Source organism: Tamandua tetradactyla, chromosome 10 (assembly GCF_023851605.1).
Source record: "Tamandua tetradactyla isolate mTamTet1 chromosome 10, mTamTet1.pri, whole genome shotgun sequence".
Classification (NCBI taxonomy): domain Eukaryota; kingdom Metazoa; phylum Chordata; class Mammalia; order Pilosa; family Myrmecophagidae; genus Tamandua; species Tamandua tetradactyla.
This window is the reverse complement of record NC_135336.1, coordinates 67,253,039-68,139,213: the sequence shown is the minus strand read 5'-3', so window position 1 is coordinate 68,139,213 and position 886,175 is coordinate 67,253,039. Positions and strand designations below refer to the sequence as shown.

General features: G+C 34.8%; 1 long non-coding RNA gene and 4 pseudogenes across 1 annotated transcript; 2 read left to right on the top strand and 3 right to left on the bottom strand.

Moving 5' to 3' along the window:
• Nucleotides 1–10,301: 10,301 nt before the first annotated feature.
• Nucleotides 10,302–10,611, bottom strand: LOC143647967 (cytochrome c pseudogene; annotated as a pseudogene).
• Nucleotides 10,612–17,065: 6,454 nt separating this feature from the next.
• On the bottom strand, nt 17,066–17,922 carry LOC143647966 (small ribosomal subunit protein uS2 pseudogene; annotated as a pseudogene).
• Nucleotides 17,923–41,268: 23,346 nt separating this feature from the next.
• On the top strand, nt 41,269–42,031 carry LOC143647691 (high mobility group protein B1 pseudogene; annotated as a pseudogene).
• A 64,426-nt stretch (nt 42,032–106,457) lies between these two features.
• Nucleotides 106,458–754,947, bottom strand: LOC143648523 (uncharacterized). Its single transcript, XR_013158602.1, has 3 exons — nt 754,731–754,947; nt 572,487–572,625; nt 106,458–106,542 (listed from the first exon to the last, which is right to left on the bottom strand). It is a non-coding gene; the product is annotated as an uncharacterized LOC143648523 (long non-coding RNA).
• LOC143648861 (eukaryotic translation initiation factor 3 subunit F pseudogene) lies at nt 513,992–514,745 on the top strand (annotated as a pseudogene).
• Nucleotides 754,948–886,175: the final 131,228 nt, after the last annotated feature.

The window sequence follows — 886,175 nt, the reverse complement described above, 5'->3', positions numbered from 1 at the left end:
AGTTAGGTACAACAACTTCAAAATCATAATTTGTTATCTAACAGGATATACCAGAAGATGCTTACTGTTGTCATCTCTGGAGAGAATAATTGCGGGACAAGTGGAACTGGGTGGATTTGCTCTTTTTTATATGTTGTGATTTTATTATTTTTTCTTTCTTTCTTTTTTTTTTAAGTGAATACATGCATTATATAATGAAATAGAAAAATTTAAAAGCGGATCATACATTCATTTTGTTTGCTCCTTTTACAAACAAAGCCCTCAGAGTCACATTCTGTGGAAAGGAATTCCTTCAAAACACATATCTTTGAATGTGATAGTTTAATCCTGAGAAAGCTGACTGGAAATTCAGTAAACAAGCTAGAGATAAGAACTCAAAGACTCCAATAAAAATCTTTCTAGCAATAAATGCAAGACTATACAGTGAATGCTGGAAAATATATATTGATTTGGTCTCTGTGAAAACATATTAAGTAAAAAACATACAATTGGGAATTGAACCCAGGTGTTCAGCATGGCAGGCGAGAATTCTGCCACTGAGCCAACCATCGCACTGCCCAAGATGTGCTTTTAAGATATGTCTGCTTACTTAGTAAATAAAAAATGAATAAGTTAAAGCATGGTACTTCATTGAGAGAAAGGATTCTTCAAATTGTCATATGATCTGAGTGCATTTTTAAATATAGATCTCGAACTTTCACTTAGTAAAACTTTAAAATATAAGGTAGAATATGTGTAAGGGATCCCAATTGTATTGTGTCCCCAAAGTAGATCTTCTGTCTCCAGAAGTTTGCTAAGATATCTCAAGATCTCTTTTACCATGCATCTCATTGTCAATGGATAGAAACTATCTTAATTTCCCCTTTATTTCTCAATTTCAGTAAGCAACATCTCTTGCCTCCAACTAGTCTGCTCCACCCCCTAGAGATTAAGTTATGTAGGATAGTTAGGCAAAGAACCCTCAAGGAACTAACTCTTGGCCAACCCAAGAGTTGGCCCTTTCTTCTTCCCTAGTCCCATCCAAAGTGTACTCTTCTGACAATGATCACAACTGGTCACATCTGAAGACAAGAATTTGTATTCAGAAGGTTTTAAGGATATATTATGACAAAGAAGGCCTAGTGTACCTGATAAGTTTCCCTACTACTGCCTTTCACTCATCACCCTCGGCAATGCAAACAAATGCTTAGTGAACATCAACTATATGCAAGAAAGAGTAAAGAGTAAAGCAAACTAAGGTGAATGTATTTTAATTTGACCTCAAGAACCCATGTCTGATCACTATGATCTGAATGAGTGATGGATTCAGAAGTCCTATCTAGAACTCTGATTTCTGTTGGAATCTATGACATTCAAATCTCCTAAAATGTCTCATTGAGAATTTCGAGGAAACCTGAAATAACACTCTTCAGCAGTCCTGTGAATAAGGGCTTCTAGAGTAATAAAGATCTCTTGAGGTCGCTCTGCTCTGATTTTGTCTCTCATAGGAGTAGTAGCTGCAGGAACTCAGGAAATACCACAACCCCCAGGGGCTCTCCAGGAATTCCCGATCCCAATTACCTAGATCAGGAAGACCAGAGTGGAATTCCTAAGGAAAATGCAAACAGGGGTATTTCTTTCTCTTTACCTGTTAGCAAGAACTCTTAGAACCAAATTGTGCCTGGGATTCAAGCCAGAAGTTCCAGCAGGTCTGCTGAGGTGAGCATGACACATTATAGTACAACCAAAGCTGTGTCGTCTACTCCCCCTCCGGAGGGCAGGATAGATGGCTTAGCATTTTTACATGAAATTGCTGAATAATTTGCCCAGCCCTTGGCCTCTAAATCAATTAGTTAAGTTGAATAATTGAATATTTGAGTAATTTTCTAACTTTCGGAAGGTTCCATTTTAAAAACTACCCTGAAGTAACCCTAATAAAGAGAAAATAAATTCACACTTATTGGAACATCTACTGTGTGCCCGGCTTGATTTTAGATGTCATACGAGATAGCAACAAATCCCTTGCAATAAATTGACACAATGGAATAGAGATTTTATGTGCAATAGGAGTGCAAGGAAGGGGGGAATAAGTTAGGGTTAGAGTACTGAGAAAAGAAAAAGATGCTAGGTAAGATTTTAAAGTGCGTGTAATCTTATTCCTATTCAGGAAATAGGATAAAGTCTATCTAGACCCTTTCTTTCAAATGTGAACAAGGTACATTTTAAGAGCACTGCTTTTGTTTGTTTGCCTGCATTTTAGGACACAGAATTAGGTGACCCGGGATCAGGAACCACAGGAGGAAGAGATTTATTGGTTACCACTCTTCACTTACTTCTAAGACTTAAGGTACAGTTACCAGGAAATGATGAAACAGTCCCATTCCCCTCACCCAACAGTGAACTCCACTTTCAGGTTTTCCAAGACTCATTCAAGTGTCAACTATGATATACCCAATACTTACTGTACTTGCCTTGCTGTTTAGCATTTTAGCATCTTGGGGACGTCATAGATGTTTTAATCTATACTGCTAAGGTCCTTTGACTGTGGAAACTTAAGTTTCAGTAACGATGGATCTCACAAGAATTCATCTCTTTAATGTTAACAGATGGTTAGTTTTGAAGATAAAGGAGAGGACAAAGGGAAGTAGCATTTATTGAAAAATGCTATTTTGGGCCCTTAACAAAATTTATCTGATCTAATTTTCACCATGATCATGCATTTTCACCATGAGTATTATTATCTCATTTATAGATGAGGTTCAGAAAGTAAATGATCAACTCAAAGTTCAGAAGCCCAGAAACCATAGAGCTTAAACTTGAACCCATCTTATTTTGAACCAAAGCACAATGGGGGAAATAATAAAAAAATTAAGAAGTTCCTTGGTGGAGTAGAATTGGGAGACTCTGCATTCAACAAATGTAAGGTTTTTCCCAAAGCAGTTAGAGTTTCCAAGAGAGAATAGTTTGGAGACACTGTCTCTTTAGTACACAGTGCTCAGTCTATAGACTACGATACTTCTGTAATAATACCCCTTATTTCCCATACCTCTTCACACCTTCAATCTCCTGACTAAACTGCATAAGCTAGTTTACTAAAGGGAAAACGTAGTGTTAAAATGAGCAATATAGTATTCCTTATCAAGAAAGTCCATTAACTGAAGTAACAATACTTCTAGGCTTTCTTTTTTTTTTAATTAATTAAAAAAAAAATTAACTAACACAACATTTAGAAATCATTCCATTCTACATAGGCAATCAGTAATTCTTAATATCATCACATAGATGTATGATCATCATTTCTTAGTACATTTGCATCGATTTAGAAAAAGAAATAGCAAGACAACAGAAAAAGAAATAAAATGATAATATAGAGAAAAAAATAAAAATACAAAAAATATATATTAAAAAAACAGAACAAACAAACAAACAAAAAAAGATCACTGTAGATCAGCTACAGTGAACCCGTTAAATCATGCATCTGAGTCAGAGCCTTTCTCTTTGTTCAAAACCCTCCCATAGTTTCCACTTCTCACTCAGAGGGAAAGCCCATGTCCTTCCAGAAGTCTATAAGGCCTTACATGAGCTGGTCCCTTTTACTTCCCTGACATCATCTTCTCCTACATTTGCTTGCCTTTTCTTGCTATATTCAACCACAATAGTCTCCATGCTATTCCCAGACCATAGCAGGCAAGCATCTACCTCAGGGCTTTTGCACGTGCTCTTCCCCATAAATCTGCAAACCTATGCTCTCTCTTCCCTAGGGTTTTAACAAAATAAAACTTTCTTAGAGAGGCCATTTCTGACCACACACTTTAAAATTACATCCTTACACAATACTTTCTATACCCCTTCCATGTTTTATATTTTTCCCCCTCCAGGGCAGTTATTCCCATCTAAGATAGGACATATTTAATTATGTGTTTTCATTGATTTCCCCCCTCTTCTTAGAATGTCACATGAGGCAGGAGATTCATGACTTCTGTTCACTCATATTCCTAGTATCCAAAATAGTGCCTGGCACTTAATAGGTACACAAGTGTTTATTGGATGAGTGATTATTATCTCATTGTCTATTAATGTCTTTTGGAGAAACACTTCTTTAAGGAAACTTTTTCGGTAGTTCTAGATTATATTTTCTCCAATGCATAGTCTAACCATTTATCCATTTCAACTAGTAGAGAAGTAAAGTGAATTTCATTCATGGAGTAGATGTTTCAGTGGATTTCAAAGACTTAAAAAACAAGGTTCTGACTACATAAGCATATACATATTTGGATAAGTTTTTTTGGGAGCAAAGAGATTAGAACTATTGACTGAGATTGAAATATATAATAAAAGAAACTTTCAAGATCAACTTTTCTTAAATAAGAAAATTGAAGTCTAAAGAAATAACTTTATTCAGAATATTCCTTTAGTTAGTGGGTTAACTCAAAACTAGCATCCAGGCCTTTATATTACTAGAGAATATTTCTTTCAACCCAAGCAGGGTAATCAGAGATTCTCCACCTTTAGAATACATTCATCATTAGATATGGTATAGTATTACACATATTATATTATTATTTAAATAATAAATTATACGTATCTTCACTTTCTCATCAGGAGTCTAGGAACCATGACTTATTATTTTTTCTTTTTGTATCTCTAGTGCCTAATATAATAAAAATAATAGTAGCAGCCAAAATTTATATAGCACTATGTGCCAGAGATATTAATCTAAGTATTTTATATAACTCATTTAGTCCTCAGAACAACATTATTAGGTTGGTCAGTATTAATGTTCCATTTTGTACCCAAAGAAATGGAACAATCTGGAAATTTAGCAATCTGGATCCAGAGCTTAGGCTCTTCTACCTACATTACATTGTGCAAATAAAAGTTGGTGATTAAAGGAGTGGTACCATACACATCAGGTTAAAGCTGGAGAAAGCTATCATTGTGTCAGGTTTGTTTTGCTTGTTTAAATATCTGGTTTCTTTCGGGGATTAAGTACAAAAAGTGATTCTGAAGTATATGCATTTGTAGTTCTGTTTCTTATATGGAATTTGGGTATTTAAATCTTTTTTATTTTTTGTGCAAAATATTCAAAGTAGTTTGATGCCTGTTTTAACTTGAATTAGAAGACATGAAAAAATATATTGTACAAGTTTATTAAGTATATTGGAATATATATAAAGAAGTATATATAGGATTTTGTTGTCTTTTGGTTTTTACTTCCAGTTATAGCTGGAACCAAGCATAGACTATTCTAATTATGAATTAAAATTCTCTTAAATTGGGATCATAGTTAACAGCTGCACAGCTGAATAACACACTCTATAGGCTTACAATTTGAACGCAAACTATTTTGTAAGTAATTTACATTATGTTTAGTTCTGCAGATGTGTTTTACAAAACTGCTTGAGGTTTTTGGGTTTTCCTTTACTTTTAAAAAACTCTTTCACGAAATGTTTATAGGTTTGAGGTACATATATTGGGATTTATGTCTTATTGTATATATTCATTATGTTTAGTCCCACGTGCCGCTCTGTTTATTCATTGAATGATATTTTATCGAGGCTATAACTGCTATTTAAATCAATTCATTAAAAAAGCATTATGTGTTAATTTTGAAAAACATCTTGACCACCTATATGAATTTCCAATTTAGAAGGTTTTTTTCTGGGTCAGTAAATAAAAAATAGAACTAAATATTTAATGTTACAATAACTTTGGAAAAAAGGATATCCATTGTTGTTATAAAATATAACAACAATGAAGAATTCATTAAAATATATCATCCATTATATTGAAAGTTTTATTATTTATTTTATAGCCTATGAATGTATTCTCTCGTATAGCTTATGAAAAATGACTTCACATTTGAAAAGCTGAATTGGAACTTCAGGATTCAATAGCTGCCTAGTGTGATTGAGGACTAGGATTCTAAATATGGAGGTGCTCATTTTTGTGGATAAATGCTGAATCCAGATCCTACAATTGTCGCTAAGAAACAAATGGCTGTTGAAAATTGACATGAAATGTAAACCTAGTGTCTTAACAACAAGGATAATTATATATTTTCCCAAGAGTTTAATCACCCCTTCTCAAGTGTCCTGGCCACATTCCAAAAGAAACCATCCAATTCCATTATTCTAACTAACAGTCTTTGTTGATCATCTAATCTTATCTTCTCAATTTCCTATCTTTAAATTTAAAGCTGCTTTATTACACCTAGAAGGTAGAATTTCACTGGTGCGGAATCATATCTTATCGCATTTATGTATCATATGTGTATCTTTGAAACAAGACAAATGTTTGCCTAAGTCAGTAAAGCAATCTCATCAACAAAATGGCATACTAAAAATTATTCTATTTATATCAGGAATTTCTAAACATTACTTTTTAGTTATAATGTTTCAACTACAAAGTTAAAAAATAAGTTTAATTCAGTATATCAATATTTTGCCACATTGTTAGAGTACATACTAAAATATCGTTTACATTCCTATATTCAGATGCTAATTTGTTCTAATGAGATTTCAATAATTTTTCTTCATAATATAAGAATAAATATATTTTATTGAGTAATACAAACAAAATAATTTATAATTATTTCCTCACATAATTATATATGCTTTCAGCATTTTATTGCATGTCCTTTTTCAACTTTTTTCCCTCTGCTTGTATAGACATTTCTTCTTACAAAATGCAGTAATACTCCAAAAACTGCTAGATAGCCTACATTTTGACTCCACAATGTCATAAAAATTTTTGCATAGTCATAAAATATTCTTCAACATTACCAATAAAAGAGATAAATATACTTCTATCACATGAGTGGACTAAAACATGTAACAAAACTCTTGATTATTAGATATTAAGTTATTTTCAATTTTCACTAAAGTACACAGAATCTGAATTTTAAAATCATATTTGGAAGCTGTCTGCTAGCTAAATTGTTAGCAAATTTCCTTTTAATTACAGATATATTATAGTAGTAATAGATATTTCCCACAATTTTTTAAATTAATTGTTGGAAGCTACAATGAAGCTTGCTTTATTCAAATGGTCTTAGAACCAACATAAATAAAAGCTAAAGATCACAGACAGCAATCAACCACCATTAGACAATTGTTAACAAGTAAAGTTTTCACTTTTTTCCACTGGGATTATTATTTGTTTGTTCAAGGGATGCCTTTTGCTTTCATTACAGCTGATTAATAAATGAAATGTGTTTAGATTTCACAAGTATGTTTGAATTTCTCAGGTCTTATATTTCACACCAGAAAGTAAACCCTTTTATTTAGTAAGGGCAATAAATCAAGACAAGCCTTTCCCTAAACAGTTACCTTTGGGAAACAGTATAAATTTAAGCACAATTCATTATTTTGCTAATCGCTCTTTCTAATTGGGGGTATATATCGTTTACCATTTAGCTATCATAATTGTTGACAGTGACCAAAATGTGATCATACATAAATATACTACTTTAAATAGGAATCAACCTAAGATGTATTATATTCACCCTAGTTTATCCAAATCACATTACTTTGGCTAACATCACTAATCTCTTTATTTTTTTCCTCAAATACATGTGGCTTAGTGCCCAATAGGAGTTTGAAGGATTTAATTATCTTCCCCATCTCTGGTGAAATATGAACCATAATATTAGAATAATTAAAGAAAACATTAATTCTCTTATATTGGCTATTTTGCTATAGAAGAAGTAGTACCATTATTTCTCGAAGGTAGTCATTTTGTCACCTTTTGAAAATCAGATCTTTATCAGATCACATGCATCTGTTTTCAACAGTTAATTGTCATCAATCATTTTGCTCATACTGAAATGTAGAGTACACTTGGCAGAGTCTAATTCATACATTAGGTTTTTCACTACATTAAGTTCTTCTTCTGATCTCTTTCCCTCTAATGTTTCCCAACAATAAGATTACTTGAAAAGTGATAATGAATATGGATATGTTTTTATGGACATATTTATATATCCTAGAACATCATTAAATGTGTTTTCCAGGTGAAAGCTAAGTGAATGCAGATTAAAGAACTTGCCTTTTAGCCCAGACTTCCCCTGATTAGCTTCTACTCATCCTTTAAGTCTCAGATGAAGGCCTCTTTCTCAGAATAAAAACAAAACAAAACTTTCCTGACATGCCATTTCCCACCTTCCCTAATAGGTCAGGCTACTCTGTGAAATGGTCTTAGAACAACTGTGATTTCCCCATAGAACTGATCACATTTAATTGCTTCAAAGATGTATCTTTTAAACTTGCCTGTTCTGCAAGTCTTATAATTGCCACAGTTGTAATAATGACTTCTGAGTTGTCCACCAATAGTATGTTCGCTCTTATCAAAGTACATTGAGCATTCTCTGGTGCTTACAACTCCATATCGCATATTAAGATTTCAGAACTGCTTAGCTAAACTAATAGAAAGAATATGAAGAGACTTCCATATGTAGATATTGGGGTATTCATGACTTTGGCATTTAACCTATTTTCTAGAGCAAAATGGTAGAAGCTTCTCAAAGGTTTACTCTATTTTAGTGTTCTCAACTGGGGCAATTTGCCACCCCCCCCGCCCAAGACTCTTGGCAGTGTATGGAGATATTTGTGGCTGTCACAACTGGGAGAGTAAAGGAGTGTTTTCTCTTGTGCTTAGTGTTTAGAGACGAAGAATCAAAGAATTCTGCTAAACATCTTACGATGCACAGGGTAAACCCTCACCCACATCAAAGTATAATCTGGCCCAAAATATCAATAGTGTCAAGATTGAGAAATTCTGCTTTATTCTATTTGTAATACATTTCAAGAGATGTTATTCTTCTTTTGAAGATTAAATAAGATCATGAAAATAAATCTTAGGGGTGAGATCTTTTTAGGTTTTGAAGTATTGGGAAAGCTATGCCATGTATCTACTTTATGGTAGTATATTATAAATACAGTAAAATTCTATACAAATATGCACTGAACTATTATTAAATGCTTATATTTATTTTAAAAGAAGTATGATCACATTCTTCTGATAAATTTCCTTCTAGAGCTGACATAGAGGCATCCTTTTTTTTCCCCATAATTGATTACTAACTTCAAATATACTTGGATTTAATGGCGTAAGAAAGATGATATGTGATGATAAAGCAGAATATAAAGTTGCATTGGCATGCACTTGACCAGATATAAGCTATTGAGAGTTAATCAAAACAATTTTATGGTGGCAAATCCTAAATGATACCAAGCTCAACATAATAGAATGGACACCAATAAAATATTGCTCCTGTGTGGACATGGCTTTGAATAAGACTATTGTAAATGCTATTTATTGATGCGCCTCAGAGTCTTATTAGTAATTATTGAATATATATATTTATACTTAAATTTCTCTAGTAAAAAACAAGTGTACAATATATTTATACTATTCAACTTCAGTGAACTATGGGATAAAGGTAAATTCAAACTTCAGAGTGTTTATTGTTTACTTAAACTTCCTTCTTTGGAGCGGGAAAAGTGACCTGGTTTGGTGCCTACTTAAAATAATGATGAGACAAATATTTATTTCTAAAATGCATGAGTGGCTAAGAACATAGCCATCTCTGACATGGAGTAGCTGGGTGAGCAGGGACAAGTCTCTAAACATCTCTAAGACCTGTTTCCTTTAATATTAAATGAAAAGAATAATCATTCTCACCTTACACTGATATTATAAGTATTAAAGGGGACAATCTATACAATATACTTCATAGTGCTTGGAATAGAACAAGCAACGATTAACTATTTTTGTTTTGTTTTAAATTCAGGGAATTTTAATTCTTCTGACACAGTTAAGAGCAAAAAGATAAAGCAGACGTAGCTACCTTATTTTCAGCACCTGCCTTTAAACTGGCTGAGGAACACCAACCGAAACCCAGGCCAGTTTTGTTCTGTTCCATGAGACAGTGAAGGGATTTCCCTATTGAATACTAGGGAAATAAAACCAGCTATATAAATCTAAATATAAAACCAATCTCCTATAGGTTATGAGTTGACATTCACCATCTCTGTGAAAAGCTGAACATTACTGATTCAGCCTAGCCTCAGTCCAATTATATCTTTAGAAAGGGGAAATAGTGACAGTACTTGCCGAACCAAAATTGTCATCAAAATTTTAAAAGGATCATTATATGCATTTAACTGTAAGCTAATCTTATTTAACTCTGGACTGCCCTACAAAAATATACTACAGCCATTCATGGTCCGAATTCTGGTATATGAGATCAATTTAAATATGATATATGTAAAAAAGTCACAAGACATCTGTTGTGTAATAAATAACGCAATGGCCAACTATTACTCATTAAGAGCTTTTTTGAGATAAGCTATTGAGTCTGCCCTTTCTGCCTTCTTCTTAATGCCAGCAAAGATCAATTTTGTTCTAGGGATGTACTTCTTGGGTTTCTCCAAATACTCCAACAGTGTCTCCTCTTCCCAAGTGGTGCCTTTGTTCTCGTTGTCATCTGTGTAAGAGAATCCAGGGGCCTGTCTTCTGTACAAAGAGGTCATGCAAATTTAGCCTAGTCTCATGCATGCCTCCCTTTTACCCGGTGTGGCACTGGGCTCACTCCTGAACAAACATCTTGCCCTTCTCAGCATCACCCATTTTGAATTTGCTCTCTCCTAGTGCACGACACCAACGTCCCCGCTCAGAAAATGAATGTCCTGCTCTCCAATGGTGAACTACTAATAGACATTTATTAGTATTGTTATGTCACTTTGACAGTGTTCTATCAGGAAACCTCCAAAAGTAAGTTTAGAGTAAAAAGTAAAGAATTGCAAGTTTTGTTTCCATTAATAAAGGAAAGCATGGAAGTGTTGTTGCTTAAAAGAAAGCCATAATTCATCATTACAGTTGAAAAGTCATCTATATACAGTGAATTTCTAAAATAGTTCAAATTTAACAGAGTTTGAAATTAACATAGTGTTTATATGTATCTAGGGCATAGTATATATTTAGCATGTAGTATTTAGGACCCACTGTAGGACCCCATACTCTCAAACAATAGCATTAGTGCTGATCCATTTTTGAGTACGACAAATGGGTATTTGCTAAAATTAAAGTTGCTGTGGTATATCTGAAATGTGATGGTTCAGTAGTGCTTGGATATTACGAATATAATATTTTCAAGGAATATTCCCTCTTAAATGTTGTGAGAATAAGTAAATATGATTTTAAGAGAAAGGAATAAAGGAATAAGGAATAAATAAATTTATTACATTTTTAAAGTTTTTCAACCAGGGGAACATTTCATGATTATCATCTGGATATCAGAACAATGATTGTATAAATAACAGATGCATAATGGGAAAATGTTCTAATTGCTTAAAAACCAACTGAGAATTATAGTCCCCAAATTAGTAATTTATGATTCAAAAGATGTATAATCTTCCACTGTCTTCTTTTGACAAAAAGAAGGCACATGTTTTGGCTCATACTTCATTGCAGTTGCAGAGATTGTATAATTTGGATTATATAGGTGCAAAGCCAGAGAAAATGAAAAGAAAATACTCAATGTGTATACTTAATTGTCACGGAATGAAATTTATTAATATTCATCCATTTGTGAGTAGATGAGACTTACTGAAGGGAAACAATAGCTTTGGAATCAAGGCATCATAGTTATTTAAGTCTGGAAAGTTCAGTGAGTCCACATTTCTCTGGCCCTTATAATAGTGATATGTAATGAACAAGTCAACTTTCTAATATACAGTAAGGAGTCGAAAAAAATCTTCAGAATAACTTAAACTTGAGAGTAAATATTACATTCTACTTGAATTAGGTTTTTATCAAGATTTTTTTCACATTGCACATTACAGTATTAATCCTCACAGATTCTGAGAAGTAGATTTCATCAGTCCATCATAAAATTCATTAAAAACAATAATGAATATAATAAACTAAATTGAGTTTAAAACATGAAGCTTGGAGTGGATATACTAATGGATACTTAATTTAAGTACTGGGAAACCATTTATTTTGAATGAGATGCATTGTTTTAGCTCAAAGAATTCTCTCCTTTATACTATAAATGGGCAAAGCATCTATGAAACTTCTTTATAAATTTTTGGATTTCAGTTCTTAAAATTTTCTTCAAAAATTAGATGACATTTACCACCATGCTACTTTTTAGTTTTTCATGCAAGTTTCTTTGGATTAATTTTAGGTTATATACATCGACTATAGTTATGGTAAATTATCAAAAGCAGGATTTAAAACACAAGGTACACACACACACACACACACACACACACACACACACACACACACACACAGGTTAATGAAAAAGAAGTTGATGGAATTCTATTTTTGTATCTTTGTCCATGAATAAAAATACCTTCTCTATGAAATATTTCAATTGGCTGAGGGTGTTAATTTAAGTATACAATGCTCTATTGCCCTCTGCTGGCCAAAACATGATAAATAAAAACTTCCCATCTGCTCCACTATATGGGTGCCTTAGAAAACTAAATAAGAAAGATAAAGACACAGTTCAAAATAATAAACAATGATATTAGAGTGGTAGGAAATAAAAAAACATGAATTTCTAAAACTATCAAATTATTGAGTACAGGAGATTTTCTTTGCTTTTCTTTTTAAATTAATATCTGTATTAGCTGATAATTTGATTATATAATCCTAATTACTCTTTTTAATTCAAGAGAACATCTTCTTTTTCGGTATTTTAAAGTGATAATTCTAAGATTCATAGTTGCCTAGGAATTGTTGGGATTTTCCACCAATATTTGCATGACGCTGTATGTGTTGGTAAATTTGTAGAATTGTTTATAACGATATTATGATATATCTATTATGAGTTAATATTTTAAATAAGTACTACATTTATATAGATGAAATAATATATCAACATTTTCTTGGTAAAAGAGTAAATAATCATTGAACATTAGTTAAAAAGTTCTTCTTTACCAAGTAAAGGAGTGATTTGTTTTGCACATTCCATTCCCTTTTTAAAGCATTCTTTATATGCCATTCACATCTCAGTGAGGAAAAACCAACATTGGTGTATAATGGTGCGTAAATTCTTTAATAAAAAATAACAACGGCAATGCCTCAAGGAACATAAATTGCATAGAATGATGAATTTACCTGTTTTCATTTTAGCACTGCATGCTACTTTAATGCTTGATTACATTTATTTCAAAAACATTTCTTAAGAGTAACCTTAGCATCCATAAGATGCAGACTTTCTTATTCATGTGGTTCTTCTTGAGTTTTCTAAAATTTATTTGGGTTAAAAGTTGAAAACAAAGCTGTCACTGTTTTTTCAAAATCTTGACTCGTATTTTAAATCTGGGATTTATTTTATATTTTCAGTAGTTTCTCTCAGCTACAATATAAGGGAAATAATCTGGTTTTCATTTCTCTGAGTACATTTCTTTGGAACACATTTGTAAAAATTGGGTCATGGTTCTTTGAAACAGGATTTTATTCCATGAGCTCTGCCTTCTATTTTATCTTTAGAACCAGTGTCCATTACAATTCAGGAGGATAGTTTTTCCCCATGGATTTCCTGCCAAAATAACTGTCAATCCTTTTGAAAATTTCTGGATTAAATGATGTTTTATAATTTAGTCTAACTGCCTATATTCTAGAATGTATTCACATCTCAAACTTCCCAAGAATATATTCTCAGTCCAATCTGTAAGTCACTTGAAGTCTTTGATTCTCTATAAACTGAGGGAAAAAAATGTCTCATCTTAGAAATTGTCATTATAATGATAAGATGAAAAATATGGTAATTCACAATTTGCAAGTGAAATAAAGAGATAGTGCATGTGCATGCACAGATATTTGAACATGCACACACAACAATCTGCCATCTCTGTAAGTCAAACACGCAACAAAAATGTAGGTGCTAAGAAGGTTATTTCCCAAAGTCTCTTGGTTTAGTGGCAAAATGAAGGTCTTTAACATTTTTTACATTTAATCCTACTCAGGAACATAGGAAAGTAAGATTCAGAGAAACAGGGAACCTGTCCAAATTCACTTAAATCAGAAGCCAGGTTTGTCTGACTCCTACTAGACAGTCTTTTTATGACAACTCACTCTCTCTGGGATTGACAAAGCTTAGAATTCATTTGTATGAGGTTCGTAAAATGGTCATGCCCTTTGACCCAAATCCCTGAGAAACTAAGGAAATAATTCCATATATAATAAAATATTTATGACAGCATTAATCATAATAATGTGTAATAAAGCAAGAAAAATAACTAGAAGAGGTCTAAATTTCTAATATGAAATAAATAAGGACATAATCAATAGTACATCTTTAAATGGAATATTATAGTCATTTAAATGTAATGAATTGATGAATTTTGAATTAATGAATCATTAACTTTCAAATAGCTATGAAGTAATTAAAAAAGGCCTAGGATAAAATTGGCAAACAATATTTTATATATTACGTAATTGAAAAGAAAAAATAAGTTTATAGGTACTGACAGAGAAAGACATATTGTTAGATGAAGAAAGTTATGAAACTATAATATGCATTCTATGATCCTGCATTCTGAAAAATAATTACAAATGGGCTAGCATATGTAAGAATATTTTTTGTAATATGACCAACCTGTTAATATACCACCTATTTTTAAAGTATATCCTTTTTCTATAATATTTGAATTTTATAATATCTGTTACATTTAGAATTATAAAAACAATAGAGATAACATGCATACGGTATTATTATAGCTGTGATGAAATACAACAAAATAGCAGTAATTGAAATTTTAAGGTAAGAGATATATATACTTTTAATTAAAAATTTTTCAATATGCTTGTATATGTTTTTTATTGAAAATATAAAATAAGCATTATAAAGTAATTTAAACTGTTTGCATGCTCAAGCAAAGTTCCTTTCTTCTATATCTCTAACTTGTAAACTTTTAAGAGAAATATTGTTTTGCTTTCCATTCTTGAAATAGAAGTTTCTCTTAATAAATAATCCTCTCAAATAGGTACATTACTCCTTTAGAACTGATTTACTTAGTTATTCCTGTGGAAAGGTTAAAATTGAAAGCCAGCTTGACTGAGCTATTCTGAACTTCAGTAAAAAATAAGATGGAAAAGATTACCACAGCATTCTATTAAAAACTTTGAAATTCATCAATTCCCAAAAGTAGAAACATGAAATTTCGCTTTTGTTTACAAAAAGCTTGACAGTATAAACAAAACTGCCAGGACAATTGATGCATTTACTTAAGAGACCTCATAGTTTTCAAGCATCTCTATAGAGTTATGCATTTACTTCTAAATAATAGATAATTTCTTTCAAAAATATCTTTTAGGCATTTATTTAAATATGCTCTTTAAAGTTGATAAAGCAATATGCTCCTTCCCTTGTAATAGCACAATATTTAGAAATTGAAACTAATTTTGACTTTTTTTTTTTACCAAATTAGTCTAAATTAATGGGAGTTTCCTATAAGAACAGGGACGAGGTATTGTCAAAGCATCTCTCTTCATGTTACTAAGATATCTCAACTTCTAAGTATTTATGAAAAGTGAAAGCATGTTAATCTTTTTTCTCTCTCTTCTCCCCTCTTTTCTCCATTGTTTCATTAGAAGCATATAAATAATCGTTTATACAATCAATACATCTTGACTTTTATTTGGGTGAATATGGTCTTGAATAGAAATTTATCAATGCAAATTGATTCATCATTTCCTTTCCACTTCATAGACAGCCCCTCTGTTTCTCTATGGAGAAAGAGCTAAACATTAACTTGCTTTGATTCCAACATGATGTCAGATAAGTTTGAATATATGCTGCTTTTCATGTAAGTGCAATGCACAAAGAAAGGTTGCTATTGGAAGGAATCTTTATGCCTATGTGAATAAAACAAGTCTGTTTTCTTTATTTCTCACACGTCTACATGAGAAGGTCTATAATTAAAAAAAAACTTCTTAAAAACTTAACATTTATAACTAAATATTATCATTATAACTAAATATTAATCATCTTCAATCAGATAAAGATGTCAAGTATGTTATTAAAGAATACACACATAACAAAATTATATTTCTTTTATTCTTCCTTTAACAAAAAAAGTGACATTGACAGATAGAGTTTTATAATGGCCCAAAGGAGAAAAGGTCTCTGTGTGCCTAGAACTTGATATTTGAAGTTGAAGTCAGCTGTTAAGAATTACTGAATTATCCAGGGCAGAATTTCGGGGATGGCTCAGATTACACTATGTTGGATATGAAAAGTTGGACACAAAAGGGGTGAAAACTTTACAGTGATTTAAAAGGCCTGTGGGATTGAATTTTTAGATTCCCAAGCAGCACATCAAGAGAAATGTTGCAGATTCTCAAGTTCTCACAGCAAATTGTGTCTGTATATCAGTGAAGTGTTTCCGACGAGACGTACCAGGATGACTCTAAAGAGTATTTCTAAAATTTCCTTCAGCTCTCATGGGAATAAGAATTAAAACCTGATGGTTGAAAAAAAATGCATAACAAAGTTAAGAAATTTAAAATATTGAATTTTTAATTAGGCCAGAAGGTAGAGTGGATATAGTTGCCTATTTCATTTATTTCCCCCTTTAATATATTTTGAAACAAACTTTAACAATGCTTTCAGATTTATTGTTAATTAACATTTATTGTGTTTCTTAAATATTCTAAGCATTCTGTTGGATACACAAACAATATCAAATGCTTCTCTGTAAGAATAATACATTATTTCTTCAGCTCCAACTTAAATGTTAACAAATTTCTCTCCCATTTGACATTTATTCTTTTCCGAATGTTTCTGCCTTATAAATGCAACTGATGTCTCATGAAACATGATCAGTTAAGATATAAGATATTGTGAATTTAGACATGCAACCCCAGGATCGGTACTATAAAGGGATTCCAGTGTTCATTTTAGCAAAGCATTCTTCTTTATTGCTAGATGGAATTGATTCTGGTAAAACTCATTACAGAATGTGTATATATCACCCAGGTTTTATTTTTCTTTTAAACAGAAACTTTTTATATTTTTCCAGCAACCTTATTTCTACTTTTGTTTAAGAGCCTATGGAAAAACAGTTTATGACCACTCAGTGGTTGCTCCTACCCACTCAGTGGCCTGAGGAGTGGGAGCTGAGACCAGCCTTCAGCTGCAGGCTGAGCACTCCAGTCTTCAGTAGGGAACTGCTGAATTAGGCACAGAAGGGACCTGTATGACTTCAGACCTGTTTGTCAACCTCGAGTCCAGCAGCAGTAAATTCAGGAGTGGGAGCAGTCCATTTACCCTGAAATTCCTTATGGGTCGCATCTTTTTCAGCAGCAGCCTGCTCTTCCTTTTCAATCTCCTCAGGATCTCCGCAGAATTAGAGATCAGGCATGCCTTCCCATGGATGCACAGAACTTCCCAGGCCAGCATCGACCACATGAGGCCCACTGAGTGAGCTCCCTTGTTGCAGGGAATGGCAATGTCCATATGGTACAGAGGAGAAGCTGTGTTACACAGAGCAGTGGTGGGCAGGTTCACATGGGCTGCCTGTGGGAGAGGCTGGCGGTCAGCCGTGGGATTGGTCACCACCAGAAGACGCGGCTCCTGAAAGGCTGCCTGAATCTGGTTGGTGAAAGTTCCCAGAGTGAAGCGCCTAGCCAAAGGAGTTGTTCCAGTGGCAACAGCAAACTTGAGCACAGCCCGCTGGCTGCTAACCTTGGAGGATATGACACTGACATTAGTGGGGTTTTCAATGGCGACAACTACTACACGAACCACCAGCAGAAGGTTCTCCCAGGTCCTCTTCAGATTTATGATGTGGATGCCATCACTTTTCCCAGATGAACTGTTCCATTTGTAAGTCAAATGGTGCCACCTAAGTGGGTTCCTGCTGCAAAGAATTTGAGGACATCCTCTTCCTTCATCTGCAGGACATCGAGGGCTCTGGACATTGTTTAAGTTTCCCTTTAAGATATGATGGGAACCGACAACAATGCCACATGGATCCTTTTATGATAGCGCGGAAAGGCCAGGATTTCATATTTACAATTTAAAATTGTTTGGAAGCTACGCTGTTAGATGAAAGTGTGAGGGAGAATACATGTATGTAGTCATATAACTCCAAGAAAAGTTAATGTCTGAGACAAAACATTGACTTTGATTTAAAAAGTATCATAAAAATTTATGAAATAGTCAAAATTATTCAAAACACATATTTTCATCTTATGTTAGGATTTAGCTTTTGAATTAGAGAGCTGCTTGTGAATGGGCACTAAAATTTTCTACCAATGTGTCCTTTGTGATACTTAACTCTCCTTTTAATGGTCTATTTCTTATCTTTTACATATATCTCTTTAGAGAAATAAAAGCAGTTTTAAGTTCAATTATCCATCCATTGCCTCTTAATCAAGACCAAGTAACATTAAAAAAAAAAAAGTAAACTAAAATGCAAATTGCTCTTGTTCTAGTTTGCTAGCTGCCTGAATGCAATATGCCAGTAATGGAATGGCTTTTAAAAGGAGGAATTTAATAAGCTGCTAGTTTACAGTTATAAGGCTGAGAAAATGTCCCAATAAAAACAAGTCTATAGAAATATCCAATTTAAGGCATCCAGGAAACGATACCTTGGTTCAAGAAGGCTGATGAAGTTCAGGGTTTCTCTCTCAGCTGGAAGGACACATGGCAAACATGGCGGTATCTGCTGGCTTTCTCATGGCTCTACTAAAGGAACTCTCTCCAAAATGTTACCTCTTTTAAAGGATTCCAGTAAGCAACTCCACCTTCAATGGGTGGAGACACACCTCCATGGAAATCATCTAATCAAAAGTTACCACCCACAATTGGGTGAGTCTCATCTCCATGGGAACAATCAAAATGCTCCCACCCAGCAATACTGAATGAGGATTAAAGGGCATGGCTTTTCTGGGGTCCACCACAGATTCAAACTGGCACAGCTCTCCACCAAGAAAATCCTGTTTTCTTAAACTTCATAGCTCCCAACAATATTATAGCACATTTCTAACAGAGTAATTGAAGGCAAGTTTTTAGTTTCCTTGGTTGCTCAAGCAAATACCATGCAATGGTTCAGTTTAAACAATAGGAATCTAGTTGTCCACAGTTTTGAGGCTAGAAAATCAGTCCAAATCAAGTTATCATCAAGGAGATGCTTTCTCCCTGAAGACTGAGACACTCTGTGGTTGGCTGCTGGCAATCCTTGGTTCTAAGGTTGTCATGTGGCAAAGGCACATGGCAGTCTTCGGGTCTTTCCTTTCTCTTCCGGGTTCTCTTTATGTTCAGCTTCTGTCTGCTCCCTCTAGCTTTCTTGCCCTGTGTCTGAATTTCATTCAGCATATAAAGGACTCCAGTACTAGGATTAAGACCCATCCTGATCGATGTGGGCCACACCTTAACTGAAGTAACCTCATCAACAGGTCCTACTTACAATAAATTCATGCCCACAGACATAGATTAGGCTTAAGAACAGTTCCCCCCCGCCCCCAGGGTATGTATAGTTTCAAACCACCATAATCAGAAAATTATACATTATAATCTAAATCAAGCACAGAGGAATCTAAAACTAAGCTCAGGAGACACTGATCTCTGTTATAAGATGATTCCGGCAACAGAATTGAAACAAGAATGCATTTGGCATATGCTCCAGGAAGATTCACATTTATAGAATTATTGAGGGAACCTTTAAATAAATACATGGCATCTTATATAGGTTATCATTGTCATGGTGGTGACCTGTCCACAGTTAATGCAGAATCATGATTTTTTTCCTTCAGTGATTAGTTCTAAATCTTGAATCCTGCAGGCAGTTAGCCCTCTGATAACACTGCTACCTTTAACAGCACAGATTAGAAAGATTAACTGTTGAAATCCAAATGCGCCCTGGCTTTAAAGAAGTGAGATTCTTACATAACTCCTCAAAATCCTGACATAAATAGAGACAGCGACCTCCATACTGAGATTGCTCCTTTCCATCCACACAGAAGAAAAGCTTCCCTCAGTTAGCGGATGTGTCTATTGAATGTACAAAGGCAACTTGACAGAAGCAAGTTTGCTTCCTGTGAAGGTCCTACAGCAGGGAAGGAAGGTGTTTGAAGAATTGCTGTTACAGAGCAGCCAGATTGGATGTACAGAAATAGCTTCAGTATGATGTTCTGTGTATTTTGACAAGGTAAAGGTAGAAATATTTTTAATTTAGAACTGGTCTTGATATCTATTTAAAAAAATAATGATAATTGCTTGGAGTAACAATGGGGGTACTTTCTTTCTTACTTTTTTCATTTCCCTTTTTAGAGTCCAATTCTTTACTGTTTCCTGGGGGAATGTATTTTCCATTAAAAAAAATCCCTTTACTTTTCCTGTGAAATTCAGCCTTGGAGCTGAAGTGTTATATAATTTTATAATTGAATAGTCTACTGGTGTCATCTAGGGGTCAGGAGATAAGGGAGTATTGCACTTCCTACCAAGACGGATAGTCTGGACAGTAGCAATCGCAGTGGCTTTTAATATAGAAAGCCATGAAGTTAAAATTCTGCCTTTCTTTTTAAGGACTGTGTGCTCTTAAACAGTTTTCTTAACTCCACTCTCAGTTTCCACATCTGTAGAATGGGGAGAATGATAGCTTCCTTTCAGGATTGCACTAAGGATGAAATGAGATACATAAAATATATGAAGTGTTTCCTCAATAAATAGCCATCATTGTTATATGACTGTTTTCATGACTTACGGAGAGTTGAATTAGATTGATATTAATAGAAAATTACAATCAACCACAGAAATTAAAAAAGAAAACCTTTCTACTCTGCACTCACAAAGGACTGCCATTCAGAAACACACTTTCCAAGTACCCCAGGAAACACCAATGATGGCAACTAAAACATGACAAAGGATCAGAATTCTCTTTAATCTTTGTAATTTTCAGGCAAGCCATGTGTCTTATGGTATGTTCATTAATGGGGATATACCTCACACCAATGGTGTGTAGATAAAATGAGATAATAGTTCAAAATATGCTTTGAAATCTTTGAAGTCACACATAAGAGAACTAAATCATTATTGACTTATCAGTTATTTATCCCATTCCATAAATGCAAAATTTAACCATCAAGAGCTAAAATGTTTAAGGATAACAAGATTAATTTATCTGAAAGCATGAAACTGCATACCTGTGAGATGGGTAGTAACAAAGGTTTAACCTTTTTTTTTTTCTTTAACCACTAGACCAACAGTTCAACCATCATTCTCTATTTGCTTTTCCACCATAAGTGTCCCAGTTCCTTTGTCTCTTGCTCCTATCACATAACTTTTCCAATTCTTTCTATCCTGACATAATATATATTTAGTACTCTTGACTGTTACCCGTTAGAGGATTACTATACAGCCCTTAATGTGGACATAAATCACCCTAAAATGACACTGACTTTTAGTTTTTATTTTTCTATTTCATTAGTTAGTTACAGTCCCTAGCTGTTGATCACCTAGTCAGAGTTCTCTCTTATCAACACAGAACATTTAATTATGTATTTCCATTTAGATTTTGATATCTCCTAGCTGCTTACCAAAAAAAAATTCCAGCCACTTAAGGATAGGTCAAAAGGCTCTCCATAGTCGAGCTCACCCTCTAATCTCCTTCCATTCTTTGACTTCTTCGTGCACCCTGGCTCCTGAACTATGAGGTCCCTGAGTCTTTGCATATACCACACCCTCCTCCCATGCTTGGGACATGGCTTTCTCTGAATTTCCCTTTGAGCATTGAATACCAGCTTAGATGCTGCTTCCGTATCACCACTCTTACTCTGTAAGAAAAATTGATCTGCTTGGGAAGACAGGTCTTTATAGTCCCATAACCCTTTGTATATTCCTCTATCTAGCACTAATTGCATATCTCTATTCATCTCTGGTTTTGACTGTTACTGGTATGTCTGTTTCTTTCCTTTATGAAGCCAAGTCCTAAATCATCTAGTCAGTATCTTGTTCATCTTTGTGTCCCCAGGACTTACTTGGGGATTTCTTTTTTTAACTACCTCCTCACTCAATCTTATAGATGCAAATATTTGTGGGCCAAAAGCTGAATCTTCAAGTTGAAATAAGAGTATCTGAGCAGTAATCTTTAGTCCTATTTTGTAGACACATTCTTCTTTTTACATTTCCTATAGATGACCTTTACTTGTCTATACATATCAAGTTAATAAATGTATTTTAAATAATTTTCTCTTCTCATATCTCTGTCATGATAGTCAGAGAGTGGAAAATACAAGAAAAACTACAATTTATCTAGAATAAAAAGAGGCGAAATCAACCATTTACATGAAAATGCCAATCAGAATTGTTTGTTTTCCAGCAGCTTTTGTGAGCTGCTTGTACCAGATGCCCTTCTTAAAGTAGGCCTTGGCTAAAGTTTGCAAGGATGGATTTGCTCTTTCCAAAAGGAGATGCTCTGGGTGGGTTCATATGGTTATCCCACACAGACAGCCTTTAACATTTTACTTCCTGAGAAACAGGAGGTTAGAGTGCTGTCACCCTCCCTGTGGTCTCTGAGCAAATGTTACCGTGGCACCACCCTCTGGACTGGAATTGGGAATGTGAAATCCTATCGCGACCCAAATATTTGGGCACAAATTCATGGACATTAGGTCATGGTGGTGTTGGAAATAAGGAAGGACATAGTGCTACTGTCAGTTCTTTATTCATATTCTGGACAGAAGGAATGAATAACCCTGACAAGAGGGGACTGCCTCAGAGACATTTCCGCTTCCATTTGCTCGCTAACCACAGGAGCCGGCAACATTTATAGCACAGAGACTCTGAAACTCTTTACTACCTTTGTATCACTTCCGAGAATAACAAAAAAGAATAATAACTATAATGTATTAAGTACTTCTAATATCCAGGTACCAGACACGACAGATCACAATTATAGATACACATACACACTCACACAGATACACAAACATTCATTCTTTCATCCGTCTGTTCACTTATTAAAGAATGTTTATTGAGCACCTGAAATATTCACTATTCTATACATACATATATCAATTTAATATTTATAGAATTCTAACTTATCTTTACTTTTTTAGAGATGAAAAACTGAGATTTGGAGAGCAAACTGAAGCTCAGAAAGGCAAACAATTTTGATTAGGGTCACTGTGGTAGTTAGGTTCAGGTGTCAACTTGGCCAGGCGAAGGTGCCTAGTTCTATTGCTGTGGACATGAGCCAATGGCGTGTGAACCTCATCTGCTGCTGATTACATCTGCAGTCAGCTAGGAGGCGTGCCTGCTGCAATGAATGATGTTTGATTTAATTGGCTGGTGCTTAAATGAGAGAGCTCAGCATAGCTCAGCCCCAGCAGCTCAGCATACCTCATCTCAGCACTTGCAGCTCAGCCCAGGCCTTTGGAGATGCATAAAGGAAACACCCCGGGGAAAGTTGTTGGAACCCAGAGGCCTGGAGAGAAGGCCAGCAGAGACCATCCTGTGCCTTCCCACATAAGAAAGAACCTCAGTTGAAAGTTAGCTGCCTTTCCTCTGAAGAACTGTACATTAACTAAATAAATCCCCTTTTACTGAAAGCCAATCCATCTCTGGTGTGTTGCATTCCAGCAGCTAGCAAAGTAGAACAGTCACACAACTAATAAAGAGCAGAGCCTGCTTTTAAATATATGTATGGTATGAATATTGCTTTTATACTTCTTGAGACCACTAAATGAAAAGAATAGTTTTGTTTTGTAATTTCTAAAAATTAGAAATAATAATTAATGTAATAATTAGTAAGGAAGGGTACATATATTCTGAATCCAACAATAGATAACTTCGGATTTCCAAAATTAATTCTGCAGAGAGTTCCAAGCATACATTTTCTTTTACCAGTTGAGTTATTGGATCAAAACGTTCAATATGCAAAAAAATGAGGTTTGTCATTGAATCTTTAGGCAGATATGCATGAAGATAATCACTTGTCCTTATTATGTGATGTATATGATAGCTACTTCCCAAAATGAGTAAACCAACTCATATTTTAGATGCATCTGGTGAGTGCTACTGAAGGAAATTCTATAATGAAATCAGAATTCAGAATAATTGCATCCTAAAGTTCCATTTCATTGTTTAATTTAAATCCCTACTCCCCACACATACTGCATTTATCTATACTTTCAAAGTACAAATTCAGATAACAAAGTTGTATTTTATCTTACCTTTAATATTTGCTCTGTGATATAAAAGCTGTCAAATGCAATTCTTATAAATCCTTTTATCTTTTAATTTCTGCCTTTTCATCATATTAATTTACTGAGGAATCCAAAAATTATGGTAATGTAATACTTTTTACAAGTATATTAAACAAAATTGCCTATTGCTCAAGAAGACTGTTAATAAGAAATGCTGGATGCAATTCATCAAATGTTTCCAGGAAACCTACAAATAGAAGTTTGTGGATATTCAACTTAATGGATTATAACCACATAAAATAAATCGTGTAAAATAAAAGGACACTAATAAGCCAAGTTAACACTGAATTCCATTTTCCCAATGGCTTGTTTTGAAGGTTTACATTTCTTGAATTTGCTGATCTTTCAGAGGTCATATGTGGATATTGATAACTTTTTAATTTTAAAACATTTGTCTTTGGAAAATGATCCATCTGTTTATTGAAACAATCCTTTGCAAAGCCAACAAGGTCACTTCAGGTCAAAACCCACATCTAAATTGGGTTAAGTTTAGGGTAACCTAAATAGTGTGTCAAATTAGACTTCTAGGTATATAAAAATAGCGTCATACAAGTTTTAAAAAAACTCTTCTCAGATTTTACATTCCTTGTAAAAGAATGGCTTTAAGAGTAAGATTTTTGGGGAAAGGCCTATTGGAATGCAGAAGTGCATTTAACATTTGTTTATATTTCCACATCAGTATGCTAGATTTAAGCTGTCCAACTAAATTGATAACAAACCTTAAGTATAGAAATGTATACAGCAACCGGCCTAGTGCCAAACTCGGGAAACTAAGAACTCTTTTCAGAGGACTGCAAATTCCAAAGTTAAATGCAAGCTAATATTTTTAAGGCAAAGTTTGCTTTTCATCTCTAATGGAATGATTTTTTTAAAAATGGCTCATACTTGCACAGAAGGGCTGAATGGATACATTTTGTAATAGGATTCTACACAATGATTCATCCACAATCTACCTCTAAGAATGCAATTATTATATGACTGTACTGAAGATTAAGAAATAATTTAAGAACTTATACTAGGCACAAAGCATAGATTTTCTTTTTAAAACCTAACTTTCTGTTGTTTAACGGGGAGTAAGTCATTTGAACAATAAATTAATTAAAATGAAAGACATAGACAAAATTGCCCTATTTCCAGCCCATTAGTAATGTATTTTGATTATTTGCTTTAACTGTCAATGATAAAACAATTGCATTATATTAAGGCATATATCACATAAGCAACTATTCTAGAGGATACTAAATATAAGGTCTGTTTCCTCCATAAAAAATATTTATAATCTCGTTTAAAAGAAATCAATCAACTAGTAATGCCAAAATATATGATAATAAATATGTGTCAAGAAAGTAAAATGAACTACTTGAAGGAAGGGACCCTACATTACTCTCTTTTGGTATCCAAAACCTATCTGTGGCAGTTATCAGGGAGGTTTGAGGAGAGAGAAAGAAAGTCTGTGATGAAACAGACCCAGCTTTTAATCCTAGAACTCTTATTTGCTTACTTATTGGGGGAAAAACAAATCTCAATTTTCTTTTCTGAAAAATGAGTATAGCAACACTTAAAGAGTTGTAGTAAGTCACAAATAGAAAAAAAAATTATATATTTACATTGCTGTCTGAAGGATAAATAACTGTTAACTTCTATTACCTTTACCTAGTTCATGCATCACACAAATTAAGCTCTCAGTAAATGAAAGTCTTTTGAATGAGAATGATATGGGAGAAATGATGTGAATCCTTGAAAGGAAAAGGTGATACCAGGAAGATAACAAACAAACAAAAAGAGCTTTAAATGAAAGTTAATACAATAAAGCAATGCAGTAAAAGATTGCAATGTTTTATTTTTATTCCTAACTAATTTTTGTCAACATAATGATGAAAAAGAGCAAAAGATGTTAACATCTAGCATAGATGGTGAAAGTTGAGAACTGCAAATTTAAGTTTTTCTAAAACAAGCATGAAAGTGAAAACAGGGTATACAAAATTGCCAAAACTTTTAACTCCTTACACAAAATTTTCCAGGTTGAAATCCTTGGCTTGTAGTAGATTTTAATAACTATAGATAATGATATAAATAGAGATGGTATAGATATAGAAATGAAAATAGCAATACTACATAAATGACTAAACATGGAGAATATATAATTAAGATTCTGCACCTTGAAAATTGTTCTCTTCATAAAAGCTGTTTTATAGAAAGCAATTTATTTGTGAGGAGCTAAAATTTTCTCTAAAAATATATAAACATAGGGTATTCTATCCTTATAAACTAGTCTTTATGGTGATGCCAATATTTTTGTCATTCTGCCATAATTTATCCAAATAATTCTTTGTCGACATACTGACAAAAGCTTTCTTTCCTGGGTGTTCTTAATACATGAGATCCATGAATTCTGATGAGAAAAAATATATGTCTAATTGTTACTTACTTTTGACTAAAATTCAGCATTTTCTTCAACCATGAACATATGTTAATTGTGGTAAGCCACATCTAAAATTGTCCTCAATGATTCCCGCCTCCTGGATTTATGCCTTCTGTAAACCCTTCCCTTTAGTGTAGGCTGAAATCTAGTGACTTATTTATAGCAAAAAGAATACAACAAATGCAATGTCTGTTCTGAGATTAAGTTTCTCAAATACTGTGGCTTCTCTCTCTGTCTCAATGGAGAGGCCTCTTAAGAAGGTACTAACGTTTGTACAAGCTCCTCATATGGGTGATTGGCCAGAAAGTCTTCAGATACTTTTCCCCAGTTGAGTCTTTAGATACCTCAGCCCCAGGCAACCTTGAGTACAGACTTATAGTTTAGAAACTCTGAGCCAGAGAGACACATCCAAGCCATCCCCAAATTTCTGACTTACAGAAACTGTGAGATAATAAATATTTGTTGTTATAAGCTGTTATGTTTGGGGACTATTTGCTATGTAGTGATGGATAAATAACACAGAATTAGGCACATGGAAGTGGGCTGCTGTCATAAAAATGTGCTCTGGAACTAGGCAGTGGGTAGATGCTGGAACAATGTTGAGGAGCACAATAGGTAAACCTCACTGTTATCAGAAATCCAGATTTTGAGGATGCTATTGGCAAGTGTTTATTAGGAAGTGAAGACCACGTAAATGAAACTGAAAAAAGGGAAAATCTTTTGTTATATAGTGGCAGAAATTTAGCAATACTGTTGCCTGCATAAGCATGGAAAATAGAGAATGTGCCTAATCCACTGGGTGATTTAGCCAAAGAAATTTCCAAGCAAAATATTGAAGGTACTACTTGTTTGTTTTGTATTCTTGTTGCTTATAATGAAATGTGAGATGAGAGAGATCAATCAAAGGAAGAACTATTAAAAGATGTCAAGACTCTTGAATATTCTCAGCCTCTTCAGATGGCAAATGATACTAAAATTAAGAAATTGCTTCTGAATAAAGATCAAATCCAAGATACGGCCAGGAAAATGGGATCTAGAGATGAAACAGAGAATATAACAGTAAACCTTTTTTTGTTATCTCAGAAAGATCAAAGCTCTACCAGATTTCTGAGGCATAAACTCTGAGATAATAAATGTTTAATGTTTTAAATCACTAATTTTTGGGGTAATTTGTTGCATATATCTGAATATCTAACATAAACACAGCACAATAATAGTACTGGGACCATACCATTCTAGACATCACAGGTAAGTCTCATATCACATTGCATTTGGTGCAAATATCATTATCCCTTCTACCATTATCCCTCCAAAATCTCCCCAAATCTTGAGCATATAATAGATAATGAACCCTACAACTAGGTCTTCCTGAAAAAAGGAAGATGATGAGATTGCAGTATGAAGCAACATGGTGGGGTTAACTCTGGTATAGGAGCTAAAAAGTATGTTCAGGTTGATGGATCAGAAATGAGAGTATCTTTATATCTATTCTGAAAGAAAAGACATATGTATTCCTTACTAACACTAGGTACTTTGACATGGAACCTTCTGGAATCTTTCATCAACACCTGACATCTTCAACCTTATTTCTAGACATCCACTTCACTTCTTGCTCTGGCTGAAACTTCCTTCCTTCCTTCCTCCCTTCATTCCTTCTTTGCTTTCTAGTTTGTCAGTATACCAGAATGGCATCACACTTCTTGAATTTCCTTGTACTTAACTGAGTACTTCATCTGATTCTTATATCCTTTCTTATTCATCTGGTTGGTTGTCAATCATCATAGATACCCAAGTCTTGCATTTGCATCTGCATCTCCCTAATTTTGTTTTTGTCTCTCACCCTGACAAAGTCTAGTCCCACACAACAAGAGTGACCCATTTAAAAATAAATGAAATTGTGTAATTTTTCTCCATAAAACTCTCAGAGGCCTACCATCTCATTCCAAGTAAAATCCAAATTTCTTACAAAGCATCTGGCCCCAGATATACCGCAGGTGCTCATCTCCTCATATTCTAATACTCCACTTCAGAAACACTAGCCTCGATGCTCTTCCTCAAATGCACAAGGCATTTTTCAACCCAGCAATAAAGGTCTGAAGAAAGTGAAGGGAGATAAAAAATATTCCAGATAGAAGGAGCCAAGAGCACAGAAATCTTAAGTATTAGGATAGTTACCCTATTAAAGCTTTCTTTGGTGAGGTGGGTCTCTTGTGATAAATAAGAAACTTGAAGAACTTTAAATGAATAGCTGATTTTCTTCATGATCCATTGACTGAGTTATGGGACTATATGGGAATCTAGACTGAAATCTTCTGAAAAGCAGAGTTAAATATTTTGTTGTGTTTAAGAGATAACAGTGCTTAGGAGATAAATTCCCACTTGAGGTATAGTTCTAGCTTCAAATTTGTGGTCAATAACTTGTCATAGTGTTTGCCAAATTTGAAGCAGAGTGGATTGGGAAGCTGAAGCTCAAAATCTCTGAGGGGAATAAAAGAATCTCTTACTGTCTTTCAGGACTGAGGAGGTATAAATCCTCTGGGCTCTCAATTAAACAAAATAAAACAAAACTCTCAAAGGGTTATGTGTCTGATAAGCAGGGATGAAGCAGAGGTATATTGGCATTCAATAAACCTGTAATCAATGCCTATCCCACTCAATATTTGGTTGGTTAAAGGTAATTGGTCTATATATTTATATAGATATATAGAGACTTTATCTGCTTAGCAAAAAGACAGGGAGGGTTCTGGTGAATCATGATGATATTATCTGAAACCTCTGTATTTCTTTTACACAAAATGTCCAGCATAAAAATAATTACTACACATGAGAAGAGTGAAAAATATGATCAATAAAAAGAAAAAAAAAGACAATAGAAGCAGACCCAAAGAAGATCTTAATGATTATATTAGCAGGCAAGTTTTTAAAAGTAACCATGAGTAACCTGTAAAAAAAATAGAGCAGGAAATGATACACAAAACTTCTGAGATAAAAAAGAGAACTTCAGTGAATAATTGAAAAAATTACACATAATCAAATGGCATGATAGAACTGAATAATTCAATATGAGAAATCAAGAACTATTTGGATGGGTCTAATAACAGTCTGTTCACAGAGAAGACAGTACTAGTAAACTCAAAGACACACCAATAGAGAATATACTTATAGAAAATAAAGAAATAAGAACGGAAAAATTAGGGTGTAATATGTTGCAAAACACTTAAGTTCTAAGATAGACCTAATATGGTTGTAGCTGGACTCCCAAGAATAGAGAAGAGAGAAAATAGAGGAGAAGCAACATTTTCAAGATAATTTTTCACAGCTGATGAAAGAAATACTCAGTTTCAAGAAGCTCACTGAACTCCAGGAAAATAAACGGAAAGAAAACCACACTGAGACACATCATATGTCAAGAACCAAACACACAGAGAAAATCAGTCTGTGGGAGAAAAGATGCAATATCTTTAAAAGAGCAGCAAGAAAACTTACTGCAGAATTTTTAAAATACTGATGAAATAATACTTTAATATATTTCTGAAAGGAAAATCTGCCAACTTAGAATTCTTTGTCAGCAAATATATTCTTCAACAATGAAAGTAAAAGAAAGATATTTTGAGAAAAGGTGAGAGAATTTTTAAGTTGCAGATTTGTCTACAAGTCCTTATTTATAAAGCAAGTTCTTAAGGTGAAAGACAATTATCTTAGTGGATTAATGAAACTTCAGGAAGGAATGAAGAAGTGAAGTATACTGGAAAGCATAAATACTGAGGAAATAGAAAACATTCAAGCAATAGCAAAAAAATAATGTCCTTTGAGAATTATAGTATACCAAGAAATAAGCATAAGACAATAAGAGCATGAAGGTCACAATGATTAGTAAATAAAATTAAATTATTGTTAGTTTCTTCCATTGTTTTGGAAGAGGTATAAATACTAATATAAAGTAGGCTGTAATAAATTAGTGGTACAGATTAAACTGTTCAGGGTAAGCACTAAAAGAAAAGTAAATAATGGTTATGTAACTATAATGTACAAACCCTGAGAACTAAATTCTAGGGTATATATTATCAGATGAAGACCACTTGTAAAGGTTCCTGCTTTTTAAGCTCTTATAGAAGTCACAGCTGTCCCAGAATTGTAATTGTTATTTCTAAATTCTGAGATGCTGAGCTCTTTGGGTATAACCTGTCATTTCCTGGAACTTTGGGTATTTGTGTGACATCTGAGACTCAGAGCTAGAGTTCTGCAGCTACTAAAGTCATCATTACCCCATATAGCAACTGTCAAGAATGTAGATAAAGTGATCAGATTTCAATTAGAGAAATAAATGAAGCTGATCTGTGTAAGGCTAAGGTAAGTCAGACTAAAGGATGATAGTGACTGTATTTTAAAACTTCAACTTCACGTAAGACCAAAGGAGGAGATGTTTCTTTGGGGCAAAATTTATGTTTTTGATACCACACTATCTAATTAAACTTGTAAGTTCAGCTTATTTGCACACCATAATTACGCGGAACCTTGAATAGGGAATGAAATCTTGGTATATATAGGTTGGTGGGATGCCCTGAAACATCCAGAGTAATCTGGGCAGAAGGTAAAAAAGTATTTGCAAAGTCCCCCTGAGGGACTGGGGAAAAAAGTGGAAATATTAAACTTCCCCACCTGGGGAAGACCTGATGTTCTGGCAAGCATTGGGGACCACCAATTTGATGGGCCAGGACCTTGATCTTGGGACTTGCCCTTGTGAAACTTTCTCCTGCAAGGGAGAAGCTAAGCCTACTTATGATTATGCCTTAGAGTAATCCCCAGAGAGTCTCTTTTGTTGCTCAGATGTGGCCTCTCTCTCTCTAAGCCAACTCTGCAGGTGAACCCACTGCCACTCCTCCATGTAGGACAAGACTCCGAGGGGTGTAAATCTCTCTGGCAATGTGAAATGTCACTCCCCGGGATGAGCCTGGCTTTGGCAACATGGGATTTAGAAAGCCTTCTTGACCAAAAAGGGGAAGAGAAATGAAACAAAATTAATTTTCGGTGGCTGAGAGATTTCAAAGAGTCGAAAGGTCATTCTGAAGGCCATTCTTATGCAATATATAGATATCTGTTTTTAGTTTTTGGTGTATTGGAGTAGCTAGAGGGAAATATCTGAAACTGTTGAGCTATAATCTAATAGCTTTGATTCTTGAATATGACTGAATAACTGTAGAGCATTTAAGGTGTGCTCATGGGATTGTGAAAACCTTTAGAATCACATTCCCTTTATCCAGTGTATAGACAGATGAGGAAGAAAAAGAAGTAAAAAAATAAATATAGTGGGGGTAAGGGATGGCTTGGGTATTCTTTTTTACTTTCATTTAAAATTTTTATTCTTATTTTCTTTGGAATAATGAAAATGCTTAAAAATTGATTGTGATGATGATTGCACAGCTATATAATGATACTGTGAAACACTAATTTTACATTTTGGATGATTATATGGTATGTGAATATATAATATATCTCAATAAAAAAGGCAAATGACAAACCAGAAAAAAAAGACTAGTGGAGGAGAAAAATTGGACCAATAATAACTAAACGTACTTTGTTAATCCAAAAGAAAGACAGAAAGGAGGAATATAAAAACAAAACAAAGGATAGAAGAAACAAAAAGCACATAGAAATATGGTAGATCCAAGCACAATTATATCAGTAATTATGCCAAATGTACAGGGACTAAATATTCAAATAGAAAGGCAAATATTATACTGTATGAAATACAAAAACCTAACTTTATACTACTTACAGGAGAAGACAAAATATAAGGATAAAGAAAAGGTGCAAGTATTTCAGAGGCAAGGAATGATGTAATTGGATTAACAGGAAAGCATTTATGAAACAAAACATTTAAGTTGGTCTTGAAGGAAGGGTAGAATTCCAACACCCACAGAAGCAGAGGGAAAGCTATTTTCTGTGGAGGAAATCATTCTGTTGCTATGGTCAGTTGGCTTCACTGCTGTCATCCCTAACTCTTCCTCCCTCCCCACCCCACATCCCCACTGCAAATAGTCCTGTTGCTATAATTTTTCTCTCTAACGTGACTGAGGCTGGGTAGTTCTGTGCTCACTGCATGGCTGCTTTTTCCTGTTTATCCTGTCTGTGCTGATGGGCTTCTGCTTTGGCTTTCCTGCCTAACCATCTATTTCCCTGCTGGGGCTGCAGCTCTGTCTCCTTGATCTAACTAATTGGTGCCCTGACATCCTTCCTAGTGAATGCCAGGCTAATCTCTCTAGGGCTTGTATGTTGTCTCCCAAACATCTTGACTGTGTATGGTGAATGAATAAACAGACGTCAAATAGACATGTTGCTACTTTCTAGCAGACTTCAGTTTCTGCAATGGTTTGAAGCTGTATGTACCTCAGAAAAGCATAGTCTTAAAAATAATCATACCTGTGGTTGTAGAACCCTTGCAAGTAGGATCTTTTGGTGATAGGATCTTAACTTAAATTCCCCTATCTCATTCGGGGAAGGAATTAATCCTCTTTTTGGAGTCCTTTATAAGAGGATGAAATACAGAGAGAAAGACAGAACACAGAGAGAAAGACACATAAGCTGGGGGGGAAAGCCACAGAAACAGAGAAGTCAATGAAGCCAGAGGTGGAAGCAAAGAAACTTAGAAGAGAATGGAGAGACTAGCAGACACATGTGCCTTGCCATGTGATAGAGGAGTCCAGTATTTCCAACACCCTTTCTCCAGGAAGAAGGTATCATCTTGATGATGCCTAAATTTGTACACTTTCATGGCCTCAGAACTGTAAGCTTGCAAACTAACAAATTTCCATTTTTTAAAAGCCAATCCATTTCTGTTATATTGCATTTTGGCAGCTTTAGGGAATTAAATCAGTATTGATTTCTACTGGATTTTTCTGTAAATACCTTCCATTTCTCCATAGATATAAATCTCTTGTCTATTATCACTTACTCAAACAAATCTGAACATTCAATTACCTACATCATTCTTTAGGGTCAGACTAACATTCCAGTTTTTTTCTCGATAGACAGGGAGCAAGGTAAAATTATCCTTACCTAATATGTGACAGCTATACATCTTGATTTCTTATTGACAAATTGTGAGTAGTATTAGTAACTGCTTCATAGAGCTATTGTGAAGATTAAAGAGTAAATAAAATAATATTAAATAGTTACTTGGCACAGTGCAGAAATCATATAGTAAGTACTCAGTAAATGTTAGCTGCTCCTGCTGGCTTCTCATCTTTCACTCTTCTGTCCTGGGTTCTTCCACCTCCCTAATGACTTTGGTGCCTAGATGACACTATATCTGAGGACTTTGGTATTAGAGAGAGAGGTAACATGAGCAAAGTTTTAAAATGTCAAAACTGTGGGTTAAGGAAGTCATGTGTGATCAAGTTTTGCTAGAGAACAGTGAACTACTAAAACAGGAAGTGGATAATATATTTGGGGCTTGGTTGAGGAGGGCTTTAAATGCTATGAGACAATTTATACACAGTTGCATGAACACTGGGAAGAAATGAAAGTTTTGAAAAGCAGGTGAAAAATTATAGTTGTGCAGAGTTGAGGCAGATATATCTGTTAGGAGAGTATTCTAAGGCAGAGTTAATAAAAGTCTAAGTTAAGTTAACATTTTGATAAAATCAATGGAAATGAGAGGAATGATCATCGAAATCTGACTCCTGAAGCTTTATATTTTCTCATTCCTCTTCACTGGGTACTTTTAAAGCATTCTGAATAACTTTCTAATGGAAATTAAGGAGAATTGTGAAGAATAAGTGGTGTGCAAGTATAGAGGAGATATATGTACATATACAACTGCTTTATATAAACTAGATTAAATATATAAACTATTAGATATATATATACACTATAAAGTATAGGACACTTTACAAGCTATTATTAGTGAGTGCTCAGTGGAACAAAACAGGTAATTTAAATGAATTAAGGCGTCTATCTATCTATCTATCTATATATGCATTTTAAAGAAGTAGGGATTTGGATTTCTTTCAAAATGAAATATGCTCCATCTTTTGATTTATTTTAAGATTTTCAAGCATTGATAGTGAAGTTGATATAGATATTTTTCTATTGTAAGGGAAACAACAAGACAAGTCTGATGACAAATGGTAATTAGTTTTTGTGCTTCAGAAACAATTGGGAGTGGAGGACTATGGCAAACAAAAACAACTAAAGAAGGCAGCTTTTCCTCAATTCCAGCCACTTTTAGACCTGTTAGAACAATACTGCCACATTTTCCAATTTTTCAAGAGAAATTAGAGCTTCACTTTTTAATATAAAATACCTTGTGTTAGTTTGTAAGCTAATGGAATGCGACATACCAGAACTGGAACAGCTTTGTAAAAGGGGAATTTAATAAGTTACAAGTTTAAAGTTCTAGGTCTATAAATGTCCAACTAGGGCATCCAGGGAAGATACCCTAATTCAAGAAAGGCTGGTGGGTCTGAACAGCTCTGTCAGTTGGGAAATCACATGGCTGGCATCTGCTATTCTCTTTCTCCTGGGCTCCACTGTTTTCAGCCTCTCTCCCAGTGGGGGTGCCTCACTTTGCTTCACTGGGGCCAGATGTCATCTCTTGGATTCACTTGGCTCTCTCCAGTTCTGGCTTGCTTAACATCTCATGGGAACTTCTGCTGGGCTCCAAGCATCTCCATCACATCGTGTCTCTCTTTTGCATGCGTTTCTCTGATGCGTCTGTCATTTTGAGGTTTCTCCAAAATGTTTCCTCTTTTAAAGGATTCCAGTAAACCAATCAAGACCAACATCTCCGTTAATCAAAAGGTCACATAATAATTGGGCGTGCCACATCTCCATGGAGATAATTTAATCAAAAATTTCCATCCTACAGTATTGAATCAGGAATAAAAGAAATGGCTGCTCCCATAAAATGGGCCAGGATTAAAACATAACTTTCCTGGGGTACATAATACTTCTAAACCAGCACATCCTCCTACTATAAATATTAGTTTAAATGATTTAAAATGCTGTGTTGGGGGCAGTGCAATGGTGGCTCAATGGCAGAATTCTCACTTGCCATGCCAGAGAGCCGGGTTTAATTCCTGGTGCCTGCCCGTGCAAAAAAAAAAAAAAAAAGTTTATAAAATGCTGCGCAGGCTTATAAAACATCCTTGAAGATTGAATCTAATGTGTGCATCATTGGCTTGTGACATGGTTTGGGGATAAGAAATTAAGACCAAGCATCTTTATGCTGATGTATTCTGTGCTGGTTCGAGAAGGTTTATGTACCCTAGAAAAGCCATGTTTAGTTCTAATTAACCTTGTGAGAGCAATGGTTTCTTCTAATCCCTGTTGAACACTGTATGTTGGAAACCTTGATTAGATTATATCCACGGAGATGTGAGTCAATCAACTGTGGGTATCAAACTTGATTAGATGGAGATGTATCTCCACCCATTTCAGGTGGGTCTTGATTGTTTACTGGGATCCTTTTATTTCCCTTAAATAAGCTGAACATTAGGGAAGTAGCATCCCAAATATTTTCAATTACTAAAAAGTATTTTTTTTCGGATAGTTAAAAATATTTTATAGCTTCCCACTAAGACCAAAGAAATTATCCAAGAAAACATTGTCATTTTAACAGAGTGAAAACCAAATTCTTGTTTTGTAGGAAGATACATCTTATAAAACTATAAAATTTTAGCCAACTGTGCCAGTTTAAAAGGATTTATGTACCCTAGAAAAGCCATGATTTAATTTTGATCCATCCTGTGGGACCAGCCATTTCTTTTACTCCCTATTCAGTACAGTAGGTTGGAAACTTGATAGATTATCTCAAGAGAGATGTGACACACCCAATTGTGGGTATTAACTTTTGATTTAATGGAGATGTGACTCTACCCATTCCAAATAGGTCTTGATTAGTTTACTGGAATCCTTTAAAAGAGGAAACATTTTGGAGAGAGTCCTTTTTTTTTTTAGAGCCATGAGAACCACGAGAGCCCACACAGTCAGAAACCTTTGGAGATGAAGAAGGAAAATTCTCCCAGGAGAGCTTCATGAAACAAGAAGCTTGGAGAGAAAGCTAGCAGACGTCACCACATTTGCCATGTGCCTTTCCAGTTGAGAGGGAAACCTTGAATTTCATCGGCCTTTCTTGAGTGAAGGTAACCCCTTGTTGGTACCTTAATTTGGACATTTTTATAGACTTGCTTTAACTGGGATATTTTCATGGCCTTAGAACTGTAAACTAGCAACTCAATAAATTCCCCTTTTTAGAAACTGTTCTGTTTCATTCCAGCAGCTAGCAAACTAGAAAACCAACCTTAACCAGAACCAATAAAATTCAGTTCCAACAAGACTTCTACAACTTAAAAAGTATTTTTTTTTTAACTCTGGGAAGATGGTGGTAGTGATGGCAGCATAGTTTTTGAATCTTTTAGAATCCCCATATAAAAATATTCAGACCAGATAGATTGCAAAACCAAATCCACCCCCCCCCCGCACATAACATTTATGACGACAAAACAAGGGGACAAAGTTATCACATGAATCAAAAGTGGGTAGGAATAGACCGTCAAGAGATGCAGTGCTTGCCTTTTATTGTTGTTTATATAGGAGAAAGCAGAAGGGTGTCTGATGAACAGAGGGACAGAACCCCCAATTAATAAACAGCTATTTAGTACTCAATAAAGTGGGCCAATTTTAGAACAGTGGCTGCAACCTGGTGGATTTTTTCCCTGCTCTTACAGTAAATGAATTCACAGTCCTCAATGCGACAGGAGGAGTATAACCACTGTGAACTCTCCAAACTTGAGCTGTCATGCTCTTTGAGGACAGGACCCCCTATTTAAAAGGAGGGTTAGCTTCCTGGATGTGAACTGGCACAGAGCCTCGTACTTGGTTTAATGTTCCGCTGTCATGTTCCTGAAATTTTCAATCATTTTGAATAAGGGATCCCACATTTTTATTTTGAACTGGACTCCACAAATTAGGTAGCTGATCCTGCTAAGGAGAAACTTCTAGGAGTAGAATCAAAACTGAACAGGAGAAAACTGCTACTGAGGGGAATGAAAGGGAAGGCCCAGGTAAAAGAGGGGGGCAACAAAGACTTCAGGAAATCTTCAAAAACATGTCACTATATTTTAAAAACATTACATGAGCACAAAAGAAGCAGGAGCACTGTGAAGTTAGAAAGTTTTCTTTTTAAAATTTCTAAGAAAACTAAATTAATATAAAAAGGAACACCACTAGAGTCTAGAGTTTTGAATAGGGAAGTAGAATAATATCACAACAAGCAATAAAAGCATTTAAGATGTAAAAACTCAATAAAACTGTATTATACTATTCAAAAATGAACTAAAAGAGATTTAGAAAATTATAGAAAGCATAAAAATCTAGAGTTAAATCACAGAGACAGGGACAAACCTCAAGAAAGAATTGGAAGCAAAAATAAAAGCCTTTATGAGTGTTTGTGAAAAGAAAACTAAATTAGAAAGAACGCAAGTGTGAATAAAAATAATAAATAGTGCTTTCAGGGATACAGTGGAAGAAAAGAATGGATATATTTAAAATAAAAAACAAATGAAGGGAAGAAAAAGATTCAAGGGGAATGTGGTAGATTCAGTTGTCAACTTGGCCAGGTGAAGGCACATAGTTCTGTTGCTGTGGACATGAGCCAATGGCATATGAACCTCATCTGTTGCTGATTACATCTGCAGTCGGCTAGGAGGCGTGCCTGCTGCAATGAATGATGTTTGACTTAATTGGCTGGTGCTTAAGTGAGAGAGCTCAATGTAGCACAACCCAAGCAGCCCAGCACACCTCATTTCAGCATTCGCAGCTCAGTCCAGGCCTTTGGAGATGCAGAAAGGAATCACCCCAGGGAAAGCTGTTGGAACCCAGAGGCCTGAAGAGAAGGCCAGCAGAGACCATCCTGTGCCTTCCCACGTAAGAAAGAACCTTAGTTGAAAGTTGGTTGCCTTTGCTCTGAATAACTAACAAAATAAATCCCCTTTTATTGAAAGCCAATCCATCTCTGGTGTGTTGCATTCTGGCAGCTAGCAAACTAAAATAGGGAAGTAAAAAAATTAAATACACTCAAAGAAATGCCAACATGGGGACAACAGGACAAATATGAAAAAACATTATTCAATAAAACATCCTTGAAATAAAAAATGATTTAAATCATATCTTAAAAATATATACTGCATGCCTAAGAATATCATCCAGAACAACCCATGACATGACATTTTACCACCTGTTTTCAAAGACAAAGAAAAAATAAATTTTTGGTCATGTAGACAAAAAGAGCATGTGATTCATAAGAAAAAGAAAACTATATCATTATCAAACTTTTTGACACCAATATTTTCTGACAGAATAAAATGGAGTAACATTTAAGATACTCAAAGAAATGTGAGACAATGATTTTATGTCCAGTAAAATTTGCCCTTCAAATATTAAAGGCATACACTGTTATTAACATACAAAAAGTCAGAGAATAGTGTTTGCATTAACTTTTTTAAAGGAATATGCCAGAGAATGAGTTTCAGACAATCAAAAAGGCTAGAGATACGTTGGTATCAGAACTGGTGGTAAGTGTCATCTATGTGTTACTTACGGAACTAAAACTAAATCCTGTGAAACTTGAGAGAGTCGCGCTGTAATGGCTGTATGGTCTGACCACGTTGATCTACAGAGGATTGGTCACCCTCTGAGGTTGACTGAGAACCTTTTTCCTGGGTAGATATAAGGAAGGATTCTAGCATTTACCTTGTTTTTCCTTTATGAACTGTATCATTAGAGAGTTAAATAATAGATGATGGGAAGTCTTTCCTTTAAAAATAATTCCAGAAAATAAATACAAAAAAAAAATTGTAGAATTAAAATATTAGCATTTTTCAACCCTTATGGAATTAATAGTTTTGCATTAGTAAAGAATGAAGACCAGGAATTTATGCGCCTTCTGTCTGCAAGACTTTAGATCTGCCAAATGGAAAGAATCTGAATTCATCAATCCTCTGGATCCAGTTGCCAATATTTATAGCAAAGACAGAGTTCAAAGTAATTTATTGAATGACACCATGGGAAATTCTACAGATCAAGTGTCCTGGGTTCTGAAACAGATAAATCATAAGGAATAGAAATTCATGGAATGGAAACTTGTGTATTTAAAAAGATCTTAAAAATGCAGAAAGTTTAAAAAAATGGATAAGATTAAGCTAATGTGTCTAAAGATCCACATTTAGGTGATAACATCATAATGAGAAACAGAGAAGTGATTATGATAAAAGCCAAAATAATTTTGACTGGATGGAGAGATTGTGACTTGGATGAAGGAATAGGAGGGGCTTTTAAGGTGACTGACAAAGTTCTATTTCTTGGCCTGGGCGATGGTTCCAAGGATATTCTCCTTATAATTATTCACTAGCTATGCATTTATCACCTTTAGTTTTCTATATCTGTATTTATTTTACAGGAAAAGGTAAAGAAAGAAATGCCATTGTGGCACTGTTGTCAAGTTACTGAAAAACAAATAGAGAATCATTTTATAATAAGAACATTCACTTTGTCAAGATATTAAAAATCCGATTGTGGCTATTCACAAAATTGCCAAAATATTCTCTGTCCACAAAAAATAAGTATTTCTCAGAGTTAACAGTTATGCCAAATCTGACTTTGTGAAAAATGCAAGCAAGAAGTTCCCTCTTACCAAGAAAGAAATGCCATTGTGGCACTGTTGTCAAGTTACTGAAAAACAAATAGAGAATCATTTTATAATAAGAACATTCACTTTGTCAAGATATTAAAAATCCGATTGTGGCTATTCACAAAATTGCCAAAATATTCTCTGTCCACAAAAAATAAGTATTTCTCAGAGTTAACAGTTATGCCAAATCTGACTTTGTGAAAAATGCAAGCAAGAAGTTCCCTCTTACCAACCATTATCTCTTGACTCTCCTTTTTACCATAATAATAAGCCTTTGGAAACACTTGAAATTTACAGCACATCACATTTGAAAGAATATCATTTGAAAAGATACAAGGCAGAAACAATATTTTAGAGGAAGCCCTTGCATGCCTAGAAATCCTCTAATCATGCTCAGCAGATGACTGATTATGTGGCTGGAATATGTTTAAAGAAGGAGCTTTACTCCAAAGTTGGATAAGTGAAGGTAGAATTCGAGTGTGATAAAGAACAGTAAGAGGTAGAGGAGCGGTGGCAACTTTAAAGCCTTTATGATTTCTTTAACATTGCCAGGAAGCACATAAAAGGAATCCAGACCTGACTAGATACCATTATAAAAATAATTGTGTCTTCCCTGGGGTGAATTATGTCTTTTATACATGGAAAACATTTTGGTGGACACAAAGGGCAAGGAAATAAAATTAATTTTAATTTCAAATGCTCTGTGAAACTATGCATTTTTTTTTCAATGACAAAGTTAAGTCTCCTGAGTTTAAGGAGCCAGTGAAGCATATAGTTGCATAAGAAAATGTTGATTATTCTCTTTCAAGTAGGTCCCTTAATGCGTGTTATACTCTTTATAGTGACAGCCATTGCTGTACACTGAGCTCCATAAAGATAGCGTGGGACAAGTGCAAGCTAGGTAGGTGCTGGGAAACTCTGACTCGTGGATGGAAAACAACCAGATATGGGCAAAGGAGACCCTAAGAAGCTGAGCAGCAAAATGTCATCACATGCATTCTTTGTGCAAACTTGTCTGAAGGAGACGAGAAGGAGCACCCAGACACTTTAGTTGACTTTTCAGAGTTTTCAAAGAAGTGTTCAGAGAGGGGGAGGACCATGTCTGCTAAGGAGAAGGGAAAATTTGAAGTTGTGGCCAATGCAGACAGGCCTGTTATGAAGGAGAAATGAAAACCTATAACCATCTTAAAGGGGAAACAGAAAAGGAGTTCAAGGGTCCCAGTGCACCCAAGCAGGCTCCTTCAACCTTTTCTTAGTTTTGTTCCGAGTATCGCTCAAGAATCAAAGGCAAACTTCCCATACTAGCCTATCCATTGGCAATGTTGCAAAGAAACTGGGAGAGATGTGGAATAATGCTGCTGCAGATGACATGCAGCCTTATGAAAAGAAGGCTGCTAAATTGAAGGAGAAATATAAAAAGGACACTATTGCATACTGGACAAAAGGAAAGCCTGATTTGACACAAAGGAGTCATCAAGGTTGATAAAAGCAAGAAAAAGGAGGAGGACGAAGATGAAGAAGAGGAAGAAGATGAGATGGAGGAAGATGAAGAAGATGAAGGAGGAGGAGGAGAAGGGGGAGAAGGTAAAGGGGGAGGAGGAAGAGAAGGAGGAGAGGGAGAAGGAGAAGGAGAAGGAGAAGTTGATTCTACCATAGTTTATTTTTTCCTTGTCTATAAAGCACTTAACCCCACAGCTCACTCCTGCTAAGGACAAAAATTGAAATGTAAGGCTCCATAAGATTTGTTTTTAAATTGTACAATGTCTTTTTTTCTTTGAATAGTTAGCACACTTTAGATAGCACTGTGCTGGTGGTGTTTTCAACAGCCACTAACTTTGCCTGGTACAGTGTGGGGGTTGTAAACCAGCATGGAAAATTACAGCAGGTTCTTGCTGAGGCACGGCACAAATTAGTTATATATGGGGCTGGTAGTTTTTTTCATCTTCAGTTGTCTCTGATACAGTTTATCTGAAATAATGGTCATTCTGTCAATGAATATCACTCTGTAATTGCAAAAAGTAAGCCACAGCTGTTTTATTGACATTTTGAATGTTTCTAAGTAAATACAACTTTTTATTATAAAAATCTGAATAGAAACTGTACTAAGACAAATAAAAAACAGTCACCGAATTAACATAAGGTTGCTATTTTATTTGGTAAATTTCCCAGAGGGAAATTTAAAATATTATGACTTGATGCTTTTAAAGAGACATTCTTTAGGAAAAGACTTGGGAAGACAGAGAACCTGATTTTGTCAATTAATAATCTGTGTGACCTTGAGCAACTAATTCAACCTTTTGAAACAAAGGCTACATTCTAAAAAAAATGAGAAGATTGTACTATACAGATCTTTCTAGCAACAGTATTCTCAAGTTAACCAACACTAATTTCTTTTCAGTTTGTTTTGGGAGCCAGATAAATTCTGCAAAGACTGAACGGCAGAGTTATAATGACTGGGTTAGTTAACTATTGCTGTGCAACAAATTACCTCAACACTTGAGAGTTTCAAACAATGAAGATTTATTATCTTTTACAGTTTCTGAGGTTCAAGAATCTGGAAATGGCTTAGCTGGCTGTTTCTGACTTAAGATCTCTCATGAGGTTGCAGTTAAGCAACCCCCAGCCTGAGCTGGAGGCATCTGAAAGCTCCACTGGGGCTGGAGGATCCACTTCCAAGTTCATTTACATGGTTGTTGTCTTCAGTCTCTTGTTGAGTGTTGGCCAGAGGCTTCAGTTCCTCCCGGCATAGATCTCTCCCCAGGGCTGCTCACAACATGGTAGCTAGCATTCCCCAGAGTGAGTGATCCAAGAGAGAGAGCCCATGTGAATGAGAAAGCACCCAAGATGGAAGAGGCAGTCTTTTATAAGTTACTACATAAAGGGGCATACCAGCACATGGACCAACTCTAGTACAATGTGGGTGGGGACAACTCATAGGTGCAAATGCCAGGAGAGATCACTGGGGGTAATCTTGGATGCTGGCTACCAGACGTGGATTTAATTTAACAGAGACTTTAAGTAGCAATATCTCTACCCTAATTTTGAAAAAAAGAAGGCTCTCTTAATGTTTAACTCCTCTTACTACCTATTTCCATATTACTGAGCACCAATCTATATATTTTTTGGGGGGGTGCATGGTTCAGGAATCGAACCCAGGTCTCCCACATGCAGGATAAGCATTCTACCACTGAACCACCTGTGCACCCAGCACCAATCTGTTTACCACCACCACCAGTTGTTATTGTTATTATTATTACTTGAAGTGTTTATTTGGATATATTAATATTTCTCTATTTAATTTTTAACAACAAATTCCTTCTTGCCTTCTAAGTCCTTCCATGTCCTTCTAAGTGTCCTTCACATGTAAAGAACATCTGTAGTTCTGTCTGCAAATGACTAATTTGGTAAACTTTCTCTTTGCTAAAAAAAAAGTCTTTATTTTATCTGTACTCTTGAATAATTGTTTTCCTGGGTATGGAATTCTAGTTTTGTGGAGTTTTTTGCTTTTTTTTTTTAACTGCTAGTTTGTTGAAGATATTATTCCATTGTTTTCTGATATGTATTGTTAATGAAATACATAAATAAAAGATATATTTGTTCATCCTTTGCTTTTTTTGTGTGTGGGGAAAAGAGTAATTTGCAAGTTTTTCCTCTTTTTCACTTGCTCATGCAAATCAAGGATCTGCCAGATTGATTTTGTTATTCTTTATCTTCTTTGAGATTCAGTATCTTTTTTTCTCTCTTTTTTTTTGTTATGAACAATAAACAAACATACAAACATTCTTGACATGGTTACAATCAATGGCTCACAATATCATCACGTAGTTGTGTATTCATTACCGTGATAAATTTTTTAAACATTTGCATCTCTCCAGTAAAAGAAAGAAAAAAGAAAAAGTCATACATGCCATACCCTTTACTCCCTCTTATTGACCACTAATATTTCAATCTACTCAATCTATTTTAACCTTTGTTCCCCCTATTATTTGTTTATTTCTTATCCATATTTTGTACTCATCAGTCCATACCATAGATAAAAGGAGTATCAGATACAAGTTTTTCACAATCACGCGGTCATATTGCAAAAGCTATATTATTATACAATCATCTTCAAGAACCATGGCTACTGGAACACAGCTCTACAGTTTTAGGTACTTCCATCTAGACACTCTAATACACCTTAAACTAAAAAGGGGATAGCTATTTAATGCGTTAAGAATAACCTCCAGGATAACCTCTTGACTCTGTTTGAAATCTCTCAGCCACTGACACTTTATTTTGTTTCATTTCTCTCTTCCCCCTTTTGGTCGAGAGGGTTTTCTCAATCCCTTGATGCTGAGTCCCAGCTCATTCTAGGATTTCTGTGGGACTCAGTATCTTTAATTTGAGGACTCATGTCATTCTTTACTTTTGTAAATTCTCAGTCAGTATCTTTCAGCCATTTCTCTCAGCTATCTTGCACCTATGTTTTATACTATTTTTCTATACTCAATGCTTCTAATGGTTCTTTTTTGGATTTATGACTTAATAGTTTTCTGTGCTGCAAACTAAAATTAATGTCATTTTAGCTCTTCAGTTATCTCCAATATGCTGTTTAATTTATTCATACAGTTTTGATTTATAACTATATTTGTCATGTCTAAAAGTTCAGTTTGATTATTTTTCAAATCTACTTATTTTGTATTTCATTCTCTGTTATTTACCATTGTGTTGTCATTCTTTCTTTAAATTCCATATTTCCTATATAATTTCTGCTCATATCTCTTTCTTCAAGCTCTACAACTATTTTAAATAAAATTATAGTTTCCCCTGATTGTTCCATTAAATTCAGTACTAAGGGTGTTCTGGTTTTTGATGAGCTCCCTTGTAGTATTTCATTTTGTCAAGTAGAAAATTTGGACTATGTATAGTGAAGTTTTTCCCCTTAATTACGGGAGCTACTAAGTCTTTTTTTACAAAAATATTTCAATGATTTTATGGTAATTTCTCACCTTGAAATTCCTGTCCTATGCAGTATAAATTTTTAATCCCTGAAACATACACACAAAAATACCATGTAAAATACCATGTGACTTTTGCTCACGTTTGTGTTCTCAAAAGTACAGATTTTACTGTATAGTTCAATTTTTAGTAAATATTTGTTTTGTGAGAGATGCATGGATATTCCATGTATTCTTCAAATACGTAATCAACTATAGCAAATTCTTAACTGCCTTTTAAGAAATGTTCTATTTTTTGCTATCTTCATGCTTTATTCAAGTTATTCACTCCTTCTATCTCAGCAAAATCTCATCTTATAGGGATTTTTTCCCAAGACATCTCTTTCTTGAAAAGTCTCTTAAATTAAAAAATGAAATCTTCAGATAAATTAAATATTTTTATCAATGCACATTTCTTTCAGGAAAATACTGATTTTTTTCACTGTGAAATACTCAGATATCAATTATTCACTGTTTTCTGTATTTTAACAATTTTAACACTGTTTTTGGAATTAAACTTCTTCATAAGGCTTTTAGTCTGACACTATGACATACTTGTATTCGATAGGCCATAGAAACCCTTGGGCAGAGCTTCAACTAGTCAGCCATGTGGAGAATTCCTAGTTCAGCACACTCAGTTTGAAAAATAAGATGAAATTTGTTGTCAACATTTAAAATGCAATACATTATAAATATTAATATGGATTATTTTTATGGAGGAGGGTGTGAAAATAATTAGACTAAATATGGTAGTGATAGGCTTTCATTTCTTCTTTTTGACAATTGGGCAAAACTGAGTTATAGCTGCTCAATTTAAACAGTTTATGTTCAATTAATTTTGCCACAGTATCCACCACTTCTTTTTGTTTTAGACATTATTGGTTTTAGTCAGTTGTATTTCAGCTTAGCTCCTGTAAATAAAGTATTTGGGTGTGAATTTGGAATATTCTTCACAATTCAATGTTGTCAATTATTACTGGCTTTGGCCATAGAGTGAAAAAGTAAAGTACTGCTTTCTATTTGAAATCAGTTCATTAGGAGGGCAAGAATTAGTAAACATTAAATTATAAACATAAAACTTGTATTTTAACTGAATTAAATCACTAATCTTTGCTTGTTTCTATTATTCTTTCACATGAAAACATGTAATTCTTATTATAGAAACAATGATTGTGTACATACAATCAATTTAACTGGAATACACCATTTGCCCAAATCTTCCTTGGGTATTACCAGTTGTAATTATTAATTCAATAAAATCCATGTAATACAACCAAATATGATGAATGGAGAAACAGGAATTGGGAAGTTGATAAAACAATGTTTATCAACTGATTATTGCACTGTCTATTCAAAACCAAAAAAACAAAAAAAAATGAACTTGAAATGTTGTATGCTAGTCATGACCAAAGGGGAGCAGGCTGATATTTAGACTCTAAATAAGTAGTGTGAATAATATATTTTATTTAAGGAAAAAAGCAAAATTAGTTTTAAGGTAAAATTTAGATTTATCAATGCTTATATTCAGAGTGTCTACCATTTGATTGCAAGCAATATCATAGAAATTAATATATTACCCATTAGAAAATTGCATGTGTTATTTTCTTTAGTTTTTATTTCTTACAAAATTCTTTCACTTTTCAGTTGCCTGAGGTCATACTGTTTATAGAGGATGGATCACAGATGCATTGCTGAGGCTCGGATCTGTGGGAGAGCTCTAAATGGATATCTAAGCCATCAAGAATAATAATAAATGAAATCTTAAAACCCCAGTCTCAGGACCTCTGCAGTTATATTTCCCAATTATGTGGAGATAGCTTACTTAGGGCAGTGCCATAGGGAGCTCTTCATCTACCATGCAAACTTTGATACAGGGTGAGATTATGGACACCACGGAAAGAATGTAATCAATATTCAGCAGAACACAGACTTTTAAAAATATATGATCTCAGTTCATGCTACCCCTCTCTGGAGAGCTCTATAAAAGAGAGAACAAAGAGTATGGTCGTTAGCATTCAACAACATAGATTTCTTTTTGTCATCTAACCCTGTCTGAGCACATTTGTGCTTTTAATGCTTTCCAAAGATAGATCATTCAAAAGTGACAGAAAGACAGTGACTGTGACAATATGTTTGCTCCCTGGTCAGATCACGATACCCAACAGGAGTCTGCTCCAAGTACCACTTTGCCATCCAGCTCTTTCTTTCTTAGAGCAGAATTACTTTATAGATAGATGAGAGCAGTAAACATAAGAATAGCACCAATATTTCTTTACCTTGATAGAGATACAAAAGAGTTGTGTGAAATGCTTCCATAATGGTAAACTATAGCTATCTGCATTTGCCAACTACTTTTCAACTATAATCTCACTGCTCTTTAATTGATTGCTTCCATTTTGATATTTCAGAAATCTCACAGAATTCTATTTCCTTATTGGATTGGAAATATAAAACACCCTAACCTTTTCTTTTTCTTTTCCTCAAGCCTTGAATAAATTCCAAACAAGCACCTTAGAATTAAGAGAGTTCTGTGTTGCTTCACCAGAACAATCCGTCATCCTCAATTCTATTTTCAAGTATCCTGGTTCCTAGTGCTGATTCTGATTTTTAAAAATTTGAGATAGAGAAGGTGGTTCTACACAAATGATATTTTTTTTGAATGAAGAGTATTTACCAAGATCAGTTAAGCAAGCTTTACCAAGTCCAAAACATGATGTTTTATTTTAACATCCAATTTGACAAATATGTGTGTTTTTGCTTTTACTCATGACCTACTAAATACTGCAAAAATCTGGCCCAAGTAAAAATAGTTTTCAAATACAAAACAAAAACAAAAACAAACCGTTTGTTTAAAATAGTATCAAGATATCTGTTAAAAATTTAAAAATCACCCCATAAAGACAGAACAAATTTAGTTGTAAATTTTCTTTCAAATATAAGGTAAATAGGATGATAACATGGACAAACTATTCACAGAAATATTCACAATATTTGAAAAGTTTGCTGATAACCAAGGAAGAATGTGTTTTGGATTGGCATGGTTCCTCATCATGAGGTTTCTTGGGTTATTTTTAAGAAGGTGTTTTGTCACCTTTACATATAGTAACATCTCTAAACTCAAAATCAACATCAAGTCATATGAAGTGTTTTACAGCACAAATTTACCGTGGTGGAGAGCGGAACCCAAAAAGTGTCAAGGATTTACTGATGTGAGCTAACCCTCCGAGAGTGCTAACATCATCAAATAGCTTCACATATAAGTAAGGATTTGAAGGAAAAAAAGAACTTCCTAATCCTATAAAAATGTGCCTTTAATCAATTTTAGGGTATTCAAGAGAAAAAATGTTTACAAGCAAAGTTTCAATGATATATTATTTTACTATATATGTTAAGGAACATAAAATTATCAAGGAGGAGAGGCTTAGACAGATTTTAGTGTCAAAGCTAATAATGGTGCTTAGAGGAGGTTGATAATCATGGCACCCCATCATAGTTAGCATGGGTTGTGTAGTGGCAATGAGAAGAAATGAGTGATATGTTGGGTGGGAATGGCAGGGGTGCAATAGGAGAAATAGGCCCCTTGTCTAAAGGACATTTCAGATCAACCTGAAAGATAATTTCAGGGTCTAAAATAAGAGTTCTGAAATAATTCTAATGCTATTTAGAAGCACTACAGGAATTAGTGTCTTTAACTCCATTGCGCTTTGCCACATTACAGTATTTGGAACAAGGCAATAATAGATGTTATGTTGCACTGATTGTCCTATTTTATGATGACATAAATTAATAATAGAAATGGAAAGGTGGGTGTGGGTAATTGATATTATTGACAACATTTGTTTTAGAATGTATATAAACGAGAGGCAGGATAACATAAAAGCTAAGAACTTGGACTTTGGAATAATATGATCAGGGCAGAGTTGCCACTTACTAGGTATGTGAACTTGGGCAAGTAATTTATCTTCTCCATGTCTGAGTTTCCTATCTGTAAGAATTGGATAATTATAGCATTTACTTCACAGGGTTGTACTGAGGAATACATTAATTTATATTTATAAAACACTTAGAATTGTGCATGAACTGTGTTTATTAAATAAGCAAAAGAAATAAATGAATGAAGAATTATATGTGAATATGTAATTTATATGTGAATTTATTGTATTACCTATTTTACTTATTTTTATATGTAATTTAATAAGCTACTATTAAATACAAACTATTTTTGTTATGACAGGAAAAAAAGCAGACTTTTAGATAATAAGAAACTAAATATTTCCACATGAAGTCAAACTTAGTAGTGGATTAAATGTCCTCATTAATTAAATCAGAATAAGAAAAGTCAAATTTATTATGACAATAATATGTTAGGAGCTTCCATATATAAAGAGTAATTATATCCATGAACCATCAGGGATAGTTTCTTCCATAAATTTAGTCAGGACTTTTATTAAGAGTAAAAGAACAATTTTATAGCATCTAGTGAAATGCCTTGCTGATTGTATAAGGTGCACTAGGTAGAAAAATGAGGGTCAAAATGTTGAATTTATAGAGAGGACGATTTCCTGTTATATATGAAAGAACTTTGAGTTAGGGCTCACCAAACTAGAACAGGATGCAATTAAGAACTAGTGACTTCCTTGAATTGGTAGACATTCAAGCAGATGTTGAAGGACTTCTATTAGATAGTATTTCTAGAGGGGAATTCAAGTTTTGTACAGAATGCTAGAATAGGTGATTTGCAATGTTCTTGCTAAGCCTGGATTCCAAGAAGTTTCAGAGTATGGAAAAAGAATTATTAAAATGTGGAAGGTCAGTTAGCATTTGAGACATATAGTCAAATGATTTCACATGTGCACAAACAATACATACATACAAATACATGCACACACACATATATTTTATGCACATAAAATACTAAGTTTACATATAGTATTATTAGTAATAAGTGCAATCATGAAAAAAGGATCATTTTAGTAATTAAAATACACATGTCTTATCATACTTTCATTTCATAAAGGTAAAGGAAAGTTGGAATTCTTATATTCATTACACACATTATCAAGCAAAAAATAATTCAGCTATTTCATTAACCCACCATCCTTTACATTTTCAGGAGAAAAAGACAGAAGTACATTTTATGGGTGATGTTTCCAGTAGTGTTGCAATTTAAAAACAGAAGTTAGACAATCTAAAGAGTCATAAAAAGAGAGTTGAAAAGATATGCTAAATGTTGAAATCCAATCCTTCTTCCAGAGTCCTAAAGTCTATATTGCCTTATGCTATTTACTTCTTTAATGAGTACTGCCCTCTTAAGTTGTTGTGAGAAATAGGTGAAATAAGAGTATAAAATGCTTATAGTTAAGTGTCTGAAATGTAATAAATGGTCAATAACTGTTAGTATAGATGAAACTTACTCTGAAAATGAGGGTCATATAGGTCACATGTCATATAGTCAGATTATGATTCCTATGATTAAATATATGGGGTCAAAGAAGACTACTTCTTTCAGTGGTTCCAATGTATATGTCACTGTTTTCTGTCGTCACAAGGAAGGGACTAAAATGAAAGAAAATTGAATTTTCTAACTTTGTCATAGCTTATAGATTGGTTATACACCAACACATGCAATCTAAGTATATCAGCTAAATGCATATGAGTAGTTAGCATATTAATTCATTCTTCAATTTTAAAAGGTTAATTCTATTTGCACATGAATGAGATTAAAGAACTGAAGGACTACCAAATTGCTAAAATAACTATTCTTTCCCCCAAAAGACTCTTTAAAGGACTTTGCAAATATATGTCAGGGATACCCTCCAGTGGTTACAAAATACACATCTTTTAAATTGAAATATAAAATGTGTGTGTGTGTTTGTCATTCTGTATTTTAAAAAAACCTTTATTTTAAGTGATTAAGAGCAAAAGCTCTAACACTGCATACAAATTTTACACATTCCAACCAACAGAGGGCCATGGGACATCCCAACATGCATTGCGGTCCCTGGAGTTCCCAGGAACCATTGTCATCAATGCATTAAGAAACATGGAAAACTCAAAAGCAGGAGTGAAATGCCATAGTAAATGTCACGTTAAATAAACATAACAGCATATGCTTATGAAACTTGTATTAGTTTATAAGCATTTCCCATTCATCATCACATTTGATCTGACGAGAACCATGTGACACAGACAAAGCTGAAGTCCTTATCTTACAGAAGGAAAACTAAGAATCAGTTATGTTGGATTCAAGGTCAACCAATTAATAGTTAGATTTAGAAGCCAGCTGTTTTGTAGTTCATATTTTTCCCTCTTTGCCATGAATTTATAGAATCATCAGGTTTCAGACCCCTTGAGTTAGAAATAATCTTAGAAATCATGGGTATAAACATATATACATAATCTGAGTAAAACAATTACTCATAGTAATCCCTAGACCTAATTTTTAGAAGAACTTAAAAATATTAGAAATAAAAAGAATTATCTGAACAGACTACAAGACACTTTTATAAAAATCATTGAATTTTAAATAAAATCACTCTTGTCAGTAAGAACATTTTTTAAGTGAAAGATGATTACATACTCAAATTTATTTCATAAAGCTGTTCCAAAGTGTTTAGTGACTACTTCACAACTCATAGAGGTGGGCTGATAGAAAACTCAATCATCAATTTAGAAAATGATTCAGCAGAATTGTTTTTGCTGTGTCCATAGTAGGGCAAATGGAGGCTAAAGCTCATCAATAATAGCTTAAAGGAATTGCACATATATATATATATATATATATATATATATATATATATATATATATATATTGCATGGGCAGGCACTGGGGAAGGAATTGCATATTTTTAATAAAATGTGTTAAATATTCAATTGAATATTTAGTGATCTGGTATGAAATTAAACATCAACAATAAAATTAAACCTAATGTTAGATCAAGCAACTAATGTGATACAAATAACACAAATAATACCTACTGTTCCTACATTAATCTCAACATCATTTTGTAAATAAATTCATATTTATAAAAGGACTGGAGTGCTTAGCCTGTTTAAAAGATGGCCAAAACCTTAAGTTATAGTTGTCATCTTCAATTCAAAATGAATATTGAAAAGTTCCATACTATTAAGAGACATACACCATTTAGTATGAAAACCTCAGCTTATCATGATTTTCGTATATATTTTTTTCTGTTTCAAAAGTTAACTAGATATATTATTGAAAAGTGAGAACAGAAATTGAAGGAAGAAGAAAATGTCTGACATATTCATAAAAGTGTTAGAGTTTACACCAAGAGCAAGTTTAAGAATGGAATATTAATTACTAATTTTGAAATGTTTTATGCACATTATTAAAATCATCATGTTAACAATATTCTTTAAGGGAAATGCAATTTTAAAAGCTTTTCTTTTCTTAATACTCCCTGCCAATTACATTATTTACCATTATCTTCTCACGTTTTCAGGAAAGTATTTGTTTCTGGTTATCTACATGACAAAGTATTTTGCTTCGTGTCCGTAAATTGTACGAATCATGTACGTTAAGTTTAACTATACTAATATATAATTTACAAACAACATATATTCTATAGCATTCAAAAAGAATTGCATTAGATTATTTAGATTAAAAATACTAAAATATTTCTTATTTTCTAAATTTTTAAAAATGCTTTCTCAAAATTTAAAGCCTATCTCAATTTGCATGCATTTAAAGTTTAAATATTATGCATAAAAACATACAAAAACGGACAGGACATAAGAAAAAAAATTACATAAAGAATTATTACTATTAATGCCTATTAAAACATGTTTGATTTCTTCAGTGAAATGAGTAAGTAATATGCAAACTTTAGGAAAGGTCATTGCTATGCTAACTCATATAGCCTCCATGTTTTCAAGGTGATGTATTAAAAAGCTTTAGATAAAACATACTGCCACCCAAATAAGCACAGTTTCTCCTGGAGTTTGGTAGAGCAACTAAGAATCTATGTTTATTAAAATATTCAACTTTTTCTTCACCTTGACTGATCTTGAAATATAATTATACCACGTCGAAAGAAAAAGCCTTCCAGAATGGCAAGTCAAATTAGGAGTCACAGTTTAGTGCATGTATTTAAATCTGAGAGTTGAAGAAACATACTTCATTTCAAGTGAAAACATTTTAAACGGGTCAAATGAAATTTTCCTTAAAAGGAAATCAACTTGCAGAGTCCCAGAAATCTTTCACCAAAAGCCACGCATCTTTTATAATTGCTTGTGCGTCTACTACTCTATAATATGGTTGTTAAAGTACAATCTTTTCCAGATAGGGAAGTATTTTTGTGCGTTTTTGCTTTCCTTAATTTGTATTCTTGTGAAACAAGAGGTGGACCCAGATACTGGTGCAAAAATCTCCAGTCCTCCCCCTGTGAGCTAAGATGCTGCCACTGCATTTATATAATCGGTCAGTCATTTGGTGGACATCATGTTTTTTATAAAAATTCCCACACTTAGATGGCTGTCAGTGGTGGTGCTGGTGAACTGTTCTGCAAAGCCCCCCAAACTTGAATCTTTGAGCACAATAAGAAAGTTCAGAGCAGGAAAGAGATAGTGTACTGAATACACAATACTGAGCTTTGTCTGTTCAGGGCTTCTGTTAAGGGAGAAGGCTACTTAATCTCTGCATTTGCCCTGGGGATTCTAACTGTTTTAATGTGTCTTTTTGAGAGTCTGTGAACTGTAGAATATATGCTGGTAACAACTTTCTTTGGGGGTTTTCCTTGGAAAAGCCAAAGCTGCCAACACAAGAAAGCTGACACAGTGGCGCTAATAAACACAAAAGGGACCTTTAGTTGTTTGTGAAAACTGCCTGGCTAAAGTTGCATGTCATGCCTTGGTGAAGGATCTAATTCTTTTTGGCTTATTTCATAGGAATTTAACTTCTTCACCAAGCTGGGAAAGAATGGAAAAACTTGATGTTACGTCAATAAAATTTGTGATACTTAAAATATAATAGAGGATTAAATTATATAAAACTATTTGCAACAATGACATTTAATATTGTATTACCAATTACCTATGCTGATTATTTACTTAAGACTATTTTTAAGGTCTAAGTGATCTTTTTTTAAAATATAAATTTTGGTGAAATGTCAACTGCTTTTCTATTCAATGTTAAAAGAACACATAAAATATTACATAGAAAGTTAACTTGAATTATGTACTTTTAAATATCAAAGGGATTTAAGAATTGTATTTAAAAGATTATCCTATCTTTTGGATATAGATATATCTGGTTCAAGAAAGTATATCTAAGATGCTAAAAATCAATTCTATAGCCAGGAGAGCTAATTGTTTTAATCTTTTAAACAACGCTCCTATTTTTAGCTTGACTAAATTTACATAAATCTATCTATCAATATACTGGAATTTTGCCACTTAAAGTCATTTATTGTCTATAGGAGATCCTTTTTCTACTTATGCATTGATGATACTCATTAAAGGCTAAGCAAATAACGTGTATGCATGAATACGTATTACAAGCTTTAAGAGTGAAGTAGTAAGGATGTATTTTTATAATCCTAATACCAGCAAATTATTTTAGCATTGGATATATTGTAAGTTTAATATAGGTTAAACACCTAATAAATGAAAATGAATTTTCTTAAAATGAAGAAAATAAATATCAACCAGAATTTTGGATAACGAAGTGAGATAGACTAACTATGAATATAAATGTTCACAGTGAACAAAGAAAATGAGACCTGAACCTCACAGTGTGAATCTAAATCCCACCTCTAACATTCTTGTTAAAAGTCTTATTGTAGGTATGTGAGGGTAGCTCAGTGGTAGAATTCTTGCCTGACATGCAGTAGACCGGGTTTGATTCCCGCCCCACGCACTTCTTAAAACAAAACAAAACAAAGAAACCAACAAAAACAAACAAAATCCAACAAAATGGTGTTTCAATAATGGGATACTCACATGGAAAAAGAATGAAATGTGACCCCGCCATACAGCATACCAAAAAAAAAAAAAAAAAAAAGTCATATTGGTTGGCACAACTGTTGCATTATTATGTAATCCTTAGACCTCTCCTAAAAATCTTCTTACCGCCTTACCTGCTTGCCCACTGCATACCAACTTTAGAGTCTGACGAGAGTCAGGTTGAACTTATTTCAGCTGTCTGGGAATGGCACCCCCTCTTTATCTTGTATATCTATCATCCTGTTATAATTCTAATGAGATGTTCAGGAATGCTGCACATACAAAAATAGGGGAAGACTTCCTGCATACTTTGAGGAAGTATGGAATTTAAAAAAAAATGTTTATCTGTGAATAGTAACCTGGAAAGAGCTGGTAATAGACACGAAGAGAAAAATAAAAAGGATTTAAGATATTGTCTCTTAGGTAGAAAATGGAAACATTACAAGGGAAATTACATTTTACAGTGATATTTTCAAATGTGGTGGCTTACGAATAATTGTATATAATGTATTATTCTATAATATATATACCTAGTGATTGAAGAGTCTGTATTTATCTATCTACAGCCTACCATTTTTTCATACTTAAGAAACGCAAAAAAACTGGGCAGAAAGCAATTCATACCTGATCTAGGCTAAACAAAGATAAACATTCCACCACAATCTTTTTAGCACCATACTCAAATCAGTCAATTTCTTTTTTTTCTTCTTTTTGCATGGGCAGCCACTGGAAATCAAACATGGGTCTCCGGCATGGCAGGCAAGAGCTCTGCCTGCTGAGCCACTATGGCCCGCCCTCAATTTCACTTTTAACTATAACATTTCTCATTGGGAAAAGGTAGAAACTATAGCCCAATCCAGTTTAACCTCAGTGCTCTAATTTATTCCACATGGGCCAATCTGCGGAAAAGCAAGCTATTTGTAAAAAAAGAGAGGGAGTTCAATTACACAATTGAAAAGACCCTTTAATTCATAGTATATCCCCAGTTTTATGATGAAAGAAAATTCTCTCAGGGTGCTTACATAAAGAGATAGCTATCTTTGGAGAGAACTCACTCAACCAAGATTTTCATGAAGGGAAGCTCAGTTCTGGAAAGAGAATCTGATTGAACACTCGCAGTTTGTTTTAGCCTTTCAGAAGAGCTACCATAAAGCTTTCTTCAGCCTATTCTAATCTCAAAAATAGGCTGGATAATTCCAGTATATATATATATATATATACATTTTTACTCTGAAAGCCTGAGCTTCAAACTGCTATGCATTTGACTGCATTGGCTTACCCAGAAGCGAATCTAATAAATTTAATATCACATGCCTAATTATCATCAGGCAGTTTGTTTATTGTCTGAAAGCATAGTTAGGTGGTTGCTGGATTTGAATTCTGACTTTACCATTTATTAGTTGCATAATAATGCACACATAATTTAATCTTTCTTTGTTTTAATTTCCACATCTGTAAAATGAGAAGAATAAACCTATAAGGCTGTGAACATTAACACTAGCTAACATTTAGTGAGTGCCACAGAGTTTTCTAAATGTTTTTTATGTATTCCTACAACAAATTTATAAAGTAGGTTTTATTATTCTAGCTTAGCTATATTAGATAATTTGTCCAAAGTCACACAATTATTAAATTGTGGAACTGACGTTTGAAATCTAAGAAATTTGTACTATGGAATCCACACTTTTCAAACTACACCAGACTCTCTGCATGAGATAACATATGTCCTCACGCATCAAAACTCAGTAAAAGTCATTTGTTGATATTCTGATTACTCTGAGAAACTTGTAATCCTGTTGAATTGAGAGAGGAAATGAACATTCTTGTTAACCAATTTTCTCATAAGAGAAAAAATCAGTGCTGAACACTGTATACAATTTTAAATTAATTTAAATTCAATTGAAAATTACACGCTTAATATAACAAAGAATATCAGTTGCCAAAGTTTTAAATCTCTACTGAGAAATATCATTTCAAACTATACATTTTTGCATGAATACCAGAGGAACTGTTTTACAAAGTGCCCTTTGAAAATTTTTCAATAATGAAGTATTGACAAAAGCATAAACACTAGAATTTAATAAAACATTCCAAATTCAGCATCTTATTAGTTCTATATTTGACAAAAGCAAGCACTTGAATCATTGATATAATCCAATTCAAGCTATTAGAATTAAACTATTTATTTGTCCAATTGCAGTTAGTATGGCCACTTTCACTTAAGGTATTTACTCTGAGATGATCTTTTCAAGGTATCTTAATCTACAATTTAGGAGTACTAATATACTTGATTGGAAAATGATGACTGATGCTGATTTGATTTATACTGTTTGGGGTTTAGTTAAGTTTTAGCCTCACAAGACTTCATGAAGGAGACCTGATCTAAGATTCAGTTCAAAGGAAAGAAGGGCCAGGTTTAGCAGTGTAGAAACAAAGTTTTTATTGTCAGGCAAGATTTCACAGATAGGATCAAAGTGAATACGAAGGAGTTCTCCCTGATATGACACAAGGCAATACACCAGGGCTCTGAGAGAGACCGGAGACTTTGAGTAAACAGAACGGAAACAGAGGGAAATACCTTGTTCTTGATCCAGAGGATGTTTGTAATTCTGTTTTCATGACTAGAGAGTAGCAAAGTATGATGATCTTTACCATCACAAGGAAAAGGAAAAGATAAACTGGGCTTAGCCAAAGGCTAAGGAGGTTGTATAAAGACAAAAATTCAGATCTTGTATAGCAACAAACTCAGGAAATAACTTCATTATTGTAAGTGGCAGCACATTGGTTAATTGACAGCAAGCTAAAAGCTTATCGTCTCTATAACTAAGGCTGTGTCTATAATTTTAACGAAAAAGATGAAGAAGAAAATGTTCATCTTTCATATGTCTGTATTCATTAGTTAATGTATCAAATGAAAAAACAGCTGATAGGAACATATTATGGGCAAACAAAGTACTAGGCATTAGGAGAACAAAGACCAATAGAATATCTTTCCAGACCTTTTGGAGCTCATGCATGGTTAGGTAATGAATAAAAGGATTTCATCTTGTGTAAGTTATGTGGAAATCTATCCAGCCACAAAGGACATGGTTTTACACCCAAACAAAGACTTTAGATTGAAATCCTAGTGATCAATGAAAGGGAGGGGTTAGGGGTATGGAATGCATGAATTTTTTGTTATTGTCTTTTTATTTCTTTTTCTGAATCGATGCAAATGTTCTAAGAAATGATCATGATGATGAATATGCAACTGTGTGATGATATTGTGAATTACTGATTATATATGTAGAATGGAATGATCAAAAGTTAAGAATGTAAAAAAAAAAAAAAAAGTGAATGAGTGGGGGTGCAAGAGTAGCTCAGTGGTAGAATTCTCGCCTGCCATGCGGGAGACCAGGGTTCAATTCCCAGCTCATGCACTTCCCAAACAAACAAACAAAAAACAAACAAAAATTCAACAAATGGTGCTGCAATAATGGGATACTCACATGGAGAAAGAATGAAATGTGACTCAGCCACAGAGCATACAAAAAAAAAAAAGAAAAGTGTATGAGTAACTAAGAATTAAAGGTAGGAATGCCAAGGGGAACAACTAGATTGGCCAGTAACCACATGACAGTTTATTCAAGTCAGTCTTCTAAGTATGCTCTTTCAGTGCATGCTGCCATGAAAATTAAGATCCTTCGATTGCCCTTCCCCTAGAAAGCTTCAAAATGTCTAAAAGAAAGTTAATCTTCCCTCTGGATTCCAGTAGAGAAACTTAATGGCACTATTTGCTGAAATTTTTTTTCAAATACTCTGTGAAGCGATGTGGTTGTTGAGATGGCTAATGAGGGCTGTTGCTGACTTTTCTCAATGTAAAAGGAGCTCCTATTGCAAGCTACAAATACCACTCAAAGCACACACACCGGTCATAGGGTAAATACTATTAAACCCATTTTATGGATTAAAGACAAAAGCTCATATAGATTGATAAAGAATGCACAATAAAGTCAAAAAGTCTGTGGTTATGTTTTACTCTGTTAGCCTAATGGACACATTTGAGATATGTCAGTCAATCTTCCGAGCAACGGGCTGATAATAGTTCTGAATTTTAACAGTTTTAATAGTCTTTCTTTACCTTATACGGAAAATCAGAAATACATATTAAATTATATATATAAACTCACCTTTAATTGTAAGAAAAATTACCAATATATTTGCCTCATGAATGTGCAATTATGTGAACACCAGCTGATTGACTGTTTTTAGAATTCATATTTTACATTTCTCCTACGATGCAAGAAAATGATTACGCTTATCTTCCATGAAAAGCCTGGCAGGTTTGTATAGGACATATTACATTATCTATAAGAATGCTTCAGAAAAGATAAACTGATGGAAACCATTGCTCCTAAAGCTTTATATGCAGAGATCAGGGTTTCCACTAGGGGGAGATCATTAGAAAATGCAGTGACATTTTCCTGTATGCCAGTGTAAAACAAGAGGTCTAAATCTTACTTTTGCAGAATCAGACTTTCTGCCTCTTCTTAAATAATGTTTTTTCAAGTGGAAAGAAGCAACCTTTTTTTTTTAACTCATAAATATCAAAACAAATTTAAGAAGAAATTTTTCCTTAGGCAACAATTAATATTTTGCCATGAGGTCTTTTTACTTTGCTTTGTCTAGGAACATTTTGGGAACTAGTGTTCTTTTCTAACATATGTCTTATGGATTTGTAAGAATTTTATGAGAACTCTGCTGAATAATTTACTAAAATTATTTAATGTCTTGATGTCTACCTTTAGTCATCTTTATAGCTCTGTAGCTAGTACCATTATTAGAAACTAGAAAAATATTTAATTTCTAAAAATTAAATTTCGTTCAGAAGTCTAGTTAATAATCCTGAGGAACAGAAGAGTGTGTATTCTAAAGCATAGAGAGAATTCCTGGCATTTATTTGTGTCAGAGACACAATCTTTATAAAAATTGAAAAATGAATAGCTACTTTTAAAAAGGCAGTTTTAAGGATTTTCTTCTAATATAAGATTACATGTTAGAAATAATACTTTAATATAAGCCTAAATGTCTTTATTTATTATAAGCAGCACTGATTGTAGATTATTTCCCATTAATTATTTCAAAATTGTTAAAATTTCTTAATTGTATGAAGAGGTAAGTTTCCTTGAGGATATGCTTATTGAAATTATCCTTAACAATTCTTCTATCAAATTAAGTGATATGAATCATTTCAATAGCATCTTCTTCCTTCTTTCTTTCCTCTCTTCCTCCTGCCCTCTCTCTCTCTCTCTCTCCCCTTCATTCCTCTCCTTGTTTCCTTTCACTAAGTTTGGAGAGAAAATAGATAATAAAGTAAGCTGATTTTTCAAATGTCAATGATTAATGACAGAAATATATAAGGGAAAAATTACGGGGAAAATTTTAGAGAAAACCTTATCTTTTGTTGGAGAAAAAAAAATGTAATAGGATCGGAGTCCCCTAACTCATTTTAATCCACTCCAGACGGTATTGATAACTGTTTAGCAAGTGTTGAAATACTGCTGAAATGTGTCTTCTAAAGACTGTTAATTAAGTCGATATTTTTGTGATTTCCTGGTACCAAGGGTATCTTCATTTACATATGTTTAAAACTTATTTACTGTGGATGTTGGTGGGAGTTCTACGATTTTGGAAGGGAAAAAGGTTCTTTCTGTTGCCTTCTGTCATGGTGAACAATAGCATCACAATACTAAATTCAACTAGTGTTCATGACTCTTGTGTTCAATTTCACACTAAATTTGGTCTGTTACTCAGGGGGCAAGACTTTAAATCTGCTGGTTATTCTATATGGGAAGACACTCTGCTGCTATGATATCTGCTATATGATCCTTGTAAAACAAAATGTCTTTTATATTGATTTAGAATTATTCATTAAAAATATCCACTATCTTGTTAAATTGCAGGGGATTAATTTTAACTTGTGAAAATAATGCAGACATATGGAAAAACAATGAAATGTGACCCCTGCCATAATAGCATACAAAATAATAATAATAATAATAATAATAATATTGCAGAGTTTAAGCTACTATCTTAAGGCCACGCTGGAGTGTAACTGAAGGTGAAACAAATATCAGAATACAGAATGGCTTAAAGCTTTTGTTATCTAATAAACCATGCAGGAATTAAATGATAGTTCTTTCATTTCACAAAGCTCAAAATATATAAATTATTGCTAACATAAAAGTAACACAAGTGGAATATGGACTATAGTTTGACTCCTTTATTTTCTGAAATAAATTCCAGGAAAAATTTTATTCCTAGGTTTTGGTGAAGCTGATTTTATATTTAACATACTTAAGTTTCTTTTATAAAAACAAAAATTTATTAATGACTAGAAAAGATCACAAATCCTAATGAAGAAATCAATCAATCAATGCTTCCTCTAAATTCCCTTTAAATATTTTTCAGAAATTGTTATTTAAATCAAGTACTCAGTCCATAGTCACATAGAAAGTTTAATCAATAGAGAAAAGTATAAAAAATATGTAAATTTATCATTCAAAATTCTACAACTCAGGGGCCACTCCTGTTAATATTTAGATGAACAGTCACTTATCTCTTACTTTCATTTTTCCTCTAAAAAAATGACATTTTCTGTGTTAATCAATATAAATATATTCCATCCATTTTACTAACTGTCTGATTTATTTTATTATTATGTCATTTTATTTATGAAGTCATTCTCTTGTACACTTGATCTGCTTCTAGTTTGTCACTATTATAAACAATATTCCAATAAACACAATTGTACAAAATCTTTTCATTGAGATTATTATTCAGTTCAAATTTTAGAAAAGAAATTCGCTTATGCCAATCTGCTCTCCTAAAAAAGTTTCTCCAGTTCTTATTCTCACCAATGTTAGGGACATCCTCAGAAGGACTGCATGTTTTAAATCATCTTAGTTTTTGCTAATGTAGGAGATAAGTGTATTCATTACTGTTTTCATTTACATTTATTTGGTTGTAAATAAAGATGAGGGTGTTTGCATGCTTTTATATGACCATGTTATCTCTTATTTTGTGAATTTTCTGTTCCAATCTTCTGCTTATTTTTCTTATGATGTTGTTCATTTTTCTTATCAATTTTTGAGTTCTTTGTGTATTAGGGAAAGAACTATTTGCCATAGATCTTTCAGTTGCACATTTGTTTTCTAAACACATTATTTATTTGGTAAATCAAGCCAGTTAATTGTTCTTTTTATAGTTTTTGGCTAACTATCACAATGATTAATGTCTTTATATCATAAATATTATTGAAAAGATGTTATCTTAAATATTTTTCAGCTGCCTTAATTATTTTAAGCATATATATGTTGGGTGTAAGAAGTGAGGTAGAGATTCCAGTATAATATTGTCCTTCAAATTACAATAGGAGTTAGAAGTTAAAACATAGGCTCTGGATTCAGACACAACTTCATTCAAATCTTGGTTCTGCCACTCATTATCTCTGTGACTTTGAGTCTAAGCATTCTGTACCTCTATTTTCTTACCTGTAAAATAAGCCTGATGACAATAAAACCTATTTTGCATGGCTGTTTAGATGCTGAATGAAGCACAGTTGCAGGCCGCTGTAAATAATCAATGTTGGTTCTAATTAATAGTTGCAATATAACTAGGCAGTAGTCCCAATGCTATCTATCCAACAGTAAATCTTTTTCCTATTGATGCATAGTGTTAGTTTTATCATATATGGAATTGTGGCATAGTTCAGTATTTCTGAACTCAAGGATGTTTTAACTTTCTATTTGTCTATTATCAGAATATCACATTGTTTTCATGACTGAAATTTGATGATTGGATTTCTGAATAAGCAAAAGACCCTTTTACTCTTCTTTTAAATAAGTGATCTGTAAGTTATATTCTAGATAAACTATGAAATAATCCTGTCACATCCATACTACATTCATTCACATTGTCATTAAATATATGATTTTGAATGTTTGTTATATATCAATCATATTCTAGGTGTGGTAAAACAGGCAAGTAAAAGAAGAAGCAGACACAAATCTTACAGAGCTTAAATTGTAGTAAAGGAGACAGAAGTAAGCAAATAAAAATATTATGTTATGAAGTGATTAGGGCTTAGAAAAAGTTAAATCGGAAAAGGAGTAGTTTGCAATTTAATTAGACTTCATTTAGAAGATGATATTCTAGCAAAGACCTGACAAACTTGAGGGAACAAACCACACGAGCTTGTGGAAAGACAATTCAGGAACAGCTGAAAGGGAACAGCTGGTATTGAGGATTTCAGGTAGAAGCATTTCTGGAGTGTTTGAGGGATATTAAGGAATTCAATGTGACTGAATCTGAGTGGATGAGAGAAAGACTAATAGGAGAAAGGATCAGAAGCATGGAGCATATGAAAAACACCATGCCAGCTTGCATTGGGTGAGTGAGCAGAGAAGCCACTGGAGGGTTTTGAGCAAAGTAACCTGATATAACTTAATATGAAAGGGGTCGGCCAGTGTCCTGAGTTGAGAATAGACTCTAGCAGGCAAATGTGGATTGAGGGAAACCAGTTACAAAGCTACTGCAATGACCTATATGAGAGATGATGATAGCTTGAGTCAGTATGGCAGAGATGGGAATAGTGGTTAAGAATCTTAATACACATATAGAAAGTAGAGCAAACAGCATCTGCTGTCACAGTCATCAGGGGGTATAAGGGAGTAATTGGAATAAAAAATGATTTTAGAGTTTTTGTCCTGAGGACCAGGAAGCATAAGATGCTCTTTACTCAGATGGGGAACACTCAGAATACCAGTTTGTCAGGGGAGGGAAGTTTAAAGGGTTTTGTTGTTGTTGTTTTTTAACCAGACATTTCATGTTGTGAAGCCCTTTAGAGATTCAAGTAGTCATGCTGACCAGGCAGTGGGATACACTGATCTGAATTTAAGGGGAGAGGTCTGGGATAGAGATATAAAATTTAGAACTGCAAAATATAGAAATTATTTAAGGAATTTTGGCTGTCATTATCCCTCTTATTATTTGATTAAATGAAATCTTATTTCTGAGGTTCTAGAGCACATTGCAAAGATCTTAATTTTTTAAAAAATCGAAACCTCTTAAAAAATTCTTCCTATCCTCAATTCCTTTCATTTAAAGACCTTACTAATAATGGGAGTCCACAATTACATAGCACTGATTATATCCTAGGGATGGTGAAGTTGAGAAAATTATGAAAAATATTTGGTATGTGAACATTGTTCGGATGTGGGGGATGGATAATAGAGGGGCAGGAATAAATGACTAGAGTTGACATTGAAAATTTGAAATCCAAAGTGAATTAGTTTTTCATACCCCACTCCTCTGCCTGATAAAATTATTTTCGTCATAGTCGTAATAATCACTTATTATCACTATAGTCTCAATTCACTCTTCAGCTGTTAAACATAAATCCACAATGAAAAAGAATCATTTTAAATTTAAGATGTTAATAAAATACAGTAAAATATTTTGTCTGAGCTAAAAGTTGCTATTACAATGCAAAAATATCGCACTTCGCAGTTCACTCTATTTGGCTTTTTAAAATTTTAAACACACACACATACACAGACATACTCGAATTCAAATGGATTGCCTAGAATGAGAATTGAAGTGACTTGAGTTCTATCTTTGCCTTTAAAAACAATGGGGGGGCGGGTTCTTCTAAATCCAAATTGAAATGAAGGAATATCTGATACTACAGGGTTAGAAGACACAAACTACCCAAAGAGAGCTCAGATTAGTCTGAATCTTAAGAATTTACCCATGCAATGAATGTGTGTGGCTGTGTCCATGTGTCCCTGACTGACTCTATAGCTTCGTAGTTCTTTGAATTAATTTCCATACAAATATGTTGTTCACTAACATATAGTAATAAATATTGGAATTGGAAATTAATGAAATAGAGAATTGCAAAACAATAGAGAAAATCAATGAAATTAAATGGTAGTTCTTTGTAAAGATTTAAAAAAAAATGATATAGCTTTAGCTAGGGTCACCAGGATAAAGATAAGGGAAGACTAAAATTACTAGAATAAGAATGGAAGAGGGGGGATTTCCACCAACCTTACAAAAATTAAAAGGATTTTAAAAGAATACTGTGAACAATTGTATGTCAATAAAGTAATACTTCGATAAAATGTACACATTTCTGGAAAGCATTGCTTTAGTCTCTGAGCTGTTAAAACAAATACTATAAAATGGATCAACTTAACAACAAGAATTTACTGACTCACAGTTTCAGAGGCTAGAACACTTGCTTCCACCCAGGGCTGGTATGTTCTGGCTGGCTGGCAATCATTGGGTTTTCTTGGCTTTTCCATCAAATGGGAATGCACATGGCAGTATCTTCTCCTTCCAAGTTCCAGTGAAACCAGCATTGGCCCCTCCCTGTGGTTCTGCGGCCTTCCCTGTATGGCCTCCAGTAATACAGTTAAGACCCTTTCTGATTCAGTTGGGCTACACCTTCACTGAAGTAGGTTCATCTAAAAGTCCTATTTACAATGGTTTCAAAACCACAGGAATGGATTAAAATTAAGAACATGTTTTCCTGAGGCACATAATTCCAAGAAAATACAGAAACAAACTCTTGAGACTGATTAAATAAAAAATAGATAATCTTGTAAAATATGAAGAGATTGAATCAGTAATCAAAAAACTACCCACAAAGAAAATCCTAGGCTCAGATTGTTTTGCTACTGAAATCTACCAAGCATTCAAAGAATTAACACCAATTCTTCAGAAACTCTTTAAAAAAAAATTGAAGAGGATGAGACCTTGCCAACTTAGGCCTGTATTATTCTGATACCAAAACCATACAAAGACATCACAGCAAAAGAAAACTAAAGACCAATATATCTTATGTGCATGGACACAAAAATTCTTAACAAAATGCTTGCAAACTGAATTCAGCAACATATAAAAAGAATTATAAAGAATTATATAGCCATGATGGTTATGAACTGAATAAATCATGTTCCCTATAAGGACATATTCAAGGTTTAATCCCTAGTCCTGAGAATGTGAGCGTATTTCTAAATAGAATCTTTGAGGATCCTATTAAGATGGGATCAAGTTGAGTCAGATTGGACTTTATTCCAATCTGATAGAAGCTCTTACAAGCATAGGAAACTCTGATACAGTCAGTCAGTAGAAGCCAGAGGAGGAGACAGATCACCAGGTGTTGGAAGCAAAAATTGATTGCCAGCAAAGCTCCCACCAGAATGATACAGGCTTTTTAGAAAGTTTGATCCTATTGACACCTCAGGTATGGTCTTCTAGCCTTTCCAAAACTGTGAGGCAATAAATCACTGTGTTGTTTAAGCCAACCAGTTCTGTGGGATATGTCATGGCAGCCCTGGGAAATTAGGACAGGAGGCTGCAGGGGCTGATAGCTAAAGAGGAGGGAATTTCTTTTTGAAGTGATGTAAATGTTCTAAAATTGATTATGGTGATGTTTGCACATATCTGTGAACATACAAAAAAACTGAATCGTACACTTTGGATAAATGATATGCCTTGTGAATTATACCTAAAAAAAACCTGCTTAAAAATAAATACAGGTAGCTCGAGATCAGCCCTGCTCCATAGAAAAATTAGAGAAGGGACAAGAGGGCGACCAAGGCGACAATTCGGGAGTGCGGCTGACCTGGGAGAGCCTTCTGCACCACATGTGGCAGCCCCAGTTGCAGAGGCTAAGGAACTGAGAGGCGGAAAGCTGGAGCCTGGCGTGGAAGTGTGGAGCTGCAGAGCCTGCAGGACTGCACGGACAGGAACACCAGACTAGGAAGGAAGCGTTTCTTGGGCGCGCTACCCTCACCAGCACAGCCCGGTGACGGTCAACCCACCCCACACCTCAGGCATCTGAACCCCATCACCTGCTCCCATTCCCCAAGCTCCAGGTGCCCTAACCCCTCCAGCCCTCAGTGCATGTACTTACCCTACATCCCTCCACCACAAGTGCAGCCCAACCCACCTCTCCTGCACCCCTCCAGAGCATTACCACCCCCTTCCTGTTCCCTGCAGGTGGTTGCCAGCGCAGAACAGTTGCCGGCACTAACCTCCAAAACTAGGCACATCTGCAACCCCCCCACCTCCCTGCCCATAGTGTCACACAGCCTCACCCCACCCTCCCTGGGCTCAGCACAACCATTAGGGCATTCACAGGCCCACGCATGCACATGGGCCCCCAATCACGTCATTCAGCTCTGCACATTACAGCAGTTCTAGAACCGTGCATGCATACATCTCTCAGCCTCACTCCCTAGCTCTGGGAAAGTGGGGACCTGCGCAGTTGAGTCACATCTGCTCCCAATCCATGAAGGCGTAATGCCGACATGCTGCCACAGCTCCAGGCATATGCACAAAGGGTGTGGTGCCTTAGACCAGTGCACACCAGGGTTACACCCCCCAGACTGGTGCCCCTGCACAGCTACATCCTCCTGGGCTGCTGGGCACCCACATTCACAAGCATTAGCGTAACATCCTCAACCTGTGCCCATACCTGCTCTGAAACAAATTACCATACTGAGTGCTCTACCTCATGCCCTGCTCCCTGCTGTACAACCATCCTGCAAACAGAAGGCCTTAGACTACTGAAAGAAATCAACTCCCAAAGTAAATCAATCAAGATATTTACATGCAATGAAGACAGCAGAAGATCACTGAGCATATCACAATGCAGACAGATATAGGCCTGCTTAATAACCAAATTAAAACACCAGAGGAGACACAGACATTGGAACAACTAATCAAAGATGTTCATACAACTCTACTTAATAAAATATGTGGGATAGCAAATGACAAAATGAAATCAAGAAGGCAGTAGAAGAACACAAAGAGGAATTCGAAAGAATAAATAAAAATAGAGGAAATCACAGAGAGATTAAAGACTCTGTTGACCAAATAAAAAACATACTAGAGGCACATAACACCAAATTTGAAGAGACAGAAGAAGGAATAAGTGATACAGAGGACAGGATAATCGACTTCCAAGACTCAAAACAGCAAATGTCAGAAAAGATGTAAAAATTGGATGGAAACTCAGGGAAGTGATAGACAAAACAAAGTGCACAAATATAAGAATCATTGGTGTCCCAGAAGGAGAAGAGAGGAGTAAAAGGCTAGGAAGAGTAACTGAGGATATAATGGGGGAAAACTTCCCAACCCTCATAAAGGACATAAATATACAAGTCAAAGAAGCCCAAAGAACTCCAAACAGAATAAATCCAAATAGACCTTCCCCAAGGCACATACTAATCAGTCTGTCAAATGTTGAAGAGAAGCAGAAAATCCTGAAAGTGGCAAGAGAAAAACAATCTACTACATACAAGGGAAAACAAATAAGACTGAGTTCAGACTACTCAACTAGCACCCTGGAGGCAAGAAAGCAGTGGTATGATATATTCAAGATCATGAAAGAGAAAGACTTCCAACCAAGAATTCTGAACCCAGCCAAATTGTCCTTCAAAATTGAGGGAAAGATTAAAGTTTTCACAGACAAAGAAGTCCAAAAGAATTTGTCAACAAGAGACTGACCCTGCAAGAAATACAAAAAGTAGTTCTCCCAGCTGAGAAAAAAGACAGGAGAGGGAGGTCTGGAGAAGGGCACAGAATTGAAAAGTAGCACTAAGGGTAATTTAAATAATACAAAGAGAAAGAGGGAAAAGAATAAATAGATCTGACAAATAAAATAAAAAAAGATAAGATGGTGGAATCAAGAAATGCCTTTTCAATAATAACTTTGAATGTAAATGGACTAAACTTACCAATTAAAAGATACAGATTGGCAGAATGGATTAAGGAACATAATCCAGCTATATGCTGCTTACAAGAGACTCAGACATAAGGATACAAACAGATTGAAAGTGAAAGGATAGGAACAGGTTTTCCATGCAAGTTGCAACCAAAAGAAAGCTGGAGTAGTTATACTAATATTGGACAAAACAGATTTATATGTAAAGACATCATAAGAGACAAAGAAAGTTGCTATAAAAAGGACCAATGTCATAAGGCATGCAATGATATGAATGAACATGTGGGACATTTGGTGAGACAAAATAAGCTAGAAACAAAAAAAAACATCACTGGTATGGTCACCTTTAGAAAATGCTTATAAGAGAACAGGGGCCTAGATTGTAAGCTTTTAGAGCAGACACATGAAGTCTGGAGTGGTGATTATTATTTCTGGATTTTGAGAGGCTGTCTCTAAATATACCTGATATTTAGAGATAAGAATGAAGCTGAACAGGTTGGGGTTAAAGTAATTCAGAACATAGGGGTAAGGAAGACAATGTCTATATTTTAGAACCACACATACTCTTTGAGACCGATGGAAGAAAGGTTTATTTTATCTGGAGCTGAAATTTTCTGTAGTGCATAATCAATTCAACCTATCTGTATAGCTCATTTGAACAACCGAAACACAGGAAGCACAGAATAAGAAAGAGGTCTTTAACCCTGTATAGATTATTGTAAGGCCTGGAAACAACCTAGAGTATATTAAGCAGATAATCAAAAAGTATTGGTAAAGTCCCCAGAGGGAGGGGAGAAAGCCTGTGGAACTATCAAACCTTACCATCAGGGAATCCCCTGATACTGTGTCAAACTTTAGGATCACCCAAATCAATAGGCCATGCCCTTGATCATGAGGCTTACTCTTGTAAAGCTTATGTAGGTAGTGGAGAAGCTTAGACTACCTATAGGCATGCCTAAGAGTTACTTCTGGAGGACCTCTGTTGTTGCTCAGATGTGGCCTCAGTCTCTCTAAGCCCAACTCTGCAAGTGAAATCATTGCCCTCCCCACTACATGGACATGACATCCAGGGGTGAAAGTCTCCATGGCAATGTGGGAGATGACTCCCAGGGATGAATCCAGACCTGGGACCATGGGACCAAATAGGGGAAAAGAAGTGTAATTAATAAAGTGTCAGTGCCAGAGAGAGAATTCAGAGTAGTCGAGAGGCTACTCTGAGGGTTGCTGTTATGCAAACTTCAGATAGACTGTGCTACCTCTCATAACCTGCCAACCCACAATGAGGACCATTCCAGCCAGTCCTAAAGAATACCTAGGGCAATATAAGGGTTCCAGGCACTAGAGTAACTACAACTTCCAGATGGGTCCCTGGTCCAGATAAGCCCTGAAACCTAGACCAGCCTCTCCAGAACATCAGAGAGTTCCATCTCCCCACCACATATTAGTGACAGGCCCTTCCAATATCAAAAATTTAGAATTGCCATAGCCCAAACAACCCCGAAAAGAGGTTTGGAAAGACTAAAGGTGATGGTGGAATAATACATAGAAGATAGGACTTAACAAATGAATATGAATCATTAAATTGGTATCTCTTTTAGTCTTCAGTATTTTAGAGCAGCTAGAAATAAAAACCTAAAATTGTGAAATTTTAACCCATGTCAAAGTCTGAAATATGTTCTACGACTAATTGTGGTGCTGTGCTTTGAAATTTATAGCTTTTTTGTATATATGTTATTGTTCGCAAAGAAAGAAGAAAACGAGTCTATTTTGATGATAAAAAAGAGCATTTAAGCCCTCTAGCCTCCTATATTCTGGAGCAGCTAGAAGGAGAGATGGGGAGGATCATGCCGTGACCCATGGCAGGCTCTGGGACCTATCCTGTAACCACTTTTTGAGGTGTGCTTTAAAACTATTGCTTTTTTATATCTTTGCCTTATATATGTGTCATACTGTACAATAAAAGTTGAAAACAGGAAGGTTGGAGTGAGCATGGCCCAGGTGCCCCTGTGGGGTGTGGGGGGATCAGGGGTGATGGTGGAGTTCTGCAGAGATGATTGGGTTTAGCGGTTGGGTGCTGAATCATTTTACTGATGTTTCTTTTGGCCTCTGGTACCTTTGAGTGGCTAGAAATGAAAACCTGATAATGTACAGTTGTGGCTCGTGCTGGCTGTGGGGTCTGTTCTACGGTTGTTTGTTGCAGTGTGCTTTGAAGTGTGTTGCTTTTGGGTATATATGTTGCTTGTGTGTTGGGGGAGGGGAGTGTGGCAGAGAGGATGGGGTGTGGCAGGTGGAGGTGACTGCTGAATCAAATGTGCTGACATTTCGGTCGGTCTCCAGTGTCTTGGAGATGCTGGAGGGAGGGAACTGGGGTTGTGGAACTGTGGCCCATGCCAAACTGTGGAATCTGTTCCATGGCTGCTTGTTGAAGTGTATGCTGAAGTTTTTTGTGTGTGTTTCGCAATGGAAAAATGTTGAAAGGAAAAAAATAGAATAAATAAATACAGACTTCTGGGAAGATGGTGGAATAGGATAGGATGAGTTCACCACCGTTCCATGGAATAATTAGAGAATTGACAGGAAAGCAACAGGGTGCAAGTGACCAGAAAGGGTTTCTACACTCTCTGCAAGTTCTAGGGTGCAGGGGACCAGAGAAGTTCTTTTATACTAATTAGGGTGGTACTGGATGAAAACGTGGAAGGATTTGGAGAGAGGGAACAGGGTGAATGTGCTCAGTCATGACTCTACCAGGGACAAGAGGTGGTGGCAGCAAAAAGCCTGCCTCCACAGCTAGCTTGGGAGATCAGCCCCCTTAGCTCTACAGCCTGGAACACCCTTGGGGCACCTGAAAGCCAGCAGACTTGTTTTCCCTGCACACAGAGACCATACAGCTAGTGCCTAGAACCTATTACTCCCGTTTCAATACTGTGGCCTGGAGCCCTCAGGAGTGCACGGATAGGCAGGTGAGAATGAGGAAGCAAGCCAAGCCATGCACCATGCCCTGCGCCCTCATTCCAGTGCCCCATGTTCCTGGGCCCCAGTGCCATGACCTACTCCATGCACCTGCGCCCTGTGCCCCTTGCCCCTGCACCATGCACCATGACCCCATGCCCTATACACCTACACCCCAAGCCCCACTACATACCCCTGCCATATACCCTCCATGTTGTGTCCCAAGCCCCTGTGCCCCAGTACAGGCAGTTGAAATACCCAGTCCCACAGCTCAAGGTCATTCCAAGAAGGAGTCTGCAGACCAGGAGACCAATCAGGCTCACAGGTGGAATCACCACTGAGGTGCACACTGCCCACCCCGCAGCCTTGGAGTTAGTGGCTTTCAGCATGCATCAGGACCAGTGGACCTGCTTGGAATTGCACCAGGTCTCCATCCAGCTCAGCTGAGTGCTGCAGTAAGGGAGAGTCAGGCCTGAGAGGAAGAGGAGCCCCAAGAGTGTCATCTGCTGGGAAGAAATGGAAAGTACAGTCTGGCAAACTGCCTATCTGTGTAGCTTTAAACAGATCTTCAAGTAGAGTTGCATTCCCTGCATGAGGTTCAGGCCTTGGTTTGGTGGGGAATTACTGACAAACCAAGTGCAAAAGGAGACCTTCAATGCAAACCCAAGCACATACAAAGCCTTAGATGAGAGAGAGAAATCAACTTTTAAAATAACCCTATCAAGATAATCAAATTCCCTGAAGCCAACAGAAAATTACAAAGCATATGAAGATGCAGGCCAGTATGGCCCAGCCAAAGGACCATATTAAAACACTAGAGGACACAGAATTTGGAACAACTAATCAAAGATGTTCATACAAATCTCGTAAATAAATTCAGTGGTTGTCTAGTGATATAAATGATATCAGGAAGATACTAGAAGAACATAAAAAATTTGATAGAATAATAGAAAAATAGCAGCTCTCACTGAGCTGAACGGTATTGTAGACAAAATTAAAAGTATACTAGAGAAAAACAACAGCAGATTTGAAGTGGCAGAAGAAAGAATAAACAAAATAGAGGACAGGGCTATTTATTTCAAACGTACAAAATAAGAAACAGCAAAAAAGATGGAAAAATTGGAATTGGATCTCAGGGAAATGATGGACAACATGAAGCACGCAAATTTAAGAATTATTGGTATCTCAGAAGGAGAACAGTAAAGAACTAGGATGATTAGTTAAGGAGAAAATGGAGGCAAACTTCCCAACCCTTATAAAAGGCATAAATATGCAAATCATGAAGCCCAAATGAACTCCAAATAGGGAAAATACAAATAGGCTTACTCCAAGATGCATACTAATCAGTCTGTCAGATGTTGAAGAGAAGCAGAAAATTCTGAAAGCAGCAAGAGAAAAATGACTCACCACAATAGACTGAGTTTGGACTACTCAACAGGCACCATGGAGGTAAGAAGGCAATGGCATGTTATATATAAGATCCTGAAAGAGAAAGACTTCCAACCAAGAATTCTTTATCCATTTAAATTGTCTTTCAAAAGTGAGGGAGAGATTAAAATTTTCACAGACAAACAAAGGCTGAGAGAATTTGTTAACAAGAGACCTGCCCTAGGGAAATACTAAAGGGAGTTCTGACGGCTGAAAAAAAAGTCAGGAGAGGAAGGTCTGGAGGAAGGAATAGTATTGAAGAGTACTAGTAAAGATAACTTGAAGGATAAAAAGAGATAAAAAGAGAAAGAACATAAAATATATATGTAAATATATGTAAATATAGATATAAATATAAATCTGACGAATAAAGATGAAGATGGTAGATTCAGTAAATACCTTTACAGTAATAACTTTTAATATTAATGGGCTAAAATCACCAATTAAAAGATACATACTGACAGAATAGATTGAGAATATGATCCATCTATATGCTACTTACAAGAAAGAGACTCATCTTAGACCCAAGGATACAAATAGATTGAAAGTGAAAGGATATAAAAAGTTGTTCCATGCAAGCTGTAACCAAAAGAAAGCAAGAGTAGCTATACTAGTATCAGATAAAATAGATTTTAATGTTAAAGACATCACAAGAGACAAAGGAACACACTAAATATTGATAAAAGGGACAATTATCAAGAAGAAATAACAATCATAAGTATTTATGCTCTAATCAAGGAGCTCCAAAGTACATGAGGCAAACATTGGCAAAACTGAAGGGAGCTATAGATGTTTCAACGACAATAGTAGGAGATGTCAATACACCATTTTGCTCTACAGAGAGAACAAGGAGACAGACGATCAACAAAGAAACAGGGAATTTAAATAATTTGATAAATTAAATAGACCTAATAGACATATATATAGATTCTTACATGCCAACACACCAGGATATACATTCTCCTCTAGTGCTCATGGGATGTTCTTCAGTATAGGCAGTATTCTGGGACACAAAATAGGTCTTCATTAATTAAAAAGGATTGAAGTTATTCAAAACACTTTCTCTGATCACAATGGAATCAAGTTGGAAATAAATAACCACCAAAGAATCAGAACTTTCACAAATATATGGAGATTAAATAACACACTCTTAAACAATCAGTGGATCAAAGGAAAAAAGTGCTAAAGAAGTTGGTAAATATCTGGAGATGAATGAAAATGAGAATACAACATCAGAACTTATAGGATGTGGGAAAGGCAGTGCTGAGAGGTAATTTTATTACCCTAAATAAATTATATTTAAAAAAAAGAAAGAGAAAAATTGAGGACTTAACTATTCACCTGGAGGCACTAGAGAAAGAACAGCAAACTAACCCCAAAACAAATAGAAGAGAAACAACAAAAAATAAAGCAGAAATAAATGAAGTGGAGGAAAAAAAACACAATAGAAATATTCAGCCAAACCAAAAATTCATTCTCTGAGAAAATCAATAAAATTTATAGACCCCCAGATAGATTGATAAAGATTTGAGAGGCTGCAAATAAGCAGAAATCAGAAGTGAGAAGGGGTCATTACCATGGACTATCCTCAAAAGAGAATATTATGAACAACTATTTGCCAAGAAAATAGACCACTTGTATGAAATGGACAATTTCCTAGAAACACACAAACAACCTACACTGACTCAAGAAGAAATAGAAGATCTCAACAAACCAATCACAAAAAAAGAGATTCAATCAGTCATCGAAAATCTTCCTACAAAGAAAGTCCAAGGTCAGACGGCTTCACAGGGGAATTTTATCAAACATTATGAAAAGAATTAACACCAATCCCACTCAAACCCTTCCAAAAAATTGAGGAAAAAGCAACACTATCTAACTCATTTTATGGTATTTCTGGGCCATTTGGCAACTCAATATTTAGTTTTCTAAGGAATCACTACAATGTCTTCCACAGTGGCTGTACCACTATACATCCCAACCAGCAGTGAACAAGTGTTCCAATTTCTCCTCATCCTCTTCAACATTTGTAGTTTCCTATTTGTTTAATAGCAACCATTCTTATAGGTGTGAGATGATATCTCATTGTAGTCTTGATTTGCATTTCCCTTATAGCTAATGAAAATGAGCATCTCTTCATGTGCTTTATAGCCATCTGTATTTGCTCTTTGGAAAAATGTCCATTCACATCTTTAGCCCATTTTATAACTGGGTTGTTTGTTCTTTTGTTGTTGAGTTGTATGATTACTTCATGTATAGACAATATCAAACCTTTATCTGATACGTGGCTTTCATATATTTTCTCTCAATGAGTTGGTTGCCTCTTCACCTTTTTGACAAAGTCCTTGAGTCACAGAAGCAATTGATTTAAAGAAGTTCCCATTTATCTAATTTTTATTTCACTGCTTGTGCTTTGGGTGTAAATTTTAAGAAGCTACCTTCTAATACTAGAGTTTGAAGATGCTTCTCTATTTTTTTTTTCCTGGAGTTTTATGGTACTGGCTTTTATATTTAAGTATTTGATCCACTTTGAGTTAATTTTTGTATAGGGTGTAAAGAAAGGGTCCTTGTTCATTCTTTTAGCTGTTGATAACCAGTTCTCACATACCCATTTACTGGAGACTATTCTGTCCCAGCTCAGTAGACTGGAGGCTTTGCTGAAGATCAATTGACCACAAATTTTGTGGTCCCTCTCTGTACTGTTGATTTGATTTCATTGCCAATACTTTATCTTTGTGCCAGTACTATGCTGTTTTGACCACTGTGGCTTTATAATAAGCTTTAAAATTAGAGTTCTCCCACTCTGTTCTTCTTTTTTAGGGTATTTTTATCTATTTGAGGTCTCTTTTCCTTCCAAATGAATTTGGTAACGAGCTTTTCCAGTCTTCAAAGTAGGTTGTTGGAATTTTGATTGGTATTGCATTGAACTGTAGATCAGTTTGGGTGGAATTGGCATCTTAACTACATTTAATTTTGTCAAAAAGGTGAAGAGACAACCTATGTTAGGTGACTTCAAAGCCTAGTTGATAAAAGATACTGTGGCTTCCTTGTGTCTTTTGTGTCACTTGTTCCAGGGAAACCTGGCTGCCATGTCATTAAAACTTAAAATAATTCCATGGATGGGCCCGTGTGGCAAGAAACTGAGATCTCTGGCCAATAGCCATGCAATTGAGCCATCTTGAAAGATTATCCTCTAACCCATGTCAAGCTCTTATATGACTTGAGACCTTTCTGATACCTTGATTGCAACCTTATGGGAGACACAGAGCCAGAACTACCCTGTTAAGCCACTCCTGGAATTTCTTGCCATCAGATTTTTTTTTTCTTTTTTTTTTTTTTAGCAGCAGAAAGGACAGAGTAATTGCATTAAACTAACTGTGGGGGACTAACCTAATGCAGGCTTAGTTTCCAGGATTGCCTCTCTACTTTCCATTAGACCTATCTTTAATCTGCTTCTTTAATTTAGCAGGGATAGTTTGTCTAGATATTTTCAGTCTGCCTTTACTAATTTTATCCCCTTAGAATAATTTAATGTATTTCTCTTTCAGACATATATATATATAATTTTATTTATTTATTTATTTTGCATGGATAGGCTTGGGAAATCTAACCCAGCTCTTCAGCATGGCAGGTGAGAATTCTGCCACTGAGCTACCGCTGCACCACCCTTCTCCTATATATATATATATATATATATATATGAGATATATATATATATAGGAGATATATATATATATATATATATATATATAAAACCATCAGATACTTTTAAAGATAACTAATATTTTTTTGTTTTAAGCTGCTAAGTTTTGTTATGCAGAAATAGACAACTAATGCTATTATTTTATACAAATTATCTCACTCTCTCCATGCACATACCAATACAGCCAATGAATTTTCTATTCTGTCAAAGACTTGTATATGATATATAAGCCTTCTTTTCAGTTTCAAATACTATGATGGTTAATTTCATGTATCAGCTTGGCTAGGTTATAGTGTTCAGTTGTTTACTCAAGCAAGCACTGGCCTGATTTTTACTGTAAGGAGATTTAGATGGAATAAATCTATGATCTAATGATTGTATTTCCAGTGATCAAGAGGGTACTGATAGTTAAGAATGCATTTTATGGCATGAAATGACACTAGAGATATGCAATATATCACCACTGGATACTACTATTCAAAGGCTTATGTGGCAAGCTCTGGGTAAAAGTGTATTTGATACTTTAGCAAAGTTTTGTAATGTGAAAATTATGATGCTATTTGTTGATTTTTCCTAAATATGCTGGGTAAAGTTGTTTTAAAAAAAAGATTAGATTCGGGCTTCAAATTCCCAGCTCAAGTGCTGCTTGGAGGACATGAAGGCTTCTGTGTGCCCTGAAAGAAAATCTTCTTTCATGTAGTCACAGATTTGAGATTTCTGAAAATCAGATGCAGAGACTTATCATGTAGTGGCTGAATTACAATGCAAATTGAATTCCCAACCTTGCCGTGTTTCTGCTGTTAAGGGAGGATATTGATTGGGAAGGAATGGGATCCTGATAATTGGAATGGAGACATATGGGCTGATAATGATGACCATAGGAACACTGAATCCCTAGATTCTGCTTAGTCTTCTTTTCCAGGCAAACCTGGAGTGGGGCCCTGAGGAACGTGCCATTTCTATCCCCAGTTTGCCCTGAGGAATCAGTCATCCCGTCTCCATCTGAAGAGATTAATTCTACTTTGCCTGATAAACCTGTAATTGCCTCCCTGAGGAAACAACCCTCACTCCTCCGTTTGAAGAGATTACCCCATTTCACCAGATGACCCTATAATGGAATGCCCTGAGGTAGTTGACTTGCAAAATAAATTAGACTCATTTTTATTAATTTACATCTTAATTAAATTCTAAAATAAAGAGCTTTCAAATATTTAAACCAGCAAGGAAAGGTTGCTTTGGAACTTATTCAAATTGCTTTAATAGTATTTCATAAAGGAAAGGGATCCCAATCTAATTGAGGAAATGCCAATTTTTACCATAGTAAAAATTGCTTCCAGAGTCTTTTTGATTTGAAAGATATGATTCAAACTTTGTTAGCATATTAAGAAATGTGAATTTCTGAATTGATTGGATAAAAATCTGGTGAAATATGTCTAATTCTAGTCATATGCATTTACAGCTGCTACATTTATCTAGCATACATGAAGTAGGAATAAAATGAATCTTGGAATTAGAAAAAGTTTATTTGAATCTAAACAACTTTCTATGCTTTGCATATCAAGTGAGGTTTTAAACCCCTTCCCTTTTTGCACTAATCTCTTAAGCTTTAGAAAATCCTGGAAAGTTACATGGGCCACATGCAAAACTCTGCCCCACTAATACCCTCACAACAACTTTACTAAGAATTCTTAGCCAAGTTCTATTGATGGCTCTAGAAAAGTTGTGGGGCGCTGAAACTTTATGGAAAATATTATTGAGATGCATATTTTCCTAGAGAGTGAAGAGGTTCATAGACATCATAAGGTTTCCAAAGAAGGTTAAATACCACTATCATAGAAAGAACTTCTCTAACTTATGTCATTGTTGTTCATGACATCCTAAGATTTTATGAAGCTGTCTCATGCTCATACCCTCTCTTTTGATGGGCAAAGGGGGAGACTGAGTAGGCAGAATTTTTTACTTTAACTAGAAAAATTCTGTCTAAGTATGATTTTTTCATTTAATATATAGCTTTGCATTTCATTTAATAAGGGTTTTTAATTGATGCACTCTTCTACTCTTCCATGCTTCAAAGCAAATGATACAAAGAATCCTATTAGCCATATGACTTAAGTAGAAGGGTGTTTCAATTAAAAAATATTGCATACATAGTATTTTATGAATAGATGATTACTTCCAAAATAAGATCTGTACTATTGCCATAGCCTGAAAAGGCCTTTAACACACTTTGGAAAGTCAGATTTTATATGTGGACACATAGATAAAAAACAAACAGAAACCAAACTAATGAATTGGCAAAGGATTCCTTGAGATTGGCAAAATCATAGAAGTAATCTCATGCCCAATTCTTTCTTCTTGTTTATTCACTGTCTGACCACTCAATTTAAGACCCACCACAGGGGTCTTCAGATTCAGTCTTAGTTTTTCCTTTATGAATACATTTAGCTGATCACGAGGCCCATAATGTCTCTTAGAGAGTGGCTCAAGACTGATAAAGAATCAAACATTCTTATTTTGAACCTGATACCATTCCAGATTTCAGTCCTGCCCACCTCCATTAAGTTAGCCCTCAACAAGGATCTTTAGCAGAAAGGGCTTTTTGTCAAGATCAGGGTGAATAGTTGAGAGATCATTCCAATAAACAAAGAGAAAGATGATGCTATCTGAGATCAGGAAGCAGAAGAAGTAGTGAGAAGTAGTGATACTACATTTATTTGAAAGGTAAAGCCAAATTTGCCAAAGCACTGGATATGGAGAAAGATTACAGAGAGAGGGAGGAAGGAAGAGAAGGAAAGAGGGACAGAGGGAGAATGGGAGAGAGAGACATAAGGGCAAATCCATGGTCATGTGTGTGGAGGTGTTTGATTTTTGATGTGAGCACTGGGAAGACTTGCAGAAAAAAAAGATAACATTTGAATTTGACATCGTAGAAGTAAAGGATGCAGACTGGCAGATCAATAACAAGCATGGCAGAAGGCATGGAGCTCAAAGGAATTTGATCCCTTCTTTTCAAAGTGCAATACTTCAAATAAAAATATTCTATTTCAAGTCCAAAATGAAGGTCAGTTTTCTATTATTAGCCCTTGAAAATTGATATTAATAAACAAATCTTACCCTGGAGAGTTGAAATATGGATGCAATAGACATTAATAAGATAGATGTTATCACTAATGAAAATATGACATAAGGTAGAGTTCTGCCTTCAGAGTCTACGTGAAGGCGTATTTATGCTCTCATAAGAATTTCAAAAAGTGCAGTTAAACTGCAAGTAGGTTATTTCTAAAATATTCATTTTATTTTCAGTGTTCCCATTTATAAAGTATGGACATTATCTGAATAGAAAATTTGGATTCTTCATGGATTTCCAGTTTCAAAAATTCTTTTCCTGATTCAGAGAATTACCTAGACCATTAGATTATTCATTGAGCGGTAGAAGTGTGCTTTGTTTCAAGTAATGTAGTTCTCACACTTTAAAAATAAAACAAAACAAGAAAGTGCTAAACAAATACCAATTAGATCCACTTGTGTGATGCGTGGTCCTTTGTGTACGGAAAACCTCACCTACTTGCATTTGCAATTTTTAGTACTGTATAATTAAATTGACTTTTCTGTCAAGTTAGTTTAAAACTACAACATAGAGGTAAAAGATCAGTGCATTAATCCACTAAGCTATTTATTATTTAAATACTAATCAAGAGATCAATGAATGTTTTCAATGTTTCAAGATAAACATTGCCTGAAATCTATGAAAGAAAGCACTGTTAAATAAGAATATACATTCTATCTGCTACCAATCCATTTAGACATTTTATTTCTTATACTCTTCTAAGTCCTCAAAATTCTATTTTTTATGTTATTTCATAACCACCATTTTAGGAAAGATGGATGGCCTAAATTCAGATTTTTCGTGATCCTGTTGAGTCTGTTGGAGAAAGGATCCTTCTAATATACTTGAGATAACTGCACTAAAATATATTTGCTGATTTTATATATGAATTCTTGATAAAGCATAAGTTAATTTTCATATTGGCCAGAGAGCAGAGGCCAGTTGCCTATCCCTTGGTAGAGTTAGAAGAGTGAGTCACCAGAGAGGTCAAGAGAATTAAGTTAGAAAAAAAAATGCTTGGTGACTGGGAACGAAAAAGAAGGTCTGTTCATTCTCATATTCTTTTGTGACTGCAAAGATGAGATTTATAGGCTGAGGAATGACCCATATGTCTGCTTACTCCCCAATTTTAGAGTCTCTTATAATTGTGGTCAGTTCAAAATGTAAATTCCCTACTTTTTGTTGTCCTTCTGCTGAACTAGAGTTCTCAATGTGGCTTTATTAGACACAGTATTCCTTGCACAGGATTTTAATAGCTAGGCAGTAGTATTATGTTCAAAGCGGAATTTTAGGAGGAAGACTTCCAACACTGGCTTCTCACTGCCATTGTCTTGCTGTGACCATGCCGATGACATGATATATTAGGCACGCTGAAAAAGAACCATGATATTGACATATGGGAGGAATATTCTCAGGGGCTCTCTGTCTCAGCGTAGGCTATTTACCTTAAAGCAAAACACACATGGTCCTGGCCTACGCCTGCTAAGCATTTACTGAATCTGGACGACAAAGGTTATATCTTGTGGGAATACATTTCTAAACTATGTAGCATGACTATATACAAGAAACAGATGAAATATTTTATATGGCCTTAATGAAGATTTCACAGTACTCCATTTAGTTGTTAATATTCAGTAAACTAGAAAAATAGTATATCTGAAAGGGTAACTCTCTTTTTAGAAGGCCATAGAAGCGTCCTTTTAGCTTTATTTCAAATTAACTACATTTTTTTCATATGCATTTCCCTCTCTCTTTTTAAAAATAGTCACTATTGAAAATGACTACCATTGATGGATGAAGAAACAATAAATGTCTGCTGTTACAATTTTCTGTCTACATAAAAGTTCCCTAACAGTATGAAATTTCCTTATGATAATGGACAGTCAATCTATTACATTTTCTCTAACAGATGCATGGACATCATGAGAAATGATGAATAAATTTTCTTATAATATTTGGCTATGTTTCCTATTTATATGACAAAAAGAAAAGGCAAACTCGTACAGCAACTCTTGCTTTCTCTTCGAAGCACTCATCTTTCCTATAACTAAACTTAAAAAAAAAATCTATTGACATTTTCGCTAAAAATCCTCTTGTGCTATCAATATTAAGGAAACATACCTTTTTCTATCTCTAAATTGGTTAGCTCTTTTCAAGGTATACATGCACTTTTTTGCTTTAATTCATTTCAAAAAATTGTGAACACTTATTCATCACCAAACACTGTACTTATGTGTTTGGTACACAAAGATGAATAAGACTTGACATTATCTCAGAGGTGCAAAACAATGCAGAGGACAAGAAGGGCACAGATAGGTAAATTATTAATAATGCAATATGTGCTATAAATACAGGAAGTACCTAAATTCCCAGTAAGAGACGGAAACTAGATCTTCTTTGGAGCATGCCAGATGGAATCTCAGGGGTGGCGACTTGAGATCAACTTGAAAGGTACGGTCATTTTAGACAGGAAACAAGAGGGAGGAAAGGAACCTAAATGTGACAATATATAGTCAAGTTTCTACCTTGGTTTCTATAAGAGCAGAATTTTGAATCTGTATCGATCAGGATATCATAATTATTTTTGAAGATGATGGGTATATTTTCCTCATTTTAAAATGGAAATTGACAGTATTTATCATCAGAGATTTATCATAGAGCAAAGCCTTGTGATTTAATGGCGTGAATACTAGCGTAGGAGTTGGCAGACTGGAATTTGACTTATTTATTTACTCATTCATTTGTTCTTCACTCATTCAACAAGCATTTATGGTGTACTGACAAAGTGCTAATCGTGGTGGTAGGCTTATGGTGAGTAAGGCAGACTGGGTCACTGCTTTAATGGAACTAACTCTATAGCTCGGGGAAAGTTATAGTTCTTATAAGCTGTATAAATTTAAGACATTCTATAGCACCTGCATTCTTCAGTTACGTGTAAAATATGAGAACAGTCTATGGATATCACAGGGTTGTTAGAAGTTATCATGTGATGAGAAATTATTTTGTAAAGTTAAAAAATCCAGTTTGATATATTACTATAATTTTTACCCATGTTTGTCTGAAAAAGCCAAAAGCCTCAGTACTGTAGGGACAAAATGTTTTTAAACTAGGATCCAGACTGGTACTGGATCCAGACGATGCAAACTCCTCTTCAAAAAGAAGCAATGAAGGTGGTGCAACGGAACTCAGTGGCAGAGTTCTCGCCTGCCATGCCGGAGACCCAGGTTTGATTCCCCAAGCCTGCCCATGCCAAAAAAAAAGCAAATAATTGTTCAATGGTAGAATGCTCGCTTTTCATGCAGGAGACCCAGGTTCAATTCCCAGACCATGCACCCCTCCCCCTAAAAACAAACAAAAAAAAAAGAGCAATGAAATGGGAACATTTTTTTTTTTCAGTTGGAATATTGTAGTTGTTTAATCTACTGAATAATGAGAAATAATTAAATGCAATTTTCATAGTTTCAGAAATTCTTAAAGTTTTTAAGGTATTTTGTCCTATCTTTGTGGTAAGAGGGGCCTCTCAACTTAACTTGGTTCCTACTAGAACTCCTTCAAATATCCTGGCTCTGATATACTGCCATTTATTTTATATTATGGAATTATTTTTCAGCCTTTCATTTCCAAATGCAGATCTTAAGAATATAGTTTATAACTTCCACCATGCTGGTTATTCAGATATCACTCTAAACCAACAGAAATGTACTTTAGTCAAAGTAAATCTGTAACTATTGTGCTCTTTAAAGTCTTGCCTCAGAATATGGAACGTCACAGAATCCAGAGCAGTTTCGGAGCTCTTTGGAGAAAGGCATCGCACGCCTGTGTTTGTGTGTGCACACACACACCTAGATAACACAGCTGCAAATAAGCAATTTAATACATGAGCCCATTTGAGGGTTATTTCAGAGGGGATGATGCTATAAATTAAGACATCTCTAGTTATTAAACTATTCATAGGAAGATTGTATTTGATCATTTGTACCGAAGAGAATGAGTCCCAATGAAGAACACTGGTCAATTTCCAGGCTGAGAAGGAAACTATATTTAGATAATGGAATAGTGAAAGGGAACAGTTCAGGGAAATAAGAAAGGAATGTGATATATATATATATATATATTCTCTGGTTTTCTATTTCACCCATTTTATTTCTATTAATATCTCAAACTATAAAACAATAGAGGAAATAAAGTGGCGTCAATCCAGTTCTTTGCATCTGAAAATGACACACATCATGAATTTAGATGGAGATAGTCAATTCATTTTGAAGCTTTTCCTTTAAATAATCACATTTTAAGTCAGCAAAATATGTCACTAAGTCTTAAAAATCATCAAATAAAGGATGTGGTATATTATTATGACGACGTTCTCATGTTGCTATTCAGATCATATAGTCCTCTTACATAATATATTTCCTTCAATCATTATCACTGAGGACAGTATTAATTTGTGTATTTTTATCTCCTCACTTGATTTTCCCTGCTCTTGAGTATAAAATCATTGAAAGCAGGAATTCTCTTAATTATCTTTGTGCCTAGAAAATTACTTTACATATTGTAGGCACCAAATAAGGGTTTTGTGAATAAATACATAATGTGAAATATTTTAAAAGTTATATGTATTTAAAAACCTTTATAAATGCACATGTGCTTGTGTGTGTGTCAATTGGCATGCATGGTCCCTGAAACTCAATTACTATCCTCACTCCCAAAAGATCTTTTGAAGAGTTATGACTTTTAAGTGGGTATCATGTGTTCTGGGAGAATGAAAAGAATACAGTCGTATGGATTATTTAATCTCTCCCTGTAGAGGATAAGGAATAAATAAGGAGGCAAGTAAATTTGACAGTGGGTAGACTAAACCTTATATCAAATTTTTGCAGCAAGTTGAGGTGAGGAAGACATACCATGAAATAAAAAAAAATCCTCAAGAGATAGACCAATGCAAGTTCAATATAATTTACTCTGTGTTACACAGCTTGTTCCACCGTTGAGGAATAGGCACTAACAGTTAGTGAAACATAAAAATTGAATCACACCACGATACACATTTGTGCACCACCACTGTTTTCAGTCTGAAGATGATGAACGATAACTGCCACTTATTGATTGTTTATTAATGGCAAGGTATACTACTGAATGTTTAAAAATAGGGTTTCAGTTAATGTTCACACATTTTTGGGAGATGGTTATTATTTTTCCCTTTTATGGAGAAGTAAATTAATTTTCACCACGTTACACAGCAGTTTGTAGCATTATCGATTTGATTGGAGATCTGTCTAGGCCAATTCTTGCTCTCTTTCCCCTAGCCCATATTCTTACCTTTTTTTCAACACTGCTTTCAACAAGATGGACAGAAGAGGGAACAGCTTAGGAAGCTGAATTTAAGGATACAATAGCTGGCCCAAGAGCATGGGAATCAATAAAAAAACTGTAAACAATGAATAAATCTCCTTCAAACCAACCATACTATGAATTCACATGATCCTACAAAATTAAGTGTGACTTGGTCAGTAAGCAGAAACAATTTGGATTAAGCAACAAATAATGTTCTAATAAGTTTCAAACATCCATTTGCAACCATGTTTGGGGGATAGTGGGCGTTTGTGTTCATCTGATTCTTATGTATTTAGGACTATAATAAAGATATTTCCTAGATTTAAGCAGAATGGCAGTTTGAAGGGAAGATTTTGAGGTAAGACTATTGTTTGAACTCTTAATTAGCAGATGGGTCCCTTTGAAAAGAAGCTTGAGGCACCACTGTTTTGTTCTTGAAGAGACGAGAGATTTCTTCCAGCATAATCTATAATTTACAGGATTTTCGAAAGCTGGTTGGATAGACTCAAGGTTGTTAGCACCTATGGCTAGAAGAGAGGGGGCAGTCCTTTTTGTGCAATCAGGCACCCTGCCAATCTAACAGATGGTCAGAGGTGTATATTGAAGGTGCTTGTGCATTATGTTGTGTAGAGTGGCTTCCAGGGGCAACAGAATAACAGCTTCACCATGATTGGAGACCCAAACTCATTTTTAAAACACAGACAGAACTCCTCTGGCACCTGAGAACACTTTGGAGAATTGAGATCAATACTGCACATAAAACAGAGGCATAATGACATTCATGAGTTAAAAGACAGATTTGGAGGGCAAGCCATGTTTGGGGATAAATGTAGCAACAAATCGGCCCTGCCAAATCCCAGGGGTGGACAATGCAAACTCTATTAGCAATTCATACAGTGATGAGCATAACCCACATCATTAGCTGAGTCACTGTAAGCAAAATTTTAAAGTTGTCAAAATGATACTATCTGTGACAATGTGAGAAGTTACTGAACAAGAGCGTGATTAGCTTTCACTGAATTAATAATGAATCTGCCACCTGCCTAGTGGTTGCCTTTCTAACCAAAGTCTGAGTACCTCACTGGTTTTTGTCCTGGAGCTTCATGTAATCCCAGTTGCTTTTGCTTAAGGCTCTGATTCTCACAGTTATTCTTTAGGGCTTTACTCTTGGCAGAGTTTTGTTAATCTGAGAATCACAGGAATCTGAAAGGGGAGAAATAGCTTCAGTGTGTGTGCATTTTGAAGTTTGATAGCTGTAACTAGTTAACATCAAGAATGCTGAATATTCCCACAACGTTGTTGTCAAGGAAGTACCACACAAAGGATGGAAAAGAAGTTCCATTTAGCAGGATTTGCCGGTAAAATGTACTTGCTTGAATCTAAACGTTCTAGGGGACTGCAGGGAGTCATGTTAGGATTTAAGTTTTAAAACATAATTGGTCAAAATGTCAATAAATGCAAATGAGTTTTGTAAAACAAGTTTCATGAGAACCAATATATTGCTCAGCTCACAGAGTCTGCATTTAATTGAAGCTGATCTCATTATACTCCAGGGGATTTAGTCAAAGCTTTGACTTACCTAACTTCAACACCATTATTAAATCTCTTCTTAGTACTCATGGTGATCGGTATTTGTGTGTGTTCATATATATTTATACTTTTATTATAATTGTCTATAAAAGTGTATGTAAAATATATTTCAACATTTACTCATCAGGAAATAGTACTTTCCATATGAAAGCATTTGATGCAAAAATATACCACTTTCAGATGCAAAGAGAAGACAGTTTGCAACAGAGATTATTTTCTTCTATTTGAATTATTCTTAAACATACCTCATGTCAGCTAAGAGGATACCTTTTACCTGAAAGTCTGCAGATCTTAAATATAATGCTGCTGCCTGTATCACAAGGCCAGGCTTTTGTGAGGTAACCAGAGCAGAAACCATCAGCAGAAGCTCCAAGAATCCAAGGTTTTCAATTATGAGTAGAAGCAAGTGTTTAAACATCATAAATTGTAGCAATAAAACCCAAGGAAGGGGTAAAGATGTTATTTTGTACTTCTAGGGCATAATCACTAGAATCCCAAATACGCCCTGCTTGCCAATTTAGATAAATAATATTTATTTGTATCACCTTCAAGAGAGAAAAAAATTATTGAAAGCATGGCAGTTACAAATTTGTGGCAGGGCTTGCTAGGCAAAAACAATGATATATAAACAGTTAATAAGGTCTTTAGAAAATGTCTTTTGCTTCACTTTGATATTTATATTATGCTCTGGACTTAGCACTGGAAAAAAGTCACTAAAACAGATGCATATGTCTAAAGAGACCAACACATACAAGTTATTTGTGCTGTTTTGCTTTTGATAAATTATTAAAATCCTTTCATTATTTATGATGACTATTATTTTCAGGGATCCTTTCAAGGAGCTTTTTATGATTCTTCTAATTAAGAACAGTTAATTATAGGTCTAAAATTAGCAGCTATAAATTTCTAGTAGCTGGGATAAAATCTTAAATGTACCTGAAGACAAAATAACAGGGAAATTTGAAAGTAAATTATCAAAGAGGTTGTCCTAACAAGATGCCTAAACCACAAGATGGAAAGTGAAAGGTTTGGTCAAACACAATATTTGCTATTGTGCAATGCATGTGTTTGACTAAATTCAACTTAAACAAATCTAAAAAAAATATCAAATTAGACTAGTACATGTTTGTATTAACTAAGTGCAGTTTATTAGACATGACAATTTAAGGCTTTCATATTTATATATGTATACTTTAACTGAACACCAAAATAGAAAGAAAATAAAGCATATCTCAAAAATGAATATGGACTCATGCCCACTAACAAGGGTGAACTAGTAAGGAAAACCATGAAATAGAACTAAGACCCTGGTTTTAGGGCAATTTTCCCTAGTGACTGGGACTGGGTGACTCCTAAGCAATATAATTTATACATGCTTGGGAAATCAAGCCCATTATTTCTAGTTGAAAGGCCATAATTACAGTAATGAACTAATGCCGACCTTCGTTTAAACAAATGGTTGCTTTTTGTTGAGTAAGCAATTTACAAGTACAAACAGTTCTATGAATTTGCTAATATTTTTCTACCTTTATACATTTCCATTGGCATACACCTAAAGACAAACAGAAATGGTGAACTCAGGTTAGACATTCTTTCTCCTAATAGTGTGAAATATCTAGATTTATGAACTATAAATTTTTCATCCTTATATCTGAAGTCTCTTTAAAAAACTGTCCAAGAAGAAATAACATATACATTCAAATTAAATATTTCAAAATTACATTTAGTGAATGTAAGAATCAGCCTTCCTTTGACTTCTGTGATGAGCACAAATTATTTATTGGTTTTTATCTAAGGCATTTTTCCTTAAAGACAATGAAGCCAATACATCTTAATTTAGTAAACATCATGTTGAAATTCAAATATTATTTGTTTTTTTTTTTTTAGGAAGGACCTCAAAGTATGCCTTTATGTTATTTAAAAAAAATGATTTTGCTAAATGCCCTTTCCTTCTGTAGTAAATAGGATTTTCTCTCTTTCAAAACATTTGTCTAACTAAATGTTAACATTTAGCTCATCGATTTAGCTAACCGATACAGTAGCACCTATTATATTACGTTTGCATGGATATATTTATCTGGTTGTCTTATTATCACTCAGGTATGTACTGAATGGATAGACACAGAGATGGTTGGTTAGAGATTCACAAAGGTTGGAATCCTCAGGCTCTGATGTAAGGAGGGGCAGGCATTCCAAATACTCTACAGAAGTGGTGGATCTTTCCTCCGCTGGCATATGAGACTCATCTAGTGGAAGTTGTAAGACAGAAGTACAGGGTTTGTAATCCATCCCTGCAGATTCTGATTTATTTCTTCTGGTGCAGGTCCTGGATATTGAAGCCTAGCACTAAGAATCGTTTGTTTGAAAAGTAGAGTGAAACTAAGTGTGAATTCTGGATTCTTTCACAGTCATGTTACTTGACAGATAATATAATTGGTATTTTAACAATGTATTTCAAATCAGTGCTGCCTAAATTGTGAAAATGAATTAGTAGGAACTAAATTACATGAAATTAAGCTATTTCCCGAAATAATAATGATGCAATAGCACATGAACATTTGTTCTTTCAAATTGTGACTCATTGATAAGTAAATTCAATGTTTGTGCTAGATATTATAGCAAAGTGGACATATAATTGTAAAGTTGTGTGGATCATCTTCATTCCTTAAGAAGAACAGACACTGGCTTAGTACCTTCTGATTATTTTCCTTTTTACTAACTTTTACTGACTTAATATTTATTGAATACTTAAGATGTGTAGCAGAACAGAGAACTTAGAGGGAGGCCCATGCATATGTGGAGATATGATCTATAAAAATTTTCTACCATTGGGGAAAGGACAGATATGTTAGTAGATGGTATGGGCATGGAGAATACTGATTCCTTATATGAAGAAGAAGAAAATGCCACATGATCTCAAGATGTGTTAAAAAATTAAACATAAAAGGCCAACTTACGAAGGCAATAGAAAAAATGCAGGAGGCTATCTTTGTGACTAACTTCAGATGAAAATACTTAAAACACAATATAGTGGTGTGATTGCCCCCCACATTAAGGATTCCTGTTTAAAACACCATGGAGAAAGAGGCTGGGCAAATGACTAACAGGGGAAATACATTGCAATGTATGAAATTCGCAAAGCAATGAAAAGTAACCAGAAAAGGGCAAACGTACAGGAGGGAAAAGGGCAAATTATGTAATCAGGCAATTTACAGATGAGGTATTCCAAAAGACCATTGCATGCAAGGAGATATTCTACTGTGTTAACAAGCAGAGAAAAGAAAATTTAAGTGATGTAATGTGATTCTATACCTGTTAGGCTGGTAAACATCAGAAATAGCATTTTGGGAAGTGAGCATATAAGAAACCTCATGAACTACTGGTGGGAGTTTAGAATGGTATGGTCATTATGCAGAGGAATCCGGCAATAATTTAAGCAGATAAATTGACTGCATATACCCCTATCCAGCAATTCTATTAAGCTTTTGCATTGAATGTTCACCTATAATTCAATTACTTTTCTATGGGCATATCTGTGTTCAAATTAACTTGAAAAAAGATTTAAAATCTCATTAGTTTATCAGGAAAGTGGAAAGCATGGGTAACCACGGGGAGAAAAGTGACTGATGACTTATTTCTCTAAGAAGCAGCAGCATTGACTGAGATTTATTAGAAATGATAATTTTGGATATTTTGAAATGGATTTAAAAATATAGGATTTAACTGTATAATAAATGCTTGCTAATCATTAACTACTGATTCATTCATTTATTCATTTACTCATTATTCACTACTAAGAGCCAAGGCGTACCAGATAAGGACCTGGAGTTGGGACTGATATAAGACACAGACCTTGCTCTGCTTAATAGTCACTACTTTACAGCAATCCAGAGGTGCAAAAACAACTAGTATTCCCAGACCCAGTTTGGATTTTACATATCAGTTTTAACTCATGTATTCTATGCTTACTGTGAGCAGTAATAGAGAAAGGAAGCATGTCTTCCAAATTTTCGTTAATGTTGACATTGCTGCAATTTTTATATTTCTACATTGTTTTTATCCAACTTGGAAATAAGGGTTGTTGAAGAAAAATGGTGATGCATTAAAAAAGGGGCTCACTGTCAGATGTATGTAGTGGAAAGTGTACACCCCAAAGTTACGTACCATTAACTTGAAAGATGTCAGCCAATCTCAGCACAGTGCTGGTTATGGCCATCAACTGGCATTGATGGAGTTCCTGCTGAGTATACGACTCTGGAAAATATTTATTTTTGTAGGATGGATTGTCTCTGCCAGTTGCTGGAGATCCCTAGAGATCTTAGCTTGGATTCTGATTCCTACCTGTTTTGTTTCTGTTAAATCTGAAAGAAGATAATGTGCATATGGAAAGTTTTTGATTATCCTGGAAAATCTCATAAATTTTGTTATGATAACAGTGTTGTTATTCATGTAGCTAGATATTTTACTTAAAAGGGAAGCTACTTGACTAGCTGAAAAATGTAGTGTGCTAACAGTTATTTCTTTAAAAAAGCAAATTTTGTGCTTTAGAAATTTAAAAAAGGATGTGCATTGTGAAGGAACAGATATTATCTTTGTTTTGCTAGTTAAGAGGCTCTAAAAGACTGTAAATCAGAGATTTACCACATTTATCATTTATAAGCTCTCTCTGGGAAATTTAAAGCTCCATAAGTTTTTAGAATTTACCACTGCAGTTCATTTTTATTACTGTGATATTATAATCCCAGGGTTTCATTAAATTAGCAACATTTTAATGATTCTTAATTGCTTCAAATAGTTTTTCTTTCTGTGCATAATGTTGTCTGAAAAAACAAGTTGAATAATTCTGCTTTGATAATATGAAAAAGTCTCTGAATTGCAGAAAGGACTGGACTTATTTTTAGCATTTTAATCATGTATTAGATGAATTTAAATCAACAATTGATTTGTTGAGTGCACTTACTATATTAGGAATGAATTATTTTGGCAAAGACCTAAAGTCTTAGGCAAGAGCTATCACCTGACCCAAATTCACTTTTAAGTAGTCTATTTCTGAGTAAGTACTAGTGTGAATGACATAGTAAACTATTAAAATTTTCACGATTTTTTAAGTAGAAAATTTAGATTACACACAGTACACACAGATATTTTTTAAATATACATTAAAATATACTATGTATACATCAATACATCAACGCAGGAATGAAAACATAAAGTCCTTATTAGTCTCATATTTATTATCTGAGCTCAAAGTAGTAAGGTTGCTTGGGTAAGTGAATGTTATAACAGGAATATATTCACTAATGAAGCCACCAGACAAATGTATCCCCCTCAAGCACCCTCCCCACTTATATCTAGCATCTATCCTCATTTGTTGAGTTAGTCTTTGTAGGTCAGTCTCAGCTAATCCAATAATCCAAAGCAAATACAGCACATGTCATCTGTAAGGTCAAACTGCATATCCTACCACAGGTACAGGATTTCACAAAAGAATGAGATTCTTGAAAATGTATTAGTGAACTGTTTATATTTCACAAAAACATTAACTGATGAGAATTTTCAGCATTAGAATGATTGCGGATGAGGAAATTCACAGGTATGACATGATGGGTTCTATATAAATTCTGCTAAGATCAAATGTGAAGTCTTGACTTCATTCCCCATTATCACACAAGGTTTTTCAGAAAAATTGTGCTAAAGGATGAATGCATGATTCCTTTATAAGAATCAGAGCAGAGTTGCAAACATAAACATATATTATTGACCATAACATAATTTTTCCAAGTCTTATCTTCTTAAAAAGTAAAATCCAATTACTTTTTCAATTTCAATGAAATTTTGCTCTCACTTTGTGTGTGACTCTGCGTCTGTGTGTGTGAATTCTCTTTCAGTGGGCTTTGCTTTTAACCTTTACACCAAGAAAACAAGAATTTCCTGCATGTTAAAATGTTGGATATTGATGATTTATTTTTATTTTATGCTTTTCTTTATTTTCTATATTACCCAGTGGAAGAGTATTGTTTATGTAGTCACTTAATCCTTTAATATAGGTAATTTTTAGAAATTGGCTGATACTTTTAGGTTGCTTAGTTAAATGAGGCTTATTGAATCATATCTAGCATTCTGGGTAGTTTTAGGCATTATTTCTTATTTAAATTACCATTTGACTGATATGACAAATTAGAGCAATTTTAAAATCAAGGAATCAAAATTTCCCTTGAACTTGAGCAAAAACCAAATTTCATGAGTTGAAGTAGAATGCAAGCGCTCTATGTAAAAAAGCAGTGTAACATGTTACTTATAAAACAATGCAGTAATTCCTTACTTCACATCAGAATGCTAGCTCGTTAACAAAACAACAACACAAACTTTATGCCATGTTTCTTTAAGCAATCTCCCGAACTTTGTTTTTACTTGAACCGGTTGATTTTTATAGATGCCTCAAAGCAAAAAATTAAGTGAATATGGTCTAGGGTGATAAATATCGATCATTGTCAACCATTCTATATCACATAAAATAGACCTAGATACATCTATATAGATGTCATTTGTTGAAACAGCAAAACCAACGGAAAAGTTGCAGTTGTTGGATAAAAACAGCACTTTTATAGTTAAAAATGGCCTTATTTTAACTTTTTTCTCGGTATGTCACTTTTTTCACCTATACCAATTATTTTAAAAATAATAAGATCTTAATGACCATTCAAACACATTTACAATGGTATCATCAAAACACAGGCTTCTAATTCCATCTGAATTAAATTCTAAAGAAATTTGTTATATGACAATAAATGGTAATAGTGGAATTTGCTTCTGGAAGCTTTTCTTTATCTACTTTTAAATTCACGGTCAAGTCTAATTGTTCAATACAATTCTGAATTTCTCCTTGTACAACATTTCTCCCTGTTGAACTATGCCAGTGGAAATTTAAGAGAGAAATAGATATAGGAGAAATAGGTTAAGACTAAAAGGAACAATGTCTAGATTAAAGCTGGTGGTGAATAAGGGTCCCTTTTTGGAGGTGGCTCAGAGTAATGTCTTGGTTATATGTAGGACAAGGAGTGTGGTAGATTTTCTACAAAACGTATTCACTAATGAGGATTTCTATGGCAAATCCCTATTCTCAAAATGATAATGCAGCTCTGTACAGTTCTTTGTGAAAGGACTCTGCGTCTCTTCTGGTTCTTTTTAAATTGACAATATTTAAATTACATTTGAAAGAAATAAAGCACAAACATATTTACTCATAAAATTGTGTTCTATATATTTTAAAGCATTAATGGAATGATACAGTATTTTATGCAGTTCATCTTCTTGATATTAAATTATATCATATTCATGTTCTTTTAAACAGAAAAAAGCAATTGCAGGCATTTGTTTCTGGATTAGATCTTAAAAATCTGAGGTTATATTTGATTTGAATGGACATAAAAAATCTCAACACACCAAAAGCATATTTTACAAGATTTAGGTGTTGGGCAAAAGTTCTCTTCTTCTTTCTTTTTTGGTTTATTTTAAGATAGCTTTGTCATCTTAGGGTACTTTAAAATTACGTAGAGTTCTACAAATGCAGATGCAAGAAGAATACATAACACAGGTAAAATATACTGGATTGCATAATGGAATCTGATAGAACTGCAACAATTTTTAAAATTAACTTCATTTTCTTGAAACTTTAATATTGAATTATGAAACATTCACATATTCATAAAACAATATAGTAGACATTCATTTACCTGCTGAATAAATAATTATAAAATTTCTGCCATATTTACGTTACATTTTCTTTTTAAATAGAAAAATATATTTGCAGATATTGTTATAGCTGCATCATCCATCCCTTTCTCCTTCTCTGTAGCACCCTGAAATTGGTATAAATAATTTCCATGCCCATTTAAACTTTTACTCCATAAGCATGGTTCTGTGTAAAATTAAAGTGTTATATTAAGAAATGGATATATTACTATCATGGGTTAAAAATATTTGAACTAACTGAACATCACTAAAATTAAAATTGACTAGGCTATTGCCTAGACTTCAATCTTTAAAATTGATTTGGAAAATAAAAAAGCCCTTTATGTAACAGTTCTTATGAAGTGTTCCATTTTTTTCCATGACCTTTTGTTTCCCACTTGTATAATCATTTATACTGAAATTCATTAGTCTGCTCCTGAATGGAAGCACTAAGGACTATATAAGTAACCATGGGTTAATTGGATAACTGTGGTAATTTGAAAGCGTATGCATGCTGACTTTGCAATTATTAATAATACATGAAGCTTACTACAGATGCCCCTACCTTGGTATGGGAAGCAGCTGAGAATAGAGGCTGGAGTCTCTGGATTTGATAGTTGTGTCAAATCAGGAAAACTGTTTTAATATGTCCATTACTCAGTTTTCCCATCCACAAATTGGAGATACTAAAGCCTACTTTGCCAAGTTGTTATGAGGATTATATGAGATGATATATCTGTTGAATAAACAGTGGTAAGTACTGGCTAGATATATTGTTATAGTGAAAGCGAATTGGGAACATTTTAAAATTTCATAAATAATAAATAAGTTGCCAGGTCATCCACATATTTGGAAGTCTCAAACTTGAAGAATTTTCATTTCCATGTTGCCTCCTATTTTTTCATTTCTTGATTAAAAAGAGACATAACAGCTTCCCTGGTAGACTACTGGAGCAAACTTATTCTATGACTTATTTTTGGAGTTCTAACTTCTCTGTTCCTTCCAATAATTTTGTAAACATCCAATTCCCTTTCTTATTAAAATATATGAAGTAGTTTCTAGTTCCTTCAACTTCATCTGCCTGGATAAAGTTTTGGAAACAGAGGCTCACCATATGGTAAACACTGGACTTAAGCAGACAAGCATCCAAAGGTGAGGATGTGGGATTGGTTAACAGATCTGGTTGACTGAAAATGAGGGAAATCTGAATGTAATTTGAAAATGAAGCGCTGGCAGTTTGTAGTACAAAGTGACAAAACAGTCTAGTAATGTATCATCTGTATTCACCTGTAAGTGACCTAGAGAAGCAAGGCTTGTGGGGCTGAATGACTACTGCAATATATTTGCCGTAATAAGGAATACAGAACAATGGAGGTAGTCTAGCTGCTTCTGATTGTACTGAATTTTTTGTTAAAATGACGCACCCAAAGTTTAAATTCTTAACTTGAGATACAATCAAGCGCACATAGATTCCCTTTTGCTTTTCAGCAACAGGGTCATAGAAACAGTTGACGAATACAGGAGTGCTCTTCAGCATTGCTACTAGGGAAATACAATGTAAAATGCTTTCACAACCTAGCCAGGCCTATTGTGAATAATTGATTGGGAAAGTTCAGGATCCTCAAAGATGGAATGGAAATATATAGATGGGCTGAGATAAACTTGAGCACCTCCAAACCTCCAAATTCCAGTGTTCTTTCCTTGCCAGGAGGAAGAGTCTCCTCTTTCCCCATGATGAAGTTAAGCCTGTCTTCTTTGGAGACCTTAAGGATATTGTGTTAAAGGGTGTCCATTCTCCTCACACTGCACTCTATGGCTCTTAGTCACTGCTCCAGCAAAGATCAGATTCACGTCATCGTTACAACAACTAAGCTAAGATGCTTGCAAGATTTTGCTAATTTGAATCAACCAACACCTGGAAAATATCTAAGGCTATGATTCTAAAAGTGCTAGACTAGGAAATAAGAAATGCAATTTTAAAAGAAGCTGAATTTATTAATATGAATGCATTTAACAGGGATTCTGAATTTAAAGGGCTGATTTGAGCAGTTGGAAGTGGTTCTAGCTGTTTATTAGTGTAGACTCAAATGAGTTTTTAGTAAATAAAGTTTAGATGCCAGGAATTCTTTGGAATCATGGAGAGGGAGGAATTCAAAAGTGTCTATTGCACCTTTAATATGTGGCTAGTCCAAATTAAGATGCTCTTTAAGTGGAAAATAGTAGAAAACAAAGTGTCTTGATAATCATTTTATATTGATTACATATTGAAATCATATTTTTGTTATATTGGGTTAAAGAAAAAGAATTTCAAAAACAATTTCACCTATTTCTTTTTACTTTTTTTCCACTAGGCTACCAGAAAATTTAAAATGACATCAGTGACTTGCATCTCTGTCTCACATTACATTTCTAATGGTCAGTGTTGACCTAGAGGGATACAGCTGTTTTTGTAGATATCACAAATGATCATTTATGACATATTTCTCCATATCTAGCTCTGTCTCCTGAGAGGACCTAGAGGATAATCCCTTCACAAGATATTCAGAATTATATTCAAGAGAAGTGCTCCTGCATTAAAAAAAATATATTATACTTGTTCTTTGTGGACTAGGAATGCAGTTATGAAATGCTTCTGTTAAAACTAGCCCCTTGATATCAGTGGATGTTATAGGTCTTGGAATTGCCAAGGTTAAATGATAGCACTTAACTACCAGAGAGAAAGTGGACATGGTTTTCACAGCAGGCAAAGACTCCCAAGGATATTTTGCTATAGTTTAAAAACCACGGAATGTCCGGGTTTGAAATACTGTGAAGCAATCAAGGTGCAATTATGTTTTCAATTAAAAAAAAAGCATTCTTAGTGTGCATACAAGACTTGTGGCAAACAAGTCATAGGTTGGAAAGTCCTGGTCCATCACCCAACTGTCTAATCCATACTATAGTACCCACCTGTAGCTGATTCAGTAGCTTCTTTGTAGCAATGTAAATCAAAAAATGTTTTACTTATATAGCAAATGTCTATACACTTATTGCATATCCCTCTAACTACTAACTTGCTGAGCCAAAATGTAATTGGACTGATGCCCAGGGATTGTGAAAAAAATCTACAGAAATGAATGTCAGAATAAAAAAGTATCATTGCCTAAATTCTCTCTAAAAATTAGAGATTAGGAAAGCTATCCAATTCTCTTTTTTTTTTTTATTAATTAACGGAAAAAAGAAATTAACCCAACATTTAGAAATCATACCATTCTACATATGCAATCAGTAATTCTTAACATCATCACATAGATGCATGATCATCGTTTCTTAGTACATTTGCATCGGTTTAGAAGAACTAGCAACACAACAGAAAAAGATATAGAATGTTAATATAGAGAAAAAAATAAAAGTAATAATAATAGTAAAAAAAAATAAAAATAAAAATCAGTGAACTGTTAAATATTATTCCCCTTTAATGAAATGGAAATGCTAAGACAATAAGAGAAGGGTGATTTGCATAGGGACACAGCAGGGATCAAAAGAAGTGCAGAAATCAGACTTCCTAACTGTATGACGACAACTCCTGGAAGCTGTTGGCATGCACTGCATGGAAGGCTTTTCAGCCTGTTGTGTGCATTGATGGGTTAGTAAGGATTCATCACTATAATCAGACCTCTGCAGTCAAAGTGAAAAGCTTACTATTGCATTTTCTTGAATAAATTGCTGGCTAAATGAAAAACTCTTACGAATTATTCAGATAATTAGCCAATCACTTTACTGTAGCAGCTACAAGGCGGATTTATTTTTCAAAATTTCCTTAAATAATCTTTTCAATCTGAATTCCTCATATGAAGAAATATGCTGTCTTAAAGATGTCAGCATACCTAAACAATGCTTGTATAATTTATGTTTCTGATTCTGTTTGCTTACCTACATATTTGTAAAGGTTTATAGCTTTGGGGCATATTTTAAAAATCAAAATACCCTTTCAAAAATTCAAACCAAGACTATTCATGTAAAGAACTTTTTTCCTATTTGAACTTTCTATTTGGAGGAATTAAGATTAAATGCAATTTTCCTATCAAAATCATTATCTTAACATTTTATTCAGGTTCAAACACTGAGTTCTTCCTTCCCCACCACATAAGCTCAAACTGTCTAGCTGTGACATTTTCCACACTGCAAAATATTATAAATATTATCAAATTCTAAACAAATATATATCTTCTTGACTTTCTCAATTCTTTTTTTGGAATTATTTAAATCTCCAAAGTGTTCATGGAAAACTCTAGCATTAGAATTACCGGTAATAAATACAAGCACAATACACAGTTTCATTTTAATGTGTTTTTTTAAAAAATAATTGAGATAATAAGCTTAATTAAACTGCTTCCATAGAATCCCATTGTTGCCTGAACTCAATTTACTTTTTAAGGCTCAGATCCACTTGAAGTTTCCATGTCACATGTCCCCTAAGCTTCCCGGAGGTCAGAGTTAGACATATCTATTACCTATTGTTGATTATTACAAAATGAAACCATTTTTCTTTTTCTCTCAATTCAAGCAGTGTTATATGTAAATTCAAGTAAAATGTTCATTATCATTTGTTCCCTTTTATATTTTCAGAGAATTGGCAGAATTGCCTAACAATTGAGGCCCCTCCAAACAAATTACAAATTTTATAACATAATTTTGGAAAAAAAATTTATCTCTTTCCCTTAAATATTGAGAGTGTAAATCAATTTTTTAAATTGATATGAGATTATGATTTTATTCGACATGAGCCTATAGCAAGCCGAGATGGTTTAGTTGATCATTTTAAGAAATGTTTGTTAATTCTCTCTATTATGCAGAATTAATGATGAACAAGCTGACAACGAGCAAGTTAACGATAGGGTCTAGTTATACTGATCCAAAGAGGAACAAATTCTTGATAGAATTTAAATCTTATGTACCCCTATATGTCTAGAACAATGTGCTGTCCAGAAAAAGCTCTTAATATGTGTATTTTATTCAAGCAGATGAGAACTGATTACTCATCTATTTCAAAGACAGTGGGGTAGACATTTTACATGAACTTGTAAATTAGTATGCTTTTTTTTTCTAGAGCCAATCCAATATATCTTTAAAATATGTAACTATTAAAGTGTATTTCAGTTTTATTTTACTTCTCAGTTTATTTCCTGGTATTCTCATTTCTTCAAATTCTGTAAAGTAACATTTTAGCTAAATACACACACTCACATAGTGGGAGACCTGGCTCTAGTTAAGCCTTATCTTGGCTAAATCTTATACTATCTTGGTTAAACTGTGATAGTATAATGTTTCCATTTCTGCACCTGCAAATGCATAAATTTTGAGTAGCTTTCCAATCTTTTATTCACATATTGAAAGCTGCAGAGATATGGCAGAAACAGATTCAGAAAAACTAGCTTGAAATTTTGACTCCTAGGAAAAACATCTCTTTGCACATCAAAAAAATAAGAAAGAACTCTTGGAAATTAAACATATTACGATGGCTTGAAGCTGTATTTACCTTCAGTAAAACATGTTCTTAAATTTAATCCAAGCAGTTAAATTCCTAAATTTAACCCATTGTAGGTAAGAACTTAACTTCAGTTATGATATTTCTCACATCAATCAGGATGGGCTTTAATATTACCAGCTGGAGTCCCCATAAGAGAATGAAATTCAGACAGAGAAGAAAAGCCACGGAAGGAAGAAACTGAAATCAACAAAACCCAGAAGAGAAGTGAGAGACCAGCAGATGCTGCCATGTGCCTTGTCTGGAACCAAAGATCTCTGACAGTTAATCTAAGGGGGAAGAAAGCATTGCCTTGATGATGCCTTGATTTAGACATTTTCCTGGTCATGAAACCATGAGCGAATAAATCCCTGCTGTTTAACCTGACCCATTTCATGGTATTTGCTTTAAGCAGCCTAGGAAACTAAAACCCAAATGATAAACAAAATACCAACATTTACTCAAAGTATATGAGTAAATATCTCTTGGCATATACTCTCAAGGATGTTTCCCAGAGAGTAGGGAAGGAAATAGTCAATGAGTTAGAAAAAGAAAAGAAAAGACAAGATATTTAATGGATCAAAGTTTGAGGTCCACTAGCTGACTAATAGCAATTTCAAAGGAGAGCACAAAAAAAATGGAGATGGCCATTATGAAGAAGTAATTTAAGGAAACATTCCATAACTGAAATAAATGATTCTCCAGTTTGAAGAGGCCCATTTAAACACCCAGAGTAAGAAATGAAAGCAAATAAAGAATGAGAAAACAAAAGCACAACCTACCATAAAGCACATTATACCAAAATCCTACCTGCAATGATAAAAAGAACTTATTAATACAAGAAGTTAGTAAAACAAGAAATCTAAGGAGTAAAAAACAGAAAGGGTAAACATAGAAGCAAAACCAGCGCCTATGAAACAAGGGAAAATGCCTTCAAATTTTCTTAAGGCTTTTAGGTCCAGTCAAAGCCTCAATAAGATAGGATGACAAAACAGATATTTTAGACATGTGAGGAATCAGAAAAAGTACTTTCATGCAAAATGTCTTAGGAAATTTCTTGATGATACGCTTCTCTTAACAAGGGGATAAACCAAGAAAGAGGAAGAAATGAGATCTAGAATATAGGAGATCCAACATTGAAGAGTGATGAATGAAGTCGCAGATGTAGAGCCCAGTTAGTTTGATATAAAAACATGGTGAGTTTTCAGAGGGAACTGTCCAGATCTATGCTCAATGGAACATGGACATGTTGAGCATTTAGGAACTTAAAAAGGGCAATTATCAATGCCATGAAATAAATAATCTTGTACAAAGAAGAAAATGTGATCATAATAGTCTACTTGGCTCTGTAATAGGCTCACTACGGACTGTTTGCTTAGTCATAGCAATATAAACGCTGCCTTACCATGACAAAGAATGGGACAGTGAGAAAATGGAGAAAAGATTTACTAGATAATGTCTAAAGCAGACTACTTAAGAGGTATGGGTGATGCATATTGTTTTAAAAATATGAAGGAAATGGTCAGAAAAAAGATCCAAAAGTGTAAGGAACAAAGTTTATTTAGGGAATGGGTCTAAGAACTGGAAGGTGGAGTATGTACCTGCTTGATATTCTTAAGAGTTTTTGTACTACTTGATTTAAAAAAAAAAACTATGTGCATTGACATTTGTGATAATAATGCACCCAAAATGGAAATTAGTAGAGAAATAAAATGTTTGTCACTTTTCCTGTGGTGCCACGTAGGAGCAGGGCTGACTGTTTGATTGCCAATTATATGCTCAGATTTAGCTTGTAGACACAAACTCTTTTAAATCCAAGATTGTGAAGTTGGAAAACATGTAAATGATTTTGGGCTATTTCTTTTCTGGGATATTGAATCAGACATCAGTTAATGTAGCCATTAATAATAGCACCTCCCTAAGAGGGTTGTTTGGCTGAAATGAGTTATTGCATATAAAGTGCTTAAAGTTGTCTTGCATTCGAAGTGTAATGTGTCCATTATTAGTATCAATACATAAATAAAAATTTCACATTCAGAAATGTAGTTTCTGTTTGAGTCTAATCATGAAGGTATACAATTAAGAATGTAGAGTAACAATAATCAGTGACCATGAAATAAGAGTTACCTGTTGAAATTTCAAAAAATGAAGGGAAAACAGTTTTGTTATATATGGGCAGACAGGCAAACTTATCCAAGATACATATTTATGATAGCATATCTCTTATTTCTTTTTAGACAATATTATAACCAAACTTTTCTTGGAAGTAGTTTAAATGGTTACCCTGGCATTTCTGACATGCCATGGCTAATTTTTCATTGACATTGGCCTTATTCTGATAATTGTTCAGTTTTAAGATTTTAAAATTTGCATTTATGCTTTTCCCCAACAAACTAACATAAGCATAGGATGTACATATTTGAAATAGGCCAACATGGATGAAGGATATTATCTTATTTTTAGAATGTAGAAATGAGGACAAAGATTCTATTTTAGACATTACAAATCCAACTTGCAGATATTTTGGAAGTCAGAAAAGCAGATTAATTTAGATTTCTTTTCCTAAAAAGATTAAGAATGTTATTAGAATGTCACTCTTTCCCACTTCCTAAATTTTTTATAATAATAAACTTTTCTTTACATTTTGGATATTGACTAAAGCATTCATCGGAAATCTGTGGATTATGTGTACACTGCAGACATTTAAATATTCTTTGACATATTGCTTCAGTTTTCCACATTTGTAAAACATTTCAGACACCTGTAAATAATGGACTCTTTTCAGAAGCTCCTTTAAAAATCATCAATTATTACATATTCAGCCTCTTTAGTGTGTCTGACCCCATAAAGTGCTGATTTGAAACTCCGTCTTACTTGTTCTTGCAACAAAGGCTATATACTGTGAATTGTTAAATAACCCCAATATTTATGACATGCTTGGTTAAACAGGAAATGGGCTACTTCTCTGTAAATAATTCACAAGTCCACTTTAATAACATACCACAATGTGACCTTAGCAATTTCTCCACATTCATTGATTGGGAAGAAAATGACTGAAATATTTTAAAACCTTATCCTGCTTTATTGTAGTGTATCCATAGATATTGAGGAGAAATAGAACTTCATATTACCATTGTTTGGGGGACCTCTCATTTGAATCACTTATATAATTTAAGTAAGAATGGCAAATAGTAAATGCATGTTTATGGTATGAGATCCATGGATTCTAGGTTGATGGGTCAATTCTATAGTGATGATCCCAAATAGTTTGAGTACCAGAGCAGATGTTGCAATGACAAAATACCTTGCTATGGAAATTACTCTGTTTTTAGGTTCAAAAGAAAGGAAAATTAGGGGTGTGTGACTGAATTTTAGGTGGTGATCTTTCCTTTCAGGGACTGTTTTATGTTCCTAACAGGAAAAACTATTTACTTACATACAATTTTACAGATTACTCTGTGAAGATTTACTTCTTAATACTAAACATTAAGGTAGGGAGAAGTCTCACATGTCAGTTCAATGAAGTAAAGCAACATGTAAAAAATAAATGTCCAATATATATAATTTAAATAGTCAATTTGTGATGCACAAAATATATAGAGTCTACTTGTAATATCTGATGTACTTCTTTGTTAACTTAAATGGAAGTTTGTCTTGCAACTAACTAATATCAATGAATTATATGACAATTGTTTTATATAGTCTCCAAGTTGCATATTATTTACAGTTCATTTCTTATGATGTTCTTGCTTCTCTGTCTAGGGTTACTAAATCATAGATGTACTACACTATAGACAGTTTACATTAAATAAATAAAAAAGAGGCCATCTCATTCCTTCTGAACCGAATTACCTCTAATATATTCTATCAACTGTTATCTATGATCACAGTAAAGAGAATTCACACACACACACACACACACACACACACACGCATAACAAGGAAATCTGTAGATAATTTCAAGTACTACTTTGTATTATTGTCATCCTCAGAGCCAATTGCAGCTCTTTACGATGGTTATCAAGCAACAAGATACATATTTTTATACTTTATTTTTCTTATTACTTTCAGTAAAGATTTGAAAGAGTAAAAAAATAGTCAATATGCAAGTGAAAGACTCAAATATCATGATTCATACAGTTGAAAATTGGTTCCTGAATAATCAAGAGTTTACTGAAACGAAATATACAGAATAATCTTCCTTTAGTACTAGATAGTTATAAACAATTACAGTCTTGGGAAAAAGGTTTTTCAGAAGATTGTCCTCCAGTTGCTTTTCATTAAATTGGCTTGTTTTAATTAGTTCCCTTGAAGAATATAAACATAATTTTATTAGCTTATTACACCATATTAATTCATCAAATGGTATGTTTGATAGCAGAAATCTGACCACTGATTAATCCAAGGGAAAAAAATAAATAGGAATGAAAAATAAAACACTACATTAAGTCTTAAATACATTATTCTTTAAGTTCTCCTAATTCAACACTCCAAAATGATTTATGCATTGGCTCTATATAATTTTCAGAAAATCCATAAGAGACAAAGAGCGAACTCTATTAGTGTATCTAAACAATGCAGTTGGTTAGACTGGATGAGCACAAGGGAATAGAACTAAGAAGCATGGACAAATGAGGATGCCCTTGAGAAAGAATGCTACCTTAGATTCCTCCCTTCAAAAATATGCACTTCTTCACTATTTATACTGCTAAGGTACACCATTCAAGTGTTTGGCAAAGTATTATACCTCCTCCCCCACCACCTCACCACCAATGGATTTCCATTTTTTAGTCTTTCAATTTCTATACTTAAGTTGAAAATTAGGAAGGAAATAAAAATGAGTTCTCTATGATTAAAATGAATATAATGGCTAATAAAAGTCATTTATGTAGGTGTTGTTAATTTTAATACTTATTCCAAGTGTTTAAGACCTGAAATTAGTGTACAGAGGGAGAAAACCGGATACTAATACTTTCATGAAGACAGTGAGAATTTTTCTAAAGTATCTCATGGATTTATATCAAAGTAAAATGTACCTTTTAGATTATTTTATTTTTAACACAGTTATCAGTGAGATTGTAATCATACAGAATTCTCTGTTATCCCTACTCCCAACAACTCACCACACACACACACACACACACACACACACACACACACACACAGCTTGCCATAGCACCTTACCTAGCAAAGTCTATGTCAAACTGTGTTAACAAGGACTAATGAAAAGGCATAAAAATAGCTGCTATTACAAGACTACTATTACATCATTGTCTGATTCAATGGGTAAGTGCTGTATTTTAATCCTTGTCCATATGTAAATTTGACTAAAATTTTAGTCAGTTTGCCTCAGAGTTAGATGTGTAATTTATGCAATTCTTTTTAGGACTCTACTTGGAAATTCTGCATGAACCTTTGCACATTTCCAGCATGCTCATTCTGAGACATTTATATATGAATTATTTCCAACATATTCAGTTGGTTAATTGTTACTTTTATGCTGGTGTGCACATGCATCTATTTAATAAGTGGTTCATTGATAACACAACAATAAGTCATACAACACAATCCTGACTTATCAGTTGGCAGCTATGATTTGCCTCACTCATTCTACGAGTTTACTTTCTGTTGCTTATACGACTACAAGGGTAACAAAAACAAGTACAAATGATTTTGAAACTAAATTACTTGCAAGTAAACTTTTATCTCTTCTTGATAAAATTTAATCAAATATTAAGCCTCTAAGAAAATACCATCCTTTCTAAACAAATTAGCAACATCAATGTTTCAAATAAATAGCCATTCTTTTATATTAAAAATAGACAAACAACATGAATGAATGCAGCTTTCATGTGATATTTCTGTTCGTCAAAGTGTTTGCGCTATACTTAAGCACCATGAACTCCCAGCTGAGGAATGAACTCTGGAGAATGACAAGAAGTTGTTGTGGCTGTTAGTTGGAAGCAGGTATGATTAGTTAATTTTATACAGGTGGTTGATGATTGATGGCAGTGGAGGCATTTTAGGAGGAATGGGACAGTTAGTATTTGGGAAAGAGGCACTCTACCTGTGTAGCCCAGCGAATTGTCATCGTTATCAGAGGTGGGGATTGGCGTCCCGTTGTCGCTCCCCCTTTCTAGGTCCTCAGGTTCTGTCGGAAACAACACCAGAGCTGCTGATGGGGTCACAGAAGTAACAGTAGTTGCCATTTCGATCACAGCATGTCCAGACACAAATAAATCCACATGTGACAGAAAAACACACAAGGACAACACACAGCACACTTCATTCTCGCCCCTCCTGCGGCACACTAAGCCCTGGGAGGGTCTCAGCATCATGGTTTACAGTTTCTACCGCTTCTTTTTAATTTCCCTAATTCTCTGCTCTGGCTGCACCTTTGCTGCACTTCAAAGCTGGCGCAGGGCTCTGACTGCCCTTGGTGAGGCCAGCAGCACGGACTGAGGGGAGCATATGGAGGAGGGAGAGGGCAGGGTTGCTGAATGCTAGCATTGCTAATTTCCTACCTTATTGTTAATCAAAGCTATTGACTGTGATCACTCCCCATCATCGCTTCATCTCCTGGCAATTACAGACTCAAGGGACTGTACCTCCTTTGGGGGAGGGAGGAAGGAAGGGCGTGGGGAAAAATAGGGGTTTGTCAAATAAGAGGGAGGGATGATAAAAATGTCATACTTTTTCTGAGAGACAGGGAAGAAAGGGGTTCAATATCCCCCACCCCCCTTTTTTTCAGAAGGCAACACTTTGTCATCTTAAAGGGCCGAGGTAAATTTACTGAAACGAGTGCATGAACAAGAAGCTATTTAACGTGGATATTTTGGTTTGACTCTTTAAAAACATTTAAAATTGCTTCAGAGTTTATATTACTGTCATCCATGTGCGTTTGCTCAACTATTGTTATTTTTCTGGAGTGAGGGAAATGTTTTATGTTCTTCAAATCACACATTCATTCCCTTCTGTAAATATTAGAGTTCAGATGAAGTATGACAAAATCAAGTTCTGGTACAAGCTGAGCTGCACGATCACAAATTTTCCTTGTGCTCAACCACTGTATGTGTCAAATCTATATATGTGAGATAAATACAAGCAGTGTCTATAGCTCCACTGCCGATAAGCAGGCACAAACACAATAAAAACCAAGTGTGTACCTCCTAAATTGAATAAGAGAGTCACACAGGCCATTCAATTTGCGGTGTTCTATAGGCTTTTTATCGCCTTAAACAGCATCTACAGAGGATTTCTCAGTCTGAGCAGTGAGGAAGCACAGCTGTTTTACATGGGGAAAAAGTGTCACTTATGAATGAGGCATCGAACATATGCATGCAATGCCTCTCTGAAAACATCACAGGGGTCATTAATTTTGTGTCTAAGGAAAGAATGACCACTCCTCCACTAGGTTGGCACATTTTATCTTAGATATGGCTATCCAGTGATGATTTAGAAATTTCAAAGAAAATAAAAAGTCTTGCAAAAATCCTTTTAGTGGTTCCTTACAGGCAACATATTTATCCCTTCTATCCTCCTGCCCTCCCTCCTCCCCACCCCAGTGTCATATACTTAACCCAATGGAAAAGAAAAAAGAAAAGAAAAGAAATCCAGATCTTTGCAGACAAAAGGGGAAAAATGCTCTTTTTTCTTTTCTTTTTCCTCTATTCATCCTTACCTCTCCAACCATGACTGGTACCACGTTCATCCTTTAAAACACGCTAGAAGTGGTGAGGCAGGGAAAGGGTCTATAATCTACCCTGTTAACTTATTTATATGCACAAGTTGATTAGGTGGGAGTTTAATTCACATCAAAGAAAGAATGAAAAGGGGGCATGTTTTTGTATTTTGGGGGCATAGTTAGTACAATGTTCTGCCACAAATAAGGAATTCTTGCTCATGTAGACTAACCCAATAAAAGAAATTGATATAAAATAAACAGAAGGTGTTTGTTCAAATGTATTATAGGACTTTAAAGGAAGCCACCTATGCTTAGACACAGTCCTGTTTTAAAAGATACAATGAGTTTAGGGTCACTTTGAATAGAGGTATTAATTACTTTTAATAATAAATGCAGATTTTTAAAGAAACTACTACCCTTAATTTATAGTAGAATCGTTTTTTTTTGTTTTTTTTTTAATGTGATGCACACATTTCTAATCACCTGGTTTAGAATACAATAAAAATGTGTCCAAATCCCTGGCATGGGATGCATTGTCAGTTTGTCTAATCAATATTATGATACTTTTGGGATAAGACTTGTACATCCTTTGTTATTGAACCTTTCTCAGAAATAATGGTATTATAAAAGTAATGAAGGGCGGGCCATGGTGGCTCAGTAGGCAGAGTTCTCTCCTGTCATGCTGGAGACTGGGGTTCGATTTCCCGTGCCTGCCCATGCAAAAAAATAATAAATAAATAAATAAATAAATAAATAAACAAAAGCAATGAAGAAGGGTGCACAGGTGGTTCAGTGGTAGAATGCTCACCTTCCATGCAGGAGACCTGGGTTCGATTCCTAGACAATGTACTGCCCCGGCCACCACCCCCCCAAGAAAAAAAAGTAAAAGCAAGGAAGATAAGAAAACAAGTTTTCCATGGTTTGAAATAAGATATCTAAATCTATCAAACTAGACTTTTTACCCATGTCTAACTTCTCCTCAGTTGTTTAGAAATTTGGCTCCCTGCTCCCACCCATCATTCCTCTGGCCTCCCCTTAGGCCCAGGAAGGACTAGACCTTGCATTCACCAATTAATATTACCATGTCTATAAAACACTTTCTCATATTGCCTTTAATTATGATAGGCTAAGGAAACAAAAGGGCTATTTATACTAACGTCATTCACTCATTTGTTTCTTTCCTTTCCTTCTTGTCAAAATATAACTTCAACATGAAATAACCATCTGACTCATTGCACAAATGTAAGAAGACAATTCAAAAAGTCTAAAAGATACTTCTTTATGTTTTATTAAAGAATATTGATTGTGTGAGCCATGAAACAGAAATATAATGAAGCAAAATAATATTTAGTGTTTAACATATGTGAAGGAAGTTGCAAGTCAGGGGTGAGCTGTCCAGTCCAGGCCCAGAATGAGGGAGATGCGGGTAGAATTGATAAAAGCCACCATCACACTTAGAAATGCTCTGGAACTAGAGGTGCTGAGTTTTATGTACCTGTCACACCCATTAGACTGTGAATTCCTGAGGGCTAAGTGCTGTGTCTCCTTCATATTTATACTTGTACCTTATGCTTAACCTGTGACATCTTAGTGGCTTAAACATTTTTTTCTCTAAGGTAATCATTGAATTAATGAAAGATTATAGTTAGGGGGTAAAATAACTTGCTATAAATTAACTTGAGTGCTATTTTAACCTTTATCTCTCCAGTATCCATAAAAGCATAAAAAACATATTTCCATATTCCTTGCTATAAAGAGGATGTCAGGAATCAGAGAATCATAAACATTCAGGGCTGGAAATACGTCAGGTGAAGTCTCTTAAAAACCGTCCATCAAATATGTAGTCTCTTCTGAAATCAGTGGCCATTTAGCCTTCACTGCTTTTCAAGGTAACAAATTCGAATTTTACAACTAAATTCTTCCTTGTATGTTAGGCTAAAAAAAAGGAAAAAGGATATTTTCTAGTTTTTCTGCTTATTGGTCCAAATTCTGATCAGTGGGGACTTGTAGAACAAATGTCTTTTCTAGAAGAGTCTGCTTCTCTGCCAGCACTCCTCAAATTCTGGCGTTAAGAGGGCTCAAAACTTTGTTCTTTTCTTATTCAATATAATATTTGAAGATAACTTCATCCCGTCTCATATGGAACAGTGTAAGTTCCATATTTCTTAGTAAGATCCTCTTGCAACTGCCAAATATTATCTCCACTGTTTATTCAATATCATCTGGATTCCAAGAAAAAGCACATCTTCTCTTGTTAAACACTAAACTCATCATCTTCTACTCCCTTTCAATATTAACTATGTTAAGAATGTTACTACTGTATTATGTTTTTAATATTTTACAATTCAGTGAAATGCTAGTATCTGGGATTTAAACTGAATTCCGACCTATAGGTTCATTGTTGATAGTTCATGGTAGATATTACTATGTGGTTTTATTTTTAGTTTTTGGAAAGGGAGTTGGATGCCATACTTAACCCCATTTTACATGTTTAAATGCCATACTATAGCAGTCTTTCATAGATTTATAAGTTTTTTTATGTATGTAAATGAATGGGAAATTTTATATACATATATAATCTGTAGAACAAATGGCTACATATACCACTCAGTTACAGCTATATCAAAATAAAATGCAAATTTAGAAAGAGAAATCATTATTTTTCAATCTTATATAAAATAGTCCATTCAGGCAAGCATTATTAATGAATGCTAATAGGTTTGGGGACAACATATGTCAAAGCGCAGAAATATCACCTCACAGATTATTTGCTAATTGCAAAGGGAAAAAATGTAGTATTATAATGGGTAAATCTGGTTGTCACTACTGTAACTTAGCTAACTTGGTATAACCAACGTAGGACGCAATGATGTAATGTAGTAGAGAACATCATTTTTGCAAACAATGTTTAACCTTAACTTAATCAAGATGTTGGCCCTAACTTAAAGTTTACAGAAAAAGGAATATCCTTATCTTTTCAGGAGACATATGTGGAATAATTTAGGAGGCAATGTCACGGAGACTATAACTCATTTTCACATGTTTCAGAAAAAATATAGAACAGAAGTGCTAAAGCAAATATATGATAATATTAACAATTACTGAGTCCATTTTGAAAAACATTGAAAGGAATTTAAGGGATGGTGGGTGAAGACTGAGTGAAGTAAAGCCTTCTTTATAATGTGTAACAGAATTTCATGCAGTGACTTTTCTGATTTGCTGATGATATAGATAAAATAGTTAACATAAATTTTGTAGCAGAAAATTCACATTTATGCTATGTTGAACTTAAACATCTCTAAATTTTTCAACATACTATGTTAGCTAATATCATACTGTAGAAATATAGAGGCCTAAGAGAAAAGTCTGCTGTTCAAAATCAGAGCTCTATTCTTTTTTTATTTTTAATTTTTACATTGGGGTTGTAATTCACATCCAAAAACATGGTTTCCATCTTTACCATTCCTTTCTGCAATATTCAGTTATGTAAATATATGTTAAAAATAAGTTTATTTCTTTGTAAAGAATAACTGTAAAGTATCAAGCTGGTCTCTTTATAGATTTGCATTATCACTGTGCAGAGCTTTGGCATTAATTGACATTTTGAAGATGACCATTAATAAAAGATTAGGGAAAAGCAAATGAATATAAACTACTATCAATATGAGAATTGTGTTCTACAAATTGGATCAATTTTCATTGATTCTTTCCTACTAATCAAGAGGAATGCAGGGAATCATCTTTTAAATGGAGTACTGAGAACATTTAATTAGAAACCTAGGCAATGAATTGCAAAATTAGGTACAGAAACTAAGTATGTGAGACTTTAAATTTGTGTCACAATACTACAGGATTGAATTAAAGTTAAATTCAAACTTCTGCTCTAATCATGTATAATTAAAATAATTGTGGCACATACATTATTTGTCCTATTTCTTTGAACTGGGAATCAGTTCAAACTTTCTCAGGTGAGAAATATGACTGATATTATAAAGATGGAGAGAAAAATATATTGGTAGGTGTTTTGGTAGTACTTACTTAAAAATAGAGAAAAAATCAACTAAAAACAATTCATTTACAATGAAAATTGAGTGACTTGGGGAAATCTATATGTTATAAACCATTAAATATAATATATATCAATTCCAAACACTGCTACAAATGTTGAGTAAAATCATTTTTTTAAAACAGCAATAGGGGCAGGCCACGGTGGCTCAGCAGGTAAGAATGCTTGCCTGCCATGCCCGAGGACCCCAGTTCGATTCCTAGTGCCTGCCCATGTGAAAAAAAAGCTTAAAGCGGTAATAGGATAACAGGAGATAAAGAATTACAAACTTTCCCAATTTTGCTACTATAAGGAAAAGCAAGGCTCCTTTTTATGTTTACCTCACCGAGATTATAATGATCTGTGTGGATGATAACGCTTAGAAAATATATTTAGATTAGAAAACAGAATTCAAATACATATTTAAGCAAAAATTTTAGTGAATGATGTTTTTTTCTGAATTTGAAGACTTTATCATCCAACATGGTTGAGAAGAGGGAAAAAAAAATCAGTGTTTTGCTATTTGGCTAAACTACTTGTTAGAGCAGTTTACTATAACCCACAATCTGAGAGTCCAGGATTGTATTCAATGAGAAAACAAAAATAACAACAGAGACAGATTTCATGCCAGAATCTCCAAATATATGTTGCTGCTTTTGCTCATTTTCTGACTTAGGTGAGGAGATAACTGGATGACATACATATGAAGTAAGAGATGTAAAAATTTGACTCATAATAACCATAACTAATAAATAATATTTTGTTTAATATAAATTATAGCATTTAATATATTTTTCTCATGTAATTCTTACAGTTCTATCATTATCACAGTTGTCACCATCATCATCATCATCATGGACATCCTCATCAATATCCCCAGTTCAGTGATGTTAAAACTGAAGCTCAAAGAAAAATCAGTCATGCAACTAGTAAATAGTGGATGTGACATCTGATTGAAGATGATTTCTGACTCCAAGATGATTTCTGCTTTGTCTGTTTCCTATACCCCATGATCTCAGTTTATTCATCAATCTATTTCTTGGCACTAGATGGAATTTCAATAGCATATAAACAGTGAGACAACAGATTAGTGATTCTTTCCAGTCACTGAAAAATAAGATAGGGTGATTTAAAAAAATCTGTTTTAAGCTCAATTAAATATATCACCAGGACTTCTTCACTATCTCCTTTTAAAGTCTAGAGAAAGTAAGGTAGTTAATGAGGTCATTCGTTGCATTTAAGCAAGAAATAGACAGAAAATATTAAGGGAGAGGTAAAAAAAAAGCATAGGCCTTTATAATATGTGGATTTGAGGACCAAATTACTGACTAAATAAAATCAAGATAAATTCAAATACCTTTTCTTTCAATAATTACCCTTTAAAAGTATTCAAGAAAAGACCAGTCTTTAGCCATCAGCTGAAGGACACTGAAGGTGGGGCCATGTCTTATTTCTCTGTACATGGCTAGCCCCAGCATAATGATAAGCACTGTTGGTAACCAATAAATGTTAGACGACTGGGTAAAAACTGAGTCATAATTTTGTGGGATTCATTTCAAAGTTTAAGATGGAAGTAATTTTCTAAAGAAATGAAAACTAATTGTTCCCTGATTTTTTACTTTGAGTTACATACTTCGCTATCTAAAAATTGTAATCAAGGTAAACGTGATTCAAAACTGCATAATGGTAAACCATTATTTCTGAAAAAGTAACATTTTTTTGATGCCCCATATGAATATGTATTCTAGGAACTAGAAATCTTGTTTAGACATAAATCAGGTGAGGGTCCTATTGATGAGAGTTTTCCTTCTAGCACGTTAAAAGGGAATGATTTAAAAATATTACCTGTTACAAACTGATTGTAAAGGAAAGTGTAATAAACAGCGACAATACACAAAACTGAAAGATGTTGTAATATGTATCAATAAGGGAGATATTCAACTATTTTTAGGTGGGTGAACTGTTTTTTTGATTCTGTGAACTCCGCTAGTTTGAGTGATTGCAGATATGGATACAGATATATTGTGATTTGAACTAATGGAGAGCATTTTTCTGAGCAGGTGCTCTTGAAACTGAAGCAATACTATTTGGGATTAATATTTAGTTTGGCAATGCCACATTTTATTTTTGAATTTGCAATACTATTACAATTCAGAAAAAAATGTCAGAAAAACTACAAGAAAATCCCACATACAATTTTGTCTGAGCTGATTTGGGGTATATCAAGCTAAACCAGGCTAATCAAATCTGTTTATAGATAACACAAATATAAGCAAAATCATCAATAACAAAGAGATGCACTTACAACAATTCTACCAATATAAAATATACATCTGAAATATTAGGAACATAAATACATTAATGGATAAGCCTGTGACTCAGAAAAATACAAAGCCACATAAGAAGCTTTTAACCCACTTAAATTCAGCTTAATCTGACAAAGCAAGATATGGTGCATTCTGTTTGGAAATCATTCTGTTGATGAAGAAATGCTCATAATTTTAAAACCATTTATTCCTGATTTCTTCTAATGGAGTTCTTCTGGTAGAGTGCTTAAAATAAATGGGAAAATTATGCTTCATCACGACAACAGGATTTTTTGTTTGATGTCTGAATGTGTGGTTAAAAAGTCATGGAGGCGTTCATGGAAATAAAAAGTGATTTCAATAATATAATTAGAAACTAAGCCAATTATTCAGCTGAGTTCTGCCTTTATTCAAAATGTTCAAATCTTCAATAACATCTGATGTGACAGATACCTTGGTGGGACAGAATTTAATCTGAGATTTGCTCCCTTGAACTTTGTCCGGGAGAGTTAATTTCCAGTCCATTTTACTAGTATTTCTGACTTTCTCCGTCTGTTGACTTTTTTGTTATTCTCTCCACCCACTTTGCCCTGGTATTCAACAGGCTTTTCTTTTATTGTTCTTAGCATCTGCTACTGTTCCTTTCCCTTTCCAGTCAGTGCATAAGGTAACTTCAACACAGGCTAATTCAATAGAGCTCAAAGTTAGTTAACAGGTGGTGTCGCCAGCTGTTCTAGTTGCATGAACAACCACATCTCATGTTTTTAACACTGAGAAGTGGCACAACAGTAATGCCTGAATTAATAAGGGTTCTCCTTCCGTAACATTAAAATGATTTGGGGGATGTCAGGAATAAATGGGATCATTCTTCAATTGTTGAGAGAAAAATCTAGGTTTGGGGCATGGAGATAAATGGAGATTCTGAGTAAAAACCGAGATCTCTTGATTCTTTAACCAGTGCTATTTTCTACCGGGGAATATATACATTTATTGCCACTCCATCCAATTGTGTCAATAAAGCTTGCTTTCAATCACTGCCGCTAGTTACCAGTTCAGTGGTACTCAAGTAAGATCCACATGATTTGTTGAATAGGTCAAAATATTAAATTATTTATTTGGAATTTTGCAGTCATTTCAACTAAGTATATATATTTTTACTTATTTAGATCATCTGTATAGTGCAATGTTTAGGAGCCACTAATTCTGTGTTCTGGACAGGTAACTTTTTCTTCCCCTCCCCCTAAATGTCTCCATCTATAAAATGTGAAATACTAGTGTCTGTTTAATGTTGTGAGCATTAAATAAGCATTTATAAATGTCTTTCTGTAGTCCTGGACACCCATTCAGCTGCCAGTAAATGTTAACTATTATTATAATCAATCCAGATTTGGATTCAATTATAGAGGCTCATTTAAAAATTTTTGAAGAAAATAATTCTGTGCGTTTGCCCTCTGAAATGAAAAAAAGGCGTTCTGTTTCTGTTTTAACAAGCTGATGTGGAATTTATCTAGAGGGAAAAATTAATATGGTATCAGTTAAAAATAAAGAGAAAAATAGATTTGAAAAATTCATTTTGCCTAGCAGTGTTTTCTCATGTCTTCATCATTGCATTTCTTCAGCATACCCTATTGAATCAATTAGACAGTTTTTACACACAGGGGGCATTTCATCCCGATGGCAAACTGAATTGCAGAATTTATTTGTTAATTTCCCAGTTGTTTTGTGCTGACAAAGATAAAGTCACTAAATTTTATTTCTTGAGGGGAAAAAAAAACACTTGATATTAAAATTACTCTGCAGATTCCTCCTCTCTTAGCGGAAAGGATTTTTTATATGTTATTTTCCAGTGATGTTTCAACTTCTGCCCTGTTTCTTGCACTGTCTTATGTAGAGGGATAGAAATTGTCTGGTGCCTTGGAGGGAGTTAGGGGAAGTCTGTACCATCTGCCTGGTCAGCCTCAGGTCACGTGATAACCACCAGTCTCCACCCCCTTCGCCAAAGAACTCCTGTGCTGTGTTGTGTATGTATGTGTGTGGGGGGGAGGGTGCGTTGTGTCTGTCTGTAGCCATTGCTGGGATCTCTAAGGCTGCATTCACTCAACTGCCAAAGGGACAAATTTCCTTTCCCATCTCTTCATTGTCTGTTCATCTAACCACAGTCACGATTTTGCACTTTTCATTTTAATTGTGCTTTTGATTATGGGGGTCATTTTATGCCTTCAGATTTCCCAAAGGTCACAAGGATTAGCTGTGTCCAATTGAGGCACAGGGAGAGCTGTAGAGGCGAACCCCATATTCATCCACGGCTATTGATTTCCTTCAGTGTGAGAGTGGCAATGGTGGCTGTTATTTCTCTCTCTCTCTCTCTCTCCTTTGCTCTCATGTGATATATTTGTTACACCCTTCCGCCAGCACCCTTAGAGACAGTCTGTCTATGGCAAAGGTGATGGCACAAGGGGATTCACCAAAGCATATCCAAGCAGGGAGCAGGGAAGGTGCTGAAGTAGGGGACTGAGCTTCCACTTGACCCCTCCCCCGTGAAATGTTTCAATTGACTAGGCTCACAACCATTAATAAATTCACAGTCAAATAAATTCTCTAAGAGATTACATGTACATGTATATGTGCGTATGTATATATCTGTATTCATGCATATATACATATATACACATATGTGTGCATGTTTGTGTGTGCATCCTGTGTGTGCATCCATCAGAAGATGGGCTGGCAATTTTGGTTCAAGCAATTAACCCACTTCAAAGTTTAAAATTCAAACTTTTTGTTTGTTTGTTTTCTTTTGTTTTATTTGTTCACTTTGCTGATTCTTAGGCTTACATTTGTTGTTTTATTAAACTTTGCCAGCCTGTATTCTCCAAGTAATTTTATAGTGAGAAGGTATGTTTCACTGATTAATGCTATTCTAAAAGAGGCATTATTATTATGACTTAATGGAAATTCTTGAATCCTAAGACAATTAAAGTAGCTATTTTTAAGGAATGTGTATGTGTGTGTATATATGTGTATGGGGAATCGGAGCTCCCATACATCAAACATCCCAAATAACCCCAAATACCTTAAAAGACATCAGGTTGGCTTATATCATCATTCATATTCAAGTGATAGTGGAGATAGTTTTTATGTAAAAATATTTACATATTTTTACATAAAATATGTAAAAAAAACTGGGCACCAGTTTTGTGACTCATAAAGAAGTTCATTCATTGTCCATGGTCAACAGTTTAAAACACAGTAGGAGGCAGCCCTCAGTAGACTTCCCTTCATGCTAGGAGTCAAATGACTAGTAACTTCTAGTTCTGAGGTTATCTGCTATGCTCAGAAGAAAGAGATGATGAGCTGTGTAGTCCATTAGATAATTTGGCCCCTCAAGTAAAACAGCATTTCAAAACTGCACTGCCCATTCAATTTTAAAGACATTGCATCAATGAATTTCTCTCTTCTTTGGTCTCTGCTTTATAATTCATAAGATATTTATATGCATATGTGGAAATATGCTCATTTGTAGATTCAGTGACTGCTACAATGTTGTCTCATTTCACTTTTGCAAGCATCGTTTTTAAGATTTTCCATAAGTGTTTTCAGTGGAGTCAGCCTAGGTGACTAAGAATTACAAGATTTTTGTTTCCAATGATGTGGCTCTTATGTGGATACTTCTAGTCAGCACATGAACGAGAAATGGATAAAAAGTTCAATAGGGTAGCTGTTTGTGACCTTAAACTCCTTTGAGCTTTTGTGACCACTTTTTACTAGATGCCAAGATTTTTAAAGAAACACATTTTCCATCAAAATGGGGAAGGGAATTGAAGTTATGGATCTAGAACAAAAATCTGCTGATTTCTACATATTGCCATAATCATGGAAATTAAGCATGGATGCTTTGGGAAAATATTAGAGAAATCATAAATAAATACTTTGAGGTCTTGTTCTAGGAGAAAAGGGGGAAAAACTAGAGGAAAATACCTGTAACCTGTAATCTACAATACTTGACGATTGGAAATATTTTAAGGCTTCCACACAAACCTCAAACCATAAGGGAATAGGAAATGGTCCTAAAATTGACAACTTATATTTAACAAATGGGTGATCAGAACTGCATTTGTAGTGAATTCATGTAAATAAATGAAACGTCTCATAAGTGTCTTTATTCATAATTCTCTGCGCTAAACTAATTGTTAATGTTAAGGCTGAAATTTTAACTTTAGCATGTGTATTTGAATACTTAAATATGATCCTAAAAATTACCTGACAGCTTAAGGCCTGACAATTGACCTTACCCCCAAATATTAATTTTTTATATTTTATAAATTTTACATTTTATAAAATTCTACATCTTATATTTTAAATTTTATAGAAATTTCCCATTGTTTGCAAGATTTCTTGTTTATTTACGATTCTATACTTCCAACAAAATATTCTCTCTGATGCCACATTATTCTGGACAACTACAAATAGATATAAAACAGCACAGTGGGGAGAAAGATCAAAGTTGGTGGTGGAATTATACAAAGAAAGTAGGGTTTAACAAATGAGTATGATTGCTGAATCACGATATTGCTATTTCTTTTAGTCTCCAGTTTCTTAGAGCAGCTAGAAGTAAAAACCTAAAATTGTGGAATTGTAACCTACTCCAAACTCTGAAGTCTGTTCAAATACTAACCACTGCAATGTACTTTGAAATTTATTGCTTTTTGTGTATATGTTATTTTTCACAAAAAGAAAAAAAATTGACTGTGATGATAAATGCACACCTATATGATGAAAAAATTAATGTAATCATGCACTGCATTAAGAACAAAGAATTTAAAATCTTAAAAAAAATAGCACAGTGAATGAGAAAATGCCCAAAGTGAAAAATGTGGCAAGTAATTACACAATGCAGGTAACTGACTGATCATTATTAAAATGATAACAGCACAATTTATTTCACAATTAGAGAATAACGATATTATTGTCAAAATTTCCATCAATCACATGTACATAATTTACTTTGCCATTAAGAGTTCTGTTATATATTCCATTTGCAAAGATAATATATTCAGAAGGCTATAAATCATAATAAGAGTCATCCTGAATCCCACTGTAAAAACTTTGCTGGTTGAATCTGAGAATCTTGGAGGCTCTAATGTAATGTTAGAGTTTTTTTAATTAAAGTTTTCATTTTGAGATAATTACAGATTCCCATGATGTTTTAAGAAATAGTGTAGAGGGGAAATAGTGGCGTATACATACAATGGACTACTGAGCTGCTGCAAGAAGGAATGAAGTTGTGGAGCATGCAACTAGGTGAATGAACCTTGAGGACAGCATGTTGAATGCAATGTCAGAAACAAAAAGGCAAATACTATCATGTCTCACTCACATGGACTACCTATAATATACAAAATCAAAGAATTTAAATCGAGAGCATGGGTTATCAGGTTGGGGTCTACTGTAAAGCGTCCTAGATTGTAAGCTTTTATAGCTGTCACATCTAATCTGGAGTTGTAACTGTTATTTCTAAATTCTGAGATACTGAGATATTTGTGCAAAACCAGGTTATTCCCTGAATCTGCAGGTATTTATGTAACATCTGAGAGCTCTGAAGCTATGAAAGTCAGCATTATCTCATACTGCAACTGTCAAAAAAAGTTGAAAAAGTGATCAGACTTCAACTAGAGATATGAATGAAACTGATCCAGACAGGATTAAGGTAAATCAGAATACAGGGTAAAGGATGATATGGTCCATAGTTTAAAATTTCAACTTCTGTCTTAAGCCAAAGGAAGAGATGTTTATTTGGTACAAAATGTATATTTTGGGTAGTGCCATTATCTAATTTAACTTCTATGGTCAGTTTGCTCAAACATCATAATTACATGGAATCTTGAATAGGGCATGAGATCTTGTTGTTTTGTACAGGATGGTGTGATGCCCGGATGAATCCCGGGGTGATCTGGGCAGAGAATCAAAGGGTGTTTGCAGAGTCCCCTTGGGGAACTGGGAAGAAAGGAGGACATGTTAAACTTCCCCATCTGGGGAATTTCTAATATTCTCCCAAGCGGTGGGGACAACCCATTCAAGAGGCTGAACCCTCAATCTTGAGATTCGTGCCTATGGAATTTTCCTGCAAAGAGAAGCTAGGTCTGCTTATGATTGCGCCTAAGAGTTACCCCCAGAGAACTTCTTTTGTTGCTCAGATGTGGCCTTTCTTTCTAAGTCAACTGGGCAGGTGAACTCACTACTATCCCCCTATGTAGGACATGACCCCCAGGGGGTGTGAATCTCCCTGGCAACATGGGATAGAAATCCCAGGATGAACCAGGACCCAGCATCATGGGATTGAGAGAGGCTTCTTGATCAAAAGTGGGAAGAGCAAAGTGAGAGAAAATAAAACTTCAATGGTTGAGAAACTTCAAACAGAGGGAGTGATAAAGGGTATGAGATGTATGAGTTTTTTCCTTTTTATTTCTTTTTCTGGAGTAATACAAGTGTTCTAAAAAATGATCATGGTGATGAAGCCACAACTATGTGATGATATTGTGAGCCATTGAGTACACACTTTGGATGGACTGTATGTGTGTGAAGATATCTCAGTAACAATTTTTTTAAAAAAGAAATAATGCAGAAAGATCTCCTGCATTCTTTACTTAGTTCCCTCTCCCCAATGGCAACATCTGGCAAAACTGTGATACATTATAGTATCATAACCAGCATATTAACACTGATACAGGCAAGATAAACATTTCCATCAGAGAAAAGACCTTCACTTTTACCTTTTGAAGCCACATCCACTCTCCTCCTGCCCACCCCCACTATCCTCTGGCAACCACTAATCTGTTCATCATTTTGAGAATGCTCTGTAATGGAATCATATAGAATTACTTTTGTGATTGGCTTTTTTTCAATTAGGGTAATTCTTTGGAGATCATCCAAGTTTGGTGAAAATCAATAGTTCATTCTTTTTTATTGCTGAGTAGTATTCCATGGTAGCAATGTTCCACAGTTTGAATCGTTCACTTTTTAAAGGTTATCTGGGCTGTTTCTCATTTTTAACTATTGTGAATAAAGCTGCCATAAAGATTTGTGTACAGGTCTTGGTATAAATATAAGTTTTCATTTCTCTGGGGTAAATGCCTAGAAGTACAACTGTGGATCATATGATAGTTTCATCTGTTTAGCTTTTTAAGAAACTGTCAAAGAGTTTTCCAGAGTGGCTACCACATTCTATATTCCTGCCATCCACATACGAATGATTTGATGTGAGACTTAGGTTGAGGTTCATTTAAGTGCCTATAGATAGCCTTGGCAGATATTTAGTCACAACAATAAATAAAAAAATGGCAAAAAGAGAGAAGAGATTTATTTTATCATTATGGCACATTAAAAGATATGCAGAAGAGCAAATGATTACCTCTTGTGGATAATTAGATAAATATAAGAGAATATTTGGGATAATGTAATAAAAAATCAAAATTTCTCCTACTATTATTTTAACTGCTGTTTACAAATTGAAATCCAAATTTGAAGAAAAGAATTTTCTTTACTTTGTTTTTATTATCAAACATAAGTGCCTTGAAAAACTATATTGATTTTAACATTCTTTAGATCTTTACACTTACATTTACTTTCAAATGTATTTCCTCATTCAGTTGTATTCAGAAAGAATCATAATAAATATAAATGTAAAAATACTGCAATTAAATGCTTTCAAATTAATATCACATGGACTTGCAATATTTATTTATGAAATGTAATAGATCTTAAAGATTATCTAGAAAGGGTGCTTGTAAAAATTAACGTTCTAATAAATACAAGGATAAGGAATTTAAAATGTCTCATGTGGTTCTAGAAAGATGAGAAATATTTCATATTTATTAACTATTTCTTAACTTTGCTGGAATAGAGTCTACATCTTCTGACACTTAGCCTCGTGTTCTCTCCATACCGCCATATTTAGTCAAATACTTTTACAGAAAGTTTATTTGGTAAGTAGTTATCAACACACTGTCAGAGAGACAGTACTTCGCCCTTAAGGGACTGACATTTTTAAAGGTAAAAGAACATTCAGCCTTCCGAAGGCATGTATATATTCACATGGAAGAAATATCTGTGATATTAGGATTGAAGTTTAACCTCATAGGGCTCTTTCCTTTCTTCCTCTCCCCTCCCAGCTCCTCTTCTCACTTCTCTTTTACTCTCCTACCTTCTCCTCTGGCTCCTCTTTTCCTCCATCCTCCCTTCCTCCCTCCCTTTTAAAAATCTTTCCTTCCATTCTTCCTTTTTCTCTCCCTCCCTCCTTATCTCTCTTCCTCCATTCCTTCCTTTAACCCTTCCCTCCTTTCTTCATGTGTGAATATGAAATTTTGATAGAGGGGATGCTCTTTGCAAATTTAATTTGAGTATCAAGGAAGAGAAGTAATACTATGGCTTTTTAGGATCTTTAAACGCATGGAAACCTCGTTTTAGTCATTATATAGGTATTAAAAGGAAAAAAATATGTAATTGATATTAAAAACAAAGAAAATGCAGAATAACCTCTTTGATCTCCTTTTCCTGTTGATAGTGACAGGCTAAAAGACAAAAACAAATATCATATAAGTATAAAATAATCAAAAGACAGAATCCTCTCATACTGTCATGATGAATAGCTATTCTATCTTCTCTGAGAAGAAGTAAGTATCTTATAGGTTTTTATGCCGTTCAGAAAAAAAGTACGTTTGAGACCACATAACTCAACCAAAAGGTGTGCATTCTAGACAGTCTATGCAGACAAAGGCCTGAACAAACTGCCTAGATAAACTTATTTTCCACAAGCAAGTTTGTTGTTTTTGTATATCCTACATATTTTCACATATTGTAAATAGAGGTCTTATTAGGACAATATAATAGAAATCATCAAGTGGGGTTGTTTTGTTATTTTGATGCTATAACAACCAGTTGTCGATACTTAAAAATCAATTGTTAAAAGATGCAGGTGAAGTTAAATTGACAAGGAGATTACAAAACCTCAAATAATCCACTATAAAGACAAATATAATAGCATTTAAGTAGTCTTCAAAAATAGGTAAAAATAATTTATGATCTCAAACTTTTAGACTTACGGAATTAATGAAAGTTGAAGGAAATTCCTGATTCCAGAAGTATATGCATACTCATCCCACAAAAAAACTATATTGAATTAGTTCTTTAATATGAAAACTATAAGGAATGTAGATTTACTTATATGAAAGCTGATAATTTCTAATGAATACATCTGCTATATTGAAAAATTATTACAAGATTTTGCTGCACACCTTATATCAATTAATAAATGAATTGTCAAGCAACCACCATAATAGATGATGTAAGAAAAATAAATGTTACCCAACTGACCTGACTGATTTCCATGAAAGAAATTGAAACAATATGGATGGGGGTCAGGGAGTGGATTGTCCTGAATTTAAATCATAACCTTTTACTCGATAAACTTTAACAACTTGGGGGATAAAGTTCCAGTCACATTGCCATTGCTTCCCTTACAGCTGGATAAAATAAAGTTCAGTAAAATAAAATGAAATAAAATAAATAATCACTCTCATAGTCTTTCTCAAACAAATGGATGGTGACTGAGATAGATACATGGATTATTCTGTTAAAGCTGGTATAACTAGAGACCATTTAATTGGTGGAATAAATATTTGGTGTACTGTGCTCAACCTCTAAAACCTTTGAGAATGTTTCAAAAGGACAAGTTCATATTAAAAATAAAAAGGAAATAAAAAGTCTAGTTAAATTTCCTAAGTGGATATTATAGGCTATTTCTTTTCATAAAATGATAAAAATTTATTTCAAATGCCAATAATAGCTTCTGCTTTCTAAGTGGTCTTAAATATACAAAGACAATGGTGTTGCAGAGAATGCAATTGCTCCCATCTCCACTTCTAAGGCCCACCTGTCATCAGTCACCTTTCAAGAGGGGCCTATGAATGGATGTTTAGGGCATTGGGGTAGGCCTCAGGGGAATAAAGATGGAGAAAAATGAACCATTGAAAACTTTTTAGAAAAGGAAATGGCCCATAAAAATAGAGCCCATCAATACTATGAACTATATTGATTTCTTGTCATGTTCGTAAACATAATTGCAGAAAAATATGTTTATTATACATTTTTAGAGCTAAAAATAAGGTGCAAAATATAGAAGTACAGTACATACATATGTGTGTGTGTGTGTGTGTGTACATATCCTGTACGGAGTATGCAGATATCATGACTTTAAGATTAGTTTTTTATTGTTATCTTTTGCACTGCTAGCTGCTATTTAGGGCTATGCAGAATTAAACGCATGCTGCTTCATAGAACTCAGTCAAAATGGAAACAAAGAAAATAATGTGGAAAGTACTGGAAGAAACAGAGCGCCAAAAATGCCTAGTTTCAAATATCTAAAAAAGTTAACACTATGCCTCAGTGGATTCTGAATTTCTAAGGGAAGAAATGGGAATAAAGAGGTCACTTTCCTTGAATTTAGGGAGAAGGCACATTGCTCCTAGCAGAGGGAAATGGTGAAAATATGTTTTCAAGAATTGCTTTAGTTACATATTGACATAGTGTAATGGATATTTCTAAAATATAGGAAGAAATGTAGGAATTCATTTTGGAAAGAAATACAGAAAATGTTTACACATCCTTGAAAAGCAACATAAAAGTATCACTGATTCAAACTACACAGTAGTATAGTGGAAATTTTCTGAATTTCCTCTCCAATTGGCAAGTAAAGATAGCACCGAAAATTTGGGTTTATATTCTTATTGCTTTGTTTTAGAGGGGGTAAATCTATACAAAATGTCTGGTAGCAACTTAAAATGAATGCAGTCAACAGATAATAATTGGTTCAGCTATGGTAAAAAGGCTGCTTTTACTCTATTATGCATTCTCGGTTATGTCTGACTGAGAAATATACTTTCTGTTTAGCAAAAACCAAAATGTGTTTGCCAGTGAGACTGGCCATTTCCCAGTCAAATTAAAATAAACTGAGCAGGTGAGTTTCCTTTTTTTGGTTAATCAATCATTTTGTGGAGATCAAAGACTCGGAAGATAAGACACTGCATATTTAGGTGATGTTTATGAGGCAACTATATGCTTTCCACAGCTATAGTCCTAGGCTGCAATTAGTTGCTTAGAGCTTGAGTTAAATAATATCATAGTCTGAATGATTTTAGGAAATGTGAGTTGTTAAGGAGACAAGCCAGCACCATTCAATTAAGCGGTCCTTGAACAGAAGAATGCTTTCCTTTGAATGCAAAAGAAAAAAATTTGATCACATTTAAGCTAATCTATCATTTATCATACCCAGTGGGTGAGATAGTTAATGACTCTATTGATTCTTTTTGATGCTGAGTTTTATATATAGCATTTAGCCAACATGAAACTAAATATGGAATTGGTTTTCCATTTGTTATTGATGTACCTAAGTTATCTTTATTTATCCCTGAAGGCACTGATTTCAAATGGAAATCTCAAAAGGGCTTTAGGTAGCATCAGTTATGAAAACTGCATTTTAATTATCAATTTTTCTTTTCCTTTTTTTTTTTTTTAAACCTTAGGTATTTCCTTGCCTACATTTAGCTCCAGAGCTCACTTTATATCTTTACTAGAAGGCTTTGCCAATAATGCTGGTAACAGGCATTTCAGAAATAGCCTTTTTTTTTCCTTTTTTCTTTCTCTCTCCTTATCTGCCCCTGTCATACCCACATTGTTCATTTATGTAGGTTGCTGCAATTATTTTTTGAGATCTACCTCTTCGTTGAAGGTCACAGGGGCCATTTCTAGGAAGCTATGCTTCTTTACAAAAAGACAAAGAAAGCAATGGAAGCACAATAGACATGCAGAACCTGCAAATATCATTAAAATGTATCAAGAAAGTAAAAAAGATTAATGGTAAGAATGGGAGGGAAGGCTGTAAGACCACTTATAGAATGAAAAATATTGTAATGAACATCTATTTAAAAATTAAAAGACAATACTACTAGCAATCAGATAAAAGCCTGGGAACAGGAACAAGGCCCCAAAATAGAATGGCACGGGAAAGACAGAGCAAAACGAAACGGCTTCGGCATCATATGAGAAACAGACAAAGCTAGTGTTTTGAGTTGAGCGCAAATGGTCCACTTTAGCTAATATATCTATAGTCTATTTGGAAGAATTAATGTATATGTCTAACAAATTAGTAAACATAAATACATTAGTTAGGCCGTGAAAGCGTTTGAAACTACCATTAACGAAAGTAAGTTAAGAACCCAAATGAGTCCAGAAAGCTCAGTTCTTTTTTTTTTTTTTTTTTTTTTTTAAAGAGAGAAGGAAGGAAGGAAGGAAGAAAGGGAAACATCTTTAAACATTTTCTTGTTTTATTGTATTCTGTTTCTCCGTAATTGTTACATGGGCTGGGGCCGGGAATCGAACCGAGGTCCTCCGGCATAGCAGGCAAGCACTTTGCCCGCTGAGCCACCGCGGCCCGCCCGAAAGCTCAGTTCTTAATGATAGCCAGTCCTAAGAAGCGGTAACAGAAAAGCTGAATTCCTAATTGTCTAACAAGAAGTGTGCAAGTAATGGATAATGTTGATATCATCCATAATTACAATTTAAACGTGGCATGAACATTTATACAAAAGGTGCTGAGAAAAGCAAAATCAAAGATGTGCAGTGGTGTGCTGGATCTCTTACACAACTCAAGGAAGTCAATTGTGTATATCTCTTCCTAATTTCGTATTTCTATTAGTACCTTGAAATCTCCCAAGGTGGGAGTATTCCCACTTACACCACGAAAATCGATAAACACTACAATGCAGGGCCAGGTGCTCAGGATGCTGGTTGTTAACCCTTTATCAGCACGCCATCGTCTTCAGATAATTCTATCTTCTGTTTATTAGAAAACTCTAGATTCAGCTCAGTGACGATCTAAGCACACTCGTTATAAATGTCCCTAATTCTCCAACATGCTAGTAGAAAACAGCAGCCCAGGATGCATTTTATTATTTAAAACATGTATGATAGCCTTTTTCTCAGTGTGATATACAAAGTTATTCTGAAGCAACACTTGGTCTCAATGTGTGTTTTGAATTTTGCAGCCAACCTTATTTTGTTAGGGTGTTTTTCTGCTACATGTAACAAATGCCATGAGCAGTATTTCAGAGACAATATTCAAAAGTTATTGGCACTTAATATGCAACAAATAATGATGCTGTTATTAAAAATTTTATATTTAGTTACCAAGGATATTCTTGGAGCAGTTAGACAATTCAGAGGTATGAATAGTCTAATTATACTTAAACATTAGAAATCTGATGTAAAAAGAACTGTTACATAACATAAAAGTAAAACTATAAACACTTGCATTATATTTCCAAAAGAACTACAGATTCACATAAAAATATTTTCTGTGTGCACTTTGATACCTACCCAGTCTCTCAATTTTACCATGTCTGTGGTAGTTAGATTCAGTTGTCAACTTGGCCAGGTGAAGGCACCTAGTTCTATTGCAGTGGACATGAGCCAATGGTGTGTGGACTTCATCTGTTGCTAATTACATCTGCAGTCGGCTAGGAGTCATGCTTGCTGCAATGAATGATACTTGCTTAATTAGCTGGTGCTTAAATGAGAAAGCACAACGTAGCACAGCCCAAGCACTCAGCATGCCTCATCTCAGCACTTGCAGCTCAGCCCAGGCCTTTGGCGGTACAGAAAGGAAGCACCTGAGGGAAAGCTGCTGGAACCCAGAGGCCTGGAGAGAAGACCAGCAAAGACCATCCTGTGCCTTTCCACTTGAAGAAAGAACCTCAGTTGAAAGTTAGCTGTCTTTCCTCTGAAGAACTTATGAAATAAATCCCCTTTTATTAAAAGCCAATCCACTTCTGTTGTGCTGCATTCAGGCAGCTAGCAAACTAGAACAATGTCCAAGAAAGAAATCTTGATTTCCCCTTCCTCATCACCAACAAACATGTGTGCAATCCTCATTAAAGAGTACCAGTCTCTACTTCGTCTTGCAAACACCAACACTTAGTAGTCATTCTTGACCACCCTACCTTCTGTGAGATTTCTGTATCCCATACATCTAATCAATCACCAAGTCTTATCAGTTCAATCTACAAAATATACCTCTAATCTCTCTATTTCTCTTCACTGCCACCATCTTCCTCCAAGCAGCCCCCACCTGTGACCCTGACCAGTGCAGTATCCTTCTAACTGGTCTCCTTATTTTTATACTGGTCTTTTCAGTAATCTACTCTTCAGAGGGCAATGAGTGTGACTGGTTAAAAATAAAGTTCTCTGCTTATAATTTAAAATGGCATTCCATAATATTTAGAATAAAGTGAAAATCCCTTATCATGGCTTGCAACATCCTTTACATCTTTTTCTTCAACCCATTTGTTCACTACACTCAAGAAAACTGGCCTTTCTCTATGTATATTCAAAGACATATTAATGGCTGACTAGCAAGTTGATTTTTCACCAACTAATAATCCAAAAGTTGTAAAAAGAGAGGGAGAAAAGGAGAGAGAAAGAAGGGTTTTACATCTTAGATTGGCAAGTAAATAAATAAATGTAACAGTGCCAAATATGCAATAAGTATTATATAAATGAGGCTTTCTTTTATTATTTTCTATAGTTACTGGTATGGAATGATGGTCCTTTAATTTTGTTAGGGGAAAAAACTATATGTGTTGCATGCTCTCACTTCTATGAGTTTATTTTGACTGAAAAGATTTCTGGAGGTATATGCACTAATGGTGGCATGTTTTCAGGTGATTTTTAAAAAATGATCTAATTTGTCTAAGTTTTCTACAATGACCATTTAGTACCTGTGAAATGAGTAAGCAAAAAATAGCACAAACAAATAAATATTGAAATGGAAATAGTATAGGTGTTTATGTTTAGGGTGGCATTTTCATAGAATAAAGCTTTCATGTTCCAGAGGATATAGGAGTGAGTTAATGAAAGAACTCTAAAGGGAAGATTTGAAGGAAAAAACCTAGTGGTTTTAGGGGTATATACATGTTTAATTCCTGGGACTGTTGGCTTATAAAAAAATAAATCACATTCTAAGGACAAGTTTGAGTTATTTGAGAGTGATAGGAAAATAAAAGAAGAAATTGATTTCTATTTTTTTCAATATGATTATCGTCAGTGTTCAAACCAACAATTGAACACGTACAAAAATAAGACTCTTTATTAAATTTAAAAATAAGTTTTCCTTTTCATCAATACTTTCTGTTCTCTAGTTCAGTATAGTAGAGTCAGTAAAAGAAACCTGGAATCGTTTCTGCCACATTACAATTGTTTCTGCCACAGACGGAATCAGTCTGCCACATTACAATTTTAATTCTGCCACTTAATAGTGTGTGACTTTGGACAAATTACTTTACCTCTCTGTGCCCCAGATTCCTCAGCTGTATTATGGGGATAACAATACTTCACAGAAACCAGGTGCAGATTAAATGCATGTGCATACTTCTTAGCAAATAATAAGGGTCATATTGGTTCTAGTTTTTGCTTAGTTCATTGTTCACATCTCTTCCTGTATGATCCTCGACATTTCATTGACATCTCTTGACATATATTCATAAAGAATCTCTCTAAGATTTAGTGAGCAGGGAGTAAAAAAGAAGAAAGATCAACAACTCTGGTGGATGCAATAGAGGCGGCTGTGTTTCAACTAACTTTCCATGGTATCCACAGGTCACATCACTTAGGCAAACGGTTAGATAAATTATGATTTATGTATCTTTCTCTAAGTGATGACTGTGAGCCTACTAGCCAAGGGTCACTTTTAATAGGTAAAAGTGAATGAAAAGATTACCAGTTTTCCTATGTAACAATTTTGGATTATTAACGTATGAAATTGCCAGAATCCTAACATGGCGAAGAAGCCTCTAGGATGGTGGTCCTACTAATCAGGTAGTGGCTTAAATGGAGCCAGCATCATCACACCAAACACTGCAGCTTCATGGCCAAACTTGGCCTCAGAAGCAGACACCAGGAGTTGCTGGAGGTTGCACGGCTGTCCTCCTGTCTCTGAGAAGGTACTTTGCTCCAGAGTACCATAAAGATGAGGCTGATAAAGAATATATTTTGAAAAGGAAGAGTGCAGCTCAAACTGAGAAAAACTGCAAATCCCTTCCTTTAAAAACAGGGCAAGGAGTCCTTCAATCTTCCCATAATTATTTTAAAAAGGAGGAGAAAGAAACATCTTTATGAATGTAGACAGTTTGAAGAATAGATTTGTGGGGTAAATCATAATGCATTTTTAGATTTCTACTCTTCTTTCTAATATCTCCCACCTTCACTTTTTTTTTTTTACATGTCCCTTTTTGTTTACCATTCAAATATGGAACTGATGTAACTTAGTCCGTCATGGAGGATCACTATTGATTAACGTTCTTAATCTGGAATATAGATTCTTAAAAAAATTTTATTTCAACACACTCTTTGGTCTAGTGTGTTTCTCTTTTGATGCAAATGTCTAGAGTGGTTTATTTTCGTTAATAGTCTTGGTGACTTCTAATTCAAATTGAATTTTAGTATATTTTAGATATTGTGCTAAGCAATGTATTAAATGCAAAGTTGAACAAAATGGAGTCCCAAATATTCAGGAACTCACCATCTCAAGATATCTTTGCAAGTCTTGAAGAATCCATCATAAGGCCTAAACACAATAGAAATACTATCAGAGCTCTGAATTGCAGTAAATAAATAATACACATAAGCTTTGTTTCCATCATATAGGAAATGGGGTAGAGGAGAAAGAAAAGCAATGTGAAAAGGAAGGACAAGTATATCTAGGGAGAGGGTGGAGGGAGAGAAAAGGACTGACAGGATGGTGTGTTGATTCTCCACTGTTTCTACTTTAAGACAAAAGAAGAGCATCCTCAGGGTGCAGGGGTAGCTCAGTGATTAGAATGCTTGCCCCCCATGCTCCATGTGGGAGACCCAGGTTCGATTCCCGAACCATGCACCCCCCCCAAAAGAAGAGCATCATCAATTTTAACTGAATTTTCAAGAGAAAAAATTACACTATTTTGAGTATCTATTTTCCAAACACAAGGACAAGCATATTTATTATAGCTTCATTGTGCATTAGCTACTCATTGATCCATTCACGCAACAAATATTTACTGGGCTCCTACTTTAGGCTAATTCCTCAGAGTACAATCACACACACACAAATAATGTGGTCCTTGGCCCAATGAAACTTGCAGTCAGATGGGTGGTGGTCGTGATGTTTTGTAGTGTGCATCTTACAGATTTGGAAGCAAGGTTCAGGAAAAAATATAATTCAGAATCAAATTTCTCTCATAGTAGAACCTCATTGCATGAAGTAGCTAATGCACAGAGTCACTATCCTTTCTTTATCCGGGAGCAGATGCAAGAGCCTCTACCAATAAAAACTTCAACAGTAGCCACAATATCAATAGCAATTAACCTTACTTAGTGCTAATTCTGAATTAGAGCAATGTAAATGCAAGTTCTCTTCCTAAGCTCCTTACAAATTGGAATTAGAGGAATTCTCCAACAACTGCTGCACAGAGAGGTCAACTTACCCAAAGAAGTACAGACAATAATTGGCAAAGCTTTGATTTCAACCACTGTTTTCTGAAACCAGAGCTCACATTCTTAGCCAAAGTTAGAGAAGAGAGACCAGTACGTGAGATGTAATGTGTTGGTCCAAAGACTTTATAGAAAATGGCAAAAGCAATAATATCCTTTAGAAATATGCTTATCTTGAGAGTTGTGTTTATTTCTATAACTATATAGTCATTATACTGAACTAAGTTTTGATCTATACAAGAAATTTATCCTTAGAAATATTCTGCGGTACACAGGGAAATTGCTTCTATGTCCATTTTGTCCCTTAGGAAACAGTCTCATTGAGGTAAATGATGGATCCAAGCACATAATCAAATATCTGCTCCATACAGTGGCTGACCCTAAACACTTACTCTAAAGTAGCACTCACCAGTCATTCCTTATTTTACTGTCTGCACATTTATCACCATCTGAAGTCATCTTATCTTTAAAAGATGAGTATTTGGCACATAGTGGGTGCAGAGTAAACATTTATTGAATGGATACAGCTTTAAAAAATATAGTACTGCTAAAAATGGCAAACCCAGGAGTAGAATTGCAATCTTTGGAATGTGTTTAATGTGCATTCTATTACACAACACCGTGTCTTCATTTCAGATCATGAAGGGTCACCTATAAATGAAATGGAATTTTGCATTTCAAAAGCAATTTCAGGTAGATAAATTTTCATTTCAAATTGACCACAGTTACACATCTTTGCAACAGAAGTCTCCCCGCTGTTTTTGGTTGCATTTTACACGAGGGAGATGAGATCAGTCAACACAGCCACTTGAGACTGTTCAAAGCATAAAATATTTCATAAAACAACTCACATTTAACATTTACAAATGAATAAATACAGGGAAATTCATGAATTCTTAAAATATCGTCTCTTGGTGCAGATATCAACCTCTTTCTGGTTTTAGGAATAATTCACATGGGCATCCCTTCCATAGGCAGTTCTGTTTTTCTTAAGCAACTGGTACTTCTATTGAATTTCGCAAAAGAAAAATAGGCACTTTTAAATAATACATTCCTTGTTAATCCTGTAACTAGTCTGAGTACCATTTAGGAAATACATTTCATTTTAGTTTTTCAAAAATAGGCTGGTGAAAAGAAATCCTCTAAACATTTATGCCAGGTTGACATTTCCTTCAACTATAAATAGATATTTGCAATCACTGTATTTAGCACTAAAGCATGTAAGAAGAATAAAATAATAAGCTCCTCATTTTTCATTTGTTCCCCATTTTCTGATGTTGAATTCTGTGACAGTTTTTCCAAAGGCAATGAAGCAAACGGTGTGAAGTACAGCCCAGCATAGGTGTATACATGCGTGCTTCTCAAAGGACACAGTGACTCCCAATGCTAATGATGCCTGTGAATCACAAAGGCAAGATGTCACAGATGTCAGTGGTACTGGGTCACTGTGCACAATGAGTAAGGCAGATTTTTTAAAAGCTCATTTCTTGGCCTGCTTTATTGCTTGGTATGCCATATTCTCTAAAGGAAAGAAAAGAGGACACCTTTTGTAGAAGGAGGAATCAGTAATGTGTATAAAAGTTGATGCAGGTGTTCTGGCTTGCAAGCTGCTGGAATGCAACATAACAGAGAATAAATGGCTTTTAAGAGGGGGGATTTATTAAGTTGCAAGTTTACAGTTCTAAGGCCATGGAAATGTCCCAATTAAAGCAAGTCTATAAAAATGTACAAATTAAGGCACCAACAAGTGGTTACCTTCACTCAAGAAAGACCGATGAAATTCAGGGTTTCTCTCTGAACATGGTGATGGCTGCTACCTCTCTCTGCAGGCTTCTTGTTTCATAGAAGTTCCCCAGGGTGGTGTGGGAGGGGGTGTTTTCCTTCTTTATCTCCAAAGGTCTATGGCTGCATGGGCTCTCTTGTGGTTCTCTCTAATCTTCTAGAGGATTCCAGTAAAGTAAACAAGACCCACATGGAATGGGTGCAGGCACATCTCCCTCTAACCAAACGTTAATACCCACAATTGGGTGTGTTACATATTATCAAGATTCCAACCCACAGTACTGATTAGGGATTAAAAGAAAAGGCTGCTTCCACAAGATGGATCAGGATTTAAACATGGCTTTTCTAGGGTACATAATCCTCCAAGGTACATAATTCCTTGGAAATGAAGGAATTGTTCTCAAATTGAATGGCATTTACTTCTTTGAATTAAAACAAACAAAACCCACTAGAAGTCAAGTACATTAATATCTATCTACAAAAGGAAATTTTTCCAAGGATATGAGCATCTTTGTTTGCCTAAAAGTATTAATGAATCAATTATTTTCTTCACATACCTACCTGGGAAAGGCATTCTTTCCCAATAAATAGCACTGCCAGGGGAGGCCAACCTCTCCTCTCTCTACAGCGAAGTACATGGCACCATGTGCCAGGACTGTGGCTGGCATTTTTCAGGCATTATCTCATTTAATCCTAACAATAACACAAAAAGACAGGTCCAGAGGTTATTCTCATTTCACAAGTGAAGAAAAAGAAACCCAGGGAGATCAGAAAGCCATCCAGGCTACACAGCCAGCAAGTTGCAAAACCAGAATTTGAACCAGAGTTTCAACTCGTAATCACATTGCCTGACAGAAATGTTCATGCGTTGAGTCTTCATCATTTCCAACCTTAACTCCGGCTCTTCTACCACAATCTCTCAATCACTCTGCCTTTAGAATGAACAGGTGTACAGCCCAAATTCGCTTTCCAGTTTACAATCCTCTATATGTACAAAATTAACTCGCAGTTTCTCAGCAAGGTATGAAAGGCTCTCGATCGTCTGGCCACAGAAAACCTTTCTAGACTGTCTCTGGCCGTTAAGCACCCTGAGTACTTGCCATCACTACTTACCATTCTTCCGCGCAAACCTTTGTTCTTTTGCCTACATGATTCATTTTCCACTTAAAATGCCTTTCAACTTCTCTGCCTGACAAAATCCCGCCCATGCTGCCTATCTCTCTTAACTGGGACTTTTCCTTTCTAACTCTCCACATGGAATTGATTATTCATCTTACAGTCAATCCAAAACTTGTTGTGCCACAGTTACTGTAAAAATGACACATTGGATCTTAAGTTTGTTTTTTTTTGGTAATGTAAATATCTACTGGCTATAAGTTAATTTTGGTATCCTTCTTTATCTTATACCCCTTTCAGTTTGCACATTGTCTGGCACTTGCTAGAGGACAAATGAATATTTATTGAATGTTGAAAACAAAAATGGCATTCTATTTAAAATATGTAATTATAAATATAATTATTTTATGGGCATTTTCTTTCAGTTAGTAGAATTTAACATTCTTTGTAATAATACAATTTGGTTATGGGATAGACAATTCACCTATCAGAGGAGAAAAAAAGTTCTAGTTCACTTTTGAGCAATGCTTTAAGTGGGAATTGCCTGGTAAAAAGACAGTTGCAAAGTTTGAAAAACATTAGGAAAATGTCTGAGTAGAGATGAAGCGTTATAATTTGTTTCTATTTTCAAGTAGTAAAATATAACCAAGTTCATAGTTATATGTGACTTTCTCTGTTAAGCAAGGTTTCTTTACTATTGTAGTTGGTAAAAGCATATTGATTAGGCCATCTGTAGAATTCTTTACCTTCTAAGCTTTCTGCAATTTATGAAGCTTTAGTAACACAACATTTATATATTTAGAGACAAACAGCATCATCTGGCTATAGATTCCTTCAAAGGGAAGGCTTTAAACTTTTGTTCATGCTGTTCATTCTCATATGGTAGGGAGATGTGGTAAAAAAACCAAAATATGCATTTTCATTATCACCATTTAAAACTGTGTATATTTTTATGTTCACATGTGGGCCTTCGAATTTGTTTTTTCTTATTTGTCTTGGCTTTTAAGTTAGGAATAGTCCTCTGGGGAATTTTTTTCTTTCTTTTTTTTGGGGGGGGTTTGTTTTTGAGTTTTATCCTTGGACTTTCCCTGTGATGATTTGGTGAACAAATATAATTTTTTATCGTCCACCATCATTGACAGGTTGGCCCCAAGGCACAGTTTTGTGTGCATCACATCATGGTTTATGGATGGGCAGTGCGGACTGAAATAGAGTGGTGGAAGCTGGCACACCAGTTACAGATTCTTGTTTAGAAACCAACTGGGCATTCAGTAATGAGACCATGTGGTCTTGTTTGCAGGACTCAGCTCAGGCCAGAGATCTGTCTAAGGATATGTCAGAAGGAAAATGAAACAACCATGTAGTTAAAGTAGTTTGTGCCATCTGTAGTTTAAAACTAGTATCATTTCCTTACCACGTTGTTAGAATAATTGAAAGGAAAGTTTAAGATAGAACCAAGAGTGCACTCATTTTATGGACAGAAGTTTTACATGTCTGATTAAAGGAACATCAGTCCAGTTTTTCTAAAATAATTTGTTTCAAAAACGTAGTACTACTTGGTTGAAAAGGTAATACATGTATTAGAGAAAAAGAGAAATCAAACGTTTTGAATGAATAATCTGTATAAGACATTTCTAACAATTGTTGCCAATTGCTTGCAACATCTTTCAGAAATACTCTATGTTCACTTTATTTTTAATGCCAGAAAGTGCATATAAGCAAATTTTCTAAATTTCATTTTTTTTCCTCCTTATAAAAATACATTGTGGATGATGCTCCATATCAGCCTAAATAAATTTACTTCACTTATTTTTACACTGGTCCATAATTGGGATGATACCACAATTTGTTGAACTGATCCTTGTTTCCACTTAATAGACAATGCCAGAATCATGCATTTATAAAATATAGGTCTGTAAATATTTGAGAAATATTTACAATATTTTTTGAGAAAATTTATCTTAACCTGATACTTTGTACCACATCCATTCTTCCTGCTGTAGTGATTCTCATACTCCTGAGTCCAGGGCTGGATGAGTGATTCAGGTCTGGTCACCAGCTTTCTATTTCCTGACCACAGTGTGTGGTTCCCAGATGGGTATGTGACCAAGCAAAACCAACAAGGCAATCTGAGGATTTTACTGAGTTTTTTGGAAAAGAGACTGTTTCCTGCTTGACTTGAATTGAATGGATGTATGGGTTAGATCTACCAGGAACTCTACAGGATCTGAGACAAAAAATAACACAGGAAGAATGTCCAGAGATAGGGAGTGCTCTGTTTCTGATGGCATTGTTGAGCCCAGAATCCAACCATATCTGATGCCAAAATATTCCCTTTGTAGCCGAAGCCAATTAAGGTCATTTTTATTTACATACTCCTATGAAAAATTTAAGGTTACCTAGCAGTTGTGCACTATGCCAAGGTAATTAGTTACTCAAGTACTCATGGTCACAATATTATTATTCTCTACATTGACTTTTCTTTTTTTTTTTTTAACATGGGCAGGCACTGGGAATTGAACTCGGGTCTCCTGCATGGCAGGTGAGAACTCTGCCACTGAGCCACTATCGCGCCACCCTACATTGATTTTTGAAATTTGGGGAAAATGTGTACATAGATTGCTGCATGAATATCAAGCAGGAAATATACTTTTGTTTGTCCAAAACTCTTTTAAATGAGATACAATTGATCAATGCCAATTTTAATGAATTAAGTGAGGCTTTAAACTTCTTTCATTTAAATAAAGGATTTCCATTCCTTTCAAAGTTTTTCTTGGGGAGCCAATGATTATTAGTGCACAAATTTCTTCTTAGTATATGCCAGTGTGTTCATGTAGAACTTTTTAGAAGCTGGGTGTTAACTGACGGTATTTTACAGATTTTTGTGAAGGTTTCAGAAACTGTCAGGAATAATGTATATAACAGAACTGCTGACTAACTCTAATAGTCAATGTAGTGCATTATAAACTTGTAAAGACATAAAGTTGATAGCCTAGAATCTTGGTAATTATAGCCTAGAATCTTGGTAATTTTCATATGATTGACTAGTCTAACAGGTTGCAAAAACAGTTGTCCAGGCTATTACTGTTACTTTCCAAAATCTCAAGTGATCACACTGTGAAACAGCGCTAATTGACAAAATGATCACTGAGAAACAGTAAAAGAATGATCCATATAACACATACTTAAAAAAATGAAAATTAAGAGCCTATGATTGGACTGAACTTTCTAAGCAGCATCACACTTTTAATTCAAATCTGTTCACTGAGCTTATTAAGTATAACAGGCACATGTGCACACACACACACACACACACACATCATCAGTAGGTAAGATCTAAATGTTTCTCTAGGCCATTTTTACTGTGTGTATCAAAAGAATTAATGAAAATATTCTTTAAATAATTTTTTTCCATGCGATCATTCTCCAAGTTCAATAATTATGTATCATTCTGATAGATACGCTTTCCTCTTAACCTCCTCATTAGAATGACAAAAGTCAAAGGACATTTTGTTAATCAAACAGGGGAAGTGGGCATGAAACCATAATAAGGAAAAGCCAGCTGAGGAGCCTGCTACAAAACAATGCCATGTATAATTGGTCCTTTATCATTCAGAACTGACAAAGAACAGAAAGACAGGTCGCGTTCCTTGAGCACGGCTGCGTGCCAAGTCAACAAGCTGGCATATATGTAGGATGAAAGCCTCTATGATTCTGGACTGCTGGGTTTTCCCTTTACCTAGCCAAAATACTTTTATGTAAGGAATAAATTTGTTATTTGACAAAACAAGTAATATATATATATATTTAGTATGGTTGAATATCCCCAATAACAGCATTAGAAAAGTTTTCTTAAGTACATCATTGAATTTTTTAACTAAAGATTTAAGGATACCTGGAAAATCCTTAATAATACTTTGCCTATTTTTTTATATGCGGGTAAGTTTACTGTGTAGTCCTTTGTGAAAATAATCTCCACACAGAGGGAAAGCTTTTGAAAGAGAAAGAAAACTATTGAAAATATAAAATGAGTTGTCATAATATAATCATTAAAGACAAGTTATACAGAAAGAGCTTTGGAGTAGCCTCGTCATTTGGAGTTAGATCATTATTGCTTGTGTTCCATTTTATACTATAATTTTTCACACATCTTAAAATACAATTTGTGGACAAATAAACACTTTAAAATTCATTTATTAATGTGCTCACACTAGGGCCAGCTTTAACCAGAACTAGTCTCTGGTAATGTTGCTTTCCTTCTTGGCCTCTGAGAACACAGGCCTGGAAATCCCCATTGGTCCTGAGCCATCTACTCTTATATAGGCACCCAACAGCATCTGCTGCTCTCCTGAGATATCGGAAAATCTGCACAGATTCTGTGAGTCCCACAACATCATAAGGTCCTTAGTGGACCACATTTAGGTATATGTTTCAATACATCCGAATTGGAGATGACTTTAACGGTGGAAAAGGAAGTTTCTTAGTATAACATGTTTATTTTCTTCTCTCAAATTCATTATCTTACTACCTGTTTGAATGACATGACATGCCTTAGCATATTGCCAATGAAATGTACTTCTCAGTGTATCCTAATTGGTAAGAGACACTGCAGTGATTTCTTCTTTCCTGGAAAGTAAAATTGGAAAGGAGTTTCTTGACCATTTGCCAGAACTTGGGCACCACACAGGGTCCTGATAAAAATGCATTTCACTAGGTCATGAAAACTTCTTGAGCAACTTAGAAGAAATGACATACTTAAAGTTGCCAAGTTTTAAAGGATAAGAGAAAGGAAGAACATGGGAAAGGAATATGGAGCAGCAAGATGATTTGGAAATGACTGAAAGTCAAATTAAGGTGTAATCTGTAGTAGGAAATGTATGTTGGAGGATGTACTTTACTGATATTTTTATATTAATCTTTAGAAGTTCATGTAATATTTCCTACTTGAAATAATCTCACAAGTGACATGGATGAAAAAACATATATGCCTTTCTTTTTGGAGTGGTGCTATTATGTATCAAACATCAATCATCTATCTGATCTATCAATCTTAAATCCCAGGGTTCACAGTAATTACATGTTAGTGCTTTATATATTTATTTTGACTTTATTCATTAACAATGGGATTACCCCAGAATAGTTTCAGGATCAGTGATATATTGCCCTACTGAAAAGCCAATTCATATTTGGCTTAGTTTAGCATAGTCAGGTGTATATTCTTAGCAGAAAGCATGACATTCTGAAAAATATTTTAAAAAATAGAAAGCCTGGTACTACAAATCATGTACATTATGAATCACTGGTAAGAAATTGAATATGATTGAATTGAATAGGATTGAAGTCAATTCCTGGAATAAATACAAAAATCATACATTTCAATGAATGACTCCAAGCCATTTTAAAGCATTTTTGTATTAGCTTGCGTTCTTGGGCTCATATTTTGAGAGGACTTCACTTAGTCTCAAAACAAAGTGATCCTATTCAGAAAAGTACTGTGCTCGCTTGCCTTGCTGAGTTCAGACACATGAAAGAATGTCATTATAAATCTAAATCATCTTCCTTCCTCTGGCTCTAAAATTTACAGGAATATTGAAGGTATAATTTTCACTGATTCACATTTTACAAATGACATTAATCTGGTAATGATATTGCTGAATTCATTGTAGAAATGTACCAGGAAGACCAAGTCTTGCAAAAAAAAAAAAATTATTGGAAGACTTTGAGGGATTAGTTTTTAAGGGCAGTCATGATGAAACCTTGGCATGCTGCCACTTGATTTTACCAAATTTGATATTTAACGTGGTTCAACAGAGGGAAAAATAAAACAAACAGCTGGCAAGTCTTCAACACTACGTAGTATAGATGATTAAAGAGAGGCTTCTTGTATAAATGTGGTCCAAATCCTCCAACAAATTAAATGAAAGAAACTCTGCATGGTTTCTAATACTGAAGACCATATTAGGCAGGAAGAACACTCACAGTACTACCCTTAGTGTCACATATATGCACCATAGTCTCTTTAGACAGTAATCATAATGAAGAAGTATATTTAAAAGTTATTTACAAGAGAAGTTAATGTTATCTGACATCAAATGACCAACTTCACAATCACGTGATGATAACAGAAAATCATACTTCTTTCCTCTCCACAAAATAATCAGAGTCCAACCTCATTCTCCATTGCCACCACCATCACTATCACACTGCTCCAACCCACCGTCATCTCTTGCCTGAATTCCTGCAAGAGCTTTGAACTGCCTTTCGCATTTATGCTTTTGCCCTTGGACAGTCTTTCAAAATATGTACTCACTGATTCCATTAAAATATGCCAGATGATGCTGTTCTTCTCAGAATTTACCCAGTGCTTCTCTCCTTATCTTAAAATGAAAGGCATAGTTCTTACAATGTCTTACAAGGACCTTCCCAGTCTTGCCCCCATTACCTCTGATCTCGTTCCTTACCTCTCTCCACTTGCCTTTTCTACCTTAACTTAGCGTTTCTTCTTGTTGTTTCTCAAACGCATTGCAGGTTCCTGCTGAGGGAACACTCTTTCCCAGGTAGACTCTTCCCTTACTTTCTTGAATTACTCAAGTCTTTGCTCTTGTATTACCTTTGAAAACCCGAGCATCTCATTTGAAACTGAGAACATGCCCTGTCATACCCTGCACTGACACTCCCAACCCCCTCATCATGATCAATTTTTGTTTCCTTGACATTTATCACAGTCTAGATTACTTTAAAATGTAATTGGTATGCATATAGTTTATTTTCTTTCACTCCTCCATCCACCATTAGAATGTAAGTTCCATAAGAACAGACATTTTTGACTTTTTGTTTACTAATGCCCAGGGCCTAAAATAGTGCCTGTAACATAAGATGCTGAATAAATATTTTTTTTTTTGATGGGACGAACCATCATTCACAAGCCAGAGAAGCCCATCAATTTTATTACATTTAGCATATTTTGATCAGAAGACCATATTCTGCTGTAAGGTTTGTTGCAGAAATGCTTTCTGTACATGTAGCCGTCAGCTCTAGTTATAGCATTATCAGAATTAGTAAGGCCTCTAAGTACTATTTTCCTTTCAGACACTTTACCAAAGTTATTGCCTTCTCTACACACTCTTCAATATTAAATATGGTTGGAAATATTATGAGTAAACTCTGTGTATCATCGCAGAACATTTTCCTTTCCTCATCATTAGGACATGGTCCACAGAGCCTTTTGGAAAGGAATTGATTCAGATGAATAGCAATCAGTGTCAAAACTTCCATTCTATTTTCCAATGATAGGAAGTTATATACCCAAGGAGCCTTCCATATACCCCAAACTGAAAAAGTTTCATTCCTCCCTGGATCCACGAATTGCAAAAAATTCAACATTTGCCTCAAGAAATTGTCTACAGAATTTGGGTATTTATAATCAACAGTGTGCACCAAGCCAGTCACATATCTCATATAAGCTACTGTGAAGGTTAGTTTTGAATATCAACTTGGCTAAGGTATGGTCCCAGTTATTCAATCAAACAGTAATGTACGAGTTGCTGTGAAGGTATTTCGTTGATGTAATTCAAATCAATAATCAGTTGACTTTAAGTAAGGGTAGATTATCCTAGATCATTCAATTAATTGAAAGGCCATGAAAGTAGATCTGAGGCTTCCCTGAGGGAAGAAGAAATACTGCCAGTGGACAGCAGCTTGAGCTCATGCTCATGAGTTACAGTCTACTCTTCCTGATGGCCTGCCCTGCAGATTTCAGACTTGCCTAGGCAGCCTGCACAATTATGTAAGCCAATTCCTTGGAATAGATCTCTTAAAGCATATCTCTTACTGGTTCTGCTTCTTTGCTTGAACCCTAAATGATACAGCCACTCATGCCTCAAAGTAATGCAAGACTCAGTGGAGATCATAAAGGCACAATAAATTAGGCACTTAATCTAGTGCCTGCAGCCAAGTTACTTCTATACAAGTGAGATGAAGTTGGGAGAATTTTTACAAACTTGCCCTTGAGTAAATTTTGGACAGCTGATTATATATGATGGTATTGTAGAACCTGAATATTCATTACTCCTCCAGCTGCCTTCATTTGGAATTTTTATTTCTATAGAAGTATTTCCTGCATTTAAGGAAATCTTTGCTGTGATTTTAGTCACAGTAAATTATATAAATATATATGAAAACCCTTCCTTACCTTGAGGAATTCACATTTTGGTGGATGAAAGTTTTTGATCTCATGATATATAATATCCAAATCATGAAATCAAAAACCTTCATGGAGTTTTCCATTAGAATGGAAATTTCTCAGGAGAAGGTACGTTCCTCCGCCCACCAATTTGTAACTAATATATCTTAAGTGCCTACAACAGTAGATGCTCAATAATATGTGTTGAATAAATGAGCCACTTGTGCATCTAAGGAAAAAAGAATCTTCCAGCAATGTTTCTTAGGCTTCTGAGTTAATGTGATGGATTTTCACTCTGTCTGAGATGATCTGCACATAACCATGAGTTTCCAGCTTAAAGAACAAAGATAGGCAAAATTCTGGGCTACTCAATTTCTAATTATGTTCTAATCATGTCTCTAAGAGAGGCAACCAATGCAGAATGACTTCATTTCCTGCTGGGCAAGCATTTGCTGATTATATTGATTATTACATTGAATAAGATGTTTTTGGTACTAAAATCAATAGTACAAAAGCACTTACTAATCCATCCAGAGCATCTAAACTCATACTGGTCATTTTCTTGAAGTTAAATTTTGTTGTGCTTGTATATTCTTAACCATTTTGGTTTGTTGTGCAATAAGATTCCAGTAACTACAGAAGCAGCAATTTCTTCCTTAGCAAGACCAACATATAGAATTTAGCCTAATACTTACTCTATTAAAACTTTTGTATCTGTTTACACTTCTCGTCTTTGTCAACACTTTGCTCCCCTCCCCTTAACTCCTGCAAGTTTAATCTTCATGACATCTCTCATGAATGCCATGATTTTGGGGGAAAACTCTTTTCATCAGTTATGAAACTATATAGTAGTCTCCTGCAAGGTGCCTTGCTTCTCTCCTGTCCAGACTATGAAATTCTTACCCTATCACTGTTATATCATTTCTTTCCTTTTTTTAAAAAGAGAGGTTTTTATAATCTCACAGCTCTGTTCAAAATATTACAGTGGTTACTAATTTCCTACCAATGTGATCTTAAAATTCTAATCTGGCATCCAAGACTTTTAAGAATGTGGGCTCAAAAGTCAGAATGCTCATGTTTGAATTTTGATTTTGCCATTTACTAACTGTATGACCCAGGCAAGTTACATAAATATATTGTTCTTCATTTTTCTCACCTGTAAATGAAAATGGTATCCATCTCAGGGGATTGTTATGAGGATTTAATGTGCTAATGTATGGAAAGCATTTAGAATGGTGCCCATCAGATAGTAACAGCTAATGTATTTTAGCTATCACCATCATCCTCATCCCAATCAGTAGTGTAATTATTTATAAATTGTACTGCATGTTCATCAAATAGAACTTGTTATTTTGGGAAATATGTATTTTGCACAGCTGGGAACTTAGAGATGCTGGAGTCAGCAGTCTACCTCCTTAGCTCTGCTGGCCCAACCATACTGTGGGAATTGGTTAACAGAGTTTAAAGAAAAAAGCCAAAGAAGGCATTTTACCCTATCACAGGAAGCATTCAGCTTTTATTATCACACTATTGAAAGTAATACTCTGAGGTTGAATTATGCCCTTCTATTTTGTTTAATAAATACTGTTTCTTCTGGGGTGATTGCTTAAGGAGACTAAAAAAAAAAAAAAAACAGATGGGAATATCATAAATTCAAAACTAAATTTTGCATGAACTCTTTTGTTTTCTGTAAATAGCCTGCATCCTCAATCAGTAAAGTACATATCCATTTTATTTCTACTTCATTGTGCCTCAATATCCCTGCTCTGCCACTTAATCTTACTGTCTCGAAAAACTCCTAGGCTAAAATCTGCCTCTGCTAGTTTATGTTGCTCTCCTTTTGTAGAAGTCTGTACTCTCTAATTCTTGGCAATCAGGTTCCAGTTCTGTGTGTCCAATAACTCTAGACAGTGTCAACCTCTCCATTCATAACCATTCATTCACTCACCCACTCATTTACTTAACCAACATTGATTCAGTGCACCATATGCTTCAGGCCCATGTGAGGCGCTGAGGATTCAGGACTGGACTAAATACAAAGAGCACTGGTCCACAAGGGAGCTTACATTCTAGTTAGGAAAACATTAAACTGCTACTTATACAAATAATTAAAGGTATTATGAAAATACTCAATGACAGCATTTAATAAAAGACTGCTGTTAGGAAAAGCATTGATGGGTACATGGCATTTAATTTGAGGCTGAAGAATAAAGACAAATTAGTGAGGCAAAGCCTTAGGAGTACAGGTTGGCAGCACGAGGAAGAGTAACAAAGATTAGAAAACCACAGATGAGAAGGAGAAAGGAGCTATTGCACAGTTGAAAGAAGCCAGTGTATGTGGAGTCTAGATAACCGGGAGGGTAACCGTGTTATAGATATTAGTCTATTAACAATTTGGACCCTCTTAAGAGGACTTATTAGTGCCAACCATTTGCATTGAAGACTGTGATATAGAATAGTGATGCATATTCATTTCTTATTAAAGAATAAAGATACATGTTCATTTCTTATTAAGTCTTATTAAATGCTATCATTGAATATTTTCATAATACCTTTAATTATTTGTATAAGTAGCAGTTTAATATTTTCCTAATATATTCATAATATTACTTTATTATGATATATTAGTTTATAGTTCTCCAATTATCCTGTTCCAGTCCATATAAAGATTCCAGACATGATTCCAAGATAGATGCATAGGGATCTGTCATTCATCCCTTTTGCTTGCCCCAAGGCACCTTGCAGACAATCAATAAGTACTTGTTGAGACTACTCTATAGGATTCCATTTTAATCTTATTCAGCTTTACTTGTTCGTAGACATGGACACACATATAGGTAGACACCAGGAGATTTTTAGTATTATGTGGCTAGAAGGGGCTTCAGATAAAATATAGATACCAGAATAGTTACTTGGACTACTTGATTTCAATCAACACTAAAGATAACCCTTTTCCATGACTAAATATTTTCAATGATTGAAAGTTGGGATAAAATCCTCATTTAATCTGATTTTATAATCAGATCACTTAGGGTTGGTAAAAATGTTTAAGTACTTAACAACGCAGTAAAAACACATAAAAAATAAAACAGAGCAGCACTAGATTTGCCATTTTAGGATCAGGCAGAATGCTAGAAAGGCTGGTGAGAAATAGACAACTTGAGTGTATATTGTTATTTCAAATAAAAATTCCACAAATATTAGAAGCCTTAATGTGTAAAGAGTTATAAGCAAAGAGAATGTTTTGTATATTGCATAAATGTATATGTATTATGCAATATACAAAATATGTATTATGCAATATACAAAAATAAGTATAGGAACTACTAAACCATGAATTTATAATTTAGGAGAAAAATCATATAAAGATTTGAACATCTGATATCATTCATGGCTTAACTTTAAAAATGTAAAAAAAAAATAACTCTAAAATAAAACGTTTAGTCAGAGAGAGAGAGAGAAGTCTTTAATAAGAAAGGAAACAGTAAGTGCAAGGACTCAGTCTTTGTTATCTGCATATCCTAGAGTGTAACTCTTTCATAAAATATTCTCAGTAGATTAGAGTTCCGGGCTACTGTGCCAATCAAATGTTGGGGTGGCAAATAGAACCTTGAAGATTTCATTCCACTCCAGTGCCTAATTTACCTACTAATTGCTGATGAAATCATTATAGGCCTCCATCAGTTAACACACCACTCATTTCTGTTAACACATGACTGCTGTCAGAGGTCATGGTGTGCTATTTAGGTAGCTATTTATCAGAAAATTTAAATGCGCTTCCAGTTCGGTTAACAATTAAAGGTCACTTTTCTCCTTTTAAAATAATCCAAGTAAACACACCAGTATTAATCCATATAATGCATCCGTTTCCCCCATGACCTAGGTATCTAAGAATTGTATTTGCAAATATTTTGCATTTTAACTAAGAAAAAGATATGAAATGTTCAGTTAGCTTAGGCCTTAAATTGAGAATTTGTATCCTTTTGATATGATAACCTAAAGTCAATGCCTTTTCTATGTTTATTCTATTTAATATGATGCATTTTTTTGGTAGATTTGCTGCAAATCTATTTTAGAGAAAAAAATGCTGCTTCACACTTAATTTTGGATACAGATATTTTTACATCTTAGTGAATTTTACAATTTTTTTCTCTCTCTCAGGAATTTAAATAGATATTAAACAAAACTGCCAGTAAATGGTCAAAGAAGGCTAAGGGGTAAATAGGTTAAAAGGTAAATAATGTTGACTCTTCATTAGTTAGATTTTCATGCTGGGTACTTGCATAAGCCTGAAATAATTTATTTCTCATACTGGCATTCATTTCCTTTTTTTTTTTTTTGTTCATTTCCTTTTAAAAGAATAATTTACTTTGTACGTACCCTTCCTTTCTTTAGAAGAGATTTCATGTCATTTACATCATATGGTGGTGTGTTGAATCTAGTTGTACTATTTCACCATGCCAACTGATAAATTTTCAGGCTTTTTTGTAAATCATCTGCTAAGCAAATCTATTATTTAAAATTAAATTATATAAACTTATAATTAAATAAGTAATATAACAATAGAGCCAGTAAATACTAAAAACTCATAATTTCCCAATTGTTTTTTGAAATTTTACCGTTGTCTGTGCTTTTCATGTTATTTATATATATTTTATCTATACGGTAAAAACGCTATGTTATAATAAGCTATCGACCATTTCTTCCCAACTCTACATTCAGTGATGCTACATTAGTACTTGAAACTTTTTTTCTTTTTTTTTTTTAGTTGGAGGGGATATAGTTGGGGAATAAATCCTTTCACATCTAATAACACTACTGGAAGTATTTAACATACTATCAAGACACATGATTGTGGTAGGCTGAATTATTTACCCCAGGAAACAAAAGTATGTTCTTAATCTGAATCTATTCCTGTGTGTATGAACCCATCATGATGGGGCCTTTAGAAGATGTCATTTTTAGTTAAGACGTGGCCAAATTGAAGAAGGTTGAGCTTTAAACCTATTAATGGAGGCTTTATGAAAATGAGGTCATGTGGGGAGTGGAAGCCAGAAGTCAACTGAAACTCAGAAGAGAAAGAAGAGGGCATAGCCGTGTGTTGGGAAAGCCAAAGAACACCAAAGATTACCAGTCCGCCAGAACACTGCTGACCCCAGGAAGAAACAAAACTTCCAACCTCTGAAACTGTAGGACAGTGAGTTACAATTGGTTAAGCCAATCCATTTTGTGGTATTTGTCACAGCAGTTGGGAAACTAAGACAATGATGGTTGTGGAATATGTTTATAGCCTTTAAAATGATAATTAGGAAGATTACACAGGAGCAAAATATTAAATAGATGGTTGAGAAAGTATGAGAACTCTAAGTAGTAGGTAAATTATAATCAGTTACAATTGTAAAAGCAGTGTAAATAAAGATGATAACATGAGAAAATGAAAATAGTTTTGTATAAGTATTTTCAAGTCAAGGGTCCATCAACAGATAAATGGATAAACAAAATGTGGTGTATATAGACAATGGAAATTATTAAGCCATGAAAAGGCCACAACGTGGAGGAATCATGAAAACATCATGCTGAGTGAAATTCATGTGAGTATTTAAACATGGAAATTAGCAAACACTACAAATCAAGGCTTGACTTACTGCTTTGTTGATTGTCTGAACTTATCTTTCCATTATTAAAAGAAAGTCATGGAGAAAATGTCAATGATGTAGAGTAAACTTAAAAATGTGTCATGCCAGCAGCCATTACATTGTGAATAGCAAAAAAAAAAACAACAGAGAGATGTTCTTCTAATATTCAAAAACTATTAAATGCTTCAGTAAAAACCCTCACATTATTGAAGAACAAATGAACTACTGACATGCATCTTCGTTCTTACACTGTTATCTTACTCATTAATGTAAATTAAAATATAAAGCAACATTCATGTCAGCAGTAAAATACTACTATAGGTTGACTTTGGATACAAGAGTTTGGGCAAAAATCAGCACAAACATCTTATGAGAACTTATTATCTACCTGCCATTTACAATATAAAGTAAGGTAAGTTTTATTGTCCCGTAAATTATATGCAACACATCTGTGTACCTGTACTGTACTAAACACACACACACGTGTAAATACATACAAACACATGTTCACCCTGGAGAGCCGATTGTTGAAACACCACCATGTCTCTGCTTATATGGACATATAAAACATAATAAGACAATATATAAATTAAAAGAGCTTGATAAAGGAAAACAACAAAAGAGGCATAACGTGAAATGAGACGTAACAAAAATAACAACAGCAATAACAAAAAATCATTAAAGCGTACTAAATTTGTATGTGTAGCCTAAATTTGCTTTAAGCTTTCTAGTAACCCCTGTTTGTGCAAAAAAGGACCCAGTGGATTATTAAATCACAATGTTCATTAGATTAAAGCACATCAGTTACTTAGGAGCAATTATTTGTGATCCTGCATTTGTAGAGATTTGGATAAAATTCTGATTATTGCAGATTATTATAAATAATTATAAAATACCCAAACACATAAATAAACAAAAAGAAATAATCACTTTCTATCTCTAGAAAGAAACCATATTTGGTCTATTGATTAAATGTCTGAAAAATTCTGCTACAATTTTCTGTACTTAATGTTCCCTTCATGAAACAGCACCCCTTAAAACATGGTATTAAAGCACTGTTCCCAATTATGAATGTACAGCACATTATTTTCATTTTTTAAATACTGAACTTTGACCTTTCCAGCTACACCTCCCACTATATCTACCCTATGAATTTGGTTACTGATTTTATTGAAATGCTCACCGTTTCTTGGATATGCCATATGTTTAATGCATTTTCTTTTGCATATGATATTTATTCTTTCCAACTGAAATGCTTTCCTATCCTTATCTCTGACCAAGAAATGTCTATTTACCCTAAATGCTAACTCTTGATACCCCAGACAGATCTAACAGCTCTTTCTTCTTTACTCCTAAGGAATATTATGAATAGTATGCATCTACTTTTTTTTGTTTTGTTTTTTGCACGCACAGGCACCAGGAAATGAATCCAGGTCTGCAGCATGGCAGGCGAGAACTCTGCCCCTGAGCCACTGTTGCCCACCCTACTTTTAAGTATTTTATTTAGGCCAATATTTCGGTTGTTTTCATATCGGCTTCTGTCAAACTAGATACTCCCTGAAGTGACACCTGTGTCCTTGTATCCAACACTAAGAGTAAGAGTAGAAGTACTTTGCATGGACTCGGTACTCACATATGAGTGAAAACTCATCTTTATTTTATTTCATAGCAGAGTCAACCCTAATGGCCTAGACAAATAGCAACAATGGGGTTCATTTTCCTCAGAATGATAACAGGTATAAACACAAATGCCAATAATTCCCAGTTGCATACAAACCTGATTTTTACATAAAATTTATTAACTTCTCATTTTTTAAAAGTATATAGCCTGAGGTATAGGCTGGATTATAAGGATCAGATGATTAAAAACCAAGTAGGAAAGGGGAGAAAATCAGGACAAAACTGAGTGCTATTTACATTTTTTTTTTTACTTGACCATAATAGTGTTTATCATTAATTAGTAATGCTATTTTTTTTAATTTTAAAGGGGAAATGTAGTATTAATTCATTATTATCTGGATGTTTTATTTCAGAGTTTTCTTTCATTTCCAATAGAAACACCAAGAGGTTCAAGCATCCTTATTTTTAAAATACATAATAAAGACAGTGTAGCATTTGTTAATGATTTTTAAACCCACTTTCATGTCATTTTTTACACCCTAATTGATCATATACCTAGTTCTAGTAATTCTGAATCAATTATTAAATAACATAACTCATTTTATTTGGCTGCTTTGGATCAAATTATCACACTTTCTTCTATTACTGTTCTTTCCTTCCAAATAACAGAAAATTTCCCTCAAGTTTATCTGGACCACATTGCCCATAAATAAAAGCCAATGTTGACTGACTGTTATAGTTTTTGTTAGGATACTCAGAAAAAGTATTCTAACAGGAAATACGGTAGGAATTGTGTTCATGATTTTCCTCTAGGTGGCTGCAGATATTCTTCTAAGACAATATTTTTATATTTTATATAAGACAATAAGACCATGTGACAACATCCATTTTCAGTCACAATGAGTGATGAAGTCAATCACTAATGTTATGGACATTATTGGCCTATGATTCTTATCCCTTCACTTGCATTTGCCCTTCAAAACCAGAGATGAAATGTTACAATGTTAAATACATGGTAGATGAATCGCATCATTCCATTTTCGAAAAATGGAAATTATAATTTTACGAAATAACAAATAAAGGGAAGTCTGACAATGTTCTGGTTATCTTCTTCTTTCCCTTCTTTTACTTTCAAACTCAACCTCTTCAAGGCTGGGTTAATCCACTGGCTACCCTGGGGTTGGTGCCATTCTGGTTTACATCTAAAGAATAATGAAAAAAAAAAAAAATGAACTAAGCCAGATTGCTAGGCCCAAGGGGCTCCCAGCTGCCTGAAGTCTTCCAGACGATGGATTGCCAAGGAAGTTCCTAAAGCTTGAGTGTGTGTTCAGTTGACACACTTTTGCCTTAATGTGCTCTAACACATATTTATATTGCCTCTTATATTCAAAGATGAAGCTATAGACATGACCAAAGAGAAGTTATTTTGCTAAAATTCCTCAATAATATTAAGAAAAAGCTCTAATGTGGGAGGCTTTGACGTTAAAACAATCTAAACTAGTGATTCCCTCTAGTTATGCACTGAAAATTATTTACAGACTTAGACATCTTTGCAGAATATTATTTTAACCACTACTCTCTTCCTCCTTATTCAAATTGCTGCAATATCTGTTTTAGGGATACACTTTAAAAATATTTTATTTTACAAGAATAATTTACAATTTTGCCATTAGTAAATGGGAAACTAATATTATGTGAAACATATCAGTTTATAGTGCCACATATTACTTTTCCAGTTAGTTAATACATATTTAAGTGTCCCTGAACTTTGCAAAATTAGGATAAGATGTTTGAGAAAATATAGGAGAGAATAAATTAGCTTAATAAAACATTTTATAGGGTTCTAAATATGTTTTTAAAAAATATCCAGTTCTACAAAAATTTTGGCTTATCTAAAAAACAAATGCCATTTTCCAGTTGTCATCTTACCACTCCCAAGATCCCTTGGCAGAGCACTGCACTGGATGAGAAGCTTAGATTTTCCCTTCAAACTACTGGAATGGTAAACTCAGGTCTCAATGACAATCAAAATACAGGGTTGTGTTCACTGAATTTTATGGTTACCATAAAACATTTGAACTCTCCTTGAAAAGTTTTAGACCTGGTCAAGTATTGATCCTTATTAGCTGTACACACTGTGGAACCAGAATTCTCAGTACTTTGCTGACAAGTGTATTGCTTTAGAAGGAACAATCTTCCAGCACAGACCAATCCCCTCACTAATAACTTTCTCCTCCCCACAAGGTCAAGAGGTTAGGGGCATATGGGATGGGCGGACACTCCTACTTCAACCTTTCCCCTGCCACCCTCCACCCTGTCAGTCAATGGTCCCCATTCTACCCCTCCTCCACCATAGAAGGCTGTAGAGAATGATTTTATTGCATGGAATAAAAGACAATATTACAGAACTATCTTATCTTACATAAGAAATCAGAGAGATTTCAGGAAGAAAGGTGTTGATTCCTGAAGCTATTTCTTTTGCATAAATTGAACATAACTTCATGACAGCACTCCTGGACTTGCCCAGGGAGTATGTCCTCACCTTTGTCCTTCCTGATTTTCTATAAAAGAAAGGACATAAAGCTTCTGCTCCCTGGGTTTCTCTGTGGATTATTATTATTTTTTCGATCTTTACAATGTGAAGATGTAATGCTACTTTTTAAGGTTACATATAAACATGGCAGCCATGCATCATTTTGGATCTGCTCACTTGTAATTGAAGAAACAAATATATCTGTTTTTCTGTTCAGAATTAAGTATTTTTTTTTTTAATTGTGGAGTAAAATACATTTGTCTATTGTCTACTATCATGTTACCATGAGAAGTCCTCATTTACCTGCAAGGGTAAGAGACATTTTAGAGTAGATGAATGCATCAGTATTATAAAAGGGAATGGAAAGATCAGTTCTTATCTCAATATTTAGCAGTTTGACTTTATCTATGTATCTGTACATCTATATATCTAAAGACAAACACTGGCTGGTAAAAGATGCTTACTCAATAAAACCACACATTCAAGTCATTCCTCTTTCCAGAGTTACAATTTTTCTATTTAGAATGTGACAATCTAATGGATGACATGAGTTATAAAAGAGTTAAAGATGCTCTAAGGGTAATTTATTTTAGATGCATGCTTGAAAAATAGCAATAATGAAGAAATTATTGGTAATTTAAGAATTTATTCTGCAGAAGCACTGTCAAGAAATTAATTGTATATGTTTGTGCACATTCCCGCAATGTACACAAACACCCACATAATGAAATAAAAATTAGTACCCTAGGCTCTTTTTCCCCATTTGACTAACGTGCCCATTTTATAAAATCCACTAGTGAAAGATATGGCTTTTGAATGGAAAAAAGGGAGGAAAAAAACCCCATGTGTCACAGATGGCTGTCAGAATAAAATGAAGCATGGGTCTGTTCAGGGAATCAGACATTAGTGTGAAATCCGAACAGAAAGGCACAAAGCAGAAGGCAACATTTCAAAAGGCATTTGGCACCAAGTGGCATTGTGAGGGTTAATTTACTGCCAGGAGCTGCTGGGCCTTTCATTCTCAGCAGACACACAATAGACAGATCCCCGAAGTGCCCATCATAATCACAGATGCTATGGGATTAATGCTAAGATGAAAGCTTCATGAATATTAAAATTACCAAAACTGCTAATGATGTAGCAGAGTTTGAAATAACATTCAATCTCAAAATCTAAGAGTACAGCACGCCAGCAAACTGAGACACTGTCTTTTAAAAACTGATTAAAACCTACTCAATTTGTAACAGAAAGAGGCTTATGTATATTAGGACCTGAATTGGCTGCCAAACTTTACAAATTGCACAGACTAATTACCATAATTAAGCCCTGGATTGAAGAAAAAAATTCCATTTATCTCAGGCTGACTCAGTGGAACTTCAACAAAGAAAGCACTGACATCAGATGGGCTTTTCCCTCAAATGATGTTTCAAAGCCCACTAAAAATAAACAAACAAATAAAAGAGGCCTCAACCTCAGAGGCCATTCAGTTTAAAATGGGGTTGAAGGGAAGAATTGTTCAATTTTATAAAAGCTAGGTTGTGTACATTTACAGTCTACTATGCATGAGAAGTTCCCATTTTTTTAGATGAGGAATTCTTCAGTTTTAAAATCTGAATTGCAAAATACTCATATAATAGAATTGATAAAAAATTTGAGTGGATTCTAACTTATTTCATTAGCTTATCTGATGGTTGGTGATATAAGCATAATTTAGAATTCAGCTTCTTATAAGGATATAGATAAAATAAATTGCTAAGTATTTTATCTGTCCACTATTAAGCCATGTTAGCAGGCCTAATGGTTATTTCCGTGCATTACCATGCTTAAATTCAATCAATTAATTGATCAGTGAATTAGATGACTTCTTTGGGGAAAAAAAAATATGGTCAAGAAAGTTGACATTACATTTGTGGATAATAATTAAAGTTGCCACATTTGGTAATATTTTCCAAAGCCCATTTCTTATACTGTCTACCACAGAACGAAGGATTCAAAACAGTATCATCTGACTGTGGGAAGCACTATGAACAAACTGATTTTTAATCAGTCTTGGCCATTTGGCTTATATCTGGGGATGGATTGATCATTAATTGAAGTAAAGTATTTGCACTTTCAGTTTACAGTAGTAACTTTTAGAGCCTACAAAACTGGCCATATGTTGATTTTATTGGTTGACAGGTGGAAAATATTTTTTGGTCTTCTTTAATCTATGCTTCAATGACTTAAATTTTTATTCTGGTAAGCCACATTTATGCCCTCTTTCTTTTATCAAAGTGGTGTCCTCTTGGTTCCTTTGATCTACTGCCTCCAGTCTTGTCTCCCACTAACTTGTTCTTCAGAGTGATTTAGAACACAAATAAGATCATGCTATATTCCTTCCCTGCCTCAATATTTGGTCTTCAGGACAAAGCTAAGTGCTCTGCAGTCAGAAGGAACTTCCCTGACAAAACCCTGAGGAGTCCAACAGCCCAGGGTGTCTTGTGGCCTGAAAGAAGGCTGGGGAGGCCATAGCATAGGGAGCTGCTTGATAACTGAGGCTGCCATTCTAATTTATGGTTGTGGAAGTACTGTATTTTCTAATATTGCTAAAATCCCCTAGATTCTTCCATCCTCAGGCCTTCTGCTTGTCACAACCTTCTCCAAAGTTTATTCATTTTACAGAACATAAAATAGATAATGTCTCCTTCAGGAAGGCTTTTCCGGGACCCCTCCCCCCCTTCAGCCCAGTGCCCCAGGCGGGTTCTTTTAATGTGCAAACCCTTAGAGCATTTGTTTCTCTGTATTCTATTCTACTCCTACACAACTGGACTAGGAGTTACGTGCTCACAGGGCTGAACCTTGCCCATTTTTTGATTGATACTGACCTGGCACAGAGAGAAGTGTCTGGTGTATAACATGTGCTTTGTAAAGGTTTGCCAAATGAGTAAATCAGTTAAAATGTGTCCCCTCAGAGAATATCCTAAACTTAAGACATCTAAGGAAATAGAGATTAAATGCTCACGAGTTCAGATGGATGCATCAAAATTACCTATCCTGTGAAATCAAGGATTTCTCTGGTATATAGTGTTGATGCTCATTATAAACTCTTTAACTAATGCTTTTATTTTAGATACAAGATAGATTTGAAGTTCCCATTATGGATTTTTAAATGAGGGGTGAACCTTAGCTTGTCCTCTGCAGGAGTAAGTTTCATAAGGGCAAGACCGAGGATCGAGGGCCTGGCCCATCACATGGCAGTCCCCAGTGCTTGCAAGGATATCAGGTCTTCTCCAGGTAGGGAAGTTCAATATTTCCACCTTTTTCCCCAGTCCCTCAAAAATACTTTGCAAATACTTTTAAATCTTCTGCTCAGATTACTTAGGGATGTACCAGGGCAATTCCACCAACCTGTACAAACCTACAAGAAATCACTCCCTATTCAAGTTTCCGTGTAATTATAGTGTGCAAATAAACTGACTATACAAGTTAGGTTAGACAGTGTGCTACCAAAAATATAAATTTTGCACCAAATAAACACGTCTTCCTTTGGTCTCATGCAGAAGTTCACGTTTTAAAATACAGTCAATATCATCCTTTAGCCTTTAGTCTGATTTATCTTAGTCCTACCCGGATCAGCTTCATTCATATCTTTAATTGAAGTTTGATCACTTCAAAAGCATGATTTTAAGTTCAATCTATGAAGGAAGATGCATTTCTATTTTATGATTTTTATTTCCTCCTATTAAAGAAGAACCCCAAATTGTATAAGGTATTTTTTTCAACAAAACTTGGATCCACCACTCGGTACATATAAGTAGGGTGAAATAGAATACATCGAACTTAGCAAGGTCCAGTTCTTCCTCTGAAAAACACATGAAGTATGGAACTTTGGCAGTAAATAGAGGTCCATGGGGAACCTTCCAAACAAGGGCAGTATCATTTGCAGAGAGCAAGACTATCAGCAATGGCCCAGTGGGGACTCGAGAAACTGTCCAGGTTTGAAATAGCCTCTGGAGGAATGGCAAATATAGCTGATTAGAAACTTGTAGCAGGATTTAAAAATTCCATTAAGAGACCTTTTGGGTTGAGAAATCAGAAATGGGGGTGCTTCGTTCAGAAGTGATTTTCTCCAGTTCCAGTGGGCAGCAGTGGAAGAGGGAAACATATGATCATTGGAGATTGTTGGGGTGAGATGTGGTGGAAATAGAAGTGATTTGCTTAAGATAATGAAGCTGGTTAGTGGTGGAGCCAGAGCTGGGGTCCAAGGCCACTCCCAGGGCAGTCCCTTATCGAAGGGAAACACCTGGCTAAATTGATAGTAGGGATTACCTGTAGACATGAGATGATTCCAGTTAATAGAATTAAAGCATTAGTCTGGTTCCTAAATTTAAGTTACCTGTGAAGGACACAAAAACCTGAGTGATTTACCTTAAGTAATGACTTAATTACAATAAGGAAGGGGGAGTTTAGTTTAATTTCCTTCTCCAATTTCTGGTTTTAAGTTTGGTTTAAACTTTCTAACCATGGCGATGATTCTATTCTTTCCTTATGATCCCAGATCAGTAAGAATGTTTTCTTTCCTAAAAAAAAAAGTATGTTGGAAAAATCTCTAAATACTGATGTTAAATAATAAATAGGTATGTAACTTGGCCAATAATTAAGAAGATGGAATTTAGTAAACTCATAAACCTTTCTTAATATTGAGGGTTGTTGGATACTAAATACAATTACATTAATTCAACCATGCAAAATTCATATTTATTTTCCATTGATAAAGGGCTTGAGAGCATACATGACATTTGGATGTTTGCTAAAGACTTTCGAAAAATTTTATTAGTCTTAGGTGCTGACAATTTCAATGTTTCACCATACTTCTTAAAAATTTCAAGAGATGTTATTGTCTAAAAAAAAATCACTGATTTTTTTGTTAATTGGCAAAATCCCAATTACGGATAATTCCATTCTGCCATGATATTAACACATACAAACACATATACTCATGTACACAGAGAGGGAATGAGAGTGAGAGAGCTAATCATTTGTGTGTGTGTGTGTGTGTAGAAGGGAAAAATATTGAGAATTTATTTTTTAAAAATTGGCAGAAAGAAGCAGAGAACGTAGTGACTTTTAGTTTCCCTTTTATATGCACAAATAAGTAAATAAACAAATCCTGAGCCTCAAAAGAGAACAAAGACCATGTCTTCAATTACTTGATAGCAACATTAGAAAGAAAAGACAGGAACTGATTTAAGGGATTTTTGTATCACAAAATCTATTGCATGAATATTTGAGAATATCTGTAGCTGAGAAAAATGGAACAGAGATAACCACAGATAGTGTCATCAGAGGAGAAACTCCAACACATTCGTACTTCCTGTATCACTGAAAGTGGAGGTGGTCTGGATTTTGTGGGTAGTTTTTACAAATCTTTTAAAATGAGATTTAATGAAACACTAGTACAATGACTGAAAGCCTCTTTGGAGCAGAGATGAATATTATCTGTGATCTAAAATGTACACTGTGGTTATAAAAGAAAATCATTACATACTAAAAACATGTGCATACTATAGAAAGGAATTTGGCCTCGATTTGCAGCAAAATAGCTAAGGTTTACTCTGGTTGGTGGGCCTACAGGCAGCTTAGGATTTCTGTCTATGGTACATGTGTATTGTTTGCAAAATACTTTAAGATGCTTTTAAAAAATGTAAATATTTTAATCACATAAACATGATATTAATGGCAACAAACTCACTAATAATTCAGTCTTGGAAGAAAGATGGTATGTCCATTTAATAATCAATTTTTCCATAATAAACAGCATTTTTTTTTTTTTTTTTGCTTTGCTTTTGGCTTTTAATGCATCATATGGTGACCCATTTTTAAAAACATCAGAACCCAAGGTAGTTCCTAGAGCAGCTGAATTGATGGGATATGAAAACATCTGTTGTCAATACATATATGTCTTTTGGTATTACAACCAATGCAAATTTGCTGCTCACTTATCACTGACATGACAATTAAGGCTTTACTAAACTTCAAGTTAAATAAAATGTATTATTTCCATTGTGTTGACTTTTTTTCCTGTCTCCAGAGTTTGCCTGTTTTAGCATTTGCTGGTCTTACCCATTTCCTAGCGATATCAAGGGAGAAAAAATATTGGCAGGATGCATGGAAAAGAGTAAACATATGAGTTTTAAATGCCCAATTGAGAAAGGATTAAGTTGAACATCATTGAATGGATATTCTATAGATCATTAATTTTCTGCTGTTTGCTCACATTAGCTCCCTCAATCAGGCCTCTTTTCTAAAGGCAATAATCCTATCAACAGAATCTTGAAATGTAGGTCTTCCTGGACTTTGGGGAGAGAGCTCTGCTTTCACTTGAAAGGATGTGTAGATTTTGGGGGTGGTAGACACCATCTTGAACTGTTACATTTTTGTGAATTTAATGGGTACAGTAAAACAACCTAACAATGCCTGTACTTTAGAGATGCAAAAAGGTAGTGCTCCAAAAGAAATTACGTCTCGGTGAGAGGGCACCTATTTCACCTAGATCCTAGAGTGAGAGCAGGGCCAGGATTTCGGGTAGGTGAGTCAGCTTGGGTTTTTCCTCCAAAATTACCAAGACTGGGGTTGGGGTTGAATTAATGGAAAAAGGATTATTTGCTAAAGCTGTTGCTTTAAGGAAAAGCCTCTTCCTGGTCTTATAAAAGTTTCTAGCCAAATTCAGAACTCTAGAAAACCCTCTGAAAGGTGAAGTGAATTGTTAGAGTCCTTCCTAGCCTTTACATTTTCCTTCTAAGTTTTCCTTTTATAATCTCCAGAGCTAAGGGTTTGGAGGACCATGAACCAGGTTGATTATCAATACAATCCACAGCATCCCCCTATTTACCTAGAGACAAAGCAAAGTTCTCTTCTCCCTCTTTCTTAGAAGAGTGGCCAGAGCATAGCTTTGAGTGTCTGGCAGACTCCCCTTTCACCAAATTCTAGTTGTATAAATTTGGAGCAGCTGCTCAACCTCAATGAAACCCAATTTCTTTAATGATGACTTCTATTTTATAGTGTTATTGTGAGAATCACAGTATCTATCAAAGGAAGCAATCAAAAAACAGTGTTAATTAGACAATTCAAGTTGTAAAAGTAACTCCTAAAAATATAATTTGACCTAAGCTCCACCCTGAGAAGGGAAATAGCATTGAGGGCTCGGCTTTTTCTCTTTGCTGTAACTTTTCAGATGCCTTGGAGCTAAAAGCTGATGATGATAATTTATTTTTTCTAGGAAAAGTTACCTTTATAAGGAAATGATTGTAGAGGCTATAAACTAAGCCTAAGGAATCATTTTAATGGTGGGATTTCAGGCAGTAGTTTGTGGTGAGGCTTAGGACAAAAAGTTTTATTTCTACACTTTACTCACAAGTGCCTCTCTATTGCAGTAGTACATAGAAGTGACATTTAAGATGTTAGATGCTTTAGTGACACTTTTCAATTGTCAACCTCCTAATCAGAAACTTTCCTCATCATATTCTGAATTTTTCTTATCAATATGTCCTGCATAATGACTGAGAAAAATAGTTAAGGAGGTTAAAAATAGGCACATGGAAATTTTTATCTCCAGGGCACTTGTTTAAATCCAGTTAGATAAGTGATGGCAGGAAGTCAATATAAACTCATGTAGCTTGATTGGGAAATTTGAAATTAATATGTTGCTGTGGTTCAGTATCGAGTTCCATTTAAAATTACCTGACATATGGATCTTTTCACAACTTTAAGGTTATAACATTTATAATAAGACTATTGATTACGTGTGTGTATAGGTGTATGTATACTATTTGAATTCTGTCACCAGATTTGCTAAATACATCTCACCAGAGCCCGAAATTTCACTAAACATTACTTAGAATAAGGAATATGTTTAAGATACAGAACTGAAAAGTTAGCGCTAGAAAGGAATATCAAAATTAAACTGCTCCAAGCAGTTTAAAGACGAGAAACACAAAGAGATTGAGTGACCTATGCTAAAGACAACACAGATATTTAATGAGCATTTTTGTATTATTATTGCCTATCCAAGCCCTATATTCTGACCTAAGGCAAATCTTGGCTGGAGGATGAACCCAAGATAATTTCACCTGCGCTCTATTTTTTATTACACGTGTCTTACATTTAACAGTTCTTTTTTCTTGAATGAATATGGTTCTTCCCTTCTGATTTATCCTGTTCCTTCAGTTTTTGTTTTTGATTTTTTTTTTCCCTTTCAGCAAAGCCTCCTCACCACATCCTTCCTCAACATCCATCTTTTCTATTGTAGAAACCTGATGTTTTGGTCACAAATCTCTTACCCTAGCCTCTGCCACCTCATCCTTATGCCCACCGTGGTAATCATTGGTGTTGCTTACCACATATTCTGCTGGTTGCTTTTTGGACACATGATGGGATTATACTGTCCCACCCTTCTTGCTTTCAATTAGGCACGATTTATATATAATATATATATATATACATATATATATGTATTTTTGGTGCATGGTCGGGACTCGAAACCAGGTCTCTTGCATGGAAGATGAGCATTCTACCACTGAACACCTGTGCACTCAGAGAAGTGGTTTAATAGCTAGTGCACAATTTACCACCTCCTTTTTCCATTGTTGAGATGAGGTCTCCCTCATCTTAGGTTTCTGGGTGGCAACAAAGAGTTCAGTTCCCTTCTAATTTATACTAGAGTATAGTGAATAAGGTGAGAGTAAAATATACAAATGAGGGGCTCTCTTATTAGGACATATCATTACATGCCAGTAAAAATGGCAGACAATAATATGTAGAGAGATTCCCCACGACTGCCCATTTGTATGCACTAGAGAGTAAGAGAGAACTATAGTTTTTCTGGGAAAGTGCCACTGCGGAAGTGAATTATGAACCAGACTCTGATGTAAGTGTAAAATGGGAAAAGTGCAAAGCAAAGGGCATTCTGATATGATTAGGAAGATGGAAATGCTTGTCAGCATTCCACAACCTTGAGAACAATGACTGCCCTTAGAGGAATTCCAAACGTTTACAGTCGATCTTTACATCTCTGTTTTAACCCTTATCAAATTCCAACACTCACTGGACAGGCTTTAATGTTGTGCTCTAGAAAAGTTAGTAGAAGTTGTAATATAAGGAGAACTTTCTGACCATTGGAACTGTCCCCAGGTGGAATTGGCTTTCTTTGTGTGTGTGTGTGAAAAGCCTTTAGATCACCTAGAAGGGAGGCTAAGGAGGAGTTTCTAGATGGTCTCTAAATTTTCTTCAAATGCCAAAATTCTGCTATCTTCTCTATTTACCTTGCATTACTCTAAGCTCTCTCTAGAGCTGTGCAGATCACAGTCAAAAGGCCATTTCGTTGTGAGAACAATCCTCGAAAGCATGATCATCTCTAACCGAATATTTTCCTCAATCAATTACTGCAAAATATTAAACAAAGTGATGAAAATAATCTCTGTCCAACACTGAAAAATTCAGTCTCTCAAAGAAGAGCCATTGAAATGCAAAGTGTTGGCAGATCTCACATGAACAAAACGATACAGAAAACAGATGGCTCCGGGATCAGCTTGCTTTGCCAGGATTTCTGGAGCACATTCTAATCTGGGTAGTTTATAATCTGATCTGTAAAGGAAAGGTCATGTTTCAGACCAAGCTATAGGCAAACTCCGTAAAAATAACTGAACCTCATTCTGGTATGCTCACAGAAACAAACCTGCAATTATATTTACCTATTCTTATGCACGATATTCAACTCAGTTTAGTTTATGTTTCTTAAGTGGGATAGTAAAATGAAAACTGGCTGAGAGGGCAGGAAACTCAGTTTAAACCATGGCTCTGTTACTAATTCCTTACGTGATCTCAGGCAAGTCACCTTTTTTGGGCAATGAGATCCATTCAGCAATGTTCTATGAGTGCACCTTTGTTTTGATCAAAGCAAAAATCTCTCTTTTTCCTACTCTAATATTGAGTGCAGAATGATTACAGATTGCAATGGAAACCAGCCAGTCTTAAATTGCTGTCGCTCTGTAACAGGTGTGATGAATAAAGGGTAATAGAATGCCTACACAAACAAGTGTTAAGAAGTTGTTTAGCCACTTACAGACATTTTTTGCTGTTTACATAACTTTCTTTTTTACAGTACTGTCACATGTAAATATATTTAAGTATATGTGTGAATTCTTAAAGTAGAGAAAGAAGGTTGTTGTTTCCTTGATTTATTGCATAAACACAAAAATTAGCATCAAGTTAAATTAAATTTTTTTGGCACATGATGCTTTTTTTTCCCAATGTATTCACCAAAACCAACACAGTGACTGGCCCATAGTAGTTTATGTATTAAATGTTTGCTGAATGTTTTGTTAGTCAATTTTTTTAATTAATAAAAAAAAGTTAGCTGAATGAACAGATGAAAGTCAGAAATTGAACACTGCAGTTATGAATTTACATGTTTGTTAAAATTAGGAATAAAGCTATATGGAGATGATTTAATTCCACTTACATATATCAATTTTTTTTTATTAAGGGTCATGTACATGTATTAACTAGATAAAATAGTCATAAATTGAGACATCCCTACGTGACCTTACAAGATGGGAACTGTTCGTACATTTTAAAAAATGCAAATACGAAAAAGTGTGAATATAACTAAGATACATAATATAACTAGTAATATAAATAATATAACTAAGAATGAGAAAATTGCACTGATACCATATCACTTAAACTTATATTATTACTCTTAAGAAAAAGTAATAATTTGTGTGTGTGTGTATTTATGTGCATATTTCTGCATAGCCATATATTAAAACAGTAGACCTGAGTCTTCAGTTTAAAGAATAGCTATCCATATTTTCAAAGGAAATGCCACTATGTTAGGCTAATGAATCTGTATTTTCATGATAAAAATATTACGACATGAAATGTTGTAAAATAAATGACAGTTTGATGCATTAAGCAGCTCACCATATTGCTTCAGAGGAATGATAAGAAAAGTAATACTGTGCATCTATCACCTGCTTGACCATGAAATCTGAGTTTTAAGTTCACTTTGAGATTAGTTGAAGATGAATCAGTTTAGAAAAAAATTGAAATACAGCTACTTTTTATTTCAAACTAAAAAAATATGATATAGAGATTGCTGAACTGAACAGAAATATTATAATGTTAACAGGAAATAATGTCGGGGAATACACCAAAAGAATTTAGAGTATCCCTTCACAAGTTAATGGCAATAAAGCAAAAATTAAAACCATATATTTCTTGATCAGGCCTCCTCTATTTAAAAAATGAGTTATGTTATGGAATTGTGTGGAATCTTTCATTGTTTTACTTGGAATGCATTTCCCATAAAGGAATGTTTTAAATACTAGTTTCATTCCTAAAGGAGCCAGAACAATTTCTAATGTACCCTAAGTAAACACTACTAATACGCTACATTGTTACTAAAATTAATCCCCCCTTTATACATTGCTCAAGGGAATGCATTTTGCATTCCACCTGGAATTCTAGAAATGCATAACTTCAGGCAATAGAAGTAAGGATGCTCTAATTCAGAGCTGCCCAGTAGAATTATCTGTGATGACAGAAATATTCTATCAGATCTATATTATTGGTCATCCAGAAAAACAAGGAACTGAATTAGTGTTATATAACTTAAAATTGTGTAGCTAGCAGCTAACTTATTGGATATTATATTTCTAATTCATGGTTCAAAGGCTTTGTTACATAAAGTATATCGGAGAGTAAGGCAGAAAGTTGAATACGCTCACTTATTCATTGGAATGGCGGGGTACAGCAGTATGGCTTTAAGCATCATACAATCTCATTATCTTCAATCAATTCAGCATCACCACACTGTTTTCTCTTTCTGCCCTGTATTCTCTCCTCCCTGCTCCTGGAAAAGACCTGCTCTGATTCAATTTGAATGTTTCCTCTGTAACATCACACTTGACTCAATTACTCTGCAGTTTGTAGACATAGAACTAACATATACCTCACAGAATGGCTCACATCTGTAAATTAAAAAAAAATAATGTTTGTCTCACCAACTTATGCAGCTTTTATACTTACAGACTTTCCCCTATTCTCCCTATGATGTCTCGATGTCTCTTCATAGATACTTTTTAGAACATACTCCTAAAGTCTTAAGGTGAATTATAATATTCAACCCTGGAAAGAACAAATGCACAACCTCCTATTTGTTGAGAATAAGTTATGTAGAAAATATGAATTATTGGCTAAATCTTTTTTATTTTTATTTTAGCAGGATACTTTCTCTAAGCAACTTAGTTAATTTTGTCCAGTTGGACTACTGAAGAATTACCTTTGTTTTTCTCAAAAAATTGTTTGCCTTGCCATGACTTTCATTCTTTTCCATGTGCTCATGTTAATTGTACTAAAATTTAATATGCCATTGCATCGATCCTCAATCTGAGACCATGACATTGATCCTCATATAGAATATGGTCTCAGATTTAGTAGACTGTAAACTACATGGGAAGTGAGAAAGCTATTATGAGTAGCTTACCATTTAAATATCAAATATGCTATGACATCAAGGTTAGAAAATACACAAGAATAGGTTCTTAAGGGGGAAATATGATCACCTGTTACACGATAGTTTACAAGCCTCTAACATTCTTGCATTATTTAGATTATATTTCGCTTGTGAGATCAGTTTTGTATTAGGTAATTAAATATGTGAAACCCACATTAAGGACTTAGGCAATGAAATATTAATATAAAATATAAATTATTAATATACTACACATATTGTGTGAGTGAATTTTGATCATAAGGGTATGTATTTACTAATTTCCCTTGGAAGCTAATGTGCAAAAGAACAACCTTCTCTAACCTTGTTTCACATCAGCCCATCTCCTGGGATGAATTTGATTAATGGGAGCTGTGATGAAAAGCATTATGCTCTGATTAATGTACTTAAATTTTTCTTAAAAAAAAATCAAAGAGGTTCTTTTTTTGCACATTCCACAGTAAAATGATTATGTTCTCTAAAATACCTTGTTCTTTTAGTTTTTCAATCTCTTGATAAAATAGTTTCTGGAAATATAATTTGGGGGAAGAATTTAGAGTAAAGCTTCACGAATTGATAACTGCTTTATTTTAAAGAAGGTTTCAGTGATATATTTCATTTTCAGAAAGACTCCTCCTTGAAAAAAATCAAAGAACATTTTCACTAGCTATACCAGAAGATCATGTGATTATTTAGCATTTTCCCTCTTTCTCTATTTTTCTATCAACAGATAGGCAATACACTTTAGAGTTGATTTCAGTCTTGACTTACTATTTGTCCAAAAGTTAAATTTAGGAATATGTCCCATTGTTGAAGTGTCTTAGATTGCCAAGGCTGCTCTAAGTACGACAGACTAGTTGGCTTAAACAACAGAAATTTGATTGTCTCATGGTTCTATAGGCTAGAAGCCAAAAACCAAGTTTAAAAAAACAAACAAACTACTAGGCCATGTTTCCTTTGAAAAGGGACAATTTGTTCCATGCCCCTCCCCCCAGCTTCTAATCATATTGGATTATGGTCCATTCTAATACTTTTTTGGCCTCATCTTAACTAATGACATCTTCAAAGATCTTATCTACAAATTAGCTCACATTCACAGGTTATTAGCACTGAATGTGTTGTTGGGGAGACACAATTCTATCCACAACAATTGGCTAAAGTTAGTTTTATCTAACAATTCCATCAGTAACCCTGTCATACAGCTTTGGATCACACTTTTCATTCTAATCAATGAATTTTTTTAAAGTTGCATGTCTGTGTTGTGTATATGGTGGTTCCTGCTCTCATTGGTATTCTATCCTAGAGGAAGCAACCAATATTAAACAAATCAATAAGGAGATGATATGTAACTATAAATTCTAATAAATGATAGATGGAAAAGAAAAATGTGATGTAATTAAAAATTGAGGGATTTATTAGGGAAGGTTGCTCCAAGGAAATGATGTATGAGCTGAGATAGAAAATTAGTAGGAGTCAATCACTGAAGTATCTGTGAAGGGTAACAATGGTGTGTATTAGTTAGTGTGTATGAAAGAATAGCACAGGGAACAGTAAGTTTAAAGTCCTATAGGTATGACAAATCTTCTGTTAGAGGAACTCTCAGAGGTCAGCACTTAGAATCTAATGAATGAATCAAGATTAGGTGGGAAAAGTAGAGATGTTAGAACATTCAAAATCATGGAGGCCAGGGAAAGAATATGCTCTTTGACTCAAGATCAATAGACTGCCGCCTAAGAATTTTTTTTAAACTTAATTGACCATATTTTTAAAAAAGTGAGTATTTTGACAATTGAGTGAAAGTTGGACTGTAGATGGTCAACAATTCATAATATTTCCTTAGTATAGATGAGAGTTGATGGTGCCTTTAGCTAGGCAGGGGCAGTAGAAATGGGAAAAACAGGGGGGATTCAAAACACACACAGCTGCAGAGGGGCTGAGGAGAAGGAAGTTTCAAGAATGATCGTCAGTATTTTGGCTTGCACACATTGGTGGCTGGAGGAGACATTTATAGAAAGGAAGAGTCTAAGGGGTTGCAGGTTTGGGTTAGATGGTCAGAGCTGACTCATTAAAGCAAAAGTTTGAGGCATGTTAAGTTTGAAGTGTCTGTGAGACATAAAAGTAAGTCCCTCAAGTAGACAGAAGTTTGGAGCTCAGTATAGAGCTCTGGATTGGATGTGTAAATTTAAGTCTTTGCTTATGGACGGTGGCGGTGATGAAGAAGATGATGATGATGGTGATAGCTAACACAGAGCATACCTTTTGCCAATCACCACTGGAATCTACTTACATACGTTATTTCACTTCATGATAAAAAATGACCCTATGCAATTGTCACTATTATCTTCATTTTAAAGCGGAAAAAAACTGAGGCTCAGAAAGATTAAAACATTGCTGGGATCAGCTCCCTGGCATTCTGGATCCAGAGTCCATGCTCTGATCTATCACACTGTACTGTCTTTCAAATAAAACTAGAGATAGGTTTTATACCAAGTATGTTTCTTTGATTTTCTGTTAGAGAAACATGAGAAAATGTGCAATACATGAGAAAAAGCAGAAAGAGTTCTCCTCCTTATTCTGATTTTAAAACATGATTTTAAACTCAACAACCAGCCTCGCGTGCCTTGGTGGTCAATGCGGAATTGTTACCAACTTCTGTGTGAGGAGAGGAGACACCAGAAGTGAGCTCTGGTGAACCCCAAGCTACCGTCTGCAAGAGAAGAAGCCAACCATGAAATTAAAACGTTAGCTGAAGATGTAACAAGAAACCAAGAGAATGTGGAATCATGGAAGCCAAAGGAAAAGAGAACTTCTAAAGAGAAGGAGTTAAATAGATCTCCTGCTGCCAAGACACCTAGTTAGGTCTTTTATAAAATACAAGTTCCTCATAAAATGATACTACATTTGAAGGAAAGACTATTGGAAAAGCCTAGGACAGTAGAGATTGAGTTCTAATCCCGGCTCTGACATTTCCTACATTCGTAACAGGAGAAATATGTCCCAATCTCTCTAGATTTCAGATACCTCATCTGTAAAATGAATATACACAAAAATAAAAAGACATATAGCCAAGAGTATCTTCATGTGTCCTCTCTTGTCCAGAATGTGTTTTATTAATTATGGATTATCATTGTTTTATAATAGTAGGTACATTTTGTTTGTTTATTTTTTTTCAATTAAAAGCCTACCTCTCTCAATGCAAACATGGCATCGTTGCTCATATTCACAGTATGTCCAATGTGACTGTAGTGGACAGACCCTCCCAGTGTGGGAAGCCAGCTTACACACAGATGTCATGCACAAAGTCTCTTTTTATTGGTGGTGGAAGTTACATGGAGATTAGATCACAATAGGATAGATTCAAATTTCTGGAACAAGACCTTCTTTTTTATCCTAAAGTATAGTTTCCACTATCAACACAAAAAATATTTATGCACAAGGGACTAAGAAGGTTCTTGAGTGTCTGGTTCTCACTCTTCAAAAGTCATTCTATTTGGCAAGACCTTCCTGCATTTGTGTGTTTAACTTGGCATGTGTGTAGACATGTAAATGTATGCATTTACTGAACAATGTGCTTTTATCTGCAATTCTAAACGGCATTCTCATTTAATTATGTCCTTCTGTCTTCATGATACTGTACTTAGACTTTTATTCCTTTATTGGAGTGCAGAAAACAGAAGAAGACCATCTTATTTTTTATAGGTTATGTGCGAAGTTGGTTGACATCAGAATAAATGAGTACAAATTACATGATTTGATAAAAATGGAAAGATACCAACTTTTTTTCTGAAGGGATAATACTTTTGTCTCAGTTGTAAGTGGGTATAATATCCTGAGTTATGAACAGAGAATGGGTTTGATATTCTTGTTATTAATATTCTGGCTTAGAGGGAAAGGCAGTGATAGATGATTCACTGGAGACAAAGAAAAAGGTAGCTGTGGGAGCCCCTGTTGGTTCACCAAGATAGCTTTGTTAATTTTATCTGCAAATGAAGAATACATAGAGAGTAGTGATTATGAGTCAGATGGGTTTAGGTTTAACTTCCTGGATCTGTCACATGTATTCATGTGCTCTCTGGCAGGCCATTTGACTTCTCAAAGAATCAATTCTGTCATCATTAGAGTGAGAATAATAATAATAATACCTACCTCATAGGTCTGTTGAAAGAATTAAACAAGATAATGAGCATAAAACTCTACATATAGTACTGTAAAACAATTAAGGTACTCGCAACTTTTCCCATTATCATGGGTTTTTCTTTTTTGCTTTTGCTTTTGCATGGGCAGGCAATGGGACTGGCATGGCAGGTGGGAATTTTGCTGCTGAGCCACCACGCTGCCTTACAATGTTTACTAATACTATTGTTAAGAGTTAGCCACAAAATTGGAGAATAATGTTATGAGGAATGAGCAACTAGAATCTGTGAGTGACAAAAATCAAATATATACTAAATATGATAATATATACTCTATAATGATATAGATTGATGTCAACAGCAAAAAAAATATTTAGTAAATCCACTGATTGACAGCTTGCCACACTTTTTATATTCTGTATGAGTTTTTACCTTTTAAAGGTTATCATATGAAGAAGATATTTGATGCATTTTTTTCTCTATTAATGAAAAAAGGGCTTATAAATAAAAACTGTTCTCAACAGATAATTTCTTGAATCAAAGACAATTTTGAAGTATCTGTTAGACATTGGTGACAAAATGTGAATAGAAATTCAGCTCATAAAATTGTTCTTCCTGTATTCAATCAACTGTCGTTGAGTGATTAATTCTATGGCATTTAGAATGTATCTTTTTGTCATTCCAAAATTCCAAAACCCGACTCAGAAAAGTTATATAACAAATTAATACTAATATTTCCTTTATAATAAATTGAGACCATCTCCCATTATAGTTTATTAATTTATGTTTTTCTTATTTATTGTGCACTTCAAATGTCAGGGAGAGGAATATTCTTAAATTTTTAAAAATCTCTAGATTTTAAGCATGTCAAATAATTAATTAACTAATTAATTCATCCATTAATTTACTAAATAATTAATAAATTAAATTGATTCTTTAATTTTTCATTAAAGACTTACTGAGTACCCACCTTATGTCAAGCTTTGAATAAAGCACAGAGTAGAGAAAGATAAAAGTCATGGTTTATACCTAGAATTGCAGTCTAGTGTTTGTATTTGCAAATTCCAGATTCCAGGTGAGGCAAGAATACTTCATGGAAAAGGTGACTAAACTATTCAAAGGGAACTGATGCAGTTTTTTTCTGAAAAGATGGCATCTAGCTATCTCTAGTAGGATCAGGAGCATTTTGTTCAGTGGAGAAAAAGGAAAGAAAAATGGAAAAGATGGACTAAGGGGAAAGGATATTCCTGGAAAATCAATCTTCCACGCGTGCACGCACACACACACACACACACACACACACACACACATACACACACTAAAGTGACAGGTTGGAAATAAAATTTTTTCACAAGTCTATTTGCTACAGATAACTGCATGTAGGTAACAAAGAGTTATTTCCTAGACTCATAGTGAGTTAATCTGCAGTGATCATAACAGTTATGTAAATTTTAGTCATACAGATTGTCAAGAACAAATGGTGTGGGGAAGTCTCCTATGAAGCACAATACAAATATATGAAGTTGAATCAAAGAGTATGGGATATTCAGCTACTAGTAATCAACTTGTTTTGTAACTTGTCTCCCTATAGCTGTAACAATAGGACCCATGGAATCTTCCACTGGAAGCAACCATGTTAATTTATTAGTTTCTCCACATAACAATTTATGTTTTTGAAATATTGATTGTGTAAATTTGTGGTATCAAGAACAAGGAAATATTTTAATCTATTTCTGACATTTCAATGCTTCAGAAAGGGCTTTTCTCCCTGTGTTTGAATTAATTATGTTATACCATGCCTTTAAACATCCTTATTTTGATGTCTCGTTTTTACAGTTATGTGACTGCCTATATGGTTTACTTAAATAATTCTATTTTCCCGCATTTCCCATGTGTTAAACTAGTAAATATAAGCTTAACTTTCTCATAAAGATATTGTGACAATCAAGGCGAATGTGAGAAATCTATATACAAATTCAATTTCTTATATATTACTTTCACTGATAAGAATTTAATAGTTTTTTAAAATTAATCTGTTTACTGAACAGAAGAGTCAAGAGAGTTCTACGGACATAAAAGATTGAATTATGCATTTACAATCAAGTGTAATTTTTAATCAACGTGTCTGCTGTGCTGTGGGAAAATTGATTCACTTATAAATAATGCTGAATAAAGTGTAGTTTTGCAAGTTGTTTCTCATACAGATAAACGTATTACTCCATCATCTTGAACATGTTAGCTATGATTTATCCCAGTTTGAGTGGTTCCGTCTTTGAAGTGCTGTTTGCATCAAGGACTGCCTACTTTTAAATCCCAACTACCATCTATTGTTTATATCTCTTCTTACCAGATGTAAAAGTAATTAATAACATCTCCATGAGATACATAATTTTTTTTTGAGATACATAATTTTAGGATATGAAACATTTTCTACTTGGCTTGTAAACCTATTTGTAGTGTTTTATTGTCACACTGCATAAAAGTTTAGTTAATATTCAGCAACTCCTTTTGCTTAAATAAACTTTTTGCACAAAGGGAAAGGAGAATTTATGTTCAATCCAACAAGTAAGGGTGAACTTTCTATATTTCTTTCAAATCTAAGAACTTTGAATTAAATTTGAATGTTTTTCTGATTACAAGTATTGGTCAAAATAGAAGAATGGAGTGAAACACATTTCTAAGAAGAAATAGAAAAAAGGAGAACAGTCAATGTTAAATCTGTAGAAAGACAAAAAGCAGAGGCATTTATATGAAACAAAGCAGAGAAATAATTGTGTATAGGTTCAAAGTGGGTGAAATAAGAGTGCAAGATACTGTAATGATAGGAAGCAGGAAAGGATTAGTCATTTAAGTTCAATGTGGTCTCATTGTCAGTGATTCTTTGTGTGTGAAGGAATATGAGGAAAGATCAGTTAAACTAATATGACATCATTCTGCATTTTAGGACAGCCTAAAACAATTTGACATGTTTTAGAATGTAAAACTACATTTATGGAAAAGAAGCATTTTTAATTTTTTTAACTATTGATAAAACAAACTAACAAACAAACAAAAGAACTGCAGTCCCAAACAACGACATTAGGGAACTCCATTTAAGAATTCAAACGAAATAGGTAAATACTACTTGATAGTCAAATTTTGTTGACTCTTATAACATTGGCCTATCTGCTCTAGATGCAGTTGGGAATAATAACAACTCTCTTTAAGAAATGGAAATGTTAATACAAGTATGAGATAGAATTAGAGATTTTACTTATTTATTTTTGTTATATCATTCACTTGAAGTTCAGCTAGACTAAATATTATATTTATGATCTAAAGTAACATGCAAAACTTTGCAGAATATTTTCAATAAGCTTTACTTGTATTTCAAATGTGTCATGTTTATGATATCTCATACCCGTGTGTTCCAGTTTGCTGGCTCTTGAAATACAATGTACTAGAAATGAAACAGCCTTTAAAAAGGGGAATTTATTAAGTTGCAAGTTCTTCTAGAGAAAAAACAATATGAGCAAGAGTACAGAGCTGTGGGTGTGCAATGCTTGGCCACAGAATGGCAAATAATCTAATGTGGCATGAAAAGTCCACTTGGTGACATAATTAAAAAAAAAACATGTTCATCACATTCTTGAAAGCATAAAATAAAGAAGAAAATACATTTGAGAAAGAGTTATTTAAAAAATGGTTAAATAAAAGTCCTTTGTTATCTAAAGAGTAAACCCTTGGCTCTCAGGCAAATGATGATATTCCTATGTTTTATTTTATAAAACACTTACATACTTTCTTTGTGTTTAATTATCCCTTTGATATATATAAAATAGTTTTATGTAGGATGGGCCATGGTGGCTCAGCAGGCAGAGTTCTCACCTGCCATGGCGGAGTCCCAGGTTTGATTCCCGGTGCCTGCCCATGAAGAAAAAAAAAAAAAAAAAGTTTATATGCTCAAGTTTCTTGCTAGATTTCTTGTAAATTGAAGCAGCATACTCTGGATTCTATAGAGAAGAATTTGCGTTGAGCATTAGTCTGAGCCCTATGTCATTGGTATGATCGCAGAGGATGTACATAAAATAGACCCATTTAACATCAGGAAACGACTTTGGCAGAACTGCATTGTCTCACCAATATCCGTATTATGTGCAGTCTATGATAGCTAAACAGAATTTAAGTGGGAGAAACTGAACGTCATAGTTTTGTCTGGAGGAATAATTTGCAAGTTCACAGAAAGAACACGATAAAAAATTTAAAGGAATGTTTATTAAAAGAAAAAACATCCTGTTTTAATAAAATGTTCAACATTTTTAAGTGTATTAATAATATGCTAATATAATCATTTATTTTTGTAACATTATGTTAATGTTAATATTATAATGGTGTTATGTTAATATTAATATATTAATAAAACAATCTAATATTAAAGAATGATTATTACTTTATGTAAAAGGTTTGGCATTCAACTTAAATATGAAGATCCCTGGGGAAAGCCTACTTATAATATTGCCCTTCAATGAAAGAATATAGATATTAGAGCAATATATTGATTAATAAAAGGTATCTTTTTCCCCTAAATTTTAAAATATTAATGAGGAGAAGATTGCACTATGCTAAAGGCATATTATCTATTACTTAATTACAATGGCCAGCATACAGTATAAAAAAAGCAATGTCTTTGTTGTAACTCTTACAGGGCAGGGACTAGGTCATAGCTGAGGAATTCGTTTGCATTTCTTCTTTTGCCATCGTGTTCACAATTAAACAAACATGCATCCCATGTAACCCATCATTATTAATTCTCTTAAGCACTAAAACAACTTAAGTGTTTTGCCTGCCTTATGTATCACCAGGAAGATGGGGCATCAAATGTTGAGATATTCTGAAACAGGAATGAGCTTGGAGTTTGGTGGCCTGAGAGATGGAAGAAATCTGAGACTGAATGCAGGAATTAATGGATGAATGATAGAATGATCATATTCTCCTGCATTGGCATATAGTTTTGAAACTCAAGGAAAACAGAAAAACCAAGATATTCATTTCCAACTGAACTTAATAAAAATCAAATAATATTGGAGGAATCTGCAATCAAACTCCACCTTTACGACTATACTTTGATTAAACTCCAAGTGTTACCATTTACCCAGCAGGATGCACAATCTAGTAGATGCTTTAAAGACCCTTAGAGGAGCTGATTTCATGGAAGCTGCTGATCCTTCATTCCTTTTTGAACAGGTCTCATTTTATGAGACCTAAAACTACTATGACTGGCTTTCTCCTTTCCTCCCTGGTCACAGTTTAGAAATTCCTCTTCTCTGCTCTTTTAAGTTTTGCTGCCCCTCAATATTTTGCCCAGCAAAATACCTCAGCTTTCCTCTCTCCATGGAGCTTAAAACTCATCCAATCCCAGGGTTTTCATTAGTGTTAATGAGTTGCCTTGCAGATTAAAGTTGGATCATGCTCCTCAAATCCAAGTGTATTTATTCAATTGCTTAAAGGGCAGCATTACTTCAATAAATAGAAGGCACCTCAAATTTAACATCTCCCAAACTGAGCACACTTCTAGCCTCTCAATCAAAAACTGGTCATACCTGTCAGATGTTATCAGTGATTCCTTTATTTCCAGCATTGCCCAAATCTAACCAATTATACATTCTTATCTTTACCTACCAAATCTATCCTCAAATTTTTTTGTCCTCTCTATCCCCATTGTTACTATCTCAGCTTAGGACATTATTATTATTATAGTCCTGGATTCCTGCAAAAAGCACCTAACTGCTCTCTGTATACAGTCTGAATGATTTTTAAAAACACACAACTGATTTCCACCTTCACTGTTTACACCTCAGTGGGTTCCCATTTTCCCCTTGACTAATTGCAAATTCTTAAAATGGCTTATAGGATCCTGGCAATATAGGATCAACCTTACTGCTTGCCACTGTTACTTTTGTATTTTATAGTTCTGCCAGTAGAAGCAATACAGTTGTAAGGTATAATACAAGTAATAAAATAATAGCAAACATTTTTACAGTTCTTGTGAAAATTTTCATAAGCATTTTACACATATTAGCTCATTTCAATCTCAAAACAATCCTGTGTGAGGGTTGCTATTACAAATGCTCTTTACTAATGGAAAAACTAAGGCAGATAAAGTCTAAGAAATATGTCTACGGTCACACAGTAAGTAATGGGTAGATTAATTCAGGCAGTTGTCTCCACAATTGGTGCTCAGAACCACCTCTGGGTTTTGAAGTCAGCCAGAACAGCTTTCAAGTGCCAAAATTACCCCTTGATTGGGAACTGTTGAGCAATTTATTAATAACTCTAGTTCTCATTTTCCTCATCTGCAAAATTAATGTAATAACCTTTTTCAGAGGGTGTTATGAAGAGACTTTGAGATAATGTTTTTTAAACACAAATCCTGGAACTTAGCACCTAATAAATATTCATAAATGTTAGGTATTGTTATTGTTTTTATGATAATAATTACCATTATTTCTTGTAGTTCCCTGGTTGGGTGTGTTATGTATTATTTATAGATCTTTGCCAGCACTGTTCCCCTTTCCAGCAATATTCCATCCCTCAATTTCCCTCATTTTGCCAGATAACTCTTAGATGCCCTTCAGGTCTCAGTTTTGATATCACTTCTTCCATGGAGCCATCCATGACCCATCAAGTCTTGTACAGTAGCCTTCTGAAGTCACTAAAATCCTGTATTATTCATATTTACTCTTTTTTATTGTAACTACCTATTTTCATGCCTGACTTCCCCAGTATGCTATACAGATTTCAACAAGACTGCCTCTTGTTAAAATGTGTAAATATGTGTGGAATAAATGAATGAACTATAAGGTACCTTAGAGATTACCTTTTTACATCACTGCATCTTACACATAAGGTCTAAAAATATTCTAATGTAATAGACTTGGATGATTGGAAAACAGATCTGAATAAATGTAAATTCACAGGGTAGATGTAAATGAATACAAAAAATCACCTTTGACTTCTATATTATCACTTCCATAAGCCATCAGAGAGCTTGGACAACCTATTCTTGAACGATTGGGAAAATTCTATTAATCTATATGAGAAAGTGAAAAATGGAATTGAGAACAAGAAATCAAAAAGTATTCTTGAAGAAGAAAAATAAAAGAGAAGTAAAAAGTGACTCTCTTCCATAAAATGAGAAAGACTTTCAAAGAAACTGTTTTATAACCAAACCACAGGTGATACAATGGCCTACATATCTTCAAGCTTTTAATTCAGTATCTTTGCTGTTTTATTCTAGTCTCATTGATTAGGTTCAATAAATTTGAAAGTGCAGTAGACGACTTAACAAGCACATTTTAAATGTCAGAATTTAATTTTCAGCATTAATAAATTTTGGTTTTCAAAATCTTGTTCTTCATTCACAAGCTATAAAATTTCCTTTAAGACTCATTTAATGGTAGTGTCATTTAATAGGACGGTGGCTCTCCTGAATGCAAAGGACTTCCTTCCATTCTCTGATCCAGCTGCCCGGCTTTACGTACTTCTCATTCCACTCTCTATTGCCTCAATTCCTCAGGGGAAAAATATCTGCCTACCTCCTGGAGGTGTTGCAAGGATTAATAAATTGCGAAGCACACTGAAAATTTTGGATAAGATATCCTCTGATAGACAAAAGTATTACCATGACCACAAGTATCATTTCCAGATGCTGCAGTTTCAAGGACAGGAGAGCAGGTCTGGGAATCGCATTTAAGCCTCCCACATGGAGGATTATTGCTAGGCCAAAGAGTTACATTTTGATATTTAAATACTGATGGTTTTATATCAAAGCCATCTTGCTGAGAGAGTGTTTTGTCTGGACACATAAAGTGCCTGAGTTGGCACAACAAAAGGCAACAGTCCTGAATCATTAAGTCTTTGTAACCACAAGCGAAACTACTCCTGAGAAAGAGTTTATCTCTATTAGAAATCAAAGAAAACCTCCCTTTCCGATTAAACTCAAAATTATAAGTGGCCAGCTTCATTAGACTGTTTCTTTAGGTAGCCAAGTGGGTCACAAATCCCTTGAAATTGGAGACGTCTCACTGAGAGGAATATTGAAGCTTGGTTAGTGCTTCCAACTGAATCTTCAGATTTTTGTCTAGAAATTCCAATTTTAGATGTGAGCATTCTTATTATTTCAAGGCATTCAATTTAACTCAAATATAAAAATGAATATGGTAAGCAATTGGACTTTCGGTGAAACTGGTAGATCCCCAAGCTATGTGCTTCTCTCATATGTACATGCATATGTAAATAGCTCATAATTTTTGTTGTTTTGGTTTGCCTTTGGACCAGAGGGCAGAGGGTTGAGTCAATCATACTTCGTTTTTATTTCATGGGTATAAAGTGGAGCACTATTGTTCTAACTAAAATGCCTCTAATTCCTAATGTGATAAATAAATTTGCATGTTTGTTAGCCTTTTGGGTTTCCTATACTGCAAATTTGTTTTTAAAATAATGTTGCCCATATTTTTTTCCTATAGCTCCTGTCTTTTTACCCCTGGTTTAAGAGATGTTGCTTTTATATTTGGATATAAATCTCTTGTGGGTTTCAGACATGTGTTATTTCCCAATCTTTCATCTGTCTCTTAGCTTTTCCCATGGTCTCCGTCTTTGAACAGAATCTTTAATCTATAATAGTTACTTTCAAATACTAAATATAAGCATTGCCTAAGAGAATACAGGGATTGGTATATGAAGATGAGTCTTCTCCAGGACATACATGAAAGACTGAATATCATTTAAAGAGTTAAAAGGAAGCATTACAGATTAATTAACCTGAAGATGACTGTGCATATATTGGGAAAACATAAAATATAAAAATATTTTATTATTTTGGGTAATAAAAATAACAATGATAAGAAATTATGTTGTTACTAATAGGCTAGTATATTTTATGAAAATGCAAAATAGCTTAGTTACATATATTTACAGCACACATTCAAAATTAGAGAATTTACATACATTCAGGATAAATTAAATACTTTCAGTAATGAACTACTGAAAGCTGAATTAATTTTGGAAATATTTTCAGCATAAATTCCACTCTTTACATATCCAAAATTAAGTAAAGTAGTTAAACACATGCCATACACAATCAGGATGACAGTAGATAAGAGATGTCATTTTGAAATTTTGCATTTAGAGTAATTTTGAAAGTTAATGATGAGAGTAATTTTTCTGTAGAAAAAATATTATTCTGTTTTTCACACTTAGTAAGTTTTGCTGTAACCTAAAGATCATGATTTCTTCAACAACAACCCACAGATTCAGCCCGTGAACATGCTATTAAACTATGGGCCAGGGAGGAGGCGGGGGGTGGTGGTTGATGCTACTTGTTGAAAGAACTTCCAATTAAATGCATTTATTTAAGGAGTGGTTCAATTGGTCTCTTCATGGTATATGATTACAGAAGAGTCTGGATCACGTAAAAGTGGCCACTTCCTTCGCCCAAAACTTCTGGGCTGTTACAGACTACACATCATCTTATCGGGAGCCAACATTTTGTAAATATTTCCATAAACAAGACCCCAGTAAAACTACCTTCAATCCACTTCCTATTTATACTGTCCCTCAAAGCCCTGCCTACTTCCTAGTCTATACATCACTGTCTGTGACAATATCTGAGACTATTGGGTCTGAAGAAGATAGCTGGTAAATAAATATTGGCTATCACTGTTAAAGAAGTACATCCTTAGATGCTTGTACTAGATCATTTCTTGTGTGTGTGTGCCTGTTAGGGCCCTAAATTTGTTTGAACAACCACCTCTCTTGCATATGCATTTAGCAGGGCATTATCTGTTCAGGACCGGAGTTTATGAATTAGACCTAGGAGAAATCAGCATCCATCTGTGCTTATTGATGGATTCAGAGTTGAAATGAACATATGACCCTAGTTAGACCCAACATAGACTACAAGACAAAGTTCCAGGTCAGTGGTTAGTACTCTCAAAGAAGTGGATATGAGAATGGAACATAGCTGCTATCTCATGAGGTGAGATCTTGTGAATAGAGCCTGCACAAATAAACGGTGTCCTTCAGTGGAGAGAAAGAAATTGTGTCCTTGCATAAAGAGTGGGTCTTTGTGACAAAACTTCAACCTGAAGCTAGCTCAACTGCTGTTTTCCTAGTAACTGAGGTATATTCAGTTTTGGGTTTTCATAAATTGGATTGTGTTTGCTGTTACTTGTGACTGAAATACGCCAAAATAAATCAATATCAAACTCAGAAAAAAATGATAAACATTTAACTTCCATTAGGAAATATTCAAAATAACTTTGATTCTCTCAGGAATAATTGACAGTGAAGACAAATTACTAGCATTCTTATGAGAAAAACAGTTGTTTTTCTGAATAAATAAATTACTTTTGAGGAAATCATTCAATTTAGCTATGCTATAAAATTTCTTTAGAGATAATTCCATTAGCTGCTTATTAAAGTAACTTGATTCATAAAATATGTTACAATCTTGAGCCATAGGAACTTAAATGGTTATATTGCTCACATGACACCCCTACATGTAATAATATGTAAATGGTTAAAATACATCCATGTAAATTGCATTCGCATGGCTATATACAATATATACATATATACAATATATACAATAAGATTGTTTATGCCATACTCAAAAGAGAAGGGGCTATCACTAAAAGATTTCAACCAGAGAAGTTGTACAGGTCAGTTTTTTCTGCGGGTATGTTGAGGAGAAATGGGGTCCAAATTGCTACAATGTTTTACCGGTTGTTATTATTAAGATGTCCAAGTCTTTCTTGGCAATGTAGTTGAAGAATTACACTGTTCTCACAAATAATCTTACTGAAGCAATCATTTTTACAGATGAGAAACGGAAGATACAGTGTTAAATTTCATGTAGTAGATAATCTACCGAGAGAGCATCAGGGCTAAGAGTGAAAGCACAAACTTCTGATCCTAGTAAAGATCTAATAAGCTTTTTTTTTTTCTTTTCAAAGCCTGGTACATGAAAAAAAGAGTTTAAATAATTTTTAAAATATCCTAAAATTCTACATTATATGTTTTAAGCAATATTGTTGAAAAGGAAACATGTAGTGTATTTAACCCATTGGTCTGTTAGGGTGGTTTGAAGCTATATACCCCAGAAAAACATATTCTTAATTTTTCTGTGGGTATGAACCCATTGTAAATAGTATCTTCTGAGGAGGGTCCTTCAGTTAAGGTGTAGTCCAAGTGAATTAGGATGGGCCTTAATCTTATTACTGGAAGCCTTATATAGAAGTTCACAGAAAAAGTGATGGGGTGCAGCAGAAGCTGGAAGTCAAGGGAAACTAGAAGAGAAAGGAGGAGATACCACCATGTGCATTGTCATGTGACTGAAAAGCCAAGGAACCTCAAAGACTGCTGGCTAGCTAGAAAAGTACATACCCTCAAGGAAGCAAGCATTCTAGCCTCTGAAACCATGAGCCAATAAATTCCTGTTGGTATGTCAATCCACTGGGTGGTATATGCTTTAGCAGCTGGGAAACTAAGACATGTGTAAATGTATATTTTATAAGAACATATAGACAGCAATTTTTAATTAAACATCTTAATTCTTTTTCTATTCCTGGTCACAGTGACTTCATTAAACATACTTCTAGCACACTATCTCTAGCATTAAATTTTGCTTTCTTATCTATAAAATAAGTATACCATATTAATACATAAGAACAATATATGAAACTATTTACTTGGAGAATCTTTATAAGAAAAAAATGGTTGAATATAGTGATTAATAATAGGAAATATAGGAGAAAGTCATTCTGTTAGGGAAGGGGCAATGAATCATGAAAGTTAATAGAACATTTTTTATTGCTTTGTTTTACAAACTTGTGAATTTTCTGAATTTGAGAAAGTCAATTGACTTATAAATCAAGTGTTATGAGCTATTCATGTCAATATCTTTTGTGGCTTTTATTTTTCAAAATTCTAGAATCAATTTTCAGACCTGAGTATACTGGTGACTGATGTGCTCTATCAGGTAGAATATAACTATATTCTTCATAGGTTAATGAAATTAATTTTTTTTAAAACTACTTTAAAAGAGTATGTTCTATATTGGCAAGCACTAATCAAAACTTTTAATTTTTTTTTCTTCTCAGAATAGTGAGAGATAGGCTCTGTATATTACCAGGTCTCACTTCCAGTGTACACCAAGGTATGGCTGTAGCAGGAGGGGTGGAGTGGGTAACTTGAGCCATTTTTTTCATAGATTCTACTAAGAAGGAGAACATTGTATCCTTTGTAGACACAATCTGGGCATCAGCAGATTTCCAAAGAAAGAATGCCTGTGGGGTGGAGGAGGAAGGTGAGGAAATGAGATGGGAAGACACTTTTCAAAAATCACTTTACCCAAGGCACTTTAAATTGCTTCAGAAAGCTGCAGACCTATTCTGTTAGGTCCTAGATCCATATCATTTGCTCCCATTTCTTGCTTGATCGATCAAGAGCATAAACTATATAGCTCCCAACTACACCCCCTTCATATTTTTCGCTTACGCAGAAGGACAATTCTATGTATACATATAAACAAAATTAGGACAATATAGGCTGTAATTATTTTGGATATTTGGAAAATGTTTCTCTTAAAATCTAGAATCAAACTGAATTCATTTGTGAATAAATTTTGACGAACAATTTTAACTTTTGACTCTACAAGGTATTCTAAAATTTGGCAAAGATAAAGGGTGGTTGCAAGTGTAGGAGGTTTTTAGTAATCATTTGTGTATATTAGAATATGCAGAAAAGTAAAATTATTGCAAAATTGTCTATGACTAGAAGTAGCAAATTGAAAAAGCAGCACGCGTGCTACCAAATATTACAAAAGAGATTAAAATGGTTTCTAGCTAAATTTGAATTATGTAGAAATAGTACTTTGGCATATTCTGCATCTTTTAAAAATTCATTATTGAAGAATTTGAATTGTCCAGTAGGTGTCCAAAGATTTCTACATAGGAATCATAGTGATAGATATCTCTTTTTATGTACAGTGATATATATATATATATGCATGCTTCCTCATGAAGCATAGGGAAAAGTTTATTTTTGCTTAAGAATAATATGCTACATTTTACTGGGTATGATTTAACCTGCATTTCTGGTCCTCATATTTGGGTTTCTTCACATCCTCCAGTCTTTAAGCACCCTAACTCTATTGAAGGGCTCTTGTTCATTTTGTTTTTAATGTTTCTGTCATATCTGAGCTTTTTAATTATAATTCACTTCAAATTCTCTTGGAAAGTAGGTAGGAGATAAAAATTAATATTTCTATACAAACAGAAATTTTGCAATATGTTTCATAGCATATCAAAGCCTATGCCTCATATATGAGTCAGCACTCCCATGCCTTTAAAATACTGTGTGTGTGTGAGAGAGAAAGAAAACTCTGCATACAAAAAAAGCAGGCTGGGAAAGTGCAATTATCAACCTGTCTCACTGAAGGAAAACTAAAACTGTGTAGGCACAGTGTGGTGGTTTGAAGTGATATGTGTCTCAAAGAAAACATGTTCTTAAATTTAATCCATTCCTCTGGATGTAAACCCATTGTAAGCAGGACCTTTTGATGTGATTACTTCAGTTAAGGTGTGACCTACCTCAGTCAGGATGGATCTTAGTCTTATTTCTAGAGTCCGTTAAGAGAGAATGAGATGCAGGCAAAGAGAAGAGAAGGCCACAGAGGCAAGAAGCTGAAATAAATAAAACCCAGAAGAGAAGAACGATCCAGCACAAGCTGCCGTGTACCTGACCATATGGCACAGAAGCCAAGGATTGCCAGCAGCCAAACTTTGGGAAGGACGCATTGCTGAGATTTAGAATATTTCTTGGCTTCCAACTGTCAGTTAATACATTCCAATTGTTTAAGCCAGCCCATTACAGGGTATTTGCTTTAAGGAGCCTAAGAAACTGAAACACATAGTTCTGAGTCCAAACCTATCTCAGATTTGAAACACATAGTTCTGAGTCCAAACCTATCTCAGATTTGAAAAACAGCCTATTATAATGTGCCAAGTGAAGATCTACAAATTTGAACTCATTTTTGTTTTACAAAATAAAGTTTTGAATTTGCAACAAAAGAAACACAAATGTAGTCTATATCTCCTCTATCACTGAACCATAGCTAATTAGTTTACCATAAACCTGCTTTCAAGGGTATTATTGATGTATTTTATTGCATATATGTGTGTCTATCTACTTTTCTATCTTGTTAATCTAATGTAATTACATAGTATATTTAATTGATTCAACAAGTTTCTTTTGGGTTCTCAGGGATTTCCCCCCCTCAACTTCCCTTCCTTACTACTACTAAGGGCTACCACTTATTAAGCACTTGTTCTGTGCTAGACACTGCGCCGAACATGCTACGTACTTTTTCACATCAAACTTCCAACCACACTCAAACATTGTGAGGTTGATCATCTTATTATATTCACTTTATGAAAGAGCAACCCGGAGTTTGGAAAGGTTTCATAGTTTTGCCACCTCAGACAAGTATTCTGTGTGAGAACATGAAACCAAACCCAGGTTTTGCTAACCAGTCCATTAGGGATCAAGGTGTGTGTACAGGACTTTAGGCAACCTCTTTTCTTGCTGGGGGTCTAGCTACCAATGTAATGTCCCAGGCTTGTTCTTCCTAAGGGAAGATTCTTTAAAAATGTGTATTAAAGCTAAAATCCAGAATCAATTCAAGTTATATCATGGAAGATCAGTGAAAAAATTTTAAATTGTTTTATTTGAACTTACAATTGTATCTCAGTTATACATCATTCTACTTTTAGGCTAACATTCCAATACATAGAACATCAAATTCAAGATCTAATTGTCATATTAGGTAGTTTCCTCTTTTGTTGTTTTATCCTTATGACACTTTGAGGTTTTTTGCTTATGTTGATTTTGTAGTCTGTCTCCAACAAATTTAAAGGTAGAAAGTATATAAATAAACCCTAAAAAAATCCAATAATATTAAATCAGGTTCATCAGTTTGCTTGGGAGATCTAACATGACATCAAAAAAAGCTTTACAATTTCCTGATGTCTCTACAAACATTGGCTTTAATTTAACTTTGAGAACTTGGGCTTCTCTCTTACTCTGTTTTTTTGATCTTTCTAGATGGTAGTTTCTGTTACAACCACTGTCTCAACGTCATGAGGTTTCCCTCACCCTGACAGTTCCTCTTCCTGGGTGTGAAGTATTTGCCCAATTTTTTTTTTTTTTTTTTCCCAGTAAGAGTCTATTTGAGAAAGAAAAAAATAGCAACCTTCCACTTCTCACAGGGTGGCATGGGTCAATTTTCTGGGTTTGCTACAGGTGAATCCATGGCCAAAGGTCATTGCTGTTGAATAATATTCTTTGTTCAAATTTCATTTTTCTTTTCAATTCACTTGCATGTGTACCATAACTAAGAAAAACATAAATAAAAAGCAAATTTAAAAATAAAGAATTCCTAATTTGGGAAGATCTTTTTTTTTCACTTCTCTATAGTCAATATTAAACATTATAATATAATGTGAACTCATTTGGCTATGGTTCATCCTCCTCACTGTGTGACTTTGATCAAATTATTTACCTCTATGTTCATCTGTACAATAGGCAAAATCTTATTGCTGGCCCTTTAAAACCGTGGGGAAATTTCAATGTGTTAATACATATAAACTATTTAGCATAATGGCTGGCATACATGAAGTGCCCAACAAATGCTAACTTCAGGGGAATAAAGGAAACAGCTTAAGAAGTTGCTTTGGGTACAATTGGGTCCCTCAAAACGATATGTTGAATTACAAATCCCAGGTACCTCAGATATGATTTTATTTGGAAATAGGGTCATTACAGATGCAATGAGGTAAGTTAAAATGAGACCATATCGGAGTAAGGCGGGCCTTATAAGAACTGGTGTCCTTATAAAAAGGGGAGAATTGGACACAGAGAGGTACAGAGAGAACTTGGTCATGTGACAGAGACAGAAATTGATTTATGCCGCTATAAACCAAGGAAAGCTGAGGACTGCCGGCTGCCACTAGAGTGAGGAGAGAGGCATGGCACAGATTCTTCCCTGCAGACTTCAGAGGGAGCATGACGCTGCCGACACCTTGAAATCAGACTTCCACCCTTCAGATTGTGAGACAATACATTTCTGTTCTTTAAAGCCATTAGGTAGTGGTACTGTGTTTCAGCATTACTGGGAAACTTAAGGGAAATAGTTCACATATGCGTGTATGCCTACATAGGAAACACCAATCCTAGTGCTTTTATTGCTCGAGTTCTGTTAGAAATTGTTACATAATTATTTTGCAGTTTTGTAACACAGTAGTTACTTTGAGGATAATTGCCTTTTCCGTGGTAAACCGCACCCCCTCCACCCCCTCACCCCCCGTCACCCTCTCTCCAACAAAAGGCTTTTAGCTTGCTAAGGCTGGGCAAGTTTGCTTTTCTCCCACCATAATGATCTTTGAACTGCTATGCATAAATTCCCACACGTTAGAAAATGAAGCTTTGTTAAATATACACTCCTTCTCCTAAAATGCATGCACATCTTCCTGCATGTTGGCATGGGCAGGTGATAATCTGCAGGAGGGTCACTGAATACAAATGAATCAGAGCGAAACATAGTGTCAAGCAACCCAGGAGTCCTGCTTTGCAGAGGGATGTCTTAGCTCTCCCGTGCATGTGCATTTACGCCAAAATAGCAATGTCTTCATAGTAAATAACTTCTCCCATTATTGTGAGTAAAAATAGATCACAGCAAATTGTTTCTCTTTTGCTGATACTCATTTCCAGCATATGGAAGGGCACAGCTCATGCTCTATCTCTTACAACCGCTTTCCCCCTACACTACTCATTGGCTGAGGACACAGAGGACACACCCCGAATGAAAGCAGACATCATAAGACAATTGGGTGGAGCGCTTTGTAATCTTTCTCCCCACTCAGCCTCTCCCCCCCACCAAATAATTTATATGTAAATAAACATAGCTAAGGCAGACACTAACTTGCCTAAATTAAATGACAGTGAGTATCCAGAAACCAACAAACGTTCTCCAGGACACCAAGGCTTATGGTCTTTCTCCTCAACTGCCTGACAGGACAAAGGACTGTTTGGATAATAGACCTATGGTCTCAGTCAGTCCATTTACATATATAAAACTTACAGCCTGATGGGTGAGCATGTGTGTGTGATTTACTATAGGTACAGAAGACTTTCATTCTTCTTCCTGTTTTGTCCATACTTATTAAAATAGTTCTTTCAATTTGCATTAGTTTCATTATCTAAATGTTATAAATTAATGATTCTTAATTTATGATATAATGATTCTTATATCTTTATATGCCATATATATGCATACATGTACATGCACACATAAACACAATACTACATAAAATAAATAAAACCTTCCTGTATGTGCCTTTTGGATGCTCAGGGGAAAATAAAACATGTACTTACTTAGGTATGTATCACTAGAAATTTAGAGGAAAAACATTTTGTGCCAGTACACATTTCTGGAAGATAAACGGTAATTTTAATTTTTGCCAACTTTTGCTTTCCTATACCTCATCAGGCAAAAGGCATCAAAATCCTCTTTTGGGTGTTTGCTAATTTTATGGTTCTTTACTAATGAAATAAACATCGATTTGACATGATATAGGAACTGTTTTTTAGATTTTCATCAAATAGACTTTTTAAAGGAAACATATTTTAAAGCCTTTGGGCAACTTATTCTAGAAAGCTAATTAGAAAGCTAATTACCAGAATGGAAATGATTCATATCTGTCTGGGGGGCAATTTAGGTCAAAGATATGTGGCATGGCTGGAAGAGGGGCATGCTCTCTCGTGTTTCTTTGTATTTGAGTGTACGCTTAATACTCATATTCAGTAATATGAATTATGCTTAGATGATTTTTTTTTTGGAATGCCATAAAAATTTAAATGTCTTTTTACATGTTTTTTTTTTAAGATTTGATGTTGACACTCTAAAGTAAAATTAACCGTGTTGCCTCACTGAAGGACCGTTGACCTCTAAGTTGATTCTAATGGTGGAAAGTGTTTTACAGAATTTTTCAAACTTATTCGACCAAGAAATCCTCCCCTGTTCTCCAAAGACCCAAATTTTATAGAATTTGTTAATATATACATGCTATAGCCTGGAATGTGCATTCATTCTGAGTGTTAATATTCTGCTACTTTTATAAGGTCTTGCTAAGTCTCTCTTCTCAAGAAAGTACCTGTCTTCAGAAGAATATTCCCCACCTTGTGTTAAGAATTAGAAAGAAGAAAATAAGGATTTAAAAGCAATTCCCCATTCTATTCAGCTGAAGTAAAGTGAACAATATGGGGGCATTTTAGCAACCCCATCTCTCTTTCTGAATGAAGCCCGATGATAGAAATACACTCTGGAGATAAAAAAAAAAATTACTCTAAAAATAATTCCGAAGGGAGCAGTGTGGAATGCATTCACTTTGTATCTTTTTTTAAAAAAAATCATTAAAATAAGTCAATGCTAACCACATTAACAAGTAATAATCACAAATTTTAGCTAATAAATTATTTATGTAACATAGACCATTTGTCAGCAGAAAACTATCCAATCTTCTCATTCTCTTCATTACCACTCTGAGAATAGTCTGATTAACTGTCAGTTACATACATAATTCTTGTTACAGTTTGTTTATTGCTTTTCAGCAACCCAGTAATCCTAGTGGATGAAAATATTTTTCATTTGTCACAGTGACACGTGCTATGAAGTAAAAATATGAACAGCTGCATGATCCCCTAAGCTGATATAAAATAACATATATTTTTTTAACATACCACCCCATTTTTAAAACTTACTATTTAACTAAAATTAACCACAGGATTAGACTTTGGTTTCAGATAAGTCCTTATTGTAAGAGGATGACAATTTCAGAAAAAAAAATTAGCAAAGACTTTGTCCATCACAGCTCCAACTTGACATTCTCAAAGACTGCATCTAAGGAATGTATCATCCAACACATTCTTAGATCATCCTTGCCTAATTCATGGTTCTTAAAGGGTTCTTAATTATTCTCTGTTTAGCTTAGCACAGACATCATTTTTATTAATTTTCTCTGGTCTGGCATACTGATGGTAGATTATATCGCTTTACCCTTAGAATATTTCTGCTGTTACAACATTCTTGCTTGATCCATGGATTATCACTATCAAAGTAGCCATCTATATAAGACATAAGCATAAAAAATTTATTTAAGAAGAAGAGTTATTTTTTGGAATCTTATTTTCATGTATCCTGAGAAATTCAGAGTTTAAAATAGACATTGTCTCTGCTATTTCATGTTTTGTTGCTATCTAAGTAAAAATTATTTCACATGCATACTTTATCAAACCATCATATTTGATCAAATTTCAAATAAAATCAAGTCTAAATAATGGTAAATGACTTAGGTTTCTATTAGTAGCAAGGTATGCCCTGGAAGGAAGAAAAAAATGCACTTAAAATCCAATCTAGGGCGGGCCACGGTGACTCAGCAGGCAGAGTTCTTACCTGCCATGCCTGAGACCTGGGTTTGATTTCTGGTGCCTGCCCATACAAAAAAAAAAAAAAAAAAATCCAATCCAGAAACAGTTTTATTTCATGTGAGATGGAGTTTAAAAACTAGATAGTGTGAACATAAAAAAATCTCATTAGATACTAGAATTTGCTTATATAGGAAATTTAAGTTTATTCTGTGAAATTCTCTCAAGTGGATACAAACTGACATCTCGGTTTTGGAAATGGTCATCAAACATTTTCAGTTGTCATACATGCTGAGTAGTTAATATGATCTACCACTTACAAATTTGGAAATTTTAAATGGAAATCCTATTTATTATTGTTGAAAAAATCTGAAATTCTGTCAACAGTGGGCTGGATTCCCATATGGGAAGAATTGGTTTTAAGGAACACATGCACTTAAAAGCATCCCCACAACTTCCCATCTTGTAATTTCCAGCCTGTTTCATGCATGAACGGTACCTGCCTGGATCCTGTAAGCACTGGTGTTCAAACTTCTACTAACCACAGCATACAAAGTCTTTGGATGGAGACCAAGATGTATCTTCCTTATACAGAATCCTATTTAACTGCCAAGAGGGATATGATGAATTTATAGTACATGTTTAAATAGCCATGTTTCCACATGATTGGAAATAAATTATTGCACAGAAAGTTCCAAAATACAAGAATAAAACTGGCTGTACCATATTATATTTTAAGCGTTTTAGGTGATATTTTTTCTGAATAATAAAGAATCTTATGTATTTAAAATACAAGAGACAAGAGGACTCCTTTCACTGCCCAGGTGGTATTGTCTTAAGTTTGCTAAATAAAACAATTATAGGCCAAGGCAAAAGTACACAGATACTTCTGTTTATCTTTGTCTATGCAAACGCCCAAATCCATTTCATCTGATCCTGTAGAAATAAGGAAAATATACATAAAGGAAAACTATTCATTTATAGATCAAGAATTGTATAAATTACTGTTAGATATTTTGATGGAATAATTTCCAAGATTTACAAATAAAGATTATCCCAGTTATAATCCATAAACTATAATTATGCAGCAGGTTTTCTGAGAATAGCTTTTGAAGAAAGGCAAAGTTGTTTGCTTCTCCTCAGGCCATTTTGTTTCCTTAGTTCAGTCATCCGTTATTCCACCCGCATTTTTTTCAGCTGGCTTATTGGTAATTTTAATGATTTGTGCAGATAAGCAGGTAGTCTTGGACATTGATTAGAAATGATTAGCAAATACCTCCTACCAGGGCATATCTGTGGTTCAATGCAAAATGCTCCGGGGAGACCTTCCCACCTCTACCACCGAACAGCTGTGTAATCTTGTACAAGTTGCTTAACCTCTCTGGACCTCTGTTCCCTAACTTGAAAAAAACAACACATTGCTCTATTAGGTGCTCTTATAAGGCATCTTTTTATCTTCACCTTTTGGAGCATTAGCTCAGTTTTGAAATACAATTTGCTTAAGGATATGAGTGTTCTATATTATACAATAATAACTGACAGAAAATCTTCAGTTTTTGCTTATCACAGTTTTATTAACATTTAAGAAGTAAATATCCTGCTTCCAAATAATAAAAAAGATGCAAAATATATTATTGAGAAACAGTATTCAATTAAATTATTGAATAGCAGCCACTAATCTAAATTTCTTTAAACTTCTATGTTTTTCTCAAAGCAGTTTTAAAAAATTTTCAATATTGGCCTAAATATACTCTATTTTAAATATACTGTGTTTAAATTTGGATGTGAACATTAAGGGACAAATCAGTGTCAACTCTTATTTTATTTTATTTTTTTGAATGGGCAGGCACCAGAAATCGAACCCCGGTCTCTGACATGGCAAGCGAGAACTCTGCCTGCTGAGTCACCGTGGCCCACCCAATTCTTATTTTTTTAATCGCTAGTTTTGGAGAGAGAAAAGGCACTAAGTGTTATCTGTGTGAAGGGTATACAAAATTACATAAAGATCAAATGAAGTTGATCCTATCATAAACACTCTGAGAAATATATGCCAAGCAAAGTTTAAAATAATTACTGTATTCCATACCAGAAAAATAATAAAGGCACGCAAGGGCTCTTTAATGGCCATGTTAACTTGTACCATGTAAATGTGACTCTTTAGCTATCTCTCACTCCGTTGTGCATGTTAACAGGATTAGTTCGTATTATTCCCCCATCCACAAGAAGTGTGATATGCAGTGTGACCTATAAATCTCTCCTGGGATTCAAAAGGGCTAAATTGAACCATGCATGATTTCAAAGCAATTCTCAGCACAATTATCTGCTTGACCTGCGAGATGAACAAGCATATCATTTAATTAATTGCCAAGCTCTTGTGAACAGTGTTGTTCATTTTTCTAATAATCACACGATGATATGTCCCTGCTGATTCTTATGGGAATTATCAAAATCGTACATTAACTGGTTTGATGGCCACTTTCTGCTCTGTAATCAAACACTACTTTCAATCTTAACATGAATGATTCTTTCATAAGAGTCCATAAAGCATCAGAAAACTGTCAGTAGCTATTTCTTATAATAACGATAAATATTTTTGATCACCTTAAGTCATAAAACAAAAGCATTTCCTTCCTCACTTATTTGTGAGATACAAATGTAAGCCATATCTTCAAACCATATAAATATTTAGCACTTTAAAACTAACCATGGTGTGGTGATGGTTTATCCAGAAAGAACTGAATTGATGAAACAAATATATTCATTTATTCATCTTGAATAAGGGTGAAAGATTTCAATTTCATATAGGTGTGTGGTGAGGGTGGGAAGGAAATACATACTTTTCTCTTAGAGAATAGAATATACATCTTGCATTGAAATTATTCTGATGCAAAAATGCTATTCTATAATTATAAGAATTCATTCTGCATGCTCAACTGGGAATTTGTTTTATGAACAAAGGAGTAATAACCCAGGCAGAGCAAGAGAAAAACTATGCCCCCAAATTTGTCTCCCCAAATAGTCTTTTGGGTGTTCAGGCTCTCTCTCTCATTTTCTTTACACTTACGTGTTTGTTTGCCAGCTGGAATTTCTGTTGTGCTTTCAACAATAACAACAGAATCTAAAGTGTAATGAATTATCCCCCAAAATCAATGTAACAGTTGAAATATCCATTTCAATTCCAGTTCAATGTGGTAGTTGATTATTTATCACCTTAGTTCCTTAACCCACAACATAAAGAGATAAGGTCAATGAAGCAGTGTGCGGAAGCAGTCTTTAAGGCTATGGACACATGATATATTCCTAATTTTAATGGAGTATGTGTTTGTGTTTTTGTGCACACATGCGACACTCATATTAGTGTGTGTGTGTGTGTGTCTATTCTCCCTGAGAAATTGACTGGTGAGGGCTTAGTTTTGTGTCATAGGGCACGATTAGGCAAGAATATAGCTTTACAGGAAAAAGAGAACGAATGCTTTATGAAATAATTTGTAATTAAAAGCAGATTTTTCTTTGCCTCCTTCTGTGAAATTTTTTTTCACAGAGTTTTCTTTGCTTCCTTCTGTGAAAGTAGGTAATTGACACAATCTCCTCAGAGCACTATTAGCACTACCGGCATCCTTTGCTGATAATTCTTTGTTTGGGGAGGCATGGTCTGTGCATCGTAGGATATTTTTTTTGCAACATCCCTCTACCCACTAGATGCTAGTAGCACCACCTCCCACCCCCAAGAATTGAGACACCCAGAAATGCTTCCAGAAATTGCCATATGTCCCCTGGGGGGCAAAATTAAACTTAGTTGAGAACCGTAACTTCAGATTAATGCTTTGAGATGAGCTCTTTGCCTCCCTCCCATCACCGACAGGCAGAAAGAATCTTTTCTCTTCCAGGAGAGCAAATAGTAATCTTTGTTCCAGACAAGGAGGACATAATCAGTTAAAGAGAAAAAAGCAATACACGTCCCCAAGTACATTATACACATTATCATTTTAAATCCTTCCCAGAATTCAGAGACTCCAGGGATAAGGGAAAAAAGGGGAACCTGGGTCAGTAATTGAGGAAAATACACTTTTGTAGAAATTTATATGATATTTTTGACACTGATGAGAAGCAGACCTCAGTTCTACTTTCAAGGTTTAACTCAAACTGAGCCCATTCATAGGGGACATACTGTCACAATCAATGCATCTGTTTAACATACTCACATAGCTTCCCTAACTATTCTAAATTAGTGGATTATTTTTCTTAAATTATCATAGATTTTTGGATTCTAGTTCAAAGCTTAGTGTCAGGGTGGATTCGTCTAATTTTAAAAAGGTATAAGCAAACTCAAGAATGACTTTTTCAATGTTAAATAATAAACTATTTGCCACCATACCTTCTTACATCTAAAGCAATAGACAAAATCTAATTGAAGGGAAGTGAAGATAAATGCTTGCGCTTTAATAATAATTTTTAAGAAACGTTTTCCAAGATGGAGTGAAAAAACTGTAAGAAACCATATTAAAACTCAATAAACATTGCCAAACTACTTTTCTAATTTTGTTAATTTATGGATTTTTGTGAAAGTAATATATCTGTCTGGATTAAGACATTGAGTAGAAAATGTCCTTATGTAAGCATAGTAATATTCCTCAAATATACAGAATATCATTTGATAATTTCAGTTCTGTTATGTTAAAAACGTCTCAACTATAAGAGAAACTGATAGAAAATTCCGGGGCACTCATCAGTGTAGGACAGGGCTCTTAAATTGAGTGAATGTCCACTAAGCATCCCATAATTTTCTTCCTCCCTCAAAGATTCTTCTTTTCTTCACTATACTCATTCTCTTTCTGTGCTATCACTTTTTCTTCCTCTCTCATTTTCTCTCATCATAAAGTTTATCTTATTTTCCAGTTGTTAATTGGGTTTTTTTGGTCTCTATTTTCCTAAGCAAAACCAAAAAGAAATACCTTATGTGAGACAAAAATGGAAAGAACATAGATTCCATTATGACACATCTGAATATGACCAATGAATTAACCTTGTGAAGTCTCAGCTTTTCTTTCTGCATAAAGCTGTTATAAATGAAATTATTGTAAAAATATGAAACAGATTAAATGCAAAAACTTTTAGTATATATTTTTAATCTTACAGTATATTCTCCATTAAGAGTATTCTTTTCTTCATTAGACTAAAAATTCTGGAATATTTTTCCCTTTTGGGAACGGATATTATGATGGTACATATAAAATAAAATATTAAGGAAATCTAATATAACAGAGATTACCTTTCATTATAAATTTGGGATCAGGTATAATTTATTATAGAACTTTGCTTTATCCTATCTTTTTTTGCCCCTTAAAATTATTACATCTGTGGATTATAAAAGAGCTTTAAAAAAGAAAACCAGAAGGATACTTTCCCATTTGCTTATTATAAGCATAATCCCTAGAATTTTTTTAATTTGTTGAGCATTGAGATTTATGTTTCTAAACACTATACAACTGCAATTCATATCTGAATGGAATTGCCACTATAATATGCATCATAAAATTACTTGGATAAGTCTGGTGAATATTTTTTTAAACATTCAAACTAAACTACTTATTTCGTCAAAAGAAAATGAGAAGAGCTTTTTGTTATCAGCTATGTCTTGGAAGCTGATGCTGTTAGCAACATTTTCCTTCTGGTACTCAATATGTCACCACTGTTACCTATCAACAAACTACTATAGCGGTTTGTGACTAAACCACTCAGAGACATTTTATACAAACGGCTAACTTAGCAGAAGTTCTCCTGTGGGTACTGAATGGAAGAACGACAAAGAGCTTGGAAGCAAAATAATCTATTTATAACTGCCTCCTGCTCAACTGTGCTCAAAAACCAAGTTTCTTTATACTGTAAACTCAATTCCCTTAGATGGCACATGCTTAGAAACCAGGCAGCAAGGGGCACAAAAGAACAATGAACAACAGAGACCAGAGAGCATTTTCCAAACCATATATATATATATTTCTAAAGCATCTGAATTGTATCTCAGAAATCTAAGATTCCCTCCTCTTCATCACCATCATCTTGTTTTTTAACCCATAACCCTGCATTCCTTGTTGATAAAGAGCAATATCTATCTTTAAAAGCAAGAAGGAGATTGTTTAGCTGCTTTACCATACTTTCCATATGCCTATATAAAGAATCTGATCCATCACTGATACTTGAGGTCCAAAGGCTGCAACGAAATTATTCTGGAACCAATTCCCTATCCTGAATGATTTGCAATGGGTACGAATATGCATTAACATCAGCAGGCCAAATGACTGATGGCATGGGGCTCATCCATATTTATCTTCCTGGGATTGGACAGGCATCCTATTGATTTGTACAGGTCATTACACAACATGTTAACAATCCAGTACCATCAGTTCAAAAGGAAATTTGAAATTAGTGATGAATCTCCTTGCAGGTCTGTGCCTAGGGCACAAGATGGGTAGTCAAGCATTACTCTATTTTGACATCACTACTCTCTTCCTTTAATGTCATTCAGTCTGAATGGGAAATACAGGGATTGTGTAGTTAAAGGGACATTTCAGAGACTGTAAGCCTTTCATATAACCAATATATTCTTTTTATATAACCTTCACACACAAATACATGCACACACACATAACGTAATATCAATGTATTTACTATTTAGATGAGAGGTGTCTAATAAAAAAAATTTCCAAAAATAACCTTGTTTTCTATTCTAGGACAAATACATATATATATATATATATATATGTATCTTACATATACATTATAAAAGAGACTTTTACTAAGGTCATTTAAAAAGAAAATGAAAGAAACATTAAAAATAAGATGCAAAATCAATACGAAGATAAAGTATAGTCAGTGTGACCATCAGGTTTGAAATTCTCATTGAGTGGTTTAAGAAAAAAAATATTTGACACCTAATTGTGGTTTTTCCTTCCAAAAAATCTCCCAGAAGTTTTAAAAACACACACACAAAATCTATATTCAGTCAAGTGGAATTTTCTGTATGTTCTAAGGAGAAGTTGAGCAATGTATAACACTGAAATGAAGCCCCTCTTTCTTCACCCATTCACAGGCTTTCGAAGCTCCTGTAGCTTAAATTTTTGCAGTTGCAGAAACTGGGAGTTAATCTAAGTTGGGGCCTTGACTTGCCTGGAGGCTCTCAGCTGCAAAGTCAGACTCACGCAGGGTACTAGTATTGTGCTTTATTTGGTTTTGAAAATTCAACCAAAGGAGACCATTCATTGCGCTATTTGATAGGGAATTAAGTTTAAATGACATTAAAATCATAATGTAATCCTGAGATGACTTTGACATAAAGGGCCCACTTTAAAACTCTCATAGCATAATTTATTCATCCACATGTACACTGTCCCCTATAACCCCAGAGGGCGCCCGTTTATTCTAACAATATATTCATTGATCCAAATATTTGTGTAACTTCTCTTGGAATTGTCCTCAGACCACACTGCATTTCTTTAACTATTAGTTCCCATAACCACTCATTCATTCTTTCAGCAATTATTTATGGAACCCTACTAGGTTTCACTATGTTTCAGGTATGGCTCTAGCAGCTGGGGGTATAGCTGCTAATTGAAGAGATAGAGAAATAACCAGCCCTCCAGGGGCTTACATACTAGTGTGAGAAGAGAGAGGCAAAACAATTAAGTAAATGGCAAGCATGCCAGAGGATGGAAAGTGCTTAAGAGGAAATGAAGCTGGGAGGAGGATAAGAGAGCTTGGATGCGAGACAAAAGGCCCACAGAAAGGGGTGACATTGGGGAAAGATCTAAAGGTAATGAGAGTGTGAGTCATGTAGATATCTGAGGAAAGATCATTCGGGAAACAAAGCACAATCCTTACAAAACTGTCTTTTAGTGTACTTATCAGCATAAAACTGAATGTGGAAATAAGGACTAAATTGGGTGATTTTTTTTTGTGTGTGTGTAAGAAAAAGTAGTTGCCCCAGACACTGCAAGTTAGTTTGGTTATAATGAAGTTGTCTGAGCTTTGTTTTTCTTCAGTGCAACAGAAGCTATCCTTTGTGACTCTCGCTACTTCCAAACCCTTTTACGGAGTGTTTTAGAGCCCATATTCTTGAAATACCAAATTCCATTGGAATTACTTGGAGTTTTCCTTTCTTAAATGAAAACTTGGTCCTCTTCTGATGACAACACAGTCCTAGCAACATTATTAACCACTTTCTATTTATTTTCTACAACTTCCTAAATTTCAGGGGCTGGCTATGGGTTGGTTGCCATAGTACTTCTGAACCACTGCTTCCCTACTCTCTTGTTAAAAACAGAACAAAACAAAACAAAACCGTGGTCCTACTTCAAAAATATCACGGTCTTCTCCCCCAACTCACTTCCATCTGCAACCTCTCAGTTACAACGTTTTAATGATTAAAATCTCTGCCAACGGCTCCCAGATCTCCTTGAACCACGGATTATCCCACCACCACCCCATCCAGGCTGTTTGCAACATCCATGTACACTGACTTCTCAGGCCTTCAGCATCCTCAGCAGGAGAGAATTTCTCCCATCGTACTTCTCATGCACATCCCACACTCTCGTATAAGTACATAAAGGTGTTTGGCATCATCTGAGATTTCTCCACATGTAAAAGCATGAATTTAAACACAACCGCCTCTTCATAAAGTTTGCTTGTAAGATAATTGGCATGTTTTTTTTTTGGCATGGGCAGGTTCCGGGAATCTAACCTGGTTCTCCAAGCTCATCAGGTGAGAATTCTTGCCATTAAGCCACCATTGCATCATCCGACAACTGGTGTTTCTTAGCCTTATCAAACCCTCCAGAACATTTTGCTCCCTTCAAACCCACCATCCTGAATCTTCATTCACTTCCCCAAATAGTTAGCATAGATTTCCTGACCCATCATTTGAATAATACTATTCAAACACCCGAACCCCATTGTCTTTTTTTATCACATCTACTGTGCAAGCCCGTCTCCACATAAACTACCTACTTCTTTCAGCCTGCTCAGGAACAGCCACAAATGCTGAGAGAGGCCACACAACAGGGCAGACACTCTCAAAATAAAATAATGATCTCCAATCTCAAAAAGCACTGAACACTGCGCATTTGTAAAAGCAATCATCTGCTACTCTCCTCAATAACCCAGCAAGTTTTCTTTGAGCTTCTAAATACATTTTTCATTTGTGTCCTCATTCTGCTTGGATTACCTCAGTTCCTACCTCTAAAGAAAATTTAATTTTTTTTAGCAGGGTCTCTTTCAATTTTCCAAATCTACAACTCTTCCTACGTCTAGGACCCTCTTTGTCTTCTTTCCTTTTATAAGAAAGGAGCTGCCTCTACTTCCAAGGCCAATCCTGCCTCCTGTGCTTTAAATCATATTTTCCCACTTTCTTGGAGAACTTACACTCAATTATCTTCTCACACCTCTATATATTCAAATGCACTTTCTCAACTTGATTTTTTCCAGTGACATTAAAAATTGCTCCAAAGCAATATTAAAAAAAGAAAGCAAAATGCAAACCCTCTCAACTTCACAACCCCTCCAGCTATTACCCATTCTGTTTCTTCACAGTTACTATTTAAAATACTTGTCTGCTGTTTCACTTTCTTCACTATTACTTTTTCTTATGGAGACTCAGTCCAGTTTGGCTTATAAACCCATCACTCTACAGTAACAGTCTGGCTAGAGATCACAGCCACCATGTTTTCAAACTCAAGGGCTTTTTTACAGTACTTCTCTTACTTGATCTATTGGCAAATTTTATATTGGTGAATATTTCCCAATTCTTTAAGCATTCTCTTTTCTACTCTTTTTGAGGCATGCTCTGCTAGTTTTACTTCTATCTCTTTGACTGCTGATGCCCCCATGCTCTCTGGCAATCTAACCTCCCTCCACCATGCCCTTTCACGTAGGAATCACTCAAGGCTCAATTTTAGGCCATCTTCTCCCTGCTCTCTAGACTCTTCTTAGGTGAATCTCTTCCACAGGCTATGTTTTTATTACCACCTATATGCAGGTGATTCCTGGATGTTTCTATCTACAACCTCCTCACTAAGTTTTGTGTTTATTTAGCAAATGCAGTCTTGGTTGGATCCTTGAATGACACCATCATTCGTTCAGATGTGCAAACCTAGAGCTTAGGGTCACTCTTGATTCTGACCCCCTGCTCACCTCCCCTGGTCAATTCATCACTGAATCTTGTCAATTTAGCTTCCCAAATTACACTCAAATTCATCCAGTTCTCTCTATCTCCACTGCCAGCAGCTTAGTTAAGCTACCATTATCTTGATTAACTATTTGACCTCTCAGGGTGAATTATATATGCTCAATCCGGGTATTGTCAAAGAATCAAAAAGTCAATATATACTTTAGGTATGGACTCAATTAATTAACTAATTAATCTATTTATTTTACATGATTCATCATTTTTATTAGAGTATTAGTCATACTAGCTAAGGTCTAAGAGATACTAGAACTTTCTTCTGCTGACATGGACACTTCGATTTAGTGGAAAACAAAAAATGTCATGCTGAATAATTGTTTTACTTTCTAGACTTTGTCCAGCCTTACTTGAAAGATCAGGAAAAATATAGCCTCAACTTCTTCATTAGTTTCTCAGAAGATCTAGTAAAAATTTCAGAGAAATTTCTCTATATTTAAGATCTTCCTTTCAGATGTTTCTTTCGGTATTAGTCTTTCAATTAATCATTTATTTGTACCCAAAGACTTCTGTCACAGTGTATTCTTAAAAAATGTCAATGTTATAAAAGATAAAGAAAGGCTATGGAAATGTTCAAGTCAAAAGAGACTATAGAGACATAAAAACTAAATGAATAAACCTGATCCTATACTGGTAGGAGAAAAATGCTACAGATGATATTACTGAGTCAGTTGAAAAAACTTGGATATGGATTAGGTAAGTGTTGTAGCCACATTAAATTCACTGAAGTTGATAATTTTCCTATGGTTTTGTAAGAGATTATGTCTATTCCTAGGAAATAACAACTAAAGTGTTTAGAGGTAAAGGGAAAACTAGGGTTAAGTGTTACTAGGTGAATAAGATAATGGATGATCTTTGAAATATTCTTGTACTTTGTACTATTCTTCTACTATTCTGTAATTTTCTTAAATGTTAAAAAATCCTACAGTTTGATAAGTGAGTGTATTTTGCTTTTTTTTTTTGCATGGGCAGGCACTGGGATTCGAACCCGGCTCTCCAGCACAGCAGGCAAGGACTCTACCTACTGAGCCACTGTGACCCACCCAGATAGGTGAGTGTATTAGCTGTGTGTCAAGGGAAAAGCAAACAACAAACAAAACAAGAACACCTGGTTCACCATTTCCTATCTATGTGGCCATATTGTGCTCTGGTTTATCCAAATGTAAAATGGGGATGATGTTAGAATCCTCCCACACGCAGCTGTTTTACAGATTAAATCATTAAAAGACCTATTGTACTTATAATAGGTCTTGGAACAAAGTAAAAACATACAACAAATATTAGTTCTTAGCAGTTTTATCATTATTGATACTTACTTTCCTAGTAAAATGAAATAAGACTAATAATGCATGGCAAAATTATTTCATCACGTATTACTGTATTCCTATGAGGTTACTTATACTAACATTGCAGATTAATTTCAAAAAACTTACCATTGGTGATACTTTAAATAAGGACCTTTAATTGTTATTTACACTAATCCCATCATGGCTGATTGTGCGAGGCTGGTTTACTGAATGCTTGAGTATTAAAGTGGGTTGCTGTAGAATTTTGTATTAAACCTCATTTATACTGAAATGACGGGGGGGATCTGTTTTTTCATTAACTGAAAAATCAATTAATAAAGCTATTAATTCAGAGAAACTCTGTGAACATGCTTATGTGTTATATGCATTTATGTATTCATTTATGTTATATGAATTAGAGAGAGCAAGGGGGAGGAGGAGGGAGAGGAGGAGGAGGAGAAAAAGAAGAAGAAAAAGACGAAGACAGGAGATGGGGGGGTAGGAGCAGAAAAAAGAGAGAAACACTTCAATTCAGCTGCAAAAATGGGCAGCATTTGCATTTATTTATTTCTATCTTGTGAAGTTAATCGAGGCTTTCCAAATGCAGAAAAAGATTAAGAACTATTCAAAACCATGTGAAACATCAATACCCTCTGCTAGTTTTGTGATTAATGTAAATACAAAGTGTCCTGCACCTTGTGATAATGACAGTAAACATAATGAGAAGCTATTTGAAGGTATATTTGAAATATCCAGACTATGAGATCTGACTCTGATAAACTTAAGTGCAAGATATCAGTGTTATTTCCAGTTGTCAGGGTAATTTTTTTTCAACTTGTTTCTGTGTATTAAGCCAATGCTTCTATTGATATGAATGGCTGCAAATATTTCTCAAATTTAGGAGGGGGCTGAGGTTTCTTTCTACAAAAGGACTGTAATTTATTTGTTTCACTAATATATACATCTTATAGTTTTTATAAGGAAAGTCCTTTAACCTTTAATATCTTGGACCACACATCCTTTCAAAGATGAGTTTTGCCAAATAGCAAATGATAAAACCTGCAAGGCACTACTGAGCATGTGCAGCAGAGATTAAACTAACAACTAATTAGCTAAGAACTAGTTTCAGGAAAAAAAATCAACGAATATAAATATTATTCAGAGATAATCACAGTGAACTCCAAGCTAATGCACTCTTTTTCTTAAAATATTTTAAGAATGATAAGGTATTATAGTGAACAGTAAATAAAAACATATTTTCAAGAATTTAATTTAAAATGAAAATACAAAAAAAATAGCCATAGGAAAAGTATTTATAATGCAGAATAATAAAATAAAAATTCTCCATGCAAATATTAATTTTGTATTTAACTTCTTTCTTAAGGACAGGTCTTGATTTATTACATTACAGGGAGTTAAGTATGCTATTTAAATAACTACAAATGCATTGTTTTATTTTCAAAATTGTTGGTAGACAATTCTGAGAACTTTTTATTTATTTATTTATTTATTTATTTATTTATTTATTTATTTATTTATTGCTACTGTGAACAATAATTCTCAGGTGAATTTTTTAAACAAACTGAACTGATAACCCAGAAGGAAGCCATATATCATTTGACTAGAATCAAGAAAGACTACAATTTTGCCAATTGCAGAAAAAGTCACTTTAGTTTCACAAGTGTTCTAACAAGTTAGGATGCTGGTCTATGTTTGATTAGAAGCTGAATAGCTTAGTGCTCACCTTTGAAGAATATTTTCCAACAGGCTAAAAATTAGATGAGAGAAAATTAAATTCTAGCCTCTTTTATTTCTGTTTACATCTTATATTTATCCAAGATATTTGATATTCTTAACTCTCAAATCCTCATTTGATTATCAATGAGGGAAGAAAATAAATATTTTTCATACTTTTCAATGAAAGAAGAACAACCAGAGAATAAAAAAGTACCCCCATGACATTAGTAATGTGATTGCGCAGCCTTCCACCAAATATAAATTTATTATAAAAGGAAATTAAGAGAAATTCCTAGATTAAAAAATGAAAGATATAAAGGAGGTATGAAAAGAAGATAAAGTTTAATCAACCTCTTGGTGCATTAGACAAAAATATGAAGTGGAAATATGAGAGAAAACATAAAAGACATAGTGAATCAATCCAGGAGATCTAAAATTTGACTAAGATTTTTTAACACAGAATAGATGGAATTTAGGGAAAGAAACCAACAACAACAACAAAAAAAAACTGAAGAAATTTTTTCTAGAGTTGGCTGAGAACATGAGTCTTTGAATAGAGCAAAAGGGTCAAACAAATGCATGACCAGATTAAAGAAAAAGGAAACCTCTCCAAAGATATTCTGCAGGATGATAGAAGATCCTAACATTTTCTCAGAGGAAACAAATAAAAGATAGTTTAACTTTTCATCAGCATATTTAATGCCAGAGGACAATGAAGCAATATCTTCAAAGTTATGAAGGGAAGTAATTATTTTTAAATTGTTATTTTAAAATTATTTAAACTATATTTTATTGTGAAATATAACATATGCAAAAGGAAAAAAATAATTTAAAAGGGGCAATAATTTTCAGGATTCATTTTAATACGTAGTTACAGAACAGATTTCAAAGTTTGGTATGGATTACTGTGCCAGTTTGAAATTGTTGTGTACCCCAGCAAAGCCATATTCTTTAATCCTCATTCAAAATTGTTGGGTAGGATCTTTTTGATTAAGTTGTTTCCATGGAGATGTGACCAACCCAGTTATGCGGTGGGACCTTTTAATTTGGTGATTTCCATGAAAATGTGTCTCCACCCATTCAAGGTGGGTCTGTTACTGAACTCTTTTAAGAGGGAAACTTCTTGGAAAACGCTTTGAGGCTGACACAGAGAGAGATGTTTGGAGATGCAGAAGGAAAATGCCCCTGGGGAAGTCATTTGAAACAAGTGAGGAGAGAAAGCTAGCAGGCATCGCCATGTACCTTCCAGCTGACAGAGAAACTCCAAATGTCATTGGCCCTTTCTTGAGTTGAGTTATCTTTATTTGGATACCTTAGTTTGGACATTTTTATGGCCTTAGAACTGTAAACTTGTAATGTAATAAATTCCCTTTATAAAAGCTAACCCATTTCTGGTATATTGCTTTCCAGTAGCATTAGCAAACCAAACAGTTACCATTCCACAACTTCAGATTTAACTGTCTAGCTGCTCCCAAACACCAGAGGTCAAAAGAAACATTAATATAGGGACTCAGTAGTCATACTTGTCTGTTAAATTCTACCTTCTCTATTACAACTCCTTCTTCTTTGATCCTACTCCCAATCTATAGGGCTCTTTGGGGTATGCCTATTCTAAATTTTTCATGTTGTAAAAGGGTATCGATATATAGGATATGAGAATGGAATTAGTTGATATTCTTGGAGAGGCTGGCCATCTGGGTTTTAGAACTTATCCGTCCAAGGAATTCTCTGAAGGTTAAAGTTTTGGGAAAGTAAACTTAGTGCATGAAACTTGTGTAGAGTCTCAGTGAGAGGTCTAGCTGTTCTTTAGGGTTAACAGGAATGATGTTTGGGGGTTGGCAAACCATGGTAAAAAGCAATATCTAGCTGAAGCTTGCATAAGAGTAGCCTCCAGAACAGCTTCTTGATTCCATTTGAATTATCTTAGCCACTGATATCTTGTTTTGTTACATTTCTTTTCCCCCTGTTGATCCGGAAGGCATTGTCAATCTCACGGTACCAGGGCCAGGTCAATCCCTGGGAAGCACGTCCCACACTATCAGGGAGAATTTCACCCCTGCTTGTTCTGTCCCATGTAGGGGGGAGGATAATAATTTTCCTTGCAGAGTTGGGCTTAAACAGAGGGAGGCCACATCTGAGTCACAAAAGAAGTCTTCTGGAAGCAACTCTTAGGCATAGTTACAAGTAGCCTTATTTTTTCCACTACAGAAAAGAGTTTCTTATGGATATTCCTCAAAATCAAGGGCTTGGCCTGTTTACTTAGGTACCCCTAATGTTTGAGAGAGTACCAAGAGTTTCCCAGATGGGGAAATTTAATAGTTTCATATTTTTTTTTCCAGTTCCAGAAGGGAATCTACCAATACTTTATAATTATTAGCCCACCATAGTCTGGGATGAATCTGGGTATTATAGTAATCCATGGAGAATTACACAGCCTCGTTCCTGTTCTGGGTTCCATACATTGAAATTGTTAAACTGAGCTATCGAGGCAGGTTGATGTAGATTGTGTATTACATTAAATTAGGTTCTAGACACAATAAACCTCTCTGCCTTTAGTCGCATACAATAGGTGAAGCTCTGGAATATATACCCTGCCATTCTTTGCCCTGTATTCTGTGACTGCTATAAGAGCTTACACTCAAGACTCCAGTTTTCTTAAAAGTATTTTCTTGGGCGGGCCATGATAGCTCAGCAGGTAGTTCTCCCCTGCCATGCCAGAGACCCGGGTTCGATTCCCGGTGCCTGCCCATGCAAAACAAACAAACAAAAAAAAAAAAAGTATTTTCTGAAAAAGACAATACTATATGTATTCTTTTGTTTTTGGCTTATTTTGCACAGCACAATGTTCCCAAGGTTCATGCACTTTGTTGCATACCTCACAACTTCCTTACTTTTTGAAGTCACACAATATTCCATCTGTATTAGTTAGGGTTCTCTAGAGAAACAGAATCAAGAGGGAACACTCGCAAAACACCATCATACGTATACATTACAGTTAACTATTTTGCTTCTCAGTCATTGTACCCTTCAGCTCCCACATCATAGATGATGTCCAAAATAAACAATCCATGTCTCACAGAGTCTTCACTCAGTTGTACAATCATCAGCACTCTCAATTTTCATTGGTCATAAGAGACAAAGAACTAATGAACATGGCCTTACCAAATATCAAATTTAAACCTCCCCCTATGTCTTGTCCCTCCCCCCAATTGTTAGCTCCTGATATTACTAAGGTATTGTTGATGTCTTCCTGGTAACTGTAGGCCATAGCATGCAATAATAGTTTCCCTCCATAGCCCTCTATTTGACTCCTCACATAATGAAACCATTGAAGTAGTTCATGCAAGAACTTATTCATAGTTGTAGAGTTAATCAGTGGGATACATGACTACACAATCCATTTTAGTCATACTCAACTTTAGTATGGTAATGTTGTTTATTAGCATTAATAAGCTAATAAGAAATTAATAAGAAATAATTTTGAGCTTAGAAGCTAATATATAGCTAAAGTATCAATCAAATGTGATGTTAGAATAAGGGCGTTTTAAGACACAAGAGGGAAAAAAAAGATACTCAAGAGAGTAAAAAATGAGACACAAGAGGACTCAGATGGTTTACCTTTTAACATTTTAACACACCCTTTTGCAAAAAGTTACCTGAGTGGGTCGGCTTAGCAGGCAGAATACTTGCCTGCTATGCCAGAGACCCAGGTTCGATTCCCGGTACCTGCCCATGTAAAAAAAAAAAAAAAAAAAAAAAAAAAAAAAAAAAAAAATTAAAGTTACCTGAGAATATAAGAAAACAACAAGGGACTAAATCAAGAAACAGGAAGACATGAGTGGCAGAAAGGGATAGAGCAGAGAAGATATATTTTATAATGGTAACTCTGCACATGGCTTAGTTGGCTTCAGGAAAACTCTGTTACATTTAGCAAGAGGGGAGGTTTCACATGAGAAGTCTCTCTGATATGGGTTGATTTAGTAGAATTGTTCATAAGAATAAAAGGGAAGAAAAATTGAATGAAAAGGCATAAAGATATTAAGAACATGTTTTTTATTTGAATAAATACTTTTTTCTTAAATAAAAAAGAATTAAAGCAAAACAGAAGGGAAGAAAGAAAAAAAGAGAAAGATTTGAGAAAAAGTGAAGAATCTGACATTAAAATTGTACAAGGGAAGCAGGGTTGAATTATGAAGTGCATGAAGTCCCTGAAATGGGTCTTGATTTCTGTTAGTGAAGTGCAAAAATGGTTAGTGATGCCATCACAGGAAATGTAGACAAGGACATGTAACTATAGCACAACATCAGACTCTGCTGTAAACAGTATTTGCCAATAATAATGATATAAACCCTGCTTAAATGTTTTCAACATTTAGACGTAATTTAGAGATAAAACACAGATAATAACTATGGTAAAAATAAAACTACAGCTGCCCAGAAGTTGAAAGATGGACGTGTGTGAGGGTAGACAGTTAGCTGATCGAAGGTGGAGAACCAACAGATCTTGGCTCTACCTCTCTATTGAAAATCTTCCTTTGTTCAGGAAGGTTTCATTCACTTATCTTTACGTTAGCACTTTTAGAAACAAGAAAGGCAGTAGGAAGTTGCATCCTTATCTCATTTTTAGCCTTTGCTCTATTTACTACTTTAAAGATAAACCCAAGTAAAAGCAAATTTGAACAAAGTCCAAATCTTCATTCTTGCTTAGCTTGAACCTTGATTTGACTTTAGGGTCAGGTCGACCTCAAGGAAATATAAATAGTGATGTAACTATATGAAAAATAAAGGGAAAGATAAATGAGCAATTAGAATAAGCTAAAAAAAAGTCTTATTTGTCTATTTGAATAATGGCTCAAATTGATAGAAACAATGGCTAAGCACACTATTTAGAATTGAGATATTAATCTCCAGGAAATCTTAAAAAAAAAAAAAAGAGTATACTTTGGGAAGTGACAATTGGGGTGGGAAGAAAGAAGCAAGGTCTTTTCATTATAAATTTTTCTGTGATTGCAAATAAAACCAGAAAGAAAGATAGACGATAAAGACTGAGATGATATAATCTAGGAATGCTTAGAGTATACAACGATAGTGACTAAATGTACAAATTTAGAAATTTGTACCTGAGAGAAAGTTAAATTCTAGCCTTTTTTAGTTTTTGCATGAGGAAGAACAAAGGAATATCAGTACTGCAGGGTGTTGAAAATAGATGGTAATTCATATTTTAAAACTTTAATTTATGTGTGCGACTAAAGCAAAAAATGTTTATTTGGTACAAAATTTATCCTTTGACTAGTGCATTTCCTAATATAACTTATGTGGACAGTTTAACTGAACACCATAAGTACATGGAACCTTGAACAAGGCATGAGATTTTGTAGGTTTGTCCAGAGTGATGCCCTGATAAATCCCAGAGTGATTCGAACAGTGAATAAAAAAATATTTGCAAAATCACCTTAGGGGAATGGCGAGAAAGGGGGAAAATTCAACTTCCCCATGTGGAGAATTCCAAATATTCTCACAAGCAGTGGGGACAACCAAAGCAATAGGCCGAGCCCTCAGTCTTGGGGTTTGTTCATATGAAACTTATCCCCATGAAGGACAGGCTAAGCCTACTTAAAATTAGGCCTAAGAGTCACCCCCAGAGAACCTCTTTTGTTTGCTCAGATGTGGCTTCTCTCAGCCAACACGACAAGCAAACTCACTGCCCTCCCCCTCTCTATGTGGGACATGACTCCCAGGGGTGTGGACCTTCCTGGGAGCATGGGACAGAAATCCTAGAATGAGCTGGGACTCAGCATCAAGGGGTTAAGAAAATCTTCTCGACCAAAAGGGGGAAGAGAGAAATGAGACAAATAAGGTGTCAATGGCCGAGATATTCCAAACAGAGTCGAGAGGTTATCCTGGAGGTTATTCTTACGCATTATATAGATATGACCTTTTCAGTTAAAGTATATTGGAGAGGCTGGAGGGAATTGCCTGAAAATGTAAAGCTGTGTTCCAGTAATTGTGTTTCTTGAAAATGATTGTATAATGATACACCTTTCACAATTTGACTGTATGATTGTGAAAATGTTGTGTCTGATGCTCCTTTTATCTATGGTGTGGACAGATGAGTAAAACATATGGATTAAAAATAAATAAATAATAGGAGGAACAAATGTTAAAATAAATTTAGTAGATTGGAATGCTAGTGATCACTGAAAGGGAGGGGTAAGGGGGATGGGATGCATGACTTTTATTTTTTTTTTTCTGAATTGATGCTAATGTTCTAAGAAATGATCATGATGATGAATCTACAACTATGTGATGATATTGTGAGTTATTGATTGTATACCAAGAATGGAAATGATCATATGGTAAGAATGTTCGTGTTTGTAGTTGTTATGTTTTAAAAAAATTAAAAAATTAAAAAAAAATTCTTCCATGATTATAGGGCTCGCTATGGCACGCTGTGTACATCCTCTTTCAAGAACACATACCATAGCCATCAGGAGTGTCGGGACTACTTTCAGCTGAATTCTTCTGTAACACTTTATTTTGACTGAAAAGAGGTCTATCCAAGGTCGCAGGCCTTCTCTGGGGACAGCCTCCTTCAAATGACTGGTCAACGCAGGTTCCTTTACCCAATTTGGGAAAAATCTCAAGGGCCATCCCTATGCAAAGGATTCCTGCAAGATCGTCTTTGCCTCTGATTCAACACATCACGGTTGGTGTCTCCTTCTGCCCAGTCCTCTTTCCTTTTCTCACCAGTGCTACTGCTTCCCCGCTGCTGTTCTTGAGGGCACTGCCCAATTTATTCTTTATACCCAAATCTCTGTCTCAGAGTTTGCTTTCCAGGAACCAGCGTTTAACTTTTTAAACCAATTTTATATTATTGCTATGTTCAAAAATTAAACTATAAAAATATTTTCAAGGTTACCTCTTAAAATTACCATGTAAGACAAATTAAATTACAAATGTAGAATACCACATAAAAATGTTTAGTATTAATAAAAAGAATGATAACTGTGTGGAATATTCTGTGATATACTCTTTTGGATAGTCATTCATTTCATTCAGATATAACAACTGGGTCTGCTTAACTAAAAAGAAAATGTAAGAAGTCCATATGGATAAAAGAGAACTAAGAATAAAATAATGAAAACTGAAAGCTAACAGTTTAATAATTTAATTGTTGCCTAATTAATTCCACTATTACTTAAGGGGAAATGCAGTATAGTTCAGAACAATATTGCAACATACAATGAAATACTTCTATATGAGTGATCTAAGTTCATTTTTCCTTCATTCCTTAACTAGAGCATTAAATTTTCCTAATTTACAAAATTTTGATGTCAGCCCTTTCCCTCTGCTTTGCTGCGTTTACCATAGCATAGACCCTTATGGCTCCAAGCCTTTTAACAGTCTCAGCTTTTCCCTTCACTATATACTTTTCTATATATATATACAAAAGAGACACTATCTCTCCTTTTAATTTAAGGTGTTTAATTTTTAATGAGATAGTATTTCTTTAGAATAGTGGCTATAATGAGTCATTTTGCCACGATTTTCCACAATTCCATTTCTAATATTTCCCATTCCCCTCTAACCTCGCCACCACTGCTTTTGCTTCTCTCGTAGCATGGACAGAACCTCCAATTAACAGAGAAAATAGATGGTGCTTCATCAGTTCCTTTCATCAAGTCTACTGCTCTGACTTTCTCACACTTATCCTTTTTTTTCTTTGGCCACTTACAATGGAAAAGTTATATTTTTTTTCTCCAAAAGGGTTTGGCTCTGGATCTCTTCTTCTTAGGGTCTTTGATCATTTGGTTATTCACTCTGTCTGATGCGTTCTACCTTTCCCTCAATACTGGATCCTTTCTATCAGCATATGAATACATTCAAGACATTTCCATCCTTATAAAAACAAATAAATGATTATGAAATAAAGCAGCACATGATGCTCAACTGATTTTTCTCCAATTTATGCTGTAGCCAAACCATATCAACTTCCTATAAATGCCCTCTCCACTTCCTTGTCTCCATTGCAAGCACAGGACAATCCAGCTTCAGTAACAACATTTTAATGAACAGTATTTGCCAATAACCAAAGGTCCTGCTGTTGTTAAATCCCAAACGGACATGGATCCTTTTCATTTTCTATCTAGGTATATCCCTAAATCTCATTGTTTCATGTGTAGGCAAATTGACACTTGGAAATTAAGATCTTCTAAGAGAAACATATTCCTTTGGACTGTCAATAAGTTAAAAATTCACAGGAGATTCCATAGGGAATATGTGAACGAGTATGCCATTCGATGGTACTATTAGTCTATTAGCTATTATTTACAAAAATTATTTTGTAGAAATAGGATATGAATGTGTACTCTGCCCTCTGACTAATGAATCATTAGTTTTGTGGTACTTGCAGGCAAGGAGATGTATCTAAAAGAAAAAGAAAATATCGGCTCTGTAATATACATAAGCTCATTTTTTTTATGTAACAAGGAGTAAATAGTAACAAGAAAGAATGAATGTATATCTTTTAAAAATATTCAAAGTTAGATAAAGATGGTGAATTATACAGATTAAATTTACTGGCTGACATTGCAAGTTAAATGAAACAGATGGTGAAAGAATATTGGATAGCTGTTAAGCTTTTACTACAGTAGGAGTGACATTCCAAGGCTTAAAGTTGATTATTGAAAACTATCTGAATTTGAGCACCCTCAAAAAGTCATAGAGGTGTAAAACAAGTTATTAAGCATCCAGAATTACTAACACTATAACTGTGATCATCAAGAAGAAGCAAGAAGAGAAGAAGGAAATAGTACACGTGAAATATGGGGATTTTATAGAATTCAGGACTGTTTATGGTAATTATGTTCTTTGAGAATATACTAAAAATTCAAAGATACCCTTGAGGAAACAGAAACCATTGAGAATCAAAATAGGCACGGGTGAAAAGAATAGTGTGCTTGATGAGAATGACCATTGATTTCAACTGCAGAAATTGCTGAAAACCCTAGTCACAGCAATTTCTGCAGTAGTCAATTTCTGCAATAATCATTCTATTTGAATCACACAGTTTTCACATTAGTCAAATACCATTTACCAAATGGTGCAGAAAAAGTCAACTGTTCTTGAGCAGTCTGTTGGTGCTTTTCAGCACAGAGAAATAAAAGTGAAAAATCTTATTGGGAAAAATTTCATCAACCCAAGTGTTTGGATGCAAAAAATGCCAGCAATAGTAGCGCCACCATGAAATTTACATGATTACAACACAAGCTGTCCACTCAGGAGTTGACACTGTAAAGACACTTGCATATGTTGCAAAACAGAGAACATTTTCAAGTGTTAGAGCAAGAATGCAACATGGCCTTCAGCCAAGCATGGCCTTCAGGACTCAGGGCCATTTCGGCTCGGCACAAACACTCCAACTTCTCTCCTTTGGCCTTGCTGAGATATCCCTGTTTCCTGTTTCAGGAAACAGAATTTGGTCATGTCTGAAAATAATCACATGAAATGAAAGTATGAAGCCATGTAAAAATAAACTTAATTAGCAATTTTTCAATTACTCTTTGAGTATTACTTCCTTTAAAAATGTGATAAGCAAACAATTTTTGAACTAAATGAGCTATTATATATAATGCATTTTAATCACTAGTTAATAATGTGATTTTAGACAGATAAAGGATACTTGAAAGCATTACTTATATTTCACACTGCCTCCGAAGTCCTGGATTTTTTAACTGAAAAATCCATGTATTCAATATTTCTGGAAATTTGATACCCTGCCTCTGACTGCCAAAGTAAGTTTTCTAAAGTCCTGATCTTATGAGGTCTTCTCAAGCCTGGCTCTCTAATCTCTTCTACAGCGAAGTGGTTAACTCTTTGATCTGTGTTCAATATTTTGCTGTATGGTCTGGGAAGCTAGTTATTGCCCGTAAGTTCCACTTTCTTAATTTCAAGGTGGAGATAGTAAAAGGTTCTGTTTGCATGTTAAGTAAGATATGAAGCATAAAGCTCTCAGCCGACTCTCCGACATAGTTTACTTGTTCACATCAGGTGAGATATTAGGATGAAATGATGTCCAAGGCAGAAATCTCGAAATTGTCCTTTATTTTGCTTTTCCTCAGGTCCTGATTAGATGTAATTGATCTCCAAGTCTCACTGATTTTAACTACTTAATATCTTCCACAGCTGTTTCCTCTTTCCCTACCCAGTAGTGTTTTGCTTTAGATTCTGGTTGTCTGTCACACACACTATCTCAATTGTATCCTCCAGTTTCAAGGTCTCTGATGCAAATCTACTTTCCATAGTGTAGTTTAGTCATACAGAATGATTTACTTATCCAGAAGTCAGCTTATATCACTTCTCATCTGGATAAAATTCAAATACCTAATGAGATTCAGCTACTGCCAGCTTACCAGTCCCTTGCCACTCCCTCCTCAGCACAATACATACTAATGAAATTGAATTATGGTCAAATCTCAATTAATAAGAAATTGGAATTACTGGTAATATTTGGGAGGAGATAAATGATAACGAGTCAAAGGTAATATGAGTCTTCAAAAATTGCTAAAAATGGTTTTGATATAAACTAATTTATAGTGCTTAGGAAAACATTTATAATAGGACAGATATCGTGCACAAGTTTACTTAAAACAAAGATAATAGTTCAGGGGCATTATACATCATATGAACGGTTATGTGAAAAATGACCAAAACATCATTATTTGCTTTACTCTGCTGTTATGTTATTTCTGAACTAATTACTTCTTTGTTGCTCCCCAGCAGAATACCTAATTGAGCAGTTTCAGTACTAAATATATGTTTCTTCTAATTTCTCCACCTTCATAGCTTTCCTATAAGTGTTGCTTACACAGCAATGTGTGGCTTCAATCTGTTCTCCACCAATACTTCACTTTGCTGCCCATTTTCTTGAAGGGGCTGTAGGTGGTATTCAGCCAGTGGGCTACCCATTTGATGAGGAAAGAGGAATTGCCTTACAGGCTATGATGTCTAAATCGGTTTGATCTTTCAGTTTATTAATGCAATTTTTTTTTCCCAGTGTCAAAATACTTTTGGAAAACTGAGGGGTAGGAAAATATGTAGATAAGTGCTTCAGACCATACATGTATGCCACAGAATTTCTTTGCACCAGAAGCTTTTTTTTTTTGCATTTTTATGGGTATACTATTTTTAATTAAAAAATATGAATTTCATTTTATCTCTAACCCCATAAATTCGAATTATAAAAACAATCACTTTATTTTTCCAAATAAGAAAAAGTTATCATTAATTCATAAGTATACTTCATTTGGACCAAAATTGGTTTTCTCCCAGCTTAATATTCCGGCAGACTTTTCTTAAAATAATCCCTTTGTTTCTAAACATGAAACAAAATCACTTATCCTCTAAAGAACAGATTTCTCATCATTAAACTTCTCTGAAAGACTATATGCCACACACTGTTCAGACAGTTGATTAGAGGAGTGTCAAGAGTATTTTGATCAGTAGCAAATGTTGCTGGAGAAGATGGTTGCTTCTCCCTATATGTGAGTTTTCAGTTTCCATTCATCCATTTATATTTCATACATTCAGTATATCATATGCTAAGAAAACGCAAGTGTGACATATTCTTAACCTTTACACTTTGTCAGAAGTAGAGGGAAATACGTTCTTTTTACCTTAATTTTTAATCTGGAAACTGGGGTCATAATAGCAACCTACCTTATAGAGGTCTTGCAAAAATGAAGTAAGTTAATACTTTAATAACTTTAAAACAGTGTTTGGCACATAAGGAAAACTTAGTAATTGTAAGCTGTTAAAGGTTATTATTTCATAATGAACGAAAGAACTTTGGTATATATTTGGACTGTAATATTGTATTGTTAAACTCACCGTAGATAATAGCAATAACATGTATTTGTGGATGATGATAATTCACATGTTTCTCCCACAGAAGCCTCCTGAAATTTTAGTATGATGGTGTTTTGGGGCTATTGAAAGGAAAGAATTTGAGTAATGGTCAAAATTTCATTTTAGATTATTTCAGACTTTAACTCTTGTAGCAGGGACTGCTAGCTGTCCCACAATATCCAATTTCTCCTTCATTCCTTTGGAAGTAAGTCCTCTGAACTTTAGCTTTCTGCCATCTCCACCCCATGAAACACAACATTTACCAGCCTCCCTTGCAGCTAGGTGTGAAATATAAATATATTTGGGCAATAGGATGTGAAATAAAACTGCGTGTGCAAATTCTGTGACACCCTCAATAGGAGGATTGCCTACCCCTTCCCTTTTATCTTTTATATGACTAGAATGTGAATATGATGGCAACAGTTAGTGCAGCCGTTTTGTTCCAAAATGTGAAAGTTCTGTGTTAAGAATTAGAGAAACACAATAAAATGATGCTGTGTCTGTCACCCCATGAAACAATATCAGTCCCGGACTCTCTATGCTCAGATTATTACATGAATGAAACATAATTTCTCTCTTATTTAAGCCATTATTATATTAGGCCTTTATTACAGTAGGTATCCTCATATCTTTCATTTAAAAATCTGATATTTAATGGTTTGATCTGCCTACGTAATTTATTTTCCCTAGCTACAAAACCGTGTTAGGATAGTGTTTTATATTATAGTTAAAATTGTATTCATTAATATCTACATTTAATTACTTTTCATATTCTTTTAAAAACTTGGTTCAAGTGTATATATCCTTCTGGAGTATGATATTAACAGATTCCATGAAAGATAATATTCTTGTTTAACTATTGGGTCAGACTGAATTATGTACCAAGGAAATACATGTCTTTAATCTTAATCCATTCATGTGGGTGTGAGCCCATTGTAGAAAGATTTATTTTTAAACTTTTTCTCTTATTAGCGAGGTTGGAGATTTACAGAAAAAAATCACGCAACAAATTAAGAGTTTCCATATAACCTCCTCACACAAGCAGTTTTTCCTATTATTAGCATTTTGCCATTAGAAGAATGCTTTTGTTACTCATGATGTAACAATGTTTTTTTTTTCTTTTTTTTTTTGTATGCTGTATGGTGGGGTCACATTTCATTCTTTTTCCATGTGAGTTTCTCATTATTGCAGTGCCATTTGTTGAATTATTGTTTGTTTTGCTAGTTAATCTTTTTTTGGGGGGAAGTGCATGGGCAGGGAGTTGAACCCAGGCCTTCCACATGGCAGGTGAGAACTCTACCACTGAACTACCCTCACACCCTCTGCAACAATATTTTTATAATTATATTTTTAACTGTAGTCCATAGTTTAATCAGCCTCACTGTTCGTGCTTTTTTTCTTTATAACTTTTATTCTATGTTTTTTTTTCTTTTTAACTTTTATTCTAGTAACATACATACACCCTCAAATTCCCCCCCCCCTTTTTTTTTGGCATGGGAATCGAACTCGGGTCTTCAGCACTGCAGGTGAGGACTCTGCCACTGACCCACCGCTGCCCAAATTTCCCCTTTTAACCATATTCAAATACATAATTAAGTGGTGGTAATTACATTCACATTTGTGTCCTACCATCACCACCTCCATTACCAGCATTTTCCCATCACCCCAGACAGAAACTCTGTGCCAATTAAACATTAACTTCTCATTCCCCTTAGGAGCTCATGATGAGGTTATTACTAGTTAAGGTGTAGTCAGTTGAATCATATGAATCTTCATGCTATTGCTGAAGGCTTTATACAGAAGGACAGAGAGAGAGAAGTGACAGGCAACAGCCAGAAGTTGGAATTGAAATGAACCCAGAACAGAAAGAAGATGATGCCACATGCATTCCCACGTGGCAGAAAACCCAAGGACCCCCAAAATTGCCAGTCATAGCCCTGGAGGACGCACACCTTCTAGCCTCTGAAACTGTGTGCCAATAAATTCCTGTTGCTAAGCCAACCAATGAGATGGCTTTTGTTTCAACATCTAGGAAACTAATATGACTACTAACCTCAAATTATATTTTAAATACAATTTTAAAATCAGCAGCTAAAACCAGCCTTTCAGGAACGCAGATATTTTATAGAATTAGGAATGGTTTTATTGATACTTTCCCTATGTGAGAAGCCCTGATCATGTCTAAATGACAGCTCCAAAAATGCCTGAACTATTCTATGTTGTAGAATATAGTTTCATGATCAAGAAATCACAACATTTCCTTTTAGAATTCAACAAATGCAGGTGTTACTGGTACCAGCAATAAGGCAAACAGTGAAACCATGCGGATGAATGCATAGCAGGCGTCCCCTCCTCTGAAGAAACATTAACTTAAGGAAAGTTACTGCCACCTGCAGAAATTTTTCCATATAGGAGGGCAGGGAACAAGGGACCATTGGAGAGCCACAAAAGAAGTAATGGATTCTTTAAACCAAACCAAATTCCGTGAACTGCATCCCTTATCACATTCACCTTATGCATTTTTTCCCCTTTGATCTGTGCTTCAATCTTGACTGTTTATCTAATGGCTAAGAGCTAGCTGATGGTTCTCTATCAAGTGGCAAATAAAATGCTTTCTTCATCCATCCAGTGTCCTCATTATAGTGCTAATAATAGCTAATCGGCATGGAATACCTATGATGTCCCAAGCATTTAAAATACATTATTTCTTCTTGTCCTACCAATAACTTAAGAGGTAAGGATTATTATTGTTGTCATTTTATGTGTTATAAGTATCTGAGCAAGGATTTGAACCCATGCTTATGACATTCCATTACCTGTGCTCTTTCCATTGTATATTCTTACTTATTGGTCCATTGCCCTAGTACAATGCTAATTATATTGCATAATTAGAACTCATTTAGGTAAGCATCCCTCCCTGCCCTTACTCCCAGAGAGTTTACTTCCACATGGTTGGGCCATGTATTTCTCACATAGACACTCCATGAATTTTATGGTATGAAAGAATAAAGGAAAAAATTTGCCAAAGGAAAATTTTACTCAAACAGCTCCTAAAAGGGGAAAGATGCCTCTGCAAATATAATCCATCTTTAAGCCATGTTCTTAAACATAACTTCCACAGGATGATCTCTTAAATACTGTTGTTAGAAAAGATTGTCAGCACTCAGGAGATCTATGGGAAAATCATCCATTATCCTTAAAGTTATTCTGCTTTGCTTTTGTGAAAAAGAGTTACCAAATATGTTTTTGATACAAATGCTTTCCGGATGGCCTTATGTAGTTACACCTGCAGCCTGTGGCCAAAACAGATAGGAGATGGACATGTTTAGGTCCAACAAAGCAGAAAACATTGCATCTATGCTCTGATTCTATATATGCCACAAAGCAATATCAAACCTTGGAATTAAAAAGGATTCTCCTACTGTATTTGAATAAATCACTATATACATATGCGCATGCATGTGTATATTACATATATAATAGTAAGTGTTTAAAATAATGGTTTGTTTTCTATTTTGCTTTGTTTTACCTTTATTCTTCTTTAAAAACATAAGTGCAGCCTAAAAAAAGATTGCTAACACTGTACAATTTGGTTACAAGAAGTTGTAAGTAATATGAAACAATACCAAGAGGTTTAGCCATCAAGTAAATTAACTGTCATAACTGATTAAAATGTCTGGACTTAGGCTTCACTGCTTAAGTGCTTAAAATGCAGGAGAATTCATCTAGTCATCACATATATATTTTTTAAAACCACTGGATCTACTCAACATTGCTTCCAAAAGACCATATAGTCTGTTATTCCTCAGCAAGAAAATTTGGTTTTAAATTCATTCATCTGGAGTGAGTAAGATTTTTCTTTTTATTAACTCCAGATATTCTTTAGTACTGAATTTCAAACAAAATATTTTCACATGGAAAAACTACTCAGAGACATCTACATATTCTTTTGAATGATATTTCATATAGGATTTGTAATGAATCCTTTAAAATTACACTGGGGTTATGTGAATATGGCTAGAAAATGCAAAGTCAGACATTCGTGTCTTCCTTAGCGATCATTTATACACTTATCCACCTATATATTGGATACTTTCAGCTACTCCGAAATCTGATTTGGTTAGGTACCCAGCTGGCTAACTCTGAGGTCTTTCCAGATAGGGGGTGGGTGGGGGTGGGATGGGTATGGGAGATCAGAAAAGGATATTGCACAGAAAAATAAAGTTAAAAAAAAATCAGGTCATGACATCAACAAAGGAAAAAAAAAAAAGCTTCGAAGGTAAAAGGCAATGGTACAATGTGAAGTGTAACAAAGGAAAAATTATTAGGAGATCTGCCAAGTCCTTTCACTGGGGACCTTGGGGGAAATGCTTTATCATACCTAATGACAAGTAACCTACACAGAGTGCAAAGTAAAAGTGAAAGGTTTTTCCTAAATTGATTGAAACAATAATGAAACAATCTTACATTTTATTACCAAATAATATGTTCCCTGCAGAACCCAGACGGACTCCAGGAGCTTTAATTCCACCAGGATCACATCCCAAATAATGTTTTCCCTTCAGTGTATCCCTGTTCTGTCTCTGTTTAGTGCAGCACAATGATTGGGTGAAAACAAAATGTCTATGTTTTTTCTCTGGTGCCAGATATTTCAAGTATGTAAACTGTGCTCTTTAATAACTGTTGATTAAAGTTTCTGGGACTAACGTGACGTAAAGATTTAGTATTTTATTTTGGATATCTTACGCTTATCAACTTGTAAAGATGATAAAATACAAATCCTTAAAATGATAAAATCCTTAGGAATAAAATAATAACAGAACTAAAATATAACTTATGATGGGCATGCAATCTTCAATGCTTTCAAATATACTAAGTCATTTAATTTTCACAATGACCCTATGAGGTAGACACGAATATTTTCCCCAATTTACAGATGAGAAAACTGAGGCAAAGCAAGATTATACAGCAAGTTAGTTGTGGAGCTAGTAACTGAACTCAAACAGTTTTGTTCCCTTGAACACATGATATTATGTATAGGCTTTGCCACTGCAAACTTTTTTTTATACTAGTGATACTGAAGAGAATCTCACTAATCCTGATGCGTCATTCTGGTTGGAAAATCTGCTTAAAAGTATTTCCACTAATGACTTCTCCATTGTCTTAATCACACAATCACTTAATATCCAAGTCCTTTAGCCACTATGGTCTGCAGTATGCAGCTGGGGAGACAGCCTGACTACGTTCAAAACCTTGCTTGGCCTCTTACTGCTGTGTGACAATGTACATCTTTGTGCCTCATCTCTCCATGTGTATGTAGGGATAGAAACAGTGCCTGGCACACAGAATTCTAGGGACGCTTAAACCAGTTTATGCATTTAAAGCACTTAGGATGGGGCCTGACATATGGTAAACACTAATCAAAGGCCAGTTATTATAATTGTTATTGGACAATTCTCTCACTTCATTCTTCTTTCTTCTAATTAGGACAATTATATATTTCTTATTATTGCATTAAGTTTAGAAAAAACTTAAGGTTTCTGTTTAGTTTTTTTTTTTTTTTTTTTCTTTTTAGAACCAGGATAAATGCAATGGGGGAAAAACTATAAACACAGAATTTAAAAAAAGTACAACTTATTTACTATGACATCTTTTTATCTCTCTGAACAAAGTTAAATTGTTCCAAGGTGCACATACTGAAGAGCATTCAATTATTAATTAAAACAAACAAACAAAAAACCTTTGAATATCCTGACTGACAAGCCCCATTCCAGAATCATCAATGGTAGCTTATTAACATTATCCTTATCAGATGCTTGGGAGATTTTAGCAACAGAGGAAAGGAAAAGTTTGCTTATTGGAACAATGATATTTGGGGTTTGGCATCCATTGTGCTTTAAAGGGTTTCATCTGAAGTACACTTACTAAGAAAACCCTATTTAAGCAGAAAACATAAACTTTTCTCAAAAGGCAGCAAGAGAAAGAAAAGCAGTAATAGAAATTCTGTAACTTGCTTTGCTACTTTGAGCTTTGCTGACAACAGAAGCTTTTCAGCAGCTGATCATAAATATATGAAAATCTTATTTTAAGCTTGAGTTCACAATGGGAAAAATTATTTAATACTCTATACTACAAGGCTCACAGCCACCTTGGAACTTCTGTGAGCTGCAAGACATACACCTCAAGTAATACACGATGGCGTGGAATCAAGTAGAAAACAATTTGTACAATAAATACAAGTGGACATAGTAATGAGGCAGAAGGACTTATTTAACTGGAAAGCCCCAGACACAGAATAAATAAGCGTCTTGGCAGTGGAGCCTGGGACAGACAAGAGTGCATGTGGATTTGGGAATGTGCTTCCATGCCGGAAATCATTCAATTATCAAAATTCTTTCCCCCTGAGACTTACAAACAGAAATCTTGGCTTGTGTTCAAATATTAAACATTAATGATGCTCTCCTGATGTTTGAAGAAGAGAGACAAAGCTGTGGTTTACTCTTGCTAAAGCAGCGGTTATGACGGAACTTTGGATAGATTTAGGGAAAAAAAATAAATGATATTGCCATCGGCTTCCAGCTTTATTTTTCTAGTAAGAAGGGAGGCATTTCTAGCCATTTTAAATTCTATTTTGAGACACATGATCACTTGTTTGCTTTTATGGTGGCTAGTAGAGTTATTCTTCCAATGAATGTCAAATATTCATTAAATTAAAAAATATCAGTAAGATACCCATTGTGTTCTGGGCACAGTGGAAAACCCCGAGAAACAAGGGTAGAAGAAACAGAGTTTATTCCCAATAGAACTTGGATCCTAGTGGGGAAAAAAGGCAGAAAAAAAAGAGAGTAAAACAGAAAAATACTTGCAATTTGTAGGAAAGACCACGAAGAAATCAAACACAAGAACGACAGAGAGGATAATAGAATTAATGTTTTATGGAGAGTAGACATGTGGTGAGGAGCTTGAATTTTATTCTGTCCTATAGAGAGTCAATGAAAGGTTTTTTAAAAAGAAATATTGTCAGTATGTTAAAATTACTTTCGCTACTGAGTTAATATGTATAATAGGAGGGAAGCAAGGAGACCAGCTTTACTTCTATTGTAATGATTTAGCAAACAAAAGTGATGGTGCCTCCTAAGAGTTGGGAGGTGGCAGAGTGATGTAAAGTTTCAAATTCAAGCAATATTTTGGAGAGTCAATAGGACTTGCTAAGGAACTGGGTGGAGGAGTCTATGGAAAGACATGAATCTCAGGTGACTCCTAGCTTTGTGGCTTGTACAACCTGATATATAGTATTCTATTCCATTTACTCAAAGGTGCAAAAAAATTAAGGGGAGTCAAATTTGGGGCAAAGCAAAAGCAAAAGTAAGGTTTTCCATCTTAAACATATTACTCTGTAAACTCTTAAGAGACACTGAGGCAGAGAGAGTACATAGTTTATATAAACCAGATACAACTAGCGATCTATTCATTATCCATTCTCCTTTCTATCAGAATTCTTATTTTATCAGGGTTGCAGTGTGCCAACTGAAAACAAAATGGACCTCAAAATGCTTTTTCCAATTGCCTTTAAAGTTAGAGTTGGTCTTATGATGCAATTTTGGCCAATGAGTTGAAAATTCAAATTGCTCAGTGGGGTATGGGTAAAGCCCTTTAAAAGGCAGATGGTAGCTGGCACCCGACATTTTCCCTAGCGCTAATAGAACTATGTTTCCTACCTTGTCTGGGACAGACAGTCTAAATGCCTGATCACAGACTTAAATTATGAATATCTCCCTTTTCACCTTCAAACTGCATTAATTTGACCATAAATTATGTTGTCACTTTACTTATCACCTTTCCTTTTTTTTTTTCCCCTGGGTCTTGTAGGCAATGTTGGATCTTCAAAAATTATTTCATGGTCAATTATAAGGAAAAATCTCAGAGAATTATATGAACTTTAGCTGTTATGCTTGATTCATTATACCTGGAGTTAAACAGACTTCTTGCTGCAGTATAGAAACTCACATTGTTTAAGCCACTGTATCTGGGTGTTCTGTTTTAGTGGCTCAATGCAATTTCCAACTGATATAGAATGCCAGTTGGTAGCTCAGAAGAGCGATCTCAAAAAGAGATATAATTTTAGCTGCAATCAACATAAATGAAGATCCAATTTAATTCTGTGGGCACAGATGAGCTCTAGGCTCAAAATTTCGAAGAGAGCCGAGGTTGAGGTCTGAGATCTGAGAAACAAACAATTTGGGTAGAAAAAGGAAACTGGTAAAGAAAATGTGACTGGCAAATAAGAGAAATATAAGAAAGAGAGGTGCGTAAAAAAAGCCGTGAAAACAGAATGCATCAAGGAGGAGGGACTGGTCCATTTTTTTGAATGCTGAGAAGCAGTCAAGTTAAGAGAAGACCAGACAAGTAACCATTAATTTTGGCTATGAGAACATTCAGAACCTTTGTAAAGAACTGTTTTTGTGGTGTAGTAGGTATAAAACAGACTGAAGTAAAAATGGAATGACAGAATATTGGAAAACATCACCATAAATATCAACCTCATCTTCAAATATTCATTGAGCACCTTATGAAAAACAATCATTATACCAAGTAGTGGAGATATCAAGAAATATAGAAATAAACACTGCTTCAAGGAATTTATAACATATTTGAAGATTTTGTTCAGGATATAGTAATTGTGCTGCTGAGGAAAATAAATTGATTGTTCTAATGAAGTCATCAGATGTAAAAATAACTTCACACTGTTCAAATCAATCATGTCGTAAGATTAGTATATCAACAATATTGATCATTCTTTAGAATGTCACTATGCACATTCTGTATCTTCTGAAGATAATTCTTCAGAATTCTCAGAAGCTGACAAAAACATGCACAAATTTCTACCATTTCAAGAAAAGGTATCTGGCAGTATCTATTAAAATTCAGAATGTGCACTTGTATGTGTGTATGCATCTTTTGATCCCATTAAAAAAAAAACACCTTACAAACAATCTAGATCACGATAGTTTTTCCAATATATTTGTATTGTTAAAAAAAAACAACTAGCCTGAATATTTATTAACTACTTAATTTATTATATTAAAATGTGAATAAAGTGTATACACACACATATACCCTATGGAATATTTTGTAGCTATTAAATGTTTTATAGTAGATTTACATGTTTCAATCTGGATGACTATCTTTAATATATATGTAAAGGTGACTGGCAGGCTCATAAGTGCATGGTGACCCTATTAAAACAAAATATAATTTATTTAAATGATTTTGATATCATAGAAAAAGATGCAAAGGGAAAGCATCAATTGTCCCATGGTTAGTATCACAGAAGGTAGGAATAGAATGGTAGGTAGGTGGGAGGCAAATAATCTTGGCTTCTATTTTTATGCATTGTCTTATTTGTTTCAATGGCACATAGAACTTTGAAAATATTGTCTAAATTCAGTAAAATGGTTTATTTTCAGGGTTTTTAAAAAGAACTTTTAAAAATAAAACTGAGTACCATGCTTGTTAAATTATGTAGGTAAACAAGATTCTTAGTAACACTGTGGGTTAAAAATTGATGTGAGTAAATGAGCTCAGATTTTTCAGAGAGACATAAATAAATGGTTCTAAATGTCAATTAAAAGATTGAGATAAGGAGAGAGGGAGGGAGGGAGGGATGGAGAGACAGAAACAGATATAGAGATAGAGATAGATAAAGAGAGAGAGAGAGAGAGAGAAGCATAATTTGATAATTTGTGAGATGGTTGTTATATTGCATATGGTATCTCACATTGTACACTTGAATGATCAATGAATATTTGGATTATGCAGCTATTGTTTAACAGGTAATTAATGTTTAACATTTATTACTGTATGATATTATCTTTGAAATAATTAAATATTAAATAATAATACAAGTCATCATGTAACAATGATTATAATAATGGCCAGAATTTAGTCAGTAATTCTTACCTATCAGATATGGTGCTAAGTGAAAATGTGGAAGGAAAATTTTTCAACAAGATTACTTATGATTCTAATAATATCATTGTAGTAAAATGATACTATAAGTATAATTATAATAAAAATGTTTGTCTTGTTTAGAATTTGTATCATCACAAATTTAATTTATAAAATTTATTTATTTAATTTATAAAATTAAAATATGCCCTGAGCAGAAGTACAGTCACACACATGCACACTTCCCATTAATCCACTATTTTTCACATTTGCTCCCCAGGGAGATGTCTTACATTAAAATATATCAGTGTTTTCTCAAGCCTAATGGACCATGAAACTGGCCTACAAGGCCTAAGTGACCTTACAACTATGACCTAACTTATGTTAGGGCACTTGGAAATAAGTATATTCTAATATACTGTATTCTTTTAAAATGCAAAATGCATTTATACTTGTTCATATACCATGCAGAAATATGTAAACCATTTATTTCTATCGAGACATCAAAATAACCATTAAAACTGAATGCAAATCAATTATTAGCAATGTGTAGACCAAGAAGAAGTTGCTTCATTAAATTTCTAAATATGTGAATAATCTTCATTAGTGTCAAGCACACAGCCTGTTAGAATGAGAGAAAGGTTTGTAAGGCAACATAATTACTAAAAGACTCCACATGTGTCACTGGAAGATGCTGAGGAATATTTCCAATTGCTAAGGCAATGAAAAGGACTCTATGCAAGAAAACATCCTTTGTAAAGTAGGAGAGGCTGTCGTTTGCACTCATGAAGACATGCTTCGGTTCTTAAGGTCCTAATGATGTGTTCCAATCCCTCACGCAGCATTTTTAGAAGAAAACATTGAAAACATCTGAAGAAGCTTTTGAGCCTTGTTTATTTGATAGACTTCTGGCTGCTTTTGGCTGGTGACAAAGTAATGTATGTTTACTAGTGTTCCTTCAGTTCGAGATAACCCGTAAGGCTTGCAGGAACTTTTCCATGTCAATCAGAAGGATAAACAAACGCAGCATTGAAAATTACAGGGGAAAAAAAAAACCCAACAACCAACACCACAAATGCTGCCAGGTATTGGGACTTAGATCTTCATAAGATATCAGATTCCTGTACTCACTAAGCCTTAATGAGGAATAGAAAAAGTGAAGAGAGCAGACTCTAATACTTAGAGCTTCCACATTTTTACATAATGATGAGCGTTCTAACTGAGTAACTTGCATGTGAAAGCCATATGAATTTTTTCCAAGTGATTAAAGCAGAGTGTGATTATTCAGTAATTCTACTTCTGTCACTTGTCTTGTCATGTGGTTTGGTTGCTATGGGATTTAGACTCCCTGCTATTCAATTTTTTAGTGTAGCTTGTGAGGAATACTCATCTGCCTTGCAAGAAAGCTCTGGAGTGACTCCTTTCATTTATTTATTTTCCCTGAAATACTTTCCTTGACTCTAAAATGGCATCTAGCCCTGGGAACTCATACCAATATATGTTCAGAAGAACTACAACTACTATTAATGTGGAATGGTGTATGGTGAAACATCTAACCATTTAACCACACCTATACTCACAACATCTGCAATCAATAGCACTACCTCTGATATGAAGAATATTGATTTGTTTCATGTATACCCTTAATATCAGCTCATTCCAGCCTGACCTATTGCTTTGCATAATAGGACCTTAAGACTATTATGCAAAGCATAATAATCTGCCTTCCATTAGACGTGTTTCTTTCTTTTATTTGTATTAGTTATTTAGGCTTTTTTGTGTATCTTGGTACTTCTCAATCTATTTTTACTTCCTCCAATCCTTAACTCACATCTTCATTCACCACCGAAAGGACAAAAAGCACACACAAATGGAATATGACATTGCTACTGTAGCACAATGGATGACTGAAACAAGAGAGGCATTTGTTCCAGCAAACCTGGAAATCAGGAGAGACATACATTTTTCCAAACATAAACTACTGATCAGGCTTGGTTATTAAAATAGTACTGAAATGGGAGAGAGAAGTCTGAGGATGAAATAGTAGCTTTCCTGTTAATCATTTAACCTTGGGGAAATCTCTTTATCTCTCTGCACTCTTACTATATAGGAAAGGCCTCCCACTAGAAAATAAATTTTATAAAAGCAGAGATTGCACAATGTCTGTCATGTTTTCCAGTGCTTAGCACAATGCCAGTACAGTCTATTAATGAATAAATGTTTGTTGAATCAGTGGATGAATGAATGAATGAATGAATTTCATCTTCTTCATATCCAAATGGATACTATAATATTTATGCACAGGTACTGTTATGAGAACCAAATAAGATAACATATGTAAAACACCCAAAACTATAACTAGTCCATGAGAAGTAAAGTAAAATTACAATAGTTGCTTAAAAAAGAAAACTGAGAAAGAAAGAAAATAGAACCTCCCCACTTGTTGGGTGATATTATCATCTTTCTCATAGCAAAATATCTGAACTAATTGAATTTGTGTGACTATCACCCACATAAATACAGGATGAAAAAAACCTCAGTACTCTCCTTTCCACACCCCCAAAACAGTTTAGGTTTAAGTCAAAATGGAACCGTCCTTACAGTTTATTTTACTGCTGAGCCACATAATTTTCTGAATCAATATGTAATGGCTACATTAGGCAGTCTATTTGGATTGTCAATAAGATAGTATTGATATAAGCAAAAAAATATCTTCTGCATTTATTGTGTCCCCCCTTTATTCAATGAAAATAAATTATTGCTCTAGAAGTATTGACAAACATACACAAATACACACACATATTTCTGTAGTGGTAGCATATGAAGGGAGGCTTCAGTAGTCAGAATTTAGGCTCAAAACACTGCATAATGTCAAATATTAATCATTTGTCAGAGTTTCTCCCCTCTCCCAGTGACAGCAGGAAGAAGGGCGTTAAGAGAATTACTTCCTCATAAGTGAGGTAACATCTGCCTCAAAGCCAGGGTAGACTACAGTCTGGAGCTTCTCCTGGGCAGAATCTGTTCATACGGACTAGAACAGAGGCATGTCTTTTAGCTTGAGGCCCTTTCAGGATTCGGAATGCATAATTTTGTACCAATCGTCCTTTGATATACCAGTAATCTGCATCGAGTAATGACTTCCCAGTAGAAAATTTCTACATACAATTTCCATTTCAATGTATTTTTCCCCCTTTTAGCTCCATGAATCAGGATGATAACAAACATTTAAGAACAGGGTTTTTTCCAACCACACATTCAAAAAATGACTTTCTGGATTTCCTTTTGGAACTCTGTGGAAAAGCAAGGTAGAGCTAAGATCCCTTTTCTTTGGTTCTAATTAGGAAGAGTCACTCTTTCCTTGCAGCCTGCAGACACATGACACATGTGCTCATTTACCAACCGCATGTTTTTAAGCAGTTTCAGAGGACAGCGCTTGAGGGCAGAATAAATGGAATCAGCCTAAGCATGTTAATCCCGTTGATCAAAAACAATGAAACCTAGTTACACATTAATGTTATCTTGAATTTGGTACAATCCCCCTCCCCTCCAATATAAAAATGGAGATTATTTCACACGCACAAACTTTAAACACTGACTTCAGAAATCAAGTGAAAAATGTGTGAGAATGTGAACATAGAGAACTGGCAAAAACTCAAGAATTTTCCATGTGACCCATTGCTACTTCCGGGAAAAAAATCTAATTTAATTTTTACCTTATATCAACCTTAGTGTGAAAAGGAGTAGATTCTCAATAAAAGAGGAATGATGGAAAATAAGAAGAATGCCAATAATATTTTACTGATATTTGGAATGGAACTTTTGTTTATAACAGTAAAAACTAAGAAAATCATGTTACCTCATTGGACTCACGAAATTTGTGAACGAATCTAAATTGATGCACTCATAATACTTTAAATTTTAAATTGTGAAATGATTTATATGTTACGAAATACTTTTACATCTAATCATTTTTGGTTGTATTTAATTCCTATGACAATCATAACACAGGTGTCAATATCCTAATTTTTAAAAAAGAAATTGACACGCTCCACTTGTATTACGCATTCTAGGTGATTCTGATGCTAGGTTCAAAGTGTATCTAAGTCATCTTTGGATTTTTAAATTTTTAACTTGAAGCTTCGTACTTGGTATTGAGTAATTTTAGTTAAATGTGTTAATGTACCTAGACACAGCTTTATTTTGTAGGCACAATTAGTCTTTTTCATAGATAGGTTATTCTTACAATGTATAATTTCTTAGCCTTATTGAAAATACTAATTTTGTCTTACTCCAGAAAATTGGTTTGAAGTTGTAAATTTTTGGTAAGTTTCCTTAACCTTTGGAGGAAAAATCCATGAATAAACAAATGCTAAAAGAAGAGTGAATTCAATTGGGTTTATTTAAGCATATTTTTAGACTATCAGTCCAAGAATTTGGCAACTGGTTAATTAGGTTGTAAACTTGTTTTTGGACTCCTGATTGAGTTTCATTAAATCTAGTACATGATAGAGAAAGGAGAAATCTAACAGAATTCCAGGGGGAAAAATCCTTAAAGACTTTCTTATTTGCTAAAAATATCAAGTATAATGCAAAAGTACAAATTGAAGTTGAGTTTCTGGGGCAGGAATGGAGTAAACCAGCAAATACTGAAATAATCATACTAGAACAGCCGATGTTTCAGTCAGCCTGATACGTGGACTGAAATGAATTTCTTTTTTGTACCACTGCAGCATGTAAGTCCTTCAACCTTTTTGCCCAAATTTGATTACTCTGGTATAGTATATTACCTTTCATTTATAAACAACTTACAGTTTACATAGGTCGTTCGCAGTCCATTAGCTGATTTGATTCCCTAATGTTTATTTGAAGTAAGCTAGGGAAGGAACATTGCTTGATTTTATTAAAAAAAAATAAAAAAGAGAGGGGGGGCAGCAGTGGCTCAGTAGCAGAGTTCTCACTTGCTGTGCCAGAGACCTGGGTTCGATTCCTGGTGCTTGCTCATACCAAACAAAAAAAAAAAAAAAAAAAAAAAAAGAGAGAGAGAGAGAGAGAAAGAGAAAGACTTAGATCAAGCTGACTTTCCCAAGGTCAGCTGGCAAAACAGTAGTTGAATCAATAGCAAAATGGAGGTTTTCTGTGCTCTTCTTATTACAACATGATATGCTCAAATGTTCCTTTTTTTTAACTTAGGAATGATAATTAGAGAGATTCCCCTAAATCTGTATGGTGGCAGGGACAAGAATTTAGGGCAGACAAGCAGTCACTTTACATACAGGCTTATGCCTTATTTGAGTTAGAACTTCTGACAAGAATTAAGTATGGGGTAGTAATAAAGATATAAGTATAACTGTAACTAGATATTAGGTGATGTCCAGGCTTTGCTCTATGTCTCACTCTAATTAAGCCATTTCTCTGTCTCTCCTGAAATGTGCTAGCCATCTTTAAACACTTACTTACAACTTCAACTAGATTAATTTGAAAAATTATGGAATTTGGAATTCTCTTCTTCCCTGTAGAGAATTTTGCAGGTTTGCTACACTATAATTCCCTTAATGTTGTTCTTTGTCTTGGTTGTTGCTATTGTTTTCATTACTTTTTTTTATTACTTTTTGATTTACTTGCATGCTATCAATTAAATATTTTTTCCTTGGAAAGACTATGGTGTATGGATGCAGAATGAGTTTCAATTCACAAACATGCAAGCAAACATATATTTCACATTTAAAATAGGACAAAGTACGGAATATAACAGTAATACTTATAGCTTTCTTTGTAGCATCTCCATTTAACTACTTGAAAATATGACTTATTTCTTGTTATTTTTTTAATTCCCTCCTCTTAGCATGCTTAAGGCATATTGTACATATCTCATTTTCCTTTGAATACCAAAGATCAAACTAACATTTCTGCTTAATGCTGTTCATGCTAATATTAATATTTCATGTATCATGTCACAACTGCATTGGGGGAGAAACCGAACTTCAATGTGAATTCCTATAGAAATTAATCAACACCTTGGCCTGAAGTACCATTTGGGAGTCACGTAATCAAATTCTCAGACTATCTCTGCTTAATCCTTTAAAAATTCTACTTCCTCAGTAAGATATCAAACAGAAACAACCACAAAGTTTGTCACTTCAAAATGTTAAAAATTCCAAACTCAAACCCTTCGCAAACACTGTATTTTTTAAGAATTTATTTTGACTTGAGCAACTAGTGGCAAATAAAAATGTGCCGAGAACATTTTGCCTACCACCTAAGAAGTTCCATTTAAAAAACAATGTTCACCATGGACAATTTTTCTATAAATAATGTTCATGTCAGTATTGCCATTTTGAACACACAATGCCATTTAGAGATGCTTTTCTTAAACAATAAAGAAAAATCTGTATACCTAAAAATTTGTTGACTTTGCCTATTGGTCATAAATTAATATTCAGAGTGCAAATTTTCTTAAAATTTTGCATTCACTGATCTTTAATTTTATTATTAAAACATGAGAAGCTGCTATAGCCATCTCTGATGAAGACAATAAAATAAGAGATGAAGATGTTCAAGAAATTCCTCTTGAACAGAGGAATTTTTCCATTTTAAATGTATTTGTAATTCTCCCTTCAACAGTTATTTTGTCCTCTGGCATCAGAGACAAATCTAAATTCATTTGCCTTTACCAGTTTATAAACTTCGAAAGGATCTTAAAAATACATAATTGGAAAGAATAAACATTAAATTTAATATACAGGAATGTACTGTATATATTTTTAGATATATATTTCCAGGTACTTGCAATTTTATTGATCAAAGCAAGTGATTTGGTTGAAATCTAACTTAATGCTATGCTAATTATATCACCAAGGAATCCTTGGAAATTTATGTGTAAAATAACTTAATGTTTTAAGCTTCTTTAATGTAAACCTCTTACATTACAGCTTTTTGAATGTAAACATCTTATTTCAAATGAATTTTGGAAATGCTTTACTTAGCATTTTGTGGCAGAGCTCTGAATTGTACTACATATACATAAGAATTTAGTGTTTGATATTTTTAATATATATATACTAAATATAAATTTTAAATAAACATATTTAAGACACTGTCATGCAAGAACTTAGGGAAAACATTTTCTAATAATTTTGAGAGATACAACCTTAAAATGCAAATGTTTTTATTATGGAAATACATAAACTTATCCAAAAGAGTTTCCTCTTATTACACGTTTTAACTGTTCGGCTTAGACCTCACTCAAGAGAATTTAGTGATTGCAGTATCACTTTTGTCTTGTCATTACAGAGTATTTTACAGTGTTTCACAAAGTTGAATAAGAGCAGAGATCTTTACAACTGGATGAGTTTGTACTGCGCAAGATGGAGGCTAGTGTTGTTTTCTGCTCTACTTTCAATAGCTCTAGTGGGAAGTGACAGACAACTTCAATTTCTGATAGTAACAATTACCATTTCATTTAAAATGACATATTAAATTGTCTTGGACCCCAAATCATGATTTCTGATCTCAAAACCAATCCAAATTCTCTGAGGAGTATGATAATTTTCAATATAACAATTTAACTAAAATATAATTATATCTAATGTGCTAAATTCAAAATGAAATCTGATCTATTATGTAGTTAATGAAATAAAAATTGTTTCTGACAGGAAACAATGCAAGTTATTATTCATAATGCTTATAAAACCCTTCCCCAGAAATCACCTTTTTAAAATTGCCCTTAGCTATCCCACACAAGTGGCAACTATTAACCCGGTTTGACTGATTTGCCTTTGCTTTTAAGATTATCTGACTTTCAAGGAGTATAATATTTTTTGTACATGTTACTCTGCTAATTTGGCTACATTTCAAACTAAGAACATCAAAACCTGACTATCTCTTTTCAGATTTTATTTTCCTATTACATGGAAGAGCAGCTGCAAAAACATTCCTTCTAACTTGCTTTTATTTTTAGGGATAATTAGGTTGTGTATGTAATAACTAAATAGTAAAAAGCTATTGCAAATATGGGTTGTAAATATTCAGTATAGCAATTTTCAAACATATTGTGGAAAAATAAAGTAAAAATATATTTTTCTTCTATTGTGAAATTTGATGGCCATCTTCTTGTGAGTTGGTATTAAATCTGTTTACTTATCATTTTTACCCACAATGCACTATTTGGCTGTCTGACCTATGATTAGCCAGGCTGTCCTAGCATTATTATTATTACTTTTTTTAAGTTTACTTGCGATAGATATTTATAAACTCCTTTTGTATAAGACACAAGGGGTATTGTATCAGCTCTACAAAGGATGCTCAATAAACATCAATTGAAACTATATAATTTCTTCACTATGCAACTGAATGAATAAGAAATGCTTGTTTATCTACTTTGAGAATAATCAGGAACCAGATTTTTTTTTTCCTAGAGTTGCTTCACATTGTAATTGATCTGCTAAGATTAGTGCTCTGGTTTACTCAACATTAGAAAAAGTCTTTCTGGACAAATGTGACATTTGTACTTTATCCAAAGTACTTATGTGAGGCAGAATTGATTATGCATCTTTACTAATTATATAGATTTATACAGATCTTAGAAGAATGTTTTCTTGGTTGGAAGACTAAACCAGCTCTGATCTAGAGGGAATAAAACAATTGAAGCAATGTAAAACCATTTAGAGGCTATGTGTTACTACATCATAACTGTTATACTTAGTGGAAAAAAGTACATTTTACAGATAAGGGAGGAAGGGAATGAACTTGGAATTAAGCAGTAAGAAATGAAAAGATGTCAGGGTAAGAAAATATTTGCAAAGAGAATTGACAATGCTTAAACTTTATAATTCGTCAATTTCAAAGACAGAGAAATAAAAAGTTTAAATAGTATCCTGCATAAAAATGTCTTCCTTCTTTACTAAAAAAGAAATGATATAGTGTCAATTATGAAACAATATTATGAAACAATACTATAGGATAGAATGAAAAAGTATTGACTGAATGTAATATAAGGTGTAAGATACTGCTCAATTGGGAATTTCATGGTGTGTTTGAACAAATTTCATTTATTTTTTTTTCTTGAGATGTTTGAGATGGGGGAACCTGTAATTTTAGGTGAAGCAAGGATCCTCCAAGTCCAACCCTGAACCAGAAATGTTCACGATAATAGATCATGCAGCTTTAGAGGAGGCTGCTTTAACTTAAAATCCAAGATTTCAAATAGGCATTGTCAAGCAATCTTACTTGATTCCCCACAGGACTGCTTTCACAACTTTTAATACCAGCTATTTCATATCTTCTCTTTCTTCAATTCTCCGTTAACTGCTTTCAATATAACTCACAGCTTAGAACATAGTTTTCAACTTCTTGAGAAAACAGAAGCCATCAGTTAGAGCACTTTTATTTCCATGCAGCCAGTTCCACTAACTTATGTACTCTAATTTCTTCATCTTGCTTCATATCAAAAGAAAACAAGAGTGCTTGCTTTTAACAAAGACGAATTCCTCTACACATGCAGTGAATTCCATTCTTACTTTCTCAAGAATTTTGCTTTCCTGGCATTTCACTCTGTCTTTTCCCTCATCAGTCTTCCTGTTTTCATTTCCATTTCTTGGTTGGCTCTTTTCTTCTCTTCCTCCTTTCAGTTGCTTCTCTTCTCTTTCCCTCCCTCCCACCTAAAACCTTACAAAACATGCACAAACATGCTCTAATCTCTGGTGGCAAATAACAGTTGTTGGCATGATCTTCCAGTCAGGTATTAAATCCAAAAGCCCTGTTGGTCTTCTCTGATTATTCTACTTCTCTGACTCCTTATATCCCATCCATTATCAAGTCATTGCATTTCTACCTCCAAAATCTTTCTCAAGCCCAACATTTCTCCCTATTTTCACACCACCTTGTACTAAGATAGCAAATACAATCAGTTAACTACTTTGCAAACATTCACATAGGGCCATTCAGAAGAACGGCTTTAAATTCAACAACAGTGACCAACTCCAAGATCAGGTCAGTCTAAGCTTTGTATCCTGGCCTTATTTGAACACGCAGGACATGTTCACCCTGAATTCTCAAATCCACTAGGTTCAGACTGTTTTATAGTAATTTGAGATAATTTAGCCTGCCAACTATTTTCCATCATAGTTCCTGTGCACATATGGTTTCTTCTGCATGAAGCAGTATCCTACCCCTACCACTTCAGTCTCTCCCATTGCTATTCTGTCTTTATAGTGTCTCCTCTTAACTATGTTTCATGGAGAACTGCTATCTCACTATTGAAATAGATCTCCTCATTGTCATATATTGTTTAAGTTTTTCATCACAATTCATTTCCCTGTCTCATCTCTCTATGAATCTTACCATTCCTTCTCTCTACCTATTCATCCTTTCAACCATCTATACATTTGCTCCCTTACTACATGTAAAGCTCCCTAAAAGACCTAACCGTATCTTTTAAATGTAGTATTCCATACCCAACACTATACCAGCAAAACTTACTATGATGCCTGGCATATAGGTACTACACAGATGCGTTTTTACTCCTAAAAAGTAAGTCACTCAACCTGGGAAAGGAATATTGAATTTAAATAAAAAAGCCTCATTATGCACCTCCCTGTTGGAATGATAGGGCCTATAAAACAAAAAACAATATATAATGTATTATATATATAAATACCTAAATAGGTCTGATCAAACTTTTCTAAGAACATTCTGAGGCTTTATACTAAAGGTATTAAACGACGTTACTGCTTGCGGACATGTAGGATTCGAACAAATAGGGACTGACATTTGTACCTCACCAAATTCAAGTGTTCGAGATATTTGCTACTTAGTAATGATCTCAATTGTATTCTAAGATCACACAGCCAAGACTTTTTTATGTTGTTCCCAGGAATTTTTCTGTTTATGTGGTTGATTAACTTTACTTGAAATAGTAGGTTTCTGGATTATAATAGCAGCATAACGTAGAAGAAAGCATCAAAATACCTTGGTTTGAATGTTGGTGCATCTATTTTCTAGCCATGAGGTTTGGGCAAATGATTTCTTAATGGACATATCATCCAAAATCATATCAGGCCAAAATTACTTCATGTTTCTTTGAGATTATCAGATCAGATGATGTATATTAAATTATGTTCTAAACCATGCAATGCAAATGAAACATATAATTGTTTCTATTTTTCTCATCAGGGTAGAGGTATTTCTATTCTTTTGTAGAGAGGATTAGTGTTTAATCCTTGAATTAGGAAAAAAACGAAGATTTTTACTGAGGATTCTAGTACAGAGTTTAGCAAATTGTAGCTCCTTATTCATTTGCAAATTCCATCTTTACTCATGAGTTTAACAAATTCCTTTTGGGAACTTAACATAGGCACTGAGTGAGGCCCAATCATACAATGCGAATAAAGCAGACATACGCCTGCCCTAATGGAGTCTAATATTTAGAAGGGAGAGAGATATTCAAGACATAAAAATCATACGTAAAATTATTTGTAAATGTTTTATAACTTGATGAAGAAATGAATAAGGTATTATATATGACAAAAAAAAAAGCGAAAATTTTGTAATGGATCAAGGAAAGGCATTCAGAGTCAGTGCTATTTTATGACCTTCACGATAAAAAAATAAAATAATGTTATTTATCAATTGAATGCGCCACTGAACTGGGCAATACAATATATAACGGAATGTTTTTAAAATTAGGATATGAATATATAGTGTAACTCTTAGCATTTAGAATAAGCATATATATATATTAATTTTGCCATATTAATGAAAATATATTGTGGTCATTTCTTCTGGATAATTTGACTGCATTTTAAAAAGTTCTGTGACAGAATGATACTGATCACTAATCCTTTGAAATTCTGTATTTTATAGATATATCAAAATTTGCAGCAATGACACAAATCCATGAGAAAAGAAAATATCAAACAAAAAAGATGAAAAATTGTGAATAGGAAACTTTGCTAATGAGTTGAGGATCGAGTTGTAGGAGTTAATGCCATATGAAATCAATGTGTTCCTTGATGAGCTATTTTATGCACGTGTACAGATATAAATCTTCTTTTGTCTCTTCCCTTGGAAGCTTCCCACGCACATCTGTTTTCACAGATATTCTTTAAGAGGATGAATGATTTAAATTGCAAGAGAACAGAATAAAATAAAGTGTGAGTTCAAAAGTAGGTAATTTCTATCAGTAATAATTTTGTTTAGGATGTATTAGCTTAAAGATATTTAATTGTACAAAGGCTACAATGCCACTCAAATGAAAGGTAGGGCCTGCTCACAATCCATTTGTAATGTGGAAATTGTGAACACTTAAAGTTTCAAGCCTCCAAAGAATGAGAATAAGGCTGCAGGAGAGAAAATAACCACTGTCAGCTACTGAACACCAACACGTGGATCCATTTCCCCCTCTGTGGGTGGTGGTTTCTGTAGCTGTTTCAAGAATCCCAAACATTTCATGGTGCATGAGATAAATGCTGCATTTACTCATGGACTATGCATTTTAGTCTGAGGATAAGTTGTTTATTAGTGCTGTTGTGTACTAATAGAAATCTTAAAGCATATGGTTACTTGATATAAAACAAATTGATACCCCAATATGTCTGGTTGGTGTTCAATGACAATGGTCTCATAGCTATATGAAGCTATAGCTGTATGAAACTGATGAGTTTCATAGACTTCTGTTTGACAAGTTGCCCACTTCATTTTATATTAATCAAATTGGATATAAACTTTGCACTCTTTTGGGTCAACAGTTTAACATTTGAAAACACTATCAAAATAGACACAACGAATAATTATTTAAAAGTTTGTTTTCCCATAATGTACAGAATTAAATTATTTTTAACGTTTAGAAGTTTCACCCATTTGTCTTCCTTTACTTATGATTTTTGTTCTTTTATTTTTTTTTAGTTTTTCTTAGAGTTGGTAGAGAAATATATGAACTCTATATTCTAAAACTGCACTTTCCATTTGACATTCAGTCACCATGAGATTTTATTTTGTATAAATAAAATTTTGCATAACTTTATTCTACATTTAAAATCAATTTCTTAGTTACACCGTCATGTTTCAAGTGTTTGAAAGCTATGACAGAGCATTTCCATCATCGTAGGAAATTCTACAGGGCAGTGATGTCCTAAAAGGTTAAATATAAAACAAAAATATAATACATATTCTCTACCACTCGAATAGGTAAGTCCAGATTGAGTGATTCTCAGTGGATCCACACACTCTGAAGTGATTCTGCCATTCTGTTTTCAAAGTTGAGACCACTGTAGAACAGAACTCTAGAAGTGACTCCTAAAAATAAAGTGATCTAGATCCATCTCTGAGGGTTTTAAATTTCCCAAGTCTTGTGATGTTTTAATCTTACACAATAATCACCATGCCAAAAAAAGTTGTGGAAACAGTAACAGGTGGCTAAAGTGCCCTATGTTGGTGGGGGATTGAGAGAAGGATGGTGGGAATTTTATGCTTTACATCAATTTTTATCTTTTTACCTTACTACTGTTAAATTCATTAAAAATATCGCTCAACAAATCCATCTCATTTATAGAAATTGCAGGAAAAATTAATATAGTTAACTCTTACATTTCTTGCTTTCCACAGTCATACAAAATAGCAAGCTGAGTGTGACTCTGGAAGTTTTGTCACTGGCCTGATTTGCAGTTACCTCAATTCTTGCTCTTAATGTACAGCAACTCTTCTTAAAACTTCGTCACCTTTCCACAACTGCTCATTATTTAGAATGCAATTTTTAATTTGATTTGGCATTGAATTTTTTTTCGCATGATCTAAGAACATTAAAATCAGTGAAATAATAACTTTGTCAAAGTCAAATAATCATTTAGGGTTATAAGCAAATTATAAGATTCACCATAACTGGGAAAATCAGATTTCAGGTAAGTGAGGTGAATGATATTATTATTATTGATCATTCTCTGCCCATTGACTGAAAGAAAAACAATTGGAAAAATTCATTGACAAATTGTTTACTAAGAACTATGGCAGGGATCTTTTCAATTGATTTTAAGTTCTGAAAGAAATCGCATCGTTCTTTTAATACTTCAGGATTCAACATACAAAAAAAAGTAGATTGACACAAAACCCTAAAAGATCAAATTTGTATTTCGTAAATTTGAATTTGTATGGAAAATTTGAAGTTGCATGGTATTCAACCATTTTTTTTTAATCTCAAAACTAAATTCAACCTTATTGCATTAAATTAAACTATGGGAATTTTCTTCCCCATTATTTCTTTGATTTTCCTGTACCACCTGGCTGAATATATTAATGGTATTGTTTGGCCACAGCAGCCTATTTACAGTGATAGGTTTTAGATGTCTTCCTTGTTTTTTCCTCTTGTACATCAACTTCATTTCAAGTTTATTATTTGGTCTCAAATTCATGCATAAGCCCAGGTCAAGATGCTTTTTGTTTTGATTCACTGCAATGTATCCTCATAATAGTTAGCATTACCCACTAGTCATCACCTGCTTTTGGTGTATTTAAATCATCACTTAGCCTAATTATTCTCCCCCAGTCCCTTGGTCCCTATTGTTGAATCCCTCTGCTCAGCTGACACCATTTGTACCAGTCTTATCCCAATCACCCCTGCAGGGAGAATTATATTTAAATGGAATCCCGACATAGGCCAAACTGATGCTGTTATAATTCCAAAATATGAGAATTGACTATGTTTGGGCATCAAATGCCTGCTATGTTATCTTTTGGATAACTTTATATATTTCACATATTTCAGAATAATAAATATGGTACAACATTAATCTCTATTCTTATAGATATGAACCACAGTAACTCTGATCCTTTTTCTTGAACACTGACCACCTTCAAGAAGGTTGTATTTATTTAGTAATACTCTAGGCAATCAGTGCAGGATAAATTTTTCTTCCAGTTAGAGGAAGCAGGTATATATAAAGTGATTTTGACATCTACAATTAACCTCTAAATTCATGCATTTGTAGTATTTAAATTTTCTGAGCTTCATATATTTTATTATTATTATTATTATTTTGCATGGCTGACACGGGGAAAAAAACCCAGGTCCAGGGTATGGCAGGTGAGAACTTTGACTGCTGAGCCACCATGGCCCGAACCTGAGCATCATATTTACTCAGAGGGGAATAGGATGTTAAAATTAAAAGGGAAGGTGATTTGAAGATGCCATGCCTTCTTGGGGTTGCACAGAACAGTTGGCTAAAAGGAGGCTCTTTCAAGAATACTGGGGTGTGTGTATAGGTGAGGGACATGGCCAAGCACAGATCATCACTTTTGATTAGTGAATCTGGAGAGTTGGGTCCAGGCTCTGAGGGCAAATACAGTTTCAAACTGCCCAGGACAAAAGCAGCTGGCAGGCTCTGTTTCAACTCCACCCCTGACAGGGGTGGAAGCAGGGGTGATTTAAAGACATAGTGCCTTTTTAGAGTAGCAGGGAAGTGTTGGCCAAAAGGCCACTTGAATGGGGTGGGGGGTAGAGTTGGAGGGCACAGTTGAGGACCCACTGCAGTTTTGGATTAGTGAATCTGGATTGCCAGCTCCCAGCTCTGAGGGCAGCTACAGTATCAACCAGCCCAGGTCAAAAAGTAGCCGCAAGCCTGTCTCACCCAGTCCTGACAAGGGTGGAAGCAGGGTGATTTAAAGACAGTGCACCCTCTTGGGGATGTGGGGAACAGTAAATGAAGGTGGTTTTTCACCAAGAAAAGGGGAGAGGATATTGCCCAGCACTGGTCATGGCTTTTGGTGATAGAATTCAGATCTCTTGGTCCTGGCTCTGAGCAATGGTTTTACCCTGCCCAGGAGAAACCACCTGGCGGACTCTGTTTCAACCCCACTCCTGATAAGGCCAGAGTCAATGGAGACTTAAAGGTACAGTATCACCTTAGGGTGAGGAACAGTTTGCTGAAGAGGACCATACTCTGGGCAGGCCAGGAAAGCACAGATTCAGGGAGCATCAAAGAGAAGTTTGCCTCCTTCCTGGAATCCTCCTCAAAGCACTTTGAAATTGGCCCAGTCCCCTGCTTGGGTCCCTGGTCCTGTTTTGATTGTGAAATACTGGCTTGGATAAGTACCCTCCTGGGTGACTCTTGTCTCAGAATTTGCGCTACAGACAAAAGCAGCAAAAGACAACAAAAAGTGTTAAAAAAAAAAAAAAACTGTGGAGATAATAAAAAACAAACAAAACAGATCAACATTCCCGGGGAAGGAACAAGGGAAAGGAAGATTTCTCCTGGGGTGAAATAATTGCATAAATAGTGCAATGTCAAAATTTGTACCTTATATCCAGGATAAGAATCAGATGAATAAGAGCTGGAAAAATCTGACCAGTTAAACATGGGCTATTCTAAAGGTCTAGAATAAGTTGAACTAGAAACTAGAAACAGAACAGCAAAATAATTGCAAAATAGAAAGAAGAAAAAAAAATGAAAAAAGATTGGAGCAGAAATAGAGAATAGAAAAATAATAGAGAGAATTAACAAAACCAAAATTGGTTCTTTGAGATGATTCACAAAATTGATAAATCCTTGGCTACACTGATAACTAAAAAAAGAGAGAGAATGCAAATAAATAAAATCATAAATGAGAGGGGGACACTACTACTGATCCCACAGAAATAAAAAGGATAATAAGAGGATATTATGAATAACTGTATGCTAACAAATTATACAATTTAGATGAAACTATACAAAAATACACATACGGCCTAAACTGACACTAGATGAAACAGAAGACCTCAACAAACCAATCACATATCAAGAGATGGGTCAGTCATCAAAATTCCCAAAAGAAGAAAACCCTAGGACCAGATGGCTTCACAAGTGATTTCTGCAAATCATTCCAAGAAGACTTAATAAAAATCTTGCTCAAAGTCTCTCAAATTATTGAAGGGGAGGGAATACTACCTTATTCATTTTATAAACCCGTCACCCTAATGCCAAGGCCAGATAAATCTACTACCAGAAAAGAAAACTACAGATTTCTCTAATGAGTATTGATGCAAAAATCCTCAACAAAATTTTTGAAAATTGAATCCAGCAGCACATTAACAGTACTATACACCAAGACCAAATGACTTTTACCCTGGGTATGCAAGCATAAGAAAATGAATTAATGTGATATACCATGTAAAAAAATTTGAGGGGAAAAAACACATAATCATCTCAATTGATGCATAAAAGGCCTTTAATAAAATTAAGCATCCTTTCTTTATAAAAACATGTTAAAAATAGGAATAGAAGGAAACTTCTTTAGTGTGATAAAGGGCATATATAAAAGATCCACAGGTTACATGATGCACAATGGTAGAAGACTGAAAGCTTTCCCTCTAGGATTTGGAACAAGGTAAGGATGCCCACTGTCACCTCTGTTATTCAATATTGTGCCAGAAGTTCTATCCAGCACATTTCAGCAAAATAAGGAAATAAAAGGCATCCAAATTGTAAAGGAAAAGTAAAACTATCACTATTTGCAGATGACATGATCCTGCATATAGGAAGTCCCAAAGAATCTGCAACAATGCTACCAGAGCTTATAAACGAGTTCAGCAATGTGTTAGGACAAAAGATCAACATGCAAAAATCAATAATGTTTCTATACACTAGAGCGATCTAAGAAGAATCTCAACCAAAAAATTACATTTATAATAGCAACTAAAATAATCAAATATCTAGGAGTAAATTTAATCAAGTATATAAAGACTTGAACAAATGAAACTAAAAAACATTGCAAAAAAAATCAAAGAAAACCTAAATAAATGGAAAGACATTCCATGGTCGTAGATAAGAAAACAAATATCGTTACAATGTCAATTCTCCCAAACTGACTTATAGATTCAACACAATCCCAATAAAAATTCCAACAGTTTATTTTACCATAATTGGAAAAGCCACTTATGAATGTTATTGGACAGATAAGGGATCCTGAATAGCTAAAAGCATCTTGAAAAAGAAAAGTGAAGCTGGTTACACTTACTGCCTTAAAAGCATATTACAAAGCTATGGCAGTCAAAACAGCATGGCACTGGCATAAAGATAGTTATTTTGATCAATGTTATCAAATTGACAGTTTGCAAATTGACCCATCTATGACCAATTGGTATTTGTCATGGCTGCTGAGTTCACCCAGTTGGGAGAGTAGTGTCTCTACAACAAATTATGCTGGGAAACCTGGATATTCATATATAAAATAATGAAGGCAGACCCTTAAATACAAAAATTAATGCAAAATGGATCAAAGACCTAAATATAAGTACCAAGACTGTAGACTACTAGAAGAAAATGTAGGAAAGCATCTTCAAGATCTTGTGGCAGACCATGTTTTCTTAGACTTTACACCCAAAGCACAAACAGTTAAAGAAAGGATAAATAAATGGGATTGCCTCAAAATTAAAAATGTGCATCAAAGGACTTTGCCAAGAAAGTGAAAAGACAAGCTACTCAATGGGAGAAAATATTTGGGAACCACATATCTGATAAGGGGTTAATATACAGAATGTATAGTTGAAATAGCCAAGTGCCCATCAAATGATGAATGGATAGACAAAATGTGTTATATGCATGACAGAGTATTTTATTATTCTGCTGTAAGAAGGAATGAAGCCTTGATGCATGTGACAATATGGATGAACTTTGAGTACATTATGCTGAGTGAAATAAGCCAAGCACAAAGGACAGATATTGTATGATTTCACTGTTATGAACTAATTATAATTGTCAAATGCATGGAGTTGCAGAGTCTATAGGTTACCAGGATGGTAGGGAATGGGGAGTTGATGCTTGCATAGATTTTCTATATAGGCTGCTGATAAATGGGAAGGGATGGAGGTGATGGTAGTACTTTCCTGTGAGGGTAATCAATGGCACTGAACTGTATAGATGCATGTGGTTAAAAGTGAAAACTTTAGGATGTATATGTCACTAGAATAAAAACTGAAGGATAAAGCATAGGGCTGTATAACAACAATGAACTCTATTATAGACAGAATATCTTTTAACAGTACAAGCACAAGAATGTTACTTCCTGAATTATAACAAATGTATGATACTAATACTAGGTGTTTATAATAGGGAGCAATACGGGAAAAATAAACTTAATGTAAACTATGGAGGATAATACTATTTCAAGAATCTTTCCTCAATTTAACAAATGTAACTACCATTTTTAAAAAAGTACAATTGTTAAAAAGTGCTGTCAACAATTGTATGAGATGTACCACCCCAATGCAGGGTGCTGGTGGTGGGGTGGGCTATGGGAATCCTGTATTTTATGTATGATTGAGCTGTAAACTCACAACTTCTATAATAAAAAAATGGAAATGGAAATAATGTCAGGATTTGTACTAGATCATTTTTACCCAGAGGATAGAATCAGCATCATACTCAGCTTAATATCTCCAGTGTTTAGCCCAGTGCCTGTTTAAAAGGAAGCCTAATATCTTAAAGAATTAATAAAATTTGCTTTACATATGCTATGTAATCACTTTGCTATTTTCCTTTTAACTTCCTTTGTGTGATATGGTCACATAAAAGAATTAGGGTTGTTTTTTACCACTTAGAGACAAAAAGAAATAATTATGTATAGACCTAGCAACTCAGTTTAGTTAGAATGATTTCAATTAGAAATCAATGCTGATAATATAATGGCTCTGAGAACAATGATACCTCATAAATTTATTAGGCTCATTCTTTACACCTCTTTAGTTTACTGAAGGTGAGCTTCAAAATTTTGCTGAAAATTAAAAATGTGTCTATGAAATCTCAAAGGAATATATGTGAGCTAAAAATGCAATTAGCACTGTATTTTAACAAAATTTGAGACTGTTTTTCCCTGAAACTGTGGAATATAAGCTGCAGATGTGTTTACTCTGGCAAAAGACTCAAGATCAAAACAAATCCCACAAACTGAGACTGAAAGAGCCATATCCTGGATACACTCTAAAATCCTGTATTCTTTATCTTGCAATGTTTCTTTATCAATGTGTATGTCCGTTCACCACTGCATGTAGGTGTTTACAGAGTTGTTTTCAGTGATACAGACATAAATGTATCCAAATAGTTTCCTAAAATAGTAATCTCAAATTCATTTGCAGTATAGATAGCCTGAGAAGAAACAAATTAATAAGGATAAAGTATCTGATGCTGTTCAGATAGCATACAGTAGTTCAGTATGTATTTTGTCTGGTAACAAGTACCAGAACATGAAAAGTACCGGTAAGAGTCATTGATGTTCATTAAGGGAATGTGGATAGTTTAAAAACACAAGGTTTTCACACAAAAACACACATACACATACGCAAGTATTTCTTAGTATTTAAAAGTTACCAAGCAATACTTTCTTGTTTTGTTGTTGTTGCTTGTTTGATTGCATGGGTAAGCATCAGGAGTCGAATCTGGGTCTCCAGCATGGCAGACGAGAATTTTGCCACTGAGCCACCATCACATTGCCCTGCTTTGTTGTATAAGAAGATTTTAGCATATTAAACTGTGGCATGATTGCACACCTTAATATTAATAACAATGGAATCTTTAATCTGTATGCCTGGGTCAAAGATATATTTGAGGACATTTATATTTTAACCTTATTTCATCTGTCAAAAACTCAAAATATAAATGTATGCAGTGTAGAGGTAAGGTCTATGTAAAACTTAGACGGACATGTATGCACTAAGTAAAGGCAGGTGGACAGTTTCTACATCTCAATTAGTTCCCTGAAGGAAGGCAGGGCAGACCTGTCAGATCTTTCAATTATGCAACTGAATCCAGATATCATGATTTTAATTTGAAATATACCAATTGTCAAATTCTAGCCATGTTTTTTAAAAAAATGTTTCTGCCAAAACAAAATACATCTGCCAGCCATATTCACCTACATGCCTGCTAATTTATGACTTCTGTAATGAATCAGTCAGTCTGATTCATTTGCTACATAGCCTATGCAGCTATACATATAGATCTCCCTGAGATACAGTGTAGCAAGAGAATGCTTTTTGGCTTGACAGATAGTTAATGTGTGCTCTCTGAACTCTGATGTAGTATAATCATATTTATTTTAGTTATTTTTGTACATTGAATAATTTTTGTAAAATAAATATTTCATAATAAGAAATAATTAATATTTTTGTTATACAAGTATTTATGATTGTTATTATGATTCTTTATATTAAGATTTAAAATAGCTGTGGGAATAATAGAACTTTAGATCCAGAAGAAATACTATTATGAATGCCATTGCTAATTAACTGACTAATTTTATTATTTAGAAGAAGGTAAGAAAGAAAGGTCTAAAAATATTTTCAAAACAAATTACTAAGCCCTTGGGTGCAAGCATTCTTTACCTCACTTCTGTTTGAAGAAAACTCACATATGTAAACAACCTATGACCAGAATTAATTATTAGGATGCAAGTATGTGACCTAATCAGTTAGTGTGATTCTTGTTTTTCAGGTTCCTGCAGAGACCTTTAGTTTATAACTAATGGTCCTCTATCACGTGATTCAACATTGGGAACAGTCTTTTTCACTGGTTGCTTATAACTGTAGCTGATTTTGATGCAGAATTTGACAAAACTAGCCCAACCGTGGTGAAAGCTCTCTATTATGATGAAGTGGCTTACATAGTATTTTAGAATAGAAAACATTAGGATATTAAAAACAAAACAAAACAAAACCACCTGTTGGCAGCAGCTATTACTTTTTAAAGGTGTATTACTTGATCTCCTTCTGCGTAGAATAGCTTCTCTCTCATTCATATCTGCCTAGTTAACTCCTATTTATCCTTCAAGTTTCAGATTGCCTCCTATGAGAAAGTTTTTTTTTTTTCCTTATTGAGAAACCTTCACACACATACATTCCATACATGGTGTACAGGCAATGGCTCATAAGATATAGTTGTGTATTCATCACCGCGATCATTTTTTAGAACATTTGCATCATTCCAGAAAAAGAAGTAAAAAGAATAAAGAAAAAACTCATACCTATCATGCCCCCTACCCCTCCCGTCCCACTGACCACTACTATTTCCGTCCACCCAGTTTATTTTGCCCTTTGTTCCCCATATTATTTGTTTATTTTTTAATCCATATTTTATTACTCATCTATCCACACCCTGGATAAAAGGAGCACCAGACACAGGTTTTCACAATCACACGGTCACATTGTAAAAGTTTTATCTTTATACAATCATCTTCAAGATTCAAGGCAACTGGAACACAGTCTAGCAGTTTTAGGTATTTCCCTTCAGCTGCTCCAATACACCCTAAACTACATAAGGGATAAGAATAACCTCCAAGATAACCTCTGGCTATTTGAAATCTCTTGGCCACAGAAACTTTATTTTGTCTCATTTCTCTCTTCATCCTTTTGGTCGAGAAGGCTTTCTCAATCCCCTGGCTCCCAGCTCATCCCCAGATTTCTCTCTCATGTTGAAGGGAGATTTACACCCCTGGGAATCATGTCCCACATAGGAGGGAAGGCAGTGAGTTCACCTGCCAAGTTGGCTTGGAGAGAGAGGTTACATCTGAGCAGCAGAAGAGGTTCTCTGGGGGTGACCCTTAGGCCTTATTTTAAGTAGGCTTAGCCTATCCTTTGTAGGTATAAGTTTCATAGGGGCGAACCCCAAAATAGAGGGCTTGGCCCATTGATTTGGTTGTTTCCACTGCTTGAGAGAGTATCAGAAATTCTCCAAATGGGGAAGTTGAATATTTCCTCCTTTCAACCCAGTTCCTCAAGGGGACTTTGCAAATACTTCATTCACTGCCCAGATTACTCTGGGATGTATTCCATCATCACACTAACTTGAACCAACCAACAAAATCTCACACCCTATTCAAGATTCCATATACTTATGGTGTTCAACTAACTTTACTGTATAAGTTAAATTAGGAAATGAACATACAGATTTTGCACCAAATAAACATCTCTCCCTTTAGTCTAACACAGAAATTGAAGTTTTAAAAATGGATGATATCATCCTTTACCCTGTATTCTGACACACCTTAGTCTTATCGAGATCAGCCCCACTCATATATCCACTTGAAGTCTGATCCCTTTTTTAACTTTTTCGACTATTCCTGTAAGGGGTACTGTTGACTTTCATAGCTTCAGAGCTCTAACTCTGAGTCTCAGGTGTCACATAAACACCCGAAGTTTCTGGGAATGACCAGGTTATAAACAAACAATTAAGTAATGAGAAGGCTTTCTTAATTTCCGGAGAGAAGTAGTCTCTTCTACCTCCCTCCCTTGCATGCCCCTTACCCCTGCCTCACATTGACCACTAGTATTCCCATCCACCCAGTTCATTTTACATACATATTCATTTTGCATGTATGCATATTTTGCATACATATTCACAGCACCATGAGACCATGAATATATATGTATGCCTGTACATACATACGTCTGTGTGTATGTGTGTGTATGTATATGTATCTCTTACTGTTTTCTTACTAGTTTCACCTGAGCCTGATAAAGTTTGTCTATTAAGATTCCCACCTATATCAACATCTGGCATATTGGAGTTGCTAAATTAATGTTTGTAGAATGAATGAATGATTAAATAAGTAACAATAGTTTAAACCCTAAATTGTCAAACTTTAAAAGTTAACTGATTTATTTTCTGAAGTATTTATTTTGAAATATGGATTTGTAAATATTTTATCAAGTAAAAATAATGATACAGAATTTTACCTAATATATAATTACAGAAACATGTATTAAGTGGGTGAAGGGTCTGTATATATCTATAATTGTTAGCAAAGATGTTAAACTATATATGGACAGATACAGAACCATAATTATTTTTTAAAAGAGCAAATGTCTCAGCATTCAAAAAATATTTGTTGAACACTGTGAATGTGCCATGGACTTAAATACATATGTTGGAAAGTAAGAGAACAGTATTTCAAGCCTAACAAAGGAAGATTTGTAATATATATAAGTAAAGAATCTTTGGGATATATAGAATTTTTACACCCAAAAGTCACCAACTAATGGGAAAGACATTGAAAGTCATGAATATAATCTGATTACTTTATTTAGAGATTATATAGAACCTTTACCTACAAATTAAAATCTAACTCAAGATGGTACATATTTAAATTGGTGGAAAAGCCCTATCTACTTTCCAGACTCACAGGACAAACATAGAAAGCAGATGAAATACAACTAGCTACAGCTGTTTGGGGATCATGGGTTAAACTAGGATTAATGTGGAATTGGAGAGTCAAGATTTCCTTATACCTTAGCATTATATCTATGGTATTCTCATTTTTTAATAAGTAGCTATCTCTTGGAAAATATTTCAACTATCAAAATACATACCAAACGATAGACAGTAAATACAAAATTTCAAATGTCATTCTTTCCTAAAATAGATGTTAAGGCAATAGTTGGATACTAAGTCTTCTGTGCTTAAACAACTTAAATCATTGCCTCTGGATTCACTGTGCTCTGTTGTTTGATTGAAGTACAGTATGACATCTGTTTTGGGTCTCATATGAAAGTTATAAGAAATTCATCAAAAGCAATATGAGCATTAAGAAATAAGAATTTATCCTTTTATTTTGTTGACATATTGTTTTCCAATTCACATATACCATATCAGGAAATGGGAATGCTCTTTAACCTTTGCAAATTAGGGGAAATAAAAAAAAACAATAAATGAAAAATAATATGAATCTGTAAAAACAATAAACCTTATGCAGAACATTTGGAGTTTTCATTATAACAGTCTTTGTCCTATTTATTAAGCTAAATTTAGCCTAAAATTAGTTGGACTGAATTTTCATTTATTCAATCAAGTAATACTGGGAATACTGTTAATGTATATCATAACTGCTTTGCACTTTATCTTAAGTTGATAGCTGATCTTGTTCAATGTTCCACAGTTGAGAGGAAAGTTATTATCATCATTCAGTATGTGACACTGTCCAGTCCTCAGAGGACGCAAATATCCCATTTCATAGAGGAGGAAACAGCCTTGGCAGTATCAAGGTAATTGCCCAGGGCCTTTTGGTTAAATATTTTTTGCTATATTGCTATGTATATGACATGGTCCTGGGCATCAGAATGAGTAACAGTGCTCTTTGAATTCACTTATTCACTCATTCTTCATTCAACAGATATTGACCACTCACTATGTGTTTGACCTTCTACTGGTGCTGGAAGTACAAAGATGAATAAGAAAGCATGTTTTCAAGGACTTAGTGGTCTAGAAGTAGAGATAGACACATAAAGTGAGAAATTAAATAAAATGTGGTACATGCAAAGATACAATAATCACAGTGTGCTATGGGAATACACTCAGCCCAACATAATTATCCAGGAAGGGATTTCTGTTGGATTAGAGGTAATATAAATGTGAAGAAAAGAGAAAAAGACATTCTAGATAAAGGCTGCAGAATGAGTAAGTTACATGAGGTGCATCAAAAATAGAACCTTCCTCTTCATCCATCTAATTATTCAAGCAAGAACTTTTGAACAGTTAATATGTGCCTATAACTGATCTTAGCAACCTCCTGCTCTGACAGCAATTTCATGGTGGAAACAATCACTTAGGCAAAAGTTGATGAAACTCTCAACAGGAGAAGTGACAGTAAAAGAGAATAAGAAATGGATATGAAAAATAAAAGATAAAATTTGTAGACCTTCTTGACTGATTGGGCTTGTGGAACAAGGAAGATATGGCATAAGAAAGTTGAGATCAAGTTCAGCCACAGTAAGTTGTTGCTGTGCCTTTAGAGCACTCGAGGGGACGTGGCCAGCCAGCAAAGGGATATATGACTCAGTTAGTAAGGGAAAGAACCATGATTAAATATGCATGCGTTTGGACACTACGGTCCATGATCTTTCCAAAATTTAAAGCCATAGAGAGTATCCCTGAGCAAGTAGCATATAAGTGAAGAATAAAGAATAGTTGTATAATTAAAACGCAAACATACAGTTATATACATATGACAAAATACAGATTGTTTATTCTATTTTGGGCATTATTGCTGGAAAGAAACTGATACACAGTTGTGGCAGAAAGGGACAGAAATGATCTTATATAATTTGGACACCTTTAATATATGCCTACTTGTACCCATATAAATGTGGTGCCTTATTGAGTAAGTTATAGGGTAATTCCAAACACCTTTGCATACTCAATTTACAGATAAATTCCTCCTTCACCTCATCTACAATTCCTTTCAGACTTTTAAAATTCTATTTACTTTAATGGGCCTCAAGAATCTGTACTGTAGTGTTTCCCTATTTCCGTTCCAGAGAGTTGCCAAAATTGATTTAATAAAATACTACATCTAGGTATATTAATTGTTTTCAGGTCTGACCCAATTACCTTTGTAATACAAAGAAAAGTTTAAGAAAACTTTGGAGTTTTGTTTTTTTTTAATCTTCCCATTTAACTTACTAACTTTGGGTGGACAATCTTCTTGTTTGCAAAGAATGAAAGTCTAGGAGGGCCTGTGTCTATCCATGAGTTATTAAAGAGGCATTCCACTATGGAGTTCCAGAATGCTAATAAGTTTTTTCAGGTTATATGTCCCTAAAGACACATAAATTCTTGGAGTCAACTTAAATTCTTGGAGTCAAAATAAATACTTCTCTTGCTTAGGATGGTAGAAGAGAGAGACAACTCAAAATTAATATTAAATATATGTGTGTATGTCTTCTTGTATAAACACTTATTTCTAAAAGGTTATGTGATAAAGTGTTTCTTAAATTTGTCCTTTAAAACCACATAGGTTAATTATAGAGAAATCATTTTTATTATTAAAATAATTATATGCTTGTATTCAAAATGTTTTATAGGATACAATATTGACCCATGCTTCAATTTCTGCAATTGTTATAAAATTGCCAATTTGAAAAGCTGCATTAAAGAAAGAATATTAATCAAGTTTTGAAAGTCTTCAATTAGAAATAACACACACACACAAACAAAACAAACAAAACAAGCTAAGTATAAAATATAAGACTAGCAAACAGCTTAGCTACATCTAGAAAAATTTCAAGATTTCATTCCAGGAAGACTGCGACTAATGAAAATGTAATGACAGATGTCATTTAATCATCTAAAGTCAGGGATCATTACTTGTAATGGAAATAAGGTGATCAAAAGCAAAACTATGGAAAAAAGAGATAAAATACAAATCTAGATTAATTAATTATTCAAAATATAAAGAATAATTAATAAAATAAAGCTGAAGATAGCACTCTTTAGTGACACATTTTGCCACATCAGCTTGTTTCATGTTTTTATCAATTGTTTATATTATCCACACGTATCCATACCTATAAAGCTAGTTTAACAAGTATATTTGATTTTTAGATAATAATAGCAGACATTATAATAACTGAATCTACTGAACATTATATTTTAGCATTCACAGTGATTTACAAATCAATATATTATTCAAAATCATCTATTCAAAAGACTATACATGGCTAACCGATTAAAGCTATTCAAAGCTAATATTTTAGTCATAAAAAAAGCCAGCATGAGGTGGGAAGAGTTATTAAATCTCACACTCACTTGGCTTAAAATCATAGCCCCCACGGAATAATATGAAATGGTGAAAAGCAAAGCAACCTCCGCAGTATTTTTCTTAACATATTGCCTGCACCTGTATATAATTGCGATTTCCCAAAGCATTACTAAATAGGTCAAAGATTATAGAGTCACTTGACATTGAATAGCCCATTAAACCCAGGATACTGGTGTCTCATTTTAGCTATACACTGAATCTGTGTCTAAAATTAGCAATGCAAGGAATGTTATCTGGCTGGTCATGGTCAAGTCTTGCCTGGCTACCCAGAGGCATGAAAGAAAGCTTGATCATGGAGCCATTCAAGGAAGCTGTGCAATACAACAGGAAGCAGGGCCAAAGAGACATATCAAAGTGCTGTTTTTTTCCCTTAGCTCTGCAGAAGTTTTGTAAAATTCATCCTAAGGGAGAGGATACAGGAAATTGGGTAATATTTTGCAAAGACCATTATACCCTCGTGTCTCTCAATAACCTAACACACGTAAGGCTGAAAATTCCAAGAAGTCAGATAATGTGAACTTAATATATTGGATCTTTAAAAGAAATAGGTTATGGGCGGACCGCGGTGGCTCAGCGGGCAAGAGTGCTTGCCTGCTATGCCGGAGGACCTCGGTTCGATTCCCGGCCCCAGCCCATGTAAAAAACAAACAAACAAACAAAATATAATAAAACAAGAAAATGTTTAAAGATGTTTCCCTTTCTTCCTCCCTTCCTTCCTTCTATCCTTCCTTCTCTGTCTTTCCTTCCCTTCCTCCCTTTCTTTAAAAAAAAAAAAAAAAAAAAAAAAAAAAAGAAATAGGTTATGATGTTTAAACTTCATTATTCATAATGGTTTACTCTTAAAATTTTAACATGTGAAAACAGAACATAAAAAATAATGAAAGAGTGAAGATTAAGAAAAAGAGACACAATGACGAAATATTGCAAAGGGTGGAAAAACATGCTATTTTGTTTGTGTTGCTTGGGAGAAGATGACAGTTATGTATACAATTGTAAGTCATTAATACTCTAGCATAAAGCCAGAATATAAACAAGGGAGTAAAGTAAGAAAGAATCAGATCCATAGGCATGGCCTAAAGTAAATACTATACTGTCATAGTTACTGAATGTATTGTATGTCTACCAACATTGCTTCTGAAAAATCTAAGTGGCAACTATCTGAAAAACATTGCATATTTAATTCTTCATGGACAACTAAACAGTCAAAGGCAACCTTTACAAGAAACCTATGGCAAAACTGATGTCATGTTTTATATATTCTCCACTGAGGTTCAGTAAATGTTTGTCCTGTACACCTCAGTGACATCTTTTTCTGAATGTCTATTTTCTCTACTTTATTCACATTTTGAAGAAATGGTCTGTAGAAGTACAATCACACAAATTAAGTCAAATTAAGACTAAAAGATGCTGAATTGTCCTGTGCTAAATGTCACAGTGGAGAAGAAGAAAACCAGGGTCCTCTACAAAGGACTGGAAACATTTCCACTTGTGATAAAACACTTGTATTTTTCTGCACACATACTTACTTAAGTGCATTTAAACTTCTATGTGTTTGCTTTGGAGCTACAGAGAAATAGGATGGAAGTATGGGGAGTGAGAAGATTTTTAACTCTTGAAGGCCATCTCCAAAAGCCTGGCTGAGGAAGAAGTGTAAACACTTATGAGAATACATAATGTATATATACACACACATGGATACACACACATTTATGCATATTCTGAATAATAATAATATCATAGCCCCATACTTGGACATAAAATAATTACAGTTGATTTTCATTTTATAAATTCCAGATAGACATAAGGATTTCATTATATGGTATATTCCTTTTCAATTCCACATGACTTTTAAAGATGGGTTTAAACAATTTTATGCTCTATGCTGTATAAAGTTAAATCATAATGAACACGTTACTTTTCCAAAAATTCTCCATCATCTTATGCATGCAAGCAGTGACATAATTGCCCATATATATATATATATATATATATATATATATATATATATGTCCTTTTGCATAACAATTTTAGAAAGATTTACAGAGCACAATGAGTCACTTGATCCTATCAAAAATTTCGGATTATGACATCATGTAATAGTAACACTAAATTCTCCAGTTTACTTTACAGGGTACATAATAGACTAGTTCAACATCTGAATTAAATTAGATACATCAAAATGACTAGGTTTGGAAAATATTTTTGGTTCATATAGTTTAGCTCTTTGTCGCAGATGCATTCTTTGTCCTGAGTTTAGTGTATTGACATTCAATCTGATAGCATAACCAATCAATCTTTCTGTTTTGGCTATTGCCTGGGTACAAGCCTAGGTTGGGTCACAAATGGCACAGGAGGTGAAGTTCCTAGTCATTCCCTGACATAGTCAAACTCTGCAGTTCTATTTTATTGCATATATACTAATACAATACATATGTATCAATATATATTCCCACGTTGACAAAGAGTTTGAAAAGTGCTATCATAATTACATTGCAAGAACACACAGTTTAGTTTGCATTCCCGTTCACAAGGGCATTTTGTAAGAGCTAGAGAAATGAGAAACACAATTACGTAAAAGTTAACTTCGCCTTCCAGATGGCTCAGTTTTTTTAAATACTGCGAGTGTGATACCACCAAAATTCCATGGTAACATGTCTTACTTTGGTGTGTGTGAACCATATCTTGTTCATTTCCTTTGCCTGTTTAAATCTCCTCCAAATCCCCTCCTCCCCAATTTTTATTCCTGACCTCTTCACTTCCTTGTACCTGCTGAAATCATAAGAAAGGGAAAGCAAATTAAACACACTCATATTTGTGTTTTATATAATTGTTTCTAGTCTGTTAATTTGGGTGGTAATTCCCAGGATAGCAACTTTTATATCTCCGGGCAGTTACACTTTCGGCTCTTTTGTATGTAGTCATGTATACATATTTGTTTATTTAAATTGAAGGATATAAATGAGAGCATCCTGGTCATTCAAAATGAAATAAAAGAACACCCAGCTCTCTACATTTTTGATATGTGTAAGATGATATGACTGAATCTTAAATAATAATTTTCTTAGTGACTTTGCTAAATCTATATGATAAATTAATTGAATTTAGTCATAAGATTTCGATGTATTTTCCATGAAAAGCAAAATCTTGTCCTTCTCAATTTTCAAACTTTGCACCTGATAATCATAGGTGGGGGAAAAAACCCGCCATCACCATTTCCTTTTGCCTAGTGAAAGGTTTAAAAGTCCTGAAGGTACATTCCCCTGATAGTTGTAATTTACTATTATTACTCCACTTCTGAAACTAAGGAAATCCTTTAGAATGACCTCAGTTTTTATTCTGTTTTGAATAACCTGCTTTGACGGGGTGCCATAACTCCTAATGTCAAGTTTAAAAGACAACACTTCCAACTTCCAAACCCTAAGTCAGTTATATGACTAAATAAAAAGCATCATGACCAGACATTTAGCATTCGTACTTCAGAATATTTCAAACTTATGATTTCTTTTGATGTGGTGCGTATGTGTGTTGCTGTGTGCTTGTGGTTTCCTCATTGCAAATTTGAGTACAGAATTTGCCCAGTTGCAATCTTGGCTAACAATCTGGAAATGTTTGAAATCAAGGAGGCCAGATGCAGAAACACGGTGGAACAATCAATCTTTCCTTACATTAAAAATCTCTGTTATTGGACCAGCTTCCTTTAGTATTCTACAGCTGCCCAGTAAAATGACCTTCACCCTTCTGTTCCAATATATATTACTATTATTAACATTGAGTATTTTATTTCTCCTCACCTGTTATTGTCCTTTTATATCCCACATTTTCCCCAATTTCTAATCATTTCAGATGGTGCTTGAAGTGTTCAGAATACACATAAAAAGAATGTGTATTTTTCTTCGCATTTGTATAAGTAAAGCCATTTTATTACACCAAAAGGAAATGTTTTATTAATTTTCTCATCGTTTTGGAAATACTAAATTTTAACAAGGACATTTGATGCTATTGTAATGAAAGATAAAACGACATGCTCCTGTCTATGAAATGTAAATTGGGATTCTCATACTCTCAGCGTGCTTCATTCCATAGATAAGAGACAAGGAAGGGTTCAGGAGAAAGGAGCAGTTAACAAATACCTATAATGTCTAATCTAAGACCATATAAAATCACTTTTTTCTAGATAATCAAAGGCTCCCCTGAAATGTTTAAATGCTTCATATGGTAAAAAGCAAAGGTATATGCAAGTATTCTTTCTTATATTAAAATAATAAATATAATAATATCACACTGGCGACAGCATTGGTTGGCTGGTGATAAAACTATATCTTCAAGCAGAAAAACTATTTTTTTCTGTTATGCAGTGGTATTTAATGATGAGCATAATGATTAGTCTTAAACTAGTAAAATGAAACACCAAGCCAAAATATGTGTGTGTGTGTGTGTGTGTGTGTGTGTGTGAGAGAGAGAGAGAGAGAGAGAGAGAGAGAGAGAGAGAGAGGAGACAGAGAGACAGAGACAGAGAATAGGGTTCAAAATCAGATTTCTTTCAAAGGTTTTATCAGTGGAGGTTAACTAAACCTTGTACCCAGTGGCTGACTCTGAACTCTTCTTTGGATGCATAGCTACCACTTTCACTGGCTCTCTCTTGACATCCTGGCACAGTTGTAGCTCCTCCCACCCAGGGAGATATAAGCTTGAATTTGATCTGGGTGTTATGCTGATAATATAGATAATGCTCAACAGCTGAGCTGCCTCATTTATCTTTTATCTTTCTCTTAATTCTCCTGGCTAACATAAAACAAATTTTATAGAGGACAGAAATAAAATGCAAGGAGTAACGATTGTGACTGCAGGGAGAAAGTTTCCAGAATCATAACCTATAGTAAATTTACAGTTACATACCTCAGCTTGGACTTCTGTTTTACAACCTGTTAACCAAATAAGATAGTTTGGTAGAGTGAAAATGCTTCCTGTTACCAAAGTATTTTGTAATAAGCAGACTGTCATTTCCACAGAGGTTGAGATTTAATTTTTTACCATTGTCCATCAATGGGAAGACAGACAGTTTGAAAAGTTAAATGACTCCTCTGGGGCCTCAAAATAATTCCTATTAACAACAGGACCCAAATTCTAATGAAGCACTCAGCCATGCAATTTTCTCCTGTGTTCCTCTTTTCTACTTCTACTTGTCTCATTCATACTTGTGGCCTGGTAAGGACACAGATGCTGCAAACCTGATCCCTAATATACTTCACCCCTCTCCATTTCCTCAACATCCTCTCTATTCATCTCAATGGGATTCCTTTGCCTTTCAACTCAGTCTTTTCTCATTACGCTGTTATTTCTGGGCTTGACCTTCTTATTCAATCTTGAAGCCTTTCCATGTTTTCCACTAGACACTTGTCTCTGCTGTGAGCCCATTTGCTTATGCATATCTTGAGGCTTGTTTGGAATGTACCTGTGTCTTATCATTAACATAAAACCACCCTACACAAAGAAAACCCAGTCCTATTACCTTCTTAATGAAAGAGTTTGATATTGGTATTGGGACCTTGGAGAGAGGGTTCACATTCTTTTTGTTGCATGCTTATACTTTTAGTCCCTTACCTTTTTACCTTTATTCAGGATAATTTTCCTTTCTGAGGCACATCCCATCCAGTTATAATTCTTTCTTCTGCTGTTACTTGATTCTCTCCTGGTTACTCCCCATGTTTACAAAAGACGTTGAACTTTTTTTTTCTCCTTATGACATCTATCTCTTGCCTTTGTACCAAGGAATTTTCAATGCATTTGTGTAAAAGTTGTCTATAAATCTGACCTCAAAGTTCCCCCAAAATACAAGCCTATTATCACATTTGAACCTTGTCATCAGCCTTAACTTCTTATCTAAATCTCATCCACAGAAATTGTATTCTCTGTCATCAATGTATGGTTTGTTATTCCACCTTAATGACTAAGTTGTGTTACTTTGAAAGTCAAATTCCTGACTGCTCAAAATTTGTCAAATCATGAAATTTCATACTTTATCTGAGCCACAACACCACTTAGTAATCTGAGTATTTTCTGCTTTGCCTCCAATTAAATTCCCCATGGTAGAAACATATCAGTTTGGCACCTTTTTGGCACCTACACATAGTATATAGATACATTAGATACATTCATAATATAACCCGTGACAAATCCAGTATCATTTTCTACCTCCTTCTTTACAGCCCTTCAATGATATTTCCAGCTCCCACATTATTTCTTGACTATGCCAGACACTCTTCCCTAATTTTCCTGGTAACCTCCAAACTTGTCTTTCAAAATCCACCTTAAGCTTTTCCCTTTTACTATGATTTCTATAATTTTACCTAAGACTTTGGTACAATTATTCAATGGGGCATTATAAAACTTATCAGATATGGTAATTTTTCTACAAATATACTTGCCCATGACCATCACACTTCCAAGTAGAATGTAACCCTTCAAGGACAAAGCTACTTGCATCACATTTATATCTTCAGCAACTAACAGAGCACCAAATTTATTGTAAATTGTCAGTATATAATTGCCCCATATGGTTGTCAATTCTGGTCACTTTTGGACACACTTCTATAAACCTTCATATACTTTGTTTTGGGTTAAAATTGACTAGATTCTCCATAATTATACACATTCCTGTGATAGGTCACCACAAATAATGGCAAGTATTCTCCATGGAACAAAGAAATCTGATCACATAAAGCAAACATTTGGATAGGGGGCAAGATAAATTTCTACCCTATAAACTTGTTTTTGGAAAATTAAAACTTGTTGATTCTGGTTTCTTATTTTCTTGACTCCGAGTTGAAAATCAACAAACCATGATTCCTTAAACTGAAATTCAAAATAACAATATAAGGAAATTGTTTACATAATTTGAGGTTAAACATCCCCTTAAATCCTTGTGACTAGGAAAGGGCTTGTGACACAAATCTTTCTAGAAGAATAAGAAGAATTGAATGAATAAGCAGCCAGCAGTATGCTCTAAAAAACACCATTCCTTTGAATTTTACATAGCTAAATCATTTTCACTGTTATCAAGTTATTATCTAGAACCAATAAGATAACAAGCGTGCCAGTCTAACTGAGGAAAAAAAAAGAAAAGAAAACAGCCATTTTGGTAGAATCGTTTCTGTACCACTCTCCTAAAATAATAACAAATAGAATGAAATACCCCAAATATGAAGACTATGGATTAGGTGCTTTTAGATCAAGATGAACTAAAGTTGCATATGTCTGAATCATATTTTCCCCTTTTAAAATTAAAATGTTTTAGCAAAATATAAATATTGAGATAAAACATGGAGAATAAAATTGAAGGAACAAGAACACATAAAAGTATGATAACCACACATGAAAATACAGTAGCTATGGCTGTACATCAAAACTAGTATTTGGGAATCAAGTTGAAGCATGGAATACAATGTCACATTTTCAAATCTATTCTACAGGGGGCAAGTTCCCTTCTATATAGCTGTGACAAAAATTTCTTATGAGAGGTATTGCATAAGGCACATTGAAGTCTGACACAGAAAGATTTATTTATCTCATTTAAAAGTTAAAATGAAGCTCAGTGATGGAATATTTTCCATCAATTTTTCTTAAACAGTAGAATATTTGGAAACTAGTCATCTTTTAGATAACTTAATATTTGTAGCAGCATAACTGGGTCAATTACCAGATATACAAAATATCAGACAAATGATGAAAAGTGATATTTTCTATGCAAACTCTGCAACAGAATTGCAGCTTTAAGAAGCCATGTAATTTCCACAGGAAAAGCAACAGTGATGCAATGGGATAACCTGATATCTATCAAGTTCTGAACTAAACTTTATATTTGGATCTAACTTGGCCAATCTTGGATAGATTTTGTGGATGCTAACGAAGCAGAAAACATGTATTCTCCCAATTGAAATGGATTTAACTTATTTTAAAGAAATTTAAGGAGGTAGTTTACTTCTATGCCAAATTTCTACTTGAAATTTAAGTTATACTAAAATGGGGTGATAGGTGTCAGATAGTCCTTTGAGAGAAGCCCAAAATACTAATGGGAGCTCAGAAACCAATGCTAATTGCATAAGGGATCACTGATTTGAATCAGAATGAGATCCGCCTTAATCCTTTTGTTTTACATCATTCCCTATCTTTGGAGACAATGTCTTCTAACTATAAAATATTGCATATTATTTTTTATACATTTACTCACAAAATCTACCTTTTAAAAGTCATGTATTCAGAACAAGGTATTTTTAAATATTATGTACGTAATCATTGAGGACAATTTTAATTTTTAAGACTCACCAAATTCTAAAATATTTTCAATTCTGCTTTTGCTTTCACAAGTTGGCTTTTGTTTTATTTTCAAATAAAAGATGTGGTTGATACTCTGATGAAAATCTTGGCTTACTTTTCTTTCCTTGATAAACTAAGCAGATAGCCTAATTACTCATTTTTTTTAGGAACAGCATAACGTATAAACATTCAAAATAAACTGTTGGAAATATTCATTTGAAACCAATTTCCTTTTAAGCAGTCTAGTTTAGCCCAGTGCTCTTCAATGGGTCATTTGTTATGTCAACCCACTGTACAGTACATCAAAAGAGCGTGTCACTAATTGATTACATTTCTCTACTTTCATGATTCACAGGACTATGGGGACAATTACATAACTGCTTGACTTGAGCAAAGCTGTGAGTTTAAGTAAACAAGTTTTTTGTTTTTTTTTTGTGATCTCTAATGGGCATAAGCACAGTAAGTATCATGGTATGTAACCAGATCTTGCTACATTGTCTATCTGACTTGTGACACACAAAAATCCCTCTTTTGTGGCAACTGGAGTTCTGGGGAACAGCTGCTGATCTCACCCTGAAATTAAAAACATTTGAGTTGTTTTGATTTATGTTAGCTCCCATGGGAAGAGTGAAATGAAAAATGGACGCTTCATATAAACAAATACCATTTCCCCGAGCTATATGAAGAAATTGTTCTAAATATTCTGGCATATTTCTTTTATTGAAATAGAGTGTTACTATATTGTTAGATTGGAAGACGACTAACGGTACTCAAACACACCAACTGCTGAAATTTTCCTTTAATCAGCAGTGTTCTGGAGGTGCAACTTTAACATCCCACTGCTGAAATCCAAATCTGTGCAAGACAGTATCATGCTGTAATGGAATACAACCAGCAGTGGAGATTATTAAAGTGGTACACACTTTGAAAGCGTAAGAAAAGCAGTTTCTTTTTTCTGGAGGAATCATTGAAAGAAAAAGTCCATTAGGGTTTTCCCTATATGTGAAATCACTTGACCAGGAATCAGTGAAATAGAGAAATACTGCTCTCATACTGATAACTTAAAATAAATTCACTCTTATAAACATCTGTGGTGTGGACTTTTTTTTTTTGACATCTGTTTACCTTCTCTGGGGGGAGGGGTAGGTCCTTCTATGGCGCGAATTCTCTTCAGGAGCTTGTGGAAACAAATCATCACGAGAAACCTATAACCACACCAGCTGGTTTGATCGATTGGCAACACAGGAACAAAAAGCCTTTGGTTTGAAAGGTATATCCCCTACCTAGCTCATTCCATGCTCCTTATTTGATGATTTTTTTCTTTTATTGTTTCCTGACCCTGGTGAAGTTGTGCAGGATCAAGCATATTATAGATGATAATATGCCTCCCCTCAGGAAGTAGGGTTTGAGAGTCAGATTTTTTCAGTAGTCCATGCTGTCAATTTCTCTACTTTATGGTCCCTTTGAAAAGCCTGGACCATTCTTTTTAGCAGGTAGTAATGAAATATTACGTTAGCTTTGGGGTAGAATTGCTTTCTCTTATTTGGGGACATTTCTGAAACATTTTGCCAGAATTTTCCTTAAGCTTCTAAATAGTTTATAAATAACCAGTCAGATTACTCACATTGAGTTTAAGTAAACACAGTTCTTTTTTTTTTGTTTGGCAAGTGTGTCTGGGTTTTCTTTTAATGGGCTAAAAATATGTAAATCAAGTTATTTAAATAATTTTAAATTAATGCCAATTCGAGGGGTAAGTTCTTCATTTAAGTATATACTCAATTATTTTAAGAATATAATCAGCAGGACAATTTGAATTTTAATCATGTTATTGAAGGAATGCCTAAATTGAGTAATCTATGAAGGACTTCATTAGAAAATTTCCATTTTTTTGACTCTTTTGAGGATAGAATTACAGCTTGAAGACTGCTATTGACTAAATATCTTAATACTACAAAGATTTTAAATGTATTTTATCTAATGACAATCTGGTGGCTGCATAGAATATGAAAAATTTCTTTGAGTTCATTGTATTGAGAAGGTTTCTATAGTTAAATAAAATAGATTTAATAAATAGTTACATAGAAACTGGGTACTTTCTTTCAGCACAATTGTACGTCCCATACCTACACATCTGAGGTAAAATAGATGTATTTTTTAATCATCAAATGTATATCATCAAGCATTTTAAAGTTTAAATCACATTAGCAGGAAAGTCTTCATGCTTTTAATAATTTCTCTAGATAAAGAGAAATTTTGAGAAGATATCACATGCTTGAGAATTAGAGACTTGGTGTAAACCTCAACTCCAACAGTGACCCACGCCTGGTATTAGGTAAATAACTCAATTCTCTGGACCCTAAATTGCTCATCAGTAAAGGGGAGTAATATACGACATTGGGAAATGTGAAGTAATATAAACGATTTGCTGTGTTCTTGACAGTGATGCTGGCGAATGTCTGTCAATATCATCTCTTACAGAATTAAATCAAGCATGCTGCAAAATATGTTTGAAAGGTGTAAATAAATGATCGAAATTAAACTGTTTTCATGGTATAAGTTGAAACACAAGGAATTACGATCATTAAAGAAAACATGAAGTGCTTGCCAATGAATATATTCATTTTGGAGGAAATTTTATATTTGAGTTAAATAATTGTTTTTATTTAGACATTTTATCAAAAATAAGAATTTCTTGCATATATATATTAATTCTTATCATTTAATGAAATGCATTAAAAATTAAGGAGAATTTAGAATTCATAATAAAAGTAGTGAGGTTCATTTAACCAAGGATTAAAAATGGAAAGTGTTTTAAATAACAACTCAGAAAAACATGCAAAAACCTTTAGAACCAAAGGCTCTATTAAAATTTCATGATATTTAAATCTTCAGAATATGAATTATATAAGAAAGGAAATATAGTCAAAATAATACCTCCAAGAATTAAAGGATGATTTACTTTTAAAATGAGATGTCTTACAAAGAACATATGGTATTTTGAAATGTTATTGAGTATGTAAAACTTCAATTTATAAACTGTTTATAGTATGGATACTTATTTCCAACCAGAACACTTATGTTCATACTTTCCTTCAAGTAACTCCTGCATGCCAATTATTTATAATAATTTAAGCTTCTAGACCTTAAGGCAAATACCTATTTTCAGATTTTCACCCTCTACAGGCCTCTTATACTGTGAATTGATATTTACCCTGGGAATGCTTCATTAGCTCACTTAAAACAATCATATGCATTCCAGTGGATGGAAACACCTAACAAATATACCAATACAACAATAAAAAATGACCTCAGAAAGGGTTCTCTCCTTTTAACCTCAGAAGTGGACAACTGTTCTTTTACTAACATTAAATAAAAGCATACCTAAAGAAAACAAGAAATGTGTCACATTAGTCTATGGAGCTGGCCCTGGAAACAAACTTCCAGGAACAACAACAACAAAAAGATTTTGAATACCAAGAAACTGATATAACTGAGTCCTAATACACAGGCACGGTATTTTAGAACAGGTACATAAAATCCTATCTTTTCTGACTGTCTGAGTACTACTCACTCACCCACCAGCTACAATGTTGTCTTTGTGTAAACTACATTCCACAAGACTCCAATCAGGAGATAAGTAAAATGGTTAATGGGAACAGATACACCACATGAGGTTTATTTTTGGCCAAAGTAAAATGAAGGGGCCAGACAAAATTCCAGGAACTGAATGTTAGTACAGGAACTATACACGCCATACACATGTCTGAGTAATCTAATCAAGCTCTTCTCTCCTTTGCTTATACAACTCTGCTTCCTTCTGAGCGTTTCCACATTCACTGCGCTTGCCACCTGATATGTATGGTTCATTAATATAAATAACATGATGAGAGTTCAGAATAGTATTTTCTCCAATACATACCCTACTTTGGAGCACAACTTTGAAAAAGTCAAGATACTTTAAAATACCAGACTGTAGCATTTATTTCCTTACTTGGCTGATCTCTGGGCAAAGTATATGATAAATGTATTCTAAACAGTCTATTTTACTAAAATGAAATATCTCCATAATTGTCTTATTTTGGGATAAGTTGCCCAGAAGTGTCACATTGTTCTCCTTTGACTTTATTTGACTGAACTGATGGAACACACCAAGTATTATGTATTTAGACATTTAAAAATTATTATAGAATTAGAAATACTGGGAGAAACTGAAGAGATTTTCTGTGTTCTTTTAAGTTTAACGTTTATCTACACCACTGTGCAATCTTGTATAATAGAAGTTAAATTAATTTATCAGAAAAAGATAATTTATCATTAATATTTCCTAAATTAGCATCAAATGAAAGAATGAGAAAGAAACTTGGGAAATTAGTATGGGTAACTATATGTGGTACTCAATTTGGTCTGCAATTTTCTTTCTATATTAACTATAAAGAAAAGTTGAACACAAGCATGGATACCATATATATATATTTTGCTTCATATCTTGCTAAAGAGAATATAGTCTACTTTTCCAAGTGTGAAAAAACTACCCAAGAAATACATCAATCAATACAATTCTGGAAGCCAGGTACAGAAAAATAAAAATAAAACTTCTCCCATATGTTCTGATGAGAACCACATGATACTTCTAAATTGATGGTATATAAACATTTCATGATAGCACTGATATCAGTTTTTTAAATGAAATCTTAGGTTTAAAAGCCCTTTGCAGTATAAGGTATTAAATAATACAAGTGGTTAAAATTAATAAAAACAAAAATAAGATCCTGGAATCATTAATCCAAGTGACTTTTTTTCTGTGTTATTTTATTCTACACTGACAGTGCGGTAATATCAAAAAACTGACTTGGTGACAATTTACTATGAAATATGTTTAATTTAGTATGGGTGATAAATGTGTGTGTGCAACACAGAAAAACAGTTAACAGTCCATGCAATAATCCTACCTTTAACTTTTTTCAAAATCGCCTTATTGAGATATCATTAATATATAAAAACTGCATATATTGAAAGTGTAAAAGTTGGTGAGTTTTGACATATGTGTACAATCATGAAAACCTCACCCTCAAAAATAATGAACATAAATATCACCACCAAATTTATCTTCATTCCCTTTGTATTCCTTCTCTCTCAACCCTCCCTCTACTGGCATCCTTCCCTCACCTAAGTGAATAGGGATGTATTTTCTGTCATTACACATACATTCCTAGAAGTTTATGTAAAGGTAATTTTACAGTATATATACTCATTATTTGGCTGGCTTCTTTTACTCAGATCAATAATCTCAGAAGATTTATTCATAACATAGTGTGTCTGAAGAGGTGATTTCTTTTCAATTCTATGTAGTGTTCCATTGTATGGATATGCCATTTTAAATTCTTTCTCATGCTGATGTGCATTTGGGGTGTTTCCAGAGTTTGACTATTATAATTAAGCTAGCTAAGAACAACCAAGAATATATAAAGCACGAGTCTGTATAAGTCTTCACAGACATATGTTTTAATTTCTCTTGTTGAAATACCTAGTGGTGGAAGGAATTGGATCACATGGTAGCAAATGGCCAACTTTTTATGGGACTGTCAAACTATTTTCCAAAAGTTATATTCCCACCACAAGTTTATGAAAGGTCAATTCCTTTCCACATCCTGGCCAATACTTAATGTGGTCAGTAGTCTTAGCCATTTTATTGTGTGCATCCATCTTAATTTTTCTGCAACATTTTAAAGTCTCAATGGTAATGTTCACTCACCAACATATTCTAACTCATAATTTAAGACAGGTTGTGATTTAATCCTTTTATGTTTTAGAATTGCAAAAGAGAGAGTTAACTTTTGATGAAAACAAAAACCAGACATTATAGGAAATGCTTTCAAAGGAGTGACTCAGCAAAATAAAAGTAATTTGAAATATTCTTGCAGCATTCAGAGACTTGCAACACACTTCAGTTCTTTTGATATATACAACAATCCCAAGAGATGAGGGGTATTACTATTGGAAGAAAATAGGGAAGATGTAGCCAAGAAGGCTAAAAATGTACTCAAACTTGCAATAATAGCTATGGAAGAGCTACCTACCATCATATTAATGCTACTATCATATTAATGTTGATATGAGAATAACAGCACTCAAAAGTGAGGAAAGAAAATTATGCACTGAGTTACAAGAGATAGCAGTAATTTGTTTTATTTAATATGTTAAAAATTTGAGTATAAAAAACCCAAGGGGAGCAGCTGTAAAATAGAGTTAAGATCAGAATCTACTTTATGGAGTATTTAATCTCTAAAAGTCCATTGAAATAGATCTGCAGATGCTTAAAATTAGTAACAGAATATAAGTCAGAAATAGTTTTTCTCAGAGGAATAAGCAAACCTATACTTATTACATATGCTTATTTAACAGTAAACTATACAAAAATAATATAAGATGTACTTATAATGGACTCTGAATTTGGTACATTAATTCTGCTTTTTAATCTTACATAGTTCAAGTATGATTTCATGACAGTTGTAAAAATTGAATTACTTATTCTTGATGGAGTGTGGTACCCAGGAGGGAAGGAGATAGGTGGTAAATAAACAAAACAAATAAAACTGATCTTAAAATTTAGAAGCTCAGATTTCAATCTGGGAAGCACCATGTTTTGAGCTCTTTCCTTCTCAGGATATCAACACGCAGTATTTTTGCATTCCCAGGACAACCATAGCATTAGAATGTATTTCATTTATGTGATAAGATAGCTTGAAATTCTTGAAACTTCCAGAAGGGATCAGAAAATTAGTTATATAGTAACACAATTTTCATTTATTAGAACTAGGAGCCTTTATTGCAAACATTATTTTCAGTTACTTATAATACCCCATATAAATGTAAAAGGAATATTTCCACACTCTCCTGTAGTATTGGGACAGATAGCTTTTACAATGGAAAATTATTCAAGGTAAATGTGTCAATTGGTTCAGCCAATTGTTTTCTTTTTCTGATGTAGAAATGTATAGACAAAAAAAAAAAAAAACAGAAAAAAGAAAGTCTCAAAGCTAAAGAAACAGGACCTTTTACCCCCTCAGTTCCTACTTCTTCAGGAAAACGAGGAACTGGGGTCAGGCAAGCTGAGGATTCTAGGAAGTGGTTGCAAAAATCATTCCCCTGCCTCCCCAAGATATTTCCTGCTAGAGAGAAGGGGAACATCGATCAGCCAGTGTTATCTGAGCCAATCTGTTTACTTCAGATTGTAAATCATCTCAGTGTATCTGAGTCCTGAACCCCTCTGAGATGTTCAGTTCAACTTATAGACATAATCCATTTACTAGGCTTCTATTTTTCAAGTGAAATAAAAACCCTATGCATTTCAGAAAAGAAAAAAAAAATGTTTACACAACCAAATGATTTCACATCTGGTGAAATTCAAGCTGCCATTCTGTAAAAACAACTTCAAAGTGAATGCTTTGGAAAATAGTGCAATTCTTTTTAAAATATAACTGGATATATGAATTGAAATAAATTGTACATTCCAGGACTTTAACAAATGGCTTAATTTATTTCTCTGATAAACCGAACTCTTTAAAGTTATTTTAATTAAGTAGAGCTACTGTAAAATATTTCTCATCATAAAATAACCTATTAAAGGTTATTATAAAATGGTTCTTATGAGCATTATTAATAATCATTATAATGATATATTTACAAAGGATGGAAATCTCTTGGTAATATGTCAAGTAGATGGCTGGTAAGACAGCTAACAGTAGAAATAAAATAGATTTGTTTGTTGGTTTGTACTAATTGCACTAGGAAAAATCCATTTGGTGAACTGATCCATTTTTGAAGTAATGTCCACGTTGATACGAATAAAATCACTTCATAAAAAAAACAGAATAAAGTAGAAATTATGTTACTATGTGCTCATATACCAGGGAAAGTTTATATTTGAGAATGATATGCCCAATTTCAATTAAAGAAACTTTAATCTCTTAATAACAATGAGTGACTTGTTTATAGGTAAAATATTTCTACAATCTGTGGCTAATTTCACACCTATAAATTTCCGCTAGCTGACCGCTATATGGAGGAAACCATCGCTGTGTCAGGTTACAGGAGCAACAAATGTTCTCTTCTTAAATGTTGTTTTATTTTAAGTACTTGTAACAAGTTTCTTCCACTGAAAAATGTGTGGATTAATTCTTTGGTGGAGTAGAAATTGCATAATTTTTTGTTTGCAGTGTACAGAGTTTAGTGGTAGAGATAATAAAATCGAAAGCTTAAATAAAAGCTAAGAGAGGAAATAGCTCTATACTCTGAAAAGCTTGAGTTAGGGGATCAAAACTGGGGCAAATGCAATAATTCATGCATGAAAATAGGCACATTTATTTTTGTTCAAAATAAATAACATTCAATCTTTAAAGCCCAATTTAATTTTCAGGATGAGCCAAAAAAAGGAAGGGCATTGACTTTACATTATTTTAATTCACTCATTCAACATCATCATCTAGGGTTTTCTGCTACATACCCAGTTCTGTGGCAGTCAGAGAGGAAATGACAGTGAATGAAACAAAGTTCCTTTCCTCATGGAGAGAGAGAGGCAGTAGGGCAAAAGACTATGAACAAATATGTCGTATGGTGAAAAGTTCTAGTAAAAAAGTAAGAAAGCAGGTTCAGCCAAAGGGATTGAAGTGATGCTTTATTTACATGGTTTTGGGAGGTCCGCTCGGATGAAAAGAGACTACAAAGAAGACTTGAAAGCAGAAAGGAAGTGAGTATGCATTTGTCCCTGGGTTTGTTATTTGGGGTTTTGGATTTATCTTTTCTAAGTTTAAATTTCAAATTGGTAAGATGGCAAATGAATAAAACAACAAAAAAAAATTGACACTTAATACTATCCTGAATTTTTCACTAAGACAAACATACAAAAATCAGATCTGTTCCCAACCCTAACATACTCCTAACAAGAGTGAAAAAATATTCAAGGTCAGCTTTAATTACTACAGTTAAGAGAACACTTTAAATACAAAGAGATAACTAGGAGATATTCCCTGTTGTATGTACAGCCAAATTTTGTCCATGGGTTCACAAACCAAATTTTAAGTTGGAGAGTCAATGAACAACATTTTAAAACATATTGTTTTTAGTAGTCACCACAGCAGTTTTGAGAATCACTTAGATGTTGGTGGGAATATAAAATATAATACAGCCATTGTGGAAAGCAAACAGTGATTTTTCAAAAAGTTAATAAAGTATTATCATATGATCCAGCAATTCCACTTTTAGGCACATGCACAAAAAAGTGAAAACAGGGTCTCAAACAGATGTGTGTACAGCAGCATTCATAGCAGCGTTATTTGCAATAGCCAAAAGGTGGAAACAACCCAAGGGCCCAACAACAAATGTACAGATAAACAAAATGTGGTATGTACACACAATGGCATATTATTTTGCTATAAGAAAGAATGAAGTTATGAGATATGCTGCAACATAGAAGAACTTTAAAAACATTATGTTTGGGCAGGCCACCGTGGCTCAGTGACAGAGTTCTCGCCTGCCAAGCCAGAGACTCGGGTTTGATTACCGATACCTGCCCATGCAAACAAACAAACAAACAAACACAAAAACATTATGCTCAATGAAATTAGCAAGGACATAAAGACAAAGGTGTGTATGATATTATTTATAAGAAATGACTAGAAACAGCAAATTTGTAAAGGTAGAAAGGTTACAAGTTACCAGAAGTTTAAGGGAGTGGAAGGGGGATTGTTCTTTTGAAAACAGAAAAAATTTACAAATACAAAAACCTTAAAAATAAAATAAAAAGAATTGTCTGAAGATTTTTGGAGGAGGAAATCTAGATAAACTTAGGCTATTCAATGTTTATCATATGTGCGGTAAGGAGGGTGAATGAAGTACTTCAGAGTTAAATGAGTATAACAAATTTACAATCTGATCCAGAGTGTAAAAATATTAAATTGCATAAAAATAACCAACCTGAATATGGAAGGTTGTTGGACAGAAGACTTTAAAATCATGTATGCGATTTGTGAAATATGAATACCCTTTAACATATTTGTTAGCAGATAATGTGGATGGGTATATCTCTTTCAAATTCTAGAAATCAGGAGCATCTAATGAAACACATTGTGCCAAGTAAATTGCCCAAACATTTTTTTTTTGCTGTGTATGATAGCCACAACATAATAATAAATAGAAAATAAATACCAATTCTAAGTTTAAAGTCTAGATGGAACCCTGAATCATATCCAAATAGGTGTGAATTTAAATAGTGCTCCTTTGAACCATATTTAACTGTTATCATCCTTGCTTAATTTTGTACATAACTGTCCAAATCGAGCATTCATAATCTAATAAGGTGCACACCAGGGCCCATATAGACCTTCTCTTCTACCGAAGAGGTCTAAGAGAAAAGGTTTTGTGTCACTTCCAGATTTTCAATTAGATCCTAATTATAACATGCTTCATTCAAAGCTACAGGAATCCTGACCCTGTCAACCCTGCTGGACCACAACATGTCTGCCTTAATTAGACCTGATTAGTTCTGGGCCCAACTTGCATTGTGTACCCGGACTCTGTTAAAAGCTGCTCATCTGTTTGGCAGCGGCTGGTGTGGCAGAACCTTATTTATCATGTTGCAAGAGAGTATGCTCCCTCACCTTCCTCTCCTGGGATGCTGGGACTTTTGATACCCCATAGCTCCATATGATCAGCTAAATAATGCACCTCACTAATCACTGGCTGCATGGCAAAGCTGGGAGTGGAACCCTCAGCTGCTCAGGGGCTCCTCACTGGAGGTACTGTGTGCTTGACCTACTCTTCCAATCAATGCAATTCTAAATGGCTATTTTAAGATTTTAAGTTTCCCAGAAATGCATTTATTCATCCCATGCATTCTGTGAGTCTGTATTATGAAAAGACTTTATGAAATAATTGTCATTCATTTTCTGAAAATCCATTTTCTAATCTAAATCTAAGTGTTAACAACTTCACTGATATGAAGAGAGACTCTAAAACACTTTACCAAAGTGGATGGTGGCATCTGTTGGGTTTTTCTCTCTTTGGCATTTGAAATTCGTTTCTAGAAGCTAACAGATGAAAATGTCTGTATTGATTTTTTTCCCCCTTTATTTGATACACCAAGCTTGCATCATGACTAATGCCACCCAAACTATCAGGACAGCCTCATTTACTTGGCTTTGTATCTGGGCAGCAATCTGATAGCGGTTTAATTAATACTGAGCATTGACATCTTTATCTACAGCTAATGAAATTTCTCATTTTGTTTTAAGCAGTAGCTGTGGGGTATCAGATTTACTAGTATTATCAAGAAGAATTGTTTTCACATTTTGTCCTGCTCTAAGCTAATAAACTGGAAGGTTTCAAGTAAGTTCTATAAAGGGCTTAGACTATTCCATAAAATATGCAGCACTATTCAATATCAACATATAAAAAGAGATATACAATTCACCTTATATATAGAATAATGGAAATAAAATACGAGTTTGTAAATTAAATTGATCCTGAATAATTTTTAGTTGAAATTCTTTTAAATCTAGAAATTAAACCTGCTTGCACAATTCCAACAAAGGAAGTCAAACTGTTTTGTTTTCCTTTTTTTTGCATGGGTAGGTATTGGGAATTGAACCTGAGTCTCCAGCATGGCAGTCAAGAATTCTGCCTGCTGAGTCACAGCGGCCTGCCCAAACTGTTTCTTTTTATAAAAACTATTTTCTCCACCAACAATGCTATTAACATAACACCAGCATGTTAATCATGATATGCAAATTTAGAGAGCTGGGTCCTATAACATATCATCTAATTAGCTGATTGAGGAAGGCAACTAAAATAGAGCATTAAGATTCTATCCTTTTTATGCTTTTCCAGAAACATGCCCTTCAGTAATGATAACAGTAAAACACATTGTGGATTTGCTCTATGCTACATTCACTTAAGATGCAAAGCGACTCTTAAAAATAGGTAGCACTATTTTACCCAATGGAGTACACATTATAATCATAATTTAAAACATGCAGATAGATACCAAGTAATTAAATTGCCCAAACACTGACTGACAGAGTTGCAGAGGTAAGATTTAAAAAATCCTTTTACCTTAGTGACCCTTTTAGAGCATTGTTTTGGCCTGAAACTTAAAAGAGTTCTGGGAATAGAAATGAGTCTTCCTCAGTTATAGAAGGATTAACTTAAAGTGAAAGTGTGGCTGCAACTTTAACCTCGTCTCACATTCATCACTTTCTTGCTTATTAAACTCTAGTCTCCTTTTGATATCTCACACATATCAAGCTCACATCTACCCCAGATGTGGATGCTGGCTGTCCCCTCTGTGTGAAGAGCTGAAACACTAAGTCTTTACACCTTGGCCTTCTCTGTCAAATCCTATCACCTATCCCTGCTTAAAGCTCACCTCTTCAAAAGGCTTTCTCTAACCTCCTGCCTAAAATAACATCTCTCCAACCATCATTTTTTTCACAACATTTTATACATTTTTATCTTTACAAAAGTTAATTCTATCACCAATTATTTTGTATATTTATTCCTTCTACAGAGTCCAAGAAAGTCCAAAGGAGACGCGGAGAGTTATTGATCTTGTTCATACTATAGCATCAGAATTTGGAAAGGCATCTGGCTTATGATAGGGCGCAAATAAATATTTGGTGAAAAACAGTCAGATGAATCATTAAAGCTAACAATTTGATACCGGAGGAAACCTAAAGAGCTGTAGCTGAGTAGTCATTAACCCAACCTGAAGAAAACAAACATCTTCACAATCAGAAGTATGGACCAGATATCTTCTCCAGCCTTGTTCCTAAGATCTAACTCCCAGCCTGCTCCCCACATTGGGTGTATGGTTTCCAATCTTGTTTCCCTGAGCATTCTAAACCTATGCAGTATATCAAGTAATCTAGGTCAGGTGCTCTGTATCCCATTGCCAGTCATTATCCTCATGCTCACCCCTTAGTGGGGTATGGAAGTACTGCTGCTGAGCATCAATAATAGTTTAAGGCCCTGAAATCTTCTGTCATTTATGCTGATGATGACTCCTCGTCAGACTACCTTCATTTCACATATCGCTTGCTCCTCCTCCCCAATCAGATATTTAAATATTGATACATCCATGGCTTTCTCTCTGACCCATCCTTCGCAATATATATTATCTGAGTAAATACGTTGACCTAGTCCTGTAGATTAAAAAATCTAATGTTAATGTCTCTGAATCTCTATATCCATCTTATACCAATCTACTAACTTTGGACCCATTTGTGAATAAACTATCAACATTTTCACATAGGGACACTTCAAATTTAAACATAATTTTTTTTTCTCCCTGACCCTTTACAATATCATTCTCCCAAAACTCATGTACCTTCGAGCTGGATCTAGAAAATGTCGTCAGCATGTCCTATAAGTTGTATTTCCAAAATATTTCTCAAATCCATCCACTTCTTACTATTTCCACTGATACAACCATGGTTTAAACAATCATCATGCCCAAACAGACTAATGCTCTAGTTTACCCAACATTCAGCTCTCAACTCGAATACTTTCTTTAGTATGAGGTCTTCCTGACCACCCTATCTACATGTAGATTATCTACATCATGAATCTTTTTCAATTTCACTTTCCTATTTTATTTTCTTCAAAGTATCAACTCTCACCGGGGAATAATATGTATTTTATTTATTTGCACATTTTTATTGTCTGTCTTCCCCATGGAATATGAGCTCCTTGAGATCAATCCCAATACCTAGAACTCCTACTGGCAGACAAAAAAGTGCACAAAAACTATTTGCTGAATAAATATGAGTAAACATAATATACTCAAAATTGCATCTCTTCCAAGCTAAGACACTGTATTCAGATAATGCTCTTTCACGTAAATAGAACTATTTCCTTGAAAATGACCAAACCAGCAATCATCAGTCAAGCTGACCAAATTTAGGCATTTTCAGACTTTTCTGAACTTGTAGTAAGAGTAATTTAAATTCACGTCAAAACACCAAAAATTCATCTGTTCTCAGCTTTACCACACATATATTTGTAAAAACATCCATTCACTCACCTACTCATTCATTTAATGTATTTTTGTAATTGTGCTAATGGGGATATATAAAAAAAGAACAGCATAAAAGGAATCTCTACACTTAAGTTTTACCATACTTTGAGTGTGCACATCTCTATTAAATTTTAGCACATTTGATATTAAAATAAATGAAAGCATACAAACATACAGGAAAGGGATGACAAAAAGCCATTCAATGAGAATAATGTTTCCATTTATATTCCACAAAACCCTCGTTTTTCAAAATAATCATAGATCATGAAAACCTTTGTGTGTTTCAAATGTAGTTATTGAAAAACATCATATAAACCAAGAGCAGATAACATGCCAGGGGAGTAAAAAGAACTATTGCAAGAACATTTCTATGCTGTTTTGTGTCTTTTCACTGGATAATATGACAATGACTCAAATTTAACAGCACCATACTATTTCATAAACTTTCATCCTTACTTTTAAAGTGCATACTCTCATACACTGAAGGATTGTGTCTACAGAAAAGGGATTTAGTGTGTGATGCTGAGAAAGAAAATTACATTCTTTCTTTCAGTGCTTTTGTGAGCTCTCTTCCAAAACTTGATAAATACTTTCTTATGTACTTTAAATAGAAAAGACTGCCAGATTCTTCTATTTCTTAATGTCTTATCCCCCCATAAACGAAATGATTACATGTGGCTAATCTCTGGCAGATTAAGTGTTCTATGCAAAGAGATAGAATTTAGGATTAGGATTCAATATATTGATGTAACAGTGTCCTTCCTTTAGTCCCTTTTAGCTAAATGCTGGCAATACATAGGTGAGAAATAGGCAGCTGAGAAAACTCATTTCATCATGTTGCTAAATTATAAACCAGTTAAAGAAAACCATACCATTATCTTTAGAACAGTAAAGATGGATTACCTGCTATAGACTACTTGGTATACTAAGCAGGTTTTGAAGACTAGATGGCAGGGTTAGAGAAATAAGTTTGGAAATCATATATCCAATGTAGGGTGTAGACTGGGAATTAGATCTTAGATGAATAAGGAAGACTAAGATACTTTAATGGATTATCATCTGAAATATGTATTTTATGAATCATGTAACAAAGTAACTTTAGATAATTAGATAATCTAGGATAGGAAATGAAGATAAAATAAAAAATCATGAGTTAAACTTAGCATAAATTCACAAACCCTGTTTGTTAAGGTCATATTCCCTTTGTTTGTCTTTCTCTGACATAGAATTTGAAAAAGGGAATATCTGACTTTAGGCTGATAAAATAGAAATGGGAAAGTCTTGGGATTTCAAATGAGTATTAAGGTTGTGGATGGTCCTATGACTTCTTACCTCCACACAAGTCTCCTACTCGTCCGTAAAAGGTCAAAATTTTGGCCATGTAATCTTTACTCGGATTTTATGATTTCTCATCCTCAGACTTATGTTCTGTTTTATTTTTAGTTTTGAATGCTGAGTTTCTAGTTAAAAAGAAAAAGAAAATCTGAAACAATCTTCCAAAAATTCTCAAAAGTCTTTCAACCACTACTCATTAGGTGTCTTAAATTGCCCTACATTCTTCTATGTTGTAGAATCTTATCCCTGCGTAGTTTGGAAAATCATTAGGTGGTTTTGAACAGAAAAATGCATGAAGAGACGTACATTTACAAGGTATTCCAGACTGCTTTGTTAAGAATGTATTGAAAAGCCAAAGGCGATAGCAGGGACACCATTTAGAGAAGCTGAGTCGTAAACTAGGCAAATGATTATGATACAAGTTAGGGTGGTGGAAGTGGAGATAGCGAAAGTACCAAAATCTGGATATAGTTTGAGATTAAGCAAATAAGATGTCTTGACAGAAAGGATATGCAGTATGAAAGAGAGGGAAAGGAGAGTACTATAAAAGAAATATGACTCCTTTAGTTTTTACTATTGATAGGGAGAAAGGAGTTGACATTTCTTAGATGTGAAAGTGGAGCATGGGGGTTAGGAGAACTCAACATGGGACATATCATAGATGTCTGATGTAGCTCTCAGATTCCAAGTGAAGATGTCAAGTATGTAATTAGATTAAAAAGTCTGGGGTTCTAAGAAGAGGTGTACTGGAGATAAAATCTTGGGAATCATCAGAACATTTATATCGTTTACACTTATGTGAGTCAGGATTAGTTGCTGAAAGGAGTGAGGATGAAGAGAGGTCCATAGAGTGAGCCAAAAGTACTCCAAACTTTAAAGTTTGGGGAGAAGAGGAGGAACCAGCAAATAAGCCTGAGATGGAGCTGTGAAGCAAACTGGAGGAATACCAGGTGAAATTAAGTGAAGATTTTTAAAGGAATCGTCATCAACTGTGTCAATCCTTACTAAGGAAGAGTCTTTAGGTTAAACCTAAGATGAGACTTTGGTCTTAGATAAAAATGAGATCATAGGTTTTATTGATAGGCACAATTGTGTTAGGTAAGGCAAAGCCTCAGTGAGGTAGATTTAAGAAAGAACGGGGGGGAACAATTTGTAAATTATTCTGTATTTCTCTTTCAAGAAGTTTTGCCAAAATTAAAATGTAGTTGGGAAGAGATGTGGATAAAATTTTTTTTTGTTAGTTTAAGTAATGAGAAAAATAACATAATGAAGCATATTATATGCCAATAGGAATTATTTTATAGAGAGGAAATTTTTTTTGTATGCTGCATGGTGGGGTCACATTTCATTATTTTTTCCAGGCAAGTATCCTGTTACTGCAGCACCATTTGTTGAATTTTTGCTTGTTAGTTTTGCTTGTTTGTTGTTTGGGAAGTGTGTGGACTGGGCATCGAACCCAGGTCTCCCGCATGGCAGATGAGAATCTTCCCACTGAACTACCCTTGCACCCCTCTATAGAGAGGAAACTTTTGATGAAGACGAGGAGATAGAATTGCCATGGCATTCCCAGTGAAAGAATGTGATCTGGTGTGCCAGGCGGGCTTAGTAAGGATTGGACATTTTCATTCCTAGTAATAGAAGAGATGTAGGGAGGTGGGTAGATGTGTGAATGTGGTGATGGGAGCTTAGTGGATGTTATTTACTGGTTGCTTCTCTTTTTTTAGACTTAGAGGCTGAGCATGGTATAATGTACTGAAATTTGAAGAAGAAAAAAATTATTAAGTAGTTGCAGGAAGGCTGGGAGAGTTAGTGGATTAAGGAAATATAATTTGTTTGGTGAACAGTATTGAGGCCATATAAAGTTATTAAAGCATCTTTAATTTAATCCCACTTTCCTTATTCTGATTATTTATTGCAACATTATGCCATTCTGAAAGTAAATCTCATTGATTTGCTTTTCTGAGGGAGCTCATAAGCTAGTTAAACAGCTAATATATACATATCTGAAAGCTAGCCAATAAGACTAGAATGTAGGAAGATTTAACATATGACCTAGACCATATATGCTATTAGGTTCAAGATGGAAGTTACAATGCCTGCTGTAGTGAGCTGAAAAGATGACATGTGATCAGAAGGTAAGATAGTAGTCAAGTTTAGAAAATTGCCAGGCTCTGGATGGAATCAGAGAGAAGAATAGTATATATCAAATAAGGACAGTATATGAACATATATATATATATATATATATATATATATATATTTCCCTGGTTATTAGGGAAATCAAAACCACAATGAGATATCATCTCATACCCACCAGAATGGCCATTATCAATAAAACAGAAAACAACAAGTGCTGGAGAGGATGTGGAGAAAGGCACAGTTATCCCATGTTGGTGGGAATGTCAAATGGTACAATCTCTGTGGAAGGCAGGTAGGCAGTTTCTCAAAAAGCTAAATATAGAATTGCCATATGACCTAGCAATACCATTGCTAGGTATCTACTCAGAGGACATGAGGGCAAGAACACAAACGGGCATTTGCACACCAATGTTTATAGCAGCATTATTTACAATTGCCAAGAGATGGAAATAGCCCAAATGTCCATCAACAGATGAGTGGCTAAACAAGCTGTGGTATATATATATATATATATATATATATATATATATATATATATACACACGATGGAATATTATGCAGCTGCAAGACAAAATAAAGTTATGAAGTATGTAACAACATGGATGGACCTTGAGGACATTTTGTTGAGTGAGATTAGCCAGAAACTGGACCAATACTGTATGCTCTCACTGATATGAACTAACATTAGTGAATGAACTTGGAGAATTTCAGCTAAGAAAAGAGACCATCTGGAGACAGAGATAAGGTAGATATTGGGTAATTGGAGCTGAAGGGATACAGATTGTGCAACAGGTCTGATTGTAAAAATTCAGAAATGGATAGCACAATACTGCCTACCTGTAATACAATAAGGTTAGAACACTGAATGAAGCTGAATGTGAGACTGATAGAGGAAGGAGGTCTGGGGGTACAAATGAAATCAGAAGGAAAGATAGATGATAAAAACTGAGAAGGTATAATCTAGGAATGGCTAGAGTGTATAATGATAGTGACTAAATGTACAAATTAAAAAATGCTTTTGCATGAGGAAGAACAAAGGAATGTCAATATTGCAGGGTGTTGAAAATAGATGGTAATTCATATTTTAAAACTTTAACTTATGTGTGAGACCAAAGCAAAAAATGTTTATTTGGTACAAAATTTATATTTTGACTAGTGCATTTCCTAATAGAACTTATATGGACAGTTTAATTGAACACCGTAAATACATGGAATCTTGAGAAAGGCATGAGATTTTGTAGTTTTGTCCAGAGTGATGTCCTGATAAGCCCCAGAGTGATTTGAACAGTGAATAAAGAGGTATTTGAAAAGTCCTCTTGGTGGAATGGTGAGAAAGGGGGAAAATTCAACCTCTCCAAGTGGAGAATTCCTGATATTCTCACAAGCAGTGGGGACAACCAAAGCAATAGCCTGAACCCTCAATCTTGGGGTTTTTTCATACGAAACTTAACCCTGCAAAGGATAGGCTAAGCCTACCTAAAATTAAGCCTAAGAGTCACCCCTAGAGAACCTCTTCTGTTGCTCAGATGTGGCCTCTCTCTCAGCCAACATAACAAGCAAACTCTGCCCTCCCCCTCTCTACGTGGGAGAAGAGTCCCAGGGGTGTGGACCTTCCTGGCAAGGTGGGACAGAAATCCTAGAATGAACTGGGACTCAGCATCAAGGGATTGAGAAAACCTTCTCAGCCAAAGGAGAGAAGAGCGAAATGAGACAAAATAAAGTGTCAATGGCAGAGAGATTCCAAACAGAGTTGAGAGGTTATCCTGGAGGTTATTCTTACACATTATATAGAATTCACCTTTCTAGTTAAGGTGTAGTGGAGAGGCTGGAGAGAATTGCCTGAAAATGTAGAGCTGTGTTCCAGTAGCCATATTTCTTGAAGATGATTGTATAATGATACAGCTTTCACAATGTGACTGTGGGATTGTAAAACCTTGTGTCTGATGCTCCTTTTATTTACCCTAACACATGCAAAAATGAACTGATGAACACACAGACGAGTAAAACATACTGATTAAGAATAAACAAATAATGGGGGAACAAATGTTAAAATAAACTTAGTAGATTGAAATATTAATGATTGTTGAGGGCTAGGGGTAGGAGTATGGCATGTACGAGTTTTTTTCTTTTTCTGGATTGATGCAAATGTTCTAAGAAATTATCACGGTGATGAATATACAACTATGTGATGACATTATGAGTTATTGTTTATATATCAAGAATGGAATGATCATATGGTAAGAATGTTTGTGTTTGTATGTTGCTATATTTAATAAAAATTAAAAAAAACTAAAAAAAAATTAAAAAATAAACTGATAGAACTATCTTTCTCAGTGCTCCAGGAAATAGTTGTACTGTTGCAGTAACTGAGCAAATGCAAAATCAGGCAAAAGGCAACTTAAAAACAGTAGGAAAATCTTGTGGTGTTTTTACTTCTCCTTCTACCCTTTCCCCATTTTGGGACAGAGTCAGCCTGTATTCCCAGTAGAGGTTTCCAGTCCCGCACGGGAGGGAGTAGAGTAAACCTGTGTGCATACTGAGGTACATATAGGTCTTCACCAGTCTGTCTGGTGGCAGCCTGAAAGACTGAACCAGTACACTTGTCTCTTATTCCCAGTCCCAGAACTTGCTCTGCAGGTGGAAGCAGTTCAAGGGCAGCTGAAGCCTTGTAGGAAAGCGAAAAAATTGAAGCTATCTTCAAAGCATTACTGGCTCTAAACCATGCAATATAATTCTTGGGACCAGAAGGAAATACTATTTCCTGAAGAAAGAGGGACATTCGGATCTATATAAATAGCACAATTTCTAAGGCCATATACTTATGGCCAAGACAAGAGGAAAGGCATGCTCAGAGAAAAGATGGAGAATGTCCTTTTTCTCTCTTTTGTTAGCTCTGGCTCTCTCAAGGAAATCACTGTTATGACACTAGTTGGATACAAGATTAAGGAGCAGATGCCACAGTGACTAATTCCAATGTTAATGCATAAAATATTAAAATGTTCAGTGTGAAACAAAATTTTATAAGGTATTCAAAGACACAGGGGATGGTGGCTCATTCAAAGGACAAATCATCAGAAACTATCAACAAGGAAGCAGATATATTGGAATACCAAAGACCTTTTAAAATATTGTCCAAGATATACTTAAAGAATAAAGGAAAACATAGACAAATAACTAAAAGAAATCAGGAAAACATTATGAGGACAATCAGAATTTCAAGAAAGAAAACTTACAAAAGGAACCTAAACTCCTTGAACAAAAGGAGTTCAAGAACAGAATAACTGAAATCAAAAGTTCCATAAGGAGTTAAAAGCAGATTGTAGCTGGCAGAAAAATAGGTGAGTGATTTTAATTTATTTTCAAGTTCTAGGTTCCTTTTTCATATAAGCCCTACCTTACAACATGTGCAAAAATGAACTGATGAACAACTGAAATAGAAGAGATAAATCTCTAACACTCTTTGAAGAAAACATATAGAAATATCTTAAAGACCTTGTATTAAGCAATGGATTCTTACACTAAATACCAAAAGCATAATATTAACATCTGCTCCTCCACATAAATTAATTAATTAAACTTCATCAAAATGAAACTGTTTTTTGCATCAAAGGACATTGTCAAGAAAGTGAAAAGTCAATCTATATAATGGGAGAAGATATTTGGAAAACATATAGATGATTAGAGTTTAATATCCATAATATATAATAAACTACCATAACTCAACATCAAAACCACAAATAAAACAATTAAAATGTGCAAAGGACTTGAATAGACATTTCTCCAAAGAAGATGTACAAATAGTTAAAATGCACATGAAAAGAAGCGCAATATCATTTGGGAGAAGAAATGCAAATATAAATCACAAGGAGACACTATTTCACACCCACTTAAATGACTACTATGAAAAAAAAGAAAAAGAAAAGTTTTGATTAGGATTGGAGGAATAGGAACCCTTTTACATCATTGGTGGAAATGTAAAATGGTGCAATCACTGTGGAAAATAGTTTGGCAGTCCCTTGAAAAGATCAGCATAGACTTAGCATATCATCTGGTAATCCTACTTCTAATTGTCTTCCCAAAAGAATTGAAAGCAGGAACTTAAAGGAGTATTTGTAAACCTTCCTCATAGAAGCATTATTCACAAGAGGCAAAAGGCAGAAGTTACTCATGTGCCCATCAATAGATGAGTGAATAAACAAAATGTGGTATATACATGCAATGGAATATGATACAGTTATACAATGGGATAAAATTCTGATAAATGTCACAACATGGATGAACCTGGAAGATATATTAAATAAAATGAACCAGACACAAAAGGGCAGATATTGTATGATTTAATTTATATGAAATAACTAAAATAAACAAATTTACACACACAGAAAGTAGATTATAGTTATCAGGGGAGGGTGAGAATGGGAAGTTAATACTTAATAGCTCAGAGTTTCTGTTCTGGATGACTGAATAATTTTGGTTATGGATGGTATAATACTATGAATGTAATTAACACCACTGGATTGTATACTAAAAAGTGGTTAAAATGGGAAATTTTATGTTGCATATATGTTATCATCATAAATGTGTCTGGCATATAGCTAGGCCATAAAAATGTATTGATTTTAAGATTTTTTTCATATTCACTTTTATAATACATGACATATTATAAGCAATTGTTGGTAATTGCCTTATGTGAAACTCAGAAGAACTCACAAAACTTTAAAATACGTGTTGTTTTGTTTTGTTTCCATTATCAACATTCTCAAAGCCTCCACATTATAATGGACTTATTCCTTTCTCCCTCCCTCCCTCCCTCCCTTCCTTTCCTTCCTTGCTTCCTTCTTTCCTTCTTCCTTTCTTCTTTCATATATTTTTTTATTTCCTCTCTTTCAGCTAGGGTAAATCAAATATTACCTAGATTTTTTAAATGAAATTATAAATGGAAATGTATTTGTGCTTCGAAAGTACAAATTTTCAAAGACAACTTTCCGCCTGTAATAGATGTATGCTAGATATGCCTGTACATATCTACATATGGGTATATCTTTCCATATATGTATATCTATATGTAAATCTGACATCTCTATATAAATCTCAAGGATGAATAAATGATCTTGATCAATCATAGTTCCCTTTTCTAAACACCATGAGGTCAAAGCTACCAGCTTAGAATACATTCAGGCTAATTCTAGACTTTCAAAGATTTTCCAATCAATGAAGCAGAATAATAGTTCTCCGTTACTTTGAACTATAAATAATAAAGTTACAGACCTGAGACTAATGTTAGATATAAAGATAATAGGCATAAAAAAGGATAATGAGGAATTTTCTTTAAATGTAGGCTCAAAAATGATGAAGAGATGAGTAGATGGAATGTGGTAGCAATGAAGAGAAAGGGAGATGATAGGGAAAGTGATGGTAGGGAAAGTGATGGAGAAAGGGAGATGATAGGGAAAGTGATGGAGGAAGGGAGATGATAGGGAAAGTGATGGAGGAAGGGGTTCAGGGACTAAGGGCCACATATGAGCTGCTTCATCAAATTGTATATGAAGACCTGTTCTGTCATCTTTCCAGTAACCTGCACCTATATATTTCCTTTGCTCACTCAACAACTTTGATTGAGGCCTTTACTATTATCAACTAGAACTGTTCTAGTATCCCATCTTGGAGACAGTGTAGGTTAATTCTTTAATGAGCTGCCATATTCAATCACAGTACATATTCCAAAATAAATGGCCAACTTCTGATACAGCAATGAATTTTGAAAAAGAAATATATTTTTTCAATCATATTAGTAATATATTAAATTGCTTCATCTAGATTAATATTTACATATATACACAACCACATGTGACTGGCATGCATATATGTAACTAGCATATGTATGTGTATATATACAGAACAATTCTATCTCTATCTATTTATCCATCCACCCATTATCCATCCATCCACATGTATTACACAGTTGTAAAGCTCCTTCTGTCCTTAAGGAATTTTTTTTTACTAAATTTCTTTCTTTGTGAGCATCTAAGCCTGTGAACCACAAATATCACTCATATATGTGATACTGAATTTTCTAGTATCCTCATTTTAAAGTATAAAAAGAACAGGTACATTTAATTTTAATAATATACAAGTATACAAAAAATATATACAAGATCATTTCAACATATAATCAATATAAAATTATTAATGAAATATTTTATATGTCTTTGAAAATCAGTGTGTATTTGCATTTACTGTACTTCTGAACTTGCACTAGCCACCTTTCAAGGGTTCAGTGGCCTCATGTAGCTGCTGGCTACCACACTGGACAGCACAAGTCTGAAATAATATGTGGTTTAATTATGCTTCTACTTATCAATATTGACCAATATGTTTTCTTAATAGAAGTAAGGTAGTAAACAACTTTGTAATACTTCAATCTTAATTTTTCAACTGAAAATCTGGCTTAGCAGACTATCTGGGTTTAGTGACAGGTTCCATATTTATTAAATAATTCACCTAGCTGCCGTCTTGGGACATACTTGAATACAATTAATACAATAAAAGTTAAAGGACTGAAGGTCAAAAATAAATATTTTCCTGAGGTTTATTTTCCTTTAAAAACAAAATGAGAACAATCAGCATGGTAATAGCTGGAGAGGTGGAGCTGCCTCTTCATGTGAACTATTACACACAACTTAAAAGGAATTAATATGCAAAAGCTCTAATATTAAATACTGGGATTTTCTGTTTCTGACATTCTCATTGTGGTAGACATGAAAACCGTGAGTAAAATTAAAAGAAGAACAAATGCCTACCATAAAATTTGGTCTGTAAGCATTTGAATGAAGGGTTACTAACAGTTAATAATTTATTGAATAATTGATGTTTGCTGGGTTCTGTTCTAAGTGTTCACCATACAGTATTCTAATCCTCATAAGGAGGATATTATCCCTCTTTTTACATATAATAAACTGAGTCTTAGAGTTATTTAAAAACTTGTTAAAAATCAATACCTTTGAAGAGGTATAACCAGGGTAGGCACAATCTATTTCCCTAATTTCAAAATAGTTAATTAATTCTGAGAAAATATTGAATATGTTAAGGAATATATTGATTGTATATTAAAACAGAAGATTCTATTTTGGGCAAACGGAGTATTAATTCTTTGTTTGCTTTACATAAGGATGAATGTACAATAATTAAGTGAATGTAAGGTAAGAAAACTACATTTATATCAGATGTTCTACAGACATATCTTAATTATATCTTTATAATAACAGAATAAGATTGATAATACCACTTCTGTTTTATAGATGAGGAAACCAATACTGAAAATGATTTCTGCTCATAATGGAAAACTATGGTTTTACCATGTCTGCCTGGCTATGCATCCATATTATTAACTCCATGACAACATCACTTTAGGTGACTAAATTTTAAACATCAGACATATAGGTAAGTATATGTAATGTAGTAAAAGGTTCGATGTTTTTTTTCTGATATTTTTTCCTAAGAATTACCTTTAATCATTTTTGATATCACAATAGTATGTTGCCAAATACAGAAAACAAAATTAGAATACAAAATACATGTATTAAAAAATAAATAGAATGGAATAATTTTCTATAGTAGATGTCTTTAATATTACACCAAACTATAAGATATGATCTTTCCTCTCCTTAAATTAAAACACATTAAATATTTAGTTTATGTCATCAGACAGTCGTTCATGAAAGTTCACTCATTCATTCACTCACTTATTCAACAAGCATTTTTGAAGCTTATTATGTGTCACATACTCTTCCACGTGTTGGAATACAATAGTTATCACCTAATAAAGTGGTATTCTTTAATAGACATGCATCACATTAATAAAATGCATATTAAACCTATGGTTTGGGTCAAATATGCTGTATTGACTATATATGCCTTTACTCATTCTTATTAGCTTAGGGCAATGGTTTCAAACTTTAATAGGCATAAGAATCACCTATGCATGAGACTCTCCACGCTTGCATTTACTTATTATAACATCAATTCAAAAGCCATAACACAAATGGAGACAATTAATGTCCATTTGTCAGAGTGGCATAGCATCATACACAAGGTTAAAATTAGGCTACGGTCAACCAATTCAGAAATGTTATCCTTTGTTTGAGTTTATAAACTGACCGTATATTTTGAGATGGAATTGAAATAGAAGCTCCTTCCATTTAACAGGGTATGAGATAAACTCTTAGGAAATTAAAGCTTTCTTTTCACTGGGAAAGTCTGTTTGCTGCTGCAAGAGCCAATCAGTGTTGTATAGCAGAGGAGTTCAAGATCCCAGTTGCACATTTTCCTTACCAAGTAGTGCAGATGTATGCCCTACAGCAGTGTTAATCTGTTTATTGCTTTAGTAAATCCTTAAGCATCTGCCCCACTACCACAATTATTCTGAGTAAAGACATGTTCCTAAAAAGACTGTACATGTGTAACAAGTGAAGTCCTCAAAAATAATTATTTTTTAACTGTGAAATTCTAGCAGATGCTGTCCAAATAATCAAACAAGTAAAGAGTGCAATGGGTAGCTGAATATAAATAACTTGAAAAAAAAGGCAGGGTACACTTGCCCTCCTTTCAGCTTGACCTTACACTGGCCATAAAGCTTTGGGTGATGAGCAAATTTGACCTTTCCCCACACTGAAAATGCAGTGATGATGCTTGTTCTGCAGCCTCACAGAGATTAATGTGGAGATTCTTAAAACTGTAATGTTTAAATATTTAAATTTAACAAATATTTATTTAATACCTAGTGTCTGCTGGGCACTGGGAAGTCAGTAAACAAGAGATGGACCTTGTTCTGGTAGAGTAGAGAGTCCAAAGAACACCCCGCACAAAATATGCTTTCTGCAAGTGATTATCACTATGCGATCTATAAATCAGGAGATACAGGGATATGGTAGGGAGGGGATGGGTAAGGAGCTACTTTAGGCACTGGGAGGGCAGAGCGCACTCCCTGAGGAATGCCACTAATTTTGAATCCTGAATGATGAGAAGGTTTTCGGAGAAAAGATTTTCCATCAGGGGGATAAATGCAAACACCCCAAGGTAGGCCCTAAGTCTTTCAAAAAGAGAGAGATGACCACATAGACAGAACACAGAGGAAAGAGAACAGTACTAGGTAAGGCCTAGCCCTAGGAAGCCGAAGTCAGGTGCACGCAGCACCTTGTAGGCCAAGTTAAAATGTGTGAATTTTAATCTAGGTACAATGGGAATGGCCTGGATGGTTTAAAACAGGGAGCGCTATATGCTGTTATATGCTTTTGAAAATATCATGCTACCTTCCAAGCATTACTATCAAGGAAATGAACAAAAGGAGAGACAGGAGAGGAAATGATCACAGTCATCCAACTGAAAGTTGATGGTTTGGTAGCCATGAAGTGGGACAGGTGAAGAACCCAATAGGTAGACAGAACAAACGAGGCTGCTGTTAGGATTAGTCCTCAGGAAACTGAATTGAATCAAATGAGAATGTCTTGGTATAGTCTAGAAATTCTAAACACCCAATTGGAGTTACAAAATTGTTGTTAATGCTATCAATATTATCTTGACTGTTAAATTGATAATGGCAACAAAGGCGGCATTACCTTATTTTAAACTTTCTCTAGGTGCACAGGACTCTATATGCAACTTGGATACCCACGTTTGGTAATCTCTCAAATAATCTCATTCAATATCCCTATACATTATTTAATTTCATCCTTCCTCAAAAAAAAAACAAAAAAAAAACATAAAAAACACCACCAATGTCATGCAGTATTCCTTAGGGAGGATATGACATCACATATAAATCAAATCAGATAAAGTATCAAACATTTTCTAAAAGTTCAAAAATAGCCTCTGAATGACAGAGTATATTCTGATAAAAAACATACAAATATTGATGTGATGAATGAGGAAGAGAAAGTGAAAGAGTTTCAAATTTTTGAAATGTAAACATAAGAGAAAATTAAGGGACAACAAAATGTGAAGGCACCTAAAGACCAACTTGAATAGTCAAACACATAAAGGATTTTTCTAAAAGTACACCGGCCAATTCTTGTCCTACACAAAGAACAATGCAGAGTATTTATTGGAAGTATTTAAAACAAAAAGTAAGTTTTAGTCGTCCTTTGTGGAATACTGCATGATTTTTAAAGGCTGGCATAGTAGTTTTGATAAGATCTCTTAAGAACAAATTCCACAAAATGATTCTTATGTGAGCAGTTTGATTTAGAGGTGAAAAGTGCTGAGTCTGGGTCTACAGGTTTGTATGTCAAATCCCAGCTCCACTACTTACTATTTCCATGACAATCAGCTCATCACTTCACCCCTCTTTCTCTCTCAGTAAAGAGGGTTGCTATGATTAGCAAATGATTTAATCTATGTACTATACTTAACACATAGATAACACTTTAAAAAAGCTACAAGCTGCTTTTATTTATATTATAAAGAAGTTTTAGACGAGGAAAAGTGACAAAAGAATTTTTGAAGAAGTTAACTTAGGCATCCTGAGAAGTATTTTGGAGCTACTTTGTAGCTCTACCTTTAGAAATATTGAACTTCCAGGGTTTTGCTTTGTCTGAAAAAAAAAAAAGGTCACATTTCATTCTAAGAAAAATACAATAAATAGGCACAAATTTGACAAAGTGAATTTAATCAATTTATAGAATTCATTATTAAATATTTGAAAAGAATAAAATATATTTGGAAATTGAATTCTAAGTAAAATATGCATTTGAATATACATTTCTTTCTACAAGAAAGAAATACTATGTATAGCATACATATTGGGGAAAACATAGCAAGCATTTAAAACATGCCTTTTAAAATTTGGTAGACTAATTGGAATGAGGCTGATATACACGGACTTTCTGTTTTGATTTTATTTTAAACTCAAACAGCCCCCTGAGGTCCTCAGCTTTATCATCTCCTTCAAGTCATACAAACCTGTAACATGGCCATTAATCAGCATTCTATACCTGGAGATAGATTCCTGAAAATAAATTTTAAAAATATGGCTGAAGACCAGGACACTATGTAATGTGCTCCACTCTGAAGGAATAAATCATTATTTGCAACTTTTTTGTGTGTATCAAACGATAAATTTCAGTCAAAAGGCAAAGAAGAAAATAGAAGCCCCATGATCCATTCTCTAGCTAAGGTCTCATTCTTTGGGAATGATTCATATGACAACCAAGAACCAACAGACAAAATCTGCTTCTTTTCAATTCCCACTGACAATGCAACAATGGAAATAGCAAAACTCTTTATGAAACAGAGAATCGTGGATCTGATTGCATATTCATTTGTTTGGTGGACTAGAATAATTTAAGTTTTCTACAAAAACAAAAGTACATATAATGAGAAAGGCCAAGATTTTTGTTTTGTTAGATCATTTGTATGAATAAGAGCTTTTAAGCAATGTATTTTATACAAATTTAGTAAGACATATAAAATATGGTTTATTAAAATGTGTTGCCTTTTAAAATTTGGTAGTCTAATGACCACAATCTCTCTTGTATAAAATGAAAACCGCATTGCAAACATCATCATAGATTATTTTAGTTAAAAGCACCTGGCCCAGGTTAGACATAGCACAGTTTTTACTTTTCGATGAAATATCTCATAAAAATAGTATTACTGAGGAATTGTAGGAAGACAGCAGAGTAAGAAGCCCTTGGATTCAATCCTTCCACCAGAGCAACTATTAAACAAAGCAAGAACTATCTGAAACAACTATTTTGAAACTCCAGAGTGCAGTAGAACACTGCACAGCATCTCTTTCAATGGGGTACAACTGGCACCCGCCACCCATTCTTGCATCAGACTGCCAAGGGGTCCAGATCCTGTCTAGCTAGCTCATTAGTGACAGAAAGGGACAGAAAACTCCTCTTCTCTAAGACTGGGGTGGGCATGGACGATACTTGAACACGACTCTTGAGCAGTGATGCATGATCACCTGGGGCTGGCTCTGAGGGTGTCCATTGTTGCAACCCACACCTGACAAAGGCTGCTGAGAAAACTTAAAGAAGCTAAGCTTCCACAGGGCTGTGGGGGACAGTTAAGGGTGGCATTTGTTGAGCAGGTCAAGAAAGGGAAGATTGGGGAGCCATGGAAGAAGCTCCTCATGCCCTTCCTCACCCCTCCCCAGGGTAGTTTGGAGTTACTCTGTGTCCGCTTCCTGAGTCCCTGACATGGTTATGGCTGGAAAGACTAACTTGAGAAACTCTTTTCAAGTGTGCCCCTTCCCAGAATTTGCCCTCCAGTACAAGCAGCTTGAGAGCACCAACAAAGCAGCATAAGAAACTACTGAGGCAGACAGCCTGGGACAAAGGATTACCTGGTTGAAACACCCAGGACTGGGAAAATATCTATCTCTTGGGAAATAGAGGGGACAGTCAAACTCCTATAAACAGGGGAACTCCAAAACAAATAACAAGCACAAGTCCAGGTCAAAACAGGCCCAAAAGACAGAGAAGATGCTGTGGTGCATTCTCCTTAGGCAGACTTTTACAGATAGAATTACCGACATTTCCAAAAACCTCTATCATATATCCAACTGGTTACAAAATCAAGACACAGACATCACAGGGGATAAATCGCAGCGTCAACATCTTAAATTTTGAAAATGTTCAGTGTAAAACAAAAAAATACCAGACAAAGAAACAGGAAATGATGGCCCATCCAAAGGAAGAGGTAAAAGTTCAGTAAATGGTAACAAAGAAGACCAGGAAGTGGACATACTGAGCAAACACATTTTGGAAAATGATCTTAAAAAGGCTCAAGGAGATGAAGGAAAATACTGAGAAAGAATTAAAAGATATCAGGAAAACAATGCATGAGCAATACAAGAATCTGAGTAAAGAGAGAGAAATTATAATAAGGGACTAAAGAGAACTATTGGAGTTGAAGATCACAAAAACTGAAATGAAAAGTTCTCCATAAGGGTTCATTAACAGATTGGTGCAGGCAGAATAAAGAATCAGCAAATTCAAAGACAAAAAAATTGAAATAAATCACACTGAAAAACAGAAAGAAAAAACAATTATAAAAAGTCAAAATAGCCTAGGAGACTTCAAGGACACCACTGAATGTACCAATATACGGATTACATGAGTACTAGAAGGAGAAGAAAGAGATAAAGAAGGAAAAGGGATATTCAAAGAAATAAAGGCAGAAAACTCCCCAAACTTAGCAAAAGATGTGAATATGCATATTCAAGTAGCATTGAGCTCACCAAGCAGGAGGAACATGAAGAAAAACACACCCCATCATATACTGAGTACACCATCAAATGAAAAGAACAAGGAGAGAGCTCTGAAAACTGAAAGATAAAAATCGACAGGTTATATACGAGGGAATCCCAATTAGAGTGAGTGTTGATTTCTCCTCAGGAACCATGGTAGCAAGAAGGCAGTGAGCTGAAATTCTTTAAGTGCTGAAAGGAAACAACTGCAAACCGAGAATTTTATATTCAGTGGAACTCTCATTTAAAATGGAGACAACTTGGCAAGTAAAATCGTTATCCTCACCCTATACCTGGGACATAGCATCCGGGGGAATCTACCTGACACTGGGACATGACTCCCAGGTGTAAAACTGGGCCTGGCACTGTGGGATCAACAATGACTACTTGACCAAAAGGGGGGAAAGAAATGTAACAAAATAAGGTTTCAGTGGCTAAGAGATTTCATATAGAGTTGAGAAGCTATCCTGGAGCTTACTCTTATACAAGCTTCAGCTAGATATTGCTAACTGTCATGGTATGCCAAGCCCCAACCAACAGTATTCCTGTAATAAAGAATACCCAGGGCTCTATCTGAGACACTATGAAAGTTTAACTCATCTAAGTTTATTTTTCAGAAACCTAAAATCTCCAGATGGTTCTTAGGCTAGATAATTCCTGAACCCAGATTTACTGCCAATCTCTCCAAGAGTATCAGCCAGTTGCTTTCCCCTGCCCCATAGGGTGTCAATATCTCTTTTCAACATGAAGTTAGAATGGTCATTGCCCAAATATCCTTAAAGATTGGGAGTAGGATCAAAGGAGAAGGAGGAGTTGTAACCGACATGATAGGATTTAACAAATGAGTATGACTACTGAATCATATTGATGTTTTATTTTTTCAGTCTTCGGTGTCTTTGAGCAGCTAGAAGGAAATACCTGAAATTGTGCAACTGTAACCCACACCATAATTTGAAATTTGTTCTATAACTATTTGTTAAAATGTACTTTGAAATTTATTTATTGCTTTTTTGTATATATGTTATATTTCACAATAAAAAATGTAAAAAAAAAAAAAAAAAGAATGAGGGAGAGATTAAGACATTCCCAGAAAACCAAAGCTCAGTTCATCACCAGTTGGCCTGAACTACAAGCAATGTTTCCTTCAGAGCTTTTCAGACTGAAAGTAATGGGCACAAGACAGTGGTTCAAAGTGCCATAACGAAATAAAGACCTCTTGAAAAGGTAACCACTTGGGTAATTGTAAATGCCACTACTATTCTATTGTAATATACACATTTTTTGGTATGTAACTCTGTTTCTTACTTCCTATAAGTGCTAAAATGCAAATGCATAATAAGTCATAATAAATCTATGGGTTGGGACACACTGTACAAAGAACAAACACTTTTTAGTTTAGTTTAGTATTATCAGTTGTGTATTTAAATGTAAATGGATTAAACTCTCCAACCCAAAGGCAAGGATGGCAGAATGGATTAAAAAAAAAACAAACCCAATTTTATGCTTCTGCAAGAGACTAACATTAAATTCAAAAAAACAAGTAGGTTTTTGAATGTGAAAGGATGGAAAAAAATGTATACCATGCAAGTATATAGCTATACTAATATCATATATAATAGATTTTAAGTAAAAAACAGTTATGAGGAACAAAGTGGCAACTATCTACAGTTAAATGAGTCAATTCAACAAGAAGACATAAATATATATGCAACTACTAGAAGAGCCCCAAAATATATGAAGCATATACTGACTGATTTGAAGGGAGAAACTGATAGTTCTACGTTTATAGTAGACTTTAACACATCGTTTTCAATAATGGATAGAATATTGAGACAAACAATCATTAAGGAAATATAGTACTTGAATGACACCCTTAACCGAGTAGACCTGACTGGCATGTATAGAACACTCCACACAGTGACAGGCGACACGTTCCTCTCAAGTGCACGTGTATCATTCTCTAAGGTAGACCATAATTTAGGTTACAAAAAACGTCTCAAGAAATTAAAAAATATTGAAATCATACAATGTATCTTCTCTTATCCCAACAGAATGAAGCTATAAATCAGTAACAGAGAAAGAAGTGGGAAACTCACAAATATGTGGACCTTAAACTATTTGCTCTTAAACAACCAATGGGTTAAAGAAGGGCAATTGGGTGAGAAAAATAAATAAAAGGCATCCAAAATGAAAAGGAAGAAGTAATATTTTCCTCGTTTGTGAATGAAATGATACCACATACAGAAAATCCAGAAAGATCTACAGCGAAGCTCCTAGAGGTAATAAATGAACTCAGCATATTGGCACGGTACCAAAAATCAATAGTGTTTCTACACACAGGCAATGGGCAATTGGAAGAAATCAAGGTAAAAATTTCATTTACAGTAGCAACTAAAAAAATCAAATACCTAGGAATAAATTTAACCAAGGATGTAAAGGGCAGAAGCCCTTTACAGAAAATGAGAAAACTATAATTATCAGTTATATCTTAATATTCTTTCATCAAAAGTAAATGTACTGCACCAATGCTAGGGGTCAATAATAAGGCAGGGTGAGAGGCATGGGAAACTTGGGGGTTTCTTTCTTTATCTTTTTTTGAAGTAATGAAAATGTTCTAAAATTGATTGTGGTGATGAATGGACAACAATGTGATGACCTTGTGAGCCACTGATTGTACACTTTGGATAGATTGCATTGTGTGTGAATATATCTCAATAAAATGGCATTTAAAAACGTCATTATAATTTTATTTTAATGTGTTTAAAAGGGGAAATGTCAGTTTGTATATATGGAAATCATAAATTCATAAGAAATCCTGAATTCATAAGAAATCAATGCCGTTTTTCCTAGTTGTCAGTCTTAAATACAGGGGTGATTTATATGTTGAACATTTAAAAACATTTTAAGTCTTTTGACCAGGATTTTTCAAACATATTAACAAGGTTTTTATTTGAGTCAAAATGATACTAAGGAATTGTTGTTTGGGTATGCTTTTAAAATGAAACCTTTGAAAATCATCATAAAATTATATACGTAAAGTAAGTCTATAAATAATAGCATTTAATAATCCATAGTCTGAGAAAATGATGCATATAATATTCCATTGTATCACTGTTACTTTCTTTATTTCATGAGAATCTGCTCTTTAACCAGTGGCTTTGCAGGTTCCAGATGTGCTTGGTGTCTCAAGGACAGGCACTTTCATAATTATGCTATTCCATTATTAAGAATGCTTCTTTGCATTTTGCCTAAATCTGCTTCCTTATTGGTTTCAATTCTCTTTTCTGGGCAGTAAAACATAACAGTGTATGCTCTATTCCACATAAAAAATGTTGAAAAAAGTTTAGAGAGTTGTTCTCTCTGCTAAGGCTTCTCTTACATCAGTCAAATATCCCCAGTTCCCTCAAGCATTTCTGACATTACCAGGCAGCATAATTTTCGCTTTCCTGATTGTACTCATCTAGGCAGTCAAAATTCTTCTTTTTATGTATAACCCAGAATATTTCTCTTATTAGATGTGACCCAGAACAAGCCAGATAACTAATTGCTGTCTATCACTTCTCTCAAGAAATAGGAATTAGAAGATCAGGGTGCAGATATATGATGCTGTCATCATTTAGAATTAGTTTTTCCTCTTGCAAAATAAAAAAGTTTCAAAAATAAATAAATAAAAACTAAAAAAGTTTATTTTCTGAACCATATTAGGCCTGCCTAGCATATAGAATTGAGGTACATATCAAATTTAAAAATACATACAACTCATAATGATTTGAACACTATAAAGTATTATAAAGATATGGCATACATATTTTATTTTTCAACATTCCCTTAAATATTAATTCTGTCCTGGATGAATACCTACTCTTTCATAAACTATTGTTAAATTGTATACTCTAATACCAATCACGTAGTGCCTATTAAGTCATATGCTTCATAAGGATGCTTTGTCTGTAGTGTTATTTAATTGACAAAACTTTGCAGTTAGGGAATTCCCATCCTATACTTATGCAAGATTATATGCATAGTCTTATTAAATTTCTCCTGTTGGTTTCAAATCACCATTCTCTGGACTAGTGAACTGCAAATATTTTGGTTTACAACTCACTATTTGTTAAAAAAAATACACATATTCAATGAATATACCTTTTGTTTATAAATTATATTTATAGGAGCTAATGTAGTAATACATACAGTAATCAAATTAGTAATTTTAAAAAATGCTCTAAATTTAAGTGGAAGTTCTAAAATTTTAATTTGTTTTTGTCACAGTGGGATATTCTATGTGTGTGTCTATTGGGTTATAGGCAATATGGTTTATAAGACCTCTGCTCTAGATAATGGGTTGGCAAACTAAAATTTGCCAGTTGAATCTGGCCCATTGCCTATTTCTGTATGATCTGCAACCTCATAATGATTTTTACATTTTCAAATGGTTGCTAGAAATCAAAAGAAGACTACTATTTTTTTGACATGAAAATTATATGAAATTCAAGTTTAAGCATTCATAAAGTCTTATCGGAGAACAGCCTCACTCATTCATGGGTTATCTATGGTTACTTGCATGCTATGTTGTCTACAAAACACTTTCACTGAGTAGTTATGACAAAGTTGCATGGCCTGCAAAGTCAAAAACATTTATTATTTGGCACACAACAGAAAAAGTTTACTCAGCCTTCCTGTAGACCACTGAAATCTTTCTTTAATTAAATGATGGTCACAGTCATTGAACTATCAATTGTGTAGTGAAAGGAGGATTGGCCTGATAGTTTGAGACTCAGGTTATACTTGTAGTTGTCTCTTACCCTCTACACATCCTTCAGCATGATTTTTAGTTAGTAGTTGTTCACTTCTGTACTTGTAAAATGATGACATTGAATTACATGAGACTTCTATGCTCCAAAGTTCCCCAGTTCTATGTTGCTGAGATGTGCCACACTTATACAAACGTGTACAGCACAATAAGACAGAAATGTACAATAAGAATCAGAAATGTATGGTTCAAAGAGTCTTTCTAAACCTGATGGGATCAAGTAATAACAACACATCTTTGATAACATAGCTGGTCTCATTTAGTGTATGACTGAGAAATACATTTTCAAATCGTTATGCTTGAAAGAACAGAATTACTATTTCGGGAAATGAATGCTTCAGTTACGTAAATTATGACCTCTAAGACCATCAAAATGTAAATCCAAATTTAATGAGAAGTTAAATGCCATACAATTTACTATAAAATCAACAATTTGATCTTGAATACCATAAAATTTACTTCACATTTTAGAAAGCCTTGTAAAAAATTTTCCCTAGCTCTTTCAGTTCCAATGTAGAAGCAATTTATCCACTCAAGTTTTGCTTGTACTCTGAAAAACAATTCAGGCTAAAACATAGGCAAGTAATACAAGGGATATAATATTAAAAGTAAACCATTTACATGAGACTTGTGATGTATTTAATAAATAGGATAAGTTCCTTGTGTTTTTAAGAAGTGGGTGTGTCAATTTTAACATTCTGAACTATTTCTCTGGATTAATTTATTAATGGTGGTAGCAAAGATTATAGATTTCCTGGTAGAAAGCATGTAATAGTGATTACGAAATGTTTTCACCTGGAGCAGTTACAGCTTGTGAAAGTATTACAGGTAAAGTGTGCCAAATCACAGAGGTGGATTTTCCAGATACTTAGGAAAATCCCCTTCTGTGTGCAAACCCTTTGGAATCTAAATAAATCATCTGAGGACAAAAGGTCACTTTGTCTCCCGCCTTATACTTGTCTTACTAAGGCACATTGGTGATAATGAAGAAGAACATTCTCGGACATTGAAATTGTGACTCTATTGGTGTGCTGACCTAATTGCAGAAGAAAAAATTTAGTACACAGGTCCTAACAAGCACTAACATATTTAAAAGGACAAAGAGGCAGATACCAGGGTTTGTTCCAGAAAATCTAATATGTGCAATTACTGTATCTACTTGAAGTATCAAAATGAACCTTGACAATAAGTATATCAATGTATGAACAAGTTTATATCATAAACATAAATATTCTAGGACTTACTGTTGAACAATTCATTGCTTACAATTAAACATCAGAAATGGGAACGAAGAGATGAAGGAGTGACACAACTCTGACTTCCAGAGTCAAAGTTCATCTTAGAAAACTTGAGGGTGCATTTTCACTTCTTGTTCATTTAAATCCCTACACGTAGAATCGTGCCTGGCATGCAGTTGGCTCTCAGAAGATAGTTGCTGAATAAACAAAGGGTGCAATGGGGCTGGCTACAAGACTCAAATAACCTGGAAAATCTACACTGCCAGTGCTTTGAACAAGGCCGCACTGATCATATTACACAAAGCAATCTTCCCTCATAATGAAGGTCCTGATTGAAAAACAATCAATTAATGAACTCCAAAATAGTTTTGAGTTTGCATCATTTGCCATTATTGTTCTAGGCACTGGAGATAAAGCAGTCTCTGACCTCATGGATTTATAGTGGAGAGAGTGAGACAGTAAATAAAAAATATAACATTGTTATGTCAGAAGGTGATTTACTGCACTGGGAAGAATAAAGCAGGGTAAGGAGGATAGGAAATACTGGGTACCTTGAAACATACATTTTGTCGATAAAAATTAGCCTGAAAAAAGTTTTTATTGCTATTTGTTTTTGATTATTATTGTTTATTAAATAATTTCCTGCCCCATAAATAATCCCATAAAATGCCTTCTATTATTTGAAACACATAGAATAGCCAAGATGATAGTTCATATCCTTATTTAATACCAAACCTATGGCGACTCCCATCAGGTAGACCCTGCTTTGGTTCTCAAGGCCCTAGGTGGTCTGTATCCCACTGCAGTCCTCTCTGGCCTTAGTGCACAAACTCTCCCACTCCTCACTCCATCAGGCCACGCTGTCCTCCATGCTGCTGCTTTAACACACCCAGCCCTCTCACACCTCAGGGAGAGCTCACGGGCTGTTTCTTACACCTGGGATATTTGGGTTAAGTTTAACCACCTTGACTCTGGAAATAACTGCCTGGGTGGTATCCTGGCTCCATCACTACTAGCCTACAACCTTGGCTAACTTGTTTTCCCTCTCTGTGCCTCAGTTTCCCCATCCATAAAAAGGAGTGATTACCTAGCACACAAGTGGTTGTGAAATTAAATGAACAAATGGATGTAAAGCATTTAAAATAGTGCCTGGAGCATAATAGTAATATACAAGTGTGCCCAGGTCAACATAAGACCCTCTTCTCACCTGCTATAGGTCTTTACTCAGAAAAATCTACTGTGATCCCTTTATTTAAAATTACAATCCCTCCTACCACTTCCTGTCCCTCATTTCCAAGTTTTATTGTGCTTCACAGCACTTACCTCCTTTAACAGATCATGGTTTTATTTTCTTATTTAGTTTAACTGTCTTCTAAAATTAAAATATTTGATCTATATAGGGCATTTGTCGGAGTGGTTGTTATGTCCCCATCCCAGTGCCTGGCCAATATTAGGTGTATAATAAATTTATGCTGAATGAAGGGATGAATGACTGTATCAATGAGTCACTCAGCAGAGAAGACATAAAAATGTTTATAGACATCTTTGATAGATTATCCAACAATATGCTGGAAAACACTAGCAGGTTAGTGGCTTTATTGCACTCAACTCATTGTTTCAAATTTGAAACAAATTTAGATTTGCTTTTATTCTGCTGCATTAAGAAAGAAGCAAAACTGACTATTTTCCTCCACTATTTACTGAAATTTCTGTCTGCTTTTATAAATTGAAGTTAAAGAAACCAATTTAAGAATCAGAATTCAAAATGTATTTAAGATCTTTATATGCACTAAATTAACATCTTCTATATTATATAGTACACTATAGATAAAAATACTTAAATTGAAACCCATAACCAGTTAATGACAACTTCATTTTAACATAGAGATTCTGTACAAGTGGTTTACTCATAACCATGGTTGAAAATTTCATTGTGTACTTATATATTAAGATCAAATTATATTTATTAATTATAAATATTAATTATAATTATTAATTTTGCATGCTTTCAATAATTTAAAATACATTAAACTTCTAATTTTATAGAATTAAAATATTCTAGTAAGTTTTGGTGCATTATGTGTCTATTTTGACCTTGATTCAATAAACTCAAACCAACATTCCAGCAAATTTACTCATGAAATTCAGGCATGAATTATACAGATGACTATCTTTTTTATTAATTATATTTATTTTGCCTTGGTCAACTACAAGTTATCATCTTTTCTAATAGATGTATTAATTGCAAGAACAATCCTCAGACAATTGCCAGCTTCATTAAACTGTTTGTCTAGTATTATATCACTAACCCACAAATGGCATGATCACCTTGCACTAAATGTGTTGCTCATTTCCAACCCTTCTGGGGAGAATATTATGTCACCAGATTACCAGAGTCAGAATCAATATTACAGTTTCACATTGTGCTTTAGCTTTTAATTTAATATAATCCAATAAACATGTTGAGACTTTTTGGTGGGTGGAGCATTAAGGAAGGTGTTGTGTGAATATGAAATTAATGAACCAATATCTATCTTTGCACAATAGGAACTCATTTGCATATTTTGTTGAGTTGTATGATATTGGCTTCATACAGAATGCTGTTAGCCAGAATACTGTGGAACAGTTTTGTTCCTTGAAGATGATGATGGCAATATCTATTTTGAGCTACAAAACAAAAAGTTGATGTAAAGTTCTTGGTTGTATTCAATGAATGAATTATTTTTAGTGATTCTTTCAGGAGAAGCTGAAAATATGCCGGCCAAAATTAAACATTGAAATCTAAAAATATAAGGCATATTTCATCTAATATTGATTATAATAGCAGGTATTAAATTTATTTCAATAATGTTATTCATAGCATTTGGACAGTTACTCTTCTGGAATTATCATCTTAGGCTAAGCATCACCAAAAAAAAAAAATCAGTCACATTTTTTTAGGCAGATCTTATTTTTACCTGTAAATGATATTCACTGTTTATTATATCACTGAATAACCCTTGGCTCCTGGAAAAAAATATTATTACCATTAAAAACACAAGGTCACCTTGATCTCCATATTCCTAAACCCACAGTCATATTTTGGTCCTTGTCTGACTTAACCTACCTATTATCAATCCCTCTATTCCCTGTGATAAGTTTTTTTTCACTTGGCTTCTCAAACATTTACCTCTTTTGGTTTTCCCCCTACCTGGCTATTCTTTCTCAGCCTCATTTGCTGGTACCATCATACCTTCCCAACTTCTAAACAGCTCTAGGACTTTTTAAATTTTTCTATCTATAGTTATTCATTTGGTAATCTTTTCCAGTATCACGTATTTAAATACCATCTCTATGTTGGTATTTCCAAAATTTATTTGTCTAGACTTTTTACCTGAACTCCACATTCTTATATGCAACTGTCAACTTGCCATAATCATTTGCATAGCTGATATCTCAGTCTCAATATACTACAATATTGGACTGTAGCCTTTCTCATCTTAATAAATGGCAACTCCATTCTCATGTTATTCAGGCCAAAGACCTTGAAGCCAATTTGACTTGTCTCTTCCTCTCTCATGCCATTCACAATTCTCCAATTCAACAGTAGATCCTATTGGTTATAACTTCAAAATATGCCCTGACTTTGAACACTTCTCACTCGTCTGCTTCTCAGCCAGACCTGAGTCACCATCTCACACTTGGATGATTTGTAAGTCAGGCCACAATACGCTGCTGCTGAAAATCTGTTGAATGGTGGGTAAAAACCTAAGTCCATGCAGTAGTCAACAATATCTTACTTGATCTTCCTCACTTACCTCACATCTTAGAATTTGTGTGCCTTTTTCTTCCTCTCATTCATTCTCTCCAGACACACTGGCCTTAAAGCTTTTCCTCAAACATGTCAGAAATACACACTCTGTGCCACAGGGTCTTTACATTTTCTGTTCTCTCTGATAAGAATGCATGGATTACCCCTTCTCTGTGTACAGATATTTATCTAACACTCATCTTTCTTAGTCATTCTATCTAGAATTGCAATGCAATCCCAACATTTTTCCCTGCAGACACTCTCTCTTTCTCTTTTCAAGTTTGTTTTTCTCCTTAGCACTTATTAACATCTGACATACTCTATATATTACCTATCTACTTTTGCATTGACTGTTGCCCTCCATTAGAATGTAAGCTCCATGAGAGGCAAGGTCTTTGCTCACTGCCATAATCTTGATCAGCATCTGACCCATAGACGACTGGAGTTTCCAGATCTGCGTTTATAAATTTCATGTTTAATACACCAATTTAGAGGTATGAGAATTCAGTAAAAATTATTAAATAAATGAATAAATAAATAAATAAATGTTTAAGACCCAGGCAGTTTTTAAAAGAAATATTTATTCATTCTTATTTTTATTTTTACCATAGGTCTGGTTTTTGTCTTGCTCTTGACTGACTCTACGCTCCACTCCAGTAACTTTGATCTTACAAGTTAATCTAATTTGAACAGCAGATATTCTCCTGTCTAGATACTCTGAAACTTGACCCTATGAACTTGCTAGATGGGAGAATATATTTGCTCTGCTGGCCATACCTGATGTTACTTGTTGTACCAGCACCAAGTGTCTATAACTTCAGTTTCTCAAAATCAAGCTCTGCCAGTCTGTTTGGACTTTTTCCCATCACCTATAATGGATTTCTCTCTCTTGCACCTGGATGTATCCATAGGATAATATCTGTCTTACCCCCAAAGGCATGTCAAATTCCTTTTCTTTTGCTCCTTCCAGACAGCTTCATACCATTGCAATTTTCCCCCACTGTGTCACAAGATACAACAAGTACCCAGAGTGCCTGAATACTGCTTTTGTGATCTTTCACTTTCTCAGATTTAAGCCATCTCAAGTGAACTTGGATACTGCCCTGAATGAGGGAATAGTGAACTTAAGAAAGTTGGTCTGGAATCCCTTTATCTAATGAGAGTGAAAATAATTTCCTCTCTTAGGATAGTAAGAAGAAAATTTCACTCAGGAATGTACCTTTGCACCATCATTTTTTAATCCCTCCTATTTCTTACCAGCAAGCAATGCAAAGTGAAAAAGAAAATACCTGTTCTTCCAAGAGAAAGATAGACATATACAAATTTCATAAAATCTGTAAAGCCCTATAATTAAATGTGCACAGGGAATATATTGGAGGGATCCAATCAAAGAAAAAAAAGTATATGCAAGGCCAAGGAGAGGCTAGTAAAACCCTGCTATTATGGGATGCATTCTAGAATTCAACATTGCTAATAAAGAGTGAATATGGGTAAGTAAATGGAGGTAATATGAGTTAGGTAGATGTGATTAGTCAATTCATAATTAGGGGAACCAGAAATGACTCCCAAATACCTCATGGGCTGTACAGGTTCGTTAATAATTATATAAATATCAGTAAAATCACAATGAAATATCATATTGCATCTATTCAATTAAGAAAATTTGGAAAGTGGATAAGTCGAAGTGTTGGTGAGGACATGAAAAACCAGGAACCTTCAAGAATCCCTGATGTATAGAACCATCTGGAAGTATTAGGTATGCATGTAGCATGTCACTGGAATGCAACCTCCAGTAAAAGTGTTTTGCTGTATGGGTTTAGAAAATTACTACTTTGAAGAGGACACCATTTGGTTAGATGTATGATCTATGGCTATAAATAATAACACCAATGTCCATGAACTACTAAAATGCTTCTTGGAAGGAAACAGACGATTTACTTGGATAGGGGACTGAGATTTTACTTTTTTCTCTCATTTCCATCTGACTATGTGTGTTACCTCTACATTTATTGCACATCCTAGCACTTCCTAGCTTCTTTTTTTATATTTACTTATTTCCCACTAGATCTATATGTTATATTGTCTCACTTTAGATTTTACTCCAACTATCATGCTTATGTTAAATCTCAGCTCACTTTTTAAAAATATTTTGTTCCATGTAATTTTTCTTTTAAAATCCTGATTAATATTATTTTTTCAGTACTTCTTTCTTTTCATAAGCGAATTGGAAAAATAAAGTTCTATCCCTATTTATTATATCAGAAGCTTCTCTGATTTCTATCCATTTGAATAATGTAATTTACCTGTCTAGTAGTACATTTTGATTCAATCAGTACAAAGAGTTGATGGAACATTTTAATCAGGAAATTTTTCCTGAGGTAGGCAAGTTGGGAACAAGATGTTTATATTGGAGGAAATAAGAGGCAGGCATTCCAATCGATGGGAAACTCAAAGGCATGCAAATAAGTAGCATAGAAGCGTGGAAAGTTGGCTGAATTTAGCAGGAGGAGTCAATCTGTAGTGGGAAATGATAAAATTAGAGAGACACAAAAGTGCTAGTTGACAGAGGACCTTGAATTATAGGCCAAGAGTTTAGACTTGATACGGTATGAGTAGTTTGTTCTTGAGCAGGAAGGTGATGTGATAAAAATGGTATTTGCAGAAGATTATTTTAGCAGTTTACAAAGGAATAATTGTTGCAAAAAGAGACTGGAATTAGATCACAGCAAAGAAGTTACTGTAATCCTCATGTGAAGAGAATAGGCCTGAAGGTATATAAAAAGGGAGAAAATGTTGACTTTGTCAGATACTATAAAAAAGAAGTTTCAATGCCTGTTTTATGGACCACCTGCTTCAGAGTCACCTGAGATGTTTGTTAAAAATTCATATTCTTGAACTATACCCCAAATCTAATGTTATTTTTTATGATGGGAACTGGGAATGAATTTTTTTAGAAAATTATCTATGCGATTTTTTATCACTAAAAGTTCAAAAAATTCTGATATAGAGGTAGAATTAAGAAAGCATGGGGATTATATTTGAAAGGGCAAGAGGGACACAAAGAGTACATTCTATGGCTCAGAGAGAATGATACAGCAAAGATAAAGCAATCAATGGAAATCTGTTGTAAATCATAGCAGAAAGGTGTAAAACTGCGTGATCAACATTTTAGGGTTAAAATGAATAAAGGACAATGAGCACTAGTGTGAGCTTTGCATTAAACACAGACAGTTGGTAAATATTGAATTATGGAAGACATCTGAAACCATTAAACAATGGATGTTGCTTTTTACAAACAACAATTACCAAAACAAGATAGAGTCCTTGATATAGGGGTTGCTACAAGTAAGGGGTGGAAAGAAGAAAATTTAACAGTAAAGGAAAAATAGTAAATAAAGCAAAGCTTGGAAGGGAGATCTATTTCAAATCATTCAAAAGAAGATGGAGATTTGTCAGGCATACATACACTTTCAAGATCCTTGACTTAAGACAAAGATCATTTGGTGTCTTTATAATAAAAATTCAGATGCTCAGGCCCTAGCCCACTTAAATCAGAATATCTAGGAGAAAAGTCCAGAAATCAGTATTTGGCAAATTTCTCAGGTTATTCTTAGTGCTGCTCAGGGCTGATTGTTTTCTACTGAGATTTGACTGCTTATAATACTTAAACAGCTCACAGAGGGTGGTGATATATGTTGAGATAAAACAGTTACAAAATTTAGATCTATTTACAAGCACAACCAATGGAAATTACTTAAGTCTCAATTGGAGGTACTCTTCCAGATGGAAACTAAACAGTGGTTCTAGCAATGGTTTCCAGGGGACAGGTGGTAACACTGGAGACAATGTTAGTTGTCCTAACTAGAGCATCTAATGGGTAAAGGCCTGGGATGTTGCTGAACATCCTAAACATAACACAGGACAGCTGTCACCAGCACCATACTCCCCCAGTAAAGAATGACCTTACCCAACTTTTTAATAATTTTGTGGTGGCTTGGAATTAGGTGTCTCAGAAAAACAATGTTCTTAATCATAAGCCATTCCTGTGGGTGTGAATCCATCGTAAACAGGACATTTTGATGAAGTTACTTCACTTAAGGTTGGGCCCGCTTAAGGTTCAGTCTTAATCCTATTACTTTGAAGGTCATAGACAGGAAAGCCTTAGGGAATAGCCAGAAGCTGTATGTCAACAGAACTTGGAAGAGAAAGGTGAAAACACTGCCATGTGGCAGAAACACTAAGGACTCAGGGTCACTGACAGCTGACCCCAGAACATCAGAGTCTTGAGGAAGAAAGCATCACTTTTGGATGCCTAGATCTGAAAGTTCTCCTAGCCTCAAAACCATTGTTTAAAGTTCCATGGTTTAAACCAACCCTTTGTAAGATATTTATTTTAGCAGTAAGGAAACTAAAACAAGTATAGAGGTTGAAAAACTCTGAAATAGAGATAAATCATAGGTAAATGCAATCAGTGGACCTAGTTCAGATTAAAAATAACAACAACAGGAACAGAAGCTATAAAAGAAGATTTGGGGACACTTATGGGAACATTGTACATGATCTATGTACAATATAGAACTATTTTTACCTTTTTCAGGTGAGTTATTACTACAGTTATAAAAGTGAATGTCATTGATCAAAATGGTGACATAAGACAAACCCCAGAAAATTATTCCCTCAGCAATAAGTCATAAAAGGACATATCCCACTTGTTTGGAACTCTGGAGGATGATTGAGACTGGAGGGGTACTCCACAAATACTGAAATGAAGGGGGAAAGCACACAAAAAAGAAAGGAGGAGGTCTGTGACTTGGACCTGCCAATTTGAACCCCACTCTCTTACTTGGTCCCATGCAGGTTAAGAGTCACACAGTGGCAGTATGGTCCAAGTACCTCCCACCATAGACCAAGACCACAGATCTGCTTACAGCTGCAAGTTAGAAACTAACACATATCCAGGCACAGGGTCCCAAGGCCACAGTGACACAAAGAAGAACCCAAGTGGTTGGTGAGTTCTGCATATAAAAGGGCTCTAAGGAAGCAACAGAACTTCAGCAGAGCTTTTGACAAGAGGTGCATACACCCAAAGCAGACCAGAAATGCTGGAGCACCTAAAGGAAAAGAAAGGTGTTTCTGATCATTGACAATATCTGACTCCCTCAGGTAGGACACCCTAATGTGGGAACAAGAGACCTGCAGTAGAACTGTTGGTAAGAGATGCACACATCCAACTCAGTCTCTAACTCCTAGAAAATTTGAATGAAAAAAAATATGGCATTTTGAATGCTGACCCCATATTACTCTTTGGTCAAGATACCCATATATGGAAGATACAGGAGGCAGAAAAATCTAATGAAAAATAGGGAAAACTGAACTGTTGTAATGCAGAAAGGGCTGCTGTATTGAATAGTGTAACGAAAAGATAGCATTGGGTAAGGGAAAGTAGTTTAGCATATCACAGGAACTGAAAGAAAATTCTGCACAAAAGCAGAAGGGCAGATTAGGAGTCCTGGAGAAAGAAAAGAGGAAAAGACACTTTCTCCTAGAATTGAAACAATTGCACACAAAAGGGCAATCTTAAAAAGTTCTACTACTGTCCAGGGCAAGAAACAGGTGTAGAAAACCTGAGAAAATCTGAACTGCTAGACACAGGTTTCTCTAAAGCTTCAGTAAAAGCCAGACCAATAATTTACAAAATGCCTCAAGTCATAACCCAATCTACAATAAATCTCTTGGCAAGAGGGAGAAACTGACTTTCAGAGTTAGCATATCAAAATAAAAAGATGACAAACATCAGCAAAAATTACAGTCCATAATAAGAAACAAGAAAATATGGTTCAGTCCAAGAAACATGTTAAAACTTCACAACAGACACAGACTTTGGAAAACTAAGCAGAGAATTTCAGACAAATTTCCTAAATCAATTCAAAGAGAAGAAGGAAAATATGAAAAAAAATAACCTAAATATGGATATAGAGCTAAAGCCTGTTAAGAAGACAGTGTTAGAGCAAAAAGAGGAATTAATAAATTTAAGAAGAAATATAACAGAAATTATGGGGATAAAAACACAGTAAGAGAGATTATAAATATACTAGAGGCATACAACAGCAAATTTGAATGGCAGAAGAAAGAATCAGTGATCATGAAGAGAAGACAATAGAAATCATGCAATCAGAAAAGACCATATAGAGGAAAGAATAGAAAAACATAAAGTAGTGTCTAAGGAGCTTGTATAACAGTATGGGGTATAACAACATATGTAACATGGGAGTCCCAGAAGGAAAAGAGTAGGGAAAAAGGGTAGAAGGAATATTTGAGGAAATAATGGCTGAAAATTTCCCTGATATTATGAAGTGCAATGAACTGCAAACAAGATAAAGTTACTAGATTTACTCCAAGACACATACTAATCAGAATGTCAAATGCTAAAGACAAAAAGAGAATACTGAAAACAGCAAGAGAAAAGCAATTCTTTACATACAAGGTAATTGCAATATCACTATCATGGTCAGGTTATGTGTCAACTTGACCATGTGGCGGTGCCTGGTTGTCTGGTCGGACAAGTGCTGGCCTGTCTGTTGCTATGAGGACATTTCATGGACTTAAATCATGACCACATTGGCTGCATTCACAGCTGATTGCAGCTAAGAGGAGTGCCTTTTGCAATGAGTGATGCTTAATCTAATAACTGGAAGTGAAGAAGTGAAAATTTTCAGTAATTCAATGAGTAAATGCAAAACCAAACAGTACTGTATCCTTGATTGATAACCCCATTGTCTAATTCTTAAAAGAGTTAGAATACACTTGAATAAGAAAAAAATCACATTTCCTGATAACGTAAACACAAAATATAAAGAGATAATTTGGATAAAAACAACATAAAGAGGGTAAATGGAGGGATAGTGAGCATACAGTGTGTATGCTATTGAGGTTAATTTGGCATCTTTTCAAAATAGTATGTTACAGATTTAGGCCATGTAATACAACCCCCAGGGTAGCCACAAACAAAGTATTTAAAAATATATAGAAATAGAAATGAGAAAAGGACAAATCAGATAAATCACAAAAGATAAATCAGATATGTTTTTAAAACAACAGACAAAATAATTGAAGTAATTCCATATTGATATAATGGATATAAAAGCACAGTCCAACTACATGCTGTTTACAAAGGTTTCACATTAGACTGAAAGACACAGATAGGTCTAAAGTGAAAGAATGGAAAAAGATAATCCGTGCAGATAGTAGCTATAATATGGTGCAGCTATACTAACATGGGACAAAATGGACTTTAAGACAAATCTCCTAAAAGAAACAAAAAAGCACATTCTATATTAGTAAAAGGGTCAAGTCACAGAGAAAAATAATAATTATGATTATTTATGCACCTAGACACAGTGCTCCAAATTGCGAGATGAACACCGGGAAAACAAAGGGAGCAGTAGGCACCTCTACAATAGTAGATGGAGACTTCAGTATACCATAGATCATCTAGACAGAAGACCAATAAAGAACAGAGAACTTGAATAGTATGATAAATGAGCTAGACATAACAGACATGTACAGAAGACTTCATCCCCAAACAGCAGGATACAAATTACCATCAAGTGTACATGAATCATTTTCCAAGACGGACCACATGTTGAGTCACAGAACAAGTTTCAATAAATTTTAAAAGATTTAAATTATATAAAGCATCCTCTCTGACCACAGTGGAATGAAGGTAGAAATCAACAGAAGTGGAGAACTGGAAAAAATACAAATATGTGGAAGTTAAATTACATACTCTTAATCAATGCGTCAAAGATGAAATCACAAGGGAATCAGTAAATAGCTTGAGATGAATGAAAATGTGAACACAATATGTGAAAACTTATGGAATACAATGAAGGTAGTACTGAGAGTGGAATTTATAGCCCTAAATGCTTAAATTGAAAAAAAAAGAACAAAAGGAAAGAGTTCATTCAAAGACCTAACCTCACACCTGGAAGAACGAGAAAAAAGAACAGCAAACCTAATCCAAAGTGAATAGAAGGAAAAAATAACAAAAATTAGAGCAGAAATAAATTAAATCATTAGAGCAGAAAATAAATAAATAAATAAAAATATATAGACAACATTAACAAAAAGAAGCAAAGTTCTTTGAAAAGATCAATCAAATTGACAAACCTTTAGCTAGACTGATAAAAAAAAAAGAGGGGACATAAATAATTAAAGTCAGAAATGAAAGAGGTGACATTGCCACTGACCTTACTGAAATAAAAAGAACCATAAGAGGATACCATAAACGATAGATGCTAACAAATTAGACAACCTAGATGAAAAGCACAAGTTCCTAGAAACACCCAAGCAACCTATATCAATTCAAGAAGAAAGAGATCTCAACAAATCAATAAGTAGAAAAGAGAGTGAACTAATAAATAGGAATTCCCCAACAAAGGAAAAGCTCAGGACCAGATAGCTTCACAGAGGAATTTTATCAAACATTCCAAGAAGATTCAGCACCAATACTGCTTAAACTTTTCCAAAATTGAGGAGGAGGTAGCACTCCCTCATTCTTTTTAGGAGGCCAACCAACCTCTCCCTCATATCAAAGCCACATAAAGATACCACCAGAGAAAATTGCAAACCAATATCTGTTATGAAAATAGATGCAAAAGTCCTCAAAAAAAATACTAGTAAAATGAATCCAACATCACATTAAAGGAATTTAATGTGTATACACCATGATCAGGTGGGATTTATCTCAGGTATGCAAGCGTGGTTCAACATAAAAAAATCAGTTAATATAGTACACCATTTTGATAGAATGAAAGGGGGAAAAAGAAAATGATCATATTAACTGCCACAGAAAAGACATTTGCCAAAATCAAGCACTGTTTCTTAAAAAAAAAAAAATAAACACTCAGAAAACTAGAAATAGAGGAAAAGCCCACCAGTAACATCATATTTAAAGGTGAAAGAATGAAAGTTTTTCCTATTAGATCTGGAACAAGACATGGGTGCCCACTGTCACCACTGTTATTCAACACTGTAATGGAAGTCCTAGCCACAGCAATTAGGCAAGAAAAAGAAATAAACATCAAAATTGGAAAGGAAGAAGTAAAATTTTCAGGATTTGCAGACAACATGATCCTGAATACGCAAAGGCCTAAAAATTCCACAACAAAGCTACTGTAGCTAACAAATACATTCAGCAAAGTTGTGGAGTACAATATCAATACCTAAAATTCAGTAGTGTTTCTATACACTAGTAATGAAAAGTTTGAGAAGAAATAAAGAAAAAAATCCATTTAAAATTGCAACTAAAAGAATCATAGGAATAAATTTAACCAAGGATGTTAAGAATTTATATTCAGAAAACTGCAATGCATTGTTAAAAGAAATAAAAGAAGGTGTAAATTAATGGAGGGAATTTCATGCTCATGGATCAGAACAGTAAATTTCGTCAAGATGTCAATTCTATGCAAAACGATTTACAGACTTAACACAAGAAATGGAAAAACAAATTATCAAATTTATTTAGTAGGCATGGGACTCTGAATTGCTTAAACAATCTTAAAAAAGAAAAACAAAGTCGGAGGAGTCGCATGTCCTGAAATTTAAATTTACTGCAAAGTTATAGTCGTCAAAACAGCAGAGGGCAGGCCATGTGACTCAGCAGGCAGAGTTCTCACCTGCCAAGCTGGAGACCCAGGGACCCAGGGTTTAATTTGGTGTCTTCCCATACAAAACAAACAAACAAGTAAACAAACAGAAACTCAAACAAACAGCATGGAATTGTATGTAGACCAAAAGAATTGAATTGAGAAGGCAGAAATAGACCCTCACATCAATGGCCAATTGATTGTGGACAAAGGTGCTAAGTCCATTCAATTGTGAAAGAAGAGATTCTTCAATATATGGTGCTAAGAGATTTGCATATCCATGGATGGTGTTTTGGTTTGTTAAAGCTGCCGAAATGCAATACACCAGAAATGAGTTGACTTTTATAAAGGGACTATATCAAGTAACAAGTTTACAGATCTAAGGCCATAGAAATGTCCAAACTAAGGCATCCAGTGAAAGATACCTTGACTCAAGAAAGGCAGATGAAGTTCAGGGTTTCTCTGTCAGCTGGAAAGGCACATGGCCACATCAGCTAGCTTTCTTTCTTGGCTTCTGATTTCAAATGGCTTCCTTGAGGGCATTTTTTTTCTATTCTCCAAGTATCTGGGTCTCATATTGACTTTGAAGCTTTTTCCAAAATGGTTTCCTCTTAAAGGACTCCAGTAAGTGGATGAAGTCCCACCTTGAATGGACAGATATACATCTGCATGGAAACTACCTAATCACAGGGTCCCTACCCACAACTGGGTGGGTCACATCTCCACAGAAACAACTTAATAAAAAAGATCCCCTTCAACAATATTGAATAAGGATTAAAGAACAAGGCTTTCTGAGGTACACAACAGTTTCAAACCAGCACAAATGGGGACCCCCCATCTCACACCATCTGTTGGTTTGAAAGGATTTATATGTACAAGAAAAACCATGTTTTAATCCTAATTCCATTTTGTAAAGACAGCCATTTATTCTAATCCCTGTTAGTACTGTATGTTGGAAACTTTAATTAGATTATCTCCATGTAGATGCAACTCAATCAAGTGTAGGTATCAAATTTGATAGGTGGAGATGTGTCTCCACCCATTCCAGATGGGTCTTGATTAGTTTACTGGAATCCTATAAAAGAAGTATTTTGGAGAAAGCTTCAGAACACTGCAGAACCACGAAGCACAGAGTCCTCCAGCCAGTGACCTTTGGAAATTTGGAGAGAGCAGAGAAGGATGACAGAACACTGCAGAACCATGAAGCTGAGAGTCTACCAGCCAGAGAACTTTGGAAATGATGAATGAAAACACCTCCTAGGGAATTTCATGAAATAAGAAGCTGGACAAAAAAGCTGGCAGACTTCACCATGTGCCCTTCCAACTGAGAGAGAAAACCTGAATGTCATTGGCCTTCTTGAACCAAGGTATCTTTCCCTGGATGCCTTGATTTGGACGTTTTTATAGACTTGCTTTAATTAGGATTTCTCAGCTGTAGAACTGTAAACTAGAGCTTATTAAATTCCTCTTTTAAAAAGCTATTCCACTTTTGGTATATTGCATTCTGGCAGCTAGAAAACTAGAATACACCATATAGAAAAATTAACTTAAAATGGATCAGAGAACTAAAAGCAAAAACCAGGACTATAAAACTCCTAAGAAAAAACAGAGAAGTATCTTCAGGAACTTGTTTTATGAAGTGATTTCTTAGGCCTTACAACAAAAACACAAGCAGTGAAAGAGAAAGAAAAAAAAAAGATAAATGGAGCCCCACCAAAATTAAATACTTTGGTGCATCAAAGGATTTCATTGAAAAAGTAAAAATACAACCTGCTGTTCTAGTTTGCCAGCTGCTGGAATGTGATATACCACAACAGAACAGCTTTTAAAAGGGGGAATTTATTAAGTTGCAGGAATTTATTATTTATAGTTCTAAGATTGTGAAAAGGTCCAAGCTAAAGCAAGACTATGGAAATGCCCAATCTAAGGCATGTAGGGAAAGATACCTTGGTTCAAGAAAGCTGATGACGTTGTCTCAATTGGAAAGGCAGATAGTGAATATGGCAATGTCTGCTTGCTTTCTCTCCAGGCTTCTTGTTTCATGAAGCTCCCCTGGGAGAATATTCCTTCTTCATCTCCAAAGGTCTCTGGCTGTGTGGGCTCTCATGGCTTTTTCCAAAATGCTTTCTCTCTTAAAGGATTCCAGTAAACTAATCAAGACCCACCTGGAATGGGTAGAATCACATTTCCCTCTAATTAAATGTTAATACCCACAACTGGGTGAGTCACTTCTCTGTGTAGCTAATCTAATCAAGTTTACAACCTACAGTTCTGGATAGTGATTAAAAGAAACGGCTGCCTCCACAAGATGGATTAGGATTAAAACATGGCTTTTCCAGGGAACATAATCATTTCAAATCAGCACACCTGCCAATGAAGAGAAAATCATATATCTGATAAGAGTTTAATTCCAGAATTTATAAAGCTGTTCTACAAATCAATAAGAAAAAGACACAAAAATACTTACTAAGCACTTATTCAAAGAAGAAATACAATGGCCTAAAAGCACATGAAAAGATGCTCAACATCTTTAGTCATCAGGAAACTGCAAATCAAAATGATGAGTTACCAGTATTAAAATATTGAATGGCCACTCTTAAAAAAAATGAAAAATAACAAGTGTTTGAAAGGATGGGGTAAAGCAGGAATACTCAATCATTGTTGGTAGGGGTTTAAAAAAGGCACAACCACTGTGGAAAACAGTTGGGCAGTTCCTCAGAAAGTTAAGTATAGAATTACCATATGACTCAGCAGTCCCATTTCTGGGTATATGCTCAAAGGAACTGAAAGCAAGGACTTGAACACCTATTTAGACATCTATGTTCACTCTGACATTTTTTGCAATTTCCAAAAGATGGAAGCAGTCCTAGTATCCATCAACAGATGAATGGATAAGCAAAATGTGGTGTATACATACAATGAAATATTATGCAGCTGTGAAAAGGAACAATGTCCCGATACATGCGGCAACATGACTGAACCTTGAAGACCTCATGTTGAGTGAAATAAGCCAGACAAAAAAGGACAAATATTATGTGATCTCACTGATATGAAACTTAAAATAAGTAAATTGTTAGAGTCAGGAATTAGAATACTTGCTACCAGGGGTTGGGGAAGGATATGAGAGGGAGATTTAAAGTTTATTGGTATAGAATTTCTGTTGGAATAATGGAAAATTTTGGTAATAGATGATTGTGATAGTTGGACAATATTCTGAATGTAATTAATTCCACTGAGTTTATATCTGAATGTGGTTACGTGGAAATTTTAGATTATGTTTATGTAAAATAAAAATTTCAAAAAGAAAAAATAAAGGTCAAATGAAGACATTCTGAAAGACAGGGAGAGAGAATGTCCTTATTTAGGATATGCTTGCTGAAGTCTGCAGCATAGTTTCAAAACATAAAGGAAAGAAAATCTTGTGCACACATATGCATCCTTGTATAAATATAGAGAAAAAGTAAATGTGATAAAACTAACAAATTTTAATATAGCAAGAGGTATATAGAAATAATTTACTATTCTTTCATGTTTTCAGTATGTTTTAAATTTTCATTAAAAACGTTATGCAAAGTGTTACTGTAAGCATTTTAGTAATATATACTTTGGAGTTGGGCAGACTGGTTTGTTATGCTTGGTTTCATTCTGAAATTGTTCTTGATTTCCATCTTCATACTGCTGTAGGCCAATTCCACTAGTTCTTGTTCTTTGACATTTAACATCTCTAGGAAGTGTTAGCTGAAAGGCACAGAAGTTGAGGCAGCTGAAATGTGATTCAGTGAAGAATCTGACAGCTTTGGCCCTTCTCCTTCATTTATTTCACTTCTTTTCCTTCTTAATTTTATCTGCATGGCTTTTGCTCTCTGGGGGCAAAAGATTCTAGACTCCCTCACTAGAAGGAAGTCTTTCACTTCCTATTGCTGGCTCTTCTTACCTGTGTGATACTAGTGAATGGGAAAGTTACCCAGTGCTTTTCAAAAACTGTCCCTTCAGACACACAATATAAGAAAAGAGACAAAGAACTACACTGTTTCTCTTTCATGGGAATTATCTAAACTCTACCACAGCCACTTTCTAATCATGATATTATAACTTGAGCGACTAAATTCCGACAGTGATGAAGTTGTAATCTCCTGCCATGTCTCTTTACTCTATCATACATTCCAGGATAATCAAAAGTTTTGCTGAAGCATGCCTCTCAACTTTGGACAGTTGACAAGCTGTTGCCTCTTTTATTAAAAAGTAATGTTGTTTCATCTCTCTTGCTTAACATTTAGAAATACATTTTGAGTATTGCATAGTGCCTTGCACACTAGGTGCTCTGTACAGACATCATGAATTAATAGGTCTTATATGGATAATTTTCTATAACTGCCAAAATATTCGAATATTATGGGGAGGTTAAAATGGGATAAGTATGTAGAATCAATCGAAGAATAATTCCTGAAAAGACTCTAAAGTTAGTTTCATAAATCTTAAATCATAGGTAGCTAGAGACAGTGATAAGTTCATCGAATTTACTTTCTTGCTTTTGATGTAGATGGCTATATATTGGTTATTGATTATATTCACAGAGAAATGCTGTTATCTGATTTTTATGTTAAAATGAAAATAAATTGCATTTCTAGAAAATAAGGCTGGTGCTGGTTTAACAAAAATGGTATCTGCTGTTTTCTAATTTGTTTTATTTTGTAGAGGTCGAAACCTCAGGTGAGATGAATGGAAGTATGTTGAGTTTGATTTTTAAATTCTGTAATTATGATGATGTAGAAAACTCTCTGGCTTATGCAGACAGCCTGACACTTGACTTCATTTTATATGACTTTTTTTCAGAAACTGAAGCACTTTACTAACTCTTCAAAAATACTATAACATTTTGCTTATCTCTGTATGCATATGCTTTTGGAATAGTCATCAAAGTGAATATTTAATATCTAAGTGAATACTTCCGAGAATTTTTAGTTTTTTGAGAACCAACTATTTTGCAGAAATTTTATAGTATTATTTTAGCATTAACTTCCCAACTGAGACTTAACTTTTCCAATAAAATGTCTTAAATTAAAAATGTTCCAATGTGAATCTTATTTTCTTTGCAGAGCTCCAGAAATAGGTTCAACATATTAGACAAGTGAGTCATATCATTTTATAAATTGATCATTTTGAACAGGCTCCACCATAAATACCATGGATTTCATTAGTGATTATTTTGGATAATATTCATATATATATTGTGCTGTGTTATGTTTCATACTTAGGGTGGAGACAATTTCCTATGCTATGATAATTATGACAATTTATACCACAGAAGGTCAAAACATCTAATTTAAAGATAGCCTTTTCTTTGAGGTCATAACATGTTTGTGCAAACATATTGTAACATATTGAAAATAATTTGCACACCCAGTAGGTACAGGCCAATTCCATGTTTTCTAACAAAATTCTGTGTGCATGTGTGTGTGTCAATATATATACATATATATAGACATACACAACTATTTATATATATGTACACATTCACACACAACATTGTTTTATAGATAGATGATATAGAAATAGATGTTTAGAAGGAAATATACCAAAATTTTAAGCAATGTTTGTACAAAGTGAGGGTGGGTTTCTAATAATACAGAGAGGACAAAGGGCTTCGTAAATTTTTCTTTATATTTAGTTACATTTTCTAAATATTTTAAAAACATACATTAAGTTGTAATCAGGTACAAAGGTTACAGACGCTTTTTTCCTCTTTAATATGTGTATGCTTGCTTTTAAAAGACAATGAACAGAGCAAGCCATGGTGGTTCAGCAGGCAGAGTTCTCGCCTGCCATGCTGGAGACCTGGGTTCATTTCCTGGTACCTGCTCATGCCAAAAGAAAAAAAAAAGGTAAAAAAAGTCAATGAACAATTAAATTGATAGATATTTGAAGTCTGTAGAGAACCTAGACTTCTCTTAAATGTCAGCAGATTTGTGGGACTAAAAATATTTTTGCAGACAGTCAAGGTCATTTACTAGCCTACATGCAGAACAGCCTGAAGCATTCTCTCAAGGATTTGCACCAAATAATGATGATGTGATAGGCAAATAAATGCCAATTTGTCACTTAGTTAAATAAAAGGTTCAACTTGTAGCCTGCTGTGAGCCTCAGAATTGTGACAAAGCATGACATCCAACATGTGACGGGACTTCATCATTTTCAACTACAGATCAGAAATGACAAGACAGCCTTATTGGCAATAACATCTTGGAACCCTTGTAGAGGACAAAAGATTAGAGAACAACAGACAAGCAGATGATTTCATGGTGAATCACCACAAACAGTAATAGATAAATCACTTTAAAGACTTGCTAAGGTATAACAACAAATGTAATATATAACTTTCAAATGTCAAGAAAGAAGAGTAACTGTCCCATTCACCTGAAGCATATCAACCAACAAACAAGCTCAGTTTGAACAAAAGCATTCAACAGCCCATGAGGCTTAAGAAGTTAATATGTTAAGAAGCTACACGTAGGAGAACATACACATGAACTCATGTGTAATAGATTAATGACTTTTATTATTGTTCTATTCAGACACATATCTAAGAACAAAAAATACAGAAACATCTTTGTTCATGGCCCAAGTGGCAATAAATCATGTTAATCTTTGTGTTACTATTAAAATATGCACATTTATGTATGTATGCATTGTACATGTGAGGTATCATCTATGACTACAAGAAGAAATGAAAGAAATTATGCTTTCAAAATGGTTAGTCTTTTTTTTGCAATGAGCATAAAGAAAACAAACTCTTTTTTTTTAATACCATGGAAAAGTGTTATAATGTAGATGTGTGTGAAGTGACTTGGAAGCAGAGGATTAGGACTAGATCTAACTGGGATATTAGGAAAGTATCCCATTGGAGATAATGTCTGTACCAGACTCTGAATTATAAATAGTTTTCTCTCTCTACTGCCAGTTGTATGGTACAATTCTAAGCAGAAGTTGCCAATGAGACATGCATTCTATATTTATGGGTGGAAAAAGAGCAAACACATTAGAAATATCATATGCGCACAGCAAAACTAATGCTTGCATACTTTCTCCCATTTCCAAAGAGACAAAACACAAGAGGTTTAAAAGTAAATGTCCAAGTTTCCTCTCCAAAACAGGGCTGCATCTGACTGAATAATAATGCAATGAAAACCCAAAAGTGTTATAAGTTGAATATAAATATTAATATTCCACTACTTAATAATATTCAAACAATCTACTGTTGCAAATATTTTGGCAACAGTCTAGTCAAACCTCTGTTTCTATTTTGATTTTCAATGGTTTCAGATTTTCAATGGTTACTTAAAAAAGTAACCTTGAAAAATCTATTCAAAATAAAGTAAAATGTCCTTGTCATTTTATAATAAGCACGCATGAATGATGGATTTATTATTTAGGACCTTTCTAATAAAGGTGATAGAATCACAGGGCTGTAAGAAGCCAATAACAATAAACTGGAAGTAAATGTTTGTTTGTATTCATAAAGACATTGAGACACAAAAAGAATTTCAGTCACTTGCTGGCTAGTCATAGAATTACTAAGTGCTTATGGGGCTAAGCCCCAGGATTCTCTTAACCGGAGGGGTAGTGTGTGATCAGAAAAACCATGTGTCTGATTATTACGCTGGTACTTTAAATATTCCACTTTGGGATAAGACGCATTATTTAATCTTCCCTTAATTCTCCATTTCTCATCTGTAAAATAGAAATAATAATTCCTCCTTTGCAAGTTTCTATTGTCTAAAACAGAGTAATATGTTACAATACTTGCCCTCATTAAATGTCGTGATTGTTCCCTTTTCACAAGCCTTGTTGCCTCTTGGTTAATTGATCATGCATATATGAATGCCATCTTTTTAAATTTGAAAGTTTTTATTAAATCTCTGAAAAAAGGCTATTGAAGTCTAAGTATTATTTATATATATACATTTATTATTTATATTTTTGGCATCATCAATTATCAGGCAGAGTACTTTGGTGAAAAAAATTGTGGGTTTTAAAGGCAGAATTGCGCTTCCAGTCTACATGTGATTACTTATTAAGTGTAGTAAGATAAAGAGACTAGCTTGAGTCTTATTTTCTCATGTGAAGAAATGTAAGAGGGTTAATTAACATAAATTTTTATCAAGTGGTAGGAAAATAAAAGGAGCCCAATAAATTGGAACTGCCCTCCTTTTCTTTCCTATTGTATAAGGTCACTCCAAATATGAAATGAGTCTCACGCAAGTGGCTTAAATGATAAAAAGACTGAATAAATTTTTTTTTTTTTTTGCATGGGCAGGCACCAGGAAACGAACCCTGGTCTCCGGCATGGCAGGCGAGAACTCTGCCTGCTGAGCCCTGAATACGTTTTAAAAATTAATCCCAGAACCCTCTCCAAAATAGCTCTCCAAAGAAACGATAATAGTTCTTCCTTATTTTTGTTTCAAATTAGATTTCTTTCTACTACCAACATGGCGAGGAGCTCTGTAGACCCACTAGTCAATGAAATTGGTAAAATTTATTGGAAACAAACAACTATTTAAATCTCTACAAATGGTTGTTAGAGAATATAACAATGAAGACACATTTATTCAAGAAAATCTATTAAAACTTGCTAAGAACAGTGAGAGTCTGTAGTATCTGAATCAAGACTCACTCCCTCCCTTTCCTCTTTGTATTAATATCCTCATGTGCAAAATGCAATTTTGATGTTTTACCATCAGATATACCCAACTATTATGGCCCACCCCCAGCTGCTCCCACGAAATAAGGTTCCCTAACTTTCTTTCACACCAGTGCCCAAAGGCCCATGTTCTCTTTTGTGGTGGTGTCAAGTTCAAATACCCACCAATCACTGCTTGACTGCCCTACCAGTAAATATTCCCCTCCTAAAACTCCAGTAAAGACTGCAGCTCAGAGTCCCTTTGTTTTCTTGCCTCCTCACTGTGATTTTCCTGTGCCCAGTTTTGCTCCTGGTGGCACTGCAGCATGCTGTATACTTCTCTGGGAACTGTAAGTAACTAAAAAAATCTAACTCGTTTCAAAACCTCTAATTTCCATGTCTTTGTACCTAACTTTACCATACCTGAATACTTTAACTCTTTACTAATCTAAGACATGCTCTCAATGCAGCAAGATGGAAATTCCACTCAAGACTTGTTTGGCAAAAACAAAGAGCCCATTCTTCTTCAGCTCTCAGTAGGAAGGCCATCTCCCTGGGAAAGGCAAGAAGTTAGCATCTATCATCCTGTCCTGGCTACTTGTTGCTGAGCTCTGGGTGACAGTGGGTGAAAGGGATTGGGGCTCCCATTCAGCATCCATGCATGGGATGGATGGTATACCTTGGGGCTATCTTTCTGTGGCCCTGACTGCCCTGCCTCTGGTTTGTAAAGCAGCAGCTCCATGTTGGAAGAGGCAAGCTTAGAAGACATGACAAATAACCTGCCTTCGCTCACCATCAGCTCCTAAAGTGAAGGACTCCCTCAGAGAGAAGCACATTATTGTCATCAATGCAAGCTTCTGAGACCCGGTTTAGATGTTTTGTCCAGGGGGAGAAGCTGGTTATAAAATACAGAGTTCTGAAAATTTCCCCAAAGGTGCTGATTAATTTGCAACACAGAAAGTTCAAGTCAAGATCATTCTCATAAGCAATGAAGGTTCTGATGCAAAGCAACTGGGAAGAAACTTTGAAGATTCATTAGCAGTAAAAGGCTAAACCATAAGTCAGATACTTTGCAGGGGAGAACCCTGGAAAGGTATAGTTGGAAGGAGCCCTCATAGTGTCAGAACAAATCTCAAATACTGACATCAGGAACTGTGTCTACAAAGAAGGCTGAATTTGACTAGATCAGACTGTGAGGCAATTTATCCCCAAAGTGTTGCTGAAAACATTTGAGCAATAAACTTAAGTGGAGCTTAACAGATAGGTGTGGTCAGGGGAAGAGATGGTACAAGAGAGGCCTGACAAAATCAGTCATCCCAGGGCATTTCCAAGGCTGCCTTCTCTGAGGTTACAGTATTTGAGTCTTTACATGGTAGGAGTGGAGGAGCAAATATATTCCACTAAAATAATCCAGCCATTCTCTAAACAAATGAACAAGCAAATAGCTATAAAAAACAAACAAGCAAACAAATAAAAAACAGAGAGCGGGACAATATATAGTATATATTTTAGGTTATATTTAAAATCTATATTTTTAACAGTTGCCATAATATATTTTCTAAAATGCCCAGTTTCCAAAAACATATTATGAGACATGGAAAGAAACAAGAAAATGTAACCCACACATTGGAAAAAAAGCAGGCAATAAAAACTGCCTATGAGAGCAACTAGATGTCAGATTTAATAGAGAAAGACATCACAGTAGACATTATAAATACATTCAAAGAACTAAATGAAACCCTCATTAAAGAAGGAAAGGAAGGTATTAAGACAATATTCCATTAAATAAATAATGTGAATAGATAGATAGAAATGAAAACAAAGGATGAAATGGAAATTATGGAGTTGAAAAGGACAATAAGTGAAATGAAAATTTCACTAAAGTAGTTCAAAAGTAGATTTGAACTGGCAGGAGAAAGAATTAGCAAACTTGAAGATAGAGATTCTGCAATCTAAAGAGTGGAAAGAAAAATGAATAGTATACTATTAACACACACAAAAAAACACATGATCAGAATACTATTAGCACATAGAAAAACACATGAACAGAATACTATTAGCACATGAAAAAACACAAAATGGAATAGTAGGAGGAGAAGAAAGGGGTAGAAAAAACTAAAAATGAAGTTGACTGAAAATTCCCCAACTATATTGAAAAATATTAATATGCACAACCAGGAAGTTCAGTGAACTCCAATTAGGATAAATACAAGGGAATTTACATCAATTAAAATTGCTTAAAATGAAATACAAGTAAGAAATCTTAAAAGTAGCAAGAGAAAAAGAACTCATCACTTATAAAGTAACCGTGATAAAGTTAGCAGCTGACTTCTCATTAGGAACAATGGGCACCATAAGCAGTGGGATAACATGTTCAAAGTGTTCAAAGAAAAATAATCAAAAATCTTATACGCAGCAAAGCTATTTTTCAGAAATAAAGGTGAAAGAAAGACTTTTCCAGATTAGAAAAAGAAACTCAGAAATTATTTTGCTAGCATAACATCTTTATAAAAATAATAAAAGCAGTTCTTGGCATTGAAAGCAAGTGACCTTATGACTTCAGATATAATTTGAATCCACACCCATAAACAAACACACACACACACACACACATACACACACACACAGAATACTGGAAAAGGTAGTTATACAGTTATAAAAGATGTTAAAATGTATCTTTCTTCCCTTTTCTCCTTGACTACTTTGGAAAGCCAGTGTATAAAACTAAATGTTTTGTTGGGACTATAACATATAGAAATGCAATATATTTGCCAATAATAGCACAAAAAAGTTCAATGAAAGTAAAACTGTGTTGGGTTAAGGAAATGACTACAGATGATAACTCAAATTTACAGAAACAAATGAAGAAGTGCAGAAATGATAATTTAGAAGTTAAATACAACAAAAACTATAAACATATACTCGCTCTCCTCTCTTATCTCAGCTTCTTTAAATGATACAAAATTATATTAAATAATAATTATAAAAATTAAATTTTTAGTTTGTGGCATTTATAAATATAGTATGTGAAACCAGAATATTATGAAAATGGAAAAAAGGGATTAGAGCTATAAAGGAATGTAGTTTCTATATATCATAAGAATTTATGTAGTGTAAACATGAGGTACATTTTGATAAGTTAAAAGGTATATGGTAAGCCTTAGAGCAGTCATTAAGGAATAACTACAAATTTATTTTTAAAAATAATGTTTAAAAATTATAATGCTATGTTAGAAAAGTTTACTCAATGCAAAAGAAGGCTTTAATGGAGGATTAGAGGGGACAAAGGGATGAGACATGGATAATAAAAAATAAAATTGTAGCTAAATCAAACCAAATCAATAATGATATCGAATTTGAATAGACTGAACAATCCATTAAAAGGCAGACATTTTTAGACTGGCTAATAAAATAAGATCCAACAAATGATTTCTAAATAGACACAGTTAAGATTACAAGATAAAGTAGATTGTAAATAAAAAGGTGGGAAAGTATAGATCATTCAAAATAAGGACATTTTATACTAATAAAATGATCCATCCATCAGGATGATATAATGATTATAAATATATATTGTGATAGTTAGATTCAGGTGTCAACTTGGCCAGGTGAAGGTGCCTAGTTCTAGCACTGTGGAAATGAGCCAATGACATATGAACCTCATCTGTTGCTCATTACCTCTGCAGTCAGCTAGGAGGCATGCCTGCTGTAATGAATGATGTTTGATTTAATTGGCTGGTGCATAAGTGAGAGAGCTCAATGTAGCACAGCCCAAGCAGCTCAGCATACCTCACCTCAGCACTCGCAGCTCAGCCCAGGCCTTTGGAGATGCAGAAAGGAATCACCCCAGGGAGAGTTGTTGGAACCCAGAGGCCTGGAGAGAAGGCCAGCAGAGATTGCCCTGTGCCTTTCCACATAAGAAAGCTGAGGGTTAGCTGCCTTTCCTCTGAAGAAGTAATGAAATAAATCCCCTTTTATTAAAAGCCAATCTGTCTCTGGTGTGTTGCATTATGGCAGCTAGCAAAGTAGAACATATACGTACATAACAACAGAGCACCAAAATACATGAAGCAAAATTGACAGGAATAGAATGGAACTTCCTCAAACTGATAAAGGGCTTTTATGAAAAACCTACTGCTAATAGCATATTTAATGAGGAAAGTGGATACTTTCCCCTTAAGTTCAAGAACAAGATAATTATGTCTGTTTTTGTCACTTTTATTCTTCATTATATTGGAAGTTCGTGCCTGGGAACTTAGTCAAGAAAGGAAATAAAAGGCATGTAGATGGGAAAAGAAGTAAACTACCTCTGTTCACAGATGACATAATCTTGTCTATAGAAAATCCTAACGAATCCACTATTAAAAACTGATAAATGAGTTGAGCAAGTTTGCAGAATATTTTTATAGAATTGGAAACAGTCAGAAAATTATATTAAAGAAATAATTTCATTTACAGTAGCACCACAAATAAAATATTTAGGGCTTTAACAAAAAGAAGTGCAAAACTAGTACTCTGAAACCTGTCAAATGTTGAAAGAAACTAAAGAAGATCTAAATAAGTGGGAAAATATTTCATATTCATGGATCTGAAGACGGGATATTGTTGATATGTCAATACTCTCCAAATTGATCTACAGATTCAACACAATCCCTATCAGAATCCCAGATGGCTTCTTTGTAGAAATTGGCAAGCTGATTCTAAAAATCACATGGAATTGCAAGAAAGAGAGAATAGTCAAAGAAATTTTTCAAATGGAACAAAAAAAAATGGAGAAGTCATACTTTCCGATTTCAAAACTCACTTCAACACATGATTCAAGGCAGTGTGGTATTGGAATAGCATAGATCAATGGAATAACATTGAGTGCAGAAATATACCCATTTATCTATACTCAACTCATTTTTTGGTAAGGGTGCCAAGACCATTCAATATGGAAAAAGAGACTTTCCAATAAATGGTGCTGGGATAACTGGATTGTCACCAAAAAAGAATGAAGTTTGACACACTCTGCACCTTACAAAAATGAACTCACAATGAATCAAATACCTATAGGTAAGAAGCAAAACCAAAAAGTTTTAGATGAAAGCATAGGGGTAAATCTTCATGATCTAGAATTTTGCATTGGATTCTTAGATATGATGCTAAATGCATGAACAACAAAGAAAAAATGAATAGGAATTCATCAAAATGAAAATACTATATGCTTCAAGAGTACCATCAAGAAAATGAAAAGACAATAGAGTTGGGAGAAAAATTTGCAAATCTTGTATATGACAAGGGACTTATATCTAGAATACATAAATAAATCCTATACCTCAATAATAAGTGACAAATGAATTAATAAATGGGCAAAGGATGTGAATAGACATTTCTCCAAATAAGATATGCTAATAGCCAATTAGCACTTGAATACTCACTCAACATGTTTAGTCAAGAAGATGCAAATCAAAAGTTATACCACTTCACACCCACTATGATGAATAGTATGAAAAATTCAGACAACAACAAGTGTTGGCAAAGATGTGGAGAAATCAAAACCCTTTACATTGTTGGTGGGAATGCATAATGCGGTAGCCACTTTGGAAAGTAGTCTGGCAGTTCCTCAAACAGTTATACATAAATTTAACATGTGACTCAGGAATCCCAACTTCTAGTTATATATCTGTGCTGGTTTGAAAGTGTTATGAATCCCCCAAAAGCCTTGTTTGTCTAATCCTGATTCAATATTGTAGGGTGGGACTCTGATTAGATTGTTTCCATGGAGATATAATACACTCAGTTTTGGGTGTAACCTTTTGATTAGAAGGAACTGTGATTCCACTCATTAAAGGTGTGCCTTTGATTAGTTTACTGCGGTCCTTTAAAATGGCAAACATTTGCAGAGAGTTTAGAGCCTGCAGAGAAAAAAGTCTAGATGTGGAGATGTAGAAAGAAAGTGCTCCTGGGGAAGCTGTCGAAACCAGAAGGCCACAGCCTTCCCAGCTGACAGAAGTGTTCTGGAACAATTGGCCTTTTTTGAGTCAAGGTATCTTTCTCTGGCTGTCTTAAATAACTTGTTACTTAGTAAATTCCCTTTTTGAATGCTGTTCCCTTTCTGGTATATTGCATTCCAGCAGTATTAGCAAACCAAGATAATATACAAGAGAAATGGAAACATACGGCCACAAGAAATCTTGAACACTATTGTTTAATGCAGCATTCATTGTTCAGAATAGCCAAACGATGGAAACAACCGATGAATGAATAAGAAAAAATGTGGCATAGCCATACAATAAAATATTACTCATTCATAAAAATAAGTAAAGTAATGATACATGCTACAACATAGATTAAACTTGAAAACATAAAGCTAAGTGAAAGAACCCAGTCACAGGAGACCATAACGTATGTTATTCTATTTTTATGGAATAGTACAGAACAGGCAAATTTATAGAGACAAAATAGATTGTTGAGGGATGGAGGTGATAGGCAGGTTGGAAGGCAATAGCTAAAGGACACAGAGTTCTAAAATTGCCTTAGTGAAAGTTGCCTATTTCTGAATACGTACTTTAAATACCATGAATTATGTACTCTAAATGGCTGGTTTGTTAGATATGCACATTACATCTCAATAAATCTGATAAAAAAGTAACTAGATTTGAGGTTTCCATCAGACATGGAGATTGGGTTTTTAATAAAATAATTTTACCTGATATTTTTATTTGTTTCATATATTCTAAATCTATTATCTAATTTGATTTCAGGAACAATTGTGTGGAAATTTTTAAACCACATAGAGTTGTTAAGGCAACCAACAATTAGAGCCCAACTTCGTGCTGAGGTTCACTTTGAAAGATCAATAACATAGATGGGTATTCTTTTAAATATCAAAGATTAATTTAAATTTAACTTCTCTATACACTTCACAGTATTAAAGCAGCCCACACCTTTCTAGGAATGTTCCCCAAATTAGTAAAGCTTTTATTTGTTTCTTTGTTTACTTGGTTTTGAATAATGGAGACAAGGAAGTCAAAAAGAGATTTCACTTTTAGAAAATCTAATTTTGGGTCCTAGGTTCCTATTCATTTAGGATAACACTTCCCATAGCTCTTTCCCTACAAGATTTTGCTTTTTTATTAGAAAAGTTGAAATAAAATTACAGAAAAATCATGCTGAAAACACAGAATTCTTCTATACCTCCACCCTCACACCTCTCCAATTTCTGTTATTATTAATACTTGCATTAGTGTTGCTTTGGGTATTAATATCATCCCTGTTTATTTGTACTGGATGCCTATTTTATTATAAATTTTGCTTTTTTAAATGAATGATGAACCTATAAAAGCTAAATATCCAGTGACAATTTCTAATGAAAAGGATATTATTTAAAAAACACAAAACTTCTGAGAAACAAAAAGGAGGGCACTGTGTGTCCTAAGCACACGTGTCTATACTAGTTTCTATGACTTGGAGGATGATTTAAAGTGCCGTATGTACAACCTGTTTTCTGGTAATTACAAATCAAGACATATGTCTTTGTAACAGGAAGAAGCTAACTGCCATTTTAAGCATTCCTCTGGCCCTGCTGAGTTAATTTGATTACGCAAAAATCCCAACAAAGATAATTTTGAACAGAACATCCTGCTGCTGCATTTTCCTTTTGTTGAGTTTCTTTCTGTTGAACTGCAGAACTACTAACTAGAAATGGGAGTGTCCTAGCAGAAGTCCAGGCAGCCATAGCACTTGGATCTAAGCAGAAAGGCATGGAGGAAAAATAAAATTATATATAATGTGTGCATAAATTATATTTTGCTTTTCTCTTCCCCTTCCATTCTTACTATATGAGTCATCAACTAAAAGGGTCTTTTTAGCTGCTTAGTGTTTTCAAGGCTGATAAAATCATTATATATATATATAAAACATATATATATGTTTTAAATTCACATACACAGAATATAGCTATTACACATACTGAAGGTAAATGAAGCTACTTTTAAATTAGTGAATCTACTGAAGCATTACTGTGCAGAAAGATCTATGAATAAATATTTACTTTTGAAAACTGTACAATTGTATAATATTGCCTTTTTAGTAATAGATAGTCATTTACTGGCAAACTACTTCCCTAGATTGGTCTATCAATAATCTAAAAACTATTATACCATAGCAATGGCACACTGAGACAATGTTGAAAATTAATGTATTTGTTTTAGGTTTAGACTGAAGGATTCACTCATTTCCTCATTCCCCAAATGTTTATTTAGTAAATATTAGATACGAAGTACTTTTCTGAGTCTTTGAAATAAATTGTTAAGGATTTAGTGGAGAGATGTACACATTGCTAAATTACATGGGAAATTCTATAATATATAAGAAAAAAGTAGAAGTAAAAAGGAAGAATAATTTTCTGTCCTATTGAACCAGAAATAATTTCATGAAAACAAATATACATACACACAAACATACAAGCACACATGCACATACATATACAAACAGATTTCCAAGTATGAAAAACAAAACTTAAAGTAATCATGAAAGCGTTTGCTATTTTATGGAATGATAGGAAATTCAGCATGGCTGAATCCAGTTGTCTTTTCTGTTTTCTGTTTATGTTTGTGCACATGCTGGTGTTGGAGCACCTATACCCGGATTAACAATTTTGATTTTTTGTGTAATTGATAGGAAATGTAACAGGAATATTAAGAGGGTCATGGTGGTAGTGTAGACAAAGTATTAAAAGATAGGATCCAAAGGAATTGACAAGAATTTATTAAAGTAGTCTATGTAAGGCACCAAACTACTATTACTGTTATTATAGTGACTTCTTCAACTACTACTATAATGACAAGTTCTATTTCTGCCTAGAACTTATACAGAGTACTTATCCTGCATTAAGGACTCTTCTAAATTCCTAACATATATAACCAGACTTAATCTTCCACCACAGCCCTGTGTGGCAAGGAGACTTATGAGGAACAGCTAGAACTTCCTGTGTTCTTTTCTGCATTCTGTACTTGTCACTTCATATCATCTAGATGTGCAGTCCCTTGTCTCTTTCATTTTACTGCAGTCAATTTCCTCTTGATCTTCTCTGCTTCTCTGCCTTTCCATGGCCTGATTTGCCATCTGAATTGCTCTCTCATTCCAGTATCATTCATTACTTTTCATCCCCATCATTCCACTAGAACCGCCCAGCAGAATTTCACACTTGGAGCAAGGCTATAGCTCTCATCTATGCTTAAACAGCTGAGTGCCTCTGGATCACATCACTCTAATACAATGACTAGCATGATAACAATTCAAGGTTTACATCATAGCAGAACTCTCAGCACCGCTGACCAACATTTTAGTGAGTTGTCATCAGCTCTGTCTCTTACTTCTTTGCATGTCTATTTTGACACATTTGCCATACTGACAAGTCATCTACTCCATCTGCTCCAAAGGTAATGGCTACCTATACAAGAATGAAATTGTTGAACCTAACCAGGTTGTTCCTTCATAATAGAGCAAGCCTAGTGAGGTAGATTTCAGGGTCATTAATAGGCAATCTCAGTGGAAAACATGTGAGTGAGTGAAGTCACCATTTTAAAATTCATAAATACTACCCATTGCCAGGTAATATTTGTTGTTCATTTCTTCATGAACAATGTTGTTGTTCATGAAGAACAACAACAATGTTGCTCATTGTTCATTTCTATGCTTTAAATCTAAGAACTCAGAAATTCCCATCCACTCTATTTAAATCTTTATTTTAATGGACAGTGCATGCTACTTATTATTCAAGAAAAAATGCTCACAAAATTGAACTTTTGGCCTCGGATTTGCAGCATTACAGACACAATGTATTAATGGATTAAATCTCAGCGTGAAGATTTAACACCTTTTCTCAATGCATAAAATACATTGATTAAAGTATGATTAACAAAATGCTCATGTGACTAAATTTCTCTAAAGAAGAATATGTCTGACATTCTAGATCTGCAAGGAAGGTCATGATTCAGAATCACTCAACTTCTGACATAACATTTCACTGCTTTTGCTTCTTCATTTATATGCCTACAGATACCAATCAATAAATTTGATTTCATACCTCTAATTCTGCTATTTGCTAGCAGATGTGCTAGTGTTTGGATTTTCCTTCCTTTTGGAAAGGAAGCCAATCACCAGAAGAGATTCTCAGGGCATTTAGGTCAGGTTCATTAGACCAACCAGGAAATTGGAATCTCCCTGAGTTCACAGAATCTTTCCCAATTCCTGTAGCTGTACCTTAAATCCGGTGCTTTTATTTTCTGAAATAATGTCAATGGTTTCTGTCCATGGGCACTTTGCATTTTGGCTGAAGAAAAAAATTATTTTGTTCTATATTCATATAAGTTGGGCAATTCAGGGAGCAATGATATGTAAGTCAATCAAACTTTTAGAATAATTTATTTTTCCTTATATTTCTGTTCCAGGAGGAATTTATTTTCATGATCACCATATAGGCTAGGATGGTACATAGAGTGAATGAAAAACTTTATGCTAGATATTTTCACTTTCAAAAAAAATTATAAATATGCTCTATTATTTTGTCTTCTTTACCTTTTTCCAACAGGTAGTGATAGATCACATTTGAACGATTTTACTTTGGATTCACAAAGGTGGTGACAACAACCATTCAGAACCAACTCTGTTTATACGTCCAGGGGCCTCTCTATATTCTTAAGGGGCAAAAACTCTGTTAGACACTTATCCCATGAGGAATCGCAGTGTGTTTCATGTAAGAGAGTTAATGGAAATGCCTGAGGTATTAAGTGAAAAGGTGAATCATTATCTCAATTAAAACATTAATTGAGGTAATTATAAGGAGATTGCAATTTATAGAGAATTTAGTTATAATTTATAAAATTATTCTCAGTTACATGGGGAAAAATAATGAAGTTGTTTATCCTAGTATTTACTTAACTAAAAAGTGGAGCTCCGGAAAGGCTTAAATGTAGACATGCTCAGAATACCAATTTGAACTGGATCTGCCACAAATCTAGTTGTAACCTAATGAATTCCCAGAGGATGAGGGGTTTGGCTAGAATGCAAGACTTTAAAAAATACAACATATTGCCCAATCAGATTCTTAATTCTGACTTTGTTTTAAGTGAGTCTCATTGAAGTTTTTGTTTGCTTGTTTTTTTTTTAACAAGGGGAATTTAATAAGTTGCTAGTTCACAGTTCTAAGGCTGAGAAAATGTCCCAATTAAACCAAGTCTATAGAAATGTCCAATCAAAGGCATCTGGGGAAAGATGCCTCAGTTCAAGAAGGCTGATGAAGTTCAGGGTTTCTCTCTCAAGTGGAATGGCACATGGCAAGCACAGTCAGGGCTTCTCTCTCATCTGGAAGGGCACATGGCAAACACGGCATCATCTGCTAGCTTCTTCTCCTGGCTTCCTGTTTCATGAAGCTCCCCGGGAGGTGCTTTCCTTCTTCATCTCCAAAGGTCGCTGGCTGGTGGACTCTGCTTCGTGGTGCTGCTCTCTCTGAATCCTCATTGAAGTTTAATTGCTAATTTCTAACACTAGTCTTCTCCAGTTGAGGAACTAGGAGATAATTTCTGTACAGAATATTAAATCTGCTTCCTGACTTTCTTAAGCAGCTTGAATGGAATCAAACTTCATCTATAGATCAATGTAAACAAGGAAAGAAAAATGAAGTCAAAGGGGAGACTTTCATTCTATGCCTAAGATTTTCAGTTTCTTCTTTACCTACCTAGAAGAAATAGAAGCAAGATTATTAGAGTTGTTTGATGATGTGTTCTTCTAATGGTGGTTTAGAATATTGGTTAAAGCTATTTGGGGAGCAGACTGCTTTAGGTTTGAATTCTGGTTTCGCTACTTACACAGCTGTCCTATTAATTATTCTCTTTGTCACCTTTTCTTCATCTGTAAAATGTAAAATTCATTTCACAGAGGAAGTTATTAAATATCCTAATACCTGTAAAACACTAAAAACAATGTTTGGCCTAAAGTAAGCACTATATAGTGCCAAATATTATTATTGTTATGAGGAAATACAGTATGATTTGGTTGTGATGGGTTATCAGGGGTCCAAAGAAACAAGCAAAGAGGAAAAGAAAGCTTCTTCCTTAAGCCATTCTCTGTCCTTTCTTCAGCTTGGCCAAAGAAGACTGATTAACATTCTAATGGGCTCATACTTGGTTATCGGAAAGGTAATTTGGAGCCAACAGTGGTTTGTGATTGAGGAAGCTCTTCTTCATCTGCAGATTCCCCAGATAATACTTTTAGTTCTTGCAAATCTGTTTTGGGATTTCAACATCTGTATTGGAATGCAAGGTGTGTCTGGGTGTGCTTTAATCATATTTTCCCATGCTGGTAGTCCTGCTGTGCATTTAATAGTACTTTCATTTTTCAGACCTATTTGCCCTTTCTAATTAATGTGGGATGGAAACAAATACCCCCTTTCTAAAATTTCATCTCTAATTTTAGAATTGGAATGGAAGCCTCATTCCTCTGTGTGGAAAGATATAAATGATTATACAAAATCACAACCACTTGCGCACATTGCCATTGTAAGTCAATAATATACTGCACAATTTAGCAGGGATTTTATTGTCCTAACATATTTTTGACCATGTAAATTAAAAAATACTGTGAGTTTGAACAACATATCATGATTTAAAATCAAGTCAGAGGCTTTTTTCCCTACAAACATCCCCCTATAAATCAACGAATTGCTATTTAAAATGTGTTTCTTCAGAGACTAGTCATTTCATGTCCTCTATGCTACTATACAATTACCTCTTTATTTATCTCTACTGCTAAGTTAATTATAAAACTGCTTACAGTGAGTGAACATTCTGCTTGCCCAGTCAGCATCTTAAACTAGATTAATCTTCTCACAACACTTAATGGAAACTAAATCACACATCAACATGCTATAACAATATAATGATGAAACAGGAAATGAATCACTCAATTAATTCCTTGATAAATAAGTAAAATATACGTTGATCCTAAAATTTATAAAGCTAAAATAAGCTTTTCTGCTTTCTTTCTGTCGGCTTTATAAAAATTGCTAAATTTGGGGAAGCAAAAATCATGAAATGCATGCATACATGGTCAAGAGCTTCGAAACAAAGGAGCATCATTCATGATATAAGCAATGTATCAATTCAGATTTTATATAGTCAACCATTGAAATTATATGGCTACGTAATATACATATATACATAAATTTATACATATGTAAGAGAAAGTTATATAAACAGATTCAGTTTTTGTTTGTCTGGATATGATTGTTCCCAAAATATCTCTTGCTGGGTGCTGTGGATTGGTGGTTGATGTTGCTCATGTTTCAAATTGTTTTATCCCTGATGGGTCCAGTTTTCTGTTTCATTCTAAATTCCAGATTTGACTCACTCTTTGCCCAAACCACCCAGTAAAATATTTGAAAAAAATTTGAAAAAAACTGCTCAAGCCTCAGCACATAATACAGAATTTGTCAGTTTTATTAATATGAACATATCTGGGACTATAAGAAAGTCCTAAAGAAAATAACCAACATGATCAATGTAATACATTTCTCATTAAAAGTAACTGTGATGGTAGATCTAGAAATACCAATCTACACCAGACATGAAGTTATTATCAAAAAGCTTGCCATACAATTGGGAATGAAACAGCTATATAAAAAGAATTTAAATAGCACTACAAAGTAGAATACTTCAAGATTTCAAGTGACCAAAAAAAGCAGTGGGAATGATGGACTTCAGAGTAAGCAAGTGGGGCCTGTTGGGAGGATTCCATGGAACTTGAGCTAAGTTTGAAGGAAGAAAAGAACTTCAATCACCAGACAAGAAGAGAAAGGTCCTTTCAGGCAGAGGAAGTTATGGAATACTCTGTGGTCTCTTTCTAGGGCAGAGACACCCAGGACAAAAGTATAAGAGATTATATGTTCTCTGAAAACATTTTCATGAAATTCAAATATGCTCAGCTTCTAGTTTCAATAGGTTTCATTACTAAATGCTTCTTTTAAGAAGAGCACAGTTTAGTCTCAGTTCCAAGATATTGTCTCAATGACTTGATGATGATATAAGAGCGTATTATAAATAAATAAATTTGCTTTTAACTTTTATAAAGTTAAGTTCTGAATAGTAGTTCTCATCTCTGGATGTACTACAAAGCCACTTGTAAAACACGTAAATACTACAGAGGGCCATACCCATCCTAACACGTTCTGATTCAATAAATAGATCTAAGATGGACTCTGGGACTTTCGTCATTTAAAAAAGCTACACAGGTGATTATGGTACACCCTTCCAGGGCTGAGATGCTTGGTGTGGATTCCTGTTTAGTCTGAAGCATTGTGACATCTAACAGAAACATCACATCCCAAATTAAATTACTAGCATTTGCCAAACTTCATTAATCTACAAAAAGGACAAAATTAAAGTCGAGTGAACCAACACAAATATTTCCTGTATCTTTTGATATATTTTGTAAAGAATCTAAATTTGGAGGAGATAAAACATCTGTCTTCTTTTTCAAATAATAAGTGTTCTAATGATGCTTCTGCATGTTAACAAAGTTTACTTCCTGTTTTAGAATTAATATTGATGGAACAAAAGAGTCAGGGAAACATGAATCAGGGAAACAATCATATTTTACTACAGGATTTGCTATAGCTAGCTAATGGAGAAAAAGCAAATGCACATTTTTCCTAAAAAGAACTTGATAGACAAATTTGCATAACCAGCTCCTATTAAGTAGCTTAAAAATTTAACCTTAAAATCCAAGATCAATAGCCACTTGCTAACTAGCAAAAAGGAGTGACAAAGTTTTGTAGAAGACATTAATAAGGATTGGCAGGGCTAAAATGTTTAAAATTCAACATTGAACTCTACTTTTTCTGTGTAAACCAAAACTTTGAAGGCATAGAAATCTGTAAAGGGCAGTCCTCACTTGTCATTTGTTCTGTTTACTTTTTATAGTTGCTCTAAAGAATATCAAATATTTTCACATATTAAAAACTCATTGGAAACTAGAAGTTTATTGGTGAAAAGAATGAAATGTTTCTTGATTTAAAAAGGAAGCTATTTTTCTCAAAAAAGCAAATGTCATTCAAGCTAGAAGCTTCCAAAGGCAGATCAGTGCCATCTAGTGGCAAACCAGTTAATTCTGAGATTTATCTTTTCTGATTAAGTTCAGCAGGCGCCCATATATAGGATGTCTATGAAACAAACCTTAATCATGTATATGTATAGTGAGATATATATATATATACACACACACAAAAATCCATATATAGGTATGAATTTTAAAATGTAAATTTATTTCCTAAAGAAAGCTAGTTTTATGTGCAAGAATGAGACAAACATATATTAAGATTATTAAAATAAAAATGTAATAGCTAATTTGATGAGGACTGAGAAATTATGTGCATCTACAAAGAGATAAACATATATGAAAGATACAAGACAATAGCCTTAGGTAATATAAAACCTCAGAAGAAGAAAGGTGTAATAAATAAGGTTTTGTTAACACTTGTTTTGAACAAAAAGGTTAACAGTTTAACCAAATTAGATAAAAGTATGTCATTAGTGCCAAGATTATTCTTAAATAAAATGAAAAGAAATTTACAATGAAAGATGAGTATTTGTTTGTTTCCTTAGATGGGAGTCAAGGCAAAATTTGGATAAAGTATCAGAACATAGCATTTGGCTTAGGGAAAAGCAGAGTTACTGAGAAAACTAACTTGATAACCATAAGCCTTTATGAAAGGCCATATAATTTCTTTCACTGTAGGTCTTGAAGAATAAGATAAATATCCCTCTTGACATGTTCTCAAACTGTCTTACCCTGAGGGAAAAGAAATTGACTCAATGAAATTGAATTTCCTTTTAGGCTTTAATTGTATTAAAAGCCAAGTATACTCCCTTATAATTCATCTTTTTTTTTTGGTTTCAAGATAATATGCTCATCTGACCCAGCTGAAGTCCTGCCCTTTGTTAGTACTTTCCCTGAGACTCCAATTAACTTTACAAAATTTCTCTTCAGGTTAAAAATCTAAGCAAAAGGATTAATTAAGCTAACACTACTGTAATGTAAAAATCTCTGTAGGAGCTTATTCTGACCTATTCCAGGGACTCTGCCAACTCAAATGCTGGGATGATAAAAGAGCTCTTCGTAGCTCAGGAGATAAGGAGAAAACTCTTTCATCAGACCCAATTGGTATTAGAGGAATTCAGAAGAATCCAAAATAGTCTTAATGTCTAAAAATGCCATACTTTCTACTTAGGCAGTAGGATCCAAAAGGGTACATAAAGTTGATTTATCAGTGATGTAACTTTCTCAACCTGATGAGAAAGGCTTTTATATGCTCTAGAGGAGCTATCAAAAAGAGGGAGAGCAATTATTTTTTTCTCATTCCTCAGAAGAAACAATGTGGCTACATGAAGCATGCAGTTATGAATAAGGACAGTCACGGTTTTTCTTGCCCCCAATTTTAGTTATGATGAGTTTTCTTGGTCTGTATCTGAGGACGCAGAAGAGGCTCTGAGTTCTTTCACTTTCTGTACATTACTTAATACACTCTCTTCAGTGAAGTACTTTGTTCTTGTTTTCCCCCTAATTCAACATGACCATGGAACGTGAAGAAAGAAATAAATGTGTTGAACTGTGGTAATATTATCCTTCTAAATTGTTTTTTATTTTCTCATTTATGATGACCGTAAGATTTTAAAACTTTTAAGAAGCTGTTTTTCAACAGAGTATGCGGGTATCACACATTATGATTCAGGTACAAATGAGAAACATGCAGTTATAGTAAATTAACACATTTTGCCTATAAGAATATATAGCTAACGTGTATATAATCAAATCATGACTACTACGTCTATGCAAAGAAAGATATCTGCATGTCACTGAATTCTAGGACTATACTCATACATGCATGTACAAACAGGCATCACACATGCACACACAAAGATATGTATTCCTGTTCTCAAGTGTACACAACTGCACACCCAGAACACATAAGCACATGTATGTTCACAAACACACACATTTGCCCCATACTTCTTTCTTCATCCTGCTTACAAATTGGAAGTTCGGTATCATGTTTACAATAAAATAATAAATAGCAAAAATAATATTTGTTATTATTATTGTAAGTTCTTCACTAAGAAGCAAATTTCACCATGCAGAACATGGCCCAAATTTTGAAGATGAGACTATTTATGATAAAAGTTAACTTATAGAGGGTGGGCAACTGCGGCTTAGTGGCAGAGTTCTCACCTGCCATGCTGGAGACCTGGGTTCGAGTTCTGGTGCCTGCCCGTGTTAAAAAAAAAAAGTTAACTTATAGGTGGTTAATCATTAAATCCTAGGAAATAGAAATTCTGACCTTGCTAATTATATATTGTATCATAATTTAATTATGTATCTCTAAGTTTCAATGACTATCTGACAATGTTTTTTGATTTGTCATTTGAAATTCTTTACTCTTTAGAATTATCTCCTTTGGTTTATTAACTAACTACCTTTCCCCCCCATGCCATTCACACATATTTTTTTCATATTCTGATTTTTTTCTCCGTTCCTCTAATTTCAGCATTATTTACTTCCTCTTGACAAATTAATCTTCTTTTTCTAGTTTCTATTTATTGAGAATTAGTCCCTTACAGCTCTTTGTTTCCTGTATAGGTGGTAATGTAAAGCAGGTGTTATCACAATTTGCAAGGATTAATCAAACCAATTTCTGAATAGTTTTGGTTTCTAACCAGTTCTCTTTTTTCGTAATATGCTTTTATTATCTAAAAATGAGAGGTAGCTGATACAACACTGAAAGCAATGAGAGTAAATTTTCATGGAAATAGCAACCCTTTAGAGGGTATCTTCTCTTCTAATATCGAGAGGCCACTTCTGTTCTGGTTGAGTTCTTAAACAATGCCCTCAGTCTTCCATCACTCTAACTACTGCCTCTTTGTGTTCAATTCTCTCACTTAATTCTTACATGTAGGAAGAGTCATGTAGATGACATTAGAACCTAGTTTTTTTTTTTTTTTTTCATTCTTTTTTTTTTTATTAATTAAAAAAAGAATTAACAAAACAATTAGAAATCATTCCAATCTACATGTACAATCAGTAATTCTTAATAACATCACATAGTTGCATATTCATCATTTCTTAGTGCATTTGCATCGATTTAGAAAAAGAAATAAAAAGACAACAGAATAAGAATTAAAACAATAATAGAAAGAAAAAAAAACAAAAAAAACAAAAACAAAAAACCTATACCTCACATGCAGCTTCATTCAGTGTTTTAACATAATTGCATTACAATTGGGTAGTATTGTGCTGTCCATTTCTGAGTTTTTATATCCAGTCCCGTTGTACAGTCTGTGTCCCTTCATCTCCAATTATCCCTTCTCTCTTTTTTTTTTTTTTAATTAACGGAAAAAAAGAAATTAACCCAACATTTAGAGATCATACCATTCTACACATGCAATCATTAATTCTTAACATCATCACATAGATGCATGATCATCATTTCTTAGTACATTTGCATTGGTTTAGAAGAACTAGCAACATAACCGAAAAAGATATAGAATGTTAATATAGAGAAAAAAATAAAAGTAATAATAGTAAAATCAAAACAAAACAACACAAAACAAAACAAAAACCTATAGCTCAGATGCAGCTTCATTCAGTGTTTTAACATGATTACTTTACAATTAGGTATTATTGTGCTGTCCATTTTTGAGTTTTTGTATCTAGTCCTGTTGCACAGTCTGTATCCCTTCAGCTTCAATTACCCATTGTCTTACCCTGTTTCTAACTCCTGCTGAACTCTGTTACCAATGACATATTTCAAGTTTATTCTCGAATGTCCGTTCACATCAGTGGGACCATACAGTATTTGTCCTTTAGTTTTTGGCTGGATTCACTCAGCATAATATTCTCTAGGTCCATCCATGTTATTACATGGAAAAAAACAAAAACAAAAAAACCTATACCTCAGATGCAGCTTCATTCAGTGTTTTAACATAATTGCATTACAATTGGGTAGTATTGTGCTGTCCATTTCTGAGTTTTTATATCCAGTCCCGTTGTACAGTCTGTGTCCCTTCATCTCCAATTATCCCTTCTCTCTTTTTTTTTTTTTTTAATTAACGGAAAAAAAGAAATTAACCCAACATTTAGAGATCATACCATTCTACACATGCAATCATTAATTCTTAACATCATCACATAGATGCATGATCATCATTTCTTAGTACATTTGCATTGGTTTAGAAGAACTAGCAACATAACCGAAAAAGATATAGAATGTTAATATAGAGAAAAAAATAAAAGTAATAATAGTAAAATCAAAACAAAACAACACAAAACAAAACAAAAACCTATAGCTCAGATGCAGCTTCATTCAGTGTTTTAACATGATTACTTTACAATTAGGTATTATTGTGCTGTCCATTTTTGAGTTTTTGTATCTAGTCCTGTTGCACAGTCTGTATCCCTTCAGCTTCAATTACCCATTGTCTTACCCTGTTTCTAACTCCTGCTGAACTCTGTTACCAATGACATATTTCAAGTTTATTCTCGAATGTCCGTTCACATCAGTGGGACCATACAGTATTTGTCCTTTAGTTTTTGGCTGGATTCACTCAGCATAATATTCTCTAGGTCCATCCATGTTATTACATGGTTAGAACCTAGTTTTTAGAGGCTTCTATTTTTATATTATCTATCAGCTAACTCCTTGCTCCACTTCTTTTCTTCTCATGATTAAAGTTTAAGGTCCATCCATGACCACAGCTACCCTTCACCAATATTCTCAATATCCATATGGCATTGATTCTCTTCTCACCTGCTTGGCAAAGTCACAACTATCCAGTTCTTGGACTTTATACTTGCACATCCATTCAAATTACCACATTCATTGTCACCAGCTTTGGCCCTGAAGGTGAACAAGAGAATGCATTCCTGTAGTCAACACCTCCCATTCCCTGTGGTAAGATTTTCCACCATTTGCCATTCTCTGAAATCTTGGCTCCTTCATCTCTCTGCTCCTTCAACAGAGGGTCTCTAACTTTAAGAAACAGAAGCCACGATATGAGCACTCCCCAAACCTCCTCTAACGCATCTCAAAACTTGATTCTGTACCTCTATTTCTGCTTCCTTCTGTTAAAATGGTGCTGCTTTTCCTCTGAGGCTTCTCCTTCCACTTTTTCGCTGGATTACGTCGACTCCAGACTTCATGGGACCTGGAACTTTGGTTATATGTTCTCATCCTTATCTGTTTATCCTACCTATATAATAGCTGCTTACACTGCCTCTAGAGTCGGGCAGACCTGAAGTTCCTTACAAGTTTTATTGCTGATTAGTGAAGTGATCAGGGGCAAGATAATTAACCTCTCTAAAGAGAAATTAGCTTCTGCATCTGCACAGTGGAGGAAAATAGTAGCACATACCTCACAGGATGGGAGTGATAAATGAGAGTACTGGATGAGGTAAAATGTGGTATGAAAGCTTTTGATGGGATTTTGTTATTAGTACACTTCCTATCAAGATTCAAATAAGCATATATATACCATTGAGAGTGAATTCTGAAATAATGCATTCAGTCATCCATCACTCTAACTATTGTCTTTATATGCTCAGTTCTCTCACTTAATTACCCCAAAATATCTGTATATAGATGACATCAGAACCTCTAGAATTTAGAAGATTCTATTTTTAGTAGTCTCCCCAAACCTCCATTTCCTGTTGCTCTCCCTATCTGTCCTCACTCTTCTACTTCACCATGAAAGTTCTTAAAAGAAGTGATTTTTCCTACATCACCTCCAACTCACTTCCCAGTCTTTCTAACTTGGGTATTTATCACTTCATTGCAATTTCGTATAAAAGTCACCAATGTTAGCTCCCTGTTGACAAACTTTTATCTTAGTTGCTCTCTTGGCAGGATTTAACAATGCTGGACATTCCCTCCGTACTCATTACTTTTCTTTCATTGGTTCCCTTGGAGTCTGCAGCTTGCTCCCTACAAAGTGTCCATCATTTGGCTGGCAAAACATATGGCACATAATTGGCACCAATAATTATGTATTGAATGACTTCAAACTAACAGGAATGAGAGCTCCAGGGTTAGAGCTACCATTGATGTCCTCAGAGTTTTTAGTTCTCTCAATGTTCAGTTAACTTAAGAAACAGCTGGAGTCCTGAATTCCTTCTCAGGCATCTCATTTCATATTAGACTCCTGTGAAGAGGTTAAAAGCAAACTAGTCTCATAAGAATACTCAATATTCAGGATGTCCTAGAAACAGAGGAAAGCCCTTAAGTTTACACTATGTTGCTTTCAAAGTTATTGCACTTGCTCAGAAACAGGAAATGGAAATGGTGAGACACTTTTCAATCAAGGCTCAAATTACCCTATTTTGCAAGGTTTAAAGTTTGCCCATCATTATCCATAAATTACAGCTATACATTGTAATTATTTAATCTACATTCTTGTTAAACATCTAAATTATGTCACTTCACCAATTTACAGGAATTATGTGATTAGGTATAATTACTCTAAATAGTTGAATACAATTTAAAAATCTTACTTGCAGGAGGAGTCATATATATGTTAACTTTTTCTCTTGACTCACTGCCCTTGGTCTCTGTCACAAGGAGATATAGAGGTTGGCTCAGTTTGAATGGGATAAGGGAATTTCCAGCTTTCAGGCAACCTCTGACTCAGCGGCTACCTACAGCAATTTCCTCTTACAACAGGCAAATTTTCAGATTAACTGCTGCAGTTGGAGTCCCTTGAAGCTTATAACCAGTAATATCAACTGCAGTAGTGCCGGCTTTGCATTTGGTAGGGCTTTAGAGTCCAGTGGATCTATGCAAAACTGTGAGTTAGAAGGTTGTCTTCAGATTTTCTCTGCCAAGGAGACCCTCACCCTGTACTTTTGCAGACAACTGTCTAGTTCCCTTTAAGTTGAGAGGGAACAGTGGTTAAGTGAAATGAAGGCTGGATGCACAGCTCAAATTCTGGTTCCATATTTTTACTAGATGTGTGGCTGGCTTTGGGGAAGCCATTTAACCTCTCAACACATATCTCTATAAATGTCAGTAATAACAATGGACAAAAAATGCATAGCCTAGTAATACTTCCCTGTTGTCGTGGATTTGTGTTCATAGTAAGTCCCAGGTGAAATATCACTTTCTCAAAGGTCTTCCCTGCCATCATTTTCCACTTTTCCCACAATTTGTAATTTAGTATTATGTGCTTATTAGTTTATTATTGGTCTCCACTTTCAGGCCTTGTATTTCATGAAGGTATACAGGAATCATACTTGCTTTGTGCCTCGTACACTGTCTGACACATAGAGGAAGTTGAATGGATGAACGAATGACATATATTCCATTTTTTTTGGTACTTTTTCCTTTGCCCATTCTTTGTGTTTTTCCACATAGAGATATTTAGTGTGTTTTTCATACTTGCATGGTAAACTCACTCAGACTAAAGTCCACAGGACTCTGTGCCAGGATCACAAGAAAGACTGTGGAAAACAACATTCTACGAATGTCTGCAAATTATTATGCAGTGGGAGATACTATTAATACCATCTGCAAATTGAAAGAGAGTACACTATGCTTGAAATCTATGGGTGCAATTTCAAGGGTTGGCAAAGGAGTTATCTGGGTACTCAGATTTCCCACAAACCAACCTCCTAAAATTCTGCCAGGTGTGAGGCTATTTCCCTGAGAACCAGGCTTGTTCTAACCACAGGAACTTGTTCTGTTGTGGCAAACATCCACTTCGCTTTTTCCCTCAGGCATGCTTTACAGCTTGTCTCGCCCTGTCATCTTTCCCTTTCTCCATATCCAACTCTGATTTCAGTGTTTGGTTAAGGCTCCCTCTTCAGATTTTAGCTCTTTCAGTCTACTTCCACTGTTTCTGTTTTTTTCTCACCTAGACAGAAATTAAATAAAATAGGGTCTGGCTTTTAGATACTTAAAGACCACAAAAATGGTTAAATTATTGGTCAATTTTGTGCATTGTGTTAGAAAATTCTTTTTTTTTTTTTCAAGAGGACTCACAGCAACAATGCCTTAGTAATACTCATCACTTTGTATTTATGTTTTCAATCTGACTTGATCATTGTTTACTCTACACACAATTTTGCTAGAACACACCTATTGCACAAAATCAATATTTGTAAATACCCTGTGAAGTCACATGAAAGCATTCATAGAAGTGACTTTTCACAACCAGTGGGGAAAACTAAGTAGTGGGAAACAAATTTAGAAATCTTGTTTCAAGTATACATAATCAAAATTAACACGTCTTAAAGACACAAGAGGTCCACAAAACTCAATTCAGGAATATATTGTCTTTTATCCTTTTTATGCTTAAGAGTAAGACAAGCTGTAGAAAACCTGCAAATTCTTAGTCACATAGGAATCTAAATTCCCCACATAGTAAGAATAACATATGGTAAAACCTGATAAGTTCCATGTGTGAAATCCCTTTGACACACTTACCACAAGCAAATTCCCTTATATGTTTTTTGGGAAAAAATCAGCTCATTTTATTTAGTAAAAAACCAAGCTTCTGGTCTGAATGTAATTCTCAAGATTTCAACAGAGAAGGTGTCCCTGAATCTGGTCTACCAAATCCACAGAAAAGAGAAAAAATAACTGGAAATAGCTTCCTTCCTTTTTTACTTCTTCCTCTGGATCCCATATTAATTCTCATAAAGCAACTTAGATGATTGCTTGAATTGATTTGAGCAAGTACAATGGAAACAGCCCCATCCCTTTCTTGCCTAATTTGTTCTGCTATCTGTAGATCAGTAAGTAAACTTCTCAGAAATTTCTTTATTGCACTGCTAGATTTTGTTGGGCCATTTTCATGATCCCTTACTTCTTGCTTATTTCTTTTTTGCGTCGAGTAAATGTACGGATTTCTGCTCTATCTTTAATATTATGCCACTATAGAGAGAAACGACCATTATGATAGGAAAAAGTGTGTCACCCATAGTCTTTAAATATGTTCAAGTAAATAAAATTGAAATCTTTAACAAAATTGAACCATGGTAGTTCTAAAAATTTTGCATGTGGTTATTAAAATTGAAAGTTGTATATAAGGTAGAAATATAAAAAGGACATTTCAAGGCCTGATAGAAATGAGAGTGGACCCTGTCATGCTTAATTTTTTGAACACATAGATTCTGTATTCCATATATTCCATATTTACATTTCTTTTGAAGAAAGATTAGGAAAAATTAGAAAATCTGTTCCTATGCTCCAGCACTTATTTGAATAACTAAATTCTGCATGCGTATTTCATGCATATTGTCTCATTTTATCCTCACAAAAACCCCGTGCAAGGGTAAGGCAATTATTATAAATAATTCACTGCTTTTTTTTTTTCAACTATGGTAACAGAAACTCAGTGGGTTAAATGACAGCCAAAACTCATCCAGAAAGTGAAAGGTAGTACATTGATATCCAGGTCATTCAAATGTATTACAATTCCTTTTCACCATCTCTAGTTATTTAACAATGTGTTTTCATTTATATTCTATGGAAACAAATATTTATTTAATCTGAAAGATTTGCCTTCTGGAAATACATGTGAATAAATATTTTCCAGAATTATAGGATTTGAAGTTTCAAAATAATGTAAGCCAATGCATCCTTTTGAGAATTTAGAGATGTATAAAATGCATTAAGCTACTGTGCAGATACATTCTTAGGTAGAAAATGGAAGATGATGCACAAAAGAAACCAAATCAAATTAGATGAGAAAAGCCAAGAATATTCATAGTAAAAATAAAGCTGACTCAGCATATTCTGAATTCATATAAGACACGGAAAACTAAAACCCACATGCCCACATACAAACAAAATATGTTGGTTTTTGAAGGAGTAATGAGGTATAACAGGTGATACATAAAAACTGAAGGTGGAGAAGATTCATGAGAACAAAATGATCTAGTTTGAGGCTGAAGTGTGCTTGTCTAATACTAAGCTTTAAGTCTTTCAATAAGCAAGTAAATTCTAATTCTCTCATCTCTATTAAAAAATAAAACCTAAACTGTTCTATATTTGTAACCAGCAAGGAGGAGAGCTAATATCTACTTAAATTTACTTCATGCTTAAAGTACTAACATTTTACTGTTAAAAAATATTACTAGGTTCTGCAATCTATATGTAAGCCATGAGTCTCCTGATTCGATTTCCTGTCTACCCTTTATAGCTTTCTTTTCTCTTACATCTGACCCAGGATATAGGTATCATATGAAATATGGATATCTCTATATTAACAAGTTGGCACACTGCTGCATTAGTCCTGAACAGCTTCTGCAGAAATGGGACAACACTTGACCATTTCTCCTCTATTGTCATACCCAGCAAGCAGTATGTTCCTGCAGTCCAGGAGCACACACAGGATGACTGCAATTCTACATAGAACAATAAACAAGAGAAATACACTTTTCAGCTATAGAGTAACTGAAATTCTGCCATTTCCCTAAAATTATGGCTTTGTATCTGATCTTTAGTACGCGTAATGGGATAGCCAGTTTATTTGACATAGATCTTCTGAAGTTGGATTTATTGTGTGCAATTATTTCAGACCCTGACTGAATTAATTTTCTTTGAGCCTTCCTTGGATCTGAAGCCAAGAGGGAGCACAACTAAGGATCTTTTAGTTCAATAAAACCTCCCAAATGCAAAATTCAACATTCTGGGGCACTATGTGGATTTAAAACATCCCCTGGGGAAGCTTCAGATCTATAAACCAATCAACTGATTACCCTTATTCATTTATGCTATTTTCTTTCACGCCCCACTTCCATCTGGGGTTTTAATTACTCTTTTTTTTTAAAATCTCAAATTGACTATTCAATAGAACCATCATTCTTATTTTTTACTTAGTAATTACCCTAAGTTTGTATTAAAATCAAAAACAAGTTTTGGTTAACTGATGAAAAACTACATAGAAAAGTGAAGGGAATGGAAAGGGCTTCTAAAAAGTATGACAAAAGAAGTAATACCTACATAGAGTCTCTTAGGGGTGAAACTCAAAGCTTATTTCTTTAGTGTAAAGAGGTTGATGTTTCAGCTGAATTTAACTTATCAACCAATTTCAATGACAGGTTCAAATACATTAGTCCCTTGCGGAATATGTAAATGAGTGTCTAGTTAAGACTCCAAAAATAATCTCACAGACACGAAGATACCATAAAATAAATACTAGTACACTTCAAACATTCTTTCACATGGCTATGTTTTAAAATGAGGCGGGCCGCGGTGGCTCAGCGGGCAAGAGTGCTTGCCTGCCGTGCCGGAGGACCCCGGTTCGATTCCCGGCCCCAGCCCATGTAAAAAACAAACAAACAAACAAAATATAATAAAACAAGAAAATGTTTAAAAATGTTTCCCTTTAAAAAAAAAAAAAATGAAATTATGGGTACATTTTTTTAAATGCAGGAGTCCTTTCTGCTTTACAAAGAGGAAGTCTATTCCCAAGTTGCTTAATGACATTGACAAATGAAAATAAGCAATTAATTTTTTTTGTTTGTTTGCAATTAATTTTTTAAAATAAGAAAAACAGTGTGTATAGTTTTTACTTTTCTAGGAGAGGAAGTCATAAAAATATAAACAATTTTGATTTAATTTAACAACATTTTGAACCATGAGATATATGCATATTTAAAATGCCCGTGGTTAAATGGACTAGTTGTCATATAAATTGGCATTTGATATGCAAATCTTGACAACCCATAGAAACTATTAATGTTACTTAGTTTTATGAATGTATGTAGCAAGATTGTTTTGTTTTTGTGCTTTTATTTTAATTGATATTTTGCCATTTTATTTTAATTGTTATTTTGGAAATTATTTGAACTTGGATTAGTCGGAATATTCTGTTTAAATTAACAGAAGAGTTGCTGTTCTAAACTCTTTTTCTGATCTTGCCTGACCATCAAAATTAGTTTAAATTCAACCTCTGGGGTGAATTTGGAATCCTGTCAACTGGCTTTCAGTGGGCCAGCATTTTCTTGTATGCATGTGTGCATTGGCAGGAACTGGGAATTGAACTTGAATCTCCAGCATAGCAGGCAAGAACTCTGCCTCTGCGCTACCATCACACTACCTGTAGGCCATCATTTTAAGGTCACATGCAGAGCAATTTAACACATAGGAAGTTTAGTTTCAGGCAGTGAACTTTCAGCCTATGGCTCCTTGTTTTACTGAAGACAGATATGTTTAAAGAGTATTCTCAATATATACGCATATTTTTCCATTCTCCCATTCATTTGTTCATCACTTATTCATTCTGTTTCAGCTATATACAAACACAGTCATAAATGTCATACTACTATGGAAATTCAGATACTCAATAAATATCCACATCATAGAGGAAGATGACTTAGCATGAATGAGATTAGAGCTTAGATCTGGGAAAATGTCTCTTAGTTGGATGGTTAGGGGAGACTTGAAAATATCCTGTGGGTTGTCAAGTCTTATACAGAGTAGTAATTCAATAGTTTGCTGGGAAAAAGATAAATGGAGCTAAAGAGGAAGGAAAGGCAAGAGAGGGGTGCTAGACAAACTGAGACGATCGTGGAATGGACTGGAAGAAAATGTCTAGCAGCCCAATGTGATAGACTGATATCAAGATTTCTTTATCTATGATTGGCTTGCTATTGTTCATTAACCAGAAGTGTATCCCTTCATTCGCATTCCAAGGCAATGACAACAGGCCAAGAAAAGGAACTGTCTGTGCTTGAATGCCAGGACTCAGAGTTTAAGCAGAAAACCAGCTAGAGGTCCTGAAGATAAGTGCACAGTCTATTCCTTTCAGAGATAGTCTATTCTTTTTAGGGTCCCAGCCAGAGCTGAAATTCAGCTTGGGGCCAAGACAGAATTTTCTAAGGTAAACATAGGTGGGATGAGAATATCCTTTAAGTGGGAAAGCTGATATCTGCAGATTCATTCTGGTTTGCAATCACTGGTGAGAATGAAGCTTCTGCTTACACAGTTGGTCGTGGCAGTGCTTCCAGGTTCAAATCTTCATTTCATAGATTTAGACAGTACTATGTTCAGGCACATTGGGAGGTATGGTCTCTGAAGAACAGAAAAGATTTTTATGGATGGGAAAATGAAGATGCCATTGATGAGGGAGGGAAAGAGAGTAGCTGCTTGAGGTCGGAAAGTGAGGAGTACTTTTCTGCAAGAATAGAAGCAGGTGAAGAGAAAGAAAAGGGTAGAATGGAGGATTGCCCTAGATTTCAGAGGAATTTAAGTGTTGAAGGAGCTTCTTTTTCTCTTTTTTTTTTTGTATGCTATATGGTGGGGTCACTTTTCATTCTTTTTCCATGTGAGTATCCTCTTCCTGCAGCACCATTTATTGACTTTGTTTGTTTGCTTGTTTGTTTACTTGTTTGTTCTTTGGGGAAATTCATGGGCCAGGAATCAAACCCGGTCTCCCGCATGGCATGGGAGAATTCGGCCAATGAACTTCCCTCACACTCCCTGAAGGAGTTTCTTTAATGGAGAGATGAAACCACTGAAAAAGTATGGTCTGGCAAATGACACGATCACATACGAGCATTTGAGGGATCACTCAAGTAGCAATGTACATGTTGAATTAGAGGGGAGGAAATACGAAAGAATAGAGGCCAGAATTGGGGTTCTGGAATAGTCACTACGACTCATGTATGTATTATGATGATATATGGAAAGACACAGGCCTCCTTTAGTTCTTACAGTACTAACTATAATAAGATTTTGCAGAGTAGATACTAGAGCTGGGCAAGCTAAATTAATTGCTCAATATCACATAGCCAGGAAAGAATAGAAAACTAGTCTTTGAACCCAGGCTATTTCCCAAATCATCTTTTCTCTCCAGAGGACTCCATTGGAAACCAACTGGTATAAAATAAGTGTATTAGAAAACTGGAAGCTTGAAAATATTCTCTATTTAAAGCTACCATGAGAATCCCTTGGACACTCTGATAGGGCTTTGAGCAGAGGACCACTAACAGGCATGTGTCTATAAATTCCGCATTTTCCATCACCCATAGTGAGAGAGGGAATGAGACCTGCAGTAACAGCTGGTCCCTGAATAACTTATGGACCTAACCAAGTACCCAGAGCTGAAAACTGATAGACATCTGAGCTGTTTCTCTTCTGTTCTGCCAGATGAAAACAGTATTATTTGAAAGTCAAAATAAGAGGTTATTTAGGGAGAAAAGGATGTCTACATTTGCGAAAATGACTACAGAAAATTGTGAAAATGAGATTACTGTAGCTGGTTTGTACTTGAGATTTAAAATAAATATTAAAGAGTTAAGAGATTTCTTATAAGTTTCTGCTAAATATAAATTGCATTGTAGATCATGTTTGGCCCTGATGCCATAAACTTACACTGAAATTAGAGACCAGATGATAGTAAAAGGTTTGTAGGTGACATGAGAAGGTTCAAATTATTTTCGCCATGTTACTCTGCTGCTACTTGGGACATTATTCTCAATCCATGAAAGCTTACTATTTTATATTTACATATCTAAAGTGTACTGTTTTTAATGTACTGTTGCTCTCTTTAAAATATTTTTGAAACCCTTAATATTCTTTGTGTGAACTTAATTCATTTTGAGACACTCAACTTATTTGAAATCATGTAAAAAAGTAGTCTTTCTTATTTCTCAAACTTTTGCATGTTAAAAGGCAAATATTTGCATAATTGGTAGCATTTTAAATTTAGTAAACATGAGTTTAATGGTTACTTTTAAAACTTACCTTTAACTGAAGAGTGCGCTGGATAGAAAAGAATGGGTAAAGATGTTTTCTCCAAAGAAATAAGTTACTAGAGACCAAGATCTAAGGTAATCTATACCTACGTCCCAGCTTCAATTTATCTAAAACACATGCAAGCAACAATAGCATTGTTTGAAAAAATTAAAATATGTAATGAGGTCATTAAACAAAATATATAGCAGAACTCTTAAATAGTAAGATAATTAAAAGTCTACCTGCTGAGTAAAGCAACTGACTTAGCAAACCTGAGGCCTGCCTGTTGTATTTGTGGCCTTTTAAAATACATTCCTTTCATCTTTATGTGGTAACAGCCATAATTTAATAAAAAGACAAAAAAATGCACAACTACTTCAAATAAATGTCAGGCCATTTTTAAAGATGTTATGTAATCTGTTGCCAGAGTATTATAAAGTTCATTATTCTGACATCTAAAGTGTTCTGGCAGAAATTAAAAATTTAACAGCTTTTCTCCATTAATTTCTTGACAGAATATAACATTGTACAAATAATCCAATCCTGCCAAACATCTTTGAGGAAACAGCAAGGGTATTTAAATTATGTTTTTACTTATACAGTTATTCTAATACAGAATGATTTTTAGTAGAAGTTGGAGACCTAACTGGGCAGAAAAAAACACTGCAGAACCACTTTCCATTAGCAGAACTGGACTTTCTTTATTTTAAATGCTACCATCTACTGTATTTCTAAAGAATTTATTAGATGCTTTTTTTTTTTTTTTTGCATGCTGTATGGCGGGGTCGCATTTCATTCTTTTTCCATGTGCATATCCAGTTACTGCAGCACCGTTTGTTGAATTTTTGCTTGTTTGTCTCTGTTGTCTGGTTGGTTGGATGGTTTGGGAAGTGTTTGGGCCGGGAATCAAACCTGGGTCTCCTGCATGGCAGGTGAGAATTCTACCACTAAGGTATCTCGCAGCCCCTATTAGATGTATTTTTTAATCCAGCCATTATGTTTATACTCTTTGTTATATTAGGTGTCATTATTTTGACCCTAGTAATTCATTAGAGTTTGCACTAATGAAGAAAGGTGGTCATTAAGAACAGTCAAAAGAAGGGGACACTATGGGGAAGATGGCAGAGTAGAGAGCTTTGGGATTCAGTCCTTCCACCAAAACAGTTATTACTCAGGTAGGAACTGTCTGAAACAATGATTTTAAAATTCCATAGGGCAGAAGAACAGCATCCAGGGAAGAGCAAGAGGAAGAGGCTGATAAATTACAGGAAAGAACTGTAAACTGCCCTCTTTGCACAACAGCTACTCCTCCACCCTTGCAGAAGTCTAGTCCTTGGGTAGCAGCTGGTTACAGCAAGGAACATAAAAATACTCTTCCCCAAGAATAGGGATATATGTGGTCGGTCATTAATCACAGCTTTTGATTAGTGAATTCTTATCACTGGACCCTGGCTCTGACGACAGCTATTGTTATAATCCACCCTGGACAAAGGCTGCAGCAGTCCTTGTTTTAACCTCACGTTAGACAAAGGTGGTAACAGCCATTGTTTTAATCCTCCTTGGACAGGGGTGGAGGTGGCGGAGATTTAAAGAAGCAGGGCTTCCACAAAGTTTGGGCAGATATTCAGTTGAAGGGCTACATTTTCTGGGCAGGCCAGGAAAGCTCAGCTTTGGGGAATCAGTGGGGAAGTGTTCGATGACCTTCCTGACCCCCTTCACAGGGAACTTTGGAGCTGGTCTCTACCTCTTTTGTGGGTCCCAGGCCCTGTTTTGGTTTGGAAAGACTGAATTAGGAATGTCCTCCCCTAGGTGACCCTATTCCTCCAATTTTTCTTCCAAGAAAAAGCAGTGTAAGACAATGAAAAGAACGTAAAAACCCGTAGAAGCAGGCAGGCTGAGACAAAGGACTGCCAACTTCAGATACCCAGGAGAGGGAGGTTTGCGTTTGTCCCCTGGGAAACAAAAGGGACACCCACACACCTGTAAACAGGGGAACTCTATAACAACTCACAAACGAAAGCCCAGGACAAGATAAAGGCCTAATAAGACAGGGAAAACCCATTACAGTGCGTCACCATGGGTAGACCTTCCTGTTAGGAGGGCTGAAGCTCAAGAAAATTTCTGTATTATTATCATCTGGTTACAGAATCAGGAAGCAGACATCTGAGGCAGTAAAAAAGTTAACATTTTAAAATAATATAATGTACAGTGTGCAGCAAAATAATGGCCCAAAGGAAGAAGATAAAAGTACAAAAACACCAACAAAGAAGGCGAGAAGGTGGATATACCAAACCAACCCTTTAAAAAAATTATGCTTAAAATGCTTAAGAAAATGAGGGAAAGTACAGAGAAAGAATAACATAATATCAGGAACACAATGAATGAACAATGTGAGGGTCTAAGTAAAAGGATAGCGATTTTAAAAAGGAACCAAACAGAACTACTGGAGTTGAAGACCACAATAACTGAAATAAAAATTCCTAGGAGGGTAAAAGAGCAGAATGGAACTGGCAGAACAATCACTGAACTTGAAGACAAGACACTTGAAATGAGTTAGACTCCAAGCAGTACAAAAAGAAATATTAAACATGAAAATAGCCTAAACCAGCTATGGATACTGTTAAGCACACCATTACACTTGTTGTGGTAGCCTCTGGAAGTGGCCAGAAGGAATAGTCAAAGGAATAATGACAAGGAAATTCCCAAATATAGCAACAATTATGAATATGCACATCCAAGAAACTTAGAGAACACCAAACAGGGTGAACATGAAGAAAAATAGAACCCATCTTATACTGATTACGCTATCAAATGAAAAAGCCAACGAGAAAGTTTGGAAACTGTAAGAGAAAAGTAACATGTCATACACAAGGGAAACCCAATAAGTGGGAGTGTGATTTCTCATGGAGTCATTCAGGCAGTGGGTTGAAATACTTAAAGCACTGAAAGAAAACAACAGCCAGTAAGGAATTTTACATCTAGCAGGGCTCTCTTTCAAAATTGAGGGGGAAGATTAAGACATTCTCAGAACTACAAAAGCTGAGGGATTACATCACCACTAGACCTACCCCACAAGCAATGTGAAAGAAAATTCTTTAAACTGAAATGAAAAGACACTACCCAGAGTTTCAAAGGATCATAAAGAAATAAAGATCTTTGGTAAAGGTAACCGAATAATTATAAAAGCCAGTATTATTGCATTGTAATGTTTGGTATGTAAACCCACTTCTTACTTCCTACAGGAGCTACGATGCAAATGCATAAGAAAAGTAATGATAAATCTAGGTTTTTGGACAGACAATGTACACAGATATTAGTGGTAATAAATAAGAAAAATGGTGGGGGACAGAAGGGCACAGGAAAATTATATATACATGCTATTGAAGTTGAGTTGGCATCAAACCAAATATAATTGTTACATATTCAGGTGGTTAACATTTAACCCTATGGTAACCACAAAGAGAACAGATTAAAATAAATCCAAATAGAAATGAGAAGGCATTCAATAAAAAACTATAAAAGTAGGCAAATATAAAAGTAAGCTTTGATGGAAATGAGAGACAAAAAAGGTATAATAGCAAAGTGGCAGAAGAAATTCCTGTATTATCAGTAGTGACTTTAAATGTAAATGGATTAAATACTCTAATCAAAAGGCAGAGATTGGTAAAATGGACAAAAAAAGCATGACTCGACTATATATTGAATGCAAGAGAATCAGTCAAAGATAAAAGTGAAGGGATGGAAAAAATATATACCATGCAAGTAGTAACCAAAGGAGAATTGGGGTATACATACTAAATCAGATAAAATAGAGTTCACATAAAAAGCAGTTATTACAAAGTTATTACAAAAATGGTCATTACATAACGATAAAGGGATGATTGATTCAACAGGAAGGCATAACATTTATAAATATACCTGCACCTAAAGTAGAGCCCCAAAATATATGAAGCAAATAATGACAGATTTGAAGGGGAAACTGACAATTCTAGATTGATAGAAGGAGATTTTAACACAACACTCTCAATAATGGATATAAAACACTTAGTTGGAAGAGCAATAAAGAAGTCCAGGATTTGAATGATACACTAAACCAACTAGATTAACTGACATACGTAGAACACTCTACCCAACAAAAACAGAAAACACATTTTTCTCTAGTGCACATAGATCATTTAACAGGATAGACTATATGTTGGGTCACAAAACAAGTCTCAATAAATTAAAAAATATTGAAACCATACTGTGTCTACTCTCCAAACAGAAAGGAACAAACTGGAAATTAATAATAGAGGAAGAAAGGGAAAATTCACAAATATGTGGAAATCAAACAACATACTCTCAAACAACTAAAGGGTTAAAGAGGAAATCAGAAGTGAAATTAGGAAATATCTTCAGGTGAATAAAAATGAAATTACAGCATACCAAAACCTATAGGATGCAGTGAAGTCAGTGCTGAGAGGTTAATTTATAGCTCTAAATGCTTATATTAAAAAAGAAAGACTTCAAATCAGAGACATAACTTCAAAATGGGAAAACTAGAAAAAGAAGGACATACTAAACCCAAAGAAAGTAGGAGGAAGAAAATAACAAAGATTAGAGCAGAGATAAATAAGATAGAAAAAAAATAGAGAGAATCAATAAACTAAAAGTTGGTTCTTTGAAAAGATCAACAAAATAAGCAAACTTTTAGTTAGACTGACAGAGAAAAAAAGAGAGGATACAAATAAAAATCAGAAATGAAAAGGAAACGTTACTACTGACCCTGATGAAATAAAAAGGACTATATGGTGATAGTATTAACAATTGTATGCCAATAAATTAGATAACCTAGATGAAATGGACAAATTCTTAGAAACACACAAACTATTTACATGGACTTAAGAAGAAATGCAAAATCTCAATAAACCAAATAATAATAAAGAGATTGAGTCGTCATCAAAAACCTTCCAACAAAGAAAAGCCCAGAACAAGATGTCTTCACAGGGGAATTCTATAAAACATTCCAAAAGAAATTAATACCAATTCTGCTCACATTCTTTAAAAAAATCAAAAAGGAGAGAACAATACTTAAATCATTTTATGAAGCCAATATCACCCTGATACCAATGCCAGATAAAGATATTACCAGAAAAGAAAATTACAGACCAATTTCTGCAATGAATACAGATGCAAAAATACTCAGCAAAATACTTGGAAATAGAATACAACAGTATTTTAAAATAATTATATACCATGATCAAGTGGATTTTATACCAGGTATGCAACGGTGGTTCAACATAAAACAATCAAATCAGTACACCACATTAACAGAATGACAGGAAAAAGAAATGCCTTAATAGATGCAGAAATGATGTTTGATAAAATTCAACACTTGATAGATACACTTTGAACACTAGGAATAGAAGGAAATTTACTTTAATATGATAAACAGTTCATGAGTAAAGCCCAGTGCCAGCATCCTACTTAATGGTGAAAGACTGAGAGTTTTCCCTCTAAGACCAGGAACAACACAAGGATGCCCACTGTCATCATTGTTATTCAAAACTGTACTGGAAGCCTTTGCCAAAGCAAATAAGCAAGAAGAAGAAATAAAACACATCCAAATTGGAGAGGGAGGAGTAAAACTTTCCTTATTTGTAGAGGAAATGATCCTATATACAGAAAATCCTGAAAATTCCACAACTAAGCTTTGAGAGCTAATAAATGAATTCAGCAAAGTGAGGGGATACTAGATCAACACCTAAAAAATCAAACCTGTTTCTGTATGCAAGCAGTAAACAATCAGAAGAAGAACCATTCATAATAACATAAAATAATGAAATATCTATCAATAAATCTAACCAGGTATATGAAAGACCTGTACACAGAAAACTACAGAATATTGCTCAGAGAAATTAAAGAAGACTTAAATAAATGGATGGATATTCCATGTGCATGGATTGGAAGACTAAATTTCATTAAGAGGTCAATACAACCTAAAGCAATTTATAGATAAATGTAATCCCAAACAAAAGTTCAACAACCTTCTTTACAGAAATGGAAAAGCCAATATCAAATTTATGTGGAAGGGTAAGGAGCCCCGAATAACTAAAACCATCTTGAAGAAGAAGGATGAAGTTGGAGGACTCACATTTTACCAATCTTGAAACTTATTACAAAAAGTAATAAAACAGCATATTATTGGCACAAGGACAGAACACAGCATAAGGATATTGAATTGACAGTTCAGAATCAATTCTCACACTCATGGCCAATTGATTTTTTATAAGGTAGCAAAGACTACTAAATTGGGAAAGAAAAGTCTCTTCAACAAAATGGTGCTGTGAAAACTGGTTCTCCATTTGGGGAAAAAAAAAGGACCCCTACCTCATGCCATATACAAAAATTAACTCAAAATGGATCAAAGATCTAAATATATGAGCTAGAAATATCAAACTCCTAGAAGAAAATGTCAGGAAGCATCTTCAGGACCTTGTATTAGGCAATGGTTTGTAGAATTTATACTCAAAGTACAAGTAACAACACAAAAATTAGAGAAAAAGACCTAATAAAATTAATATTAATAAAAAATTTATTCTTCAAAGGACTTTGTCATGAAAGTAGAAAAAACAGCTTACACAATGGGAGAAAATATTTAGAAACAATATATCTGGCAAAGGATTAACATACAGTATATATAAAGATATCCTTCAACCTAATGACAAAAAGACAAATAACTCAATTAAAAAATGGGCAAAAGACTTGAACAGAAGAGTCTCCAAAGATGATATACAAATGGATAGGAAGCACATCAAAAGATACTCAACATCATTAGCCATCAGGGAAATGCAAATCAAAACCACAGTTGATACCATTTCATAACCATTAGAATGGCTGCAATAGAAAAAGCAGAAAATATTAAGTGTTGGAGAGGATGTAAAAAAAAGAGCAACACTCATTCATTGCTGGTGAAGCTGTTGTGGAAAACAGTCTGGTGGTTCCTCAAAAAGCTACGTATACTTAATGACCTGTAATCCACACTACTAAGTATATACCCCAAATAATTGAAGATATTTGCACACTAATGTCCATAGTAGCTTTATTCACAACTGCCAAAAGATGGAAACAGCCGATGTCCATCCGTCGATGAATGAATAAATAAAATGTAGTAGACACAGACAATGGAATATTATTCAGCAATAAGAAGGAAGTCCTGATACATGTGACAACATGGATGAACCTTGAAGATATCATGTTGAGTGAAATAAGCCAGACACAAAAGGACAAATATTGTGTGCTCTCACTGATTTGAAACAATTAGAATACATGACCTCAATAGAGACAGAATCTAGAATATAGGTTCCCAAGGGATGGGGTGGGGACAGGGAGTGGGAAGTTAAGGTTTAAAATGTATACATTCTTATTTGGAATGATGGAAAGGTTTTGGTAGTGGATGATGGTGATGGTAGCACAACATTGTGAATGCAATTAACAGCACTGAAATGCATGTCTGAATTTGATGAAAAGGAGAAATGTTAGATTGTATATATGCTAAGAGAATATATTTTAAAAAAATCCTGAAGCTGCACGACATAAATAGGGAACCCTAAATTAAACCATGGACTTTAATTAATAATACAATTTTTAAAATGTGCTGTTATCTGTTGTAACAAATATTCCTCACCAATGCAAGGTGCTAATGGTAGGTTGTTATATAGGAATCTTGTATTTTATGGATGATTGTTCTGTAAACCCAAAAATTTCTCTAATAAAGGAAAAAAAGAACAGCCAAGAACTATTCACTTGATAATATGCAGTATCTCTTCAGTCAGAGTCCAATTGCTCACATTTTGTGTACCTAGCCTCTCCTTAGTGTACTTTTAATTTCTATGGAGCCATATGTTCTCGCTAGCACATCAGAGAAGATAAACCTGGAAAATATTCGGAATGTTCAGAATTTTTTAATCCTAATAATATAAACAAAAGATTTAACTATTTAGTTTAACAAAGCAGATTAGCAGGGTTTACATGACAGGGTAAAACATTGGAAAGATTATTCTGATGGCCTCTCTCCTGAAACTCCCTCAGTGCCTCTCCACCCCATTCTCCGCATTATCCTCCTATATGCTCTTACACTTTTGATTGTAGAGAGAGTAAATATTTAGCATTTTTCAAGTTATATTTTCATTTAGAGCACATACTGAATCTCTCTCTTTATCCCTCTGTCACTCATCATGAAGCTCTGTCTGCTTTAGGTTTTAAATTGGGCTTGCCAAATCACCATCCAAAAGTGAGTAAATTTACCCTAGACTCCAACTTTATCCAAAATCTTGTTTTCTTGTGTATCATGTTACAGTTCCCTTATAGGACTTGACTTCCAAAAGAACTTCCTACTCAGTACTGATTGCATCCCATCAAAACTTACAATTCCTTCAGACTTTGTGCTGAGCTCAACTTATGTGCAAGGGCACATCATGGGGTAAAAAATTTATAGCTTGCCTCTTCTGGATAAACCATTTTCACTTTACAAGCACGTTCCAAGTTTTATTCTAAAATATGGATTAATAAGGTATTTTATCCAGCTCTCCTCATTTCTTTCTCTGTAGAATTCTATTACTTAGTGCAATGAATTATCTACTGCCTTGGGAAAATTATTATTTTCTTATTGTTTAATTGCATGCATTGATTTCTATATTTTCATGCCTTTATGTCTTCCGAGGGGGAGTTAATTTCTTGAAGAAACTACTATTTGTAATAGACGTTTACATCTCCCACAGAATCTAGCATGATATAATGAAAAAAGCAATGAGGCAGGGAATGGCTCGAGCTCTAGTTCCAGCTCTGCTTTTCTTGAGTTAAAGTGGACACTTAACTAGACTCTTGAGCTTCAGTTTCTTCATCTGCAAACTGAGTTCAATAATGCCTCTCTGACTATCTCCCTAACTAATTGTGAGGAGCGAAGTGCCACATATGTTGTTCTATGTTCTTTGAAGACATTATATATATGATTATAATGAATATACATCAGATAAGTTAAATTTTATAAGGATGATACCTGATGGAATCTCTTTATGGGTTATCTGTTAGAAACCCAGACATGTGTAGGTACTTAGAAATGACTCAGCTACTGTGAGAAGCACATAGACTCCTAAAGGGTAGAACCGGATGAGAATTTATGGATCACCTGAGCCAATCCTTTATAGAGAAAGAATTCATGGTCTGAAGATATGAAAATGTCTTCCAAGATGAGATGCTAGTTGGTAACTGTGGTAGTTATTGCTCATTTTTTTTGCTGCCTTGCTTGATGGAATAATATGTCCACCCTTTGCATGGCTTCATAGTGGCAGAGTGTACTTCCCCACCACTTTGTGCTTGGCTATGTTATGGCTTTCTATAACAAATTTGGTGTCAGTGGATATGAGAGTTTGGTGTGCCCGCTTGTGACACTGTAATGGCCATGTCTCAAGTAGCCAGTGTCCTTCAGGACAAACCCCAGCTGAACAGATGTGGAGTAGACCTGGACTGTACTTGTAACCCGTAGCCAGTCCTGGACAGTATTTTAACTGGATTACATATGATTTACCTCAAAACATAATCACATAGTTGCAATTCACCTTGTGATCTAAAAACCTCAATGTAATATTTTTGCACCTATATAATAATTCATACTTGCAGGACCATTTATAACATGGCTGATGATATTATTATTTCTTATAAGGTAATATTATATAAATAAAAGTTATGGTTTTATTTATAGTTATTAAACACCTACTGTTCCACTACAGTCAGTCAGATTATCCTGGAGAATTCATTGAAACCTTTGTTGGAGTCCCCAAACTTGTGGCCTGTCTTATGGAATATGGACTTGCCTATCCACATGGTTGCTTGAGTCTATTCCTATAATAAATCTCTTAATACTTACAAGTACCTGCATATCTGTCAGCTCTGTTTCTCTGGAGAACTCTGACTAATTCACAATCCTGTTGGTGATTAACATGTTAAATTTAAGAAATACTGCGCTATATAATCCTTTATGTAATCATTCATTCAGTAAAACAAAAACATACACTCAACTTTCCCCATACAAAGTCTAACAAGCTTTGGGTGCAAGAGTGGTTCAGTGGCAGAACGCTCACCTTCCATGCGGGAGACCGGTTCGATACCCGGACGATGCACCCCATCCCTGCCCTGCCCCCCATCCCCCCAAATTGGTTAATAAGAACCAATGTGTTTTCCTGACATTCAGAACTGCTTTTGTTTATCTCCTTTAGATCCTTGCCACAATTATTTTAACCTTTCCAATTTTTTTCAATCTCATTATGTTACTTTCATTTATCATCTTTCATTGAGAATAAAAGGGAATTCCTTTCTCTTCCAGGTCTCTCAGTCAATATGTTATTTTCTTTCTTCTCAACCTTTGTTCACTTCCTTCAATTCTAGGAAAAAGATGATCACTTTTCCTTTCAAATGCTACTATGTTCCCAAATTTGTACAATTAACTCCTCAATGTGACCTGCTCATATGTCCTCTTTCCCTTCTTCCAGTCCTCTCTATTTTCATCCGTATAGTAAGGGAGAAAAAAATCAAGTCTGCTATCTTATGGCTAACTTCTATTTACTCTCTAATTTTTAAAGAATAAAAGCTGAGCTAAGTAGTCAGCATTCATTGCTACAATATCTTACCACCTCTTCAGAATTCTCGTCAAAATTTTATAACTTCTAGCCATATCAGTTTCTGGGTATTTTGAAAAATGTTCAGTGAGGCTCTTGATAGATCGATCTTAAGGCCACTTTCAGTTGACATTTTGCTAATCTTTTCTCCAGAAATTTTAACTTCCTGAACTTGTCCTCACACGGTCTACAATAACCCACCTTATTATTATGTGACAATATGGTAAATCAATTCTACTGATGGCCTCAATTAATGACTTTCCTGATTCCTGCACTATGTAAAGTGACTTTATTGCTCTTTCCATCAAGAGGTGGAGTCTATTGTCGCACCCTTTAAATCAAGGCTGGCTTTGTGACTTGCTTTGGTCATCACATTTTTGTATAAATGACAGTTCTGAGTCAAGGCTCTAAGAAGCCTTGAGCATTTCTGTTCATTCCCTTTCAAAATCCTGCCTCTGCAATGAGAACAAGCCTGAGCTAGCCTGCTGGAGAATGAGAGATCTTGTAGAACTGATAGCATTGATATACTTCTTCCAAATGAGGCTTTACCAGACTAGCCATCAGACCCTACAATTGGTTATAGATACATGAGTGAGCACAGCTGAGTTCAGGCAAGCTTGGCCTAGGTCAGTAAAGATATTCAGACTACTTTAGACCTTTGGAAAATAATAAATGCTCGTTGTTATACTTCATTGAATTTCAGGATGATTTGTAATGCAATAATATCTGATATAAAAGTAGAATTTTTTATAACTATAGTTCTTCACTCTAGTTTTCACTATCACTGTTTCCTCTTCCAGCAAACTTTGCCAACTTATTTGGCATGTATTCAGTTGTTAATATTGCTAATATATTCATCTTTAGTATGAATGTCTAGCCTAATCTCTGGCCTTGAATGATGGAATTCATCTAGATTATGGTCAAAGTCCAAGAAAAGAGCTTAAGACAAAAATGACATGGATTTAAAATCATCCTTGAAAGTTTTCTAATTGGCCTACAGAGTAGAGAATTCATTGTTTCATATATAAAACTTTATATTAATGTGCATGTATTTAATATGTAATTATATAGTGTTGTACCCATTACAAAGAGTAAATACGCCAAATATAATTTCATATATCTTTTTAAATAAAATATTTTCTAAATGGAAATATTTTTGTCATATACTCTAGGGTCCTTCATCCCTATAGCCATATATTCTCACGCTTCAAAATCATTTCCTAATCTTTAATTCATCTCATATTTACTTAGAAATTTCAAATCTCCATTTCTATTGCCACCAGTTTAGTCTAATTCTCATCACTTCATACATAAATTATTGTATCTTCCTGCAGGCATGAAGATAGAGAGAACATGACCATTAAATCAGATTCTGACACCAAGCTGGAGAAACAGGTAACACTATGAGTGATATAATATAAGCCATACACCGATACCTTCCGCTAAACATGGAAAAGTTGAATGGATAAAAACCATCATGAATGAACTTTATCAGGAATACATTTTTCTTTAAAGTGCGCTTAATTCCAATAAATCTACTGCACAATTTAGAATCAAAGAAATTTGGCAAGAAGAAATAGAGGTAGAAATAGTGTTAAATGCATGTTTAAGGAAATGTTTAAAAAGTCGGTTGTCTAAGACAAAGGATTTCTCGAGGAAAGTATTTGAAACATAAGTTTTGAAAGACATGGGTGACCAAATTTCCAAGTGTCTTGAAAAGATGTTGGACAGAAGGGCAATAGATCTGTTACTTAATTTAACCAATTTTTGTGTGGAATAATTCGATAATATTTAATAAAGCCTTGGAATATAAAGAAGAAACTAATGTTTTCCAGTCTAGATACCATTAAAAATTCAGTTGAAGGCATAATTATTAATAAGGCTTTTTTTCTTAGATACTTGACCAGTGAGATAAGTTTCATCATAGCCTCAATTTATATCCTTAACTTTTTTGTTCAATAACCCATGTTTCTTGATATACTGTGTCTGTTTCTCTAAACGATAATAGTTTCTGTTTTAAACCTCACAATATTCCTCCTATGCTCAATTCCCTGTAATCAACTCTTATTTGTTGTTAAGGCCCATAAGCCATGAGGCATGAATTTAAACACAAGCACTGTCCAGCAGGCCTCAGTACTTCAGCTGTTTCCTCTTACACAGTAATCTATGTAATAGGAAATGGAAAGGGGGAAACAGGTCTTTGGGAGGATTAATGTAACAATGACACCAAGGAGAGTTGAAAAAATTGATATGTGGTATGCACAGATGAGTAAAAAGTATGGACAGAAAAATAAACAAATAATAGGGGGAACAAAGTTTAAAATAAATTGAGTAGATTGAAACAAACAAACAAGGAGATTTTTATAGAACCTATAAAAGTTGTAGTTAGTAAGTTTATTTTTTCAGAATTTTAAGGCTTTCAGATTGCTCCTATGCCAGATAAGCCCTGAAACCCAGAGGTACCAGCCTCTCCCAGGACATCAACAAGTCTCATTCCTCTGCCCTGTAAGGCCAATCCCCCTTTCCAACGCTGAAGAAGTTAAAATGGTCATTGTCTAGATAGCCCTAAAAATTGAGAAAAGGATCAAATGAGATGGCGGAGTGCAACTGAGAAGCTAGGATTTAATAAACGGTTATGACCACTGACTCATTATATAGCTATTTCTCTGTATTTACTAGGGTATTAGAATAGCCAGAAGGAAATACTTGAAATTGTTACACTAAATCCAGCAAAACTTTGATCTTTGATAATGATTGTACAACTACATAGCTTTTATTGCGTGACCGTGTGATTGCAAAACCTTGGGACCGACACTCCCTTTATCCATTGTATAGGTAGACAAGTAATAAAATAAAGACAAGCATAAAAAAATAATAATAGATCAGGAATATGGGGAAAAATAGCCCTAAGTGAATTATGGACAATACTTATAATACTATTTTAATAATACTACATCAACTGTAACAAATGTAACTCCTGTTAAAAAACAAAATTACAAGGAAAGCGTTATACATTAACTGTAACAAAATTTCCATACAAGTGTTGATGGCAGGGTGGGTATGGGAATCTCGTAGTTTATGCATGATTGTTTTGTAAACCCTCAAATTCTCTAATAAAAATGTTTTTTAATTAAAAAAAATTGATGCTAATAAACTATGGAAGATATAATTCACATTTTAAAAAGGAATCCTCACTGAGGCTTTGGGGAGAAAAGAAGTTACCTATTAGTAATTCAAAAAAGAGCTTTCTATTATACAAATCATTGTATGTAGGCTAATTGCCTGCCAAGATTTCCCTTTAAATCAAAGTTAAAGTATGCAAGATCAATGCCAGACGATGAAATGTCATTCTTTTGATTCCCTGAAATGCTGCATAGAGCTTTTTTACTGATTCATTCCACTGGAGATGTGTTATGGATTGGGTCATTTTTATTTATTATTATTATTATTATTATATTGAAAGGTTAATAGTTGAGTGAGAAAAGAATTTCCTTAAGATTTTCTATGTTTAAAACATGAGAAAAAGTTATTTTAACTTTTTTTTTCCCATTGAAATATAAAAAAGTGGCTTGGATTGGAACAGCTAAAATCTAAGTAAAAAATGGACCTGGAGAGGATGGGATTTGATAAACACACCCACCACAGTTAATCTCATCTCTTCCTTCCTTTCAGTTCTACTTTAGGAACAGGAATTAAGCCTTTTTTTTTTTTTCTTTCCATTTTCCTCTTCAGCCAAACATTCTCCAGAAAGTTACTTGTTTTGCTCACTATTAACCCACAGCAAACCTTGATCAGACAAGTAGCCTTGATATTTTCCATGTCCCATACAAAACTATATACTCAGTTTTTGCATGTCCAACTTGGCTTTCATTTCAATAATTTTTCCCTTCTTTTGTTTGAAATGTTTCATTAAATGAATTGCCAGGATAGATAACTTTTCAGATCAGTTAACTGTCCCTTTAACTGTGACCACTTTAATTCTTTGTGCTTTACAATTTAAATGCTTAGCATTCAAAACTTTTTTAAAGATAAGGGAATACACTAAAGTAATGGCTTGGCCAAATGCCTTGCTTATTTAGTAAATTGCTTCGGTTTAGAGATAATTTCACATTTTTCGTAACAGATGGGCTAGATATATCACAAATGCAGTGCATCAAAACATCTAATCCATTTAAGAGCAAGCTATTGAGAGCTAAAAAGAAAATATTAGTGGGTTAACTTAAATTTAACAAAATGCCAGTCATAGAAAATATCTTACATTTTTCTTATTTTATGTTTCGAAGGTAATACTATATTCTATGAAGCTGCTCAGTTTGTATGTGTTTTTCTTCAAAGTTTTGTAACACTAAATTTTCATAAGTTTAAAATCCTGTTCACTGAATTTTGCAAATAAATAGCAAATACATGATCAAAATTGCTTTCTGATATTTTGTTGTACAATACTTAAGAAAAACAAACATGAGGTATATCCTAAACCCAACCTAGGTAGCACTGAAAAATATATAACCATTCATCTGCTAGGTATTTATATCATAGAGAAGAAGCAATTAAGTAAGAATAGGAAAAACTAAGAAGTTATGAGGAACGGAGCACAAAAAAAAAAAAGACTGATAAATGTAATAAATCATTGAACAGAAGTTTTTAAAATCATTGTATCATAAAGTATGTGAGGGTTTATGACTAAATGATAAAGTTGAGTTTGTTTTTTTTCACATGGGCAATCATGGAGAATTGAACCTGGGTCTCCATCCAGCATGTCAGGCAAGAACTCTGCCACTGAGCCACCATGGCCCACCCTGAGTTTGTTTTTTGAATGTTCCATTTAATGCTTATTTGCTTAATCCCTTTCAGCAAGTATGGTATTGTCTTAATATTCCACTTATTTATGTTTAGTCTATGGGAAGTTAAACACAGCCACACATTTAAAAAAAAAATTAAATATCTGCTGACATATTCATGATTTCATGGAGGTGAACAAGGTGGATCTGTTAAATAAAATGGCCTCATAATACCCTACTTTAAGCAGGGAGGTTTTGAGGCTCAGGCATCTCTTAGAAAGTCTTACCCGATATAGGAAAGTTTTGCGTATCTGTTTTATTTCCCCACACGGGGAGGGTGAAACAGAAACTGCTGTAGGAAATTTCACTAATGGGATATTTTCAACTCAATAATACTGAGAGAATTACAATAAATGTTTCCATTTTAATTTAGTTGAGAATTAAATTAGTTTCTCTGAAATGAAGGGTGCATCAGAAAACCTTGAACACTACACTTGAAGTTGAGCTGTAATTAACTAAAGAAAAAGAAACACAATGTGTATTTCATTAATATTGGATGCTTTGAGTTATTTGGAAACTTTCTGTACGTATCTAATCTTGATCTACATCTCCTTATGTGCAAGTGCTATCACAAATGTTTGGAAATAGCTTTTTTTAGGACCGTAAATTCAAGAAGTCTATGACCATGGCGTGGGTGCTGGCGAGGAACAGGGTTGGTATGCTGGTGAAGATAAACTCAGGCTAAACAGGATTTTTTTTTTTTTAACTCAGTATCATCATCGTAATGTTACACTGATGCACAAAATATCTCCATGCCTTCATGGGTTATCTTTCCGCAAGACCAGCTAATCCTAACGGCGACATAAAGCTTGCTGGATACAAATGTGGAACCTGAGACTTTCATGCGATAATCAGTTGTGATCTTGCTACTTCTTGCTAAACTCCCTTGGGCTGGATGCTTGACTTCCAGAAGTAAAGAATCACGTTAAGTCCTTGTGAATCACTTGCCACCTGGTGGCTATACGCGATAAATTAAAATGACTTAACTGGAAGAATCTCTTTCAGGTGAAGGATAAAAAATGTTACCTGGGAAGAAATAGAAAAACTCATTGGAGCAAGCTTCTAGAAATACAGATTTTTGAGTTCTGTGGGCTGTGATAAGGGGACAGCTTCCTTAATACAGATTTACAGAGAACAATTCAAATTCTTTTTACAACTTAAACATTTTGATTATCCCCCTTTTAAAAACACTGAACAGGGTAAGATACTAAGACCAATGTGAATTTCTGACTCCTAGTAGTCCTCAAAAAATAATTCAAGATTATGAAGGCATCTTTATATAGGGCCTCCAGGGGGAAAGTATCCCAGAAACAGAAGGGCTGGACAGCAAATAGATTTTATCCAAGATTAATTTTTCAGGATTGTTTGGGATGTTTAAATTACAAACAGACAGAGCATATCAGAATATAATAAATGATAAAATAACTAGGAAAAAACCCAACTCCAGTGATTATCAATTTAGATAGAATTCCAGAGGCATTTGTTTAGCTCCTGATTCTTTATCCAAATCATTCCTATGCTTTACAAAAATATGTTGACTATGGTAATGGAGAGTTTAGAAAACAGGGAGGAAAAAGTACAATGACATTTTTGGTTCTGGTAGCAATTTCTTGAGGTTGCTGTGTTATGAATGGAAAAAAGGAAAAGCAAATACTACAGCAAAATCTCACGAATTAGAAATTACAGAGGCTTTACTATTAACAAATATAGTTAGGTCAAATAATCATATGTAACACTTTCTCAGTTAGACCCTCTACTCTTTGTTGGTTCCTGTGCTAGATGTGAAGCAGCAAGGATGAGTGAGAGGTGTTTGTAGCCCCCGTGCTGAGCGCGTCAGGGTATTCGGGTAGAGGCATAGCATGGATGAAAGAGAGGGTGGTCTGGTTAGAGATGGTAAAATGCTCAGTGCAATTTGATGCACAGGGTACAGGATGGGGAACAATACTTCCCAATCAGTACTGGCTGTGTTAAAATGAATCAATTAGACCCAGGTCATAAAGAATTTTAAAGCCAGACTAAGGATTTTGGGCTTAATTCTCCAGAGCAGTGGAGTCTACATACTTTACAGGGTCTAAAAAGTGATTCACTGGGGTGTGACAAGAAATTCATTGACCTATTTTATTCTTATTTTTTATCACAAAGACAAGAAATATTAAACTTTACTTTTTATTATGCAGATTTGCATTGATTTCTTCAGCCAGCCAGATGTCAGAATGGTCACTTGTCATGTGTGGGAACACACAGTTCTCTGAGGGTAGGGAAGCAATTTTACAAAGTAGATGGGTGACAAGTGGGTCCACCTTCATCCATCTGCTTTCAGCATATTGTGAACTCTTACAGTTTAGATTCACCAGAGTATATAATATTATCATATTTAGCTGTCATAAAATGGGCAAGTTTCTGTTAAGATTCCTATAAAGAAATGATGGATTTCTTTAAGGAATCTTTATAGGATCCTAAGTCTACCTACGATTATGCTTAAGAGTTGCTTCCAGGAAACCTCTTTTGTTGCTCAGATGTAGCCTCTCTCTCACTTTCTCTCTAAAGCCCAACTCTGCAGGTAAAATCATTACCCGCATACTACCACCGTGAGTGGGACATGACATTCAGGGATGAAAGTCTCCCTGACAACATGGGACATGAGCCTGGCTCTGGCACTGTGGGATCAACAACACCTTCCGGACCAAACGAGGGAAAAGAAATGTAACAAAATAAGGTATCGGTGGCTGAGAGAGTTCAAAAAGAGTTGAGTCTATTCTGGTGGCTGCTCTTATGCAAGTTTCAGCTAGATATTGCTAATTGCCATGGTTTGCCAACCCCCTACCAAAGCCATTCCTGTAAACCCTAAAGAACACCTAGGGCTCGGAGACTCTACAAAAGGTTCATGCACTAAGTTTACTTTCCAGAAACCCATAAACTCCACAGGGTTCCTAGGCCACATATGTCCTGAAACCCAGAGGGTCAGCCTCTCCAAGAACATCAGCTATATCCATCCTTCTATCCTATATTGTTGATACCCCTTTTTTAACATGAAAAAGTTAGATTAAGCAAAGGCCAAGACCCCTAAAGATTGGGAGAAGGATCAAAGGAGGAGGTCCTATAGCAAAGAATGATAGGATTTAACAAATGAGTGTGACTGATTAATCACTATATTGATATTTATTTTAGTCTCTAGTGTTTTGGAAAGTTAGAAGGAAAAACCTGAAATTGTGGAATAGTAACAATTACCAGACTCTGAAGTCTGTTCCTATAACTACTTGGCAAAGTGTAAGTTGAAAATTGTTGCTTTTTTGTGTGTATATACGTCATATTTCACAATAAAAAATGTTAAAACAGGAGAAATAATGGATTGACCATAATACAAATAATACAGGTACAAGCAAACCACAAATTGGCAGTAGAAACAATCGTAGTGGTGACTAATAGTACCAAAAACCTGGGTCTTCATCAACCATGTTACTGAGAAAAAAGAAATGACTGTTTAATCATAGGTAACAAGATTGGTCCAGAAAGTTGTTTAAAATATGACTTTAATTGCATGTATATTAAATGTGGGTATGTGTATTTCAAATGGTTTATGCCATGTTGATCTCATTTTAAATTTTCTATTTATTTTGTGTACATTTCATCATGCCCATCAGCAAAGTAATGTATGCATGTATTTTATAATTAATTTTTAAAATGTGTTTTAGAAATACTCAAAACATTTACAAGTGTAGGCAGTCAAATCAGTTCTAGACTCCAACTAGAAATGGAGAGCCACTAAAGGTTTTAGAGGAAAAGATCCAAATTCTCAAAATTTTGCATTACCAATTTTATTCTGTTTTCAGTGTGTAGGATAAGTTAGAATAGGATAATGAATATGAGAGAGACTAGCAAAGCAATCAATGTAAACTGCTGTGTGGATAGCCTCCTGAGAGCCTTGCAAATTGTGTTTTCTTAATATTTGTATGTCCAGCAACCCTCACGGTGGTATGTGCTATGTGATAAAGGCATGTTGGAGGTGCCTGATATATGTTTGTTAAGCTAAATTTCATTTGTTAAGCCTTTGAAAGGCCAGTTCTAATGATATCTTTTGACTGATCATTCATATTGGAGTTAAGTTCCTCTATTTCTTTTCCCAAAACTGTGTGATTTTTCTACAGCCCTTTTACTATTCTGTTTTATACAATGACTATCCATATAATATATGACATACACTTTAGATTAATTTAGAATGTAGGCTTCTTGAGAGGGAAACAATATTTATCCAACTTACCTTGATGAGTAATTTATATGTTCTTATAATTAAACAGGGCTAGAGTTATCCTTAGAGATAGAGCAAGGGACTCTAGTGCCTTGATATCTCTCCCTCTTCCCAACTCTGCTAATCAGCTTCTCTGGGTGTGGGTGGGAGAGGAGGCAGGTGGGGAGGTGAACGTGGCTGCTGGCAGATCTTCATTCATAGCTAGACGGCTCAGAGGAAAAGGATCTTGCCTCAATGTTGTAAGTTTGAAAAATCTAGAAAGGTATCACGAATTAATTAGAAACAGGAAAGTAACCTGGAAAATCACCCCTGAAAAAAACTTCTCTGTTCAGGGGAAGGGTTTTCCCTGTACCAAATCCCACAAGGCAGATACTGTTAGCTCTGCTTCAGACTAAGATAAATGAGATCCATAGACACAGTACAGGGCAAAGCAGGGACCTAAATCCAGATCTCTGAAATTCTAGCCCGTCCCATGCTATGTGCAGCTACTGTGAGGAACTATCATTTGGAATAAATAACTGATATCCCTGAACATCTAGGCTAATCCTAACATACCAAAGATAATAGTGGATATCTGATGCAGGACAACAATAAATAGTAAGAATCTAATGCATCATGGGACTAGTTTGGTTCTACAATTGGAACCATACATCAGAGAAATATTCAAAAATAAAAAATAAACACATTTACTGATGCCAATACAATTTAAAAGAGCAAACCATAAAAATGAAAAGCTATCTAAATGTCCAAACATTAGGAGAATGGTTAAGTCAGTCATAATATAATTCTATAACAGAATGATAAATATATAATATATATGATTATATATTTAATATGATTTCAAGTATATAAGAATTTGGATGGGAGTAAGATTTCTCCAAGTACACTTTTCCATTTTGACTTTTGAAATATGCAAATGTTTTCCATAATCAGAAAGAAGATTAATAAAAAAGAAGATTCAAGAAAATAAAAATGAGTGATAGCTTACTCTGACATTGAATTTAAATGCTAATAAATGAAGCACTGCATATAATATAACCACAAAGAAAATGGTATTTCAAGCAGTTTTTGAACACAGAACTTTGACTGTATACTTTAAACCTCATTTATTCTATGTACAGTCAGAAAGAACTTCAAAGACATTTTTAACTATACTTGGTAGGTTTAATATGTCTAGCTGTGATTTTTTTGTGTATTATAAGATAGAGTGAATTAATATGATATATATTTTAACAACATTGGTTGCCCAGGATCCTCAAGTGGGAGAAAGAAGCTACAAATATGAAATTGAAGATAGAGGGAATAGAAAATGCAGAAGAAAACATCTGAAGAAGGTGGAAAACAATCATAAACAGTTCTTTTAAGAAATTTGGTTGGAAAGGGGAGTAGAGAATTGGAACAATAGCTGGAGGAAAACATTGTTCTAAGAGAGAGTCTTTTCTTTTGTAACTAAGAAGAAAATGATTACTACTGATTGATTTTCCTTTTTCAGCAAAGTAGGAGAGTCTATATATTTGCGGTGAACTCTGGGAGACTGGAGAAATGGTGAAGACTTGAAGACTTGAAGAGAGAGAAGACAGTGGGACTGTGGAAAATCGAACTTGAAAAGGAAATGCAGTAGAATTGGTAGCCAATTTTGAATACACATTTGCTTCACTTAAAAAAGTAACACTTTTAGTTTGGGCACGTACTGGGAATGGGTGCTAGAATGATAACTGAACAGCCAAGTTATGATGACATGAAATAGGACACTTCAAGAATGGAGCAGAAGGAAAAAATGTTAAGGATACCCCAAAGCACTGCTTCAACAACATAGCATAATTGCATAATTCTCAACCAATTGTTAAAAATAAAAGTTACAGACTAGCCTCACATAGGACCAAGAATTCTATACACATGCTTATTTTTTTTAAGAAAACACTGAATTTCATTTGCAGTCCAATACGTAGTATAAAATCACAACAGGCTTAGCAGATGGCTCTTAATGCAAACATAAAGTGAGGGATACAGCTTTTTTTTTTGCCATACAGTAATCTTTTCAATCAGTTCTCCCCCCAACCCTCCCTCACTCCCACTGTAGCCCCGATACTGCAGTTTGTTTTCTTGTTGCTGTTTACTTCTTTAGCCATAAGAAAGAAAGCTTAGCTTGCAAATAAGTGAAATTTCCAGGTAGATATTTAATATAAAAGATGCTTATTTCTATGAACTATATATGATGTTCCTCAAAATTAACTTAATGAGTGAAATTCATTGTTGTTGGAGATAAGAGAAACAGAAAAATATCATCATGGCCACAGAATGTAAGAGAGCATCACATAGTAAGAACTGGTGCAGTTGTTTTTGTGTCCTTAACTGCTGTATTTTCAAATAGGTGCTTTAGTCTGGGTTCAAACAAAATCATTATGATAACAAGAAAAAGAAATCAATAGTCAAATGAAAGTATGATTTCCAAAATGTAAATAAGCATAATTTCTCCCCTAACTAATATCCCATTTACTAAGACTTCCCAATTGTTGTGCACAGGTATAATGATTTGTTACCTCCCATTTTAAGGCTGAATCACTAAAATCCAGCCAAGAACACTAGACCAGATGCTTATGTTTCTTTTGTTCAGAATTTCCCATGAAAGGAGAAAAATGGGGTGGAGCCAAAGAAAACGGTCCATTTCTCATTTATCACTGAAGAAATTGATCCTCTGAGAAAGTGTCAGAGATGGAGTCAGAGAATGAACATCCAAACCACATGGCACAGACCTGCTGACAACTGACGTGGGCAACCTTGACCTGCTTCTCAATTCTTTGCCAAAATAAGTTGGGCAAACAGATTTTCTTGGTCAGAAAACACATTTTGCATTTCAGTGTTTTATTAGAAGAATAAAGGTTGAAGAACACTTTACTTTTAGTAAGAAATAATTACCAGTGCTGGAAAGAACACTATAGCTAAGTAATTACAAGGTCAGATGAATCTACTGGGGTCATAAACTTCTCCTGACAGCACTCCAAGGAAAACACATTACAACAGGGATGATAGGAACAATATATATGCTCTATGCGTTAGATTATTTGAATTGGTTTTAGCTTCAAGGAGAAAAATATCCCAAAAGACAGGTGCCTTATTTAAATACAGACAATGTATTAATGCATTTCAGATTAGCAGCTGCAAAAAATACTTCTATAGCATTATTAAATAAATGTTCTCATGTCAAACCCAAATGGTACCACTGCACTACCTAATTAATATTTTCATGTGATTTCCTCCTAGGGCAATAGAGCACTTTGCTTTTCACAGACACAGAGTATATCATGAAAGAAAACAATGAACAGCCTAAGTACATACTTAAAATTATTAAAAAGATAGAACTGGCAGAAACATTAGAGATTTCTTACCCCGAGCTGCTCATTTTACAAATAAGAAAATTGAGTCCCTAAGAAATTAAATGACTTGCTCAAGATCACAAATCATGAACAGCTGTCAGCATCGGGAGTAACTTAGTCAAATGGGAAAATTCTCTTCCTTTCCCTTTGAAACATAACCTCCTCCACTCTTTACAATGGACTGTTTCTCTTTCCTTCCCTTTCAGAGTATACCTATGACAAATTACTCAGGGTCTCTCCTCTCTGGTTAGGAATCTTCAAGTTGCTGCCACATTGGCCCTGTCTCTGATAGTTGTGCCATATGTCGTTCAGTCCCAGGTAGAGCTACTATGCCTTTCCAATGTCACTGAGCCTACTGATGCAGTCAGCTGGAAATTAAGGGATGCTGGGGTACAATTCTAGAATCTTTTTTTTTTTTTTTGCCAGGCATAAGGATTTGAAGGGAAGGGAATTTTGATAATCACTTTTTAAAATCATTATTAACTCAAAGCACAAAGAAGTTGAACAACTTGCACGAGGTTGCCATGAGTCAAAAGTAGAACCTAGAGTCAAATCTATAGACTCTCATAGAACCTGTCCTTTTAACCAATGAGTGTTGGCTATGCTTCCATTCCAATCTCTTAACCACTGTTTTGGCTATTCTCTGCAACAAAAGCACAGTTCTTTGTGCTTCCTTTTCCCATCTGAAAAGATGAATATTAATAATAGCACATCTTTTATTAGGATGGCTAGAGGATGAAATGAGAAAATCTCTAAAGGGCTTAGAATAAAAATGAGCACATAGTAAAAGTTAAAATGTTAGGTTATGATTACCTCTAGAGAATATTATTCAACTCCCCAATCATTTGTCATCCTGCCAAAATCTGACTCCTTCTGCATCACTCCACTGAAACTCCTCTTGCATAGGTCACTATTGACCTACTACAAGCCAAATTCAGAGCCAGTTATCATGCAACATAATAATATCTATCTTCAACAATGGGTTTTAGAGTAAAAAATATGGAAGGAGAAAGTTATAAGACTTCAGTTTAAGTTCAGGCTCAACCATTTACTATATGCAAATACAGTGTGTGATTTTGGACAAATTATTTAAATTATTTATACCTCATTATTATTTAAATTATTTATACCTCAATACCATTATCTGGAAATGGGGACACATCTTCCAAGATAATAATATTATGCTGACAAATGGGGTGACATGAGAATAATTCTTTATGAACTATCATGCACAAAATAAATTCTACCGATGCTTTGAATAAACAAAGAATTTATCAACATCAGGAGTTTGACAAACTACAATTGCATGAGAAGATATTTTCAAATAACTCACAGTTAATGTTCTATGTGGTTATATGTCATTATTAAAAGAAAAAATAAACACAGACCTTTTTATAGATAGCAGTCATAACTCCACGTATGGTGAGTCTGAATAAAATTTAGGCAATTAATAAACATAGAAACAAGAGATTTTGGTTGACAAATCATTATACCTACATACTAAGTGCCATTCCCAGGCAATGACTTGTTGCACCAAACTTTAAAAGAGAATGTCATCATGAATCTTATCATGGAATCAATTGTCTTATTTATCACAAGGTAGAACTGCATCAAAATGAATTCTTCACTCAAATTTTATTAGAATCTGAAATCTTCAAAAGAATTGAATCATTCTAGTTTTTATAGCTAAAAATCCCGTTTCCCTAAAATTCAATGAATTCTTAATGCAGTTCAGAATTTCTGAACTATTTTGCTATCTAAAGCCATTTGAAAAGTTACAGTGATGTTTTAACGTTATATAAAATGAATAATAGCAGTAGTTATTAGGTAAGTAACATATATTTTATACATCTTCTTAGTCTCTCTCTTTCTCTCTGCAAATAAAAGACAAAGGGTAAAACATATTAATGTTTTTGGGAATATTGTATGAATTGATACAGGGTTCAAGTCAAAGGTTTGAGCAAATGCACCAAAGAATAGCAGTGGATCATTTTACCTTACTGCAGTGAATATAAGATGATCAGACACGTCAGTATTGAGAGATGAGAGGAACATAAAAGGTTGGCTTAAACTGATGGCAAACTTGGAAAATCTATGAAATCTGAGTCTGTATATGATTAGAAAACAATTAAGAGAAAGGAAATATTGTAGCAAAGGTAATGATGGATGACAGGGCAATATTTTCAAGAAAAGGGGCACAAAACCCAGAGAGGGAGATTTATGAGAAGAGTTTTTACCTAGGACAAGAGAAGGATATTTTAAAAACTACAAACTGAATAGACACATAAAGGAACAAAGCCTAAAGTAGAACGGAATGTAGGCACTAATTAATCAGCTTAAATCTGCTTAGCATGGAAGGGAAATTAAGGGGGAATTAGAAGAAAATTAAAAAAAACAATAACAATTTTGAAAAAAGATTGACTTGATATTAAATAGAGATGAGGAAAAGGAAGACAAATTGTGTACTCTTCAGAAATTTGGGAATAAGTGAAAATCTCAAGGAAGTGGGAATGAGATAAGCAAGGTCACTGGCCCAAGGATCTAGGCAGACCTCCAGCGCAAATGCCAGTAACAGGAGAACTGATAGGAAGAGATACACAGATATGAAGGTTGCTGTGCTTAAGTGGAGTCTTATCATAACAAGGACCTCTTTCTGATAAGAGTTAAAACTATCTGAAAAATGTTAAGGAACAAGAATGGGAAGAGACCTCCAAAAGACAGCTTTGATGGGATAGATAACTTCATTCTGATAGAAAAGGTCAATAAAAGTCAAACATCTGGTTAAAGTGGAGGGACTCTGAAGATGCTTCCATGTTTATGAAACGAAGTTGAGTGAATAGAAAAACAAATCCTGCAGCTTGTGCAAAACTTAACACCCAGGGATTTGTAGGGGAAAGAAATGACCTAATGCAGGGTGGGAACTTCATTATCTCGGATGCCACAGGATGAGACTAGATCATTAGGAATATTTCATGAAGCAGATCAAGGGAAGCTAGATGGCAGTGAGACATCCTCTTTGGAGCACAGCCTAGAATAAAATAAACATTTAAGATTTTGGAAGAGATCTGACACATATGGGAAGTTTTCACATCAGAGAAGAGTAGAAGAATAATTATGCAAAAAGAGGGGCAACAAAATCAACACAATCCAGTTAAAATACTCTCATCATTTGATCTTCATTCATTCACATTAAAAATGTAGTAAGATCAATTACTATGGAGGAAAAGCACAAATGAGTTTTGTAGAGTTTAGCAAATCACTTAAACATCCTCAAACTATATACTGCTTAATACAGTTCTCTTTTAAATAATCAAATTAAATAATGCACAGGAGATTCAAAAACAGTAATTTATATGGAGATATAAAAGTAGATATGTATAAATCTATATTCTTTACAATATATAATTTTTGAAAATAAGGAAGTTACTACACAAGATAATACTTACATTTCTATGTATAAGAAGATATGTATAAAGTACCAAGTTTCTATTCATTATTCATTTTTTTTTACTTTATTCAGAAAAACACAACTTATACAATTTAGTAACCTAAACATCATTCTTTCTTAATAAAATGGACTGAAAGAAATCATTGTTAGGTAGAAATGCCGTATGTAGAAAGTAAACATATCAGTGACCTTTCAAGATATTAATAGGCAGGTACTAGTAAATGTTAAAACAAAATAGATTATTTAAAAATTGGTACCATAATTCTTATCCATAAATATTAATTGGTCTTCTAAGATGTTTGCTGTAAACATTAATTCTATTTAATTAGCACAATGTATATTTTATTATGACACAAAATACAATTTTACCTATACTAATTATTCCTAGAAGAAGCTGTGGTATCTGGATCAATAGAATACCATTTTTATTTCTAATAGATAAAATAATAAGAAACAATATTTCAGTGTCTTTTATTGGATTTTAGAAGGAGAACTAGTTGTATTTTTGCATCATAGATCTACATATTTCTTTCTGGACCCCATAAGATAGAAAATTGTCCAATCTTATGAGAGAACGGATGAAAAGAAATCCCTATATAAAAATGTCTGAAAATATTTTTTTTTAATTTAAAATATAGCATTGGTCATTGTACAAAGACTAAAAATTTTAAAAGGAAATAAAAATTTCTTAAACTTCTCCTGCTGTCAGCATCTTCATTTATTTCCTTCTAATCATCGCATCCTATACATACACATATATTTATATACTTTATTGTGGAGAATATGCTAAATGCAAAGTTTTACACCCTTTTTTCTTTGTTTGATATCATAACGTGAGCTTTTGCTACATTGTCTAATAAAAGGAAGCTTATAAATATCGCTTTATTTGTTGTGTGATCTTAGGGTTATGTTCTAATTTATTTAACTAAACTTCTACCATCAGATAGTTCATTTCTTATTTTCCATTACTAATAGTTCTGTAATTAACATATTAATTGTTGAAGTGTGAAACATAAACTTCAGCAGAATATATCAAATTTTTAGTTGGCTTTTTAAGGAGTGGGAAGTCAGTTAGGGTCTAAGTTAACTATAAGTATGTGCCAAGTTAGATATTTGCTAAATTAGACTTGAGAAATAGCTTCTCTAAAACTGATATAAAGTGTAATCATTTTAGTAGCCCTCTTAATGTTACACAAAAAATCCAAGTATTTTTGTCATTAACTTGGGCGAAAATTTTCATGCTGTGTTGCTTTGAAATGATATATGTCCCTTAGAAAAGCCATGTTTTTATCTAAATCCCATTTCATAAAGACAGAATAATCCCTATTCAATACTGTATGTTTGAAACTGTAATCAGATCATCTCCCTGGAGATGTGATTTAATCATGAGTGGTTGTTAAGTTGGATTAGGTGACAATGTGTCTCTACCCATTTGGGTGGGTCTTGATAAGTTTCTGGAGTCCTATAACAGAGAAAACATTCTGGAGAATGAGAGAGATTCAGAGAGAGCAGAGAATGCTGCAGCACCACGAAGCAGAGAGTCCATCAGCCAGCGCTTTGGAGATGAAGAAGGAAAATACCTCCCAGTGAGCTTCATGAAACAGAAAGCCAGGAGAGAAAGCTAGCAGATGATGCTGTGCTTGATATGTGCCCTCCAGCCAAGGGAGAAACTGTGACTGTGTTCACCATGTGTCTTTTCAGATAAGAGAGAGACCCTGAACCCCATTGGCCTTCTAGAAACAAGGTATCTTTCCCTGGATGCCTTTGATTGGACATTTCTACAGACTTGTTTTAATTAGGACATTTTCTCAGCCTTAGAACTGTAAACTAGCAACTCATTAAATTTCCCTTGTTATAAGCCATTCCATTTCTAGTGTATTGCATTCTGGCAGCTAGCAAACTAGAGCAAATGTGCATAGTGAAGTCAAGGGGCAGCAACCTGGCATTTAAAAGAGACAAACTTTGATAAACTTTACATAAAATGGGACTAATATAGTATGAAGTAGGAAACAAGGGGTTTATATATGTATGAACTTTAATTTAGTGAAATGAATATATGAACTATAGATGTTATTTTTTCTCATTTGAAAAAGACAAATTTCTCTGAATTTTAAGATTTCTTGAAATATCCTATGCTAGCTTAAAGTAAAGTATCAATGTTTAGTGAAATATTGAACAAAAAAGTACTGCAAACATTTGCACACCAATGTTTATAGTGGCTTTATTCATGATTGCCAGTAAATGGAACAACCCAATTCATCATCAACTGACAAGTGGATAAACAAACTGGTATGTACATATGATGGACTATTATGGAGCTTTAAGATGGAATAAAGTCATGATGCATGCAACAGTGCAGATGAATCATGAGGACATTATGTGGAGTGAAACAAGCAAGAAACAAAGGACCAATCTATATGTCTCGCTAATAAGAACTAACTATGATGACCAGGCTTTTGAGAGTTAAATTTGAGAGCATAGGTTATCAGGAGATAGAAGGAGGGTGGAGATTGGGTAATTGATGCTTAACGAGCACTGCATGTTTAATGAGGTTGATTGAAATGTTCAGAAATGGATGGCATAATACTGTGTAGTGGTAGCACAATATCACAAGTATGATGAACAAAGCTGAGTGTGAGTATGGTTGAAAGCAGACGTCTAGGCTTATATGTCACCAGAAGGAAAGACAGGGGATAAGAACTGGACCTGTATAACATAGTTAAACCTAGAGCGAATGATGGTGGTGGTGAAGTGTATAAATATAAGGAAGTTCTTATGTGAACTAGAACAATTTTGTCACTATTATAAGGTGTTAAAAATGAGATGGTATATGGGAAAATACAGTTAATGCAAACTAAGGTCTATAATTACCAGTAACATTGTAATTTTCCCTCATCAATTTTAACAAAGGCACTATAACAAAGCTAATAGGGGGATAGAAGGGAGGGGTATAGGATTTTTTTTCTTTCTTTTTGGAAGAAATGGGTATGGTTTCATATATATCGTGATGGTGAATGCATAACTATGAGATTATACCATGAGTCATTGATTGTACATTTAGGATGGATGTAAGGTGTGTGAATAAAACTGTTTTTTTTTTCTCAATAAACAGAATACCACAAATGCTGAAGAAGATGTAGAGAAAAAACTACTGTAAAAAAGGATTATATGGGAATAATTCATAACAGTAAAGAAACATTTTAATTAACAAAAACTTTTTTTTTCTTAGAATATGTACCTCAGTGCCCCATTTGCAAAATAGAGTTTGGTAAAGATTATCAACATTATTAACTTGTAACTCAAAAATTTATCAGAGACTCTGTTAGGAAAAAGAGTCATAATGTTACTTAATGACAGTGACCCCATTATACAGATGAAATGGGATTCCATATTTGAAGTGTTTAGGTGTAGTGCTTGGCACACTTTAGGCTCACTGTAAGTTTTAGCTGAATACAACTGTGAACTGAGTAAAATATTTACTTAATTTACTCTTTCCCTATGTTTTGTAGCTACTTATATTCAACCATGGACAACTGCTTAACTTTGCTTGCAACAAAGAGCAAAATAGACAGGCGATCCTCATGTTGACTTTAACTTTCTAAAACTTGAAAACATGTCTTTTAAAAACTTCTAATAGTTATTTCTCCTAAACAAAATTCATGCACATACTTGGAATGATAATACTAATAATGTTCCTTAAATAAAAATGAAACAACAAAACTCACAGTGAATTTATTTGAGGAAAAAGCCTTCTATATTCAAGTCTATCTGTCACTCACTCCAAAGATTCACAGGCTACTGGAGTGGAAAAACCTCCTCTCTGAAAAACAATTTAAAAACTGCCCAATGAAATTATAATGTATATAAATTAATTGTGTAAGACCTCTTCTAGCTTAGAAATTTCAGAAATACTTTGGAAGGCTTAAGGTGTGTTCATATTTGTTGTGCTTGCTATGATTATTAGAAAACAGACTGCAAAAACTACAGCTTAATTTGCTATTCAAAAGCTAGACACATTCATTTGCCATATTGCTGTAATGTTCAATAATATTTTTCAGTTAGAAAACATGCCACCATCTGTGATACTGGACAACCTTCTCTAGGATGCTCTAGTTTTGGCAATGCAACTGTGAAGGATCAGCACATTGAATAAACAAGGTTTTCTAAGGATGGCTTTCATCAGCGATCAGATACATTCTATTAGACAAAAGATCTTCACTTATTCAAGGAATAGAAATTAGTCACTGTAACTTAAATGCAAAACAAGCAACCAAACAAGCAGGCACTCAGTCAGAAAAACAGACCCTCCACCAGCATTCTATTATACCCTCTTTATATCCCTAAAAATAAAATAAATATGAATATGTCCATACATACATACACATACATACTTACATGTATACATATATATAACTGGACAATTAAAGAAAATGAACTCTGCTAAAAACAAGTGTATTATTATATAATGATTGGATTTTTATATATCGAAGACATAATGGAATCATCAGAAGCTTGCCTTTATATGTAGAATCACTGAAAATGACGGGTATAGCTGTGGTGTGATACAGGTGTATATAATTATTGACTCCAATACAAAAATTGATACCTTTGTCTGGATGAGATTTCTAAGCAAAATAAAGTAAAGTTTCCCTCCTTTTACAAAGTAGTCACATCATAAAAATTACTATAGAAAACAAAGCTAGCTTCTAGGCTCAGATAATTAACAAAAGGATTTTTGCCTACATGAATTCTCAGTGAAATATTTGAAGATTTTTCGGTTGGGATAATTGCCCTGAGCTTTGTAGGACATATATAGCCTCCCTGGCCTCTTCCCACTAAATGCTGTTTTCAGTGCCTTTTCAATAATCACGAAAATCGAATACCACTTCAGATTTCCAAAATATGCCTCAAACCTTTAATTATCATTCCCCTCAAGGAGACTTTCTTATATATTATACTAGCAGTATGCCATCCATGAATATTAAAAGCACACGCATGTACTTTACACATATAAAAGGAGGGTTTCTTCACCCAACAATGAAATTTCCTCCCCTCTGGGATAGATATTTCAGATGCAGGAAATTCCTGTCTTAAGAGGATTCGGCCAACCCATTGAGACCATAGTTCCTTTTGATAAAGAGAATGGTTGTGGTCACAGAATCCTGTGTCGCCAGCATGGCGGGGTCTTCTCATCCATAACAGATCTCCAGACCAGTGGCTAAGTGTGGTTGCAGGTCTTTTGAAGCAATAATATGGAACTCTAAGCTGCTTTAAGTTTGTGTACATACAAAACGTGAGTGGTCCTATAAAAGTGTTAGTCTGATGAAGCCACTTTTCTGCTCAATACCCTCCAGTGGCTTCCCTTCCTATTTAAGTTAAAATCTTAAACCATTGCATTCTCTATAAGGCCCTATGTGTTTGCCCCCCTTCAACTTCTCTCTGACCTCTGCACATGCTGATTTCTGGGCACACTCCCATGAACACACCAAGCTTACTCTGAATGACTCATTTGCATTTACCGTCCCTTCTTTGTGGAACACCTTCTCCTCAGAAATGAGTAAACTGACTCCCTTTAAGATCTGTTAATTTATCCAATGGATTAATATATAGTGATTAAACATATTTTTAAATCATAGATGCTTATGCACATTCTGGCATGTGCAACTTTACATATGAGGGCTGCCAGAATACTTTACTGAAAAACTGAAAAATTACCACATATCTAACACTCTATAAAATTTTCCTTAAGAATATTAAGATTGTTTTTAATAGGAAAAAGAAAACCGATGCTGTCAGTTTGACAGAAAATCATAGACTCCTTGCATTGACCATGAATGAAAGGTGTTTCATATTTTTCCACCTGTAGCTATTTTCACTATACACACAGACACACACACACACAAATGTGGCTATGAAATTCACTGACATTGTCACTTATTCTTAAGACTATGATGGACTTTTTTACATTTTCCCCCCAAACACGATCCAAAAATGACATTGAGATAGGCCTTGCTGATTCTCTGACACTAGACTCTTGTGTAGCAAATCCGAATTCATAATACTTAGGTTTATTGGGTGCACAGTTTAACTCCAGCTTTATATTTAATTACATATTCAGAAAAGCTTTCTGTGTGCTGACTGGTTCTCCAGGATATGCCATAAAATGTAAATTTACTTAAAACATGTTAAATGTGATTTCTCAGCTGAAATATTAAGTCAGAAAAAGATTGCAATAAGTTAAATCCAACAGTTTTCATAATTTCCTATACATAAAAACCAGAGTATTACAATATTTTCCTAAGGTTTTCTATTGATTTCCTGAATCACTCTAGAAGACATACATCCATAATAACCCCCACAAAACACAAACACACACACACACACACATATACACACTGAACAGCATATTGAACAAATGCTAATATAAGAGAAACACATGTTTTAATTGCATTATTTTTGGCAGACACCTGACAAAATTTTGTATAGGAATTTCAAGAACTACCATCATATTTCGGGTTCTTTAGCTATGTGACACCACTTTACATTTTTTCCCCATCATTCTAATCATCCGTGCTTCTACTTTGAAACCTTCCCTTTACAAACCTCAAGGCAAATTTTCAGAATGAGGGTAGTTTTCAGTTTTTTTCCCTCTAAATATTGCTAACAAGTTAATTTTCAAGGATAAGGACTGGATTTGAAGTGTTTATATTACAAGGCCATCTGTTATTTTATACAGTACTCATTTTATATTGGGGGAAATGTGCACTCCAAATATATTCTAAATAATTGAATCCTCAATAAATGTATTATATTGGATGGAGATATAATGACACTGTTTGGTTGCTCTTTCTTAAATAAATATTAGAATTTTGGTTAATTGACTAATTGGGCCTAAGCATGGAGATTGATGCGTTCCATTTAAATAACAATTTGGTAAAGTTGAACCTTAGATCACATTAGTTTTTCTTAAGTATCTAACCTCATTCATCCTGAAATAAATAACTTTGATTTTGTAGATTGAGACAATTGACATTTGACAATAACACCATCAACAATTACTACTAATTGGATGTCTGTTGACTCCTTAGCAGAGAATAGAATAAAATTTTTGAATATACATATGTGTGTGTGTATATATATAAATGTCTAAAAATTATGTCTAAAAGCAGAAAATAGACTAAAAGTTGAGACCACATACACACACACACACACACACACACACACACATGCACACACATGAACCTGGATGGTTTGAAGCTTTAAAATCATGTTCTTAAAGCTAATCCTTCCCTGTGGGTATAAAACTATTGTAGGTGGGATTTTTGGTTAGGTTATTTCAGTTGAGGCCTTCCCCAGTTGGATCTTGATCCTCTTATTGGAAGCTTTAATAAAAGATGAAATTCAGAGAAGCACACATAGATGCTCAGAGAGAAAAGCCGGAGAAGCTGAGAGAGGACACACAGAAAACAGAGAGAAACCACGGAAACAGAGAGGAAGAACTGAAGCGAGAAGCTGGAAGCAATGAAATCCAGGAAAGATGGGAGAGACCAGCAGGAGCCACCATGTGCCTGGTGACGCGACAGAGGAGCTGAGGGTCATCCACAGCCCGTCTCCAGGAAGAAGCATCACCTGTCGATATCTTGATTTGGACATTTTCACGGCTTAAGAACTGAAAGCTTGCAAGTTAATAAATCCCCATTGTAACAGCCAACATATTTCTGGTATGTTGCATTTCGGCAAATTTAGCAAAGTAAAAGAACACCCTTATTTAAATGTGATAAAGAAAATTCAAAATGTATTTATAACCAAAAATTGGTTACATTTAAATAATTATTACCTTTCATTCAATACATCAAAAAAGTTGCTAAATAGTTGCTAAAAATCATTCATTTATATATGTGTGCCCTAATTTCCCCAAGCTACTATTTGTGGCATTTTTGCCTATTTTTTCATTAATTAATTCATTGTTTACTTATGGAAGAACAGTGTCTAAAATGTGATGTTAAATGGGGTTTTGATTAAAAGATGCTATAGGTAGCTAAAATTTAAAGACGAAAGGATGGAAGAATTGTTATTCAGGCTTATACCTTTTTTTTTTTTTCATGGGCAGGCACCGGCAGTCAAACCTGGCTCTTTGGCCTGGCAGGCGAGAACTCTGCCACTGCGCCATCATCGCATCGCCCTAACCTTATACGTTTTGATGACTGATTCATTCAAAGTCTTCTGAGGGTAGGCATATAAATGTGAATTGGGTCTATTCCCTCATACATGATGTTTAAGAATAGAGCAAAGAAATTAACTCCCCTGGGCATGGCTAACGTTAGACACCTGCTTTTACAAGATGAAAAGGAACAGGCAAGCGCCTTTAAGATTGAAGCATTTTAATTAAGGTGCCTATGAAAATTTAAGTGATGTGAATACACCACACACCCAATGTGTAATTGTGGATGCAAATATACACTCATCATGAATTAATCATCAGGGCAGAGTCTGGACACTTCTTAAGCGTGCATGACAGGAGAAGAAGGGCGGTAATAAATATGGGTCCTCCGCAAATAATACCAAAGAATCTGTAATAATGTCTAACACATAAAATAAAAATATATTACAGAGCAATAAAAATCAAATGAATTTCTTGGCAAAGAAAGAGCATTCACATTTCTCTAATATTCTTTGAGATGTAATTCTAATGCTTACAAGAATCTTAAGTGCCTGTTCAAATAACTTTTCAGAGAGGAAGAGAGTAATAACCATAATTATATTTGGAAGCTTTACACATGCATATTAAATGTGTATATATTACATACATATAAAATGTGTATGTATTAACAATAAGTACATATTGTGTGTGAGCTAATGACTAAGTTATATTTGTTAAATATATTTTGCCTTTTCTTTCCTTTTTCCAATTATTTGATGTGTAATCTATTATGCAGTGTGTTTTATATTATTATTTGAGAGTATAAATCTCAAAACAAAATAATTGTCCTTTTCAGCATTTACCACATACCATATGAATACATGTGAGAATTAGGAAAAAAGTAAGTACGAATAAGATTTGATTGGTAGTTGGCTTGTGTCATAATTTTTCAACCTGGAGAGAATTGCTTATTCTATTAAAAATATATTCACAATAATTTGTCTTTAAGGGTTGCCAACATATCTCTTGCTATTACAGACCATTATTGACATCTATCACCATTCCTTCATTGTTAACTTACGCTACATCCTCCCATTGCATATAGTGATCTGGTTGTGTAACAGTTAAGCAATGCGGATTTTTTTTGGAAACAGGTCTTCTCCTGTTGATACTATTGCAAATAAGAACTGCAGTAAAGAAAGAGGTATATTGAGTGGAAGCAAAATTTCATATTAATAACTGTAACACCAATACTAAGAACTATAACTACCACAAACAAAGTCACCAGTTCTTGACTACTTATATGATACACCTTTATGGATGCTATGGTATACGTCACAACTTCTGAGAGAGAACGTATTCCTATCTCCATTCAACAGATAAGAAGAATGGACACACAGAGTGTACATGGCCCCACGGCAGGCACACAGAGGCACTGGAATTTGGACCTTTATAAGTCTGACTCCAGGGTTCCTGCTCTCACAATCTCCATATGCTATGGAGATTTTTAAAACAGTTTGGAAATTTGTTTGCTGTTTTCCCAAAGCTAAATTTGGGTTTGTACTGACCACTGCTTTACTCTAAATTATGCACTACTTATCATGAGGAAATGGTTTTGATGATTATTTTCATGATGGTTTCTTTTATAAAAGACAACATTTCCATAGTAGTGAATGATGAAATTTCTGGCGGAGCTCATAGGCTACATGCCCATAAACTTTCTTAAGGTTAAAATGCTATTTTATGATAAAGTGCTCCATGAAATGTTTCAGGTTTATGGGCTGACAAAATGTCCATAAGTTATCACTCACTATCCCACAATTCAGTTCTTATGTATAGTCTTATAGAACCCACACTCCTTCTCTTTCTTTCTCTCCCTGAGAAAACTGCAACAAACCCAGAAATGTTAATGCTAATAATTTCATGGATTTGCTTTTCCATGACGAAAAGGGGAAGTGAACCAAGTTTTCACCAGTTTAACCTGCATAGCATTTTGTTATATTAATTAAACAACACTAAACTGACAGTGTTATAATATTAATGATAAAAGTGTTAAACAGGCACACAGGAAAAAAAACAAACAAACAAACATGGGCACGTTGGCAGGGTTTTTAGACAAGCTAAAGCAGTGATACATTCATCACCACGTTTCCTTAGGCTCGCTGTTCTGTTCCATTGCACTATCTAAAATGAACTGAGCTCTATCACATAAAATTTTAATGCTTCTGTAACCTGGCAACAATTTCAACTTGTGAAGACTAGGTAAGAAGGACTAGCAAACTGCAAAAATTGTACTAGTCTTTCTTTTTTAAATAGTAAGTTTTTTGAAAAATATATATTCTTATATTTGATTTTACTATACCCTTGCACTAAGTCTTTAGGAGTTGAAATTTCTGATTACAAAATCAAAGTCAATTGAAAAATAGCAGTCAACTGACAGACATCAACTGCATAGCCAAATTTGTTGGAACACATCTGTACCATAAAATGAGAAGGAAAAAAACAACAACCATATAGATTCTATTGATATTTTGGTCTTCACATTTATGACTAAATTTGGTTAAATTTAAAAAGGAATATTTGACATCATTAGAGATGAGATAGTTAAAGCCATTTTGCTAAAATAATTTAGTCATTTCTCTGTGGTAAGAGCCAGGTTGAATGCTTCATTTCCAAAATTTGAAATTATATATAGTTACCCTGTTCATCTTGTAAGATTATTCACCTTTTTATAACAGTATGCAATAATTTTTTATCACTTTTGTAAAAACAGAATAAAAATTATTACCGCTGTTTTAATTGCTCTTTTGAAATCCTGATTCTAATAGAGTTTTAACTTTTCAATATGGAGAGATTTGAGAATGGATTACCTGAAAAATTGTTCTTCTAATCGTGTATGTGACAGCTGAATTCAGCTGTTTTCTTAAGCATCCATAGAACAGCTGAGCACTTTCTCCTGGTCCCCAGATTTGAGGTTGAGAGAACTTGAGGCAACAAAGTTACCCTGGAATGTATAAGATCTAGGAATTTACTTTCTCTTCATCTGCTACAGCCTTAAGCAATTGACCTCTGAGGCACAGTTATGGGCAAAATCATCTTCTAAAACCCCCGTTTTTTCTATATATGTGTGTATACGTTAGCACAACTGTATCTGCCATAGTTGCGTGCTAGCAGTCCAGTGTAACACAAAACTCAAAATAGGGAAGCTCCAAATTGAAGTCTTAGGTCTAAGACATTTAACTAACTCTGAATTTCTTATTTGTCAGCTGGTGTTTGTATTCATCCTTAGACAATGGCACAGCAATTTGGAGAAATTGGAATAAAACAAAGTTGCCTTTATGTTGCTACAAACCTTGAATTGTTTGGGAGTAGATAAAATGATTTGGTGTCAGCCATTAAAGGCAGCTCAGATTCTGCATCAGTTAAATGTCGCTTTTCTGAACAATCAAGTATTGACTAAATGGAAAGGGAAACAGGAAGAATAGGTATGCATTGCTTCAAGGCAAAGGCCAGTGTTGCTGCTTTAATATTTTAATTACCTATAAAGCTAGTAGTATTCATCATGGCAATTTAATAAAACTAGAACATAATCAAATTATGGATATTTTTAAGAATGTCAAATGGCTTCTTCACAAACGTATCTTATAGAAATGGTGCAATCAAATTCATTCGATTCCTGTTCTTTACTTGTTATAACCATTAAAAAGACTTTCTGGACTTTTCTTGCACTGAGAAATGATAGTTTAAATATTTATCACCTCGAGTCAAAGGGAAAGTGTCCTATTATCCCACTGAAAATTTCATCCTTTATTTCAACTGTTTGGTTTTCAAAGAATTAGTGACAGAGTTCACTTCAAATAATATCATACCACATATGATTATGGACATATAGCTCTACTGTTCTCCATAAAAGGAAATGTGGTACACTTTCTGGAGCTTCACTTTGACATACTGTGTGTGTGAGCGTCTGTGTGTGTATATTTTTTCTTTATTAGAGAAGTTGTGGGTTAACAGAACAGTTATGCATAAAATACCGGATTCCCATATACCACCCAATCATTAACACCTCGCACTGTGTGGAACATTTGTTCCAACTGAAGAGTATCATGAAATGAAGCTAATCCTTTGGGAATTCTATGAGTTTTGCTAAACTGATTTACACAATCCCTGTGCTTCTGACCACAAATGGTAGCTCAGCTGGTGGCAGAAGGAAGATTAGATCTGTAAAGGAGGGAGACATGTCAGTTGTGTATTTTAACATCCGGTTCTGCCTTTTTATCTTCAAGAAAGCCCATTATTCTTTCTCTGGTAGGGCCCAATTGCCTCTTGGTTGCTCACTGACAAATCCGATCAGCTTCTTAAATTTCATAAATGACTCTCTTGTACTATTGGCTTCAGGCTGTGTTTTAGTGTAATTTGGAGGCTAATATCTGCCTGGAAATAACTAACAACTTTATACTCTGGTTCAGTGTAAATATATTGATTTTTAGCATCAATTTCATTAACTGGCCAACATTGCAAGAATATTTTCTAACTGGATATAAAAAGAGAACAACAAACAGCAGAGTCTGTTTTGATTTTATATTGCTGATTAATGCTACCTACTATTTTAAATTACTGTACATGATGTTTCCTTTACAACAGTTCTTAAAAATGCATAAAATGTGAATAGGTGGGAAAAAGAAGAGGCTAAACCTAACAGGCACAACAGATTTTTTTCAACCTCAAATTAATAAGGCTATTTAATCTGCCCCCACATTTTCCAAACTTGTACTCCTAAAGAAGGGGAAAAAACTTTTGCTAGAATTAAGCTCTTGGAGAATTGTAGGGCTTGGGATATTTTAAATAACATGGCAAAGAATAAACATACAAATATGAGAACTATCAAGGTTAACAAAGTTTTTAACGTTATTTTCATTTATTTCAATGGGCATTTTTTATGGACCCTATCCTGAATATATTTAATATTTCAAAAATATGTACAAGAAACCTTTGACCCAGTTCAATGACACAAGAAAAGGAGATGATGGTTTAAGGTAACGATAGGGAGTTTGTTTGAAAGGGTTGAGATGGAAGGTTAAACAAAACATCAACACAAGAAATACACTTTTGGTTTATTTGTGGGGGAAAATTTTTTCCCAGAAGATTGAAGTTTGGCATTCTTGAAGGAAAGATGCCTTGTTAGCTGTGATGGGTGTGGGGGTGGGGGAAGGCAGGGGGAATATCATGGGAGGGTGTCCATAAGTGAATGTGCAATTTACTCATAAGTTGTTTCAGCCATAAGCAGGTGTTTTGGAAAAATATGTGTTTAGGATTACAAGCTTCAGGGTGAGAGTAAGATCCACACTTGGAATATGAAGGGCCTAGGAATTTCCTGATTAAGTTACAGTGAGTTAGAGTTTAAATAAGATCCAGTTCTTTTATTTGCTTTATATATATATATATATATGCTTTTAGCATATAGTTTTGTAGAGTTGAACTCAAATGCATCTTACCTTATAGAAATGGAGTAACAAAAGAGATTTGAAAATCTGATAGAATAGAAATATGGCATTACCTACATATTTCTCGAAATCCATAAGTACAACATAGAAAATAATATGTGGATGTTTATATCTTTCAGGTAATCGTTCAGAGGTAGAATTAAATGGTATATATAAACACACAGCTTTGGGGCCATACCTTGCTGAATGATACCATAAGTTTATTTTCCTATAATACACTATGTGTCTGCCTATATAAACATTGAAGGAAAATAAAGACTCAATAATACAAATAATGCAAACTTATGAGAATTATATGTGAATCTGAAGAATAGTTTTTTTCAGTAAAATTATCTCAAAATCATTACTGAATTCCTAAGTTCAATTCAATAGTGAATTTCCTTCTGTATTCTTCCCTGCTTAGACTATTTGTAAGGAATAGGTTAAAAGCAAAATAAAGTTCAAATATTTACTTGAAAAATATTATTTCAGTAGGTTAAAGCGTTTGGTCTATTAGAGTCCACCAGTGAATTTGTTTTTGTAGTTTCTTTATGTGTTTATTTGGAGAAGGTAAATTATTAATAGTTTGTAAATACATTTTTAAAAAGTAGTAAGGTAACTAATGTAGTTGTTACTGTGTTTGATTTATTGTTAAACTAGTATCTACTTTTAAGATTGAAGAATCTGAAGATAAGCAGCTTTATAAACCAAAATGACATAACTGTAATTTGACATGTAGTGACGTTACCGTCATCAACTATCAATGTTCTCTTTTAAGTGTATTTTTTTCTTACCATATTGCTATTGACATTTTGTGAACTCAGAGCTCAACTTTTCTTTTCAAAATTATCTGCAAAGTTAATTTAAAATATCAGGTCTACATATATGTTATGTTGATGGTCTGTTTTTTTTTTCCTTGATGGATTTGGCTGTTTCATTTTCAACTAGTATGCTTATTTTTTAAAAAAATTAGGAAAACTTCAAAAATCTTTAAAAGTAAATTAAAGATTATAATTAATTCCAGCTCTTAACTGAAAGTCTTCTTAATTTGGTGCATTTCTTTTTAAGTGTACTTTTCTTCATACATTTATGCAATAAAAAATAGTTGTCAAATAAATATATTTGCCAGGCTCTGTACTGAAGCTGAGAAAATAAATAATAACAAAAAAGACAAGGTTCTTGCCTTCTTGGAGTTTATATTCTAATGGGGGAAAAAGAAAAACATACAAATAAACATATGACTCAAAGTGACATATGGGAAATGGCATAAAGAAAAAAATAACAACAGCAAAGGCTTAGGAGTGGTCAGTTTTGCTATTCATTTTAGTCTGAGAAGACCTTTATGAGGACTTCTGTATCATAATGTACATAAAACTGTACAGCCTGTATTTTCTTTTTTTACTAAAAGTTGCATTTTAGCATCTTCTTCTGTGCTAGTTTTTAAACTTCACTTTTAATGTTTGAAAGGGATTACATTTTACTGGATCTATTATATTTGCTTACCTTTCTGTATTTTAAATTTAAATATATTTTTGTAAGAACTAATATTTTGATGTATATATTTATCAATGAATCTTTTGCTCAAATGAAAAGACTATAATCAATAATGATGCATATTTTAAAAGAATTTACTTAAATAATATACTATTCATATTCTTATATTTGGCTAGTAGTTTCAAAGAGTTCATTTATTCAAGTGTATATCCATTGAGTTGCACAATGTTTCAGGCATCTACTAGAGGCTGAAAATGAGCTTCCTTCTTGAGGATTTCACAATTCCAAGAAAAAGGCAAAATTATAAACAAATGCAAAAAGTTGGATGAACCCTAAAAATAACTTATAAAGTTCTAGTTACCAAAGAATGTAAGAAAAAGAAATATTTGAAGGCAATAAAATATCTCAGGGGACATAAATGTAGTATTATTTTGAAATCAAGAAATATCTTTGACCATCTTTGAAGTCTTTTCCACTTTCAGTTGTCAACAATTAGTATATGACTCCTCAAAAGAAAATGATGCATTAAGATTCTGATATGAACAAAAAAGAATATAAATTCCCTTAAACATTCGAGTGCATTTCAAAAGCTGTAAAGACATTTTTTGGAAGAACAGAAATTCTGACTGACATTTCTTACCTTGACTTTTCTAGTACCATGTTAAGTTTTATCATATAATTCTCAATTCGGTAGGAATTAAAACATTTCACACATCCCATTCCCAAAGAATATCTGTTAAGCTGAAAAATAAGTTTTCCATCATAACTTGCTTACTGTTGGGAAAAAATATTCATCTGTGTCCCTACAAAAATTCTTTTAGTTGAGAAAATGTCAATGAATTGCCTCAGCTCTCCTCATGGTTAGATTACTCAATTCTGCGTTCAATGCAAGGGTATGGTCGATTACTCAATTCTGTGCTTTCCAGAAGATTATTTGAGAAGTTAAAGGTCAAAAGGCAAGAGTTTAAAGGGTGTGTTTTACCTCTGCATAATTGTTTCTTTGGCATTGGATACTACCAGAGTGACAACCATAGTATAGGGCATTTTTACAGTTCAGTCACTTCTTGAAGAGTCAAATTATTCAAAAGTATATAACCATCTCTATGTTAAGAATAAATGATTTATTATAATTTCCCTATTTTCCCACCCTTTCCACTCCCCCAATTTTCCCTAAGCATTGCTTCCTTAGAAATAATTTTCTAAAGTATGCAAATTTGCATACTTTACTTACAAGTATACAGTTTACTCCTTTGCTGTCCTCTAAAATATTTATTTAAGTCAAACCAGAGGGAAGACTCTGGGAGAGTCTACATGATAGAATAACATTTTGAGTAATCTGAAACTGATTTATTTTGCTTCAATTAAAAAAACGGCCCTAAACTCACTCAAGGATTGAAATATGGGCTTCCCACAGCCCAAATACTCTCTAATAGAGCTTTGTGAGATTGGAAGAACACTGAATTAGAAATTTAGACACTTAGATTACAGAATCTAAACACTAAGATAATTTCAGTCTCTTCATCTTTAAATGAGAATAATATCCACCTTTACTATCATGAGTTTACTATAAAAATATTTTCATTTAATTGATATGAAACTTATAATTAAAGAGTAGATTGATAGCTGATGAATCTTGGACTTTGGGAATGAATGAATTTGTCCTTAATATTCTTCATTGGGGATAACAAGACTTAGACTTCATGACTTCATGATTCCACCCTAGAACACAGACAGAGACCATCTGGACAGCTTGCATGTCCAAAGAAAAATAGCAGACCTATTATTCAGAAAAGGGGGAGAAAGAAAGATTAAAGGAAAAGAAAGAGAGAAAAGAGAAAGGGAGTTAGTAAGAGGGTGACCAAGTTAAATCTAGGACTTTTTCACTTTGTTATACTTCCAGTCACCATGGATTTACTCATCAGAGCATTCCAACTCCTGCTCAAGTCAGCGAAACAGAACCCTAAATGGACTAAAGGCATAGCTAGGACAAAGGTCATACAACAATCAATCAGCTTCAGTGTTACTTTGAATCTTCAGGAGGAAGTTCCAGTAAACAAATGTGTTGGCATGTCTCCTCTGAACATGAGTGAAGGCATTTCACCTTCTGCAAACAGATATCTGAGTCTATTCTATACCTCTCTTTTTTGGAAGAGACATGCAAAGAGGAATGATTCTAGTTCTAAACTTAATAGAAGAGGAATATATCTATTTCCAAATTTTTCACACATACACACACAAAAAGAATGTGGCACCCTTTTGCAACTAGTGGGCTGCAGTATGGTAAAATGGAGAAAAGACAGTGACCACATCTGCCCAAGGCATGTGTCAAATCCATGCATTTCTCTCTTCTCTAATGATACCAGAAATCAATTCAGTCCTAAACACCAAAATAATAACTTAAATACTATATGTCTTCATATATTATCTTTCAAATTATAATGATCTTTCATTTCCATAGGGGGGAAATAAAGAAGTTAGTGACTCTGAAAAGTAATGTATTTATCAACCTACACTTCCCAATGATAAAGCATCTACTCTTAAGTTATTTAAATCAAAGTTCTATAACATTCAGTATTTCTAATTTTCTTTTCTTGTTACCCTTAGAACAAAATGCTTAGGTATAAGAAATTTTATTACCATGTCAGCATGTGAATATCAGCAAATACAGTAACATGTTTGAACTTTACATAGTAGAGGCTATGTTAGATTGCATTCCCAGCCCTTGGAACAATCTGTTCCAAGTCTTTACAAGTTCAAGGAATTGTAACAGTTAACTAGCAAAGGGAAGCAAAACTCTTGCAATGAGATCCAGAAAAATATTGCAGATGTGGGAAGCAAACAGGAGGTGGAGCCCATTTATTCTGCATGCATATTTAATGCATAAAATTATTTTTAAGTCCTGAAACAACCTCTTGGAAATGCTGTGAACTGCAAAGCTAGGCAGACCCGAATGCATTCCTAAATCTAAAGAAGAAAGAAAGAAATGCACCAAACATTAAAATCCTGGTTACTCACGATTCTTTTCACCTCTCCACCTTGGCCCAGCTTTCATTCTTCCCGAGACACCGACAGGAGAAGTTATTTCTGCCATCGAGAGCAGCAGCATCAGTAGCAGCACAGCCATGCCAGGTAAAAATAACCTCTCTGGAGAGGCTTGTCACAGACGAACCTGAAGGCTTTTACTGGGACTAGAAACCTGGAGCCAATCCTGTCATTTTATTCAGCAGAAATGCAAAAACGCTGTTTTCCCCATAAATTTTAAAAAGAAGGAATGTTCTCATCAACCTTTCCATTTGAATTATTCAGGGAACATTAAAAAAATTAGGAAGGATATAAAATCTTCCTCTAGACATAAGCATCAAATGCCTAGAACAGCAGAGGCTGACAGTTTTCTCTGGTCTTTCTGCAGCCAGTGCCTAACCTGCTTCTGCCATTTCTTAGTTCTCCCAAATGTTTGTCCACATTTTTCATAACACAATAATAGGAAGAAGCTGAGCGTTCAGCATTTTCCCACCTACCCATTCTGTACCACAGATTATAGTACTTGACAAAACTGAATATTTAATTTTGGCACTGCAAAGACACCTCATTTCAAACAGAGGTGATTGTTAAGGAAATTAAAAAAAAACACTTGTTTGCAAAGCTCTATCTAACATCTTGGAGGAGGGATCTGATGTATAAATATCCGCTGCTAAGACATGATAAAAATACCTTTGCAAAAAAGGGAATGGTAAACAATAATCTTTCCTACTTAGCTTGTACTGGTGCGATTTTTGTATTTAGAGAATAATGTATAAAGACAGTCTGCCAGAAATATCATAAATGCATGAAGTAGGCACAATTTAATGTACACTGCATGTTCTAGGAACATCTGTAGCTCATGGTAAAAACATTTTTGCTTTGTAAATACATGTTGGCATATTCTATATCTCCTGTTTCCTGTGGAATTATTTTTATCACCTTATTAGCTAGGCAGATTAATTTTTTTTTAGCAAATCACACATCTCACTTTTACAATTAAGTCTATTTCCTTGGGCAAATCACAATATTGCCTATATTATTTTGGAACTATATGGTAACAACATAAGATGGTCACCTTTACTTTGGACCAAATATCTTTATTTTAGTAAGAAAAATAATTCTATGCTTCCAAGAACAGTATAGAACAATAATGCACACACACTTTTTTAAGCAACCGTATAAAGCTATTTTCAGATACTGCTAAACACAATAATATTCTATAGCCTGGCCTACTTCACAGCTGCCAAAACATAATTCAAAAACACATCCTTGATAATGTGCTGTTTACTGTTAACCTCCTGCTCTGCAGCAGAGGGAAAAAAATACGCACCTACAACAGCCAACAGGTAACAGAAATGGGTGAAACAGGTTGGGTATAATCCCAGATGGGCAGATGGGATTGTGGCCTATTGAAGAGAAAGATCACTGAAGGCAGGCAGCTGCTCCTTAACTTCAGCTGAATGTTGTCATGTTGGCTGTTGACTTAGGGTTGCCAGATGTCTCCAATTTTAAGGAGACACCAGAAATTCATGTTATTATGAGGAATTCCCTAAATTTCAAAACAAATAAAATGCAATTCCAAACTTTAAACTAGGCATATAAGGCAGAGGATTCTGACTCTGGTTCCAAACTAATTTTTCTGGGCTCGTTGATTAGAGAAATATATTTGAATATCTACAACATATCAGATATTTTCTTAAGAGCCAATATCCATAAATGAAGCTCATGGTTTAGTGGGAGGGAGAAACACAAACAAAATGTTTTTTTTTTTCATGTGTTATGATAAATGCAATGAGAATCCACATGCAATTTGTTAGGGAATCACAGAAGAGAGAATTTCTAACTACCTGGGGGCATTGATGAAGGCTTTTCACTTTCTCTACTCTGAATGCTAAAAAGTAGCTATGCCCCAAACTCCCCATGCTCTGAATTAACATGGGCTTCCATAAGAACTGTCAGTTCTTTTCACATATTATATTTATCCCTGAAATACCTTTTACCAAATTCTACTTCATATAATTCTATTAATATTTAATATTTTAACAGAAATTTATTCTCAGACTTTCCTAGGCATAATGATCCATTTTTCTTTTGAATTATTCACCCGAAAGTGGAGAACTCAGTACATTATTTTAAAGTTTAAGAGTGTGTGCGTGTGTTCTATACTTGGTGTAAAGCTCATTGTGAACAGACCATATTATAATTTCTATATATCCCCCAATTCAGTACGAATTGCTGTACACAGAAATCATCAAAAGTGTTTTTCTTTTGAAATGGTCATTCACAGACAAATTTTCCTGTTATAGATAATAATTTGAGTTGGTAAATTTTAAAATTACAAGTATGGCTTCTTAAAACAGCCAAGATAACTTCTTTAAAGCTCAGGACATTTATTTATTTATATGCTGACACTTGTTTTCCTTGGCCATTAGTATTATAAGATGTTACAGATAAATAAAAAAATACTAATTCCATTCAGCGCCTGTCAGTTTAAGTCAATAGTAATCATCAAATAAAAGCAGCACCTTAGCCTTCTAAAATCCAAACTGTATACCCTAAGCTTACATTTTCTATTAACATTTAGGTCATAAGTATTCAGACATCATCAAGAGGGAATGATTATGAATATGAGAACTGGATCTAGAAACACATGCTAAAATCATATTTCACATCTGTAAACTTTGTAACAAAGACACTGAAGATTATCAGCAGACATGCTTTGCTGTTTTAAAATTGCAATCTGGTAGAAAGCCAGTTATTTGGCAGCAACATCCTAAATTCCACATGTCCAGAGCTGGTTCAGTTTCAAACATCATGTAAACAAAGCACATTTCAGCACCTCCACTTCCTTGCCTGTCCACAGAATCCATCCACTTGGCTGTGAAACCTCACTCTGGTCTGAGCCCATGGAGTTGAGCAATCTCTTCCTAACTGCTACTTAAGAGTACTATCATGCCGACTCACCTAATACATAAATTCTGACTCGTGGGAGTTTTAAAAGCCTGCTGTTAGGAAAAATCACAGACGGCTCAGAATTCACCTAATCCCACCTTTTTCTCTGGAGAAGTCACAAAGAGAGGTCAGCCTGCAGACTCACACTTATCCCAACTCCTTTTCTATTGGGTGCTATTCTGCAACTGGGGGTGGGTGGGTGGGGATGTTGAGTGTACGAAAACTCAGGCACCCCTCTCCTCAACGTGGATAAAAACTACACTCAGTATAGATTTGTCTCTATTCTCCATTGCAAAGTGGGGCATGCAGAGTTGCCATCTACTGACAAGCAGTTTAGGTGACCCCAGGGGATGGGTGTTTGGGGACTTATTTTCCTGCTTTGTTGGACTTTTCATGCTGTGTAAGTGAAAGAGAAATTATTTGCCTCTTCTTTATGCTGTGCAAATAATAAAGGGGTCATTTGCTGAGAGATTTTGTTGGGCCCTGAACCTGTGCTCCCATGACCACTGCTGTAGCAGTTCACTCCACACCTGCTGTCATTCACTCATACAAAAAAGATTTTCTGAGCATCCAACTTGTGTCAGACTGAAGAGCTGCAATGAGTTAACAGATGTGGCCCCTGCTCTAGTGGAATGGATAGTCAAATCAGAGCAAATAGACTTTAAATTTGCCAGGCTGCTCCGACAAATACCACATATTGGGTTGGTTGGATTAAAGAACAAGCATCTTGTAACTCATGGTTTTGGAGGCTAAAAGTCCAAAATCAGGTGCCAGCATGACTATGCTTTCTCCTGGAAGTCATTCTGGCACTAGCTTACTCTGATCCTTGGGATTCTTTGGCTTGCATCTCTACCTCCTATCACATGGCAATCTCTCTCTCCTTGTGTCTGCTGTTCAAGTTTCCATTGACATCTGGCTGCTGGCTCCTCCCCATGACTTGCTCTGACTCCTGAGTTTGGTTTCTTCTCTTTATAAAGCCTCCAGTACTATGGTTAAGATCCACGCAGACTCAGTTGGCCACACCTTAACTAATAATAATATCTTCAAATGTTCCTATTTACAGATGAGTTCACACCCTCAGGAATGGGGATTAAGATTAACAACCTGTTTCTCATTGGGGTACACTATTCAAACCACCATAGACACCATAAAAAATTCCCACTTTCAAGTAAACTTTTAAATTACATTTGCATTGACATGAAAGGGAAGACTTCAAAAAGCAATTATAACAGAGAATTTATTTATTTATTTATGAAATGCAATCGCATACAAATACATTCTTACTACATGATCAGTCCATTCTTGTTATATAATCAATAACTCTCAATATCATCACATGGTTGTATGTTCATCATCATGATCATTTCTTAGAACATTTGCATGAATTCAGAAAAAGAAATAAAAAGAAAATAGAAAAAAATTCATACCTACCATACCCGTTACCCCTCCCTTTCATTGATCACTAGCATTTTAATCTACTAAATCTATTTTAACATTTGTTCCCCCTATTATTTACTTATTTTTAATCCATATGTTTTACTCATCTGGTGATAAGGTAGATAAAAGGAGCATCAGACACAAGTTTTCACAATCACTCAGTCACATGGCGAAAGCTATATCATTATACAATCATCTTCAAGAAACATGGCTACTGGAATACAGCTCTACATTTTCAGGCAGTTCCCCCCAGCCTCTCTGTTACATCTTGAATAACAAGGTGATATCTATTTAAGGCTTAAGAATAATCTCCAGGATAACCTCTCGACTCTGTTTGGAATCTCTCAGCCATTGACACTTCATTTTGTCTCATTTCTTTCTTCCCCCTTTTGGTCTAGAAGGTTTTCTTAATCCCTTGATACTGAGTCCCAGCTCATTTTGGGATTTCTGTCCCATGTTGCCAGGAAGGTCCACACCCTGGGAGTCAGCTCCCATGTAGAGAGGGGGAGGGCAGTGAGTCTGCTTGTCATGTTGGCTGAGAGAGAGGCCACATCTGAGCAATAGAAGAGGTTCTCTTGGGGTGACTCTTAGTCCTAATTTTAAGCAGGCTTAGCCTATCCTTTGCAGGGTTAAGTTTCATATGAACAAACCCCAAGTTTGGGGGCTCATTCTACTGCTTTGGTTGTCCCCACTGCTTGTGAGAAAATCGAGAATTCTCCACTTGGGGAAGTTGAATTTTCCCTCTTTCTCACCATTCCCCCAAAGGAACTTTGCAAATACTTTTTTATTCACTGTATAACAGGGAACTTAATTTAAAGGCTGTTTGAGGAAGTGATATATAACCAGAGACGGTAAGGATGAATAAGTAAATACCAGACAAAAGTGGAAAAAGAAGGAAATCGTTGAAGTCAGACAGAAAGTCTATACATAAAGTTCTCAGGTATAAAAGAGCTTGGTATAAGTTAGGATGAAAGAATAGCTAGAGAGATAGGTAGGGACTTTTCAGGTTATACTCTGGAGGCCGTTTTAAGACCTCTGAACTTATTTGAGTATCTTAAGAAGGAACAATTTTTTTTTTGCGTTAAATAGCTACTTTTCTTTCAATAGAATAAAATGGACAGTGTCAAAATGGAAATAGGAAGACCAGTTGTCATCATTGCATTATTTAAGTGAGAGAGATGGTAGTGAAAAAATCATAATAGTAGTAACAGAAATAGAGAAAATGAATAGATCAGAAACATATTCTGGAAGTGTAGTCAGCAAGATTGGCTGTTAGACTGCACATAGAAAGTGAGGGTAAAGGGAGTTCTAAGGTTGTTAAGTAAGCAGTTTTGGGACTGAGTAAAAAGAAAAGTGACCAGAAATTTTCTTTGAAGTTAATGTTTTGTCTTTGTTAAGTAATTTTCCAAAAATTCCCTATCAATTCAAACTAGATAGGAAATGAATGCTGAAAAGTTGTACAAGAAGGAGAAAACACTCACCATTATAAAGAAAATAAGACATCAAATCTAATGAGGATACACCTATTTGTCAGCGACAGACAAAGGGCCTAATAATTATACAGGAAAGATTTGAATTAAAAAGCACACTGATTCCAATATGGTAAATGGATTTGCAAGGGTAAAAGTTATAATGGGAAAACAAGTTAAAGGATACTGCAGTAGTATAGATAAGAGATAATAATGTCTGACAGGTCTGGCCATAGAGATGGTTAGAATGGACAAAGTTTAAAGAGGTAAAGTTAATAAGATTGGCATGGCCTTGATTGTAAAACATGTGTCCATAACTGTCAAATAAAATACTGTCTATCCACGTACACTATTAAGCAGCTATTTCATGCATTATAGGTCAACATTAGTATGTGAGGTATCTCCATAAATCACATACTAATGTGTGTTGTAGGACAGGGCCATTGTCTTTGGTGTAACAGCCAACTACAACTACAGAGGTGGTAAAAATGCACTTTATTCCTACAGCACTTTGCAATTTGTTTGCACAAATACAACCTTCTTTCATCCTCAAGCTAGTTTTGTGGGTTTGTGAAGCTGAGGGATTAAAACAGTTTTCCAATGATCAAACATTTAGATTAGTAGATGGTAGGGCCTGTGTAGGAGTTTTTTAAAAATATTTTCAAACATTTTCTGATACTCCTCTCTTCAAGAAATAAGCTTAATTCCCATCCCCCCCCCACAATGTGGGCTGAAATCCTAGTGAGAATCAGTTGGAAGTGAAAGTATGTTACTCTACGGCCAGGTTGTAAAAGACAACGGGATTTCATTCTGTGATCATTCACTCTGGGGGACGCCAGTGCCATATGGAGAGGAAACTCAAGAAGGCTATGAAATAACTCACAATGCAAGAAACTAAGATATTGAGCCAATCAAGTGTGGAGCTGAGGTCTGCCAACAATCATGTGATTGAATTGATGGGCCCTGATGCCTACAACAATGACTCACAGCTTAACTGCAACTTCAAGAGAAGCCTTGAGCCATCCCACCCAGCTAAGTTGCCACTAGATTCCTGATCCTCAGGATATTTGTTGTTATAAGCTGCTAGATATTGGGGGTATAATTTGTTACACAACAAAAGATAACTACAGCCTACATCACAACCACCCACTCATTCTTTTCATCACAACTGCTACTAATATCATGATTTTGACTCCCACATCAACTGATTCGTAAAGGTACGGCAGCAATCACAACTTCATATAACCACATTACTGCTTAATGTCCTTTACATGAGTGGAACCAGTTGAAAATATATTAATACGAGGATATCAATTGTCAGAATTCCATTCCAATTGACCCTATGATTCCTTCAGTTTGCTAGCAAGGGTTTTTAAACATTTGGATTTGTATGATCCCAAGTTGAGTATCTTTTCCCCAATTCACACAGCTCCTGCTAGTCTCCAATTTTTTACTACAGCCAGATGGTCTCGCACATTTAAGTAGCTGGACTAGTTTCGGAAGGCATCTCATAACAGATTATCACAAACGTGCCACCACTATTCAACATAAAATGCCTTATTTCTAAAGCACATCTGCCTTTGGGCCCCTAGCACAGAGTATAACACATCATAAACCCTAAATAAATATTTCACTGAATGAATAAACAGCTCATATAAGTGGGTCATTGATACAATCCTCACCTAGGAAGAACATCAACATAATAGAAGAAAAATGAGAGTGGCAATGTCTTGTCTTCTTATATTTTGTGCTTTCTCTAAAAAGCCCAACAACTATCCCTGATAACTGGATTTTTAATGGGGTACCAGTGCATTTCTTTCAAACACTCATGAAAGAGGATTCCCCATTTCTTAAAATTACTCTATGCATTGCTTGGCTTTGGCAATCACATTACAATAACTAACAGTATCACAGCAGATTAGAGATGTACAAGAACTTAGAGAACTCAAGTTCAGTTACATTTATATCACTTGGATTATATTCAGCAAATTAGGCATGTAAAGATATAGGTAAGTTAAAAATAATTTCACAAAAATGATTTTCTTTTGTCCCAATACAATGATAGATGAAAAAAAAAATTCAGCCATGATAGCCTCTCACTCTTCCTACCAGTAATTAGCACAGTTACTTTTAGCTAGTCTTAATAATTGTTTTAATTGAATGAATAAATGAATAAGTAAATAAAGCGAACTGTTTTCTATAAATAAAATTAGCATCAATTGTTTAATTGGAAAAATAGATATACAAGAGGCTATTAGCAGGCCACAAATTCTTTCAGTAATTTTAGGAGAAAGAGAAACACACATAGATGGATAAATAGATAGAGACGTGTTGAATGACAAAGGTATCAGACATCCCCACACCCAGAAACTCATGATCTAGTTGACCAGACAGCAAGCAAACATAAAAAAGAAATAAAATCATAAATCAATCTGGTTCCGAAGAATGGAAGAAATATTTAATACTAAAAATTTGAAAGATGGAGTGATCATCAAGGGGGTATTTGCATGAAATTGTGATTTAAGATAGGCTAAAATTAAATGTTGGTCAAAGAGAAATGATGACTAGTATTGGAACATTCAGTTCATGAGTAAGTAAGACGGGGAAAGAGACCTAGATGTGCGTTTGTAAGGACGTGTCAAGAGGGCCTTTAATGGATGGCCCATAATACGTGCTGCTTTATTATGACATGTGTTTTCCAAATCTATTCTAAAAGAGCATTTGTAGGGCCAGCCATAATGAAAGACAGGCTTGTGTCATATATCATATGACACCGAATTAAGGAGAGTGAATTTCATTCTGAGAACAATGGCAAAATGTAAAAATTTCTGAGCAAGGCAGTTTGAGGAAAGAGCTGGACGCTATGATGAGCAGAAAGGACTAGATTTAGAAATCCAAAAGATTCTTAAAAATGTTTAGTTAGAAAAAAAAGACGATTTGTCAAGCATTTAATTAGCACTTCTTATGCACAGAAATCACCACTACTGAATAATCACAGGTTTCCTTCCCCTGAGTATCTCAAATTCCATTCTCCAGAGTATGACAAGTCAATTTTTCAGCCAGAGACTTAGGTTATGTCTCCATGTAAAGAAAAATTACAGTTTTGACATGTTAAGAAACTAAGGGATGGTAATTGCTTAGCTGGTGGCTGATGAGCTCCTTTCTACAATCCCTGAATGTCATTCTTGCGTGCAGAAATTTATTGAAAGTGAAAAAAACCTTAATTTGAATTCTAAGTCTGTGGTCTTATGTACTACAAAAAGTGATGCTGTGAGATGACTTGGTTAGGTTAATCTGGAAAATGATGATAGGAAATTGATGTTTATCCTGCTGCCATTTCCCTGGGAAATACATCTGGAAAGGAAACTGCAGGGCATTGCAAGGCAAGATTCTCATAAGCCATTGTCAAGGCATATATGGCATTTGCGTTTGAATATCATCGATGAAGATTTTGCATAAATAGTGCAATTTTCAGAGAGACTAAATTTCGCAAGTGAAATATAATGGGAAAATGCCACAATATTTTCCCATAATGAAATAATGCAGAGGGCTAAGACTATCCATAAAATATATATTGTTTCCATATTCTCAATTCTTGTCCATGAAATAAATGCATTACTAATTTTTTAATAAGCCAATGTAAAAGAGGGCAGCATTAACAAAAAAGTGAAGTCATGTGCTTTAACTTAAACATAAATACTTACGACACTAAAAATATGTGCTGCTTTATTATGACATGAGTTTTTTTTTAATCTATTCTAAAAGGATCATTACCTGAACAACTGTCTCATAAGTCACGACACTTTGCATTTTTAGAACATTAACAGTGAAAGACCTAATTTTATCATCATCAGGAGAAATTAAAGATATATATAAACAGAGGAATAGCGCATGCTTTCATTTAATTTTCTTATTAAATGAGTATATTAAAGAATTTTAAATCAGGATTAGTAAAACCTCCCTAAGATATGTCTCACCATTAAATATGTAGTCTAGCATGCCATATTCAGTTTTTTCAATGCTGTTATATGAATTTTATCAATTTTATTGCACAGATCTGTACATATGGACATTAATCAGTATAAAGTTTACCAAGGCTGCTGTAACAAAGTACCAAGGACTGTTTGACAATAGTAATTTATTTTCCAAAATTCTGGAGGCTAGGAGTGTGGATTCAAGGCATCGGGGGCTCTTCCCTGTTACTTCCTTCTCCCTCTGATATCTGTAGGGTTATGGCAATGGCTTTCCACGATCCATGGCATAACTCACTCTCTGCCTCTGCCACATAGGTGTTTCTCTTTCTGCCTGTGCTGAGTTTTCCTTTCCTTTAAAGAGCACCAGTCTACTGAGTTAGAGCCCATACTCATCCAGTTTGGTCTCAACTTAACTAACAACATATTAAAAGATGCTATTTACAATTAAGTTCTCATTTATGTTACTGGTAGTTAAGCCTTGAACATATCTTTTTGCGAGACACAATTTAATCCATAATATATATCCATGAAATGTTTGTGGTAGAATTTGCAGAGAGGACTTCAGTAGTTGTTACCATCCCAGTGTCCATTTTCATGTGGTTTTGGTGATCCTCACGTGGAAAAGGGGAGTCTCTTATAGAACCCACCAAAGTTAGGTTTTCCTTTATTATCTGTTTAGACCAACATGATGCAGCAAATGTGATGTGCATGACCTTAAAGTGTTTGCTTTGGCTCTCTTAGGTCCCTATCCTGAGATTTACACAAAAACAATCTGGTCTATCGTACTGGAGACTGAGAAGTCCTGGGGAAAGAACTGTGAAGTGCAGCTGGTTGCTAGAACCAGCTGCCAGACATGTGAGCAAGGCACGATGGACCTTCCAATCCAGCTGAGAGCATGGGAGCATGTTCTGCAATGGGACTATTTGGGTTGAACTCCCCACCCCAGCTCTGTGTCTTTACTTAATCTTTTTGTGGCCTCAATCTCCTGCTATGTAAAATAAGGGTAATGATATTATCTAACTTTCAGGGAAGCTGAGATTATTTAATGAGTTAATGCAAGTAAATTGCTCAGAACAGTACCTGGGATAAAGAAAAAGCATCAATAAAATGTAGTGTTCAATATTACTGCTGTTCTCACTTGTACTATTGCTGCCCTTTCTATTGCATTTTACAGGAAAGAGATGAAATGTTTTGTCCAAAGTCACATAGCTGTGGAAACTGGATCCAGAATCCAATTTATTTGCTTCAGAGTCCATTTTTGACTACCACACATGTTTTGCATTCACTCTGTAACTCTGGTTTATTCAATGGTAGCTATTTGCCAGACATTGTGGTCAATGAGTCTGCATACATTATACCATCAATATCTCAACTAGTCTAGTTTTACTAAATTAAACATTTTAGCGTGAATTTGTAAAACATATCATGTCCTCCCTACCTTTGTGGCATTATCTTCAACAGCTCCCTCTTAATGTCCCTGAGTTACTGACTTCTGTGCAGGCTGTTCCCTCCAGTTGTAAGGTGTGTCCCTTCTTATGTCTGTAGTAACTTTCACTCTTTTTATAAAGGCATGGTCAAGTACCAACTCCCCTATGAAGATCCAAATCATCAATCTTAAAAGGTTATTAAGTACTTGCTTGGTCTTGAAGTCACAGTCAATGCATTATTGCTAGAACAATATGTGTCTACCTCTTTAGTTTTTTACGTATGTCTCTCCCATTTGACTCTGAACTCATAGAAGGCAGGGGCTGTATTGTAACTGTATTTGTATTCTTGGATCTCAATAAATGTCCACGGGATAAATGTACTCTTCTGATACAACAAATAAAATTTGGGGACCTGTGCCTTTTTCTTGTGCCTGCCTCTTTACTCATTGCTTGGCATTTACAGTGGAAGTTGCTATATGAGATACTAGAGGAGAATCATGGTTTTGTAGGTAAGCAGATGGGCATAGATCCCAATCCCATCACTTAATAGCACTGTAGCCTTCAACAAGTGATATACACTCTACACCTCAGTTTATTTCTGTACAGGGAAGAAAATATGATCTACGTAATGGAATTAATATATGTGTGTATCTAAATAATTGTGAGGATGAGTTGCATCAATATATGAGGTTCTTTGAATCCACAATGGCTCAATATTTGATAGAAATTGTTTCATTTACAAAGATTTAATGAAAGTAGCTCTGCTTTGCTTTATGGTCATCACAAATGTTTAAAAGAAGGTCAATTTTTGTTCAGGTATCATACAAATATTTATTTTTAATGTAATTTTATTGAAATATCTTCCCACACCAAACAATGAAATCTCAACTCTACTTGCAGCCTCTTTGCCACTGAAACTTCATTTTGTTCCATTTATTTTCCCCTTTTTGGTCATTCTCACTCCCATGATGCCAGGGCCTGAATCATCCCTGGTAATTGTGTCCCATATTACCAGGGAAACTTACATCCCTGGGAGTCATATCCCACGTGGTGGGGGGGACCGAATATTATTTTAGTTTTAAAATAGTACATTCATTAAAAAGCACAAGCATTTTACAGGAATAATGAGCAACTGTTGGCAGACACAGAACAGGACCTTTGAGCATATACACATATTCACCCAATCTTTAAACTGCTGCAACTTATTTTTTATAACAAGGACCTAAACGATTTTACTGTGCATGCTAACCTAAGTAAACACACCATGACAAAAAACTTCTGACCATGCATTTATGAGAAATAGCAAATCTCCTCCAAATAAAACAAAACAAAACCAACATCAAGAACAAAAGTAATGTCAAGGAATTTATGTATCTTGTTTTCCCATTATTCTACTTTATTATTATTTTATCTTTGTATAGATTTAGTCTTTTAAAAAAGTGGCATATAGTCAACTTAAAATCTAAAATACTGTAATTAGAATTTAAAACGTGTGTGTACATATTTGTATGTGTTTGTATACGTGTTTATTTGTATACGCAGTTGTATTTGTAGTATGCATTTATAAATATTTAACTGAAAAAATTACCTTTATGCTTGAAAAAAAGAAAGGCACTTATATTAGTTTACAGAGTTATACTATTTTTGTTGGGTCTATTGCCTTTATTTTTCCTCTTTTTCATTTGGTGACATTTTATACTTCACATTAACTGTCCTTAGGAAAGCTTTTACAAACACATTTTTTATCAAATATTCAGCTACATCGCATTTCATGGCTTTTATTAACTATAACTACAGCCAACAGGGTTTCTCTCAAAAAGTGCAAGACTCCTTCTGTGGAGAAAGAGTGATATACCTCTTCATGTATATTGTGTTTTACACAATATAAAAGATCTATGCATCCTGCCAGCCTTACAAAATAGCTGGATATCTGCAATTGCAGAATAATGTAAGACACTTAAATTTCCAAATGGAAAAAGACTTTGAAAACAAATACTATAGATAAAAGTATAACACTGGGATTTCTAGTTTATTTTAAGAAGCCTGTACTGAAAAGACAATGTTGGTTTTTCAAAGCAAAGCTACATAGACTTTCACCAAACCTGCAATTATTTTCTCCCTCCCCCAAATGCAATGAACAGTAATGTTTTATCTTCATTTGCTCTAATTATTGTATTTAGTTGACAACTCCATTGATTATTAATTTCTTACATATGTGAAAATCATTACAAATTTGATTAGAATTCACATCAAAATATGTATCAAATTATCTTAGTAATAAATATTGTCTATACTATATTGAATTTGTCTCCACTATACCAGCATATTTTGAGATTGGAGAAAACAGCAAACTTGAAGATTCATTAAAATCCCTTTTAGCTAATTACAAATATTTTGTCCAATTGGAATCAAACAATGTATTTAGGCTCTTCTGGGTTTTAAATTGATTAAGCACTGAAACAAAATGAAGTTTATGTTAGCAAAACAACATGTAGTTTCTGCAAAGGGAGTTTGACAACTATTTAAACTAAATACTTACACTGAGTACTTAAGCTGCTGTACAATTACTTTAGTTTCACCATATTCAGGGATGTTCCCTGAGTGTACCATTTAATATTTTAATAGTAAATAAAAATATCCATAGATTAAAATGTTTGGATTAGTTAGTGTCTGTGTGGAAAGAGTGCAACATAAGAAAAAGGTATCAGATTTTCCCATGTTCCCAGAAATAAGGATGGTTTGATGTCAAACGAGGGACTTTTGCTTGTTTTGTATGTGCGTCTGCACGTGTGTTCAGTTCCAGGTACATTCATATGTTGGAGTTTCAGTTTGCTTGGGTTTAACAGATGTTGTAGCTAAATCCCCAACTATCTTAAAACCATGCATGTCACTCTTAAACAGTGCAAAAGCAAGTTTGTGGTGATATAATATAGAAGCAGAATCACTAATACTTCAGGTTTGTATACATTATTATTTTTTTGTATGTTGTATGGCGGGGTCACATTTCATTCTTTTCCCATATGAGTATCCCATTATCACAGCACCATTTGCTGAAGTTTTGTTTGTTTGTTTGCTTGTTTGTTTGTTTCAGAGAGTGGATGGGCCGGGAATTGAACCTGGGTCTCCTGCATGGCAGACGAGAATTCTACCACTGAACTATACTTGTATCCCCTGTACACATTAATTTTTGCAGCACAAACTTCCTATTTACCACAAAAGTTCTCTCTCCCTCTCTTATAATTACCCTATCTGCAACTCAAATTATATTATTCTCACAGTGCAAGTCAGTTTCCTGATATAATGTTTAGTAGATTCTACTAAACATTTTATCAGGATTATATATGAGAAAAATGCCTCGTAAGTGGCTTCAGAGACTAGTCACCTTGCTCAAGTGTTTAATATATTCTGAAAAAAAATAATGGAAATACTGAAAAACAAGACAACTAATATTCAACATTCGAAAAACTCTACAGAGGTAGATTAAAGAAAAACCAGCATTCTGGGTTTATCATTTGTAGACCAAAAGATAGTCTGTAAATCAATGGGATTAAAATCAAGGCTAAGTCAATTTCACCTATAAGAAATAAGAAAAAAAACTTCACCCAAAATAAAATCCCTAAAGGTCTGTCAAAGTGTTTTATTTTTACTATTAAGGAAACTTTGGGTTATGCATTGCTGGTCTTCACAGTCACATTAAAGTGTAAATATTCATAGGAAGTAGTGATATGTTAAACTGTTATCACGCCTCTGTGAAGTGTGAAATCTCAAAAGACAGCTTCATGGTGTTATAAGACCTATATTCGATCTTGATAATATCACTTATTGATAAGTAGATCTGAGTAGGTCATTCGTCCTACTTGAGCCTTCATTTTCTCTCCTGAGAAATATACATATTAAGAATGCTTAGCTCATCAGTTAGCTGAGTGACTCAAATGAGATTATATATGGGCATGTGCTTTATGACTATGAATCAGTATACGGTTTCTAGTAGTTTTCCTAACAGCAGAGCACTGAATGATTTAACACTTAGCATTCTGAAAAATATAAAGAGTAACTTTCCAGTGGGGGTTCATTGGCACAAATGTGTGGAACTCCTGGTGAGTAGGACTCTGGGTAAGAGTGAGTACTGAATTATACCTTGGAGAGATGTGGAGAAGTGCTGAAAATGGCTCTTTCATAATTCTCTCAAACCAGCATATTAATATACAGTTATATTGGAGAGACTGTCCTTCCTTTTTCATTAGCGCTCCATCTGGACCTTTCTAAATGTAGGAATCTAGAAGAGTGTTGTTTCTGGGCTGATATAATGTGCTGGCCCTACCTTCAGTAAGGATCTTCCTGAAGTTGCCTGTAACAGACGTCTCTAAGTAACACGGATGGTAACGGCTGCTTGTGGTTCAAGGAACTGAGCCTGGATTACATGGGAAACAAGCCTATGCTCTAGCTCTTGTCATATCTTTACCCTTTAAACACTGAATTAAATATTAATTATAAAATATATGTTCAGATAAATATAATCTGGAAGAGAATGATGCTAATCATTTGTAAATCTATTCATTGGATTCAGACCTATGCAGATGGGTGGGACTGTTTTACAATGAACCCATCCTGGACCAAGTTGAATCTCTTGGTTTCACACGATTCTGAAATCATTGTACATTCCTCCAAAATGATCCAGAAGACATTCATGTATTAAAAAAAATCTGTGTTCATAATGCATCAGGCACTCTTCTTGGAACAGGAGACATAACTTGAGGCAAAAAGACAAAGTCCTGGTTCTCATGAAGCTACCATTGTAATGCTCCTTTGTCTTCTCCATGAAGATGTACAAAACATTTCAGATATGTTGCTCCCCAAGACCACAGGCATTCAAGGGGCAGTACTGTATGCTATTTAGTATTGTCTCTTTGCCTGGGATATCTGATAAGAACTTGAGTAGGAGAAGCCAATCTGTATTTGGATAGTAAACTATAATGAAATGGATAATTTGTAGAAATGTAGAGGCAGAATACTGCCTACCTGCCTGCATTTATTTAGTACTTCAGAAATCAGCTGAAGAGGTAAGAAGCTGCCTAATTCAATCTAGATATATCAGGTGTCATATAAGCATACATTTGAATCTTCACTTTCAATTTTTATTATAAAGCAATAAAGATAAGTATAGTATTGCATAAACACCTAATAAAAACATTAATGAGAAGAGAGAAATGCAATGAATGCTTTTTTTTGTAAATTGTGACTTACCAGACATGATATGCATAATATTCTTAAACTCAAGTTCCTTAAAAACCAACACACTTACCATTTTTTCCTCTTTATTTTTCTCATTCTACCATGTCTATTTCCAAAAAAAGGTGTCTCTACAATGTCTGATATAATCAATTCCATTGTCTTTCTCTCTGTATTCCTCTAAATAACAGATAGGAAAGATGATTATCTCATTGTACAATGGGAAGACATAATTAACAATTTTCCAAATTGATTAAGAGAAATTAAAAACAAATAATTCTGGGCAACATCAAGTGACTAAACTATCTAGTGTTTATCTATGGTCATGTGCAATTTATACAATCATCAAATAAAAAAATATAAAGTCCATTTTCATTTTTCATTAAATCTTTCTCTTCCTTAAATGCAACAAAAATAGACTATGTTCTATTTCTGGTTCACATTAAATAGAATTGTGTTTGTGTTTTGGAGTCTGACTATTTCAACCTCTATACTTTTCCTCCAGGCTTGAAGTCATTTTTTCTTTCTGTTTTAGTTTCTCAGCTACTAAAACTAATACTATACAATAGATTGGCTTAATAATAAGAATTTACTGGCCCATGGTTTTAGGCAAGTTGGTAGTTTCTGATTGGCCAGCAATCTTTGGGGTTCCTTGGCTTTTCTGTCTCATGCCAATGTACATGACAACAATTTCTTCTTTCTCTTCTGGGTTCTGTTGACTTCCAACCTCTGGCTGAAAGCCTCATGGCTTCTCTTTTGTGTCCAATTTCTTTTGTTTATAAGCCATATTGGAATAAGGCCCTCCCTCATTCTGCTTGGGCACCCCTTACCTACTAGCATCTTTAACGTTGTATTTATATCCAGGGGATGGGACTTGAACATGCCTTTTGTAAGAGACATGATTCAATCCCCAACAGTCGGCCCTCTGGACACCAAAACAACATGTTCTTACCATATACAAGTACATGTTTTCCATTACAATGTCCTCAAAGCCTTCGAAAATATTTTAGACAATGCTTAAGTACAAGGCCTCCTAAAATCAATTATGGGTGTACTCTGTCCTGTTGCAAAATTCCTAGGACAAAATTCCTCTGTGTATGGACATGTATAACCTAGAAAACATCATCTGCTCCAATACACAATGATAGGACAGGCATAGGATAAACATTTCCATTCCAGAAGAGGGAAACTGGAAGGGACACAGGGGCACAGGCCCTATTGTTTCTGAGCATCAGATGTTGGCATTCTTCTGACACAAGGAAATCTTTTTGGTACAGATCTCTGCTTCCAAGATTCTACCCCTGAAGTCATTCTTCCTTTAATTAATCCCCTCTCTGTTCCTTTCAGTCCAGGCTAGCAGTTGTTCTGTTCATGCAAATTTTGAAAAAATGGTGTCAGCTTTGCATGCAGTTCAATGGGTTCTTAACTATCAGACAAGAGGACATCTTACAAATCCTTCCAGGATAACTGCATTTCCAATCCTGACTTCCACTGAAGAGGCTAACTGGATCTATGTTCAGCCATATCCTCTTTAGCAAAAGATTGTACAGTTAAATCCTCACATGGAACTCTGTCCTTTGAAAACTCATTTCCTAAAAGTTCAGAAAGGTCCCTGAAAGAACTGCTCCTGGCTCTAGTCTCAGAACACACTATCTGGATAGGCTCACAATTTCTTAAACTATCAATATCTAGCTTATTTGTGCTTAGGAGATCAGTTCTTAGCTTATCACTTTCCTCTTGCATTTCACTGCAAGCTGCAAGAAACGAGGATACAACTTCTATACTTAGCTTGGAAACCCTCAGCTAAATACCCAAATTCCACTTTGAATCTGACATCAGATCACACTTTTGTTGAGTTCTCTGCCACATTATAACAAGGATCACCTTTCTTCCAGTTTACAGTAACACAATGTTTCCTTCTAAAACCCCATTAGAATTACCTATAATGTCCATATTTTTATTGACAGTCACTTTAAAGCATTATAGGCTTTTCCTATCAAGTACCTCACAACTCTTCCAGCCCCTCCCTCATTTTACAATTCCAAAGCTATTTTTACATTTTTAGATATTCATCATAGTTTTTGTTATCAAAAACTGTTTTAGTTTCCCAGCTGCTAAAACAAATACCAACAATGTGTTGACTTAACAAAAATAATTTATTGGTTCAAGGTTTCAGAGGCTAGAGGACTTGCTTCCTTCTGAGATTGGTTATCCTTTGGCTACCCAGAAATCTTTCATTCTTGGCTTTTCTGCCACATGGTGGTAATTTCTCCTTTTTCTTCCAGGTTCCACTGGCTTCGAGTTTCTGGCTATTCCCTGTGACTTCTCCTTCCACATCCAGTTTCCTTTGTTTTCAAGGACTTCAGCCATATTGGATTAAGGCTCACTCTTATTCGGTGTGGACACTCCTTAACTAATAGCATCTTCAAAGGTTCTATTTGCAAATGGCTTCAGATGAGACCTGAACATGCCTTTTGTGGAAGATGTAATTCAACCCCCAATACTTTTTAATTATGAATTTAGGTCCTTTATTTTTAGTACAAACTTGACATTAGTTGGCAGAGAAAAAGTCCAGTTTGACTGTGTTTGTGTAAACGTAGAAAAATAGGACAACTTCTCTATAGGAATGGTTAGCTGTTGCATGCACATAATAATGGCAGTTTTTCAGGTACTTGGATGCTAACTTTTTCAGTTTGTGTTCAGCTCAAGATGCCTTTCAACACCCTTCTTGAGAATGCAATTTTTAGAAATATTCTATTTTACTTTAGGGTGTCCAGTTCCGTATTATTCTTAATTTGTTTTAACCAGTAAATGGAGAGTCAGTAGAATGCTGTGTTTAGGGAAGGCAAGTCCCAGGTCAGATTGTCTGCATTTGAATACCAGCTCTAAGACTTGGGGGTTGAGATAGTTTGTGCAAGTTATATGCCATTTTTATCTTCTTGCTTTTGATTTACTCATTTTTAACAATGAGGATGATAATAACTGCATCTACCTCATGTGTCCCTCTAAGCATGCAATGGACTTAAAATATACCACATAAAGTTGCCAAACTATTTAATGTCTGTCAATTTTGTCATGAGCAGTTGTCTGTTACATGGGAGATACTCAATAGGTGTTCAATAGATTTGTTATTATGGATAATATTGCTATCATTTTATTATTATTAAAGAGTAGATATTCTAGACATATTGATTCTGGGAATGCAAAATGGAAAGCCATATTTGAAAACATTGTGGCAATTTCTTATGAAGTTAAATATATTTTATCATAGACCCAATATTCTAACGCTTATATATTTACCTAAGAGAAAGTAAAATATATGCTCACATAAAGACATGTATGTGGATACTTACATCACCCTTATTTGTAATCAGCCCAAACTGTAAACACACTATGAGTTGGTGAGCAGATGGGCAAATTGTGCTATATCCATACAATGAAATACTACTCAAACAAAAAAAATGACTACTGATGCCTGCAACAATATGAGGATTTCAAAAACATGCTAAATGAAAAAATCCAGACATAAAAGGCTGAAATGTATAACTATAAAGAGTGACTTTTTATGTAAATCATACCTCAATAACCTGACTAAAAATGGAAACCAGAAATATGTGCATATGAAGTCACTATGACTAGGCTGAGACTAGAATTCTTGGTTTATCCTAATACTTTATGTCAGACTCAAGCCAGGTTTACAAAGATTATGGCTTTTCCTGTGATGTTGCTTCCTGAACCAAGAGATGGGAACAGGGAAACATGGAGCTAAATATTTAAGACCCAAGGTCCACAAAAGCTTCAAGTCTGTTCAAGGTCTCATATATCTCACCCCACCTGAAATTCAGGCTAGGGCCATGGACCTTGACTCCCCAGGAAGAGCTCTATTCCAAATCGGAGAGTTACTGACCTCAGTCTGTTTAGCAAGATGGAGAGGCGGATGAACAATGGCTGTCTGACATTCAACTAAGCAAGGGAACTCCTGGTAATATACGGAAAAAAATAGAGTCCACTGACACTAAATTGATAAACTACTCCTGTTTGGGAGCAGATGATTTTTGCAGTACATCTTGATAAATGCTATTTTTTGCTGTAATAATACAAGGCCAATAAATGTTTTGAATCTCTAAGGTTCAGATTTCAAACTAACTGATCAGCTTCAAAATTATTCAATACCACCTCAAAAATCAAATGGACTATTTAATGGGCTCTAAAAATTGAGCAGTAACCAGGGTAATGGGGTGAGGTGGAGCAATGATATGCTTTATACTTAAGAGGAAAGATATTTTGAGTATTTAAATTTAAATTGCTTAATTATTCAAAATGGTTATAACTGGGAATCTATTGCATGACTTCTTCTATAAAATCATTTAATTTAGCAATTATTACTGGCAAGTAAGTCTTTATGATTGACCAGTTATCTCTCTGAAGTGGCTACTCCACATAGCACCCCATTAGGCCTTCTCACTGAACCAGAATGGCCTGCATCATAATTGTGCCAGTTGTAAATTCTGTTTCCAAGCAAGTAGCAAACTATATGGCATTTTTACAACTAATTTTGCTTTTATTTCATTATTTTCTTCTTAATATGACATGCATGATTATTGTTATTGTTGTTATTATTTTATATCAGATGATCTTGTAATCGATTTTGTTAATTTTCAGAATCATTACACCACCTGTCTTTCCCCATGTTTTTTTTTTTGATTTTCTGTTTAGCCTTCTTATTGGCATTTAAAGTTTACAATTAGCCAAAGTCTGACACATGATATAATTTTAAGATGGATTATTATGAAATTTCAGGGATTAAAGGTGTTTTAAAATTTTATAAAAAAAATTTTAAATTGAATATGATTTAAACACATCAACTCATCAAGGATGCTGTAGGCCATGCAGCTTTAAAAAAATGAATTTTCAAAATAATTTCATTATGCAAGTATAAGTAATATTTATAATTTGACCATGCAAGTGCAGGTGCAAATAATATTCCTAATTTGTACATTTTTCAGAATTTTATTTATTAAATTAAACAAATTGAATAATTATTAATTATATTTTGCTGAACTTATGCCTAATTTTTCAAATTTTTATGTTTAATTTACAAAATACATGGACTGTAGACAGTTTATATAAAGAAAACTAAATAAAAAAATCTTTGAAGGTTCTAAAGGCTCTTTAATTAGTCTCTTTAATTATTTTACACATGAATATATTTCACTTTTAGAAAATTTTATCTTTTCCAATGGAATAAAAGAATGGATTTTTTTGTAAGAGTCAAGGTTGGATAACCCCACCATGAAGAAAACCCAAACTGCTGAAGTGCTAGCTGAGGGCAAAAGGAAACAGAATGTGTACTAAGAGTTGTACACACCAACCTAAGTTGTGAACAGTTGCAAAAATGAAAAGTGTAATAGCTTCCTATATTTTCTTCCTTTCATTGTTTTGTATATACTGTATACATTAAGCCATTTCCATTTTTTCCACAGTTTTTATAAGGTTTTTTAAGATAGCAAATTTTGATTGTAACTAAACTAAGGGAGATTATAACCTGAAAATAGTTCCTGATGAAATTCTGGGTCCCCATTTTTAGGAAGAGAGTAAAGACATTTATTTGCCTATGTCATATCTGAATTATTTTGAACTGACCCAAGATGTTGTTATTGTTGACATTTAGAAGTTTAATTATGTGTAAAAGTGTGTAAATGGATGTTGAATAGTCAAAGGTGTGAATTATAATGATGTCTGCATTAGTTCTATCAACTTTCAATTCAACTGCTTCAATTTGCAGAGATTGGAGAGGTAAAAATGATATGGCCTGAGTCCTTTACAGGTAGATTTCTGGATATGAGTATGTTCTTCCGTATAGATGCATTTGCATCAGCTTTGGAAGGCAAAGCAAGATAAGGGGCATATTTCTGCTACTGGGAGTGGGTATAAAAAACACTTGGTAGTGATATAGTTTGCACATTACATGTGCCAGTGTCCACTCACTAGAATTCATGGTGTGAGAGCCAGTTATGTAGGAGGTGACAGTATCAGCTTCTTAATCTAATCATAGCTACAATGGTGTCATCTTGATTCTGATCATCTAGAGTATCCCCTGATTCTTACACCCCTAACTCTTCCGGCAAATTTTAAGCATCACGTTTGACATGTTAAATCACTTTCTGTTTGAAATAATGGTCATATTTTCTGTTTTTCCATTGAACCCTGACTGAGACAAAAGATAGATGGAAATTCAATAGATTCAAAAGATAAAACATGGTACAGAAAAAAATATAAATAATTTATTAGGCAACATAATGAGAATAGCTTCATATGTGATTTATTAGCATAAATATTTATTCTTTTCTCTAGCCTAAATACTTAACTTGCATGGAAAAAAAGAAAACAGCAAAGGACACAACAAAGATAAAATACTATGCATGAATCTTATAGCAAACCTCTCATGCAGCAAAATAAGATTTGAGATGTTTGTGACTGTGAACTCAACATATCTGTAAGTACTCTATGAATGAGTTTCATCAATATCCATTCAAGCACTGAACATTATAATTCTGACAATTGAAAGCTAAAGCCAAAATGTGTCACATAATTGCCAAATCATTTTCCTAGTCTGCACTATTTGGGACAATGGAAAAAAATAAATAGAGGAAGTACCACGTGATTAACACTATTAGTAGACAAATTGAAAACGTATAAGATGATAAAATTTAATTACTCAGTTAGGAAGATACATTTACCATAGACTGATTCAGCCGCAGATATTATTAACTGTTTACAACTAGTAGCTCTAGTTACAATCTCTTAGGATGTTTGCAAAGAACATGATTTATTCTTCAAATGAATAGAAAAATGAAACTACTGTAAATGAAATCATCAAAGAAGAAAATTAACATTTTGAAACATGAAATATGAAAATTGCATAGATTTGTTATTTATGGGAAAAGAATGTTGGTATTCAAATTTTTCAGAGAAGCACTGGTATGTAAGAATTTGAGTTTCTTATGAATTCTGTGTTAAATGAAAACATGACAGTGTTGAATCTGATGCCATCCAGGCTGCTTGCTCATTTATTTTTCAATTTGACATAGAGAAATAAGAACAAAAAAATTCTTGGCTGAGTCACTCCAAAGTGCATTGATTGTTCACAGAGTTTTACCAAGGGCTGTCTGTGAAAGACCTGAAAAAAATTGTTGAAGGATAGCTTTTTACTTAAAAATTGCTTATTTTGATGTTTTTTAGTATCTCAATAAAATTCATTAGAAATTGCACTATCCATTGAAACTACATTAAAACGTGATAACAAATTTTTGGAAATAAGGTAGAAATTCAGCTTCGGAAAAATGAGGCTAAAATATTTCATCAGTTATACTTTACTTGGTAAAATCCTGGAAACATAAAGGATTATTGAATAGTAGCCTCAACTTTATTTCAAATTATGTGATATAAAATAATACAATTTAATTAAAATGCTTTACTATTATTACCAGATATTTCCATGTTACATTTGTGGAAAAAGGAAATGGAAGAGTTCTTAAATTTAAACAGTGATCATTCTTGAAGAATCATTCAAGGTGATCAAATTCCTTGAATTCTGGTTAAAAGTGAGAAGACTGTTTTGCTAAAAACAAAAGTTACAAATATTCTCCTGACCTTTGCTTCTGCTTACATGTTTGATCAAAATTTCTCCATGGAGACTATGATGACTGAAGAATCATAATCAAAAGGTCTTTATCTAGAATGTCTTAGAGTCATTTCAGTGATGTCACTTTCCATAAAACATTATGTTTGCCAAAACAAGTTATTTGATCATCATATACCTGAAAATACAGTATTTGTATATATTTTTACAATGTATATATTAAATATCTAATGTTTCATGTATCATTATAATAAAATGTCAAGAAAGTAGAATATGTTATCTTTTCGTGAAAATACATTTAGATACCTACATCCACTACAGTTTATTCCTATGTGTGGAGGGAGTATTTTTATGTGTTTCATGTGAAATAGGTCAAGACATTTCTTCTAAGGCATAGAGTAAACACCTTTGAAGATACTGAATCACTCATAATAGAAAGTTTAAACCCAAACATAGTTATAGTTATCTTGTAAAATTAATAGTTTTGTCATGAAAATAGCATTTCCCATCCTTATAACTTACAGTACTATTATATAACATAGGAAAACTATGATAGCTATTTTAAATCACATCATTCTATTGCACAGAATTAATTAATGCATCATAATCACCCACATCTATCTAAGTCTTAGTGAGAGAGAGAGAGAGAGAGAGAGAGAGAAAGAGAGACAGAGTAAAAGTGAGAGAAACATGTCTTCAGGCCTGCCCTAAATACACACGTACATGTGTGTAAATGTGTGTGCACATGTATATGTGTAAGATACTATAGACGGTTTACTGAACCCTGCTTATGTTTTAAAAAAATGAATGGTATAACATTTTGCTTTACCCAGAAATCATTAATGGCATACACATTGCTTAAATATTATCAAGATATGTATAATTTATACTGACCATACATCATAATTGACTTTGACAGAATGGAACCCTCTATTCTTAATATTAAGACCAAATTGTTTACTGAGAAGTACAGGATTTTAAAAAGTTAGGTAAAGTAAAATTAATTATAGTAAAACATGGCTTTAAACCATAATTAAAAAAAAAATTCTACCTGTATTTCTTTCCTTTAGTTTAAGGAAAATATATAGAAAATAATAATTTCTACCTATAGTTCTTTCCTCTAAAAATTGCTACTGCCTTCTATTCATGTTGGGCCTGCCTGTGTGGCAGACTCACTCTCTTTCAAGTTTATTTTTTGTTTTGTCCTAGATAACAAAGAGCAATTTTTACAGCAACTTTAGGCTCAATCCATGCAGGAATAACTCATATATGCATTGGATTTTAGTCATGAGCAACACTACTTAGATTCCAGAAGGAACAACCAAAACTTAAGCTCTGTAAAATAGAAGGAAGTTTTAGGTATCAATCAGAGCAAAGACATTTGGTTCAGAACATCTTGGGAGCACTCATTATAAAATTCTGGCATTTTTGACATTGTGGATATACACTTTTTTGAGAAAACTTCTGTTAAACTTGGATTCTGTGTGTCAGAGTGCCACTCTTCCTTTGATAGCCCCTAACTGGGCCAACGAAGACTTAAAGTATGATAATTGAGTCCTCCCTGAAAGAACCTTTGTCACTTTTCTGAGCTAATTTCTCTGAGAGGAGGAGACTATTCCTTATATGCTTTAAACATGCTGATCAGACTTAAAATTTGAAATCTAAGGAAAGGACGGGAAATTCAAACCATAGTACAGATAAAAGTAGACAACTCTAAATCCAGGAAAATATATCAGACCCCTGTAAAGAAAGGATGAAAACTTCTCAGACAAAAAGACTACTTTGGTTTTTAATTCTACAGATCATGGTTTCATTTGAAATAAACAGTAATAATATGTGCTAACGAATAAGATGTTATTTTAAAAATAATAAATGAAACACAGCAAATTGCATATGATTAATTTGCATGCAAAAGCCTAACCTATTTTTTCAATGGCAATGTTTGAATTTCCAGAAAAATGGACAAAAGCTCTGTACTTATCGTCTACCAATCTGTACTATGTTTAATTTGTATATTTGGGGGAAAATTAAATTTTATATTAAAAATGATAATTTCCCTTTGCCAAGATCTTGTATTTTTTGTCATCCTTCACCACAGATAGTTGCAGTGTAGTCTTCAGTTTTCCCTTTCAAAGTGTTTATATTTCATGTCTATTCCCAAAGAAATGGAAGGCTTAGTCAACTTAAGGTTATTTATTTATTTTGCTTTGATCTGTAGGTTGTCATGTAAACTAAGCACATTTCTTTCTCACTTACATACGGGCTTGCTGACTGACAGAGCTCTCAGATTTCTTTGTGGCCATGGAAAGTTATTTTTGATACAGTGTGAGATATTTTAAAAGAGTGTTTGAAGTGTTAAAGCAGATATCTGGGCCAACAAAAATGAAAATCATGTTCTTAATTTTGATCATTCCAAAAACATCAGACTGAGTTTCCCTATATCAAAGAAGCCTTGTGAAAAGTGAGGGTGGTTATAAAAGGAAGGTTTATAGCATTTTGGATTATAAAAATTAGCTTTAAAAATTAAAGCTGTGTCTATTGCTTGTAACTTGAGTTTTAGAGATTTTTTTTTTCTCTCTAAAATTACACATATTGATTTCATGTCTTTTGCTCCCTGTCCTGACTTCTTGATCAGGTAAATCTCAGAACGTTCCTATTGTAGGTTCTTGATTAAAATTTCATGTCAAGAAATTGTGCACTTACCATATGCATTTTAAGGAATAATCTGCAATTTATCATTAATCTCTAAATTGTAATACCGGCAAAGACTGTCCCTCTCACATTAGATACTGCTAATAGATTATAAATGTGAGACTAGCATATTAAGAATAAAATAAAAGGTAGTTCTACCTTATAAATGACATAGAAAAAAGGCCATCAGTTTTCTCCAAGTTTACCAGGAAAGCAGGACCACATGAAAGAGAGAGATCTATGTAACAAGTCATGGGTCGATGAAAAATTAGTATTGCCCTTGTTAAATGAATATCATACTTATCTGTATATATAGCCAACCTGATCCTTTTTTGTCCCTCACTCCCTTCCTTCTTCATGCCTCTCTTTCTCACCACTCTGTCCCTTCTCTTCCTTTCCCTACCCTTCCGGTTCCTTCTCTTTATTTCTCTTCCCTTCTTTTCTCCTTTTAAAGAGAAAAAATCTACTAAAGTTGAGCATATATATATCCCATGACCAAATATATTCCTTTTAGGAATTTATACATATGTTCACTGAAATATATTTTCAAGAATATTCCTAGAGACTATATTGGTAATAGTCCAAAACAGTAAACTACTCAACTGAGTATCAACAGTGGAATGTATAAGTTGCCATATATTCATAGAACTAAGCACTACACGGCAACGCAAAAAAAAAAAAATCATCACTAGACATAACAACATATGTGGTAGGGGACAGTTCCAGTGTGGCCTGCACCTTTCCTTGGGGCCAACAAACACAACCTGTGCTCAGGACCAGGTGTGTGTGCCTAGTGGGATAAAGCACAATCCCCTAGTAGATAAGGAGACGGCCAGTGTAGTCCTCCTATTGTTCTGAGCATCTATGAATATTCCCTGGAGTCAGTCTCATTCTGGTGGGCACGTTCTATGACATACGGGTCACATCCGGTGATACAACTGTCCCTGGCTAGGATAGAGCAGGGTGTCTCCACTATGGTGCACTAACTCAAGAGAGGGCTGCTGCGTGCAGAACATCTAACTGTCTTGGTTACAAGACCGAGTAGGTATGGAAACCAATGCCCATTAATAAAGAACTTGTTCCGTCTCTTCTCTACGTGAGTTAGACATCTTTCCATGACCCTGTATGGGTCGTGCTTTTGCTGCCAACCCCGAAAACTTTATTGGAGTGGGGGACATCTCTTTAGGTGTTTCTCCTTCTGGCTGGCATCATGGATGGCTCTGACCTACTAATGTTGAATGAAAAAAACAGAAATAAAGAATACACATTATCTGACTCCATTTAGATATAGAAAGAAAGAAAAAAAAACAGGAAAACTGATCACAGTGATAGATGTCAGGATAGTGGTTATGTGTGGGGGTTAGTGACTCAGGTGGTGCATGAGAGGTAGTTTTTCACGACTGATAGTGTTCTATGCTGTCAACATGCACATAAAGGCATGTTTACTATGTGAAAGTTCTTTGAGTCATACACCTGGGATTTCCATACTTTCTTTTTTATAGGTTATAATTCAATAAATAGTATATGCTAATTATAGAAATTTTGGAGGAAAAAGAACCCGGGTGGATTTAAAAAGATAAGAACCTCATAATATAAACACAATAACTGTTATTCTTCTGGTGCTCTTCCTTCTACTCTTTAAAATAAACACTAAGATAGTGCAGAGAGACGTAAATTACAATATATCTCTAGCTCTACCTCTTTATTATCCCTGTATGTCTTTGAATCTGTTTGCATGTATCTGTCTAATCAATCTGTAACTACACCATCTTTTCATTTAATGTGGTATCAACTGACTCACATGTCCTTTGAATATATTTTTAATAATCCATTACATAAATGTTTTATAATTTCAATATATCTACATTTTTATTATTTCCTTTTTAGAATCCTGGAAGAACAATTTATATATCAAACACATGGGCATTTTTAAGAGTCTTGATCTTTTGAGACTTGATATTGTCAATCAAAATGTCTATTCCAATTTACATTAACACTAATATCTTGGTTTATTAGGTTAAAAAATCATTAGGAAACAATATCCCAATATCCTTTTCTCCAATTCACTTTTTTTGAAGTACGCACTATTAAAATACTCATTTCCATAAATAATCATACATTCCAACAATTTGTATTAGTACCTGTAAATATGGAAGTCAAATTTCTTGATGTGAATTAATTAGAACTCATTTAAATTGTTTATGAGAATCCTTCATTTCCATTTAAATGAAGAAAAAAGATTTGGCCACATAAAAAACATCTTAAAGCAATCGGATCATTTGAATTTTTCTTTCCTTCCCCATGAGTCTAGGCTCCTGTGTTTGCTACCTGAGTAAATAATCAGTGTTTAAAACTGATTTACAGATCTCACAAATTCCACTGTGCCAGCTAGCTCTCGGTTTAGATGCTAAACGGCTATGAAATCCTTAGCCCTGTAATCTCAGGGCATTTAGAAGCCTGAAGGGTTTTACATTATTTAGATGGGTGATAACAAAAGTATCATTGTATTTTAAATTTTTTTTTAAGAAAAAAAACATTTAGGTATATGGCTCAAGCTAGACCTGTCCATGGAATAATATTATATAAAAATTAATTACTTCTAAGTATGAAACAATACAACTTAGAAAAATATTTCTAAAATACTTATATAAATATATGAGTCTATTATACAAAATGAAGGTGCAGTAAATTTGGTACTGCATATTACAATTGATAACTAGCTCAACTTAAATCAGTAGGACCTAGATACTATGTCTCTTCCTCAATTTTAGGGAAAAAATGGTTCAGAGTGAGGTCGCCCTTTGTAGAGAAACTATATTTAGTATAAAATTCACATTTGCTTCTCCATCTCAAGATAAGAGTAAGTTACATACTGACAGAAATTAATTCACTATGTAGTGAATAAAATAGAATCATTATTTAAGCAAAATTTTAGGTGTACTTTTATTTTTCCTAGTGTGCTATATAAATTGAGAGGACACTTGCTTTTTTGTCTTTGTTTTCTAATAGCAACAATTATTTGACATAAAAGAAAATCCCATCTCCAATTGGAGATACACAAGAGAGCTGATGAAATAACAAGATAAATAAATTCTATAGTTACAATATAAACAACATTTAGAATTGATTTCATATATATACTTCTCAAACTCTCTCTCATCTTTTTATATCAATTAATATCCTTAGGTACTTAATGAAAAATTTCCAGCTCCATGAACATTTATTGAGTGGCTACAGTCTTTTTATGTTTGTGTCCTGTTGAGAAACAGATAAAATGTTCCAATTCTAATACAAGAGCTAGAATGAGGATGTCACAGAGAGAGGAGGGAGGGGGAGTAAATAATGAGGGGAGCAAGAAAACACACTTTGATGGCATAAAGAGCTAGAAAGGCTTCATTGGGAAGTAATATTTCGGCCAGACCTTGAAATTCAGGTAGGACTCCACCATATTGACCTGGAAGACACAGCATTCCAGGCAAATAGGGAGTGAATGGACAGTCTCATACTCCATATCGACACCAGGAAAGGTCATAAGTTTTGGTCCTCCAAGCCATGGTTTGCATTGTTGTGGGAGTGATCTTTCTAGAAGACAAATAGTATCATGTCAAGATTCCCTCCCCACTGAGTCAAAGAAAATACAATCTTTGAGTATGGCATGAAAAATTTTGCCATCACCTGTACTCAGTTTATTTTCCCAACCCAGTTTCCTATTACTTACTCTTCCTTCTCCAGCCCTACTTATCCCACTCATGCCAAACTACCTGCAGTTTCTTAAAGGCAACACGATCTCTTACTTTGAGACTTTGCATGGGCTGTTTGCTGGTTGTAATGACCTTCTATCACATTTTCATTTAGCTAATTTCTACTCACCTCTCAAAACCAGCCTGAATAAGATTACAAATATTATGAAATCCCTTCTTTAATCACTGATTTACTAGCTTTATATAGACGTCCCCTTGAAGGGCTAGTATATTTACTATTTATGGCTGAATAAGCTTTTGGATATCAAGATTCTCTACCTCCAGAACCTAATATAAAATAGGGGTTAATTTGGATTTGTGGTAGAATTGGCTGAATTAAGCAAAGGCATGGAGATGAGAGAATGTAGACAAGGAGACCAAGAAACAATTCTCTGACGTTGGATGATGAAAAGCTTTGGAGTACAGAAGAGGACCTAAGAGCCCTTAGAACAGTGAGAAAAATTGTTGAGTGGAAATAACAGCTAAATGTGTGGGGCTAGAATGTCATCATAGATAATTAAGTCTTTCTTCAATTTGCATAGGCATGCCAGCAAATATTTACAACAGATGAATGATCCGATTTATACTTTAAAGTTCTTGAAAGGAAAACATTTATATTAAATTAAGTGTTAAGCAGAGAATGATTCATATCACATTTATTAAAGTCATGCTTATATTTTTTGCTCTCAAGCATAAAACATAATGCAAAATGGAAGTTGCTTTAGTCATGTTTTTTATTGTCTCTCAAAAGAGAAGCCGAGATTGAATTTCAGAAAAGTATGGAATTTGGTGGAACATATTACATTTTTAGTAAGAGAAAACCTCACCCATTTTTCAAGAAAGGCAATTCTTAGCAAATACTTACATATTAAATCCATTTTCAATGAACCTTGACAATTTAACTATAAACAGAACCCTAATCAATGATCAGTGAGTTGTAGTTTCTTGGATACTGAATACTAGACAAAATTCCATCTTTCCCTTAGATATATTATTTATGCCTATATAGTCTCTAATTATCTATAGTCTAATGTTTCTCTGAAGCCATATTAGCATTTCTTACAATCATGGTCCATAAGTTTCAATTTAAATTAGTCTTAATTCTAATAGCTTCATATTATTTTTGCAGCATTTGTTGATGTGCCTGATCCTTGGGATAAACTACAGAGTTGGAGTTGTTCTGTTTTATTCAATTTCTTAGAAAGAAAATAGAATATGAGAATGTGAAAAACTTGTCATTACTCTTCCTAGTCCTTTAAATAGCCACATCTTGAATTACAATTCCCAGCAAAAAGCATGTGGTCATCCTAGATATAATGCTATGACTCTGGGGCACCTACATGTACTGTATCAATAGGGAAAAAAAATCTCATTTCCTAGAGTCTGCAGATTGCTAGTGTAAAGGAAGTTAAAAGAAAACTAAAATGATTTAGAAGTAGTAATAGGTAGGACACTAAAGGCATGAATCTGTGCTCCAGAGATTATTTCAAAATTGATTGAACTTACAACCACAACATAAAATGATTTTGTATTTTACATAGCAATAGTTTTATACGTTTAATTTTATAGCCATATTTCAAAGCAAGTTATGCTGATCAGAGTGACTTTAGAGTTTGACCTCCAAAAAAATAAGAGAACCAATTTCTCATAGAGGGAAAAAAAAATAACTGAACCAATTTTTATGGCATATGATTATATTGTAAATTAACAACATATAATAACTGCAATCTAGGCTTTTACAGAAAAATATAATGTCAGCTGACCAATTCCTATTTTTTTATTATACCTAAAAATGAAAGTGAAAGAAAAACAAAACAAAACCCATGGAGAATTTACTGAAAAATATGGAGTCCAACTTTATCTTCATATAGAGATTTATTCCTGTACCATTCAGCTGGTCTCTCATAGATATTCTTTCTCTTGAGCTGAATTTCAGTGGAATACCACTAACTTGTATCAAGCAGTGATATAACAAAAGTCATATTACTGTATGTGTTGTGGAGATAATTTAGAAAACACAGTCTCATAAATTCCAAAGTGGTTCTTTCAGAAGATTTTCTTTTGGGAAACTTTCAGGCCTTTCCTGGGCATATGATCTCTATTTTTCTTATAACGTAGAGAATTATATTATATAACATCATATTTTCTTTTTTATCATAGTATTAGGTTTTTAAGAGGTCATTTTGGCCTACATAGTTTAGGACTTATGGAATACATTTTTATTTTAAAATTACCTTTGCTTCACTTTTTTTTAAGACTGGTGGTGGGTCTTGTTGATGCCCCACCCAAGTCCTCTTGCTGCAGACACATCCATACCCCAGCTGCAGGGAGTTATGGCTGCCAAGGCTTCACAGCTGTCCTCTCCTCTAGAGAATTGCCCTTGGCAGAACAGAAGCTTCCTCCATTAGGTGCCAGCCACTGATGATTGACTGATGAGATACAAAAGGCCCCATTGCCTCAAGGTTAAAATAACTCTTGATACAAATCAGATTCAGAGCTCCAGGCAGCACCAGGCCAAAGTTCGTCTCCAGGAAGGTGCTATGCCCTTGTTTAATTTTTTTTTCCCTAGAGCCTTCTGGATCCTACGCATCCCTTCTCTTTAGAGCACTCTCTCAATAAATCACTTTCACAACCATCCCTTATCAGTCAGTCTGAGCTTAAAGGGAGCCCTACTTGATGCACATTAGCAATATATTTCTAGAATCTCTTGCAAAGTGTTTTGCAATGTAGAAGCATGAATATAATTAAAATTAAAACCAATGGGAAAATGTACCACAGAAAGCAGGGTACTTTTTTTTCTAACCCTTGATAAGTCTGAAATGCAAGTCAGACAAAGCCAAGCGTGATACACAAAACTCCTTTAAATAGCTGGAAGAATTCTTGTCTGAAGAACTTGAAAGAATGATTTTTATTAAGTTTAAAGGTTGTCATCATTTCACTAAAAAAATACTTTTACATCCTTAGACTCTCATCAAGTTAAAGGGTCTTTAGAGTTACATGTTTACATTTCTTTACACAATTGTAGCTTTTTTAATGTGAAGACATGCAAAATTTTGCCAGATGATCCCTGGGTAGGATATAAAGTTTTGACCAGAAGATAAAATTAAGTCCCTTAATATCTTGAACATGGTCTACCTGAACATACAGTTTATAAGCTTAGAAGTCTGTGATAAAGCAACTTCAGATTTCTATATGAGAATCCATTGAGAGATTCAGCTGAAATCTCTCTTCCAATGTCATCTTTTTTGTTAGTGGATAGGTAATTTCAGTTAGAGTGGGGTGATGATTGACTCAATTAAATGATGGCATCTGTCCATAACCAGAAGATGTAGAATTATGTATAAAGCATTTCTGACTGTGGATCTCAACCAAAAAGTAGCACCTTCTGGAGAGATTCTTGGAAATTTGGATGAAAATTTTGGGGGGTAAAATAGGGAACACTTAGGAATTTGGTGGAAGGAAGCCAAGGAGATTAGATGTAGAGTAATATGCAATGAACATGGTTTGAGACTGTCCCACTAGCTGCTTACATAAGAAAATAGCCAGTTTTTAAATGTCATTAACTACAAGTGTAATTTCATTTCACATGTAAGCACAACATAGTTTTAGATGGCTTAAACAAAACTGTATTGCAAATACCATGTAAATCGAGATACTTTCTTTTGGTTGAACTTTACCTTGAGCTATCAACCATGTCAGACCATCAGATCATCAAGTACCACAAAGTTGTTTATCTGTCTCCATTTGGAGGTTTCAATTTTATGGCATGAAATGAGACTATGCAAGTATCTGAATATTCTTCTGATTTCACAATCTTAGGAGTAAGCATCTGATTACTTAATTATATTTTCAAAAGTAATTTTGTTGAGAACTTAGATATGGAAAAATATGTATCTATTATAAATTGTTTTACTTTTCTTTCTTTTTTTTTTTTGTATCTATATGGTGGGGTCACATTTTGTTCTTTTTCCATATGGGTATCCCATTATTGCAGCACCATTTGTTGAATTTTTGTTTGTTTGTTTGCTTTTCTGTTTGTTTTGGGACATGCATGGTCCAGGAATTGAACCTGGGTTTCCCGCATGACAGGTAAGAATTCTACCACTGAACTACCCTTGCACCCACTGTATTTCTTTCTAATAGTATAATTATGACTGAAATAAATTTTAAAATTATGTATGCTTATATATATGGTTATGTATTATAGTTATATTACTATGAATTTCTTTTGAGCACAATAAAGGAGGTAAATTTCTTTATAAACTAAGAGGATTGGATCACATATATGGCTACTGTCTAGAAACAATATAGGATTTAAAAAAACCTCATTCTTTTTGCCTTTTCTCAATTACTTACAAGGGCATAAACATCCACCTTGCCTACTAATTTACCATTTGAATCCCTCTGTTTATCCTAAATAAACCTTGTCAATGTAAGTAGTGAATGCAAAGTTTTACTTCTTGTGGCTAACATCAAGGGCAAAGTCTTCAAATCACTAAAATCACCTAAAATTCATTTATTATAAATCACATTATAGGTGTCCATGATTGCAAATTATCTTTCCAAAAATAAGTATTTGAAAATTTATTATGTTATATGTATTGCATAATCTTTCTGTGACATTATTTGAATAGCCTCTGGAATTTTCACACCATACATATTATAGCCATTTTTTAATGTTCTGAAATAAATAAGATCATGATGCAATTGGTGTTGCCTATAATAGATATGTACAAAACAATTAAAATATGATAAATGGAGGATTTTTCATCACCAAGTTGTCACATTATTTTTAGAGAACATCTGTTTATTTATAAATCACGGTGTGCAACTTGTTCTTTATGTGCATGCTAATGACATTATTAGAATATGCCACGGTAAACTTTAACAAGATCAATCATTGATGTAACACTATAAATTTGGGACTATACCAGTATATTTAAGATGACATTGTTAGTCTTTTAATCTAGTCTTCTTAAGAATAAAAATCCAATCTTTTTACCCATTCTATATTTTAAAATTAAAGAAAACTTTTAAACATTAAATCAACAGTAAAAAATGTTTAACCTTATAGTATACTTCATCATTTAAATTCCTGTTCCAAAAACTCTACTACGATTCTATGGCAACAAACTTATTAGAAACAGGTATTACATAGTATGTACCCAGACCTACTCAGCAGGTCAGCGCGACAGTGTGTGAGAAGAAAAGTCAAATAACAATGGTTAATGTGAAATCCAGAAAATAAATTTAAAATATTAACTATATAAGCATAAAAGAAGATAAAAATGCATATTAACTAGCATAATTGAAATAATTTTAAATAGTCTTAACTGATTATACATTTGATCTTAGTTAACAGTTTAACATAAATACAAAACACAAAGTTAAGCCAACAAAAGAAAATGAAATATATGTGATCATGAGTTTCATTAACAGAAAGAAATACAGTCTAGAAGAAGAGTTGATAGCAGTTGAATACAATAACAGACAAGCTCATTTTTTTTCAAGAAAGACCACCAAGTGGTAGGACTTAATGCAATATCAAAGTATCATGGAGGCTCATTGATGAAACTGAGTCTATGAGGTCTAGATCACAAAGACTGGTGAGGGGTAGAAGAGCTGATTTCTAGTTCTGGGACGCCACTTAATAGCAATGTGCTGCACTTATTCAAAGTGGCTCAACAAGACAGGTTGAACGGAAGGAAGGCTTTTCTAACAAAACAAACAACTGTTAAAAAAAATGGAGTGCATCAACATGATGACATAAGACAGCTACTGAAAACCTTCCCTAAGAGATTCAACAACAAAAAAGGATAATTCTCACTAGTTCAGAACTCTGGAGGAAGGTAGAGCCTGGAGAAGTATCCCACAAACCCTGAATCAAAGAAAGAGAAAAATATCAGGTAGGAAACTTCCATTCCAGACTCCCCTCCACCTCATCTGGTACCATGCAGCTCAGGAAGTACCGAGATGTAGCATCTGGGATCCCTCCCAACTCCCATCAGGGACACAGACTATAAAGTATCTCACAGCAGTGAGACAGATCCCCAACTACACCCAGACATACAGACCCAAGCCCATAGGGATTCACAGCAGGATTTAAGCTGCTGGAGAGGGTGGAATGTAAAACTGCATCAAGGAGGAGTTTCCAAAATGGAGGATTAGAGAGGGAATAGCACAATCTTTCCCAGGAGAAGCAAATAGCCAGGTAAAAACTGCCCATATCAACTGTCTCTGGACACAGGGCACAGGAGAGGACATCTCAAGGCCCAGGTCAGTGAGGGACAAAGAGTGTGAGAAAATATGGACAGAAACTGAAATTCAAGGTGTCAGTCTGGTGCCCATTCCCCACCCTTGAAGAGAAGAGCAGTGGGTAACCCAATCAATGCCTGAGGAATAGCTGCAGACTGTGATGGCTGTGGGAATCCTCTACCACAAGTGCAAAGGGGACAGAGTCCATCAATGAGCCAGATTTTGGCTGGCAAAGTGAGAGGTAGGAACCCTGCAGTTTTAACCTTGTCCAATCAGATACCGTGGGGCTCTAGGAGGTAAACACCTTCTGAGGATGATTAAGCCATTGAACAGCACCATCTACTGTATAGGCTGGAAAGTGCAGGTGAAAATTCAGGGTTTTATAGAGCCTCTCCAGACTATCCCAGTCCCATCAGAGGTGGTCTACACCCCCTGCACCAGTATCTGGCCCTGTTTTGGTTGAAAAATATTGATGACCCAACTGGTAAAACCTAGTACAAACTAAATTCTCTACAAGAGAGAGTAAAACCAACATTGTGAAAAGACCCATCAAGATAATCAGATGACCAGATATCAGCAAAAAATCAGAAGGCATACTAAAACTCAAGAAGAAATGGCCCAAAGGAACAGTCCAAAATATCAGAGGAGACACAGAAGTTGGAACGACTAATCAAAGATGTGCAAACAAATCTCCAGAATCAGTTCAAAGAAGTGAAGGAAAATGTGTATAAAGAGATAGAGGATAATAAGAAGCACTAGAAGAGCAAAAAGAAGAACACATAAAAAAAAACAACAGATGTTATGAAATAAGAGATAGTGTGGATGAAATGAAAAATATACTAGAGGCATAAAACAGCAGATTTGAAGAGGCAGAAGGAAGAATCAGAGAGATAGAAGACAGTTCAACTGGATTTGAACATATAAAAGAACAAAGGGAAAATAAAATGGAAAAATTCAAACAGGGTCTCAGGGAAATGATTGGCATCATGGGTGACCCATAAGGAGAAGAGAAAGGAAATGGTCCAGGAAGGATATCCAAAGAAATAATGGCTGAAAATTCCCCAACCCTTAAAAATGACATAATATGTAAATCTAAGAAGCCCAATGTACTCTGAGCAGAATAGATCTAAATAGACCCATACAAGACATGTAGTAATCAGACTGACAAATAACAAAGAGAAAAAGAAAATTCTGAAAGCAACAAGAGAAAAGTTATTCATCGCGTACAAGTGAAGCCAAATAACACTAACTGCTGATTTCTCATCAGAGACCATGGAGGTGAGAAGACAATGGTATGATATATTTAAGATACTGAAAGAGAAAAATTTTCAACTAAGAATTCTCTATCCAGTGAAGTTGCCTTTCAAAACTGAGGGTGAGTTTAAAATATTTACAGATCAACAGGAGCTGAGAAACCAGCCCTATGAGTACTATTAAAGGGAGTACTTCTGTCTGAAAAGAAAAGACAGGAGAAAGGTGTCTGGAGGAGGGTACAGAGCTGAAAAGTATTAATGAGGGCAACTTAAAGGGTAAAAAGAGAGAGAAAAAATAGGTCTGACAAATAAAAACTAAATGATAATATGGTTAATTAAGAATTGCCTTTACAAAAATTGCTCAAAGATATAACAAGATTGATAGTGAAACATGGAAAAAGGTATTCCACACAAGAAGTAACCAAAACAAAACAAAACGAAAACAAAAACAAAAAAGCTGGGGTAGCTATAATATCAGAAAAAATACTTTAAATGCAAAACTTTTATGAAATAAAGAAGGACTCTATATGTTAATAAAAGGGGCAATTCACAGGAAGAAATAATAATCATAAATATCTATGTTCCTAATTAAGGAGCCCCAAAGTATATGAGGAAAACACTGGCAAAACTGAAGAGAGTAATAGATGACTCTTCTATAATAGTGGGAGATTTCAACACATCACTGTCTCCAATAGATAGAACATCTAAACAGAGGATCAATAAAGAAACAGAAAATCTAAATAATATAAATGAACTAGATCTAATGGACTATGGACTGTTGCTCCCCTAAACTGCAGGATATTCATTCTTCTCAAGTGCTTATGGAACACCCTCCAGGATAGACTATATTCTGAAGCACAAAACAAGTCTCAAGAAATCTTAAAAAATTGAAATAACGCAAAGCACCTTCTCTGACCATAATGGGATGAAGTTGGAAATCAATAACAATTGGAGAACTGGAAAATACACACATATTTGGAGCTAAACAACATGCTCTTAAACAATCAAATAAGTGGGTCAAATAAGAAATTGAAGGAGAAATTAGTAAATATATTGAGATTAATAAAAAAGAACACAATGTATCAAAACTTATGGGATGCAGTAAAGGTAGTGCTGAAAGAGAAATGTATAGCCTTAAATCCCTACATTAACAAGGAAAAAACAGCTAAAGCAAATGAACAACTGGAGAAACTGGAGAAAGAACAGTAAATTAATCCCAAATCAAGCTTAAGGAAAGAAATAACAAAAATTAAGGCTGAAATTCATGAAATGGAGAATAAAAAACAGTAGAGAGAACTAATAAAAAAGTTGGGTCTTTGAGAAGTACAACAAAAATTGGCAAACACTTAGCTAGACTGACAAAGATAAAAAGAGAGAAATTGCAAACGAATAAAATCAGAAATGGGGAGGAGGCATTACATGGGCCTTGAAGAAATAAAAAAAAAGTTCATAAGAGGTTATTACAGAAGAGTCAAAAAATAGGAATCAAAGGAAACTTCCTCAACGTAAAAAAAGGCCTACATGAAAACCAACAGCTAACATAATACTCAATGGTAAGAGACTAAAAGCTTTCCCTCTAAGATTGGGAACAAGATAAGGATACCCACTGTCACCACTCCTCTGTTATCCAACATTGTGCTAGAAGTTCTAACTAGAGCAATTAGGCCATAAAAATAAATAAAAGACATCCAAATTGGAAAGGAAGAGGTAAAACTGTTGTTATTTGCTGATGACATGATCCTATATTTAGAAAATCCAGAAAAAAATGACAGCAAAACCACTTTAGTTAATAAACAAGTTCAGCAAAGTGGCAGGATACAAGACAATAGGCAAAAATCAATGGCTAATAGTTAATAGGCAGTTAAATAGTGCCAATGATAATAATTTGCTAAACTGCAATCATCATCACTCCTGCTGTCTCTTAAGAGCACCTGGGGCTTGAACTGAAACTATGTAAAGGTTTTATGCACTAGGCTTGCCTCCTGAACATATAATTCCCGGAGGGTTCTTAGGTTAGATAAATCCTGAAATCCAGAGGGACCAGCCTTTCCAAGATTTTCAATTATTGCATCCCTCTGACCTTCAGGGTGGACAACCTTTCTCAGCACAAAAGAGTCAGAATGGGCATTCCCCAAGGATCCCTACGGAGTGGGAGAGGGAATAAAGAAGAGGGAGGAGTTATAACAGAAGAAATGAGATTTAATAAATGAGAATGACTGCTGATCACTATGTTAATATTCCTTCTGGCCTCCAGTGTTTTGGAACAGCTAGAAGGAAAAATCTGAGGTAACGTGAAGGTAGCCCATGACAAACTCTGGGATCTGTTTTGTAGCTGTTTGTTGATATATGCTTTGAAAATTATTGTTTCCTTTTTCTTTGCTTTGTATGCAGGTCATATTTTACACTAAAAAAAAAAAAAAAAAAAAAAGATTGATGGTGTTTCTATACACCAGTAATGAGCTATCCAAGGAGGTGATCATGTGGACTTAAATCACTAGCTATTAGGGAAATGCAAATCAAAACTACACTGAGATATCACATCTACTAGAATCGGTGCTATTAAACAAACAGGAAACCACAAGTGTTAGAAAGGATGTGGAGAAATTGGGACACTTATTCACTGCTGGTCGGTAAAGTATTATAGCCACTTTGGGATACAGTTTGGCAGTTTTCAGGAAGCTAAGTGTAGAGTTAACTTAGACGTGGCAATCCCACTACTCAAGATATACCTAGGGGATCTGGAATCAGGGATGCAAACATGCATTTGCACACTGATGTTCATAGTGGCATTATTCACAATTGCCAAAGATGGAAACAACCCAAGTGTCCATAACAGATAAATGGATAAACAAATGTGGTATATACATATGATGGAATATTATTCCGCAGTAAGGAGAAATGAAGTCCTGAAGCATGTGACAACATGGATGAACCCCGAGTATATTAGGTTAAGTCAGACACAAAATAAGTCAGACACAAAAGGGCAAATAACGTGTGATCTCACTGATGTGAACTAATTATAATATGTAAACTCATATATATATACAATATAAAATATAGGTTAACAGAACATAGAATGAGGCTAAAGAATGGGAATTGGTTACTTAACATATGCAGAATGTTTAACTAGATTGAATTTAAACATTTGGAAATGGACAGAGGTTATGGTAGTATGTTATTGTGGGACTAAATAACAGTGCTGGTGTGTGAATGTGATGGAAAGGGGAAGTTTAGAGTCATGTATGACACCAGAAGGAAAGATGGAGGTTAAAACATGAGAAGATAGAGCACAATGACATGTCCATGATTAACTGTACAAATATAAAAAAGTTATTTCATAAACTAGATTAAATGAGGAGCTAATAACAGAGAGGTTTATGGCAAAAGACTTACCTATTGCAAACTATGGACTATAATTAACAATAATAAAATGGAATGGATCATAACATGTTCATCAGTAGATGATAAAGTTCTATCTGGGCTAAATTATTTAACAGTAGCACTGACAAAAGGATTCAAAATATGTTGAATGGTGTTGATCTAGATAAATTCTCAGTCTCCCTTCAAAATTTAGATCCATTGCTTTATGCCATAGCAATGATTTATTTTCTCAAGTCCTAACCAAAAGCAATAAGCATACAGAAAGTGTACTTGATTAAAAGATTAATTTTTGAATTAATTAAAATAATTTTGTATGAATAGTTTGTATTACTATGGGTCAATTTACCCTTTACAATCATGTTTGAGGATTGTAAATGTAAATTTCTAAAAATTTAGTCCCTAAAGTAAAACTTCTACAGAGTGCTAATATAATGGGTATATTGACTTGGCTTGCTTATTTTTTTTTCTAACCACTGAGTAATATTAATTAGAATGTATTCATTTTAAATGCTAAAGATCATTGAGTGCTTTCTATTTTTGTCAATGGCAAAATAATTAGTTTGGATTAAGGGGATATGTACTGCTCCACACTGCTGCTGCAGCTACTACTTCTACTTAGATATAACATTTATTGTATTGTTATAATATACTAGGTACTTCTCTTGGCATATTACTTAAATTGACAACATGTCTCCTCTAAGCTATCTTATGTAGTAGGTACAAATATTAGCTATTAGTATTAGCCAATAACATTTAGTATTAGCTAACTGTGTAATTAGTTACTATTTGTTTTAAAGGCAACTGTGGCAAATTAAGGTTATATAACTTGCCCAAATATAGTTTGAAAGTAGCAGGACCAGTATTTGTAATCAGAAAATGACTTCAAATCTTATATTCTTATTAATCTGTACTCTATTCAAGGAAAAGATTCAAATGAATTGTGTTATGACCTTAATATAAAAGTAATGATATCCACACAACAGTGTGATGGTTAAGTTCAGGTGTCAACTTGGCCAGATTTTAGTGTTCAGTTGTTTGGTCAAACAAACAGTGGCTCAATGGTTGCTGCGAGGACACTTTGTAGACTTAAATCATCAGTAAGTTATTGCATCTAAGGCTGATCTCATCTACAACCCACTGTGGAGATTGCCTTTAACAATGAGAGGGGTCAAGTTCAATCAGTTGAAGCTTTAAAAGAATTGACAATTTCAGCAGTCAGAAGAGAGAATTCCTATCTCAACATCAGTCAGCCATCTTCTCTGGGGAATTCATTGAAAACCTTCATTGGCGTTTCCAGCACGCAGCTTGCCCTTTTGAATTTGGACTTGTGTGTCCTCACAGTCATGTGAGACATTTTTTATAAAAATCTTATAATATTTACAGATATCTTCTGTTGGATTGTTTCTCTAGAGAACCCTGACTAATACACACAGTAAAAAGTTTTCTTCAATTGGCTCATCATTATAATCCCATCTATATACTCTTCTTAGTAATTATGTGCTTAAGCTCTTTGATATTACTGCTCATGTATTTTTCTCATGATTTGCAAAAGCCCTTCATAGAACCTAGAATTAACCTAGCACCAACAGCAATTAGTCAGTACCGGTCAGTTGTTCAGCAATCCTTGATATCTTTTCTCCACTGTATTGTAGCCTTGTCTATGAAAACCCCATCCCAGAAACCACCTTTAGGTTTCTGCAGGAAGTAGCTCTCTTTATCATAACATATGCATGAAGAGATCTAGATATTAAAGTTGACATAGGGACTCTTTCTTCTTTTATTAATAACATGAAGGTTAATGGTTTTCAAAATCAATCATTGGTATCATTTAATAAAGCTGGGACAAATGGAGTGGCTTCCATGAGGAGTTATGCAATTTTACAAGAACTCCTGGTTGAGTGAATTAGCCATGATTCTCTTGCTTCTCTTTCTATATTTGTACCTACGCTTTGAAAGTATGGCAATTTCATTACAAGATTCACCAATACGTATATTGAGCTCCCCAAATAGAGTAGGGGAAATCCTGCATTTATTCAAATACTTGATCAAATTGGGAAAAATCATCAGCCCAATTCTCTGGTTTATCAGAGAAATTGTTAGGACATTCATTTCCATAAGGCAACAGAGAATAAAATTGACTAAATTAATACAGGAAAAATAACTCATTACTAAAAAATCTATTTATAGAGGCATTCTAATTAGAATAAGAAAAAATCTCTTTTGCCTATACAGTGGATACATTTGTAAAGCAGCAGAAATCAGATAAATATGTACTTTTATAATACAGTAGAAATAGTCATACAAGCACACTAGTCTCTTAAGTAAAGGTATGTTTCAGTGTCTTCATAAACATTCATAAAATATATTAAAATACTTGTTAGTTTTTTCTACAATCAGTCAATTTAAAGGTAAGTTCTGCACAGTTGACTTGTTAAAATGACTATGATGGGAAGATAAATACTAAATAGTTAACACAATTATCCTAAAACCTATATTAAAAAAGATACATTTAAATATTTTAAAATAAATGTTGCCATTATTAAGCTCCTCTTTAACAGCACACTCATATAGGATGCCTACAGTCTGCAAGGCCGTGCTCTAAGCTCTCATGTACTCGTTGCAACAATCCTATTATGTACTATGATCATCCTCACTTTACCCATGAGTGCAACAATCCTATTATGTACTATGATCATCCTCACTTTACCCATGAGGAAAGGAGGTCACGGTTGGCTGCAACGTCTGGAATGTGAAGTAACTAATATAGTACTCAATAGAAGAATCCAGGTTTTTTCCTTGAAGTTATTTTCAGAAAAGCAAACAGTTTATTCCAAGAGTAAGCTTATGATTTAGGTCTCAACCAATAAGTCTATCAGTAGAGTTACAGGGGGAAAAAAAGATCGGTTTAGAGATGGGCATGTGATTCAGCCAGACGAATCAGAGCTAATAAATCTGATTTCCATGACTTTTATTGATACTGCTGAGAGAGGTCTACAAGAGAAATAACTGTAAGCAGGAAGAGAATCTCTGAAAATTTAACCAGAAAGAAGGAAGGAAGGAATGAAGGAGAGAGGAAGGGAGGGAGGGAGGGAGGGAAGGAAGGAAGGAATGAAGGAGAGAGGAAGGGAGGGAGGGAGGGAGGGAGGGAGGGAGGGAGGGAGGAAGGAAGGAAGGAAGGAAGGAAGGAAGGAAGGAAGGAAGGAAGGAAGGTAGGAAAATCAGGGAAGAAAAAATAAAACAGTTAAGCCACGGAGATATGAAGAAAAGTTCCCTGAGTCTATTCAAGTCTGAAAAAATAATGACCAAGAGACTTTTCAGGTATGCGAATGATTCATTCTTCTTAAACCAAATTGAGAGACATTTTTGCTACATACCCATTTGGAAGTCAAAAGTAAACAAAGTGTTTTGACAGCTAATATACAACGGCATTTTCATTTTGATCCTTTCTACAAAGAAATACTATTTTAATTAAAGATAGATGATAGATTCCATATAAAAATTTATATAAAAAACAGATAATGCTAAAATATATGAAAACCACAGGTTCAAATACTTTCTCATGTACTTCCACACACTTACAGTGTATAATTCTTAGAAATTACATTTTAGTATAACTAAAAATATCAAAATATGTCCACTGATAGTTAGAAAACACTTTTTCACACTTTGGAAAGAAGAGAGAAAAATAGCAATTATTAAATCTTGATTCTGAGACAGAATCTAGGTCATTTATGTAATTTAATTTGTATTGTCTATAATTCTGTTTTTGCAGATCCATCCTTCCACTAGATAATTTATTGAAATCTCTTCCAACAATCTGAAAGTGTTGTTCTTTGTCTTCTCTCTCTTTCTTTTCATTATCCAGCCCTTGCCTTATTTTTTTTAATCTTGTATGCTGCATGGTGGGGGGTGCATTTTATTCTTTTTTCATGTGACTGCCCTATTATTGCAGCACCATTTGTAGATTTTTTTTTTTTTTTTTTTGGAGGGAGGGAGGGAAGTGGATGGGCCAGGAATCGAACCCAGGTTTCCCTCATGGCAGGCGAGAATTTTAGCACTGAACTACCTTTGCACCCCAAGTTCCTGCCTTTTTAAACTATATTACATCTTACATGAAATATTTTTGTCATATATTTCTTGGGAAAGTATAAGAAACTTGGAAAACATAAAGAAGACATTTAAAATATCTACAATCAATATGGAATTTTTATTAAAGAATATTTGCAAGTAAATGAGGAAAACAGTGCAAATTCCTATAAAAATATGCAAAAAAACCATTAATAGCCACCTTCAGAAAAGGAAACTCATATGGATAATAACTATACGAAGAGACAGTCAAGTTCTCTGGTAGGGTAGCCAGAGAAATGTTCATAACAACAGATATTACTTAAAACCAATCAGAAACATCAACTTTGAATAAAGACATAACACCATGTGCAGGAGCTATAGGGAGATTACAATTCGCATGCTTTGCTGATAGGTGTATGAACTGGGAAAGCCATTCTGGAAAGTCTCTGGAAAATATTAACTGAAACTAAATATCCACGCACCTTTAATCCAGTCAAATGCATAAACTTCTCATATCATTTATAAGGTAGAGAATCTATGCTAATATTAACTATAACTGTGTTTAGTTTAGTGGAATTTTGGGGACAACCTATGTGTCCATGAATAGGGAACTAAATAACTAAAATATGATGATGCTTACTAAAGAAAACCATGTGACAGGAAGGAGCAATTAACTAGATATAGATCCAGTAGCAATTAGCTAGGTATACATCCAACAGCTATGAATGAAATACACAGGAGAAAAAAAATGAGATTTACAATGTTATGTCAGTTATGTAAACTGAATACACATACACAACCCAAAATAATCTTAAGGACTTTAGAGTGAGTGTCTAAAAGAAATATACTTAGGAATCATGGAGAATGGGGGGAAAAAAGATAAAAAAAACAGGAGTCTTGTTTCCACTGACTCCGTTGGCATGTGATTAACTGAGGAGTTTGCTTAACATGACTTACTGCACCAGGAGTCGGTCAAGAAAAAAGACTGTTAAGCAAGAAAATTATTAGGCACTAAATTCCAAGTCAGGTAATTATCAATCATTCCTTCACCCATATCTAAGTGATTACACAATTCTGCCATTTTATTTATTCAATTTATTTTGTTTAATTATTCCCATATTCAGTAACATGTTTGTCCAAGTTACCACTGACTCTGATTGGGAAAAATTACATAACCTCTTCATATCCATCTTTGTCCACTCCACTCCATTTTCCAAAACTGCTATCAGAATGAACTTACCAAAGGAACATCCACAATTGATCATGTCACTATACATGCTTTCCCATTGTGCCAAAATAAATACAAAATCCTTAGTGTGGACTTCAAGTGCTTGCATGGTCTGAACCCATAAACCCCTCTAGCTTTAAGTAACACCACTCATACTCCCACTTAATTCCTTCACCTTTCACATCTCATCTTGTCTATCACTTTTTCAGGAAAGCATTCTTTAATCACCTTGACTATGCCATATCTACCTAATATATACTCTCAGAGCATTATACATCACCTTTTAATAAAACACATATTGCACTTGCAATTTTCCATTCGTCCACATGATAATTTGATTAAATATGCCCTCCCTCCATTAAAAACCTAAACTCCCCAAAATTAAGAATTGTGTCTGTCTTTTTATTATTTTCTTCATGCACTTGGCTTATAGTGGGTTCTTCAAAAATATTTACTGAACAGGAATCTTTGAATTATTCAGCGACCTAAATAAAAATTGAAAGTATTTAGCTCAATGTCTAAAATAGATGCATTAATGGGTATGAATATTTTATGTACCTAGTGGATTCTAATTAGAAAAAAACTTTGATATTCACCTGTAATATAAATATCTGATGTTCATTTTATTTAGCTTATTATTTTCACTCACATATTCTTTCCATACATGCACCCAGGATTTGGATATAGCCTCAGGGGAAATTTTTGGTGTGGTGTATAAAAGAAGTTACAAGGTGATCACATGCATTTCTTTAATGTTCTCCCGAAGGTTTTATATAAAGAGGGAAGGGATAGGAGAAAGAGAAGAGCAAAAGAGCAACAACGATGATAGAGAGAGAGACAGATGCATGCATACAGACACATATACACACATCCATACATATTGTGAGAGAGAGAGAGATTGAATTTTATTTTTCAAACAATGTGAAGAAGGATGTGGTAAGGTGCCTTGGGGAGACAGAATTTAGTTTTCATAAGTTGAGAACCTTTGCTTTTCTCCTACCCAGTCCATGGAAAGAAGGCAAAACTTCAAAGAGTAAAGCATGCATGGTGCTTTTAGGGAACCTAGGTTCTAAGTACAAGGCTTCCAGACTAAGCAAAACTTCTTCAAGGAGAGAGAGGCACCGTCAATAGGCAAGAGACCATCTGGTCTTTCCAATTAGGATATCACTGGTCACCAAAGAGGACTGAATAACAAGAAACCTTCGCTTTTCATTTGTTTTTTTTCTTACACCACATAAGGGTAAAAACAGTATGAACGAGCAGAAAGTGATGCTTATCAAACAGTGGTCTGTGGATCAGAGAAGCATTCAGTCTTATCAAATATGGAGATTACTAAGCTCCACCCCAGACCAACTGGTGCTGGCTTGAAGCTGCTATGTACCCCAGAAAAGACCATGTTCTTTTCATCCATTCTTGTGGGCGCAGATCTCTTGTGGGTGGGATCTTTCCTAAGGTTGTTTCAATGTGATGCAACCCTCCTAATTCAAGGTGGGCCTTCATTCTTTACTGAAGTCCTTTATGAGGAAATAAGAGAGAGAAACACCCAGAGAAGTTTGGAGAGAGCTTAGAGGAAAATACCCAGAGAGGGCTTAGAGAGAAACATCCAGAAAGAGAAAGCCACTGGAATCAGAAGCTGAAAGCAATGGAACCAAGGAGCAAAGGACTAGCAGATGCCTGTAACATGCCTTAAAATCTGATGGACGTGCACCAAACGCCTGCGGCCTTTCTGCAGAGTCCAGGTATCATCCTGTTGATGTCTTAAATGGGACATTTTCATAGCCTAAGAACTGTAAATTGTAAGTTAACAAATACATATTGTAAAAGCCAACCCATTTCTGGTATATTGCATTCCAGTAGCTTTAGCAAACCAAAACACCAACTAGTACAGAATCTATAGGTTACAGATTCTAAACTATGCATTTTACAAAATATATAGGTTGTGCCTCTAAACGATGCATTTTTTAAAAGCCATACATTTGCATACTGAAGTTTAGACTCATTGAAGGAAAGACAGATTGAACAGTCATGTGGAAGAGAGTTAGGGTAGCTGCCAAAATTAGCGTCTTCAGAAAGTTGTTCAGGATTCAGAGATAATTCAGGTCTAGACAAAGACTCACCTTGATGCAAATGTACTAAGAAATGATGATCATGCATCTATGTGATGATGTTAAGAATTACTGATTGCATATGTAGAATGGTATGATTTCTAAATGTTGGGTTAATTTCTTTTTTTCCGTTAATTAAAAAAAAAAAAAGAGAGAATAGGTAATTGGAGCTGAAGGGATACAGACTGTACAACGGGACTGGATATAAAAACTCAGAAATGGACAGCACAATACTACCCAATTGTAATGCAATTATGTTAAAACACTGAATGAAGCTGCATGTGAGGTACAGGTTTTTTGTTTTTTTTTTTTCTTTCTATTATTGTTTTAATTCTTAAAAAAATAAATAAAAAAAATAAAAAATAAAAAATCCAAAAAAAAAAAAGACTCACCTTAAATGCACAGGGCTGAAAATTTGATGGGAAAATGAGAATTAGCAAACCCAGAATAAATCAGAGAAGTAGACATCAGATGGTCAGAGGCCCAGACCACAATAAAGAACTTGCAGGAAACAGTTATTAGAAAACACGGTGAAGTAGCTGTTCGAAAGACTGCACTGACTCTCAGAAACCAATTAATCTCCAAAAAATGGACAAAGCCATGAATAAAGAGGGACCAGACAAGCACAACATTAAGAGGCTAATTTTATGGTAATCATTGATTCCAGCTACTTGACCACTTCTAGATTTTTCTGTTCTGATAGGAAATCCTCTCAGTACTTGGTCAGTCTAAGCAAATAAATGGAAGGGCAGACACGAGTACAGGAGGAAAGAACAAGCTTAATTTCAGCTAATATCTAACTGGCTTTTCAAAAACAAGGTATTTTGGTAAGGAATGATTAAGTTATTGTACTAGTCTATTTAATAACATTTAAGATTCTTTTTCAAAATATTATCCACAGCTTGCCATAGAGTGTACACTATTTAGGATGCACTTTAAAAGTGAGAGAAATGATTTAATTATGTGAAGAAAAATAAGATTAAACACTGCAGAGTGATATTATTGAGAAATAAGGACAGAAACATAAGTGGCCTGTGTTCTTTTTCTATTCATCAGGAAAGGCATTTTTCACTCAAGATACACAGTACATAGATGATTGTTCATTCAGTTACTCTATTTCATGTTAACAAGGGAAACTTAAACTTGACATAAGCTTTGATTTATAGACATAAACTGAAGGAAAAATAAAAATGTACACACTAGATATCCAGAAGCAATTTATTCACCCTGTCTTTCATTTGACAGACAGCTCCAAATCCTGGTAATATGTTCCAGCATGAGATAAGGAGATGCCATTCAAAGGCGAAGAAAGAATAAAAATTGTGGCAAAATACAGTGGTCAGAACTATAATCTCTATGAACTAGTGCCCAAGAAAATTCCAAAGCAACTCCCAGCATAATTCGTTTGTCCTTACAATATCATATTCCTTTCACTTATTTGATTGTTTTTATTTTAAACTCACCATATCCAACATCCATTTATCTCACCAATTTTTTAAATTTGTTTCATCAGTTTCATTTTAAAGATTGACTAATATCAAATCAATGGAAGAATGTCAACTAAACACAAGCTTTAGGCAAGACCAGAGGCCAGATTGTTTAGATAGGGTAATAGAAATAGAGTAAAATACAGAGTTTGTTGATTAACATATGAGATATTAGAGCTTTGTCTATTCAGTTAGCTGGGTAGACACCCCTGGGGAAAGACAGCAAAACTAGTACTCAGAGGTTGGCGAGAGTTTCTTGGGGAACATTTTAAAGATCTTACTTTTCAAGAGAGATTCCAGTTTAATACACTCACTCTGAATATCTTTTCTTATTACCTAATTGGTTGGAGTTATTAAAAACTTCTCAGCGAGTTGAGTTTCAATTCACACCTTGTAAAAAAGGTTAAAATATGCACACAGAAGACTTCTGCAACAGAACAAGCAGTGTTTCTCTTTAGAGTGACTCATTATAACACAAAAAGTAGGGCCCGAAGCTAGACTATGAGATTTAACACTCACCTCAGTGGAATAGGTGAAGTGCAACATTTAACATCAATCTTTAGTTTTCAGTTAATACAGCTCATTACGGACCAGATGGCATGACTGTTCTGCCATTTCCTGTATAATTTTTTACAAGACTGGAAATTTGTCTCCTTTAAAAAAGTAAAATGTCATAACAGTAAGGTAAGTAGTTTCAAAAAGAGATGCTAAGAGTAATTTTGGATTCATTTAAAATCAGATTCTAAAATCCAGATGAAATATTTCAGCAGCGAAGCTTTTTAAGGAGACATTTTAATACTCACATGTAATTCCCTTATCTCTACCATTACCTTTATAATTACATTCATCATAGGGTTTTGAATACTTTTTCTGCATGTTTCATTGTAGACTTATGGAAGAGCTATTTGATTCATGAGTTGTTCTAGTCAAATCTCCAAAGCCTATGAATAAATACTAGCATGCACTGGCTATTTCTCTATGCTTCCAAATGCACTGGCTACTTCGCTACGCTTCCAAAACAACTGTTTGAAGTCTTTAGTCTAATGATAGGCTTTTTTTTTTTTCTGCTATAAAGTCTATGTAATGTTAACTATTATGTTTCAGTTATTTGAAAAAAAATAAGCTACTCCTCTGAGTACTCCATAGATACAGCTTTATCAAAAGGATAACTACCTAATTTGAAACACGGCACTCTGTAAATTATCTGAAGATTTCATTTAACTAAAATTCCACCTGTAGATTAGAAATAAATGAACCCATCATAATACTAAACTTACATTCATGTATTTTCTCTCTCTCCTGCAGGCACCATCTGGAGCATTTTGCATTCATGCTCCAGCACCTAAGTATATATTAAAATCTGCTTGATCATCACTTTTACAGTTTCAGTCTCTTGATGTTGTATCCTTAATTTCTACCAACTTTATTGTAATAGGAGATATTAATTAGAAGCTCAAATCTATCTAATGGAAAAGTAAAATGGCCTTGGAGATTAACAAAGTTTATGAAGCAATTGGTCCTTTATATTACTTTAATCAAAGGCCTTTTGATGAAATTTTAAGGCAATCTCAGAGCTTTTAGTTCAGTCTTTGAAATTAGTATCAAGCCTAACCTCCTTCAGTGAAAATAACAAAACATTTACTATGAAGAATGTCACTGTTTCATTTAAATCCAGAAAGTGTCAAACAAAGGTTCTGGGGCAGCAGTAGAGTATTTTCTGGAAACACAGGTACAGCATGATAAGTGACTATATAAAGCCCAATTCCATAGAGGAGAGAAAAGCTATGATCACTACTACTATTTTGTTATGCTACTTCTTAACTTTAATCATTTTTAGTTGATTGTTCCACAGAGAAAAGTGAGATTTTTCTATAAAAAGTATGATGAGAGCAGACATGAAATTTTCTCTCCCTAAATAGGCTCAATTTCTTGTGGTATTCATTTAGTTGTACTTATCATTCTTTGTGCCAAACCTAGAAAATTATATCTACCCATTATTAAGCAGTTGATAGATATTTATTAAACAGATATTTTATCATATTTACTTTTATTATTATTATTATTTGCATGGGCAGGCATCGGGAATCGTACCTGGGCCTGCAGGTTACTTATTTACTTTTAATATCCACTCTTTATGCCCTTTTAACCCTTATACTGTTCTCTCCACCAAATACTCAGGATCCAAAAGCTTCTAAATATTATCCAAAAATCGCCACAGCAAAGGTTTTTCTCCAGGGAAGTTCCCATTTGCTCTAGGCAGATTTATTCTGCTTATGCATTTTTTCTTTCAGGAAAATATATTCCCAATGGTTAACTTTTTCTCATGCCCTACAAATAATGGCTTAACATGTTTCCACTCATTTCAAAGACTATAACTCCAAGTATTTAACACTAGGTACCCAGATCCACACAGCATCAACTCACAGAAACACCCCCCTCCCCCACCCCTTGCTGATTCTAAGGACGAATTTCACTTTGGAAGTGTCAGCGGGGAAGCAGTATTTAAGGTATATAGTCACATACAGGAGCACAGAATCCTTTATACAAACTATGAAACACTGGACATACATCAGGTGAATTTATTTTTTCTCAAATAATCCTTAAAGTACATTTAACTTGAATCATTAAATCAGTTCTATTATGAATGTCTATTAGTTTTAAATGTTGTTTTCACTTAGAAAAAGAAAGTAGTAGTATTTTTATGCAGTTCACTGTGAGGATGTAAGAAAAAAAACAATAAAAGAAGGTGAGTATGTGTGTATCAGTGAATGAATGCATTCCTGGGACCTTTGCCTCCTTCCAACCCAGGTCAAATCTCTAGCACAGATGGTTCTGGCACAATCCTAAAACAATCATCATTGTGTCATAGATGGGAGACAAAGCAAGAATAATCCATGAAAAGAACAGAATTACTCTTTCTGATCTGGTTCACAATTTTTGGAGCAATCAGGACATCTTACAACTGAATTATGGTTTTCTCCAATCTATCCACGAAAGAAAGAAAGTGGGTCCATGCTTCTAGAATTTAGGATGCTTCAGGGCCAAAAAAAAAAAAAAAAAAAAGAATTGTCCCATCCTATATTAAAGAGCAATAAAAAAAAATCCTTCTTTTTTTTTTCTTTTAGTTACATGTAGAAGAAGACAAGGGTAAAAGATAAGAAGCCAGCCTAAGTAGCAAAATAGAAGACACATGCATTCTCAACGCAATGAAATTTAATTGGTACTAAACGGAAGGAAATATTGGTAGAGAATAAAGAAGCATGGCCAACTGATGATACCCAGTTGTCTACTCAGGTAAGCACTGGATTGACTGTTGCTGCAAGGATATTTCATGGCTGGTTGATAAACCGGAATGCTGGTGTATTAAATCATCAGTCAGTTTATTGCAGTTGTGGCTGAATAGAGTTGTGATCAAATAAGATACACCTTGGGTGCACAGGTGGTTCAGTGGTAGAATGCTTACCTTCCATGCGGGAGACCCCAGTTCAATTCCTGGACCATGCACCCCAAAAAAACAAAACAAAAAATAAAAAAAAAAAATACGATGTGTCTCTCACAAAGTAGATAATCCAATCAGTTGAGGGTTTTTTCAGGAAGAGAGATTTTCTCATTGCTTCTTCAGCCAGCGAGCCTCTCCTCTGGCGTTCGTCCAGACCCTTCATTGAAACTGCCAACTTCACAGCCAGCCCTATAGATTTCCATTCCCATGTCTATGTGAGACACTTTTTTTAGAATCGTAACCTTATAACATGTCAACTTTTTAAATTTTCTCTTTAAAAGCTGTTCCATTTCTGATATATTGCATTCCAGCAGCTTAACAAACTAATGCAATAATTAAATATATTGTGGCATATCAACCACATCAATATTATGTGTTAAGTAAATGTGCTGGTTTGAAAGGATGTATGGACCCTAGAAAAGCCATTTTTAATCAAAACCCCATTTTGTAAAGGCAGAATAATCCCTATTCAGTACTGTATGTTTGAATCTGTAATTAGATCATCTCCCTGGAGATGTAACCCAATCAAGAGTGTTTGTTAAACTGGATTAGGGGAGACGTGTCTCCACCCATTTGTGTAGGTCTTGATTGGTTTACTGGAGTCCTATAAAGTGGAAACATTTCGGAGAATAAGAAATTCAGAGAGAACAGAGAATGCTGCAGCACCACGAAGCAGAGAGTCCACCAGCCAGCAACCTTTAGAGATGAAGAAGGCGTTTGCCTCCCAGGGAGCTTTATGAAACAGGAAGCCAGGAGAGAAAGCTAGCAGATGACTCGGTGTTTGCCATGTGCCTTTCCAGATGAGAGAGAAACCCTGACTGTGTTTGCCATGTGCCTTCTCACTTGAGAGAGAAACCCTGAACTTCATCGGCCTTCTTGAACCAAGGTCTCTTTCCCTGGATGGATGTCTTTGATTGGATGTTTTCTTGGCCTTAGAACTGTAAACTAGCAACTTATTAAATTTTCCTTTTTAAAAGCCATTCCATTTCTGGTATATTGCATTCGGCAGCTAGCAAACTAGAACAGTAAAACAATAATTTTAACAACTATAGCTATCTGAAAAACATTTGTGCATATAGCATAAAGCAGAAAAGCAGACTACCCACTTGTATATATTCTATTGTTAAACACATGTGCAAGTTATGCACACTGCACTAGAAAAGAGCATGGAAAAATGACAACAGTAGACTTAAAAAGGAATTTTGGGGAATTTTAAATGTTAATATTTAGGTATAATACTTTTATGGTAAAATAGACTTTAAATAGTCACTGTTTAAGAAGAGAAAATGGGTTGACCTATGAAATAACAACTTAGAATATGGTCTATATTCGTACCTTTTAAACATAGGTAAATTGGAACAGTTTAGTAGAATTATCAGACAATAAAGCAGTTTTAAAAAGGGAAAAACAAACAAAACACAACTTAAAAAAAGTGGGTGGTGCGATGGTAGCTCAGTGGCAGAATTCTCACCTGCCATGCCGGAGACCCGGGTTCGATTCCTGGTGCCTGCCCATGCAAAAAACAAAACAAAAAACCTGCAACTTTAATAAGAAAAAAGTTACCTGTAAAACAATATAAGGAAAAAATACAACTCTCCAAATGTAAATCCTCCTCAGTGAAACTTTAAGAAATCAGATATTTTTAAAATGTGCTTGACTTATTGAAAACAGAGTCATACCTAATCATCTGGTATCTCTTGTGCTTGCCAAAACTTAGAAAACAGCTAGCACTTCATCTTGCATGAATGAATGAATGGACAAATAAATGAAGATCTGTAGCTTCTGATGTTCCATTAATATAGAAATTACTTTTGAAATTTGCACTCATGATATGTAGCTAATATAGTAACACTTTTCTTATCTTTCATAAATGATTTGCAATTCATTGAAATTTGTGTTAATATATAGAAATGTTCTTTATGTTAAGCTACTTGATTTGCATGTTATTTCTTATTTGTTGGAGAACAATTTCTGAATGATCTTAACATTTTGGCTAACTTTTTTTTCTATCATTCTCTAACAAAATGTTTCCATGGTACTCCAATAGAATAAATCATTATTCCAGTGATGTGAGTATCCCTTCCCCATTTAATAGATGCTAGACAGTTAAAATAGAAAGGAAGAAGGTAAAATATATATGTACATTTTTTTTCTTGTGAGTTATATCCACATAGGATAGCTTGAAGCCAACTTTGGATGGCAATTTTATTATGGCATTTCAAAAAATCTCCTATCCAAAACAAAACAAGACAAAACAAACCAAAAGTATTGAATAGTTCTTATGTCAAAGCATAGCACTTCAAAAAATCTGCGAACCAAAGCAAAACAAGACAAAACAAACAAAAAGAAGTGCATAGTTCTTAAGTCAACATTTAACAATTATTCTCATCAAAGTAATAACTGCAATCATTGAGGTGACATTTGTCTAGGAATGTTTGAATAGCTTAAAAAAAGTTAGGAGTTTACTTCACATGCCATATAATTCACCCATTAAATTGAACAGTCAATGGGTTTCAATAAAATATCAAATTGTGTAGCCAGTACCATAATTTTAGAATGTTTTCATCACATTCCCTTTCCCCCCAAACCCAAACTCATTAGAAATCGTTCTCTATTTCTCCTCAGTACTCCTGCCCTTAGCAAACACAAATCGACTTTACGTCACAATAAATTTGCCTATTCTGGATATCATAAATGAATGGAATCATTAAATTTTTGGTCTTTTGTGGCTGACTTCTTTCCTTTAATAGCTTATTTTTAAGGTTTACTGATGTTGTAGCATGTATCAGTGCTTTTCACTGCCAAATACTATACCATTGTCTGAATATACTGCCTGGTATTTATTGATGGAAATATGGTTTGTTTCAACTTTTTTGATATTATGAATAATTAATGATGCTATGAGCAAAGGTGCACAAATTTTTACATAAAGGTATGTTTTTGTTTCTTTTGTGTATATACAAAAGGAGTAGAACTGCTGGGTCATATGGCAAATCTCCAGGTACTGCCAAACTGCTTCCCAAAGGGGCTGCATTACTTTCTATTCCCCCCAGCAATGTATGACGCTTCCAGTTTCTTCATATTGTCATCAATACTTGTTATGATTTACCTGTTTTATTATAGTCATCCTTTTTTATGTGAAATGTTAATTCATTGTGGTTTTTATTTTAAATTCCCTAGTGGGCAATGATAATACACATATTTCACAGGCTCATTTGTTATTATGTATCTTCCATAGAGATAGGTCTGTTCAGTTTCTTTGCCCATTTGTAAATCAGGTTATCCGTGTTCTTATTTTTGAATTCTAATTATTCTTCATATTTTCTGGATACAAATCTTTATCATGATATGATTTGCACATATTTTCTCTCATTCTTTTTTCATTTTCTTGATGGTGTTCTTTGAAGCACAAAAGATACTGATTTTGATGAAGTACTACTTTTTTTTTTCCTTTTATTACTTTTGTGCTATGCACTTGAAGAAAGGATTATGATCAATACTTTGGGTGAAAATTTTTTGCACCAAGAACCCATGGATTCCCTGTCCAAAGAGAACAGGTGCTGAGGACATGACTCTGATCCCCTGATCCTCCAGAATCTATCCCAGCCTTACTCAAAAGTTCCATAAATCTAGTCTTAAAAATACAATTCACAGGGGCACCCTTGTAAAACTTGAATTGTATTTTTAAGAGTAGACACATGGAATTTGGGTGCACATATTAAGTTGCTAGGCCTACTAGTTTTCTTTCCTGCTGTTTAAAATGAAAAGTTTGAATAAATCTTGATGCAGCAGTCACTTCCTATGAAAATACTCTATGCTAGCATTAGCTATTCATATATGTATATTCACATATGCATAGTGAACATTAGTTCACTATAAGTAAAATGACTACTTATTAATGCTCTAAAATGAGTCTCCTGGCAAGCCAGAGAGATCCCTAAACTATCTTCATTTAAAAGATTCATCAAGCACCATCATTTACCTCCTCAAATTTCATTATTTTAAAGATACTGTCTTTGTTTTTTAAGTTAGCTATTTTTGTGAACATAGTAAACAATTGCTCAGAGATTTCAATGTCGTTCTGCTTCAAGATCTAAAATTGGCAACATCTTGAATTTTCAAATAATACACTACTTTCATAACAAGTTAAACATGTGGTTTCCAGGATGGATTTGGTACTCCTTTACAGTGCTTTGGGATTCATTTTAGTCAAGTATTAAATAATGAAAGTATTTTCATTATTTTCAGCAGTTTTCAAATATGATGGACTACCAATTTCTTCATGAGGTAAATGTAAAAACAATTTTACATTGTTTCTAAAACATTTTACAACTAATTTGCTCAATGCAACTTGAAGGATTTTTTGTTAAAAATAATTATATAACCAATTTCTCCAAGTTCATCAGAAATTGTTTCTTCACATACCAAACTTTTAAAAGAGAAAAGAGTTAAAGTTTTGAATTTTTCCTTGGTGGAACAGAGGAAAGCAGTCTGTTATCATACAAAAGTACCTCTTTTTACTCCCCCCCATTAACTTTAGCTTAAGAAAATTGCCAGCTTCCAACAGTTAATTACAACAATGATAGGTTCCTGTTACATTTGTATCTGTTCATTTTTAAAAAACCTTAGTTCTAGGCAGCTTATCCATGTGATAAGAATTGGTATTACCATTGTCAGCCTGCTTTGAAAGAAACCAGACCCATGTCTAAAATTTAAAAGGTTCTGATTTACTCCAAATCCTCTCTGAAATTGCCATTTATTTTTCTTTCTCTGTGACCAGAATATTGTTTCTGCTACTGAAGGCTATGGATGAATGTTTAACAAAGTCTGTACTCTCAAGGACATACTCACATGCATGCAGATTTTTATATGAAGTCAGACATTTTTATATAAATAAATAAGTACCGACATTTAAAACAATCTATGATTTTCTTCAAAGAAATAAACTTTTCAGTATAGTTGTCCAAATGACCATATGTATCTTAGGTCAACAACTTACACTCCACTTCTATTTGGTTGTTGTAATTCTTTCCCTTATGCTCCAGCTGTAATTTCCTTTAGATTTATTAAGACACATATAGTAACTATAGAATGAATTGTAAATTTGTCCCTTTAAATTCTAATGAGAGAGAGAGATCAATATAGCTCATTTCACAACTTAAATGAGCTAGCTTTAAGAGTACAATGAAGTCCAATAATTATTGTTAAACTACAAGCGTCCTATTGGATAATATATTAAATCTGTCAGCAAGAAGTCTTCTGTTTTCATGCAATTAGTACACACAAGTGAATCTTTATGTACCTTTTTCAACAGGTTAGGCAGTGGAGTAATAAAGCATCTCAGATATTATGCACTTAAGATGGATATAATGAGTAAATAAATATATGGCATATCTCTTCTTTTATTGTCTGTCAGGAAGATGTTAATTCACTTAGAAAATGCTCTATTGATAAATTCAGGAGAATAAATTATTTGCGTTGATATCATTTTGGTGTCACTACCTTTCTTTGGAAAAGCATGCTGGGAATAATGCACGCAGTCTAAATTTTTCTGCAATTAACCATCCCAGAAACTGATTGGAACAAACCCAGAGGAGGCTTTCAGAATGACCAATAAGATAAAAACTATGATATAAGAAAGATAAAGACACAAGAATCAGCTTAAAAAAGTAAAAATGAATGACCATCAAACTGCTCAATATATTTTTTAAAAATGGGTTAATGATTGAAATTGTTCTGGGGTTGGTTTTTCAGGTTCATATGTTTGTCAAAATTTTTCATTTTACTCACATATTCTGAAATAAATTAATATTGTTAAAAAAAAATACTGCCCAATATTTGAAGGCATGGCCCTTGGAAGAGACAAATAAACTCAGTAGGGAAAAATTAAATAATAACCTGAAGGCAATTACCACACATTTTGAGGAATTTTAAGCTTTCCAGAAATGAGACAAGCAATTTGGCTACATTACAGTGCTTGGGAGTATGCAAGCAGATCCTAGGAAAGGGGATTTTATGTTGGGTATCCATCTGGATAACCTCTGTTAGACCAAGACACCAACCATTCACTTTTTACTTTAGCAGCAGCACAAATAACCATAGGATTTATCGAATTCCTATTGGGAGCACTGCTGACAGCAAAAACTTAACCTTCCTGCTACTTTCAGAAGCTGAAACGTTGATTAAAGACGTCTTGAACTCATAAAACAAATATGTATGTATGTATATATATATATATATATTATGATATACTCTAGTAACAGTAAGTGGCAGAGTAAAAGTTTCACAAAATTAAAGAAAACTGATTTTGTTGATTGTTGCCGACCCGGCACTTAGGGTTCCAATGCTGAATGCATCTTTCCTTTACTTAAGAAATTCTTCAGTTGTGTCATACACTGTTTTAAGCCCACTCAATCCTACAAGCAATCCTCTCAGGTGAATACAATAATAATCTCTATTTTACATATGATACTGAGACACAGAGAGAGGTTAAGTGATTTTTCCAATATCTCATGTAGAATAGATTTATATCCAGCCGTCTGGTCTCACCAGCTACCTAAATTGTCCCTCAATTCATAATAAATATGCATATTATTAGAGGTAAACCAAATGTAATTAAGAGAAACAGATCTTTGTTTAGGTGGTAAGCTTGATAAAGGAAAGCGAATTTAAGCAGGCGAAGTATAGCCAAATAAAAAGAGCATGAAAGAAAATAGCATTCCAGCACATATTAATTGAGCAATTAAAATAAGCATATAATATTTGAATCACGAGGAATAAATGAAGAAGATCAGTTCTTGTCTCTAAGGAAGCAATATGCTATGGAAAAATCCTTATTTGCGGTTTGGACAGACCTTGAGAAATGAATCTCAGTCTTTTCACTGCCTGTACTTGGGGGATGCCATTTAATCTTCCTCTATTTCAGTTTGAGTCCTTTTGAGGATTAAATGAGATAATTTAGCAAAGCGCCTAGCACAGTGTTTCACACAAAAGTCGTACAACAAATGTCAATTATTTGGACCTTTCCCCCGGCTTCACAGGAGTAGGATGGACACGAAATGAGATTATTCATGCAAATTGCATAAAAAGATATGTGACACTCAGCTAGAACACATGAATGCTTTCCCCTTTCCTCTGTCAAGTGCTTAAAACCTACTTAATGGAAAAAAATGGTGAGGCAAAAAAGAATTCAGGCTTGGTCAATGTGGCAGTTGGGTTATGAATGATAGGTTCATGTTGGTGAATGATGGTAGACGTGTTTCCATGAGAGAGAATATAATATAAATGTGACTTACAATTTAGGCCCGAGTTTAAATTATTCTTCTAACTGGAAGTTAATTATTTTATACTGGATAGATTATACAGACATATTAAAATCAATACCTGATCTAGAACTATGCACTTGATGTATTTGTAAGAGGCTAGTTCCTAATTTTTAAGAAATGTCATGCCATAAGATTTTGTAAGGTCCTTAAGAAAAAGAGGAGAGGAAAACTGTTGCATCTGGCTATAAGTTACTAGAAGGAATACAGATGTGAGATAGTTCTTGCCTCCAAAGAGCTTACAATCTAGGGAAGACAACTAATAAGAAGGTAGTTAATAGGAATTAGGGTTTGATGGACTAGGACATATGATGATGAGGTATTGAATGTAGTCTAGAGGTTAGAGAAGGACTCCTTGAAAACAAAACAATGTGTGGTTCAAATAAGTTTGTGAAGCATCACTCCACCCCTTGAAGAATTAGAATGCCCAATAAGAACTTAAAAATTCCTGAAGTCCTATATAAAAGAAACTTGTTTAACATAGCCTCTTCTATAACTGTTTGCATGAGATACTCACTATCATTTTGAGTAAACACAAGAATACTAGTACAGGAGATAAGAAGACTTGGTTCTTGTGAAGCCCTGCTCCTTAATTGCTAGATGATATTGGACAAGATCTCACCAGCTATAAATTAGGGGAAGAAATACCTGCTCTGACTGTCTCTTTCTGTGTGGTACATGGGATATGCCGCCCAAATTTAGTCATTTTAATACCCTCCTTTTCTAAACAACAAACTTATTCTCAATAATAATCATGAAGTAAGAAAACTTCCAAGTGTCTCCATAGAGTGACAGAATTGAAGCAACTCTATTTTTCTTTTTCTTTTATAATTCCCTGCCTTCACTGAGCTACCATTGTTTAATTGTCCACCTTAAATCAAGTTTTAAATGCAGGGAATGTTTAGTCTCATAGGGGTTTGAAACATGAACTACATCCAAAGTAAGTTTAAACATTTCAGAACTTTTAAATCCCTAATCTTGAAATGAACGCATGTAGTTAAATCTGCATATAGCTGAGCATGTTTGTGTTCTGATATTGCAACTGGGAGTTCTTGGCACTGATTTGCATGTCATAACAATGTTTATTAAAGTATAAACAATTAAAATGTTCTAAATTTTAGCTTTTATCTGTATTATTAAAACAGTACAGTTTGAATAACTTGTAACAAAGAGAATTCCTCAGTAACACACTGTATTACAAACTGCCAATAAGAGAAATAAGTATAGTCATGCGGTAATTCATTAGAATTTAGTCCAAGAAAATAATTTTGAGAAGAGATTTTTAGGAATATTTTATATCGATATTGTTTGGAATTGCCAGGGTATGGTGCTAGTAGAAAGTTGGCTGATTTTCATTGATTGTATTACTATTTTTAAGTTCTTTCCAGAAAATGCCACTCTTCAATACATGTTCCTGGGTGGACCATTCCAGGGCCCTCTCTGGTAACCATTAGTCTCAACTAAATGTTTAAAGAGGCAGAAGACACAATATATACAGGAGTTCATTCCTAAACTCTCAAGCACAGCATAACAGTAACATATCATTAACAGTTCAAGATTCTGAAATTAGAGTTTATTGAAGGGCTTGCCTTTTCCATAAACAGATTCTCATATCTTTTGAACTATCAACCTTGTTGGAAGACTAGTGAAGTCTATGGATTTTCTTTTCCGAATTCTGTTTTTATTACCTAAATTATGGAGGATTTCGGTAATTGAATTTCACTGAGGAAAATATGTTTTTAACCTCATGTTATGGCAATTAACATGATCCTCTGCTTAAATATTATATGATAAAATCAAGTGGCAGAATATCAAATTACCATAATTTTGAAGTACTGAAGAGAGTAAATGATATTTTGAGATATCTACAGCAATTGTAATATAATTTTTAAAAATTTGTGATTTTTATTGGTGGCAAAGTCACAGGTACTGAAACTACTATTGTGGTTTGTTGTTACATTCATAATTGGAAAAAAATGCTAAATTTCAGTAAACGTTAATGGAAATAAAGATGTACCATTTTCCCCATGCAAATTCACAAGTTCCCTGAATTTGATACAGGGATGTTTTTGAGGAGCTGTAAATCACTCTGAGTAGTATACAATGAGTTGAAAAGACTTCAAAGTTCTAATCTCAACTACTGAATCTACTCTTTTACTTAGGAAATTCCCATTAACGAGTATGCAAATCTCTCAATTTCTGTAGTAGTGAATTTAGGTACAAGGAGGATTTATGAGTGCAAACAGTAAGTCCTGGCACCTTATCTTTTCTTCTTTATTAGATGTTGATGAGAGATGGCTTTTGATATGCAAGTGCATGCTTTTTAAAAACATTTTTTCTTAAAAATCTAAAAAAATGAAACCCAACAGGTGGGAAAGGTCACAAGGGTGAACATATTATGTATTCACCAAATTAATATGTGTGAGAAGACATGCAGTTTTAAGTAGATTTCACCATATGAATTGATTATAGTTTTGAAATGCAATTTGAGGATTTAAAGGTAAATACTATGTGTAATATTTTAATAAAAATCAGAAGGTAATTTTAAAGCACACATTTCTTAAAATTCAAGTTTCAAGGTATTGTATCATTGTTGTTCAAGAAACATAAGTGCTTTTATATCTGTTTAAGACCCTTGGATTCCACTCCCTTACTGAGTCAGGATTATCTATTATATTCTTGTCCAAAGGCCTATGCGTCTCATTTTAATATTAAAGATTATAGATTGTGAACATATTATCAAATGTTTCTCCTCCTTAATTTTGTATAATTAAAACCTCACTCCTTAACATTGCTGTAATTTACTGTATACTATAAACTTATTCCTTATATTTGCCATAATTTGGTATATGTGATCAGAAAGTAAAAGCAAATGGCTGCACAAATACAGATGCAAGGATCTAGCATCAATGTGAGAAATCAAGTGAAGACCTGAAATTAGAATTTTGATTAAGAAATGACAGGCACTGAACAGTCAACTTGGAGGTTTAGGAGATGCCTTGATATTCTTGTGGGGCTGGACACTGGTTAAATTGTACCTGATTTTAGACAGAAAGTACCCCTTTGTAGCCTAGGGCTAAGAAATAGCAATTTAGTCAACTGGGAACTGATCAGTGCAGAGCCAAAATAAACCATACTTTTATGTTAGGTTTGTCAATACAGGACTTTGTTACTGAAAAACACACCTGGATTATTTCAACGTGTATGGTGTGAACCTCCCACTTGTCCCCCAACTCCAATTCCTCACCCATCAAATGAGAGGAAAACTGCCTTTCCAATCTTAAATGCCTCCCCCAGTTCCCAAAATACTAAGCTTCTAAGTGCACTCATTTAACTTTCTCAGAATGCAATGGGTAAGTCTCTATCCTTTATTTTTGTGCTTTACTTCAATCTGCCCCATCTTACTTTGGATATAGATAAATGCCCTTTTTTTTTTTTTTTTTTTTTTTTAAAAGGAAAGACAGAGAGAAGGAAGGAAGGATAGAAGGAAGGAAGGAAGGAAGAAAGGGAAACATTTTCTTGTTTTATTGTATTCTGTTTCTCCGTATTTTGTTACATGGGCTGGGGCCGGGAATCGAACCGAGGTCCTCCGGCATAGCAGGCAAGCACTTTGCCCGCTGAGCCACCGCGGCCCGCCCGATAAATGCCCTTTTCAAACGTTCCGTTTCTTTGTGAACCCCACTTCATTAAATCTTCTACTCCTTCTTCATTGCTCCTAGGAAGCTTTGCTAAGTACTCCATTCCAGCCTTTCTCTGAACCAAGCATGACTGTATTCTGATAACATGTATTTGAGATTTTAAGCATTGCATATGCAATGTAGGAACTGATTGGTTTGGTTTCAGTTGTCAATAAACTTAAAATATAGTAGGAGCTATGGACAAATTAAAAAAATGAATGCAATATTGAGTATTAAAGTAGGGAAAATTTAAGGTACTTTAGAAGCATATAAGAAAAGGATCTTGGACAAAGTCACTATGTTGTAATGCTTACATCTATATTTTATTTCCTTCCTTTTTTTTTTTTTTAACATAGGCAGGCACCGGGAATCGAACCCAGGTCTCCAGCATGACTGGCGAGAACTCTGTCACTGAGCCACCATTATACCACCCTCCTTTCATTTTTTTAAGATTAAAATTATGTTTAGAGGGTAATTTGGGGATATGACCGAGCAGGGGACTAGGATTTAATTCTATCCACCTAAAAAAATTAAACAGGCAGGAGCTGTCTGAAACAATGATTCGAAACTCCAGGAACACTATATAACATCCAGGAGAGGACAGGAGGAAGTTGTTAAATGACAGTGAAGAATAGTAAATTGCTTTCTCACCGCAGCTATTACTTGTGCCCATCCCTCACTCGAGCAGCAGGTCAGGGTGGAGTCCAGTCCCTGGCTAGCTCACTGGTGACAGAAAGAGACATAAAAAATCTTTTCCCTAAGACTGGGGGCAAGTACAGTGAATCACTGAACATGGCTTAGGTTTAGCAATTTTGGATCACCGAGATTCCAGTTATGACAGCAACCACTGTCCCAAGCTTCCCTGGACAAAGGTGATGGGGTAGGAGACTTAAGGACACTATACTTCCTCTTGGGACAGTTAGTTGAAGAGCTGCATTTGCTGGGGAGGTCAAGAAAGCTCAGCTTTGGGGAGCGGTGGAAGAAATTTTGGAACCCTTCTTAATCTCATCCTCAGGGCACTTTGGAGCTGGACTGCAGTCCCTTTGTGTGTCCCTGGCCCTATTTTAGCTGGGAAAGACCAAGCAGGGAAACTCCTCTCCAGCAGACCCTCCTTCCAGAACTTGCCCTCAAGGCAAAAGCAGCTTGAGACAAAGAAAAGGAGTGTAAGAAACTATAGAAGTAGATAGACTGGGACAAAGTCCTACCTGCTTCAACACCCAAAAGAGAGAGATCTGCCTCTTGGCAAATAGAGGGAGCATCCAAACTTCTGTAAACAAGGCAACTTCATAGCAACTAACAAGCACAGCTCAGGACAAGACACAGGCCCAGAAAGTACAGTATGTACTTGCACAGTGCATTTGCCTTGGGCAGACCATCCTGAAAGGAGAGCTGAAGCTCAAGAAAATCTTTGTCTTATCACCAGCTGCTTACAAAATCAAGAAAGAGAATCTCAGGGAAGAAATCCCAGATTTAACATTGTACAGTGTGCAAGAAAAGAGTAAAAGACAAAAAGGAAGAAATGATGGCCCGTCTAAAGGGATAAGATAAGATTCGGAAAGCTCAAAAGAAGACTAGAATGTAAGTAAAGACTCTAAAAAAAGTGATCTTTAAAATGGCCAAGTAGATGAAGGAAAATACAGAAAAAGAACTAAAGGATACCAGGAAACAACGAATGAGCAATATGAGAATCTTAGTAAAGAGATAGAAAAATTTTAAAGGAACCAAGCAGAACTACTGGAGTTGGAGACCACAATAACTGAAATGAAAAATGCCAAGGAAGGGTTTAACAGCACATTGAAACTGGCAGAAGACGTGATCAGCAAATTCAAAGGCAAGACAATTGAAATGAGTCAGGCTAAGATGTAGAAAGAAGAAATTATAAAAACAACAACAAAAATAGCCTTAGGGACCTCTGGGACACAATTAAACATAACCAATATATGTATTATGGGAGTTCCAGGAGGAAAAGAAAGATGCAGAAGGAATATTCAAAGAAATAATGACAAAGAACTTCCCCAAAAGAGCAGGCAATGTAAATATGTGTGTTCCAGAAAATCGGAAAGCATCCAAAAAGATAAACATGAAGAATAATACACTGTATAATATATTGATGACATTAATGAACGCAAGGGAAACGGAGAGAGTTCCTAAAGCTGTAAGAGAGAAACAACATTTTATGTACAGGGAGTCCCAATTAGATTCAAATAATCAGAAATCACAGAGGAATGCAGAAATTCACAGAGGAATTTCCAGAGAGTGGAAATGCTTAAAATATTGAAAGAAAACAACTTCCAACCAAGAATTTTATGTCCAGCAAGACTTTTTTTTTCACATATGAGAGAGAGATAAAGACATTCCCAGATAAACAAAAAAGCTGAGGGAGTTCAGCACCAAAACTGCCCTGTAAGCAATGCCAAAGGGAGCTCTTAAGATGGAAAAGCAAAGACACAAGGCAGTGTTTCAAAGCAGCATAAAGAAGTGAAGACCTCTGGTAAAAGTAAACACTTGGGTAATTATAAACGTCATTATTATTGCAGTGCATTTTTTTTATATGTAACTCCATATCTTGCTTCCTACAGTGCTAAAATGCAGATGTATAAAAGACAATGATAAATCTATGGTTTTGGACATAGATTTAAGTGGTAACAAGCACACAAAAAAGGTAAGGTGAGAGGGGGGTATAGGAAGATGATATGTGCATGCTATTGCAATTAAGTTGCTTTCAAACCATATATAATTGCTATATATTTAGGCTGTTAAATTTTAATATAAACCACAAGGAAAATAGGTGAATGGTACAACATTCAATGTGATATAACACAAAAAAATTCAATAAATATAACAGTAGAAATTAATGGAAGAATGTAGGGACACGAAAGTTGTCAGACTAAAAAGTCTAAATGGCAAAATAGCAGAAGAAAGTTCTTAATTATGAGAAGTGTTTTTAATGTAAACAGATTAAGCTCTCCAGTCAAAAGACCGAGATTTACAGAATGGATACAAAAGCATGACCCAACTATATTCAATCTGCAATGACTTACCTTAAATTCAAAGCTACAGGTAAGATGAAAGTGGAAGGATGGGAAAAAAATATGCCCCGCAAGTTGTAACCAAAAGAGAACTGACAGAAGCAATATTATTAATAGACAAAATAGACGTTAAGTAAAAAGTTGTAACCAAAAGAGAACTGACAGAAGCAATATTATTAATAGACAAAATAGACTTTAAGTAAAAAGCAGTCATGAGGGACAAAGATGGTCATTATATACTGATAAAAGGGTCAATTCAACAAGAATATGTAATAATTATCGATATATATATATGCACCTTATAGCAGAGCACACACACACACACACACACACATATATATATATATATATATATTTTGTTCTAGTTTGCTAAGCTGCTGAAAACAAATACCCTTAAATGTGTTGCCTTTAACTATGGGAATTTATTAGCTTATAAGCTTACAGCTTTGAAGTTGGGAAAAATGTCTAAAATATGTCCCAAACAAGGTATCATGAAGACAATATCTTCTTTCCTCAGAAAGTTAAATATAGAATTACCATATGATTCAGCAATCCCACTACTAGGTATATATCCAAAATACTCGAAAGCAGGGTCTCAAAGAGATATTTTCACACCAAAGTTCATAGCAGCATTATAGATGCCAACAGATGGAAGCAACATAAATGTCCATCAACCAATAATAGATTTTTAAAATGTGGTATATATACGCAATGGAATATTATGCAGCCATAACAAGAAATGAAATCTTGATATATGTGACAACATGGATGAAACTTAACGACCTTATCTTGATTGAAAAAAACACAAAAGGATAAATATTATATGATCTCACTGTTTTGAAACATTTAGAATAAGCACACTTATCAAGTCAGAATAAAAATTTTTAAAAATCCATGGAATTATACTATACAAGCAACAGACCCTAAGTTAAACCATGGACTATAGCTAAATAGTTCAATTATGAAAATGTGGTATTATCAAATGTAACAAATATTCCACACCAATACAAGGTGTTGGTGATGGGACGTTTGTGGGAATCCTGTATTTTATGTATTATTATTCTTTAATTGCACATCTTCTCAAATAAAGAAAAAATTATATTTAAAAATCAAAACTTTATATATATCCCTCTATATTCGCTTTCTAGTCTAGCATGTAATTGGAACCTAATCAATAATTATTGAATGAATCACAAGTAAATGATGAATAAAGTAAATCACCCTCTAACAATGTCTTCAGTGCTCTAGAGTAGGAATATTGTAAAGGAGAACAAGACAGATCTGGTATCTGGAGGTCACACTCACAGAATTTAAACATTTTAAGTCCTTGGATAGCTACCTTACATACCAGTTTGAAAGGATTTACATACCCTAGAAAAGCCATGCTTTAATCCTAATCGAATCGTGAAGTCAGCCTTGTCTTTTAAACACTATTCAGTGTTTAAAATTGATTAGAGTATCTCCACGGAGATGTGGCTCGCCCAATTGTGGGTATTAACTTTTGAATAGAGGGAGATGTAACTCTGCCCATACCAGGTGGATCTTGGTTAGTTTACTGGAATCCTTTAAAAGAGGAAGCATTTTTGAGAAAGTTTCAGAGCGACAGGAGAGCAACAGGGCAGTGTCAAAAGAACCACGAGAGCCCATGCAGCCAGAGACCTTTGGAGATGAAGAAGGAAAATGCCCCAGGAGAGCTTCATGAAACAAGAAGCCAGAAAATTAGCAGATGCTGCCATGTTTTCCATGTGCCTTTCCAGGTGAGAGAGAAACCCTAAATGTCATCGGCCTCCTTGAACCAAGATATTTTTCCCTGAATGCCTTAGATGATACATTTCTATAGCTTTGCTTTTGTTGGAACATTTTCACTGCCTTAGAACTGTGGACCTGCAACTTAAGGAATTCCCCCTTTTAAAAGCTATTCTTTTTCTGGTCTATCACACACCAGCAGTTAGCAAACTAGAACACCTAACAATCATAGGTAATGAATAAAGGAAATTCATCATATCAGTGTAACCATAATATTTAATGATCCTTGAAATCGCTCACTAATTATTATATATGAAGTTAAGTGGAATTTTCTGTTACAAATTAAAAAAATATAATATCAATTGAACAGAGGGTTGGTCCTGTGGAATTTGATCTTTTACCAGCCACTTTAGTGTTATATCAGAACCTAAGCATAGGTAGTGTAAGACATTTCATAATTCTTTCATGCTATTTTTAGTCCAATATGCCTTTAGCTTCTCAGGACACCTAAACACTGAAGTTCACCTTCTCTAGTTTTCCCATTAAAGATGGAATAAAAAATTTGCATTTATATTGGGCGTTTTGACTTCTTTGACACTGAAATCTAAGCAAACCCTAATGATAGAGGGAAAATGAATCTAAAAGCATATATATATATATATGTGCCGAGTACCCCAAAAGGCTTTTTGTGCACAAATTCCAATTGGTTTCCATACTCTGTAAAACTGGTTTTGACTGCATTTTAAAGAAATCTTCAAAAGGTGATTTTACTGCCAAGATGCCAAGCATCCTTTTATTAAAGAAACATCACCATATTTCAGAAGATGATTTTCCTTTCCAAAGTATTTTGGCAGTTTTGATGTAATTGGCACATTTTATGTACACATTTTCATTCTTTGATGCAGTAAACTGGATCTTATAGAACACTTTAGAATATATTATTCAAATGAAGTCTAGTCCTTGCTTTCACTTTACATTACAATTTCACAAGTATATCTATAGGGGATTCATTTAAATCAATTTTGGCTGAAAGATCTCTTTCTTTCTAGATGGGCATACTTCATATTCAGCATTTTCCCTGATTATAGAGAATTTCTCCTGGGTGGACTAGACAAATATTTTCAGTTTCTTTAATGCAACTTATTGTACACACTGGGATCATCTTTTTTTTTTCTTTTTTTTTTTTAATAATGCTGACATGATCATTCCACTAACTAGAGAGTTCCAGGAAATGTGAGGTAGGAAATATGTTTGCATTGTATGCACACTGTTGCTTGTTAAACAAACATAAATTATTACAGCCTCAATGTCATTTTCAAGATTTAAAACCACAAAAGCTATCTGTGAAAATCAATGCACAATTGGAAGATCTGAACTTGATTTAGTGTGGAGGGGGAAAGATGTAATGGCTATTGGTTGAACTCTAGCAAAAGAACCACTTACTTTCATGGGACGGTGGTTCTTTTATTCTTAGATCAATCTAAAGCACCACATTTGTTATAATTTCATCTTATTTCTAATAGACTATACACATGAGATGCCAAAGCTATGTGTAAAATGGTAATTTTTCTCCAGCACAGAAAAGACATGGGAGGTTATTTTTTTTTATTTCGTCTATATATTTCCTATTTTAGCACACAGTAACTAACAATTTTACTTGCCAGGTTTTATGGCCTTTTATTGGTTATGTAGTTTTACTTATATTCTTGCTTGCTGCTAATTATCACATTGTGCAGAATTTCTATGTATTCTACTGATAGTGAAGTCTGAATAATGAAATCCACCTATAGACAGAGATCAACTGCCTCAGTGAAAATGCTAAGCATATGGGCAGAAATTGTAAAAGGCTTAGCAGTTTATACTTAAGTGGATTCATTTCTTTTGTCCTACAACTGAAAAACAAGGACATTTATAAAATAGAGCTCAACTTTTGCCCAATAAAATTCCACCTATAGGCTGTAGTATATGTTAACTCTGTATTGATAGAATTCAGTCATTTATTCTTCCATCCTGCTCCCTAGGAAAGAGAATGAAAACCAGAATTAAGGGAGAAGTTCATTGGTGCATTCATCTGCAGAGTTGCTAATGTGAGTAGACTAGAGATATATGTATACACATATATATTTACATATAAGTGTATATGGTCATTATTTACATTACTGTAACATGACCCATGTCAATAAGCTTATCAATGCATTCCTTTACCTTGTCTATCAACTAGCTCAATCCACTAATATAGGAATATGTAATGTATTGTAAATAAGTGCTTCACAAATCTAGTGGTTAAGACATTGAGTTGGCCACTCTGTGTTACTGAACTTAGAGGAATTTTAAAACCATTGTTCGGTCCTATTTTGATTTATATTGATCTCAATTATTATTTTGTTCTCTGGTTACTCTGCTTGGTACACCCTTACTACTTCTCCACCTTGTGGTGTGCTTTCAATTTTAGACACATTAGACATGGTTCAGAGGAAATTTTGATATTTTTTCATCAAATTTGAAACAAAAAAGAAATATGCTGTAGTGCCTTTTCTTAATATCATGAAAATTTTCACACTTTATTTTCATTTTGTTAAATGGGAAGGATTATGTAGGACATCAGAATTACCAGAGTAGAAAATAAATGATCGATTATGGATTTTCATGTAAATTTTACATAGAAAAGATCCACTCTATGTTCTTTCTACCACTGACTCAAACAAATAGATCTTTTAAAATCAAGTTCATTTCAGTCTCAGTTGGAGGCTATTTGGGAAACAGATGGGATCAAGTTCATATCCATCCAATCATTTATTTATTAATTCAAATACATATCTTATCATGTATGGGATACTTGTATCTTGTCAGGGAACTGCCAAGATAAATGATTTTTTCAGCAGTCTAAGCAAAACCAAATTCTTGTGTATAATTTTATTTTATTATAGATAATATACTCATATCCCTGCCAATGCAACAAAAAGTGAAATATGTACTACTTATTACCCAGGAACGTATTTGTTTAGGAATACATAAAAGTAATAAGCATCATTTATATAGAGCTTTATATATATATATATATATATATATATATATATATATATATATTAAACATGACAGAATAAAATAAATTCAAAATGAATGTGAAAGTAAATAATAGAAAACACTGTCCCCAGGAGCATTGATAACCAGAAAAGGTAATGGAATAGGGTTTCATCTTGAAACTTCAGAATAAACAAGGGAAACAAAATTCATGGTTTATTTGGTCAACAGTGTTTGACTGATATGACAGATGGTTAATTATATCCCCAAATCCATTCCCACTTCCTCCATTGTAATGGTTCTAGCCATTGGCTGCTCAGGTAAAACTTCCCAGCCTCCTTTGCAGCTCTGTGAGTCTCGTGATTACATCTTTGCCAAAGGAATGTGCTTGGAAGCTGTGTACAACTTCCATGTTTCCAGCTTAAAAGGCAGTAATTTGTCCTCTTTCCCTGCTTCGCATTTGCTAGAATGTCATATGCCTGAGCCAACTCATACCACTCAGTCTGCATTTCAGGGGATGATAAAGCAGCAGATGGAAGGAATCAGGCCTTGGGGAGATCTTCCGGAACAGAGTTTCCTTCCATTCTGCTCCACTTGCCCACCTCAAACTGCTTCATATGGAATAAATGAAGTTCTCACTTGTTTGAACCATTGCATTTTTCATGCAACAAAAATGGGCAGAAGGTTGAACAGAAATGAATAATGAAAAGTTAGTAAGTCATTAATGAAAAGAGCAAAGGAATGAAGGAAATAGAAGAGAAGCATTAGGGATTAATGACTACAGTCCAATGAAAGAAAAAAAAAAAACAAAAAACCTGAGTCTTCAGGGAAGGCATGCTCTGAGAAAACAGAAAGCTGAAGAGTACACTTTTCAATATGTCCATGAAGGAATGATCGAATATTCAAATGAAAATATCTATCAGGCAATCATGGATCTAGAACTGGATATCAAAGGGAAAGGTATGATGGGAATTTCAGATATAAGATCCATTCACTTGGAAGTGATAGTGGAAATGAGAAGGGATTCTTTCTCAGCCTGACAGAGATGGAAAGAGAAGTGCAGGCCCAGGGGAGAACAGTTGGGATTCAAAATGCCTAAGAGTAAGGAGGACAAACTGCTTTCAAGGACATTTAGAGACATACATTTAACATCCCAGCACAGCTGTCTGATGGTAGAAGCAGTACCAACCTTGTTCAGATGACTGGGCTAAAGCTTTTCTTTGCCTTAAGGAATTATGGGATTGACTGACTCACTGGTATTTTGAGCCTCTAAATTTTCATTTATAAATGGGATGATAGTCATTTAAAGTGTGAATCTTCTTATAATTTGGTCTACTGCCTACTAATAATTTAAAAAGTCACACTATTCAGGTGATACTTTACTGATGTGTTCTATTCTACTTTAGGGCCAATGAATGGATAGGGTTTAAGTATATTGGAACAAATTATATGTCCCATATACTTTTATTATTGCACTGATCCTTTTCTTCCACTACATTCTAAGCTCTCTTAGGAAGGAGAACTTGTCTTAATCATCATGTTATCCATCATGTTGAACAGTGGGCTGCTTTGTTGTAGACACTGAATAAGTGTTGAATGAAAGAATATCTGAGTATATAAGTGAGATAATATATGAACTCATTTGTTATTATGGTTAGCACTAAAGTGTACGCTTTTATGAAAAATAACTGAGCTACTTCAAAATAATGGTCATCCTAGAACAGATTCCCTTTAAAAAAGTTAGTGTATTGGTTTCCTAGGTCTGTGTGGTTTATAGCTGTATGTACCCCAGAACAACATATTCTTAATTTTAATCCATTCCTGTGGGTGTGAACCTATTGAAAGTAGCAATTTTTGATGATGTTATTTCAGTTAAGGTGGGGCCCAGTCCAATTAGGTTGGATCTTAATCCTATTATTGGAGTCCTTTGTAAGCAGATGACATTCAAGCAGAGAGAGAAAAATCACCGAGAGAGCAGGCAGAAGCTGAACATAAAAGGAACCTGGATGAGAAAGGGGAGCTCAGGAATGCCACCATGTGTTTGCCATGAAACAAATTAAGAACCAAGGATTACGGGCAGCCAGCCCCAGAATGCCAGTCTTTGCAAAGAACACATCACCTTGATGACTCCTGGATTTGGTCATTCTTTTCCCAGCTACAAGCAATGTGCAAATAAATTATCAAGGTTTAAGTTGAATCTTTGCATGGCATTTGCTTGATCAGCCCAGGAAACTAAAACAAGCTGCCATAACAAATTACCACAAACTTGGTGGGTGGCTTAAAATAAGAGGAATTTTGTCTCTCGTGGTTCAAGAAACCAGAAGTCCCAACTCAGGTTGTGAGCAGGGCCTTGAATCCTAAAAAACCTCCAGGAGATAATCCTTCCTTGTCTCTTCCAGCTCTGGCGGCTCCTGGCATTTCTTGGCTTGTAACAGTTTAGCTAAAATCTCTGCCTCTGACTTCACATGGACTTTTTACCTATGTCTCTGTGTGTTTTTCCTCCCATTTTATGTCTCTTATAAGGCTACTCTCATTGAATTTAGGGTCCACCCTAATCCATTATGATCTCACCTTGATTCTTACCTTAAATACATCTACAAAACCTCTTTCCAAATAAGTTCACAATTTGAGGATCTGAGTGGATATGAATTGATGGAAGCCGTTATTCAACCTACTACAGTTGATGATATTAAAATGGCTCAGTGACAAACATAATCGCACATAATGAAAATTATTCAAACAATTAATGGCATCATTAGTGAAGGTTAAAAATAAAAACAGTGAATATATACTGTACAAATAGTATTAAGGAAAGAGGTCTTATGGAGAGTATAATTTAATATTCACTTCTGATTAGAGGCAAATTAAGATTTATATTTGTGATTTATTTGTTCAAATATACTCACCTGATCGTATGTGCCTGGTGCTGTTCTCAGCACTTTAAGATTTGTATTTCATTAAAATCTCATGACAATCCTATTTTCATTTTACAGATAGAGAAAATGAGGCACAGAGAGGTCTCATATTCTAATCAGGGTCAAGCTGTCAATTACTGTAAATGGCAGGCATACATTAGCAGTTAATATGTCCCAAACTTAGTACATTTTCTTCTTTCTGAAACCTGCCCTCAATGCTGTCCATTCTATCTCTGACAATGTGTCACTCTCAATTCAGTCTCTGAAGACTGGAGTTTGAGGAGTCATCCTCAATGCCCCTTTTTTTAATAATCTACATCCAGTTGGATTGCCTGATTTCAAAGGGTTTCCTATTACTTACAGAATAAAGAGTAAACTCCTAAGCAGGTTCTTTGCCATCTTCATTTCTCTACTTCCTCAACCTTGTGAAAGGCATAGACTTTGGAACCTGATAGCCTGGATTTGGAATACATTTCTGATACTTAGCGTGTCCTTGTAAAAGCATTACTCTCTGGATGCTTTAGTTTCCTCTTCTATTAAAAAAATGGATAGTAATCATGCCAACATAAAAGTGTCGTGGTGGAACTCAATGAAATCTTTGAGAAGAGTGACTAGCACTTAATAAGGTGCTTACTAATTACTAGTTATATTGCTTTTTGCAATTTTATTATTTTTTTACTGCAACTCTGGAATAAACCTTTTGTCATAGACTGAATCATGTAACCCAAACAAGACATGTCCTTAATCATAATCCACAGCCCGATGGGCATGGATCCATTTGTAAAGAGGACACTTTGAAGATGTATTACCAAGTAAGGTGGGCATCCATTTGTGAATAGGATCTTCTGAGATCCTATTTATATGTGGTCACCCTGAATCAGGGTGGGCCTTAATCCATAGTATTGGACATCTTATAAAAAGCTGAAAGACAGAGAAAGACATGAGGAGCCCAGGGGATCACCATTCGACAGGAGATAGTAAGGGAAGTCAAGAAATCCCAGTTATTACTGAAAGCTAGCACCAAAATGTTACAAACTTTGGGAAGAAAGCATGGCCCTGGTGACATTTTGATTTTGGACTTCTAACCCATGATACTGTAGGCTAATAAATATTTGTTTAATCTAAATTATTGTGCAGTATTTGTCATGGTAGTCTGGCACAGCTAAGCCTTTCTCAAAGGCAAATGACTTTGAACTCCTTGCCAACCATTAAAAATCTCTCTTATTAATGAACGAAGATAAACATAAGGTAAATAACCATTCATGGGATACTTTCTTTGCCTGCTAAACACCTGTTCATCCTGCAAGACCTTTCCTTTCCAGGGAGTGTTAGACATTCGCTAGACTTTCCAGAGGAAGAACGTCTATCAAATGTATTACATGTACTTGCTAATTTTATGTAGGTCTGTGAACTCCTCCATCTCTCTATGCCCAGGATAAAAGAGTAAAATTTCAAGACTTCAGCCAATAACTAGTCAATGGGGATGTTGAATGAACAAAGAGCAGTGGAATCATTATTCTTCACAAAGCACTTTCACAAGTAAGTGCTAACTTTTGGGTTGTCCAGCAATATTGCTATGTAGGGCTTCAGGGAACATGTCTATATTAATGACAGCTACCAAGTATGATTTTATCAGCATGTACAGTATAGCTGGTTGAGTGGACAGCAGTTAAATGGCTACTACCGTGCTGCTGTTGTGATTTCCTGTTCTCTGGAGGGCCTTTATTCCATTTTCCCCTATCTTTGAATGGTAATTTTAATCAATAGTGTAGCTCAGTTTAATTTTCTTCATTTCCCTACGACTAAGTTTAGAGTCTATTATCAAGAGTCCTTGAAACCTCAGCTTTCACTTCAGCCTTTTGGTTGTCACCTGGCCTGAAGGCTTAATGGCTTTCCATATCCATAAGTGAATAGTTTAAGGAAGTTACTGTTACTCTACTGAATTAACTCCTGAGGTCAAATTCAGACCATCATATTTAACATAAACAAATGGTATCTCAAAATTTAGCAGTGAAGAATTTTATTGATATGAAATGATCATTGCATTTATCTTTCCTAGATAAAAAAGAAAAATGGAAAGAATAATTTCCCCAGTTGTTATAATGGCAGCACAATTTAAAATTATGAAAAATTATCACAATATTAAAAAGTCAGCCAACGAAAACATGGAACAACTCAAGGGTAAAAATGAATAATCTAACCAGGGGTATTACTTTCTGTGGAATAGAACGATTTATATTTAGACTATATTAGTTTACAGAACAAAAAATAAAGCTTTTTAAATTTAAAAGTAAAATATAACAAATCTGACCAGTTTGTTGTTGTTCATGCTAGATTTGGACTCAACTTGTGTATATGAATATATATATATATATATATATATATATATGAAGAAAGATACTTTAAATGACATCTAGAACAAAGTCTTCTTGTGGTAAATTTTGCTAAATTCCATATTTTCTAGTTCCTACTGTTTCATGAAACAACAATGACCACCAAAACTAAAGCAATAGAAACTGCCACAACCAAACAAAACAACATTTTTTATACTATTATTTTTAAAAACCTGAAATGCTCACTGAAAATTAAACCACATAATATTTTTGAATTTATTATTTGGAATATAAAAAATCCTTTTGACTTACTAACAGTTATTGGATTCATATCCTTGTATTGTTTTACAGGTACCTAATTGCCATCAGAGGCAAAAAATCCATGATTCTATGAATCTAAAGGATGTGCACTGCAAATCAGGAAAACACAGATACTAAATCTTAGAGACACACACTTTAGACAAATCTATTTCTTTTTTTTATTAATTAAAAAAATTAACAAACAAAACATTTAGAAATCATTCCATTCTACATATATAATCAGTAATTCTTAATATCATCACATAGTTGCATATTCATCATTTCTTAGTACATTTGCATCAATTCAGAAAAAGAAATAAAAAGACAACAGAAAAAGAAACAAAATGATAATAGAGAAAAAAAAACTATACGTACCATACCCCTTACCCCTCGCTTTCATCTACCACTATTCCAAACTGAATTTATTTCAACATTTGTTCCCCCTATTATTTATTTTTATTCCATATGTTCTACTCTTCTGTTGATATAGTAGCTACAAGGAGCATCAGACATAAGGTTTCACATTCACAGAGTCTCACTGTGAAAGCTATATCATTGTTCAATCATCATCAAGAAACATGGCCACTGGAACACAGCACCACATTTTCAGGCAATTCCCTCCAGCCTCTCCACTACATCTTGAACAACAAGGTGATATCTACTTAATGCACAAGAATAACCTCCAGGATAACCTCTCGACTCTGTTTGGAATCTCTCAGCCATTGTCACTTTGTCTCATTTTACTCTTCCCCCTTTTGGTCGAGAAGGTTCTCTCAGTCTCTTGACGTTAATTCTCAGCTCATTCTAGGGTTTTTCTCAGTCCTTTGATGCTGAGTCTCAGCTCATTCCAGGATCTTTGTCCCACGTTGCCAGGAAGGTCCACACCCCTGGGAGTCATGTCCCACACAGCGAGGGGGAGGGTGGTGAGACTGCTCATCATATTGGCTGGAGAGAGAGGCCACATCTGAGCAACAAAAGAGGCTCTCTTGGGGGTGACTCTTAGGCCTAAATTTTAAGTAGACTTGACCTATCTTTTGTGGGGTTAAGTTTCATGTGAACAAACCCCAAGACTGGGGGCTCAGCCTATAGCTTTGGTTGTCCACACTGCTTGTGAGAATATCAAGAATTCAACTTGGGGAAGTTGAATTTCTCCCCACTCTCACCATTCCCCGAAGGGGGCTTGCAAATACTTTTCCAGTCACTGATCAAATCATTCTGGGATTCATCGGGGGATCACTCTGGACAAACCAACAAAATCTCATGTGCTACCTGAGATTCCAAGTACTTATGACATTCAAACTATCTACATGAGTTATATTAGGAAATGCTCTAGTCAAAATCTAAATTTTGTAACAAACATTTTTTGCTTTAGTCTCACACATAATGTGACATTTTAAAGTATTAGTTATCTTCTATTTTCAGCACCCTGCAATAATGACAATCCTTTGTTCTTCCTCATGCCAAAACATTTTTAAAATTTGTACATTGTACATTTCACTATTATTACACACTCTAGGCATTCCTAGATTATGCCATCTCGATCTTTAATATCTATCTTTCTTTCTGATTTCATTTATGTCTCCAGCCCTCCTCCCTCTATCAATCTCACATGCAGCTTCATTCAGTGTTTTAACATAATTACATTAGAGTTAGGTAGTAGACAAATCTATTTCTTAATCCAAAGATCTAACTATGCATTTAAAAGGACAAGGAAATCATACTTAATTTGTTGTGAGTCAACTTTTGCCCTCCGTTGCCTGCACATAACTTTTGCTAAAATCAATAAGATCTACCCTTTAGTCTCCAAGGTTAGAATTGAGTCTTTTACCTCTGTAGTAAACAATAATGAAGAGTAAATGACTGTAACCCTAAATCTTTAGGCTTAATATTTCATTTTGATGGGTCATTTTACACGCTTTGAATTAAATTATTTGTGAATAAAAAGTTAAATCTAAATATACACACATATATGTAAATATCTACAACAATTTGTGTGAGTGAGAATGCAATCACATTTATTTAAAAAGGCTTACAGATTAGTCAGCTCATGAGAGAAATGCCAGTTACTATTATGGAATATTAAAAATTGTATTTAGCTGTGTCATGATATGATTGTTGAACGTGTATTAGTAGCATTTAAAAACGTAAAACGGCAGTAATGAAAATTTTAAATCCATATCTAAAATTGTAATTTGTTTATCTGAAATAGAGTTGCCTAATATTAAGAAAATAGAAAACACTTTTCTGTTTTAGGGAAAAAAGTTTACCCTACAAACAAAGCTTATCAAGACTGATACTGTATAGACTTTGTATAACCACAGGTTTGATCTGACTAAATGTAAAATTTTTCTTTTTGTATTTTTATTAGCAGCATCTTTTCCTCATCTACTATTTTCCTAAGTCACCATTCCCAGTGCCTGGAGTTGTAAAACAGTGTTCATACAGGAATTTCTACAATAGATATTTCAAATGACATATTCACAAAGATGAACATATTGCCAATTCCTATAATAACACATTTGTTGATCTTTGAAATGGTCTCCATTGTGGACAAATGCAAATAATCAATTTGTCTTGATGCAAAGAAGTTTTGAATTCTACATGAAAACTGAAGCACCATGTTATTTGTTTTCAAATCAAGTCCTAGTTCATAAATTAATGATGCTTTTATGTGTTCTTAAAATGTAAATGTGATTATTTCATTCACTATGAAGAGTCATCAATTGTTTTCTATCTTCTACTGGAAAAAAAATAAAAATACTTTCATGGTGTATATGGCCCTTTATGTTTGGGTCTCTTCAAGACGTCTCTTGCCTTTTCTTGCCTCCTGCTCTGAGCTCCAGTCAGGCTTATGACTTCGTAGTTCCCCTAGTAAATCAGCACCCTTGTAATACTAATACTATTCCTCGGATGCTGCTCTTTTTTTTTTTTTTGCTGCATGATAAATTCATCTTTGCATAACAAATTTATTTTACTGCCTGGTCTTAAATCTTCTCTGAACTATTCTCTGAGCTCTTTAGTATTCTATTCTTAGTATCACATACATTTAAATTGGAAGAACAAAAGAGAGATACAGTCCAAGTGGTTAAGGAGGAATTGGGAAGGTCTACAGGAAGGAGAATGAAGTGAAGTGGTAAGATACTCATGGACTTCATGAAGCTTCAGTGCAACTTGAAGATATTAATAAATACAGCAGCCAAAATTAAGCTACTATGAAATATCACCCTGGTTCAAACTACCCTGATTTACTGTTGCAGTAAGATTGGTTAGTTTCATAAAATTCTAGAGTTTTCAGCATATGCTTAAAAAATGAAGAGCAGCAGAGAGAGGGGTGAGAAAAATTATTAACCTGTTTGTTCATTTATATTTTCAAACAGAGGACTCCTACATTGACTTTATCCCTGCTTAGAAAAATGACTCAGTTTTGCATTCTGATGGCATTTTTCTTCCATTTGTGAAGTGAGATGGTGGGGCAAAGGGGGATACAATTGTTATATTTCCTTGGAAAGTAATTGAATGTGATATTTTATATTTTGAGAGTCTATAAGGAGAAATAACTAGATTCCTGGGTGGAAAAGGGTAAAAAAGGAAGAGTGATCTCAATTTGGGGGAGATCCAGTCTGCCCAGACCTAGCATTTTGAGGCTCATATGAAGCTTGGAGATGACTGTTCATGTGAACATAGGAATGGATGCTGCCGTCAGGCATCGGCCAGTGAGCGCTGCAGTAGGCTGAGTAGAGAACCAGAGCAGACATTCAATTCTGGCCCTGGAGGTCAGCTGTTATTCCTTGGCTGTCACTCATATTTGTAGTTTTTGCAAGAGAAAGGGTGTGCTGGGTAGCCTACATGTCAAGGGAAAAGAAAAGAAAGGGATATTTTAAGACAAAATGAAAAGATGAAAAGTGAGCTGACAGATTTCAGGAAAAAGAGAAGGAAAAACTGGACACTACAGACACAGTAGCCACCTTCACAGAGGAAGGAAAGGAGGAGTTGGAGAAGAGAGTGAGGGATGGGGAGGATGAAGGAAAAGGGGAAGATAAAGAGTGTGGAGGAGGAGGAAGAGGAGAGGAAGGAGAAGAAATAAACGGCAACACAGATTCAGGGCACTCAGCATGAGGAATTCATAGGGAACAAAATGAAAAAGAACAAAAACATCAATTTATAGAGAGAATGATAGACAAGGCAGGTTAAACATCCACACGAGTGGTTTCATACAGAAGTGTACAAAACAGAAAGAAAAGAATTGAAAGATACAGCAGAGGAAAAAACATTCCTTAAATGAGTATTTGAATATACAAATCATAAGTAGTTTTTCCAGGAAAAATTAATGCAAAATACTCACTCCCAGGGTCTTTGCCCTAGAACCCCAGAGATCCTCACTGCTCACTCATTCACCTATTACAGACTTTGCCAACAATCCTACATAAAGTAGCACTGCCTTTTATCTTTGCTCCATGATTCCACTTTTTTTCCTGAATCACTAGTCAATATACGTTTTTATATAGGTAGCAGATGATACAAGATGTCAGAGATGATAGATAGATAGAATTGGTACGTAAATAGGTGATAGATGATGGATAGATAGAATTGATAGATAGATAGAAATAGACAGTTGTTTAATTCTGCTTTGCCTCTCTCCCCAGTTAGAGAGAGAAGGTGAAGCCAAAGTTGCTTTTTACAATGTTCTATCTTCAGCAACTATACTTGGTACATAGAGATGTTTTATACGTATTTCTTGAATAAATAAATGAAATACATATAAATACAGTAAAGATTCATACATTAATCTGGGCAGGAAAAAACATCATATTCAAGAAGGAAATTCTCAATGATCTGAGTTCTTCAGAACTTAATTACTTAATTATACTTGCTAATGACTGAGTAGCAAGGAAATATTTATTACAAGTGTAACCTTACATTTGGCTTCTAAGTTTAAAGATAATAGGCAGGAAATCACAAAAAAAAAACACTTGGGAAAATACATGAGTCCTTGAAAAAGTATTTTTGGAAAGAGAAACTGAAGAGGTTAACAAACTTCTCAAAAATGAAATCCTAAAAAAAAAATTAAAAAAAGAAATCCTGAAATAGCATGGGCCAAGTATATTTAAATACAGGTATAAAGTTAAGTAAAAGTGTGAATTATGGTTAGAAATTGCAATGGAAATTGTTGCAAACTTTAACAACATGATACTATTAATAAAATAAAAATTAAGATATGAGGGAGAAGAGTTGTATGCAAGTGTATTGATTTCTATCACCCATTGCTGAGGGTCTATACTAAATTTCGAAATTTGAAATATGAAGTTAAAATGACTCCATTAAAAAAAGTGTTTTATAGTCTTGTTTTCTTAACTTTAGAAGTATCTTTGGGAAATATTTCACTTATTTATTTTTGTCTTCTGTGCATCTCAGTCAGTCCATGTATTTATTCTTCCAATTATTTTTTTTCTGACATCAATGCCTCAGTTTTCTCAGCTAAGAAATGGGGACAGCAATAGTGCTTGTGAGGGGGCAGAGGATTAAATAATAGATATATGTAAAGCAATTAAAACCATGTCCAGCTATCCTCTACTTGTATATCTCTGTATTTTGTGAACAATTTTTCTGTAAAACCACAACTTCTCTACTCAAAAAAAAAAGATGGTATAGTTTATCATAGTGGTGAGTTTGATAATAGTAAAAAATCTTTGCTATTTTCTGTAGAAAATCTATATTCTGTAGAATGAGCACTTATTTTTATGAATATAAAAGAAACTTTAAGATATTATATTATTAATGAAACAAAGTATTGAGGACAACTTCACCACTTTATTATAATAAATATGTTATAATTATATCTTGATAATTTGAGGTCTATTCCTGTGTAATATCCATCAGAGGGAACTCAAAGTCACTATTGTCTGCGAGTCATTTCTTTTTGTTTGTTTCTGATATGATTCTATCAAAACCTATATAATTATTTTTCAAAAATTGGTTGTTCATCTCTTCCCTCATTTCAGAGTTGCTTTGCCCTTTCCTACAAGAAATTTAATTTGGGAACAAAAGTAGACAAAAATCACTATACTCTTTACCAGTAACCTAGTGACAACTAGTCAAACCTACAATTTTTTATTTAATAACTATTAATGGTTGGTGGAGAAGTAGGAAATAGGAAAGGGCAGACTGTAGACAGAATGGTCTCCTTTCAAAGAATTCAAAAAAATATAGCGAAGCTGCAAGATTTAAGCAGTTTCTCATTCTCAGCAAGGATTAAGAAGTATTCATTGGATACAACCATTCAACTGTCTTCCTACTGGCGTCTGAAACAATCCCTGAGAATGTGTAATGAATGCATGCTTTTATTTCTACAAAATCGAACACACCTATGACATTAAAATTATCACCTCATGAACTCGTCACGCATAAAACGTATATAAAAAATGAACTCAATACATATAAAATGCATGTTAAAATGTAGACAACTCTTTTTATTTGGTGTTACTTTATTTTCTGGCAATTATAGTCACCGAAGAGTCAGTGTTAATTATAATTAATTAAAATCAGGTGGAGTGACACCCATATTTTTTTTTTATGAATGAGATAGTATTCACTCACAACCACATGTGCTTCCTAAAGATAACAATTAATACTGAACTATGCTCAATATTAAATTAATGACATTTTGTTCATGACAAAGGATAAGACTGAATTGTGTCCCTTGAAGTTGTAAATGGACAAAATCTTTGCGCGTGGTGCCCTCTAGTGGAGATTTTAAAAATAGGCACTTGAAGTATGTCTAGGCGACCTTACAATGCTTGAAATACAAAGTTTACTATTGTAAGTGTTTTTAGAGACAAATTCCCTTTTTTTCCCTTTGAAAATAGCAAGTGTCATTAAAAATTTTTTTCCATTAATTGTTTTAGTTTGCATGTTGGTATTTTAAAAAATTCAAGATTTTACAGAATGTAAATGTCACGCCTAGCCATTAAAGACCAAGGAGGTACGATTCCTATAAAATTAGAAGTTGAAATAGAGAACTCAGACATATAATTTTATTTTCTTTGGATCTTGTCAAGATATTTTATACAAGCTGACTAAAAACGACATTATAAAAAAACAACACTTCTCTCTGCAAATATAACTATTTTAGTGTCTTGGTGGAAAGTAATAATTTGAAAAGCTCATAATAACATCACATAAGAAACAGCATTTAGAGAAACATGAAAAATTGCAGGAAGCAATTTTGTTACCTTTTATTTGCATTTCAAAGAAAACATTTATTGCGCTGTATTTCTCCAATTTTATTTTAGCATATAAATTCAAACATATTGATACATATTTTTCAAATTTTCCTGGAAGAGTTGAATGCATGATAGTATACAAAATGTAATTATTGTAGTCATTTAAAACTATGGTATAAATGCACCATTTTATCTCACTTTTTGATCCTTCTTCCAATTTTACTGTTGCTTATTTCTTATAATACATGATTTAGAATAAGAATATTTAGAACAAGAATACTATTTATTTACCTGTGCAGATTTCCTTGCCCTAAAATACAGTTTTAAAATGCAGAATCTCAATTAGTTGTAGAGAAAAAACAGTTTGTGAGCCCACCTACATTATGAGAAATGAGAAATGATAAATGATAAAATAAATATTTAATCAACTATATCTCTTATTCACTCATTAGCAAATAGTGGCACTCCGAGACCAATCTTGAAAAGCAATTTAATTTGGTGAAAACTTAATTAAGTCTATGAAGAAATTATAAAGTAATTAAAACAGTCCTAGGTCATTTAAAGAATAATAAATTTATCTGTAAAGCAAACCAAAGTTAAATGAACCACACTAGTCCATGAGACAATTTGTTCAATAAGTTGGTCGTTTTTTTCTTTCTTAAAATGTAAATATCATTTCTATTTCATGTTTTGCAATTTGACATAATGATCATGAATTAAATATTCACAACCTTGTCCCCTTTTCAATTTAGGCTTACAATTACCATAAGCAGATAAACATTCTATGATTAAAAAAGTTATTTTAAAGAGAAAGCATTAATAAGAAAATATTGTGTTATGGTAATATGCATTTTTCATGGGACTTAACTACAGTAACTTTCACTGAGTAACAAAAGTAGGTTTTGCTAGAACTGACAAACTTTAATTTGTCCTCAATGAGTTGCTGAGCTCCATTGTGTTGGTGCCTTTCTCATCTCACACTTCTTTTTCTCCTCTGATGGTCCTATCTTCCAAAGACCCTTTTCAGAGCCCATCCTCTATGGCTGCCCTGAGCTCCATAACATTCTCCTCATTGCAATGAGTCCCTTTCTCAAATATGAATTAAAGCTCATTTGTTAAAGCGTCTTTTAGGAAAACTTTTCCAGTAATATATTTAAAGTTGGAAGGAATGGCAGAAAGGAATGGTATTAGTGAGGTCTACATAAGCCTGAGAAGCCCTGACTGCTTAACCCTAGTTTTCTACGCACCACACTTTTTTAGAAAGGCTAATTATTCAAGGAGGTGGATGTGACAATACATCATGGATTTCAAAGTCCTTTGCATTTTAACTAGAGGACCCTAGGAATGGAATAAAGTTTTGATATGAAATCTCAAGAGAACATGTCAGACCAACCATGTTATTCTGGTATTTTTGGAATGTATTATGAGCTCTCTCTCCTCTCTCCTTTGTCTCTCTTTCTATACAAAGTGAGCCTCCCCTACCTGAAGCCCCACCCCCAATATACACACACACCTTCTAAATCATGACATGCGTGTAGCTGACTACATTTTGGAGACACCATGCTTCTAAAGCAGGGCTTGGTAAACCATGGCCTGTAGACCAGATGTAGTCCATCGACTGCTTTTGTAAATACATTTTTATTGGAGCGCAGCCACACTCATTTGTTTATGCATTGCCTCGGGCTGCATTCCTGCCACAATGGCAGTATTGAGTAGTGGTGACAGAGATTAGACGATGTGGCCCACAAGGCCTGAAAGATTTACCATCTGGCCCTTGACAGAAAACGTTTGCCCACATCTACTCTGAAGTATTTCTGTTTTCCCAACCAGTCCAGGGAGCTCTACAGTGATGACTTTTTCACTGACCCAGCCTAGTCCTGGTGATTCTGCCTTTCATCTTTTAGAATACAGCAGAGCAGAAAGAGAGCTGCTGTCTTCTGAGGGAATATAATATTAAGTACAAACCTGATACCGTAATGACTAAAGCTAATAACGCCGACAACCCTTAGAATTGAGTATCTCTACAACAGTCCATTGATTCTGCCACTGGACACAGCAGCCTTGCCGATCAAACTGAGGGGAAATAGGAGCAGTCCGCTGTGTTCTCTCCCTTGCTAGCAGAATTTTTAGAATAAACCAAGAACAAAATCTGTCGTGCACCAGCCAAACTTCATTAAAAGGTTAGCTTACATCCTTAACTTATTAAATTATTTTTCAGAATGTTATCAAATTAGTCAGACAAAAGTATTCTTAATCCCACCATTATAACAAAAAGATTCTATGCTAACCCGATGTCAGCTCAGTCTCTATGTCACATAAATCCCTCAATGTACATGTTTTCAGGGTCAAGGAACTGCCACATACTCTCATGATTGTTGTTAGTTTTGAATATATCTGACACTGCCCCTTTTGCCTTTATTTGAGCCTAGGAAATATATACAGTGGTTTATGGGTAAGGGTCGTTCTATGTTGAGTTATGAAAGTAAGAAAGCTTAACATACATAACCTTAATATCTATCAGTGAAAATAAAGCCCAGCCTTATGCCTACTTTATATGGAATGAGGCTGGGATGGGTTAGAAGAGTAAAGGTTGAGGCTGTCCAGTGAAAGAGCAGCTTTCAGAAAACGCTAGGGTGAATTAACATTGACTACCCTTGGGTAAGTTATTTTAATGTGTCTTCATTTGTCTCCTCTCTATAAATAACAAAGTCATGCACTCTCCTGTGGAAGAGAGGTGTGTGTGTGGGGGGGCAAGATGATAGAGTCAGATGGAGAAATAAATGCAAGAGCAGCAATTAGCAAAGCATGATTATAGCTTCATCATTGTAAATCTGTTGCCAGTCTACTGGATAAAATCAAGACAAATGGAAGGATGTTTTCCCTTTGTATTTTAAGACAATGGCCATTTTCTGGCTTTGTTCAGAAAAGCGTTTCTCAGAAATTGTCGGAATATGTTCAACCTTGACTCCTTTAAGTTAGGATAAACTCTGATGGAATGTATATTCTGTGAAGGAAGTTTTATGTTCCTATATGAACTACACTTTTACATGCCACAGAAAGAATGTGGTTCCAGTGGATAAAACTTACAAGATCTGGACTCCTTAAGGTTCTGTAAAATTGTCCTTGCATAAATCCGCATGCAATAATGTTCTAAGAATCTTGAGTCTGGGCAACGTTTTTAATGTCAATGAATTAAGAAAAACTATGACAGTCACTTTTGAATATATATATATATATATATATATATATATATATATTGTTTAAATTTAGATGTACTTTAAAGATATTAGGTATATTAATTCTATTGAGCATTTTGCATGAAAATCACCTTGTGTGTATATATATATATATATATATATATATATATATATATATATATATATATATATATATATCTGTCTTACCTGCCCTCTACATTTGTGAGGTAAATCCTCAGGGTACAAACTTTTGAAAAAAGATTTGGAAATTGGAAAATAGTAAATTTTCAGAATGTATATAAACATATAAATATCTAATTCAATTTTTTGTTGGAAGCATGATATGCATTGTAAAATGCTAAAAATGAAACACCTCATTTTCTGACATTTCCTACGAACAATGTATAAATATAGAACTTAAAGCCAAATAAAATTCAGAGAAGGAATTTAAAGCTATCTTTTCCTAACTTGAAAATGTGTAGGTATACTTGATTCAGAATGATCTCCTTTTCCAATGAAGAGTTTATTTAAATGAATTAATTTGCAGACATTACTGATAGAATATTGAAGTTCAATATGTTTTAGGTAACATTTAATGCACTTGTAATTTGAACACATTCTTATCCTTAAATTATTTTAGCATATTGGAATGGACAATTCAACATTTGCACTTCATGTTATCTTCCCAGATTTCTGTTTCAATTTTTCTCATTTCCTGCTTGCCAGACAGTTATTCACAACTTTAATACTTTTACCAATGACTGCAAAATGTTTAATAAGAAGAGTTAGCAATAGCAGTTGTGTGTGTGTGTCTGTGTTTGTGTGTGCAAGAGCTATTTGGTATAGCATCTGAAATTCTGATATAGATTTCAATTTTCCTTGAGGCAAATTAATACATGACTATGATAGAAGGTACATCCCGTACTGTAGCTCTAAAAACCTTTATAGATGCTAAGATACTTTCTTGGAATAACCTTTTGAATATTCAACTCCCTAACAATTATGTTCTTACGTTAAAATGAACTACTGCAAAATCCATTATTGAGATGGAATTAGTGTTAATTTGCTTCATAAAGATTTTTCATTAACTGAATAAGTCATCTCTAGAAAAAGACACTAATTTATTAAACTTATTTCTATATTTTCATTCCTTTTTTAATTGGCTTTTTTGTTCTCTTCGGAACTTTTTTAATCTTCTAGCAACAAAAAAGGAGCAAAAGGAAGAAAGAAAAGAAGGAATATTTTCTTTTTAAAGTTGTAGGTAATGACAAGTTATGACAGGACAGGCAAAGCAGAAGTATGAAACCAGATATTACAGTGCCAACGTTTGGGAAAGCAAATATATATGTTCTTCAAATCACAGCTGGTCATGTGGACCTCTTCCAAATTTAAGGACAATGCTAAAAGCAAAGGAAAAAGTGGAGGATTTTCATCAGCATCTAGAAACTGGTGGTTTGGAGAGAAAGGTGACATGGCTGCTTAATGACAGGGAAAGCAACTACAGCTCAGAAGTTTGCAGTACCTTGGTCACTGACCTTGTCTACTAGAGAACAAGCATAAGAGGGGCAATAATTGAAGAGGAGACATAGATTGTACCTTTGATGGATTTACTGTCCATTAGTGTAGATAGTGCAGGCAGACAAATGACAATGACAGGAGATAAGATGTTTGAAGTGTTGCATACAGTAGTGAGTTTACAGACTGAAGAGACTATATAGAGTTGAAATTTCAAGACAGATCTTCAGGGAAGAGTTAGCACTTGAGGTGAGCCATGAAGGAGGGACATGGCAGGTTGGTACGTGTCAGAGAGGGATTTCAAGCCATAAGAACAGTATACACAATTGCACAATCATATTCAGTTATATTTGGGGAATAGCAACTAACTCAAGTAGAAAAAAAAAGTAAACTATATTAAAAAGATTAGTGTTATGGCTAGAAATATGCTCAGGGGACAGTTTAAAGAATGTCCTGTCTGACTGAATAAAGAGTCTGCATTTAAATAAAACATCAACAACAAAAAAAGATAGTTCAGAGGGCTTTGTATTTACTCCTAACATTATCATTTTCATTATAATTATTTTTAACATGGGGAGTGTGTGGGAGTTTTCATGATGAGAAATTTGCTTTGAGGAAAAAAATCTCTCTCAAGATACTGAAGAGGGGGACAAATTAAAATAGAAAGAAAATAGAGGTGGGCAATTAGAAGAGTGATAAAATAGTCGGATGACCAGTAATAAGGTCCCAAATCAGGCAGTGGCGTGAGAAAAGAAGGAGATAATTCAATCAGCTGAAGGCTTATAAGGAAGAAGAGAGACTCTTTCACTGCTTCTTCAGCCAGCAAGTCTGTCCTATGAAGTTCATCCAGACCCTTCATTGGAGCTGCCAGGTTCACAACCTGCCCTATGGATTTGGTACTCTTCCATTCCCTCAGTGGCACGAGACACATTTATAAATCCCATATTTACAAATCTCTCCTGTTGGTTCTGTTTCGCTAGAGAACACTGACTAATGCAGCTTGGTCCTAGGAGTGATTCTTGACAGTCTTAAAAATGGGTTTTGCATTTGGTTTTCTACCCTGACTAGATTCAGAGCCACTAATGACTCTGTTTCCAATAATCAAGATGGCACTGACAGTCCATAGGATGAGTTGGCAAAAAGATACTCAAAATATCACTATTAGATTCTGCTAATTGTACACTCATATGTGGTAAAGCTCTGGGTGAAAATGTTTTTGACACCTTTACAGAGTTTTGTGGAATTAAAAGGTATGATGATGTTGGCTGGTTGTTGTTAGAAATGCTGGATACAGTGACGAGGGAAAGGGATGAACTCAAGGCTCCAAATTTGCACCTTAAGTGCCATATGAATGATGTAAATGTTTCCATGTGTGCCCTGAAAGAAAATCTTATTTCCTGTGGTCACAGACTTGAAATCCCTGAAAACTAGACACAAAGCCTCATTGCGTGAGTAGCAGATTTACAACTAAACTAAAATCTCAAACTTGCCTGGTGTCTGCTGTTAAAGTAACGGCTTTGATTGGAAAAGAATGGGATCCTGAAATGTGGAATGATGGCATATGGCTTGTTAATGATGGCGATGGGGAGACAGGATCCCTGGAATCTGTTGCGCCTTTGCTAGATAGTACTATAATGGACTGCTCTGAGGAAAAAGCTTCCCGACATACAGCCTGCTTTGAGGAAACAGCTGCCTGGACTCCAGTCTCCCCAGAGGAGTCAGCCATCCAACCTCCACCTAATGAGATTAACCCTTCAGTGCCTGCTAACCCTATAACCACCTCCCCTAGGGAAACATCCCTCATGCCTCTGTTGGGAGCAACTAATCCAGTTTCAACAGATGAAACTGCAATGGAATGCCCCGAGGTAATTGGCTTGAAAAACACTTCTATTTCTTTACAATAACCCCATCCACCCCCTCTTTTCTTCAAAACCTATAACTAGACTAAGGTCCCAATAGGTCCTAAGAGGTTAGGTACAAAAAGTGACCCATGAGGAAATACACTGTACCCCAAAAGAACTGTATGAGTATTCTAATCTATATAGACAGAAATTAGTTGGAATATGTGTGGGAATGTAAATTAAGGGTGTGGTATAGTGATGGAAGGAATATAATGTTGGATAAGCTGAATTTATTGATATAGGCCTACTAAGCAGTGGTTCTGCATTCAGTGTAGTAACTCAATGGGTTAGAAAGGACATTAACAGTTTGTTTAGATGGCTGGTTGAAACATGGATCCAAATGTGGCTGACATTACCTGAGGTTGAACTGCCCTGGTTTAATGTAGATGACGGGACCCAGAAGCTCAGAAAGATTGCAGCATTATCATGGAAGACCTGATCACATAATCCAGGAATGTCCAGAGGACACATCTTTCACCAGAACCTTAAGAAATAAATTCCAGAGACTATCTCCATCATCCCTGAAGAGCTCTGTAGTCGTCTTTCTCTGCAGCCCAGATATCATGGTGGGAACTGATGTTACTGAGCTAGAATCCTTACACATAATGGAGATGACCAGATCCAAAGTTGGCAGAAGCCATGTGATGACAGTTCATCACCATAGACAAGGTGGGCATGGCCACCATAATGGACAGCAAACTCAAAGCAACAGTCAAAATAATCTGACTCACAGAGAGTGTGTCAGTGACTAGTAGATGATGGGGTAACTAGAAGTAAAATAGATGAGCAGTCTACTAAATACTTGTTTGAGCTATAAAAGCAGAAGTGAACCTAAGTAAGTGTTAGGGTAAGTGAACCTAAGTCTAACTTGGATTACAAAAACAGAGAGCTATGGCCCCTTAATCAATTCCCAAACCTGAGACCGTTTACAGATTCAGAGCCTCTCAAATGAGGGGAGGGACAGGTACTCTTAGGGAAGGACCCTTTCACACTGTCCAAAATTTACACTATTAACTTTTCTCCCAACCTTCCCCAATGAGACCTAATTTTTTAAGAGGGTGACTGTGTACTGGGAAAAAGAAAATGATCAGATGCTTTGGAAATTATTAAACACTGGCTCAGAAGTGACACTAATATCAGGAGACCCAAAACATCACTCTGGTCCACCAGCCAGAGTAGGGGCTTATGGAGGTCAAGCGATCGATGAAATTTAGCTCAGGTCCATCTCACAGTGAGTCCAATGGGTTCCTGGACACATTCAGTGGTCATTTCCTCAGTTCCAGAATGCATAATTGGAATAGACTTACTAAGCAACTGGCATAATCCCCAACATTGGTTCTCCGACTCATGGAATGAGGGCTGTTATGGTAAGAAAGGCCAAGAGGAAGCCATTGGAACTGCCCCTATCTAGTACAATAATGAGTCAGAAGGAATACTGGTTCCTGGAGGGGTTGAAGAGATTAGTGCCACTCTCAAGGACTTGAAGGATGCAGAGGAGGTGACTTCCACCACAACTCCATTCAATTCCCCAATCTGGCCTGCACAGAAAACAGATGGGACTTGGAGGATTATAGTGGATTATCATAAACTTAACTAGGTGGTGACACCAATTGCAGCTGCTGTTCAAATGTGGTATCATTACTTGAACAAATCAACACATCACCTGGTACCTGGTATGCAGCTATTGATCTGGCAAATGCTCTATTCTCAATAGCTGTCAGTAAGGACCACCAGAAACAGTTTGCATACAGGTGTCAAGGCCAGCTGTGTAATTTCACTGTCCTGCCTCAGGACACAATCCTATGTCACAATCTTGTCTTTAAGGACCTTGATCATTTCTCCTTCCCACAAGACATCACACTGGTCCATTAAATTGATGATATCAAGCTGATTGGGCCTAGTGAGCAGGAAGTAGCAACTACTCTAGACTTATTGGTAAGGCATTTGTGTGTCAGGGGACAGGAGGTAAATCCAACAAAAATACGGGGGTCTTCCACCTCAGTGAAATGTTTAGGTGTCCAGTGGTGTGCAGCATGTCAAGATGTCCCTTCTAAGGTGAAGGGTAATAAGCTGTTGCAACTGGCCCCTTCTATAACAAAAAAGAGGCACATCACCTTGTTGGCTTCTGTGGATTTTGGAGACAACATGTTACTCATTTGGGTGTGCTACCCCTGCCCATTTACCAAGTGACCAGAAAACTTGTTAGTTTCGAGTGGGGATTGGAAAAAGAGGAGGCTCTGCGACACACCCAGGCTGCTGTGCAAGCTGTTCTGCCACTTGGGCTGTATGATCCAGCAGATCCAATGGTACTGGAAATGCCAGTTGCGATTAGGGGTGCTGTCTGGAGCCTTTGGCAGGCTTCTATAGGAGAATCACAAAGTAGACCCTTAGGATTTTGGAGCAAAGCCCTATCATCCTCTGCAGATAACTTTCCTCCCTTTGAGAAACAGCTTTTGGCCTGCCCACCAAGTTACCACGATACCAGAGTTGCCTATCATGAGCAGGGTGGTGTCTGACACACCAAGCCATAAAGTTGGGTGTGCACAGCACCACTCCATCATAAAATGAAAATGGTATATTAGAGAGTGGGCTTGAGCAGCTCCTGAAGGCACCAGTAAGTTACATGTGGAAGTGGCCCAAATGACCGTGGCCCCCACTCCTGCCACATCACCTTCTCTTTTCCAGACTAGAGCTATGGACTCTTGGGGAGTTCCTGACAGACAATTGATTTAGGAAGAGAAAACTTGGGCCTGGTTTACAGATGGTTCTGCATGATATGCAGGGACCACCTGGAGGTGGACAGCTGCAGCACTACAACATCATTCTGGGATGTCCTTAAAGGACAGTGGTGAGCGGAAATCTTCCCAGTGGGTAGAACTTCAAGCACTGCAGCTGGTTGTTCATTTTACCTGGAATGAGAATTGGCCAGAGGTGCATTTGTATACTGACTTATGGGCTGTTGCTAATGATTTGGCTGGATGGTCAGGGCCTTGGAAGGAGCATGATTGGAAAATTGGTGACAAAGAGTTCTGGGGAAGAGTTATGTGGATAGACTTTTCTGAGTGGGCAAAAAACATGAAGATATCTGTGTCTTATGTGAATGCTCACTAGAGATTGCTTCAGTAGATGAAGATTTTAATAATCAAGTGGATAAGATGACTCATCCTGTGGATACAAGTCAGCCGTCAGCCACTTTCCTCAGCCACTCCTGCCATTGCCCAAGAATTCATGAGCAAAGTGGGCATGGTGGTAGAGATGGAGGTTATGCATGGGCTCAGCAACATGTACTTCCACTCATCAAAGCTGACCTGGATACGGCCACTGATGAGTGCCCAATCTGCCAGTAGCAGAGACCCAGCAGGGTCCCTGATATGGCACCATTTCCCAAGGCAATCAGCCTCCTACCTAATGGCAGGCTGATTACACTGGATCATTTCCATCATGGAAGGGGCAGTGATTTGTTCTAACTGACATATACACATACTCCAGATATGGGTTTGCATTCCCTACACTCAATGCTTCTGCAAAAACTACCATCTGAGGGCTTATGGAATGCTTTAGCCACCATCCTGGTATTCTATACAGCATTGCTTCTGATTAAAGAACCTGTATCACAGCAAATGAAGTGTGGGAATGGGCACATGCTCATGGAATTATCAGGTCTTATGTTCCTTATCATCCAGAGGCAGCTGGGTTGACAGAATGGTGGAATGGCCTTTTGAAGATCCAATTTATGGTGCCAACTACATGGCAATACCTTGCAGGACTGGGGCAATGTCGCCAGGAGGCTGTGTATGCTCCAAATCAGGTTCCACTATACGGCACTGTTTCTCCCACAGCCAGGATGCACGGGCCCAGGAATCAAGGGATGGAAATGGGAGTGGCAACACTATCACCCCCAGTGATCCACTAGGAAAATTTTTGCTTCTTTTCCCTGAAACCTTAAGCTCGGCTGGTCTATAGTTCTTAGTTCCAAAAGAAGAAGTGCTCCTACTGGGAGATACAACAATGATTCCATTAAACTGGAAGTTAAAAGACTGTCACCTGGTTACTCTGGGTTTCTTACGCTACTGAACCAATAGGCATGAAGGTTGATTACTATTCTATCTGGGGTGATTGATCTTGACTATCAGGGGGAAATAGGACTGCAATTACATAATGAAAATAAAGAAGAGTTCTCCTGAAATACAGGAGATCCTCTAGGGCATCTCTCAGTACTACCATACTCTGTGATTAAAGCAATGGAAAACTGCAATAACCCAATACAGGTACCTGGAACAATCAATGGCTCAGAAACTTCAGGAATGAAGGTTTGGGTCATTCCCCCTGACAAAGAACCATGTCCAGTTTAAGTGCCTGATGAGGGTAAAGGGAACACGGGATGGGCAGTAGAACAAAGTAGTGATAAATATGAACTATGACCATGTGACCAGTTACAGAAATGAGGACTATTACTGCATGATTATTTCCTCCCTGTTTTGTTACATGTACATTTGCATTTGTACAAATATCCTGTTTTTCTCTTATTACATGACATAAGTTGTACTGTTCATGTTATAGTATTTGAGTTATAGGATATAAAGTCTAAGAGAGAAAGTTACTTAAGGACTTCCACACATTCTGGAGAGATGCAGTGTGCTTCTTATTGTACACAGGACAGTCGAGTATTGTTAAGTGAAACACATGTCTGTATTCATGTTCGATTTGGAAATTAAGCATGTTTCAAGGTGATGTGTCGAGCTGCCAGGTTGACAAGGGGTGGACTGTGATAGTTAGGGTCTGGTGTCAACTTGACCAAGTGATTATGCCCAGTTGTCTGGTCAGGTAAGCATTGGGCTGACCGTTGCTGCAAGGATATTCTGTGGCTGGCTGATAAACTGTAAGGCTGGTGTTTTAGATCATCAGTCTATTGATTGCATCTGTGGCTGACTATATCTGCGGTCAACTAAGGCATGCCTCCCACAACGAGATAATCCAATCAGTTGGAGCCTTTAAAGGGGGAAGAGAGATTCTTCCCTTGCTTCTTCAGTCAGTGAGTCTCTCCTGTGAAGTTCATCCGGACACTTCATCACTTCATTGGACCTGCTAGCTTTACAGCTTCATTGCAGATTTTGGATTTTTCCATTCTTATGGCTGCATGAGACAACTTTATAAATCACATATTTACAGAGCTCTCCTGTTGGTTCTGTTTCTCTAGAGAATCCTGACTCACACAGAAGAAAATTGGTCACTTGGCATTTTTAACTTTGCAAAACTGTTTACATCCATGTTTTAATTACTTTAGAAATAACATGGGTAAGTTTCTGCAGGGTTGGCTGCCAAAATCCATGGTAACCAAGATATGATCTTTGAATTGTCATTGCTCAATAGATGGCAAGCAATTTGGTCAAAATTTTTATATTGTTAAAGTAAAAACAATTTATACCAACAATTGTGGTTTTCCTTCCCTACAGAAAGGGAATTCTTAGAAATTAGGTACTGATTAAAATTTGCATTAGAATGACAAAATAAAATACAGTATCTTTTATCAGATTTTAAATTATAAGAAAAAAATTCAAAATTATAGGCAAAAGAGTTGGATTCTACTGTGCATATAAGTGAGCTTGCATTTAGAATGTTTTTTTTTTTTTTTTGGCAGCTGGTCAAGTGAATTTACAAATAACATTCTTTTTCCTTAAACTGCCAGACAGTCATAATAGCTGTGCTTATCGGCATATAATTGTTTGGCTTTCACTTCTTTGAACCCAAAGATTGCATTTAAGGAAAAAGCTGATACAACAAAGAGAAAAAGTTCTAGATCATTGTTGAAAAGAATACACAGTTGAAGATTATTTTGTCTAAGGTTTAGGATATGCCTAGTGTATATGATAATACATTAGTAATTTAATTTATTCATAAGAGATAAAATATTATTTCATTTGGGTTTATTTCCAACATGGAATCAGAGCTCTTTTGAATGCACACTAGTCATCTAGTCTTATCTTTTCCTTTTGAAAGAACTAATGCCATAATCTGTGATGATGGCTGGTTCTAGTTTACCTTTATTCCAGGAAGGTAGCCAAATTTCACTACTCAATATTTACAATTGAATTGAATTCTGCTCACTGCAGTTTAAACACCTTTCTTCTTAAAGTTCTTGTTATGCTCATTTAAAAATATAATCTCTTATTTATTTCAAGGCTAACATATAGACAATATGTTGTTTGAAAAAGTTGATGGAATTTTTAAACTGTCATTTAGGATTCAGGAATTTTAGAATTTCATTATTTTGAAAGTCAATTTGCTACATGGTCATATATGGCATAATTCTAGGAATAGTCTTGCATTTCCCATTATTTCACCTTTCCCCTTTTAATGTAAATGCCACCATATAAGCATTCATTTATGTGATTATTGATTAAAGTCATTCTTGCTTATATACAGTATGAGACTGTAATTAAGAAGCTAGGATAATTATGATTACTCAATTATTATATAGATACTCCTTTACTTTCTGGTGTAGTGGCGTATGCAAAGGGAAATATCCGAAATCTTTAAACTGTAATCCAGCTGCTTTGTTCTCTAATAATGATTGTATAGCCTTTATTTTGTGCCCTTGTGAGTTGTAAAAACCTTGTGACTAGCCTTCACTTGTACCCACTTACCTAGTTTTTTGACTATAGAGTCTTGTAATCACTAAAGACAGCTCCTAATTAATGAAGGATTTTGGGTCAAACCAAAACTAATCCACCACAAGTCCAAAGCTATCTTGATAAATGTAACTGGATCTAACTAAAATGCCTGAAATGCATAGTAGCTTACATTTAAACCTGTATGTCACCTATACCTCATTATAATACTAAAAATCACCCCTGTCAACATATTAAGGCTGCCATTTTCTTTCATAAGTTCTGTGACTAAGCATGCAATCAATCTGCTCATGCTCAATAATTAGATCACCTTTAGTTATATCATCTGGGGCCATTGTGCTCATTATCCTAAAACCTGCCCATCTTTTAATGCTATAAAACTATCAGAATTACTGCAGTTTGGAGAGACAGATTTTGGGGCCAATAGGCTGTCTGCTCTCCTGCTTCATGCTTAGTAATAAATTTTTCTCTCTTTGAAATCCTGGTGTCTCAGGAATTGGTTATTTGAACACATGGTAAAAATAATCCATTGCCTTTGTCCCTTACAAGACCACACATTTCTTGATTAATGCTGATTGTACAGCACTTAGCACAGGCAGGACAACACATAGCAAGCACTCAATGTTTTTGGTTTCTGAGCAAGTTTCTACGGTTTAGTAAACCTTTCCTTGATCTCAACCTTTCTCCATGAAACACATTAATATTCTTCTATGAAAAACATACTTGAATAATAGACGATATTTTGGTAATTCTTCTACTTATTAATCATAAATCATCTGAGTTCCATTGTAGGTTGTACACCCTATATTTACTCATTTGTTGAATTTTTACTGTGTATCAGCAAAGCATGTATCATCATTAAAAAGTTCAGAGATGTGGATTATTGCAATCATTATTAAAAGAAACGTATAGAGATTTTGACGTTTATAAGAGATAGGTAATGCTTAAAAGCATACATTAAAAATGAGGGACACAAGAAGGGAAATCAGATTAGATTAGGTCGACAAACAAATTTCTGGGGCTGGGTACCTGAGTAGTTATTTTAGCATCCTTTCTTCTTCTCACTTGTTTTTTTTTGGAGAGGTGGGGGTCAGGAATATTTTAACCTCTTTTGTGATTCTACCTGTCCCATAGAATATTGCAGTGTGTAGGCCAGTCCGTTCTAGGAAAAATAAATATCTTCACTGATGTCCAAGCTTCTCAAACAGAATCAAATGAGTGGGGGTGGGGGACAGAATTGGTGCAGAGTCTGAAATGCCTGTGCAACAGGAGAAGTCATGGAAAGGAAAGTACAAATTATACAAGCTGTTGTTGGCTCAATGCAAAAATTTCAAAATTTATGAGGTACTGCATTCTGACATTGTAGGATTTTAAAATCATTTCTACACTTCCTGGAAAATGATGTCATGTGTTTATCATGGAATTAAAGTGAACTAGAATTAAATAATGTTTAGAAGTTTTTATGGTCTTCTTGAGATATTAGCGTCCCAGGGTGTCTCAAAACCACATATGAGATGTGTGCTTTCCTTTTCAAAGCACTTTTAAGACTGAACAATTTCTAATTTCATGTTAGATAAGCCGATGTTCTCGAATTTAGAACAAATTCTTAAAAAATAGTTTTAACTTTAAATTTATTCATTTTAATAGATTAGTCACTGAGTGACTAATCCTTATTACATAAGGAATCCTTATTTACATAAGGAATTGAGAATACTTTCCTATTGGGGTTATTAAATCTCAGGTAAAACTTTAGTTCAACATTTATATAAAAATCAAAAGCAAATTTTTGGAAAAAGATAAAATAATCTATTATTTGTTTTTAAAATTAATGTGAAACATAAATTAGTCAATAAATACCATAAGTGTAAGGACCATGTTTTATTTAATCAGCAAATATATTTTCATGCAACTATTTATCAAGAACACTTCAAGGCCCTAAGGATTGCCATCAGCACTACATCCAAGTTCTCTGCTCTGCGGAAGTCTGCCCATTATGGAGCACAGGTGATAACAGAGAATCAGCAAAGAAACACATGACTAGTTAACTGTAACTAATGATTTGTTTTAATGGACTCAGAACAATACAGGTTAGAACCCCAGCTTAAACTTGTTGCTAGCATAGTGATAGTGCACTAACTTATTATCTCAGTGCCTAACAGTTTTCTTCATCTGTAAAATGGGAACATTGTAACTGCTGTAGGACATTTTTAAATAAATTAAATGAACTAATAGATTCATCTAAAAGGAAAGAAACGTTCTATTACCTTTTGGGGTATGTATTAAATTCTTCTTCTTACTTCCTGCTATTCTCCAAACTATTGGCTTTAAAAGAACAGGCTGCCTGTCTCAGTTCCCTCTGAAATGCTTATCAACTGAATGATTTAGATAAATAACCTGCTCAACGGGACAACCAGGGCACCACCAGAGGGAACGTTTTTCTGAGCTTTGGTTCTTTTCTGAGTATATCCAAATTTAGTCAGCAAATTTAGTTTCAGACCAGAGAGTTAAAGGAATCTCATAAGAAGCATAGCAATGTTTACACATAATCTGGTGCACCTGCTTTCTGGAGACGATATGGAGGCCTAGAGAAATTAAACCTGTTTATATCATATGAATATGTGAGCAGACATTCATTCATTAAAAAGAGATGACTCAGAGTGATTCTACTATAAGCTCTTACTGTGAACCAAGCTAGCATGAGTTGGAGTCCCACCAAGATTTTACAAACTATTGAATAAAACAAAATATTAGGCTACGTTTAAAATCATGTGTTATCTTTCCTTTGCTAACTAGAATATGTCTGCTTTTGAGATTATGTCTTGATTTTTAAAATCAGAAAAATTTATTTATTTTGATTTATACTTCTCAAAGGGACTTGCATATGTTGTTTAAGTTGGTTCTCTCAAACCTATGAGGTAGGTTCATGCAATAATCCCATCTTCAAAGATCAGAAAAAGAGATCTGAGAATGCTGGTGATTTGCCAGAGGTCATTCATAAACAGTGGCAGTTAAGGTTTCTGCTGCTAGGATTCTTTATATATATTTCACTTCTTTTCTAAAATTTTGGGTAGTCAGTGTTAACTAATCTTGAGCAAGGAAATAAGCCAAACAAATGCTAACAATAATTTCCTTTCATAAACAGAAAATGTCATCACAAAGACTTTAATTACTATCATTACAATAGTATAATATATTATAAACCAAAGAATTGGCATTACACTGAAGAGAAAAGAATGGAAGATTGGGGATTTATAGAGAAAATTTGGTATTAGACATTTCAGAAATAAGCACTCCTAAGCATTCATGGCACCATAAAAGCAAAATAGACAGCAGAGGATTTTAATCCAAGCCTTTCATAATCTTCCTTGGAAAAAACCATATGTCTTTCCTCCATAATGCAAAAAGCAGATATCCCAAATTAAAATACCCACTATGCATAAAAAGAGAAAGAAAAAAGATTATATTTTAATGGGACTGAAAGCTGCTGTTTGTAGCAGGCACTATGAATCAACCCTAACCTGACCTTCACATGGAATATTTAATATCTAGCAGAGGACTTGGGCTTTGAACATCAAAATCTCATTTCAGATTACTGATCTGTGAAATCCTAAGAGACATTAGAGAATCTCATGGAAGATAACAAATAACCAAAAAGAAATAGCAAACAAACCAACAGTGTATTTAATGAAGCATGAGAAACCATTTAAAGTGTTCTGACTGATCTATGGAAATTCAAGTCTCATATTTTATAGGAAAACATTAACAAATGTAATAAAATGCCGTATATTCCACCTTAGAAAACCAGCAGATAATTTAAAATTTATATAAATATACCTATGTACAGCTGTAATTATTTTAATAGAGTTTAATGAGAAAAAAAACTAATGTAAAATACTTTCAATAGTCTTTAAGTTTCAAGAAATACCAATGGAGTTAGAAAACATTACTCTAAAATGATTACCATAAGCTCAAATTATACCTTCAGCTATAGGAAAAGTAATTAAATTACTGTTCTCATGCAAGTTTTCCTCCCTCTCCATCTCTTTAGTAATATCAGAAAGCTTACTACATAACAGAGAAATAATTCAATTTATAATGACATCTTTATAGAAAAATTAAGTCACTTTTTGACCTATATAAGCAGAGGAGAATGTTGTCGCTGCCAGAGGCAGCATTTATATTAAAGGAAACTTAATAGGAATAAACTGAATTAGCTGGGGTAAGGAAGAAAATCCCATTCTCCAGGTTCATAATGTTTATTGTTGGATATATTGATTTTTAAAGATAGTATTATGACAATATAGATGAAACTAAAAAGTGAATTTGAATAACTATCTGGCAAAACTATATTGCTAAAGGACCCCAAAGAAATGTGGTTTAGGTGGTGTAATTCCTGAACTGTAGCAGAAATAATCCAGTTACACTTACCCAGACTGCTTTCTACTGCTTTAACTGATGAAAACCACTGTACTAGAAAACCTTTCACTTTTCCAGGCCGCTACTTCCATCTACCACCAGTACTCACCTTAATGTACTTTCTCCCCCCTTTTTGGGGCAGCCGGGCCATTCAGGGAAGTGAGACTGGAGTATGGAGGGAAGGAAGAGGATGGTAAATTTTCTAAGATGGGAGCAGAGAGAGGCTGGTTGATAGAGGGAGGTGGATCGAGGCTTAAGACTGCATTACAGAGAAGACCCACAGGTTTTCTTTAGATAGGAGGGGAAGAGAACAGAACTGAAATCTTTAATCTTTTTTTTAGTTTCAACTCCAAAAGGTACATATAACTTGGCAATCATAGGGAGTATGTGTGGGTGCAGGGGTCAGGTGAGTTTCTTTGATATTCTTACAGCATGCTTTATCCTTTGTTCCTTTCCAACTATTTCCTGAAGAATTTTGATAAAGCAGAAGTGGGTTAAAACTGATAGCATATTGACAGACCTGTCCAGCCTGCTGCAAATTTTGTTGGGTCAATACCATGCTTTGCCTTTTCCTTCTTTTTAAACTGAGTACCTTTGAGCAGGGCACAGTCTTCAGTTTGCTGGGATCCACAGCATTCTCCATTGTCTTGTACTAGTCCTTGTAAGAGGACCTGAAGCCATGCGCAGTTTTCAATCCCTTGTCTGAAGCACTGGAGAGGGAGTCTAGTATTTGAGGTTATTAACCTGTAATGTATCACCAGACAAGCTTTTAAACTATTGGTGTATGTGTATGTGTATTTGTGAACCTGTAGTGATTTCCATGGTAACGTTTTGGGTACTTTTTTTTTGCCTGGAAGCATACTACAATTGACAACAAAGAATAAGTGAACTTTTTGAGTTAATTTGTATGTTCAGTAAATTCATTCACAGAGATTAAAATGTACACGTATAAAATAAACACTTTTAAATATATTGAACTTTTAATTGAATTTTTATGGAAATCCACTTTTGTTCTTAAGTACCTTCTCTGCCTATCAAAAGAGCTTCATTATTTAGGAAAATTTTAAAGCTCTGGAATCATATATGTTAACTGCATTTTCTCGTTTGCTATTTTAAAGAAGTGTTTACTGTATAACTCAATAGAATGATTGATCCCAATCTTAGAATTCCTTCATGGGTATTTTTGATGGCAAAAGGGGTTCACTTTACTAAATGCAACATTTTTCCAGGCCTTGTTTTCTAAGTTCCCCTTCCAAACAGAGCCTGGCAGGGGAAGACTCCATGGCTTGTGGCAGTATGCACACAGTCAACACAAGATGTTGAAAAATAGCCTGGACCAGTTTTCCCCTGGTGCTTCCTCATGTATAATTAAAGCGAGCAAAGCTTCCTGCCTTGCTGAACAATGCTGAATGTCCTCCACCAGGAAATTCAATCCGCAGGCTTCTGAATGTTTGCCAATGTGCTATGTTGCCTGCACATGGCAGATATAATTGGCAAAATGAATGAAGAATTTCCTATTCTTACTAGGCTGGATTCCAGATAGAAGATAAGAGGAGCTTGAATAGCTGAGCTGGCATATGAAAGGGGCTCTGCTTTTCATATGACACTTATTATGAAGATGCAAATTTCCTCTCAACCAGAAAAGAAGCTTGTGGCTGCTCAGCAGACATTTAACTGTTAATAATTTGTCTTCTTTTTCAGTAGTTTCCATCTCCATATTGAGATTATATAAATAACTGTTTCTCAGAATTCTCTATAGACATATATTTACAAATATACTCTAAACTATCCCTTCAGTGTTTTATTATGTATATGTAGCATTGGTTCTACTTAACGCTCATTTGACTGAAACTACATATTAGTCATTGGATCAGATACATATTTTGATTAGGTAATATTCTATAAGAAGGTTCGTAAAATACCAATGCATCATTCTATCCAACTGGTATATAGCTATTTTTAAAAGGTCTTTTGGTTGATGTCTTCCAATACGTTCTTTTAAAATGTTCCCATATATTTTACTTTTTATTTTTTGAACAGGTCATACAATTTACATGTGGTTTAAAAACAATTTCAAAGGTTTTACAAGGAAAAGAACATTTCTGTTCCACAATTGGTCTTCAGTCCCCAGATTTCTTTTCCCAAGTGTTAGCAGTTTCTTGGGTTTCTTTCTAGAAATGGTTGATGTATATTAGATTAAACACAAACAATCCAAATCTGAAGATAGTAGCCACAGAAATGCTATCCACTCATCTCTTATCGCATTGCTCATTTAGACCACAGTATGCATTAAACACTAAGTATTACAAAGCACTCTGCTAAATCTACAGGAAGTAGCCAGATCTGAAGGGCAGCTGCTTTTGTCATGGACCTCACAGCTAGATGCTTAGCTTGCTGCTTAGCATTCCAGACTTATTTTAGGTTATCTAATGTCTGTCTCTCTTTTTCTCTCCTCTATCTTTACGTTCCCTTTTTCTTTCTCCCTGTGTGTTCCTCTCTCATCCTTGATGTCTTTTTATTTCTGCAGATGGATGTTTCCTCCATTCTTTCTCAGTTTCTATCTATCTATCATCTCTCTATCTCTCTATCTATCTATCTGTCTGTCTGTCCGTCTGTCTGTCCGTCCGTCCTTCCGTCCATCCATCCATCTATCCATCTGTCCACATATCATCTATCTATCCTAGTTTATAAGCAGCCAGAATCCGATACCAGAAATGGAACATTTTTTAATAAGTGGAATTTATTAAGTTGTAAGTATATAGTTCTAAGGTTTTGAAAATGTCCAAAATAAGGCAAGGCTATGAAAATGTCCAAATTAAGGCATCAACATGAGGTTACCTTCACCCAAGAAAGGTGGATGAATTGCAGGGTTTCTCTCTCAGCTGGAAGGGCACTTGGAGAAGTCTGCTAGCTTTCTCTCCTGGCTCCTGGTTTCATGAAGCTCCCCCTGGGGCATTTTCCTTCTTCATCTCCAAAGGTCTCTGGCTGCATGGCCTCCCGTGGTTCTGAAGCTTTTTCCAAAATGTTTCCTCTTTTAAAGGATTCCACTAAACTGTTCAAGACCCACTTGGAATGGGTGGACTCACATCTCCCTCTAGTCAAAGATTAATACCTACAATTGGGTGTGTCACATCTCCGTGGAAATATTCTAATCAAGTTCCCAACCTATAGTATTGAATAGGGATTAAAAGAAATGGCTGCCCCCATGAGATGGATTAGGATTAAAACATGGCTTTTCTTTTACATAATCTTTTCAAACCAGGACACTATCTATTTATCTATCTTTTATCTTCGTTTACTTCATTCCAGCTTCCTTTCTCTCTCACTCCTCCTAACTCTCTGACCACCCTCCTCCTATCTTCCCTTCCTCTCCCTGTCAACTTCCTCTCATTGTGTCTTCTTCCCCTATCTGTCCTTTGTTCTTGATCACTACCTTACTGTCACTCTCTCTTCTTTCAGCTCCACCTCCAGTTTCCCTCTGTCTCTCCTTCCCCCGCTCACTGCCTCCCTCTTCCAGGTCTTTGCACTTGAATTACCCTCTGGTTGGCACTTTCCTGCCCTCCCCTTTTGGTGCCTTTTTACTTATATTTCAAGAGTCAGCATAAATGCTACTTGTGAGAAAGCCATCTATTTCCCTTCACAAGATTCAATGCTTTTATATATATAATATCATATTCCCTTTCACTTCTTCCTTCATAGCTCCCAACTCACCTATAATTATGTTGTAAAAATGTATTTTTCAAATTTTTGAATAGGAAGCATAGTCACATAATTTTAAAGTGAGAAAAAAATTTGTAATAGGAAGTTCCCCCATTCTCTCCACTAGTTGGATTCCCAAACAATCCTCCTTATTCCATCCCCAGATCCAGATTATTATTATTTTTAGTTGCTTGTGAGTCTTTCCATAATATCTTTATTTATTTTCAAATAAATATAAATATATTGATTCCCTTTTCATTGTACACAGCATGTAAGGAGATTATACATATACCACTATGCACTACTCTGTTCTTTTCTTTTTTTTGAACACAAAGACTGTTTATTTGGAAGCTGCCTGTTTTTCTTCATCAATACATTTTGTTGGATGATAGCTCACAATTGAAATGGAAAACCATTTGTAGAGACTGCAACTTCATAAAAGAAAAGAAAAAGCACAGTGCTCCAGTACCTGTGAGAGAACCAGAGACCCAAACCACACTTGACTTTACACTTACAAAAATGACTTAAGTCGTAGTTGGGGAACAAGGTGATTTTCACATATGGTATTGGTTTGATTTTACACACCACCCCAAATATTTTAAAAGCATAATTTAGTTTTTGTTTCTTTCATTCTTTAGAAGACATCTTTGGGTTTCTTAAGCATTGTAGGCAATTGATGTATGATTTTAAAGATCAGTGGTAGTGGCTGGTAGACAAGGAGAGGAGATGTCAGGTTATTGTTATTTTTTAAGTTTCAAAGTGAATTAATCTCCTGAGTTCAGATACATGTAGCAGAATACTTAATCATTTAAAATATTTCCCTTAGATTTGCTCCCACCATAAATACATTTCTGATTGTGCTGGAAAGAAGGTCCCACTGGACTTCCAGGGGAAGTCCCTTACCAAGTGTGTCCCTTCACTATAAAGTAGTTAAGCTTGCCTTTTCTGAATGCGGAGACCCACAGTCCCATGTAGACATATACGCACCCCAGCTATCGTAGCTAACTGTTCTGCCTCCTGCATAGACACTGCTGCTATCAAGTAGAGTACTGAGCTTACTCAAGGACCCAGACTCAGATACAGAGAAGGAACTGTAAGCACTTTATGCACTACAAGCACCAATAGCAAAACTTGATCAACCTGCCAGTTTGCTATGGATGCTTTTTTATTGCCTACATGATGAGGAGGTGATCTCTGAGGATGTCTTCTACAAGTGGGTATGCACTATTTTCTTTTTCTTTTTTTTGGGGGGCGGGGGTGCATGGACCGGGAATCAAACCTGAATCTCCCTCATGGAAGGAGAGCATTCTACCACTGAACTACCCGTGCCCCACTACTTTTTAACTTAATACATTTTGGAGACTTTTTCATACCAGTGCATAGCACAACCACATGTTTCTTAAAGCTGCATTTTATTACATTTCATCCTTATTGATGGATATGTCAGTTGAGTGCTGTTTCAAGCAGTGATGAAATAAATCATCTTGAATACACATCAATTCACATATGTGTGAGGTTTATCTACAGGATAAATTTCTGGTTGCTGAATCAAAGCATGTACATTTTTTATGACAAAGATATTGCACTATTGCCCTCAATGTGGGCTATAATATTTGGCAATTCCAGGAACAATAAATAAGAGTAATTCTTTCCCCCACGGGCTCAGAATAATCAAACTTCAGAATTTTGTTCACCTAATATGGGAAAAGTTGCATCAAGTTTATTGTTCCCTTTCTCTACCATACCTTAAAAATCTCCTTCTATTTGGGATTTTTTTTTCTCTTTGTCTAGAAACAAGTGCACTAAGATAAGACATTCTAGATATTTTGCTATTATGCTACGAAATAAATTCCATAGCAGAACCCCATTCAAGCCTTCAATTTTTGAAAATGCATAAGGAAACAATAAACGATTGAATGAATGACTTTTTGGTATTTTAGGGAATTATCATTTAATCTCTTCCAGGAAACTGGAAAGATGAACTTCTAGAAATATATACTAGAACGATCTCTGAAGTGTGTGACCGGGTTGGATTGGAGAGCCACCTGGTGGTGCAAAGATGGAAAAAAAAAATATGTGCAGGGAAAGGCAAAGCAGGCACTGAGTCTAAAATCATACCACGTTAAGGACCCTCCACCTAGAATGATTAGAGTGGGAACTGGTAGGAGACGACTAGGTTGCCTATAGGGTTGTTCTCCCATATCTTATTATCCAAGTCTTACTTTATTTTGCTTATATGCTTGCAAATGAGTGTGTTTATTTTCCCATGGGTTTATTTAACTTACCAACCTGGAAGTAGTTACTCAGAACTGGGAGAAGAAATGCCTAATATGAGGGATGTCAAAACAAAACAAACAAAAATGATGGATGAACTTCTTTAGCCAGGAGTCCAGAGATGGGGCCAGTCATGGCACATGATGCTACAGACCTCCCTCCTCCTTTCTTTTCTTTCTATTCTCTGAGGTGGACTTAGAGTTACTATTGCCCGGAATACACAGCTTCTTCGTTTGTACCAGAAATGGGTTCAGAATTGTCTATGAAGTTACAGTAATTGAGCAAGCCCAGGAGGTTTGTAAAGATTTATGAATGAGTGTAATAACAGAGAACAAATACATAAACTGAAATACGGAAAGCTTTTGCTATCCTGTAATGAGGTAGTAAACAACCCTCAAGTTTCAGTGGCTGTCAACAAGCAGGATTTCTCACTCACAATACAAGTCGGTGACCTGAGGATACCTGTGTCTTTGCTCCATTCCAGAATGGACTGCCTCCGATTACAGAACCAGGGTTGCACATGCTACTCCAACATGAGACATACTCATCTTGGGGCAGAGAGAAAAGCCTTGGAATCTCAATGGAACTCTCAATAGCTCCTAAAGCTTCTGCTCAGTATGAGCATGCATCTCTTTCCCTCATATTTCATGGGGTGAAGTATGTCACATGGTTAAGCCTGATATTGATGGAGATGGCAATACTCTCACTATCACTGTGGCACTTAGACACAGATGTGTACTAAGTGTAAAATGTAATTATTGTCCAAACCATAACAATGCTGAGAATAAAAATGGTTTTAATAATTAAGTCAGGACAATTAAGTATAAACTAGAATTGGCCTGTCAAACTTGGAGATACTGTTACTCTATTATAATCTCTATATAGGGGAAAGGGAAAGGCAATTAAGATTATTTAATTAATCACAAGCTTGAATTCAGAGACACGGTATACCACTTGAAGATCTAATATTGAAGGAAATAGGGGATCACAGGAATGAGGAAAGACCAGGTCAGGTGTACCAGGAAGTTAGATACTAAGCCTTAGGCTGTGCAATCTCTTCTAAAATACAGATCAAGGCTTAGGATAATGAATTAAGAGTAGTTTGAGTTAAATGATGTCTTGGATCTCAAAAAAAAAAATTAGTAGTGGTAAGAAAAAGGAGAGTCTGGGGTTTCATTTCTCGGATCTTAGTGATCGAGTCATATGCTCTGGGTTGCAAAGTAATAGTGGTATTTAATAGAACAAGAGACCTGAAAATCTAACTTTGTTAGTTCAGCATTTGCAAGTCTTCAATGTAAAATCAAGGTATATTCAGTTTTGCATATGGGGGAAATTGGGGAATTTTATGGAGAAAAAAACAGATGGAAGAATCAAAATAAATACAGAACCCAAATCCTATGGGGCTAGACTTTTTTCAGTCAGGAATTAAAAATAAAACAGAGAGATTGTATGATGGTAGACTGATCTACATGGAGTGAAATAGCAGACAAATGCAATGAAAGTTAATTTTACTTCTATTGTTAACATTTAATTTCAATGAAACTAAAGTTCCTTGGCTCAAAAATAGTTTTAAAACACTAAAATAAAAGCAACCTCAAAGCATCTTTTTTAAGTATCATTTATGAGACAAATTACTTTCCAGTAAGAGGATTAAAACAATTTTTAATATAAAATGTAGGAAGAGAATCAGTTATTTAGTGAAATTCTCACCAATTCATACTGTTCAAGAGAAAGGGTGCATATTTTATCAGTAATTCCCTCGACCTTACCTGTTGTCATTGAATGGAGTAAACTGTCATCTCCATGCTGTTGATTCATCAGTTTGGCCCCATTCAGTGAGCAGGCCTAACAAAATAGTGGCTAAGACCCCTTGGGAAAACTTCACCCCTATCCCCCCACTTCTCATTTACTGCTCATTTGGCACATTTAATTGTACTAGTTTCCTATCCTTAAATGTGCCAAGGACTATACGATTTAATTTTTTTCTATCATTCTCTTTTAACAAAAGTTAATTCATGGCAATCAGCAGATTGCCTTCAGTATCACTATATTTATCAAGAAACTATAGAAAAGAGCGCTATTAAGGATTTCTACCTACGAAACAATGAAAATTAGTTCATTATTTATTTAAGGATACTCATTCGTTAAATTGTTGGTATAATGGAAATATGCTGTTCTAAGCACTAGGTGGCAGAATAAGCTAGGAACTTGATGTGTTTTTCCCATGTAGCTGAAATTATTTCAGACATCCCGTTTTATCTAATTCAGATGAAAGGTGCTGAAATAAGTGCACTATTTGCCTTTCCTAACCTAGGTATACGTATGATACGGTGACTACATAAGCAATACTATTGAGAAGAAGTTGAAATGACTAAGCTGTCTTTCATATTCTCAAGACAAACTCCATTCAAAGATAGAGTCCATTTTTAGTAAACATTTGACTTGGTTTCAAGTAAACGTGTTCTCTAAGCAGTTATTTTTTTAAAAAAACACTGTGACTATTCACTACCCAAAGTATTGTGAATGTCGAAGGCTTATTCTCTCCATAGTCTATTCATGGGATCACACAGAAGATGCCCAAATATGTATCACTAATGGATTATAGCTTGACCCTAACTTCATGATATTACCAGAAGAGAGAGGGGATTCCATCTTCTTTCTCCTCTTCTACAGCCACAGACACATTGTTTATGGAAACATAAAGTAGACATCTATCAACCCAAATTAAATTAATTTAAAGGAAATAACATTGGCATATAAAGACTGCATGATAAATTCTATAGTTCATTGAAATCCCCATTATGGTCAAATATGTGAAATTGAGGGGGAAAAAAAAATGCAAAATGAAGATCCAAAATGTCACCTACTAGCCTTATAATTTGATTCATCTGAGACAATGCTAATTTGAGGAAATCAGGATTGAATACCTGTTTTGGCTAATAAATGATGATTTCTATATTCTAACATTTTGTTGGTAATTGTATTCCTAGAACACGATCTAAACTTCCTAGGATACTATTCTTATGAAATAGCTCTCTGTCTCTAAATAGACAACATCTTTTTATGTCACACTTTTGCTAATGCTTTTACAGTTTCTTAGATGTACTTTCCTCTTTTGTTTCTGGCACTGGAAAGCTGCCATTCCTCCATTAAGAAAAAACTTAAATAAAATAAAATCATAAAAGTTAAAAATCTGAGTAATTATATGTGGCAGGGGAAAGAAGTGGTTACATATTTGGAAGGTGAAAGTTCTTTTCTCTATTACACTTTGTAAACATAATTGTTCAAACAATTCCAAGGACTTTCCAGGGTTTTTAAAGCTAAGAAGAGTTTTGTCTAAATAACTTAAAAATTATTTCAAAGCTAGGGAAAAGAAGAAAAGAAGAGCCTGGACTGTTTAAACAAACTATATTTTCTAAAATTAATCTATGTATGTTTGTTTGTATCTACAATATTGGATTTGAAAGGTCTTTAAAAATATAAAACATGTCTTAGTGATTCTGAAGTATAATGATCGCTACTGAATGCCTGGATTGCAATATAATTCTTGTTGAATTGAAAAAAAAACAAAATAAAAAACCTTGCTTATCCATTGTCATGAAGGCACAAAGTCCTATTATTTTTCCTGATCTTGCAATAAAATTGTTGCTCAAGTTTGTTGAGCATTTATTGTATATTTTAATTTTAAGTTCTAGGTTTCAGAGCAGTATCTATTAAATATTTGTGAATCATAAAATTTCTCCAACATTCAATGTTCAACAATGTATTTCCTTACTTTATATCTTTCATTTTCTTCCAATGCAATCACAATTTCTTTTATGGAAAAAAGTCCATATTATTTATTTTAAAAGTGTATATCAATGTGACAAAAAGAAAATTGAAGAAGCAATATTAAATGATGAAATGTTTTATTAAAATATCCAGTAAAATGAGGTAGGGTTTAATTTTTCTGGCACCAAATAAATTTGCTATAGTAAGTAGTTCTAAAAGATTTTTTTAAAAATCTCATATTAGTGCTTGTTACTAAAATTGTGAGAAATAACAGTAAGAATTTCTAGTTTCTACCATGCCAACACCATCTTTATACTCTTAAAGATGTATTTTTTGACAATTTTCTACTGGATCAACGTTTATTAACATATATTTTATAAATCAGTTTAACACTTATTTTTAATCAATTTATTTTCCTAAGTGTCCAGAGAAAATTTTGTATTGAAATATCAGTCTTTTCATATTTAGCTTCTTACAAATCCATTATTATTTCAAGGCTTTTATTTTCTGTCAAGTTTCTCTCCGGAAGATAATGATATGCCACTAATAACAAAATTGCCTCCAGATTTTTAAAATTAGTCCCAGTGAAATCTCACAGATAATTTAGAAAAGTACCTTTATTAAAATTCAATTCCCTCAGTCAATTTCACATGCCAGAAACTTAAACAGGGTAGCTTGTTTTTTCTCCTTCATAGGAAACAGTTAAGTAAGTGCAAAATGTCTTAAAGTATGTAGAAATTTGTTTTTCCCTAAAAATAAAATTGTGAAATATCTAAAATTAATTTTACATTAACATATAAGTTGCAAAAGAAGTGAACAGGAAGGGAAATGAATATTCCCTTCCTGTTCAGTATGTGCAGTATGGAAGAGGGAAAAGTTACACATGGTTTCAAAATCTGGCTCTGTCATTAGCTTGTAACCACATGGCACATATTTGAAAAAGGTAACTGAAATTCAGCTATTTTTTTTTTTTTTGTATTGAGTGCAAGAATATTTACACTGCAGGGAAGATTAAGTTATAAAACAACATAAGCAAATTACATAGCACAGGGATTGCCAAATAGCAGATATTTTTAAAAAAATTCCCAATATCATATTCTTCCTGTTAACCAAATACACAGGTTTAGCCATTTAATATCTGCAACAATCCTATGAGGAAACAAATGTTCTGAGATGATGTCTTCTTTATTTCTAATAACATACAGCCTTTAACCCAGGAGTTTGTGACTTAAAACCCTTATCTCTAATTCCCTCCAATTTACAAGACCTGCATTTTTTTTCTATCCATTCTCTGATTAAGTAACTTAGGTAGCTTTTTCTACTTTTGAGTGTTTGAATTTATAAAATATGAAGATTCAACTTAATTATGATTCTAAAGAATGGGGATGTAGAAAATTTAAAAAAGTGTGTATATTAAAATGTCTGTGCCAATATCATATGTATTTTTTCCATTTGCATTCTAACCATTTATCTAAAATGTGACAGAAATTTTAAGCCCTCTGGCAGTTTGAATTTGGGTTTATCACTGTCCCTACACAGTGAAATCAATTTTCCTCCGAATCCACAGGAGGTTTCCATGCATAACTTAAGTAAGACCTAATGGTAGTTATTTGAGGAAATCAGTTTTATATTTGCTTGGGAATATAGTCCAAACCCAATTTGAACAGATAATACATTATTTAACTTTACTCAATCAAGTCCATTCAATCCATTCAAAAAAGCAAATTTTCCAACATAGATAAACTGAGATCTATAATTCAATGTTTATTTTATTTTTTTAATTTTTAATTTAATATAAGATTAAATTTCCAATAAGTTTAGAAAGTCACTACCAGTAATTAAAACGAACATTTTCCCTAAAGGGCTATACTGCAAGCTATTATAATTTGATTCAGATTTGTTTCTAGGATAAACCAAAATAATTCAGCTGTCAAATAGTTTGCCAACTTTACTGTTAAATCAAATTATTCCAGTTTTCCTGTGGTTAATACTATTTGTAAAACAGTAATATCAGGATATCAGTTTAATATGTCTTGTACACAGGAAAAGATAATTCTTCCTTTCTCAGACATTCAGTTTATTTGTATTTGAAGGATATATTGATTATTTCAATGACAAAAGGAGAGAATTACTGTTTCTTTGGGATTAACAAAGCCTCTTTGCTAAATTCAGCAAAAGTGGTAGTGACATTTATAGAAACATTATGAACTTTCAAACTAAGAACTTCAAAGACATGCAATTGGGTTTGAACATTTTGATAAAAAGTATAAATACAAACCATTTACATTCAGAGATAACAAAAGTTCACAAGATAGATTCAGTCACCTCTCTTGTTTTAAGTGTGGCCTTCATAATCAGTTGATAGAGGCCATGGTATGAGATTGTTCTAGTATTTGTGAACTATAACATTTCATAGATTTATATGCAAGTCATTTCAAGAAAATGGATATTTGCATTAAATTGATCATACACATATGAGTATTGAAAAGCAGAGTCTTTATATGGATAGATTATTAGGAAGCAATAAATTGAAAGAAAGACAGAGAACTAGTTTAATTACCTGGCATGTTTTATGCTATCTTCCTGTTCAAATAGGCACTAATATCTACCCGCCCATTCACAATATTTCACAAAATTTGTTAAAGAGAAAACGGGAAGAAATAATTTGATCAACTTCCACAAACATTTTAAATTTTATAATCTTTTCCTATCATGAAGATTATGCAGATTTTCCTCTTACTTTGATACTAATATGTAAATAATGTCTATAAATATTCTGCATGTTATACTAGAAATTCTTCAAACTTGGAAGGACTTACTAAAGCATGCTTGCTTGTAAAATCTGAAAAGATGACTGTGATATTTACAACTTGCTTAAAATATGCATCTGTGTATTCTCTAGTAACCATTTTGGAAAACATAAGAAAAAATACAACATTCACATCTCATGCAGCAATGAGTATGATGCATATTGCATCTGATACATATACTCCGATTTATTTTAGGAGATGAGATTTGTATCACTGGAAGCCCTCTGAAATTTGTCAAGAGGGAGAAAACAGCTTCTTTTCTTTTAGTAGAACTAGATATTGGCTGCAGGACTGTCCCAATACTATCAGAAAGTATTTAATTAGAGCTCACATATCAGAAAATCAACTAGAAATAAAGCATATATGATGAAATTTTCTTTCTTTCCCCTTCATGAAATCAATAGGTTTAACTTTAGGAGGGAAATGCAGATGTAGTAACAAAGTTTATTGCTTTTACTGGCTTCTGGAAATATCCGAGCCCATTCAATCATGTTTGCTGAAACTTCTCACTCTCAAAATGGTGGTGTAAAGACTATTATTGTAGGGCAGCAGAGGGTGAATGTGGCAGATTGAGTTATGTACCAGAGAAAAGACATATTCGTAATTTTAATCCATTACTGTGGGTGTGGCTCCATTTCTAAATAGAAGCTTTTGAAGATGTAATTTTAAAAGTGTGGACAAGTGCATAAGGACGGGTCTTAATCTTGTTACTGGAGGCCTCATAGAGAAGCCATAGGGAGAAAGCTACTGAAGGAGAAGAAGCACCATGCCATCTGAAACCCAGAAGAGAAAGGACAGGACATCTCCAGGAGATGGGACAGCCAAGGAACCAAAGTCCAAAGACTGCAGGCCAGCTAGAATACTACCCATCCCAGGAGGAAGCAAGTCTTTTTATCTTAGAAACCATGAGACAAAAAGTTCTTATTGTTTAACCTACCCTTTGTTTCATATTTGTTTTCCAGCCTGGAAACTAAGATAGTCACTGATCCACCTTTTAACAAGAAGATAGTTCTAAAAATTGTCTTGACTTTTTGTTTAGCAGATTTGTTACATCTTTACCTACTTCGACAGATCAAGATGTAACCCTGGAGAAGTCATCTCTGAACAATCTCCCTCATTTGAAGAGGGGACACTTTATCCACTCTTAGCTAGAGTCCAGAGGGAGGATAATGTAGGGGAAGTAAGCAGAGAGTCCTCAACACAGAGGTTTTTGTTTTTATTTATTAAAACAAGAAGGGTAGGAGGCAAAGTGAAGTCCCAGGCACATGTCCATATGTTTCCCAATTCTGGATTAACCTCAGAAGATGAGAGAGATATGCAAAATAATTTGAAGTAACACGTTTGTAAATTAGGAAGCTTTAAGACAGGTACGACAAAGTAAACAGATCTTTTGGGCAAAAAAAAGCCCTAAATTTAACTTTCCTAGTTTGTCCCCAATTCATGACAGAGACAATGAGCTGAGGATCTGGGCTTGGTTTATTACATTCTCTAGCACAGCAAGAAAGCCAGAGTACATTTGGAAAGTGTGGCAGACACTCACTTATGTGTGAATAGACTAGTGATAACTCCTGTACACCTGCTTAGAAAATAAGGCATATGTGAAAACTGATTCTCAAAAATGAAATTGGAAAGACATTTTTTCTGTACAGTCCATGAAAATAATTTTCTGAATATGACGATTCACATTGGTTCTCAGTTGTTTGGCTGATGATTGGGTAGAAAATTAGATTATATGGATCTTTCTTTCTATCCTAATATGTGACTGTTATGTTCAATCAATTATATTTTACAGCAGATTAACAAAAACATATAAAAGCATTCTGGTCATGTATTAAAACAAATGAGTAGTAATAAATCAGTTTCGCACAGTCACAAGGCTCATTTGTTTACTATTTAGTAACTAAAGATTATATTAACCTGACATCTGTTTCCCTTTCTTCTTTGTTTGCTTCTTTTCACTCATTTACACTGCAGAAAATGCTTTCTGGGGTATCATACCACATTTTATTTTCATATCATTGCATTGAGATTTGTATTAAACAAATCCAGGTGAAGATGCATTAATCCATGTTCTTGACAACTGAATTTTCTTCATCTACATTTTTCACTGTTGAGAATACCTTTTCCTGCTTTCATATCCCTTTAGGTAGATGGAAAAATCAATATTCATATGCAAATAATGTGATTTAATCAAAATATTGCGCATTCAAACATTGAAACTGCTTTGGTTATTACAGCAAGGCTGCTATATCTTTCCGTCTCACCACTTACAATCTTTCATGTTTTAAATGGAACTTTGAGACTCAAAGATTAGTACTTACTAGTCCCCATGCAATGTCTGAAACAACTGGAATAGATATTGCCTGTAGAAATAAATGAGGATCCTGATCCTAGATAGCTTCATATATTAAAAGAAGAGACTTCAAATGATGCTCATTTATAAGAATATAATTTAAAAGTTAGTTTTAAAAAAAGGCCTCACATTTCACCTGGGATTGAATTCAATGTCTTTTGGAAATATTGTTAGTGATACAGTAAAATGCCTAACCTGCAGAAACTGGAGAAAATATTTTGATATCATTTACAACAAACTCAACCATTTTCTCAAATATTCCATTAAAACAATTGAGATAAGCCTTCTTTACAATTAGGAACCTATATATATAATGCTTCCAATATGCATAATTAAGTATATGAAATTTTTCTGCAATATATACTTGAACTCAATGACAGTAATGTCAATTTCAGAACAGTTTAAAGTAGTGAAAAATCATTTAATTGAAATATAATAAGTATTTTGAAATATTTCAGTATCAAACTTTTAAAAGGTTAATCTTTGATTCACCTGTTTGTTTTTGCACTTGTGTTTCTTTTTGCACTCCTAGAGGCTTTCTACCATTTTAAGGTATAACAGGGCAAGAGACAGAGACTTTAAGAATCTCACCTACTTTTACCAACCTAACTAGAGAGTGGTATTTATTGCTATGAAGGTAAAAATATCACATCGTAAAAAAATTACTTTGCCAAAAATAAGGTATTTTCTAATACATAATTATAGGCTATTTCTAAAACACAACTATTTCAATATAATATGTTTTTATTGTAGATGTTCTCATGGCAATGACAGCTTTTCTTCTAATTCTATACTCTTTCCTAGGTGTTCATATCAAAAGGTACCTGTAAATAATGAGCCTCAAATGTAATTTATCAGCCTATAGTTCTCTTCTTAGTTCCAAAGGTATTTTTTTTTCCTCAATCGCCTGACACAGCTGGCTGGATTCTACATACTAAACTAATGTACCCACAACCAAACATGTGGTCCTCTGCCAAAACATTCATCAAGAGAATGTTATCACCATCTATCCTGTAGCACATGTGGAAACTTTCAAGTCATCCTATCATTTTCTTCTTCATCACCCCTCATATCTAACCATAACCACATCTTGTCGATTTTGAGTCCTAAGCACCTTCCAAGTCCATCCACTTTTTAAAAACCCTGTCATGAGCACTCTGGTCAAAACTTTTGCATAGCTATTGCTTCCTAGCTGACTTGGCATCTGCTTGCTTCTCATGATGCATTGCTTACTGAGCAGTCAGAAGGGTCTTTTCAAATTGCAAATGTTTACCTTACACTCATCCCCATATTATGACCACACAAACACACATATACTTCACTGATTTCTCATTGTGCTTAGAATAAAAACAAAAATTCTTTACATGATCTACAGGGCCCCACAAGAACTGTCCACAAACACTCTCTAGCTTCATCTTGTAGGATGGAGACTGTTCTTTTATGCTCAGCCACACCAAGAAACTTTCTGTTCCTTAAATACATCATTCTTTCTCAAGTTAAATGCTGCCTGTGTATGTTGCTTCTTTTGTCTGAAATTCTTTCACCAGCACTCATGCAAAAGATTTTTTTCATTCTTAAGTTTCAACTTCATTTCACTTCTAATATCGTTTGTATCTTTTGTTCTCCACTTGCAAATCATTTAATTTCTAGTATTTATCATACCTCTATTTGACATCAATCCATGTCATATAGAAACCAAGTCTGTGTTCATACTTGGTGCTTAAAATATATATTGAATGAAATTAATGAAATATTATTTAGCAGCTGAGTGCCTTTGCACATAGAATTATAATTGAATTGAAATAGTGCGATATTTTTCTGTCTTAGCATTTAAAAACACATTCCAAATATAAAGTTAAGACATGGCACTAGAAACTGTAGGAAACTTAAAAAAATGATCCATGACTTCTTTGGTGAAGTTTGGATGGGAATTTTATATTAAATCTGCTATTTGCTATAAGGATGGCATATTGCATCAGGAAAATCAACCCCCAATCTTGAAATCTCAATTATGCCATAGGTTTAAAATCAAATAAAAAAAGTTATCTAGGAAAGATTGAAGTAAGTGTCAGATAAGTAGTACAGACAATAAGAACAGGAGAATTAAGAGGGAGGAGAGATCATTAGAGATTGGGAATCAGCCATGCAGGAGAGTGAATTAGTTTTACATTTGAAATATCAAGATGCTTAACCTGGCATCAGACTTTTAGGCAAGGTGGAGAGCGTGTGAAATAGAGGGTCTGTCCAGAGCAAACATAAAGTGATGTTGGCTAGGTATGAAATGGAATCTGAATGATAGAATTTTGTTCCAGAGCTAATGATAGCTTTTTCAGGAAATATGCATTTAGAAAGTGCTAAATTAGAAGACAGACATGAGGGTATTTTAATGACTCAGGGTGAAAGGATTGGCATTAGGGCTTGGCAGTAGGAATGAAGAGGAGATAAATGGAAGAGATTAAAACCAACAAGAAAGGGAGTATGACACTTACTTCTCCCTTGACAAACAAGTTGTTGCCAAAGTTTTAGACTCTATATATTTTTAAAGATATGTAAGGGTCAAAAAAAATATATGAGCCATACAACAAGGGTGTGGCCTGAGTTACTGGGATCCTGCTGTGAACTGTCAACAAAGCACTCAGTGGAAGTCACCAATTGCTTTTCAGTGTCACACAATGAGTTTGAAGATGAGGTTGCTGTTGACATGGAATTTACTAAGAACATGGATGATTTGCACTAGAAAGTCTCTCCAAATGAGCTCACCCACGGCTGGAATGCTGCAGGCCATGCCATCACAGAGCACTCCATGCTGATTCATGAGTACTACAGCTGGGATGCCAAAACCAGTCACCTCAGTGTGGACAGGAGTCTCCAGAACGGTCACATGAGCCTGCCTGTATCAGTGCTTTAATGGGCGTTCCTAAGAGGGCCACGGGGCTGATGTTCACACTTCTGACAGTGAGATATTCATATTATGATGCTTTACACACTGAAGTTGACCTGACCATGAAGAACTGTTTTAGCTTCAACTGGGTTATTGGATACTCAGGTGATTTACAGCAAGTAAGAGGAGCATCAGCTCATATCCAGGATACCCTTAGCACAGTGTGTTGCAATATGCAATGGATGTACTGTATGGAAAGATGTCAGCTGTTAATACTGTGGGCATCTTCTTGATGAGTCTGGTTAACCAAGTACCCAAAATGGTTCCTGATGACTTTGAGAACACACTCAACAGCAACATCAGTGACCTGTTGATGGTGACCTACCTGGCCAATCTCATGCAGTCACAGATGGCCCTCATTGAGAAACCTGTAAACTTGTGACTGGGCCCCAAGCAGCACCTGCGGCAATCTGGGTCCCAGCCTTAGGACTCATAATGGAGTGAAGGAGAAATGGTTTCTTTGTGTGGTCTTGAGGCACATCGAGTCATTCAACTGATTGTGACTAAATAAACATAGCCTACCTTCTGTTAAAACAAAAGAAAGATTTATTTTCTTTACATGCATCCACAAGGATGGCAATTATTTAAAACATGGAAAATGAAAAGCAGTAGAAAGGATGAAGAGAAACTTGAACTTTGGTGCATTGTTGTGGGAATATAAAATGGGGCAGGACTGTGGAAAGCAATATGGTGGTTCCATAAAAAGCTAAATATAGAATTACATATCACTAGGGAATTCTACTTCTAGGTATATTCCCAAAGAAAGTGAAGCAGTGTCTCAAAGAGATACTTGCATACCAGTGTTAATAGTAGCATTATTCACAATAGCCAAATGATGAAAACAGCATAATGTCCACCAAAAATGAATAGAAAAACAAAATATGGTACATATATAACATAGAATACTATTTGGCCATAAGAATGTAATTATGGAACATGCTACAACATGGAAGAAACTTGAATACATTATGCTTAGGGAATTAAGAAGGCACATATAGACAAATAATGCGTGAAATCATTTATAAGAGAAAATTAACAGCAAATTCACAGAGATAGAAAGTAGGTTAGAGGTTACCAGGGGATGGGGTAGAATGTTTGTTTGAAAAAATAAAAGAAATAATAGAAAGATACATCCAATTCTTGATGTATTTAAAAATGGCTTTGCATATAAATAGAATTGTCTAATAACTGTCTTAGTAAGCAATGGAAAAAATAAGCATAACACTTGGTCAATTCGGTTAGAAGTGACTGTGTTACTAAATATAAAAAGTCAGTCTGAATCCAGAATTTCTCAAAGTACAGAATTGGTAAAGAGGCAAGAACACCACTTAATGCATACTTAAACCACAATATTTTCTCACACATTTCACAAACATATTCAAATACAAACACACATCTATGGTCTTCTCAACTATTGGAATCCCTGACTTTCAAATCTTCTGTGGGTTCAGAGATAGACAGAGAAGGGAAGCAATAATCAGCTCAGAAAAGAGCTGCTTCCCTAGTGGCAGCCTCAAATGTTTTCCTCAACTCAGAACTTACTTCACTCTATTTTCCTATACTGCTAGAAATTCTATGATTTATGTTTGGATTAATCTTTTCAAAATCTGTTATGTTTAGGGGACTATCAATCTGTCATCTTCTTTAATAGTGAAATTAATCAGAGTTCTATTTTTTCTTATCTCTTAATTAAGTACTTTAGAGAGGGCTTGGATTGTCTAATCAGAAGTAAGAGGAAGGATTTTCTCGTAGTATAGAAGATTTCTGGTGCTTGGGTAGGCCTGGGCTATGAAGGGGATATATAGAGGAGCAATTTGACATTGCAGAAGGAGCAGAAAAGGAAAGGAAAGGAAGCAAATAAAGTTAAATTGTTTATTTAGCACTGGAATAGTAATTTTTCCTTCTGAAAATTTAAAGTATCTTCTATATTATTAATTATTTAGTGCCTACTAATAATTTTAAAAAGAATTATCTTCTTTTTAAAAACTTTAAAAACTTTTTTAAAAAAACTTTTCTTTTTCTTTTATCACTATTTCACTTTTCACATAATTTCTAATTCAGTATGATGGTTTAGTAGAATAAGCTCTATTTAATTGTTTTTTACTTTAATATTCTCTTATACTTAGTCAACAGCTGAAATGATATCAAATCACTAATATATACTTTATTTTGGGGAGTAAAATTCATACTACTCTCTTTGAACTGGAGCGCTACAGTTGACTGGTAGTCAACTACCAGTCAATTCTGGTAGAATTGGGTCAATTCTGACCTTCTTTGGTCCCCCCTAAGCATGATGCTGAAGATATAGTAGGCCCTCAATACATATCAGCTTCATTGAATTGAAAATATGTTGCCTCTGGTCCTAATTATTAATCTTTTTTTAAAAAGTAATTTGCAAGCTCTTTTTGAAATATAGAAATGTCTTTTAGATATTTGGATCCTACCTTCATGTTCTTTCCCTTATTAAAGCTTCAGAACAAGGTGTGGCAGAGACATTTCTATTGTGTCAACTTTCCCATTGTGATAGCAGAAAGACCTCCCTAGCCTACTTCCTGGATCCTGTAAATATATCTGCAAAGGGGAATTACGGTAGCAGGTAGAATTAAGGGGAAATTATCTTGGATTATCTGGGTGAGTCCAATGTAATCATGAAGGTCCTCAAAAGTGTAAGATGGAGGCAGAAGAGTAAATGACACAGTTATTCTACTTGAGAATGACTCAACAGACTATTGTTGGATTTGAAGATGAGGGGTGGGGGCACTAGGATGTGGGCAGCTTCTAAATTGGAAAAGGCAAGAAAACAGATTATTTACTAGAGCTTCCATAAAGGAATGCAGTTCCCCTGACACCTTGATTTTAGCACTGTTAGAAGTATGTCAGTCTTCTGACCTACAGAACTGTAAAGTTATAAATTTGTGCTACTTTAAGCCATTTTGTTTTTGGTAATTCATTACAGCAGGAGTAAAATACTACTAAACCCATCATCTCTGTGGAGAGCATAAAGGAATTCTAATATCTTCTATAATTGAAACTATCTAGCATTTCCTAGATGTTACTGGTTTTCTCTCTGGTTAAGTATTTACGTGGGTCTAGCAGAAAGTGCTCCATTTCCCAGCAAATATCAGTAAGCCCAGTTCTTCTGTGTATATGTTACATCAGTCTTCAGAGTGAGCCTTAAATCTCTAAAACTCTGTTTTAAAGAAGGGAAGATTACATGTAACTTCTTTGTGCTTTCTCTAAAGTAGAAAATAATCTTAGGATGGTGATTTTTTTGGATGGTTCTCAAAAGAGCTAAATGTACAGTACATTTGAGAATCAGTCCTCAGCCTTGGGGGTTGTTGCTCCCTCATTAAACAGTCCATCCATCTATTGTCTGATTTATTAAGGCTATTTTAAAAATTAAGCCTTCTAGATTTCCTGTCTACAAATAGAATTTGAATCCAATCCTGCAGGCACTCACCTGACCTCCCCTTGAACTTCCACCAGGGGCTTGTTATTCTGTCTGCATTAGACCCCTCAGCCCTGCATACTGATGACTGCAGCTTTACCTCTGACATAGAGGTTAGTCAGTTCTCTGCTTGTTTTGCCTTCTGGTTCTAATGATTCATTGCAGTTCTTTTTTCTTTTCTTTTCTTTTCTTTTTTTTTATCTTTTTCCCTATAGATTAGAATAAAGATAAAATAAAGATAAAGCATCTTTTACAGTATCTCTCCTAGATAACACCTCGGTAGACTAACTCTCAAATCCTCTACACTGAGAACTCCATCACTATTTTCCTGAATCAAGAAAGTTAGTAAAGATTTATCTGGGTGAGTCTTTCATTTTTACAATCAGAATATTTAGAGATACACTTTCAACAATCACAAACTTAGTGATTCAGAGGAATCTAATTGATATCCATTTTAGGAATACTGCAGAGTTGATGCAAATTAATTGGAGCATATTTTTAAGAGAGCTTCAATAAAACAATGCTATTGTTGAGCTTTGTGACAGATTCTTCACAATGGGCTGCAAATATCCCTCTCATAAAAGTGTGTACCTGAAGCAACACTATAATTCAGTGTGAGCTACAGAGTTCATAGGGAAGCGGCAGGAAACTGTGGTACTTCCCCTTCCCTAAATGTTTGGTAAAGTAATGAATATGTGGCAAATACTGTTGGTAGTCTATGCAGTAGTCTTTCCCCACTCCTCTTTTCCTGATGCTGGAGCTTTTGTTTTATGGTAATGATTGGAATTTCCAGCTATTTGCTTTCCTAATGTCTTTTGCAGCCATGTGACAGGCATGATGCCTTCCTAACCAGTGGGATTTTAGGGCATCTGTGCTGAAGACTTCTCAGAAAGAGTTTTCCCTTTAATTAAAGAGATTCAGGTGATTTACAATTTGCCCTTCCTTCCTGTATTTGAATGCTGGCATGTGAGGATGTGATGTTTGGCACTGTAGCAGCCATTTGTGACCATGAGGGAAAGTCATGAGAATAGAGAGGCAGATCCTGAGTCTTTAATTTCCACCTTTCTCAGTAGCACTTCTATTTACCATTTTGGGAGTGTTTTTCCAGGTTTTTTTCCTCTACATTTGTATGACTATATTATATATGCACAAATATTTTAAAATATAATGAGATTTATAATACCTGATATTCTCTGGTTTTCTGCCTTGCTTTTCCCATTAACAATATATATACAGATGAGCTAGCCATGTATATACACAAACACATGTACATGTGCCCTTTTTCATACTTTTAAAAACTGCTACATCATATTTCAGAATAATTTGTACACATATAATTTTTCTAGTACAGATGAGTGCATTTAGTATATCTTTTCTCTGAGAATTGTTCTGAGAATGCTTCCCACATTTAGGACACATATCCCAGAGATCTTTCCAAATTTATCTGTATATACATATAGATGAGTATTTATACTATGTACTCATTTGGACAAACATAGATACAAATACATAAATACTGTACTCTAGTCTGCTTCAAATCCTGTTAATCTATTTGTCTATTCTAGTGCAAGTGCTATGGATTATAGCTGTACAGAGTTTTGGAACACACAAGTTCAATCTCAATGTTTTTCTTCTGACAATAAATTGGTGATTTCTGCATTTTTTCATCCAGATAGATTAGAGAATTTTCTTGTTATATTTCATTGAAAAATTCTGTTTGAACCTCAATTTGGATTATGTCAAATTTATGTGTTTACTTATAAAATGTAAATATTTTAAGCTCATAAGTGAGTTTAGAAGTTATGAAGAATTTCAGAACACCATTTGTAATTTGATAACATCTTACTGATTAAACAAGTACAGTTAAATCTGAAATCAATAATAGCGCTGCTCTGAGAAACAATTCTAAGAATTATCAACCCTGACGCAAAATTTTCTCAGTTGATGAAAATGACTAATCTTTGCTGCAGTCTTAAGATACGTAACTAGCTATGATGACGATCCAAAATAGTGGAAAGAATACAAGACTTGAAATCAGCCTACCAACTTCAAAATTGGCTTTGTAGTTAACTCGTTTTGTGACCTCAGACAATATATTTAAAAATGTTGTCCTTTTTTTCTGAATAATATGTCCAATTTCAGAGGGTCACCAAGTGATTAGCAAACTAATGTACTTAAGCACCTGACAATTAAGAATGCAGTCAATAAATAAATATTTAATATTAAAAATAACATTAAATTGTAAAGGACAAAAGTAGCCATTTACTTCAGTGGTGTTTAAATTTTCTTTCGTTTTATCTAAATAGAATAAATTTATTAAATCTCTTTTATGAACTCTCATCATAACCAAATAATGAATAGAAGACAAAGTTAAGTCTGTTATGTAATTTTAGATAACATTCTTAAATCCATGCTTGACAGTGTTTGAATTTAGGTGATAGTTAACAATTTTGCCACCAAAAAGAGTTAATACAGATTTAACGTTATCTGTCTAACTCATAAGATAAGAGCAACATAATGACCAAGAGTCTCTGGTTCACTTTCCAAAGAATCAATTTGCTTGGAGGATGTAAAAACTTGAGGCAGTGAAGAACACGTCCCTAAACCCACTGCAAGGAGATTTTAAAATAATATTATTTTGAGTGTTAAAAATGAGATTTTTATATTTGCAAAATATAGGACACATTATAATTGATGCTATCATAAATATGCATGCCAAAAGTTACTGAGTTGTGTTGGCTGTGCTTAACTTAGGCAGTTGCCTCCATGTTTCTAAAATATCCACTGTTAGTACATGCATAACGTACATTATTGACCTTGGTACATCAATGTTAGCAAGGCTAGACACTGTACTAACCTCTCTCATTAATATTAGCCCTTTTATAATTCTGGGGATTGCTTCCTGTTTTGTTTACTTTTTCCTTTTGTTTGGTTATTGTACTTCATTGTTTTGGAAATTAGTGTCCCAGTGCTAAAAAGCTTTGTACCTCCTATATGCCTAAAACTTATTAGTAATGTTTTCTTTTAGAGTTGTATGTAAATGCCATGTTAAATTTTATTTTTTTTAATCTGTTTAATCAGGAACAAGGGAATTAGCCAGCTGTTTGAAACTCATGTTAAGATGTAATTAAACATCTGATTGAATTTCTGTGCATTTCAAATAGCAGAGACAAATGTCTGTACACAAGTCAAACCACACTGAGAATAAAATTGTCCCCACCAGATGACAATGGTGGGATGGTGGTGACAGACGTGCTCCAACATTCTGTGTCAGAGATAGCTTTCCTCAAAACAAACGCAAAAGCAAAAGCAAAAGAAATTCCATAGACTGGGAACCAATTTAGCATCACATGTAAACCCTGGCAATCAAATTCCTTACCAATAAGAACATCTTTTCTTTAGAGCTGATTACCAAAGGATTTTCTATTGTGCAATCTTTTCAAAGGACTGTTTAAAGTTTTGCTAATTTTATAAAATGTACTATCAGAAATTTTACTATTGATACATGCCTCTGTACTTCTTGCACTTGAGAGTAGATATTTGGAAACATGCAAATAAGCAGTTAGCATATATATATAATAGTTTTTTTAGGAAGGATACATGGTGTGTGTTTGTTTAGATTTTTATATGAATAGATTTTTTCCAGAACAATTATATAACAACTAATTTGATTTGCTGCCTTTTGCTATTGCCTCAGTATTTCCTGATTTAAAAGTATATATTTTCAGGGATGCATATGAAAACATGAAAATAAAATATTCATTCTAACATTATTATAATACTAATATTAAATATTTGCTTAATTTTATGCTTGGAAAAGTCAGAGCTGCTTAATTATTTGATCATTTGCAACTTGGAAAAAATTTAAGACATATCTTTGAGCTTTACATTAGGATTTGTATGCAGGTCAGACTATTAATCCTTTTCACTCAATATCACATGGTGGATAATTTTTCATGCTTAAGAAGAAGATAAAATTCTCCATAACACACATGCCCAGTCGTGCAGTGAAGTTTTATTTCCTGTACTTCCGCAGAGTAAGAAGTGTATATTAATCATTATGTTTGAGTTTATGATGTACACTAATACCCAGAGGAATTCTGCAAAGATCCAAAGATTAATTTCACACGTGGCACCAAGTTGGACTTGAATCTAGGCTTTGAAACTTGTAATAATTCTTTCACTAATATGATTATATTGCATAAGTCCACAGAGGTGTGTAATTCTAGTACACAAGTCAACACTATTCAATAAGTTCCAGAAATGCTATATATCAGAGCCTTGAAACTGGTTTTTCAAAATCTAAGATTATATGAATAGATAAAAGTTATAACACAGCAGTTCAAAAAAATTCCTATCTAACATTTGGATAGTTCCTATCCTAAAAGTTTGACAATTTTCTTTAACATTTTTTCATAAAATGTGATTTAACTTTTAGACCAGAATTTATGTTCACTGATTATAAGTGAAACAGTTTTCTAAAGAATATCATACTGGTTCAGTTGATAAACTATACATTAACTGAAATTATTTTTTAGACTTACTGATTTGCACTCAAACCATAGTAGAAGAGAATGGTTTCCAGGGTCTTTCATATATTTTGATCACTTTGTGTTTAGGTATCCAATTCTATACTTGCAGAATTAACCCAGGCACAAATCTAGTTTAAGTACATGTCAGCATGACTTCCAGAGATATTAGGCAATGTCACTACTCTAGTTATCCTAGTTCCTTAACAATAAATCACATAAGTTCTCGGACCCTGTTAGTTGGTCTTGAACCAGGTTGACCTGGGGTGTCTGAGGACTGTCCTCCTGACCAAGAGTCATCTCCTGAACTCTGCAGTCATGTTCCATATTAGATTTCTTCAAATGTTTTTTATCTCAATAGCTGTCAGTAAGGACCCCAGAAACAGTTTACATTCAGCTGGCAAGGCCAGCAGTATACCTTCACTGTCCTACCTCAGGGGTACATCAGCTCTCCATCCCTATGTCATAATCTTGTACACAGGGACCTTGATCATTTCTCCCTGCCACAAGACATCACACTGGTCTATTATATTGATGTACTGGACCTAGTGAGCAAGAAGTAGCAACTACTCTATACTTATTGGTAAGGCATTTTGTGTGTCAGTGATGGAAGATAAATCCAATAAAAATATAGGGGCCCTCCCTCAGTGAAATAGCTAGGGATCCAGTGGTGTGGAAGATGTCGAGATATCTTTTTTAAGATGAAGGATAAGCTATTACATCAGGTCTCTCTTATGACCAAAAAGGAGGCACAACACCTAGTTGGCTTCTTTGGATTCTTTGGAGACAACATATTCATCATTGGGATGTGCTACTCTGGTGCATTTATTGAGTGATCAACAAAGCTGCTAGTTCTGAGTGGGAACTGGAAAAAGAGGAGGTTCTGTGACAAGTCTAGGCAGCTGTGCAAGCTGCTTTGCCACTTGGGCCATATGATCCTGCAGATCCAAAGGTGCTGGAAGCGTTAGTGGCAATTAAGTGTCCGTGGCAAAGAAATTAAAAATTAAAAAAAAATAAAAAAATGTCAGTGGTAGAGTTGCTGTCTGATGCTTTTGGCAGGCCCTTATAGGAGAATCACAATGTAGACCCTTAGAATTTTGGAGCAAAGCCTTACCATCCTCTGGAGATAACTATTCTTCTTTTGAGAAATAGCTTTTAGCTTGCTATTGGGCATTAGTAGAGACTGAACCCTTAACCAGGGGCCACCAAGTTACCATGAGACCTGAGTTGCCTATCATAAGCTGGGTGCTGTCTGACAACACCAAGCCATAAAAAGTTGGGCATGAACAGCAGCACTCCCTCTTAAAATGGAAATGGTACATAAGAGACAGAATATGAGCAGGTCCTGAAGGTACAAGTAAGTTATATGAGAAAGTGGCCTAGATGCCCATGGCCCCCACTCCTGCCTCCTTACATTCTCTTTCCAAGACCAGTGCTATGGCCTCTTGAGGAGTTCCTTACAGTCAGTTGACTGAAGAAGAGAAAACTTGGGCCTAGTTTACAGATGGTTCTGCAAGATATACAGGTACCACCTGTATGTGGACAGCTGTAATACTACAACTCCTTTCTGGGATGTCCTTAAAGGATCCTGGCAAGGGTAAATCTTCCACTGGGCAGAACTACAAACAGTGGGCATGGTTATTTATTTTGCTTGGAAGGAAAACTGGCCAGAGATACATTTGTATACTGACTCATGGGCTGTTGCTAAGGGTTTGACTGGATAGTCAGGGACTTGGAAAGAACATGATTGGAAAACTGGTGACAAAGTCATCTGGGGAAGAGGTATGTGGACAGACCTTTCTGAATGGAAAAAAACATGATGATTTTTGTGTCCCACATGAATACTCACCAGTGGGTGACTTTAGCAGAGGAATGTTTTAATAATCAAGTGGATAACATGATCCATCCCATGGATACAAGTCATCATTTTTCCTCAGCCACTCCTATCATTGTCCAGTGTCCTCATGAACAAAGTGAGCATTTTAGGGATGGAGGTTATATATCAGCTCAACAACATGGATTTCCACTCACCAAGGCCAACCTGGCTATGGCCACTGCTGAATGTTCAATATGCCAACAGCAGAGATCCACACTCAGTCCCTTATATGTCATCATTCTCTGAGATGATCAGCCTGCTACGTGGTGGTAGGTTGATGACATTGGACCACTTCCATAATGGAACAATTCCATTGTTCTAATTGGAATAGACACATACTCCAGATATGGGTTTGTATTCCCCGCACACAATACTTCCACAAATGCTACCATCAACGGACTTATGGAATGCCTTATCCACCAACATGGTATTCCACACAGATTGTTTCTGATCAAGGAACCCACTTCATGGCACATGAAGTGCAGGAATGGGCACATGCTCATGGAATTTTCTGGTCTTACCATGTTTCCTATCATCCAGAGGCAGCTTGGTTGATAGAATGGTGGAAAGGCTTTTATTTTTGCATGGGTAGGCACTGGGAATTGAACTTGGATCTCCGGCATGGCAGGCAAGAACTCTGCCTGCTGAGCCACCATGGTCCACCCTGGAATGGCTTTTGAAGACCCAATAACAGTGCCAGTTGAGTGGCAATATCATGCAGGGCTGGGACAGTGTTCTTTAGCAGGCTGTGTATGTTCTGAATCTCTGTACACTCTATTGTGCCATGCCTTCCATAGCCAGGGTTCATGGGTTCAGGAATCGAGGGGTGGAAGAGGGAGTAGCACCATTCACTAGTACACCTAGTGATCCACTAGGAAAATTTTTGCTTCATTTCCCTGAAACCTTAAGCTCTGCTAATCTACATGTCTTAGTTCAAAAAGGAGGAGTGCTCCTACCAGGATACACAACAATAATTCCATTGAACTGGAAGTTAAGACTACCACCTGTCCACTTTGGACTTCTCATGTCCCTGAATCAAGAGGCAAGGGAGGGGATAGCTGTACTGCCTGGGATGGATTCATCCTGATTATCAAGGGGAAATAGGACTGCAACTACACAAAGGAGGTAAAGACAAGTTTTCCAAGAGTACAGGAGATCCTCAGAGAGATCAAAAGCTGCACACCAGGTACCACGCAATGTACTGACTTGCTCAAGCAATGATTCCACATCTGGAACAGCAGCTGCAACTGGAGTCATCACCTGGTTAAATTTACAATAACCCACTGTTATCCTTTAAGACTCATCAATTTGCTGCACAGGCCAAATAGGAGAATTGAAAGGAGATGTGGTGGGAATTCTACAACCTTCAAGTCCTTAAGAGTGGCACTAATCTCTGTAATCCCTCTGGGACTCCCATATTCCTTCTGATTCACTATTATGCTAGGTAGGGGTAGTTCTAGTGGCTCCCAATTGTCCTTTCCTACCATAATAGTCCTCACTCCATGAGTCAGAGAACCAGTGCAGGGACTCTGCCAGTTGCTGAGTCTGCCAATTCCAATTATGTATTCTGGAACTGGGGAAATGACCAGAGAATGGGACACACTGGACCTACTGTGAGATGGACCTGAGCTAAAACTCTATTGAACACCTGTCCTCCATAAGCCCCTACTCTGAGACTAGTGGACAAGAGAGATGTTTTGGGTCTCCTGGAATTAGTGTCACTTCTAAGCCAGTGTCTAATAATCCTCCAAATAGCTAATCATTTCCTTTTCCCCAACACACAGTCACCCAGGGAAAAGGCCCTAGGTCTCATTGGGGAAGACTGGGAGGAAGGTTAACAGTGAAAATTTTGGGCAGTGTGGTAGCAGGGTCCTTCTCCAAGGGCACCCAGCCCTCCCCTCCTTCACGGGGCTCTGGGTCTGTAAACTGTCTCAGGTCTGGAAATCGATTAAGGGGCTGTAACTCTCTATTGTTGTAATTCAAGTTAGAGTTCTGTTCACTTGACCTAGAATTCTTTAATGCATAGCTCTTTGGGTTCAAAAGTGTTTAAATGATTATTATCACAAGTTTTCAAAATTTATATATTATTACATTTAAATAACAATGCAAATGAGCATTTATATTACATTTATTCTTTAGACTTAATGGATGCATCTATTGAGTACAATTCTGGCAACTAAAGACATTGTTTTCCATTGTAAATCCTAGTATCAATAAAATTCTAAAATAACCTCAACTTCATTGGTTATAAAAATACATAAGTGCCTACTTGTACATTGTTAGTGGAAAGATAAAATATTATAGCCACTGTGGAAAATAATTTGGTGATACCTCAGAAAGTTAGTGTTAAAATTAACATACAACTGGCTAATCCCACTTATAGGCAAATACCCAAAAACATTCAATGTAAGGACTCAGACAGATATTTGCACTCTAATGTTTATAGCAGAATTACTCAGAATTGTCAACTAATAGAAGCAACCCAAATGTTCATCAACAGATTCATGGATAAAATGTGGCAGAAACAAAATGGAATATTATTTAGTTGTAAAAAGGAATGAAGTTCTGATACATGGCACAACACAGATGAAACTTGAGGACATTTTTTTCAGTGAGATAAGCTAGGCATTAAAAAATTACAAAATGAAATATGCAGAATATGCAAATTCATAAAGTCAGAAACTAGAATTAAGGTTATCAAGGGCCAAATGCGAAAGGGAATGGAGAATTAATGTTTAACTTCTACTGGGGTAATGGAAAATTTTGGCAATTAAGGATGGTCATGGAGGCACAACTTTACTTATGTAATTAACACTACTCTATCGCATATTCAAAAAGGGCTAAAAATTTTAGGTTGTGTATAAATTACCACACACGCGCGTGCACATTTCCACAGCACAAAGAGTAAACCCTAATGTAGAAAGTGGACCAAATTTGCTAGCATAATTATAATAATATTGTTTCGTTAATTTTAACAAAGCTAAGCATACAAATGCAAAATACTAATAATAGGGAAACTGTACATGTGAGAGAGTATATATGACAACTCTGTAGTTCCTATATCATGTTTTCATAGACCTGTAACTGTTCTAATTTTTAAAAATGGCTTAAAAAAATATACAGATGTACTTGTTCTAGGTTGAATTTTGTTCCTCAAGGACATGTTGACATCCCAAACTCTGGTATCTGAATGTGAACTGATTTGGAAATAATGAGTTTGCAGATGTAATTAGTTAAGCTAAGATAAGGTCATACAGGATTACAGTGAGCCCTAAATCCAGTATGAACTCTATCCTTATAAGAAGAGGAAATCTGGTCACAGAGATTCAGGTACACTGGGAGAATGCCATGTGAAGATGGAGGAAGAGATTAGAGTAATTTGTCTACAAATCAAGGAAAGCAAGGATTGCCTACAGCCAACAGAAGCTAGGAAATGGCATGGAACAGAATCTTCTCCAGAGGGAGCATGATTTGGGATTTCTAGCCTCCAGAACTCTGAAAGAGTACATTTCTATTGTTTAAAACCCCTAGTTTTGGGCAGTGTGATGGTTGCTCAGCAGGCAGAATTCTCGCCTGCCATGACAGAGATCCTGGTTTGATTTCTGGTGCCTGCCCATGCAAAACAAAACAAAACAAAACAAACAAACAAACAAAAAACAACTTTAGCTTGTAGGACTTTGCTTCAACAAACCTAGGAAAGTATTACAGTAATTATACTGCATAATAATTGTCTCACATTAAAGTGGCTTATGTTTGGAAATTGTAGTAATTCTAAAATTGCATCAGCAACAACAGCTACACATTCGAATCCATGTTAATCAAGGCACATTCACCCACATTTCACTACGTGGTTCATAGCGCTATCGAACTGCTCATTTGTAATTGAAGTCAAGTGACGGATCAATTCAAGCAACTGATTTGACCTTGTTTCAGTTAATTGACTTTGATGCAATGACCCACAACAACCAATAGTTTGACAAGGTATTGACGTGCCCTCACGTCAGCACTCCCAGTGGTTTCTTTAGTACAGGGCAGGGGTAGAAATGGAATTTTTCTTTCTTTTCTTTAGTGGGGGGGGGGCAGGGTGTTTTCTTTTTTGGTTAGGGCTGGGTTGGGGGCATATTAATACTTTCCTGGCTTCAAAGGAGATTCAGTATTTATTTTAGGAAAGTAAAATGGCAACAATGAATACATGCATATAAAAGATGCTTCTCTTACAGTATGTCAAATTTGAAATTTGGGTCTAAAACCCACCAAAATATTTTGCTCATATATGTCAACTTCCTGTTGCCCCAAAGAATCTAGCTAAACATTCTTGTTCTAGTTTGCTAGCTGCCGGAATGCAATATACCAGAAACGGAATGGCTTTTAAAAAGGGGAATTTTAATGAGTTGCTAGTTTACAGTTCTAAGGCTGAGAAAATGTCCCAATTAAAACAAGTCTAAAGAAATGTCCAATCAAAGGCATCTAGGGAAAGATACCTTGGTTCAAGAAGGCCGATGAAGTTCAGGGTTTCTCTCTCAAGTGAGATGGCACATGGCGAACACAGTCAGGGCTTCTCTCTCGGCTGGAAGGGCACATGGAGAATACGGCGTCATCTGCTTGCTCGTCTCCTGGCTTCCTGTTTCATGAAGCTCCCCGGGAGGTGTTTTCCTTCATCTCCAAAGGTCACTGGCTGGTGGACTCTCTGCTTCGTGGTGCTGCAGCATTCTCTGCTCTCTCTGAATCTCTCTGAATCTATTTCTCCAAAATGTTTCCTCTTTTATAGGACTCCAGTAAACCAATCAATACCCACCCAAATGGGTGGAGACATGTTGTCCCTTAATCCAGTTTAACAACCACTCTTGACTAAACCACATCAACCAGGGAGATGATCTCATTACAGTTTCAAATATACAGTATTGAATAGGGATGATTCTACCTTTATGAAATGCGACTTATATTAAAACATGACTTTTCTTAGGGGGCATACTTCCTTTCAAACCAGCACAATTCTCTAGATGATATGTATCTTCATATGTCATTTCTATAAGTGTTGATAAGACATATAGGATTTATAACTTTAAATATTATCTCAAAATATACAGAAATTTTCTAATTAAAAAAACATTATTGTTAGTGGTTGGATTACTCAATTATATTTCACTCGAAGACAATTACTAAGCACATTAATCAACCAGGTCACCAACTCTGATTTTATAGTTTGCTCTTCAGTTAAATTAGATCATCCACTGGTGGGGAATAGCATTTTTCTACAGCCATTGAGGCAAACCTAAAAATACAGTGATCTTTCATCTCTAAAGGACTGTCAGTAGCAATTAACTGGATTTATTATTAAAGTGTCTAAAATCACAGATTCTAATTTTCTGCTTCACTGTATGAGTCTGTGCTATTATTAAATTTGCACACAAATTTCCATAATTCAGAGTTTAAAAAATTCCCAAACTTCGAGTACTTATTATCCATTATGGGAAGTGTACTGTCACATATTTGTAATTTTCTTTTCCAAATTATTACAAAATAGTGCTGAGGAAAAGCTTAACTGTCAGTTTCTGAATGAAGCTATTAGGTAGAAATATATTAGAAAAGCACCAATATATTTTATTGTTCAAAGCTAACTCTAGCTGATTAGCATTCATAGAGATTCTTTTCAAGGGTAACCAAACGTCCAATACATATTATATTTTCAGAGGTTTGTAGTGGATTCACATTTTAGAATTAAATAACATTGGTAATGATAAGAAAATATTATATATATGATAACAGAATGAAAAAGCTAAGAAAAACCCACGGAACTATACAAACTGTGTAAAGCAAATAATGAATTGATTTTTAAAATCCATCTCTAGCAATTAAATGGATGCCTCAGTTAATTCTCACAAAATCTTTGTTAGTATTTTATGGAGAGGGAAACTCAGTAAATATAAAGTAATTGAATCCCTCAACTCAGTAGCTATTGAGGCAAGATTCAGATATCTACTTTTGTAGCTTTCTTTATTCCCCACTAATTTAGGCGCAGTAGTCAGATTCTACTGAGATTGAACTTCCAGATATTTCAATCTGTCAAAACATCATATATTCTCCTTTAACATCACATATACTTTAATTAAATTAAAAAACCTCAATATACTAGAATATCACCATAATAAGTTATATCATTGATTATTATAATTTATAAGGGATTGCGTATAATATTGCAAAATGGAATTTTAAAGTCTTTAAAAATATTTTTATTAAAATACTTTTATTTTACAAACTTTTATGTGTATATATTTCATACTATCAACTGATAACGTTTGGTTACCTTGCAGGCAAATTTGTTCATTACATACACAGGAGGGAGAGAAGCTATCCATTAGCTACAATCTTCCTATGAAATTATAAATTGTAGAACATGCTTGGAATCACTTTGGGGATTGTTTTTCCAGGGCAAAATAGACAAATTTGCATGTAATAACCGGGCAATTCTAAAGAGGAAAATTCTCCAGGTTTACTTTATTCAAAGCTTTAAGTTCAGTTTTAGGAACCGACACTTCTCTTGTTCAGCATAATCTATGGCATTCAGCCAGACATATTCTTCCTTTCAAGTTGATTTGTATTCCCTGACAAAGGGGCATCAAATTACTTCGGGGTACCCCCTGCCCTTGATTGCCTGGGAGAATCATAAAATTGGTATAGAGATAGTGCATCACTGGAGAGCCCAATTGGAAGGAAGCACAGAGAAAAACCATTGATTTGACCTGTTAAAAGGATTTTCCAAGCTGCATATAAAATTTTCTCATATTTTAAGTTGTCACTAAATTGATTTATGATTAATGCTGGTGAACAGTTCAGGATTATAAATCTGGACTTAATCCATACAAAAGCATACACATATATATTTTCCCCCCAACAGAAATGAGATCTTTTTTATTAGCTGTGTTCAGACCTGACTCAGGAAATCCTCCAAGCTAAACAACCTACAATTCAAAAACAGAACTCATCTAGTTCTTATTCGATTCCATTGGGGTCCTTATGAGATTTTCTAAATGCATTTGTTGAAACGGACTTTAAGATTCAAGGTAGTCATGTGTATGCAAATGTGTTGTAGTATTTTACAGTTTCATCATCTAGTCTCTCTGCATTTTGCTTCTTTTCTTTCAAGCTTGATGGAAGCAGAAAAAGCAAAAATGTATAAACTGAAAGAAAAAAGAAGAGAACTGATTCCAGAAAGCAGGGGAATTTCACAGTATAAAAATGAGACCCTAGGATATAGATAGAATTGAAGGATGTTTAGCACATTACAAAACAGTATTCAAACTGGTTCTTATGAAACTAAACAAACTTAAGACTGAAAAATAAAAGCAATATTAGTGATTCAAGCAAATAAGACAAATATTTTCATATTTAAAGTCTGACCTTCATTTTTCTTTAGCATACTTTTAGGCTACTTTTACACATAGAAACCTAAAGAAATTTTTTACCATTAAATTCTCTGTCACAACTTTTTATCTAGATGAATAAAGAACTTTTTTTTTAGGAAAATTATTTCATGATTTATCATGTCATTTCAACCTATAGTAACTTATCTCTCCTCTCCTTTTTCTTGTTTTTATTCATTTAGATTATTTTAGTCTCTATAAGATTTGTGTATTCCCAGTAACACTTTAAATATTAAATTCCCAGGTTACAATTACTAAAATTTAGGCAACTTTTCCTAAACAAGTAATCAATTAATTTGTCTTCAAAATTGATTTGAACCTTATTAAGAGATTTAAAATAATTTATTTTACATTTGAACATTACAGATTTTAATATTGTGCAGTGATCTCTCCAGGAAACTTTTAAAATAGTGTGAATTTGTTATATTGTTGTAGAGATTGTAATATATCTGTCTGTGAAATTTTCTGCATATATGAGTGTTTTTCCCTGACCAAAAAGCTTTTAAGATAAATTGAAAGATAATCCTAAAAGCACAGAAAAACAAAACAGAGAGTGTACGTTGTATAATGCAGATTGCATTTTCTTGGTTAAAAACACTCCTTTAACTAACCATCCATATGAACCTTAAAACAGGAATCACAGGTACTTATTTAGCTTAGGACATTTTATTGTTATTAGCACAACACTTAAATTTCTTTTTATTTGTAAAATGATATAGTAATTATAATAATGGTCTAACTTACATAATAGGCTTTTTTTCCCCTGAAACTCGAAGAAAATTAAATCATGTCTGTTCATGCCTTTATAATCTATAGAATAATATTTGAGGATAAGTTCTTAGAAATTGATATTTAATGTTCACTATTTTTCCTAACATTAGCCTCTCTGTGCAAATGGATGGATCAATGCAAGTGCTGTTCAATGAGCAGCAAAGAATGAAATTAGCTGAGGATATTTCATGAAATCACTGGTATCTCAAAGAAGCAATGGTAACTGAAAAAAGTGATGGATGGTTAAGAAATATGCATCAAAGGAAAGTCTTCACATCCTGAAAACCATACACAAACTACCAATATCTAATCCCCTTTTCAATCAGTATAGGCAACTGTGTGGGAATACCACTTTCTTTCCTCACATATAACTGACCCACAGAGATTAAGTAGATACCATCTAGCCTTCCCCTTATTGTTACTGTTTTTCTTTCAAGTCTTTATCTTATGTAACGTTAACTTGATTTCACAAATAGGAAGTATTGGGGATAGAAATAAATGAGTCATTTGCCGTTAACCCAAATACTCTAGGAATGCCCTATTAAGAGGGGGTAAAGAGAGGAGGAAGAGAAGAGAAGGATTCAGAATTATATATATCGAATATGAAGTGATTATGGGGAAATCATATAAACATGTTCAGTTGGCAGTTATAGATAAGGCTTTTAATTTGAAGGGAGAGAAATGACATAGCTCAACCCATTATCTGGTATCTAATCCATAATACTATCCAACACAATATGGAAATTACGTTCAACCATCAGTCTTTCACAGTGCAAAGGAACTTTAAAATAATTTTGCATTTTCTCATTAGCAGTGAAAACCACACACAGATATCTACAAGGACATTTATGTTCCCAGTAGAACAATGTTTCTACTTTCACACATTCCTACAGGATTTGTTATGCAGGGACAGACCAATGCCAGCCAGGCTGTCGGTGGCATGTTACAGCAATGCACAGTAGGAACTAAGGAATCCTGGCTCTAATTTACCAAACAGGGAGTGAAAACTTTTAATGAAATTTATGAAAAATTTTCTCAGCAAGTTTCTGATTAATAATAACGATACCGATAATATTAATAGCAACAAAAATGAGAATGTGCTGTTAACTTTTATTGAGGCTGTAGAGATTCAGCCCTAGATTTGCCTGAGTCTGTCTATTCATTCCGTTTGCTTAGAACTGTCCATGTGCATCAAGGCTATTAAACAGAAGGCGTCACGGCCTATCTAGTCACTGTCTTCTTTTCTACTTAGAAAAAAAAAAATACAAACAATTTTACCTGGGTTTCTAAGGCACTATAGGATTTGGACTTTAACTGCTTCATCATAAACTACTCTTATTTTTGCTCAGTGAATTTCAGCTCCTCCAGCCTCCTTTTAATTCCAGGGATACACATGGTTGTTTCCTGCCTCAAGACACCTTTCATGTATTCTCTCTTTGACCAAAACACTTTTTTTTTCCCACACCTAAATGTGCCTGGTCCTTTCTCATCATGTATGTCTCAAGTAGAGCACAGTCTCCTTCGCAAGCCTTCCTGACTCCACCCCCCCAACCTCCTCCTGTCACACTCACACCACATTGCTGTGTTTTCATGCCACTTATCAATATCTAAAATTACTTAGCTTATATATCCACTTATTGTTCTGTTGCTAATCTCCCGACATAGAATTAAGTTCCATGAGAGCCAATTACTTTCAGCCTTGTTCTCTGTTTTTATTCCTTGTGCCTGGAACATAGTCATCATTCTATAAATATTTACTGAATGAGTTATTGAAGAAATAATTTACATATGCATTTTTAAAAACCAACATTCTGGACCTCAGAATTTTAAATTCTCTCTAGACCTAAAAGTAGTTCCCTCGCCTAGTCCCTCAAATACTAAGCTAATGAGGCAGCACTGAGCCTTTGGCCACAGAAAGCACAATGATAAAACATTGTAAAAAGGATTTTAAAACAACAAATGTATATCCAGTAGAGTATGAGAGTTTGTTTATTATAAACAAGGAAATGAATTCCTTATTGGTAGAAAGTGTGATGCTCAACATTTTCTTGGGAAAGTGGGTGGAAAAAGATAAGAGAAGTAACGTGACAAAATGCGAAGAATAAGAGTGAGGGTATGCGCATGGAGAGGAGGCGGGGAGGATAACAGCACCTTTCAGCGCTAGGAATGCTGGCATTGCGTTAGTGGGGACCACTGGTTCCTCCATCGGAGGGATACGTGAGTAAGAGAAGATCAAATCCTTTGCTGGGAGGGCGATGGCAGAAGACACAGACCCTGTACCTCACCACGGCCGCTCCTGATAGCCTTACCACACGACACTGTGGAGAGATTGTGGGTTCAGAGTCAGCACTCGCTTAAATCCTAACTTGACCAGCTATTGGCTCTGTGGCTGGGTATCACTTAACGTTCATGAAAAAATTTCCTCTTCTGTGAAATGGAGATTTTATCCTGAGGGGACTATTTCAATTAATTTTAAGTTCAACACATTGTGGCATTCAATAGGCGATTATAATGAACAATATTTAGTAAATATGTGGGCAAGGAGTAGGGGAAAATGCCTACACATTAACATTACAAACTCAAGATGGTAGTTTCTCTATGGTAATTATATGGCTGCTGCAGATAGTAAAATATGGTTGTGTATTATCTCTATTTTTCAGGAAAGATCTTAATTCACTAAATCAAAGAACGTTTTGGTAACAAGGTCTACATAATAGTTTGCATAGGAAGCCCAACAGAGTTAAGCATATGATGGAATCATTTTAGGATTATATATGGTGAAAAACATCCAATCCTCCTCCAGGAGAAATGCAAGAGTTGGAGAATTAAAAAAAAATCGGTTTCCATTTCTGAACAACAATGCATACATGATTTGTAAGAGGTAGACACTGAAAACTGTAGAGTATCAGCATCATCCAGGTTAATTTACTGTATATCTTGACAAAGTTCAGAGAACAACAAAAAGTAGCCATTGAAATTCTTTGAGGATTCTGAGTGATATAAAGCTCACTCAGGTCTATATATCACTTTTTCTCTTCTATCCTCATCTCTTGTATAAAGCTGATGGAACACAAACTAAGTGTTGGTTTATGCAGTAGTCTAACTTGTCTTTTTAATTTCAAACTGTGCAGACAGAAAGCCCCCACCCCCACCCCGCCCCAAGGTGTCCATGCCCTGATCCCTGGAACATGTGAATTTGCTATGTTATATGGCAAGAGGGATTTTGCAGATATAATTAAGGGAGATTATCCTAGATTATCCTAATAGGCCTAATTCTAATCTTATGAGAAGTTAAAAGTCAGAGCCATTCAATGCCAAAGGCATGGAGCAGACGGAAAATCAGAGAGATTCACAGAGTTAGAACACCACAACCCATCATTGTTGGAGGAGGGGTTACCTGAAAAGGATGAAAAGGAAAGCTGGTCATTCTATGAGGAAAAACTGACCTCCAGCTGACAACCAACAAGGAAATGGAAACCTCAGTTCTACATTCTTCAGAATTCAGAAACTGAATCCAGGAAAAACCGGAATGAGCTTGGAAGCAGTTTCTTCCCGGATTAAGCACCGAGTGAGCCAGGCCAACACCTTGATTTTGGCCTGGAGACCTTGAGCAGAATATTCAAATGAACTACAGAAACTGTAGTGAAAGTGGTTGTTCTTTTAAGTCAAAAAGTTTGTGGCAATTTGCTTCAGAAGCAATAGCAACTAATATGCAAACAGTAAAGCTGAATTAACATAAATACATATGTTGAGGAAAGCATTGTATAAACATTTTGTAAACTTTATTTCTGAGGATGGTTTTACCATTCCACTTATTTCATGCTATGGAAAGATGTTGGTTTTTTTCTTAACCAAGTTTTTCAAGACTGATGGGTCTTAGCAGGGGCCAATCATCAAAAAGTCCACGTGAGCCTTCGATGCTGAGAGCAATCTCAGTCATAACGTATAGCATTGATTCATGTTTTGTTAATCTCTTTTCCTTTCATTGAAGCTTTTAAACAAATATTGTGCTGAGTAGTTGTAAGAAGGAGGCACCTCGTTATGACTAGTTTCCCAGGTTGTGGATGGGAGTTCAATTGATGAAGTGTAAACACTCATTCTAGGGCATACGTTAAAGAGCTGTTCTGCGTATCTGAAGTCTTAGCACTGTGGTTATATAGAATTAGATACTTAAAGTAGAAGTACACTGCTGACTGCACTGTGCGGATGAGGATTGTAACATTGACCTAAACAGAAGAAACACTTCTTTAATATAAGGCTATGAGAATATAAATCTAGGGACAAACAGCACATAGAAATGGGAACCTTTTATGTTATTGATAACTTTAAATATATAAAATAAACACCTGAGATGCTAAGCATACTTTACAAGGCCAGAATCATGTTAATTTGATATGAATAGGTCTATGTGTTGTATATAAACACCTATAAAAACTAGAAAAGAAGCAACACATTCTCAAATTCCAGTGTGGCCACTCCTGGTGTGATTTCCTGCTCCTTTATGAGAGCAGTGACCAGAGATGTCAATTCTCCCTCTTTGCAACAATAGGCTTTTTGAAACATTGTCTGCCTCCATCATGGAGCAGCAAGCAATCAACAGGTTGGGAAAATTGATTAGTGCATAGAGAGGAGGAAATGCCTTTGAAGAGATTCCCCCAGTGCTCATCTCCTCTGATTGGCAGAGAACCTGGGGACATTGTCACCGGAGAAGATGTAGTTTTTGGTCTCCAGTGTTAGTGTTTGTATTGCACCTTCAAGGGAAACTGTGCTTTCAAAGATCCTGGTCCCTCATTTGCTAAACAATCCTATAAAACCAAGTAGGTTCTATCAAAATAAATGTTTGAGAAGAAAGTGGAGATTGCAAGTAAAGTAATTTTGAACAGATTAATTGTATTAAATCCATTAACTCATTGCACATTCACCTAGTACCATTTATGCTTCAGATATGAAGAGAATAGGAAAGAGGGCAGAAAAATGGCATTGCCTTCAGGGAGCTTACACATGCATACACATACATATATATGTATACACACACACATATATACACATTCAGATTCATTCACATATACACACTTAGAAATCAGCACAGTATGTTATGATTGCACTTAGGAGATGCATCTGACCTTTAACAGTAACTTTTAAATATAATCTTAAAACTGGAAGCAAAAATTGCTTTTACTGAAATTTCAATTTCAGTAATTTCAAAATTACAAGCTGGAAATTATAATAGTAGCCTTTAAATATAAGCAAGCTGTGAATGTGAGCCCTTAGTCTCACAAAGGAGCAATATGTGAAAGTCTGTACCCAGACCTGAAAAAAACTTTCATTTATTGCCTCCAGACCTCCCAGATATAAATAAGGTTTTATCTATCTCCCTAGGCTTGGAGGTACCTTTCCCAAATGTCACACAGAGGATGCAAATCCTAAAAGAAGTAGGAAATAGCTGAGATTAAAAAAACTACTGAAGTTCTCCAGATTTGGTTACCTGTTAACTAAAATGATTTTCTCTCTTTGTCTCCAGTGGATATAAAAGCCAACTGAAAAACATTATGTTGAAGCTGATTTGGTAAATCTCTCTTGCCCTTCCTTTGGTGTGATCAAACCCTGTTTTCCTCCTAAGCTCTTTTATTCCTTTTTTTTTTTTTTAGGGAGTCAATAAACCCGTTTTTCCTTCTCAATGAAAGCATGACTTTCATTGGCCACTCTCAGGGAACCCAAATTTGGGAGGGCCCCATCTACAGACCTATTGTCTGTATGAATGTTTGAGAAGTGTATCAACAGAAAATGATGGTAGACCTTCCCCTTTATCTTTAAAATTAAAAAATCCCCAATTTAAGGAGATGTAAGCTGTTTTCCTTCTCACTCTGCAGGTATAAGAAGCATTGTTTCTTGATTACCAAATCATCATCCTCATTTTCTTCTTGAAAATTTATTGTTCTCTGCCAAAGCAGAGTTGTTAAGCCCAAGCACAAAGTAAGGGAGGATTTTCCAAAGTTCCCTTGGAATTTAATAAGAACGAGAGTGCTTAAGCAAATGACTTTCAACAAGTCATGTGATACCATTTTAAACATGAAATAGCCAAGTTTGGACCCCTTTAACATGGATAGATTTAACTGTTTTTGTGATAGAAAGCCACATTCCTCCAGTCTTATCACTTATGCCTCAACATATGCTTAGAAAATTTGAATAGCTTGTTTCAAAATACTGGAGAAAATAATACCCATAATTGGCAATGAGCAGCAATTTTAAATATTCAGTAATTTTAAAACGATGATTCTTGGCAAAAAATTAGAGGGACACATAAGAGAATCCTTCCAAATGGGCTGGAGACATACAAGTCACTTCTACCCAATAACTGGAATTTGAAGATGGGGAGCCAAAAAGGACATCCTCTGAATAGGCAGTATCTTTACTTTGTAAATAGAGGGTGCAGGCTATTGTGGATTTAGCTATTATAAGGTTTTAAAATAAAATTTTTGTTAAAATTTCTTTATTCCTTATATACAATCAACATTGAAAACTGTGCAGAACTTTTGGCAGTCAAAATAAGCAATGCCACTGGGAAAGAAAGAAAGAAAATATTAGTCTAGGCCAAGAAAAAGTTCTTCACTATTCCAGATTTATGTCCCCACTTCACGTGGTAGTTATCTGCTAGCAGAACAGCAAGCTGCTTGCTGACTCTGATATTCCCTCGGGATACTTCAACATCTTTCCAGTTTTCGCGAAGGAAAAAATATATAGAATCTATGTGAACCAGGGGAAGGAAGGTCTTCTAAAATATGATTTTAGATATGACATAAGAGACACCCCACTTTATAAATGAGGAAATAAAGGCATGCAAGAATTGAAGTATTTTTCCCTCTTTTTGCAACCCATGTTTTTTTCAGTCTGACAATATAGGAAGGTTGGGAGACTTTGTCATCTTACGTCCTATTTTCTCTGCATAGTGTTGTTAAGAAGGGAAGATCCTAGGATTATTTTGTTGTAGAGTGATAAAGATAAAGGTGATAAAGAAGTGTCTTTTTCATTTAAAAAGTGCAGCTTGGTTTAAAGGCTAACTGCTGCAGTTCTTAGACAGTGTAACTTAAAATTGTTCTGAAGAAAAATAATCCCTTGCATACGTATACATAGCCACACATACACAAAAATACATATACAACTGTTGAAATAAATGTGCTTGGGAAACAGCACACATTATATTGTTTGAAGGTACATTCTGATAATGTACATTCTAATACTAATAAAATCTCAGAAAATATCATTATTTCCTAATGTAGTTCAATATATTTTTAGTTCCACTTGTGAGAATTTTTAATTCATTGCAGCATTCACATAAATTCGGGTAGTGATTTTCACTACAATAACTTGTGCAGTAAAAACATTCATCACTTTACTTCCAAATCAATCCTTAAGCATTTTATCATTTTAAATTAAATTTGAACCTTAAGGGGAAACTGTCATGATAAAGAGCTTTATAGAAGCACCCATTTTTTCCTTACAGAATGGTAAATTCACAAATTTAATAGAAAAATATGCATGCATTTCTAATATGTAAAGTATAATCATGTGGAAAACACTTCAATGTTCATTCCAACTGAAGTTCTCTGAACCAATAAAAATTATTTTCCAATTTAATAGCTCAAGCTACCCAATCGTTAGCTTGGCATTTGCAGGTGGTTGGCAGTTTATATAGGGAATAAAAAGCAGATCATTTCTGTTTGTTAGGCTTCAATACCTGCCCAGATGTGTTAAATCCCAGGAAAATGCAGCAGTGCTCACTATTTGCATTTTGTAAATTTCACGCTGCAATTCCCTAGGGGTTCAGGTATTTTATTACTGCTACCACCAGTACAATAGTTATTAGAATATAATAACTGACTGGGGTATTAAATGTATAAATTGAATATTTGCTATTGCTAAGGCCATTATGGCTCACATAAACAAATGGAAATACAATCTTGTACATTATTTTTCTAACCACTATAACCAAAAAACAGACTGATAGTCCAGTAGGTGTGAAATTCTCACTTAAAGTACAAGCTACTCTAATTTCACAGTTGAATCGTAAGTTGTCACAGAGTCTCATTGAGTAAATTTCACATTTGCATGCATTCAAGGCCATTGCTGAATGTGACTGAAATGAAATTCGACACCTCCATTTATAGTTGTCAGGAGTGGGTTTTAAATTTAAGCAAACTGTGCTTATTCCACAAGCAAACTAGGATGACGTCAGTCCTGTCTTGACTAGTCTTAACTATATTTGCACTTCTAAAACACGATCTTTCAATAATTCTATTATTTGATGACCAGATTTCTGACTCAGAATTCTGACACAGGTCTTTAATTTCTATCATGCCACAAAAATACATAGGTTACATTTTTATCATTTCATATACTTTTCTCTGAGAAGGTATTAATATGAGTTCTTCCTCTCACAGTACACATAAAGTACTCATTCAAAATTAGGTCTTACTGTCAACTTCTAGGAATATAGAACAACATAAGACAGTGTTCACTCTGTGGTCACAAAATATTATATATATCACATATATACCAAATGTCATCTTTTAGAATGGTCTGATGGTGTAAACAGGATTTTCAATAAGAAAGTAACTATTACTCAACTTTAAAAAAGTTTAAAACCCTATTCCTATTCTATTGCCTAATATAGATTAAACATTTTAATTCAGTTTCCTTTTGGGTGATGAAATTTCTACTCCATATATGGTATAGTCTAATTTCATATTATAATGTCAATTCCAAAGAAGATTTCAAACAATGCAGAATGCATCTGTGAAGTAAGAAATTAATGCATTTATACCAATTAATAGCTATTTCTTTGTGTTGATGGGAGCCGTCTGTTTCTTCTAGCTATCTCAATATAAATTAGTTGTTATTCCATGCAATTATAAAGGAACAAAAATAGATTGGTTGGCCAACACTCATTACAGTTTTCTGTTGAACTGCTAAACAGTTAACTGATGGATGAGAAATCAATAAATCCAGTGGCTCTCAGCAATTCTGGTGGCATAGCTAAATAGATAATAATGGTTATATATCTTTTCCCACTAATACATGTTAAGATTATTTTCACTGTAATCTCAGAACTTTGGGAGGTTAAATAATCTAAGATATCACTAGCTCAAAATGTCTCAATACATAGATTTAATTTCATATAAGACATTTCCCATCCCATATGCATTTAGTCCACTGCAACGTCATGATACTCTGAAGTTGAGCTATGAGCTCAACTATGAGCTAGATACCATGAAAACTAGAATGCGGGATAAGACTGGTTCCTAACGAGTGAACCATTCAATATATAATAATGTATAATTATAAAAACTATAATTATTTCTACATAAGTACCATAAGTCCAACACACATAAAATGATTTAAGGCCTTAAAAGAATAAATATTCCTAGCTGGTCAGGGCAGAGTGAGAGGAACTGGAGAAAAAGTGACCATTTGAGCTATATATTAAAGAATGGTTAAATTCTAAGCATGGGAAATAAGATGGGAGTTCCAAGCAGTAGAAGTGGCATTGGTAAAATCATGGAAGCAGAAAGACTTGGGACATAGATGAGTAATTGTGAGTTACCCAGTTTGCCTAAAATGTAAAGTGTATAATGGAAAGATAGGTTGACCAAGATCTGGAAGAATGGGATGACAACATTAGGAGACTCGACCTATTCAGAAGCCAGATTTAACTAAGGAAAGATTAGCACAGACTGTTGGATACACAGGAAACAGGCTTGGGTTTGGAGCCAGAAGATGTGCACTTGAATCAGCTCAGAGAAATGGACAAGTCTTTTAAACTTTTGAACATCACCATTCATAGCTTTTCTGTGAGAGAGACAGCCGAAGAAATAAAGGCAGGAGATTCTAACAGTAAGCATGGCAAATAGAAGCTGTGCATTTGTTCAAAACGTGTAAGTGCTTACTTAGCCTCAGAATTTCTAAACTGACAGTATATGGAATGACAGAAATTTGGGTAGAGAAAAATGTTACGGTAAATTGGTTCTACGCTATTGAGTGGCAATAGGAAAAGGACATAAGGATCACCTTACTGTTTGTCTACAGAAGTCTTTTGACCATTATAATTTTCCATTCAGCTTTAAGAAATTTAACTAGTTACAAATTATATTTAATGAGACATCACTCACAATGCCTTACAGATTTTTAAAATATAAAATAGAATGCATTTAAGATTATTCTTCATAGTTTTGGTCCAGTCTCAGACTACATGCCAAGCTCAAAACCTTGATTGAGAGAAATATTAACATTCTTTGGGAGCTTGGCCAAAGCTATTTAAACAAAGAAGGCAACTGGCACATGGGTGGCCAAACTGCAAGAATTATAAGGATGAACTAAACTAATCAGATCATACCTATTAATTTTTGAACTGCATTTTCATTAGGCCTATAGTCAATAAGAGTTAAGAACCTGCCCTGTTATAAAACTTTTCCTGGTATCCTGTGAGGCTTAGTTAAGATTCTGGTTTTCTATATTTCTAAAGGTTCCTCTTCAGTATAATCTCAAAGATTTACATTATCTGGATCATTTCCTTAGTGAAAAGGCTTAACTACCAGCAAAATTATTACTCTTTCAGAAAGCTTCATTCTATTATGCTATCTTGAGTGACTGCCTGGTGAGGTTAGAGTTAAAACACCAAGAACTGTATATAACTTGCAATTTATCTGATCAATGGGTCTATCCAGTGGAGGGTGCCATGAATAATAATGGGATTTGCCATGTGTGTCAAAGCAAGCAGAATTTATGGCTTCTTTGTTATATAATTTTCTAATAATAAATCTGGTTGTTTAGTGGATTTATGCAGGATGAGGTATTCTATACTTGCTTCCACTAAATTACATATCTAGTCAGTGAATCTATACCTTTAGACTCCTATCATGTTTCTTTAAATGTATAGAATAACAGAAACTAACTTGATGAAAGGATTTTTAAATACCACATTTTCCTTTTCTTGATGAGAAAAAATAACCAGCATAGAGAGTTGACTGGCTTGCTACTTGCTGGCAATTAAGGCTGGAATTTGAGTCTCCTCAACCATAGCCCAGTGTGATTGTCACCTACCATATTGAATTAAATTGGATATAATTTGCACAAACACCACCAAAAGAGAAAATGATTATATTTATAACCTACACTAATATATTAAGTTTTATTCATCCATTAATTCAACAGACATTTGCAAAGTATTTTATTCTATATATGCATACATATATTCATAGACACTGATGTAAAAATGAGTGCAACACTATTATTTACACTATCATTTCCTTCCCTAAAGTTTTTGCTACTTGTCACTTCTATTGTTAATCATGCCGAACATGGATTATTTATATTTTAATGCATAAAATTTAGAAAATACAAATTTCACAGAATTAGTAATCAACTTGCTTTTGTCTATACATAGAACATATAGCAGAATTCTCTGGTTCCTCTCAAATGCACATCTATTTTTTTTATTTTTTTAAAAGGAAATTTTTTATCTCAATTCTTTGTTTTTATGGAGTTTTGCTTATCTCTGTTCTGTACAAAAATAATCCTTTACAGGCAAATATTTTGTCAATTAATTCACTTATAACTCTTCAATCTCTGCCTATAGCTTTTTTTTTTTTCATGGGCAGGCACTGGGATTTGAACTTGAGTTTCCAGCACAGCAGGCAATAATTTTGCCTGTTGAGCCACTGTAGCCCGCCCTCTTCCTATGACTTTTAATTCCAAGATTTCCAATGATATATTTCTCATGAATTTTTAGTTAATGAGGAAAGTGCCTATCTTTGAATTTAATTATTTTATTCTGTGCTTAAACTTTAATAGATTTTTTTTTTTTCTTTTTTTTGCATGGGCAGGCACTGGGAATTGAACCCCGGTCTCTGGCAGGCACGGCAGGTGAGAATTCTGCTGCTGAGCCATCGTTGCACTACCCCTGTGCTTAAACTTTAAAAAGAAACCTAAAACCTTGCAAAGTTTTTGCCTGACTTTATCGCTGTTATTATGCCTCTGATATCAAAAATTTTGGTCAAAGATGTAAGCTTTGACTATAATTTTTAAAGTATTTAAAAAGTAATAAAAGAAACGCTAAATTCAGAAGGAATGTATCTCGAAAAAGAGAAAAGGATAGCACTTCATGTCAGGAGATATTTATATAAAATTAAGTAAATCTTAATTTTATAGCAGTGTTTTTATGCATATATTTCTCAAATGTTGGATGATTAATGTCTTATTAGTCTAGTTTGTAATCCATCTCTCTGTGTAGATATAGGGAAACTCACAGTTTTAAAAGCTGCATTTCTATTGTCATCTAAATTTACTTCAACTTTGAATTTCTTATTTAGATATGAATTAATGACTAGAAAACTATAAAACATTGTTCAAGAGGATATTTTGCTGCAACTTTGTCTATATTTCCCATTAGACTTGGAAAGACAGTATTGTTTTTTCTATGAAAAGTTACCATCTCGAGTCCCAAGACATTGACAACATGACAAGTGAGAGAAAGATACACAGGTCTGTTAAATCTCATCTTTTATTAGTAGTCCATAAGACTCATGTTTTGAATCTATAAAGTTTAACAGATCTGGAATGCTTCATTCAAGCATTTGATATTTGACTCATTGTTATTCAGCTATTATCTAATAATGAGCTTGAATAGGAAATTTGATCACATTTGTAAAACGTTCTACTGAATATTAATATATTCTAGTATTAGCTTTAAGTAAATTGGTCCTTAATGTTGGATTTTAAGATGTGATCTACATGAGGTATATTAAAATAATATTGCTCCAAAGTTATCTAACCATCCTCTACGGTTATAAAGTATTCTCTTGAGCTAAATTAAAACTGTAAAATATAGTGATTTAAATTTTATTTTAAAATAAAAATAACCATATTAGCATAGTATATACAGTAGAAAAAACAAGCATCAAATTATTAGTATAACTAAACAATAGATCTTTATGAATTTTTTCCTAAATAAAACACTTGCTTGACAAGCATCACAGAAACTTGATATCATCATACAACATTCAAATACCTCTTGATCATATCATATTAAAAATTAGGATTCAAAAGAATTATAATATATCTTCTAGGAAAACTGATTTTATGGCAAAAAGAGTATGGAGTGGAATGATCTTGGACTAAATTTCAGGATACCTGTGTTAATCCAGGCTGTATCACATTTCCCTGATCTGTAAATCAGAGGTAGAAACACTAGTTCTTTCTTTTTCAGAGGTGTTATGAAAATCAACAGGACAAGAGTTATGTTTTCACTATAAGCACTCTATCCAGCACAGTGCCTTGCCCATTGCAGGCTTTAAAAAGTATTTGCTGAGAGAATTAATACCATATCTCATGTGAATAATTGACAAGTCAAAACATACAGCAATACTACTGTACTCTAGGTCACTCATTTAAGAATACACTGTCTTTTTCTATACCAAATAGAATGCTATTGATCAGTTTAAGAATTTGAAGAAGCTGTTATCCTTTCTTCAAATGTCAGGTGACTAATAGAGACATTCTGGAGAGTAGGGAAAGAGTGCTTGGTAACAGCTGGAGGTATCTGTCATGGGTGTAGCAGTTGGCAGTGGCAGTGACTCAGCCATCCTGAGTTTAGTGGCTCACCTTATCTTCACATTTATCTGTCAGGGTTAGAACATGGCAATTGTAAAATCACATTTAATCTTCTCTCATTAGCAGCAGGAAATGCAGCCAGGATTATTATTTTGTCTCTAATTGGTCAAGAGAAAAATGAATGATTCTACAACAAAGAAAAGACAAACAAAACATTTGATATGATGTGGACTTTGCCAGATGGATATTAGCAAGTCATCCAAGTTGCCATGCAATAAAACAATAGCTATGATTGGTATGTGTCATTCACTGTCTTTGTTCCGTGCAACCAAATCCTCTCAACATTATTGATCAATGACTTTCAATTTTTTTCCATCTTACTTTTTAGTAATAGCTGACTTTTTGTTCAGACCAAGACTTTTAAAGTAGTCAACAGACAGCTATTTTTTGCATGATTACTAGATTTTACATATTGGCTAAAGTCCTCTTCCCAGCGTTTGTAAGATTTCTCCACCAGGCATGGAAACATGACGCTCTCCCCACTCAATCCTTGACCCAGGTTATTAATGTTGCCTGAGAAAAATTAACTAAAGTCCTGTCTTACTGGCAAACAAAACATTACCCTTGCCTTCAAGAAGCTTTAAACAAATAGGGAAGCAGATTTTTTAGCGGATAAAGAGACTTCAGGTATTTCACAGAAATACCTGATAGCCTAATGAAAGGCTAGTGGGTAAGATTTCTTACAGTGAACACCAGCCAAAGATGATTGCTGAGATATTAGAATAATGGGGAAGGAGTTCCTGGCAACCTATAAGCATGTGGGAAGTCTTAGAAGTGAGAAATTAGAAGTTGGATATAGGGGTTTCACTAATGTAGCACTGTTGGAGCTTGGATGAAAGGGGAAGAGTGAAAGGTAAGGATGCTGATTGAAACATGGACCAGATCATAAAGTACAACTGAGAAGTTAGGATTTAAGGGCTGATTATGATTACTGAATCATTATATAGTTATACCTTTTTACTTCCTGACATAATGGAGTAGATAGAGGAAAATACCTGAAATCTCTGAACTGTAATCCAGCTGCCTTGATCTCTGATAATGATTGCGTAGCCTTTACCATGTGTCCTTATAATTGTAAAAACCTTGTGACTAACAAAAACTTGTGACTAACCTTCACTTGCACCTACTTTAGCTGGCTTTTTTTTTTTTACACTAGAGTCTTATGATCACTAAAGAAAGTCCCTGATGCATATTAGTGAAGGTTCTTGGGTCAGCCCAGAACTAATCCACACCAAATCAAAAATAACCAAAAAGTTATCTTGATAATCAAAACTGGATCTAACTAAAATGGGCCTGCTTGACATGGTGCAGTAGCTTTGATTTTAGCCTAAAAATCACATATACATTATTACAATACTAAAAATCATGCCTATCATCATATCAAACCTCCATTTTCTTACATTCTGACTAAGCACGTAATCAGTCAGCACATGCTTAATAATTAGCTCACCTTTAATTATATCATCTGGGGCCACTGTGCTCATTAGCTTAAAACCTGCTCATCTTTTAATACTATAAAACTATCAGAATTACTGCAGCTCAGGAAAGACAGATTTTGTGGCCCATAGGCCATCTGATCTCCCACTTCATGCCTAGCAATAAACTTTCTCTTTGAAACGCAGGTGTCTCAGGAATTGGTCATGAGCGCATCAGGCAGGGAACTTACTGCCTTTGTCCAGCAACAAAAAGACATTGTGTGCTAGGCTTGTATTATAAATGTCATCCCCAAGGCTCTGAAATGCCATTATGTCTTTTTAAACAGTCAAGTAACTTGTCAGATTTATTATTTTAGAAGAATAACTGTGATATTGTTTGGAGGATGGGTTGAAGTTAAGCAAGACTGGGGCAGGTTGCTGTTTCTTACAAGTGAAAAATGATGAAAGAGTAATGTAAATTAGCAGCAGTGTAGACAAAGAGAATGAGGCAGAAAACCATTATGTTCAACAACAGTTTGATGAAGACTGCAGTGTTGGAGCATAATAAAAATCACTGGGCTTAGAAGAATTCTACTTGTCTATTATCAGACATAAAATGCCTGAGGTGAGAAGAAAAGGGGCGGGAGAAATAGGACAGGATGATTCCTATCATTTCAGGATTATTTGTCGCTCTCTTGAGGACAAACGTCATTTTTGTAGGATTAGAATTAATAACCCCTAGTTGACAATTGGTTTTAGTTCTTATCTTCCTAATCTAAAGCTTTATACATGTGGCCTCCATAGATAAATTTAGCAATTAATCTTCATCCCTTGACAAATGGCCACTTTTAGTCAGCAGGTTCAATGACGAAGGTCAGAGGCCAAAATGTTCTATTGTAGGCAGTCTGTGAACTATGGCATGAACCAGTCATGAGGCTAGCACTTTGTAATAAGTAAAATTAAAGTAAGTTTTGGCTACGCTGCTTTTTCTACTCCTATTTTTAATGGGAATATGGGATAGACACTGTAAACATAATGGAAAACACTTCCCCCCCCACACAAAACCCACAAAAGAAAAATATAAAATAGAAGAACTAGCACAATAGAAAACACAAATATTTGAATGTTGACTATTATTTCTGTGTATATATATCATTGAAACATCATCTGCCAAAAGGTGATTTTGTCTGATGTTCAAATGAGATTCAGGTTGAACTATGTCCAAGAGAACAAGTTTAAGATTAGGTGAATGTTTTTCTATTTTGGGGGATGAATATTTTCATTTAATATTCAGTTTAGCTAAATAGTAAACAAATGCAACCAAAGTAAGTAGTCAGGCAAACAAAACAGTACCATGTGCTCTCAGCATATTACTAAGTTGGTTACTTTCAGCTTGCTAAATTTATCTCTCATTGTTTTTACGAATATATTGTGGTAATTAAGCAATTCACATTGTCATCGGCGTTTTCACACTAATACCAAGTTATGCTCACAAAACAAAAAAAACAGAATGAAGGCTCCTTCCCAATTGCCCTCCTAATGTACCTCGGATAACTTATTTTTGTGCAGAAATATTTGAAACAGATTGGTCATAAGTGAAGTAAAGAGACTTTGACATATCTGAAGAAGTTTGGTTTAAAAATAACAAAGTTATAAAGGTGTTTGAAATTGCATTCTCAATATCCAATTTATTTCATCAGTGCATGGCTCTAGCGATTCAGACACTTTCCCCTGAGACCATGCACATGGGGAGACTCAAATACTATACTTAGCGTCAGAGTGTGATCACCTAGGAGTAAAAGATTGTGCCTGGACTTTCACGTCTCTTTTAGGTCTTACTGTTTTGTCTAACTCCCTTCAACATGTAAAATGCAAAACTGAACTTGAAAAGTATAAAATAAGTTAAATAAAATTGGCACCATGGATGACATTTCACAGAAATGAATTTAGATAATTAAGTCATGGTTTCTGAAGAAAGAGGAGAAACCATAGGAAAAAAAAAAGCACTGATGTAATCCAAAACACCTTAAATACACAAGTCTATTCATCCTCATTGCCTCACTTTTTCTATTTTTGTTGCTTATATATTTGTTTCTAGTGATTTATTCTTCTGTGTTAAAAGGTAATTTTGATGATGTATGATTTTTTTTCTTATGCCACATAGCTTGGAATGTATAGAATTTCGAAATGACTTTTTACTAAGTTCATTCAAATAATAGCTATGGTTAAGATAGACTCTCTGTAAACATTATGGAAATAACTCAATAATTGTTCAGTAGGAAAGAAAACCAGCCTTAATAATCAGTTAAAATATCCCATAAAAAAGAAATTATTTATTTGTAGTTTGGAGCTTTTGATCATGAAACCTATACGATCAGTGAGAGAAAAAAAAACATGTTGTAGGGATTCAGATTTGGATAATTTTATATGAAAAGTCTCATCAAATTAAAACATGATTTAACCTGATGTTTCATTTTTTGAAAAGATGAGAACTTACGTTATTCAGTAAAATTTATTTTTCTTTCCTGTCATAAACACTAATTGGAATAATCAGATTTCAATTACAAAATGAATAAAAATGAAACTAGGATTATTTTGACATTTATGTTATAGACAAGGTCAGAAAAAGTTATAAACCCAAATTTTCTTCCTAACTATGGGACATTTCAGTGCTTCAAAAAATTAAAATCTATTTTTCTATTTTTACCTTGTAAATTTATATTATCATTTGAAAAATATCTCATCTGGCCCCACTATTTCACTTTTTAAACTAGTTAAAAAGCATTACTGCTGATCAAGAGCATATTAGCACTAAGAGAATTGTTATACCAAATAAAGAAGGTAGCTTTTAAATACACTTTGTGTGTTTACTTAGGTCTCATAGGGGAATGACCCTTCACTAACTCTAGCAATCATAATTTACTTTGCCTCCCTTTTGGGTACAAAGTTTTCAAAATTAAGATTTGTATTATATAAGTTTATTTCATATATAGATTTTAGGAATTTAATAGTAAATTTTGAAATAAAAATTATGTAATGACCTATCTATTATATAATAAGATGATGAAATGGAAAGAAAAACAAAACAAAGTTAGAGAAAAGTTTGAAAATACTCTATTTCCAAAGTAAGCATACTTGCTTAAGTGGAAAATTATCATTATATATAATTAAAATATCCATGCTTAATATCCTCAATAGATAAGTTCAAATTAAAAATAAAATTCCTGAGACTTTTCACATGCAAAAGGAGACTTCTAGTAGAATTTCAAGTTTTTTGTAGCAAACTGATTCTGTCAAATTTCCATTTATTACCTAAAAGGGTTTATCATCCATACTTTGGCACAGAGTATGGTTTTGCACAAAACACTGTTGGGCACTGTACCAAGCATGGTTCACTGCACTGCATGATCCTGAACATATTTCAAGAAACTGTAATCATATGTCATCCTGTGATCTATTGCTGTGTTGTGATTCTTGTTCCATAAATAAAATTGAGAGGCCATTTCCACCATAAATTTATTTTCAGTCAAAAGAAAGTATGTAATGGAGTATAGAAGGCTGAGCTCGAACACAAATTTATCACCTATATACATTTTACACCTTTAATGCTGGCAAATTTTACTGTATCATTGTAAAGACTGTACTAAAGTTGTTTTTGTTTTAATCATGTGAATTTATAACATATACTTTCAAAAGAGTGAATTAAGATGGTTTTGCCGGAAAGTTATTTTTTTATCTTTTTAAAATGAAATATGTGGTACTCTGTATAAGACAGCTAATTAACTAAAATGTATGGTCAAAAGTTTGATAAATCAATATTGACAAATTAGTAAGTGACCTAAATTCTTCATACTTTCTACTTTTACAACTAAAGACCCTGATCAAATATATTTATTTGGTATATAGAAAGAAGGTCTTGGAAATTATTTCTGATCACAGCAAAAACCGGTGGTATAGAATTCATTTGATCGCCAAGTTTATATTCACTTCAATTTTTACAGTAAATTTTTAGCAATGGTGAAAAAGATGTAATCAAGCAAAGTGCCAGCATACACCTTTCAATTCAAGTTAAAGGAATGATCACGGACATATGAAATTCTTCAAACTCCATGATGCTCATTTGAACTTGAATGACAATGAAAAATAATTATTATAGATAAATGTTGAACTTTAATCAAGGCTTGATAATAACTTTAAAATCTAATTGCAAGTAGACTGAAAAAATATAATTTTCAAATCCTTGAGTCATGCCCATATTTCTTTAGAACCACTATGGCATTCATTGATCTTCTTTTCCATTACCAAGAATAAGATGCTTGGGAGGCACGTTACTTTCTGTGGATTGAAGCATAGTCTTAGGTATCAGACAGAACTCAGTTTATATTTGAGTATTTCACTTTTTCTTTGTGTGACCTTGGTCAGTGACCTTTTATGTGAGTCTCAACTTCTTGAACTACCTGAGAGCATTACTACACAGGATAATTTTGGATATTAAATGCAATACTGTGCATGAAATGCCTATTAGAACACAAAGTAAGCATGTAAATAGATGCTAAATATTATAGTTATATTAATTTTGATATGATGACCCCAAAAAGAAAATTTTGAGATGATGAAGCCCATATTTGCCCAAACCTGCTTCTTTCCTTTAGGGACAATTTTTAGAAAAGAAATCTTGAAAGACCAAAAAATGAAATGAAGGTATAAAAAAAATACACATTGGACTTAGTGAGTGTAAGCTGATTATTATCTCTGCTCTCTTAAGTACAACACATGATCTCGGATATTTCATAGATTTAAGTCATCAGTATATGGATTGCATCTGTGGCTGATTACATCTTCGATCAATTGAGGAGACTGCCATCAACAATGATAGAAATATTATCTAATTAGTTTAGGCCTTAGTGATGATTCAGCAGTCAAGAGGGAGAATATCCATCTCTACTTCAGCCAGCCACCTTCTCCTGGAGAATTCATTGCAAACCTTCATCAGTGTCCCCAGCTTGCAGCTTTCCCTATGGAATTTGGACGTGCTCATTCCCATAGTCATGTGAGCCAATTCCTATAAAAAAAAAATCTCATTTACATAATATATATCTATATCTGCATATATATTTTCTGTGGGTTCTGTTTCCCTAGAAAGCCCTGACTAATAAATATTTTGGTACCAGGAGTAGGGATATATGGGTTAATAATAACAGCAGGGACATTGAAACCCTAGATTCTGCTGTGGCTCTGCCAGATAAACCTGTAATGGTCTGCCTTGAGGACTTATTCATTCAACTTCCACTTAAAAAGATTGGCCCTGATAAACTTGTAAATACCTCCCCTGAGAAAGAGTCCTCAAACATCTGTCATAAGAGATTAATCCTGCTTCACCAGATGAAAATGTAATGGAATGTCCTGAGGTAGCTGGTTGCAAGATACTTCTATTTCTTCCCGTGACCCACCCCCACCAGCCCTGTTTTCTTCCAGACTTATAACTAGACTGAAGTACCAATAGGCCCCAAAAAGTGAGGTACATAGTGTGACCCATGGGGCAATGCCGACATCCAAAAGTGTCATGCTCCAAATAGGCTAGAACTCGTGCCATCTGCATTGCTCTGCATGTACCACCTTATAAGTACTATACACTAACTGATGATGCCATCAGAGTTCTCAGCTTTGGCCTGCCCTGTGCAATTTGGACTGTCCCATTCCCATGGTTGCATGAACCAATTCTTATAAACAATCTCATAATATTTAAATATATAGCATACCATGACTAATACAAGGCTCAACAGCAGATGCCTGTGCTAAGCTCCATGACATAAAAATCAAAATCTAAGTAGGTTTCTACTCACTGTAAATACCCATCTCACCTAGAAAACAGAATTTAAATCAGCTATTGCCAACTCCCAATTCTTATACCAGCTAACTTTTTATTGCTAGGCAACCAACTATGCTAACCATATTAGGAACAGGAGTCTGAATTAATCAAGGAGAATTTCCTCTCCTTGTACTCCCCTTTTCTGTCTATAAAAGCCCATTGCTCTCTTTTGTCAGTGGTATTCCTCTCTACTTTCTGGTGACTAGATTTGCCCCAATTTACAAATTATTATAAAACTGAGACCTAAACAAATTTTGCTCAAGTGTTTAACAGTTTCTATCATCCAAGAGATTCCAGTCAATGTTGCCCCCATTTTTTCACTAATCTTGTCATTAATTTACAATGTTTTATTTTAATATGGGAAAAAAGTTAACTGTACACATATACACTATATTCTCAAACACAAATGTCATTGAATTTGACTAACTGATATTTTTGCCACTTTAAAATATATTGATAAACCAAAGTGATCATTTTGTCCCTGCCTTGATTCTAATTCTTTTCATTAAGTCCATTAATTATCATAACTTTCTGAGAATTTAGGTGTGCCAGTTTGAAAGTGTCTTGTACCCCAAAAAAGCCATGCTCTTTAATCCTCATTTAATATTGCTTGGTGCGACCTTTTTGATTGTTTCCACCCAATTGTCGGTGGTAACTTTTGATGGTTTCTATGGAGATATGTCTCCATCCACTCAAGGTGGATGCTTTTTAGAGCCCTTTAAGAAGGAACCATTTTGAAAAAGCTTTAGATCCAACAGAGCTCACACAGCCAGAGAACTTAGGAGATAAAGAAGGTAAATGTCTCTAGGGAGCTTCATGAGACAAGAAGCCAAGAGAGAAAGCTAGCAGACATCCCCATATGCCTTCACTGGCCCTCACTTTAAAGTTGAGATATCTTTTACTGGATGCCTTAGCTTGGACATTTTCACAGCCTTAGAACTATAAACTTGCAACTTAACAAATTTCCTTTATAAAAATGTTCCATTTCTGGTATATTGCATTCCAGCAGCTTTAACAAACTAAAACACTAGGGCTAAGACACTTGGTGGCAAGCCCTCAACATTTTTCATTTAGAATTTTTTAATTAAAGAACTGATGAAATACTGTTTCTTAGAAAATCATTTTTTCCAAACCAGCATGATTAGATATATTTAAAAAATTAATTAGACCATAACTTTTATCCTAGATAATGAAAATACAGTATCCTTTGACAAATGTGAATTTTGGTTGAGTGAATAAAAGGTTGACTCCCTGAAATACAAGTAATTCCATCTCTATTAACAGATGCACTTTGAAAGGTGACAGATTAATTCACATTATTGTTATTATTCTAAACAAGTCTACCTACAAATTTGAAGTTAAATAGAAAAATAAAATCTTTAAATAGTAATGCCCTAAAAATTAAAACAAAGACCTATCATTTTTTAGGGAAAATTGCTTGCATATCAGCAATGTAGAGGCCAGCTATATAGTACACTTATTTAAGGACAAAAGGATAATTGATTTGAGTGTCTTAACAGACCATGGAAAAATTGTCCCTCTCTCCATTTTGGAGTCTTCAAATACTTAGAAAGTAAAAAATTTAGATTTAGCATTTGTTGATGCCTGAACTTCAATTTCAGCCTTGACTAGTTCATAAAGTTATTTTTTCTCTATTTTCTACATGAATAAAGGATAAATGATTGAATACATTTTTTTTCTGATCTTTTCCCATGCTTTCTCTCTTTACAGACTATATGTAGATTCCATGAATCAAATATTCCTGCATTTGTGCCCTTAGTTCTGGGGAGGAAGCCAACAGTTTCAAGAATTCAAGTGAAATTGCCTCTTTCTACCCACTCCCCCAAGGCTCAAACATATAGGAATAAAATGAGTTGCCATGTCACAATGTAAATGTAAACTCTCAATAATCCAAAATTGGAAATTATTTTTAAAGATAAAAGGTTATGAATGCACTGCATTGCCTTAATAGTATTCAAAATTTTGAGTTGTAAAAACATAAAAATCTTGCCTTAATCTCAGAAAAGTTTATATTTTATTTATGCTTTTATTATGTTTTTATTTTGTGAGATATATTTAACTTGATTCTTTGGATGATATGAAAAACTGATACAGGTGGACCACATAACCAGCTATTACCTGCTTTAGAAGAACTTAGTACCACTTATTAAATCTGGCTTCAGTAAGTTTGTGTTTGGCGATCCAAATTCTTCTCTTCCGTATTAACCACAGACACAGATGCAGACACCCACTCACCAACCCCAACTGCCCACCCCATTATTAAATGTTTAGTTTCAAGAATGTTGAATCAAAAATATTTTTAGCTATGGGCTAAAATAAATTAAGAATGAAACTGAAGCTACCAAGTATAAACATATTCAATAGGCTTTTATATCTATGCTGATAAAGTAAATGATTAAACCATTAACATTCCCATAGGATAATAATTCAATTTACAATTTAGTCATACTTTTCTCCTATTTAAAATTTACCCGTCTCCAAATTACCTATAGTGAATTCATAATTTTTATATGAACTATTGTCATTTGAATGTATATATTTGAATGTTTACATGTACAATATTTTGTCCAACTTCTACCATATTAATAAGCTATTTCCAGAAAAAGTGAAATGGACCAATTAAATCAGTGACAAAGCTGTTAAATATTAATCAAACCGACTCACCTGAATGATTTTAAGGGGAACAGACACTTCTGAAGCTTTACTTTACCACTGCTTTGGGGTTTGTTGAAAGCTAGAAAAGGATCCAAAAGTGATGGCAAGCACACACCTCAACTTGGATAACTGGATTCAGTATTTGAATAGATGAACATTTCTCTATTATTTCTAGGAAACAGAATTACTGAAGTATGTAGACTGAAACTGATTGAAAACTATAGATAACAGGATTAAGATTATAATAAGAAAAAGCTATTTTATGATTGCAGTTAGTTTTACAACTGTGCTTAGTCTCCCAAGAGAGAGAGTTTCCACTTTTTCAATCAAAATCATGACCCTAACAAACTTTGGATTACCAGAAGCACTTCACATCAACAAATATTGATTGTTATAACACACATCAGAAAAAGCAAATGTTGAAAATGACTGATCAGTGAAGCATGGACAAGAGAAACTGACTAAGAGAGATCAGAGCATTTGTGTTTAAACGAAATAAAAATTAAAAATGCTCACAAAGGTAGATTGAAATATTACAGAAATAAACAACTGTAAAAGTATGGTAGTAGAAAGGCAAACTGAAAAGAATGTGTGGCCTAAAGTGTTTCAATTAAGGGAAAACAATTATATGATAACATAATAATTATGGTCAGAATCAAGAATCAATTTTTTCATTACATTATGGTATCTTTAATGCAAATTAACTTCCGCCTTTTATTCTAAAATTGCATAAATTAAATGTTCTACCTTAACCTCACTCTGCACTTTGAAAATATTAAAAAAAGATTCATTTTTAGAATAGTTTAAAATCAAAGGAAACTTTGGACTTCATTGTTACATGAAAAATCATGAGTTAGTACATTGGTCTTGTAGAGATTTTAGGGTTAACTACCAAAGGCATTTCTGTCTATAAATTAAAGAGGATTATCATAAGGCTGAAATAAAGTCATCCAAGCAGAGTCTAGTTTCATAAACAGTCCCACAAGCTGGGCGATAATATCACATGTATATTATTGTTATGTCTGTGGTGCTGGGCGATAACAATTTTGACAGTAATTCACATTGTGCTTTAGGAAGTAGAAGCAATAAAATATTGATCATCAGCATGTTGAGCCATTATTCAGAGGATTAGATCAATTTATGAGAGGCAATAACTTGTAAAGGAGTGACCTTCCAAAAGCCAAAAGTAATTCTAGGTGAAACCATGGCATATCTAAAGCACCAGATGAAACCTAAGCTACTAAAAATCAGATATTGAAATAAAATGTAGTTTTGAGCTCAAATCATGCAATAAGTTACTTGGAAACCATTACTTTTATTCTACAAATGTAATATTAAAAATATTGCCAATCTTGATTGCATGTGAGGGAAGTGATAGGATTCTTTTAAAGAGAAATAACTTTTAAACTCAAAGGGCACAGAAAAGCGAACAATTTTTAAATATATCATTTAGTTGATTCTGAGTAAAACTAGTAAATTTATAATGGAAAACAGTTTTCTAAAAATGTGAAATTAAAAGAAATACATGATTTTAATATAAATACATTTATTACTATTTTCTCATTTTCAGAAATCAAAAAGTATGACATTTAGTTCTCAGAAAATAAAATTATATAAATGTTCCCAACATGTTTTTACTCATTGTAAATTTAAGTTTAAATTTGTTCAGTACACAGTAGGCTATTTTAAATTATGATTAATTTACATGTCCATATGATATAGTTGCAATTATGAATTCTCAGGGGTAGGTTAGTCTATTTAACTTAATTCCAACAGCAACGGTACTATGATATCCACATACAACTTCATTGAATATACTAGAAAATTAAAGAAGGTTTTTGAAGTGGGATTTACAAATTTAACCTGGGCATTTTGTATTGTCATCAGAGATCAAATGGCTTAATACAAGTTTGTTGACTGAAAGAAGGAAAAAATAAGAGAAATTGAGAAAACACATTTTAATAAGGAAGTAAAATTGTAAAATTAAATATGCTACTCTCAAATACTCTTTATAGATGAAAAGAGAAAATCATTTTTAAAACATCAAGGACCATATGTTAAATATTCGGGTTTTATTTGAAATAATATATCTCAAAAAATACTTTTTTGTGCTTTTATTGTTGCAATTTGATTACTCTGTCAATTGTAAATAAATGCTCTAATTCATCATCACACGTATACCTAAATTTCAGTTTTCTTTTTTTTGTGGTCATTCAATAAAAGCAAACTATTAGTTTATTATTCAACTCCATATAATTTCTATTAGCTTCATAAAAAACATAATTAAGACTATGAATGACAATTCTGCCTATAAAATAATCATTATAATTATTATTCTTATTTTTCATTATCTATTTAATCAATAAGTATGAATATACATCAAAGATCCTCTAATACTGTTTTGTTCCTTTAAATTTTTTTTTCCATTAATATTGGTGGTTCTTTGACTTTCTTTTCAAGGTACTCTAATCTGAGCTATCACATCATAAATTTCATTGAGAAAATGTATCCCTTAATAAATTATAGGTTATTTTCCTTAGGTCAGATTAAATCTTTTGTAGAATCAAGGCACATTATGATACATTATAATGGAGATCAAATTTTATTTCAATCATTGAACTCTTCCAAGTCAGTAGGAACAAACACAAAGCTACATCTTGGTGTACAGACAAGAGAAAACTGAACACTTCATTCATACCTACAGAAACTGATCAAACATTTTTTGGCAAATTCTAGTGAATTTCTCAATATTTCATTATTGAAATATACGCAGTTATATTTCAAATATATTTTTAAAAATAGTTTGTGTAAGCAGCATACACTTTCACTCTCTGTGCAGTTTTAAAAAAGAAATACAAGAAAAGAATGGTATATGTATAAGTATTTCCTGCGTAAAGAACTTCACCAAAGCAGTACAAAAGCATGCAAGTCCGTTCTTATACCCAGAAGCTTAAGAAATTAAAGGTTAACTGTTTCATAACATATTTCAAACACAAGTATTTTTGGTGACATATTTGGAAGTTTTGAAAAACTTGTTACAATAAAAAATTACTATAACAATTATAACAAAATCACTATTAATAATGTAAAAGTATCTCACAGTATCTATAAAAGCACTCACAGTTGTCACACATTCCACTTGTGAGTCCTAAAGCACTATATTACTATTTGAGTAGAACTTGTCTAGCAGTCATGAGTTGACTTTCTTTTACATATTTATGAGGCAGAATGTTTCATATACCATTGAATTTGAGTTATATTCTTTGATTTATGTTTGAAGTGAAGTTATTTCTTATCTGTTTGATATAGCAAATTATCCTTTCTCTATGCTACTTAATCTTATCTTCTTGCTAAATAATGTGTCTGACATTACACATTGGTGGGAAATCTGTATGCTGTTCAAGGTACCATGCAAGGTCCCTTATTCTGAACAAGCAACTAAGTATTTCCACATCCATTACCCTCAAAGAAATCTGTCTCATTGATTCCATGGTGTCATCTCTTCTAAGTGCCCCATGAATCTTGAGCAGCTCTCCCTTCCAAGCATTCTTGGTTGCAGTGATACCATCACCCAGGCTGATAGCCACGAGATCAAGTTTGACTCATCTATTTTTTTCTACTTTATATATAATTTTTTCCTGAACTAAATATTTTCTTGAGATTCTTTTAGATTCAGTATTCCATCTCCCTCCTACAATCCCATCTTTAAATCTGTATTCAACATCATTTAAGTTAATGATGATTACAAGTAGAACTACTGATTTTTTTCTTCTACTAATCCTGTGCTCTAAACTGTAATCCAAACAATCTGACAGTAGAATTGTCCTACAGGAAAGTTCGCTTTAATCATCCGTCATACAGACTTCTAACAATGCTGCCCTGCCTTGAGTGCAAACTTCTTTCATTTCACTGATATTCAAATTCCTCCCATTTAGAGGCTGCAGATGATGTTCATAGATTTTTCCAACACAAAAGTTTTATAAGAAAGACCATTGTATACACAAATATATTGTGCCTACCTGAAGTGGGAACCACTTTATTCACACTTAATTTTCTCCTCAAGGTATATGATTATTTTTTATTGTGAAAAAAGCACATATACAAAAAAATAAATTTCAAAGTACTCCCCAATAATTAGTTATAGAACAGATTTCAGAGTTTGGTATGGGTTACAGTTCCACAATTTTAGGTTTTTTCTTTCTAGTTAAATGAAGCTAGAATGAGACTAAACGAAATGTCAATATAATGATCTAGCAGTCATTTTCATCTGTTAAATTCTGTCTTCTCTGCAATAAGTCCTCCTTCTCCTTCGATCTTTCTCCCATTATTTAGGGGTATATGGGCTATGCCCATTCTAACTTGGATGGGCTGTTGATAATATGGGATAGGGGGATGGAAATAGTTGATGTTCTGGAGAGTCTGGCCCCTCTGGTTTTCAGGACTTATCTGGCATAGGAACTGTACTGGTCTGAAAGGATGTATGTCCCCTAGAAAAGCCAGGTTCTAATCTAAATCCCATTTCATAAAGGCAGAATAATCCCTGTTCAATACTACATGTTTGAAACTGTAATCAGATCATCTCCCTGGAAATGTGATTTAATCAAGAGTGGGTGATAAGCTGGATTAGGTGACGGCATGTCTCCACCCATTTGGGTGGGCCTTGATAAGTTTCTGGAGTCCTGTAAGAGAGGAAATTTTGGATGTTTGAATGAAGGAGATTCAGAGAGAACAGAGAAGAATGACATAGCCATGAGAAGCAGGGAGCCCACAAACCAGTGACCTTTGGAGATGAAGAAGGAAGATGCCTCCCGGGGAGCTTCATGAAACAGGAAGCCAGGAGAGAAAGTTATCAGATGATGCTGTGTTTGCCATGAGCCTTTCCAGCTGAGAGAGAAACCGTGACTGTGTTCACCATGTGCCTTCTCAGATGAGAAAGAAACCCTGAACGTCATCAGCCTTCTTGAACCAAGGTATCTTTCCCTAGATACCTTTGATTGGACATTTCTACAGACTTGCTTTAATTGGGACATTATCTCAGCCTTAAAACTGTAAACTAGCAACTTATTAAATTCCCCTTTTTAAAAGTCATTCCATTTCTGGTACATTGCATTCCAGCAGTTGGCAAACTAGAACAGGACCATATCTGGAGGTTGTAGGCTTCTGGAAAGTAATCATAGTGCATGGAACACTTCGTAGAATCTCAGATAAAGTTTTCTTTAGGGTTGGGAGAAGTGGTTTTGGCTGGGGTTTGGCAAACCATGATAAACAGGAATATCTAGCTGAAGCTTATGAAGGAGTAGCCCCCAAAGTGCCTCTTGGCTCTATTTGAACTCTTTCAGTCACTGATACCTATTAGTTGTAATTCTTTTCACCCTTTTGGTCAGGAAGGCATTGTCAATCCCATGGTGCTAGGGCCAGGCTCATCCCTGGGGGTCATATCCCATGTTGCAAGGGAGACTTTCTTTCCTGGATGTCATGTCCCACATGGATGGGGAGGGTAATGATTTTACTTGCACAGAGAGTGAGGACATATCTGGGAAACAAAGGAGGTCCTCTGGAAGGAATTCTTAGGCATAGGCGTAAGTATGCTTAGCTTCTCCACTATATAAATAAGATTCACAAGAGCAAGCCTCAAGATCAAAGGATTGGCCTATTGACTTGGGAGTCCCTAATGCTTGAGAAAGTATCAGGGGTTTCGCCGGTGGTAAAGTTTAATAGTTTCATGTTATTTCTCCCATCCCTCAAGGGACTTTGCCAATTCTTTTAAATTATCTGCTCCATATACTCTGTGATATATCTGGGCTTTAGATTAAGCTATACAGAATTACAAGCTCTCATTCCCATTCTGTATTTCCTGTGTTTGGGTTATTTATATGATCTATCCAGACAGGTTGAGTTCGATTATGTGCTGCAGAAAATTTAGGTTTGGGACTAAAAAAAACAAAACAAAACAACAAACCTCTTTTCCTTTGTTCTATTAGATTAGGTGAAGTTCTAAATACAGACAATATCCTCCTTACCCCTGGATTATGATTTCTCTTAGTCCGGACCTGATCAGCTTTGTTCTTACCTCTAACTGAACAGAATTTTTTAAATTTTTTAAATAGTTGCATGTGGCCATGGTTACTTTCAAACCTGCAGGACTCCTACTCAGTTACACACAGGTAACTGAAGTTCCAGGGATTGACCAGGTTATACATATATAGCACAGGCTCTCAAAATCTAGAAATAACAATTACAGCTCCAGTCTATATGCAACTGGTATAAGAGCTTATAACCTAGACCCAAATTTTCTTATAAGTATTTTCTAAATGAGACCATACAATATTTGCTCTTTTCTTTCTGGCTTATTTTGCATCACATAATGTCCCCCAGGCTCATTCACATTGTTGGATGCCTCATGACTTCATTCCTTTCTGTAGCACCACAATATTCAATAACACGTATACAACACAGTTCACCATTCTACTTCTCAGTGTATTTTAACAGGCACCTCCATTCTTTGGGCATCATGTATAATGTCCACAGTCAACAGCTCTCTGTTTTAGCTCAGTATCTTTTGAAAGTAAAATACAATAAGGTCAATTCTTGTTATTGAGTTGGCACTATTTCAAATCTAGCAAATGTGTGAAAAAAGAACATAGGTATCTGCTATAGCTACTTATTTCTACCTTGGAACCTCTAGGAAAAAAATTAAAAGTAATCTGCTAAAGAAATAAAATATTCATTTCAGCAATCTTGATGCTTCTTAGGAATTTCAACCTTCAAGACTGTAGTAACTAGCATTTGAGGAGATTAGTTTCTCTGATGAACATTTTACTAACCCTGAGGTATACACGCCAATTTGAAAGAAAAAATTTAACTTTATTTATGGACATATTTTTATTGTGTTTTTATTATTATGCTATAATTTTGTTTTACATTAGCTAATTTTGGAGTTGTAAATAATGATAAATTAAGAAGATCTGGCTGCCAGTGAATAATTCTGCCCTTATATAAAATAGCTTGAGAAACATGGAGAATATGTCATGCTCAATTTCCCATAATGTAGCATATTTTATCACTTCAAAGACATCTTTAAAAAAAGAATTTGACTGAATTCCTATAGCTGATGGCATCTTACAATCGCTGTGAGCAAGTGATTTTGATGTGATTGTCACTGATCGTCATGTGATTACTTGGTCATAACTCTTCATATCGCTGTCATTTCAGTTGAGTTATGTACATTGCTGGGAGTTACACATTGAATTTAATTATCATTTGCAATGACTTCCAGGATTCTGCAACGATTGGGCAATGTAAAGAAATTCCATTGTTATTTGAGACTTAGAAACAAAATTTCAAGGAGAGATTTGACTTTGATGAAGGAATTATTTAGAGGGCACAGATCTACAGCTTCTTGTGAAGAAAAATTTAAGTCCTTTATGCTATTTAAGAAAAGAATACACCCATATGTAAAAGGAGTCCACTTCCTGAAAAATTTCAAAACGATTCTCTGTCACCTACCAAACAATGCACATAAAAGACAAGTGAAATTGTCAGTTCTTCAGAAGGGATGAATGGAACCTCAATGCAAAAACTGTCTTGAAGACGTTGTGTCATAGCTTAACTGGTAGATTTTTCTGCTTTTTAGCAACACATAAAGGGACATCTCCCATCAACAACACTTTATATTTGATGATGTGAATTTTATTAAAGAACATGGCATCAGCTATATAAATCATTAAAGAAAAGTAACATTTCCTTTCATGTAGCTGTCTAAAAACCACAAGATCACCATCATATTAATAAATAGAAAGCCAAGAAAAGACAAAAAAAAAACATTATGTGCAATGGAAAAGATGGGAAGAAGGTATTTGAGTGACAAGATTATAAGGAAAACCTATGACCAGAGAGCAATGATATGTCATGAACAAGGACAGTGACGTGGAGCTGCCTGAAACCCCAATATCAGCCAATTTTGACAATTATGGCATGTTTATGTCTCTGAATATGCATGTCAAAATATGAAGCTATGAAGGGTACAAAATTAAAATAATGGACATTTAGACAGAGAAATGAGAAACTATTTAAACTATATAAATATCTATAGAATTGTTTCTATATTCAAGAAATTCAGTCACTCATGTAGCTATATCACCCTGATACTCTAGTAATTTAGAAAATGACAACTAATATGATTGATGAAAAAATGGCATGTATTGATAAATGTTACTGTAAAGAGGAGAAAAATTTTATAGTTCCCCCTTGTATCAGCTTGTATATATTAAACAGGCATATATGAATAATTTAGAGTGAAAACAAAAATACTGCCTTATGTAATCAGCCACGTTTAAATATATATTTCAAATAAATATATTAAAATTACATTCACAATTTTCACAGTAAATTCTTATCTTGGGGGAGGGCATTTCTAACACGACAACATGGCTTTACATGTTCAAGGCACACATTTATTCAACTTCTCTTTGTGTTATTTATATATTTTTGTATTTCAATAGTCCAAAATAACCATTTTATTTATGAATTATTGGATCAGTAAAAGAAAACAGAATTAAAGCAATTTCCTCTTGGGAGAATGTGACAGAAGCTAAGTCTGTTAATAAAACAAAAGACATGGACAGGTGGACAGAGGCAAGATGCAAGTAATAAGGGAAAGCAGAATAAATGAATGCTCACTAGGAAATCAAGGGAAAAGTAGTTGAATGAAGCAATGGCCGTGTCTCACACAAATAGAGAGGCTTTTTTTTTTTTTAACTAAGGGTTTTCTCTACCCTTAGGCATAATTATTCCTGCCTTGTCACATAGTCTCTATCAGTCACAATCTAGAATAGTGCTTCTTTCTATTAACCAAGCAATAGAGGAGCAAAAATTACTTATACCAATCCATGTGAGACACTCTGTCTGCTGCAATGCATTCTGATGGCTTAATTAGGCAGACTGTGTGGCACATGGGGTTTTTCAAGGCCGGTTCATCACAACTGCCATATCATCAAACCAGAATGGAGCTGGGCTCTACAGCCAGTTTAAAAAATATGTGTTTCTTCATTGAGTGTCTTATAGGTGTCTGTTTGCGTCCATCTATTTAAACAATTAATAAAGCCTTGCAATAGAAGACTAAGATTAATAAAGGGAGATAGAATTGAAGTACATCTGGCAATCTCTCTAGTTATTAAGGTCTCATCTTTGACTGAATGATAATCTCTAGAAAGTAAGAACATATTGTTTTTATTTTTCCTCTATCATTTATTCCTTTCCAAGATTTGGCATTTTTATTGATAGAATTTGCAATGCTTTCTTTAAAAAGTCCAAATATAAGATAAAATAAGCCAAGTTCCCTTCACAAATTCAAGACACATACAATGAACAGAGAACTTTAAAATGTCTTTGTCAATAAAGGAATATGGGGATGGGGTAGCTTGTGCTATACCATTATACTAAGAGAATATATTGTATATATCAGATGGTTTAAATTATTTATTCCATAGTTTAGTTGTATTTTTTATCCTATGAATGTTAACTTTGATTTGGTTGGTTGCTCAGAAAATTCCACTAATGTGAGAGGCAGTAGCAATCATATAGACATATAGTCCCAATATGACCCTTTTCTTTCTATCAAACCAAATATTAACTCTCCCTATACTCATTCTAACTCTGTTCCTTGGCTTGAGCCTGTCTGGGGTTCTCTCTCCCACTCACCTCTTTACAACCTCATGAAACTCCTAAAGTTAAAGTGCCCATCAGAGTGCCTAGCCCACAGAAGGTGCTTAAAAATGTTAACTTCCCAATAGTCTCTCTCGTTTACCTGCTCTGAGACGTTTACTGTGATTTCCTCAACTTTTTGCTCTGGGTTCTGGTAGACACTTGCCATTAACCCATATTAGCAGCTATCCCAGGATCTCATCCTTATTCACTTATATATCTACTTTTCTTCAATAGGCATTTATTCATGAATTCTGGAGAATTGCTGCAAGATTAAAAGTAGAAAAGTTCCCAGTGAAAATAATGAGAAAATAAATAAATATAAACATAGTTAAGAAAGATCTAGAAACTATCTTGAATTCCTAGGAAGTTTTCATGTAATAATATTATTGATTTAGACAAAATTGCAGTTTAATTTAAGAGATATATGATGTCACTAATCTACTAATATTTGTTAAAGTTATCAATATTAGTATAGAAAACACAAATGATAAGTGGGAGCACTCTTTTCAAAAGGAACACTACTGGAAAAATAAAAAATAGAACAAAGTTTAACAAATAAGAATAACACTGCAATTAGTTCTGCAACTTATGAATCATTAGAAAACAAAAACGGCGGCTTTTGGAGCAGAGCATCAAATTACCTGAAAGCATTCATATTGCCAGAGAAGTACTTCCTCACTCAGATGTAAATAAAACATGCAGTTGGTTTTTACAAACTTACAAATCTAATAATTTGAGAAATTGAACTAAGTTCCTAATTTTTGTCATGTAAATAGAGTCTGTATAATTCATATATATATATATACACGTATGCACCTACAATTATTTCATATATGTGCATATATGCATGTATATGGATGCACACACACAAACACAATATGTGTTCACACAGACAAACTTCCCTATACTATCTACGATTACTTGTCGGACATTGGCCTTTCAGGAAACCAAATACGACTGTACAGACTGAGAAAGCAATAGATAATATGTAATCCATATTTATACTTAAAAAGTTGCTCATGCTTTCTACAAAGGACAAAACCATCAATTTCAGATATACCCTTTAAATTCATATACTCTTATAAAAGTTATGTTTGCTATTTAGGTCAAATTAAAACTTTATTAAGTGAATAATATGGATGAAATAAATGACTAGCTAAACTCCAGGAAGACATTAATGGAGAGTTTTAATCCAAAATGTTGCAGATTTAAATCAACTATTGTGGAAAGGAATTCTAAGAAATGAAGAGTGGGACCAGGTGACACTTTGATATGGCTATTTTATCAAATATATATTTATTACTTCAAGTTCCAAAGACAGATGGAGAGTCATATATTTTCCCATCTTCACCCACATCCCAACCACATTTGGACCCAGATATTTCAATCACACGTTTGCAAATCGGCACATCCCATAATTCCAAGCAATAGCACAGTCATGCCATAGGAAATGAACCCCGAAACTAGATCCATGAACAATTCAAATATATGTAATAAGAACTCTGATTCTGAACAACAAAAAGAATTCCTACTACTTGTAAGGTGAATTAATTAAACACACTAGGAAATCTATTTTGAAACTTATGGACAAAATGGATAGGTGGGGTTTCAGCAGCAGTAGGCTTATCATATATCAATAATGGACAAACTACAGTTTGGGTGGATTTGAGCAGAGCACAAATAAAATTTTATTATTTTCACTTTTAGTCCGCAATTGTATACACACGCGCTCTGCCCTCATTTTGATCTGGGATGTGTGCTTCTAATTTGTCATTTGCTTCTGGGTTATGAACGTGAACTCATTAAAGTAGTTTCATCAGAATGTTAGACAGCACAGGTAGCATTCAGCGTAGTTCCAAACATACGTTATCATGACTTTCCACTAATAATTGTGCAATTAACTATCAGTTTAAAATATTTTCCTTAAAAAAATAAACTTCGAAATAGGTTTCATCTAATTTGGTTTTTAAAATTTTCATATCTAATTGTGCTATTTAGGAACCGGAATATTTCTCAGAGTTATTAAAATTTCAGTAAATTCAAATCAATAATTTAAATTTTTAATTCTTCATTTTTTATTTATGGGAAAGATTCTTTTAGGAACAAACCTGAAAATATGTTTTCCAGAATAAAAGTTATGTCAGTAACATAGATGATATTTTTACTATTCATGTAGTATATTGATCTATTTATTACTTTGGCATTTATTAAAACCTTGAGTCAATGCATTTCATCTAATGTGGACAAGTACAAATTTGAATTGTACATCTTATTAATGGATGAGAATATAAAAAATGTAAGTAAAAGCAAAGCAAAGCAAATGACAATGGTCTCAAATCTGCTCTTCCCCAAACCTTGCAATATACAAAACAGAAGAATCTTCAAATACCTTAATCCCTTTTTCATGAAAGCCTTTCATCAGAGAGTAAACCTTCTTGAAGTATACTAAATTACTTTCCAATTCAGCTTTGTCTAAAACAATAATTATCAAATTTTCTGTGTATTAGATGCATTTTGTGTACATGTAAAAAATCAGATTCCTGATTTCAAATCCAGACTTTCTGTTTTAGTTATTATGGCATGGCTCCTAGGAAACTTTATTTTTAATAAAATCTGAGGTGATACCGAAAAAGATAATCTATGAAAAATACATTGAGAAAAAGTTCTATCATACGGATTTGCTAATTAACATGTAAAATTAAATCAGGTTTGTTTAAAACAATTCCTCCATTAATGTATAATTATGAAAGTTAAGTTACATATAAAAATAATTGTAATCCTAAGTATTATGTTTTAATGAAAGAGACAAGGAACTTTTTATACCTTTTTAAGTTATTTGATTCATTACTGAAGAGTCAACGCATTTAAAAAGAATCAAACTCTTTGTCTATGAACAAGCAGTCCGTATAGATTCTAAATAATATGCATCTTCCTAATCCCTGCCCATGACCTCCCAGATATAGAAACAAATCACAACTATTGGAAAAAACATTTATGTGAATAAAAACCTTCATAGTAAGAGTGTTAGAGAAAGCATTTCAAAAGAAATGATTAAATATTCTGTCACATTTAGATTTTGGAATTTACTTTCAATTTCATTTTCACCTTAGAAAGGAAATTAAGTTGTATCTCAAATAATTCCTCAAATCCATTCCAAATCTATTGGGCATATGAAAACTAAAGCAAACAACAATATATGAGGTGGGTATGTATGTCTTTTATTAATTTCTTGAATTTTATGAAAGGTTCTTTCTTTAAATTTCCAATTTATCTATGGATGCTTCAAACCCAGATAACACTTTGCTCCTTGCAATTACCTTTCCCTGGGTATAACAACAAAATACTCAAGTGGAGGTGGATGGATGGGTGGGGCGTGTACACAGTAAATCATTCAGACAATTTCACACTCTAGCCTTGTTGACCTGAGGCAGGGCAGAGGAAATAAGCCTGTCAGCACCTGCATCTTTAATGAAGGACAATGTCGCACATTTAGAGAATGGAGAGGAAAAAAATAAATCACGCTTAACTTTAAAATGGGCTGTCTGATCTATTCAAATAGAACACAACCTTTTGGGCTTTTTCTTTGTATTTCCACTAACAATCTTGCAATATAAAGATATAATTCAACCTATTTTTTTTGCCATAGATGTTCTTCAAGTTTTCACTTCAATTCACTACATGAGAAATTTATACGTTTTAAAATGTGCATTTGTTTTTCATTATCTTCCTGACATCTGTTGAAATCAAATATGGGTGTTTAAAACATAAAGATGTGTATTTGTCAGGTTCCTATCTAGCAGAGATTAAATTGGGCATAACCCTGATACACTGTGACTCAAAAGATAACCATTGTTGATTTGAGAGTTTTTTGTATGTTAATTACCGATGAACATCTGGCAGTAGTTTTAATAAAGAGAAGGCAGATTTTAATGGGCTGCAATGAAGGTAACACCACAGATACTTGGAGAAGAGCAATCAATAATTCCTGTAATCCATTTACTAAATATTATTTTACTCTTAAAACATTTAATTTTTACCAACTGGAGTATTTCCTGATTACTAAAATATACAAGTAATTTCTAGTTACTTTTGTGACCCACCAATCACCCACATATAATTTTATATGATAATAATAGTTTTGAGTTATAGTTTTGAGTTACAGAGACAAAATAGAAAGTAAACATAAAAAGGATAAACCATCAATTCCAGACATTGTATTCAAATGCTGTTTTAATATTTAATTACTCCAAGTAATCCCATTGCAACGTGACTGAAAATCACTTTATTGCTGAAGTAATGAAGTAAAAGTAACATAAAATAATCTGCATTGTGGTGGTTACATTAAATAGCTCTTACATTTTGGACTCTGAGATATCTTGTTTCAATAGCCACATTTGCTAATGATAGCATATAAAATCTAGTTATACAGAGCATAAACCTTTTATTTTTTAGGAGCATATTATGTTTTTTCATTTATCTTACTTTTGGAAAAATTTCTAATAAAGGAGAATATTCCTATTTTTTAACAAGGTGGAGTCTTATATAAATCAGCTGCATGAGGAAATTTTAAAGAAAATCACTGATACTTGATCTTCAAATCTATTTCCATCTTGACTCCCTCTGAGTTGACTCAATCAGTCCTGCTCTCATGTTTCTAATAAATATAACAAAGCTATAACAACAACCAAAAGAGTTCAAGATATTTGCAATATTTATCAGAGATTAATTTGAGGAAGGAGATACACTAAGACCAAAAACTTCTTTCAGAAGATTTTCTAAACTGCTGTAGCCTGAAACATATCTCTTAGACGGTGGCAGTTATAAAAACCACTTCTACTTTGCAGGTGCACCTTTTGAAAAGTGAACAGATTATTTGTTTTGTCGAGTAAATTGATTTGGAATAATTCTTGAATTACATGGTCCTGAAGAAAGAATCTGTGAATTCCAGATTTGAGTAACCTTATTTATTTTAAGGTCTGTCCCGAAAAGGGGCCCTGAGTGGCTGATCTGTATGGCATCATTGAAAATTAACTTATACCTGATCTATCACCCTTGTCAGCAATATACATATTGTCTCGGACAATAAATCCATATACATTAAAGTGTCTTCAGTTTTTAATGTTTGTATTAAAGTGAATAATTTAATTTTGACAATATTTTGGTTAAAATGTTTTCAAGATGATTATTTGTGTCTCATTATAGTGTACAATGTGCTCTTGAATGCAAAGGTAACCTTTTATGCCCCCTAAACCAAGCATACTCTTCCTTCTCCGAGAGGACAAACCTCTCAGAGATTGTTCAAACCTCACTTTCGAGTTCTGATTTAAAGTACTAATCCTTGACTAAATTTGCTGGACTGGAGTAGTGATTATCTGGCAGGCTAATTTAAGGAAAATTACACATAAACTATTTCTATATCTATATTACACTCATTCTAGCTTCCTTTTTTTCCCCTGACAATTTGTTAGACAGTGAATTACTCTATATTTATAATTGTATATTTGCATTTTCCATACCTTAAAAACAGTATGACATCTTTTCACCCATTGCTGATTTTTTTTTTTTTTTTTAACATGGGTAGTCTCCGGAAATCGAACCCGGGTCTCCAGCATGGCAGGCGAGCATTGTTGATTTTTAATATTTAATTCATGCAATACTATCAATTAATACTCAATAGTGTAATGGAGAGACAGGAACATAGAACCAGGTTGAAAATAAAGTTCAGTTACTATGATTTCAGTGTTAACCTAATTTATTACAAAGAAGCTAAATGCATTTTTTTTTTTTTTTTACTACAGACTAACTTTAACTTGAAACATTTCATGTATATATACCCTATGGAAATGTTTCTAACAGACATGAATCCATTTGTCTGTTTATATCTCCCTCATCTTCCAGTAAAGTGACAATCTCAACTGAGCAGGAGAAAAATAAATTTAAAGATAAAATAAACAAAAAGCAAGCATAATAGTTTGATCCTGGGAAAACATCATGTACCATTCTTCTATTAATAATTTGGCTAAATTATAATGATATATAAGATATATCCAAATTACATTTGCTCTCATAATTTTATCTGAAAAGAATATTGAAATTATATTTGATAAGTCCATCAATACATTTTTCTATCTCTCTCTATGAAAACATTGGATTCAGTTAATTTCCTATAAAACAGTTTAAGTTGAGCAATTTCCAGCAATGTCATTCTAGTACCATTCATAAGATTTTTTCAAGGAAACAGGATCTAACTTCACCAAAAACAATGGTAACCATGGTAACGACACAGCAGGCTGTTGTACTTTTATTCTGACATTGTTCAACTAGCTAATTAACATGCCACCATTTTATAGCAATTTCAGTTTTCAGCATTTCATTTTTTAATATTCCTTTTCTACGGAAATGACAAGCATTGTGCCTGTTACTATTTTGCGTTACAATTTTTTTCATTCTATAATTGCTCTTCCACCACTCTATTTCACTTAGTTAATATAATAAGGTCTTACATTTTTCAGTAATCTATTTTTTATAGATTCCTCAATTTGGGAGAATAAATTAACAAAATACTCTATATTCAAGAACAATCATTTGAACTCTGAAATGTATCAGCACACATACATAAGAAAACATCCATACAACATACAAGTCACAAAGAAAATGAGCACATTTGGTTTAAAAACATGCAATACAAGTGAACTTGAAGCAAAGGAGAACCAGTTAAATATTGGTGAAACAAATACAAGGCACTTACCTGGAATAAGCTGTGCCAGGAAGAGATGACTTTTTGGCAGGCTGAGGAGTGACATTATGACAAAAAAAGGAAAATGATTCCATTTCATGTTTGTTCCTTCCTTGCATTACACCAGACCAGTAGTACAGATATGCTTTATCTGGGTGGGGGAAAAAAGAATTAAAAAATGGTTAATTCCATTGAGATGAAAAGAATGTCAAAACCATGTGTGAAAAAATATAGTTGAAATGAACTTGAAATGTCATTGCACAAAATGATAAAACAAGCAAATAATTAAAATGAATATGAGGATTTGGGGAAGATGACAGAGTAGGAAATTTCAGAACTCAGTCCACCAGCACTACTATTAAACAGGCGGGAACAGTCTGAAACCAATATTTTGAAACTCCAGAGGACAGAAAAATACTGTATGGCACTGAGGGTAGTTGGAGAGGAAGAGGCTAATAATTTATGGTAAAGAAGAGTAAACTGCTCTCTCCAGGCTATGCTTACCTGCATATACCAACGTCCATCCCTTACTCACATGGAAGACTGCAGAGGAGTTAAGCCCCTGACTAACTCACTGGTGACAGAAAGGGACATAAATATCCTATTCTCCAAGAACAGGAGTGGGCACAAATAATCACTGATCATTACTTTTGATTAACAACTTCAGATTACTGGGAGCCAGGTTCTGAGGGCAGCTGTTGATTTAACTCATCCTGGAAAATGATGTCGACAGCCATTGTTTTAATCCTCTCTCCTTTGAGAGAAGCAGGATGTGAAGATGGAGACATAAAGACACTGTGCTTCCTCCAGTTTGCAGAGGACAATTAGTTGAAGGGTTGAATTTACTGGGCAGGTCAGGAAAGCTCAGTTTTGATGAACTGTCAGAGAAACCCTTGGTGCTCTTCCTGATGCCCTCCCAGGGGCATTTTGGAGATGGTTAGAGCTTCTCTTCCTGAGTCCCTGGCCAAGTTTTGGCTTAGAAAGAGTGATTTGGGAAAGCCCTCTTCAGCATGCCCCTTTTTGTAGATTTTTCCCTCCAGGTGGCCTGTGACAATAAAAGGAGTATAAAAATCTATAGATATAGGCAGTCTAGAATAAAGGCCTGCCAGCTACAAACACCCAGGAAAGGGAGTTCTGTCTCCTGGGAAACATGAGCGACAATCAAACTCTTATAAACTGGGAATCTCCAGAAGAGCTAACAAGCAAAAGCTCACAACAAGACAGAGACCCAAAAGACAGGGGAAAGCCTAGATATCACATTTGTCCTGGGTAGAATTTCCTGATAAGAGGCTGAAGCATAGAGAAACTCTGTCATATCACCAGCTGCCTACAAAATCAAGAAACAAACATCTCAGCAAATAAATACCAGGATTAACATTTTAAAATGTTACAATGTAAAATGTGCAACAAAAGAGTACAAGACAAACAAAGAGACAAGAAATAATGGCCCATCCAAAGGAAGGGAAAAAAAAATCCACAAAGTGCCATCAAAGAAGAGAAGAATTTGGACATATTAAAAGAGTCTATAAAAAAGGACCTTAAAAATGCTCAGGGAGATAAAGGAAAATACAGAGAAAAGACTAAAGGATATCAGGAAAATAATGAATAAACAATATGAGAGTTTTAGTGAGTAAATAGAAATTTTTAAAGAAACCAAATAGAACTAGTGGAAATGAAGAAACCAAATGGAAAATTGCCAGGGGAGTTGCAAGGGCAGGTTAGAGCTGGGAGAAGAAAGAATCAGTGGACTTGAAGACAAGGCACTTGAAATGAGTCAGGTTGAGGAGCAGAAAGAAAAAAATAATTATAAAAAGGAAAAATACTCAAAAAAACTCCTGTGACATCATCAATCACACCAACATATGCATTATGGGAGTCCCAGATGAGAAGAAAGAGTGAAAGGCACAGAAGGAATAGTCAAAGAAAAACAGAGTACTTGCCAAATTAAGCAAAAGACATGATTGTGCACATCCAAGAAGCCCAAAGAACATTAAACAGGATAAACATGAAGAAAACTGCACTCCTTCACAAATTGATTACACTATTGAATGCAGAGGAGAAGGAGAGAGTTCTGAAAGCTGCAAAAGAAAGCAACATGTTATGCACAAGAGTCTCAGTTAGATGGAATGCTAATTTCTCCTCAGAAACCATGGGGGTAGGAAGGCAATGTGTTGAAATACTTAAAGTGCTGAAAGTAAACAACCGGCAGTCAAGAATTTTATATCCGGCAAGACTTTCTTTCACAAATGAAGGAGAAATTAAGACATTCTCAGATAAACAAAACCTGAGAGAGTTTGCCTTCACGGACCTGCTCATCAAGCAATACTAAAGGGAGTTCTTTGAATTAAAAGGAAAGGACATTAGACAGCACTTAAAAGTAACATAAAGAACAAGACCTGCAGTGAAGATAACCATTTGGGTAATTATAAATGCCAGTATTATGATATTGTATTGTTAGGTATGTAACTTCACTTACTTCCTACAGGTGCTAAAATGGTAATGCATATAAAGTAATGATAAATCTATGTATTGGACATATACCATAAAAAGACATAATTGTTAAAAGGTGAGGGGATGGAGAGTTATAGGAAAAGTATATGTGTTTGCTACTGAAGTTAATTTAATATCAAACCAAATCTAATTGTTATATATTTGCAATTTAAATTTCAACCCCATGGCAGCCAGAAGGAAACTAGATGAAAGATACATCCAGATAGAAAAGGAGAAGGCATTTAATATGATACAATAAAAAAATCAACTAAATATAAATGTAGCATTGATAGAAGTGAGGAACAAAAAAGGTATAAGATTTATGAAGGCTAAATAGCAAAATGGCAGGATAAAGTACTGTATTATCAGAAGTGACTTTAAATGCAAATGGATTAAACTCTCCAATCAAAAGGCAGAGATTGAAAGAATAGATAGAATAGATAGCACCTACCTCATGCTATCTGCAAGAGATACACTTTAAATTCAAAGATTCTAGTACACTGAGGGTGAAAGAATGGGAAAAAAAAATATCACGCAAATAGTAACCAAAGAGAGCTGGGATGGATGTACTAATATCTGATAAAATATACCTTAGTCAGAAACAGTTGTAAGGGACAAACAAAGCACATGCATACTGAAAACTGGGACAATTCAACAGGAAGATGCAATGATTATAAATATATATGTACTATGGTGGTTTGAAATTGTATGTATCCCAGAAAATCACGTTCTTTGATCTGATCCATATCTGTGGGGTAAGCCTTTTGTATGTAGGACCATTTTATTAGTTATTTCAGTTAAAGCATGGCCTGTAGTGGCTCTTAATCTATGTACTGGAGTCTTTTATAAATGGGATGAATACGGAGAGAGAGAGAAAGCCATGGAAGAAAGAAGCTGAAAACAATGAAACCCAGAAGAAAAGGGAGAGACCAGCAAATGCCACTGTGTGCCTTGCCACGTGATATAGGAGTCCTGGATCTCCAGCAGGCAGTCTTCAGGAAGAAATCATCATCTTGATGATACATTGATTTGTACGTTTTCACAGCCTCAAAACTGTAAACTTGTAAGTTAATAAATCATTGTTAAAAGCCAACCCATTTTATGGTATCTGCTTGAGCACCTTAGCCAACTGAAATGTGCACATAACGGCACATTATCAAAATAGATGTAGCAAATACTAATAGATTATAAAGGAAAATTTGACAGTTATATATTAATAGTGGGAGACTTTGATACACTACTTTCAATAATGGATAGGACATCTAGTCAGAAGACCAATAAGGAAGTACGGGACTTGAATGATACTCTAAAGCAACTAGACCAAATAGACACATATAGAACAATTCACCAAACAAAAATAGACTACATATTTTTCTCAAGTGCACATGATTCACTATCCAGGATAGAGTGTGTGTTAGGTCACAAAACAAGTCTCAATAAATTAAAAAAATACTGAAATTATATAACATATATACTCCAAATATAATGAATGGAATGAAGGTAGCAATAAGTAAGAGAAGGAGAAATGGAAAAATTTTCTAATATGTGGAAATTAGACAACATACTCTTAAACAACAGATGGGTTAAAGAGAAAATCAAAGGTAAGATTAAAAAATATCTTGAGGTGAATGATAATTGAAATACAATATACCCAAACTTATGAGATGCAGCAAAGGCACTCCTAAGAGGGAAATTTATAGCTCTAAATGAATACATTAAAAAAGAAAAAAAGACTAAAATTAGAGATCTAACTTCAAAACTGTAAGAATTAGAAAAGGAAGAGAAAACTAAAATTAATGCGAGTAGAAGGAAGGAAATAACAAAGATTAGAGTGGAGATAACTGAAATAGAAAAAACAAAAACAAAAGCAAAAACAATAGAGTGAATCAATAAAACCAAAGGTTATTTCTTTAAAAAGATCAATAAAGTTGACAAACCTTTAGCTAAACTGACAAAGAAAAAGAAAGTATAGAAATACTGAAAATCATAAATGAAAAGTGGGGCATTAGAGCTATAGGTTTTTTTTTTTTTTTACTATTATTACTTTTATTTTTTTCTCTATATTAACATTCTATATCTTTTTCGGTTGTGTTGCTAGTTCTTCTAAACCGATGCAAATGTACTAAGAAACGATGATCATGCATCTATGTGATGATGTTAAGAATTACTGATTGCATATGTAGAATGGTATGATTTCTAAATGTTGGGTTAATTTCTTTTTTTCCGTTAATTAATAATAAAAAAAACCAAACCTATTAAATGAGGACAATAAAATGATACTAAGAAAAGCATTTTTCTTCTGATAAATTAGATAACCTAGCTGAAATGGACAAATTCTTAGAAATGCACAACTGCCTACATTGACTCAAGAAGAGTTAGAAGATCTCAACAAAAAAGTTAGTAAAGAAATGAAATTGGTAATCAAAAACCTTCTAACAAAGAAAAATTCAGGACCAGATGGTCTCATAGGGGAATTCTACTAAACATTCCAAGAGACTTAATCCCTGTTCTGCCCAATGTTTTCCACAAAATTGCAGAGGAGACAACACTCCCTAATTCTACATTCTACATTCTACAAAGCCAACAGGACTTTCATCCAAAGCAGGATAAAGATACCACAGGAAAAAGAAACTACAGACCAATATCTCTGATGAATAGAGATGCAAAACTCTTCATCAAACCCTAACAAACTGACTCCAACAGCATATTAAAAGAGTTATACACCATGATCAAATGGGATTTATCTCTGATATGTAAGGAATACAATACACTTTCTTGATAAAAATACTTAGAACACTAAGTATTAGTGTTATTCTATATTAGAATAGAAGGAAACTACCTCAGTGTGATTTTATGAAAAGTCCACCCTAACATCTTACTTAATGGTGAAAGACTAAAAGCTTTCCCTTCAAGATCAGGTACAAGACAAGGATGCCCATTGTTATCACGGTTATTCAACAAGTAGTAGAAATCCTTGCCAGAGCAATTAGGAAAGAAAAAGAAATAAAACGTCTTCAAAACTGAAAGGAATAATTAAAACTTTCCCTATTTGCAGATGATATGAACATATATATACAGAAAACCCTGGAAAATCCACAACAAAGTCCTAGAGATAATAAATTAAGTCAGCAAAGTGGCAGGATACAAGATCAGCAACAATTCAGTAGTAGTTCTATACATAAGCAATGAATAATAATAATAATAAGTCAAGAAAAATATTCCACACATAACAACACTAAAAGAATAAAATATCTAGGAATAAATCTAGCCAAGGATGTAAAGGATTTATACACAGAAAACTATAAAACATTGTGAAAGTAATTAAAGAAGACCTAAATAGACAGAAAGTTATTTCATGTTCATGCTTTGGGAAATTAAGTATCATTAAAATGTCAATACTACCCAGAACAATTTATAGATTAAATGCAATCCCAATCAAAATTCTAACAATTTTGCAGAAACGGAACAACAGGAAAGGTTTGTGATCTTGAATAACTAAAACCATCTTGAAAAAGAAAGAAGTTGGAGGACTCACACTTTCAGATCTCAAAACTTATTACAAAGTTATAGTAATCAAAACAGCATGTTATTGGCACCAGAACAGATAAATAGACCAATGGAATAAATTGAAAGCTCAGAATAGAACCTTCACATTTATGACCACCTTATTTTGACAAGGGGGTAACAACCACTCAATTGAGAAAGAATGGAGTCTTCAGCAAAGATGCTGGGAAAACTGGATCTCCATTTGCATAAAAAAATTAGAAGGACCCCTCCCTCACACTATATACAAAAGTCAGCTCAAAATGGATCAAAGACCTAAATATAAAAGCTAAAACTATCAGACTCCTACAAGCAAACGTTGGGGAGCACCTTTAAGCCTTGTATTCGGCAGTGCTTTTTTAGACTTTAGAAACAAAGCACAAGCAAAAAAAAAAACAAAAAACAAAAAATATAGACAAATGGGGCCTCATAAAAATTAAAAACTTTTAAGCCTCAAAGGATTTTATTATGAAAGTAAAATGCCAACTTACACAATGGAATAAAATATTTGGAACCCACATATTCAATAAGGGTTGAATACCCAAAATAAAGAAAGAAGTCCTTCAACTTAACAATGATAAAGACAAACAACCTGACTGAAAAATGGACAAAAGGTGAGAATAGACATCTCTTCTTAGAAGATAGACAAATGGCCAGAAAGCACACAAAAAGATTCTCAACATTTTTAGTCATCAGAGAAATGCAAATCAAAACCAAAAAGAGTTACCATTTCACACACATGATATGGATGCTAGCAAAAGAAACAAAAGAGGAAATAAGTGTTGGAAAGAATGTGAAAAAATAGGAAAACTCGTTCATTGCTAGTGGCAATGTAAAATGGTGCAGCTGCTGTGAAAGACTGTTTGGTGGTTCCTCAGAAAGCCATGTATAGAACTAACAAATGAACCAGCAATCCCAATGCTAGATATATACCCAAAGGAACTGAAAGCAGAACTCAAACACATATTTGCACAACAATGTTCATAGCGGCATGATTCACAATGGTCAAAAGATGGACGCAACTGAAATGTCCATCAACCAATGAATAGATTAAAAAAAAATAGTATATGCACACAATGGAATATTATCCAGCCATAAAAAGGAATGAAGTCCTGATACATGTGACAGCATGGATGAACTTCGAAGCTATCATGTTGAATGAAATACATCAGGCACAAAAGAACAAATATTGTATGAGCTCACTGATTTAAAACAATTAGAATAAGCAAACTCATAGAGTCAGAATCTAGACTCTAGGTTTGCAGGGGATGGAGTGGGGCTAGGGAATGGGAATTTAAGGATTAAAATGTATGGGTTTCCTGTTTGGAATAATGGAAGTCTTTTGGCGATGGATGGTAGTGTCTGCAGCACAACATTGTGAATGCAATTAACAGCACTGAAATATTTATCTGAATATGATTAAAGGAGAAATGCTAGGTTTTATATATATATAAAAGCATGTAACTATACCACACAAATAGTGAGCCCTAAGATAAATCATGGACTTTATTTAATAGTAAAATTATAAAAATGTGCTATCATTAATTGTTAAAATGTTCCACACCAATGTAGGTGTGGAGTAGAGAATCCTTTATTTTATGCACGTTTGTTCTGTAAATCCACAACTTCTCTAATATAAAATACATAGACTTAAAAATAAGCTCCATTTGCACAAAATATAATATGATACACAATTTGAACAAATATAGTACTCATTGATTTTGAAAATTAATTGTCCTTCAGATATAACAGTAAATACTTTTTTGGATTTCTTTACCCTACAGGGGATGTAGATAAATGTATTTTATTTTTATTTCCAGCCAATTGAGTGGGAAAATTCTCATCAGTTCTAGAAAAATTTTGCTTATTCATTTACTTGATAAAGAATGAATAAAATCTTTATCATTTTATTCATGAATAAAATTGTATCATGAAAAAAATTATGAGATGTTATAATGATATTGGCACTGTGCTACTTTGGGGATACAGGAGAAACCAAAACTAAATAGTCCCTCTTCTGCCAGGTTCATAAGCAACTTGAGGCCAATTTATTTACATCAATTCACACACAAAAAATTCAAAAATCTCTTGTAAATACTCTATTTTGAACAGGGCAATATGCCAATCATGAAGAATACAGAGAAATGTAAGATAGTGTTCTTGCAAATACCAGAGCTTAAAATCAGTGGAGACTTTCAACGTGATAATAATTCTAATAAATGACAGAATAAAGCTAAAGGAACATAGATGGAAGACGGATTAGTTTTACCTGGAGGTCTATCCCAAACCTTTATTGAACAAGTGGCATTTGAGACAGGAAGTAATTTTTAATAGATGAAGAATACATAAATAGTATTCAAAATGAAAGAACAAAACCAAATACTCAAACAGTCAATGGTACATTGGTATATTCAGGGAACTGAAGGGAGTTTCCAGGCTTTCCCTGTAAAAGAAAAGAAGTCAGCAGTATAGTTTTATATTCAGGGAGTTCTTTGGCTGGATGGTAGCGTTTGCCAGAGCAAATTCAATAGGAACCTGCAAAGTTAAAATGGGACAAACGAAGAGAGGTACCATTAGAAGTACCGTTAGAGTTTAGTGACAAATGAGTAGCATGATTCAAATGATTTAGAAGATGACTTGGGTATAAAGGATAAAATAGTTTATAGGAAAATGAGTACAGTACTTGAAAACTAGTAATACCACAACTTATAATGGATGCTTACAAAAGGATATTGGAAGAGGAAATGGAAAATGTGGCTGGTATTGAAATGAATCAGATATGAGACACTATACAAGGATACCTTACGGGGTTTGGCAATTGGTTACATTTGAACAAGTTGGGAAGCACAATGATTTATTTATTCATTCAATAAAATACTTAGTCAAAATTATACAAATCTAACAGAATATAGAAAGTAATTTGTTCCCAAAAAACAAAGTTCTATCATTCATTTTTTTATTCTCATAGTGCCAAATAGAAACAAAGATAATAACCAACTGCATTTTGTAGATTTGTCTGTACATATCTATTGTGAATTTCTCTATTTGAACTGAGTTGTCGTTACTTTATTACTTATCACTGTAGAGTTAATTTGCCAAGTTTCCTTTAGCAGAGTCACTTAATCTTTCTGCCAGACAACTTTAATAACCTAATCTTATCTGAGATACTTGGGGATTATTTCTTCTCTCTCAGGAAATCTGCAAGAACTTCTGTCTGGGCATAAACCTTGCTTCCAAGGAAGTATTTGTGTTTACTGCAAGTTCATTTGTGCTTGTCTTCCTTTACTTGGGGTTAAATGTTCTTGTTACACACCTTATAAATCACTCAAAGATGACGTTAAAGACTATAAATATTTTTTCAACTCATTGTCTTTCATGCATTGCCTAAGTGTCAAATGATAACAGAAAGCAGATTAAATTTACAGATAATCGCCAACCCAAATGAATGTTTCTATTCTTCAATGCATACAGTCAATCCATGCAGTTAAGTTTTCCCAGAAGCCCCTTTTCAGAGTTATCCGCATAATAGTTTGGCTTACAGCCACATTCTCAGTGAAATACAAATGGTTGGTTTTTCCAGAGAGCACATGTAAATAGATTGCAAGTTGGTCGTTTCTGCTTGACTGAGTTTTGATATTAAAGTCCCCCTATCCTCTTGATTTCTGCTTACCTTAGGAACATTCTTGAGTTCTTTTTCTCTCTAGTATTTTATTACAGTAGGATATCAAACTCTATCTTGAAATAAACTGTAGACTTCTGACTCCTTAAATGTATATAAATAGTTTTGTCTCAGCTCTTGTAAATAAAAGCATATACAACTCTAGATGCTGCTTATGATTTGAAAATTTAGAATGATCATATTGAGTTAAATGATAGTTTATGTTCATTGAAACCCAAACTTTCCTATCTATGGCTAACCATTTTCTAATTGTGTTTCACTAACAACTACTTATAGTTTATTGTAGCAGTCAGCTGGTGATAAAATTAAAGATACTTATCCAGCATGAGTATTCTTACTTTTAAATGAATGCAACAATCATTAGAAAATAAACCTGAAGGTATAAATATTTATTAAACCTGATTAAATTTCTGGAAGATATGTTGTTTAATAGGGAGATATTATTTCTAATTTGATAGTGTTTTAGTATGAAGAATCATCAAATAAATGTTTATAATCCATGGAGAATTTTGTGAATTTACCTATTATGTGGGTAATAATATAACATGATTTTAAGGCAGCACCCACAAATCAGAAGCAGCAACAGCATTATTTGCTACTGTACTTGCTTCACTTCAATATCTTGTAATTCTTGATCTTCAGAAACCCTCTCTGAAAATGAAAGTAGGTCAAGAAAGGATAAGACCTTATTCGTGTTTAATCTAATTCCTTCTTGATAAGCCACAACTTTTGATATATTAAGAACAATGGGACAATTGATTTTAGTGCAAAAATGTGATATAACTATATTAGATTCCCTCTGAGTACTAAAATATAGTGAATACAACAACTACAACCACAACACACTATGAATATAAGGATATTTTTCCCCATGGACGTGTACATACAATGCCTGACAGAAAAGTACTAAGAATATATATACACATGGCTTTCAATTGAGAAGAAATTAGAAAGAACCTAATGCATGGTATAAGAAAATAAAAAGTTACAATATTTCTTTCTATTTTGGAATATTATACTGAATATGAGAGGATGGCTGATTTGATGTGATGCAAATTTTTAAAAATATAATTTTTTTGTGAGTGTTAGGTCTATGGAAATAAGACAGTGCCATGCTTTAGAAGTATAACTGGTAAAGCCAAACTGCTTGGGTGTAAATTCCAGCTCCACCATTCATAGGTTTCTGATTATGAACAAATTATTTAAATTTTCTTTGTCTTAACTTTCTCAACTATAAAATGTGAACAAATAATAATATCTATTTTATTGAGTAAAATTACGTGTATGAGTGCTTAGAAAAGGGTATGCTCTATCTCCTGATATCTATTAATATTATCTTCACTTCAGCCAACTTCCAATAGCACAAAGTGAGTTTCCAGGGAGATGACAGAAACATTCCTGGGTCTGTATTTACATGTTGGTTTCACCTTGAAATGATCTGTTTTGGATTTCCTTTGTAAGACATTAGAGCTTTTTATTTTAATTGACTTTATTTTTATGTAAATTATATATGATAAAAGGTATACATTTGAAGTGCACTATTGAGTTTTGACAAATGTATAGCATCATGTAACCACCCTAATCAAGACACAGATCTAATCCACAGGGGCATGGTGTCAAAAGCTCACGTTATATGCACAGGCTGATCATATGCACATGTTACTTGAGAACATTCTCAAAATAATAAGCTTCATACCATGATGAACTATACTCTGCTTTTACAAGCACATTGCCTCAAAGAGAGTTTTTAAAACCTTATTTTGGAGAATTCTCATCCCATTCATTATTACTCAAATGTCTTAGAAAGAAAAAGTTCCATAAGCAATTATTGTAGGAAGATGCTTTAATAAGGTAAAAAAGTTTCTATTGGGCAATTATTTTGGAATATATTTATTTTCTAAACTCACTGTATGATGTCTAATTTTATACCTTCTTTTCACTTCAGCATGGTAGCGTTCTTCTTTTCTTACATACTTGGAAAGATAGAAACTATATTTATTGAGTCTTTTATTATTATTATCCAAAACTGATTCTGTTTTAAGTTACACTACTTTTCTCTATTTTCTTTCCTTTCTGCTGAAAACAAAAACAACAAAGAGCTTGCTCTGGAGAGCCAAGCTATTTTCGGATGTTTCGCTTTCCAACATTTTTATGCCATAATGATTTTAGTAAATATGATATTGATTTTAGGTTAAAAATGGGTCTGATTTGACTGATATTCAATAATATTATAATAAAACTGCAAGTTGGGGGTGTGAGGGTAGTTCAGTGGTAGAATTCTTGCTTGTCATGTGGGAGACCTAGGTTCAATTCCTGGCCATTGCACTTCCCTCCAAAAAAAGAAACAAACAAAAAATTCAACAAATGGTGCTGCAATAGCCAATACTCACATTGTAAAAGAATGAAATATGACCCTGTCATACAGCATACAAAAAAAACCCCTGCAAGTCATTTGTCCTGGCATTTATCTTTTTGCTCTAAGCTTTCCTTATTTGGTAATAATTACTCAATTCTGAAAGGTAAATTATTTAAACTGTTTTTTACTACAATATGTCACATCATTTTGTACTCAAGTACACTATTGATACTGATCTAATTTCATTCTCATATCTTTCTTAAGAACAATCTAAGTCGCTCTATCTTTAAGCAATTAGGATTGCAGACATACAGTTATAGGTAGTATATTTGAATCTTTTTTTCTCTAAAATTCTGTGTCCCTTGCTGCCAGTCTTTAAAATTATTGTTTTAAATGCTGCCTAATATTACATCAACTAGTTGTAATATAATTTACTTTCACTTTCATTTTTAGATAACTAAATTGTTTTATTTTGTTCAATATTACAAATGACACTGGCATGTACATCTCTAAGTAAACAGTTTTAAATTTTCTTTTCAATTAATCTCTTAGAAAATTCTCCTTAGGGTAATTACCAGGCCAAATGCAGTGAATGCTTTCTGATTTTTTTAAATTTACATTTACAAATATATTTGGAAAGGGCTATGTTAATTTATAAATTTGTTATTGAAGAAATATGACTGGTTGTTATCCTCATAAAAACTGAGTCATGTCCTTGAGTAAATTTTATTGATTTTATTGGTTTTAAAATGATTTATTTGCATTGTGATGATTGCTAATGATAATATTTCCTATAATTTATAATATCATTTTCTATATTTATTTCAAGTCTTTCTATCCACTTTCCATTTAAATTCACACTCATCCTTTAAGACCTTGGTCAAATACACTGTCTTTGAAGACTTTTCTGATTTCATAGCTCTAATTCATTGCTTTGGCCTCTTGGAATATAGAGATACTTATGATTATTCTTCTTTTGTACTTATTCCCTTTTTTTTTTGTTTTTTTTTGTTTTTAGGACTGGAGTTTGAGCTTTCATTAAGAGTCATTCCGTAACCCATTCACTCTTCTATTTTTTTATTGTCTTTGGGCGCATGGTCTGAGAATCAAACCCGGGTTTCCCTCACAGAAGGCGAGCATTCTACCACTGAACCACCCATACATGGCTCCCATTTACTTTTTCTCTTCCAGAATTTCTAACCTAGTGTCTGACACATGATCAAAACATGTTTTGAATGACTGCACAAATATTAGATTCATGTGTATCACCCAAAATCTTTTCCATGAAAGTAAAGACAAAAAAAGAAAAAATTATCTGACTATTTATTTACAAAATATGCCCAACTGAAATGGAACACAACTCTTTACGAGACAGAGTAACAGGGAGTGGGTTGCCACATATTAGTCACAGGCAAGTATTTGTCACACATTACAAATATCATGTCCAAATTTTATGGCTGTTTTATTTACATATATTGTATTTATTGTTATAGGATCATTTTCTTTAGGCTTTCTTGTTATAGAATAGATTTAAGACTACATTACAAAACATAGGATAAAACCAGATAATAATGAAAAAGAGTAGATAATGAATAATATGAATAAAGGGGAAACTAGGCCAGTAATGATACAATAATCCATACATGGACTTAGTACATAAAATATATAAGAATTAATTCACAGATCAGAAACCAATCAATAATACTATACTTCAGCACACATTTGAACCCATTCCTATATACATTCATAAATGTTGTTTGGAACAAAGACAATAGTTCTCAGGATTGAGACTAGAAAGAAATGCCCACTGTTGGACATAAGGAACTAAGCACTACAGACACACCCTGTAATGCATATAGACCCACATGCTGTAATGTTGTTTCCTGTAACATCCTCCAACCTAGATATTTGGCGAAGTACCACATGTATAATGTAGGAAAGATATTTATCTTGTGGCCCCAAAAGATCTAATTTAGATATGCCACTTTTTTCAAGTCTGGCTAAGTTTAGAATAATTTTTAAATAACCTAGTAGGATGGAATAGAAGCATATCTTTTAGGCCATTCCCACATATATAAATTCTCCACTCAAAGTTTACACTCTCTGATAAGAACTTGGAAAGCCATGTTCTCTTTCCTGGTTCATATATTCATGGAATCCTCTTGTGAAAGATGATGAGTTTGAGGAAGAATTGTCACTGAGTAGGTCACCTAATTCATGATTACAGGTGTGCAGAAGTGACCCCATCATCCAAGGTCACCTCACAAAGCAGTTTTTATTATTGTTCTACTGATGAAAGGGTAGTAAAGACAAAATGCTGCATCAAAAATGTGAACATTAAAATGGATTATCTCATATCCACTTTTGCCACTAAGCAAAACCATATAAAAATGCTTGACTATGAGAAAAGTAGCATTTTGGTATACCTTTAAAGAGAAATCCATGCCTACTTAAATGAACAAATTAACTTGAGATTCTTGCCCAGATAATCTTAACCATGAGGTAAACGCATTTTTCAGAGATCTAATGAGATAATTTTAGCTTTAGACTAGGTGGTTTGGAAAACTGTCTTTGAAATAATACTCAGTTGTCAGAATGGTTATGTTCAAGACTAACTCTGTTTCATAACAAACTAATTCATCTGTACAAGAACACTTTCTTTTTTCTTTATAACAGCAAGCAAAGCTAAAAACAAGAATGCAATTACTTAATTGAAATTAGTGGTGAGTTAATGCAGTGTACTCTCTTGACATGAAGTTATTGTCAACTATTATCGTCCTGTTAAAATATATATATACATATAAAATCAGGTTTGCATAGGAAAGATTCTTATGACAAATTCAAATAAAGGAGACCTTTTAATCTACTGGCAAAAAAAAAAAAACACGAATGAATTTAAAACACATTTTTGTGTTATCATGGTCAGAAAGTGCTCATGATAAAACAACTGGTCATTGCTACAGATTCAGGCTCTCATAGTTAGAGTGCTAAAGTGTGCCTGGTTTAGGCTTCAGTATGTAGGCTCTATACTGATATCATACAGCTTAACTTTTAACTGATTCCCATCTAATGAATCAGAAGCTGGGAAAATCCAACAAAATCGCAAGACCCATTGATTTTCTCTGTCCTAGTTATTGATTTAAAAACAAACAAATCAAAGCAACCCAGCGTTAGCCAGCGGAGTGTTAGCTGTGCCTATCTTTGTGGAATCACTGACTAGAAAAGGACAGCCTCATATGCATATTACAGATAACAGATGAATCTGAGAGTAGTCCATGGAGAGGGTGGGGGTGGGTTGGGGTGGGGTGGGGCCAGGAGAGATTCTATTTTACAAATAAGTTAGAAGAAAGTTTGCTTTTATCCACATGGGACCGTACTTAAAGTTCACAAAGGGACACCAATCATTGAAAATCAAAGGTCTTTATTCAAGTCAATCTTTGGATAATTCTGTAATTAAGAAGAAATCTTAAGATTGTATGATTTAGGTTTTCTGGGAGTGCTATAATTAATCAAGTCATCAATATATTTGAATAACTAATATATAGAATTCTATGCCATATAGGCATATAATGACAATTTACTAGGTATGAAATAATACTACTTTCTTCAAGTCAAAGCAGTATATAATTTATTACATATAAGTGACAAGGATAAAAAGGATTAATTTGGCCACAGGAGGTACTCAAGTTAGGTTTAAAAGGGAATGTTAAAATTAGAAAATTGTGGAAACAAGGAAAAAGCATCCATGAATGGATAGAAGCAATGTGTAGAAGAGTATGACCATAAGGGAAAGTTTCTTTAAAAAGTAACAATAAATGCTACTTTATTTATGGCAGCGCTTCACTCATATCAAATTTAATTTTAATTTTTATTATTTATTTATTCTTACCTGGCATGGGCAGGATCTGGGAATTGAACCCGAGTTTCTGACATGGCAGGTGAGAACTCTGCCACAGAGCCACCATTGCACACCCAAAGGAATGAGCATTTTTTTTAAATTAAAATTAAAATTTTTTTCGCATGGGCAGGCACTGAGAATCGAACCCGGGTCTCTGGCATGGCAGGCGAGAATTCTGCCACTGAGCCACCATCACACTGCCCCAATTTAATTATATTAGGAGGATAAGTCACAAATTATTATCTTCCACATAAGAATATGCATTAATAGTCTTTAAGGGACTTCTTTACACGAACATAGGTGGTTAGCAAATAAGAGAACTGGAAACACCTATTATTTTTCTCAACAAAAAAAAAGTGAAAACAACAAAGAATTGGATGATATTGAATGCAAGACTAATTCAGCATTTTTTCCTATCAGCATATGGGAGGTTGTGACTGAGTAACAATTTGTATAACTTGAAGGTGGAAAATGACCCAAGGTAAAATAAATCATGTAGATGATCATTATATTCTAGTATGAATGGTGAATAGGATATTGCATAAAGTCTAACAGGTTGGGGGAGAAATGAATATTAAAGGCACTGCAAAGAGTGCACGGGTGGTTCAGTGGTAGAATGCTCACTTTCCATGCAGGAGACCGGGGATTGATTCCCGGCCCAAGCACCTAAAAAAAAAAAAAAAAGAAGAAAAAAAAAGAAGCACTGCAAAGGAAAAGACAACCAAATTTGGTAATGAACATGACACTGGAAGTAAAATAAGAAATGTATAATGCTGCCAAAATTTCAACCTTGGAAATGGAATGCTTAGTGAGGAATATATATGTGTATATGTACACACTTTACAAATATAACTGGTTAATATACTCTTATTCTATAGTTCTCTAGAATAACTATACACACACAACTGCAGCTAACTACTAAGAATTTGCTACTGCTTCTGTTTAACTGGGGGTGCATTTCATGTGAAATAACAGGGACGTCAGTGAAAAATGCAGGTTTTTAATGCTTTCAAAGAGACCAAGGCAAACCTGATTAATTACTGACAAATGCTTATTAAGTTAGAGCATGTCACATCTACTGTGAAGGACATGCTATTTGATGATACCATACATAAAAGCAGAGTATGTAAAACACAGATTGAAGGCTAAATTGATTAAAACAGTTTTTTATTTATATAGCTTAAAAATAGTTGCCTTAAAATTCATTTATATTAATTTAGCTTCACATATACTTAGGAAACTCTTTCCTCATTACAAAAATAGGCAAGTACTATACATTTAGTTAAGTATTTCAATTATCTTAAAGCCTAAATTATGATGTCTTAGACTTACAGTGTCATTATTAATTCTGAATTCATTTATATGCCTTTATTTTGTAAAAAAATAAATAAAACAAAAACAAAACTAACAACAAACACTTTGTCATTATTTGGAAAATAAGTTTGAAATCAGTACTGAGCATAAAATATATGAATGGAAATTACAGAAATGAAGACAAGACAAAGAAAAACTTAGAAAGTTAAACTGGAGAATTAATTAGGACTTGCAGAAGTAAGGGAATTAGCAAGATTCTTAGTGGTTTGTCATCTAATTTCTTGATATTTCTGCATATGTAGAAGCTATATTACCATTCACACATCAGCTTTATTTGGATAGGTCATGGACCTTATCTCCAATTAAGCCTCCATTCATTTTACAAAAGACTAATTAGGTTTCATCACATTGCTGAGAAACAACATATTAAACATATTGTGAAGAAACTCAGAGCATAATGATAAACCTCAAGTTGTAAATATAGAGGAAAATTTGAGACTATTTAGTCTATGACTATTATATACTAAAGCAGCTGATCAGGTCGAGGTAAAGAGCCAAAGAAATTATTTGTTTTACCTTAATCAGTCATTTCACTTAAATAGTTCATCATTAGTCCCATGTAGACAGATATGCTACCAGCGATTAATTATAATAAAAAAGATTAGTAAAAGTAAACAGCTAAATTCCTTTAGAATTCCTAGACTTCAATTTGTACCACATCCAGGAAACATCACCTTTTTTTGCCAAATACAACTAATGTTAATACCATTGAAGTACTATACTCTTAAAGCCTTTCCAAAATTTGAATCCCAGTGTTTTGTGCATTTCACTGATTAGATTGTTTAAAGACGTATCAAAGGTATTGATAGCTAATATTTTTAAAGGAAAAATACAAAATTAAATAATGCCAAAACCCCAATAAAATTAAGCACACCATCCATTGTGCTCAAATACAAAAGATGCTACTCTGTTATAATTTAGGATAATAACCCCAAAGAAAGGACAAATCATTATTTTATTGATATAAAATGAGAATCTGAAGCACTGGATGATTCTTCAAACACTGCACTCAGAGTATTCCAAATTCTGATTGACCTCTCCAAGAACAGCATGAGAAGCCTGAAGGCAGTCAGGTTAATGAAATACAGAAAGTTTGGTATCATTGTTGCATGTGGAAGCCACATTTTCAGCAACAATTTCAGGTAATGCTAGATGATTTTGGATTGAATATGTTTTCATATAATGTACTCCTAGAATTCATATATGCATTTCAAGATTAAAATCATAGAATCAATAAGACAGTAAAATAGTTGTCAACCACTGTCTAGACTATGTTATCAAAGTGATGGGAAGCAGCTATGAATAAAAATAAACATAATGTGCTATCTACAGGGTATGATAAAGATAAACACTAGTTTCTTTACAGTAGCTACCATAATCATTAAAGAATCAATGGTGAATTAAACTACACCAATCCTTGGGGGAGGGAGAGGGAGAGGAAGAAAAGAGAACAGCAGTAACTGGAGAAATTCTCAAATCAATTTTTCAACCTGAACATAGTAAGGTTCATTAGGACTGCTTACATACAGGCAAAATGGAGATTTTTATCTTCTTTTCAGTTTAATTATAGAGTTGCTTCAGGCAGAACTAGTTGTCAGGCTTGTTAAAAAACTATTGCATCCATATATTAGCGGAATTGTACTACAAAGAAAGAAATTAAATATGGTTCAATATAAAGAAATAAAACATGCTATAACAGAACAATTTTATTTTTTAAATTTGTAGCTACAATTAAAACTATATCAGGATTTTTTTTTCAAAATGAATGCTTAAATTCACACAGATGGCTCCTTTAAAATAGGCTTACATTCACAAAGATAAAAAGAAATCCATTTTCAAACAAAAGCAATTTTCAAAATACAGTGCTCACATAAACTCAGTCAGATGAATTCTATGTCCACTTGACCTTCAATGATATTGTTCATTTCATCACGCTGATGAAAATTAGTGGGACATTTAGTTGAAAGTGAATATGATTGCAGATGCATTTTTCTGAACAATAGCATCCTTCAAATAACGTAACATGGACATAAACATCCCTGCCTTAATGTTCTAAACGTATTGTGGTCTCCGATAAGTTAGATTTATTTTAGCATTGATAACAAAAGTAGATGAAAGTGATTGTGTGATGGTTTCATCAAAGAAAAGTAACATATGAAGCTAGTCTGGTTTGACACATGTTGAGAGGTAGAAATGTATACTAAGGGAGAGGGCAGAGAGTGAGAGAGCACAAGAATGAGGGAACATGAGAAAAAATAGAATAATTGACTTAGCAAACATGTTCTGTTAACAATTCCTGAAATTAAACCCAAACAATTATACAGTAAATGGGGACAGTTATCTTCTGAATGTCCTCTGCATTCTAGAGTAGCCATGCAACCATTCTCTTAGTCTAATTGAAAAAGAACGTGTGGTGATTTATTTTTCACTTTAGAGACCAAAAGCGCAATTAAAGTCAACTATACTGGAAGTTAAAGGTGAAAAAATACAATCCGGTATTGCTTTTATATTTCAGTAAATGCAAATATCTGCTGAGGTAAAAAATAGAAGAATATTGAATGTAACATGACTTCAATATAAGATTGATTTCTCTAAAAATGAAACCAAATAAGAGAATACCAAAAAAAAAAAAATACTAAAATGGCCATATTCTTCTGCTTATACGTCATTCATTTAATAATCGTTCTTTGATATCCTATTATGTGCCATTTTAAAATTCAAAAATGAATAATGCAGTCCTAACCCTACAAGAACCTACAGTATGGCAGAGAGAAGGAGACTCAGCTGAGATAAGTTAAATGCAGGGTAGCAATTTCCATGAGAGAGTATAAATAGAATGCTATCTATGGGATCAAAGAAAGGAACAAGCAACCAGACCTCTGGCAAATTGAAAACTGTTCATCAGGAAGTGAACATTTGAGAACGGTCTTGAAGAAACAGCAATTGCTGATGAAGTCAAGAGAGTCAGGACTGAAGAAAAATGAAATTCTGAATGAAAGCAGCAACTGTGCAAAGACATGAAGGAAAGAGTCTGTTTGAAGAATAAACCATCGTTTCATTGGGATGGTCTATATGGGGCTGTTATTGGAGACAAAGTTGAAAATAATAGAATGATGCCAGAATGTACATAGAGCCCTAGTGCAAAAAAGACATTTAAATAGAGGAGTTAATGTGGGTAAATGTAGGACAAAAGCTCTGTGATCATGGTCTTGAAGTGGGAAAGTCTAGAGGTCAAGAGTGCCATAGATGGCTATTGCAATATTCTATAATTCTAGCATCATACCTGCCATGTAGCAAATACTCAATATTTGTTGACTTAATGGATGGATTAGCGAACACAGTAGTACACATCTGAACAGAAGTACAAACACCAAAGCCATAATATTCAGAAAGTTCATGTGTCTAAGATTATCATTACTTTAGGTAAGAAATCATGGTGGTAAAGAAAGAGAAGATTTACAGAAACATTATAGTCACTGATATTAAGCAGAGCAAAATGTACACAGTTTTATTGTTGTTTTTATTTTCTAAACTACTTTCTAATACACAGTCTTAAAAGTGTATGGGAAACCTAAAATTTGTTCAATTCTATTGGGCACTGACTTATAGCATCACTTTTAAGTGGGTGTGGCATTAAAAATCTATTACTGGGGGCTTGATTTTTTTAGTGTCTAAATAACTGTTATTCTCAGGATTCATATTAAAGCTGAATATTCATTTCCAACCTGTGAGTTGATTGCACATTAATAAATAAATGTGCTACACACTTTTAGAATTCTTAAGAGCAAATAGTTCTAGGAATATCATTATCTAAAATATATGTATAGCTTAGTCAATCTTAGCAATTTCATTCATTTGTGTTGGACTGGTCTTATATAGTAGCACGGTGGGGAGACAAAAGAAGCGAGCCTTTCATTTCAGACTTACTAATAATAATGCTACAGGAAGAAAGACATTAATGAAGTAACAGAAGAGCAGATCAAAAGTAATTTTTTAGATATCAACATACACAAAGACTTAAAGTAAAAAGAATGCATGCACAAAAGACTGTATATTAATTGTGGTGAAAAAAAAGTCTGACTGGCAATTGTGTTGTACACATTCTAGAAGGCAAGGATTTTTGAAAGGCATTTAGCTTTAAACCACTCAGTGTCCCTTTGAATGTCCTCAGCAGGACCAGAAATGGAGGATTCAATTTTCAGAGATAATTGTGTCAGATAACTGTCTCATGCCTTTTCAGCAAGAATCTGATAAACACTTAATTACTAACCAAGTGATTTTAGAGCTACCACAGCTGGGCCGGAGAGAAGGCTCCCAGGAAAGACTTGGCCATCAAATATAACAAGAGGGAAATGGAGATGGATTGCAAATTAATTTCATTTGTTGGGTAATAAAACCGTATCAAGTAAAATAAGAAATGATTTATTATTTTAACAAAAGGGCATAAATTTCAACATATAATTTTCGTTAGCCATGCAGATAAAATATTCCACTTCTCATTGCAACCCATCAAAAATAACCTACTGAAAATAAAAATAGGTGCAGTTGAAATGGCAGGTATTTTATTTTCTGTGGCCAAGTTTAGTGCAAATAGATTGATGGTGTCTATTATGCTGGAAAAAGTAAAAGGCAAAATCACAATGTTTTTGGATGTTAGAACTTGTCTCAGCTCAATATAGAGATGCTAACCATAAAATGCATAATAATTCACTGGACTCTTGACTACGTTAGAGTATGATTTCCTACCACATTCTTAGCCTTGACCTGCTGTGGTCCACTTTTTATTCCATGTTGGTCTAAAGTACATATTTTTTAGTTTTCTTTAGGTAAATATATCATTTGTTTCCTATACTTCCAGAGTGACTGTCAAACTGACTGGAGGGACAAAAAAAAAAAGATTGGAAGCTCTGAGTAAAAGACTTCCCTCTGTCAATGAATAATGTACACAGATATGTGTTGAACACGTTTCCCACTGTTCTTACATTATTGGCCTAGTGACTATCAGTGTAACATGATAGGGGATAAAGTCAACAGACGAACAAATGAACCCAAAACAAAAACAATACACTTCATTACCAAATAATCAGAAAAGGGATTGATCCACCGAATGGTTAAAGTTCACCACATTTTAGGCAGTTAATCAGCAACAGATTTTTCTTTAAACAGCTGTTCATAAGAAAGCAGTTTTGTTTTGTTTTGAAAAGCACATATTTTTTATTTTTAATTTAAAAAGTAACTCGGGTGCAATCGTAGTTCAGTAGTAGAATTCTCACCTGCCATGTAGGAGACCTGGGTTCAATTCCTGGCCCATGCACTTCCCCAAAACAAGCAGACAAACAACAAACAAACAAAACTTCAAAAAAATAGTGCTGCAACAACAGGATACTGACATCGAAAAATAATGAAATGTGACCCCACCATACAGAAAAAAAAAAAAGTGACTCTTTCGGAAATGTAACACCTTTACAAAATTCAGAAGTAATAATATAATAGATCAAGCAGTGGGAAATCCCTTTCCCTTCAACTCAATCTACTGTTTTCAATCAGTTTTTTTTTTTATTTTGCTTGTTTAAACAAAACTTTAATCTTAATGATAAGGTAAATATTTGACAGAGGTAATTTTGGTTTCTTTCTACTGCTTTTGCATTTCACCATGCAATATCTCTATTTACAATGATATCATTTTTTTTTCTCTTTACCCCTCAATTAGGTCAGGTTGAAAAGGTCAGAGTCAAGAAAATGTTCATCAGGGTAAAGTAAGAATAAATATTTTAAAAAGCAAAATATGACAATGAGAAATATAAGGAAACTATATATTTTATGTTTTCCTAATAAAATTGGAATATGATCAGTATATGAAGATCATTATTACATGTCTCCACATCTATATGCAAAATTGAAGAATTTTAAATGTTCTTCAGCTATTAAAAACAGTGAAATACTCTAAAATAATCAAGTAAAAATAGGCAATTTTAGTAATTGTAAGATTATAGAAATAATAGATATTTGGTTAATTATTCTATTTTAGCCACTTTTAAATGCAGGAAATTATTTAACCTTTAACACAAGAAAGCAATTTTGTTACAAAATGAATACACTGTTAAGTAAAATTTGCACAATTAAATTTCACAGGTATGATTCTTTCCTGATCATTAGATCAAAGATTTTAAATGATGCTATAATTGATGCCCAATTCTCCAGTTATTACAAAGAAGTCATTATTTCCCACCTACTTTATCTTTTTATGGTGGAAATGAGACCCAGCAAATCATTACTCATTCAACTTAGTCTATGGTCCTTTTTCTAGAAAATTCCATTCCTAAAAATAGCTATGTTTCTTCTTTCGTTCAAGTCAATCTTACATTTCTTCCTTTGGAGCTTTTCAATCATTTCTTCCAGTATTCAGATATATTCTAATATCTCACAACTTCAAATACAAAAAAAAATATATATATATTTGTTACTTAAACCCCATGCCATTCCAGTGATAGCCTTTCCATTTTGAACTCATTCACAGTTAAGTATCTTTTAGTTATCTTCTATTCACTCGCTCCATAGCCTTTCTTTCCCCACACTTTTCTTACTACCCCAATCTGGCCTCTACTCCCTATCACGGCACTGATTTCCTCCTATTAACATAGCTAATGACCTTGTTCATGTTAAGGTTGAACAGTCAGCAACATTCAATGCAGCTTAATACCTATTATTTTGGAAACCCTCACTCATTTGGCCACTGTTTTCCTGCCAACTCTTGGTCTTCCTCCTAGTCTTCTAGTCACTACTTTTAAGTACTGTTTTCATCCTTCTCTTCCTCTCCCCAACTCTTAAGCATTGAAATCTCTCAGGGGACAGGCCTGGATACTTTATGCTTTCTAGATCCTTTTTTTTCCTAGAAAAATCCACCCTCTAATACCTTCCATGTGCTGTAATTCTCTATTTTAAGGTCCGGGTCCAGGTAGCTTCCTGATTAATTGACATCTTCACTTGTCTGCCTCACAGACATCTAAAATTCAACAAGTTCAAAATTGAACTTTTGATCAAACCCCACCTCCTGACATCTCTAACCTTAATATTTTCTTCTTCAGACTTGTCTAGTGCAATCTGAGGACTACCCTTCTCTTGTCTTGCCTCCACTATCCCTACTACCACTAGTTTCTTTTGCTTTTACCAAGTATTCATTGCTTTTTTTTGTTTCCACCAAGGATACAAACCCAGATCCTGTATTATCAGTCTGGTCCCTGTGCTGAGGGTTAGAGAGAAAGGAGCTAGAGATAAGTCTCATCACGTAGAGAAGATGCAGGCCCCTTGATCAGTATGAAACAAAGTGAGGTCACCACTCACTATGGAGCTTGGCTGACCAGACACACTTAGAAACAAGCTATTAAGGTGGCCACTTCTCCCTTCAATAGAATTGTGAAAACAGAACATGGATTCTTCACCCAGAGTTTATGTCTGTCAGTGACTATTCCCTTTCAGAAGCATCAGTGCCTCAGATGCAACAATTCTTTCATGGTTGTATTCTTTAACTTGGAGACATCCTTTATAAATTCTTACTGAAATATTAATAGGTAACTATTAGCATATCATTTTCTAAAATCCCAAACATAGTTAATTTGTACATCCTCTCTCCTCCTCAGGGCAGCATTCATCCTTTATTTAAGCTTGATATTTTCTAGGCTTCGGCTTCCTTACATGTTCTCATTCATGAAATAATCTTACCTGAACAACCTGATTCATGAATAAGCTGATTTGTCACAGAATGATCATATACACACCTCACCTTGTGTTAGTGCCCCCATGATCCATGAAGTGTGCCTGGTGTGCATTAATGGATTTCTTAACCTGTGATCTTATCATACTGTTACCAAATGTGTCAACCCCTATGGCCCTGCTGGACAGCCTTGTTGACCTCCTGTCCACTGGGGACATATCACTAGAGCAATGGTCACCTTTGATCTCATGTCTGCCAGATTGCTGGCCTTTGGACCACTTAGAGCTTCTGTCCTTATTTATACCAGCATTATTAACTGTTTCAAGATTTAAAACATTCACAATTCAACTGTTTCAATGAAAAAAAATTGATGAAGAATAAGAAAAGACAATATGCTACTGAAATAAATATTTTAAACTAAGATACTGTCTTATTAACTATATTCACTGCAGCTCCCTCAGTAAAAGGTATATTAAGACTTTCATATAAAAATCTACACACCCATTGGTCAAAACACCATGAATGCCATTGTGTTAAAATATAAATCAGCATGTGCATAGTTAATTTTGTCATTGCTTTCTATTTTTCTTGAGTGACCACCAAAGAAACTCGTAGTGGAACTAAAAATGTCCTTCACTGCTAAAAACATTGAAAATTATCATGATTATAATATATGACAACAGATACTTCCTTTTTACATGTTAATACTAATAAATATTAAATCACTTAAAACTAACTTTACCCTTATGGGTAAATTATTAAAAATATCTGTTGATTATTCTAGTATTAGTAAATTGTGATCTGAAGAATTTATGTAGACTTTATGTTACCATTCAAGCATCAATGTTTTCTTCATTTGATGGTAATATATTTAGTTGAAAAAAAATAAGAGGAAGACAAACTTAAGGGTATAGCTAATATATATCAAGATTAATATATTGGCTGAGAAATAATAAAAACTTTCCAAATTTAAATTTTCTATAATTATACTATAAAATTATCAACAATTGAAAATTTTTACCAAGATATTTTCTTTTTCTTAAGGGACAGGGGGGATTTAGCTTTATCCCTCATACTGCCTGAATTAATTATTTTGTGAGGAAAGCAATTTAGATAAACATGACAATTTAAGAAGCTGAAAAACTGAAACCCATTCTAAATAGCTTTTAATTTTTTAAATAAATTCTTCCTCACTGAGACTATCTGCTCAGATGCACACTCACTTGCGCTTCACTCCCAGGAGAGGAGGCATCTAATTGAACATGATATTTTACAGCTGTAAAACATGTTTGTCATAACCAGGGTGTTAAATATTTACAGTCATTATAGAAGTGGTTTTGCAAAAAAAACAGATTCTCAGAGGATTTAAAACTAAACAGAATCTTGAACCTAAATCACATTTTTGCTGTTTCTATGTGGTACTATACTGATTGATTAAAGAACTATGTGTTTCAAAATTTGAAAAGATATGCACACACTGTCAAGGATAGGTAGTCCTCAACATACAACCAGATTATGTTACATGGATATGCTTCTAAATTGGTTATATGGAAACTCAGATCATATTTTCTTATAGAGATTGTGATCAGGTTTGGTGAGCAACCAAAAGAAGCCTCTGCAATTCAAACTGTGGCTGTGATAATTATGAGTCCTTCAGCCTGTCTGGCATTAGGTTTATTCAAATTCCTGCACTGCTTAAGGCATGAACATTTGAGGTCCTGAAGTCCTTTAATTTAAGTACTAAACCTTTTAAGACATTATCATTCTGAGTTCTGTATTATCCTTCTGATATCCTAAAGGAAGCCTGAAGTGAACTGTGCAAGCTTCATCATAGGTATGAGAAATGACCCTATTGCCGAACTCTCTTGTGCTGCAGCTGTAGTGACATGGGAAAGCACTGGACTGGGCCACAGTGAGTTGGTAGAGGCTGTGTGTGTGTGTTTGTGTGTGTGTGTTTATGTATGTGTGTGTTTGTGTGTGTGTGTTTATGTATGTGTGTGTATACATCCAAGGAAGTCCATTTAGGCTATGAGTAACACATACATACACACAGATGTAATTTTAAATAGACTTCCTTGGATTTTCTTCACCATTAAATTAATGAGCTGTTTGACTGAAGAAAATTTACCTGCTGTTTTTATATCATGTAAATATAGCCACAGTCAACTAAATGAACTAAGGAGGAATTTTCTTAATGATTCCAAATCTCTGAGTTTAAAGTAGTCAAAAGGGTCCCTTAGGTGTCATTATCACCTCATTTTATCTTTATAAAAGGCCTATCTCCCCAGAGTTACGAGACTTTCTATAATTTTTTTATTATAAAAAATTATAAAGAAAAAAATGTGTGAAGAAAATTAAAAGAACTAAAGAATGAATTAGATCGTTTTTTAATAATGTTACTAAAGTCATTAAAAACTGTAGCTTGGCAATTAAGAGAATTGGAGATTCTTTTCCTCTGAAAATGGAAGCTATTGAGACTTTTAATAATATTGAGCCAAGTGGATTTGCCTAGAAAACCAATGTCACATTTAAACACTTAAAAAAGTTTAGACTTGAGCTTCATGGAGCTATGTGAAGCACCGTCAATTCTCAGTTAACCAGACAAATTCATATCCTGTGGATAAGCCCCCAATTTTATTAGTGGTGAAGAGGAGATATCCTTAACTACTTTACTAGTTAGTATTGTTTTGATCTCAAATGATAGAAACCCGATTCAATCTTCTTAAAACATGAAGGGGAACTGAAGAAAGGATACTGAGTTAATTCCTAGAATTCAAAGAAGTGCCTAATGACTGTGCTGTAGGAAGGACGGAATGGTGCCACAGGTCCCACATGGAATAGGAACTCAAAACGACATCATGACTCTATCAATGATATGTAATTGTCTCTGAGTTCTGGCTTTATTCTGAGTGCTGGCCTCATTCTCATTCCCTTTATTTTCTCCTTTCTCCATCCCTCTCTGTTGCAGGGCTACTTTACTCCAGAACGTAGCAAATATAGTCTCTAATATAGGTTGGCTTATTATGTTTTCAGCACTCAAGAGATTGGACAGCTCTACCTCCATACAGAAGTCCCAGATGCATTTGTGAAGCTTATGTATGTAGTGGAGAAGCTTCACCTACCCATAAGCATGCCTAAGAGCTACTTCCAGAGAACCTCTTTTGTTACTCAGATGTGGCCTCTCTCTCACCCTAAGCCCAACCTTGCAAGTGAAACCATCGCCCTCCTTCCTATGTGGGACATGATATCCATGGGTGAAAGTCTCCCTGGCATCATAGGAGATGACTTCCCGGGATGAGTTTAGCCTTGGCACTGTAGGATAAACAATGTCATCCTGAACAAAAGGGGGGAAAGAAGTGTACAAATAAGTATCAGTGGCTCAGGGATTTCAAATAGTTAAGAGGCTACTCTGGACATCACTCTCATGCAAGCTTTAGTCAAGCATTCTTCTTGTTATAGTATCAAATACAGTGTTAGTTAAACATTGCCTTAGTTTACCAAACCCCAACCAAAACCATGCCTGCCAATCCTAAAGAACAGCTAGGGCATTATATAAGATTCTACAAAGATTCCATGCACTAGGGTAACTTTCTAGAAACCTACAACCTCCAATGGGTCCCTGAACCAGATAAGACCTGAAAGGCTGGGGTGCCAGCCTCTCCAAGAACGTCAGCTAGTTCCACAATGAAAAGGCTAGAATGGGCTAGCCCAAATACTTCTAAAGAGTGGGAGAAAGAGCAAATGTGATGGTGGAGTTATACAGAGAAGAAAGGGTTTAACAAACGAGTATATTTGCTGAAACATTATATTGATATTTCTTTTAGATTCCAGTACCTTCAGTCAGCTAGAAGTAAAAACCTAAAATTGTAGAACTGTAACCCATACCAAACTCTGAAATCTATCCTACAACTAATTGTTGCAACGTGCTTTAAAACTTTTGATTTTTTGTATATTATTTTTCACAAAAAAGAGAAAAAAGTCAACTGCGATGAAAAGTACATAGCTATATGGTGATATTGTGAACTATTGATTGTACACTTTGGATTATTATGTGGTATGTGAATATATAATATATATCAATAAAAATAAATAAATAATTTTTAAAAGAAAGTGACAGAGAAGGAATTCATTGACCTTTTGGTCAAGAGTCCATGTTTAGAACAATCCAATATTACCATGGTGTGATGTTCTAAAAGAATCCCACACATTACTAGCATTTCCTATGAAGACGGAATGGTAAAAAACAGTTTATAAAAGAAAGGGAGGGTTGCAGGTAGAGAGGCTGAGTTGAACAGACAAAATTTCATCTATTTTTTTAATTCTTGCATTTTGTTCTTTTTACTTCCATTAATTATTTTTATTTTACTTGTTAAATTCTTATCTCTGGGAAACTACAAACATTGCTTTTCAACAACCTAATGCTGACTAATATATATATATATATATATATATATATATATATATATATATATATATGCATCATGTAAAAGAATAATTCAGAGGTTTTCAGTACTAATATAAAACAGGCTTTTATAATGCAACTTAAATATGTACAAAACAGGTACAAATTCATCAAACTTATAGCTCTTAAAATATAAAACAGTTAAAATTTAATGCAAAATGTTAGGAAACCTATAATATTGAAATTAAAGGCATTTGATTTAAATAAACTAAATAGATTATACTATTTTTTCTGTAATGAAAATGTAATTTGCAATTTGAATATGATTCTGACAGCAATGAAGTGATGTTTTGCAGTGTTCATTACTATAACAGCATTGACTTTTTGATGACAATTCTTTTATGAGCATTACCTATTTCAAACATTACAGAACTCATTACTCTATTGTTATTTAGCCTCCACTTCTTTCATATTTTATGCATTAAGTCTTCCTCTACTATGTTCACATTGTTGTGTAATGATTAAAGTGGCACACTTAGTCACTAAGCAGATAAAAAATTGGACCATGAAAATCAAATAGAACTATACACTTCTAAGGTTGGATTTCCAGATTATGCAGAATATGGATATATATTTTTAGGTCATAACCTAAATGAAATCACAGACAATACAAGTCCTTAGTTTGAGAAACATTGGGAAAAAAAACTGTAGACAGAACATCATAAAGATGCTAGAGATAGAGCATATATGATCTTGGGTTTATATTTTTCCTTAAGCTCTACCACAGGATGAAGGACAGAGTCAAGCATATGTAGGAGAATAAAAGAAAAAAATTCCTCATTTGGCTACACTGCATGATTTGAAGAGTGAACTCAATTTTAAAACTATTATTTACTGCCATGAATGTATATGTTGCCTAAGGTTTTACTAAAATTCTATATTCTCATTCAAAATATAGCCATTATTTTTATATTTATATTAGATAAGAAGTCTCATTGGAGAAGAACCTCTCCTTATGTTATATGAATATGACTTGGTTCGAAGATAACTGAGAAAATCATCCCAGATTTCTCTTAGACATTCTTGTATACATTTTCGCTATTTCATAAGGTACAGAAAATGTGATTGACAAATCATTTTATAATATCTAGATATAATGAAATCTCAAATATACCTTCTTCAGGTATTTAGATGTTATTTTTGTTTAATATTGATTGATAAAGTTTATCAGCTTTATAATTTTGGAATTAAAATTTTATCATCTAAACCCATGATATACTGCTAGAAAAATCCTACAGCTTTTGAAGCCTCATGCATAACTTTCTGCAATAGAATCAAGTAAAAATTCCAGGAAACAGAAATGCAAAGAGAACAGTATCAATCATTGGAAGACCAGAATGCATCATTTGTTCAGTCTGCAATTTGCAACCAACGGTTAATTGGTGATCATTTTTTCTCATCTCTGTCATCAATTTTTTAACTTCTTCATGCTTTCCAGGAGGGATCAAAGCAAGATATTATATAAGCATCATTATATTTATATAACATATATAAAGCATATATTACACAATTCATATTGTTCAGAAACCATTTTTCTAATATTATACAGAAAGAATGTTTATTTTGATACATTGTATGTGTGTATGACAGCCAAACCTGATTGGTGATATCTGTTTGTACATTTACTTCTGAAGTATAAGGGTTCAAACAAAAGAATAATTCTCTCACTCAAAAATGTGATTTGCTAACACGTAAGTATATAGAAACATGTAGGAAGGATAAATAAACAGACTGGAATAAGTTAAGCCAAATGAGTGGTAACATGTCATTCTAATGGGAACAATGTAGAAAAGGCTGTCACAGTAAGATCTGAAACTTAGTCTAGTATACATGAAAATTTTATTAATGACACACAGGCATTTGATGCTGACTTTTTTTTTTCTTTGTATGCTCTGTGGTGGGGGTCACATTTCATTCTTTTTCCATGTGAGTTCCCCTTACTGCAGCACCATTTGTTGATTTTTTTTATTTTTGTTTGGTTTTGTTTTTCATTTGTTTCTTTGCTTGTTTGTTTGGAAAGTGTATGGGCTGGGAATTGAACCCGGGCCTCCCACATAGCAGGCAAGAATTCTACCATGATGCTAACTTTTATGAATTTCTGAAGGAAAAATAAGAATACTGAATTAATACTCAAAAGTATTTAAACAATAATTTGAAGTAGTTGATACAATTAAAAACAGAAAATTAATAGATCCAGAGGTATGAAAATTCATAAATCAGGGAAAATTAATTTAAAAATATCATGGTAAGTAGGTAAGTAGTACTTATTCTAGAGAAAAATAGAAAACCAGTCTGGAATACAACTAATGGTGTCAAGGAATCAGCGAAAGTAAGGAATCAGTGGAAGTAGGTATTCAGAAATATATAAAATTCAACCAAAATACAAATTTTCCCCCCATAATCTGTACATCAGGCCTTTAAAATAGTTTCATGGTATTTAATGGTATTATATAATAATTTTTAATTAGAAAATTTAGGGGATGAAGCAAAATAAAAATTATTTTGATTTTAGAATTTGGAAAAAAAATGAAACTATATAAATCCATCCACACTGTCAAGGAAACAGAAACACATTGGAAAACTTGTGTTCTCAAAGCAAATATTCTCTGAGCCCCAGGGAGTACTTTTCTATTTTCATTAAAAAAAAAACTTGCACAAGGGAAATGCGAAAAGTCATCTTGGTAATCTTGGTAATTTTCATTCAGACTCCCCACATGTACTCTTTGTAAGCTGAAATGAGTGTGGTAGGTGAATCTATCCCAACAAGAAGCATATAATGTTGGTGTTAGAAATGTGAAAAAAAAAAAAGATGAAAACTATTGTTTTACAAAAAACTTTTACAAATTTGAAAAGTAAAAACCAATGAAAGGTTCATAATTACATTGCAAGAGGAAGAGATATTAGGTTATTCTTCAAACTATTTCAAAGTACAAATTTTTACTGAAAAGTAATTAAAGATGCTGTAATTTATCATAGACATCACATTACTAAGCAGGTGATTTAAAAATCATTCTTCAGACCTAATTAACATAGAATGATAGAGATGATGTATACCCTCATTCACAGTAGTATGACATGAGCATGAAGACTTTTTAATTTCATCATATATTATATTGAGAGCATATTTTGATAAGTTAAAGATGTATGTTTTAAACTCTTGAGAACTAAAAAGTGATTAAATAATTGTATTCAATAAGCTAATAATAGACATAGAATGTAATGATGTAAATATACAGTTAATACAAAAGAAAGAAGCAAAAGGAAAAAAGGTAACAAACTACAAATGGGTAAAATGAAAACAATTCGCAAGATGTTAGATTTATGTTAAATCATAGCAATGATTGCATTAAATGAAAGTAGGCTTTACATCCCAATTAAAAGACAAAGATGAAAAAGCAAGACCTAGTTGTGTGATACAAGAAACACACAATAAAGATCACAATAAATTAAAACTAAAAAGGTTGTAGAATAGTATAGCAACCTGTCTTAGTTAGCCAGGGATGCTGTAACAATGTACCACCAAACAGTTGACTTAAGCAACAGATATTTATCATCTCCTGGTTCTTAAAACAAGAAGTCTGAAATTAAGGTCTCAGCCCAGCTATTCTTCCTCTTAAAGGGCAGAAACCATTCATGCCTCTCCTCTGACTTCTGGTGTATGGCTGGCAAAATGGTTTCCCTTGACTCAAGGTGGCATATTCCATCACTGCCTCTGCCACTTGGTCATCTTTTTTCCCTGTCAAGGAAAAAAGATCCTTCTGCCTGTCAAGGATCTTAATTGGAATACTTTCACATTCACAGGCTTGGGAATTAGGACTAGGACATGCCTTTTAGGGGACACAATTCAGCCCACATAACCACATGCAAATACTAATTAGAAGAAATGTGGAGTTCTATATTATTGGTAAAGAAAAAAAAAAGCTTCAGAACAAGAAATATTACCGGTGATATAGAGAAAGGGGTCAGTTCATTAAGAAGATATAAAGATCCTAATTGTGCCAGCACCCAACAACAGAGTTCCAAAACACATGAGGCCAAAACTGGTGAACTAAGAGGAGAATCATAATTCATAGAAAAGTAGAGTAAAACATTCATATACATGGGCAGTACTACACTATCAAACAACTTGTCCTAATTCCCATTTATAGAATACCCTCTACCCAATAACATCCGATTACACATTACTTTCAAACTACATGTGAAACATTAATGACCCTAGATTATGGACCATGAAACAATCTCAAACTTAACTAAAATCATACAGAATTTAATCCCTGAATAAAATGGAGTTTAACTAGAAATAATCAAGTGAAATATACCTGGAAAATCTGTCAAATATTTGGAAATTAAATAATGCACTTCTAAATAATCAAAGAGGAAGTCAAAGGAAAATAAGAAAATATTTGAATTAAACAGAAATGAAACATAATACATCAAAACTCATGGGATACAGGTAAAATAGTGTTAATAATGCAATTTATAATATGATATACCCACGTTAGAAAATAATAATGATTTTGAATTAATTAGCTAAGTATCTATGTGAAGACTCTAGAAAAATAAGAGAATAGTAAATCCAAAGCAAGAAGAAAATAATTAAGATTAGAAAATGAGAAAATTAAATAAATCTAAAGAGTTAGAAAAATCATGCAAATGGAAGTTTAATAAAAAGTTTAATAAAGTTTAATAAAATTGACAAACCTCTAGCCAAACTGATCAAGAAAAGAAAAACACACATTTTACTAATAGAACAAAAGAAGTAGATATTACAGATCCTACAGGTATTTAAAGAATAAAAAGTAGAATTATAAACTCATATGCTAATACCTTTTTTTACTTAGATAAAATTGACAAATTCTTTGAAAGGCAGAAATTACAAAAAAAACAGATAACATGAGTGGTTCTTTATTTTTTTTAAGTTAAGTCTGCACTTAAAAATTTTCCCACAAGCCCCTGGCAAGTGCAATAATGAAAGAAATAGCATAAATATTAGAAAGGAAGAAATAAAACTCATTTTACTTGCAGTTGATCTTAGTGACTGCATAGAAACACTGAATAATCTGCAATAAGGATAGCAGAGCTAAAATAGGTTTAACCAAGTCTCATAAGGATAATATATAAAAATAAATTGTTATATTCTAGCAATGACAGGTAGAAATTGAAAGTTACAAAAGATAATTTTATTAGAGGATCAAAAATCATGAAATACTTACAGATAAATATAACACAATATATGCAATATCTGTATGCTGAAAATGATAAATTGTTGATCAGAAAAAATAATAGAGCCCTACATAAATGGAGAGTTGTATCAGTTTCACTTATTTGGAAGTCTCAATGTCATTATGATGGCAATTCTTCCCAAATTGATCTGTAATGTCACTGTAATTCCAATCAGAATTTCAGCCATTTTGTTTTATTTTCTTTTTTTGAGAAATGGAGATGATAATATGAAAATTAATATGGAAAAGATAACAAACCAGATTAACCCTAACAAGGCATGAGATATGAGAAGCTAGACTCAGTAACATATCTAATTACTGGTAGGAAAAGTGAGTCTGAGTAAAGGTATAGAGCACTTTGAATTGTGCCTCAGATGGGCTTAGGGAAACAGAGGCTGTTGTTAATAAATCAATGCTCTGTAGTTTAATCCAATGGAATGATTTCTACAAAATTCTCTCTTTGCCAGGAAATTGAATGATCCTGGCATGCAAGAGTGTACGACATGCACAGTGAGGAGGGATGGTACCCAAGAGAAGTGGCAGCTGTGCTCAATACTGAGGCTCTGACCAGTGGCTAGGGCAGAAGGGAGAATAGGACAAGTGCTTGACAGCTGCCTGGATCAGTTAAGCAGTGGAGGAGACATCTCCTGGACTCCCAGAACCTGGGATTATTTGGGGATGGGGTCTAAATCTTGCATCAGAAAGTTGTGACAAAGAAAACTAAAATGGGTAATCTTGGTTGTGACCAAGAAAACCAAAATGGGTAAAAGCTTGGTCATTCTGTCAACATTCTGCACTGTTAATTCCCTCCCAGAGATAGGATATCTGATTGCCTTACAACTCTTTAAAAATCAAGTACATTTTTCTGTAACATGGAGAAGAAATGATTGGGAGAGGGAAAACAAAAAGATGATTTAATATCCTATATTTTTATTAAATATCAAGTCCACCTAGATACATTTTTATTTTACCTAATCCATAAAACATAAAGAGACATAGCATGATATGTAGCTAACCCAATAAGAGTCATCATAATACATTAATTTAAAATTATAAACTGGTTGCAGAAGTCACTGAATTTCCAGTGCGTTACATTATCTATGGAACTGTTACTAAAAAAAAATCATTCTTCGTGTGTCTTCAATATCTGTAACATAGTTATAATTTAATCTTGTTTTGCCTTTTGATAACTGAGTGGAAACAACAAAGTATAAAGCATTTGTATGTACTCTTTCTGAATATTTCCAAGGGGAAATAACATTAATAACAGTAAATGTCACATGGGGCACCAAATATGTGTAATATGCATGTTACCTCTAAAAAGTATGCATATATCTATTCCTTTAATTTTCATGATATAGTAACAGGTAAGATTCTTTAAAAAGCAGTTAGTGTGTAGGAATTTATGGGTTATCTAATTCAACTTCATTGTTTAGATGAGATACGAAACAAATGAGGCCTCATTCCACATGGGTACACTGACTTATGTTTTACAGTCCTTGTTTTGGTACCTGTTAGGACATAAGGCTTGGCCTCTAGATTATTCTCTGCTGGTACATACATGGTGTATAAACAACAAATCCAAATAGTAAATTCAAACAGTATGTCAATTCCAGATATTTTTTTAAAAATCACGTTGTTGTATAAAATTATATAAGTAGATCCATAACTTTCAGGCCCCCAATATGCAATCTCACATTTGCAAGTGTATCATCATTTTTTCAAGTTATCTCCACTTTTTTTTTTTACCAGAAAAGAACTGATCCACAGCCTTTATTTTTAGATGGCAAGTTCTGAAAACATGAATTATAAGGATTATTAAACATCATGTTGTCTATTACTTAAAGCAAATTATGGAAGCTGAAAAGTGGAGACTTTTCTTCGAATGTTATTTGTGTTTCATCAGTGTAAGACTATTTTCCTTCTGGTATTTTACAGAGTCATGGTAACTCTGATTGTTAATAAAAGTATTGGTTATCACTAGTGTGGTTAAATTCAAATGTGCAGAGCAGTCACATGAGCTAGTTGTTAAACCATAAAGAGATATGCAGAGAAAAAATGGAAAGAAGGAATGTAAGAGGCAGAGTTTGAGGGAGGATATTTTGAGGTCTTTATCACTGCACTTACTTTCTTACTTAGACTATTTTCCCTTCAAATTCCTGTAATGAAAAGAAATCGGCAGCAAATAAATGTCAACTGGGATACAGGCATATATCTTACTTCCTTATTTTGCCCTCAAAGACATTTCTTTCATTTCCATTTACCATTTTCATTATACTAGTAGTACCGCCCTCAACCTTTTCATTATCTTTCTGGTTGAAATCATACATAATTTAAATATGGAGATACTTTACAACAGAATGTGTATTATAAAATAAATACTCTATGATTAAGTGTTGGGAAAAATTGAAGCAATATTTCTGCATAAAATAATTTCCATACATTGTATTTTGGCTTCCTTTTAAATCCTAAGGAATTCTGAAATTAACACTGGAATTGATGCATTAATGTATATGCAATGGAGAAACAACAACAAAAATGTGGCACAATATCTTGAACTTATGTTGAATTTGGATAACAGTCACGTATATATGAATTTTAAAGACACTTATTAATCATTCTTTTCAAAGTTCCTGAGTATAGCTACTTGCCACAGGTTTTCTTCTTCCTTATCCTTAAATACAGCACAGTCCCTGAGGCAGTCACAATGCGCATCACAGCATCCTGTCACAAAATGATTCTTTCTGAAGTTTCCTATGACAGACAGTTTCTCCCCTTTTTCCAACTGCATTATTGGTAAGGTGTTCCTGACTCAAGATAGCCACAGAACATGACTCTCCTTGCCTTCATTTTTTTATCCTACAGTGTAAAAATCTATTTTGAGAAGAATTGAAAGCTCACAGGATAACACAGAAAACCACAAATGATTCGCTTTTGACATGAATCTTGCAGGCTGTATGAAGCCACAATGGCTGGCTTCAAAGGAAGATTTTAAGTGACAACAAGATGCTATTGAGACAACTTTCGTACAACTAAGTTTTATATGAATTACTGAAATATGTTAGCTATATAATAAGAATCCAAACGATACAGGCAGAATGTTAGATTTTAATGTTACTTCTTAACAGATATGAAACTTTTAATCTGAAAAATAATGAGAAATCATGTGAGCTATGCAAAAACCGATCAATTTTGTCGAAAACACAATACAAACCATGTTAACCATGAGAAGCCATGAGTTTGTGGCTATTAAAATTAAAATGAAATAAAATAAAAATCCCGTCATAGCACATTCAAGAAATCAATAGCCACATGTGGCTAGTGGCTACCATATTGGACAGTACATTTCCATCAATGCAGAGAGTCCAGTTGGATAGGCTGTTATAGACCAAGTAGCTATCATAAAATGGAAATTTTCCAAATTTTGTGCAACAATCTTCTAAATGTATGCCCTTAGTTATGTTGTAATCTGAAGGATGATGTGGGGAATCCATGATTTTTAGTAATTGATTTCTGTATATTGAAAAATAAATTTTAAAATATTACATTCTGATAAAAGGTCAGTAAAATTTGGGGGATATGCATAATTTTGAAATGTTTACATTTCAAATTTTTATGTTGTTTCCAAGGACTTCAAAATATAGCACACCCTTGTTTTATGGATAGCAAAGAACAAAAGTCTTAAAATGCAGCTCCACTCATAAGCCCACAGTCCCTGAGCACTTTTAAGAGCTAAGCTTTTGTTTGACTGATTTTACACCTGAAAAAACAGTTTCTGAGGTTCTTCCAATTTTTAACACGCAATATTGTTTTTAAAAGTTGGAAAATACAATATGTTGAATAAAGCACAGGGAAGTAATACTGTATGGTGATTTAGTCTTATTTGCATTTGCAATTTTAGAGCTAATGTAAATCTGATTTTCAGATGATACCTTTACTCATACTTTCTGTTTTATGTTATATAAGATAAAAAGGATTGGACTGTGATTATGTGGATGGTTTAACACATATTACAATGCTTTATTATTATAGCATGTCTTTAGAATGAGTCTATTTCTCAAGGGTGATAGGGCTACCTTTGAATTATACTAGCAATTCTAAATAAGAGGCAATAAAAACAACTATCGAGTACTCTGTTCATTCCATAAATAGTGTAGTAGTACTCTAGTTTTATTTTTCCTAGAGATGTATGTCTGGGATGATAAAAAACGTTATATTTTTTCCGAATTATTTTATTGTGAAAGCAAAAAAGTGAGCAGGGAAATAACTGTCAATTGAAAGTCACCAAATACAAACAGATATAATAAGGTATTTCTAATTTTACCCTAAAACTTCAGATGAGCTCAATATTCAGATTCTTCTATAGGGAAACAAAGACTGAAACAATGAAAGAGCAGCTACTGGAAACAGCATAGAACATACGACAAAAGTGATCACCCTAACCTCATCCTCCATGTTATATTTGCAGAGGCAAATTGCTTTTCCCGCCACTCATCTAATTTATTTAACCTGAATCTGTTTCTAACTTGCCCAGGTAAGTCCACGTATATGTATCTTCATAATTATATCATGGTCTGAATTTTGAAGAACTATGACAAGCAGTCTCATTTCTGTATAAGGAGATAAGTCTTGGTATTTTTCCAAGGGAGAGTAAAATAAAAGAATGAAGATCATTTTGATGGAAGGAAACCTTTTGCAAATTGAGAGCTTGAAGGATGCTGAGGAATATGCTCTCTCATTCCTTACCTTGCTGTTAAATCCATTTGCTGAGTAAAAATGAGCTGGCTTGCTCATTTCCAACCTTCCTTCCAACATGATCTCACAAAACCTAGTATTGACAGTGTAGAAAGAACCATGATCCCAAAGAATACGAGCATTTTGTACTTTGTGTGATTAAGACTCTTCTGCATCTTAAGAGGAAAATTCCATGTTTTCAGAATATCAAGAATCATAATTGTTAACCCCTGCTGTAGATTTCTTCTTACTAAATTAAATTAAAATTTTCAAAAAACGTTAAAAATATTCATGGTATATAGTCAAGGATGACTAGAAGAAATTTTCTATCTATCTGAATTTTAATTTTATCTGGAATAATACCTTCCACTTCAGATTACAGATTCTATAAGTAACAGATAATTTTATTAACATTAGTAGATACAATAAAAATTATCTTCAATTGTGTCATCATTTAAATATATCACATTTAAATTAAAAGGATTTATCCAGCTAATGTCCATTGATTTTCATTCATAAATGTCCATTCATTTAAAGGAATGAATCTTTAAAATTTATCTTCATGTATTCATTTCTGACATTGTTTTCTTAAGACAACAAAACCAGATCTTATTTTCAGAACTCTGTAGTGTACATCTGTCTTAGGTAAGTACAATACTCATGGCAATTACCTAAGGAAATTGTAAGAAAAGATAATCTGTTCCAGAAAGGCATAAGTCAGTATCATTTTGCACTAAAGAAAAATAAATCGGGGTTGGGATGCAAAAAGCAGCCACGAGACAAGAACTAGCTGGACCCTTTGCAAAGATCTGCCTAGTGCAGATGCCTCCTGCCCCACCAACAGTACCAGGGCTTCCGCCCAGCAGGATATCCTCCCAAAGGAGCCTCAGGGATATGAAGAAGTTCACCCAGAAGATGTTGGACCCCCAGAGGTATGTGATCACCTGCCTAGAGCCCCTGCAGATGCTGTTGGTTATGGCATACATTCATTGACTTCAATCAGGACACATTAGACACAAGTGACGTGGCTTATGCCTAATTGTGGGGGCCATGACCATGCACTGCCCAGACCCCTTGTGACCCCCAGCTGCTGCCCTTCTGCATTCACCACCACTTGGCAGCCAAAGCCAACCTTCTCTTGAGCTGCTGTCAGCAGTGACTGAGCACATGTAATCCCCTTCCTGTGAGTCCCAGATGCCTCTAAAGGGACTTTGTCTTGAGGATCTTCATTGGCCTGGCTCAAACTTTCTTGGAATTGCACTGCAGTCTGAGACTCTTCCTACTCCTTCCTTACCCTTCTCCTTCACAGGTGTCAGAGCTTCCTCCTTCAAAGCCTCTCTCTGCCTTCTCCAGCTCCTTTCCCTTTATCCTTCACAGGCATTTCCTACAATAAACCTCTTGCATGTGTAAACAAACAGGTTGACAAAAAATATTATCTATTCTATAAAATTATATATAACAAAGGAATAGAATAGACTCTCTACCTGTAGTTAGTACTACCAGAGAAATGCCTGATATTTACCGAGATATATTATTAATTAAAAGTGATACAGGATCACTAATGTTATAATAAATTGCTACCTAATGCTATATTCTAATTATATTAAATGCAAATCATTTTATAAACTACAGAGAAGTGATACTGGATTTGATGTTTTCTTCCTTTCAGACTTGACTATCATTTTTAGATAATTATGAATAAAGTAAAAGTTAACTGTTTATGAAAGAAGAGCTAGCTTGGATATTAAAGTAGTACTTCTAGCCAGTGCTACTCTCATTTTTATGGCATTGCCATTTGAGAGCATTTCTAATATCTCCTATGTAACTGAAATTCTGATATTTTATTGGATAATCAACCACGTTTCCGGAGGGTTCAATGACTTGATTCCTTAATATTAGTGAGCATTTGCATCAGTGACTTTTAAGAGTTAAAACAAATTTTCTTCCTTTAAGCACATATGTACTAAAGTTATCTTTGCTCCATCACCCAAAGATAGAGAGAAGTAAGTATAAAAATTGGGCATTAAGTCAGCAGTTTTAATAGCATTGCCATTTCAGGAAAAATAGGATGAACTAAGCCTCCTAACTCTTTGTTTCCCTTTCTTTTATGTCACACCCTCCTCCCTCTTCCTTTTACTCTAGTTCTTGCTCTTGCCCTCTCCTTCACATTATTGATTACTATGGATATATTCCTCAATTATGGTGAGGCATCTGAAGAAACAATAGTGATTATGTGAACACATATTTGATATACATCAGAGAAGTATTATTGCATTTTAAGGTGATAATCATAACATGAATTAAAAAACTAAGTATGCATTACTTTTGGTATTATTCATAAGATGGGCTGTTTCCTTTAGAACTTTTGGAAGTCATGATTTTAGTTGAGGCACTTTCAATTAATATAAAGGTAAAGTACTACAATTGTATTTTCAAATGTGCAAGAACAATAGCAGAAACTTTTTTATCCTCCTGTGTATTATCCAAACTTAAATTGCTGTTTAGCTTGAAAATTTTCTTCCCTCATTTACTTTACTATCTTTAATCTCATGAGCTCTCACTTTGGAATGGAAGAAAATGCAGTATGGCAAATGACACACACACACACACACACACACACATTCTGCCAAGATTTCCTTGCTGTGGAGATAACTCTGCTAAATTATACTTGACTGTGCTCAAGGTTTATGAGAGAAGATGGGAATTCTCCCATCTTTGCTTTGTATTGATTATCCAAACAGAAAGATAATCAATACAAAGCATTACTACAGTAAGTTCTTACCTTAGCATATAGAGTCTTTTCTCTTGAGGAAAACTGCTCATCTTATGAATTAATGGCTTGAAGCTAATTCCAAGGATTCTGAATCATTTACTCTGGACCTTATGTCAATTGAGACATTTTTAAAATGTAGTTTTGTCCCAAATAATCACATAAATCATTATGATAACTTTTACCACATATTGATAAGCAGTTTAAAAATACTTTGAGTTTCTTTATCACTTGGAATATTTTACTTCTAGAGTCAATAATAACGATTGCAAATACTAACCATGCAAGTTCCCCCTCTATACATTATATACTTCATATACTACAACATCAAATAACTTTTTTTTAATGCTCTCTCTTTATTCAGCTCCCATACCACTTTGTGGCATTATTCTATGATTGACCATGTAGCCCATATCCAGGAAGGCAGCTGCAAGCCTCCAGGACCCTTACATAGAAACAGAACAAACGGCTTGAGGCTTGGATGTCTCCGGAAATAGGTTTTATTAGTCTATGGCCATAGGACTCAGCAGAGCAGTCTGAGAAAGTCTAAGGCTCAATGAGGGTCTGATACAAGATATTTATAGACAGAATGGCTGATAGCATCTTCTTAATATGACAATTGGTTACATTGGAGGGAGGTGATTGGCTGCTTGTTGGTGGGCAGCACCAGGAAGGGTTGCCGAAGCTGAGTTGGGGTGGGGAGGGGCTTACTTGCTGCCAGGAGCTTGCTTGCTAAAATCATATGACATATGTACTATGTTTACTTTGGAAAATATCTCAATCTCTACCTGATTGTACTCACATTGATTTGCCCTCATATTTAATAAAATCAAGTAAGGACTAATTAATTAAAAAAAATCAATCTATAACCAAGAAATAAATTGAATAATTTTTAAATGCCCTTAAGTATATGACATTTACAATGATATAAATGTGGAAACGCCGATAAAACAATATATAAAAATTCTGATCTTATTTTAAACAAACTTGACGGATTAATAAATCATTGGCAAGTGCCCCAATTTTTAAAGTGAATGTAAATTTGCTAACCAGCTATAATATGAACTTAGTGGTAGGAAAGGCAAGTTGCAATGGTCTCTGAGCATCTGGGCATGCTCTTCCTGGATATTCAAGGTTTTGACCTTTCTCATCCTTGTCCATTTCTCAGGGCATTGTCTGTTGTGAGCAATCTTGAGGAATAAGGTAACATTTCTGCCCAGGTAAATGTGTGCTTACTTCTACACACTAAAAAAACAAGTAATTTTCTAAGCTCAGTATTATTGCCTTGTATTGCAGAGCACAAACATGAAGCATTGTTACTGCTGTTGTCATGATACAAAAGTTATTTGGCTTTGATATGGAAGTCTCAGGTTTTCTTCCAGACTCCATGAAACAATGAAACAATCTAGCTTATTTGATTGTAAGTAAAATCTCAGACCCTTCATAGTTTTTGACAAGTACCAGGAAGAAAAATTTGAGAGAGGCCTTGCATATATATTCCAGAAGTATAAAATCAAACAATGTATAAAAATAAAATATATCATGGCCAAGTTTGGTGCAATCTAGGAAAGCACGGATAATTCAATATTTTAAAAATCTATTGATGTGATTCAGCACATTAACAGAGTAAAGCACATTTTGTGGAATATATTTGATTAGACTAAACAATACTCATGAAGAAAACTTTTAGAATATGGGTAAGGATCCAAAGCCTACACCTGAGAAAGGATATCTATCAACATTCTTTAGAAAACATATTTAATAACATTTAAAAATCATCCCCTTTAGTCAGCACTAGACAAGGGTTCCTGTCATCGCTTCATCTATTTCTCACTGAAGCCTGAGCCAGTGCAGTGAGACAAGGAAAATAATAACACACATAGGAACTGAAAGAAAAAGTATGAAACTAATTATTCATAGGCAATTATTGCTTACATGTGAAGTTCAAGAAAATTTATGAAAGACATCAGCAAATGCATTGCATATATCAAAATTGGAATTAAATTTCATTCCACTTTGCTACCAACAGAAATGTAAATAAAAATATAATGTAAAATTTTTAAAAATGATATTTCTTTCAGCAACAAAAATACAGACATTTTAGAGATAAATGAAATGTTCAAGACATAAAAGAATAATTATCATAAATTTTTACTGAAATAAGGAAAAAGTAATTTAAAAATGGAGAAAAATATCTTGTTCATGTGTAGGAAGACATTAAATAGAGGTCAACTCTTCTTAAGACATTCTAAAATTCCTTTTCAATTCTAATTAAAATGTTAAACAATTTTTTAATGGAAATTGAAGATGCATGGACTAGCAAAGGATTTAGAATCGGCAAGAGAATTTTGATAAAGTAAAAGTGGTATATTCATCTTATAAATCTGACAGTAAAAATATGCAAAGGATGAAAAAAATAAGCACAGCTGATAAAGAACAACATTCAAGAGGAAATAGAAAAGGCCAATAATGATTAGAAATATGCATAATTTCACTAGCAATCTAGGAAACACAATTACTTATCAAATTGGCAAAATTAACTATTTGACTATATTAACTTATGGCAAGGATCAGGAACAACAGAAGCCATCAGTAACTGCTGATTTGCAGAAACCATCAGTAACTGCAAATATAAATCCTTTGACAAATTTGACAAATATTTTGACAATTTTTAGCACATAGAGGATTAACATACTCTTTATCTTGGTCCATATAATATTCCATACAATAATATATGGAATAATATATTATGGAATGACCAAGATGAAGATTATACACACCTGGTATGTGTGTGTGTGTATGTGTGTATTAATACATATTTAAAACAATTAAAAGTGCATCCAAAAAATACTGTATGAAAAATTTCACTGAAGCAAGTTTTTTATAGAAAAAAATAACACAGGGAACTCTAAACTGTGCAATACTAAAAGAATAAGTAAAATCTCATATTCTAGTAAAAGAAAACTACAAATAGTGAAAATAAAACTGCAAATATAAAAGGTGATGAATCTTAAACCAATAATAATGAGCAAAATAAGTAATCAAACGATGAATATAGCAAGTCATCATTTAGAACATATTTAATAACACAGAACAATACATACATACACATGGGATTGTGATTATGTCTTCAGAGATTGGAATAAAAAGGGATACAAAGGAGGAGTTTTAAGAGGCTTCAACTGTTTTCTTGACTACTTCAAAAAAGTTTGATGAGATTATGGCAAAATATTACATTTTGCTGGTTTGCAGTTCATGAATAGTCATTACACTATTATATACATTTTTATAGGCTTACAAAACTTCCCAAACCTAAAAAAAGATATAAACTCTATTATTATTTTTAAAAGCACTTAGGACTAAAGTATGAGAGTATGTTTATTTTGGAGCAGCAGCATCTATGAAAATATGGTTGTTCAAGTTTATTTTCCCAAAGTGTGGCAAGTTGAAAGCCCTTTTCCTAAAAGATAAAGTCAACTTATTTGAGTGCAGAACTCAGCAGTACATCATTTCACCAGCAACCTCTCAGCCCTAGTATGCAATGTGAGCTCCCCAGGAGACCAGCCATTGCTCTGCTTCCCTCCACATTCGGCCTGGAGAGCCTGAAGCATTCATGGGTGAAATGGACACATACAGAGGCTCTCCTTGGCATGGGTTAATGTTTCATTTGGTGCCAAAAAGTATTATACTTTCATTCCAGTTACATTCTTCATCCATTTGTGCATGACTGAAAAATCTATTAAATGTCAAAGAAGATCACTGAAAAGAAACTAATATTGCTCAAAATAAAATTTATTTTTACCATAAGTCACAGACATTTTTCCTCCTACTGCATTTTGATTGAAATCTAGGTCACAGTAGAGTTCAACCTACACTTTACAACGGCAAATTTTATAGAGAGCATTTGCTCAACTCTCTCTCCATGGATTAATTTCATATTTAAAGTTATAAATGTCAGTGAAATAAAAACACTCAAGACTCAGATTCATTATATTAATAATTTAATATTGCATTATCTTATACTCAAGCTGATTTTTCCTATGATTTTCTTATACACTGGCTCCTTAGCACACACTGGAAATAATTCTTGTTCTCTGAATAAAATTAGTAACATTCTCTAGGAAGAATTCTAAATGGAATTATTCAAATCCCCTTTCAGGTGAGTGAGCACCTCTGAGCTCCAAATGATGATTGGGTGTGCTCACTTTGTTCCACTTCTCTGCAAACTTTCTATTTTCAGATCTTTCCATGTTGTTAGTATTCTACTATTTGCAATGGAAGCAGCACCCAGAGTAATACTATGTAACCTACAATGCAAAATTTGAATATTATGGGTCCTAAAATATTGTCTACACTCATTCAGATGACCTTGGACCCTGGGAGTTTTGCATTTCTTTCATATTGGTTTCATACAATTATGCTTGTTTTATAATAAATAATTAAAAGTAGAGTCTATTACACAGGAATTCTATGAAGTCTCAGTTAGATAATTCATTTTGTCACTTAGCCTAGGTTTGGCACATATTTTCATGCATAACTATCGATCTTAGAAATTTCTGTGGTGGTGGTGGTAGTATTTGGGGTAGAAATGATATTTGTACTAGTGGGAATGGAAGGAATATTTGTTGGTAGTAATGATATTATAACAAATATGAGAAATTGTAAAACAAACTGCTCCCCAGGGAACAACAATTTTTGTTGCTGATTTACTTTCCATATCTCAAATTATTGAGAGTTCCTTTTGAAATTTTCTATTTCAAAATACACAATTACTAAAGTTGAGAACACATGTTATCAGGAGATAGAGAGGGTAGAGATTGTGCATTTGATGATGAAGGAGTACAGAATGTTCAACAGGACTGACTGGTTGTAAAGACCCAGAAATGGATAGTACAGTGCTACCTAATGGTAGCACGAAATTGCAAGCATGTAGAACAAAGCTGAGTGTGCGTACAGTTGCATGAGGAGGGCTGAGGGCACATATGACACGAGAAGGAAAGTTAGAGGATAAAGACTGTAATGGTATAACTTAGTGATGCCTAGAGTAAACAATGATGGTGATGAAATGCATCATATAGACTGTGGTGGTGAAAGCATGGCTATGTGATTATATCAAGAACCATTGATTTTTTTGCTTAGGTTGGACTGTGTGATGTATGACTAAAACTGTTTAAAAAATGAACATGGAGATACAAGTGTTGGAGGAAACATGGAGGAAGAGATGTAAGCGATGTCCCTGTTCACTGTGGACAGGGAAGCAGAATGGCACAGCCCTCCTGGAGGGCAGCAGGGTGGCTCTGCAGTAGGCTAGGAGTGGGGTTACCTTATAATCATATAACCCTGCAGTTAGGTGTATAATTGGAGGAACTGAAAACATTGACACAAGTGGACATTTGCACATTGGAGTTAATAGTGGCAGTGTTTGTGAATTACAATGGATGGAAGTGACCTAAGGGTCCATGGACTAAAGACTGAAAAGGGGAACCACGGTGTATAAGTACAATGGAAACTGAGTGGCTTCAGGAACGCTTGCAACTTGGTGACAGAACCCTGAGGACAGAAAGTTGAGTTATATAAGTCAGAAATGAAAAGGCAAATATTATAATGCCTCATTAATATGGTCTAACTATAATGTGTAAACTCAGAATTGAAATCAAGAGCATAGGTTATCAGGATTAGGCCTATTGTAAAGGTTCCTAGATTGTAAGCTTTTCCAGCAGTCACATCTACTCCAGAGTAGTAACTGTTATTTCTACATTTTGAGAAATTTAGAGCTCCTTGTATATAACCCGGTCATTTCATGGGACTTTGGGTATTTGTGTGATACCTGAGTTTCAGAGCCAAAGTTCTGTAGCTATGAAAGTCAGAATTACCTCAAACAGCAACTGTCAAAAATGCCAAAAAAAAATGATCAGACTTGAATTAGAGATATGAATGAGGCTGATCTGGTTAGGACTAAGGTAAATAAGACTAAAGGGTAATAGATGATATTAACTATATTTTAAAACTTCAAGTTCTGTTTGAGACCAAAGAAGAGATATTTATTTGGTGCAAAATATATATTTCGGTTAGCACATTATCTAATTTATTGAACACCATAATTTAATGGAACCATGAATAGGGAATGAGATCTTGTCAGTTTGTACAGGTTGGTGTGATATCCCAATATATTACAGAGTAATCTGGGCAGAAGATTAAAAAGTATTTGCAGAGTCCTCTTGAGGGGATTGGAGTAAAAGATGGAAATCTTGAACTTCACCACTTGGAGAAGAATTGATATTTTCACAAGCAATGGGGACCTTGCCAACTTGACGGGCCAGACCTGTGATCTTGGGACTTGCCATTGTGAAATTTATTCTTGCAAAGGAGAAGCTAAGTTTACTTATGATTATGCCTAAGAGTCACCGCCCCCCCCCCCCAAACCTCTTTTGTTGTTCAGATGAAGCCTCTAAGCCAACTCTGCAGGTGATCTTACTGCCCTCTTCCTATGTGAGACAAGATTCCCAGGGGTGTAAATCTTCCTGGCAATAAGGGACATGATTCCTAGGGATGAACCTGACCTTGACATTGTGGGACTGAGAAAGCCTGCTTTCTTGAACAAAAGGAGGAAAAGAAATGAACCAGAATAAAATTTCAGTGGCTGGGAGATTTCAAATAATATTGAGAGGTCGTTCTGGAGGTTATTCTTATGTACTTTACAGATATTTCTTTTCAGATTTTGGTGTATTGGAAAAGCTAGAGAGAAACACCTGAAACTGGTGAACTATAATCCAATTGTATTGATTCTTAAAGATAATTGAACTATAGAGCTTTTAAGGTATGACTGTGTGATTGTGAAAAACTTGTGATTGACATTGCCTATATCCAGTATATGGACAGATGAGTTAAAAAAGAAACAGGGCATGGGAGTTATGGGACATCATGGGAGTTATTTTTTTACTTTTGTTTTTTATTTTTATTCTTATTTTTATTGTTTTATTGTAATTAACATGTTCAAAACCTAATTATAATAATGGATGCATTGCTATATGATTATATTGTGAACCACTGATTGTATACTTTGGATGACTATGTCTCTGTAAAATAATTATTCATGAAAAAAATATGCAATTATAACTAAAGCAACAGATCACCTTATTAAAGAACAATGAATACATCTTAGTTCTCTGATTATAGCATTTTAATATCCTTGGCATTTGCATATCACACCAATAATCACTAAATATGTTTGCCCATTTTCAAACCAAAGAACCCACTGAAAAATATCCCTGGAGTTATTAATTTTTATTATTATTTAATTACTGAAAAATAAATGTCACTTCACTGAAATAACTTACTGAAGGATTATTATAAGGTTATATAAAATTATTGTGCATGTCTTTATCTTCTATATGTATTCCATATTTAATTATTACTTCAGTATTATTTCATGCAAAAAAGAAAGGAGAAATAGATTCGTTTAATAATTAAAAACAATTTTAATAAATAAAATGTCTTTCAAACATAACTTTTGACAAACAAACTTGTCCCTTTAAAAGACAGAAGCCTATATATGATATTCATGGGCACATGATCCTTCTTTTGTTCAAGTTCATTTCCCAGGAAGCTAAAACTACCCTCATATTTCACTGCCTTTTAAATTGAATAATAAAATGTTAATTTGTATTTTATGTCCAGAGCCTTTTTTTTTAACAAGGGATTCTGCATTGCTGAAAATGATCACCGTAATAACCCTTTCAAAGAACCATACAAAAGAAAATATTTCTTCAGGTTTTGACTAAGATTTCAAGATAAAATTATTTGCATTCCCATTAGGGCATCTTTTCTGAAATTCATAGTTCAATGTCTCATATTTTTCAAAGACCATCTGTAGATCTTTTGTGTAATGTGTCTGCAGCAGGCCCAGTAAAAGGCATTTCCTAGGGTAAGAGGTTGTTCAATAATGTCAGATGAATCCCTAGAGTCTTGCACTCTGTCATATTATTTTCTGCTAATGTTGACATAAATGAAATGAATCTGCTATTTATATTCATCTATACAAAATTATCAAAAGGGGCAGCTGATAGCTATATCAATATGATAATTTATGTTTGCAAATTTTAACTGAGGAGGAGAGTCACATTTCTCTAACATTCCACAAAACGAAGGTTAAGAAAAGTATATTTTGGCTTATTAAAAAACACAAAGCCTCTCTGTTGAATATTGAATCTATCAGTCTTTGAATTTATAACCTATGAAATATCAGTGATTGCATTTGAACTTTACTTTGTATATTTGTTATTAAGTACAGAGACAGGCCTACAAATAACTGAACACTGATATAAAATTATTACAAATACTTATATTATATATTATACATATATTAATTTATGAGTTTATGAGGTGAATAGATTTTAGAGATGTAGCTTGAGATTTAAGATAATTCACCTGTAATTAATCATAGAAAAAGGAGAAATCAATCCAATACAACATCACAATCAAATATTACTGAAGGTTTTGGTAAATTACAAAGTAAAACACTTCAAATGACTATACTTGTGGGGACAAAAAGATATTTGTTTCTTATGGAAATCCATGTTTCATAAAATTTAAAACCAGAAGAAAATATGACAGGCATCTATCCCAGGGCTGTCATTTATAGATGAGAAAATCGAACGTCATAGACAGCAAGTTCTTCCAATATAAAATATTTTTCCCTTTAACCTATAAAATAAGCTTAATGAAAACTAAACACTTTATTCTTTATGTGTTAGTATTTGTATTAAAAAATAAGTTTAAGCATTCTACCTACTCATTTTCCTTGTAAAATTATGCACACAAGAATATAAATACTCATTATTACATATTTGGAGACTACCTTTCTAATTTCACATAATCACTGACGTATGGATTTCATTCTGTCTAGCCTTTTCCTTCACAGCAGTATTTTTTTCTTCTATTGCTCTTCCATGGCACATTTTCTTTTAGCATCTCTATTATCATTTTGATTTAAGTCCTTTGCTTCCCTGAACTGACTGGTTCTGATAAACTATTCCTATTTCATCTGCAACTGTTGGCTCTGGTGATCCACAGTAATTTTGTAGCCTTTGCTACATCACTGTGTAATGAGGTATGCATTGCCTTCATTTTTTCCCCTTTATGGTTCAATTCTAAAGTTCAATGGGGGAAGTGAGATTGGTATTTTTCTAGTTAGGAAACCCATAGAAATCACATTAATTGCACACTGCTTTACAAATCTTCAACTGTCATAGGAAAATTTGAGGGTGATTGTCTTCCTATGTACTCAGTTCCTCCCCCCCCCATTTAAACACAAACCTATTACTTTAAAATATGCACAAGTACACATATATATTTTAACATTAGATCTTATAAAGTGAATCCCACATTATTGAATATTTAACATAAAAATATAATTGACATGAAGATGATAGAATTTGTAATCTACAATCTTAAGCACAAATACTAAATATTAAAACTTGCTCAACCTTACTCTTATCTTTCCTGACATTATCAGCAGAGGCCTTTTGGTGTTAAATAAAGGACCACTGTTAAGCATGATTACTGTTATAACATAGCATTTTTATGACACAGCATAATGCAGAAAACAGCAATATATCTACAGAAAAGAGATTGCTGAGCATTTACTACTCTTACGTAGAAGATGGAAAAGATTATTAGCCTGTAAAATATATACTTGCAGCATAAAAATCAATCACATATTTTTATTTTACTTTTGAATAAATAATTTCCATATGGTATTGTATCTATTCTCTTAATCTTCTATAATAATTCTGGTTAAAATTAGCAATTTATTGATGGTATCATTGTCAAACATACATTAATGTTAAGAATACTATGTGTTGATATTCAGGAGTGTAATTGTTAATTCTCAATTCTGAAATACTGAGCTGTTTGTGTATAACCTGGTCTTTCTCAGAAACTTCGGGTATTTATGCGACACCTGAGACTCAGAGTCAGAGCTCTGAAGCTATGAAAGTCAGCAGTACCCCACACAGGAATGGTTTAAAAAGTTGAAAAAGTGATCAGACATCAAGTAGAGATATGAATGAAGCTGCTCTGGATAGGACTAAGGTATATCAGAAGACTGGGTAAAGGATGGTATCATCCATATCTTAAAACTTCAACTTCTACGTGAGGCTAAAGGGAGAGATGTTTATTTTGGCACAAAATATTTATTTTGACTAGTGCACTTCCTAATTTAACTTGTGTGGTCAGTTTAGTTGAATACCATTAAGTACAGGGAATCTTGAATAAGGCATGAGATTTTGTTGGTTTGTCCAGGTTCGTGTGATGCCCCGATAAATCCCAGAGTGATGTGGACAATGAATAAAGAAATATTTGCAAAGTCCCCTTAGAGGAATGGGGAGAAAGGGGGAAGGATTCAACTTCCAGATTTGTGGAATTTCTGATACTCTCACAAGCAGTGGGGACAACCAAATCAATGGGCTGAGTCCCTGATCTTGGGGTTCAGCCCTATGAAACTTATTCTTGAAAAGGATAGGTCAAGCCTACTTAAAATTAGGCCAAAGAGCCACCCCCAGAGAACCTCTTTTGTTGCTCAGATGTGACCTCTCTCTCTAAGCTGACACGGCTAGGGAACCCACTACCCTCCGCTCTTACATGGAATATGACTCCGAGGGGTGTGAATCTCCCTGGCAACATGGGACAGAAGTCCCAGGATGAGCTGGGACTCATCAGGATTGAGAAAACCTTCTTGACCAAAAGGGGGAAGAGAGAAATGAGAAAAATTAAAGTGTCAGTGGCTGAGAGATTTCAAACAGAGTTGAGAGGTTATCCTGGAGGTTATTCTTATGCTTATATAAATATCCCTTTTCAGTTTATGGTGTATTTGAGTGGCTAAAGGGAAGTACCTGAAACTGTAGAGCTGCGCTACTGTAGCCTTGTTTCTTGAAGATGATTGTAGAAGATATAACATTTACAATGTGACTGTGTGATTGTGAAAACCTTGAGTCTGATGTTCCCTTTATCTAGGGTATGGACAGATGAGTAAAAAATATGGATTAAAAATATAAACAGGCCGCGCGGCGCACGCGCCCCGCAGCAGCCGAGCCGCCCGACCTCCCTACCCCCTCTCTTTCTCCGCCGGACCGCCGCGCGGCGCACGCGCCCCGCAGCAGCCGAGCCGCCCGACCTCCCTACCCCCTCTCTTTCTCCGCCGGACCGCCGCGCGGCGCACGCGCCCCGCAGCAGCCGAGCCGCCCGACCTCCCTACCCCCTCTCTTCCCCCTCCTGCTCCGGCTGCTCTCCAACCAACACGGTGCCCTCTTCCCCCGCCTTCACCGTGCTCCTCCGCCACCAGCCTCGACAGCCTTGCCGCCCTCACCTTTCCTCCTCCAGAACAACTACTGGGGGAGTGGAGATAATACAGAGCAGCTCCCGGAGCCACGAGGGAGATCAAAGGGACAGCGTACCCCATCCTGGAACGGCTGACTATCTGGGAGAACCAGCTTCGGTGAGATCACCAAGGGGCACGGGCTTTCCAGGGTGGGACAGCAAGCGACCGGAGTCCCTCCCTTCCACCTTCCCAGGCCAGCTGGTAGAATTGGACAGGCGGTCCCCTTAGGCCGCGGCGGCTGGTGCCCCCACCACACGAGGCCCCCCGGAACAACTGAGATAGTTGGGTCGGAAATCCCCAGACTGCGGAGAACAGTGACCGGGGGATCCCTTCCAAACACGTGACTCCCCCGTCGGCTGGGAGCAGTGCACTCTCCCGGGCTGCGACAGCTGGCGCCCTCCCGCCACGCTTGGTGCCCCGGGCCGACTAGCTAATTTGGCCGGACGCTCTCCTGTGCTGCGACAGCCAGCGACCCTCCCCGCGTTTGGAACCCCGGGCCGGCTGGCATTCTTCCAAGACGCTTCGGTTGCCGAACCTCCCCTACGGTGAGAGTTTTCCAGAGTTGAGGGACCCACAGCAACTTTCGCTGGTGGAACCCACAGACAGGCGTGTGCCACGTGCGCCACCTACTGGGCAGGATAGGAAGAACAGAACCCAGAGACTGCGCAGAAAAATCTTTCAACCTGTGGGGTCGAACACCCGGGGAAATCTGACTAAATGCCCAGACGCCAGCAGAAGATAACGGATCACGCTCAGAAAATTGAACATATGGCCCAGTCAAACGAAGAAACCAATAGTTCAAATGAGATACAGGAGCTGAAACAACTAATGCTGAATATACGAACAGAAATGGAAAACCTCTTCAAAAACGAAATCGATAAATTGAGGGAGGACATGAAGAAGACATGGGCTGAACATAAAGAAGAAATAGAAAAACTGAAAAAACAAATCACAGAACTTATGGAAGTGAAAGATAAAGTAGAAAAGATGGAAAAAACAATGGATACCTACAATGACAGATTTAAAGAAACAGAAGATAGAATTAGTGATTTGGAGGATGAAACATCTGAACTCCAAAAAGAAACAGAAACTATCCGGAAAAGAATGGAAAAATTTGAACAAGGTATCAGGGAACTCAAGGACAATGTGAACCGTACAAATATACGTGTAGTGGGTATCCCAGAAGGAGAAGAGAAGGGAAAAGGAGGAGAAAAACTAATGGAAGAAATTATCACTGAAAATTTCCCAACTCTTATGAAAGACCTAAAATTACAGATCCAAGAAGTGCAGCGCACCCCAAAGAGATTAGACACAAATAGGCGTTCCCCAAGACACTTACTAGTTAGAATGTCAGAGGTCAAAGAGAAAGAGAGGATCTTGAAGGCAGCGAGAGAAAAACAATCCGTCACATACAAGGGAAACCCAATAAGACTATGTGTAGATTTCTCAGCAGAAACCATGGAAGCTAGAAGACAGTGGGATGATATATTTAAGTTACTAAAAGAGAAAAACTGCCAGCCAAGACTCCTATATCCAGCAAAATTGTCCTTCAAAAATGAGGGAGAATTTAAAACATTCTCAGACAAAAAGTCACTAAGAGAATTTGTGACCAAGAGACCAGCTCTGCAAGAAATACTAAAGGAAGCACTAGAGTCAGATACAAAAAGACAGAAGAGAGAGACATGGAGAAAAGTGTAGAAAGAAGGAAAGACAGATATGATATATATAATACAAAAGACAAAATGGTAGAGGAAAATATTATCCAAACAGTAATAACTCTAAATGTCAATGGACTGAATTCCCCAATTAAAAGACATAGACTGGCAGAATGGATTAAAAAACAGGATCCTTCTATATGCTGTCTACAGGAAACACATCTTAGACCCAAAGATAAATATAGGTTGAAAGTGAAAGGTTGGGAAAAGATATTTCATGCAAACAACAACCAGAAAAGAGCAGGAGTGGCTATACTAATATCCAACAAATTAGACTTCAAATGTAAAACAGTTAAAAGAGACAAAGAAGGACACTATATACTAATAAAAGGAACAATTAAACAAGAAGACATAACAATCATAAATATTTACGCACCGAACCAGAATGCCCCAAAATACGTGAGGAATACACTGCAAACACTGAAAAGGGAAATAGACACATATACCATAATAGTTGGAGACTTCAATTCACCACTCTCATCAATGGACAGAACATCTACACAGAGGATCAATAAAGAAATAGAGAACCTGAATATTACTATAAATGAACTTGACTTAACAGACATTTATAGGACATTACATCCCACAACAGCAGGATACACCTTTTTTTCAAGTGCTCATGGATCATTCTCAAAGATAGACCATATGCTGGGTCACAAAGCAAGTCTTAACAAATTTAAAAAGATTGAAATCATACACAACACTTTCTCGGATCATAAAGGAATGAAGTTGGAAATCAATAATAGGCGGAGTGCCAGAAAATTCATAAATACATGGAGGCTCAACAACACACTCTTAAACAACAAGTGGGTCAAAGAAGAAATTGCAAGAGAAATTAGTAAATACCTAGAGGCAAATGAAAATGAAGACACAACATATCAAAACTTATGGGACGCAGCAAAGGCAGTGCTAAGAGGGAAATTTATTGCCCTAAATGCCTTTATCAGAAAAGAAGAAAAGGCAAAAATGCAGGAATTAACTGTCCACTTGGAAGAACTGGAGAAAGAACAGCAAACTAATCCCAAAGCAAGCAAAAGGAAAGAAATAACAAAGATTAGAGCAGAAATAAATGAAATTGAAAACATGAAAACAATAGAGAAAATCAATAAGACCAGAAGTTGGTTCTATGAGAAAATCAACAAGATTGATGGGCCCTTAGCAAGATTGACAAAAAGAAGAAGAGAGAGGATGCAAATAAATAAGATTAGAAATGAAAGAGGAGACATAACTACTGACCTCACAGAAATAAAGGAGGTAATAACAGGATACTATGAACAACTTTACGCTAATAAATACAACAATTTAGAAGAAATGGACAGGTTTCTGGAAAGACAGGAACAACCAACTTTGACTCAAGAAGAAATAGACGACCTCAACAAACCAATCACAAGTAAAGAGATTGAATTAGTTATTCAAAACCTCCCTAAAAAGAAAAGTCCAGGACCAGACGGCTTCACATGTGAATTCTATCAAACATTCCAGAAAGAATTAGTACCTACTCTCCTCAAACTCTTCAACATAATCGAAGTGGAGGGAAAACTACCTAATTCATTCTATGAAGCCAACATCACCCTCATACCAAAACCAGGCAAAGATATTACAAAAAAAGAAAACTACAGACCAATCTCTCTAATGAATACAGATGCAAAAATCCTCAATAAAATTCTAGCAAATCATATCCAACAACACATTAAAAGAATTATACATCATGACCAAGTAGGATTCATCCCAGGTATGCAAGGATGGTTCAACATAAGAAAATCAATTAATGTAATACACCATATCAACAAATCAAAGCAGAAAAATCACATGATCATCTCAATTGATGCAGAGAAGGCATTTGACAAGATTCAACATCCTTTCCTGCTGAAAACACTTCAAAAGATAGGAATACAAGGGAACTTCCTTAAAATGATAGAGGGAATATATGAAAAACCCACAGCTAATATCATCCTCAATGGGGAAAAATTGAAAACTTTCCCCCTAAGATCAGGAACAAGACAAGGATGTCCACTATCACCACTATTATTCAACATTGTGTTGGAAGTTCTAGCCAGAGCAATTAGGCAAGAAAAAGAAATACAAGGCATCAAAATTGGAAAGGAAGAAGTAAAACTATCACTGTTTGCAGACAATATGATACTATATGTAGAAAACCCAGAAAAATCCACAACAAAATTACTAGAGCTAATAAATGAGTACAGCAAAGTAGCAGGCTACAAGATCAACATTCAAAAATCTGTAGCTTTTCTATACACTAGTAATGAACAAGCTGAGGTAGAAATCAAGAAACGAATCCCATTTACAATCGCAACTAAAAGAATAAAATACCTAGGAATAAATTTAACCAAAGAGACAAAAAACCTATATAAAGAAAACTACAAAAAACTGTTAAAAGAAATCACAGAAGACCTAAATAGATGGAAGGGCGTACCGTGGTCATGGATTGGAAGACTAAATATAGTTAAGATGTCAATCCTACCTAAATTGATTTACAGATTCAATGCAATACCAATCAAAATCCCAACAACATACTTTTCAGAAATAGAAAAACCAATAAGCAAATTTATCTGGAAGGGCAGGGTACCCCGAATTGCTAAAAACATCTTGAGGAAAAAAAACGAAGCTGGAGGTCTCGCGCTGCCTGACTTTAAGGCATATTATGAAGCCACAGTGGTCAAAACAGCATGGTATTGGCATAAAGATAGATATATCGACCAATGGAATCGAATAGAGTGCTCAGATATAGACCCTCTCATCTATGGACATTTGATCTTTGATAAGGCAGTCAAGCCAACTCACCTGGGACAGAACAGTCTCTTCAATAAATGGTGCCTAGAGAACTGGATATCCATATGCAAAAGAATGAAAGAAGACCCATCTCTCACACCCTATACAAAAGTTAACTCAAAATGGATCAAAGATCTAAACATTAGGTCTAAGACCATAAAACAGTTAGAGGAAAATGTTGGGAGATATCTTATGGATCTTACAACTGGAGGTGGTTTTATGGACCTTAAACCTAAAGCAAGAACACTGAAGAAGGAAATAAATAAATGGGAGCTTCTCAAAATTAAACACTTTTGTGCATCAGAGAACTTCATCAAGAAAGTAGAAAGACAGCCTACACAATGGGAGACAATATTCGGAAATGACATATCAGATAAGGGTCTAGTATCCAGAATTTATAAAGAGATTATTCAACTCAACAACAAAAAGACAGCCAACCCAATTACAAAATGGGAAAAAGACTTAAACAGACACCTACCAGAAGAAGAAATACGGATGGCCAAGAGGCACATGAAGAGATGCTCAATGTCCCTGGCCATTAGAGAAATGCAAATCAAAACCACAATGAGATATCATCTCACACCCACCAGAATGGCCATTATCAACAAAACAGAAAATGACAAGTGCTGGAGAGGATGCGGAGAAAGAGGCACACTTATTCACTGTTGGTGGGAATGTCAAAGGGTGCAACCACTGTGGAAGGCAGTTTGGCGGTTCCTCAAAAAGCTGAATATAGAATTGCCATACGACCCAGCAATACCATTGCTAGGTATCTACTCAAAGGACTTAAGGGCAAAGACACAAACGGACATTTGCACACCAATGTTTATAGCAGCGTTATTTACAATTGCAAAGAGATGGAAACAGCCAAAATCTCCATCAACAGAAGAGTGGCTAAACAAACTGTGGTATATACATACGATGGAATATTATGCAGCTTTAAGACAAGATAAACTTGTGAACCATGTAATAACATGGATGGACCTAGAGAATATTATGCTGAGTGAATCCAGCCAAAAACTAAAGGACAAATACTGTATGGTCCCACTGTTGTGAACGGACATTCGAGAATAAACTTGAAATATGTCATTGGTAACAGAGTTCAGCAGGAGTTAGAAACAGGGTAAGACAATGGGTAATTGAAGCTGAAGGGATACAGATTGTGCAACAGGACTAGATACAAAAACTCAAAAATGGACAGCACAGTAATACCTAATTGTAAAGTAATCATGTTAAAATACTGAATGAAGCTGCATCTGAGCTATAGGGTTTTTTTTTGTTTTTGTTTGCTTGTTGGTTTGTTTGTTGTTGTTGTTTTTTACTATTACTACTACTTTTATTTCTTTTCTTTATATTAACATTTTATATCTTTTTCTGTTGTGTTGCTAGTTCCTCTAAACTGATGCAAATGTACTAAGAAACAATGATCATGCATCTATGTGATGATGTTAAGAATTACTGAGTGCATATGTAGAATGGTATGATTTCTAAATGTTGTGTTAATTTCTTTTTTTTCTTTCCGTTAATAAAAAAAAAAAAAAAAAAAAAAAAAAAACCAGGTTATATATATATATATAACAGACTCTCAAAATCTAGAAATAACAATTAATGTTCCAGACTAATTGTGTCAGCTGTAAGAATTTTAAATCTAGGCCTGTTTTCTTTTAAGTATTTTCTAAATGAGACCATACAATAAAAAAAAAAAAAAAAAAAAAATATATAAACAAATACTAGGAGGAACAAAGCTTAAAATATATTGGGGAGATAGAAATACTAGTGGTCAATGAGAGGGAAGGGTAAGGAGTATGGTATGCACAAATTTTTTCTTTTTATTTCTTTTTCTGGAGTGATGCAAATGTTCTAAAAAATGATTATGGTGATGAATATACAACTATGTGATGATATTTTGAACCACTGATTGTATACCATGTATGAAATATTTGTATGTTAATAATGTTTGTGTTTGTATGTTGTATCAATAAAAATATTTTTAAAATACTATGTATTATATGGCAAAGTGGGAAAGGGGTTCTAATTCAGATTCACAGTTTACTAAGAGGGTGAGAATAATTGAACTCTGTAATTAAAAAGGTTTTGGTTTCCTGATGTGCTGGTTTATGTTAGGTGTTTATTTTTATTTCATAACTGCCTGAGAGATGTATGCATTAACCTATTTCCTATTGGCAAAGGCTTACAGGAAAGCTTTTATTTGTTTTTATCTTTTTGCAAAGTTGAGTGGTGAACTAATTTGGTAGAAAATGAGATTTATAAGTAGTTTTCCTTTGAGATAATATAATACAAGCTGTCAGAAGTGCAGGATGATGACTAATATTAAAACAATTTGTTATATATTGTATGTGTAAGGGTTCCCTAGATATTATAATTAATGTATTTTGTGTAAATTGCAAAAGCAAATTATAATATTTTGTTAGTAGTATGTTTCAGTAATATTCTCTGTGAGGTGTATGTTACATGGATAGTAAATTTTTATTCAGGAAAAAAAATCAATCAGAACACTTCTGGGGAAGATGTTGGAGTAAGGTGCCCTGGGACTCATCACTTCCACCAAACATGGCTGTTGAAAAGGCAATACATGACTGAAGCTCATTGTTCTGGAATTTCTGAGACCAGAAGAACACTGTACAGCATCCAGGGAAAAATCAAAGGAAGTGGCTGATAGACTACAGTAAAGAACAGTGATTTGCTCCCTCTGCATCACAGCTACTAGCACCCATCCCCCACTCTCATAGCAGGCCACCTTGAGGTCTAATCCATGGCTAGCTACCTAGAGAGAGCAAAAGACACAAAATCACTCTTCCTGAAGAAAAGAGGTGGACATGACTGTTCACTTAGTATGGCTTTTGATTAGTGAAGTTTGATTCCCAGGTCCCAGCTCTGAGCTTCTGTTTCATCGTGTCCCAGAAAAAGGCATCAACAACCATTATTTCAACCCTAATACAGGCTGGGTTGAGGCAGTGGGGATTTAAAGACACAGTGATAACATCAGGGCAGTGTGGATCAGTAAGCTGAAAGGTTTCATTTGCTGGACAGGCGGGGAAAGCCAACTTTGGGGAACCATCAAAGAGATTTTTGGTGTCCTTTTTGATCCTCTCCCCAGGACACTTTGGAGCCAGTTTGTGCCCCCTTGATGGATCCCTTGCACTGTTTTGGTTGGGAAATACTGATTTGGGAAGGTCCTCTCTGTGGTGACACTCCTCCCAGGCAGCTACAGGCAATGAAAGGATTGTCAAAAAATTATAGAAGATAAACATAAACAAACAGAACAGAGTCAAGATTCCCAGAGAGAGAACAAAGGAAAATAAACTTTCTCATAGAGGTGAAACAATGAGCAAAAATTACAAATTTAAAAATATCACCACATATCTAGGGCAAGAAGCAAATAAAGAAGAGCTGAAAAAATATGATCAGTTAAATACGGGCTATTCTGAAGGTCTAGAATAAGTTGAATGAAACATTAAAGAAAAGTCTTAATACAAAGACAATCAGCAATATAACTGTAAGCAGGAGAGAGGAACAGACCTTCAGAGTAAACTCATAAAGATAGCCAGATGCTTAGACATCAGCAAAAAATTACAACCATACTAAGACATGGTTTAGTCAAGGGAATAAATTAACACTTCAGCGGAAACATAAAATTTGGAACAACTAATCAAAGGTGTTCAATCTAATCACCTGAAACAATTCAAGGAGATGAAGGAAAATATAGCTAAAGAGATAAAGAATATTAAGAAGACAATCTGCAAGCACAAAGAAGAATCTGAAAGAATTTGTAGCAGAAATTATGGGGATGAAAGACACAAATGAAGAGATTTAAAATACACTGGAGGATACAACAGCAGATTTGAATAGGCAGAAGAGAGGATCAGTGCACTAAAAGAAAAAAACAATTGAAATATTATAACGGAAGAACAAATAGAGAAAAGAATGTAAAGAACTTGAGCAGTGTGTCAGGGATTTGAATAACAGCATGAGGTGCACATGAATACACATTATGGTTGCCCCAGAAAGATAAGAGAAGTGATAAGGGGTAGAAAGAATATCTGAGGCAACAATGGTCCAAAGATCCCAAACTCTTATGAAAGACATATACATGTTCAAGAAGCACCATACACTCCAAAAAGAACAGAGCTACTCAGAGACATATAGCAATCAAAATGCCAAATGCCAAAGATAAATAAGAAAATTTTGAAAGCAGCAAGAGAAAAACTACTAACCACATAAAAAAAGTATGTTCACCCTTGTAAATGTATCTATAATAATACCATGTTTGGATTCCTCATCAAAAAACATAAGGGAAGAAGGCAGTGGTATGACATATATAAGGTACTTAATTTATCCTTTGAAAATGAGGGAATGTTTAAAATAGTCAAGATAAACAGAAACTGAGGGGATTCATCAACAAGTGGCCTGCCCTATGGAAATACTAGACAGAGTTCTGCAGGCTGAAAGGACAAGATAGGAGATCGTGTCTTGGAAGAGTGTGAAGAAATGAAGATTACCAGTAAGGTAACTTAAAAATAAAAAGACGGGGAAAAAGATATGACAAATAAAAACCAAAGAATAAAATGGGTCAAGTCTTTCTTTGTAGTGATAATATTGAATGTTAATGTATTAAAGTTCCAATCAAAAACACAGATTGGCATAATGGACATAAAAAGCATGATCTATCAAGATTATGTTCACATGAGACATATCTTAATTCCATAGTAACAAATAGGTTGAACGTGAAAGATCAGAGAACAATATTCCATGCAAACAGTAACAACAGCAACAAAAAAAGAGCTGGGGTAGCTATGCCAATATTGGACAAAACAGGCCTTAAATGCAAAACTGTTATAAGACACAAAGAAGGACATTGTATATTAATACAATACAAAAAAGGGGGCAATCTACCAGGAAGAAATAACAATAATAAATATTTATGTCCCTAACCCCAAAACTCATAAGGCAAACTCTGGTACAAATGAAGGGAAAAATAGACAACCCTAAAGTACACCACTCTCATCAAAACATAGAACAACTACACAGAAGATAAATAAGGAAACAACTTGAATAACATGATGAATGAACTAGACATATACAGAACATTATACCCCAAAACAGCAGAATATGCATTCTTTTCAAGTGTACATAGATCATTCTCCAGGGTAGACCAAATGTTGAGTCATAAAACAAGTCTGAATAATTTTTTTGTATGCTGAGTGGTGGGGGTCACATTTCATTATTTTTCCAGGTGACTATCCCATTTTTGCAGCACCATTTGTTGAATTTTTTGGGGGGGGCAGGAATTGAACCAAGTTCTCCCACATGGAAGGCAAACATTTTACCACTGAACCACCCATCACACATCAATAAACTTTAAAAGACTAAAATTATAAAAAAAAAAAAAATACTTTGAGCATAATGGAAGGAAACTGGAAATCAATTAAAGTCAGAGAACCAGAAGACTTACAAATGTATGGAAGTTAAACTCCACACTAATCAGTGGGTCAAGGAAGAAATTACAAGAGAAATCAGTAAATATTTTAAGAAGAATGAAAAAGAGAACACAACATTTCCAAACTAACAGGCTGCAGTGAAGGCAGTGCAGAGAGGGAAATATATAGCCCCAAATGCCGACACTAAACAAAGAAGATATAAAATGAAAGACCTAAATGCACACCTGGAGGAGCCAGAACAGTCAACTAATCCCAAAGCAAGCAGAAGGAAAGAAATAACAAAGCTTAGAGCAGAGATGACAAAGATTCAAGCAGAAATAAATGAAATGGAAAATAATAAAACAATAGAAAGAACTGACACAATCAAAAGTTAGTTTTTTGAGAAGATCAATAAAATCGACAAACCCTTTGCTAGACTGACAAGGAAAAATAGAGAGATGATGCAAATAAAAAAAAAGAGAAATAAGGAAGAATATTACTAATGACCTCACAGAAATAAAAAGGATCATAAGAGGATACTATGAACAACTGTATGCCAACAACCTAGACAAATTAGATGAAATGGGCAAATGCCTTGATATACCCAAACAACCTGCAATGTGTCTAGAAGAAAGAATCTTAACAAAACAATTACAGGTAAAGACTTGAACAATTCATCAAAAACCTCTTATCATAGAAAAGCCCAGAATCAGATGGCTTCACATGGGAATTATAACAATCATTCCAAGAAAAATTAATGCCAATCCTTCTCCAACTCTTCTAAAACATTGAAGAGGAGGGACCACTACCTAACCCATTCTATGAGGCCAATATCACCCTAATACCAAAGCCAGATAAATATACAACAAAAAAAAGAGAAAAGAAAATTATAGAACAATTTATCTTATGAATATAGATTTTAAAAAATTCTCAACAAAATGCTTGCAAATGGAAACAATCAGCACATTAAAAGAATTATATACCATGAGATAGTGGCTATTATCTCAGTATGAATGGGTAATACAAGGTAATAAAAGCAATTAATGTAATACACCACATCAATAAAACAAAGGCAGAAAAGTACATCATCATATGGGGTTGATGTATAGAAGGCATTTGACAAAATCCAGCATCCTTTTTTGATGAAAACAATTTGAAAAATTGGAATAGAAGGAACAGAAGGTAACTACCCTGGATAGAACTTCTGGCACAATGTTGAATAATAGTGGTGACAGTGGGCATCCTTGCATTTTTGGGTACCACTGACTCATGGACTGTTGCCAATGGTTTGGATGGATGGATGACAGAAGTTGCTGGGGAAAGAGGCTGACTAGTAGCCACAGAATGGGTTATCTTATCCACTTGATTATTAAAACCTTTCTCTGCTGAAGTCACCCTCTGGTGGGCATTCACATGGGACACAAACATATTCATGTTTTTAGCCCACCTCAGAAAGGTCCAGCCACATACTTCTTCCTCAGACCTCTTCGTCACCAATTTTCCAATCATGCTCTTTCCAAGTCCCTGGCCATCCAGCCAAACCATTAGCAATAGCCCATGAGTCAGTATACAAACGCACCTCTGGCCAATTCTCCTTCCAAACAAAATGAACAACCAGGTGCACTGCTCAATGTTCTGCCCACTGAGAGGATTTCCCCTCATCACTGTCCCTCAGGGACACCTGAGAAAGGGGTTGGAGTGCTACAGCTGTTCACTTTTGGGTGGTACCTGCATATCATGCTGAACCATCTGTAAACCAGGCCCAAGTTTTTCTTCCTCAGTCAGTCCACTTAAGGAACCCCCAAGAGGTCATAGCTCTGGTCTGGGAAACGGAAGGTAATGTGACAGGAGAGAAGACCATGGGCATTTGGGCCACTTCTTCATGTAACTTACTTGTGCCTTCAGGATCTGCTCTGGCTCTATCTTGTATATAACATTTCCATTTTTTGATGGAGTGTTGCTATGCATGCCTAACTTTATGGTTTGGTGGGTCAGACAGCATCCAGCTCATGATACGCAACTCAGGTCTCATGGTAACTTGGTGGTTAAGCATTCAGTCTCTTCTAAGGCCCAGTAGCAGGCCAAAAGCTGTTTCTCAAAAGGAGAATAGTTATCTGCAGCAGATGCTAAGGCTTTGCTCCAAAATCTTAAGGGTCTGTATTGTGATTCTCCTATTGGGGCCTGCCAAAGTCTCCAGACAGCATCTCTATTTGCCACTGGCACTTCCAGCACAATTGGATCTGCTGGATCATATGGTCCAAGTGGCAAAACAGCTTGTACAGCAGCCTGGACCTGTCACAGAGCCTCCTTTTGTTTAAGTCCCCACTCAAAATTAGCAGCTTTTCTGATCACTTGATAAATGGCCCAGAGTAGCACACCCAAATGAGGAATATGCTGTTGCCCAAATCCAAAGAGACTAACTAGGTATTGTGCCTATTTTTTGGTCATAGTAGGGGCCAGATGCAGCAACGTATCCTTCATCTTTGAAAAGATAACTCAACATACCCCACACCACTGGACACCTAGAAATTTCACTGAGCTGGAAGACCCCTGTATTTTTGTTGGATTTATCTCCCATCATCTGACATGCAAATGCCTTACCCGTAAGTCTAGAGTAGTTGCTACTTCTTTCTCACTAGGTCCAATCAACATGATATCATCAATATAATGGAAGTGTGATGTCTTGTGGGAGGGAGAAATGATCAAGGTCCCTGCCGGCAAGATTATGACATAGGGCTGGAGAGTTGATATACCCCTGAGATAGGACAGTGAAGGTATCTTTCTGACTTTGCCAGCTGAAAGCAAACTGTTTCTGGTGGTCCTTACTAATAGCTATTGAGAAAAAAGCATTTGCCAGATCAATAGTTGCATACCAGGTACCAGGGAATGTATTGATTTGCTCAAGGAATGATACCACATCTGGAACAGCAGCTGCAATTGGAGTTACCACCTGGTTGAGTTTACAATAATCCACTGTCATCCTCCAAGACCCATCTGTTTTCTGCACAGGCCAAATAGGAGAGTTGAATGGGGATGTGTTGGGAACTACCCCTGCATTCTTCAAGTTCTTAAGAGTGTCAGTAATCTCTGCAATCCCTCCAGAAATCTGATATTGCTTCTGATTTACTATTTTGCTAGGTAGGGGCAGTTCTAGTGGTTTCCACTTGGCCTTTCTCACCATAATAGCTCTCACTGCATGTGTTAGAGAGCCAATGTGGGGATTCTGCCAGTTGCTCAGTATGTCTATGCCAATTATACATTCTGGAACTGGGGAAATAACTACAGAATGGGTCTGGGGGCCTACTGGACCCACTGTGAGATGGAACTGAGCTAAAATTCCATTGATCACCTGGCCTCCATAAGCCCCCACTCTGACTGGTGGACCAGAGTGACATTTTGGGTCCCCTGGAATTAATGTCACTTCTGAACCAGTGTCTAATAATCTCCCAAATATCTGATCATTTCCTTTTCCCCAATGCACAGTTACCCTGGTAAAAGGCCATTGGTCTCCTTGAGGAAGGCTTGGAGGAAGATTAACAGTATAAATTTGTGGCTCTGTAACACGTTTCTCCCCCAAATGGACCTGGTCTCGCCTTCATTCAAGGGGCTCTGGGTCTGTAAACTCTCTCAAGTCTGGAAATTGATTAAGGGGCAATGACTGTGTTTTTGTAATTCAGATTAGACTTCTGTTCACTTGACATAGAACTCCTTTGTTTATATAGCTCGAACAACAATTTAGACTGCCCTTCTATTGTATTTCCATGTATCCCATGATTTTCTAGCCAATGCCACAAATCTCTGTGCATCATATAATTTTGACTCCTTTGAGTTTGCTGTCTATATAATAGCCACGTCTACACTGTTTTTGGTAAGTGCTGCCACCTGGCTTCTGCCGACTCAGGATCCGGTCATCCCCATTGTGTTTAAGGATTCCAGCTCAGTGACAGCAGTTCCCACAGTAATATCTGACCTACAGAGAAGTGCAGCGACAGAGTTCTTCAGGGATGATGATGCTAGTCTCACAAATTTATTTCTCACTGTTTTGGTAAAAGGTGCACCCTCCAGACATTCCTGGGGTGTAATAGCAGGTTTGCATGATAAATCCACTCTAACATTCCAATCTCTCTAAGCCTCTGGATCCCTTCAGCTACATTATGCCAGGGCAGTTCTGGCATTTCAACTTCAGTTAATGTCGGCCACCTTTTGACCCATGTTTCAACCAACCATCCAAACAAACTGTTAATACCTTTTCTAACCCCTCGAGCTATAACATTGAACACAGAAGCTCTGCTTGTGGGACCATATCAATAAATTCAGCCTGATCCAGCCTTATATTTCTTCCACCATTATCCCACACCCTTAAAATCCATTGCCACACATATGTCCCTGATTTCTGTCTATATAAATTGGAAAACTCACATGGTTCTTTTGGTGTATAATGTACCATCTCATGTTTGATACTTTGTACCTCACCTTTTAGGGGTCTGTTGGGACTTTAGTTTAGTTATAGGTCTGGAAGAAATGAGTGGTGGTGGGGGTGGGTCATGAAAACAATTAGAAATATCTTCCAAGTCATTTGCTTCAGGGCCTTCATTTGCAGTTTCATCTGATGAAACAGGATGAATCACTCTAGGGCCAATCCCTTCAGGAGGCAATTGGGTGGCCAATTCCTCAAGGCAGGCTGGAGGTGTGGTGGCTATGTCCACAGGGCAGACTATTATAGGGTTATCTAGAGAAGACTCAGCATGACCTAGGGTTTCAACCTCACCCCTGACATCATTATCAATCCATATGTCACCATCCCATTTTTCAGGGTCCCACTCCTTTCCAATCAATGCCCTCACTTTAATGGCAGACACCATGCAAGACTGAGGTTTCAGTTTATGTTGTAAAGTTGCTACTCTAACAATAAGATTCTGAGTCGGATTTTCAGAGATCTCAAGTCTACATCTACAGGAAATAAGATTTCCTTGAGGATACTCATAGAAACTTCTACATCTGTCAGATGGCACTTAAGCTTCTCTTTTTAAGTCTTAAGCCCATCCCTTTCACTCCTAATGTAGCCAGTGTATCTAACAACAACCAGTCAACATCTCTATACCTCTTATTTCCACAAAACTGTGTAAAGTTGTCAAAAACTTTATCCCCCAGAGCCTGGTTGCGTACAAGCAAAGCATTAGGAGAACTGAATGGTGATATTTTGACTATCTCTTTTGCCAACTCACTCCATAGATTGGGAGTGTCATTCTGATTACAGAAATCAGAGTCCTTAGTGCCTTTGAGTCCAGTCAGGGTAGAAAACCATTCATAAAAACCCATTTTTGAGATTCCAGGCAAAGAACCATGGCAAGCTGAAGTGCTTGCTGAAGGTAAAGGGAACATGGAATGGGTAGTGGAAGAAGGTAGTGATAAATATCAACTATGACCATGTGATCAGTTACAGAAATGAGGATTGAAATACTGTTTTGTTCATGTTATCGTATTTAAGTTGTAAAATATCAAGTTTAAGAATGAATATTACCCAAGGACTTGCACCCTTTTCTGGAGAGATTTAATGTGTTATATGTAGGACAACTGAGTATTGTCAGGTGAAAGAAAAACATGTGTTTTATTGTTTTTTATTTAGAAATTAGGTATGGTTTAAGGTGATGTGTATAGGTGCCAAGTTAACAAGTTGTGGACTGTCATGGTCAGGTTCATGCGTCAACTTGGCCAAGTGGTTGTACTTTTTGTCCAGTTGGGTAAATGCTCTCCTGTCTGTTGTTATGAGGACATTTCATAGAATTAAATCATGACCACATTGGCTGCATCCACAGCTGATTCCATTTGTAACCCGCCCAGGGGAGTGTTTTCTGCAATGAGTGATGCTTAATCTAATCACTGGAAGCCTTTTAAGGATGATTCAGAAGAGACAGGCTCTCTTCCTGCTTTGGCTGGCGAGCCTCTCCTGTGGAGTTCATCCGAACCCTCCATTGGAATCGTCAGCTTCACAGCCTGCCCTGCAGATTTTGGACTCCATGTTCCCACAGTTACATGGGACAGTTTTATAAATTTTATTTCACAAATATTTCCTGTTGATTCTGTTTCTCTAAGGAAACCTAATATAGGAAATGTGTAGAAAAACAAGAAGGATGACCCCTATATTTCTATTGAGACTAACTACATATAAACTAAAAGCTGCTTACATTTGGCAACATCCTCCAGATTTCATGCAGGTTAACCTTATAATAGGTTAAGTTTAAAATTATTTTCCAGTAAAGTCACCTTTCTGAGAATGATCTACATTTAGATATTGTGATAGTTAGGTTTATGTGTCAGCTTGGCCAGGTAATGGGGCTCAGTTGTCTGGTCAAGCAAATACTCATCTAACTGTTACTGTGAGGACATTTTGTGGACTTACATCATCAGTAAGTTTATTGCATGTCTGACTGACTACATTTACAATAAACTAAGGAGAGTGTCCTCAGCAATAAGACACATTTAATCCAATCAGTTGAAGGATTTATAAGAGAGGTCAGAAGAAAGAATCTCTCACTCCATTTCAGTCAGCAAGGCTTTCCTGGGGAATTCTTCGAAGACCTTCACTGGAGTTGCCAGCCTGTGGCCTGCCCTATGGAATTTGGACTCCTGCATCCCAACATTTGTGTGAGACATGTTTATAAAATCTCATAACTACAAATAACTCCTGTTGGCTCTGGTTCTCTAGAGAACCCTGACTAATACAGATATCATTCCAGACATTGGAGGAAATAATGGAGTACTAGAGTCACCATGTTCATAGATTTCCAGATCTAAATTAATAAAAAAATAATGGCATAGTTCTCATTGTGAGATAAGACAAGTTTACTGCCAATAGGGAGGAAACCACCTCACTCTTTAGTAACTAGTACCCAGTGTACTTGGTATTAGATTTTCTCATGGATGCACTGAGCTTTGAGAAATTTTAGTTGTGTTATTAAGGCACTTTTTAATTCTGCAACTGGATTATCTATCCCTTGAATGCAACAAGCTCTTTACGGTCTCCTCTTATCTCTTCTCTGCCCTTTCCATTATAATACATAAATGGTGATGTCTCCCATACATAAATATTATGTATGACAAAATCTTGAGTTTATTGTGCATGGACTTACGTTAATACTAGAAGGCGTTTAAAGAGTACATCTAGTCAGGAGGAAATGTATGTATCATGATGAAATGTAGAAGCAATTTAGGTGAGGATAATAAATTGAATGTTTTCATGCCTGATAATTAGTAATAATAACATTATCAACAATTAAGTAAGTTTTGATTGGGTGCAAATTGCCTATGATGGTGAAGTTCATGTGTGGACCAGGTTATAGCATCCAGCTGTTTGTTCAAGCAGGCACTGGCCTGATTATTACTGCGAGGAAATTCTGTGAATTTAAATAATCAGTAAGTTGATTTTATTTGTAGCTGATTATATCTACAAACAACTAAGGAGATGGTCTTCAACCATGAGAAAAGTCTCATCTAATCTGTTAAAGGCCTTAAAAGGAGAAGAAATGATTTCAGCAGCCAGAAGGGAGTTTCCTTCTCAGCCAGCCAGCTTCTCATGGGAAATTAATAAAAAAAATCTTCATTGGAGTTCCCAGATTGCAGCTTGCCTTACAGAATTTAGACTTGTTCATCCCCACAGGCAATTTCTATTAAAAAACTCATAATATTGACATGATATATGCCAGTTCTGTTTCCCTAGAGAATCTTGACTCGCATTATCATACTAGTTATATATATATATGTATCAACTAATTTAAATCTCACAGAAAGTTTACATATTGATATACTAATATAATTTTCTTCAGATGAAAAATGTAATGGTGGAAAGATTAACTTGCCCAAGGTCACAATACAAGGAAGTAATAGAGCTGGTTCTGAAACCTGATCTTTCTGACCCCAAGATACTGATTTTAGCCCCTACAAAAAAAGTATTTCCTGTGCTTCACCAGGTTGTATTTTTGTTTGTTTGTTTTGGGAGAAAGGTAAAGGTTGTAGTTTTACTCAAGATATTTCAAGAAGATGACTTTCCAGTACTCAAGATAATGTAAAGAACTTTATAGTAATGTCTCAACAAATGATTTTGAAATTAAAAAAATCAATGTTCAGAGCACTGTTGAATTTTTCAGTTGTGTTCTGTATAACATTGAAGGCAGGTACATACGTTAATATCTCATTTATCATAAGATTACTACTCTGGCAACATCAGCTCTCCAAAACACAGGAGGAAAAGGGAGAACATTTATTGTGTGTTTAACATGTACTACAATTTTGAATAAATTAAACTTCACAAGAATCACTTGAAATAGACACAGGGGTAGGAAATAAAGCACAGGAATCAAATAACTTGTCCCTGATCAACAACAAATTATGTATTTAACATTCAAATTCAGGTATCCTAATTCCTAAACCTATATTTAACCACTACCCTATATTGTAATAAATAAATACCTGCATACATACATACATGAGTACATATGCAAAATAAAATTAATGCTGAGAATTCAGAATAGAAGTTATAAAGTCCTTTTACTAAAATGCTTGCCCTTTCTACAAAAGAACTCTGTTTCTACCTAACTTATTGGCACATCCCCTGCTGTGCTGGTTTGAAGCTGTTATGCACCCCAGAAAAGCCATGTCCTTTTAATTCAATTTTGTGGGGGCAAACCTATTGTTGGGAGGTACCTTTCAGTCATGTGGAGATATGGCCTTGCCCATTCAAGTTGGGTCTTAATCCTTTTACTGGAGTCCTATATGAAGAGAATAAAAGGCACAAAAAACATAGAGGGAGCTCAGAGCTGACAGAGAGCAGAGAGATGAAACCAGGTAACAGACGTTTGGAGATGAGAGGGGAGCACCCCAGGAGGTTCCAGAAGATGAGAGTCATTTGAAGCCAGAGCAGTGAAAGAAGGACAGCAGACCCTGCCATGTACCTTCCCATGACAGAGACATGAGACAGAGACAGAGAAACCCCAGACACGATTGGCCTTTCTTGAGATAAGGTATCCTCTTTTTGATGCCTTAATTTGGACATTTTCATGGTCTTAGAACTATAAAATTGTAACCTAATAAATTCCCTTTCTAAAAGCCAATCCATTTCTGGTATATTGCATTCAAGAAAACTGAAACATCTGCTAATCTTCTGATTTACAATACACATATACCTTGTCCTACATCCAAGTTTCACTTGCAATTTCTTGAATGCAACATAAAATGCCGCCAACAATTTCAGGGATTATTTTTACCTTCGCTAAGGTTTACCATGGTCAGAAAGCCAAAATACCCACTGAGCTAAAAGCAAGCATAAAAATAATTCATGTAGGAAGCAACAGAGATGAAGATAACAGAGTAAGAAGTTTCAAGTCTTCATTACCCCAACAAAAACTTGAACAACCAGCAAGAATTGGCAAACACATCTCTCACAAAGCTCCAGAAAACCATTAAAGGATTGCAATAACAGGATGAGTGCCAAATCTAGAATAAGGCATCTCAAAAATGCTAGGATTTCCTGGAGACCTTACTGGCCTGTGCTCCCAGTGCAGTTACTTGGCTCCAGCACAGGAGGGAGCAGAGTAACCCTCATGCACATTCTAGGTACAGGTATGTATGGCTTAATCTATCAGATGGCAGCCTTAGAGACTGAACCAGAATAGTTGTCACAGGCTCACTGTCCCAAAAGTATGTTGAAGACAGCTCACAGAGTTCTCCCACAGTGATTGCTGGTTGTAGGATATACAGAACAGTGCCTGAGACCATGAGGAAACTGTTTCATAAGGATTAAAGGACATTTGTACCCAGATAAATAGGGAATTCCTGAGACCATGCATTCTCAAGGCAAGGTACATATGCAGAATAGATTAGGAAGGCCCTTATGCTTTGGCCTTGAGTTGCTCTCTAAACTCATTATAAGGATAAGCTCTGAAGGAAAGCACTTGCTCAGATCAATCTGCAAAGACTGGGACAGTGTTTCCTTTTTTTTATTTCCTGGCATTCCAGGAACATTCTGTCAAAACTCTAGCTATATGCAAGCTTAAGGAATGGCCTCCTCAGAGTCTAAATTCCAGTGATAGCATGTTAAAATATCAAAATGTCTAGGTTTCAGCAAAGGTTACAAAACGTACAAATAAACAGGAAGTGATGGCATAGGCAAAAGAGATAAAAGTATTAGAAACCATTAATGAGGAAGTCCATCCTTGGGGCATACCAGAAAAAGACTTTTAAAAAGTGGTCCTAAATATATCCAAAAAGCTGAAGGTAAAATGGAAAAGAATAATATTTCCTAGGAGGTTTAAAAGCACATTGGGGCTGGCAGAAGAAAGAATCAGTGAAGTTGAATATAAGATCACTGAAATCATCCAGAGGACCAGTAAGAAAAATTAATGAAGAAAAGTGGACAGAGACTGAAGAACGTGCAGGACGCTATCAAGCATACTGAGATATGCATTGTCAGAGTTCCAAAAGAAGAAGGAAAGAAAGAAGAATATTTAAAGAAATAATGGCTGAAAACTCCCTAATTTTAACAACATATATGAATATACATAGGCAAGATGCTCAATAAACTCTAAACAGGATAAGTCCAAATAGACCCAAACCATGATATTTTATAATCAAACCACTGAAAACAAAGGATAAAGAGAGAATTCCAAAACCCACAAGAGCGAAGCAATATATTGTGTACAAGGGGTCTCATTATGATTAAGTGCCAATATCTTATCAGAAACCCTTGATAATAGCCTATAAATATTGTGCCTTATTTAAAGTGCTGGAAAAAAAGGACAACAAAGAATTCTATATTCAGCCAAATTGTCTTTCAAAACTGAAGGATTAAGTCATGGTCCAGATAAACAAGAGCTGAAGGAGTTCTTTATCACTAAACCAAGCTTACTAAGAGATGTTAAAGGGAGTCTGCAGGTTGAAAGGAAAGAACGATAGATAATAGATCGAAGCCACATGAAGAAACAGAACTCTCAGGTAAAGGGAACAACAAAAATATAAATGACATTTCTGTTATATTTTCAATATGTAAATCCCCATTTACTACCTACAAGATCTAAAAGGCAAATGCATAAAATATCATGATAAATTGATGGTTTTGGCTACCTAATATATAAACATGTAATTTGTGATATAAAAACATAGTTTGTATATATTATTGAAAGTAAGTTGGTATCAAAGCAAACATGATTATTAGAGATTCAGGATGTTAAATTTAAGCCTAATGGTAACTACAAAGAAAATACTGAAGAGTGTGCATATACAGGCAGAAATTAGAGTACAGTTTGCCAGGGGTAAGGGGTGCGGGGAATGAGGGGGTAATACACAGTGGGCATAGTGATTCTCGTTTGGGGAAATAGGAAAGTTTTAGTAATGGAAAGTATTGACGGTACAGTGTTATTGTGAATATGATCAATAACACTGAAGGTTATGCTTGGGAATAGTTGAGATGGGAAAGTTTATGTTAGATATTTGTTTTCAAAATTAAAAATAGGAAAGAAAGAAAGAGCAACAAAAGACAATGACCACTGGGCCAGCAACGGTAGCTCAGTGACAGAATTCTCGCCTGCCATGCCGGAGACCAGGGTTCATTTCCTGGAGTCTGCCCATGCTGGGGAAAAAAAAAAAAAAGACAATGACCAGTATATGTAATTCAAGATCCTGAAGAAGATCTAATAAGGGAGGAGAAAAGTTATAAAAGGACATTAGTGAGACATATGAAAAAATTGGAGTATATACTCTGTCATATCAATAATAAATTTTCAAACTTGGTAACTGCACTTAAGGCAAATATAAGTGAATATACTTGTTCTTAGAAAATACACATAGAAGTATGAAGTATTCCAGGAACATGATGTATATGTCTTATATTCAAGTGTTAAAAAAGTAGATTGACAAATACATAGGCAGATTATAGATAGGAAGGCAGCTAGAAAAAGGAGGTAGGCAGGCAGGCATTAAGAAATAGAAAAAGGAAGAAAGAAAAAAGGAAGGGAGGGAGGGAGGGAGGGAGGGAGGAGGGAAGGAAGGAAGAAGAAATGGCAAGTATGGCAAAATGTTAATTTTTTTTTTCACATTTTAACATTTTGCCACATTGTGGGGGGTGGTGAGGAATACTTCAGAGTTTTCCATATAAGGTTTGTACTATTTTGTAGCTGTCCTGGATTTTGAAAGTGTTTCAAAATAAAAAAGCTATTTAAAAAATCCATGTGGAATTATACTTCTAAAGAGTGATCACAGCAAAATGAGTTAAAGTATAGAGGAAGGAAATGTCTGGATTGCCTGGGCTGCTTTTTCAAAGTTCATATGTAGCATCAATTCCTCTTTCTGTCTTGACCCAAGGTAATATAATACTGTTCTTTGATATATTGTATCTCAGTGATTCTGACAGCCTCCCACACCCAAATACTTAATTATTTTAATGTCAACATTTTTTTTCTTTGTAGAGCAGTACTGATACCAGTGGTCGTTTGTAGCTCTAGTCTAATTCCAGGTGGCCTCAATGAGCATTCTAAGAGGCAAGTGGTCTGCTCTCTCCACAGAACCCAAAAATCCTGCTAGGAAAGCATCTCACTTGCTCTTATCCAGAGTTGACATCTGCTTTCAGTAAAAGTATCCAGATCTACTTGAGGCAAATTTGGCAGCCAAAAAGATGGATACCTGCTTTGGGTCATTTATTGATAGCCTTGAGAATTTTTTTTTTCTCCTTTTCAGTCTCCACACAAAATTTAATAATTTTGCTGGCTTCATTTTCATCATATGTCTATAATCCAATCATTTCTCATCATCTCCAATCTGTTACTAATATCCAAAACACCATCATCCCCCACCTATTTTCTTTCAGTATCCTCCCAACTATTCCCCCATTCTTTTTTTGTCCTGTAACTATCCTAGATGACTTTCAATGCAGAGACTCAGTAACTGTTCTTTTTAATATGAAAATCATACAATTATCACCTCTATTCAAAGCCCTCAAATATTTTCTACCTTACTTAGAGTAGAAACTAAAACCACTAAGGCTCTATATGACCAAACTGCTTGTAACTTCTGCTATCTCACATTCATCTCTTTCCACTTTGCTCTAGCCCTCTCCTTGCTGTTTCTAGAACGCATCAATCCCACTATCAGTTCAAAGCCTTTGAACTTGCTCTTCCCTCTGCCTAAAAATCTTCTCTATATAGCAGCATGATTCCCTCACTTTATTCTTTAAATATTATCTTCACTGTGGAGCAATTTGTGACTATCTTATTTAAAATAAAATTATGAGCAACTTCTACATGTGCACTTATGCACATTCTTCCTTAAAATTCTACATTGGGGCTGAATCTGATAGATGCATTTGATTGCAACCTCTTGACTACTTCTGTATTTTCCCTGAATTTTTTTTTTTGGTTTCCCCCAATTCCTTCCCCAGTCTAGCATGCCTCTACCTACCTTTCCTTCACACCAGTTTCCTAACTAGTTTTCATCCATTCAGGGCAAAGCCCATCCTTTTACTGGTCAAATGGATTGACATTTATCCTTACATTGCAACATTATTCCTGTTTCTGGTTAGCTGGTATCCGTTTTTCATGTTTACCAACTTAGTTTTTGTTTTTACTGTGCTAGTTTGCCTGATGTTTCCATTCCTTTTGCTTTTTATTCTAAAATTGGTTTTCATGCTCCATTCCTTGTATAAAATCACTCCATCTTCCTTTTACTGAGATAACCAGGGACTGAACTCATTAAATCCTAGAGATCTAATTGCTTTCTTTGAACCTGTCATTTGATTGCCAGCTTCTAGCCTAAGGCTGTTACTCTTTTTCTCTTCTGAATTCTCTTTTAAGCTTCTTCCTTACCTTACATTCCATCCCTTTAAAGTGCCTAGTATCCCTAGAAATAAGGGATGTTGGAAAATAAACAAAATGTTTCTGCTCGTAAAATTTGATATATAAAAAAAATTATCCTGAAATGTGTTAAATAAAGAAATCACAGTAATTTATGGGGTAGGAATGTTTACAATCATCATCTTGGTAAGTCCATTTCATACAACAACTATTTAGAATAGGTCTTAATGGTTGGGACAAATGTTTTTTTGGGTATGGAAGCTATGATAAGTAGTTCCAGAACATACACAATCAACCCATGGATAACCAGAAACATATCAGCTGTTCCAACAGCTCAGGAAGGCAACAATGTTTATGAAACAGCTGAAGTGATGATCACAGGGGTGAGAAAAATAATGGCCTTCAAAAGAGGTCAGTGTCCTAATCTCTGGAAACTGAATGTGTTATCTCACTTGAAAGACTTCCCTACCTTCTTATTTCTGAATCAAGAAGAAATGTCTTCTATTTTTAAATACCTCAGGGGAGAGTCCCTCTATAGGGAGACTTGAGACCTGATATATAAAACTAGGAGATGAACAAATATGAGGACCATCAAAACCAAACTTTCCAGCAGGCATCTGTGAGATGAGATAACATACTTCTATCATTGTTCTACAAAGAACCTAATATACCTACATACATATATATATATATATATATATATATATATATATATATATATATATATATATATATATATATATATATATATATATATATATGAGTTTGCCCTAGCTAACGTTAAAAGAGGTACAGCATCTCGGGATCCAAGTAATCCATATTTATTTTTTTAAAAGTTCTGGACGGCACATTGAATCCATAACTTTCCCATTAATTACACCTTACACTCTAAAGATTTTATGTTTCTTGAAAAAAGGAATGAAGGAGAGAGACAAAAAGATTTGACCCATGAATAGAAGTTGATGTTTATAAATAGTCAATGTCTTTCAACTCTTTTCCTGCAACTCCCTTACCACCTCCCTCTTCTGTTACAGTTTCATTTAGAAGAAGCTAAGCATTTCTTTAATAGAACACAGCATTTTATAGTAACAGGCAATGACAGGATCCTTGACAGGACCATCCAGAAACTTATGGCCAGCTGAAATAGCAAGATTCTGTAACTTTTTGAGGGAAGGTAGGGAATGACTTTTATTTCCAATAATTAAAAAAAGAGGGCAGTACAATGGTGGCTCAGTGGCAGAACTCTCACCTGTCATGCCAGAAACCCGGGTTCAATTCCCAGAGCCTGTCCATGCCAATATATATATATTTATTTATATATATACAAATAAAGAATAATAGCAGAGCTGAATAGGAACCTAAAGGTCTTCTACGTCATTACTTGTATCATATAAAGAAGGAAAGTGTGCTAAGGAGTGTGTCTGAAAATTAGAAAACTACCGATGGAATTGTGGATAGTAGTTATATGTCCATTATAGTTTCTGAATAACTGATCTTGCATTCTATCAGTAGCCTTTTACCTCTTAGGGTTATTATGTTATGTATCAGTATAGTGATAATAGAGTGGAAATTAGAGGTTTTGTGGAGGAGGGGAAAGATATCAACTGAATCACTGATTTGTATACTCATTAATAAGTCACCTAATCTTTTCTTTAAGGCTTATTTGTAAAATAAACATAAAAGCAGTTTGTAGCATGATGATAAATAATGACACAAGGTGTTATTTTCTATTACCTTCTATTATGATTTTAAAGTAATATTTCCAGGTAGTTAAATCCCACACAAAGGGAATATGCAAGGCTTCTGATGGAAAGGAATTCTTACAATTATTCTAGAATACATAGTTTCTATTTCTTACAAGTATCACTAGTTTTAGTTTTGATTATATTTTCATAAGCAATATGATCAATTGTAAAGTCTGGTAAAATAGTATTTGTTTTAGTAAATAGTATTATTTTTATTCCTACTCACTAAGACATACAAAATTGAAAGAAATAAAACCGCAGAAGTTTGTAGATATTGGGGGGTGCTTATAAAATATCTCAGAGGGTTTACTTTTCTTTCTTATCTCTCATCTAAATGCAAACAAAGAAAAGCTAGAAATATGAATTCCTGAAATAATAATGTACTATTTTTATATTGTTTAATTCTGAAGACATAAACAACTTGATACTTTGTGACTAGAAATGGTGGGAAAAACTAAATGCAAAAAGGACAGAGAATGGCACCATTTATGAAAGTTTATTGTATAAAAAGGCTGTGTTGAAAATTAACTTGAAAATGTAATTTACAGGCATGCCCTTTTTTTTTTGCTATTTATCTATCAAATTTATATTCCCAAAGGTAAAGTTGGGATTCATATCTAACTTTTGAATAAATCAAGATACGGGTAGAATGAATTTAGTCTTTTGCTGATTAGAACTTTGTTTGAAACTTATATGTTGAAACATTGCTTCAGGCAGCTAAATCCCATTGACAGAATTAAATCAGGCAACCCTCTATGACTTGAGGGAATCATAAAGAACATCTATCAATGATGGCAGGCAATGAAGAAAAAGTGGTATGTATGTCAAGTGACTGAATATAGGAAAAAGATATATGGTAATGATAGCTTAGGCAGACAATATCAGGTAAGGAAAAGGATTACTTAAAATAATAGTCAAAGTAAAAATATACAGAATCAGTCATCACAATTTACTTTCTTTGATTGAAAGGAGAAAATCATATGTGTTAAATATAATGTTTAGATCACATTTGACAGCTTGAATAATGTGTACTTCATATAATAATTCTAGGTGACTCGATGCAGTACCCATACATCAATGATGGAATGACCAAACGTTGACAGAGTAATTTTCTCTAGAGTACAATGTCCCTGATGTTACAGAAGGAATGGTTAATTATTCCTTGACAGTAAAAGTGGGAAAATTTCCACTGATGAGGTGGTAAACAGGTGAAAATTTTTCTAAGTTTCTAGTCACTTTACAGATAAATTTCTATGATCTGAAAAAAATGAATGACTTCTACCTTCACTTTTTTGTTTCCCAACATTTAGGCTTTACTTCACATTATTATGTTCCCCAATCACCCAAGTCTTTTTAATGACCTATTCATGTTAACTATCCAGTTATTCAGTGCATACATGCATTGTTTTAAAAAGATGAACCTATAATATAAAATATGGTACCTAAAATTATTACTGAGATCTTACAGGTACTGCCATACATATTTTCTTTACTTTGCACTAGGTGTATTCTCCCCATATACCACCCTACTGTTAATACCATGTAATAGTGATACCATTTGATCTATTTATAAAAAAATGTTCTTATATATGTCCCATTAATCACCTTCGTCATCCACAACAAGGTTCATTACATAATACAATCCCTTATTTTACCCTCTAGCCTTCCTTCTAGTGACATACACATCTCTTAACCTCCACTTTCAACTACATTCACACACATGTTTCAGTGAGGTTAATTCCATTCACAATAATGTGCTATCATCACCTCTATCCATCTCCACACATTTACAATTAAACTAATAAAAAATTCTGCACAAATTATGCTTCAGTTCTGCATTTTTTACTCTTGCTCTGTCTCCTGGTAACCTATATTCCAGATTTTAACCCTAGGGAGTTTGCTTTTACATCATATTAGGCAGATCACACAATATATATATATATTTTTTTTGCCTAACTATTTTACTCAACATAATGTCCTTGAGGTTCATTCATGTTGTTGCAGACATCAGGACTTTATTATTTCTTATAGCTGAATAATATTCCACTGTATGTATATACCACATTTTGTTTATCCATTCATTAGTTGATGGACATTTGGATTGTTTCCATCTTTTGGCAATTGTGAATAAAGCTGCTATGTACATTCATGTGCAATATGCTTTATTTTTAAATACAGTTTTATTGAGATATAGCTATATACCATACAAACCATCTGAAGTATATAATTACTGGCTCACAAAATTGTCACTTGGTTCTGCATAAAACCCCCTGACCAATTTTTAGAACATTACAATTACACTGGAAAAGAAATAAGATTAAAAAAAAAACAAATCCTCCCATAGTCCTTAAATCCCCTAATATTGATCCATAGCATTGGTGTAGCACATTTTTACTCTTGATGAAAGTGTACTAAAATATTACTGTTAAAAATAGTTCATAGTTTTTGTAATAGGTACATTTCCCCATATACCCCTATATCGTTGACTCCTTGCAATAGTGTCATACATTTGTTCTAGTTCATGAAAGAACTTTTTCACATTTGTACAATTAATCATGGACATTGTCCATCAAAAGATGAACTGTAGTATACAGTCCCATGTGTTCACTTCCAACTTTCCTTCTGATGACATGCATGACTCTAACCTTCCCCCTTCCATGACAGTCACACATTCAGCACTGGTAATTATACTGTTATTCTGTGAGTATTGTATATTCACTGTTAATCATATAATTATTACTGTTAAATAATGTGCTACTGTGACTTCTGTCCATTTCCAAATGTTTAAGTTCAACCTAGTTAAACATTCTGCACATCTTAAGCAACGGATCCTCATTCTTTAGCCTTATTCTATATTCTGGAAACCCATATTTATATTTTATGTCTGTAAGTTTACACATTATACTTAGTTCATATCAGCGAGATCATACAATATTTGTCCTTTTGTGTCTGATTTATTTCACTCAACATAATATACTTAAGGTTCATCCCTGATGTTGCATGTTTCAAGACTACATTCCTTCATACTACTGAATAACATTCCATAATATGTATGTGCACATTTTGTTTATTCATTCATCAGTTGAAGAAATGCAGATTGCTTCATCTTTTGGCAAATGTGAATAGTAGCACTATGAGCATCAGTGTGCAGATGTGTGTTTGTGACCCTGCTTTCAGGTCTTCTGGGTATATCCCAAGTAGTGGGATTGCTGGTTTTAAGGTAACTCTATACTTAACCTTCTGAGGAACCACCAAATCATCCTCCATAGCAGCTGCATCATTTTGCATTCCAACCAGCAGCAAATAAATATTCCAACTTCTCCACATCCTCTACTTACATTTACTGTTTCTTTAGTAGTAGCCGTTTTAGTAGGCATGAGATGATATCTCCTTGTGGTTATGATTGCATTTCCCTATTAGCTATTGAAACTGAGCATCTTCTCATGTGCATTTTAGCCATCAGTATTTCATCTTTGGAGAAACGTCTACTCAACTCAAGTCTTTTGCCCATTTATTTAAATGGACTATGTTTTTTCATTTTAAGATTTCTTTCTTTATTCTAGATATCAAACCCTTATCAGACATTTGGTTTCCAAATATTTTTTCCCATTGAGTCGATTGCCATTTCACTCTTCTGACAAATCCTTAGCTAGACTGACAAAGACAAAAAGAGAGAAGCTGCAAATAATAAAATCAGAAATGAGAGGGGACATTACTAAAGATCCCAAAGAAATAAAAAAGATCATAATAGTTACTATAAACAAAAGTATGCCAACAAACTAGACAACTTACACGAAATAGATAACTTCCTAGAAACACATGAACAACGTACACTGACTTGAAAATAAATAGAAGACCTCAAGAAACCAACCACAAGTAAAGAGATTGAATCAGTCATAAAAAATCTAACACATGAAAACTCAGGACTGGATGGCTTCACAGGGAAATTTTAATAAGGATTACAAGAAAAATTACATAACTCTTGCTCAATCACTTCCAAAAAAACTGAAGAACAGGGAACACTACCTAACTCCTTCTATGAAGCCAAAAGCACCCTAATACCAAAGCCAGATAAGAATATAACAAGAAAAGAAAACTTCAGACCAATCAGTAATGAATTACAGATGCAAAAATCCTCAACAAAATACTTGCAAATCAAATTCAACAGCATATTAAAAGAGTCATACACCATAACCAAATAGGCTGTATCACAGTTATACAAGGGATATTTAAACTGCAATTAAGATAACACATCTCATTAACAAATCAAAAAGGAAAGAAACACATGATGATCTGAATTGACACAGAAAAGGCATTTGACAAAATTCAGCATCCTTTCATGGTAAAAACACCTTAAAAATAGAAATTGAAGGAAACTTCCTCAATGTGATTAAGGGCATATATGAAAAATCCACAGTTAGCATCATACACAATGGTGAAAGTGTTCAGCTTTCCCTCTAGGATCTGGACTAAGACACGGATCTGCACTGTCACCAGTGCTATTCAACATTGTGCTAGAAGTTCTGACTAGAGCAATTAGGCAAGAGAAATATATAAAATGCAAGAAAAATTGAAAAGAAGAAGTAAAACTATCGCTATTTGCATATGTACTGATCTTATGATTTCTATGTAGAAAACACTTAGCAAAAGACAACAAAACTACTTGAGTTAATACTAGTTCAGCAAAATGGCAGGATACAAGATCAAACCATGCAAAATTCAGTGGTGTTTCTATACACTCCTAATGAGCTATCTGAGGAGATAATCAAGAAAAAAAGCCATTTACAATCGCAACTAAAAGAATCAAGTATCTAGGAATAAACTTCACCAAGGATATAAAAGACTTGTACATAGAAAACTACATAACAATACTAATAGAAGCCATAGAATACTTGAATAAATGGAAAGATGTCAATTCTACCCGAATCGATCTACAGATTCAATGCAATTTCAATTACAATCCCAACAGACTACTTTGCAGAAATGGAAAATCTAATTAGCAATTAGATTTGGAAAGATATGGGACCTCAAATAGTAAAAAAAAATCTTTAAAAAGAAACATGAAGGTATTATACTTTCTGAATTTAAGACATATTATAAAGTCACAGTGGTTAAAACACTGGCATAGACATATTGATCAATGGAATCAACTGAGAGTTCAGAAATAGACCTTAGTTCTATTGTCAGTTAATATCTGACAAGGCTCCCAAGCCCACTGAAGTAAGACAGAACAGTGCCTTCAAAAAATGGTTTTGGGAGAACTGGATATCCATAACCAAAAGAATGAAAGAGGACCCTATCTCAAACTCTATACAAAAATTAACTCAGAATGGATCAAAGATCTAAACATAAGAACCAGTACCATAAAACTCCTTGAAGAAAATGTAGGGAAATACCTCCAAAATCTATGGATAAGCTGTAGTTTCTTAGACTCTACATCCAAAGCACATGTAACAAAAGAAAAAATAGGTAAATGGGACACCTCAAAATTGCTTCAGTGTCATACACTTTATCACAGAGGCATCCTCACAGATTAGTTTGAGATGCACTAATGTAGCTGTAAGACTGACAAGTAAATTAGATAAAAGTTTTAATAATGAAAATTTGATACTATAAATAGACATATTTTAAGAATTAGGCTCATTGACTTGAACAATACAAATTAAAAACACACAAGATTGGAGTCTAATTGCGCAAGAATAAGTTCACTTTGAGATCACCACCCAAAATAGTTGATGATTTTCAATGAGCAATCATATTTCCTTAAATTATATAAGGCTCTCTAGGCCCATTTTTGTATATAGTTATATATGAATTGCTTCAAAAGTGTGCTGGTTTGAAACTGTCATATATCCCAGAAAAGTCATGTTCTTTTAACTCTAATCCAGTCTTGTGGGACCAGCCGTGTTCTTTTAATCCTAATCCAATATTGTAGGGCAGAAACTCTTGATTAAGTTGTTTCCATGGACAACATCCAATTGCAGCTACGACCTTTTGATTAGGAGGAGATGCAGTTCTGCCCATTAAAGTTTGCTGTTAATCTACTGGAATCTTTAAGAGAGCTCACAGAGTGAGAAATAGTCAGAGCCAACACAGACACAAATGCTTGAAGATCATGAAAGAAAAAGTCCAGGTGTTAAGCAAGGGCTCACAGAAATAGAAAAGAACCTGGAGAAAACATCTCCAGCCCTGGGAGACACCAGGCTAAGAAATGAAACCCATAATTTTGCCCTGGAGCATCTAAGTGACAGCCCACAGAGGCTTACAGAGGAAGCCATTGGAATCAGAAGCTGGAAGCAAAGGAACCAAGTAAAATGACCAGCAATGCCAGCCATGTGCCTACCCATGTGACATACATCAGCCTTTATTTGGAGTCAAGGTATCTTTTTCTGGAAGCCTTAGTTTGGACATTTTTAAGGCCTTAGAATTGTAAACGTGTAATTTGATAAATCTCCTTTATAAAAGTCAATCAATTTCTAGTATATTGCATTCTCGCAGTTTTAGCAAACTAAAAAGAGTATTCATCAAAGTGCTGCAATGTACAATGATGTGGAGTTCAAACAGAAACAATCCTTTTGTCTTCATAGACCTTACAGGAAACAATCTAATACTATTATTAGATAACCAATTAAAGAACTATAATTGAAGTTTGGGTTTTGTGCTATTCACACAAAAGATAAATTAAAATTAACCTTCCCATCTATAGATGGACATATGGGAGTGAACACTATGTATGAAGTTCTTTGTTCCTCATGTTAATATTCACCAGAGAGCATCAACAAAATAAGAGGTACTGAACCACTAAGAATATGGATGACTTGAACAGTAACATTATCTAACTTCTGTTATCGGTCAATCCAGTGCTGGAAAAACGGGTACATGGACAAAGTAATGATGGTAGCTGGGAAAGGAGCTATTCCTAATTCCAGCAAGATGAATACATTTATCTTGCTATGTTACTGCCAGGGGTCCAACCTTTAAGAAAAAGAGACAAATTCTTAGTTCTCCAAATGATGCCCTATCTTGAAGAGATGGCATACTTACTTGCTGGAAAGTTTATTATATTGTGGAAGAATTCACTCTGGCAAGAAGAAAAACTTTCTCTGATATTGGTTTGTACTACCTACCTACTTGGCCTCTGCTGCTGTCATTAGCAGAAGGCTTGCCAAATGCTTGATCCCTCAGCATGAAATTCTGTGCTTCTAACCATGGTGTCTATTTTTCAGCAGGGAGGTGTGAGGGTAAGATTATAGAGATGAGATCACATTCTATGCCATCAAGCTGTAGGCTGAGAGAGGTTTGTAACAGCCTATTGAAGATATACAACTGAATTGGCAGCTCTACGGTAATAATTAGAAGGATAAAGAACCATGTTCCATATACAGTATACATTTTTAATCAGAGACCTTTATATGGTCCTGTGTCTCCAAAAGTAAATGCAAACAAGTCAAGGAACCAAGGGGTGGAAGGAGGAAAGCCTACACTACAATCATTACCATGATCTACTTGGAAGTTTTGTTTCCTGTTCTTGCAAATCTGGGCTCTTTAGATGTAGAGGAACTGATTCCCAAAGTGGGAACAATTCCACCAAGGTCACAACTTTTCATTTCAGTTATAAGCTATGGTATCACCTGACCACTTTGGATTTCATACGCTAAGGGACTAGCTGGCTGGAAGAAGAATCACCATTCTGGCAGGGATAATTTACTGTGAACATCAGATCAAAAGTTTGGTATTACACATAGGGTTAGGTAAAAATGTATTTACGTCTAGGTGATCCACTTAAGCACCTCTTGAGACTCCAGTCCCCAGTTTTGATGATAAATGGACAAGCGGAATAATATCAGTCTCAGAAGAGCATAACGACTTGAAACTCGGACCCCTCAAGGATGAGGGTCTGTGTTTTGCCATCAGTTATCATCAAAACCAGCTCAGGGACTGGATGAGGGTGAGAAGAACATAGAATAGATAGTGGAGTAGGGAGACAATAATTGTCAGCTGTAGACCCTAGAAAAGCTTCAGCAAAGAAGACTATATTTTATCCCCCCAACTTCCTCTTCTCAGCTTCCTCCAGGAAAACAGTCCCTTGAAAATTCTGATTGAACTGCTCCAAGAATGCATACTTAAAAGCAGATGGCACAAGGGATGGATTTTCATGGATAGTATTTTGCACTTACTATCCAGACCCCCTTTCTACGACAGCTGTCCTATTTCCTGGGAGTGTCAGCCAATAGCTCTCAGTTGTCAACCCCTTCAGGAACTGGCTTAGATTCAGAGATTCACCCCACCTAAGGTCATGGACTTTCTTAAGGTGGTCCAAATCCAATGACTGGTTGATACAAATGTTATAAAGGCCTGGCTATCTGGCCCAAGTCTTAGACAACTCTGAAGGTTCACTGTAGCTCAAGAGCCGATCCCCCTGTGGTTGGCTGAGGCTCTTCTCGGGTATGTTTTGTAGCTCAAATTCTTCTTCTACCCAAACCTGCTCACTCCCTTTCATTTCCACACATCTTCATCTCAACAGTATCCTTCAATAGGCATCTTGCCCACCACACTGACATAGGGTCTGCTTCCAGGGAAATTAGATTGTAACACTGCACAACTACTGTACTATAGGTTGTTTCGTCTCATTAAAGCGTTTTCTTATAATTACATTCCAAGTTGTAATTGGACATTCAATTTAACAGTTACTCTTTAAATTTATCCTGCCTGACCTTTTTTCTTCTCCTTTGGTTCCCTTCCCTTTTTTCTGGGGGGTTGGGGGTAGGTGGGTGGGAGTGTATTTTGCATTTTTAGAATTTCATTTGTTGTCTATTTGAATGGCTTTTATCCATCAATTATTCATGTTCATTGCCCACTTTACTATTTGGTAGGTCATCTCTTATTTATCTATAATAAATCTCTCCAAGTTAAGGGAATATAATCATTGACTATGTGTGTTACATATACCTTTTTTACTGTCCGCTTTACCATTATCATTTTTTAATGTAAAAATGTTTTATATGTTTGTATAGTCCAACTTTAGTCTTTTCCTTTATTATTTCTGTCCTGAGTGTCATGCTTTAAATTTTCACCATCCCATGAATATAAAAAGGCTTTGTTTTTTAACATTTAAATTTGCCATCAATGTGAGATTTATTTTAGCACATGTGAGGAAAGAATTATTTCAAAAATGGCTAGTCAGTTGTTCGAACATCATTTGTGAAATAAATTATTCCTTTCCCACTAATTCAAATATCACTTTATCATAAATTAAATTTAAAAAGTTTAAATGGATTTTATATTTTATTCCACTGATCTTTCTAGTCTTATATCAGTAACACACTTTTATTTATGGCAAACCAATATTATTTTTATGCAATTTTATTTAGACATATATTCACATACTATATATACAAAGGGTAGAATCAGAGGTCCATAGTATCCTATACCTGTGTATTCATCATCATAATAGATTTTTGAACATTTTCATTATTCCAAAAAATAAATAAATAAAAGTACAAAGGCACACCCAAAACATCCCATACCCCCTCCATATCTACTATTTATTGTCTTTTTTTTTTCTTACTCATCTGTCTATACCGCGGATAAAGGGAGAGTCAGTCATAAGGTTTTCACAATCGCAGGGTCACACCTTAAAAGCTCTATTGTTATTCAGTCATCTTAAAGAATCAAGGCTACTGGATTACAGTTCAACAGTTTCATATATTTCCCTCTGGCTACTAAATTACACCAAAAATGGAAAGGGGTTTGTGTATACTGCATAAGAATAACTTCCAGAATGACCTCTCAACTTTATCTGAAATCTCTTAGTCAACTAAAATTTTGTTTTGTTTCCTTTCTCTTCCCCTTTTGGTCAAGAAGGCTTTCTCATTCCCATGAAGCTAGGGCCAGCTCATCCCTGGGACTCACATCCTGTGTTGCCAAGGAGATCTACACCCCTGGAGTCAAGCCCCATGTATATAGGGGGAAGGGCAGTGAGCTAAACTGCTGAGTTGGCTTAGAGAGAGAGGCTACATCTAAACAACAAAAGAGGACTCTTAGGGAGAATAATAAGTAGAATTAGCTTCTCCTTTGCAAGAATAAGTGTCATAGGGGCAAGCCCTAAGATCAGGGCCTGGCACATGAAATTGGCACTCCCCATGATTGTTAGAACGTCATGTCTTCTGCAAGTGGGAAAGTTTAATATTTCCACCTTTTTCCCCAGCCCCTCAAAGGGACTTTGCAAATATTTTTTAATCTTTTGTCCAGATTACTCTGGGATGTATCAGAGCATCACACCAAACCTATTCTCACTCCCTACTAATTTCTACATTATTATGGTGTTTCAATAAACTAACAATACAAGTTAGATTAGAAAACAAGCATTTCTTCCTTTGGTCCCACCTAGAAGTTGTAGTTTTAAAATACAGTCAATAACATTCTTTACTCTTCAGTCTGATTTACCTTAGTTCTAACCAGATCAGCTTCATTTATATCTCCAATTGGAAGTCTGATCATTTTTTCAGTGTTTTTAACAGTTGCTGTATGGAGTAACGTAGACTTTCAGAGCTTCAGAACTCTAGCTCTGAGTCTCAGGTATACACAAATACCTGAAGTTCCAGGGAATCATCAAGTTATAAACAAAGAGCTCAACATCTCAGAATTTAGAAATAGCAGTTACAACTCTGGAATACATTTGACTGCTGTAAGTGTTTACAATCTAGAAGCCTTTATGATAGGACTTCACCTAATAACCTATGTTCTCAAATTCAGTTCTCAGAGTTAGCATATTATAGTTAGTCCTTATTAGTGAGGTGTAATAATATTTGCCTTTTCATTTCTGAATTATCTCATTCAGCAAGCTGTCCTCAAGCTTCATTCACCTAGTTGCATTCCTCACAACTTCACTCTGTCTTGCAGCCATTCAATAGTCCAATGTACATATACACAAACTGTTCCCTCTTCCATGCCTCACTCAATGTACCCTTAGGCTATCTCCACCCCTTGCAAATTGTGATTACTGCTGCCAAAAAAATCAGTGTACACATGTTCATTCATGTCCCCACTCTTAGTTCTTCCAAGTATACACCTAACTATGGGATTGCAGGATTATGTGGCAACCCCAACCCTAATTTCCTGTGGAGCTACCACACTGCCCTCCAGAGGAGCTGCACCATACTCCTCTACCAACAGCACATAGGTACATTTCTTTCTCCACATTTTCTTCAGCACATGTAACTATTCATTTTTAAACAGTTTTAGCCACACATTATATAATCCAACCTAAGTAAAAAAAATCAATGGCTCCCAGAATAATCACATAGCCATGCCTTCACCACCACAATCAATATGAGGACATTTCCATTTCTTCTGCAAAGGATCCCCTACCCTTCCACCATATCCCCTGCTTACTGACATTTAACTTTGGTATATTGTCTTTGTTGCATTCAATGAAAGCATATTACAATGTTACTGTTAATTATAGACCCTAATTTGCATTTTACTCATATACCATCATCGTTTGTTCTCCCTCACACAGAAACATTCTTATAATTGTACATTTAGATAACCATAATTGCTCACTCAAGGCATCACTAAGTTATACCACCCCCGAACATTACCCTCTATCTTTCCTTCAGGTGTTATACATGCCACCAGCCCACTTCTCTCAATCATACTCACTCTTCTTTGTTTAGTGTACTTGCAATATTGTACCACCTGTTAGTATTGTGCTGTCCATTTCTGGATCTTTACAATCAGTCCTGTTGAACAATCTGTACTCCTTCAGTATATAACGCCCAATCTCTATCACTTTTCTATCTCCTGCTAACCTATGTTCTTAATTTTAACTCTTAAATTTCACTCATTAACAAGCATTTATCCTTCAGTTTCTGGTTAATTTCACTCAGTATAATGTCCTTAAGGTTCATTCACATTGTAATTTGCTTCAAGACTTTATTCTGTCTTACAGCCGCACAATATTCCTTCTTATGTATATACCACATTTTGTTTAGCTACTTGTCCATAGATGGACATTTGGGCTGTTTCCCTCTCTCAGCAATCACAAATAATGCTGCTATAAACATCAGTGTGCAAATGTTCATTTGTAACCTTATCTTCAGTTCCTCAGAATATATACCTAATAATGGAATTACTGGATCATATGGCAATTCTACAGTTAGCTTCCTGAGGAAATGCCAATCTTTCTTCCAGAGTGGTTACAACATTCTATATTCCCACAGAAGTAAGTGTGCCTCTTTCTCCACATTTTCTCCAGCATTTGCTGTTTTTTTTTTTAATAAAAGCCATTTTAGTAGGTGTGAAATGATATCATCTTATAGTTTTGATTTGCATTTCCCTGATAGATAGTGAGGTTGAGCATCTTTTCATATGTTTTTGAGCCATTTGAATTTCCTCTTATGAAAAAAGGTATGTCCCTGTCTTTGCCCATTTTTTAATTGGATAGTTTGTCTTTTTGTTGTTAAGTTGTAGGATCTCTTTATATATTCTGGATATTAAACTCCTATCTGATATGTGGTTTCCAAATATTTTTTTCCTATGACATAGGCTGCCTTTTTGCTTTTCTGATCGTTTGATGAACAGAAGTGTTTTAATTTTGAGGAGATCCAATTTATCTATTTCTTCTTTCATTGCTCATGCTCTGGATGTAAGGGCTAGGAAACCATTTCCTATCAAAAGATCTTTAAGATGTTTTCCTACATTTTTTTCTAAAAGTTTTACATTCTTATTTCTAATGACTATTTAATTCATTTTGAGTTAACTTTTACATAAGATGTGAGATAGTGGTCCTCTTTCATTGTTTTGATATGGATATCCAGTTCTACAAGTATCATTTATTGAAGAGGCGGCTCTGCCCCACTTGAGTTGGCCTGACCGCTTTATCCAAGTCAACTTGTACACTGATGAGAGGGTCTATTTCTGAACACTCAAATTGATTCCACTGGTCAGTATATCTACATTTATTCCTATATCATGCTGTTTTGAACACTTTAGCTTTGTAATAAGCTTTAAAGTCAGGTATAATGAGAGCTCCCACTTCATTCCTCTTTCTCAACTATTTGGGTCATCCTGCCTTTCCAAATAGATTTTATTTCTGCAAAGTAATTTGTTGGGATTTTAATTGGTATTGCATTGAATTTATAAATTAATTTGGGTAGAATTGACACCTTAACTGTATTTAGTCTTTCAATCTATGAACACAGTATGTCCTTCCATTTATTTAGGCCTTTTTAAATTTCTTTTAGCAATTTCTAATAGTTTTTGCATATTGTTTTTTTGTGGACTTGGTTAAATTTGTTCTTAACTATTTGATTCTTTTGGTTGCTATTTTAAATGGAATTTTTTTTTCTTGATTTCCTCCTCAGACTGCTCTTCACCAGTGTATAGAAATGCTACTGATTTTTTCATGTTGATCTTATACCTTGCCACATTGCTGTATGCATTTATTAGGTCTAGTAGATTTTTCAGGATTTTCTATATATAGTATCATGCCATCTGCAGACACTGAAAGATTTTACATTTTACTTTCCAATTTTCATGCCTTTTATTTCTTTTTCTTTCCTAATTGCTCTAGCTAGAATTTCCAGCACAATGCTGAATAACAATGGTGGACATCCTTGTCTTGTTTCTGGTCTATGAGGGAAAGCTTTCAGTCTTTGAGTATGATATTAGTTGTGGGCTTTCATATATTCCCTTTATCATGTTGAGGAATTTCTCTTCTCTTTCTATTCATTCATCCATCAAGAAAGAATGGTGAATTTTGTAAAATGCCTTTTCTGCATTGATCAAGCCAATCATATGTTTTTTCTGCTTTGATTTTTGATGTGATATATTACATTAATTGATTTTCTTATGTTGAACCAGACTTGCATGCTGGAATTAGGCCCACTTGGTTATTGCGTATAAATCTTGCAATGTGCTGCTGGACTTAATTTGTGAGTGTTTTGTTGAGGATTTTTATATCTATATTCATTAAAGAGATTGGTCTGTAATCTTCTTCTCTTGTAGTATCTTTGCCTAGGTTTGGTATTAAGGTGATGTTGGCATCATAGAATGAGTTAAGTAGCTTTCCCTTCTCTTCAAATGTTTTGAAGAGTTTGAACAGGGTTGTTACTACTTCTTTTTTGAATGCTTGGTAGAATTCACATGGGAAGCCACACAGTACTGGCTTCTTTTTTGAAGCTTTTTGATGACTGATTCAATCTCCTTACTTGTGATTAGCTTGTTGAGGTTGCATATTTTTTTAAGACAATGTTGCTTGTACATGCTTCTCTAGGAGGTTGTCCATTTCATCTACATTGTTTAATTTTTTTAGTATAAAGTTGCTAATATATATTCTCACATTATCTCCTTTATTTCTATGGGGTCAGTTGTCATGTACCTTATTTCATTTCTGATTTTATGTGTTTGCATCCTCTCTCTCTCTTTTTCTTTCAGCTTAGCTAAGGATTCATCTAGTTTATTGATTTTATCAAAGAATCAGCTTCTGGTTTTGTTGATTTTATAATTTGCATGTTCTCAATTTCATTTATTTCTCCTCTAATATTTGCTATTTCTTTGTTATTTGTTATTTCTTTCTTTCTGTTTGCTTTGGGGTTACTGTTCTTTCTCTGATTCCTCCAGGTGAACAGTTAAAGGTCTCAGCTGAAAATTCTGCACATAGTCTTATCAAGCTTCCTTTGTAGGTGATGGGTTGCTTTTCTTTTGGTGCTCTCAGAATTCTCTTTTTGTCTTTGACTTTTGACAATCTGATTAGTAAGTGTCTTGGCATAGGTCTATTTGCATCTATTCTGTTTGGGATACACTGCACTTCTTGGGCCTGTAGTTTTATGTCTTCCATAAGATTTGGGAAATTTTCATTGACTGCTTCCTCTATTATTCTTTCTGCTCCTTTTCCTTCCTCTTCTCTTTCTGGACACCCGTAACAGGTATATTTGTGGACTTCATATTGTTATTCAGTTCCCTGCGATCCTGCTCATATTTTTCCATTCTCTTCCCTATCTGTTCTTGTGTGTGTAGGATTTCAGATGTCGTGTCCTCTAGTTCACTAATCCTTTCTTCTGCCTCTTCAAACCTGCTGCCATAGGTCTCCACTGTGTTTTACATCTCTTCTACTGTTTTTCATTCCCATAAGTTCTGCAATTTGTTTTTTTTCAAACTTTTGAGTTCTTCTTTATGTACATACAATGTCTTCTTTATATCCTTCATCTCTTTTGCCATATCTTCCCTCAACTCAATGATTTGATTTTTGATGTGATTTTGCATGTCTGCTCAAACATTCTTAGTTGTTTCAATTCCTGTATCTCATTTGAAATATTTGTTTTTTTTTTCTTTGACTGACCCATATCTTCATTTTTCTTAGAATTACTCACAATATTTTGCTGGTGTCTAGGCATCTTATTTCCCTGATTATTCTGGAAGTCATTTTCACTCTTTTACCTGGAATTTTCTTGTCAGTTTTGTTCTCTAGCTGATCTTTGGCTTTAAGTTCAACTTATTCTAGAAGTCTATCATAGCTTCTGTTTAACTGATCAGAATTTTTCAGTTCTTGTTTTTCTAGTTTGTATTTGGTCTATATGGAACCCATTTTTTGAGGAGAATCTCCCGAGATATGATCAAATCCAATCAGATTTTCCCTTACCAGAGAGGCCCAAGTCTAAGGAGGAAGGTGTAATCAATATCAGTATCAAATTATCCTGAGAGTAAGACCCAGGTTATCAGACTTTCCCATGAATCCTCTTGACTGTTTTGATTTTTCTATCCTGCTGAGCAGTTGGCACTTGTCAGCCTGCAGCTCGCCAAGCATAAATTGTAGTGCCTTTAATTCTCAACAGCCCCTTTCCCTGCCAAGATATGGTTGAGAAAGATGCTGAGGTAGAAGGCAGGCTTAAATAGTTTCTGTTTTCCAGTGCCTGTGCTCTCCAGACCTTGAAGGAGGGCTGCCACTTGAGCTCAGACCCCCTTTTCTTGGGGAAGGTATGCCCTTTAGGGAATTATCTTCCCCATTTGCTTCATTGTTTTGTCCCTCAGACCTATCTTAACTCAGCCCTTGCCTGGATCAGGGTGACAATTGAAAATCAGTGAGGCTTTCTCTAACTAGCTATTTAGAATAGTTAAAAAAAAAAAAAAAAGAAAAGAAAAAAAAAAGAAATCCCTTTTCAGACCCAGTCCTCAGCCCCCAGTGGTCATCAGTCAAGAGCTGGAGCTTGTTCTAGGTTCTATGTGCCCCATTTCCATTCCTCTGAGCTGTGCTGACTCCAAAATCATCCATATTTAGTCTTTTTTAACAATTTTATGTAATTTTACTTTTTGTTTATCAGTCTCACCTCCTGTTAGGACCAAGACCACAATTGGCTTGGCTGAGCTACCTTCCTTGCTTACAGTAAAGACTACTTAATAATATACCCTTTAGGGAATTATCTTTTTCACCTAACTAGGTACTTAGTCTCTCAGAGATATAATTCTGCCCTTGCCTGGGGCAGTGCTGAGGCCTGAGAATGCCCACAGTTCTGTCTAATGGGCTACGAAGTTAAGAAGAAAAAAAAAAAAAAAACTGGAGTGAAAGAAAAAGCATTTTTTTTCAAAGCCAGCTCCCAGCCCCCTTGTGTTTGCCAGTCAAGAGCTGGAGTTGGTATCTGGCTCTATGTGCTCCTTTTTTCTTGGAACTAGCCCCTTCCAATATTCTGACTTTGTCCAACTCAAAAAGCCTCTTCTTCCATCAGGCCCACTCCCTTTCTGCTGAGGCCAAGCTTCTGTGTTTCTTTCATGTTTGCCCCCAGTTTATCTATGCTCTGAGCTTGTATTCAGCAGTCTGAATTTGTTAATTAGTTCCTCAATTTGACCTTGGTTGGACTACCTTCTTTGCTTCTTGTACAGAAGGCTTCTTTTTCCCTCAGGGAACCAACTCCAAGATAACTGGCATTACAAGTGGGGGAAGGGCACTAGCCTCATTGGCTTAGGAGACTTAACAGTTCTTTGTGGGGTCTCAGCCATTCCACCCATTCTAGACTGGTGTATGATGTGTGTCTGGTCACTGAAGTCCCCCAAACAGTTGATAGTTCCTGGCTATTTACTAGCTTTCCTGGAGGAGTAACTAAATTCTACACCTCACGACACCACTGTCTGGTCCCACCTCTTGGTCATTTTTTTTTCTTCCTCTCTGCCTCCTTCCTTTACTCCATCTCTATAATTTCTATCCATCCTGCTATTTTTCTCTTTTTCCTTCAATCAACTAGCCTTCCATCTTCCTTCCTCCCCTCTCCATTTCCTCATTCCCTTTTTTCTTTCTATATTTTGCATTTTTACAGAAACAACTGTACATTTATAGTTTTTACAGTACAGAAAAATAGTCTACCATAAAATTACATATGCATCTATTTTGCCTGCAAGAAAATTTCTTATCCAAAGGAATGTGTCTTCTAGATAACATTTTACATATTGAAATTTCATGTTTTTGAAAATAACTTGGATTTTATCAGTGGGTTAACATCAGAAAATTTAGCAAATACTCTGGAAAACTGACAATGTAGAATGATTTTTACTGCATTTTCAGTGTATACTGTTTGTATTTTCTATTTGGTCTCTTTCAATGCCAAGCTGTAATCATACTCTTCTTTGGAAAGCTGTTAAAATGGGAGCAATGCCTTAGAAGTTTAAAATGCAAAGAGCAGTTCTATGTTTTTTACAGGTTTTCTATGATAATGACTAGAATGAGTCACTCATCCTGAAAGCAGCCTTCTAAATTACTGTGAAATAACCATGGATGCTATTACACACACTACAGATGTGATTTAAATTCCCTGGAACTCCTCTGCACTTTGAATGAGAGTTAGCAGCTTTAAAAGATTTAACTTCCCATTGAAAAACAATCAAAGCAAGCAACAAAATGAATTTCAGATAATTCTTCAAGACTCAGCTCTCCAATGCTTTTCAAGCCAAACTGAAACCTCTCAAATGTGTCAGTCTCTTGCAAATTTTCTACATTATAAGTCATCTGACTGTCTTTATAAATACCTGTTAATGAAGTTTTTTTTTTCTTTTCTATCATTAAGCCATCATTCTTTGACTATATAATTCCTTTTTTTTTGAAAAATACCAAATCTCACAAGAAGAGGGAACAGAAAGCTTCAGTAACATTTTAATTAGTGCTTTCCAGAGTTTCTTCTCAATTTCTACTTTGTAAAGGAAGCCAGCTTCTGCCAAAGCTCAAAAGGCTTCATCTAGGTATAGTTAAGAATTACAGTATCAAAAAACTTTCCATTTGAAAGAGATTTTATAAATATCATCATTTTATGTTACTTCTTGCCTAGGTTTAAGCCTCACCCATTGGTGCCCACTACCACCTCCATTTTTCTCAGCTTGTAAGGTCACTGTGTAAGAATGGCTAAGACTGTGAATAGAGGTGCAAAAGCATGCCTTAGCATGCCATGCAGCTGTGGAAGGAATATGTGCCTGTATAAAACTGCCACTCAGAGTCTGGTGGAAGAATCTAAAAGGAAGTCTTGAGTCCAAGAAAATAACACCACATTTTGACAGAATTGTAAGATAAACCAAATGAATTTAAAAATATCACCATGGCACATATGATGGCACTTATCATTGATGGCTAGAAACAATATAAATTTGACGTCAGAACTCAAAAGCTGTAACTCTGAAAAGTGGGGACAAAGAAATACAGATTTCATTTACAAAAAATAATTTCTACTTATGTGGACAGAATTCTGTTTTATATTATAAGCCACTGTCATGTAACAAATTCTGTTTTCTGCAATTTTATTTACGCCATAACATAATCCTGATAATTGCTACATTATTTACTTGAATAAGTCATTTTATCATTAATGATATTATTACGGAAATATTTGTTGACATATACAGATAAATAGCAATATCGTTATTTATTGTAATTTATCCATGTGAGAGGCAGGGCTTACAATTCCCCTTTGATACTCACACATACCATGCTGCTTCAATTTTCCAATCTCTGTGAATAACAGTGTCGTTATTAAAGGTTCCTTTCATTCTCTTCCTGGTTGGTACTGCTTTCATATTCATTTATCATCTACCTACTAATAATTCTACTAAATGTGCACTGAGCACTCTTAATGCACAACCTTTCTTCTATGTATCCTTAGCACTTAATATGTATCTTTCTAGAGTAATTGCCATAATCTGCCTAATCATTTTCATTTTTATTCATGATGACATTGTTGACTGTTTAGATTTAGAAACCATCTATATCCTTGGTTCTCCTATGTCTTCCTATGTTGACTTTTTAAATTATGTTTAAGTTTTTCCACAGCAATTCAAATGTGCTTAATGATCCACTCAACAAAATTATCTTGAAACACTTATTTTATTCTAGGCTTTCTAAAGGTGCATATAATACTCTAATAGATGACAATTATTTTATATATATAGCTCTTTCCTCTACTGAGCTGGAATTTCCTATAGAGCATTGATAGTAATCAAGTAGGTATTTTTTTAATTTGTGAAGTCCAAAGACTTGAATCTTCTGTTTTAGATTGTAAACAATAGAGGGCAGAGATACTTTTCTTTGGTTTAAATTTATATCAATAGGATGGACAACCATGGCTTAGTGGTAGAGTTCTCACCTGCCATGCTGGAGACCTGGGTTTGATTCCTGGTGCCTGCCCATGTGAAAAAACCAAACAAACTAAAAAACAGTTTTAAAAAAGAGCTATTTTAAATTTATATCAATAAGCATAAGCCTATCATTTGGTAGACAATCAGTATTTGCTGAATTGTCATCTACATAAGTGTGAATTCCTACCCTATTATCATTTGAATTTTAGCTCTCCTTCAATACATATGTTAAAGATTCTGCAGGTCCTTTGACATATCAAGAGAGGTCCTTTGGCAAGAATCATTACCATGTCCTTACTTTGTACATTCAGTATACAATTAAATGCTTTATATGTGCCAAATTCCCAAACAGTCAAGATTAATTATGGGAAAAGACATAATAATCTCTACCCTTACGCAGATAAGATTTAGCCGTTATTCAGAAAGCATGCAGGGAGCTAGAGATTTTTGAGGGAGGCCAACTTTTACACATCTTTGAGGACCAGTGATGGCTCCTCCTGAGCCCAGCCTTTCAAAGAAGACTAAAGTTATCTGCATCTTCCTGTGTCTCCTGAGGAGCCAGGTTTCTCTTGTCTTGGTTCCTATAGGGGAGCCTGCCTTGCTCCACATCTTATGTTCCTCACTTACTGACAGGAACCTTCTTTCCCATAACATTCCAGCCAACATTATATTTTAATATGGGATCCAATATTCATTTTCCCTGACGAGGTACCATTTCTGCCACACCATTTGAAGCTATGTTCTTCTAGCTCCCTCAGAGAATAATCTTTGTGATTACGTCACACAAACACAACTGCCTGAGAAAATGCATGACCTAGTTCATTCTTGGTTTACTCTTGCTCTGTGCCATCATGGCCCATTATGCCCCCTATACACTTGGTCTTTTTCATCCTCCAATATAATTTTTGCATCTGAACATAAACAAACAATAAACATTCAGTGACTTTCAGTATTGTAGGCAAGTCTTCTAAAAATAAAAGGTGCCATAATGAAAGATTGCATATCTATCCCTGGACAGAGAAAAACCAGACAGTTTCTATGTTATTCCATACAAGAAATAAAGGAAGTGTGATAAATTTAGTAAGCATACCAGTTTTCTGCATATAAACTTAAATTCGTTTAAATTTCTTATGAAAATATCTTATTAAATTGCGCTATATAGCAAGAAATAACTAATTTGAAGAGTTCACTCTTTAGTTAGTTTTCAATTATTGATTGAGATGATTTATAAATATTTATAGAAAATCTTCTGTATATGGATTAAAATGTAATTAGAGTAAAACACCACACACCACCACAAAATATCTTATTCAGCAGATATTTTGCAGAACTTTGAAATATATGTCTAGGAAAGCTCAGTATTTGTGTGTTTAAGAATTTCATATAATGAAATAAGATAGACTCCATTTTAACACTTGAGTTTACTGTGATAGTTTTTAAAACATTTTTTATTGTGAAATATAACACATGCATAAAAGTAAAATATTTCAAACTATACCTTAATTATTAGCTATAGAACAAATTTCAAAATATGGTATGGGTTATTGTTCCACAATTCTGGCATTTCCTTCTAGCTGCTCTAATACTGGAGACTAATATAAAAAATCAACATAATGATTTAGTAGTCACACTCATTTGTTAAATCCTGTCTTCTGTGTTATAACTCCGCCCTCTCATCTGATTCTTCTCTCAATATTTAGGGAAATGTGGGCAATGACCATACCAACTTCTTCATGTTGAAAATGGGTGCACTGTGATATCTTATTTAAAATAATCCCCTGAACATCAATTGGCACCCTTTATTTGTATTACATCTTTCATTTTATTATCATGATGGTAGCTGTGCTTGTTTCATAAAGCATATTTCCTCATGTATTTCTATGAAAAAGACCATTGAAATATGTTGGAATCTAAATATTCTTGGTAGGTGTCTCTGATTAAAACAATATTTAAGACAACAAGACTAAATTTTGCTTACAACAGTTTAAAGGTCTTACAACTTAAATCAGATTATTCAGAATTACCTCTAAGGAAATCTTTAGAACATCAGGTAGGGATGACTCTACTTTTATAGAAATTACCACCTTGAAGTTTCAAGAAAATTTGGGACTTAATAAGGAGTTTAAATGAAGGAAGAATGCCTACAAAATGAGAAAAATGTTTCCAAAATCAAGAAGAAAGATGAGTAAAGAATCAGTAGAATAATAGTCTGGAAAAAACAGAGGAAATTGTGAAGGTCCATGTAATTGCAAGAAAGAATTTTTATGTACGCCAATAAAAGACATGTTCTTAGTCTTAATCTGTGTGCCTACAGACATGTACCCATTTATAGACAGGGACCTGTGAAGATGTTATTCTTAGCTAAGGTGTGTCCAATTGAATCAGACTGAATCTGAATCCCTATTACTAGAGACTTTCAAAATAGAGGAAATTCAGACACAGTCAGTAGTGGAAATCAGAAACTAAAAGAAACCAGAAGATAGAGAAGCCAGAAGTCAAAGAACCACAGGAGGAGACCACATGATACAGACAGAGATACAAGCCAACAACTCCACCGTTTGTGGCAAAACCAGCACCATGTCACCCACCCAGGAGAAAGCATGGTCTCCTCAATGTCTTGATTTTTTTTTTCTTTCTATGCTGTATGGCGAAGTCACATTTCATTACTTTTCCATGTGAGTATCCCATTATTGCAGCACCATTTGCTGAATGTGTTTATTTGCTTTTTTTTGGGGGGGGGGAGGAGTGCATGGACTTGGAATTGAACCAGGTCTCCCACATGGTGGGTGAGAATTCTACCTCTGAACTACCCTTGTACCCTCTCTCTCAATGCCTTGATTTTGAACTGCAGCATCTGAAACTGCTGTCTAAAATTCCTGTTGTCTAAGCCAACCTGTGTATGGTATTTGTGATAGCAGCCCTGGCAAACTAAGACAGATCTTCAACACAAGGTTTTAAATTACATTAGTAATTTATTAACTCAAAGAAACAGTTTGAAGGAACTGTTGTGGTGGCTGTAGTGAGAGGTGATACTTTGGAAAGTTTATAAAAACATGAGAAGTTTTATAAACATCAACAGGAGAACACAAAGTTCTTTTTCAAAATTAGGTATAGGAAGAAAACTTAAAAGAAAGTATCCAAAATAAAATCACTAAATTACAGTATAGGAATATGTTTTGTGTTAGGAATCTGTTTGTAAAGTGACCCATTTTCAAAAAGATATCATTAGAAGACACCCAAATAACTAATCTACAACACCTGGCAAAATATTGATTGTTGTCCTTTCTGAGAATGGCTAGGTCCAACATTAATTTATAAAACCTGGCTAGCAATAGAAAACCAAAATAATGAACGCATCTGGGTTTCAGCGGTCAACCTAGTAAACCTAGAGCAAGAGCTCTTGAACATTTTACCAACTGGTATTCTTCAACATTTCCCTGTGGTGTGACTTGAATTACCTCTCTCGTTTGTAGTATGTTGTTACTGATCACCCTGCCCATTTCCTTTCTCTGTTGGCTCCATTATCTATGATTTTAAATGCTTCTAATTTCAATACTCATTTTAAAAATTAGTTTCAATTTTCAGTTTAGTTATGTTGGCTTGGCGACTGTTGTGCCACTAAGTAGGCAATGAACTAACAAGTATTTTTTTCTAGACCCTATTAATTTAATAACTTTAATAGCTACTTTGATGATTTTAATAATAATATTCCTAAGTGTTCAAATGATATAAAAGTAGTTGAATGTTTATTACAAATCCTTTGTATCCTGCCAGGCAATAAATTACATGGGTTGATCTGGTAAATGACATGTCACCCAGCTCCCTTGATTTTCCATTTCACATCAATAGACCACAGAATGAAATTGCTTTTATTTTTAAAGAAACAAAAACATTTTAGAAATTTAAAATATATTTTACTATGGTGTAGCACTTTTTAAAAAATTGCCCATAAAAATATTTCTCCATGTGTGCTATACTAATATTATCTCCTCCCAAAATGCAGCAAATTCAGAATAACATCCTGATAATCCACTGAATTACTCTTCTCTTCTAATTTGCTCTATTGCCAAAATATTTGTTCCCTGGAGTGTAAATATGTTTTTATATAAAAGAACTAAACATTCTTTGAAACTTTCTAGTATTTGCGTAAAAGGGAGCCATAGGATTTGGATTATAAAAGAGTTATCTTAAAGAACAAACACCCAGCCTGAAGCAGTAGTTCCAACAACCTTATTTCAAAGATTATTAAGCATTTTTTTAGCATCTTTACTTTTGAGCATTTTTAGTGAAACAAGTTAAAAATGCATTTTATTGATGTAAACTCCATTATATTCCAGAGAAATTTGATAGAATTAAGGCATCTGGGTAAAAAAGATAGCAGAGATTTTATCAATGGTTTAATTATGAAGCTATCATTGCCATTATATCATGGTTTGGAACTTCTTAGAATATACTTGTTTGATTTGTATTTCCACTGCTAAAGTTAAAATGAATTTTCAAGTAATTTTTTCAACGTATTTAACATTGCTTGTTTTATGCTTAATAATTATATCTATCAAAAAAATTTCCCTTTTAGAAACTGTACTTCATAACATATGGAAAAATGTTGTGTTTTAAGAATTATGGCATGCTACTATTGTCAAACTCTGTTATGACCAGGAGTTATTTCTGCAACAACTTCAGAAAAAACTTGATCAATCATACTACAAATTCATATATATAATGATGACAATTCTTACTTGACTTCTTAATTATTCAGAACTATAAGTCTTAAGTTACATGTAATTTCATAGAAAACTCAGGCTATCTATATGGAGCCTCTAATCTCTCCTCTTCTTACTATCTGCATCATTGCAGACATGATAGAAATAAAATTTTCCTTAAAATATGAACTAGGAGATGATACAGACAATTGTTTTGAAAAGAATGCATAAATTATAGTAAAATGTTTAATACAGCATTGCTGCATGCCTTTATTTCCTACATTCCTGTTAAGTTAGTATGAAGTCATTTTGAATTGACTTTCAATGTATAGGATGTTTACAATTAAATGCTGAGGTTAAATTGGGTTCTACCATTTGGGAAGTAATTAATATGATCAATCTTTAAATTAAAAAGAACACTCTCCATACCAAAAACTATCCATTGAGAACACATTAGATTTTGTTTAACTCAGTAGTTATTAAGCCTATTGACTAAGAAGTCTCTGCAAAACAGGTCAGAAAATATCCTGGGAGAGAATCAATATGCAAAATGCCAAGCAACCTCAGGAATACATTTCTTAAAACAACCTAATAAAATGTGATGATATTAAGGATTTTCTTTATTTTCTCTCTGTGAGTCAATGGTAGTCCTGACATCAGAGGCCAGTCATTTACACCAGGACTACAGGGACACCCTCTCACCCCTACAAACAAACCCAAAACAAACAAGACAAAAGCAACCCAGAAAGATCAAAGTAGTCAACCATAAAAAAAGATATTATCTAGCTATATATAAATGCTTAGAAGAGTTTCTTGGTAGCCCAAATGTTTTCTCTTTAAGAGAAAGAGATTTTTGAGTTTCACAATTTCGACAGAACATGGAGGGACCTTGACATTTCAGCTTCAGAGGGAGAGTGTGGTTATCAACAAACAAAGGTCAATGGTGAAGACAGTGCAGGCAAGTGCTAAGATAAGGAATAGACTTTTTTAATTCAATTCTAGTACTATACAGAAGACACCCCAATCCAATGTTGGATATAAATGAAAATTGGGGAAGGAAGATAAAGGGCATGGAGAGGAAAAATTCTTCATTATTCTAATTAAAGACATCCCCCCAAATTCTCAGAAACCACTGGGGTAATGTCTTTTCCTAAACTTAACTGCAAGAAGTTTTTAAAAAATCTTTTCAGATGAGGGTTTCAATTAGAGAAAATGTCTATTTTAAATTTTTTTCTCACTTGAGCTTGTGATTTATACATTTCTTTCTTACATTGGCAAGGTTTACAATAGAAGTTTTTTCAAGATATATAAAGTACTCACTGAGGTAAATATTAGTTTTTAGTCTTATATTTCAGTGGTATTCAAGGGATTTTCCAGGTTTTGGATAATGATTCAACTGGAGAAGGTAATAATACTCTGGGTATACTTTAGAAGAAAAAGTTTGGGAAAATGTTGCTTCATCAGAAAGGATAAAATTCCACATTTTTATCAACAAAGACACTATACCCAAGATAAAGGACATTTTCCTGAGATATGATTTACTTTACAGTGACATAATTTAAAATAAGTCGTAGTTCACACTCAGTTGGTTTAGGAAATGTTCACAAATGTGTGCCTTTTTATACTTCCCATAAATTCATAAAATAGATTAAAAACTACCAGAAATACATTGGAGTAAAGAGAACTATGGCTAATGGTGTTTCAGACGAGAATAGACAGCAGCATCTTAAAAGCAAAAAAAAAAAAAAAACAAAAAAATTCTATTCATACAACAAAATAGGGTCTCAAACTATAATTCAGATGAGTATAATAGTCAACTGATTGATGGTAATATCCAAAATGGTCTATTTGCACTCTAACCTTTAGCTCCATCACCAGCATGCTGATCATGGCCACCTTGACAGACTTTACTGTAGAACCTATCAGAGCGAAGGCATCAAAGTGATCTGCTGGTCCCTATTTTCAGGGAAAAGAAAAATAGCATGTACAGAACACATTCACTTAATCAGCCAACCTTTTACGTGAACACTGACATTTATCAATTAAGACTCAAGAAGCACAGAGTATGTACAGACCTCACCATCAAAACTGGAGTGACTTGGATAGAATTAGTAGGACAGAAACTTACCTGTAGCCACTTAGACCAAATAGATAAATGTTAAGAATAGACAAACAGGCTATAAAAGTTATTAGGAAATTATTGATGGCCAAGTTCCTGGATTGATTTAGGGCAACAATTTATTGAAATATTTGCAACTATTGATTCTATAATTCAGAAGGTAGAGAACTAATATAATTGCTTTAGATTGACTGGCTGGGTTTTCACAACTAAGTTACTCACCCAGATTGCTAATTAACTTTTAGTCTTCATTTTATATCATGTGTACGTATGCCGTGAGAAGGGGACAAAAAGAAAAAAAAAAAAAGACCTGACTCTTAATTAACAATAAAACAAGTATTTGGAATTAAAATAATCAACATATTGATAGGAATAGAAATGAGAAACTGATATATGGCATTTAAGACTTACCATCCAAATTTCATGCTCGCTCGATGACAGGCAATTAATTTCATAAATAATTTTAGGGGAAAAAGCCTAAATACAATGTCTCTGAGTTTGCTATGACTTTGAATTGAATATTATAAGATATCGAGAGAATTAATGCAGAAATTAACTCTCCTTTAAATGCAAGTCTTCTGAATTGAGGATAGGTACTTGTGCTGGTTTGAAAGGATGTATGCACCCTAGAAAAGCCATGTTTTAAGCCTAATCCCATTTTGTAAAGGTAACCATTGCTTCTAATCCCTATTCAGTACTGAATGCTTGAAACAGTAATTAGATCATCTCCCTGGAGATGTGACTTAGGGAGTCACATTTTGATGTGATCTTGAGTGATCAGTGGTGGTTGTTAAAATGGATTAGGTGGAGATGTATCTCCACCCATTCAGGTGGGTCTTGATTAGTTTACTGGAATCCTATAAAAGAGGAAACATTTTGGAGATTGAGAGATTCAGAGAGAGCAGAGAATGCTGCAGCACCACAAAGAAAACAGCCCATCAGCTAGCAACCTTTGGAGATAAGAAGGAAAACACCTCTCCAGGAGCTTCATGAAACAGGAAGCCAGGAGAGAAAGTTGGCAGATGACGTCATGTTCACCATGTGCCCTTCCAGCTAAGAGAGAAGCTCCGAGTGTGTTCGCCATGTGCCTTCTCACTTGAGAGAAACCCTGAACGTCATTGGCCTTCTTGAACCAAGGTATCTTTCCCTGGATGTCTTAGATTGGACATTTCTATAGACTTGTTTTAATTGGGACATTTTCTCATCCTTAGAACTGTAAACTAGCAATTTATTAAATTTCCTTTTATAAAAGCCATTCCATTTCTGTTATATTGCATTCTGGCAGGTAGCAAACTAGAACAGTACTCTAGAAGAGAATAAAAATGAAAAACATAGATACTTCCTCAAAATTAATTTCTCTAGAAGAATCTGTTAAATTTCACAAATGGTTCTCTTTTTCTAAATTCTCTCACTGAGTATCTAGGATTAGGATAATTTTTGAAAGCCCAAACTCAGTCAGTTTGACAAATTCACACAGCTCTTACATAGAAATAGTTTCCATGTGCATGATACACATTGTATTGCGTTAGTCCATAAAACATTGGTACTTCTTCAAACACAAATATATTGTTAAAATTAAAATAACCAAAAATACATTTAGAATAAAAAAATTAAAGAAAAATACAACTTAACATGGTTATGTTTCTTAAATTGGCCATTGAATCAAAAGCACAAAAAAACAAAGTACTGAAATTTATTATATTGGCAATATTTAAAATAATCTGTACATACAATCTTTGTTCTTAATTTTCATGTATAAATATACACAGTAACAATAACAGATGCCAATTAGCATAATTGAGTGTTCAGAAAAATAAAATTAATGCCTTTATAACTCATAATGTATTCACCCAAATGTTTCATTAGCCCACACATGTAATATTAATGAGAAAAATAACTAAATTGTGCTGGGCCCTGAAACTGTGAACTGCTAGCTAATCATGCAATCCCTATTCCCCTTTCACTCAGTTTCTTCTGCACAGGTTTTCTTTTAGACTCTCATTCACAGATCCAACAAAAGAACAATTTGGGTTACTTCAAGAATTAATTAGACATTTGTATGGAAGCCACTAGAACAACTGTTCCCCCTGCAAGTTCATAAAGCTGTTTAATTTGCTCTTGTATTTTCATTCAGAGAAGCTGGCAACACCACAATAAAGCACAGCATGCACAGACAGTAAGCCAAATTTCTGGCTGAACTGTTCACTTTCATTTACTATGCTCATTGAAGAGGCACACACACTAACACCTTTTAACCTTACCATGACACAGCTGGGGCACTCTTCATTCAAAATGAAAAATGACTTAGAATACTGTCAATGTTTGAATACTATTCCAGTTAAATGCCCAGTCTTTAGTGGGGAAAGTAGTTGAAATATCTCCCTCTTCCTTTAGACGGAATTTTAACATTGCTTTACTCAGTGCTTTATTCTCATTTGATAAGTTCATTTCTTTAATTTCACTCAAATAAGATGACATTTAGATTGTAGTACTGAAACCAGTGCACATGGGCTAATTTCAGATGAGATTTAAACTCTGTTTTTTGTTTGTTTTTTAACGGAAGAATTATCTTGGGATATTTATATTCTGGTATCATACTATAAATTTTAAGGCTTCAATAATACATGGTATTAATAATATCCATAGTTGCTACTTGTTCTATCTTTAACCAGTATGCATTTCTGAAAAATGTCTACTATTAATCCTCACAAGGATGAAGTTACTTCAAAAATTGCAGTTTGATGCTCAAGGTGAGAAAAGTACTTAAGCACTTGAATGTAATGACAATATATTCTGTGTGTCATGCCAACACCTGGGCCCATCTGTGAGTGTGGCACTCTGCCATGCAGAAAGTAGACCATCAATTTCAACAGCACATGGATGCCAATATGTGGAAGTTCAGAGTGATAGCTTGTGGAACTCCTTAAATAGCTAATCTTTTGTAAGAAAATCCGCTCGGTAGAGCAATGCCAAATGAGGGCCAAGTACTTCATTACCAGACTTCACAGCTGCTAATGCTCATGGGCATTCAAAACATCAAAGAATACTTCCTCTTCTATTCCTGCTTCCAATCTGCCTGAAAGCCAGTCACATTATATAAAGAAAAAATGATAGGCATATTTTCAAAAGCAAAGACATTTTTATTTGTTGTGCCATGTAACAACTTTCTTTAAATTTACTGTTTAATATTTTCCCTAATGACAGATGTAACAATTTGTGATAATGTGGTTTTAATCACACAGTAATAATTTATGTAAGTTCAACAAGTCTTCCTTTGGGATAAAGTACTAATTCTTTAGGTGCATGTGTGCATGTGTGGCTATATAGCTTTGTGTGTAAAATTTTTTTATCTTACACAGTTATGAGGAATTAGATGTTCTGGAATTGGTCAGGTTTCATAGACAAATAACAGATATAGGCTAGATTCAAATTTAGTTATATGAATGTGGCTAGTGCTTAGGCTATTGGCGTAGGTTAAGGTAGCAATTGGTTCAGGCAGAACAACCAGCAAGAGCACTCTTTCTCCTGGAGAAACCCCTTGAGTTTCTATGTGGGATTGAAGTGGTTGAATGTTGAAAGAAATGGGTGGGTTTTGTTTCTGGTAATTTCATTGGCTTGGAAAATGTGATTATTTGTGTAGAGCAAGAATCAATGTAATGTTTTCTTATCTGAGGCACTTTAGGCTTTTTATTTCAATTATTCCCGAGCCAAAGGCTCATGATAACAGCAGCCTCATTTCTTATATTTGAAGGTAATTCTATTTTTCTCAGTGAGGGAAATCTCCCTCAGGGCCTGCTGACACTTGCTGTACTGTGTTCTATGGGCTACACACCAGTCACTGGATTATATAAATTCAGACATTAGAAAAAATAAAAAGCAACAAAATTCTCTGCTTATCTTCAATTCTCCCTGCAAAATAAGCCTTATTAACAACCAAATTAAAATTTTCTTCGCAAAAAAATATTTACAAAGCAAAGATGCACAGCATTGTTTTAGTCACTACTAAAAAAAAATCAAATGAAAATAATCCACATATTTCCTAAAAATACAGTGTTAAATATTTTATGAAACAATGGGCACAGAGGCCAAAATTTTCCCTAAGTAGTCAGAGTAAAGAAGAACATGCTCTAAGTTTGGAAAATTATTTAAGCCATACAAGCCTCAGTTTCTTCATCTCAAAATGGAAATGAGGTTGTTTGAAGGATCAAATAGTTAATGTTTATAAAATACTTAACACCGAGTCCAACAACTGGCTATTGGCTGTTCTCAATACATGTAAGCAATTAATGTTGTTAAGACCATTGTCTTGTTTTTCCTGAACTCCTGTGACAAACACCACACAAAGGGCTTGTTTAACTATTGGCTCATGGTTTCAGAGGCTAGAGGGCTTGCTTCCTCCTGGAGTAGGTATCTTTTTGCTGCTAGGAAATCCTTGGGTTCTTTGGTTTTCCTATTACATGGCTATGCCCTCTCCTTTCTCTTCCAGGTTTTGTTGAGTTCCAGCTTCTGGAGCCTCCTGGTGGCTTCCTCTTACAATGTTTGAATTTCTTTTGTTAACAAAGCTCTTCAGTCATCAGGATTAAGGCCCTCCCTCATTCAGTTGAACCATATCTTAATTAAAAATAACACCTTCAAGAGGTCTCATTTACATTGAGTTCACACTATAGGAATGTGAATGAAGATTAGGAACATGTCTAAACTGTGGTCTGTAATTCAGTGACCACAGCTGTAATCACCTTTACCTTCATACTGTCTCGGTAAATGCCCTTTCTTCTTTTACAGTTTAGAAATTAATACGTTTGCTGAAGAATTTTAGAAGATTGAAAATACAAAAAGTGGACAGTAAAATAATCCATAGTCCTATTAAATTGAAATTTTAAAATATATATTTTGCCATGTGTTGCATACTCTTTCACTCCCCTTCTCTGACCCTGTTCAATAAGGATCAATCTGAATATGCTTTTATAATTGTAAAACCTATAATTTTTGCACAAAGCAAATGAAATTTGGATTTACTTTGCCCATATATACAAATTTAAGTACTTTAAAATAATTTTTATTTTTTAAATATGTGCTTGTCCTTTCTTTCATCTTTCAACAGTGACTAAAAATAGTCAATGTTCCTTGTATAAGGTAACATTTTTTGCAATACCCTCTAGAATTATATATAAATACATACTTATCTATTATCTACGTACCTATTCATAATCTACATATTTCTCTAATCTGTATGTATGTGTACATATATATGTATATACAGAAAAAAGAAACGTCTGATCAATCAAAAAGGTTTTAGTTGAAAAAACTGTTGATCTTTCCATAAAGAACCAATATTTATATAACTTGAATATGATAACATTTTTAAATAAATTCTCTCTGAAAACTAAATGAAAATGAGAATGGCACTTTAATTATAATTATATTTGAATGTGCTTTAGCATGGTGCTTCAGTGGATGCCATTACAACTTCTTTTCATTATCTCAGGCTTGAGCCAAAATCAAAAGTGGCTGAGGAGAAAATCATTAAAAGTACATTTGGTCAACAGAAATACTCCAGTGTGTGTTTATGAGAATATGCATACCATAGGAATTAAGAGAAAATAAGAGAAATTGAGTATTTGCTTTGATTTGCATGCTTGCTTTTGCTTAGAAAATTCACATACATACGATTACTTTATCTTAGTCTTAAACATTAAAGAACACAAAATAATCTCTAAGCCACATTGCTTCCACTCTCAATTATTCAGTTTATTTGGGGATGGGGACCATTGGATCATTGAAATTCTGAATATCATTCAAAGGATAAAGACATCAGACAATGGCTGTTCAGTCTCTTCCCTCACAGCTGCATTTACAAGAGCTGCCTTTAAGGTCTGTTTGAATTTCCCCTCCTCTCCATGAACTTGGACAACTCCCCAAGGAGAACACAAATGACAAAATGGCAGGTAATTGAAGAGTAAAGAAAAATGTGAAGGTGATCAGCACGACCTAATAAAGAGGGCTCTGATGGAGAAAGTAAGGAGATGACTTACAATTAACATTTTAATATTAGTCTTCTGGAATATTGAGAAAATTGAAAAAATGAAAATCAACATGTATAACATTTACTGAGCAGCAACCACAGGTGACTAACACCAACCAGGAGAGAATGGTTGCTAAGTTTCTTTTTGATATTTAAGGAATTAAAAAAAAAATGGCTCTGTAATATCTTGGGGAAGAGTACAAATTCTGGAAAAAGACTAAGTTTAAATCCTTGTTATGTTATAACTACATATGTGACTCTGGGCAATTAGCATAATTTTCTCTGTACCTCCATTATTGCATCTATAAGATAGGAATAGCAAAAACATATAAATTCTTACCTACAAGGTTGTTATGAGAATTAATGAATATAATATATGGTATATTTGTTATCTAAAGCTGCATAATTAATGAATATAACACGTGCTATATTTGTTACTTAATGCTGTATAACAAATTACCACACACACTTATCAGTCTGGAGAAAAACACAGATATATGTTTGTCAGTATGTCTGTGGCTCAGAAATACAGGCATGGCTTTGCTAAGTCGCTCTGCTCTGAGTCTCACAGGGCTGTAATCATGGAGACTCTCAGGCTACATTCTCATAGGGAGAATGGGCAAGACTCTGCTTCCAAGTTCAGTCAATTGGTGCAATTCCTTTCCCTGTGGGTTTAGGACTGAGGGTTCTAGATTCTTGCTGGCCCTGGGCTGGAAGATTCCATTAGCTCCTTGCCATCTCCCAACATGGTCTTTTCTTGCTTCTTCAAATAAAGTAAGGGAGAGAAAGTCTAGAGCAAATCTGCCAGTAAGACAGAGTCTTAAGTTATAGAACACGGTAATGGGAATAACACCTAATTGATTTTGCCACATTCTATTGATTAGAAGCAAATCACATGTCCAGCCCATACAGGACTACACATGGACAGAATAAGGCTAGGATCATGTGGGGAGAGGGCACTTTAAGATTTGTCTGAAGATGAAGAGGATGGAGAACTTAACCCATAAGACTTCATTTACATCAGGACCCAATTTAGATGTTGAGATTGGGACTTCTAGCAGATGCTGTAGAACGTATTAAGGGGTAAATGCATTCTAAATGTGAAAAAGATACGGAACAATTTAGTCCAGAGGGCAGGCTGTAGAGGACAGACTCTAAGGTGGCTGGCCCACAACCCCAAATTCCTCTATTCATTCCTCAGTTTAATCCTCTCTCCTTAAGCATCAGCAGGATCTGAGACAGCCTTCTAACAAATTGAATATATCCAAAGTGAAGCCATGTCATCACTAAGATTTTATTATATAAGACTCTGTCTTGCTTGGAGACTTGCTTTAGGGATTCTCCTTGCTAGCTTGATGAAGTAAGCAGTCATGTTGAGGAAGTCCCCATGGCAAGGAGCTATAGCTGACCTCTAGTAACTGTGCCTTAACTGCAGGAACTGAGGGTGTCCGCCATCCAATAGCCAGCAATAAGCCAAGTCCTCAGTCAATGAAATCAATATGCAATGAAATTATTTCTATCAACAAATTGCATGATTGTGGAAGTGGAATCATCCCCAGTTAAGTCTTGATGACATCTTGGTTGCTATGTTGTGAGACCCCCTAAGCAGAAGATCCAGACAATTCTGGACTCCTTATACACAGAAACATTGACATAATAAATGAGTGCTTTCTTAAGCTACTAAGTTTGTCATAATTCCTTGCATGTCAACACATATTATGCATGAAAATTCTTTAAAAAGTGAACTTCATATACTAAGTCCTCAATAAATATTAGCTATTAGTATTTACTTCACAGAGTCAGCATAATATCAGGGTTCAGAGAGCAGATTCTAGAGCTGGACTCTGGGTAACAAAATTACACCTGTTTATTTTTGACATTATCATGATGTCCAATGGATGGAGGCGGTCAAAGGATACAATGACTGAAACACAGAAAGGCAACTATGGTGTATACATATGATGGGGATATTCTGCAACTTCAGAAAGGAGTGAAACCGTAAGGCAGGCAACAAGGCAAATGAAACTCAAGGACATTTTGTTGGGCAAAATAAGTCAGAAACAAAAGGACAAATATTGTATGGTCTCTTTTAGAGAATACTTATAAGAAAATTGGGGCCTAGATTATAAGCTTTTATAATAGTCACATTTTATTTCTGAACTTTGTGTTATAGATTCTGAGATGCTATGCTATATGTGTATAAGCTGGTATTTCCCTGGAACTTTGGGTACCTGTATGACACCTAAGACTCAGAGTTGGACTTCTGCATCTCTGCAAGTCAGAATTTCTATATGCAACAACTGTAAAAGAAACCAAAAAAGATGTCAAGCTTCAATTAGAGATAATTGGTTAGGAATAAGGGAAACCAGAATACAGGGTAAAGGATGACATTTCAGTATTTGAAAACTTCACCTTTTGTATGAGATCAAAAGAAGAGAGCTTTGTTTCGCCCAAAACCTAAATTTTCTGTAGCACACAATCTAACTCAATCTGGCTGGACAGCTCATTTAAACAACCAAAGCACATGGGAACAAGGTCTTGTAATTCTGTATAGCTTAATTAATACCCTGGTACATCCCAACATATGTTGAGCAGATAATTTAAAAGTATTGATAAAAACCCTTGAGGAACTGGAAAAAAAATGGAACTATTAAATTTTCCCACCTGGGAAAATCCTGATACTCTCTCAAACACTAGGGACTCCCAAATTAATAGGCCAAGCCCCTGATCTTGCGGCTTGTTCTTAGGAAACTTATTTCTGTAGCAGAGTGACCCTACCTATAATTATGCCTATGATTTACTTCCAGAGAACCTCTTTTGTTGCTCAGAATTGGCCTCACTCTCTCTAAAACCAACCTTGCAAGTAAAATTATTACCTTCTCCACTCCATGGGACATGACACCCAGGGGTGTGAGTCTCCCTGGCACCTTAGGATCAACAATGCCTTCCTGACCAAAATGGGGAAAAAGAATGTACCAAAATAAGGTATCAATGGCTAAGAGAATTCAAATAGAGTCTAGAGGCTCTTCTAGAGGTTATTCTTATGCAAATTTCAGCTAGATTGCAATGGTTTCCTAAACCCCAACCAATGTCATTCCTCTTAACACTAAAGAACACCCTGGGCTCTTTCTGAGTTCCTACAAAAGTTGCATGTACTAAGGTTATGTTTCAGAAACCTAAAACATTCAGACGGCTCCTAGGCCAGACAAGCCTTGAAACCCAGAGGTGTCAGTATCTCCAAATATCAACCAGTTCAGTCCCCCTATCCCATATTGTCAACACCCTTTCCAACATGAAAAAAACTAGAATGGCATAATCCAAATAACCCTAAAGACTGAGAGAAGATCAAAGGTGAAGAAGTTATAACAGGGAAGTTAGGATTTAACAAATGAGTATGACTATAAATCATTATATCGATATTTTTAGTCTCTCCAGTCTTGGAGCAGCTAGAAGGAAAAACCTGAAATTGTGAAAGTGTAACTTTCAAATATGTTCTATAACTACTTGTTAAAATGTACTTTGAAATTTATTGCTTTTTTGCACATATACCAAATTTCACAATAAAAATGTTAAAAAAAAATACTTAATGACTTAACAGAGCTAAGATGACTCCTGTGAGCTCTAATTTCCCATCTTTAAAATGGAAATAAAAACATTACATATGTCCTAGGTTTAAAGATGAGAACTGGATTAGTCAATACTCTAAATCATTACAACAATACTTGGCTCATACAAAGTCTGCAATAAATGTAATATTACTGTTATGTGGATAATTGTGTATTATAGTCACTAAAACTTGTCTTCTTTAATTTGCTCTGAATATAGTTTCTTACCTATATTTTTCATGGATAAGAAATTAGATAAGATTGCTGAGTGAAATAATTTGAAAATGCTTTAAGAGATATTGATAGCACTTGCTTAAAATGTGTCAGATGAACAATTAAATTCTCCCATTCTTGTTTTATATCAAATCTTGATCATTATTAATCTATATAATACTATATTTGTTAGATATTCACATGTAAGAAAACCTTACATTCAAAATATCTTAGTAGTAGTTTCTTTGACTTCTTTGAAATATGGGGTAATGATACAGAAAACATTTCAGTTGCATAAATAAGACAAATTTAATAGAAATGATACCATAGGATAGCACAGATTGCACTAGTTGTAGTTTCAGGGAGGGTGAGTCTACTAGAAGGTGAATGCGGTTGTTTTGGTTAATAATCTATTGCACAGCATAATAATAGTTATTCTTGTTCTCCCACCATTTCTCCACTTTTAATTATAAAACAGTCATTTTCTTCAAAGCCTTCACAGTCAGTTAGAGCAAACTGAAAAAATGGTTAAGAAGAATTGTTTCTTGTACCCAAAAGAACCATACAGCAGTAATGTACCAAGGTGTGTGTGGGGGTTAGACAGAGGCACTAATGGGAGCAAGCAGACTGGGTGCAGACAAATTAAATCAATGGTTGAAAGAAATCCTAACATGTCATTTATTAAAATGACTTTAAATGGCGTAAAACCACTTATATAAAATAAAATTTTAAATCACTACCAAACAAGCCAAAAACCTAGATAAATACATTTTACAAGGAATGAAACAAAATGACAAAAATACTTTCAATATAAAAGGTAGAAAATGAAAACAAGAAATGATTGCAAAATAGAAATCATGACTGATGATACCAGTAGCAAACCATCTAAAATCTATGGTAGAAATGGAGATATTTATTTTGATAAATATAGCATTTGATGAGATAATACAACAGATTTTTTTTCAGCCTCAGTATACCATTAAAAGTATTAATTATTAGAAATACAAGAAAAAATCATAAATTCACAATAGTGCACAATAAAATTAAAAGATAGAGTGAATAAAGTTCAGTCCATAAGGCAAGAGAAAGTGAGACCCCCAAAAATAAAGTGAACAGTGATTTTACTTTTTACACTGAGAATTTTGCTGAAATTTGTGAACTTGATTTTAATTTTCAATTTCAAAGAATAGGCATGAGGGAGAATAGAAAATCTACAAGGTCCACTGAGGGTAAAAATTTCATTGGAAACACCGTATAAAAGCTGGGTTACAAAAGGATACTCTTAATGTAAGAGTACATTACAAATAATTCCTCACCTCACAAGGGATCTAAAGGAAAATTTTCTTTTGTCAAGACTGTCACTAAATGGAAAAAGAAACATTTCATGGGATTTCACAATCATGACCATAAGTGACTGTCATCTGTGTTTTTAACCCAAATTAAAACTACCAAGCTAATCTGAAAAGCTTCAAACATATAAATTGATTTAAAGTCTTTTTGAAGCAAACAATAAATCTTTTCTTAATTGAGCACCTTCATCTTTGGCCTTAAAGAATTTTCACAGTTAAACTTCAAATAAATTCAAGCAAATAATTATAACATTACACATACACACAGGAAAAGGAAGCTCCAAGTCTGAGAAATACAAGATATAAAATATAATAATTCCAGTACAATTTCAGTATACCAGAAATGGATTGTATTTTTTGCAGTTCTAAAGCCAGAAAAAGGTCCAAACTAAGACACCTAGAGAAAGGTAATTTGACTCCAAAGAAAGGGCTGGATGGCATTCGGTTTCCCTTTGTCACATGGGAAGGCACAAGACTGGTGTGTCTGCTGGTCCTTTCTTAGTTTCTCTGAGAAAATACTGCATTTCTTCTCTTAGCTTCCCTTGGCTCTCTCCAGATTCTGTCTTCTTTAGCATCTCATAGAAAGGCACATGGTGATGTCTGCTGGGCTTTGGTTCCTGTCTAGTTTTGTGGGCTCTTTCTGCATTTCCAAACATTTGTATCTAGGTCTGAGATTTCTCTAAAATGTTTCCCCTTTAAAAGGACAACAGTAAATTAATCAAGACCCATCCTAAATGGACAGGGTCACACATTCATCTAATCAAAAGGTCCCATGCACAGTTGGGTGAGTCACATTTCCATGGAAACAATCCAGTCACAGTTTTCAACCCTAATTAGTCTGTGCCCACAAGATTGGAGTATGAAAAAGAACATGGTTTTTCTGGGGTACATAACAGCTTCAAACCAGCACACATAATGATAACATTATACATTATCCAAAGTGTAAACAAGAAGGCAAAAGTTGGAAAATATAAAGAGGAGTACGCAGTCAAGGAAGTCAAAGTAAGGAAGTCTACAATACATTTAATTTGGAGTTCCAAACCAAGAAGTAGAAAGTTGGGATTTCTGGGGAAGATGGCAGAATAGGGAGCTCTAGGACATAGTCTTCCTATCAAAAGAACTATTAAACAGCCAAGAACTGTCTGAAACAACTATTTTGGAACTCCAGAGGCAAGAAAACACTGTACAGTATCCAGAGAGCAGTGAGAAGAAGATGCAAATATTTTATGGTAAAGACTGTAAAGAACTGTAAATTGCTCTCAGCTCCTATCCCCCATTCTCACAGCAGGCTGCCATGAGATCCAGTCTCTGACTAGTTCCTTGTGCCAGAAAGGGACTTAAAAAAAATCCTCCTCTCCCAAAATAGGGCTGGGAATGGCGGATTGCTGATCATAATCCCAATTAGCAAATTTGGATGCCTGATTCCAACTTTAAGGGCAGCCATTATTTCAATGCGCCCTGGACAGGGGCAGAGATGGTGAAGATTTAAAGATACAACATTTCTTCAGGTTTGTGGGAGACAGCTGAAGGGCTACATATGCTGGGCAGTGCAGGAAAAGTCAGCTTTAGGGAACTGTCAGATAAGAGTTTAGAGACCTTCATAATCCCCTCCATAGGGAATTTTTGGGGTTGGTTTGTGCCCCCTTCATGAATTCTTGCCCTGCTTTGGCAGAGAAGGACTTGAAAAATTCTTCCCTGGGTTGGCCCTCCTTCAGAATTTGCCTTCCATCATGAGAAAATGAAAGAATGTAAAAACCATAGACAGACATACCTGGGAGAGGGAGATCTGTCTTATGGGAAACAGAGGTGATGCCTAAACTTCTGAGTACAGGAGAACTCCAGAACAACCAGCAAGCAAAACCCCCAGATGAGAAGAAATTCCCCAAAGACAGGGAAAGCCTCAGACAACCCTCCCTGATAAATAAACTGAATTTCAAGAAAATCTCTGTTTTGTCACCAGCTAAAAACAAAGATAATAAATCCCAGAATTAATATTTTAAAATATTAAATGTTTAGTGTGCAAGAAAAGAGAAGAAAACAAAGAAAAAGGAAATGATGGTCCATCCAAAATAAGAAGAAAAAAATCCTGAAAACACTAACAAAGAGGAAGAGAATGTGTACATACCAAATAAAGTCCTTAAAAAAATTTTTTTTTAAATCATGCTCAAAGGGATGAAGGAAAATACAGAAAGAACTAAAGGATATCAAGAACTATCAATGAATATTTCTCAAAGAGTGAGCAATATGTAAGTTTAAGAAAGGACATAAATTTTAAAAGGAAACCAAACAGAACTACTGGAGGTGAAGACTTCTATAGTTGAAATGAAAAATGCCCAGGAGGGTTCCAAGAGCAGACTGGAGCTGGCTGAAGAAAAAAATAGTGAACTTGAAGGCAGGACACTTGAGTCAGTCTAAGAAAGAAGAAAGAAATTGTAGAAGTGAAAACAGACTAAGAGAGCTAGCTATGGGACACGGTGAAACACAACAATATATGCATTATGGAGTCCCAGAAGAAGAAAAAGTTGAAAGGAGCAAAAGGAGCATTCAAACAAATAATGACAGAGGACATCCAAAACTTAGTAAAAGATGTGAAAATGCATACCCAAGTAGCCCAGAGAAGACCAAACAGGATAAACATTATGCAAAATGCACCTTGTCATAAACTGATTGCAAAGTACTCAGAGAGAGTTCTGAAAAGTTGCAAGAGAAAGCAGCATGTATGTACAAGGGAGTCCCCATTAGACTGAGTCCCAGTTTCTCATCAGAAACCTTGGAGGCAAGAAGGGAGTGGATTAAAAACTCAGAGTGCTGAGGGAAAACAACCACCAGCCAACATTTTGTATCTGACAGGACTCTTTCAAAAATGAGGGAGAGATTAAGATATTCTCAGATAAGCAAGAGCTGAGGGAATTCATCACCATTAGATCAGCTCTATAAGCAATGTTGAAGGGAGTTCTTCAGACTGAAAGGAAAGGAAAGAAAAGGATACCAGACAGTGGTTCAAAGCAGTATAAAGAAATACATACCTGTGGTAAAGGTAACCATTTGTGTAATTATAAATATTGGTATATAAAAAAATATGATTGTAATATATTTAGGACATTAAATTTTAACCCAATGGTAACTACAAAGAAAATAGTTGAAAAAGCATATTGATAGAAGTGAGAAGGGTCTCGATATTATATAATGCAAAGTTAACTAAATATAAATTTAGGCTTTAACAAAAGTCAGGGACAAAAAAAAAAAGTCTAGGACACACAGTCTAAATAAGCAAAATGACAGAAAATATTCCCTTATATCTATATCAGCAGTGACTTTAAATGTTAATGATTTAAACTTACAAATCAAAAGGCAGAAATTGGCAGAATGGATAAAAAAAAGAATGATCTAGCTGTATGCTGTCTGCAAGAGATTAACCCCAAAGTCAAATAAATGAATAGGTTGAGCATGAAAGTTTGGAAAAATATACTATACATGTAGTAATCAAGAGAGATCCTGTGGCTATACTAATATCATATAAAATAGACTATAAGTCCAACACAGTTACATGGATAAAGATGGTAATTATAGACGATGAAGGGGACAATTTCACAGAATGATGAAACAATTATAAATATCTGTTCACCTAATAACAGAGCCCTAAAATATATGAAGCAAATACTGAAAGATCAGGATGGAAAAACTGGCAGTTCTACATTAACTGTAAGAGACTTTAACACATCACTCTCAGTAATGGATAGAATATCTAGTGAGAAGATCAATAAGGAAATATAAGACTTGAACAATGCACTAAATCAACTAGAAATAATAGATGAATATAGAACACTGCACCCAATGGAAACAGAATACACATACTTCTTGAGCGCCCATGAACCCTTCTCTAAGAGACTATATATTTGGTCACAAAATAAGTCCCAATAAATTAAAAATATATATATATATTGAAACCATGCTCTGCATATTCTCCAGCCATAACAGAATGAAACTAGAAATCAGTAACAGAAGGAGAATTAAAAAATTCACGAATAATGTGAAAATTGAATAACATACTCTTAAACAATCAATGCGGTGAGTAAGAAATTAGAAGCAAAATTAGGAAATATCTCAAGGCAAATGAAAAAAAAGCATGACAAAGGAAAACTTATGGAATGTGGTAAGGAGGTATTGAAAGAGAAATTTATAAGAATATAAATTTAGAGCTATAAATTTCCCAGTGCTTACATTAAAAAAGAAGAAAGACTTCAAAGTAGAGACCTAACCTCCACTGGAATTGCTAGAAAAAAATAAGAGCTAGCCAATCCCAAAGTGAGGAGAAGGAAGGAAATAACAAAGATTAGAATGGAGATAACTGAAATAGAAACCGAACAAAAAAATAGCAGAGACACCAAAACCGAAAGTTGTGTCTTTGAAAAGATCAATAAAATCAATAAATTTTAGCCAGACTGATGAGAAAAAAAGAAAGCAGATAATGAAATGAAATGAAAACAGTTTTGTTACTACTGATCCTGAATAAATATAAAGGCCTATATGACAATGCTATAAACAACTGTGGTCAATAAACTAGTCAACTTAGATAAAGTGAACGAATTCTTATAAACACACTAATGACCTACACTGACTCAAGAAAAAATAGAAGATATCAACAAACTAATTACTAACAAAGAGATTGAATATGTAATCAAAGCCTTCCAACAAAGAAAAATCCAGGACCAAATGGCTTCACAGGGGATGTCTACTAAACATCCTAAGAAGACATAATTCCAATTTTCCTCAAATTCTTCCAAAGAATTGTAGAAGAGGAAACACTTCAAAACTCTATGAGGCCATCACCCTGATACTAAAGTCAGAAATGACTTTCCACAAGGAAAGAAAACTACAGACCAATATCTCTTATCAATATAGATGCAAAAATCCTCAACAAAATGTGAGCAAATTGAACCCACGGGGGTGCACGGTGGTTCAGTGGTAGAATGCTCACCTTTCCTGCAGGAGACTGGGTTCAATTTCTGGACCAGGCACCCCATCTCCCCCCAAAAAGACAAAAGAATTACCATGAGCAGATGAGATTTATCCCTGGTATGCAAGGTTGGTTAAACATAAGAAAACCAATTAATCTAATACAGTACATTGACAGAATGAAGGAAAAAAGCCATCGGATCATCTCAATGATGCATCCTATGCATAAAAGAAAGGCATTCTTTCTTCATAAAAGAAAAAAAGAAAAGGCATCCTTTCTTCATAAAAACACTTAAAACATTAGTAATAGAAGGAAACTTATTCAAAGTGAGTAAGGGCACATATGAAAAGCCCACAGCCAACATCCTATTTAATGGTAAAAGACTGAAAGCTTTCCCTCTGAGATCAAGAAAAAGAAGGATGTCCAATGTCATCACTGTTTTTCAACATTGTACTGGAAGTTCTTGCCAGAGCTATTAGGCAAAAGAAATAAATAAAATGCATTCAAATTAGAAAGGAAGAAGTAAAACTTTCTCTAATTCAATATTACATGATCTTATATACAGAAAACCATGAAAAACCCACAAGAAAGCTCCTAAAGCTAAAAGATGAATTCAGCAAAATCATGGTGTACAAGACCTACTTCCCCAAATCAGTAATACTTCTATACACAAACAATGAACTGGAAGAAGAAATCAAGAAAAAATTTCCATTCACAATATCAACTAAAACAATTATCTAGGAATAAATCTAACCAAGGATGTAAAGGATTTGTACTCAGAAAACTACAAAATGTTGCTAAAAAACATGAAGTATGCCTAAATAAATGGTAGGATATTCCATGTTCATGGCTTGGAAAATTAAATATTGTTAACATTTCAATACAACTCAGAATAATTTATAATTTCAATTCAATCCCAATCAAAATTCCCACAACTTTTTTTTACAGAAATGGAGAAGCCAATCATCAAATGTATATTAAGAGTAAGAGAACCCTGAGAATATTCACAGTTTTGAAAACTGATCAAACGGTATTTAAATTAGTGTTTAATATTTAGAATTTAAGAGCTTTGCTATCTGAATTTGTAGATTTTTTTCCTTATTGCCTTAATTTTAAATTGGCTCATGAAACTTACTGCAGAAACACAGGTTTTACAATGATTATATGGATACTTTATTTAAATATTCCTATGGTTAAGCTAACTAAGACTTCCATTTTTGGTGGTTCTAAATGTATTGTTTATTTTCTTGAACAAAAGTATTATAAAAAAAACAGAGTATGAGAACCCAAATAAATTAAAGCCATCTTAAAAGAGAAGAATGAAGTTGGAAAACTCATACTTCCTGATCTTAAAACTTATTACAAAGACACAGTAATTAAAACAGCATGTAATTACTGGCACAAGAACAGACATATAGACCAATAGAATATAATCAAGAGCTCAGAAATCAACCTTAATATTTATGTCCAACTGATTTTTGATATGCTGCCAAAGACCACCAATTGGGAAATGGCCAAAAAGCACATGAAGAGATGCTCAATACCATTAGCCATTAGGAAATGCAAATCAAGCTATGATGAGATATCATTTCAATTTCATTAGAATGACTGGCTTAAAAAAAAAAGCAGAAAATAAAAAGTGTCAGAAAAGATGTGGAAATAAAGGAACATTCATTAATTTCTTACAATTAATTAATTGATGAATTAATTACATTCATCAATGTAAAAAGGTACACCCACTGTGGAAAGCAGTTTGATGGTTCTCCAGAAAGCTAAATACAGAATTACCATGTCACCTAGCAATCTCACTACTAGGTATATACCCAGAAAAACTTAAAGCAGGGACTCAAACAGATATCTGCAGATCAGTGCTTATAGCCCATTATTCACAATTGCCAAAAAATTGGAAGAAACCTAAGTGTCTGTTGAAATGTGTGATATTTATAAATAATATGTGGTATATTCATAAAATAGAATATTACTTAGCCATAAAAAGCAATAAAGTCCTTTTTTTTTTTTTACATGGGCAGGCACTGGGAATCGAACCCAGGTCCCCTGGCATGGTAGGCAAGCATTCTTGCCTGCTGAGCCACCGTGGCCCACCCAGCAATAAAGTCCTGATACATGTGGCACATAAAGGAACTTTGAAGACATCATGTTGCATGAAGTAAGCCAGAATAAAATGATAAATATTGTATGATCTCACTGTTTTTTTTTTTTTTTGATCTCACTGTTTTGAAACAATTAGAATATACAAACGCATAGGTTCAGAATCTAGAATATAGGTTACCAAGGGACAGGATGAGCATAGAGAATGAGAAGATCAGGCTTAAAATGTACAGCAGTCTTGTTCAGGAAGATGGAATTGTTTTGGTAATGGATGGTGGTGTTCATAGTACAACATTGTGAATGCGATTAGCAGCACTGAATTATATATCTGACTGTGATTAAAAGAGGAAATGTTAGATTTTTATATATGGTAAAAGAATAATTTAAAAGATCCATGGAACGACACTACACATAGGACACCCTAAGTTAAACCATAGATTTTAAATAATAGTACAAATATTAAAATGTGCTGTCATCAATTTTAACAAATGCCCCACACCAGTGGAAGCTCTTGGTAGTGAGATGGTATATGTGAATCCTGTATTTTATACACAATTGATCTGTAACCGCCCAACTTCTCTAATAAGATAAAGTAGACAATTGGACTGAGGTACTTTTTGGAAAGAGAATAGTTGAAAATTTTCCGGAAATGATGAAGACACCAAAAATATAAATTGCCAGCTAATAAAATGTAATCTAAACCTAGCTATATTATAGCAATAGCTCGGCATACCAAAATCAAACAGTTCTTAACAAGCACCATGGTATCCGATTTCCTTCCAAGAAATAATAATTGGACCATTGATAGCTTGAGATCAACAAAAAAAGTAAGATGAAAGGGGAAATCACAATTTCAATGTAGAGAGAACATCACTACCCAATATAATATTACATACAAATTGAAGCTTCCTCTCAAGGATGAGGAAAATAAATTGTTTTAGTTTGTTAAGCTACTAGAGTGCAATATACCAGAAATGGAATGGCTTTTAAAAAGGGAATTTAATATGTTACAAGTTTGCAGTGCTAAGACCATAAATATATCCAAACTAAGGCACCCAGAGAAAGATACCTTGGCTGAAGGAAGACTGATTTGGGGAGTCATGTGGCTGGCATCTGCTGGTCCTTGTTCCCAATTCATTGGCTTCAGCTTCTGATGCCAATGGTTTTCTCTCTAAGTATCTCTAGGATTTCACTTAGTTTCTCTCTGACACAACTCTGGGTTCTAGCTTGCTTAGCATCTCTTGGGAAGGTACATGATGATGTCTGCTGGGCACTGGGTCCTGTTTAGCTTTTGTGGGCTATGCCCATATCTAAACAGAGCTGCCCTCTGTCAGCACTTCAGGTTGCTCCAAATATCCATGTCTCTGTCAGCTCTGAAGCACCTGTTCTCCAAGCCTCTGTGGTTTTTCCAAAATGCTTCCCCTTTTAAAGGGCTCTATTAAACTAATGAAGACCTACCCTGAATGGACAGAGTCACATCTCCATCTAAAGAAAAGATCACACCCACAGCTGGGAGTGCCACATCTCTGTGAAGATAATCTAATCAACGGTTTCTACCCTACAATTGGATCACAATTAAAGAACATGACTCTTCTGGGGTACACAACACTTTCAAACTAGCACACATATAATTTTCTAACATAAACTGCATGTTTTATTAGAATAATCTGTTAGAGAGAAAGGTAGAAAGATAATTTAGGACATCAGAGGATCATTGCTATAGCCAATGATCTTATTCGTAAGGGAATCAGATCTAAAAACAAGAAGATGCATTCACAGTAGAAAGAAATCAATGCACATCAGTTCAGAATAGGTTATACTTCAAATAGCCCCCAAACTCCAATGGAGTAAGATAACAAGGTTTATTTCTTGCCTGTGGCACACGTTCCTCACTAGTTGGCTAGAGGTGCTGCTCTTCTTCATCATGGACCTCACTAGACTAGATCTAGCAATTTTTCTCTGGCAACTCACAGGGAAAGAGATCTCTGATGGCTTCCACTGTCATTGAATGGCCTCATCTGGAAGTAACACATAACATTTTCATTCATAGCCCGTTAGCCAGAACCAACCTCATGTACTCACCCAACTCTAAGGGAACATGTAATGCACCATGTGCCCAGATGGAAAAATAACCTGAAAACTTGGAAAACAATACTAATTACTACCACACCAGAGCAGGTTATCTATTCAACACCAAGAATGTCAGAGATCCAGGAGACAGAAGTTGGTGTGTGTGTAGATGTGGTGATGGATACTAATGGAAATTTTCTCCTGATTTCTCCACAAAGAACAAGAGTACCTCTGAGAGGACAGGTATATCTCAGTGTATCCACGAGGAAAATTCATTAAATAGAATAGAAAACTGGGGGAGTAAATGGAATAGAGAAATAATTATAATTTCTGGTCAGCATAAAGTGTCTACTTGATATTGGAGATCATAAGTTAAACTGGAATCAATTAGTGCAATTTTGTATTTTGGCCAGTCACATTCAAGCATACAGATAGAGGTTTAAAGTAAATGGGTGGTGGTATTGAATAAGAGGTGCAGTTTTTTTCAAATGTGAGAAAGAGAGAAAGGTCAAAAGAGTTGAGAATATATACATTATAATGATAGACCACAGAGAATAACATAGATAAAGAGAGAAAGAATGACGTGAGGATAAAGAGGGTGAAAATTTTAAAAAGATAGATTGTAGGGTTCCCTGGGGTGGGAGTGGTGGGTGTGGAGTTCAAAGGACTCATGGAATTGGTATGCCAGATGAAATGAGATGGAAATGGTGGTCACAGAGGGGGCTGCTTGAAGTTGAGCTTATGGAAGGATTAGTTAATGATCATGAGTAGAAGATTGTGGTTTGGTACAGCACAAGCAAGATGATTAGAGGAAAAGAATTCAAAAATTGGAAGGAGAATAAACTAGAAAATTCCTTTACTTATGTGGATACCAAAATCACTAAGGTTAAAGATAGGGTAGGACATGTTAGTATGACAATGAATGGGTACTAAAATTTTCAAGAAAGGAGGGGTATTGATAGATGACTGATCAAAGGAGTGGTAGCTGGTAAGAAGACATGAGATTCAAAGATATGGAGAGGAATAGCTTTAAAAGTGTCAATTAATAGCAAGGAGGATACCTACACCACCTCCAGGTTCCGTGATATGAGAGGGGTAGTACTGAAATCAGGCAGGGCCATTTACTTGCCTCAGGGGAGTTCCAGATTTTGATTGCAACTAGAAAGTGAAAGGATCTTTTAGAAAAGCAATTGATTATAGCTTTAGTTTGCTAAAGCTGCCAGAATGCAACACACCAGCAATGGATCCACTTTTCTTTTTTTTCTACATGGGCAGGCACCGGGAATCACACCCGGGTCCCCAGCATGGCAGGAAAGAACTCTGCCTGCTGAGCCACCATGGCCCACCCTGTATTTGCTTTTAATAAAGGAACTTATTTAGTTACCAATTTACAGCTTCTCAGAGGAAAGGCAGCTAGTTTTCATCTGACTTTCTCTGTCACATGGAAGGCATGTGGCAACATCTGCTGGCCTTCTCTCCTGGCTTCTGGGTTCCAGTGGGTTTTTCTGGGGCATATCCTTTTTGTATCTCCAAATACCAGTCTGAGCTGCAATGAGCTGCATTGAGCTCTCTTCTGACCACTCTCTTTTACACCTCCAGCTAATTTAATTATATATCACTCATTGTGGAAGGCACTACCATCAGCTAACCGTGGCTGTAATCAGCCATAGATGAATTTAACATGCTGATAATTTAAGTCCATAGCAACAGAACAACTGGGTACCATCTTCTGGCCAAGTTGACACCTGAACATAGCTACTACAATTATATACAGAGTCTTGTTGATAATAGACAATATGTTCTAGACACTACTGTGAAAGAAATTCAACTAGAAGTGAGTGAAAAATAGGGACAGACCAGGGAAATTTTGAGTCATATGACATTTAAATTGTAGGAAATAAATGGGACATGAAACCTGGGGGTTCACTGACATCAACCAGGATAAAGAGTATAATGAGATCAGTTCTCGTGTTCTTGTGACAGGTAGCAATAGCAAGATTGTGGAGTGTATATGCCCCAGAAAGACATGTTTAAACCTAACCCATTTCTGTGGGTGTGAACCCATTGTAACCAGGATCTTTTGATGAGGTTACTTCAGGTAAAGTGTGTCCCCCCTTAATCAGAATGGGTCCTAATCCTATTACTGGAGTCCCTTAGAAGCAGTAAGAAATTTCAAGACAGAGGAAGCCACAGGAGCGAGAACGTGGGCATCAAAGGAGCAGAGAAGAGAAGGGAAAGAGCAGGAGACAACTGCCATGTGTCTTCTCATATGACAAGGGTCACAGCTCCAGAATGCCGTTCTTCAGGAAGAAAGCATCTCCTTGATGACACCTTGATTTGGACTTCCTTTTAGCCTCAGAACCATGAGCGAATAAATTCTCATTGTTTGACCCAACCCATGTCACGGTATTTGCTTGAGCAGCACAGGAAACTAAAATAGGGTATGAGGAAAGGTGCATGTTTAGAGTCCCAACTGAACCCCTCTTGAAGGACATGGAAATCTGGAGATTGGGCATTCCTATTCCTATGGTATTGACCTTCCTCTCATTTCTTTCCAGAACATGTGTAAGGAGACTTTGGTAGGAATAGTGTTAAATCACAGACAATAAAAGAGACTATGGGCATAAATTCAAAAATAATGAAAATAGACCTAAACTTGATCAACAACATGTTATATTATGAAATATTTTATTTAATTATATTTGTGCACCTTCTTGAAATAAAGCATGAATAGTTTATTCCTCTATTACATTATTACTGCAAATATACATCACACATATATTTAATGATATGTTAAAATTCAAACTTAGGGGCTTTTATTGTGTATGTTTTTAACAGAACACCAAACGATCAAAGAAAATATAATCTTCTCTTAAAAGTAAATCTGTGCTTCAGGCATTGAATATTCAGTTCAAGTTTCTGCATAATAAATAATAAACTACTACCGTATCTTCAATTAAACAGACAGATTCCTCAAAGACATTTAGAATAGATAGTATCACCTTCAGAAATATGTTTTCTGTGTAAGAAAACCTGCACACAGTGGAATTTACTGTGAAGGTATACTAATCCACAGTTTAAATATTGGCACAGCTTATACACTTTCTGAAATTAAAAAAATGTAGAAAAGTACAGCATTTGAAAAGGACAGCGGTTGCCTAATATGAAATACACATCAGCATATGATTTCTAATAAAAACATAGGCATTTCTCCAATTTCTGCTTGGACCAAGAGTAACCTGGCTGGCTAATTTATGAAGAAATGGCACATAGAAGTGAGCATTAATGCTGCATCAAACATTCCATGTTCCTGTCTCTAGATTTTATATCTCTGACTCCACCTTCCATCTCTCTTCCAAGAAGCCATTCCTCTATCTTCTTGAACTTACTGGATAGAGGTAAAATAATTTTAATGCTCCTGTGTACTAATTCTATCTTCTGAGTCTATCTTCATTGACAGATTTCTCTCCTCATTATAATCAATGTTTTCCTACTTCTTGTCATGATTGGTAATTTCTATTGAATGGCAGACTGAGAATTTTACACTTTTGGGTGTTGGTTTCATGTAGTTTTGTTTTAGGATGTCAGTAAGTTACTTGGAACTAATTTGATCCCTCTGAGGTCTACTTTCAAGATTGTTATGTGGGGCAAGTATAGCATTTACTCTAGTGCTAACTGTTCCCCACCACTGTGCGATACATTCTGAATATTCCACCTAATGCCCTGTGAATTAACTTGATTTTCTACTTGGTCTGGACATTTTATGATGAAAAATTCTCCCAGGATCCTAAGGTTAAATGGTTATTTATACTTTCTTCTACTTATGATTCCTTATTTTTTGCATTTAATTACTGTGCAACTGGAAAGTTATTATTGTAAAATACACATACATACACACATATGAATATAATGTAAAACACTAAAATTTAATAACTAAAATATTTCAATATGCACTATTAATTTCTTCACTTTTTTGTGGTTATCTTTCTTTTATAATTAATAGACTGTTCTGAGACATCTATACGATCATCCAACTTCGTCAAATTTCAATTCCCCCATTTTATTAGTTTTAATGTCTTCTATGAATATTGTGAAAGGATTGGATTAATATCATTATTTCAGAAAATTGTAGATGGAACCTGAAAGAAAACTATTTAAACTCAACAGAGGATCTCAATGCCATGAAGTTAACATACCTATAAATATTAATCACTTTAAAAATGAAAAATGCTCGAGTAAGTTTCATGTGGCGCCTAGATGGTATGAAAAAGTGCTTTGTTGTGAAACAATTAGACTCTGAGATTTATTAGGGGAAAGCTGAGGCTTTGTAATCTTGCATACATGAGCTAAATGCCAAATTACACCACTTAAATTTTACAATGTAAGACAAGACCCTTTCACCAAGGGTTTCTTCATCATTAGATAAGAATAAGAAATTTACTGAATTATGTTGCTATAAGAATGTCTTAAAGATTCTGAAGTCATAGTAACTTTTCTTACTTCCTTTGAGTCAGGGATAAAATAAAGTTTCTGTGCCTTCTTCCTCACTCTCTATATTACCTCAAAATACAGCTGAAGACTTTTAATGACCAAGGAAGAAAGTGGAAATGGGATTTCTCAAGAACTAAGACTGCATGACATGTGACAATTTGAGGGACACAGTGCAATGCCCGACAGTTACAAGTCCGACTCGTGCTTCCTGCCTTTCTCATATACCAAAGTGATTGTTATTCCTTCTCACAATATCATCTCTTCACTGTTTGACCCAGGCTTTGCTTTATTCTGAAGTGTTAATTCTATTTTTGGAGTTTACAAAAGTCTCTTAATTTTCCTTTCAAGTTTCTCTCAGAAGTGCTTCTCCAGGAGTCTAACTCATTAGAACTCTTCAATATAGTAATATTTTTATGTGACTAATATGATGAATATGTAAAGATTAGAACTTGATATAGCTAACAATATAAAATTCCATTTAGTGATTGTTTAGAGTTAATATAAAGTGTTTCATCCCCACAAAAGTTTTGCAATATAAATTTCCCAAAACAGGTTTGTATTCCTTATTTAAATTACTAGTTTTAATTGACTTAGTTGGGTTTCATCATTGAAAAATGAATCTTCAAAATAGAAATAAGATAAAAATGAAATATGTGTTAAAACAATTGCTAAAAAACACCTTACTAATGGTCATGAAAAGATAAAAAAATAAAAACAAATATATGATTTCAAGTATTAAATACAAAGGAACAAAATTCCCAGTATGAGAGATCTGCTAAAAAATGCCATCTATCAATTTCTCTTTATCAAACTCTTCTTCGATTAAGATGTTCAGCAATGTAAGAAATATATTTACTTTCCAGTCATAATGTATATTATTTGCCTTCTGCTATAGCAATGAATAAACTATGATACTAAATCTTCCATTAAGTTCATACTAGAAAAGTGATGTACAAGAAAACTTCAAAGTAGTCCAGTGTTTTATTGTATCTTTAAAAGATCTTCAAAAATGGAAACATTAGGTATAGGTCATCGAAATATGTCCTAAAGAAACATTTAAAATACTTGCTGTATTCAAAGATGCCCTGAGCATTGGCATAAATATACTTCATTAATGGAAAAATATTTTATTTCCAAGTTAACTTTTAACAAAAGTTTTCCCTAAATATAAATTGAGGACCATTATAATAATACAAGAAACAAACTGAAGACTGCTTTACTCTGTTTATTATAATGATTTGTTTAAAATTATAATAATGATAAATGGCAGTATCTTAAATAATGTTCTGTATTTTTACTGCAAAATATAGATAATTCCTATTTTTTTTACCCTAAGCATTAGTAATAATATTCACTGTTGCATTATATTATTTAAAGGTTTAGATTATTTTAAAAGTATATCAACAGGGGTACAAGGGTATTTCGATGGTAGAATTCTCGCTTACCATGCAGGAGACCCAAGTTCAATTTCCAGTCCGTGCACTTCCAAAAAAACAAACAAGCAAAAACCATCAATCAAAAAACAAACAAAAAAAGAATTCAACAAATGATGCTACAATAATGGGATACTCACATGGAAAAATATTGAAATGTGACCCTGCCATACAGCATACAAAAAAAAAAAGTATATCAACAATGAACAAAAGAAATAAATATAAGAAGAAATAAAAATTATTCTATGTTTTGAAGGAGTTAAATCCAATTAAGATGAAAAGTGCTGAATGTGTTTCATTCTAAAATATAAAGATTATGATGAGAGAAGTCATAAACTTTTATGAACTTCTCAAGCTAGGGGATATGTAGATAGGGTTTGGATCCTCTAGCATTTTAGATTAGTCCTTTACGATTTGATTTATTTCTGACGTCTCTGTTTTTCTTGTTGCTGGATGCTAAGGTTCCTAAGACCACATGTTTTCTATTTCATATCTAAAAGAAAAACCATATCCCATGTTTCCAGTAAAAATCCTGAGAGACACCATAGTTGACTGCCTTAGGTTCCATGCCCACCATTGGAGCAATTCTTGTGGTCAGAAGCCAACAGGATGCTTCTGTTCAAGAGTGGAGTCAGGTGTCCCAGATCCATTGGGATTCCAAAATATATTGGAACTATTGGAAAATTCATTTCATATATGAATTTCCAGAGAAAAAGAATCAGCATATCTATCTGTCTATCTGTCTATTTATCTATCTAATAGGAATTGGCTCACTGGCTGCAGTAAAGGTAGAAGTTCTTTTTTGCTGACTTCTGGAATCCTTAGCCAAAGTTCTAAGGCCTCCAGCTGACTGGATGAGTAGACTACCCCCATTGCTGAGGGCAATCTTTTTTGTTCAATCAGCAAGGGATATAAACATCTGATCATAGGTGCAAATCCATCTACAAAATACCCTCTCAGAAACAAACAGACCAGTGCTTACTTTATCAAACATGACCTAACCAAGATGACACATGAAATTGGCCATCACTGGAATTAATGCTGGGAAGTAATTAATAATTGGCTACTTCCCCAGAGGCAATAGATCATAAGTGTTAAGTGCTTGAGGTTAAAATCACACTACTTGGCTTGAAATCTCGTTCTGCTAATTACTACCTGTCTGAACCTATGCAATATTTTAGTCTCTAAGTGCTTTGGTTTTCTCGTCTATAAATTAGAAATAATAGTTATAATAATAATAACCATTAACTGAATAATAAATATCAAAGTCTAAATAGACAAGGAAATGAATGATGATTGGATCCCAGAGAAATCAGTTGGTGAGGGAGGGGCCAAATGAGAGGAATGGTGGCCTTCAGCAGGTAAATATCCCACAGAAACATTAAGTTTGAAAAATAGGAAGCAATGAGGTATAAATTTTTGTCAGAATCAAATTACATGAAAATGATAACTCAGGATTTATAAATCCCTTAACCATATCATCTCTAAGCATCTTCACTTCTTATCCGCTTGAGCAACCATAGCCATTTATATCACATCTAGACATTGTCATTACATAAGATTTTACCAATTTACATAAAATTTTATTTTCTCATATTGCATTTTCTGACTTCTTAAAGCTTTTACCATTCCATCGGTAGCTTTTGCACCAATATACACGTACTTAGATTTGTTCACAGTCCTTTTAACTTGGACTTTTCACTTTTAATTAGGTGAAGGCATGATCTTTATGTTGCTAATTTCAATCCTGATGATATCTACTAACATAAGTCTATCCTTAACCACACAATAAATAAGAGACAGGAGTTTTGATATCTGCTCAACTTTGTGATTTTTGAATATCTATGCCCAATAAGGGATACATTTCAAAATAAAATCAACATAAAATTTATTAATAGGATATTTTACATTCTTTGCACTAGGTCTTTCTTCTAAATCCTTTGTGTGTTTTGCACTTACAGCACATCTTGATTAGGACTTTGAATTACTCAATAGTCATGTGTGGCTGTTAGCTACCATACTGAGCAGTGTATCTCTAAAGGTACTAGATATATACTTATTTTCTCATCTATAAAATAATATTTAGTATTAGACTTGGCAACAGATTTTAGAGCCCTAAATGACAGTGACTTACGAAAAGCATAAATTTATTTTCCTTTTTTATAAATGCCTTGGCATATGAAGCCAAGTGTTACTAAGTTGGCTCTTCTACACAAATTCCTCAGGACCTCAGGCTCCTTTTGGCTCACACTTCTATCACCTTATGGTGTGACTCTTGGTGTTATTTTCTAAAATAGTAATATTTTTGCTCCAGGAAGTAGGATAGAGGAAGTTATTGAGACATTTTCTCTCCCTAACCTTCCATCTTTACCTCTTATTCACACTCTCTTTCAAAGAAGGTTCACAGGAGCTGTTGCATAGCACTTCCACTTATGTTCTAGTGGCCCACACTTAATTTCATTTCCTCATGATTAAGAAAAGTAGTCTTTATTCTAGTCAGACATGTAGTCAATTAACAAATTGTGAATTCTATAAATAAGGAAGAGAGGAGAGCATATTTGAATAATGAGCAGCTCTTATGTTCGAATCTCTCTGAGGCTCTGCTCATAGACTTGGTGCAATTTGCAGGATTTGTATCCCCAATACATGTGTGTTTTAGGTTTCCAGCTGTTAAAATAAATGCCATATAATTGTTTGACCTAAACAAGGGAAATTTCTTGCCCCAGAGTTTTGAGGCCAGCAGTCCAGAATTGAGGCATCAGAAAGGCAGTGCTTTCTCCCAGAACACTGTGATTTCCTGGGACTGGCTGTCAGCAATCCTTGGTCCTTAGCTTTTCTGTCACATGAAAATGTGCATGGCAGCCTTTTTCTCCTTTCTCTTCCATATTCCATTGACTTCTAGTTTCCCATGGTTTCTTTCTGTCTGACTTCCACTTTGTTTATAAAGGGCTCCAGGAATCTGGATTAAGGCCCAAGACCTCAATAAGGTTGTAGTAAGATCTCCTGAAGAGATCTTATTTACAACGGGTCCACACACCTACCAGAACACAGATTGAGAACAAGAACATGTCTAAATTGGGGTAGACAGTCCAGCACACATCAGTGTACTCCTAGAAGAGGCCGAGAGAGGAGCAAAAGGAGGAGGGAGGGAGAAACAAAACATCTCAACAACTTAATGTTGATTTTACTTGAAAAAAACTTATATTTAAATAGGGGTCAATGCCTTGATTTGATTGGATATCTTATTGTATTTATGGTTCTTCTATATTGTGAGATACAAAAGAAATATTTCCTGCACAGAAATCATGCTCTATTACTATGCAGGGGAACAACTATACTTGTACTATGCTTTTTAGTAATATATCTAAGAAACCCAGGACCATAAATACAGCTAAAGTTTAGATTACTTTCAGGTTGCAGAAAAAAAAGAAGTCATTCTATTCAAATTCTTCAAATTTCAGCCAGTGGCAACCTTTAAAAATGGCAGTGGTTTACTCAAACTTATCGTCTCCTTAGTTTAGATTCTGTCACATCTCATGTCCTACCTTAACATGCCCAGGTACCTCATATATCTGTCTTAGCAATGTGTCTACTAATGTTCATTCTTTGAAAAAACTATTATTAGGATTTGTTCATAGTATATCATTTACATTAGGAATAGAAGATATGCTTTAAATACAGACCTTTTCTAAATTTTCATTTTGGGATCAAATATTGCATGTGTTTAGAGAGGTCAAAAACTCTCTATTTTGAAAAGTTATCAGCACTCTCATAATCTCAGCTGGTTTCTTGATTTATTCTTTAGTGGTGTAGAGTCAACTCTGCTTTATGTCCTGAGTTATTTTATGAATTATTAATAGTCTCACTTCAATTCTTTAAAAAATTTGGACCACACCAGCTATACCTTCTCTTACTAGTAATTTCCTTTAAAAATACTTTCATATTGAATTGAGTATTCCTTACAATTAGGGATAAGCTAGTTGTTAATTAAATATAAAATGCTTCAGCAGAGAAATGCAAAAGATAGCCTAATATTGAAACTTCAGGAATTTTCTTAATAGAGGTACATTTTGGAAGAACAAAACCATATGAGAATCTGTTTAGAATTCACTCTAAGGAAATAAATTCTTATCTGCCATATACATTTGCCTTTGTGTGTTATAAAGAGAAAACACAAACTGAGGAAGGTGAATTTAGCTATATTTATCTATTCTACCCATTTGATTATTTAACCAATAAAGGAAGAATAAGCACATGACTAAAATGTATGGAAAAAAGACTATGATTTCATTACCTAAGCATAACTGCTTTTACAATTTTGATGTATGTTTTCCAGTCTTCATTACTCTTAATAGGTTTAAAATGTTTTAGTTATAATCTATAAACTTTGGAATTCTATTTAAGTTTATGTAAAAGAATGATCTTCACCACATTGATGTGAATTCAAGGATTTGGAAGCTGATCAAGGAAAAAGGCAAACCCATTAACTGGTAGTAACATAACTGAAAGTTTTATTCGAGGGCAACATTTGGGCCAGTTTGTGTGAGAGGGAAGTCACAGCCAGACTTTTCCAGAGGCAGCAGAGTGAAGGCTACCACCCTGAAGGGGACAGGGGCCAAGGAACTTTCTGAGGAGAGGGAAATCAGAGAGGAGATTTGTGTAGATGCTGCTAGGTCAGAGACATCCAGAAGGCAGCAGTGATTTGGGAACTTTAATGGCCCCTGTATCTCTCTTAACTAAGGGCTAGTAGATGTTGGGTGCAGTTTTGTGGTACACGAAAAACAGGCAGGCTTTAAATGACTAAAAAATGCTCCTGGGGACTATTTTTAAGGAAATTGGATATAAAAGCATTTAAGTTTGGTGTTGGTAGACTCTGGATCAGTGGCTCTAGTCTGCTGTGAAAAAGTAAACAACACCAGGGCCAATATAGACTATTTTGACTCATTTGTATAAAAACATCAGTCTTTAAAGTCTCTGTTTTGGTTTGCTAAAACCAAAAATTTGAACACAATATACCAGATATAAATTGGCATTTAGGAGAGGATTTACTAGTTTACAAGTTTACAGTTCTGAGGCTGGGAAAAATGCTCAAATCAAAGCATAAACAGGATTCTACCTGTACTCTGAAGGCACCTACTGGCGAGCTTGGGCTCTGCTGTCACAGGAGAAGGCACATGTTGGTGTCTGCTTGTCCTTCTCTCCCAGGTTTTGTTACTTTCTGCTTTTGGTTGCTCTGCCTCTCAGCCTCTCTGGATGCTTCTCTAAATTTCATCTCCTAGCTTCTCTGGGGGCATTTATCCTCTTATAAAGGACTTGTAAAGTAAAAGGATAAAGAGCCACCCTGAGGCACTCCTAAACTGAAATAACCTAATCAAAAGGTCCCACCCACAATGGGTCTACACCCATACGAGTAGATTAGCTGATCTTTTCTAAATACGATCATTTCTGGGGTACTTCAAGCTACCACAGTTTCAAAGTCCCCATATTTAATGCACTACACACTATTCAATAGAGGAAAATAATTTAAGTGACTTAATTTTTAATACTTAAAATAATACAGTAACAATATGAAGTTTTAAAAATACATTGAGTACTTTTATTAAAACAGATTTTTAATTAAATGTAATGAATCTTTTTCTTGTTCAAATCTTGTTTTTTATTACTGATTTTTTTTAAATAATGATAATTTGCAGTGAAGCCTTCATCAAAATTAGACATGATAATTATTTTCAGGTTTGATGAACTAATAAAATAATAGCTTACTGTGCTTATGATTAAGAAAATATTTGTTTCTAAATTTTGTTTCTTGATTATATTTGGTTTTTAAGAACTTTGTATTTCATTATTCATGGGACTCTCAAAGGAATAATGCTTATTCTTTTCAATATGTGAAGCCTTTATATGCCATAATGTGACTTAGAATTTTAAAAATATTTGTCACATGACATTTTGGTCATTTGTTTTTTTCTCTCTCTTTTTTTTTTTTTACAGTAAACCCCTTTCGTTTTAAGTTACAAAATCTATCCTGTTTGTCATTGCTTTTAGACTATATTTTGATATATATTCTGCCTTTGAAGATGTTTTATAAGTCAAATATAATCTTAGTCTCTTTTAAAAATGTTAAATATTTCATAATAAACTCTAGCTTATTTGATATTCATTTGTTATATGTATGGGTGAAGTATATGGTTCTAAATCTTTTTTCTAAAACTGTCTCTACTGTATTTACTGCTAAACTAAGAACAAATGATGAATTTACCCATATACCCATTCATTCACTCTTTCTTCTATTCAGCCATTTTTTCAATAAATATTGTTGAATGACTATTCAAAATGAGTTTTCTAAATTTCTCTTAATAAATACTGAAAATTATGTCATTTTGAATCACTTGCATTATTTCATAGGAATCCTAAAGGCAAATGTAATGCTTAATCATGCAGTTAAGCAATTCTAGCAATTTCAATTTATTTATACATTTTTCTACATTTTTTAAATAATGAGATTGAAGTATGGGGCATGGAAATATACTCACAATAACACAAGCCAGATGGACGGGAAGAGTAGAATTTTATAGTTGACTGGACAAATGTTGACCAAATTCATCTAGTCATAGGTATTAAATTTGGATGTGTTTCTTGATTAGTCATAGTCATAGCCTAATCAAGTTCATGACTCTTGGTCATAACTCGGAAAATAATTTACATGCTATGTAGACTTGAGTTTACCATTCTTTATTCCTCCATTCCCATCCTCAGTCCCCCACCCCCACCCCAAGTAGCATTATTATTTGCCTGATTTATCTCTTTCCTCTTCTGTTGGGGCTATCTGAACTCCACCTGAAGGGGTTATGCCAATTCTAGGCTAATCAATTTCAAAATTAACTTAGCTCACTTCCATTAACTCTACTTCTTTCTTGTTTCTTTGATCAAATTTCTTTGGGATCCTTTCTAATATTTTTGGGAAACTTTCTAATATGCATGAGTATAAACTTTTTCTTCTTTAACAGCTCTCTAGTTCTCACAAGATGGGGATCCTACCTTGTTTTGCAAAATTCCTGTGTTACCAGAATAAGAGACCTAGACATAAGCCAAAAGTTCCTGATCTTAGTTACAACTTCCTTTCTTGCTGCACTTAGGTAGAAATTTCCCTGTTCTACCTCCCTGCTCAGAACCAGTTAAAACTGATTGGACATTCGGAATTAAGTAAACCTCATGGACCATATAGTGAGCTCTGAGCTTTTATTTTTCTGGCCTTCACCTCAATCTTCTTCCTAATTCTAGCAGTTCTCTGCCACTATGTCACTAATCACTTGCCTTTCTGCCCAAAGAAATACACCCAATATCCTCTTTGAGACAAAATGTCTGTTCTGGATTTTTGTCATTCCCTAAACAGGGATTAGGATAATTTTGGGGAAAAGACAAAAGTAAATGTTGATCAATTCCACAGTCAAAACTCTAGAATGTGGTGACTTTATATGTAATCTCAATCAGAAGAGCTCTTTGAAACTACTACAGAATCTTCTTTTTCCTTGCTATCTTGAAGTGATAATGGTATGAGAAAGAAGTAGATACTAAATGATAAGGCAGATTATCTATGCGTCATTTTATTCCACCAATTCTATCCCTTGTCCATTTTTGAGATCAGTTTAGTTAAGAGTGTCAGGATATCAGCCTATATGCATTTGAATTAAAGCTAATGAGAAATGATACAATACAAATGCCCAGATGTTATTTCTAATTTGTTCTTTGAGATTCATTGCCAAGAACAGCTTTAATCCTTCTTTCCTTGGTATATCTAAATAAAGCACTTAAGCTAAATTGTAGTTCAAGTCTCAATATAATCTTTCTTCTAATAAGATTTATTATATCTGATGAGTAACACAAATAGGCTTTCTGCCTTCTATTATAATATACTGGATGATTCTTCTTAATATGATTAACAGTTAGGGAAAGTTATAGTATCCAGAACAGAGAGAGTAAACATTCAAGGTCTTGGAAACTGGCTAAAAAGAACGGCCCCAAGGACGACTGTTCTAGTCTTCCAGAGCTGCCAGAATGCAATACACCATAGGTGGACTGGTTTGAATAAAAGGGGATTGATTTTAGTTAAAAATTTATAGTTCTTCAGAGGAAGGTCAGCTAAAATGTTCATCTGAGGCTCTCTCTTACCCAGGAAGGCACAAGGCAGTCTCTGCTGGCCTTCTCTCCAGTCTTCTGGGTTCCAACAGCTTTCCCCGGGGCAATTCCTTTCTGCATCTTCAAACATCTGGACTGAGCTGTGAGTGCTAAAATGAGGTATGCTAAACTGCTTGGTCTATGCTGCATTGAGCTCTCTCTTTTAAGCCTCCAGTGAATTGAATTAAACATCACTCATTTGTGGAAGGCACCTCCCTTAGATGACTGCAGAGGTAATCAGCCAAGGATGAGGTTCGCATGCTAATGATTCAGTCCCCAGCAACAGAATTAGGCACCATCACCTGGCCAAGTCGACACTTGAACCTAACTACCACATGTCCACCTTGCATCAATTTGGCAACTATACACATCACCATAGTTAAAAGGCAAAAATTCTCTGTTGGTTTTGGACCTGCGAAACTCAAAACAAGTTATCTGCTGCCAATATACAAAGGAAGCATTTCCATAGGAGAAACTGGAAGGAACACAGGGGTTACCAGAATCAAACAGTTTTGAAAACCTGCAGGGCAAATGCTATTGGATTTCAAAGTCTGAGAGTCATTTATCCTTGGGACTTTAGAAAGGGTAGTCCCACACTTTCCAAGGGCCTGTACAAATGGTCTTGCTCTCTCCAATCACTGGGGTGGTTGCCATCTTGGGACGTTTGGGAGATCACCTTTTTCTTGGCTCTCCCCTCTCCAAGAACAATGGAATGGCAGCCAGGCTCCCCCCAACCCCCAGTTTATGCACTCCACCCCCTACAATGGCTGGGATAGCACAACTCTTTCTGAGCAAAGAAGTGGAAGGCCCACTCTCTGCTCCTGGGGCAAACTCACCCTCTCCACCTATGGGTGGGTCTGCTCTCTGGGTCCAAGGTTTCTTGGCTTCAGACCCTAGTTTCCAAGGTTCTCATTCTGCAAACTCCAATTTGTCCCTTTTCTGTTCCCCCTTATCCAGACTGGCAGTGATTCCATTTACACCAACAGTCTCTTCAAGGCATTCCAAACCTTCTTCATCTAGCTCCCCAGAGTTTCTCCAAAATCTTCCCTTATCCTTCCAAAAAAAAACAAAAACATTTTCCAAGATGTCTGGAATTTGCAAACTGCAGCAGCACCCCACTTCTCTGGTACCAAACTGTTCTAGTCTGCCAAAACTACCAGAATGCATCATACCATAGATGGATTGCCTTTGTATAAAAGGGGACTTATTCAGTTAAAAACTTATAGTTCTTCAAAGGAAAGGCAGCTAACTTTCATCTGAGGTTCTCTCTTACACAGGAAGGCAAAGGACAATGTCTCCTGGCCTTCTCTCCTGACTTCTGGGTTCCAACAGCTTTATCTGGGGTGATTCCTTTCTGCATCTCCAAACGTCTGAGCTGAGCTGCAATGGCTGAGATGAGGTACGCTGAACTGCATTGAGCTCTCTCTTTTTATCCTCCATTGAAATAAATTAAGCATCATTCATTGTGGAAGGCACTCCCCTTAGATGTCTGCAGAGGTAATCGGCCATAGATGAATTTCACATGCTTATGATTCAAGTCCACGGCAACAGAACTAAGCACTATCACCTGGCCAAGCTGACACAGGACTCTGACCATCACAATGACAATCAGTCATTTTGGGAAAGCCAATGATGATACAAATGTATTGGTGCAAATTTTAAAAACAGCTGTGTTATGGCTATCTCACAAGTACATCAATTCTCATTTATTAATATGTTAGTGACCAAAAAATTCCTACAAATTTATTTTCATTTCAATGTTCAAAAAGTAGGTAATATCAGTTCTAATATGCAAATATCCCACAAGTGCCAGACTAATGCTATTTTATTTAAATGGAGAAAAAACGTATAGACTTAACTCTCTATGGGAAAATTATATTTCCATCTGTGGTTTAGTTCATAAACACAAAGAAAACACGAAAGCTTTATAAATTTTTTGTATTCCAGTAACTCCAGCCAACTTTTATATTTAGTAATGAGATGTTTCAACATATTTTCTTGGTGATAAGGCACGATTTTCATGATCCTGGAATTTTCTGCACCTTCTACTCACAAGATATTTTTTGCTCTGTTCTAGGTTTTAAGAGGTCTTAATGAAAGAAAAGAAAAGAGAGAAATGAAACTTCCACTGTTTTAATGGGATAAATTAAATTAGTACTCAATAGTCCAAATTGGATTAGTGAAATTAAATCTGAATTCAAAGTAATGCTCTTGTAATTCAGAATCAAACAGTACAAGGCAAAGCTGGGTATATCTAATGTATCACATATTCATTGCATTTGTTAAATGTTGCATTGCTTTATTATGAAGTACATTTAAATAATATCAGTTATTTATTGGTCTTAGTTTTTTATTTTACTTTTAATAAAAAAAAAGCTACTGTATACCAAACAAATGAAACAGATATCCTTATTTTCCCTTATTTGCTTCAGCTCTCTTGGAACAGAACATAATAGCTAGCAAGCCTCAGATTCCATTTCTTTTCTGCACTCCCTAGAGATAATCAGTATGCTGACTGATTTTAAAATGTATCTTCCCCCTTTGGTGTTAAACTAGTTTTCTCCCAAGAGTTGAAAGAATAATGAAAAACATCTACATTTTCATTATATTTATTTCCATGAGGTAGAATTCTAGAAGCAAAATGACATGGTCAAAGTGTATTAAATGTTTTAAGTTCTTAAAATTTATAACCAATTGCTTTACAGAAATGCTGAATGAATTTATTCTTCTAATAACGGACTACCCATTTCTTGTTTCCTATAAAGAATTTTTCTGATTAATGAGTTGCTAAGTACTCATTAATGTGAAGAAAAGTTTCTTATGTTCTATACGTTCCAACAAATAAATATTATTGCCAACAGCACATTACCTAGAGTAAATGAACAGGGTGTCAAGAAAACAGATTACAGAATTTATATAAAAATGTACATATGAATATAGATTATTTGCTAATTTCCCTTCAAATATTATTGAAGGAAGATCATAGAAAACAACTTCCACTTTTTAAATCTTTTCTTTTTAACTTGGAAAAAATGTGAGCCATCTCTTTTATTAGTCTGTGGTATTTGTGTCAGAAAGAGGCAGAATATGAAAGGAGGAAAGCAAAGCAGACATTGAGATAAGAGGGGGTGGGTAGTAAACCATATCTTCAACCTGTCATGGGACACCTCTCTGCTTTTTTTTTGACAAATGTGGCTTAAAATCTCAAACTGTATCAAGAAATCATTTAAAATGTACACATTGAAAAAAGAGATAAATTAACAGGTTATTTTTGTGCTTTGTGGTTTATATTTGTAAAGCATTAAATGAATGCTGACTATACATATGCTATCAACGATTATATCTAAGCATTTTTCATTGACTTTGGGAAGCTAAAATGCATTTCCTGCATTCTTCTATAATTTCTAGAGTTGTATTTTTTCCAAAACATTTGTGATTCTTAAAAAAATGTTTTTGATATTTGAATGCTTACAGAGGTGTTTTTAAAAATCCCTATTTCAGAGGGAGGAGGACTGGGGGCATAAATGAAATCAGAAAGAAAGATAGATGACAAAGATTGAGATGGTATAATCTAGGAATGCCTAGAGAGTATAATGATAGTGACTAAATGTACAAATTTTAAAAATGTTTTTGCATAAGGAAGAACAAAGGAATGTCATTACTGCAGGGTGCTGAAAATTGATGATAATTAATATTTAAAAATTTCAACTTATTTAGGAGACTAAAGCAAAAAATGTTTATTTGGTACAAAACTTACATTTTGACTAGACATTTCCTAATGTAACTCATGTAGATAGCTTGGTTGAACACCATAAGTACATGGGACCTTGGGTAGGACATGAGATCTTGTTGGTTTGTCTAGAGTGATGCCCCGATGAATCCCAGAGTGATTTGATCAGTGAGTGGAAAAGTATTTGCAAAGTCTTTTGAATGGTGAAAACAGAAAAATTCAACTTCCCCAAGTTGAATTCTTGATATTCTCACCAAGCAGTGTGGACAACCAAAGCTATAGGCTGAGCCCCCAGTCTTGGGGTTTGTTCATACGAAACTTAACCCCCACAAAGGATAGTTCAAACTTACTTACAATTTAGGCCTAAGAGTCACTCCCAAGAGAGCCTCTTTTGTTGCTCAGATGTGGCCTCTCTCTCCAGCCAACACAACAAGCAAACTCACCCCCCCCCCCATCTACGTGGGACATGACTCCCAGGGGTGTGGACCTTCCTGGCAACGTGGGACAGAAATCCTAGAATGAGCTGAGACTCAGCATCAAGGGATTGAGAAAACCTTCTTGACCAAAAGGGGGAAGAATGAAATGAGGCAAAGTGTCAATGGCTGAGAGATTCCAAACAGAGTGGAGAGGTTATCCTGGAGGTTATTCTTACGCATTAAGTAGATATTACCTTATTATTCAAGATATAATGAAGAGGCTGGAGGGAACTGCCTGAAAATGTAAAACTGTGTTCCAGTAACCATGTTTCTTGATGATGATTGAATAATAATATAGCTTTCACAATGTGACTGTGTGATTGTGAAAACCTTGTGTCTGATGCTCCTTTTATCTACCTTGTCAACAGATGAGTAGAACATATGGGATAAAAATAAATAATAGGGGAAACAAATGTTAAAATAAATTTAGTTTGAAATGCTAGTGATCAATGAAAGGGAGGGGTAAGGGGTATGGTAAGTATAATCTTTTTTTTTTTGCTGTTTTCGTTTTATTTCTTTTTCTGTTGTCTTTTTATTTCTTTTTCTGAATTGATGCAAATGTTCTAAGAAATGATCACGATGTTGAAAATGCAACTATGTGATGATATTGCCAATCACTGATTATACATGTAGAATGGATTGACCTTATGTTAAGAATGTTTTTGTTCATTTGTTGTTAATTTTTTTAATTAATAAATAAATTTTAAAAAAAGAAAAAAAATCCCTATTTCAAAGTCTAATTTAGGCCTTCCCTTCTTGTACAAATTTCTCTCTACTAAAGATAGAAACATTTGACCATGTCCCAAAACTGTTTAAATAGGAAAAATAATGGTGTTGTTTATGTGTTTTGACTAAATATAATATAAATTATATATACCAGTTCTTGTGACACATCTAAATAAATTCGGAGGATTATGATTTTAAAATGGCATTTGAGAAATCTAATTTGAAGATGGTACATTTTGACAAACATTTAGTTGTTCTTGAGAAAACATGCATGTAAGTTAAGCTTCACATCTTATATTTTATAATCTGGAAAAAAGCAAATATTTTGGCATTTGAATAAAAGGATGTTCGACATGCATAATTCAGTGAAACTACTTTTGAAAGGCACTTTCAAGGGACAGTTTGCTAATTTGGTCTTCCTATAGCTGCTCACGTCTCAGCACACTCATCACACTATTAGGCATTTGGTTTTTCATATCAGCAACCTAACTATTCTCACCCAAACTGTTCTCTCACCTGACTCCATGGAAAGGAAACAAATCTGCTCACCTCATGCATAGTTTTTTGTCATGGTCTCTCCTTTCTCATAGGATAAGCAATGGCAGTGCAAAGCCTGTCACATTTTTATCTAATTGAAATTCTCGAGCTTTGCCTCTGGACACTGCTTGCTTTGCAGTCTGCCTCAAACAAAGTAGGATATCTATTTTCCCTAAAAGTGCCATAATCAGTCTTGCCTCCTATTCTCAGTTCTTGCTGGTCCCTAGTCAACCACACTCTTCCTTCCTGACCTCATTTTTTTTTCTATAGAATTCCTGCTCTTTTTCTTTTCAGGCATCAGTTTTAAAGTCCTGTCTACCTAGAGATTTACTCTGTAGTAAAGATTTACTCTCTAGTAAAGATTAAATCCCCTTGTATTTCTACACTACCCTATGTAAAATCTTAATTATGTCTATAAACCTGTAATTGCTTATGTCTCTTTACCGCACTGAATGGTACATCCCATGAAGGCAGACAAGACTCACTACTATGCTATTCTCTATGATCTTCTTTGGCTAATAACACATTAGGCACAAAAATACTTTTAATGGATGAAAATCAAATGAACAAATGAATCACAAGTTGATTTATCTGAAACAGACATCAGGTCCATAAAAACCTACTTTAAAAATGTAGTAGAATGTCACAATTTGAACCTCACTAACTTAGAAATCATGCTAATGCAAAGAATTCTTGGCTTGGAGATAAAGTTGTACTCATTCTAAAAAGAAACTTGCTGCCAAGTTTGTCATGTAAATGGAGTTAGCAGGAAGCTGGTTAAAATAATTAATAAAAAAGTTTCTGCTCTTTTCCCTGATTTTAGAGGGAAAACTTTCAGTCTTTCACCATTAATTGTGATATGAACTACAGGCTTTTCATATATGCCCTTTATCATGCTGAGGACGTCTCCTTCTATTCCTAGTTTTCTGACTGCTTTAATCAAGAAGGAGTACTGGATTTTATCAAATGCCTTTTCGGCATCAATTGAACTGATTGAGTGGTTTATATCCTTTATTCTATTAATTCAGTATATTATATTAATTGATTTTCTTATGTTCGACCACCGTTTCATACCTTGGATAAACCACCTTATCATGGTGTACAAATCTACTAATGTGGGTTTGGTTTGCTTGCATTTTGTTGAGGATTTTTGCATCTATATTCATAAGCAACATTGAGCTATAATTTTCTTTTCTTACATTATCTTTGTTATTAGGAGACAATGAGTTAGGAAGTGTTCTCTCCTGTTCAGTTTTTTTTGGAAGGGTTTCAGCAGAGCTGGTTTTAATTCTTGGAATGTTTGGTAAAATTCATGAGTGAAGCCATCTAGTTCTGGGCTTTTCTTTGTTGGGAGGTTTTTGATTTTTGATCCAATTTCTTTATATATTATTCATCTGTTGAGATCTTCCATTTCTTCTTTAGTTAGTGAAGTTAATATGTAGACATGTGTGTTTCCAGGAGTTTGTCCATTTCATCTAGATGATCTAACTCTGATTAATTCTGTTAGCTTAGAAAAATCATTAGCTGATTTTTTCTTATATAAATTCATGTTCTTTCATTTTATATTTTCATTTTCACTGTCTTTGAAGACCTGACTTAGGTCCGAGGGAAGGATAAATGGATGAATTATTAATATTTTCTAGGTATACTGGAGGGGTGGGCTGTAGGAAATTCAAAATTTCTATTGTTTTGAAAATATGAAATTAAAGCCAAAATAATGTTCATTAAGTTAAGGCTAGCTTATGGTTGCACTGAAAGCAGACTATGCTAATATATAATAGGATACTGCCTTTTAATAAAAATAATTTCATAATCTTTTATTTGCAGAGAAGGATATTGTTTCAATATCAGTTCAAATTTCTGAGAGAGATAGGAAACATTGTTTTATTGTCATTCACAAGGACAGTCTTTAGAAAGCATTTGGAAAAAATGTAATATTACTGAACATTTCAAGGAACCAAGAGACTATGACATCTTTTGAAAAATGATTTAAAATGTTCAAAGATAAAAATGAAAGATTCAGCCCATCTACTGGTATATATCAGAAGCTCAAGTATCTAAGGGAAAATGACAAAATAAATTGACTTCTCGACCCTTTTCAAAAATCTAATTTTGCGGTCAAAGATTTCAATTGATATATTTCTCTATCGTCCTCCAATATCCAGGGTTCTGAACTATCATTTTATTAAGTTTTCCATTTCCACTTGACCACAATATAGAGCTAAAAGCAATAATGTCTTGTGCACCAAAACAGTTTGTTAATAACTTTTGATAGTGATTTCCTCATGAGGTGCACAAGCATTAATTAAGACATTATAATTCAATTGCCAACTGTTGCTTTTAACCAACATCTCATATTCTTCAATAGGTGGTCATTCAAATAATTATCACTAACTTCAGGAAAACTGAAATTGAAATTATTTAATCATGGGCTAATTTTTTCTTATATTAAAATTTGCATGTTCTCCTTTTCTCTAACCATCATTTTATCTTCTTACTTTGCCACAGCAATGTTTGAAGGCTTATTTAGTTGCTGCAGTGCCTGGAATATATGACATCTATATATGTAGAAGGATATGCAGCATACACAATGATAAATTGAGAATAGAGAGGTCACATATGTCCTGAATCTGGAGAATAGTGCCAACAGCTCTGCATATAACCATCATGAGTACATTCCATAATTCTGCATTTAACATGCAGTTATCATATATATATTTTAAAAGACAAGTGGCTCAATTTACTTAATTGACAAGGTTTAATTGACTGACAAAACATAATTTTAACTACAACTATTTTTATAAAATATAATGAGCATTATAATTTCTCCTGTTCATAAGAAAGCCATTTCTCTGCCAATAACACCTTCCCCTCTTCTTAACTCTGGCCCTGACATTGCCCTGGATGTGCAGGGATTAAACATATGGAATGTGTTATGGGAATGTCCTGATTTATGACCTAAAGGCATCTGTCCTTCCCTTGGGATGAAAAGTGAAGTTATTTTCCATGCTAACTCTTTGTCCTGAGGCAGACTCTATCAACTCTATGACATTTCTGCTGAATTATATGATGATTTTGAAATGTGAGTTGATATTCCCTTGGGATTGTGCTTTAATCAGATTCATATCAATAACAAAATAAATGACAATATAGGCAATTGGAGGAAAGATAAAATATATTTGATAACATTTCCAAGATCCTTAAGATGAATTTATATGTGGATGTGGTTTTAATATTTCTGTGGGTAGTCCACTCCTAAAAATATGTCTTTTCAAATTACTTAAGAGAATCAACCATACTGTTCTTCATATTTATCATATTGGGCTTCATTGTGTCTAGATATTTTGATACATTGGCATCTATGTTACAAGGTAATAATGTTATATCAAATTACCAGATTAACAAGTATTTAATTGAATTATATGGCAAGCAGCAGAAGAAAATTGTTTTCAGTAAGATGAAATTTAATTCAAACTTAAAATGTAATTTTAAGATTTGTTTCTATAGCGTTTATTTCCAATGATAAATATGATTAATCATTTGTCTGTTGTATTATAAACCATATTTGGCTAGGAATTAAATGATTATTTGAGAAATAGGATTTGACTTATTTCAACCCTAAAAAAGAAGCATTTCACTGCTTTGTATAGACTAGAGACAAGTGTTTTTGCTTTTGTTTTTTCATAAGGAGATATTTCTAGCAATACTTATATTACTCTAGTGAATCTGTAGTATAAGGGTCTAGTTTAAAATAATTGCCCTAAATCCACTTTCATCTTTTACAATTCTCCATTTCTTGTATTTAGCACATCATTAAAATTTGATACTATTCCTAAGGATTAAGTCCAGAACTCTGTGCTTGTTATATCAATATTTTTAAAGTCCTCTTTTATTTCAACTTCTTAACTCTACTCAGAACAAAGATCATCATTGGAATTAGGAAAAATGTATTTAAAATTTTCATTGAGTTATTGGGCCAAATCAAGGGCAATTGAAAGATCCGAGAATCATTTTACCTTAAAGATATTAGTTCTTTGTATTTCTAAATCATAATCTGTTGCTTCCCGTAACAGACAGCATTTAAGATGGCCCCCAGATGACTGCCACCTTTTAGTATTCTTGGCCTTTTGGAATTCCCTCCCCTTGACTAATTTACTTCTAATTAAATAAATATGACAAGGTTAAGGGGATGACACTTTCATGACTAAGCGACAAAAGATGGTGGCATATGTCTTGCTAGCAGACTCTCTCTACTGCTTTCTTGGCTTGTACATTCGGTGAAGTAAGCTGCCATGTTGAAGAGGCTCATATGGTAAGGAACTTAGGGCAGCCTCTGGCCAAGAGGCAGCAAGGAACTGAGGCTCTCTATTGAAATAACTAAAGGAACCAAATCCTGCCAATAACCACGTGAGTTAGCTTAGAAGTAAACACTGCAGATGAGGTCACAGCCTCTGTGAACACTTTGATTGCAGGCTTATGAGGACCATGAAGCAGAGGCCCAGCAAAGCCATGCCTGAATTCCTGACCTATGGAAACCATGTGTCTAAGCCATTGAGTTTTGGGGTCATTTGTTTTGTAGCAGTACATAACTAATACACTTCCTAAGACTTTACTTATCTAGGATGATGATGATGATGATGATGATGATGATTGATGTGGAAGAAAAAGATGGCCTGACAATCCTCTCCCTTCTTTGCTATCTCGGACTCTACCTTCATAAACTCTAGGAAGATAATTCCTTTTCCACAGTGTCTGAATCATTATTTGCATAAACTAATCATTCTAGACAGCTTTTTATTGCCAATCACAAGGCATTGGCATGAGGCCAAATTCAGGCCAATGAAACCTGAGTGCAAGACTACTAAAGGACTTACAGGTATGGTTTTTCTTAACACAATGAAAAAGAGGTGTGAGAAGAAATATCTTTCTTCTTACTCATATCTGCAGGTGATGCTGCCATCTTTAAACCATGAAGGGAGTGGCCATCATTTTAAGAGTGACAGAGAAGGATGAATGTAATAATTGTGATGGGATGTTGTTATGGCATTAAATTAATCACTTAGAAACACCTTGCATTGAGGCTTTTATTTTATGTGACACAATAAGGATTTTATATTTAACTTAATTTTGTATAGATCTTCTGTAACCTTCAGTTAAAAGCATCTTTACTATGAAAAGTTGTGATTTTTAACTTATACTGAATATGTTCATAGTTTCTGTTTATATACCAGGATGGGCTAAGAATTTCCTTTGCAGCTCTATCACATAATGCAATTAAGGTTATATACAGATAGTGCTTTTTAAAACTTGAACAAAAATTTTCATATCTGGATTAATTGCAACTTGTATCTCTGGAACATTAAGAGAATCTCAAGTAGTACAGTCATGAATGGAAGACTAAACTCAAGAATCTATCAACCTTTCTCAACTGAGTTCCTCATTTGAACCTAAGAATACACTATGTGAGCTGAGTGACTATTTTATCAACTTTGTTGAAGATAGTGCATAACTATTGCACTTATTACCATTCTAGACATATAGGAGAGAAGTCAATTCATTACTGACACAGGATATTCTTGGGTATTAGGTCTTAATTCTCTCCTGGAGCACCACTTAAGAAAAGCTGATAGAGGTTCTGATTGTTAATCCTATAATTTCTCTCCATCTCCTACCACATCTATCCAGTTTTGCTTTCTTCAACAAAACCTGTAAGAATGTTATATTATTGGCCTTGATTCTGAGGACCAGACTTTACAAAAAATCCTTTCATCCAACCATCTTTTCCAAAAGTATTTTTTTCATAATGACATCAGTTGTGATTCTAATCTAAATTATGATTTGCTGACAAATAATAGGAATTTAATGATTGCTTAATGTTGAAAGATATGAAAGGGGCAATGTACACCAGATCACTGTGCTATTTCCATAGTCCAAGTCCCATCCTTCTATTAAATAAGGTATGATAGAATTGATTCTGTTGTACACATTACATATTTTTCTGGTTTTCAGGAATGCTACTTTAAAATTATTTAATTAATATTAAATCTGGAAAAAATGGCCTTTTACAATAATTCATCCTTTTTGCTAAAGTCAAGGCTACAATAATATTATTGTTAAAAGCCAACTACAGGGCGGGCCGCGGTGGCTCAGCGGGCAAAGTGCTTGCCTGCTATGCCGGAGGACCTCGGTTCGATTCCCGGCCCCAGCCCATGTAACAAAAACGGAGAAACAGAATACAATAAAACAAGAAAATGTTTAAAGATGTTTCCCTTTCTTCCTTCCTTCCTTCCTTCTATCCTTCCTTCCTTCTCTCTGTCTTTCAAAAAAAAAAAAAAAAAAAAAAAAAAAAAAAAAAAAAAAAAGCCAACTACATTGTGCACCTGTACTTCTTGCAAGGAAAAAAATTACTCTTTCAATTAATATCTAGTCCCAGAATGATGAAGTATATGAAGGGAGTAGCAGCCAAATAGAGAATGTCTGAAATTAAAACGTCAGTACTCATGTACATAGTGGGGGACAAAAAAGACTAATAGGGATATTTCAAACGCAAACTCAAAGAGCACTTTGTGACAGAGAGGAAGCTCCATCTCATAGTCTTAGGGCTGACTAATTGAACTGCTATTGATAAAATGTCACTTAAAGAGACATGTCTGCAGTGAAACATGAATTTGCTGTAAATGACCTGTCATTAAAGTCACAGGTAGTTTTGTGTCTAGACTGAATTAAAATGTACCTACTAGCAATGTGCGCAGGAGGAGTTAAACCAGCAACTGTGGGAGAAACTCAGTGTCCATGATACACTACAAAATTATGCCTCAGGTGCCATGTTAATTTACTTGCTGGTAAACGTCAATTGAAGCCAATCAATAGACCATGCGGAAAAGGTGAGGATGGTAGATTGCATTATTTGCCAGCTATATGGAGACATATTTTTATCTAAAATATGTACAATATTTTAAAGTGTTTTGATTGTTCTAATGTAGCAGATATAGTTTTTGTTGACTTTTCATAGAAAATATGATGATATTGAAATTATAATTCAGAGCCATGGTTGTTAAACAGTGTCTCCTAAGCTTTCCAAATTTAGTCAGGGATACAACAAATTTATTAAATATCTACTTTGTGAAAGGAAACCATAAGTATTTTTATGTCTGTTCCAGACTTCAACCACTATGAAATTTTATAGACCCATCAAACAACTACATAGGTAGGTAAAAGGGTTTTTTGTATTGTGTCAGTAGCAAGACACAAGAATGTTTTCTATAAAAAAATTATATGTTTTAATCCTTTATACCAGGGATTAACTCTTTCTTTGCTTTCATCTCTCAGTGGACAGATACTATTTGGCTATGATTCTACCTACTAACATGCAATACATCTGTATTAAGTATTGAAATGATGTTAATGATCTTCGATCCCAAACCTTGCAAACATGTTTATTACACTTATAGTATAAACAAACTGAGAAACTCATGTTTTTATAACAAGTGGTATCCAGGCATATGTATGAGGATGTGATGTAGACTCACTTATGGCTCCAAGAAGGACACTTCCTTGATAAGGATATTAATGAGCAGACTTTGAGGTATAGAAACACAGTTCAGATGCTACTCCTGTTGTCAGGTAAGGGGAGACAGACACCTGTTCACTCTGGCTTCTGGCTCCTAGACCCATGAAGCTTGCTGTCATCCTTGCTGTGCAATAACCAAAAGCCTCCATCACAGCTAAAGACTGGCTCCCAGGACCTCTCCTTATAGTGCCCACCTCCTTGGTGCTGGCCCTCAGGTATCCTGGAATCGCTGGTACCCTCCACCTTCAAATGTGTTGTCTGCCCTTGACATGATTATTGTTTGTTGGTATTGGCAGCTTCCACTTAAGCAAGCAAATAATTACATTGGACATCAAAACTAGACAGATGGATAGATAGATAGAGATAGAGAGATGTTAGCTATTATATGATAGATCTGTTTTAACATTTGATAGATCTGTTACCTTTCTCAGGTAATTTTATAGCAATCTTATGACACACAATGTGTCCCATTACACAGAGAATAAGCATTTTTCAATATACATTGCATAGACAACATATATTACCTACAAAAATTTAGTAATATGTTTTTCTGTAAAGCAAAGTTCCATATATTTTAACTGCTTTTCCATTTAGACATCTTTTAAAATTTCTGACACATTCCTAGGTTAATGTCCCTCAAGACGATTCAGTGTCCTCAACATTATTAGGAATAATAATTACAACCCAAACGCTCATCACACTTCTCACAGATATATTTTTGAGGGTCTGGCTCAGTCAGAAGGCAGACAAATGTTCTTTGTTTTTCTTTGCCTCACAGTAAACTTTTTTTTTTTATGATAACTCTCAGGTTAGGGACCGGCTTATTATCTGTGTTTCCTAATGGTCCAATTTCTATGAACGTGAAATAAATAAGCAGAAATTCTTTTCATTGTGAACCAAGACAGCTCTTGCAAGGGAATCACCTCCCAGTAGATATGGAGAGCTGAGAAAACCTCAGCTGGAGTGTCACTTGATAAGTAAAACATATACACTCAATGCCACAGCTTAAAAGTGTCTAAATTATCTGATCTATATTCAAATATTTCATCTATATTTCTTTGTTCCATTATATCATCTCTATCAGTGTAATTTATTAATAACTGAGATAGAATAAAAAGGTGAAACTGTGCATAAACAAACCACAAAAAACTGTTTAAATATGAACCATATTTTAATATTGTTATTTATAGTTATATATATATATATATCAAAGTCAACTACCTTTAGAATATGACTGCACTTCCTATTCTGGTGTAAAAAAACACATACATAAAATTTCTGTGTACTCCATGTAATCATTTCTCCTGTCAGTTTTCAAAAGCATTACTGTTAACAACAAACGAACAAAAGCATTACTGTTAAAAAAAAGTCATTCACTTCAAATTGTTTCAAGTTAGAAATCATGATTTTTTTTTTCAAATTCCACATAAATCTTTATGCAGCAAGTTTTCTTTCAAAGCAACACTATAATTTGGCATTATCTTCTTTACTTTTGACTGAAAATCTTCAAAGATTATATAAAAGTATTAAATAAAAAAAAAAACAAAACAAACACTGGGCGGGCCAAGGTGGCTCAGCAGGCAAGAATGCTTGCCTGCCATGCCAGAGGACCTGGGTTCGATCCCCGGTGCCTGCCCATGTTAAAAAACAAAAGTGTGAAATAAAATATCATCAATTATTTTAAGAAAATTTTATAAAATTGATCAGAGTTCTAAGGTATTTAAGAAATATGTTATGAAACGAGGACCGCATGAAAAATGAAACAAATTTTACATGTTAGATGTATTTCCAATGATTATTGCATTTTTGCACAATGCACTTTGTTTGGAAATTGTTGAAATCTAATTCTTAATGAATAATCATTTATGGTTGTTTTGAATACTTATATTATGTTCAATTCATTTTCAAATCATGTCCTTTTACCGTAATTCTCATGATATATCAGTTCTTTACTTCTTTGTTACAACTAACTTTTAAGGGAGAGTCAGACTGTTTCCTTTATGTACTGTGGAATGCTAACATCTCTTGGCCTAACTCTGGGAGATTAAATCTCAGCATGTGGCTGAGAGAAAGTTAAAGGGGATGACCAAAGGCCTGCATCAAAGCCACTCCTCTATGCAGTTTTCCCGACAAAAAGGGATTCTTCCTGTATTAGAGTGTATGGATATTTCAATAAAATGAATTAAAATTTCCATATGAGGCTACATATTAAATCACAATGAAAACACTTCAGTACATGTCTTTAATAGAAAGAAAAAGGAAAAAAAAAATCTTGCTTAAAAAAAACTTATTAGCTTGATATTGACTGCTTCCAATCTTTCAGAGAACAAATTTCAGTAAAATTAGAACAAACTTAGAAGGCAAATTTTATGCATGCATGCATACAAAATCTCTGCACTGCTCTTATTTCCAACTGTCCGATATAGTTTGTGTTGCAGTTGCATCACCATTAAAATTAAGTGTCATTATATGAAGGAGGGGGACTGGGAAGAAGAAACTACACACACACACACACAGTCTGCCATTGGAAAAGAAAGGTTGGCATTTGGTTGTCTGCTACCTAATTAAATGTCACTGAGTCCAGAGGCTAAATATGCATCAGTTGATGATTTGGTAGATTTTACTGCTGCATATGCAGATTTAATTATAGAGTGATTGAAATTAATAAAGTGGCAGTACCTCCCAGAAACAAATTTTATGACCCATGATCTCTCTATGAAATAGCTTGCTAACCAATGCTTTTTACATAATATTATACTTTGTTAAATTCATTGGAGAGACAATTACCTAGCAAATTAACAAGTATTCACTTGGTATATTATCCACATTGATGATTCTCTGGTTGTTCCAAAGTTAACATTTTTTCCTATCACCTAACAGATCTCAAGGATCCTTTTCAAGCTATCATTGTTCTGAAATCTTCCTTCTTCTATTATTACATATAATATACTCTGGGAAATTTTATACTTCTTCCTCCAATGTGTATATAAACATGATTGTATTACCCATATGGGGAGGGGGTATAATTTGGTAAATATCTCCTTCTCAACTATCTTTGCTATTGTTATAGTCTAGTATTTATCTAGTAAACACAATAATAAAGAATCAACTAGAGAAGACACTCTTTTTTTGAAAAAAATCACAGGTGTGCTTCCTAGGTAAGTCTATAGCCATCGATTGAACATTCACTCGAATGCAACAAATCAGTGATGCGTATGATAAAAAAAAAGTGATTGCTTATAAATCATTTATATTGAATTTAGTATTCAACTACAAAGCAGGCTTTGCTTTTTTCTTTCTCCCCATGGTAACTGGTAGTGAAATTTTACCTGGAATGAATACATTCTTGCAAAAAGTTGATTGATAGATATATTTGATCTGAGAATGCTTTCTTTAGACACACTTACTTTCCTTAGAGCTGATATAAAATGATCAAATCTATAACATCTGGCAGAAATATGTACCAAGCTTTCAGTTCTTTTGAGGAATGACAGTTGGATCTATAACATGTAATCACTGCAGAAACATCTGTTTCCTATATTTAAAGTTGGGCCATTTCCTCTCTCATGTTTATCTGAGCAAACATGCTAGAGAAGCGAAAGAAATTGTGATATCCAATATTAGTGAATGAAAGTGACTTCTTTAAAAATGTGAGCAGTGCTGATATTCCTATTATTTCTGCTATTTTATAAGATGCTTAGAAAAAACACAAGGAACTTCATTGTATATTTTAATGGGATCTGCACTGTTTTGCAGCAAAAGATCTGCATCAAAATAATCTGTAAAGTATTTAAAATATGCCCCTTGGGTTCCTTAGACCTACTAATTCAAATTCTCCAGGGATAGGATAGGGTCTGGGCATTTACACTTTTAAAAAAGCGTAAATTGTTTAGATGCTCACCCTTCATTAGGTGCCATTGTATTAAAATAAGGTAGAGATGTCACATATAAAATTAGCAGAAATGTTCTCTCTTAAAGCATGCTAATCATTGTAATAGGTCAGTATCCACTGTTTCAATAAAAAATAAAATAAAATAAAAATTAAATGTATTATATTTGACTAAGCATACATATTAGCCAGACCTATAATAATGGTTAGGTTATTAAAATAAGGTAGAGGCATCACATATAAAATCAGCAGAAATGTTCTCTCCTAAAGCAGGCTGATCGTTATTATAGGTCAGTATACACTTTTCCAATAAAAAATAAAATAAAATAAAAATTAAAAGTATTTTATATTGAATAAGCATAAATGTTAGCCAGGCCTATGATAATGGTTAGATTGCCAGACTGCACATATGCACTGCCCAAATTGTTATAAAGGGATGTAATATAGATGCGGCACCTAGCATGCCCAAACTACCACACAGGAATTATAACTTCTACTTGAAGGGCTTCTAATGTCTACAAAATACGTATAGAAATTACATAAAATAAAATGCTAATATTCCTTAAGTTATTATTTTTAAGAGCTTATTTATGATTAAGGAATAGAACAGTAGTTCCTTGGTTTGACACAAAGTGGGCCTTAAAACAGGAAAGTTTTTAATAAAAATTCTCCCACAATTCTATATACTCTTCTAAACTTCAATTCTCTTTCTTTATATTCCCAACTAAACATGTTGTAACTTTTCTACCCCATAGGTCCACAGGTCCCAAATCTGAATCCATCTCCGAATTCTATGTTCCTTTTGTTGGGGATTGACTCATCTCTCCCCCTAAGCTCATATTCAGATCCCAACCCCAGGTCCTGTGGGTGTGAACCCATTTGAAGAAGCAGGACCTTTGAGGAAGTTATTAATAAAGGTGTGCTCAATCTAAATGAGGGTGGATGTCAATCCAGTATGGCTGAAGTCCTTACAAGCCAAGAAGAAGACATGGGGAGCAGCCAGAGGTGTAAGTTAACTGAGCCCAGAGGAAAAAGAAGACAACTGCCATGTCTCTAGGAAGATCTGCATGTCAGGAACTTCCTTTGTCAAAATAGGTTGGCTATTTTTGTTCACTTTTCTTAGCATTTTGGAGACAGTTGACAAACTCTCCTTACACTTCTCTAATACTGTCATCTGTTTTCCTCCTCCCTTCCTCCTCTCATTTTGAGAATGTAGTTATCCCTTGAAAGTTCATGGTCTTCAGGATTGTGTTCTAGCCATTTTCTTTCTTCTACTTCTTTGAGTGAACATGATCTTCCTAGTTTCTATTTCCATGGTTGAAAGTGCCATATCAGTGCCAAAGACTGCCAGTCTGTCTCTCTTTCCCATTTCTCAATCATGACTTTCAGATCCATGCATTTTACCATCTACTGTCCACTGATATTTCCAAAGCCACCCTTTTAGTCCCCTCAAATAATCAAACTAACAAGCTAAAAGTTTGATAAATAGCATCATACATTGGGGTGCTTGATTCAGACACCTGAGTGTCATTCTGGAATCTCTCTCAGCCCCCAACCAATCAATATGTAAAACCTACAGATTTTTCTTCCTAAAACTCAAGAATCATTTCACTATTACATTTTTCCACTGTTACCTAGTTTAGGCTACCATTATTTCCCCATTACTGCATGATCGCAAACATCTCCTTATCATTTTTAATTCTCATTAAACTTACAGTTAAAAAATTTTCTCCTATGCAAAAATTAATCTCATTTTCAATTGGTATTGAACTATTTTTATCAAGAGAGACATGCAGTAAAATTATCCCTGAGGAGAAGGACCTACAAATTAATGTTAAAGGAAGCTCTATTATCTGACCTCTGTCCCTTTGATCTTTCACCATAACCACCTCCTCTCACTTTTATACCTTCCCTTCACCCATTTAAGCATTCAGTGTGAAAGGTGGGCTGCATTTTCTTCAACTACCTTATTCCCTTTCAACGCCAAACCTTTTCCATTTACATTCCTCTGGCTGGTATCCTTCCTTCCTATCATCATCTTCACATCAGGTCTGGGTTGAGACATTAGTTCTTCCACCACCCTCCTTAATCAATCCTCAACATGATATGATATAGGAGCAATTAGCTGTGCCATCATATTCTCTGTACTTAACATATCATATTACTTATTATATTGCTTTCTGATTGGACTTTTATTTTTCTGTATTTACCATTAAGTTTTAGTCTCCTTGAAAGCAGAATCCATGGCTGCATTGCACACATCTGTGCCCAAAGCTTGGGTCCTCTCCTGGCCTTCACAGTACTCTGCTTTATCACCTGATCATAAAAGCCACTATCATCACCATCATCTAAACCTTGCATCCTCTATTTCAACTGCTTCCTTTCTTATGGCTCCTTCTTATCAGTTTATAAATACACACAAGTATCTCTCATCATAGACATAAACACTCAATGCCCCTCTGGACTGCCAGCCAGCTAAGCCTCATTAAAATTCAGATTACACTGGCTATCTCTACATTTTTGCCTCCCATTTAATCTTTATGATTATAATTTCACTTCCACCTCCATTCTCACACTAAAGCAGTTTTGAAAACATCATCAATCACCATTACCAAATGCAATGAGCATATGTATTCAGTCTTTTGGTCTACAAGTCCCAATGCTCTTTCTTACACCACACTGAGAAGCTCCACTGGATTCCTGCATTCCTGTTTATGCTTTAGAGTAGAATTTACTAACACTCCTCTTGTTCTAAATCAGTGCTTCTCAAGCTTTAAAGTTCATACCAATCATCTTCTGAAATGCAACCACTATTTAGATGTGTTTGGGCTGGAGCCTGAGACTGCATTTCTTATAAGCCTCCATTTGGTGCCAATGTTGCTGGACTGTGGCCACACTTTCAGGAGGAAACCTCCACAATAACACTGGAATCACTAGGGAGCTTTAACTATAATGATTTCTGGGTCCCACTCTCAGAGACTTTGATTTAATTGGCCTCGGGTGTGACTAGGTTATTGGCATTTTTCAGAGCTCCCAGGGTGATTTTAATGTGCAGCAAAATTCAAGAACCACTGCGCTCAGTCATGGCAGCCCCCTCTTCCACTAAATTCCTTCTTCTAATCATACAGAGTAAGTGCGAACTACTGCTCATTTAAGGCCTTGCTACTCAAAAAGCAGAGGTGGATTCACATCATCTGCATTGCCTGAAAGGTTTGCAATTTTAACAAGATCTCCAGGTGGTTTGTGTGCACAGTAATCTTGAGAAGCACTGGTCTAAAGCATCTCATTATTTCAAATAGGCATTTAAAATCTCAAAAATTACCAGGCTGTAGGGCCATAAGTTTAGTAGCCAAAAAAAAAAAAAAAAGACATTCTTTCACCTAGAGTGTATCCAATATAGTTATGCAAATTATATCTTTTGATTGTTACAGTGAGTGCATATTCCTATTGAAATGGGCAGCCTGGAAGCCCTACTGTCAAGCTGAAAGTGTATGAATGTTCAAATCAGACAGACCTGGGTTCGAATTATTGTGCAAGCCCTGTAAGTCTGAGAAAATTAATTGATTCTCACACACCACTTTCTATAATTGAAAAGTAAATAGATATGCTGGAGACGTGTGTGATTGTTGTGAATTTGAATGAGAATTTATGTAAAAATAGTTGCTGTCTCCAAATTTCAAAGCCGATGTTTCATTCAGGTATATATTTATTCAACGAGTACTTATTGAGTATTTAATATTGCAATTTAGAAAATGGAGCAGTTAAAAGAAAAAAAAATCTTGTGTGTGTGTGTGTGTGTGTGTGTATAGCATAAAATAAGAAAATGGTATGGATACGCTTAGAAAGATGTCAGACTTTTAGGTCAAGTCCCACAGAATGGTTTGGCTTAAACAATAGGAATTTATTCACTAATAGGTTTCAGGATAGAGAAGTTCAAAACTGAAGTGTCTGCAAGGTGATGCTCTCTCCCCAAAGTCTGTAACATTCTGCTGTTGACAGTCAAGAGATCCTTAGGGCTCCTCGGTTTATATTCCATTCAAGTGTCATATGTGATGACCTCTCCGTTCTCTTTCAGTTTACATTTATTTCCAGCTTCCAGCTCCTACCCATGCCTTTTTCTAACTGTATCTGAATTGCTTCTGCATATAAAGGACACCAGTAATTCAGATTGAAACTCAACCTCATTCAGGTGAGCCACACCTTACTAAAAATAACTTCTGAAAAGAGGACCTACTTATACTGGGATCACACCCGCAGGAAAAACAGATTAAGATTAAGAGCATGTTATAATTCAGTGTGCTCCAGAGGATGAGTGGCTACTTTCTAAAGAAAAGCCAGTGGAGTCCTTCTTGAAACCTGAATGATAGGAAACATTTACCCCTGTGAAAATCTTGGAAGCATTCCAGCTAGAGAACAGAGCAATTGCAAAGGGTCTGAGACAGGAGGGAGCTTGATGTGTCCAAAGGACAGAGGGCAGGCTAGTTCAGTTGAAGTTTAGCAAATGAAAAATAAAGCATGTGGGAATGAGGCTGGAGGGTTAGGAAAGGCCTAGGACATATGGGGTCTCAGCAACCAGGATAAAGAGTTCGCATTTTTCCTAATTGCAAAGGGGAGCCATAAGGAGTTTTTAATTATGATAGGATCTAGTGTTTGTTATTAAGAGATTCTTCTGGCTTCTGTGAGTAAAATTGATTATAATGGGGTAAAGACTAGAATGGAAAGGCTCAGGCCAGTTTTTTTTTTTTTTTATGAGGTTATTACAGCAATACAGGTGAGGGAGGATAACATACAAAAAAGAAAGATATCGCTTTGCTTTTGATGCCTATTGTTCATTCTGTTTCCCATGTATAACTCCTCAAGGCGTCAAGCGCCTCACTGTCCAACTGATCAGTGTTAACGTGTTCCACATCAGCCTGCTCCTAGGATCATCCAAACTCCATCCTACGATCCTGCTATGAGATACTAGCAGAAAGACAGACTTAAACACATTCATGCATTAGTAACAACCAGCTTATTTATAACTGTACTCCAGAGATTTCCCTGAATTTATAGTTCGGTCTTTGTGACATCAATGCAGTGGTGATATCCTTGAATTATTTATTAATTTCATTCACAAAATAACTGGGAGAGCTATACAAGCAATACATATTCAGTGCAATTATTGACTGAATATATTTTAATGGTTTTCTTTGCTACCTGTCTCTACAACAAATTTCAGTTTTTAAAGCATCATAGATAGTGTTCATGCATTCAAAGCCAAATATCAATTTGCTATTATATCCAGGTGCAAAATTAAATAATGTGGAAAATCAGTGACTAAGATAACCAGAATGATTATTATCTTCATAGATCTGTCTATTGAAGAATAAAACCCAGAACACAGACAACTCCAATAGAGTGTATGAAGAGGCACAGTGACACTCTGGGAGGATACATTAGATGAAAGCTTTTAGGGAAAGCTTAAAATAGGAAGAGGGAATATAATTGTGAACTGAGCAATAAATCAGACAAAGTGGGCAGAGAGAAAGAGAGAGAAAAAAATATCTGGAATTAAAAGTGATTATGACACATCAATGTTTTCTACATTAGGAATACATAAGAATAAATTAGAACTAAATAAGGACCCTCAACTATTCAGATGACCAATACATAGTCTAAAACTACCTGTGTTAAAGGAGGGGAAGTGACAAAGGTTAATTAATTCATAATTTAATTAACAAACATTTTTTATTACCCACTAAATTCTAGGCATTAGTTATTTCAGATAATAATGAACAAGGGAGCAAGAAAATCCCAATTTTTTAAGTTTAAATTCTAATGGAAGGCCTGGGAAGCAAGAAGGCAGACAATGGACAAACAAGGCATCCGGGGAGGAGGTGGCCAGTTTATTGTTTAAAGACAAAAATGTACAAACTGTAACATATGTTCTTTGTTCTATCAAAAAATTCTACCTGTGGGACATCCTACAGCTTTTTGAACAAATCTGTCAGAAAGTAAATGATTCATGAAATCACATGACAGAGAGTTAAACATGCCAAATACATATGACAAGGCTGTCAAGGCTTTCTAGCTTACCAAATAATGAATGCCATAAGGATAAACCTACTTTATTTCTTCCTGTGATCTACCTACTACCTACAAATCTAAGGATCTTTGTTTTATTTTTCTTCCTTTGATTTGAACAAGTTTTTTCTCATATCACCAGTCACCACAACTAATTCCCTCCAACTTCCCTACTGTCACTGGAAATCAACCTCTTAGCCATCCTCTAGGCCAAAAATTGACCTGGGATTCCTTTGAGAGTCGACAGTTTATTTCTTCAAATAAGAAAGCCAGATAGTACTTGTGAGGGTTAAGTTTATATGTCAAATTGACTAAGCTCTGGTGTCCAGTTTTTTGGTCAAGCAAGCACTGGTCTGATTCTTACTGTGATTTCAAGGATTAAATCTATCTACAGATGATTATATTAACAATCAACTAAGAAGACTGCATTTAGCAATAAAAGAAGTCTCATCCATTCCATAAAGACCTGAAAGGAGAAATGATGTCAGCAGTGAGAAGGGAAAAATCTTCATCTCTACTTCAGTCAGCCTGTTTCTCAAGGGGAATTCATCAAAAACCATCAGAGTCCCCAGCTTGTGGCCTACCGTATGGAATTTGGATTTGCCCATCCCATAGTTGTGTGAACCAATTCTTCCAATAAATATGTCTCCTGTTGGTCCTGTTTCCCTGGAAAACCCTGTCTCATACAATATTATTCAACAAGAGATATTCCCTCATCCCTCCTGGGGATGCTCAAAGTTTCACAGGGCATTTTCCTCAGCAGACTCTGGAATAATTGGGTAAATTTCGCATCAAGTAAGATGATGGGGTGGTTTCTCCTTTCAAGCCAGCAGTGCACTACTTCAGATTCCAGCACCTACATTAAATGATTTCCCCACCTAAAAGAGAAACATTTTACTGAGAATTAAAGACCACAAGAAGTAAGAGACTCTCTAGAAAGGCATTAAAAATTAACTAGTGGCTTAAAATCCAGAAGAGAAATGCCAAAATAAAATCTGAATTTTCTAAAGCACAATGCAGATTTGATACAAATCAATCTTGCACATAACATCTTAACCATTCCCACCCCCTTAGCCTGCAGATCCAATTGTCCTATATTTGCAGCTCAACCAGCCCCCCAGTTAGAAAATAATAAAGGGTCTGCAGGCGCATTCACACTTCTATAGAAAAGGTATAAGTGAGAAATGCAATCATTATCTTCAGAGTTAGGAACAACAATCAGTACAAGGCTAGCAGGACATCTATTTGTGACAAGTTTAGCCAATTTGTATTATGATTTTTGGCATAAAAGTGGGGGGGGGGTCAAAGGAAATATGACTTGATATTGTGCCAGAGTTTTGTAATAAATAGCGAAGACTACTGCATGGGGTATTCAATGTCATTTAGAATATTTGTTTACAAAATTTACTCACTTCTGAGAAATCCCAGGCAAGATGCATTGTGAGGAATTTGTTCCCTGCCCATAAGTTACTCATAGTCTACCAGGAGAGATGGACTCCCAAAAAAGATAAGTCCCAGTGCAATGTGATTGAGATGATAAAGTGGTAAATGCCAAGTACTACTGTAACACTGAAGAGAGAATGATTAAATCTTCCCAGCCTTACTTAGGATTTCTGTGCAAATCAATTGGAAGCCACAAGCATGTGGTAACATAATGGGTAGTATGCAAACTGTTTCTGAATTTTCACTATCACACAGAGTTCATCAAAAGAAATGGACCCAGACAGACATATACCTTTAGGTTTTTAAGATGATGTATTAATATTAGTGCCAGAGGTTTAGAAAATTCAGGCAAAAAATGTAGGAGAAACAGCAAGCATAAGCAGTATTGCCCCTGCCCAGAGATTTTAAGCCATTACTGTTTATCTCTGTCACATGCATCAAATGATAGGCTTCAAGGACAAGAGCTACTAACACAGCCTATTAGTAGTGAGTCCACAGCTATAGGTCTTAATCACAAAGGCATTTGGAAATGTTTAAAATTGATAATAAAGATAGAGATGAAGTGCAAGTTATTCAATATGGGGTCCTGGAACTAATTCTGAATATGTACATTTGTAAGCGGGGTTTTGGTTTGAGTGCTTAAGGAGATCAAGTCCAAATCACTGGAACTGTGTGAATGATGTTAATATAATAAATTGCTAAACAAAACAGAAAAATTAAATTTAAATTGATGCACTAAACCATTCCACATTTATTATTTTTAAATAGAGAAATCCAAACAAGAAAAGCAAAATGACATACCAAAGAAGTGAAAAAAGAAGGAAGAAAGTAATTATTTTGGAAAGTGTGGTGGTTTAAAGCTATATATACCCCAGATAAAAACCATTCTTAAATTTAACCCATTCCCATTGGTATGAATCCACTATAAGTAGGACTTTTCATTAGGATATTTCAGATAAGGTATGGCCCACCTCAATCAATAGGATCTTAATCCTATTATTACTACTATTATAAATGTAAAGAATTCAGATAATGAAAAAAGAAAGCCATCACAGAAGCTAGAAGCTGAAATCAATGAATCCCAGAAGAGAAAGGAGAGACCAGCAGACACCAGCCTGTTGGGAGGTACACTTTGTACCTCATCTATCAGGACCTATTGGGGTTACAGTCTAGTTATAGATCTGAAAAAAGAGTAGGGGTAGTTGCAGTGGGTAAGAACAGGAATTAACAGTGACTTGGCATGTGGTAGAGGAGCCAAGGATCACTGAGAGCCAGTCTTTGGGAAGAAAGCATCACCTTGATGATGCCTTGATTTGGACATTTTCCAGGCCTCAAAACCCTGAGCAAATGAGTTTCCATTGTTTAACCGAAAACATTTCATAGTATCAGCCCAAGCAGCCTAGGAAACTAAAATAGTGTTCAAGAAATCTTTATGGAACAGCTACTAAGGCCCAGGTACTCTTCAAGGCACAGGAGTTATAAAATACCCTAAAGTAGTTTATTGTCACCACTAGGAGGTTTATAGTTTAGGACATGTATTTTTACTGTGATACACAGCTAAAGCAAAGTTGCAATAATCAAATCAGGGGCAATATCATAGTAACTTGGTTTCAGTGACTTCAAAATTCCAAGTTACCTTTTGGGATTTAATTATCTTCATTTATCATTTCAGAATGACAAAATCAAAACCTTTAATACCTGTTCATGTTGATGATACCATATAGGTTTTCATGGAAGCATTTCTAAAATATATGAAATTTTTAATCATTAACTTTGTTGTAAAAACAGCAAATTTCCCCCTTTAAATGAATGTGCTTCACAAGGTACTGCAATATCCACTTAAGGCACTTGTTCAGCTCTAGTAATCTCCACTATTTAATACACCATATGTTGTAAAAAAATAAATATTGGAGTACGTATCATCCTGAATTTTCAAATTTTCTGTAATGTATATTAAAATTCTACTAATAACTTATTTTTTCCCCAGTTTTCTAGGCTGCTATGAAAATACCACACATTGGGTTGGTTTAAACAATGGTAATTTATTGGCTTCAGGTTTTGAGGTCAGGAGAATCTAAGATCGAGGCATCAGCAAGGTAGCACTTTATGCCTAAAGACTGGCTTGTTCTGATACTGGCTTATTTTGGTCCATATAGGCTACCTTGACTACACACCTTGTTAACCACACAAATAAACTGCGTACCCCTTTCTAACCTCCTGAGCTACAATACTGAATTGAAAATATCTGCTTAGTGGCCCCAAATCAATAAATTCACTCTGATCTAACTCTACATTCCTTCCTCTATGATTCTTCACCCTTAATATCCATTCCTTCATATATCCCCTTATATGTCTATATAAATTGGAAAAGTCATATAGTTCTTTTGGAGTGTGGCATTCCTCTTCATTGTTCATACTTTATATCTCATCTATCTTGGCCTGTTGGAACTAATGTCTAGTTATAGATCTGGAAAAAAAATAGGGGTAGTTGGGGTGGGTCATGGGAGAAATTAACAGTGTCTTACCAGTCAACCGCTTCAGGACTTTGCATTACGTTTCATCTGGTAAAATAGGTTTGATCTCCTTGGAAAGAGGTGTGAGGGTTATCTCCTCATAGGAGTTAATTACAGATTTATCAGGCACAGCAGAGTTAATCTCTTCAGGTGGATGTGGCATGTCTGATTCCTCAAGACAAACTGGAGAGAAGGGTGACATTTCTCATGACAGGCTGGAGTATGGATGGCTAATTCCTCAGGATAGAGCATTACAAGTTTATCTGGGAGGAATCAGCAGCATCTAGGTTGGCAGTGCCCCCACCATCAACATTATCAGTCTATATATCCCCATCTCAATTTTTAAGAACCCATTCCTTTCCAATCAATGCCCTCACTTAAAAGAAGATACTCTGTAAGGTTGAGAATTCAATTCATATTGTAATTCAGCCACTTACAAAATGAGACTCTGGGTCTGGTTTCCAGAAATCTCAGTTATGTGACTACAAGAAATGATTTTCTTTTAGGGCACACATAGAAACTTTTATCCCCTTCTGGTGGCACTTGAACTGCTAATTTGAAGGCTTAAGTTTACTCTTTTCTTTAACAACTGTTCCAGACTATTGCACAACAACCAGCCATAATAATTACACTTTACAAGTCCACAAAATTCTGTTAAGGTATCGAATACACTGTCCCCCAGAGCCTTGCCTCTTATAGACATTTGAGTAGTAGCATTCAATGGTGATATTTTGTGTATCTACATTCCAATTCATGCCATAGACTATCAGTGCCATCTTGACAATTAGAAAGAGGATCATTAGTGACTTTAAATATAATTAGATTAGACAACCAATTTTTGGAATTGAAACCAACCTGAAACCAACCCAGAATTATTTATCCTTAAGATTCTGTTTCTCAGGAACCACTCCTAGTGCCAAACTTTGTGTTAGAATGGGTTCTCTGGAGAAATAGAACTGATAAGATAGGTACATGTATGTAAATATTCTGAGATTTATTATAGGAATTGGCTCACCCAACCACTGGGATGTGCAAGTCCAAATTCTGTAAAACAGGCCACAAGTTGAGAACTCTGATGATGGCTTCCAAGTATTCCCCAGGAGAAGTTGGCTGGCTGAAGCAAAGAGAGACATTCTTCTCTCTGACTGCTGAAATCATCAATTCTCCCTTTTAGACATTCAATTGATTAGATGAGACTCCTCTCATTGCTGAAGACAATCTCCTTTATTGATTGTGGATGTAATCAGCCACAAGATGCAATCAACTTACTATTGATTTAAATTCATGAAATATTGCCACAGTAACAATCAGGCCAGGCTTGCCTATCCACATAAGCAGACATCATAACTTGACCAGATTGACATATGAACTTAACCAGCACAGGGGCCAGTTTTATATCACCTAATAAGGGGAACAGAATCAGAAACCATAGTTTCTCTGAGTATGATGTCTGTATAGTCACAGATTGAACATTTTACCATATTTATAGTCGCCTCAAACCCAAAAGACATCCAAGAAAAACTGAGAGTAATGAAAACGACTAAATGTCAGATGGGACTAATATTTGAGAAATGTACAAAACAAATGTGTAGTATGCTTCAGGGAAAAAAATGTCAGAAGGAATATGCAATGCAAATAACGTGTCAAGAATCAAGGAAAGGATAAAAAAATTCAAGTAATTCTGTAACGAAGATAAAAAATAAGAAAAATAAAAGGAAATCATTAGTATAAATAAATGAACAAATATGTAAGAGTATTAATAATATGGTTGGAAAAATTGTCCCAATTTCTTTTACTTTCTTACTTGAATTTATGATTTCTCTTAAAATACATAACTATTCAACAACTATAAAAATCATATTAGGGTGGTGCAACAGTGGCTCAGTGGCAGAATTCTCACCTGCCATGCTGGATACCCGGGTTCAATTCCCGGAGCCTGCCCATGTCAAAAAATAAATAAATAAATAAATAAAATCATACTATTGCTGATTTTGTTGAATTTAAGCATATCAATACTTTCAGTACTGAAGACAATTCATGATATATATATATATACACACACACAAGCATATATACGTAAATTGTTTCAAATAAATGTGAAGCAGAAAAATTTAAATAGTTCTTCAGATTACATTAAAATGAATTCACGAAAAATGTAATGTCTTATAGTAAACAAATAGGGCAATTCCAATTTGGGCACTCAGATTCAGAGGTTATAAAGCAATAATGAACAAAGGTGAAATGTATGAGATATTGTTACAAATATTTTAAAAATGTGAATTATATCATAAACAGCACAATTTTATGATCTTTCTAGAGATGAAATAAATTGATTATAGAGCCTTTATTTTCTTTGCATATGAAATATTAACATGGCTGTGTACACATGTTTGCATTACACAGTTTAACGTAATTGGTTTTATTCCAAAGTTTTACCATAAAATAAATAGATAAATTGCCAAACAGTAAAGCTAAAGCCCTTCATTTCTTTTCAGTTATATATATATACATATATATACTTTTAATTTATCTGCATTTGTTAGGTGGTTGGGCTGATGTAACATGGAGGGAAAATGAAATTGTATATCACATTGTATTATATGGCTAACACAAACAATTCAACCAAATTTCCAGATATTTAGTTGTTCTAGAGCATCCCATATAAGTATACCATTAAAATATGCAGAGCTGTATCTTGGGGATATATTCTTCATTCTACCAGGAAAACACTGGCTAGCAGTAAGGGCATGGAAGTCAAGTGAGGGAATTATTATTATTATTTTTGCATGGGCAGGCACCGGGAATCGAACCCGGGTCTCTGTCTGGCATGGCAGGTGAGAACTCTGCCTGCTGAGCTAGCATGGCCCACCTAAGTGAGGGAATCATTTTACTCTTCATGCACAAGAGGAAAAATAAATAAGATATGTCTGGACTCAAAGTAGTGTGTTAATTTTAAATTTTGTGAATGACATGGAAATGTGTTCTCTTGCTGTTAAATCTTCATATTTTAATGTTTTCCTAAGATTTATTCACTATCCTATAGTTCAGCACATAGGGAGAAACTGAATTTATCATTTGTTTCCTATAATTCAACACAAAATTTTATAGACTATTTGTTATTTATGTTTCCTTGCATTCTAAAATCAATATGACAACATATTATTGTACTGTTAAAATCATTGTTCAATGCAAAGATATCTCAACATGGAAAAATATATTTCCCTAGCACTTCAATCTAAATGAATAATTTAGATAATTTAATATAATTAATTCACCATCCACTAAAAATACAGAAACTCAGTTCTTCAATATAGATCCTACATCAATGCTAAAGAAAGATATTAGTAAAATTCAATAGTTAAAATCACTTATGTTTATTTGTTAATTCAGCTAAATGTCATTATGCAAATAAATGACACATTATATACAGAAGAGCAAAAAAGCTGTGTGCATGATCTCTGCTAAGATGACAAAGTTGAAGATACCGAAGGTCACAAGTGAAGGGCCAGAATCTGTATATGGACACACTATTAAAGGTATAAATGAAGAATAAAAACTGTTCCTCTCTCAGTAAAGATGGCAAGGATGTGTTTTTTTAAAGATAGCAGTCACACTCCAATTATCTCACAATTTTTGTCTACAATAGTATAGACAAGGGCTTACAAAGCATTAGAAATATTATTATTGATATAATTAAACAATTTCTCTACTCATCTAGACCATTAATGATCGGTCACCAGGTGTTTGATACACCATATTTTTCCATTTCTTTTTCCCAGAAAAAAAGGGCACAATTTTACCATTAAAGTACAGAAACATCCACATCCTGAAATCACTGGCCAGAGTTCCTGACTACACAAAATAATACATGACACCAACCATCCATTTAACAACAATAAAAATGACAGTATCAATTGTGTGTAAGGCATTATCATAGCTGCAGAGATCATACACATAAACAAAGTCTCTTACTCTTAAGTATTATTAGTTTAGAAGGGAGAAAAACCTATAAGTTGATATTTAATATGATAACCTATCATAGCTTCTAGGAACAATATACTGTGTAGGCAAAAAGGAGAAAGCTACTATTTCTGTCTGGCAAACTTCAGAAATATTTCATTTGCGAAGATCCCATGGTACTTATATTTATCCTGTAAAGAAGGGAAAGAAATGGTATTTGGTCATTTCAAGCAGAGAAAAAAATATGTGAAATAATAGTGTTGTGATAAGTTTTTACATACATTGTTTTTACATATTCACTCAACAAATTCTTTTGAAAGAATTTTATATGTAAGTTACTCTGCTAGCGATTATGAATATGCTGATATATGGACTCCAGTCCTCATCTCCTGGTGCTAACAATCTAATAAGAAACACATCTTGTATACATGTGATGCCTTTTTTAAGCAGGGAAAGTAGAGAGGCCTTGAGAATAAATATATAAGGCATTAAGTTAAAGAGGATTTTTTGTTATGTAAAAGGTTTTGGCTAAGGGACAGAGGTATGTCTAGAAGATGAAGGGTCTCAAAAATTATGTTAAGTTGCTTGGACTGTATTCTACAGAAAACAGAATGAAGTTTGTAATCAAAGAATAGTGCAACTGATTTCTGTACAGAAAAGCGACAACAGCAGCTTTGAAAATAGAAAACTAAATCAAGGAGAAACTAAAAATTATGAAAACATGATCAGCCACTACAAAATTCCATGTTCACAAGGATGTCCTGCATAACTTTATTTGCATAGATGATGAAGAAGAAAGAGGCAACTGGAAAGATATTTTAAAGCTACAATAAGAAAGATTTGGAGATCCCCACTTATGAGGAGTGAGGAAGGCCCAATTGAGAGTCCACACCACAGATTTCCCTTATATAACTTAGGGTACTGGGGAGTAGGGAGAGCGTGATGCCAATGAATTTGAGGATTTGGACGGCAGCTATTTGAGTGATGACCCGTGAGTTCATTTTGGAATACGATTCATCCTGTGGCAGGGTGGGGGTGAGGGCAGACAGATGAAGAGATCCAGGAAACCCTTGATAATACAAATTTAATGCTGGAGAGAGATCTGAGCTGGAGAGATATATCTTAGAATCACCAAAATATTTACCATAGAGCAGCGGTTCTCACATTTGCTGCCTTTTAGAATCACCCAGGTCGCTTAAAAGCAAAGATGCCTGGATTCCACCCCCCGATTCATTTGGGGTGTGGGCTGGGAGCTTTTAACTCTGCAGGTGATTCTAATGTGCCAGATAAGGTTGAGAGCTTCTGCTGTGGAGGAATATATTTGATAAAGGCTCTTTAAAAATTAAAAGCCTGGACTCTGTAGTCAAACAGAATGACATTTGAATTAAAACTCTTGTCACCTCCTCATAAAACATTCCCCATGAAAACTACAGATTCCCATGATGATAATGTAGGATTAAGTGAGAAAAAGTATAAAGGTGCTCTTTACACAATGCCAAGCTAGCAATAAGTTCCATAGACACCATCTATAAATATCACTAATTATTATTATTATTAACATCACATGATCTTATTCTGCAGTGTATAAAAATTGAAGTCATGATTGTGAAGGAGATCACAGAGGAAGCATATACAGAAAAAAAAAAAAAAAGAAAATCTCTGTGGGAAGAGCTGGGGGCCACATAACATTTAAAAGATTGGTAGTGTAAGAAGGAGGCAGCAAGGGAAGAAGTGAGAAGGCCAGGTATATGGGGGATATCTAGAAGGGAATGATGTCTTGGAATTTTCTAATAAATTTCAGATGTTACATAAATTTATGGCAGGATGAGCTCTGAAGCTTGAACATTAATTTGGCAATGTTTACATCAGTGGGATCTAAATGTGATCAAAATAAGGCTGTGCAAATCTAGGTCAATGGGTGAATAATTGGTGAAGGGTGAAGAGAGCCAAGAATGGAATACTCTTTCAAGAAGCTTAATTTTGAGGAGAGATAAGGGGCTTAATTGGATAACTTAAGGAAAAAGAGGGATTATGAGAAGCTTTTAGGATTTTTTCTAGGGTTGAAATAATGTAAAAAGAAGTAAATAAGTCATTTAAGGTAGAGTTAAGGTAGAGGTTGAATATATATGAAAATGGAAAAATGATGTACCATGGCCCCACTGGAGTGATTTCCTGAGACAAGTGTATAAGTAGAGGTGTCAAAACTGTAGATGTGGAGAGGGAAGCAGAGAGAGAGGCCCACTGATGCTGCATGTTGGAGCCGCTTTCTGCTGTACTCTGAATGGATTGAAGGCAGATATTTCTTACATTCACTTCAGTACCTTTCAATATATAGCACTTTCTACAAGTTGATATTTAATTCATTTCTGTTGAATTGGGCTATAACTTGTTCAAATCTGAGACCTTGCAATTCTAGGAGAGTAAGTAATGGAAGATAAAAATGTCAAAGTAAATCAAAGAAAAGTTATAGGTACTAAAGAAGTCCTGAAAAAGAAAGAACACCTCAGTTATCACAGAGTCCCATGTTTTCTCCCTTATCTTCCCTCCCTTGCATTCTTCCTCCTTCCACAAAGGACCTTAATAGAATGGCATGAAATAAAGTACCTAGACTGCAGGAGAACAGGCAAAGTTTTGCAGGCATCCAGATAAAACATTTCTTCCCTACTCAGGCACTAGTAATCTAGGCAAATAAAGATTAGTTGTAGTAGTCTATTAGCTATAATTAAAATTCTATTAAAAATGCAAAAAAAAAAGTGAATTCTTTCTTTATTGTTCTTCCTACCCTCTTCCCAAGTTCTTGATCATGATGCCACTTTGATAAGTTTCTCATATCCCCAAATTATCTCACAGTGCTCATATTCAGTAGATAGCAGTGGGAACAATGCAGCTAGGTATTAATAGGATTAAATCAACAGACATATGAATCAGAGAGGTAATATAATAGAGTTCAGTATGAAAGTGATTAGTTAATTTAGCTAGTTGAAAGATTATTCTGATGAACTAATAAAAATCAGGATCTTTTTTCCACCCTCCTATCTTAAAAGTTGAATTTAGTTTCATTGACAAACACCTGCAACCACCAACATCCAGCAAAAGAGCCTGTATTCCCCTAGTCAAAAAGAAAATCAAAGATCATGCCCTCTGCATGATACATGAATAGCCTTATTTGTGTAATGTACAAAGGATAGTAAATTTCAGGATGCTTTTCAAGTGCCATAAGATTATCTATGATGAAGAGTCCTCCATAAAATTCCAAACTGCCTTTTCCTTGAAAATTAAATGGAAATAGAATAGGAGGACAGATTAAAGCAATGTCATAATCAAAAAAGTAAATCATGACGCCAAGAAAAAGAAAAGAAAAAGCATAAAAGGGAAGTATTGGACTGTGCTTCTTTATTTCCAGCAATAAGAGCAATCAGTGTTCTCACCATCACTACAAGACCCTTTCTTGTACACATCCTGCCCCCCAAGGAGTCAGCAAAGAGCAGATGCTCCATAATCTGCAATTCACAATATCTGCATACATTTGTGTCACCGGAGTAATCCCATTTGATCATGTTTGTCTTTGATCTGGCAGTTTGCATGTGCAGGTGGCTAAGACATTGCCATATTGGCCACTTTGTATCAGCCCCAACAGGAAGTCCTCCTGGGGTTTCACATCTACTTCAACTACATCCAGTTATGCAGCCTTTTCATTCCAAAGCCTCCATCGTACCTCACCAGCTGTCATATACAGAAGCACAATACTTGTTATTAAGGTTCTTTCTTCATTAAATATCCTTATTTAGTGCCGCATATTCCATAGAACAGATGCACTGTATATAAGTTCATTTTCCATAAAAGTTCTTTTACCTTACTGACTTTCTCATAATATTAATAAGCGGAGAGACTATTCTATGACACTGTGTTTAAAATTAACATTTTAAAAGGCATTAAAAAGCCACATTGTAAGGATAGAAACTTTTCTATGGAGTAAGGGTGTCCAACCAAACACAGCCTCAATAAATATTTTTCAAATTAAATTTGGTATTTCTAAATGAGTGAGCAATCTCACTCCTCATGTGAAGGAAACTAAATATTAAGGACTGAAATTGTACCACCAGCCCAATCCTACTTTTTCTAGTATTTTTTTCTTTAAAGCCAATGTGTGGTATACTGCCATCTCAGGCAAACAAATTTTGGGTTCAACAAAAGTCATCTTTATCCCATTTCTTTTCTGTTTTGCACATTGCTATTACCTTCTTGCTCAGGTTAAACTAATCGTTTCTTCCCTGTCATGCTTAAATTTATTAAGTTGCAAAATTATCCTCACTAATATGCATCAAGTAACTCTGTAGCAGCTTTCCATTGAAAAGCAAATGGATTGGTTCTATTAGCATGTCCTATAAAATCCATTCATTCTTTAATTCATTTTTCCAAATTTTACTGAGTGTTCCCTTACTAGCACTAACCAATAAGACTTTCTGCAATGATTGGGATAGTCCATGTTTGCTCTCTCTACCTAAAACATAGCTATTAAATTGAAACATTAAGTAATTCAAATTAAATGAAATTACAAATTCAGTTTCTACATTGCACTAACCACATTTAAAATGGCCAATAGCCACATGCAGCTATTGGTGATAGTATAGGATAGTGCAAGCTTCAATATACTGAACAATTGTTCATCATCTTTGTCCTAGGTAGCCAAAGTTTGGTCATTAAAGCTGGTACATAAATATTGCTTATAATAAAAGGTCATTTAGACAGGTGCTAAGCCCTATAGAAACACAGTAGACAGATTAATTTTTCATGGGAAAATTAGGAAATGCTTCAAAATGGAGGCCACAATTCAATTATACATTCAAGGATGAATAGTGCCTTATGAGGTAGAGATGGGGCAGGATGTTTTAGAAAGTTAGATATGCAAGGGCAAAAGCCCGGAGTTGGAAACAAATGGAATGTTGAAGGGTGGTAAAGTGTTCAGTGAATGACACAGGCCATACTTAGGGAGAAGAAAGACAAGTGGGAGAGAAGTTAGAATGCTAGGCTAGAATCTGAGTGTGAGGTCAGTTGTTCTAAAGAATTCAAATTTGAAGTCACAAAAGAGAAACAAAAATAATGAATGACAACATGAATTTCCTAAAACTAAAACAATTCCTTGATCAGAATTATGGTTTTTAAAAAAAGCATTAATTTTAGGGGTTGAATTAATGGCTAGGAGTTCATGAAGAATTTTCTCTTTTTTTCTATTGTTTATATATATATAAAATTTAATTATATATATTTATGTAAATACATATAAAATTCTCTCATTGGCTAAACCAGTCCTATCTTAAAACTCTTTTAAATTGATTTTTTTTCCACATTTTTTTTTTTTTTTGGCATGGGCAGGCACCAGGAACCGAACCCTCTTTGAAATTGATTCTTTATAATTAAATAACCAAAACTTGCTTAGCATAATCTAAGTTGGGCATTTTCACGCTTCTTATAAGAGGAAAAGCAATGTTCTATAGGATACTCTTCCAAGATTATATAGAAGAAAAAGTTGTTTTACAATCCTCCCAGTACCTCATTTCAGGATAAAGTTTAACATTATGTGTATAGTGTACTGCAATGATTTTATTACTAAATATTTTGTGGTTGGATTAATATTTTAGAGTGCTTATTCAAGGGTTATACATTGATCCAAAGCTGTTGGCTGCTATGGTGAAATGTTTTGCCTGTGGATCATAATTCACCTGGCAAATGGTCAATCATGCTCCATTCTTAAAGTGAATCATTATTCTTCCTTGTATCTATTGAAGTTCATTTCTAAGGGTTCTATTGTTAGGGTCCTATAAACAAAGTATCTTTGGGATGTTCATTAATAGTCTTGATAAATAAGTAAGCTGAAGTATATGACACTAGATGTAATTAAGGACTCATTACACAGAACAGTTCACCTGACATTTGAAGAGATTATACAGTCTGTCATAAAAAGCACTGGTCTTTAATTTTAGCTGAATATAAACCTATATTGGGTGAAATTTTAATTAATGCTTTTCACCCTAGTTCATTAACAGTGTGATGATTTAGTGCGATGACTGCCCACAGACAAACCTGGCAGACAATAAGCAGAAACAAGTATCTCAAGTGAGGGCAGATGCCAGTTTTATAGGCAATTGGCAGTGTCAGTCCATCTACATATGAAAACTTACATGTGACAGTCACAGAATTTCTGAGCACACAAAATCAATAATAAAATTCAGGTAAATCATACGACTTGAAGGTAAGAAGTAAAATTTAGGGGGAAATATTTGAAAATATTTTATTACTTCACAGTAGGAAAATGGTTTCCAAAACAAGACATGAAAAGGATAAACAGTAATGAACATGCTTTAGAAATTTTAATGAAACACGACATAATTTTTTCCATGTTAAATGATGTCCTAAGACAGTGAAAAGTCTTATAGAGAAAATATTTGCAATGCACCAAACCAAAAAAAAAGTAATAATTAGAATCTAGATCATATAAAGACTTTGTATATTTTAAAACATGATTAAATGTCTCAGCATAGACACTATCAAATAGAAAAATAGGTAAAAGGTATATTTAAGTAATTCACAGAAGAGGAAACCTGAATGTTCAATAAATACATGAAAGGATACTAATACATTGATAATCAGAAGAGCCAAATTAAAACCATTTAATTAGCAAAATTAAGAACTGTGGCATACTAAATATTGGTGAGGACAGATAGAAGGGGAGATCTTACAAATGGGTTTGTAGACTAAATACTACAAACACTATATACGGTAATTGGGCAATATATTTTAAAAGTGGAAGAAGTATATTCCACATAATCAAGCAATTTCACTCCTAGGTATATACCTAAAAAGTTATTGCACATGTGAAAAAGTATCTTGGATAGGTTGTTTGTTAGTGTGGGGAATTGGAAATGCCCATACGAGAGAAATTATATTCTTGTTAATTGTAGTATATTTATAAGATGAAATATGTCCAGCAATGAAAATAAATGAAGAAGATCTATGTTGCTTCCTATTGAAATAGAGCTTGAAGGATACTAAAGAATGACGAGAAAGAAAGAATGAAAGAAATAAAGACAGACAGACACAGACCGGGTTCAGGGGGTCTGAAGCTTAAGGTTAACAAACAACAGACATCAGACAACTTTATTCTTAACCAGATCCTGCTTATATACTGCAGGATGAAAAAAGGCATACATACATTTCTTAAGGGTACAGAGTAGTTATCTTTCAGTGCTCTTCCTTCATACTTAAGATAACCATTTGGGGTAAACAAGCATTCTCTTCCTCCCAGACTGCTCTACATAACAATCTCCACAGTTCACTGCTGACACCACTCTAATGCCATCTACTCCCAAATAGTTCTGCAGGTCTTATGTTAATCCTATCTGCTACAGATCTACCAGAACCAACTTGGATAAATCCCCCAAATTCACAAAATCCACATAGTATGTTATAATTCATGGCAAGCATTTGAACTATTCAAAACAATACTGCATTTGATTTTGGAGTGTACATATACATAATAAAATTAAGAGGGAATGAATGGAAACAATAATTGCAAATTTATAATTCTAGTAATGGCATATGGACGCTTTCTTCCCAATGGAGTGAGTGTGTTCACTAGTTATTAGATACCTGGAAAGTCATTGCTTGGAGACCGTGGGACTGAGAGCAATACAAAGGGTGATTTGGATATGAAAGGTAGATATATATAAGTATTGAAATGGAATTCAAAGAATAACCAAAACTCCTTATTTACAGAGGAGGAAAAAACAGGTCCAGTGAGTTGGTTCATATAAAAGAATATGACACTGTAAAATGAACTCTGTCATGAGGAAGAACTGATTTACAAACTAGCTCAGGCCTTGATTTGCTGAATGATGTTGCACATTTTACTTAACCTCTCTGAGCATCACTCTCTTGATGTGTAAAGGGAATCTAACAAAATTTACTTCAAAAGGGTGATGTAAGGAAATATCTATTGCAGAAAAGGTACCTGACACCATGCCTATGATTTTCTCTCATACGGCCTTGGACAAGTAAGTCTGTTACTTTATCAGGGCCTGTTTCTTTTAGAATTAAGAGATTTGGATGGTACCAGTTAGCCTTAATATAGTTTAGGTACAAAAGCGATGCATCAACAATTAATAGTGTTCACTTCAACAGAAAGTTTAAAGAGATAGATGATTATGTGATCAGATCATAAACCTAGCCTGCTGCATGCTGTTATGTTTTTGTTTCTGAACTCACAGATCTCAGAGAGACAGAAAAAACTCGGTTGAATTCTCTAGGCAATAAGGAGCAACCCATTCTCCAGCAGATTGGATGGAAACTTACCTCAAGTTACATTTCAAATGGCGCATTGCACCTGCTCATCTATCAAGCTGCCAAGCAAGGGCTTGCTTTGCTGCCTTGCTTTTTTCAGTTAAAACTTACCTACATGCAGTGCCTTAAGAAGATCAACCTCATGAAGAAAGTCACTTATATTAAATCTGGCTTAAATAAAAATAGCTTCTAATGTATCAAGTATAGATGGATACCAAAAAAGTCAGATATCATTAGCTAAGAACAACACTAATATCCAAATAATCCAAAATGTATAGCTACCCTTTAGACTCTGATCAATGCTCTTTGTATTTGAATTGGTTACACTTTGTTCTAAAATAAAAGACAATTATACAGAAGGCATATAATTCTCTTTGGGGAGATACTGGGATAGTATTCTTATTTTGTGCAATATAGGATAAGAGAAAGTCTGCTGCAAACCTAGGGAAGTAAAAGGAAATAAACAGGACATACAGCAAGCAGGTGATTAGCAGCTGTTCTCTGGAGCAAGCCTCCATCAGGGCTCTGCAGCTGTGTCATTGTACTTCATTCTGCAGATCATACAGGGCTAAACTGGAAGACACATGGACCAAGAAGACGTGTGGGAAGGGTTAAAGGAAGCCCAAAATCCATGGCAACATGTGAGGTGAAGGTCTTTATTTCATGCACCCTCTACCCTCATCTCTCCACACCTTATCCCCAGCCCCCATGGGAGGGGGAAGATTCCTAAGAAATTCAACATGCTGCCTTCCTTCCAGAATGCTTTTCAGAAGCACTAGGGCTCCTTGTGACACCTTGAGATAGAGGAGACTCAAGTCTTGAAGTGGCAAACTGAGTCTCACGGAACAATGGGATAAGCTAGGCTAAGAATCCAATTTGGGGCCTGAAAGCCCAGTACCAGGCTTGTAGGTTGCCTCCTAAAGAGCCCTTGAATTCTCAAAATAGTTTTGGTTTAGAAATAGTACATCCTAGTCCCCAGAAGAACACAAGAAAGAGGTGAATGGAAGATAGGGAAAAATTGCAAAGACACTGTATTTCTCCATGTTCTGAGAGGAGTATATTTTCCCTTATGAGTCCTCCTCAGCCTATAACCCATGTAGTCCATTTTACACTGTCGTGCATCTAAGCCCCTTCTTCCACAGGCTCAGTGTGTTTGGCAATCAGCCTCCAAATTAGACAATCTCCCACCAACACTTGAGAATGCACAACCCATCCCTTAACAGCCCTCTGTAACACCCAGCCTAATAAAATCATTTAAAGAGGAACAGAGCAGGTGACAGAGTAGTTTGCAAGGTCAGGGCATTCCCTGGTGGGGGCCTCAAAGGGTAGGAGGTGCTGAGGTCAGGGTTAAATGACTGCAAAATGCAGCCTCCTACCCATCTCCTTCCTTTATCTATAGAATGACTCTCCAGTGAGCTCTTGCTTTTGGAGTCCTGTCCCTTCAGTGCTGCAGAAAAGCTGGGGACCGCATTTCAAAGACCCATCTAAAGCAGACCACTTAAAAGATCTAAGAAAAGCCTGACCCCAACGACCAGAATTGCCCCGGATCGCTGCCTTCCTTCCTGCTCCTGCAGCCTCATCATCAGCCTTCTCTATCGCCCCCTTTACCCTTTGAGATTCAGATCCTTTAGGATGCATGGGGTGCAGCCTGGGGAAATTTGGAAGCTCTTTACCGGAGGCTGCGGTGCAAATTCATGGCATTCCCTCTCCCTTAACTCTCCTACCCCCCTCTGCCTGCAACACAGTAACCAGAAAGAAAGGTAACCCCGGACGTCTGCGGACAGGTGTGAGCCCTCTGCGCCCGCGGCCCTCCGGGTTCTTAGATCGCGTGGCAGCTGGACCCAAGCGGCTAGGGCCGCGCTGCTCCCCCGGCCAAGCCGCAGCCGGGACTGCGGCAGCGGGCTTGCCACAGCGATGCCGTACTGCCCGCCCGCAGGGGTTGCCTGCCTCTCTCCCATTGTGTCCGCAGCTTTGCTGGGTTCAGCCGAGCGCGCCGCCCCATCAGCGCCAGCCCCTGAGCCTCAACCAGACGCAGTGGGGAAGGTGGGGGCGGGGCGGGGGGTGGAAAGAGCAAGAAGTGCCCCCGGAAGGGCACAGCACTTCATCAATAATGCAGAGGTGCCTGAACTGCTCTGCAATTTATTTTCCAACTAAACGCCACCAACTGGAGCTCGTCCCGGCACGTCCCACGCGTGTGGTTTTGTGTGTGAAAGATGGGACGCACCTTATTTATTCATCTCTCTCCTCTCTCCCTCTTCTTCCTTTCCTCCTTCCCTCACTCAGACAAAGTCCCTTCTGGCTTAGCTTCAAGCCCCACCTTCTTCAGATTAGCACTGAGTTTACAAGCAAAAAGCTGTGCGTTGGAAACGCAAATCCTGAAACAAACCTCATTGCTTATGCCACCAAGAGTTCACCAAAAGTCATTCAATAATGCTCATTTTAAAACCTGCTACTCTCATACTCCTTCCTGGAGAAGGCTTTCAAAATTCAGAAGCTCAACTGGCCTTGGAGCCTCTGGTTTCTGAGCCTGTCACCAACCACCGTCAGAGACACCGCGGTTACGCTGCAAAGTTGTCCAGCCAAACCAGCAGGCCGCTGATGAACGAGCATCCTAAGAAGCACTTCCCCTGCATGTCCCCAGGAAGCCAAAATGCTGCACAAAACCTCCTCAAGCACGGTTAATCCAGCCACGCACAACAGACCCAAATTCTGAAACTTCTTTGTTAAGCAAACGCAGTCCACGCGGAACGGACACTGCACAACTCGCAAGGAAATAAGCAAACATCTCATCCCTGCAGGGAAACTTGTTGAATCCCGCCCGAGCTTAGGGCTGCAATTTCCGACGTAGCCTGAAGGTTTTTGATTCTACTCTTCAAAACCCGGTTCACCAGTCACAATTCCTGGACAAACTGCAGAGTCCTTTCCGCACCCATTCCGCACTCCAACACCCATCCCTTCGAAATTTTTGACAGTTTTAAGGCCCGCTGTCACTTCCTTCACAATAATTTGTGGGACTTACCTTCCAATAACACTGTTCTCAGAAATCTAGCGGCTCTGTGTTGCAAAAGCAGCCCTCCAACTTTGCTGTGCAAGGAGACCTTTCCGAGTTTAAACCAAGCAAAAGCAGTCTGAGACTTTTCAACGTAGGAGGAAGAAATAGGGAGAGAATGAAGTCGGATTTCTTCCTAGAATCAGCACCCTGGAAAAATCCAATCCTTCAGTAAAGAATTCTTTCAAACCCGTTATCTGTATTACTATTAATGCGCAGAGCAGACGGTATTGCATACAAATAGGTTCAATGTGCGCTTCTATTGGTGGCTTCGGAGGCCCCTGGGTCCTACTGCTAGGGCTCTGAACTACACAAGCAACACTACACAGGCAGCTTTGGAGACGCGAAGGGGAAAATGGATTTAATTGATTCGTTACCTCTGGTATTGTAATGCCTGCTGTGATGTTTAACCCAGGGAAAGAAAAAAAAAAAACCTACATTTAAACTCTTGTCATGTGATCTATCATTTCATATCTGCTTTTAATTGTCCGTGTGGGGTGGCTTTGAAAATACAAAGGATTTTAAAATAACATTTTTTTTTGGAGGAAAATTCACGGAGATACTTTTGTTACGAAGATCCTTTTGGGTCTCTATTATGTATTATTGGGATTTAAACCCCGAAAATAATTATGCAGTCAAATACTTTTGCACTTCACTTAGATAAAATGGAAACTAATTTTATTCTTCGAAATGCATGGCTATTCCAAATAAAATAATTTAAATAGGTTAAAATGATAGAAGCTAAAATATGAGTGTACAGATTATAAAACATGGGATATATTAGTAAATGTTACTTGAAAAAAATGGCATCATTGACAAGGTCACTGATAGTTTTCACCTTGCAAAATAAGAAATTGGGAAATATTTTATTTGTGAATAATGAAGTGAAAAATTAAATCAACATGAAGATATAGGTAATGCCACAATATGTCAAGCATTTAGGATTAACTGCCACAGGTCCTTTTTACAGTTTCTCTCAGCAAATTCATTAGGAATGCAAATTGGCACAAGGAGATTTGAAGTGAAGCAGATCTGTGGTGACTGGCAATTTGAAATACTGTAATATTGTGCAAAAATACTTCATTACCTCATCATTAAAGGTATTTTTTAAAGTATAGTATTAATAGCTGACTCTTAGTATGCATATAAATTTAAAACCCTTAAACATAGGTTTCCATTGATCTTTAATTTTGTGGCAGGAAAAAGAAGCCCCCAAGTGAACTGAAAAGATACATACTCTCCCTCAAGTGCCATCTAAAATATTTGTTAATATTAAAGTTTAGGAGATAACATAACTTCATTGTGTTTCTGGTTAAAAGACTAATGTTGAAGACCAATTTAATTGCAAAATTATTGTATCTGTAATTTATGGCTGAATCCTATTGGAAAGTGGACAGTGAATAAGAACAGCAGCAATCAACCCATAAATCCACAAGCCATGGGTAAACTAAATACATGAAACCACCAAATGCAAAATTACAAGAGAATTGGGTTCTTATTTCAAATACATGGATAGCATTTAAATTTATGTGGTGTGTGCTACAATCCTTCTTCATTTCCATAACTCCTTTCCCTTCCAGACCCCTCCCTTCCCCCACCAGTAACCCTTGACAACAGAAGTGTTACTTCGAGTCCAGGTTGCCTCTGCTGCCTTCCAGACTGAACTTACAGATTGCATCCTTGCAGGAAACAGAATTAACTCTTGCACGACTGAGATAGAACATAAGAGTTTCTTTCATGAGTTAGATAATCCAACAGCTTTATGTATATTTTCAAAGTTCTCAACAAAAACATATTTTTGAAACATTCATGATCACTAATTCAGAGTAAAAGGACATGATCATTTGGGATTATTTCAGAGTTGATTTGCTGCATTTCCTCCATCATACGGTGTCTCTGATGAGGCTGCTGGAATGACTTTTACTCAGGAGTGTACAATCACTTTAATTCAGGTTAAAATTTTTTCAATTAACCAATGTAATTCATGTAAAAACATCAAAATGTTGCTATGTTCAGTTTAAGAAAGCTCATTTACCTGTAAAAGAAACATAATCAGCTAGAATTTGGTATAGAAAGGAAGGCATAATGGAGCCTGCAAAGTTGAATGGTGATGATTAATATTCATTTTTTTTTAAAAAAGCATATTATTGATCTTCCAATTTCCTGTTACAAGTGGACTTGAAAAAAAATAATCATTTAGAGTCCAAGTAGAGGTTAAAAGTTCTGTGTTTAATGAACCTCATTTTGGAACTGAGAAAAGATGCATTTATCTAAGCAGAATTTATGCAAAATTAGTTCTGTTTATCTATGACTATGTTTTAAAAAGAAAGTTGAATGGGTGGGCAAACATGACAGTGAACAAAAGAAAAGAAAGAAATCAAAGCCAGTCTATTAGCATAGTTAGCATACTATGACTTGATAAATTCTCACTTTCTACGTGAACACCTTGCAAACACACAGCAAGTTAAAAGAATCTTAAATTCAACTTCGTATTTTGTCAGAAAAAAATCTACCTCTCTTTAATAAAACAATTACTTGTGGTTATCCAAATTATTCTCACAAGTTACTTGAAGTCAACATATTGTTCTGAACATTGCAAATATTGTTACCTTAATTCTTGGATTCTAAGCAAAAATATTTAAAACCATAATATTACATCCCAATAATTTCCATGATTTCTAGATCTGTAGGAATACCCTTGATCTATTCTTTACTATTTGAAGTATTGCTGGACTCCTCATTTTGTCAGTGCAGTTGTCAAGGACAATATATGCTATGTCAGAAACTGATTTCCATTATGTCCTTGGATCATGATGACAAAGCCTTATTGCGTCTAATGTGCACACCTACAAAAACTGGAAAGCACAACATACCTGGCACTTCCTGTATGCCATTATTATAATCAGGTTACTTTCTACATTCAGATAGAAAACATGTAACAACATGCAATTTGGTGAAATTTAAGGAAGTCATTAGATTCAGCCACTATTCAAGCTCTTTTAAAATTCCCATATATCTTTAGTAAGGTTGAAATATTTATTGGCTAAAAAATTTCAAAAGCATAGGCATTAATCTATTAAGTTGCTCTTAATAGAATACTCATTCATGGTTTGATTCTTGGAAAATAAAAAAGAGAATCAGTAGGCGTATAAATTATTCTTTGAAAGTAGAAAGATAAAATTAAGGATTCGGTCAAAATTGACTTTAAATATTTTTTTTTTTTGTAGAGCCCAGGTGTACAATTAATAGTAAACAGCAATATTTATACCAATTGCTAGTTGGGATATTATGCTATGTTAAATGATGCACTAAAATGCCTTCTAAATGATTTAGAAAATTGTAAGACATTATTTTTAAACATGTGCCTTGAAAACTAATGTGGATGAAATGCCCAACCAGGTGAAGAAAGTACAACCCAAAAGGAAAAAACAAATCTATGTACAAAAATAAGTTTGAGGACTAAGAAGAAAGTTAAAAAAAATAGATGAACTGAATTTGACACTAACTGGAAGGGATGCGAACTCCATGGTCCGGTGGTTTTGGTAAGATGATCACCATGAATGGAATGCTCATAATATTTAAAATTCTAACAAAAAATGGCAAGGAAAGGAGGTACGGAGGAGGAGATTTTAGTCTATATCAAACAGGATTATAAAGCAAGCAAGATAAATGTTGACAATAAAATGTAAAGGTGAGTTACTTTGGCAAAAGATGAAAGAACAAACAAACAAAAAAAGCAAAAAAGAAAAGGGGTTGGCATCTGTTATAGACCCTTGAGATTAGGAAAAGTGTTAATAAACAGATTTTAGTTCAAGCTGGCCATTAAGTGTGTCTGTGACTTCCCCAGCAATCCACCCCTAGACCTTGTGACAAAGCCTAGCCTCCTCCCCGACATTAGGTTCCACAACACAGGCTCACCTCCCACTTCAGACACTAAGGTCTACTGGCCCATGGCCCTTAACAATGTTGATAGTAAAAATTTAGGAACACCAATAGCTGTAGTACATTAGGAGGGCTTCGCTATGTAAACCATTACTCTATACAGGTTGATCAGGCCTTTTGGGGGTAATAATTGCATCCATGCCCTCTTTCTCATTGGAAGACAACTGAAGACGTACCACTTCTCTTTGTAAACTTTCTAGCCAATGGGCTTCTCATTAGATTTTCTTTTTTTATATGCCATATGACAGGGTCAAATTTCATTATTTTCTGATGGAGTATCCCATTATTACATAACCATTTGTTGAATTTTTGTATGTTTTTTGTTTGTTTTGCTTACTTGTTTGCTTTTGGAGAAGTGCATGGACCAAGAATTGAATCCGGTTCTTCCGCATGGCAGGTGAGAATTCTACCACTGAACTACTCTTGCACCCCCTTGTCATTGAATTTTATTCACCTTCCATTCCACCTCCCCTGAGTATTAACCCATGTGTAACAGGAAGTGTCAGGAATAGCACATATGCCTTCCTATTGGGCTAAGTGAAAGTTTAAGGCAATGAAATTATTGAACACTACTTTGGCTAGAGTCTAATGATTTTTTCTGAGCCCAAAGGGCTCGTGCTGTGAACTCAACAATGTCAGCCACAAGATTGCACATCATGTGTTCATTGGTGCTTACTCCCATCCAGATCAATAATGATCTGCCAAAAGAGGCGAATCCAGAGTCATGGGCTCCCAGGCAAATCATGCTTTGCTTAAGATAATAAATTAGAAAGATGACTAAGCCATTTGCTCGCTTCATTACACCAGGAGTTGTTGTATCCTGACAGACTGTCCGGGGGTGTGGAAAAGAAGAGTTCAAAGCCAATGGCTGTGCCAATATTTTGTCACAGGGTATAAATGAGGACTTCCTGATGTTAGTTTAAACATGAGGCAGGGAAAATCATCCACACTTGGCAAAGAGGGGAGAAGGAACAAAGGATCAGAAGGTAGATCTAGAAGCTGGTGAAGTTCCCTGTTGCTGTAATGGCCTGCATCAACTGAATGAAGGTGTTTTCCTCCCAGGTTGCCACCAGGTCAAATCTGTAAGACAGGAAAGGGGAAGACTAAACAATCCTGACAGAATGGTCGTAGCACCACTTCTTGTGGGGAGGCTCTTTTCTCACCTTATTTGCAGCAACTTATCTTTCCCCCCTAAGGCCACCTAGTCTGTCTGTCCCTTGTCTTAAGCTATAATCTTATGTATTCCCATTGATCTGAGTACCTTACCCATATCTTTTGTCCTACTTCCACCCCTTCCTGATAGATGGGATTTGTCGGGACTCCTTGGAGGTGTTCCATGAGCGTTCCCAAGGGGACTGGTGGCCCAACCAGGGGTAGGAATCATCCACTAACCTCCACCATGTGTGTCAGATGATGTGGGACCAGCCCACTGGATTGACAACCCATGTGTGTTAAGCACTTTAGGCCCACTTCTGTGATCCCGCCCTCTACCTGGTGGCCCTAACCTCCCACTATCCTGGGAATCATATGAATGTGTGTTGGGGTAAAAAGTGGGATGATCCTCTGACAGCGACTAAAAAGGAGAGTCCAAAATGGCATGTCCTTGGTCCCTTTTTGGGGGCCAATCTTTATCTTGGTAAGTTCAAGAGCAAACAAATGTACAGCAAAGTCTTTTCTTCTCCCCTACCCTCATCCCTTCTGGTGTTAGGAAGCAGGAGAAGACCATGTTTCCCTTCTGGAGAATTGCTAAGTTCAGCTTCCAGAGGGCTGGAGTGAGGCAGGTAGTGCATTCAGTAAGAGAGTCGTCAGAATGTAGAAACGGAAGGTCCCTTTTCATTAACGTTCTCCACAATGCCAGTTGCCTGAGAGTGGTGGATGTTGGGGGAGATCCACCTAAGTCTATGAAACTGGGCCCATCATTGAGGGGATTGTGCAATAAAGTGTGATCCGTAGTCAGAGGACATATCATCTGGGTATCTGCAGAGGGAAAGAGCTGCTTTGCTAAGGTATCCCATGAATTACTGAATCTGTTCTATGAAATGAACAGCCTTGCCTTTCCATTTCATAGGTGTCAACTGTGATCGTGGCATAGGACATACCTTGAGATGGTGAGAGAGGGGCAATGTAGTCCATTTGTCATGAGTGGCCCAGTGCAGCCCCTCTGGGAATATCCCCTAAATGCTCCTTTTCAGGTTCTGGCTCATAGAGGACATGTCTCATTTTGGCAAATGGCAGATTGGACCTCTTTTAATGAGAGAGGTATTCCCCTTTCCAAGGTGATGATTTCATGGTGTCATAATTTCCACACCGAGTTCAGAGGTGGACCCATCCAGTGGCATTCATTGGGATATTCAGTTATTTCATGCATGCCACCAAGAGTAAATTCATTGTCCTCATTCTCCAGACAGGAGACTCTCTCCCAGGAGTATCGCCAGCCTCTCCAGGGGCAAAAAGGAGCTCTGTGCATCTTTTACTGACGAGGTCATTCCAATGATGTTCATCATGACACAGGACCTTGCCATATACATCAACATGGGTAACAGCTGAGCATCTTTTGGGGGCATCTGTGACTTGGGGTTCCTGGGATGTCAATTCAGGGAGGGAAGGGGCCTCACCTGATGTTGCAAAGATGCCTTGTGAGGGAGTCTCTACCACCCACTCATGCAAACATGTCACTCCCTAGGGGTCTGGGAAAGCATGATCCTGAGTATAGCATTTCCATTTGATAATGCACTGTTTCTGACCACTGTTTCTGGTGAGTGTTCTAGTTACCCAGGATTGAGGTTATGATGGGAATCTTTGGTTTCAGGAGTACATGAGAACTTTCAGTGTTCCTTTCTGTTTCCACAAAGGCCCAATAGCACATCAGAAGTTGCCTCTAGAATAGGAGTAGGGCTGGGTTCTGGGAACTTCTTAGTCCTAAAAAGCACATGTTCCATTTTGAAGAGCTCTGGGTATGGGAAAATATGCTTTTCCTGAGGTTTTAAAAACTTGTTTTACAGATGCTTTGGATGCTTCTCTAACTATAGTTAATGTTATCATATTACTAAATTAGCCATACTCATTTTTCACTATCATTCCACAGTCAAACTCTTTCTTAATCTACTCTCTCAATATGTATCCCCATTTTTCCCTCCTTCCTTCTTTCCTTTCTTTCTTCCTTCCTTCCTTTTCTTCCTTCCTTCCTTTTATCATCTATCTTCTGTTGACTTACCAATCTATCTACCTATCTTTAGCAACTATTACTTACCAAGTGTGCCATACTATCGCATAATAGATGTGCTTGTTTGAAAGGATGTATGTGCCCTAGAAAAGCCATGTTTTAATCCCATTTTGTAAAGGCAGCTATTCCTTCTAATCTCTATTCAGTACTGTATGTTTGAAACTGTAATTAGATCATCTCCCTGGAGATGTGACTCAATCGAGAGTGGCTGTTGAACTGGATTAGGTCTCCACCCATTTTGGTGGGTCTTGATTAGTTTACTGGAATTCTATAAAAGAGGAAACATTTTGAAGAACGAGAGAGATTCAGAGAGAGCAGAGAAGAACAACATAGCCATGAGAAGCAGAGAGTCCACCAGCCAGCGACCTTTGGAGATGAAAAAGGAAAACACCTCCTGGGGAACTTCATGAAACAGGCTGGAGAGAAAGCTAGCAGATGATACCAGGTTCACCATGTGCCCTTCCAGTCACGAGAGAAACCCTGACTGTGTTCACCATGTGCTTTCTCACTTGAGAGAGAAACCCTGAACTTCATCAACCTTCTTGAACCAAGGTATCTTTCCCTAGATGCCTTTGACTGGACATTTCTATAGACTTGTTGTAATTGGGAATTTTATCGGCCTTAGAACTGTAAACTAGCAACTTATTAAATTCCCCTTTTAAAAAGCCATTCTGTTCCTGGTGTGTTGCAGTCTGGCAGCTTTGGCAGACTAGAACAGATTTGGTACCAGAGAGTGGGGTGCTGCTACAGTTTGCAAATACCAAACATGTTGGAACAGCTTTTTAAATGAATAAGGGGAAGAATGTGGAGGAGTTGTGAGAAGCTTCATAGAAAAGGCCTAGAATACTTTGAAGAGCTGTTGATAGAAATGTGGATTCTAAAGATATTTCTGATAAAGCCTTATACGGAAATGAGGTACATGTTATTATAGACTGGAGGAAGACAAGCCTTGTTTTAAAATGACAGATAATCTGGCAAAATTGACGAGTGGCTTTGGCTGGAAGGCTGATTTTAAAAGCCACGAAGTTGGCTATTTAGCAGAAGAGATCTCTAAATTAAATGACTTAAGTGCAGCCTGGTTTCTCCTCACAGCTTATAGTGAAATGTGACAAGAAAGAGATAAGCTGAGAACTGAACTCTTGGGTACAAGAAACTAGAAACTGATATTCTGGAAAATTCTGGGCTTCTAGGAAGGGGAACCCCAGAGAATAGTGGCCCACATGATGTCTTGGCCAAATGTGAAACCAGTCAGCCATTTCAGAGAAAGCCAGGATTGGACATAGAGTTATCCAGGAAGGATCTGTGGAAACTCCTTATGTCTAATGGGCATGATTCAAGGCTACTGCATAGAAAGCCAATGAGAGTGCTGTGGGACCTGTATAACCAGAGCTGCTGCCAGTCTAGACTGGGGGGTTCACAGAAGAGACAGACTGGGGGAAAAGTAACTTCAGAGGCAAATGTGGAGGCTGAGGTCTGAAGTCAAGAAGCCTTGGGCCAGGAGAGCGGACCCGCCCAAGCCCATGGAGAGGGTGAGTTTGCCCCAAAGGCAGAGGATGAACCTTCTACTTCCTTGTAGTGGAAGAGTCCTGCCACTTCAGGTTTTGGAGAGGGTGAAGAACATTCCTTGCGGTTTGGGGAGAGCCTGGCTGCCACCACATGGAGAGGTTGAACGTGTGACCTGGAGATGGCAGAGAGCTTGGGTGGCCCCAATGCTTGGAGAGGTTGGAGCTGAGAGAAAAGTGGTCTCCCCAATGTCCTCCAAGGTTGCATTCAGAGAGAGGCAGACCTCTGCATAGGCCCTTGGAAAGGGCCCAAAGATAAATGACTCTCAGATTTTGAAATCTAATGGAATTGCCCTGCAGATTTTCGAAACTGTATGGATCCAGTGACTCCTGTGTTCCTTCCTCCCTATGGAAATGGGTTTATGTATCCTATGAGTGTTCCTTTGTATGTTGGCAGCAAATAACTTGTTTTGAGTTTTACAGGTCCATGGCCTGAAGAGAATTTCGCCTTAGGACAAACCATGCAAGTAACTGATTTTGTACTGGTTTTAACTTTGTATTTTATTTGTATTGTTACTGAAATGGTTTAACGTTCTCTGATATTCTTATGGAATGAATGTACTTTGTATATGGGGAAAACATGTCTCTTTTAGGGTCCAGAGGGTGGAATGTGCTGGAATCCTATAAAAGAGGAAGCATTTTGAAGAATGAAAGAGATTCAGAGAGAGGAGAGAAAGCTAGCAGGTTCATTGACTTTGCCAGTAACTGCACTTACTTAAATGCCAGGTAGGGTTATGGTACCCACATTCAAAAACTGGACAGATTTTGTCTAAATTCCTTCTGTAGCACTCACTTCTCCCCCATTTACCAAGTATGGGCAGACTTTCAAAACTAGAGCAATTTCACAGGAGGCTAAAATGCACTTGTGTATAAAAAATCTAGTGTTTCTCACTTTATGATGGATCTGAATCTAGCATTACAGAGGAATTAGGCAAATAAAGAAATTTAACCCAGGGAAAAGGTGTTAAGAAAATACAATGGCAGATTTCAAATATTTGTAGAGCTATCATATAGAAGAAGAAGTAACACACAAAAAATGTTACTCTGATACCTTTTGAGTCTAAAAATCTGATTCTTGTTTCTATGTAAAGGAAAAAGATCTAGCCAATGGACATTCATGTATTGAATATATCGAGAAGTTTGAACGTAGGTATTCTTCAGTTCCAAGTAAAGGATTACAAAATCAAATTTATATTTGGAGTACAGTTGTACAAGTCATTTACTACTTTCTAACCAGAATAACCTGTAATGTTTAAAAGGTATGTATTGGGCAGGCCACAGTGGCTCAGCAGGCAGAGTTCTTGCGTACCATACTGGAGACCCAGGTTTGATTCCGGTGCCTGTCCATGCAAAAAAATAAAAATAAAAGGTGTGCATTGTACGAATTCCTATTTTTTGCATAATGAAAAGAAATCTCTTGTTCAAAAATTTTACTTATTGGCCACATTTCAGAACTATGGAAGCAGAATCAATATTAAATAAGGTCAGATGCAAAAAAAAAAAAAGATAAAAGATAGTGGCTATTTTACATATATTATCTGATGATACAGCTATGTCCAATAAACTGCTTAATTCCATAATTCAAACTAAATGTTAAAAGTCTTCACTGAAATGCAATGGACTCAATGATTTAAATTATACAAAAAAATTCCAGGACAAATTCAAGTAAGAATGAAACACATGCAGAATGATTTCAGAGTGCTAGACATAATCAAAGCAAGTAGTATACATAACATTTTCTTTATGATCAGACCTTGAAGATAACTAAATAAACTGATGAAAAAACATTACTGATGTGTGCGAGGATCATCTTTATCAAACAAAATAATCCAAATGTTTAAAGTTAATTCAGATGGACTAATTAAATACCAGTGCATGTAAAATTGGTTATCAAGCATAAGTATAAGAAAAACTCAGTAAGTGGATTATCAGGTGAAAAAATCGGATTTGATAATATTTTAAATTTTGATCCACTTAAATTTGAAAAGATGTATAACACATATAGTAATGCCCATGCACACACTGCACACACATGTATGTATTATGAGACACATGGCATGCGTTTTGTCCTAAATTAGCTGCTCTCTATGTTTGAACATCTAGTATTGATTTACACAGAAGAAAAACATGATGGTCTTGGAACCTACAAAAATAGAACGTAGGTTTTGTGGACTTGTTAGTTGGTCAATATTTGACACGTAATCAAATTTCCTTCCCTCTGTGCCTCTTGTTTGAAGAGGATCATGCATCCCTATGTGAGTAGCTATGGTCAATGAAGTTTTGCAGACTTTTTAAGAGGCAGCATACGGCTTACCATTATCAGACTGTTTCTTATGGAGACTACTCGGTCCACATGGGTTCTGGAGAATGTGACAAAAAATAAAGCCACAGATGACCCACAATGAACATATACTGTGGGTCAGAAATAAATGCTTGTTATGGTACGCTTTTGAAATTTGGAATGCATTAGTTACTGCAGCATAAAGTGGGAAATCTCAACTAATACAGTTGGGAAATAAGGAACATAGATTCTTTTCATTTCAGTAACCAGTCATTAAAGGAACTGACAAGTATTCTTCCCATGGCTATATCTGCATAACTATATATATCAACATAAGAAAATTGTCTTAATTCCCCCCTTTAATGCATGCAAAATTTGATGTATTTGAAATTTCTATTTAGAGCATTTATTCACAGGACAATATCTACAATAGAAATGCCAACTCAAGATAAGCAATTAAAAATCTTGCTACTTAATTTGTGCTCATTGAATTAAATTCAATAAACTGAAATAAATTAAAATAAACTGAATTTCCATACTTATTTTTTCTGTACATAAGATCGAAGAAATAAAAACATATTAAAATGCTTATAAAACTCTACTCTGACAACAAAAATGCTTTGTCTTTAGAAATAGGAAGGAATTTTAAAACATATTTTATAGGCTATATTGAATATTTACTTAAATACAATCAAGTAATCATACAAAGTAAGAGAATTACTGATATTTAAAAAGAAAATTAACCTCCCTTCAAAATAACAATTTACATGTAAATCAAATTAATTAAATTATAGAATTATAGAGTGATTAATGACCCATTTTTAAAAAATCACCAAATCCAATATGCTCAAAATAGAAGAAAATAATAGTTGTATATGAAGGATATGGCAAATCTTAAAGTACCTAGAAGATAATGGAACCATATACAAGAAATAGATGCTGCTTGTGAATATTACATTTTGCCAAAATATTACTACATTATATTGCTTGGCTAACATAATTTAAATCACAAAGTTTAGTGTGTGTGCAAATAAATAACTCATATCCAAAAGTGCTTAAGGAAAAGCATACTGTGAAATATATGTTTGATGATTGACCACAAATAAAACAAAAACTGCAGAAAATTATACGATAATGATTACATAGAAATAAGATGCATAGGCGAGCATTACATAAATCAATATTAAACTCCATTTCTGTGAAGGTATTTGTTAATGATTTATGAGCAAGAACAAAAGGTAAACAGCATATTGCTTAAATTTGCAACATTTTAAATGACTTGCTTATTTGAATGGGCTTTCCACTTTAACAGTAGTAAAAGATGCATAGACCAAAAAAACTATAATTTTGCTGTCATAATGAAGAACAGCAATGCAGAATTTATCAGCAAACTCTGAGAAATAATTTTGAAGAAAATAAGTAATAGACATTTATCAACAATTCCATTATGATATTTTAAATCCTATAAACAGAATTGTGTTATCATTCATTGAAGTTATACAGCATCCTGAAAACAAATTACTACTCTGAAATCTCACTATGATGAATATCTTCCGGATCCATCCTGTGATTTTCCTTAAAGGAAATTCTACTTTACAGAGTTACTTTAACACCATGGAAAGAACTATAGTTCCATCTTCTTACATGATCTAGGAAAGATAAGGTTCCCTACTGCATTCTACTCCCATATTGAGTTTCCAACAAGGTCAACTTTACTATAGATTATCTTCATAAAGTTATATTTGCTTTTATATAGAAAGGCGCATCAGAGGAAAAAATTATAAAAACCTTGCAATATTTCAATTTGGGTCTTATATTTTGGTATTTATTCTTCTCCACACTTATAATGAGCCTTTGACCAAATGGAGAATTTGGGGGGCACTGAGGCAGAACTGTACCCTAAAAGGAGATAGGCCTCCTTTGTCTGTCTAGTTTCAGCCCTTTTCAGCCCCTCTACCCTCCTCCAACTCTCCTTTGTATCCTGGATTGTGCAGTTTTCCTCCACTTTGCCTACATGGAAAAGGACCTCTAGATCTAGAAATCTGTCTCGTCTTAAACTACCTGAACACATTTCCTACCGGGCATGCTCTTCTCATTATATGTTGTGAGCTCTCTATTCAGAGCTAAAATATTTCACCTAATCACCTTTGTGATTTTTCTGTCTATTTCAACATGTTTGAATTTTATCCTGGGAATCTTCTTAATCTAGTGGAATGAAACTTAAATTTTAGGAACAATATTTGATAAGGTGTGAAATACTAGAGACTATGGCTAAGTGCATTTTAGCCTCCTGTGAAATTGCTCTGATTTGGGGAGTTGGGACATATTTGGTAGGTGGGAGGGAAGAATTTAGACAAATAAAAGCTGTCCTATTGTTAAACATGGATATGAAATCCCTATCTGTCATGTATGTAAGTGCGGTTCCTGGTAAAGTTAACGAGTCTATTTGCTTTTCAAAATTAGGTGTATATCGTAGCTCAATGGACTCTTTAGGCCACAAAAAAAGGAGGAAAAGTAATCTACATATAAGAAACTTAGGAAAACAATGTACTCAAGTACACAAAAAAATCCACAAAGCTACAGGATGAATAGTTAATTAATAGTTAAGTGCAACCCTGGGATAAATTCTACAGAAGACAATATGAGAATCATCACTGGAAGGTAAGATTCAGCAAGGTAGAAACAAGACTTTAAATTTCTTACAGAATTGCCCACAATTCAGAGAAGTATAGATTTCTCAATGTGAGAAAAATGCCAACAAATGAGACTTCAGGAAGGAACAATAAAAATGATTAAGGGCCCAAGTGAAATGATTAATGGACAGAGAGAAAAAGATAGTATCCATTTAATTTGATGAAAAGAGTAATGGGAAATCCAAGCATTTGAAAGCATCTGTAGGGTTAAAAAAAAGGAGAGAAAGAATAAATTTTAGGTTAGTCACGAGAAAATAACTGGGAGTAATGGGATGAAATTGGGTATATGAAATTTTGAGTGACTACTGTAGAAAAGGCAGCCTTGTTAGTCTATTAGGCTGAGGAATTGTTTCCTAAGGGACGTACTAAAAGCTCCTTTGCTTGAGCCATTTATGTAGACCAGACAAAGAAGAGGGTAATGGTACAGGAAACAATCCTATACTCACAAAATTATGGACATTATGATATAATAGTTCCTATCCTGCCTGCTCAAAAAGTCTCTAATGCATATAATTCTTTGGCTTCCAGCTTATGAATTTTCTCTTTTTTTGGTAAAGGCTGCTAGAACATTATACAGGACCCCTAAAAACTGATATTTTCCATATGCTACTTCGATGGCTTTGGTAACTGCATCACTATCCTGTTTCTATTTTATTTATTGTATCAGTTTTGTGAATTAGTATGCTTTAAACAAGAGAGATAATTGAATGTATGATTTTCAAATAAAGTTCTGCAATGCAAGAAGCATAGTGATGTAGTTCTTTGAATTACAAAACAACTCAAAACTCAGTAAAGATGACTTTTATCGCTTTGGTTTGACTGCATTTTAAAAAATATGTTAGAGTCATAACAAAACTCTAACTTATCAAGAATATAAACTGAAAACTTTTAACATATAAAATAATTTTCTTTGCACATTGTCCCATGGAAATGGTAGCCATAAAAATAATTCTGCAATGCATATACCATAGGATATATTCAGAATCATTCCTAAAACAATGCATTTGTGATTTATTCAAACATTTATCTGTAACAATTGATCATCTAGAATAATGTCCTATCTGGATATTTTGGATAAACAAGAAATTTTTGCTTAAATAATCTGATAATAGCTTTTTTCATAAAGGTTTTTACCCAGGAGCACAAAAATATTGACCCAACATTACATATGGAATAAAATAGGACAGGTGCTAAAAATAACTCATAATGCCATAGGGATTTGAAGATATACATATGTATTCTCTTAGTTAATCTTCATCACCACCCTCTAAGAAAACTCAAACTTAAAAGAAATTTACTGGATTTTTCAAGCATCACTTAATTGATCAGGTTAGGGTACTGATAACATGTCTTCAGGGTTTAAACACTCAACTTTTCACTGCAGCATTTCATCTTTCATAGTGAAATAGGCAGTCGACTTTCCCGAGCAAGCATTTTATTTTCAATTTGTGGACTTGACCTTCCTGAATATGAAACAACATGGTGTAACTGGAGAAGAAGACCCCGAGTACAAAGCCCAGGAGCCTCCTCTTGGTTCTGCTCCTAACTGCTGGGTCTTGAGTAAGTGGTTTAGCCTCCCTGAGTCTCTGCTTTCTCAGCTATGTCATTTTGGTTACATATACTATAAGAATATCATTCAACTTTAAAATCCCACCTGGTACTTCATTGGTATAATTTTTAAATAATTTGAAACATTAAAAAATTTTATATATCTAATTTTGTCCATGAAATTTTCAATTTAATTCCTCTTTAATTCTGGAAACTATCAAAAGCTAATAAAGTTGAAAAAACCCTCATTCATCTGACAGATTGATGAACTCTCTGATAGAAAATAAGCAATATTTAATGCATGAGTAAACTGCAATTTATAAAAATTTTAGGCAATTTCTGTAAAAATTATTTAAATATTCAGTCTTTGAAATGAGTGAGATCAATATCTGTATTTTTTCCCATTAAGTACTAAAAACATGAGAGAATCAATGCTAATTTCCCATCAAGTTTAAGGATTTATTATTTCTTTTTGTAAAGGAAACAAAGTTATGCAGTTCGCATTCTTGATCTTCTTTGCACTACTTAAAACAATGTCAATTTTCAGATTTGGCATTGTAAGAGGAAGATAATGACCTGGGACATTTCCAGCAGAGAATGGCTAGTAAGGTGAAGAGATCCAAATCATGTAATATGCTTATAATATTGAAGAAACTGGGGAGGTTTGTAATGCAAAAGTAGGTTCAAATATGTTTTTTTCTTTATTAGAGAAGCTGCAAGTTTACAGAACAATCATGCATAAAGTACAGGATTCCTGATTCTAAACACCTTGCATTAGTATGGAATATTTGTTACAATTGATGATAGCACATTTTGATAATTGTACTATTAACTATAGTCCATGGTTTAATTTAAACTTCACTGTTGTGTTTCATGCATTGTTTTAATGCATTTAATGCATTTTTAATGCATTTAATGTTGTGTTTCATGCATTGTTTTAAAATTTTTATTCTGCTACCATATATACAATCTAGCATTTTTCTGTTAAACCACATTTAGAGCTGTACTTAGGTGTTGTTAATTATGTTCACAATGTTGTGCTACCATTGCCACCATCCATTACCCAAAGATTTCCATCATTCCAAACAGGAACCCTGTATATATTAAACCTTAAATTCCTATTCCTTGTCCCACTCCATTGCCTAGTAACCTACATTCTGGATTCTGACACTGCAAGTATGCTTGTTCTAATTATTTCAAATCAGTGAGATCGTATATTGTCCTTTTGTGTCTGGCTTATTTCATTCAACATGATGTGTTCAAGGTTCATTCATGTTGCTGCATGTGAAGAATTCATTCCTTTTTATGGCTTACTAATATTCCATTATATGTATATATCTCATTTTGTTTATCTGTTCATCAGTTAATGGTTACTTGATTTGCTTCCATCTTATGGCAATTGTGAACAATGTTGCTATGTACATCAGTGTGCAAATATCTGAGTCCCTTTTTTCAATTCTTTGGGGTATATGTCTAGTAATGCAATTGCCAGATTTTATGGTAGTTCTTCACTTGGCTTTCTGAGCAACTGTCAAACAGTTCGACAGTGGCTACACCAGTTTACATGGTCACCAGCAATGAAAGCATGTTCCTATTTCTCCATATCCTCTCCAACATTTTTATTTATTGTTGCTGTTGTTGTTTTTAATAGCAACCATTGAACAGGTGTTAAATGGTATCTCATTGTGGCTTTGATTTGCATTTCCCTGATGGCTAATGATGTTGGGCATCTTTTCATGTACTTTCCGGCCATTTATATATCTTATTTGGAGAAATGATTGTACAAGTCTTTTGCCCATTTTTAAATTGAGTTGTTAATGTTTTGTTGTGAGGTTGATTCTGTATGTTAAATCCTTACTGGATATGTTTTTCCAAATATTTTCTTCCATTGTATAGGTTGTCATTTTACTTTCATGATAAAGTCCTTTGAAGTAACATTAAAATATAAAAAAATCAAATGTTTTTGATATCCATCAATGTGCTTCACGCTTCTACTAAAATCAGTATCCTGGAGAAAATAGCATATTAGTGCAAAAGTATTCTGCCTCATTACCATCACATACATGTTTGTACAGCATTATTCCTACACTTAAATTCAGTGAGATGGTCAAATGTGAAATCACATTTTTTTAAAAATACATATATCTTAGTAAAAATAATGCTTTCTGGAAAATTCACAAATTTTCTCAGCTTCCATGTACTATGCTAGTCTCTGAGGATATAGCATTGAATACCATTCTGCCTTTAGGAGCATTTTTTTAGTGTAATGATGCAGTTAATAAATAAGGAAAAACAAATGCATGCTAATTACAGGTGATGATAACTGCTATGAAAAATAGATAGATGAGCAAGAAAAGAAAAGGCCATAAAATACAGAGGGAGGTCAGAAAATAGATCTTTGAGAAAGTGGCCTTTAAGCTAATACCTCACATATATAACTATCATCATCAGTAAAGCCAGCAATAGAGCAAGCCATGAACAGAGTTGAAAGAGTAGAAGGAAGAGTAGTTTCAGTCAGCAAAGTGGGGAAAAAAGAGCTGTAATGGGTTTGGAGGGTTGGATTAGGGGTTTGGATATACATAACAGGACAAGAATGAGAGATGTGGTGACAATGGATAGACAGTACTTGTACTAATATCAGTGGTAGAGGTCAACTTGTGTGGGCTATAATTGAATTATTCCTGATAACTGTGAAGCAGGTGGGAAAATAGTGATTGTAAGATCATTATTAAGCCTTGAAAAATCACCTTAGAAGTCTGGAGAGTTCAGAGGTATTATTTACTGCTGCTATCTATATTCACTTGAGGCTACCATGAGGGTGAAAATATTATATAATTTTCATATATAATTTAGTACTTTAGAAGTATCTACATTATTTCTGTTATCAACATTCACTTGCCCTGGGAATTCTTAGCTTCTTGGCCTGTAAGGTCACATTTGCTATTGCGTTCCTGGACAATAGTTCACTTGATTGCTAGAAGAAATTTTTGCATACAAAAAGGAAGGTAAGATGAATAGAAAAACATTTTCTAGCTCATCTGAAATTTCTGTAAAAACCTTGAATTATAGCAAGTTATTTAATAATAATTCAATCCAATTCATAATAGATAAATAGGTGAAAGGCTATAACGTGTGTGTGTGTGTTGCCCATTTATTTGTTCATTTGATATTTTTTTCACACTTCTCATATGCCAGGAACTCTTATCAGCAAAAGGAACAAAGCAGACAAAAATGCCTTCCTTCATGGAGTTATATTTCTGGTAGAAGAGACATTCAAGTAAAGCTAAATAATATCGACCATATTCTGTATAGCTGTGCTAGCCATTTGCCTGTATAATTTGCCTATTTTCTGCTCTGCCTTGCTTGTTGTTTCAGATAATTGCATCTCTCAGGCTTCCTTATCCTCCAAATTCCAGGTAAGTTTGTCCAACAGGAGGCATTGGTGGAAGACAGACATTCTGAAATGAGTAGAAGCTGGAGTATTTTATCTTTCTTTCTACCTTTGGAGTCTTCTTCTGCAGCATCTGTCCCATCTCCTCCAAGTCTGCACTCCTGCTTGACATCCCCTGATAAAAATGCAAGTTAAATGTAATTTTTAATTATAATGAGATACCATTTCACATCCAGATTGAAAAAAATTTAATAATCTGCCAAGACCAAATGTTGGCATGGATGAGAAGCAATGGGAAGATTTACACTATTTTGTTTGGAGTTAAAACTGGTATACTTTGGAGCACAAATCTTAATTATCTAGAGATGCTGAAGATTAAAAACCCTATTAATTTTGCCAGGTATTCACTCTAGAGATATGGTTCCACATGTGAAGCCAGAAAATATACAAGAGTGTCCTTGGCAGTATTTTTTTCTAATAGAAAAAAAATTAATAATCTGCAAACCAGTTTAATAAGTATTTTAGAAGAGAATAGATATGCGCACTTTCTTATATACATACAGTGAAATATTCTACACAATATAAATGAATGAACTAGATAGAGCACCCTGATTAACAAGAATAAATCTAAAAAATGTACTTTGAATGAAAGAAAGCAAAGAATATATATGAATACATATATACACTCTTACATATGTGGTATGATTCTATTTATATGATACTCATATTTAAAACTAAATATGTTATGTATATTTACACAGATAGCATAATTTTTATTTTAAAATACAAATAAATGGTAAAAGCAGAACTTATGGTATTGTTTCTGGGGAGATTAAGAAGGAAGATAGGGTTGGGGATAGAAATTCAGAAGCTTTCAAAGTGATTGGTGCTGTTTCTCTCCTAAGCTGATGGGCAGGTACATGAGTATCCAGTTTTTATTTTTATACTTAATATTAATATTTTATGTTTGCTATTTGTTCATAATTAAAGTAGAATTTCATGCAAATATACAGTTTCATAAAAATTAGTTTCAACATGGTATAATTACTTAAAACAAAAATGAATTATTATACATCTTGTACAAAAAGCTTACACTTTTCAAAAATATAAAAGCAATACACTAGTCAGATATTTAAAAGGCCAACAAACTACAGAAGGCACCTAGCAGAGAAAATACGAAGTACCATGGACAGCTCAGTACCTGTTCAGTCATTCTCTCGGATGGGTGTAATGATTGGGTAATAATAATATTCGATTTTCAATTTTATATTCAAGTAGAGTAATACATATGTAGGACAACTTTGGATAATAATTAATATCACAATCGCAAGTTATTTTCCCCTTTGGATTCCTTTTTCTTAAAAGAAATCCAAATGAAATTCTTTTTCCTGAGGATTTTTCTCCTGAAAATAATCAATAAGACTAATCCAGTTGCATCACATTTGTCTATTTTACAATGAAATGCATACCTGGAAACTGAACATTAGGCTACAATATCAAGAAATGGAATGTTAAACATTATTTTTGTTTGAAGACATTTGATATTAGTGGCAAAATATTCACACAACACGTAAGTCAACTTTGGCTTAGCTGACGTTTGACAATATTAGTTTGTTTGCTATGGAGGAATTCATTCAATCAAAGAGAATTTCTACTCTTTGAAGGTAAAATCTTCCCCTACTTTGTGGAAGATGGCACTTTTCAATTCTATACCCTTTCCCTAACCAAAGTGGTTGACATTAGAATTTAGATTTTTTCCACATATCCAAAAGGGATGCAGGTAGAAAATGTTTTAATGTTTCTATAGTAGACTCAGTATAATACATAACGTCACAGCACAGTTAGATATAATATTAATAACATCAGCTATAAACACAATAGTTATATTTCAGGCATTATTCTAAGTACATTGATTAATAAATCATTTAATCCTTAGAACTGTATGAAATAGGTAATATTATCATCTTCTGTTTGCTAATAAAGAAACGGAACCATAGGGTATGTAAAAAGACCTGCCATTATTCACACAGCTCATAAAAGGGACTTTGTCTCAAGAAGTATGCTTTGAAAAGCTCTTACTTATGTCACTGAAATTTACCCACAATGTATATGGAAGCTATGTTGCTAATCTGAGTCAAAGCTAGAAAAAATGCAAGTACATGCAAAATTAAAGGTTACATTTGGCAGAACCACTAAAGTTAGCTCTCTGATAAGCTTAATTATGTAAGGGGAGGTAGTGGGACAGTGGGATATGTGGTGTGACGAAGTAAAGAGGGCAGGCTTAATGCAGGAAGGAAAAGATGGATAGAAAGAAAGAGTGCTTCAGGTAAAAAGGTGAAGCTTAGTTCAGTTTGTTCAGTAACCTGGAAAGTTCTCCCAGAAATGCCCAACATAACTTTTTTGAACTTTTATCTTCTGCTCCATCTCTATGATGCCAGGTTATATTATTAAACTAGTCATTATAGTACATAAATACTCATAGAGAAAATTGCCATGGCTCAAATGGCATAAAGTTAAAAGTAAACTCATCATTATCACAAGATTTTGCATAGGAAAAAAACTTAAAGACTAAATCTCACTATGACCCAAGAGTCCTATCCTAATATCCCCATCCTGGTGTGTTAGAGTAGTTTTGCACAGTGTTTATGATATATATAAAAAAAGAGTCCAGCAGATCCTTATATTGAAACTTTGCCCTGATACAAATAAGTATGTTTACTCATTTAGCTGATAAGCAGGGAAAGGTAACAGGGATACATATACTAATCTGAGAGTTTTTTTTTTTTTTTTTTTTTTTTTTTAAAGACAGAGAGAAGGAAGGAAGGATGGAAGGAAGGAAGGGAAACATCTTTAAACATTTTCTTGTTTTATTGTATTTTGTTTGTTTGTTTGTTTTTTACATGGGCTGGGGCCGGGAATCGAACCGAGGTCCTCCGGCATGGCAGGCAAGCACTTTGCCCGCTGAGCCACCGCGGCCCGCCCAATCTGAGAGTTTTTATATTGAGCTCCCTTTTAAATAATTCTGTAGGATCTCATGGCATGTTTGATTTTTCACTTACATTTATCTTGAATAATTACATTAAGTGATCATTCTTAGGTAAACTTTCACACATTCATTCATTCATCTATTTATTCAACAATTGTTTATTAAGCCCTTCTTTTGCCTGTATAGTTTCTCCTCTGCCTCTATAAAAGACTGTTCAGACATTATAACCAACCATAATTTGCTAAACCTCAACCAAAACCATTCCTTCCAATCCTGAAGAATACTTAGGGTGTTATATAAGATATGTAACCTCCAGATATTTCCCTGGACCAGATAAATCCTGAAATGCAGAGGGGTTAGACTCTCCAGAACATCAACTTGTTCCATCCCCCTATCTAACACGAAAAAGTTAGAATGGGCATAACCCAAATATGCCTAAAGAGTGGAAGAAAGATCAGAGGTGATGGTTGAGTTATACAGAGAAGGTAGTGTTTAACAAGTGAGTATGATTGCTGAATCATTATATTGATACTTCTCTTAGTATACAGTATCTTAGAGCAGCTAGAAATAAAATCCTAAACTGTGGAATTGTAACCCATACTGTTCTACAACTAATCGTTGTGATGTGTTTTGAAATTTATTGTTTTTTTTTTTGTATAATGATGATATTATAAACCATTGATTGTACACTTTGGATGATTACATGGTCTGTGAATATGTATTATATATCAATAAAAACATATAATTTTTAAAAAGACTGTTCAGAAAGATTGGAAACGTTTGGAAGTTACGTATTTTGAAGACCATGTGTTTAAGTTCAAACATTTCCTTATTTAAGAGTGAAGAGTTCTGAAAAAAGAAAGTGGCTTTATTACAATCGATCTCCTGAGCTGTCTTTGGGTCTGGGCCCACTGTCCTCCTGGGAGAAAATTTTGGCCTGTGGCTTTGCTGAATTACCTGAATCTATGATTATAGATGCGAAGCTGTCATTCTATCCTAGAAGCTGACATTAGAGCCAAGATTAACTGATGCCAGAATGAGAAATATAATTCAAGAACTTTAAAGGGACTCTGCAGAGTTACCTGGAATTAAAAAAAAAAATGTTACAAAGATGATTTTTTTTTTTTACGGTACATGATCTCTTAGACCTGCATTCTCAGGTCAATGTCTACTCTTTCTTATTTACTTAAAATTATTTTTAAAATGAAATAAAATAGGACAAAAACAGGAAAAAATAGATGAATGACAAAAGCAATTTTCCATACAAAATTGTAAAGAAAAATCTCAAATGAGGCATTGTTAAACTTTTCACCTAAATGATATAAGTTTAATGGGACAAGCAAAAGCCATGAACCTCTGTATTAAGAAACCTTGAAATGTTTTCTGGGAGACAAGTTACCACTAATTTGTTAAGTCTATCATTCATACTGGGCTTTACCCTGTGAGTAATAATAAAAAAGTTTATGCTACAATTTATTCTCTGGGTGACTTTTTTGATTCTAAAATCAAATAAGACAAAATTAGCTGCTCAAGGTGCCAAAGAGAATGCTCATGTAAAGGACAAGCACTGTTTTAATTCTTCAAATATTGCATTTGTTTTAATAATTTTGGAATCTGAAGGTGTTCTGGATATCAATAAATGCATTGAAGTGCTCATATGAGATGATAAACATGATTTTTGAGAGACACTTTCTTTTAGTTGTAACATCCTCTTGCCTCCAATTTCTGATTTTTCATTATGCAAAACTCATGATAATTTTATTTCTGATCTTAAGTTCCTTACTATTTGCCCCTTTTCAACAATCTTCTAACTCTCAGTTTCCTCATTCTCTGATAATCTTGTTTGATCTTCTAACATTTTTCTACTCATTGTCTCTTCATTGCCTTGATTCTTTTCATAATGTCTTAGAAGGCTGTTTCAATAATCCTCAGATCAATCTAATAGGATTAATATTTCATCCATGAAAGAGACAAGTGTGCCTATTTTAAAGGTTAGTAATGAACGTGTAATGATGATCAAGGCTACTTAAAATTAAGGGCCGTTTTATTTTCACATTAGTTATTGACTACAGAAACTATCCCCAACATAACGAATCATTATACTCTTCACAATTATTGTTAAAATAGAGAAAACGAGGTATAACCAAAAATAATAGCTCCAAACTACCCAATAAATTTGCCAGAGAATTGTAAAATGATCTTTAAGGATGATGAAATTAAGTGTTGTTGCCAACACTTAATTTTTCATATATTAAACTTAATTCATTTTTAGATGAAGCATAGCTTGTTTTTTTTAAATATTCACTTTGATATATAATAAAACTATCACTATTACATTTATCTTAAATATTATATCATTTATTTCTGAAAATTTCTTAATGATTTGGGTATGCACATCAGATTATAACTGTTCTATATTTCCTAAAGCTATTTGCTTTACCCCAGCAAGAACAGTTGATCTTTTCCAGGAAATCAAAAGGACATACACTTTTCTGGATCTTTTCCCAAAAAGTATATTATATGACCTTGATTGTGCCTTGAATTTCAATTTGAAATCTCTAAGCTTGGATGTGAATTCCAGTGTGAAGATTTTGTGCAATTTTTACAGAAGCAAGATGCTTACAACATGAAACAAGTGTGGCAAAATAAGTCTCTACTATGACATGTTTTAGGGTAAGTAAAAATATAATCAAATGCAAAATTGATTGGACATGATCAGATTCTTAGGAAAAGAGGGTTGGACCAGAATTTTTTTTTTAACTTAAGATCCCTTCTAACTGTAATGTTAAATAAAAATCCCACTTTATTTTTAATTACATAGATAAATAAGGACATATTGGGTTGATATTTTTGTTTTGTTCCCTAATCCTGGTAATTCTCTTGCGTTATGGAAAAATCATCTCAGCTGATAATGAAAGAAGAGACTATCAATAAAATTCCTTTTCTTATTTCAATTTTCTTACTTTGAATACCTGTGACTTAAAAAAACACCACTATGATTTCCAGGAAGATGGTGGAATAGGACAGTCAAGTTCACCCTTTCTCCAAGGAACAGGTAGGAAAGTGACAGAAAATTGACCAGGATAGTGATTCAAGGTTCAAAATAACCTGAGAGGGTCTTCTACACTGCATATGGGGGTCATGGTTGAAAAACCTGAGGAGTTGAGATACAGAGAAATGGAGAACATCCATCTAATACAAAGAACTTAACAGGTCTGTGCTGGTTTTAAACTGTTGTGTACTACCGAAAAGCCATGTTTTTAATCCAGTTTCAATATTGCTGAGTGGGATCTTTTTTATTAAGTTGTTTCCATGGAGATGTGACCCATTCAATTGTGGCTGGGACCTTTTAATTAGGTAGTTTCTATGGAGATTTGTCTCCATTCCAGTAAGAAGGAGTGCAGTCCTTTAAAAGGGAACCATTTTGGAAAAGCTCAGAGCCAACAGGAGACCCAGACATTTGAAGATGATGAAAAAAAAAAAAAATACCCACAGGGAAGCCGTTTGAAACAAGAAGCCAAAGACCCTAGTGGATGCCAGCCATGAGCCTTCCCAGCTGACAGAGGTGTTCCAGAGCCGTCAGCTTTCACGACCCAGGTATCTTTCCTGTATGCCTTAGATTTGAACATTTTTACTGCCTTAGAAATGTGAACTTACAACTTAATATTTTCCCTTTTTAAAAAGCCATTCCATTTCTTGTATGTTGCCTTCTGGCAGCATTAGCAAACCAAAATAGATTTTGGTACCAGAGAACTGGGTGTTGCCGTGGTTTGCAACTACCAAACATGTTGGAATAGCTTTTTAAATGTATAAAGGGAAGCATCTGGGAGAGTTGTGTGGAGCTTGATAGAGAAGGTATAGAATGCTTTAAAGAGACTATTGGTAGGCATGTGGACTCTGAGGATACTTCTGATAAGGACTTAGACATAAATTATACACATATTATTGCAAACTGGAAGGAAGGTAATCCTTGTTTTAAAGGGGCAAAATTGGCTACTGATTTTGGATGGAATGCAGATTTTAGAAGCCATGAGCTGGGATATTTAGCTTAAGAGATTTCCAAATTAAATGTGGGAGGTGCAGCCTGGTTTATCCTTGCAGCTTATAGTGAAATGCAACAGGGAAGACACAGGCTGAGAACTGAACTTGTGGGTACAAAGAAACCAGAAAATTAAGATCTAGAAAATTCTGGGCATCCAGAAATGGAAATCCCAAAGCATAGTGCCACATATGAGAATTTAACCAAACATAGGAACCCAACTCAGTCATTTCAGAAAAATAAGGGATTAGAAATGGAGTTATCCAGAAAGAATCGGTGAAAAATCCTATTATCTGATAGCTATGATCCCTCCACTGTACTCAAAAAGCAACAAGAGTGTTGTGAGATCTGTATAAACAGAACCCCTGTCAGTCAGGACTAAAATGGACAGAAAAAGGACAGATTGAAGGAATCTTGATTTCAAAGGCAGAACCACGGAAGCTTAGGTCTGAAGCTAAGAAACCTCAGGTCAGGAGAGTAGACCCACCCATGCACTTGGAAAGGGTGAGTTTGTCCCAAAGGCAGGAGTTTCTCAAAGAGGGTGGAGCACATAAGGGATTGGGGGGAGCCTGGCATTCATTCCATTGTTTTAGAAGTGTTAAGCACATGCTCCCGAGATAGCAGAGATTCATGGGACCTACCCCAAGCTGAGAAAAAGATGGCCTCCCCAATAAGCCCCAGTGCTGGAAAACTCACCCCAGAACTGGAGAGCATAGACCACTGCATGGACCCTTGAAAAAGGTGGGACTACCACTTTCTAAATTCCTGAGGATAAATGATCAGATTTTGAAATCTAATGGAATTTGCCCTGCAGGTTGTCAGAACTGTTTGGATCCAGTGAGCCCTGTGTTCCTTCCAATTTCTCCTAGAGGCAATGGGAACATCTAAACTATGACTGTTCCTCCTTTGTATATTGGCAACAGATAACTTGTTCTGAGTTTTACAGGTCCAGAGCAGGAGGAGAATTATGCCTTAGGACAGTCCATGCCTGTAACTGACTAGTGATGAGATTTTGTACTGTATCTGACTTTGAAATTGTATTTCTATTATTAATTAAGTGGTTTAAAGCTTTGTGATATCATAATGGAATGTATGTATTTTGTATGTGGAAACAATGTGTCTTTTGGGGGTCCAGAAGGTAGAATGTGCTGGTTTGAAACAGTCATGTACCTTAGAACAGCCATGTTCTTTTGCTGGGTTGGATCTTTTGATTAAGTTATTTCCATGGAGATGCGATCTACCCAGTTGTGGGCAGGACTTTTTGATTAGGTGGTTCCTATGAAAATGGGTCTCTACCCATCCAAGATGGGGTTGCTTACTGGAGTCCTTTAAGAGGGAACCATTTGGAAAAAGCTTCAGAGCCCACACTAGCAGAGATTTTGGGAGATGAAGAAAAAATATGCCCCTAGGGAAGCTGTTTGAAAAAAGAAGCCAAAAATCCCAGCATATGCCAGCCTTGTGCCTTCCTAACTGACAGGAGGTATTCTGGATCCTTTAGCCTTTCATAAACCAAGCTACCTTTCCTTGGATGTCTTAGTTTAGACATTTTTATAGCCTTAGAACTGTAAATTTGCAACTTAATAAATTTCCTTTTTAAGAGCTAGCCCATTTTTGGTTTATTGCATTCTGGCATCTTTAACAAACTAAAGCAGTGCACCTTTCCAAACAGAGGCCCAGAGTCCCCAGCAGTGCACAGAACAGGGAGCAGAGAAGTAAGAAAGTAAGCCAAGCTATGTTCCTTGGATGCACCACATCCACCACAACCCATGGCTGCCCCAACCTTCCATGTACCCAAGCTCTGACCTCTAGGGCCCCAAGTACCCCTGCTTAGCCCCCCCCATAAGTCCATTCTCACCCTGCTTCCTGCCTCACTTGCAAACCTACATCCTGCACCCCCACCCACAAACCCACACTTGCTTCTTCTACCTCTGCACCCAGACCACTGCACCCTGCACATGAGCACATCCCATACCATCCCCGCCCCCATGCTCTGCACATGCACATCCTCGTGCTGCACATACCCATGCTGCAGCCACATGCTGCCTGCCCCTATGAACACTAAACCTCACCCTGGTCCCACCCCCTTTGCCATGTGCACACCCTCATTCCATCTTCCCCACACCCATGCCTAGCCACTCCTGTAGACACGCACATGCATATTCGTGCTACACACCCCTACCCCCCATACCCCCTCACCCAGTGTCCCCGATGAGCCTTGTGCATGTGTACACCTACACCCCAAGCCCCCATGCTCTGCTCACATGCATCCCCCACAGTCCACTCACCTGATTCTGACCTCTTCACCCCATCCTCTGTGCCCCCGCGCATGCATGCACCTGTACTCAACCTGTACACTCATGCATCCATATCTAGGTATTTACCAGAAGATACACATCCCTGCCCTGCCCCCACCACACCATCACCAAAGATCCCTGTGCACCATGCACTTGCACACCCACACCCACCACCTGTGCCCCAAACTCCACATCCTGATCCTCACAACCCTCATGCTCCATGAACACAACCTAGTACTGTTCATGCACCTGTTCCCACACACACATGCCACACATACCTGCTTCTCATGCCCTGCTCTCTTGCAACCACTTCCCACACCCTACACACCTGCACAGCCCAACCCCCAATCCACCTTTCATCATGCACCGTCTCCATGTTTCCCAAAGTGCACCCTGTCCCTAAACTTTGAGTCCTGCTGAGCTTTACCCTGCTGCCATGGCCCATGTGCTGGCACCCCACATCCCTACTCACTGCACCCCATGCTCCCAGGCACCAGCATAGCACCCTTGCCCCACACCTAGCCCTGTTCCAGTCCCCGCCACTATGCTGCTGTGCCAGGCCCTATGCCCTGCATCCTGCCTCATGACTACAGGGGGAAATCAATTTCCAAAATAGCCCTATCAAGATAATTACATGCCTTGAAGGGAAAGATAATCCCAAAACATATGAAGGTGTAGATAGATATAATGATGAAATCAAAACAACAGAGGAGACACAGAGTTCGGAGCAACTGATCAAAGATGTCCATACAACTCTACTAAATAAAATCAATGAGTTGGCTAATGACATAAAAGAGATCAAGAAGATACTAAAAGAGCATAAAGAAGAATTTGAAAGAATAAATAGAAAAATAGCAGATATCACAGAGATGAAAGTTATTGCAGATCAAATTAAAAATATACAAGAGACACAAAAGCTGATTTGAAGAGGCAGAAGGAAGAGTAAGTGAATTAAAGGATAATTGATTTTGAACACACAAAAGAACAAATAGAAAAAGGATGGAAACATTTGAATTGGATCTCAGGGAAATGATAGACAACATGAAGCACTCAAATGTAAGAATCATCGGAGTCCAAGAAGGAGAAGAATAAAGGGCTAGGAAGATTAGTTGAGGAGATAATGGGGAAAAACTTCACAATCCTTATGAAAGACATAAGTATGCAAATCAAAGAAGCCCAATGAAGTCCAACTAGAATAAATCCAAATAGGACTACTCAAAGGCACATACAAATCAGTCTGGCAATTGTTGACGACAAACAGAAAATCCAGAAAGTGGGAAGAGAAAAGTGATCTAGTACATACATGGGAAACCACTTAAGTGGTTTGGACTACTCAACAGGTACGAAGTGAGAAGGAAATATTATGATGGATATCAGATCCTGAAAGAGAAAGACTTCCTGCCAAGAATTCTGTACCACGCTAAACTGTATTTTAAAAGTGAGGGACAGATAAAAATTTTCAGACAAACTAATGCTGAGAGAATGTGTCAACAAGAGACCAGCCCCACAAAAATTACTAAAGGAAGTTCTGTAGGCTAAAAAAAAAACTAGAGGGAGGAGTTTGGAGGAGAGCACAAAACTGAAGAGTAGCAGTATGGGTAACTTAAAGGATAAAAAGAGAAAGAGATGAAAGAATAAATAGATCTGACAAATAAATTCCAAAGGATACAATGGTGGATTCAAGAAATGCCTTTACAATATTAACTTTGAACATTAACAGACTAAACTACTAATTAACAAATACAGATTGGAAGAATGGATTAAGAAATATATTTATCTATATGCTGCTTATAAGAGACTCATCTTAGACCCAAGGATACAAATAGATTAAAAGAAAAGATGGAAAAATATGTTCCATGCAAGCTGCAGCTGAAAGAAAGTAGGAGTAAGTATACTAATATCAGACAAAATAGACGTTAAATGTAGAGAAGTCATAAGAGACAAATAAGCATACTACATATTAATAAAAGGGATAATTTGCCAAGAAGAAATAACAATCATAAATGTTTATGCTCCTAATAAGGAATTCCAAAGTACATGAGGCAAACATTGGTACAACTGAAGGGCATGATAGATATTGCAACAATAATAGTGGAAGACTTCAATAACACCACTCTCCTCTATAGATAAAATAACCAGACAAAGGATTAGCAAGGAAATAGAGAACTTAAACAATCTGATAAATGAATTGGGCCTAGCAGACATATACAGATCTTTATACCCCAAAAACACCAAGATATATGCTCTTCTCTCATGCTCATGGAACATTCTCCAGGATAGAACATATGCTGGGACACAAACAGGCTTTTACAAATTTAAAAAGATTGAAATTTTTCAATGCACTTTCTCTAATCACAATAGAATGAAGCTGGAAATCAACAATCATCAAATAACCTGAACTTTCACAAATATATGGAGATTAAATAAAACACTCTTAAAGAACCAGTGGGTCAAAAAAGAAATTGCTAGCAAAATTGATAATTATTTGGAAATGAATGAAAATGAGAATATGATATAATAGAACTTATGGGATACAGTAAAGGTAGTGCTGAGGGGAAATTTATTGCCCTACACACCTATATTAAAAAAATAAGAAATGGCAAAAATTGAGGGCTTAACTGTACACCTCGTGGAATTAGGGAAAAAAACCCAAACAAACAAAACAGCAAAGTAACCCTAAAGCAAACAGAAGAAGGGAAATAACAAAGATTAAAACAGAATTAAATGAATTTAAGAACAATAGAAATAATCAATAAAACCAAAAGTTTCTTTGAGAAAATCAATAAAATTGATGGACCCTCACTAGGCTGACAAAGAAAAAGAGAACATGCAAATAAGCAGAATCAGAAATAAGAGGGGGTGTCATTACAAGGCAGTCTGAAGAAATTTTAAAAATCATAAGAGTATACTATGAACAACTATACACTGATAAACAAGACAAGTTAGATGAAATGGACAAAGTCCTAGAAACACATGAACAAGCTATACTGACTTGAGAAGAAGTAGATCTCAACAAACCGATCACTAGTTAAGAGATTCAATCAATCATCAAAAACCTTCCTACAAAGAAAAGACTAGAGCAAGGTAGAATCACAGGGAAGATTGATCAAACATGCCAAAAAGAACTAGCACCAATCTTTCTCAAACTCTTCTCATAAAATGAGGAAAAAGGAACACTACATAACTCACTTTATGAAGCTAAGATCGCTCTAATACCAAAACTGATTAAAGATGCTATTAGAAAGGAAACCTGCAGGCCAATCTCCCTAATGAATATAGATGCAAAAATTCTCAACAAAATATTAGCAAATGGCACATTAAAAGAATTATACACCATGACCAAGTGGGGTTTATATCAAGAATGCAAGAGTGGTTCAACACAAGAAAATCAATCAATGTAATACAGCACAATAACAAATCAAATGGGAAAAATCACATGATCATCTCGATTAATACTGAAAAAGCATTCAACAAAATTCAACATCCTTTTCTGATTAAAAAAAAAAAAACTTCAAAAGGTAGGAATCAAAGGGTATTTTAGTTTGTAAGGTGCCAGAACTGGAATGGCTTTTAAAAAGGGGAATTTAACAGCTTATAAGTTTACAGTTCTAAGGCTATAAAACTGTCCAAATGGAGTCATCCAAGAAAAGAAACCTTAATTCAAGGTAGGCCAATTGTTCTGGAACAGTTCTGTCAGCTGGGAAATTATGGGGCTGGCATATTCTGTTCCATTGCTCCTGGGTTGTATTGCTTTGAGACTCTGTTCCTGTGGGGGCTCCTTAATTTGCTTCTCTGGGCTGGCTTTCTTTGCTTCCCTTGGCTTTCTCCAAGTTTTGGCTTGCTTAACATCTCATGGTGGTGTCTGCTGTCTCCAAGCATCCCCAAATAGCCATGTCCCTGTTCTCCAACTGTTGGCATCTGCATCAGCTCTGGGCTGTGAAATTTCTGTCATCTCTGTCATTTCTGAGGTTTTGCCAAAATGTTTCTCTTTTTAAAGACTCTAGCAAACTAATCAAGACCCACCTGTAATGGATGTAGTCAAATCTTCTAATCAAAAGATCAAACCCACAATTGGGTGTGTCACATATTCCTGGAGAAAATCTAATAAAAAAATTCCAACCTACAGTATTAAATTAGGATGAAAATAAATTACTACTCCCACAAGATTAGATCAGGATTAAAAAATAGCTTTTCTGGTGTACATAATACTTTTAAACCAGCACAAAAAGTAGCTTCCTCAATATGATACAGTGCATATATGAAAAATCTATAGCCAGCATTGTAGTCAATGGTAAGAGATTGACAGCCTTCACACTAAGATCAGGAATGAGACAAGAATACCCTCTGTCACCATTAGTTTTCAACATTATACTAAGAGTTCTATCTAGAGCAACAAGACATGAAAAAGAAATGGTCAAAACAGCATGGTACTGACACAAAGATAGAAATATTGACCAATGGAATTGAATTGAGAGTGTGGAAATACACCACCAAATTTATGGTCAATTGATCTTTGACAAGGCCCCCAAATCCACTGAACTGGGACAAAATAGTCTTTTCAATAAATGGAGAACAAGATACCAAAAGCCAAAAGAATGAAAAAGGAGTCTTACATTACACCCTGTAAAAGAATTAACTCAAAGTGGATCAAAGAACTAGATAAATGACCAAGTACCACAAAACTCCTAGAAGAAAATATAGGGAAACACCTTCAGGACCTAGTAATAGGAGGTGGCTTCCTAAACTTTACATCAAAGCACAGCAATGAAGGAAAAAATAGATAAATGGTAACCCCTTAAAATCAAATGCTTTTGTGCCTCAAAAAGCTTGGTCAAATAGGTGAAGAGGTAGCCAACTCAATGGGAGAAAATATTCAGAAATCACATATTGGATAAAATTTTGATATCGTGTATACATAAAGAAATCATACAACTCAACAATAAAAGAACAAACAACCCAGTTATAAAATGGACTAAAGATATGAATGGACATTTTTCCAAAGAGCAAATACAAATGGTCAAAACCACATGAAGAGATGCTCATTTTCATTAGCTATAAGAAAAATGTAAATCAATACTGTAATCAGATACTACCGCACACCTATAAGAATGGCTGCTATTAACCAAACAGGAAACTACAAATGTTGGAGAGGATGTGGAGAAATTGGAACACTTATTCACTGCTTGTGGGAATGTATAATGATACAGCCACTATTTAGTTTGACATTTTCATAGAAAACTAAATATCAAGTTGCCCTATGATCCGGAAATACCACTATTCAGTATATTCCCAGAAGAACTGAAAACACAGACATTAGCAAACCAGTGTTCACAACAGCATTATTTAGAATCGCCAAAAGATGGAAACAATCCCAGTGCCCATCAACAGATGAGGGGATGAACAAAATGTGGTATATACCTATGATGGAATATTATGCAGCAGTAAGATGAAATGACGTCCTGAAGCAAATGACAAGATGGATGAAGCTTGAGGACATACTGCTTAGTAAAACAAGCCAGACACAAAAGATAGGTACTGTATTATTTCATTTTAATATACCATTTACGGTAAAGGTAAACTCAGAGGCTTATAATATAGAATATAGGTGATCTAAGGATACATGGGAGCTAGAGATGAATGAATGGTTAGCTAATAAGATTGAACTTAAATGTGAGGGAACGGATAGAAGTGAAGGTAGTTCATTAGTAGGTCTGTAAGTAATATTGCCATATTGAAGGTGATCATGATTGAAAGGAGTTGTACTAAAACTATAAATATGAATAAGTTCTTGCATGAAATACTTCAAAGGTAAGAATCTTATATAAATAATTTATAATATTGGGTTTTGGATGCTATGGGCTATGTTTAACAGGAAGACATCAACAGTACCATCAATATTAGGGGTAAATAATGGGGCGGGAGGGGGTCAAGGACAAGAGTTAATGGAAGGTTTGGATTTTCTATTTGGTGAGGGTTATTTATCAGTTATTTTTCTCTTGGGAGTAATAAAATTACTCTACAATTGAGAGTATTGATGATTATACCACTAAATGAGGATAATGTGAGACGTGGACAGTTGCTTTGGACATTATACATGATGCCCAATGAATGGAGGTGGCTGAAAAATACACTAACTGAGAAATAGAATGGCTAACTGTGGTGTATACATGTGATTGAGTACTGTGCTGCTACAGAAAGGAATGAAGTTGTGAGGCATGCAATGTTCTGAATGAATTTGTCAGACATTATATGATCCAAAATAAACCAGAAACAAAAGAGCAAATATTATGTGGTCTCATTTAGAAAATATTTATAAGAAAATTGGGGCCTAGATTGTAAGCTCTTATAGTAGTCACATTCAGTCAGGAGCTGTACTTATTTATAAATTTTGAGAGGTATACGAATAACCTGAGATTTCCCTGGAACTTTGGGTGTCTGTGTGTCACCTAAGGCTTAGAGTAGGAGTTCTGCATTTCTGAAGGTCAGCATCAACACAAATAACAACTGTTAAAGAAACTGAATACAAGATCAGGCTTCAATTAGAAAGAAGAGTTAAACCGATCTGATTGGGACTAAGGTAAATCAGAATACAGGAGTAAGGAGGACATTGTCTGTATTTTAGAATGAGAACAAAGGAAGAGCACTTTATTTTTCCCAAAACTAAAATTTTCTGAAGCACATAATTTAATGTAATGTGTCTGAATAGATCATTTAAACAACCCAAACATAGGGAGCCCAGGATGGGAATGAAGGCTTGTAACTCTATACAGCTTAATGTAATGCTTGGATACATCCCCGAGTATGTTGCACAGATAATTAGAAAGTCCTGGCAAAGTCCCTTGGGAGATGGAAGAAAAAATATGGAACTATTAAATTTTACCACCAAGGAAACCCTTGATACTGTCTCAAACTTTAGAGACTCCCAAGACAATAGGACAAGCCCTTGATCTTGAGCCTCTTGTGAAGGTTTATTTACATAGTAGAGAAGCCAAGCCTACCTATAATTATGCCTATGAGTTACTTCCAGAGGACCTCTTTGTTGCTCACATGTGGCCCTTCTCCCTCTAAGCCCAACACTGCAAGCAAAATCAATATTCTCTCCCCTATGTGGGAGATGATATCCAGGGATGAAAGTCTCCCTGGCAATATGAGGTATGACTCCCAGGGATGAGCCTGGCCCTGGCACCCATGGGATTGACGATGCATTTCTGATGAAAAAGGGGGAAAGAAGTGTAACAAATAAGGTATCAGTGTCTGAGAGAGTGTACATAGAGTTGAGAAGCTACTCTTCTGCAAACTTCAGCTAGATATTTCTATTCTCATGGTTTGCTACACCTTAATCAAAATAATTCCTGCCAATTCTAAAAAAAATACCTAGGGATTTATCTGAAATTCTACAAAGGTTCCAAACAGTATGATTACTTTACAGAGATCTACAACCTCCCTGTGGGTTCCTAGGCCAGATAATTCCTGAAACCCAGAGAGTCTAGTCTCTCCAGAACATCAACTATTTCTAGCCCCTATACCCTATTATAAATAACAGCCCTTTCCGACATGAAAAAGTTAGAATGGATATAGGCCAAATACCCTTGAAGATTGGATAAAGATCAAAGGAAAAGGTGGAGTTATAGCAGAGAAGGTAGGATTTAACAAATGAGTTTAACTGCTAAATCATTATATTGACATTTCTTTTCATTTCCAATGTCTTAGAACAGCCAGAAGGAAAAACCAAAAAAATTCAGAACTGTAGCACATACCAAACTTTGAAATCTGTTCTATAACAATTGTGATGTGCTTTGAAATGTATTGCTTTTTCATATACATGCTATTTTTTCACAATTAAAAAAAATAATAAAAGCACTTTGCCTTTTATAAATTGAAGTTTTGCACCTTGCTAGCAAATTCTATGTAGAAGTGAAAGAAAAATTACTGGAACTCTCTGATTATTGTTGACGAAATCAAGAAAAGTTGAAAAATGAACATAGGTTTCTGTCAAAATTTTATTGGTTTGCAAGTTGGTCACAAATTAAAGACTTTATACTCTAAGAGGTGAAGAGATACTAAGTAATTGGGGAATTTATTCAATTTATGTATAAACATTTCTTGTACAATCCCTGCACTCAATGTTAAATAATACTCTAGAATAAATCATTGTAGTGCAGCATGAAGGTACTGTTAGGTTGAAAACAGACTCTGAAAAACAAGGTGCAGAATAAGTTTATTAAGTTAAGTGACATGGGTGGGACCAGAACTAAAAGAAAGTTACTGCTCAAAGAAAAGTGCCAGGGAAGCACTTTACACACCTACTTAGAACAAAAAAAAAAAGGGTATAAGGGAATGGGGAGGGGTAGGCAAAGGGAACATTAGCTTTGTGAGTTGTCTGAGGCACCATATCTTTGGGTGCCATAGATCTGTAAAAGCTGCCCAGGCAGAATGTTAGTGTAGTAATGGGCTTATCTGGTAAAGGTAAGCAGACTTGCTGGACTTGGTTATTCCAGTTCCTTCTTTCCCATAGAGGTAGGGGTCTTAATTAGCACTGTAAAGGATTGTTGGTATGAAAGCCTGACTTAGTTATTTTTCTGCTTTCTCCACATAGTTTCCTGAGAAAAAGGGAAGTTCAAGCAGATGTAGTTGGTTGGTAAAACTATTTACCATTCCATTTTCCCAGAACAATAATAGGTAAGTAAAAAAATTTACACCTGAACAATAGGAGGTAAAACAAGATTTCCAGAAGAAATGGTATCTAAGTTTCTTCTTGAAAGGTTCATCTGACAATAATGTACAAATGAATTAAACAGGAGAAAGACCTGGTATTGGATGGAAAAGCTAAGGGGGATCACAATAACAGAGAGATCATGTGGCGGAGGCATGATCAGATGACAATTTATTTTAAGCATGATGGATTTTTAGACTAAAAAAAGAGTTTGCCTTAAAGAATTATAGTTCTAGATTAATTTTATAATTCTGGGGCAATTAATTTATTGTGTTTGCCACAATTCTAAAAAGATCAGGGTTATGCAGTTACTTTCTCTGTTCTGTGACCTTGGAGTACAGGCTAGTAAAAAATGCTATAAACCTATCTCAGAGTGACAAGGTCAGATAATGTGAACCCCTCCATGAACTTCATGCTCATGATGGTCAAAAATGAGTAAAATTCTCACAAATATTTATTCAAAACAGCACAGGCCAAGGGCATCATCATATAGAACTATAATACACTAACGGTATAAAGAATCTTTTAAGTGTTTTATCAGTTTCCTGTGAACTTTCAAGGTAGGCATGAATATTAATCCTATCTACAAATTGTTTCATTTATTTATTTTAGTAACTCCAACTGTGTTATCTTTGTAAATCAGTTTCCTCCACTGCTTCTGCCTAAAATAATGAATGAGAATGTTAACAATAGCAATAACCATAAAATGAATAATAGTTATCATGCCTCAAATAATTTTGGAATTAGGTATGATATAAACAAATACTACCTATTTAGCAACTGTGTACTAAATTCTTTCCATATCAGTATTATGATTTAATTTTCACATCTTATGAACCTGTAATTTTTATAAACCTGTATATGTATTGCAGAGGAGTAAACTGATACTTTTACAATATTGAGTGCCTGAACTAGGATTCAAACCTAGGCATGATTGCAAGGTCCTTTGAATTTTCTACTAAAACATAATTCCTCCCACATAGGCATTCTTTATGACCCACATAACCATTTAAATTTTTTATGGCTTCCTGCTCTAACTAAAAAAAAACATGTTTTGGTAATTGGGAAATCTATCATTGTAGATAGAAAAAACATATAAAGACTTAAACATAGTGGTAACTAAATCTAAAGCTCCACTATATCCTAGGATCCCTTTGTAGAATTTTTGAAATGTATTTTAAGTTATCAATACAAATCATCAAGGCAGAGAAATAGGAAAATCTGCTCTCAATTCCAAACCAGTGGCCAACATAAGATGTATCCTATAATCTTGTTTTATGGTTTTTCCTGCCAAAGACTCAAAGCTTCCATTTTCTTTTCACTGGGCTGCCACTGAATCTAGCTTTTGAAATCATAGTGGGGGGGAGAGCATGGAGTGGGGTGCAGTTCAACAGCCTAGATCCTAGATCTTTGCTCTTCTTTTAAGACTGACTTCAATAGTCTCCCTAATGCAGTTCCTCTTGGTAGTTCATTAGGCATCATATCTATGTAGGCAAAGAATCCTAGCTATATAGACTCCAAGATCCAATCCATCTCTGAAAATACTATAATTTTAGGGAATTTAATAAAGGTGCCCCAATACTCTTGATGTTCTGGGAATTCAAAGAATATGGAATTTCTCTTCCCTTAACTTATTAGTTCCAGAGTTTATTTTGCTTTCTGAACTTTTCATCAATGATTTCATTATTCATATTTTTAAAGAATTATTTACGTTCACTATTCACTTAATCAAGGGATAAGTATCTGATATATACAGGCTGTATATATATATATATATATATATATATAGATAGATAGATAGATAGATAGATAGATAGATAGATAGATAGAGCCTTAGTTATTAGGTATTTGGCATAAAAGAGCCATTAGAATTTACTGACTCTGGGGCCTGGGGGTATTCACTGTGTCTGTGGCTTGGGACCTTATAATCCAATAGGGGGACAGGACAAATAAACTGAAATTATATAGCATGTTTTCATCAATATTTTTCCCAGATACAAAAACTCCTGATGATAGGCAAAAACCAAGGCACTTAGCATTGGTTGGGAATGCTGGACCAAAGCCTGCATTATCATCATAATATAAAAGTTCTCTCTATGCCTTGTAGCCATTTTTCAGGAGATATGATTTAACACATGGCATATTGGAATATAAATCACAATAACCAAAGAAGTTCCAAGTCAATAGTCTCCTGTTGAAAATAGTCTTATTGTTTAGTTTTCTGACGAGCTTTTAGAGATCATAATCATCCTGAATTTTCCAGGAGTGTTCAGAGAAATAACAGTAATTTTAACTTGATTTAAAGTATTGCTTTAAATGGACTTCTGGCTAGCTACCAAAAAAGTTTATTGATTCAATTTTCTGGCTAATTGATAACAAAGACATTCTAGTCTCATCTGCCTGGTTAGAAATAGTAAAATTTTCTTCAGACTGCAGTAAAATTTGGACCCAGTAAATATAACATGGTGTGCTGCTTCTTCTAATGTTTCTCATCTAAGTAAAATCAGTCTGAAGTAAAAAATAAATGCAAGCTTAAGAGGAGACAAGAATCCGTAATGGCTGATTGCTAACTTAAGTGGTGAATGATCTATTTGTTTGCTATGACTTGTGGTTTGTAGTGTGAGAAATCTGAAACTTCTTATTTTTAGTATTAATTATAATATTAATATTAGTATTAGCTATTGCAGCATTCCTCAAATGCTGCCTCCCTGAGCTCAGTTTCAGTTGGGATATTTCCAAAATGGGAAGTGTCTAGGAAGATAGTTCTGGTCAGAGAAAAAATATGCCATGAACTTGACATCAAAACACAGGCTACCTGGCCAGCTACAGTATCAGTAGTAACAGCACCAATTGTGAACCTGTTTCTCCTCCTCTCCCTTATGTGATGCCCATCTTCCTAATAGTTGTGCATCTGTCAGTTATCTGCTGTATTCTAGTCATTGTGCTCTGTGCCTGAGTCATGCTTCATTTAATGTTCCCAAAATGTGTTTCAGTAAATGTTTAAATCCCCTCCTAACATATGTAAAAAAATCCAAAAAACTTTAGATAGGCTCACATAAAACAGCCAAAATGTGTTCCAGGTAAATGTTCACATCCTGTAACATATGATAAAACAAACAAACAAACAAAACTTTAGCTAGGCTCACGCAAATAGCCAAACTTACCAGCCAGAAACTGGAAGCAGTGGGAATCAGTCTCTTACTCTTAAGAGTAAAAACTGAAAGGCACTTATCTAGTGATCAAATAAGCCCACCCATATTATCAAGGGCGATCTTTATTTAAAATCAATTGAAGGCATGTTAATCACATTGTTCTAGTTTGCTAGCTGCTGGAATGCAATATACCAGAAATGAAATGGCTTTTAAAAAGGGGAATTTAATAAATTGCTAGTTTACAGTTCTAAGGTTGAGAAAATGCCCCAATTAAAGCAAGTCTCTAGAAATGTCCAATCTAAGGCATCCAGGAAAAGATACCTTGGTTCAAGAAGGCCGATGAAGTTCAGGGTTTCTCTCTCAGCTGGAAGGGCATGTGGCGAACATGGTGGCGTCTGCTGGCTTTTTCATGGCTCTACCAAAATGGACTCTCTCCAAAATGTTTCTGTTTTAAAAGGATTCCAATAAGCAACTCCACCTTCAATGGGTGGAGACACACCTCCATGGAAATCATCTAATCAAAAGTTATCACCCACATTTGGTTGGGTCACATCTCCATGGGAACAATCAAAATGCTCCCACCCAGCAATATTGTATGAGGATTAAAGGACATGGCTTTTCTGGGGTCCACCACAGATTCAAACCGGCACACACATTCACAGCAACACCTAGATTAGTGTTTGAATAAATAACTGAGCACCATAGCCTGGCCAAGTTGACTTATGGTTAATTACAATAGATATTTTATTTTTATGTCCATAGGCTAGCAGTGTATGTGAAACAAAAGTGGAATATCAAAAAGCATTGGTTGACAATTTGAAAAGTAAAATTTTGCCTGAGTATATGCAGGCATCTTTTCAGTGTCTTTTAATATTTTTTTTATCACTTTAGATCATTAAAAAATAAAGTTTTGTTACTAGGAAGACAAACTATCATAATATCCATATGGATTTTCATAATAACTTGCAAATATTAGCAAAAAACCTCTCTCGGAAGCTGGTCCACTTGTGTTGGTGACGGATTCAGCATCTTTTAGATAATGACCTGAAAAAGTGTCTTCTACATTTAAGTCCCTTAATCAGCTGATCAAATCCTAATGGCTTAAATCTCCTGAAATGGCTACATTTCAACCTAAATTTTAATTGTTTTCTCAATGATAATTTTAGAACTTTCATACTCTTTAATATATTTAAAAAATTTTCTAAGTGTAAGAGGTCAAGTACGTTTAAGTAAAATGGGAAAAACACTAAATAGTGTCCTAAAATGTGAAACCGGCTGCATGTATTGATACAAAACTAAACTGTTTTTTATTCCTACTGCCTGCCCATGCAAAAAAAAAAAACAAAAAACAAAAACAAACTAAAAACTAAATTGTTGCAAATTCTCTGGAATTTTTCTGGAAATTATGGATTCCATAATTCAACTAGACTATTTTCTTTCTTGTGTGGCTATTTTTCAATGTGATTTTACCTGAATAACCATGAGAGCCCCTTGCTAAGTGGCGACTCAGATAGACTTTGCAATAGCAGCTCTATTAATTGAATTTTAAGGCTATCTTACTTTCCAGTTGCTCTCTACATGTCCCTGAAGTTTAATAAAGCTGAAAACATTTTATTTTGTCTCAAACTATTGATTATCTGTATAATGTTCAGAACTATTTGATATAATACCTTTGCCACACTGATTAAGTGAATTATCTAAAGAAATAAAGATTCTGCTTTGAAGCAAAAAATCCTAATTCAGTATAAAATTGTTTCTTTTCTACATTCCTTGTGGTTCTATTAGAAAGCACACAAGTCTTTATTTCCTATGTTACAAAGAAAAGAAATTTGATTGCTTCAAAACTAATTTAGATATTCCCAGAGGCATCAAACAACAATTTAGGTTTCTACTTCTTGCTTTTATTGTCAATATAAGCTTATTTAAAGAAATGAGCAACAAACACACTGACTTTGGAGAAAGAGAGACATATAAGAAAAGGAAAAATCCTTTTAATTTTTACTTTTTTTTTTTTAAAGCATAACCATTAGAGAAAAAAAGAAAGTAACGGATAAAAGCAAGACAAAAGATATAGTAACTAAATCAACACTAAGATTTGTCTAACGCTAATAGAAAAAGGAAACAAATATGCTGAGGTTTTTAACAATTTAAAGATAATGAATGAGACCATCATCCATCTTGAAAACGTGCTATTTACACATGATATTTGCTAAGAGACTTGATTTATTTTCAAAGATGCACTAAGACTGCAGAAATACATAGCACCCTTTCATACCACTGACTAATAGCCAGTCTCGTACACATTGTTTTTCCTTTCAATACCTTTTCCTTTTGATACAAACAGTATCTATCTAGTGTCAAGAAACAGCTCATCCTGTCCCCAGATGAGTATCTAACATGACCTCCAAGTAAGAATTGTCCTCTTAAATACATATACTCACATGCCTGATCACACTAATTTGCCATGTGGAGAACATTTGAACTAAATCATCCCATTAGATTTTTTAATACAGAGCTGAGGGAAAGGACTTGTTTCATCTTGAGGGAAAGATGAGAATATTAAGTTAAAGCATTCCAAGGTCACTAGTTCTACTCTTCTAGAAAAAGCCAATCTGAGTGAGAGAGGACAAAGCCAAAATGCAAAGATTAGCAGAGATAAAAAGCAGAGTGGAAGTCCAGGAAATACTTAAATTCTTAACCATCTGTACTTCCTTGATGCTTTTTGTGATGATATGAGTCAATAAATTCCATCTTTTGCCTAAGTTAGATCAAATTTAAGTTTGTGTTAACTGTCAACATAAGAGTTCTGATTTTGACTTCAAAGGGACAGATTGATGGAGTAGACTCTCCCACTACTTCCTTTTGAAGGTAATTGTTAAAAGACTGAGCAGTAATTTTTTTTTTTTTTGAGACTCGTGCTGTAACAAAATGTTTCTGATAATTCTGTTGTCAAAGAAGTCTTCAAAGGTCCTTTTTTTCTATTATCAAGGGTGAAAAGAAGCAAATTCACAATGGAAATGTGAATATAAACAGTTTGTATTTCTCTCATCAGACCTCCTGTTGCCGAGACCTGACCATTTATATGCTTTGAATTAAAGTTGCAAACTCAACAAATACTTTAATGAAAAATGTGGAACAGATGCTAAATATATCTGCAAAATATGACAAAAAACTTGTGCTTACTCAAGTAGCATTACAGTTTTCTCATTTATTTGTCTTAGTAACAGCACACTCTAGATCAGTGAGAGCTGCATTAACACCTCAAAGGGTTAGCAACATAGCTATGGTTATATTTTATTGAAAAAGATAGAAGTCAATATTTTTTAAATATTATAAATGGGTTGACATTGGCTTCTCTCCTTAGTCTACATTTTTCTGGATTATTTACTTTGAGGAAAGAGTGTCCATTCCCCAATGGTAAAAATTGATAGTGGTATACTGATTCATTCATTCATATTGAGCATATTGGAACACACTGCATTTTCTTCGTTATGAGTTAATTGTGTTTATAATTACAGTACATTGTTTTAAATAACTTAATCCTAAAAATATGAATTTAGCATCAAAATTCTTCTGCATAGAAATTGCAGGTGAATCCTAACTACAAGAGCACAAGTAGAAACAATGGCAGAATCAACACTTCTCTGCTACTAGCATGTCACTGTTCAGCCATATTGCAAGGTTAAAAATAAACAAATAAATAAATAATCTGATCACACCAGCAAATATTTGAAAAAAATGGGAATTATCAAATTTAAAATTTGAAACAGGGAGTTACACGTTTTACGGTGCATGATAAATCTCACCTAATACTAGCAATCGTTCTCATACCTAATATTGGTATCAAGCCATAATGGCCAGCAAGATATTTTTTAAATATTGCTTATAACTCTTTAGTCACATCCATTTAAAAATTCATGTTTTTTTTATATTTAATAACATAAATAATATATTAATGCTGCAGCATCAGTCTGTAATATAAATAAATATGCATATTTATTTGTGCATGTTCAGTAATTTTTTATTAGTGTGGTGTGCATTTGGAAAAGGTTAGATTCCAAAGGCTCTAGATAATATCAGTTTTATACATAACAAATTACCCATATAGTATTTACTAATACATTAATCTTATTAATAAATATTAAAAAGTTAGATACATGTTTATGTTCCTTTCTATAAACAAATTTTAATAGATATTTAATAAGAAACATGCAAACAAGACAGGAACAAAATCCAAAAGCAGCTTTCGATATTAGTGGTTCTTATCTAGAAGTTTATAGCAGTCGTTCTTAGGGAGCCCATTTAAATGTATAGATACCAGGACCTCACCAGAGAATCTGATTTTTGGAATGGCCCCAACAAGTGTAGTTTCAAAAAGTTCCCTGGTGTTTAAAATCAATAATTTATATTTGTACCAATGTAAAATATGTATTCAGATATTTTCATGTATAACTCCCTCACCTACCCCCAAGCCTCCCACTGGCTCTGTTTTTGGAAACACACCTTAGACGGCCTGGTATAACTTTACATTCCTGAGTTTACATGAATCCTCTGTTTTTTTGGTATGCTATATAGTGGGGGTCACATTTCTTTCTTTTTCTATGTGACTATCCTGTTATTGAAGCACTATTTGTTGAATTAGTTTTTGCGGGGAAGTGAATGGCCAGGAATTGAACCCAGGTTTCCCACATGGCAGGAGAGAATTCTACCACTGAAATACCGTTGCATGCCCAGGAACCCTCTTTTGAACATAGTATTTCATGCATATATCTTTTCTTACATTGTTGCTTGCTTTTTTTACTTGCTAAATAAGGTCTTTTGATGATCAGAAGTTCTAAATCTAAAGTAGTCCGGTTTATCAATTCTCTTTCTTTATGGTTGGCATTTTGTTATGGCCTGCCAGGGAATCTCTGCCTACTACAATATGAAGAGTCTCATATATTTATTAGGTCTGCAATACTTATAACTTGATTGCTGTATATCGAGCTAATATAAAACAACCAAGGGCCTGAAGATCAAAGACAATAATTCTAAGAGTAACAAATACCAGGTGATGGGACATGGAATAGTAATAATAAATATAAATACATTATCATGAATGAATATTAAGAAGTAATGTACATAACAAAGAAGAAATATGCCACAAATGTTAATGCGCTATTTCATTTGTCAGATAAAGGAGTCAATCAAGTTAAAAAAAAATAAACAAAAATGCATGATGATTCTATGCTTCTAACGGACTGCAAATCTTTTCTTGAACTTAGGAACAGATAACTTCTCTGGTAAAGAGAAATGTATAACTGAATTCAGAAATTTTTCAATTTAACATTGTTTCTATAAAATTCAGACATCATTTCAATTAGTGTTTTATATTTTTATGATGGATGTAAATATGGTTGTCTTTAATGAAATTATTCCCAACCTTTTCTATCAATATCTATCTATCTATTTATCATCTTTCCTTCCATCCATCCATCCATCTGTCCATCCATCCATTTCTCTGTCATCTATCTACATAAATAAATATTAGCAAGAGGTTATTTCTGGGAATGTGGATGCATTTTGAGTATTTTATTTTTTATTTTGCAGTTTGCATAATTGTTTGATTTTTTTAAAAGAAAGGTGTGTATCATGTTTACAAAAAAGATATGGGATAAACATAAACAATGGGTTGTGCCCTGTTATCTGAACTTACCTTTACGTTTAAAAGAACAATCTTAATTTATCTTTATTTCATGATTTGTTCTGTTTTTTTTGTTTTCATTAGTTTTGTGTTAATTGCTTAAGTTATTCTATTTGCTCTACTTTTATGGTGGAGGAACTAGGGAGATTAAAAGTATTTCATCATTGTATTTCCAGAATCTTCTACTAATGATCTCATCATTTATTTTTTGAGTAGGGACTCAACAACTAAATGAAAGGATGGAAGTTTTTGAGCTTATAAAATTCCGTGAAATGTCAAAGAACATTACAAAAGGATGAAACCTCATTGATCTATCTAACAGCTGTTTGGGATGATTGGCATTTTAGGTAAGGCCCCCCGTTAGGGAACAGGGGAAGAAAAGAACCAGGAAACAGTCACAGAGTGAGTTTTCAGAAAGATGATAAGACCAAAGAAACTTGGTTTCCATATCTCAGAAGCTGAAAGAGGAAATGCCTTCTTCAGAGAACAGTAGTATAAGTAATGGAAGGGATAGAGGATACTGAGAAAAGGGATGGGTTGATTTTGGGGTAATCTTTTAATAGTATAATCAGTGAAGCCCGAAGTCAGTGCAATGTATTATTGAAAGCCTTAAATACTAACATGCAATGGTTGTCTATTTTACAAATTTATTTTTATTGCATTTACTATTTAATAGTATTTAATGAAAAATCTAAAGATGAAAATAGAGACTGTCTCAAATGAATAATGTTTCTAATTGAAATTTTATTCTGAGGTTGAATTGAATTGAACACCATGTCTAAATACATTAAACTCAAACCTTAACTAAGTGTGACTTGCATAAACTGAGAAGATTCAGAAATCATTTTTAAGTATCGCCTTAAATTGAACCCGTTAGCATGCCAATTTTGATAAAATGTGTTCTGTTTAGATTCATTTTGGAAAAATTTCCACTTAAAATAAGCATATGCAACATTGTTAAATATGCTTAGAATTATTAAATGAATGCTTCTTTAAAAAAAACATTCAGACAAAAAATTTCTAGCCAACCTAAGAATGGAGCATCAAATATAACATAAGCACATATAAATTAATATATTTAAAATATTTTAAATTATAGCCTATAATTGTGAGAAAAATAATTACTTTGTACATTTGAAATGTCAAAGTTTGGGGATATTCAGAACTGATTTTAGCCATCATCATAAATTTTTAAGTTTATGAATATTAAAAATAATTAACTTGTTTGTACATTATTAGGAACATATGTAACACATCTCCAAGAAGCACATTGTATTCATTTATCTTATAATTGCTAATAAAATTTTATATTGAATTTTAAATATTTTTTAGAAGTTTATCTAAAAAAAAGTTATGAGAATCAGATAACCCCTTTTAGTATTTCACAATAACCAATTCTGAATTCTCTCTCTCTCCTTTATCCTAAGCATGCAGTTTAGATTTTGATTTTAAAATTAAACATGCTTTAAAAATATTTCCTCATTTGAAATATACTTTCATAGCTACTTTTCTATGACTCTATAGTATGTCATTGGATGAATGCAGAGGAATTTTTATAACAAACAGTTAAAATTTGTCTTCTTTATAATTTCTTCATAATAAATACTTAGAAGAGGAATTTTTGGGCAAAATTGTATTCAAGTCTGTAAGACTTTTGTTCCATAAATTGTCTTTCAGAATAACCTCACCACTATGTATAAGAACTAAGTTATTTCTTTCTTTTTGACATCACTCCACAATATAAGTATGAAACATTGTACAATAGTCAACTATTGTTATAGTAATGCTGTATAACCTGCCACATCAAAACTCAGTGGGTTACAATACCAGCCTTTATTTTTCTTGCTCACAGCACTGATGCATGCTGTGGGTTGGTGGTGCTTGGCTGCAGGCTTCTGTCTGGGTGCAGGCTTTGGACTGGTCCGGTTCTCCCTCTCCCTTCTTGTGCCAGATGTTATGTCTGTCTCACACATGACTATGAATTGTCCTGGTTACCATGAATGGGGAGGCAGGAATACATGATGTGTCCTGAGGCTTTAGGTTCAAACTGATGTGTCTTTGTTTTTACAAATATTGTTGTGGCAAACAATATGATTGCTGCAAAGCTCAACATCAGTGCTGCCCGAGGAGGAAGAGTGTTAAAATAAGCTGAATAATCCCAACTGTCACATCATTACTGGTTTAATTCACATTGTTTTATTACTAAGGACCAAGATTTGAAGGCACTATATTTATGTGTGTGTATGTGTGCGTGTGTGTGTGAATAGTTCATCCCATGATTTCTTTTTCCTATTGATTGGTATGGTACATATTCTAAGGTAGGAAATTCTTGAAAAAATTGCCAGTTGTATTCATTTATTGACTATTTATTAATTGAGTTATTTATTTTATTTGCTATTTTACTTATTTGTTGAAATAATTATTTCTTATCCCACTACATTTTCTGCAAGTTTATTTTATTAAAAACAATCCCATACATGTTTTTATTATTAAAGTTGCTTCCATTTTCATTGTGGCAAAGTACATCATCATAATTTGAAAACGTATACTACATAGGCTTACTATAAACATATATATTTTCTATTATTGTATGACAATTTACTTTTAGATCTAATACTTATTTAATTGGTTTACTCCAACCCTTTATATCCTTATGTATATTCTATTTAGTCGATTTTTTTTTTTTTTTACATTCTGATAGAAGAGTGCAGTACTATTGGTTTGTTCTTATTGCAGGGACAAGTTAAGATTGCCTTTCTCCACTAACTTAAAATTAGACATACCCACCTCACTGACTTTGAGAACAAAATATGAGAGACATTCAGTATTAACCACTTTGGGGTGAAAATTTAATTGCTAAAACTTGACTCCTGTATTCTTTTGAACATGGTGATTTGAAAGCATTTAAGCATGCAGGAGCGTCCTTCAGCCTGGGTCCCCATGAGACTACAATGAGCAGAAGCCCCTGCCAAACCCTTTTGAAAAGATGATATGAGAACGGAAAACAATCTTTGTGGTTTTAAGCCACTACATTTTTGAGGTTATTAGCTAACACGGCAACACACATTGTTGATCACTGAAATCACATTTGGATTTTAAAATATTGGTATCTAATCAAATTTATTTTTAAAAAGTTTAAAGAATAATGTAAGGCAGCATTGAAACATATTTTCCTACTTTGATTTTTGTTGTTGTTACTTCTCCTTGAATTCTAACAGGTTTTGTTTTATATACTTTTATGCCAAAGTTTATGCAGGTTAATACTTCAATTTATATTTATTGAAATCTACTGCTACTTTGGCCAGGCATTTTTTAACCGAGAGTGTTAAGATATGAAAAAAGAATGCAACTGTATCACGGAAGACTTCTTATAGATAAATTATTTCTTGATGAACTCTAAGTACATTTAATTTTAGCAATTCTTATTCTGGGGTTTTTCCAAAGAATAACATTTGATATGGAGTTACTATGGCTAGTTTCCTGAGAGAGGGTCCTCCTTAACACTGTTTTAGTTCAATTACTACAGAAAATGATTCTAATGGATGTTTTGCAGTTGTAATAATTACTATTTTCACTTCCCAAACTTTGTTCAGAAACAGTATTGTCTCAAGGCATGTCCATGACTTTATCAACAGTTAAGTTGTTGTTTTTTTAACAACAGTTTAAAAAATTGGCATTAAGTATGATGGTTTATTTATGCAGGCCTTCTCAGAGTTTCAGTATGTTAAAATGTATTTCATTTTCTGAATTTATTTTGCTATGGATTTCTGTTGCACATAATACCTATTAACATTTGAGACATGCAGATGTTCTGTAGGACACAGTTTAAGACAAACAATTCTTCTCCATTATAAATTATTCCATAATATCTTAAAGTTGGCCAAGATCATAGGAATAAAGTATGTTCATAGAATATTAAAAAAAAACATTTTGATGTTTATACAGATGAAATTAATTTACTATAGTAGAATTAGACATAAGTAATCAACAAGACTTTGTTACCTACTATGTTTGCAGTACTATGTTAGAGAAAGTAGTCTTAGATGCAACTCCAAAACATTTTTAAAATAAGAAGGTAGGAGTCTTGTTTCAGAGAGATGTATCTATTAAACCCAAATATTAAAATGCATGGGTCAAGATGAAACCTAGCTGACTAAAAAGTATGAGGAAACAATTCTTTGGTCCAAAAAGTGCTGATTTTCTATGCCTGTTTCCCTCTGCCATAGAAAGTACTCCACACATATGGTAACTGAAATACTAAAATACATCTGTACTTAATACGTTTGTGGTGTACATCAGCAATGTTTTTCTGTTATTGTTGTTGAGGGCTCATGTTTGTGAAAATATGCTCACTGGTGTCTGACAGTAATTTAATAGAGCATGACAGTCTACTAAGCTGTTTAAAAAAGTTAACATAGATTATAAGAAAATACAAGTTGCCTTAGAAGAAGAGAAATTGAGAGAAGTCAATTTACTGCTGAAATTGACCCATATGTGGCTATTAAGAGCTTATTCAAGGTGATCACAATGTACTTTGACATTTCCAGCACTTTTTAAGAAATTTTTACTTTCTGGCACACTTCTTGTAAGTCGTTTCAAGCTTGTCCTATTTTCCCTGCTCCATCCCAAGCAGCCTTCATTCCTTTAATTGAACATGTGCTCATTGCTATTACTTGGTTATTATATGTAGGGATACTAGACATTTATCTGTAGTATATATTACAAATTCTCTCTCCCAACAAGGATGCTATTCTTGGAAAGCATTTGCAAATTTAAGTAAATTTTTTTTTTTATCATACTCCTATCTGATCTCCCCAGATGGAACTATTCTTTAGAAAATTGCTAGTTCAATATCCCTCGGGTATTCTCTAATGCAGAAAACAAAGAGTCATATTATTGTAAAGACAAAACAACTGCCAGGTACAAATAAATAGCTTTATGATTTTTATGGATGGCATTAACATTCTTGATACCTACGTAGAATGAGAGTGTATTTAACCTAAACTGATTAATAAGATGCTAATGAGTCCAATGGTCCAGTTTTGTCCGGTTTATTCAGATTTGTATCAACTTCCTCAAGACAAAATAAAAACCAAAGACAAATAGGCATTGTTAAATAATATACGTATCCCATTTTAAAGAATAGTACTGAGAAAAAGTAAATAAAATCACTTAATAAATTATTTTCTGAATTGACTTTTTAAAATAAGTTACATGAGTCTTTAGATCCAAAAACGTTTTTATAAAAACTTTTCATTAAAACTTTAAAATTTTTCCCGTATTTATTCAATGATTTAAAAGAGGAGTGACATCTGATTCTAATTTTAAGACATCTAATGAGATGTGAGAAGCAATAGCGGGTAATGAATAGTAAAGACAACTGGGGTTCCCTTTAAAACTTGAGATGGAGTCACATTTCCGACCTCCAGGAGCCCTCAGGCCTGTCTTGTGGCTGCTTGGTGTGCCAAAGCAGGCACAATCAGAAATGTTTGAACAAAACCCTGGTGACCAGCCTTTCTAGCCAACCAAGCACAACAAGAATTTGGTCCCAACTATCCCAAAGTCACGTCTGCAAGCCTTTTATGATGCCCTACCTAACCTGTCTGAACTAAATCTGAATGATGAGGGAACTTCTACCCCAGTCACCACCAGCCTGTAAGAAGAGATTGAGGTGAGGCAGACTGAAGACCACCCTCCTGTCACTCAGAACAATCCCTGGATGTCTGACATTCACAGGCCAAGAAGAGGCTCTTTTCTTGGAAGATGCCAGACCTGTCAGTGCTAAGCCAAACCAGAGAGCTGCAGGATGAACTGAGCCACTTGCACAGCCAATTTTCTAAAGAAATGACAATGGATGCCACAACTAATGCCAGATTTCTTATTCCCAAGGAATTTAAATACTTCCTCTACCTTGTTATGGATCTTCTTCCTACAACTTTCAATACCATTAGCAAATTCAGTGAAGTGCCCTAGATAGTCACGCCTGGGCTCCTACCAGTCTTCATGCTTTTTATAGGCCAGTCCCGCTGAATGTTGCAAATCAGAATCAATCCTCCTGCATCTCTACAGAAGAGAAATTCTCTCTCTTACTCTCCCTCTCCCTTTGTCTCCTTTCTCTCACTCCAAAGCCAGCAGATTTGAAGATGTCATGGATTTTCTAAAGGTTTTTCACCAGATTAAAGACTCAAGATTTGGAATGGAGTCTATTGAAAGAAGAGATTTCCACCCTCATGTCTAAGGTCTTAAAAGGAGTTTTACTCACACCAGGAAATTTTTCAGTTGCTTGGCTCCTCAAACACACTTTTCTTTTTTCTTTTTGCAACTTAATTTGAAATTTTCTTTTGCCATAGACTTGATTACAGGCTAGAGCTTGACCTGAAACAGACTACCTAAGATGCATGTTTACTCTTATCTCATACCTTAGCAAAAGGCTAAAACCAATGTTTTCAGCTAATACTTTTGCTGTAGGTAATTGTATTGCTTAGATTGTTTTAGCCTAAATGATGAAAAAAAAAGTTTCTGGTTTTTCCTTGCCCTTGAATAAAATTAGGTCTTAAATAAATGACTTGTGATCTGGCCTTCAACCCAGTATCTGGCCTCTCTAGGAACTTTTGCACAGCTGTCATTCATTCTCAGGTGCTGCCTTGTAGCAAAGCAGACTGAGGAAGGAATGCTAATTGCATGTACGTGTTCAAGTTCACAGGTACACCAACAGAGAAAACTTGATGCTATAGCATCATAATCCTGCAGGATTACTCAGAAATCATATTCCCTTTTTCTGCCCAGCCCCAAGATGAGGGTCCGGCTTATTTATCAGCAGATGCCTGGGCTGCACCAGGACCATTTTTCCTAAATATACTTTCTAATACTCTAAAACCAAATCTACCTTCCTTGGCTCTGGGACCTCATCAGTTCCATTATATTGAAATGTCTCTTCCATGAGCTGTGTCCCATGGATTAATAAACATTCAAGAATAGTTAGGAAATCACTATAAAAGAGGATTTGCTACAAGATCTTAGAACATAATATAAAGTCTGTGTTATTAAATCACTATGCTATTTGCAAGTCAAGAATTAGATTCACACACATAAGAGAACTCAGCATATAATAAAAGTGGCATATCAATCACCAGGGCAAAAATGAACATTTTAAGAAAAGGTGCTATGAAAACATAGTAGCCATTTAGTAAAAAAGATAAAAAAGATTTATATCTCATGCCCTACCTTAGAAATAAACTTCAAAATGATTAGGGATCTCAATGCAAAGAATGTGTATTAGTTAGGGCTCTCTAAAGAAGCAGAATCACCAGGGAACACTCACAAATATAAAATTTATAAAAGTGTCTCACATGACTGCAGGAATGCAGAGTCAAAAATCCGCAGGGCAGGCTGTGAAGCCGATGATTCCGATGGAGGGTCTGGACAAACTCCACAGGAGAGGCTGGACAGCCGAAACAGGAAGAGCCTGTCTCTTCTGAATCCTCCTTATAAGGCTTTCAGTGATTAGATTAAGCATCACTCATTGCAGAAGACATGACCCTTTAGCTGATTACAAATGCAATCAGCTGTGGGTGCAGCTGACATGATCATGATTTAATTCTATAAAATGTCCTCATCGCAACAGACAAGCCAGCACTTGCCCAACCACCACTTGGCCAAGTTGCAATGTGAATCTGACCATGACAGAATGAAACTATATAAGGACTAGTATTTAGAACCTGTATATTGAAAACTCTTTCTAACTATGATTCAAAATCCAGATTCAATAAAAGGATTGATATTTTTAACTATTTAATAAAAATATTAATCTTAATAAAATAATAAAATTTGTCATGGCAAAAAACACCTTGAGAAAAAGCAAAAATAAATGACAAACTGGGAGAGAGAATTTGTAATATATGCTACAGATAAATGTCTAGTATCCCTACATATAATAACCAAGTAATAGCAATGAGCACATGTTCAATTAAAGGAATGAAGGCTGCTTGGGATGGAGCAGGGAAAATAGGACAAGCTTGAAACGACTTACAAGAAGTGTGCCAGAAAGCAAAAATTTCATAAAACGACTTACAAGAAGTGTGCCAGAAAGCAAAAATTTCATAAAAAGTGCTGGAAATGTCAAAGTACATTGTGATCACCTTGAATAAGCTCTTAATAGCCACATATGGGTCAATTTCAGCAGTAAAATAATGATAGTAACTTGTGATAACCCTTAGAATACAATGAGACTACATCAGTCTTAATTGACATAAGAAAACAAATGAATCAACAAATGAATGACTCAATAATAAATAAGGGCATATGGAAAACCACATTATATAGTAGCTTAATAATTAATGAATTTAAATACAAGGATAAGAGTTGGAAAATCACCTTTTATTTTCCTCACAGTAATAAATGATGCTGGCACCAGATACTCATAGGTGAAAATATGAGGAGGAACAGGATATTTTCATAGCATCTAAGTGCCTGTTTTGATTTGGTAAAGCTGACAAAATGGAATATACCAGAAATGGATTGGCTTTTAACGATGGGGATTTATTAACTTACAAGTTTACAATTCTAAGGCCATGAAATTGTCCAAATTAAGGCATCAACAGGATGATTAACTTCTCCTTGAAGAAAGGCTGCTGGCAACCCAGGACACCTCTGTCACAAGGAAAGGCACATGGCCGATATCTGCTGGTCCTTCCTTCCCTGGCTTCACTGCTTTCAGCATTTGGCCTCAGAGGCTTCCTCTCTCAGCTTCTCTGAGCTTTTTCTGTCTTTTATCTTCTAGTAAAGGACTTCAGTAAGAGGATTAACACCCACCTTGTATAAGATGGGTCAAATCTCAATTGAAATAACCTAATCAAAAGGTCCCACCCACAATAGATGTACACCCACAGGAATGGATTAAAAAATATGATCTTTTCTGGGGTTCATAGCAGTCTCAAGCCATCAGTATCTTCCCACAATTATTTATTAAATGCAAGGAGGATATAAATATTTTAAAGTGGAGAAACCTGGCAGATAACACCTTATCCAAATGATTAAAGCTGCCATTACCAATACCAAGTTAAAACTGTGTGCCTCTTGCTGAGATGTGCTGAGAAAGACATAACATCCCTCAGTGGTGTTGCTCCCAGAATGCATAATTAGAATCTAATCATGAGGAAATACAAGACAAGTTGAGGTACATTCTACAAAATAACTGGATGTATACATATTCAATCCTGAAATGTTTAGGTATAAAGAGCCATAATGTCTGAAAAATTACTCTAAAATATTCAGAAAAAATATACAGGCAAATTGAAGGGGGAACAGGGGAGAGAGAGAGAGAAATAAATGGAGTAAAACATTAACAACTGGAGAATCTCAGTAAACAATATAACGATATTTTTGTACTAGTCTTACAAATTTCCTTAAATTAGAAATGATATAAAAATAAAAGTTACAAAAACTATGGACCTAACTATAGGAAATTAATCATGACTTAAAAATAGAAATGCTTACTATCCCAGAGCACAAGTGTATGTGTGAATATACATGTAATTTTACATTTGAATAGCTCATTATATTTTCGGGGCTTTCATGTGCAATATTATCTTTGTAACGCAAAGTAAATAACTTACTTAGAGAAAAAAAAATTTCTTATGTGAGATATAACTAACCTGAGTTTCTAAGAATATTTTGAACCAATATCAAGATTACATTGAAGAATTTAATATCAGATATCTTGACACCAAACAATTTTTACTTTCCTCATGGTCATCATTTTTGGATGAGAATTCTCAAGGGAGATTCTCTGTCACTCAGCTCCAAGGCACAGTTAAACTTTCTTAAGTTGCTTACTTTCTCCTTTGACATGGCAGACCTTTTTTCCTGTTATTAATGTCAAATTTGGAGTTTTGTTTTGTACTCATGGGTGTCGGATATAAAATCCCACCTTTTGTGTTGTTCAACCGTTGCCCTTTTCCTTAAAGGTGACCCAGTAAATGCAAAGCTTAGCTTACTGAGAATTATTAGCAGCTTGCTCAAACACTCACCTCTCAAGATTTGGACTTTCTTATTGTACTGGGCCTTTAAGAATTACCCTTCTTTCCTGACAGCTCAACAATGAATTTAAAATATTTTCATGAAACTGTTTGATCACCAGCATTTTAAAAGGTTTGGTAATAGAGAGTTTTCAGAAACGTTAATTTGACACGTAGCCTGAAATGGAATATTCTGTTTGTTTTTGTTGTTGCTGCTATTGTTACCCCAGGGGAATAAAGCTGGGGTGAGGTGGGGGTGGGGTGGGGGGTGGAGGGGTGGGGGGTGGTGTCGTGCTGTAATGGTCAGTTGTGGCTCAGTGTATCTGACAATTTATTAAAAGGACATAAGTAAACATGCCACAGTTTCTTTTTAAATAGTCTTTACCCACACTGAGATATAATTAGATTGATTGTAGCTATCAGAAAAATGCAGAAAATGTCCTATTTGTTTTCATTTAACTTCATTAAAATGTTTTAGGATCTGTCTTAAATGCAGTAGTATAAAATGTATTTTATGTTTGTAATTTGAAAAAATCTACATAAACATCGCCAGAGCAGGCTAATACAGTAAACAAGAGCTTTTATAAGTTAAGGAGAGAGAGAACAATTAAATAGTAACTTAGCCAATGCTTATGAAAATATTTTCTACAGAAAATTAAATATGTGGAATTTATAAATATGTGGAATACTATTCTTAATTTCATTATTAGTAATTTTATACCTTTCTCTGGGAATGAAAAGTGACTTAGTACACCTTAATTCTACCAAGGCTTAAAGAAAATCACTCTCATATATTGTCAGTGCTAATGGCAGTAGTTAGTATCTGGAAAACAATTTGTCATCCTTTATAAATTAAAAAATTCAAATATCTTTCAACAAGGAAAAGCCTTTCCTAGGAAATCTACCACTCTTAGAAACAAAGGTACTGGTAGGTGGGCATAAAGGTTACAAGGATGTTTATTACAACATTCTTTTTATTAGCAAAAACTACAAGAATTAGGATGTCCAGAGAATGTGAGAAATTGAAAAAATTATGGTTTAATCTGAAAACTGGAATATTATGCAGCCATTAAAAAGAATGATTGTGAAATCTACCAGTTAATATAGAAATTTTCATAATTGCTGCTGAAAAACCTGGTTACAATAAAATTTGCTCAAATAAATTCCCATTTTAAAGGGGAAAAAAGTTGAGCTTTATATATGTAATTTTTATCTATTCGTACTGACATTTTCACATACATGCATGCATGGAATGTATATATGGTATGTAAATGCATATCTATATATTTGTGCAAAATTATTTAGGTTTGGAGTGTAATATATGGAAATGTGCTTAATAGGTGGTTCAAAACATTTACATTGGCAAAGGAGGGGGGAGTTAGGGGAAACTGGGAAAGGTAGGAAGTTAAAAATTCTCTGTTGCTTAATAGAAATGCTTGTGCAGTCACATAATATATGGAAATGTGCTTAAAAATCTCCCAAATGTGTACTATATTAAACATTGCTTTAAATAAGTCATCCTAAAATTTTCAATGCTATACTTAAAAAGCCTTTTTTTTCCAACTTTGTTGGTGTGCTGTTCCTCCACAGAGGACTAAACATTGACTCTTAGGCATGGACTAGACCTTGGTCTACAAATAGATTTGACTGTTTGCAGTTTTAAAATCCAAATGGTGTCTAGATGACTTCTATCCTAGCTTCCCAGACTGTTCAAAACAAATACCATGAAATGGGTCAGGTTAAACAATGGGTACTTATTTGTCCTCAGTTTTGAGGTGGGAATATGTCCAAACCTCATCATCATCAAGGCAATGCTTTCATCCTGAAGACTGGCTGCCAATGACTCATGCTAGGCATATGGTGACATCGCCTGGTCTCTCCCTTCTCACTTGAGACTTGTAGTTTTCAGCTTACTTCTTTGGCAGCTTCCTCTCCCTATGTCTGAATTTCATTCTCTTATAAGCAACTCCAGGAATATGATTAAGACTCATCCTGATTGAGGTGAGCCATGCCTTACTGAAGTAGCTTCATTAAAAGGTCCTATTTACAATGGGTTCATACTCACAGGAATGGATTAGATTTAAGAGCATGGTTTTGTGTAGTACACAAAACTTAGACCACCACAACCTCTTTATCTAATAACCTTGTAAGATGTGATAAATACCCATCAACTATCCATTTCAAGGTGCAACGTAAGAACATTGTAGAATTCAATTTAATTCAGATATTATTAGAAATAGTGTAAGTATAATTGAGTTAATCCTCTCCGCTATGTGCTTCTCAGCTCGTATCACCGTTACTACAGGGCCTCTCTCCTCCCTGCTTAACTTGCCAGGGCTATTATGACAAATACCACACAGTGGGTTGGCTTAACCAACAGAAACTTATTGTCTAACATCAAGTTATTGGGAAGGCTTGTTTTCTCCTGGAGCCTGTAGTTTTCCAGCAATTCTCTCTGACCATTGTTTGTCCTTACCTCTCTCATTGTCTTTTCCCAATGACTTATGGACCATTTTTTCACCTTCAGATAAACTAACAAACTACTAAATTGCAAATAGGGACATGGCTTGATATTCACAAAGTGTAGATAGGGATGTGGGGCGGGGGGAGTGATATTTACAAACTGTGGAGAATCTTCTTGTCCCCAGGACATCCAATCTTGATTATGGTTCTGCCAGAACAGTCCTCCACATATAGAAACTACTTATAATTATTAGCGAGTGTGTAAATAAACATAAAACAAACTTTAATTAGCTTGCCTCTGGGGAAATCTTCATAATTGGACTATTAGATCTTTAGATGACTAAAATGGGAAGTTAAAGAATGTATAAAGCATAATAATGTAAGCATAAAGATATATAATTATTGCTTTTGTTTAAATTAAGAAAATAGTAGTGAAGCATGTGCAATAAATTTTAACGGTAATAACCACAAATATTAAGAAAATATAACTATGATTTTATGGAAAGATTATGTTTATTTTGTTCTTAATTTGATATGCTTCAAAATAATTAAATTTCTCAACAACTTAGTTATATAAAATAATGGCATTCTCCAAAGAGGCTATATAAATTAAGCACCAACGCTTATTCAAACAGTCTCAATAGTATAAAGTATTTCCAATTTACGATTTCATCAATTTATCAGATAGGATACTTAACCAAATGGATTCAATACTAACAGTGCCCTTGGGGAAAGTGACATGTGTGTGTTATACCATAGCACTTCAGAATTAACAATAAGTAATGGGCTGACAGAGATGACCATCAAAGAAAAACATATGTAATTAACTTTAGCAATGTAGAGAGGATACATGAGTCTGGGAAATAAGCCAAGATAAAGGTATAGTAAGTATGTTTTTTTTTAATGAGGGTAAGACCTAGAAGGCAAAAGAAAATTTTCATGCCAAAGATGCATGATGGTGCTCTTAACTTAAACACTATTTAAATAAAATAGAAAATTTGCATAGGAAAAAAAACATTATAGTTGGCTGCCAATCAGATCAATCAAACCAAACTGATTTGAATTTCCTAATACATATATGATTTCTCTCCTTATTTTGTACTGTCACTTATGATGTCACTGACACCAAAACAAAGAAATTTACCTACTATTCTTTAGGCAATTTCATTCAATGAGTTAATTCAAGCATTATACCAAAAGACTTTACATTTTAATATGTAAAAGTGCCTATAATACACACCTCTAGGGCAAGATGCTTCCTGGTAAGTGAAGAGAAGGGCAGTTAATTTAGACACGAAGAGTCTATGGACATAGTTAGGAGACTGGAGGACCAGAAAGAAGTTAGAAACTTATAGATAAATGAAGAATTTGTACTTCAAAGAACCAAGAAGCTGAAGACAGAATATTGAGAGGGCAAAAGCAAGGCAAGAGAAAGGATGCCACAAAGATGTAAGAAGTGCATGTGAAATATAGGACTTGCCCTCAAAAAAAGTTTGGAAAGAAGTGACTATGAGGAGCTCAGCGGGAGGGCACATTCATCAGTAATTTTCTCATAATACACACACACACATTAGCACATCACACACTCACATTAGCACATCACACACTCATTTTAAAAGTAGGCTACCATGATAACATGTAAGAACAATGTCTATGTTATTAAAGACACTTACCTTACTGTAACTCCAGAACTTTGAATTAAGGGAAATATTAGAAGAAAAGAAATAGTACTAGCTGGATTTTGAAGGATCAGGTAAAAGCCGACCTCTAAAGGAAGTATATTTATTTGGTTTTTAGCTTAGCATAACTTCAATTTTGCATAAATTTTTCTTCAGTTAGCCTGAAAATTTACTTAATGAACTATTATTAGTGCTATAAATAGGTTTCAATGACAGTTTCTGCTAGTCACCTACTGGCTGATTGAGATTAGGAAAAGGGGAGTATTAGGTAGTTGTATTTTATGAATTTGTAATCCTAACCCTTCTGACTTATCTTGAATGTGTATATCACTTAGGCACTGCTGAATCATTTTAGTGAAGGGAAAGAAATGGCAATTATTTTCAGTTATATTATTTTATAGGCTTATATTTGATCATACTTTGGGAATTACAGTTTCCCAGTTTTACATGCTTTTATTTATTGAATTAGCACTTAAAACTAAAGCTGTTGTAATTAAATTGACCATGAACTTGAACTGATAGATTATTTGGAAATTACATTTTCTAATATAATTATTAAATAGACAAAATATATGTGTACTCCACTGATAATTACAGTCAGCTCTTTTTATCCATAGGCTATATGCCCAACTTACAAATCAGATCTATTGCTCCTCCTACTGACTGCTTCATTTTGGCCATTTATTTGTTTATTCAATAACCCATAATTGTGAAGACTTTTCTCACTTTTACAATGGTTATAACAAAAGTGTTTGCAAAAACACAGCAAATATGATATTTTATACATTGGTGTTTTTCTTGGGTATACCTATCAAAGTTTTTAAAACCAATTAGTTAGTCAAAAAAAAAAAAAGCGATCCTCATCTGGCTTCAAACATTCTACAACTATAATATCTGGCTATATTTATAATTAGAAAATTGCATTCATTTTCTATATCCATATGAACTTACTATCCTTGTAGTGGGGTTAGTGTTAAGTTAGGACTAACAGAAGGGTTGGCTTTAAAAAACCTGAATATCTCTAAAGATAATTATTAATAGACTATATGTGAGGGAATGATTGCATGGAACCCGGTCTCTGGCATGGCAGGCGAGAACTCTGCCTACTGAGCCACCGTGGCCCACACAAATGATTGCTTTTAATTCTTTGGAATTGTATATTCAGATAGCTGGGACATTTGTATTAAAAGTTCTTATCAATAAATATGATTAACATTATTATTTTAAAGGCTAGACTCTAGGTATAATGGATTTTTTGGAGAAGAATTGATGGTTCAGATGTGGCAAATCAAGAGCTCAGCAACATAGAGCAGATGAAAAGAAAGCACCTGAAGTCTGACCGGGAATGTGGACTTCAGATCATTGTTGCCAAGCAAGCCAATTTGGTTGGTGCTCCCCGGGGTTGGATAAGAGTAACAAAATCCATTCAGTAGAGGATTTCTTTCTCAGGAATTATGTGAAGGAACCACCATTTTCTGAGATTCTTTGGTGGCATTAGGTCGACCATAGCCTGCATTAAGGTCCAGGATGGGCTCACTGGAGGATTTGGGGTCTCAATAAGGATTAAGGCCTAGGAATTAACCAACACAGCAAGTAAAAATAGGACAAGTGAGCTACAATACAGGTTGTTGGGAAAAAAAAGTGCTTCTTCAACAGGAGCACTGGTTGCTTGTTGACATTAAAGGAGACATGACGAATAATGTAGAGATCAATAGTTAACATAGGACTCACAGCCATTAGACCTCAAAAATATTTTCATTATGTTTAAAGAGAACAAAAAATAGATGCCAAGGCCAACTCAGTATGAATGGAGGATCTTTGACTTCTGTCTACTTTTTCAGCTGGGCATGGAAAATTAAAAATCCCCAGGTTTAAACTACAGCAAAGTCATTCCAAGGTTTTGCCTTAATTGAGACAGACATATTAGCGAACTTCCTTTAGTTTTCTTTTCTTCAGTTATCCTAAGATAGGGTATGTCTTATCAACAAGCCTTGCAGGAGAAACAAAAGAAAACAAAAACTAAGCAAACCACATCCTGACAGCATCCTCAATAACATAATCTTTTTGGTAAATAAACCCCCCAAAAATAATTCCCAGGATGCTAAAGCTCTGGGGCTAATTTCTGAAAGAGCTTAGCAGCATTTTTAATTTGTTTGCTTATTTCCTAATGGAAGTGCCTGCTTTCCTATTGATTTTTTAACCTTCTCTGACTGTACTCTCAAATGTCTAGGTAATCTGCTGTATAATCCATAGGTCTATACTCATAGACTTATCTGAAATAATCCATCAGAAAGGATGTATTGAACACAAACTATGTATCTTGTATTCTAGAAAATAAGAAACAAGTTAGGGATACATTCTTTGCTCTAAAAAGATAAGCCATTATTTCAACATAGTCAATAAGAAGACTGAACAGGTGTGAAAAGGAAATATATTATCTGATAAAGAATATGATTTCTCTAACATGCTTGAAGAGAGAATTGAAATGTTAGTGCTAAATTTGGCATAATTTTTTTGAGTATAGAACATTTTGCTACTCCATGTTTACTATTGTTTTTGAGTTTATCGAATTAATTGTTCTAAAATGTATTTCTTTCTGTTTATCTTTCCAAACTGCCTTTTGGGTCACCCTGATTTGTACATTATCCTTAAACTAATTTTTTTTTAGTTAACTTCATATAAGTTAGTCCTTCTATTTGTGGACTGTTTTGGATTGAATTATGTCTACTAAAAACCGGGTTGAAATTCTAACCCAGAGTACCTTAGAGTGAGAAAAATAGGAGGTACAGATGTAATTAGTTGAGATGAGATCATAATAGAGAAGGGTGGCCATTTAATCTGGTATTTTGATAAGAAGAAGAGAAGAAACAGAGAGACAGAGAAGCACAGGGGAAAAAACATGAGAAGATGGAGACAGAGATTGAGTTATGTGGATACAAACCTTGGAACACTGAGGACTGCCTGCCACCATAAGGAAACTTCCCTGGAGCTACTGGAGAGAACAGAGCCCTACTGACACTTTGATTTGGGGATTCTAGCTTCCATAAGTGTGAAAGAATATTTCTGTTGTTTTAAAACACTAAGTGCATGATAATTTGTTTGGGCAGCCTCCGGAAACTAATATGGAGACCAAGTGATACTGGCACCCTTGATGGAATAAATAATCATATTTTCTGACCCTAGTATAATTGTTTACATCTGTGTTCTTTAGTGTTTTGTGTTAAATAAGAGGATATGATTATCTTTAATCCTAATACCTAGCAGGCTTTACAAATACAAATTTTGCTTTAACTAAGTGGAACTAATTTCAGTTTCAGGTTGTCTGCTTAGCTATGTACATTGGAGACACGGAATAAGCAGATACCACGTGCACAGTAACACCACGGACAAGGCAGAATCTGTGATCACTGCTGTCTCTTAATCATCTTGTCCTCCCTATCAAACCTAGTGGTATCATTCTTTCCTCGTTTTTCCAAGCGGGATGATCAAATCCTTCGCTTAGTCCGCTGCTAAGGGCTGCTTATTCCCCTATGGAATCTAGGCTCAAAATGGACAAATCCTTCATTTTCCATGGTTAAGTTAGTTTTCACATGTAACTTTGTTGTGAAATTATAAAAACAAAATAAAATCTCAGTCAAGAAAATACAATAGCTTGTGTTAACCAGCAAAAAACCAATAATGCTATTTTTTGGTACTATAACTAAATTCAAGCCACAGTTATCTGCCACAAATATTCCAGGAAAGTTATAGATTCAAAATTCCATTTATCACATCACTGTGCTGACTGGAAGCATATAACTCCATAAAAGCAGGGTGGACCTGCTTTTCTATTATTGGCTAATCACTTAATAATACCAGTTAGCATCTGGCCTAATTGCTCACTTCCTTTCTGACTCTTGGTTGGATCTCAACTTATGTGTTTGTTGAATGTGTGTTTTCTAGATGTGCATTCTAGAAAATAAGTGTATATAGATATATATTTTAGAATATATATATATATGTAGTCACACATTATTTAAGTACACCTAATGCAAATATATTTACTATACTGTTAGTATAAACACATGTGTATAATTCTTTGCTAAATTATGAATCTAAGCTTGTGAGTTAAAGCTGTTATCCAGTGGTAAATCTGAGTGTAGGAAGTTTTTTTTTTTTTTTTTTAAGAGAGAGGGAGGAAGGGAAGGAAAGACAGAGAAGGAAGGAAAGATGGAAGGAAGAAAGGGAAACATCTTTAAACATTTTCTTGTTTTATTATATTTTGTTTGTTTGCTTGTTTTTTACATGGGCTGGGGCCGGGAATCGAACCGGGGTCCTCCGGCATGGCAGGCAAGCACTCTTGCCCGCTGAGCCACCGCGGCCCGCCCAGGAAGTTTTATATCTGCTAAAAATATAGGCTCTGAGAGCAGCAAGAGTATTCTTTAGAGGTTTGCATTTTCATTGTTTCTATATACAGAACACTTAACACAATTGGTTTTTATTATATGTTTAATGAAGAGTTGTTCCTATGGAATAAGAATGCTCTCATCAGTTTGCTATTCCTAATCTACTGCTTAACCATACATTTTTCACAGTTCTTTGGAGCTGTGAGCTGATGGCAGACTTTAAAGTACTGTGGGTATGTTCTTCCAATTTTGGGAAATGCTTTTGGAAAGAGAACTGGTGCTCTGGCCTTAAGAATAATTGAACATTCTCCCTCATGTACTTTCATCTGTTCAGCATAAATACATGCTTTCAGAACATAATCTACAGAGCTTTGTCGATAGTTGACATTATTCTGGGTGACTTGAAACTATCTCAACAATTTAACAATTTCTGGAGTGCTTATGACAGTCACAGCTGCAAATCAATCTGAGGTTATGTTTTATTGACATTGCAGCTGTGCTACAGGCATCCCCTTATTCAGAAGTTCATTCATTTGTTCATTAAGAATGAATGAAATGATTAGTTAGTATCCGTTAAGTCCAGGGAATGGGGCTAGAAGGAAAGAATAGGCACATTTACAACCTTGCCCATATGAAGTGTGAATTCTACTGGAGGATTGGTGATAACTTCAGCCATAGCAACTATGTCGCAGATTATAAGAAATTACATTCTGATCAATATGACAGTATATGTCATAATAATCAATCTCCTTTGGGAGTTAAGGAAGACATCTATCAGGAAATGATATATGGACTGATTTTTCAATGAATGAATGAGAATTTAATTCAGTGAAAAATTAAAGAACATTCTAGGCAAAAATAAAAGCATACATGCTAGCAAAGTGTTAGGAGCAGTCGACATTTAATGAACTGAACTAAGTCTTGTGCATCTGAAATCAGAGAATAAGAGGGAAGAATGGAAAGAGATGAAATTGCAGGTATTTTGTAGGATTGAGCTTATGATAGACTTTATAGACTATGCTCAGTTTTTTGGCTTTTATTTCAAGGATTATAGGAAGGCAACAGAAGAGTTTAAGGTTAATGAATGGGTGGGTGGGTAAATGTAGGTGAGATATGGCTTGATTAGCTTTTCATTTGGAAAAGGCCACATTGACTACATTGTGAAGAGGGAAAGCTGAACGAGAGAGAGAGAGATCAGCTAGTGGACTACTGCTGAAGGACAGGATAGAAATGCTAGAAAGAATTAGATTTAAAGTAAAGATATTGGAGAAGAGACATTAAAAAAGACTTTAATGAAGTAATATCTGCAAATATTGTTGATAAATTGGATTTGGAAGGTGTTCTAGTTTGCTAGCTGCCAGAATGCTATATGTCAGAAAAGGAAAGGCTTTTTAGAAGGGGAATTGAATAAATTGCAAGTTTACAGTTCTAAGACTGTAAGAATGTCCAAATTAAAGCAAGTCTATAAAAAATGTCTAAATTAAGCCACCAACAATAGATTACCTTCACTTAAGAAAGGCTGATAAAGTTCAGGATTTCTCTCTCAACTGGAAAGGCACATGGCGAACAAGGCAGCTTCTGTTACCTTTCTCTCCAGGCTTCTTGTTTCATGAAGCTCCCCCGGGGATGCTTTCCTTCTTCCTCTCCAAAGGTCTCTGGCTACTCAAGCTATCTAGCTCTTACCAAAATGTTCCCTCTTAAAGGGCTCCAGTAAGCAACCCCACCTTGAATGGGTGAAGACATATCTCCATGGAAACCATCTTATCAAAAGTAACCACCTACAATTGGGTGGGTCACATCTCAATAGATAATTTAAAAACTCCCACCCTGTAAAACTGAATGAGGATTAAAGGACCTGGCTTTTTTGGGGTCCACAAATTCAAACCAGCACAGGAGGGGATGGAAGAAAATGATAATGACAAAATTTATTTCCAGGTTTCTGACTTGTGTTATCAATTTCCTGGTCATGTCATTTTGTTAAGATAGCAAATACTTGAGGAGTTATAGATTAAAATCATGAGTTCTGTTTCAGATATATTTAATTTCAGGGTTGTATGCCATATCCAACAGATGGATTGGATGTGCAGTTAGATTCATGTGGCAAGACATGAGTTCAAGAAGGCTCAATCACAGAAGACACTGGAAAAGTAGCCAGAAATATATGTAAAACAACAAGACAATGTAGTATAATAGAAAACATGTGTGGTAGTTAGGTTCAGGTGTCAGTTTGGCCAGGTGAAGGTGCCTAGTTCTGTTGTTGTGGACATGAGAATGTGAGGCTCATCTGTCACTGATTGCATCCGTGGATGGCTAGGGGAATGAGTGCATCACTGCAATGAGTGATGTTTAGTTTGATTGGCTGGATGTTTAAATGAGTGCAGCACAGCCCAAGCAGCTCAGCATACCTCATCTCAGCACTCGCAGCTCAGCCCAGACCTTTGGAGCTGTAGAAAGGAATCACCCTGGGGAAAGCTCTGGAGAGAAGGCCACCAGAAATCACCTGGTGCCTTCCCACATAAGAGAGAACCTCAGATGCAAGTTATCTGCCTTTCCTCTGAAGAACTGTAAGTTTTTAACTAAATAAATCCCCCTTTATTAGAAGCCAAGCCATCACTGGTATATTGCATTCCGGCAGCTTTAGCAAACTAAAACACAAGGTAAAAGAATTGTTTCCAAAAGAAGAGCTGTTCATCACTGCCCTCCCCTCTGCATGGGAAATGACACCCAGGGGTGTTAATCTCCCTGGCAATATGGGACAGAAATCCTGGGATAAACTGGGATGCAGCATCATGGAATTGAGAAAGCCTTCTTGATCAAAAAGTGGAAGAGAGAAATGAGACAAAATAAATTTTAGTGGCTGAGGGATTTCAAACAAAGTCAAGAGGTTATTCTGGAGGCTATCCTCATGTATTATATAGATATGCCTTTTTAGTTTATGGTGTATTGGAGTGGCTAGAGGGAAGTAACTGTAACTGTTGAGCTGTGTTCCAGTAGTCTCAATTCTTGAAGATGATTGTAAAACAATATAGCTTTTACAATGTGACTGTGTGATTGTGAAAACTTTGTGTCTGATGCTCCTCTTATCCAGGGTATGGATAGATGAGTAAAAAAAAATATTGATCAAAATAAATAAATAGCTCTTTGTCTGCCGGCCCGCCGCATGGCGCCCACGCCCCACAGCAGCTGACCCGCCCACCCTTCTCTCCCCTCTTTGTCCACCACCCTCACCTTTCCTCCTCCAGAACAGCTACTAGGGGAGTGGAGACAATACAGAGCAGCTCCTGGAGTCACGACGGAGATCAAAGGGACGGCGTACCCCATCCTGGAACAGCTGACTGTCTGTGAGAACCAGCTCCGGTGAGATCAACGAGGGGCGCGGGCTTTCCTGGGCGGGACGGCAAGTGGCCGGATCCCTCCCTTCCTCCTTCCCAGGCCAGCTGGCAGAATTGGGCAGGTGGCCCCCTTGGGCCGCGGCGGCTGGCGCCCCCACCACGCGAGGCCCCCCAGACCAACTGAGAGAGTTGGGACGGAAATCCCCAGACTGTGGAGAACGGTGACCAGGGGGTCCCTTCCAAACACGTGACTGCCCGGTCCGGCTGGGAACAGTGCACTCTCCCGGGCTGCGACAGCTGGTGCCCTTCTGCCATGTTTGGCGCCCTAGGCCGACTAGGAAATTCAGTTGGGCGCTCTCCTGTGCTGCGGTGGCCGGCGACCCTCCCCGCGTTCGGACCCCCAGGCCGGCTGGCACTCTTCCAAGACGCTTCGGCTGCCGAACCTCCCCTACGGCGAGAGTTTTCCAGAGTTAAAGGACCCACAGCAACTTTTACTGGTGGATCCCGTAGACAAACGTGTGCCACGAGCGCCACCTACTGGGTAGGATAAGAAAAACAGAACCCAGAGATTTCACAGAAAAATCTTTCAACCTGTGGGGTCCACCACCCAGGAAAATCTGACTAAATGCCCAGACGCCAGCAGAAGATAACGGATCATGCTCAGAAAATTGAAAATATGGCCCAGTCAAAGGAACAAACCAATAGTTCAAATGAGATACAGGAGCTGAAACAACTAAAGTTGAATATACGAACAGAAATGGAAAACCTCTTCAAAAACGAAATCGATAAATTGAGGGAGGAAATGAAGAAGACATGGGCTGATCAAAAAGAAGAAATAGAAAAACTGAAAAAACAAATCACAGAGCTTATGGAAGTGAAGGATAAAGGAGAAAAGATGGGAAAAACAATGGATACCTACAATGATAGATTTAAAGAGACAGAAGATAGAATTAGTGATTTGGAGGATGGAACATCTGAATTCCAAAAAGAAACAGAAACTATCGGGAAAAGAATGGAAAAATTTGAACAGGGTATCAGGGAACTCAAGGACAATATGAACCGCACAAATATATGTGTTGTGGGTGTCCCAGAAGGAGAAGAGAAGGGAAAAGGAGGAGAAAAACTAATGGAAGAAATTATCACTGAAATTTCCCAACTCTTATGAAAGACCTAAAATTACAGATCCAAGAAGTGCAGCGCACCCCAAAGAGATTAGACACAAATAGGCATTCCCCAAGACACTTATTAGTTAGAATGTCAGAGGTCAAAGAGAAAGAGAGGATCTTGAAAGCAGCGAGAGAGAAGCAATCCATCACATACAAGGGAAACCCAATAAGACTATGTGTAGATTTCTCAGCAGAAACCATGGAAGCTAGAAGACAGTGGAATGATATATTTAAGTTACTAAAAGAAAAAAACTGCCAACCAAGACTCCTATATCCAGCAAAATTGTCCTTCAAAAATGAGGGAGAAATTAAAACATTCTCAGACAAAAAGTCACTGAGAGAATTTGTGACCAAGAGACCAGCTCTGCAAGAAATACTAAAGGGAGTACTAGAGTCAGATACAAAAAGACAGAAGAGAGAGACATGGAGAAGAGTGTAGAAAGAAGGAAAGTCAGATATGATATATATAATACAAAAGGCAAAATGGTAGAGGAAAATATTATCCAAACAGTAATAACTCTAAATGTTAATGGACTGAATTCACCAATCAAAAGACATAGACTGGCAGAATGGATTAAAAAACAGGATTCTTCTATATGCTGTCTACAGGAAACACATCTTAGACCCAAAGATAAATATACGTTGAAAGTAAAAGGTTGGGAAAAGATATTTCATGCAAATAACAGCCAGAAAAGAGCAGGAGTGGCTATACTAATATCCAACAAATTAGACTTCAAATGTAAAACAGTTAAAAGGGACAAAGAAGGACACTATATACTAATAAAAGGAACAATTAAACAAGAAGACATAACAATCATAAATATTTACGCACCGAACCAGAATGCCCCCAAAATACGTGAGGAATACACTCCAAACACTGGAAAGGGAAATAGACACATATACCATAATAGTTGGAGACTTCAATTCACCACTCTCATCAATGGACAGAACATCTAGACAGAGGATCAATAAAGAAATAGAGAATCTGAATATTGCTATAAATGAGCTAGACTTAACAGACATTTATAGGACATTACATCCCACAACATCAGGATACACCTTTTTTTCAAGTGCTCATGGATCATTCTCAAAGACTGACCATATGCTGGGTCACAAAGCAACTCTCAACAAATTTAAAAAGATTGAGATCATACACAACACTTTCTTGGATCATAAAGGAATGAAGTTGGAAATCAATAATAGGCAGAGTGCCAGAAAATTCACAAATACGTGGAGGCTCAACAACACACTCTTAAACAACAAGTGGGTCAAAGAAGAAATTGCAAGAGAAATTAGTAAATGCCTAGAGGCAAATGAAAATGAAGACACAACATATCAAAACTTATGGGACGCAGCAAAGGCAGTGCTAAGAGGGAAATTTATTGCCCTAAATGCCTTTATCAGAAAAGAAGAAAAGGCAAAAATGCAGGAATTAACTGTCCACTTGGAAGAACTGGAGAAAGAACAGCAAACTAATCCCAAAGCAAGCAAAAGGAAAGAAATAACAAAGATTAGAGCACAAATAAATGAAATTGAAAACATGAAAACAATAGAGAAAATCAATAAGACCAGAAGTTGGTTCTATGAGAAAATCAATAAGATTGATGGGCCCTTAGCAAGATTGACAAAAAGAAGAAGAGAGAGGATGCAAATAAATAAGATCAGAAATGGAAGAGGAGACATAACTACTGACCTCACAGAAATAAAGGAAGTAATAACAGGATACTATGAACAACTTTACGCTAATAAACACAACAATTTAGATGAAATGGATGGGTTCCTGGAAAGACATAAACAACCAACTTTGACTCAAGAAGAAATAGATGACCTCAACAAACCAATCACAAGTAAAGAGATTGAATTAGTCATTCAAAAGCTCCCTAAAAAGAAATGTCCAGGACCAGATGGCTTCACATCTGAATTCTATCAAACATTCCAGAAAGAATTAGTACCAACTCTCCTCAAACTCTTCAAAATAATCGAAGTGGAGGGAAAACTACCTAATTCATTCTATGAAGCCAACATCACCCTCATACCAAAACCAGGCAAAGATATTACAAAAAAAGAAAACTACAGACCAATCTCTCTAATGAATATAGATGCAAAAATCCTCAATAAAATTCTAGCAAATCAAATCCAACAACACATTAAAAGAATTATACATCATGACCAAGTAGGATTCATCCCAGGTATGCAAGGATGGTTCAACATAAGAAAATCAATTAATGTAATACACCATATCAACAAATCAAAGCAGAAAAATCACATGATCATCTCAATCGATGCAGAGAAGGCATTTGACAAGATTCAACAACCTTTCCTGTTGAAAACACTTCAAAGGATAGGAATACAAGGGAACTTCCTTAAAATGATAGAGGGAATATATGAAAAACCCACAGCTAATATCATCCTCAATGGGGAAAAATTGAAAACTTTCCCCCTAAGATCAGGAACAAGACAAGGATGTCCACTATCACCACTATTATTCAACATTGTGTTGGAAGTTCTAGCCAAAGCAATTAGACAAGAAAAAGAAATACAAGGCATCAAAATTGGAAAGGAAGAAGTAAAACTATCACTATTTGCAGACGATATGATACTATACATCGAAAACCCAGAAAAATTCACAACAAAACTACTAGAGCTAATAAATGAGTACAGCAAAGTAGCAGGCTGCAAGATCAACATTCGAAAATCTGTAGTGTTTCTATACACTAGCAACGAACAAGCTGAGGGGGAAATCAAGAAACGAATCCCATTTACAATCACAACTAAAAGAATAAAATACCTAGGAATAAATTTAACAAAACAGACAAAAAACCTATATAAAGAAAACTACAAAAATCTGCTAAAAGAAATCACAGAAGACCTAAATAGATGGAAGGGCATACCATGTTCATGGATTGGAAGACTAAATATAATGAAGATGTCAATCCTACCTAAACTGATCTACAGATTCAATGCAATACCAATCAAAATTCCAACAACTTATTTTTCAGAATTAGAAAAACCAATAAGCAAATTTATCTGGAAGGGCAGGTTGCCCCATATTGCTAAAAACATCTTGAGGAAAAAAAACGAAGCTGGAGGTCTCACGATGCTGGACTTTAAGGCATATTATGAAGCCACAGTGGTCAAAACAGCATGGTATTGGCATAAAGATAGATATATCGACCAATGGAATCGAATAGAGTGCTCAGATATAGACCCTCTCATCTACGGACATTTGATCTTTGATAAGGCAGTCAAGCCAACTCACCTGGGACAGAACAGTCTCTTCAATAAATGGTGCCTAGAGAACTGGATATCCATATGTAAAAGAATGAAAGAAGACCCGCATCTCACACCTTATACAAAAGTTAACTCAAAATGGATCAAAGATCTAAACATTAGGTCTAAGACCATAAAACAATTAGAGGAAAATATAGGGAGATATCTTATGAATCTTACAACTGGAGGTGGTTTTATGGACCTTAAACCTAAAGCAAGAGCACTGAAGAAAGAAAGAAAGAAATGGGAGCTCCTCAAAATTAAACACTTTTGTGCATCAAAGAACTTCATCAAGAAAGTAGAAAGACAGCCTACACAATGGGAGATAATATTTGGAAATGACATATCAGATAAAGGTCTAGTATCCAGAATATATAAAGAGATTGTTCAACTCAACAACAAAAAGACAGCCAACCCAATTACAAAATGGGAAAAAGACTTGAACAGACATCTACCAGAAGAGGAAATACGGATGGCCAAGAGGCACATGAAGAGATGCTCAATGTCCCCGGCCATTAGAGAAATGCAAATCAAAACCACAATGAGATATCATCTCACACCCACCAGAATGGCCATTATCAACAAAACAGAAAATGACAAGTGCTGGAGAGGATGCGGAGAAAGAGGCACACTTATCCACTGTTGGTGGGAATGTCAAAGGGTGCAACCACTGTGGAAGGCAGTTTGGCGGTTCCTCAAAAAGCTGAATATAGAATTGCCATACGACCCAGCAATACCATTGCTAGGTATCTACTCAAAGGACTTAAGGGCAAAGACACAAACGGACATTTGCACACCAATGTTCATAGCAGCGTTATTTACAATTGCAAAGAGATGGAAACAGCCAAAATCTCCATCAACAGAAGAGTGGCTAAACAAACTGTGGTATATACATACGGTGGAATATTATGCAGCTTTAAGACAAGATAAACTTATGAAGCATGTAATAACATGGATGGACCTAGAGAACATTATGCTTAGTGAGTCCAGCCAAAAACTAAAGGACAAATACTGTATGGTCCCACTGATGTGAACGGACATTCGAGAATAAACTTGAAATATGTCATTGGTAACAGAGTCCAGCAGGAGTAGAAACAGGGTAAGATAATGGGTAATTGGAGCGGAAGGGATACAGACTGTGCAACAGGACTAGATACAAAAACTCAAAAATGGACAGCACAATAATACCTAATTGTAAAGTAATCATGTTAAAACACTGAATGAAGCTGCATGTGAAAAAATAAATAAATAAATAAATAAATAAATAGTGGAGGGGGATATGGAGTAAACTAGAGTAGGTAGATTGAAATACTACTGGTCAATGAGAGGGAGGGATAAGGGGTATGGGATATATGAGTTTTTTTTCTTTTTATATCTTTTTCTGGAGTAATGTAAATGTTCTAAAAATTATCATGGTGATGAATGCACAACTATGTGACTCAATTGTGAGCCACTGATTGTACACCATGTATAGACCATATATATGTGAAGATTTGTCAATAAAAATATTTTTTTTAAAGAGAAGAGTTGTTCAAAAGTATTGGCTGTCCCCAAAAGGCCAAGTAAGATGAGGACTATTAACCATCTATTAGCTTTTGTGACACAGAAACCATATTTTTTTACTTCAGTAAGAGCCATTTCATTAGAGAAATAAGAGCAAATACCCTGATGAGAGGAGGTTCAGAAGCTCCTGGAGGTTAAGAAAAGGAGACAGTGATGTAAGAGATCTTGTTAAACAGGTTTGATGGTGAAGAGGATCAAAGAGATAACACATTAGCTAGAAGAAGAATTGATGTTAAACTATCATTTTCACATATCACAGTGTAGCAGCTGGAAGCAACTTGGTTTGATAGGGGTGTACCAGAGATTGCTGGGATTTTTTTTTTATTTTTGACAGCACAGAAAACAAGGAAGTTACTCTGCTTTTCATGAGGTCCAATAAAAATAAGATATAAACAGGAAGAAGAGATTTAGGCAAGATGTTAGAATATGTCCTTGAGTATAACACTGGTATTTTGGAGCAGTTTAATCTGTTTCCTTATTTCTAAAGACAGCAATCCTCACAGTTTTGCCTGGATGTGGTCCTGCTCAGAGGAACAGAAATTGAACAGATAATTATCTTTATAACATTCCTTCTATTTCTATGATTCTAAATGCCAAGATGACTGTATATTATTTTCTGATATCAGAAAAGGGGACTTTTCTCGCTAGAATGGATGTCCTGATTATACACAGGTTTTGATTAAATTCTGCTACAGATCATAAAAGAAATTTAGAGACAATAACATTTTGCAGAATTGAAACTCATTCACCCTAAGATATTACACCTAAGTATCTCTGGGCAAAATGCTTTACAGGAAAGGATTATTATGCCTGTGTTCAGAAAAAACATTCATATATGCTAACATGCCCGCATCTGAAATGAAGGAATAACCTTTCTAAATGTGTGATTTCTCAATACCTCACATGTGAAAACATTGAAATAAAATCATACACTTTTATTTCAATGTGAGAGCTCACCTGAGGCTTTTAAAAATATGTTCATGGAATATAATACAGAAAATGTTATCATCTTCCCATATATAAAGCTAATCACACATCCCTAGGTCAATGCTGGTCCAAAATATATGCCTGAAGAACCACATCACAAAGGGGTAGAACTTATAGCAACTATATATTTTTCCACATCAAATTAAAATCTTAGGAGACAAGAATCAGAAGCAAAGCATTTATTTTTACCCTACATATCATAATTATAGAATGAGATATATGACATAGAGTGGCTATTATAACTTTCATAAAATACCAAATGTTAGTTTTCTCAAGCACCATTAAGATAAGACATTCTAGGGAATGAAACTGTTTCTGATGAAAATAAAAACTTGTAATCATTCACTTCAACATGTTACTTAGCATGCTGCAAGTAACATAAAGAGGAAGTTTTTGAGCTTCCTGTGACTACCAATTCACCTTGTGTGATTTTGTCAGTTTAGCATTAGTTTCCCATGATTAAATCTAAATAAGTACACTTGCATTTATTATTTAATGTGCGTGCTGTATTGATAGGTAATAAATATTTTCCTGGGTTATTCTGAGGCTAATTTACATATGTTATCAGGTAATTTCAGCCTATCAATTTAAAACCAAAAGATAGCTAATTTTATGAAAAGCAATACAACAGACAAGTATGTGATTCTTAAAATTGAGCAAGAACAGTCATGTTTTATAAATGAGTTACCCTCAGGCACCTTTAAATTATGCAATAGTCCTTTTTTTTTTCTTAGGAAATTCAAGGATTTAAAGACCTTGGCAACAGAATAATGGTGCTATACACCTATTGTAACATGTAACTTAACTTGACATCATAAAATATATTTCTAGAGAAATAAAATACCTTCTTAAGAATTAACCACGTAGCAGTTCTTTAGATGTATATACCTTATGGGATGTCTATTCATCTGACAAGACAGTTACACTTAAGCAAAATAAATTAATTGACAAGAAATAAATATAGCATTTAAGAAACTTAAAATATCTAAAGTTCATGCTAAAACATCTTAAATGAGCTTTTAATTTTTCCTTTATTATCCAAATTATTTTATTCTTAATTTTTTGGCTTTTGAAAAATTGATTTAAGACATTGATTCTTTTTTTTACTATACATATTGTTCAATTCAAACTACGACATTCAGAGATTCACAGGTAGTCATTTCTAAGTATTTGGAACACTTTTTATTAATGGTTTAATTTAAACTAGTGAACAAACTAGTCTGAGCCAATTTTTTTTTTTACGATACCAAGCCAGATGAGTGATAATCAGTTAGTACTGCTGTATCTGTATAATCAATATGGTTTCTCTCCAAAAATATTTTTCAGTCTACCAAATTACAAAATCTTTACTTTCTATTTTAATAAGTTTAGAATTTATCCTGCCATAACATAAAATTGAGCTTACATACTTGAATCTGTTAATCTATCTGGCAGACTAGGTATATGTAAAGTCGTCTTTCTTCCCTTGCCAGTGCCAGTTCAATTTCTTTTGACAAATATAAGCAATTTTTTCAACAGTGTGCCTATATGTTCTTCTATATCAATTAATTTCAATTCATTATTTTCTCATAGTGTTAAAAAGTAAACATTGCTATGTTTAAAATTGATGTGTTTAAGTGACAGGTTTAAGGCTTTGCTGCTTATCTACTCCTTGATTAATTTCTTTAAAATTATTTTAAATAACACTGAAAATTTAAAGACTTCTCTGAAACTTCTGAGTCTGCAGTATGGATCCACACTTCTTACCAAGAACTTGTCCTCCCTGCAGGCAAAAGGACACTAGAAGTTTTTCTTCTGCAAAGAAATAGATACTCACCTAGTGCCCTCTGGAACTGCCTGCCCCTCCTCTGCTGGACATCAGTCTATAACCAAAGTAAAACACATCTAATCAATCCAGGGGTATTTGGAGATTTATGAACGTGGAAAGGAACTGCACCCTCAAAGAAGTGGCAAAATCTAAGCAACATCTACTGGTACTATCTATGTGGCTGGATTGATTCTATAGGTGCTTGATTAAGTGTGACTGGATTGATTCTGTAGGTGCTTGATTAAGAGGGCCAGAAAATAAACTCCATCAAGGAGAGTTTATGAATTTAAGAGAACTCCTCTGTAATTGAACTCCTTGGCCAGAATCTGAGAGAATAATGTGAGCTTGAAGTTAAAGTGAACCTTAGAATCTTGAAATGTAAGCAATGGCTTACATTCAACAAGGTTAAATGCCTTGGCAAGGAAGAGGAAAGGATTAAAAGCTTATGGAAATGGATATGCTGGAATAAGTAGATATATTACGTGAGATCAGAAGCCTCTCCAGAGAATTATATTCCATGGAAAAGTACAGAGAACGCAACATTCTTCAAGACCAACAGAAATATGCTAGCGAAAGAGGCACCATCATCATTTACAAGTTCAATAGTGACTTTACTACAAATAGAACCTATCTTGCTGATTATAATGGATATGATAGGGTCTTTGAAGCAGTGGAAGTGTAGAACACTTAGCTACCAAAAGCCATTGCTGGGACATAGGGATCATAATGGATGAGATGTCAGATTGATGGCATGCAGAGAGTTATGGAAATGATTAGTAATGCATGGCATTCCTAGGAACAAAATACACGTGTATTAAACAAGAGCACTTCTAAGAGTGAAACATTGGATGAGCAGGAGGCTGACAGCAATTGCCCTCATAAAAAGTTCACAATCCCTTGACCAGTTTCTGAAACTGATCTAGTTTTCTGACTCCAAACTCACTGATTGAGAGGTGACTGGTTCCCCACAGATGTCATCCCCAAGGATGACACAAGGATGACAGTATACACTTTAAAGAATTTCCTGAGTCTTTTCCCCAAAGAGATCTATGGCCCTTAATTGATTTTACACTGGGGTAAAGTTAAATGCCCATATATTTTGAGTACTGTTGGACACAATTTCTGAGTAGAAAATGATACCTGAAGGTCCAAAATACCATTGTGGCTCCTCTCTATAGGGTATATGGAGACCTGGCTGAGTCTGACTTTCAGTATGTCTTTGAACTTACCTAACTATCATTTTTCTATTCCTTGGACTGGGATGGACATACTTGATATTTGATGTAATTCTCATGTTGGGCTCTTGGCTTATGGTGTAAAAGCTGTCACAGTGAGGAAGACCAGATGGAGAAGTCTAAAAGTACTTCTCAGCCAAGACAGTAAACAAACAAAACAGTATTATGATGATGGGGAGAAGATGACTGTGATAGTGCCAGTCTTCAAATTCTAAAGGATTCAGAATTGGTCCTTATCACATCTCCCTTTAATTCTAATTCTGGTTCCTAAAGTAAGTAGATGGATCTTAGTTAATGACATGGGCACATTAACCTTCTAGCATTCTTTTTTCTTGGTGGGGGGGGGAGGTGGTGAGGTGCTTGGATAAGGAATCAAATCTGGGTCTGTCATATGGCAGGCAAGTATTCTACCACTGATTCACCTGTGCACCCATTTCTAGCATTCTTGATCACAGCTGTTATACCACATGTGATAATTTAGCCAAAGAAGATTAATAAAGCCCTAAATATATGGTGTGTTGCCACTGAGTTATGAAATGCATCTCTTTCTATTCCAATCAGGAAAGAGGATTGTGGTGACTTGAAACTGCATGTACCCCAGAAAATCATGTTCTTAAAGTTAATCCATTCCTGTAAGTATGAACCTATTGTAAATAGGTTTTCTGAAGTTACTTCAGTCAAAGTATGGCTCAGGGTGGTCTTAATCCTTTTACCAGATGAAGAGAGAGGTAGAGAAAGCCATGGAAACAAGCATCTGAAAGCAACAAGATCTGGAAGGGAAGGGTGAGACCAGTGGATGCTGACGTGTTCTTTGCTGTGTGACAGAAGAGTCCAGGATTATCACTACCTGGTCTTCAAGAAGGAGGCATCTTTGATGATGCCTTAATTTTCACAGCCACAAAACTCCAAGTTTGTAGGCTAATAAATTCCTTGTACCAACCCAGAGGGTACAAGGATAGTTCAGTGGTAGAATTCTTGTCTGCCATGTAAGAGACATGAGTTCTATTCTTGTTACATGCATTTCCAAAAAAACAAACAAATAAGCAAAGCAAATAAAAAGCAAGCAAAAATCTAACAAATGGTCCTGCAATAATGGGATATTGACATGGAAAAATAATGAAATGTGACCCCGCCATATAGCACACACAAAAAATATTCCAAAAAAAAAAATCCAACCCATTTCATTATCTATTGCTTTCAGCAGCTTAGCAAACTAAAACAGGAATTGTAAGCAATACACATTTGAAATAAAATACATTTTTGTAATCCTTCAGGGCTGTGTTAACCTTCCCATCCTCTGTATTAATATAACCCAAACATATGTGGCTGGACCATCTGTATATCCTACAGAACATCACATAGACTCATAACATCAAAAGCATCATGCTATCAGACAGATGGAATAAAAGGTGGTCATCATACTGGAGGTCTTGGTAAGGCACATGTAGTCCCTTACCAAAAGTGTGGAGTAAAGATTTGGGGAATGCCCCATCAGTAAAATTTTGATAGTTTGTGGTCAGGGAGCTGACAGAGCATCTCCTTCAATGTAAAAAGCAAGTTGTTCCACCTTGTATTCCCTACCACAAAGAAGGAAACACAAAGCTTGGCAGATCTCTTTGGCTTCTAAGGACATCACATTCACAACCAGGAATACTATTCTTGTCTTTATTCTGGATTCCAAGGAAGACTGACAGCTGTAAGTGGGTCCTGAAGCAGGAAAGGGTTCTGCAGTAGGACCAGGCTATGGCACAATCTATTTGGGTTTGCTAATACTGCAGAATGCAATGTACTAGACATGGATTGGTTTTTACAAAAGGGATTTATTAGGTTACTAAATGTACAGTTCTAAGGCCATGAAAATGTCCAAATTAAGGCATTAACAGTAGGATACATTCACTCAAGATAGGCAGATCATGTCTGGGGTTTCTCAGTCACATGAGAAGGCACATGGAAACCTCTGCTGGCACTTCTCTCCTGGGTTGTGACTCCTTCTATCCTGGGTTCTTTTCTTTTACTAAGTGTCTGTGGGTCCTCTCTTAACTTTTCTGGGGCAACTCTGGATTCCAGTTCTTAGTTTTGCAATTCCCAGGGTATTTTCTGTACCCAAGCATCTAAGCTTTCTCCAAAATATCTCCCTCTTAAAGGATTCCAGTAAGTGGATTAAGATCCCCCTTTGAATGTGTGGGCCCACATCTCCAGATAGGTGTGATCCCACAAGATTGGATTAGAAGAATATTACTTTTTTGGGTACATAAAAGTTTCAAACCAGCACACAAACCATCTTAGTTTGCCACGTCTGCTATGACAAATACCAAAATCTGGTTGGCTTAAGCAGTATTGATTTATTGTCTTATGAATTTGGAGGCTAGAAATCCAATGTTAATGTATTGGAAGGTTTTGTTTTCCTCTGGACTCTGTAGCATTCCAACAATCCTCTCTTATATAGCAATCTCTCTCTCCTTTTGTCTGCCCTTCTGATTTCTGATGACTTCTGGCTTGTACTGACTTACTTTGTCTGAATTTTATTTGCTTATAAGGACTCCAGTCATATGTATTAAGGCCCACCCTGATTCAATCTTGGTTCAACTAAATAGGATTTTGGAAGGTCCTATAAACAAATGAGTCCACACTTTAAAGATATCTTCAAAGGTCCTATATATAAATGGGTTCACACACACAGGAATATTGATCAAGGCTTGAAAATGTCTTCTATGGCGGACATTATTCAATCCCCCAACAAAAGCAGTCTTACCGCTTGGGCTATAGACTCTAGCAGACTTTGTAGGGTCCAGTGTGAAATTTAGAGTAGGTACAATTAGGAGAATCACAATTTCAGAAGTTCTGGAACAAAGCCACACTATCTACAGCATAGAAAAACACACCTCTGAAAGGCAGCTCTCACTGCGATCTGGTAGACAGAAAATGTTGATCTACCAGATACTAGATGAACCATGCATTTGTAACTACCCTTAATGTGTTGGATTATTTGGGACTCAAAAATCATAAAAGTCAAATGATACAGCGGTCACTCATTGTTAGTTAGAAATGATATATCTGGGAGGAAGCACAAACAAGACCAGAGGGCACAAACAAACTGCCTTAGCTGTTAACTCAGATTCCCCTTCAACCACCATGGTTCAATCTTGCTTCAACTAAATAGGATTTTTCCCTCAGCAGACACACATGATTCTGTGGAGGATTCTTAATAACTGGCATAAGGAGGAAGAAAAATGTATACCTTAAGGGTAAACGTGGTCTATAGAAAGAATCCCAAAATGGATGGAAGCTGCATTGCAGGTAGCTCTCATTCAGAGCCAGCCTGAAAAGACAAAATGAGGAAAAATCTTTCTAATGGACAGAGATTTTGATGATCTATCTGGTCATTTACTTTGTGTGGAAGGAGAAGTAGCCTGGGTTTAGAAATTGTTGGGTTGACAGATTAGGAAATTAGAAGGAAAAGAAATCTTGGAAGATCAGAGACAAAGAGGTCCATAGTAGAGACATATGGATAGATATATTGTAGGTATGAAGTGTGAGTCTAAAGTGTGGTATGAAGTGTGAAAATCTTTGTGACCTACAAAGAAAAGTCCATCAGAGAAGATACATTAAAGAGCCAAGTAGACGAAATTATTCAGTCCATTGATGTTAGGCCAGTATATTCCAGAATTGACCCTTGAACTAACCCAGTGGCCACATGAATGAAGTGGTTACAAAGGAAGAGGTATAGGCAATGCATAAGCTCAACTGCATGGGCTCCCTATTACCATCTAACCACTGCTGCTTCAGAATGTGAAAGCTATAAAAGAGAATAGCTGTAAAGCACTTTTCCTTAAAGAAACAAACTGGCTACTTGGTTACAAATTTGATACATTCCTTCCCTCTGTTGTGGAAATGCCACTTTTTTCCCCCTAGAAATAAATACTTATTTTAGGCTTGAGTTTTTCTCTCTTGTCTTCAGGACCTCCAACATCACCATTCAGGGCTTAACCAAATTCCTGACTTATGGGCAAGGAATCTTTCTAAACACAGCATCTATCCAGGGGAACAACCTCACAGCAAAAGAGACATGAGAATGGACCCATCACTGTGTGTTCTACTGATTTTTTTATCATTCTGCACTACCCAGAAGTTCCCAGCATTATAATGGCTTGCTGAAGGTGAGGCTAAAGGAATAGCTTGAGAGCAAAGCTATATGAAGATGAGATGCCATCTTCCAAGATTAGGATTCAATCAAAGACCACTCTCTGACACTATGTCCCCCAAAGGAAGAATGGATTCAGGAACCACTTGCCATTATTTTCATGACCCATTAGGGATTTTGTTCATCCCATTCCCTGCACATGGACTCTCAGGGTTAGAGGTCCTGGTTCTGGTCTTGACAGGAGCAAAGAAAGGGTCTCAAGTTATAAAAGCAAGGACTGCTACCTGGGCCATGTAAGGGCATGAAAAAGAGTCACTGTCTTTTTCAGGTGTAATAGAACCTGATTAGTAGGAGAATGTAGGGGTGGTGTTTCACAGGGGGGACATGGAGGAATATGTGCGGAATTTAGGTGATTCTTGGTACTCCTCTGAAGCTTTGTGACTACAAAGTAGCAAGTGAATTATTTCCATCTTGAATAATGGAAGGTTTACCAAGACTCAGACACTTCAGGAATGAGCTTTTTGTTTGTCCTATCAGGTAAACCACCATGACCATCAGAAGTGGTAATTGAGTATGAGGAGGGAGAAAAAAAAATCAGTTATGTCCCTGAGACAAACTTGAAATATTAGGTCTCTTTTTCCCCCTTCTAATTTTTCCATCAGGAGAAGATTCCTATAGGAACTGTGAAGGATCTTCTCCCCAAACCATCATGAAGAAGTGATCAGTACAGCATACTGGCTAGACAGTGATAGAGAAATGCTGCTCAGCCCTCCCCATTCCCCATTCAAGAAAGAAAGCCATGCCCAGTTTTGAGGAGTGTGTTTCACTGACAGCTTCCAGCTCTTAGCTCCATTAGGATCCACTTCAGTTTTTGAGCTGAGGCACACTCTACTGGGACGGTGCCCAGCCAAACACTGACCAATGCAATGTTAGATGAGAGCGTGCTCTTCTCAGGGAAAGCGCCAATCAGTGACTGAGCAAGATGTTAATACAAGGGCATCACCATTTCCACCTAATTACGGAATCCCCTAAAGCACAAACTTTGCTCTGTTTGGCTGGCCGAGACCTTACCAGAGTCTGATATCTTCCCCCACCCAGTTCTGCTACCTTCTTTTAATGGATTGAATCATGTCCCCCACAAAGACATGTTCAAGTCTTAATTCCCAGTCCTGTGGATGTGAACATATTTGTAAATAGCGTCTTTGGAGACATTATTAGTTGAAAACAGGCCACATTGAATCAAAGTGGGCCGTGATTCGTTATGACTCGAGCCCTTATAAGCAAACGAAATTTGGAAATAGGCAGGAGGAGACAGATGGGAAGAGAGATGGCCATGCGAGAAAGGCAGAGATTAAAGTATATACAGCTGGCAAGCCACTGCCAGAATGCTACACACTTCAGAGAAAGCATGGTCTCGCCAACACTTGATTTTGGACTTCTAACCTCCAAAACTGTGAGATAAAGTCCTGTTGTTTGGACCAACCAGTATGTGGTACTTTGATACTGTAGCACTGGAAAACAAAGATAATCCTCTTTTCTTTCACAGGTATTAATACTCAATTCAACTTTTGCTGTGCCTACTCTGTCTCGGTGCTTGCTTTTGAAGAACTATAACAAAAAGGACCTGAGGAATCTATGTAATATTCACAGATTTATAGTATTCATGGATTCACAGATTTATTCCTGTTGCCTAAGAGAACATCTAGAAGATGGTTGTTCTTAAGTAAATCTTTGTTACATAATTTAATGGCATGTTGAATATAAGATTTCTGATAAAAAGGAGTAAAGTTACTCTCTATTGCTCCTTTGTCCCTTATGGTACAATCTTAAGCCCAGAGAAAACATGATATTGGAGAGGAATAAATGAAGCTAAGGCACCCATACTTTTTTTTTTTTTTAATCTTTAAACTAAATAATGTATACTGAATATAAATTTTTAAAATTCAAATAAGCCAACACAAATTCTGCCATTGGCAGTGTTTAATATAATTTTACATGTTCCATAACAATGTCTTTGGATCATGTAAGTTTGTTGTTGGTGGTGGTGATGCATGTAATTTTTTTTTTTAAATATTGATTCTGTGAACTTTTCCAAGTAAAGTTAGATTTATATATACGGTTGTTGCACTATATATAGGATGCACTCACAGAATGCAATAATGCCAAGGGTACTCACAGACTCTGATGGTCTTAAAAATTTCTCTCATGTCTCTTTATCTTCAACCTCATAAACCCAATGCTATTAATACATTCAAATCTGGTGATAGTTTTGCTGCTGAGCAATGGACTCACTGCCCAGAGCACACAGAAACTCATATCATGACATCAGGATTTTAAGAAAAGAGTTTTTTTTTGTGAGGTTGACCAGCAAAGAGACAGGAGGCAAGCTCAAATCTGTATCCCCCATCTAAGAACTAATGGAGATTTATAGGAAGGAAATAAAGGGTGGTGAGTTCAGGGATGGAGATTCTGGTTGGCATATTCTGATGGGTTGTTTATAAGACTGTTTGAATATGGCAGAAATATGCCAAGAGCCACATTTTATCTTCCTTTTGAAGGATGCCTCACATTTTATTTCCTTTCAATGGCCCCTCATCCCCATAATCCTGGTTTCAAGAAAATGATTTTTGTTCCTAGTGTCTCAGGGTCATTCAAGGGGCAAGAGCACAATGTATCTGTGTCTGCAAATGTTCTGTCAATGGCTGAGTTTGCCTGTAAGATAAATTCAGGAAAGAATTTTAGTAATGGGAGAGTAAGTAATTCTGACAAGCAGCAGGTTTGACCTGAATCTTGGTTTTTATTTAGGGCTAGGGCTCCTGGCTATCTCACCCATAGTTTCAGTTTATCTAGATGATAAACTGAATGCATGCCTTGATTCTGAAAAACAAGGGGAAATCTTGGAGTTCTACTATCCCTCTCATATCACAAAAAAAAGTTTTCCAAATTAGCTAGGAAACAAAAAAACCCAGGTTTGGTGAACAGATATGTAAGTTTTGATCAAAGTGGTGAGAAACAAGAGGCAAGGTGAAGTGTGGGCTTGGAAAGGATGATCTTGGTCTCACAGGCCTCCACTTACAAAGCCAGGTATCAAATGTACCCCAGAAACTGTTAATGCATCCTCCTTTTGTATGTATTTGAAAGACATACTTGTTTAGAATGTCTCATTGAAATGGTTTGAGGTTCATTACAGAGCCATGAACAGGAAATGAAAGAAATCCTGTGTTAATAGGAAATAAGGGAAAAGATCACTATTTATTCTCTTTTTTAATCCTCTTTCATTGAAACACATAAATTTCAAGTTTTCTATTAAAATATTTACTTGGTATAGGAATATAGAACTAGTATGAGTTCAAGCACTTTCAGGATATATAGTCTCTCATTCAAGGGGAGAAAATTTGTATAGAGAGAAAGGGGAGACCAGAAGGAAAAATATATATACATTAATTTTACTATATGCCAGAATTTATTACTTTCAGAACTAAAGTGTATTTAAAGGAAATGTTTCTTCCTAGAGCAAAATTAAGATCACACTAAAAAAAAAAATGTAGCCAATATTTAGGAATAAATTATTTGAAGGGCAATTTTCTAATACTACACAAAAATTGTGAGTATAGAAATAAAAACAGAGAATGTATGAGAAATGCCATTTGCTTTGAGGAGGAAATGGATCTTTCTCAATTTTCATTGCCTTTTAAATCTACTCTCCAGCTAGGCAGACTAAACAGAAAACACTTCTACTTCATCTTGTCAAAGATTTGATCTATCTCGAATAAATGTTCCATTCAATAAAATTATATGTTTGAACTGAAAGTTCACTATTTTTGTGCCCTGTGATTTCTTTCCATACACAGTAAAAAAAAAAAAAAAAAGAAATGAAAAGGTTCACAATAGCCTTTATTTGCTTTTATAGGGTTTTATCTCTGGATTTTCAAGTTAGAACTTTAATGCAATAAAATCTGTAGAATAAATTATGAAGATAGAAATAATCAGATAGAATTTGAGTGTGAAGGGACATAGTGGGCATTCTAAAGATTGTATCATATGTAATGAACAGGCTTCCTCAAGGCATTCTGTTGAAGTTTAACTAAATTGCTCTGGAAATTTGTATAGTAAATTCCCCAGAAACATTTGTTATATTTCAGATATGAGAGAATGACAGAAGATTATGCTTATTGTTGCATAGTGTAAGTACGAACAAGAATATGGTGATGTTTTTTTATACTGGAAGGTTTGTATAAAATTTGTGTCAGGATTTTTGTTTTTTAATGATGGCTTTAAGCTCAGAAATTTATTAATTTAATGAATAATTGCTTTGTTGATCCTTCTCTTTGAAAAAGGCTTATTTCTAATTGTATATGTTTGTGTATTTCCAGTGGGTATTTAAAAGGTTATTAATTGTATTTGTTACTTCCATAGCTGAAGATTTTCACATATTGTTTTTTGACATTTAAGATTTGTTTTTAGGGATCAATTATACCATAACACTTTAGTTGCTATCCACTTCAATGTCTATTTGGAAAAGATAATGGGAAAATCTTGGTGAAAAACAAAGGTTGTCAACTTGCCAATGGCACACAGGGTCCAGGAACAGACCCAGATATATAAAATCCACTGACAGTTGACAAAGGTGACACTGCAGTTTAGTGAGGAAAGAATAGTTATTTTAATAAATATTGCAATGCAAATTGGAATTCCATAAGGAAAATAATGCATATTAACCCTGAATTCTCATCATATGAAAAAATTGACTCCAGACAGATTGTAGATCTAAATGTAAAACATACGAGTTTGGAGGAAAACAAGTTTTTTACCAGCACGTTTACCAACGTTTACCAATACAGGGCTATCCCACTCTCCCACCCCCATTCACTTTTCACCGCACCTGTATTAGTTTGTTAAATGCAACCAGATTGCAATATACCAGAAATGGAACATCTTTTAAAAGGGGAATTTATTAAGTTGCAAATCTATGGTTCTAAGGTCATAAAAATGTCCAAACTAAGGCATCCAGATAAAGATACCTTGACTCAAGAAAGGCTGATGGGTACAGAATACCTTTGTCAGCTGGGAAGATACTTGACCGGCATCTGTTGGGGAATTTGGTTTTGGTTTCAGTTTCAAACAGCTTCCCTGGAAGCATTTACCTTATGCGTCTCCAAGTGCGTGGGTCTTGTGTTGGCTCTGTCGACTCTGAACTCTCCAAAATGTTTCCTCTTTTAAAGGACTCTAACGAACTGATTAAGAACCAACTGGAATGGGTCTCTTTTTTACTTCTTACTACTTACTGTCACTCATGGAAAAAAATTTGAATTGTTTTAATAGTTTATGAAGCCCCTATGTGATGTGGCTTTTGGTTATCTCTTTGACTTCTCCTTAAAGAATTTTGCATTTTGTTCCCTATGGCCTACATGTTTCTTTTTTCTGTTCCTCCCACATGACAAGGTTATTCCTACCTTTGCAATTAAAAAAAATATATTTCTGTATCCTTCCATAAATGTCCATGAAAGTAGGGATTGTGTCTATTTGTTCACTAATGAATCCCTCAAAGCTACAATATCTGGCTTATATTTGTTGCTCAAAAAATTTGTGTACCTAAAACAATTAATGAACAAACCTGTTTGATCTGACTTCTTCTCTACCTTGTCAACGACTCTGCTGGATGTTTTCTTATCTAATAGACATGTCTTTCTAAACATGTTACTCCATTTTTTCACTTAGTATCCAATTAGCTCCTTGAAATTCTCCTCTTTTTGGTGAGATCACTTGTTCCTGGTTTTGCTTCAATCCTCCTAAATATTTTTTGCAGGATCCTGGTTATCTCTGCATATCTACATTTTGAATGCCACAGAACTGGATCATTTTCATCTATTCTATCCTCACTCTATGGTTAGGGACTACGAAATTTCCATCACCAGCCTGAACCTATCCATGTTTACCACACATAGAAATAGAGTGGCTTCTTACTATCTCTATAACTAAAATGGTGTCTGGTATCACAAAATATATGTTGAAACCTTAATCCCTGTTACCTCAGAATATAACCTTATTTGGAGAATTTGGACTTAGGCAAGTTAAATTGAAGTTATACTGGATTTAGAGTGGGTCCTTAGTCCAGTACAACTGATGTGATTAGAAGGGGGAAAGAAACCCAGGGTGACAGAGGATAGCCATGTGCCAAAGGTGGCAGAGATTGAGTTTATGCCAGAAACCATGTTGAGAAATGAGGACAGAAGAGTAGATCCTTTCCTATAGACTTAGGGGGAAACACAAAATGTTGGCACCTTGATATCAAACTTTCTACCTTCCAGAACTGTGAGACAATAAAGTTCTATTGTTTCAAGCCTCCCAGTTTGTGGTACTTCGTTAACAATAGCCCTAGGAAAACAAGGCAGTGACTTTCCTCCTCAAGCCTGTTTTAGCCACGTATTCCACTTGTCAATGAATAGTGTCCTTAGCCATCCCTTTACTTAAGCTAAACATAGAGTTATCCTCCTTGATTATTCTTTCCCTCTCCCCTATATCAGCCTACCTCAGAGGAATATATTGTCAACTGTCCTTTACTCTCTGGCTTTAAGGTCAGCCCCCTAATTTGAATCATAATCCCCTCTCACCTAACCTACAATATAGCTGCCTAAATCTGCCTCCAAAATGGTTTGCCTACCTCCTCTTCTGCTCTTCCCTAATATAGTCTCCACAAAATAAAGATCCCACCAATTTCCTATGTAAATAAACAAATGCTACCTTATTGCAACTTTATTGATCTTAGAATTAAAAAAAGAGAAACATTCTAAATCTAAATACCTTACTAAGAGTAAATGACCCTGCAGCATCTGCCTCCAGCCTAGTTACAATATTACTGGTTATTTTCTGTTTTCTCTCCTGAAATGTAAATCCTATCAATGCCAGAACCTTGACTTTTTGCTCACCGGTGAACTAGTAGGATATGGTACAGTGGAATGCTTAGCTGATGTTCCATAAATATTTTGAACAATTGACTATAATGGTCCTCGGTGAAGTACTGGTGGATTACCACCTTGCTCCTCAAAGACCAGTACCATTGGTGTTATCTAGGTTTGAAGAATTTTCATCTTAACAAAATCCTCAGTGGTTTGTAAGCACATTTAAGTTCGAGAAGCTCTAGTTTAATACAAAAAGATTTCCTTTAAATGATTAGAAACTTAGAATCCAAGAATTTTTTATGCAAGTAAAGTTAATCAGAAAACGCTCTTGAAAATGAAGAATGTTAAGAAGTACATTAAAAGGGGGCAAAAGGACCAAGTGAATAAAGAGTGGGTAGGAGAATGGAGTGCTTTAAGAAAAGCTTGTAGGTCAGAGCTAGTGAGCCATCAAGAGAATCAAAACTATGCAAAGGATTCTGTCATCAATGGTAGCACCACAGGACTAAGCATATGTACCAGGTTAAATGAAAAACAATTTTAAATGATGCCAACAATTAAGAATTGAGATTTCTTCACAGACATAAAGAGCCACAGCAATCCCAAAGATCCACAAAATAGATTATTTAATTTCACATGTGGAATGTTTTATAAAGTAATGCTGTGAAAATTGAGGAAAGGGAAGTTGACCATAGCTTTATTCTAGATATGATTCAACTTGTGCCTCCACCCTAGTTTTCACAATATATTAAGATAACTGATTCTATGAAATGAAAGAGTTCTTTCTCCTACCATCTTTCTAAAACACAATCCAATTTCCTTGAAAAAAAACTTGAACTGGTACTATAAGGTGGCATTGGAATGGACTCGTGTGTGTACATTTTAATTGGCTATTAAAAGTGATGAGTTTAAGTAAGCTACATACTTTGTGAGAGCAGGAACAGCAGCAGGAATTTCAGGGGATTTGGTTGAGTTTTTTGCCTGTGTGATAAAAAAATAAAAATTTAAGATCCAGCATTTTAATTTACTAAAAAATATAAAGGATAAAAATGAAGTAAAAGCTTAAATATAACAAAGCTACTCAATGACTATGTGACATTTTTCTGACAAACTTTATTATGAAAATACTTTTCCTTGGCAAACAGTCTACCTGGTTTCATAAAGAATTCCCATGTGGACTTTGTCAGTAGCAGCATAGGATAATGAAGAATTTTTTGCTGAAAACTTCATACAGAATGCTAAATTAATTTCTCACAGCAAAACAAAAAACATATGTATCAGGTTTCAAATATTCAAAAATATCCCATGAATTTAATTCAAGTTGTTAAGTCATACATGTCCAGATTCTTCTGACTTTGAAGTCAGAATAAATCAAATAGAATAAGGGAAAATATGCTTCAGATCATTTTTGCATAAATCCTGTCTCAATTTAAATGTATAGCTTTGAATAATCTGAATGGTGAATAATGCAACCTCCAAAACATTTGTAGTTTTAGTAATGTAAATTAAATGAAAACAAATGAACGAACTTGGACATAAAAAGCAAACTTGGAATCCCCTTTTCACGTGGGTACATACACATTCTGACCAGTTAGGATTTAGGCATGTACCTCAGCCACAGTGAGGTTCTCAACATAATCTAAACGCAACAGTTCTTTTTTTATTTCTTATATCGACATGTTTTTTGCACACACTATTTTCTCAGCTTAGGACAAAACCCTTATATCCATGGTTCCCTTGACATGCTTGACAAACTCCAAACAAACCTTAAGTGTGCCTTTTCTGACATAGATTTCCTATTATTTTAACTGATCATGTCAGAAATCCTTTTTATAATACCAGATCACCAAAGTCAGGACCACATCTAATTCATCTCTATACCCCAAGTTTAGCATGATGATTCATGCCAATCTAAGCCCACCATTGCTTCCTAAATGAATAGGTATGTGTGCTCATTTTTAATCTAATAAAATGATGCTTCACTGTGATTGTGCATTTTAGGTTTTAGATGACAGTTCAATACCAAAGCAGAATGTTTACATTCCCACGTGTACCAGTCAGGATAAGCTAACATATGACGTGATATAAAAAGCAAAAGCCTTGATGACTTAAGATAATGAGGGTTCCTTGTCACCCCTGCTTTATGTCTGTCAGGTGTTTGGAGGGGTCTCTGCTCCTTGTGGTCAGTAAAGGAGTTAAAAGGAGAAGTAGCCATTGTCTTCAAAGTTGCCTATTGTTGTGCCAGAGTGAGAAAGAATGATGAATTACATATTAACTGTAAGGGCTTCCCCCAGAGTGATTCATATCACTTCTTACAGTTTATTGGTCAAAACAAACCACAAGGCCAACTTGATTCCAAATAAAGAGGAGCACTTCTATCATGTGCCTGAAGAGAAAAACTGGGAATATTTGGCAAAGAGCACTAATGGTCATCATGTGCCAGAACTTTTTCAAGGGCAATAGAGTCAGAACACAGTGATTTTTCACCATCTCCCAGCCTTTCAAAAGAGTGCGTGTTGGGGAACTGGGAGCTGGAATCGGTGTGGGTGTGGGGCTCAGTTGCTTGATAAAATGCTTACAAAGATTTTAATGTTAGAAGAGTTTTAACCCAGGTGACTATTTCATAGCCAATTTTAGATGAGGTACAGTATATATTTGAGTAACATGAAAAACAGCTTAGGAAATGACAAATGTTCTGTGATGTTTTACATGCTCTGAGTTATAATTGAATATATGTATATGTATATATAAATGCATAGCATCTTCACCCAATTTCAAACAAAAGAAGGAAATACAGAATCCTGAGCATTTTCTCTTACTGCTGATATACATTGATCACATTCAAGTTTTTCTTATATAGACAATATATCACGCATGGCCAGTTTTACCAGATTCCTAAGTTCATTGTTAAAGATCTATTCGAAAATTCATGTTCTTCTTTTGTGCAAATTTAGAACTATGAGATCTAAGAGTTAAATAGCCCTGTGGTCTCACTTCACAATTTTCTGCAAAGTAAATACACACAAGTAGATCATAGAGAAAGATATATATTTTTTCAAATATTATTTGTACCAAGAAGAGAATATTGAATTCAGATTTTTAGCATCAAACCCAATGGAAAGTATTAATTGTTAAAAGTAATCATTATTAATTTATCCATAAAATTGTTAAATATTGCCATAAACTTATTTCATTTTTTAAGCCAAACAATTGTTTCTTTGAGTGGTTGCAATTTGAGATGGCATAGGATTCTGAAGTTTGGAGCTGTCCTTATTTTAAAGTATACCTGTGTTTCTAAATGCCTTGTCAAAGTGAATTATATTCTGGAAAAGAATTCCTGGGGCATGTACAGGTCAAATCCCTTCTACAAGCAGCATTGCAATAAAAAGTTCACCATAACAAAAAATTTATATAAGTGCTGGCTGGCAGCCCACGTTAACAGAGTCCTGTTTATCTAATGAGAATGAATCCCCTGCACTAAGTAACAGTATCAAGATGTTTTCATCTTCAAAGGTTATAACATTTTTCCATTGTCAAGGGATTTATTCTTTGTTGTGAGTTCTTTGCTTCTTGTGATTCCATCAAGATGCTGTTTACTTTTTTCTCTTTCTTTAAGAAGCATGGGTGAGATACTTGATTCCCAGAGTGAGCAATTTTTCTTTTCTTTATAACATTCAGATTCTACAGATCTAGGAACTGCATGGAAGAGGGGTGCACATAGTATCTGTGATCTCAGGGAGTGGAAAGGGGCTCTGTAATGCTGAGATTTTATAAAACATTTTCCTGAACTCTGAGCTTCAGGTTTTTGCTTTCTCAAGATCAGAAAATATTAACAATGTGGAGCCAGACCCTAATGTTAAGAAGATGGTTTCTTTGTTAATATGATGAGGTGATTAATAGGATGCTATTTTGAGGTATTATCATTTCTCCCCTGAGGATTCTCCTCTTCCTCTGTCAATGTGACCACTGCACTTTCATGCACCTTGGTTTTGGGGGGCTCGTTGCTTCAAGAAAGTATTTTGGTGGTACAAAAAGGAGAGATTTACTGTCTCTAGTTCCGAAAGCATAGGCCCTTAGAAATATAAAGAGATTTTACAACTGGAGGAAAATAATTGAAAGCAATAAGACAGAAGCTTCCATCATCTCTTGCCACACCATCTCACCCCCAAACTTTCACTTCGCCTTGGCTTGGGTCACTCTCACCTGACTACCATCCCCAGTACATGCACATGCAATATGTCAAGAAAAAAGAGGATATGCCTCAGGCAGCCAGTGGAATGGTGGTGGTATGAAAGTAAAGCCTCTGCACCCTTTAATTCAGAGTTGTTTGAAGTATGGGGATAAGAACGACAAGGGTTGTATGGAACACAAATCAAAATGGAGAATATAACATATGGTCTTTTTATATATGGGCTTAGTGAAAACATTCTCTGAAAAGTCTCTGTGGATAGCAATTTAAAGATAATTGAGTGGTCTAATAAAAGGAGTGTACTGATAAAATGCTTAATTTCTAGAGCATCGATCTGGGGATGAGAGGACAGGGCAGATAAATTTAGAAGGAACCTAATTGTTCACCAGACTGAGAACCCAGAAATCATAATGAAGATAGAGAACAAATTCATTGAGAGAGCAGGCATGGGTAAAATGGAAGAGGGCAGAAAGTGGTGATGTAAGAGGGACCTCCTTTACATGAAACCTTGGAAGTTAATTTATCAGATAGAGTGATTGCTGAGATTCCCGGAATCGAGTAGTTTGGAGGTCAGTGAATTAAAGGAGATGTAATATTTTGTGATCCAGTATTTTTAACAAGCAGTTTTAGAGTAACTGATTTTGGAAGGTAGGTTGGTGGGGGTGGGGCATGCTGTGTTACCAATATAGAGTTTATGTGAGGAATTATTGAATTAAATAGATGTGGGCTCTACAAGGGACACTCCTAGTAGCTTATCCAATATTCATGTTCCAATTCTTCCATTCTGTGAGAACCATGATTTTTATCTTGTGGGGCAATATTCCCAGTTATATGTATTAACAGCCAAGCTTTCCTTACAGCTAGGGGGTAGCCATCTGACATAGTCCTGGAAATAGTTTGATGGGTATTCCTGGGAAGGTTTCTTTAGACAGAGAACTGTTTTCGCTGGCCCAGTCCTTTTTCTTTTGTCCTTTGCTCTTGTCTCTAAACTGTCTGAAATAATGATGCCATATCTGGATGAACAGAAGTCAACTTTTGAACATCAAGATGAAGGCCTCCAATCTCTGAATGGAGATTTAGAAGGAGCCGGGTTCTGATGGCTTAGAAACACCAACTTATAATCAGCTCCAGTGAACTACTTTGGATCTTCTTGTTATGTACCAAAATTAGTCCCTATGTGATAAAACCCTGAAAATCAGGTTTCTGACTGGAATAGGATCCAGTTGGAATGTTGTCATTGTGGAAAAATTATGCCTTAAAGAATAAAACTCTCTTTCCTCAGATGACTAATTTGACCTAATAGTGAATTTGCTGATTAAAAAGAACAATAGTTGGCTGGTGTCCTGCCATTTCAAATCTGCCTCTCTAAGGGTTCAGACGTATTCATAATCAAGAGAATGTTGGAATTCATTTACATTAATCCATACAGGGCTATTCAGTACTATTAAAATGCTATTATACTGTAAAATTGATCTTCAAGTCAATTTGGACAGAGGAAAAACTTGCAGGGTCAAAGTTTGAATAAATTAGACAATGAAAGCTAGCATATGTTCTCAAAAATCTGAAAATTGATTGCAAAGCCACAGTTAATTTAATTATTTGGTTTTACTGCCTTGGTATAACAGAATGAGAATTATAATAAAATTAGTCTAGAGTATAGCCTACTGAAAATTTAAGGAAAAGCTGTGCATAACTTGGTTATCTACTTAAAATATAATTGCTTTGTTATAAAAAAATAAATTTTAATGTTAATGATCCATTTACCTCATAATATCTATTGCTATTGTGGAATCTAATGAAACCCACTTGCTACGTTTTCATTATCTCTCATATTTTGAGAGGTAAATGGACAGGAAGCAATATGTAGGTATTGGCATCTCTAGAATATTTTAAATAAATATAGATAAGATAATCAGAAATATATGATGGTTCTATATAATACATGTAGTCATATCTGACATTTTACTTGAGTATTGCTATATAAACTGTAGAAAGCCATTGCTTATGTATTATTTGAAGTTTTTCATGTAGGACATCATCGGCCAGAGGGTCTAAAAATTGAGACTTGTCTTATATAAGCTAAGATAGTTTTGAAAGAGAAAATCAAACTTCCTATCCTATACACATTTCAGACTACCAATTTGTAATTTCATGATATACATATGCGTACACACACACACACACACACACATATGAATCCATTGTTTATTGTAAAAAAATCTCTGTTTACAAATTAAAGGACATTAGCTAAATAACTGTGACAGATATTTAAAAAGTTCAGTATGATTTATTTCTATTAAACTGGTTTGACAACCACCAAGCATTATCTAATTTAAAGTCCTTAGAATTGACAGTTAAATAAAACTAACAGTGCTAAAGGCACTTTTTTATAAAATATACCTTTTTGCCAAGATAAAAATCTTTCATTACCAATTTGATTTCTTATTTATTCTAATAAGACTAGACTATTTTCAATGAAATGTAATCCTGTATCTCAGAGATAATCACTGTTAGAATTTTGATATAAATAGTTGTGGTTTTCATGCATAAACATATTATAATATGAGCTACAAAATATAATTTTTTAATTCACACTGTACTTTGTCATACAGTAATTATTTCTATTGTAGTTATTAAAGAAAAAAAGCCTTAATATCTCATTGAATTTAATTGTTAGAATGCACTTTATGACTATGTACTCTTCAATCCTTTGTAGCATCTTTTAAAAGTCTTCCTGGTATTATATAAGTATCATAACATCTCTTAAAAGTCTTCTTAGTTTCACTCCAGTATTTTAAGTGAAAGGAGCCCATTTTGTATTAAGGCTTTCACTCTTTTGCAATAGATTTACTTCCTTGACAATTGTTGGCAATAATTTTGTTATGTACAATAGGACAGGGTAGTATATGGTCTCCTCAGGGCAGGTCAATCTTAGATACAAGCTAAATATTTATCATTTCATCAGCAATTCCATGTATGTGTAAGTATTTTATCTCTGCTTCTGGTTGTTCTCCTTTGATACATCAAAAGACTCTGTAACACAGTTGTTATGCCTAGGAGCTCTGGACTCAAACAGACTGGGTTTGAATCCTGCCTCATTCATTGCTAACTTAACTGATTTAATGTTTCCATATGCTTGTTTCTAAATCTGTATGCACCTATTTCACTTGGATGTCATGAAGACTAAATGACTTAATACATGTTTTTGGAACAGTGGCTGTTGCTAAGTATGCAATACCTCTTATCTATGGTTGAATGATCTCATCTACTCATCTAGTATCATTATTTGCACTGCTGCCTTTATGCTGATACTATATTTGAAGTCCAGAACTTTAGCAAGCTTCAGAGACACATACCCAACTCTTGTAGATATCTGAATCTGAACTTTCTGTAGATACTCAAACTTGACATTGTCTTCCATCCTTCCACATATGCTTGCATGACACCCAACTCTCCTGTCACCTTGGTAGAGTACTAGGAATAAAATGATTCCTTCTTTTTCCTCTGTTCATCCCTTTCTCTGTTTTCTCTTCTGATCACCCCACATTCAACTGATTCTTCAATTCTGCTTCCATAATACTTCTCGAATCCATATCATCATTTCATCTCCATTTTAAGTGGAATTTAGTCTCATGTTTTTTCTCTAAATGATACCTCTGCTTCTGGTTTTCGTTAAGGGCCACAGCAATCTTAAAACAGGGGTAAACAGAAAATTACAGATCAAAGGTGATGGAATGCTAAGCTATATTAAGAAGATTAAAGGATAAGTGTTTGGGCACAGGAGAAGTTTAATGAGAAATCTGAGTTGTGGTATTGCATATGTAACTATCCTAATGTTGCAGTAATTGATGGATAGTCAGATGTTAGTGTATTAAAATACTATTTTTCAAACCTGGAAAATTTTGTGCAGCAACTGTTTATTTTTTTCAAATTGTAGATTGGTGGAGCCAGGCTCTTATAAGCTTTAATTACCATAGACATTTTTGATGACTCTAAAATGTGTTATCTCTGTCCCCTCCTATCTAAATGTTTACATTTCTAATTGGATTTCTAATGAGCTAGCAAATTTCACATGGGCAAAACAGGACTTAATATTTTTCACCAAATCTGTTCTTCCATTTTATTAAAAATATCACCATTCGTCAAGTGCTTAGGCCAAAATGTCCATGCGGCCACTCTTGCCTTCTCTCTCCCCTCCCACATCCAATCTATCTTTTTTGCATTGTTTTCAGAATATATTCAGAATACAATCATTTCTAAATACCTCCATGCCTGTCATCCGAGTCTGTGCCTCCTTTACCTCTCTCTTATTTTACTGAAAAAGCACCATAAGGGGAGCTTTTACTTGTCTTCTGGCCCCTTATATTTGTTCTCCACAACCATAATGCTTGCTTAAACTTTCTAATGTTTTCCATTTAAAAATGCAATCCCTGGTCTTTAACACTGCCCAACCTGATCTAGTCCCTGCTACCACTCCTACTTTATTCCCTCTCACTTTCCCTGTTTTTCTTTGAAGAAACCAAGCATGCTCTCCTCAGAACATTGGCACTTCTGGTTCCTTTGATAACAATACTTTAACATATGATTTACATGGCTTGATCCTTCCATTTGTTCCAAATGTCACCCCTCCAGAAGAATTTTACCTGATCACTCATTAAAAAAAAAATCAGACTCTGATTCTACTTTACCAATATTTTATATTTAATAACATTTTCATTTGTTATTATTGGTCTCCCCTAGTAGAACAAGAATGACACAAAACCTAAAACTTAGCCTGTATTATTCACCGCTGTGTGTTCACAGCACCTAACTTACTGCCCAGGATGTAATGCACAAAAATATCTATAGAGCAAAGACAGTAGGTGGGACTTTGCTGTCTTATGAATGTTTTGTTTATTTTTAAAAATACATGGGACAATTTTGGCAGTGCTTAAAGGTATTCATCTTTGAGCGGTAAATGTATATATGTTCACTATATTGTTTCCTATGTTATCTGTGTATTTGAAATATTTTCTTACTGAGTAAGGACTGACTGCATGATGTGCACAAAGGATAATACTATGATATCAGAATTTTGAGAAAATGATAGGCAAGGAGTCAGGAGGCAAGGCTCAAATCTCTCTTATGATCTGAGAGTTAAGGGAGATTTTATAAGAATGGGAAGTGAGATGTGGGGACAGAATTGTGGAGGATTGACCTATCATAGTCCAATTGATTGATTATAGATGTCCAGAGTGGATTTTAGGCCAGATCTTCTTTTATTGAAGGATCACTTGCATTTGACTTGCTTCTTTTATCTTCCTGTCCTCATAATATTGGTTTCAAGGGAGGTAACTTTTGTTCCTGTGTCTCAAAGGTCAACTAAAGGACAAGAGTCAGTGTTTTCTGCACATGCTTAGGTTTTATGACCTCTAGTTAAATAAGCTCAGAATAAAAGATCACAGAAACACAGGACATCCCTGCAAACTGGTTTTGCCTTGCCTGTAGTTTTGATTTCATTATTGAAGAAACTTCTCTAAATGCCTAGAGTATGTTTAGAATTCAGTAAAATATTGGGAGAGAAAACACCATAATCTTAGAGGAAAAAAAGGTGAATAAAATAAAATTTTCTATTTTGTACCTGAAGAACAAGTTGATATTTGAAATGTTTGTAAAGAACGCCTGACTGTGACTTCTAGTGATCGCATATAGCATATTATTTCAGACATCCTTTCTTTGATGGATATAATTTCTATCTTGTTCACAGCTTTACACCTTATTCTTAAGGGATACCACAAGGTGGCATGAAATATTTTTGTTTTATGTCATGAATTTTCATATTTAAGTATTTCTTGGTCTTCATACAAAATGTAATATTGTGGTGGATTGAGTTATGTACCTCAAGAAAAAACACGTTCTTAATCTTAATCCATGACCCAGTTGGGGTGAAACCATTGTGTACAAGACTTTTGAAGATGCTATTTTTAGTTAAGGTGTGGCTAACTAAACTAGGATGGGCTTTAATCTGGATTATTGAATTCTTATAAAGAGAAAGCTAAGGGAGAAGCTGGAAACCAAAGTCAGCAGAAACTGGGAGAGCAGAGAGAAAAGAGAAGACATGGCATATGACAGGAAAGCCAAGGAGCCCCAAGGATCACTGGCAGCTAGCATCAGAACACTTCATTCTTTGGGCAGAAGGCAAGCTTTGCTGATATCTAGATTTTGCATTTCTTCTAAAGATCTCAAAAATCATGAGCTAATAAATCCCTATTGTAAAGCCAATTCATTGTGTGGTATTTGTGATAGCAACCTGTCAAATTAAGACAATGTTCTTATTACTATTTACTTACAAAACTAATTATGAATTTATCTTTATCTTTTGTCAAATACTGGTAACTTGAATTTCTAGTTGTTTGTCCTTCTACATAATTTTGAATGAAGCCTGAGACAGAGGCCATACTCATTTGTGTCTCTTAGTGAACTCAACTGATATTACTTGCCTTCTTTGTGACGAATTGCCTGTCTCCTGGTAAACATCAAACTAACTGGCACCAATGCTCTTTGTGTCTAGGGAAAAGCTGCAAACTGAATAAACATTAACTGACCTAAGTAATAAACAGAAAATATCACCACCTTGATTTTTTTCCCTCTTGGGAAATATGCAATAAATAAGTGTAGTTTAAAAGTCAAATGTGATTTGGAAATTACTAAAATTTCAGAGCTGTTTATTGAGTAACTTGAGGTTTCCAATTGAGAAAATTGAAAGGCTCAAAATAAGTCATCACATTTAATTTTCACTAGACACACGTTTCTTTCCACAATAAGTACTATTAAGCAACTGATTAAGGTCAACTATTTCTAAAAAAGTATTTAACAGATATTTTGATGGAATAAATGTCTTAGCTATTTTAGATTTTTCATATCTAAATATTTAGGGATAAGTAAAGAAAGTTTTCTATTCATTTTATAGACATTGATTTATTATAAACTATATTTCCATTCTCCCCATGTTCTTGTCCCATGAAGGAAAACAACCTTAGTGCCAATTACCATGTTCATTATGACCTTGATATTTGCAAATTCAGTTATTCAATATTTCAGTTTTTGAGGGACAGCAATTTCATCCTTAGAAATTCCAAAGTACTTTCTGAGAGATGATTTTTTTTGCATATAAGAATAGTTCTAAAATATTAAAATTAATCCCTAGGTTAGTGCTTTCCAAAGTCCTTTCAGATGGCCCCTGAAATAGTAAGTATGGCCAAAGCTGCAGAATGCATACCCATTCACAGGAAAATATGTTCTATAGTACTTAATTAAAGGCTTTCAGAAGACATGTAATTAAAGCACATACACACACATACACACACACACACACACACACACAGCAGATTGACCAAACATACATTCATAAAGCTCTTTCTTACTAATACAGCAAAACCCATCTTCAGGTCAATGGAAACAACAGGAAGGACTGTACAGCTGATCTGACTCTGAAAGCATCAGATCCATTCTGTCTGTCTTTCACTAAAAGTACATTTAAGGGTGGGCCATGGTGGCTCAGGAGGCAGAGTTCTCACCTGCCATGCCAGGGACCCAGCTTCGATTCCCAGTGCCTGCCCGTGCAAAAAAAAAAAAAAAAAAAAAAAATTACATTTAAGGGGTATTCTTTGGGAATTGTCATGGAGTACTTTGTCTCACAAACACTGCCAAGATTTTCCACACTGGGAAAGCTAGGAGGAGACCAAATTATCTCTTGGGATTGCTCTGGGGATCTACTTTACCATGCCTTTATTAAAGAAAACTGTTCAACATCACCATCAATGTGCTCTACCACTTCCTCATGTTACTGGATGATCTTACTAGGTGCCGGGCACAGGGGTGATGTTTAAGGTTCGCTGCTTCACTTAATGAACAGTGCTGTAAGACAGGCATCATCCACATTTCCATTGAACAGATGAAGGGAAATTAAGAAACTGTCCCAGGGATGTACAATTAATAAGTGGGAACCTTAAAACTATGTACCTCACAACCTCTGTGATTTTATTCCTCAAATATTAGTCCTAACTTAAGTATCTTATATTTTATGTTAGGAATTAGAAAATCTCTAATTCTTTCTGCTTCAACTGACAAACTTTTGGGCTACTGATTAACCTGTGTCAACTATTTACAAAATACCAAGTACTTTGTTAAAAAAATAGACATGGTTTAGTTTCACACATACATTCATTTATATAGAAAAATTAGAAGATGCAAATAAACAAAACTTTGGAAGGAACAATTATTTGAGGTAAATTATCTTAAGAAATAATCAAGGCATAACTTGAGTTACAATTTAATTTATTTTTCCAATTTTTTTTTCTAAAAATATGCATGCATACATATATGAATATACCAGAAGAATATTTGATAATTGCATGTTACTAATATTTCATATTTCTGTATCAGTAAATATAAATCTGCCATTGTTTTAATAGCTGAACAGTTGTTTTTGATATTGATATAGAATATTTATCATATAACCACTCTTTAATTCCTAGATAGCTAAACCTTTTCAATTTATGATATATATGTAAATATGCATATATAAGTGAATACATGCATACATATATATATATGTGTGTTTACCTTCATGCACATAATTGTAAAGCTTTGCTTATTTCTTTGTTTGAGGTACAGCTGGCTCCCACGTCACCTTGCTCTTTCTGTGCTCTCCTAAGCTCCAGTGAGCCTCTTACCTCGAAGTTCTCAGGCTTAAGTCAGAGTCAAATGTCAGTACTACTGTCCCCAACCACAGGAAATACATATTAAACTTTCCTAGAAGTACATGTAGAGATTTCTACACTTTGCCTGTGGTGGTAAAGGAAAAGTATCTCCCTTTCCCCCATTGTATGTGACAGAATGTGGGATAGGTGGTGAGGCATTAGAACAATTCACAACACACCGAAGTTTCTTTGGAAAATAGTTCTGCTATACAGAGTCTTCAGTTTCATTCATAAATCTTGGAGATGGGTGATGGGTGATGCAGACAGAACCACTGCTACAGTAGTTTAACACAGGCTGCAAAGATGATTTAGCATCTTGCTCTATGATATATGGTACTTGGCAGCTATTGTATTATGTTCATCATTAAACCTTTGCTGCAAAACAAGGAGAGGAAGGAGAAAAATACTCTTAGCCAGGTAGTTCAGAGCTATTGGAAGCTAATTATGTTCTTTATCCCCAAATACCTAAGAAATGATATTTATAATGAAAAAGTCTTTTTGCTTGCTCTTTTCTCTATATATATTTAGGGTGCTTTGGTTGCAAGTACCAGAGAGAATTTTTTATTGACTAATACATATTGAATTAATTGGATGGATAAGATGGCTCAAAATGTTAACAAGAACAAAATAATACAAATTTTAAAACTAAGAACCAGATTTGCAACAGACACTGCTGAGGGTGATCAAGGATGTCTGTCCTCTGTGAGCCACTGATGGTGACTGGGAGAGTAATATAAGAATGCAGTGTAAGGTGGTGTTACCAGGCAAAGGCCATAGATTCTTTTGCTGAGTGTGCTCAATGATGAATTCTTGAACCACTGGGGTTCCAAGAAAGGCAAGAGTTTATTACTAGGCATGTAGTAGGAGAGCAGAAGGCCTAGTGACCCAAAATCTGTCTCCTGGAACTGCAGTATTTCAGATAGTTTTATTAGAGAAAAGATGGGCAGGGTTTAGGATTAGGAGCACAGTGGCCCCAGATGATGTAATTAGAGGTGATCCGATTATCGAGCATGTGCAGATTGATTACATGCTTAGTCACAAAATTTATTTTTAAAAAATGGCAGAATGAGGTATGAAGTCTAAGCTACTGCACATGTCAGGCAGGCCCACTTTGGTTAGTTCCAGTCTAAGTCATTGAGATAACTTTGGACATGGGGTGGGCTAGCTCTGGGCAGAGCCAAGACCCTTCATTAATAAACATTATGGGCTGTATTTAGTGATTATACAACTCTAAAGTTGAAAAACTGGATAACTAGGTACACATGAAGGTTCATCATAAGGTTTTTACAATCACAGGGGCATAAGATAAGGGCTATACAATCATTATCAGAGAACAAGACAGCTGGATTATAATTTAGAGATTTCAGAAATTGCCCTGTGTCTACTCCAATATACCAGAAAGCAAAAAGCAGTATTTATATGATGATTCAGTAATCAAAATCATCCCTCGAATCCTAATTTCTTGGTTGTAGTGGTTCCAGGTATTCCTTTGACTAACTTTCATAGTGAAAGAGAAGAGTGACCTGCTTTACCTTCCCACTTTCTACAGGGTAAATAGTCCAGGAGAGATGATACTCCAGGAAAGAAAAAAAAATCAAGTGCTGTTACAAATGAGATACGGAGCTAGCAGGCCAGAAATAACAAAAGTCAACTACACACACAGATATATTTATTTTTCTGCAGTTTAAAATGAAGAAAACATTGATATGTTAAAAAATTCTGAGGATATCAGTGCCAGTAAAACTCTATGAAATGGTAGAATTTGTTAGATTTTATAAAGCATAACTAATCAATTTATAGTAATTTATTCACATGTAATGTTGATGAAAATCTCACTGTGAAATATTTTATTATTCAAAAGCAGTGTAGAAAATAGAGTGTTTAATGGAAAACATATACTTTGATTCTACTGCCAATTTGGACTTAAAGCCTAAAAACAATAATTTAATTGAAAAATATAGTAGAAATATTCAGAAATATAAATAACCTAAGAGGCAAAATATCTGGAAGAAATCTGTTACAGATTTCTGTGCTTAGAGTTAGTTCATTGTTCCCAAGTGAAGTGTCATTTTAGTAGTTGGAAAGGCATCATGAATTACAAGTGAAAATGATCAACTCTAACATTTTCATCTATATTATGTGTCAATCAGAATCTCTCATGATGATGAATTAATGTTGATCAAACTTGATGAGCTAAAGGATACAAATAACTTTGGGGAACCTTATTCTTGTGGCAGTACTACACAGGTGACTAGAGGCCTTGGATCACTATAGAATATTATAGAAACTTAAAAGGGTAGAGCACAAATATTGATGTACAATACCCTTTCAGGTATAGATTAGTGACCTGAGAATTATTGTTTCCTTCATCACTTTACTGTTATATTACCCTAGGGCACTAATGAGCCCTTAGGTAATATAAAGAAAATTAAACCAATTTATTCTAGATGGAATGTTGCAAATGGCTCTGTTTTGTTCAATTATAATGAGAAAAATGTTTTTTCAACTACTAAATATGCTAATTCCACATTCACCCATCTGGAGTCCATCTTAGGACTCAATTAAATATGATCCCATTACTTAGAATGGATCAGGAGGGACTGGACTTTAAGTGGCAGGATGTGTGAATTCTTCTCCTGAGAAGGTAAAATCTCCAGTGTTTATTCTTTTATCAGTAGAACAACAAGAAGTCTGGGTATTAGTGAAAAGGGGAGACATAGTGATGGGATAGCTCCTAAAGTAGGCAATGTGTGGGTAAGCAGGTGATCCAAATGGCTAATTAGTTGGTACTTGATCAGTCATCATTTATTCTGTTGATTTAAGATTAAGTGGCAAGATTCTAACCATACTATTTGGAAGACAGTATAGCTAGAAATGTCAGAAACGTGTTTTTAAAAATAAAAATTAAAAAGAATTTGGGCACTAATAAAAAGCTGAAGAATGGCTCAATGACAGAAAACTGAATTTTGGGGGAAAGAGAGAAATTTCATTTCCTAAACTGGGGCTGAGAAATGGGGCTAAGCTAAATCAGGGTCAATTAGCATGAGGATAATAGTGCTGAGCCCTAAAAAAATGTTGGATTTGGATGGAAATTCTGCAGATACTTAAAAAGCTGTTGATGACTTGAGTAGATCCCTGTCTTCATACCTCAAGGGTTCTCTCCTGACTCTTATTGCCTACCTCTTAGAATTTTCATATGCTTTTCCCCCTATTTAAATGACCTATACACAAATATTTCTTCCTTCATTTGTCCCTTTAAATTCTTGACTCCTGTAGGGGTAATTTAATTAAAAAAAAAAAAAAAACACTTTTCCAAACCCAGAAACCCTCTCCCCAAAAGCAGAAGAGAAAGAATAACAATTACATTATAGAATGAATATTAAACCAGAATATGATATATCATAAGCAATCCACTAAAAGATTGCAAAGAAAGAAAGGGAGCGCACACTTTCTAAAGGGTTAAGGGGATACAACCCATTGCATATATATTCTCAAGACATTTTGGAAGTGGGTTTACAATTTGGGGCCAGAAGCCCCCTGAACAGTGAGCTAACCTTTTCCCAGGAAACTAGGAAATGTATTCCTTTATCACAATTCTAAGAAATGAATTTCTTCCTTGAGAAGACATTATTGTGTGGTGAAATTTGCAAGAGTCTCATTCAACCATTTACATCTTAAATTTACATAAAAAGGACAAAGAAAAATAGAATATGGTTGCAGTTTTTCTAAAGTAAATGCAGAAAGAGATGGGAGGGAAGAGGAAGCTCTTCCCTTATTATAATTTTTATTTATTTTATTTTATTGTTGTGTATGCTGTATGGTAGGGTCATATTTCATTATTTTTTTCATATGAGTTTCCAATTATTGCAGCATCATTCATTGAATTTTTGTTTGTCTGTTTTTTGGGGGGGCAGGGTGGGGGAAGTGCATGGATTGGGAATTGAACCCAGGTCTCCTACATGACAGATAAGAATTCTACCACTGAACTACCTTTGCACCCCCCTTCCCTTATTTTTAAAAATTCTTTTTCTATACTTTAAATTTTTATTTTTCCTTATATCTCCTTGGCTTTGTCAATTCCAATCTTAATTTAATGGCATATTAATTATATATATATATATATATATATATATATATATATAGAGAGAGAGAGAGAGAGAGAGAGAGAGAGAGAGAGATGGTTCAATAAAAGGTAGCAAATGATGGGGCTTACCCAGTTATTAGGCATTATCAGATTATGGCCTGTTTAGTTTTAAGGAAGTAGATTATGAGGTTAGGAAGAAGGCAAAGAGAAGCTAGTCAACTGGATAAAACAATGTAATAGAACCTATCACTGCAGCCACCAGTGTTTAATTTTCTGTGGTTGCAGCTTTAATCCTTAAGCAGCCTAAATTCTTTATGGTAGCAGTTATCAGAGTGATCTATTGACCCTTGGGAGCCCCTGAAACACTTTCAGAGAGTACCTAAGGTCAAAACTATTTACATTATAATGCAAGATATCATGCGCCTTTTTCTGCTCTTATTCTCTCACTAGGGTACAGAGGCTACATGATGAGTGATATCATAACAGATTGAATACAGAATCAGAAAGAAAAATACAATTGACATCTATTAATCCATACATTAAAACTATTTGTAAAAATATAAAATAATGTCTCACTACTCACTGAATAGAGGGGAAATAGAACTATTTTTAAACAGCAATTTATTCATGTTAACATGTTGGGGGTTATTGTTATTTTTAAATTTATGCATAAACCAATTTTTTTTTAGCTTTAATTTTTAATCAGTGGATATTGATCAATGCAATCAAAGTATACAGAAACTCTTTGGTCAATAATTTTTAGGAATATAAAGATACCCTGAGGCTACAACTGTTGAGTATCACTACTCCGTGGAGCATAGCTGCCTAAAGATTTGTAGAACCTTAAAGAAGATTAGAGAAGTCCTGTGTATCTGTTCAAAGAGATGTGTTCAAACCCCATTATTGAAGGGCTCAGGTCAGTGCAGCCCCAAGACAAGAGAACATGTCTAGCACAGAGTTATATGTAAATTTTATTAAAATCTACAAACAGGAAAAGATCTTTTCTCATGACAGCCATCCAGAAATGGAACTAATCACTCCACAAGAGATTGGGGGGTACAAGGGACAGCTTATAAGGATTCAGGGCAAGGACATTCCACAGGGTATGAGAACAGAGTTCCAGCAGAGTGTGAGTCTGATGACACAAGGGTTTGTAGATTTGTTATCAACAGTGATAGGGGAGCAGAATTTTAATGCTTTAGAAAATAAGTGATTTATGATATCATCTGCACATTCTTTCCTCCTTGAGGAGGTCTGTAGACCTTTTACTTCTGTTCTAATCTTAATATGGAAGGGGAGCTTGGGCCCTGGGACTCCACAAAGTGTAATAGACAAGTGTAATATTTATCAACACAATGCACAGATGAACACTTTAAATTTAAGAAGGTATATATTCAGGTCTACCAGTACACCGAACACAATTAACTTGTTTATATGCTTGGAAGTTTTCTATAGGACTCCCGTAAGAGTCCAAGCTTCCTCTCATGAGCAACTGACTGCTCCTGCTGTGTCTCTGTGTTGAAATGAGCATCTCATGCTCACACTGCTTGATGACATTAGGAATAAAACATCCAATTAAGAGCTTTTGCTTTTGCTTTATTCCCATGTTGACTGTGAAATCATATAATTATAATTTAACTTGCCTATAGGGAAGGAATATGCTGATCAGTAAATAGAAGTATTCAGTTCTCTTGATAGTTATGTTTTATTTAATAATAATTAGGTCTCACTTGGTCATCTTATAAATTGGACTCTTGTATGATTAGCCTGACTTAATTCCATGGAGACTGATTGGTTCAGGGTGTACAATCACATTTTTGAGGCTTCTAAGATGAATAATATATCCTAAAAGTGGTATTCCTGTCTAAAGAGGGAACTCTACTGGAAAACCACTCCATACATGCAGTAATGGTCTAAAATGTTTTATTCAACTTTGACTCACAAGAGACACTGAATGTCCAACTCCCTTTATAACAACCTATATCTACCTGCACATACTGTACACATTATGTTGAAAGATTTGTTCAGTATATAGATTTTAGCCAAGATTTTTATGTGTCTTACATATTATAGGGCAATATCCATTTGGCTTCATAGAAAAAATAAAATGCAACTGAGGAGTGAATTGCCCATTGATCTCCGTAAAAACACTTTTAGGCTGTTTGCGCATTAAGTGCTCTTAGATGCTTATTGAACTTTTGAGCTATAACTTCAGCTTTTACACTAACTCTTTACAGCCATGATTTCAACGAGGGAGATGAATGATTTAACTTAGGTGTCCAATGGGAAAAAACAAACAAACAAACATTAACCTTCTCAGGTAATTTGTGCTATTTACTTCACTACTGTGAATTATATAACAAAAAAATAATGTACTGTACACATACAAAGGACATTATATTTGACCTACCATAAATAGGGGATGTATATAGTTGTGTTTTCTGGAATGATGGATTTCTGCTGATGGCTGCATGCTTTTCACAGAGCTGTGCCTAGCCTACACATTTGTGGTTCACTGTGGTTTGCTGAGAAGTATGAGGTTTCAGTAAGCCCTGTGTTAATAAAATAAAATAAAAATCCTAAGGTTTTTATATTCACCATATCTTCACGTAATCAGCTGATACACAATGTTTACTTTCCTGTTTTGAAGTTGCTGTCATTTTATAATACATTTTCCTCTCTAAAACATTCATTTTGGCCACATTACATATTAACTTAAAAGTGGATTGGGCATCAGTGTGTTAATTCAGAATTGTCATAGTCCCCTAAGAATAATTCCATTTTCCCCTAATTAGTGTCTTGGAAGCAATGAAGCACATATTTGAAACAATTAGCAAGGGTCAACTATATATTCTGCAACTGTAGAATCAAGTTAGTTCATTCACTGCATACTAAAAAATTCTAATATCTATTGTTCACACAGAAACAAATTAATTAACCCAGAGAATTCTTGCCAAAATACTGTGAATATATATGAGTTGTCAGAGAAGGATTTTCCATTTCTCTATCATCTATATGAAAATAAAATAGCAGTGAAATCATTTTATCGCACAATGCACTTTCCTATGGTTTTCACCCACAGGAAATATTAAGGATTTACCAGGCAGAAAACTGTATAAAAGATGTGTCTCAGAATGACATAGTTATGCAACTTTTTATAACTATGGCTAACAGATTCAAGGGAGGATATCATTCAGCCTATTCTCAGAGGAAACAAGAAAAGGCTATACAACTAGAAAATCCTGAGGAGAATTAAAGTCAGTTAGCTATGACTTTCTGTCTTTCTGTCTCTACTTACTGCTTCAGACAATCTGTCCATGAGCAAAAATTAACTATTGAACTCAAAGGCAGTTTTAGGTCTTAGTATTTATTTTAATATATGTTACTTTTTTATTAGAGAAGCTATTGATTACAGAAAGATCATGCAGAAAATTGAGTTCCACATACCCTCTCCATAATTAACAATTTGCATTAGCATGACAGGTTTATTACAATTGATGAAAGAAAATTATTATATTTGTACTATCGACTATGGTCCACAATTTACATTATGGTTCACTGTGTTGTAAAGTACTGTGTTTTGGTTTTTTTTCTTTTTTTTTTTTTTTTTAGTTTAAGTACCATATAATCAACCTAAAATTTCCTGTTGAACCACTTTCAAATACATAACTCAGTGATGTTAATTATATTCAGAATGTTGTCTTTGAATGTGTAGCACTTTAGTTATTGGTACTATTTTTCAAAAGCATTTCTTCACTGTAAATTTACCTGCACTGAGATTGATATATACATGAGATGTACAGAGAAATACTCACATACGAACACTAAAATATCTCTAAACTTTACCTGTAGAAAAAAAAATACCTCAATGTGATGGAGTGAAATACAAAGCAGTTCAAGTTTAAAAAATATGTAAATATAAATTTACCCTTCTTTTCTAGATTAAATTAAAAATAAAAACAAACCCTTTTCTCTAACAGAGGTTATTTAGCCATGAAGATTGGTTAGTTTTTTTCGCCATATCCCTTATGCATAAATAGCAATTAACAGGAAAGCTAATTTGCTTTGAAATTATCATAAAACATAATATATTATTCAAATAATAGATATCCCAATTCTCAAAAATATGTATTTATCACCTACCATATTTCAAACAATAGGCTAAATGAAGAGACATACAACCGGGACCTGGACAGAATGAATCCTAGGATTCAAAACTTACCGCAGCCAATTATAATGAAGTGTAGACTATTCTGATTGGCAGAAAGCAAAACACAAGAGATGTTCAGAGAGGACAAAGAATGCTATTGATGTGGTTTAATGCTGTGTATACCCTGAGAAAAATGTTCTTAAATTTAATCTGTTCCTGTTGGTGTGAACCCATGATAAGTAGGATGTTTTGATGCCATTACTTCAGTTAAGGTGTGACCTACCTCAGTCAGGATGGGTCTTCATCCTATAACTGAGATCCATTATAGGAAAATAAAAACAAAGAGAGGGAGAGAAAGCCACAGGAGGCAGAAGGCTAGATATCCAGGGAACTTAGTAGAGAAGGGAAAGAACAGGAGAAGCCATCATGCACCTCACAATATGATCAAGGAGTCAGGAATGGCTGGCAGCTTGCTGCAGAATACCACAGTCTTTGGAGAGAAAGCATCACCTTGATGAGCTCTTTATTGGGTGCATAAATTCCCATTGTTTAACCCAGCCCATTTCATACTATTTGCTTAAGCAGACTAGGAAACTAAAACTTTTCTGTTTGGAAGATAAACTTCATAAAATATTTTATGAATCATTTATCCATATTTTAGACTATATATATATATGCATATCACATGATAATTTCCTAATTATGGAGAGTCATTTTTGTAATACTGTTTTTTTTCAAGTAACATGTCCTGGATGTCTTATACTTTGGCACCAAGGTCAGGACTTCATGTTTAGCTTGATTTACACAGGTATATGTGTACCCTTTGGTTATGTCCTTCATTACTCATTACACCTAATATTTTCAACCTCCTTGTCCACCAGAAAGAAGAAGAATATCTAGTAATACTGATAGGCTGTCATAATACTGCAATCTCAATTGAACTCAAGAAGATAACCAAGGAACTGAACTATCCCATCTTTCAGTCTTGGAACCCATCCTATCAGTAATTCCAATCAGTAGAGGATGTAAAACAATTGAAATTCTTTAACACTAACTTTATTTACCAATTTGTAATGCTTACAGGAATCATGTAAAGGGGAAAAGGACTAGATTTTCTCAAACATACATGCTTTGATTAACATAGTTTATACAGAGAATCAGCCCCCTCCAATCATTGTTGCCTGACTGGACATCTTTTTACCCCTACCTCTGTTAGTTCTGCTTGCTTTATCAAGAGAATCCCTTTGTGACACCTTTTTCCATACTCAAATTTGGCTTATTTACCTACTTCTTTAAATTATCATGAAAATAATATGGAAAGTGATTTGAGATCCTAGGTTACCTTGGTGGTTTCTGGCCAGCGATGATGATAATCTTAATTCTTAATGGATCTTATATAAATATGAGTAACAATACCATCCTTCCACGTTCACTATTATGTACAGTATCAGACACTTACTTTCCATTACATTGTATAGACAGTTTTAAACTGAAAGAGATGTTTTTCCACTGTCATTGTACTTTAGGTTTTATTTTTGGTATAAATCTGCTCTACATATATTTTAGAATGAATTTCACACTCATTTAATTTATTAGCATTCTCAGCGTCAGAATATTATTTTTAAATCAGTCACTTTAACAAAGGAAGTATGGGGGAAAAAACAGCAAAATGACTATGAATAAGCAATTATATCATGCAAGATTATAAAACTATCATAGGGCTTGGTTGTCTATTGTCAACACAACCTGGCTAAGGACTTTGAAACACTAAGTTTGAAAAATTGGTGGCAAGAATGTCTATAGAAAAGCTATATAAATGAAGACTATTTATATAGACTACTTGTGTCCCATATGAATACTTATCTAAGGACATTCACTTCAAAGGAGGCTTTTAATATCTCTGGACATCTGCCACCCTTTTTCTCAGTCCTGATTCCTGATCATTGGGCTGACATACAAAATGGTTATGCCAACAGGGAAGGTTATGCAAGTTGCTGACAATAGGGGTTAAACATCTGTCTGCTGAGTGCCCATGCTGCCAACAGCAGAGAATGACATGAATCCCCCACGTGACACAATTTTCCTGTTTGGTTAGCCAGCCACCTGGTCTTAAGTTTAAAATAGTGAACCACTACCATCATACCGGAGCTGAAATTTGTTCTCACTGAAGTACATAATTACTCTGATATGTATTTGCCTTTTCTGACCACTTTATTGTCTATGATGGTATCTGTGATGGTTAAGTTCTCATTCGTCAACTTAGCAAGGTTGGTGACCAGTTGTTTAAGCAAGGAAGTACTGTCCTGATTGTTGCTGTGAGGATACTTCATGAACTTAAATTATCAATAAATTGATTGTATCTATGGCTGATTACATCTACAGTCAACTGAGGATATTGTCTTCAAAAATGAGAGACGTTTCATCCAATCAGTTGAAGACTTTAAAAGAGAAATGATGATTTCAGCAGTCAGAAGAGAGTTTCCATCTCTACTTTAGTCAGCTAGCTTATCTTGAGAAATTCATTTAAAACCTTCATTGGAGTTCCCAGGTTTGTGGTCTTTCTTATGGAATTTGGACTTTCCCATCCACATAGTCATGCGAGACAGAAACAGAACTGAAGGGGCAGTAGTTTGTTCTAAATAGAATAGACCCATACAATGACATGATTTTCCATCCCTGAACACATTTTTCTGCCAAAACTACCATTTATGGACCTACAGAATGTCTTTTTCCACCATCACAGTATTCCACACAACATTGTTTTTGATAAAGGAAACATCTTTACAACAAATGAATTATGGGGATGAACACATGCTTATGGAATTCACTGGTCTTACCATGTTCCCCATAATCCTGTAGAGGCTGTATTAACAGAATGGCAGAATGGCAGATTGGCCTTTGAAGATTTAATTACAGCAACAACTAGTTGGCAATACTTTGCAGGGCTGGGGTAATACTCTCCAGGAGGGTGGATATGCTCTAAATCAGTATCCACTATATAGTGCGATTTCCCCTGAAGTCACGATTTAGGAATCCAGGAATCAAGATATGTGAAATTGAGTGGCACCACTTGCTATTTCCTCTAGTGATCCAGTAGAAACAAATTTGCCTTCTGTTCCTACAGTGTTAAGCTCTGTTGTATACAAGTCTTCATTACAAAATGGGGAGTGCTTCTACCAGGAGACACAAATTATTCTAATGGGCTGGAAGTTAGGACTGCCACCTGGCCACTATGGACTCTTCATGCCTCTGAATCAACGAGCAAAGAAGAGAATCACTATACTAGTTAGGGTTCTTGATCCTGACAGTCATGGAGAAAAAAGACTGCCATTACACAATGGAGGTGAAGAAGAGTTTGCTGGGAATTCAGAAGATCCCCTAGGGCATCTTTCATTACTTACCATGCCATGTGAGTTAAGTCAATGGAAAACTACAACAATTCAATCCAGGGGGGAGTACCAATGGCCCAGAAAATTCAGGAATGATGGTTTGCCTACCAAGTAAAGAATCATGGGCATCTGAGGTGTTTGCTGAGGGTAAAGGAAATATGGAATAGGTAGTAGAAGAAGGTTATAAATAAGAGCTGTATTTATAACATATGACCAGTTACAGAAATGAGGACTGTAATGGTTTTGAATACTTCTTCCTTGTTTTGTTATGCATATGTTCATATATATACATGAAGCAAATATCTTTGTTTTCTTCCCTAACTTATCCCTTTATCATATGACATAATTTGTATTAGCTTTATATATTTAAGTTACAAGATTTCAAGTTTAGAAATGAATATAAGCCAAGTATTGTTTAAGGAGATGTGTATGACTGCCAAGTTGACAAGGGGTGCACTGTGATGCTTAAGTTCATGTGCCAATTTGGCCAGGTTGTGGTGATCAGATGTTCGGTCAATCAAGAACTGGTCTGATTGTTACTGTGAGGATATTTCATGGACTTAAATCATCAATAAGTTATATGTATCTATGGCTGATTACATTTGAAGTCAAATGTGGAGATAGCCTTTAACAATTACAGAAGTCCCATCAAATGAAGTGAAGATTTTAAAATGAGAAGTGATGATTTCAGCAGTCAGAAGAGAGAATTTTCATTTCTATTTCAGTCAGACAGCTTATCTGGAGAATTCACTGAAAACTTTCATCAGCCTGCGGCCTGCCCTCTGGAATTTGGACTTTCCCATCCCCACAGTCATATGAGACAATTCTTATAAAAATCTCAAGTTATTTACATTATATCCATTGTGTTTTCCTAGAGAACCCTATTTTACTTTTCTAATGCTTCCAGAATGCAAAATACCAGAAATGGAATGGCATTTATTAATGGAATTTATTAAGTTACAAGTTTACATTTCTAAGACCATAAAAATGTCCAAACTAAAATATCCAGAGAAAGATAACCTTGAATCTGAAGAAAGGCCAATATCTGCCACATGGAAAGGCATGTAGCTAGCATCTGCTGGTTATTGTTCCCTGTTCCATTGTTTTTAGGTTCTGATCCAGTGGCTTTCTCTTCAGGCTTTTGTGGGTCCTGTCCTGACTTAGCTGCTCCAGGGCAAAACTCTGAGTTTCACCTCTTAGCTTAACATTTCATGGAAAGGCACACGGTGTTTGCTAGGTGCTGGTTGCTGTTTAACTTTTGTTGGTTCTCTCTGTTCCTGGCATCTCCTGGGGCTTCTGCATTTCCAAACATCTGCATCTAAGCATTCTCTAAGCATCTCCAAATGTCTGTGTCTAAGCTTTCCCTGTTGGCACTCCAAGCATCTCCCTTGGCATTCCAAGCGACTCCAAATGTCTACATTTATATTGACTTTGACCTGTTTCTCTCCCCATGAGCTCTTTTAGGGACTGCAATGAACTAGCTAAGACCCACCTTGAATGTGAGAAGTCACATCTCCAGCTAATCAAAAGGTCATGCCCACAATCAAGTGGCTCAACTTCATGGAAGCAATCTAATCAAAGGTTTCCTCCCTACAGTATTGTATCAGGATTAGAGGAACACAGATTTTCTGGGGTACATAAAAATTTCAGACTAACACACTGACTAACATACTATCTTACACAGCATTGCTTCTGATCACTGGGTTTATCATGTACCCTATCATTCCCAAGTCACAAATAATGCTGAAACAACCTATTTGATATTCTATTTCACCATCAGCTGGTAACAATACCTTTCAGTTTTATGTGCTAAATTAGCAACCAAAAGATGAAGCTTGCTATTTCTCCTATTGAAAGAATATATGAATACTGGAACAAAGAATTAGAAATCATGGTGGTCCCTCTTACTATTTCTTTTAACAAGCCCTTCATAAAATGTATGTTTTCATTGTGTTTGACAGGCCTGGAGGTGTTGATTTCCAATGGAGGAAAGTTTTGGCCAGGGGACAAAACACAAATTCCACTGAACTAGAATCAGAAGTTTCTTCTTGGTTACTCTTGCCTTTGTTCCTAGGGACATTTATCCTAATTATTCTAATTACCAATGGTAATTGATAATCATAATAATTATGACAAAAGGGACTCAGCAAAGAGTATGCCTAGAACTCCCTGGCATCCTTGTGGCATCTTTTGTTACTTCCAACTAGGATTAAAAACTAATAGAAAGCTATAATAATTTGGAAACAGAAGAATGAATAATGTTTTACCATTTGAAGAATGAAGGTTTGGGTTATCTTTCTGGCAAAAAGCAAATGGGATTTGAAGACTAGTAGTAGAAGAAAGGTGTAAATACCAGTCATTTCCAAATAAGTTGTAGATATGGGAACATAAAAGTATATTTTCTTGCTTGCTTTGATACATGAATATTGTATATACTAAGCAAATATTTGTTTCCTTTCTCTTGCATATACCATTTATTATAAGACGTATTTATAGTTGTCAACCCTAAACAACTTAGTATATAAATTATAGTATGTTAAATGTTACTAAGCAATGGGCTCACTGCCCAGTGTGTACAAGAAGTCAATACAATTAAATAAGGTTTTTGAGAAAAGAGTTTAATTTGAGGATTACAAGCAAGGAAACAACAGTCAAGTTCAAATATGTCTCCTCGAGCCAAGAACTAAGGGAGACTTATAGGATGGGAAGTAAAGGTGCTGAGGACAGTGGCAGGGATTCAGGTTGACATATTTAGCTGTTTATAGAATTATTTACATATGGCAGCAATAGGCTTGTGGACCAGATCTTCTTTGTTGAAGGACTCCTCACATTTTGTTTCCTATGTTTCCTCATCATTGTAATCCTGGTACCAAGGAGGGTAATTTTCCTTCCTGGGTTCCTCAAGGATCATCTGAAGGACAAGGGTCTATTTTCTGTACATGCTATGTTATATGACCTGCAGTTAAACAAGCTCAGAAGAAAAGGTTATAGGAGGAGCAGACATCCTCACAAAACAAGTTTTGGCATGCCCATGGTTTCAAAAATGGTGGTTAGCCTGTATCCTAGCAGCTGGGGTAGATAAGGAAAAAAGTCACTCCCAAATGGAAATTATATCTTATGGTACTTTAATATTTGGTTATATAAGGAAGAATACCTCAAATTCAGAGGAAACAAATGTCATGGCTTTTCTTCAGTAATGCATATGTGGATAAATGCTAAATTAAGGTAGGAGGGCACTGAACTCAACTGTTTATCATCAGCTTGACATTTTGCTAACTGATTCCAAGTCCTCTGCATTTCAGGAAGGAAATGAAAACTACATTTCCCAGAATCCTCTCAACCTCGTGGTCCTGGGTTAGAAAGTATGATAAGAAGTGCTTAGAGAAACTAGAAGAAAAGAGAGACAAACATATAGCAAGGCCGGCTAAAATTATTTCTACCTTAAATAATATTTTTAATAGATCTGGTTCAATGATTCATTTCTAATTTATAAGTATCTATAAACTATTCTACAAATGGAAAGCTATGCAAAAAACCTTGGTCCTGGACAATTTTTCTTTGAGAAATAGTTGTATCCAGGCATTTTGGGTCTAACTGATCATGCTGTTTTTGTAGAAAGACCAAAGTTCATTAATCCAGGTTGTCAAAGACTAGTTCAGTCTAATTCATATTGTATTTTAGTTGCTTTATTTATTTACTTGGTGTAAATTTTTGATTGAATGCAGCTATACTAAAAACTGTATTAATGTATAAGTGCATAACTGTAATGTGCAGGTGTATAATACAATGAATTTCCGCAATGTGAAGACACCTATGTAAATACCCCTAATATCAAAAAACAGAATATTAGCAGTGCCATAGAAACCATTCTTGTCCCCTTTCAGTCAACATCCCTGTCCAAAGGGGATCAATATCCTGACTTACTGTAGATTACTTTTGTCTGTTCTTGAGTGTATAGGAAAAGAATAGCATAGAATAGTAATCTATTCTATGCATTTGGCTTCTTTTATTCTACATTATAAGATTCATTCATATTCACTGTGTTTATTTCTAGGTCAAAATTCCTACTGCTGTATATTATTTCATTTTATGAATATGCCACAATTTCTGAGACCATTCTTCTGTTCTGGAAGTTTGTGTGTCCTGTTTATGCAAATCTTACTTTTGCAAACATTCGTTACTTGCCTTTTGGTGAACATAGTACTTGTGTTTTGCTGAGAAGATACCTAGAAATGGAACTGATAGAGCAGAGGAGATGCTTTGGCAGATATGATGAATAGATTTTAAAAGTAATTGTACCAAATCACATTTGGCATTGGAGTTGCAGGAAGATGGCTGAATAGGATAGATCGAGTTCAGCCCTGCTCCATGGAAAAGCTAGACAAGGAGTGGGAGGGCAACTGAGATGGTGATTTAAGAGGGCAGCTGAACTGGGAGAGCCTTCTGCACCACATAGGGCAGCCCTGGTTTGAAAAGCTGAAGAACTGAGAAGCAGCGAACTGGAGCCTAATGCGGAAGCACTGACTGGGATATGGGGACTTGGAAGTAAGCAAAGCTGTGTTCCTTGAACATACTACCATCAACAGTGCAGCCCGTTACCCGAGACTCACCCCAGACCCATGCACCTGAACCCCATTACCCACCCCCTCTCCCTGCACTCCAAGCACACCTGCCCAGCAACCCCCAGTGTGCATACCTACACCACACCCACACCCCAAGTGCAGCCCAATGCACTTTTCCTCCATCACTCCTGAGCACTACCTCCCTCTCCCTGCTCCCCGCAGGCTGTCACCAAGCATAAAGGCTATGGGAGCTAACCTTCATACTCAGGCTACCCACGCCTCCCACACATAGTGTTGCACAGCCTCACCCCCCCCCCACCGTGAGTTCTGCGTATCAGTTTACAGCACACCTAGACCCCCACACACGCATGGCCCTCAGTCCTGTTTCCCACCTCTGAGAAAGAACTCACTTGCACAACCAGGTCACATCTGGCCCCAGCCAATGAAGGCATAATACTGACCAGCTGCCATAGCTCTGTGCATGCAAACAAAGAGTCCCACACCCTAGATCAGCTCACACCAGGGTTACACCCCCAATCCTGTGCAACAGCACAGTTACAACCTCCCTGGCCACTGGGCACCCACATGCACAAGCACCAACATAACTTCCCCACCCTGCACCTATGCCTGCACTACCCTGGTGTGCCCTGGCCCATACCCTGCATCCTGCTACACATCCACTCCGCAAACACAAGGCTTTAGACTACTGAATGAAATCAACTCCCAAAGTAAATCAATCAAGTTATTTACATGCGATGAAAGTGATAGAAGATCACTAAACATATCAAAATGCAGAAAGATATATCCCAGCCTAATGACCAAATTAAAACACCAGAGGAGACACAGCACTGGAACAACTTATCAAAGATGCTTATATAACTCTACTTAATAAAATAAGTGGGATGGCTGATGACATAAAGATGATGAAGAAGACAGTAGAAGAACATACAGAGGAATTTGAAAGAATAAATAGAAAAAAAGAGCAGATATCACAAAGACTGAAGACTCTGTTGATGAAATAAAAAATATACGAGAGGCACACAACAGCAGATTTGAAGAAATAGAAGAAAGAATAAGCAATCTAGAGGACAGGATAACTGATTCTGAGCACTCAAAACAGCAAATGGCAAAAAAGATGGAAAATTTTGAATTGGATCTCAGGGAAATGATAGACAAAACAAAGCGCACAAATACAAGAATCATTGGTGTCCCAGAAAGAGAAGGGAAGAGTAAAGGGCTAGGAAGAGTAGTTGAGGATATAAGGGGGGCAAACTTCCCAACCCTCATAAAGGACGTAAATATACAAGTCAAAGAAGTTCAATGAACTCCAAACACAATAAATCCAAATAGGCCTTCCCCAAGACACATATTAATCAGCCTGTCAAATGTTGAAGAGAAGCAGAAAATTCTGAAAGCATCAAGAGAAAAAACAATCTATTACATACAAGGGAAACCACATAAGACTGAGTTTAGATTACTCAAATGGCACCATGGAGGTGAGAAGACAGTGATATTATATATTTAAGATCCTGAAAGAGAAAGACTTCCAGTCAAGAATTCTATATGCAGCTAAATTGTCCTTTAAAACTGAGAGAGAGATTAAATTTTTCACAGGCAAACAAATCCTAGAAGAATTTGTCAGCAAGAGACCAGCCCTAAAAGAAATATTAAAGGGAGTTCTGCCAGTTGGAAAAAATAAAAAGACAGGAGAGGGAGGTCTAGAGGAGGACACAGAATTGAAGAGTACCAATAAGGGTAACTTAAAAGACAAAAAGAGAAAGAGGGAAAATAATGTATAGATCTGACAAATAAAATCCAAGAGATAAGATGGTGGACTCAAGAAACATATTTTAAGTAATAACTTTGAATGTTAACCAGCTAAACTTACCAATAAAAAGATACAGATTGGCAGAATGGATTAAGAAATATAATCCAGCTATATGCTGCTTACAAAAGACTCGTATTAGACACAAAGGATACAAATAAGTTGAAAGTGAAAGGATGGAGAAAGATTTTCCATGCAAATTGTAACTAAAAGAAAGGAGGAGTAGCTACAAAATAGACTTTAAATGTAAAGACATCATAAAGACAAAGAAAGGCACTATATATTAATTAAAAGGACAATTCACCAAGAAAATATAACATCCATAAATGTATATGCTCCCAATCAAGGAGCTCCAAAGTACATGAGACAGACATTGGCTAAACTGAAGGGAGTGATAGACGTTTCAACAATAATAGTAAGAGACTTCTATACACTACTCTCCTCTCTAGATAGAACAACCAGACAGAAGATCAACAAGGAAACAGAGAAATTAAACAACTTGATAAATGAATTAGACCTAACAGAAATATGTAAGTCATTGCACCCCCCAAAAACAAGAATATACATTTTTCTCTAGTGCTCATGGCACAGTCTCCAGGATAGATCGTATGCTGGGGCACAGAACAGGTCTTTATAAATTTAAAGACATTTAAATTATTCAAAGCATTTTCTCTGTTTACAATGGAATGAAGCTGGAGCTCATTAACCACCAAAGAATAAGGACATTCACAAATATATAGAGATTAAATAGCACACTCTTAAACAACTAGTGGGTCAAAGAAGAAATTGCTACAGAAATCAATAGCCATCTGGAGATGAATGAAAATGAGAATTAACTTATCATAACTTATGGGATGTGGCAAAGGCTGTCCTGAGAGGGAAATTTATTGCCCTAAATGCCTATATTGAAAAACAAGAAAGAGCAAAAATTGAGGACTTAACTGCTCACCTAGAGGAACTTGAGATAGAACAGCAAACTAATCCCAAAGCAAATAGAAGAAGAGAAATAACAAAGAATAAAGCTGAGTTAAATGAATGGGAGAACAAAGGAACAATAGAAAGAATCAGTAAAACCAAAAGTTGATTTTTTGAGAAAATCAGTAAAATTGATGGCCACTAGCAATACTGGCAAAGAAAAAATAGAAAGGATGCAAATAAACAAAATCAGAAATGAGAAGGTCTGTGTTACAACAGACCCTGAAGAAATAAAAGAAATCATAAGAGGACACTATGAACAACTATATGCCAACAAACTGGACAACTTAGATAAATGGTAACACCCAAACAAGCTTTATTGATTCAGATATAAATAGAAGATCTCAACAAACTAATCACAAATAAAAAGATTCAATCAGTCACCAAAAATCTTCCTACAAAGAAAAGCCTAGTGCTAAATGGTTTCACATGGGAATTTTATCAACCATGCCAAAGAACAAACACCAATACTGCTCAAACTTTTCCAAAACTTGAGGAAAAAGGAACACTACCATCTCATTTTCTGAAGCTAATATTTTAATACCAAAACCAGGTGAAGATGCTATAAAAAAGGAAAGCTACAGGCCAATCTCCCTAATGAAAATAGATGCAAAAATTTTCAGCAAAATAATAGCAAATTGAATCCAATAACACATTAAAAGCACTATACACCATGGCCAAATGAGGTTTATACAAGGTTGATTCAACTCAAGAAAAGCAATTAATGTAATACAGCACATTAACAAATGGAAAGGGAAAAATCATATAATCATCTCAATGCTGAAAAAGCATTAGACAAAATTCAAAATCTTTTTTCTGATAAGAACACTTCAAAAGATAGAGATCAAAGGTAACTTCCTCAATATGATAAAGTGCATATATGAAAAACCAATAGCCAGCATTGTACTCAATGGGGAAAGACTGAAAACTTTCCCCCTAAGAACAGGAATGAGACAAGGATGCCCACTGTCACCACTATTATTCAACATTGTGCTAGTAGTTCTTGCTAGAGCAATCAGGTAGGACAAAGAAATAAAAGGCATCCATATTGGAAAAGAAGAAATAAAACTTTCATTATTTGCAGATGATGTGATATCATACTTGGAAAATCCTGAGAAATCTACAACAAAGTTACTTGAGCTAATAAACAAATTCATGTACAAAAATCCGTAATGTTTCTTTACACAAGCAATGACCTAATGAGGAGTCAGTTAAGGAAAAAAATTCCATTCAAAATTGCAAATAAAAGAATCAAGGACTTAGAAATGAACTTAACTAGGAAAGTAAAGGACTTGTACAGAGAAAATGACATAATTGCTAAAAGAAATAAAAGAAGATCTAAATAGGTAGAAGAACATTCTGTGCTCATGGACAGGAAGGTTAAGATGTCAATTCTACCCAAATTGATCTACAGATTTAATGCAGTACCAATCAAAATTCCAACAACCTACTTTGAAGACTTGAAAAAGCTAGTTACCAAATTCACCTGGAAGGGAAAGGGATGCTGAATAGCTAAAAATATACTAAAAAAAAGGAGAAGAATGAAGTGGGAGGATTAGCATTTCTTGACTTTAAAATTTATTATAAAGCCACAATGGGCAAAACGGCATGGCACTGGCACAAAGATAGAAGTATTGGCGAATGGAATCTAAAGAGCACAAATAGACCACCAAATCTATTGTCAACTGATTTTTGACAAGCCCTCCAAATCCACTGAACTGGTACAAAATAGCCTTTTCAATAAATGGGCATAGGAGAACTGGATATCAATAGTCAAAGAATGAATGAGGACCCCTATCTTATGCCCTACACAAATATTAACTCAAAGTGGATCAAACACCTAAATATAAGAACTAGCACCAAAAAGCTTCTAGAAGAAAATATAGGAAAACTTCTTTAAGGCCTAGTAATAGGAGGTAGCTTCCTAAACCTTACACCCAAAGCACAAGCAACAAAAGAAAAAATAGACAAATGGGAACTCGTCAAAATCAAATGCTTCTGTACCTCAAAAGACCTTGTCAAAAAGGTGAAGAGGTAGCTAACTCAATGGGAGAAAATATTTGGAAATCACATATCAGACAAAGATTTGGTATCCTGTCTACACAAAGAAATCATACACCTCTACAACAAAATGAACTAAAGATATGAATGGACCTTTTTCCAAAGGGTAAATACAGATGTCTTAAAAGTCCATGAAGAGATGTTAATTTGCATTGACTATAAGGGAAATGTAGAGCAAGACTACAATGAGATACCGCCTCACACTTGAAAGAATGGCTGCTAGTGAACAAACAGCAAACTGTAAATGTTGGAGAGGATGTGGAGAATATGGGACACTTATGCACTGCTGGTGAGAACATATAATGGTTCAGCCAGTATGGAAGACAGTTTGGCAATTCCTTAGGAAACTAAATATTGAGTTACCCTATGACCCAGCAATAACACTACTTGGTATTTCTCCAGAAGAGCTGAAATTAATGACACAAACAGACATTTGCACACCATGTTCACAGCAGCATTATTCACTATTGCCAAAAGATGGAGACAAACTAAATACCCATCAACAGACGAGTGTGTTAACAAAACGTGGTGTATACATACGATAGAATATTGTGCAGCAGTAAGATGAAATGATGTCCTGAAGCACATGACAAGATGGATGAGCCTTGAGTACATAATGCTGAGTGAACTAAGGCAGACCCAAAAGGATAGATACTGTATAATTCCACTTTTATGACCATTGTAAAGGTAAAAGCAGAAGCTTATAATATAGAATATAGGGGACTTAGAGATACAAAGAATGTCGAGATGGGTGAATGGTTAGCTCATGAGGTTGAACTCCAATGTAAAGGAATAGACAGAAGTGAAGTTGGTTCTCTAGTGGGTCTATAAGTAATATTACCATGTTGAAGATGAACAAGATTGAAAGGAATGGTACAGACCTACATGTCCCACTGATTAACACTAGAAATATAGATTTGTTCTTGCAAAAACTACTTCAAAAGTATGATTCATATACAAAGAGTGTTTAAGTCCAGAGTACAGGGGGAAAACTTCTATTGCATGCTATGGGCTATGTTTAAAAGGAAAACATCAGCACTACCACAGCAATAGCAGGGGTAAATAATTGGGGGGTGGGGGGACAAGAGTTAAGAGGAGGTTTAGATTTCCTATTTGGTGAGGGTGTGTTAATTGGCTTTCTCTCTCTTGGGAACAATGAAAGTATCTAAAATTGAGAGTGTTGATGGACTGTGGACTTTGGGCACTATACATGATGCCTGATTAATGCAGGTGGTTGAAGGATGCACCGACTGAGAAGTACATTGGCAAACGGTGGTGTATACTTATGAACGAATGTTGTGCTGCTACAAAAATTGAATGAAGTTGTAAAGCAAGCAACGATGTGAATAAATGTGTGGGAGATATGATGAGGCAAAATAAGCCAGGAACAAAAATCAACAATGGTATGGTCTCCTTTAGAAAATGCATACTAGAAAACAGAGGCCCACATTGTAAACTTTTTTAGGACACACATTTAGTTCAGAGTGGTAATTATTATTTCTGGATTTCAAGAGGCTTTATATATATATTACCTGATGTTTAGAGATAATAGTTGATCTGGTTGGGGTTAAGGCAATTCAGAACATTGGGGTAAGGAAGACATTGTTCATATTTTAGATTCACACATACTCTTTCAGACTAAAGGAAAAAAATGTTTAATTTGTGTGGAATCAAAATTTTCTGTAGCATGTAATCTAACTCAACCTATCTGTATAGCTCATTTGAACAACTGAAACACAGGGAGTTCAGAATAAGAAAGAGGTTCTTTAATCCTGTATAGCTTAAAGTAATGCCTGGATACATCCTAGAATATATTAAGCAGATAATAAAAAAAAAAATTGACGAAGTCCCTTGAGGGATGGGAGAAAAATCATGATTACCATCAGGGAATCCCCTGATATTGTGTCAACCTTTAGGGACACCCAAATCAACAGGCCATGCCCTTGATCTTGAGGCTTACTCTTGTGAAGCTTATGTAGGTAGCAGAGAAACTTAGCCTACCCATAGATATGCCTAGGAATTACTTTCTGGAGGATCACTTTTGTTGTTCAGATGTGTCCTTACTCTCTCTAAGCCCTACTCTGAAAGTTAAATCATTGCCCTCACCCCTATGTGGAACATGACATCCAGGTTGAAAGTCTCCCTGGAGATGTGGGAGATGACTCCCAGGGATAAATCTGGCCCTGGCACTGTGGGATCATTAATTCCATCCTGACCAAAAGGTAGAAAAGAAATATAACTGATAAAGTTTATCAGTGGCAGGGAGAGTTCAAATAGAGTCAAGAGGCTACTATGAAGGTTACTCTAATGCAAGCTTTAGCTAGACATTGTTACCTATCATAACCAACCAAACCCCGGGCAGGACCATTCCAGCCAATCCTAAAGAACACTTAGGGCAATATATAAGATTCCACAGGAGTTCCATGCACTAGTATAACCTTCCAAAAACCTACAACCTCCAGATGGGTCCCTGGTCCAGATTAGTCCTGAAGTCTAGAAGGTCCAGCCTCTCCTGAACATCAGATAATTCCATCTCCTTACCCCATATTAGTGACAGACCCTTGCAACATGAAAAAGTTAGAATGGTCATGGCCCAAACACCCCTAAACAGAGGGATAGAAAGTTCAAAGGTGATGGTGGATCTATATGGAGAACATAGGGTTTAACAAATGAACATGAATGCTAAATCATTAAGTTGACATCTCTTTTAGTCTCCAGTATCTTTGAGTAGCTAAATGTAAAAAAACTAAAATTGTGGAATTGTAACCTATGTCAAACTCTGAAATATGTTCTACAACTACTTGTGGTGCTGTGCTTTGAAATTTATTGCTTTTTTGTACATATGTTGTTTTTCACAAAAAAGAAAGAAAAAAAGTCGATTGTGTTGATAAAAAAATATCTATCCCCTCTAGCCTCCTATATTCTGGAGAAGCTAGAAGGTAGAATCTGAGAGGATTGTGTGGTAGCCCATGACAGACTCTGGGATTTGTTCTGTAACTTGTTGAAAAGTTCTTTGAGAATTATTGCTTTTTTATTTCTTTGCTTTGTATATATGTTATACTATACAATAAAAAAGTTTTAAAAAAATTACATTTTCCATTTGAATGACCCTGAGAGTATCTCCTTAAATTTTGTGCCTAGCCATTTCATTTACTTTGCCGCTTCAAGCAATGTGTGAGATTGCAATTGTTTCATATGCTAGTCAACACATATTTTTTCTCCTTAAATTGTAGTCATCCTAGCGGGTTTGTAGTGTTATTACTTTTTTGGTTCTATTTGCATTTATTTGATGAGTGGGAGAAATTGCATAGTTTCATAGATTTATTGGTCATTTGGATAGCCTCTTTTGTGAGGTGATTTTTCAACTCTTGCCAATTTTTAAATTTTTCTGCCTTTCCTTATTTTAATTTCAGGTATTCTTTATATATGCTGGATGTAAATCTTTTATCTGACAAATGTGTAGTAAATATTTTTTCCCACTCTTAACTTACTTTTCACTTTATCTTCTCTTCCCTCTGTAACTAGCATCCAAGTTAAAATATATTTAAGATGTATTTGCCATCTCTGAGGTTCTATGAATATTATCCTACATTTTCTACTAAAAGCATCATTATTTTATTTTTTTAACTTGTCTGCCATTCATCTGAAAATGATGTTTGTAACAGTTAGAGGTATAAGTCAAGATATTTTTTTTTCTCTATGTGGTTTTTCAGCAGACTCAGCACCATTTCTTAAAACTATCACATTTTTTCACTGCTCTTTGGAGTAATTTTATCATAAATCACATAACCATATATGTTTGTAGACTGAACTATATTGTACTCCATTGATCAATTTATCAATTCTTACATCCAGATCATACTGATCTAGTTATTATAGCTTTATGATAGATCTTTAATTCAAGAATATTTCCTCCATCTTTGTGTTCTTTAAAATTCTCTCTGCTCGTCTTGATTTTCAGCATTGACATACAACTTTTAGTCTATATCTTTACCCCCACTGAAATTAAAAAATCATGGGATTTGAAGGTATTGTATTGAAAACACTTCCTTATTACACCTAAAGCAATACTGGTATGACTTTATACCCAGGCAAACTCTTGTTTTTAAGGCTATTATATATTTAAAGAAAGAATGTCAAATCCATCACCAATGAACTACTGCTAAAACCTTTAAATTCTTACTTGAAAGGTAATCTAGAGTAATTAGACTACAAGTCCTTATCACTGCTGCTCATTACGTATTTAAAGGTCAGTCAAGAATAATAGCATTTATGAAGTACTGCCTGAAGAATATCCATAATGCCCATACATTTAGTAAAGGGATTACATTCAGGCTTGTTCTCCTTTATCATGCCCAATTGATGGGCAGTCACTTCCTGGGACCACTTCTGAACCCAAGCAAAAGAAAGCAACAATCAATTAAAGATATCTGATATCTGTAATTGGGAAGCCATTAGGAAGGGAAATGAAGGTCATGTGGCTTCCATCCCAGATGTTTCTCAGGATTAGACTGTATTTTTGGAACTTCTTCCCTGAGCTCTTTTGTTTTCATTCCTAAAATATTTTTTTGTATGAATGTTACAGTGATGTTATGACATTGATACACATTAGAAGAAATGTCTCTAAAAATTATTGTAACATATACTTATGGTAAGTATGTTGTTTCATGAGAATAAATGAGAAAAATATTATTTTCAAGTTTCCTTGTGGGTTAGTTAACTTCCCGAAAAGTCTTGTTTTTATCTTATGGAGACTATTTTAGCTTGTACACTATCTGAATGCAATATATCAGAAACGGAATGGCTTTTAACAAGGGCATTTATTAAGTTGCAAGTTTACAGTTCTAAGGCTGTGAAAAAGTCCACATTAAGGCATCCAGATAAAGATACCTTAATTCCAAGGAAAGGGCTGATGAAGTTCAGGGTTACTCTCTCAGCTGGGAGCACACATGGTGACATCTGCTAGCTTTCTCCTAATTTCATAAGGCTTCTCTGGGGGCATTTTCCTTCTGCATCTCCAAAGGTCTCTGGCTGTGTGGATTCTTTGGTTCTGGTGGCTCTATGGGCTCTAAAGCTCTTTCCAAAATGGTTCCCTCTTAAAGGACTATAGTAAGCATACCCAATTTGAATGAGTGGAGACAAATCTCCATGGAAACCATCTAATCAAAAGTATTATCCACACTTGGGTGGGTCACTTCTCTACAGACACAATTAAAAGATCCCACCCAGCAATATTGAATTGGGATTGAAGAGCATGCCTTTTCTGGGGTACATAATAGCTTCATACTGGCGCAGAGTCCATGAATCATGTAAATAATTATGACTTTTCTTTAAACCATGATTAAAATGTTGGGGAAAAGAGATGGATTTTCTGTAGAAACTGGGTAGGTTTTTAAAGAATTAATTCATGTCTTAACTTTACTTTAGTCTTTACCGTATTTCTCTCCTCTCTTTTTTTTTCTTTCTGGCTTGCTGTATGGTCAGGACACATTTCATTTTTTTTCCATGTGAGTATCTCATTATTGCAGCACCATATGTTGAATTTGTGTTTGTTTGTTTGCTTGTTCATTTGTTTGTTTTTTGGGGGGAAGTGTGTGGGCCAGGAATTGAACCCAGGTCTCCCTCAGGGCAGGTGAGAATTCTACTACTGAACTACCCTTGCACCCCCTTCCCTTTTCATTTTTTATCTGCTATTTTCCTTCATTTTAATTTATTTTTGCCACTTTTGTTGTATTATTGCAAACTTTAAAGCTCTAAGTGGGAAATTATTAAGCATAAATAAATGAATCAATAAATAGAAGAAAATTGATAGGAAGAGAGACCTGGGGAAATGCTACATGAGAGTTGCAATATTCCAAATGGATTGCAATATAAAAAGGATGTGTGGGAAGATGTCTTAAATAATCTTTAAAAATAGAATCAACTGGATTATTAATAGAAAATAATGTAAAGAGAAAGGAGAACATTAAAAGGGAAAGAAAGAAATAGTAGCAAATATGTGATAGATGAGAAAATACTTTGTGCCAGATGCTGAGTAGCGAGCCAGTGAGCTTGGTTATTGTCTAGAGTAAACCAGGATATAGATAGCTCAGGATAAAAAAATGAATGTTGCAGCTGGTGAAAACAGTTTTATATATTTTGAGGACATTTATGAATTGAGATTTCATGCATATAATGGTAGCACAAAGATTTAAATTCTGTCTGAGTTCTAAATTCAAGTGTTTTTTTTAGAAGATCGAATTAATCAATCAGAAACCAGTAATGGAAGAGGCAGTGAACTGGGCAGTCTTACATGCTGCCTGCATTGATTCCGTGATGGCAGGACACGCAAAGCAATGAATAACATAAAGACAGTATCCCCTGATAATCATGAAAATCATTAAGCAAATTCTACAATGAAGTTGAGTGAGGACTTGGGGGCTATATCTTCTCGAAGCCAACAAGAATATACACACTCACCTACACACACAAAGAAAAGCCTAGTGAAGAGAGTATAGAAGAGAGAAAGAAAAATCTGCCTCATGAATTAGGACAGAAGAAGATGATGTCAACTTTATTATGGATTGAATTGAGTCCCCAAAAAGATATGTTGAAGTCCTAATTCTCAGTACCTCAGAATGTGATCTTAGTTGGAAGTAGGGTTGTTACAGATGGAATTAGGCAAGTTAAAATGAAGTCATAACAGAATAGGGTGAACCCTTAATCCAATAAGACAGCTGTTCTTATAAGAAGGGGAGAAGAGACACAGACACAAGGGGAAAAAATGGCCATGTGAAAAAGAAGGTAGAGATTGAGTCATGCCAGAAGTCGAGGTCCCCAAGGACTGCCAGCCACCACCAGAAGCCAGGAGAGAGGGATGGAATAGATTCTTTTCAATAGATACCAGACCAGTCTGCTGATTTCTGACACTTTACTGGCCTTCTGACACTACGATTTTGACCTTCAACTTCCACAACTGTGAGACAATAATTTGTTTTGTTTTAAGCAACTCGGTTTGTCATACTTTGTTAGGGCTGCCCTAGAAAACTAAAGCTGATCTGCACTAAGAACTAAGGACAAGTAAATTGAAGAACTGTTTGGTGGTGGAGATCTTTCCTGAGGCATGACTTGCAGCTTCTAACCTTGACCGTGCTGGTTCTTACAAGGAAATTTTTGAGTGGTGATCGAGAGCAGTGTGTTCTAACACATGCAAGCTACCATTGTTGAAATGAAAAAGTTCGTTTCAAAACTAAATAAGCCAATGTAATTCAAGTATCTATGGAAACCCTGGAAGGAAAAATCAAATCCTGCTTGGATATAAAATAGTTTTCTACCAACTGTACAAATGTGTTAAACTCTTGAGAAACTTCAATGGCACATATATTCACAAGTAAGTCTATGGAAAATGCTGTCTTCTTCCAATAAGTAACCTTCAGAATATTACCATAAGTTATTTCTTAGCCTGTATCACTTAAATTCTCTGAGAACTCAGTTTCTTCATTTGTAAAATAAAAATGTAACGATAGGATAATCACTAAGATGCCCTCAGGCTCTCAAATTGTATAATTTTATATTATGTAGGCAACTGGAGGTTGAGCTTTCTCACATTACTTCATGATAACCACAGGGCTATACATCTTAGGCAGCTAAAAATGTTTAATGCCAGAGTGAATTTACATTGGTTCAATTTAATAAAGAAACATTAAAACATATTTTCCACCAAAACAATTATCACAAAATATCTTTACAAACTATGTTCTCCAATTCTAATTGTTCTAAATGATAATAAATTATAATTTGTTTTAATAACAATGCATTAGAAGATGAAAAATGAATCTCACTCAGTGAAAATGGAATATTACTCAAAATGGCATCAGTATTTGTCCCAACACTGTTATTACTTTTATTCTTTAGTTGTTTGCCTGTAAAACAAATATGCCAGAGACTGCTGGACAAAGATGTCATAGAAATATGTGATTTTACCCACATAGACATTCATTGTCTAATGTTACATAGATGTTTAAAAATAAATGTACAATAGTAAGGGATTCCCTGTCTAAAGAAGGTTTATGGTAAAGAGAGGATAATTCATCTTATTCAAGGTATATGAAAGAAAATATAATCAAATTACTAGACTTATTGTTTCTGATTTTTTTTTTTTTTTTTGCATGGGCAGGCATCGGATCTCAAACCCGGGTTTCTGGCATGGTAGGCAAGAACTCTGCCTGCTGAGCCACCATGGCCCACCCTGTTTCTGAAATTTTTGAAACAACTTTCTGTCTTCAATATTACAATTAGTAGTTGGCAAAAATGTATACAGACATTGGATAGGATAATAAAATATAGAAGAAGGAGACTAAAGGTCAGTGAGAAAGGTTGAGACATGAAAACAGTTACTGTAGGATGTAGAGAAAATGTTTCTATGTTTCCGTATGGTTAGGGTATTCTGAGAAAACTTTTCTAGAAATTGGACTAAGGGATAAGCTTGGAGTTTAAAAGATGATAAAATAGATAGTGAGACCATCGGAGAGTTTCATCTTTCTAACGTTGCATGTTTACAAACCAAAAAAGGATGAAACCTAGAGTCATACAGATATTTTAGGACTTATAAACTTGGAGACACTTGCCTTACTGGACTCCTCCTCACCACTACCAACACCTCCCACCCCTGCCACAAACTTAGAGACATGTACTCCAGTGAGTGAGAGCTCACGGAACCCTTCCTAAGAAAAACTTGTATACATTAGGGAGAGTTTTTCTCCCTCTGTTAGTGGAGGAGGGAGAAACATGCATATTAGCTCCCTGTATAGGTTTGATTTACTCTTAAGTGTAATAATATTCAAAATAACCAATATCAATTTGTATTTAGCTGTAAATTTTTCTTTTGTCCAGTTAATCCAACTTTTCCCCAAAGAATGTGACCACAGTTCAGTTTATAAATTGCAATTAGAATTAGTTTCTCTCTCTCTTACTTAGATTGGTAAATTCTACCTAAACCTGGTAACTTCCAGTA